Source organism: Dendrobates tinctorius, unplaced genomic scaffold, assembly GCF_039654945.1.
Source record: "Dendrobates tinctorius isolate UK_male_01 unplaced genomic scaffold, ASM3965494v1 ptg000126l, whole genome shotgun sequence".
NCBI lineage: Eukaryota > Metazoa > Chordata > Amphibia > Anura > Dendrobatidae > Dendrobates > Dendrobates tinctorius.
In genome coordinates, this window is record NW_027361794.1 from 21440280 (window position 1) to 22545000 (window position 1104721).

The window sequence follows — 1104721 nt, forward strand, 5'->3', positions numbered from 1 at the left end:
TCCTTTCAGGCCATTGGGGGTTAATGTCAGTTTTTCCCCTTGGTGGCCGCTGGTGTAATTACATTACTGCTGAGTTTGCTGATGCAGGTGGTGTCCACTCCCACCATCCTTTAAAAGGTCATCTTATGCATCAGCTGACAATTGGTGATACAGGTCCTTTTGGATACCAACCGTGCTGAAGACAGCAGGTTAGTGCAGTGGTGCTTCAGTTGAATGTTGTGATCTGGTGCCTTACTCTGCTGTGCGGTGCATTGAAGCAAAGAAAGCTAAGTTTTGTTTTTGTGTTTCCTATTCCCTGTGGTGTTTGTCTTACCTTACCTTGTGTTGTTTTAGTGGAGTGGTAGGACCAGTGTCTTCACGTGCCAATTCTCTAATTAGGAATAGGAGCAGGGCAAGTGAGGGTTTAGTTATCCTGCTCAGCGACGGGTTGAAAAGCCTGTATAGGGACGGTAGTAAGAGCACGACACATCCTCAGGTGAGTGCAGGAGGTGTCCATTTCGCCATTACCTATCGCAGGGTCCACCATTGTTAAAGTTTCTCTGGTGTTTTTTGTTTTGCCGCTTAGTGACCGACCAATTGGTGGGTCGTGTCACACTGGGCCAGTCACTCCGTGACACTATCACCAACCTTCCTGTTTTTGTTCTGGTGAGCCATGGCCCAAATGCTCACCAATGAGCTTAAGGTTCTGCGTGGTGAGGTGGTGTAGCAGCTGCAGCAGTTGACCAGGATCTGGGTCTCGACTCAGTTGCAGGCTCTACCAGAAACCAAGATATCTCTCCCTGACCGGTTCTCTGGAGGGAGAGATAAATTATTTTGTATTTCAGGAAACCTGCAAATTGTACTTCAGGCTCCGCCCTCGTTCTTCAGGGAGTGAGGAACAGCATGTGGGGATTATAGTCTCCCTTCTCAAGGGTGATCCCCAGTCCTGGGCGTTCTCCCTGCCGGCCGATTCACCATCTCTACGGTCAGTAGATGAGTTTTTCGCTGCTTTGGTGCTGGTGTATGGAGATCCTGATGGCGTCTCCCAGCGGAAACCTGACTCCGTAACATCAAGCAGGGGGGCCGGCTGGCAGAGGAGTACTGCTCAGAGTTGTGGAGGTGGGCCACTGACACGCAGTGGAACTATCCTGCACATAGGAGCCATTTTATGCAGGACCAGTCTCCAAGGTTGCAGGATACCCTGGTGCAATGCGCCGCCCCCAGGTCATTGGAGGCCGCCATGTCCCTTGCCATCCGGGTGGATAGACGCTTGAGGGAGAGACATACACCAAATGTGCCCCCTGTAGTCCTTGATAAGGAGGGGGACACACTGGTGCAGACAGATGCAGACAGATGAGCCCATGCAGGTGGGAGGAGTTGGTTCCCAAACGATATCACCTGCGGTTGTTTTGCCGTTTAGTGACTGACCAATTGCTGGGTCGAGTCACACTGGGCCAGTCAATGAATAAACCAATAAAATTTATGATGAATATGACAATAAAATGTTATAATAAATAATACAATTTTTTAAGTCACAGAGGTGGTCACAAAAATACATCTGTAATTTCGCTGAGTCCATTTGGAGTAAGGTTTATAAATTTGTTTAGTTTATAAATCCAAAAGTTTTCTTTCCGATTTAGTTGTTCAATGCAATTCTGAACCTGGCTGCAATATCATCACTCATATTTCCTGACCCCACTCCTCCTGTCTGTCATTACTGGTTTATTCTCCCCTGCATGTCTCTCACCATAATTCCTTGATGCTAATACACAGTTGGCTTTATCTGTCCATTTGGATCTGACTATTACCTTTTGCATTTTCCCGTTAGACTTCAAATTAATCCCCTCCTGTATCTGTGATCAGTCTCCTTGCTGCCCCTCCCTCCTCATCACACCTGGCTTATTTCATGTGCACTTAGCTTGTTATAAATTCAGAGTTGCAGGTCTGTCTGACCTTAGTCAGTCTCCATAAGGATGGCTCTATAAGGATACAGCAGAAATATGCCAGAAGTGAACAGAAGGTACGAGTAACCACTGTAATTAAATGTACTACATTTCTTTCTCCTTCCTCCACACTTACTTTCATCATGCGGACATATGCTATAACAGTTTTGGCTCCATTACTCCTCACTCTCCTTCGCTATCCGCAAACCCCAGCACCATCAAACCAAGTAATAATCTCTCCTTCCCTCTTGCCTCCCCACCTGACCTCCTCCGCTGACCTCCTCCTTATGATCACATCTCTTCTAAAACATAAAGCAAGCTGCCCACTCTCCTCCCACCTTCTCTCTCTCTGTTTCTCCTCACTGCTGGCGACATATCTCCCAATGCTGGACCCCCACAGCTCATATCTCCCTTTATTTCCCCCTCCCATCTCTCCCAACCCAATATAAACACTCAAAATCTCACCCACTTCAAATCCGTGCCCTTGACGTCCACCACACTGCTTCCTCTCTCTCTGGATCATTCTGGAATGCCCTCTCCATCTGCAATAAACCCCATATGATTCACGACTTTACCTCTCGTAAGTTTTCCTTTCTGGGCTTCACTGAAACATGGCTGACACCCTCCGACACGGCCTCCCCTGCTGCGCTATGTTACGGCGGCCTCCACTTCACCCACACTCCTTGCCCTGGCAACAGACATGGTGGAGGAGTGGGCCTTCTCCTTTCTTCCAACTGTACCTTTAACCCAATCCCACCTCTACCCTCCCTTATCGTTCCCTCCTTTAAAGTCCACTCTGTCCAGATCTACTCTCCCTCAACCTCCAAGTGGCCATTATATACCAACCTCTGGGCCCAACCACTGTCTGTATTGCCCAGTTCTCCACCTGGCTTCTTCACTTTCTCTTTGCTGACATTCCCACCATTATCATGGGTGACTTCAACATCCCCATTGATACCCCCCAGTCAGCAGCCTCAAAACCCCTGTTGCTCACTTCATCTTTTGGACTTACTCAGTGGTCCTCTTGAGCCACCCACACAGATGGACATACATTAGACATGGTCTTCACCCGTTTCTGTTCCCTATCTAACTTCACAACCTCCCCTCTCCCTCTATTGGATCACCATCTACTCATGTTGTCATCACTGTCCTCTCCCATCACCCATTTCCACCAACTTGAGCATCCCTGCAGAAACCTTGCACATCTAGACACTCGCACACTCTCTGACTCTATTCTACCGCTGTTCTCCATATGATCACTCCACGACACAGAAACTGCCACTAGATTTTACAATGCCACTCTTGCATCAGCCATCGACTCGGTTGCCACTGTAAAGCATAGCAGAGTGCGACGAATCAATAAACAACTCTGTGTAAGGACTGGGACTGCATATCTGTTTTGTCTGCTCTTGCCCTTACTTCTGATGGATTCTGCCCTTAACAAAAATGGAGTTGTTGGCTTCACGGAGGCCATCTTGTTTCCTGTCTGAGACTCCTTGTTTCCTGTTTGCTGTATACATAAGGGAACTCTGCACACTATGCATTGCTTGTGTACCTTGTTCTTTACTTGCTGCCAAGCTGGAAGGACTAGCAACCTGCTTGCCTCTTCTACTCTTCAGGATACCCCGCTTGTTTCCGGATCTACGCACCATGGAAGGACTCTGCTGCTATACCTGCCCTGCACCCACCTCTGCTACGGTCTGCCCTCCGTTAGGCCCGGGCTCTGGGTCCTGGATTCCGCATTGCTGGACTGGTATTCGCACCCTCTGTCTGTACTACTACTTGTGCATACTACTGAGACTGTCTTATTGCCTGCTTTGCATCTATAGGCTGAAGTGCATATTTCTTCAATAGATATATACATCTTGAACTGTGATATACCGTGTCTGTCTTAATTTCTGACCCACGTCATCGGGCTCCATAGAATTCTAGTATAAACTTATACTGTAACACCCTGGCACAATAGCATCACTACAAAGCTTCGGCAAGTATTCAGATTTGTAGAGCAGCACTGGAAGGAAACGCACTCACAAGAAGACTTCACCTCATTCAAACAAGCAACACTCGCATTCAAATCTGCTCTCACTTCTGATAAACAGGCCTACTTTACATCCCTCGTATCTTCCTTATCCCACAACCCCAAACAGTTGTTCAACACTTTTAACTCCCTCCTCCACCAACCACTGCCTCCTCTGACTTCCCTAATCTCTGCCGAGGACTTAGCCAAACACTTAAAAAATAAGATAGACCAAACAAGGCAAGTCTTTGTTGTCCAACCACCACAACCCCTTTGTATACCAGACCAATGCCCTAAAGCCAGGTTCATATGCGTTAATGCAGTCTGTTTAACGGATTGCGTTACACCACGGCATAACGAGGTGTAATGCAATCCGTTAATGCTGCCATTAACCCCCATTATCGGGCGCATCGCTAACGCATGATATAATCGGCATGCGCTAGTGATGTGCCGTCATTCTGTGGCGAACTCTCGGACGCGCTCTGCAGCGTTCGGGGTCCGTCACCCCGCATCTGCGTTAGCGGTATAGCATAACGCATATCGCGTTATGCTATAGAGTTAACGCAGTCCGTCAATGCTATGCATTGAACGGACTGCATTAACACAATGTGAACCTAGCCTAACCCCTTAACTTCCCTCTCCAAAATCACTGAAGGAGAGCTTGCTCATCTTCTCTCCAAATCACACCTCACCACTTGTGCACTTGACCCCATCCCCCACCTTTTCCCCAACCTCACCACCACACTTATCCCATCCCTAACCCATATCTTCAACCTATCACTAACTTCTGGTACCTTCCCCTCTGCTTTCAAACATGCCACAATCACACCTATCCTCAAAAAGCCATCCCTTGACCCGAACACTGTCCAGCTATCGCCCTATATCTTTGCTATAATGAAAGAAGAAGCGATCCAGCAGAGTGCTCTGGTGATTTATTGAATGCTGTTCAAACAACAGAACGTTGTTAATGCGTTTCTGGCTAGACGCCCTTAATCATAACATAACATGGTTGTTATGATTAAGGGCGTCTAACCAGAAACGCGTTAACAACGTTCTGTTGTTTGAACAGCATTCAATAAATCACCAGAGCACTCAGCTGGATCGCTTCTTCTTTCATTATTGCTGTGCAGCCAGGGCAGGGCCGGATCCGAGTCTGAGGTGCGGTGAGGTCAGACGTGGGTGAGCTGGACTTCTATACAAATTTCTATATCTTTGCTCCCATTTGCTTCCAAACTCCTTAAGCAGCATGTCCATGCTGAACTTTCCTCTCACTTTGCATCTAACTTACTCTTCGACATCCTACAATCTGGATTCCGTCCTCACCATTCTACTGTGACTGCCCTGACCAAACTTACTAACGAATTACTTACAGCCAAAGCTAACAGACAATTCTCTGTACTCCTCCTTCTAAAACTGTCCTCTGCCTTCAACATAATTGACCACTGCCTCCTACTACAGATAATTTCTTCCTTTGGTGTCAAATACCTTACCCTATCCTGGATCTCCTCATACCTTGCCAACAGCACATTTAACGTTTCCTACTCCCACACTACCTCCTCATCTTGTCTTCTCTCTGTTGGTGTCCCTCAAGGCTCTGTACTAGGACCCCTTCTCTTCTCAATCTATACCCTTGGCCTGGGAAAACTCATAAAGTCCTATGGCTTCCTGTACCATCTATATGCTGATGACACTCAGATCTACCTCTCTGGCTCAGATGTCATCTGTCTGCTCTCCAGAATCCCAGAGTCTATCAGCCATATCATCCTTCTTCTCCTCTCGCTTCCTCAAGTTCAATGTGGACAAATTTGAACTAATTATTTTTCCTCCATCTTGTATATCTTCCCTTCATGATCTATCTATCACAATATATGAAATCACACTTTTCCCTGTCCTGGAAATCCGCTGCCTTGGAGTAATCTTTGACTCTGCCCTGTTGTTCAAACCACACATCCAAGCTCTCGCCACCTCCTGTCGCCTCCAGCTCAAAAATATTTCCAGGATCCGTCCTTCCCTCAACTCTCACTCTACCAAAATGCTTGTGCATACCCTAATCATCTCCTGTCTCAACTACTGCAACATCCTCCTCTGTGGCCTACCTTCTAACACTCTTGCACCCCTCCAGTCCATCCTTAACTCAGCTGCCCAACTAATTAATCTCTCTCCTTGCTACACTCCTGCTTCCCCTCTTTGCAAATCCCTTCACTGCCTCCCAATTTCCAGGCTTATCGTTTAAACTACTAACAGTAACGTACAAAGCCATCCATAACCTTTCTCCTCCGTATATTTCCAAACTAATCTCTCAATATCTTCCCTCACGTAATCTCCGGTCCTCCCAAGACCTCCTTCTCACCTCCATGCTTATTCACTCCTCACCCAATTGCCTCCAAGATTTCTCCTGAATATCCCCCATCCTCTGGAATTCTGTGCCCCAAAACATCTGGTTATCCAGCACATTTGGATCCTTCAGACAGAACCTGAAAACACATCTCTTCAATAATGCTTATAACCTCTAATGACCACGCGGCCACCTCAACACCATCAGAGCTACTGTAACCCCTGACCTACTGTCTCCTTCCTCATAATCCTGTAGAATTTAAGCCCGCAAGGGCAGGGTCCTCTCCCTTCTGTACCAGTGTCACAATCCATTTTTGGATCTGTGGCAGCTTTGGCGTTTCATATTGAAACTTTTTTCCTTTCAGGCCATTGGGGGTTAATGTCAGTTTTTCCCCTTGGTGGCCGCTGGTGTAATTACATTACTGCTGAGTTTGCTGATGCAGGTGGTGTCCACTCCCACCATCCTTTATTATTATTATTATTATTATTTATTATTATAGCGCCATTTATTCCATGGCGCTTTACATGTGAGGAGGGGTATACATAAAAACAAGTACAATAATCTTAAACAATACAAGTCATAACTGGTACAGGAGGAGAGAGGACCCTGCCCGCGAGGGCTCACAATCTTCAAGGGATGGGTGATAATACAGTAGGCGAGGGTAGAGCTGGTCGTGCAGCGGTTTGGTCGATCGGTGGTTACTGCAGGTTATAGGCTTGTCGGAAGAGGTGGGTCTTCAGGCTCTTTTTGAAGGTTTCGATGGTAGGTGAGAGTCTGATATGTTGTGGTAGAGAGTTCCAGAGTAGGGGTGATGCGCGAGAGAAATCTTGTATGCGATTGTGGGAAGAGGAGATAAGAGGGGAGTAGAGAAGGAGATCTTGTGAGGATCGGAGGTTGCGTGCAGGAAAGTACCGGGAGACGAGGTCACAGATGTATGGAGGAGACAAGTTGTGGATGGCTTTGTATGTCATGGTTAGGGTTTTGTAATGGAGTCTCTGGGCAATTGGGAGCCAGTGAAGGGATTGACAGAGGGGAGAAGCTGGGGAATAGCGGGGGGACAGGTGGATTAGTCGGGCAGCAGAGTTTAGAATAGATTGGAGGGGTGCGAGAGTGTTTGAGGGGAGGCCACAGAGCATGAGGTTGCAGTAGTCAAGGCGAGAGATGATGAGGGCATGGACTAGGGTTTTTGCAGATTCTTGGGTGAGGAATGAACGGATGCGTGAAATATTTTTGAGTTGAAGTCGGCAGGAAGTGGAAAGGGTTTGGATATGTGGTTTGAAGGAGAGATCAGCGTCAAGGATTACTCCGAGGCAGCGAGCTTGTGGGACTGGGGAGAGTGGGCAGTCATTTACTGTAATTGATAGGTTCGTAGGGGGGGTCACGTGAGAAGGTCATCTTATGCATCAGCTGACAATTGGTGATACAGGTCCTTTTGGATACCAACCGTGCTGAAGACAGGAGGTTATTGCAGTGGTGCTTCAGTTGAATGCTGTGATCTGGTGCCTTACTCTGCTGTGCGGTGCATTGAAGCAAAGAAAGCTAAGTTTTGTTTTTGTGTTTCCTATTCCCTGTGGTGTTTGTCTTACCTTACCTTGTGTTGTTTTAGTGGAGTGGTAGGACCAGTGTCTTCACGTGCCAATTCTCTAATTAGGAATAGGAGCAGGGCAAGTGAGGGTTTAGATATCCTGTTCAGCGACGGGTTGAAAAGCCTGTATAGGGACGGTAGTAAGAGCACGACACATCCTCAGGTGAGTGCAGGAGGTGTCCATTTCGCCATTACCTATCGCAGGGTCCACCATTGTTAAAGTTTCTCTGGTGTGTTTTTTTGTTTTGCCGCTTAGTGACCGACCAATTGGTGGGTCGTGTCACACTGGGCCAGTCACTCCGTGACACTATCACCAACCTTCCTGTTTTTGTTCTGGTGAGCCATGGCCCAAATGCTCACCAATGAGCTTAAGGTTCTGCGTGGTGAGGTGGTGTAGCAGCTGCAGCAGTTGACCGGGATCTGGGTCTCAACTCAGTTGCAGGCTCTACCAGAAACCAAGATATCTCTCCCTGACTGGTTCTCTGGAGGGAGAGATAAATTATTTTGTATTTCAGGAAACCTGCAAATTGTACTTCAGGCTCCGCCCTCGTTCATCAGGGAGTGAGGAACAGCATGTGGGGATTATAGTCTCCCTTCTCAAGGGTGATCCCCAGTCATGGGCGTTCACCCTGCCGGTCAATTCACCATCTCTACGGTCAGTAGATGAGTTTTTCGCTGCTTTGGTGCTGGTGTATGGAGATCCTGATGGCGCCTCCCAGCGGAAACCTGACTCCGTAACATCAAGCAGGGGGGCCGGCTGGCCGAGGAGTACTGCTCAGAGTTGTGGAGGTGGGCCACTGACACGCAGTGGAACTATCCTGCACATAGGAGCCATTTTATGCAGGGCCAGTCTCCAAGGTTGCAGGATACCCTGGTGCAATGCGCCACCCCCAGGTCATTGGAGGCCGCCATGTCCCTTGCCATTCGGGTGGATAGACGCTTGAGGGAGAGACATACACCAAATGTGCCCCCTGTAGTCCTTGATAAGGAGGGGGACACACTGGTGCAGACAGATGCAGACAGATGAGCCCATGCAGGTGGGAGGAGTTGGTTCCCAAACGATATCACCTGCGGTTGTTTTGCCGTTTAGTGACTGACCAATTGCTGGGTCGAGTCACACTGGGCCAGTCACAGAGTGTGACACGACCCAGCAATTGGTCAGTCACTAAACGGCAAAACATCCGCAGGTGACACCGTTTGGGAACCAACTCCTCCCACCTGCATGGGCTCATAGATGTTTGTGACAAATACAATTAGTATATTATGTGTGCAGCTTACTGTAAATGTATTGAATTAATAAAACATTATTTTTTGGAAAAAATGGCGTGGGCTCCCACGCCATTTTCCAAACCAGACAGGGAAATGCTCATAGTTCATAGTTGAGATGCTCATAGTTCACGTGCAAGAGAGGCCAGAATTATGGGATCACCGGGGCACACATTATGCAGACAGGGCATGGAAGGAGGCAGCATGGAGGAGAATATGCATGCAGATGTTCCACGACTATGAGGACAGGCCTCGTGAGGCCCAGCAACAAGTTAGTAAGTACAATCCTTTAAAAACACTATTGTGAAAAATAATGTGTTACAAAAAGAACACAAAATCCTAATATGTAATGTTTTTGGAATAATATGTGGTGTATTTCAGACATTTAACTTGCAAAGTATCAGGCCACATTATACTGTAAACTACATTTTGCAATTTAAGCACATAGTTTGAATGTTCAAACTTTTTTTATGTTACATTGCAGTGAATGATGTGACGAGACGCTGGCGCAGCTGTAGGGACCAGTACCAGCGGGAACGACAGCAGCGGGCCAGGAGTGGGGATACAGTACCGACCAAAAGGAAGTACATCTACTTCGATCTGCTTAGTTTTATTGCTCCCGTTCTGGATCTGAGACCGTAAGTGCATGCATGACGCAACATTTTACACATGCTGTTAGGGTCAAATCTTAATTTATTATTTTTTTGTTAGCCAAAAACACCGAACTGAATCAAACCTAACAGAGAGGGAGACAGCATCTGACTCTGAGGCCCTTATAGATCCAGTTGTGGAAGGTGAAGAGGTGGCTGGCCCATCTACTGCACCTTCCAGCTGCACCCACCGCCACCATCGGTATCAGCACCACAGGAAGAACATCCAGTGGAGGACCAGGGAAACAGTAGCAGCCCTACCATGCCTCTGAATACCTCACCTCAGGCTGCCGCCATCTCACTCCATGGCCGACGCAGGAGAGAGATAACAACCACAGGCATCAGGAGGCATGTTGACAGTGGGGTGAGGGACTATTTGGCCAGGGCTGCCCACGATGATGGGGAGGAAGCATATGCCTGCATTCCAACCTGGTATTTGCCTTTTTGGAATGGTGGCAGTTGTTCATCAATAATCAGCTGCAAATGCCGGAACTACTGGAAGTTCAGGCTCAATCAGTTTCTGAGCAACCTCTTCCCTGGGTGCCTACCCCTGAGCCACAGCCCACCCCAACCCTACATCAGCCTACACAGGGCCAATTTTCTGGCCATAATGCACCTGCCAAATATGACCACTTGATGAGATCCACTGTTGGAGGCTGGTCCCAACATGGGTATGGTCAACATGGCCACTTGGGTACCATATTTCCCAGGACTACCCACTTCACTATCTCTCATCCCATAACTATCCTCCACCACAGGATCCTGCCCTGCTCCACCATCCTGGCTCAGCATATGTAAACCCACAGGGTAGAAGTAGTGCCACAAATGCAACAAACATCCCAAGCTGCCCTCCCGCCATCACCACCCCCAATCTATGAGAACTTGTAATGTTCATTGGAGATTTTTTTTTGTTATTGTTAATTTTGATATTTTGCAAATTTTTTAATTATTTGTCGGCCCAGTTGTATTGGGCAAAAAAACATTTGATACCAATATGGTGTCTTGTTTTAAATAACAACATGTTTTGATTAAAAACAGTTACAACTATATGACTGATGTTGATTATGACAATATTGTTCATCTTCTGATTTTCCCAGTTTAGACATTATTATGGCAACACAATACACACTTCAATCATAAACATGACTTTAATTTCACCCCATAAATCAAATTTACAACATAGAAACTGCATTGTCTTGCCATGGAATAGATCCCTCTGATGAGACAAAATAATTAGTTAACACATCCCGAACTTTCAGTCCAGAGAGCTGAAGATGTCATTGAATTACATGTGTAAGAGGTGGTCCAATATTGGCTACAGCTACTTCATCACCATCCCATGAGGAACAGTCATGTATTCTGGTAAAGTTGTGAAGGATTACATAGGCTTTAATAACCACATTCACATTAACTTCACTAAGTTGGATGGCTGACTGCAGGACACGCCATTTGGCACAAAGAATGACAAAGGCACACTCCACCAGTCGTCGTGTGAGGGATAGGTGTAAGTTAAATACTCTGCGCCAGTGGTCCATGGTTCTACGGGGATAGGGCCTCATGACGTGATAATTGAAAGGCCTCATCTGAAACCATCACATAAGGCACCACTTCCATAGTGGACCCCGATAGCTGGCGTGGGGGTGGTAGGTCCAACTCATTATTGCGCAGCTGCCGACCCATAATGGAAGAATTGAACACTCTGGAGTCTCCAGTTCTTCAATAGGTCCCAAATTGTACAATTATAAAACCTGTTGACACTGTTGACCAGGGCCAACAGCACATCAGAAAAATACTGTTTATAAAATGGAGGATGAATACATACCGTAATGTAAGTAGAAGACGCTCCTCTGCAGAATTACACTTGCGCATCCTGGTGTCCTTAAAGGTGATCCCAGGGCGCACAATCTCCATCAGCATGTCAAAGGTGGCAAGGCTCATCCGATAATATTGGAAGAACTTGTCAGGATGGCTACATAGAGATGCATACAGACGGTGGAAATGGCTTTTAGTCAGCCGTCGCCTCAAAAGCGGATGTACCCACATTCGCCTCCGTCTCCTCAGATCCACAATCTCTGGGTATGGCTCCCCAAAATGTTAGGACAAAACCCAGTTGTAAAGCACCCGCTCAGTAGTGTTGAAAGTAAGCCTGTCTGACATGTTTGACACAAAGCAGCAATACCACAACACAAGCACGGACTCTAATGCAAAGATTGGAGGGTGTCACCTGCTGTGGAGCCATTAACTAGGGTTGTTGATTATGATTTTAATTAATTTCAGGCCAAAGAACCATTATATGTCCATTTTGCAAGGGTGCGATAAAATCACGCCATATCGATGTCATACGGATTGCATACGGATGTCACATGGATACTTAGATACGAGGAAATTGCATCCTCGCATTGCAAACGGATTACATATGGATCACTGTTCAGGGTACATTTGTGGGATTCTTGGCCGTCATAATGGGACCGATATTTTTATATGTTTAGTGTGACTCCAGCCTAACTCAATATATCATCCTGGTAAACTACCGCAAATCTACCCACCAGTGAGGAAAAAATATAATTTATGTCGGAGCATTGCTTAATCTGAATGCCATCACCAAATTTTCGATATGACCCTCAGGTGTATTGAATGCGGTCTTCCATTCGTCATTCCATTTATCTCCAGATAATTGGTTAAACAGGTGAGGTATAAGGGGTAAAGGACAGGGATTGTGCACCCTGATTTTATTAACCTCTCTAAAATCCAAGCACAGACGCAGCCCTCCATCCTTTTAAAGGGAACCTGTCACCTCGTTTTTCTGCAATACTGCAATAAGATGCAACCACTGCCTTTTGGGGCTTATCTACAGTATTCTGTAATGCTGTAGCTAAGCCCCCGATCTAACCTGAAAGATAAGAAAAACAAGTTTTATTATACTCACCCGGGGGGCGGTCCGGTCCAATGAGTGTTGCAGGTCCGGCGCCTCCCATCTTCATGCGATGTCGTCATCCTCCTTCCTTCTTGACATGCCTCCTGCACAGGCGTACTGCTCTGGTGAGGGCAGAGTACTGCAGTGCGCAGGTGCTGGGCCTCTGTGACCTTTCCCGGCACCTCCACACTGCAGTACTTTGCTCTGCCCTCAACAGCAGGAGCGCGACACGAAGCGAGCAGGAGGAAGACATCGCAAGAAGATGGGAGGAGCCGGACCAGGGACACCAATCGGACTGGACCGCCCCCGGGCGAGTATAATAAAACTTGTTTTTCTTATCTTTCAGGTCAGATCGGGGGCTTATCTCCAGCATTACAGGATACTGCAGAGAAGCCCCGAAAGGCAGTGGCCGCATCTTATTGAGGAAAAACGAGGGGACAGGTTCCTTATATCAACAAAAAAAACTCCACGGTGACTGGAGAGGTGGACGCCGGATATGAGCCTCAGCCGGACTCTGGAAGGGGTTAAATAAATGAGATTTCATCATTTTGGCTCCTGGTAAGGAGTCGATAGCACAATCATATGCCGCCATATAGTAGCCGTCCGGTAACTGGTGATAATTCCATCATGTGTGGGGTCTATTTGTCTCCAGAGAAATCACACGTTACATTCCACACACAACACTGTGTAGAAAAGGCGGCGCGGGGTAATTGTGCCAGTAGTGAGGGGAAATAATGGCGGGAAGGTCACTGACTGAGGAGAAGTCTCCATGTCTGCACCCCGGAGATCATGTGACTCCTGACTCCTCCCCTCCTGTGACCTCATCACAGGTCCTGTGCGCACAGATCAGCCATATATGTGGAGTGCGGCTCTGCGGGTGGAGGTAAGTGCTGGAGGCTCCATTATTCTCTATGTGGAGTGCGGCTCTGCGGGTGGAGGTCAGTGCTGGAGGCTCCATTATTCTCTATGTGGAGTGCGGCTCTGCGGGTGGAGGTCGGTGCCGGAGGCCCCATTATTCTCTATGTGGAGTGTGGCTCTGTGGGTGGAGGTCGGTGCTGGAGGCTCCATTATTCTCTATGTGGAGTGTGGCTCTGCGGGTGGAGGTCGGTGCTGGAGGCTCCATTATTCTCTATGTGGAGTGCGGCTCTGCGGGTGGAGGTCGGTGCTGGAGGCTCCATTATTCTCTATGTGGAGTGCGGCTCTGCGGGTGGAGGTCGGTGCTGGAGGCTCCATTATTCTCTATTTGGAGTGTGGCTCTGCGGGTGGAGGTCGGTGCTGGAGGCTCCATTATTCTCTATGTGGAGTGTGGCTCTGCGGGTGGAGGTCGGTGCTGGAGGCTCCATTATTCTCTATTTGGAGTGTGGCTCTGCGGGTGGAGGTCGGTGCTGGAGGCTCCATTATTCTCTATGTGGAGTGCGGCTCTGCGGGTGGAGGTCGGTGCTGGAGGCTCTATTATCTATGTGGAGTGCGGCTCTGCGGGTGGAGGTCGGTGCTGGAGGCTCCATTCTCTATGTGGAGTGCGGCTCTGCGGGTGGAGGTTGGTGCTGGAGGCTCCATTCTCTATGTGGAGTGCGGCTCTGTGGGTGGAGGTCGGTGCTGGAGGCTCCATTATTCTCTATGTGGAGTGCGGCTCTGCGGGTGGAGGTCGGTGCCGGAGGCTCCATTATTCTCTATGTGGAGTGCGGCTCTGCGGGTGGAGGTCGGTGCTGGAGGCTCCATTATTCTCTATGTGGAGTGCGGCTCTGCGGGTGGAGGTCGGTGCTGGGGGCTCCATTATTCTCTGTGGAGTGCGGCTCTGCGGGTGGAGGTAGGTGCTGGAGGCTCCATTATTCTCTATGTGGAGTGTGGCTCTGCGGGTGGAGGTTGGTGCTGGAGGCTCCATTATTCTCTATGTGGAGTGCGGCTCTGCGGGTGGAGGTTGGTGCTGGAGGCTCCATTATTCTCTATGTGGAGTGCGGCTCTGCGGGTGGAGGTCGGTGCCTTGTGGCTCCATTATTCTCTATGTGGAGTGCCGCTCTGCGGGTGGAGGTCGGTGCTGGAGGCTCCAATATTCTCTATGTGGAGTGCGGCTCTGCGGGTGGAGGTCGGTGCTGGAGGCTCCATTATTCTCTATGTGGAGTGCGGCTCTACGGGTGGAGGTCGGTGCTGGAGGCTCCATTATTCTCTATGTGGAGTGTGGCTCTGCGGGTGGAGGTCGGTGCTGGAGGCTCCATTATTCTCTATGTGGAGTGCGGGTGGATGTCGGTGCTGGAGGTCGGTGCCGGAGGCCCCATTATTCTCTATGTGGAGTGCGGCTCTGCGGGTGGAGGTCAGTGCTGGAGGCTCCATTATTCTCTATGTGGAGTGCGGCTCTGCGGGTGGAGGTCGGTGCCGGAGGCCCCATTATTCTCTATGTGGAGTGAGGCTCTGCGGGTGGAGGTCGGTGCTGGAGGCTCCATTATTCTCTATGTGGAGTGTGGCTCTGCGGGTGGAGGTCGGTGCTGGAGGCTCCATTATTCTCTATGTGGAGTGCGGCTCTGCGGGTGGAGGTCGGTGCTGGAGGCTCCATTATTCTCTATGTGGAGTGCGGCTCTGCGGGTGGAGGTCGGTGCTGGAGGCTCCATTATTCTCTATTTGGAGTGTGGCTCTGCGGGTGGAGGTCGGTGCTGGAGGCTCCATTATTCTCTATGTGGAGTGTGGCTCTGCGGGTGGAGGTCGGTGCTGGAGGCTCCATTATTCTCTATTTGGAGTGTGGCTCTGCGGGTGGAGGTCGGTGCTGGAGGCTCCATTATTCTCTATGTGGAGTGCGGCTCTGCGGGTGGAGGTCGGTGCTGGAGGCTCTATTATCTATGTGGAGTGCGGCTCTGCGGGTGGAGGTCGGTGCTGGAGGCTCCATTCTCTATGTGGAGTGCGGCTCTGCGGGTGGAGGTTGGTGCTGGAGGCTCCATTCTCTATGTGGAGTGCGGCTCTGTGGGTGGAGGTCGGTGCTGGAGGCTCCATTATTCTCTATGTGGAGTGCGGCTCTGCGGGTGGAGGTCGGTGCCGGAGGCTCCATTATTCTCTATGTGGAGTGCGGCTCTGCGGGTGGAGGTCGGTGCTGGAGGCTCCATTATTCTCTATGTGGAGTGCGGCTCTGCGGGTGGAGGTCGGTGCTGGGGGCTCCATTATTCTCTGTGGAGTGCGGCTCTGCGGGTGGAGGTAGGTGCTGGAGGCTCCATTATTCTCTATGTGGAGTGTGGCTCTGCGGGTGGAGGTTGGTGCTGGAGGCTCCTTTATTCTCTATGTGGAGTGCGGCTCTGCGGGTGGAGGTTGGTGCTGGAGGCTCCATTATTCTCTATGTGGAGTGCGGCTCTGCGGGTGGAGGTCGGTGCCTTGTGGCTCCATTATTCTCTATGTGGAGTGCCGCTCTGCGGGTGGAGGTCGGTGCTGGAGGCTCCAATATTCTCTATGTGGAGTGTGGCTCTGCGGGTGGAGGTCGGTGCTGGAGGCTCCATTATTCTCTATGTGGAGTGCGGCTCTACGGGTGGAGGTCGGTGCTGGAGGCTCCATTATTCTCTATGTGGAGTGTGGCTCTGCGGGTGGAGGTCGGTGCTGGAGGCTCCATTATTCTCTATGTGGAGTGCGGCTCTGCGGGTGGAGGTCGGTGCCGGAGGCTCCATTATTCTCTATGTGGAGTGCAGCTCTGCGGGTGGAGGTCGGTGCCGGAGCAGGGCTGTGGAGTCGGTAAGCCAAACCTGCGACTCCGACTCCTCAATTTCCCTTACCCCGACCCTGACTCCATCTCCGACTCCCACACATATTGCTTATATTTAAGTGAAAAATTTATTGTAGTACAATGTGAACCTCAGACATTTAATCATTTTTATGATCCAATAATCAAGATATTTAGATAGAACAGAATATATATTGGTGTACTACCCGGTTTTCATTCTTTTTGGTACAGATACGATATGGATAGACAGATATGGATATATAGATAGAGCAGATTTCTAATCTGCTTTTGCTATTGAAAACATTATCTATGAGCTCAAAAACCTTTCAGGTGATGCGGTTTTTTAAAAAGATGATCAGCTTTTGCAGCTGAAAAACGTATCCTCAAAAAACACAGGAAAAACGCTGTGTGTGAATGTAGCCTTAGATCAGGAATAGAACAGCCATTTATAGGACATTTCATAACTTTCCCAAACTCCTATGAAAATATATTCAGCACATTCTGCATTGAATTACTGTACCCAATTTATTATATATTTTCGGAGTCGGTCCATTTTATACCGACTCCAACTCCGACTCCGACTCCACCAAAATGAGCACCGACTCCGACTCCACAGCCCTGTGCCGGAGGCTCCATTATTCTCTATGTGGAGTGAGGCTCTGCGGGTGGAGGTAGGTGCTGGAGATTCCCCATTACTGAGCACGGGGGACATTAACCCCTTCACCACTGAGACGCTTTTGAGGTCTTTGTTGCCACTTTATAAGAATCATTGCGTTTTTGTTCTGTTTCCTGTAATATATACATATGACCCAACTATGGAAGACAGGAAGTGAGGAAACGGATTGTACTGGGCCCCTTTCTTGGCCCCCACAGTTTTATGCCCAAATTATGCCCCTTATTCACTATATATGATGCCCCCACACAGTGTAATGCCCCCATTATGCCCCTTATGCAGTATATATGATGCCCCACACAGTGTAATGCCCCCATTATGCCCCTTATGCAGTATATATGATGCCCCCACAGAGTGTAATGCCTCCATTATGCCCCTTATGCAGTACAGTGGGGCAAAAAAGTATTTAGTCAGTCAGCAATAGTGCAAGTTCCACCACTTAAAAAGATGAGAGGCGTCTGTAATTTACATCATAGGTAGACCTCAACTATGGGAGACAAACTGAGAAAAAAAAATCCAGAAAATCACATTGTCTGTTTTTTTTTCATTTTATTTGCATATTATGGTGGAAAATAAGTATTTGGTCAGAAACAAGCAATCAAGATTTCTGGCTCTCACAGACCTGTAACTTCTTCTTTAAGAGTCTCCTCTTTCCTCCACTCATTACCTGTAGTAATGGCACCTGTTTAAACTTGTTATCAGTATAAAAAGACACCTGTGCACACCCTCAAACAGTCTGACTCCAAACTCCACTATGGTGAAGACCAAAGAGCTGTCAAAGGACACCAGAAACAAAATCGTAGCCCTGCACCAGGCTGGGAAGACTGAATCTGCAATAGCCAACCAGCTTGGAGTGAAGAAATCAACTGTGGGAGCAATAATTAGAAAATGGAAGACATACAAGATCACTGATAATCTCCCTCGATCTGGTGCTCCACGCAAAATCCCACCCCGTGGGGTCAGAATGATCACAAGAACGGTGAGCAAAAATCCCAGAACCACGCGGGGGGACCTAGTGAATGAACTGCAGAGAGCTGGGACCAATGTAACAAGGCACACCATGGACTCAGATCCTGCAGTGCCAGACGTGTCCCACTGCTTAAGCCTGTACATGTCCGGGCCCGTCTGAAGTTTGCTAGAGAGCATTTGGATGATCCAGAGGAGTTTTGGGAGAATGTCCTATGGTCTGATGAAACCAAACTGGAACTGTTTGGTAGAAACACAACTTGTCGTGTTTGGAGGAAAAAGAATACTGAGTTGCATCCATCAAACACCATACCTACTGTAAAGCATGGTGGTGGAAACATCATGCTTTGGGGCTGTTTCTCTGCAAAGGGGCCAGGACGACTGATCCGGGTACATGAAAGAATGAATGGGGCCATGTATCGTGAGATTTTGAGTGCAAACCTCCTTCCATCAGCAAGGGCATTGAAGATGAAACGTGGCTGGGTCTTTCAACATGACAATGATCCAAAGCACACCGCCAGGGCAACGAAGGAGTGGCTTCGTAAGAAGCATTTCAAGGTCCTGGAGTGGCCTAGCCAGTCTCCAGATCTCAACCCTATAGAAAACCTTTGGAGGGAGTTGAAAGTCCGTGTTGCCAAGCGAAAAGCCAAAAACATCACTGCTCTAGAGGAGATCTGCATGGAGGAATGGGCCAACATACCAACAACAGTGTGTGGCAACCTTGTGAAGACTTACAGAAAACGTCTGACCTCTGTCATTGCCAACAAAGGATATATCACAAAGTATTGAGATGAAATTTTGTGTCTGACCAAATACTTATTTTCCACCATAATATGCAAATAAAATGAAAAAAAAACAGACAATGTGATTTTCTGGATTTTTTTTTTTTCTCAGTTTGTCTCCAATAGTTGAGGTCTACCTATGATGTAAATTACAGATGCCTCTCATCTTTTTAAGTGGTGGAACTTGCACTATTGCTGACTGACTAAATACTTTTTTGCCCCACTGTATATATGATGCCCCCACAGTGTAATTCCCCCATTATGCCCCTTATGCAGTATATATGATGCCTCCCACACAGTATAATGCCCCCATTATGCCCCTTATGCAGTATATATGATGCCCCACACAGTGTAATGCCCCCATTATGCCCCTTATGCAGTATATATGTTGCCCCCACACAGTGTAATGCCTCCATTATGCCCCTTATGCAGTATATATGATGCCCCCACACAGTGTAATGCCCCCATTATGCACCTTATGCAGTATATATGATGTCCCCCACACAGTGTAATGCCCCCATTATGCACCTTATGCAGTATATATGATGTCCCCCACACAGTGTAATGCCCCCAATATGCAACTTACTCATTGTATATGATGCCTCCCACACAGTGTAATACCCCCATTACAGGTGGCCTGCCCTTCGCCACCACACATCGCTGCCGCTTGCCCCAGGCCAGGAGCTGTGGCCCTACCATCCAAGGACCCCGCCGGAACCTGTGGGGCTCCAGTGTCATCAGCGCATCGGAGTGCGCGAAGACTTCATCATCGTCTCAGCAACTGGGCCCAGCAACTACTACGCCGAAAGACCACCAACCTGAACGGCGAGGGACATCTGGACGGCTAAGTTGACTTTATAATTAAGGACCCCTAGTCGGCCATACCGCAGCCCTATAGTGACCGGCTGTTGCCGGAAGTAGTCGTGTTCTACCGTTTTGTGTGTGCCTGTATAGAGCCCCCTGCGAGGGCAACCCTTGTTACCCCTGTTTTTGGTGATCAGACCGGGACTGAGGAAAGTTCCCTCTGGCCCTATAAACGTTAATACAGAAAGCACCTACTTGTCTCGCGACTCGTCACTGCATCCTGCGCTCCTGCGAGTACCACGTTTGGCGTAGTCGGCAGGATGCAGTCTCTGAGCGCGGACAACGATGGCCCCCGACCCAGCATTTCTTTGGGGGCCATGCTAAGCAATCTACCCAGGTTCTCCGGCAGCAATACTATGCTGTGGAACTGGACGGAGTGAATGCGTGGGTTATTCAGGATGCATCCGCTTACACCTGACCTAGAGGCAGAAGTGGCCCTGATGGAGGTGGATGGGGAAGCCCAGGATACCATAATGTTGAGGCCCCGGGGCCAGCGAAACACCTTCGTCAGGGTGTTACAGATCTTAGAAGAGGCCTATGGGGACCCGACCGATGTGGGGTAACTGAGAACCCAGATGTTTAGACGCATGCAGAAAGAGGGGGAAACAGTGACCCAGTATATGAATGTTTTGTAGGAACTGTTTTTAGCCATTGAAAAGAAGGATGGAGTAGGCATGGAGACCGTGGAGGTAACATTACGTGACCTGTTAGTGACCGGGTTACGAGACACCCTGACAAGACAGGCTTTGCGAGAGCGGGTACGAGTGGATCCACATCTGACCTTTTCAGAGATAGGGAAGCAGGCACGGGTTCGGGAGCAGGAGCAAGAGCTGACGGTCCCCGTGGAGATGGTTCGGAGTATCGAAGCATCCGTAAGCGCCCTGAGCGAACCCCACAGGGTACAAGAGGTGAAGCGAGAGATACAGAGTATTAAAGGTGAAGTGGCCGAAGCCAAAAAAGCGGCCACAAGGAGTCGGCCAGGGCCGGGTAAAGGGGGCATGAACCATCGCGGCCCCCACCCAAGTCGGTACCCACGACCGTTCGCTGGTTACGTTTGTGGAGAATTGGGACACGCCGAATGAGAGTGCCCACGTTCCAGGGGAAACTCGCCCCGCTGGTCAAAAAGAGCAGAGGACCCTGAGCCGTGGAGATGCCGCCCAGAGCTGGAGCCCATCACACGGGGTGGAGGAAGTCACGAAGACCTGGTGCGGTGACCAGTGGTATAGGCAGAGATCGAAGGCCGTGCCGTGCGATGCCTAGTAGATACGGGATCGCAAGTTACGACCATGCCAGAGACTTATTTTCGGCAGCATTTTTCCGAAGCAGTGAAACCTCAGTGGGGGACAGTGATAAAGTTGGTAGCCGCCAACCAGCTATCAGTTCCTGTCGTCGGAGTAGCCTGGATGCAGATTTCAATAAGCGGCAAATCACTCGGCCGCCGGGGAGTGGTCCTGACCCAGGGAGACACAAATGGCAAACATCCGGTTATTCTGGGTATGAACATACTACGAGGGTTTGGCAACCTCCTCCTCAATGAACCTACACAAGAGACTCTGAGCCACTGGGGTTCTCACACGGCCCAGGGACAGGTCTTCCAGCGGTTGGTGCGGGAGGCGTGAGTGCTCCAGGAGTGTCAGGAGGCAGAGGCGCTGGGCAAGGTCGCTCATGCTTCCTCCGGGGCAGACGGTGATAGCTCTGCCGATCTGCGCTCCGATATCACTGGAGGGCGTGGAGGTGCAGGTGGAACCATGTTACGCAGAGCGCCTGCAACCTGGCATCCTGGTGGCCCACTCCCTGGCCACAGTGCGGGAGGGGACTCTCTTGGTACGTTGTGTCAACCTGGAAGATCAGGATATCGCCCTGAAGCCCCAGGCCGAAATGGCCAAACTAGTAAGACCATTGGAGGAGATGCTGCCGGACCCCGCGGTCCAGTTGAAGGTGCAGCCCGAAAATCCTTGGGCAGTAACGGTACGATCCCAACAAACTGCCGTATCCTCGACCCAGGAGAAAGGTTGAGCCATCCTAGAGAGAATGCGGGCCGAACTTTCCGGCCTAGCGCCAGCCCAGCTTCTCCACACTTCTCGGACAATTTTACAGTGTCTTCGCCAGCCACGAAGACGACTTCGGATGTACCACGGCCATCACGCATGGGATCCCCACGGCAGTAGCGGCCCCCATCCGGGAGCAATATCGGCAAATACCACTGCAGCTATACCAGGAAGTCAAGACTCTATTAGCCCAAATGCTCCGGAAGGGGGTCATACGATAAAGCCAGAGCCCTTGGGTGGCCCCTATTGTCCTGGTTCAGAAAAAAGATGGCACTCTGCGTTTTTGCGTGGACTATCGGAAGTTGAATGCCTGCACCATCAAGGATTCGTATCCATTGCCCCACCTAGAATCTCTGTCCGCCCTGGGGAATGCGGCATACTTCTCAACCCTGACCTGGCCAGCGGGTACAGGCAGGTGCCGATGTCGGAGGAAGACAGAGCCAAGACGGCATTTATCCTTTCCATGGGACTGTTCGAGTTCAATCGGATGCCGCTTGGGCTGGCCAATACCCCAGAAACTTTTCAGCGGTTGATGGAGCGGTGTCTAGGAGACCTCAATTTTGAAGCCACGTTGATATACCTGGACGACATTATCATCTATTCCGCCACGTTCGAGGACCACCTGAGGCGGTTGGGGCAGGTGCTCGGCCGGCTGCAGAAATACGGGTTAAAGGTAAAGCCCCAGAAATGCCACCTGTTCCGAACCCAGATCGAATACCTGGGGCACACCGTCTCGGCAGAGGGCGTCCTACCATCCCTGGAAAAGGTTGCTGCTGTCCAGGGGTGGCCTACCCCCAAAACGGTAAAGGACGTGCGGGCCTTCTTGGGGTTGCCTGGCTACTACCGTCAATTCGTGAAGAATTTTGCACGCCGAGCTCGAGCCCTGCAAGACCTGCTGAAGGGGGCTCCCGCCAGGGCGAATGGACGGAAGATCCAGTGGCAGCAACCGCAAGAATATGCGTTTCAAGATCTCAAAGCTGCTCTTTCGGATGCCCCGGTATTGGCGTATGCGGATTTCTCGCAACTGTTCAGCTGTGTTGTCACAGATGCAGGACGGCCGGGAGAAAGTGATCGCCTACGGTAACCGGTCGCTGCATGACTCAGAACGTAACCCGGACAATTACAGCTCCTTTAAGCTCGAGCTCCTCGCGGTAGTATGGGCAATGACGGAGCGATTCGCAGGGTACCTGGCGGGCTCCGAAGTAGTAGTGCTGACCGATAACAACCCGTTAGCCTATTTGGAGAATGCCAAACTGGGGGCCCTGGAGTAGCGGTGGGTGACTCGGATGGCCAAATTCAAGTATAAGATCATCTACAAACGGGGTGCTGAAAACGTGCACACCTACGCACTCTCCAGAATCTGACACACCACCCCACGAAGAAGTCAAGACGGCGAATTAGAAGCGTACGAGACACCGTTCGCCCTCTCCACCACCGCGCCTACAGTCAACATGCAGGAAGGGCCTCATCCAGGGCTTCTAGGAGGGATGCTGGAACAGCCCCGTGACAAATGGATTCAGCAGCAACAGGAAGATACAGAAGTTGGACTCCTGCGCCGATGGGTGGCCACCAGTAAATTGCCCACGGGCTCACAGAGACAGGCTTTAACTCAAGATATGTTGCTAATGTTGCGCCAGTGGGAAAGACTAATCATCAAAAAGGGATTTTTATATCAAAAAGCCATGTCACGAACCACGTCAGCTACAATATGGCAGGTGATCGTGCCGGGAGCCAATCTTAACCAACTAACCGGGGAAGCCCATGAGAAGGGGGCTCATTTTGGGGCTCAAAAGACTTTACAATGGTTGCAGCAGATAGCATACCACCCACGCTTGCACGCTGCTGTAGAAGAAATTTGTTGAACCTGCCGCCCGTGCGAGCTCGCTAAACCCCCTGCGCAACGAGCCCCGGTGCAAACTATCGTAACATCAGCCCCTCTGGAGCTTCTTACGGTGGACTATCTGACTATAGATCCTGCCTATCAGGGATATGAACATTGTTTCATTATGGTGGACCATTTCACCAAATTCGCCTTTGTCACCCCCACTCGAGACCAAACAGCGGAGTTGGCCGCCTATGCGATTTGTAAGAACTTTATTCAAGTGTACGGCTGTCCACAACGGATACATTCGGACCAAGGAGCATGCTTCCTAGGAAAAGTCATGGAAGAGCTACACCATCTTTACGGCATCGATAAGACGCGGACTACGCCGTACCACCCGCAGGGAAATGGGGCCTGCGAACAATTCAATCACACGCTAATCCAAATGCTGCGTAATCTAGAGAGCGACCGCAAGGCCCGCTGGCCTGAATATGTCCCTGAGCTGGTGTGGGTATACAACAATCGGGTGCATCGAGTGACTGGTTACACCCCCTACTCATTGTTGTTCGGACGGGAAGGCAAAGGAATTACGGAGATGGAGTTGAACCCGGAGGAGCCCCTACCCTGGACCGGGGTATCCTCGTGGGTCTGAAACCACCGGCACCAGCTGCAGACCCTTCACCGTATCATCCACACGAAACTTCAGGATCTAGAACACCAGGGGGGAGCACTGCCCCCACCCATTGACTTTCAGACTGGGGATCTGGTCCTCGTACTTAATCAACGTTCCCAAAACAAGTTAGAGCCACAGTGGGAGGTGAATCCGTACCGAGTGTTGCGCCGAATAAGCCCCGAAGGGCCTGTGCACGAAATACAATCAGAAGGAGACAACGCGCCTCTCACTCGAGTTGTGCACCGCAACATGTTACGACCTTGTACGTCTACCGATCCCCCGCAGCTCGAACCCCCGACCCACAGTCTGGGACCTGGATGACAAAGAGGACTCCCCTGTCACATCTGCGGGTCGCCACAGTAGTGGCACTCCAGTAGACCCGGACATCCCACCAGAACCCACTATGCGACCACCCTCAACCACCCCAGAAGACTCCATGATACCCGAGCTTCGACTTAAGTTGACTTTATAATTAAGGACCCGTAGTCGGCCATACCGCGGCCCTATAGTGACCGGCTATTGCCGGAAGTAGTTGTGTTCTATCGTTTTGTGTGTGCCTGTATAGAGTCCCTGCAAGGGCAACTCTTGTTACCCCTGTTTTTGGTGATCAGGCCAGAACTGAGGAAAGATCCCTCTGGCCCTATAAACATTAATACAGAAAGCACCTACTTGTCTCATGACTCGTCACTGCATCCTGCGCACCTGCGAGTACCACATTACTGCCCCCTACATACACCATATGGTAACATCTACCCCACCAACAACCTCACAGATAATTAACAAATACTCGGCCTCATTCTTGGTGCAGATTCTAATGAACCCAGGATCCATAAGATATTTACCATACAATAGTTGGATAGGCAAAGTGTATCATCCATAAAGGTAGCCCACTCGGTGTCACGCTGCTGCCTGTCACTGCGCCACCTGACGCACCGCCACCACCCGTACCCCGACATACTCACAGGTCCTCGTCGTCCCGGCGCACTCCCGTTCTTCCTCCGGCGCCAGCGTCTGTCTCTTGTCAGGTGCGCGCGCGCTCTAGGTTTTGCGGCATACACGCACACCGCTCCTTGTGAGGCCAGCCGCTCCTTCCGGCCTGCTCTGTGCCCAGGAGGACTTTGACCCAGAAGTCCTGCTGCGCACTCTGGTTTTCAGGCCGCCTCTTCCTCCTGGCGGCGCCTGATCGTCACTAGTGCTTCACTCGTGATTCTGGCCCCACGTCTTCCTGCACTCCCTGCCTGCTCCATTGCAAACCCCTTCTCCCGACTCTGCCATCTTGACTCATGTTCTCCTCCTTGTGTCTCTCCTAGCCTCCGCCTGCCCATGTCTCCAGTCCGAGCTCCCGTGTCTCTTCCGCGTCCTCCAGCCTGTGTTTCCACTCCATGTTCCTGTCCTGTCGCCTGTGTCAGCCCAGTCCGCTCTGTGTTCCTGGATTCCTGTCCTGTCAGTCCAGCTGCCGTGGTAATAATTCCCCCTTGGCCTGCCCCTAATGCTCCCTGTATAGGAGGTGGTCCACCTGGTCCGCTCGCCCAGGGGAGGTTCGTTGCTGCGGTCCAGTGGGTTCACCCTTGGGGATCCTTACAGAATGATCAGGCCATGGACCCCGCTGGTACCTCTGCTTCCGCCCAAAAGGAACTAGCGTACCTACATGAAAATCAGACCTGGATCGTGGCCTTTCTTAAGACCTTGGAGTCCCGGTTGTCAGCATTACAGGTGTCAGGAACCCCGCACTACACTTGCTCACTGAGCCAGTGCGTGTGTCCTGAGTACAAAAACAGTGCTCAAAGATACCTGTGGAGCAGGGCAGCAGCAGTGACGATGCATGCTTCAGTGTATCAGGACCTGAAGCACGTGACTGCTGGGGGCGTGGCCTAAGCTCCACAGAGCTAGGAGCTGCAGGGAAACTCCTAGAAAGGTAACTACAGGATAATGTTAGCAAGGGGCATAGACAGAGACAGAAACCAGATGAAGCCGGGGTCAAAGCACAAGATAGCAATACAGTACAAAAGGGTTAGACAGAATGGATAGTGAGGACGTAGCAATAGATCAGAAAACCAGAACGGGCAATAGACGGTACAAAAGGGACAAACTGTAACGGAGTAACGATAGCCAAGCCAGGAGGTTAGAACCAGAAAAGACAATAGTACCAAAACGAGAGACGGAGTAAAGAGTAAGGGAACAGACCGGATCATACACGGGAAGCAAACAAGCAATGCAGAATACACGCACACCAGGGGTCAGACACACCAGAATAACAGTATAGCTAACAGAGAACCCTGGTAAAGAGTGAGTATAAATACCCCTCCCAGATCCAGAAAGAGGCCACGAACACTTAACCCTGTGAGTGCAGGGCAAGAACCCTGTTCAAACCATGACAACAGGCCTCTGACCCTGGGAATGCGTCGCAGCTGGCCGGTCTCTAGAAGGAGCTCGCCCAGCAACGCGATCCCAGGCCCATATCCTAAATTATATGGCCTCAGTGGATAACCGACTTCTCTCCAGTCTGCCGCTTCTGCCTCCGTTCAGGCCTCGGTTCCACATCCGCCACCCCGTTTAGCTAAACCTCCACGGTATGGCGGAGATCCCAAATTGTGCCCAGGATTCCTAAACCAGTGCCTATTGCACTTTGAATTGTTGCTGCAACAGTACCCCACCGACCTACCAAAGGTGGCTTTTGTCATGTCCCACTTGGAGGGCGAAGCATTGGCCTGGGTGAACCCTCTCTGGGAGAGAGATAATCCTTTGGTCTCTCAGCTCTCCACCTTTCTGGAGACCTTTCGTAAGGTCTTCGACGAGCCCAGACGCCTGGCCTCTACCACCGAGTCCCTTTTTAGTCTCCACCAGGGCACTCTCTCTGTTGACCAGTACGCTCTTCAGTTCCACACCTTGTCCTCCGAGCTAGGATGGAACAAAGAGGCCTTGGTGGGAAAATTTTGGCGGGCTTTAACTGAGTGAATTAAGGACGAGCTGGCAGGCCGTGACGCACCAACGTCTTTGGAGGATCTCATTTCTCTGGCGACTCGCATTGACTTGTGCTTCCAGGAGCGCTCCCGCGAGGCCGCCAGGGAGAGAAGACTTCCCCGTTTATCTCCAGCGACACGCAGTCCTCCCCGCTCACGATTCGCCTCTACCTCCTTGGTATAAGAACCCATGCAGGTTGATCGTCTCAAACCGACAGAGCAGCGCCACCAAGAGAGACTCGCCCAGGGTCTCTGCCTATAATGTGGCAGCTCCTCCCATCTTCTGCGATCCTGTCCGGTGAGGCCGGAAAATGCCTCCGCCTAGGACAGGTAAGAGAGGCCTCCCTAGGTGTTAGTGATACCTCTCTACCCTTGACCCTCTCCGTTTTACTGAATCTAGGGTCCAGCCGCTTCTCTGAGGTGGCCTATAAGGATTCTGGAGCAGCGGGGAACTTCATCCAGCTTGAGGCGGTCAAAATGTTTCAAATTCCTGTCAGGTCCTTGGAGACTCCTCAGTGGCTAGCGTCGGTCGACGGCACTCCACTGCGGGAGACCGTTACCCTGGTCACCGAGGAGGTGGAGCTACAGATCGGAGCCCTGCATCGGGAGAAGATAGCATTCTTCGTATTGCCCTCGTTATCCCATACACTCCTCTTGGGTCTTCCTTGGTTAAGGCTTCACGAACCCATCCTCGATTGGCGATCTGGTGACCTCCTACGTTGTGGTCAAACCTGCCAGTCTAGGTTCCTGCTTCCTGTTCAGCCAGTCAGTTCTTCTCGGTCTTCTACGATGCCTGCAGACTTGCCCTCGACCTACTGGTTCTTTGCGGATGTGTTCAACAAGAAAGAGGCAGAGAGCCTGCCCCCCCGCATCGTCCCTATGACTGCCCAATCGATCTTGTTCCGGGCTCTACTCCACCCCGGGGCCGAATTTATCAGTTGAAACCTCTCGAGTCTCAAGCCATGAATGACTACGTCCAGGAAAATCTGGCCAGAGGCTTTATCCGGAAGTCCTCTTCACCCGCAGGAGCAGGTTTCTTCTTCATCAAGAAAAAGGACGAATACCTTCGTCCCTGCATCGACTACCGGGGTCTCAATGATATCACAATCAAGAACAAGTACCCGCTTCGCTCATTCCGGAGCTGTTTGATCGGCTGCGGGGAGCACGAATCTTCACCAAACTAGATCTCAGTGGGGCCTACAATCTCATCCGTATTCACCCCGGAGACGAGTGGAAGACTGCCTTTTACACCAGGGATGGTCATTATGAATATTAAATGAGGCTCCATGGACTTTATTTGCATATTCGTATTTCCCAGGGAGCATTGCACCTAGGATTTCACTGATTGAGTGCCTTTGCCGGCTGCCACAGTGTTTTCTTTGACTGGTCTCCCTGAGGTCAGTGATTGTTTCGTGATTATGAATATTTAGTCATGCCATTCGGCTTGTGCAATGCCCCCGCAGTATTCCAGGAATTTGTGAACGATATTTTCCGAGATCTCCTGTACTTTTGTGTGGTGGTGTACCTGGACGATATTCTCGTCTTTTCTCCAGATTTGTCTACCCATAGAAGGAACGTCCATCAGGTTTTGCTGCGCCTGAGGGAAAATCTCCTGTATGCTAAACTCGAGAATTGCGCCTTTGAACAGACATCTCTCCCGTTCCTGGGGTACATCATCTCTGACTCTGGCTTATGCATGGACCCGGAGAAGGTGTCTGCTGTGCTCAAATGGCTGCGTCCTCATGGAGTCAAGGCAATTCAGCGATTTCTTGGGCTCGCAAATTACTACCGGCAGTTCATCCCTCACTTTTCTTCATTGACTGGTCCCATCTCCTCTCTGATTCACAAGGGGGCCAACCCCCACGTTTGGTCTGCGGAGGCCGAAGACACCTTCCTTATCCTGAAACAAGCCTTAGCCTCGACCACCGTCCTCCATCGCCAACAAACCTTTTATTTTGGAGGTGGATGCCTCAGCCATTTGATCCGAAGCGCTACTTTCCCAGAGGTCTTCTTCTGGTCGGCTTGTCACTTGCGGTTTCTTCTCAAAGTCATTCTCCACCTCGGAACGGAACTATTCCATTGTCTCCACCTGCCCGTGTCTCCAGCCCGAGCTCCCGTGTCTCTTCCACGTCCTCCAGCCTGTGTTTCCACTCCGTGTTCCTGGGTTCCTGTCCTGCCAGTCCTGCCGCCTGTGTCAGCCCAGTCCGCTCCGTGTTCCTGGATTCCTGTCCTGCCAGTCCTGCCACCTGTGTTCCCAGTCACCTGTCGTGTCTCCTGTGTCCGCTCTGGGTACCAGCTGCCGCGGTAATAGTTCCCCCTGGGCCTGCCCCTAATGCTCCCTTATAGGGGTGGTCCACCTGGTCCGCTGGCCAAGAGAAGGTTCGTTACCGCGGTCCAGTGGGTTCACCCTTGGGGATCCTTACACTCGGTTGCTATGATGCCCATGAATTGAGAAGGCTCGTGGGGTTTGGTATTGGTCACCCTCTCCTTCCCATCATAACAATTTCAGATATGTCCAAACTCCCATGACTGTGAATAGAATAGTGAATCAGGGAGTCGAAAGCTCCTGATCCACCAGTGTAAGTCTGAGATTCCGTGCACTACTAGCATAATGATGTCACTACGTCACACCTGTAGTATGGAGCCTCAGTACTCATGTAATAACCTGCAGGAAACGCGGGATGCAGTGTCACGCAGGTGGAGGCAGAGCAATGGTTAAACAGGTTTATTTACAGGGGGATGTGCTCCACGCAGGGAGTGAGGGATTGTAGGGTGACGGCGAGGAATGGGTCAGAACTGGAAGGTTGGCAGGATAGGTGAGGGACGGACGAGAGTTCAGTAATAAAGAGGTTAAACTTATCGAACTGCAGTCTTCTGCTGTGAGGGAGTACAGGGTTCCAATGGTAGCACCGGCAACAGCGGCGTGGGTCGTCTCGACGCGGTCTCTGACAGGCAGGAATCAAATGGTGGCACCGACAACAGAGGGACATGCAGTGTCTCAAGTCTCTGTCTACGATGAAGAAATGGCCTCTGGGGAAAACAACAGGATGCTGGGCGGTGAGAGGGGGTTCTGCTCTCACCACTTTTTGTCACAAGTCCACACTCAGAACTTGTCACCACAGGGACAGTGCCACGCTCCTTGGTCAGTCCAGCTACTACTCTCTGAGGCTCAGATCTATCACTGCACACACCAAACCTGCATGCACTAACGACTGTCTCAGGCTTGACAAGGGAGTCTCCTCCGGTCACGGAGGCTGGCGGGTCCACATTTACACAGCAGACACTCACCGCGTACTGTCGGTCTGTCTCAGTCCTCAGCAGGAGGGATCTTTTGAGTATGAGGTCACTCTTGGGCAGAGCGGGTGTGGTACTCACTGTCTCCTAGTGTATGGCACCTGGCTTAGCTCCGCACACTCCGCTCTGCTGGCACGGCTAATTCCTCCAGCACCACAGCTCCTATTCCGGACAGCAGTAGCATGGCCTGTCACAGGGCCAGCACTCTGGAGGGGGAAGCAGAGAACTTACTTGGCGCCAACTCCTGCTGCAGTGTGCACTTTTCCTTATATCCCTTTGTCAGCGTGCTCTCCCCGCCCCCTCTTGTCAGCAGGAAACTCAGTCTCCCGTCTCCTTCCCTCCTGTAGCAGGGGAAGGTCTGCCTCCCTCAGGCTTCCCCCCCGGAAACATAGGATGCTGCCCTTTCAGTTCTGGACCAGGCATGCAGGTACCCACGGTCCGGTCCACCTCCTTACACTCTCCCTCTCTTAAAGCTCGCCATTCCACGGGCGAGGGTTCATCGTACTCCACGATGCTCACCTGAGGACCTACAGCTGCCCACAACTTTCACAACTCCTACTGTCTCGCTGGCTCCAATTTCTTCCAGTAAGGCTGGTCAAAGATACTCCAATCCTCATCTTCAACAGCTGCAGAAGAAAATACTTCGGACGAACTTGGCTTTGTCTTCTTTTTCTTCTTTTTAGCTTTGCCGCTAGCAGACGTTTGAGTAGACGGCTCGTCCTTTTCTTTGTCGTTATTGGAAACTTTAGGGACTCCTTGCTCGGGTTCCTCAGTCTGGGGGCTTAGTACAGGTAATTATTCTCCATAGCACCCCCCCTCTTTAACAGTAGCATTCTCGTCAAAACTAGAATCAGATGGATTAAGACCCCGCAGGCCGGACCCTTCGTCATTCACGCCGGGCTCTGTGGGCGTCACTTCCCATGGCTTCTCAGCCACACTCCCTGTCTCACACAGCTGCTTCATGTCTTCCATCTGGTCAGGGTCTTGTGAGCCAACGGCTGGCAAACTTTCTGCCTCAGGGGACGATACTAGCGGCTCTTCCTTCTCATTGATGAGGAGCGTGCGTTTCAGGAAGTCTTATCACCTCTTCTCCTTTGCCGGTAGCTTGTGGCGAGTCTGGTGTTGACTTACTTTGATGGATCACTGGCAGTCCTCCCTTCCTTGTCTTCAGGTCGAACCTCACTCTCGGGACCTCTATACCCAGGTTGGAGTTCTGCTAAACTCACCTCCACACTTTGGGACAGCGCAGACATTTGACCATGGACAGTCGACACCCTCTCTCTCTTCTCGGCGTCCGACGTTGTGACACTATCTTGCTCTGAGTAGGGCTCTCCTTCTCCCGCCGTACCATTCCCTCCAGGGATGATGTTACCTCCGATTAGCAGGACCTTCAGATCTTTGCCATCGCTTTTCTCGGGTAGAGCAATTTCTGGACAGGTGTCCCATTCTTCCACACGCCTAGCACTCACATCTGCGTCTGTCTGGTGGGAGCTTTGGTCTGGATCGTCGACCCCGGCGGGAAGCATCACTCCTATGTGGTTGCTCTTCACTCTAGGATACGTGGTTACACTCTGGAGCTGCCACTGAAGCCTTCTTCATGCTCCGCACCTCTTCTCTAACTCTCTCCGCCTGCTTCCATGCGTTACCTCAGGGTATGCCGCTGGTTCCCAAGACAGCAGTAAGGGCTTCCCCCAGACTCTCGACTTTTTCCCAAATTCTTCTCATTTCCAGCCGTAAATCACGGGTCCATGTCGGCTCTTCTTCATTCGGGCTGGGTACTCCGCAATGCTGGACCATCCCTGTCAAGGCTGCAATCCCCTGCTCCTGCTTGCCTATGCGCGCTTCTGCCCAAATCTCGGAGAAAGCCATACTTGGTTTTACTCTCAAGCGCTCCCACAGAGCCTGCTTCAGCCGCACGTCATGTATGCCTGTCACTAGCTGGTTTTGCAGCGCTACGTCAATGGAGCCTATTCTGTCTTTACGAGCAATGGCAGTATGGAGTTCCTGCAGCGCATTCATAAACTGGGTCACGGTCTCCCCCTCTCCTTGAATATGCCTGAATAGACGCATACATAATTCTCCTACGTGCGTAGGGTCCCCATACATCTCCTCAAGTATTAACAACACTTTCCCAGGATGTCTCTCTTCTGGGGGGAGGTCGCAACATGACAGAGTCCTTGGCCTCCCTGTTATGAGTTCATTTTCCCCTTCGCCATTGAGGTCTGATGAACTCCCTCTTCTGGTGAAGGAAGGTAGTGAGGCTGATTACCAAGCACCTGAGCTGGGAGAGGATGACTGGGCGACAGGGATCTCTGACTGGATATAAGGCAGCCGACACCCTTCTGCCTCGCTGGTGATTTCTCTGTGGAATTCTAGGAGACCAGTCTGATTCCTGCTCCTCAAAAGCTAAGTTTTCTGCTTTGCCTTTTTGCATTTGTGTTTTGGTTTTAGTTTGCCTTGCTTTTCTGGATTCTGCCATTCCCTGCTGGGGTGAGCTGAATTCCTTTTTGTCGGTTTGCTCTGTCTTCAGAAAATACCTGAGTACTGACATAGTCTTTTTGAAGCTTAGCGTCTTCAGGGCCTTTTTCCCTGTCAGTCTGTTGGCTCTTATTTTGATAGGGTTTTTCGTGGATTGCAGACAGCAGCCTTCCTATCCTGTCCTATCTAGTTAGCTTGGGCCCCATCATTTGCTCAGTCTATCTTTCTATCTGTGTTAGTGTTTTTTCTTCTTGCTTCACCGTCATTATACGTTGGGGGCTGCCTATTGCTTTGGGGTCTGCTCTGGGGCAGTTTAGATTTCACTTTGTCTTTAGGCTAGGCAGTTCTCTGGCTGTGATTGAGGGGTCTAGGGCATCGTAGGAACCCCCCATGGCTACTGCTAGTTGTTGATAGGTTCAGGGGTCTGCAATCCGATAGCTGCCAACTTCTCTGGTTTTCTGGACTTAGCTAGCATTTCTGTTTTTGCCTCCTACGGTGACTCATTCATAACAGAATCACTAGCCTTACGCAGATCCTAGGGTACTCAATAGCAGAAAAGAATTAAAAAAAAAAAAAAGTGTATATTTTTTCCTCTATATCTCTGAGGCCGTAGGGGGAATTTTTTTTTCTCTCAATGGAGATAAAGCAATTGTCTGATCGTGTGGAGCAGCTCGCTGTGGAAGTGCGGGGAATTTCCGCCTACCTTGCTCATTCACATGCTGCTGAACCAAAGATCCCTACTCCTGATGTGTTTTTTGGGGATCGGTCTAAATTTTTGAATTTCAAAAATAATTGTAAATTATTTTTTGCCTTGAAGCCTAACTCGTCAGGGAGCTCCGCGCAGCAGGTTAAAATTGTTATCTCTTTGCTGCGTGGTGATCCCCAGGATTGGGCGTTTTCTTTGAAACCTGATGATCCTAGTCTGACTATTGTGAATGCATTTTTTCAAGCCTTGGGGTTGTTGTATGACGAACCTAATGCTATTGATCAGGCTGAAAAGACCCTGTTGGCATTGAGCCAGGGTCGAGATTCTGCAGAATTGTACTGTCAAAAATTCCGAAAGTGGGCGGTCCGTACTGCCTGGAATGATAAGGCCTTGGCAGCTCTCTTTCGGAAGGGTTTGTCAGAAGCCGTAAAAGATACTATGGTGGGATTTCCTGTTCCCTCTGGTCTGGACGATTCTATGTCATTAGCCATTCAGGTTGATCGGCGTTTACGTGAACGCAGGACTGCACGAGAGGTGTGGCCACCTGTTGAACAAGTGTCTGAACCTATGCAATGTTCAGAGTTTTGTCCAGGGAGCAACGTCAGGAGTTCAGAAAGCGTAATAAGCTGTGTTTTTTTTGTGGAGCTGCCTCACATATTATTTCTGTCTGTCCTAAACGAGAGAAACGTTTTTCACACGTTTTCTGTGGGTGGTGTTCAACCTAAGTTTCTTCTGGCATTTGCTCTGATCTGCTCCCTGTCCACATTTTCCGCCAAGGCTTTTGTGGATTCGGGAGCAGCCCTGAACCTAATGGACTTGGATTTTGCTAAACGTTGTGGATTTCCTATGACACCTCTGCGGACGCCTATCCCTTTGAGGGGGATTGATGCTACTCCTTTGGCGAAAAATAAACCTCAGTTTTGGACACAGGTGGTAATGCGGGTCGCCCCAAACCATCAAGAAAATTGCAGATTTTTGGTGTTGCATAATTTGCATGATACCGTTGTTCTGGGGTTTCCCTGGTTGCAAACTCATAATCCAGTTTTGGACTGGAAATCTGTGTCTGTGGTGAGTTGGGGTTGTCAGTGTGCCCTTAGTGAGGCTCCGTTTTTTCCACCTCTCCTCAGTCGCATTATGTTCCTGACTATTTGGCGGATTTTTATGATGTATTTCGTGAGAATGAGTCTGTGTCTTTGCCTCCTCATAGGAGTTATGACTGTGCAATTGAACTGAGCCCGGGGTGTAAATTTCCCAAGGGTCGGCTCTTCAATTTATCTGTACCCGAGCATGAGGCTATGCGATCCTATATTAAGGAGGCAGTGGAGAAGGGTCATATTAGACCATCCTCTTCACCATTAGGTGCTGGGTTTTTTTTCATGGCCAAAAAGGATGTTTCATTAAGGCCTTGTATTGATTATCGTGCCCTCAACAAAATTACTATTAAATATCAGTATCCGTTACCCCTGATTTCGGATCTATTCTCCAGAGTTAAAGGTGCTTGCTGGTTTACCAAGCTTGACCTCAGGGGGGCGTATAATCTTATCCGCATTAAGCATGGGGATGAATGGAAGACGGCGTTTAATACTCCAGAGGGACATTTTGAGTACCTTTTGGGCTCACTAATGACCCTTCTGTCTTCCAGTGCTTCATGAACGACATTTTCCGAGACTTTGTGGATAAATTTTTGATTATCTATCTGGATGATATTTTGATCTTCTCCAAGGATTGGGATTCTCATGTGGAACATGTTCGGACGGTGTTCCGGATCTTGAGGGAGAATTCCCTGTATGTCAAAGGATCGAAATGCCTTTTTGGGGTACAGAGGATTTCATTTTTGGGATTTATTTTGTCTCCGTCAACTATTGAAATGGATCCGGCCAAGTTACAGGCCATTTATGATTGGGTTCAGCCCACTTCTTTGAAGGCCCTTCAGAAGTTTTTGGGTTTTGCTAATTTTTATCGGAAATTTATAGCAAAATTTTCTAGTATTGCCAAGCCATTGACTGATCTGACTAAGAAGGGTGCTGATGTGTTGAATTGGTCTCCGGAGGCTGTTTCTTCCTTTCAGGAGCTGAAGCGAAGATTCACTTCTGCCCCGGTTTTGCGACAACCTGATGTCTTACTCCCGTTCCAGGTAGAGGTGGACGCTTCTGCGATTGGTGCAGGAGCTGTTTTGTCCCAAAAGGATCCTGTAACATCTAAAATGAATCCCTGTGCCCATGTCTAGGGCATCGTAGGAACCCCCCACGGCTACTGCTAGTTGTTGTTGATAGGTTCAGGGGTCTGCAATCCGATAGCTGCCAACTTCTCTGGTTTTCTGGACTTAGCTAGCATTTCTGTTTTTGCCTCCTACGGTGACTCATTCATAACACCTAACCATCTAAAGCCATCATAGACACATCTGCTTCCAGGGCTGGCATCATGGGATACATCTTCATCACCCCCCCTTACACATTCAATCCAACACCACAGCTTAGTATCAATACCAGTGAACTTAGGGAGATTGTTCAATATGGACCCCAGTGGTACACTGGCCCTTAGAGCTCCTCCAACCGCTTGGTCTGCCACCCCTGCGTTTGGAGACTGCATCCTGCCGACTACGCCACTTGTAATAACCTGCAGGAAACGCGGGATGCAGTCATGTACGTAGAGGCAGAGCAAGGGTTAAACAGGTTTATTTACAGGGGGGGATGTGCTCCACTCAGGGAGTGAGGGATTGTAGGGTGATGGAGAGGAATGGGGCAGAACTGGAAGGTTGGCAGGGTAGGTGAGGGACGAACGAGAGTTCAGTAATAAAGAGGTTAAAGGGAATCTATCATCAACTTTTTTGCCTATGATCTGCAGCCACCGGCATCAGGGGCTTATCTACAGCATTTTTTTAATGCTGTAGACAAGCCCCCGATGTTACCTGAAAGAGAAGAAAAAGGAGTTAGATTATACTCACCCAGGGGCGTTCCGGGTCCGGTTCGGGTCCGGAGGGAGTCGCGGTCCGGCGCCTCCCATCTTGCAGCAAGGCCATCCTCTTCATTCCTGGCCATCGCAGCTCTGGCGCAGGCGCATTGCTCTGCCCTGTTGAGGGCAGAGCAGAGTCCTGCAGTGTGCAGGCGCCGGACCTCTTCTGGCACCTGCGCACTGCAGTAATCTGTGCCCTCAACAGGGCAGAGCAGTGCGCCTGCGCCGGAGCCACGATGGCCAGGAATGAAGAGGACGGCATCGCTGCAAGATAGGAGGCGCCGGACCGGACCGTGACTCCCTCCGGACCCGAACTGGACCCAGAACGCCCCTGGTTGAGTATACTCAATCTCCTTTTTCTTCTCTTTCAGGTAGCATCAGGGGCTGATCTACAGCATTACAGAATGCGGTAGATAAGCCCCTGATGCCGGTGGCCGCAGCTCATAGGCAAAAAAAATTGATGACAGATTCCCTTTAAACTTATCGGATTGTAGTCTTCTGTTGTGAGGGAGTACAGGGTTCCAACGGAGGCATCGGCAACAGTGGCGGGAGTCGTCTCGACGCAGTCTCTGACAGGCGGGAATCCAACGGTGGCACCGACAACAGCGGCACATGCAGTCTCTCAAGTCTGTCTACGATGAAGAAATGGCCTCTGGGGAAAACAACAGGATGCTGGGCGGTGAGAGAGGGTTCTGCTCTCACCACTCTTAGTCACAACCACTCTTAGTCACAAGTCCACACTCAGAACGTGTCACCCGCAGGGACAGTGCCGCGTTCCTCGTTGAGTCCAACTACTACTCTCAGGGCTCAGATATGTCACTGCGCATGCCAGGCCTGCACGCACTAACGACTGTCTCAGGCTTGACAAGGGAGTCTCCTCCGGTCACGGAGGCTGGCAGGTCCACGTTTACACATAGGGTGCTCACCACGTACTGTCGGTCTGTCTCAGTCCTCAGCAGGAGGACTCTTTTGAGTATGAGGTCACTCTTGGGCAGAGTGGGTGCGGTACTCACTGTCTCCTAGTGTATGGCACCTGGCTTAGCTCCGCACACTCCGCTCTGCTTGCACGGCTAATTCCCCCAGTACCACAGCACCTATTCCGGGCAGCAGCAGCACGGCCTGTCACAGGGTCAGCACTCTCTGGAGGGGGAAGCAAAGTGCGCTCTTCTCTGCTCTACACACTGCACTTACTTGGCACCAACTCCTGCAGCTTGGGAACAGGGTTGGGTGAGTAGTGTGTGTTTTTTTAAATATCAGGAATTGTGGGTGCTTAATATTAAGAGAAGAGTTGTTGGGACTCTCATACTGAATGTGTGGCTGGTAGGGGTCATTATACTCATAGCTCCCAACTGTCCCGGATTTGGCGGGACAGTCCAGTTTTTGCCACGCCCACCCGCTATCCAGCCCGGGACTCTATTATTCCCGCACTGCAGGGAGATAAGCCGCCATGCCCCCCCATGCACCCCATCCTCGCCCTCCCAAAGACCCACCGCAGCCCCTCACAGCCTGCAATGATGTCGCTAGGCTGTTCCTTTCTGTGTGCACAGGACCTGTGATGAGGTCATAGGAGGGGAGGAATCAGGAGTCACATGATCATCATGTGACTCCTGACTCCTCCTCTCCTGTGACCTCATCATAGGTCTTGTGCGCACAGAACAGAACACAGCCTAGCGATGTCATTGCATGCTGTGAGGGGCTGTGGTGATCAGGAGAGTATGCAAGACTCTCTCTGCTGTGCTGGTCGTCATGGTGCTGGATGAAGGAAGTTTATTTGTGGGGTCAGGAGGGGTTTACAGGGTGGATGTAGCGGAGCCGTGTGTGTATGGAGCAGGGCGTGTGTGTATGAGGTGTATAGAGCGGAGCTGCGTGTGTACGAGGTATATGGAGCGGAGCCACGTGTGTACGGTGTGTGCGGAGCAGCGTGTGTATGGGGTGTGCGGAGCGGAGCCGTATGTGTACGAGGTGTACGGAGCAGAGCCGCATGTGTACGGGTTGTGCGGAGCCGCGTGTGCGCGAGGCGTAGGGAGCGGAACAGTTTGTGCACGAGGCATACAAAGCAGAACCGTGAGTGTTTGAGGTGTGCAGAGCTATGCATGTACAAAGTGTATGGTGGGGAGCATTCATACCTCCCAACCGTCCCGGATCCAGCAGGACAGTCCCAATTTTGAGTCTGCCCCACTGCCCCGGCCAGGAGGTTACTTTTCCCGAGTACACGGCGGAGCCCCGAGGAGCACTTTAAAATTCGCACGTGACGTTCCACCAGAAGTGACTTGCTGGAAGCTGACCGGAAATGAGGAAATTTTGGGAGGAGATTGTGATGAAACCATGGAGGCACTTCAGGGTATGCTTCAGATCCATCACCATGTCCTCCGAGAAAGTGGATAGGGGGATCGCCTTGGGATATTGGCAATGTGAGTGGATCATGATATGTCCTGCATCAGGAGGCTCAGGTGGGCACTACAATGGGAGCCGGGCTAATATGTTATGTTTGTAGAATCTTTATTTCTTTCTCTCTCTGTTTCTTTCTCTCTTCTTTCTTTCTTTCCCCTCTTCCTTTCTCTCTCTGTTCTTTCTTTCGCTCTGCTCTTTCTCTCTCTAATCTTTCTCTCTCTCTCTGTTCTTTCTTTCTCTCTCTGTTCTTTCTTTCTCTCTCTGTTCTTTCTTTCTCTCTCTGTTCTTTCTTTCTCTCTCTGTTCTTTCTTTCTCTCTCTGTTCTCTTTCTACCCCCTCTTTCTTTCTTTCTTTCTCTCTCTGTTCTTTCTTTCTTTCTTTCTCTCTGCTCTTTCTCTGTTCTTTCTTTCTTTCTTTCTTTCTCTCTCTGGTCTTTCTTTCTTTCCCCTCTTTCTTTTCTCTTTCTTTCTCTCTCTTCTTTATTTCTTTCCTCTTTCTTTCTCTCTCTGTTCTTTCTTTCACCTCTTTCTTTCTCTCTCTCTGTTCTTTCTTCCCCTCTTTCTTGCTCTCTAATCTTAATTTCTCTTTTTTTCGTTCTGTTCTTTTTCTCTCTCTCTGTTCTTTTTTCTTTTTCTCTTTGTTCTTTCTTTCCCCTTTTTGTTTCTCTCTCCCTCTCTATCCTTTTTTTCCCTCTTTCTTTTTTTCTCTCTTTTTTTCAGTCCCCTCTTTCTTTCTCTGTTCTTTTTCTCTTTCTTTCTCTCTATCTAATCTTTCTTTCTATCTCTCTCTGGTCTTTCTCTGGTCTTTCTTTCTCTCTATGTTCTCTTTGTTTCCCCCCTTTATTTCTCTCTCTCTGTTCTTCTTTCCCATCTTTCTTTCTCTCTCTGGTCTTTCTTTCCCCTATTTCTTTCTCTAGCCCTCTGTTCTTTCTTTCTTTCCCCTAATTCTTTTTTTCTCTCTCTGTTTTTTTTTTTCTGTCCCCTCTTTCTTTCTCTCTGTTCTTTCATTCTTTCTCTGTTTCTTCCTTTCTTACTTTCGTTCTTTCTCTGTTCTCTCTGTTCTTTCTTTCTCTTTCTTTTTCTCTCTCTGTTCTTTTTTTCCCTCTTTCTTTCTTTCTCTCTCCCTCTCTGTTCTTTCTTTCTTCCCCTATTTCTTTTTCTCTCTCTGTTCTTTTTTTCTGTCCCCTCTTTCTTTCTCTCTGTTGTTTATCTCTGTTCTTTCTTTCCTCTCAATCATTCTCTCTTTGTTCTTCCTTTCTTTCTCTCTGTTCTTCCTTTCTTTCTCTCTGTTCTTCCTTTCTTTCTCTCTGTTTTTTCTCTCCCTGTTCTTTCTTTCACCTCTTTATTTCTCTCCCCCTGTGTTCTTTCTTTCTTTCCCCTCTTTATTTTTTTTCTCTCTCTCTCTGTTCTTTTTTCTGTCCTCTTTCTTTCCCTCTTGTTATGAGTCAGATAGGGATAAATAAGTGAGAAATACAGACCTTTGGTCTAGCTGGTTGCAGTCCTGAAATGATATGGTATTGTGTGAGTGTCACGTCGCAGCCAGACTCAGGGCCTGCTGTTCCGGCGTCGGCCACTAGGAGGCGCCGGACTGACACGTCACTGCCAGACTCAGGGCCTGCAGTTCCGGTCTCGGCCACTCGGAGGCGCCGGACCGTCACGTCGCCGTCGGACTCAGGGACGGCTGTTCCTGCCTCAGCCACTGGGAGGCGCCGTGGTTCGCTCCAGGGTGAGGGTGGTGGCAGAGAGGGGGCTCCTGCGCAGGCATCTGGTGGGCACAGGCTCCGCCCCTCTGTCATGTAGGGCTTACTGCATGTCCATCTGGCCTGGTCCGGGGGCGGTCCTGGTTACATCATCGGGCCGGGAACCTGTGAGGGAGGACCTGATCCCTCAAATACCTGGGGACTGGTCTTGCAAGCCGCCGGATATATTCTTGGTTCCCCTGCGTGTTACTGTGTGAATTGCTATAGTGTATACTCTGACCTCAGCCTGGATTCTTGACCATTCTATTGCCTGCCGTTTTTGTACCTCTGACTTTTTGATGCTGACCTTTGCTTGGATTCCTGACTCTCCTTCTGCCTGCTGATTCTGTACCTCGCTGCCCTCCTGGTTTTACTGACCCTGGCCTGGACTTTTGACTCCCCTTCTGTCTGCTGATTTCGTGCCTCTGCTGCGCCCTGGTCTCAGACTCCTGCATCCTGACCTTGATTACGAGTTTTAGTTTTGACCCCTTGGTGGCCGTCCTGCTCTGGTCCACTGCTAATCTAGACAGCTACCTCCTGGGCCTTGCTACAATTCCAGATCCCTGTATAGGGGTTAAGGGTCTCGGGGTTACTCGGGGTGCTGTCCCCACTGCAGCCCAGATTCGCAGATGGCCGTCACAGACAGGAGGAAGACATCAGATAGTACGTTCTGAAGGAAAGCAAAGATAAAATGGCAGGGAGAATAACGGATATAAGGAGCAGAGTGAGGTAATTAGCTCAGGTTTGCTGGACTATTTGGTTTATAACAAAAGTTACGTACCACCACATGTAACAGGAAAGTTCTTGACTCTGCATAATGCAGAAGAAGCATTCATAAAATGTAGTGCTTCCTATCTGATGTATATACTTCTCATCAAGTTCTTGTTAAGTAAAGGAAAGTTTATTTTTTAACTTTTGGTATCCCTCATTCATATCCATACCATCTGGTCCGGACCTGCTAAGTAAAACAGCAGCATGCGGTCTGCAGAGTTGAGAGATATGACTTCACCAAATATAACTAAATATATAATATTGCAGTGTGGCTAAGGGTCGCATAGTCAATGGGAGGAATGTGTTGCAGAGATGGCTTGTCTCTGTGATGTAGCCCGGAGTGTTTCTCTAGTTCATGAAAGCACTAAGAGGTTCATTTGTTGCACCTGGGTCTGGTCTGTGGGTAGCTGTGAGAGATGGGTGAGTCTGGCTACCTACATACCTTGCCTCTGGGTGTGGTTACAACCTATATAATGGAGGCTGCCAAACAATGGCATAAGGTCTGTGTGTTGAGAGGGAGAAGGCCTCCTGTGTGTACTTGGCTCCAGACTGAGCCTGAAGTACTGGGCATTATCCCATCCTATGTGCCCACAGGCTTAGCGGAGCAGAGCTCTGCTATGGACACTTATTCTTTGTTTTGCCTGATCTAAAGGCTGCTTATTTTATGAAGCAATAAACCCACATAAACGTTTAAAGGAACATGCCTCCTGTTGTCCTCCTGTTGCACCTGAGCCAGTACAACTCCTACAATATATATATATAATATATATACACTCACTGGCCACTTTATTAGGTACACCATGCTAGTAACGGGTTGGACCCCCTTTTGCCTTCAGAACTGCCTCAATTCTTCATGGCAGAGATTCAACAAGGTGCTGGAAGCATTCCTCAGAGATTTTGGACCATATTGACATGATGGCATCACACAGTTGGCGCAGATTTGTCGGCTGCACATCCCTGATGCGAATCTCCCGTTCCACCACATCCCAAAGATGCTCTATTGGATTGAGATCTGGTGACTGAGGAGGCCATTTGAGTACAGTGAACTCATTGTCATGTTCAAGAAACCAATCTGAGATGATTCGAGCTTTATGACATGGCGCATTATCCTGCTGAAAGTAGCCATCAGATGTTGGGTACATTGTGGTCATAAAGGGATGGACATGGTCAGCAACAATACTCAGGTAGGCTGTGGCGTTGCAACGATGCTCAATTGGTACCAAGGGGCCCAAAGAGTGCCAAGAAAAAATTCCCCACACCATGACACCACCAGCCTGAACCGTTGATACAAGGCAGGATGGATCCATGCTTTCATGTTGTTTACGCCAAATTCTGACCCTACCATCCGAATGTCGCAGCAGAAATCGAGACTCATCAGACCAGGCAACGTTTTTCCAATCTTCTACTGTCCAATTTCGATGAGCTTGTGCAAATTGTAGCCTCAGTTTCCTGTTCTTAGCTGAGAGGAGTGGTACCCAGTGTGGTCTTCTGCTGCTGTAGCCCATCTGCCTCAAAGTTCGACGCACTGTGCGTTCAGAGATGCTCTTCTGCCTACCTTGGTTGTAACGGGTGGCAATTTGAGTCACTGTTGCCTTTCTATCAGCTCGAACCAGTCTGCCCATTCTCCTCTGACCTCTGGCATCAACAAGGCATTTCCGGCCACAGAACTGCCGCTCACTGGATTTTTTTTCTTTTTCGGACCATTCTCTGTAAACCCTAGAGATGGTTGTGCGTGAAAATCCCAGTAGATCAGCAGTTTCTGAAATACTCAGACCAGCCCTTCTGGCACCAACAATCATGCCACGTTCAAAGGCACTCAAATCACCTTTCTTCCCCATACTGATGCTCGGTTTGAACTGCAGGAGATTGTCTTGACCATGTCTACATGCCTAAATGCACTGAGTTGCCGCCATGTGATTGGCTGATTAGAAATTAAGTCTTAACACACAGTTGGACAGGTGTACCTAATAAAGTGGCCAGTGAGTGTATATATATATATATTACAACCCCTGGCAAAAACTATGAAATCAACGGCCTTGGAGAATGTTCATTCAGTTGTTTAATTTTGTAGGAAAAAAGCAGATCACAGACATGGCACAAAACTAAAGTCAATTCAAATGGCAACTTTCTGGCTTTAAGAAACACTAAAAGAAATCCAGATCAAAAAATGTGGTAGTCAGTAATGGTTAGTTCTTTAGAACATGCAGAGGGAAAAAATTATGGAATCACTCAATTCTGTGGGAAAAAATTATGCAATCATGAAAAACAAACAAACAAAAAAACACTCCAACACATCACTAGTATTTTGTTGCATCACCTCTGGCTTTTATAACAGCTTGCAGTGTCTGAGGCATGGACTTAATGAGGGTCAAACAGCACTCTTCATCAATCTGGCTCCAACTTTCTCTGATTGCTGTTGCCAGATCAGCTTTGCATGTTGGAGCCTTGTCATGAACCATTTTCTTCAACTTCCACCAAAGATTTTCAATTGGATGGAGATCCAGACTATTTGCAGGCCGTGACATTGACCTTATGTGTCTTTTTTCAAGGAATGTTTGCACAGTTTTTGCTCTATGGCAGGATGCATTATCATCTTGAAAAATGATTTCATCATCCCCAAACATCCTTCAATTGATGGGATAAGAAAAGTATCCAAAATATAAACATGTGCATTTAATGAAGATGTAATGACAGCCATCTCCCCAGTGCCTTTACCTGACATGCAGCCCCATATCATCAATGACTGTGGAAATTTGCATGTTCTCTTCAGGCAGTCATCTTTATAAATCTCATTGGACCAGCACCAAACAAAAGTTCCAGCATCATCACCTTGCCCAATGCAGATTCGCAATTCATCACTGAATATGACTTTCATCCAGTCATCCACAGTCCACGATTGCTTTTCCTTAGCCCATTGTAACCTTGTTTTTTTCTGTTTAGGTGTTAATGATGGCTTTCGTTTAGCGTTTCTGTATGTAAATCCCATTTCCTTTAGGTGGTTTCTTAAAGTTCAGTCACAGACGTTGATTCCAGTTTCCTCCCATTCATTACTCATTTGTTTTGTTGTGCATTTTCTGTTTTGTAGACATATTGCTTTAAGTTTCCGGTCTTGATGCTTTGATGTCTTCCTTGGTCTACCAGTATGTTTGCCTTTAACAACCTTCCCATGGTGTTTGTATTTGGTCCAGATTTTAGATTCAGCTGACTGTGAACAACCAACATCTTTTGCAACATTGCATGATGATTTACCCTCTTTTAAGAGATTAATAATCCTCCCCTTTGTTTCAATTGACATCTCTCGTGTTGGAGCCATGATTCATGTCAGTCCACTTGGTGCAACAGCTCTCCAAGGTGTGATCACTCATTTTTAGATGCAGACTAATTTGATGCAGGTGTTAGTTTTGGGGAGGAAAATTTACAGGGTGATTCTATAATTTTTTTCCCACAGAATTGAGTGATTCCATAATTTTTCCCCTTTGCATGGTCTAAAAAACTAACCATTACTGACTACCACATTTTTTGTTCTTGATTTCTTTTAGTGTTTCCTAAAGCCAAAAAGTTGCCATTTGAAATTACTTTAATTTTGTAGAAAAAAAGCAGATCGCAGACAAGGCACAAAACTAAACAACTGAATGAACATTCTCCAAGGCTGGTGATTCCATTATTTTTGCCAGAGGTTGTATATATTTATTTTTAACTTTGGGGGTCCAATTCCAGCTATTGATGTGGGTCCTGTGATTTCTGTCTACACCGTGTACAGGATAATAGGGTATAATAAAATTGTTATGGACGTAACTTAACTAACATTGTGCAGTGACTCTGTTTTCCATATCGTGACAGATACCGTATTTTCCACTTTGTAAGACGCACTTTTTTCCCCCCATACTTGGGGGGAAAATGGGGGTGCGTCTTACAAAGAGGATATACATTACCGGGTGTAGGCTGCAGGGGTGTCCGTCTGTCCGTCGGCGCTGTGGATGTCTCCGGGTGCCCAGCCGTGTCTCCACGTGCCCAGCGGTGTCTCCGGTTCCAATCCCGGGGCTCTGGCGACATTTTGCGACTGGCCAGAGCCCCGGGGCTTCCTCTTGGTTCCCTCTGTTTTGGGCTCCGGCAATATGGCAGCCGCCGCCGGGGGCGGCGCATGCGCTGATGGTGATCTCGGGACAGATCTTGCTGAAATCTCATCTCTCAAGATCTCAGTCCCGAGATCACTATCAGCGCATGCGCCGCCCCCGGCGGCGGCCGCCATATTGCCGGAGCCCAAAACAGAGGGAACCAAGAGGAAGCCCCGGGGCTCTGTCCTGTCGCAAAATGTCGCCAGAGCCCCGGGATTGGAACCGGAGACACCGCTGGGCACGTGGAGACACGGCTGGGCACCCGGAGACACCCACAGCGCCGAAGGACACCCGGTAAATGTGGGCAGAGCCCCGGGCTGCTGCACAGACCCCCTGGCAGCAGTACAGCCCCCCTGGCAGCAGCGCAAGCCCCCCTGGTAGCAGCATGAGCCCCCCTGGCAGCAGTACAGCCCCCTGGCAGCAGCGCAAGCCCCCCTGGTAGCAGCATGAGCCTCCCCTGGTAGCAGCACAAGCCCACCTGGCAGCAGTACAGCCTCCCTGGCAGCAGCATGAGCCCCCCTTGTAGCAGCATGAGCCCCCCCTGGCAGCAGCACAGACCCCCCCTGGCAGCAGCACAGCCCCGCTGGCAGCAGCGCGAGCCCCCCTGGTAGCAGCACGAGCCCCCCTGGTAGCAGCATGAGCCCCCTGGCAGGAGCACAGACCCCCCTGGCATCAGTACAGCCCACCTGGCAGCAGCACGAGCCCCCCTGGTAGCAGCATGAGCCCCCCTGGCAGCAGCACAGACCCCCCCTGGCAGCAGTACAGCCCCCTTGGCAGCAGCGCGAGCCCCCCTGGTAGCAGCACGAGCCCCCCTGGTAGCAGCACGAGCCCCCCTGGCAGCGCGCTGCACATCGGAGCACCCTCTCATCCCTTCCTGTGGCCTGCAGTGTCACCCCACTCCTGCCTCCTCCAGCAGCGACCCTGGGACCTCACTTCACCGCAGCCACCACCCCCGGTAAGCAATAAGACACCTGGATTATAAGAGGCACCACCATTTTATTAAAAAAAAGTTTTTTCCTATTTTTCTCCTCAAAATTTGTGGTGCGTCTTATAATCCGGAGCGTCTTATAAAGCGAAAAATACGGTACTTCTTTTTACTAAAACTGTGATTTTTTTTTTTTTCACCTTTAACCCTTTTTTATACAACTCTGATCAGTGCGATCATACAACCTCTGATGGCTCCAGTGATGCACTGCACTACTGTAGTGCCGTGTATCATCACAGCCTGTCCTGTCAGTGTAATAATAACGGCCCCATACACATGAGATAAGTTTCGGCTGAACGGTCATTTGGCAGACGGCTATCTTTCCCGACTCCCCATACACACAAATATTCTAGCTTTACTGTGGTCTGTATGAAAGAGTCTGCTCCAGACTCCTATAGCAGAGGGATTATCTACAGGAAGAACAAACGGATTATCCTCTGAAATTCAGGATGCCAGATCCTTCTCTGCCCTGACATCATCTGTCGGAAGGCCCCAACTACATTATATATTCGCCCAAACCCCCCGAAATCAGTGATTTCATGCAGCTTTAGTCTTATGTGTATGGGAGTCTTAAAAGGTAACTTATTGGATGCTGCCTCTGGCTAAGCCTAATAGACCTTCATACATTGCAGGCCAAAATTCCAATGCTTTTGCATTTGGATTTCATGTATTTTTCTCTGTACCCAGACTCGATCATGTATTGTACAACTTCTTGTATATACCTTTTTTGTTATTTATTTCTACCTTTTTGATTTCTAGTACATTGATGAAGGTCATATAGACCGAAACGTCACTGTATGTACTGTACCTTATTAAAATCACTATCTGCATTTGGAATCCACGTGTGTGTGCCAAGTTTATATATAGAACTGTCACAGATTGGGGATCCTACCTGTGCACCACATTTTAGAGTTGTGCCATCGTCTATTCCAAACTCCAATATTAGGCACATAAGAATTGTTGTAACTAGGCCCCCTCATACTATCAAGCATGTAACAACCCTGCTGGCATCACTGCATGGCCTCCCATCCCCCGCACACCAACTTACTTTCTGCTTCAAGCCATGCTGTGAATTCAGTCTGTTGCCAGCTCTGTGCCTCTGCTCTCCTGTATGTTTCCTGACTGTGTGTATAGGGAGGCAGCGCCTTAACTCTCTGGTTCTTATGCAGTCAGGGTGCACCTGGCTAATGGGTCCATGACCAATCACCGTGAGCCCTGGACTATTTAACCCTGCCACAACCACTGGAACATTGCCAGAGCAATGTCTAATCTCAGTTAGTATCTTGCTGCTGAGGAAGCCAGGCCCTGTTCTGTGTATTTCCTCCTTCTCTGGAGGAATACTTCTTGTCTTGCCTTGTACCTTGTCTGCCTGCCAGGAGGCTGAATATCCTGACCCTTGAGTCTTGGTTCCAGTACCTTGTCTGTACTCTGTCCTACCTTAGTCTCCCTTTCTCCTTGTCCGTGGCTTCCTTCCTTGCTGTATCTTTCCTTGTGTCCTCCCTGTCTGTGAATCTGCACCCTTGCAGCTCCGTCTGTGAATCTGCACCCTTGCATCTCTGTCTGTGAATCTGCACCCTTGCAGCTCCGTCTGTGAATCTGCACCCTTGCAGCTCCGTCTGTGAATCTGCACCCTTGCAGCTCCGTCTGTGAATCTGCACCCTTGCAGCTCCGTCTGTGAATCTGCACCCTTGCAGCTCCGTCTGTGAATCTGCACCCTTGCAGCTCCGTCTGTGAATCTGCACCCTTGCAGCTCCGTCTGTGAATCTGCACCCTTGCAGCTCCGTCTGTGAATCTGCACCCTTGCAGCTCCGTCTGTGAATCTGCACCCTTGCAGCTCCGTCTGTGAATCTGCACCCTTGCAGCTCCGTCTGTGAATCTGCACCCTTGCAGCTCCGTCTGTGAATCTGCACCCTTGCAGCTCCGTCTGTGAATCTGCACCCTTGCAGCTCCGTCTGTGAATCTGCACCCTTGCAGCTCCGTCTGTGAATCTGCACCCTTGCAGCTCCGTCTGTGAATCTGCACCCTTGCAGCTCCGTCTGTGAATCTGCACCCTTGCAGCTCCGTCTGTGAATCTGCACCCTTGCAGCTCCGTCTGTGAATCTGCACCCTTGCAGCTCCGTCTGTGAATCTGCACCCTTGCAGCTCCGTCTGTGAATCTGCGCCCTTGCAGCTCCGTCTGTGAATCTGCACCCTTGCAGCTCCGTCTGTGAATCTGCACCCTTGCAGCTCCGTCTGTGAATCTGCACCCTTGCAGCTCCGTCTGTGAATCTGCACCCTTGCAGCTCCGTCTGTGAATCTGCACCCTTGCAGCTCCGTCTGTGAATCTGCACCCTTGCAGCTCCGTCTGTGAATCTGCACCCTTGCAGCTCCGTCTGTGAATCTGCACCCTTGCAGCTCCGTCTGTGAATCTGCACCCTTGCAGCTCCGTCTGTGAATCTGCACCCTTGCAGCTCCGTCTGTGAATCTGCACCCTTGCAGCTCCGTCTGTGAATCTGCACCCTTGCAGCTCCGTCTGTGAATCTGCACCCTTGCAGCTCCGTCTGTGAATCTGCACCCTTGCAGCTCCGTCTGTGAATCTGCACCCTTGCAGCTCCGTCTGTGAATCTGCACCCTTGCAGCTCCGTCTGTGAATCTGCACCCTTGCAGCTCCGTCTGTGAATCTGCACCCTTGCAGCTCCGTCTGTGAATCTGCACCCTTGCAGCTCCGTCTGTGAATCTGCACCCTTGCAGCTCCGTCTGTGAATCTGCACCCTTGCAGCTCCGTCTGTGAATCTGCACCCTTGCAGCTCCGTCTGTGAATCTGCACCCTTGCAGCTCCGTCTGTGAATCTGCACCCTTGCAGCTCCGTCTGTGAATCTGCACCCTTGCAGCTCCGTCTGTGAATCTGCACCCTTGCAGCTCCGTCTGTGAATCTGCACCCTTGCAGCTCCGTCTGTGAATCTGCACCCTTGCAGCTCCGTCTGTGAATCTGCACCCTTGCAGCTCCGTCTGTGAATCTGCACCCTTGCAGCTCCGTCTGTGAATCTGCACCCTTGCAGCTCCGTCTGTGAATCTGCACCCTTGCAGCTCCGTCTGTGAATCTGCACCCTTGCAGCTCCGTCTGTGCATCTGCACCCTTGCAGCTCTGCCTGCACGGCTCTCTAGCCGCTCTGCCTGCACGGCTCTCTAGCCGCTAAGCCTGCACGGCTCTCTAGCTGCCCTGCCTGCCCGGCTTCCTTGCCACCCAGCCTACTCTGCACTCCTGCGGCTCTGCCTACTCCACACTCCTGCCTATATCCATACCTGCACCACCTGTGTGAACAGGTCCAAATCCTGGTCCCGCATACACCACTCCCTCCTGCCTGCACCTGCTGTGTGAACAGGTCTCTACCTGCCCCTTCTCATACCACGCCCGCCTGTCCTGTGTCTCCAAGCCGTGCCTGCCTGTCCTTGTGTCTCCAAGCCGTGCCTGCCTGTCCTGTGTCTCCAAGCCGTGCCCGCCTGTCCTTGTGTCTCCAAGCTGTGCCTGCCTGTCCTGTGTCTCCAAGCCGTGCCTGCCTGTCCTGTGTCTCCAAGCCATGCCCGCCTGTCCTGTGTCTCCAAGCCGTGCCCGCCTTGCCCTGTGTCTCAGCCTGCTTGTCACTCGCACCTGTCCAGGTGTCCTGTTCCCGAGTGGGATCAGCAGCCACAGCCAGACACCACCCTGGAGTGGCACCCGGCAGCTACCTGCCGCACAAGCCTGACCTCACCATCAGAGGCTCCAGTGAAGACCGAGGTAGCTGCCGTAGTTGCGCCCCTTCCAGGGTAGTCTAGTTTGTGGCACAGTGGGGTTAGTGCCACTCAGCCAAGGCGCGAGCGTGACAAAGTACTTGGGGGAGGAGGGCATTCAGCCGAACTCTTGTCACACCTTCTTAGATGCCATGTTTGCTTTTGACAGCAGCAAGTGGTGAATCATAGAATCATAGAATGTTAGAGTTAGAAGGGACCTCCTGGGTCATCTGGTCCAACCCCCTGCTCAAAGCAAGATTCACTAAATCATCCCAGACAGATGTATGTCCAGCCTCTGTTTGAAGACTTCCATTGAAGGAGAACTCACCACTTCTCGTGGCAGCCTGTTCCACTCATTGATCACTCTAACTGTCAAAAGTTTTTTCTAATATCTAATCTGTCTCCTCCCATTCAGTTTCATCCCATTGCTTCTAGTCTTTCCTTGTGCAAATGAGAATAAAGATGATCCTTCTACAATGTGACAGCCCTTGAGATATTTGTAGACAGCTATTTAGTATCTTCTTATTCTTCTTTTTTGCAAGCTAAACATTCTCAAATCCTGTAACTGTTCCTCATTGGACATGGTTTGCAGACCGATCACCATTCTGATCGCTCTTGTCTAAACTTGATAAAGTTTGTGATGTCTTTTTTAAAATGTGGTGCCCAAAACTGGACACAGTATTCTAGATGAGGTCTGACCAAAGAGGAGTAGAGGGCAATAATACGGGCAGCACGGTGGCTCAGTGGTTAGCGCTGCAGCCTTGCAAGCGCTGGGGTCCTGGGTTGGAATCCCACCAAGGACAACATCTGCAAGGAGTTTGTATGTTCTTCCTGTGTTTGCGTGGGTTTCCTCCGGGTACTCCGGTTTCCTCCCACATTCCAAAGACATAATGATAGGGAATTTAGATTGTGAGCCCCATTGGGGACAGTGATGATAATGTGTGCAAACTGTAAAGAGCTGTGGAATATGTTAGCGCTATATAAAGATTATTATTATTAATAATGACTTCACATGATCTAGACTGTATTCTTCTGTTAATACATCACAGAATTGTATTTGGCTTTTTTGCTGATGTATCACACTGATGACTCATGTTCAGTATGTGATCTATTAGTATACCAAGTCTTTTTCACATGTGCTGTTGCTTAGCCCTATTCCTCCCATTCTGTATATTCTTTTTTCATTTTTATTGCCCAGATGTAGTACTTTGCATTTTCCCTATTAAAACCCATTCTATTAGTTGCTGCCCACTGCTCCAGTTTATTTATAACTTTTTCAATCCTTTCTATCTTCTCTAGTATTAGCTATCCCTCCTAGCTTTGTGTCATCAGCAAATTTAATCAGTTTTCCCTCAATTCCTTCATCTAAATCATTGATAAAGATGTTGAACAATACAGGGCCCAGGACAGAGCCCTGTGGTACCCCACTTGAGACATTCTTCCAACTGGATGTGCAGCCATTTACGACCACTCTTTGGGATCAATCAATAAGCCAGTTATGAATCCACCTAACAGTTGACTTGTCCATTCAATATTTAGTCATTGTTTCAATAAGGATTGTGTGAGATACTTTGTCAAATGCTTTGCTGAAGTCAAGATATACTATACAGCATTTCCCTGATCCACCCAGTCAGTGATTCTGTCATAGAACAAAATTAAGTTAGTCTGACATGACTTATTAGTTACAAACCCATGCTGACTCTGCTTAATCACTTCATTCTTATCCAGGTACTTGCATACATGCTGTTTAATAATTTGTTCAAAGATCTTTCCTGGTATAGAAGTCAGACTCACTAACTTAGTTTCGTGGGTCCACCTTCCCGTTTTTGAAGATAGGAACAACATTTGCTCTTCTCCAGTCTTCTGGGACTTATGTTCTCCAAGAATTTTCAATGATTTTGGAGAGTGGATCAAAAATTTATTCTGCTATCTCCTCTTGTACTCTGAGGTGTAATTCATTTGGACATGGAGACTTGAATTCTTTTATGTTAGCTAAGTGTTTCCTCACTATCTTTCTCTTTAGATATCCTGGATTCTTCTATTCTCTTAATAGGACAGTGAAGATCAGTTGATGTTACATTTCCTTTCTGAGAGAAAACAGATGCAAAATAGGAATTTAAAAATTCGGCCTTCTCAACATCCTTTCTTACCATTTCATCATTTTCATCCTGTAAAAATCCTATAGCATTTTTGACTTTTCATTTACTTTTCTTTTACTTGTGACATATCCCCCAAATCCTTTTTTATTGCTTTTGACATCTCTTGCAAGCCTTAATTCATTGTCAGCTTTAGTTAGTCTGATTCATGCCCCGCAGGTTCTGCAGACAGCATTATATTCTTCTTTAGATGTGCCTCCCTCTTTCCATTTGATAAACATTTCTTTCTTCCTTTTTAGCATGTGCTTAAGTTCTGTGTTCATCAATCCTTGTTTCCTTAAATGCTTCTTAATCTTCCCTCTTTTTGAAGTTGTTAACGATTGTGCTTTGAGAATCTCATTTTTCAAGATTTCCCATCCTTCCTGGACATTTTTTCCTTAAGGATATCCAACCATTGGATCCCTCCGATTCTCTTTCTGAGTCCCTTAAAATCTGTATTCTAAAATCTAACTTTGAAGTCTGAGTCTTCACAGGTCTTCCTCCTCTTGTTATCCAAAATTCTAAAATAGCATGGTCGCTACCTCCTAGGGTCCCAGCCACTTTTACCTCCTCAACCATTTTGTCACTGCTTATAAAGATTAGATCCAAAGTAGCAGATCCCTTTGTTTTCTCCCCTACCTTTTGGAAAATAAAGTTGTCAGCAAGAGAGGATAAGAATTTCCTTGACCTGTTAGTTTTGCCTGAGAGAGATTCCCAACAAATGTCTGGATAGTAGAAATCTCCAATGACAACTATGTCATATTTTTTGGAGAACTTGACCATTTGATGCATAAAGAGTTCATCCATATCTTCAGCTTGCACAGGCGGCCTGTAGTAAATGCCTACAATGGTGTCCTTTCCATTGTTCTGTCCTTGTATTCTTATCCAAACAGTTTCCACAGAACTCCCTGTCTCTGAAGCTTCAATCTCTGTGCAGATATATGCTTTTCTAACATACAATGCGACACCTCCTCCTTGTTTATCAAGTCTATTTCTTGCAAATAAGTTGTATCCTTCTAGTCTTGTATTCCAATCATGAAACTGCCAGGGTTTTTGTTGCAGCCGCACCTGTGCCGTCCCTGTGGTGTACATCTATGTTCTGGGGCCTAAAAGGGTTAATTTGTAGAAAAAAGTTTCACTTGTTAAAAAATAATAAAATGTGTCTTCTGTAGGGATGGGCGAATCTACTCGTTAGGACTCGTTACTCTGCGAGTAGTAGGGGACTCTCAGGAGTTGGTACTCTGTGAGTTTCCAAGCGATTACTCGCACAGTAACGAGTCCAATGCAAATCAATGGCAATCATAGTTTTTTCAGAGTTTAATACAAGCAATCCTAGTTTCTTAGCGATTTTGTGTCCCGCTGTCAGCAGCGAGTCTTAGCGAGTCTAGGACTCCTATATACTGTATTCGGGACTCGCAGAATACAGAATATGTTAATTTTCAGAGACAGCCTAGTTTGTTAGGTGAGAAAACTGTGAAGAGCACTACTATGATTGGCTGCTGTCCATCGTGATGCCTATGTCATGTATCACAGGCAAGGCTGTATATAAACCCTGCCCCCGCCATTTTGGGCACATTCCTGTGACGATCTGAGCAGGGCTGTGGAGTCGGAGTCGGTGCTCATTTTGGTGGAGTCGGAGTCGGAGTTGGTATAAAATGGACCGACTCCGACTCCTAAAATATATAATTGGGTACAGTAATTCAATGCAGGATGTGCTGAATATTCTTTCATAGGAGTTTGGGAAAGTTATGAAATGTCCTATAAATGGCTGTTCTATTCCTGATCTAAGGCTACATTCACACACAGCGTTTTTCCTGTGTTTTTTGAGGATACGTTTTTCAGCTGCAAAAGCTGATCATCTTTTTAAAAAACCGCATCACCTGAAAGGTTTTTGAGCTCATAGATAATGTTTTCAATAGCAAAAGCAGATTAGAAATCTGCTCTATCTATCCATTTATCCATATCTGTCTATCCATATCGTATCTGTACCAAAAAGAATGAAAACCGGGTAGTACACCAATATATATTCTGTTCTATCTAAATATCTTGATTATTGGATCATAAAAATGATTAAATGTCTGAGGTTCACATTGTACTACAATAAATTTTTCACTTAAATATAAGCAATATGAGTCGGAGTTGGAGTCGGAGTCGGTGTAAGGGAAATTGAGGAGTCGGAGTCGGAGTCGCAGGTTTGGCTTACCGACTCCACAGCCCTGGATCTGAGCTAGTGCAGGGCGAGTTGGAGACATAGAGCAGATCTAGGGACTGTTAGTCAGTGTAGGACCTCAAGATTCCTCACATATAACACAAAAGTTCTTTTCAGAACTACCAGGACGGAGGAGTACTGTAGAGGACTGTAGGCAGGGAGAAAGGCAGGAACAGCCTTACAGTGCATACAGCACCATCCTCAGAGCTTAGCTTACTCACTCAGCTTCCATCAGAGCTGAAATCAGAAGCATAGCTGAGCAAATTTTCTTTTTTTTTTTCCACCAGATATTATTGGGATCATATTTACCCCTGCAGCGTTATTGTTTCTGTGGCAGACCAGTGCGTTGCTGCTATCTATCCCACCAGCTAATAGCACGCACGCTGCCTGCTTGTGTGCACTAAACAATTTTTTTCAGGGAGAGTGCGTCGCTTCTCTGCTAAGTTACAGCACGCACTTCACCCCAGAGCGGTGACGCAGACAGCACCACAGTCTACATTGGTGACTGCCTTTGCACACTAAACAATTTTTTTCAGGGAGAGTGCGTTGCTTCTCTGCTAAGTTACAGCACGCAATTCACCCCAGAGCGGTGACGCAGACAGCACCACAGTCTACCTTGGTGACTGCCTTTGCGCACTAAACAATTTTTTCAGGGAGAGTGCGTTGCTTCTCTGCTAAGTTACAGCACGCACTTCACCCCAGAGCGGTGACGCAGACAGCACCACAGTCCACCTAGGTGACTGCCTTTGCGCACTAAACAATTTTTTCAGGGAGAGTGCAGGGCTTCTCTGCTACCAGCTAATAGCACGCACGTTACCTTCCTGCTGTGCCAATACGCATCACTAGCCTTGATTGTCCTCCTATTAGCAAGTATTAACTGCTAATTATTGTTCAGATTATTACAGCTAACATCTGTATTTCTCAACAATGTCCCATAAAAAACAAGTTCCCAAAAAAGAGGTTGCAAAGGGACGAGGTCGTGGACTTGGCAGTCATGCACAACAAGGCACTGGTACAGGTAGACAGAAGAAGATTGATAGATCGACCTTTCTTCTGTCTAAATTTCCCAGTACTGAACCAAAACGTCTCTTAAGGCCGGAAGAGCAAGACCAGATTACATCTTGGATGGCTGAGAAGACCTCAACCACTGGTTCTTGCAGCACACAATTGTCCTTGACAACTAGGTCTAGTGTCACTACAGACAACGCAGGGTCATCCAATCCTCAAACTCTTCCTAGTTCCTCAACCCATCGGCAGACAGAGGAATATTTTGACCGCGAATTTGGTCACTCTGATGATTTATTTGCTTCTTACCACCCCCTGATTGAATCTGGAGTTACTTTGTCACTGCCTGACAAGATACTTGAAGAAGACGTAAGGTCTATTCATGGACCAAGTTTGGAATCACCTCTTACTGTAGAAAGCCACTTTCACCAAAGGCATACAGCGTCTCAGGAGGTTGCCGACGACGATGATGATGATGAGACACTCATCTCATCTGGCCAGCCTGAACAGTCACGTTATCCTGAAGACTTTGAAGAGGAAGGGGTTGATGATGAGACCACAGATCCAACATGGACTGTTGGAATGCATAGCCAACAGAGCAGCCCGGAGGAGGAAAGTGGCTATGTACCACCGCCAAAAGCACCAAGGCTTACTACTCCTTTCTCCAGAAGGCAAACTGTGACAACAGTTGCCCAAATTGTGTCAACTGTTGCCCAAACTGGACCAACTGTTGCCCAAACTGGACCAACTGTTGCCCAAACTGTATCAACAGTTGGTGTTGGACAGAGGTATCCTCCTGTGCCTCCAATACAACATAAAGGACGAAAAGCCATTGTGTGGGAATTTTTTAAGGATAGCCCATCACTACCAAATGTAGTGATCTGTAACATCTGCTATGCAAGGCTAAGCAGAGGCCAGGGAAAAGGAAACTTGAGCACCAGCAGTATGCGTAAGCACATGTCTGTTAAGCACCCAACTCAGTGGTCGGCCCATCAGGTTTCAAAATCAGTGGCTTCTGATCCCAACACTTCCACTCCACCTCAGATCCTTCCTTCACCATCTAGTGTTCATGCAGCAGGTACTGCTCAGACGTACTCCTCCGAAGCTGCGTTACAAGACAGACATGACAGTAGTCAAGCCACTTGTCAGTCTGCACCAAACGTGCAGTTGTCTGTGCCACAGCTGTATGAGAGGCAGCGGAAGTTCCAATCGACGCACCCATTTTCTCAACAAATGACGGCTCAAATTGCTAAGTTGTTAGCTGTCGAAATGTTGCCGTTTAGGCTTGTGGGAACAGAGTCTTTTCGGGAGTTGTTGGCTGTGGCAGCACCACGATACTCTGTTCCCAGCCGGTACTTTTTCTCACGTTGTGCCGTCCCCGCGTTACACCAGCACGTGGTAAACAACTTAAAGCGTGCACTAACAAATGCTGTGACCGGCAAAGTCCATTTAACTACGGACACGTGGACAAGTACTTGTGGACAGGGCAGATACATATCACTAACGGCTCACTGGATCAACCTGGTGGAGAGTGTCCCAAATTCTAAAAGTGGACCATGTTAGATCCTACCAACTCCACGAATAGCGGGCACAACATCATTCCGGGTGTCCGCCTCATCATATACGTCCACTACCCAATTGGCTTCTTCAACTTCCTCTGCCACTGCTGACTTGCCCGCAATATCACATCCAAGTTGGGAGCTTTGCAGTAGCGCTTCAGCAAGGAGACAACAGGCTCTTCTGAAGTTCATCTGTCTAGGTCACACACCTCACACTGCAACAGAGCTGTGGAAAGGTCTTAAGCAACAGACTGATGAGTGGCTGGTCCCACTGCAACTCCAAACAGGTCTTGTTGTCAGCGATAACGGTCGAAACCTTGTGGCGGCACTGAAGCTTGGGAACATTGTACACGTACCTTGCATGGCTCACGTGCTGAACCTAGTAGTTCAGAAATTCCTTAAAACATACCCCGAGTTATCTGACCTACTAGAGAAGGTGAGGAGAATTTGCGCCCATTTCCGTCATTCCTCCACGGCGGTTGGAAGTCTTTCTGCCCTTCAAAACCAATTGAATTTGCCCAAACACCGGCTAATTTGCAACATGCCCACACGCTGGAACTCTACATTCCATATGATGGCAAGGTTGAATGAGCAGCAGAGGGCAATAGCGGAATATCAGCTGCAACATGCCCGTCACACCGGAAGTCAGACAAGACACCTTAGTGGTCTGGAGTGGGTCTGGATCGCTGACATTTGTGAGGTGCTGGAGAACTTTGATTACTGCACCAAACTTGTCAGCGGTGATCAGTCGATTATCAGTCTCACCATCCCCATGCTCTGTCTGCTCAAAGAATCCCTCATGAATCTGAAAACAGAAGCTTTAAGGGCCCAGCGGATGGCTATGGAGCCAGATTTGAATATCGCTGATCCTAGCCAGCCAAGCCAACATCAGCAGGCAACATTGGGTCCGGAAGAAGAATGCGATGAGGGTGATGAGGATGAAGATTTCTTGTTCCGTGGCACTGATGTGAACCCTGATGGTACTCCCAACCCCAGCTTTATGTCGGTACAGCATGGGTGGGCTGAAGAGGAGGAGGAGGAGGCGGAGACAGATTTAGAGGCCATGATGCATAGTGCCCATCATTCGGGTGAAACCGAAGAGATGAGTCTTTACAGCTTAGCACACATGGCTGACTTCATGTCTCAATGTCTGTCCCAAGATCCACGCGTCATTAACATCTATGACAGCAACCTCTACTGGTTGTCAACATTTCTGGACCCACGCTACAAAGATAAATTTCCATCGCTGCTGTTGCAGTCACCAAGGGGCTTAATTATGGATCATTTCAAGAGTCTTGTTGTACAGAATTTGATGACAATATCACCGTCTGACTCCGCTATACACCGAAGTAGCAGCAGTTTGCAACAGCAGCAATTGGTTGGGACACAAACGCCCACAATGTCAAGAAGAGGTGGGGGTAAGATGTCCACCAACTGGGCGATGTTCAACAGACCTTCCAATCAGCAACGCAGTGTGCCTGCGGTCACCTTGAGTAGGAGACAAACATTGTCAAACATGGTGAACGAGTATGTCAGTGACAGTACCAGCTTCCTAACCGACCCGTCTGTACCCTTTAATTACTGGGTTTCCAAGCTTCACACTTGGACAGAGCTGTCTTTGTATGCCTTGGAGGTGCTGGCCTGCCCAGCTGCTAGCGTGACATCAGAGCGTGTTTTCAGTGCTGCTGGGGTATAGTCACTGAGACAAGGTCACGCCTTACTACAGAAAATGCCGACAGGCTGACTCTCATTAAGTTCAACAAGGACTGGATATCATCACAGTTCCTAAGCCCTCCAGACGACAGTACCCAAACCTAGGGTAACATAATCATGATTATTAGGATTGTGAGATTGCGCTTTTAACATTATGCCCTTTTCTGACTGGAAATATCTCTATGTCCCTCATCTCAGTCGCTTTGATTAGTAATGTTCATGCAACATTTGCTGCATTATAACACAAATACACAATCAGTTTGATTCATTTTACTTTACAAGTGCATCAACTTGTGAGGATTTTTCAGAGTTGTGTATTTGCATTAAATTCCATACAGCCCCTTGGGCTAATTTTTCCAGGCACCAAGCCTATGCCTGCATAGTGGGCACTTCTCTTACTGCAAGCCAGTATTTAGTATGGGCCACGCGCCCTGCTTTATTTAAAAAATTTTCCTCAAGCCCCTTGAGCCAATTTTTGGAGGCACCAAGCCTATGCCTGCATAGTGGGTATTGCATGTACTATGCTCCCAGTACAAGCAAGTATATTGTATGAGCACTAGGGACTGCAGGTCCGTGAATGTTTTATACATTATTTCAATAGCCCAGAGGGGGCATTTCCCTGGGCGAACCCACCTAATGGAATGTTCATGGATAACCAGTGTTGCCATAAATACTATATCTGCTAACCTTAGCAAACATCACACAACATGGTCCTCCTGATCATCAATGGTTTTGGGGGGTAATACTCCATGTGGTAATGTAAACAATACACATCATCAAATTAGTTGCTCAACAGTTGCCAAACCACAACTAACTGTTTTGATTTTGGTTGGAAAAAAGGCACACATGTCCGCCCAAATTATGTCTTTCACCATGAACTCGCATGTGCATTTCGGCAGGGGTGCCAAACACTTTACTCTGACGTACAAAATTTGACAAACCATCTGCACATTGGGGAAGCACATATTCTGGGGAAATACATACATCAGTTTGGCTATGTGGACATGTTGTGGTGTTGGACTGGCAACATGTCACCAAATGCAGCTAGGCCCTCAGCATTCCTCTTACACTGTATCTCTAAGTCATTGGCCCGAATATGCACCCGTATGGCCTGGCCAGCCTTACACTTTACTTGTTGACTCATGCGTTGTGCCTCTGTCCAAGCGCTTCGTGTTGGGTCTCAAAAATGGCTAATGCTACGGTTACATTTGCGTTTACAATTGCAGATGCCGTTCATGTTTTTTTGAGAAAACACCGGTGTTGACCTATTGGAGAAAAAGTATAATTTGGAGAATCTACCCGGATCTGATTTTTGGAGTTCCTCGTGGTGTGGCCCCAAATAATAGATCATGATCGCCAATTCCAAATGCAAATGTAACCGCAGCCGAAATCACGCCTTCCGTGTATTACATAAACTGTCTTGCTTAAGTGCTCATGTGAAAAGTGTGTGATAGTTCAAAAAACATGTTTTGAGTGGTGTACTGAACACATGACACATACAACTGTTGTGTGGCTGGCAAAACACTTTTTTTATTTCTGTGGTTCACTTTCATGCCTGTTGGCTTTCTTTTACTTAAATTTTTTGTCTTGCTCTTTCCTTCTTTCCACATATGTATCACAATGCCACAAAAAGCCGCATTTCTTAACCGTAAAAAACAAAAAAAATTACAGAAAGGGGATAAGAAAAAAAAAAAATAAAACAAACCAAAAAATAAAGAATGTTACAGTATCTCAAACATAGACAATTAAACGTTTAATTAAAAAAACAAAAGTTTTGGACAGAAAATTCCATATGTCCATATGCAATTAGAGTACATGGTAACTTGGCCCACCACTCTGTTCCACATTGACATCCAGGTCACCCTCATCTACAGGAACATTGATCACGTTGAGCGCCTGGTGTATCTCCTCAGCCAAGGGCCTGTGATACTCTGGCAAACCTCCAACATTGGGCACATTAAGTAATGGCTGATATGGACGCCATATGTTATGTTCCATAGGGTGTCCATCCTGACTCTGGTAGCCCTGCACGGCTCTTGGTTGCCCTGGCTGCTGGCGGGTTGAAGTAGCCATGAGGTTGTGTGGTGAACGCTGCCAATCCTCAAGCATATTTAATACCCGTGTGGGGCTGTTGGGGGGCACATTTGCTTCAAGTAGTATTTGGAAGGCTGCCCGTGCATGCCGTCTCCGCTCACGTGGAATATGTGTGAGACTACCTATGAGACTGTGTGCAAAGGCAGCTGCCCACTGTACTGCGTTGGTCTCTGCATTGGATGGCCAGCCCCCCCTTCCCAGGGAGCAAAGAAATTCTCCTCAACCTCAGGGGCTACATATCTGGGGAAAGGTGCCAAGCTGGGGGTGAAGGAAACTGTGGGCAAGCTGGAGGAGGCCACAGAATCCAGACCAAATGACGAGGATGGAGCAGTGAGGCCAGAGGTGGACACAAGCGGCAAAGGAACATAGTGGCAGGGAGCCAGAGCAGGGACAGAGGAGCAAGTTAATGGAGCTGGGGTAGAGCTAACCAGAAAACTAGCTGGGGCAGTGCAGGAGGGAACTGGACCAGGACCACTGTTGGAGTTCTCAAGATCATGGCCAGAGCTAGAGGGGACCACAGCATCTTGAAAACCGGATGGCCCATGAACTGGTGGAGCTGCCAGAGCCATACCACTCACAGCATGTTCTTCTGCAGCCCGTGGTGGTGAAGGTGGTGAAGGTGGTGGAAGCTGATCAGCCACGGGTTGGTTGTCATCCGCCTGCATACCCTCCCGTGCTTCCTCCACAGGCTATTGCTGGGCTGGTCTGTCTCGTTGTTGCAAAGGTGCAACACCGGCCTCCTCATCTGCGCCTTGGCCTTGGGGAACCTCCACATCTTGGGGATTTTGCCGGCGAGGTCTATTTGTAAGCACAAAAAAAAGTCAGCCCACATTTGCTGGATTGAGATAGGAAAAACACAAGGTAAAAATTACCAACATTAATGCAAACCTACACTTACATTTACCCTTGTGTGTCCAACATAAACAAATATAATTTTGCCAGCCCTGAGTAAGGTAATGGGCCAAGTAACATTTTTAAATTAGGAACATCAGACATAGTGTCTAATCTTACAAATGTTAAAGTTATGGGCAAATAAAAATCTGACATATCCTACCTTCTAAGGCGCACAAATGGACGAAGGAATGCCAATCTGTGATAGTGGTCATAAACCCGCAACGGTGGTGCAGCTTGTGGGCCCCGGCATAACTGCCGCTCGTACTCCTTCTTATGCTGGTCATGGCAGCTCCTCCATCTCTTGATTATCATTTTAACTGCAAGCAGATAAATAAAATACAGACATCAGATTTGATCACACATTGTCAGGTATCAAACAATAGGCCCAAACATACAATAGACATGCACTTCTTGCCCTCTTTGTACCCATGGTTAAGTATACCGTACACGTACAGAGAAGGGAGAGAAGAAGGAGAAACATGGAAGGACCATTTAAAGAGAGGGGTCTGGCAAGAGAAGGAACCTGTCTGCAGTTTAGGAGAGTCCCTGAGGGAAAGGAGAGTGTCCCCGTTGAAGTGTAAAGAGGTGTAATTGAGAAGTGTAAAGAATTGAACCTCTGTAACAGGAAGGTGAAAAGAATTGTAACATCTGTGATTGTAAAAGACCCAGAAAGTCAGAGCTGAGTTACATCCGGTAAACACTGACCAGTGTGTGAGTCGCTTTTAATAAAGTAGCTGCAGCAGGATCCAGTGTGAAGACAAGTGTTGCAAGACCAATTAAGTGCAAGCATAGACCTGCATCAGCCTCCCCATCACCAACATCAAGATCCATCTACTACAACCTGCCTGGGGATCCCAGCCCTACCCAGAAAGGGCTTCTCCACCTCAGCTGCCCCTCACCATCATCCCCAGCCAGTCATAGGCAACGGTGGCAGTAAATAGCCACATTTATTCTGGGTGGCGTCCCAACAATAACTCCTAAAAACGTTTAATTAAAACATCCCCTGTAGTTATCCCCTTTGCACTGTGCATCCCCTGAGACTACAGCACGGGTCACATCACATCCCCCAGTGAAGCAGACCCCGGCCCGGTGCTGGGTACCACGGTTTCAGTGCGTCACAGACGCCAATGGTGACACAAGAAATCTCACTCTCTCCTAATCCAAAAAAGGGTACAGTAAAAGAAAATAGAAGAAATGACATCACATAACTCTTACCCATGTTTGCCTGCCCATCTTCTCCAGCGTGATCAAATAACGGGAACATACTTCTGGCGATGGACCTCCAAGCCATATTTCGCTGTCTTTCATCACCATAGCCAGGGTGGGTGGGCTGCCACAGCTGGGGCCACTCTTCAACCAGGCTGATCAGCCTCTCTGTATCACGTCTGCTACACATCTTTGGTGGGCCTGTGTGTGCAGATCTGATCGCCCTGTGTGTGCAGATCAGATCTGCCTGTGTGTGCAGAATATCAGATCTGCCTGTGTGTGCAGAATATCAGATCAGCCTGTGCAGTAAATCGGTTAGCACAGGTGACTTCCTGTTTAGCTTCTAGCCTGATGTAGAAGCGATTTTCTGTGCTTTAGGGATGAATTCTAAATCGCTAAGCTAGGGGCCACTTGCGAGAGTAAAGAGTAAAAAAAATGGGAGCACAGGAATCGCTGCAATACTCGCATCCCCATTCATTAACATTGGACTCGCTAGACTTGCAACGAATAGCGAGTTTCCGAGTCGGACTCGTTAGAGTCTAGCGATTCCGAGTATTTCAGGATTCGCCCATCCCTAGTCTTCTGCTGTTTTTTAATTTTTCCAAGAATTGTTGGAGCCAATTTTCATTTGAAACATTTTATCTGTTTTGTTCTGGCGTACTTCCTATAAAAGGAAAGCCTAAGGCCAGAAATAAATCCCATAAATCACTGTACATGGAGAGTTTGGGGTCAGATAATTTCTGTCCATGTTGTTTGTGCAAACAAAAAAAATCTTTTATAAAAGCCTCAAACTTCTGTATGTGAATCAGACATGAGATCTAACGTGACAGAAGATTCCAGTGCGGGGAAGACGGGAATATCTCCTGCAGTACTGCTAATGCCGATTCCAGTGTTGGTAAATGAGACGAGAATTAGCGTTATGGAATATGAGTCTATGAGGAACGTATTCAGCTGCCGACTCCGAGGAAGAAACTGCTTGTTGTCTGTGGCCTAAATATATAGGTTTTATTAGTAGATGTAAAGAAGAAAATTAGATACTGTAAAATAATAAATCATATGTTTCCCTTATCTCCAGTAATTGTATTATTACACAGGATTTTTAGATGTGACATTGGCTCATCTTCCCATTCAGTTCTCTACAATATCGGATCCTCTCAGTGAAGATCTTCCGTATAAGAGAATTTTCCTGATTTACCCATCAAGGATGAATATGGACAGAGACAAGATGGTGGAGAGGATATTACACCTCACCCTAGAGATCCTCTTCCGGCTTACTGGAGAGGTGAGAGATTCTGATGATGGTACATTACATCATTCTTATCTATGGGAATAACAGATGGACAGAACTGGAGAGGTGAGGACTCTGGAAATGTCTGTAGTGAGATTTAATAATGTGTCTCTCCATAACCAGGATTACACAGTAGTGAAGAAGACCTCTAGTGAGCGCTCTAAGGACCCGGAGTCTGAGAGATGGGGAAGACCCCTGAGCCCAATGATGGGGCCTCCACCTCACCCCCTGATACATGAGGACATCAATGACCAGAAGATCCTAGAACTCACCTACAAGATGATTGAGCTGCTGACTGGAGAGGTGACACTGCTGGGAATGCTGGGACATTATACAGTAATGCTATGAAGGGATCGGGGGATGACTGTATCTTTATACGTGTCAGGTTCCTATAAGGTGTCAGGATGTCGCTGTCTATTTCTCCATGGAGGAGTGGGAGTATTTAGAAGGACACAAAGATCTGTACAAGGATTTCATGATGGATGTTCCCCAGCCCCTCACATCACCAGGTAATAGACAGGACTAAATACACACTGCCTATAATTATCTGTATGTAAACAATGAATTCAGTCCCTGTATGTGTTTCTTCCAGTCCGTGATCCTGGTTGTTCAATGTAAATAAAAGATGGGGGTAATAGTTTATGGGGAAATATATTCGTGACACCACCCATGGTGTTCGGCAATGAAGGTGATAGCCGACGCTGCAAAAGAGACCGCTGGGGCTGTTGGTGAAACAGCAGAGTTGTTACAGCTCTCCACGGGCATAGCTAGGCCCCAGGGCAGTTATAGATGTTAGAGATGATGATGGTATTGTGGTGCAAGGCAGGTAACGCAGTAAATAAATCCGAGGACACAGCAGAGTGCAGTTTCCACACTTTTACTCACAGTTCTCCAGTTACATTCCCCAGCCGGGGTGCTGTGTCCTCCGGGTCGGTGGTCCAGCCAGCTCTCAAGTAACTTGTGGTGCACTGTGTCGGAACCCCCTTCAGATGTTCCTTCCCTGGCTGTCTCACTGCACTGGCTCCCTTCTCTCCTGCCCTGCGCCTTCACGCACAGTGTCCAGAGCCTTCAGCCCTGGATCCTGTCAGGCAATGAACTCTTGCTCCCCTTGATTCTATACTGCTGCCTATTCTGACTCATGGATATGTAGAACGTATGGTGCCTGGATAGACCTCTCTTTCTGGGCCCCTTCCGTATCGACCTGTACTCACGTTCATACCGATTAATCAGACAGCTTAACTCAGCCACGATCTCATGTAAGAAGACTCCAGGAAAAGAGGGATGCTTTAACTGAAATTCTTGTATTATGATGAAAGCAGCAGGTAAAAAGGAATATTCTTCAGAGGACATGTAACAGGATGCATACAGATGGAGGGACGATCACAAAATGGAGAATGAAGGAGGGAACAAACATACATCACAGGACTACAGGGAGAGAGTTGGAACAAAATACAGGGAAAGGCAAACTTCTGCCTAGCAACAGAGATGCCACACAAACAATGCAAATATTAAATGATTTCCCAAGTCGTGGGACATGACACTCCCCGTCTGAAATCCTTGGATTTCACGATGTCCATAATTCTTCGAAGTTGTTCGAACCTGAAAAACAAGAGAAAAGAGAAAAACATGTGTGCAATAATAAACATCAAACATTTTTAAAGTCCAACTCGTTGTTGTTGACCCGTAGATCACACCGGAAGATAAGTCCAAGACTATAAACCCATCTTCGGATTGGGGAAGCCAGAAACATGCCAACTCTTCCACCAACCCAGCAATCCAATGGAAAATGTCAATGTTCAATAAAAAACTGGGGAATGAGGAGGAATGCTCCCCGCCATGAGCAACGTCCAGGAGCAATGTTCAGTTCATGTGACGTCCTCTTTTGGCAGTAGCAGCACGAGATCGGTGACCGGACGGAGGAAGGTTCGGGTAGAGCCCCCTTTTGTCACCTTAACTTCTGTCTTACGAGTCTTTCCGTCCTCGCTGGGCATGACCTTGGTGATAAGACCCATTGGCCAGTCGTTACGATGAGCCTCTTTGTCTTTTAAGAGAACAAGGTCTCCTTCTTGGAGATTGGGACTGGGTGTCTGCCATTTGTGACGGTTTTGAAGCAGGTGCAAGTATTCGGTCTTCCAACGGTGCCAAAACACGTTGGCTATGTGTTGTACTTGCTTCCACTGACGTTTGTAAATGTCCTTGTTATCGAAATTCCCGGGAGGAACTGTAGCAGCTCCAATCTTCTGTGTAAGAAGTGTAGCTGGGGTAAGAATCATTGGAGAATAACAACGTGGGACTTGGAGTTGCTCTAAGAACTTCAAGGACTTCCTCCATGTCTCCCACCTTTGCTGTTTCTGAGTCGGAAGCGGGGTGTCCCAATCAGTGTTCTCGGCAGTGAGCTGTCTTAACAGTATCTTGCCTTGAATAGTGATGGATGCTACAAACCCAAGAGGATCGTAGATGCTGTTTATGACAGATAGGACTCCTCATTTGGTAAAGGGTTTGTCACAGGGCGACACTGGAAGGTGAAGGTGTCCTGTTTGATATCCCACAGTAGACCAAGGCTGCGCTGTGTGGGAGGAACATCAGAACCTAGGTTGAGGTCCTTTAGGTTCGTGGCATGGTCCTCAGATGGAAACGCGCTCATTACTTCTTGACTGTTAGAGATGATCTTGTGGAGTCTGAGGTTTGATGTGGATAGCATTTCCTGTGTCCTGGAGAGTAGGTCAATTGCCTCTTCACTTGTGGGCAAGGACTTGAGCCCGTCGTCTACGTAGAAGTTCTTCTCTACGAATTGATGAGCATCGGATCCGTACTCTCTCTCACCTTCCTGGGCTGTCCGTCTCAGTCCGTAGATCGCCACAGCAGGTGAAGGACTGTTGCCGAAGACATGGACCTTCATCCGGTAGTCTATGACTTGATTGTTGACATTGTTGTCTTTGTGCCATAGGAACCTAAGATAGTTTCTGCTGTCTTCCTTCATGATGAAGCGATGAAACATCTGCTGGATGTCGGCCATTATAGCAACAGGTTCTTGTCTGAAGCGGATCAATACTCCAAGGAGGCTGTTGTTCAGGTTGGGTCCAGTTAGTAGCAGGTTGTTGAGAGAGAGGCCTTCATACTGAGCACTGGAGTGAAACACCACTCTGATCTGGTTAGGCTTGCGAGGGTGATAGACGCCAAAGGATGGAAGGTACCAACATTCTTCTCCTTCCTTCAGTGGTGGCGCAGGTTCAGCATGATCTTTGTCAAAGATGTTCTGCATAAAGTCAATGAAATGCTTCTCCATCTCTGGTTTCCTCTTTAGGGTACGTTTTAAGGATGAGAACCTTGCAGTTGCTTGCTGCAGGTTGTTTGGCAACCTCGCTCTTGGGAAACAAAAGGGTAAAGGAGCTACCCAACTGTTGGAGTCATCTTGAACAAATTCTTTGTCCATAACCTTTATGAATTCTTTATCTTCCCTTGTGGGTGCTAACTTGTTGTCTTCACTTGTGGAATCGAACACTGTTGACCCGAGGTTTTCGTCCCAGGGCTGGAGCATGTTCATGTTGTTGAAGGATTCCTGTTGCCTCTTGGTGTTGCTCACTTTCTCTTTCACCCAGTAATGATGTGGGCATGGCTGAAAATGAGTGCTGCGACCATTTGGCAATATGTGTGTTTTGTAAGAGGAGATGTTATTAGGTCTCTTCATCTTGTGTATGCAAACATCGCCTATAATTACCCAGCCTAGATCAAAGCGTTGGGCAAATGGTGCGTCTTGTGGTCCGTTAATTTGCTGACGTACCTTGTGCAGCCGGAGAATGTCTCTGCCAAGCAGAATCAGGATATCTGCGCTGTTGTTGAGGGCTGGTATCTTGTTTGCTATCCCCTTGAGATGTGGGTGATGAAGAGCAGCCTCTGGCGTTGGGATCTCTTCTCGATTGGATGGAATCTGGTTGCACTCGACAAGTGTGGGTAAGGGTATCTCCACGGTGTTGTCGAGGGATGTCGCTATAAGACCACTGGCCCTTCTCCCAGAGACCTCTGTAACACCGCTGCAGGTACCTAAGGTGTAAGGGTAAGCATTTCCCTTTAAGTTAAACATATCAAAGAGTTCTGACCTTGCAAGTGATCGGTTGCTCTGATCATCCAAGAGGACGTACACCTTCGCGGCTTTCTCTGGGTAACCGTTGGGATATACAGTGGGGCAAAAAAGTATTTAGTCAGTCAGCAATAGTGCAAGTTCCACCACTTAAAAAGATGAGAGGCATCTGTAATTTACATCATAGGTAGACCTCAACTATGGGAGACAAACTGAGAAAAAAAAATCCAGAAAATCACATTGTCTGTTTTTTTTTTTTTCATTTTATTTGCATATTATGGTGGAAAATAAGTATTTGGTCAGAAACAAAATTTCATCTCAATACTTTGTGATATATCCTTTGTTGGCAATGACAGAGGTCAAACGTTTTCTGTAAGTCTTCACAAGGTTGCCACACACTGTTGGTATGTTGGCCCATTCCTCCATGCAGATCTCCTCTAGAGCAGTGATGTTTTTGGCTTTTCGCTTGGCAACACGGACTTTCAACTCCCTCCAAAGGTTTTCTATAGGATTGAGATCTGGAGACTGGCTAGGCCACTCCAGGACCTTGAAATGCTTCTTACGAAGCCACTCCTTCGTTGCCCTGGCGGTGTGCTTTGGATCATTGTCATGTTGAAAGACCCAGCCACGTTTCATCTTCAATGCCCTTGCTGATGGAAGGAGGTTTTCACTCAAAATCTCACGATACATGGCCCCATTCATTCTTTCATGTACCCGGATCAGTCGTCCTGGCCCCTTTGCAGAGAAACAGCCCCAAAGCATGATGTTTCCACCACCATGCTTTACAGTAGGTATGGTGTTTGATGGATGCAACTCAGTATTCTTTTTCCTCCCAACACGACAAGTTGTGTTTCTACCAAACAGTTCCAGTTTGGTTTCATCAGACCATAGGACATTCTCCCAAAACTCCTCTGGATCATCCAAATGCTCTCTAGCAAACTTCAGACGGGCCCGGACATGTACAGGCTTAAGCAGTGGGACACGTCTGGCACTGCAGGATCTGAGTCCATGGTGGCGTAGTGTGTTACTTATGGTAGGCCTTGTTACATTGGTCCCAGCTCTCTGCAGTTCATTCACTAGGTCCCCCCGCGTGGTTCTGGGATTTTTGCTCACCGTTCTTGTGATCATTCTGACCCCACGGGGTGGGATTTTGCGTGGAGCACCAGATCGAGGGAGATTATCAGTGGTCTTGTATGTCTTCCATTTTCTAATTATTGCTCCCACAGTTGATTTCTTCACTCCAAGCTGGTTGGCTATTGCAGATTCAGTCTTCCCAGCCTGGTGCAGGGCTACGATTTTGTTTCTGGTGTCCTTTGACAGCTCTTTGGTCTTCACCATAGTGGAGTTTGGAGTCAGACTGTTTGAGGGTGTGCACAGGTGTCTTTTTATACTGATAACAAGTTTAAACAGGTGCCATTACTACAGGTAATGAGTGGAGGAAAGAGGAGACTCTTAAAGAAGAAGTTACAGGTCTGTGAGAGCCAGAAATCTTGATTGCTTGTTTCTGACCAAATACTTATTTTCCACCATAATATGCAAATAAAATGAAAAAAAAACAGACAATGTGATTTTCTGGATTTTTTTTTCTCAGTTTGTCTCCCATAGTTGAGGTCTACCTATGATGTAAATTACAGACGCCTCTCATCTTTTTAAGTGGTGGAACTTGCACTATTGCTGACTGACTAAATACTTTTTTGCCCCACTGTACGTTCACCAGGCAAATCTTCACACAGGACTTGTCCCAGAGACCTTGTCCGCAGACTTCTGTGCATGAAGAAGATATTGTGGTATGACTTGCAGTTTGAGCTGCGTCCTCCCCGCCATGGCTCGTGGTGGGGAAGGAGTACGTGTAGAGTCAGGACGGTATGGGTGGAGTGCTTGTACGTGATCCTCACTGTCACACTCCATACACTTAATTGTAGTTTTGCAGTCTTTAGCAAGGTGTTCAGTAGAAGCACAACATCTGTAGCATACCCCGAACTTCTTTAGAAGTTCCTTGCGTTCTTGGAGCGGTTTCTTCCTGAAGCCGATGCACTTTTTTAAGGGATGTGGCTTCTTGTGGATGGGACACTCACGATTTGGGTTCTCTATCTTTTCACCCTTGTTGCTCTTGCCTGGGGCTGATGTTGGTAAGGGAAGAATATCCGTCTTCTTCACTGACACTGGACCCCTGCGGTTTCTGTCATTCGAGCGTGTGCTCACGTATTTAGAGGGAGGTGAAGCTGGGCCACTGGATTCTCCGTAGGAAAAGCTTGGGTCGTTCTTACGTTCTGCAATGTCTTTTATAAACTCACAGAAGTAGGAGAACGGAGGAAATGACACTTGATGGTCTTTCTTGTATTTTGACCCTATTGCATTCCACTTCTCTTGTACATTGTATGGTAGCTTGGAGATAATGGGGTTTACTCCCCGAGCAGTGTCCAGGTAGCTAAGGCCAGGTAGGTGGGTGTCTGCCTTGGCCAGCTGGAGCTCTAGCAGCAGGTCACTGAGCTCTAGGAACTTTGAACTGTCCTTGCTGGATATCTTTGGAAAACTCTGTAGTCGCTTGAACAGTGCATCCTCTATGGCTTCTGGACTGCCAAAGTTTCTCTCTAGTCTTTCCCATGCAGCCATGAGACCAGCCGTTGGATTACTGATATGTACAGACCTGAGTCTCTTGACACGCTCTGTGGATTGTGGTCCTAACCATCTGATCAGCAGGTCCAGCTCTTCCGCAGCAGTGATGCCGAGGTCACCAGTTACGGTTCTAAAGGCACTTTTCCAACCTCTGTAATTTTCAGGTTGGTCGTCGAACCTTGTGAGACCGGTTTTAGTAAGTTCACGGCGAATCATGTACCTTGCGAAGTCGGACATGTCTGTTCTTTCTGACTTAGGATGCACAATTGTAGGCTGAGCGGTGTTGTACATAGAGGTGGAGACGTCTTGGCCTTGAAACATGGGGAAGTATGGAGTGGCATATGCATTTAGTCCAGCAACTGGTTTGGTGGGTATAGTTTCTGCTACATGTGGAGGTGGCACTGTGTGGTTGTCGAGGGTATAATGACCTTGAATGGAATGCAGGATTCTGTAAGTGGATCGGCATCCTGGTGCTCTAGAGAAGCGTCAACACCATCAAGAGTGTTAGTGATGATCTGCGGTTCGCCATCTTGGCTTAGCACGTAGTCTCTTGTGCGTTCAGTAGGGTCTTCTGCCTCCATTTCACACAAACTGACGCTGTCTCTTTGACTCCCACTGACAGCCTACTCGAGTACCTTTAATTCTGCCATGGCTGTTGCATGCTCACATTCCTTCTCTAGAGCTTCCTTTTCCGCTTTCACGCGTGCCGCTTCTGCATCCATTTCTGCTCTATTTTGTGCAGCAGCTGCATCCATTTCTGCTCTTTTGTGCAACAGCTGCGTCCATTTCTGCTCTCTTTTGTGCAAAGGCAGCTTGTACCTTAGTAGTTTCAGCCTTAGCACGTGCTCTTATAAGCTGCTCAGTAAGAGTAGAATATTTTGATGAACTTGACCTAGATGAACGTTTTGAGTGCTTACACGATTTGGATGAGCGAGTTGATGCATCTGGTGTTCGTGCGATTCTAGCCTCTATCTTGGCTTTAATGTCACGTACAGTGCAGTGTCTTTCAGAATTAAGCTGCTGGAAACCTTGCAATTCATTTAAAGTCTCTGGGAGATTCAGTTTCTTCAGGAGAATAATGTATTGGTCACTCTTCTCCATATACATCTGGTATGCTGTGCATAATTGTTCTAGGACTCCCTCTGGTGGTAACTCATGAGAAGCAGGCCTTGATGCAGTGTCTATATGACTCAGCACTTTCTTCCATACTGAAGACACATCACTATATAATTCACATTTTGCAGTCTCTAAATTGTCCATGACTTTCCATGTGGGTTTGACTGTACGTTTTCCCCTTTCGCTAGATGGTGGATGGGGGTCTGGGTCTCTTTCCTGTGCTTGTAAGTCTGGTATGGACATTGTATTCCTTGCTTCAGACACGATTAGATTGCAGGCAGGAAGAGTTGATGATGGGGGTTATACTTCCCACTGTTCAGCAACAGGAAATACACAGAGACTCTGCACAGAGTTGATACTTTGTATCTAATGCTGGAGCAGCTGCAGGGTCCTGTGTAATGATGGGAGTTATATTCCTCTCTGTTCAGCTGCAGTGTGTAGCTTCTATGCACGCTGGGGTCTGGCTGGAACTGGGTTACAGTCTATCTGGGAAATGTCCTTTACACTGAGATTTAGCACAGACCTTGAGTTACTGCCTCTGAAGGCAGGTTATTCCTTTTTACTATTCTGACTCATGGATATGTAGAACGTATGGTGCCTGGATAGACCTCTCTTTCTGGGCCCCTTCCGTATCGACCTGTACTCACGTTCATACCGATTAATCAGACAGCTTAACTCAGCCACGATCTCATGTAAGAAGACTCCAGGAAAAGAGGGATGCTTTAACTGAAATTCTTGTATTATGATGAAAGCAGCAGGTAAAAAGGAATATTCTTCAGAGGACATGTAACAGGATGCATACAGATGGAGGGACGATCACAAAATGGAGAATGAAGGAGGGAACAAACATACATCACAGGACTACAGGGAGAGAGTTGGAACAAAATACAGGGAAAGGCAAACTTCTGCCTAGCAACAGAGATGCCACACAAACAATGCAAATATTAAATGATTTCCCAAGTCGTGGGACATGACACTGCCTTTTCAGCGATTGTGTGCGAATGTGGCTGCAGCACATGCAGATACCGCAGCCTCTAGTTAGCTAGCTGAGTCCTCAGTTTCTCCTCCAGTCTGGGGCTGGTCCCCTACTGTGACTTGGTCCCTCCACCTGACTTCTGTCGGTGAGGATTCGGACGCCATGGGTGGATTCCTCACTTCCCGTGCCCCTAGGACCTCTTCCTTCTCTCCTCTTTTCTCACACACTGCGCTAGTATAGGGATGTGCTCCTCTCTCCTTCAGTCCCCAGCACCAACTGTCCACTTTCATCCAGCTGACTCCTGTTTCCATGAGAACTCCCTCTAACTCCTCCCCTTCTACTTTCTCCACCCACACCCTCTACCTAGCTCCTCCCAGGCCCTGAGAGGTACAGTTTTGGATGTAAGTGTGTGAGTTCTGGATAGTGCCCCCTCCTTACATGAGAGAGGAGTATCACACCTCTGCTGAGGTGCAGTACGTCTGTGGCGACTGAACCTTCAGGGGCACCACAGATTCACTCCATGCCGTAAATTCCATTATGTTTTCGATCCTAAGGAATTTGGATTACTGCACAATATCTCCTGAAATGAGGGGTGCTAATACTTTCTCTACTCTTCTGGTTATGACTCATAGTAGCACCAATGGTCCACCATAAATGAGTGAAAGTCTGGTTTAGTGTTGGAGTTCTCCCCTCAAACATACGTTGTTGTTGGGGATGTAACATAGAATAAAAAATGTCTTTTTGTACATGTTCATTCTGTATGATGGTTTGATTGTGGTAGGATCTGTCTGCCTCACTTATGTGAGTCTGTAACTCCCTTATAGTCTTAAAAAAAGCTCTCCATTGCTTCTTCCAAATGCCTAAGATCTAAATTTAAAGTGAACCTGTCAGCAGCATTGTGCATCGTTATCTACAAACAGTATCAGGTCAGCGCCATTATACTGATTACATTGATACCTGGTGATGAAATCTGTCTTGTGCTTTTGTTTAATCTTTGTCATTTTCAGTTAAAGGGAATCTGTCACCCTTTTTTTGGACTATCAGCTGCCGGCATTGTCATCAGGGGCTTATCTACAGCATTCTGTAATGCTGTAGATAAGCCCCCGATGTACCCTGAAAGATAAGAAAAACAAGTTAGATTATACTCACCGGAGGGGGCGGTCCGGTCCGATGGGTGTCGCAGTCCGGTGCCTCCCATCTTCATACGATGCGGTCCCCTTCTTTCCTTCCAGTAGTGGCTCAGGCGCACTGCTCTGCCCTGTTGAGGGCAGAGCAGAATACTATACTGTGCAGGCGCCAGACCTCTCCCGACATCTGCGCACCGCAGGACTCTGCTCTGCCCTCAACAGGGCAGAGTAGTGCGCCTGCACCGGAGCCACTACTGGAAGGGATGAAGGGGACAGCATCATATGAAGATGGGAGGCGTCGGACCGGGCCGCGACACCCACCGGATCAAGATCGGACCGCCCCCCCTCCGGTGAGTATAATCTAACGTGCTTTTCTTATCTTTCAGGTTACATCGGGGCTTATCTACAGCATTACAGAATGCTGTAGATAAGCCCCTGATGTCAATGCTGGCAGCTCATAGGGAAAAAAAAGGGTGACAGATTCCCTTTAATGAGATTCTCGTACTGTGAGTGGGGCTGCTGGCGGGGCTTTATGTGGTGCTCTGCTTACATACTCATAACTTTTGGCTTATGACAGTTCATTAATCCTTCAGTGACCTGCCCCCATTTTTCCGTGATGCATATAATAGTATTGATATTATTGTTGATAATGCCTATAATATTGTGTCTATTCAAGCCAGCTGCTATGCTAACTTCACCAGGTTTCTGCAGTGGCTTCACATCAGCCAGCTGCTCCCTTCACCGTGGCTGGAATCCCAAAAAGACGCTATCACCAACACCTGCTCATAGACCATGTGACCCTATATAGGAAAAGGGAATGGTCAAATGATCAGGGGCTAAAGGCTGCTATAATCCCAGTGACCACCGGGGGCAAAAGGCAAAGCAAAGAAAACGTCAAGTGCAATGACCCTAACGGCCACCGGAGGCAAAACTAGAACTGAAACCACCACAGTGCAAGAAAAGAAAAAGGTTACCCTCCCCTTAATGAGGGGCCTCTGGACCCTCAAGACCGCTCCTCATCAGGGAACCACCTACAGCGGGGACGCCCAGGTCCAGAGTTCACCCCAGCAACTACCTGCACTTCAGGTTTATGACAAACGAGCACCTCTGGTAATGGCAATGTATGTTCCGGAGGCACCACCCATCTTTAAAGCGCCGATCCGGGGAGCGAGAGGTGTATGGGCAAGTATGTGGGTAACTCCAGCTGGTAAGTCTCCAGGCCCTGGATAGCTGACACCAGATACGGCCCGATCACCTGAGAATTCCAGACCCCCACAACACACTTCCACTGGATGTTTTTGGTGGCCACCCATACATGCTCGTTCACACACAGGTCCGGACCTCAACATTTATTGCCACACATTCGTTTGTCAAAATAGGGTGAACTCTTTCTGGCACTGAAAACAGAGGCATCCCCCGTGTCACCACACTTACACCCCCGCAATTCACCAAGGGAAACACCACCCTCCAACCCCTTCCACCACGAAGTCTGTGCCTCTCAGGGTTGGCTAATGGCGAGGGTTGAGCCTTGCCCCTACTCTCCTGCAGCATCTCAGCTGCTACTGGAGAGGAAGGGGACGTTTGTAGAGAGACAGCAGAGACAGTAACCCATAGGCAGCAGCCCTCACACGACTGCTCCCAGCTGACTACTTCCCTAGTCCGCCAATCTAAGACCGGGTTGTGTTTTTTAGACCAAGGGGGGCCCATAACGATAGGTGCTGGATTTCCCTCCAAGACGTAGTATGGCTGGGACACATCTTGATGTCCGCTATGCAGTTCAATGTCTTCTATGACTTAGTTTAACCCCCCCTGGCTCAGTGGGACAGAGTTAATGGCCTGGATGCTAATGGGTTTGTCCAGCGTCTTACACCTCAGACTATGAGCCTGGACAACCTGAGCATCCACCAGACTGACTTCTGCTCCACTGTTAACAAGCACCGGTATGCCCTCAGGTACCTCACCAACCATCATCTCTGCTGACATAGTACCTTCTGAGGGCGAGGAGGTAATATACACTCCCAGGTCGTCTTCCTCCACACGACCAGGGGAACACGGCTTCTCTGACAGTACAGAAGTTTCTGCGTCAGTGCCAAGGACTAAATCATTAGTCTGCTCACTACAGGGATGTACCCCTTCACCTTGGGGAACACCAGGCAGCACCATAGGGATACCGACTCCACCCACCTGCCTGGGTACGTCCACCTGTATAAGCAAGTCCTGCCACCCAGCAGGGACTCCACGGCACATCCTCGCCAAAGCCGTATGTGGCCCCTCTAGTTGAGGCAGAGGATAAGCCTCAGACCCATAATTCCGCTGCAGGTGCTGCTGAAACACATCATTCAGCTCCTCCCTAACCTCAGTGAGGGCCAGCAGCAACTGCTCACTGGTCTGAACTTGGCCCATGGGTCACCAGAGAAAAATGTTATGGTTGGTGATAATGTCATGTGGACCTGTCCTGTGTGATTCGACCCGTAGGCCGGTAACTCAGACAACAAGACACGGCACGTGTAACTGTCTTGTGTGACACGGCCTGCAGGCCGGTACTAAAACAAGACACGGGGAAAGGGCAACAGTTACAACGGTGGGCCCTGCAATAGGGAACGGGGTTTGTGGAGACCTCCTGCACTCCCCTGAGTCAGTGTCCCTCCACTTCTAATGATCCCTAGGCCGGTTCCGCACCGGGCGCCGATCAGGATACCTGTCACCATAGCACACCCTACACCTATCCCTTGCTAGGGAGCTGGGTGGTGCAGGCACTGGCCCCACCGCTGTACTAATACACACCAGGGAAAAATACAAACAGGGGAAACACAAAAAGACTTATCTTGCTCTGCTGCAGTACCAGGCAGCAGAGTGCATCACCGGATTAACTTTTCTCAGTGGCTCGACACCTCAGAGCCAGCTGCCACCTTCACCATCTCACTCTGCTGCGGACACCGGGCAGCCAGAGTTCAACACCAGTTTCAGCTGTGGCTCCAACCTTCAAGCCAGCTGCTAACTTCACCAGGTTTCTGCAGTGGCTTCACCTCAGCCAGCTGCTCCCTTCACCGTGGTTGGAATCCCAAAAAGATGCTATCACCAACACCTGCTCATAGACCATGTGAAACTATATAGGAAAAGGGAATGGTCAAATGATCAGGGGCTAAAGGCTGCTATAATCCCAGTGACCACCGGGGGCAAAAGGCAAAGCAAAGAAAACATCAAGTGCAATTACCCTTACGGCCACCGGGGGCAAAACTAGAACTGAAACCACCACAGTGCAAGAAATAAAAAAGGTTACTAGTGCATTTTATCTGTCATGATCCAGCATGGACCATGACAGTTACCAGTTACCAAAACCCAAGGTAATAGTTTGAGCCTCTATGTCTAATTATATGCAAAAGAATTAATACACATGTGGTGGCAGTCTGGTACATGTATTGTATAAGTATACTGCGGCTCTGGACTCAGTGCACCCAGCCTTCCTGACATTAACAGGATCAGTGCACCCAGCTTGTCTAGCAACCTATACCCAAAGTAGTAGTTGTAGCTTCTGTGTATAACTACACGCATAGGCATTAACATCTTTACATGTGTGGTGGTATTTTCAGAAGTACACTGCTGCTTTTGTGAAATTAAGGACACCCTCTCGCAGTGGGGTTTTTTAATTTGCCATTTTATTACCCAACACATAGTGCCCAGATTGTGCTCCAGGAGACACACACAATAAATTAAGTGGATTCTTCTCACTATAATATTGCTAAATACAGGGATCCTAAATGTTGTTTGAGCACACTGCAAGACTCAGAAGTGAGAGCGGATTTTGCTGGATTTGTTTATAGAAACTTTATTGCTTTTCAGCAGCCTTTGAGCCACTAATAGTGTGGGAACCTCTGATTTTCCACTGACACATGATGGACCTTAGTGGGGACATGTTTTTTTGTGAGATGAGAATTGGTATCATTTTCGCCTACATAACATTGATTGGTTTCTTTTAATTCAATATTTGGGAGGCAAAATGAACAAACAGTTGAACACCATGCACTACTGGTTCATCCTATAAGGTTTTTTATTAGATTGTGAACTATCATTGTCTTGGTAAATAATTAAAGTTTACATAGCTTGCTATTTTTATGGACAGTGTAAGTAGAAATGTTCAAAAATAAAAAACTCAAGGATATTTTATTAAAAAATTACAATTGTTTTTTATCTTAGCAGATGACTGTACCAGGAGATCAGAGGGACAGCTGACATCTTCAATTTTTAAATCTGATGATCTTGAGATCCTGCAAGATACAAATGAAGTGAATGCTATTACTCCAGATATATCATCATCCATTCACAGCAAAGATCTGTCATCTGATCCTATGAAACAGGTCCCATCTTCTAATTCATTACCGACTACTAAAGAAAATCAAAATCACAAAAGAGGCATTAAAAAGCAAACTGCTCCTAAAGCAAAGAAGTCATTTTCATGTTCAGAATGTGGGAAATATTTTACATGGAAAGCACATTTTGTTAAACACCAAAGAACTCACACAGGGGAGAAGCCTTTTTCCTGTTCAGAATGTGTGAAATGTTTTAACCGGAAAGAGCATCTTGTTAGTCATCAGAGAACTCACACAGGGGAGAAGCCTTTTTCCTGTTCAGAATGTGTGAAATGTTTTAAACGGAAATCAGATCTTGTTAGTCACCAGAAAACTCACACAGGGGAGACGCCTTTTTCTTGTTCAGAATGTGGGAAATATTTTACACAGAGCTCACACTTTGTTACACACAAGAGAATTCACACAGGGGAGAAGCCTTTTTCCTGTTCAGAATGTGGGAAATATTTTGCACAGAAATCACATTTTGTTACACACCAAATAACTCACACTGGGGAGAAGCCTTTTTATTGTTCAGAATGTGGTAAATGTTTCAACCAGAAAGCGCATCTTGTTAGACATCAGAGCAGTCACACAGGAGAGAAGACTTTTTCCTGTTCAGAATGTGGGAAATATTTTGCACAGAAATCAGATCTAGTTAGTCACCAGAGAACTCACACAGGTGAGAAGCCTTTTTCCTGTTCAGAATGTGGGAAATATTTTGCAAAGAAAACACATTTGGTTACTCACCAGAGAATTCACACAGGGGAGAAGCCTTTTTCATGTTCAGAATGTGGGAAATGTTTTAAACGGAAATCAGAACTTGTTAGTCACCAGAGAACTCACACTGGGGAGAACCCTTTTTCCTGTTCAGAATGTGGGAAATGTTTTAACCAGAAAGCACATCTTGATAGACATCAGACCAGTCACACTGGGGAGAAGCCTTTTTCCTGTTCAAAATGTGGGAAATGTTTTAACCGGAAAGAGCATCTTGTTAGTCACCAGAGAATTCACACAGAGGAAAAGCCTTTTTCATGTTCAGAATGTGGGAAATGTTTTAAACAGAAATCGGATTTGGTTAAGCACCAGAGAACCCACACAGGGGAGAAGCCTTTTTCCTGTTTAGAATGTGGGAAATGTTTTAACAATCAATCAAATTTTGTTAAGCACCAGAGAACTCACACAGGGCAGAAGCCTTTTTCCTGTTCAGAATGTGGGAAATGCTTTAACCGGAAATCGGCTCTTTTTATACATCAGAGTAGTCACACAGAGGAGAAGCCTTTTTCATTTTCTTAATGTGGGAAATATTTTACTTGGAAACTAACTGTTAATAAACATCAGAGATGTCACATAGAGAAGAAGCCTTTTTTATGTTCATAATATTGGAATAGTTTTAACCAAAATTGGATCTTCCTAAAAGGGTTGTCTCTTGTCATTCCTCACATTTGCTGACAAAAGGATAAAATTAAAACTAAAAAGTGGTCTCTTAATTTTTGCCAGAGCTATATATATAAAGTTGTCCCTCAATTAGAAGAATCACTGATGAGGATAAAACTAAACTTTATTAATTCCAAATGTAAAACTATACCCAAAATTCACTCCCTGAAGGTTAGTTAGAAGGTGAGTAATAGAAAAAACATATACCCCACATCTCAGTATATAGGGTGAGGTGACGTATACACACTCTCTCCAAACCTTTAATTTCTCCTGGTTTCGTCATCCTCACCAAAGGCGACTCATCAGGAGACTTAATTTAATATTGACTGTTATCCAAAACAGTCAAAAAAAATAGCCATATACAGGCAGATCCCAGACTTCAAACTATATACTTCGTAAGTTTATAAGTCACTCCAGTGTTAGGAATAGAAAGTATGTGAAAATACAGTATAATTATTGTGTTTTTCCTCCTATAGGGACTGCCCTTGTTTGGTATAATAACAGCTGTCAATTAGTAGTGCAGACAAATTGTCCTAGACTAAACTCAGTGTTCAGACGGCCCAATTTATACCACGCAGGGAAAACTTACCTGCTCCAAAGATCATTAGCAGCTTCTAATAGCCGTGCTGCGGTCTGTCAGGGAATGAGTGCAATATCGTTATAAAGACTAGGGATATGTGCAGCCATAATGTCTGGGAGATCTGTGCCATTATTTAGTATGAATAAACCAGGGGAAGAGTCTTGAGATCATTTGCATATTCCCAGTGTCTTCTGGGATAAGTGAAGAGTCTCCGCGAGCTCAACGATCACTGGGTTTTGGCTGTTGCAGCTGAAAAGAGGAAATCGGAAAACCGCGCGCCGATAGAATTTTGGCTCATCTTCCATCGTTTTTAAGAAATCTCAATATGGAAGAGACAAGGAGCCATTTGGTGAGCTGCATTTCTTGCTACATGTTCACAGACTTACCAGTGGAAAAGCCAAACTTCACATGCCACAAATGCAAGCTTGTGTCCCTGTTGGAGGAAAAGTTGCAAAATCTCGAAGAGAGGTTAGCTACGTTGAAGATCATTAAGGAAGGTGAAGAGTTCTTAGACAGAGCAGAATTATCTCTTCATGTTACAGAAAGAGAAGAAATTCGAAGTGCACCTGAAGAAACAGAGGAATGGAGACATGTGACCCAGAGAAGCAGGAGGATCAGGAGGCAGTCAGCACCCATACTTCTCAGAAACCAGTACCAGGCTCTCACGCAGCAAAACGATGAAGAAATACATCAGGATAAGACTTTGCCCACAAACAGCAACCTTGTATGCCCTCCGAGTCCTCCTGGATGGAGAAAGAAAAATGTTGTGAAGAAGAAACGGAGAGTGGTGGTCATGGGGGATTCCCTGTTGAGAGGAACAGAGGCCGCTATCTGCAGACCGGATATAACTTCAAGAGAAATGTGCTGTCTTCCAGGTGCAAAAATTAAAGATGTGTCTGACAGGATTTCAGGACTCTTCAGACCTACAGATGACTACCCTTTCCTGCTACTAAATGTGGGGACAAATGACACAGCAAGAAACGACCTGGAAACCATCTGCAGAGACTTTGAAGACTTAGGCAAGAAAGTGAAAGAACTGGGAGCGCAGGTGGTCTTCTCTTCCATCCTCCCAGTGAATGGCCATGGAACAAGGAGGTGGAATAAGATTCTGCAGGTGAACAACTGGCTACGTCGATGGTGCCGTCAGCAACGATTTGGATTTATGGATCATGGAGTGAATTACCTTTACGATGGACTACTTGCTAGAGATGGGGTGCACCTTACGAAGACTGGAAAACATGTATTTGGAAGTCGCCTTGCTACACTTGTAAGGAGAGCTTTAAACTAGAACAACATGGGAAGGGAAGCAAAAGACCAGAAAAAGCCATACACCTGACAAATGCTATTGAGAACTCTGCTATTAGAAGAGGAAAGGAAGAACAAAGACAAAAGAATCTAATTAATAAAAATATTGGAGAAAGAGAAACCAATCACAAAATAAAATGTTTCTATACTAATGCACAAAGCATGGGCAACAAACAAGGAGAATTGGAACTTCTAACACAGGAAAAGAAATATGATGTCATTGGAATCACGGAAACTTGGTGGGACAATACACATGATTGGAATACAAGACTAGAAGGATACAACTTATTTGCAAGAAACAGACTTGATAAACGAGGAGGAGGTGTCGCATTGTATGTTAGAAACGCGTATATCTGCACAGAGATTGAAGCTTCAGAGACTGGGAGTTCTGTGGAAACTGTTTGGGTAAGAATACAAGGACAGAACAATGGAAAGGACACCATTGTAGGCATTTACTGCAGGCCGCCTGTGCAAGCTGAAGATATGGATGAACTCTTTATGCATCAAATCTCCCATAGTTGTCATGGGAGATTTCAACTATCCAGACATTTGTTGGGATTCTCTCTCAGGCAAAACTAACAGGTCAAGGAAATTCTTATCTTCTCTTGCTGACAACTTTATCTTCCAAAAGGTAGGGGAGAAAACAAGGGGAACTGCTACCTTGGATCTAATCCTTATAAACAGGGAGGAAATGGTTGCGGAGGTAAAAGTGGCTGGGACCCTAGGAGGTAGCGACCATGCTATTTTAGAATTTTGGATAACTAGAGGAGGAAGACCTGTGAAGACTCAGGCGTCAAGGTTAGATTTCAGAAAGGCAGATTTTAAGGGATTCAGAAAGAGAATTGGAGGCATCCAATGGCTGGATATCCTTAAAGACAAAAATGTCCAGGAAGGATGGGAAATCTTGAAAAATGAAATTCTCAAAGCACAATTGTTAACAATTCCGAAAAGAGGGAAGAATAGAAAGCATTTAAGGAAGCCAGGATGGATGAACACAGAACTTAAGCACATGCTAAAAAGGAAGAAAAAAATGTTTATAAAATGGAAAGAGGGAGGCATATCTAAAGAAGAATATAATACTGTCTGCAGAACCTGCAGGGCACAAATCAGATTATCTAAAGCTGACAATGAATTGAGGCTTTCAAGAGGTGTCAAAAGTAATAATAAAGGATTTTGGGGATATGTCAAAAGTAAAAGAAAAGTCAAAGATGCTATAAGAATTTTACAGGATGAAAATGATGAAATGGTAAGACAGGATGTTGAGAAGGCCGAACTTTTAAATTCCTATTTTGCATCTGTTTTCTCTCAGAAAGGAAATGTAACATCAACTGTTCTTCACTGTCCTATTAAGGGAATAGAAGAATCCAGGATATCTATAAACAGAAAGATAGTGAGGAAACACTTAGCTAACCTAAATGAATTCAAGTCTCCAGGTCCAGATGAATTACACCCCAGAGTACTGAAGGAGATAGCAGAAGAAATTTGTGAACCCCTCTCCATAATCTTTGAAAATTCTTGGAGAACAGGAGAAGTGCCAGAAGACTGGAGAAGAGCAAATGTTGTTCCTATCTTCAAAAAGGGGAAGAAGGTGGACCCAGGCAACTATAGGCTGGTGAGTCGCGTTCTATACCAAGAAAGATCTTTGAACAAATTATTAAACAACATGTATGTCAGTACCTGTATAAGAATGAAGTGATTAAACAGAGTCAGCATGGGTTTGTAACTAATAAGTCATGTCAGACTAACTTAATTTCCTTCTATGACGGGATCACTGATTGGGTGGATCAAGGAAATGCTGTAGATATAGTATATCTTGACTTCAGCAAAGCATTTGACAAAGTATCTCATATAATCCTTATTGAAAAAATGACTAAGTATGGAATTGACAAGGCAACTGTTAGGTGGATTCATAACTGGCTTAGTGATCGGACCCAAAGAGTGGTCGTAAATGGCTGCACATCCAGTTGGAAGAATGTCTCAAGTGGGGTACCACAGGGCTCTGTCCTGGGCCCTGTATTGTTCAACATCTTTATCAACGATTTAGATGAAGGAATTGAGGGTAAACTGATTAAATTTGCTGATGACACAAAGCTAGGAGGGATAGCTAATACTAGAGAAGAGAGAGAGAGGATTCAAAAAGATATAAATAAACTGGAGAAGTGGGCAGCAACTAACAGAATGGTTTTTAACAGGGAAAAATGCAAAGTACTACATCTGGGCAATAAAAATGAAAAAAACATATACAGAATGGGAGGAATAGGCCTAAGCAACAGCACATGTGAAAAAGACTTGAGTATACTAATAGATCACAGACTGAATATGAGTCAACAGTGTGATGCAGCAGCAAAAAAGGCAAATGCATTTCTAGGATGTATTAACAGAAGCATACAGTCTAGATCACGTGAAGTCATTATTTCCCTCTACTCCTCTTTGGTCAGACCTCATCTGGAATATTGTGTCCTGTTTTGGGCACCACATTTTAAAAAAGACATCAACAAACTGGAGCAAGTTCAGAAAAGAGCAACCAGAATGGTGACCGGTCTGCAAACCCTGTCTTATGAGGAAAGGTTGCATAATCTGGGATTGTTTAGTTTGCAAAAGAGAAGACTGAGAGGAGACTTAATAGCTGTCTACAAATATCTAAAGGGCTGTCACTTTGTAGAAGGATCAACTTTATTCTCATTTGCACAAGGAAAGACTAGAAGCAATGGGATGAAACTGAATGGGAGGAGACACAGATTAGGTATTAGAAAAAACTTTTTGACAGAGTGATCAATGAGTGGACCAAGCTGCCACGAGAAGTGGTGAGTTCTCCTTCAATGGAAGTCTTCAAACAGAGGCTGGACAGACATCTGACTTGGATGATTTTGCGAATCCTGCTTTGAGCAGGGGGTTGGACCAGATGGCCCAGGAGGTCCCTTCCAACTCTACGATTCTATGATTCTATGAAATGATCCCTGGAAGTTAAGTGTTCCCTGACCGGTATATACTGTATTGTGACATTCTATCTATTCCTCACACTGAAGTTGCCTATAAACTTGCGAAGTATGTAGTTTGAAGTCTGGGATCTGCCAATATGTGGCTAGTTTTCTGACTGTTTCGGATAACACATTACATGATTTTAGGGTTTTCTTCCTCTAGTCTCGTTTGCAAGTGGGTCAATATTAAATAAAGTCTCCTGATGAGTCGCCTTTGGTGAGGACAACGAAACCCAAAGAAATGAGAGGCTTGGAGAGTGAGTGTGTATACATCACCGCACCCTATATACTGAGATGTGGGGTGTATGTTTTTTTCTATTAGTCACCTTCTGACTAACCTTCAGGGGTGAATTATGGGTAAGTTTTACATTTGGAATTAATAAAGTTTAGTTTTATCCTCTTGTCAGTGAATCTTCTAATTGAGGGATAATTTTTGCCAGAGCTGTATATATAAAATTAAGAGACCACTTTAAAATGTTCAGTTTGTCTGATTTTTCTCTATATAGGTATATTATTTGAGTAAAATGTAAATTGTTCTTTTATTCAACAAATTTTGTATTTTTTTTCTGAAAATGAGAAATGGTCAAAATTAGAAAAAAAAAACCAGTGCTTTCAGACCTCAAATAATGCAAAGAAAACAAGTTCATAATCATTTAGAAACAACAATACTAATGTTTTAACTCAGGAAGAGTTCAGAAATCAATATTTTGTGGAACAACCATGATTTTTAAAAACCGCTTTCATGCGTCTTGGCATGCTTTCCACCAGTCTTTCACACTGCCCCTGGTGCAAAAATTTAAGCAGTTCTTTGATGGCTTGTGACTATCCATCATCCTCTTGATTATATTCCAGAGGTTTCCAATGGGGTTCAGGTCTGGAGAATGGGCTGCCCAGGACAAGGATTTGATGTGGTCTCTTAATATTTGCCAGAGCTGTAATTATATTTTTACTTATTTTTTTTTAGCGAACGCATTCCTCATGTTTGGCCTTACTAAAATAAAAACACTCATACTCCGCTGGCGTGCCGGCTCCACTTCAGCGGTGTTGAGACTCACTGTCCTGGGGCTTATGTTAGTGTGTCACATCACACGAGCCCTGCGCCCAATCAGCGGCAGCTTCACTGTTCCTTCCTTCGGATGTATTAAACATGAACAGGAAGTCAGGGTCGCGGCTGCTCTCTGACTTCCTGATGATCGATTTGTCCAAAAGCTGGGACAGTCACACCAGCGCTGATTGAACAGGGCTCACATGAGGTAAAAGCCTCAAAAGAGACCCAAGTATCAACACTGCTGAAACGGTGCCGGCATGGGAGGTTTGTATAAGTGTTTTTATTTTAACAGGACCAAACATGAGGAATGAGAAGGGGTTGTTTAATCTTTTAAGAACCAAGCTCTTTTGTAGGTTAAGGACCAGGCCTTAATTTTGAAATTTTGAAATTCTGTCACTTTATGTGGTTATAACTCCTGAACGCTTCAACAGATCCTGCTGATTCTGACAATGTTTATTCGCGACATATTGTACTTCATGTTAGTGGTAAAATTTCTTCGATATGACTTGCATTTATTTATGAAAAAAACGGAAACATGGCAAAAAATTTTAACATTTTGCAATTTTCAAACTTTCAATTTTTATGCCCTTAAATCAGAGAGATATGTCACAAAAATAGTTAATAAATAACATTTCCCACATGTCTACTTTACATCAGCACAATTTTGGAACCCCAATTTTTTTTTTGTTAGGTAGTTATCAGGGTTAAAAATTGACCAGCGATTTCTCTTTTTTCCAACAAAATTTACAAAACCATTTTTTTAGGGACCACCTCACATTTGAAATCACTTTGAGGGAACTATATGACAGAAAATACCCAAAAGTGACACCATTCTAAAAACTGCACCCCTCAAGGTGCTCAAAACCACATTCAAGAAGTTTATTAACCCTTTAGGTACTTCACAAGAATTGAAGCAATGAGGAAGGAAAAAATGAACATTTAACTTTTTTTCCTAAAAATTTTCTTTGGACACAATTTTTTATATTTTGTCAAGGGTATCAGGAGAAAATAAACCACAATATTTGTTGTGCAATTTCTCCTGAGTACACTGATACCCCATGTGTGGAGGAAGACTAATCTTTAGGGGCACGGCAGTGCTCAGAAGGGAAGGAGCATCATCTGAGATTTTGAATGTCAAATTGACTGGAATCGATTGCGGACGCCATGTCGAGTTAGGAGAGCCCCTGATGCACCTAAACAGTGGAAACCCCCATAAGTGACCCCTTTTTGGAAACTAGACCCCCAAGGAACTTATCTAGATGTGTGGTGAGCACCTTGAACCCCCAAGGGCGTCACAGAAGGTTATAACGTAGACCCGTAAAATTAAAAAAATCATATTTTTCCACAAAAATGATCTTTTGACCCCCAATTTTTATTTTCCCAAGGGAAACAGCACCCCAAAAGTTATTGTGCAATTTGTCCTGAGTATGCTGATACCCCATTTGTGATATGTGGGGGTAAACCTCTATTTGGGCGCATGGCAGAGCTTGGAAGGGAACGATCGCCATTTTACTTTTTTGGCTGGAATTGAGATTGGATGCCATGTCGCTTTAGGAGAGCCCCGATGTGACAGTGGAAACCCCCCATAAGTGACACCATTTTGGAAACTAGACCCCCAAGAAACTTATCTTGATTTGTGATGAGCTCTTTGAACCCCTAAGTGCTTCATAGAAGTTTATAACGTAGAGCCGTGAAAATAAAAAAAAATTATATTTTTTTCCACAAAAATGATCTTTAATGAGCTATAATTTTTCCATATTTCCGCCAACAGAGTCATGTGTGTGCTTGATTTTTGTGGGACGTGCTAACGTTTTTATTGGTACCATTTTCAGGCACATAACATTTTTTGATCACTTTCTATTCCAATTTTTGTGGAGGCAGAATGAACAAGAACCAGCAATTCAGCAATTTTTTTTTCTCGATTCCGCGTGTGGTAAAATTAGTATGGCAGCTTTATTCTTCTGGTCACTACGATTACAGCGATACCTCATTTATATTTTTTTTATGTTTTAGCGTTATTTGCAGTACAAAAACTTATATAGAAAAAATTATTTTTGCATCGCTTTATTCTGCGAGCTATAACTTTTATTTTTCCGCATATTGAGTTGAATGTCGGCTTGTTTTTTGTGGGACAAGATGTTGTTTTCAGCTATACCAAGTTTATTTATATCCGTCTTTTTGATCGCGTGTTATTGCACTTTTTACAAGCGGTATGATGATACCGCTTGGAAAAAGTATAATTTGCTACGCTTTTGTGTTTTTTTTATGGCTTTCACTGAAGGGGTTAGGTAGGGTGATACTATTATAGATGGGATTTTTACGGACGCGGTAATACCAAACGTGTATTTTTTTGTTTTATTTTTGTTTACATAAAAATGTGTATTTTTTAGGGATTTTTTTTTACCTAGTCCCTTTATGGGACTTTCACTTTCATTTCAAGTATAATACATACTGTATTATACTCTATGGAGAAAGCTGCTGAGACCATGCTGTGAGCATGGTCTCAGCAGCTTTCTCTGGCTGAATGACCCAGAGATTGTCCCCCGGGTCATCATGGCACAGATCGGGCCACGCGATTACAACCTGAGGCAGAGGGAGCCCCCTACCCTCTGACTCCCCCCTGAATGCTGCGATCACACTGAGCAGAAATTTCAGCATCTCCTGCCTGATCGCTGCTGTGTTTGGTCAGTCAGATTGACTGACCAATCACAGCGCTTAGGGTGCAGGGACTGACTGCAAGGGTCCCTGCACCCCTTGCCGTACCTCTCAGTTGTCTATGACAGCTGTCCTCATTGAACTACCACTGCGTGTTTACATGCAGTGGTAGTTTAAAGGCATTATGGGGATAGCCGTCATGGTGCGGGAAGTTACATCCTGCCATGACAGGCTATCCCCGTCAATGGACGTTAAGGGGTTAAAGTAGTGGACATCTCTTTTAAACATCAAAAATTCCACACAGAGAAGTCATTATCAAACATAGAGGGTGAGAAATTAATTACAGTTAAATCATATTTTTTTTGACAGTCAAAACTAACTCAGATGGGGAGAAGCTACAACCCCTGGCAAAAATTCTGGAATCACCGGCCTTGGAGGATGTTCATTCAGTTGTTTAATTTTGTAGAAAAAAAGCAGATCACAGACATGGAACAAACTAAAGTAATTTCAAATGGCAACTTTCTGGCTTTAAGAAACACTAAAAGAAATCAAGATAAAAAATGTGGTAGTCAGTAATGGTTAGTTTTTTAGACCATGCAGAGGGGAAAAATTATGGAATCACTCAATTCTGTGGGAAAAAATTATGGAATCATGAAAAACAAACAAACAAAAAAACACTCCCAACACATCACTAGTATTTTGTTGCACCACCTCTGGCTTTTATAACAGTTTGCAGTCTCTGAGGCATGGACTTAATGAGTGTCAAACAGTACTCTGCATCAATCTGGCACCAACTTTCTCTGATTGCTGGCAGGATGCATTATCATCTTGAAAAATGATTTCATCATCCCCAAACATCCTTTCAATTGATGGGATAAGAAAAGTGTCCAAAATATCAACATAAACTTGTGCATTTATTGAAGATGTAATGACAGCGATCTCCCCAGTGCCTTTACCTGACATGCAGCCCCATATCATCAATACTGTGGAAATTTGCATGTTCTCTTCAGGCAGTCATCTTTATAAATCTCATTGAACGGCACCAAACAAAAGTTCCAGCATCATCACCTTGCCCAATGCAGATTTGCGATTCATCACTGAATATGACTTTCATCCAGTCATCCAAAGTCCACGATTGCTTTTCCTTAGCCCATTTTAACCTTGTTTTTTTTCTGTTTAGGTGTTAATGATGGCTTTCTTTTAGCTTTTCTGAATGTAAATCCCATTTCTTTAGGTGGTTTCTTAAAGTTCAGTCACAGACATTGACTCCAGTTTCCTCCCATTTGTTACTCATTTGTTTTGTTGTACATTTCCTGTTTTGTAGACATAGTGTTTTAAGTTTCCCGACTGATGTCTTCCTTGGTCTACCAGTATGTTTGCCTTTAACAACCTTCCCATGTTGTTTGTATTTGGTCCAGATTTTAGACACAGCTGACTGTGACCAACCAACATCTTTTGCAACATTGCGTGATGATTTACCTTCTTTCAAGAGTTTAATAATTATTTTTTAAAAAAATATTTTCACAATTTAAATTTGTTTTTTTACTTTTTGCTAACTTTTTTACTTTGTCCCACTATGGGACAATCATTTTTTGCAGGCTGATAGCTTCTATAGCATGCAGATGAAGCAGCATCTGCATGCCATAGAAGCTGTCAGCGCTGCACTGACACAGAGACTTGCCGATCATGCACTGCGCATGATCAGCAAGTTTCCTAGCTCTGGTGACCCAGATGTTGTCATGACGACATCGGGTCACCATGGCAGCGATCGGTAGCCCACGTTACGCCGCGGGGTCTCCGATCCAAAGGCAGAGGGGCTGTCAGCTGTCTGCCTGCTCCTGGATTGCTGTGATCTTGTTCGGAATTTCAGGGGTTAATGTGCCAGGAGTGGTCTGTGACCGCTCCTGGTGGATCACCCCCAGGGCAGGTGTGGGGACCACTCAGTACCAGGCCGGCGTCTTAAAGGGGAAGTGTCACGGTGGCGGTGACCTGGTCCGTGGCCCTGGGTGTCCATGTAAAATAGGTGGACTGAAGCTGAATAAAGTTTATATGTAGATAATTCATGATGCCACCTGTTGTACTCTGCAAGGAAGGTGTTAAGCAGATGCTGCGGTGCAGATCATCTGAGACAGCAGGTATAAGGCAGCAAAGATGGAATAGCTCTCCACAGGTAGAGCTGTATTCCCAGGGCAGTAGTAGCAGATGTTGAGGTAGATCGTATAGTGTTAGGCACAGAGATGTAGCAGTGCTGAGTAGGTTGGTGCAGGAAGAAGGCAATGACACAGCTGAGTGCAGTTCCAATGCTCTTACGTCTCTGGCACAGACAGATGCCCGCTTCAGTGCCGCGGTCTCCAGATCAGAGGCTCAGCCAACTCCCAGGCAGATGGAATTAACCCTTCCAACACTCCCTTTGGTGTGCCTGTTCTGAACGTTTTCTTTCTAGCGCTAATCTGAAGTACTTGTAGTTCTGAATTACACTCAAGTTCCTCCTTCTTGTTGTTACTTATAACTCCACTCGTATGACAGGCAGCTTTAGCCTGCTTCGGGGACTCCATGCAATCATGTCCCCGCTCACACATGGTGCTGCTGTGTCTTCGAGTCTTAGATGGGAATAAAGTGGTCACAACTTCTATTCCTCCGGTTTCTGATGTAGGATCTTTAGTATCACACACAGCCTCGGATACCGGCGCCCGGCCTTGGCGCATTAAACTTAGGAAAGGGGCTCTGCACTAGCCCTAATCCCCAGTCTCTCTCCTCCTCAAGTTCCGTTCATATCTATCTTCTGAACAACTGATCCTTCTTTCTTCCTCTTTCCTTGCCACGAGCTCCAGCTCACAGGGAACTGCTGCAAACACATCCTCTCTCCATCCCCCTCTGGGTATTGTCGCCGCAGAGAGGTCCTCTCTCCGCTTCCCCCTGCGGGGAACTTCTCACCTAACTTCCTGTCAGCTTTCCCCTCTAGTGTAATCTAAGCTCCACCCACCACCCAGCACCCTTCATGAACCAAAGCAGCTGCCATAAAGGGTGCTCTGCTGTTCTAAGGTGTATGTGCTGGATGTAAGTGCTGGAGTCTGGTCAGGTGTTACCATCTTACCTGGGGAGTGGGATACTGCACTTCAGGAGGAGGTGCAGTACTTCTGTGGCGACTGAACCTTCAGGGGCGCCACATAGGCATCTTGTACCGGGTGTTAGCTGTGAGAATCAGCTGACACCCGGCCGTGATCGGCTGCACACCCCCGTGTGCACAGCCGATCGCTCAGATGTAATATACCGTCCATGGTCAAACAGGCCCAGGTCACATGGACGGAATATTAACTCTGATGTCAGAAAGGCGTTAATATAATTTCCCATGTGTAGGACAGTTGTAGGCAAGTTATATAGCTTTGAATAATATGACTGGAAGACAGCTGCAATTTCAGGTGTGGTATGAACCAATTTATCTTGAGTATTCTTAATACAGGGAACATTTGTTTTGGTCTTTTTAGCATTAAGGGTTTTAGCTAACATTCTTCCAGGCTTGTTACCAAACTCGTACTCGTAGAACCTACTCTGACCTAACTGAAATAAATGTTTACATGAAGAATCGAGTAATTTTTTAGCTTCTAAACTTGCTTTGAGAAGATCTCTGAGGGTTCCAGTAGAGAGCACCTTTTTATGAATTAACTCCAGGTTAGTGACCCTTTGTAAGGCTAGTTTGATTGCCTGACCTCTGTCTTTTTTTAATCGGGACCCATGTTTGATAAATACCCCTCTAAGTACACACTGGAGGGCTTCCCATTTAATTGTGGGGGCTGTATCATAATTTCCGTGATCAACAAAAAAGTTAGATATGGAGGCTTGTGCATCCAAGGCACATAATGTTTCTACCATGTTCCAAATTATTATGCAAATTGGTTTTAAGTGTCATAGCATTTTTTTGTAAATGAAACCCATTGATGGTATTGTATCTCAGGGTTCTTTGGATCACTGAAATCAATCTCAGATACCTGTGATAATTAGTTTGCCATGTGAGCCCAATAAAAGGAAAACTGGATGTTCCACACTATTAAGCAGGAGAGTTTTCATGTTACATGGGAAAGAAAAAGGATCTCTCTGCTGCTGAAAAGCATCAAATAGTGAAATGCCTTGGTCAAGAGATGAAAACATTAGATATTTCCCGAAAACTTAAGCATGATCATCGTACTGTTAAGAAATTTGTGACTGATTCTGAGCACAGACATATTCGTGCTGATAAAGGCAGAATAAGGAAGGCTTCTGCCAGGCAAGTTCATCAGATTAAGAAAGCAGCTGCTAAAATGCCATTACAAACCAGCAAACAGATATTTGAAGATGCTGGTGCCTCTGGAGTCCCTCGAACCTCAAGATGTAGGATCCTTGAATGGCTTGCTGTGGTGCATAAACCTACTATTCGGCCACCCCTAAACAGTGCTCACAAGCAGAAACGGTTGCAGTGGACCCAGACATACATGAAGACTAATTTTCAAGCAGTCTTGTTTACTGAGGAGTGTCGAGGAACCCTGGATGGTCCAGATGGATGGAGTAGTGGATGGTTGGTGGATGGCCACCATGTCCCAACAAGGCTGCAACGTCAGCAAGGAGGTGGAGGAGTCTTGTTTTGAGCCGGAATCATGGGAAAACAACTGGTAGGGCCCTTTAAGGTTCCTGAAGGTGTGAAAATGACCTCTGAAAAGTATATGGTGTTTCTGACTGACAGCTTTCTTCCATGGTATAAAAAGCAGAAACGTGCCTTCAGGAGCAAATCATCTTCATGCATGACAATGCACCTTCTCATGCTTCAAAGAATACCTCTGCTCTGAGTCATTGGCTGCTATGGGCATAAAAGGAGATAAACTCATGGTGTGGTCACCATCTTCCCCGACCTCAACTCTATAGAGAACCTTTGGAGTATCGTCAAGCAAAAGATCTATGAGGGTGAGAGGCAGTTGACATCAAAACAGCAGCTCTGGGAGGCTAGTCTGACTTCACGTAAAGCAATACAAGCAGAAGCCCTCCAAAAACTCACAAGTTCAATGGATGCAAGAATTGTGAAGGTGATACCAAAGAAGGGTTCCTATGTTAACATCTAACTTGGCCTGCTAGGATGTTTTGGAGTTAAATAGCTTTTTTGTTCAGTGAATGTGACCTCTTAATGCTGCAAATTCCACAAATGAGCATTTTCAGTTCTTTAAAACATATCAAATGTTTAGAAATTCTACTGTGCCTAATGATTTGGAACAGTGCATTTTGAGTTTTTATTCATTTTGGAGATTATACTGTTATCATTGGGAGGTTTCTTCAATAAAATTTGATGTATACTCTATCGGGTGATGACTTTTATTAGACTGACTGTCATTTGCACCAACCACTTAGGAAAATCAGAGAAAAATATCATTTGCATAATAATTTGGAACAATAATAACGACTCATTGAGATGCCAAGACCCTTGGTAAGGGATGGTACTATTACTGGGTAATATACAGGAGCATGATCTGACCAAAGTATATTACCTAGAATCTGAAAGCCAAGGTAAGACATTTTGTTGGAGGAGGATATTGTCTAACCTACTATAAGAATCATGCGGATGGGAGTAAAAACTATAATCCCAAACTACTCTTGCTTGTTATCTACACTATTTTACTCCATATGTTGCATTTTCATGTTGTATTGCATTATGAATACCCCTTATTGTGTTGTTTATATATATATTGCATCATGCACTCTGCACTTTTATGATATCTTACGTATTATGCGACCCTTTGACATGTATTATGGGGAATTTATTGTGGATACTCTTGTTATGAAATCCTTGTACCTTCTCGTTGGTGATACAGCAGCGGTGTGTGCGCCTGGATCCCGGGGATGCGGGGGGCGTCTCTTATGTCCTCCGTGCGCTCATTGGGAATTCCCTTCCTCTGCGCGTGCGCTGTGGGACTTGACGTCTTCCTGGTATCTGCCGGGGCCTGCGATGCACAGTGCGCACGTGCCACCTCCAGCACCGCTATTGGCCCTAACAGTACCAGCTGACCATGTCACATGTGCTCTTAAGGTCCTCTCACACACTATGCAGATGCTCCCCTTGAGAAAGCGGTGCCTTGTGCACGCGAAATGTGTGTTGGGTGCGTTATACCCGGTCCGGGGTTTTCTTCGGTGTCATCTACATCTCCAGTGAGTTTTCTGGGTTCTGGTCCTCTATCCAACTTTGTATTGTCAGCCATACCTATGGGCTACTATTAATCTGGACCACTTCCTGGAGCTCTCCCTCATGCATATAACTTGCTACAAGCACATGCACTTTCTATTAACCTTATGTTTACATGTTATTTATGCATAAAAGGGCACCGTAATTCCCCTGTGACGCACCTGGATTATCTTGCTGCAGTCCTATGTTCACATCCATGTATTTGCTATTTTGTATTTTTTTTACTAACTGTTAAATAAAGCGCAATTAATATTTTTATATCTACCACCTAGTAGCTTTTTTCTCCTGATGTACATATAATCCCAATCTGATGGGTGCTGGAGCCTCCAGATGTCATAAAGCTTTATTCAGAAAACGGCTCTCCTGATACGCTTCATAACCGCATAAGAGAGATGCAATCTACCTTTAGAATTATCTAACACCGGGTCAAGAGTAACACTTAGATCCACACAAAATATTACGGCACCCTGTATTAAGGGAATGGCGTTGTCTACTGTCTTATCATAGGGGTATATACATTTATGATTGTAAATAACTGGCTACTGATAACTATCACTAAGATAATATACCTCGCTTCCTTATCCACTACACAATTGATGACCTGACGCATTAATGATTTGTGAATCGCTATAGCAACTCCTTTTAAGTGAGATTCAGAGCTATGAGCAAAATGCCAAAATGTGCAATATTTGTGCCTAATTGGAGGAGCTTGGTTTGTCTTAAAGGGAATCTGTCACCCCTTTTTAGTGATATCATGTAAAGATATCACCCAATTGTGTGTCCCATAAGGATTCTTTTAGGATTTTTTATTCCTCCCGACCCTGCACATTTGATGCAAAAATACCTTTGTTATGTTGGTGAAGAGGTATGCAAATTGCCGCGGTCCGGTCCGATGGGAGTGGCTTAGTTGGCTTCTTTCCCCCACTCCTCGGCTTGCTGAGCGTAATCTTCATCTGTGAATATCACAGATAACGTTGTTTGCCATGCTTGCGCATTCAAATAGGCCTCTGGTGCCAGTGCAGTATGCTTTGCCCAACTGTGGGCGAAGCATATAAGCGGTACTGCGCATGCGCCGGTATTTTCCAGCGTGGTCTATGCCCCGAAAGTCTTCACATGCAGGACACACTTCCGGGGCATAGACCGCGCTGGAAAATAATGACACATGCACACAATGTTCTCTGGAATCCCATGTAACCGAACCACCTGTTGTAAAAACAGGAGCACCAACTCAGCAGAAGATGGCAACTTTGGGAGTGGTACAAGATGGACCATCTTCGAAAATCTATCACAAATCACCCAGATAACAGTCATTCTCTGAGAGGCAGGAAGATCAGAAATAAAATCCATTGAGATATAGGTCCATAGCCTCTTGGGCACCGGTAGGGGCATCAGCAACCCACTAGAACGAGAACAGGGTTTAGACCGAGAACAAGTCCCACAGGACTGTTCAAAATTCCTGACATCACGAGATAAGGCAGGCCACCAAAAAGACCGACTCACCAAATCTCTGGTACCAAAAATACCTGGATGACCAGCCAATACGGAGCAATGAATTTCAGACATCACTCTCTTTCTCCACTGGTCAGGAACATACAATTTTCCCATAGGGCAAGGCTCAGGTTTAGCCTCCTGAAATTCCTCCAGGGTGTGTCTCAAATCGGGCGAAATGGCAGAGAGAACTACCCCCTCACCTAGGATGGTAGTAGGCTTGGTCACACTAAGAGACTCGGCAAAGAAACTCCTAGAAAGGGCGTCTGCCTCAACATTCTTAGTGCCTGGAAGAAAAGAGACCACAAAATTAAAACGCGTGAAAAACAAGACCCATCTAGCCTGTCTAGGATTCAAGTGTTTGGCCGACTTCAGATAAATCAAATTCTTGTGATCGGTGAGGACCACAACTTGATGTCTAGCTCCCTCCAACCAATGTCTCCACTCCTCAAATGCCCATTTCATGGCTAACAATTCCCGATTCCCCACGTCATAGTTGCGTTCAGATGGGAAGAACTTTTGAGAAAAGAAGGCACAGGGATTCATCTTAGAAGTCACAGGGTCTTTTTGGGACAAAACAGCTCCTGCACCAATCTCAGAAGCATCTACCTCCACATGAAATGGAAGTGAGACATCAGGTTGCCGTAAAACTGGAGCTGAAGTAAATCTCTGCTTAAGCTCCTGAAATGCTGAGACAGCCTCAGGAGACCAATTCAGCATATCAGCGCCCTTCTTGGTCAGATCAGTCAGTGGTTTGACAATACCAGAAAAATTACCTATAAATTTACGATAGAAATTAGCAAAACCCAAAAACTTCTGGAGGGCCTTCAAAGAAGTAGGCTGAACCCAATCATAAATGGCCTGTACCTTGGCCGGGTCCATTTCAATAGTCGATGGAGACAAGATAAATCCCAAAAAAGAAATCCTCTGTACACCAAAGAGGCATTTCGATCCCTTAACAAACAGGGAATTCTCCCTCAAATTCCGGAACACAGTCCGGACGTGTTCCACATGAGAATCCCAATCACTAGAAAAGATCAAAATATCATCCAGATAGATGATCAAAAACTTATCCACAAAGTCTCGGAAAATATCATTCATAAAGGACTGGAAGACATAAGGGGCATTAGTGAGCCCAAAAGGCATCACCAAGTACTCAAAATGTCCCTCCGGAGTATTAAACGCCGTCTTCCATTCATCCCCGTGCTTGATGTGAATAAGAGTATATGCCCCCCAGAGGTCAAGCTTAGTAAACCAGCAGGCACTCTTAACTCTTGGAGAATAAATCAGACATCAGAGGTAACGGGTACTGATATTTAACCGTCATCTTGTTAAGGGAACGATAATCAATACACGGTCTTAATGAACCATCTTTCTTGGCCACAAAAAAAAAAACTCAGCACCTAAAGGTGACGAGGATGGTTTAATATGACCCTTCTCCAACGACTCCATAATATAGGATCGCATAGCATCATGTTCGGGTACTGATAAGTTGAAAAGCCGACCCTTGGGAAATTTACACCCAGGCATCAACTCAATTGCACAGTCATAACTCCTATGAGGAGGCAAAGACGCAGACTTGCTCTCACTAAATACATCAGAAAAATCGGCTAGATAATCAGGAATATCATGAGACTGAGGAGAGGTGGAGAAAACAGGAGCGTCCCTAAGAACACACTGACAACCCTAACTCACCACAGACCCAGATTTCCAATCCAAAACTGGATTATGAGTTTGCAACCAAGGAAAATCCAGAACAATAGTATCATGCAAATTATGCAGCACCAAAAATTTACAATTTTCTTGGTGGTCTGGGGCAACTCGCATTGTCACCTGGGTCCAAAACTGAGGTTTATTCTCCGCCAAAGGAATAGCATCAATACCCCTCAAAGGAATAGGCGTCCGCAGAGGCGTCACGGAAAAACCACAACGTTTAGCAAAGTCAAAATCCATCAGATTCAACGCTGCTCCTGAATCCACAAAATCCTTCGTGGAAAACGTGGATAAGGAGCAGATTAGTCTAATTGCCAAAAGAAACTTAGGTTGTACACTGCCCACAGCAAATGTGTGTGCAAAACGCTTCTCTCATCTAGGGCAGACAGAAATAGAATGAGACGTCTGCACAGAAAAAGCACAGCTTATTACGCCTTCTAAACTCCTGAAGTTGCGCCCTAGACAAAATCCTATCACATTGCATAGATTCAGACGTTTGTTCAAAAGGTGGCAGCGCCTCCCGTGTAGTTTTATGTTCATGTAAACGCTGATCAACTTGAATGGCTAATGACATAGAATCATCCAGACCAGAGGGAACAGGAAATCCCACCATAACATCTTTTACGGTATGTGATAAACCCTTCCGAAAGAGAGCTGCCAAAGCACTATCATTCCATGTAGTAAGGACCGCCCACTTTCAGAATTTTTGACAGTATAACTCTGCAGAATCCTGACCCTGGTTTAATGCCAACAGGGTTCTCTCAGCTTGATCAACAGCATTAGGTTCATCATACAACAACCCCAAGGCTTGAAAAAAATGCATCCACATTAGTCAGAATAGGATTTTCAGGTGTCAGAGAAAAAGCCCAATCCTGGGGATCGCTGTGCAGCAAGGAGATGACAATTTTAACTTGCTGCACAAAGCTCCCCGATGAGTTAGGTTTCAAGGCAAGAAATAATTTACAATTATTCTTAAAATTCAGAAATTTAGACCGATCCCCAGAAAACACATGAGGAGTAGGGATCTTAGGTTCAGCAGCATGTAACTTAATGAGGTAGGTGGAAATTTCCTGCACTTCAGCAGCAAGTTGCTCCACACGATCAGACAATTGCTTAATCTCCATTAGGAAAAAAAATCCTCCTATGGCCCCAGAGAAAAAGAGGAAAAAATATAAAAAGAAAAAAAAAATTCTTACACTTTCTTTTTTTTAACAACTTTTTCCTGCTTTTGAGTACCCTAGAATCTGCAGTAGGGCTGGTGATTCTGTTATGAATGGGTCACCGAGGAGAAAAAAAACAAAACAAGCTAAGTCACAGAAAAACCAGAGAGGTTGGTAACTATGCAGATTGCAGATCTCTGATCCTAACCACACAACTAGCAGCAGCCGTGGAGCGTACCTACGATGATCATAGACGCTTCATCACAGCTGGAGAACTAAATAAGTCTGAAGCAAGAAAAGGGGAAAACTAACTGCCCCAGAGCAGACCCCAAAGGAAAGATAGCCCCCACACGTGTATTGACGGTGAAACAAGATGAAAGTACAAACACAGGCAGGAAAATAGGCTGAGCAAACGATGGGGCCCAAACTAACTAGAAAGGACAGGAAAGGAAAGACACTGTCTGCAATATGCAAAAACCCTACAAAAATAATGTCCAACACTTCTGATAGCAAAATTAACCCTGAAGTCACTAGACTTCTCCCACTATATCAGCACTCTGAAATATTCTGAGACAGAGCAAAAAGAGGCCAAACTAATAAGGGACAAAATAGGCAAATTGGCAAATACAGATAAATAAGAGTGGAAATTCAGCACAGCCCCAGCTGGGGCTGGCTGACCACACAAAAAACTGAATAGACCAACAAAATCAAGTGTGAACATTAGCAGAAAAACTTAGCTTTAGAAGACTGGAACAGAGCTGAAAACCAAGACCTGACAAGCAGAAGGAATCACCAGCACCAGAATAGGGCGTTGACTGTCTTAAATCCAGTCTGAGATTCCTGAGGTCCCATTATCATCCTCATTATCAGGTGGCAGATCTCCACTGATTAAATCAGCCTCACTACCTCCTGTTACCACCAGAGGGAGCCTTGCAGGAGAACTCACAACTGGTGGACCAGAAAATGAACACACAACACTAGTCCCACCCATCTCACCAGCCACCTGGAAGCTCTCCCTCTTATACTGCAGCAAATCCTCAGCAGTACCTCTGCTGATCAACACATGTTCCAGCTTCCATCACAAGGCACCCACACTTGTGATACATATCGGCCATTCACAACCCTGCCGTTCATCATTTCCCCATCACAATAAAGGAAACGCCTGCATGCATGTCCTGGGAAGGCCATACAGTGCCTCCTAGCTGTCACAGGGGTCACTGCATCACACAGCACATAAGGCACCATATCTATAAATCTATATTTATAAAATTGAATGTATATGTGTATCTGTGGCACCCCCAGGAGTATGGTTGCCACAGTGGCATTGCTTCCCTCCAGGGGGGAGTGATGTCATGCCTGGAAGCAGTGAAAGGGTCGATTTATCAGGTAGTTCCAGCACACAACACAGTTCCTACTCCAGGCCAGCAGAGGGAGCTCTGAACCCAGCTGCAGAGGAGCTGCTCTCTGTGGTCAGGAATAGGAAGTTAGAGTGTGGACAGGAAAGCGACAGGACGTGTGGAGAGGAGCTGGGGACTGGAGCTAGGGCAGAGCTCGTCCCCAAGCTGAAGCGCAGAGACCTATAGCCGGATTCCGAGGTTGTGTGTATACTAAAGGTCCCAGAGCAGAAACCGGAGGAGTAGAGGCTGTTAATGCTCTGCTCCCGGCTGAGACTCGACAGCAGCAGGTGTGAGCCAAAGAAGGCTATAGCTGCCTGTCTTGCGAGTGCATTTCTAAGTAACTGACAGAAAAAGGAACTTGAGTGGAGATCAGAACCTCAAGTACTTCAGAATAGCGCTAGAAAGGAGACCTCACAACCCATCTGTATAGAGAGATTCCCAAGCTGCTTCCAGGCTGACCAATTCATGTACCAACTGTAACTTGATCCCTGAACTGTACCTACAAAGCACCATAAAAGGTAAAGGAAACTTCACTCTATTGTGTCCTTTGAATCCTTCCTGCGTTTCCCTTCAGCACTGCTACATCTCTTTACCTGAACACTACACCATCTACCTTGAACATCTACTACAACTGCCCTGGGACTACAGCTCTGCCTGTGGAGAGCTATTACATCTCTGCTGCATCACCCCATCTGTCCCAGAGGATCTGTACTGCAGCGTTGGTCACCTCTGACCAGATACTTCAGGTGGCATCACAAACATCTTTACATAAACTTTATTCAGCATAAATCCTCTTATTCTGCATGGACACTCAGGGCCACGGACTGGGTCACTGCCACCGCAACACATCCTTTTAAGATACTGGCCCGGTACCGAGTAACCCACGGCCCACCCTAGGAGTGTTCCATATCACCAACCAATCATGAAGCATCTTTCATTTCACCAGAGCTGTTTATAAGAAGCTGGGCTGTGACTGATTGCTATGAGCAACAGTTTTCCTTGCAACCAATCACTAAGCATCTTTCATTTCACCAGAGCTGTTTAAAAGAAGCTGAGCTGTGATTGGTTGCTATGAGCAACAGTTTTCCAACTCCACAACAACTCAGCAGACCCTGACAGGGTGGGAGAAATCAAGCATCCCTGGGAACATAAGCTCCCACCCATTGTCTGCCCCACAGAAAGGAGCAGAGAGCACATGACAGAAATGAATCACCCCCTCCCGTGCCCATATCCCCATTACACATCCTCCATCCCATAGGCATATCTTCCCTCTTAATGGGGTCCCCGGTATGGAAGTTAGGGCAAATCCCTCAGTGCTCTGATTCTGACCCCAGACTTCTATTAAAGGGATCATTGGTATGGAAGTCAGGGCAAATCCATCCAGCGCTTTGGTTCTGACCCCAGGCCTCTCTTAAATGGATCCCCGGTATGGAAGTTAGGTCATTTGCACTCAGCGCTCTGGTTCTGACCCCAGGGCCTCTTTAAGGGATCATTGGTATGGAAGTTAGGGAAATTCCACTCAGTGCTCTGATTCTGACCCCAGGCCCCTCTTAATGGGATCCCCGGTATGGAAGTGAGGGCAAAACCACTCTGCCCTTTGGTACTGACTCCAGGCCTCTTAAAGTGATCTCCGGTATGGAAGTTAGGGTAAATCTCTCTGCACTATGATTCTAATCCCAGTCTTTTGTTAAAGGGATCATTGGTATGGAAGTCAGGGTAAATCCACTCAGCACTCTGGTTCTGACGCCAGGCCTCTCTTAAAGGGATCCCAGGCATGGAAGTTAGGACTGTTCCACTCAGCGCTCTGGTACTGACCCCAGGCTGATGGGATGTGGGATATTATGGGTAGTAGTCCGGTGGCTGTGGCTAGTGTTGAGCATTCCGATACCGCAAGTATCGGAATTCCGATACCGACTTCCGATATTTTTTCAATATCGGAAGTCGGCATCGGAATCGGAAGTTCAAAGTTGATTGACAGCCTGACGTCATCATGATGCGCGGTGTGTGCGCATCATGATGCGCCGTCATTTCGGGCCTTCCGGGGGTCTCTGCCGGCCTGCCGGGGGGCTGTGCCGGCCTGCCGGGGGGCTGTGTGGACTGCCCGGGGTCTGTACCGGCCTGCCGGGGGGCTGTGCCGGCCTGCTGGTGGTCTGTGCACCCTGTGGGGGTCTGTACCGGCCTGCCGGGGGGCTGTGCCGGCCTGCCGGTGGTCTGTGCACCCTGTGGGGGGCTGTGCCGGCCTGCCGGGGGGCTGTGCCGGCCTGCCGGGGGGCTGTGCTGATGTCCGGGGGTCTGTGCAAGCATCGTCCGATGGGACTACAAGTCCCATCTGGCGATGCCTGCTACCATGACAGTGATTGACACATTAGCCAATGATGGGACAGTAGTAGTCCCATCATCCGGCTAATGTGTTAAATGTTAAAAAAAAAAAAAAAAAAAATACTACATACATACTACATGCATGCTACATACATACTACATGCTACATACATACTACATACATACTACATACATACTACATACATAACACATATATACTACATACATACTACATACATACTACATATATACTACATGCATGCTACATACATACTACATGCTACATACATACTACATGCTACATACATACTACATGCTACATACATACTACATATATACTACATACATACTACATACATACTACATACATACTACATGCATGCTACATACATACTACATATATACTACATGCATGCTACATACATACTACATGCTACATACATACTACATATATGCTACATACATACTACATATATACTACATGCATGCTACATACATACTGCATGCTACATACATACTACATGCTACATACATACCACATATATACTACATACATACTACATGCATGCTACATGACAATGACCCCAAACACACCTCCAGGCTGTGTAAGGGCTATTTGACCAAGAAGGAGAGTGATGGGGTGCTACGCCAGATGACCTGGCCTCCACAGTCACCAGACCTGAACCCAATCGAGATGGTTTTGGGTGAGCTGGACCGCAGAGTGAAGGCAAAAGGGCCAACAAGTGCTAAGTATCTCTGGGAACTCCTTCAAGACTGTTGGAAGACCATTTCCGGTGACTACCTCTTGAAGCTCATCAAGAGAATGCCAAGAGTGTGCAAAGCAGTAATCAAAGCAAAAGGTGGCTACTTTGAAGAACCTAGAATATAAGACATATTTTCACTTGTTTCACACTTTTTTGTTAATTATATAATTCCACATGTGTTAATTCATAGTCTTGATGCCTTCAGAGTGAATCTACAATTTTCATAGTCATGAAAATAAAGAAAACTTTTTGAATGAGAAGGTGTGTCCAAACTTTTTGTCTGTTTTCTTTCCAGCGTTATTCACTTTTTTCATTTTGTTTTTTGCTCTTCTTAATCATGGATTCCATGTCGCCCCAGAGTGCATGCGCATGGTGTCTCACCTCCAGTCCTCGATGACGCTGACATGGGAGCACAGTGCGCATGCGCCGTCTCCATGACGGCACGGCATGCTTGCGCTCCACGCCCGCTGAAGAGAAGACACTTCCAGGGGAAGTGATTCACAGCGCATGCGCCACTAAGGGGAATTTACATGTTTGTCTCCATGACTACCCACATGCATTAATTATGTTTCAGCATGCCGATTGGTTAATGGCTCTTATAAATATCTAGCCTGTCCTTTCCCAACACAGGCCTCCTGATGAAGTGAGACATGAAAGGTGCATTGGGGCGACTGGATATCCACTGGCCATATGTGTCTTCTGCATTCTCTGCTTTATATCTATACTCCTGGTATATGAGGCTTTTTTTTAACTATTCATGACCACTTGGTGATACTTGTATATTAGGTCCACATGTAGCCTATTTAGTTTGCAGGAGATTCAGTACTGCTTTATTTATATTATATCCTGTTGCATGAGTGCCTTGATAAAATTTTCATTTTTGCACATGTAGGTTCCTCTTGCCTTTTTCATAGTTGTATACTAGATACATGTGGGTTTTTTGTATTTATTCATTACCACTTGCATACATTTCTATATTGAATCTACAAGCAGTTTATTTTATTGGCAGAGGAGATTTCATGTTATGAAAATTTTTGCACTAGTGCCTTTATGTAATTTGCACATTTGCACATATACAGCTTATACATGAGTCACATACCGGGGGTCGGCGGGGGGAGGAGGAGCGGGGGTTTCAGAGACCATACTCACCCCCTCCTGGCACGTCTCTGCAGCCCCTGCTTCTTCGTAGGTCATCTTCTTTCTGCGTTCAGTGGTCACGTGGTACTGCTCATTAAACTCATGAATATGCGCATATAACATGAGTTTACTGAGCAGTACCACGTGACCGCTGAACGCAGGAAGAAGATGACTGAGGGAGAAGCAGGGGCTGCAGAGAAGACCGTGCACCAGGAGGGGGTATGACAGGGGCAGAGCAATATTCACCTGTCCCTGTTACATCGCCATGCACAGCTGTGTCTCTGGGTCCTCTAGCTGTGATGTTCAGCAGAGGGCACGATGACGTAGTCAGTTCATGCCCTCTGCTGAACGTCATTGCAGTGACCCGTGACACAAAGCGATGGACGGCGATTAAACGGGGACCGGTAAATATCGCCAGTGCCGGGGGCACAGGACACCAGTACATAGCCCCCAGCGACGGAGAGGTGAGTATTTAATTTTTTTTTTAATTGCAGCGGCAGCAGCAAATAAGGGTTATTTATGGAGCATCTTATGGGGCAGCATTAACCCTTGTGCATTGAAACAACCATACCCTTAATGGATACCAGGAATGTACAAGATTTATATGAAAATGTAATTTATTAATCAACATTCAAAAATATATTGTAGGTGCTCATAGATCAACCAGAAACAGGTGGGAACAGGCACCAGCAAACAGGACACAAAAATTACATGTATGTATATAAAGCTAGGTGTAACATATAATCATAAATCAATAAGTAATCCTATTCTAGGTAATATTGCACCAATTGTAAACAGTAACTTCTGTAAAGCAGCTGTATCAGTATTATAACGACAAATTGCAATTGATAAAATACATCATGGCGTCTGTATGCTGCCTATGATAAAGTATCTATGTGCAAGAAAGGTGGACTCATACCACCATTAGTGTGGGATAAACAATGAAAGGTTTGACCCTATACAAACATGTACCACAGTTATGTGCAAGATATGTTCAGATACCTGCAATGCTGTGTCGGGACCCACCGCGTATCCCCGTGTGGTAGGTCCCGACACAGCATCATCGCATCAGAGCCACCGGACTACTACCCCTAATATCCCACATCATCCCGTCAGCAAGAGCCACCGGACTACCACAAATATCTCATATCCCGTCAGCCAGAGCCACCGGACTACTACCATTAATTTCCCACATCATCCCGTCAGAGCCACCGGACTACTACCCCTAATATCCCACATCATCCCGTCAGAGCCACTGGACTACTACCACTAATGTCCCACATCATCCAGTCAGCCAGAGCCACCAGACTACTACCACTAATATCCCACATCATCCCGTCAGAGCCACCGGACTACTACCCCTAATGTCCCACATCATCCAATCAGCCAGAGCCACCGGACTACTACCTCTAATATCCCACATCGTCCCGTCAGAGCCACTGGACTACTACCCCTAATGTCCCACATCATCCAGTCGGCCAGAGCCACCAGACTACTACCACTAATATCCCACATCATCCCGTCAGAGCCACCGGACTACTACCCCTAATGTCCCACATCATCCAATCAGCCAGAGCCACCGGACTACTACCTCTAATATCCCACATCGTCCCGTCTGAGCCACCGGACTACTACCCCTAATATCCCACATCATCCCATCAGAGCCACTGGACTACTACCCCTAATATCCCACATCATCCCATCAGAGCCACCGGACTACTACCTCTAATATCCCACATCATCCCATCAGAGCCACTGGACTACTACTCCTAATGTCCCACATCATCCAGTCAGAGCCACCGGACTACTACCACTAATATCCCACATCGTCCCGTCAGCCAGAGCCACCGGACTCCTAATGTGAGATACTAGTGGTTGTAGTCCAGTGGCTCTGGCTGACAGGATGATGTGGGATATTAGGGGGAGTAGTCCGGTGGCTCTGGCTGACAGAATGATGTGGGATATTAGGGGTAGTAGTCCAGTGGCTCTGGCTGACGGGATGATATAGGATATTAGGGGTAGTAGTCTGGTGGCTCTGACGGGATGATGTGGGATATTTGTGGTAGTAGTCTGGCGGCTGTGTCGGGATGATGTGGGATATTAGGGGTAGTAGTCCGGTGGCTCTGGCTGACGCGGTGATGTGGGATATTAGGGGTAGTAGTCCGGTGGCTCTGGCTGATGGGATGATGTGGGATATTAGGGGTAGTAGTCCGGTGGCTCTGGCTGACGGGGTGATGTGGGATATTAGGGGTAGTAGTCTGGTGGCTCTGGCTGACGGGGTGATGTGGGATATTAGGGGGAGTAGTCCGGTGGCTCTGGCTGACGGGGTGATGTAGGATATTAGGGGTAGTAGTCTGGTGGCACTGGCTGACGGGATGATGTGGGATATTAGGGGTAGTAGTCTGGCGGCTGTGTCGGGATGATGTGGGATATTAGGGGTAGTAGTCCGGTGGCTCTGGCTGACGGGGTGATGTGGGATATTAGGGGTAGTAGTCCGGTGGCTCTGGCTGATGGGATGATGTGGGATATTAGGGGTAGTAGTCCGGTGGCTCTGGCTGACGGGGTGATGTGGGATATTAGGGGTAGTAGTCTGGTGGCACTGGCTGACGGGGTGATGTGGGATATTAGGGGGAGTAGTCCGGTGGCTCTGGCTGACGGGATGATGTGGGATATTAGGGGTAGTAGTCTGTCGGCTGTGACGGGATGATGTGGGATATTAGGGGTAGTAGTCCGGTGGCTCTGGCTGATGGGATGATGTGGGATATTAGGGGTAGTAGTCCGGTGGCTCTGGCTGACGAGGTGATGTGGGATATTAGGGGTAGTAGTCTGGTGGCTCTGGCTGAAGGGATGAGGTGGGATTTTAGTGGTAGTTGTCCGGTAGCTCTGGATGACAGGATGATGTAGGATATTAAAGAAGCTTAAGTGATGCCATATAGACTCCATTTAAAATTTTGAAAATCCCGCTCAGAAATAAACATATCTATTGCCAAGCATTTTGAACAGTAACCTGCGGGGTTCAGGTTGATGACCTCTATCTGAAACAGATAATGCAGTATCAATACAATAAACTTTTCATATTGTCATACATGTCAGTTCTGCCTCCGACGCCTCTCTCCTGGAAATCCACTCCTCCGCTTCTGCCGGATTCTGAAAGAAAATTACCCTCTTGCCATCTGCTACCCTTAGCCTGGCTGGGTACGCCACTGAATATATCACATTGGAACACTTCAAATGTCTCTTGATCGATATAAATGAGTCTCTTCGTTTCTGCAAGTCAGATGAAAAATCAGGAAACATCATTACAGTTACATTTTCATGTTTAATCACTTGGGCCTTCCATTCCAGTTGCAGGATATAATCTCTCTTTCCAATTATGAAATCTGGCCAGTAGGGGTTTTGGAGGAGCTTCCGGAGGATTTGGCTTTCCAGGTACATGGAGTGCCCTCTCCACTGCATATATGAAGAAAAATATATCTCTTCCTTACTTACTTTCAAGTAAGTGCACGGTGAGGATAAAAAGTAAAAGCAATGTTGAATTGAGGATAAAATAAATCTTGTTTAATTGTTCATTCAAAAAGTGATTACAAAAATGAGAAAAAGTAAGTTCATGACATGCAATAATTATTTGAAGGGAAAAACAAGCATTCAATTGTTCTTACATATGGCCTTGAGCAGCTGTGGTCCGTGTGTTCGAGAGTCTCCAGTTATAGGAGATCTGACTGAACAAGAGTTAGGTCGGCTTATATGCTATTTTGACCTATAAACTACAACCACATATGGTGGCTTGCCTCTATGTTCATAACTTCTTCCATATTAAGTGAACCCTAGTTATTTTAACAATATGCATACAGTTATTTATGCATTACCTTAGTCTGAGAAACTTAAACCTAAAGCCTGTATTCTTTAGAACCATTCATTACCTCTAAATAGTCACATTTTGACAGTTCTGACAAGTGACCTATACGTTTGACAAGCGAGGTACAGATGTATGAACCAAGGAACCCAGAATAACTCAGTCACTCTCTAAACTAAGCAGAGCTTGTTAGCTGGACTAAACCATGTGTGAATTAATCTATATATTTTTTATTATAGAAATACTGATATTTTACAGTCCCCCCCGATTATGATTTGAGAAATATCATAATCCTAACTCATTCTCTCACCATTCGTATCACATTCATTCTTTATTCTGAAAACCTTGTATCAACATCTGCCCTGAATGTCATCTGAATTTTCAAACCTATTGTAAAAACAAAAATTAGATCAGAGAGTTATATTTTTTCGTTTTAACATCTCTCTTAAAATATCATCTTCCTTTTTCATTTCTATCTTTATATTCTTATAAATTCTCCTAATTTTACACATAATAACTATTTGATTTATTATACACAGCAAAACTATGATAAATAAAATAACAATCGGATTAGATAATACATTCCCTGCTGCCATTTTCGCTGAAGACTGTGACCAACTAGTTACAGATTTTCCTAAATTCTTCCACCAAGATGACCCTGACATACTCGTCCATTCATGTTCAATATCATTTAGATTACCTTGTTCATGTCTAAATACAATTTCAGCTTCTTTTAATTGTTTTGTCAACAGATTTAATAAACCCTTGTCTTTCTTTATCTCATTTGTCCACAAATCCCAAGGAAATTTATTGTGACAAATTGAACTGGATCGGAAGGATTTTCAGATGTCTTGAGCCTATTGACGTAATATTAATACTTCCTTCCTTCTTTGTGAGAGTTTTAACATTTCCCTCAATACAATATAAACCCATTGTCAGATTTTCGACATGTACACAAGATGAGAAGAATGCAGAAACTGCTTCTTTTCCTGACATGACTTGGAAACAAGTTTTGTTAGCGCTTACTGGTGTCACCAAGTCATGTATCGTGTGGACATTCTCAACTCTGGCATGACAAGAAGTATGATTATGGAAACATGAATGATAAATGACTTTATCCTGTCCAGGTAGATACATTACCTTGGAAACAAAATTTAAGCATGACGAAATGTCTAATTGTTCAGTATTTATACCATCAAATGCAAAATCTGTGTACTGTAATTGATACTATAGCAATTGTGTAGGACTGACAGAACACTTATAGGAACCAGGGTTTCTTCTCTTCCTGACACTGGAATCAGTGATGTTCCAACACAAATGTTCTGTTCACATCCTAACCACTTATTTACCCACAAATCTGTATGGTTTAACGCAAAGTTATATTCTATAGGCAAACTTCTCATTAGCCCTAAAGGGGTAATTCCACTTTGTAAGGCTTGTGCAATCATTTTCAGATTGGTGGAATATTCAATCTGAACTTCTAGACATGTTTTGGCCACTTGAGATTCCTGTTCACTTTCCATTAAAGCTAAAGTAGCATCCTGAAGATGTGATACAGAAGATCCCAATACAGCAGCAGTGTTCAAAACCATCTTTTCAAGGACTTGATTCAAGCTTTTCTGAATCTTTACCCCTTTTCCTCCAATATACCCAATATTTTCCAGATCTGATTTAAGTGTATGAATGTCCATAGTGTTAATTAAACTTCCCACTGTTCCTAATCCCCCTAAAATACCTTCAAACACTCCCCTCTTACTCCTAACCTGTGTTGAAGTTCTTTTCCCAAACCATTGTTCTATTCCCATCTCCATGTTAGTGAGATGTGGTTGACACTGGGGATATTTTGTAGAAATCTTCCAGTTGAACATATTAAAATTCCATATCATAGTCAGAAACACTCCATCTCGTAATAGAGGTTTAGTTTGGAACTGATTGATCTGAAAAGGAGTAGATGGTTGAAATCTTGTCTGTGTGCATACATTATCTACTGCTGACCATATATTTACCTTTACATCTCTACATTGTTTGTAGTTATATTTCGTTAAAATGCAACACTGGTAAAGTCCAGAATCCTTAGGAGATGGATTATCTACAGAAAAAATAAAATCCTTATTTAACCATCTCACGTTACCGGATTGACCTCTGTGTATAACATTTGTTGGACCATTTAAAAAACTTCCCAAAAATGATTTATCTTTGGTCCATGTTAACAGAGATTCTGAAGGTAGCTCTAACCTCGTGCTGCATTTTAGTAATAAAGGAGACATATTTTCTTGACTATATACTGCTTGTGGTGTAACCCTTACTTCTGGAGCTATAGTATTTGAAACTGTAAAAACTACAGATACCTGTACTTGTACTGGTTCTCTGGTTATCTGAAAATTCCATGTTTTTACCCAATCCTTGTCTCCTTCTGTAATAGAAAGAAATGAAGGATCCAAAACTTTCCCAAAAAGTTGTGTCTTTAACCAAGCATCTGTCTTGGATGTTTCAACTTTCCCTTTTGCGATCATATCATTTGTAATATCACCTGACCACACAGCTTTCTCTTCACCTCTTATCTCTATATTCCAGAATAACACATCTGTAGGACTACATTCCCATGTGCCTGTCTTATTATTGTGTATATAATCTCCTTGTAACTGTGTGAACTTAGTCTTAGGTCCTGTGGCTGCATGTAATATTATGTCAGTGTCATGTATAAAGTGTAGCTCAATACAGCATTTTGCACCAAAACCCATGCAAATGTTTCCAGTAATATCTACTGAATTGTCCAGTATGTCTTGATCTATTAAGTTTTGTAGATTCGTTCCTCTTGGTTTCCTTGGATGTAAAGTTCCTTTGAAAAGTTCCTTCACTTCACTAGTATTTGTTCCATGGTGTAAAATATCTTCAGCGTAGATCATAGTTGAAATAGTACAAAACAGCAGAAATGTGATTCCCATCAGATAGTAGCTTTTCCTGGGAAATTTCTTTTTCTCCTGAAGGATTGGTGTTGAATCCCTTCCATCAAGGACGTGGAGTTTCGTATTCCAGTTCTTATTGGAATCCATTTCTTCCTAAAAGAAATGCAGTATCATTATTTTGCAATATACAGTTTGCATTGATCAACATGTACCCACAATTTTTGTTGTCTGCAGGTATTTTTAACCACCTTAGATGCTCGTTGCACAAGAATCATCACTTGACCCATGGTTTCGATGATTTCAAAGGGACCTTCCCAATTACTTTCCCAAGGTCCATTCTTCCTGAAAGTTTTAATCATCACTAGAGCCCCTTTCTTGAATTTGGATACATATGGTGGCTCCATTCTCTCCATTCTTGATGCAGCATGTGGAAGAATCATTTTCAAATTTTCCTGCAACAATTGCAACCATTTGGACCTTGCAACAGCATCTTTTTGTGGTGTAGACAAAAATGGTTCATGAGGAAAAATCAATGGCATTTTTCTTCCTGTCATCAGTTCAAAAGGAGTAGACTGAGTTGTGGCAGAAGTTGTTCCTCTTACACTCAACAGTACAAAAGGTACTGCATCAACCCAAGTATTTCCTTTGTCCAATAACATCTTTGCAATTCTGGATTTTATTGTTCTATTCATCCTTTCCACAATACCAGCAGACTGTGGATGGTAGGGTACATGAAACTGCTGTCGTACCCCTAGAATAACACAAAGGGCTTGCATGATTTTTCCTGTAAAGTGACTTCCTCGATCAGAGGTGATCATTCTTGGGATCCCCCAAGTACAAAAGACATGATTAACTAATGCTCTAGCTGTAGACAAAGCATCATCTTTCCTGACAGGTAAAATTTCAACCCACTTAGAAAAAACATCTACTACAACCAATGCATACCTGAGACCATTTTTACCTGATGGTAATGGTCCAATGTAGTCGATTTGTAACGTAGACCATGGACCATCTGCAGGTGCGATTCGGCGTAATGGCGGTTTCTGTCCTTTTGGTCTTGGATTAATTTGGGCACAAATGAGACATGATTGAACAACACTTTGCACTGTCTCCTCCATCTTTTCCCAGTAAAATTTCTCTCTGAGAATGCCTAACAATTTTTGTTGGCCCAAATGACCCAAACTTTCATGATTGTATTTTGTGAACTCAATCTGTAGATGTCTTGGGACAACAGGACGCAACTCCCCGTTTAAGTCATGACACAAAACCCAGTTTTCACAAACAAAGGGAGGTTTTGGATCAACCCGGGAAGCAACAAGAGATGAGTCTTTTTCTTGTTCTTCCACAAATGAAGGGATATGCGTGTCTGTTCTTTGAACTGCTAAAACCTCGAGAGGTTCAAGTTCAAACACCTCTTCTCCTGTTAGGGCTGCCTCTTTGGCTAGCATATCTGCGGTTGCATTTCCAACAGATAATTCATCATCAGATTTTTTATGGGCCGGAACTTTGACAATGGCAAAGCCATTAGGGTTCTTTGATGCTATCCTGAAAATTGTCTTCAGTGTGTCACAGTGAACAAGAGTCTTATTAGATGAATCTACATAGCCTCTTTTTTCCCAAACTGACAAGTAATCTGTCAGTGATCTTACAACATAAGAGCTATCACTGTAGATTGTAATGGGACACTGATCATCTGCTTCATTCAGCTGTAGTACCATTTTTACTGCTTCTAGCTCTGCTCTTTGAGCTGAAAAATGACTCGGTAATTTGTGCTTCACAACCTGTCCTCTGTTGGGATAAAAAATGGCATATCCTGAATAATAGTGCCCATCTGAATAGAATCTGGAACCATCTACAAAAATTGGTTCTTCTGTTACCTCTGCCTTCTGTCTGAAAAGTGATGGACTTGGATCCTGAAAAGACTGTAAACAATCATGAGTTTGTCCTTCATATTGCATCAGCTGAGGAAGAACATATTTGGCCTTGTAATCTACCTCAATTTGTTTGGGAGACAATGACAATAACCAATGAGCAAATCTCTGATGTGACACACCTGGGATATTGTTCTCAAAGAGAAGTTTTAGTGTAGAATGAGGAGTTTGCAAAATGATTTTGTTAAACCCGACAATATGTTCGGTTGCTTTGACTGCAAAGTACACACCTACCAAGTGTCTTGCACAGGTCTCAAAACCTTTTTCAACAGGTGAGAGAAGCTTTGAAAAATAGCCCAAAATTCTCCACTCTTCTCCCTGTAACTGTAGCAACACAGCAAATACAGATGTCTCTGAAGTGTGCACTTGCAAAGCAAATGGAGCCGAAGGATCTACTGTGGACAAAGCAGGTGCATTTTGTAAATTCATATTCAATTGTTCAAATGAGGTTTGCTGTTCATCACCCCAAGGATCAAAGTAATCACTGTTTTCACCTTTCAAAGGATCATATAAAGGTCTGGCCTTGTCTGCAAAATTCTCAATGAAATCCCTTGAATAATTCATAAGACCTAAAAAATGTCTCAATGCCTTGTGTGATGTCGGAATTGGTAGGGAAGCAATTGCCTCAATTCTTTCCTGCAGTGGCTGCCTTTTTCCTGGACTCAACAGCACTCCTAAAAATCTGACCTCAGTCTGCATCAATTTGACCTTTTTGGTATTCAATTTCAGCCCTGCATCATGCAGCAACTCAAACAATTCTGTCAGAAGAGAAACATGTGTCTCTTTATCCTCAGTAGACAATAAAATATCATCCACATATTGCAAAATGCAATCAGGCCTCGAAAACCTGGATAATACCTTTGCCAATCCCTGATGAAAAACACTAGGTGACAAATGTGCTCCTTGAGGTAACCTGCAAAACAGATATTGCTCGTCCAAGAAAGTAAATGCAAACTTATACTGACAACTCTTTTCAAGAGGTATACTGAAAAAAACATTACTGATGTCCAGTACAGAGAAGTATTTGGCCTTTGCATTTAACCTTGCCATCATGTCATGAGTATCTGCCACAATTGGCGCGACATTGGGTGTATGCTTATTGAACATCCGTAAATCCAATATCATTCGATAAGAACCATCAGATTTCAAAACACACCACAAAGGATTGTTACTTACAGAATTAGCCTTTCGGATAACACCTTGATCTAACAATTCCTCTATGATCTTTGACATAGAATCAATTGATTCTGGAGGCAATTTATACTGACGCTGTGGCGGGGGATCTCATCCTTCCACATTTACCACCACATTTTTCATTGTTCCAACCTCATTCCTGAACTGAGCCCAAAGAGAAAGAAATTGCTGTACAATTTCTGTCAATACCTCGTCACCATTAGTGTCAGGCCACAAATGGTCAGATGACACCACATCATTCAAGCAAATACTTCCAACATGGCTATAATCATTAGGGTCAATGACTACAGGTTTACAACCATTGGAATCTTTCCAGATCACTTGATTTCCTAGATCAACTACCCATCCGAATTTCTGCATAAAATCTGTGCCAAGTATATTTTCAGAATCACGACAATACCAAATGTTAATTTCTGTTTTGAAAGAACTAGGTATTTCCAAAATCACATTGGGAACTAACGTTGCTTTAGTTCCACCTTTTCCACTGAAACCGACAATTGTACAAACTGGTGAATCTGGGTTTAGCTTCAAATCAAGGTTTGTAACACTTAACTGAGCTCCTGTGTCAATGAGAAATACAGCATTCTGGCCTGCCAAACTTCCTTTGATAAATGGACTTCCACAGTCATCCAATGTAACAAATTCCAATGGATGTGGTACAGGAATAGTCTGTGATTGTCAGAAAGATGAAGGAGATGGGAGAAGACCAGTGTCCCTCTTAAAAGACCTTGGAATTCTATCCCTTGACTCTGTTTCCTTCACTGTCATTTCTCTGATCTGTCTGATTAATGGTGCATATGGTGACTGTGTTTGTCTGTTGGCAGTATGAGTAGGTGCAGAAGATTGTAATGCAGGTGCGGAAGGTGTGGTGTATGATTTTGGCATGAGTCTGTTTTCCCTTCTAAGCTTACCTGTTACTTGTGTACCTATCTCTGATTCTGCTCTCAAAAATTTCCTGCACTGCCACTTCAAATGTCCAGGAATACCACAAAAATAACAATGGATATTGTTCCTTTATGTAGTATTTTTACCTCTATGCTCAATGTGATCCCTGTTCCTGGAGATTACTGTGGATCTAGGTTTCAGCTGACTGTCCTCTTTCTCATGAACTACCGCTATCTTAGCTTTGACCTGGTTTTGTTTCATGGATCTCCTTATTTTGTCAATAAAAACTGTTGCTTCTTGCAATGATGGCTGAGTGTTAGCCAATTGCACTGAGGCAGGATCTAAGTACTTGAACTTCTTTACAAAAAATTTGATCATGGATGCTGGCTCCTCGTGAGGCCCGAGATCTATTACCATTCTATAGGCCTGTTCAAATTTTACCAAAAAAGAGAATGGATCTTCAGAAATATTTGTTTGTAAACTCCCTAAAATATCAACTGTAGGCATGTCTTCTCCAGTTGTGAACAAGACTAATTGTCTAAGTCTGTCTTCTTTTGTACTATGTGTCATTTCATGCTCATCATTTAATCTGGGTGTGGTCTGTAATCTTTTTCCCATATGTGAAGGTAACCAAACTTTGAATATTTTATTCTTTTGCTCGTCATTCAGATTGTATTTGTCTGTGTTTGATTCAAAAGTGTCCGCATTATAAAAGGCATCCATCTTATCATTGTAATTTGGAATGTCTTTTACAATTTTCATTAACTGATCGTGTATTTTCAGATTAATGCGTGCTGCTCTGTCATGTAATTTTTTCCATTGTAATTCTACTGCCTCTAATTCCTCTACTGAAGCATCTGGATCCTGCATGTTTGGTACAAATGATGAGGCAGCAGCACTGTCCTCCTGTTTACCTGTTGATCTTGTGTTAGCAGAAACCCTTTTTATGTCTTGTCGTAATTTGGACAATAACTCTGTCCTGGTATCTATTTGATCCTCCAATTGTTCTATGTGTTCTGACAATATCAAACAATTTGGACAATCAAAATAATCCCCGTCAGACTCTTGTGTGTCATTGTGTGTGTCAGTGTGATCAGTTTCTTGTGTGACAATGCATGTTTTATAAGTGTTGGGTTCAGTTTTCTCAAAGACTAGGCTATTGTACACATGGACAAGCTGCATGACATTTTGTAGTTTTCTTTGTAACTTCCTTACTGAGAAAAATCTCTTATCAATTTTAACATTTTCTGCTTCACATTGATTATACAAACTAGACCATAATTGTACATCCGTATAAGTATGAACAAACTTGAAATCTATGTTACTTTTCATAGAATAATCATGTATAAAATCCATTTTTCTCACCTATGGAGTGTCTTTTCTGTCAATGGATGGTCCTCTGTGATCCTCAGATCTCCGTCTGGATGGGACGCATGCAGCTCTTTACGATTCTCACCCATCTACTTTTAGGTTCAGTCTGATCCTTGTGCCGTGAAATAGTGGAATTCCTGAGGAGGCTTGTACAATAGGTGTTTTTAGCAGAGTTCTAGTTCTCCCCCTTGTACAACCGATGATGGAATGCCAACCAAAGTTAGCACAAAAGGGCAGTCTGGCTAAGGCTCGCCAAAATGAAGAAAAATATATCTCTTCCTTACTTTCAAGTAAGTGCACGGTGAGGATAAAAAGTATGAGCAATGTTGAATTGAGGATAAAATAAATCTTGTTTAATTGTTCATTCAAAAAGTGATTACAAAAATGAGAAAAAGTAAGTTCATGACATGCAATAATTATTTGAAGGGAAAAACAAGCATTCAATTGTTCTTACATATGGCCTTGAGCAGCTTTGGTCCGTGTGTTCGAGAGTCTCCAGTTATAGGAGATCTGACTGAACAAGAGTTAGGTAGGCTTATATACTATTTTGACCTATAAACTACAACCACACATGGTGGCTTGCCTCTATGTTCATAACTTCTTCCATATTAAGTGAACCCTAGTTATTTTAACAATATGCATACAGTTATTTATGCATTACCTTAGTCGGAGAAACTTAAACCTAAAGCCTGTATTCTTTAGAACCTCTAAATAGTCACATATTGACAGTTCTGACAAGAGACCTATACGTTTGACAAGCGAGGTACAGATGTATGAACCAAGGAACCCAGAATAACTCAGTCACTCTCTAAACTAAGCAGAGCTTGTTAGCTGGACTAAACTCTGCATGTGTGAATTAATCTATATATTTTTTATTATAGAAATACTGATATTTTACAATATACAGCAGAAAAGGTGGCGTCCGGGAACAACTCACATATCCATTTCTCCACAAAGTCACTGGGGTTGTTCCCTTCTGCCCTTTCTGACAATCCAATGATACAGATATTATTTCGCCTCAGTCTATTCTCTAAATCATCGTTTTTTTGTAAGCACGGTTCCATTTGTTGTTTTATTACTCTGATACGTTCTGGCAAGGGCGCTGTTTGGTCCTCCAGACTCTAAATTCTATCCTCCGCTTGTCTGACTTTCTCTCCCAGATTTGACATGTCATTACGGAGTAGTCCTAAATCAGATTTAACCTCTTCAATCTTCCCAGTCAGAGAGGCAGTGCAGCTTTGGATGGCAGCCAGCAGCTGCGGACATACCTACTTCAGAGTGGGCTCTGAATCCACATCATCTGGTTCTTATGATATTGATGCCTCCTCTTGAGACAATTTATTTGAGGGTATCTGAGCTGTCGCTGACTCTTGTTCTTCCTTTCCTGGCGCGGTCCTCATGTGAGCCAGATTCTTAGAATATTCTATTCTTAGAACCTAGAATATAAGACATATTTTCAGTTGTTGTTGATTCTTAACCAAAAATTTACATTTGGTATCTTTATGTTTGATGCATGATATGTGGGAAAAGGTTGAAAAGTTCCAGGCATCGTGCTCCTGCGCAGGCGTACTGATCTGGTGAGGGCAGAGTACTGCAGTGTGGAGGTGCTGGGCCTCTGTGACCTTTCCCGGCACCTGCGCACTGCAGTACTCTGCTCTGCCCTCAACAGCAGGAGCGCAACACGAAGCGAGCAGGAGGACGACATCGCAAGAAGATGGGAGGCGCCGGACCAGGGACACCAATTGGACCGGACCGCCCCTGGGTGAGTATAATAAAACTTGTTTTTCTTAACTTTCAGGTCAGATCGGGGGCTTATCTACAGCATTACAGGATACTGCAGAGAAGCCCTGAAGGCAGTGGCCGCATCTTATTGAGGAAAAACGAGGGGACAGGTTCCTTTTAACAACAAAAAACCCCCCACAGTGACTGGAGAGGTGGACACCGAATATGAGCCTCAGCCGGACTCTGGAAGGGGTTAAATAAAGGAGATTTCTGCATTTTGGCTCCTGGTATGGAGTCGATAGCACAATCATATGCCGCCATATAGTAGCCGTCCGGTAACTGGTGATAATTCCCTCATGTGTGGGGTCTATTTGTCTCCAGAGAAATCACACGTTACATTCCACACATAACACTGTGTAGAAAAGGCGGCGCGGGGGAATTGTGCCAGTAGTGAGGGGGAATAATGGCGGGAAGGTCACTGACTGAGGAGAAGTCTCCATGTCTGCACTCCGGAGATCATGTGACCCCCTGACTCCTCCCCTCCTGTGACCTCATCACAGGTCCTGTGCACACAGAGCAGCCATATATGTGGAGTGCGGCTCTGCAGGTGGAGGTAAGTGCTGGAGATTCCCCAATACTGAGCGCGGGGGACATTAACCCCTTCTGCACTGAGACTTTTGGGGTCTTTGTTGCCACTTTATAAGAATCATTACATTTTTGTTCTGTTTTCTGCAATAGACACATACGACCCAACTATGGAAGACAGGAAGTGAGGAAACGGATTGTTCTCATAGTACAGGGCCCTTTTCTTGGCTGCACACAGTGTAATGCCCCCATTATGCCCCTTAATCACCATATATGATGCCCCCCACACAGTGTAATGCCCCCATTATGCCCCTTGTTCAGTATATATGATGCCCCCACACAGTGTAATGCCCCCATTATGCCCCTTATGCAGTATATATGATGCCCCCACACAGTGTAATGCCCCCATTATGCCCCTTATTCAGTATATATGATGCCCCCACATAGTGTAATGCCCCCATTATGCCCCATATGCAGTATATATGATGCCCTCCACACAGTGTAATGCCCCCATTATGCCCCTTATTCAGTATATATGATGCCCCCACACAGTGTAATGCCCCCATTATGCCCCTTATGCAGTATATATGATGCCCCCACACAGTGTAATGACCCCATTATGCCCCTTATGCAGTATATATGATGCCCCCACACAGTGTAATGCCCACATTATGCCCCTTATGCAGAATATATGATGACCCCACACAGTGTAATGCCCCTTATGCAGTATACATGTTGCCCCCCACACAGTGTAATGCCCCAATTATGCCCCTTATTCAGTATATATGATGCCCCCACACAGTGTAATGCCCCCATTATGCCCCTAATGCAGTATATATGATGCCCACACACAGTGTAATGACCCCATTATGCCCCTTATGCAGTATATATGATGCCCCCACACAGTGTAATGCCCCCAATATGCCCCTTGTGCAGTATATATGATGCCCCCCACACAGTGTAATGCCCCCATTATGCCCCGTATGCAGTATATATGATGCCCCCACACAGTGTAATGCCCCCATTATGCCCTTTATGCAGTATATATGATGACCCCACACAGTGCAATGCCCGTTATGCAGTATATATGACGCCCCCACACAGTGTAATGCCCCCATTATGCCCCTTATTCAGTATATATGATGCCCCCACACAGTGTAATGCCCCCATTATGCCCCTTATGCAGTATATATGATCACCCCACACAGTGTAATGCCCCTTATGCAGTATACATGATGCCCCCACACAGTGTAATGCCCAAATTATGCCCCTTATGCAGTATATATGATCACCCCACACAGTGTAATGCCCCTTATTCAGTATATATGATGCCCCCACACAGTGTAATGCCCCCATTATGCCCCTTATGCAGTATATATGATGCCCCCCACACAGTGTAATGCCCCAATTATGCCCCTTATTCAGTATATATGATGCCCCCACACAGTGTAATGCCCCCATTATGCCCCTTATGCAGTATATATGATGTCCCCACACAGTGTAATGACCCCATTATGCCCCTTTTGCAGTATGTATGATGCCCCCACACAGTGTAATGCCCCCATTATGCCCCTTATGCAGTATATATGATGACCCCACACAGTGCAATGCCCCTTATGCAGTATATATGATGCCCCCACACAGTGTAATGCCCCCATTATGCCCCTTATGCAGTATATATGATGACCCCACACAGTGCAATGCCCCTTATGCAGTATATATGATGCCCCCACACAGTATAATGCCCCCATTATGCCCCTTATGCAGTATATATGATGCTCCCCACACAGTGTAATGCCCCCATTATGCCCCTTATGCAGTGTATATGATGCCCCCCACACAGTGTAATGCCCTCATTATGCCCCTTGTGCAGTATATATGATGCCCACACACAGTGTAATGCCCCCATTATGTCCCTTATGCAGTATATATGATGCCCCCACACAGTGTAATGCCCCCATTATGCCCCTTGTGCAGTATATATGATGCCCCCACACAGTGTAATGCCCCCATTATGTCCCTTATGCAGTATATATGATGCCCCCCACACAGTGTAATGCCCCCATTATGCCCCTTATGCAGTATATATGAAGCCCCCCACACAGTGTAATGCCCCCATTATGCCCCTTATGCAGTATATATGATGCCCCCACACAGTATAAAGTTTCCACAGTACTGGCATGTCTCCCACAAAAGATATTTCCACAGTATCGCCATACCCCCACACACAGTATAATCTCACAGTACCGCCATCGCCCTACATAGTATAATGTTCCCACAATAGCAGCTTGCCATACACAGGATAATATTTGCACAGGACTGCCATCCCCCTTACATACACTATAATGTTCCCACAGTACTGTCTTCCCCCATTTTCTAATGTTCCCATAGTACTGCCCCCTACATGCACAATATGGTACCATCTACCCCACCAAAAACCTCACAGGTAATTAACAAATACTCACTTAGCCTCATTCTTGGTGCAGATACTGATGAACCCAGGATCCATGAGATATTTACCCTACGATAGCTGGATAGGTAGAGTGTATCATCCATAGCGGTAGCCCACTCGGTTGCTATGATGCCCATGAATTGAGAGGGCTCGTGGGGTTTGGTATTCGTCACCCTCTCCTTCCCATCATAAAAATTTCAGATATATCCACACTTCCATGACGGTGATACCATTGAATATTTTAGTGAATCAGGGAGTCAAAAACTCCTGATCCACCAGTGTGAGTCTGAGACTCTGTGCACTACAGACACAATGATGTCACTACATCACATTTGTAGAATGGAGCCTCAGTACTCACACTGCACAGACTGGGAGTATTGCACCTTGGGAACAGGGTTGGGTGAGTAGTGTCTGTTTTTTTTTTTTTTCAATGTCAGGAATTATGGGGGCTTAATATTAATAGAAGAGCTGTTGGGACTCTCATAGTGAATGTGTAGCTGGTAGGGTCCATTATGCTGAGTAAGGGGTTGTGGTGGACTGTAAATGCCTCTATACTGACTATGGGTCTTTATTTTCTGTGGAAGGTTGTGGTGGCCATAATACTGTGTGAGGTGCAGTAGGGGCCGTCATACTGTGTGGGGTCTGTGGGGGCATCATACTGTGTGGGAGCTTTCATTCATGGGCACACAGAAAAAATTCCTTGTGATGACTCAGATAGGGATAAATAAGTGAGAAATACAGACCTTTTGTCTAGCTGGTTGCAGTCCTGTGCAGGGCTGCCACTAGGAATTTCAGGTCCCCATACTGGCAAAATTTTCGGGGCCCCCTTGAGACTCTGCCCAGGCTCCACCCCAGCCCCGCCTCCACCCCTCAACCTGTCCACACTCCCACCGCTCTCTCTTGGAAAAACTCCACTTCTCACCTATCACAAATTAACATTTCCCATCACCAGATCACACATATAGCCTGCAGCTTTTGCTTTGGACAAAAGATTTTTTTAAGCCGCCACCATAACAGGGTAGACACTTTTGGCTGGGCTCTACTGTACTGTAACCTATTAAATATTTGTTAAAATATGCAATACACTTTAGGTATATTTTTATTTATTTTTCAATTTTTTAAATGACCAATAATATGACATACAAGGAACAAATACTGTCACACCATGACCAGACCACATGTTACTACCATAGTGACCGAATAATATCACATACTAGAAACAAATACCACCGCACCATGCCCAGACCACATATTACCACCACAAAGTGACCAAATAAAATCACATACAAGGAGCAAATACCACCGCACCATGACCAGACCACATATTACCACCACAAAGTGACCAAATAATAGCACATACAAGGGACAAATACCGCCACACCATGGCCAGACCACATATTACCACCACATGGTGACTGACTACTATAATACTGATCATTAATAAAAAAACATAATACTGTCACCATAAGTGGCATTATACACAGGAGCTCTGTAATGTCTGTGTACATTTAATATAGTGATCAATGACATTATACACAGGAGCTCTGTATACAATGTACAGGTAACACAGTGATCACTGGTGACATTATACACAGTACCTCTGTGTATAGTATACAATGTATAGTGTCAGTGTACAGGTAACACACTAACTCACCAGTGATATCTCTAGGTGAAGTCCTTCATCCTTGCTTTTCATTCATCTAGCACAGATCGCCATCACGTCTTCCAGCCAGGACTCGTCTCTGCAGGAAATAACAGTTATCTAGAGCTCCGCTTGCAGAACACATTACTTATTTTTTCCCAACTTCTACATTACACCACATGAAGAAAAAAAGGTGACATAGTGTCGCTCGGCACAGTAACAGGACCTCCCCCCATTTAAAACAGTATACTCAAAAAATCAAATACATCACTGCAGTAATAATATCCCTTAATTAGCCCCTATGGTAATAATATCCCCCATCCTGGCCCCCGTGTGTCTCATTCCTGGCTTTAGCCATATGTTCTCCCATCCCGCCCTCATGAGTACCCATTCTTCCCCATATGATCTCCATCGCATCCATCCTGCCCCATGATCCTGTGCAATCTGTCTCCAACCCTGCTCCATCTGTCTCCAATTATGCCCCGTATCTATTTTCTGCCCAGTGTCTCGCATTCTGCCCCCAGTCTCCAGCATTCTGCCCCCAGTCTCCAGCATTTTGCCCCCAATCTCCAGCATTCTGCCCCCGTCTCCAGCATTCTGCCCCCGGGCCCCCCGGATTGCTGCTGTCAAAAAAAGCAAATCAATTTCTCCTTACCTGGCCGCATTCCAGCTGCGGGCGATGCTCGCGCTCCCTCCATGCTGCAGCGCGCTCTAGCCGGTGACTGACACTGACGTCAGACGCCGGCGAGGTGCGCGCTGCGGTGACGTCGGCTGCCAGCCTCCGACTGGCTGGCGGCTGTTAACTATTGACGTGCGGGCCTCCGGGCCCACATGTCAATGGCGTTTAACTGCCGCAGCGCCGAGGGCCCGGTTTACCTGCCGGTAGGGGCCCGGTGAGCAGAGGAGACTGGGCCCGATGCGGACCCCCTCTGCCCACCGGGCCCCATACAACAGTCAGGGCAGTAATGACCTGATGGCGGCCCTGGTGTTGTGTGCCAGGAGGGAGACCTCAGATAGTATATTCTGAAGGAAAGCAAAGATAAAATGGCAGTGAGAATCTGGATTGCCAGCAGAGAGAATAGTGGAAGCAAAGAGCAGGGTGAGGTCCTTAGCTTAGGTTTGCTGGACTATTTGGCTTAAAACAAATGTTATGTACCGCCACATGTAATTTGAAAGTTCCTGAATCTGCATAATGCAGAAGAAGCATTCATAAACTGTAGTGCCTCCTATCTGATGTATGTACTTTATTTAGTTTATTTTAGAACTTTGGGTATCCCTCATTCATCTCTGTTGTGAGTTCATTCTCCCCTTCACCTTTGATGTCTGATAAACTCCCTCTGCTGGTGAAGAGAGGTAGTGAAATTGATTGGGATGGGAAGAACCTGTCATCTGAACAGGCGGAGTGTGATTGGACATCTGGAATTTCTGAGTGGATATAAGGCAGCCGACGCCCTGCAGGGCTGCTAGTGATCCTTTCTTGTGAGTTCATTTTCCCCTTCGTCACTGAGGTCTGGTGAACTCCCTATTCTGGTAAAGGAAGGTAATGAGCCTGATTATCAGGCACCTGAGTCTAATGAGGATGACTGGCTGAGTGGAGTCACTGACTGGATATAAGGCTGCCGACGCCCTTCTGCCCTGCAGGTGATTTCTCTGTGGACTTCTGGGACACCAGTCTGGTTCCTGCTTCCCTAAAGCTAAGTTTCTGCTTTGCCTGTTTGCATTTATTTTTTGTGTTTGTTTTCCTTGCTTTTCTGGATTCTGCCATTCCCTGCTGTGATGACCTGAATCTCCTTTTGCCGGTTGCTCTGTCTTCAGAATATTCCTGAGTACTGACATAGCTTTTTTTAAGCCTAGCGTCTTCAGGTCCTTTTTCACTGTCAGTCTGTTGGCTCTTATTTTCATAGGGTTTTTCACGGATTGCGGACAGCAGACTTCCTGTCCTTTCCTATCTAGGTAGTTTGGGCCCCGTCTTTGCTCGGTCTGTCTTTCTGTCTGTGTTGGTGTTTTCGTCTTGCTTCGCCGTCATTGTATGTTGGGGGCTGCCTATTGCTTTGGGGTCTGCTCTGGGGCAGTTTAGATTTCCCCTTTCTTTCTTTAGGCCTATTTAATTCTCCGGCTGTGATCGAGGGGTCTAGGGCATCATGGGAGCCCTCCACGGCTACTGTTAGTTGTTGTGATAGGATCAGGGGTCTGCGGTCCGGTGGCTGCCAACCTCTCTGGTTTTCTGGACTTAGCTAGCATTTTTGTTTTTTGCCTCCTACGGTGACTCAATCATAACAGAATCACCAGCAATACCGCAGATCCTAGGGTACTCAATAGCAGGAAAAAAAAAAAAGTGTGTGTATATTCTTTCCTCTATATCACTGAGGCCGTAGGGGGAATTTATTTTTCTCTCAATGGAGATAAAGCAATTGTCTGATCGTGTGGAGCAGCTCGCTGCGGAAGTGCTGGGAATTTCCGCCTACCTTGCTCGTTCGCATGCTGTTGAACCAAAGATCCCTACACCTGATGTATTTTTTGGGGATTGATCTAAATTTTTGAGTTTGAGTTTGAGTTAGCGACTTCAGGGCCTTTTTCCCTATCAGACGGTTGGGACATTTATGGTAGGGTTTTTTGCGGATTGCAGCCAGCATCTTTTCTGTCCTGTCCTATCTAGTTAGTTGGGCCCCATCATTTGCTCTGCCTGTCTTTCTGTCTGTGTTTGTGTTTTCATCTGTTTTTCACCGACAATACATGTTGGGGGCTGTCTATTGCTTTGGGGTCTGCTCTGGGGCAGTTTAGATTTCCCTTTCCTTCTTTAGGCTTATGTAGTTCTCCGGCTGTGACGAGGGGTCTAGGGCACCATAGGAACCCCCCACGGCTACTGTTAGTTGTGGTGTATAGGATCAGGGGTCTGCAATCCGATAGCTACCAACCTCTCCGGTTTTCTGGACTTAGCTTGTATTTTTGCTTTCTCCTCCTCCGGTGACTCATTCATAACAGAATCACCAGCCATACCGCAGATTCTAGGGTACTCAATAGCAGGAAAGAATTGTAGAAAAAAAAAAAAAAAGTGTCAGAATTTTTTTTTTTTGTGTGTATATTTTTTTCCTCTATTTCTCTGAGGCCGTAGGGGAATTTTTTCTCAATGTAGATTAAGCAATTGTCTGATCGTGTGGAGCAGCTTACTGCTGAAGTGCCGGGAATTTCTGCCTATCTTGCTCATTCACATGCTGCTGAACCAAAGATCCCTACTCCTGATATGTTTTTTGGGGATCGGTCTAAATTTCTGAATTTTAAGAATAATTGTAAATTATTTTTTGCCTTGAAGCCTAACTCATCGGGGAGCTCCGCGCAGCAGGTTAAAATTGTCATCTCTTTGCTGCTCGGCGATCCCCAGGATTGGGCGTTTTCTTTGAAACCTGATGATCCTATTCTGACTGATGTGAACGCATTTTTTCAGGCCTTGGGGTTGTTGTATGATGAACCTAATGCTATTGATCTGGCTGAAAAGGCCCTGTTGGCATTGAGCCAGGGTCAGGATTCTGCAGAGTTGTACTGTCAAAAATTCCGAAAGTGGGCGGTCCTTACTACCTGGAATGATGGTGCCTTGGCAGCTCTCTTTCGGAAGGGTTTGTCAGAAACCATAAAAGATACTATGGTGGGATTTCCTGTTCCCTCTGGTCTTGACGATTCTATGTCATTAGCCATTCAGGTTGATCGGCGTTTGCGTGAATGCAAAACTGCACAAGAGGTGTTGCCACCTGTTGAACAAATGTCTGAACCTATGCAATGTGATAGAGTTTCGTCTAGGGCTCAACGTCAGGAGTTCAGAAGTCGTAATAAGCTGTGTTTTTTCTGTGGAGATGCCTCTCATATTATTTCTGTCTGCCCTAAACGAGAGAAATGTTTTGCACACACATTTGCTGTGGGTGGTGTTCAACCTAAGTTTCTTCTGGCAATTACTCTGATCTGCTCCCTGTCCACATTTTCCGCTAAGGCTTTTGTGGATTCGGGAGCAGCTCTGAACCTGATGGACTTGGATTTTGCTAAACGTTGTGGGTTTCCTATGATACCTCTGCGGATGCCTATCCCTTTGAGGGGTATTGATGCTACTCCTTTGGCGAAGAATAAACCTCAGTTTTGGACCCAGGTGGTAATGCGGGTCGCCCCAGACCATCAAGAAAATTGCAGATTTTTGGTGTTGCATAATCTGCATGATACCATCGTTCTGGGGTTTCCCTGGTTGCAAATCCATAATCCAGTTTTGGATTGGAAATCTGTGTCTGTGGTGAGTTGGGGTTGTCGGTATGCCCTTAGTGACGCTCCTATTTTCTCCACCTCTCCCCAGTCGCATGATGTTCCTGACTATTTGGCTGATTTTTATGATGTATTTAGTGAGAATGAGTCTGCGTCTTTGCCTCCTCATAGGAGTTATGACTGTGCAATTGAGCTGAGCCCTGGGTGTAAATCTCCCAAGGGTCGACTTTTCAATTTATCTGTACCCGAGCACGAGGCTATGCGATCCTATATTAAGGAGTCATTGGAGAAGGGTCATATTAGACCATCCTCTTCACCCTTAGGTGCTGGGTTTTTTTTGTGGCCAAGAAAGATGGTTCATTAAGGCCTTGTATTGACTATTGTTCCCTCAACAAAATTACTGTTAAATATCAGTATCCGTTACCCCTGATTTCTGATCTTTTCTCCAGAGTTAAAGGTGCTTGCTGGTTTACCAAGCTTGACCTCAGGGGGACGTATAATCTTATTCGCATTAAGCAGGGGGATGAATGGAAGACGGTATTTAATACTCCGGAGGGACATTTTGAGTACCTGGTGATGCCTTCTGGGCTCACTAATGCGCCTTCTGTCTTCCAGTGCTTCATGAATGATATTTTCCGAGACTTTGTGGATAAATTTTTGATCATCTATCTGGATGATATTTTGATCTTTTCCAAGGATTGGGACTCTCATGTGGAACATGTTCGGACTGTGTTCCGGATTTTGAGGGAGAATTCCCTGTATGTCAAGGGATCGAAATGCCTTTTTGGTGTACAGAGGATTTCATTTTTGGGATTTATTTTGTCTCCGTCAACTATTGAAATGGACCCAGCCAAGGTACAGGCCATTTATGATTGGGTTCAGCCCACTTCTTTGAAGGCCCTCCAGAAGTTTTTGGGTTTTGCTAATTTTTATCGTAAATTTATAGCTAATTTTTCTGGTATTGCCAAACCATTGACTGATTTGACTAAGAAGGGGGCTGATGTGCTGAATTGGTCTCCGGAGGCTGTTTCTTCCTTTCAGGAGCTGAAGCGAAGGTTCACTTCTGCTCCGGTTTTGCGGCAACCTGATGTCTCACTCCCATTTCAGGTAGAGGTGGACGCTTCTGAGATTGGTGCAGGAGCTGTTTTGTCCCCAAAAGATCCTGTAACATCTAAAATGAATCCCTGTGCTTTCTTTTCCCGAAAGTTATCCCCATCCGAACGTAACTATGATGTGGGGAAACGGGAACTGTTAGCCATGAAATGGGCATTTGAGGAGTGGAGACATTGGTTGTTTTTCACTCGCTTTGATTTTGTGGTCTCTTTTCTTCCGGGCACTAAGAATGTCAAGGCAGACGCCCTCTCTAGGAGTTTCTTTGCTGATTCTCCTATTGTGACCAAGCCTGCTACCATCTTAGGTGAGGGGGTAGTTCTTTCTGCCATCTCGCTCGATTTGAGACGTGTTCTGGAAGAGTTTCAGGAGGACAAACCTGAGCGTTGTCCCATTGGAAAATTGTATGTTCCTGACCAGTGGAGGAAGAGAGTGATGTCTGAAGTTCATTGCTCTGCATTGGCTGGTCATCCAGGTATTTTTGGTACTAGAGATTTGGTGAGTCGGTCTTTTTAGTGGCCCGCCTTGTCTCGTGATGTCAGTAGTTTTGTGCAGTCCTGTGGGACTTGCTCCCGGTCTAAACCTTGTTCTCGCTCTAGTGGGTTGCTGATGCCTTTGCCGGTGCCCAGGAGGCCATGGACCCTTATTTCAATGGATTTTATCTCTGATATGCCTGTCTCTCAGAGAATGACTGTTATTTGGGTGATTTGTGATAGATTCTCTAAGATGGTCCATCTTGTACCACTCCCTAAGTTGCCATCTTCCTCAGAGTTGGTGCCCTTGTTTTTGCAACAGGTGGTTCGCTTGCACGGGATTCCTGAGAACATTGTATCTGACAGAGGAGTTCAGTTTATTTCTAGATTTTGGAGGACTTTCTGTTCCAAGCTGGGAATTCAGTTGTCCTTCTCCTCTGCATTTCACCCTCAGACCAATGGGCAGACGGAGAGAACAAACCAGACTTTGGAGTCGTATTTGAGATGTTTTATTTCAGGATGATTGGGTTTCATTTTTGTCCTTGGCCGAATTTGCTTTAAATAATAGAGCTAGTTCTGCCACTTTGATGTCACCTTTTTTTTGTAACTTTGGGTTTCATCCTCGATTCTCTTCAGGGCAGGTGGAGTCTTCTGCCTGCCCAGGTGTTGACACTGTGGTGGAGAGAATGCACCAGATCTGGGACCAAGTGGTGGATAGGTTGTCTCTCTCCCAGGAAAAGGCCCAGCAGTTTTCCAACCATCATAGGACCATTGGTCCCAAGTTTAAGGTGGGTGATATGGTTTGGTTGTCATCAAAGAATATCTCTATGAAGGTGGCTTCTCCAAAGTTTAAACCTAGATTTATTGGTCCTTACAAGATTTTGCAGATTCTTAATCCGGTCTCTTTTCGATTGGCTCTTCCTGTTACATTCAAGATCCATAACGTGTTTCATAAGTCTCTGTTAAAGAGGTTTGTTGAGCCACTAGTTCCTGTGGTGGCACCTCCTGACCCTGTATTGGTTGAAGGTAATGTGGAATATGAGGTTGAGAAGATACTGGATTCTCGCCTGCCTAGACAGAGACTCCAGTATTTGGTTAAATGGAAGGGTTATGGCCAGGAGGATAATTCTTGGGTCCCTGCATCTGATATTCATGCCGAAAGATTGGTTCGTGCTTTTCATCGGGCCCATCCTGATCGTCCGTTGGCGTGGATGAGGGTTCGGTGACCCCTCCTCAAGGGGGAGGTACTGTTGTGAGTTCATTTTCCCCTTCACCGTTGATGTCTGATGAACTCCCTCTGCTGGTGAAGAGAGGTAGTGAAATTGATTGGGTTGGGAAGATCCTGTCATCTGAACAGGTGGAGCCTGATTGGACACCCGGAATCACTGAGTGGATATAAGTCAGCCGACACCCTGCTGGGGTGCTGGTGATCCTTTCTGCTCTGATCTTTTGCAAACCAGTTCGGTTCCTGTCTTCTGAAAGCTAAGTTTTTGCTCTCTTATTTTTCCATGAGATATTGTCTGTTTACTTAGTGTTTGACCACTGCCTGCCCTTGTTGGGACAGGCTGAGCTCCATTTTTGTCTCTGGTCAAGTTGATGTTTTGCTCAGTCTTCAGAATATACCTGAGTGCTGATATAGTGATTTTGAAGTCTAGAGACTTTAGGGCCTTTTTCTATCAGTCGTGTTGGACAATATTTTTGGCAGAATTTTTGCGGATTGCAGCCAGCATCTTTTCTGTCCTTTCCTATTTAGTTAGTTGGGCCCCATCGTTTGCTCAACCTGTCTTTCTGTCTGTGTTTGTGCTTTCATCTGCTTTTCACCGACAATACATGTTGGGGGCTGTCTATTGCTTTGGGGTCTGCTCTGGGGCAGTTTAGATTTCCCCTTTCTTTCTTTAGGCTTATTTAGTTTTCTGGCTGTGAACGAGGGGTCTAGGGCACCGTAGGAACCCCCCACGGCTGCTGTTAGTTGTGGTGAATAGGATCTGGGGTCTGCAGTCAGATAGCTACCAACCTCTCCGGTTTTCTGGACTTGGCTTGTATTTTTGTTTTTTCCTCCTTCCGTGACTTATTCATAACACCGTGGACTCTTTCGCAGAAGCTTGTCCGAGCGTCTGCAGGATGCCTTGGCGTTACATCCCCCACCTAACTCTCTCGAGGACGCCATGACCCAGGCCGTCCGGATGGACCGCAGGCTGCGGGCCAGAGGGGTAATGCAGGTAGAGACTCCATTGTTCCCCAGTGGAAAAGAGACTGACCCTGAGCTTATGGATGTGGGCGCCCTCTCCCAGAAGGATACGGAGAGGAAACGCCGGAAGGACAAGCAGTTATGCTTTTACTGCGGTAAAATAGGACATTGGAAAAGGGAGTGTTCTGATTGCCCGTCTTCGACCCGGTCGGCGGGAAATGACTAGGTCTGGGTAGTCAGCGGGGAGACTACTCGGACCCTCAGGTACCCTTTTCCTTGTTTTCTAAAGTGTTACTTCATGTGGAACTGTTTGTGGACGGTTGTTCTTTTCCCTCTACAGCCCTTCGTGGACTCTGGATCATCGATTAATCTCATTGACTCCCAATTGGTCACACGCTGCAAGATAGGGACAGTTAGGCTCAAGGTTCCGATCAAGGTGGTGACCATTGACTCCTCTCCCCTCACTAAGGAGGGAATTCTCTTTATGTCTGACTTGTTTTCGCTCAGAGTGGGCGCTACTCATGTGGAAAAACTAAGTTGTTTGGTTCTGGACAAACTACCTGCAAGGTTGGTCTTGGGAGCGCCCTGGTTACAACGCCATAACCCAGTTATTAACTGGAAAACGGGGGAGATTGTGCAATGGGGGTTTAATGATTCGATGTTATGTGATAAATCCGCACTGGTGGTTGAACCTGTTAAATCTGTGTCTGTATCATCTGTCGAGCTGGAAGGTATTCCGGAATGCCTGAAGAACTTCGAAGATGTATTCTCTGAAAGCGAGGCCGAGACGTTACCGCCACATAGACCCTTTGACTGCGCTATCGAGCTGGTCCCGGGGGCTAAATTACCTAAAACCCATCTGTTTAATTTATCCGGCCCTGAGCGCTTGGCCATGAAGGAGTACATTGCTGAAAGTTTGTGCAAGGGACACATACGTCCTTCAGTCTTACCTGTGGCGGCAGGTTTCTTTTTTGTAAAGAAAAAAGATGGCGGGTTACGTCCCTGTCTCGATTTTCGGGAGCTTAATCAGATTACTGTACGGAATACGTACCCCCTTCTGTTGATTCCCGATTTGTGTAACCAACTATCAGGGGCAAAGTGGTTTTCTAAACTGGATCTTCAGGGGGCATATAATTTGATAAGGGTCCGAGAGGGGGATGAATGGAAAACTGCATTCCTCACGTCTGAGGGACTGTTTGAAAATTTAGTCATGCCATTTGGTCTTACCAATGCCCCCGCCATATTTCAAAATTTCATGAACGTAGTATTCTCGGATCTCATTGGTCGTTTTGTCATTAACTATCTACTTAGATGATGTTTTGATATACTCCTCCGACAGGCATTCTCATCTGGAACATGTACGAACTGTTCTCCAAAGACTGAGAGAAAATCATCTGTATGCCAAATTGGAGAAATGTGTATTCTGTGTTCAAGAATTATCTTTTTTGGGATTAATTGTATCCTGTGAGGGTTTTCGCATGGACCCCAAGAAGGTGCAGGCCATTGCGTATTGGGTGCAACCCCTAGATCTTAAGGGTCTTCAGCACTTCTTGGGGTTCACCAATTATTACCGCAAATTTATCCGGGGGTTTTCGCAGGTAGTCAAACCTTTCACGGATCTAACATGCAAAGGTGCGGATGTGAGAAACTGGTCCTCGCTCGCAAAACAGGCCTTTGCGACTCTGAAAAAATGTTTTATGTCTGCTCTTGTGTTGGTACAGCCAGATCCGTCTAAACCATTTGTGGTGGAGGTGGATGCCTCCGAGGTGGGGGTGGGGGCAGTGTTGTCCCAAGGGCCTGCCACTCTTACCAACCTCAGGCCATGTGCTTTCTTTTCCAGGAAGTTCTCTGCTGCTGAAAGAAATTATGATGTAGGCAATAGAGAGCTTCTTGCGGTCAATTTGGCGTTTGAGGAGTGGAGGCACTTTTTGGAGGGGGCCAGTCACCCGGTTACTGTGATCACTGATCACAAAAATTTGTCATATATTGAGTCTGCTAAAAGATTAACTCCCAGACAGGCCCGTTGGTCGCTTTTTTTTCTCGTTTCCAGTTTACTATTACATTCCGTCCAGGGTCAAAGAATGTCAAGGCTGACGCCTTATCTCGTAGTTTTCACCCTTTGTCGGCCCCTGAGCCACCGTCCTCCATTCTGCACCCTGGAGTGGTGTTAGCAGGGATCTCGTCTGAATTGGAACGGGAAATTGAAGGGGCCCAGTCGCTGGCTCCTGCGGCCAAGCCAGGGGGCAAGTTGTTTGTCCCAGAGCAACTTCGTCTTAAACTCTTGCAAGAGTTCCACGAATCCAAGTTGTGTGCTCACCCTGGTATATCAGCCACGCGACTGGCGGTGGCTAGGATCTTCTGGTGGCCTACCCTTGCTTCTGATATAAAGAAATTAATTTCTGTTTGTGGGGTCTGCGCTCGTTCTAAAAGCTCCCATAGCCGGCCGGCGGGGGAGCTGATGTCCTTGGAAGTTCCCGAAAAACCATGGACCCACCTGTCCATGGATTTTATTACCAATCTTCCCTCTTCCAGGGGTAATACTGTGGTATGGGTAGTGGTGGACAGATTTTCAAAGCATGCTCATTTTGTACCCCTGTCCGCATTACCTTCTGCTGAGACCTTATCCAGATTGTTTGTGCAGCATGTGGTGCGCTTGCATGGGGTACCCCTGAATGTGGTGTCTGATCGTGGTGTGCAGTTTGTGGCTAAGTTTTGGCATGCTTTCTGCAAAAAATTAGGGATATCTCTGTCCTTTTCGTCTGCATACCATCCTGAGAGTAATGGTCAGACGGAACGCACTAATCAGTCTCTGGAACAGATCCTCAGATGTCTGACTTCTGCTAGACAGAATGACTGGTGTGATATACTGCCGTTGGCTGAATTTGCCTTCAATAGTCGGGTGAGTCAATCCACTGGTATGTCCCCTTTCTTGATCAACTATGGGTTCAGTCCTCATTTTGGTGAGTTTTCTTGTCTGGATTCGGGGTGCCCCGGGGCTGAGGACTCTGTTCAGTGGTTAAAAGATACATGGGCAGGAGTCCAGCAGCATATATCTAGGTCTCAAGGCAGGTATAAGTTTTTCGCAGACAAGAAACGAACACCTGGTCCCATGTTTCAGGTTGGAGAGAAAGTTTGGCTCTCCACGCGAAACATTAAGTTAAAGATTCCGTCAGCCAAGTTGGGCCCCAAATTCATTGGCCTGTACAAGATTGTGGAAAAAATCAACCCAGTGGCGTACAGGCTGTGCCTTCCACCCTTTTTTAAGATCCCTAACGTCTTTCATAGATCTCTCCTGAAGCCTTTTGAAGCAGTCCGGGGAGAATCCGAGTCCGCTGCTCCTCCGGTTTCGGTTGAGGGACATGTGGAATATGAGATTGGTCACATCGTAGATTCCAGGTTGGTACGGCGGTCAGTACAGTACCTAGTGCATTGGAAGGGGTATGGGCCGGAGGACAGGTCCTGGGTGCCGGCCCAGTTGATGCATGCGGATCGCCTGGTTTGGGCTTTCCATGCTAGGTACCCGGGCAAGCCTGGGGTCCAGAGGCCCCCCGTTGAGAGGGGGGTACTGTCATGATACCAGTGCTGGTGGACCGGCACTTCTGGAGTTAATGTTTTGATCTCAGTGCAGACTATTACCTGCACACCTGGGACCTATTATGGTGGCCTCTCATTGATTCTGAGAAAGCTTATTATAGCCGCAGGAAGCTCCCTTTCCCCGTCAGTTATACTCTTGCCCTTGGCATAGTGTGGTGACCCCTGAATGTGTTTGTGCTGTGTTCTGGTTGCTTGATAATCTGTGTACGACTTGGTCTGTTCTCTGGATATTGCTTTGGATTCTGCTTGGTACCTTCTACGTCTGTTTGGTTTTGACTTCTGCTTGGCCCTGACTATCCAATCTGTCTCATCCCTGGTACATTACTGCTATCTCTGTGTATGACCTCCGTTTTGCCTGACTCTGAGTAATTCTGTATAGTGTCTTGCCATCTCACTAAGCAGGATGCTAAGCACCGCCCCCTTGCAGTCACATGACCGTAGGTCCTGTGTCTACTTACTAAACTTCAGCGTCCACAGGTCCTGTGTATTGGTACTTTCCGGCTGTACCTGACCCCGGTACCCCTATAGTGCAGATGAGTCCCTGCTCAGCAGAGGCCGCACGCCGGCACTGACAGGATCCTTGACAGTAGTGTTCTGGCTGCTGGTCTTTTTCCTCTGGTGCTGGGTTTGTCTTAGGTCAGGTGATTGTATCACCCTTTATTAACCTGCACCTGTCTCTCATTCTTTGCTGGACAACAGTGTTAATCCGCTTGAGTTCTGGCTTGGATCTTTGCTTTGCCTTCTATGTGTTTAATTAGTGCAGCGCTGGTACCTCCGGTTCTGCAAGTCTTAGTTTCTGTTTTCAGTTTGATTCTGCAGCCTTCTCTTTGTTTTCTATTAGGAGGTGACCCATTTTTGTACCCAGTCCTTAGATCTTTCAGGGACCCCCTTCCCCCTATCTATAGGTCTTCACTTGAGATTAACCTAGGATCGTCAGTGGGTCTATTCACAAGGAATGGGTCACCCACTCCATCGTAGGGTATCAGCCTAGTCTCAGTGCAGGGTCAGTTTTCCCCCTCCTACCCTAGTCCTGTGCTGCAGTACTATAACAGACTCTGCTTAATCACTTCTTTCTTATCCAGGTACTTGCATTCATGTTGTTTAATAATTTGTACAAAGATCTTTCCTGGTATAGAAGTCAGAATCACCGGCCTATAGTTCCCTGGGTCCACCTTCTTCCCCTTTTTGAAGATGGGAACAACATTTGCTCTTCTCCAGTCTTCTGGGAATTTTCAATGATTTTGGAGAGTGGTTTAAAAATTTCTTCTGCTATCTCCTTCAGTACTCTGGGGTGTAATTCATCTGGACCTGGAGATTTGAATTCTTTATGTTAGCTAAGTGTTTCCTGACTATCTTTCTGTTTATAGATATCCTGGATTCTTCTATTCCCTTAGTAGGACATCGATTTAATATGATTTTAAAAGTCCGGCCTTCTCAACATCCATTTCTTTCTCCCTTTTTAGCATGTGTTTAAGTTCTGTGTTCATCCATCCTGGTTTCCTTAAATGCTTCCTATTCTTCCCTCTTTTTGGAATTGCTAACGATTGTGCTTTGAGAATCTCATTTTTCAAGATTTCCCATCCTTCCTGGACATTTTTGTCCTTAAGGATATCCAGCTATTGGATCCCTCTGATTCTCTTTCTGAGTCCCTTAAGATCTAACATTGAAGTCTGAGTCTTCACAGGTCTTCCTCCTCTAGTTATCCAAAATTCATGGCCACAACCTCCTAGGGTCTCAGCGACTATTACCTCCTCAACCCTTTCCTCCCTGTTTATAAGGATTAGATCCAAGGTAGCAGATCCCCTTGTTTTCTCCCCTACCTTTTGGAAGATAAAGTTGTTAGCAAGAGAGGATAAGAATTTGCTTCACCTAGTTAGTTTTGCCTGAGAGATTCCAAAAAAATGTCTGCATAGTTGATTTCTCCAATGACCACTATGTCATATTTTTTGCAGAACTTGACCATTTGATGCATAAAGAGTTCATCCATTTCTTCAGCTTGCACAGGCGGCCTGTAGTAAATGCCTACAATGGTGTCCTTTCCATTGTTTTGTCTTTGTATTCTTACCCAAACAGTTTCCACAGTACTCCCAGTCTCTGAAGCTTCAATCTCTGTGCAAATATACGCGTTTCTAACATACAATGCGACACCTCCTCCTCGTTTATCAAGTCTGTTTCTTGCACATAAGTTGTATCCTTCTAGCCTTGTATTCCAATCATGAAACTGCCAGGGTTTTTGTTGCAGCCGCACCTGTGCCGTCCCTGCGGTGTACATCTATGTTCTGGGGCCCAAAAGGGTTAATTTGTTAAAAAAAAAATGTTTCACTTGTTAAAAAATAATTAAATGTGTCTTTTTTTTTTTTTTTTTTTTAATTTTTACAAGAATTGTTGGAGACAATTTTCATTTGAAACATTTTATCTGTTGTGTTCTGGTGTATTTCCTATAATATCGGAAAGCCTAATCCCATAAAACACTGTGCATGGAGACTTTGAGATCAAATCATTTCTGTCCATGTTGTTTGTGCAAACAAAAAAAAAGCTTTTATAAAAGCCTCAAACTTCTGTGTGTGAATCAGATATGAGATCTAACGTGATAGAAGATTACAGTGCGGGGAAGACGCGAAACCTTCATATAGACGGCCGGTGGGGATGGAGTCAGTGACGGACTCTGGCCAAATATGTTTCTAGAGCCGTAGTAGAAGATGAAGATGTCGTCCTCATCATGAAGTAGTTATTTCTCCTGTCACGTGTAATGAATATCTCCTGCAGTATTGCTAATGCCGATTCCAGTGTCGGTAATGAGACGAGAATTAGCGTTATGGAAGATGAGTCTATGAGGAACGTATTCAGCTGCCGACTCCGAGGAAGAAACTGCTTGTTGTCTGTGGCCTAAATATATAGGTTTTATTAGTAGATGTAAAGAAGGAATCTATATACTGTAAAATAATAAATCTCCTCATATGTTTCCCTTATTATCTCCAGTAATTGTATTATTACACAGGATTTTTATGATGTTACATCGGCTCATCTTCTCATTCAGGTCTCTACAATATCGGATCCTCTCAGTGAAGATCTTCTACATAAGAGAATTTTCCTGATTTACCCATCAAGGATGGATATGGACAGAGACAAGATGGCGGAGAGGATATTACACCTCACCCTAGAGATCCTCTTCCGGCTTACTGGAGAGGTGAGAGATTCTGATGACGTCACATTACATCATTCTTATCTATGGGAATAACAGATGGACAGAACTGGAGAGGTGAGGACTCTGGGAATGTCTGTAGTGAGATTTATTAATGTGTCTCTCCATAACCAGGATTACACAGTAGTGAAGAAGACCTCTAGTGAGCGCTGTCAGGACCCTGTGTCTGAGAGATGGGGAAGACCTCTGAACCCAATCAAAGGGCCTCCACCTCACCCCCTGATACATGAGGACATCAATGACCAGAAGATCCTAGAACTCACCTACAAGATGATTGAGCTGCTGACTGGAGAGGTGACACTGCTGGGAATGCTGGGACATTATACAGTAACGCTATGAAGGGATCGGGGGATGACGGTATCTTTATATGTGTCAGGTTCCTATAAGGTGTCAGGGTGTCGCTGTCTATTTCTCCATGGAGGAGTGGGAGTATTTAGAAGGACACAAAGATCTGTACAAGGACGTCATGATGGAGGTTCCCCAGCCCCTCACATCACCAGGTAATAGACAGGACTAAATACACACGGCCTATAATTATCTGTATGTAAAGAATGAATTCAGTCCCTGTATGTGTTTCCTCCAGTTCTATCCAGTAAGATGACAACACCAGAGAGATGTCCCCATCCTCTTCTACAGGACTATAAACAAGAAAATCCCCATGCTCCACAGGATCATCAGGTAGATGGAGAGAAGGTGTTATGAGATCTCTTTTATGATGTGTAGACGGCTGTGAAGGTCTTATGCTCAGTCTTGTTTTATCCACCAGTATTATATGTTTTATACTTGTGTAATGAGAACGATGGAGAAGGCAGGATTAGAGCTGATCATAGATGGGACTTCTCCATCTGTCTGTGACTTTTACAATATTTATTTCAGGGTGAAGATCTGACCCATATTAATACTACAGAGACCTATGTGAGGGGTGATGAGTGGTGTAAACAGGAGATTCCTATATATGACTACCCAGGTGAGTAGTAACCATTAAATACAGAGAAGTCACAGATTCTTCTCAGTCACCGGCTATGGCGGCTTTATCGGTTGTGTAGTCCAGTCATATCACAATTGTTTGATCACCATTTTCCCTCCTGACCACAACATTCTCCTCCACCTAAAACTGTTCAATTGACTTTGAGCATTGAAAGCTCTTTCCTATAGAACTTACGACCTGGAGGATCCACCTACCCCCTGGGAATAAAAGATGCTGACCCTCCCCTGCCCAAATATGTTAACTATAAAGCCGAATGAAATCGTATGTAGAATGTGCAGAAAAGTTAGAAAATCAAAAAAAGTATTATGATGGGCCTGTAAGAGAAAGTGGAGGGTAATGGTGCTGTTGGCTTCCTATAACCCTGAGATCTTATTGGATGAATCTCCCTTCTCTCCCTTCTGTGCTGCTGAATGTGCCCATATGGTCCCTACAAGACCAGGTCCAGTCTTTCTGGCCAAACTTTGCTTCTATGATCGACATTAAAAGTGCAGTGAGGCCAAAAGTGAATTTCTGGACAATAACAACAGAGTTTCCCTTTATCCTGACTATTCAGCTTGTATTAAAACTAACAAATTTCATGGAGGATTGTGATAAACTACATAAAAACCATTACACCTGTGCCATGATGTATCTCTAAGCTGTGCGTGGCTGATGGCTGTAATATACATTTATTCACGCCTGCAGGAGATGTGTTGGCATGGCTCGAGCCTTGGTTTCATAAGTTTGCAGCGCCCTTTATGGCCGGGGTTACTCGGTACCGGGCCGGTCAGTCTTTCGGGGCATATGTCACGGCAGTGGTGACCCTGTCCGTGACCCCGGGTGTGCATTGTAAATAAAAGATGAGCGTAATAAATTAATGGAGAAATATATTCGTGACGCCACCCGTAGTGTTTGGCAATGGAGGTGATAGCCGACACTTCCAAAGAGACCGTTGTTGATGCAGCAGAGTTGTAAGGCTATGTGCACACGCTGCGGTTTTTGCTGCAGTTTTGGCCCTGTGGAATTGCAGCAGTTCCGCAGACATGGTACAGTACCATGTAGCCCTATGGGTTTTAGAAACCGCTGTGCTCACGCTGCGTTTTTTTCTGCGCGGTTTTACTGCGGTTTATAAACCGCAGCATGTCAATTGTTTCTGCGGGTTCCGCTGCGGTTTCACACCTTTAACATAGTAGAGGTGTGAAACCGCAGGGCAAAACCGCAGGCCAAACAGCAGGAAAACCGCAGGTCACTTTACCTGCGGTTTTACCTGCGTTTCCGCATAGAAAAACCCGCAGGTGAATCCGCAGCGTGTGCACATAGCCTTACAGTCTCCACTGGCAGAGCTAGGCCCCAGGGCAGTTATAGATGTTAGAGATGATGGTGGTTGTGGTGAAAGGCAGGTGACGCATTAAATAAATCTGAGGACACAGCGGAGTGCAGTTTCCACACTATTACTCACAGTTCTCCAGTTACATTCCCCAGCCAGGGTGCTGTGTCCTCCGGGTCGGTGGTCCAGCTAGCTCTCAAATTATTTGGGGTACACAGTGTCAGAATCCCCTTCAGATGTTCTTTCCCTGGCCGTCTCACTGCTCTGGCTCCCTACTCTCCTGCCCTGCGCCTTCACACACACTGTCCCGAGCTAGCAGCCCCAGATCCTGTCAGGCGATGTACTCTTGGTCCCCTTGATCCTATACGGCTGCCTTTTCAGCGATTGTGTGTGGATGTGGCTGCAGCACATGCAGATACCGCAGCCTCCGATTAGCTAGCTGAGTCCTCAGTTTCTCCACTAGTCTGGGGCCGGTCCCCTACTACGACCTGGTCCCTCCACCCGACTGCTGTCAGCGTGGATTCAGGCGCGACGGGTGGATTCCTCACTTCCCATGCCCCTAGGACCCCTTTCTTCTCTTTATCTTTTCTCTCACGCTACGCTAGTGTTGGGACGTGCTCCTCTCTCCTTCAGTCCCCAGCACCAACTGTCTACTTCCCTCCAACTGACTCCTGTTTCCATGACCACTCCTTCTGACTTTTTCCCTTCTACTTTCTCCACCCACATCCTCTGCTTAGCTCCCCCGGGGGCCTGAGAAGTAAAGTGTTGGATTAGCTGTAGCTGAGGTGCAGTACCTCTGTGGCGACTGTACCCTCAGGGTCACAACATACCCTCTCCCCCATTAAACACAGCACGTCCTCGGGCTGGAACAGAGTAAAAAGATGTTTAGACATGCAAAATTTTTCTGTGATGCATCACAACAGGCAGGGCCACCATCAGGGCATTACTGCCCTGACTGGGGTATGGTGCCCGGTGGGCAGAGGGGGCCCGTATTGGGCCTGGTCTCCTCTGCTCACCGGGCCCTTACCGGCAGGTAAAGCGTGCCCTTAGCGCGGCGCTGCGGTAGCCAAACGCTATTGACATGCGGGCCCGCACGTCAATAGTTAACAGCCGCCAGCCAATCAGCACCTGGCAGCTGACGTCAGCCGCAGCGCACACATTGCCGGCATCTGACGTCACTGTCAGTCGCCGACGAGTGCGCGCTTCAGCCGCGTGGAGGGATGGAGCCTCGCCGCAGGAGCGCGACCAGGTAAGAAGAACTTGTTTTCTTTTTTGTGTTGTTTTTTTTTAAATTTTTTTATTTTTCAGAGCGGCGATCCGAGGGGTCCGGGGCAGACTGTGAGACGGGAGCAGAATGCTGGACGCTGGGGCAGAATGCTGGATACTGGGGCAGAATGCTGGACGCTGGGGCAGAATGCTGGACACTGGGGAAGAGTGCTGGACGCTGGGGCCGAATGTTGGACGCTGGGGCCGAATGCTGGACGCTGGGGCCGAATGCTGGACGCTGGGGCCGAATGCTGGACGCTGGGGCCGAATGCAGACATGGGGGCAGAATGCTGGATTCTGGGTAGAATGCTGGACAGTGGGACGGAATGCTGGACGCTGGGGCCGAATGCTGGATGCTGGGGCCGAATGCTGGACGCTGGGGCCGAATGCTGGACGCTGGGGCCGAATGCTGGACGCTGGGGCCGAATGCTGGACGCTGGGGCCGAATGCAGACATGGGGGTCGAATGCTGGACACTGGGTCCGAATGCAGACATGGGGGCAGAATGCTGGATGCTGGGGCAGAATGCTGGACGCTGGGGCAGAATGCAGACATGGGGGCCGAATGCTGGGCACTGGGGCCGAATGCAGACATGGGGGCAAAATGCTGGACAATGGGGCAGAATGCAGACACGGGGGTGAAATGCTGGACGCTGGGGCAGAATGCTGGACACTGGGGCAGAATGCTGGACGCTGGGGCAAAATGCAGACACGGGGCAGAATACAGACATGGGGCAGAATGCTGGATACTGGGGCAGAATGCAGACACGGGGGTAGAATGCTGGACACTGGAGGCAGAATGCTGGACACTGGGGACAGAATGCAGACATGGTGGCAGAATGCTGAACACTGGGGCAGAATGCTGGACAATGGGGGCAGAATGCAGACATGGGGGCAGAATGCTTGACACTGGGGTAGAATGCTGGACACTGGAGTAGAATGCTGGACACTGGGGACAGAATGCTGGACACTGGGGGCAGAATGCTGAACACTGGGGGCAGAATGCTGGACGCTGGGGCAGAATGCAGACTTGGGGCAGAATCTGACAGTGAGACACAGGAGGGGGCAGAATGTGAGACATGGGGCAGAATGCGAGACACGGGGCATGATTGGAGACACGGGGCAGAATGGAGAAACAGGGCATGATTGGAGACAGAATGCTGGACACTGGGGCAGAATGCAGACATGGGGCAGAATGCAGACACGGGGGTAGAATGCTGGACACTGGGGCAGAATGCTGGGCACTGGGACAGAATGCAGACACGGGGGTAGAATGCTGGACACTGGGGCAGAATGCTGGACACTGGGGCTGAATGCAGACATGGGGGTAGAATACTGGACACTGGGGCAGAATGCAGACATGGGGGTAGAATGCTGGACACTAGGGCCGAATGCAGACATGGGGGCGGAATTCTGGATGCTGGGGCAGAATGCTGGACACTGGGGCAGAATGCAGACATGGGGGTAGAATGCTGGACACTGGGGCAGAATGCAGACAACGGGTAGAATGCTGGACACTGGGGCAGAATGCAGACACGGGGGTAGTGTACTGGACACTGGGGCAGAATGCTGGACACTGGGGCTGAATGCAGACATGGGGGTAGTGTACTGGACACTGGGGCAGAATGCTGGACACTGGGGCTGAATGCAGACAAGGGGGCAGAATGCAGACGGTCGTAGAATGCTGGACACTGGGGCAGAATGCTGGACAATGGGGCAGAATGCAGACACGGGATAGAATGCTGGACATTGGGGGCAGAATGCTGGACACTGGGGGCAGAATGCTGGACACTGGGGGCAGAATGCAGACATAGGGGCAGAATGCTGGACACTGGGGTAGAATGATGGACGCTGGGGCAGAATGCAGGACTTGGGGCAGAATGTGACAGTGAGGCACAGGAGGGGGCAGAATGTGACCGTAAGACACAGGAGGGGGCAGAATGTGAGACATGGGGCAGAATGCGAGACACGGATGATTTGAGACAGAAGAGGCAAGGTTGGAGACAGATCGCACAGGATCACAGGATCATGGGGCAGGATGGAGACAGATGGGGCAGGATGGGGAGATCATATGGGGCAGAATGGATACTCATGAGGGTGGGATGGGGGAACATATGGCTGAAGCCAGGAATGAGACACATGGGGGATATTATTACCATAGGGGCTAATTAAGGGATATTATTACTGCAGTGATGTATTTCATTTTTTGAGTATACTGTTTTAAATGGGGGGAGGTCCTGTTACTGTGCAGAGCGACACTGTCGCCTTTCTTCATGTGATGTAATGTAGAAGTTGGGAAAAAATAAGTAATGTGTTCTGCAAGCGGAGCTCTAGATACTGTGTTATTTCCTGCAGAGACGAGCCATGGCCAGAAGATGTGATGGCGATCTATGCTGGATGATAGATGAAAAGCAAGGATGAAGGACTTTGCCTAGAGTCATTACTGGTCAGTTAGTGTGCTACCTATACACTGACACTATACACTGTATACAGAGGTCCTGTGTATAATGTCATCAGTGATCACTGTGTTACCTGTACATTATATACAGAGCTCCTGTGTATAATGTCACTTATGGTGACAGTATTATGTTTTATTATTAATGATGAGTATTGTAGTATTCAGTCACCATGTGGTGGTAATATGTGGGCATGTAATATGTCTGGGCATGGTGCCGTGGTATTTGTCCCTTGTATGTGCTATTATTTGGTCACTTTATGGTGATAATATGTGGTCTGGTCATGGTGCAGTGGTATTTGTTCCTTGTAGGTGATATTATTTGGTCACTATGGTAGTAATATGTGGTCTGGATATGGTGTGGCAGTATTTGTTCCTTGTATGTGGTATTATAGGTCACTATGTGGTGGTAATATGTGGTCTGGACATAGTGCGATGGTATTTGTCCCTTGTATGTGATATTATTGGTCATTTTTAAAATCGAAAAATAAATAAAAATATACCTAAATTGTAGTGCGTATTTTAATAAATATTTAATAGGTTACAGTAGAGTAAGGCCTGGCCAAAAGTGTCTACTCTGTTATGGTGGCGGCTTAAAAAAATCTTTTGGCCAAAGCAAAAGCTGCCGGCTATATGTGTGATCTGGTGATGGGAACTGTTAATGTGTGATAGGTGAGAAGTGGAGATTTTCCAAGAGAGAGTGGTGGAACTGTGGACAGTTCGAGGGGTGGAGGCAGGGCAGGGTGGAGCCTGGATGGAGTCTCAAGGGGGCCCCCGAAAATGTTGCCAGTATGGGGCCACGAAATTCCTAGTGGCAGCCCTGACAACAGGTATAACAGTCAGCAGGTAACTCTTCTTCCCTTTATGGGAGGTACTTCTACTTGAACTGTGGATGGCTCTTGAGAAGAAGGAAATCCAGCTCAGAAGGATAAAATTCAAAAAGTTTATTTAATTTCCATAAAACATGAAAAAAGGCTAATAATAAACCCGACCAGTGAGACCGGAGGGAATTATGCCACTAGGAGACTGGACGCGTTTCGAACAACAGAACACCTGTTGTAGCCTTTTTTCATGTTTTATGGAAATTAAATGAACTTTTTGAATTTTAGCCTTCTGAGTTGGATCTCCTTCTTCTCAAGAGCCATCTATAATGTCCATTTGTTGCGAGTCTGAGCTGCAAGTAAGACAGCACCCTGAGAAACCCCAAGACCCTTTACCCCCATACAGGGATCTGGAATTACAGCGCAGCCCAAGGTGTAGCTGCCAATGAGAGCAGCGGACCGGGTCAGCACGGTCGCCAGGAAGGGACTAATAAATGGGACCGGAAGCGTAGTCAGGAGTCAAAGTCAAAACTGGGCTAGCAGCAGAGGTACAAAATCGGCAGGCTGTAGAAGAGTCAAAAATCCAGGCTAAGGTCAGAGTCAAAATATTAATTAAACACTAGATCACTGGGGAAACCAAAACTATATCTGGCGGCCTGCAGGACCGGTTCCAAAGTATTTTGAAGGACACGGCTACCTCTCACAGGCTCACAGCCTGATGACCTAATCTGGACCGCCCCAGAACCAGGCCAGATGGCGATGCACGACTGGCACCACCCACTTCACCTCTGACAGAAGAGCGTAGCCTGCGCCCACCAGACGACTGCGCAGGGACCCCTTCTCTGTCACCAAGATCACCCACAGGAGAAACACAGCGATGCCCAATGACGGAGGCATGTGTCAAATGAGAGGGACCATATGAGGATATAGCCCTCCTATCACCGGCACCACCAGTCGAAGTAGTACGGCGCCTCCCAGCGGCCGAGGCAGGATCACCAGCCACCGAGTCCAACGGCAACGTGACACCATCTATTTCACCGTCCGACAGACGTGGTCTATGCTGGGAAGTTACTTTGGAATTCAAAGGGGGAGCTGAACTTTATTTTCTATTTTGTGCACTTCTACTTGAACGTTGCATAAAACTATTATATATATATATATATATAAACTTTAATACCATTATAAACTATCTGCAAATATGAAAAATAGCTTTACCATAAGTAGAAACTATTTGAGACATGAAATATAACCTTACTATCAATAAAACTTTTCCTATCAAGTGCAACAGAGTTCAGTGTAATCCCGAACTGGGGTATTCTTCCTTTTTTACTAAGTGCAATATGGGGGAACCTGTCTCAAACCCCCAATGTAGCCCAGGGCGTGGCCACTGGGCATAGCTGGTCAACTTGTTGGACCACTGTTCGGCCACGCCAGACGGTTTTTGTTTTGTGGTCTAGTGCCTTACACAGTTGAATATACAACAAGGGTTAATATAACCAACTTACTAAGAAAAAACTCTAGATTAAAATATAACTTTTACTAAGTGTGTAATAAAATTATAGCAATATGCAAATGGAAGTGAGCGGCCTCCCATCCTGGGCTGGGTTGCTGGTAAGCATGAAAATCATGCCCGCCCACTGTAATGACTCTAAAGCTAACAGAATATGTCAGTTGGCCAGGGGAATCCGCCTCCTGGTCTGGGATCGTGGGAAAGGAAAGAAAAAGAAGGAACACCCACGAAGGAGGGAGATGGAACAGCACGTGGGTGCAAGAAGGAACTACTCGGCAAGCAAGATGGCGAGTGGTGGTGACCCGGAGTGTGGGGTGGAAGCGGAGGACTCCCCCAGCCAACGGGATAAAAACCCTGCCCAGCTGCCTGCCATGGACCTGGAGTTCCTTGGAGCAGAGGAGGAGGAGCTGGGCCGCTGGCTCCTGAAGTTGCAGCTTTCTGCTTTGACAAGATGGAAGGAGGCCCCTGCTGGAAAAGAAGTTTGCGCGATGGGTGGCCTCGCGATCAGCATCCCTGACCCCTATATAAAGAATGCCTGACTATAGTGGGCTCCAGAAACCGGTGGGGAAGCACATTTTCTCAAAAAACCTCCAGTCAGTTTGGATTGCCAATATGCTAGATATCTGCCTTAAATCCACCTCTGCCTAAACAAACTATGTATTGCACAGTATCGCCCCCCCAAAAAAAAGAATAGAGCAAAATAGGAGAGAAGGGGCAGCTGTCGGACGAGCGGGGGCGCCATTCTCATATTTTCTTAGGGTACCAACCTCCGCACCTAGGTAGGGGTCCAGACAGTATAATATGTAGGAAATCAAATCAATGTAGTTAGTCGGCACCTCATAAAAAGCCATAGACAAAAAATGTGACATACGTCATATCCAGGGAGTCCATCCCGGAGAAAGATCAATATCCAGAAAATAAAGCAGACAGCGCCTCAATAGTTGGTGCAAAAAAAAAGGAAGTCACATTTATTCTGCCTCCTGTGGCGACGTTTCGATCCGAAGTTCTTTATCAAGCTTGACAAAGATCTTCAGATCAAAACGTCACCACAGAAGGTAGAATAAATGTGGCTTCCTTTTTTTCACCAACTATTGAGACTCTGGCTTCTTTATTTTCAGGAATATATGTAGGGTCAGTCCATTGTTTCCACACATCGGCTGAGTCAGACTGATGCTATTGCTATGCACAATCCATAACTTTTTTTTAGACATTGGTATTTTTTCTATTTTGAGGTTTTCTTTTTTTTTTTGGGCGATAGTCTGCAATATATAGTTTGTTTAGGCAGAGGTGGATTTAAACCAGATATCTAGCATATTGTCAATCAGAGCCGGACTGGCCATCTGGCAATTCTGGCAAATGCCAGAAGGGCCTGCCTGGTCATGGGCCACCTTGTCTGCTACGTTGTTGGCAGAATCTGTGTTCTCAAGACACTCATACTGTTAACAGTTGTGACAGATCACAAAGTCGCTGACTCAGTCACTTACCCCAGCAGGCCATGGATATCATTAGAAATATTGGTCTTGTGGTAAAACCTCCTTTCCTCCATCCAGGGAAATATTAGTAATATATGCCCATCTGGTGCTTGGAGATGGGGACATCATGGGCCTGCTTGATTGCAAATGCCAGGGCTGAATTTCAGCCCCAGTCCGTACCTGTTGGCAATCCAAACTGACTGGAGGTTTTATTTTTGAGAAAATGTGCTTTCCCCAGTGGTTTCTGGAGCCCCACTATAGTCAGGCATTCTTTATCTAGGGGATATCTGTATTATTGGTATGATTTTATTACACACTTAATAAAAGTTATATTTTAATCTAGGGTTTTTTCTTAGTAAGTTGGTTCTGTGGTCTACTGCAAAGATAGAATGGTTGCTGTAAAACCAATAAAGAGCACATTAAGTGCAAACTATTTACAATAAAAGTTCTGGCCATTCACTGTCCATGACCACAGTGTCTCTTTATTAACTTTAAACAAAACCTAACTATTTACAGTCATGCTCTATTACTTTCCTCTTACTACTTTTCCCAGGGCAATTCCTGGGACCCGCAATCTCCTGGTTGGGGTAGCCCTGGTTCTGGTGTCACTCTGAATAACACAAAGAGTTCATGACCTAGATGCACATTTTTGTTTTTTCTGGAACTGCAGGGACCGATGCAGCAACTGGTGTTGAGTCCTCTGATGTTTCTGGACTAGCATTCTCTGGCCTGGATGTCATGCGCCTCAATGAGCATTTCCGTACATTAAGGGTGTACCAACCTTTTTCACCCCAATGCCGGGTGTACGTCACTTGGTCTCCCGGGTAGAGATCACAATCTGGGTGTCCTTCCAGAAGGTGCGACTCCTTGTTACGCCGGGTGACAAATATCTCCACTAGCATTCCAGGCTCAATGAACCCCCAGCCTTTCTTCAGTCTGAAGGCAACCACTGTGCCCTGCCTCAGCAGACCCCGGTCTGCATGTCTGGCCTTATGGGTCTGAATTTTGGCCTGAATGTTCCTTTCTTCCATGGCCCTCCACTGAGCTGCGCACTCTTCCTCCTTCTCCCACTTGCGCGCCAGCTTCTGGCAATATTCCTCCTTGCTGATGGTCTCCACACAACCCCCTTCTGTTTGGGCCTCCCCAGGGAACCCCATTAAATCCGTTCCCGTGTGCTCCCAGTGGAACGCCACCCATTCCCCACACACCTCCTGGGGCGTACCGTCAGGTTGTAACACCTCCATTTAGTACTCGATGTTTGAGGTCTGGTCCCAGGCTAGATTTTTGCATGCCTGGCTGGGTTTGAGGGCTGATGGGGGCTGCAATGGGCCTAACAGGGTCTCCTCGGTCATCGGGACAGGGATGATCACAGTACCTGCGTAAGATGTTTCTCCAGTGCCGGACTCCTCTTCTTCCTCTGTTGGGGTCAGTGATGCTGATCGCGAGGCCGCCCACCGCGCAAACTTCTTTTCCAGCAGGGCCTCCTTCCAGCTTGTCAAAGTAGAAAGCTGCAACTTCAGGAGCCAGCGGCCCAGCTCCTCCTCTGCTCCAAGGAACTCCAGGTCCATGGCAGGCAGCTGGGCAGGGTTTTTATCCCGTTGGCTGGGGGAGTCCTTCGCTTCCATCCCACACTCCGGGTTACCACCACTCGCCATCTTGCTTGCCGGGTAGTTCCTTCTTGCACCCACGTGCTGTTCCATCTCCCTCCTTCGTGGGAGTTCCTTCTTTTTCTTTCCTTTCCCGCGATCCCAGACCAGGAGGCAGATTCCCCTGACCAACTGACATATTCTGTTAGCGTTAGAGTCATTACAGTGGGCGGGCATGATTTTCATGCTTACCAGCAACCCAGCCCAGGATGGGAGGCTGTACCACTTCCACTTGCATACGCATGGCTCTTGTTCTTTTTCGGTGGGTGCCATTACACAGTCCTTTGGCATGGTCTCTAGGCACGCTGGACACGATTTACCAGGTCGGTAGATCCTGTTCGTGATGCCAAGTTTACAGTGCCTCCTAGGGCCGGGGTTACTCGGTACCACGCTGGTCAGTCCTTTGGGGGATATGTCACAGCAGCCGTGACCCGGTACATGACCCTGGGCGTGCAATGTAAATAAAATATGGGGTAATAGTTTAGGGGGGAAATATATTTGTGATGCCACCCATGGTGTTCGGCAATGAAGGTGATAGCTGATGCTGCAGAAGAGACTGCTGGGGCTGTTGGTGATGCAGCAGAGTGGTTACAGCTCTCCACAGGCAGAGCTAGGCCCCAGGGCAGTTATAAATGTTAGAGATGATGATGGTGGTTGTAGCGCAAGGCAGGTGATGCAGTAAATACATCCAAGGACACAGCGGAGTGCAGTTTCCACACTTTTACTCACAGTTCTCCAATTACATTCCCCAGCCAGGGTGCTGTGTCCTCCGGGTCTGTGGTCCAGCCATCACTAAAGTAATTTGGGGTACACCGTGTCAGAACCCCCTTCAGATGTTCCTTCCCTGGCCATCTCACTGTGCTGGCTCCATCCTCTCCTGCTCTGCGCCTTCACACACAGTGTCCCGAGCCAGCAGCCCTGGATCCTGTCAGGCAACATACTCTTGGTTCCCTTGATCCTATACGGCTGCCTTTTCAGCGATTGTGTGGGGATGTGGCTGCAGCACATGCAGATACCGCAGCCTCTGGTTAACTAGCTGAGTCCTCAGTTTCTTCACTAGTCTGGGGCTGGTCCCCTACTGTGACCTGGTCCCTCCACCCGACTGCTGTCGTCGTGGATTTGGGCGTCACTGGTGGGTTCCTCACTTCGCGTGCCCCTAGGACCCCTTCCTTCTCTCATCTTTTCTCTCACGCTACGCTAGTGTAGGGACGAGCTCCTCTCTCATTCAGTCCCCAGCACCAACTGTCTACTTCCCTCCAACTGACTCCTGTTTCCATGACAACTCCCTCTGACTCCTCCCCTTCTACTTTCTCCACCCACACACTCTACCTAGCTCCTCCTGGGCCCTGAGAGGTACAGTGTTGGATGTAAGTGTGTGGGTTCTGGATAGTGCCACCTCCTTACCTGAGAGTGTAGTACCACACCTCTAGCTGAGGTGTAGTACCTCTGTGGCGACTGAACCCTCAGGGGCACCACAGATTCACTCCACATCATAAATTCCATTGTTTTCGATCCTAAGGAATTTGGATTACTGCACAATATCTCCTGAAATTAGGTGTGCTAATACTTTCTCTATTCTGGTTATGACTCATAGTAGCGCCAATGGTCCACCCTAAATGAGTGCAAGTCTGGTTTAGTGTTGGAGTTTTCCCCTCGTACATACGTTGTTGTTGGGGGATGTAACATAATTTTTATTCTATGTCTATTTGTACATGTTCATTCTGTATGATAGTTTGATTGTGGTGGGATTGGCCTGCCTCACTTATGTGATTCTGTAACTCCCCGATAGTCTTAAAAAAAAAAAGCTCTCCATTACCTCTTCCAAATGCCAAAGATCTAAACTTAAAGTGAACCTGTCAGCAGCATTGTGCATCGTTATTTGCAAACAGTATCAGGTCAGCGCCATTATACTGATTACATTGATACCTGGTGATGAAATCCGTCTTGTGGTTGTTGTTTAATCTTTATTTGTAGTTTTCAGTTAATGAGATTCTCGTGCTCTGGGGCGGGGCTGTGGGCATGGTTGTGAGTGGAGCTTTATGTGGTGCTATGATTACATATGGATCTATATTGGCTTATGACAGGTCTACAATCTTGGAATCAGTGAGTGGACCTGTATAGAGAGGTACAGATACTCACTGTGCTGTTTGGTGACATGGTGTGTATCACACTCAACATGGACATTAAGCGAAGGTAATAGTTTTCTTAGGAGATTAGAAAGAAAATTATAGACAAACATGTTAAAGATAAAAGTTATAAGAACATCGCCAAGCAGATGGTTGATGATCCTGCGACTACAGTTGCACATATTATTCAGAAATTTAAGCTTCACGGGACTGTAGCCAACCTCTCTGGACGTGGCTGCAGAAGGAAAATTGATGACAAATCAAAGAGACGGATAATATGAATGGTAAAAAAGGAGCCCAGAAAAACTTCTAAGGAGAATAAAGGTGAATTTCAAGCTCAAGTAACATCAGTGTAAGATTGCGCCATCCGTAGTTGTATGAGCCAAAGTGGACTTCATGGGAAACAAACAAGGAGGACACCATTGTTGAAAAAAAAATCATAAAAAAGCCAGACTGGAATTTGCCAAACTACATGTTGACAAGCCACAAAGCTTCTGGGAGAATATCCTATGGGCAGACGAGGCAAAAATGGAACTTTTTGGCAAGGCACCTCAGCTCTATGTTCACAGTCGGAAAAATGAAGCACATCAAGAAAAGAACACAGTCACTACTGTGAAACATGGAGGAGATTCTTATGTTCTGGGGCTGCTTTGTTGCATATCTGGCACAGGGTGCCTAGAATCTGTGCAGGGTACAATGAAATCTCAAGATTATCAAGGGATTCTAGGGGTAAATGTGCTACCCAGTGTCAGAAAGCTTGGTCACAGTCACAGGTCATGGGTCTTGCAACAGGATAATGACCCAAAACACACAGCTAAAAACACCCAAGAATGGCTAAGAGGAAAACAATGGACTATTCTGAAGTGGCCTTCTATGAGCCCTGACCTAAATCCTATTATATGCAGTTATACAGCTTGGGTCACTTGGCAATAATATTCCATAGACCTGCCACTGGCCGGGACAGCATCTGGTGTACACTATTATTGCACATACTGTACTTAGCCCCATGAAGCCTCCAGAATCCTAAGTTACGTGCTGATACAGAGGGACTTATGGAGGTCAATGCTAGGAGCTCACAGAACCTAGTTACTTTGTATCAGCTTCCTGATACGTTATAAACAAACTCAACCCACTCCCTTCAGGCCGGAAGATTTCTACAGCATTGCCGCGTGTCTCTGGTGGCGGTCTCCGCGCGACAAGACATCGGACTCCTCCCACCAGCGCCGCGTGTGTCTCAACGCTGACATGGACAGACACCTCCGTGCCCACTACAGACAAATAGCGCCACCCTTCCACGACACAGGCAGGACACAATGCAACCGGATCAGGGCACCCAGCTCTTCTAGCTACCAGCTACCAAAACCCAAGGTAATAGTTTGAGCCTCTATGTTTAATTATATGCAATAGCATTAATACACATGTGGTGGCAGTCTGGTACATGTATTGTATAAGTACACTGCGGCTCTGAACACAGTGCACCCAGCTTTCCTGACGTTAGCAGGATCAGTGCACCCAGCTTTTCTAGCAACCTATACCCAAAGTAGTAGTTGTAGCTTCTGTGTATAACTATACGCATTAACCTCTTTATACATGTGGTGGTATTTTGACATTTATTTTAGGAGTACACTGCTACTTTTGTGAAATTACGGACACCCTCTCGCAGTGGGGTTTTACTTCTAGCGTTAGTATTGTTGTATACTTACCGCTAAATCCTGCAGGAGGACACCTTTCCTCCTATTTCTGAGCGCTCTTTGGAATATACACTTGTCCTTTATTTATTATTACTTTTGTCAGATTCAAGTTATTTCTGTGACCATTGTGGGATTTTCTGTCATTAAATGAGAGGTACCAACAATTTTGATCACGTGTGTAGGAGGAGTGAATATTTTGACTCCACAGACACTTTCCGGAAGTTAGCACGTAGTGGATGTTGGAGAGTGAAAATTACACATTTGCCATTTTATTTCCCAACACATAGTGCCCAGATTGTGCTCCAGGAGACACACACCATAAATTAAGTGGATTCTTCTCACTATAATATTGCTAAATACAGGGATCCTAAATGATGACTGAGCACACTGCAAGGCTCAGAAGTGAGAGCGGATATTGCTGGATTGGTTTATAGAAACCTTGCTGCTTTTCAACAGCCTTTGAGCCACTAATAGTGTGGGAACCTCTGATTTTCCATTGACAGATGATGGACCTGAGTGGGGACTTGTTTTTTGTGAGATGAGAATTGGTATTATTTTCGCCTACATAACATTGATTGGTTTCTTTTTAAACTCTTTTTATTGAAAGATTCCACAAATTAATACAAGCATATGACATTACAGTATAGAATACAGATCAACATATCATTATCCTCCAAAGTAGATATAGAAGCTTACTTTCAACAACAGAGTAAACAAGCACAACAAATAAAGTATAACATTTCTACAAAGCATTGCACCATCAAACCAACAGGTTCTTTATCAGAGTTTGAGTCTGTATTTATTCAGATTGTAACAGATATTTATTCTTAAGATCACTCACAACACCACTTTAATACATTGAAGAAGGTATATTTCAGGGGTTATACCGCGAAATTGATGAGGTTATAACATCAGGGGCCAGATGTGTCAAGGGTGAGTCGCACCATCTTTCCCAAATCCTGTGAAATTTTTGGGGACACCCTCTATGCCTATATAATATATTTTCGTATGGAATCACATCATTCGTATGGAATCACATCATTCACTAACTTTTTCCACTGCCGAATTGAAGGTGATTTCCCCCCCATCCATCCCAATGCTATCGCCTTCCTGGCCATAAATAGAACTTCCCAGAGAAATATTCTAACATAATGAGTCCATCTTTCCTCATCCACATCACCCAGAATACAGAGCTCTGGGCGACATTCAATCAGTATTCCAATTATCCGTTCCAAAGTATCAGTTGTCCTTCTGCCAAAGCTATATAACCTACTTGGGGTTAAATAGGATTGATGAAGAATATACATACATAGTAACATAGTTATTAAGGTTGAAGGGAGACTTTAAGTCCATCTAGTTCAACCCATATCCTATCCTAACTTACCCTAACATGTTGATCCAGAGGAAGGCAAAAAAACCCATGTGGCAAACAGTAAGCTTCACATTGGGGAAAAACATTCCTTCCCGACTCCACATACGGCAATCAGACTAGCTCCCTGGATCAACACAATATTAAGGAAACTAGTGTATATAACCTGTAATATTACACTTTTCAAGAAAGGCATCCAGTCCCTTCTTAAATTTTAGTAGGGAATCACTCATTACAACATCATATGGCAGAGAGTTCCATAGTCTCACTGCTCTTACAGTAAAGAATCCGCGTCTGTGAGTATGCTTAAACCTTCTTTCCTCCAGACGTAGAGGATGCCCCCTTGTCCCCGTCACAGGTCTGTGAGTAAAAAGATCATTAGAAAGGTCTTGGTATTGTCCCCGCATATATTTATACATTGTAATAAGATCACCCCTAAGCCTTCGATTCTCCAAACTAAATAACCCCAAGTGTAATAACCTGTCTTGGTATTGCAGACCCCCTAGTTCCCTAATAACCGTGGTCGCTCTTCTCTGCACACGCTCCAGTTCAGCTATGTGTCATGATCCAGTGTTGGATCTGGCGGTATTAAATGCATTAAGTGAACTTTTTTTCCTTTGGTTTCAAAGTGTGTCGTGATTGCCCCCGGTGGCCATTAGAATCATCACGTGGTGTCGTTCATTCTAAGTTGCCCGGTGGTGGGGAATGGTATCGCACTTTAGGTTAATGTTCACTTAATTATGGATCAGGTGTGACACCCTATAAAGGTGTGCTCAGGGTGTTCACTCACGGCCTGTGATATTGTGAGTTTGTGTTCACTCTGTTTTTGGAGAGCCTGGAGGAAGGATGGAGCTGGTGAGGAGTCCTGCACAGCTTAGCCAGGGGGGACGTGTTGCAGCTATGGTGTCTGGACGAAGGGCTGGCATGGCGTGGTGGGGTCGCAGTGATGGAGTCAGCGGGAAGTGTCTGCATGGTCTGGTGGAGTGGCTACTATGGAGAGTGGCACTCACCATGTGGGACTTGGCCGCTGAGCTGGACTCAAGCATGCTTGACTTCGTGGCAGAAGCTGAACACTTCCTTGGGACTCTGGTACTAAGCAGCTGCAACTGGTGTTGGATTCTGCTCCGAGGCTGCACTAAGGTGAAGGATCCTGTTATGGTGATGGATCCAGGTGGAGGAGAAGATGCACGCAGGTGGTGGGCTCTGTTGCTAGGAGCATACGCAACAGAGCAAAGCTAAGTGGTGTCCCCCTGTATTGTCTCTTTCCCTCATGTGTGTTATTAGTGCAGTGGTGGGATTAGTCTCCGCACCAACCTATTCCCTAGTGAGGGTTTAGGGTCAGGGCGAGCTAGGGCTTTGAGGTACGCGTGCGGCGCCCGGTGCGAAACCGGCATAGGGAACGTTAGGAGTGCAGGGACACCTGCTCAGGGGAGCTTAGGAGGTCTCCACGTCCCCCATTCCCTATTGCAGGGCCCACCATTGTTGATGTTTCCCAGGTCCCCCTTATTATTTAAATTCGCCATACTGGAGGCGGGGTTTCCAGAATGTTTATTAACGTGTAATACCTAAATTCGCCAGGTGGAGGCGGTGTATCCATCTGCACGTATTATTATTTAACTTCGCCCCACTGGAGGCGCTGTATCCAGGGTCACGTGTGTTATGGGTTCGCCTTGCGGTAACACCTGCACCCAGACACACAGTGACCATGACATTATCACAGGCCATACAGTTTTTTTTTTCTGGTGAGCCTTGGCCATGTGGAGACCTGTTAGTAATTGCTGCCGGGCCTCACTGAGGTGAGTGGGGAGCGGCATGGTGTGTTAGAGCCGCTGCAGCAGCAGTTATCAGGGTCTGGGGCCTCTGCTCAGCTAACCAGAAAATAAAAAAAAAAAAAAAAAATGGCGGCTGCGGTCTGGCAAAAGCCCCTAGAGTCGCTGCTGGGGAGCGGGACTTGCTCTTGCACGGGGAGGTACCCAGGCAGGTGGGAGGAATGGTGCCCCACGGAGCTGCCTGGTATTCCCTGAGGTGAAGGGGTACATCCCTGTGGTGAGCAGACTAGGTGTGTAGTCGCTGCTGGGGAGCGGGACTTGCTCTTACAGGGGACGCACCCAGGCAGGTGGGAGTAATGGTGCCCCACGGAGCTGCCTGGTATTCCCCAAGGTGAAGGGGTACGTCCCTGTAGTGAGCAGATTGGTGAATAGTCCGCGGGGCTCATGCAAAATCTTCGATGCCGCCCCTCCTGGTCATGTGGAGGCGACCAGCGAGTATATATATATTTTCCTCCATATTCCTGCGGCTATGGTACTAATACCCCCTAGAGTCGCTGCTGGGGAGCAGGACTGGTTCATGCAGGCGGGCGCACCCAGGCAGGTGGGAGGAATGGTGCCCCACGGAGCTGCCTGGTATTCCCTGAGGTGAAGGGGTACGCCCCTGTGGTGAGCTGACTGGTGTGATAGTCCGCGGGGTTTTACGCCAAATCTTCATACCATCGAAGAAGCCGCCCTCCTGGTCGTGTGGAGGTGACCAGTGAGAGTATATTTCCTGCATTTCCTGGTCCCCTTCTCCTCCTGGTGTGTGCAGCAGGTGTGCTGCGGGGGAGTAGGGACAAATCTCTACCCTCGCCATTAACCAACACTAGGAGGCGCAGTCCTCATGGTGAAAGGGTTGGAGGGTGGTGTCCCTTGGTGAATAGCGGGGGTGTGAGTGTGGTGACACAGGGGGACGCCTCTGTTGTCAAGTCCAGAGTGAGTTCACCAAGTTATGACAAATGTATGTGTGCAATAAACGTTCAGGTCCGGACCTGTGTGTGAACGAGCGTGTATGGGTGGCCACCAAAAAACATCTTGGAAATGTGTTGTGGAGTCTGATCAGCTCTTAGCATACATACACATACATAATCTCGTTCCCCAGGTCGGCGCTGTGGAGATGAGTGGTGCCTCCAAAATGAACTTTATTGCCATTACCAGCGGTGCGTTTGTCATAAACCTGAAGTGTCAGGTAATGGTGGGGTGAACTCAGGGTCTGGGCGTCCCCGCTGTGGGTGTTTCCCTAATGAGGGGTGGTCTTGAGGGTCCAGAGGCCCCTCATTAAGGAGGGGGTACTGTCATGATCCAGTGTTGGATCTGGCGGTATTAAATGCATTAAGTGAAATTTTTTTCCTTTGGTTCCAAAGTGTGTCGTGATTGCCCCTGGTGGCCATTAGAATCATCACGTGGTGTCGTTCATTCTAAGTTGCCCGGTGGTGGGGAATGGTATCGCACTTTAGGTTAATGTTCACTTAATTATGGATCAGGTGTGACACCCTATAAAGGTGTGCTCAGGGTGTTCACTCACGGCCTGTGATATTGTGAGTTTGTGTTCACTCTGTTTTTGGAGAGCCTGGAGGAAGGATGGAGCTGGTGAGGAGTCCTGCGCAGCTTAGCCAGGGGGGACGTGTTGCAGCTATGGTGTCTGGACGAAGGGCTGGCATGGCGTGGTGGGGTCGCAGTGATGGAGTCAGCGGGAAGTGTCTGCATGGTCTGGTGGAGTGGCTACTATGGAGAGTGGCACTCACCATGTGGGACTTGGCCGCTGAGCTGGACTCAAGCATGCTTGACTTCGTGGCAGAAGCTGAACACTTCCTTGGGACTCTGGTACTAAGCAGCTGCAACTGGTGTTGGATTCTGCTCCGAGGCTGCACTAAGGTGAAGGATCCTGTTATGGTGATGGATCCAGGTGGAGAAGAAGATGCACGCAGGTGGTGGGCTCTGTTGCAAGGAGCATACGCAACAGAGCAAAGCTAAGTGGTGTCCCCCTGTATTGTCTCTTTCCCTCATGTGTGTTATTAGTGCAGTGGTGGGATTAGTCTCCGCACCAACCTATTCCCTAGTGAGGGTTTAGGGTCAGGGCGAGCTAGGGCTTTGAGGTACGCGTGCGGCGCCCGGTGCGAAACCGGCATAGGGAACGTTAGGAGTGCAGGGACACCTGCTCAGGGGAGCTTAGGAGGTCTCCACGTCCCCCATTCCCTATTGCAGGGCCCACCATTGTTGATGTTTCCCAGGTCCCCCTTATTATTTAAATTCGCCATACTGGAGGCGGGGTTTCCAGAATGTTTATTAACGTGTAATACCTAAATTCGCCAGGTGGAGGCGGTGTATCCATCTGCACGTATTATTATTTAACTTCGCCCCACTGGAGGCGCTGTATCCAGGGTCACGTGTGTTATGGGTTCGCCTTGCGGTAACACCTGCACCCAGACACACAGTGACCATGACACTATGTCTTTCTTATACACCGGAGACTAGAACTGTATGCAGTATTCTAAGTGTGGTCGCACTAGTGACTTATATAGAGGTAAAATTATGTTCTCCTCATGAGCATCTATGCCTCTTTTAATGCATCCCATTATTTTATTTGCCTTTGCAGCAGCTGCCTTACACTGGCCGCTAAATGTGAGTTTGTCATCCACCCATACACCCAGGTCTTTTTCAGTGACTGTTTTGCCCAGTGTTTTACAATTAAGCACATAATTATACATCTTGTTCGATCTACCCAAGTGCATGACCTTACATTTATCCCCATTAAAGCTCATTTGCCATTTATCAGCCCAAGCTTCTAGTTTACATAAATCCTCCTGTAATATAAAATTGTCCTCCTCTGTTTTGATTACCCTGCAGAGATTAGTGTCACCTGCAAATATTGAAATTCTACTCTCTATGCCCCCTACAAGGTCATTAATAAATATGTTAAAAAGAAGTGGGCCCAAAACTGACCCCTGTGGTACCCCACTGCTAACCGTGACCCAGTCCGAGTGTGCTCCATTAATAACCACCCTTTTGTTTCCTATCCCTGAGCCAGCTCTTAACCCACCTACACATATTTTCCCCTATCCCCATTGTTCTCATTTTATGTATCAACCTTTTGTGTGGCACCGTATCAAAAGCTTTTGAAAAGTCCATGTACACCACGTCCACTGCATTCCCTTGGTCCAGTCCGGAACTTACCTCTTCATAAAAGCTTATCAGACTAGTCTGACAGGAACAGTCCCTTGTAAACCCATGTTGATATTGGGTCATAAGGTTATTCTTCTCCAGATACTCCAGTATAGTATCTCTTAGAAAACCCTCAAGGATTTTACCCACAGTTGAGGTTAAACTTACTGGCCTATAATTTCCAAGTTCAGTTTTTGTCCCCTTTTTGAATATTGGCACCACATTTGCTATACGTCAGTCCTGTGGTACAGACCCTGTTATTATGGAATCTTTAAAGATTAAAAATAATGGTCTATGACTGTACATAATTCCTGCAGTACTCGGGGGTGTATCCCATCCGGGCCCGGGGATTTGTCAAATTTAGTGATATTTAGACGCCGCCGTACTTCCTGCTGGGTTAAGCAGGTGACATTTAATGGAGGATTTTTATCCCTGATCATGTTATCCGTCATGGGATTTTCTTGTGTAAATACTGTTGAAAAAAAGTCATTTAGCATATTGGCTTTTTCCTCATCCTCATCCACCATTTCACCCAGACTTTTTTTAAGGGGGCCAACACTATCATTTTTTAGTTTCTTACTATTTATGTAGTTAAAGACTATTTTGGGATTATTTTTACTTTCTCTGGCAATGAGTCTCTCTGTCTCAATCTTTGCTGTCTTGATTTGCTTTTTACAGAATTTATTTAATCTTCTGTATTTAGTTAATGCCTCATCACTACCTACTTGCTTTAATTCTCTAAATGCTTTATTTTTTTATCTCTTAATGCACCCCTTACAGCTCTATTTAGTCATAGTGGTTTCCTCCTATTTCTCGCATGTTTATTCCCATACGGTATATATTGTGCACAGGTCCTATTCAGGATGCTAATAAACATCTCCCATTTTCTTTGTGTATTTTTATGTCTCAGGATATCGTCCCAGTTAATTGCACCAAGATCATCTCTCATCCGTTGGAAATTTGCCTTCCTGAAGTTTAGTGTCCTTGTAACCCCTCTACTACACATCTTATTAAAGGATACATGAAAACTTATTAATTTGTGATCACTATTACCCAAGTGACCCCCAACCCTTACATTTGATATGCGGTCTGGCCTGTTGGTTAATATTAGGTCTAGCAGTGCCCCCCCTCTTGTTGGGTCCTGAACCAGTTGTGAAAGGTAATTGTCTCCCATAGTTGTCAGACACCTATTACCTTTGCTGGAACTGCAGGTTTCGGTTCCCCAGTGTATTTCAGGGTAGTTAAAGTCCCCCATAATAATGACTTCTCCTTGAGTCGCAGCTTCATCTATTTGCTTTATGAGGATATTCTCTGTTGCTTCCATTATTTTTGGAGACTTATAACAAACTCCTATCAGTAATTTATTATTTTTTCCCCCTCCCCTTATCTCCACCCACAGGGACTCTACATTTTCATTAGATTCATATATATTATCACGAAGGATGGGTTTTAAGGATGATTTTACATATAAACACACATCTCCCCCTCGCTTATTTGTTTGGTCATTTCTGAACAGACTATAGCCCTGTAAATTAACCGCCCAGTCATGGCTCTCGTCCAGCCATGTCTCAGATATCCCCACCATGTCATAATTATGCTCCAACAACATTAACTCCAATTCCTCCATTTTGTTGGCGAGACTTCTGGCATTAGTATACATGCACTTTATGTATCTCTCTGTACCTCTATTCTTTCTTAAATTATTAACTGTTCTAACCCCACCCCCCCATGCCACCCCCACCCCCAATGTCATTATTTGTGCCCAGGTCTCTATCTGCACTGTCTTCTCCTCCTATAAAAGGAATACCCTCCCCCCGTCCCTAGTTTAAACACTCCTCCAACCTTCTAGCCATTTTCTCCCCAAGCACAGCTGCACCCTCCCCACTGAGGTGCAGCCCGTCCCTAGCGCAGAACCTGTAGCCAACTGAGAAGTCGGCCCAGTTCTGCAGGAACCCATACCCCTCCTTCCTACACAAATTCCTGAGCCACTTATTAACCTCCCTAATCTCCCGTTGCCTCTCTGGCGTGGCACGTGGTACAGGAAGTATTTCCGAAAATACCACCTTGGAGGTCCTTGCTTTAAGCTTACAGCCTAATTCCCTGAAATCATCTTTAAGGACCTTCCACCTACCTCTAACTTTGTCATTTGTGCCAATGTGCACCATGACCGCTGGATCCTCACCAGCCCCTCCCAGTAATCTGTCAACCCGATCAGCGATGTGTCGGACTCGAGCGCCAGGTAGGCAGCACACCGTTCGCTGATCCCTGTCTTTGTGACAGATTGCCCTATCTGTTCCCCTAATAATTGAGTCTCCCACTACCAGAACCTGTCTGGCCTGCCCAGCTCTCCTATTTCCCCCCTTACTGAAGCAGACACTCCTCCGGCTTTCAGAGGACATGCCTTGCTGCAGCAGTGCTACTCCTGCACTAACACTCCCCTCATCTGCCAACTTAGAAAACTTATTGGGGTGTGCCAGATCAGGACTAGCCTCCCTGGTGCTCTTCCCTCTACCCCACCTTCTAACTGTCACCCAGCTAGCTGCTTCATTGTCCTGCAGCTCCAACCTAGCATCAATTGGATTAACTTATTGTTTGCAGCCGGAGACACCACCATATGTGCCTGCATTGCGTCATCCCACTGATCATCTGTAATAGAGGGGATTAAATGCTTCCATCTACCCTCCACAGCTAGCTGAGTGGATGCAATCCTGGAACTTAAAAGGAAAGTATATAGGGAGGTTATCACACCTGTGGGTCTCTGAGTTGATAGTACTCCTATCAACGGATACGTAGAAATTCGCCTTCTAGGAAACGGGAATTGATACTGTGTGGCGTGTCTCAGCTGCAGATATCTATAAAAATCCCTATGGGGAATCTCAAACTTCACATGAAATTGTTCAAATGATAATAAGGTTTGATTATCAAAAATCTGATTAAATGACAATACTCCATATTGCTTCCAGAAATTTGGATCTTGCAAATTCTAAAGTTGCAAAAATTCGTGATTGTCTCATATTCGAGTCTCCCCCACTTGATTAGTAAACTGTACAATATGCTTACTCTCTCGCCAGACCTGTATTGCTAAATTATGTGCAAATAGCAAGCCGGGATGGTCTGTATGAGCCTTCTAATATTGCCCATAGCGTATGTCCCTCCAAAAAATGTATAAGATGAGATTCTGCATTATTGAGTCTATCTTGAATTAGCCAACACTTTAGATAATGTAGTTGACCCACTAGATAATATAAAAAAGGTCAGGCACTGCGTATCCTCCCTGTTGTTTATGTCTCTGTAGGGAGCTAATGCTTAGTTTAGGTCTAGATGAGCCCCATATAAACGTTGCCCTCAGGCTATGCAGCCTCCCAAAGAAACCCTTAGGGATCCGAAGTGATGTATGTTCTAGCATATATAAACACTTTAGGAGAATTATCATTTTGATTAATCCAGTCCTACCCGCTACGGGTAGGGGAAGTCAGGACCATATCTCAAACTTCTTCCTCTTCATATCCTCCAGAGGGTAAATATTGTCTCTAAGGTCATCAATCGGGTTTTGATTGATTATGATGCCTAGGTATTTAAATTTGGAAACTACTTGTAGATCGGATAGCGTATCTACGGTTATACTATTAAGCAGCGACATAACTACAGATTTACTCCAATTAATTTTGAGGCCCGACAATTCTCCGAAACTATTAATCAGATCAATTGCTCTAGGAAAGGACCGATCAATTTTTCCCCGGAAGAGTACAAGATCATCAGCATACAGTCTGACCTTGTCTACCTTAGAATTAATGTTAATTCCGTCAACCAAAAGATCTTGTCTAATTCTAAGTGCAATTGGCTCAATCGCCAGAGTGAAGAGCATTGGAGATAGCGGGCATCTCTGTCTAGTTCCTCTGCCCAGATCAAAATACTCCGACAAAATGCCATTCACCAGAATATTAGCTCTCGGCATACGATAAAGTAATTCAATCCATCCACAAAACTTATCAGTGAAACCAAATCTTAGGGTACCGTTACACTTAGCGATGCGCCAGCGATCCCGACAACGATATGGATTGCTGGTGCATCGCTAAGTGGTCGCTAGTGAGCTGCCACACAGGCAGATCTCACCAGCGACTTAGCAGCGGTCGGGGGTCGCTACTTACCTGTCAGACGCGGCGATCCTGACGTCCTCCCACCCGCGTCCACGCGTCGCTTGTCGGCGTCACAGGAAGCGCCCGACGAGAAATGGTCCAGGACGTTGTCGCGCGACCAGCGATGAGCAGCGGGGAGCCGGTCGGAGGTAAGTATCACATGTAGCGATATCACTAGCAATATCGCTGCTATGTCACAAAATCGGTGATGCTACAGCGATATTGCTAGTGATATCGCAATGTGTAACGGGCCCTTTAGGAGTACCCATTACAAAAATCTCCATTCCAGTGAATCAAAGGCCTTTGCAGTGTCCAAAGAGGCTATCGCCCAGGGTTTTTTGTATTTATGGCCTATCTGTGTCAGAACCTGCACTCTAATATTAGAAGAGGTGGATCTTCCTGGCATAAAGCCAGATTGGTCCTCATGTATGATACTCAATATTACTGTTTTGAGTCTATTAGCTATTAGTTTTGTGAAAATTTTATAGTCAGAGTTAAGTAAGGATATAGGACGATAAGAACCACACTCCTCAGCAGGCTTATCAGGCTTTGGGATAACCACAATAGTGGCATCGTAAAAGGATTGAGGAAGGCTAGCTTCAGACTAGCGCATTTAACATGCAGCGCACGGTGCCGCTAAGCCCCGCCCCCTACCCGCCCCGTCCGGTCATTTCCTCCTACTATCGCACACGGCTGCATGCGATCTGCGCACCCTATCTTTAGCATAAGGTGCGCAGACCGTGCGCTAGTAGGATTTTTGCATGCGCTGCGCACTTTTGAAGGTGCGCCTGTGTGCGCTGAACGCACCATGTTGCATTTTGGTGCGCTCGGCGCACCTTCAAAAGTGCAGCGCACACAAAAATCTTACTAGCGCACGGCCAGCGCACGGTCTGCGCACCCTATGCTAAAGATAGGGTGCGCAGATCGCATGCAGCCGAGTGCAATAGTAGGATGAAATGATGGGGCGGGGCTTAGTGGCGCCGTGTGCTGCATGTAAAATGCGCTAGTCTGAAGCGAGCGTTTTTCAAGTGCCTCAGAAAGTTTTCATCAGAATTGGCCCAATCAACTATATAGTTCTTTAGAAAACAAAAAGCAAAAAACACAAATATCCTAAAATAAAAAAGTAAAAATTAAACTGCAAATAATGCATAAAGGTAATAATATTAATAAGGGTATTTAGTAAACATAATTTTGATCAAAATAATATACAAGCCATCCCGCCACGTCAAGGCAACCCCTATGGGACAGTCCTACTCTAGTATTTAAAACCTTTTCACTTGCCAAGTGACGCGAATGTGAACAAGGATCGAGGGACTGACCCACTAGTAAAAGCTTAGGCCAGGCCGGAAGGTTTTCCCAGCACAGAAAGAGGGCGGTCACACCCATATATGCACTGAATGCACAATGAAATGAATAAAAAACTGGAATCTGAACTGAAAAAGTAAGTTAATGTGTATGCACAATGTAAGTGCATATTAACAAATTCAATGAAAAGATCCAGCTCACCAGAAACAGCATCCTGACATCGGAGCACGAGACCGCTGTGTCAAAGCGCTTGATTTAAACCAATGAAGAAAGGAATGTCCAGCTCCACGATGTAGTGAATACATAAATCCTTTTATTCACTTAGTCACTTCAAAGGTGAGGTTAAAAGGCCAGCATAGAAAAACAAGGCTTGCCTTCTCAAGGCGTTTCTGGTGACTTCGCACTCTTAGTCTTGTTGAGCAGCTTTGTCACAAATAGTTCTTATATACTATGTCCGGTCGGCACACCGTTAAAATAATTAACACCCAAAAGTGAGAGACATATGAAACAGACAGAATTTAAATCCTTAACAAAATCCTAGGTTATGCATGACAAGATGTACAATTCTTTTTTTCAACAATATGCGACATTAATAGATTTATTAGAAATATCACTCTAAGGTTACATTTTGAAGAAGGTTCTGATAATTTTGTGAAAACTAGTAAAGTCTCTGAGAATGCATATAGCAAGTGTTCCTTCTTGGAACAAATGTCAATAATAAGTCTACAGGATTTACAAAATGAAAATATGCCAAATAATGATAACCTCATTTCCCCAATAAAAAATATGAACATCCCGAATCCAAAATATTATCCAGTTAAAGGTAGGAGGCCAGTAATGGATAGATTTCAGAGTGCTGTTGAAAATGATCTGAGAGATTTATCTGAAAAAACGCACAGTATAGATGCGGTCAACAACAATCTGAAACCATCCTTAAGAAAAGCATTGCGAGAACTAAGAGAAAATGACAACCTTGTAATTAGAAAAATATTCAGAATTGAGAGTCCTCAGTGGTTGATACCTTTTTAATGGCTAACTGAAAAGATGGTAACAAATTGCAAGCTTTCGAGACTACTCGCGTCTCTTCATCAGGCATAGACTAATACAAAATCTGAAGAGTCACATATTTATACACAATACAGCACAGAAAAAATGCAATAGATAAGACAAGTGACGTGAAGCAGAACTATCATTATGGGAGAGGGAGAAACATAAATATTGCTCCAGTTCATAGATTAGGAGTCCGGATGTTTTATTGTCCTCTGATTGGGGTCTGCTAATGTGTTGTGATGCCCCCACAAGGTCTTAGAAGCAAATTCCTTAATTGATGTAAAAAGACATAAATCCAACCTTGTAATTAAAAACTCAGATAAAGGTAGATTGATTGTGCTTATGAATAAAGGGGACTATATTAACTGGGTTGAGAAAATGTTAGATGATCCTATGATTTATAAACGGTTATCTGAAAATCCTTCCTTGAAAATCAAAGATCGAATTTTTCCGATTATAGATGAAGGATTTAGTATGGGTTTAGTATGTATTCACTACATCGTGGAGCTGGACATTCCTTTCTTCATTGTTTTAAATCAAGCGCTTTGACACAGCGGTCTCGTGCTCCGATGTCAGGATGCTGTTTCTGGTGAGCTGGATCTTTTCATTGAATTTGTTAGTATGCACTTACATTGTGCATACACATGAACTTACTTTCTCAGTTCAGATTCCATATTAACACATGACCATTAACCAGAGAAAACAAAAAGCAAAAAACAAATATCCTGAACTAAAAAGTAAAAAATAAACTGAAAATAATGCATAAAGGTAATAATAATAATAAGGGTATTTAGTAAACATAATTTTGATCAAAATAATGTACAAGCCATCCCGCCACGTTTTTGATTTTTGTTTTCTCTGGTTAAAGTTCATGTGTTAATATGCACTTACATTGTGCATACACATTAACTTAGGCCTGTTTCACACTTATGTTTTTTTCTGTCAGTTGCAATCTGTGAAAAAGGCGGAGAACAGATCCGTGGCCGTTGAGACACCAACGGGTGCCATTTTAAAGGAACCGCAGCCTGGGTGGGGGAGAGAGAGAAAATTTTTTGCCACTTCCGGAACGGCATTTCATGGTTAACCTCTTCACGACCGCCCACAGTAGATAAACGTTGGCGCTTGCTGGGCTTTGTGCAGCGCCGACGTTTATCTACTGTCGGCGGTTTTGTGCCCCCCGGGACCCCCACATACCTTCCAACGCGGGGATCCCGGTGCGCAATGCATGCTGGGACCCCCGACGTCATCGAGACCTGATTGGTTCAGGTCCCGATGACGTCAGCGTCACAGCAGCCAATGGGAGCGATCGCTGGGAAAGCTGCTTGTTTCCCGGCGATCTCCCTCATTGTAACGCGGCTTCTCCCTCTGATGTAACACTGACAGATGATCAGAGGTGAAGCAGCATTATTGTGTGACTAGATCGCTGCCTGGCACAGCTGATCGCTGCCTGGCACAGCTGTGCCAGGCAGCGATCTTGTCACACAGTAATGCTGCTTCACCTCTGATCATCTGTCATTGTGAGATCAGAGGAGAAGTCGCGTTATTATGTGCCAGGCAGTGATCTTGTCACATAGTAACGCTGCTTCTCCTCTGATCTCACACTGACAGATGATCAGAGGTGAAGTGGCGTTACTATGAGTCAGATCGCAGGGCAGCGATCTTGTGACAAAAAAAAAAAAAAAGTAAAAAAAAAAAATGCAGGGGCTAGGGTTAGGGTTAGGGCTAGGGCTAGGGTTAGGGCTAGGGCTGGGATTAAGGTTATGGGTGTGTTGGTGTTAGGTTTGTGGTTAGGGTTATGGTTAGGGCTGAGATTAGGGTTAGGGGTGTGTTGGGGTTAGGGTTGGAATTAAAATTGGGGGTTTCCATTGTTTAGGTACATCAGGGGCTCTGTAAATGCAATATGATGCCCGCAGACCATTCCATCAAAGTCTGCATTTCAGAACGTCACTACTTCCCTTCCGAGCCCCACCGTGTGCCCAAACAGTAGTTTTCTCCCACATATGGGGTACCAGCGTACTCAGGACTCAGGACAAATTGGACAACAACTCTTAGGGTCCAATTTCTCCCGTTACCCTTGTGAAAATAAAAATTGGGGGCTAAAAGATCATTTTTGTGGAAAAAAAATGATTTTTTTATTTTCACGCCTCTACATTATAAACTTTACTGAAACACTTGGGGGTTCAAAGTGCTCACCACACATCTATATAAGTTCCTTGGGGGGTCTAGTTTCCAAAATGGGGTCACTTGTGGGGGGTTTCCACTGTTTAGGTACATCAGGGGCTCTGCAAACGCGACATGACACCCAGAGACCATTCCATCAAAGTCTGCATTTCAGAACGTCACTACTTCCCTTCCGAGCCCCACCGTGTGCCCAAACAGTAGTTTTCTCCAACATATGGCATACCAGCGTACTCAGGACAAATTGGACAACAACTCTTAGGGTCCAGTTTCTCCTGTTACCCTTGTGAAAATAAAAATTGGGGGCTAAAAGATCATTTTTGTGGAAAAAAAAATTTTTTTTTTTATTTTCACGCCTCTACATTATAAACTTTACTGAAACACTTGGGGGTTCAAAGTGCTCACCACACATCTAGATAAGTTCCTTGGGGGGTCTAATTTCCAAAATGGGGTCACTTGTGGGGGGTTTCCACTGTTTAGGTACATCAGGGGCTCTCCAAATGCGACATGGCATCCGATCTCAATTCCAGCCAATTCTGCATTGAAAAAGTCAAACGGCACTCCTTCTGTTCTGAGCTCTGCCGTGTGCTCAAACAGTGGTTTAGCCCCACATATGGGGTATTGGCGTATTCGGGAGAAATTGCACAAAAAATTTAGTGGTTCATTTTCTCTTTTTACACTTGTGAAAATAAAAAAAAATGGTTTTGAAGTAAAATGTTTGTGAAAAAAAGTAAAATGTTTATTTTTTCCTTCCATATTCCATTCATTCATGTGAAGCACCTGAAGGGTTAATAAACTTCTTGAATGTGGTTTTGAGTACATTGAGAGGTGCAGTTTTTAGAATGGTGTCAATTTTGGGTATTTTCTGTCATATTGACCCCCCAAACTCACTTCAAATGTGAGGTGGTCCCTAAAAAAAATGGTGTTGCAAATTTTGTTGTAAAAATGAGAAATCGCTGGTCAACTTTTAACCCTTATAACTTCCTAAAAAAAAAAATTATGTTTCCAAAATTGTGCAGATGTAAAGTAGACATGTGGAAAATGTTATTTATTAACTATTTTGTGCGATATCACTCTCTGATTTAAGGGCATAAAAATTAAAAGTTTGAAAATTGCAAAATTTTCTAAATTTTTGCCAAATTTTGATTTTTTTAACAAATAAGTGCAGATCATATCTAAAATTTTTTACCACCATCATGAAGTACAATATGTCATGAGAAAACAATGTCAGAATCAGTAGGATCCGTTGAAGCGTTCTAGAGTTATGACCTCATAAAGTGACACTGGTCAGAATTGAAAAAATTGGCCCGGTCACGAAGGCAAAAACAGGCTCGGGTGCGAAGGGGTTAAAATGCCTCCCGGAGTAAAGCTTCCGGGCATGTGCACTTAAAAATAGCGGACCGTCAAGGCAAAAAAAGTTGCATTGTCCGTCTCATTCGCCCAGGAGCCGCTAAAATCTTGGCGGATCCGTCAAAAAACGGGTGGGATGGACGACCGTCAGTCAAGATCCGCCACTAAGTCTATGAGGGGAAAAAAGGATTCACCCCTTTTTTGGCAGATCCGTTTTTTTCTAAAATTGGCGGATTTTGACTGACTACAAAAAACGGAAGTGTGAAACAGGCCTTACTTTCTCAGTTCAGATTCCAGTTTTTTTATATAGTTCTATAGGCATACAATAAAGTCCTGGAGTTTTTCCTTTAGAAAGAGACATGACTGCTGTCATGGTCCAGTCCGGAGTTTATCTTCTGCTGTCTTCACTCCGGACTGGTCATGCGGGGATTAAGCTCCTCAGCCTCGTTCTGGAGCTAGCTGGGCTATTTCAGTCTCTCACAGCCAGCTGACCAGTGTTATTGATAGCTCAAGCTTCCAGTTTAGAGCCTCTGACCCTTGTACCTTGGTGATCATTCTGCCCTTGACTGATATTCACGAGTATGACCCGGACTGATCTCTGACCCCGTCTCTTGGTATTCGTTTCTGCTGTTACGTTCCCTCTCTGGCATCTGACACTCTGGCTTGTACCCCGACCACGTATTTCGTCTCACGTTTTGGACCCCATGCTCATGTTCTGGCTTTCTGACTCTCGGCTTGGTATTTTGACTACGTGTATTGCTGCTCCTTCTGGTACGTCTGCTCCTGCTAGTTTCTGACTCAGTTCATCTGACTATTCTCTCTCGTTACCTGTGGCACCTGTGCTGTTGCCCAGGGTTGCTCCTCTTAGTGTGTAACCTCTCTTCCCTCACAAGCTCCCCCTGGTGGAGGTTTCACTACAACTGCCTCCTGAATTTTCTCCAGAGTGATCTCTTTGTCCAGGAATGCCTGTTATTCATGAGAAAGTCTAGGGAACTCTATCTGGCCCAAATACTCTTCAATTTCTTCTGTAGTGCAGTATAGTTGGGAGGTGTACAGCTCTCTAAAATACTCTTCAAATCTGTTTGCAATATGGTCAGATCTGAGCAGAGGGGTCCCCTCCCTTGTATTAATGGATAATATAGATGGGAATATTTGATTTTGTTGGACTATGTATGCTAGGAATTTACTTGATTGGTTACCCAACTCAAAATAGGTTTGCTTAGTGAAAAAGAGTCTCCTCTGGGCTTTTTCCTGCAGATGTATCAAATACTCCCTCCCCTTCTCGAGCCATCTGTGTAAGGCACCATCGGATGGGCTATTAATATATTCAGTTTCCAGGGACTTACACTCATCAGCTAGTCTCTGTTCCCTAACATGGGATTCTCTTTTAATATACGAAATCGTAGACCTAAAAACACATCCCTTTAAATATGCCTTAAGTGTGTCCCACATCACCAGTCCATCCAGGAAATCAGCATGGTCTGCTATGAAGACATCCAGTTGGTCTATTACTCTATCTTGTTCCCCTATAAGGGATAACCAAAATGGGTGTATACGAAATCTCTAAAATCTATCAGAGCCACCTAGATGAAAGCACATCACCAATGGAGTGTGATCTGATATTGCCCTAGGAAGATATTCAATCACATGCAAGTCTGATAGTGCAGTATTATTCCCAAATGCGTGATCAATTTTGGACAAACAACGAATGTCCGGGGTATAACAGGAGAATTCTTTCTTATGAGGGTGCTGCTGTCTCCATAAATCAATCCAGCCCATCTCCTTTACAAAAGCATCCAATGTTGTGTTGTGGCCATCAGGTCCAGAGCTCACAGCTCTCATTCTATCTAAATAAGTATTAAGAACTATATTGAAATCACCCATGCATACCATTTTAGCATCAGGGTACTGTGACACAAAAATTGCAGCTTGTTGAAGTACATCCAATTTGGCCGGTGGGGGATTGTAGATATTAATTAACACACAAGGCACCATGTCTATCAATGCATATATAAAAATGAACCTACCCTCTGGGTCTTTGTTAATCTTTTGGACAGACCATCTCAAGGATCTATGTACCATAACAGTTACCCCCCTGGAATAGGACGTATGTGTGGCGTGTTTCTGCCATTGCATCCAGGGCTTGTTTGTTCTCGATATGGTATCTGGTGTCAAGCGGGTTTCCTGAAGACATATTATCTGCGCATGCGCTTTACGTATCTGTGAGAACACCATATTCCGCTTCCTAGCACTCCCGAGCCCTCTAATGTTCCATGAAAGGAGTTTAAGTGATGCCATATAGACCTCGTGGAAAATCTGTACACAGGGTAACATTCATTCCTGGAGTATTCAACTCCATCACATACAGACCATCCTCAGACAATGAAATATAGATGCAATGCAGGTTTTTAACTAGATTAACAATTAAACTAACAATTCTTGACCAATAGTGGTCATCAAAACGAAACAAGAGATGCCCATAAACTTCTCCGAACTGAAGCATAGGCATAAGAAAAGTCTTCATTTCCCCTTCCCCTCAATCCGAACCACCAATAATAAATGTACCGGATTCAATTCATATCATTAAGTCTGATTCCCCCAGCCCCCTTATCTCAAAAAAGAGTATCCCTGGATTTGGTCCGATCACCCAGTTTTTACTAGACCCAAAGGGTAGCTAGGTTTCCGGACCAGGGAGTATAGCACTGATGCCCCAGTATTGGATGCCCCTGCCACCCTCCCATTAAGCTTCATAGCATCCATTCCCCTCCTGGAAAAACAGGCATCTAGGTGCCTATATAAAATGGTCACATCAGGGTAAAGTATCCAGGTGGAGTGGGGGTGGAAAGGATATAACCGCATTAGCCAACCAATACGATAATATCTTATCTAAATTATACATGAAGCAATAGCATTTGAAATATAGCTATCAGCCATTTTGTAGTAACTCAGGGCATCTGTATAGATCACCACATTAACAAGTATTATCCTTACTACCTCTGGCAAAATCTTATAGTAGCAAATAGTATTAGAGATGTAATCCTTAGCCACTGTAGTAACTCAGTTAAGGCACCCACATAGGTCACCACATTAACATGTATTATTCTCACTACTACTGGCAGTCATATAGGAACAAATAATATTAGAAATGTAGTAATTAACCTTTGTAGAATTAGATATATAGTTATCAGCCATTATAGTAACTCAGTTAAGGCACCCATATAGGTCACCATATTAACATGTATTATCCTTACTATTTCTGGCAAAGTCATATAGGAACAAATAGTATTAGAAATGTAATCATTAACCATTGTAGTAGCTTAGTTCAGAAACACATGTAGGTCATTATATTGACATATTATCATTACTGCTTATGGAGTCTTTCTCACTTGGAGATCCACTCTTCCGCCTCCGCTGGGCTCTGAAAGAAAATTACTCTCTCACCATCCACGATCCTAAGCCTGGCAGGGTATGCCATTGAATACATTGCATTAGCACTTTTAAGATGTTTCTTGACCGATGTAAATGAGGCTCTTCGCTTCTGCAAATCTGCTGAGAAATCTGGGAACAACATCACAGTAGTGTTGTCATGTTTAATTATTTGAGCCTTTCGTACCAGTTGCAGGATATAGTCTCTGTCCCTCCAGTTAAGAAATTTGGCCAGCAGGGGTCTAGGGGGGGGCTCCAGGGGGATTCGGTTTCCCAGGTACCCGGTGCGCCCTCTCCACCACGTAAGCAGCAGAAAAGGTGGCGTCTGGAAACAGTACGGATCCATCTTTCCACAAAATCACTCGAGTTATTTCCTTCAGCCCTTTCCGGCAATCCAACAATGCGGATATTATTTTGCTTCAGTCTGTTCTCAAGGTCGTCATGCTTTTGTACGCACAACTCCATTTTTTTGTTCCAATACTCTAATACGCTCAGGCAAAGGTGCTGTTTGGTCCTCAAGACTCGAGATTCTATCCTCCGCCTGTCGGATTTTGTCCCCCAAATTTGACATATAATTATGGAGAAGTCCCAGATCTGTCTTAACCTCCTCAATTTTCCCTGTCAGGGAGGCTGTACTGCCCTAGATGGCACTCATCAGTTGTGCAGATACTTGTTTCAGGGTGGGTTCTGTATCCATACTCCATTTCTTGTGACACTGATACCTCACCCTGAGCTGATCCATTTGCAGATCTCTGCATGGTCGTTGAATTATTGCCCCTAGCATATGACTTAAGCTTATCAGCAGCTGATGCCGTCTCGAAGATGTGTATATATTATAAGGAGAAATCTCGTATATGGTCAGGAGATAATGGTGGTGGCTCGGACTTTAATAGAAGAGAAAACAAGAAGACCTACAAAGTCATTTCTCTATTGAATTCAATTATGAAAAATATGTGCAACAGGCATAGTTTCCAGAAGGGGCACTAAGTGGCAGGAGAACGCTGCATATAATTAAACAATGAATCCAATGGCCTTAGCCAGCATCAGGGTACATGTCCAAGCCAAAAGGGAAAGGAGAGGGGGAAAACAGTTGAATATACTTCAGCCTGCGGTGTTTCAGTGGCACAGTCTCAGATGAGATCCAATATGATTACCGTCGCTGAGCTCTTTTCCCGCCACCAGCGGTCCAGGTCTCCAGAGGGGCAGAGGGGGTCTGGATCCAGCTTCAGGCCACTATCGCCTTCCAGCCCTTCACCAGCTCCAGTTCCCCAGGCAGTGATCCCCACGCACCGCAGTATTCTCCTCTGCTTCCCTTCTTCTCCCTCTCCCCCTAGAAGCAGCGCTGCTCCCAAGACAGTCTCTCCCCCACCAATGGCACCTTTTCACCTTCCTGTTCTTTAGCTATGCCACGCTCCTGGTCTCCTTCTTCGTCCGGCCCGCAACTTTAGACCGTGGCTCCGCCGGAAGTGTAGGCCGCAGCACCGCGCTCTTCAGAAATCACCAGCCGCCTCAGATTCGATCATCACAGTACCTCGGGCAGGGACCGGGGATGGTAAGCGCCTGGTATTCCTGTCATGGAGTCACCGCAGGAGGCGGAGGACGAGCAGGGGCAGGCGTGACTGTAAGGGTAGTGCGGCTCCAGCAGGCCTCAGGCCCACGTGTAGGCCCCAGTCTCCATTCGCCTCCAAATATGCCCTGATGGGTCAGGGGAGCGCTGATACTCGGGAATATAGTCTCCAGGTGCACAACTGGGTCCGGATGTTATTTAGATGAGGCTCCAAAAGCCAGATAATGGCCAGATTATAAACAGGGTCCCAGGAGCTCCAAGAGTCTGGTTTCTTTTTATTTGATATTTTGGAGGCAGAATGAACAAACAGTTGAACACCATGCACTACTGGTTCATCCAACAAAGTTTTCAATTAGATTGTGAACTGTCATTGTCTTGGTAAATAATTAAAGTTTTATACATAGCTTGCTATTTTTATGGACAGCTTAAGTAGAAATGTTCAAAAATATAAAACTCAAGGATATTTTATTAAAAAATTACAATTGTTTTTTATCTTAGCAGATGACTGTACCAGGAGATCAGAGGGACAGCTGACATCTTCAGTTTTTAAACCTGATGATCTTGAGATCCTACAAGATACAAATGAAGTGAATGCTATTACTCCAGATATACCTTCATCCATTCACAGCGAAGATCTGTCATTTGATCCTATGAAACAGGTCCCATCTTCTGATTCAATACCGACTACTAAAGAAAATCCAAGTCACGAAAGAGGCATTAAAAAACAAACTGCTCCTAAAGCAAAGAAGTCATTTTCATGTTCAGAATGTGGGAAATATTTTACATGGAAATCAGATCTTGTTCGTCACCAGAGAACTCACACAGGGGAGAAGCCTTTTTCCTGTTCAGAATGTGGGAAATGTTTTAAATGGAAATCAGATCTTGTTAGTCACCAGAGAACTCACACAGGGGAGAAGCCTTTTTCCTGTTTAGAATGTGGGAAACATTTTGTACAGAAGTCACATTTTGTTACACACCAGAGAATTCACACAGGGGAGAAGCCTTTTTCATGTTCAGAATGTGGGAAATGTTTTAACCAGAAATGGAGTCTTCTTACACACCAAATAACTCACACTGGGGAGAAGCCTTTTTCCTGTTCAGAATGTGGGAAATGTTTTAACACAAAAGCGCATCTTGATAGACATCAGAGCAGTCACACGGGGGAGAAGCCTTTTTCCTGTTCAAAATGTGGGAAATGTTTTAACCGAAAAGAGCTTCTTGTTAGTCACCAGAGAACTCACAAAGATGAAAAGCCTTTTTCATGTTCAGAATGTGGGAAATGTTTTAAACAGAAATCAGATTTGGTTAAGCACCAGAGAATCCACACAGGGGAGAAGCCTTTTTCCTGTTTAGAATGTGGGAAATGTTTTAACAATCAATCAAATTTTGTTAAGCACCAGAGAACTCACACAGGGGAGAAGCCTTTTTCCTGTTCAGAATGTGGGAAATGTTTTAACCAGAAAACGGTTCTTTTTAGACATCAGAGCAGTCACACAGAGGAGAAGCCTTTTTCATTTTCTTAATGTGGGAATTATTTTACTTGGAATTCAACTGTAAATAAACATCAGAGGTGTCACAAAGGGGAGAAGCCTTTTTTTATGTTCATAATGTTGGAATCGTTTTAACCAAAATTGGATCTTCTTAAAAGGATTGTCTCTCGTCATTCACATTTGCTGACAAAAGGATAAAATTAAAACTAAAAAGTGGTCTCTTAATTTTTGCCAGCGCTATATATATAAAGTTATCCCTCAGTTAGAAGAATCACTGATTAGAGGACAACACTAAACTTTATTAATTCCAAATGTAAAACTATACCCATAATTCACCCTCTGAAGGTGACTAATAGAAAAAACATATGCCCCACATCTCAGTATATAGGGTGAGGTGACGTATACACACTCACTCTCCAAGCCTTTCATTTCTCCTGGTTTTGTCATCCTCACCAAAAGGTGACTCATCAGGAGACTTTATTTAATATTGACCTATATTCAAGTGAGACTAGAGGAAAAAACCCCTAAAATCATGTATCGTGTTATCCAAAACAGTCAAAAAACTAGCCACATATTGGCAGATCCCAGACTTCAAACTATATACTTCGTAAGTTTATAAGCCACTCCAGTGGCGGTCAGTCAGGAATAGAAAGTATGTGAAAACCCGTATAATTATTGTGTTTTTCCTCCTATAGGGACTGCCCTAGTTTGGTATAATAACAGCTGTCAATTAGTAGTGTCGAAAAATTGTCCTAGAGTAAACTCAGTTTTCAGACGGCCCAATATATACCACTCAGGGAAAACTTACCTGCTCCAAAGATCATTAGCAGCTTCTAACTAATGGCCATGCTGCGGTCTGTCAGGGAATGAGTGCAATATCGTTATAAAGACTAGGGATATGTGCAGCCATAATGTCTGGGAGATCTGTGCCATTATTTAGTATGATTATGGAAATGATCTCTGGAAGTTAAATGTTCCCTGAGCGGTATATACTGTATTTTCACATATTTTCTATTCCTGACACTGGAGTGGCTTATAATGAAAGTATGTAGTGTGAAGTCAGGGATCTGCCAATATGTGGCCAGTTTTCTGACTGTTTTTGGATAACACGATACATGATTTTAGGGGTTTTTTCCTCTAGTCTCACTTGAATGTAGGTCAATATTAAATAAAGTCTCCTGATGAGTCGCCTTTGGTGAGGACAACGAAACCCGTAGGAATGAGAGGCTTGGAGAGTGAGTGTGTATACATCACCTCACCCTATATACTGAGATGTGGGGTATATGTTTTTTCCTTTAGTCACCTTCTGACTAACCTTCAGGGGTGAATTATGGGCATAGTTTTACATTTGGAATTAATAAAGTTTAGTCTTATCCTCGTTTCAGTGAATCTTCTAATTGAGGGATAATTTTATACATACAGCTCTGGCAAAAATTAAGAGACCACTTTAAAATGTTCAATGTGTCTGATTTTTCTCTTTATAGGTAAATTTTTGAGTAAAATTTAAATTGTTTTTATTCTATAAACTTCTGACAACATGTCTCCGAATTTCCAATCAATAAATTTTGTATTTTTATTCTGAAAATGAGAAATGGTCAAAATTAGAAAAAAAATGCAGTGCTTGCAGACCTCAAATAATGCAAAGAAAACAAGTTCATAATCATTTAGAAACAACAATACTAATGTTTTAACTCAGGAAGAGTTCAGAAATCAATATTTTGTGGAATAGCCAGGATTGTTAATCACAGCATTCATGCGTCTTGGCATGCTTTCCACCAGTCTTTCACACTGCTCCTGGCGCAAAAATTTAAGCAGTTCTTTGATGGCTTGTGACTATCCATCATCCTCTTGCTTATATTCCAGAGGTTTCCAATGGGGTTCAGGTCTGGAGAATGGGCTGCACATGACAGGGATTTGATGTGGTGGTCTCTTCATTTTTGCCAGAGCTGTAATTATTTTTGTTAGTGAACTCATTCCTCATGTTTGGCCTTACTAAAATAAAAACACTCATACTCCGCTGGCGTGCCGGCTCCACTTCAGTGGTGTTGAGACTCACTGTCCTGGGGCTTATGTTAGTGTGTCACATCACACGAGCCCTGCGCCCAATCAGCAGCAGCTTCACTGTTCCTTCGGATGTATTAGGGTGTGTGCACACGCCGCGGATTCTGCTGCGGTTCCACAGCGGATTTGGCCGCTGTGGGTCCGCAGCAGTTTTTGCTGTGGTGTACAGTACCATTATTCCCTATGGGAATAAAAAAACGCAGTGCAGATGGTGCGGATTTTTCAGCGGTTTTGAAACCGCAGAAAGAATTGACATGTCCATTCTTTCTGCGGATTCCTATCTCCACCATTGTGAAGATGGTGAAACCGCAGGGCCAAACCGCAGGATAATCCGCAGGTCTTTTGACCTGCAGATTTACCTGCGGATTTTACAAAATCCGCGTGGCCAAATCCGCATCCCATTCCGCAGCGTGTGCACGTAGCCTTAAACATGATCAGGAAGTCAGGGCTGCGGCTGCTCTCTGACTTCCTGATGATTCTCGATTTCTCCGAAAATTGGGACAGTGACACCAGCGCTGATTGAACAGGGCTCACATGAGGTAAAAGCCTCAAAAGAGACCCAAGTGCCAACACTGCTGAAACGGTGCCGGCATGGGAGGTTTGTATAAGTGTTTTTATTTTAACAGGACCAAACTTGAGGAATGAGAAGGGGTTGTTTAACCTTTTAAGGACCAAGGCATTTTGTAGGTTAAGGACCATGCCTTAATTTTGAAATCGGACCACTGTCACTTTATGTGGTTATAATTCTGGAACGCTACAACGGATTCAGCTGATTCTGACACTGTTTTTTCATGACATATTGTACTTCATGGTAGTCGTAAAATTTCTTCAATATGACTTGCGTTTATTTATGAAAAAAAATGGAAATATGGCGAAAATGTTTAAAATTTAGCAATTTTCAAACTTTTAATTTTTATGCCCTTAAATCAGAGAGATATGTCACAAAAATAGTTAATAAATAACATTTCCCACATGTCTACTTTACATCAGCACAATTTTGGAAACAAAATTTTTTTTGTTAGGAATTTATAAGGTTTAAAAATGACCAGCGATTTCTGATTTCTCCAGCAAAATTTACAAAACTATTTTTTTTAGGGACCACCTCACATTTGAAGTCACTTTGAGGGGACTATATGACAGAAAATACCCAAAAGTGACACCATTCTAAAAACTGCACCCCTCAAGGTGTTCAAAACCACATTCAAGAAGTTTATAAACCCTTTAGATACTTCTCAAGAATCGAAGCCATGAGGAGTTAAAAAATGAACATTTAACTTTTTTTCCCCAAAATTTTTCTTCGGACACAATTTTTTTTATTTTGTCAAGGGTATCAGGAGAAAATGAACCACTATTTGTTGTGCAATTTCTCATGAGTACACTGATACCCCATTTGTGGAGGAAAACCAATCTTTAGGCGCACGGCAGTGCTCAGAAGGGAGGGAGCATCATCTGAGATTTTGAATGTCAAATTTGCTGGAATCGAGAGCGGACGCCTTGTCGCATTAGGAGAGCCCCTGATGTACCTAAACAGTGGAAACCCCCCATAAGTGACCCCTTTTTTGGAAACTAGACCCCCCAAGGAACTTGTGTAAATGTGTGATGAGCACTATGATCTTTTTCCCAAGAGTAACAGTACCCCAAAAGTTATTGTGCAATTTGTCCTGAGTATGCTGATACCCCATATGTGATATGTAGGGGTAAACCACTATTTGGGCGCATGGCAGAGCTCGGAAGGGAAGCAGCGCCATTTGACTTTTTTGGTTGGAATTGAGATCGGACGCCATGTCGCATTTGGAGAGCCCCTGATGTGCCAAAACAGTGGAAACCCCCCATAAGTGACCCCACTTTGGAAACTAGACTCCCCAAAGAACTTATCTAGATGTGTGGTGAGCACTTTGAACCCCCAAGTGCTTCATAGAAGTTTATAACGTAGAACCGTGAAAATAAAAAAAAATATTTTTTTCCCCACAAAAATGATCTTTAATGAGCTATAATTTTTCCATATTTCGTCCGACATGTGCAGGCTTGATTTTTGCGGGACGGGCTGATGTTTTTATTGGTACCATTTTCGGGCACATAACATTTCTTGATCGCTTTCTATTCCAATTTTTGTGAACACAGAATGAACAAAAACCAGCAATTCAGGAATTTTTTTTTCTCCATTCCACGTGTGGTAAAATTAGTTTGGCAGCTTTATTCTTTCGGTCACTACGATTACAGCGATACCTCATTTATATCTTTTTTTATGTTTTGGCGTTTTAAACGCAATAAAAACTAGAAAAATTATTTTTGCATCACGTTATTCTGAGAGCTATAACTTTTTTATTTTTCCGCTGATGGAGTTGGATGGCATCTTGTTTTTTGCGGGACAAGATGTCGTTTTCAGCGGTACCATATTTATTATATCCGTCTTTTTGATCGCGCGTTATTGCACTTTTTCCAAGCGGTATGATGATACCGCTTGGAAAAAGTATAATTTGCTACTTTTTTGTTTTTTTTTATGGCTTTCACTGAAGGGGTTAACTAGGGCGACACTGTTATAGATGGGATTTTTACGGACGCAGCGATACAAAACGTGTATTTTTTTAATTTTATGTTACATAAAAATGTGTATTTTTTAGGGAATCTTTTAAAATTATTTTTTATTTTATTTTTTTTTCATTTTTTAAAAAAATGGTTTTTTTTACCTACTCCCTTTGTGGGACTTTCACTTTCATTTCAGGTGTAATACATTGCAATGCTCCAGCATTGCAATGTATTATACTCTATGGAGAAAGCTGCTGAGACCATGCTGTCAGCATGGTCTCAGCAGCTTTCCGTGGCTGAATGAAACGGAGGTTGTCATGACAACCACTGGGTCATCATGGCACAGGTCGGGCCCCGTGATTACAACCTGAGGCAGAGGGAGCCCCCTACCCTCTGCCTCCCCCCTGAACGCTGTGATCATGCTCGATCGCAGCACTCGGGGGGGTTAACAGCCAGGGGCGGTGGGGGGTGCCACTCCTGGCTGTCAGTGCAGAAGCTCAACCACTGCAGTGCTGAGCTGCACTGATCGAGCAGGAGATGCTGAAATTTCAGCATCTCCTGCCTGATCGCTGCTGTGTTTGGTCAGTCAGACTGACTAGCCAATCACAGCGCTTGGGGTGCAGGGACTGACTGCAAGGGTCCCTGCACCCCTTGCTGTACCTCTCAGCTGTCTATGACAGCTGTTCGCATTGAACTACCACTGCGTGTTTACATGCAGTGGTAGTTTAAAGGCATTACGGGGATAATTTCATGGTGCGGGAAGTTACATCCTGCCATGATGGGCTATCCCCGTCAATGGACGTTAAGGTGTTAAGTAGTGGACCACTCTTTTAAACATCAAAAATTCCACACAGAAAGAAGTCATTATCATACCTTGAGTGTGAGAAATTAATTACAGGAAAATCATATTTTTTTGACAGTCAAAACTAACTCAGATGGGGATAAACTACAACCCCTGGCAAAAATTCTGGAATCACCGGCCTTGGAGAATGTTCATTCAGTTGTTTAATTTTGTAGAAAAAAAGCAGATCACAGACATGGCACAAAACTAAAGTCATTTCAAATGGCAACTTTCTGGCTTTAAGAAACACTAAAAGAAATCAAGATCAAAAAATGTGGTAGTCAGTAATGGTTAGTTCTTTAGAACATGCAGAGGGAAAAAATTATGGAATCACTCAATTCTGTGGGAAAAAATTATGCAATCATGAAAAACAAACAAACAAAAAAACACTCCAACACATCACTAGTATTTTGTTGCATCACCTCTGGCTTTTATAACAGCTTGCAGTCTCTGAGGCATGGACTTAATGAGGGTCAAACAGCACTCTTCATCAATCTGGCTCCAACTTTCTCTGATTGCTGTTGCCAGATCAGCTTTGCATGTTGGAGCCTTGTCATGGACCATTTTCTTCAACTTCCACCAAAGATTTTTAATTGGATTGAGATCCAGACTATTTGCAGGCCATGACAGTGACCTTATGTGTCTTTGTTCAAGGAATGTTTGCACAGTTTTTGCTCTATGGCAGGATGCATTATCATCTTGAAAAATGATTTCATCATCCCCAAACATCCTTTCAATTGATGGGATAAAAAAGTGTCCAAAATATCAACATAAACTTGTGCATTTATTGAAGATGCACAAGTGCCTTTACCTGATATGCAGCCCCATATCATCAATGACTGTGGAAATTTGCATGTTCTCTTGAGGCAGACATCTTTATAAATCTCATTGGAATGGCACCAAACAAAAGTTCCAGCATCATCCCCTTGCCCAATGCAGATTCGCAATTCATCACTGAATATGACTTTCATCCAGTCATCCAAAGTCCACGATTGCTTTTCCTTAGCCCATTTTAACCTTGTTTTTTTTTCTGTTTAGGTGTTAATGATGGCTGTCTTTTAGCTTTTCTGTATATAAATCCCATTTCCTTTAGGCGGTTTCGTACAGTTCAGTCACAGACGTTGACTCCAGTTTCTTCCCATTCGTTACTCATTTGTTTTGTTGTACATTTCCTGTTTTGTAGACATATTGTTTTAAGTTTCCGGACTGATGTCTTCCTTGGTCTACCAGTATGTTTGCCTTTGACAACCTTCCCATGTTGTTTGTATTTGGTCCAGATTTTACACACAGCTGACTGTGACCAACCAACATCTTTTGCAACATTGCGTGATGATTTATCTTCTTTTAAGAGTTTAATAATTATTTTTAAAAAAAATATTTTCACAATTTAAATTTTTTTTTACTTTTTGCTAACTTTTTTACTTTGTCCCACTATGGGACAATCATTTTTTGCAGGCTGATAGCTTCTATAGCATGCAGATGAAGCAGCATCTGCATGCCATAGAAGCTGTCAGCGCTGCACTGACACAGAGACTTGCCGATCATGCACTGCGCATGATCAGCATGATCAGCAAGTTTCCTAGCTTTGTTGACCCAGATATCATGATGACATTGGGTCACCATGGCAGCGATCAGGTCACCATTGCAAGGATCGGTACCCCACGTTATGCCATGGGGTCTCTGATCCAAAGGAAGAGGGGCAGAATTTCAGGAGTTAATGTGCCAGGAGTGGTCTGTGACCGCTCCTGGTGGATCACCCCCAGGGCAGGTGTTGGGCTCACTCGGTACTGGGCCAGCGTCTTAAAGGGGAAGTGTTGTGGTGGTGGTGACCCGGTCCGTGGCCCTGGTTGTCCATGTAAAATAGGTGGAATGAAGCTGAATAAAGTTTATATGTAGATAATTCGTGACGCCACCTGTGGTACTCGGCAAGGAAGGTGTTCAGCTGATGCTGCGGTGCAGATCCTCTGGGACAGGTGGTATAAGGCAGCAAAGATGGAATAGCTCTCCACAGGTAGAGCTGTATTCCCAGGGCAGTAGTAGCAGATGTTGAGGTAGATGGTGTAGTGTTAGGCACAGAGATGTGCTGAGTAGGTTGGTGCAGGAATAAGGCAATGACACAGCTGAGTGCAGTTCCAATGCTTTTACTCACGTTTCTAGCACAGACAGGTGCCCGCCTCAGTGCCGCGGTCTCCAGATCAGGGGTTCAGCCAACTCCCAGGCAGATGGAATTAACGCTTCCAGCACTCCCTTTTGTGTGCCTGTTCTCAACGTCTCCTTTCTAGCGCTAATCTGAAGTACTTGTTCTGAATTACACTCAAGTTCCTCCTTCTTGTTACTTATAACTCCACTCGCATGACAGGCAGCTTTAGCCTGCTTCGGGGACTCCATGCAATCATGTCCTGGCTTACACACGGTGCTGCTGTGTCTTCGAGTCTTAGGTGGGAATAAAGTGGTCACAACTTCTATTTGTCAGGAACACCGCACTGCACTTGTTCACTGAGCCAGTGTGCGTGTCCTGAGTACAAAGACTGTGCACAAAGATACCTGCGGAGCGGGGTCTCAGTGGTGACGATGCATGCTCCAAGCTAACAGGACCTGAAGCATGTGACTGCTAGGGGCGTGACCTCAGCTCCACAGAGCCAGGAGCTGCAGGGAAACTCCTAGAAAGGTAACTACAGGGCAATGTTACCAAGGGGTATAGACACAGTCATAAACCAGATCAAGCCGGGTCAAAGCACAAGATAGCAATACAGTGCCAAAGGGTTAGACAGAATGTATAGTCAGGAAGTAGCAATAGATCAGAAAACCAGAATGGGCAATAGACGGTACAATAGGGACAAACTGTAACGATAGCCAAGCCATGAGGTCAGAACCAGAAAAGACAATAGTACCAAGACAAGAGACGGAGTACAGAGTGAGGGAACAGACCGGACCATACATGGGAAGCAAACAAGCAACGTAGAATACACGCACACCAGGGGTCAGACACACCAGAACAACAGTATAGCTGACAGAGAACCCTGGTAAAGAGTGAGTATAAATACCCCTCCCAGATCCAGAAAGAGGCTACTAACACTTAACCCTGTGAGTGCAGGGCAAGAACCCTGTTCAAACCATGACAGTACCCCCCTCTTAACCGGGGGCCACTGGACCCCCAGGCTTGTCTGGGTACCTGGTGTGGAAAGCCCGCACCAGACGATCGGCATGCACCAAACTGGCCAGAACCCATGACCGATCCTCCAGAGAGTACCCCTCCCAATGTATCAGATACTGGAGTCTCCGGCGCACCCACCGGGAGTCGACAATGCGCCCTACTTCATACTCCAGCTGCCCCTCTACCAGCACTGGCAGAGCATTTGATGAGGGATCCTCTCTCACCGTCCCCACAGGTTTTAACAGGGACCTGTGGAAGACATCAGAAATTTTAAAGGAGGTGGGCAGCTGCAGTCGGTAGGCTACTGGGTTAACAACCTCCACAACTTATAGATGGTATCTTAAGCTTGATATTGCGGGTGGATAGCCACACCTCCCCTACTGCAAATGCTGGACCTGACCTGCTCCTGTCAGCAAACCGCTTATAGTTTTCCTGGGCCTTGGAAATATTCCTCTGAACCTCCCTACAAAGAATTCTAAGACGTTGTGTCGCACTCTCAGCTCCAGGACAACCTGAATCCATGCCGGAAAACTCTCCAAAATGTGGGTTAAACCCATAGTTGATCTGAAAGGGAGACTTCCCAGCAGATTGACTCACACAACCGTTGAATGCTAACTCTGCCATGGGCAATACCTCACACCAGTCCTCCTGCCTGGAAGAGGCCAAGCATCTCAGAATCTGCTCCAACGATTGGTTCGTGCGCTCAGTCTGTCCATTAGACTCTGGGTGGTAGGCAGAGGAGAAGGACAACGAAATCCCCAGCTTTTTGCAAAAAGCCCTCCAGAACCTGGCTACAAACTGTACCCCTCTGTCAGACACCACATTCATAGGCACTCCATGCAACCAAATTATATGCTGCATAAATAAGCGGGCCAGGGTTTCAACAGATGGTAACGCGGGGAGAGGTACAAAGTGGGCTTGTTTTGAAAACCTATCCACCACCACCCATATCACCGAGTTGCCCCTGGAAGGAGGAAGATTTGTGATAAAATCCAAGGACAAATGTGTCCATGGTCTATCCGGAATTGGCAAAGGCACCAACTCCCTGGCCGGCCAGCCGGACCTGAGAACTTTTAGAATGAGCGCACACCCCACATGCAGTCACAAACTTTTTAATATCTGTTACCATAGAGGACCACCAGAAACCCCTCACAATTGCCCCCTGGGTAGCTGCAATCCCAGGGTGAGCACTCAACATAGAATCGTGAAATTCCTGCATAAGTCCGAGACGGAAACGTTCCGGTACAAACAATTTACCCGGAGGTTTACCACCCGGAGCCCAAGCCTGGGCCTCCAAAATCTCTCACTGTAACTCAGATGAGATTTTGGCCACCACTACTCCTGGCTGAAGAATGGAGGGGGGGTTCTGGAGGGGACGCCGAATCAAAGCTTCGGGATAAGGCATCAGCCTTGATGTTTTTAGATCCCGGGCGGAATGTGATGGTAAACAAATCGAGAAAAAAAAGCACCCACCGAGCCTGTCTGGGGGTCAATCTCTTGGCGGACTCGATATAGGCCAAATTTTTGTGATCAGTGATGACTGTAATGGGATGAATAGCCCCCTCCAGGAAATGCCTCCATTCTTCAAAAGCCAACTTTACCACCAACAACTCTCTATTGCCGACATCGTAATTTCTCTCGGCGAGGAAAATTTTTTAGAGAAGGTGCAAGGCCTCAGATTAGTAAGGGTAGGAGGGCCCTGAGACAAAACTGCCCCCACCCCTACTTCCGAGGCATCAACCTCCACGATAAAAGGTCTTGACGGGTCGGGTTGTACCAATACAGGGGCTGAAGAAAAGCACTTTTTTAATTTCATGAAATAATTTTTTGCAGCTACAGACCAATTTTTTACATCAGCTCCCTTGAGAGTGAGGTCCGTTAGAGGCTTTACCACCTGTGAGAAGCCCTTAATAAATTTCTTATAAAAGTTAGCAAAGCCTAAAAATCGTTGCAACCCTTTCAAGTCATGAGGCTGGACCCAATCTGTAACAGCCTTGACCTTCTTAGGATCCATGTGGAACCCCTCCCCTGACACAATCAACCCCAGAAAGGATACTTCTTGCATGAAAAATGAGCATTTTTCCAACTTGGCATACAAATGATTCTCCCTCAGTCTCAGGAGAACCATCCGCAAATGGTGCAAGTGAGATTGACTGTCCACCAAGTACACCAGAATGTCATCCAAATAGATGACTACAAAACGACCAATTAAATCAGAGAAAATTACATTAATAAAATTCTGAAAAACAGCAGGAGTGTTGGTGAGACCAAAGGGCATAACCAAGTTTTCGAACAGCCCTTCAGTCGTCAGGAATGTTGTTTTCCATTTGTCCCCTTCCCGGATTCTTATAAGGTTGTATGCCCCACGTAAATCCAGTTTAGAGAACTACTTGGCCCCGGTGAGTTGGTTACATAGATCAGGAATTAAGGGGAGAGGGTATGTATTTTTCACAGTAATTTTGTTTAATTCCCGAAAGTCAAGGCATGGCCGCAAACCACCATCTTTTTTCTTAACAAAAAAGAAGCCCGCCGCCACAGGAGAAACAGAAGGCCTAATATGCCCTTTTCAGAGACTCTCGGTAATGTACTCCTTCATGGCTAGACATTCGGGCCCGGACAAATTGAACAGGCGAGCCTTGGGTAACTTGGCTCCAGGGACTAGATTAAAGGCATAATCAAGGGGTCTATGTGGTGGTAGCGCCTCAGCCTCACCTTCAGAAAATACGTCTTCAAAATCTTTCAGGTACTCCGGAATACCATCCAGATCGACAGACGACACTGACACAGATTTTACTGGGGTGGCAAGAGTTGTCAAGTTACAACATAGACCGTTAGCCATACAACCCCACTGAATGATCTCCCCCGTGACCCAGTCAATACTAGGATTGTGACATTGAAGCCAAGGCATACCCAGTACCAGTCTCACCGGCAGATTATTTAGAACAAAACACCTTAATTTTTCCACATGAGTGGAACCCACTTTCAGCGAAAAGTTATCAGTCATGAAACAATTTCCCTCCTGGGAGATAGGAGAAGAATCAATTGCCACAATTTTAACAGGATCTTTTAACCTGACTGTCCCTATCTTATGAAAAGTCACACCTTTGGCATCGATCAGATTAATAGAAGAACCACAGTCAACAAAGGCGGTAGTCACAACCGGACCGCCTGTAAGTTCTAGTTCCACCGGAAGCAGAATTTTAGTAAGTGAGGAAAAGGGTACCTGGGAGTCTGGGAAACCTCCTCGATTGTTACCCAGACTCAGTCGTTTTCCTGACGGCTTCACTGAAGAAGGGCAAGAAGGACAGTTCCTTCTCCAATGTCCAATGGATCCACAGTAAAAGCACAATTGGTTGTTTCTACAGCGTCTCCTCTCTTTTTCCTCCAATGACATGGCACCAACCTCCATGGGCTCAGGACTAGATGCAGAGTCTCTCAGATTGGAGAATAAAGGGGTCCCCTGCAGCATGACCCCTCTTGCCCGCAGCCTACGATCCATGCGGACAGCCTGGATCATAGCGTCCTCCAAAGAATCCGGTGGAGGATGAAGGTCTAGGGCATCTTTCAAACGTTCGGACAGGCCTCTACAGAGCAAACCCCGGAGGGCAGCATCATCCCAGGAGACCTCCGCTGCCCAGCGTCTGAACTCAGAGCAGAACCATTCATCAGAGTGCCTCCCCTGTGTCACACTCACCAACATATCCTCTGCTAGACGCACTCTATCAGGCTCATCATAAATGTGCCTCAGAGCCTCAAAGAACAAATTCACAGACATACGTTCAGGAGCAGAGGATGAGAGAGAGAAAGCCCACGCCTGTGGAGCCCCCCAAAGTAGGGAAATGATGACCCCCACCTTCTGGAACTCATCCCCGGAGGAGCGGGGCCTCAGAGAAAAAAAAGCTTGCATCCTTCTCTGAATGACCTGAACTCCCTTTTATCACCTGAGAAAGGGTCTGGCAATTTGACTGGAGATTCGGGGGATGCCAATGACACATCTCTATCCCCAGCACTAGGAGCCCCTGCAGCGACAGCCCCCTGCACAGTATCCACCAACTGTTGCTGGGTATGGGCCATCGTGCGTTGTTCCACATTAAGTTTGTGGAACATTTGGGTCAGGTGCTTGACCTGATCAGCCAAAGCTTGTATGGGATCCATGAGGATAACACACTTTTTTTTTTGTTTTTCTCTTCAGAGGAAAAAAAAAAAACTGAAATGGTCAGCTATAATGTCAGGAACACCGCACTACACTTGCTCGCTGAGCCAGTGCACGTGTCCTGAGTACAAAGACTGTGCACAAAGATACCTGCAGAGCGGGGCTTCAGTGGTGACGATGCATGCTCCAAGCTCACAGGACCTGAAGCATGTGACTGCTGGGGGCGTGGCCTCAGCTCCACAGAGCCAGGAGCTGCAGGGAAACTCCTAGAAAGGTAACTACAAGGCAATGGTTATCAAGGGGCATAAACAGAGACAGAAAACAGATCAAGCCGGGTCAAAGCACGAGATAGCAATACAGTACCAAAGGGTTAGACAGAATGGATAGTCAGGACGTAGCAATAGATCATAAAACCAGAACGGGCATTAGACGGTACAATAGGGGCAAATGGTAGCGGAGTAACGATAGCCAAGCCAGGAGGTCAGAACCAGAAAAGACAATAGTACCAAAACGAGAGACGGAGTACAGAGTGAGGGAACAGACCGGATCATACACGGGAAGCAAACAAGCAATGCAGAATACACGCACACCAGGGGTCAGACGCACCAGAACAACAGTATAGCTGACAGAGAACCCTGGTAAAGAGTAAGTATAAATACCCCTCCCAGATCCAGAAAGAGGCCACTAACACTTAACCATGTGAGTGCAGGGCAAGTACCCTGTTCAAACCATGACACTATTCCTGCAGTTTCTGCTGTAGGATCTTTAGTATCACACACAGCCTCAGATACCGGCACCCGGCCTTGGCGCATTAAACTTAGGAAAGGGGCTCTGCACTAGCCCTAATCCCCAGTCTCTCTCCTCGTGTTCCATTCTTATCTATCTTCTGAACAACTGATCCTTCTTTCTTCCTCTTTCCTTGCCAACAGCTCCAGCTCACAGGGAGCTGCTGCAAACACATCCTCTCTCCATCCCCCTCTGGGGATTCTCTCCGCAGAGAGGTCATCTCTCCGCTTCCCCCTGCAGGGACCTTCTCACCTAACTTCCTGTCAGCTTTCCCCTCTAGTGTATTCTAAGCTCCACCCACCACCCAGCACCCTTCATGAACCAAAGCAGCTGCCATAAAGGGTGCTCTGCTGTTCTAAGGTGTCTGTGCTGGATGTAAGTGCTGGAGTCTGGTCAGGTGTTACCATCTTACCTGGGGAGTGGGATAATACACTTCAGAAGGAGGTGCAGTATTTCTGTGGTGACTGAACCCTCAGGGGTGCCACATAGGCATCTTGTACCGGGTGTTAGCTGTGAGAATCAGCTGACACCTGGCTACGATCGGCTGCGCACCCCCGTGTGCACAGCCAATCGCTCAGACGTAATATTCCGTCCATGGTCAAACAGGCCAAGGTCACATGGACGGAATATTAACTCTGATGTCAGAAAGGAGTTAATATAATTTCCCATGTGTAGGACAGATGTAGGCAAGTTATATAGCTTTGAATAATATGAATGGAAGACAGCTGCAATTTCAGGTGTGGTATGAATCAATTTATCTTGAGTATTCTTAATACAGGGAACATTTGTTTGGGTCTTTTTAGCATTAAGGGTTTTAGCTAACATTCTTCCAGGCTTACTACAAACTCGTAGAACCTACTCTGCTAACTGAAAAAAAGTTTACATGAAGAACCAAGTAATTTTTTAGCTTCTAAACTTGCTTTGAGAAGATCTCTGAGTGTTCCAGTAGAGAGCGCCTTTTTAGGAATTAACTCCAGGTTAGTGACTCTTTGTAAGGCTAGTTTGATTGCCTGACCTCTGTCTTTTTTTAATCGGGACCCATGTTTGATAAATACCCCTCTAAGTACACACTGGAGGGCTTCCCATTTAATTGTGGGGGCTGTATCATCATTTCCGTGATCAACAAAAAAGTTAGGTATGGAGGCTCGTACATCCAAGGCACATAATGTATCTACCATGTTCCAAATTATTATGCAAATTGGTTTTAAGTGTCATAGCATTTTTTTGTAAATGAAACCCATTGATGGTATTGTGTCTCAGGGTTCTTTGGATCTCTGAAATCAATCTCAGATACCTGTGATAATTAGTTTGCCATGTGAGCCCAATAAAAGGAAAACTGGATGTTCCACACTTAAGCAGGCCAGAGTTTTCCAGTAACATGGGAAAGAAAAAGGATCTCTCTGCTGCTGAAAAGCATCAAATAGTGCAATGCCTTGGTCAAGAGATGAAAACATTGAACCCTGGAGGGTTCAACCATAACTCCCAAGCAGCATGCCCGCTGTCTTGGGGTCATATTCGTCACCGAACTTTCCTTTACTCCCTATATCCAATCACTCGCTCGCTCTTGTCACCTGCATCTTAAAAACATCTCCAGAATCCGACCTTCTCTCACCTTTGAAACTGCTAAGACTCTTACTGTTGCTCTTATTCATTCTCATCTGGACTACTGCAACTCTCTTCTGATCAGTCTCCCTCTTACCAAACTGTCTCCTCTCCAATCCATCTTGAACGCGGCAGCCAGGGTCATATTTCTGTCCAGCCGCTTCACCGATGCCTCCATCTTGTGCCACCTATTCGCTACAGGGTCCAGTATAAGCTCATCTCTCTCACCCACAAAGCTCTCCACAGTTCTGCACCACCTTATACTGTATCTCCTCTCTCATTTCTGTCTATCGCCCTACACATGCCCTCTGTTCTAAAACTGACCTAAGACTAACATCCCCCGTAATCCGAACCTCGCACCTCCGTCTCCAAGACTTCTCTCGTGCTGTGCCAGCTCTCTGGAATGCACTTCCCCAGACGATCAGATTGATACCTAGCCCCGACCTATTCAAGCGCGCTTTGAAAACCCATCTCTTCAAACAAGCCTACCACATCAACTACTCGGCAAACTAACTTTGCCCTGTTCCCTCCTCCCAAATATTATTTTGAATCTGCACACTACCATTCATCTGTCTCCACACCCTCCATGCACACGATAACTGCACTTGATACTTGACTATTGCACTTAAACACATGGGCTGATGACCGGATCATGCAGCTTTATATGAAAATCCCTATTTATTATAATTGCCAGACCTGAAATAACAAGCACTTTTCACCTACTGTGAGCCCCCCATTTCCTTGTAGATTGTAAGCTTGCGAGAAGGGACCTCACTCCTAATGTCACTGTTTAAATTGTCTTAACTTGTATTGAATTTATTGTCTGTACTTGTCCCCGCTTAATTGTAAAGTGCTGCGGAATATGTTGGCGCTATGTAAATAAAAATTATTATTATTATTAGATATTTCCTGAAAACTTAAGCATGATCATCGTACTGTTAAGAGATTTGTGACTGATTCTGAGCACAGACGTGTTCGTGCTGATAAAGGCAGAATAAGGAAGGTTTCTGCCAGGCAAGTTCATCGGATTAAGAAAGCAGCTGCTAAAATGCCATTACAAACCAGCAAACAGATATTTCAAGATGCTGGTGCCTCTGGAGTCCCTCAAACCTCAAGGTGTAGGATCCTTGAATGGCTTGCTGTGGTGCATAAATCTACTATTCGGCCACCCCTAAACAGTGCTCACAAGCAGAAACGGTTGCAGTGGACCCAGACATACATGAAGACTAATTTTCAAGCAGTCTTGTTTACTGAGGAGTGTCGAGCAACCCTGGATGGTCCAGATGGATGGAGTAGTGGATGGTTGGTGGATGGCCACCATGTCCCAACAAGGCTGCAGCGTCAGCAAGGAGGTGGAGGAGTCTTATTTTGAGCCAGAATCATGGGGAAACAACTGGTAGGGCCCTTTAAGGTTCCTGAAGGTGTGAAAATGACCTCTGCAAAGTATATAGAGTTTCTGACTGAAAACTTTCTTCTATGGTATAAAAAGCAGAAACGTGCCTTCAGGAGCAAAATCATCTTCATGCATGACAATGCACCATCTCATGCTGCAAAGAATACCTCTGAGTCATTTGGCTGCTATGGGCATAAAAGGAGATGAACTCATGGTGTAGCCACCATCTTCCCCTGACCTCAACCCTATAGAGAACCTTTGGAGTATCATCAAGCAAAAGATTTATAAGGGTGAGAGGCAGTTGAAATCAAAACAGCAGCTCTGGGAGGATATTCTGACTTCATGCAAAGAAATACAAGCAGAAACGCTCCAAAATCTCACAAGTTCAATGGATGCAAGAATTGTAAAGGTGATATCAAAGAAGGGTTCCTGTTAGTGTTGAGCATTCCGATACCGCAAGTATCGGGTATCGGCCGATACTTGCTGTATCGGAATTCCGATACCGACTTCCGATGTTTTTTCAATATCGGAAGTCGGCATCGGAATCGGAAGTTCAAAGTTGATTGACAGCCTGACGTCATCATGATGCGCGGTGTGTGCGCATCATGATGCGCCATCATTTCGGGCCTTCCGGGGGTCTCTGCCGGCCTGCCGGGGGGCTGTGCCGGCCTGCCGGGGGGCTGTGTGGACTGCCCGGGGTCTGTACCGGCCTGCCGGGGGGCTGTGCCGGCCTGCCGGTGGTCTGTGCACCCTGTGGGGGTCTGTGCCGGCCTGCCGGGGGGCTGTGCCGGCCTGCCGGGGGGCTGTGCCGGCCTGCCGGGGGGCTGTGCTGATGTCCGGGGGTCTGTGCAAGCATCGTCCGATGGGACTACAAGTCCCATCTGGCGATGCCTGCTACCATGACAGTGATTGACACATTAGCCAATGATAGAATCATAGAATCATAGAATCATAGAATCGTAGAGTTGGAAGGGACCTCCTGGGCCATCTGGTCCAACCCCCTGCTCAAAGCAGGATTCGCTAAATCATCCCAGTCAGATGTCTGTCCAGCCTCTGTTTGAAGACTTCCATTGAAGGAGAACTCACCACTTCTCGTGGCAGCCTGTTCCACTCATTGATCACTCTAACTGTCAAAAAGTTTTTTCTAATATCTAATCTGTGTCTCCTCCCATTCAGTTTCATCCCATTGCTTCTAGTCTTTCCTTGTGCAAATGAGAATAAAGTTGATCCTTCTACAATGTGACAGCCCTTTAGATATTTGTAGACAGCAATTAAGTCTCCTCTCAGTCTTCTCTTTTGCAAACTAAACATTCCCAAATCCTGCAACCTTTCCTCATAAGACAGGGTTTGCAGACCGGTCACCATTCTGGTCGCTCTTTTCTGAACTTGCTCCAGTTTGTTGATGTCTTTTTTAAAATGTGGTGCCCAAAACTGGACACAATATTCCAGATGAGGTCTGACCAAAGAGGAGTAGAGGGAAATAATGACTTCACGTGATCTAGACTGTATGCTTCTGTTAATACATCCTAGAACTGCATTTGCCTTTTTTGCTGCTGCATCACACTGTTGACTCATATTCAGTCTGTGATCTATTAGTATACCCAAGTCTTTTTCACATGTGCTGTCACTTAGCCCTATTCCTCCCATTCTATATATGCTTTTTTCATTTTTATTGCCCAGATGTAGTACTTTGCATTTCTCCCTGTTAAAAACCATTCTGTTAGTTACTGCCCACTTCTCCAGTTTATTTAAATCTTTTTGAATCCTCTCTCTCTCTTCTCTAGTATTAGCTATCCCTCCTAGCTTTGTGTCATCAGCAAATTTAATCAGTTTACCCTCAATTCCTTCATCTAAATCGTTGATAAAGATGTTGAACAATACAGGGCCCAGGACAGAGCCCTGTGGTACCCCACTTGAGACATTCTTCCAACTGGATGTGCAGCCATTTACGACCACTCTTTGGGTCCGATCACTAAGCCAGCTATGAATCCACCTAACAGTTGCCTTGTCCATTCCATACTTAGTCATTTTTTCAATAAGGATTGTATGAGAGACTTTGTCAAATGCTTTGCTGAAGTCAAGATATACTATATCTACAGCATTTCCTTGATCCACCCAATCAGTGATACCGTCATAGAAGGAAATTAAGTTAGTCTGACATGACTTATTAGTTACAAACCCATGCTGACTCTGTTTGATCACTTCATTCTTATCCAGGTATTGACTTACATGTTGTTTAATAATTTGTTCAAAGATCTTTCCTGGTATAGAAGTCAGACTCACCGGCCTATAGTTGCCTGGGTCCACCTTCTTCCCCTTTTTGAAGATAGGAACAACATTTGCTCTTCTCCAGTCTTCTGGCACTTCTCCTGTTCTCCAAGAATTTTCAAAGATTATGGAGAGTGGTTCAGAAATTTCTTCTGCTATCTCCTTCAGTACTCTGGGGTGTAATTCATCTGGACCTGGAGACTTGAATTCATTTAGGTTAGCTAAGTGTTTCCTCACTATCTTTCTGTTTATAGATATCCTGGATTCTTCTATTCCCTTAATAGGACAGTGAATAACAGTTGGTGTTACATTTCCTTTCTGAGAGAAAACAGATGCAAAATAGGAATTTAAAAGTTCAGCCTTCTCAACATCCTGTCTTACCATTTCATCATTTTCATCCTGTAAAAATCCTATAGCATCTTTGACTTTTCTTTTACTTTTGACATATCCCCAAAATCCTTTATTATTGCTTTTGACATCTCTTGCAAGCCTCAATTCATTTTCAGCTTTAGCTAATCTGATTTGTGCCCTGCAGATTCTGCAGACAGCATTATATTCTTCTTTAGATATGCCTCCCTCTTTCCATTTTATAAACATTTTTTTCTTCCTTTTTAGCATGTGCTTAAGTTCTGTGTTCACCCATCCTGGTTTCCTTAAATGCTTCCTATTCTTCCCTCTTTTCGGAATTGTTAACAACTGTGCTTTGAGAATTTCATTTTTCAAGATTTCCCATCCTTCCTGGACATTTTTGTCTTTAAGGATATCCAGCCATAGGATCCCTCCAATTATCTTTGGGACAGTAGTATGATGGGATGGGACAGTAGTAGTCCCATCATCCGGCTAATGTGTTAAATGTTAAAAAAAAAAAAAAAAATTCTACATACATACTACATGCATGCTACATACATACTACATGCTACATACATACTACATACATACCACATACATACCACATACATACCACATATATACCACATACATACTACATACATACTACATACATACTACATACATAACACATATATACTACATACATACTACATGCTACATACATACTACATACATACTACATGCTACATACATACTACATATATACTACATGCATGCTACATACATACTACATGCTACATACATACTACATATATACTACATACATACTACATACATACTACATGCATGCTACATACATACTACATGCTACATACATACTACATATATACTACATGCATGCTACATACATACTACATGCTACATACATACTACATATATACTACATACATACTACATACATGCTACATACATGCTACATACATACTGCATGCTACATACATACTACATACATTCTACATACATACTACATGCATGCTACATACATACCACATACATACTACATACATACTACATGCATGCTACATACATAACACATATATACTACATGCATGCTACATACATACTACATGCTACATACATACCACATACATACTACATACATACTACATACATACTACATGCATGCTACATACATACTACATATATACTACATGCATGCTACATACATACTACATACATACTACATACATACTACATACATACTACATGCTACATACATACTACATATATACTACATGCATGCTACATACATACTGCATGCTACATGCATGCTACATACATACTACATACATACTACATGCTACATACATACCACATATATACTACATACATACTACATATAATACATTCATACAATACATACATAGATATACAGTACATATAACATAGAGTAACATACTTACCAATACTTGTCACATTGTTCCCCGAAGCCATTGTCTTTTACGGAATAAATATTAACATAACAAACCACAAAAATACTCACCCACGATCCGAAGCAGTCCACGAGTGTGTCCCACGACGATCTTGGGTAGAGAACTGCAGCATCAGCTGTTGCTGCCGTTCTCTACGGGCTGCAGGAATCCAATGACGGAAGGTAGGTATCCTTCCGCACTGTATTCCTCCGCCACTTAAAAAAAAAAAAGTCCCTAGTCTCACTTTATGCCATTGCTGTGTGGGAAATTCCCACTCACTCCTTATAGTCAGAAAATACTGGCTAGCCTAGCGCATGGCCAAGCGGCCATGCAAACCTTTTATATCCGCGAGCGTCCGGGACCTTCCTGGCTTCTCGGATAGGCCAATCCGAACACGAGCAGGACCTGAGCACATGACCTTCGATCTCCAATGGGAGATCACACCACGGGCATGCTCAGTGGCCCGACATGAGGACTTAGTCCCTGGAGAATCTCGCTGCTGAGCAGCATGCATTGCCATAGCTGTGCCAGAGGTGGCAGCAGCAAGCAAACTCACGGAGCTGGTCTGGGCAGAGCGCCGGAACCGACAAGTTTGCTGAGCGAGCTCCTCTGCGGCTGGAGAGGAATGGGAGACCGCCGGAAGTAAGGCTCAGGATTCTCGTTGTGCAGTGACAGAAATTCGACGTCTAACGTTACCCCCCTCCTCCTCTCTGAGCCTCACTCTGCAATGAGAAGAGGAGTGTGGATGTTCTCCACTGGCTCCCAGGTCCGAGCCGCTGGACCATGACCCTTCCAATCCACCAAGTAAAACTTTTTGGCCCCGCATCACCTTGCATCCCACGATGGCATTGACCTCAAACTCATCAGACAACAGGTCTCATGTCCTGGCAGATGTCTCAGAAAACCGGGACATGTGAACCGACTTAAGGAGAGACACAAGAAACGTGTCCGAGATAGCCAAATGTGGTGGAAGGACCACACGGTTAACCTGCTCGAGGACCTTGAAAGGGCCAATATAGCACGGTGCGAACTTAGCGGATTCCACCCGCAGCCTGATGTTTCGAGCGGAGAGCCACACTAAGTCGCCAGGAGCGAAGGTCAGAGGAGGGCGCCGGCGAGAATCAGCGGAGGACCTCATTCTCTCCTTGGAGGCCCGGAGAGCATCCTGCATGTGATCCCAAATGTCACGTGCCTCCTCCGCCCAGTCTGCCACCCTAGAGTCGGTGGACGACAGGGGCATGGGCACGGGGACGCGCGGATGTTGACCGTAATTTAAGAGGAATGGGGTCTGAACCGGTGGAGTCGGCCACAGCGTTGTTTAAGGCGAACTCCGCCCATGGCAGCAAGGATGCCCAATCATCCTGCCTGGCCGAGACAAAATGTCGCAGATATGTCACCAGGGTCTGGTTGGCTCTCTCAACCAACCCATTCGTCTCGGGATGATAGGCTGAGGAGAGATTTAGCTCAATGCTGAGCAGAGAACAGAGCTCTCTCCAGAACCGAGACACAAACTGAGGACCCCGGTCGCTGACAATTTTATCCGGCATGCCGTGCAGGCGGAAAACATGTTTAATGAACAACGCTGCCAGACCCCGTGCCGATGGTAGCCGAGAAAGTGGTACCAGATGCACCATCTTGGAGAAATGATCGGTGACCACCCAAATGACAGTGCTGCCGCTGGACTTGGGCAAACCCACTACAAAGTCCATACCGACCATCTCCCAGGGCCTGTCCGCAACTGGCAGAGGATAGAGTAACCCAGCGGGCCGCTGCCGAGAGGACCAATTCTGGGCGCAAGAGACGCACGCCTGAATATAGTCCCTGACGTCATGGGTCATATGCGGCCACCAGTACGTCCTCGCCAGGAGTTCAGAGGTCCGTTTGATCCCAAAATGGCCACCCACCCTGGACGAATAGGCCCAAGTGAGGACATCCGGATGCAGATGGGCAGGAACTAAAGTCTTGCCCGGAGCTACAGACTCGAGAGCAACCGGAGCCACGGTCCTCAACCTCTCTGATGGAACTATCAACCGAGGCTCCTCCTCCGATGACACCACGGAGCAGGAAAGCGCATCGGCCCGAATGTTCTTCTCCCCGGAGAGAAAATGCAGCATGAAATGGAATCGGGAGAAGAACAAGGACCATCTTGCCTGGTGAGAATTCAGCCGCTGGGCTGTCTGTAAATAGACCAAATTTTTTTGGTCGGTGAACACCTGGAATGGGTGGCGAGCCCCCTCCAGGAGGTGTCTCCACTCTGAAAAGGCCAGCTTCATTGCTAGCAACTCCCTGTCCCCGATGGAATAATTCCTCTCTGCCGCTGTGAAGGTCTTAGAGAAGAAGCATGGGTGCTTCCAACCTTGCGAGTCCTTCTGACAAAGGACCGCTCCAGCACCAACGGAGGAGGCATCCACCTCCAGGATGAAGGGCTTATGTAGAATGGGCGCGCTAGCGAAGTGGGACTTAATGGAGGCGAAGGCCTTGGAGACAGTCTCCGACCACAGTTTGGGATTTGCACCCTTCTTGGTGAGGGCAACCAAGGGCGCGACCAAAGTTGAGAAATGGGGAATAAATTGGCGATAGTAATTTATGAACCCCATAAAGCGCTGCACCGCTTTGAGAGAATGGGGTTCCTGCCAATCCATCACTGCCCGTAGCTTGGCAGGATCCATGGCCAAACCCTGGGCTGAGATGATGTAGCCCAGGAAAGGCAAGGACTCCTGCTCAAACACACATTTCTCCAATTTGGCGTAAAGAGAGTTGGCCTGCAGGAGATCGAAAACTTTGCGAACATCTCTCCAGTGGGAGTCAATATCTGGAGAGTAAATGAGAATATCATCCACATAGACTACTACCGAGGTGGTAAGCATATCCCGGAAGATGTCATTCACAAAGTCTTGGAAGACGGCTGGTGCGTTACATAGCCCGAAGGGCATCACTAGGTATTCATAATGCCCGTCTCTGGTGTTAAAAGCCGTCTTCCATTCGTCCCCCTCACGGATGCGAAACAGGTTATAGGCTCTCCGCAGATTGAGCTTAGTAAACACTCTCGCTCCCCGTAGCCTATCAAACAGTTCCGATATCAGTGGCAAAGGATACTTGTTCTTAACGGTTATAACATTAAGACCCCTGTAATCGATGCATGGACGTAATTCTCCATTCTTCTTTTGGACGAAGAAGAATCCCACACCCGCCAGAGACACCGACTTCCTAATGAATCCTCTTGCCAGATTCTCCCTGATATACTGAGACATGGCCTCTGTCTCTGGGAGAGATAGTGGATATACTCGACCCCGGGGAAGCTCAGCACCGGGCAAGAGGTCAATAGGACAGTCGTATGGGCGGTGCGGTGGAAGGGTCTCTGCCGTCTTCTTGGAGAATACGTCTGCATACTGTCGATATGGCCTGGGAAGCGAGGAGAGATCTGCAGGAACCTCAGAAGTGGCGACCTGTACTCAGTCCCTCAGACACCTACCCTCGCAGGCCTTGCTCCAACTGAGAATTTTTCCCGAAGACCACTCTATATGGGGAGAGTGAGATCGCAACCAGGGAAACCCTAGGAGGACCTGGTCAATCCCTTCGGGCATAACAAGGAGAGACTGCATCTCCTGATGAGAAGGAGACAAAGAGAGTCTCAGTGGAGCCATCTGGTGGGTGATTTGGGCCGGGAGTATCGCCCCATTCACCACTCTGATGGTGACTGGTTGAGGTAGCAAGACCAGGGGGACTGCGTGTTGTTGAGCGAAGGCAGATGACATGAAATTGCCCTCCGCCACTGAGTCCACACAAACCTCCACCATCAGAGTGGAGGAATTAAATTCTAATGCCCCTTTAAACAGGAGCTTGGAGGAGAAAGTCACGGTGTCTAGTAGGCCCCCTCCGATAACCACTTGATGGGAGCGTTTCCCGAGAGCTGTGGGCACTGATTAGCAAGATGCCCAGTCTGCCGACAGTGGAAGCAGACTGGAGGTACCCGTGCAGACCGGGTCCTCGACCCCGTGTGGGACACACCCATGGTCTCTGGAGGCTCGGGAGGCTGACCGGAAGGTTCCAGAGGTCTCACGAAATTTGGAGCCAACTTATAACATTGGCGGGACCTGGAACGCTCCAGCCCTCGCTCCGTGAAGCGAATGTCTATTCGGGTAGCGACCGTAATGAGCTCCTCTAAAGTGGTAGGCACCTCCCTGGTGGCCAGGGCGTCTTTGACGTGATCAGCCAGGCCTCTCCAGAATATGGGTATGAGAACCTTATCTGGCCACTCCAACTCCAAGATCAGAGTTCTGAAGAGGATGGCATACTGGCTGACCAAAGACGCACCCTGGGTCAGAGCCAGCAACTGAAGTGCGGTGTCGTGCGTGACCCGAGGACCCAAGCACACCTGCTTCAGAGTGACCAGGAAATGGGTGGCACTCTGTATCAGGGGATCCCCGCGCTCCCACAGCGGGGTGGCCCACTCCAGTGCCCTGCCCAACAGGAGGGAGATGATAAACCCCACCTTGGCCCGCTCAGAGGGGAATCGCGTGGCCAGCAAATCCAGGTGAATGGAGCACTGACTCACGAAACCCCTGCATGAAGCACTATCGCCCGAGAACTTCTCAGACAGCGGGAGGCGGGACAAGGTCGGGGCAGGACTGGCCGTGGAGACACGGGTGACAGCCTCTGTAGCTGCTTGGACGGTGACCGAAGTAACATCCGCAGCTGAGGTGGAACGCTCTAGCGCTACCAACCTACACTCCAGCTGCTGGATGTACTGTATCTATGCAGTCGCTGTTTGTCCACCATTACTAGCCAGACCCAGGCGCTAGGATAATGATAGGGCTGGCGGAACACACCAGATTATAAAATAGTAGAGAGTGCGTTCGCAGCCTGGGGTCCACCGTGCAGAGGTGGTACACTGCTGCTAGGTAATGGCGGAAGGGAAGAGCGGCGTGAAAACAGTCACACGTGGGTTACGTCACCCAGTGTGAACAGGAGCGGATTCTGTTACTTCACAGAACAGCACAGCCGCTTGAAAGTGAATGCCGGAGCCTGTTTAGCTCACAGAGCCCGGCCACAGAGCGCACAGCAAATAGCCACAGAACTCCACCCCAAGGCATGGGGTTAGAGTCCTTCTAGGCCAATGAGCTTGCCGTGTCGCTGCCACGAACACCGCTATAGGCGCTGGCTAAGGAGTGCGGAGCACTTGCTCTGAGGCGTGCCGAGTCACTGATAGTGACTAATATCTGACTCAACTCTGTCCTACCCACGCCTAAGCCTGGGCTAGCAGGCTAGGCTGCACAACACATGCATACCAAGGGTAGGCATTTCATAATGAGTCAGTCACCAGAGACATTCATACGTGCATCCATCACTCACTCCTTATAGTCAGAAAATACTGGCTATCCTAGTGCATGGCCATGCGAACCTTTTATAGCCGCGAGTGTCCGGGACCTTCCTGGCTTCTCGGATGGGCCAATCCGAACACGAGCAGGACCTGAGCACGTGACCTTCGATCTCCAATGGGAGATCACACCACGGGCATGCTCAGTGGCCCGACATGAGGACTTAGTCCCTGGAGAATCTCGCTGCTGAGCAGCATGCATTGCCATAGCTGTGCCAGTGGTGGCAGCAGCAAGCAAACCCACGAAGCTGGTCTGGGCAGAGCGCTGGGACCGATGAGTTTGCTGAGCAAGCTCCTCTGCGTCTGGAGAGGAATGGGAGACCGCCGGAAGTAAGGCTCAGGATTCTCGCTGTGCAGCGACAGAAATCCGACGCCTAACAATTTGTAGGTGACTGGTCCCACCCATCGCACCAGCCACCTGGAAGCTCTCCCTATTACACTGCAGCAAACCCGCAGCAGTACCTCTGCTGATCAACACATGTTCCAGCTTCCATCACAAGGCACCCACCCTTGTGATACATATCAGCCAATCACAACCCTGCTGCTCATCATTTCCCCATCACAATAAAGGAAACAAATGCATGCATGTCCTGGGAAGGCCATACAGTGCTCCCTAGCTGTCACAGGAGGTCACTGCATCACATACCCCCCCTCTGTTCAAACTTGTGGGGTTGAACACTTGTCACAAACCGGGGGCCTCGAGACAGGGCAGCCATGTCACCTTGCCCTACCAGTCGAGAGGGCCCTCTTAGTCATCTTTGAGCGTCAGCTCCCGAGATGTAGTCTGTCACTGTAGCCCTCACTGTGACCAACAAATTTTCGGATTTTCTCCTTTCACGTTTCAGAGTCCGTCTGTTCGGCCTTCCCCCACCCCCAGCGGTCCTTATGTCGGCCTTGAGCTTTGGCCTTTAAGTCATAGTCCAACTGTGTCACCAGACCCTTTTTAGTCTCCACATTTCTGCCATATGCTCCGCCACCCAACCTTTCTCTCAATGGTCGGCTCTCCCGGTTTGTACGGTCAGAAGTCCCACATCCAGTCGAACTAACTGGCTCGTCTGAGTCTGACCCTTTGTCGCTATGTCCACTACCAGGTCTCCTTCCTATGCTACCAAGATTAGAATTGCCACTTGCGGATTCTCAATGTTCTTGTCTTCGACTACCTGCCATTTCATTGTTTGGAGGATCCCTTCGGGTCCTTACACCTTGGGTTGGAGGTGGATGCAACCTGACATTCCGCATCTGTTCATTCATCTGCATTGCATAAGTCTCTACAGGCTCAGGTGGTCGCCTCTAAGACAGATTCTGATGGTCGATATGTGTTTTTGAAGCTTAAAATTGCCCATGATCTGCTCACCATAGCTAACATTTATCTCCCCAATCAAGACCAGGTACGGACGTGCAGAAAGTACATATGGGACCTTTCGGCCTTTGCGGAGGGCTATGTGATTATGGGAGGGGACTTCAATATGGTGCTGGACCGCGCTTTGGATTCTTCTTCGGGCAGGTCAGCGGTGCCCCCTCACAGCTGGAGAGCCTACGTAGGGCCCTGACGGATTCAATGTTGGTAGATGTCTGGAGGTTACTACACCCCACTGCCCGGGATTATACCTACTTTTCTACAGTACATAATTCCTACAGTAGATTGGATTATTTTTTGATTAGCCATGGGCTCCTGTCTTTTAACCCAAAATCCGACATCGACACGATGTTGTGGTCGGATCATGCTCCGGTTTTGCTCTCCCTGCGGCTGCCGAGTCTCGCTCCAAGAGAATGGACCTGGTCTTTAAACCCTGGTCTCCTTGGAGATTTAACGTGTCGGGGGGCCGTGCGGACAGCAATCTCGGACTTTCTAGATTTTCACAAACACGACCCCACGGCTATTCCATATCAATGGGAAGTTTTGAAAGGAGTCATACGGGGAGTATTTATACAACAGGGGGCCCGACTGAAGAGAGAGATGGAGACTAATATAGTGGGTTTGCTGTCTCGTGTCCAGGCTCTGGAGTTAGATCATAAACGGACTAGAGATGCCGGGGTGCTGACTGATCTCATTCGGGCACGCTGTGAATTGAGTAACTTGTTTGACACAACATTATCACGACAGAGGGATCGCTTCTACAAATTTCTGTACAAGTATTCTGATAAACCTGGGAGAGCCCTGGCGAGGTTTTTACATCCCCGTGTCCCAACTACTTATATTCCTGCCATGAGGTCTGCTGCGGGTGAACTGGTCCATTTTCCTCGGGAGATTGTGGACTCATTCAGAGCATATTACGACTCTCTCTATAATTTAAGCAGCCCGTTGTCTGATATGTCTCCTCTCGAGTTTCAAGCATGGGTGGACGATTACATTCGAGATACTGAGCTCCCACCCATGTCGGCGGAGGAGTCTGAGGCCATGGAGAACCCTCTTTCGGAACAGGAGATTTTAGGCACAATAAAATCCTTAGTTAATGGTAAATGCCCTGGCCCGGACGGATTCTCTGCCGCCTTTTATAAGTTGTATGCGGATTCCCTGGTACCCTTTATGACCAAACTGTTTAATTCCATCTCAACCAGCTGTCCCTTTGCCCCCCAAACTCTGATGGCTACAATCACCGTGATTCCTAAACCAGGGAAAGACCCCCTATTATGTGCAAGCTATATATCCCTTATTAATGTGGATGTGAAGGTGTTCGCGAAAGTGTTAGCTGGTAGACTGAACCCTGTTCTCCCTGGGTCCATCCATAAAGATCAAGCGGGCTTTGTACCACACAGGGAGGCCAGGGATAACACGGTGAAGAGGTTGCTTCTGACTTCGTACATCCGCACGGGAAAGGTACCAGCATGCTTATTATCTATTGACGCTGAGAAGGCGTTCGATCGCCTAGGCTGGCCCTTCCTACGTGCGTCCCTGAAGCAACTGGGAGTGGGTCCTAACATGATGGAGAGGATTTTTGCTCTATACCATAAACCTATGGCCCGTCTCAGGGTGAATGGCACCCTCTCCTCACCCATTAACATAAGGAACGGGATCCGGCAGGGTTGCCCCCTCTCCCCCTTACTTTATATTCTTGCGATGGAGCATCTGGCAGTGGCACTGCGGAAGACACCTGATATCAAGGGTCTGCGGATTGTCCAACATGAGTTTAAGATATCCCTATATGCAGATGACTTACTGTTATACATTACCAACTCGACTGTGGCCTTTCCTGTACTCTTTCGAGAATTCCGTATGTTCGGGGAGGTCTCAAATTTTAAAGTCAACTACTCCAAGACGGAGGCCCTTAGTGTCTCTTTACCTGATGATCTGGTTTCCCAGCTTCAGGCGTCCTTTTCTTTTAAGTGGAAGACTGCCGCCTTGAAATATTTAGGAATCTTAATACCTGCTGACATTAACGCAACATATGCTCTGAACTATATCCCGCTCCTGCGGAGAACTGTCTCAGACCTTAAACGATATATCAGACCTCAACTGTCTTGGTTTGGACGAGTGGGAGTGATCAAGATGGAAATTTTACACCGATTTCTCTATCTTTTCCAGACTGCTCCAGTGCAGGTTCCGGATTGTTTTTTCAGGCGCCTGCAATCGGCTATCAATAGCTTTATCTGGGGAACTAGGAAACCGCGGACTCGGTTCTCGATACTAGTGAGACCCAAGACTAAAGGGGGGGTAGGCCTTCCTGATTTTAAACGTTACTATCAGGTGGTTCTGCTCTCTAGGATTGTCGACTGGAGGTTCGGGGATGCTCATAAACAGTGGGTGCTCTTGGAGAAACTTTTATCACCCTCTTCTCTGTACTGGCTGCCTTGGCAGGGGGGGATCGGGCGCCCACCTGTGTCGAGGTTTGCACTACTCACACAGATTGTTCTGAGGTTCTGGGACAGATCCTATGTGAAATTACGCCTGACCTCCCGATTGAGCAGATTGAGTCCCCTTTTTGACAATACGGCCTTTCCCCCAGCAATGAATAGATCTACGTATTTGTGCTGGTCACGACTTGACGGGGTCAGGTGAGTGATAAGCTTATGGGGCTCTCTGACGTGCGGGAGCTATGGGGCCCTGGTCATACGATGCCGCTGTCCTTGCTGGAGTTTCTGCAATTGCGGAGCTTCCTTCTCGGTGCACCATTGGGGGCACTGATGCCATTTGAGTCCATGATGCTCCCTACCGAGGGTCCCTCCCACGTGGTTTTGGTGCCCTATGACCTGGTCTTGAATTCACTTCCCTCTACTACACTTGGATTTATGGAGGCTTGGGAAAGGGACCTGGGGATCACCTTTTCTGAGGCGGATAGTTTAAAAATTTTCACTCTTACACATAAGATGACAATGTCCTGTCAGGCGCAGGAGAAGAATTATAAATACTGACACGCTGGTATAGGTGTCCTACACTTCTCCATAGGATTAACCCGGAGACCCCAGACGCTTGCTGGAGTTGTGGATCCGCCGCGGGCTCTATGCTTCATGTTTGGTGGTCCTGTGGTTCCCTGCAACCCTTCTGGAATTCAGTTTTTGATGCCTTTCATCTGATGACTGGGGTTCGCCATGAGCCCTCCCCCCAAATGGCCCTACTGTCCCTGATTCCCAGTTCGATAGCTTCCGTTAAAAAGGGGATCCTAAGATTTTGTCTAACGGCTGCCAGAGCGGTTATTCCTCGGCATTGGAGGTCCACTGAGGTCCCCTCCACGGAGGAATGGATTGCTGAAATGGAGAGACTACATCGTCTGGAGTCACTGGCTGCCGATGACGGTGATGCTACATATGAACAGGGACGCACCTGGTTCCTCTGGCAATCCTTTAAGGAGAGCACGGGGTTCCTGACTTGGCTACATACATATTCATAATCTTTAATACGTGGGTATTTACACTGCTGGGTCTCTTCAAACTCTTCCTCCCCTCTCCCTCCTTACTTCCCTTTTCCCTATTTCTCCCCTCTTTCCCTTCCTTTTTTCTTCTTTCCTTTTCTCTTCTCTTCCTCTCTCTTCTATTTCTATAATTGTTTTTCATATAGGTTATTTACTCTATAGATAAGGCTCTTGTCCGGAGGTGATCATCAAGGTAGCTAGCATGTATCCTTTATGTGCCAGAGACTTTGCTAGGCTATATGCGTGCTGCTTTTACACAGATGTAATGTATAGCTCTGGACACTGTAATGGTTCTTCCTACTGTTTCTTACTATTTGAAATTCAAATAAATATATTTACTGAAAAAAAAAATGATTGGTAATGCAGTACTTCTCCAGAAATGCAGGTGTAACAACCCAGTTGGTACAGCAAGATGTATGCAGCAAGGTATGCAGCAAGATGATTCAGCAAATTTAGCAAATTGTGTAAGTGTGTGGTCAAAAAACTGATGCCTTCCACAGCCTGGTAAGCGTGTCTCTCCCGGGTGAAAAAGAAACTAATAATGGCCACCGGCAGGAAGAGAAGGAGTCACTGACCTGGAAGTGGGAGGCATGTACTAGAATTAATTAGCTGCCGTCTGCTATACAGAAAAGGACAGCAGGTGGCAGCAGACCAAATGCAAAACTGAATACAAAGAAAGGTAACATAGCACAATTATATAAGCATACAATCATAACCTTAGATGGAACAGCACACTCCTCGTCTGAAATTCCGTAAGGGATTTCACTATATTAATGTTTTTTGTTTAAATAAAGTTCAATAACCTAGAAAGGAAACACAAATATGCATGCAATAATAACAACTTCAAAACGAGGTAGATGACAGTCAGTTCCTGAGACAATCCAATGGTACCCATCTTCGGATCGGAGAAGTCGCACTAGGCCAAACTGTCTCCGACCCAATGGTAATCCAATGGATGAAGTAGTAGGGCAGAGTTCTGTTTGTGGTTCATCCTACCGGAGCATTCCGGTGATTTATGGCAAACGTGCCAACCGTGACAGTCTTTGTCTCCACGTGAGCTGAGATAAGATCTCGCAATGTGGACTAACCTTGCTACAGTCTGGAGGTTGGTTTAGTGTTCGTCGCCAAGGCACTGACCTCGGAGCGGACTTCTGGATCGCCATCCGGATCCTGGATGCTGAAGACTTCCTGGACACGTTCACTTCCCTTATGTTCCAACAGAAACTTAGGACCTGAAAGCCAAGAAGAGTTAGCAAAGGACCTTATAGACATAGGTCTAGTGGCATGGTCAGCTGGATTAAGTTCAGATGAGATAAAGTGCCATTGTTCGGGCTTGGAAGACCTCCTTATTCTCGCGATGCGGTTACTGATGTACTCGTAGAAGCGCCTTGTTTGGTTGTAGATGTAACCTAAGACAACCTTACTGTCACTGTAGTATTGCATGTCATCTATGTTGGTGTCCACCTCGTGCTGTATAAAGTCTGCGAGTTCTACTGCAAGCACGGTTGCACAGAATTCAAGCCTGGGAATAGTGTGATCAGGCTTGGGAGCCAACTTGGCCTTGCAGAAGACGAATCCAACGTGATCTAGATTGTCGGGACCCGTCACCTTCAAGTAGGCGACAGCTGCAATGGCTTCTGTGGATGCGTCTGAGAACACATGGAGTTCCGTCCTAGTGCTGGCAACAAGTGAGGTTCTGGCGTAGCATCTTGGTATATGGATTTCATCCAAGGCACACAAAGACTACTTCCAAGTTTCCCATTTCGATTCCTTCTCAGGAGGGAGTGGGGCATCCCAGTCCTTGATGGTTTCGGAAAGCTGTCTCAGAAGGGATTTAGCTTGTATGGTAATTGATGCTACAAACCCCAGTGGGTCATATAAGCTATTCACCACTGACAGGACACCACGTTTAGTGAATGGTTTGTCTGCACAGTTGATTTGGAAACTGAAGGTATCGACTGACAGGTTCCACCTCAAGCCTAAGCTTCTCTGCACAGGCAGACAGTCTGGTTCCAGGTCTATGTCCTTGAATCCTGGTGCATGGTCAATTGAATCAAAGGCTCTCATGACAGCCAGGCTATTTGAAGCAATTTTGTGCAATCTAAGCTTAACTTGGTTCAGCATACTTTGGATCCTCTTGAGTAGATCGATAGCCGCTTCTTCTGTGGGCAGAGATTTTAGTCCATCATCTACATAGAAGTCTTTCTCTACAAAGTCTCTGGCATCTGTTCCATATTCGGCCTCTCCTTGTGCAGTTCTCCGCAGGCCATAGGTTGCCACTGCTGGGGAAGGGTTGTTCCCGAATATGTGCACCTTCACGCGATACGCCACCATCTCTTTGCTGGGGTCATTGTCCTTGTACCATAGGAACCTGAGAAAATTCCTGTGGTCCTCTCTGACTATGAAACAGTGAAGCATCTGTTCAATGTCAGCAGTGATGGCGATGGGCTCTTTCCAGAACCTCATTAACACTCCTACTGTTAGGCGTCGGATTTCTGTCGCTGCACAGTGAGAATCCCAAGACTTGCTTCCGGCGGTCTCCCATTTCTCTCCAGCCACAGAGGAGGTTGCCCAGCAAACTCATCGGTCCCGGCGCTCTGCCCAGACCAGCTCCATGGGTTTGCTTGCTGATGCCACCTCTGGCACAGCTATGGCAATGCATGCTGCTCAGCAGCGAGATTCTCCAGGGACTAAGTCCTCATGTCGGGCTACTGGGCATGCCCGTGGAGTGCTCTCTCACTGGAGATCGAGGGTCACATGCTCAGGTCCTGCTCGTGTTCAGATTGGCCCATCCGAGAAGCCAGGAAGGTCCCGGACGCTCGCGGCTATAAAAGTTTTGCATGGCCGCTCGGCCATGCGCTAGGTTAGGCTGGTTTCACATTCGCGCTTTTTAAGCGCACGCACGGCCGGGGGTAGCTCCGCCCCCGAGCCGGCTCTCTGCCCGGCGTGCCCGCCCCTTCCTTGTAGCGCCGCCTCCTAGCGCACAGCGGCGCCTGCGATCGGCGCACCCTATCTTTAGCATAGGGTGCGCAGATCGTGCGCAGGCCGTGCGCTAGTTGCGCTTTGACCTGTGCTGCGCACTTTTGACGGTGCGCCGTGCGCGCCAAAATCCGAAAAGTTTGATTTTGGCGCGCACGGCGCACCGTCAAAAGTGCGCAGCGCAGGTCAAAGCGCAACTAGCGCACGGCCTGCGCACGATCTGCGCACCCTATGCTAAAAATAGGGTGCGCCGATCGCAGGCGCCGCTGTGCGCTAGGAGGCGGCGCTACAAGGAAGGGGCGGGCACGCCGGGCAGAGAGCCGGCTCTGGGGCGGAGCTACCCCCGGCCGTGCGTGCGCTTAAAAAGCGCGAATGTGAAACCAGCCTTAGACTGTATTTTCAGGCTATGAGGAGTGAGTGATGTATGCACGTATGAATGTCTCTGGTGAATGACTCATTAAGAAACCCCTACCCTCGGTACGCATGTGTTGTGCAGCCTAGCCTGCTAGTGCCCAGGCTTAGGCATAGGTAGGTCAGAGGTTGAGTCAGGCATCAGTCCTCACCAGTGACTCGGCACCCCTCAGTGCACGTGCTCCACATTCCATAGCCAGCGTCTATAGCAGCGCTCACGGCAGCGATGCCGCGCGCTCAGTGGGCCTAGAGGGACTCTAACCCCGTGTCCTTGGGGTAGAGTTCTGTGGCCGTACACTGTGCGCTCTTTTGGCCGGGCTCTGTGAGCTAAACAGGCTCCAGCATCTACATTCAGCGGTTGTGCGGTTCTGTGAATTAACAGAGTTCGCTCCTGTTCACATTGGGTGACGTAACCCACGTGTGACTGTTTTCACGTGTGAACGCACCTACTACTATTTTATAATTTTGTGCGTTCCGCCAGCGCTAACATTATCCTAGTGCCAGGGTCTGGCTAGTAATGGCGGACGAACAATGACTGCATAGGTACATCCAGCAGCTGGAGGGTAGGTTGGCAGCGCTAGAGCGTTCCACCTCAGCTGCGGATGTTACCTCGGTCGCCGTTCAAGCAGCTACAGAGGCTGTTGCCCGTGTCTCCACGGCCAGTCCTGCCCCGACCTTGTCCCACCTCCCGCTGCCCGAGAAGGTCTCAGGTGATAGTGCTTCATGCAGGGGTTTCGTGAGTCAGTGCTCCATTCACCTGGAGTTGCTGGCTACACAATTTCCCTCTGAGCGGGCCAAGGTGGGATTTATCATCTCCCTCCTGTTGGGCAGGGCCTTGGAGTGGGCCACCCCGCTGTGGGAGCGCGGGAAACCCCTGGTACAGAGTGCCACCCATTTTCTGGTCACTCTGAAGCAGGTGTTCCTGGGACCTCGGGTCATGCACGATACCGCACTTCAGTTGCTGGCCCTAACCCAGGGTACGTCTCTGGTCAGCCAGTATGTCATCCTCTTCAGAACTCTGGCCTTAGAGCTGGAGTGGCCAGATAAGGTTCTCATACCTATATTCTGGAGAGGCCTGGCTGGTCATGTCAAAGACGCCCTGGCCTCCAGGGAGGTGCCCATCACTTTAGAGAAGCTCATTACGGTTTCCACCCGAATTGACATTCGCTTCACTGAGTGAGGGTTGGAGCGCTCAAGGTCCCGCCAACGATATAAGTTGACTCCAAATTTTGCTAAACCGCTGGAACCTCCCGGTCAGTCGCCCGAGCCTCCAGAGGCCATGGAGGTGTCCCGCACGGGGTCCAGGGTTCAGCCTGCGTGGGTACCTCCAGTCTGCTTCTGCTGTCAGCAGACTGGGCACCTTGCTAACCAGTGCCCACAGCGCTCGGGAAACGCTCCCGTCTAGTGGTTATCGGAGGGGGCCTACTAGACACCGCGACTTTCTCCTCCAAGCTCCTGTTTAAAGGAGCGTTAGTTTAATTCTTCCACTCTGATTGTGGAGGTTTGCGTTGACTCTGGGGCGGAGGGCAATTTCATGTCATCTGCCTTCGCCCAACAACATGCAATCCCCCTGGTCTTGCTACCTCATTCAGTCACCATCAGGGTGGTGAATGGGGTGACACTCCCGTCCCAAATCACCCACCAGATGGCTCCACTGAGACTCTCACTGTCTCCTTCTCATCAGGAGATGCTGCCTCTCCTTGTGATGCCTGAAGGTATCGACCAGGTCCTCCTAGGGGTTCCCTAGTTACGATCCCACTCTCCCCACATAGAGTGGTCTTCGGGAAAAATCCTTGGTTGGAGCAAATCAGGGAGAATCTGGCAAGAGGATTCATTAGGAAGTCGGTGTCCCCGGCGGGAGCGGGATTCTTCTTTGTCCAAAAGAAGAATGGAGAATTACATCCGTGCATCGATTACAGGGTCCTTAACGCCATTACCGTTAAGAACAAGTATCCTCTGCCCCTGATATCGGAACTGTTTGATAGGCTACGGGGAGCGAGAGTGTTTACTAAGCTTGATCTGCGGGGAGCCTATAACCTGATTCGCATCCGTGAGGGTGACGAATGGAAGACGGCTTTTAACACCAGAGACGGGCACTATGAATACCTGGTGATGCCCTTCGGGTTATGTAACGCTCCAGCTGTCTTCCAACACTTTGTGAACGATATCTTCCGGGATGTGCTTACCACCTCGGTAGTAGTCTATCTGGACGATATTCTCATTTACTCTCCAGACATTGACTCCCACTGGAGAGATGTTCACAAAGTTTTCGATCTCCTGCGGGCCAACTCTCTTTATGCCAAGTTGGAGAAATGTGTGTTTGAGCAGGAGTCCTTGCCTTTCCTGGGCTACATCATCTCAGCCCAGGGTTTGACCATGGATCCTGCCAAGCTACAGGCGGGGATGGATTGTCAGGAACCCCATTATCTCAAAGCGGTGCAGTGCTTTATGGGGTTCATAAATTACTATCGCCAATTCATTCCCCATTTCTCAACTTTGGTAGCACCCTTGGTAGTCCTCACCAAGAAGGGTGAAAATCCCAAACTGTGGTCAGAGACTGTCTCCAAGGCCTTCGCCTCCATTAAGTCCCATTTCGCTAGTGCTCCCATTCTACATCGCCCTGATGTAGATAAGCCCTTCATCCTGGAGGTGGATGCCTCCTCCGTTGGTGCTGGAGCGGTCCTTTTTCAGAAGGACTCGCAAGGTCGGAAGCACCATGCTTCTTCTTCTCTAAGACCTTCACACCAGCGGAGAGGAATTATTCCATCGGGGACAGGGAGTTGCTAGCAATGAAGCTGGCCTCAGAGTGGAGACACCACCTGGAGGGAGCTCGCCACCCATTCCAGGTGTTCACCGACCACAAAAATTTGGTCTATTTACAGACAGCCCAGCGGCTGAATTCTCGCCAGGCCAGTTGGTCCTTGTTCTTCTTCCGATTCCATTTCACACTGCATTTTCTCTCCGGAGAGAAGAACGTCCGGGCCGATGCTCTTTCTCGCTCCGTGGTGTCATCGGAGGAGGAGCCTCGACTGATAGTCCCATCGTAGAGCCTGAGGACCGTGGCTCCGGTTGCTCTCGAGTCTGTACCTCAGGGCAAGACTTTTGTCCCTGCCCATCTGTGACTGGGGGTCCTCTCTTGGGCTCATTCGTCCAGAGTGGGTGGCCATTTTGGGATCAAATGGACCTCTGAACTCCTGACGAGGACGTACTGGTGGCCGCATATGGCCTGTGACGTCAGGGACTATATTCAGGCATGCGTCTTTTGCGCCCAGAATCGGTCCTCTTGGCAGCGGCCCGCTGGGTTACTCTATCCTCTGACGATTGCGGACAGGCCCTGGGAGATGGTCAGTATGGACTTTGTGGTGGGTCTGCCCAAGTCCAGTTGCAGCACCGTCATTTGGGTGGTCACCGATCATTTCTCCAAGATGGTGTATCTGGTACCACTCTCTCGGCTAACTTCGGCACGGGGCCTGGCAGCGTTGTTTATTAAACATGTTTTCTGCCTGCACGGCATGCCGGATAAGATTGTCAGCGACCGGGGTCCTCAGTTTGTGTCTCGGTTCTGGAGAGAGCTCTGTTCTCTGCTCAGCATTGAGCTAAATCTCTCCTCGGCCTATCATCCCGAGACAAATGGGTTGGTTGAGAGAGCCAACCAGACCCTGGTGACATATCTGCAATATTTTGTCTCGGCCAGGCAGGATGATTGGGCATCCTTGCTGCTGTGGGCGGAGTTCGCCTTGAACAACACTGTGGCTGACTCCACCGGTCAGACCCCATTCCTCTTAAATTACTGTCAGCATCCGCGCATCCCCGTGTCGTCCACCGACTCTAGGGTGGCAGACTTGGCGGTGGAGGCTCGTGACATTTGGGATCGCACGCAGGATGCTATCCAGGCCTCCAAGGAAAGAATGAGGTCCTCCACTGATACTCGCCGGCGCCCTGCTCTGACCTTCGCCCCTGGCGACTTAGTGTGGCTCTCCGCTCGAAACATCAGGCTGTGGGTGGAATCCGCTAAGTTCGCACCACGTTATATTGGCCCTTTCAAGGTCCTCGAGAAGATTAACTCTGTGGTCTACCGTCTGGCCCTTCCACCACACTTGGCTATCTCGGACACGTTTCATGTGTCTCTCCTTAAGTCGGTTCACATGTCCCGGTTTTCTGAGCCATCTGCCGGGACATCAGACCTGTCGTCTGATGAGTTTGAGGTCAATGCCATTGTGGGATGCAAGGTGATGCGGGGCAAAAAGTTTTACTTGGTGGATTGGAAGGGTCACGGTCCAGAGGCTCGGATCTGGGAGCCAGTGGAGAACATCCATGCTCCTCTTCTCATTGCAGAATTTGAGCAGAGCGAGGCTCAGAGAGGAGGGGGGGTAATGTTAGGCGTCGGATTTCTGCTGCTGCACAGCGGGAATCCCATGCCTTGCTTCCGGCGGTCTCCCATTCCTCTCCAGCCGCAGAGGAGGTTGCTCAGCAAACTCGTCGGTCTCGGCGCTCTGCCCAGACCAGCTCCGTGGGTTTGCTTGCTGCTGCCACCACTGGCACAGCTATGGCAATGCATGCTGCTCAGCAGGGAGATTCTCCAGGTACTAAGTCCTCATGTCGGGCCACTGAGCATGCCCGTGGAGTGCTCTCTCATTGGAGATCGAAGGTCACATGCTCAGGTCCTGCTCGTGTTTTGATTGGCCCATCCGAGAAGCCAGGAAGGTCCCGGATGCTAGCAGCTATAAAAGGTTCGCATGGCCACTCGGCCATGCGCTAGGATAGACTGTATTTTCAGACTATGAGGAGAGAGTGATGTATGCACGTATGCATGTCTCTGGTGAATGACTCATTAAGAAACCCCTACCCTCGGTACGCATGTGTTGTGCAGCCTAGCCTGCTAGCGCCCAGGCTTAGGCGTAGGTAGGTCAGAGGTTGAGTCAGACATCAGTCCTCACCAGTGACTCGGCACACCTCAGTGCACGTGCTCCACACTCCATAACCAGCGTTTATAGCGGCGCTCGTGGCAGCGACGCCATGCGCTCATTGGGCCTAGAGGGGCTCTAACCCCATGTCCTTGGGGTAGAGTTCTGTGGCCGTACACTGTGCGCTCTTTTGGCCGGGTTCTGTGAGCTAAACAGGCTCCGGCACCTACCTTCAGCGGTTGTGCGGCTCTGTGAATTAACAGAGTTCGATCCTGTTCACATTGGGTGACGTAACCCACGTGTGACTGTTTTCACACAGCTTATTTCTTCCACCATTATCTAGCAGCAGTGTACCACCTCTGCACGGTGGACCCCGGGCTGCGAACGCACCTACTACTATTTTATAATTTGGTACTAGGTTGTTTGTAAGGTGAGGACCCATGAGGAGGACATCGTTGAGAGATACACCTTGATGTTTGGTGCTTGAATCAAAGACAACTCTAATTTGCTTAGGTTTCCGTGGGTGATATACTCCGAATGAGAGTATTTACCAGCACTCCTTGTTTTCCTTTAAGGGAGGCGCTGGCTCCGCATGGTTATTCCAGAATATTTTGCTCATGAAGGTGACAATGTGTTCTTTCATCTCCAGTTTGTTGCTAAGTGTGCTCTGGAGAGAGTTGAATCTGGACAAGGCTTGTTCACGATTGTTCGGGAGTCTTACCCAGGTAGCTCGGAAGGGTAGGGGAAAAACCCAGTGATTGGTCTCGTCCTTAAGGAACTCATTGTCCATTATCCTGACAAATTCCTTGTCTTCCATTGACGGGGCTACTTTGTTGTCATCCTTAGTTGAATGAAACACCGATCTTCCCAAGTCGTCTGCATAGGGAGAAGGAATGACATCAGGCAGCTGTACTGGATCTGGAGGCTTCTCTTTCACCTCATAGTGATGAGGGCATGGTTTGCAGAGAGTAGCTCGTCCATCTCTGCATACTTAAGTCTTAAAGGAATCGACTCTTGTTCGGTCCAAGCACATATTTCCTATGATTACCCACCCCAAGTCGAGTCTCTTTGCGTAGGGGGCATAGTCGGGACCATTACACTGTTGGCGGACCTTACAGTCATATGTAAAAGTTTGGGCACCCCTATTAATGTTAACCTTTTTTCTTTATAACAATTTTGGTTTTTGCAACAGCTATTTCAGTTTCATATATCTAATAACTGATGGACTCAGTTATATTTCTGAATTCAAATGAGGTTTATTGTACTAACAGAAAATGTGCAATCTGCATTTAAACAAAATTTGACTGGTGCAAAAGTATGGGCACCCTTATCATTTTCTTGATTTGAACACTCCTAACTACTTTTTACTGACTTCCTGAAGCAATAAATTGGTTTTGTAACCTCATTGAGCTTTGAACTTCATAGCCAGGTGTATCAAATCATGAGAAAAGGTATTTAAGGTGGCCACTTGCAAGTTGTTCTCCTATTTGATTCTCCTATGAAGAGTGGCATCATGGGCTCTTCAAAACAACTCTCAAATAATCTGAAAACAAAGATTATTCAACATAGCTTTTCAAGGGAAGGATAGAAAAAGTTGTCTCAGAGATTTAACCTGTCAGTTTCCACTGTGAGGACCATAGTAAGGAAATGGATGAACACATGTACAGTTCTTGTTAAGCCCAGAAGTGGCAGGCCAAGAAAAATATCAGAAAGGCAGAGAAGAAGAATGGTGAGAACAGTCAAGGACAATCCACAGACCACCTCCAAAGACCTGCAGCATCATCTTGCTGCAGATGGTGTCACTGTGCATCGGTCAACAATACAGCGCACTTTGCACAAGGAGAAGCTGTATGGGAGAGTGATGCGAAAGAAGCCGTTTCTGCAAGCACGCCACAAACAGGGTCGCCTGAGGTATGCAAAAGCACATTTGGACAAGCCCGTTACATTTTGGAAGAAGGTCCTGTGGACTGATGAAACAAAGATTGAGTTGTTTGGTCATACAAAAAGATGTTATGCATGGAGGCTAAAAAACACAGCATTCCAAGAAAAACACTTGCTGCCCACAGTAAAATTTGGTGGAGGTTCCATCATGCTTTGGGGCTGTGTGGCCAATGCTGGCACCGGGAATCTTGTTAAAGTTGAGGGTCGCATGGATTCAACTCAGTATCAGCAGATTCTTGACAATAATGTGCAAGAATCAGTGACAAAGTTGAAGTTACGCAGGGGATGGATATTTCAGCAAGACAATGATCCAAAACACCGCTCCAAATCTACTCAGGCATTCATGCAGAGGAACAATTACAATGTTCTGGAATGGCCATCCCAGTCCCCAGACCTGAATATCATTGAACATCTGTGGGATGATTTGAAGCGGGCTGTCCATGCTCGGCGACCATCAAACTTAACTGAACTGGAATTGTTTTGTAAACAGGAATGGTCACAAATACCTTCATCCAGGATCCAGGAACTCATTAATAGCTACAGGAAGCGACTAGAGGCTGTTATTTTTGCAAAAGGAGGATCTACGAAATATTAATGTCACTTTTATGTTGAGGTGCCCATACTTTTGCACCGGTCAAATTTTGTTAAAATGCAGATTGCACATTTTCTGTTAGCACAATAAACCTCATTTGAATCCAGAAATATAACTGAGTCCATCAGTTATTAGATATATGAAACTGAAATAGCTGTTGCAAAAACCAAAATTGTTATAAAGAAAAAAGGTTAACATTAATAGGGGTGCCCAAACTTTTACATATGACTGTATGTATCCTTAAATTGTCTCTGCCGAGCAGAAGTAGGATTTCAGCATCTGTGTCCATAGGTGGGATAACACTGACTAGGTGCCTTAGGTGTGGTTGGTGGAACGCAGCTTCTGGAGTAGGAATCTCATCCCTTTGGCTGGGTATTTGATCGCATTTGATTAACATAGGTAGGGATATTTCTACGTCTCCGTTGACAGGAGAAGCAATGAAACCTTGTGCCCTCCTGCCGCTAGTCTCTATGCGACCTGAGCAAGTATTCAGAGTATAGGGCATTGCTGGTCCCTTGATTCCAAAGGCTTCAAAGAACTTAGGTCCAGCTAAGGATTAATTGTTCTGATCATTTTTACTGCCTTCTCTGGTTGCCTTTCTGGATAAACTCTGATTAGGCATATCCTGGCACAGCATTTATCACTTTGGCTCTCCCCACATACCTCAGCATGAGCAGGAGACAGCCGTGGTAGAATTGGCGTTATTCTATGGCTCCCCGCCAAGGCTTGTAGCCGGACTAGAGGTAACTACGACTGCTGGATCGCTGGTGGCTGAGGTTGGATGCAAAGCTGATAGGTGTTTGCCACTATGACACTCTTCACACTTAATGGCAGATTTAGTCCTTGGCCATGTGTTCTAATGAGGCGCAGCACTTGAAACATACCCCGAGTTCGCTGAGGATTTTCTTGCGCTCCTGCATGGTTTTGGACCTGAAGCCTCTACATTTGCTCAATGAGTGTGTTTTTTTGTGAATTGGACACTCACGATTGAAAGACTTATCTCTCGATGGAATAGTGTACTGTTTATCAGCAGTTACTGCAGGTGGTGGCAGGTTAGTCTTTCTGACACTTATACTGCTCCTCAAGTCCTTGCGTCTATGTGAGACGCTTTCAAACTTTGATGATGGTGTTGCTGGAGCTGCAGTGTTAGACTCCAGGAAGTCTAGGCTAGGGTCATTCCTCATTTGGGCCTGTTCATCGACAAACTTGCAGAACTGATCGAACGGAGGAAAGGTGACATCATGTGACCTTTTGTACCTGGAAACGCATACTGCCCACTGCCCACACGATTGAGTCCACCCCATGGGCAGTGTCCAAGTAGCATAATCCAGACAGACGAGGGTCTCCTTTTGCGAGTTCCAGTTCCATAAGCAGATCGCTTAAGTCCAGAAGCTTGTGGGCTTCCTTAAGGTTGATCCTTGGAACTTTCTGCAGTCTCTTAAATAGGGACTTTTCTATGGCTTCAGCGCTGCCATAGGTTCTTCAGCTTGCCCCACATAGACGGTCCGAAGACTCTTGATACGGTTTGTGGAGTCAGGACCCAACCATTTTACCATGAGGTCGAGCTCCTGTTCTGCAGATAGGTTGAGGTCAGCAATGGTGGCCTTGAAGGTTGCTTTCCAGGCTCTGTAGTTCTCTGCACAGTCGTCAAACTTTGAGAGGCTGGTGCTGATTAGCTCTTTGCTCACCATAAACCTGGCTAACTCGGACATGTCCGATCCTTCACTCCTTGTTACCGTGTTAGCTTGTGTTGCCTCTCGGGTGTATAAGCTGTGTGGCATGGATGGGTGAATTGTTCCTAGGTAAAATGATGTTTCTGCAGGGTTGAGCTGCAGTTTAACCTCTGGAGATTTTGATGACTGCGGCTTGAACTGTGGAGATGGACTGGAATGCATCTTGTGATCGTCTTGTGATGATTGCTGCACCTGAGGGGACACATTATGGCGTTGGTCTTGAGTCTCTGCAGATGCTGTGGGTAACACTGGCACCGTAAGTTGGGCTGACTTGGACGTTTCCACATTGTTGGGTTGAACGTCGCTGGAGAAGTTGTGTGCTGCAGATATCTGTTTCTGCACGTAATCACTGATACGGATAGCTGGGTCCTCTTCTTCCAGTGGTGGTAGGCAAATCGGGTCAAGGTTTTGATTCAATGCTTGCTCAAGTATTTTTATTTCAGCTAATGCGATTTTTTTTCCTCCATTTCTGTTTGAAGAACCTTTGCCCGAGCCTCTGCTTCTGTTTGAAGGATCTTTTCTTGGGCCTCTGCATTTGCTTTCTTGGCTTCTGCCTCTGCTTTCTTGCTTTCTGCCTCTGCCTCTGCTTTCTTTTCTGTGTAGAAGCGTTTTAGTTTGGATCGCTCTGCGTTTAAACGGGCCTCTAGGATTCTGTCGCTGAGGGCTGAAGTTCTTGAGCAGGATGATTTGTATGACCGAGCAGAGCGTCTGGATGAGCCTGACCTGTGAGATCCAGCTTCTTGCAGATAAGTGATACGGAGCTCTGCTTTATCTTTGGCGTCTTGCACAGCGGTGTCCCTTTCTCTTTCTGTGGAATCCACTTTGCTTAATTCTGATGAGGCTTCATCAATATTAGAGTCTTTTAGGAAGGCAACGTACCTTGCGGATAGTCTCTTGTATCTTCCGTGGGCCGTGTCTAGCCATTTTATAGTGTCCTGTAGACTCGCTGCATCATTTTTGTGGCGTTGGATGCGTGACATGAGGGAGGTGACTCATTCCCATAGGTCGTCCAGGTTGTCATTGAACTCATCCTTTGTACTGTGATAGTTTTCGACGGCCTTTATGGTTGGTTTGACAGAACATCTTGGTCGTGAGTCTTGATCTGTTTCTGAAGCTGGCTCTGCTTCCCCCTCTTTGTTACAGACAGTGTCAGGTAGAATTTGCTCTGTTTCAGCAGTGGGAGACTGTGCAGGGACTTTTTTGGCCATTTCGATTTAAGGTGCACTGTCTCTTTAAGAAACTGAACTTTTGAATTCGGGGCTGGAAATCACAGTGCAGCTTAGTTAAGATGTCCTGACGAGATCCCCAATTTGTTTTTAGAGAATTGTGGGGTTTTGCAGTCTGACAATCTGCAGCAATGTTGTATAATATACAGTCTCTATGCACAATGCGGTCTGGGGTGACGCTGCAGAGTTTCTTAGCAGAGCAGGGCTGCAGTATGTGAGCGGACAGGCGGGTTAGGATCTAAGGGTGATTTTTTGCCTGGCTTCAAGGCAGTTTTTTGACTGTTCTGTCCCCACATGAGGCGAATGGAGGTGTAGTTGATTGGGGCTGGGAGAGATTCCTACCTTCCGTTTCCTCGATGCAGAGCAGACAGGACCATTGTTGCTGTTTTGCTGTTCATGCGTCCGGAGAGATGATGCACACCAGATATTGTGAAGTCCAGACTTGCTTATTGGAAATCTGGACATACAGCGTATGATTGGTAATGCAGTACTTCTCCAGACATGCAGGTGTAACAACCCAGGTGGTACAGCAATGTGTGTGCAGCAAGGTATGCAGCAAGATGATTCAGCAAATTTAGCAAATTGTGTGTGTGTGGTCAAAAAACTGATGCCTTCCACTGTCTGGTAAGCGTGTCTCTCCCGGGTGAAAAAGAAACTAATAATGGCCACCGGCAGGAAGAGAAGGAGGCCCCTTGACTTGGAAGTGGGAGGCATGTACTAGAATTAATTAGCTGCCGTCTGCTATACAGAAAAGGACATCAGGTGGCAGCAGACCAAATGCAAAACTGAACACAAAGAAAGGTAACATAACACAATTATATAAGCATACAATCATAACCTTAGATGGAACAGCACAGAGAGCACATCTTACAAACAGTGGATATCTGCTGGCAGATGGATTCTTGACACTCTTTCTAAAAGTGCAGAAGACTTTGAAGAACAAGTTTGTGACAGCTGATAGTCCTTAAAGGGTTAGTCAGAAACCCAAATGTAAATTTCAATTAATAAATCTTTAAAAACTAAGAACCTTTGTAATTCAAGTCATAGTAAAATTCCCCTCCTGTCACTCTGTACTGAACTTAGGGTTCTGCTTATATTACCCACTTCCTATGACGATTCATTTGAGAATCCTCAGTCTATGATGACGCTCAAGCAATTCATCATCTGCAGACTGAAACTGCTGTCTCTCCACTTTCTACCCTGAAACATCGCATCCTTGAAGGGGGAAGGGGCTGGGACATCCCGACACTCCCCTTATTTTGTTTACCGACCTGAAAGGAAGAGTCATCAGTGATGCTCATTACAGGGACTGGTCCCGGCAGTGTCTCCTTTGTGCAATGTCTCCACCAGCACCCTGTGTGATGAGAGCAGTGTCCGGTCTGTCGTCTGCTTACCTGAATAGTAAAAATATGGCTCTGCGTGCAGTCAGAAATAAAATACAACAGTGTACTTCTGATATTTGAGTGCTTACTTCATGAATCATAGCTGTTCATTTGTTCCCCCCAAAATCGATTTCATTGATAACAACTGACATCCTACCTAGTTTGAGCAAGGTCTACTACTTCTCAGATGACTCTTCTGCACTCCATAAAAGTAGGAAAAACTTTATAATACAGGACCATTCTTGAAGAAAACCTGTTGGAGTCTGCAAAAGACCTGAGACTGGGACGGAGATTTGTCTTCCAACAAGACAATAATCCCAAACATAAAGCTAAATCTACAATGAAATGGTTCACAAATAAACATATCCAGGTGTTAGAATGGCCAAGTCAAAGTCCAGACCTGAATCCAATGGAGAATCTGTGGAAAGAGCTGAAACTGCTGTTCACAAACGATCTCCATCCAACCTCACTGAGCTCGAGCTGTTTGTCAAGGAAGAATGGGCAAGAATTTCATTCTCTCGATGTACAAAACTGATAGAGACATACCCCAAGTGACTGCAGCTGTAATTGCAGCAAAAGGTGGCGCAACAAAGTATTAAGTTAATAATATTGCACGCCCCACTTTTCAGTTTTTGAATTTCAGCAAAAATTTAAAATAACCAATAAATTTCATTCAACTTCACAATTGTGTCCCACTTGTTGATTCTTCACCAAAAATTTACATTTGGTATCTTTATGTTTGAAGCATGATATGTGGGAAAAGGTTGAAAAGTTCCAGGCATCGTGCTCCTGCGCAGGCGTACTGATTTGGTGAGGGCAGAGTTCTGCAGTGTGGAGGTGCTGGGCCTCTCTGACCTTTCCCGGCACCTGCGCCCTGCAGTACTTTCCTCTGCCCTCAACAGCAGGAGCGCGACACGAAGCGAGCAGGAGGACGACATCGCAAGAAGATGGGAGGCGCCGGACCAGGGACACCAATCTGACCGGACCGCCCCCTGGCGAGTATAATAAAACTTGTTTTTCTTCTCTTTCAGGTCAGATCGGGGGCTTATCTACAGCATTACAGGATACTGCAGAGAAGCCCTGAAGGCAGTGGCCGCATCTTATTGAGGAAAAACGAGGGGACAGGTTCCTTATATCAACAAAAAAAACTCCACGGTGACTGGAGAGGTGGACACCGAATATGAGCCTCAGCCGGACTCTGGAAGGGGTTAAATGAAGGAGATTTCGGCATTTTGGCTCCTGGTATGGAGTCGATAGCACAATCATATGCCGCCATATAGTAGCCGTCCGGTAACTGGTGATAATTCCCTCATGTGTGGGGTCTATTTGTCTCCAGAGAAATCACACGTTACATTCCACACACAACACTGTGTAGAAAAGGCGGCGCGGGGTAATTGTGCCAGTAGTGAGGGGGAATAATGGCGGGAAGGTCACTGACTGAGGAGAAGTCTCCATGTCTGCACTCCGGAGATCATGTGACCCCTGACTCCTCCCCTCCTGTGACCTCATCACAGGTCCTGTGCGCACAGAGCAGCCGTATATGTGGAGTGCGGCTCTGCGGGTGGAGGTAAGTGCTGAAGGCTCCATTATTCTCTATGTGGAGTGCGGCTCTGCGGGTGGAGGTCAGTGCTGGAGGCTCCATTATTCTCTATGTGGAGTGCGGTTCTGCGGGTGGAGGTCGGTGCCGGAGGCTCCATTATTCTCTATGTGGAGTGCGGCTCTGCGGGTGGAGGTCGGTGCTGGAGGCTCCATTATTCTCTATGTGGAGTGCGGCTCTGCGGGTGGAGGTCGGTGCTGGAGGCTCCATTATTCTCTATGTGGAGTGCGGCTCTGCGGGTGGAGGTCAGTGCTGGAGGCTCCATTATTCTCTATGTGGAGTGCGGCTCTGCGGGTGAAGGTCGGTGCTGGAGGCTCCATTATTGTCTATGTGGAGTGCGGCTCTGCGGGTGGAGGTCGGTGCCGGAGGCTCCATTATTCTCTATGTGGAGTGCGGCTCTGCGGGTGGAGGTCAGTGCTGGAGGCTCCATTATTCTCTATGTGGAGTGCGGTTCTGCGGGTGGAGGTCGGTGCTGGAGATTCCCCATTACAGAGTGGGGCGGGGGGGGACATTAACCCCTTCAGCACCGAGACGCTTTTGGGGTTATTGTTGTTGCCACTTTATAAGAATCATTGCGTTTTTGTTCTGTTTCCTGTAATAGCTACATACGACCCAACTATGGAAGACAGGAAGTGAGGAAAAGGATTGTTCTCATAGTACAGGGCCCCTTTCTTGGCCGCACACAGTGTATTGTCCCCATTATGCCCCTTATACAATATGTATGATCCCCCACACACAGTATAATGTTCCCACAGTACCAGCATCCCCCATTATGTCCCTTATGCAGTATATATGATGCCCCACACAGTGTAATGCCCCCATTATGCCCCTTATGCAGTATATATGATGCCCCCCACACAGTGTAATTCCCCCATTATGCCCCTTATGCAGTATATATGATGCCCTCACACAGTGTAATGCCCCCATTATGCCCCTTATGCAGTATATATGATGCCCCACACAGTGTAATGCCTCCATTATGCTCCTTATGCTGTATATATGATGCCCCCACACAGTGTAATGCCCCCATTATGCCCCTTATGCAGTATATATGATGCCCCCACACAGTGTAATGCCCCCATTATGCCCCTTATGCAGTATATATGATGCCCCCCACACAGTGTAATGCCCCCATTATGCCCCTTATGCAGTATATATGATGCCCCCCACACAGTGTAATGCCCCCATTATGCCCCTTATGCAGTATATATGATGCCCCCACACAGTGTAATGCCCCCATTATGCCCCTTATGCAGTATATATGATGCCCCTCACACAGTATAAAGTTTCCACAGTACTGGAATGTCTCACACAAAAGATATTTCCACAGTATCGCCATACCCCCACACATAGTATAATCTTCTCACAGTACCACCATCCCCCCACACACAGTATAATGTTCCCACAGTACCAGCATCCCCCATTATGTCCCTTATGCAGTATATATGATGCCCCACACAATGTAATGCCCCCATTATGCCCCTTATGCAGTATATATGATGCCCCACACAGTGTAATGCCTCCATTATGCTCCTTATGCTGTATATATGATGCCCCCACACAGTGTAATGCCCCCATTATGCCCCTTATGCAGTATATATGATGCCCCCACACAGTGTAATGCCCCCATTATGCCCCTTATGCAGTATATATGATGCCCCCCACACAGTGTAATGCCCCCATTATGCCCCTTATGCAGTATATATGATGCCCCCCACACAGTGTAATGCCCCCATTATGCCCCTTATGCAGTATATATGATGCCCCCACACAGTGTAATGCCCCCATTATGCCCCTTATGCAGTATATATGATGCCCCTCACACAGTATAAAGTTTCCACAGTACTGGAATGTCTCACACAAAAGATATTTCCACAGTATCGCCATACCCCCACACATAGTATAATCTTCTCACAGTACCACCATCCCCCCACACACAGTATAATGTTCCCACAGTACCAGCATCCCCCATTATGTCCCTTATGCAGTATATATGATGCCCCACACAATGTAATGCCCCCATTATGCCCCTTATGCAGTATATATGATGCCCCCCACACAGTGTAATGCCCCCATTATGCCCCTTATGCAGTATATATGATGCCCCCCACACAGTGTAATGCCCCCATTATGCCCCTTATGCAGTATATATGATGCCCCCACACAGTGTAATGCCCCCATTATGCCCCTTATGCAGTATATATGATGCCCCTCACACAGTGTAATGCCCCCATTATGCCCCTTATGCAGTATATATGATGCCCCACACAGTGTAATGCCTCCATTATGCTCCTTATGCTGTATATATGATGCCCCCACACAGTGTAATGCCCCATTATGCCCCTTATGCAGTATATATGATGCCCCCCACACAGTGTAATGCCCCCATTATGCCCCTTATGCAGTATATATGATGCCCCACACACAGTGTAATGCCCCCATTATGCCCCTTATGCAGTATATATGATGCCCCCACACAGTGTAATGCCCCCATTATGCCCCTTATGCAGTATATATGATGCCCCTCACACAGTATAAAGTTTCCACAGTACTGGCATGTCTCACACAAAAGATATTTCCACAGTATTGCCATACCCCCACACATAGTATAATCTTCTCACAGTACCACCATCCCCCCCACACACAGTATAATGTTCCCACAGTACCGCCACCCCCTACATAGTATAATGTTCCCACAATAGCAGCTTGCCATACACACAGGATATTTGCGCAGGACTGCCATCCCCCTTACACACAGTACAATGTTCCCACAGCACTGCCTTCCACCCTCTTTCTAATGTTCCCATAGTACTGCCACCTACGTGCACAATATGGTACCATCCACCCCACCAAAAACCTCACAGGTAATTAACAAATACTCAGCCTCATTCTTGCTGCAGATACTAATCAACCCATGATCTATGAGATATTTACTCCTGATCCAACAGGGTAAAGCCCCCGTCACACACAGCATTCTCGCTAGCGAGATCGCTGCTGAGTCACAAGTTTTGTGACGCAGCAGCGATCTCACCAGTGAGATCGCTGTGTGTGACACTTACCAACAACCGGCCCCCCTGCCGGGTATCGCTGATCGTGCTGGAATGGACAGGACATTTTTTTGATCACTTGTCTCGCGCTGGCCAGCACGCATCGCTGCATGTGGCAGGCAGGAGACCAGTGATCAGCGATCTGGAGCTGGTAACCAAGGTACACAAGCCGGGCACCGCTTAGAAACCCGATGTGTACCTTGGTAACCAGCTCCCTGCAGCAGCACGCTGGTAACTAAGATACACTGCACATAACTAAGCAACGTGCGTCACTTGTTACCCGCGTGTCGCTGTCCTGATCGCTGGTGAAGCTGCCTGTTTGACAGCTCACCAGCGATCATGTAGCGACACACCAGCAATCCTGACAAGTTCATATTGTTGTCGGGATCGCTGATGAGTCGCTATGTGTGATGGGGCCCTATGTCTCAGACTCTGTGCACTGCAGACACAATGACGTCACTACATCACATCTGTAGTATGGATCCTCAGTACTCACTGCAAAGACTGGAGCATTGCACCTTGGGAACAGGGTTGGGTGAGTAGTGTGTGTGTTGTTTTTTTAAATGTCAGGAATTGTGGGGGCTTAATATTAAGAGAAGAGCTGCTGGGACTCTCATACTGAATGTGTGGCTGGTAGGGGTCACTATACTGAGTAAGGGGTTGTGGTGGACTGTAATTGCCTCCATACTGACATTGGGTCCTTATTTTGTGTAGCAGGTTGTGGTGGCCATAATACTGTGTGAGGTGCAGTAGGGGCCGTCACACTGTGTGCGGTCTGTGGTGGCCATCATACGGTGTGGGAGCTTTCATTCTGAGCTACGTGGGCACACAGAACAAATTCCTAGTGATGCGTCAGATGGGGATAAATAAGTGAGAAATACAGACCTTTGGTCTACCTGGTTGCAGTCCTGAAATGATATGGTGTTGTGTGCCAGGAGGGAGACATCAGATAGTACATTCTGAAGGAAAGCAAAGATAAAATGGCAGTGAGAATCTGGATTGTCAGCAGAGAGAATAGTGGAAGCAAAGAGTAGGACGAGGTCCTTAGCTCAGGTTTGCTAGACTATTTGGCTTATAACAAAAGTTATGTACCGCCACATGTAACCAGAATGTTCCTGACTGCATAATGCAGAAGAAGCATTCATAAAGTGTTGTGCCTCCTATCTGATGTATAAACTTCTCATCAATTTCTTGTTAAGTAAAGGAAAGTTTATTTTTGAACTTTTGGTGTCCCTCATTCATCTCCATACCATCTGGTCCAGGCCTGCTAAGTACAACTGCAGCATGTGGTCTGCAGAGTCCGGAGATATGACTTCACCAAATATAAATAAATATCTATAATATAACGGGCTAAGCGTCACTCTGTCTGAAGCCTCTATAGACTGCGCAAGCGCGACGTGCCTCCGCAGTCTGGACCCAGAGTGACGCATCCCCCACAGAGTGACGCAGACCCACAGGAGATCGCGGTGAGCACTGAACGCATACTGCGATCTCCGTAACACCTTACCGAACCCGGTGTTGCTGTTGCCGGCGGGGTCTTGCGTCTTCAGGTGTCTGGAGTGGGCATGTTGTAGCGCCGGAATCGGCGCCTGCGCAGTCCGCACTTACTGCCGCCATTTTGTTGAACACACACTGCAGTGTGTCTTCAAAAACATGGCGGAAAGCGAGGACTGCACAGGCGCCGAGTCCGGCACCACAACACGCCCACTCCAGACATGAATTGGCGCCTGCACAGTCCGTGCTTACCGCCGCCATGTTCTTGAAGATACACTGCAGTGTGTCTTCTAGAACATGGTGGCGAAAAGCGAGGACTGTGCAGGCGCCAAGTCCGGCACCACAAGGTGAGTATAAATGTTTTTTTTTTATGTGTGCAGTTTAATAGGGGTGAGGGGGACCATTCATATCAGGATTGGGGGGTGAGGGGAACATGTATACCACAAAAGGGGGGTGAGGGGACCATGCATACCAGGATAGGGGGTGAGAGGGCCATGCATACCATGATTGGGGCGTGAGAGGACCATGCATACCAGGATAGGGGGGTGAGAGGACCATGCATACCAGGATAGAGGGGTGAGGGCACCATGCATACCAGGATAGGGGGGTGAGGGTTCCATGCATACCAGGATAGGGGGGTGAGGGCCCAATGCATACCAGGATAGGGGGGTGAGGGCCCAATGCATACCAGGATAGGGGGGTGAGGGCCCAATGCATACCAGGATAGGGGGGTGAGGGCAAAATGCATACCAGGATAAGGGGGTGAGGGCACCATGTATACCAGGTTAGGGGGGTGAGGGGACCATGCATACTAGGATTGGGGGATGAGAGGAACATGCATACCAGAATTGGGGGGTGAGGGCACCATGCATACCATGATTGGGGCGTGAGAGGACCATGCATACCAGGATAGGGGGGTGAGAGGACCATGCATACCAGGATAGAGGGGTGAGGGCACCATGCATACCAGGATAGGGGGGTGAGGGCTCCATGCATACCAGGATAGGGGGGTGAGGGCCCAATGCATACCAGGATAGGGGGGTGAGGGCCCAATGCATACCAGGATAGGGGGGTGAGGGCCCAATGCATACCAGGATAGGGGGGTGAGGGCCCAATGCATACCAGGATAGGGGGGTGAGGGCACCATGCATACCAGGATAAGGGGGTGAGGGCACCATGTATACCAGGTTAGGGGGGTGAGGGGACCATGCATACTAGGATTGGGGGATGAGAGGAACATGCATACCAGAATTGGGGGGTGAGGGCACCATGCATATCATGATAGGGATGATGGGGTGCCATGCATACCACAATAGGGATAAGGGGGTGCCATGCATACCAGGATTGGGGGGTGAGGGAACCATGAATACCAGTATATGGATAAGGGGTACCATGCATACCAGGATTGGGGGGTAAGGGCACCATACATACCAGGATAGGGATGAGGGGTGCAGCAAATACCAGGTTGGAAGACCATATACCAATAAAAATGCCTGCCACCCGGGCAGAGAATGGGTTCATAGCTAGTTTATATATATTGTAGTGTGGCTAAGGGTCGAATAGTCAATTTAAGGTAGGTGTCGCAGAGATGGTTTGTCTCTGTGATGTAGCCCGGAGTGTTTCTGTAGTGCATAAAAGTACTAAGAGGTTCATTTGTTGCACCTGGGTCCGGGCTGTGGATAGCTATGAGAGATGGGTGGGTCTGCCTACCCACATATCTCACCTCTGAGTGTGGTTACAGCCTATATAATGGAGGCTGCTGTTTGGTACATGGTCTGTGTGTTGGGAGGGAGAAGGCCTCCTGTGTGTTTGGCTCCAGACCGAGCCTGAAGTACTGGACATTATCCCATCCTATGTGCCCACAGTCTTGGTGGAGCCGAGCCCTGCTATGGACAGGCAAAGCAAAGTATAAATGATCTAAAGGCTGTTTATTTTCTGTTTGTGTTTTTGGGGTTTATGAAGCAATAAACCTATATGAACTTTTAAAAGAACGTTTCTCCTGTTGTTCTCCCATCGCACCTGAGCGAGTACAACCCCTACAATATATATATACACACCACTCAAAAAATAAAGGGAACACTCAAACAGAATATAACGCCAAGTAAATCAAACTTCTGTGAAATCAAACTGTCCACTTAGGAAGCAACACTGATTGACAATCAATTTCACATGCTGTTGTGCAAATGGAATAGACAACAGATGGCAATTATCATGACACACTCAATAAAGGAGTGGTTCTGCAGGTGGGGACCACAGACCACATCTCAGTACCAATTCTTTCTGGCCGATGTTTTGGTCACTTTTGTTGGTTGTGCTTTCACACTCGTGATAGCCTGAGACGCATTGTACAACCCACACAAGTGGCTCAGGTAGTGCAGGATGGCACATCAATGCGAGCTGTGGCAAGAAGGTTTGCTGTGTCTGTCAGTGTAATGTCCAGAGGATGGAGGTGCTACCAGGAGACAGGCCAGTACACCAGGAGACATGGAGGGTGCCGTATGAAGGCAACAACCCAGCAGCAGGACCGCTACCTCAGCCTTTGTGCAAGGAGGAACAGAAGGAGCACTGCCAGAGCTCTGCAAAATGACCTCCAGCAGGCCACAAATGTGTGTGTGTTTGCACAAACGGTTAGAAACCGACTCCATGAGGATGGTCTTCTGAGTGCCCGACGTCCACAGATGGGGGTTGTGCTCACAGCCCAACACCGTGCAGGACGCATGGCATTTGCCACAGAACACCAGAATTGGCAAATTCGCCACTGGCGCCCTGTGCTCTTCACAGATGAAAGCAGGTTCACACTGAGCACATGTGACAGACGTGACAGTGTCTGGAGATGCCATGGAGAGCGATGTGCTGCCTGCAACATCCTTCAGCATGACCGGTTTGGCAGTGGGTCAGTAATGGTGTGGGGTGGCATTTCTTTGGAGGGCCGCACAGCCCTCCATGTGCTCGCCAGAGGCAGCCTGACTACCATTAGGTACCGAAATGAGATCCCCAAACCCCTTGTGAGACCGTATGCTGGTGCTGTTGGCCCTGGGTTCTTCCTAATGCAGGACAATACCAGACCTCATGTGGCTGGAGTGTGTCAGCAGTTCCTGCAAGATGAAGGCATTGAAGCTATGAACTGTCCCGCCCGTTCCCCACACCTGAATCCAATTGAGCACATCTGGGACATCATGTCTTGCACCACAGACTGTCCAGGAGTTGGCGGATGCTTTAATCCAAGTCTCGGAGGAGAATCCCTCAGGAGACAATCCGCCGCCTAATCAGAAGCATGCCCAGACTTTGTAGGGAGGTCATACAGGCATGTGAAGGCTGCACACACTACTGAGCATCTTTTTCTTGTCATGAGGCATTTCCACTGAAGTTGGATCAGCCTGTAATTTGATTTTCCACTTTGATTTTGAGTATCATTCCAAATCCAGACCTCCATGGGATATTCATTTTGATTTACATTGATAATAGTTATGTTTTATTGTTCTGAACACTTTCCATTATGCAATGAATAAAAATTTGCTACTGGAATATTTCATTCAGAGATATCTAGGAAGTGGTATTTTTGTGTTCCCTTTATTTATTTGAGCAGTGTATTTATTTTTTCTTTTGGGTGGTCCAATTCCAACTATTGCTGTGGGACCTGTGATTTCTATCTACATCGTGTATAGGATATTAGAGTATAATAAAATTGTTATGGACGTAACTTAACTAACATTGTGCAGTGACTCTGTTTTCCATATAGTGACAGATAATTCTAGTTACTAAAACTATGATATTTTTTTTCACGGTTAACCCTTTTTTTAAACCACTCTGATCAGTGCGATCATACAACATACAAGCCTCTGATGGGTCTGGTGATGCACTGTACTACTGTATAATTAAACATACTACACTGCTCAAAAAAATAAAGGAAACACTAAAATAGCACATCCTAGATATCACTGAATGAAATATTTAAGTTGAAAATCATTACTCATTACATAGTGGAATGCGTTGAGAACAATAAAACATAAAAATGATCACTGTACATCAAAATTAATATCTCATGGAGGGCTGGATTTAGAATGATATTCAAAATCAAAGTGGAAAATCAAATTACAGGCTGATCCAACTTCAGTGGAAATGCCCCAAGGCAAGGAAATGATGCTCAGTAGTGTGTGTAGCCTCCACGTGCCTGTATGACCTCCCTACAATGTCTGGGCATGCTCCTGAGCGGTGGATGGTCTCCTGAGGGATCTCCTCTGAGACCTGGACTAAAGCATCTGCCAACTCCTGGACAACGGGACTTTGGTGGATGGAGCAAGACATGATGTCCCAGATGTGCTCAATCGGATTCAGGTCTGGGGAATGGGCGGGCCAGTCCATAGCTTCAATGCCTTCATCTTGCAGGAATTGCTGACACACTCCAGCCACATGAGGTCTGGCATTGTCCTATATTAGGAGGAACCCAGGGCCAACCGCACCAGCATACTGTCACAATCCATTTATTGGATCTGTGTCAGATCTGGATTTCCTCACATTTAAACTTTTTTCCTTTCTGGCCATCATGGGTTAATGTCAGTTTTTACCCCGGTGGCCGCTGGTGTTACTGCATTGTAATTAATTATCTATGCAGGTGGGTGCCACTCCCACCTCCCTTTATAAGGCCACCTGGTGCTGCAGATCACTGTTAGTGATACACTTGCTCTTGGGAGACCAACCAAGCTGGAGTTCAGGAGCTGGCAAAGTTCTGTGGTGCTTCAGTTGTTTGCAGTTTTCAAGTGGATAACTCTGCTGTCCAGGAGCATTGCAGAAGAGCAAGCTAAGTGTTGTTTTGTTTTACCCTGTCTGTTGAATTTTTCCTTTGGGTTTTTGGTGCAGTACACTTTTTCCCTGTCTCACCTCCTGGGGAGAGGGTTGGGGGTTTAGCTCAGGGCTAAACAGGAGATAGGGACAGGTTGGGGACTTGGGCCTCACAACCATTAAGTGTACCCAGTGTACCCCCAAGTTAAGGAGAGTCAGGTCACCCCCTTAGCTTTAGGGGCAGTTCAGGGGCCCTTCTTCCACGTCACCTGTTTTCCCCTTACTGCCCCGTGACATTATCACCAACCCTCACATTTTTCCTGGTGAGCCATGGCTCAAATGCAGGTCTTCGCCCAACTGCTACATTCTCTCACCAATGAGCTTAAGGTGCTGCTGGGTGAGGTGGTGCAACAACTGCAGTAGTTGGTGGGGACCTGGGCCTCTGCTCAGGTGCAGGCTCAACCAGAACCTAAGATATCTCTCCCTGACAAGTTTTCTGGAGGGGGAGACAAATTTTTAGTGTTTCAGGAGGCCTGTAAATTATATTTCAGTCTCCGCCCCCGTTCTTCAGGGAGTGAAGAACAGCGCATGGGGATTATTGTCTCCCTACTCAGGGGTGATCCCCAGGCCTGGGCTTTTTCTCTGCTGACCGGTTCGCCATCCTTACGGTCGGTAGACGGGTTTCTTACGGCTCTGGTGTTGGTGTATGGCGATCTAGATGTCGTCTCTCTAGCGGAATCCCGACTCCGTAAAATCAAGCAGGGGTGCCTGCTGGCTGAGGAGTACTGCTCTGAGTTTAGGCGGTGGGCCACGGATACTCAGTGGAATGACCCTGCCCTTAGGAGTCATTTTGTACAGGGTCTGTCCCCAAGGTTGCAGGATACTCTATTGCAGTACGCCACCCCCAGGTCACTGGAGGCCGCCATATCCCTTGCCATCCGAGTGGATAGACACCTTAGGAAGAGACATACACCTTATGTGCCCTCTATAGTCCTTGCTAGGGAGAAGGACACACCTGAGCAGTCAGAGGAACCCATGCAGCTTGGAGTAGTTGTTTCCAAAAAGGGGTTGCCCGCAGTTCGCCGAGGTGTGGGGGCATGTTTTTACTGTGGGCAGACTGGCCATTTTATAGGAGTCTGCCCAGTGCATGCCAAATCTTCTGTACCACCGAAGAGGCCACCTCCCCCTGGTTGGGTGGACGGAGATGACCAAGGAGTGTATTATTTCTTCCACTCAGTGTACCTTATTGGCGGAAGTTACGGTGGGTGGCGAGACTGAGGGCCTTCTGGATCTTGTGGACAGTGGAGCTGGAGTCAACCTGGTGGATTCCCACTTTGTGCAGACCCATGGCCTCAGATGTAGGACGCTAGCCAAACCCTTAAGCGTCCAGGCCATTGACTCTGTCACACTAAGCCAGGGGAGCCTTACCCAAGTCGTGGACAATATACATCTACATATAGGGACTCATCATGAGGAGTTCTGTTATGCTACGTCTTGGGGCGGAATACCATCACCTATTGTTTTAGGCCTCCCTTGGTTAAAGAAACACAACCCGGTGATAGTTTGTCATGAGCGCTTCGGAGGTGACAGGCTATCATCCTGCGTCAGGCCTCAGAAGGTGTGAGTGCCTGTCCATACAGACTGCTTCCTGAACCATCTGCCTCTAGGACCCAACGTCGACCTCCTCCTGCCCTGAGAAGTTTGGACCTATTTAGTTAGTGGCTCAGCTGTGACCCAGTGCGGATAATAGCTTCATTTCCACTTCTGCTTGCTAGAGTGTTGGACCTTCTCAGTGTGCTCCAGTTTGGTGTCCGGAATCCCTCTTCTGGTATCCGTATCTGGCTATTCAGCTAAGTGTTCCCCTGTTTATCTCACCTTACCGTCTTTAGTTTAGCGGAGACTACCTAGCGTGCATCTCCCTCCCGTTCCCTATTCAGGACTAGGCCACAGGGAGATTCAGGGCCTCAGGTTCCGGCTCGGCGATTGGTGAGAAACCAATATAGGGACTCAATAGGAGTTCTAGGGAGAGATTAGATCTAGCCTAGGAGTCACCAAATCCCTTCCTTAGTGTCTGGGCCCCCTTCCCCATTTCCCTTTATGTTACACTTGGTTTTCTCTCACCGTGCGTGACATAGATTGGCGGTCTGGGGAAGTTGTCAGCTGGGGGCAGTCATGTGAGGGCTGCTGCCCGGGGGCTACTGTCTCCACCATCTTGCTACAACTGTTCCCTTCCCCAGTTGGGGCAGCAGAGATGCTGCGCGGGAGTAGGGACCAGTCTCAGCCCTCACGATTAGCTAACCCTGTTAGTCGGAGTCCTCTTAGTAGGAGGGGTCAGCGGAGGGTGGTGGTTTCCTCTGAAAATCGTGGGGGTGTGAGTGTGGTGACACAGGGGGATGCCTCTGTTGTCAGTCCTTCAAAGAGTTCACCATTTTGTGGCAAACGCATAAGTCTTAATAAACATTCAGGTCCGGACCTGTGTGTGAATGAGTTTTTATGGGTGTCCACCAATCACATCCGGTGGAAGTGTGCTGCTGGATTCTGGAATTATCGAGTTATCGGTCCTTATCGGGTGTCTGCCATTTTCGGCCCAGCGACCTACCAGCTGGGGTTACCCTCTGTTATGCCCATACACAATTGTTAAGGAGAGTCAGGTCACCCCCTTAGCCTTAGGGGAAGTTCAGAAGCCCTTCTTCCATGTCACCTGTTTTCCCCTTACTGCCCCGTGATACATATGGTCTCACAAGGGGTCTGAGGATCTCATCTTGGTACCTAATGGCAGTCAGGCTACCTCTGGCGAGCACATGGAGGGCTGTGTGACCCTCCAAAGAAATTCCACCCCACACCATTACCAACCCACTGCCAAACCGATCATGCTGAAGGATGTTGCAGGCAGCAGATCCCCCATCTGTGGACATCGGGCACTCAGACTATCTTCATGGAGTCGGTTTCTAACCATTTGTGCAGACATATGCACATTTGTGGCCTCATTTTGCAGGGCTCTGGCAGTGTTCCTCCTGTTCCTCCTTGCACAAAGGCTGAGGTAGCGGTCCTGCTGCTGGGTTGTTGACCTCCTATGGCCCCCTCCACCTCTCCTGGTGTACTGGTCTGTCTTCTGGTAGCGTCTCTAGCATCTGGACACTATGATGACAAACACAGCAAACCTTCTTACCACCGCTCACATTGATGTGCCATCCTGCATGAGCTGCACTTCTTGAGCCACTTGTGTGGGTTGTAGAGTCCGTCTCATGCTACCACGATTGTGAAAGCACAACCAACATTCAAAAGTGACCAAAACATCAGCCAGAAAGCATTGGTACTGAGATGTGGTCTGTGGTCCCCACCTGCAGAACCACTCCTTTATTGAGTGTGTCTTGATAATTGCCAATAATTTCCATCTGTTGTCTATTCCATTTGCACAACAGCATGTGAAATTGATTGTCATTCAGTGTTGCTTCCTAACTGGACAGTTTGATTTCACAGAAGTTTGATTTACTTAGCGTTATATTCTGTTTGAGTGTTCCCTTTATTTTTTGAGCAAAGTATATCTACAGCATTTCTCTGATCCACCCAGTCAGTGATTTTATCATAGAAGGAAATTAAGTTAGTTTGACATAACTTATTAGTTACAAACCTATGCTGACTCTGCTTTATCACTTTTTTCTTATCCAGGTACTTGCATATATGTTGTTTAATAATTTGTTCAAAGATCTTTCCTGGTATAGAAGTCAGACTCACCAGCCTATAGTTCCCTGGGTCCACCTTCTTCCCCTTTTTGAAGATAGGAACAACATTTGCTCTTCTCCAGTCTACTGGAGCTTCTGTTCTCCTAGAATTTTTATTGATTTTGGATTGTGGTTCAAAAATTTCTTCTGCTATCTCCTTCAGTACTATGGGGTGTAATTCATCTGGCACTGGAGATTTGAATTATTTTATGTTAGCTAAGTGTTTCCTCACTATCTTACTGTTTATAGATATCCTGGATTCTTCTATTCCCTTAATAGGACATCGAAGATCAGTTGGTTACATTTCCTTTCTGAGAGAAAACAGATGCAAAATAGGAATTTAAAAGTTTGGCCTTCTCAACATCCTTTCTCACCATTTCATCACTTTCTTTCTGTAAAAATCCTATAGCATATTTGACTTTTGTTTTACTTGTGACATATCCCCCAAATCCTTTTTTATTGCTTTTGACACCTTTTGCAAGCCTTAATTCATTGTCAGCTTTACTAGTCTGATTTGTGCCGTGCAGCTTCTGCATTATATTCTTCTGTAGATATGCCTCCCTCTTTCCATTTGATAACCATTTCTTTCTTCCTTTTTAGCATGTGTTTAAGTTCTGTGTTCATCCATCCTGGTTTCCTTAAATGCTTCCTATTCTTCCCTCTTTTTGGAATTGTTAACGATTGTGCTTTGAGAATCTAATTTTTCAAGATTTCCCATCCGTCCTGGACATTTTTGTCCTTAAGGATATCCAGCTATTGGATCCCTCCGATTCTCTTTCTGACTCCCTTAAAATCTGCCTTTCTGAAATCTAACCTTGACGCCTGAGTCTTCACAGGTCTTCCACCTCTAGTAATCCAAAATTCATGGCCGCAACCTGCTAGGGTCTCAGCCACTATTACCTCCTCAACCATTTCCTCCCTGTTTATAAGGATTAGCTCCAAGGTAGCAAATCCCCTTGTTTTCTCCCTTACCTTTTGGAAGATAAAGTTGTCAGCGAGAGAGGATAAGGATTTGCTTGACCTAGTTAGTTTTGCCTGAGAGAGATTCCCAACAAATGTCTGGATAGTAAAATCTCCAATGACCACTATGTCATATTTTTTGGAGAACTTGGCCATTTGATGCATAAAGAGTTCATCCATATCCTCAGCTTGCACAGGCGGCCTGTAGTAAATGCCTACAAAGGTGCCTGTTGAATTATTCTATGCTTGTTATCTTACCCAAACAGTTTCCACAGAACTCCCAGTCTCTGAAGCTTCAATCTCTGTGCAGATATAAGCATTTCTAACATAGAGTGCGACACCTCCTCCTCGTTTATCAAGTCTGTTTCTTGCAAATAAGTTGTATCCTTCTAGCCTTGTATTCCAATCATGAAACTGCCAGGGGTTTTTGCTGCAGCCGCACCTGTGCCATCCATGCGGTGTACATCTATGTTCTGGGGCCCAGAAGGATTAATTTGAAAAAAAAAAAAAAGTTTCACTTGTTAAATAATAATAAAATGTGTCTTCTGCTTTTTATTTTTTTTTTATTTTTACAAGAATTGTTAGAGCCAATTTTCATTTCAAACATTTTATATGTTTTGTTCTGGTGTATTTCCTATAATATAGGAAAGCCTAAGGCTGGTTTCACATTAGCTTTTTTTCACGCAGCACATCGTGCGCTATCGGTCACATGCGCCATATGCTCCTATGTTTAACATGGCGGGCGCATGGTCTAGCGCTTGCACGCGTTCGTCTGTTATCCTGCGCATGCGCTTTTACCAGGTGTGCGCCTAGATGCACCCGATGCAACCTGTTGTATTCTTGGGTCCGCCGAAAGGCGTCAAAAAACCGCATGTGCACGGAATGCAACAAAATAACGTATTACTGTCTATGGGAATGCAGGCGTGCACATGGACATGCGTTTTCGTGCGCCTGCGTTTTTGATGTAAAAATGTGTAGACACTGGTTTTAAACGCTAGAGAACAAATATGCATAAACGCAAACACCTGCAAAAACGCATGACGCGCTGCGCAAAAAAACGCCAATGTGAAATTAATCTAAGGTCAGAAATAAGTCCTATAAGGCACTGTACATGGAGACTTTGGGATCAGATCATTTCTGTCCATGTTGTTTGTGCAAACAAAAAAAAGATTTTATAAAAGCCTCAAACTTCTGTGTGTGACTCAGACCTGAGATCTAACGTGATAGATGATTACAGTGCGGGGAAGACGGGAAACCTTCATATAGACGGCCGGTGGTGATGGAGTCAGTGACGGACTCTGGCCAAATATGTTTCTAGAGCCGTAGTAGAAGATGAAGATGTCGTCCTCATCATGAAGTAGTTATTTCTCCTGTCCCGTGTAATGAATATCTCCTGCAGTATTGCTAATGCCGATTCCAGTGTCGGTAAATGAGACGAGAATTAGCGTTATGGAAGATGAGTCTATGAGAAACGTATTCAGCTGCCGACTCCGAGGAAGAAACTGCTTGTTGTCTGTGGCCTAAACATATAGGTTTTATTAGTAGATGTAAAGAAGAAAACGAGATACTGTAAAATAATAAATCTCCTCATATGTTTCCCTTATTATATCGAATAATTGTATTATTACACAGGATTTTTAGATGTGACATTGGCTCATCTTCTTCTCATTCAGGTCTCTACAATATCGGCTCCTCTCAGTGAAGATCTTCCATTTAATAAAATTTTCCTGATATACCCATCAAAGATGGATATGGACAGAGATAATATGGCGGAGAGGATATTACACCTCACCCTAGAGATCCTCTTCCGGCTTACTGGAGAGGTGAGAGATTCTGATGATGTCACATTACATCATTCTTATCTATGGGAATAACAGATGGACAGAACTGGAGAGGTGAGGGCTCTGGAAGTGTCTGTACTGAGATTTATTACTGTCTTTCCATAACCAGGATTACACAGTAGTGAAGAAGACCTCTAGTGAACCCTGTCAGAACCCTGTGTCTGACAAGTGGGGAAGACCCTTGAGCCCAATCAAATGGCCTCCACCTCACCCCCTGATACATGAGGACATCAATGATCAGAAGATCCTAGCACTCATCTACAAGATGATTGAGCTGCTGACTGGACAGGTGACACTGGTGGGAATGCTGGGACATTATAGAGTAACAACATGAAGAGATCGGGGGGTGACGATATCTTTGTATGTGTCAGGTTCCTATAAGGTGTCAGGATGTTGCTGTCTATTTCTCCATGGAGGAATGGGAGTATTTAGAAGAACACAAAGATCTGTATAAGGATTTCATGATGGATGTTCCCCAGCCCCTCACATCACCAGGTAATAGACAGGACTAAATACACACAGCCTATAATTATCTGTATGTTATGAATGAATTCAGTCCCTGTATGTGTTTCTTCCAGATCTATCCAGTAAGATGACAACACCAGAGAAATGTCCCCGTCCTCTTCTACAGGACTATAAACAAGAGGATCCCAATGTTCCTCAGAATCATCAGGTAGATGGAGAGAAGGTGTCATATGAGATCTCCCCTGTGATGTGTAGAGGGCTGTGAAGGTCTTGTGCTCAGTCTTGTTTAATCCACCAGTATTATATGTTTTATAGTTGTGTAATAAGAACAATGTAGAAGGCAGGATTAGAGCTGATTATAGATGTGACTTCTCCATCTGTCTGTGACTTTTACCTTATTTGTTTCAGGGTGAAGATGTAACCCATTGTAATGTACTGTAAAGATGTTTCTAGAAACTTCTAGAAGTCTCCCCTTTTCTTATCAGGATATTACAGCTTGCAATGTAGCTGCAAACCCCCTTCTCTTCCCCCCACACACACACACACCATTGTCTTCATGTGCACAGCTCTGTGAAACCTGAAACTGTCCATTTCCTGTGAGCTAGGAATGTTAATTAGCTAAGTGAAAAGATGATCCTTTGTTTAAAACCAAAGGCTGGTTACAGGTATAGGAAATATTAAAAGAAGCCTAGCTCGCACTCAGCTCATGACAGAGATATAATAGTCATATTTCCGTGATCTGAGTGGACCCGGCTTCGCTACGGTGCCTCTGGCGAAGTTCTCTGACTTCCAGAACCTGAGATATGTATTGCTCCCAAATGGAATGTCCTATCTAGTGCATTCTTGATGTCTTCTTGTTGGATTCGTTAAATCACAAACAATGATGCCCTATGTGTGGTGGTACGGGCTTTTCTCATTTAGGTATAGTTATTCTAAGTTTTGTAGCCAAATCATAACTTGGAGAGAGGGAGGTGGGACCTTCCCAGACCGCCCATTTTGTGAGGTCACAGACCCAAAAGGATAAGGGATTCCCTCCCCAAACTCAGTCAGTTCTGCCGAGGTCCTCATGCCAGAGAGACGTGCCGATGAGTGGGGACGTTTGGTTAAGTGCCCCTCCAACCACATGGGATGCCTAAAGAATTATAAGCAGCCATGAGTGTACTTTCTGTTTTCATCCATTTTTGCTTTATACTTGTATCTGTACATATGTAATGTCTCAACTTTATAGCAACGTTTATATTTGTAACCACTGCCCCGACTATTTTGGGGAATAAATGATAAAAGTATTTTGTCTGCCTTCATGCTCTAGGAAACGAATTATACGCCTTGCTTAAATAATCGCTACTAATTTGTGGGGTTTGCCACGGACCCTCTTAATTTAACTCTGTGAATTAAGAAAAGCGTGGATGGTGGCAGCGTGGTGTGTGCGATTGATTAGGCTAGTTGGCAGGACAGAAGGGTCTTATATATTGCTAAAGGGGGGCTGCGGCCACAGCATTGATAATTCCATTACTGCAGTAGCCTAATTGCCCGTGCACAACAAGCAGCCTGTCCGGCGACTAATTATCCTAGGTGCAGTTCCCTGACTGACCTGAGGGTAAGGGGGCGCCGGAGAGCTGCGAGTTCCAAAGTGGAACTGAGAAAGTGGGATATACATAAATCCCCGCAGTTCTTGGAAGGTTGTTAGCAGTGGTGGGGCAACCAAAATACCCTCTGCGATAAATTGTTAGAGCAAGGTTAGCTTGCTGTATTTTTGTCACATGGTGCCAGTGGTGGGATAACTAAGATAAGCCCCCACTGTGCCTGTGACAGCCGTGTGCCGGCAGTGCGTCGTGTCCCTCCGTCCGCTGATACACCCGTGTCAGTGGTGGGATTGTGACATATTGGTGACAAAGGGTCCTCTGTCCATCACGTTTTGGTGGCAGCGGGTCTCCCGTTCGTCACATATTGGTGGCAGCGGTGGGCTGTTCATCACACCCATATTAATCTGTTCCCACAGTACTGCCTTCCCCCATTTTCTAATGTTCCCATAGTATGGCTCCCTGGACAATATCCCATCCTATGTGCCCACAGGCTTGGCAGAGCCAGTGGCGAGTTTGTCAATGCTGGTGTTCTGTTGCAAATGCCAAGTGTCCTGCATGGTGTTGGGCTGTGAGCACAACCCCCATCTGTAAACATCGGGCACTCAGACCATCCTAATGGAGTCAGTTTCTAACCTTTTGTGCAGACACATGCACATTTGTGGCCTGCTAGAGGTCATTTAACAGGGCTCTGGCAGTGCTTCTCCTGTTCCTCCTTGCACAAAGGCTGAGGTAGCTGTCCTGCTGCTGGGTTGTTGCCTTCCTACAGCCCCCTCCACTTCTCCTGGTGTACTGGCCTGTCTCCTGGTAGTGCCTCCAGCCTCTGGACACTACACTGAGAGACACAGCAAACATTCTTGCCACAGCTCGCATTGATGTGCCATCCTGGATGAGCTGCACTACCTGTGCCACTTGTGTGGGTTGTAGAGTCCGTTTCATGCTACCACGATTTTGAAAGCGCAACCAACATTCAAAAGTGACCAAAACATCAGCCAGAAAGCCTTGGTACTGAGATGTGGTCTGTGGTCCCCACCTGCAGAACCACTCCTTTATTGAGTGTGTCTTGATAATTGCCAATAATTTCCATCTGTTGTCTATTCCATTTGCACAACAGCATGTGAAATTGATTGTCATTCAGTGTTGCTTCCTAACTAGACAGTTTGATTTCACAGAAGTTTGATTTACCTGGCATTATATTCTGTTTGAATGTTCCCTTTATATTTTGAGCATTGTATATCTACAGCATTTCTCTGAACCACCCAGCCAGTGATTCTGTCATAGAAGGAAATTAAGTTAGTCTGACATGACTTATTAGTTACAAACCTATGCTGACTCTGTTATGATCTGTTCAGTTTGTGACTATCCGTCATTTTCTTGTAGTGTTCTGGCTGCTGGTCTTTTTCCTCTGGTGCTGGGTTTGTCTTAGGTCAGGTGATTGTATCACCCTTTATTAACCTACACCTGTCTCCCATTCCTTGCTGGACTACAGTGTTAATCCGCTTGAGTTCTGGCTTGGAGCTTTGCTTTGCCTTCTGTGTGTTTAATTAGTGCAGCGCTGGTACCTCCGGTTCTGCAAGTCTTAGTTTCTGTTTTCAGTTTGTTTCTGCAGCCTTCTCTTTGTTTTCTAGGAGGTGACCCGTTTTTGTACCCAGTCCTTAGATCTTTCAGGCACCCCCTTCCCTCTATCTATAGGTCTTCACTTGAGATTAACTTAGGATCATCGGTGGGTCTATTCGCAAGGAATGGGTTGCCCACTCCATCGTAGGGTATCAGCCTAGTCTCAGTGCAGGGTCAGTTTTCCCCCTCCTACCCTAATCCTGTGCTGCAGTACCATAACAAACTCTCCTTAATCATTTCTTTATTATCCAGGTACTTGCATACATGTTGTTTAATAATTTGTTCAAAGATATTTCCTGGTATAGAAATCAGACTCACTGGCCTATAGTTCCCTGGGTCCACCTTCTTCCCCTTTTTGAAGATAGGAACAACATTTGCTCTTCTCAAGTCTACTGGGACTTCTGTTCTCCAAGAATTTTCAATGATTTTGGAGAGTGGTTCGAAAATTTATTCTGCTGTCTCCTTCAGTACTCTGGGGTGTAATTCATCTGGACCTGGAGATTTGAATTATTTTATGTTAGCTAAGTGTTTCCTCACTATCTTTCTGTTTATAGATATCCTGGATTCTTCTATTCCCTTAATTGGACATCGAAGATCAGTTGATGATACATTTCCTTTCTGCGAGAAAACAGATGTAAAATAGGATTTTAAAAGTTATGCCTTCTCAACATCCATTTCTTTCTCCCTTTTTAGCATGTGTTTAAGTTCTGTGTTCATCCATCCTGGTTTCCTTAAATTCTTCCAATTCTTCCCTCTTTTTGGAATTGCTAACAAATGTGCTTTGAGAATCTCATTTTTCAAGATTTCCCATCCTTCCTGGACATTTTTGTCCTTAAGGATATCCAGCTATTGGATCCCTCCGATTCTCTTTCTGAGTCCCTTAAGATCTGCCTTTCTAAAATCTAACATTGACGTCTGAGTCTTCACAGGTCTTCCTCCTCTAGCTATCCAAAATTCATGGCCGCAACCTGCTAGGGTCTCAGCCACTATTACCTCCTCAACCATTTCCTCCCTGTTTATAAGGATTAGATCCAAGGTAGCAGATCCCCTTATTTTCTCCCCTACCTTTTGGAAGATAAAGTTGTCAGCAGGAGAGGATAAGAATTTGCTTGACATAGTTAGTTTTCCCTGAGAGAGATTCCCAATAAATGTCTGGATAATTGAAATCTCCAATGACCACCATGTCATATTTTTTGGAGACCTTGGCCATTTGATGCATAAAGAGTTCATCCTTATCTTCAGTTTTCACAGGCAGCCTGTAGTAAATGCCTACAATGGTGTCCTTTGAATTATTCTGTCTTTGTATTCTTACCCAAACAGTTTCCACAGAACTCCCAGTCTCTGAAGCTTCAATCTCTGTGCAGATATACGCTTTTCTAACATACAATGCAACACCCACTCCTCGTTTATCAAGTCTGTTTCTTGCACATAAGTTGTATCCTTCTAGCCTTGTATTCCAATCACGAAACTGCCAGGGTTTTTGTTGCAGCCACACCTGTGCCGACCCTGCGGTGTACATCTATGTTCTGGGGCCAAAAAGGGTTAATTTGTAAAAAAAAAAAAAAAGGTTTTTACTTGTTAAAAAATAATAAAATCTGTCTTCTGCTTTTTTTTTTTTTTTTTTTTAATTTTACAAGAATTGTTGGAGCCAATTTTCATTTGAAACATTTTATATGTTTTGTTCTGGTGTATTTCCTATAAAAGGAAAGCCTAAGGCCAGAAATAAATCCCATAAGACACTGTACATGGAGACTTTGGGATCAGATAATTTCTGTACACAGTGTTTGTGGAAACAAAAACCTTTTCTAAAAGCCTCAAACTTCTGTGTGTGAATCAGACATGAGATCTAATGTGATAGAAGATTACAGTGCGGGGAAGACGGGAAACCTTCATATAGACGGCCGGTGGGGATGGAGTCAGTGACGGACTCTGGCCAAATATGTGTCTAGAGCCGTAGTAGAAGATGAAGATGTCGTCCTCATCATGAAGTAGTTATTTCTCCTGTCCCGTGTAATGAATATCTCCTGCAGTATTGCTAATGCCGATTCCAGTGTCGATTAAATGAGACGAGAATTAGCGTTATGGAAGATGAGTCTATGAGGAACGTATTCAGCTGCCGACTCTGAGGAGGAAACTGCTTGTTGTCTGTGGCCTAAATATATAGGTTTTATTAGTAGATGTAAAGAAGGAAACTAAATACTGTAAAATAATAAATCTCCTCATATGTTTCCCTTATTATCTCCAGTAATTGTATTATTACACAGGATTTTTATGATGTTACATTGGCTCATCTTCTTCCCATTCAGGTCTCTACAATTTCGGTTCCTTTCAGTGAAGATCTTCCGTTTAATAGAATTTTCCTGATTTACCCATCAAAGATGGATATGGACAGAGACAAGATGGCAGAGACAATATTACACCTCACCCTAGAGATCCTCTTCCAGCTTACTGGAGAGGTGAGAGATTCTGATGACGTCACATTACATCATTCTTATCTATGGGAATAACAGATGGACAGAACTGGAGAGGTGAGGACTCTGGAAATGTCTGTAGTGAGATTTATTAATGTGTCTCTCCATAACCAGGATTACACAGTAGTGAAGAAGACCTCTAGTGAGCGCTGTCAGGACCCTGTGTCTGACAAATGGGGAAGACCCTTGAGCCCAATCAAATGGCCTCCACCTCACCCCCTGATACATGAGGACATCAATGACCAGAAGATCCTAGCACTCATCTACAAGATGATTGAGCTGCTGACTGGACAGGTGACACTGGTGGGAATACTGGGACATTATACAGTAATGCTATGAAGGGATCGGGGAGGATGACGGTATCATTGTATGTGTCAGGTTCCTATAAGGTGTCAGGATGTTGCTGTCTATTTCTCCACGGAGGAGTGGGAGTATCTAGAAGGACTCAAAGATCTGTACAAGGACGTCATGATGGATGTTCCCCAGCTCCTCACATCACCAGGTAATAGACAGGACTAAATACACACGGCCTATAAGTATCTGTATGTTATGAATGAATTCAGTCCCTGTATGTGTTTCCTCCAGTTCTATCCAGTAAGATGACAACACCAGAGAGATGTCCCTATCCTCTTCTACAGGACTATAAACAAGATCTCAATGTTCCTCAGGATCATCAGGTAGATGGAGAGAAGGTGTCATGAGATCTCCCATTTGATGTGTAGATGTCTGTGAAGGTCTTGTGCTCAGTTTTGTTTTATTCACCAGTATTATATGTTTTATACTTGTGTAATGAGAACGGTGGAGATGGCAGGATTAGAGCTGATCATAGATATGACTTCTCCATCTGTCTGTGACTTTTACACTATTTGTTTCAGGGTGAAGATCTAACCCATAGTAATACTACAGAGACATATGTGAGACGTGATGAGCTGTGTAAAGAGGAGATTCCTACATATGACTACCCAGGTGAGCAGTAAGCAGTAAATGTAGAGAAGTCACAGATTCTTCTCAGTCACCACTGTGGCTGCTTTATCGGTTGTGTAGTCCAGTCATATCACAATTGTGTGATCATCATTTTCCCTCCTAACCACAACATTCTCCTCCACCTAAAACTGTTCAAATGACTTTGGGCATTGAAAGCCCTTTTCTATAGAACTTACGACCTGAAGGATCCACCTTCCCCCTAGGAATAAAAGATGCTGACCCTCCCCTGCCCAAATATGTAAACTATAAAGCTGAATGAAAGCGTATGTAGAATGTGCAGAAAAGTTAGAAAATCACGTGAATTTAAAGTATTATGATGTGTCTGTAAGAGAAAGTGGAGGGTAATGATGCTGTTGGCTTCCTAGATCCCTGATATCTTATTGGATGAATCTACCTTCTCCCCCTTCTGTGCTGCTGAATGTCTCATATGGTCCCTACAAGACCAGGTCCAGTCTTTCTGACCAAACTTCGCTTTTATGATGGACATCATTAAAAGTGCAGTGAGGCCAAGTGTGAATTTCTGGACAATAACAACAGAGTTTCCCTTTATCCTGACTATACAACTTGTATTAAAACTAACACTAAGAGAAGATATACAAGAGGTAAATGAAGAGGTGGAGTCTATGGGTGGAGATACAAGGAGAGAAAAGTAATAAAATCCTCATAGGGGTTTGTTATAAGCCACCAAATATAACAGAAACCACTGAAAATGTATTATTGAAACAAATAGACAAAGCAGCAAATCACAATGAGGTGATTATTATGGGGGACTTCAACTACCCCGACATAGACTGGGAAACTGAAACCTGCGTATCTCAGAAAGGAAACCAATTTCTGTCAGTGACCAAGGATAATTATCTGTCACAACTTGTGCAGGGCCCAACTAGAGGGACAGCCCTTCTGGGCTTAATATTAAGCAACAGGCCAGATAGAATAACAGACGTACGAGTCGATGAGCACCTAGGGAACAGTGACCACAATATAATACAATTCCACTTGTCCGTCAGTAAGGTGCCCTGGAAGGGGGTTAAGAAAACGCTGAATTTCAGGAAAGCAAAGTTTGATCAGCTTAGAGAGGACCTTCGCCGAATTGATTGGGACAATGTCCTCAAAAATAGGAGCACAGAAAATAAATGAGAAATATTTAAATCAGTTTTACACATCCACTGCGAGCTAGCAGAAATAAAAGGGCTAGGAACAGGAGAACACCAATGTGGCTAAATAAGGATGTAAAAAGGGCAATAAATAACAAGAACAAGGCATTTAGGAAGCTAAAACAAGAAGGCAATGAAGAAGCATTAAAAAGTTATAGAGAAAAAAATAAAATGTGTAAAAAACAAATACATTTAGCAAAAGTGGAAACTGAGAGACTCATTGCTAAGGAAAGTAAAGCAAACCACAAACTATTCTTTAATTATATAAACAGTAAAAAGATTAAAATTGATGGTGTCGGCCCTTTAAAGAACAATGAGGGTGAAATCATAGAGAGCGATGTGGGAAAAGCAAATGTTTTAAATACTTTTTTCTCAACAGTGTTCACACAGGAAAAGGATTTGCCAGGGGAAATGCAGAGTGATAATGTAAACTCCCCATTAAGTATTACCTGCCTAACCCAGGAAGAAGTGCAGAACCGCCTTAGTAAGATTAAAATTGACAAATCACCAGGCCCTGATGGCATTCACCCTCGGATATTAAGGGAGTTAAGTAATGTGATAGACAGGCCTCTATTCCTTATATTTAAAGACTCTATAGAAACAGGGTCTGTTCCTTTTGATTGGCGGCAAGCAAATGTGGTACCAATATTTAAAAAGGGGTGTAAAAGGGAACCTGGAAACTATAGGCCGGTAAGCTTAACATCTGTTGTGGGTAAAATTTTTGAAGGGTTTCTAAGGGATACCATTATGGAGTATCTCAATGTTAATAAATGTTTAACTCCATATCAACATGGATTTATGAAGGATCGCTCCTGTTAAACTAACCTGATCAGCTTCTATGAGGATGTAAGCTCTCAAATGGACCAAGGAGAATCATTGGATGTCATTTATCTCGACTTCTCTAAAGCATTTGACACTGTCCCACATAAAAGATTGGTAAGTAAGATGAGAAAGCTTGGGCTAGGGGAAAATGTGTGTAGATGGGTAGGTAGCTGGCTTAGTGATAGAAAACAAAGAGTGGTTATTACTGGGGCATACTCAGATTTGGCCAGGGTTACTAGTGGGGTACCACAGGGTTCTATATTGGGCCCCCTACTATTTAATATATTTATTAATGATCTAGTGGATGGCTTACACAGTAAAATATCAGTATTTGCAGATGATACAAAACTATGTAAGGTAGTTAACACAAAGGAGGACAGTTTGCAACTACAGACAGATTTGAGTAAATTGGAGAATTGGGCTGAAAAATGGCAAATGAGGTTTTACACAGATAAGTGTAAGGTTATGCACATGGGAAGGAGAAACAGATGCTACAATTACTTACTAAATGGGAAACTGCTGGGGAAATCAGACATGGAAAAAGACTTAGGCATCTTAGTCAATAAGAAGCTAAATTGGAGTGCCCAGTGTCAGGCAGCTGCCACCAAAGCAAATAGGGTCATGGGATGCATTAGAAGAGGTCTGGGGACACGAGATGAAAACATAATTCTCCCTCTGTACAAATCACTCGTCAGACCACACTTGGAGTATTGTGTGCAATTTTGGACGCCGGTGCTCAAGAAAGACTTTACTGAACTTGATAGGGTTCAAAGGCGGGCTACTAAAATGATAAATGGAGTTGGTTCACTACAATACCCAGAAAGGTTATCAAAATTAGGTCTATTTACTCTAGAAAAGAGAAGACTTAGGGGAGGCTTAATATATATGTACAAGTATATCAGAGGGCAATACAGAGATCTCTCCAATGAACTGTTTGTACCAAGGACTGTGACAAGAACAAGGGGGCATTCTCTTCGTTTGGAGGAAAGACAATTTCTGCACCAGCATAGAAGAGGGTTCTTCACGGTAAGAGCAGTGAGGCTCTGGAATTCTCTTCCTGAGGAAGTGGTGATGGCCAACTCACTGAATGAATTTAAGAAAGGAATGGATGCTTTTCTTGTGAGTAACAGTATAGAAGGTTACGAATAACAGAATATTATAGGTAGATGGTTGACCCAGCTTAGGGGAAGGAATTTTTTTCCCTATGGAGAAAATTGGCTTCTACTCTGTGGGTTTTTTGCCTTCCTCAGGATCAACAACAGCTGCACTAAAAATAAGCTGAACTAGATAGACATAAGGTCTTCCTTCAGCCTTCAAAACTATGTTACTATGTTACTATGTTAACAGATTTCAAGGAGCATTGTGATAAACTACAGGTAAAACATTACACCTGTGCCATGATATACCTCTAAGCTGTGTGTGGCTGCTGGCTGTAGAATATCTTCATTCACGCCTGCAGGACATGTGTTGGCATGGCTTGAGCCTTGGTTTTATAAGTTTGCAGCGTCCTTTATTGCCGGGGTTACTCGGTACGGAGCAGTCTGTCCTTCGAGGGATATGTCACGGCAGCGGTGACCCGGTCTGTGACCCTGGGGATGCAATGTAAATAAAATATGGGGTAATAGTTTATGGGGAAATATATTTGTGATGCAACCCATGGTGTTTGGCAATGAAGGTGATAGCTGACGCTGCAAAAGAGACCGCTGGGGCTGTTGGTGATGCAGCAGAGTTGTTACAGCTCTCCGCGGGCAAAGCTAGGCCCCAGAGCAGTTAGAGATGTTAGAGACGATGATGGTGGTTGTGGTGCAAGGCAGGTGATGCAGTAAATAAATCCGAGGACACAGTGGAGTGCATTTTCCACACTTTTACTCACAGTTCTCCAGTTACATTCCCCAGCTGAGGTGCTGTGCCCTCCGGGTCGGTGGTCCAGCCAGCTCTCAAATTATTTGGAGTACACCGTGTCAGAACCCCCTTCAGATGTTCCTTCCCTGGCTGTCTCACTGCGCTGGCTTCCTCCTCTCCTGCCCTGTTCCTTCACACACAAGTGTCCCGAGCCAGCAGCCCCGGATCTTGTCGGGCAACATACTCTTGGTCTCCTTGATCCTATACGGCTGCCTTTTCAGCGATTGTGTGAGGAAGTGGCTGCAGCACATGCAGATACCGCAGCCTCCGGTTAGCTAGCTGAGTCCTCAGTTTCTCCACTAGTCTGGGGCCGGTCCCCTACTGTGACCTGGTCCCTCCACCTGACTGCTGTCGTCGTGGATTTGGGCATCACGGGTGGGTTCCTCTCTTATCGTGCCCCTAGGACCCCTTCCTTCTCTCCTATTTTCTCTCACGCTACGCTAGTGTAGGGATGTGCTCTTCTCTCCTTCTGTCCCCGGCACCAACTGTCTACTTCCTTCCAACTGACTCCTGTTTCTATGACAACTCCCTGTGACTCTTCCCTTTCTACTTTCTCCACCCACACATGCTACCTAGCTCCTCCCGGGCCCTGAGAGGTACAGTGTTGGATGTAAGTGTGTGGGTTCTGGATAGTGCCCCCTCCTTACCTGAGAGTGGAGTATCACACCTCTAGCTGAGGTGCCGTACCTCTGTGGCGACTATACCCTCAGGGGCACCACAGATTCACTCCACATCATAAATTCCATTATGTTTTTGATCCTAAGGACTTTGGATTACTGCACAATATCTCCTGAAATTAGGGGTGCTAATACTTTCTCTACTCTTCTGGTCATGACTCATAGTAGCGCCAATGGTCCACCATAAATGAGTGCAAGTCTGCTTTAATGTTGGAGTTCTCCCCTCGCACATACATTGTTGTTGCAGATGTCACATAATTTTTATTCTATATCTTTTTGTACATGTTCATTCTGTATGATAGTTTGATTGTGGTGGGATCGGCCTCACTTATGTGAGTCTGTAACTCCCTGATAGTCTTAAAAAAAAGCTCTCCATCGCCTCTTCCAAATGCCTAAGATCTAAATTTAAAATGAACCTGCCAGCAGCATTGTGCATCGTTATCTGCAAACAGTATCAGGTCAGCACCATTATACTGATTACATTGATACCTGGTGATGAAATCTGTTTTGTGGTTGTTGTTTAATCTTTATTTGTAGCTTCCAGTTAATGAGATTCTCGTGCTCTGGGGCGGGGTTGTGGGTGGGGCTTTGTGATGCTCTTAGTACATATGGATCTATATTGGCTTATGACAGGTCTACAATCTTGGAATCAGTAAGTGGGCCTGTATATAGGGCTACTCACTGTGCTGTTTGGTGATATGGTGTGTATCACACTCAACATGGACAAGAGGAAGAGAAGGAAAGAGTTTTCTCAGGAGATTAGAAAGAAAATTATAGACAAACATGTTAAAGATAAAAGTTATAAGACCATCTCCAAGCAGCTTGATGTTCCTGTGACTACAGTTGCACATATTATTCCGAAATTTAAGCTTCACGGGACTGTAGCCAACCTCTCTGGACGTGGCCGCAGGAGGAAAATTGATGACAAATCTAAGAGGTGGATAATATGAATGGTAAATAAAGAGCCCAGAAAAACTTCTAAGGAGATTAAAGGTGAACTTCAAGCTCAATGAACATCAGTGTAAGATTGCGCCATTCGTAGTTATATGAGCCAAAGTGGACTTCATGGGAGACAACCAAGGAGGACACCATTGTTGAAAAAAAATCATAAAAAAGCCAGACTGGAATTTGCCAAACTACATGTTGACAAGCCATAAAGCTTCTGAGAGACTGTCCTTTGGACAGATGAGGCAAAAATGGAACTTTTTGGCAAGGCACCTCAGCTCTATGTTCACAGTCAGATTAATGAAGCATATCAAGAAAAGAACACTGTCCCTACTGTGAAACATGGAGGAGACTCTATTATGTTCTGGGGCTGCTTTGCTGCATATCTGGCACAGGGTGTCTAGAATCTGTGCAGGGTACAATGAAATCTCAAGATTATCAAGGGATTCTAGAGGTAAATGTGCCACTCAGTGTCAGAAAGCTTGGTCACAGTCACAGGTCATGGGTCTTGCAACAGGATAATGACCCAAAACACACAGCTAAAACCACCCAAGAATGGCTAAGAGGAAAACATTGGACTATTCTGAAGTGGCCTTCTATGAGCCCTGACCTAAATCCTATTATACGCGGTTATACAGCTTGGGTCACTTGGCAATAATATTCCATAGACCTGCCACCGGCCGGGGCAGCACCTGGTGTACACTATTATTGCACATACTTAGCCCCATGAAGCCTCTGAAATCCTTAGTTATGTGCTGATACATAGGGACTTATGGAGGTCAGTGCTAGGAGCTCACAGAATCTAGTTACTTTTTATCAGCCACCTGATATATTATAAACAAACTCAACCCACTCCCTTCAGGCCGGAAAGCTTCTACAGCATTGCCGCGTGTCTCTGGTGTCGGTCTCCACGCGATGAAACATCGGACTGCTCCCACTGGCGCTGCGTGTGTCTCAATTCTGACATTTATGGACACCTCCGTGCCCACTACAGACAAATAGCGCCACCCTTCCATGACACAGGCAGGACACAGTGCACCCAGCTTTCCTAACATAGCAAGATTAGTGTACCCAGCTCTTCTAGCTACCAGCTACCAAAACCCAAGGTAATAGTTTGAGCCTCTATGTTTAACCCTCCATCAGGCGCAATATAGATTCTCCTCAGTTCATGCGCAATGTGCCTGACAAGCACAGGTCAGAAAACCACCTATAGTAGCTACATATTTCAATTTCAGGACTATAGAAGTAGTCAGTGACCTTCATAGGAATGTATTAAAAGAGATTACACCAAATCAGATGCAAAAAAAAACATTTATTAACCATAAACTTATTAAAACTAAAAGTACCACTTTTCGGTAGTACCGCCAAATAGGCTCCAGTTATCTTTACTTAACTATTGCTTAAATATAAAATTATGGAAAAAAACTTACAGGATATTGCACTTAGATGTTACTTAATTATTTTCTACTCATCTTCAGTGGTTTCAATTGCAGCAGAAGCAGCACAGGTACACTTAGAAAAGCAAGGCTGGCAGACGAAAGTTGCATGGGAAAGGCAGATTGATTCTTTACATATTTTGCAGTCATATTTAGAAAGCCTTCTGAAACCAGATACAAATGAGCAGGTAGTACAACTGCGTCTTTTAGAAGGTGGTAGAGTCGGTGTTTGTTCTGGAACGTCCTTGGGACGTCCTTTGTATTTTTATCTTTGCCCAAATAATAAGCTAGATCTGTGTCTGTTTCCTCTGTATCAGTGTCATCACCATCCTGCTCTGTTCCAGAATCAGTGTTACATTCTGCTGCCTCATCTTCAGATGAAATGTCACTAGATTCCTCTAAATCCTCAGTTACTGCTGGTTCTTCCTCATCATCTTCTAACAAAAAAATCTTCATTTCTTCTAAATGAAGGGGTTTAGATGAATCATACTGTTTTCTGGCCATTGCAGCAGAAAATCTGAAGCAAGAGAGAAAGAGTATGTGTTAGGGCGCAATGTGCCTTAGAAGCCACCCTCCTTTTGTCTAAGAAAACAGTACTTATGTACACTAACTTAGCATTAATCCTTCATAAAACAAGCTAAATACACAATCGTGATGAATAAAAAAAGAAAATACTAACCTTTCAATTTGTGTTGAAATCAGGCGCAATGTGCCTGAGAAGCCAAAGTGTTGATATCTGCTCACTAGAAGGTCTGCTGAGTCACTGTGATATCAGGTTTCACAGAGCCTGTAGAGTCAGGAGATAACTAGGAGGGGTGGGGTTTTCTGATAAGTGGGCAAGGAGAGAGAAGTGAAACTAATTACTGTGTGCCTGTCAGATCTATTGCGCCTGAAGGAGGGTTAATTATATGCAATAGCATTAATACACATGTGGCGGCAGTCTGGTACATGTATTGTATAAGTACACTGCGGCTCTGGACACAGTGCACCCAGCTTTCCTGACGTTAGCAGGATCAGTGCACCCAGCTTTTCTAGCAACCTATACCCAAAGTAGTAGTTGTAGCTTCTGTGTATAACTACACGCATACGCATTAACATCTTTATTCATGTGGTGGTATTTTGACATTTATTTCAGGAGTACACTGCTACTTTTGTGAAATTACGGACACCTTCTCGCAGTGGAGTTTTACTTCTAGCGTTAGTATTGTTGTATACTTACCACAAAATCCTGCAGGAGGACACCTTTCCTCCTATTTCTGAGCACTGTTTGGAATATACACTTGTCCTTTATTTATTATTACTTTTGTCAGATTCAAGTTATTTCTGTGACCATTGAGGGATTTTCTGTCATTAAATGAGGGGTACCAACAATTTTGATCACGAGTGTAGGAAGAGTGAATATTTTGACTCCACAGCCACTTTCCGGAAGATAGCACGTAGTGGATGCTGGAGAGTGAAAATTACACATTTGCCATTTTATTACTTAACACATAGTGCCCGGATTGTGCTCCAGGAGACACACACCGTAAATTAAGTGGATTCTTCTTACTATAATATTGCTAAATACAGGGATCCTAAATGATGACTGAGCACACTGCAAGGCTCAGAAGTGAGAGCGGATATTGCTGGATTGCTTTACAGAAACCTTGTTGCTTTTCAACAGCCTTTGAGCCACTAATAGTGTGGGAACCTCTGATTTTCTATTGACAGGTGATGGACCTGAGTGGGGACTTGTTTTTTGTGAGATGAGAATTGGTATTATGTTCTCCTACATAACATTGTTCACTCTTGCCTCCCAAATATCGAATAAAAAGAAACCAAACAGTTGAACACCATGCACTACTGGTTCATCCTATAAGGTTTTCTATTAGACTGTGAACTGTCATTGTCTTGGTAAATAATGTTTTTTACATAGCTTGCTATTTTATGGACAGTTTATGTAGAAATTTTCAAAAATATAAAACGCAAGGATATTTTATTAAAAAATTATATTTTTTTTTATCTTAGCAGATGACTGTACCAGGAGATCAGAGGGACAGCTGACATCTTCAATTTTTAAATTGGATGATCTTGAGATCCTACAAGATATAAATGAAGTGAATGCTATTACTCCAGATATGCCATCATCCATTAACAGCAAAGATCTGTCATCTGATCCTATGAAACAGGTCCCATCTTCTGATTCATTACTGACTACTAAGGAAAATCAAAGTCACAAAAGAGGCATTAAAAAGCAAACTGCTCCTAAAGCAAATAAGTCATTTTCATGTTCAGAATGTGGGAAACGTTTTAAATATAAATCAAATCTTGCTAGACACCAGAGAGCTCACACAGGGGAGAAACCTTTTTCCTGTTCAGAATGCGGGAAATGTTTTAAGCAGAAATCAGAACTTGTTAGTCACCAGAGAACTCACACAGGGGACAAACCTTTTTCCTGTTCAGAATGTGGTAAATGTTTTAACCGGAAAGCGCATCTTGTTAGTCACCAGAGAACTCACACAGAGGAGAAGCCTTTTTCATGTTCAGAATGTGGGAAATATTTTGCACAGAAATCAAATTTTGTTGTTCACCAGAGAATTCACACAGGGGAGAAGCCTTTTTCATGTTCAGAATGTGGGAAATGTTTTAGTCAGAAACTGTCTCTTGTTACACACCAAATAACTCACACTGGGGAGAAGCTTTTTTCCTGTTCAGAATGTGGGAAATATTTTTCACAGAAATCACATTTTGTTACTCACCAGAGAATTCACACAGGGGAGAAGCCTTTTTCCTGTTCAGAATGTGGGAAATGTTTTAACCGGAAAGAGCATCTTGTTAATCACCAGAGAACGCACACAGAGGAGAAGCCTTTTTCATGTTCAGAATGTGGGAAATGTTTTACCCGGAACGAGCATCTTGTTAATCACCAGAGAACGCACACAGAGGAGAAGCCTTTTTTATGTTCAGAATGTGGGAAATGTTTTAAAAAGAAATCAGATCTTGTTAGTCACCAGAGAACTCACACAGGGGAGAAGCCTTTTTCCTGTTCAGAATGTGGGAAATGTTTTCACCGGAAACAGCATCTTGTTAGTCACCAGAGAACTCACACAGAGGAGAAGCCTTTTTCATGTTCAGAATGTGGGAAATGTTTTAAACAGAAATCAGATCTTGTTAGTCACCAGAGAACTCACACAGGGGAGAAGCCGTTTTCCTGTTCAGAATGTGGGAAATGTTTTAGTCACAGACTGACTCTTGTTACACACCAAATAACTCACACTGGGGAGAAGCCTTTTTCCTGTTCAGAATGTGGGAAATGTTTTAACCAGAAAGCACAAATTATTAGACATCAGAGCAGTCACACAGGGGAGAAGCCTTTCTCCTGTTCAGAATGTGGGAAATGTTTTAACCGGAAAGAACATCTTGTTAAACACCATAGAACTCACGCAGAGGAGAAGCCTTTTTCCTGTTCAGAATGTGGGAAATGTTTTAACCAGAAATCGATTCTTTTTAGACATCAGATTAGTCACACAGAAGTGAAGCCTTTTTCATTTTCTTAATGTGGGAAATATTTTACTTGGAAATCAGCTGTAAATAAACATCAGCGATGTCACATAGGGGAGAAGCCTTATTTATGTTCATAATGTTGGAATAGTTTTAAGCAAAATTGGATCTAAATAAAAGGGTTGTCTCTTGTCATTCCTCACATTTGCTGACAAAAGGATAAAATTAAAACTAAAGGACTTCCGGGAGGCGGAGCCAAGGAATGGCCGCTTTTAGCAGACCTCCCTGCTGGCCTACTCTTAACCGTTGCCATCTCTTCGTTTGTGAGTGGAGAAACGGCGTTAATCAGCGGGGGGAATACCTGAACTGGGGGCTCGTCTGTCGGGTCTGCCTCTCTCTAGTGTCACGATCCAGGACGGGGTTTCGCATTGGCCCGTCCTGGTCTGATTGGGGGTTAATTGTTCCGCCTCTCCCTGGCAGAGGGCGGCTATTTAATGCTCACTGGACCTAGGTCCAGTGTCAGTTATACTCCTGCCCTCGGCTGAGTTAGTTGACCTTGTGCGTACGTGTGCCTTGTGCCTGATATCTTTCTTGTTTGGTTGATCCGGTTCTGTCCCTGTTACGAGTTTTACCTGTCCCTCTTGTACTGCGCTACCTCTCGTGTATGACTCTCTGCTTGTGACCCGACTTCTCTCTGCTCGTCCCCATGGTACCGCGTCACCCTCTTGTGTATGACCTTTGGCTTTGTCTGACCTCCCGTCTGTTTACCCCTCCTGTACCTTGCTGTCCGTACTGTGAATGACCTCAGTTTTGCCCGACTCTGAGTTTTGTGTCTTCTCTGAAAGCAGGACGCTAAGCCCCGCCCCCTTGCAGTCACATGACTGTAGGTCCCGTGCCAGCTTGCTAAACTTCATCACTAAGGTCTTGTGCACCTATACTTTCTGGCTATCCTGGTCTCCAGGGGTTCCTACAGTGCGGATGAGTCCCTGCTCAGCGGAGGCTGTATGCCGGCGCTGTCAGGATCCTGATATCTAGGCTCCTCGGGCACAGGAGACGCCGTGCAGCCTGATACCTGCTGTGTGCGAGCGGTGGATATAGGGGGACACTCTAGCACTTGATCCTCTTGCTCCTAGATTAGAAGACAGGGAAGCGGTCCCGAGATAACAAGTGACCACCCGCCGAGGGAAAAAACAAACAGTGAGGCCCTGAAGATCTGGCCGTTATTGCATCTGGGACTGGAGTCGGTGAGTGCAGTGGCAATAGCGGAAGGGTTAACTACAACAAATGCCATCTCCCCGCCACTCACAGCACTCAGCAGCATCTCTGCACTACATGCTGGCTATGATCTGCATTGTTTTAAGTTGCTGACCATCCCTCAGAGGTGACAGAAGCAATAAAGCACTCAAGGTCTATCTGATAGGGGATTAACTCCTGAGGCCCCTCTACAGAGCTTAAATAAATCAGCCTAAGAAGTCACAAGGGGATTACCTCAGACCAGACATAATACAGGACCTAGAGGACAGTTGATATTAATTTTATTAACCCCTTGGCAGCGGTTTAACCAGGCGAAGTCCTCACTCAGTGACACATTAATTTGTTTACAACTTAGAGGTTTATATTAGTCCTCTCTGACTTTCAAAGTTATTTAACCTCTATAAATAAAGGTCAGCAGCAAGAGATTAATATTCTATAGGAGTTACATGCTACACAGCAGATTCTAATGTAACATTTCTTAACTGAGACTTCACCGCCTTCTATCTTTTCACCATTGCCACTGGGTATGGATAAATTTGTGGGCAAACAAACTAAAGGAGGTCGGGCCTCGTCTCAAAACCAACAAGACTCATCCTCGCCTAAGTCTGCCTCTGATACCAGTAGCAAGACTTCTCATTCAATAGTGGATGCCATCATGGAAGCCTTATGCCCGAAATAGATTCTAGATTTGCCACTCTTCAAACCTCAATAGACTCTATAAAGTTAATAGTCAGGGCACTTGCCTGGATGAGGCCAAACAACGTATCTTTGATTTGGAGGATGTTACCAGGGAAATAGCAGAACATCTAAAGGGAAAAGAAAAAATCATCACATAGCTTCAATCCAAAGTGGACGATTTAGAAAAATGATCTAGATGCAATAGCTTGAAACTGATAGGACTATCGGAGTCCATACATCTCTCTAAATTGCTAAAATTTACATCTGAGTGGCTGCTGGAAGCCTTGGACATTCACCTAACATCGGGTTCAATGGCGGTTGAGAGAGCACATAGAGTAGGCCCACAGAAGGGAAAAGCCAACGACACCCAGACCAGTGATATTCAAGATCCTTGACTTTCAAGACAAAATTTGTTTACTCACTGCTTACAGGAAGAAAGCGCACCTATCCTACAAAGGGCACAAAGTTCTGATGTTTCAGGACTATTCAGCCGTGGTGATGACCAGACGCAGGCCTTCAACCCGGTGTGTAAGTTGCTGGCTGACAAAAACATCAGGTTCAGCCTACAATATCCTATGATACTGCGCTTTAACCTACCTGGCAAAAGCTGGGCTATTGATGACCCGGTGATGGCTCTGGATGTTGTCCGGGAAACTTTCCAGCCACCGTGAGCAAGATCCAGAGTGGCTTACTCAGTGGCAACACCATGAATCACATAAAGTGAGGTCTACTGACATCTATTTGTTATGTTGTTGTTTTTTGATGTATTTTTACTTCTGCGTCTAACGTTAGGATGCGGTTTTAAGGGAATTGTTGAATATGGCACACAGTTACAAATTTTACAGGAGGGGGAGGTTTTTTCAGGAGAGGGTCTCTGCATTCGACTTCAGGTAATCAACAATCCAGGGATTCTAATGCCTACTCGCTGGGATGGGCAGGGATTCCATTATTATGTAACGGTTACATCTAATCATATTTCGCGCACTTGAGTGGGTTAATGGTAGATATCAATAGGCACAAAATGTCCACGGTGACATCTCTCCTTTGGTGTTCCTGGAATGTCAATGGCCTAAATTCCTGGTCAAAAGGAAAAAAAATTTAAATTGCATCGAGAAAATTTTCATATTGTACTTTTGCAGGAGACACACTGGGTGAAGGGCAACCATCCGATGTTTTCCAGCCAAAACTTTGTTATGTGCAGAAGCTTCTTTTACTAAAAAACAGAGGGGTGTCGCTATTATGATAAACAGGAATATTGCCACGAGATAGTGGCTGTGGTAGAAAATCCTTCAGGGAGGTTTGTCTGCGCTAAGCTGGTTATAGAGGGGACGACCTACAGTGTTATTTATATTTATGCGTAAAATTCGTTGGATCCGCTCTTACAGGCTAATGTGCTAAAACAGATCGGGGGTTGGGACACCTCCCATATGATTGTGGGTGGCGATTTTAATGAGGTGCATGACATCGAGATGGATAGATCTAATTCTCAATCTCCTCCTATACCTACGCAAGGGAGACTAATACAATCTTTTTTTGATCATCTGGGATTGTTGGATGTCTGGAGAGTGCAACACCCTGTTGAGAGATGACTCTCACTATTCACATGTTCACCACTCCCATGCTAGAATTGATTACTGGTTGTTGGTCCCCTCACTCATGCCAAGAATCACACATACCAAAATTCTGGATGTGCATATCTCAGATCATGCACCGATAACGTTCAGCCTAAAACTAACTAACTCAGTCTATTTTCATAGGAAATGGAAGTTTCCATCATACTTATATCACTCAGATTATTTTAAAAAAATTCATACAATTCTCATGGGATACGTACAAATCTGATAACCAAATACACTATGAAACACCAAATCTTTTCTAGGATACCTCTAAAGCAGTGTTGAGAGGGCAAATAATTGCGTATATACTTTATCATAAAAAAATAATTGCAGGAGCGGACTCTGGCAGTGCAGAGGGCTTTAACATAAAAATTTTAAACTTAATAATTCACCCTTCACGAAAAAACAATATATCGAGGCAAAGGAATTAGCCGATGCACTAGCTCATGAATGGGCAACTTATAGTATTGATCTCCAAAAGCAAACATTTTTTAAATGGGGCAATAAACCTGGCAAATTACTTGTCTCTTACTAGACCATACAGAAAGGCCACAAGGATTCACAAAATTCAGACCAAAGAGAGCAGAGTGTTGACAGAGAATGACGAGATTGTAGAGGAATTTTGATCATTTTTTGGCTCCCTGTACAAGCGGAGAAAAGAGTGGGGGATGATATTCTAAACTGTATGCAAATAGAAGTGGAACCTTTACTAACAGAGGAACATAGGGAAATCCTTAACGCTCCTATATTCCCTTCAGAAGTCATCCAAACTATCAGCTCCTTGAACCTCTCTAATCTCCTGGCCCTGATGGGTATAGCAATGAATTTTACAAAATATTGGGAAGTATAGGGACACATCTTTGTGAAGTCTTCAATCAGTTGGTTCAATCGGGGCAGCTCCTGGACCGTTTCAATGAAGCAAACATAACAGTGCTCCCCAAACCGGGCAAAGATCCTTTACTAGTGGAAGGATATAGACCAATCTTGCTTTTAAACTCCAACTTTAAAATTTCCACTAAAATACTAGCAAATAGAGTGCAAAAAATAATCCCCAACCTGATATTGGGGTCTAATCAAACTACAAGCCCCAAAGGAGGAAGGTGGCATCAATTTCCCAGACATTGGAAAGTACAATCTAGCAGCAAATCTCAGATACACCATTGATTGGTTAAGAGGTAAAGGCCCTTTTACATTTAGCGATGCACCAGCGATCCGACCAGCGATCCCACCCGGTCAGGATCGCTGGTGCATCGCTAAATGATCGCTAGTGAGCTTTCATACAGAAAGACCTCACAGCGATGCAGCAGCGACGCAGCGCACGATACTTACCATTCACACGCAGCGATCCTGGCGTCCTCCCGCCCGCGTCCAGCGTCGCTCGTCGTCACAGCAGGAAGTCTCAGCAGTAAGCGCCCGACGAGAAATGGAGCCGGACATTCTCGCGCGATCAGCGATGGACAGCGGGGGAGCCGGTCGCTGGTAAGTATCACACATAGCGATATCACTAGCAATATCGCTATAACGTCACAAAACCAGTGACGTTTTAGCGATATTGCTAGCGATATTGCTTAGTGTAAAACCCCCTTAACTCACATCTCGCAAATGTACTTTTAGACCAACAATTAAGCCATCATGTCTCCTTACCAGCATTACTACATATGGCCAACGATGACCTTATTGCAGACATAAGAAACCACCTCACCTTATGGCAAACTATACAGACATGGAAGAAAAGCAGGAGACTATGTCATTTGAGAAGTGATGTCTTTCCTTTTGTGCCCTTTCAGGGTAACCCGGGCTTTATGGGAGGTAAACCACCCTTATCTTCAATTGAGCTAGCTGGGCAGGGTTGCATCTTGGCAGCTGACCTATTAGTTGATAGATTCTCCACGCTTACATTTGACATAGCAGCACAACGTTTCCCAACATTTGTAAACAAGCCCTTCCTTTTTCTTCAAGCAAAGAGCTTAACTTCGAAAAGTATAGCAACTAGGGTTGGAGATAGAAGGGGATCGTTTTGGATGGCTTCCTTAAGACCGCCAGGTTGCAAATAGCCTCGACAAGCAGTATCTACACATTGTTGCGTAAGCAATGGTTATGGGAGGGCAAAAAGACAGGCCCAGCACAATGGGCTAATGATATACAGAACATCACAGTTGGTGATTCCCTCCAGTAGCTATGCAGACATGTCTTTATTACTCCACACATTAAGTCTAGGATGTATCCAGTGGGCACATTCATATTATCCAAATGCAAGACAGGAAACACAGACATATTTCCTCACATGTGGGGATGTCCCAAAGTACAAAAAATATGGCAGTCTATCCACACCGAACTGCAGGATCTTGGTGAGTTATTGTTTCCTTTGACGCCGCAATGGGCAATATTTAATAATTTAGACAGCTCTCAACACAAATTCCCAAAACATCTTTAGGCCATGTGTATAATATGGGCCTCAGCTACCAGGAAAAGTATTTTGCAGCACTGGCTAAATCCATTGCCACCACCCAAGTCTCTCATATACACCAAAATAATGTATATTTTTTGAATGGACTGGTTAAAAACCCTAATAAATAAAGAGAAATTGACTGGGAAGTGTTTAAGTACATGGTCATTGTTCATCCCATCACTGTCTCAAGACACCAGGGACAAACTAAGGACACATTTTGACAACGCCCAGTAGAATCTTCTTCAGAAAATTAGCGGCCATAATCCTATTTCTTGAGCTTGTTGATCGTTAATCAAATGCAGAGTCGTTTAAGGGGTTTATATGTTGGGGGGATGGGAGGGTTAAGGGAGGTGGGGGACATTTGAGTATTATGCCTGTCAAACAAGCATCAAATAAGCTTGATTCCTTCAAACCTGTATGACTTACTTTTTGGTAATGCTCTTTAAACCAATATTGTGAGTTTTACACCTGTCAAATAGCTTGTTACTTCAAGACTTGCATGATTATCGTTTATTGTAATGCTCTTTAAATCAATAAAACATGTTGGAAAAAAATATGAAAACTAAAAAGTGGTCTCTTAATTTTTGCCAGAGCTGTATATATAAAATTATCCCTCAATTAGAAGATTCACTGACAAGAGGATAAAACTAAACTTTATTATTCCAAATGTAAAACTATGCCCATAATTCACCCCTGAAGGTTAGTCAGAAGGTGACTAATAGAAAAAACATATACCCCACATCTCGGTATATAGGGTGCGGTGACTTATACACACTCACTCTCCAAGCCTCTTATTTCTACGGGTTTCATCGTCCTCACCAAAGGCGACTCGTCAGGAGACTTTATTTAATATTGACCTATATTCAAGGTAGACTAGACAAAAAAACCTAAAATCATGTTATCCAAAACAGTCAGAAAACTAGCCATATACAGGCAGATCCCAGACTTCAAACTATATAAAACCCCTGGCAAAAATTATGGAATCACCGGCCTTGGAGAATGTTCATTCTATTGTTTAATTTTGTAGAAAAAAAGCAGATCACAGACATGGCACAAACTAAAGTCATTTCAAATGGCAACTTTCTGGCTTTAAGAAACACTAAAAGAAATCAAGAACAAAAATTGTGGTAGTCAGTAATGGTTACCTTCTGACTAACCTTCAGGGTGAATTATGGGCATAGTTTTACATTTGGAATTAATAAAGTTTAGTTTTATCCTCTTGTCAGTGAATCTTCTAATTGAGGGATAATTTTATATATTCAGCGCTGGCAAAAATTAAGAGACCACTTTAAAATTTTCAGTTTGTCTGATTTTTCTCTTTATATTTTTGAGTAAAATGTAAATTGTTCTTTTATTCTATAAACTTCTGACAACATGTCTCCGAAATTCCAAGCAATACATTTTGTATTTATTTTCAGAAAATGATAAATGGTCAAAAGAACAAAAAATGCAGTGCTTTCAGACCTCAAATATTGCTAAGAAAACAAGTTCATAATCATTTAGAAACAACAATAATGTTTTAACTCAGGAAGAGTTCAGAAATCAATATTTTGTGGAATACCCAGGATTTTTAATCACAGCTTTCATGCGTCTTGGCATGCTTTCCACCAGTCTTTCACACTGCTCCTGGCGCAAAAATTTAAGCAGTTCTTCTTTGTTTGATGGCTTGTGACTATCCATCATCCTCTTGTTTACATTCCAGAGGTTTTCAATGGGGTTCAGGTCTGGAGATTGGGATGCCCGTGACAGGGTTTTGATGTGGTGGTCACTAAATTTTTGCCAGAGCTGTAATTATATTTTTACTTATTTTTTTTTCTTCCATGTGACACGGAGAAATCTGCTGTGATTCTGCACAAAATATCCACATCATTGGGATACGGATTTTGATGCAGAATGGCTGCTGATTTTTTCCCTGTGGAAAATCAGCAGCAAATCTAGTACATGGGAACGGGTGGTCTAGACTTACATCTTGTGTTGGAGGCAATTACATTGAACTGACAGTAGATGGTGCAGTTCCATCAGTGCATAGCTAATGTCATGTGTTGTAACCTGTTATGTATGTTTCTCCCTGCTCTCTATGATATGCACTTTAAGTTCTCCAGTGTGAGTTCCTATTCTATCCTGATAAGGTATATAAAGTGAACTTGGAACACCTCCAACCAAAAAAATAAGTTTTCCAATTTTGACAACAATGGAAGACCAACTGTATGATCAGCTTTTGAGATTCTACACTGCAACAGATCAAAAGTACCCCCAGTGGATCTACGATCTACCTGCAGAGAAACGTTTAAATGCCAAGTCCCAGTTTAGACAAACATCTAAGCCATATCGAGGAGAGAAAGGGAGTATTTAAAATGGAAAAAAGGAGGATCTCACTAAAAGCCGGCTACTAAATATCCTGAAGGCCTGTCACGACAACCCAACTTCTGGTGGCCATTTTGGCAGAGATAAAACTTTTGCCAAAATTTCTGACCGCTATTACTGGAAGGGAATGAAAAACAATGTTCTCTAACATGTCACAGCCTGTCAAAAATGTATTATCACAAGTCCCAAAATCAGCAAAGAAGCTCCACCACTGAACAGTATACCAGTGCCTGGAAAAGTATGGAGCTTAGTTGGGATTGATATGATCGGTCCTCTTCAGGAAACACCAAACGGCAACAAATATATATTTGCTGTCATTGATCATTTCTTGAAGTGGACTGAAGCAACAGCAGTTCCAGACAAGAGTGTCATATCAGTAGCAAAATTTTTGTACACCGTTACTTGCCGCTAAGGCTGTATGGACACTTTGATTAGCGACCAAGGAAGAGAGTTTGTGAACTCAATCATCGACAACCTGATGGATAATTTTCAGATCACCGCATTTCATCTGCCTACCACCCACAAACAAATGGCCAGCGGAAACGTGACAATCGAACTCTCAAAGAATTTCTTAGCAAGCTTGTCAATGACCAAGGAACCAACTGGGACCAGTTCATCTCTGGTGTTTTGTTTGCCTATCACACATCTGTGCATGCCTCAACCAAGTGCACTCCATTTGAGGTCATGTATAGACAAAAGGCTAAGCTTCCTATTGACCTCAATCCATCATCAAATGACACTGTGGATGTCATGTCTCTTTCGGATGATGACAACCCTGATGTGCTAAATACTCTTACAACCATTCAGAACAGGATCCACTCAACTGTAAGTACCAACATCCATTCAGCTCAGGAAAACCAAAAGTGTGCCTTTGATCACCGACACAACAGCAACAAAGAAATCACTGCTGGCACCATTGTTTATATCAAGAATCAACATCGTATTCATCGCATGGTTTCAAAGATGGAACCACGCTGGGTTGGACGCTACTTAGTTGTGGAATCCTTAACCAAGTGACAAGTAAAACGTAAGAACAATAAGACTGGCAAGATACTAAGCAACAACTACCATGCCAGTAACCTTAAGATTTACCAGGATAAAGAGACTTCTATACCACCCCAGTCCCCTGATGACTGTCCCAGTGAGTCTGCTACACAGAAACACAAGCAAGCCAAGACTTTCCACCCACTACCAAGTTCAGGAAGGAAGTATCTTACCACCACTGTTGACCTTACGTTTAGTAAGGTTGTGTACTTTGGATGCACAAGAGATCTTGGACAACCACGGCGCACATATAAAACCAAAGGTGATGGGAACTGCTACTTTCGGGCAATCAGCTACATCCTGACAGGAACAGAGGACAACCTACTCCCTTCTCAGAGCTAAAGTCATTCACCACATGAAAACTGACTTGTACAAAAAACTACAGGGCTACTCTCATCAAGATGCGAATGAATATGTGAACACCTCTGGCATCTCTCATGATGGAGTCTGGGCAACTGATGCAGAAATCATGGCCACAGCAAATCTGTTGAGTTGTGACATCGTCATCCACACAAAAGTCAGTGACACCATGGATTGGTTGACCTATCCCGCAAGCTTCAATCTTTAGTCAACAACAGAACATGCACTTTATCTTGAAAACAAGCATGATCATTTTAATGTTGTCCGTGTTTACTAATCATTTTAATGTTACCAGTGTTTACCTTTGAACATTTATATTGTATTGTCCCGTCACCATCTATGTGTACAATTATCGGCCGAAAGCCTCTCTGGAACCAATAATCTCCCCAAGTAAAGGTATCTTTATAAGTTGAAGTTTCAGAATGTTATGACTTTTATTATATCCTGAACAGTCATTATTTTATGAACTGTTAAGGTTTTCTGGTTGAAGTAAAAAAAGTCTGTGTGTTTAGAGTTTGAAACAATAAAATGTTGAAAAATTATGCAATTCTTGAGTACATCACTCAATGGTGCTCATAAACGTGTCAAATCTGATCTTTAATATACTATAATATATTGTACTTTAATCTTTAATATACTCAAGAACGGGGCCCCAGATATCATACAGGGGCCCCAGACATTGCACAGGGGGTCCCAGACAGTGCGCAGGGGGGCAGAAACAGCGCACAGGGGGCATAGACATTCTCTCCACCCCTTGCGCCTGGTCTCTGCCCCCCTGTGTGCTGTCTGGGGCCCTTTGCGCTGTCTCTGCCCCCTGTGTGCTGCCGGGAGCCCTGTACGCTGCCTGGGGCCCCGTGTGCTGCCTGCGGCCCTAGGCATTGCCTGGGGCCCCGTGCGTTGCCTGTGGCACCTGTGCATTGCCTTGGACCCTGCACACTGCCTGGGGCCCCCATACACTGCCAGGGGCCCCGTGCGCTGCCTGGGGCCCACATGTGTTGCCTGGGAACCCGATCGCAGTCTCTGTCCCTGTTTGCTGCCTGGGGCCCCGTTTTTGATGGTTCTCAAAAGCGTGAAAAATCTGATCTACAGCAGCTGGGGTATATTCTGACCGGAGGGGTATAATCTGGCCTAGGCCCCTTTAACCCCAGGTATATTCTGGGCGCGGGGGTTAATCTGGCCTGTTACACTGGGCCTATCTGATCTATATATCTTTTGTATAGTTCTATGGGCATGCCATCAGGCCCAGGAACCTTCCCATTAGAGACATAACTGCTTCCCAAATTTCTTCCAAGGTGATATCCCTATCCAGGAATGCCTGATCTCCACAAGAGAGCTTGGGAAATTCAATCTTGTTTAAATATTCATCAATTTCCTCCAAAGGGTGGTTTAACTGGGAGCCATACAGCTCTCTAAAGTATTCTTCAAATCTACCTGCAATCTGACCTGATTTAAGCAGCGGGCTGCCCTCCTTTGTATTAATGGCCAAAATTGATGGAAACATTTGATTTTGTTGGACTATGTATGCCAGAAATTTACTTGATTGGTTACCTAGCTCAAAATAAGTCTGCTTAGTAAAAAAAGTTTTCTCTGTGCCTTTTCCTGTAAGTGCGTCAGGTACTCCATCCCCTTCCCACGCCAATTATGTAAAGAATTATCAGAGGGATTGTTAACATACTCAGCCTCCAGCGACTTACATTCCTCAGCAAGCTTCTGTTCCGCAATAGAAGACTCCCTTTTAATATACGAAGTTGTGGACCTGACACACTTAAAGCATATCTGAGGGGATGTATCCCACACCACCAATCAGGGAAGTCACCAAGATCTGCTATAAAAACCTCCAATTGATCTGTTATTCTACCATGCTCCCCTATAAGGGATAGCCAAAACGGATGTATGCGGAACCTCTTGGGTCTGTTAGGGCCCCCTACATGAAGGCATACCACCAATGGAGCATGGTCTGATACAGCTCTAGGGAGATATTCAATTTTTCTCAAATCTGAAAGTACAGCATTATTCCCAAATACGTGATCTATTCTAGACAAACATCGAGCAGTTGGTGTATAACAAGAAAACTCTTTCTTGAGTAGATGTTGCTGCCTCCACAGATCAATCCAGCCCATCTCCGCTATAAAAGTATGTAAGGCAGTGTTGTTGTCATGTTCGCCATGTCTGTCATGTCCGCCATGTCTGTTTTGCCTCATGACCCCTGGAGCGGTGTGCACACGCATCTCATGTCTGCTATCCTGCATGTTCCCTAGAGCAGTGTGCACACTCACCTCATGACTGTTGGGCTGCAAGATGCCTGCGTTTCTGCTCTGCCTGCTGTGATCATCTCTGTGTTCCAAGAACCCCTGATCATGTGTCCTTCCTAGGTTCCAGCACTGTCTGGTTCTGTAATCATCTCTGCATGTCTGGAACCCCTGATCATGTGACCTTTCCTAGGTTCCAGCACTGTCTGGTTCTGCAATCATCTCTGCATGTCTGGAATCCCTGGTCATGTGACTGCTCTCTGTGCTCCTGGAGGACTGAACTGGAAGTTCTCCCCTGGTCCTGACCCGGAAGTGGAGGTGCTAATGCCCTATATCAGACCGCCCCTCCCTATGGTCAGGGCCTGATTACCGTGTTGCCTCCCTGCATGGCTGCTTGGTCTGCTCGGTCGCTCCCTGTATTCTGTGCCCCTGTACTCTGCCCTGTCGTGCGTCTCTGCACACGCTCTGTGCTTGTACTCTGCCTCTTGTCTCGTGCCATGTCTTGTGTCGACTCTTGTGCAATGTCTTGTGTTGTCTTTTGTGTCATGTTTGTCCTTGCTTTGCTTTGCCTTGTAGTACTTCCGCTGTTCTCTGCCTTAGCCTGTTTCGCCATGTCTGGTCTTTGCTATTCTGAGCCTTGTAGTACTTCTCCTGTTTCTTGTCTCTGCCTGGTTTTCCGCACTCAGCCCTTTGGTGCTCTCTTGCACATTTCTATGTCTTGTCCCAAGGCTCTCCCTTGGCCCGGCTCTGGGCTTCGGCCTACGCTATGCTGCTAGACTCTGTCCTAGAATGCTCTCTTGCACATTTCCACGCTAGTCCCATGGCTCTGCCTTGGCCCGGCTCTGGGCTTCGGCCTACGCTCCGCTGGTAGCTCTGTTCTCTCTCTGACCTGGCTCTGTGTTTCTGCCTACGTTCCGCTCCGTGTTCCGTGCCTAGCCTTGCCTTGTTTCTTGTCTTGCCTTGCTTTGTTGCTTCGTGTGCTCTTTGCATGCACCTGGCCTTCCTAGCCTCCTGATTGTGGCTCAGCCGTGCCCGCCCTAGCCATGCCCGCCTGCTTGTGCCTCAGCTGTGCTTGTCGGTCAGTGACAGCTGTGTCGCCTGCTATGCCTCAGCCTGGTTCGCTGGAGTCTTGCCCGTCTGTCAGTGCTGCAGCCCGTCCAGCTAGCCAGTGCCCCAGCCGTCCTCTACATGCTTCCTTGCACCTTACGCTGTTTCTGCACTGTGCTCTTTGTGCTCTCTAAAGCACGCGCAGGACCTCGCCTGCTCCTTGGCATACCTCCCCGTGCTTCTATAAAAGTACGCGCAGGTTTTGCCATGTAACCTGTCGTGCCTTCTTGCATGCACAGGCCCTATCCTTGTCCCTGGCATGGCCCCTACACGCGCAGGCCTCCGTCCTAGTACCTGTCCCTGGTGTGTCTCTCTACACGCACAGGCCTCTGTCCCTGTACCTGTCCCTGGCGTGTCCCCTACACGTGCAGGCCTCTGTACCTGTCCCTGGCGTGTCCCCTGCATGCGCAGGCCTCCGTCCTAGTACCTGTCCCTGGCGTGTCTCTCTACACACGCAGGCCTCAGTCCCTGTAACTGTCCCTGGCGTATCTCTCTACATGCGCAGGCCTCAGTCCCTGTCCCTGGCGTGTCTATCTATATGCGCAGGCCTCCATCCCTGTCCCTGGCGTGTCTCTCCACACGCGCAGGCTTCCGTCCCTGTACCTGTCCCTGGCGTGTCCACTGCATACGCAGGCCTCCGTCCCTGTACCGACCCTGGCATGCCTCTCTGTATGCGCAGGACGCTGCCTTGGACCTGACCCTGGCGTGTTCCTTAACACGCATCGTGTCTCTAACTTGTCTTGTCTCCTTGCATGGAACCCTGGTTTGCCTGCCGGATGCCCGGAACCTGCTGATCGCTGCCAGAGATCATAAGCCTGATGACTGCGGCCTGATGTCCGGAGTTGATGTCCGCAGCCTGATGCCCTGATCATGTCGATCGTTGCCAGATGTCCGGAGTCCGATGCCAGCGTGCCTTTGCCTACCATCTTGCATGTACCATGTCTTGGACCTTGACGTGCCCTGCACGCACCTTGCTATGTGTTCCCTGTGTGTTTACGTTTTGCACCTGTTGTTACCCTGAACTGTTCTGTAATTAAGTTATCTTGAACTTACATCTTGTCTCGTCTTGTCTTGCTTCCGTGAGCCGGTCGTCTGGTCCCAGCTGTCGTGGTGGCTCACCCCCTTGGTTTTGCCCCTGACACTCCCTGTATAGGGGGTGGCTTCTCACAAGGTCAGCTCGCCCTAGGTGGGTGCCATGGCCCAGAGGGTCCACTCTCTAAAGAAAAGCGACTCAGCGTAAGCTGACGCTCATCACAGTTGTCCAGATTACCAGACCTAGAATTTGCAGTACTCAGTCTATCTAAATGTACATTGAGACCCATATTAAAGTCCCATACATAACATTTCAGCATCAGGATACTGGGATACATCCACTTTGGCTGGTGGTGGGTTGTAAATATTAAGCAGCACATAAGGCACCATATCTATGAATCTAAATACGTGTTTACAGTGTATATAAAATTGAATGTATGTATTTATGTATCCCCAACCAATCACAAAGCATCTTTCATTTCACCAGAGCTGTTTAAAAGAAGCTGAGCTGTGATTGTTTGCTATGAGCAACAGTTTTCCCACTCAAGAAAACACCTCAGCAGACACTGACCGGGTGGGAGAAATCTAGCAACCCCGGGAACATAAGCTCCCAGCCATTGTCTGCCCCCAAGAAAGGAGCAGAGCACACATGACAGAAATGAATCCCCCCCTCCCTGCCCATATACCCATCACACATCCTCCATCCCATAGGCACATCTTCCCTCTTAAAGGGGTCTCCGATATGGAAGTTATGGCAAATCCCTCAGCGCTCTGATACTGACCCCAGGTCTCTCTTAAAGCGATCATTGGTATGGAAGTTAGGGCAAATCCATCCAGCACTTTGGTTTTGACCCCAGGCCTCTCTTAAAGGAATCCCCGGTATGGAATTAGTACCATTCCACTCAGCGCTGTGGTTCTGACTCCAGGGTCTCTTAAAGGGATCATTGGTATGGAAGTTAGGGCAAATCCATCCAGCACTTTGGTTTTGACCCAGGCCTCTCTTAAAGGGATTCCCAGAACAGAAGTGAGGGTAATTCCTTCAGCGCTCTGATTCTCACCCCAGGCTTCCATTAAGGGATCATTGGTATGGAAGTCAGGGCAATTCCATTCAGCACTCTGGTTCTGATGCTAGGCTGATGGGATGATGTGGGATATTAGGGGTAGTAGTCCGGTGGCTCTGGCTGATGGGACAATGTGGAATATTAGGGGTAGTAGACCGGCTGCTCTGACAGGATGATGTGAGATATTAAGGGTAGTAGTCCGATGGCTCTGATGGGATAATGTGGAATATTAGAGGTAGTAGTCCGGCGGCTGTGACGATATGATGTTGGATATTACATAGTAACATAGTTATTAAGGTTGAAGGAAGACTTTAAGTCCATCTAGTTCAACCCCTAACCTGTCTAACATGTTGATCCAGAGGAAGGCAAAAAAAACCCATGTGGCAATCAGTAAGCTTCACATTGGGGAAAAAAATTCTTTCCCGACTCCACATACGGCAATCAGACTAGCTCCCTGGATCAGCACAATATTAAGGAAACTAGTGTGTATACCCTGTAATATTATACTTTTCAAGAAAGGCATCCAGTCCCTTCTTAAATTTTATTAGGGAATCACTCATTACAACATCATATGGCAGAGAGTTCCATAGTCTTAACCTTCTTTCCTCCAGACGTAGAGGATGCCCCCTTGTCCCCGTCACAGGTCTAAGAGTAAAAAGATCATTAGAAAGGTCTTTGTACTGTCCCCGCATATATTTATACATTGTAATAAGATCACCCCTAAGCCTTCATTTTTCCAAACTAAATAACCCCAAGTGTAATAACCTGTCTTGGTATTGCATACCCCCCAGTTCCCTAATAACCTTGGTCGCTCTTCTCTGCACCCGCTCCAGTTCAGCTATGTCTTTCTTATACACCGGAGACCAGAACTGTACACAGTATTCTAAGTGTGGTCGCACTAGTGACTTATATAGAGGTAAAATTATGTTCTCCTCATGAGCATCTATGCCTCTTTTAATGCATCCTATTATTTTATTTGCCTTTGCTGCAGCTGCCTGACACTGGCCACTAAATGTGAATCATGCCAATAAGGACTACTAGAGAGTCATTCTGAGTCCTAGAGTAATTCATAATGCTCAATCATATGCCATAAAAGGCCAAAGTAAATAATGAAATAATTTTATTTCACAATACAAAAACACCAAAATTGGTTCACAAGTTATAAAATGTGAATAATACAAGAACAGGCGGGCAGCTTAATAACCATATATGCAATGGTACACAAATTAATTATGGATCAACGAATTGTCTATTCATGATATGCATATAATTATCACAATAAAAGTGCATAGTGCATCATACCCTGAATAAGCAAAAAATAGTGCAAAATGTATATCCATTAAGGTAAATATAAGGGGAATAGTGTGCAAAAGCTCAATGTAAACTATCAAAGCGGAGCGTTATGCAGCTTGTATCATCATTCACAAAGTGTGCCCATAAGGGAACCGCATAGCTCAAATGTAAATAGCCATATTCCACTGTGAGACCTCAATAATGCTTACCCATAATGTGTGTGCTACCAAAGCGCAAATGCCCCGATGCGCGTTTTGCTGTGGCTTCCTCGGGGGGCATTGCACATTGTGTTAAACACGCCATCCTTAAATCCCCCGTAACCAAAATGGACAACCAATGAATGAACAAACTGCAGCTCTAACACATATGTGCATCATATCTGGACCACCCACCACCGGACGTCACGTACCGCGCCACATAGCACATCATACCCTGCGCCATGGCACCATATAATATGTCATACCTGGCACCCATAAAGTGCAGTGCGCCGTGTCTCATGTAAAAGACGAATGCAAGGGGGTGGAGCTAACCTGACACGACGTCACATCCTGTGGTGAGGTCATACTGATTGATGGATCAGACCCTGCGTCTCAAGAGTGTGTGGAGGCGGGGCGTCCACAGCGGTTGTGCAAACAAGTAATAGGCTGAGGGTGCCAATACTTTTGTCTGGCCCATTTTTGGAGTTTTGTGTGAAATGATCAATGTTTTGCTTTTTGCTTCATTCTCTTTTGTGTTTTTTCATTTAAGACACATTAAATGAAGATAATAATTCCAAAGAATTTGTGATTGCAATCATTTTCAGGAAGAAACAGTATTATCTGTCAAAATTGCAGGGGTGTCAATACTTTTGGCCACAACTGTATTTAATGCCTCATCACGACCTACTTGCTTTAATTCTCTAAATGCTTTATTTTTATCTTATTGCACCCCTTACAGCTCTATTTAGCCATAGTGGTTTCCTCCTATTTCTAGCATGTTTATTCCCATACGGTATATATTGTGCACAGGTCCTATTCAGGATGCTAACGCCTCCCATTTTCTTTGTGTATTTTTATGTCTCAGGTTATCGTCCCAGTTAATTGCACCAAGATCATCTCTCATCTGTTGGAAATTTGCTTTCCTGAAGTTTAGTGTCCTTTTAACCCCTCTACTACACATCTTATTAAAGGATACATGAAAACTTATTAATTTGTGATCACTATTACCCAAGTGACCCTCAACCCTTACATTTGATATGTGGTCTGGCCTGTTGGTTAATATTAGGTCTAGCAGTGCCCCCCCTCTTGTTGGGTCCTGAACCAGTTGTGAAAGGTAATTGTCTCTCATAGTTGTCAAAAACCTATTACCTTTGCTGGAACTGCAGGTTTCGGTTCCCCAATGTATTTCAGGGTAGTTGAAGTCCCCCATAATAATGACTTCTCCTTGAGTCGTTGCTTCATCTATTTGCTTTATGAGGATATTCTCTGTTGCTTCCATTATTTTTGGAGACTTATAACAAACCCCTATCAGTAATTTATTATTTTTCCCCCTCCCCTTATCTCTACCCACAGGGACATTTTCATTAGACTCATATACAGTGGGGAAAAAAAGTATTTAGTCAGTCAGCAATAGTGCAAGTTCCACCACTTAAAAAGATGAGAGGCGTCTGTAATTTACATCATAGGTAGACCTCAACTATGGGAGACAAACTGAGAAAAAAAAATCCAGAAAATCACATTGTCTGTTTTTTTTTTCATTTTATTTGTATATTATGGTGGAAAATAAGTATTTGGTCAGAAACAAAATTTCATCTCAATACTTTGTGATATATCCTTTGTTGGCAATGACAGAGGTCAAACGTTTTCTGTAAGTCTTCACAAGGTTGCCACACACTGTTGTTGGTATGTTGGCCCATTCCTCCATGCAGATCTCCTCTAGAGCAGTGATGTTTTTGGCTTTTCGCTTGGCAACACGGACTTTCAACTCCCTCCAAAGGTTTTCTATAGGGTTGAGATCTGGAGACTGGCTAGGCCACTCCAGGACCTTGAAATGCTTCTTACGAAGCCACTCCTTCGTTGCCCTGGCGGTGTGCTTTGGATCATTGTCATGTTGAAAGACCCAGCCACGTTTCATCTTCAATGCCCTTGCTGATGGAAGGAGGTTTGCACTCAAAATCTCACGATACATGGCCCCATTCATTCTTTCATGTACCCGGATCAGTCGTCCTGGCCCCTTTGCAGAGAAACAGCCCCAAAGCATGATGTTTCCACCACCATGCTTTACAGTAGGTATGGTGTTTGATGGATGCAACTCAGTATTCTTTTTCCTCCAAACACGACAAGTTGTGTTTCTACCAAACAGTTCCAGTTTGGTTTCATCAGACCATAGGACATTCTCCCAAAACTCCTCTGGATCATCCAAATGCTCTCTAGCAAACTTCAGACGGGCCCGGACATGTACAGGCTTAAGCAGTGGGACACGTCTGGCACTGCAGGATCTGAGTCCATGGTGGCGTAGTGTGTTACTTATGGTAGGCCTTGTTACATTGGTCCCAGGTCTCTGCAGTTCATTCACTAGGTCCCCCCACGTAGTTCTGGGATTTTTGCTCACCGTTCTTGTGATCATTCTGACCCCACGGGGTGGGATTTTGCGTGGAGCACCAGATCGAGGGAGATTATCAGTGGTCTTGTATGTCTTCCATTTTCTAATTATTGCTCCCACAGTTGATTTCTTCACTCCAAGCTGGTTGGCTATTGCAGATTCAGTCTTCCCAGCCTGGTGCAGGGCTACAATTTTGTTTCTGGTGTCCTTTGACAGCTCTTTGGTCTTCACCATAGTGGAGTTTGGAGTCAGACTGTTTGAGGGTGTGCACAGGTGTCTTTTTATACTGATAACAAGTTTAAACAGGTGCCATTACTACAGGTAATGAGTGGAGGAAAGAGGAGACTCTTAAAGAAGAAGTTACAGGTCTGTGAGAGCCAGAAATCTTGATTGCTTGTTTCTGACCAAATACTTATTTTCCACCATAATATGCAAATAAAATGAAAAAAAACAGACAATGTGATTTTCTGGATTTTTTTTTCTCAGTTTGTCTCCCATAGTTGAGGTCTACCTATGATGTAAATTACAGACACCTCTCATCTTTTTAAGTGGTGGAACTTGCACTATTGCTGACTGACTAAATACTTTTTTTCCCCACTGTATATTATCACGAAGGATGGGTTTTAAGGATGATTTTACATATAAACACACGCCTCCCCCTCGCTTATTTGTTCGGTCATTTCTGAACAGACTACAGTATAGCCCTGTAAATTAACCGCCCAGTCGTGGCTCTCGTCCAGCCATGTCTCAGATATCCCCACCATGTCATAATTATGTTCCAAAAACATTAACTCCAATTCCTCCATCTTGTTGGCGAGGCTTCTGGCATTAGTATACATGCACTTTATGTATCTCTCTGTACCTCTATTCTTTCTTAAATTATTAACTGTTCTAACCACACCCCCCATGCCACCCACACCCCCAATTTCATTATTTGTTCTCAGGTCTCTATCTGCACTGTCTTCCCCTCCTATAAAAGGAATACCCTCCCCCAGTCCCTAGTTTAAACACTCCAACCTTCTAGCGATTTTCTCCCCCAGTACAGCTGCACCCTCCCCATTGAGGTGCAGCCCGTCCCTAGCGTAGAACCTGTAGCCAACTGAGAAGTCGGCCCAGTTCTACAGGATCCCAAACCCCTCCTTCCTACACCAATTCCTGAGCCACTTATTAACCTTCCTAATCTCCCGTTGCCTCTCTCGCGTGGCACATGGTACAGGAAGTATTTCCAAAAATACCACCTTGGAGGTCCTTGCTTTAAGCTTACAGCCTAATTCCGTGAAATCATCTTTAAGGACAATCCTCCGGCTTTCAGAGGACATGCCTTGCTGCAGCAGTGCTACTCCTGTACTGACACTCCCCTCATCTGCCAACTTAGCAAACTTATTGGGGTGTGCCAGATCAGGACTAGCCTCCCAGGTGCTCTTCCCTCTACCCCACCTTCTAACTGTCACCCAGCTAGCTGCTTCATTGTCCTGCAGCTCCAACCTAGCATCCCCCCCTCATCTATCCCATTGAGCGTCTGCTCAGTGAGCAGAAGACTCCTTTCCATATTGTCTATGGATCTCAGTGTTGCCAGTTGCACATTTAGATCCAGTATCTGGGCTTCCAAATGCACAACGTGCTCACATCTCGCACAGCAGTATGCACCTTCAACCGGCTGTTCAAGGATTTCATACTTGTGGCAAGACGTGCACTGGATGGATTGGCAATAGTAGAACACATCCTAATGGGGATTGCACCAGACAAAAAGATAAGCAAAAATAAATAAAATGTATTAATAAAACATAACAGCAATTCAGTAATACCTCCCTTGGAAACTCCCTGAATCCAAAGTCACTGAATTACAAGTCACACACTTACCACAGTTCGCACTTACACTCAGGTCACACTTGCTCAGGCAGAAGATTTAAAAGATTTTTTTTTCCCTTTTACCAGCACACAACCCTGCTGCTCAATGCACTTCCAAAAGGGTAGTTTTCCTGTGGCTCTGGCTGATGAAATTATGTGGGATATTAGGAGTAGTAGTCCGGTGGCTCTGGCTGATGGGATGATGTGGGATATTAGGGGTAGTAGTCCGGTGGCTCTGGCTGATGGGACAATGTGGGATATTCCTTTATTGGAAGCCTGGGGTGAGAATCAGAGCACTGAAGTATTTACCCTCACTTCTATACCGGGAATCCCTTGAAGAGAGCCTGGGGTCAGAACCAGAAAGCTGGGGGTAATTGCCCTAACTTCCATACCGGGGATGCCTTTAAGAGAGGGCTGGGGTCAGAACCAAAGTGCTGGATGGATTTGCCCTGACTTCCAAACCAATGATCCCTTTAATAGAAGCCTGGGGTCAGAATCAGAGCACTGAGGTATTTGCCCTATCTTCCATATCGGAGATCCCTTTAAGAGAGGCCTGGTGTCAGTACCAAAGCGCAGAGTGGATTTGCCCTCACTTCCATACTGGGGATCCCTTTAAGAGACCCTGGCATCAGAACCAGAGCGCTTAGAGGAATTGCCTTAACTTCCATACCAATGATCCCTTTAAGAGACCCTGGGGTCAGAACTACAGTGCTGAGTGGAATGGTGCTAATTCCATACCGGGGATCCCTTTAAGAGAGGCCTGGGGTCAAAACCAAAGCGCTGGATGGATTTGCCCTTACTTCCATACCAATGATCCCTTTAAGAGAGGCCTGGTGTTATGGACGGCGGAACACGCTAAAAAAAATATAAATAAAGCGTGTTCGCCGCCTGGGGTCCACCATGCAGCAGGTGTGGAAACAGCTGCTAGAGAGGCAGAACACTTAAACGGTAGTGTGCACAGGGTTCTGAATCACCCAAGTGCAACCAAGCAGTCTCTGTTTTAGGAACACAGAGCTGCACAGGAAAACAATAGAAAAGGTATGCTGAGCCTGTTAAGGGCACAGGATCACAGTGGCACACGTACGGTAGTCAGAGACCGGAGTAGTTTGGTAGCGTCACTACAACCGAACAGACTTACCGTAACTGGAGGTGTGTACGGCGTCGCAACTGCGAACGCCAAAACAGACTGCAAGCGCAATATAGCAGGCGCAAAGCAGGACGCTGGCTGCTGCAACAGATGGAGCTTGAGCGCGCTGGCGCTAGCGCTGCTACTGGCTGACCCAATCAGTCACACACTAGTAATAACCAATGAGGGGGATATTTAATGAGTCAGTCACCAGTCCAAGCATCCATCATCAAACGCACCTGAAGCAGGGAAAAAGGACTTAGCCTCTGGAGACAAATGTGAGAATCTGGGTCTCAGCATAGGCATAGAAGGACCCAGATTCCTAACACCTGGGGTCATTATCAGAGTGCTGAGGGATTTGCCCTAACTTCCATACCGGAGACCCCTTTAAGAGGGAAGATGTGCCTATGGAATGGAGGATGTGTGATGGGTATATGGACTGGGATGGGGGGATTCATTTTTGTCATGTGCGCTCTGCTCCTTTCTGGGGGGCAGACAATGGCTGGGAGCTTATGTTCCCGGGGTTGCTAGATTTCTCCCACCCGGTCAGTGTCTGCTGAGGCCGTCAGACGGACGGAGAGTGAAAATAAACTTGGACCTGTTGCACCCAGAAACTGCCTCATCTTGTCTCTGTTTCGTCTCTGCGCGGCAAGAAGTGGAACCACCCCCCCCCAGCCTGGCTCCACCAACCCTACACATTCATACCTAGTATTATGATATTTAATATGTTTGGATATGTTCATCTTTCCATGCTTTGGCAGGTACCTGCTCTGCAGTCCCTGTTTTAATTGTTTTCAATTTGCACTTCCTATTATATTGTGTGCCAATAAAAGCTGTGTTCATTCACTTACTATATCATGGTGTAGTGTGCATATTTTCGGTAGCGCTTTCTCTCTTTTTGTTTCTCATGTCACGGAGATACCACACTGTAAAATATGTGGCCTGTATATTTATTTTTTGACTGCAAAATACTTTTTAGAGCTAGGGTAGCACACAGCAAAAAAAGGTGAATAGAAGCCTCAAAAGCACGCTTTGTAGCCCACAGATAGATGAGGTGTGTCACAGAGATACCACACTGTTCAATATGTGGCCAAAATACTGTATAGACCTTGGGTAGCAGACAGCCAAAAAAGTCATCTAAATATTTTTGGGTCAGCAAAATGGTGTACAAAAATGTTGTAAGACACTCCAAAAAATACTACAGTACCACAAAAAAGGCCAGAATTTTCTGCGCACTCAGATGTGATGCCTGGGATGGACAACGCCGTTATAAAATTGCTGGATTTTGCTGTTGTATTAAAATGATCTGGCTGCAGTCTGCAGTGTGAACAAGCAAATAAATGTCAATAAAAGGGGGCTCTGGATTGCTTTGTAATAAAATTAGCAGGATTCAGGTGCAAAAAAAATTATTCCTAGCCACGGATACCTGCAGCTAGGTGTATATATATATAATAGGCAGCAGGAGACAGTAATGGACCCTTTTGATGTATGCAGTGAGATCTATATACTCACATACAGTTGTGGCCAAAAGTATTGACACTCCTGCAATTCTGTCAGATAATACTCAGTTTCTTCCTGAAAATGATTGCAAACACAAATTCTTTGGTATTATTATCTTCATTTAATTTGTCTTAAATGAAAAAACACAAAAGAGAGTGAAGCAAAAAGCAAAACATTGATCATTTCACACAAAACTCCAAAAATGGGCCAGACAAAAGTATTGGCACCCTCAGCCTAATACTTGGTTGCACAACCTTTAGCCAAAATAACTGCGACCAACCGCTTCCGGTAACCATCAATGAGTTTCTTACAATGCTCTGCTGGAATTTTAGACCATTCTTCTTTGGCAAACTGCTCCAGGTCCCTGATATTTGAAGGGTGCCTTCTCCAAACTGCCATTTTTAGATCTCTCCACAGGTGTTCTATGGGATTCAGGTCTGGACTCATTGCTGGCCACCTTAGAAGTCTCCAGTGCTTTCTCTCAAAGCATTTTCTAGTGCTTTTTGAAGTGTGCTTTGGGTCATTGTCCTGCTGGAAGACCCATGACCTCTGAGGGAGACCCAGCTTTCTCACACTGGGCCCTACATTATGCTGCAAAATTTGTTGTTAGTCTTCAGACTTCATAATGCCATGCACACGGTCAAGGAGTCCAGTGACAGAGGCAGCAAAGCAACCCCAAAACATCAGGGAACCTCCGCCATGTTTGACTGTAGGGACCGTGCTCTTTTCTTTGAATGCCTCTTTTTCTCCTGTAAACTCTATGTTGATGCCTTTGCCCAAAAAGCTCTACTTTTGTCTCATCTGACCCGAGAACATTCTTCCAAAACGTTTTAGGCTTTTTCAGGTAAGTTTTGGCAAACTCCAGCCTGGCTTTTTTATGTCTCGGGGTAAGAAGTGGGGTCTTCCTGGGTCTCCTACCTTACAGTCCCTTTTCATTCAGATGCCGACGGATAGTACGGGTTGACACTGTTGTACCCTCGGACTGCAGGGCAGCTTGAACTTGTTTGGATGTTAGTCGAGGTTCTTTATCCAACATCCGCACAATCTTGCGTTGAAATCTCTTGTCAATTTTTCTTTTCCGTCCACATCTAGGGGGGTTAGCCACAGTGCCATGGGCTTTAAACTTCTTGATGACACTGTGCACGGTAGACACAGGAACATTCAGATCTTTGGAGATGGACTTGTAGCCTTGAGATTGCTCATGCTTCCTCACAATTTGGTTTCTCAAGTCCTCAGACAGTTCTTTGGTCTTCTTTCTTTTCTCCATGCTCAATGTGGTACACACATGGACACAGGACAGAGGTTGAGTCAACTTCAATCCATGTCAACTGGCTGCAAGTGTGATATAGTTATTGCCAACACCTGTTAGGTGCCACAGGTAAGTTACAGGTGCTGTTAATTACACAAATTAGAGAAGCATCACATGATTTTTCGAACAGTGCCAATACTTTTGTCCACCCTCTTTTTCATGTTTGGTGTGGAATTATATCCAATTTGGCTTTAGGACAATTATTTTTGTGTTTTTTCATTTAAGACAAATGAAATGAAGATAATAATACCAAAGAATTTGTGTTTGCAATCATTTTCAGGAAGAAACTGAGTATTATCTGACAGAATTGCAGGAGTGTCAATACTTTTGGCCACAACTGTACAGTGCCTGCATGCCTTGCACTGATGTGGATATGCGCACATAGACTCTCCTGCCTTACTAGCACTTCAATCTATATACTCTGTAATTAGTCCTTAGAAGGACTGTTGGTTTAGCTGTATTTGTGGATTGAACAATGGTAGACCCGCATCAACTAATAAAAGCACAAATCTGACCCTATCTCAACTGCAGCTCTCCCTACACTATCTGAATCCGGAGCTGAATGCACCGAGCAGGGCAGCATTCGGTCTCTTATAGACCTGATGATGCTGTGCGGCTAGCCAATCACTGCAATACCACAACAAAGATGGCTGCGGCAATACAGTGCATGGCAGACAATCCCTGCATGTTGATTGGTGCTCCAAAGACCGCCAAAAATGCAGGGTGGAGACCCGAGCGCCAACTGAATAAACCCGGAAATGCTAGGTGCTCGCTAAGTACACCTAGTACAGTGATACTCGGGCGAGTAACGAGTAGGTGCGAGCACGTTTTCTCATCACTCGTACCGGATAACAGAACACAGCTTACTATTGAAGGAGGTAAACAGGAAGATACTCAGATTGGTGAGTCCAACCTTGGTGATTGCAAAGTATGTGTCTCAAAAAATGTGTCCAGAAAAGAGTTCAATCTGTTACCTAAAAATCTGAAAAAAATGTCCTCCAGTAATGGCTCTCCAAGAAAAAATACTAAATTATCTTGAAGATGCCATGATAGATAGCACAACTTACAAACAGTGGATATCTGCTGGCAGATGGATTCTTGACACTCTTTCTAAAAGTGCAGAAGACTTTGTAGAACAATTTTGTGACAGCTGATAGTCCTTAAAGGGTTAGTCAGAAACCCAAAAGTAAATTTCAATTAATAAATCTTTAAAAGCTAGGAACTTTTGTAATTCAAGTCATGGTAAAATTCCCCACCTGTCACTCTATACTGAACTTAGGTTTCTGCTTATATTACCCACTTCCTATGACGATTCATTTGAGAATCCTCAGTCTATGATGACGCTCAAGCAAGTCATCATCTGCAGACTGAAACTGCTGTCTCTCCACTTTCTACCCTGAAACATCGCATCCTTGAAGAGGGAAGGGGCTGGGACATCCCGACACTCCTCTTATTTTGTTTACCGACCTGAAAGGAAGAGTCATCAGTGATGCTCATTACAGGGGCAGGTCCCGGCAGTGTCTCCTTTGTGCAATGTCTCCACCAGCACCCTGTGTGATGAGAGCAGTGTCCGGTCTGTCGTCTGCTTACCTGAATAGTAAAAAGATGGCTCTGCGTGCAGTCAGAAATAAAATACAACAGTGTACTTCTGATATTTGAGTACTTACTTCATGAATCATAGCTGTTCATTATTTTCCCAAAAAACTGATTTCATTGATAACAAATGACATCCTACCTATTATGAGCAAGGTCTACTACTTCTCAGATGACTCTTCTGCACTCCATAAAAGTAGGAAAAACTTTATAATACAGGACCATTCTTGAAGAAAACCTGTTGGAGTCTGCAAAAGACCTGAGACTGGGACGGAGATTTGTCTTCCAACAAGACAATAATCCCAAACATAAAGCTAAATCTACAATGAAATGGTTCACAAATAAACGTATCCAGGTGTTAGAATGGCCAAGTCAAAGTCCAGACCTGAATCCAATGGAGAATCTGTGGAAAGAGCTGAAAACTGCTGTTCACAAATGATCTCCATCAAACCTCACTGAGCTCGAGCTGTTTGCCAAGGAAGAATGGGCAAGAATTTCAGTCTCTCAATGTACAAAACTGATAGAGGCATACCCCAAGCGACTGCAGCTGTAATCACAGCAAAAGGTGGCTCAACAAAGCATTAAGTTAAAGGGGCCGAATACTATTGCACGCCCCACTTTTAAGCTTTTGAATTTCAGCAAAAATTTAAAATAACCAATAAATTTCGTTCATCTTCACAATTGTGTCCCACTTGTTGATTCTTCACCAAAAATTTACATTTGGTATCTTTATGTTTGAAGCATGATATGTGGGAAAAGGTTGAAAAGTTCCAGGCATCGTGCTCCTGCGCAGGCGTACTGATCTGGTGAGGGCAGAGTACTGCAGTGCGCAGGTGCTGGGCCTCTCTGACCTTTCCCGGCACCTGCGCCCTGCAGTACTTTGCTCTGCCCTCAACAGCAGGAGCGCGACACGAAGCGAGCAGGAGGACGACATCGCAAGAAGATGGGAGGCGCCGGACCAGGGACACCAATCGGACCGGACCGCCCCCGGGCAAGTATAATAAACTTGTTTTTCTTAACTTTCAGGTCAGATCGGGGGCTTATCTCCAGCATTACAGAATACTGTAGATAAGCCCTGAAGGCAGTGGCCGCATCTTATTGTGAAAAAACGAGGGGACAGGTTCCTTTTAACAATGAAAAAAAACACCACGGTGACTGGAGAGGTGGACGCCGAATATGAGCCTCAGCCGGACTCTGAAGGGGTTAAATAATTGAGATTTTGTCATTTTGGCTCCTGGTATGGAGTCGATAGCACAATCATATGCCGCCATATAGTAGCCGTCCGGTAACTGGTGATAATTCCCTCGTGTGTGGGGTCTATTTGTCTCCAGAGAAATCACACGTTACATTCCACACATAACACTGTGTAGAAAAGGCGACGCGGGGTAATTGTGCCAGTAGTGAGGGGGAATAATGGCGGGAAGGTCACTGACTGAGGAGGAAAGATGTATATCTTTGTACCGTGTTAGCCAGTGGATAGAAAAATATTCAGGATTGAGAGTCCTCAGTAGTTGATACCTTTTAATGGCTAACTGAAAAGATGGTAATACATTGCAAGCTTTCGAGACTACTCAGGTCTCTTCATCAGGCTAGACTAATACAAAATCTGAAGTCACATATTTATGCACAATACAGCCTAGAAAAAATGCAATAGATAAGACAAGTGACGTGAAGCAGAACTATCAATATGGGAGAGGGAGAAACATAAATATAAACATTGGACCAGTTCATAGATAAGGAGTCTGGATGTTTTATGGTCCTCTGATTGGGGTCTAGTTCTGTGTTGCCCCGCAAGGTTTTAAAAGGAAATTCCTTAATTGATGTAAAAAGACATAAATCCATGCGACACATTCATTCCAGCACTGAGAGTGTCAAAGTTCGTCATAAATTTGTACTCCCAAACTCGTCTCTCTCTCTGAGATGTGAAGTTACCTTTCAATACCAGTAATTTCATATCCATGCTGCTGTGATCAGGGATACAGAAATGTTTGCCACAGGTAGATCCATTCTTTTTTCTCTTATTGTGTGACGATGAGCATTCATCCTTGTTCTAAGCTTTTGCCCTGTCTCCCCCACATACAGACCCCCAGTTGGACATTTAGTACAAATAATTAAGTACACCACATTAGATGTAATGCAGGTGAAAGTACCTGGGATCTTGTAGTCCTGATGTGAGTTGGGGATCTTTATCTTGTCCGTGGTCATTATAAATGGACAGGTTTTACATTTTTTCTGGTTGCACGGAAAGCAGAAAAAATGTAAAACCTGTCCATTTATAATGACCACGGACAAGATAAAGATCCCCAACTCACATCAGGACTACAAGATCCCAGGTACTTTCACCTGCATTACATCTAATGTGGTGTACTTAATTATTTGTACTAAATGTCCAACTGGGGGTCTGTATGTGGGGGAGACAGGGCAAAAGCTTAGAACAAGGATGAATGCTCATCGTCACACAATAAGAGAAAAAAGAATGGATCTACCTGTGGCAAAACATTTCTGTATCCCTGATCACAGCAGCGTGGATATGAAATTACTGGTATTGAAAGGTAACTTCAATTCTCAGAGAGAGACGAGTTTGGGAGTACAAATTTATGACGAACTTTGACACTCTCAGTGCTGGAATGAATGTGTCGCATGGATTTATGTCTTTTTACATCAATTAAGGAATTTCCTTTTAAAACCTTGCGGGGCAACACAGAACTAGACCCCAATCAGAGGACCATAAAACATCCAGACTCCTTATCTATGAACTGGTCCAATGTTTATATTTAGGTTTCTCCCTCTCCCATATTGATAGTTCTGCTTCACGTCACTTGTCTTATCTATTGCATTTTTTCTAGGCTGTATTGTGCATAAATATGTGACTTCAGATTTTGTATTAGTCTAGCCTGATGAAGAGACCTGAGTAGTCTCGAAAGCTTGCAATGTATTACCATCTTTTCAGTTAGCCATTAAAAGGTATCAACTACTGAGGACTCTCAATCCTGAATATTTGACTGAGGAGGAGAAGTCTCCATGTCTGCACTCCGGAGATCATGTGACCCCTGACTCCTCCCCTCCTGTGACCTCATCACAGGTCCTGTGCGCACTGAGCAGCCATATATGTGGAGTGCTTCTCTGCGGGTGGAGGTAGGTGCGGGAGATTCCCCATTACTGAGCTTGAGGGGACATTAACCCCTTCACCACTGAGATGCTTTTGGTGTTTTTGTTGCCACTTTATAAGAATCATTACGTTTTTGTTCTGTTTCCTGTAATAGATACATACGACCCAACTATGGAAGACAGGAAGGGAGGAAACGGATTGTTCTCATAGTACAGAGCCCCTTTCTTGGCCGCACACAGTGTATTGTCCCCATTATGCCCCTTATGCAGTATATATGATGCCCCCACACAGTGTAATGCCCCCATTATGCCCCTTATGCAGTATATATGATGCCCCCACACAGTGTAATGCCCCCATTATGCCCCTTATGCAGTATATATGATGCCCCCCACACAGTGTATTGTCCCCATTATGCCCCTTATGCAGTATATATGATGCCCCCACACAGTGTAATGCCCTCATTATGCCCCTTATGCAGTATATATGATGCCCCCAGACAGTGTAATGCCCCCATTATGCCCCTTATGCAGTATATATGATGCCCCCACACAGTGTAATGCCCCCATTATGCCCCTTATGCAGTATATATGATGCCCCCACACAGTGTAATGCCCCCATTATGCCCCTTATGCAGTATATATGATGCCCCCACAGTGTAATGCCCCCATTATGCCCCTTATTCAGTATATATGATGCCCCACACAGTGTAATGCCCCCATTATGCCCCTTATGCAGTATATATGATGCCCCCACAGTGTAATGCCCCCATTATACCCCTTATGCAGTATATATGATGCCCCCACAGTGTAATGCCCTCTTTATGCCCCTTATGCAGTATATATGATGCCCCCAGACAGTATAATTCCCCCATTATGCCCCTTATACAATACGTATGATCCCCCCCACACAGTATAATGTTCCCACAGTACCGACATCCCCTATTATGCAGTATATATGCCCCCACACAGTGTAATGCCCCCATTATGCCTGTTATGCAGTGTAAATGTTGCAAAAACACAGTATAAAGTTTCCACAGTACTGGCATGTCTCACACAAAAGATATTTCCACAGTATCGCCATACCCCCACACATACTATAATCTTTTCACTGTACCATCATCCCACCACACACAGTATAATGTTCCCACTGTACCGCTATCCCCCTACATAGTATAATGTTCCCACAATAGCAGCTTGCCATACACACAGGATAAAGTTTCCACAGGACTGCCAGCCCCCTCACAAACAGTACTGCCTTTCCCCATTTTCTAATGTTCCCATAGTACTGCCACCTACGTGCACAATATGGTAACATCCACCCCACCAAAAACCTCAAAGATAATTAACAAATACTCACTTAGCCTCATTCTTGGTGCAGATACTAATGAACCCAGGATCTATGAGATATATTCCATACAATAGTTGAATAGACAGAGTGTATCTTCCATAAAGGTAGCCCACTCGGTTGCTATGATGCCCATGAATTGAGAGGACTAGTGGGATTTGGCATTGGTCACCCTCTCCTTCCCATCATAAAAATTTCAGATATATCCACACTTCCATGATGGTGAATAGAATAGTGAATCGGGGAGTCGAAAACTCCTGATCCACCTGTGTAATTCTGAGACTCCGTGCACTACTAGCACAATGATGTCACTACATAACATCTGTAGTTTGGAGCCTCAGTACTCGCACTGCACAAACTGGAGTATTGCACCTTGGGAACAGGGTTGGGTGAGTAGTGTGTGTGGTTTTTTTTAAATACCAGGAATTGTGGGGGCTTAATATTAAGAGAGGAGTTGTTGGGACTCTCATACTGAATGTGTGGCTGGTAGGGGTCATTATGCTGAGTAAGGGGTTGTGGTGGACTGTAAATGCCTCCATACTGACTTTGGGTCCTTATTTTCTGTGGAAGGTTGTGGTGGCCATAATACTGTGTGAGGTGCAGTAGGGGCCGTCACACTGTGTGCTGTCTGTGGCGGCCATCATACTGTGTGGGAGCTTTCATTCTGAGCTACGTGGGCACACAGGAGAACAAATTCCTTGTGATGAGTCAGATGGGGATAAATAAGTGAGAAATACAGACCTTTGGTCTGCCTGGTTGCAGTCCTGAAATGATATGGTGTTGTGTGCCAGGAGGGAGACATCAGATAGTACATTCTGATGGAAAGCAAAGATAAAATGGCAGTGAGAATCTGGATTGCCAGCAGAGAGAATAGTGGAGACAAAGAGCAGGGCGAGGTCCTTAGCTTAGGTTTGCTGGACTATTTGGCTTAAAACAAAAGTTATGTACGATCACATGTATCTGATGTATATACTTCTCATCAAGTTCTTGTTAAGTAAAGAAAAGTTTATTTTTGAACTTTTGGTATCCCTCATTCATCTCCATACCATCTGGTCCAGGCCTGCCAAGTACAACTGCAGCATGCGGTCTGCAGAGTTGAGAGATATGACGTCACCAAATATAAATGAATATCTATAATATAATGGGCTAAGCGTCACTCTGTCTGAAGCCTCTATAGACTGTGCAAGTGCGACATGCCTGCGCAGTCTGGACCCAGAGTGACGCATCCCCCACAGAGTGACGCAGACCCACAGGAGATCGCGGTAAGCACTGAACGCATACCGGGATCTCCGTAACACCTTACCGAACCCGGTGCTGCTGTTGCCGGTGGAGTATTGCGTCTTCAGGTGTCTGGAGTGAGCATGTTGTAGCGGCGCCTGCACAGTCCACGCTTACCGCCGCCATTTTGTTGAACACACACTGCAGTGTAACTTCAAAAACATGGCGGCGGAAAGCGAGGACTGCACAGGAGCCGAGTCCGGCACCACAACCCGCCCACTCCAGACATGAATCGGCGCCTGCGCAGTCCGCACTTTCCGCCGCCATGTTCTTGAAGACACACTGCAGTGTGTCTTCAAGAACATGGCGGTGGAAAGCGAAGGCTGCACAGGTGCCGAGTTCGGCACCACAAGGTGAGTATAATTTTTTTTTTTTTTTTCAATGTGTGTAGTTTAATAGGAGTGAGGGGGACCATTCATATCAGGATTGGGGGGTGAGGGGAACATGTTTACCATGAAAGGGGGTAAGGGGGCCATGCATACCAGGATAGGTGGGTGAGAGGACCATGCATACCAGGATAGGTGGGTGAGGGGACCATGCATATCAGGATTGGGGGGTGAAAACACCATGCATACCAGGATAAGGGGGTGAGGGGACCATGCATACCAGGATTGGGGGGTGAGAGGAACATGTATACCAGGATTGGGGGGGTGGGGGCACCATGCATATCACGATAGGGATGAGGGGGTACCATGCATACCACGATGGGATGAGTTCTTTCTTATCCAGGTACATGCATACATGTTGTTTAATAATTTGTTCAAAGTTCTTTCCTGGTATAGAAGTCAGACTCACCGGTCTATAGTTCCCTGGGTCCACCTTCTTCCCCTTTTTGAAGATAGGAACAACATTTGCTCTTCTCCAGTCTTCTTGGACTTCTGTTCTCCAAGAATTTTCATTGATTTTGGAGAGTGGTTCAAAAATTTCTTCTGCTATCTCCTTCAGTACTCTGGGGTATAATTCATCTGGAACTGGAGATTTGAATTATTTTATGTTAGCTAAGTGTTTCCTCACTATCTTTCTGCTTATAGATATCCTGGATTCTTCTATTCCCTTATTATGACATCGAAGATCAGTTGGTTACATTTCCTTTCTGAGAGAAAACAGATGCAAAATAGGAATTTAAATGTTCGGCCTTCTCAACATCCTTTCTTACCATTTCATCATTTTCTTTCTGTATAAATCCTATAGCATTTTTGACTTTTGTTTTACTTGTGACATATCCCCCAAAATCCTTTTTTATTGCTTTTGACATCTTTTGCAAGCCTTAATTCATTGTCAGCTTTATTAGTCTGATTTGTGACCTGTAGCTTCTGCTGACAGCATTATATTCTTCCTTAGATATGCCTCCCTCTTTCCATTTGATAACCATATCTTTCTTCCTTTTTAGCATGTGTTTAAGTTCTGTGTTCATCTATCCTGGTTTCCTTAAATGCTTCCTATTCTTCCCTCTTTTTGGAATTGTGCTTTGAGAATCTCATTTTCCAAGATTTCCCATCCTTCCTGGACATTTTTGTCCTTAAGGATATCCAGCTATTGGATCCCTCCGATTCTCTTTCTGACTCCGTTAAAATCTGCCTTTCTAAAATCTAACATTGAAGTCTGAGTCTTCACAGGTCTTCCTCCTCTAGCTATCCAAAATTCATGGCCACAACCTCCTAGGGTCTCAACCACTATTACCTCCTCAACCATTTCCTCCCTTTTCATAAGGATTAGATCTAAGGTAGCAGTTCCCCTTGTTTTCTCCCTTACCTTTTGGAAGATAAAGTTGTCAGCAAGAGAGGATAAGAATTTCCTTGACCTGTTAGTTTTGCCTGAGAGAGATTCCCAATAAATGTCTGGATAGTAGAAATCTCCAATGACCACTATGTCATATTTTTTGGAGAACTTGACCATTTGATGCATAAAGAGTTCATCCATATCTTCAGCTTGCACAGGCGGCCTGTAGTAAATGCCTACAGTGGTGTCCGTTGAATTATTCTGTCTTTGTATTCTTACCCAAACAGTTTCCACAGAACTCTCAGTCTCTGAAGCTTCAATCTCTGTGCAGATATACGCGTTTCTAACATACAATGCGACACCTCCTCCTCGTTTATCAAGTCTGTTTCTTGCACATAAGTTGTATCCATCTAGCCTTGTATTCCAATCATGAAACTGCCAGGGGTTTTGCTGCAGCTGCACCTGTGCTGTCCCTGCGGTGTACATCTATGTTCTGGGGCCCAAAAGGGTTACTTTATAAAAAAAAAAAAAAAAAAGTTTCATTAGTTAAAAAATAATAAAATGTGTCTTCTTTTTTTTTTCATTTTTACAAGAATTGTTGGAGCCAATTTTCTTTTGAAACATTTTATCTTGTTTTGTTCTGGTGTATTTCGTATAATATAGGAAAGCCTAAGGCTGGTTTCACAGTAGCATTTTTTCGCGCAGCGCATCGTGCGCTATTGATCGCATGCGCCATGCGCCCCTATGTTTGACATGGCGGGCGCATGGTCTAGCGCTTGCACGCGTTCGTCTGCTTTATCGTGCTCATGCGCTTTTTCCAGGTGTGCATCTAGACATATTCGATGCAACCTGTTGTATTTTTGGGTCTGCCAAAAGCTTAAAAAAATCGTATGTGCACCCAACGCAACAAAATAATGCATTACAGTCTATGGGAATGCAGGCGTGCACATGGACATGCCTTCGTCTGCGTTTTCGTGCACATGCATTTTTGGCGTAAAAATGTGTAGACACAGGTTTTAAACCCTAGAGAATGAATGCACATAAAAAACGCAAACGCATGCAAAAACGCATGATGTGCTATGCAAAAAAACACTAATGTGAAATTAGCCTAAGCCCAGAAATAAATCCCATAAGACACTGTACATGGAGACTTTGGGATCAGATCATTTCTGTCCATGTTGTTTGTTCAAAGGAAAAAAAAAAGCTTTTCTAAAAGCCTCAAACTTCTGTGTGTGAATCAGACATGAGATGTAACGTGACAGAAGATTACAGTGCGGGGAAGACGGGAAACCTTCATATAGACGGCCGGTGGGGATGGAGTCAGTGACGGACTCTGGACAAATATGTTTCTGGAGCCGTAGTAGAAGATGAAGATGTCGTCCTCATCATGAAGTAGTTATTTCTCCTGTCACGTGTAATGAATATCTCCTGCAGTATTGCTAATGCCGATTCCAGTGTCGGTAAATGAGACGAGAATTAGCGTTATGGAAGATGAGTCTATGAGAAACGTATTCAGCTGCCGACTCCGAGGAAGAAACTGCTTGTTGTCTGTGGCCTAAATATATAGGTTTTATTAGTAAAAACAACAAGAAAACACAAAATGACAAATTCGCAAAAATACTCTGCAGTAAAAAGTATGGCAGTAATCAGCAAGTGCTGTATAACAAATACAGGGTATTTAGTTGATACGTTTTTTGCAAAAAATATATGCCCAACTGCTCCACCACGTCACGGTAACCCTTCACGGAGCAGTCCCTATCTAATGTATTTAAAACCTGAACATGTGAACAGTGTCTAAATGAGCAGGATGCAGACAGGCGCCTCCTAGTATATGGGCTTGTGGTTTATGGCTGCTCATTTATGTGCATGTCACACAAGAGAGGGGTGGGGTCTCCCAAACCATGCTGAGCAAGGAAAAAACGGATTAAAAATAAATAGGTTTTATTAGTAGATGTAAAGAAGAAAACTAAATACTGTAAAATAATTCAGCTCATCTTCTCATTCAGGTCTCTACAATATCGGTTCCTCTCAGTGAAGATCTTCCGTGTAATAGAATTTTCCTGATTTACCCATCAAAGATGGATATGGACAGAGACAAGATGGCGGAGAGGATATTACACCTCACCCTAGAGATCCTCTTCCGGCTTACTGGAGAGGTGAGAGATTCTGATGACATCACATTACATCATTCCTATCTATGGGAATAACAGATGGACAGAACTGGAGAGGTGAGGACTCTGGAAATGTCTGTAGTAAGATTTATTACTGTCTTTCCATAACCAGGATTACACAATAGTGAAGAAGACCTCTAGTGAACCCTATCAGAACCCTGTGTCTGACAAATGGGGAAGACCCTTGAGCCCAATCAAAGGGCCTCCACCTCACCCTCTGATACATGAGGACATCAATGACCAGAAGATCCTAGAACTCACCTACAAGATGATTGAGCTGCTGACTGGAGAGGTGACACTGGTGGGAATACTGGGACATTATACAGTAATGCTATCAAGGGATCGGGGGATGACGGTATCTTTGTATGTGTCAGGTTCCTATAAGGTGTCAGGATGTCGCTGTCTTTTTCTCCATGGAGGAGTGGGAGTATTTAGAAGGACACAAAAATCTGTACAAGGACGTCATGATGGATGTTCCCCAGCCTCTCACATCACCAGGTAATATACAGAACTATATACACACGGCCTATAATTATCAGTATGTTATGAATTAATTCAGTCCCTGTATGTGTATCCTCCAGTTCTATCCAGTAAGATGACAACACCAGAGAGATGTCCCTGTCCTCTTCTACAGGACTATAAACAAGAAGATCCCAATGTTCCTCAGGATCATCAGGTAGATGGAGAGAAGGTGTCATGAGATCTCCCCTGTGATGTGTAGACGGCTGTGAAGGTCTTGTGCTCAGTCTTGTTTCATCCACCAGTATTATATGTTTTATACTTGTGTAATGAGAACGATGGAGAAGGCAGGATTAGAGCTGATTATAGATGTGACTTCTCCATCTGTCTGTGACTTTTACATTATTTATTTTAGGGTGAAAATCTGACCCATATTAATACTACAGAGACATATGTGAGGGGTGATGAGCGGTGTAAACAGGAGATTCCTACATATGACTACCCAGGTGAGCAGCAACCATTAAATGCAGAGAAGTCACAGATTCTTCTCAGTCACCGCTGTGGTGGCTTTATTGGTCATATAGTACAGTCACATCACAATTGTGTCATCATCATTTTCCCTCCTGACCACAACATTCTCCTCCACCTAAAACTGTTCATTTGACTTTGGGCATTGAAAGTCCTTTTCTATAGAACTTACGACCTGGAGGATCCACCTACCCCCAGGGATTAAAAGATACTGACCCTCGCCTGCCCAGATCTGTAAACTATAAAGTCGAATGAAAGCGTATGTAGAATGTGCAGAAAAGATAGAAAATCACTTGAATTTAAAGTATTATGATGGGTTTGTAATAGAAAACGGAGGGTAATGATGCTGTTGGCTTCCTAGATGCCTGATATCTTATTGGATGACTCTATCTTCTCTCCTTTCTGTGCTGCTGAATGTGCTCATATGGTCCCTACAAGACCAGGTCCAATCTTTCTGGCCAAACTTTGCTTCTGTGATCGACATTAAAAGTGCAGTGAGGCCAAAAGTGAATTTCTGGACAATAGCAACAGAGTTTCCCTTTATCCTGACTATACAACTTGTATTAAAACTAACAAATTTCAAGGAGCATTATGATAAACTACAAGTAAAACATTACACCTGTGCCATGATGTATCTCTAAGCTGTGTGTGGCTGCTGACTGTAAAATACATTTATTCACGCCTGCAAGAGATGTGTTGGCATGGCTTGAGCCTTGGTTTCATAAGTTTGCAGTGCCCTTTATGGCTGGGGTTACTCGGTACCGGGCCAGTCAGTCCTTCCGGGCATATGTCACGGCAGCGGTGACCCGGTCCATGACCCTGGAGTGCAATGTAAATAAAAGATGGGGGTTATAGTTTATGGGGAAATATATTCGTGATGCCACCTGCTGTGTTTGGCAATGAAGGTGATAGCCGACGCTGCAAAAGAGATCGTTGGTGATGCAGCAGAGTTGTTACAGCTCTCCATTGGCAGAGCTAGGTCCCAGGGCAGTTATATATGTTAGAGATGATGATGGTGGTTGTTGTGGTGCAAGGCAGATGATGCAGTAAATAAATCCAAGGACACAGCGGACTGCAGTTTCCACACTTTTACTCACAGTTCTCCAGTTACATTCCCCAGCCGGGGTGCTGTGTCCTGCGGGTCTGTGGTCCAGCCAGCTCTCAATTAATTTGGGGTACACCATGTCAGAACCCCCTTCAGATGTTCCTTCCCTAGCCGTCTCACTGCACTGGCTCCCTCCTCTCCTGCCCTGCACCTTCACACAAAGTGTCCCAAGCCAGCAGCCCCGGATCCTCTCAGGCAACATGCTTTTGGTCCCCTTGATCCTATACGGCTGCCTTTTCAGTGATTGTGTGGGGATGTGGCTGCAGCACATGCAGATACCGCAGCCTCCGGTTAGCTAGCTGAGTCCTCAGTTTCTCCACTAGTCTGGGGCCGGTCCCCTATTGCGACCAGGTCCCTCCACCCGACTACTGTCGGCATGGATTTGGGTGGCACGGGTGGATTCCTCACTTCTCATGCCCCTAGGACCCCTTCCTTCTCTCCTCTTTTCTCTCATGCTATGCTAGTGTAGGGTCGTGCTCCTCTCTCCTTCAGTCCCCGACACCAACTGTCTACTTCCCTCCATCTGACTCCTGTTTCCATGACAACTCCCTCTGACTCCTCCCCTTTTTCTTTCTCCACCTACACACTCTACTTAGCTCCTCCCGGGCCCTGAGAGGAACAGTGTTGGATGTAAGTGTGTGGGTTCTGGATAGTGCCCCCTCCTTACCTGAGAGTGGAGTACCACACCTCTAGCTGAGGTGCAGTACCTCTGTGGCGACTGAACCCTCAAGGTCACCACATTCACTCCACATCATAAATTCTATTCTATTCTGTTTTTGATCCTAAGGAATTTGGATTACTGCACAATATATCCTGAAATTAGGGATGCTATTACTTTCTCTACTCTTCTGATCATAATAGCGCCAATGGTCCACCATAAATGAGTGTAAGTCTCGTTTAGTGTTGGAGTTCTCCCCTCGTACATACCTTATTGTTGGGGATGTAACATAATTTTTATTCTATGTCTTTTTATACATGTTCATTCTGTATGATAGTTTGATTATGGTGGGATTGGCCTGCCTCACTTATGTGAGTCTGTAACTTCCTGATAGTCTTAAAAAAAAAGCTCTCCATCGCCTCTTCCAACTGCCTAAGATCTAAATTTAAACTGAACCTGTCAGCAGCATTGTGCATCGTTATCTACAAACAGTATCAGGTCAGCGCCATTATACTGATTACATTGATACCTGGTGATGAAATCCATTTTGTGGTTGTTGTTTAATCTTTATTTGTAGTTTTCAATTAATGAGATTCCCGTGCTCTGAGGCGGGGCTGTGTGCATGGTTGTGGGTGGGGTTTTATGTGGTGCTCTGATTACATATGGGTCTATATTGGCTTATGACAGGTCTACAATCTTGGAATCAGTGAGAGGGCCTGTATATAGGGCTACTCACTGTGCTGTTTGGTGACATGGTGTGTATTACACTCGACATGTACAAGAGGAAGCGAAGGAAAGAGTTTTCTCAGGAGATTAGAAAGAAAATTATAGACAAACATGTTAAAGATAAAAGTTATAAGACCATCTCCAAGCAGCTTGATGTTCCTGTGCCTACAGTTGCACATATTATTCCAAAATTTAAGCTTCACAGGACTGTAGCCAACCTCTCTGGACGTGGTCTCAGGAGGGAAATTGATGACAAATCAAAGAGACAGATAATACCAATGGTTAAAAAAGAGCCCAGAAAAGGTTCTAAGGAGATTAAAGGTGAACTTCAAGCTCAGGGAACATCAGTGTAAGATTCCACCATCCGTAGTTGTATGAGCCAAAGTGTACTTCATGGGAGACAACCAAGGAGGACACCATTGTTGAAAAAAAAATCATAAAAAAGCCAGTCTGGAATTTGCCAAACTACATGTTGACAAGCCACAAAGCTACTGGGAGAATGTCCTATGGACAGACGAGACAAAAATGGAACTTTTTGGCAAGGCACCTCAGCTCTATGTTCACAGTTGGAAAATTGAAGCATATCATGAAGAGAACACTGTCCCTACTGTGAAACATGGAGGAGACTCTTATGTTCTGGGGCAACTTTGCAGCATATCTGGCACAGGGTGTCTAGAATTTGTGCAGGGTACAATGAAATCTCAAGATTATCAAGGGATTCTAGAGGTAAATGTGCTACCCAGTGTCAGAAAGCTTGGTCACAGTCGCAGGTAATGGGTCTTGCAACAGGATAATGACTCAAAACACACAGCTAAAAACACCCTAGAATGGCTAAGAAGAAAACATTGGACTATTCTGAAGTGGCCTTCTTTGAGCCCTGACCTAAATCCTACTATACACGGTTATACAGCTTTGGTCACTTGGTAATAATATTCCATAGACCTGCCACCAGCCGGGGCAGCATCTGGTGTACACTATTATTGCACATACTTAGCCCCATGAAGCCTCCGGAATCCTTAGTTACGTGCTGATACAGAGGGACTTATGGAGGTCAGTGCTAGGAGCTCAAAAACCTAGTTACTTTGTATCAGCTTCCTGATACATTATAAACAAACTCCACCCACTCCCTTCAGGCTGCAAGGCTTCAACAGCATTGCCACGTGTCTCTGGTGGCGGTCTCCGCGTGACGAGACATCGGACGCCTCCCACCGGCGCCGCGTATGTCTCAAAGCTGACATGAACGGACACCTCCGTGCCCACTACAGACAAATAGCGCCGCTCTTCCACGACACAGGCAGGACACAGTGCACCCAGCTTTCCTAACAACAGCAAGAATAGTGCACCCAGCTCTTCTAGCTACCTGTTACCAAAGAGAGAAAGTTCCTCCAATAAGGATAAAAATATATTTTATTAAGACATGTAATACAAGATAAAACAGAGATGGCAAATCATACTCAAAATGGAAAAGCAAAAAACACATCCACTGGGTGAAAAACAGTATTTCATATATAAGTATATAGCTGGTAACAATAGCTACATGTTTCATGTCAGAGAGCACATGAAGGCAATAATTTCATACAAAGAATATATAAAGTGCAAGTACAAAAGTAATTTTGTATATCAAGAAAGCTATTTATTCTAATTAATAACATTAATAAATTTCTGGTGCAGCAATAGTATAAAGGAGAAAATAATTTCACAATTCAAAATTTAAGGTATGGATCCACAAATGGAAAAAAACAGAAGATAACCCTCCAATAACAAGTGTCGACAACCAAAGAGCTTAGATGGACTCCATTCAATGATTACGTAGAAGGAACCGGACATCCACAAGTGGAAAACAAAATGGTGGTAAAAATGATTCTCCTATAGCAAGTATAGGCGAGGCGACCAAAGAATAACACTAAAAAATACAAAAACAATAATTACACACAAAAATTAGAATTAAAAACAAGTGAATCAATATATTTATTCACAAAAAGGGAGCATAGCTCAGAATTTCGTTTAAACCTTTGGGGCGTACTGTCTGCAATTTCCAAATCCATCTTGATTCCATCTGTGAGAGTACCTTCTTAATATCTCCTCCACATGTCACGCTTACCGTGACAGCAGTCAGGAGTGGCATGCCTGACAGGTGGCAGTGATCCCTGTTCAGATAGATAGTGCACTGGAGGCGCGGTAGTCATGGAAGCTGGGCAGGAGCACAGCGTCAGGTGAGAAATCCTGCTCCAGGACCTGTGGCAGGGGAGGAGCAGCAGAGAAGCGCTCAGTGCTCGCAGGACCTTCCTACCATGTGACCACACGTCAAGGGGGTGGGCGGAGCTCACCTCCGAGATGCAGAAGCGCTGGTCACAGGAATCAGCGCTATACAGAGATGAATCAAAAACCGTAATCAGACAAGCCAAGGGGTCATACACGGGTCAGGCAACGAAGTACAGGAGCGAGAATCAGAGAATAGTCAGGAGAAGCAGACGGTCAGAACACGAGATAGCAGCAGAGGTACCAGAGGAGCAAACGTAGAGAGGTCAAGACAAAGCCAGGGGGTCATACACGGGTCGAGCACACAGGTACAAAGTCAGAATCCAAGAGACGTAAACTGAGTCCAAAACAGGTCATACACCAGGCAAACGTACAGGAACAGGCGAGAGGCACAAACGGAGCAGGTCGGACACACTCACGCTAGGAGTATAACGACAGGGGAGGGAGCTCACCTGAAGCTATAAAAACCCTCCCCGGAACCAAAGAGAGGCTCTCTCCCTTAACTCCTAAACCACCTGCCCAGCATTCTGAATAAACCATGACAGTACCCCTCCTTCAACGGGGGGTCTCAGGACCCCCAGGTCTTTCCGGGTATCGAGCATGGTACGCTCTAACGAGGTGGTCCGCGCGCACCGACCTGGCCGGTACCCATGATCGATCCTCAGGACCATACCCTTTCCAATGGATGAAGTACTGCAATGAAACGTGAACCCACCGAAGTGCACAATGTTTTGTACCTCAAATTCCATATGGCCGTCCACCGAAACCGGAGGCGGTACAGGCGTGGGTTCCTCCACCACCGAGCCTACAGGTTTAAGTAAAGACCTTTGGAAGACGTTATGCAATTTTAATGACGACGGGAGGAGTAAGCGATAGGCCACCGGGTTAATTACTTCAGTAATCACATAGGGGCCAATGAATTTGGGACCCAACTTGGCGGAAGGCAGTTTTAAAGTTATGTTCCGTGTCGAGAGCCACACCTTATCCCCACAATGTAGTGTTTGACCCGGGTCCCTCTTATTATCAGCAAAGTGTTTGTATCTTTCTTGTGCCCTGCCAATGTTTGTCCGAACCTTTGACCAAAGATCACTAATCCTGCTGACCGACTCTTCAGCCCCCGGACAGTTTGAATCGAGACTTGAAAACTCACCAAAATGCGGGTTCAATCCGAGATTAATAAAAAAAGGTAACCTACCAGTGGTTTGGTTAATTCGGTTGTTGAAAGCAAACTCCGCCAACGGCAAAGCGTCACACCAGTCATCCTGCAACGTTGAAGTCAAACACCGGAGGATCTGTTCCAAAGACTGATTGGTGCGTTCCGTTTGTCCATTGCTCTTTGGGTGGTAAGCAGAAGAAAAACACAAAGATATCCCCAACTTTTTGCAAAAAGCTTGCCAAAATTTCACCACAAATTGTGTCCCCCAATCAGATACAATATTTATAGGTACACCATGGAGACGCACAATTTGGGAAAGAAATTGTCTGGAGAGAACCTCGGCTGACGGTAACTTGGCCATGGGTACGAAATATGCCATCTTAGAAAATCTATCTACAATCACCCAAACAACCGTGTTACCCCGCGACGGAGGGAGATTGGTGATGAAGTCCATGGACAAATGAGACCAAGGTCTTCTCGGAATAGGCAAAGGTACCAATTCCCCGGCCGGCCGGCAATGAGAGCTCTTAGAATGGGAGCAAACCCCACACGCAGTGACATGATCCTTAATTTTTGCAGACATAAAAGGCCACCAAAAGATTCTTTTCACTGCCTCACATGTGACTGCGATACCTGGGTGACCACCCAGCTTAGAGTCGTGAAATTCTCGTAGAAGATCAGAACGTAAATGTTGTGGTACAAACAGTGTATGAGCAGGTTTGGATCTTGGAGCCAAAGATTGAGCCCCCACAATCTCCCGCTCCAATTCCGACGATAGTTCAGCTATAACCACCTCAGGTTGAAGAATGGATGACGGTGGATTGGGGGCAGACAATGGTTCAAAGCTTCGTGATAAAGCATCAGCCTTCACTTTCTTAGATCCAGGAAAGTAATAGAAAATTGAAACCAAGAAAAAAAAAGTGACCACCGAGCCTGTCTGGGAGTCAATCTTTTTGCTGATTTAATATAATCCAGATTTTTGTGATCCATGATGACTGTAATCGGATGCTCTGCCCCCTCCAAAAAATGCCTCCATTCTTCAAACGCCAGCTTAATTGCCAGGAGCTCCCTATTCCCCACATCGTAATTTCTCTCAGCCGGAGAGAACTTTTTAGAGAAAAATGCACAAGGTCTAAGATTGGTCAGAGTAGCAGGCCCCTGAGACAAAACAGCTCCCACCCCCACCTCGGAAGTATCGACTTCCACAACAAACGGCAAGGATGGATCAGGTTGCACCAAAATTGAAGCAGACATAAAACAATTCTTCAAAACCATAAAGGATTGTTTAGCCGGGAGGGAACAATTTTTGATATCGGCCCCTTTACACGTGAGATCAGTGAGGGGCTTCACTATTTGTGAAAAGCCCTTGATAAACCTCCGATAATAATAACCGGCGGCACGGTGGCTCAGTGGTTAGCGCTGCAGCCTTGCAGCGCTGAGGTCCTGGGTTCGAATCCCACCAAGGACAACATCTGCAAGGAGTTTGTATGTTCTCCCCGTGTTTGCGTGGGTTTCCTCCGGGTACTCCGGTTTCCTCCCACATTCTAAAGACATACTGATAGGGAATTTAGATTGTGAGCCCCACAATTATTATTATTATTATTATTAATTAGCAAATCCCAAGAAGCGCTGAAGACCCTTTAGGTCCTGGGGTTGAAACCACTCTGCAATGGCTTGCACTTTCTTGGGATCCATTCGAAACCCCTGTGTAGAAATAATGAGCCCTAAAAAGGTCAGCTCTTGGACAAAAAATGTACCCTTTTCCAATTTGACAAACAATTGATTCTCCCTGAGTCTCTGAAGAACCGTTTTCACATGTGACAAATGAGAGTGCTCGTCAGTTGAGTAAATCAAAATATCGTCCGAGTAAATGACAACAAAGCGGCCAATTAGGTCCGCAAATACCACATTGATGAAGTTCTGAAAAACTGCTGGCGCATTAGCGAGGCCAAACGGCATCACTAGGTTTTCAAATAGCCCCTCCGTAGTGAGAAAAGCAGTTTTCCATTCATCCCCCTCTTTAATTATTATTAAATTATAAGCCCCCCCGAGGTCCAATTTGGAGAACCATTTTGCCCCTGAGAGTTGGTTGCATAAATCTGGGATCAGGGGTAAGGGATATGCAGTCTTGACGGTAATTTTGCTGAGCTCCCGAAAGTCAAGGCAGGAACGCAGGCCACCATCTTTCTTTTTGACAAAGAAGAATCCCGCTGCTATCGGGGAAACTGAAGGTCTGATATGTCCTTTACTGAGACTTTCCGCTATATAATCTTTCATTTCCAGACGCTCGGGTCCTGACAAATTAAATAGATGGGCTTTGGGTAATTTGGCCCCAGGGATTAGGTCAATGGTGCAGTCGTATGACCTGTGTGGGGGTAATGCCTCGGCCTCGCTTTCGGAGAACACGTCCTCAAAGTCCTTGAGGTATTCCGGAATACCCTCCAGACAAACAGAAGACTCAAAGACAGGTTTTGCAGGAGAAACACAGAATACAGGTTTATAGGAACAGTCAATACATTTTGGGCCCCATTTAACAATTACTCTTCTCTCCCAATCAATAACCGGGTTGTGCCGTTGAAGCCACGGCATGCCCAACACCAACCCTTCGGGCAGGTTGTACATTACAAAACATCTCATCTCCTCAACATGGGAGGACCCAACATGCAAAACAAAATTATTGGTAACATGACGGATCCCCAAACGGGTGAAAGGGGAGGAGTCAATAGCCACGATTTTCAGAGGGGTCTCCAACCTGACTGTCCCTATCTTGACCCTGGAGACGGTACCGGAACTGATCAAGTTAAGAGACGAACCGCAATCCACCAGGGCTGTAGAAATAAAATGATAATTGTCTACTACCAGTTTAACATTAAGCAAGAACTTAGGGCATGAGGAAAAAAGTGTACCTGAGGGTCTGGACAGCCTCCTCGATCACCACCCAGACCTAGTAGTTTCCCGACGGCTTGGAAGACGCAGGACAAGACGGGCAGTCTCTCCTCCAGTGTCCTGGTTCCCCGCAGTAGAAGCACAGTTGCTTTTCACGGCGGCGTCTCCTTTCTTTTTCTCGGATCGAGGTGTCGCCAATTTCCATAGGCGTAGGACTGGCCTCCACCTCTTTACTTCCAGAGAACAGAGACATTTCAGAGTGCATCACTCCTCTGGCTCTCAGCCTGCGATCCATTCGCACCGCTTGGGTCATAGCTTCTTCCAGAGTATCAGGAGGTGGGTGCAGGGCCAAAGCGTTCTGAAGGCGCTCCGACAGGCCCCTTCGGAATAGTCCCTGGAGAGCGGCATCATCCCAGGAGACTTCAGCTGACCACCGCCGAAAGTCCGAACAAAACCACTCCGCAGAGTGGTGACCCTGATGTGCACTCACCACCATGTCCTCCACCAGATGTACCCTGTCAGGTTCGTCATAAATGCGGCCCAGGGCCTCAAAGAATGCATTCACAGTCATACGTTCTGGAGCGGTAGGAGCTAAAGAAAAGGCCCAAGCTTGTGGGGCACCCCGCAGTAGGGAAATTCACCCCCAGAAGAACGGGCCTCAGGGAAAAGAATAATTTACACCCCTCCCGGAAGGCCTTGAACTCACTTTTGTCCCTGGAGAAGGAGTTGGGTAATTTCACTGGCGATTCAGGAGAAGTAAGGGACACGTCCCTGCCCTCGGGACCCATAGCCCCCTGTACAGTATTGACCAGCTGTTGCTGGGTTTGGGCCATAGAGCGTTGTTCCACATTTAGCTTTTGGAACATTTGAGAGAGCTGTTTAACCTGCTCTGATAAAGCCTGCATGGGGTCTATAACTCTAGCAGAAACTCCCACACTCACAACCTTTCGTTCAGAGAAAGTGGGGGAAGTAAGGGAAAAAAGAACGGTATGGTCGTTTATAATGGTAAAAAGAAAGGAAAAAATAATCCAGCTCACCGTACTGCCTTGCTGGTAGAATCCAAATTCTGCGCACGGATTTGACTAGGCAGTCAATCAATAGTGGAAAAAAGAAAAGAGAAATTCCAGCGCCAGAAATGGAAAATTAAAAATCCATTTTATTGTGCCAATGCATATTAAAATTCCAGCAGGTACAGCATATCAGTCGGATGACTACAGAACAACGCGTTTCGACACCTCAGGTCTTAATCATGATTAAGACCTGAGGAGTCGAAACGCGTTGTTCTGTAGTCATCCGACTGATATGCTGGTCGTTTATAATGTCACGCTTACCGTGACAGCAGTCAGGAGTGTCGTGCCTGTCAGGTGGCAGTGATCCCTGTTCAGATAGATAGTGCACTGGAGGCGCGGTAGTCACAGAAGCCGGGCAGGAGCACAGCGTCAGGTGAGAAATCCTGCTCCAGGACCTGCGGGAGGGGAGGAGCGGCAGAGAAGCACTCAGTGCCTGCAGGACCTTCCTACCATGTGACCACACGTCAAGTGGGTGGGCGGAGCTCACCTCCGAGATGCAGCAGCGCTGGTCAGAGGAATCAGTGCTATACAGAGATGAATCAATAACCGTAATCAGACAAGCCAAGGGGTCATACACGGGTCAGGCAACGAAGTACAGGTGCGAGAATCAGAGAATAGTCAGGAGAAGCAGAGGGTCAGAACACGAGATAGCAGCAGAGGTACCAGAGGAGCAAACGTAGAGAGGTCAAGACAAAGCCAGGGGGTCATACACGGGTTGAGCACACAGGTACAAAGTCAGAATCCAAGAGACATAAACCGAGTCCAAGACAGGTCATACACCAGGCAAACGTACAGGAACAGGCGAGAGGTACAAACGGAGCAGGGTCGGACACACTCACACTAGGAGAATAAATGACAGGGGAGGGAGCTCACCTGAAGCTATAAAAACCCTCCCCAGAACCAAAGAGAGAATCTCTCCCTTAACTCCTAAACCGCCTGCCCAGCATTCTGAATAAACGATGACAACGATGGTCCATTAGAACACAGTTAATGCCAGTGACTTTTAAAAGTTTTGAATCACAATTATGTGCAATTTTGAAATGTTTTGGGATTGGCTTCAATGATTTCCAATCTGTAATTTTGTCAGCATTGATAATATCCAGCACATGCTCACGGATTTTAACGCCTAATTTCCTTGATGTTAAACCCACATATATGAGGTTTATGGGGATTATTTTACATTTGGATATAAAAAGGTAGCCTTTTGAAATGCGAGGTTAAGCACCCCTTCTGAATAAGATATCCATCGAAACGCGCGTCAGGGGGACCCTGGGTGATTTTCTCTGGTAAATATAACTTATGAAAATGTATTTTCATTAGAGCTATGAGGTGTATTTCTCTATACCTGGCTCTCTTCCTATAAATTTACACCCCTTTTCATTTTATTTGGGCTTTGTTCCCTCATGGAGGAGACCAGATATGAGAAACCAGCAATGCCTGAGTTCAAATAAATATAAATATTTTTTGTGCATGATTTTGGTTTAGATATTGTGGATCCATACCTTAAATTTTGAATTGTGAGATTTTTTTCTCCTTTATACTATTGCAGCACCAAAAATTTATTAATGTTATTAATTAGTATAAATAGCTTTCTTGATATACAAAATTACTTTTGCACTTGCACTTTATATATTCTTGGTATGTAATTATTGCCTTCATGTGCTCTCTGACATGCTACATGTAACTATTTTTACCAGCTATATATTTATATATGAAATATTGTCTTTCACCCAGTGGATGTGTTTTTTGCTATTCCATTTTGAGTATTATTTGCCGTCTCTGTTTTATCTTGTATTACATGTCTTAATAAAATATATTTTTTATCCTTATTGGAGGAACTTTCTCTCTTTGGTGTTTGTATCTGGTTTCACGGTCCTCCGTGTTATAACCTTTACCTCTGAGTATTTGTCTATTTACCCGCTACCAAAACCCAAGGTAATAGTTTGAGCCTCTATGTCTAATTATATGCAATCGCATTAATACACATGTGGCGGCAGTCTGGTGCATGTATTGTATAAGTACACTGCGGCTCTGAACACAGTGCACCCAGCTTTCCTGACGTTAGCAGGATCAGTGCACCCAGCTTTTCTAGCAACCTATACCCAAAGTAGTAGTTGTAGCTTCTGTGAATAACTACACGCATACACATTAACATCTTTATACATGTGGTGGTATTTTGACATATTTATTTCAGGAGTACACTGCTACTTTTGTGAAATTAAGGACACCCTCTCGCAGTGGGGTTTTACTTCTAGCGATAGTATTGTTGTATACTTACTGCAAAATCCTGCAGGAGGACACCTTTCCTCCTATTTCTGAGCGCTGTTTGGAATATACACTTGTCGTTTATTTATTACTAGCTGAAGAGCCCGGCGTTGCCCGGGCATAGTAACTAACTGTGGCTAGTTATAACAAATTATAATGATTATTTTGCACATAAAAACATTTCACATTATATATTCAACACTACAGATTTGCAACACAGATTAACTAAACGATTACCTAAGTATTGATAGTATTTTATTTTCAACTCATTCAAGAGCCTTTTGATAAACATTTTTGGTTTTTCCTTTCGGTGTAAAGATGAACAGATTTTTGGCAGTTCCAATCCTTGAACAGGCCACGTAAAGGTGACCATGAGAAAAGCATGGAGATTGCAAATCGATCCCTACTACTTAAATTGATCCCTACTACTTTCAAGGACTGTCCCTGAGCATTGTTAATGGACATTGCAAATAGCAGTTGAACTGGAAACTGGAGGCGTTTAAAATCAAAAAACAAATCAGATGGAATGAGTGGAATTCTTGTAATGAAATGTCCTCTCCTTTGGCGCATCCTGTTTCTGAGCTGTGTATCTAATCCTATCCTGTGTGATAATGTCTGATGAGCTGTGTACCTAATCCTCTCCTGTGTGATACTTTCTGCTGAGCTGTGTATCTATTCCTATCGTGTGTTACTGACTGCTCAGCCGTGTATCTAATCCTATCCTGTGTGATACTGTCTGCTGAGCCATGTACCTAATCCTATCATGGGTGTTACTGACTGCTCAGCCGTGTATCTAATCCTATCCTGTGTGATACTGACTGCTGAGCCATGTACCTAATCCTATCCTGTGTGATACTGACTGCTGAGCCACGTATCTAATCCTATCCTGTGTGATACTGACTGCTGAGCTGTGTATCTAATCCTATCCTGTGTGATACTGTCTGCTGAGCCATGTATCTAATCCTCTCCTGTGTGTTACTGACTGCTGAGCTGTGTATCTAATCCTATTCTGTGTGATACTGACTGCTGAGCTGTGTATCTAATCCTATCCTGTGTGATACTGACTGCTGAGCCGTGTATCTAATCCTATCCTGTGTGATGCTGACTGCTGAGCCGTTTATCTATTCCTATTCTGTGATACTGTCTGCTGAGCTGTGTATCTAATCCTCTCCTGTGTGTTACTGACTGCTGAGCTGTGTATCTAATCCTATCCTGTGTGATACTGACTGCTGAGCCATGTATCTAATCCTATCCTGTGTGATACTGACTGCTGAGTAGTGTATCTAATCCTATCCTGTGTGATGCTGACTGCTGAGCTGTGTTTCTAATCCTATCCTGTGTGATACTGACTGCTGAGCCGTGTATCTATTCCTATTCTGTGATACTGTCTGCTGAACCGTGTATCTAATCCTCTCCTGTGTGTTACTGACTGCTGAGCTGTGTATCTAATCCTATTCTGTGTGATACTGACTGCTGAACTGTGTATCTAATCCTATCCTGTGTGATACTGACTGCTGAGCCGTGTATCTAATCCTATCCTGTGTGATACTGACTGCTGAGTAGTGTATCTAATCCTATCCTGTGTGAAGCTGACTGCTGAGCCGTGTATCTATTCCTATTCTGTGATACTGTCTGCTGAGCTGTGTATCTAATCCTCTCCTTGTGTTACTGACTGCTGAGCTGTGTATCTAATCCTATCCTGTGTGATACTGACTGCTGAGCTGTGTATCTAATCCTATCCTGTGTGATACTGACTGCTGAGCTGTATATCTAATCCTATCCTGTGTGATACTGACTGCTGAGTAGTGTATCTAATCCTATCCTGTGTGAAGCTGACTGCTGAGCCATGTATCTATTCCTATTCTGTGATACTGTCTGCTGAGCTGTGTATCTAATCCTCTCCTGTGTGTTACTGACTGCTGAGCTGTGTATCTAATCCTATCCTGTGTGATACTGACTGCTGAGCTGTGTATCTAATCCTATCCTGTGTGATACTGACTGCTGAGCCGTGTATCTAATCCTATCCTGTGTGATACTGACTGCTGAGTAGTGTATCTAATCCTATCCTGTGTGAAGCTGACTGCTGAGCCGTGTATTCCTATTCTGTGATACTGTCTGCTGAGCTGTGTATCTAATCCTCTCCTGTGTGTTACTGACTGCTGAGCTGTGTATCTAATCCTATCCTGTGTGATACTGACTGCTGAGCTGTGTATCTAATCCTATCCTGTGTGATACTGACTGCTGAGCTGTGTACCTAATCCTATCCTGTGCGATACTGACTGCTGAGCCATGTATCTAATACTATCCTGCATGATACTGGGCTCCCCCTGCAGTCTGTGTCAGAGGGTGGTCTGTGTTGGCACGGTAATAAATTGTGTTATTTCCAGCTTTACAGAAGGACGATAACACCATAGAAATGATAAGAATAATTGGCCTCAGTTACCACAACTGTCTACATAGAAAACTGTTGCTGATAGCAACCAATCACAGCTCATTTTTCATATTTTAAACAGCTCTGGGACAGCATGGCGAGTTTTGAGTGGCGACTTTTGTGTTTGGACTTTTATGTGGCGAGGTTGGTGTATGTGTGGTGAAATGTGTGCTGAGGGTGGTATATGTGTTGAAGCACGTGGTAGTGTGTGGCGCATTTTGTGTGTGTGTTCATATCCCCGTGTGGGGTGAGTATCCCATGTCAGGGCCCCACCTTAGCAACTGTATGGTATATACTCTTTGGCGCCATCGCTCTCATTCTTTAAGTCCCCCTTGCTCACATCTGGCAGCTGTCAATTTGCCTCCAGCACTTTTCCTTTCACCTTTTTCCCCAGTATGTAGATAGGGGCAAAATTGTTTGGTGAATTGGAACGCGCGGGGTTAAAATTTCACCTCACAACATAGCCTAGGACGCTCTCGCGGTCCAGATGTGTGACTGTGCCAAATTTTGTGGCTGTAGCTGCGACAGTGCAGATGCCAATCCCAGACATACACACATACATACATACATACATACACTTTTTCCCCATTAATGTACCTAGGGGCAAAATTGTTTGGTGAATTGGAAAGCGTGGGGTTAAAATTTCACCTCACAACATAGCCTATGATGCTCTCGGGGTCCAGATGTGTAACTATTATTATTATTATTATTATTATTTATTGTTCTAGCGCCATTTATTCCATGGCGCTTTACATGTGAGGAGCGGTATACATAAAAACAAGTACAATAATCTTAAACAATACAAGTCATAACTGGTACAGGAGGAGAGAGGACCCTGCCCGCGAGGGCTCACAATCTTCAAGGGATGGGTGATAATACAGTAGGCGAGGGTAGAGCTGGTCGTGCAGCGGTTTGGTCGATCGGTGGTTACTGCAGGTTATAGGCTTGTCGGAAGAGGTGGGTCTTCAGGCTCTTTTTGAAGGTTTCGATGGTAGGTGAGAGTCTGATATGTTGTGGTAGAGAGTTCCAGAGTAGGGGTGATGCGCGAGAGAAATCTTGTATGCGATTGTGGGAAGAGGAGATAAGAGGGGAGTAGAGAAGGAGATCTTGTGAGGATCGGAGGTTGCGTGCAGGAAAGTACCGGGAGACGAGGTCACAGATGTATGGAGGAGACAAGTTGTGGATGGCTTTGTATGTCATGGTTAGGGTTTTGTAATGGAGTCTCTGGGCAATTGGGAGCCAGTGAAGGGATTGACAGAGGGGAGAAGCTGGGGAATAGCGGGGGGACAGGTGGATTAGTCGGGCAGCAGAGTTTAGAATAGATTGGAGGGGTGCGAGAGTGTTTGAGGGGAGGCCACAGAGCATGAGGTTGCAGTAGTCAAGGCGAGAGATGATGAGGGCATGGACTAGGGTTTTTGCAGATTCTTGGGTGAGGAATGAACGGATGCGTGAAATATTTTTGAGTTGAAGTCGGCAGGAAGTGGAAAGGGTTTGGATATGTGGTTTGAAGGAGAGATCAGCGTCAAGGATTACTCCGAGGCAGCGAGCTTGTGGGACTGGGGAGAGTGGGCAGTCATTTACTGTAATTGATAGGTTCGTAGGGGGGGTCACGTGAGATGGGGAAAGATGATGAATTCTGTTTTGTCCATGTTGAGTTTCAGATATCTAGTGGAGAAGAAGGATGAAATAGTGGACAGACATTGAGGGATTCTGGTTAGTAGGGAGGTGATATCTGGTCCAGAGATGTAGATCTGTGTGTCATCAGCATAAAGATGATACTGAAAGCCATGAGATTCTATGAGCTGTCCTAGGCCAAAGGTGTAAATAGAGAACAGCAGGGGCCCAAGGACTGAACCTTGTGGGACTCCGACAGATAGGGGGCGAGGTGAGGAGGTGGTGTGTGAGTGGGAGACGCTGAATGTCCGGTCTGTTAGGTATGATGAGATCCAGGAGAGGGCCAAGTCTGTGATGCCGAGGGATGAGAGGGTCTGTAATAATAGGGAATGGTCCACTGTGTCAAAGGCAGCCGACAGGTCCAGGAGGAGGAGGACAGAGTAGTGTCGCTTGCTCTTGGCAGTTAAGAGGTCATTGGTGACCTTAGTAAGGGCAGTTTCAGTGGAGTGGTGTGACCGGAAGCCAGATTGTAAGCGGTCGAAGAGGGAACAAGAAGAGAGATGGGAGGACAGTTCAAGGTAGACGTGTTGTTCCAGTAGCTTGGAGGCGTATGGGAGAAGTGATATAGGGCGATAGCTAGATACAGAGGATGGGTCAAGAGGGCTTTTTGAGGATAGGTGTGATGGAGGCATGTTTAAAGCTTGAGGGGAAAACACCAGTTGTTAGTGATAGGTTGAAGAGATGGGTTAGGGTTGGGATGAAGACTGTGGTGAGGTTTGGTATGAAGTGGGATGGGATCGGGTCGAGTGCACAGGTGGTGAGATGTGATCTTGAGAGTAGAGTGGAGAGTCGATCTTCTGTAATGGTGGAGAAGTTGGTTTTGAAGGTGGAGGGCTGGGAAGTCGGGAGGAAGGGCTCTGGGGGTTGTTGACCAAAACTGTCCCTGATGTTATCAATTTTCTGCTTGAAAAATGAGGCAAAGTCTTCAGCTGAGATGAGTGGGGAGGGAGGAGGTGCTGGGGGGCGGAGGAGAGAATTGAAGGTGTTGAATAACTGTTTAGGGTTGTGAGACAGGGAGGATATGAGAGATGAGAAGTAGGTTTGTTTAGCTGTGGCGAGTGTGGTCTTGAAAGTAGTGAGGGACTGTTTGAATGCAGTGAAGTGCTCGTTGGAGTGGGATCTTTTCCATCTGCGCTCAGCAGCCCTGAAAGCTCGCCTCAGTTCTTTGGTCAGGCTGGTGTGCCAGGGCTGTCTGTTGATTTTGCGAGTTTTGGTATGTGTAAGTGGGGCAGCGGATTCCAAAGCTACAGCTATTGTGGTGTTATATAGAGCGGCAGCATCATCCGCATTGTGTAAGGAACTTATATCTGTAAGAGGGAGGAGGGATTCAGAGAATGAGTGTAGGTCAAGGTGTTTAAGATTCCTGCGAGGGTGTGAAAGTTTGTGGGATGGGGATTGTAGACATGGAGTGAAGAGGGAAGAGAATGTGAGCAGGTTGTGGTCAGAGAGAGGAAGAGGTGAGTTAGAGAGGTTAGATAGGGAGCAGAGGCGGGCGAAGATGAGGTCCAGTGTGTGGCCATCTTTGTGGGTGGCTGTAGAAGACCATTGAGTGAGGCCGAAGGAGGAAGTGAGAGATAGAAGTTTAGTGGCAGCTGAGAGGGAAGTGTCAATGGGGATGTTGAAGTCGCCCATGATGATAGTAGGGATGTCCGCGGAAAGGAAATGAAGTAACCAGGTGGTGAAGTGGTCAAAGAAGGTGGTGGCTGGCCCTGGGGGGCGGTAGATGACAGCCAGTTGGAGGTTGGAGGGGGAGTAGATGCGCACAGAGTGCACCTCAAAGGAAGGGAGGGTAACAGAGGGTGGCAGTGGGATTTGGGTGAAGGAGCAGGTATCTGACAGGAGAAAACCAACTCCTCCGCCATGTTTGCTGCTGGGGCGGGGGGTGTGAGAAAGGTGGAAGCCGCCATACGAAAGTGCAGCAGGAGAGGCTGTGTCAGAAGGGGTGAGCCAGGTTTCGGTGATGGCGAGGAAGGAAAGTTTGGTAGTAACAAAAAGATCATGGATGTAGGAAAGCTTGTTGCAGACAGAGCGAGCGTTCCACAGAGCTCCTGTTAGTGGGACTGGGGAAGCGGGGGCTGGGTGAATGGGTATAAGGTTGGAGAGGTTACGGAAGGTTGTGATAGAGCGTGGATGGGAGGTAGAAATGACTGTGGGAATGTGGTGAGGAGGACCAGGATTTGGAGAGATATCACCAGCAGTGAGAAGGAGCAGAGAAAGTGTTAGCAGGTGGGAGCAGGAGAGGGCATGAGGGGGCTGTCTGTGTTTGGAGACAGAGGATTGTATGTTAAGGAACAGTTTTGAGGTGGAGGTGAGGTGGATGGGGAGGATTGAAGAAGAGATGAACAGTTCCTTACTAGGAGTAGGGATTAGGGGAATTAGCAGAAAGTGAAGGATTATTGGGGTGAAAGTGAAAACAAACAGAAACATTGTTTACAGTGACTGTGTACAGTTACCTTCAGTTCCCTTCTGGTTCAATTCTGGTTTTAATTCTTAAATTAATCTTCACACTTCTAGAACACACTTATAGGAAATCACACTGCAGACTGAAGTCTTTATGCAGACTTGTGCTCTGCAATATATGTACAACTAAGTGCAGTCAGGTGTGAAGCAGAGAGGAGTGGTCTCTGCTCATCTTGGCCAGACAATTAAGAGTGGACCAGATGTATATGATCAAGCCAGAGTAAACAAGGTCATAAATAACACTGGGGTAAGCTGGGGTTAGCTGAAAGGCATACCATGTGAATGCTAAGTGCAGAGGCAAGTCTGTGTGCAAAGCTGGGTGATGTACTATGTGCACTTCATAGACAGACAGCAGGAGAGCAGGAGAGCTGGGTGGATGAACATACCATGTGAATGCTAGGTGCAGAGGCAAGTCTATGTGCAAAGCTGGGTGATGCACTGTGTGCCCTTCATAGACAGACACAGGAGAGCAGGAGAGCTGGGTGGATGGACATACCATGTGAATGCTAGGTGCAGAGGCAAGTCTATGTGCAAAGCTGGGTGATGCACTGTGTGTCCTTCATAGACAGACAGCAGGAGAGCAGGAGACTGCTCTGCAAAATTTTGTGGCTGTAGCTGCGACGGTGCAGATGCCAATCTCGGACATAGACACATACATACATACAAACATTGAGCTTTATATATTAGATTACTTTTGTCAGATTTAAGTTATTTCTGTGACCATTGTGAGATTTTCTGTAATTAAACAAGGGGTACCAACAATTTTGATCACGAGTGTAGGAGGCGTGAATATTTTAACTCCACAGCCACTTTCCAGCAGTTAGCACATAATGGACGTTGGAGAGTGAAAATTACACATTTGTCATTTTATTACCCAACACATAGTGCCCAGATTGTGCTCCAGGAGACACACACCATAAAGAAGCTGACCGCCCGTCCATCCGAATTTTTGTCTCCTGAGTTAATATTCATCCGGAGTTGTTAACTCTAATTTGAGTGGGTGTCATTATGTGTCCTCTTTGGGGTGGGCATGTTGCCTTTCTATATGTGATGCTTTATTACCAGCTCTGTCTCTGAAGTTGTGGTGATGTTATGGTAATTGGCCATATTTGCAGTTTGGTCGTGCGTTTTAATTATAATCGGCACCCACATATATACACATCTATATTCATTTTTTCTGGGTACAAATCTGGCTTAGTACATGTGATTATTGGATGCCCCTGAGGGATAGATGTATATCTACCATCCTTCCTATTAGTAGCTTTTACCTTACTGCACCGGATTGTCTATCAGGATGTTTATTTATTCTAAACCTTTATTAACTGGTTGCATCTCGGATCATTAATACTAATATACTGTAACATACTTTATGGCCGTGGCAAGGTTTACGCGTTCTCTAGCACTGCTGCACTTTTCTGCTTGTTTGTTGCACATGTTCCCTATTTCTCCCGTTTCTGTCAATATTCTCTAATAAAGGAGATATTTTGCCATTTTTGGATCTATTGGTCGTATATTTATGTGGTCTCCACACCCCCGCTTCATGTGCTGTAGCGACTGATCCATTAACTGTCCTGGATTAACAGCACTAGTTTTATCTACTGCCACTTACAGGATGCTGTTATACACCATTGCTTTTATGTTACACCATAAATTAAGTGGATTCTTCTCACTATAATATTGCTAAATACAGGGATCCTAAATGTTGTTTGCGCACACTGCAAGGCTCAGAAGTGAAAGCGGTTTTTGCTGGATTGCTTTATAGAAACCTTGTTGCTTTTCAACAGCCTTTGAGCCACTAATAGTGTGGGAGCCTCTGTTTTTCCATTGACAGATGATGGACCTCAGTGGGGACTTGTTTTTTTGTGAGATGAGAATTGGTATTATTTTCGCCTACATGTCATTGATTGTTCACTCTTGCCTCCCAAATATTAAATAAAAAGAAACCAAAACAGTTGAACACCACACACTACTGGTTCATCCTATAAGCTTTTCTATTAGACTGTGAACTGTCATTGTCTTGGTAAATAAAGTTTTTTTTACACAGCTTTTTTACATAGCTTGCTATTTTTATGGACAGTTTTTGTAGAAATGTTCAAAAATATAAATGGCAATATTTCATTAAAAAATTATAATTGCTTTTTATCTTAGCAGATGACTGTACCAGGAGATCAGAGGGACAGCTGACATCTTCAGTTTTTAAATCTGATGATCTTGAGATCATACAAAATACAAATAAAGTGAATGCTTTTACTCCAGATATACCATCATCCATTCTCAGCGAAGATCTGTCATCCGATCCTTTGAAAGAGGTCTCATCTTTGGATTCATTACCGACTGCTAAAGAAAATCAAAGTCTCAAACGAGGCATTAAAAAACAAACTGCTCCTAAAGCAAAGAAGTTATTTTCATGTTCACAATGTGGGAAATGTTTTAAATATAAATCAGATTTTGTTAGACACCAGAGAGCTCACACAGGGGAGAAACCTTTTTCATGTTCAGAATGTGGGAAATGTTTTAAGCAGAAATCAGAACTTGTTAGTCACCAGAGAACTCACACAGGGGACAAACCTTTTTCCTGTTCAGAATGTGGTAAATGTTTTAACCGGAAAGAGCATCTTGTTAGTCACCAGAGAACTCACACAGAGGAGAAGCCTTTTTCATGTTCAGAATGTGGGAAATATTTTGCACGGAAATCAAGTTTTGTTACTCACCAGAGAATTCACACAGGGGAGAAGCCTTTTTCATGTTCAGAATGTGGGAAATATTTTGCACACAAATCAAGTTTTATTACTCACCAGAGAATTCACACAGGGGAGAAGCTTTTTTCATGTTCAGAATGTGGGAAATATTTTGCACAGAAATCAAGTTTTGTTACTCACCAGAGAATTCACACAGGGGAGAAGCCTTTTTCATGTTCAGAATGTGGGAAATGTTTTAGTCAGAAACTGTCTCTTGTTAAACACCAAATAACTCACACTGGGGAGAAGCCTTTTTCCTGTTCAGAATGTGGGAAATATTTTTCACAGAAATCACATTTTGTGACTCACCAGAGAATTCACACAGGGGAGAAGCCTTTTTCCTGTTCAGAATGTGGGAAATGTTTTAACCGGAAAGAGCATCTTGTTAATCACCAGAGAACTCACACACAGGTGAAGCCTTTTTCATGTTCAGAATGTGGGAAATGTTTTAAACAGAAATCAGATCTTGTTAGTCACCAGAGAACTCACACAGGGGAGAAGCCTTTTTCCTGTTCAGAATGTGGTAAATGTTTTAACCGGAAAGCGCAGCTTGTTAGTCACCAGAGAACTCACACAGAGGAAAAGCCTTTTTCATGTTCAGAATGTGGGAAATATTTTAAACAGAAATCAGATCTTGTTAGTCATCAGAGAACTCACACAGGGGAGAAGCCGTTTTCCTGTTCAGAATGCGGGAAGTGTTTTAGTCACAGACTGTCTCTTGTTACGCACCAAATATCTCACACTGGGGAGAAGCCTTTTTCCTGTTCAGAATGTGGGAAACGTTTTAACCGGAAAGAGCATCTTGTTAGTCACCAGAGAACTCACACAGGGGAGAAGCCTTTTTCCTGTTCAGAATGTGGGAAATGTTTTAACCGGAAATCGGTTCTTTTTAGACATCAGAGTAGTCACACAGAGGAGAAGCCTTTTTCATTTTCTTAATGTGGGAAATATTTTACTTGGAAATCAGCTGTTAATAAACTTCAGCAATGTCACATAGGGGAGAAGCCTTTTTTATGTTCATAATGTTGGAATAGTTTTAAGCAAAATTGGATCTTCATAAAAAGGTTGTCTCTTGTCATTCCTCATATTTGCTGACAAAAGTATAAAATTTAAACTAAAGGACTTCCGGGAGGCGGAGCCAAGGAATGGCTGCTTTTAGCAGACCTCCCTGCTGGCTTACTCTCATCCATGGCCATCTCTTTGTGAGAGGAGAAACAGCATTAATCAGTGGGGGAATACCTGGACTGAGGGCTCATCTGTCAGGTCTGCCTCTCTAGGCTCCGGGCACAGGAGACGCCGTGCAGCCTGATACCTGCCACATGCGAGCGGTGAAGATAGAGGGACACTCTGGCACTTGATCCTCTTGCTCCTAGATTAGAAGACAGGGAAGCGGCCCCGAGATAACAAGCGACCACCTGCCGGGGGAAAAAACAAACAGTGAGGCCCTGAAGATCTGGCCGTTATCGCATCTGGGGCTGGAGACAGTGAGTGCAGTGGCAATAGGGGAAGGGATAACTACAACAGATGCCATCTCCCTGCCACTCACAGCCCTCAGCAGCATCTCTGCACTACACGCTGGCTGTGAGCTGCATTGTTTTAAGTTGCTGACCATCCCTCAGAGGTGACAGAAGCAATAAAGCACTCAAGGTCTATCTGATAGGGGATTAACCCTTGAGGCCCCTCTACAGAGCTTAAATAAATCAGCCAAAGAAGTCACAAGGGGATTACCTCAGAGACCAGACATAATACAGGACCAAGAGGACAGTTGATATTGATTTTATTAAGCCCTTGGCAGTGGTTTAACCAGGTGAAGTCATTACTCAGTGACACATTAATTTGTTTACAACTTAGAGGTTTATATTAGTCCTCTCTGACTTTCAAGGTTACTGAACCTCTATAAATAAAGGTCAACAGCAAGAGATTAATATTCTATACGCTCCATATAGGAGTTACATGCTACACAGCAGATTCTCATGTAACATTTCTTAACTGAGACTTCACCGCCTTCTATCTTATCACCATTGTCACTGGGTATGGATAAATTTGTGGGCAAACAAACTAAAGGAGGTCGGGCCTCTTCTCGAAACCAACAAGACTCATCCTCGCTTGAATCTGCCTCTGATGCCAGTAGCGAGACTTCTCATTCAATAGCAGATGCCATCATGGAAGCCTTATGCTCGAAATAGATTCTAAATTTGCCACTCTTCAAACCACAATAGACTCTATAATATCACAAGTTAATAGTCAGGGCACTTGCCTGGATGAGGCCGAACTATATATCTCTGATTTGGAGGATGTTACCAGGGAAATGGCAGAACGTCTAGAGAGAAAAGAGAAAGTCATCACAGAGCTTCAATCCAAAGTGGACGATTTGGAAAACCGATCTAGATGCAATAACTTGAAACTGATAGGACTACCAGAGTCCATACATCCCTCTAAATTGCTAAAATTAACATCTGAGTGGCTGCAGGAAGCCTTGGACATTCACCTAACATCGGGTTCAATGGCGGTTGAGAGAGCACATAGAGTAGGCCCGCACAAGGGAAAAGACGACGACAGACCCAGACCAGTGATATTCAAGATCCTTGACTTTCAAGACAAAATTCGTTTACTGCTTACAGGAAGAAAGAGCACCTATCCTACAAAGGGCACAAACTTCTGATGTTTCAGGATTATTCGGCCATGGTGATGACCAGACCCAGGGACTTCAAACCCGTGTGTAAGTTGCTGGCTGACAAAAATATCAGGTTCAGCCTACAATATCCTATGATACTGCGCTTTAACCTATCTGGGAAAAGCTGGGCTTTTGATGACCCGGTGATGGCTCTGGAGGTTGTCCGGGAAACTTTCCAGCCACCGTGAGCAAGATCCAGAGTGGCTTACTCAGTGGCAATACCATGAATCACATTAGGTGATGTCAACTGACATCTGTTTGTTATATTGTTTTTTGCTGTATTTTTATTTGTGCATCTAACTTTAGGATGCGGGTTTAAGGGAATTGTTGAATATGGCACACAGTTACAAATTTTGTGGGAGGGGGAGGTATTTTGGGGAGAAAGTTTCTGCATTCGACTTCAGGTAATCAACAATCCAGGGATTCTAATGCCTACTCGCTGGGATGGGCAGGGGTTCCATTATTATGTAACGATTACATGTAATCATATTTCCCGCACTTGAGTGTGTTAATGATAGCTATCAATAGGCAAAATATGTCCACGGTGACATCTCTCCTTTGGTGTTCCTGGAATGCCAATGGCTTAAATTCCCGGTCAAAAGGAAAAAAAAATTAAATTGCATCGAGAAAATTTTCATATTGTACTTTTGCAGGAGACACACTGGGTGAAGGGCAACCATCCTATGTTTTCCAGCCAAAAATTTATGTGCAGAAGCTTCTTTTACTAAAAAACAGAGAGGTGTCGCTATTATGATAAACAGGAGTATTGGCCACGAGATAGTGGATGTGTTAGAAGATCTTTCAGGGAGGTTTGTCTGCGTTAAGCTGGTTACAGAGGGGACAACCTACAGTGTAATTTATATTTATGCGTAAAATTCGTCGGATCCCCTTTTCAGGCTAATGTGCTAAAACAGATCGGGGGTTGGGACACCTCCCATATGATTGTGGTTGGCGATTTTAATGAGGTGCATGACATCGAGGTGGATAGATCTAATTCTCAATCTCCTCATATACCTACGCAAGGGAGACTAATACAATCTTTTTTAGCTCTTCTGTGATTGTTGGATGTTTGGAGAGTGCAACACCCTGTTGAGAGAGATTACTCTCACTATTTACATGTTCATAACTCCCATGCTAGAATTGATTACTGGTTGTTGGTCCCCTCACTCATGCCAAGAATCACACATACCAAAATTCTGGACGTGCATATCTCAGATCATGCACCGATAAACGTTCAGCCTAAAACTAAATAACCCAATCTATTTTCATAGGAAATGGAAGTTTCCATGATACTTATATCACTCAGATTATTTAAAAAAATTCATACAATTCTCATGGGATACGTACAAATCTGATAACCAAATACACTGTGAAATAATTAATAAAAATGAAATAATTGCGTATATACTGTATGTCATAAAAAAACAGTTGCAGGAGCGGACCCTGGCAGCGCAGAGGGCTTTAACTTTAGCATGTAAAAATTTTAAACTTAATAATTCACCCCTCACGAAAAAACAATATATCGAGGTAAAGGAATTAGCGGATGCACTAGCTCATGAATGGGCAACTTATAGTATTGATCTCCAAAAGCAAAATTTTTTTAAATGGGGCAATAAACCTGGCAAATTACTTGTGTCTCTTACTAGATCATACAGAAAGGCCACAAGGATTCACAAAATTCAGACCAAAGAGAGCAGAGTGTTGACAGAATGACGAGATTGTATAGGAATTTAGATACTTTTTTGTCTCCCTGTACAAAGCGGAGAAAAGAGACGGGGACGATATTCTAAACTTTATGCAAACAGAAGCTAACAGAGGAACATAGGGAAATCCTTAACGCTCCTATATCCCCTTCAGAAGTCATCCAAACTATCAGCTCCTTGAAGCTGTCTAATCTCCTGGCCCTGAGGGCTATAGCAATGAATTTTACAAAATATTGGGAGGAAGTATAGGGACACATCTTTGTGACGTCTTTAATCAGTTGGCTCTATTGGGGCAGCTCCTGGATCATTTCAATGAAGCAGACATAATAGTGCTCCCCAAACCGGGCAAAGATCCTTTACTAGTGGAAGGATATAGACCAATCTTGCTTTTAAACTCCAACTTTAAAATTTTCATTAAAATACTAGCAAATAGAGTGAAAAAAATAATCCCCAACCTGATATTGGGGTCTAATCAAACTACAAGCCCCAAAGGAGGAGGGTGTCATCAATTTACCAGGTATTGGAAAGTACAATCTAGCAGCAAATCTCAGATACACCACTGATTGGTTAAGAGGTAGCTCACATTTTACAAATGTACTTTTAGACCAACAATTAAGCCCTCATGTCTCCTTACCTGCATTACTACATATGGCCAATGATGACCTTATTGCAGACATAAGAAACCACCTCACCTTATGGCAAACTATACAGACATGGAAGAAATGCAGGAGACTATGTCATTTGAGAAGTGATGTCTCTCCTTTTGTGCCGTTTCTGGGTAACCCAGGCTTTATGGGAGGTAAACCACCCTTATCTTCCATTGAGCTGGCTGGGCAGGGTTGCATCTTGGCAGCTGACCTATTAGGTGATAGTTTCTCCATGCTTGCATTTGACATAGCAGCATGTTTCCCAATATTTGTAACAAGCCCTTCCTTTTACTTCAAGCAAAGAGCTTAACTTTGAAAAGTATAGCAACTAGGGGTGGAGATAGAAGGGGAACGTTTTGGATGGCCTCCTTAGGACCACCAGGTTGCAGATAGCCTCAACAAGCAGTATCTACACATTGTTGCTTAAGTAATGGTCATGGGAGGGCCAAAATACAGGCCCAGCACAATGGGTTAATGATATACAGAACATCACAGTTGGGGAAATCTTAGATGCCACATTGATGCAATGAAAGGTGATCCCCTCCAGCAGTTATGCAGACATGTGTTTATTACTCCTTCATAGAGCTTATATTACTCCACACATTAAGTCTAAGATGTCTCCAGTGGGCACATCCACATGCTCCAAATGCGGGACAGGAAACATAGACATATTTCATCACATGTGGGGATGTCCCAAAGTGCAAAAAATATGGCAGTCTATCCACACCGAACTGCAGGGTCTTGGTGTGTTATTGTCTCCTTTTGTTGCCGCAATGGGCAATATTTAATATTTTAGACAGCTCTCAACACAAATTCCCAAAACATCTTTAGGCCGTGTTGATAATATGGGCCTCAGCTACCAGGAAAAGTATTTTGCAGCACTGGCTAAATCCATTGCCACCACCCAAGTCTCTCATATACACCAAAATAATGTATATTTTTCGAATGGACTGGTTAGACACCCTGACAAATAAAGAGAAATTGACTGGGAAGTGTTTAAGTACATGGTCATTGTTCATCCCATCACTGTCTCAAGACTCCAGGGACAAACTAAGGACATATTTTGACAAAACCTAGTGGTATCTTCAGAAAATAAGTGGACATAATCCTATTCCTTGAGCTTGTTGATCGTTATTCAAATGCAGAGTTGTTTAAGGGGTTTATATGTTGGGGGGATGGGGGACATTTGAGTATTATGCATGTCAAACAAGCATCAAATAAACTTGATTCCTTCAAACCTGTACGACTTACTTTTTGGTAATGCTCTTCAAACCAATATTGTGAGTTTTAGGCTATGTGCACACGTAGCGTTTTAAAACGCTTACTAAAAACCGGACTCCTTCCCAGAAATCGCGCGTTTTTTTCCCGCGCGATTTCACCGCGATTATGATCGCGATTTTGCCGCGATTTTCGCGTGCGATATTCAAGCACTTTCCAAGCGATTTGAAGCATCGCTTGGAAAGTGATTGACAGGTTGGTCACACTCGTCAAACATAGTGTTTGACAAGTGTGACCAGGTTTTTACTATTGAGGCCGCCTATGCGGCATCAATAGTAAAAGATAGAATGTTAAAATGCTAAAAAAAATAAAAAAATCGGTGTATATTTACCTTCCGGCGTCCCGCGCTGCATTCCCGGGCCTCAGCGTTCCCAGTAATGCCTTGCGAGACCTGTGATGAGGTAGTCTCGCATTGCTATAGCGATCTCGCGAGACCGCTAGAGTCACACGAGACTACGTCATTACAGGACCTTGCCGCAAGGCATTACTGGGAACGCTTAGGCCGGGAATGCAGCGCGGGACGCCGGAAGGTAAATATACCCCGATTTTTTATTTTTTATTCTTTTTTTACAGGGGTATGGTACCCAGGGCCTGGAGGACAGTCTCCTCTCCTCCACACCGTGGGTACCAACCGCACATGAGACGCTTAACTTCCCGCATGGTGGGCATAGCCACATGCGGGAAGTAAGCGATTCTCATGCATTCCTATGGGTGCGGAATCGCGGCAATTCTTTGCGATTCCGCACAAAAAATGAGCATGCTGCGATTTTTTCCGCGATGCGATTCCGCCGCGGAAAAAAGCGCAGCATTAGCACAGCATGTGCGGAATGCCATAGGAATGCATGGGGTGCATTCTGTACACGATTTTTAAGCATTTTCGCGCCGAAAATCGCGGCAAAAACGCTTAAAAATCGCTACGTGTGCACACAGCCTTACACCTGTCAAATAGCTTGTTACTTCAAGACTTGTATGATTATCTTGTATTGTAATGCTCTTTACATTAATAAAACATGTTTGGAAAAAAATTAAAGCTAAAAAGAAAAGTGGTCTCTTAATTTTTGCCAGAGCTGTATATATAAAATTATCCCTCAATTAGAAGATTCACTGACAAGAGGATAAAACTAAACTTTATTCCAAATGTAAAACTATACCCATAATTCACCCCTGAAGGTTAGTCAGAAGGTGACTAATAGAAAAAACATATACCCCACATCTCAGTATATAGGGTGCGGTGACTTATACACACTCACTCTCCAAACCTCTCATTTCTACGGGTTTCATTGTCCTCACCAAAGGCGACTCATCAGGAGACTTTATTTAATATTGACCTATATTCAAGGTTGACTAGACAAAAAAAAACTAAAATCATTTATCATGTTATCCAAAAGTCAGAAAACTAGCCACATACAGGCAGATCCCAGACTTCAAACTATATAAAACCCCTGGCAAAAATTATGGAATCATCGGGCTTGGAGAATGTTCATTCAGTTGTTTAAGTTTGTGATCACAGACATGACACAAAACTAAAGTCATTTCAAATGGCAACTTTCTGGCTTTAAGAAACACTAAAAGAAATCAAGAACAAAAATTGTGGTAGTCAGTAATGGTTACCTTCTGACTAACCTTCAGGGTGAATTATGGGTATAGTTTTACATTTGGAATAAAGTTTAGTTTTATCCTCTTGTCAGTGAATCTTCTAATTGAGGGATAATTTTACACCTCCAACCAAAAAATACGTTTTCCAATTTTGACAACAATGGAAGACCAACTGTATGATCAGCTTTTGCGATTCTACACTGCAACAGAACAAAAGTACCCCCAGTGGATCTACGATCTACCTCCAGAGAAACGTTCAAATGCCAAGTCCCAGTTTAGACAAACATCTAAGCCATATCGAGGAGAGAAAGGGATTATTTAAAAAGGAAAAAAGGAGGTTCTCACTAAAAGCCGGCTACTAAATATCCTGAAGGCCTGTCACGACAACCCAACTTCTGGTGGTCATTTTGGCAGAGATAAAACATTTGCCAAAATTTCTGACCGCTATTACTGGAAGGGAATGAAAAACGATGTTCACCAACATGTCACAGCCTGTCAAAAATGTATTGTCACAAGTCCCAAAATCAGCAAAGAAGCTCCACCACTGAACAGTATACCAGTGCCTGGAAAAGTATGGAGCTTAGTTGGGATTGATATGATCGGTCCTCTTCAGGAAACATCAAATGGCAACAAATATATATTTGCTGTCATTGATCATTTCTTGAAGTGGACTGAAGCAACAGCAGTTCCTGACAAGAGTGTCATATCAGTAGCAAAATTTTTGTACACCGTTATTTGCCGCTAAGGCTGTATGGACACTTTGATTAGCGACCAGGGAAGAGAGTTTGTGAACTCAATCATCGACAACCTGATGGATCATTTTCAGATCACCGCATTTCATCTGCCTACCACCCACAAACAAATGTCCAGCGGGAACGTGACAATCGACCTCTCAAAGAATCTCTTAGCAAGCTTGTCAATGACCAAGGAACCAACTGGGACCAGTTCATCTCTGGTATTTTATTTGCCTATCACACATCTGTGCATGCCTCAATCAAGTGCACTCCATTTGAGGTCATGTATGGACGAAAGGCTAAGCTTCCTATTGACCTCAATCCATCATCAAATGACACTGAATGTCATGTCTCTTTCAGATGATGCCAACCCTGATGTGCTAAATACACTTACAACCTTTCAGAACAGGATCCTCTCAACTGTATGTACCAACATCCATTCAGATCAGGAAAACCAAAAGTGTGCCTTTGATCGCCGACACAACAGCAACGAAGAAATCACTGCTGGCACCATTGTTTATATCAAGAATCAACATCATATTTATCGCATGGGTTCAAAGACGGAACCACGCTGGGTTGGACCCTACTGGGTTGTGGAATCATTAACCAAGCGACAAGTAAAACTTAAGAACGATAAGACTGGCAAGATACTAAGCAACAACTACCATGCCAGTAACCTTAAGATTTACCAGGATAAAGAGACTTCTATACCACCCCAGTCCCCTGATGACTGTGTAGGGTCCTAGCAGGTTCTCAGGATGCAGTGACGAGACACGAGACAGGGTATGACTGGTATAATAAATTTTTATAAATTTAAGCCACTAGGGCTATGCTGAATGGGCAAACGGGGTAACAAAACAATCTGTCCTCGCAGGGACTCAAGAAAATAAACAGTACTTTTTTGTGTTACTGAGAGCAACCCGGCTAGTTCGGGTGTCAGAGGCCAAACTATGGCCAAACTATATCACTTATTTCTAAAGTCTACTCATCCTTCCATGCGTCGCTCGGGATTGCAGATGCGGCCGCTTAGGGGGTCGCTGATGTGGCTGCCCTGACGCCTCGATCTTCCTGGAAGGTTTAGGCTCGTCGGGCCCTGAAGAAACTGTACCGGTGGGGGCACAAGCAGCCCTGAAGAAACGGTGCTGATGGGGCGCAACAGGCCCTGAAGAAACAATGCCGGTGAGGGGCAACAGGCCCTGAAGAAACGATGCCGGTGGGGCACCACAGGCCCTGAAGAAACGATGCCGGTGGGGCGCAACAGGCCCTGAAGAAACGGTGCCGATGGGGCGCAACAGGCCCTGAAGAAATTATGCCGGTGGGGCGCAACAGGCCCTGATATCCCTGAGGAAGGTGCCAGGAAGGGCGCCGAAACGCGTAGGAGGAAATAAAGGTGTACACTGCTACAACATCTTGCATCCCAGGTGATTTGTGAATCTCGGCAGCGCGGACTGCAACACACCCTGCTTCCCACAACTTTCTGAAGGTCGTGGACTTGTCACAGCAGGACGGTAAACAGCGGGGGCAGCTGTATGCGACTGTATGAGGGGAGCGGCCGCCGGTGCAAAGCTCTCACGTGTCACTAGTCGGTAAGTTCGCAGCTTTCCTTTCACAGGGCCCTGTTGGTCTCTCCACAACATACCGTCCGCTCCCTCGGTCCTCTCTGTCTCACCCGACTTCTTGTCTGTTGTCCTGCTCTCTGTCAACTGTCACTTCAGCGTGCCCCCTGCTCCTTTTACCATTGCCCTGCCCCCTGTTTCCCTGACAACTTCAGTCAAGTCTCTCCCTTTACTGTTCTCCCAGTATCGTTCGGTCAGGAACCCTGATGGCGGTCCCCTGGGTACCTGCCCGGCCGCTGCATGGGAGTCCTCCTTCCCACACTCCCCCACCCTGTAAGCTCGCCAGTCCTCGGGCGAGGGCCTTAATCTATTGAGATCGGTCTGTAGGGGTTTCAATGTTTGTTGCCATATGAATTGATCTTGCTCATATCGTTCAGGGGGTTTGCCGGCTGTTGACCGCTCGGAGCATCTAATGTTGTGAGTTCATTTTCCCCTTCGTCACTGAGGTCTGGTGAACTCCCTATTCTGGTAAAGGAAGGTAATGAGCCTGATTATCAGGCACCTGAGCCTAATGAGGATGACTGGCGGGGTGGAGTCACGGACTGGATATAAGGCTGCCGACGCCCTTCTGCCCTGCGGGTGATTTCTCTGTGGACTTCTAGGACACCAGTCTGATTCCTGCTCCTCTAAAGCTAAGTTTTCTGCTTTGCCTGTTAGCATTTGTGTTTGTTTTTGTTTTCCTTGCTTTTCTGGATTCTGCCATTCCCTGCTGGGGTGAGCTGAATCTCCTTTTGCCGGTTGCTCTGTCTTCAGAATATTCCTGAGTACTGACATAGCTTTTTTGAAGCCTAGCGTCTTCAGGGCCTTTTTCACTGTCAGTCTGTTGGCTCTTATTTTCATAGGGTTTTTCACGGATTGCAGACAGCAGCCTTCCTGTCCTTTTCTATCTAGTTAGCTTGGGCCCCATCTTTGCTCAGTCTATCTTTCTGTCTGTGTTAGTGTTTTCATCTTGCTTCACCGTCATTATATGTTGGGGGCTGCCTATTGCTTTGGGGTCTGCTCTGGGGCAGTTTAGATTTCCCCTTTCTTTCTTTAGGCCTATTTAATTCTCCGGCTGTGATTGAGGGGTCTAGGGCATCGTAGGAACCCCCCACGGCTACTGTTAGTTGTTGTGGATAGGATCAGGGGTCTGCAATCCGATAGCTGCCAACCTCTCTGGTTTTCTGGACTTAGCTAGCATTTCTGTTTTTGCCTCCTACGGTGACTCAATCATAACAGTCTAAGTTCAACTGGGGTAGAGTCGTCTGGGGTGGTGGACATCGGTGGGCTGACTGGTGCGGGTGGGCTAATCGTGTCAGATGTTTCATTACTGAGTGGAGGGCCTCTGTGTCCTGGGAGGCAATCTTCGTCGTCGTCCGGGTCCCAACATACGGAACACGGCACGGATGTCGACGGGGTAGGCTCCGGTTGCTTCGGGTCGGAGGAAGTACATGGACGTAACATATTACGATGCACAATACGAGTGGGCAATGTTTCATCCTTCTCAGGTCGTATCTCGTACACCGGTCCGTCTGGATGGATACGGCGTAAGACCCGATAAGGAATTTCTTCCCAACGCGGCTCCAGTTTGTTCTGGGGGCGTTGATCTAGTACAAGCACCCGGTAACTGCTTTGGAGGTGAGGAGGTGGGGTTGCATTCTTCCCTGCGTGCTCCCAGTCTCGGAGCTTGGTGTGTACAATTCGGTGAAGAGTTTGCAGCCAGTGACGATGATTTCGGACCCAAGACGACACTCCTGTCCAGGGCTGAGGCTCTTCGGGGTCTAACTCCACTTCCGTGATCCCTTTACCTTCTCATCCGAACAACAGGGAATAGGGGGTATAGCCAGTCACTCGATGTAACCTATTGTTATAGACCCAAACTAATTTAGAAACATATTCTGGCCAACGGGCCTTCTTGTCATTCTCCAGAGTGCGCAACATCTGAATCAATGTCCGATTAAATCGTTCACAAGCCCCATTCCCTTGTGGGTGATACGGTGTGGTCCGGGATTTGTCAATTCCATAGAGGTGATGTAGTTCTTCCATAACTTTTCCCAAAAAACATGCTCCCTGGTCAGAATGTATTTGTTGAGGACAGCCGTATACTTGTATAAAGTTTCTACAAATTGCGGAGGCAGCTGACTCTGCGGTCTGATCCCGAGTGGGGGTGACCACAGCGAACTTGGTGAAATGATCCACCATGACGAGGCAGTGTTCGTATCCCTGGAAAGCGGGACCAATGGTCAGGTAATCCACCGTCAGGAGCGCAAGGGGTGCTGAAGTCACAATTGTCTGTGTTGCGGCTCGCTGAGCGGGCGGTTTGGCAAATTCACATAAGCGGAATGTCCGGCAAACTTCGTCCACAACAGCCGGCAAGCGTGGGTGATAAGTAGAGTTGAGCGATACCGTCCGATACTTCAAAATATCGGATCGGAATGGATCGGCCGATCTTTAAAAAAAGTATCGGTATCGCCGATGCCGATACCGGAAGTCCCATTCAAGTCTATGAGACTTCCGGTATCGGAATTGGAAAAACCCTTTCCTGCCCTTGAACAGCCTCTCGGGGGTCTGTATGGGCCTTCCGGGGGTCTCTGCCGGCCTGCCGGGGGTCTGTGCCGGCCTGCCGGTGGGCTGTGCGGACTGCCCAGGGTCTGTGCACCCTGTGGGGGTCTGTACCGGCCTGCCGGGGGGCTGTGCCGGCCTGCCGGGGGGCTGTGCTGATGTCCGGGGGTCTGTGCAGGCATCGTCCGATGGGACTACAAGTCCCATCGGGCTATGCCTGCTACCATGACAGTGATTGACACATTAGCCAATGATGGGACAGCAGTAGTCCCATCATCCGGCTAATGTGTTAAATGTAAAAAAAAAAATACTACATACATACATACTACATGCATGCTACATACATACTACATGCTACATACATAGTACATATATACTACATATATACTACATGCATGCTACATACATGCTACATACATACTACATACATACTACATGCTACATACATACTACATACATACTACATATATGCATCATACATACTACATGCTACATACTACATACTACATATATGCATCATACATACTACATGCTACATACATACTACATATATACTACATGCATGCTACATACATACTGCATGCATGCTACATACATACTACATGCATGCTACATACATACTACATGCTACATACATACTACATAGATACTACATGCATGCTACATACTACATGCTACATACATACCACATATATACTACATACATACTACATACATGCTACATACATACTACATGCATGCTACATACATACTACATGCTACATACATACCACATATATACTACATACATACTACATGCATGCTACATACATACTACATGCTACATACATACCACATATATACTACATACATACTACATGCATGCTACATACATACTACAAGCTACATACATACTACATACATACTACATGCATGCTACATACATGCTACATGCTACATACATACTACATACATACTACATGCATGCTACATACAATACATACATAGACATACAGTACATATAACATAGAGTAACATACTTACCAATACTTGTCACATTGTTCCCCGAAGCCATTGTCATCTACGGAATAAATATTAACATAACAAACCACAAAAATACTCACCCATGATCCGAAGCAGTCCACGAGTGTGTCCCACGACGATCTTGGGTAGAGAACTGCAGCATCAGCTGATGCTGCCGCTCTCTACGGGCTGCAGGAATCCAATGACGGGAGGTAGGTATCCTTCCGCACTGTATTCCTCCGCCACTTAAAAAAAAAAAGTCCCTAGTCTCACTTTATGGTAAAAGCTGTGTGGGAATTTCCCACACAGCTTTTACCATAAAGTGAGACTAGGGATTTTTTTTTTTTAAGTGGCGGAGGAATACAGTGCGGAAGGTTACCTACCTCCCGTCATTGGATTCCTGCAGCCCGTAGAGAGCGGCAGCATCAGCTGATGCTGCAGTTCTCTACCCAAGATCATCGTGGGACACACTCGTGGACTGCTTCGGATCATGGGTGAGTATTTTTGTGGTTTGTTATGTTAATATTTATTCCGTAGACGACAATGGCTTCGGGGAACAATGTGACAAGTATTGGTAAGTATGTTACTCTATGTTATATGTACTGTATGTCTATGTATGTATTGTATGTAGCATGCATGTAGTATGTATGTAGCATGTATGTAGTATGTATGTAGCATGTAGTATGTATGTAGTATGTATGTAGTATGTATGTAGCATGTATGTAGCATGCATGTAGTATATATGTGGTATGTATGTAGCATGTAGTATGTATGTAGCATGCATGTAGTATATATGTGGTATGTATGTAGCATGTAGTATGTATGTAGCATGCATGTAGTATGTATGTAGCATATATGTGGTATGTATGTAGCATGTAGTATGTATGTAGTATGTATGTAGCATGTATGTAGCATGCATGTAGCATGTAGTATGTATGTAGATGCATGTAGTATGTATGTAGTATGTATGTAGCATGTAGTATGTGTGTAGCATGCATGTAGTATATATGTAGTATGTATGTAGCATGTAGTATGTATGTAGCATGCATGTAGTATATATGTAGTATGTATGTAGCATGTAGTATGTATGTAGCATGCATGTAGTATATATGTGGTATGTATGTAGCATGTAGTATGTATGTAGCATGCATGTAGTATTTTTTTTTTTTTTTTTTTAAACATTTAACACATTAGCCGGATGATGGGACTACTACTGTCCCATCATTGGCTAATGTGTCAATCACTGTCATGGTAGCAGGCATCGCCCGATGGGACTTGTAGTCCCATCGGACGATGCCTGCACAGACCCCCGGACATCAGCACAGCCCCCCGGCAGGCCGGCACAGCCCCCCGGCAGGCCGGTACAGACCCTCACAGGGTGCACAGCCCCCCGGCAGGCCGGCACAGCCCCCCGGCAGGCCGGTACAGACCCCGGGCAGTCCACACAGCCCCCCGGCAGGCCGGCACAGCCCCTCGGCAGGCCGGTACAGACCCACACAGGGTGCACAGACCACCGGCAGGCCGGCACAGCCCCCCGGCAGGCCGGTACAGACTCCGGGCAGTCCACACAGCCCTCCGGCAGGCCGGCACAGCCCCCCGGCAGGCCGGCAGAGACCCCTGGAAGGCCCGAAATGACGGCGCATCATGATGCGCACACACCGCGCATCATGATGACGTCATTTCGGCTGTCAATCAACTTTGAACTTCCGATTCCGATGCCCATGCCTGATATTGAAAAAATATCGGATGTCGTTATCGGAATTCCGATACAGCAAGTATCGGCCGATACCCGATACTTGCGGTATCGGAATGCTCAACACTAGTGATAAGCTTTCTGTTGCAACCATTGCAAAGTCTTTTTAACTCCAAAGTGGGCCCCTTTTTCGTGAGCCACTCGAGCCAGTTCGTGTAGTTGAGCTCCGGGCGTAACCACCTGCCAAACCGACACTGAGGTTGTTTGCGATGTTACTTTAAGGTACAATAATCCCTTTCGGATAACCAACCTCTCCCATTGTCGCAGCATAAGCAACAGGTCTTGAGTCAAATTTTGCCATTGAGAGTCAGTGGGTAATTGCCCAGCGGCGACCCATGTCCTGAGAAGGCCAACCTCTTCGTCTTCTTGTTGCTGTTGTATCCACTTATCCCGGGATTGTTCCAATATGCCCCTTGGGGTCTCAGAGGAAGATATTTTTTTATTGTCAGTTGTAAGTACGGCAGCAGTGAGAGCGAACGGTATTTCCTCTCCTTCTAATTCTTCGTCTCGATTCTGTCCTGGAGTTGTATGTCGAATCCTGGAGAGGGCGTCTGCATGGACATTCTCGGCCCCTCTTTTGTAGATAATCTTATAATTGTACTTTGCCATCCGGGCCACCCATCGCTGTTCCAGAGCCCCCAATTTGGCGTTTTCCAAATGAGCCAGCGGGTTGTTGTCAGTTCGCACTACCTCCTCGGAGCCCGCTAGGTACTCTGCGAATCTCTCCGTCATAGCCCACACCACTGCGAGGAGTTCGAGCTTAAAGGAGCTATAATTGTCAGGGTTACGCTCGGAGTCATGGAGTGAGCGACTTCAATATGCGATCACCCTCTCCCAGCCATCCTGAACCTGTGACAACACAGCCCCCAGCCCGTGAAGACTCCCGTCAGTGTGCAAGATGAACGGTTGAGAGAAATCCGTGTAAGCCAACACTGGGGCATCCAAGAGCGCAGCCTTGAGGTCTCGGAAGGCCTCTTCCTGAGGGTGTTGCCACTGGATTTTTCGCCCATTGGCCCCAGCGGGAGCCCCCTTCAGCAGGTCGTGCAGGGCTCGAGCTTGACATGCAAAATTCTTTACGAAGCGACGGTAATATCCGGCTAACCCCAGAAAAGCCCGCACATCTTTCACCGTCTCGGGGGTAGGCCATTCCTGGATAGCAGCCACCTTCTCCCGGGATGGCCTCACACCCTCTGCCGAAACGACATGACCCAGATACTCAATCTGAGAGCGAAATAGGTGTCATTTCTGAGGCTTCACCTTCAACCGGTACTTCTGCAACCGGCTGAGTACCTGTCCCAACCGCTTCATGTGGTCCTCAAAGGTGGCGGCATAGACGATGATGTCGTCCAGATAGATCAACGTAGCCTCAAAATTGAGATCTCCCAGACACCACTCCATCAATCGCTGAAAGGTCTCGGGGGCGTTGGCCAGCCCGAACGGCATCCGATTAAACTTAAACAGTCCCATGGGCAATATGAACGCCATCTTGGCTCTATCTTCTTCTGACATGGGCACCTGCCAGTACCCACTGGCCAAGTCCAGGGTTGAAAAATATGTTGCTTTTCCCAAGGCTGACAGGGATTCTTCTATGCGGGGCAGTGGATGAGTTTTAATAGTGCAAGCATTCAGTTTACGATAATCCACACAGAATCGTAGTGTACCATCTTTCTTCCGGACCAACACGATTGGGGCTGCCCAGGGGCTTTGACTTTCCCGTTTCACCCCTTTTCGCAGCATTTGGGCCAGCAAAGTTTTCACCTCTTGATAGAGTTGTGGCGGAATCTGTCGATATCGTTCCCGGATAAGGGCCGCTCCTGCTGTGGGGATTTCATGAGTGATGGCGGTGGTACACCCAAAATCGTCCTCATGACTAGCAAATACTTCATGGTACTGTCCCAGCAATGTTTTTATCTGTGAGAGTTGGGCTGCAGTTAATCCAGAAAGCTCAGCCCGCATCTGCTCCAAAATATTTCGGCCCTTCTCTTGTGCCGAGACTTCGTGGGCCTGTAAAGTTCGTATTATTACTTCCCAAGGATCCTCGGGGTGTACTCGTAATTGAACCACAGGAGCTGGCAGCACTTCTTCTAAAGGCCTTACTAGTTTGGCCAGCACAGTCCGTGCTTTCAGAACGGTGTCTTGGTTTTCAAGGTTAACACAGCGCACCAGGACGGCTCCTTTTTGCACAGTAGCCAGGGAACGGGCCACCATTATGCCAGGAGGTAAGCGCTCCGAGTGACACGGCTCCACCTGCACCTCCACGCCCTCCAAGGGTATCGGGGCTCGAATGGGCAGGGCCACCACAGTCTGTCCAGGAGGTAACACAAGCAGGGGGGTCGCTGGCATGATGACCTTACCCAGAGCCTTGCCTTCCTGGCGGTCCTGATGTATCTGTGCTCCCCGCACCAGCTGATGGAATACCTGTCCCTGGGCTGTGCGAGAACCCCACTGCTTCAGAATCCTCTGTGTAGGGTCATTGAGCAGTAGGTTGCCGAACTCTCGTAGAACATTCATGCCTAGGGTGATAGGGTGTTGCTTATCAGCTTCTCCTTGAATCAGTACCACCCCTCTGCAACCAAGGGATTTACCGCACAGCGTCACTTGCACCCACACCACCCCAGCAACTGGGACCAGCAGCTACTAGTCTGATCACAGGCCCCCACTGAGGCCTTGCTGCTTCCGGGAAGTTCTGTTGAAAATACGTTGCGGGCATAGTGGTTACTTATGACCCCGTGTCCACCAGGCACCGGACGGCCCGGCCCTCCACTTCTGCCCAAACCACCGGGCATTTTGCCACTAAATCTTCGGGACTTCCACCACCCCTAGTTGTGGTTTTTGGCTCCGAGCGGCGTCCCCCCAGCTCGGAGCCCTTTAATGGCGGCCGGAGTGGGTATCTCCCGCGCCGCGGACTCTCTCGGGCAAAGTGGCCTGGTTCTCCACACTCAAAACACCGGGCCTGTGTAGGCTGACCATCCCGTGGGGAGCGTGATTCCCAGGAGCCGGGGTTAAAGCTAGGTCGTCCAGTCCCGGTTCTTCTCTTTACTTCGGCCAACTCGCCCTTAATACTTTGCAGCTCTTGCTTCATCTCTTCCACCCACTGAGGCTCCTCGACTACATTCGCCGAGGCCTCCACACCTCGGACTTTCCCCACGGGGACTGCCATCCTCTGCTCCTGCTCTCGAGCACGTGCCTGACTTCCCACCTCTGAAAAATCTATTTGGGGATTCATTCTGATCTGTTCCCGCAGTGGCTGTTTGACTAATGGATCTCGCAAACCAGTCACCAGTAGGTCACATAGGGTAATGTCAACAGGTCCTGCCCCTACCCCGTCCTTTCTTTCTATAGCTGTATGCAATTCCTGGAGGACATTCATATACTCTGTGATCGTCTCCCCCTCTACCTGCATCCGACTAAACAAACGGGTTCTTAACTCTCCCACATTAGTAGGGTCCCCATGGGTCTGTTCCACTATCTGTAACACTTTTTCAAAAGAGTATCAACATCACTGACCTCTGCGCCTCCCCGTCCAGTGCCATGAGTGCCACCTCAGCCTCCAGATCAGGGGTCATTGGGTGCATCCGGAAGAGCCCCCGCATCCGCTCTGTCCAGCTCCATAACATAGTATTGGAGCCGGAAAATCTAGGCAGGTTGTTCAGCATGGCCCCCTGTTGTGAGTTCATTTTCCCCTTCATTACTGAGGCCAGAGGAACTCCCTCTTCTGGTAAAGAAAGGTAGTGAGCCTCATTATCAAACACCTGAGGCTGATGATGATGACTGGCTGAGTGGAGTTGCTGACTGGATATAAGGCTGCCGACGCCCTTCTGCCCTGCGGGTGATTTCACTGTGGGATCCTTGGAGACCAGTCTGAATTCCTGCTCCTCTAAAGCTAAGTTTGCTGCTCGGCCTTTTGCATTGGTGCTTGACTTTGTTTTGCTTTGTTTTTCTGGATTTCTGCCATTCCCTGCTGGGGTGTGCTGAATTCCTTTAGCTCTGTCTTCTGAAAATACCTGAGTGCTGATTTAGTTTTTGAAGCCTAGCTGCTTCAGGGCCTTTTTCATATCAGCTTGTTGGCTTATGTCTTTGATAGGGTTTTGGCAGATTGCAGACAGCAGCCTTCCTGTCCTTTCCTATCTAGGTAGTTTTGGGCCCCGTCTTTGCTCAGTCTATCTTTCTGTCTGTGTTAGTGTTTTCATCTTGCTTCACCGTCATTATATGTTGGGGGCTGCCTATTGCTTTGGGGTCTGCTCTGGGGCAGTTTAGATTTCCCCTTTCTTTCTTTAGGCCTATTTAATTCTCCGGCCGTGATCGAGGGGTCTAGGGCATCGTAGGAACCCCCACGGCTACTGCTAGTTGTGTTGATAGGTTCAGGGGTCTGCAATCTGATAGTTGCCAACTTCTCTGGTTTTCTGGACTTAGCTTGTATTTCTGCTTTTGCCTCCTACGGTGACTCATTCATAACAGCCCCCCACGATATGCTGGTACGGGGACCTTCATTATTTGCAGAGTTTACAGCTCTACCCTGATCTGCGGCACCACTGTCTGTGCTCGGAGACTGCATCCTGCCGACTACGCCAAATGTAGGGTCCTAGCAGGTTCTCAGGATGCAGTGACGAGACACGAGACAGGGTATGACTGGTATAATAAACTTTTATAAATTTAAGCCACTAGGGCTATGCTGAACGGGCAAACGGGGTAACAAAACAATCTGTCCTCGCAGGGACTCAAGAAAATAAACAGTACTTTTTTGTGTTACTGAGAGTAACCCGGCTAGTCCGGGAGTCAGAGACCAAACTATGACCAAACTATATCACTTATTTCTAAAGTCTACTCATCCTTCCATGCGTCGCTCGGGATTGCAGATGCGGCCGCTTAGGCGTCGCTGATGCAGCTGCCCTGACGCCTCGATCTTCCTGGCAGGTTTGGGCTCGTCGGGCCCTGAAGAAACTGTACCGGTGGGGGCGCAAGAGGCCCTGAAGAAACAATGCCGGTGGGGCACAACCGGCCCTGAAGAAACGGTGCTGATGGGGCGCAACAGGCCCTGAAGTAACAATGCCGGTGGGGCGCAGCAGGCCCTGAAGAAACAATGCCGGTGGGGCGCAACAGGCCCTGAAGAAACAATGCCAGTGGGGCGCAACAGGCCCTGAAGAAACGATGCCGGTGGGGCGCAACAGGCCCTGAAGAAACGGTGCCGATGGGGTGCAGCAGGCCCTGAAGAAACGGTGCCGATGGGGTGCAACAGGCCCTGAAGAAATGATGCCGGTGGGGCGCAACAGGCCCTGAAGAAATGATGCCAGTGGGGCGCAACAGGCCCTGAAGAAATTATGCTGGTGGGGCGCGGTGATGACGCAGTGTCTAAATGTAACTGTTCACCAGTCTCTGCCCAGAGTCCTTAAGCAAACCGGATGGGGGCCTCTACTGCCGCCTGTAGCGAGGGGGCGCCCCCTGGGCCAGTGATGACAGGGCTGCAGCTGTGGGAGAAGGCAGAGGGGCAGTGTCCTGATCGCTGTAAAGGAATGGTCTCTAGTCGCAGCGGTCAGTGAAGGTCGTGGACTTGTCACAGCAGGATGGTAAACAGCGGGGGCAGCTGTATGCAACTGTATGAGGGGAGCGGCCGCCGGTGCAAAGCTCTCACGTGTCACCAGTCGATAAGTCAGCAGCTTTCCTTTCACAGGGCCCTGTCGGTCTCTCCACAACACACCGTCCGCTCCCTCTGTCCTCTCTGTCTCACCCGACTTCTTGTCTGTTGTCCTGCTCTCTGTCAACTGCCACTTCAGCGCGCCCCCTGCTCCTTTTACCCTTGCCCCGCCCCCTGTTTCCCTGACAACTTCAGTCAAGTCTCTCCCTTTACTGTTCTCCCAGTATCGTTCCCTCAGGAACCCTGATGGCGGTCCCCTGGGTACCTGCCCGGTCACTGCATGGGAGTCCTCCTCCCCACAACTGTCCTAGTGACTCTGCTACACAGAAACACAAGCAAGCCAAGACTTTCCACCCACTACCAAGTTCAGGAAGGAAGTATCTTACCACCACTGTTGACCTTACGTTTAGTAAGGTTGTGTACTTTGGATGCACAAGAGATCTAGGACAACCACGGCACACATATAAAACCAAAGGTGATGGGAACTGCTACTTTCGGGCCATCAGCTACAGTTAGGTCCATATATATTTGGACAGAGACATTTTTCTAATTTTGGTTCTAGACATAACCACAATGAATTTTAAACAAAACAATTCAGATGCAGTTGACGTTCAGACTTTCAGCTTTCATTTGAGGGTATCCACTTTAAAACTGGATGAAGGGTTTAGGAGCTTCAGCTCCTTAACATATGCCACCCTGCTTTTAAAGGGACCAAAAGTAATTGGACAATTGACTCCAAGGCTATTTCATGGACAGGTGTGGGCAATCCCTTCGTTATGTCATTCTCATGATAATCTTGCCTAGGCCCCTTTAACCCCAGGTATATTCTGGGCGGGGGGGTTAATCTGGCCTTTTCCACTGGGCCTATCTGATTTATATATCTTTTGTATAGTTCTATGGGCATGCCATCAGGCCCAGGAACCTTCCCATTAGAGACATAACTGCTTCCCGAATTTCTTCCAAGGTGATATCCCTATCCAGGAATGCCTGATCTTCACAAGAAAGCTTGGGAAATTCAATCTGGTTTAAATATTCATCAATTTCCTCCACAGTGTGGTTTAACTGGGAGCCATACAGCTCTCTAAAGTATTCTTCAAATCTACCTGCAATCTGATCTGATTTAAGCAGCGGGCTGCCCTCCTTTGTATTAATGGCCAAAATTGATGGAGACATTTGATTTTGTTAGACTATGTATGCTAGAAATTCACTCGATTGGTTACCTAGCTCAAAATAAGTCTGCTTAGTAAAAAGTTTTCTCTGTGTCTTTTCCCGTAAGGGCGTCAGGTGCTCCCTCCCCTTCCCACGCCAATTATGTAAAGAATTATCAGAGGGATTATTAACATACTCAGCCTCCAGCGACTTACATTCCTCAGCAAGCTTCTGTTCCCCAATAGAGGACTCCTATTTAATATATGAAGTTGTGGACCTGACACACTTAAAGCATATCTGAGGGGATGTATCCCACACCACCAATCAGGGAAGTCACCATGATCTGCTATAAAAACCTCCAATTGATCTGTTATTCTATCATGCTCCCCTATAAGGAATAGCCAAAACGGATGTATGCGGAACCTATTAGGTCTGTTAGGGCCCCCTACATGAAGGCATACCACCAATGGAGCATGGTCTGATACAGCTCTAGGGAGATATTCAATTTTACTCAAATCTGAAAATACAGCATTATTCCCAAATACATGATCTGTTCTAGACAAACATCGAGCAGCTGGTGTATAAGAGGAAAACTCTTTCTTGAGTAGATGTTCCTGCCTCCACAGATCAATCCAGCCCATCTCCGCTATAAAAGTATGTAAGGCAGTGTTGTCCTGATTACCAGACCTAGAATTGGCATCGCTCAGTCTAAATGTACATTGAGACCCATATTAAAGTCCCATACATAACATTTTAGCATCAGGATACTGGGATATATCCATTTTGGCTGGTGGTGGGTTGTAAATATTAAGCGGCACAAAAGGCACCATATCTATAAATTTATATATAAAATTGAATGTATGTATGTGTGTATCACCAACCAATCACAAAGCATCTTTCATTTCACCAGAGCTGTTTAAAAGAAGCTGAGCTGTGATTGGATCCTATGAGCAACAGTTTTCCCACTCAGCAACACCTCAGCAGACACTGACTGGGTGGGAGAAATCTAGCATCACCGGGAACATAAGCTCCCAGCCATTGTCTGCCCCCCAGAAAGGAGCAGAGAGCACATGACAGAAATGAATCCCCCCTCCCTGCCCATATACCCATCACACATCCTCCATCTCAAATGCACATCTTCCCTCTTAAAGAGATCTCCGGTATGTAAGTTAGTGCAAGTCCCTCAGCGCTCTGATACCAACCCCAGGCCTCTCTTTAAAGGGATCATTGGTATGGAAGTTAGGGCAAATCCACTAAGCACTCTGGTTCTGATGCCAGGGTCTCTTAAAGGGATCCCCAGTATGGAAGTGAGGGCAAATCCACTCTGCGCTTTGGTACTGACCCCAGGCCTCTCTTAAAGGGATCTCCAGCATGGAAGTTAGGGCAAATTCCTCAGTGCTCTGATTCTGACCCCAGGCTTCTATTAAAGGGATCATTGGTATGGAAGTCAGGGCAAATCCATCCAGCGCTTTGGTTCTGACCCCAGGTTCTCTTAAAGGGATCCCCGGTATGGAAGTTAGGACCGTTCCCCTCAGTGCTGTGGTTTTGACCCCAGGATTCTATTAAAGGGATCATTGGTATGCAAATCAGGGAAAATCCACTCAGCACTCTGGTTCTGACCCCAGTCTCTCTTAAAGGGATCCCCGGTATGGAAGTTAGGACCGTTCCACTCAGCGCTCTAGTTCTGACCCCAGGCTGATGGGATGATGTGGGATATTAGGGGTAGTAGTCCTGTGGCTCTGGCTGATGGAATGATGTGGGATATTAGGGGTGGTAGCCCGGTGGTGCTGGCTGATGGGATGATGTGGGATATTAGTGGTAGTAGTCTGGTGGCTCTGGCTGATGGGATGATGTGGAATATTAGGGGCAATATTCTGGTAGCTCTGGCTGACGGGATGATATGGGATATTAGGGGTAGTAGTCTGGTGGCTCTGACGGAATGATGTGGAATATTAGGGGTAGTAGTCTGTTGGCTGTGATGGGATGATGTGGGATATTAGGAGTAGTAGTCCGGTGGCTCTGAAGGAATGATGTGGGATATTAGGGGTAGTAGTCCAGTAGCTCTGGCTGATGGGATGATGTGGGATATTAGGGGTAGTAGTCTGTCGGCTGTGACGGGATGATGTGGGATATTAGTGGTAGTAGTCCGGTAGCTCTGGCTGACGGGATGATGTGGGATATTAGTGGTAGTAGTCCGGTAGCTCTGGCTGATGGGATGATGTGGGATATTATAGTGAATGTGGCTATGTGGAGTGGGCAGGGCTATACACTCAGCTTCATATATATATATATATATATATATATATATATATAATCATCATAATTTGTTATAACTAACCGTAGTTAGTTAGTATGCCCGGGCAACGCTGGGCTCTTCAGCTAGTGCATATATAAAAATGAATCTACCTTCCAGGTCTCTTATGACCGCTTGAACCGACCACCTCAGTGACTTACAGTGGGGAAAAAAAGTATTTAGTCAGTCAGCAATAGTGCAAGTTCCACCACTTAAAAAGATGAGAGGCGTCTGTAATTTACATCATAGGTAGACTGTCACGTCGCCGTCAGACTCGGGGCCCGCTGTTCCGCCCTCAGCCACTAGGAGGCGACGGACTGTCACGCCGCCCTCGGGCTCGGGGCCTGCTGTCCAGGCCTCGGCCACCAGGAGACGCCGGACTGACATGTTGTCGTCGATCTCGGGGCCTGCTGTTCCGCCCTCAACCACTAGGAGGCGCCGTGGCTCGCGCCCGAGTGAGGGCGGCAACAATGAAAGGGCTTCTGCGCAGGCGTCTACTGGAGGCAGACTCCGCTCCTCTGTCAGTCATGAAGGGGCTGGTGCATCATCATCAGGTCTGGTCCTGGGGGCGGTCCTGATGACATCACCAGCCCGGGAGCCTGTGAGGGACGACCTGATCCCTCAAATACCTTGGGACTGGGCTTGCAAGCCGCCGGATATATTCTTGGTTCCCCTACGTGTTACTTGTGATTGCCTATCGATAACTCCGACCTCAGCCTGAACTTCTGACTACTCTGTTGCCTGCCGTTTTTGTACCTTGCATTTCTCCTGATTACTGACGCTGACCTTGGCCTGGATTCCTGACCCCTCTACTACCTGACGATTTTGTACCTCCGCTACTCTCCCAGTTTTTGACCTCTGCCTGGACTCTCGACTCTGCCTCTGCCTGCCGTTTCTGTACCTCCGCTGCTCGCCTGGTTTCCGTCTCCATTTTTGGCTCCCTTCCTGCTGTTCTATTGCGACCGTTCTGCTCTGGCACTCTGCTCCTGTTCAGACAGCGCTTCCTGGGCTCTGCAGTAAATCCAGATCCCTGTATAGGGGTAAAGGGTGTCGGTGCTACTCGGGGCGCTGTCTGTCTGCAGCCCAGACCGCAGACGGACGCGACATTATATCCGGCCCAAATAAAACTGTCTCTTGTGTGTGTATATATATATCACACCTATATAAAGACAGTTTCTCTGAATTTTTTTTTCCTTTCCTCTCTTGCCTGAGCTGATTGTTGGCCTAAAACACCTGTTACTAAGCCTCAGTATACAGCCTGGAGGATCAGTCTCACCTTCCTGCTCGAGCATGCTGCAGTTAGGAGACTCCAGGGACAAAGCTGAACGTCAGAGATCCGTACCCCGGGAACATCAGTCTCTGAGCAGCTCTGGCTATGGTTGCGCAGAGGCTCAGGTATTGCCCACAGATGCGGCCAAAGTTTTACTACCTATTTCATTGTATGTTGGTCAGGATTCTCTGTGTTTAAAAGCCTATGTCGATAGCGGGTCTGAAGGGAATTTTATGGACTCTTTTGCTGCTAAAAAACTTGGTGTCCCACTACTGAAACTTAATATTCCAATTAAAACCACGGCTATTAATGGCACATCCATTATTCAGGAGGGGGTTAAATTTGTTACTGCTAAGATAACTATGTCAGTAGGAGCACTACATACTGAGCTTATTTCCTTTTTTGTGTTGGACAATCTATCTTCTGCAGTCATTTTGGGAATGCCGTGGCTACGTCAACATAACCCTGTCATTGACTGGCACCTGGGTGATGTGGTGCGCTGGAGTTCGCAATGCCAGGATAATTGCATGTCTGTAGCAGTAAATCAAACCAAGCTAAAAAAACACCCCTTCATACCGTTTGCTCTCAGGGATTATGGAGATGTCTTTTCCGTTATAGAGTCTGAGAAACTACCACCCCACAGAGAGTATGATTGTCCTATAAACCTAATTCCAGATGCCCGTCTTCCAAAAGGGAGAATATTTAATCTCTCTGGTCCAGAGCGTCAGGCCATGAATGAGTACATAGCGGATAGCTTAAGAAAGGGGTTCATTAGACCATCTATTTCACCAGTTGGAGCTGGGTTCTTCTTTGTAGAGAAGAAAGATGGTGGTCTCAGACCCTGCATTGACTACCGGGAATTAAACGCAATCACTATAAAGAACCAGTACCCGCTTCCACTCATCCCTGATCTTTTTAATCAGCTAATTGGAGCCCGTTGGTTTACTAAACTTGACCTCCGGGGGGCATACAATCTAATCCGCATAAGAGACGGCGATGAGTGGAAGACAGCGTTTAATACACCTCTTGGTCACTTTGAGTACCTAGTAATGCCTTTCGGACTCAGCAATGCTCCTGCAGTGTTTCAGCACTTTGTTAACGATATTTTCAGGGACATCTGTGGTGTGTATGTCGTTGTGTACTTGGATGATATTTTGATTTACTCCACTGACCCTGTGACACATGCTCAACACGTCCGTTCAGTACTGCAGAGACTACGGGAGAACTCCTTGTTTGCTAAGTTGGAGAAATGTGTCTTTTTCGCTGAGGAGGTACAATTTTTGGGGTACATGGTCTCAGGCAGGGAGTTCCGCATGGATCCTGCCAAGATCCAACCTATTAAGGCGTGGGTGCAACCCAAATCGCTGAAAGCATTGCAGCGATTTTTGGGATTTGCCAATTACTACCGTAAGTTTATCAGGAGTTTTTCTGAGATTGCCAAGCCACTCACGGATCTAACCCGAAAGGGGGCGGACGTGACCAACTGGAATCCCGAGGCCATTCAAGCATTTTCTACGTTAAAAGAATGCTTTGTGGCCAACCCGGTTTTAGTACAACCTGACTTAGACCGCCCATTTATTGTGGAGGTGGATGCCTCCGAAGTCGGAGTGGGAGCAGTGCTATCGCAAGGCACTGCAGCCCTCACTCAGCTGCGCCCATGTGCTTTTTTTTCCCGAAAGTTCTCTGCCACAGAGAAGAACTATGATATTGGGAATCGGGAATTAATAGCAATCAAATGGGCCTTCGAGGAATGGCGTCACTTTCTCGAAGGCGCCAAACACAAGGTCACCGTCATTACAGACCACAAAAACCTGACCTACCTGGAGTCAGCTAAAAGACTGAATTCCAGGCAGGCCAGGTGGGCCTTGTTCTTTTCAAGGTTCGATTTTTTAATCACCTTTCGCCCTGGCACGAAAAATGTGAGGGCCGATGCCCTCTCTCGCAGTTTTTGCCCCACACAAGCCGAAGACTGTGAACCCGTTCCGATATTAGCCAATGGGATCGTCGTGTCGGCAGTTTCCTTGGACCTTCTGGAGGAGATCCGTAGGTCTCCAGAACGAGCTCCTGACACTACACCCCCCCAAAAATTGTTTGTTCCGAATTCCTTTCGCCTTCAAGTTCTTAAAGAGTCACATGACTCTGTTCTGGCAGGTCATCCTGGGCTCAACAATACCACCAGGTTGGTAACTAGGAACTTTTGGTGGCAGACGGTGGTCAAGGACTGTAAGAACTATGTTTCAGCATGTGAAGTCTGTGCCCGCGCCAAATCCACCCATAATCGCCCTGCTGGCTGGCTTCAGTCCTTGCCCACCCCTGAGAGTCCATGGACCCACATCTCCATGGACTTCATCACAGACCTGCCGACCTCAGATGGGAAAACATGTATCTGGGTGGTGGTAGACAGGTTCAGCAAATAGTGCCATTTTATTCCCCTGTCTGGCTTACCTAACTCCGAAACCTTGAGCAAATTGTTCCTTGTGCACATTGTACGTCTTCATGGTGTTCCGTCAAATATTGTGTCCGACAGAGGTACCCAGTTCGTCTCAAAATTCTGGAGGGCGTTCTGTAAACGCATCGGTGTTGAGTTATCCTTCTCCTCGGCCTACCACCCCGAAACCAATGGGCAAACCGAACGTGCTAATCAAGCTCTGGAGCAATACCTCCGTTGTTACGTGTCAGGACACCAGTCCGACTGGGTAGAACATCTGCCATTGGCTGAGTTTGCCTTAAATAATCGCTACCAGGACTCCATTAAAACTACCCCTTTTTTTTGTAACCTTGGATTGCATCCGCGCTTTGGGTCGTTCTTGGCTAGGATGTCGGAGCTCCCTGGGGTAGAGAAAAACATACATCGCTTGAAAACAATATGGTCTGAAGTAAATACAAATTTGAAAGGGGCTCAAGTTAGACAGGCTTCAGCTGCAAACAAACGACGGTCCAAGGGGCCACACTTGGGGGTTGGGGACAAGGTTTGGCTTTCGACTAAAAACATCAAACTGAAAGTACCGTCTGCCAAACTGGGTCCCAGATTTATCGGCCCATATGAAATTATAGAAGTGGTTAACCCGGTAGCCTTCCGTTTGAAACTTCCGCAGTCATTTAAATTACCTAACGTGTTCCACAAGTCTCTCCTCAAACTGTATCGCTCCCCAATTCACCCTTTCCAGTCCCCTCCTCCTCCTGTTTCGGTCGGAGGGTCCTTGGAGTATGAAGTCCAGGGTATCCTTGACTCCCGCCTGGTGAGAGACTCCATACAGTATCTTATACACTGGAAGGGCTACGGCCCGGAGGAGAGGTCCTGGGTCCCCGCAAGGAACATCCATGCCAAGGCATTAATTAGGAGATTTCATCTCCTGCACCCTGACAAACCGGGTTTTCAGGGTCCGGAGGCCCCTCCTGGAGAGGGAGGTACTGTCACGTCGCCGTCAGACTCGGGGCCCGCTGTTCCGCCCTCAGCCACTAGGAGGCGACGGACTGTCACGCCGCCCTCGGGCTCGGGGCCTGCTGTCCACCCCTCGGCCACCAGGAGACGCCGGACTGACATGTCGTCGTCGATCTCGGGGCCTGCTGTTCCGCCCTCAACCACTAGGAGGCGCCGTGGCTCATGCCCGAGTGAGGGCGGCAACAATGAAAGGGCTTCTGTGCAGGCGTCTACTGGACGCAGACTCCGCTCCTCTGTCAGTCATGAAGGGGCTGGTGCATCATCATCAGGTCTGGTCCTGGGGGCGGTCCTGATGACATCACCAGCCCGGGAGCCTGTGAGGGACGACCTGATCCCTCAAATACCTTGGGACTGGGCTTGCAAGCCGCCGGATATATTCTTGGTTCCCCTACGTGTTACTTGTGATTGCCTATCGTTAACTCCGACCTCAGCCTGAACTTCTGACTACTCTGTTGCCTGCCGTTTTTGTACCTTGCATTTCTCCTGATTACTGACGCTGACCTTGGCCTGGATTCCTGACCCCTCTACTACCTGACGATTTTGTACCTCCGCTACTCTCCCGGTTTTTGACCTCTGCCTGGACTCTCGACTCTGCCTCTGCCTGCCGTTTCTGTACCTCCGCTGATCGCCTGGTTTCCGTCTCCATTTTTGGCTCCCTTCCTGCTGTTCTATTGCGACCGTTCTGCTCTGGCACTCTGCTCCTGTTCAGACAGCGCTTCCTGGGCTCTGCAGTAAATCCAGATCCCTGTATAGGGGTAAAGGGTGTCGGTGCTACTCGGGGCGCTGTCTGTCTGCAGCCCAGACCGCAGACGGACGCGACATAGACCTCAACTATGGGAGACAAACTGAGAAAAAAAAATCCAGAAAATCACATTGTCTGTTTTGTTTTCATTTTATTTGCATATTATGGTGGAAAATAAGTATTTGGTCAGAAACAAGCAATCAAGATTTCTGGCTCTCACAGACCTGTAACTTCTTCTTTAAGAGTCTCCTCTTTCCTCCACTCATTACCTGTAGTAATGGCACCTGTTTAAACTTGTTATCAGTATAAAAAGACACCTGTGCACACCCTCAAACAGTCTGACTCCAAACTCCACTATGGTGAAGACCAAAGAGCTGTCAAAGGACACCAGAAACAAAATTGTAGCCCTGCACCAGGCTGGGAAGACTGAATCTGCAATAGCCAACCAGCTTGGAGTGAAGAAATCAACTGTGGGAGCAATAATTAGAAAATGGAAGACATACAAGACCACTGATAATCTCCCTCGATCTGGTGCTCCACGCAAAATCCCACCCCGTGGGGTCAGAATGATCACAAGAACGGTGAGCAAAAATCCCAGAACCACGCGGGGGGGACCTAGTGAATGAACTGCAGAGAGCTGGGACCAATGTAACAAGGCCTACCATAAGTAACACACTACGCCACCATGGACTCAGATCCTGCAGTGCCAGACGTGTCCCACTGCTTAAGCCTGTACATGTCCGGGCCCGTCTGAAGTTTGCTAGAGAGCATTTGGATGATCCAGAGGAGTTTTGGGAGAATGTCCTATGGTCTGATGAAACCAAACTGGAACTGTTTGGTAGAAACACAACTTGTCGTGTTTGGAGGAAAAAGAATACTGAGTTGCATCCATCAAACACCATACCTACTGTAAAGCATGGTGGTGGAAACATCATGCTTTGGGGCTGTTTCTCTGCAAAGGGGCCAGGACGACTGATCCGGGTACATGAAAGAATGAATGGGGCCATGTATCGTGAGATTTTGAGTGCAAACCTCCTTCCATCAGCAAGGGCATTGAAGATGAAACGTGGCTGGGTCTTTCAACATGACAATGATCCAAAGCACACCGCCAGGGCAACAAAGGAGTGGCTTCGTAAGAAGCATTTCAAGGTCCTGGAGTGGCCTAGCCAGTCTCCAGATCTCAACCCTATAGAAAACCTTTGGAGGGAGTTGAAAGTCCGTGTTGCCAAGCGAAAAGCCAAAAACATCACTGCTCTAGAGGAGATCTGCATGGAGGAATGGGCCAACATACCAACAACAGTGTGTGGCAACCTTGTGAAGACTTACAGAAAACGTTTGACCTCTGTCATTGCCAACAAAGGATATATCACAAAGTATTGAGATGAAATTTTGTTTCTGACCAAATACTTATTTTCCACCATAATATGCAAATAAAATGAAAACAAAACAGACAATGTGATTTTCTGGATTTTTTTTTCTCAGTTTGTCTCCCATAGTTGAGGTCTACCTATGATGTAAATTACAGACGCCTCTCATCTTTTTAAGTGGTGGAACTAGCACTATTGCTGACTAAATACTTTTTTTCCCCACTGTATGTACAATGGTGACTACCCCTCTAGAATAGTAAGTATATGTGGCGTTCTTCTGCCATTGTATCCAAGGTTTATTTATTCTGGATATAGTGTCTGGCGTTAAATGGGTTTCCTGAAGGCATATTATCTGTGCCTGCGACTCACGTATCTGGGAAAATACCACATTCCTCTTCCTGGCATTTCCCAACCCCCTAATGATCCATGAAGGAAGCTTAAGAGACGCCATATAGACTCCATATAAAATTTTGATATAGGGTACCATTCCCCCCGAGAGAGTTTAAATTTATTGTTTGCAGACTGCCCTTGGATGATGCAGTATAAGTGCAATGCTCACATTCAGCTGAAAAAACAATTGGATCTAGAACCAAAGACCAATAATGGCCATAGAAATACAACTGGGAATGCCTAGAAACTTCACAAATATAGAGATTCTTATATTCTTGTCTTTCACTAATAGCAATTATAATAGATTGACATGCACAGTCAGATCTGCCTCTCTCTCCTGGAAATCCACTCCTCCGCTTCAGCCGTATTCTGAAAGAAAAGTACACTCTCGCCATCTACTACCCTTAGCCTGGCTGGGTACGCCACTGAATATATCACATTGGAACTCTTCAAACATCTCTTGATCGCTATAAATGAGGCTTTTCATTTCTGCAAGTCAAATGAGAAATCAGGAAACATCATTACAGTGACATTTTCATGTTTAATCACTTGGGCCTTCCGTTCCAGTTGCAGGATATGCTGTATTTTTCGTACCACAAGACGCACTTTTTTCCCCAAAAATTTTTGGGGAAAGTGGGAGTGCATCTTATGGTCACAATATACTCACTCCTGTGGCTGGTGCGGGTGCGATGGGGATCTGTGGTGTGGCGGCGGGCTGTGCTCCGATGCAGGGGCAGCGGCTCTCTGTGCTCTGTGGGGGCTCCGCCGGCATTTTCTCAAAGCCCAGAGGCCCCCGCACAACCGTTGCTGCCATGTTGTGGTGGCCTCCGGGAACATGGACGCCGGGAAGATGGCCGCTGGTTCGGGGACAATGCATGTTCAGGTTCAGATCTCGTCCAAAGATCGCGGGAGATGAGATTCAAATCTCGGCAACGAGATCTCGTCCCGAGATCTGAACCTGAACATGCACCGTCCCCGGACGGGCGGCCGTGTTCCTGGAGGCCACCGCAACAGGGCAGCAATGGATGTGTGGGGGACTCTGGGCTTTGAGGAAATGCCAATGGAGCCGCTGCTCCTGCACCGGGGCACAGTGTCCCAGAACAGCACACCTGCCCCAGCACAGTGCCCCAGCACAGCCCACCTGCCCCAGCACAGTGCCCCAGCACAGTCCACCAGCCCCAGAACAACCAACCTGCCCCTGCACTGACCCGCTGCCACGGCACCAGCCTGGACCACCGAACGACTCCTGTTACCACTCCTCCACCTGTGCCAGATCCCTTCCCTGGTAAGCTGAATTCAGACTGTAAGACCGACCCCCATTTGGCACACTATTGTTTTTTTCCCTATTTTCCTGAAAATTTGGGGTGAGTCTTATGGTCCGGTGCATCTTACTGTATAGTCCGAAAAATACGGTAATCTCTATCTTTCCAATTATGAAATCTGGCCAGTAGGGGTTTTGGAGGAGCTTCCGGAGGATTCCGCTTTCCAGGTACATGGAGTGCCCTCTCCACTGCATATGCAGTAGAAAAGGTGGCGTCCGGGAACAACTCGCATATCTATTTCTCCATAAAGTCACTGGGGTTCTTCCCTTCTGCCCTTTCTGACAATCCAATGATACGGATATTATTTCGCCTCAGTCTATTCTCTAAATCGTTTTTTTGTAAGCACAGTTCCATTTGTTGTTCTGTTACTCTGATACGTTCTGGCAAGGGCGCTGTTTGATCCTCCAGACTCAAAATTCTATCCTCCGCTTGTCTGACTTTCTCTCCCAGATTTGACATGTCATTGCGGAGTAGTCCTAAATCAGATTTAACCTCTTCAATCTTCCCAGTCAGAGAGGCAGTGCAGCTTTGGATGGCAGCCAGCAGCTGCGTACATACCTACTTCAGAGTGGGCTCTGAATCCACATCATCTGGTTCCTGTGATATTGATGCCTCACCTTGAGACAAATTATTTGAGGGTCTCTGAGCTGTCGCTGAGTTATTCCCTCCGGCATAGGACTTTAATTTCTCAGCTGCAGATTGTGACTTATTAGGGCTCATAGCGCTGTCTCCGAGAAATATATGCAATATAAAGGAAGAACTATTAGTTGGCTATGCAGTATGTAGTTCCAGAATAATGTCAGTGGCTCAGATAGTAAGATTTAGAAGGTCACAGAGTCATTTGCTTACACAGTTTGGCTGCATAATATATGCAACTGGTGCTGTTTTCAGAAAGAACAGTAGGTGGCCATAGCGTACTGCAGTATGGAGACTGTATAGAATACTACTGCACAGTCTGAGTTCTCTTATCAGCATCAGAAAGTGCTCTGAGCAGCACTGCAAATCCGCGTACCTCAGCAGCCACCAAGCAAGCCAGAAAGCCACACTTCAGGACTGAGCCTGCGTCCGCACCCCTGAACCTCTCCTCCGATCCAGAATCCTCCACCACACATCAGGGAGATCTCCAAAATGGCAGCCGTACTCCAGCTCCTCACTCACCACCAGCGACCACATAGCTCCATGGGCCCGCTCTTCAGCACTCAGTCTCATGAGCGCACTTCCCAGCCTCCTCTCTGTCCTCAACTTACCCGGCAAGCAATAGGTGGGTGGGATACCGGCTAGTCGGTTCAGATGTCCTGTCGGCCTGAAGAATGTCCAGCACATGTGAGCCGCACTCCCAAACTCTGAACACTGGGGGCAAATGAAGGCTCAAACTTGTTTGGCCAATACTGGGGTGTCTTAGGCTGGTTTCACACTAGCGTTCGATCGCGCAGCTCATCGTGCGCTATCGGGCGCATGCGCAATGTCCCCCTATCTTTAACATGGTGATCGCAGGGTCTTGCGAATCTACGCGCTCTTCAGCGTTTAGCGTGCGCTGCGCATATTACATGTGTGCGCCCAGACGCGCCGTACGCTACATGTTGCATTTTTTTTCCGGCGGCATCATTAAAAAATTTGCGCGCGCACATGTGCGCTCGTTGTGCGCCCAAAGATAGCATTACAGTCTATGTGGTCGCTGACGAGCGCTTTGCACCACGCATGTCAGCGCCTTGTGCGTGCACGCAATTTGAGTAAACAATGTCTAGACACTTGTCTAGAACTCCCCCTAAACAAGCAACATTGTTTGGGAGGACTGTACAAAGAAGGTGTCTTCAGGGTCAGACAATTACTCTACATACAGCCTTGCAGAGACCAGATAAGCACCTCCAAGAGCTTTCCTACTGTGGATTCTTTCTTCAGCAGCCAAAACGTGAGTATTCTTCTGTAGGGTCGGACAGGTTCGCAGGATGCAGTGACGAGACACTAGACGAATGGTGGTTTTCGAAATCACTTTTATATAACTCTAGCCAATGGGCTAGGCTGAACAAAACAAGAATAAAGTACAACAACAACAACAGTCCACACAGGGACTCAACGATCTTAACCAAATATAGTTTCACTTAGCCTTCCCGGGACTGCTGGATTCGGTAGCGTGGCCGCGTTGAGGTCGCTGAGGCGGCTGTCCTGAGGAAAGTGATGTCGGTGGGGGCAACAGGCCCTGAAGAAAATAATACCGTTGGGGCGCAACAAGCCCTGAAGAAAACGAGGACATTGGGGCGCAACAGGCCCTAAAGGAAACGGGGACGTTGGGGCGCAACAGGCCCTGAAGAGAACGCTGCCGCTGGGGCGCAACAGGCCCTGAAGAAAACACTGCCGCTGGGGCGCAACAGGCCCTGAAGAAAGCAATGCCGTTGGGGCGCAACAGGCCCTGAAGAAAATGCTGCCGCTGGGGCGCAACAGGCCCTGAAGAAAACTCTGCTGCTGGGGCGCAACAGGCCCTGAAGAAAGCAATGCCATTGGGGCTCAACAGGCCCTGAAGAAAGCAATGCCGTTGGGGTGCAACAGGCCCTGAAGAAAGTGATGGAGGTGGCGCGTGGTGATGACGCAGTTCCCCAGAAGGCCTGTAGCCGTCCTTTACCAAGGAGTCTCTTCCTAAGCCAGGGTAGCGAGCCTTTTATCCCGCCTGTGACAAGGTGGCGTATCTTGAGGCCAATGATGGCCGGGTCGGCGTGATGGGGGAAGGCTGGGGGGAAGGGCCCAGGTCTCTGTGGCCTGGTTACCGGTACTCACGGCCACAACCTGAGGTATAGTTCCTCTCTCTCCAAGGCGGGGGTTAGCGGGGATTATTCTCTCAGGACGGGAGCGGGGAGCAGTCTCTGGGCACAGTCTCTCACGTCTCTCTTGTCGGTAAATCGGCCGCTTTCTCCTCGCAGGCTCCTCTTGGTACCCCTGCAAGTCACCCTGCGTCCTGCCTTCACTCCCTCTCTTCCCCAACTGCCACTTCAGCGCGTCCCCTGCTCCTTTTACCCTAGCCCCTCCCCCTGTTGCCCTGACAACCTCAGTCGCATGTCTCCCTTCGTAATTCCTCTGTTGTGCTTCCTTCAATAACTCTGATGGCGGTCCCCTTGGTTCCGGCCCAAACACTATATGGGGGTCCTCCTCCCCACCTTCCCCTACCCTGTAAGCTCGCCAGTCCTCGGGCGAGGGTGTTAGTCTATTAAGATTGGCCTGTAAAGGTGTTAATATTCATTGCCATACGAACTGATCTTGTTCATACTGTTCGGGGGGGTTTGCCGGCTGTTGACCGCTCGGAGCGTCTAAGTTCGACTGGGGTGGAATCTTCTGGGGTGGTGGACGTCAGTGGGTTGCATGGTGCTGGTGGGTTAATTGGGTCAACTGGCTCATTATTGGGTGGAGGGCCCTTGGGAACTGGAGGGAAATCCTCGTCTTCCGAGTCCCAGCATATGGACTCCGGTTCGGATGTCTTCGGGACAAGTTCCAGCTGCTTCGGGTCGGTGGAAATACATGGGCGTAACATATTACGATGCAAAATGCAGGTGGGCAGTGTTTCATCTTGCTCGGGCCGTATTTCGTACACAGGTCCTTCTGGATGGATACGGCGTAGTACCCAATAAGGACTCTCTTCCCAACGTGACTCCAGTTTATTCTGGGGGCATTGATCTAGTACAAGCACACGGTCCCCGCTTTGGAGATGGGGAGGGGAGGTTGTATTCTTCCCTGGGTGTTCCCAGTCTTGAAGTTTAGTATGTACAATTCGGTGAAGAGTTTGCAGCCTGTGGCGATGATTTCGGACCCAAGACGACACTCCAGTCCAGGGCCGAGGCTCTTCGGGGTCCAACTCTACCTTCGTGATCCCTTTACCCTCTCGTCCGAACAGCAGGAAATAAGGAGTATAGCCCGTAACTCGATGTACCCGATTATTATAAACCCATACTAATTCAGAAACATATTCAGGCCAACGAGCTTTCCAGAGTGCGTAGCATTTGAATCAATGTCCGATTAAATCGCTCACAAGCCCCATTCCCTTGCGGGTGATATGGTGTGGTCCGGGATTTATCAATTCCATAAAGATGATGTAGTTCATCCATAACTTTCCCCAAAAAACATGCTCCCTGGTCGGAATGTATACGTTGAGGACAGCTGTACACTTGTATAAAGTTTCTGCAAATTGCGGAGGCGGCTGACTCCGCGGTCTGGTCTCGAGTAGGGGTGACCACAGCGAACTTGGTGAAATGATCCACCATGACGAGGCAGTGTTCGTATCCCTGGAATGCGGGACCAATGTGCAGATAATCCACCGTCAGGAGCTCAAAGGGTGCTGAAGTCACAATCGTCTGTGTTGCGGCCCTCTGAGCAGGCGGTTTGGCCAATTCACATAAGCGGCAGGTACGGCAAACTTCTTCCACAACAGCCGACAAGCGTGGGTGATAAACTTTCTGTTGTAACCATTGCAAAGTCTTTTTGACTCCAAAGTGGGCCTCTTTTTCGTGAGCCTCTTGAGCCAGCTCGTGTAGTTGAGCTCCGGGTGAACCACCTGCCAAACAGTCGTTGAGGTTGTTTGCGAAGTGATTTTACAGTACAGTAGTCCCTTTCGGATAATCAGTCTCTCCCATTGTCGCAGCATCAGCGACAGGTCTTGGGTCAAAGTTTGTCGTTGAGTATCAGTGGGTAATTGACCAGCGGCGACCCATGTCCGGAGAAGTCCAACTTTTTCATCTTTTTGTTGCTGTTGTATCCACTTATCCCGAGATTGTTCCAGGATGCCCCTGTGGGCCTCTGGGGAATATACTTTTGCATCAACATTGGTGAGCACGGCAGCGGTAAGAGCGAACGGTATTTCCTCTCCTTCTAATTCTTCATCTCGATTCTGTCCGGGAGTTGTATGTCGAATCCTGGAGAGAGCATCTGCATGAACATTCTCGGCCCCTCTTTTGTAAATAATCTTGTAATTGTACTTCGCCATTCGGGCCACCCATCGCTGCTCCAAAGCCCCCAACTTGGCGTTTTCCAAGTGAGCCAGTGGGTTGTTGTCAGTTCGCACTACCACCTCGGAGCCCGCTAGGTACTCTGCGAATCTCTCCGTCATAGCCCACACCACTGCGAGGAGCTCGAGCTTAAAAGAGCTGTAAATGTCAGGGTTATGCTTGGAGTCATGGAGTGAACGGCTTCCATAAGCGATCACCCTCTCCCGGCCATCCTGAACCTGTGACAACACAGCCCCTAGCCCGTGAAGACTCCCGTCAGTGTGCAGGATGAACGGCTGAGAGAAATCCGCATAAGCCAACACTGGGGCATCAGAGAGTGCAGCCTTGAGATCTCGGAAGGCCTCTTCCTGAGGGTGTTGCCACTGGATTTTTTGCCCATTGGCCCCAGCGGGAGCCCCCTTCAGCAGGTCATGCAGGGCCCGAGCTTGACATGCAAAATTCTTTACGAAACGACGGTAATATCCGGCTAACCCCAGAAAAGCCCGCACGTCTTTCACCGTCTCGGGGGTAGGCCATTCCTGGATAGCAGCAACCTTCTCCCGGGACGGCCTCACACCTTCTGCCGAAACGACATGACCCAGATACTCAATCTGAGAGCGAAATAGGTGGCCTTTCTGAGGCTTCACCTTCAACCCGTACTTTTGCAGCCGGCTGAGTACCTGTCCCAACCGCTTCAGGTGGTCCTCGAAGGAGGCGGCATAGACAATGATGTTGTCCAGGTAGATCAACATGGCCTCAAAATTGAGATCTCCTAAACATCGCTCCATCAATCGCTGAAAGGTCCCGGGGGCGTTGGCCAGCCCGAATGGCATACGATTAAACTTAAACAGTCCCATGGGCATTATGAACGCCGTCTTCGCTCTGTCCTCTTCTGACATGGGCACCTGCCAGTACCCACTGGCCAAGTTCAGGGTCGAAAAATATGTTGCTTTGCCCAATGCAGACAGAGATTCTTCTATGCGGGGCAATGGGTATGAGTCTTTAATAGTGCAAGCATTCAATTTATGATAATCCACACAGAATCGTAGTGTACCATCTTTCTTCCAGACCAACACGATGGGGGCCGCCCAAGGGCTTTGACTTTCCCGTATCACCCCTTTTTGCAGCATCTGAGCCAGCAAAGTTTTCACCTCTTGATAGAGTTGTGGCGGGATCTGTCAATATCGTTCTCGGATAGGGGCCGCTACTGCTGTGGGGATCTCATGAGTGATGGCGGTGGTACACCCAAAGTCGTCCTCATGGCTAGCAAATACTTCGTGGTACTGTCCCAGCAATGCTTTTACTTGTGGAAGTTGGGCCGCAGTTAGTCCAGAAAGCTTGGCCCGCATCTGCTCCAAAATATTTCGGCCCTTCTCTTGTGTCGAGACTTCGTGGGCCTGTAAGGCTCGTATTGTTACCTCCCAAGGATCCTCGGGGTGTACTCGTAATTGAACCGCAGGAGCGGGCAGCACTTCTTCTAAAGGCTTTACTAGTTTGGCCAGTACAGTCCGTGCTTTCAGAATGGTATCTCGGTCTTCAAGGTTAATGCAGCGGACCAGGACGGTTCCTTTTCGCACCGTAGCGAGGGAATGAGCCACCAGTATGCCAGGAGGTAAGTGCTCTGAGTGACACGGCTCCACTTGCACCTCTACGCCCTCCAGAGGTATCGGGGCCCGAATTCGCAGGGCCACCACTGCCTGTCCAGGAGGCAGCACAAGCAGGGGTGCCGCTGACGCGATGACCTTACCCAGAGCCTCACCCTCCTGGCAGTCCCGATGCACCCGTGCACCTCGCACCAGCTGCTGGAATACCTGTCCCTGAGCTGTGCGAGAACCCCACTGCTTCAGTGTCCTTTGTGTGGGATCATTAAGCAACAGGTTACCAAACTCTTTTAAAATATTCATGCCTAGGGTGACAGGGTGTCGTTGATCAGCTTCTCCTTGAGTCAGCACCACCCCTCTGCGGCCGAGGGGTTTACCGCACAACGTCATCTGCACCCACACTACCCCAGCAACCGGGACCGGCGGTTGGTTAGCGGCTACTAGTCTAATCATGGGCCCCCACTGAGGCCTTGCTGCCTCTGGAAAGTTTCGTTGAAAGTACGCTGCGGGCATAGTGGTTACTTGTGACCCCGTGTCCACCAGACACTGGACGGCCCAGCCCTCTACTTCTGCCCAAACTACCGGACACTTTGCTATCAAATCTTCGGGACTTCCACCACCCCTAGTTGTGGTTTTCGGCTCCGAGCGGCGTCCCCCCAGCCCGGAGCCCTTTAGTTTAATGGCCGCCGGGGTGGGTATCTCCCACGCCGCGGACACTCTCAGGCGAAGTGGCCTGGTTCTCCACACTCATAACACCGGGCCGGTATAGATTGACCACCCCGCAGAGAACGTGACCCCCAGGGACCGGGATTAACACTGGGCCGTCCAGTCTCTGGTTCGGTTCTTCTCTTTACTTCATCCAACTCGCTCTTAATATTTTTCAATTCTCGCTTCATCTCCTCTACACACTGGGGTTCCTCAACTGTGTTCGAGGAGGCCTCCACACCTCGGACCTTCCCCACAGGGACCGCCATCCCCTGCTCTTGCTCCCGAACCGTGCCTGACTTCCCACTTCTGAAAAGTCTATTTGGGGATTCATTCTGATCTGTTCCCGTAATGCCTGTTTTATCAGTGGATCTCGCAGTCCAGTCACCAGTAGGTCACGTAGGGTAATGTCAACAGGTCCTACCCCTACCCCGTCTTTTCTTTCAATAGCCGTATGCAATTCTTGGAGCACATTCATATACTGAGTAATCGTCTCCCCCTCTGCCTGCATCTGGCTAAACAGACGAGTCCTTAACTCTCCCACATCAGTGGGATCTCCGTGGGTCTGTTCCACTATCTGCAACACCTTTTCAAAAGTGTTGCGGTGCCCCGGAGGTTTCAACATCACTGACCTCCGCACCTCCCCGTCTAGGGCCATGAGTGCCACTTCAGCTTCCAGGTCAGGGGTCATTGGGTGCATCCGAAAGAGCCCCCGCATTCGCTCTGTCCAGCTCCATAGCATAGTATTGGAGCCGGAGAATCTAGGCAGGTTGTTCAGCATGGCCCCCAATGAAATGCTAGTATGGGGGCCCTCATTATTTACAGAGTCTACAGCTTCCCCCTGACCTGCGCCACCACCATCTATGCTCGGAGACTGCATCCTGCTGACTACGCCAAGTGTAGGGTTGGACAGGTTCGCAGGATGCAGTGACGAGACACTAGACGAATGGTGGTTTTCGAAATCACTTTTATATAACTCTAGCCGATGGGCTAGGCTGAACAAAAGAAGAATAAAGTATAACAACAACAACAGTCCACGCAGGGACTCAACAATCTTAACCAAATATAGTTTCACTTAGCCTTCCCGGGACTGCTGGGTTCGGTAGCGTGGCCGCATTGAGGTCGCTGAGGCGGCTGTCCTGAGGAAAGTGATGTCGGTGGGGGCAACAGGCCCTGAAGAAAATAATACCGCTGGGGCGAAACAAGCCCTGAAGAAAACAAGGACGTTGGGGCGCAACAGGCCCTAAAGGAAATGCTGCCGCTGGGGCGCAACAGGCCCTGAAGAGAACGCTGCCGCTGGGGCGCAACAGGCCCTGAAGAAAACACTGCCGCTGGGGCGCAACAGGCCCTGAAAAAAGCAATGCCGTTGGGGCGCAGCAGGCCCTGAAGAAAACGCTGCTGCTGGGGCGGAACAGGCCCTGAAGAAAACTCTGCCGCTGGGGCACAACAGGCCCTGAAGAAAGCAATGCCGTTGGGGCTCAACAGGCCCTGAAGAAAGCAATGCCGTTGGGGCGCAACAGGCCCTGAAGAAAGTGATGGAGGTGGCGCGCGGTGATGACGCAGTTCCCCAGAAGGCCTGTAGCCGTCCTTTACCAAGGAGTCTCTTCCTAAGCCAGGGTAGCGAGCCTTTTATCCCGCCTGTGACAAGGTGGCGTATCTTGAGGCCGATGATGGACGGGTCGGCGTGATGGGGGAAGGCTGGGGGGAAGGGCCCAGGTCTCTGTGGCCTGGTTACCGGTACTCACGGCCACAACCTGAGGTATAGTTCCTCTCTCTCCAAGGCGGGGGTTAGCGGGGATTATTCTCTCAGGACGGGAGCGGGGAGCAGTCTCTGGGCACAGTCTCTCACGTTTCTCTTGTCGGTAAATCGGCCGCTTTCTCCTCGCAGGCTCCTCTCGGTACCCCTGCAAGTCACCCTGCGTCCTGCCTTCACTCCCTCTCTTCCCCAAATGCCACTTCAGCGCGTCCCCTGCTCCTTTTACCCTAGCCCCTCCCCCTGTTGCCCTGACAACCTCAGTCGCATGTCTCCCTTCGTAATTCCTCTGTTGTGCTTCCTTCAATAACTCTGATGGCGGTCCCCTTGGTTCCGGCCCAAACACTATATGGGGGTCCTCCTCCCCACACTTCAACATAATGTCTGTGTGTCCTGTACAATTTTATAATGTACTAATGTATTTTTTCTTTTCTTTTCAGCATGTCTTCTTCCGGATCTGTCTATTCGCCATCTCGGCAAGAACTGGCCCAAGCTGATCGTGAGGTGAGGATCTTGCTGCCTTTGGGTAAGTATAGCTGCCTCTAGGAATGTCTATTAATTTGTTCTTTCTTTACAGACATCGGACACGGGCAGTGAAGATGAAGTGTGGGAGCGGTCTGAGCGGGAGCAGTCTGAGGATTCTGAGCGGGAGCAGCGTAGTCAAGTTGTGGCGAGGAGACGCAATGTGAGTATATATATATATTTTTTTTTTTCTGTCTTTATTTCTCTTGCTTCTTTTCTGTTTCTTTTTGTATCTTTTCCAAACTTCTAAACATTCTATATTTTTTTCTAGGTTCCACAGCGGGATGAAGAAGACGTGTACATCGACAACAAGCACCTCATCTGCCTTGTTGAGGAGTGTATCCCGTTGTGGGACAGCCGTTACCAGCAGTACAAAGACACAGTGGTGACCCGGCAGCTCTGGAATGAGGTGGCCGCAGCGCTGATGGATGGCTGGGACAGTGCCTCTGCAGCTTCAAAAAGGGCATTCAATAAGTATAAAGATGCTCTGTGATACTGCATTTATTTTTGGACCTGATGGTGCTGATGTGTTTTTTGCAAGATATATTCTTGCATTAAACACACCAATGCCTGGTGGAAAACTGTGATTTATGTGTGTATTGAACTGCTGCATTGTTTTTTGGAACTGACGGTGCTGGTGTTTCTTTGGCAAGATATATTCTTGCATGAAAAGCACCAACGCCTTGTTGAGAACTGTGCTTGATTTGTGTATTGAACTGCTGCATTGATTATTGGACCTGACGGTGTTGGTGCTATTTTGGCAAGATATATTCTTGCATGAAAAGCACCAACGCCTTGTTGAGAACTGTGCTTGATTTGTGTATTGAACTGCTGCATTGATTATTGGACCTGACGGTGTTGGTGCTTTTTTGGCAAGATATATTCTTGTATGAAAAGCACCAACACCTTGTTGAAAACTGATTGATTTTTCAACTGCTATCTTGATCCTGTTTTCACTCGTTTCTGATGATACTGTTGTTTTGGCTGATACATATGTTGTAGCAGGAAACATAACAGTGTCCTCCGTCTCAACAGTGACTGCATTGTGTCTATATTTTTAGTGTTGCTGCAGCATTGATTATTGTTTTTTTTTTTTCCTTTTTTTTAACCACAGTGAAAAAAATCCGCACACGTTGGCGCTCGATGAAGGACCGCTTCAATGCTGATGTTCGTGCTGAGGGACAGGTTCGGAGTGGATCTGCGGCAAGGCGCAGAAGAAAGTACCGCTACCATCGCGAGTTGGCTTTCCTGAGACCGGTCCTTGCCAGCAGAGCGTAAGTTTTTTTTTTTTTGGTTTGTTATTACTATGTGCTTTTCTATTCCACAGCTGATGCTTCTTGTAAATGCATGATAATAATGTTTTCCCTTTCTTTCCACAGCACTTGGAGCAGCACCCTGCAACCTGTCCCGGGAGCGGTTCTTCATCGATCGACCTCGGACCCGTCCTAGCCATCCGACAGCCAGGAAGCATCTTGCAGGTCAGCAACACAGACAGCTGGTGACCAGGAAGCTGGTCCATCAGGTGTTCCCCTGTCCCAGGTCTCTGTCACTGGTTATGCAGGCACTACCCGCCAGCGGCAGAGGGCCTTGGACAGGAATGTCCTGCCCGAGTTCATGCTCTTGAGCGAGGCCTTTAAGGCCAGCCTCAAGGCGCTGGCTGCCAGAACGGAAAGCGGTTTTGCACTGATGGAGCGTGGTTTTAACCACATGGAACGTGGTTTTATCCACATGGAACACTGCTTCCACTCTGTCGACCAGCGCCTTGACCGTCTGGAGGCTGACCTCAACAGACCAGCGCACCATTTTTTCAGTAAAATTGAACAGGGAGGGCATGGCGGAACACCTTAGTCCTGAGCAACAGCTGAGTGTGTTACAGGCCTGCAACACTGCTTACTTGCAGGCTATGCAGCAGAATCGGTATGTTCAGCAGTCAGTGGTGTCCTTTCCAACAGTTCCACCGCTGACTCGCTTAACCACACTACCGACTTCTGCTGCATACCACTGCACGGCCACCTGCATTCCCAGCGAAGCCGGTCATCACTACACCACCCCAAGTCTGAGTGCTGCTGGACACTCCTCCGCCACCACCACTATGGCAAGCGCTGCTCCTGTATGGAGCACCACCACTGCCACAGCACCACCAGCTTGGTGCCAAACCTCCACAGAACCTGCTTGGGCCACCGACACCAGCAGTCAACAACAATGGAGCACCACCAGCAATCCTCAGCAATGTACCACCGCCAGCACTCCTCAGCAACGTACCACCGCCAGCACTCCTCAGCAACGTACCACCACCAGCACTCCTCATCAAAGGAGCACCGCCAGCACTCCTCATCAAAGGAGCACCCCCAGCACTCCTCATCTTCAGAGCACCACCACTCCTCCTCGTAGTCCCACAAGAACTTTGGCAGAGATACCTGAAACGCAGACTCCTTCCCGTAGCACCGACTCTACATGCTCCCCTTCTAGGAGCACCGCCACTGCCACTTTGAGCAGCACTGCCACCGCCACCACAGAGCAGCAAAGGGGTGATCCGCATTCCCTATTTTACAGGGCAATGCCACAGTCCACCGTCACCAGGCATTCTACAAAAGGAAGGCGGTCACAGGCTGCAAGCAGGTCGGCCCGGATATGCCTGTGCCAAAAAAGAAAACAAAAACCTTGTTTGTCCATCCACCGTCTCCTCCTAATGTGTCTCAACCTGCCTCAATGTCTATTCCAGAGCTCCCTTCCCCGAGTACTTTTGTCACCCCTTCTCCTCGAACCCCTTCCTCTACCTCCAGTCGTTCCTCGTCTCTCCACACACCCAAAGTATCCCAATCTTCCCCCAAACGTCATTCCTAATAAAAAATTTTTTTTTTTTGGTTTCTAAATAAATGTGCACTTGTGCTTTCAAAAAATTGGTATTGGTTTACTGTGTCTATCGCCGACTACACACACTGCGCCATACACTCAGGGTGTTTTGAAAAACATACTGTTTCTTGTGTGAGACATGTTTCTTGTGTCAGTCTTGGAGATATGTGTTGTCAACAAACCAAATCTACATGACTTTTCTTTTCCAGAACAGTCTCTACATTCTAGGAATATTGCACAAAGTGGATCCAGCAGGGTTCCCCAACTCCACTCCTCAAGGTCCAACAAAAGATCATGTTGTATGGAATCCTCTGGGTGAAAAAGTTTTAGCAAATGAGCTATGGATTCCAGTACAACTTGATCTGTTGGTGGCCCTTGTGGAGTGGTGTTGGGGAACCCTGCTCGATCCACTCTGTGCAATATTACAAGAATGTAGAGACTGCTGTGGAAAAGAAAAGTCATATTTGTATAATCTATATGACTTTCCTTTTCCAGAACAGTCTCTACATTGTAGGAATATTGCACAGTCCTCAAGGTCCAACAAAACTCCAGTCCTCAAGGTCCAACAAAAGATCATGTTGTATGGGATCCTCTTTTTTGGTGCTCTTGTGAAACCGTTTTAGATACGGAGCTATGGATTTCATTACAACATGATCTGTTGTTGAACCAACCTTTGGTGAAAATTGGTGAACATGTAGATTGGTTTAATTTACAAAACATATCTCCAAGACTGACACAAGACACATCAGTAATCAAGATCTCTGGTGTATGGCAAACTGAATAGAGTCGGTTTCCCTAACTACAGTGTTCAAACCTAACCAACATAACATGTTTTTAGTAATTACATTTGAGTTTATAAAAAAATTTAAACATGATATGTTGGTTGACATTTAGGAGTAACATTTCACAACCATTGCTATAGAGGTTGGTGTTGAGTGCAAGGTATATCTATTGTTCGCATTTAAAATAATGCAAGGAACTATAGATATACCTTGTAAATAGCCACATAATCTATATAGTCATCAACTCAGGAGTATTAGTGAAATCATGATGCACAAAAGACAGCGTCACAAATTCACTGATACACCTGTCTACTTGGCTATGGTATTGGGAGTGTAAAAAAAAAAATGCACTCAGTTCAGGTATCAAAACTTATTTTTTTTTATTAATAGGAACAACATGCAAGAAAATTTATTTAAACCATTTGCTCTTGCCACTCCTCCCATCCTACATCTGAGTTGAAGTATGACGCAAATTGCTCCCTCATTTGCCCAACTTCAACAGATGACCTGAGAGGGTGCTGAGTAAATTCTGGCAATGGATTAGGATCCACATCATCAAGATCAAAGTTCGGGTGCTCTTGAGAAAGTACAAAGTTATGTAGAACAACACAGGCCTTGACCACCTCATCCACTGTTTCCAGTTTCAGATTAATAGCTGTGCCAAGAATGCCCCATCTAGATACAAAATACCGAAGGCACACTCTACTGTTCTCCTGGCCCTGGTCAGCCTGTAATTGAAAATTCTTTTTTGGAAGGTCCAAGTCCCGGCTGGAGTAGGGTTTGAGGAGGTGTTGGCACATCTGGAAAGCTTCATCACCAACCATTACAAATGGCTGTGGCAGATCTTCGGTGTTGGGAAGAGGCCGTGGCATGGGGAAATTGAAGTTGTTGCCATACAACCTCCTGCCCATGTCCGATGTCTTAAAAGCCTGGGAGTCATTACCACGGCCAAATGCCCCAATGTCCACTGCAATAAACGTACAGTCTACATCCGCAATGGCCATCAGTACAGTAGAAAAGTACTTTTTGTAGTTAAAGAACTCAGAGCCTGTTCTTTTGGGCTTGATAATCCTGATGTGTTTCCCATCCACCGCTCCCAAACAGTTAGGGAAATTGCAGACAGTCCAGAATCTTTCAGCGATTTCCAACCACTTTTCTGCGGTTGGCATGGGCATGAATTCGGGACAGAGAACGTTCCAGAGAGCCTGGCAGGTGTCCGCTACAATTCCAGACAACGTGGAGATTCCAATCCGGTACTTGAAGTGCAGTGACGACAGGGTCTCTCCAGTAGGCAGGAATCTGTGACAGAAAGAAAACAATAATTAATAATTTTTGTATACGTATTTTTTTTACACACGTTACATTAAAAAAAAAAAAAATTCTGCAGCCTTTTTTTCAATACATGCCATCCAACAATTACCGCAGCTTGTAGTTACCGACATGGCAGAACAGTAATTCTGCCAGATTTGGAAGAGTACATGTCACAAGCAAGAAAATTGAGCAGACATTGGTTTACCAAAACTACGTACCTTAATGTGACCAGGAGCCGTTCCTCAGGAGTAATCGCACGCCGGAGCTGCGTGTCCTGTCTCCGGATGACTTCTTTTACCCGACCAAGCAAATAGTGAAAGGTTTCTTGCGTCATCCGGGTATAATCTGTAAATTTCTCCGGGTTTGCCTGTAGCTCGCTGTAGAGGGTGTGGTACGCTCCACGGCTCTCCCTGAGTTCAATAATGGGATGTATCCACATACGCCGCTGCTGCCGTCTTCGCTGCCTCTCTCTCTCCCTCTGTTCATGGCAAGCAACGGCATAAGCCTGAGCCGTCCTCATGTCCAGATCCAAGTCAAAGTAAAAGCTCTTCCAGCGCAGATCCATGTTTCTCAAGTCAAATGCAAGCAAATGTGAAAAATTCAGCTGTAAACAGGGGCTATATAAAGAATTTCCATAGACACACCCACTGGTGTCCCATTGGTGGAGTGTGTTGCAAGAATTTTTCAAGGATTTTTTTCTCCAGTTTATTGCGCACAAAAAATGCAAACGCATGAAAAACGCTTACAAACGCATAAAAACACTGCAATTTTTTTCTTGTAATGCGCACAATAATGCTACAAAATAACGCAGTGTTAACCAGCGTTTACATGCACTTTTGACATGCGTTTCATGTGCGCTCCAAACGCAGCGCAAAAAAACGCTAGTGTGAAAGTAGCCTAAGCTGGCTACACTGAAGCGCAAAACTGCCTTATCTTAGGCAGAAGCCCGATATTTGTTAAATTGCCGGAGAGAGCTCAGCTCCTTGCGTCTGCTCCCTCCAGTGTCCTGGCCCCACCCTCCCTGCAAAATAGTGTTTTTAGATCTAGGGTAACACAGCAAGAAAAGGTGAATAGAAGCCTCAAAAGCACGCTTTGTAGCCCACACGTAGATGAGGCGTGTCACAGAGATACCACACTGTAAAATATGTGGCCTGTATATTTTTATTTTTTACCCCAAAATACTGTATAGACCTTGGGTAGCAGACAGCCAAAAAAAGTGGAATGTAGGCCTGAAAAGCAACTATTTGTAGAGCACAGATAGGCCAGGTGTCTGACGGAGATAACAGACTGTTCGATATGTGGCCTGGAGTTTTTTTTTATTTTTTTCCCCAAAAAATACTGTATAGACCTAGGGTAACAGACAGCAAAAACAGTAGAATATAGGCCGGAAATGCCACAATTTGTAGACCACAGATAGTTCTGGCATCTGACGGAGATAGAACACTAAAATATGTGGCCTGGATTTCTTTGGCCACGCCAAAATTGTGTCAATAAGTAGGCTATGACACTAAAAAAAACTGTTGGGAGTACTAAAATTGTAAAATATTTAGTGCAATGATATGTGATGCGTGTGGCGTACAAAACACAGTGATAAATATATGAACTGTAGCTAAATATTTTTTTGCCATCTAAATATTTTTGGGTCAGCAAAATGGTGTACAAAAATGTTGTAAGACACTCCAAAAAATACTACAGTACCACAAAAAAGGCCAGAAATTTCTGCACACTCAGATGTGATGCCTGGGATGGACAAAGCCATTTTAAATTGCTGGATTTTGCTGTTGTATTAAAATGATCTGGCTCCAGTCTGCAGTGTGACCAAGCAAATAAATTTAGATAAAAGGGGGCTCTGGATTGCTTTGTAATAAAATTAGCAGGATTCAGGTGCAAAAAAAATTATTCCTAGCCACGGATACCTGCAGGTAGGTATATATGTATATATATATATATATATATATATATATACACACAATAGGCAGCAGCAGACAGTAATGGACCCTTTTGATGTATGCAGTGAGATCTATATACTCACATACAGTGCCTGCAGGCCTTGCATTGATGTGGATATGCGCACATAGACTCCCCTGCCTTCCTAGCACTGCAATCTATATACTCTGTAATTAGTCCTTAGAAGCGTTGGCTTAGCTGGATTTGTGGATTGAACAATGGTAGACCCACACTAACTAATAAAAGCACAAATCTGACCCTATCCAGCTGCAGCTCTCCCTACACTGTCTGAATCCAGAGCTGAAAGTGCCAAACAGGGCGCCGTCAGGTCTCTAATAGACCTGATGACGCTGTGCGGCTAGTCAATCACTGTAATACCACAACAAAGATGACTGCTGCAATACAGTGCATGGCAGACAATCGCTGCATTGTGTGGGGTCAGGAGGGGTTTACAGTGTGGATGTAGCAGAGCTGTGTGTGTACAAGGTGTACGGAGCGGAGCCGAGTGTGTACGAGGTGTACTGAGCGGAGCCGTGTGAGTATTAGCGAGGTGTATGGAGTGGAACTGCATGTGTATGAGGTGTACGGAGCCGAGCCGCACGTGTACAAGGTGTACGTAGCGGAGCCGAGTGTGTGCGAGGTTTACGGAACGGAGCCGTGTGAGTATGAGTGAGGTGTACGGAGCGGAGCAGAGTGTGTGCGAGGTGTATGGAGCGGAGCCGCGTGTATACGAGGTGTACGGAGCGGATCCGCGTGTGCACGAGGTGTACGGAGCGAAGCCGCGGGTGTACGAAATGTACGGAGTGGAGCCACGGGTGAACGGAGTGGAGCCGCATGTGTACGGAGTGTACGGAGCGGAGCCGCGTGTGTACGGAGTGGAACTGCATGTGTATAGAGCGGAGTTGTATGTGTACGAGGTTTATGGAGCGGAACCGTGTATGTACGAGGTGTATGGAGCAAAGCCACATGTGTACAAGGTTCACGGAGTGGAGCCATGTGTGTACAAGGTGTACAGAGCGTGGCCACGTGTGTACAAGTTGTATGGAGCAGAGCAGCATGTGTACAAGGTTTACGGAGTGGAGCCATGTGTGTAAGGTGTACGGAGCGGAGCCGTGTTTTACGAGGCATACAAAGCTGAACCGTGTATGTATGAGGTGTGCGGAGCCATGCATGTACAGGGTGTATGGTGGGGAGCATTCATACCTCTCAACTGTCCTGAATTCAGCAGGACAGTCCCAATTTTGAGTCTGCCGCACTGCCCCGGCCGGGAGGTTACTTTTCCTGCGGACACAGGAGTACACGGCAGAGCCCCGAGGAGCACTTTAAAATTTGCATGTGACGTTGCACCGGAAGTGACGTGCTGGAAGCTGACCGGAAATGAGGTAATTTCAGGAGGAGATTGTGACAGAACCATGGAGGTACTTCACGGAATGCTTCAGATCCATCACAGTGTCCTCCTCTGACAGCGAGATTGCCTTGAAGTATGTCAGCCATGTGAGCGGATCATGATATGTCCTGCACCGGGAGGCTCAGGTGGGCACTATAATGGGAGCCAGGCTGCTATAGTATCTTTATAGAATCTTTCTTTCTCTCTCTGTTTCTTTTTCTCTCTCTTCCTTTCTCTTTCTCTGTTCTTTCTTTCTTTCCCTTCTTTTTCTCTCTCCAATCTTTCTTGTTCTCTCTATGTTCTTCCTTTCTCTCTCTCTGTTCTTTCTCTCTCTGTTCTCTTTCTTTCCCCTCTTTCTTTCTCTATATGTTCTTTCTCTCTCTGTTCTCTTTCTTTCTCTCTGTTCTTTCTTTCTCTGTTCTTCCTTTCTTTCTCTCTTTTTTCTCTTTTCTTTCTTTCTCTTTTCTTTCTTTCTCTTTTCTTTCTTTCTCTCCGTTCTCTTTCTTTCTCCTCTTTCTTTCTTTCTCACTCTGTTCTTTTATTATGCCCCTCTTTCTTTCTCTCTGTTCTTTCTTTCTCTCTTACTTCTTTCCCCTTTTTTCTCTTTCTGCTCTTTCTTTCCCCTCTTTCTTTCTCTCTGTTCTTTCTTTTCCTCAGTACCTAACAATGTGCCAACAGTACCAGCCACTGTGCCCATAATGCCAGCCACTGTGCCCTCAGTACCAGTCAGTGTGATCAGCAGTGCTAAATGGGTGTGATTGGGGCGTGGATATGGGTGTAACCAGTAGTGAAATGGGTGTGGTTGGTGGTGTGACCTAAAATTTGCCGCAGCCTTTGTCCCTCTTTCTCTTCTTCAAAAGTTGGGAGGTATGCTTTCGCAAGGCATTGTATGTCCATTTTGCAAGGGTGCGATAAAATCACGCCATACGGATGTCATACGGATACTTAGATGTGAGGAAATCGCATCCTCGCATTGCAAACGGATTACATATGGATCACTGTTCAGGGAACATTTGTGCAATTCTCGGCCGTCAAAATCGGACTGATTTTTTTTATACGTTTAGTGTGATTCCAGCCTAACTCAATATATCATCCAGATAAACTTCCGCAAATCTACCCACCAGTGAGGAAAAAAATATAATTCATGATATTTTCAAAGACTGCCGGAGCATTGGTTAATCTGAATACATCACCAAATTTTCAATATGACCCTCAGGTGTAGTGAATGCGTCTTCCAGTCATCACCATGGTGTATACATATAAGGTTATATGCCCCTCTCATGTTAAAGGGGTTGTCCGGGCTTTTCACACAATCTCAGTGCATATATGGGCTGCAGAATGATGACAATAAGTAATTTACCTTCTGTCACCAGTTTGCAGGGTTTGCTAGATATCATCTCTTGCTTCTAAGACAAACGTCCAGGGGGGTGTTCTGGAATTGAAATGAGAACTGGTTGTTTCCTCCTCACTGGTTTCACTTTCCATAGATCACTGTTCAGCGTGTGTCTGGGGGAGGAGCAGCTGGGTGGTCTGCTCTCTGCAGTGAGGCTGCTAGAGGGGGAGGATTTGTTACTGTGTGAGGAGGGATAGGCTTGTTCATGTGGTCGGGGAGGGCCTGTAGCTATGGAGGGTGGGGTTGTTGCTATAGATGGCAGGTTTTTAGTAGAGTAGGAGGAAGCAACCAGTTCTCATATCAATGCCAGAACACACCCCCCCTGGACGTTTTTCTTAGAAGCAAGACACTGATATTTTGGAAACTGTGCAGACTAGCCACAGAAGGTAAATTACTTATTGTCAGCATTCTGCAGCCCAGATATGCACTGAGATTATGTGAAAAGCCCGGACAACCCCTTTAAGTTTGTAAAATCAGTTAGCTCCAGATAATTGGTCAGACAGGTCAGGTATAAGGGGTAAAGGACAGGGATTGTGCACCGTGATTTTATTACTCTCTCTAAAATCCAAGCGCGGACGCAGCCCTCCATCCTTTTAAAGGGAACCTGTCCCCTTGTTTTTCTGCAATAAGATGCGGCCACCCGCCTTTCGGGGCTTATCTACCATATTCTATAATGCTGGAGATAAGCCCCCGATCTAACCTGAAAGATAAGAAAAACAAGTTTTATTATACTCACCCGGGGGCGGTCCGGTCCAATGAGTGTTGCAGGTCCGGCGCCTCCCATCTTCTTGGGAGGAAGTGGCCGCAGCTTACTGAGGAAAAACGAGGGGACAGGTTCCTTTTAACAACTAAAAAAAAACCCACGGTGACTGGAGAGGTGGACGCCGAATATGAGCCTCAGACGGACTCTGGAAGGGGTTAAATAAAGGAGATTTCTGCATTTTGGCTCCTGGTATGGAGTCAATAGCACAATCATATGCCGCCATATAGTAGCCGTCCGGTAACTGGTGATAATTCCCTCATGTGTGGGGTCTATTTGTCTCCAGAGAAATCACACGTTACATTCCACACATAACACTGTGTAGAAAAGGCGGCGCGGGGTAATTGTGCCAGTAGTGAGGGGGAATAATGGCGGGAAGGTCACTGACTGAGGAGGAGTCTCCATGTCTGCACCCCGGAGATCATGTGACCCCTGACTCCTCCCCTCCTGTGACCTCACCACAGGTCCTGTGCGCACAGAGCAGCCATATATGTGGAGTGCGGCTCTGCGGGTGGAGGTAGGTGCTGGAGGCTCCATTATTCTCTATGTGGAGTGCGGCTCTGCGGGTGGAGGTCGGTGCTGGAGGCTCCATTATTCTCTATGTGGAGTGCGGCTCTGCGGGTGGAGGTCAGTGCTGGAGGATCCATTATTCTCTATGTGGAGTGCGGCTCTGCGGGTGGAGGTCGATGCTGGAGGCTCCATTATTCTCTATGTGGAGTGCGGCTCTGCGGGTGGAGGTCGGTGCTGGAGGCTCCATTATTCTCTATGTGGAGTGCGGCTCTGCGGGTGGAGGTCAGTGCTGGAGGCTCCATTATTCTCTATGTGGAGTGTGGCTCTGCGGGTGGAGGTAGGTGCTGGAGGCTCCTTTATTCTCTATGTGGAGTGCGGCTCTGCGGGTGGAGGTCGGTGCTGGAGGCTCCATTATTCTCTATGTGGAGTGCGGCTCTGCGGGTGGAGGTCGGTGCTGGAGGCTCCATTATTCTCTATGTGGAGTGCGGCTCTGCGGGTGGAGGTAGGTGCTGGAGGCTCCATTATTCTCTATGTGGAGTGCGGCTCTGCGGGTGGAGGTAGGTGCTGGAGGCTCCATTATTCTCTATGTGGAGTGCGGCTCTGCGGGTGGAGGTCGGTGCTGGAGGCTCCATTATTCTCTATGTGGAGTGCGGCTCTGCGGGTGGAGGTCGGTGCTGGAGGCTCCATTATTCTCTATGTGGAGTGCGGCTCTGCGGGTGGAGGTAGGTGCTGGAGGCTCCATTATTCTCTATGTGGAGTACGGCTCTGCGCGTGGAGGTCTGTGCTGGAGGCTCCATTATTCTCTATGTGGAGTGCGGCTCTGCGGGTGGAGGTAGGTGCTGGAGGCTCCATTATTCTCTATGTGGAGTGCGGCTCTGCGGGTGGAGGTCGGTGCTGGAGGCTCCATTATTCTCTATGTGGAGTGCGGCTCTGCGGGTGGAGGTAGGTGCTGGAGGCTCCATTATTCTCTATGTGGAGTGCGGCTCTGCGGGTGGAGGTCGGTGCTGGAGGCTCCATTATTCTCTATGTGGAGTGCGGCTCTGCGGGTGGAGGTAGGTGCTGGAGGCTCCATTATTCTCTATGTGGAGTGCGGCTCTGCGGGTGGAGGTCGGTGCTGGAGGCTCCATTATTCTCTATGTGGAGTGCGGCTCTGCGGGTGGAGGTAGGTGCTGGAGGCTCCATTATTCTCTATGTGGAGTGCGGCTCTGCGGGTGGAGGTCTGTGCTGGAGGCTCCATTATTCTCTATGTGGAGTGCGGCTCTGCGGGTGGAGGTCGGTGCTGGAGGCTCCATTATTCTCTATGTGGAGTGCGGCTCTGCGGGTGGAGGTCGGTGCTGGAGGCTCCATTATTCTCTATGTGGAGTGCGGCTCTGCGGGTGGAGGTCAGTGCTGGAGGCTCCATTATTCTCTATGTGGAGTGCGGCTCTGCGGGTGGAGGTCGATGCTGGAGGCTCCATTATTCTCTATGTGGAGTGCAGCTCTGCGGGTGGAGGTCGGTGCTGGAGGCTCCATTATTCTCTTTGTGGAGTGCGGCTCTGCGGGTGGAGGTCAGTGCTGGAGGCTCCATTATTCTCTATGTGGAGTGCGGCTCTGCGGGTGGAGGTAGGTGCTGGAGGCTCCTTTATTCTCTATGTGGAGTGCGGCTCTGCGGGTGGAGGTCGGTGCTGGAGGCTCCATTATTCTCTATGTGGAGTGCGGCTCTGCGGGTGGAGGTCGGTGCTGGAGGCTCCATTATTCTCTATGTGGAGTGCGGCTCTGCGGGTGGAGGTAGGTGCTGGAGGCTCCATTATTCTCTATGTGGAGTGCGGCTCTGCGGGTGGAGGTAGGTGCTGGAGGCTCCATTATTCTCTATGTGGAGTGCGGCTCTGCGGGTGGAGGTCGGTGCTGGAGGCTCCATTATTCTCTATGTGGAGTGCGGCTCTGCGGGTGGAGGTAGGTGCTGGAGGCTCCATTATTCTCTATGTGGAGTACGGCTCTGCGCGTGGAGGTCTGTGCTGGAGGCTCCATTATTCTCTATGTGGAGTGCGGCTCTGCGGGTGGAGGTAGGTGCTGGAGGCTCCTTTATTCTCTATGTGGAGTGCGGCTCTGCGGGTGGAGGTCGGTGCTGGAGGCTCCATTATTCTCTATGTGGAGTGCGGCTCTGCGGGTGGAGGTAGGTGCTGGAGGCTCCATTATTCTCTATGTGGAGTGCGGCTCTGCGGGTGGAGGTCGGTGCTGGAGGCTCCATTATTCTCTATGTGGAGTGCGGCTCTGCGGGTGGAGGTAGGTGCTGGAGGCTCCATTATTCTCTATGTGGAGTGCGGCTCTGCGGGTGGAGGTCGGTGCTGGAGGCTCCATTATTCTCTATGTGGAGTGCGGCTCTGCGGGTGGAGGTAGGTGCTGGAGGCTCCATTATTCTCTATGTGGAGTGCGGCTCTGCGGGTGGAGGTCTGTGCTGGAGGCTCCATTATTCTCTATGTGGAGTGCGGCTCTGCGGGTGGAGGTCGGTGCTGGAGGCTCCATTATTCTCTATGTGGAGTGCGGCTCTGCGGGTGGAGGTCGGTGCTGGAGGATCCATTATTCTCTATGTGGAGTGCGGCTCTGCGGGTGGAGGTCGGTGCTGGAGGCTCCATTATTCTCTATGTTTAGTGCGGCTCTGCGGGTGGAGGTCGGTGCTGGAGGCTCCATTATTCTCTATGTGGAGTGCGGCTCTGCGGGTGGAGGTCGGTGCTAGAGAATAATGGAGCCTCCAGCACCTACCTCCACCCGCAGAGCCGCACTCCACATAGAGAATAATGGAGCCTCCATGTGGAGTGCGGCTCTGCGGGTGGAGGTAGGTGCTGGAGGCTCCATTATTCTCTATGTGGAGTGCGGCTCTGCGGGTGGAGGTAGGTGCTGGAGGCTCCATTATTCTCTATGTGGAGTGCGGCTCTGCGGGTGGAGGTAGGTGCTGGAGGCTCCATTATTCTCTATGTGGAGTGCAGCTCTGCGGGTGGAGGTCGGTGCCGGAGGCTCCATTATTCTCTATGTGGAGTGCGGCTCTGCAGGTGGAGGTCGGTGCTGGAGGCTCCATTATTCTCTATGTGGAGTGCGGCTCTGCGGGTGGAGGTCGATGCCGGAGGCTCCATTATTCTCTATGTGGAGTGCGGCTCTGCGGGTGGAGGTCGGTGCTGGAGGCTCCATTATTCTCTATGTGGAGTGCGGCTCTGCGGGTGGAGGTAGGTGCTGGAGGCTCCATTATTCTCTATGTGGAGTGCGGCTCTGCGGGTGGAGGTAGGTGCTGGAGGCTCCATTATTCTCTATGTGGAGTGCAGCTCTGCGGGTGGAGGTCGGTGCCAGAGGCTCCATTATTCTCTATGTGGAGTGCGGCTCTGCAGGTGGAGGTCGGTGCTGGAGGCTCCATTATTCTCTATGTGGAGTGCGGCTCTGCGGGGGGAGGTCGATGCCGGAGGCTCCATTATTCTCTATGTGGAGTGCGGCTCTGCGGGTGGAGGTCGGTGCTGGAGGCTCCATTATTCTCTATGTGGAGTGCGGCTCTGCGGGTGGAGGTAGGTGCTGGAGGCTCCATTATTCTCTATGTGGAGTGCGACTCTGCAGGTGGAGGTAGGTGCTGGAGGCTCCATTATTCTCTATGTGGAGTGCGGCTCTGCGGGTGGAGGTCGGTGCTGGAGGCTCCATTATTCTCTATGTGGAGTGCGGCTCTGCGGGTGGAGGTAGGTGCTGGAAGCTCCATTATTCTCTATGTGGAGTGCGGCTCTGCGGGTGGAGGTCTGTGCTGGAGGCTCCATTATTCTCTATGTGGAGTGCGGCTCTGCGGGTGGAGGTAGGTGCTGGAGGCTCCTTTATTCTCTATGTGGAGTGCGGCTCTGCGGGTGGAGGTCGGTGCTGGAGTCTCCATTATTCTCTATGTGGAGTGCGGCTCTGCGGGTGGAGGTAGGTGCTGGAGGCTCCATTATTCTCTATGTGGAGTGCGGCACTGCGGGTGGAGGTCGGTGCTGGAGGCTCCATTATTCTCTATGTGGAGTGCGGCTCTGCGGGTGGAGGTAGGTGCTGGAGGCTCCATTATTCTCTATGTGGAGTGCGGCTCTGCGGGTGGAGGTCGGTGCTGGAGGCTCCATTATTCTCTATGTGGAGTGCGGCTCTGCGGGTGGAGGTAGGTGCTGGAGGCTCCATTATTCTCTATGTGCAGTGCGGCTCTGCGGGTGGACGTCTGTGCTGGAGGCTCCATTATTCTCTATGTGGAGTGCGGCTCTGCGGGTGGAGGTCGGTGCTGGAGGCTCCATTATTCTCTATGTGGAGTGCGGCTCTGCGGGTGGAGGTCGGTGCTGGAGGATCCATTATTCTCTATGTGGAGTGCGGCTCTGCGGGTGGAGGTCGGTGCTGGAGGCTCCATTATTCTCTATGTGGAGTGCGGCTCTGCGGGTGGAGGTCGGTGCTGGAGGCTCCATTATTCTCTATGTGGAGTGCAGCTCTGCGGGTGGAGGTCGGTGCTGGAGGCTCCATTATTCTCTATGTGGAGTGCGGCTCTGCGGGTGGAGGTCGGTGCTGGAGGCTCCATTATTCTCTATGTGGAGTGCGGCTCTGCGGGTGGAGGTCGGTGCTAGAGAATAATGGAGCCTCCAGCACCTACCTCCACCCGCAGAGCCGCACTCCACATAGAGAATAATGGAGCCTCCATGTGGAGTTCGGCTCTGCGGGTGGAGGTAGGTGCTGGAGGCTCCATTATTCTCTATGTGGAGTGCGGCTCTGCGGGTGGAGGTAGGTGCTGGAGGCTCCATTATTCTCTATGTGGAGTGCGGCTCTGCGGGTGGAGGTAGGTGCTGGAGGCTCCATTATTCTCTATGTGGAGTGCAGCTCTGCGGGTGGAGGTCGGTGCCGGAGGCTCCATTATTCTCTATGTGGAGTGCGGCTCTGCAGGTGGAGGTCGGTGCTGGAGGCTCCATTATTCTCTATGTGGAGTGCGGCTCTGCGGGTGGAGGTCGATGCCGGAGGCTCCATTATTCTCTATGTGGAGTGCGGCTCTGCGGGTGGAGGTCGGTGCTGGAGGCTCCATTATTCTCTATGTGGAGTGCGGCTCTGCGGGTGGAGGTCAGTGCTGGAGGCTCCATTATTCTCTATGTGGAGTGCGGCTCTGCGGGTGGAGGTAGCTACTGGAGATTCCCATTACTGGGGGGGCATTAACCCCTTCAGCACGGAGACTTTTTCGGTGTTTTTGTTGCCACTTTATAAGAATCATTGCTTTTTTGTTCTGTTTCCTGTACTAGATACATACGACCCAACTATGGAAGACAGGAAGTGAGGAAACGGATTGTTCTCATAGTACTGGGCCCCTTTCTTGGCCTCACACAGTGTAATGCCCCCATTATGCCCCTTATGCAGTATATATGATGCCCCCACACAGTGTAATGCCCCATTATGTCCCTCATGCTGTATATATGATGCCCCACACAGTATAATGCCCCCATTATTCCCCTTATGCAGTATATTTGATGCCCCCCCCACAATGTAATGCCTCCATAATGCCCCTTATGCAGTATATATGATGCCCCCACACAGTGTAATGCCCCCATTATGCCCCTTATTCAGTATATATGATGCCCCCCACACAGTGTAATGCCCACATTATGCCCCTTATTCAGTATATATGATGCCCCCACACAGTCTAATGCCCCCATTATGCCCCTTATTCAGTATATATGATGCCCCCACACAGTGTAATGCCCCCATTATGCCCCTTATGCAGTATATATGATGCCCCCACACAGTGTAATGCCCCCATTATGCCCCTTATTCAGTATATATGATGCCCCCACACAGTCTAATGCCCCCATTATGCCCCTTATTCACTATAGATGATGCCCCCACACAGTGTAATCAGGGCTGTGGAGTCGGTAAGCCACAGTTGCGACTCCGACTCCTGGATTTTATCAGGATCCGACTCCGGCTCCGACTCCTTCATAAATGGCCAATTCATAACAACAAATTTACTGTTGTAAAATATTAAACATCGTGCTTATTCAGTTTCTCACCATCATATAAGTAATCAGACCACTTAGAGCAAAAACTACATTTATTAGAATACAATTAGAATATAGCAAATAACTTTTATAAACTTTTCTAAACTGTAAGTAAATATGCAATAAACACTTTTATGCAGTTAATAAGAATAAATCTATAAATTTGTCCTCAGAAAAAGTATTGCCTCTGTCAGATCCTCCTTCATGGATGCCCTCAAATCTGATCTAAGTATTTTGAGAGCAGAGAACAACCTCTCTACACTAACTTGTGTTGGTGGCAAAGCAGTAACCACTCGGGCAACATCTCTGACAATGTCAGGATACAGAGGAATCGCTTGTTGCACTGTTATTTTTGATGAACGGTCAAATTTCTCAATTTCTTTTTAGTGCACATGAAAAATTCTGCTGAAATGTACTGGCTGTGTTCCTTGATGGGGATGACTCTTCTATGCGGGAACGCTTTGCACGGTCCTTGTGATCCAAATATTTTTCGAAATTAAATCCTTCATCAGTTGATGATGAGGGTGAAGATGTGGCAGGACGACCAAATTCTTCTTGTTCCTCCTGACTGTTCTGCAACCCTTTCATCCTTACTGCTATTTCAAACAGAGCTTCTTTTCCTTTACTTAGCTGTTGATCATCTAGAAGAATCCGATGCATTGGGTCTACATAAACAGCTGCCAAAAGAATGTTATTTTGTAATAGTAGCTCCTCTCTCCGTTTCATTGATGTAACAATGCCACTTGCAATTAACCCTCCTCTTTGGGACAGGCGAAACATCAGGTTCTTCCACTCCTTTAAGAAAATACCTGGAGTTAAGTCCTCTGCTTGTAATTTTTTAGTCACTGTAAATGGGTGCTCTAGCAATTTTTCCAGCTCAGTCACCTGATTCCACTGACTTTCATTTAGCGTCAGTTGAGGGTTAGCCATGTCTACAAGAAAGGTTTTCAGTTCAACCAAGCGCTGAATCATTAAGTAAGTACTGCCCCATCGTGTGGCTTGATCAATAATTGCCCCTTTTCCAGCACGTCTCTTCAAAATTGAGTCAACTTTAGGGGTTCTGGCAACAGTAGCCAATTTTCTCACCTTGCCAATCAGTGCAGCAGCATGTCCTTCTTGCAGACTGTCTCTTATAGCCAGCTGTAGCGTATGCACAACACAGCGCATGTGATGAATGAAAGAACATATTGACACAGTTTCAACAAGATCATCTAAACTATCATGTTGCTGTTCATCTGAAGCAACTTCAGTTTGCTCCTCAGTTACAATACTGTGTTCCTATATTTCAAACATTTCTGTGTCTGTGGACCCAGAATGTTCTTCTAGCTGCTGGTCACCATCATTACTCTCATTCATTAGCTTAATAGTACTTATCATATTTGAAGCATTCTCAGTTACGACAGAAAGAACTTGCTCTTTTTTAAGTTCATAGTCTTGCAGAACCTTTTCCACCAAGATCTGGAGAAACTCACTGGTGTGATGAGCTTTGGTGTCTTTTACTGCCAATGTCTTGGTAACTATTTCATTTTTGTCACAAACAAATCGGACATTGATGGCAAAATAGTTCACTCTGTGACGTGTGCAGGCATCCATTTTAAGAAACAGAAAGCGTTCCTTGAGAGTTTTTTTAAGTTCTTCCTTTTGTTTAAAAGCTTCTTCGATTACTAATTTTCTAATACTCTCTCTCTCTCCAGAGAAACACCAAGCTTGCGGGCCATTTCCCCATTCAGACACATAAAAGCTGGTCGTGAAAATAATGAAATAGGCACACTATCCTTTACAACAAGCTCTATGATCTGTTTTTTAAATGTATCTACTGTCATTGTCACAGTAACTTTGTCACTGACAAAATATCTTGCAACTGATGGCTGCAGAGTTCTCTGCTCCTTTGTTTGGCTGGAAGAGCTGGGCACTGGTTCATTGGTTTGGATGCAGTCTTTCTCATCCACTGCTTTCACTACTTCTGGATGAAAGCGCTGTAAATGTCTCTTTAGATTAGAAGCTCTGGTAGGAGCATTTTTATCTTTGCCTGAATATGCACTCAACTTGGCTTCACAGCATTTGTTTTCGTCTGGATCATTTGTCATACACTGACAGACATAATGTTTTCTATCTTGAGTGATGGTGAAATGTTCAAATACAGCTGATTTAATGTGATGCTTCTTTGACATTCTCAGGTTTTTAATTCTGCATTCACAACCAAATGACAATTGTTTTTCCTAAAAACAATTGTACAAAATTATTGCCAGATCGTACAACTGATATAGTGGTCAGTAATACTGTTATTATTCCTCATGTACTCACAGTTAACTGATGCAAAGTTTGTTGAAAGGATAATACTACTTACAGTCTTCCTCTTCTGAGTAGCAGGCAGCTGTGAGATGCTTGGAAGACGCACACCTAGTATGATCTAGTCTAGAGGAGGAGCTTTAATACTAAGAATTTGCAACACATTTTCACTTTCAGTTTCATACATTGTAAGTAGGGGGGTTGTGGCAGCATGAGGTTAACCAAGTATAAGATTAGATAAGGGCAGTGGAGAACAGTGACACACAAGAAGTAAGAAATGTCTCTATCTCCAGCAGAACTGCTTATCACTGTTGTTCATAGTTTGATAGAACATATATATTTGAGTAACATTTATAAAATTCATATGAAAGTTCAATTATGAAATATTAATACATTTTTTTTTAAAGCTGGAGTCGGTACATTTCTACCGACTCCGACTCCAACCAAAACTAACTCCGACTCCACGACTCTGACTGCGACTCCACAGCCCTGAGTGTAATGCCCCCATTATGCCCCTTATGCAGTATATATGATGCCCCCACACAGTATAATGCCTCCATAATGCCCCTTATGCAGTATATATGATGCCCCCACACAGTATAATGCCCCTTATGCAGTATATATGATGCCCCCACACAGTGTAATGCCCCCATGATGCCCCTTATGCAGTATATATGATGCCCCCACACAGTATAATGCCTCCATAATGCCCCTTATGCAGTATATATGATGCACCCACACAGTGTAATGCGCCCATTATGCCCCTTTTTCAGTATATATGATGCCCCCCACACAGTATAATGCCCCTTCTGCAGTATATATGATGCCCCCACACAGTATAATGCCTCCATAATGCCCCTTATGCAGTATATATGATGCCCCCACACAGTGTAATGCCTCCATAATGCCCCTTATGCAGTATATATGATGCCCCCACACAGTATAATGCCCCCATTATGTCCCTTATGCAGTATATATGATGCCCCCCACACAGTATAATGCCTCCATAATGCCCCTTATGCAGTATATATGATGCCCCCACACAGTGTAATGCCCCCATTATGCCCCTTATTCAGTATATATGATGCCCTCACACAGTATAATGCCCCCATTATGCCCCTTATTTAGTATATATGATGCCCCCACACAGTATAATGCCCCCATTATGCCCCTTATTCAGTATAGATGATGTCCCCACACAGTGTAATGCCCCTTATGCAGTATATATGATGCCCCCACACAGTGTAATGCCCCCATTATGCCCCTTATTCAGTATAGATGATGCACCCACACAGTGTAATGCCTCCATAATGCCCCTTATGCAGTATATATGATGCCCCCACACAGTGTAATGCCCCCATTATGCCCCTTATGCAGTATATATGATGCCCCCCACACAGTGTAATGCCCCTTATGTAGTAGGTATAATGCCCCCATTATGCCCCTTATTCAGTATAGATGATGCCCCCACACAGTGTAATGCCTCCATAATGCCCCTTATGCAGTATATATGATGCCCCCACACAGTGTAATGCCCCCATTATGCCCCTTATTCAGTAAAGATGATGCCCCCACACAGTGTAATGCCTCCATAATGCCCCTTATGCAGTATATATGATGCCCCCACACAGTGTAATGCCTCCATAATGCCCCTTATGCAGTATATATGATGCCCCCACACAGTGTAATGCCCCCATTATGCCCCTTATGCAGTATATATGATGCCCCCACACAGTGTAATGCCCCCATTATTCCCCTTATGCAGTATATATGATGCCCCCCACACAGTGTAATGCCCCCATTATGCCCCTTATGCAGTATATATGATGCCCCCACACAGTATAATGCCCCCATTATGCCCCTTATTCAGTATAGATGATGCCCCCACACAGTGTAATGCCCCTTATGCAGTATATATGATGCCCCCACACAGTGTAATGCCCCCATTATGCCCCTTATGCAGTATATATGATGCCCCCACACAGTGTAATGCCTCATTAATGTCCCTTATGCAGTATATATGATGCCCTCACACCGTGTAATGCCCCCATTATGCCCCTTATGCAGTATATATGATGCCCCCACAGTGTAATGCCCCCATTATGCCCCTTATGCAGTATATATGATGCCCCCACACAGTGTAATGCCTCCTTAATGCCCCTTATGCAGTATATATGATGCCCTCACACAGTATAATGCCCCCATTATGCCCCTTATGCAGTATATATGATGCCCCCACACAGTGTAATGCCCCCATTATGCCCCTTATGCAGTATATATGATGCCCTCACACAGTATAATGCCCCCATTATGCCCCTTATGCAGTATATATGATGCCCCCACACCGTGTAATGCCCCCATTATGCCCCTTATGCAGTATATATGATGCCCTCACACAGTATAATGCCTCCTTAATGCCCCTTATGCAGTATATATGATGCCCTCACACAGTATAATGCCTCCTTAATGCCCCTTATGCAGTATATATGATGCCCTCACACAGTATAATGCCCCCATTATGCCCCTTATTCAGTATATATGATGCCCCCACACAGTGTAATGCCTCTATAATGCCCCTTATGCAGTATATATGATGCCCCCACACAGTGTAATGCCCCCATTATGCCCCTTATGCAGTATATATGATGCCCCCACACGGTGTAATGCCCCCATTATGGCCCTTATGCAGTATATATGATGCCCTCACACAGTATAATGCCCCCATTATGCCCCTTATGCAGTATATATGATGCCCCCACACGGTGTAATGTCCCCATTATGGCCCTTATGCAGTATATATGATGCCCTCACACAGTATAATGCCCCCATTATGCCCCTTATTCAGTATATATGATGCCCTCACACAGTATAATGCCCCCATTATGCCCCTTATGCAGTATATATGATGCCCCCACACCGTGTAATGCCCCCATTATGCCCCTTATGCAGTATATATGATGCCCTCACACAGTATAATGCCTCCTTAATGCCCCTTATGCAGTATATATGATGCCCTCACACAGTATAATGCCTCCTTAATGCCCCTTATGCAGTATATATGATGCCCTCACACAGTATAATGCCCCCATTATGCCCCTTATGCAGTATATATGATTCCCTCACACAGTGTAATGCCTCCTTAATGCCCCTTATGCAGTATATATGATGCCCTCACACAGTATAATGCCCCCATTATGCCCCTTATTCAGTATATATGATGCCCCCACACAGTGTAATGCCTCTATAATGCCCCTTATGCAGTATATATGATGCCCCCACACAGTGTAATGCCCCCATTATGCCCCTTATGCAGTATATATGATGCCCCCACACGGTGTAATGCCCCCATTATGGCCCTTATGCAGTATATATGATGCCCTCACACAGTATAATGCCCCCATTATGCCCCTTATTCAGTATATATGATGCCCCCACACAGTGTAATGCCCCCATTATGCCCCTTATTCAGTATATATGATGACCCCACACAGTGTAATGCCCCCATTATGCCCCTTATGCAGTATATATGATGCCCTCACACAGTATAATGCCTCCTTAATGCCCCTTATGCAGTATATATGATGCCCTCACACAGTATAATGCCCCCATTATGCCCCTTATTCAGTATATATGATGCCCCCACACAGTGTAATGCCCCCATTATGCCCCTTATTCAGTATATATGATGACCCCACACAGTGTAATGCCCCCATTATGCCCCTTATGCAGTATATATGATGACCCCACACAGTGTAATGCCCCCATTATGCCCCTTATGCAGTATATATGATGCCCTCACACAGTATAATGCCTCCTTAATGCCCCTTATGCAGTATATATGATGCCCTCACACAGTATAATGCCCCCATTATGCCCCTTATTCAGTATATATGATGCCCCCACACAGTGTAATGCCTCCATAATGCCCCTTATGCAGTATATATGATGCCCCCACACAGTGTAATGCCCCCATTATGCCCCTTATGCAGTATATATGATGCCCTCACACAGTATAATGCCTCCTTAATGCCCCTTATGCAGTATATATGATGCCCTCACACAGTATAATGCCTCCTTAATGCCCCTTATGCAGTATATATGATGCCCTCACACAGTATAATGCCCCCATTATGCCCCTTATGCAGTATATATGATTCCCTCACACAGTGTAATGCCTCCTTAATGCCCCTTATGCAGTATATATGATGCCCTCACACAGTATAATGCCCCCATTATGCCCCTTATTCAGTATATATGATGCCCCCACACAGTGTAATGCCTCTATAATGCCCCTTATGCAGTATATATGATGCCCCCACACAGTGTAATGCCCCCATTGTGCCCCTTATTCAGTATATATGATGACCCCACACAGTGTAATGCCCCCATTATGCCCCTTATGCAGTATATATGATGACCCCACACAGTGTAATGCCCCCATTATGCCCCTTATGCAGTATATATGATGCCCTCACACAGTATAATGCCTCCTTAATGCCCCTTATGCAGTATATATGATGCCCTCACACAGTATAATGCCCCCATTATGCCCCTTATTCAGTATATATGATGCCCCCACACAGTGTAATGCCTCCATAATGCCCCTTATGCAGTATATATGATGCCCCCACACCGTGTAATGCCCCCATTATGCCCCTTATGCAGTATATATGATGCCCTCACACAGTATAATGCCTCCTTAATGCCCCTTATGCAGTATATATGATGCCCTCACACAGTATAATGCCTCCTTAATGCCCCTTATGCAGTATATATGATGCCCTCACACAGTATAATGCCCCCATTATGCCCCTTATGCAGTATATATGATTCCTCACACAGTGTAATGCCTCCTTAATGCCCCTTATGCAGTATATATGATGCCCTCACACAGTATAATGCCCCCATTATGCCCCTTATTCAGTATATATGATGCCCCCACACAGTGTAATGCCTCTATAATGCCCCTTATGCAGTATATATGATGCCCCCACACAGTGTAATGCCCCCATTATGCCCCTTATGCAGTATATATGATGCCCCCACACGGTGTAATGCCCCCATTATGGCCCTTATGCAGTATATATGATGCCCTCACACAGTATAATGCCCCCATTATGCCCCTTATTCAGTATATATGATGACCCCACACAGTGTAATGCCCCCATTATGCCCCTTATGCAGTATATATGATGCCCTCACACAGTATAATGCCTCCTTAATGCCCCTTATGCAGTATATATGATGCCCTCACACAGTATAATGCCCCCATTATGCCCCTTATTCAGTATATATGATGCCCCCACACAGTGTAATGCCCCCATTATGCCCCTTATTCAGTATATATGATGACCCCACACAGTGTAATGCCCCCATTATGCCCCTTATGCAGTATATATGATGACCCCACACAGTGTAATGCCCCCATTATGCCCCTTATTCAGTATATATGATGCCCCCACACAGTGTAATGCCCCCATTATGCCCCTTATGCAGTATATATGATGACCCCACACAGTATAATGCCCCCATTATGCCCCTTATTCAGTATATATGATGCCCCCACACAGTGTAATGCCTCCATAATGCCCCTGTAAGTAGATGACAGAATACAACACACAGACAAACATGAAGTAACCAATATAATTATTTATTTCCCTGATAATGGTGGGAATTGTGATCGCTATGGCAACAGTGAATAATGAAAAACAGGGTGATTATGAGGTGAAATATACAATATCAGATATACAATGAATTCTCGGTGTAATAGCAGCCTCTAATCAAATGTTTGTTTAGCTACTGAAAAGGGTGATTTTTCTAACACATTTGGTCGACGATACCGTCTCTTCTGTGAACACAGGCCATAGCGGGGTCTCCACCTTTTCCCGTTAGGCCATACGTCCTCCTAACTTAGTCTATCAAGGCTCGCTGGGCTGCCTTCACTTTAACCAGCTTTCACCTTGTCTGTTGTACTACCCTGGACCAACACCTGTACTGACGTCAGTGCTGGAAGCAATGGCCCGGCTCACTCGCACCTCCTGATCTTCTCTGCAGGCGTATACTACTGAGCGGAATCTCCTCACAGATCTTTGGTGCTTCTGCAATGGCAGTTGTCTCTTGTACCAGAAGTAGTGAGAGCTGGGACTCTGCTCTTACCTGGTGTAGTTTGGACTCTGGGTCTTAACCAGTGCAGGTCTGGTACTCGGGCCTTGGCTGGCATAGTCTGGACTCTGGGACTCGTGTGGTGCTGCTTGGGTTCTGGCACCACAACCAGCTGCCTTGGGCACTTTACCATGGCCGGTACCTCAGATTCTTCCCTGGCACCTGTTTTTTTTTGCTTGGTGCCAAATCTGTTCTGGGTTTGTGGCTGTTGCTTTTATAATAACGGGAAACTGCATCATCAAGGTAACCTGATCTATCTAGACTCTTTCTTCCTGAAACTCCCTCTTCTTATTGATTCCGTAGGCTCCCATCTGGACGGCAAATGGCAGAGTTTTTATACAAATGCCGCACAGCCCTGAGGATTTGTTCTTCTTATGACACACCATTTTACACCCCTTATGTAGTGTATTTGATGCCCCTCACACAGTATTAAGCTTCCACAGTACTGGCGCATCTCACACAAAAGATATTTCCACAGTATCGCCATACCCCCATACGTAATATAATCTCACAGTACCGAAGTTCCCTCCACACACAGTATAATCTTCTCACAGTATCGCCATTCTCTCCACACAGTATAATTTTTCCATAGTACCACCATCCCACCACACACAGTATAATGTTCCCACAGTACCGCCATCCCCTACATAGTATAATGTTCCCACAATAGCAGCTTGCCATACTCACAGGATATTTCCACAGGACTGCCATCCCCCTTACACACAGTACAATGTTCCCACAGTGCTGCCTTCCACCCTCTTTCTAATGTTCCCATAGTACTGCCCCCTACGTGCACAATATGGTACCATCCACCCCACCAAAAACCTCACAGGTAATTAACAAATACTCAGCCTCATTCTTGGTGCAGATACTAATGAACCCAGGACCTATGAGGTATTTACCATACGATAGTTGGATAGGCAGAGTGTATCTAATATATATAAAGCTCAATGTGTGTATGTATGTATTTATGTCTGTATAACTGTCCGGGATTGGCATCTGCACCGTCGCAACTACAGCCACAAAACTTTGCAGTCACACGTCTGGACACTGTCATAGGCTATGTTGTGAGGCGAAGTTTTAACCCCGCGCATTCCAATTCACCAAACAATTTTGCCTATTATTCTTATCATTTCTATGATGTTGTCGTCCTTCTGTAAAGCTGGAAATAACACAATTTATTACCGTGCCAACTCAGACCACCCTCTGACACAGACTGCAAGGGGAGCCCAGTATCACACAGGATAGGGTTAGATACACGGCTCAGCAGTCAGTATCACACAGGATAGGATTAGATACACAGCTCAGCAGTCACTATCACACAGGAGAGGATTAGACACATGACTCAGCAGTCAGTATCACACAGGAGAGGATTAGATACACAGCTCAGCAGTCAGTATCACACAGGATATGATTAGATACACAGTAACACACAGAATAGTATTAGATACACGGTTCAGCAGTCAGTATCACACAGGATATGATTAGATACACAGTAACACACAGAATAGTATTAGATACATGATTCAGCAGTCAGTATCACACAGGATAAGATTAGATACACGGCTGAGCAGTCAGTAATACACATGATAGGATTAGGTACACGGCTCAGCAGTCAGTATCACACAGGATAGGGTTAGATACATGGCTCAGCAGACTGTATCACACAGGATAGGGTTAGATACACGGCTCAGCAGACGGTATCACACAGGATAGGGTTAGATACACGGGGTCAGCAGACGGTATCACACAGGATAAGATTAGATACACGGCTGAGCAGTCAGTAACACACATGATAGGATTAGGTACACGGCTCAGCAGTCAGTATCACACAGGATAGGGTTAGATACATGGCTCAGCAGACGTTATCACACAGGATAGGGTTAGATACACGGTCAGCAGATGGTATCACACAGAATAGGATTAGATACACTGCCCAGCTGTCAGTATCACACAGGATAGGGTTAGATACATGGCTCAGCAGACGTTATCACACAGGATAGGGTTAGATACACGGTCAGCAGATGGTATCACACAGGATAGGATTAGATACACGGCTGAGCGGTCAGTAACACATGATAGGATTAGATACACAGCTCAGAAAAAGCATATGCCAAAGGAGAGGACACTTTCATTCCAAGAATTCCACTCATTCCATCTGATTAGTAATGTTGTTTATCAAAAGGCTCTTGAATGAGTTGAAAATAAAATACTATCAATACTTGGGTAATCGTTTAGTTAATTTGTGTTGCAAATCTGTAGTGTTGAATATATTATGTGAATTGGAACGCGCGGGTTTAAAATTTTGCCTCACAACGTAGCCTATGACGCTCTGGGGGTCCAGACGTGTGACTCTGCAAAACTTTGTGGCTGTAGCTGCGACGCTGCAGAAGGCAAACCCCGACCAGCTTTACAGAAGGACGATAACACCTGTGAGGTGCCACGGGGAGAGGTACTAGAAAACAGGTATATTTCTCCCCGTTTCATTTCATATGTCTCCCTGTACTGATGATGAAGCCAGTTTATTTCACTGTAATCCAGTCCTGGTTTCCTTAGTGATCAGCATGGAAAGGACTGGTAGTTCCCCCTCCACTTATTCAATCCAGGTTTTGGTTGTCTATGGCCGGGGTCACACTGGCGAAGAATACGGCCGAGTGAGAGGCGCTAAAAGCACGCATTAGACACGGACCAATGATTCTCTATGGGGTCCCTCACACCAGCCGTATATTTCTCATCCGTATTCTAGGCTCCGTGCCAATCGCAGCATGCTGCGATTGTTAGCTTACTACGGCCGTAGTACGCCAATGCAAGTCTATGGGTGCGCAAAAAATATGGATTACACACGAACCACACATGTGACTTGCGAGAAATACGCACCAGGTGTCTTTTAGCAAAGCCGGCAATTCAGTGCGCTTTACGGTAAACTCACACTGACAGGTTTAATAAAGAAACGAAAGAATAGATATAGACACATAGAATACATATATATAAATATATATATATGTATTCTATGTGTCTATATCTATTATTTTGTTTCTGTTATAAACCCTGTCATAGGGCTCCATTATATCTCCATTTTGCAAGCCTGCGAGAAAATCTCGCCATACGGATGCTGACATGCGCAAAATACGCGACCACACCTTGATTACGGATGACATACGGAGCACTGTTTAGGGGCCATTCATCCGTATTACGCATGTAAAATACTGACCGTATTTTGCGTCGGTTAGTGTGACCCCCGGCCTATCTCGTCTGCTGAGCTGGGAGCTGACACAGTAAGATTACATGGACTTGTTTGCTGTTATATAGGTTTATTTTGTAGTTAGCCTGCTATTGTTAGTTAGTGGCCAGATGGCCTTAGATGTTTTATTTCATGTTTGGCATGTGTAACATTGAATAACAAGTGTGCATAATAAATATGCCGTGTCCATATTCATGTGGAACTTGCTAGTCTGCTGAAGTGACTTCATAGCCACAAGCTTGTGCAAAAGCAAACATCCCAGCTAAGCTATCTATTCCCACAAATGGTGTTTCGAATGCGGGCAACTGTGGCTGCTGGACTGTGACTGCAGAGAAAACGCTGTGTATGTCCTGGCTGAAAGCTTCTGTGCTTTTGAAGAGCCAAGAGTCCAGTAATATGGAGGAACTAGTGAAGCAGTTATTGCAAGCAAATGTGCAACAACAGCAGACTAATACTTGCTTCCAGAAGGCTCTGGAGCAGCAACACCAGATTCAGCAAGAGCAGTTGTAGGCAATAAAACAGGCCTTGGTTCGGCAACCCCGAGATGAGGGAGACCGTGCACAAAGCGCTGCTAGTGCGCAGAAAGCCGTACAGAAGACTTTGCTTAAAATGACCGCAGACGATGATGTGGAAGCATACCTCACCATGTTTGAACGTATTGCAGAACGTGAGCACTTACCACTGGACAGACGGGCTGAGGTAGTTGCTCCATTTCTGAGCGGAGATCCACAAAAGGCCTATTACGATCTGAGTGGAGCGGATGCTATGGACTATATCAAACTCAAAGGCGAAATCCTGGCAAGGTTGGGAGTAAACACGTATGTACACGCACAGAGGGTGCATTTATGGAATTTTGTGGAGCATCAGCCAGCCCGCTCGCAAATGCATGATCTCATCCATCTAGTAAAGAAATGGCTGCAACCAGAAGCTTTGACGTCCGCACAGATGGTGGAGCGTGTTGTTCTAGAAAAGTACCTGCGGTCCTTACCCGCTAAGATCCAGAGGTGGGTTGGACAGGGTGACTCAACTACCGCTGACCAGTTGGTGAATATGGTCGAACGCTACAATGCTTCTGAAAGCCTACTCCAAGGGACGTTAGCACCCCACTGGCTCCTACTTCATCTTCAAAAGAAGAGAACGTCACAATGAAGGGTAGCAGACCTACAAAGGACTATGGAGGTGGTACGGGCTCACATCAAGCCAGCAGACCTCGTCTGGGATCTCCATCGAGGAGACAAGGGCCTATACAATGTTGGCGATGTCGCGGGCTTGGCCCTGTAGCAGCTAACTGCCCAATGACTACAGAGCCAATGGACTGTAACGCTATGAGGCGTCTTTCGTTATATGTGCAGTCAGTCTGTGTGGTGGAGATCCCCACGGGAAATGAACAACACGTGTGCCACGTCGAGGTTGACGGTTATAGTGTGAATGCCGTCTTGGATTCCGGCAGTCAAGTAACTTTGATACATGCCAGTTTGGTGGACTCTAGCGCCCTAACGAACTTAACCGTAGGCATTAGTTGCATCCATGGGGATACTAAGAACTACCCCACTGCCTGGGTTACTCTTGCCATGCCAGTAGGGACCAAAAGACATCAGGCGGCAGTCATAAAGTCTATGGGACACAGTGTAATCCCCCAGAGAGAGTTTCCCTTATTTTGGGACTTGTGGAACTTCAAAAGTGGCATGAACCCTCTAGTTGAAGATGGTACTCCGGAGCTAGCCCCTGAACCATTGCAGCAAGACGATGGAGAACCCATCTCAGAGGAAGTACTAGAATCTGCAGACTCTCCTCTGGCTGTGTATGCAGGCGAGGCAGACCAGCTAGAGGATGTTTTAGAAATGCCTGATCTTGAGGTGGCCCGTGGTAAGTTCGGGACCGCTCAGCACTAGGATCCTACTCTAGCAAGGGCGTGGGAAAACATAAAGGTCTCCGAGGGAAGACCATTGTACCCAGGGGCTCAAAACGAGTTCCCACATGTGGCGGTGCCGCAGGATATGTTGTATCACATAGACAAGGTGCGAGGGGTGGTGGTAGAACAACTAGTGGTACCTAAGTCCTTTCGCCAGGTAGTTTTGGAGTTGGCACATAAACATCCCTTGGGAGGACACCTGGCGGTAGAAAAGACAAAACACCGTATTCTGCAACGTTTCTTTTGGCCGGGTCTAGTGGGAGACGTGACCCAGTACTGTCGGTCATGTCCTAGGTGTCAATTGACCGCACCTATGTCACATTTTATAAGCCCCTTAGTGCCCTTACCAATAATAGAGGTGCCCTTCGAGAGGATAGCAATGGATATAGTCGGTCCATTAGTTAAATCTGCCAGGGGTCATCAGTACATTTTGGTAGTATTGGATTACGCCACGCGTTATCCCGAAGCAGTGCCCTTGCGGAATGCCAATGCGAAACCAATTTCAAAATTTCAAAAGAGCTGGTTAATATGTTTTCCCGCACCGGCATTCCGAAAGAGATACTTACGGATCAAGGGACCCCCTTTATGTCTCGTATACTTAAGGATTTACAGTGGGGAAAAAAGTATTTAGTCAGTCAGCAATAGTGCAAGTTCCACCACTTAAAAAGATGAGAGGCGTCTGTAATTTACATCATAGGTAGACCTCAACTATGGGAGACAAACTGAGAAAAAAAAATCCAGAAAATCACATAGTCTGTTTTTTTTTTTCATTTTATTTGCATATTATGGTGGAAAATAAGTATTTGGTCAGAAACAAAATTTCATCTCAATACTTTGTGATATATCCTTTGTTGGCAATGACAGAGGTCAAACGTTTTCTGTAAGTCTTCACAAGGTTGCCACACACTGTTGTTGGTATGTTGGCCCATTCCTCCATGCAGATCTCCTCTAGAGCAGTGATGTTTTTGGCTTTTCGCTTGGCAACACGGACTTTCAACTCCCTCCAAAGGTTTTCTATAGGGTTGAGATCTGGAGACTGGCTAGGCCACTCCAGGACCTTGAAATGCTTCTTACGAAGCCACTCCTTCGTTGCCCTGGCTGTGTGCTTTGGATCATTGTCATGTTGAAAGACCCAGCCACGTTTCATCTTCAATGCCCTTGCTGATGGAAGGAGGTTTGCACTCAAAATCTCACGATACATGGCCCCATTCATTCTTTCATGTACCCGGATCAGTCGTCCTGGCCCCTTTGCAGAGAAACAGCCCCAAAGCATGATGTTTCCACCACCATGCTTTACAGTAGGTATGGTGTTTGATGGATGCAACTCAGTATTCTTTTTCCTCCAAACACGACAAGTTGTGTTTCTACCAAACAGTTCCAGTTTGGTTTCATCAGACCATAGGACATTCTCCCAAAACTCCTCTGGATCATCCAAATGCTCTCTAGCAAACTTCAGACGGGCCCGGACATGTACAGGCTTAAGCAGTGGGACACGTCTGGCACTGCAGGATCTGAGTCCATGGTGGCGTAGTGTGTTACTTATGGTAGGCCTTGTTACATTGGTCCCAGCTCTTTGCAGTTCATTCACTAGGTCCCCCCGCGTGGTTCTGGGATTTTTGCTCACCGTTCTTGTGATCATTCTGACCCCACGGGGTGGGATTTTGCGTGGAGCACCAGATCGAGGGAGATTATCAGTGGTCTTGTATGTCTTCCATTTTCTAATTATTGCTCCCACAGTTGATTTCTTCACTCCAAGCTGGTTGGCTATTGCAGACTCAGTCTTCCCAGCCTGGTGCAGGGCTACAATTTTGTTTCGGGTGTCCTTTGACAGCTCTTTGGTCTTCACCATAGTGGAGTTTGGAGTCAGACTGTTTGAGGGTGTGCACAGGTGTCTTTTTATACTGATAACAAGTTTAAACAGGTGCCATTACTACAGGTAATGAGTGGAGGAAAGAGGAGACTCTTAAAGAAGAAGTTGCAAGTCTGAGAGAGCCAGAAATCTTGATTGCTTGTTTCTGACCAAATACTTATTTTCCACCATAATATGCAAATAAAATGAAAAAAAAACAGACAATGTGATTTTCTGGATTTTTTTTTCTCAGTTTGTCTCCCATAGTTGAGGTCTACCTATGATGTAAATTACAGATGCCTCTCATCTTTTTAAGTGGTGGAACTTGCACTATTGCTGACTGACTAAATACTTTTTTTCCCCACTGTATGTAAACTACTAAAAATCTCCCATTTGCGTACCTCAGTATATCACCCTCAGACTGACGGTTTGGTGGAGCGCTTTAACAAACCTTAAAGGGAATGTTGAAAAGGGTGGTGGATAAGGACGGGAGAGATTGGGATGCCCTACTACCATACCTCCTGTTCGCTATACGGGAGGTACCCCAATCCTCCACAGGCTTTTCACCTTTTGAGTTGGTTTATGGGTGTCAAGGGAGTTTTAGTCTTCCAATTAGAAATCGTCCAGACCTGAATAAGTAAGATGCTTCTTTATTGGACATGCCGGCATGGAGAGAATGACAGCCACACCAGGCTGTCTAACTCAATACATATTCTTAATTGTTTAAATGGCAGAGCCGAAAGGGTGTAGAAACATATTGCGTTTGCAAAAAAGAGTACATGGAATATGCTAAGCTTGTTAGAAATCCTTATCTACAGTTACCAGAGAAGTCACGCAAGGCAAGGAAAGCCAGCTAACGTTCACAAAAAGTAAGGCCCAAAAGTAACACCCATGTCTGTACAATACAGTCAGCTGAAAAGAGTTTCAAAGTCTTAAGCAAAAATAAATGGCATATATGCATTCATGTACATAGATACATATATACATACACGCATGGGTATGTGTGTGTATGTATGTGTATATATATATATATATATATATATATATATATATACACCCATGCACACAAAAGAAAGGACTTTATTACAATTATTATAACATTCCCTCATCTTGTAATAAAATCATCTATCTGTACACATTGGGGACAGATTTATTTTTGTCAGATTTCACAGAAGATCTTCATATAATCTAGAGGGAGAGTAATATGTTCAGTATATTTATCATTAAGTCCAAAAATTTTCATTCTTTCATTGGATTCCAAGGTCTCCATTCCTTGATGCATAGGTTTTTGTTATGGCAGAGTCAATCAGTCTTTGAACAAGTCCTCTAATGCGTAGAATAGCACAGCATCACAAACGATCAGCACTCCGGCCACGATGGTAAGAGATGTCAACGCAGAAGTGAATAATCCGGACCGTTTCCCAATGTCATCATATCCAGAGTTCTCTGCTAATTAATTAGACAGGGTAGTCAGTCCATCAAGAGCTTTGGAGATACTCCCATCAGGATCTGAATTAGGGATAAAGGGTGCAACAAAAATCCTCCAAACACTTTATATACACCTCCCTTTTCTGCTAAGAGCTTGTCTAATGCCATCCTATTCTACCAAGCCATGAGAGGAGTTGGTCCTAATTACTCAGCTATCCATTTAACTGCATCTCGGGTATAATTAACAAATCTCTGCTGGTTATAGTATAAGTAGTTTATCCAATCTACATTCTTTTTTATAATCACCCACCAAATTATGGATTCCCACCAGGCTGCTACCTGGTTCCTAGCCTTGTACTCGTTGGTCACTCCCCTGGAAACTCCAATGTCATCTCTGTAGATACTAGAATGGAAGGATCCTTGCGGAGTTTCACACTTCTGTCTCTTCCACAACGTACCTTTGGCCATATCCCTGTTGACAACAGGTGGAACGGCATGATTAGCTGGATCACCGCACAATCCCCTCGGGAACCATGTGGTAGTCTCGCTCTTATGCTTTTATCACCGCATAACCACCATATATCCGCTCTCAGGGTAGTGTGGTCTGACCGTATGGTTGCGTACTTGGCCCTGTGGGAGACAATGATCCATTCTCTACAAGAGTCGCCTTGGAGCTCTCCGAAGTCGTGCCCATGCCCTGGAAGACTAAAACAAGTATAGTTACCAGGATTAGCAATCACCTGTGGTGGGATATCCGGTTTCTCAAGTGGAGGATATAAAAATTATAACATTTTACATTTTCCTTCCCTTTCTGAGGAGACATAAGTTTTACTATACACCTTAATTTTTGTAAACCTTTTTGCAATGTAGTTAAGCCATTCTAACCATTCATTCTCCTCACAGCCTCTCTCTAGAGCTAGTTTATCTTCATAAGTTAGGTTAGACAATCTAACTATGAACCCTATGGACTCTGTAATGGATTCTCTCTGGCATAGCTTCCTTGGGTCTATGTATGCTATTATTCTGAACTTCTACGTAGAAATATCATATTGGCTCTAATCCTGACATATCAGCTCCTATAAACTTTGATCCCTCATCTTAGGGTTTTTTAAAAGTTCTCAGTAGCTGATTACAATTATTCTTATTTGTGTAAGGGGATCTCATTTTTTCCTAATGGAGAATCAGGCTTTAAATCTGTGAAACCATAAGGCTTATACCTATAGTCTCGGGCTACAATTGTCCATGCTGCATTACGCCAGTCACACACATACATCCCCTCTGCTATTAGAGCTCATAACACAGACATACTTATCAGACTCTGCTAGTTTCACAGCTTGTTCCCTATCTCTGCATCATTTATACAACAGACAAAAATCCACTAACATGGCAGCCTCCTGCCCGATTTCAAAAGTAGGATTTAAAGTCCTAAATCTGAAACCATTCTACCACCCTGGACTATCCTCTTCTGCTGGGTCTATTACCCTCCAATCTCCCATCACTATAGTCACGAAGACTATACATGTGACTAACCCTGATGTACACATCCTAGATCTGACCGTCTTGTCCGGGTAGGGGGATGAATGGGAGACTTCACCAGATTGAGACAAGCTTTCCATTATGGAAAACCTCCCTTTGTAGCTGGACTTTGAAAAGCAAGTCAGATCCTACTCTGTCCCTACCTGTCTGACAAGTTTACAGCATGAGAGATGGACCCAGGAATCTGGACCACAGTAGGAGAAGTCTACAGGACTTGGTAAGGACCTACCCACTAAGGATGATGCTGGTGTCTCTTCTTTATGACCTTCACAAAATCACAAGGACCCAGTCTGCAGGTTTCACAATCTCAGGTTTTGTTAGTGGGTTTCCTGGAACAAAACTACGAGTAGAAACTTCTTTGTGAGTTAATATCTCAGCCATATATTCTGCTAATGTACAATCAACTTCCTCATCTATCCTTCTAAAGGATTTTAGCTGAGGTAACAGAAAAGATCTCCCGTATATGACTTCAAAGGCTGTCAGCACTACCGATGTCCATGTGACATACATATTTAGTACAACCAATAGGAGACAGTGCAACCAATCTTTCCTGTTTCCTGCATGGTCTTTGTCAACCTATTTTTCAAGCTCCCACTGTGTCTCCCAACCAGTCCGGCTGACTGAGGATGACAGGCACAGTGGTTTCCCAACTCAATTGACAATGTTTTAGGTAATAAAAACATTACTTAGTTTACTATATATTTTCTGGAACCCCAAATCTGGGTATGATTTCCTTTAGAAGGGCCTTCAGTACCATTAATGCATCAGGGTGGACAGCCTCAATCCACCTTCTGAAAGCATCCATAATAACAAGGCCGTACTTTTTCCCTCACACTTGTTCAATAAAATCCATTCAAATGTGTTGGAATAAGTATTCAGGGTGAGGACATTGTCCTATCTCTGGTCTCAGATTCCCTTAGGAATTATTTTTGCACAAGTAATGCAGATTAAGCAAAAATTTTTAATAGTTAGTATGCCATACATCATAAATACATAAGATATGACCTCTACCATCCCTCCAGTTGAGACATAGCTTATGCCATGGCTCAATACTGTGACATATCTTAGGAGGTCACTGGGCAGTTTATACATATAGGTCATCTTTAAAAATAACCCCTTTTGTTACCAATTTTTTTTTTTCTTTTTTTCTTTTAATTCCAATAGCATGCCATCCACATATAAGAGTATCTGGCTACCTTCTGGTGACTCACATTGAGCTAGGTTAGCCGATTTTACCTGGAAAACAATAGTAGGTGATTCACAGTACCCTTGTAGGATTCCGGTGAATGTATACCTGCTCCCCTTATATGTGAATACAAACCAAACCTGGCTATCTGGATGTACCAGGATGCTGAAGAAGACATTACTGACATCACTGTAAAGACCTTTATGTTCCGGCCTACAGCCATTCAGCAGAGTATGGGGGTCTGGCCCTGTGGGGGCTCTTGTTATCACAGCCTCATTTACAGATGGGGCACCCTCCCTACTGGAAACAAGGCCGCATTACAAGGTGAGCTGGACAGGTTATAATCACCCCTATTATCAATCCCACATCTGCATGTTATGATTGAGTCACCGTAGGAGGCAAAAATAGAAATGCTAGCTAAGTCCAGAAAACCAGAGAAGTTGGCAGCTATCGGATTGCAGACCCCTGAACCTATCAACACAACTAGCAGTAGCCGTGGGGGGCTCCTACCATGCTCTAGGCCCCTCGATCACAGCCGGAGGACTACATAGCCTAAAGACAGAAAGGGAAATCTAAACTGCCCCAGAGCAGACCCCAAAGCAAAAGGCAGCCTCCCACATATAATGACGGTGAAGCAAGAAGAAAGACTGAGCAAAGATGGGGCCCACGCTAGCTTTAGATAGGAAAGGACAGGAAGGCTGCTGTCTGCAATCTGTGAAAAACCCTATGAAAATAAGAGCCAACAAACTGACAGTAAAAAAGGCCCTGAAGACGCTAGGCTTCAAAAAAGCTATGTCAGTACTCAGGAATATTCTGAAGACAGAGCAACAGGCAAAAGGAGATTCAGCTCACCCCAGCAGGGAATGGCAGAATCCAGAAAAGCAAGGAAAAACAAAACACTAATGCAAAAAGGCAAAGCAGAAATCTTAGCTTTAGATGAGCAGGAATCAGACTGGTTTCCTAGAAGTCCACAGAGAAATCACCCGCAGGCCAGAAGGGCGTCGGCAGCCTTATATCCAGTCATTAACTCCACTCAGCCAGTCATCATCATCAGCCCCAGGTGTTTGACAATCAGGCTCACTACCTTTCTTCACCAGAAGAGGGAGTTCCTCGGGCCTCAGTAGTGAAGGGGAAAATGAACTCACAACATCTGCAGGTCATGAGGACCACAAAGATTCTGGGTATGTGGTCAATTCCTCCTCTAATTCTAGGAAAGGATCAGCATTCCTCACTCGTTCCCCCGCCTTGCTGCAGGTGGACACTGGGTTTAGAAATGGTGTTCCACTTTAGTACTTGTGAATATGCCTGCAGTCTGGCATTGTAAAATGAGCCATCACCCAAATCCTCCCATTGTTACTTTCCTTACACTCTTCAACAAAATCACCAAGGAATTTCCATGTTCTACCTTTACATCTGGAGAGGGAAACATGTGGCACGGTGCCTCTAAAAAGCAAAAACAACAATTTAATTTGTTCTGACAGTTTACACCTGACGGCACAGTTCCCTTTATAATTCCAGTATACGGTGCAAAGAACAATCTAGAGCATGAAAATTCTTATATTTTACATCAGGACCCCTAAATACCTATAGTACATGGAGCAGTGTAATTCTTCAGGTGTGTGAAAATCTACATTTGTATACCTTTATCTATTGCTTCCTCAATGAAGGACTCAGTAATAAAGGATGGTCCTGCAGTTATTAGATCTAGACTGTAATAATATCTAGATTCTCCATACCCCTGGAGCACCATTGTCTCAGCCATGGATTTCACCTATAGTCCTGCAGCAGTAAGAATTATTCCCGGGCTCAGGGCTGCATCATATCCCTCCCACACAGCTGATAATATAATTTGTGTAATTGCACTTTTACCTGTGCCGAGGGCCCGATATCTCCACAGGCGTAGACAATGGTTCTCTGTGTCTTACCACTTGCTCCTTTTACCACTATGCAGGCAGCAGACAGTCCAATAGTCGGTATCTCTGCTGGATGTACTAAGGTTCTAGTGGCTCCTGAATCAACAAGAAAAATGACCTCATGGCTTCCCACAAGGACGGTTACTTCTGGAAATAGTGTTTTATAAATGTATTTCTACTTTAGCCAAATTAAATGTTTCCTCTCATTACACATTTCTTGTACCAAATTTTCACATTTTATGAAACTAAGTTTATCATAAAATACAAACCAGCTGTCAAAAGACACATTCAGGGTCTCCTAGTGGCCCCTTATCTCAAAACCACAACCACATTGCACAACAATCCTCATGTTAACAGCTTATCTCCCCACCTCAGGACTGTTTGCTCTGGGTGGTGCCTACTGCTTGTTTGTCAAGACTAAAAAAAGACATTGACAGGGATATACAATGTTTACTCTCTATTTGTTATAATATGTAAGAGTTAGGCCTATAAGTTACCAAAAAGGACACATTGCACATTTGATCTGAAGACTGTTCTCTCTGGGTACCCGATGAAAAGACCATATCCAGTCTCATTCCAGGGATACCCTCTTGGTACAATCTTAATAACTTTCCAGCCATCAGATGAAATGGTCAATAGCAATTATGCCTTACAATGAGGACAAGATCTTAAAATATATTTATCTATGGGATAAAGTCCCATAATGATGTTACATAAAATTCTTAAACACAAGAAAAAGACAAACAACAAGATGAGGACTATACACAATATAAACCCTGGAGCACAATGGATTTTTACCCACTTTTAAGAAGTTTGACAAATATCAGTGAAATTCATATGTCAACAAGAAGATAAAAAACCAATAGCAACAATTCAATTACTGCTACTAATATCCAGGATCTAAATAATCCTCACTGATTACACTATGTCCTAGATATTTACCAGCTTGTATCTCTATAACCTGCCACCTCCGTCCAATGAAGGCCTGTAGGGGCCTAGTATGACAACACAGTGTGACAAACGTGAAAGGTCCCCAAGGAATGGGGTCACGATGATAAATGTGGTCACTGATATGAACGAGATAAATATACTCACATGGACTTCTAATTAATGTCACAGTGCAAACACACAACGTACAACAATCTTCACAGTTAGGGATTGGACAGACACACGTACACAGAGACATAAGACAAGAGATTAAAGTTCCCTCTACTCCTATTCCTGAAGTGCTGAGATAAAGTCCAATGACACCGCCTCTTTATATACAGAGACGTTCCTGTTCTTAATATCAGGTATTCCGAGCACCACAGGCGCAGACTCTCCTCAGTAAAACAAGGAGGGTTCAATCACTCTGTTATTAAAAGAAAAACATATAACAAAACAACATAGAATATTCTCTATGGGTATCAGGTGACATGTACCTAGGTGATTTATACCACTATAATAACCTATTATTTGTCTCCAGTCCACAGATGACTGTTGACCACGCCTACTGGACTCCCTAATAGCCAGGATTTTATATTGCAATCCTCAATCACTCAAGATAACATTCAAGGAGTCTCATGTGTAACTTAAAACATATATTTATGGCGTTTTAATTCTATGTAATATTAAAAGACAGACAAAACAGCACACTTAACAGAAAACAACATTCAACAAAGTACAGAAGACAAAACGGAATACCGGCAAAAATTCATCTTATACCGGATTCCTTAACCCCTTAGTAGCCCTTTTTAAAAACAGTACCCCCTGACATATTGAAAACTTCTGTCAGTTTATTAACCCTTCAGGTGATTTACAGGAATTAATGCAAAGTGGTATAGCAGGATACAGCAAGTTGTCAGCAATAGTAGACAGCCGACAGCTGCTGGATCGTCTCCTGTGTGGATATTCTCTTAAATCTCAGGTCAGTAAAAAGATATATTGGCTGTCATTAAGGGATTAATCTAATGAGAATCTCCCTCAATTCTCCCATCTAGATCAATTTAACGTGCACACGGAGTTTTTTATTCCACAGTAGCCTTCTCACACTGGCTTTGTACCCATTCAAAAAATAAAAAAAATAAAGATTACTATTATTCTTCAGAATATTTTACAAGAACAAACAAACCCCATACACTATGGAGCTTAGCAATTTACAGGAGTTCTTATAACTCCAATTGCATGAAAACTTCCAATTTACAGGAGCCTCTCACAAAACCCCAATTGGAAAAGTCTACAATCACAGTTCCCATTCAGTTCCAAGAATAACATTCATACTGGATTAACAAGGTTACCGAATATAATGAAAATTATTAAATGTTCTTACCTGTATTCAGATACAGACGATTCCCAGAGATTCTTAGACTATACGAAATCCGTCACTTTCCCTCAGACCGGGATAACTGATTAATGCCCCTGGTGATGCCTAATGTCAAGGCGGAGGACTTACTTAAGGAGTCCCAGACTCCCCCCCCCCCCCCGTGCACGGTTTACAGTAATCACCGGTGAGGGAAAGGTGTTGGATTCCTGGCCAATGCACCAAAATGTCAAGGGAGTTTTAGTCTTCCAATTAGAAATCATCCAGACCTGAATAAGTAAGATGCTTCTTTATTGGACATGCCGGCATGGAGAGAGAATGACAGCCACACCAGGTGTGGGCCGTCCTCTAACTCAATACATATTCTTAACAGTTAAAATAGCAGAGCCGAAAGGGTGTAGAAACGTATTGCGTTTGCAAAAAAGAGTACATGGAATATGCTTAGCTTGTTAGAAATCCTTATCTACGGTTACCAGAGAAGTCACTCAAGGCAAGGAAAGCCAGCTAACGTTCACAAAAAGTAACGCCCAAAAGTAACACCCATGTCTTTACAATACAGTCAGCTGAAAAGAGTTTCAAAGTCTTAAGCAAAAATAAATGGCATATATGCAGTCATGTGCATATATACATATATATACATACACGCATGGGTGTGTATGTGTATATATATATATATATATATATACACCCAGGCACACAAAAGAAAGGACTTTATTACAATTATTATAACATTGGGCGGTGTCCTAGAGGCCTGTTAGATATTGACAAGGAGACTTGGGAACAAGAGGTGACTCCTTATCGCAGTGTAATTGAATACATAAAACTTATGCAGGACCGAATTGTAGCAGTTATGCCAATAGTTAAAGAGTGTTTAGAGCGCACAACATGCCCAAAGCACGGTATACAACCGAGCGGCAAAAACACGAGTCTTTCAACCCGGAGACAGGGTGTTGGTATTGGTGCCTACCATAGAGAATAAATTTCTTGCGAAATGGCACTGACCATACGAAGTGCTGGAACGAATAGGTGAAGTAAATTATAAGATACATCAAGAGAAAGCCCTAACAAATATAACACATAAACTTGCTTAAGGCCTGGCGGGACAGGGAGAGTCTGGTGGCAGGAGCTGCCCTTGAGGATGGGCCTCGAGGGACACCACCTTCTAAGGTGAAGGACCCCCAGGTAGCTCCGCCAGAAGTGGGTATTGCAGACACGCTATCCGAAAGCCAAAAACGAGAGACCAGGGAGTTCATACAGAGGAACGCAGATATTTTCTTGGAACTTCCTGGCCAGACTCACCTAATTAAACATTGTTACTGATCCACAGGCGCGGGTACGGCTAAAACCATATTGAATTCCAGAGGCTCGGAGACAAGCCATTGCCCGGGAAGTGAAGAAGATGTTAGAGCTCGGGGTCATTGAGGAGTCCCGGAGTGATTGGGCTAGCCCTATCGTACTGGTGCCCAAACCCGATGGGACTATCCGATTTTGTAACGATTTTCGGAAAGTAAATGAAGTATCGAAATTCGATGCCTACCCGATGCCAAGAGTCGATGAACTGATAGAGAGACTGGGTTCGGCCAGGTACATATCCACTATTGACTTAACAAAAGGTTATTGGCAGATTCCCCTCACGGAATCAGCCAAAGAGAAGACTGCCTTTGTTACGCTCCAGGCATTATTCCAGTACCGAGATATGCCATTTGGGTTGCATGGTGCCGCAGCCACCTTCCAACGTCTAATGGATATTGTCCTAAAACCCCATGGCCAGTATGCATCCGCGTACTTGGACGACATCATTATCTTTAGCGATGACTGGGACACGCATTTGTCAAAAGTACAAGCCATCTTAGACTCCCTAAAAACAGCTGGGTTGACTGCCAATCCCAAGAAATGTACGTTGGGATTGGAAGAGGCTCACTATCTGGGATATAGCATAGGGAGAGGCGTCGTGAAGCCTCAAGCCAATAAAGTAGACGCTATTCAAAATTGGCCACGACCGGTAACCAAAAAACAGGTTGGAGCTTTTTTAGGGATCGTTGGTTATTATAGGCGGTTCATCAAACATTTTGCGACCATCGCAGCTCCTGTCACAGATCTTACTAAGGGGTCGAAATCTGTCACAATAAAGTGGAACGCAGAAGCAGAGGAGGCCTTTCAGCGATTGAAAACAGTCCTCTGTGACCAACCAGTGTTGGTTGCACCACACTTTAAATGGGAGTTTATTGTCCAAACGGACGCCTCTGGGGTGGGCCTTGGCGCGGTTTTGTCTCAAGAAGTAAATGGCGAGGAACACCCAGTGGCCTATCTAAGCAGAAAGCTTACGAGAGCGGAAAAGAACTACAGTGTAGTTGAGCGGGAAGCCCTGGCTGTGAAATGGGCCCTGTGCACCTTGCGCTATTATTTACTAGGTCGCCAGTTTAGACTAGTGACGGACCATTCACCTCTAACGTGGATGTCCCGGGCAAAAGAAGGCAATGCGCGGGTGACACGCTGGTTCTTAGCATTACAAGGGTTTAAATTTTCCGATGAGCATAGGGCGGGCACAGCGCACAGAAATGCAGATGCGTTGTCTAGAACGCACTGCTTGGTGACTCGTCGTGTCCGACCCCACGGGCTCGAACAGAGGAGGGGCGTGTGTGAGGTGCCAAGGGGAGAGGTACTAGAAAACAGGTATATTTCTCCCCGTTTCATTTCATATGTCTCCCTGTACTGATGATGAAGCCAGTTTATTTCACTGTAATCCAGTCCTGGTTTCCTTAGTGATCAGCATGGAAAGGACTGGTAGTTCCCCCTCCACTTATTCAATCCAGGTTTTGGTTTCCTGACTGGTCTAGCTGATATAATCAGGAGGAGCTGGGATCTGAGAGTCAATCTCGTCTGCTGAGCTGGGAGCTGACACAGTAAGATTACATGGACTTGTTTGCTGTTATATAGGTTTATTTTGTAGTTAGCCTGCTATTGTTAGTTAGTGGCCAGACGGCCTTAGATGTTTTATTTCATGTTTGGCATGTGTAACATTGAATAACAAGTGTGCACAATAAATATGCCGTGTCCATATTCATGTGGAACTTGCTAGTCTGCTGAAGTGACTTCATAGCCACACGCTTGTGCCAAAGCAAAGATCCCAGCTGAGCTATCTATTCCCCACACACCATAGCAATGATAAGAATAATAGGCAAAATTGTTGGTGAATTGGAACGCACAGGCTTAAAATTTCGCCTCACAACATAGCCTATGACGCTCTCGGTGTCCAGACGTGTGACTGCAAAATTTTGTGGCTGTAGCTGCGACGGTGCAGATGCCAATCCCGGACAGACATAGTCATATATGCACACACACACATTGAAATATATATATATATTATAATAATTTTTTTAATTTTTTTTTTTTTCTTTCTGCCCACAAAATATATTAATCTCCTTTTCTTTAGGAAACACAGTTCTTCTTTTTTGGAGAGAGAGAGAAAAAAACAAGTGTCCTCTCCTTTCTCTTCCTGTGAGGGGGCACTTCAAGTGTCCAAGTTTCAATTGAAAAAAAACAAACAAAAAACAGTAGTGTCCACTTTCTAATCTGACAACGCACGTGCCCATATATAAAACTTCTTACAAAAAGTTGCCTCCCCCCACCTACCTTTGAGGGGAGCTCTGCGTATGTCCACACTGTCAAGGACTCGAACAAGTAATTTTAGCAATTCTTAAAGGGGTACACCCCCTTATTGTACAGCACAGTCCGGTGCTACATGTGCGGGCTGCCTGGTAATAAAATGCAGTCTGTTGCTGCAGCCGCATTTGGTCCCAAAGTCCATAGACCTATGGCCCTGCGCAAGGGAAGTTCTACAATTCAGTAGAAGGGCCTTAACAACAACATATATACACAATAACGTTCTCTTATAGGCCGTACCGGCCGCATTGCTCCCAACCTTGACAGCGCATCAGGGTTCCTTGGAAAAACACAAGAAAAACATTTTCACAAAAAATGTCCCGTAGACCATCACAGGCTCTCCACATGAGCGTTGCAGGGTCCCCTTACCCTGAGGGGACACGGAACAGTCCCTGAAATGTGCAACTGGCTCTTGAAGGGTTAAGCACAGTAAGTTCAGCGGCACGCATTCTGTGTGTTTTTTCTACTTGTTGCCCGGCCCCTGGCGCAGGTTAAAAAGGACTGCAGCCGCAGAGTCTCCATGGTGAAAAAAATGATCCGGGGCAGAGGTGTCATCGGTTGCCTCTGCACGCGGTTCCACATCAGCTCTGGAGGATGCAGTGGTTTCAGGGTACACCTGGCTGAAGCGCTGCTGCTCAGGGGCTTTGGGGGACGCCTGGTGGGAATGCGGATGAATGGTGGCACAGACCTTGGGCTACGTGTCCCCACAGTGGATCAGCGTTGGGACACTGTGGTCCACCACCGGTTAAACCTGAGTAGCACTCATCTCCTTTATTTGTACGGCTCCGCTCCATCCGACTCTCAGCTCCTCCAGGGACTGTGGGAGGTCGGGGTTTCCACAGGCCCGGCTTCTTCCTCTTCACGGACGTCAGCAGCACTTCCACACATTGCAGCGGCGTCCTTCTCCGATCGGGTGAGCTCACGGTCACTGCCGGCACTTGTTTCCAGGATGCAATTATGTCCCATCTTCAGCGGTCTGACTGGAACAGATTCCGGGTACGTTGGTTCTGGCACAGTCTGTTCTTCCGGTCTCGGCTCCTCGGAGTTGACCACCACTTCTGGTCCCCGCTGCTGTGGAACTAGCTCAGGAGACAAAAGTTCCGCCTCCCACCGTAGGTCCCACATGGACTCCCGATGCCACTGGAACGATACTTTCTCTTGTGACTCCGGCACGGCACATCCTCCTGGCCGAGGCCCAGATCCCGGTGGTCTCCTAGGTTTCTTCGGGTGAGTAATGGGTGAATCGTCCTGCGGTGTCTCCAAAACGGCCTGTGCTGTGAACAGTTGCAACTTCAGACTGATGTCAGGCTCCAGCTGCGGATCTTCGCTACGGGTAAGCGCCTGGTGTTCTACTGATGCCAGACAGCTGCACTTAGCACATTCTGCAGGGCCACTCTCGTTCCATGGAGGAGCTCTCTCCGGTCTCTCCTCCCACTTCTCAGCATTCAGGGGGAAAGGTTGCTGCACATACCACTCCTTCCAAGGGCGGACCTGACAATGACAGCTCACATTTGGCACCATCCAGACGCTGTCACGCCCACGAAGTGCTCCTTGCTGACAAGAACAGTCCATTTTGGCGCCAGAATTCTCCATCTTGGTCGCCGCCATTTTAGGTTTCACAGTGTCACTTTGCAGATCTTCTTCTTTGGTCACAATCAGTCTCTTGGTCTCACTTTTCAGCACTTTTTCAGTCACAATCGGTATTTTAATCATCTTCACTTGCCCATTACTGCACGCTTAAATTTGCATTTTATAGGGTACTGCAGTCACTGTCAGCCTTTCTCCTTTCTTCACCTCCGCTGCAGTCTCATCGCCATTTTGGGCAGCGAGATCCTGCCGACTATGCCAAATGTAATACCACGGCCACCGTGGAGGTAGCTTCTGCGGTCGCTCCAGTACTCACTGTGCTGGAGGCTATTCCATCTCTGGTATGCTGTTCACTTTGAGGACTCAATTGACTGCAGGCAGAGGCTGGAAACAACTTTAACAACTCAGCTTTATTCTCTTCAGGGCACAGCATATCCACAATGGCTACAGGACTCTTTACTCGATAACAGCAATACATCTTCATCTACAGCAGTACATTACTCCTGCCTCCGCTACACATGTATGAACCACACAAGCAAGCGGCACGGAACACAGTGAACACTGAACTATGACCCTTCTTCCTGAGACCGACCTCAGCCCACGAAGGTACCTGCCTTATCCATTACAGCTCACCCCTTTACGGCACTGTTGCTCGTGTCCTAGATTTGCAGCTCACTAGACTCTTCACACAGCTCCCATACTCCAGCTGACACTTCTACAGGGGCTCACCCACTGACCTCCCTGGCTTGACAATTCCAGACACGGACTGGTTTCCATAGACTGGCTTGGTTGTCACTTCAGCTTTTCTTTGCTAGCTGACTTAACCACTGAGACTCCTCCATTAGTCTCCCTAGTCCTGCAGTTCCCAGTCTCTAACTGCAGGACCTCCAGCGACCTTCCTCGCTGGCTACTGCTGTAGGCATCCGCTGTACTCCACAGTCCAGTATGGCTACCCCCGGCTCAACTCACTCATGAGGGAAAATGTATCTTCCTTTTGTCTCTGGCTAGCCACTCCTCTAATTTAACCCTTCAAAAGGTTACCTCCAGTTATGCTCGGTACCCCCATCTAGTGTCCCTTATGTGATATTACAACTAACTAACTCTCAATCTAACTATTGTCATGTGGCTGCAAACACACACATGACATGTCAGGTATACAGATAATATATAATAACAAGAATATTTACATGGCTGTGCCCTGACTTGCTTACACATACACACAAATGTTCCAGCTTTCCTGTGGTCTGTATGAGAGAGTCGCCTCCAGACTCCTATAGCAGATGATTATTTACAGGAATGACTAACGGATTATCCTCTGAAACTCAGGATGCCAGATACTTCTCTATCCTGACATCATCTGTCGGGAGGTCCCCAAATACATATTATGGTCGCCCAAACCCCCCTAAAATCAGTGCTTTCATGTAACTTTTGCTTAATGTGTATGGGAGCGTTAAAAGGTAACTTATTGAATGCTGCCTCTGACCTGGCCTAATAGACCTTCGTACATTGCAGGCCCAGACACCAATATTAGGCACATAAGAATTGTAGTAACTAGGCCACCACGTACTATCAAGTACTTGGGGAGGAGGACATTCAGCCCAACTCTGTCACACGTTCTTAGATGCCATGTTTGCTTTTGACAGCAGCAAGTGTTGAATCATAGAATGTTAGAATTGAAAGGGACTTCCTGGGCCATCTGGTCCAACCCCCTGCTCAAAGCAAGATTCACTAAATCATCGCAGACAGATGTATGTCCAGCCTCTGTTTGAAGACTTCCACTAAAGGAGAACTCGCCACCTCTTGTGGCAGCCTGTTCCACTCATTGATCACCCTAACCGTCAAAAAGTTTTTTTCTAATATCTAATCTGTGTCTCCTCCCCTTCAGTTTCATCCCTTTGCTTCTAGTCTTTCCTTGTGCAAAAGAATAAAGATGATCTTTCTACAGTGTGACAGTCCTTGAGATATTTGTAGACCGCTATTAAGTATCCTCTCAGTCTTCTTTTTTGCAAGCTAAACATTCCCAAATCCTGTAACCATTCCTCATAGGACATGGTTTGCAGACCGGTCAACATTCTGATTGCTCTTTTCTGAACTTGCACTAGTTTGTTGAAGTCTTTTTTTAAAATGTGGTGCCCAAAACTGGACACAGTATTCCAGAAGAGATCTGACCAAAGAGGAGTAAAGGGCAGTAATGACTTCACGTGATCTAGACTGTATGCTTCTGCTAATACATCACAGAATTGTATTTGCCTTTTTTGCTGCTGCATCACACTGTTGACTCATGTTCAGTATGTGATCTTAGTATACCCAAGTATTTTTAACATGTGCTGTTGCTTAGCCCTATTCCTCCTATTCTGTATAGGCTCTTTTCATTTTTATTGCCTAGATGTAGTACTTTGCATTTTTCCCTGCTAAAAAAACATTCTGTTAGTTGCTGCCTAGTGCTCCAGTTTATTTATATCTTTTGAATCCTCTTTCTCGTCTCTAGTATTAGCTATCCCTCCTAGCTTTGTGTCATCAGCAAATTTAATCAGTTTTCCTTCATCTAAATCATTGATAAAAATATTGAACAATACAGGGCCCAGGACAGAGCCCTGTGGTACCCCACTTGAGACATTCTTCCAACTGGAAGTGCAGCCATTTACGACCACTCTTTGGGACCAATCACTAAGCCAGTAATGAATCCACCTAACAGTTGACTTGTCCATTCCATACTTAGTCATTTTTTTTCAATAAAGATTGTGTGAGACACTGTCAAATGCTTTGCTGAAGTCAAGATATACTACACTGCTCAAAAAAATAGAGGAAACACTAAAATACCGCATCCTAGATATCGCTGAATGAAATATTTAAGTTGCAAATCTTTATTCATTACATAGAGGAATGCGTTGAGAACAAAAAACATAAAAATGATCACTGTAAATCAAAATTAATATCTCATGGAGGGCTGGATTTAGAATGACATTCAAAATCAAAGTGGAAAATCAAATTACAGGCTTATCCAACTTCAGTGGAAATGCACCAAGGCAAGGAAATGATGCTCAGTAGTGTGTGTAGCCTCCACGTGCCTGTATAAACCTCCCTATAATGTCTGGGCATGCTCGTGATGAGGCGGTGGATGGTCTTCTGAGGGATCTCCCAGACCTGGACTAAAGCATCTGCCAACTCCTGGACAGTCTGTGGTGCAACGTGCCGTTGGTGGATGGAGCAAGACAAGATGCCCAAGATGTGCTCAATCCGATTCAGGTCAGGGGAATGGGTGGGTCAGTCCATAGCTTCAATGCCTTCATCTTGCAGGAACTGCTGGCACACTCCAGCCACATGAGATCTGGCATTGTCCTGCATTAGGAGGAATCCAGGGCCAACCGCACCAGCGTATGGTCTCACAAGGGGTCTGAGGATCTCATTTCGGGGCCTAATGGCAGTCAGGCTACCTCTGGTGAGCACAAGGAGGGCTGTGCGGCCCTCCAAAGAAATGCCACCACACACCATTCCCGACCCACTGTCAAACAGGTCATGCTGAAGGATGATGCAGGCATCAGATTGCTCTCCACGGCGTCTCCAGACTCTCGCATCTGTCACATGTGCTCAGTGTGAACCTGCTTTCATCTGTGAAGAGCACAGGGCGCCAGTGGCGAATTTGCCAATCCTGGTGTTCTGTGGTAAATGCCAAGTGTCCTGCACGCTGTTGGGCTGTGAGCACAGCTCCCATCTGTGGACATCAGGCATTCAGACCATCCTCATGGAGTTGGTTTCTAACTGTTTGTGCAGACATATGCACGTTTGTGTCCTGCTGTGGGTCATTTTGCAGGGCTCTGGCAGTGCTCCTCCTGTTCCTCCTTGCACAACGGCTGAGGTAGCGGTCATGCTGCTGGGTTGTTGCCCTCCAACGACCCCTCCACCTCTCCTGGTGTACTGGCCTGTCTCCTGGTAGAGTCTCCAGCATCTAGACACTAGGATGACAGACACAGCAAACCTTGCCACAGCTCGCATTGATGTACCATCCTTGATGAGCTGCACTACCTGAGCCACATGTGTGGGTTGTAGAGTCTATCTCATGCTACCGTGAGTGTGAAAGCACAGCCAACATTCATAAGTGACCAAAATATCAGCCAGAAAGTATTGGTACTGAGATGTGGTCTATGGTCTCCACCTGCAGAACCACTCCTTTATTGAGTGTGTCTTGATAATTGCCAATAATTTCCATCTGTTGTCTATTCCATTTGCACAACAGCATGTGAAATTGATTGTCATTCAGTGTTGCTTCCTAAGTGGACAGTTTGATTTCACAGAAGTTTGATTTACTTGGCGTTATATTCTGTTTGAGTGTTCCCTTTATTTTTTGAGCAGTATATATCTACAGCATTTCTCTGTTCCACCCAGTCAGTGATTTTATCATAGAAGGAAATTAAGTTAGTTTGACATGACTTATTAGTTACAAACCTATGCTTACTCTGCTTTATCACTTCTTTCTTATCCAGGTACTTGCATACATGTTTAATTTGTTCAAAGATCTTTTCTGGTATAGAAGTCAAACTCACCTGCCTATAGTTCCCTAGGTCCACCTTTTTCCCCTTTTTGAAGATAGGAACATTTGCTTTTCTCCAGTCTTCTCGGACTTCTGTTCTCCAAGAATTTTCAATGATTTTGGAGAGTATCAGGATCCTGTCAGTGCCGGCGGACTGCCGCGGCTGAGCAGGGTCACTCACCCAGACTACGGGAGAGCGCGGGGTCTGAAACTGCAGGGAAAGTTCCAAGAACAGGACCTGCGACACTAAAGGTAGTAAAGAGTACAAGGACCTACGATCATGTGACCACAGGGGGCGTGGCTTAGCGTCCTGCTGCAGTAGATGACTGTAGGATTCTATTACAGGAATCCTGGAGTAAAGATTAGGGGAACTCGGGTCAGACAAGTGGGGGGGGTCATACACAGAGGGCAGCGCGGTACCAGAGAGACAAGCAGAGAATAGTCAGAACGCAAGCAATGAGTCATACACAGAGATGGCAACGCAGTACAAAAGGAACAGGCAGAACTCGTAACAGGGACAGAACCGGGTCAAAACCAAACAAGCATAAAGTATCAGTCACAAAGCACACCAGGGTCGCAAACACTCGGCCAAGGATCTGAGTATAAGCGACAAAGAATGAGTCCACAATGAGGCTATGAAAAGCCTCCCAGAATCTTAGAGTGAGGCCGTCCAGATTAACCTCTGAACTACCTAATCCCATGAACTAAGCAGATCATGACAGAGTGGTTCAAAAGTTTCTTCTGCTATCTCCTTCAGTACGCTGGGGTGTAATTCATCTGGACCTGGAGATTTGAATTCTTTTAGGTTAGCTAAGTGTTTCCTCACTATCTTTCTGTTTATAGATATCCTGGATTCTTCTATTTCCTTAAAAGGACTTCGAAGATCATTTGATGTTACATTTCCTTTCTGAGAGAAAACAGATGCAAAATAGAAATTTAAAAGTTCGGCTTTCTCGACATCCTTTCTTACCATTTCATTTTCTTTCTGTTAAAATCCTTCAGCATTTTTGACTTTTGTTTTACTTGTGACATATCCCCAAAATCCTTTTTTATTGCTTTTGACATCTTTTGCAAGCCTTAATTCATTGTCAGCTTTACTAGTCTGATTCGTGCCCTGCAGCTTCTGCAGACCGCTTTATATTCTTCTTTAGATGTGCCTCCCTCTATCCGTTTGATAACCATTTCTTTCTTCCTTTTTAGCATGTGTTTAAGTTCTGTGTTCATCCATCCTGGTTTCCTTAAATGCTTCCTATTCTTCCCTCTTTTTGGAATTGTTAATGATTGTGCTTTGAGAATCTAAGTTTTTGAGATTTCCCATCCTTCCTCGACATTTTTGTCCTTAAGGATATTCAGCTACTGGATCCCTCCAATTCTCTTTCTGAGTCCCTTAAAATCTGCCTTTCTAAAATCTAACATTGAAGTCTGAGTCTTCACAGGTCTCCCTCTAGTTATCCGAAATTCATGGCCGCAACCTCCTAGGGTCTCAGCCACTATTACCTCCTCAACCATTTCCTCCCTGTTTTATAAGGATTAGATCCAAGGTAGCAGATCCCTTTGTTTTCTCCCCTACCTTTTGGAAGATAAAGTTGTCAGCAAGAGAGGATAAGAATTTCCTTGACCTGTTAGTTTTGCCTGAGAGAGATTCCCAACAAATGTCTGGATAGTAGAAATCTCCAATGACAACTATGTCATATTTTTGGGAGAACTTGACCATTTGATGCATAAAGAGTTCTTTCATATCTTCAGCTTGCACAGGCGGCCTGTAGTAAATGCATACAATGGTGTCCTTTCCATTGTTCTGTCCTTGTATTCTTACCCAGTTTCCACAGAACTCCCAGTCTCTGAAGCTTCAATCTCTGTGCAGATATACGCATTTCAAACATTCATTGCGACACCTCCTCCTCGTTTATCAAGTCTGTTTCTTGTAAATAAGTTCTATCCTTCTAGCCTTGTATTCCAATCATGAAACTGCCAGGGGTTTTGTTGCAGCTGCACCTGTGCCATCCCTGGCGTGTACATCTATGTTCTGGGGCGCAAACGCGTTAATTTTTAAAAAAAAAAAAAGTTTCACTTGTTAAATAATAAAAATGTGTCTTCTGCTTTTTTATTTTTGTTTTTTAATTTTTGCAAGAATTGTTGGCCAATTTTCATTTGAAACATTTTCTGTTTTGTTCTGGTGTATTTCCTATAATATAGGAAAGCCTAAGGCCAGAAATAAATCCCATAAGGCTGTGTACCCACGTTGCGTTATTTTTCAGCATTTTTGAAGCGTTTGTGCCGGATCGGACGCTTCACAAACGCTTAAATTAAGCATCCCATTCATTTTAATACATTTTGGTCTTTTTGTGCAAATTGATGCATTTTTTTCCACAAAGGAAACACTGAGCGGCTAAAAACGCATAAGTCCGCGTTTTTAGCTATTTTCTGTGAGTCCAGAAGACACGCGGAAAAAAACGCATCAAAAACGCGCGGGTTTTGCGCGTTTTCTGGGAAGAAGTCCGGTTTTGTGTCAGGTCTTAAACGCTAACGTGGGTACATAGCCTAAGACACTGTACATGGAGACTTTGGGATCAGATCATTTCTGTCCACGGTGTTTGTGCAAACAAAAATAGCTTTTATAAAAGCCTCAAAGTTCTGTATGTGAATCAGACCTGAGATCTAACGTGATAGAAGATTACAATGCGGGGAAGACGGGAAACCTTCATATAGACGGCCGGTGGGGATGGAGTTAGTGACGGACTCTGGCCAAATATGTTTCTAGAGCCGTAGTAGAAGATGAAGATGTCGTCCTCATCATGAAGTAGTTATTTCTCCTGTCCCGTGTAATGAATATCTCCTGCAGTATTGCTAATGCCAATTCCAGTGTCGGTAAATGAGACGAGAATTAGCGTTATGGAAGATGAGTCTATGAGAACCGTATTCAGCTGCCGACTCCGAGGGAGAAATTGCTTGTTGTCTGTGGCCTAAATATATAGGTTTTATTAGTAGATGTAAAGAAGGAAACTAAATCCTGTAAAATAATAAATCTCATGTTTCCCTTATTATCTCCAGTAATTGTATTATTACACAGGATTTTTAGATGTGACATCGGCTCATCTTCTTCCCATTCAGGTCTCTACAATATCAGTTCCTCTCAGTGAAGATCTTCACTGAGATAATAGAATTTTCCTGATTTACCCATCAAAGATGGATATGGACAGAGACAAGATGGCGGAGAGGATATTACACCTCACCCTAGAGATCCTCTTCCAGGTTAATGTAGAGGTGAGAGATTCTGATGATATCACATTACATCATTCTTCTCTATGGGAATAACAGATGAACAGAACTGGAGAGGTGAGGATTCTATAAATGTCTGTAGTAAGATTTATTACTGTCTCTCCATAACCAGGATTACACAGTAGTGAAGAAGACCTCTAGTGAACCCTGTCAGAACCCTGTGTCTGAGGGATGGGGAAGACCCTTGAGCCCAATCACGGGGCCTCCACCTCACCCTCTGATCCATGAGGACATCAATGACCAGAAAATCCTAGCACTCATCTACAAGATGATTGAGCTGCTGACTGGAGAGGTGACACTGCTGGGAATGCTGGGACATTATACAGTAACACTATGAAGGGATCGGGGGGATGACGGTATCATTGTATGTGTCAGGTTCCTATAAGGTGTCAGGATGTCGCCGTCTATTTCTCCATAGAGGAGTGGGAGTATTTAGAAGGACACAAAGATCTGTACAAGGGCATCATGATGGAGGTTCCACAGCCCCTCACATCACCAGGTAATAGACAGGACTAAATACACACGGCCTATAATTATCTATATGTTATGAATGAATTCAGTCCCTGTATGTATTTCCTCCAGTTCTATCCAGTAAGATCACAACACCAGAGAGATGTCCCCATCCTCTTCTACAGGACTATAAACAAGAAGATCCCAATGTTCCTCAGAATCATCAGGTAGATAGAGAGAAGGTGTCATGAGATTTTCCATTTGATGTGTAGACATCTGTGAAGGTCTTGTGCTCAGTCTTGGTTTTTTCACCAGTATTATGTTTTATACTTGTGTAATGAGAACGGTGGAGGTGGCAGGATTAGAGCTGATTATAGATGTGACTTCTCCTTCTGTCTGTGACTTTTACATTATTTGTTTCAGGGTGAATATTTGACCCATATTAATCTGTTCGCACAGTACTGCCTTCCCCCATTTTCTAATGTTCCCATAGTACTGCCCCCTGGACATTATCCCATCCTATGTGCCCACAGGCTTGGCGTAGCAGAGCCCTGCTATAGACATTTGTACTTTGCTTTGCCTAATCTAAAGGCTGTTTATTTTCTGTTTGTGTTTTTGGGGTTTATGAAGCAATAAACCTACATGAACGTTTAAAGGAACGTGCCTCCTGTTGTCCTCCCATCGCACCTGAGCGAGTACAACCCATACTAACTATATATATATATATATATATATATATATATATATACATACATACAGTTGTGGCCAAAAGTATTGACACCCCTGCAATTCTGTCAAATAATACTCAGTTTCTTCCTGAAAATGATTGCAAACACAAATTCTTTGGGATTATTTTCATTTAATTTGTCTTAAATGAAAAAAACACAAAAAGAATTGTCCTAAAGCCAAATTGGATGTAATTCCACACCAAACATAAAAAAGAGGGTGGCAAGTGTGATTTAGTTATTGCCAACACCTGTTAGGTGCCACAGGTAAGTTACAGGTGCTGGTAATTACACAAATTAGAGAAGCATCACATGATTTTTCGAACAGTGCCAATACTTTTGTCCACCCTCTTTTTTATGTTTGGTGTGGAATTATATCCAATTTGGCTTTAGGACAATTCTCTGTGTTTTTTCATTTAAGACAAATTAAATGAAGATAATACCAAAGAATTTGTATTTGCAATCATTTTCAGGAAGAAACTCAGTATTATCTGACAGAATTGCGGGGGGTGTCAATACTTTTGGCCACAACTGTGTGTGTGTGTATGTATGTGTGTGTATATATATATATTACACTGCTCAAAAAATAAAGGGAACACTCAAACAGAATATAACGCCAATTAAATCAAGCTTCTGTGAAATCAAACTGTCCACTGAGGAAGCAACACTGATTGACAATCAATTTCACATGCTGTTGTGCAAATGGAATAGACAGTAGATGGAAGTTATTGGCAATTATCAAGACACACCCAATAAAGGAGTGGTTCTGCAGGTGGGGACCACAGACCACATCTCAGTACCAATGCTTTCTGAATGATGTTTTGGTCACTTTTGAATGTTTGCTGTGCTTTCACGCTTGTGGTAGCATGAGACGGACTCTACAGCCCACACAAGTGTCTCAGGTAGGGCAGCTCATCCAGGATGGCACATCAATGCAAGCTGTGGTCTGTGGTCCCCAACTGCAGAACCACTCCTTTATTGAGTGTGTCTTGATAATTGCCAATTTCCATCTGTTGTCTATTCCATTTGCACAACAGCATGTGAAATTGATTGTCATTCAGTGTTGTGTTGTGTTTGGGTAGTGGCGCTGGTTGGGTTGACAGAAGTCAATCACCTGAAGAGGATGAGTGGAGGTCAGGTGTTGCAGACTGGGAAGATGTAAGTGAGCAAGCTTCCCTCAGTTGATCCTGGTGATTTGGTTTTCTTCCTGTGCATTTTGAAGTTTGCTTGTCCCCTGCTTGGTCCTGCATCGTTCAGATAAGTTATTTGTTTGCTGGAATCTTTTACATTTGATCCAGTTTTTGCCTTTCTTTGCTTTCTGCTTTGCTGTGTGGGTTCAGCATTGTTTCCTGCTGGGATCGGTGCTGGACCCTGCTCCATATGTCACAGCTTATGTCAGTCTGTTCAGTATTGCTAATCCCCTGTTATATCAGTATCTTTTGCTTTGCTTCCAGTTCACACCAGAATGCTAATCTAGTGGGGGAGAGGTTGTGTGGCCTCCAGTATTTTTGCATATCAGACGTGTTGGATTTTTTAGGGTTTTTGCGTGATTGCAGACAGTATCTTTCCTGTCCTGTTCTATCTAGACAGTTTGGGCCCCATCATTTGCTCACTCTATTTTCTGCCTGTGTTTGTGCTTCATCTTGTCTCACCGGCAATATGTTTGAGGGCTATCTATTCCTTTGGGGTTCTACTCCGGGGCAGTTTAGCTTTCCCCTTTCTTGCTTTAGGCTTAGTTAACTATTTTGGCTGTGCCGAGGCTTCTAGGACATCGTAGGCATGTCCCACGGCTACTTCGAGTTGTGTTGTTAGGTTTAGGGGTCTGCAATCTGCAAAGTTACCAACCTTTCTGGTTGCCTAGCTTATTCCCTGGCTATCCTCCTTGGTGACCCATTCATAACAGAATCACCGGCCTAAACTGTAGATTCTAGGGTACTCTAAAGAAGGGAAAAATTGTAAAAAAAAAAAAGTGTCAGAATTTTTAAAAAATACTTTTTCCTCTCTTTCTCTGGGGGCCGTAGGAGGATTTTTTCTTTAATGGAGACTAAGCAATTGTCCGATCGTGTTGAGCAGCTCGCTGCTGAAGTCTGGGGAATATCTGCCTATCTCGCTCAATCATCTGCTGTAGAACCAAAAATCCCTACTCCTGATGTATTTTCTGGGAATCGGTATAAGTTTTTGAACTTTAAGAATAATTGTAAACTGTTTTTTGCCTTGAAACTTAACTACTCGGGGAACTCGGTGCAGCAGGTTAAAATTGTCATCTCCCTGTTGCGTGGCGACCCCCTGGACTGGGCTTTTTCTCTGACACCTGGGGAGCCTAATCTGGCTAATGTGGATGCGTTTTTCAAGCTCTGGGGTTGTTGTATGATCAACCGAATGTTATTGATGAAGCTGAGAAAACTTTATTGGCATTGAACCAGGGTCAGGATGCGGCAGAGTTATATTGTCAAAAATTTTGAAAGTGGGCGGTCCTTACTAAATGGAGCGACGATGCCTTAGCACCTTTCTTTTCGGAAAGGTCTGGCAGAAACTGTAAAAGATATTATGGTGGGATTTCCTGTCCCCTCTGGTCTTAACGACTCTATATCATTAGCCATTCAAATTGATCGATGTTTATGTGAACGTAAAACTATGCGAGAGGCGGTGCTGCCTTTCTAACAAACTTCTGAGCCCATGCAATGTGATAGGGTTTTTTCTAGGGCGCAACGTCAAGAGTTTAGAAGGCGTAATAAGTTATGCTTCTTTTGTGGGGACGCCTCTCATGCTATTTCTCTCTGCCCTAAGCAGGAAAAACATTTTGCTCACTCATTTGCTGTAGGCAGTGTACAGCCTAAATTCCTTTTGGTGGTTTCCTTGATCTGCTCCTTATAAATAAATAATAATCTTTATTTTTATATAGCGCTAACATATTCCGCAGCGCTTTACAGTTTGCACACATTTTCATCACTGTCCCCGATGGGGCTCACAATCTAAATTCCCTATCAGTATGTCTTTGGAGTGTGGGAGGAAACCGGAGTGCCCGGAGGAAACCCACGCAAACACGGGGAGAACATACAAACTCCTTGCAGATGTTGTCCTTGGTGGGATTCGAACCCAGGACTCAGGCTAACCACTGAGCCACCGTGCTGCTCCTTGTCTTCATTTTCTGCTAAGGCTTTTGTTGATTCAGGAGCAGCCCTGAGCCTGATGAATTTTGACTTTGCCAAACGTTGTGGTTTTCCCATGGTATCCCTGCAGACTCCTATTCCTTTAAGGGGTATTGATGTTACCCCTTTGGCGGAGAATAAACCCCAGTTTTGGACCCAGGTGATAATGCGGGTAGCCCCGGACCACCAAGAGAATTGTAAATTTTTAGTGGTGCATAATTTACATGACATTATTGTATTGGGTTTTCCTTGATTGCAGACCCACAATCCTGTTTTGGATTGGAAATCTGTGTCTTTGGTTAGTTGGGATTGTCAATGTGTTCTTAGTGACACTCCTGTTTTCTCCACCTCTCCCCAGTTTCATGATGTTCCTGACTATTTCGCTGATTTTTCTGATGTATTTAGTGAGAGTAAGTCCACGTCTTTGCCTCCTCATAGGAGTTATGATTGCGCGATCGAGTTAGTACCCAGTTGTAAATTTCCCATGGGTCGGCTTTTCAACTTATCTGTACCTGAACATGATGCTATGCGATCTTATATTAAGGAGTTGTTGGAGAAGGGTCATATTAGACCATCCTCTTCACCTTTTAGGTGCTGGGGTTTTTTTGTGGCCAAGAAAGATGGCTCATTAAGGCCATGTATTGACTTTTACCCTTCGCCACGACAGCACCCACTGGAGGTAGCGGGGTCCGCCCCAAAGGAACAGGAAACCTACAGAGACATAAAAGGGGGTGGTCCGCCTCTCCTCCTCAGTTTTGGTTTCCTGTTCCCAGGGGAACCTCAGGAAGAATCCTTAAGAAGACATACCTGGGCCAATGCACGCCGCCTGTGCAGTATCTGTGAGAACGGCAGGGGCTGCGGTCCAGAAGCAGCATCGGGGGGAATTCCATTAGATGGCTCCCCCCTCGTCTGGTGGATGGTCTGGAGCGATGACCGGGTCCGGGAGGGGCCACCCGGTCTCGCTTAGGAGCACGTCGGGAGAGGCTGCATGGAGCGCCGATGCCCAGCGGCGGCTCTGGGACTTGGAGGAGCTGCCGTACTGGAAGGGGTAAGAGCGCCAGTGGCGCAAAAAAAAACCGGCCACTTTTCCAGGGCCAGGGGACGCGGCCCGGTGTATAGAGCGGGCCTGCGCATATGCCGCCTGACGTCGATGCTCCAGGCACCGGAAGTAATGGGTGAGCTTCCGGGGCATAATGGCTGAGGTGCAGGATAGCCACTAGCGCTGTGCGGGAGTGAAGCACGCGATTGGACCCAGAAGTGGCAGAACTTCGGGGTCGGGGAAAAAAAGGGAAAATACTTATATAAGTGTCTATTTTAACGAACGCCGCAGGGGAGACGGCGGTGAAAAATCATGTCATCCCCTGGAGATGGGGGATTCTGCAGGTGGCGGTGCCTCCCGAGACCGCTCTGGCAGAGGATCTACAGACACCACTCGCAGAAGTAACGCCAGGACTGCTCCTCAGCCATCTGATCCGGTACCGTAAGCTTCACTGGGTGAGTGCGCAAAACATATTCTGCCTATTAAGCTGACACCCCTCCTTTTCTCGCCATGTCTCCCAGGTTAAGGGAAGTGAAAGATCTAAGCAAAGAATGCGCTTTATGTGCTCAGCCTCTCCCTGACCCCTACCCAATAAAAAAAAAAAAAAATGGGTCTGCAAAGAGTACATTAGGGAGACCAAACAGGGGGCCGCAGTGTCATCTAAGGACATACGGGCCATCATTAGAGAGGAACTACAAGCATCGCCCATACTAGTACTCCCTCGGAGTCCAGGGGCAAAAAAAAAAGAGAAAAGAGTAACTCAGATTCAGAGGAGGTACAAGAGAGAGCCTCAGACTCCTCACTCACGTCATCATCGTCAGAAAATGAGAGACGATCATGTTTCCCCCTGGATAGTGTTGATAACCTGGTCAAATCCGTAAGAAACACTATGGGGTGTGAGGAGACAAAAAGCGTTCAAACCACGCAAGATATAACGTTTGCGGGTTTGGCAGAAAGTAGGAGAGCTTTTCCAGTAATACCGGCAATTAAGGCCTAAATATAAAGAGAATGGGAAAAGCAAGATCAGAGAAGTTTTCTCCCATCGGCCTCGGAAACGAAATATCCATTTAGTGATGAACTACTAAAATGGACAAAAAACTCCCAAGGTCAACGCTGTTGTAGCCTCCACCTCTAAACAGTCTACTATTCCGGTAGAGGATGTGACTTTATTGCCCGACCCATTAGACCATAAAGCAGAGGCATCATTAAAAAGGTCATGGGAATCATCGATGGGCAATTTTAAACCAGCAGTAGCCAGCGCATGCACCGCCAGATCAATGCTCGTTTGGTTAGACCACTTGAACCAACAGATCGAGCAGGAAGTGTCGAGGGAAAGGCTGCGTGCCGCTTTTCCGTTAATTAGAGGAGCAGCAGCCTTCATGGCCGATGCATCCGCTGACACCCTACATTTAGCAGCAAGGTCGGCGGTCTTGTTAATAGTGCCAGGCGGACACTATGGATGGAAAGCTGGAAGGGCGACGCGCAATCAAAATCTAAGATCTGCGCGATCCTGTGCAAGGGAGAACCTTTAAGGCTGTGTTCACACACAGCGTTTTTTTAGCGGTTTTTACTGCGGTTTTCACTATAAAACCACTAAAAATAAGCTTCCCAGTCATTTCTATGCATTTTGCACTTTTTGTGCACATTGATGCGCTTTTTACCGCGAAAAAAACGCATCGCGGTAAAAACCGCAGCATGCTAATTAATTTCGCGGATTTTTCTGCGTTTTTGGCTTCTTCCATGCGGTTTGAAACTGCTGCGGGAAAAAACGCATCAAAAATGCTCAAAAACTACCGCGGAAAAATAGGTGCGGTTTCTGGGAAGGGATTCAGGTTTTTGAGCAGAAATTTTCTGCAACGTGTGCACTTAGCCTTAAAGGCGGCCATTTGAAAGGGGAAGCAAATGGAAAGATCAATGAGATGCGCAGGATTCAGGAAAATAAATAAATACTGAACAGTCAGTTTCCTCAGTAGGGGGTAGACTGAAAACTCTTTGCTCCAAAGTGGGAAGCAATAATATCCCTTAATCTACCAATACAACAAGAAGCCCTCGAAATAGAAAGTTACTACCCGGGAGGGTCTTAGTAAAAGTCCCAGAGGGACAAGAGAGTAGAGGATTCTACTCTCCTTTATTTTTAGTTCCCAAACCTGATGATACGTTAGATCAATCATAAATCTGAAAAAAACTTAATGCGTTTATCAAAATTATAAGTTTAAGATGGAGTCGATCAGGCCCACCATTAGGCTTCTCTTTCCAAATTGTTTTATGGCAGGCATTGACCTAAAAGATGCTTACTATCATCTCCCTATCCATGACAGGTACCAAAGGTACCTGAGGGTCGCAATGACATTCGAAGGCGAGATTTGTCATTTTCAGTATACGGCCATGTCTTTCGGTCTCTCTAAAGCACCGAGAATCTTCACCAAAGTGATGCTGGAGGTGATGGTGTATCTTCGTCAAAAAGACGTACCCTGGGGACGTGGCCTAGCTCTTGCCATGTGAGGAGGCAGGAGTCTGGAGCTCCCACAAGATTTCCCTGAAAAGCAACTCAAAAGCGGACTTTGAGGTTCCAATTCACCATAGGATTCTTCCCTATCTCCCCTGGAACATTTTGAGACCTAACTCAGACCCCTGGACCATTTAATCCAAAGATATTCATCACAGAAGATAATAAGATCCCAATATGGCTGCCAGGCTGCTTTCACAGCTATAGACAAAAAGATCCCTCCTCCTTCCCTACTGTGGGTGAGTAACATCCCTGCTCCTATTACTGACCTGAGCTCTGCCTGCACGCAGCCTTTACAGAGGAGCAGAAACACAGAGGATTGACCAACATCCACTAGGTGGGTGAAGCAGAGGGGCGACAATCTGCCTGAGTTAAGTGGGAAGAAACAGGTGCCGCTGGGACCCACTAATAGACCCAGCATTAGGCCCTGATGCCAAATTGACTTGTATTTTCACGGCACTATATAAAGCCCACTCACCCCAGCAACAGTTGCTCTCCCCCTCCCCTGGAGGAAGATATATGCAGCAGCGATCATAGCTGGAAGTTCCAAATAAGAGCATTCATTTTCAACATTTATTAGAGGCAACGCTATGCACGACACCTATCTCTGCTTTGTTAAGCACTATTTCTCTGAATAACCGCTCAGTCTTTCCATTCCTGTCATGATTTAAAGAACTGACATTATGCCCACCGGGGAGGTACATATATGAAAGTTCCATGGAGATGGGGAGACCTGGGACTCCCACGAGACATAGGGAAGCTACTTTCTCTCTCATAAAATAATGCTCACTGTTGATTGAACCGCCAAGCTGCTGTTAGACAATTATTTTATTATTTTCTTTCTTATCTATGCTATAAAGTACACTAGTGGCTAGGCCACTGAAAAGCTTGTGAGGAAAAGGGGAGTGATGCCCATCTAGTGGTGCATTTGGAAAGTGTCAGCTGAGAAATCTCTCCGATCTCTCGTCCCACTTCTACCGAGAGATATTATATTTAACAGTCCGGATACCTGCCCACGGTTTTTAGTGGCGAAACTTACTACATCACCAGTCTTTTTTTCAGCAAAAACGGACCATGGTCAAGATTGGTAGATCAGCTGACACAAACGCTAATAGGGGGTCACAAACAACCAAAAAGATGGAAAAATTTATCACAAAACAAAGTGGACCTAAACAGGGGCCATCACAGTATAAGGACCCAGGTGATGACCCAGATTTGGAGGAATCGCAGGAGGATCCTTCTGACTTTGCGGACTCGGATAAACCTATTTCTAGAAGCTTCATTAAAAGTATTTTGTCCTCAGCCTTGGCCCCCCTTGCGAAAGATTTATCTACAATTAAAAAGGACATTCAGCAGATTGGCAGCAGAGTGGAGGAGCTGGAGGAGGCGCAGTCGAAGCTGTCCGCCTTCGCTGGGGTTCTAAAAACGACCCTTCAGCAACAGGAAGATCATATAAATTCCCTCTATACTGCAATGGAAGATATTGAAAATAGGAACAGAAGAAACAATCTCAGAGTCCGGGGAGTGCTGGAGGCGACCGACCTAGAGGATGTACCAGCCATTCTTTATGAACTCTTTCTGCCTATGCTGGACACAGAAGAAGTAAAGATATTAATTCTTGAGAGCACATAGGGCACTAAAACCCAAGCCCAAACAATCAGAATTCCCTAGAGATATAATTTGCACAATTCTGGACTTCCGCATGAAAGAGAAAATTCTGAAAAAGACAAGGACACTAAGCTCTCTGGAATATAAAGGCTCTACAATTCGTGTTTTCCAGGATCTGGCAACATCAACCTTGTCTAAGAGATTCTTATTGAAACCCTTTACGGACGCCCTCAAGCAGAGACAGTTCCCTTTCAGATGGCTTTTCCCATTCGGTCTATTCATCACAGCAGATGGCAAGAGATTTACAGTTAAGTCATCTTCCGACATTGCCAAAGTATGTGCAGAGCTGAGTATTCAACTCGACTCGCTGCCTGATCTTCGTCTCGCCCGCACTAATTTCAGTCTTCTGGATCTACCATTGCAAGAACCCTGGAGAAGAGCGAGCAACTCTAAAGAACAAAGAAGCAGAAAAAGACAAGCAGGGAAGCAGCATTCGTCCAGCGATTGAATTAGGGATCCTTGTCTCCTAAAGATCTCTGTATGGATCCTTTAAGCTGATCCACAGTGACTGCCTTGTTAACATATGGAACAAATTGAAAAATTGTCATGTTTTCTCCTTTACACTCCCTGATGGGTATTACAGTGGTATTTGTAATTTTGCTTATTACAAAGAAAGTTGTTAATTCAGGGCAACAAGCCCTTTTTGTTGAATGTATGCTAATGTTTTTGTCTTTTACCTTTCTTTCTTCCCCTCCCCAACCTTTTCCATGTCCATCGACGAATCACCTTTCATCTTGTCCTGAGCCCCGGCGCCCACTGACCCGACATGGCTGATCGTATGCAAGAAACGACAATAGCATCATGCAACGTAAGAGGTCTGAACGCGCCAATTAAAAGAGCTCAGGTATTGGCACATATTAAGAAATTGGGGACTGACATTGCACTCCTGCAGGAGACCCACTTTATACAGGAAAAAACCCCGAGTTTTGAGAAACACTACTATAATACATGGTTCCACTCGTTTTCTTCCAGGAAGGTGAGGGAAGTGGCCATCGCTCTAGCAAAAAATACACCATTTCATTATATCAACATGGTTCATGACAGAGATGGTAGATATATTTTCATAAAGGGGAAGTTGGCAAACAAATTGGTCACGATAGGGTGTGTATATGCCCCCAACACAAAACAAGACACCAGGTTTTAAAGAATTATGAGAGAGACAAGTCAATTTCTAGAGGGCACTTTGATCCTGGGAGGTGACCTGAATGTTCCTCTTGAACCACCAATAGACTCCTCTACTGGGAAATCTAGTGTTCCTAAGAATGCACTAACACGCATCCAAACAACCCTACATCTAAACCAACTGATTGATACTTGGAGATTTCTCCACCCCACTGTACGAGACTTTTCACATTTCTCACAAGCGCAATCGTCTTATAGTAGAATTGACTATCTTTTTATCCCATTCCAGATGTCCTTACTTTTGAAAGACTCACAAATAATTCTGAACGTTCTCTCCGACCACTCCATCTTAATAAACTTATGATAGGCCATAGACCAAATAATAATCCTTGGAGGTTAAACGAAACTTTAATTGCAGATGAACCCTCCAGAAATAAAATAAAGAAAATTCAAGAGTACTTTGAGATCAACTTGAGTGAAAATATTCAATTTTCTACTATCTGGGAGGCTCACAAGGCCGTAATAAGAGGTGAATTTATTTCTATGGCCTCGCACAAGAATAAAAGCAGAAAAGAAAAAACCGACACTCTTTATAAAGAGATCCAAACACTAGAACGAGATCATAGAATGACACTGGACCCTGATGCCTTAGCTCTCCTCTCACAGAAGAGACAATCTCTTAGAGACTTACTAAACAAAGACTCAATAAAAATTTATACTAGATGGAAACACAGGGTATTTGCTCATGGAGACAAAATGTCAAAATTTATGATAACCATGATTAAAAAGCTGGATATGGCTGGATATCCTTAAAGACAAAAATGTCCAGGAAGGATGGGAAATCTTGAAAAATGAAATTCTCAAAGCACAGTTGTTAACAATTCCGAAAAGAGGGAAGAATAGGAAGCATTTAAGGAAACCAGGATGGATGAACACAGAACTTAAGCACATGCTAAAAAGGAAGAAAAAAATGTTTATAAAATGGAAAGAGGGAGGCATATCTAAAGAAGAATATAATGCTGTCTGCAGAACCTGCAGGGCACAAATCAGATTATCTAAAGCTGAAAATGAATTGAGGCTTGCAAGAGATGTCAAAAGCAATATTAAAGGATTTTGGGGATATGTCAAAAGTAAAAGAAAAGTCAAAGATGCTATAGGATTTTTACAGGATGAAAATGATGAAATGGTAAGACAGGATGTTGAGAAGGCTGAACTTTTAAATTCCTATTTTGCCTCTGTTTTCTCTCAGAAAGGAAATGTAACATCAACTGTTATTCACTGTCCTATTAAGGGAATAGAAGAATCCAGGATATCTATAAACAGAAAGATAGTGAGGAAACACTTAGCTAACCTAAATGAATTCAAGTCTCCAGGTCCAGATGAATTACACCCCAGAGTACTGAAGGAGATGGCAGAAGAAATTTTTGAACCCCTCTCCATAATCTTTGAAAATTCTTGGAGAACAGGAGAAGTGCCAGAAGACTGGAGAAGAGCAAATGTTGTTCCTATCTTCAAAAAGGGGAAGAAGGTGGACCCAGGCAACTATAGGCCGGTGAGTCTGACTTCTATACCAGGAAAGATCTTTGAACAAATTATTAAACAACATGTATGTCAATACCTGGATAAGAAGGAAGTGATTAAACAGAGTCAGCATGGGTTTGTAACTAATAAGTCATGTCAGACTAACTTAATTTCCTTCTATGATGGTATCACTGATTGGGTGGATCAAGGAAATGCTGTAGATATAGTACATCTTGACTTCAGCAAAGCATTTGACAAAGTCTCTCATACAATTCTTATTGAAAAATGACTAAGTATGGAATGGACAAGGCAACTGTTAGGTGGATTCATAACTGGCTTAGTGATCGGACCCAAAGAGTGGTCATAAATGGCTGCACATCCAGTTGGAAGAATGTCTCAAGTGGGGTACCACAGGGCTCTGTCCTGGGCCCTGTATTGTTCAACATCTTTATCAATGATTTAGATGAAGGAATTGAGGGTAAACTGATTAAATTTGCTGATGACACAAAGCTAGGAGGGATAGCTAATACTAGAGAAGAGAGAGAGGATTCAAATAAACTGGAGAAGTGGGCAGCAACTAACACAATGGTTTTTAACAGGGAGAAATGCAAAGTACTACATCTGGGCAATAAAAATGAAAAAAGCAGATATAGAATGGGAGGAATAGGGCTAAGTGACAGCACATGTGAAAAAGACTTGGGTATACTAATAGATCACAGACTGAATATGAGTCAACAGTGTGATGCAGCAGCAAAAAAGGCAAATGCAATTCTAGGATGTATTAACAGAAGCATACAGTCTAGATCACGTGAAGTCATTATCTCCCTCTACTCCTCTTTGGTCAGACCTCATCTGGAATATTGTGTCCAGTTTTGGGCACCACATTTTAAAAAAGACATCAACAAACTGGAGCAAGTTCAGAAAAGAGCGACCAGAATGGTGACCGGTCTGCAAACCCTGTCTTATGAGGAAAGGTTGCAGGATTTGGGAATGTTTAGTTTGCAAAAGAGAAGACTGAGAGGAGACTTAATAGCTGTCTACAAATATCTAAAGGGCTGTCACATTGTAGAAGGATCAACTTTATTCTCATTTGCACAAGGAAAGACTAGGAGCAATGGGATGAAGCTGAATGGGAGGAGACACAGATTAGATATTAGAAAAAACTTTTTGACAGTTAGAGTGATCAATGAGTGGAACAGGCTGCCACGAGAAGTGGTGAGTTCTCCTTCAATGGAAGTCTTCAAACAGAGGCTGGACAGACATCTGACTGGGATGATTTAGTGAATCCTGCTTTGAGCAGGGGGTTGGACCAGATGGCCCAGGAGGTCCCTTCCAACTCTACGATTCTATGATTCTATGAAAGCGTAAGGCTAGGTCTCTTATATATACGGTAAAGGGGTCGGATGGAGCCAAAATTACAAACCCAGATGGGATAGCTTCAGCTTTCAGGGAGTACTATTCCACCTTGTATGATTTGCGACCGGGAGAGAATGTAGAACAGTTAGAAAAAAGGCGAATGAATATAAAGGTACTGTCACACTTAGCGATGTACCAGCGATCCCGACCAGCGATATGACGCGGTCAGGATCGCTGGTACATCGCTAAGTGGTCGCTAGTGAGCTGCCACACAGGCAGATCTCACCAGCGACATCGCTGGGGACGGGGATCGCTACTTACCTGTCACACTAGGCGATCCTGCGTCCTCCCGCCCGGCTCCACGCGTCGCTCGCCTTCACAGCAGGAAGCTGACGACGAGAAGCGGTCCTGGACGTTCTCGCGCGATCAGCGATAACCAGCGGGGGAGCCGGTCGGAGGTAAGTATCAGACACAGCGATATCGCTAGCAATATCGCTATAACGTCACTAGTTATAGCGATATTGCTAGCGATATCTCTTAGTGTGACATGCCCTTAAAGGAATTCCTACAATCTATAAACCTCCCTACCTTATCTAAAGCACAACAGGAACTGACATCCCCTTTCACGATAAGGGAACTCCAGTCTACCCTGTCGGACTGTCCTATGGGCAAGAGCCCTGGTCCAGATGGCCTCCTGGCATCCTATTATAAGACTTTTCAGGGCACGTTGAGTCTGTTTTTATTGAAGCTGTGCAATGGTGTACTGGGGGGGCGGCCTTTGCAGGACAGACACTGGAAGCACACATATCCTTAATACACAAAGAAGGTAGAGACCCTGAACTATGCAGTAATTACAGGCCGATCTCACTATTAAATAATGACCTAAAAATATTTGCAAAGATGTTAGCCACAAGGATAGGCCTGATCCTTGACACGCTCATCTCACCTGAGCAAGTAGGTTTTGTCAGGGGTAGGGAGGGAAGAGACAACTCCCTTAGAGTACTGTATCTGATGCAGCATGCGCTCAGCCACCACAAACCCCTAGTCTTAATGGGCACAGACGCAGAGAAAGCGTTTGACAGGGTAGACTGGACATTCATTTGTGAGACTCGCGAGGTTTGGTTTTCCTCCCACAGTTATAGATGCCATTTTTCAAATGTATAAGTCACCGTCTGCGAAAGTAAGGGTAAACGGGGATTTTTCTCCACCCTTTGAGATCAAAAATGGCACACATCAGGGCTGCCCCCTTTCACCAGTTTTATTTGTCCTAACCATTGAGACGTTAATTCAGAGTATTAGACAGCATCCAGCAATAGGGGGTATCGAGATCTCGGACTCCTCACATGTAGTAGCCGCGTTCGCAGACGACCTTCTCTTGCTCCTATCGGACCCTGAAAAAGAATTTACGGCGGTGTTGGAGAGGTTTGAGGCATTTGGAGAATTATCAAACTTTAAGATTAATCTAGAGAAGTCTGAGGCGATGGGGATTAATATTCAACATACAACAATCCAAAATTTGAAAGCTAAATTCCCAATAAAATGGAACTCTAAATATATTAAGTATTTAGGTATTAAACGGAGTCCTCACTGGAACTCCCTTTTCTCACTCCACTTTGTACCCCTTCTCGATGATACTCTTGAAGCCATTAAGTCGTGGAGAGCACCCTATATTTCCTGGATAGGAAGAAAAAATCTCATCAAAGGATTTATTTTACCCAAGTATAGTATTATATCCAGAGTGCTACCAATTACAGTCCCTGACACGTTTATTCAGAAGGTCCGATCTCTTTTTGGGAAGTATATATGGGGGGGGGGGCTTAAGACCTAGAATAAGCTATAATACTCTTTCCCTACCTAAACATAAAGGGGTATAGGATTACCGGACCCACAAAAATACCATGCAGCGGCAACTTTGTCGCTATTAATCGATTGGACGAGAGAGAGTAATCACAAACTTTGGACAGGGATTGCTAGAGAGTCACTGTCAGTACCAATCTCTACTATCCTTCACTCGCCAACGGGTTTTATAAAGAAGGTTCTCTCCCCAAATGCAATAAAAAATTTAATCAGGACCTGGGCCAGATTCTCATCCTCACTAATGCCACTTCCATCACCCCTGATAAAAGTAGGGGACCTACCTGGCCTCTATTTAGATTGCCCTTTTCTTAAGGACACAGACTCTCTACATAATATAAACGAAAGTCTAGATGCTTTCATGGAGGATGGTGTGATCCTCCCTTTGCAAGATTTACAAATGAGATTTCCACACTATCATATTAACTTCCTTCATTACAACAGGCTCAAAAACTCGATCAGATCGTATTTACAATCTGGACTTCCGCACAGAGAGTTGACCGCTTTTGAAAATTTGCTGACTCAGAGAAATAAACCAAGGGGCGTGTTGGGTAAGCTTTACGAGATGCTCCTGGCCCACTCAACCTCGGTTAAACGAGCATTTATAATGAAATGGGAAAGGGACTTTGAGGTTGTTTTGCAAGATTGGGAGGTTGAACTGATATATAAAAGAGAATTATTTTTTCCAGGACGTCCACCTGACAGCACCATGGAGGACGTCCTCCTCCTCCTTACAGGGACAGGAAAGCACACGAGAGGTTAAAAGGCCATGTCCCACCCCCTTTCCCTCAGTGTTTTTACTGTCCCTGCATGGAGGGACACGCGAGAGCTTACCGGAGGGGCCCAGGGGATCGTGCGGCCGGTCCAATCCTTCCCCTGTCAAGAGGTCCCGGGGCCGAAACTTCCCGGTGGGGAGTCCCTCGGCTCCAAAGGCCAGGAGCAGGACGTCGCTCCTGGAGGGAGCCGTTCCTCCCGGTGGGGGGGCTCTCGGCTCCAGGACGGGTCGGCTCCCCGCAGGCGGCTGGCCGTGCGGGCACCGACAGAAGTGGGCGCAATCGGCCGCGGCGGGCCGAGTACCCGCAGGACGACGCCGACGGCTGGGCATTGGAGGCCGGAGCGCCATAGCAGGCGGGGAGGCGGCTCCCTGCACGCGCCGAGCGCGGTCGCGCGCAGATGCCCGGCAGGAAGTGGGGGCGCGGCTTACCAGCGTCACATCCGGTGACGTCAGACGCCGGTTTCAAATCCAGGGCGCGCGCGCTCCTGGACCACAGCGTTCTCCAGAGTCGTCACAGGTCGTTCCAGGCTGTGTGACTGCATTGGACGCCAGGGGATGGAAGGCAACACTGCATCTGGTGGAGGCGTAAGTGCGCATAGCGCAGACCACCCTCCCCACCCGTCCCCACAGCCCAGATCTGATGAGGTGCCCCTTATGTTATCAGGAAAAGGGAACCCCGGCAGAGTCCCCCTCGGGGAAGGACCCGGCGAAAGCCACCTCCAAATCAGTCAGATGTCCGGTGTGCAGAGTAAAGCTGCCAGACACCTATAGCAAGACCCTATGCGGTCCCTGTACCTCCAGGGTCATAGGCGAGGAACAGCCATCTCTACTTTCCGAAATGAGGTCGCTGATAAGGGAAGAGATTCAGGCCTCTACAACCCGGCGTCGATCCCCCAGCCCTGGGCCAAGTCGCAAGCATCCGAGGTGGGAACCAGTCCCAGTATCAGAGGCGAGCCCTAGCGAGGAATCCGATTTCCGGGACTCAGATCAGGAGGAAGAAGGCGAGATCCTGGGGGATAGTCAGGAGCAGAACAGAAAGTACCTATTCAGACTGGAGGATACGGACGAGCTGGTACACACGGTCAGAAATACCATGCAGATGGAAGAAGTCCCTAAGCCACAGTCCAGACAGGACTTAATGTTTGGAGGACTGGTGTCCCGCAAACAGGTGGTGTTCCCTGTAAGCGAGCACATCAAAGCAATGATCCTGGAGGAGTGGAAAGAAGCAGAGCGTCGGTTGACACTCTCCCGAGACTTTAAAAATAGACTGCCCTTCGATCCCGAGGAAACTCGGGCGTGGGAAGATGTCCCTAAGATCGACGTCCCAGTCGCCAAGGTTACTAAGAAGTCGGCTATCCCAGCCGAGGACTCATCCGGTCTTCGAGACCCGATGGATAGAAAGGCGGACGTCTTGTTAAAAAGAGCATGGGAGACGTCGGCGGCCCTGATTAGAGCCAACATAGCAGCCACCTCGGTGGCTAGGTCTATGTTCCTGTGGTTGGGGCAGTTGGAGGAACACCTAACCAACAAGACCCTGAGGTCAGAGATACTAGCATCTCTTCCTCTCTTGAAATCAGCCACGGCGTTCCTGTCGGATACGTCGGCGGAATCAGTTAGGTTTGCGGCCAGAAACAGCTCCCTCTCTAATGCGGCCCGGAGAGCAGTCTGGCTTAGATCCTGGTCGGGGGATAACCCTTCTAAAGCAAAGTTATGTGCCATCCCTTTCTCGGGTTTGAGGGTGTTTGGTCCAGCCCTGGATAATATCCTTGAGCTGGTGTCCGATAAGAATAAGGGATTCCCGGAAGAAAAGCCCAGGCGGTCCCAGTCCTTTCGGAGAGGCTCCTTCTTCAGAGGACAGTCAGAGTTTAGGGGCCGGGCGAGGTCTAATAGAAGCTCCTACAAAGGCTCCTTCAGCCAAAGTGGGAGGAACAGAGGTCCCCCATTTGCATCGACATCTAGATCGAGGAGACAATGACGCCATAGGCATTGGGGGGAGACTTCGCCACTTTGCAGCAAACTGGTCACGAGTCACCAACAATCAGTGGGTCCTCAGAACCATCAGGGAAGGTTACAGGATAGAGCTCTATTCTCCTCCCCCCGACAGATATATTGCCCCACTGTCGTCCGGGAGGACTCCGCAATGTGGTCGGATCTTCAGGACATGTTAGACTCGGGGGTCATAATACCAGTTTCACCGTCAGAAAGAGGGAAAGGGCACTACTCTTCCCTGTTTGCAATCACAAAGAAATCCGGCGAGGCCCGCACCATCATAAACCTGAAGCCACTAAATGCTTGGGTCAGATACAGGAGGTTCCGGATGGAATCAATCCGATCCGCAATTCCTCTGATAGACAGGGACGCAGTTATGTGCACCCAAGACCTAAAAAAGGCATACTATCAGGTTCCTATTCATCCCTCATCCCAAGGCCTACTAAGGTTCGCGATCAGTTCACCAGCCTGGACCTGCCATTTCCAGTTCCAGGGTCTTCCATTCGGGCTGGCCTCAGCTCCCAGGATCTTTACAAAGCTGGTGGTAGAGGTGGTGGCCTACCTGAGAGATCAGGGTATTGTGATTGTGCCGTACCTGGACGACTTCTTACTGGTGGCAAGATCCAAAGAAGCGCTCATCCGAGACAGGATCCGAACAACTACTGTGATGGAGTTCCTGGGCTGGGTGATCAACTGGGAGAAGTCGGACCTCACACCAGACACCAGAAAGGTATTCCTGGGAGTCCTTCTAGACTCAGCCGACAGAATATCCTGGCTACCCGAGCAGAAGCAGAAGTCCATTCAGGCCAGAACCAGAGGCCTGTTGAAGAGTCAATGCTCCATAAGGGAAGCAATGGAGGTCCTGGGCCTCATGATGGCCTGCATCCAGTGCGTCCGTTGGGCCCAATTCCACTCGCGGTTGTTACAAAGAGAGATTCTCGCGAGGTGGGACAGGAGTCAGGCGTCACTAGACAAACCCCTAAGGCTCTCAGGACGAGTAAAGGAGTCCCTTCGCTGGTGGTTACAGGCCAGGAACCTTCAGGTGGGCGTGCATTGGACAACCTCTCCATACGTGGTAGTCACCACAGACGCAAGTGCGTGGGGATGGGGAGCCCACATAGAAGGGAAGATCTTCCAGGGGAAGTGGCCAGCAAGCATCAAGGCCAGATCCTCCAATTTCAAGGAACTCTTCGCGGTCTGGGAAGCGTTGCGGAGAAACCGGTCGGTACTAAAGAGTCGTCATGTTCGCACTTTATCCGACAATACAACGACAGTGGCATTCCTGAAACACCAAGGAGGAACCAGACATCAACCACTACAGGCACTGGCGGAAAAGATATTCACGTGGGCAGAACGGACAGTTCGATCCGTGACCGCGGTACATCTAGAGGGTTCCCAAAACGAAGTGGCAGACTACCTGAGCAGACAACAGATCCACCCGACAGAGTGGGAATTGAACGTAGAGATCTTCGACCAGCTTTGTCAGCGCTGGGGGACCCCCAGTATAGATCTCTTCGCAAGCCGGAAGAACTCGAAGGTTCCCAGGTTCTACTCCCTAAATCCGATGGACCATCCAGAAGGCGTAGACGCCCTGAGTCAGACTTGGGGAGAATCCCTCTCTTATGCGTTCCCACCACTGGCCCTCATACCGGCAGTGCTCAGAAAGATACGCGAGGACCACACAAGAGTGATATTGATAGTGCCATACTGGCCGAGGAGAAGCTGGTTTTCCCTTCTGGGAGCCATGGCAGTAGAAGGTCCAGTCGAGCTGCCCTTGTGGGAGAACATCATCCACCAGGGCCCGATCCACCACCCGGACCCAGCAAGACTCCATTTATCGGCTTGGATCCTGAGAGGGACATCCTGAAGGCAAAAGGATTGTCGGAGGAGGTCATATCCACCCTACAGGCCAGCAGGAAGCCGGTGACGTCGGCAATTTATCGGAAGATATGGAAAAGATTCTGTCTGGAGGGTGGCAGGTCCGAGCTCGTGGCAGGCACCCCTGATCTCCCTAACATACTAGGGTTCCTGCAGGCAGGTTTTAATAAAGGCCTCAAGCCCAGCACTCTAAAAGTCCAGGTTTCAGCTTTGAGTGCCTTCTTCGATTATCAGTTAGCTGCACATCCCTGGGTGATAAGGTTTATAAAAGCCACACAGCGCCTGCGCCCCATGATTAGGCAGCTCACCCCGCCATGGGACCTGGGCCTGGTACTTCGGTTCCTCTGCTCGGACACTTTCACCCTTAGTGAGAAGATAGCCATCTCTGCTCTCACTCGTAAAACGGCCTTTCTAGTAGCCATTACCACGGCCAAAAGAATAGGGGAGATCCAGGCCCTATCCACTAAGGATCCATACCTCCAGATAAGAGAGGATAGTATAATCCTAAGGTTAGACCCGGCATTTACCCCGAAGGTAGCCTCTACAAGAAATCTGAACCAGGAGGTAGTGTTACCCTCTTTCTGCGATAATCCCCGAAGTGAGAAGGAGCGGCGGCTCCACTCGCTAGACGTGAGGCGCGCAGTTATAGAATACCTAGAGGCCACCAATAGTTGGCGTGTTGACCCGAACCTGTTCGTTCTCTTTGGAGGTAGGAATAAAGGGAAGAAGGCCTCTAAGGCGTCCATCGCGCGTTGGATTACCTCAGTAATCTCGGATGCCTACCAGGCTGAAGGCGCCAGCCCGCCTGATTCCTTAAAAGCCCACTCTACGAGGGCGGTATCGGCCTCATGGGCTGAGCGGGCGGGGGTGTCAGTTGATCAAATTTGTCGAGCGGCAACCTGGGCTAGTCTTAATACATTCTGCAAACACTACAAACTAGATGTGTTAGCTGGCCAACAAACCGCATTTGGGAGAAAAGTTCTCCAGGCAGTAATCCCACCCTGAGGAGGTGCTTTGGTACTCTCCATGGTGCTGTCAGGTGGACGTCCTGGAAAATAGGTATTAGACCTACCGGTAATGATGTTTCCAGGAGTCCATCCTGACAGCACGGGTAGTTCCCTCCCTGTTATGTTATACTATGTTGTATTATGTTATGTCATATGCTGTAATATGATTGTTTCATTAAACCGTTACTAGCATCATCCACCTTGTGGTACTTGTCAAATCACTGAGGGAAAGGGGGTGGGACATGGCCTTTTAACCTCTTGTGTGCTTTCCTGTCCCTGTAAGGAGGAGGAGGACGTCCTCCATGGTGCTGTCAGGATGGACTCCTGGAAACATCATTACCGGTAGGTCTAATACCTATTTTTTTGTCCGGCAACCAGAAAGATTTTCGGGTTAAATGAGTGTCTGGAGGATCCGCCAGAGAAAAAAACGTTGCAAGCTCCGTTTTCAAATCTTTGAGGATGGTGACGGACAGCAACTTTTGGCGGATCCTCAAAAAAAACGGATGCAATGGACGGCAATCCGTCACAATCCGCCATTAATGGAAGTCAATGGGGAAAAAAACGGATCCTCAAAAGAAAATTGAGGATCCGTTTTTTTTCAAAACCTGGCGGATTGTGACTGATTGCAAAAAACTGAAGTGTGAAAGAGGCCTAAGATAGGTAAATTCAGATTGACCTGGGCGCCATGGACACTCTTTAGAGAAACAGATGAATACTTAAAACTACTAAACCCTTAGGAAAATTTATCAAATTTCCCTAAGACCAACTAAACTTGGAGCAACATTGGTTGACCATTCAGACAATAGGGCAAAACCCCCTGCCGAATGGACATCAGCCCCTAACTGGAATTCCTACTCCATCCCACCCTTAATTACTCCCCCTTCTATCCACTCTACTTCTCTACCTAACTTTTATTCTTTCTACTCAGTTAAAAGTTTTTATTTTGTTACGACTGATGTGTACATCTTTTCCAGGGATCTACGTCAAAGATCTTGTCTGTGACTCATGAGTTTAAGCAATAAAACTTAGACGGATACTACCTGGTTTACTGCATAGCAACAAGTATCAAGCAGTAATATATGAGATGTGAATATACGATTAGTAAGATCAAACTGGAAATGTAAGAAACTAATAATGCTTGATTATATCAGGCACATGTAATGTTATTTCTCTTTGTTAAACCAATAAAAAGATGTTTAAAACAAAAAGACGTACCCTACCTAGATGACCTTTTAGTAGCGGGAACTTGATCGCCCAGTGTACTAATCGGGTGTATGCGGTCTCATCTTTGCAGAATCTAGGCTGGATCACCAACTTCCAGAAGTCCAGACCTGTCCCACTATCCCTCCAGATTTTTTTAGGGTTCCAGTTGGACTCTACGACCCAGAGGTGTCTACTTCCTCAGAGAAAAAATATTCTCATCAAAGATAAAGTTAGAGCATCAATGAACAGACCACGCAGGTCCCTGAGAGAGGCAATGTCGTGGTTGGGTCACTCACCTTCCTGTACCTCGGCTGTTCAGTGGGTCCAATATCACATCCGCACACTGCAACATCACATCCTCCAGGAGGACAGACGGCTTGGCAGTCACCTCGAGAGCAGGATAATCCTATCACAGGAAGTCTTGACTTCTCTAGTATGGTGGCTAGATAGTGACCACTTGACCGTGGGAGTTCCATGGGTAATATCGCCGTCCCATACTATAACCACTGACGCTAGCCCCCATGGCTGGGGAGCCCATATGGGGAATAGCTGCTGTCAGGGAATATGGAATAAGGAGGAACTACAATACTCATCTAACTTAAAGGAGCTGGCGGCAGAAGCATGTCAGGATCCTATCGGACAACACCACCACAGTGACGTATCTAAACAGACAGGGAGGTACTCGATCAGAGACTCTGATGTCTTCTGCAACAAAAATCTTAAGATTAGTCGAAAATTGGTTGTCGTCCCTTTCTGCCCTTCACATCAAGGGAGAGAACAACCAAGAAGAGGACTTCTTGAGCCGATACACTTCAGCAAGGGGAATGGCGCCTCAATCACCATGTCTTCAGGGACATAATAGCTCTATGGGGGCAGCCTCAAGTAGACCTGTTTGCCACAAGAGAGAACAGACAAGTAAAAACATTCGCCTCCCTGTCCTTGGTGGATCATCCAGACATACTAGACGCCCTTCAGGTCCCATGGAAATTCGACTGAACCCACAATGCTGGAAGGGGCAGGACGCTGGGATTATGGAGTCTGCTGAGCAGAGTCCACTGCGGCTGGAGAGGAATGGGCTGACGATGGCAGGGTTCGGGATTCCTGCTGTGCAGCGCCGGAACCCGATGCCTAACAGTTTCAGTATGTTATAAATCTAGCATATGCCCTCCCTCCGATAATCCTACCACAGGTCATTCGGAAGATCAGACAAGACAGGTTGAGGATAATTTGATAGCACCGTTCTGGGCCAAGAAACCATGGTTCTGATGGCTATGAACCATGTCCGTATCAGATCCTTGGGTCCTGCCGTCGATCCCCAAACCTGCTCTCCCAAGGCACCCCCAAGTGGACAGCCTACACTTGTCGGTGTGGAATTTGAGAGGCAGCTACTAAAAACAAGAGTGTTTTCTGAGACACTAAATTACTACGCTCCTACAGAGTAGGAAACAGTCTACTACTCAGATTCGTACAAAAATATAGAGAAAAAAAATTTTTCTCTGCAGTTCCATACAGCCTCTCACTTCCGATAGTTCCTATCCTGGAATTTCTACAAAAGGTAAAGAACTGGGTCTAGCAGTAAATACACTAAAGGTTCAAGTGTCTGCATTAAGAGCACTCTACGGCCATAATATAGTCGGAATAGGTGGGTGTCCCGATTTTTATTACAGCTTGTGAACAAATGACCCCTGTTCACAAACCTTGAATCCCTTCTTGGGATTTACATTTGGGTTCTAGATGCCCTAACAGAAGGCCCTTTTAAACCAATAGACAATACTTCTCCTAAATACTTGTCACTCAACGGGGCCCTTAGTAGCACTAACATCCGCTAGGAGAGTTGGCAACATTCAAGTCTTATAGATACACCCTTCCTATAAAACATAGGATAGGTTGATCAAAAAACCAGATCCCTCATACCTTCCTAAGGTATCAGCAAAATTCCATAGATCACAAGATACTTCTCCCCACTTTCTTTAGGGATCACTCCACTCCTGAAGAACAGAATTTCTCACCCATGACAGCACCACGGAGAGAGGGGGTCTGCCCATCAAGGACATGAACCTACAGATAAAAAGGTGCCACCTCTCCTCCGCCCCCAGTTGGGTTCCTGTCCTTGACGGGTGACCCATGGATCCTGCAGCAGCGGCGGCAGCAGCTTGCCTGAGGAAAGGACCAGGGCCATCCCATTCGAGGTTCTGGCAGCAGGGAGGCCCCTGCAGCGGCGAGGTCGGTGCCTGAAGCCGCCACAGCTGTAGCCGAGGGGCTGTACAGGGTGAGCGGGCGGGGGAGGACCGAGCCGTCGCTCTGGAAAGGAGAATGGGGTTGGGGGACGCTGGCACACACAGAGGCAGCGCAGCGGTAGAGAGGTTTACCAAGGTGGCGCTGCCCCGGAAATGAAACAACGACTTCTGGGTCCCCTCGGTCGGCGCATGCGCAGTGCGCGCTCCCCGGGGCTCAGCGGTGCAGACTGGGAGAAGGAAGGTGACGTCATGGCGGGATATTTAAAACAAGAACGCAGGAGCTGCTCCTTGCTGGAAGCATCCTGTAAACATGGAGGACAACGACCAGTACAAGGAGCAGCATAAGCAGCAGCACCATCACCGGCAAAAAGAAAAGGACGGGAGTGAGGACTGGTCCAGTAGCCACTCCACGCAGCAGAGCAAGTCGACTGCGAGGAGCAAGTCACCTTCCGTGGATAAGCCCATGAGGGATCCGAATCCACCTCCCGAACCGGTACCTGCATCCGCACACAACTGGGTAAGTGATCTACGTGAATGTCCCCCATTATAATAGACTTATTTCCCTTAGGGAAAGAAGAAAGAAAAAACAAAGAACAGGGAATGCCCCACCTGTAGCAGACCGCTACCACCAGCTTGGGATAAAAAACTCTGCGATTCCTGCATACAGGAAGTTCTTTTGTGATGAAACCCCGGATTACGCCTCGGATCTAAGAGCAGTAATCCGTTCGGAGTTTCCAAGTGCCCTTTCATCCCTAAAACAAAAAGGAAGGGGAAGGAAAAGGGACAGAATAGTAGCCTCCCAGTCAGAGGCCTCGACGTCAGGGGAAGTTACATCACATACCTCAGGAACCGACGCGTCATCCTCAGATGAGGAAACAGAAGGGCATCATTGCTTTCCCCTGGACGAGATAGACATGCTAGTAAAGGCGGTAAGGTCTACCATGGGGGTAGCAGACCCTCGGCCAGATAGATCAGTCCAGGACATAATGTTCGGGGGACTAGGCCAAAAGAGACGGAGTGTTTCCACTGAACGAGAATGTACAGGGCCTGATAAAAAAAGAATGGGAGAGACCAGATAGGAAGAACTCCACGGTTTCCTCTCTTAAAAGAAAATACCCATTCGATAAGGAGGAGGCGTCCACGTCTTGGGACAAAGCCCCGAAGTTAGATGTGGCGGTCGCCAAAGCCTCCAAAAAATTTGCACTCCCCTTTGAGGATATGGGTACTTTAAAGGACCCATTAGACAAAAAAAGCTGATACTTTCCTCAAGGGCACTTGGGAATCAGCAGGAGGAAATCTTAGGCCAGCAAAGCCTCAACTTGTACCTCCAGAGCCCTCATGGTGTGGATGGACCGATTAGAGAAACAGCTAAGGGAAGGTACACCCAGGGAGAAGATCCTGGAATCCATTCCAGTGATAAGGGGAGCGGTGGCCTTCTTAGCCGACTCATCGGCTGATTCAGTAAGGCTGTCATCTAAAGCGGCAGCCCTGTCAAACGCAGCCCGAAGAACACTGTGGCTTAAATGTTGGCCTGGGGACCTACAAACTAAGATGAAACTATGTGCCATCCCTTGTGAAGGGAAATTCCTATTTGGAGAGACATTGGACGATATCCTCCAAAAGTCGGGGAATAAAAAGAAAGGATTCCCAAATTTAGGTCCTACAGGTTTTAAAAGGTCCTTTCGGAACAAAAAGTTTTTTCAAACGAGACCCCCGAGAAAACAGAAATGGGACGACAGAATGAGAGACAGGGGGTTCTTCTTTGGTAACTCGTCCCGGGACAAAAAGCCCTCCAAGTGACTGTTTGCCCAGGGTGGGAGGGAGGCTAAGCTTTTTTCTCCCAGCCTGGAGGAAAATATCGAACAACCCGTGGTTACTAAATCTGATAGGATCAGGGTTAAGAATAGACTTTCTCTCCCACCTCAAAAATATAGTGACCCCACTAAGATCATCAGCGTCGGAACAGGAAGCTCTCGAAAAAGAGGTCCTAAGCCTATTGAACAAAAGAGTCCTCCAGGAGGTTCCCCCACAAGAGAAAGGCATAGGGTTCTATTTGCCTCTCTTTCTAGTAACCAAACCGGACGGTACCTTCCGGACAATTATAAATCTAAAGAGGCTAAACGATTGTCAAAAACGAGAAATTCAAAATGGAGTCTCTCAAGTCGACCATCAAAATTCTCTTTCCACATTGCTTCATGGTAGTATTAGATCTCAGCGACGCGTACTATCACGTCCCCATCCACAAAGACTCCCGAGAATACCTCAGACTGGCGGTCTCCATAGGAGGCAAAGTAAGGGAGTTTCAGTACAGGGCCTTGCCATTTGGGATTTCGATAGCTCCGCGAATCTTCACGAAATTGGTGGCAGAGATGATGGCTCACCTAAGAGAACAAGATGTTCTAATAGTTCCATATCTGGACGACTTTTTAATAGCGAGCAACTCGGCGCAAACATGCAGGGAACAGAGGGACAGAGTGATGGCCACTCTTCAAAACCTCGGCTGGCTCCTGAACCTGAAAAAATCAAGGCTGGAGCCCAGAAAAGTCCAGGAGTTCCTAGGCCTGACTAAGGACTCAAACACCCAGGAGTGTTACCTACCAGACCACAAAAAAGAGGATCGCTCAGATGGTAGCCAGAGCGACACAGAACCCTTCCATGACGCTAAGAAAAGCAATGTCACTAGTAGGGTCCCTCTCCGCCTGCCTGCCAGTGGTCCAGTGGGCACAGCTACATACGAGAGATCTCCAGTGGGATGTTTTAGCCAACCAGTCGGTATTAGGAGGTCACTTGGAAGGTTACGTTACACTAGACTCCAAAACTATTCATTCCCTAGCTTGGTGGGGGAACAGAGACAACCTGTCCAAAGGGATTCCCTGGGTGATAAATATCACCACGGACGCCAGTCCCAAGGGATGGGGAGCACACATGAGCAACAGGGTGGCTCAGGGGGAATGGAGAGGTCAGGAACTAAAAGCCTCCTCGAACCAAAAGGGACTGTTAGCAGTAGCCTACTGCTAACACTTTCTACCAATATTAAGGGGCCATCATGTCCGCATATTTTCGGACAATCGAGTGACGGTGGCCTACATAAATCATCAGGGGGGAACCAGGTCCTGCACACTAATGAACACATCCTCCGAAATATTCACGCTAGCCGAGAAAAAACAACTATCCCTATCGGCACTACATATACGGGGAGCAGAGAACCAGACAGCAGACATTCTAAGTCGCACCCAGCTACATCAAGGGGAGTGGGTTCTAAAAGTCCATTTTTCGGAAGATCGTAAAAATGTAGCTGACCCCGGACATCGATTTGTTTGCCGACCACAAAAACAAAAAAGTGGAAGCATTTTGTTCCCTAGACCCCAGGGGGAATCCCCGGACCCTGGATGCGTTTATGCTTCCGTGGACACAGGACCTAATGTATGACTTGCCGCCGCCCATTCTTATCCTGACAGTAATAAGGAAAGTCAGAGAAAACGGCACGAATGATATTGATAGCCCCGTTTTGGCCAAAAAGAACTTGGTTTTCCTGGCTGAGAATAGTGTCAGTAACCAACCCCTGGGTTCTACCAGATCTCCCCGACCTTCTGTCCCAAGGTCCCGTGTTACACCCTCGGGCAGTGAACCTCCATTTAACAGCATGGAATTTGAAAGGACACTGCTGAGGGGGAAGGGGTTCTCAGAACCTGGTTTCCACGCTACAAAAGAGTAGGAAACCGATCACAACCAGGGCCTATGGTAGAACTTGGAGGAAATTTCTATCCAGCTCCGGGGTAAGGGTTCAGGATGGAGTACAAATTGACAAAATTCTCAAATTCTTGCAAAAGGGGTTAGAACAGGGGCTGGCGACTAATACGTTGAAGGTACAGGTAGTGGCTCTAGGCGCCCTTTATAACCAGGATGTGGTGGGCAACCCTTGGGTAGCACGGTTTATGAGGGCTGCAGCCAGATCTAGACCAATAACCACCCAGAAGATACCATCATGTGATCTAAACCTAGTGTTGTCTGCACTAACAGGGCCCCCATTCGAACCCACCCAGTCAGCACCCCTGAAAACCTTATCATTAAAGACTATACTCTTAGTGGCCCTAACATCCGCTCCCAGAGTGAGCGATATTCAAGCCTTGTCAGCGATACCCCCGTTCACTAAAATCCTGGACGATAGTCATATTAAAACCGGACCCAGCATACCTACCTAAGGTGTCAACACACTTCCATAGGTCACAAGAAGTAGTCCTTCTTTCCTTCTGCCCAAACCCTAGGAATAGGGGAGAGGAAAAATTTCACACCCTACATGGGAAGAGGTGCCTAGTTCAGTACTTAGAGGCCACCAAGGGATGTAGGAAGGAAGGGTCTCTTTGTGTGTTTCCAGGGACCTCGGAATGGGCTCGAGGCATCCAAGAGTACCTTAGCAAGGTGGATAAGGGATGCAATTGCCCTGGCGTACTCATCCAGTGGGAATACCATCCCGGTGGGTTTAAAAGCCCTCTCTACAAGAGCAATGGCGACATCATGGGCAGAAAGATCAGAGGTATCAATAGAGCAGATCAGTAAGGTGGCCACCTGGTCAACACCTACCTTTTTCAAGCACTATCGCCTAGATCTAGCCTCTACATCTGACCTGACCATCGGGAGAAGGGTCCTTCAGGCGGTGGTCCCTCCCTAAGCTACCAATCTCTGAAATTCTCTCTGTGGTGCTGTCATGGATGAGAGAGAATATCTTAATTACTCACCGATAACGGTGTTTCTCGGAACCCATGACAGCACCCGCTTATTTCCCCCCCCTTCACGTGTGCGGTGAGCACGAGTTAATATGTATAGAGTGGTTTGTTAGACACGGTGCTTCTCTAGAATATGCAATATTATAATGTTATGTATATACTTTTGTTGTTAACTAACCTGGAGACCCTCTGATGCTCTGTAACCAACTGGGGGCGGAGGAGAGGTGCCGCCTTTTTATCTGTAGGTTCCTGTCCTTGATGGGCGGACCCCCTCTCTCCATGGTGCTGTCATGGGTTCCGAGAAACACCGTTATCGGTGAGTAACTAAGCTATTTCACACCTTAAGACGTTAAGAGAATTGTCTTAAAATACCAAAAGGTCCAGGAGCTGGAGGCAGTGTAGGGCTCTGTTCATATCTTTTCAGGGCTGAAAAAAGGGAAAGGGGTCACGAAGAGCACGTTATCCCGATGGATCAGGGATGCTATCCGATTAGCTTACTCCGTGAGAAATGAAGATCTCCGGAGAACATCAGAGCTTATTCCACTAAAGCAATTACATCAATTTGGGCCGAGAGGGGAGTCGTTTTAATCGAAGCCATGTGTAAGTCGGCAATTTGGTGAACCCCTTCTACTTTCTATAATCACTATAGACGTGACCTCTCATCAGCTGTCCGACCTAAGCTTGGCAGGACTGTCCTTGGCATGGTGGTCCCACCCAGGTGATGGTCTCTGGAATCTCTCCAGTGGGTGCTGTCGTGGCGAAGGTTAAAAACCCGGATTACTTACCGGTAATGCTCTTTTAATGAGTCCACGACAGCACCCGCTCACTTCCCTCCCTATAAAGATAATAGCGATAGATACACCATGTATTAATAGGGTGTATTCCTTAAATATGGAGTAAATAGGCAAAGTTCATGCATTTTAAGTTTAACTTAACTATTGGCGGTCCTCCTGATACTCTGAAATACAACTGAGGAGGAGAGGCGGACCGCCCCCTTTTATGTCTCTGTAGGTTTCCTGTTCCTTTCGGGCGGATCACGCTACCTCCAATGGGTGCTGTCGTGGACTCCTTAAAAGAGCATTACCGGTAAGTAATCCGGCTTATCGTCTCCTTAATAAAATCACTATTAAATATCAGTATCCGTTACCCCTGATTTCTGATTTATTTTCCAGAGTTAAAGGTGCTAGTTGGTTTACCAAGCTTGACCTAAGGTGACATATAATCTTATTCGCATCAAGCACGGTGATGAATGGAAGACGGCGTTTAATACTCCTGAGGGACATTTTGAGTACCTAGTGATGCCTTTTGGGCTCACTAATGCCCCTTCCGTCTTCCAATCTTTTATGAACGATATTTTCTGGGACTTTGTGGATAAGTTTTTGATCATTTATTTGGACGATATTTTGATTTTTTTTCCAGTGATTGGGATTCTCATGTGGAACATGTTCGGACTGTGTTCCGGATTTTGAGAGAAAATGCTCTGTATGTTAAGGGATCGAAATGTCTCTTTGGCGTACAAAAGATTGCGTTTATGGATTCATTTTGTCCCCGTCTGCTATTGAAATGGACCTGGCCAAGCTCCAGGCCATTTATGATTGGGTTCGGCCCACTTCCTTGAAGGCTCTCCAGAAGTTTTTGAGTTTTGCTAATTTCTACTGTAAATTCATAAGTAATTTTTCTGGTATTGTTAAACCACTGACGGATTAGACCAAAAAGGGCGCTGATGTGGTGATTTGGTCTCCAGAGGCAGTCTTGGCATTTCGGGAGCTTAAGCGGAGATTCTCTAGTCACCTTCCACAACAGCCATATCAGAGGATGTCTCACCACCCTAATGGGGGACAGGAAATGCACAAGAGGTTAAATAACTCTCCCCTTCCTGCTACCTCCAGTGTTTTTCCTGTCACCTATGGGGCATGAAGAGGTCCGGATAGTACTGCTGTGGCCGGCGACCGGAGGCACTACGACGGTTACCTGAAGCCGGGCGGCCAATGGTCGGGGGCTCCGCTCTCCACCGCATAATGGCTGCTCCCGTCTCCGCTTCAGCTGGACTCGGGACCCCTGCCCGCCCCTCCTGTGCCCCTCTGCAGGATAAAGCGGGGCAGTGATGTGCGGCCGAGGTCCTCTGTGAGCTCCCTGGCATCCTCCTCTCCATGTGGCAGGCGCACGCGTGCAGTGGAAGTGAAGGGGGACCGGCGCTGAACTTCTGGTTTGCCTCCCACCTGCGTTCCTGGCTGGAACGCTCATGCGGCCAGTATTACAGGGCCGCCGACAGCGTCTCGGGCCCCCGTCAGCGCTGGAGCTCCACCGACCCCTAGCGTCCCACCGACACCGGCCGCTAAGCAATGGAGGCCGGACCGGGACCAAGTGGGCGGAGCCAGCAACCCCAAAGGGGGTGGGGAAACAGGACGGCCGCTGAACAGCTGATGAATCAGCTGCAAGGAGGGGGGATTGGCATGATCCCCACCTGTGGACTGGCGGAGGAGCACAGAACACGCTGGATGGACCTCGGCTATTTAAACCCTGGTCTGGGTGCATCCAGGTAAGGCCATTTTCTGTACAGACTGTGACAGACTGTCCATGGAAGATGATAAACCCTCACTATCTGCTTCAGCGGAGCCCAGCGTTCACCCTCCTTCTGTAAGTAGCGGGGTGGGTCCCCCCTTATTCTGTCCAGGTGGTCTCTGAGGTGACTTAGTATGCCTTCTCTCTCTGTTTTAGGGAGACAAGGCCTCTGACCCTAAAAAGAAACCAAGCCGCAAGTGTGTGTGTGGTACCAAACTTCCCTCGGCATATAGGAAGAAGCTATGTCAGCCCTGCACGGATGATATAATATGTGCAGAGCAGCCCTCCCTACTGGACAGTATAAAAACCCTCATCAAACAAGAAGTCCAAACTTCTATGATGACCATTGCCCAGACCACGACGCCACAGCCCCCTCCTACTAGGAAAAGGAAATCTGCTCCTGTGGAATCTGACTCTATCGAAATTGATACCTCTAACTCAGAGGATGCGTGAGAAATGAGAGTTCCACTTCTGCTCCCAAATCCGATAACAAAAAATACTACTTCTCATCTGAAGATATGGGTGATTTAGTTAATATGGTAAGAGGCACTATGGGATTGGAAGAGGTGGAAGTGGAATACTCTATACAGGATGAAATGTTTGGGGGACTGAAGCCCAAAGATCAAAAGGGGTTTCCCATTCACGAAAACATCTGAAATCTGGTTATGCAGGAATGCGCCCTCCCCGAGAAGGGACTTGGTGTCCCTTGGATGGAGATTGCTCCATATGGGAGGTACCTAAAGTAGACATGCAGGTGTCCAGGGTAACTAAGAGAACGGCTCTTCCATTTGAAGATTTATCTCAGCTCAAGGATTCCATGGATCGGAAAACTGAGAGCTTGCTCAGGAAATCCTGGGACGCCTTCACAACCCTGCTTAAGGCCAATAAAGCCTCTACATGTGTATCCAGGCCCCTATTCTGCTGGCTGCGTACACTGGAGGACCACCTCACTCAGAGAAGAAATCCTTGACTCTCTTCCCCTATGACAGAAAGCGACAGGGTTCCTAGCTGATGCTTCTGCTGAATCCATACGAGTAGCAGCAAAGTCTGCGGTTCTCTCCAACTCAGCCAGAAGAACGCTGTGGCTGAAATCTTGGGGAGGAGACTTTATGTCAAAAACAAAACTCTGTGTGATTCCCTTCCAGGGAAGTTATGTATTTGGCCCAGCTCTGGATGACATCCTGGAGAAAGCCACGGATAAGAAGTCGGTTCCAGAACAAAAGAAACCAAGGAAAAGATTTTTTTTTTTTTTTTTTGTCCCCCCCGGCCTGTGGGGTTATCCGAAAGGAGGTAAGGGCAGAAATATTTTGGGCCCCCCAACAACAAAATTCTACGGGCAAACAATGACAGTACTCCGGTCATGGGCCGACTCTTGAATTTCATAGATGAATGGCAATCCATAACCTCAAACCAATGGGTCCTGTGCACCATTCACGACGGACTGAGATTGGAATTTGAGAGTCCTCCCCCTAAATGCCTGAGAGTAACCTCCCTACAAGCGCACCTCCAAAAATCCTTGCTGTCAGACCTAAAAACACTTCTGCAAGCAAGAGCGATCTCCCCAGTTCCACAACAGGAGATAGGCAGAGGCCACTACTCTCGCCTCTTCATAATTGTAAAACCCTCAGGGAAGCACAGGGTTATAATACATTTAAAACCCTTGAACCAAGTGGTAAAGTACAGACGATTCAAGATGGAGTCGGTCAAGTCAGCAATCCCCCTCATAGGACAAAATTGGGTGATGGCCACAATAGACCTGAGGGACGCTTACTATCACGTCCCAATTCATCCAGATCACAGGAGATTCCTCAGGTTTGTGGTTTCCCAGGGTCCCCAGGTCAACCACTACCAGTTCAATATCCTGCCGTTTGGGGTGTCATCAGATAATGACAGAGGCAATGATCTTCATTCGCCAGCAGGGGATCTGCATTGTCCCATACCTAGATGACCTTCTAATAATGGCTCCATCCATATCTCGCCTGAACCAGGACGTAGAGAAATCCCTGGAGATTTCACAGTCATTGGGTTGGATCCCCAACCTGGAGAAATCAGGCCTTCCCTCTACAAGGAAGAAGTTCTTGGGGATACTCCTGGACTCAGAAAGGCGAACATCTTTTCTACCCAGGGAACGGAAACTCGACCTTGTTTAGAGGGTCTCCAAGTTCAGAGACCAGAGGGCACTAACCCTGAGAGACTCAATGTCCATCCTAGGTTCGCTTACAGCGTGCATCCAAGCTGTCTCCTGGGCTCAAGCCCATACTCTGATCCTTCAGTCCTATGTACTCCGATATTCGAAGAAATATCAGAATACACTGACCAAGAGAACCCCTTTTCCTGGTCATGTGATGGCGTCTCTCCTATGGTGGCTGGACTACCAGAACCTCCAGCGGGGGGTCAGCTGGGATCAGTTTCCCCTGAAAATCATCACCACAGGCGCCAGTCAGAGAGGCTGGGGTACTATAGTGGAGAATTCACACTTCCAGGGGATATGGCCCCCAAACGTAAGAGCCAGCTCCTCAAAAGTGAGAAAACTGAAAGCTGTAGAGGAAGCGTTGAAGGCAGCGTCAACCCTTGTCCAAAATCATCATGTATGTATCTGCTCAGACAATGTGACTACAGTGTCCTACATCCAGCACCAAGGAGGCACGAAATTCTTCAACCTAAAACTGGTGGCTGCAAGAATATTTTCTTGGGCAGAGAAACATCTGTTGTCCATATCAGCTGTACATCTAAGGGCATCGGACAATGCGTAGGTGGACTTCCTCAGCAGGAAGCATGTTCATCCCGGGGAATGGACCCTAGACCAAACAGTTTTTTTGACTCTGGTGTCAAGGTGGGGAAATCCCAATGTGGACCTTTTTGCCAGCGGTCAAAACGCGAAGGTGGAAACATTTTTTTTTTTTTTTTTTTTCCCTTAGTCCCACCAACGGAGCATGGGAAGTAGATGCCTTCTCCCATCCGTGGCAGTTCGATCTGGCTTACGCCTTCCCTCCGATTCCCATGATAGCAAAAACACTACAGAAGATACGGGCAGAGCAAGTCACCACAATCCTAGTAGCTCCCTTGTGGCCAGTGAGAAGCTGGTACAGAGCCCTATGGAACATGGCTCGGGAAGGCCCAATACTTTGGCCCTCTAGGGCAGATCTCCTTCACCAGGGTCCTCTACTGCACCCAGACCCGCACAAAATGAACCTTGCGGCCTGGCTACTGAAGCCGGAATTCTAAAGGCTAAAGTTCTGTCCGAAAAAGTGATCCAAACTCTACAGAAGAGTAGAAAACCCATTGACTAATGCCATTTACTGGAAGGTTTGGAAGAAGTTCTCATCTTGGTGTTCCCCAATTGCTCCAGACCCCTTCCAACCTAATATCGCACAGATCTTGGAGTTTCTTCAAAACGGCCTAGATCTAGGACTCACACTTAGTACATTAAAGGTTCAGGTGTCTGCCCTTTGTTCATTCTGCGATCAAGATCTGGCAAGCCATCGATGGATCAAGCGTTTCAAAACCTCAGCAACTAGAATCTGTCCCAGACTCCGTAACCAGGTTCCCCCCTGGGACTTGAACCTAGTTCTCAATGGCTTGACCAGGGAGCCATTTGAACCACCGTCTTCCACGACTCTGAAAAACTTAATGCTAAAAACAGTGTTCCTTGAAGCAATTACTACCGCAAGGCACATAGGAGAATTGCAGGCCCTTTCAATACAGGAGCCATACTTGACCATCATGGAGGATAGCATCATCCTGAGGTTAGACCCCCTACTTTATGCCTAAGGTAGTCTCGAACTTTCATAGGTTCCAGGACATTGTATTGCCTTCCTTCTGTCCAAACCCCACCAACTCGAAAAAAGAAGTCTTTCACACCCTCGATGTCCGTAGAGTAGTTCTCTTCTTCCTCCAGCAGATGGAGAGTTGTAGGATTGACCAGAATTTATTCATTCAAATGTCCGGTCGGAATAAAGGCAAAAAGGCAGCAAAGAATACAATCGCGAATTGGATCAAGCAAGCTATCAGCCTCACCTACTCATCACAGAAAGTTCCTCCTCCTACATCTCTAAAAGCCCACTGTACTTGTTCAGTATCAACATCGTGGGCAGAAAGAGGGAACGCATCTTCTGGGCAGATTTGCAGAGCCACCAACCTGGTCATCTGTCCATACATTCACCAGACATTATAGACTAAATTTCAACAGGGATTTAACGTTTGGCAGAAGTGTTCTGCAGGCTGTTGTCCCTCTCTAAGAAATTGATTGTTGGTATTCCTCCGATATGACCTAAATTGGTCTCAAAATTACATAGGGATAAGGATATTGTGCTACCCTCAATCTGCCCAAACCCTTTCAACCTTAAGGAAGACACCTTCCACACTCTCGACATTCGCAGAGTGGTCCTATTTTACATACAGCAGACTGAAGCCTGGCGGATTGACCAGAATCTATTCATCCAGTTCTCAGGACAAAATAAAGGCAAGAAGGCGGCAAAGAACACGATCACAAACTGGATCAGAGTCTATTTGCCTGGCCTACTCATCACAGAAACTGGATCCACCAGCTTCACTGAAGGCATATTGTACCCATGCGATAGAAACATCATGGGCAGAGAGGGGGAATGCTTCGTCAGATCAGATATGCAGAGCCGCCACCTGGTTGCCTATCCACACGTTCACCAGACATTACAGGCTGAATTTCAATAGGGATTTAACATTTGGCAGACGAGTTCTGCAGCCCGTGATCCCTCCCTATAGAAATTAGCTGTTGGTATTACTCCGCTGTGGCTGTCGTGGAAGGTGACTAGAGAAAATAGAATTAGTCTTACCGGTAATTCAGTTTCTAGGAACCTTCCACGACAGCACTAATTTCCCTCCGTATCTGATACTCTACTGGATGATTCCTGCACTTTGGTGGTAACTATACATGCTATTGTGTACAGAAAAAACAGTGAAGGTAACAGGAAAGAGAGGGTTATTTAACCTCTTGTGCACTTCCTGTCTCCCATTAGGGCGGGGAGACATCCTCCGATATAGCTGTCGTGGAAAGTTCCTAGAAACCAAATTACCAGTAAGACTAATTTTATTTTAACTGCTGCTCCGGTCTTATGGCAACCTGACGTTTCACTTCCATTTCAGGTGGAGATAGATGCTTCTGAGATTGGTGCAGGAGCCGTTTTGTCTCAGAGAGATCCAGTAACCTCTAAGATGAATCCCTGTGCCGCCTTTTTTCGAAAATTTTCCCCATCTGAATGTAACGATGATGTGGGGAATTGGGAATTGTTGGCCATGAAGTGGGCATTTGAAGAGTGGAGACATTGGTTGGAGGGAGCTATACATCAAGTTGTGGTCCTCACCGACCACAAGAATTTGACTTATCTTGAATCAGCCAAGCGCTTGAATTCTAGACAGGCTAGGTGGGCCTTGTTTTTTCACGCATTTTAATTTTGTGGGCTCCTTTCTTCCGGGCAGTAGGAATGTTAAGGCGGACGCCCTTTCTAGGAGTTTCTTTGCGTATTCTCTTGATGTGACCGAGCCTACTACCATTCTAAATGAGGGTGTAGTTCTTTTCACCATCTCTTCTGATTTGAGACGTGCCCTGGAAGAATTTCAGGAGGATAAACCTGAACGATGCCCTATGGGAAGATTGTATGTCCCTGACCAGTGGAGGAGAAGAATGTCTGTCTGAAATTCATTGCTCCGCCTTAGCTGGTCATCCTGGTATTTTTGGTACCAGAGATTTGGTGAATCGGTCTTTTAGTGGCCTGCCTTATCTCGTGATGACAGGAATTTTGTGCAGTCCTGTGGGACTTGTTCTCGGTCCAAACCCTGTTCTCATTCTAGTGGTTTATTAATGCCCCTGCCGGTTCCCAGGAGGCCATGGACCCATATCTCAATGGATTTTATTTCTGATCTCCCTGTCTCTCAGAGAATAACTGTTATCTGGGTGATCTATGATAGATTTTCTAAGATGGTCCATCTTGTACCACTCCCAAAGTTGCCATCTTCTTCTGAGTTGGTGCCCTTGTTTTTACAACAGGTGGTTCGTTTGCACGGTATTCCTGAGAACATTGTGTCGGACAGAGAAGTCCAGTTTGTTTCCAGATTTTGGAGAGCTTTTTGTTCAAAACTGGGAATTCATTTGTCTTTCTCCTCTGCATATCACCCTCAGACCTATGGGCAGACTGAGAGAACAAACCAGACTTTGGAAACCTATTTGAGATGTTTTGTGTCTGCTGATCAAGAGGACTGCATCTCATCATTGCCCTTGGCCAAATTTGCCCTAAATAATAGGGTTAGTTCTGACATTTTGATGTCTTCTTTTTTCTGGAACTTTGGGTTCAGCCTGCCCAAGTGTGGATTCTGTGGTAGAGAGAATGCAGCAGATTTTGGATCAAGTAGTGGATAAGTTGTCTCACGCTCAGGAGAAGGCCCAACGGTTTGCCAACCGGCATAGGACCATTGGTCCTCGGTTTAAAGTGGGTGACATGGTTAGGTTGTCCGAAAAAAATATTCCTATGAAAGTTGCATCTCCAAAATTCCAGCCAAGGTTCATTGGACCTTATAAGATTTTGGAAATCCTTAATCCCGTTTCTTTCCGTTTGACTCTTCCAGGAACGTTTAAGATTCACAACATTTTTCATAAATTTTTGTTGAAAAGGTTTGTGGAGCCAGTAGTTCCCATGACTGCGCCCCATGATCCTGTATTGGTTAAGGGTAATCTGGAGTATGAGGTGAAGATATTGGATTCTTGTCTGGCTAGACAGACTCCAGTACTTGGTCAAGTGGAAGGGTTATGGTCAGGAGGATAATTCTTGGGTGCCTGCTTCTGACATTCATGCTGAGAGATTGGTTCATGCCTTTCACCGGACCCTTCCTGATCGGCCTGGTGGCTTTGATGAGGGTTTGGTGACCCCTCAAGGGGGGGTACTGTTGTGAACACTCTTGACCTGAGTTTCGAGGTTGGGCTCCCTCTGGTGGTTGCTGCGGGTAGTGGAGCTGGTCGGGTTGACAGGAGTCAATCACCTGAAGAGGATGAGTGGAAGTCAGGTGTTAGACTGGGAAGATGTAAGTGAGCAAGCTTCCCTCAGTTGTTGCTGGTGATTTGGCTTTCTTCCTTTGCATTTTGAAGTCTGCTTGTCCCCTGCTTGGTCTTGCATCGTTCAGATAAGTTTATTTGTTTGCTGGAATCTTTTGCATTTGATCCAGTTTTTGCCTTTATCTGCTTTCTGCTTTGTTGTGTAGGTTCAGCATTGTTCCCTGCTGGGATCGGTGCTCGACCCCGCTCCATATGTCACAGCTTATGTCAGTCTGTACAATATTGCTAATCCCCTGTTATATCAGTATCTTTTGCTTTGCTTCCAGTTCACACCAGAATGCTGATCTAGTGCGGGAGTGGTCGTGTGGCCTCAGTATTTTTTCATATCTGATGTTAGATTTTTTTAGGGTTTTTGCGTGATTGCAGACAGTATCTTTCCTGTCCTGTTCTATCTAGACAGTTTGGGCCCCATTATTCTATTTTCTGCCTGTGTTTGTGCTTCATCTTCTCTCACTGTCAATATATGTTTGGGGGCTATCAAATTCCTTTGGGGTTCTACTCCGGGGCAGTTTAGCTTTCCCCTTTCTTGCTTTAGGCTTAGTTAACTCTTTGGCTGTGCAGAGGCATCTAGGGCATCGTAGGCACATCCCACAGCTTCTTCTAGTTGTGTTGTTAGGTTTAGGGGTCTGCAATCCGCTAAGTTACAAACCTTTCTGGTTTTCTGGTTGCCTAGCTTATTCCCCGGTTATCCTCCTCGGTGACCCATTCATAAGTATTGCTTCCTAACTGGTCAGGTGGATTTCACAGAGGTTTGATTTACTTGTCATTATATTCTGTTTGAGTGTTCCCTTTATTTTTTGAGCAGTGTATATCTACAGCATTTCTATGATCCACCCAGTCAGTGATTCAGTCATAGAAGGAAATTAAGTTAGTCTGACATGACTTGTTAGTTACAAACCTATGCTGACTGTTAGAATCTGTTCAGTTAATGACTATCCGCCTTTTTCTTGTAGTGTTCTGGCTGCTGGTCTTTTTCCTCTGGTGCTTGATTTGTCTTGGGTCAGGTGATTGTATCACCCTTTATTAACCTGCACCTGTCTCCCATTCCTTGCTGGACAACAGTGTTAGTCCGCTTGAGTTCTGGCTTGGAGCTTTGCTTTCTGTGTGTTTAATTAGTGCAGCGCTGGTACCTCCGGTTCTGCAAGTCTTAGTTTCTGTTTTCAGTTTGTTTCTGCAGCCTTCACTTTGTTTTCTATTAGGAGGTGACCTGTTTTTGTGCCCAGTCCTTAGATCTTTCAGGGACCCCCTTCCCCCTATCTATAGGTCTTCGCTTGAGATTAACCTAAGATCATCGGTGGGTCTATTCACAGGGAATGAGTCGCCTACTCCATCGTAGGGTATCAGCCTAGTCTCAGTGCAGGGTTAGTTTTCCCCCTCCTACCCTAGTCCTGTGCTGCAATACCGTAACAGTTTGTCCAGCCCGAGAAAGTATTAAAAGAAAAGAAAAAAAAAAAAAAGCCCACCCGGATTTCTGCAAAATGAACAGCGTTCAGGACCTCGCTCAACGCATGCAAAAGTTAACATTGGAAGTTGCCAGCTTACATCAGTACGTAACTGCCAGAGATGTCTGCCCTGAAGAGCCTAAGGTGGGTTTGCCTGAATGTTTTTCTGGTAAACGGCAGGAATTGTTTTCGTTTAAAAATGCATGTTTACTTTATTTTCGGCTTAGACTCAGGTCTTCAAGGGCTGAATTAAAGCGTGTGGGGATTGTTATGTCCTTATTGTGAGGGGAGCTGCAAGTTTGGGCGTTTTCATTGCGTCCAGATGACCCTTGTTTGGTGTCAGTAGAAGCATTTTTTTCTGCTATGGGGTTAATTTATGACGATCCGGATGGGGTCACAACAGCCGAAGCTAACCTCAGATGGCTGACACAGGGATCTGGTGACGCTGAGGGATATTGTACCCAGTTCAGACGATGTTCTGCAGAAGTCAGCTGGAATGATCCAGCACTCAAAAGTCAATTTTTAGCAGGTTGGAATGACAGGGTTAAAGATTTACTCATTGCATACCTGCACCTGCTACACTTGAGGCTGCCATGCAATTAGCTATCAGGGTGGATAGAAGATTGAGAGACAGACAGAATGAGGAGAAGGCTTCAATTTTGCTGGGCCCTGTCTCTCAAGAGACACCCGTGGACTATGGGGAACCGATGCAACTTGGGGCGATGTCCTCTCGTTCCCAGGAAAGGGAGAGAAGTTTTTCTCAGGGGCTATGTCTTTATTGAGGTAAGACTGGCCATTTTATTAAGCAATATGAAGGTCGCATAAATCAGGAAAAGAAAAAAAAAGGGTCAGAGTAAACCACCTGTTCGTATTGCATTTTTAAGGTCCGCAGGAGTTTCTTTACCTGGTAATTCTATCTGTCATGGTCATACTATGGATTTTCAATTGATGGTGGACTGTGGGTCTGCACTGAATTTGATCGATCAACAATTTCTAGACAAGTATAAGATGGCGTCTGTACCTTTTATCATCCCCTTTTCCTGTAGTGGCGATTGATAACACTCCTCTAGAGCATGGGTGCGTTTCTCGAAAGGTCACCGGGTTTCCACTCATTGTGAATATGGAGCACCAGGAATCTTTAGATTTATTTGTACTTGAAAAAATGGCCTTTTCCAGTCATCCTGGGGCTACCCTGTTTAAAAATGCGCAATCCTGTACTGGACTGGCCATCAAATACTATAAGATCCTGGGTTCAGGGGTGTTATGGGAAATGTTGTGATGTACACATTGCTGTTGTGAAAAAAGGAGCTACCTGAACCCATTCAGGAATTCTGGAAAGTATTTTCTGAATTTGAGTCATAAGCTCTACCACCGCATAGAGATCACGATTGCGCTATTGAGTTCGTCCCATGTGCTACTCTCCCTAAGAGTCATTTAATTAATCTGATGATTCCTGAGAGGGAGGCCTTAAAGGAATACCTGTGGAATAGTCTTGCTGCAGGTCATATAAGACCCTCCAAGTCCCCTGTGGCGGTGGGATTCTTTTTTGTAAAAAAAAAGATGGGAGTCTTAGGCCGTGTCTGGATTTCAGGGAGATTAATAAGATCACTGAGCAAAATCCTTACCCCTTGCCGCTAATTCCGGATTTGTTTAACCAATTAGTTGCCAAGTGGTTCGCTCAGATTGATCTCCGTGGGTCATATGATTTGCTGCGGATTAAAGAAGGCGATGAATGGAAGGCAGCCTTTAATACCCTAGAAGGTCATTTTGAGTATCTGGTAATGCCTTTCGGCCTTACAAATGCTCCGGCTTCTTTCAAAATTTCATTAACGACATTCTGAGGCTGTTGATTGGTAGGACTGTTATCGTTTATTTGGATGATATTTTGATCTACTCGCCAGATCTGGAGTCGCATTGGCAGAGAGTCCGCGAGGTTCTGCAGATTCTGAGAGAAAACACACTCTTTGCTAAACTGGAGAAATGCGAGTTTGTGGTACAGAAAATTAGCTTTTTGGGGTACATTTTTTCCAGTGATGGGTTTGAGATGGACCCAGTGACGGTTCAGGCAGTATTGGAGTGGCCTACACCTGAATGCTTGAAGTCAATTCAGAGAGTCATGTGATTTGCTAATTATTACAGAAAGTTCATAAAGAATTTTTTTGTTATCGCCAAACCCCTTAATGATCAGACTAAGAAGGGTTCCAATACTGTAAAATGGCCGCCTGAGGCTGTTAAGGCCTTTGAGCATCTCAAGGAGAAGTTTAGCTCTGCTCCTGTTTTGATCCAGACAGATGAGACTAAGCCCTTTCTGGTAGAGGTGAATGCCTCATCAGTAGAAGTGGGGGCTGTTCTGTCACAGGAGGGAGAAGATGGGGTACATGCCTGTGCGTTCTTTTCTAAGAAATTGTCAGAGGCGGAGCTCAAATACGATGTTGGGAACCGAGAATTGCTGGCTATTAAGCTTGTGTTTGAGCATTGGTGACATTTTTGGAGGGCGCTAGAAATCCAATACAAGTCTTTACTGATCATAAGAATCTGATCTATCTGGATATTGCTAAACGTTTGAATGCTTGTCAAGCTAGGTGGACATTGTTTTTTGCCTGGTTCCATTTCTCTGTGACCTATATCACTGTGACAAAGAATGTTAAAACTGATGCTTTGTCTCAAAGTTTCTCCCAAGTGGTTAATACTGAAAAGGAGGAATCTATTCTGCAGAAATGGGTGGTGGTGGCAGCATTAGGTTCTGAGTTGGAAAATAGCATTCTTAAAGCCCAGGATGCAGCACCAACTAACACTCTGTATGGGAAATTATTTGTGCCTAAAGCTCTGAGGAGAGCTTTGTTTACTGAATGTCATGAATCTCGTTTGGCGGGTCATCCAGGGATTGCCGAGACTACGAAGTCGATTGAACAGATGCAGCCAAGAGAACACAGATTATTCACTGGGATGCACGCTCCAAAAGTCCCGGGACCCAACAGGAACCATAACTCACAGAAAAAACGAAGGAGGAACAGCATCCAATCCGGGTGAAAAAATTCAGTTCCTTTATTCTGCCATCAGTAATGTTGGCAGAATAAAGGAATTTAATTTTTTCACCCAGATTGGATGTTGTTCCTCCTTTGTTTTTTTTTGTTTTTTGTTTTTTTTTATTGGAAGTCAATCGGTCGGAGTTTCTCGTGGCCGGGGTGGCTAAGAGAAATCGTCAAGTGGGTGCATCAGTGTACCGTGTGCGCTAGGTCTAAGGCTTCTCATTCTCCAGCGACAGGGTTGCTGTGCCCGTTAGAGGTTCCTAGTTCCCCATGGACGCATCTTGCAATGGATTTTATCACCGACCTGCTGATCTCTGAGGGTTTTTCTGTCAGCTGGGTTGTAGTGGATCGGTTCAGTAAGATGTATCCTCTGGTCCCGTTCAATAAATTACCCTGCGCTAAGACACTTGCCAGGGCATTTGTGAAAGAGATTGTCAGACTCCATGATGTTCCCATGGACATTGTCTCCGATAGGGGACCACAGTTTGTGGCTCGATTTTGGCATGCCTTTTGTGACAGTGTTCTCCTTTTTTTTCTTTTTTTTTTTGTTGTACTGGGAAGCATCCATCTTTTGGTCCTTTTTCTAATATTGTGTCGGCCGTGCCTGAGGAGAGGAGACTTTTTCTGGAAATTTGGAAAGGGTTTGGACCAGTGTTCACCATAATCTGAATCAGGCTAATAGGAGGTCTAAGAAATATTTTGACAAGAGAAGAAGGGAGGCGAGGTTTGTTGTTGGGGACATGGTTTGGTTGTCCTCTAGGAATCTGCATTTAAAGATCCCTGGGTCAAAGTTTGTAGGACCCTTCAAAGTGGTTCAGATTGTCAACTCTGCAGCGGTCAGATCAGACATTCCTTTTTCCTGGAAAATTAGTTGTTTTCCATGTATCTTTGCTGAAGAAAGTTGACATGCCAGACAAGGTGGCTATGCCTTCTCCTCCTCCAATTGATGAGGACTGTGAGTTTGAGATTTAACGCAATCTTGATTCCAAGTGGCACAGAGGAGGCTTACAGTATCTCGTGTCCTGGAAGGGTTTCAGTCCCGAGGACAATTCCTGGGTGAAAGCTGTGGATGTCACAGCCTCAAGATTAATTAAGGCTTTTCACAGGAGATTTCCGAATAAGGCCCAACTTAGAGGATCCGGGGGATCCTCGTTAAAGGGGAGGTACTGTTAGAATCTGTTCAGTTTGTGATTATCCGCCATTTACTTGTAGTGTTCTGGCTGCTGGTCTTTTCCCACTGGTGCTGGGTTTGTCGTGGGTCAGGTGATTGTATCACCCTTTATTAACCTGCACCTGTCTCCAATTCCTTGCTGGACAACAGTGTTAATCCGCTTGATTTCTGGCTTGGAGCTTTGCTTTGCCTTCTGTGTGTTTAATTAGTGCAGCACTGGTACCTCCGGTTCTGCAAGTCTTAGTTTCTGTTTTCAGTTTGTTTCTGCAGCCTTCTCTTTGTTTTCTATTAGGAGGTGACTCGTTTTTGTACCCAGTCCTTAGATCTTTCAGGGATCTCCTTCCCCCTATAGGTTTTCGCTTGAGATTAACCTAGGATCGTCGGTGGGTCTATTCGCAAGGAATGAGTCCGCCCACTCCATTGTAAGGTATCAGCCTAGTCTCAGTGCAGGGTTAGTTTTCCCCCCTCCTACCATAGTCCTGTGCTGCAGTACCATAACACTCTGCCTAATCCCTTCTTTCTTATCCAGGGACTTGCATACATGTTTAATAATTTTTTTAAAGATCTTTCCTGGTATAGAAGTCACTCACCCTCCTATAGTTCCCTGTGTCCACCTTCTTCCCCTTTTTTGAAGATAGGAACAACATTTGCTCTTCTCCAATCTTCTGGGTCTTCTCTTCTCCAAGAATTTTCAATGATTTTGGAGAGTGGTTCAAAAATGTCTTTTGCCATCTCCTTCAGTACCCTGGGGTGTAATTCATCTGGACCTAGAGATTTGAATTATTTTATGTTAGCTAAGTGTTTACTCACTATCTTTCTGTTTATAGATATCCTGGATTCCTCTATTTCCTTAATAGGACATCGAAGATCAGTTGATGTTACCTTTCTGAGAGAAAACAGATGCAAAATAGAAATTTAAAAGTTTGGCCTTCTCAACATCCTTTCTTACCATTTCATCATTTTCTTTCTGTAAAAATTCTATAGCATTTTTGACTTTTGTTTTACTTGTGACATATCCCCAAAATCCTTTTTATTGCTTTTGACATCTTTTGCAAGCCTTAACCCCTTTCCTACAATGGACGTACTATTCCGTCCATGTGACCTGGGACCTAAGTCCCAAGGACGGAATAGTACGTCTAATGCGATCAGCGGCGCTCACAGCTGACACCCGGCACAATGTGTCAGGGGCGGTCACGGACCGCCCCCGACACGTTAACCCCTTGCACACAGCGATCAAACACTATCGCGGTGTACCAGGGGTTAAGGGGAAGCATCGGCAGGGAGGGGGCTCCCTCCGTGCTTCCCTGAGCCCCCCACAGCAGCGCAATGTGCAGCGCTGCTGTGGGGGACTCTTTCCCTGCAGGTCCCCAGATCCAAGATGGCGACGGGGACCTTTTGGGGGCCTGCAGGGAGCTGGCTTCCTCAGTGCCTGCAAAGCGCAGGCATGTTGAAGTCTGCGTCTATGCCTGTGACGGATCGCTGATCTGTCACAGTGATCTGTGATGTGACAGATCAGCAATCTGTCACAGGACAGTGATGTCCCCCCTGGGACAACCTAATAAAGTTAAAAAAAAGTAAAAATTTAAAAAAAAATCGCTAAATTAAAAAAAAAAAATCCCTAATTCATTTTTTGGAAATAAAAAAAACAATAAAAGCACACATATTTGGTATCGCCGCGTCCGTAACGACCCGCCCTATAAAACTGTCCCATTAGTTAACCCCTTTAGCAAACCCCTTAAAAAATAAAAAAAGCAAAAAATGATTTATCATACTGCCGAACAAAAAGTGCAACAACGCGCGATCAAAAAGACGGATATAAATAACCATGGTACCGCTGAAAACATCATCTTGTCCAGCAAAAAACAAGCCGTCAGACAGCGTCATCAGCAAAAAAATTAAAAAGTTATAGCTCGCAGAATAAAGCGATGCAAAAATAATTATTTTTTTATATAAAATGGTTTTCATTGCATAAAACCACTAAAACATAAAGACCTAAATGAGGTATCGCTGTAACCGTACTGACCCAAAGAATAAAACCACTTTATCAATTTTACCGCACACAGAATGATGTAAACGCACCCCCCAAAAGAAATTCATGAAACGCTGGTTTTTGTTCATTCTGCGTCCCAAAAATCGGAATAAAAAGTGATCAAAAGATGTCACGTGCCCGAAAATTATACCAATAAAAACGTCAACTCGTCCAGCGAAAAATAAGACCTCACATGAGTCGGTGGGTCAAAATATGGAAAAATTATAGCTCAATATGTGGTGATGCAAAAACTATTTGTCACGGTCATGTGTGTCTGGACGCAGCGAATACCGCAAGGCGAACCCTTGACACGCGTGACCCTGGATACACCGCCTCCAGTAGGGCAAATTTAAATAATAAAACGTGCAGCTGGATACACCGCCTCCAACTGCGAATTTAGGTAATACACGTTATATGTACAGTAGTCTGGAAACCCCGCCTCCAGTAAGACTATTATAAATAATAAAGGGGAAACCTGGGTAACATTAACAATGGTGGGCCCTGCGATAGGGAATAGGGACGTGGAGACATCCTGTACTCCCCTGAGCCAGTGTCACTGCACTTCTAACATTCCCTCTGCCGGTTCCGCACCGGGCGATGCACAAGAACCTAAAAACCCTAGCTCGCCCTGCACCTAAACCCTCCCTAGGGAATTGGTCGGTGCGGAAACTAATCCCACCACTGCATTAAAACACACATGAGGAAAGATGGCAAAACGGGAAACACCACTTAGCTTTGCTCTGTTGCGTATGCTCCTAGCAACAGAGCCCACCACCTGCGTGCATCTTCTCCTCAACCCGTATCCATCACCATAATCGGATCCATCACCATAGTGCCGCCTTGGAGCAGAGTCCACCACCAGTTGTAGCTGCCCAGTAAACAGAGTCCCAAAGATGAGTCCAGCTTCTGCTAAAAAGTCAAGCATGCTTGAGTCCAACTTATCTGCCAACAAGTCCAGCATGCTTGAGTCCAGTCTTCAGCATCCAAGTCCAGCATGCTGAGTGCAACTCTCACCATAGTCGCCACTCCACCAAGCCATGCAAGCACTTCCTGCCAACACCATAAACTGCGACTCCACCACGCTATGCCAGCCCTTCTTCCAGACACCATTGTTGAACTCCACCAATCCATGCCAGCACTCCCTGCAGACTCCATAGCTGACTCAACCCCTCTGGCTGGGCTGCCCAGGACTCTAGTTCAGCTCCTACATCACCCAGGCTTGCTTCCCAAATGACAAACTATCAATATCACCAACGATCATCAAACACACCTGAAACTCTTTTATAGAGCCTCACACCTGATTTGTAATACATGCACATTAACTAAAGTGTAATACCACTCACCACCACCGGGGCAACTTAGAACAAATGACACCATGTGTAATAATTCTAATGGCCACTGGGGGGCAATCACACCACTTTGGCACCAAGCCAAAGGAAAAAAGTTCTTTGTCCATTTACTTGTCAGATCCACCTTGGATCATGACACTATTTTTACAATAAAAAGCGTCTTTTAGGGTGACAGCTGCCAAATATAAAAACCGTCATAAATTTGTATATCAACCCCCCCCTGTTATCACCCCTTTAGTTAGGGAAAAATAATAAAATTAAAAGAAAATATTTATTTCCATTTTCCCATTAGGGCTAGGGCTGAGATTAGGGTTAGTGGTGTGTTGGGGTTAGGGTTGGAGTTAGAATTGGGGGTTTTCCACTGTTTGGGCACATCAGGTGCTCTCCAAGTGCAACATGGCATCTAATCTCAATTCCTCAATTCCAGCCAATTCTGCATTGAAAAAGTCAAATGGTGCTCCTTCCCCTCCAAGCTCTGACATGCGCCCAAACAGTGTTTTACCCACACATATGGGTTATCTGCCTACTCAGGACAAATTGCAAAACACCTTTTGGGGTCCTATTTCTCCTGTTGCCCTTAGGAAAATAAAAAATTGGGGGCAAAAATATCATTTTTGTGGAAAAAAATGATTTTTTTATTTTCACGCCCGGGCGTTACAAACTTCTGTAAAGCACTTGGGGGTTCAAAGTGCTCACCACACATCTAGATAAGTTCCGTGGGGGGTCTAGTTTCCAAAATGGGGTCACTTGTGGGGAGTTTGAATAGTTTAGGCACATCAGGGGCTCTCCAAAGGCAACATGACACCCGCAGACCATTCCATCAAAGTCTGCATTCCAAAACGTCACTACTTCCCTTCTGAGCCCTGACGTGTGCCCATACAGTAGTTTTCTCCCACATATGAGGTATCAGCGTACTCAGGACAAATTGGACAACAACTTTTGGGGTCCAATTTCTCCTGGTACCATTGGGAAAATAAAAATTGGGGACTAAATGTTCATGTTTGTGGAAAAAATACGATTTTTTTTATTTTCACGCCCGGGCATTATAAACTTCTGTGAAGCACTGGGGGTTCAAAGTGCTCACGACACATCTAGATAAGTTCCTTGGGGGTCTAGTTTCCAAAATGATGTCATTTGTGGGGGGTTTCCACTGTTTTGGTACATCAGGGGCTTTCCAAACGCGACATGGTGTCCCATCTCAATTCCAGCCAAAAACGTCTATTGGCGCTGCTTCCCTTCCGAGCTCTGCCACGCGCCCAAATAGTCGTTTACACCTACATATGGGGTATCAGCATACTCAGGACAAATTGCACAATAACCTTTTAGGGTCCTGTTACCCTTGGGGAAAAATAAGAATTGAGGGTGAAAAGATCATTTTTGTGGAAAAAATATGATTTTTTTAATTGTACGGCTGTACGTTATAAACTCCTGTGAAGCCCTTGGGTGTTCAAAGTTCTCACCACACATCTAGATAAGTTCCTTGGAGGGTCTAGTATCCAAAATGGGGTCACTTGTGGGGGTTTCCACTGTTTAGGCACATCAGGGGTTTTCCAATCGCGACATGGCGTCCGATCTGAATTCCAGCCAATTTTGCATTGAAAAAGTCAAACGGCGCTCCTTCCCTTCTGAGCTCTGCCATGCACCGAAACAGTGGTTCCCCCCCACATATCAGGTATCAGCATACTCAGTACAAATTGCACAATAACACTTGCAGTCAAATTTCTCCTGTTACCCTTGGTAAAATAAAAAAAAATGAACCTGAAGTATTTTTTTGTGAAAAAAAAGTTAAATGTTCATTTTTTTTGTTTTTAAATATTCAAAAAATTCCTGTGAAGCACCTGAATGGTTAATAAACTTCTTGAATGTGGTTTTGAGCACCTTAAGGGGTGAAGTTTTTAGAATGGTGTCACATTTGGGTATTTTCTATCCTATAGACTCCTCAAAGTGGCTTCAAATGTGATGTGGTCCGTAAAAGTAAAATGGTGTTGCAAAAATGAGAAATCAAATATTAACCCTTATAACTTCCTAACAAAAAAAAATTTTGGTTCCAAAATGGTGCTGATGTAAAGTAAATATGTGGGAAATGCTACTTATTAAGTTTTTTGTTTGCCGTATCTCTGTGATTTAAGAGCATAAAAATTCAAAGTTGGAAAATTGCGAAAATTTTCAAAATTTTCGCCAAATTTCTGTTTTTTCACAAATAAACACAAGTTATTTGAAAGAAATTTTACCACTAACATGAAGTACAATATGTCACGAGAAAACAATGTCAGAATCACCGAGATCCATGGAAACGCTTCAGAGTTATTACCTCATAAAGGGACAGTCGTCAGAATTGTAAATATTGGCCCTGGAGTTAACGTGCAAACCACCCTTGGTAATGAAGGGGTTAATTCATTGTCCTCTTTAGCTAGTGTGCAGTTTCTGCAGACAGCATTATATTCTTCTTTAGATATGCCTTCCTCTTTCCATTTGATAACCATTTCTTTCTTCCTTTTTAGCATGTTTTAGTTTTGTGTTCATCCATCCTGGTTTCCTTAAATACTTCCTATTCTTCCCTCTTTTTGGAATTGTTAACGATTGTGCTTTGAGAATCTCAATTTTCAAGATTTCCCATTCTTCCTGGACATTTTTGTCCTTAAGGATATCCAGCTATTGGATCCCTCCGATTCTATTTCTGAGTCCCTTAAAATCTGCCTTTCTAAAATCTAACATTGAAGTCTGAGTCTTCACAGGTCTTCCTCCTCTAGTTATCCAAAATTCATGACCGCAACCTCCTAGGGTCCCAGCCACTTTTACCTCCTCAACCATTTCCTCCCTGTTTATAAGGATTAGATCCAAGGTAGCAGATTCCCTTGTTTTCTCTCCTACTTTTTCGAAGATAAAGTTGTCAGCAAGATAGGATAAGAATTTGCTTGACCTAGTTAGTTTTGCCTGAGAGAGATTCCCAACAAATGTCTGGATAGTTGAATTGTCTGATGACCACTATGTCATATTTTTTTGGAGAACTTGGCTATTTGATTTCTAGAATTCGACCTTTTCTTACTGTTGACTCCGCAGAAACTCTTACTGTTTCTCTTATTCATTCTCGTCTCGACTATTGTAACTCTCTTCTAATCGGTCTCCCTCGTACCAAACTCTCCCCTCTCCAATCTGTCTTGAATGCTGCAGCCAGGATCATATTCCCCGCCAATCGTTACACCGATGCCTCTACCTTGTGCCTGTCCATCCTCTCCAGAATCCAGTACAAACTTATTACCCTCTCCCACAAAGCTCTCCATGGCTCAGCACCACCCTACATCTCCCTTGTTTCAGTGTGCCACCTTACCCACGCCCTCCGTTCTGCTGATAACCTGAGGTTAGCATCCTCAACAATCAGTACTTCCCACTCCCGTCTCCAAGACTTTACACGTGCTGTGCCAATTCTTTGGAATGCACTTCCCAGGTCAATACGATTAGTCCCCATTCCCCACAAGTTTAAGTGTGCCCTGAAAACGCATTTATTCAGACTGGCCTACCGCCTCAACACATTAACCTAATCTATCCCTTGGTGGCACAGTCAAAAGTTTTACCATAACCAGGTTCCCCGCATCATGTTCCCACATGCTTTATGCATCCATTAGCCCTGTGTGTCTGTACTGTTACACACTTAACATTATGGCTGGTCCAAACAATCAGGGCAATTGTTACCACCCACCTTTCGTGTCTCCCCTTTTTCCTCATAGATTGTAAGCTTGCAAGCAGGGCCCTCATTCCTCTTGGTATTTGTTATAATCTATGTGATTATTGTTATGCTGTAATGTCTGTTGTCTGTACAAATCCCCTCTGAAATGTAAAGTGCTGCGGAATATGTTGGTGCTATAGAAATAAAATGTATTATTATTATTATTATTTGATGCATAAAGAGTTCATCCTTATCTTCAGTTTGCACAGGTGGCCTGTAGTAAATGCCTACAATGGTTTCCTTTGAATTATTCTGTCCTTGTAGTCTTACCAAAACAGTTTCCACAGAGAGCTTCAATCTCTGTGCAGATAGAAAAGCGGATAACATACCGTGCGACACCTCCTCCTCTTTGTTTATCAAGTCTGTTTCTTGCAAATAAGTTGTATCCTCCTTCTAGCCTTGTATTCCAATCATGAAACTGCCAGGGTTTTTGTTGCAGCTGCACCTGTGCTGTCCCTGCAGTGTACATCTATGTTCTGGGGCCCAAAAGGGTTAATTTGTAAAAAAAAAAAAAAAGTTTCACTTGTTAAAAAATAATAAAATGTGTCTTCGCTTTTTTTTTCTTTTTTAATTTTTACAAGAACTGTTGGAGCCAATTTTCATTTGAAACCTTTTATCTGTTTTGTTCTGGTGTATTTCCTATAAAAGGAAAGCCTAAGGCAAGAAATAAATCCCATAAGACACTGTACATGGAAACTTTGGGATCAGATCATTTCTGTCCACGTTGTTTGTGCCAACAAAAAAAAGCTTTTATAAAAGCCTCAAACTTCTGTTTGTGAATCACATGAGATTTAAGGTGATAGAAGATTACAGTGCGGGGAAGGCGGGAAACATTCATATAGACGGCTGGTGGGGATGGAATCAGTGATGGACTCCAGCCAAATATGTTTCTAGAGCTGTATAAGATGTCGTCCTCATCATGAAGTGCCGTATATGCTTGTGTATAAGCCGACCCCCTAATTTTGCCACAAAAAACTGGGGAACACTTATTGACTCACATATAAGCCTAGTGTTAATGCTGCCCTTTAAGATGCTCCATAAATATCCCCATATGCTGCTGTACAAGGGTTAATGCTACCCCGTAAGATGCTCCATAAGTACCCCAATATGCTGCTGCACAAGGGTTAATGCTGGCCCAAGAAGATGCTCCATAAATACCCACCATAATATGCTACTGCACAAGGGTTAATGATGCTCCATAAGATGATTCATAAATACCCCCAATATGCTGCTGCACAAAGGATAATGCTGCCCCATAAGATGCTCCATAAATATGCTCCATAAATACCCCCATATGCTGCTGCACAAGGGTTAATGCTGCCACATAAGATTCTCCATAAATACCCCTTATTTGCTGCTGCTGCAATTAAAAAAAATGACATTCACCTCTCTGTCACTGGGGGCAAGGTGCTGGTGTCCTGAGCGCCCTGCACCTGCAATATTTACTGGTCCCTGTTCCATTGCCGTCCACCGCTGTGTCTCCCGGGTCTCTGCAGTGACGTTCAGCAGATGGCGCACACTGACTATGTCATCGCTCCCTCTGCCATCACAGCAGGAGGACCTGGAGACACAGCGGTGCACGGCGATGGAACTGGGACAGGTGAATATTACTCTGTCCCCCTCCTGGCGCACGGTCTTCTGTGCAGTGGCAGCCCCTGCTTCTCCCTCTGTCATCTGCTTCCTGCATTCAGCTGGTCATGTGGTACCGCTCATTAAACTCATAAATATGCATATATTCATGAGTTTAATGAGCGGTACCACGTGACCACTAAACGCAGGAAGCAGACGACAGAGGGAGAAGCAGGGACTGCAGAGACGTGCCAGGAGGGGGTGAGTATGGTCCCTGACACCGCTCCCCCTCCACTGCCCACCCCCAGTATATGACTCGCGTATAAGCCGAGAGGGGGACTTTATGCCCAAAAAATGGGCTGAAAATCTCGGCTTATACATGAGTATATACGGTAGTTATTTCTCATGTCACATGTAATGAATAGCTCCTGCAGTATTACTAATGCTAAATATTAAATAATTGCTAAATATGTTTCTAGAGCCATAGAAGATGTCGTCCTCATCATGAAGTAGTTATTTCTCATGTCACGTGTAATTAATATCTCCTGCAGTATTGCTAATGCCGGTTCCAGTGTTTTTAAATGAGATGAGAATTAGCGTTATGGAAGATGAGTCTTAGGCCTCTTTCACACTTCAGTTTTTTTGCATCAGTTCAAATCCGTCAAAAAGTCAGACAAGCGGATCCGTTCTCAACTGATGTGAACGGATGGCACAGGATCCGTTTTCAGACGGATGCTGAAAATGAGGAAATTTAAAGGAACCGCTGGCAGAGAGAGAGAGAGAGAGAGATTTTTTTGGCCGGCACCCAGAAAGAATTTCGGGTTAAATGAGTGTCTGGAGGATCCGCCAGAGAAAAAAACGTTGCAAGCTCCGCTTTTAAATCTTTGAGGATGGTGACGGACAGCAACTTTTGGCGGATCCTCAAAAAAAACGGATGCAACGGACAGCAATCCGCCATTAATGGAAGTCAATGGGGGAAAAAAACGGATCCTCAAAAGAAAATTGAGGATCCGTTTTTTTCAAAACCTGGCGGATTGTGACTGATTGTAAAAGACTGAAGTGTGAAAGAGGCCTTAGAGAAACGTATTCAGCTTCCGACTCTGAGGAAGAAACTGCTTGTTGTCTGTGGCCTAAATATATAGGTTTTATTAGTAGATGTAAAGAAGGAAACTAAATACTGTAAAATAATAAATCTCATATGTTTCCCTTATTATCTCCAGTAATTGTATTATTACACAGGATTTTTATGATGCTACATCAGCTCATCTTCTCATTCAGGTCTCTACAATATCGGATCCTCTCAGTGGAGATCTTCTACATAAGAGAATTTTCCTGAATTACCCATCAAAGATGGATATGGACAGAGACAAGATGGCGGAGAGGATATTACACCTCTCCCTAGAGATCCTCTTCCGGCTTACTGGAGAGGTGAGAGATTCTGATGACATCACATTACATCATCCTTATCTATGGGAATAACAGATGGACAGAACTGGAGAGGTGAGGACTCTGGAAATGTCTGTAGTGAGATTTATTAATGTGTGTCTCCATAACCAGGATTACACAGTAGTGAAGAAGACCTCTAGTGAGCGCTGTCAGAACCCTGTGTCTGAGGGATGGGGAAGACCCCTGAGTCCAATGATGGGGCCTCCACCTCACCCCCTGATACATGAGGACATCAATGACCAGAAGATCCTAGCACTTATCTACAAGATGATTGAGCTGATGACAGGAGAGGTGACACTGGTGGGAATATTGGGACATTATACAGTAATGCTATGAAGGGATCGGGAGGATGACGGTATCTTTGTATGTGTCAGGTTCCTATAAGGTGTCAAGATGTCGCCGTCTATTTCCCCATGGAGGAGTGGGAGTATTTAGAAGGACACAAAGATCTGTACAAGGACATCATGATGGAGGTTCCCCAGCCCCTCACATCACCAGGTAATAGACAGGACTAAATGCACACGGCCTATAATTATCTTTGTTATCAATGAATTCAGTCCCTGTATGTGTTTCCTCCAGTTCTATCCAGTAAGATGACAACACCAGAGAGATGTCCCCGTCCTCTTCTACAGGACTATAAACAAGAAGATCCCAATGTTCCTCAGGATCATCAGGTAGATGGAGAGAAGGTGTCAGGAGATCTCCCCTATGATGTGTAGATGGCTGTGAAGGTCTTGTGCTCAGTCTTGTTTTATTCACCAGTATTATATGTTTTATACTTGTGTAATGAGAACGGTGGAGATGGCAGGATTAGAGCTGATCATAGATGTGACTTCTCCATCTGTGACTTTTACATTATTTGTTTCAGGGTAAAGATCTGACCCATATTAATACTACAGAGACATATGTGAGGGGTGATGAGCGGTGTGAACAGGAGATTCCTATGTATGACTACCCAGGTGAGCAGTAACCATTAAATTCAGAGAAGTCACAGATTCTTTTCAGTCATCGCTGTGGCTGCTTTATTAGTCGTGTAGTACAGTCATATCACAAATGTGTGATCACCATTTTCCCTCCTGACCACAACATTCTCCTCCACCTAAAACTGTTCAAATGACTTTGGGTATTGAAAGCCCTTTTTGGAAGAACTTAGGACCTGGAGGATCCACTTACCCCCTGGAAATAAAAATGCTGACCCTCACCTGCCCAAATCTTAAAACTCTAAAGCCGAACGAAAGCGTATGTACAATGTGCAGAAAAGTTAGAAAATCACTTGAATTTAAAGTATTATGATGGGTCTGTAAGAGAGAGTGGAGGATAACGATGCTGTTGGCTTCCTAGATCCCTGATATCTTGTTGGATGAATCTACCTTCTCTCCCTTCTGTGCTGCTGAATGTGCTCATATGGTCCCTATAAGACCAGGTCCAGTCTTTCTGGCCAAACTTTGCCTTTATGATCGACATCATTAAAAGTGCAGTGAGGGCCAAGCGTGAATTTCTGGACAATAACAGAGTTTCCCTTTATCCTGACTTTTCAACTTGTATTAAAACTAACAAATTTCAGGGAGCATTGTGATAAACTACAAGTAAACGTTACACCTGTGCCATGATATATCTCTAAGCTGTGTGTGGCTGATGGCTGTAAAATACATTTATTCACGCCTGCAGGAGAAGTGTTTGCATGGCTTGAGCCTTGGTTTCATAAGTTTGCAAGCCCCTTTTTGGCCGGGGTTACTCGGTACCGGGCCGCTCAGTCCTTCGGGGCATATAACACGGCAGCGGTGACCTGGTCCGTGACCCTGGGCGTGCAATGTAAATAATAGATGGAGGCAATAGTTTATGGGAAAATATATTCGTGATGCCACTCGTGTTCGGCAATGAAGGTGATAGCCGACACTGCAAAAGAGAATATTGGTGATGCAGCAGAGTTGTTACAGCTCTCCACTAGCAGAGCTAGGTCCCAGGGCAGTTATAGAAGTTAGAGATGATGATGGTGGTTGTGGTGCAAAGCAGGTGATGCAGTAAATAAATCTGAGGACACAACGGTTTGCAGTTTCCACACTATTACAGTTCTCCAGTTACATTCCCCAGTCGGGGTGCTGTGTCCTCCGGGTCTGTGGTCCAGCCTGCTCTCAAATTATTTGGGGTACACCATGTCAGAACCCCCTTCAGATGTTCCTTCCCTGGCCGTCTCACTGCACTGGCTCCCTCCTCTCCTGCCCTGCACCTTCAAACACAGTGTCCCTAACCAGCAGCCCCGGATCCTGTCAGGCGATGTACTCTTGGTCCCCTTGATCCTATAGTGCTGACTTTTCAGTGATTGTGTGGGGATGTGGCTGCAGCACATGCAGATACCGCAGCCTCCGGTTAGCTAGCTGAGTACTCAATTTCTCCACTAGTCTGGGGCTGGTCCCCTACTGCGACCTGGTCCCTCCATCCAACTGCTGTCGGCGTGGATTTGAGTGCCATGGGTGGATTCCTCACTTCTCGTGCCCCTAGGACCACTTCCTTCTCTACTCTTTTCTCTCACACTACGCTAGTGTAGGGACATGCTCCTCTCTCCTTCAGTCCCCGGCACCAACTGTCTACTTCCCTCCAACTGACTCCTGTTTCCATGACAACTCCCTCTGACTCCTCCCCTTCTACTTTCTCCACCCACACACTCTACCTAGCTACTACCGGGCCCTGCGAGGTACAGTGTTGGATGTAAGTGTGTGGGTTCTGGATAGTGCCCCCTCCTTACCTGAGAGTGCAGTACCACACCTCTAGCTAAGGTGCAGTACCTCGGTGGCGACTAAACCCTCAGGGGCACCACAGATTCACTCCACGTCATAAATTCCATTATGTTTTCCATCCTAAGGAATTTGGATCACAGCACAATATCTCTTGAAATGAGGGGTGCTAATACGTTCTCTACTCTTCTGGTCATGACTCATAGTGGCGCCAATGGTCCACTATAAATGAGTGCAAGTCTGGTTTAGTGTTGGAGTTCTCCCCTCATACATATGTTGTTTTTGGGGATGTAACATAATTTTTATTCTATGTCTTTTTGTACATGTTCATTCTGTATGATAGTTTGATTATGGTGGGATTGGCCTGCCTCACTTATGTGAGTCTGTAACTCCCTGATAGTCTTAATAAAAAAAAAAGCTCTCCATTGCCTCTTCCAACTGCCTAAGATCTAAATTTAAACTGAACCTGTCAGCAGCATTGTGCACCGCTATCTACAAACTGTATCAGGTCAGCACCATTATACTGATTACATTGATATCTGGTGATGAAATCCGTCTTTTGGTTGTTGTTTAATCTTTATTTGTAGTTTTCAGTTAATGAGTCTCGTGCTCTGGGGCGGGGCTGTGGGTGTGGCTGTGGGTGGGGCTTTATGTGGTGCTCTGATTACATAAGGATCTATATTAGCTTATGACAGGTCTACAATCTTGGAATCAGTGAGTGGGCCTATATATAGAGCTACTCACTGTTCTGTTTGGTGACATGGTGTGTATCACACTCAACATGGACAAGAGGAAGCGAAGGAAAGCATTTTCCCAGGAGATAAGAAAGAAAATTATAGACAAACATGTTAAAGATAAGTTATAAGACCATCTCCAAGCAGCTTGATGATCTTGTGACTACAGTTGAACATATTATTCAGAAATTTAAGCTTCACGGGACTGTAGCCAATCTCTCTGGACGTGACCGCAGGAGGAGAATTGATGACAAATCAAAGAGATGGATAATACGAATGTTAAAAAAAAGAGCCCAGAAAAACTAAGGAGATTAAAGGTGAACTTCATGCTCAAGGAACATCAGTGTAAGATTACACCATCCGTAGTTGTATGAGCCAAAGTAGACTTCATGGGAGACAACCAAGGAGGACACCATTGTTGAAAAAAAATCATAAAAAAGCCAGACTGGAATTTGCCAAACTACATGTTGACAAGCCACAAAGCTTTAGGGAGAATGTGTTATGGACAGACGAGGCAAAAAATGGAACTTTTTGGCAAGGCACCTCAGCTCTATGTTCACAGTCGGAAAAATGAAGCATATCAAGAAAAGAACACTGTCCCTACTGTGAAACATGGAGGAGACTCATGTTCTGGGGCTGCTTTGCTGCATATCTGGCACAGGGTGTCTAGAATCTGTTCAGGGTACAATGAAATCTCAAGATTATTAAATGATTCTAGAGGTAAATGTGCCACTCAGTGTAAGGAAGCATGGTCACAGTCACAGGTCATGGGCCTTGCAACAGGATAATGACCCAAAACACACAGCTAAAAACACCCAAGAATGGCTAAGAGGAATACTTTGACTATTCTGAAGTGGCCTTCTATGAGCCCTGACCTAAATCCTATTAGACGTGGTTATACAGCTTGGGTCACTGGGCAATAATATTCCATAGATCTGCCACCAGCCGGGGCAGCATCTGGTGTACAAAATTATTGCACATACTTGGCCCCATGAAGCCTCTGGAATCCTTAGTTATGTGCTGCTACAGAGGGACTTATGGAGGTCAGTGCTAGGAGCTCACAGAGCATAGTTACTTTGTATCAGTTTCCTGATACATTATAAACAAACTCCACCGACTCCCTTCAGGCTGCAAGGCTTCTACAGCATTGCCGCGTGTCTCTGGTGGCGGTCTCCGCGCAACGAGACATCGGACTCCTCCCACCGGCGCCGCATGTGTCTCAATGCTGACATGGATGGACACCTCCGTGCCCACTACACACAAATAGAGACGCCTTTCCATGACACCGGCATGACACAGTGCACCCAGCTTTCCTAACCACAGCAAGATTAGCGCACCCAGCTCTTGTATTGTATGTCAATACCTGGATAAGAATGAAGTGATTAAACAGAGTCAGCATGGGTTTGTAACTGATAAGTCATGTCAGACTAACTTAATTTCCTTCTATGACGGTATCACTGATTGGGTGGATCAAGGAAATGCTGTAGATATAGTATATCTTGACTTCAACAAAGCATTTGACAAAGTCTCTCATACAATCCTTATTGAAAAAATGACTAAGTATGGAATGGACAAGGCAACTGTTAGGTGGATTCATAACTGGCTTAGTGATCGGACCCAAAGAGTGGTCGTAAATGGCTGCACATCCAGTTGGAAGAATGTCTCAAGTGGGGTACCACAGGGCTCTGTCCTGGGCCCTGTATTGTTCAACATCTTTATCAACGATTTAGATGAAGGAATTGAGGGTAAACTGATTAAATTTGCTGATGACACAAAGCTAGGAGGGATAGCTAATACTAGAGAGGAGAGAGAGGATTCAAAAAGATTTAAATAAACTGGAGAAGTGGGCAGCAACTAACAGAATGGTTTTTAACAGGGAGAAATGCAAAGTACTACATCTGGGCAATAAAAATGAAAAAAGCATATATAGAATGGGAGGAATAGGGCTAAGTGACAGCACATGTGAAAAAGACTTGGGTATACTAATAGATCACAGACTGAATATGAGTCAACAGTGTGATGCAGCAGCAAAAAAGGCAAATGCAATTCTAGGATGTATTAACAGAAGCATACAGTCTAGATCACGTGAAGTCATTATTTCCCTCTACTCCTCTTTGGTCAGACCTCATCTGGAATATTGTGTCCAGTTTTGGGCACCACATTTTAAAAAAGACATCAACAAACTGGAGCAAGTTCAGAAAAGAGCGACCAGAATGGTGACCGGTCTGCAAACCCTGTCTTATGAGGAAAGGTTGCAGGATTTGGGAATGTTTAGTTTGCAAAAGAGAAGACTGAGAGGAGACTTAATAGCTGTCTACAAATATCTAATGGGCTGTCACATTGTAGAAGGATCAACTTTATTCTCATTTGCACAAGGAAAGACTAGAAGCAATGGGATGAAACTGAATGGGAAGAGACACAGATTAGATATTAGAAAAAACTTTTTGACAGTTAGAGTGATCAATGAGTGGAACAGGCTGCCACGAGAAGTGGTGAGTTCTCCTTCAATGGAAGTCTTCAAACAGAGGCTGGACAGACATCTGACTGGGATGATTTAGCGAATCCTGCTTTGAGCAGGGGGTTGGACCAGATGGCCCAGGAGGTCCCTTCCAACTCTATGATTCTATGATTCTATGATTCTTCTAGCTACCAGCTACCAAAACCCAAGGTAATAGTTTGAGCTTCTATGTTTAATTATATGCACTAGCATTAATACACATGTGGTGGCAGTCTGGTACATGTACTGTATAAGCATACCGCGGCTCTGAACACAGTGCACCCAGCTTTCCTGACGTTAGCAGGATCAGTGCACCCAGCTTTTCTAGCAACCTATACCCAAAGTAGTAGTTGTAGCTTCTGTGTATAACTACACGCATACACATTATCATCTTTATACATGTGGTGGTATTTTGACATATTTATTTCATGAGTAGACTGCTACTTTTGTGAAATTAAGGACACCCTCTCACAGTAGGGTTTTACTTCTAGCGTTAGTATTGTTGTATACTTACCACAAAATCCTGCAGGAGGACACCTTTCCTCCTATTTCTGAGCGCTGTTTGGAATATACACTTGTCCTTTATTTATTATTACTTTTGTCAGATTCAAGTTATTTCTGTGACCATTGTGGGATTTTCTGTAATTAAATGAGGGGTACCAACAATTTTGATCACGTGTGTAGGAGGAGTGAATATTTTGACTCCTCAGCCACTTTCTGGAAGTTAGCACGCAGTGGATGTTGGAGAGTGAAAATTACACATTTGCCATTTTATTACCCAACACATAGTGCCCAGATTGTGCTGCAGGAGACACACACCATAAACTAAGTGGATTCTTCTTACTATAATATTGCTAAATACAGGGATCCTAAATGTTGCTTTGAGCACACCGCAAGGCTCAGAAGTGAGAGCGGATATTGCTGGATTGCTTTATAGAAACCTTGTTGCTTTTCAACAGCCTTTGAGCCACTAACAGTGTGGGAACCTCTGATTTTCCATTGACACATGATGGACCTGAGTGGGGACGTTTTTTGTGAGATGAAAATTGGTATTATGTTTGACTACATAATATTGAATGTTCACTTTTGCCTCCCAAATATCGAATAAAAAGAAACCAAACCGTTGAATACCACACACTACTGGTTCATCTTATAAGGTTTTCTATTAGACTGTGAACTGTCATTGTCTTGGTAAATAAAGATTTTTACATGGCTTGCTATTTTTATGGACCGTTTATGTAGAAATGTTCAAAAATATAAAATGCAAGGATATTTTATTAAAAAATTATAATTGTTTTTTTTATCTTAGCAGATGACTGTACCAGGAGATCGGAGGGACAGCTGACATCTTCAATTTTTAAATCTGATGATCTTGAGATCCTACAAGATACAACTGAAATGAATGCTGTTACTCCAGATATACCATCATCTATTCACAGCAAAGATCTGTCATCTGATCCTTTGAAAGAGGTCCCATCTTCAGATTCATTACCGACTACTAAGAAAAATCAAAGTCACCAAAGAGGCATTAAAAAACAAACTGATCCTAAAGCAAAGAAGTCATTTTCCTGTTCAGAATGTGGAAAATGTTTTAACTGGAAAGATAGTCTTGTTACACACCAGATAATTCACACAGGGGAGAAGCCTTTTTCATGTTCAGAATGTGGGAAATGTTTTAATCAGAAATCAGTTCTTGATAGACACCAGAGAACCCACACAGGGGAGAAGCCATTTTCCTGTTCAGAATGCAGGAAATGTTTTAGTCACAGACTGACTCTTGTTACACACCAAATAACTCACACTGGGGAGAAGCCTTTTTCCTGTTCAGAATGTGGGAAATGTTTTAACCGGAAACCGCATCTTGTTAGACATCAGAGCAGTCACACAGGGGAGAAGCCTTTTTCCTGTTCAGAATGTGGGAAATGTTTTAACCGGAAAGAGCATCTTGTTAGTCATCAGAGAACTCACACAGAGGAGAAGCCTTTTTCCTGTTCAGAATGTGGGAAATGTTTTAACTGGAAATCAAATTTTGCTAGTCACCAGAGAATGCACACAGGGGAGAAGCCTTTTTCATTTTCTTAATGTGGGAAATATTTTACTTGGAAAGCAACTGTTAATAAACATCAGTGATGTCACATAGAGGAGAAGCCTTTTTTTATGTTCATAATGTTGGAATAGTTTTAAGCAAAATTGGATCTTCATAAAAAGGGTTTTCTCTTGTCATTCCTCGCATTTGCTGACAAAAGGATAAAAATTAAAACTAAAGGATTTCTGGGAGGCAGAGCCAAAGAATGGCCGCTTTTTAGCAGAGCTCTCCGCTGGCCTACTCTCATCCGTGGCCATGTCTTCATTGTGAGCGGAGAAACAGCGTTAATCAGCGGGGGGAATACCTGGACTGGGGGCTCATCTGTCGGGTCTGCCTCTCCAGGCTTCTCGGGAGGCTCCGGGCACAGGAGATGCCTGGTCAACATAGTACCTGCCGCGTGTGAGCGGTGAAAATAGAGGGACACTCTGGCACTTGATCCCCTTGCTCCTAGATTAGAAGACAGGGAAGCGGTCCCAAGATAACAAGCGACCACCCGCTGGGGGAAAAAACAAACAGTGAGGCCCTGAAGATCTGTCTATTATCGCATCTAGGGCCGGAGGCGGTGAGTGCAGTGGCAATGGTGGACGGTTAACTACAACAGATGCCAACTCCCTGCCACTCACAGCCCTCAGCAGCATCTCTGCACTACAAGCTGGCTGTGAGCTGCATTGTTTTAAGTTGCTGACCATCCCTCAGAGGTGACAGAAGCAATAAAGCATTCAAGATCTATATGATAGGGGATTATCATATCATACCTGAGACCCCTCTACAGAGTTCCAATAAATCATCCTAAGAATTCACAAGGGGATTACCTCAGAGACCAGACATAATACAGGAACTAGAGGACAGTTGATATTGATTTTATTAACCCCTTGACAGCGGTTTAACCAGGTGAAGTCCTCACTCAGTGACACATTAATTTGTTTACAACTTAGAGGTTTATATTAGTCCTCTCAGACTTTCAAGGTTACTTAACTTCTATAAATAAAGGTCAGCAGCAAGAGATTAATATTCTATACGCTCCATATAGGAGTTATATGCTACACAGCAGTTTCTAATGTAACATTTTTTAACTGAGACATCACCGCCTTCTATCTTATCACCATTGTCGCTGGATATGGATAATTTTATAGGCAAACAAACTAAAGGAGGCCGGACCTCTTGTCGAAACCAACAAGGCTCATCTTTGCCTAAATCTGCCTCTGATAACAGTAGCGAGACTTCTCATTCAATAGCGGATGCCATCATGGAATCCTTATGCCCGAAATAGATTCTATATTTGCCACTCTTCAAACCTCAATCGACTCTATAATATCACAAGTTAATAGGGCACTCGCCTGGATGAGGCCGAACAACGTATCTTTGATTTGGAGGTTGTTACCAGGGAAATGGCAAAACGTCTAGAGGCAAAAGAGATAGTCGACACAGAGCTTCAGTCCATCGTGGACGATTTAGAAAACTGACCTAGACACAATAACTTGAAATTGATAGGACTTCTTGTTAGGCGTCGGATTTCTGCCTTTTCTCTGCAGGGTTCCAGACCCTCACATTCTGCTGCTGTTTACCCACTGCAGAGGAGATTGCCTTGCAGCAAATCTCTCCTGAGGCTAAGTTCTTCTGTCCTTCTGTGCATGCTCACGGGACGATCTCCCATTAGAGATCGGGAGTCATGTGATCAGGTCCTGCTCCAAATCTCATTCGTCCATCTCAGAGATCTGGAGGCGTGCGGAAGGTCCCGGCTGCTATAAAAGGCGCTCATGGCTGTTCCGCCATGTGCTAGTATAAACTATACTTGCTATGTGTGAATGGTGATGGATGAATGATTGTGATGACTGACTTATTATGAAACCCCTTCCCTCTGATATTACGCATGGTGATAGGGAATTAGTTTAGAAGTCAGTGGCAAGTCTTAAGCCACTGTGCACACTGCACTGCTACGCTAGCATCCGACATCGCGCTTGCTATCTGGCTTTGTCGTCGAGCGGCAGTTGCAGCCCTTCTTGGCGTTGGCAGCGGCAACGCCGCACACACGGTAGGTCTAGAGGGACGCAGCTCTTCTGTCTTGGGACCTGCTCCTGTGACCAGATACCGTGTGTGCATTTACCTGAAGCCTATGTCACTAACAGGTTCAGTGTTTGTATGCTACCTGAAGCCTGTGTCACTAACAGGTTCAGTGTTTTGTATGTTTTTGTTGCGGCACCTCTGTGTGTGAACAGAGCCCGCTCTGCGCACTCCGGGTGAACTTGAACCCGTGTGTATCATACCGCCATATTGCTCCTTTGTCATCACTCAGCAGCGGTTGTTACACCTACTGCACCACCCCGAGCAGCGAACGCACTTTATTATTTATTTTTATTTAGTGCGTTCCGCCGTTCCTAACACTACTGGAGTCCATACATCCCTCTAAATTGCTAAAATTAACATCTGAGTGGCTGCCGGAAGCCTTGGACATTCACCTAACATCAGGTTCAATGGCAGTTGAGAGAGCACATAGAGTACGCCCGCAGAGGTAAAGACAATGCCAGACCCAGACCGGTGATATTCAAGGTCCTTGACTTTCAAGACAAAATTTGTCTACTCACTGCTTACAGGAAGAAAGCGCACCTATCCTACGAAGGGCACAAAGTTCTGATGCTTCAGGACCATTCGGCCATGGTGATGACCAGACGCAGGGCCTTCAACCCGGTGTGTAAGTTGCTGGCTACAAAAACATCTGGTTCGGCCTACAGTATCCTGCGATACTGCGCTTTAACCTATCTGGGAAAATCTGGGCTTTTGATGACCCAGTGAAGGCTCTGGAGGTTGTCCTTGAAACTTCCCTGGTCAAAAGGAAAACAAATTTTTAATTATCTGCATCGAGAAAATTTTCATATTGTACTTTTGCAGGAGACTCAGTGGGTGAAGGGCAACCATCCGGTGTTTTCCAGCCAAAAATTTTATGGTATCTGCAGAAGCTTCTTTTACTAAAAAACAGAGGGGTGTCGCTATTATGATCAACAGGAATATTGGCCATGAGATGGTGGATGTGTAGAAGATCCTTCATGGAGGTTTGTCTGCGTTAAGCTGGTTATAGAGGGGACAACCTACAGTGTAATTAATATTTATGCGTGAAATTCGTCGGATCCGCTCTTTCAGGCTAATGTGCTAAAACAGATTGCAGGTTGGGACACCTCCCATATGATTGTGGGTGGCGATTTTAATGAGGTGCATGACATCGAGATGGATAGATCTAATTCTCAATCTCATATACCTACGCAAGGGAGACTAATACAATCTTTTTTTGATCATCTGGGATTGTTGGATGTCTGGAGAGTGCAACACCCTGTTGAGAGATTACTCTCACTATTCACGTGTTCACAACTCCCATGCTAGAATTGATTACTGGTTGTTCACCTCACTCATGCCAAGAATCACACATACCAAATTTCTGAATGTGCACATCTCAGATCATGCACCAATAACGTTCAGCCTAAAACTAACCCAATCTATTTTCATAGGAAATGGAAGTTTCCATCATACTTATATCACTCAGATTATTTCAAAAAATTCATACAATTCTCATGGGATACGTACAAATCTGATAACCAAATACACTGTGAAACACCAATTCTTTTCTGGGATACCTCTAAAGCAGTGTTGAAAGGGCAAATAATTGCGTATATATGTCATAAATAAAACAGTTGCAGGAGCGGACTCTGGCAGCGCAGAGGGCTTTAACTTTAGCATATAAAAATCTTAAACTTAATAATTCACCCCTCACGAAAAAACAATATATCGAGGTAAAGGAATTAGCGGATGCACTAGCTCATGAATGGACAACTTATAGTATTGATCTCCAAAAGCAAAAATGTTTTAAATGGGGCAATAAACCTGGCAAATTACTTGTGTCTCTTACTAGACCATACAGAAAGGCCACAAGGATTCACAAAATTTGGACCAAAGAGGGCAGAGTGTTGACAGAGAATGAGGAGATTGTAGAGGAATTTAGATCATTTTTTGGCTCCCTGTACAAAGCGGAGAAAAGAGAGGCGAACGATATTCTAAACTTTATACAAACAGAAGTGGCACCTTTACTAACAGAGGAACATAGGGAAATCCTTAACGCTCCTATATCCCCTTCAGAAGTCATCCAAACTATTAGCTCCTTGAAGCTCTCCAATCTCCTGGCTCTGATGGGTATAGCAGTGACTTTTACAAAATATTGGAAGTATAGGGACACATCTTTGTGAAGTCTTTAATCAGTTTGTTCGATCGGGAACCCCCCCCCCAGAACGTTTCAATGAAGCAGATATAATGGTGCTCCCCAAACCGGGCAAAGATCCTTTACCAATGAAAGGATATAGACCAATCTCACTTTTAAACTCCAACTTTAAAATTTTCACTAAAATACTAGCAAATAGAGTCCAAAAAATAATCCCCAACCTGATAATGCCTCAACAAATTGGGTTTGTCAATGTAAATCCATAACATGCAACATATGGAAAGCTTTGGGAGCTAACTCTTAAGGAAATTCTCATGGCTGTTTGGAGTCTATTGTGGTCAGCCTGGATGCTGAAAACAGAGGCGTATCTAGGCTTCCTGGCACCCGGGGCAAGAATTTGGTTTGGCGCCCCCCCCCCCCCAGGTACATATGCGACTCGCACACTTAGCCATGTATCCACGAGCTGCTCTCCCTAATGCTCTCAATGTTCAGTAAAAAACTGTAAGCAGGAAGAGAAGCTCGTTGTCAAGTATGAAAATCGCATATGAGTGAAGTGTCTATGTGATCACTACTGGAACCTGCAGAGCTGAATCCTGACATTGCAGGCTTCTGAATTCTCACAACGAATGCACTGCACACTTTTAGGATTCTCCCTTGCCGATGTACAGTCATGTCAGCACAAGTATGTGATTTATATACTTCTGGCCACATTCCGACTAGACGTGCCCGGCCTCGCTCTGTTCATTTTCATTGAGTGAGGCCACACATGTCTAGTCAGTATGTGACCGCATGTATGTAAATTACCAGCATGAGAGAATCCTAACAGCGTACAGTGAGCACTGTGAGAATTCAGGAGTCTGCAGTCACATAGAATGACTGCAGACTCCGTACAAACCTGGAGAACCCCTTTAATGTTCCTAACAAATAAAAACATGAGAATAAGTCAGTAGCACAAATAACATTTACATCCAAGTACCTTATAGATGACGTCATCTCTGCAGTCGGTCTCCTTTTCTTCTTGTCCAGACCCCATGATGAGTTTTCTCATCCACAGCGGTCTCTGCAGACTTCCATCTTCTCTGGTCTTCGCCAGCAAATCTCCACACGATGCCCTTAAAGATAGAAGTGTCATTATAATGCTCCTGAATAAAAATGTCTGCAATATACTGTCGCCTCACACTATTCCCCTCCCTCCTCTATCATCCCTCTGTTCACCATACTGTCTCATCATATATTTACCCCCTCACTATACTGTCTGCTCACACATACCCCTGACTCCTTATACTGTGTCCACATACATTAACCCGTTCGCTCCCCATACTGCCTGCACCCAACCCCCATACTGTTTCCTCATACATACTCTGTGTCCTCAAATCTCCCCACACATATTAAATCCCCCATCCCCACTCAAATCCCTCACACACATTAAATAACCCCCCATCCACACTCCAAATCCCTCACACACATTATGTACCCCCCACTCCAAATCCCCCACACATTAAATAACCCCCATCCTCACTCCCAAATCTCCCCCACACATTATGTACCCCCACTCCAAATCCCCCACATATTAACCCCATCCCTACTCATTAACCCCCAAACAATAACCCCCATCCCCACTCATTAACCCCCCCATCCATGCTCCCAAATCCCCCAACACATTATGTACCCCCCACACATTAACCCCCATCCCTACTCATTAACCCCCCAGACATTAATTCCATCCCCACTCAATCCTTCACAAATTAATTCCATCCCCACTCATTAACCCCCCACTCAATAACCCCCATCCCCACTCATTAACCCCCCACGCATTAACCCCATCCCCACTGATTAACCCCACTACACATTAACCCCATCGCCACACATTAACACCCCCCATCTTCGGTGGTTTCTTCAGCTCCACATTGGAGCACACTTACCACCAGCGCTGAGCGTTCACTGAGCACTCTGGGTGCCGGGGAGTGACGTCAGCAGCATGACAAGTCACGCTGCTGACGTCGCTCCGGCCCGGCGGTCAGAGCTGCAATTGTACTGGTGTCTATACAGACGCCAGTACAATTGCTCCCTGGGAGCCGGCACGCGAACCTTCTCTGTGCCATCTGTCAGCTTGACAGCTGACACACAGAGCCGCCGACTCTCAGGCCGTGGGGGCGGCAGAACGCAGCCGCCAGGGAGGACACTGTGGACCGCTGCATTGCAGCCCGGACTGCGCCCCCTGCCGGCTGCGCCCGGGGCAACTGCCCTGGCTGCCCCCCCCTATATACGCCCCTGGCTGAAAAAACTGTTTGACATGGTTGCATGGGATTATCTCCTCAATATCCTGGAGTTTAGAAACTTTGATTCATGGTTCTGTGAGGCAATACAGTTGTTATATAAAAGCCCGGTGTCCAGGCTGGCCATAAATGGTATACTCTTTTCCACATTTGAAATCCAGAGAGGAATGCGACAGGGCTGCCTCTTATCACCCTTACTTTTTAATCTCGCTTTAGATCCTTTACTTAGAACTCTCCAAAATTCTTCAATATACAGGGGTATAGAGGTAGGTTCCACCTCACTCAAAACTGCGGCATTTGCCGACGATATATACCTATTCATCTCCAATCCCAATGCGGCAATACCAGTTATCATGGAGGCCCTAAATCATTTTGGTAAATGCTCATGCTTTAAAATAAATTATAATACATCAGATGCCCTGGCTCTGTTTGAGCAAGGGAAATTAAATAACTCGAAACTTCCTTTCCAATGGAGCACATCATCTATCAAATATTTGGGTGTCCATCTCCCGGCAGATTTGGCGTCCTTATACCATATTAATATTCGACCGCTAACTACGTCCACATTTAATCTAAACTCCTGGAAACACTACTTTGTCTTTTTCCAGATGATGTCATTTAAGATGATAGTATTTCCAAAACTACTGTATAGTTTCCAAACTACCTATTTTGTTGTTACGAGCGGATGTTAAAGCTCTTAATACTGCTTTTAGGAGTTTTATTTGGGGAGAAAAAAAGCGTACACGTATAAGTATAGGTCTAATCAAACTACAAGCCCCAAAGGAGGAGGGTGGCATGAATTTCCCAGACATTGGAAAGTACAATCTAGCAGCAAATCTCAGATACACCATTGATTGGTTAAGAGGTAACTCACATTTCTGAATGTACTTTTAGACCAACAATTAAGGCCTCATGTATCCTTACCAGTATTACTACATATGGCCAACAATGACCTTATTGCAGACATACAATAAGAAACCACCCCGCCTTATGGCAAACTATACAGACGTGGAGGAAATGCAGGAGACTATGTCATTTGAGAAGTGATGTCTCTCCCTTTGTGCCCTTACTGCGCACAAAGGGAGGTAAACCACCCTTATCTTACATTGAGCTGGCTGGGCAGGGTTGCATCTTGGCAGCTGACCTACTGTATTAGATGATAGATTCTCCACGCTTGTATTTGACATAGCAGCACAACGTTTCCCAACATTTATAAACAAGCCCTTCCTTTCAGGGCTGTGGAGTCGGAGCTCATTTTGGTGGAGTCGGAGTTGGAGTCGGTATAAAATGGACCGACTCCGACTCCTAAAATATATAATAAATTGGGTACAGTAGTTCATTGCAGAATATGCTGAATATTTTTTCATAGGAATATGGGAAAGTTATGAAATGTCCTATAAATGACTATTCTATTCCTGATCTAAGGCTACATTCACACACAGCGTTTTTCCTGCGTTTTTTGAGGATACGTTTTTCAGTTGCAAAAGCAGATCAGCTTTTTAAAAAACCGCATCACCTGAAAGGTATTTGAGCTCATATCTATTGTTTTCAATAGCAAAAGCAGATTAGAAATCTGCTCTATCTATCCATTTATCCATATCTGTCTATCCATATCTTATCTGTACCAAAAAGAATGAAAGCCGGGTAGCACACAGACTAACACATGAGGTTCTGCAGCAGCTGAGGTGTGCAGTATGAAATTCTGCTGAACTGTATGAGGTTCTGCCCCCCCCAGGTTTGATCCTGGCTACGCCCATAGTGTGAATGCAGCCTGAGGATCTAGGCTTTATTTTAGCCGAGACAAGTCAGTGTGTGTGTGTGTGTGTGTATATATATATATATATATATATATATATGTGTGTGTGTGTGTGTATATATATATATATATATATATATATTATGTATAGTACAGACCAAAAGTTTGGACACATCTCAATCAAAGCGTTTTCTTTATTTTCATGACTATGAAAATTGTAGATTCACTCTGAAGGCATCAAAACTATGAATTAACACATGTGGAATTATATAATTAACAAAAAAGTGTGAAACAACTGAAAATATTGTGTCTTATATTCTAGGTTCTTCAAAGTAGCCACCTTTTGCTTTGATTTCTGCTTTGCACACTCTTGGCATTCTCTTGATGAGCTTCAAGAGGTAGTCACCAGAAATGGTTTTCACTTCACAGGTGTGCCCGGTCAGGTTTAATAAGTGGGATTTCTTGCCTTATAAATGGGGTTGGGACCATCAGTTGTGTTGTGCAGAAGTCTCGTGGATGCACAGCTGATAGTCCTACTGAATAGACTGTTAGAATTTGTATTATGGCAAGAAAAAAGCAGCTGAGTAAAGAAAAATGAGTGGCCATCATTACTTTAAGAAATGAAGGTCAGTCAGTCCGAAAAATTGGGAAAACTTTGAAAGTGTCCCCAAGTGCAGTGGCAAAAAACATCAAAGTGCAAAAAATGTCAGTCTATCCACACCGAACTGCAGAATCTAAGAGGGATACTGCTTTTTTTGACACCACAATGGGCAATATTTTAGACAGCTCTCAACACAAAATCCCAAAACATCTTTAGGCCATGTTGATAATATGTGCCTCAGCTACCAGAGAGAGTATTTTGCAGCACTGGCTAAATCCATTGCCACCACCCAAATCTCTCATATACTCCAAAATAATGTATATTTTTTGAATGGACTGGTTAGGCTGGTTTCACATTAACATTTTTGCACGCAGCGCATCGAGCGCTATCGGGCGCATGCACCATGTGCCCCCATGTTTAACATGGCAGGAGCATGGTCTAGCGCTTGTACGCATTCAGCAGCATTTTCATGTGCATGCGCTTTTTCCAGGTGTGTGCCTAGATGCCCTAGACCCTACATGTTGCATTTTTTGTTCCGCCCAACCGCATTAAAAAAACACATACGGTCAAGTGCGCACGGAATGCTCTAAAATAACACATTACAGTCTATGGGGTTGCAGGCGTGCGCTTGGTCATGCGCACTCCAGCGCTTTTAAGCGCATGCGATTTTTGAGTAAACAATGTCTAGACACTGGTTTAAACTGCCTCATACACAAAGCAACATTGTTTGGGGGGGTAGTGTAGATAAAAGGTGTTTGCACTGGCAGACCACTATCTACAGACAGCCTGGAAAACAGAACAGCAGCCATAATTTCTGAGAAGCAACAACTTCAAGAATGTGAGTATTCTGAACTTAATGTCTGCCTGTCCTTTTTATAAAATTTTTTATGTACAAATGTTTTTGTTGTTGTATTGCAGCATGTCTTCTTCAGAGGAGTACACACCGTCCCGGGATGAGCTGGCCCAAGCGGAGCGTGAAGTGAGTACCTCCCTGCCCTAGTTTTTTGGGTAAGTATTCGCAGCTACATGTACACGTGTGGCAAATTAATTTTTCTTCTTTTTCAGACCTCATCGGCCACGCCAAGTGAGTACGAACAGTAGGAGCAGCCAGTCCAAGTGTGGGCGGTGACACGGCCTGTAAGTATCGAATGATTGTGAAAGTCCCTTTTTTATTTATTTATTTTTTTTTTTTTTTAACCCTGACTTTTTTTTGTCCTGTTTTTATCTTCAATCTTGCTTCTTTTCTGTATCTTTTTCATTTTAAAATCTTTACAAGATTCTAATGTTTTTCTTTTTTCTCTAGGATCCCCAATGGGACCAAGAAATCGCCCCGGAACAACGAAGCCCTCATCAACTTGGTCCAGGAGCGAGTCCCGTTGTGGGACAGCCATGATCCGCCGCACGCGAACATGTTGGTGACCAGGCAGCTCTGGAATGAGGTGGCCGCAGCGCTGATGGATGGCTGGGACAAGGCCTGTCAAAGGATCTGCAAGAATTTTCGTAAGTATTTCAATGCTCTGTGATGCGGCAGTGACTCTTGTCCATGATCACACAGGTGTGTGTCCTGCTAGATATATTCAAGCATGGTACACAATTGTTCTATCATGGTCAACAATGAGTGCATTGTATATTGTATTTTGTGATGCCGCAGTCACCTTGGCCATGATGACACAGGTGTGTGTCATGCTAGATATATTCTAGCATGGTACACAATTGTGTTATCTTGGCCAACAGTGCATTGTCTATTAAAAACACATGTGACATGCACACATATGAACAAGTCGGTAGGACACTGTTCACACCACCCACTGAGTCAAACACAGAGAGCACAGAATGACAATTGTGCAGAAATATCCTGCAGTAAAACATAACAGTAGTCAGCAAGTGCTGATAAAAAGATAACAAATACAGGGTAATTAGTTGATACTTACACCACGTGCCCATACTAGGAAGCGCCTGTCTTCATCCTGTTCATTTAGACACTGTTCACATGTTCAGGTTTTAAATACATTAGATAGGGACTGCATCAATAGGGGTTACCTTGACAAGGTGGAGCAGCTTGGTATACATTTTTTTGCAAAAAAAGTATCGACTAAATACCCTGTATTTGATATCATCTTTTTATCAGCACTTGCTGACTACTGTTATATGTTTTACTGCAGGATATTTCTGCACAATTGTCATTCTGTGCTCTCAGTGCATTGTCTATTGTAACATAGTAACATAGTAATACAATTTTGAAGGCTGAAGGAAGACCTTATGTCCATCTAGTTGAGCCTATTTTTAGTGCAGCTGTTCTGCATTGTTGATCCTGGGGAGGGCAAAAAACCCACAGAGTAGAAGACAATTTTCTCCATAGGTAAAAAAATTCCTTCTCCCTAAGCTGGGTCAACCATCTACCTATAATATTATGTTATTCGTAACCTTCTATACTGTTACTCACAAGAAAAGCATCCATTCCTTTCTTAAATTCATTCAGTGAGTTGGCCATCACCACTTCCTCAGGAAGAGAATTCCAGAGCCTCACTGCTCTTACCGTGAAGAACCCTCTTCTATGCTGGTGCAGAAATTGACTTTCCTCCAAATGAAGAGACTGCCCCCTTGTTCTTGTCACAGTCCTTGGTACAAACAGTTCATTGGAGAGATCTCTGTATTGCCCTCTGATATACTTGTACATATATATTAAGTCTCCCCTAAGTCTTCTCTTTTCTAGAGTAAATAGACCTAATTTTGATAACCTTTCTGGGTATTGTAGTGAACCAACTCCATTTATCATTTTAGTAGCCCACTTTTGAACCCTTTCAAGTTCAGTAATGTCTTTCTTGAGCACCGGCGTCCAAAATTGCACACACTGCTCCAAGTGTGGTCTGACAAGTTATTTGTACAGAGGGAGAATTATGTTTTCATCTCGTGTCCCCAGACCTCTTCTAATGCATCCCATGACCCTATTTGCTTTGGTGGCAGCTGCCTGACACTGGGCACCCCAATTTAGCTTCTTATTGACTAAGATGCCTAAGTCTTTATCCATGTCTGATTTCCCCAGCAGTTTCCTGTTTAGTAAGTAATTGTAGCATCTGTTTCTCCTTCCCATGTGCATAACCTTACACTTATCTGTGTTAAACCTCATTTGCCATTTTTCAGCCCAATTCTCCAATTTACTCAAATCTGTCTGTAGTTGCAAACTGTCCTCCTTTGTGTTAACTACCTTACATAGTTTTGTATCATCTGCAAATACTGATATTTTACTGTGTAAGCCATCCACTAGATCATTAATAAATATATTAAATAGTAGGGGGCCCACTACAGAACCCTGTGGTCCCCCACTAGTAACCCTGGCCCAATCTGAGTATGCCCCATTAATAACCACTCTGTTTTCTATCACGAAGCCAGCTACCTACCCATCTACACACATTTTCCCCTAGCCCAAGCATTCTCATCTTACTTACCAATCTTTTATGTGGGACAGTGTCAAATGCTTTAGAGAAGTCGAGATAAATGACATCCAATGATTCTCCTTGGTCCATTTGAGAGCTTACATCCTCATAGAAGCTGATCAGGTTAGTTTGACAGGAGCGATCCTTCATAAATCCATGTTGATATGGAGTTAAACATTTATTAACATTGAGATATTCCATAATGGTATCCCTTAGAAACCCTTCAAAAATTTTACCCACAACAGATGTTAAGCTTACCGGCCTATAGTTTCCAGGTTCCCTTTTACACCCCTTTTTGAATATTGGTACCACATTTGCTTGCCGCCATTCAAAAGGAACAGACCCTGTTTCTATAGAGTCTTTAAATATAAGGAATAGAGGCCTGTCTATCACATTACTTAACTCCCTTAAGGCTACGTGCACACGCTGCGGAATGGGGTGCGGATTTGGCCGCGCGGATTTTATAAAATCCGCAGGTAAATCTGCAGGTCAAAAGACCTGCAGTTTTACCTGCGGATTGCTCTGCAGTTTTGCCCTGCGGTTTTTCATCTCCACAATGGAGGAGATGGCAAACCGCTGCGGATCCCGCAGAAAGAATTGACATGTCAATTCTTTCTGCGGTTTCAAAACCGCAGAAAAACCGCGCAGAAAAATCCGCACCGTCTGCACTGCGATTTTTTTTATTCCCATAGGGAATAATGGTACTGTACACCGCAGCAAAAACTGCTGCGGACCCGCAGCGGCCAAATCTGCTGTGGAACCGCAGCAGTATCCGCAGCGTGTGCACACACCCTAATGCCCGAGGGTGAATGCCATCAGGGCCTGGTGATTTGTCAATTTTAATCTTCCTAAGGCGGTTCTGCACTTCTTCCTGGGTTAGGCAGGTAATACTTAATGGGGAGTTTACATTATCACTCTGCATTCCCCCTGGCAAATCCTTTTCCTGTGTGAACACAGTTGAGAAAAAAGTATTTAAAACATTTGCTTTTCCCACATCGCTCTCTATGATTTCACCCTCATTGTTCTTTAAAGGGCCGACACCATCAATTTTAATCATTTTACTGTTTATATAATTAAAGAATAGTTTGGGGTTTGTTTTACTTTCCTTAGCAATGAGTCTCTCAGTTTCCACTTTTGCTAAATGTATTTGTTTTTTTACACATTTTATTTTTTTCTCTATAACTTTTTAATGCTTCTTCATTGCCTTCTTGTTTTAGCTTCTTAAATGCCTTGTTCTTGTTATTTATTGCCCTTTTTACATCCTTATTTAGCCACATTGGTGTTCTCCTGTTCCTAGCCCTTTTATTTCTGCTAGCTCGCAGTGGGTGCGTAAAACTGATTTAAATATTTCCCATTTATTTTCTGTGCTCCTATTTTTGAGGACATTGTCCCAATCAATTCGGCGAAGGTCCTCTCTAAGCTGAACAAACTTTGCTTTCCTGAAATTCAGCGTTTTCTTAACCCCCTTCCAGGGCACCTTACTGAAGGACAAGTGGAATTGTATTATATTGTGGTCACTGTTCCCTAGGTGCCCATCGACTCATACTTCTGTTATTCTATCTGGCCTGTTGCTTAAAATTAAGCCCAGAAGGGCTGTCCCTCTAGTTGGGCCCTGCACAAGTTGTGACAGATAATTATCCTTGGTTACTGACAGAAATTGGTTTCCTTTCTGAGATACGCAGATTTCAGTTTCCCAGTCTATGTCGGGGTAGTTGAAGTCCCCCATAATAATCACCTCATTGTGATTTGCTGCTTTGTCTATTTGTTTCAATAATACATTTTCAGTGGTTTCTCTTATATTTGGTGGCTTATAACAAACCCCTATGAGGATTTTATTACTTTTCCCTCCTTGTATCTCCACCCATAGAGACTCCACCTCTTCGTTTCCCTCTTGTATATCTTCTCTTAGTGTGGGCTTTAAGGTGGACTTTATATATAGACAGACTCCACCCCCTTTCCTTTTTTACGATCCCTCCTAAACAAATCATATCCTTGCAAGTTAGCCGCCCAGTCATAGCTGTCCTCTAACCATGTCTCAGTTATTCCTACTATGTTGTATTTTTCCTCATACATTACCAACTCCAGATCTATAATTGTATTGTGGTGTGATGCCGCAGTCACCTTGACTATGATGACACAGGTGTGTGTCATGCTAGATATATTCTAGCATGGTACACAATTGTGTTATCATGGTCAACAATGAGTGCATTGTATATTGTATTGTTTTGTGATGCTGCAGTCACCTTGGCCGTGATGACACAGGTGTGTGTCATGCTAGATATATTCTAGCATCATACACATTTGTGTTATCATGGCCAACAGTGCATTGTCTATTGCATTGTTGTGTGATGCCGCAGTGACTCTTGGCTGTGCTCACACAGGTGTGTGTGATTATAGAGACTTGGCCATCAGTGCATTGTATAATTCTTTTCTTTCTTTTTCCCCACAGTGAACAAAGTCAGAACTCGTTGGCACTCGATGAAGAACCGCTTCACAACAGGGATGTTCGTGATGAGGGCCAGGTTTGCAGTAGTTCAGCGGCAAGGACCAGAACAAAATATCAATATCATCGGGAGTTGGCGTTCCTAAGACCGGTCCTTGCCACCAGAGCGTAAGTATTTTGGTGTATTGTATTGTTTTTTTAATCAGTGCTTTTGTATTCCAAAGCAGTTGGCACTTATGAATGCATCATAATAATGTTTTTCTTTGCTTTTCACAGCACCTGGAGCTGCACCCTGCAACCTGTCCCTGGTGCGGTCCTTCATCAAGCTGCCTCGTACCCGTCCCAGCCATCCGACAGCCAGAAAGCATCTTGCAGGTCAGCAACACAGACAACTGGAGACCAGGAAGCTGGTCTTTCAGGTCTTCCCCTGTCCCAGGTCTCTGGTTTTGCGGGCACTTCCCGCCAGCGGCAGAGGGCCTCGGACAGGAATGTCATGCCAGAGTTCCTTCACTTGAGCTTGGCCTTTCAGAATGGACTCAAGGCGCTGGCAGACAGAGTGGAAAGCTGTTTTGCCCTCATGGAACGCGGTTTTAACTACATGGACCACCGCTTCCGCTCTGTCGACAGTCGCCTTGACCGTCTAGAAGCCGACCTCAACAGACCAGCGCACCATTTTTTCAGCAAAATTGAACGGGCCATGGCAGAACACCTTAGTCCAGATCTCCAGCTGACTGTGATGCAGGCCTGCAAGAATGCTTTCTTGCAGGCTATGCAGCAGAGTCAGTATGGGCAGCAGTCGGTGGTGGCATTTCCACCTGTGCCACCACTGACTCGCTTCACATCACTACCGACTTCTGCTGCATACCACTGCACGGCCACCTGCATTCCATGACTCTTACCCTCCCTCCACCATCATCTCCCACTGTGTCTCAACCTGCTTCCAGTTCCATCCCTGAGCTCCCTTCCCCACTACTTTTGTTGCCCCTTCCCCTAGAAACCCTTCCCCCTTTTAAGCCATTCCTTAGCTCTCCACATCCCAAAATTGCCTCCATCTTCCCCAAAACATCAGTCCAAATAAATTATTTTTTTTAAATAAATGTGAATTTATGGCTTACCATAATAATGTTTGATTAATGTGTCTTTCGCCGGCTACACACACTGCGCCGTACACATACTGCGCCATACACTTTGTGTTTTTGTCACCACATAGCTCCATTACCTGATACATGTTTCTTGTGTCATTCATGGAGATATGTGTAGTCAAAAACACCACTATATGACTTGTATTTTCACCACCACTCTCTTTAGTCTGCTAATATTGCACAGACTGAATAGAGGATGGTGTTGAGTGCAAGGCACATCTATTGTTACCTTGCCATGTATCATAAAGAGTGAATTAATGATTGTGTGTTTTGACCATTATCATTTCACTCTTTGTGACACAAGGCCAGGGGATTCTAGCTATACCTTGTAATGAACCACATCATCTGTTCAGTCTGTGGCGAATAGACTGAAGAGATGATGGAGAAAATACATGTCATATGTACAATACCCTGGCCTCATATCATAACTATTTATCACACCTGGGCAGGTGAATACACGTGAGTTAGCCTGCAGCGTCGCATCAGTCTGCATTACCTATTGCACGCAGACTGTAGCAATGCTGTAGTTTAACTCATATGTGTATTCACCTGCCCAGGTGTGATAACGCCACCATGACACCCGGCCTGTGGATTGTAGAGATTGTATAAACTTTATCATCTCTCCAGTCTGCGTTTATACTGTATTCACAGTGGAGATCCTACAACTAATATTTATAAAGTAAAGGATAAAATTGCATCACAAAAGCAATATTTGTAACATCAGGCCATGTGATACAAATTTTAGTTGTATTATCTCCACCGTCGCTGCACATTGAACACAAAATATAGAGATGATAAAGGTCATACAACTTGTGTGTATGTAGTCACATGGCCATGAGTACTAGTACATTCATGATGAACAAAATACAGCATCATGAATTCACTGGTACACCTGGGCAGGTGATTATTGTATTGGAGTGTATAAAAACAGAGTGCACTCGGTACAGGTATCAAAATAGGTTTTTTACTAACATACACACAAGAAATCTATTTCACACCATTTGATCTTGCCATTCAACACGTCCTACTTCTGAGATAAAGTAGGCCGCAAATTGATCCCTCATTTGGCCAACTTCAAAGGATGACCGGAGATGTGTATGACCTGTATACACCAAACACTACACTCTATACACCGCACACGATGTGTATGACCTGTATACACCAAACACTACACTCTATACACCGCACACGATGTGTATGACCTGTATACACCATACACTACACTGTATATACTGCACATGATGTGTATGACCTGTATACACCAAACGCTACTCTATATACTGCACATGATGTGTATGACCTGTACGTATACACCAAACACTACACTCTATATACTGCACACGATGTGCAGTTGTTAGGAACATCTGAGAGGAGGAACTCCAGAGTACCACGATACTGGAGCTCTTCACACTACAAGGCGCAATAGAGGAGTCGTTCAGGAGAGGTACATGTTGGCGGGGTGTTGGAGAGAATCCTGACTTGCCCGGGAGGTTGATTGAGTCTCTGCCCCAGAGGACACAGCACGGAGGCAGGCACCAGTGTCTACCACGAACTGTGAGTAAAGCTTTGGAACTACAGGCCCTGGTGTCTTCATTCACTTGTGCGCCAATGCCGTCAGCACTGCTACATCTGGGTACCAGCATTCCTCACACCGCCTGTGCCTATACACTGCCCTGGGGTTACAGCTTCACCTGTGGGGAGCTACACCATCTATGCTGCAACACACCATCAGCCCCAGAGGATCTGCACGCAGCGTTGGCTTAACATCTTGCTTGCCAAACACCACAGGTGGCATCACGAACTATTCCATTTCATTAGCTACAAACCACCATTGATTTGGGCGCCCAGAGCCACGGACCGGGTCACTGCTGCTGTGACACATCCCACTGACACCGGCCCGGTACCGAGTACCCCACAGCCCTGGGACGGGGGCGACCCAATTTTGGCGTCACGAACAGGATGACGAGACCCGATGCCATCGAGTTCTGTGCGCCTGAAATTTGTGAGACTTTGAACTTTTGGAAATGTGCAGAAGACCTGATTTGATAAACTCTAGAATGGACATTAGAAATGACCGCTGGCGCAGAGAAGAAGGGCATGAAGAGATGGGAGGTCCTAGGAAAAGACCGTGAAGAGTATTGGGCCTTCCCTGCCTGAATTACTATGTGACAGCTACATGGCCCACCCCCCCGAGGGGTTCATATACTAGCTTGGTATGGAGGCGCTGGAAGAAGACGCCGCCCCTGGAAGGAGGGGCAGAAGAAGCCAGTGGCGGGAAAGGGGCGAGGCAGGAAGAAGAACGCCATTTTGGAGAGTGAGGGAAGGAGGCCTGTGGAGCACGGGGAAACGGATCTCCCTGGTGCCATGGCTGAAGGGTCCGACCTGATTTCAGGGATGAATCACCAACAGCTGGAGGACGAGATTATTCAGCTGGCGGGCCGCCTGTGACTGAGGCGAGACGCGTTATGGACATTAAACCTGCAGCGTGCCCGGGAGGGGCCTACACCTGCGGTACCCGCGACACCGGTACCCGCCGCTGTTGCACCGGATCTTTTCCTGACAGACCTTGCGGAGCTTGGAGCCGCTGCCATGCCACTAGCAGCGTACTCTGTCCCCTCTTTGCCGATAATACCGGAGGAGTTGTACACAGCCCAGGGAGCTGAAGCGGAGGAAGAGAAGCTCCTGCCCGGACCTGGCGCGGCTGTGCAGGTCCCGCCAGCGACCCCCCGTGGAACCGGAGCTACCATGGGCTCCACCGCCGTCCCCGGTGTCACACCGGGCAGCGCCCGCTACCACCGATGCTGGGGTGTCTCACCCGGCTACACTGAGGCTCAAAATTGTCTTTTCCCAGGCAGAAGCCTGATATTTGATAAATTGCAGGAGAGAGCTCAGCTCCATGCATCTGCTTGTGTCCTGGCCCCACCCTCCCTGCAAAATAGCGTTTAGAGCTAGGGTAACACACAGCAAAAAAGGTGAATGAAAGCCTCAAAAGCACGCTTTGTAGCCCACACGGTACATGAGACATATCACGGAGATACCACACTATAAAATATGTGGCCTGTATATTAATTTTTGACTGCAAAATAGTGTTTAGATCTAGGGTAACACACAGCAAGAAAAGGTGAATAGAAGCCTCAAAAGCATGCTTTGTAGCCCAAAGGTAGATGAGGCATGTCACAGAGATACCACACTGTTCAATATGTAGTCTGTATTTTATTATTTTTTACCCCAAAATACTTTATAGACCTTGGGTAGCAGACAGCCAAACAAAGTGGAATGTAGGCCTGAAAAGCAACTATTTGTAGAGCACAGATAGGCCAGGTGTCTGACAGAGATAACAGACTGCTCAATATTGTCATGATCCAGTGTTGGATCTGGCGGTATTAAATTGACAAAGTGAACTTTTTTTACTTTGTCAGGTTCAGGGTGTCTTGACTGTCCCCGGTGGTGGTGAGTGGTATCGCACCTTAGCTGTAGTTTTAGGTTAATGTGCATGACAGGTGTTAGGCTCTATAAAGGACAGCCAGGGGTTTTCAATCACTGTTGGTGTTAGTTGTTCAATTGCAACCAACCTTGGTGGTGGAAGTAGCTGAAGAGAGTGCTCAGCTCAATCTGAGTCCTGGTGTGGAAGGAGTCACAGAAGGGAGTTCTTGGCAGCTATTCAGGAGGAAGGCTGCAGTCGGTCGCTGGACTCTGTGCTGGAGCTTTAGCACAGAGAGAGCTAAGTTTTCTTTTTCCCCTGTTTGTGACTTTCCTTATGTGTGTTCTAGTGCAGTGGTGGGATTAGTCTCCGCACCGACCTATTCCCTAGTTAGGGTTTAGGTTTAGGGCTTGCTAGGGTATTAAGGCACGCGTGCGGCGACAGGCGAGGAGCCTGTATAGGGAATGTGAGGAGTGCAGGGACACTGGCTCAGGGGAGCTTAGGAGGTCTCCACGTCCCCCATTCCCTATCGCAGGGCCCACCACTGTAATTGTTCCCTGTGTTTACCCTTATTATTTAAATTCGCCAGCTGGAGGCGGGGTATCCAGTTTTACGTGTATTTCTTAAATTCGCCAGCTGGAGGCGGTATATCCGGCTGCACGTCCCATTATTGTTTAAATTCGCCCTGCTGGAGGCGCTGTATCCAGGATCATGTGTGTCATAAATTCGCCCTGCTGGAGGCGCTGTATCCAGTCACACGTGATCATTACAAATATGAGGACTGGAGGTTTTTTTTTTTTTACCCCAAAATGCTGTATAGACCTAGGGTAACAGACAGCAAAAACACTGGAATATAGGCCAGAAATGCCACAATTTGTAGACCACAGATAGTTCTGGCGTTTGACGGAGATAGAACACTGTTAAATATGTGGCCTGGATTATTTTTGGCCACACCAAAATTGTGTCAACAAGTAGGCTATGACACTAAAAAAAACTGTTGGGAGTACTAAAATTGTAAAATATTTAGCGCAATGATAGCTGTAGTTGTGGCTTGAACAATGGTAGACCCACATTAACTAATAAAAGCACAAATCTGACCCTATCTCAGCTGCAGCTCTCCCTACACTATCTGAATCCTGAGCTGAATGCGCCGAGCAGGGCAGCATCCGGTCTCTTATAGACCTGATAATGCTGTACGGCTAGTCAATCACTGCAATACCACAACAAAGATGGCTACGGCAATACAGTGTATGGCAGACAATCCCTGCATGTTGATTGGTGCTTCAAAGACCACCAAAAATGCAAGGTGGAGATCCGAGCTCCCGCCGAATAATCCTGGAAATGCTAGGTGCTCGCTGAGTACACCTAGTACAGTGATACTCGGGCGAGTAACGAGTAGGTGCGAGCACATTTGCTCATCACTAGTACCGGATAACAGAACACAGCTTACTATTGAAGGACGTAAACTGGAAGATACTCAGATTGGTGAGTCCAACCTTGGTGATTGCAAAGTATGTGTCTCAAATAATGTGTCCAGAAAAGAGTTCAGTCTGTTACCTAAATATCTGAAAAAAATGTCCTCCAGTAATGGCTCTCCAAGAAAAAAATACTAAATTATCTTGAAGATGCCATGATAGATAGCACAACTTACAAACAGTGGATATCTGCTGACAGATGGATTCTTGACACTCTTTCTAAAAGTGCAGAAGACTTTGTAGAACAATTTTGTGACAACTGATAGTCCTTAAAGGGTTAGTCAGAAACCCAAAAGTAAATTTTAATTAATAAATCTTTAAAAACTATGAACTTTTGTAATTCAAGTCATGGTAAAATTCACCACCTGTCACTGTGCTCTCTGTGCTGTCCCATCTAAGATTATGATTGTATGCTTATATAGTTGTCATGTTACCTTTCTTTGTGTTCAGTTTTGCATTTGGTCTGCTGCCACCTGCTGTCCTTTTTCTGTATATCAGACTGCAGCTTATTAATTCTTTTACATGCCTTCAACTTCCTGGTCAGTGACTCCTTCTCTTCCTGCCGGTGGCCATTACTGGATTCATCTTCACCCGGGAGAGACACGCTTGCCAGGCTGTGGAAGGCATCAGTTTTTTTACCACACACACTTCGTTGCTCACACAACTTGCTGAATCATCTTGCTGCATACCTTGCTGCACACACATTGTTTTACCACCTGGGTTGTTACATCTACATTTCTGGAGAAGCTGTCCGTACCAGTGATTACGTGCAGAAATAGATATCTGTAGTACACACCTTCTCCAGCGACGTTCAACCCAACAATGTGGAAACGTCCAAGTCAGCCCAACTTACGGTGCCAGTGTTACCCACAGCATCTACAGAGACCCAAGACCAATGCCATAATGTGTCCCCTCAGGCGCAGCAATCATCACAAGACGACCACAAGATGCACTCCAGTCCATCTCCACAGTTCAAGCCGCAGTCATCCAAATCTCAAGAGGTTAAACCACAGCTCAACCCTGCAGCAACATCATTCTACCCGGGAACAATTCACTCTTCCACGCCACACAGCTTATACGCCCGAGAGGCAACACAAGCTAACATGGTAACAAGGAGTGAAGGATCGGATATGCCCGAGTTAGCCAGGTTTGTGGTGAGCAAAGATCTAATCAGCACCAGCCTCTCAAAGTTTGACGACTGTGCAGAGAATTACAGAGCCTGGAAAGCAACCTTCAAGGCCACCAATGCTGACCTCAATCTATCTGCAGAATGGGAGCTCGACCTCATGGTAAAATGGTTGGGTCCTGACTCCACAAACCGTATCAAGAGTCTTCGGGCCGTCTATGTGGGGCAAGCTGAAGCCAGTCTCGCTGCTGCCTGGCTGAGGCTCGAAAGAACCTAAGGCAGCGCTGAAGCCATAGAAAAATCCCAATTCAAGAGACTGCAGAACGTTCCAAGGATCAACCTTAAGGAAGCCCACAAGCTTCTGGACTTAAGCGATCTGCTTATGGAACTGGAACTCACAAAAGGAGACCCTCATCTGTCTGGATTATGCTACCTGGACACTGCCCATGGGGTTGTTAGGAGTCTGATTTCTCCCTTCTCTATGGTGAAATCTAGACCCTTACATGCTGCAGTCTCCTGCGGTTCATCTGCAGTAAAGGAGATTGCAGAGGAGAGTGCTTTGCGGCAACTCTCTCCAGAGGCTAAGTCCTCTGTTCCCTGCACTGAGCATGCTCATGGGACGAGCTCCCATTGGAGTTCGGGAGTCACATGTTCAGGTCCTGTGTCTAATTCTATTGGCTCCTCCTGGAGTTTGGGAGATTCCGGAAGGTCCCGTTTGGTATAAAAAGCGCGCATGACTGTTCTGCCATGCGCTAGTATTTCATACTGCTGCTGTATGTATGGTGACGGATGCTTGGACTGGTGACTGACATATTATGAAACCTCTTTCCTCGGATAATACGAATGTGTGAGTGATTGGGCAGCCGCCAGTAGCAGCGCTTGCGCCAGCGTGCTCCAGCTATATCTGTCTCAGCAGCTAGCGTCCTGCATCGCGCCAGCGATATTGCGGAGTCTCTTCTTTGGCTTCGTTCACACAGCGCTGCGATTGCAGTTCTCCGAGCGTTCGCAGTTGTGACGCCACACACCTCTTTTTCACGGTAGGTCCTTTTGGGAGTAGTCCTGATGTTTAAGGCTACTCCTGTGACTTTTTAATACCATGTTTATATCGCTGTTGTTCTGTGAGTTAAACAGACACAGCGTTTTTGTGTGCTTTAAGTTTGCAGCTCTGTGTCCTCAACTGAGCTTGCTTTGGTGCACTCTGGGTGCAGTTAACCCCGTGCACATTAATGCCACAGTGCTCTGCCTCTCTAGCAGCGGTCATATCACCTGCCGCACGGTGGACCCCGAGTGGCGAAGGCACTTTAATTATTTATTTTTTTTTAGTGCATTCCACCACTCCTAACATAATACTAGCGCCAGGGTCTGGCTAGAGATGGCAGATCAGCAGCAGCTGTTACAGCTTGTGCGTCAGCTCGAGGCTCTTCTTGCCACCCTCGAGAGGTCTCTCGCAGCTGCGCAGGCCACAGATGCTCCTGTTCAGGCACTCACATATGCCATAGGGCGTATGTCCGTGTCCTCCCTTGTGCCGACAGTTACCCGCCTCCCGTTGCCCGAAAAATTTTCTGGGGATGGCGCCTCCTGCAGGGGTTTCATCAGCCAGTGCTCAATACACCTGGAACTGCTGGCTGCACAGTTTCCTACAGAGCGGGCTAAGGTGGCCTTCATTATCTCCCTACTGTCGGGCAAGGCTCTGAAATGGGCTACGCCTCTATGGGAACGTGGTTACCTCGAGATTCGGACTGTGGCCAACTTGCTAACAGCTATCAAGCAAGTATGTCTTGGTCCTCAGGTCACACACGATACGTCTCTGCAGCTGCTCACCCTTACTCAGGGGTTGCTCTCGGTTAGCCAGTATGCCGTCCGTTTTCGGACACTGGCATCCGAGTTGGAATGGTCCGACAGAGCGCTTATCCCCGTTTTTTTGGCGAGGTTTAGCAGATCACGTGAAGGATGCTCTCTCCACTAGAGAGATCCCCACCAGCTTGGAGGAGCTAATCTCCGTCTCCTCACGTATCGACCTCCGTTTTTCAGAGCGCGGTATGGAGCGGGCTCTCTCCAAGCGAATGGCTGTCTCAGCTCCTAAATTTCTTGTACCTCCTGAGCTGTACGAGCCAGAGGTTACACCCCCTGAGCCTATGAGGGGTGTCTCGTACCGATGTCACTACAGACTGATCAGGAATCTATTTGCGGTTGTCACCATGTATGTGCGGTTTCTCCGGAGACCAGCTCCCCACAATGGTCAGAGTCTGAATTGGTCACTGAGACTTTTGTCCCTCCTCATCTTAGGGCTCAAGTTCTCACATGGGCGCATGCCTCCCATGCGCCTCAACATCGAGGTTACATGCAAATCTCGAAGCTCTTGGCTGGAGTGTATTGGTGGCCTCATAGAGCTCGGGATATTAAAAAAGTTATCCAGGCTTGCACTTTGTGCCCATTGTAGCTCTTCTAAGCGGAGAGTGGTGATGGCCGCTGATTCACGGTGGCGTTCAGTTGCTTTGCCAGCTCCTGCCATCTCCCAGGTGTCTCTGTTGAAACCTGGTGACCTTGCTCCCACTGATGCCTTCCAGGTGTCCCGGTTTACTGTAACACCTACCAGGACATCAAGCTCGCCTTCGGGTGAGTTTGAGTCCAGGTTGATGGTTCGGAAGGCTCAGGGAGGAGGGGGCCCTAGGAGGGGGGGGTAATGTTAGGAGTCTGATTTCTCCCTTCTCTATGGTGAAATCTAGACCCTTACAGGCTGCAGTCTCCTGCGGTTCATCTGCAGTAAAGGAGATTGCAGAGGAGAGTGCTTTGCGGCAACTCTCTCCAGCGGCTAAGTCCTCTGTTCCCTCCACTGAGCATGCTCATGGGACGAGCTCCCGTTGGAGTTCGGGAGTCACATGCTCAGGTCCTGTGTCTAATCCTATTGGCTCCTCCTGGAGTTTGAGAGATCTCCTGGAGTTTTGGTATAAAAAGCGCGCATGACTGTTCTGCCATGCTCTAGTATTTCATACTGCTGCTGTATGTATGGTGACGGATGCTTGGACTGGTGGCTGACTTATTATGAAACCCCTTTCCTCGGATAATATGAATGTGTGAGTGATTGGGCAGCCGCCAGTAGCAGCGCTTGCGCCAGCGTTCTCCAGCTATATCTGTCTCAGCGGCTACCGTCCTGCATCGCGCCAGCGATATTGCGGAGTCTCTTCTTTGGCTTCGATCACACAGCGCTGCGATTGCAGTTCTCCGAGCATTCGCAGTTGCGATGCCACGCACCTCTTTTTCACAGTAGGTCCTTTTGGGAGTAGTCCTGACGTTTAAGGCTACTCTTGTGACTTTTTAATACCGTGTTTATATCGCTGTTGTTCTGTGAGTTAAACAGACACAGCGTTTTTGTGTGCTTTGAGTTTGCAGCTCTGTGTCCTCAACAGAGCTTGCTTTGGTGCACTCTGGGTGCAGTTAACCCCGTGCACATTAACGCCACAGTGCTCTGCCTCTCTAGCAGCGGTCATATCACCTGCCGCACGGTGGACCCCGAGTGGCGAAGGCACTTTAGTTTTTTGTTTTTTTTTAGTGCCTTCCGCCACTCCTAACAGGGGTGAACCGAATCATCTCAAAGCTGCCGCATAGTATGCAAGAGAAGTGGGCAGTATGCGTTTCCAGGTACAAAAGATCACATGATGCCACCATTCCTCCATTCGATCAGTTCTGCAAGTTTGTCGACGAACAGGCCCAAATGAGGAACGACCCTAGCCTAGACTTCCTGGAGTCTAACACTACAGCTCCAGCAACACCGTCATCAAGGTATGAAAGCATCTCACATAGATGCAAGGAATTGAGGAGCAGTATAAGTGTCAGAAAGACTAACCTGTCACCACCTGCAGTAACTGCCGATAAACAGTACACTATTCCATCGAGAGATAAGTCTTTCAATCGTGAGTGTCCAATTCACAAAAAACCACACTCATTGAACAAATGTAGAGGCTTCAGGTCCAAAACCATGCAGGAGCGCAAGAAAATCCTCAGCGAACTCGGGTATGTTTCAAGTGCTGCGCCTCATTAGAACACATGGCCAAGGACTAAATCTGCCATTAAGTGTGAAGAGTGTCATAGTGACAAACACCCATCAGCTTTGCATCCAACCTCAGCCACCTACCAGTCGCAGTTACCTCTAGTCCGGCTACAAGCCATGGCGGGGAGCCACAGAATAACGCCAATTCTGCCACGGCTGTCTCCTGCTCATGCTCAGAGGTATGTGGGGAGAGCCAAAGTGATAAATGCTGTGCCAGGATATGTCTAATCAGAGTTTATCCAGAAGGGCAACCAGAGAAGGCAGTAAAAATGTATGCCATCATTGACGATCAGAGCAATCGATCCCTAGCTGGACCTAAGTTCTTTGGAATCAAGGGACCAGCAACACCCTATACCCTGCATACTTGCTCAGGCTGCATAGAGACTAGCAGCAGGAGGGCACAAGGTTTCATTGCTTCTGTCAACGGAGGCGTCGAAATACCCTTACCTACGCTAATCGAATGCAATCAAATACCCGACCAAAGGGATGAGATCCCTACCCCAGAAGCTGCATTCCACCAACCACACCTTAGGCACCTAGTCAGTGTTATCCCAGCTATGGACTCAGATGCTGATATCCTACTTCTGCTCGGCAGAGACAATTTAAGGATACATAAGGTCCGTCAACAGTGCAATGGTCCTGACTATGCCCCCTAAGCACAGAGACTCGATTTGGGGTGGGTAATCATAGGAAACGTGTGCTTGGACCGAACAAGAGTCGATTCCTTTAAGACTTATGTACGCAGAGATGGACAAGCTACTTTCTGCAAACCATGCCCTCATCACTATGAGGTGAAAGAGAAGCCTCCAGATCCCGTACAGCTGCCTGATGTCATTCCTTCTCCCTATGTAGATGACTTGGGAAGATCGGTGTTTCATACAACTAAGGATGACAACAATGTAGCCCCGTCAATGGAAGACAAGGAATTTGTCAGGATAATGGACGATGACTTCCTTAAGGACGAGACCAATCACTGGGTTTTTCCCCTAGCCTTCCGAGCTATCAGGGTAAGACTCCTGAACAATCGTGAACAAGCCTTGTCTAGATTCAACTCTCTCCAGCGCACACTAAGCAACAAACCGGAGATGAAAGAACACATTGTCACCTTTATGAGCAAGATATTCCGGAATAACCATGCGGAGCCAGCGCCTCCTTTAAAGGAAAACAAGGAGTGCTGGTACCTACCCTCATTCAGAGTATATCACCCACGGAAACCTAAGGAAATTAGAGTTGTCTTTGATTCAAGCGCCAAACATCAAGGTGTATCTCTCAATGATGTCCTCCTCACGGGTCCTAATCTTACAAACAACCTAGTAGGAGTGTTGATGAGGTTCCGGAAAGAGCCCATTGCCATCACCGCCGACATTGAACAGATGTTCCACTGTTTCATAGTCAGAGAGGACCATAGGAATTTCCTCATGTTCCTGTGGTACAAGGACAATGACCCCAGCAAAGAGATGGTGGAGTATTGCATGAGGGTGCACGTATTCGGTAACAGCCCTTCCCCAGCAGTGGCAACCTATGGCCGGCGGAGAACCGCTCAAGGAGAGTCCGAATATGGAACAGATGCCAGAGACTTTGCAGAGAAAGACTTCTATGTAGATGATGGACTAAAATCTCTACCCACAGAAGAAGCGGCTATCGATCTGCTCAAGAGGACCCAAGGTATGCTATAGCAAGCTAAGCTTAGATTGCACAAAATTGCTTCAAACAGCCAGTCTGTCATGAGAGCCTTTGATTCAAGTGACCACACACCAGGATTCAAGGACATAGACCTGGGACCAGACTGTCCGCCTGTGCAGAGAAGCTTAGGCATGAGGTGGAACCTGTCAGTTGACACCTTCAGTTTCCAAATCAACTGTGCAGACAAACCATTCACTAAACGTGGTGTCCTGTCAGTGGTGAATAGCTTATATGACCCACTGGGGTTCGTAGCACCAATTACCATACAAGGTAAATCCCTTCTCAGACAGCTTTCCGAAACCATCAAGGACTGGGATGCCTCATTCCCTCCTGAGAAGGAATCAAAATGGGAAACCTGGAAACAGTCTTTGTGTGCCTTGGATGAGATCCACATACCGAGATGCTACTCCAGAACCTCACTTGCTGCTAGCACTAGGAAGGAACTCCATGTGTTCTCGGATGCATCCATGGAGGCCATTGCAGCAGTTGCCTATCTGAAGGTGACGGGACCCGACAATCAAGATCATGTTGGATTCGTCTTTGGCAAGGCTAAGTTGGCTCCCAAGCCTGATCATACTATTCCCAGGCTTGAACTCTGTGCAACCGTGCTTGCAGTAGAACTCGCAGACTTTATACAGCACGAGCTGGACACCAACATAGATGATGTGCAATACTACAGTGACAGGTTGTCTTAGGTTACATCTACAATCAAACAAGGCGCTTCTACGTGTACGTCAGTAAACGCATCGAGAGAATAAGGAGGTCTTCCAAGCCTGAACAATGGCACTATATCCCATCTGAACTTAATCCAGCTGACCATGCCACTAGATCTATGTCTATAAGGTCCTTTGCTAACTCTTCTTGGCTTTCAGGTCCTAAGTTTCTGTTGGAACAGAAGGGAAGTGAATGTGTCCAGGAAGTCTTCAGCATCCAGGATCCGGATTACGATCCGGAAGTCCGCTCCGAGGTCAATGCATTGGCAACGAACACTAAACCAACCTCCAGCCTCGGTTGCCAGTGCTTCGAATGCTTCTCCAATTGGATGAGACTCGTCAAGACTATCGCAAGGTTAGTCCACTGTTATGAATGAGTCACCGTAGGAGGCAAAAACAGAAATACTAGCTAAGTCCAGAAAACCAGAGAAGTTGGCAGCTATCGGATTGCAGACCCCTGAACCTATCAACAACAACTAGCAGTAGCCGTGGGGGGTTCCTACGGTGCCCTAGACCCCTCGATCACAGCCAGAGAACTAAATAGCCTAAAGACAGAAAGGGAAATCTAAACTGCCCCAGAGCAGACCCCAAAGCAATAGGCAGCCCCCAACATATAATGACGGTGAAGCAAGATGAAAAAACACTCACACAGATAGAAAGATAGGCTGAGCAATTGATGGGGCCCAAGCTAACTAAATAGGACAGGATAGAAAAGCTGCTGTCTGCAATCCGCCAAAACCCTATCGAAACAAGAGCCAACAGACTGATAGGGGAAAAAAGCCCTGAAGACGCTAGGCTTCAAAAAGACTATATCAGTACCCAGGTATTTTCTGAAGACAGAGCAAAAAGGAATTCAGCTCACCCCAGCAGGGAATGGCAGAAATCCAGCAAAACAAGGCAAAACAAAACCAAAACAAAAATGCAAAAAGCAGAGCAGAAAACAGCTTTTGAGGAGCAGGAATCAGACTGGTCTCCAAGAATCCCTCAGAGAAATCACCCGCAAGGCAGAAGGGCGTCGGCTGCCTTATATCCAGTCAGCAATTCCAGTCACCCAGTCATCATCATTCTGCTCAGCTGTTTGGTAATCAGCCTCACTACCTTCCTTCACCAGAAGAGGGAGTTCATCAGACCTCAATGGTGAAGGGGAAAATGAACTCACAACAGTCCACATTGTGAGATCGTATCACAATTCAGTTGGAGACAAAGACTGTAACGGCTGGCACATCTGCCATAAACCACTCTCTGCCGAGGACATTTCTCTCTGTGAGTCCCTTATAATACGTTATGTCCAGCAGAGCGTATTCAGTACTGAGTGGGAATGCCTTCACCACAAACAGCAGATCCCTCTGAAAAGCCCAATTGCCCATTTAAATCCAGTAATGGACAACTTTGGTTTGCTGAGAGTCGGTGGTCGTTTAAATCAAGCCAAGATTGCGGCTTCAGAGCAACATCCTTGCATCATTCCCAGTAAACATCATATCTCTGATCTACTGATCCGGCATTTTCATGAAAAAAATGAGCACCAAGGCAGGCAGATCACAGAAGGCAAGTTACGATCTGCAGGGCTTTGGATTATAGGTATGAAAAGACGTGTAGCAGGATCACTACATCGCTGTGTGCAATGTCGGAAAACCAGAGGAAAACAGGTACATCAACAAATGGCCGACCTGCCCTCTGACAAACTGAGTGCCGAACCGCCTTTCACCTACGTTGGCCTAGATGTCTTTGGGCCATGGATAGTATCTGCACTTGAGGTATACCACGCCAACAGCAAACGTTGGGCTGTACTATTCACTTGCATGAGTGTCCATGCCATCCACATAGAGGTAATAGAGTCTATGGACACATCCAGCCTGATCAACGCTCTCTGGCGGTTTCTAGCGATCAGAGGACCAGTGAAACAGTTGAGGTCTGACCGCGGAAGCAACTTAATCAGTGCATGTCGAGAGCTGGAAATTGACATCAAGCCAATTCAGGATCAGCTGGCAGAAAGAGGTTGCACCTGGATCTTCAATCCTCCACATAGTTCTCACATGGGAGGTTCCTGGGAAAGGATGATCGGGATCTCACGCAACATCCTGAATTCTATGTTTATGGACGTAAACTATTCAAGGCTTACGCATGAGACCTTGGTTACTCTTCTAGCTGAAGTTTCTGCCATAATCAACTCAAGACCACTTGTCCCAGTGTCAATGGATCCCGAACTGCTGACCATTCTTACGCCAGCTACTCTTCTCACCCAAAAGACCGGGAACCCGCTAACAGTTAGTGGAGAGTTTACTCACGCAAACACCTACCAGAAACAGTGGAAACGTGTGCAGTACCTTGCTGATTATTTCTGGAACCGGTGGAGAAAGGAATATCTTGTGACTCTCCAAGGAAGAAAATGGCGACAGAATAAACCGACCTTGAAAGAAGGAGACGTGGTACTAATGAAGGAACAACAAGCCCGAAGGTTCTACTGGCCTATAGGAATCGTTACAAAGAATTTTCCTAGTTAAGACAGTAAGGTCCGGAAGGTGGAGCTGAAGGTCCTTAGTATAGTTGAGCGAAACAGGTCGAAAAATTTCAAAAGTCGCCGACTTTTGGCCAAGTCGGGTTTCATGAAACGAAACCCGACCCTAGGATGAGGTCGGCCACGAGGTCGGCGACTTAAGCGCCAAAGTCGAGTTTCAAAAGTTTGTTTTGCGCTCTTTTTCAGCCAATCAGGATCCACGGACACTGTGGGCAACGTGATGACATAGGCAGGGGTCACCACCATCTTTCAGAAGGGCATGCAAGTGATTGGCTTGCTTTGGTGGGCGTCACAGGGGGTATAAAAGGGCATGCACGCTGACCTCCATGTTACTCATGCTGATCTTAGAATAGGGAGAGCTGTTGCTGCTGATGATTTTGTAGGGAGAGCGTTAGGCAGGGAAGAAGACACCAAAAAATGCTTCAGCTGCTAGCGATTTTGCCTGTACAACACACCAGTCACTGTGTGTGCAGTGCAAGTGGAGGCTATATTTTGCTGGATCAGTGGTGTTGGTTGTTAGGCTGCCTTCTAAGGCTTCCTGACGGCTGCATTGCTGTTTACCCACTGCTCTGCAAACTGCTTTTTTAAAAGCAATCCCAATTTTTTTTTTGTCCTGGTGAGGTACTGAGCGTGCATTTTTTCACACCATACAGCGGTGCACACTCCTCACACAGTACCGTGTAACGGCTGTTATCACAGCCACAGTGAAGCTATCTGTGTGTCACTCTGTAAGAATAAGTCGAGGACATGTTCCGTTCTTACAGACCTGCACCTTCTAGTTTTGTCTAGCTATCAAACAGTTAAATATATTTGCTGTTTGATCACATTCAAAACTATAGAGAGACAGCGTGTGTCAGTCCATATACTTAAAAAACACAGAACTTGACAATTTTACGTACACCGGACAGCCATGTACGTGCACGCTCCTCTCTCAGTACCGTGTAAGGGCTGTTATCACGGCCACAGTGAAGCTATCTGTGTGTCGCTCTGTAAGGATAAGTCGAGGACTTGTTCCGTTCTTACAAACCTACACTCTAGGGAGATTCCTATTCTGCCCAATTCTATATACACCTTGTAGTTTGTCATACACTAGCCAATTTCTGCCTGTGACATAGCGCTGTGATATTCAGTGGGCCTCACACAATCCAAAAGTGTCCAGTGTCCACAAATGTGTGCAGAATTTTAAAATCTCTGTTATCCTCTAGTGACATTTTTCACACCTGCGACATCGAGTCTGACATTGCGCTGTGATATTCAGTGGGCCTCACACAATCCAAAAGTGTCCAGTGTCCACAAGTGTGTGCAGAAATTCAAAATCTCCGTTATCCTCTAGTGACATTTTTCACACCTGCGACATCGAGCCTGTGACATAGCGCTGTGATATTCAGTGGGCCTCACACAATCCAAAAGTGTCCACAAGTGTGTGCAGAAATTCAAAATCTCCCCTGTCCTATAGACACCTTGTACCTTGTTTTACATTACTATATAGTTTGTTGGATTTTGTCTACATTTCTACCAAAAATGAGGAAGGCTGGAGGAAGAGGCTGTGGAATTGGGCGGGGGTTGGCAGCTGGTAATGATGGTGTTGGTGGTGGATCTGATGGTAGTGGCAAAAGCAAAATAGGACCGAATGCAGGAGGTGTTGAGCCTGCGTCATCGTCTGGCTCCACAAGGCCTCGAAGGCTTAGCTTTCTAGGAGCTGGCAAACCGCTTTTAAAGCCAGAGCTTCAGGAAAAAGTTTTGGCTTACATTGCTGACTCCAGCTCTATCGCCTCCTCTTCTGAAGTTGTAAAAAATAAAAGCACTGAGTCGTCATTGGAGGCTCATGTTCATGAACCACACCTTTCCTTGTGTCCTTCACCCCAACCAAGATTGAAGGATGACGCAGGCCATACTACTGATTACTCCATGGAGCTGTTTTCACATACCATGCCTGGATTATCAAGTGAAATGGTGAATTACCCAGGCTAAGATGAATCTGACATGGAGTGCACTGATGCACAGCCACTGATAGATGATTCTGCTGGTACATTCACTCAGAGCACTACATTGTCCTCGCAGTGTACAGAGCCAGATTCTGACCCTGATGAGACTCAGGTGCCCCTTCCCGCACACTATACCACCATACACGGTGACACAGAGGAAGGTGCACATGACAATGAAGAGGAGGTGATGGATGACCCAGTTGTTGACCCAGTTTGGCATCCATTGGGGGAAGAGGGTGCTGCTTCCAAAAGCTCAGATGAGGAGGAGGAGCATCCACAGCAGACATCAACATCGCAACAGCTGTTATCTGGCAGGCCCGGAGCACTCCAAAGACAGGTTCCAAAAATCAAAAGAGTTGCTGGACAGCTTGTCCAGAAGGTCAAAATATCACAGCGTGCTAGGCCGCAAAATGTCTGCCAAAGTAGGAAGAGTGCAGTGTGGCACTTTTTTGAACAAAATCCTCATGATCAGGCCAAGGTTATCTGTAAGAAGTGCACAAAGACCTTTAGCCGAGGGAAAAATCTGAAAAATTTGAATACCAGTTGCATGCTTAGACATTTAACCAGCATGCACTTGCAAGCGTGGACACAACACCAAACCTCAAGTACCACATGTGCAACTGATCACAAAGAAGGTAGTCAGCAACGCTACATTGTTTCCCCCACTGTAAGACCACCGGTTAGCACAGCAGCAAATGTTGAGGTGTCGTTGCAAGGCCACAGCAGTCAGGGAATCCCACTGTTATATCAACGAAAGACTGAAACTAGGCCATCAGAAAGAACACCAACTCCATCACCATCATCAACCCTCTCTCAGTCCGCCCTGTCCAACGTTACTTCCACCATATGCAGCTCTCAAGTCCAGCTCACACTCCCAGACACTGAGTAGGTCAAGAAAGTACTCAGTCTCTCATCCGCGTACACTGGGTTTGAACGCCCACATTGCCAAACTAATCTCGTTTGAGATGATGCCCTATCGGTTGGTGGAAAGCGCAGCTTTCCGCGAACTCATGGCATATGCAGTACCACGCTATGTCCTACCCAGTCGCCACTTCTTCTCTCACAAAGCCATCCCAGCCCTCCACCATCATGTGAAAGACCGCATTGTCCATGCACTCAAGCAGTCAGTGAGTGGAAAGGTGCACCTCACAACTGATGCATGGTCCAGTCGGCATGGCCAGGGCCATTACATGTCCATCACTGCGCACTGGGTTAATGTGTTGGATGCAGGGTCCACAGGGGACAGCGGTGGTGGGACAGTGCTGCCTAGCCCATGGTATAGGAAACAGTTGGCTGTAGGCGTTCGACCCTCCTCCTCCTCCAGAAGCGAAAGCTCGTCCACAGATCGCAGTCGTTCGAGCACTCCATCTGCAGCTGCCACTGTTGCACACGAGGTGTCCCCCTATCGAGCAGCTAGTGGAAAGCGTCAGCAGGCTGTGTTGCAGATGATGTGTTTGGGCGACAGACACACCACGGAGGTGCTGGCCGAGTACTTTCAGCGACAAACTGAGTCATGGCTGGGCAGTGTACATCTTGAGGCAGGCAAGGTAGTTAGTGATAACGGCCGTAATTTTGTGGCAGTCATAGCCCTTTCAAAACTCAGCCACATACCTTGCTTGGCTCACACCTTGAACCTGGTGGTGCAGTGCTTCCTCAATAATTATCCGGAGTTAACAGCCCTGCTCCAGAAGGTGCGAAGACTGTGCGCGCACATCCGCCAGTCGCCTGTACACTCCATTCGTATGCAGAAGCTGCAGCGATTGCTCCACCTTCCCGACCACCGCCTCATTATCGACATTGCAACAAGGTGGAACTCCACCCTGCACATGGTTGAGCGGCTGTGAGAGCAGAGGCAGGCCATAATGCATTTGTGGGAGGATACACGGCCAGGCACTTTGAGAGCAGACATGGAGTTGACAGGTGTGCAGTAGTCGAAGCTGAAAGACCTCTGTAAAGTCCTTCAGTGTTTTGAAGAATGCACATGGCTGGTAAGCGCAGACGACGCCATCCTAAGCATGAGCATCCCACTTATGCATCTGCTCATGCAAACTTTGATGCACCTTAAGGAGCAGGCGTCTGCAGCCAATGTTGACGAGGAGGAAGAGGTGGAGGGAATCCTTGATGACATTCAGCCATTGTCTGCTCAGGGACCTCTCCTGGACGAGGTGGAGGAAGAAGAGGAGGAGGTGGATGATGATGGGGATGATTACTTAGGGGAGGAGGATGCATCTCGTGGGGCAAGTGAAAATGTTGGTGTGGCAAGGTCTGGTACAGGGTTTGTGCGTGACTGGAGGGATGTGGATTTGCCAGAAAGTGCTCCTCCACCCAGCACTCGCAGTGCATCATTGACACGGGAACATTGGCCCACATGTCAGATTATGCCTTGCAGATCCTAAAAAGGGACCCACGCATTGCCAAAATGATGAACGATGACGACTACTGGTTGGCCAGCATCCTGGATCCACGCTATAAAGGCAAATTACAAAACATCATGCCACAGGAGAACCTTGACCTAATATTGGCTACTAAACAAGCAACTCTGGTTAACCGGTTGGTTGAGGCATTCCCAGCACACAGCAGCGGTGATGGTTCTCACACGAGCCGTACGGGCCGGGGGCAGCTTGGCAGAGGTGTTCGTCGTGCACACAGCAGAAGTGGCGTTGGAGACAGGGGTTTCATGACAATGTTGTGGACTGATTTTTCACGGACCGCTCACACAACTGTTAATACAGCATCGATGGAAAGTGACAGGAGACAGCAGTTTGTCAACTATGGTTAACAACTACTTTTCCTCCCATATCGATGTTCTCCCGCACAGGTCATTCCCCTTTGACTATTGGACCGCTAAACTGGACACCTGGCCTGAATTGGCACAATATGCCTTACAGGAACTCGCTTGCCCAGCTGCAAGTGTGCTATCGGAAAGAGTCTTCAGTGCAGCTGGATCAATCCTGACAGAAAAAAGGACCGTCTGTCAACCCAAAATGTGGATGATATAACCTTCATTAAAATGAACCATGCATGGGTTTCCAAGGATTTTGTCCCACCTTCCCTTGATGACACATAGGTTGCCAGTAAAATGGCTTGCTTTGGTCCTCCTCCTATTCCGCGAACTTGACCTATTTCGCCTTTTGCAGCAGCTGAATGACCCACATCTACATATGCCACTTTGTAAACCTCCCTAAGTGGGCGCCCCCCCCATGGCCGGGGTCACCACCTAGCGCACAAAACCGTGTGAGTGCCGTTGCCCTGGACAGGTGGGTAGGCCGACTCTTGGGCGTGGGCACTGGCATAGGGTCTCTCATAGTGCAATCAAGTGTCTCTGACAGTGGTGGTGCACACCCGCCTTCAGACACACCGTCGTAGTATGAGGGGCCCAGTGCCAGTACCGACGCCCACAAGTGTGCCCCCTTGCTTGGGCAGGGCCCCAGCATTTGCAATGTTTACCTCTCCCTGCTCCTCCGCTGTGTAGTCTGTGCTGTCAAATCCTTCACTGGGACTGCCACTACAAATTGATTGAACTGAAAGATGATGGTTAAGATGTAGCTATGCCCTGTCCTGCTGGCCGGGCTCTAGCTCCAGATGATCAGTGGCTTCCATTTCTTATGGACGTCGACTCACAATTACATGCAGTGGTGGTTTATCATCAGTTTTCACAGTTTTCCTACTCACAAACGTGTGACATTCTGGCACACATTTCAAAATGTGCCCTCTCATGCCAATCAAATAGAATTGCCTATGGCCTGTGGCTTCTGTCTTTTGCACTCCAAAGTTACGTGACAGATCATGATAGCCAGTGAGCACCATGTTTACATCGCTCCCTGTGATAAAAATTGGATTGAGATGAGTAACAGTGATGGAATCAACGGAAGTGCGATACAGCAAGACTATTCACAAAAAAATGTTTTCACTGTCTCAACACACAAATTAATTGAGGGTCAGCATCGCCTATGAGAATTGTGACTGAAGTTTTTCCCGTGAATAATAATTCCTAGATTTCTGCAATCAATAGCCTTTGTCACTAATTGTATGCATCTCATTTCCTATTGCGGAGAGGCTGGACTGTATTACTGAGACAGAAATATATATGAAGATTTAAAAATAACACCAAAAGTATATAGTTGTGTACGCCTCAAATGCATTTCCTTTTTTCCACTTTTTAGATTGCTGTGTAATCCATACTGAGAACACGGAGATTTTACATGTTTAAATTATGCTATATATATACCTGCTATCCAGTGATAAAGTACCCTTTCTCAACTTTGTACAATCTGGTCAAATCCATACTGGGCCTGAGAACATCTGAGTCTGCCTCCTGATCTATAGACATATATTTTTAATGTGTAAACTAGGCTACATATATACGTGTTATCCGGTGAAACTGTACCCTTTATCAACTTTCTACAATGTTGTTAAACCCACACTGGGCCTGAGAACGGCTGCCGAGCTGTTAAGCAAGCTACAGCACCTGTGGTTTGGACACGTAATATTTTCAGGAATGACGGTTAGGCCTAACTCCGGAATTGCGGTTGACCTGAACTTACTGGGAAATCATCGTTCGCGGGGAATAATGTGAATCCCAGATCCCCATCACTAACGGAGTTCAGCAGGTTATCTGCACCTGTAAGCGACAAAAGCTGGTCCTTTCAGTGTAGCATGCATGCAGCCCCGTACATGTACTGGAATGCTAGACCTGTTATTGCTCGATCTCACGTGCCACAGCCTCGCGTATCCCTCTAGTAAGCTTGACGCATACCGCGGGGCTATGCCGGAGTCTCGGTCATTAACGGAATAAAGCTGAGAAATCGCTAGCACAACTACAAACGGACATACCACACCACACACAGAATCGACAAAGCTTGCAATCTGTTCATCTTTTCTGTAGCTTGTATGGTAGTGGTTTCCCGGGTGCAGTCCAATTAAGCCACAGGCTCCACTCCTGGTGGTGCCCTTTTGGACATTCCTTTAAGGTTCAGCTTTGCAATCATACTGCCCCCGGAAACCAAAAACTTTGCCTTCAGGGACGCTGTTTGGAGGTTCGTGTAATAACTCCACCCGATCAGCAGTCGGCATATGGGTCGCCCTCCCAGGGCTGTGGGGTACTCGGTACCGGGCCAGTGTCAGTGGGATGTGTCACAGCAGCGGTGACCCGGACGGTGGCCCTGGGCACCCATGTAAATGGCGTGGTATAATGGTAAAGAGTTTATATAGATAGTTTGACGCCACCTGTGGCGTTTGGCAACATGGATGTTAGGCCGACGCTGCATGCAGATCCTCTGGGACTGATGGTGTTGTGCAGCAAAGAGGGTGAAGCTCCCCACAGGTGGAGCTGGAGTCCCAGGGAAGTGTAGATGTAGTGATGGGGGAAAGGCAAAGGCGGTGTAGGTGCTGGTACCCAGATGTAGCGGTGCTGGAATAACTGTAGGACACCAGAGCGTGCAGTTCCAAAGCTTTACTCACAGTCTGCAGGTTACACAGATGCCTGCCTCCGTGCTGTGTCCTCCGGGTCAGGACCTCTGCCAACCTCCGGGACCAGAATGGAAAGCTCCCTTCCAACACTCCACCAACATGTACCTTCCTGAACGTCTCCTTTCTAGCGCTTGTGGGGGAAGCACTCACAGGACCGTGGTTCACTGAAACGCCTCCTGTCTAACAGATGTTCCTCAGACTTTACTTGTATGGCAGACAGCTGTAGCCTTTTCCTTCTGCCTCGCACACGTCGATGCTGGGGCCTCCGAGCCTTAGTTGGGTACAGAGCATTTATAGCTGCTACTTCCCCCAGTTTCTGCTGCAGGAACGTCAGTGTCCCTACAAACTCAGAGACCGGAATCCGGACCATGCGCTCCAGCTAGGAGTGAGCCTTAACTCTGCTCATCCTCCAGCTCCCCTTCTCACGTCCACACACTTCCCCTTCCCTGCACAGAGTGCCCTAACTTACCTCCTCCCGACCACAGAGAGCAGCTCCTCAGCAGTCAGGTTCAGAGGTCTCCCTGCTGGCCTGGAGTGGGAAATGTGTTGTGTGTTGGTTTCACTGCTAGAGAGATCCTTCGTTGCTCCCAAGCTTGACAACCCACTCCCTAGGAGGAAGGCAATGCCACAGTGGCGACCGTACTCTTGGGGACGCCACAAGTACACTGAGGCCCAGCCACTGCTGGATGATGCTGCTGGTACATTGACCCAGACCACTACATTCCCCTCGCACTCTACACAGCCAGAATCTGACCAAGAGGAAACTCCGGTTCCCCTTCCCGCATACTATACCACCTTACACGGTGACAAAGAGGAAGGTGCAGATGAAAGTGCAGGTTCCTTGAGCAGGTGAGGGGGCATACTCATGGGCGATGGCACTGGCACAGGGCACCGCATAGTACGCAAAAGTGTGTCTGCCGGTGGGAGGGCCTAAACAGCCAAGTGCAGTGAGATGGAAGATGGGGACGACAAGGAGTTCAGAGTAGTGCAAGGATTCCCTAGCAAGGAGACTTAAGTAATTGTTTTCAATGTTGGGACAGCAATTTTTGGGGAGCACTATACTCTGGTGAATGATATATGGGGCCCACCATACACTGGAGCATTCCAAAGGTGGACATCAGACACTGGAGCAGCATTTACAGGGCCCATTATACACTAGAGCAGTAGAAATGGGGCCCATTATATATGGAGCATTATTTGGGCCCATAAGACAGTGGAGCTTCATCCATTGGAACCAACATATACTGTAGCATTATGTGGAGCTCATCATATACGGTTTGAAACATTATATGGGAATAATGATTCCGTATGGAGAAATATATGGGCCTCATTACTCTGTGTAGCGCACTAAGCGCTGGCCATAATACTGTATGGAGTTATATATTGTCCGTTTTTGGAGGTATTGGAGAATTTAAAATGGATATCAGTCATGAGATGTAAGAAGTGAAGTATTTTTCATTGTACTATACTGCTATTTCTCTGCCGTATCGGAGCATCATGAGTTGTGGTATGTGTTAAAGGGGCGCTCTTTGGCCCTGGGCCCACAAAAAACTGGAGCCAGCCCTCCCCCCCCACAACTGTAGCCAAATAACCCCCATTTTTCAGTGCGTAACTAGTGTTATGAAGTTAATTAAGGTTGACAAGCTTCAGTAACAAGAATTTATGCTTTTGGCATTCAAATGGGCACTGTTGGTGTGTTTCCTGTCCTCCTCTCACTGCCGACTTTAATTCTCCATTGACTTACATTGGGTTTCGTGTTTCGGGACGACCCCGACTTTTCCCTATAGTTGGCCGATTTTGCTCAACCCGACTTTTGGAAAAGTCGGGTTTCATGAAACGAATCTCGACCCTAAAAAAACAAAAGTCGCTCAACACTAGTCCTTAGGAAAGGCGAGCCTAAAGCATTTCAGAGGCCAATCCACAAGCTCGTATTGATACTGCCAATTGAGGACATTCCAGTATGATGAATCACGAACAGAACACTGCCCTACTATTTTGTCCATTGGATTACAGTTGGGTCGGAGACAGTTTGGCCTAGTGCGGCTTCTCCAATCCGAAGATGGGTACCATTGGATTGTCTCAGGAACTGAGTGTCATCTTCTTTGTTTTTGAAGTTGTTATTATTGCATGCATATTCATGTTTCTTTTCTAGGTTATTGAACTTTAAAGAAAAAAAAACTATATAGTGAAATCCCTTACGGAATTTCAGACGGGGAGTGTGCTGTCCCATCTAAGATTATGATTGTATGCTTATATAGTTGTCATGTTACCTTTCTTTATGTTCAATTTTGCATTTGGTCTGCTGCCACCTGCTGTCCTTTTTCTGTATATCAGACTGCAGCTTATTAATTCTTTTACATGCCTTCAACTTCCTGGTCAGATGACTCCTTCTCTTCCTGCCGGTGGCCATTACTAGATTCATCTTCACCCGGGAGAGACACGCTTGCAGTCAGAAATAAAATACAACAGTGTACTTCTGATATTTGAGTGCTTACTTCATGAATCATAGCTGTTCATTAGTTCCCCCAAAAATTGATTTCATTGATAACAACTGACATCCTACCTAGTTTGAGAAAGGTCTACTACTTCTCGGATGACTCTTCTGCACTGCATAAAAATAGGAAAAACTTTATAATACAGGACCATTCTTGAAGAAAACCTGTTGGAGTCTGCAAAAGACCAGAGACTGGGACGGAGATTTGTCTTCCAACAAGACAATGATCCCAAACATAAAGCAAAATCTACTAATGGAATGGTTCACAAATAAACGTTTCCAGGTGTTAGAATGGCCAAGTCAAAGTCCAGACCTGAATCCTGTGGAAAGAGCTGAAAACTGCTGTTCACAAACGATCTCCATCAAACCTCACTGAGCTCGAGCTGTTTGCCAAGGAAGAATGGGCAAGAATTTCAGTCTCTCGATGTACAAAACTGATAGAGACATACCCCAAGTAACTTGCAGCTGTAATCGCAGCAAAAGGTGGCGCAACAAAGTATTAAGTTAAAGGAGCCAAATAATATTGCACGCCCCACTTTTCAGCTTTTGAATTTCCACAAAAATTTTAAATAACCAATAAATTTCGTCCAACTTCACAATTGTGTCCCACTTGTTGATTCTTCACCAAAAATTTACATTTGGTATCTTTATGTTTAAAGCATGACATGTGGGAAAAGGCTGAAAAGTTCCGGGCATCGTGCTCCTGCGCAGGCATACTGATCTGGTGAGGGCAGAGTACTGCAGTGTGGAGGTGCTGGGCCTCTCTGACCTTTCCCGCTGCCTGCACACTGCAGTACTCTGCTCTGCCCTCAACAGCAGGAGCGCGACACAAAGCGAGCAGGAGGACGACATCGCAAGAAGATGGGAGGCGCCGGACCTGCGACACCAATCGGACCGGACCGCCCCTGGGCGAGTATAATAAAACTTGTTTTTCTCAACCTTCAGGTCAGATCGGGGGCTTATCTACAGCATTACAGGATACTGCAGAGAAGCCCCGAAAGGCAGTGGCCGCATCTTATTGAGAAAAAACGAGGGGACAGGTTCCTTTTAACAGAAAAACCCCACGGTGACTGGAGAGGTGGACGCCGAATATGAGGCTCAGCCGGACTCTGGAAGGGGTTAAATGAAGATTTCATCATTTTAGCTCCTGGTATGGAGTCGATAGCACAATCATATGCCGCCATATAGTAGCCGTCCGGTAACTGGTGATAATTCCCTCATGTGTGGGGTCTATTTGTCTCCAGAGAAATCACACGTTACATTCCACACACAACACTGTGTAGAAAAGGCGGCGCGGGGGAATTGTGCCAGTAGTGAGGGGGAATAATGGCGGGAAGGTCACTGACTGAGGAGACGTCTCCATGTCTGCACTCCGGAGATCATGTGACCCCTGACTCCTCCCCTCCTGTGACCTCATCACAGGTCCTGTGCGCACAGAGCATCCATATATGTGGAGTGCGGCTCGGCGGGTGGAGGTAGGTGCTGGAGGCTCCATTATTCTCTATGTGGAGTGCGGCTCTGCGGGTGGAGGTAAGTGCTGGAGATTCCCCATTACTGAGCGCGGGGGGGGACATTAACCCCTTCAGTAATGAGACGCTTTTGGGGTCTTTGTTGCCACTTTATAAGAATCATTGCATTTTTGTTCTGTTTCCTGTAATAGATACATACATGGAAGACAGGAAGTGAGGAAACGGATTGTTCTCATAGTACAGGGCCCCTTTCTTGGCCTCACACAGTGTAATGCCCCCATTATGCCCCTTATGCAGTATACATGATGCCCCCCACACAGTGTAATGTCCCCATTATGTCCCTTATGCAGTATATATGATGCCCCCACACAGTGTAATGCCCCCATTATGCCCCTTATGCAGTATATATGATGCCCCCACACAGTGTAATGCCCCCATTATGCCCCTTATGCAGTATATATGATGCCCCCACACAGTGTAATGCCCCCATTATGCCCCTTATGCAGTATATATGATGCCCCCCACACAGTGTAATGCCCCCATTATGTCCCTTATGCAGTATATATGATGCCCCCACACAGTGTAATGCCCCCATTATGCCCCTTATACAGTATATATGATCCCCCCACAGTGTAATGCCCCCATTATGCCCCTTATGCAGTATATATGATGCCCCCACACAGTGTAATGCCCCCACACAGTGTAATGCCTCCATTATGCCCCTTATGCAGTATATATGATCCCCCCACAGTGTAATGCCCCCATTATGCCCCTTATGCAGTATATATGATGCCCCCCTCACAGTGTAATGCCCCCATTATGCCCCTTATACAGTATATACGATCCCCCCACAGTGTAATGCCCCCATTATGCCCCTTATGCAGTATATATGATGCCCCCACACAGTGTAATGCCCCCACACAGTGTAATGCCTCCATTATGCCCCTTATGCAGTATATATGATCCCCCCACAGTGTAATGCCCCCATTATGCCCATTATGCAGTATATATGATACTCCCTACACAGTGTAATGCCCCCATTATGCCCCTTATGCAGTATATATGATGTCCCCACACAGTGTAATGCCCCCATTATGCCCCTTATGCAGTATATATGATGCCCCCACACAGTGTAATGCCTCCATTATGCCCCTTATGCAGTATATATGATGCCCCCCACACAGTGTAATGCCCCCATTATGCCCCTTGTGCAGTATATATGATGCCCCCACACAGTGTAATGCCTCCATTATGCCCCTTACATAGTATATATGATCTCCCCACAGTGTAATGCCCCCATTATGCCCCTTATGCAGTATATATGATGCCCCCACACAGTGTAATGCTCCCATTATGTCCCTTATGCAGTATATATGATGCCCCCACACAGTGTAATGCCCCCACACAGTGTAATGCCTCCATTATGCCCCTTATATAGTATATATGATCCCCCCACAGTGTAATGCCCCCATTATGCCCCTTATGCAGTATATATGATGCCCCCACACAGTGTAATGCTCCCATTATGTCCCTTATGCAGTATATATGATGCCCCCACACAGTGTAATGCCCCCACACAGTGTAATGCCTCCATTATGCCCCTTATGCAGTATATATGATCCCCCCACAGTGTAATGCCCCATTATGCCCCTTATGCAGTATATATGATGTCCCCACACAGTGTAATGCCCCATTATGCCCCTTATGCAGTATATATGATGTCCCCACACAGTGTAATGCCCCCATTATGCCCCTTATGCAGTATATATGATGCCCCCACACAGTGTAATGCCTCCATTATGCCCCTTATGCAGTATATATGATGCCCCCCACACAGTGTAATGCCCCCATTATGCCCCTTATGCAGTATATATGATGCCCCCACACAGTGTAATGCCTCCATTATGCCCCTTATGCAGTATATATGATGCCCCCACACAGTGTAATGCCCCCATTATGCCCCTTATGCAGTAAATATGATGCCCCCCACACAGTGTAATGCCCCTTATGCAGTATATATGATGTCCCCACACAGTGTAATGCCCCCATTATGCCCCTTATGCAGTATATATGATGCCCCCACACAGTGTAATGCCCCCATTATTCCCTTTATGCAGTATATATGATCCCCCCACAGTGTAATGCCCCCACTATGCCCCTTATGCAGTATATATGATGCCCCCACACAGTGTAATGCCCCCATTATGCCCCTTATGCAGTATATATGATGTCCCCACACAGTGTAATGCCCCCATTATGCCCCTTATGCAGTATATATGATACTCCCCACACAGTGTAATGCCCCCATTATGCCCCTTATGCAGTATATATGATGCCCCCCACACAGTGTAATGCCCCCATTATGCCCCTTATGCAGTATATATGATGCCCCCACACAGTGTAATGCCCCCATTATGCCCCTTATGCAGTATATATGATGTCCCCACACAGTGTAATGCCCCCATTATGCCCCTTATGCAGTATATATGATGCCCCCACACAGTGTAATGCCTCCGTTATGCCCCTTATGCAGTATATATGATGCCCCCACACAGTGTAATGCCCCTATTATGCCCCTTATGCAGTATATATGATGCCCCCACACAGTGTAATGCCCCCATTATGCCCCTTATGCAGTATATATGATGCCCCCACACAGTGTAATGCCTCCATTATGCCCCTTATGCAGTATATATGATGCCCCCACACAGTGTAATGCCCCTATTATGCCCCTTATGCAGTATATATGATGCCTCCACACAGTATAATGCTCCCATTATGCCCCTTATGCAGTATATATGATACTCCCCACACAGTGTAATGCCCCCATTATTCCCTTTATGCAGTATATATGATGCCCCCACACAGTATAATGCCCCCACACAGTGTAATGCCTCCATTATGCCCCTTATGCAGTATATATGATCCCCCCACAGTGTAATGCCCCCATTATGCCCCTTATGCAGTATATATGATGTCCCCACACAGTGTAATTCCCCCATTATGCCCCTTATGCAGTATATACGATACTCCCCACACAGTGTAATGCCACCATTATGCCCCTTATTCAGTATATATGATGCCCCCACACAGTGTAATGCCTCCATTATGCCCCTTATGCAGTATATATGATGCCCCCCACACAGTGTAATGCCCCCATTATGCCCCTTATGCAGTATATATGATGTCCCCACACAGTGTAATGCCCCCATTATGCCCTTTATGCAGTATATATGATGCCCCCACACAGTGTAATGCCTCCATTATGCCCCTTATGCAGTATATATGATGCCCCCCACACAGTGTAATGCCCCCATTATGCCCCTTATGCAGTATATATGATGCCCCCCACACAGTGTAATGCCCCTTATGCAGTATATATGATGTCCCCACACAGTGTAATGCCCCCATTATGCCCCTTATGCAGTATATATGATGCCCCCACGCAGTGTAATGCCCCCATTATGCCCCTTATGCAGTATATATGATGTCCCCACACAGTGTAATGCCCCCATTATGCCCCTTATGCAGTATATATGATACTCCCCACACAGTGTAATGCCCCCATTATGCCCCTTATGCAGTATACATGATGCCCCCCACAGTGTAATGCCCCCATTATGCCCCTTATGCAGTATATATGATGTCCCCACACAGTGTAATGCCCCCATTATGCCCGTTATGCAGTATATATGATACTCCCCACACAGTGTAATGCCCCCATTATGCCCCTTATGCAGTATATATGATCCCCCCACACAGTGTAATGCCCCCATTATGCCCCTTATGCAGTATATATGATGTCCCCACACAATGTAATGCCCCTTATGCAGTATATATGATACTCCCCACACAGTGTAATGCCCCCATTATGCCCCTTATGCAGTATATATGATGCCCCCCACACAGTGTAATGCCTCCATTATGCCCCTTATGCAGTATATATGATGCCCCCACACAGTGTAATGCCCCCATTATGCCCCTTATGCAGTATATATGATGCCCCCACACAGTGTAATGCCTCCATTATGCCCCTTATGCAGTATATATGATGCCCCCCACACAGTGTAATGCCCCCATTATGCCCCTTATGCAGTATATATGATGCCCCCCACACAGTGTAATGCCCCCATTATGCCCCTTATGCAGTATATATGATGCCCCCCACACAGTGTAATGCCCCTTATGCAGTATATATGATGTCCCCACACAGTGTAATGCCCCCATTATGCCCCTTATGCAGTATATATGATGCCCCCACACAGTGTAATGCCCCCATTATGCCCCTTATGCAGTATATATGATCCCCCAACAGTGTAATGCCCCCATTATGCCCCTTATGCAGTATATATGATGCCCCCACACAGTGTAATGCCCCCATTATGCCCCTTATGCAGTATATATGATGTCCCCACACAGTGTAAAGCCTCCATTATGCCCCTTATGCAGTATATATGATACTCCCCACACAGTGTAATGCTCCCATTATGCCCCTTATGCAGTATATATGATGCCCCCCACACAGTGTAATGCCCCCATTATGCCCCTTATGCAGTATATATGATGTCCCCACACAGTGTAATGCCCCCATTATGCCCTTTATGCAGTATATATGATGCCCCCACACAGTGTAATGCCTCCATTATGCCCCTTATGCAGTATATATGATGCCCCCCACACAGTGTAATGCCCCCATTATGCCCCTTATGCAGTATATATGATGCCCCCCACACAGTGTAATGCCCCTTATGCAGTATATATGATGTCCCCACACAGTGTAATGCCCCCATTATGCCCCTTATGCAGTATATATGATGCCCCCACGCAGTGTAATGCCCCCATTATGCCCCTTATGCAGTATATATGATGTCCCCACACAGTGTAATGCCCCCATTATGCCCCTTATGCAGTATATATGATACTCCCCACACAGTGTAATGCCCCCATTATGCCCCTTATGCAGTATACATGATGCCCCCCACAGTGTAATGCCCCCATTATGCCCCTTATGCAGTATATATGATGTCCCCACACAGTGTAATGCCCCCATTATGCCCGTTATGCAGTATATATGATACTCCCCACACAGTGTAATGCCCCCATTATGCCCCTTATGCAGTATATATGATCCCCCCACACAGTGTAATGCCCCCATTATGCCCCTTATGCAGTATATATGATGTCCCCACACAATGTAATGCCCCTTATGCAGTATATATGATACTCCCCACACAGTGTAATGCCCCCATTATGCCCCTTATGCAGTATATATGATGCCCCCCACACAGTGTAATGCCTCCATTATGCCCCTTATGCAGTATATATGATGCCCCCACACAGTGTAATGCCCCCATTATGCCCCTTATGCAGTATATATGATGCCCCCACACAGTGTAATGCCTCCATTATGCCCCTTATGCAGTATATATGATGCCCCCCACACAGTGTAATGCCCCCATTATGCCCCTTATGCAGTATATATGATGCCCCCCACACAGTGTAATGCCCCCATTATGCCCCTTATGCAGTATATATGATGCCCCCCACACAGTGTAATGCCCCTTATGCAGTATATATGATGTCCCCACACAGTGTAATGCCCCCATTATGCCCCTTATGCAGTATATATGATGCCCCCACACAGTGTAATGCCCCCATTATGCCCCTTATGCAGTATATATGATCCCCCAACAGTGTAATGCCCCCATTATGCCCCTTATGCAGTATATATGATGCCCCCACACAGTGTAATGCCCCCCATTATGCCCCTTATGCAGTATATATGATGTCCCCACACAGTGTAAAGCCTCCATTATGCCCCTTATGCAGTATATATGATACTCCCCACACAGTGTAATGCCCCCATTATGCCCCTTATGCAGTATATATGATGCCCCCCACACAGTGTAATGCCCCCATTATGCCCCTTATGCAGTATATATGATGCCCCCACACAGTGTAATGCCCCCATTATGCCCCTTATGCAGTATATATGATGTCCCCACACAGTGTAATGCCCCCATTATGCCCCTTATGCAGTATATATGATGCCCTCACACAGTGTAATGCCCCCATTGTGCCCCTTATGCAGTATATATGATGCCCCCACACAGTGTAATGCCTCCATTATGCCCCTTATGCAGTATATATGATGCCCCCACACAGTGTAATGCCCCCATTATGCCCCTTATGCAGTATATATGATGCCCCCCACACAGTGTAATGCCCCTTATGCAGTATATATGATGTCCCCACACAGTGTAATGCCCCCATTATGCCCCTTATTCAGTATATATGATGCCCCCCACACAGTGTAATGCCCCCATTATGCCCCTTATGCAGTATATATGATACTCCCCACACAGTGTAATGCCCCCATTATGCCCCTTATGCAGTATATATGATGCCCCCACACAGTGTAATGCCCCCATTATGTCCCTTATGCAGTATATATCATACTCCCCACACAGTGTAATGCCCCCATTATGCCCCTTATGTAGTATATATGATGCCCCCACACAGTGTAATGCCCCCATTATGCCCCTTATGCAGTATAAATGATGCCCCCCACACAGTATAATGCCCCCATTATACCCCTTATGCAGTATATATAATGCCCCCATTATGCCCCTTATGCAGTATATATGATACTCCCCACACAGTGTAATGCCCCCATTATGCCCCTTATGCAGTATATATGATCCCCCCACACAGTATAATGCCCCCATTATGCCCCTTATGCAGTATATATGATCCCCCCACAGTGTAATGCCCCCATTGTGCCCCTTATGCAGTATATATGATCCCCCCACACAGTATAATGCCCCCATTATGCCCCTTATGCAGTATATATGATCCCCCCATAGTGTAATGCCCCCATTATGCCCCTTATGCAGTTTATATGATGCCCCCACACAGTGTAATGCCCCCATTATGCCCCTTATGCAGTATATATGATGCCCCTACAGTGTAATGTCCCTATTATGCCCCTTATGCAGTATATATGATGCCCCCCACATAGTATAATGCCCCCATTATGCCCCTTATGCAGTATACATGATGCCCCCACACAGTGTAATGCCCCCATTATGTTCCTTATGCAGTATATAGGATTCCCCCCACACAGTGTAATGCCCCCATTATGCCCCATATGCAGTATATATGATGCCCCCACACAGTATAATGCCCCCATTATGCCCCTTATGCAGTATATATGATGCCCCCATTATGTCCCTTATGCAGTATATATGATGCCCCCACACAGTATAATGCCCCCATAAAAGAAAAAGATATTTCCAGAGTATCGCCATACCACCACACAGTATAATCTCACAGTACCACCATCCCACCACACACAGTATAATCTTTTCACAATACCTCCATTCTCTCCACACAGTATGTCTCCATAGTACCATCATCCCACCACACACAGTATAATGTTCTCACAGTTCCGCCATCCCCCTACATAGTATAATGTTCCCACAATAGCAGCTTGCCATACACACAGTATAATATTCCCACAGTACAGCCACCTACGTGCACAATATGGTACCCAACTACCCCACCAAAAACCTCACAGGTAATTAATAACAAATACTCAGTCTCATTCTTTGTGCAGATACTAATGAACCCAGGATCTATGAGATATTTACCATACAATAGTTGAATAGACAGAGTGTATCATCCATAAAGATAGCACACTGAGTTGCTATGATGCCCATGAATTGAGAGGACTAGTGGGGCTTGGTATTGGTCACCCTCTCCTTTCCATCATAAAAATTTCAGCTATACCCACACTTCCATGACTATGAATAGAATAGTGAATCAGGGTGTCGAAAACTCCTGATCCACCAGTGTAAGGCTAGTTTCACACTAGCGTATCTTCCATGCAGCGCTCGGCGCCGCTAAGCCCCGCCCCCATCCGGTCATCTCCTCCTACATTCGCACACGGCTGCATGAGATCTGCACACCCTATCTTTAGCATAGGATGCACAGACCGTGCACTGGCCATGCGCTAGTAGGATTTTTGCGTGGGCTGCGCACTTTTGAAGGTGCGCCGAGCACACCAAAATGCAACATGGTGCATTCGGCGCACACCGGCGCACCTTCAAAAGTGCGCAGCGCACGCAAAAATCCTACTAGCGCACGGTCTGCGCACCCTATGCTAAAGGCCCCGTCACACTAAGCGATCTCGGTAGCATGATCGCTGCTGAGTCACAACTTTTGTGACGTAATAGCGATCTCACCAGCGAGATCGCTGTGTGTGACAGCGATCAGCGAGCGGCCCCCCTGCCGGTATCGCTGATCGCTGGAAGAAACCTCTGGACATTTCTTTGATCTCTGGTCTCCTGCTGGCCAGCACGCATCACTGTGTGTGACAGGCGGGAGACCAGCGATCAGGTGTAAAAAATAATTTAAAAAAATAAAAAATATAGTTATTCTCACCTTCCGACGTCCCGCGCAGCCATCCTGCCTCTCTCCACGCTCCGGTCCCAGTGATCCTTTGCACGAATGACCGCGAGACTTTGTTATCCCTTGAGACCGTGACATCTTGCGGTCATTCTCGCAAAGGATTACTGGGACCGGAGCGTGGAGAGAGGCAGGATGGCTGAACGGGACGTCGGAAGGTGAGAATAACTATATTTTTTATTTTGATTCTATTTTTTACAGGGATGGCCAGCGATGTCGGGCGCTCGGCATCGCTGTGCTGATCGCTGTGAAGCTGTCTGTGTGACAGCTCACCAGCGATCACATAGCGACTTACTAGCGATCCTGACACCTTGATATCGGTGTCGGGATCGCTGGTAAGTCGCTTAGTGTGACGGGGCCTTAAAGATAGAGTGCGCAGATCGCATGCAGCCGTGTGCGATAGTAGGAGGAGATGACCGGATGGGGCGAGCAGGGGGTGGGGCTTAGTGGCACCGAGCGCTGCGTGGAAGATACTTTAGTGTGCAACCAGCCTTAGTCTCAGACTCTGTGCACTACTAGCACAATGATGTCACTACATCACATCTGTAGTATGGAGCCTCAGTACTCACACTGCACAGACTGGAGCATTGCACCTTGGGAACAGGGTTGGGTGAGAAGTGTGTGTGTTTTTTTTTTTTAAATGTCAGGAATTGTGGGGGCTTAATATTAAGAGAAGAGTTGTTGGGACTCTCATAGTGAATGTGTGGCTGGTAGGGTCATTATACTGAGTAAGGGGTTGTGGTGGACTGTGAATGCCTCCATAATGACTTTGGATCCTTATTTTCTGTGGAAAGTTGTGGTGGCCATAATACTGTGTGAGGTGCAGTAGGGGCTGTCATACTGTGTGTGGTCTGTGGGGGCCATCATACTGTGTGCGATCTGTGGCGGCAATCACACTGCAGTGTGTCTTCATGGCAGCGGAAAGCAAGGACTGCGCAGGCACCGAGTCCGGCACCTCAAGGTGAGTATAAATGTTTTTTTTTTTGTTTTTTTTTTATGTGTGCATTTTAATAGGGGTGAGGGGGACCATTCATATCAGGATTGGGGGTGAGGGGACCATGCATACCAGGATAGGGGAGTGAGAGTGCAATGCATACCAGGATAGGGGGGTGAGAGGACCATGCATGCCAGGATAGGGGGGTGAGGGGACCATGCATGCCAGGATAGGGGGGTGAGGGGACCATGCATACCAGGATTGGGGGGTGAGGGCACCATGCATACCAGGATTGGGGGGGTGAGAGGACCATGCATACCAGGATAGGGGGGTGAGGGGACCATGCATACCAGGATTGTGGGGTGAGGGCACCATGCATACCAGGATAGGGGGTGAGGGTGTGGTAGGGGCCGGGCTTGGGGGGTGGTCCACTGCTCACCCTGTCCGTATGACACAGACACCAGGTGATGCAAGAACGAGGCGGAGACAGATTTCAATAGTAACAGTTCCGGATTTATTCGTCGTCCTCCTGACGACCACAACCACGCACCGCAGCCTCTTTACAGTTCTCTGTCTCCAGGCCTGGGTACCTGCACCTTTGCTCCAGTCAAAGTAACGTCCCTCGCGGATCTTGCACTGGGGCTGTCCTAGACCAATCTACCGCCAGCTCTACACCTGCGCGAGGTCGTCGTAAAATCTGTACCCCCGGGGTCTTGTCTGTCCTGCGGTCCGTCGGCTCAGGGCCAACCCCCTGACTGTCTCTTTGCTGTCCGTCTCCTGGTCAAGCTCTTCTCTCTTCACCATCTTCTACCGATCTTCTCCTGGGACTAGCCTGCCTGGAACCCTATCCTGTTCTATTTATCCCCTCTCTCACCGGGAATTCCCCTCCTGGATTCCTATCTCCCTGCCCCCCCATGACTAAGCATTTCTCAAGCCATTAGCTGATGTTGAGTCCTAAGCTACTCCCCCTGCCATCTTGTGGTCATTTCTAGGTACTGCACTCTCCTATCCACCTTTCCCAGCTGTCACCCTTCTATCCTGTCAATCTCCGTCTCTAGTGCACAAACCGTCCCCTCCTGCTACCAGTCACGTCTGTCCGTCAAGTCACCTTCCCCACAAGGGGACCATGCATACCAGGATTGGGGGTGAGAGGAACATGCATACCAGGATTGGGGGGTGAGGGTACCATGCATATCATGATAGGGATGAGGGGGTACCATGCATACCATGACAGGGATGAGGGGGTGCCATGCATACCAGGATTGGGGGGTGAGGGAACTTTGAATACCAGTATATGGATAAGGGGGTACCATGCATACCAGGATTGGGGGGTGAGGGTACCATACATACCAGGATAGGGATGAGGGGTGCAGCACATACCAGGATGGGAGACCATATACCAATAAAAATGCCTGCCACCCGGGCGGAGAATGGGCTCATAACTAGTGTGTGTATATGTGTATATATATATATGTGTGTGTGTGGCGCCCCTGAGGCTTCAGTCGCCACAGGGGTACTGCACCTTCTCCTAAGGTGTAGTGCCCCACCATCCAGGTAAGGTGGGAACTCCTGACCACACTCCACACCTGCATTCTACACACAGGATAGTTCAGTGGGGCCACCTAACAGCTTCAGGCTGGAGGTTAGCAGAGCACCCCTCGTGGAACCCTGCTTCGTAACACGAGATGTGCTGGGAGGCGGGTGGAGTGGGAAGAGTGAAAGTTAGTGGGCAGTTGGTTAGAGGAGAGAGAAGAGAGAAGATGGGTGTCTGAGGGACCTGCTGCAGCAGGTCCCAGTGATCTGGGATGCTGGCACGAGAAAGACCAGAGAAAGAGATTGATAAAATTGATAACCTAACCTTCCATAAGAGAGAGAGAACAGATCGGAATGAATGAGAATAGAAGGACAGTGGGAAGCTGGTTGAAGAAAGATAGAGAACCCTTCCAGTCCAGAGAGCGCAAAGGTCGGGGCCCAGTCCCTGAGGTTGATTGGAACTTTATGTCCGGCAACTGACACTGGAGGAGTACTGAGCCGCTAACGCCTTGCTCCCATCATAGACTTGGGACACAACAGCAACTGAATAGAGAGCCGGGACGCAGAGTGGAGTCCCCGAAGCAGGCTACAGCTGTCTGTCATACAAGTAAAGACTAGGAACACCTAGAGAGAGGCATTCCAGGGTAACTAAGTACTGGAGTGCTTCGCACCTAAAGGCGCATTGGAGGAGTCGTTCAGTGAAGGTACATCTTGGCGGAGTGTGGAAGGGAGAATCCTATCCTGCCTGGAGGTTGGCTGGAGCCCTGACCTGGAGAACACAGTATGGAGGCAGGCAGTTGTGTGAACTGCAAACAGTGAGTAAAGCTTTGGAACCGCATACTCTGGTGTCCTCCAGTTATTCCAGCACCGCTACACCTGAGTAACAACATCTATACCATTCTGCGCCTCTCCTCATCCATTGCACCTACACTGCCCTGGGACTACAGCTCCACCTGTGGGGAGCTCTACCATCTCTGCTGCACCACACTATCAGTCCCAGCGGATCTGCATGCAGCGTTGGCTCAACACCTTACTTGCCAAACACCACGGGTGGAGTCACGAACTATTCTACCATTAACTACATCACCGCCATTGATATTGGGCGCCCAGGGCCACGGACCGGGTCACCGCTGCTGTGACACATTCCCGCCTGACACCAGCCCGGTACCGAGTACCCCGCTGCCCTGGGTGTGCGAGGGTGACCCAATTTTGGCGTCACGAACAGGATGACGAGACCCGATGCCATCGGGTTCTGTGTGCCTTGGATTTACAACTTTTGAAAATGTGCAGAAGACCAAATTTAATAGACTGTAAAATGGACATTAGAAATGGTCACTGGCGCGGAGAAGAAGGGCGTGAAGAGATGGGAGGTCCTAGAAAAGACCACGAAGAGTCTTGGGCCTTCCCTGCCTGAATTACTATGTGACAGATGCATGGCCCACCCCCCGAGGAGTTCGTATACTGGTTTGGTATGGAGGCGCTGGAAGAAGACGCCACCCCCGGAAGGAGGGGCAGAGGAAGCCAGTGGCGAGCAGAAGGGCGGAGCAAGAAGAAGAACGCCAGGACACCATTTTGGAGAGTGAAGGAAGGAGGCCTGCGGAGTGCAGGGAAGTGCAAACCCCCGGCGCCATGGCTGACTGCTCCAACCCGAACTCCGGAATGAACCGCTAGCAATTAGAAGATGAAATCGCTGAACTGACTATCCGTCTGCAGCTACGAAGAGAAGCGCTGGAGAAGCTGAGAGGGCAGCACGCCCCGGCGGGGCCTACACCAGCGGTACCACCCTCTCCATCGGTACCCGCTGCTACCGCACTGGACTGTCCCCGGGTGGCGCTGACCTACACATTTACTTTGACCGAGCGGTTGAGCACCACCGGCCCAGAGAAGTTACCGGAGGACCCGGGAGTGGAAGCAGAGCTCCCGCCTGGACCAGGCGCGGCTGTGCCGGTCCCCATAGAGACCACTGTGGATCCAGAACCCGCAACTGCTCCATCATCTGCATCGAGGTCGCACCGCCGGGAGACCTCAGGTATGTCCAGTGCCCCTTCACCTGAGCAGACCTGGGGTTGCACCACCATTGCAGCGGCTGGCCAGGTCGTCCTAGATCTGGTCTGGGACCGGGATACCAGCCCCAAGAGGGGCTGGGTCCTGGCTGAGGATAGCTATGAGAGATGGGTGGGTCTGCCTAACCACATACCTCACATCTGGGTGTGGTTACAGCCTATATAATGGAGGCTGTTGTTTGGCACATGGTCTGTGTGTTGGGAGGGTGAAGGCCTCCTGTGTTTTTGGCTCCAGACCGAGCCTGAAGTACTGGACATTATCCCATCCTTTGTGCCCACAGGCTTGGCGGAGCAGAGCCCTGCTATGGACAGGCAAAGCAAAGTATAAATGATCAAAAGGCTGTTTATTTTCTGTTTGTGTTTTGGGGTTTATGAACAAGTACAATTGCTGGTGACATACAGCAGAAAATGCAGCTTTTCTATACAACACTGCAGTCGTACCTAATATACAACAAGAAAAAGAAACTCCACAGACTTCGACTGAAAACAGGATTACATTTCAGCACCAGTCAAGACCCTCCTAAACACTACAGCATGGGGCAAAACCACCAGAAGGACACAGGTACAGTCAGCTGTGTTATTAATCTGTCATCTTGCAAACCCACTAATCTAGAACTCAATGTACTTTCCAGAGGTCTCACATTCTGTCCTACAAAACCTCTAGACAAAGCAGAACTTTGTAGTGACATGGAACAATACTTTAGGAGACTTAGACTGAAGGAGTTCTTCTCTGTCAAAGAGGACTTGCGGCTTCAGGGCAGCCAAACTCAAGTCAGACTAGAGAATAAGAAAAACTCTGACTGGACACCTCCCTCTGGCCGCAACACCATTTTGGACCAATATATTGACTCATTTAGACATTCAATGCAGTCCACGATATTGGATAAAAAAGCAAAGGAAACATCTAATATAAGTTTGCAGGAGAAAAAGGCGATTCACGGCCTTAAGAACAACAGGGAGATCACTATTAAGCCTGCGGATAAAGGTGGTGCCATAGTTCTCCTTAATACAACCGACTACATCAAAGAGGCACACAGACAACTGATGGATATACAGTACTACACCAAACTGGATGATGACCCAACTCCAAAATAACTGAGGGAGTTGAAAAGAGTCATCAAAGGTCTATGTACAGACCCCATAAACCTTCTGGACTTAATACTCGAGAATCCATGGATGGGAACTTTTTATGTTTCCCAAGATTCATAAGCCAGGCAACCAAGGGAGGCCAATAATTTCAGGGGTGGGAACACTCGCTGAAAAATTCTCAGGGTGGATTGAAAACATCCTCAAGCCGCTGGTAAAGAAGACAGCCAGCTATATACAGGACACTACAGACCTGCTTAATAAGCTATCCACGATAGGTCCCCTCCCCGACAGCACCATCTTAGCCACCATGGACGTCGAATCCTTATATTCCAACATCCCACACGAAGATGGACTAGCCACCTGCCGAATGTTTCTTGAGGCCAATGGGATCCCCTCCAAGTCTGTAATAGCACTTACCAGCACTTACTGAGCCTGAACAAGAACTTCTAAATTTCCATGACAAATTCAACAAATTTCATCCAACCATAAACTTGACATTAGACCATTCAAAAACAAAAATCAACTTCCTAGACATCACCACAAAAAAACAAAATGGTTCATTCCAAACATCTGTATATCGGAAACCAATTGACCGTCCCACATACCTCAAATGGGACAGCTTCCATCCTAAACACATTAAGAAATCCATTGTCTACAGCCAGGCCCTCAGATATAACCGTATCTGTTCCAGTCCCAAGGACAGGGATGAACACCTAACCCAGCTTAAAATGTCATTTTTAAATCAAGGTTACCATCCCACCTCCATTGATGATCAGATCGTTAGGGCCACAAGGATCCCTAGAAGTCAAGTACAATACAGAAAAAAAGAGGAAAATCATCGTGTACCTCTGGTAGTGACCTACAACCCACAGCTTGAAATACTCAGAAAAATGGCTAAGAAACTTCACCATATCCTACACAAGGATGACCGGTTAAAAACACTATTCAAAGACCCCCCTTGCTATGTTACAGGCAACCTCCCAATCTAAGAAACATCATTATCCAAAGTTCAATGCCCTCAGATTCACCAAGAGGAACATATTCTTGCAATGGAAGAAGATGCAAAACCTGTATTCATATAGAGACCAAAGACAAAATCCAAATTCCCAACACACAGCAGGACTATAAGATCCCAGGGACATTCACATGTTCCTCTTCCAATGTGGTGTATTTAAATCTATGCAATATATGTCTTGTTGGTGGCCCAGTGGCGTAGCGTGGGGGGGCGGTCCGCCCCAGGCGGCACGTGTGTGGGGGCGGCGTGGCAGCAGCAGCAAGTCCTCTCCTCTGTGGCCTGTGGGAGAACAGCGCGGACTCCGTGGAGGCGCACAGTGCAGGCGCTTTCAAATTCTTCTACTACCTGGCTTGCTGGACTGGAGCCTCGGCTGCTGTCCACTCCTGAGCCGTTGCTGGGCGGCGGGCGCACTCAGAGACCCGTCCGCTCCTGGAGGAGGTGTTCGCGCTGAGCCGGTGACGCAGCAGGACTCAGAGCGGATCCCGGGACACAGGAGCCGGTGAGTGAGGGGGACGGCGGGAAGCGCTGCCGGGTTGCCCTTGATATCTGTGAGGGGAGGACGAGGGAAGACACGTGATCTGCCTGTCTGCCTGCGGTCTGCCACACACACCGCCCGGTCAACCCTGACAGCCTCAGGCCTTGAGTCCTGGAGTCTGACAATGCTGAAGTTGGTTTCTTATTCGGCAGTTTCTTATTCGGCTATTTTTTATTTTTTTCAGGTTTTTCAATAAAGACAAAAGTATATAATAAATATGCAATCATGTGTCCTTTTGTGAATACACTTAAAAACAGATAAAAAAAAAAATTAGAAGACTGGCACAAAAATGGGCATCAAAGTGGGCACTGAGGTATGGTATTGAAGGGGTTAAATGGCTTTGTGCCATTTATCTGACACCTGATTTACATACCTACTGATGCCCCACATCACGTTCATGTTAATCCAGCCTGGCACAAATGGGTTATGGGCATCAGACCTGGCATCAAAGTGGGCAATTTGCCCATTTTCACAGATTTGAATAAGTAACAGCTATTTTGAAGGGGTTAAATGGCTTTGGGCCACTGATCTAACACCTGAACTGGCATCAAAGTTCTGATGCCCAGAACCCATTTGTGCCAGGCTGGAGTGACATGAACTTCATGTGGGGCATCACTAGGTATGTATATCAGGTTACGATCAGTGGCCCAAAGCCATTTAACCCCTTAAATTTAGCTGTTACTTATTCACATGTGTGAAAATTGGTTCTCTGCCCACTTTGATGGCAGTTTTGATGCCCATAACCCATTTGTGCCAGGCTGGATTAACATGAACGTGATGTGTGGCATCACAAGGTATGTAAATCAGGTGTCAGATCAGTGGCACAAAGCCATTTAACCCCTTCAATACCATACCTCAGTGCCCACTTTGATGCCCATTTTTGTGCCAGCCTTCTAATTTTTTTTATCTGTTTTTAAGTGTATTCGCAAAAGGACACATGATTGCATATTATTATATACTTAGAATGTTTTATTTTTATTGAAAAACCTGAAAAAAAACAGAAAATAAAAAATAGCCGAATAAGAAACTGAACGAATAAGAAATCAACTTCAGCATCGTTGGAGATTGGCATCTTCTACTACTCCAGCTGTAATGTAGACTGTAGTCAGTGCTGGATCATAGAATCATAGAATCGTAGAGTTGGAAGGGACCTCCTGGGCCATCTGGTCCAACCCCCTGCTCAAAGCAGGATTCGCTAAATCATCCCAGTCAGATGTCTGTCCAGCCTCTGTTTGAAGACTTCCATTGAAGGAGAACTCACCACTTCTCGTGGCAGCCTGTTCCACTCATTGATCACTCTAACTGTCAAAAAGTTTTTTCTAATATCTAATCTGTGTCTCTTCCCATTCAGTTTCATCCCATTGCTTCTAGTCTTTCCTTGTGCAAATGAGAATAAAGTTGATCCTTCTACAATGTGACAGCCCTTTAGATATTTGTAGACAGCTATTAAGTCTCCTCTCAGTCTTCTCTTTTGCAAACTAAACATTCCCAAATCCTGCAACCTTTCCTCATAAGACAGGGTTTGCAGACCGGTCACCATTCTGGTCGCTCTTTTCTGAACTTGCTCCAGTTTGTTGATGTCTTTTTTAAAATGTGGTGCCCAAAACTGGACACAATATTCCAGATGAGGTCTGACCAAAGAGGAGTAGAGGGAAATAATGACTTCACGTGATCTAGACTGTATGCTTCTGTTAATACATCCTAGAATTGCATTTGCCTTTTTTGCTGCTGCATCACACTGTTGACTCATATTCAGTCTGTGATCTATTAGTATACCCAAGTCTTTTTCACATGTGCTGTCACATACAAACGCCTCCATCAAGAGCAGATATTAGCGTCCTAAAAAAATGCCACAACTTTTCAACTGCTCTGGCCTCAACCAGTCACGTACGTGGCGGCGGCACGCCTGTCATATTCGCCAGTCATGTAAGCCATCATATATGCCAGTCAAGTCATGTAAGCCAGTCATGTAAGCCAGTCATGTCATGTCATGTAAGCCAGTCATGTCATGTCATGTCATGTAAGCCAGTCATATACGCCAGTCATGTCATGTCATGTACGCCAGTCATGTCATGTACGCCAGTCATGTCATATACGCCAGTCATGTCATGTCATGTAAGCCAGTCATGTACGCCAGTCATGTCATATACGCCAGTCATGTCATGTCATGTAAGCCAGTCATGTACGCCAGTCATGTCATGTACGCCAGTCATATACGCCAGTCATGTCATGTCATGTAAGCCAGTCATGTACGCCAGTCATGTCATGTAAGCCAGTCATGTACGCCAGTCATGTCATGTACGCCAGTCATGTCATGTACGCCAGTCATGTCATGTACGCCAGTCATGTACGACAATCATGTATGCCAGAAGTACGCCAGTCATGTGGGCCCATCATGAAAGACAGTCATGAAAGACAGACATGTATGCCAGTCATTTATGCCAGTCATGTATACGAATCATTTATGTCAGTCTTGTAAGCCAGTCATGTACACAAGTCATGGAGGGCACCAGTGAGCCTTATATAGAAGCTATATACACGTGTATACACCTGGAAGCCACCTATCGAAACTATATACAAGCATACACCCCTGGGAACACCTATATATGCTATATACCCCTATATACTCACCTGGGAGCCACCTATAGAAGCTATATACACACCTGGCAGTAGTCTACAAAAGCTATATACCCGTATACACACTTGGGATTCAGCTATAGCAACGACCAAAGGGGCGGCAAATTTTTCGACCGCCCCGGGCGCCACAAACAGTTGCTACGCCACTGGGGTGGCCTCTCTATGTTGGAGAAACAGGACAGAGACTGAGAGCAAGGATGAGGTCTCATCGTCATACAATTACAGACAAAAAAACCCATTTACCTGTGGCTAACATTTCTGTCATCCAGGACACAACATAGGCAATATGAAAGTTGTCATTTTAAAAGCAATTTTAAATCACAGACACATCGGAGAGTGTGGGAGCACAAATTCATTACAATCTTTGGTTCTATTCACACAGGACTCAATTTGTCAGAAGGTTTTATGATCCATTACCATATCTGAGCTATCTCCTCCAAGTAGCCCTTTGATCTCACAGAACTTTTCACACTACCTATCTAATCTTACCTAATTAAGGATTCTCTCTCCAAGCTCATTGTTTGTTTATTGAAATGTTGTTCTTTAGGCTGAGTGCACACATACTTTTCTGCCCTGCAGATTTTTCCGCGCAGAATTGAAGAAATCTGCGGATTTCTTCCTTTTTTCTTGTGGTTTTCCCCTGCGGATTTCCCCCTGTGGATTTGGAGAACAGAGCAGATGGAAAACCGCACAAAAGAAGTGACATGCTGCTTATTTTGAACCACAAGAAAACCGCAGCGTCTGCACAGCGTTTCTGCGCGGTAAAATCCACTGTGGATCCTTAAGGATATCCAGCTATTGGATCCCTCTGATTCTCTTTCTGAGTCCCTTAAAATCTGCCTTTCTAAAACCTAACATTGAAGTCTGAGTCTTCACAGATCTTCCTCCTCTAGCTATCCAAAATTCATGGCGCAACCTCCTAGGGTCTCAACCACTATTACCTCCTCAACCATTTCCTCCCTGTTTATAAGGATTAGATCCAAGGTAGTAGATCCCCTTGTTTTCTCCCCTACCTGTAGGAAGATAAAGTTGTCGGCAAGAGAGGATAAGAACTTGCTTGACCTGTTAGTTTTGCCGAGAGAGATTCCCAACAAATGTCTGGATAGTTGAAATCTCCGATGACCACTATGTCATATTTTTTGGAGAACTTGACCATGTGATGCATAAAGAGTTCATCCATATCTTCAGCTTGCACAGGCGGCCTGTAGTAAATGCCTACAGTGGTGTCCGTTGAATTATTCTGTCTTTGTATTCTTACCCAAACAGTTTCCACACAACTCCCAGTCTCTGAAGCTTCAATCTCTGTGCAGATATACGCTTTTCTAACATACAGTGCGACACCTCCTCCTCGTTTATCAAGTCTGTTTCTAGCAAATAAGTTGTATCCTTCTAGCCTTGTATTGCAATCATGAAACTGCCAGGGGTTTTTGTAGCATCCGCACCTGTGCCGTCCCTGCAGTGTACAGCTATGTTCTGGAGCCCAAAAGGGGTTAATTTGGAAAAAAAAAAAAAGTTTCACTTGTTAAAAAATAATAAAATGTGTCTTCTGTGTTTTTTTTTTTTTATTTTTATTAATTTTTACAAGAATTGTTGGAGCCAATTTTCATTTGAAACATTTTATCTGTTTTGTTCTGGTGTATTTCGAATAATATAGGAAAGCCTAAGGCTGGTTTCACATTAGCGTTTTTTCACGCAGCGCATCGTGCGCTATCGGTCGCATGCGCCATGCACCTCTATGTTTAACATGGCGGGCGCGTGGTCTAGCGCTTGCACGCATTTGTCTGCATTATCGTGCGCATGCGCTTTTTCCAGGTGTGCGCCTAGACGCACTCGATGCAACCTGTTGTATTTTTGGGTCCGCCGAAAGGCGTAAAAAAAACACATGTGCACGGAATGCAACAAAATAACGCATTACTGTCTATGGGAATGCAGGCGTGCACATGGATATGCGTTCGTCTGCGTTTTCGTGTGCATGCGTTTTTGGCTTACAAATGTGTAGACACTGTTTTAAACCTTAGAGAATGAATGCGCATAAAAAAAGTAAACGCATGCAAAAACGCACGATGCGCTGCGCAAAAAAACACTAATGTGAAATTAACCTAAGGCCAGAAATAAATCCCATAAAACACTGTACATGGAGACTTTGGGATCAGATCATTTCTGTCCTTTGTGCTTGTGGAAACAAAAAAAAGCTTTTATAAAAGCCTCAATCTTCTGTGTGTGAATCAGAGCTGAGATCTAACGTGATAGAAGATTACAGTGCGGGGAAGACGGGAAACCTTCATATAGACGGCCGGTGGGGATGGAGGCAGTGACCGACTCTGGCCAAATATGTTTCTAGAGCCGTAGTAGGAGATGAAGATGTCGTCCTCATCATGAAGTAGTTATTTCTCCTGTCGCGTGTAATGAATATCTCCTGCAGTATTGCTAATGCCGATTCCAGTGTCGGTAAATGAGACGAGAATTAGCGTTATGGAAGGTGAGTCTATGAGGAACGTATTCAGCTGCCGACTCCGAGGGAGAAACTGCTTGTTGTCTGTGGCCTAAATATATAGGTTTTATTAGTAGATGTAAAGAAGAGAACTAAATACTGTAAAATAATAAATCTCCTCATATGTTTCCCTTATTATCTCTAGTAATTTTATTATTACACAGGATTCTTATGCTGTTACATCAGCTCATCTTCTCATTCAGATCTCTACAATATCGGATCCTCTCAGTGAAAATCTTCTACATAAGAAAATTTTTATGATTTATCCATCAAAGATGGATATGGACAGAGACAAGATGGCGGAGAGGATATTGCACCTCACCCTAGAGATCCTCTTCCAGCTTACTGGAGAGGTGAGAGATTCTGATGACATCACATTACATCATTCTTATCTATGGGAATAGCAGATGGACAGAACTGGAGAGGTGAGAACTCTGGAAATGTCTGTAGTGAGATTTATTAATGTGTCTCTCCATAACCAGGATTACACAGTAGTGAAGAAGACCTCTAGTGAGCGTTGTCAGGACCCTGTGTCTGAGGGATGGGGAAGACCCCTGAGCCCAATGATGGGGCCTCCACCTCACCCCCAGATGCATGAGGACATCAATGATCAGAAGATCCTAGAACTCACCTACAAGATGATTGAGCTGCTGACTGGAGAGGTGACACTGGTGGGAATGCTGGGACATTATACAGTAACACTGTGAAGGGATCAGGGGGATGACGGTATCTTTGTATGTGTCAGGTTCCTATAAGGTGTCAGGATGTTGCTGTCTATTTCTCCATGGAGGAGTGGGAGTATTTAGAAGGTCACAGAGATCTGTACAAGAACGTCATGATGGAGGTTCCCCAGCCCCTCACATCACCAGGTAATAGACAGGACTAAATACACACGGCCTATAATTATCTGAATGTAAAGAATGAATTCAGTTTCTGTATGTGTTTTCTACAGATCTATCCAGTAAGATGAAAACACCAGAGAGATGTCCCCATCCTCTTCTTCCACAGGACTGTAAACAAGAAGATCTCCATGATCCTCAGGATCATCAGGTAAATGGAGAGAAGGTGTCATGAGATCTCCCCTATGATGTGTAGACATCTGTGAAGATCTTGTGCTCAGTCTTGTTTTATCCACAAGTATTATATGTTTTATACTTGTGTAATGAGAATGTGAGAATGGTGGAGATGGCAGGATAAGAGCCGATTATAGATGTGACTTCTCCATCTGTCTGTGACTTTCACATTAGTTGTTTCAGGGTGAAGATCTACCCCATATTAATCTGTTCGCACAGTACTGCCTTCCCCCATTTTCTAATGTTCCCATAGTACTGCCCCCTGGACATTATCCCATCCTATGTTCCCACAGGCTTGGCGGAGCACAGCCCTGCTATGAACATTTATACTTTGCTTTGCATAATCTAAAGGCTGTTTATTTTCTGTTTGTGTTTTTGGGGTTTATGATGCAATAAACCTACATGAACGTTTAATGGAACGTGCCTCCTGTTGTCCTCCCAACACACCTGAGCGAGTACAACCCCTACTATATATATATATATATATATATATATATATATTCAAACAATGTAAAAAACATATAGCCAGCTCACCATAAAGGAGTTCCTCTTAATACAATAGTTGGTGTTCACCTTGTATTCTGCACGGATCCAGGCAGGGAGTATGCCCCAACAAATAGGAATAAGAGAGAATTGGGATCCAGCAAAAAGATGAAAGTTCACCAGAATTATAAAATCTTCTTCTTTATTTATCCATTAAATCATATAAAAAAACGTATGAGGAACTCCAAACAATTGGTAACATTCCAGCAAGGGACTACATGTTTCAGCACTATGTGCCTTCCTCACGGTCCTATTTGAACTGAGCTCCAACACTAGCAATATATCCTCCTTTGTGGAACATATTCAAATGACCCTTAATTAAAAGCAGTGAAACAAACCAGTTAAAAACACCTGAGTAAATGGTTGAAACTCAGTTCAAAAATATTGCTAGAAAAATACATGTATTGAACATGTTTTATACATAGACCAATGATATAAACATTAAGTAATAAATCAACAGTGATATGGAATAACTGCCGCAAAAATGAAAAAAAAAATTTTTTTTATATAAACATATATGAAAAAACACATCATGAAATAGGCGCGATCTAAGTTTCAGAGACAATCACAAATATGACTCTCAAAGGAATAATATATTGGAGTAGGTTTAAGATAGAGATATAATCTTTAGAAACTAATGTAAGCACTGTATAAAAAAAAAAAAATATATATATATATATTTTTTAATGTTTGCTTACTTAATATTGTGTAATAAGATCCATTCTACTGTTCAATCCGTCAGGAACTCTAGTCTCTAATAAAAAGATCCACCTACTTTCTCTAGAGAGGATTTTACTTTTATAATCACCACCCCTATGTGGTTTTGTAACCACCTCTATTCCCCTAAAGGAGAAGCTTTTTAGATCTCCTTTATGCACATTAGCAAAGTGTTTAGAAACCGCAGAGGCTCCTGCAATAGGCATATTAACCGAATCCGACAAATGTTTTCGCATACGCTGTTTCAATGAATTAGTGGTGCAACCCGCATATTGAAGTCCACAAATATTGCAATCAATAAGATATATTACATTTTCTGTATTACAATTAATAAAAGAAAAAAACTCAAAGTTTTTTCCATTTTTTATAGAAGAAAATGTTTTCGTTTTAACAATATATTTGCAACACTTACAAATTTTTGCACCACAACCATAACAGCCTACAATTTTCATCCAATTTTGTTTCAATTTTTTGTCTGGATCAGTAAATAAACTTGCCGTCAACATAGAACCTATAGTAGGAGCTCTCCTCGCAACAAATTTAATTGAATATTTTTTTAATATTTCTTTCAATTCACCACTTTGTTCTAAAATGGGTAAATGTTTTTTAATAATGGAAACTATTTCTTGATACTGTGGACTAAATTTAGTGCTGAAAACTATACCCAAGTCATTGTTATATTCTTTAATATTTTTATATTCCAACAAATCCTGTCTATTTAAATTGTCTACTATGCCTCTCGCTCTTTTTAGAGACCAATTTGGGTAACCCCTGGATTTTAATCTTTTTGCCAAAAATTCAGATTCTTTCATATAGGTATCTTTTTCTGTACTGTTTCTTTTTGTTCGAATCAGTTCACCTGTGGGTATATTCCGAATTACATGGTTGGCATGACATGAATTTGCCATCAATATACTATTCACAGCTGTAGATTTGCGATAAGGTTCCACCAACACTTTTTTCCGATTTGAATCTATTTTCAAGGTCAAATCAAGAAAATTAATTGACAGCTCATTCATGTGACATGTAAATTTGAGATTGAAACTATTGTTATTTAAATATGAAAAAAAGGAAGATGCTAAATCCTTGTTCCCCTCCACACAAAAAACAAATCATCAATGAAGCGTCCCAACCAAAAAATGTCATGTCTGAATGGATTGTTAAAATGAAAAATATACCTCTCCTCCCATACTGACATAGTTAAATTTGCTAAAGACGGTGACAATTTGGCCCCCATGCTCACTCCCTGTATCTGCAAATAATATTTCTCATCAAAAACAAAATAATTATGAGTGAGCAAAAAATTAGTTGCAAGCAATAAAAAATGTTGAATTTCAAATGTATACTCACTGTATTTAGATAGGTAATATCTGAGGCTCTCCAATGCAACAGAATGTGGAATTGATGGATATAATCCAATAACATCACATGAAAGCCACAGAAAATCATTCCCCCATTCTATTTTTTCTACCATGTTAATAGCTGCTTTGCTATCTCTCAAGTGACTAGGAGTTAAAGCCACCAGGGGTTGTAGATAATGATCCACCCACTCTCCAAGGCGTTCACTAAAAGACCCTATCCCTGAAACGATAGGTCTTAGTGGGGGAGGAAAAATTTCTTTGTGCACCTTGGGGAGTGAGTGGTAAATGGGTATAATGGGATGGTCACAATACAAAGCTTCACTCAATTTCTCTGAAATAGCTCCTGTAAATACACCTTCCTGCAAAATTTTTTTCATTTCCTTATTAAAAGGGAGAGTGGGATTTTCATTTAATTCCCTGTACACACTGGAGTTTCCCAATGCGGTTAAATTAAGTTTCTTATATAAACCCACATCCAGAATGGTAATTGATCCACCCTTATCCGACTGGACAATTTTTAGATCTTTATTCTTACTCAATTCCTGAAGAGCTTTATGCTCATGAAATGTCAGATTATGATGGGTCAGTTCCACTCTGTTATTTAATTCCACCAAATCCCTTTCCACCGCTTCTTGAAAAACATCCAGCATCGGAGGTCTAGATTTAAGTGGGTAAAATTTTGTATTTTTTACATGAAAAGAATCATTTAAATTAATCTGGTATTCTTTGGAGCTTTCAGATTCTAGTTGTCTCAAATTGTACAAACCCACCTGTTCCTCAAATGTAAGTAACCTTTCAACATCCCTATTTTCTACAGAACAAAAATTGTCAGTACCAATATTATCCCCAAAATGACATTTTAAGGTTAAACTACGTGCTAGACGATTAACATACATCACTGTGTCATATACATTGAATTTACATGCCGGGGAAAAACCAAGTCCTTTTGACAAAAGTGAAAGTTGCGGTGCTGAAAGTATATAACTGGAAAGGTTGTAGACTGGTACAGTTACTTCTTCCGTTTCCAGAGTTTGTCCTGATAAGCCTGTTCTCTTATGGCATCTTCCTCCTCTCCTTCTAATCCGTTTTTTGGTTTAGCTCCCTCTTTGTTGTAATTTCTTTGGTAAGATTTTTTTCTTCTTTCCATACCTTTATTAGATGCACAAGCCACTGATGAATCTGAATAATCATCTGAAGTATCTCCAAAAGTAGTGTCCATATTTTCTTGAGTTTTTTGAAAAGTCACTTTATGTTTGCTGAACCAAGGTTTCCGTTTTTTTAATATTGATGACGGATTCTTACTCCAATTATATACACATTTATTGTTGTAATCCTCCAAATCTCGTGTGTATTTTCTTTTTTTAGTCTCAATGATGGTATCCTCTAGTTTATTTAATTTTTGTTGCATTTTTTCATATAATAATTTGTAAGAATCATTGCCTTGATAAATTTCCAGAGAATCTTTCACAATCTTAATTTCATCACTGAGTTTTTTAAGTTCAGTCTCTTCTTCTTCAATGATTAATTTTATAAGACTGAGAGAGCATTCACTAAGGACATTTTCCCACCTGGTCTGGAACTCATCATTATAAGCTGTTGTGGCCACTTTTTTTAATCTCAGACCATGTGGGATCATCTTCCTCTCCCAGTAACAGCTGAGAGAATTATGGTCCCACCATAATTTCTGTTCCTTGATCATAATACGTTCCAAATTATACATGATGGAATTTAATCCCCCAGGTGCTATATCCACTCCATTGACATTATCATTGAATATCAAGGCAAGTTTATTGCGTCTTGTGTTGCAGTAATCCACTTCCATAGCAAAAAAGGATTTTTTACTAATGGGATCAGTCATATGTAATGAAATTTCAAGTTCAATACTTTGATTATGGGTGCTCGGCTAATACTCCCAGAGGCAATATTCAAACAATGTAAAAAACATATAGCCAGCTCACCATAAAGGAGTTCCTCTTAATACAATAGTCGGTGTTCACCTTGTATTCTGCACGGATCCAGGCAGGGAGTATGCCCCAACAAATAGGAATAAGAGAGAATTGGGATCCAGCAAAAAGATGAAAGTTCACCAGAATTATAAAATCTTCTTCTTTATTTATCCATTATGTCATATAAAAAATATATGAGGAACTCCAAACAATTGGTAACATTCCAGCAAGGGACTACATGTTTCAGCACTATGTGCCTTCTTCACGGTCCTATTTGATCTGAGCTCCAACACTGGCAATATATCCTCCTTTGTGAAACATATTCAAATGACCCTTAATTAAAAGCAGTGAAACAAACCAGTTAAAAACACCTGAGTAAATGGTTGAAACTCAGTTCAAAAATGTTGCTGGAAAAATACATATATTGAACATGTTTTATACATAGACCAATGATATAAACATTAAGTAATAAATCAACAGTGATATGGAATAACTGCCGCAAAAATGAAAAAAAAATTTTTTAGATAACCATATATGAAAAAACACATCATGAAATAGGCGCGATCTAAGTTTCAGAGACAATCACAAATATGACTCTCAAAGGAATAATATATTGGAGTAGGTTTAAGATAGAGATATAATCTTTAGAAACTAATGTAAGCACTGTATAAAAAAAAAAATATATATATATATTTTTTAATGTTTGTTTACTTAATATTGTGTAATAAGATCCATTCTACTGTTCAATCCGTCAGGAACTCTAGTCTCTAATAAAAAGATCCACCTACTTTCTCTAGAGAGGATTTTACTTTTATAATCACCACCCCTACGTGGTTTTGTAACCACCTCTATTCCCCTAAAGGAGAAGCTTTTTAGATCTCCTTTATGCACATTAGCAAAGTGTTTGGAAACCGCAGAATGTTACCAATTGTTTGGAGTTCCTCATACGTTTTTTTATATGATTTAATGGATAAATAAAGAAGAAGATTTTATAATTCTGGTGAACTTTCATCTTTTTGCTGGATCCCAATTCTCTCTTATTCATATATATATATATATATGTATATATATATGTATACACTGCTCAAAAAAATAAAGGGAACACTCAAACAGAATATAATGCCAAGTAAGTCAAACTTCTGTGAAATCAAACTGTCCACTTAGGAAGCAACATTGATTGATGATCAATTTCACATGCTGTTGTGCAAATGGAAAAGACAACAAATTGAAATTATTGGCAATTATCAAGACACATTCAATAAAGGAGTGGTTCATGTGAGCCAGTTTCTTTGTAGCGCTTGATGGTTTTTGCCACTGCACTTGGGGACACTTTAAAAGTTTTCCCAATTTTTCAGACTGGCTGACCTTCATTTCTTAAAGTAATGATGACCACTCGTTTTTCTTTACTTAGCTGCTTTTTTCTTGCCATAATACAAATTCTAACAGTCTAGTCAGTAGGACTATCAGCTGTGTATTCACCAGACTTCTGCACAACACAACTGATGGTCCCAAACCCATTTCTAAGGCAAGAAATCCCATTTATTAAACCTGACAGGGCACACCTGTGAAGTGAAAACCATATCCGGTGACTACCTCTTGAAGCTCATCAAGAGAATGCCAAGAGTGTGCAAAGCAGAAATCAAAGCAAAAGGTGGCTACTTTGAAGAACCTAGAAAATAAGACGTGTTTTCAGTTGTTTCACACTTTTTTGTTAACTATATAATTCCACATGTGTTAATTCACAGTTTTGATGCCTTCAGAGTGAATGTACAATTTTCATAGTCATGAAAATAAAGAAAACTCTTTGAATGAGATGGTGTGTCCAAACTTTTGGTCTGTACTGTATGTTTCGGCTGAACGGTCATTTGTCAGACGGCTATCTCTCCCGACTCCCCATAAACACAAATATTCCAGCTTTCCAGTGGTTTGTATGAGAGCGTCGCCTCCAGACTCCTATAGCAGAGGATTATCTACAGGAAGAACAAGTGGATTATCCTCTGAAATTCAGGATGCCAGATCCTTCTCTATCCTGACATCATCTGTCGGGAGGCCCCCAAATACATTATATAGTCACCCAAACCCCCTGAAATCCGTGCTTTCATGTAACTTTTGTCTAATGTGTATGGGAGCGTTAAAAAGTAACTTATTGGACGCTGCCTTTGGCCTAACCTAATAGACCTTTGTACATTGCGGGCCCAGATACCAATATTAGGCATGTAAGAATCGTAGTAATTAGGCCGCCTCATACTATCAAGTTCTTGAGGGAGGAGGGCATTCAGCCCAACTCTGTTACACCTTCTAAGATGCCATGTTTGCTTTTGACAGCAGCAAGTGGTGAATCATAGAATGTTAGAGTTGAAAGGGACCTCCTGGGTCATCTGGTCCAACCCCCTGCTCAAAGCAATATTCAGTAAATCATCCCAGACAGATGTATGTCCAGCCTCTGTTAGAAGAATTCCATTGAAGGAGAACTCAACACCTCTCGTGGCAGCCTGTTCCACTCATTGATCACCCTAATCGTCAAAAAGTTTTTTCTAATATCTAATCTGTGTCTCCTCCCATTCAGTTTCATCCCATTGCTTCTAGTCTTTCCTTGTGCAAAAGAATAAAGATGATCCTTCTACAATGTGACAGCCCTTGAGATATTTGTAGACAGCTATTAAGTATCCTATCAGTCTTCTTTTTTGCAAGCTAAACATTCCCAAATCCTGTAACCATTCCTCATAGGACATGGTTTGCAGACCGGTCAACATTTTGATCGCTCTTTTCTGAACTTGCTCCAGTTTGTTGATGTCTTTTTTAAATTGTGGTGCCCAAAACTGGACACAGTATTGCAGATGAGATCTGACCAAAGAGGAGTAAAGGGTAATAATGACTTCACGTGATCTAGACCAGGGTTCCCCAACTCCAGTCCTCAAGGCCCACCAACAGATCATGCTTTCAGGATTTCCTTTGTATTGCACAGGTGAAGCAATTATCACCTGAGCAATACTAAGAGAATCCTGAAAACATGATCTGTTGGTGGGCCTTGAGGACAGGAGTTGGGTAACCCTGATCTAGACTGTATGCTTCTGTTAATACATCACAGAATTGTATTTGCCTTTTTTGCTGCTGCATTACACTGTAGACTCATGTTCAGTATATGATCTATTAGTATACCCAAGTTTCTTTCACACGTGCTCTTGCTTGGCCCTATTCCTCCCATTCTGTATATGCTTTTTTCATTTTTATTGCCTACTCCAGTTTATTTATATCTTTTTGAATCCTCTCTCTCTCTCTTCTCTAGAATTAGCTATTCCTCCTAGCTTTGTGTCATCAGCAAATTTAATCAGATTTCCCTCAATTCCTTCATCTAAATCATTGATAAAAATATTGAACAATACAGGGCCTAGGACAGAGCCCTATGGTACCCCACTTGAGACATTATTCCAATTGGATGTGCAGCCATTTACGACCACTCTTTGGGACCGATCACTAAGCCAGTAATGAATCCACCTAACAGTTGACTTGTCCATTCCATACTTAGTCATTTTGTCAATAAGGATTGTGTGAGACACTTTGTCAAATGCTTTGCTGAAGTCAAGATATACTACACTGCTCAAAAAAATAAAGGAAACTCTAAAATACCACATCCTAGATATCACTGAATGAAATATTTAAGTTGCAAATCTTTATTCATTACATAGTGGAATGAGTTGAGAACAATAAAACATAAAAATGATCACTGTAAATCAAAATTAATAACTCATGGAGGGCTGGATTTAGAATGATATCCAAAATCAAAGTGGAAAATCAAATTACAGGCTGATCCAACTTCAGTGGAATTGCCCCAGGGCAAGGAAATGATGTTCAGTAGTGTGTGTAGCCTCCACATGCCTGTATGACCTCCCTACAATGCCTGGGCGTGCTCCTGATGAGGCGGCGGATGGTCTCCTGAGGGATCTCCTCCCAGACCTGGACTAAAGCATCTGCCAACTCCTGGACAGTCTGTGGTGCAACGTGTTAGGCGTCGGATTCCTGCAGCTACACAACAGGAATCCAGAGCCTCACATGCTGCTCTGCAGCAAGCCATTCCTGAGGCTAAGTTCCTCTGCCGCTCCACTGAGCATGCTCACGAGACGATCTACCATTGGAGGTCGGGAGTCACATGCTCAGGTCCTTCTCCGGATCTGATTGGTCCATCTCAGAAATCTGAAAGGTCCCGGCAGCACACAGCTATAAAAGTCCCGCATGGCCGTTCGGCCATGCGCTAGTATAGACTTTACTTGCTAGATGTGTGAATGGTGACGGATGTATGATTCTGGTGACTGACTCATTAAAATTCCCCTCCTTCTGATATTACGCATGTGGATAGGGAATTAGAGTAGCAGTCAGCGCCAGTCAGTGGCAAGCCTTAGGCCACTGTGCACACCGCACCTCTACACTAGCGTCCGATTGTGCTACACCTCACGGCACTATTGTCTAGCGGCAGTGTCCTACGCCACTAGGCAGTTGCAGCTCTCTTTGGCGTCCGCAGTGGCGATGCCACACGCACGGTAGGTCTAGACGGACACAGTTCCTCTGCCTTGGGTCCTGCACCCGTGACCGGATACCGTGTGTGCATTTACCTGAGACCTAAATATATAAAGTGCTCTCAGTGAGAGAAACAAAATAGGAATCTTGTGGGTATGATACCTTTTAATGGCTAACAAATAATAGTGAATGTTGTTACAAAGCAAGCTTTCGGGACTGCTTACGTCCCTTCATCAGGCTGATATGAGACCTGTGACGCTAACAGGCTCAGCCTTTTGTGTTTACCTCTGCTGACATCTCTGTGAGTAAACAGTGATTACTTTGCGCACCTGGGTGACGTTTAACCCGCGTGCGCATTTCCGCCATATTGCTCATCTGTCACTACTTAGCAGCCGTGTTCACACCTACTACACGGTGGACCCTGAGCGGCGAATGTAATTAATTATTTAATTTATTTAGTGCATTCCGCCGTTCCTAACACAACGTGACATTGGCGGATGGAGCAAGACATGATGTCCCAGATGTGCTCAATCGGATTCAGGTCTGGGGAACCGGCCGGCCAGTCCATAGCTTCAATGCCTTCATCTTGCAGAAACTGCTGACACACCAGCCACATGAGGTCTGGCATTGTACTGCATGAGGAGGAACCCAGGGCCAACCGCACCAGCATATGGTCTCACAAGGGGTCTGAGGATCTCATCTCGGTACCTAATGGCAGTCTGCCTCTGGCGAGCACATGGACGGCTGTGTGACCCTCCAAAGATATGCCACCTCACACCATTTTTGACCCACTGCTAAACCGGTCATGCTGAAGGATGTTGCAGGCAGCAGATTGCTCTCCACGGTGTCTCCAGACTCTCACGTCTGTTACATGTGCTCAGTGTGAGCCTGCTTACATCTGTAAAGAGCACAGGGTACCAGTGGCGAATTTGCCAATCCTGGTGTTCTGTGGCAAATGCCAAGTGTCCTGCACAGTGTTGGGCTGTGAGCACAACCCTCATCTGTGGACATCGGGCACTCAGACCATCTCATGGAGTCGGTTTCAAACCGTTTGTGCAGACACATGCACATTTGTGGCCTGTTGGAGGTCATTTTGCAGGGCTCTGGCAGTGCTCCTCATGTCCCTCCTTGCACAAAGGCTAAGGTACCGGTCCTGCTGCTGGGTTGTTGCCCTCCTACGGCCCCCTCCACCTCTCCTGGTGTACTGGCCTGTCTTCTGGTAGCATATCCAGCATCTGGACACTGCGATGACAAACACAGCAAACCTTATTGCCACAGCTCACATTGATGTGCCATCCTGGATGAGCTGCACTACTTGAGCCACTTGTGTGGGTTGTAGAGTCCATCTCTTGCTACCACGATTGTGAAAGCACAACCAACATTCAAAAGTGACCAAAACATCAGCCAGAAAGCATTGGTATTGAAATGTGGTCTGTGGTCCCCACCTGCAGAACCACTCCTTTATTGAGTGTGTCTTGATAATTGCCAATAATTTCCATCTGTTGTCTATTCCATTTGCACAGCAGCATGTGAAATTGATTGTCTTTCAGTGTTGCTTCCTAACTGGACAGTTTGATTTCACATAAGTTTGATTTACTTGGCATTATATTCTGTTTGTGTTCCCTTTATTTTTTTGAGCAATGTATATCTACAGCATTTCTCTGATCCACCCAGTCAGTGATTCTGTCATAGAAGGAAATTAAGTTACTCTGACATGACTCATTAATTACAAACCTATGCTGACTGTGTTAGAATCTGTTCAGTTTGTGACTATCCGCCATTTTCTTGTAGTGTTCTGGCTGCTGGTCTTTTTCCTCTGGTGCTGGGTTTGTCTTAGTTCAGGTGATTGTATCACCCTTTATTAACCTGCACCTGTCTCCCGTTCCTTGCTGGACAACAGTGTTAATCCGCTTGAGTTCTGGCTTGGAGCTTTGTTTTGCCTTCTGTGTGTTTAATTAGTGCAGCGCTGGTACCTCCGGTTCTGCAAGTCTTAGTTTCTGTTTTCAGTTTGTTTCTGCAGCTTTCTCTTTGTTTTCTATTAGGATGTGACCCTGTTTTGTACCCAGTCCTTAGATCTTTCAGGGACCCCCTTCCCTCTCTATAGGTCTTCACTTGAGATTAACCTAGGATCGTCGATGGGTCTATTCACAAGGAATGGGTCGCCCACTCCATCGTAAAGTATCAGCCTAGTCTCAGTGCAGGGTTAGTTTTCCCCCTCCTACCCTAGTCCTATGCTGCAGTACCATAACAGACTCTGCTTAATCACTTCTTTCTTATCCAGGTACTTGCATACATGTTGTTTAATTATTTGTTCAAAGATCTTTCCTGGTATAGAAGTCAGACTCACCAGCCTATAGTTCCCTGGGTCCACCTTCTTCCCCTTTTTGAAGATAGGAACAACATTTGCTCTTCTCCAGTCTTCTGGGACTTCTGTTCTCCAAGAATTTTCAATGATTTTGGAGAGTGGTTCAAAAATGTCTTCTGCTATCTCCTTCAGTACTCGGGGGTGTAATTCATCTGGACCTGGAAATTTGAATTCTTTTATGTTAGCTAAGTGTTTCCTCGCTATCTTTCTGTTTATAGATATCCTGGATTCTTATTTTCCCTTAATAGGACAGTGAAGAACAGTTGATCTTACATTTCCTTTCTGCAAGAAAATAGATGCAAAATAGGATTTTAAAAGTTTGGCCTTCTCAACATCCATTTCTTTCTCCCTTTTAGCATGTGTTTAAGTTCTGTGTTCATCCATCCTGGTTTCCTTAAATGCTTCCTATTATTCCCTCTTGTTGGAATTGTTAACAATTGTGCTTTGAGAATCTCATTTTTCAAGATTTCCCATCCTTACCGGACATTTTTGTCCATAAGGATATCCAGCCATTGGATCCTCCAATTCTCTTTCTGAGTCCCTTAAGATCTGCCTTTCTAAAATCTAACATTGAAGTCTGAGTCTTCACAGATCTTCCTCCTCTAGTTATCCAAAATTCATGGCCGCAACCTCCTAGGGTCTCAGCCACTATTACCTCCTCAACCATTTCCTCCCTGTTTATAAGGATTAGATCCAAGGTAGCAGATCCCCTTGTTTTCTCCCCTACATTTTGGAAGATAAAGTTGTCAGCAAGAGAGGATAAGAATTTGCTGGACCTGTTAGTTTTGCCTGAGAGAGATTCCCGATAAATGTCTGGATAGTTGAAATTTCCATTGACCACTATGTCATATTTTTTGGAGAACTTGACCATTTGATGCATTAAGAGTTCATCCCTATCTTCAGTTTGCACAGGCAGCCTGTAGTAAATGCCTACAATGGTGTCCTTTGAATTAGTCTGTCCTTGTATTCTTACCCAAACAGTTTCCACAGAACTCCCAGTCTCTGAAGCTTCAATCTCTATGCAGATATATGCTTTTATAACATACAATTCGACACCTCCTCCTCCTCATTTATCAAGTCTGTTTCTTGCAAATAAGTTGTATCCTCCTTCTAGCCTTGTATTCCAATCATGAAGCTGCCAGGGGTTTTGTTGCAGCCGAACCTGTGCCGTCCCTGCGGTGTACATCTATGTTCTGGGGCCCAAAAGGGTTACATTCTGTAAAAAAAAAAAAAAAAAATATTTCACTTGTTAAAAAATGTCTTCTGCTTTTTTTTTTTTTTTTTTTTTTTTTTTTTTTTACATTTTGCACGAATTGTTGGAGCCAATTTTCATTTGAAACATTTTATCCGTTTTGTTCTGGTGTATTTCCTATAATATAGGAAAGCCTAAGGCCAGAAAGAAATCCCATAAATCACTGTACATGGAGACTTTGGGATCAGATCATTTCTGTCCACGTTGTTTGTGCAAACAAAAAAAAACTTTTATAAAAGCCTCAAACTTCTGTGTGTGAATCCGAGCTGAGATCTAACGTGATAGAAGATTACAGTGCGGGGAAGACGGGAAACCTTCATATAGACGGCCGGTGGGGATGGAGTCAGTGACCGACTCTGGACAAATATGTTTCTAGAGCCGTAGTAGAAGATGAAGATGTCGTCCTCATCATGAAGTAGTTATTTCTCCTGTCACGTGTAATGAATATCTCCTGCAGTATTGCTAATGCCGATTCCAGTGTCGGTAAATGAGACGAGAATTAGCGTTATGGAAGATGAGTCTATGAGGAACGTATTCAGCTGCCGACTCCGAGGAAGAAACTGCTTGTTGTCTGTGGCCTAAATATATAGGTTGTATTAGTAGATGTAAAGAAGAAAACTAAATACTGTAAAATAATAAATCTCCTCATATGTTTCCCTTATTATCTCCAGTAATTGTATTATTACACAGGATTTTTAGATGTGACATCGGCTCATCTTCTCATTCAGGTCTCTACAATATCGGTTCCTCTCAGTGAAGATCTTCTGTTTAATAGAATTTTCCTGATTTGCCCATCAAAAATGGATATGCACAGAGACAAGATGGCAGAGACAATATTACACCTCACCCTAGAGATCCTCTTCCAGCTTACTGGAGAGGTGAGAGATCCTGATGACGTCACATTACATCATTCTTATCTATGGGAATAACAGATGGACAGAACTGGAGAGGTGAGGACTCTCGAAATGTCTGTAGTGAGATTTATTAATGTGTCTCTCCATAACCAGGATTACACAGTAGTGAAGAAGACCTCTACTGAACGCTGTCAGAACCCTGTGTCTGACAAATGGGGAAGACCCTTGAGACCAATCAAAGGGCCTCCACCTCACCCCCTGATACATGCGGACATCAATGACCAGAAGATCCTAGCACTCATCTACAAGATGATTGAGCTGCTGACTGGAGAGGTGACACTGCTGGGAATGCTGGGACATTATACAGTAACGCTATGAAGGGATCAGGGGCAATGACGGTATCATTGTATGTGTCAGGTTCCTATAAGGTGTCAGGAAGTCGCTGTCTATTTCTCCATGGATGAGTGGGAGTATTTAGAAGGACATAAAGATCTGTACAAGGACTTCATGATGGATGTTCCCCAGCTCCTCACATCACCAGGTAATAGACAGGACTAAATACACATGGCCTATAAGTATCTGTATGTAAAGAATGAATTCAGTCCCTGTATGTGTTTCCTCCAGTTCTATCCAGTATGAGGACAACACCAGAGAGATGTCCCCATCCCCTTCTACATGACTATAAACAAGAAGATCTCAGTGTTCCTCAGGATCATCAGGTAGATGGAGAGAAGGTGTCATTAGAACTCCCATTTGATGTGTAGACGTCTGTGAAGGTCTTGTGCTCAGTCTTGTTTTATTCACCAGTTTTATATGTTTTATACTTGTGTAATGAGAACGATGGAGAAGGCAGGATTAGAGCTGATCATAGGCATGACTTCTCCATCTGTCTGTGACTTTTACAATATTTGTTTCAGGGTGAAGATCTGACCCATATTAATACTACAGAGACATATGTGAGGGGTGATGAGTGGTGTAAAGAGGAGATTCCTACATATGACTACCCAGGTGAGCAGTAACCATTAAATGTAGAGAAGTCACAGATTCTTCTCAGTCACCACTGTGGCTGCTTTATCGGTTGTGTAGTCCAGTCATATCACAATTGTGTGATCACCATTTTCCCTCCTGACCACAACATTCTCCTCCAGCTAAAACTGTTCAATTGACTTAGAGCATTGAAAGCTCTTTTCTATAGAACTTACGACCTGGAGGATCCACTTACCCCCTAGGAATAAAAGATGCTGACCCTCGCCTGCCAAAATATGTAAACTATAAAGCCGAATGAAAGTGTATGTAGAATGTGCGGAAAAGTTAGAAAATCACTTGAATTTAAAGTATTATTATGTGTCTGTAAGAGAAAGTGGAGGATAATGATGCTGTTGGCTTCCTAGATCCTTGATATCTTATTGGATGAATCTACCTTCTCTCCCTTCTGTGCTGCTGAATGTCTCATATGGTCCTTACAAGACCAGGTCCAGTCTTTCTGGGCAAACTTTGCTTTTATGATCGACAACAATAAATGTGCAGTAAGGCCAAGCGTGAATTTCTGGACAATAGCAACAGAGTTTCCCTTTATCCTGCCTTTTCAACTTGTATTAAGACTCACAAATATCAAGGAGCATTGTGATAAACAGGTAAAACATTACACCTGTGTCATGATATATCTCTAAGCTGTGCGTGGCTGCTGGCTGAAAAATACATTTATTCACGCCTGCAGGAGATGTGTTGGCATGGCTTGAGCCTTGGTTTCATAAGTTTGCAGCGCCCTTTATGGCCGGGGTTACTCAGTACGGGTCTGTCAGTCCTTCGGGGGATGTGACCCGGTCTGTGACCCTGGGCGTGCAATGTAAATAAAATATGGGTGTAATAGTTTATGGGGACATATATATGTGATGCCACCCGTGGTGTTCAGCAATGAAGGGGATAGCCGACGCTGCTTAAGAGACCGCTGGGGCTGTTGGTGATGCAGCAGAGTTGTTACAGCTCTCCACTGGCAGAGCTAGGCCCCAGGGCAGTTATAGATGTTAGAGATGATGATGGTGGTTGTTGTGGTGCAAGGCAGGTGACGCAGTAAATTAATCCGAGGACACAGTGGAGTGCAGTTTCCACACTTTTATTCACAGTTCTCCAGTTACATTCCCTAGCCGGGGTGCTGTGTCCTCCGGGTAGGTGGTCCAGCCAGCTCTCAAATTATTTGGGGTACACAGTGTCAGAACCCCCTTCACATGTTCCTTCCCTGGCCATCTCACTGCGCTGGCTCCCTTCTCTCCTGCCCTGCGCCTTCACCCACAGTGTCCAGAGCCTTCAGCCCTGGATCCTGTCAGGCAATGTACTCTTGCTCCCCTTGATTCTATACTGCTGCCTTTTCAGTGATTGTGTGAGGATGTGGCTGCATCACATGCAGATACTGCAGCCTATGGTTAGCTAGCTGAGTCCTCAGTTTCTCCACTAATCTGGGGCCGGTCCCCTACTATGACCTGGTTCTTCACCCGACTAATGTCGGCTTGGATTCGGGTGCCATGGGTGGATTCCTCTCTTATCGTGCCCCTAGGACCCCTTCCTTCTCTCCTCTTTTCTCTCACGCTATGCTAGTGTAGCGACGTGCTCTTCTCTCCTTCAGTCCCCGGCACCAACTGTCTACTTCCTTCCAACTGACTCCTGTTTCCATGACAACTCCCTCTGACTCCTCCCCTTCTACTTTCTCTACACGCACACTCTACCTAGCTCCTCCCGGGCCCTGAGAGGTACAGTGTTGGATGTAAATGTGTGGGTTCTGCATAGTGCCCCCTCCTTCCCTGAGAGTGGAGTACCACACCTCTAGCTGAGGTGACATACCTCTGTGGCGACTGAACCCTCAGGGGCGCCACAGATTCACTCCACATCATAAATTCCATTATGTTTTTGATCCTAAGGAATTTGGATTACTGCACAATATCTCCTGAAATTAGGGGTGCTAATACTTTCTCTACTCTTCTGGTAGTAGCTCCAATGGTCCACCATAAATGAGTGCAACTCCGGTTTACTGTTGGAGTTCTCCCCTCATACTCAACGTAAAGAAAACCAGGGAGCTGGTGTTGAGTTATGGAAGGTGCATGAAGGATTGCTTACCTATCACTATTGATGGTCAGGATGTGGAGATGGTGGAGAATTTCAAATATTTGGGGGTTCACCTGGACAGCAAGCTTGATTGGAGGTGCCATATGGAGAAGGTTTGCAAGAAAGGGATGAGTAGACTTTACTTCCTAAGGAAGTTAAGGTCGTTTAATGTGTGTAGCAAAATGCTTGAAATGTTCTACCAATCCATTGTGGCGAGTGCAATCTTTGATGCAATTATATGCTGGGGTAGTAGTGTGCGCACAGCTGACGCGAATAAGCTGAATAAACTTATCAAGAAGGCTAGTGCGGCGGTGGGTCTACAACTCAGGACTTTCGAGGAGGTATTAGAGGATAGAATTACTAAGAAATGCAAGGCTATAATGAGCAACAATACACACCCGCTCTATGAACTGTTTGCGAAACAAAAGAGCACATTCAGCAAGCGTCTACTCCAACTAATGTGTAAAAAGGAAAGATATAGAAAATCGTTTGTTCCGACAGCTGTGGGGATGTTTAACAAATGTATAAGTGTAAAGCATCCCAAGACTAAATGAAGTTCAAAGTGTATGGGGGGGAATTGGTGAGTTACAAGTACCAGTCTATCCGCATCTGCTGTCCATATAGACTTATTTTGTAAAGTGTGTATTGTTCTTGTAATGTTCTTGATCTTTGTTCTGCTGCTGTAATACTGTAATTTCCTCCGGGATCAATAAAGTTTATCTAATCTAATCTAATCTAATCTAATCTAATACATACGTTGTTGTTGGGGATGTAACATAGAAAAAGACTTTTTTTTATTCTACCTGTTCATTCTGTATGATAATTTGATTGTGGTGGGATTGGCCTGCCTCACTTATGTGAGTCTGTAACTCCCGGTCTTTAAAAAAAGCTTTCCACTGCCTCTTCCAAATGCCTAAGATCTAAATTTAAAATGAACCTGCCAGCAGCATTGTGCATCGTTATCTACAAACAATGTCAGGTCAGTGCCATTATACTGATTACATTGATACCTGCTGATGAAATCCGTCTTTTGGTTGTTGTTTAATCTTTATTTGTAGTTTTCAGTTAATGAGATTCTCGTGGTCTGGGGCGGGGCTGTGGTTGTGGGTGGGGCTTTGTTGTACTCTGAGTACATATGGAACTATATTGGCTTATGACAGGTCTACAATCTTGGAATCAGTGAGTGGGCCTGTATATAGGGCTACGCACTGTGCTGTTTGGTGACATGGTGTTTATCACACTCAACATGGACAAGAGGAAGCGAAGGAAAGAGTTTTCTCAGGAGATTAGAAAAAAAATTATAGACAAACATGTTAAAGATAAGTTATAAGACCATCTCCAAGCAGCTTGATGATCCTGTGACTACAGTTGCACATATTATTCAGAAATGTAAGCTTCATGGGACTGTAGCCAACCTCTCTGGACATGGCCGCAGGAGGAAAATTGATGACAAATCAAAGAGATGGATAATGCGAATGGTAAATAAAGAGCCCAGAAAAACTTCTAAGGAGACTGAAGGTGAACTTCAAGCTCAAGGAACATCAGTGTAAGATTGCGCCATCCGTTGCATGAGCCAAAGTGGACTTCATGGGAAACAAACAAGGACGACTCCATTGTTGAAAAAAAATCATAAAAAAATCCAGATTGGAATTTGCCAAACTACATGTTGACAAGCCATAAAGCTTCTGGGAGAATGTCCTATGGACAGACGAGGCAAAAATGGAACTTTTTGGCAAGGCATCTCATCTCTATGTTCACAGTCAGATTAATGAAGCATATCAAGAAAAGAACACTGTCCCAACTGTGAAACATGGAGGAGACTCTATTAGGTTCTGGGGCTGCTTTGCTGCATATCTGGCACAGGGTGTCTAGAATCTTTGCAGGGTACAATGAAATCTCAAGATTATCAAGGGATTCTAGAGGTAAATGTGCTACCCAGTGTCAGAAAGCTTGGTCACAGTCACAGGTCATGGGTCTTGCAACAGGATAATGACCCAAAACACACAGCAAAAAACACCCAAGAATGGCTAAGAGGAAAACATTGGACTATTCTGAAGTGGCCTTCTATGAGCCCTGACCTCAATCCTATTAGACGCGGTTATACAGCTTGGGTCATTTGGTAATAATATTCCATAGACCTGCCACCGGCCAGGGCAATAATATTCCATAGACCTGCCACCGGCCGGGGCGATAATATTCCATAAACCTGCCACCGGCCGGGGCAGCACCTGGTGTACACTATTATTATACATACTTAGGCCCATGAAGCCTCCGGAATCCTTAGTTACATGCTGCTACAGAGGGACTTATGGAGGTCAGTAGTGTTGAGCATTCCGATACCGCAAGTATCGGGTATCGGCCGATATTCGCTGTATTGGAATTCCGATACTTAGTTCCGATACTTTTTTCATATCGAATACCGGAATCGGAAGTTCCCATAATGCTAGGAGCCCGCTCGATTTGATTCAGCCAATGGGGATCCTCAGAAGTGTGGGCACATCCTGTTAGGCATGTAGGTATGTTAACTACTGGCATAGCTGTGATTGGCTGCTGAAATGATGTCATGATGCACTATAAAAACCGCAGCAGCCGCCATTTCGGGTTCACTCTGCTGTGAATTCAGATAGGGACAGGCTGCTGTTGAAGACTGTGAGGGACAGTTAGAAATAGCGATCGTCAAACATATCTATTGCTCTACCCAGGCTACATAATCCACCACTGTAGCATTTTTGTAGCCCAGCAGCGCTGTTTTAATAGCTGTCTGCAAGGGCTGTGTGAGTGCAGACCCACGCTGTGTAGTGTGTCCTGCAGGCACGTCTGCTTGTAGGCCGCCCAGCGTGTGTCTCTGCCTCATACACATTTTTCTTTTATTGCTGCTTTTTTTTCTCCTGTATAGTGTGCTTCCATACGTATCCATATACGTTGGTTGCAAACACTAAAGGAGTGGACAGCGGAGCCTTTCAGCAGCCTTTCAGCCATTTCTCTGCACTGTTTTTGGCTGTCTGATAGGTCTCTCTGTGTGTGAGTGCAGCTCACGTTGCAGTGTGTTCTACAGCCACCGCTGGTTGTTGTACATAGTCCTTTTTTTGCAGCTAATTTGTCCAGATTTTTGCTCCTATATTAGTGTGCTTCCATCCGCATCCATTGTCATTGGTTGGTTGCAAACACTATATAGGATTAGATAGAGGAGCCTTTTTGCTGGCTTGTGCCCTTCAGGGCCAGCCAGACTAGTATCACCCTATTTTTTGGAGCCTCATCAATTGCATTGTAGGTTAGCTTCCTGCATTGTAATCGCTCCAAAAAGTTTGTGATACTATAGCTTTCAAACTTTGGTCACATCCTTTTCTTTTTCCCCCCAAAAAAAAAAGGAAATAAAGTTCACCAAACACTCCACTTTAGAGTTGTGTAGGCCACATTAGATCATATTAAAGTGTAGTTCACACACTCTTAGCCAAATTAGTGTTTCTTATACTGGTTAGCAGGTGTTCAGGAATAAGAACACTAAGCCACCCCTTTTTTACTTTTCTGCCTATCTTTATCAGTCTACCAAGATGAAGAAGGCAGGGAGTAAGGCACGTGGTCGTGGCCGTGGAGTTTCAGCAGGGAGAGGACGGGGGGATTCAGCAGGGAGAGGACGTGGGGATTCGGTGTCTGCTGCGGCCACCAGTGACCCGGCATCCCCCACTTTTACCAGGCAACAGTCCTTCATGCGCAGCTTTGTAGGACCTCGCCGTACCCCACTGCTGCGTGACGAACAAATTAAAGCCGTTGTCGGATGGATGGCAGCTAACGCATCCACTTCAATGACTTCCGCATCCTGCCAGGGCCAGAGCACTGAAGAGCAACCATCTGTCTCTTCACCACCTGCCAAATTGCCCAGGCAGTCTGAGAGCCCTGGACAGGAGCCATCTCAATCTTTACTTCTGTTCTCAGAATCTGTTGGCTTGGAAAGAGGTGGCCAGCCAAGCAGCATTCTAGAGCGTGAAGAAGAGGGAGTATGCAGTGATGCGCAACTGCTTTGTCCCTCTGAATCTGAAGAGGCAGGTGGCCCAGTGCCTATTGTCAGCACACCTCAGTGCTCATCTGATGATGATGTGACTCAGTTGCCAATTTCTGGTGCGTACGGTGCTGGCGAGACAACCCAGGACCAGCCGGTGCTTGAAGAGGGGAGTGGAGATGATGAGGTCCTTGACCCATCATGGCGTCAGCCACAGGAAGGTGGTAGGAGCAGCTCTGAGGAAAAGATTCCCCGAACAGCCAAAAGAGGAGGGAGAGGGCGGAGGCAGACTTGGTTGCCTGTAGCCTCCACTTTGGCACCCGTGAGGAGCAATCCTCTTCCAAAACACAAAACGGGCACTCCCAGGACTTGCAGTGCATGGTCTTTTTTTGACACAGTTGCAGATGACATTTGCTTTGTCAAATGCAAGCTGTGTCATCAGAAAGTTAAACGAGGGAAAAATGTGAGCAACCTCAATACCACAAATATGTGGAAACATGTGCGTACCAAGCACGAGGTGGAGTTACACAGACACACTGAAGATGTAGGCCAACCTTCAGCAGCACCTACCACCTCTTCAGCTCGTGTTGGGGCATCTTCCTCCAGCTCACACACAGCTGGTTCGGCTTCCTCACTGGAACGCCATGGAAGAACCACTGCCACTGTTGTCCAGAGACCCAGTGAAATTGCACCCACTGAACCACGTTCTCAGTCATCAGCACACTCCCAGGCCACTCACCAGCAATTGGTAGCACAGGCATGGGAGAAAAAGCGGCCAGGAATGCAGTCTGTACATATTGAGTCCTCCTCCTACTCTAGTTCCTCCGAATCAGCACTGCATGAGCCTGTTAGGCCAGATATGAGCACAGGTGTGGGCAAACGTCAACAGGCCATCCTTAAATTAATTTCTTTGGGGAATCGGAGCCATACAGCACAGGAGCTCTGGAATGCCATCAAGCAGGAGAGCGATGTGTGGTTTGTGCCAGGGAATCTCCAGCCAGGTTTGGTAGTGAGTGACAATGGCCGAAATCTAGTGGCAGCTCTGGGCCTAGGCAACCTCACTCACATACCATGTCTCGCACACGTGCTCAATTTGGTCGTGCAGAGCTTTCTGAGGGACTATCTGGATCTTGATGCACTGCTGCACAAGGTTCGCCTAGAGTGTGCTCACTTGCGGCGTTCCAGCATGGCAAGATCGCGCATTGCATCTCTGCAACGCCGATTCCGCCTGCCAGAACATCGCATCATATGTGACCTCCCCACCAGGTGGAATTCAACGTTACATATGTTGGAGCGGTTATGTGAGCAGCAGGCAACAGTAATGGAGTACCAGCTGCATCAGGCGCAAACAAGTCGCAGTGTGCGCCGGACACACTTCACCACCACTGAGTGGGCCACTATGAGGGACATCTGCCAAGTTTTGCGTGCCTTTGATGACCACGCGGATGGCCAGTGCAGATGATGCACTAGTCAGCATGACTGTCCCCCTTATCTGTCTGCTTCAAAAAACCTTACAAGCACTAAGTGAGGAGGTTTTTGAAGAGGTCGAGGATGAGGAGTCAGAAATGCCATCTGCTTCTGGCAAGTCTGCGCAACGTGCTTCCACACAAAGGCCCAGGCAGGGGACACTTAGTGAAGAGGATGACGAGGAGTCAATGGAGGAGGAGGAACACATCACTCCAGAGGAGGGAGGTACACAAGGCTCTAGTAGTCAGTGTGTACAGCGAGGGTGGGATGATGCTGAGCAGGCTGAGATGCTGCCTCAAGTTGGGGACAGCGTTTCCGGTCCAGTTGGCAGTCTGCAGCACATGGTTGATTTCATGCTGCAGTGCTTGTTAAATGACCGCCGCATCGCCAACATTCTCCACACGGCTGATTATTGGGGGTACACCCTCCTAGATCCTCGCTACCGGGACAACTTACAAAGCCTCATACCACATATGAACCGGGAGCGTAAAATGCGGGAGTACCAAGAAACACTTGTGCAGGTCATCATGTTCTCCATTCCCCCCGCAAGTGTTGCTGGTAGTGCTTTTCAAAGCAGCCATGTGGGTAGAGGCAGTGGAGGAAGCTCTGCACAAAGAGGTAGCAGAGGCAGTGCCGCAGGACAAGGCAAGGCCAGTATGGCCCAAATGTGGAAAAGTTTTGTGGGACTGCCACAAATGGCTACACCATCACAGACGGCTCCAGTCAGCAGGAGGCAACGTTTCCGTCAGATGGTGACAGACTACTTGTCTTGCCCTGTTGGTGTACTCCCAGACGGCTCTTCCCCGTTCAAGTATTGGGTCTCTAAGCTGGATACATGGCCAGAGCTTAGCCAGTATGCATTGGAGGTGCTGGCTTGCCCTGCTGCCAGTGTATTATCGGAACGTGTCTTTAGTGCTGCAGGTGGTGTGGTAACAGACCGTCGCACGCGACTGTCCGCCGATAATGTTGACCGGCTTACTTTTCTGAAAATGAACAAGGCCTGGATCTCACCTGAATTTGCCAGTCCTCTTCCAGAATAAATAATTGGCTGGCAACAGGATCCAGGTCTCCTGTTGTGTTCATTTTTCTATGACCTGAACGTTATTTCCTGGGCTACAACAACGCCCGTTGTTGCTCAGAAATGCTGTCCACACAGAAAAAAACACTCGTTCATGTGAAAGTGGAGGTCCGGTGACATCCGCTGATCCCCCTGCTGTGTGGAGGGCAAAGTGTCCTGCTCCCTCCAAAGTCAAAATACCTCCGATTTACACCTGGCTCCTAGTAGGCCTCGGCCTGCACCATGATTGTCCCTGGGCTCCAACAACGCCAGTTGGTGCTCGGAAGTGCTGTCCACACAGAAAAAAACACTTGTTCATGTGAAAGTGGGGTTCGGTAACAACAGCTGATCCCCTGCTGTGTGTTCGGCAATCTCTCCTGCTGCCTCCAAATTCTAACAACGTCTTATCTTAAACTGCCTCCAAGTAGGCCTCAGCCTACAAAATAACTATCCCTGGGCTCCAACATCGTCAGTTGTTGCTCGGAAGTGCTGTCCACACAGAAAAAAACACTCGTTCATGTGAAAGTGGGGTTCGGTAACATCAGCTGATCCCCTGCTGTGTGGAGGGCAAACTGCTGTTGCCTCCAAATTGTAACTACTTCAGATTTAAACATTCTCTGATTTGGCCTCTGTCTCCACTCTGTCTCTAGTATTTCCCCTGACCTCCAACACCGCCACTTCCTGCTCACAGTTGCCGTCCACGCATTCCACACTTGTTCCTGGTGTTCTGTTACGTGAGCAGATCCCCCAATGTGTGTCCGGCACTGTCTCCTGTGCTGTCCCAGCCTGTTTTCAGCACGCCTGCTGTTTCCGGGTAGTGTCAAGGTCACTATGCCACCAATCCGTTGTCCTGTCGTCTTGCGGCCGGGTTAACCGACTCTACGGTGCCTGCAGTTTAGGTAACTCCTATGTGGGCTGCGGGAACTGGCACTGAAGGCTGGATCCGTAGTGCCAATGGGACATGGACCCCCCTGTAGGACTGTGGGTTTCGGTAACTGCGGCCTGGCTACTTTGCTTTGGATGGGTACCTTCTGCTACCCACCCGGGTTCCAGCACTGTCAGCTGGTTCTCGCCAGAGCCTTTGGCCTAGGTGCCTCCATCTCGGTATCCGAAGGTCCAGCACCGTCAGCTGGTCCTTGGTAGTGCTTTCTAGCACAGGTACCTCCTGCCTAGTAACCGGGGTCCAGCACCGTCAGCTGTTCCTCGGTAATGCCATTGGCTCTTGTAGCTTTTGCTACCCATCTGGGTTCCAGCACCGTCAGCTGGTTCTCGGCAGTGTCTTTGGCACGGGTACTCCCTGTTGCCCAGCCTGGTTCCAGCACGCCAGCTGTTTCCGGGTAGTGTCAAGGTCACTATGCCAACAATCCGTTGTCCTGTCGTCTTGCGGCCGGGTTAGCTGACTCTACGGTGCCTGCAGTTTAGGTGACTCCTATGTGGGCTGCGGGAACTGGCACTGAAGGCTGGATCCGTAGTGCCAATGGGACATGGACCCCCTGTAGGACTGTGGGTTTCGGTAACTGCGGCCGGCTTGCGGCCTGGCTACTTTGCTTTGGATGGGTACCGTCTGCTACCCACCCGGGTTCCAGCACTGTCAGCTGGTTCTCGCCAGAGCCTTTGGCCTTGGTGCCTCCATCTCGGTATCCGAAGGTCCAGCACCGTCAGCTGGTCATTGGTAGTGCCTTTTAGCACAGGTACCTTCTGCTTAGTAACCGTGGTCCAGCACCGTCAGTTGGTCCTCGGTAGTGCCATTGGCTCTTTTTCCTTCTGCTACCCATCCGGGTTCCAGCAATGTCAGCTGGTTCTCGCCAGAGCCTTTTGCCTAGGTGCCTCCATCTCGGTATCCGAGGTCCAGCAACGTCAGCTGGTCCTTGGTAGTGCTTTTTAGCACAGGTACCTTCTGCTTAGTAACCGTGGTCCAGCACCGTCAGTTGGTCCTCGGTAGTGCCATTGGCTCTTGTAGCTTTTGCTACCCATCTGGGTTCCAGCACCGTCAGCTGTTCCTCAGTAGTGCCATTGGCTCTTGTTCCTTCTGCTGCCACTACGGGTTCCAGTACTGTCAGCTGGTTCTCGCCAGTTTCTCAGCCTTCTTGTACCTTCTGCTACATTTCCAAGATCAAGCTTTTTGAAATTGTCTTTGGTAATCCGTATTGATCTCCATGACGACGACCCTGATGACGACGACCCGGAAGACCACACCAAAGAAGACCAGAAATATGACCCTAAATAATATGTCCAAGATGACAAAGAACATGAAGACAACCACCAAGATACAGAACAAAAGACAGAAGAACAAGAAGCAGAAGAACAGAAAGCAGAAGAACATTAAGCATAAGATTAAAAATCATCATAGAAGAAATCAAAATTATAAGCAGAAGAAGACTAAGCAGTAAATGGGGGTGAGTCCGTTCCTCCTCGTGGCGCCCCTGGAAAATGCCTGCTGCTGCAGGCCAAACTGAACGCGGACAAATCCTGTTGTAAATCTTTTGTGACAGGCAGAACGTAAGGTGTAATCTTATAACTTTTATAGATAAGTACTACAGGAATGCCTGTCACCATAAGAAAATGAAGAAAAAGAAGAATAGGAAGAAGATGAAGAAATAGCATATGAAAATTAATAATAGCTGAATAAGAAGAATATGAAGAATGGAAAAAAAAATTAATGGGAAGAAGATGAAGAAGAAGAAGAAGATGAATAAGGTGAATAAAAAGTTGATGAAAAAAATGCTACTGCTGCGGATCATGAAGGAGAAAGTGTGGGAGAAGTACAAAAGAAGGTGAAGAGCATGGAAGTTGTGAAACATACATATCTGACAAAATATAAAAAAGGTTAACATAGTCAATATCTTTTTAACTCCGAACGTCTTGAAAAAAAAAATTTAAATTAATGCTATGCCATGTGATTTGAATAAACCACTATGCCTTTAATGTCTCCTCCACCTCCCACAATACATAATAATCTTTATTTTTTATATAGCACTAACATATTCCGCAGCGCTTTACAGCGCTTACAATACATTCTACATGATTCTTATTTGTTTTCAATTATGTAGAATTAGCCAACAAGGAAATAAAGGGCTTTTTTAAATTCCGATACCGGAAGTCCCATTGACTTGAATGGGACTTCCGGTATCGGAATCGGCGATACCCGATATTTTTTTCGTATTGGGTGATACCATCCGATACGATATTTTGGGGTATCGAACGGTATCGCTCAACACTAGAGGTCAGTGCTAGGAGCTCACAGAATCTAGTTACTTTGTATCAGCCACCTGATACATTATAAACAAACTCCACCCACTCCCTTCATGCCGGAAGGTTTCTACAGCATCGCCACATGTCTCTGGTGGCGCTCTCCGCGTGATGAGACATCGGACTCCTCCCTCCGCCGCCGTGTGTGTCTCAACGCTGACATGGACGGACACCTCCATGCCCACTACAGACAAATAGCGCCACCCTTCCATGACACAGGCAGGACACAGTGCACCCAGCTCTTCTAGCTACCCGCTACCAAAACCCAAAGTAATAGTTTGAGCCTCTATGTTTAACCCCTTAATGACAGCCAATACATCTTTTTACTGACCTGAGATAAGAGAATATCATCCCCATACAGGTGACAATCCAACAGCTGTCATCTGTACACTATAGTTGACAACTTGCTGTATCAAAAACGTTCAGTGCTGGCACCGTCCATATCTGTTTAACCCCTTAGTTGCTGCTGTCAAAAGTGACTATATCAAATAAATGATTAATAGATTGTTGGGGCTTCCGCTTTAATCTAATTGACACACCGAGATCATGATTGTGTGGTCCTGACATTTGCCATAGCAGTTCATGGCCAAATAGCGGCCTTAGAGTCTCTCGGCTATAGCGGTCAGTTTAGGAGTTAGTGACATTTAGGTGGTAAACAAACACTTTTTCATTCTAGCTATACCACTTTGCATTAATTCCTGAAAATCACCTGAAGGGTTTGAACACTACCTGACAGAAGTTTTCAATATGTCAGGGGGTGCAGTTTTCAAAATGGTATCACGTTTGGGGTTTTCCAATATATAGCACCCCCAAAGTCACTTCAAACCTGGATAGGTCCCTCAAAATAAATTTTGTAAATTTCCTTGAAAAAATAAAAAATTACTGCTACATTTTTAAACCTCCTAAAAGGCTAACAAAATCAATTTGCGTTTTAAAAATGGTGCTGATCTTAAGCAGACATGTGGGAAAAGTTATTTATTAATGTTTTTGTGTGACATGACTATTTGGATTAAAGGGATAATCATTAAAAGTTTGAAAATTGCATTTTTTTTTACATTTTTGTCAAGTTTCTGATATATTTTATAAATAAACACTAAACATATCACCCTAAATTCACCATTATCATAAATTATTATGTACCACGAAAAAACAGTCTCAAAATCACTGGGATATGTTGAAGCGTTCCAGAGTTATCACTACATAAAGTTACATTGGTCAGTATTGTATTGTATAAGTACACTGCGGCTATGGACACAGTGCACCCAGCTTTCCTGACGTTAGCAGGATCAGTGCACCCAGCTTTTCTAGCAACCTATACCCAAAGTAGTAGTTGTAGCTTCTGTGTATAACTACACGCGTACGTATTAACATCTTTATACATATGGTGGTATTTTGACATTTATTTTAGGAGTACACTGCTACTTTTGTGAAATTACAGACACCCTCTTGCAGTGGGGTTTTACTTAGAGCGTTAGTATTGTTGTATACTTACCACAAAATCCTGCAGGAGGATACCTTTCCTGCTATTTCTGAGCACTGTTTGGAATATACACTTGTCCTTTATTTATTATTACTTTTGTCAGATTCAAGTTATTTCTGTGACCATTGTGGGATTTTCTGTCATTAAATGAGGGGTACCAACAATTTTGATCATGAGTGTAGGAGGAGTGAATATTTTGACTCCACAGCCATTTTCCGGAAGTTAGCACGCAGTGGATGTTGGAGAGTGAAAATTACACATTTGCCATTTTATTACCTAATACATAGTGCCCAGATTGTGCTCCAGGAGACACACACCACAAATTAAGTGGGTTCTTCTTACTATAATATTGCTAAATACAGGGATCCTAAAAGACAAGGGTCGGAGCGAGCCGCACAACCCCCCCAACAGTGGCTAAGTGGAGGCCCTTCATGATGGTGGGTTGGAGGGAAGGGGTTAATGATCCCAGGGAGTGGAGGAGGTGGATAGAGGGGATATATTAGGAGGCTCTAGGGGCGGTTACCTTTAGTTCCCGCTCTGGAGCCACGAGGGATTGTCCCATTCCCCGAACATGGAGTCCATAACTGTGGTCCTGGTGAGGCTGTGGGCGGCAGCAGAGGCGCAGCATGATGGATGGTTGGAGCAGCAGGTGGCCAGGATCATCGGGGGAGGTAGCGGTTCGTCCGCCGGTACTTCTCCCCGTGCAAGGAGGCGGGTCAGGCCTCCGGAGCGCCTGTCCCCGGATGCTGCGCCTATCACCCAGCGCCGGCGTCGGAGCCCCTCCCGGGACCCTCCGGCGCGGGTGCCTGCCAGTAAGCGCGCTGGCAGTCCCTGGGCCGGGAGGAATCCAAGGGCCGGCCTGGGTGCAGCGGGGGTCGCTAGGCCTTCTCCCAGGCCTCATTGGGAGGCGGGGCCTGCGCGCACCTTGCCGGCGCGGACGGATGACGTCACGGCAAGCCACAATGGAGGTGGGCGGCCTGCCTCATCGGAGCATGGCGGCTTCATGAGGGCCAGCGCGGGGGGGAATATCGGGCGGCAGCCCCCAGCGGTCGGGGCGGGCTAGTGCATCCTGTGATGTGGGCCCCTTGACTGGACCAGCAGCGGGAGAAGACCGTGGACGGAGCAGCAGACAGTCGTTGAGGGGTGCGGGCAGTGGGTGGCCACAGGCGGCAGCCTCCGTGCCTGTGCAGCCCGCTGGCCTCAGCGGGGGTCAGAGCTTGGAAGATTCCAGAAGAGAGTGGCCCGGGAGTGCAGCGGTGTCAAGGGAGCCTGTTTCAGCGAATATCGGACCTCTGGAGACAGAGGGTCTTGCACGAAGCTCCGGTTTTGATGATCAGCGGGATTCGGGAATGGCGGCTGGAGGAGACACAGTGTTGTCGCAGCCCCGTGAGTATGGCTCCTTGTCTTGTCTGTCATCATCCCTAGTGAGGTCCCCTGCGGTCGGGAGCAGACTAGGGGGCCGGCCCGGGGCGGTAGGACAAATAGTGGGAGAACGGGGCCCGTCACCAAGCGGGGGGGCTTGGGGAGATGTTAGCGACCATGCAGGATTTGTTGGCATGGATGGAGGGAGTTAGAGTGCCATCGGCGCATTTAGCTGCCTGGGTGGGGTCGTAAGAGCGAGGGGCTGGCCTGTCGAAGGCGGCTATCGGGGTCTCGGGGGGCCAAGCGGACCCTGTGTCTGTTTCAGTTCAGACGGAGAAAGAGAAGGAATGTCGGATCCATTTGGACGATAGAGCCCACGGGGAAGTGTATGTATGCTTTGAGGGCCCACTGGGAGCTCATCTAAAAAAGGAGGTGCGGGAGAAGATCTGGAAGGATGAATATGTCAAGATATTTTCCCTGTTACTGCTAGAAAAGTTCAATTTGGATAAGGGAAAGAAGGATGATAGCAAAAAAGAGGAGGAAGAAAAACGGAGATGGCGTTTGATTCTACAAACGTTTGCAAATTGGCTCCAGGCGTTTGCAATTCTGGCTAGCGTGATTGGTGAAAAGGCACCTGAGAATTGTTCTCTTTTTTGTTATTTAGATTCAATAGGGGAGGCGTATAGGGTATACGGGGGTCAGGCCTGGCTCCGTTATGACAAGCAGTTTAGGCAGAGGAAGGCGATTCGTCCGGCGATTCGGTGGGATCAGAAGGACATAAGTCTGTGGTTAAAGGTTATGACGCAGTCTAAGTTTGGCCATTCCTTTCCTGGGGGGGGCCGGCTCTTCATATGTGCAAAGCGGTGGTCAAGGGGCAGGCGGTCAGTCGGGTACCCAGAAGCAGGGTCTCTGCTGGCAATTTAACGATGGGCAGTGTAAATTCGGATCAAACTGGAAATTCAAGCATCTTTGCTCCCATTGCAGTGGAACCTCGCATGAAGCTTCCAGATGCTTTAAGAAGCAGAAAGGAAAAGCAGAGAGTGGTAATTCCAAAGGGGGAGACGCCAGTGAAACTAGCCGCGATGGCCCCTTATCTAAATAGGTTTCCGGATGGTGAAAAGGCGGATCTGTTGTCCGGTTTCAGGGATGGTTTTAGAATTCCTGACCCTTTTGAGATACCATGGGGGCAGAAGAATCTTAGGTCAGCTGATTTGTATGGTGCGGTGGTGTCAGAAAAGTTGACAAAAGAAGTTCAGTTGGGAAGGATGTCGGGGCCGTTTAAGGATCCTCCGTTCGAGGATTTGGTCGTTTCGCCCCTGGGGGTGGTGCCGAAGAAGGAGCCAGATAAGTTTAGGCTTATTCATCACCTGTCTTTCCCTGGTGGTAGGTCGGTGAATGATGGAAATCGATCCGGAACTGTGCTCGGTGGTGTATATGTCTTTTGATGAGGCGGCAAAGTTGGTCTGGAGGTGTAGAAAGGGGGCACTTTTGGCGAAAACAGATATCGAGTCGGCATTTTCGGTTGCTACCGGTTCATCCAGAGAGTGTTAGGTTGTTGGGCTGTTACTGGGGGGGGGGGATTTTTTGTTGATAGGTGTTTGCCAATGGGTTGCTCTGTTTCTTGCGCGTTTTTTGAGGCGTTCAGTTCTTTTCTCGAATAGGTTGTCCGGGACATGTCGGGTTTTGATTCCGTGATTCATTACCTAGATGATTTCTTGTGTATTGGTCCGGGTGATTCAGGCTGTTGTGAGAGGCTGCTTAGGGCCGTGGAGTGGGTTGCTGACCGTTTTGGCGTACCGCTCGCTCCATGAAAAACGGAGGGGCCTTGTACGTGCCTGTCCTTTTTGGGAATCGTGATTGATTCGGTGGCCTGGGAGTTCCGTTTACCGGATGTCAAGGTGGAGGCGTTGCGGGTTGAGGTGTCTCGTGCTAGACGGGTGAAGAAATTGTCATTGAGAGAGGTTCAGTCACTACTTGGTAAATTAAATTTTGCTTGTTGCGTTATTCCAATTGGTAAGGTTTTCTCTCGGCGTTTGGCGAGCGCTACGGAGGGAGTGCGGGCCCCACATTTTGTTCGACTTAACAGTGAGCATAAGGCGGATTTGGAGGTGTGGGACAAGTTTGTGGAGCAATATAACGGACGATCATTGCTCATGGAGGATGCAGTTTTAAACGAGGAGATGGACCTGTTTACGGATGCGTCGGGTGGTGTGGGTTTTGGGGCGTATTTTAAGGGCAAATGGTGCGCGGCTGCGTGGCCTGCAGAGTGGTTTCAGCTAGGCCTCGGTAAGAATATTGCTTTACTGCAGATTTTTCCCATACTGGTGGCGGTGAACCTGTGGAAGGAGGAGTTTCGGAATAGAAAAGTCTGTTTCAATTGTGACAACATGGGAGTGGTGTGCTCCATTAACAGCTTGACTGCGTCCTCTCCTCCGGTGACTCGAGTTCTGCGGCAGCTAGTTTTAACTTGTTTATCGCTCAATGCTCATGTGACGGCTTCTTATGTGCCGACTGTTAGGAATTCCATCGCTGATTCTTTGTCTCGTTTGCAGTGGGAGCGTTTTCAGACCTTGGCCCCAGATGCGGAGGAAGCGGGTCTGGAGTGTCCAGCCGGGCTTTGGAAGGTGGTCTCAGGGCTGCAGAACCCTTGATATGGGCATCTCTGTCTGCCGGTACTTGGTCGATCTACGAGTCAGTTTGGAGTTGTTGGGGACACGTTCGTATGGCAACTCTGGGGAGGATCATTTGGGCGCGTTGCTGGCATGGTTGGGTTTTGGGGCGGAAGAAGGTTGGTCGGTGTCTAAGGTGGGGCAGGTTAGGGCAGGTTTAGCTTTTGGATTTAAATTGAGGGTCAAGTTGATTTGACCAAGTGTTTTTTGGTCAGCCAGGCCATCAAGGGTTTCAGACGTCGGGGCAATAGGGTAGATTGTCGGCGTCCAGTGTCATTTGGTATCCTTAAACAGTTGGGGGCGGTGTTGGTCGATGTTTGTGTGTTCGCTTTTTTGGGCGGCCTTTTCCCTTGCCTTTTTTGGGGCATTGAGGGTGAGGGAGTTGGTATCTCCAGGACGGTATTCCGGTGGGGGTTTGTTAGATAGGGACGTGTTGGTGGGTGCCAGTGGTTTGGAGTTTTGCATAAGGAGGTCAAAAACGGACCAGGAGGGTAGGGGAAAGAGGTTGGTTTTGGGCGCAGTGCCAGGATCTCTGATGTGCCCGGTGCGCTGCTTGCAGGATTATAAGTCATGGCAACGGTGTGGAGAGGGGCCATTGCTGCATCATGCTGACGGTTCTTTTTTGTCAAGTTTTCAGTTTGTGGCGGTTTTGCGTAAAGGCCTGGACAGGTTGGGTATTGATGGGTCTAGGTTCACTTCTCAAACTTTCATGATTGGGGCAGCTACGGAAGCGGCAGTTGGGGGTTTGGGTTCTAAGGTAATACAGCGGATTGGAAGGTTGGCATCGGGACGTTACAGGTCGTACGTTCGCACTGGGGCTTTGGGAGCAGAGCTACGTTAAATGAAGAACGTTTGGTTATTCTGCTGCGCGGTGGTTAATGTGGTTTTTTGTCATTACAGGTTGCACTCAGTTGCTGGTGTGGATCCTGAGCCATTCCTTTGTGTATTGGGGAGCTCAGCGTGCGGATGTTCGGCGAGAAGGGCGGCAGCTGGGTTTTTCGTGAAGTGTGGCGGTAATCAGATGGTTGGGTTTTAGGGGTATGGGTTGGAACAGGGTTTTGCAGGAGGTACATAATAGCACTAGGCTTGACAAGGACCCAGATATTTTAGTTCTTCACGCAGGGGGAAATGATTTGGGGGTCTGTCCTTTTCGTGAATTAGTCAAGGATATTAAGCACGATCTTCTGCGGTTGTGGTTGTCATTTAGAGGGTTAACTGTGGTATGGTCGGAGATTGTCCCGAGAAAGACTCGGCGACATGGGAGATCGGTTGTCAAGTTAAATAGGGCATAAAGGTTAATAGGGCGGTGTCTAATTTCGTGGTTAGGAATGGGGGGGGGTTTGGCACTTTGACCTGGAGAGTGGGAGTGGGGTGTTTTGGCTGGCTGATGGTGTTCATCTGAATGATGTGGGCATGGATTTGTGGGCATTGGGTCTGCAGGACGGTATTGAGAGGGCCATAACTTTTCGGTGTGGGGGTCTCAGGCAATCAAGGTTTTCAATTGCCTTCGTTGTGGCGTTTGGGGGGAGGGGGTCCTTGAAGTTGGTGCTAAATTGGTTTTGGGGGATCTGTGGTAATATGGATTCCTCAATGTTATTATCCGTGGTTTGGGTCTGGTGATTTGGGGGGACTTCCGGCAGTGGTTGGTCGGATACCCAGGGATTAAGTGGACAGTGCAACCCCGATGGTGTTTTGGTGCTCCCGAGCCAGAGGGGTAAAGGCTGGGAGTAATTTATGGTATGTGTTTGTCCACAAAAAGTATTCTTTACGTTTTGGTCATCAGATTTGGAGCTTCAAGGACCCTCCCCAAGGTTGCGTTATATATGTACAAATGTTGTATGTTACTTAAATAAAAGGCTGCTGTGGCCATTATATTCCATTCTGGTGTCCTGGTGTTATTTGGGGTTCAGGTGGGTGGGGAGTTTACTTGGGGTTAGGGGTTGGAAGAGGCAACTAAGCCGCACATTGCCAACTCCAATGTCATGTTGTTTGAGCACACTGCAAGGGTCAGAAGTGAGAGTTGTTTTTGCTGGATTGCTTTATAGAAACCTTGTTGCTTTTCAACAGCCTTTGAGCCAATAATAGTGCGGGAACCTCTGATTTTCCATTGACACATGATGGACCTGAGTGGGGACTTGTTTTTTGTGAGATGAGAATTGGTATTATGTTCGCCTACCTAACATTGATTGTTCACTCTTGCATCCCAAATATCCAATAAAAAGAAACCAAACAGTTGAACACCATGCATTACTGGTTCATCCTATAAGGTTTATTAGACTGCAAACTGTCATTGTCTTGGTAAATAATGTTTTTTACATAGCTTGCTATTTTATGGACCGTTTATGTAGAAATGTTCAAAAATATAAAACGCAAGGATATTTTATTAAAAAATTATAATTTTTTTTATCTTAGCAGATGACTGTACCAGGAGATCAGAAGGACAGCTGACATCTTCAATTTTTAAATATGATGATCTTGAGATCCTTCAAGATACAAATGAAGTGAATGCTATTACTCCAGATATACCACCATCCATTCACAGCAAAGACCTGTCATCTGATCTTATGAAACAGGTCCCATCTTCATTACTGACTACTAAGGAAAATCAAAGTGACAAAAGAGGCATTAAAAAACAAACTGCTCCTAAATCAAAGAAGCCATTTTCATGTTCAGAATGCGGGAAATGTTTTAAATATAAATCAGATCTTGTTAGACACCAGAGAGCTCACACTGGAGAGAAACCTTTTTCATGTTCAGAATGCGGGAAATGTTTTAAGCAGAAATCAGAACTTGTTATTCACCAGAGAACTCACACAGGTGAGAAACCTTTTTCCTGTTCAGAATGTGGTAAATGTTTTAACCGGAAAGAGAATCTTGTTAGTCACCAGAGAACTCACACAGAGGAGAAGCCTTTTTCATGTTCAGAATGTGGGAAATGTTTTAACCGTAAATCAAATCTTATCACACATCAGAGAACTCATACAGGGGAGAAACCTTTTTCATGTTCAGAATGTGGGAAATGTTTTAACCATAAATCAAGTCTTATCACACATCAGAGAACTCACACAGGGAAGAAGCCTTTTTCATGTTCAGAATGTGGGAAATGTTTTAAACAGAAATCAGATCTTGTTAGTCACCAGAGAACTCACACAGGGGAGAAGCCGCTTTCCTGTTCAGAATGCGGGAAATGTTTTAGTCACAGACAGACTCTTGTTACACACCAAATAACTCACACTGGGGTGAAGCCTTTTTCCTGTTCAGAATGTGGGAAATGTTTTAACCGGAAAGAGCATCTTTTTAGACATCAGAGCAGTCACACAGGGGAGAAGCCTTTTTCCTGTTCGGAATGTGGGAAATGTTTTAACCGGAAAGAGCATCTTGTTAAACACCATAGAACTCACACAGAGGAGAAGCCTTTTTCCTGTTCAGAATGTGGGAAATGTTTTAACCGGAAATTGATTCTTTTTAAACATCAGATTAGTCACACAGAAGAGAAGCCTTTTTCATTTTCTTAATGTGGGAAATATTTTACTTGGAAATCAGCTGTTAATAAACATCAGCGATGTCACATAGGGGAGAAGCCTTATTTATGTTCATAATGTTGGAATAGCTTTAAGCAAAATTGGATCTTCATAAAAGGGTTGTCTCTTGTCATTCCTCACATTTGCTGACAAAAGGATAAAATTAAAACTAAAGGACTTCCGGGAGGCGGAGCCAAGGAATGGCCACTTTTAGCAGACCTCCCTGCTGGCCTACTCTCATCCGTGGCTATCTATTCATTTGGGAGTGGAGAAAGTGTTAATCAGCGGGGGGAATACCTGGACTGGGGACTCGTCTGTCGGGTCTGCCTCTCTAGGCTCCTCGGGCACAGGAGATGCCATGCAGCCTGATACCTGCCGCGTGTGAGCGTTGAAGATAGAGGGACACTCTGGCGCTTGATCCTCTTGCTCCTAGATTAGAAGACAGGGAAGCGGTCCCGAGATAACTAGCAAACACCCGCTGGGGGAAAAAATGAACAAGGCCCTGAATATCTGGCCGTTATCGTATCTGGGGCTGGAGGAGGTGAGTGCAGTGGCAATAGCGGAAGGGTTAACTACAACAGATGCCATCTCCCTGCCACTCACAGCATCTCTGCACTACATGCTGGCTATGAGCTGCATTGTTTTTAGTTGCTTACCATCCCTCAGGTGACAGAAGCATATTGTGTCCAGTTTTGGGCACCACATTTTAAAAAAGACATCAACAAACTGAAGCAAGTTCAGAAAAGAGCGACCAGAATGGTGACCGGTCTGCAAACCCTGTCTTATGAGGAAAGGTTGCAGGAATTGGGAATGTTTAGTTTGCAAAAGAGAAGACTGAGAGGAGACTTAATAGCTGTCTACAAATATCTAAAGGGCTGTCACATTGCAGATGGATCAACTTTATTCTCATTTGCACAAGGAAAGACTAGAAGCAATGGGATGAAACTGAATGGGAGGAGACACAGATTAGATATTAGAAAAAACTTTTGGACAGAGTGATCAATGAGTGGAACAAGCTGCCACGAGAAGTGGTGAGTTCTCCTTCAATGGATGTCTTCAAACAGTGGCTGGACAGACATCTGACTAGGAGGATTTAGCGAATCCTGCTTTGAGCAGGGGGTTGGACCAGGAGGTCCCTTCCAACTCTGCGATTCTATGATTCTAAGCAATAAAGCACACAAGGTCGATCTGATAGGGGATTAACCCCTGAGGCCCCTCTACAGAGTTTAAATAAATCAGCCTAAGAAGTCACAAAGGGATTACCTCCGAGACCAGACAAAATACAGGACCAAGAGGACAGTTGATATTAATTTTATTAACCACTTGGCAGAGGTTTAACCAGGTGAAGTCCTCACTCAGTGGCACATTAATTTGCTTACAACTTAGAGGTTTATATTAGTTCTCTCTGACTTTCTATTAATAAAGGTCAACAGCAAGAGATTAATATTCTTTATGCTCCATATAGGAGTCACATGCTACACAGCAGATTCTAATGTAACATTTCTTAACTGAGACTTCACTGCCTTCTATCTTTTCACCATTGCCACTGGGTATGGATAAATTTGTGGGCAAACAAACTAAAGGAGGTCGGGCCTCGTCTCAAAACCAACAAGACTCAACCTCGCCTAAGTCTGCCTCTGATACCAGTAGCGAGACTTCTCATTCAATAGTGGATGCCATCATGGAAGCCTTATGCCCGAAATAGATTCTAGATTTGCCACTCTTCAAACCTCAATATACTCTATAATATCACAAGTTAATAGTCAGGGCACTCGCCTGGATGAGGCCAAACAACGTATCTCTGATTTGGAGGATGTTACCAGGGAAATGGCAGGACGTCTAAAGGGAAAAGAAAAAAATGTCACAGAGCTTCAATCCAAAGTGGACGATTTAGAAAACCGATCTAGATGCAATAATTTTAAACTGATAGGACTACCGGCGTCCATACATCCCTCTAAATTGCTAAAATTAACATCTGAGTGGCTGCTAGAAGCCTTGGACATTCACCTAACATTGGGTTCAATGGCGGTTGAGAGAGCACATAGAGTAGGCCCGCGGAAGGGATAAGACAATGACAGACCCAGACCAGTGATATTCAGGATCCTTGACTTTCAAGACAAAAATCATTTACTCACTGCTTACAGGAAGAAACCGCACCTATCCTACAAAGGGCACAAAGTTCTGATGTTTCAGGACTATTCGGCCATGGTGATGACCAGATGCAGTATCGTCAACCCGGTGTGTAAGTTGCTGGCTGACATCAGGTTCAGCCTACAATATCCTATGATACTGCACTTTAACCTACCTGGGAAAAGCTGGGCTTTTGATGACCCGGTGAAGGCTCTGAAGGTTGTCTGGGAAACTTTCCAGCCACCGTGAGCAAGATCCAGAGTGGCTTACTCAGTGGCAATACCATGAATCACATAAGGTGATGTCAACTGACATCTATTTGTTATGTTGTTGTTTTTTGCTGTATTTTTAATTCTGCATCTAACGTTAGGATGCGGTTTTAAGGGAATTGTTGAATATGGCACACAGTTACAAATTTTGTGGGAGAGGGAGGTTTTTCGGGAGAGGGTCTCTGCATTCGACTTCAGGTAATCAACAATCCAGGGATTCTAATGCCTACTCGCTGGGATGGGCAGGGATTCCATTATTATGTAACGGTTACATCTAATCATATTTCTCGCACTTGAGTGGGTTAATGGTAGATATCAATACGCAAAAAATATCCACGGTGACATCTCTCCTTTGGTGTTCCTGGAATATCAAGGGCCTAAATTCCCGGTCAAAAGGAAAAAAAATTTAAATTGCATCGAGAAAATGTTCATATTGTACTTTTGCAGGAGACATACTGGGTGAAGGGCAACCATCCGATGTTTTCCAGCCAAAAATTTGTTATGTGCAGAAGCTTCTTTTACTAAGAAACAGAGGGGTGTTGCTATTATGATAAACAGGAATATTGGCCATGAGATGGTGGATGTGTTAGACGATCCTTCAGGGAGGTTTGTCTGCGTTAAGCTGGTTATAGAGGTGACGACCTACAGTGTAATTTATATTTATGCGTAAAATTCATTGAATCCGCTCTTTCAGGCTAATATGCTAAAACAGATCGGGGGTTGGGACACCTCCCATATGATTGTGGGTGGCAATTTTAATGAGGTGCATGACATCGAGATGGATAGCTCTAATTCTCAATCTCCTCATATACCTACGCAAGGGAGACTAATACAATATTTTTTTAGATCATCTGGGATTGTTGGATGTTTGGAGAGTGCAACACCCTGTTGAGAGAGATTATTCTCACTATTCACATGTTCACCACTCCCATGCTGGAATTGATTACTGGTTGTTGGTCCCCTCACTCATGCCAAGAATCACACATACCAAAATTCTGGATGTGCATATCTCAGAACATGCACCGATAACGTTCAGCCTAAAACTAACTAACCCAATCTATTTTCTTAGGAAATGGAAGTTTCCATCATAGCTATATCACTCAGATTATTTTAAAAAATTCATACAATTCTCATGGGATACATACAAATCTGATAACCAAATACACTATGAAACACCAATTCTTTTCCAGGATACCTCTAAAGCAGTGTTGAGAGGGCAAATAATTGCATATATATGTCATAAAAGAACAGTTGCAAGAGCGGACCCTGGCAGCGCAGAGGGCTTTAACTTAAGCATATAAAAATTTTAAACTTAATAATTCACCCCTCACGAAAAAACAATGTATCGAGGCAAAGGAATTAGCCGATGCACTAGCTCATGAATGGGCAACTTATAGTATTGATCTCCAAAAGCAAACATTTTTTAAATGGGGCAATAAACCTGGCAAATTACTTGTCTCTTACTAGACCATACAGAAAGGCCACAAGGATTCACAAAATTCAGACCAAAGAGAGCAGAGTGTTGACAGAGAATGATGAGATTGTAGAGGAATTTAGATAATTTTTTGGCTCCCTGTACAAAGCGGAGAAAAGAGAGGGGGACGATATTCTAAACTTTATGCAAACAGAAGTGGAACCTTTACTAACAGAGGAACATAGGGAAATCCTTAACGCTCCTATATCCCCTTCAGAAGTCATCCAAACTATCAGCTCCTTGAACCTCTCTAATCTCCTGGCCCTGATGGGTATAGCAATGAATTTTACAAAATATTGGGAAGTATAGGGACACATCTTTGTGAAGTCTTCAATCAGTTGGTTCGATCTGGGCAGCTCCCTGACCGTTTCAATGGAGCAAACATAATAGTGCTCCCCAAACCGGGCAAAGATCCTTTACTAGTGGAAGGATATAGACCAATCTTGCTTTTAAACTCTAACTTTAAAATTTTCACTAAAATACTAGCAAATAGAGTGCAAAAAATAATCCCCAACCTGATATTGGGGTCTAATCAAACTACAAGCCCCAAAGGAGGAAGGTGGCATCAAGTTCCCAGACATTGGAAAGTACAATCTAGCAGCAAATCTCAGATTGGATAAGAGTTAACTCACATTTCGCAAATGTAGTTTTAGACCAACAATTAAGCCCTCATGTCTCCTTGCCAGCATTACTACATATGGTCAACGATGACCTTATTGCAGACATAAGAAACCACCTCACCTTATGGCAAACTATACAGACATGGAAGAAATGCAGGAGACTGTTGTGAGTTCATTTTCTGGTCCACCAGTTGTGAGTTCTCCTGCCAGGCTCCCTCTGGTGGTAACAGGAGGTAGTGAGGCTGATTTAATCAGTAGAGATCTGCCACCTGATAATGAGGATGACGATTGGACCTCAGGAATCTCAGACTGGATTTAAGACAGCCGACGCCCTATTCTGGTGCTGGTGATTCCTTCTGGCTTGTCAGGTCTTGGTTTTCAGCTCTGTTCCAGTCATCTAAAGCTAAGTTTTTCTGCTAATGTTCACAATTGATTTTGTTGGTCTATTCAGTTTTTGTGTGGTCAGCCAGCCCCGGCTCGGGCTGTGCTGAATTTCCACTCTTATTTACCTGTATTTGCCAATTTGCTTTTTGTCCCTTATTAGATTGGCCTCTTTTTGCTCTGTCTCAGAATATTTCAGAGTGCTGATATAGTGGGAGAAGTCTAGTGACTTCAGGGTTAATTTTGCTATCAAAAGTGTTGGACATTATTTTTGTAGGGTTTTTTGCAGATTGCAGACAGTGTCTTTCCTTTCCTACCCTTTCTAGCTAGTTTTGGCCCCATCATTTGCTCAGCCTATTTTCCTGCCTGTGTTGGTGCTTTCATCTTGTTTCAACGTCAATACATGTGTGGGGGCTGTCTTTCCTTTGGGGTCTGCTCTGGGGCAGTTAGTTTTCCCCTTTTCTTGCTTCAGGCTTATGTAGTTCTCCGGCTGTGACGAAGCGTCTAGGATCATCGTAGGTACGCTTCACGGCTGCTGCTAGTTGTGTGGTTAGGATCAGGGATCTGCAGTCTGCATAGTTACCAACCTCTCTGATTTTCTGTGGGGGACATTAAGGGAGGTGGGGGACATTTATGAGTATTATGCCTGTCGAACAAGCATCAAATAAACTTGATTCCTTCAAACCTGTATGACTTACTTTTTGGCAATGCTCTTTAAACCAATATTGTGAGTTTTACACCTGTCAAATAGCTTGTTACTTCAAGACTTGCATGATTATCGTTTATTGTAATGCTCTTTAAATCAATAAAACATGTTGGAAAAAAAAATGAAAACTAAAAAGTGGTCTCTTAATTTTTGCCAGAGCTGTATATATAAAATTATCCCTCAATTAGAAGATTCACTGACAAGAGGATAAAACTAAACTTTATTATTCCAAATGTAAAACTATGCCCATAATTCACCCCTGAAGGTTAGTCAGAAGGTGACTAATAGAAAAAACATATACCCCACATCTCAGTATACAGGGTGAGGTGACGTATACACACTCACTCTCCAAGCCTCTTATTTCTACGGGTTTCATCATCCTCACCAAAGGCGACTCGTCAGGAGACTTTATTTAATATTGACCTATATTCAAGGTAGACTTGACAAAAAAACCTAAAATCATGTTATCCAAAACAGTCAGAAAACTAGCCATATACAGGCAGATCTCAGACGTCAAACTATATAAAACCCCTGGCAAAAATTATGGAATCACCGGCCTTGGAGAATGTTCATTCTATTGTTTAATTTTGTAGAAAAAAAGCAGATCACAGACATGGCACAAAACTAAAGTCATTTCAAATGGCAACTTTCTGGCTTTAAGAAACACTAAAAGAAATCAAGAACAAAAATTGTGGTAGTCAGTAATGGTTACCTTCTGACTAACCTTCAGGGTGAATTATGGGCATAGTTTTACATTTGGAATTAATAAAGTTTAGTTTTATCCTCTTGTCAGTGAATCTTCTAATTGAGGGATAATTTTATATATTCAGCGCTGGCAAAAATTAAGAGACCACTTTAAAATTTTCAGTTTGTCTGATTTTTCTCTTTATATTTTTGAGTAAAATGTAAATTGTTCTTTTATTCTATAAACTTCTGACAACATGTCTACGAAATTCCAAGCAATACATTTTGTATTTATTTTCAGAAAATGATAAATGGTCAAAAGAACAAAAAATGCAGTGCTTTCAGACCTCAAATATTGCTAAGAAAACAAGTTCATAATCATTTAGAAACAACAATAATGTTTTAACTCAGGAAGAGTTCAGAAATCAATATTTTGTGGAATACCCAGGATTTTTAATCACAGCTTTCATGGGTCTTGGCATGCTTTCCACCAGTCTTTCACACTGCTCCTGGCGCAAAAATTTAAGCAGTTCTTCTTTGTTTGATGGCTTGTGACTATCCATCATCCTCTTGTTTACATTCCAGAGGTTTTCAATGGGGTTCAGGTCTGGAGATTGGGATGCCCGTGACAGGGTTTTGATGTGGTGGTCACTAAATTTTTGCCAGAGCTGTAATTATATTTTTACTTATTTTTTTTTCTTCCATGTGACACGGAGAAATCTGCTGTGATTCTGCACAAAATATCCACATCATTGGGATGCGGATTTTGATGCAGATTGGCTGCTGATTTTTTCCCTGTGGAAAATCAGCAGCAAATCTAGTACATGGGAACGGGTGGTCTAGACTTACATCTTGTGTTGGAGGCAATTACATTGAACTGACAGTAGATGGTGCAGTTCCATCAGTGCATAGCTAATGTCATGTGTTGTAACCTGTTATGTATGTTTCTCCCTGCTCTCTATGATATGCACTTTAAGTTCTCCAGTGTGAGTTCCTATTCTATCCTGATAAGGTATATAAAGTGAACTTGGAACACCTCCAACCAAAAAAATAAGTTTTCCAATTTTGACAACAATGGAAGACCAACTGTATGATCAGCTTTTGAGATTCTACACTGCAACAGATCAAAAGTACCCCCAGTGGATCTACGATCTACCTGCAGAGAAACGTTTAAATGCCAAGTCCCAGTTTAGACAAACATCTAAGCCATATCGAGGAGAGAAAGGGAGTATTTAAAATGGAAAAAAGGAGGATCTCACTAAAAGCCGGCTACTAAATATCCTGAAGGCCTGTCACGACAACCCAACTTCTGGTGGCCATTTTGGCAGAGATAAAACTTTTGCCAAAATTTCTGACCGCTATTACTGGAAGGGAATGAAAAACAATGTTCTCTAACATGTCACAGCCTGTCAAAAATGTATTATCACAAGTCCCAAAATCAGCAAAGAAGCTCCACCACTGAACAGTATACCAGTGCCTGGAAAAGTATGGAGCTTAGTTGGGATTGATATGATCGGTCCTCTTCAGGAAACACCAAACGGCAACAAATATATATTTGCTGTCATTGATCATTTCTTGAAGTGGACTGAAGCAACAGCAGTTCCAGACAAGAGTGTCATATCAGTACCAAAATTTTTGTACACCGTTACTTGCCGCTAAGGCTGTATGGACACTTTGATTAGCGACCAAGGAAGAGAGTTTGTGAACTCAATCATCGACAACCTGATGGATAATTTTCAGATCACCGCATTTCATCTGCCTACCACCCACAAACAAATGGCCAGCGGAAACGTGACAATCGAACTCTCAAAGAATTTCTTAGCAAGCTTGTCAATGACCAAGGAACCAACTGGGACCAGTTCATCTCTGGTGTTTTGTTTGCCTATCACACATCTGTGCATGCCTCAACCAAGTGCACTCCATTTGAGGTCATGTATAGACAAAAGGCTAAGCTTCCTATTGACCTCAATCCATCATCAAATGACACTGTGGATGTCATGTCTCTTTCAGATGATGACAACCCTGATGTGCTAAATACCCTTACAACCATTCAGAACAGGATCCACTCAACTGTAAGTACCAACATCCATTCAGCTCAGGAAAACCAAAAGTGTGCCTTTGATCACCGACACAACAGCAACAAAGAAATCACTGCTGGCACCATTGTTTATATCAAGAATCAACATCGTATTCATCGCATGGTTTCAAAGATGGAACCACGCTGGGTTGGACGCTACTTAGTTGTGGAATCCTTAACCAAGTGACAAGTAAAACGTAAGAACAATAAGACTGGCAAGATACTAAGCAACAACTACCATGCCAGTAACCTTAAGATTTACCAGGATAAAGAGACTTCTATACCACCCCAGTCCCCTGATGACTGTCCCAGTGAGTCTGCTACACAGAAACACAAGCAAGCCAAGACTTTCCACCCACTACCAAGTTCAGGAAGGAAGTATCTTACCACCACTCTTGACCTTACGTTTAGTAAGGTTGTGTACTTTGGATGCACAAGAGATCTTGGACAACCACGGCGCACATATAAAACCAAAGGTGATGGGAACTGCTACTTTCGGGCAATCAGCTACATCCTGACAGGAACAGAGGACAACCTACTCCCTTCTCAGAGCTAAAGTCATTCACCACATGAAAACTGACTTGTACAAAAAACTACAGGGCTACTCTCATCAAGATGCGAATGAATATGTGAACACCTCTGGCATCTCTCATGATGGAGTCTGGGCAACTGATGCAGAAATCATGGCCACAGCAAATCTGTTGAGTTGTGACATCGTCATCCACACAAAAGTCAGTGACACCATGGATTGGTTGACCTATCCCGCAAGCTTCAATCTTTAGTCAACAACAGAACATGCACTTTATCTTGAAAACAAGCATGATCATTTTAATGTTGTCCGTGTTTACTAATCATTTTAATGTTACCAGTGTTTACCTTTGAACATTTATATTGTATTGTCCCGTCACCATCTATGTGTACGATTATCGGCCGAAAGCCTCTCTGGAACCAATAATCTCCCCAAGTAAAGGTATCTTTATAAGTTGAAGTTTCAGAATGTTATGACTTTTATTATATCCTGAACAGTCATTATTTTATGAACTGTTAAGGTTTTCTGGTTGAAGTAAAAAAAGTCTGTGTGTTTAGAGTTTGAAACAATAAAATGTTGAAAAATTATGCAATTCTTGAGTACATCACTCAATGGTGCTCATAAACGTGTCAAATCTGATCTTTAATATACTATAATATATTGTACTTTAATCTTTAATATACTCAAGAACGGGGCCCCAGATATCATACAGGGGCCCCAGACATTGCACAGGGGGTCCCAGACAGTGCGCAGGGGGGCAGAAACAGCGCACAGGGGGCATAGACATTCTCTCCACCCCTTGCGCCTGGTCTCTGCCCCCCTGTGTGCTGTCTGGGGCCTTTGCGCTGTCTCTGCCCCCTGTGTGCTGCCGGGAGCCCTGTACGCTGCCTGGGGCCCCGTGTGCTGCCTGCGGCCCTAGGCATTGCCTGGTGCCCCGTGCGTTGCCTGTGGCACCTGTGCATTGCCTTGGACCCTGCACACTGCCTGGGGCCCCCATACACTGCCAGGGGCCCCGTGCGCTGCCTGGGGCCCACATGTGTTGCCTGGGAACCCGATCGCAGTCTCTGTCCCTGTTTGCTGCCTGGGGCCCCATTTTTGATGGTTCTCAAAAGCGTGAAAAATCTGATCTACAGCAGCTGGGGTATATTCTGACCGGAGGGGTATAATCTGGCCTAGGCCCCTTTAACCCCAGGTATATTCTGGGCGCGGGGGTTAATCTGGCCTGTTACACTGGGCCTATCTGATCTATATATCTTTTGTATAGTTCTATGGGCATGCCATCAGGCCCAGGAACCTTCCCATTAGAGACATAACTGCTTCCCAAATTTCTTCCAAGGTGATATCCCTATCCAGGAATGCCTGATCTCCACAAGAGAGCTTGGGAAATTCAATCTTGTTTAAATATTCATCAATTTCCTCCAAAGGGTGGTTTAACTGGGAGCCATACAGCTCTCTAAAGTATTCTTCAAATCTACCTGCAATCTGACCTGATTTAAGCAGCGGGCTGCCCTCCTTTGTATTAATGGCCAAAATTGATGGAGACATTTGATTTTGTTGGACTATGTATGCCAGAAATTTACTTGATTGGTTACCTAGCTCAAAATAAGTCTGCTTAGTAAAAAAAGTTTTCTCTGTGGATTTTCCTGTAAGTGCGTCAGGTACTCCATCCCCTTCCCACGCCAATTATGTAAAGAATTATCAGAGGGATTGTTAACATACTCAGCCTCCAGCGACTTACATTCCTCAGCAAGCTTCTGTTCCGCAATAGAAGACTCCCTTTTAATATACGAAGTTGTGGACCTGACACACTTAAAGCATATCTGAGGGGATGTATCCCACACCACCAATCAGGGAAGTCACCAAGATCTGCTATAAAAACCTCCAATTGATCTGTTATTCTACCATGCTCCCCTATAAGGGATAGCCAAAACGGATGTATGCGGAACCTCTTGGGTCTGTTAGGGCCCCCTACATGAAGGCATACCACCAATGGAGCATGGTCTGATACAGCTCTAGGGAGATATTCAATTTTTCTCAAATCTGAAAGTACAGCATTATTCCCAAATGCGTGATCTATTCTAGACAAACATCGAGCAGTTGGTGTATAACAAGAAAACTCTTTCTTGAGTAGATGTTGCTGCCTCCACAGATCAATCCAGCCCATCTCCGCTATAAAAGTATGTAAGGCAGTGTTGTTGTCATGTTCGCCATGTCTGTCATGTCCGCCATGTCTGTTTTGCCTCATGACCCCTGGAGCGGTGTGCACACGCATCTCATGTCTGCTATCCTGCATGTTCCCTAGAGCAGTGTGCACACTCACCTCATGACTGTTGGGCTGCAAGATGCCTGCGTTTCTGCTCTGCCTGCTGTGATCATCTCTGTGTTCCAAGAACCCCTGATCATGTGTCCTTCCTAGGTTCCAGCACTGTCTGGTTCTGCAATCATCTCTGCATGTCTGGAACCCCTGATCATGTGACCTTTCCTAGGTTCCAGCACTGTCTGGTTCTGCAATCATCTCTGCATGTCTGGAATCCCTGGTCATGTGACTGCTCTCTGTGCTCCTGGAGGACTGAACTGGAAGTTCTCCCCTGGTCCTGAACCGGAAGTGGAGGTGCTAATGCCCTATATCAGACCGCCCCTCCCTATGGTCAGGGCCTGATTACCGTGTTGCCTCCCTGCATGGCTGCTTGGTCTGCTCGGTCGCTCCCTGTATTCTGTGCCCCTGTACTCTGCCCTGTCGTGCGTCTCTGCACACGCTCTGTGCTTGTACTCTGCCTCTTGTCTCGTGCCATGTCTTGTGTCGACTCTTGTGCAATGTCTTGTGTTGTCTTTTGTGTCATGTTTGTCCTTGCTTTGCTTTGCCTTGTAGTACTTCCGCTGTTCTCTGCCTTAGCCTGTTTCGCCATGTCTGGTCTTTGCTATTCTGAGCCTTGTAGTACTTCTCCTGTTTCTTGTCTCTGCCTGGTTTTCCGCACTCAGCCCTTTGGTGCTCTCTTGCACATTTCTATGTCTTGTCCCAAGGCTCTCCCTTGGCCCGGCTCTGGGCTTCGGCCTAAGCTCTGCTGCTAGACTCTGTCCTAGCATGCTCTCTTGCACATTTCCACGCTAGTCCCATGGCTCTGCCTTGGCCCGGCTCTGGGCTTCGGCCTACGCTCCGCTGGTAGCTCTGTTCTCTCTCTGACCTGGCTCTGTGTTTCTGCCTACGTTCCGCTCCGTGTTCCGTGCCTAGCCTTGCCTTGTTTCTTGTCTTGCCTTGCTTTGTTGCTTCGTGTGCTCTTTGCATGCACCTGGCCTTCCTAGTCTCCTGATTGTGGCTCAGCCGTGCCCGCCCTAGCCATGTCCGCCTGCTTGTGCCTCAGCTGTGCTTGTCGGTCAGTGACAGCTGTGTCGCCTGCTATGCCTCAGCCTGGTTCGCTGGAGTCTTGCCCGTCTGTCAGTGCTGCAGCCCGTCCAGCTAGCCAGTGCCCCAGCCATGCTCTACATGCTTCCTTGCACCTTACGCTGTTTCTGCACTGTGCTCTTTGTGCTCTCTAAAGCACGCGCAGGACCTCGCCTGCTCCTTGGCATACCTCCCCGTGCTTCTATAAAAGTACGCGCAGGTTTTGCCATGTAACCTGTCGTGCCTTCTTGCATGCACAGGCCCTATCCTTGTCCCTGGCATGTCCCCTACATGCGCAGGCCTCCGTCTTAGTACCTGTTCCTGGTGTGTCTCTCTACACGCACAGGCCTCTGTCCCTGTACCTGTCCCTGGCGTGTCCCCTACACGTGCAGGCCTCTGTCCCTGTACCTGTCCCTGGCGTGTCCCCTACACGCGCAGGCCTCCGTCCTAGTACCTGTCCCTGGCGTGTCTCTCTACACACGCAGGCCTCAGTCCCTGTAACTGTCCCTGGCGTATCTCTCTACATGCGCAGGCCTCAGTCCCTGTCCCTGGCGTGTCTATCTATATGCGCAGGCCTCCATCCCTGTCCCTGGCGTGTCTCTCCACACGCGCAGGCTTCCGTCCCTGTACCTGTCCCTGGCGTGTCCACTGCATACGCAGGCCTCCGTCCCTGTACCGACCCTGGCATGCCTCTCTGTATGCGCAGGACGCTGCCTTGGACCTGACCTTGGCGTGTTCCTTAACACGCATCGTGTCTCTAACTTGTCTTGTCTCCTTGCATGGAACCCTGGTTTGCCTGCCGGATGCCCGGAACCTGCCGATCGCTGCCAGAGATCGTAAGCCTGATGACTGCGGCCTGATGTCCGGAGTTGATGTCCGCAGCCTGATGCCCTGATCATGTCGATCGTTGCCAGATGTCCGGAGTCCGATGCCAGCGTGCCTTTGCCTACCATCTTGCATGTACCATGTCTTGGACCTTGGCGTGCCCTGCACGCACCTTGCTATGTGTTCCCTGTGTGTTTACGTTTTGCACCTGTTGTTACCCTGAACTGTTCTGTAATTAAGTTATCTTGAACTTACATCTTGTCTCGTCTTGTCTTGCTTCCGTGAGCCGGTCGTCTGGTCCCAGCTGTCGTGGTGGCTCACCCCCTTGGTTTTGCCCCTGACACTCCCTGTATAGGGGGTGGCTTCTCACAAGGTCAGCTCGCCCTAGGTGGGTGCCATGGCCCAGAGGGTCCACTCTCTAAAGAAAAGCGACTCAGCGTAAGCTGACGCTCATCACAGTTGTCCAGATTACCAGACCTAGAATTTGCAGCACTCAGTCTATCTAAATGTACATTGAGACCCATATTAAAGTCCCATACATAACATTTTAGCATCAGGATACTGGGATACATCCACTTTGGCTGGCGGTGGGTTGTAAATATTAAGCAGCACATAAGGCACCATATCTATGAATCTAAATACGTGTATACAGTGTATATAAAATTGAATGTATGTATTTATGTATCCCCAACCAATCACAAAGCATCTTTCATTTCACCAGAGCTGTTTAAAAGAAGCTGAGCTGTGATTGTTTGCTATGAGCAACAGTTTTCCCACTCAAGAAAACACCTCAGCAGACACTGACCGGGTGGGAGAAATCTAGCAACCCCGGGAACATAAGCTCCCAGCCATTGTCTGCCCCCCAGAAAGGAGCAGAGCGCACATGACAGAAATGAATCCCCCCCTCCCTGCCCATATACCCATCACACATCCTCCATCCCATAGGCACATCTTCCCTCTTAAAGGGGTCTCCGATATGGAAGTTATGGCAAATCCCTCAGCGCTCTGATACTGACCCCAGGTCTCTCTTAAAGCGATCATTGGTATGGAAGTTAGGGCAAATCCATCCAGCACTTTGGTTTTGACCCCAGGCCTCTCTTAAAGGAATCCCCGGTATGGAATTAGTACCATTCCACTCAGCGCTGTGGTTCTGACTCCAGGGTCTCTTAAAGGGATCATTGGTATGGAAGTTAGGGCAAATCCATCCAGCACTTTGGTTTTGACCCAGGCCTCTCTTAAAGGGATTCCCAGAACAGAAGGGAGGGTAAATCCTTCAGTGCTCTGATTCTCACCCCAGGCTTCCATTAAGGGATCATTGGTATGGAAGTCAGGGCAATTCCATTCAGCACTCTGGTTCTGACGCTAGGCTGATGGGATGATGTGGGATATTAGGGGTAGTAGTCCGGTGGCTCTGGCTGATGGGACAATGTGGAATATTAGGGGTAGTAGACCGGCTGCTCTGACAGGATGATGTGAGATATTAAGGGTAGTAGTCCGATGGCTCTGATGGGATAATGTGGAATATTAGAGGTAGTAGTCCGGCGGCTGTGACGATATGATGTTGGATATTACATAGTAACATAGTTATTAAGGTTGAAGGAAGACTTTAAGTCCATCTAGTTCAACCCCTAACCTGCCTAACATGTTGATCCAGAGGAAGGCAAAAAAAACCCATGTGGCAATCAGTAAGCTTCACATTGGGGAAAAAAATTATTTCCCGACTCCACATACGGCTATCAGACTAGCTCCCTGGATCAGCACAATATTAAGGAAACTAGTGTGTATACCCTGTAATATTATACTTTTCAAGAAAGGCATCCAGTCCCTTCTTAAATTTTATTAGGGAATCACTCATTACAACATCATATGGCAGAGAGTTCCATAGTCTTAACCTTCTTTCCTCCAGACGTAGAGGATGCCCCCTTGTCCCCGTCACAGGTCTAAGAGTAAAAAGATCATTAGAAAGGTCTTTGTACTGTCCCCGCATATATTTATACATTGTAATAAGATCACCCCTAAGCCTTCATTTTTCCAAACTAAATAACCCCAAGTGTAATAACCTGTCTTGGTATTGCATACCCCCCAGTTCCCTAATAACCTTGGTCGCTCTTCTCTGCACCCGCTCCAGTTCAGCTATGTCTTTCTTATACACCGGAGACCAGAACTGTACACAGTATTCTAAGTGTGGTCGCACTAGTGACTTATATAGAGGTAAAATTATGTTATCCTCATGAGCATCTATGCCTCTTTTAATGCATCCCATTATTTTATTTGCCTTTGCTGCAGCTGCCTGACACTGGCCACTAAATGTGAATCATGCCAATAAGGACTACTAGAGAGTCATTCTGAGTCCTAGAGTAATTCATAATGCTCAATCATATGCCATAAAAGGCCAAAGTAAATAATCAAATAATTTTATTTCACAATACAAAAATACCAAAATTGGTTCACAAGTTATAAAATGTGAATAATACAAGAACAGGCGGGCAGCTTAATAACCATATATGCAATGGTACACAAATTAATTATGGATCAACGAATTGTCTATTCATGATATGCATATAATTATCACAATAAAAGTGCATAGTGCATCATACCCTGAATAAGCAAAAAATAGTGCAAAATGTATATCCATTAAGGTAAAAATAAGGGGAATAGTGTGCAAAAGCTCAATGTAAACTATCAAAGCGGAGCGTTATGCAGCTTGTATCATCATTCACAAAGTGTGCCCATAAGGGAACCGCATAGCTCAAATGTAAATAGCCATATTCCACTGTGAGACCTCAATAATGCTTACCCATAATGTGTGTGCTACCAAAGCGCAAATGCCCCGATGCGCGTTTTGCTGTGGCTTCCTCGGGGGGCATTGCACATTGTGTTAAACACGCCATCCTTAAATCCCCCGGAACCAAAATGGACAACCAATGAATGAACAAACTGCAGCTCTAACACATATGTGCATCATATCTGGACCACCCACCACCGGACGTCACGTACCGCGCCACATAGCACATCATACCCTGCGCCATGGCGCCATATAATATGTCATACCTGGCACCCATAAAGTGCAGTGCACCGTGTCTCATGTAAAAGACGAATGCAAGGGGGTGGAGCTAACCTGACACGACGTCACATCCTGTGGTGAGGTCATACTGATTGATGGATCAGACCCTGCGTCTCAAGAGTGTGTGGAGGCGGGGCGTCCACAGCGGTTGTGCAACCAAGTAATAGGCTGAGGGTGCCAATACTTTTGTCTGGCCCATTTTTGGAGTTTTGTGTGAAATGATCAATGTTTTGCTTTTTGCTTCGTTCTCTTTTGTGTTTTTTCATTTAAGACACATTAAATGAAGATAATAATTCCAAAGAATTTGTGATTGCAATCATTTTCAGGAAGAAACAGTATTATCTGTCAAAATTGCAGGGGTGTCAATACTTTTGGCCACAACTGTATTTAATGCCTCATCACGACCTACTTGCTTTAATTCTCTAAATGCTTTATTTTTATCTTATTGCACCCCTTACAGCTCTATTTAGCCATAGTGGTTTCCTCCTATTTCTAGCATGTTTATTCCCATACGGTATATATTGTGCACAGGTCCTATTCAGGATGCTAACGCCTCCCATTTTCTTTGTGTATTTTTATGTCTCAGGATATCGTCCCAGTTAATTGCACCAAGATCATCTCTCATCCGTTGGAAATTTGCTTTCCTGAAGTTTAGTGTCCTTTTAACCCCTCTACTACACATCTTATTAAAGGATAGGTGAAAACTTATTAATTTGTGATCACTATTACCCAAGTGACCCTCAACCCTTACATTTGATATGTGGTCTGGGCTGTTGGTTAATATTAGGTCTAGCAGTGCCCCCACTCTTGTTGGGTCATGAACCAGTTGTGAAAGGTAATTGTCTCTCATAGTTGTCAAAAACCTATTACCTTTGCTGGAACTGCAGGTTTCGGTTCCCCAATGTATTTCAGGGTAGTTGAAGTCCCCCATAATAATGACTTCTCCTTGAGTCGTTGCTTCATCTATTTGCTTTATGAGGATATTCTCTGTTGCTTCCATTATTTTTGGAGACTTATAACAAACCCCTATCAGTAATTTATTATTTTTCCCCCTCCCCTTATCTCTACCCACAGGGACATTTTCATTAGATTCATATATATTATCACGAAGGATGGGTTTTAAGGATGATTTTACATATAAACACACACCTCCCCCTCGCTTATTTGTTCGGTCATTTCTGAACAGACTACAGTATAGCCCTGTAAATTAACCGCCCAGTCGTGGCTCTCGTCCAGCCATGTCTCAGATATCCCCACCATGTCATAATTATGTTCCAACAACATTAACTCCAATTCCTCCATCTTGTTGGCGAGGCTTCTGGCATTAGTATACATGCACTTTATGTATCTCTCTGTACCTCTATTCTTTCTTAAATTATTAACTGTTCTAACCACACCCCCCATGCCACCCCCACCCCCAATTTCATTATTTGTGCTCAGGTCTCTATCTGCACTGTCTTCCCCTCCTATAAAAGGAATACCCTCCCCCAGTCCCTAGTTTAAACACTCCAACCTTCTAGCGATTTTCTCCCCCAGTACAGCTGCACCCTCCCCATTGAGGTGCAGCCCGTCCCTAGCGTAGAACCTGTAGCCAACTGAGAAGTCGGCCCAGTTCTACAGGATCCCAAACCCCTCTGATAGGAACTGAAGGAGTTAAATTGAGTTCTGTCTATGTTGCATTCTCTTGTTTAAAACCTTATCTGTTCTTCGAGGAGATGTCTCAGACATCTCCCTTGTGAACCAAGGTCAAATACCTCTGCTTTTTCGCCTAAATGACTTTCTTTGTCTAAAACAAGTTGTAAAATCATTTGTACTGCGCATGTCTGTAAAATGTTTAAATTCTTTACTATAAAAGACGGAAGCCTAACTGATAAGCCAGAGGCGTCTTGGAGGCATCCTGAGTTGTACCATACAGCTGGTGTCTGTGTAGTTCTTCGCCACGGAGCTGATTTAATTAGAGACATATGATGCTTCACACCCAAGAACATCGGTCCTTCAGATGAAAGAGTAATCTGAGGGATCCCGACAGTTTCCTGGCGCCCGAAACAGGGACCTGATATAGGCACCTCTCCAAGACTACCCGATCTACAGACCACACCAGTTACTGATGAAATTGTGAACAGCAGACCTAAACACCTGGCCAGGTAAGAGATCAATTTTTCTCTTCTCTGCTCTTCATAATCTATCATTATAACTAAGGTCCGTATAAAGGGGAATCTAGTAGAGGAGGGGGCCGTAAAATCAGGTCCATATAAGAACTCTGAGGAAATCGGGTGTGACACGCATATGTAATTTCTGCTCGAATGAGAGGTTACTGTAGGTTCTGTGTGTGCACAGCTATTTTTAGAAAAAGAGCTGATGCAAATCAAAATGGGAGAGGTCTGACATTATGGAATATAAGGCTGGGTGAACAGTTCATACTGCGCAGCCCGGACGGACAAGTTTTTCACAATAGACGGTTCCGCACTAGGAATAGAGGAGGTTGTTGAATGGCTACTTTGATTTGAAAGGTTGTGGAAAGTAGACAAATAAGCTGCACAGTAGGTATTCGTTCAAAGAGTGGTGATATTGCCTAACTGGGCCATGTGACAGCGTCCTTTCGGGGAGGTCACCGCCTAAGCTTAAATCAACACCCTTTACGAATAAACCTTGTGACAGATAAGAGTGTGACCGAATGAGCACAGGACCGTGAAATGAGCCTGTGACAGGATATGACTGAAGAACCCCAGTAGATGGACACTTTATTTACAATCCTGTGTGTTGTGGGAGTATTTCTGTTCGGATGCTACATAGCATATAAGTACATGAAACACGTAGTACACCGAGGAACAGACACTCCATTTAGCCTGTTAGCACCTTAGGAAGAAGGTAACGAGGTATAGTAGAGCCTAGTCTTGAGCTTACCCAATACACCACCTAAGGCAGGGGACTAACAGGAAGACAACAAGAGAGACAGGATAAGAATAAAAGATAAGATGGGGAACAGTCAGGGAAAGATACCTGAAGAAGGAAATCGGTTATGTGATATAATTGAGGATAGATATGGAAGTAGTGCAGCAAAGAACCTGGAAAAAGTATTAATCAAATCCAAAGTGCAAGATAGGCAGGCTGTGTGAATCCTTGTATATATGTCTATGAGAACCTCTGAATAAGATGAAAGATGAGTAATTGAGTAAAAAAAAATCAGTGAATGAGCACGTATGAATGAATCATCACACATCATTTTTGTGTCAAGAGATTTGTGACCTTTCTAGTTGTGGTGGAATCCCGGACAGATGCGTTATAGATATTTCAAATCTACATCTGAGACTGAATGAATTGAGTAATGATATAGTTCGTGTTATATGTGGCATTACATTGTAAAGTTTCCTGAATGCATTTGGCCAGAAAAAGGGCAAGGCATGGTTAATCTCATTATACAGTTATCTGCCCTTACAGTGAAATCCCGTGATTTTGAGTTTCTTTGTAGAAATTGATTTTGATAAGTCTAAAGAACTACAGAATTCTGTGAAGGACGACGCTGCATTCTGATGGGAGGGGGGAATGATACCGCTGCGTAGTTTTTCTTCTCCCTTCGCTCTTATCTCTGCTGAGTGTGAGCTGTGCTCAAAATTCTCTGTAATTCTATCCGTAAGGTACACGCTGAAAGATTTGTGCATTTTAAAGCAACAGTACTTAATTGAAGATTGGAAGTTAAAAGTAAGATTTGGTGCCTAATTTAGAAGGGAATTGTAAGTGATTGCTTGGTCATTAATGTGTTTGAACCTGCTTCTAGTTGTGTGATTGATTTGTATAGCAAATTGTGTCAAATTACAAGAGACAGAGAAGGAAGGAAGCAGTAAAACAAGTGGGACAAACATTGAAAAAGGCAAAAATACCAGAGTGTGAATGTTTGGATGTACAAAAAGGCACAGACAAGGGAAGAAAATAGCAAGTGAATAAATGATGCTTGAGAATGTGCAGCAGTATGGAAGGTGTATTATGAATGTTTGATTGACAAAGTGTAACCAGAGACCCAGACAAAACAGATGGACTTGTAAACACTGTGGTCAGACTCAGACAAATCCAGACTGAATAGCTACTTGTGTGACCTGTGCTACTGACCTAAGAGAATTGCACTAAATCCTATCCAGACAAGATCATAAGAAGCTGACATAATAGTGTGGATAGTGGGTAGTAGGGACATTGGCCCTTGAGGAGTAAGCTGACAGTAGACATCAGACGGCCAACCCCATCAGGACCTAGAAGTGTGACTAGAATAAGAAAGATACAGGTGTATTATCCCTGGAGCCCCTCTGACCAGCTAGCTTTGCTGAAGCAGCTGCCTGCCCCTGAAGACCAACCATTCCCGTTTTACAGACACATAAAGGAAGTACAGCAGACATATAAGTGTACCTGGGCAGACCTAGAGAGGTTGATGAGTTTAAAGGCAGGTGACGCACTAGATCATATAATTAAGACACATACAGATGTGACAAAGAATCAGGCTTGGGGCATGGATGATAAATCTGCACAATCTGGGGAGACGTACTGTGAGTCACTAAGACAATGGGCTGCAGTGGAACAATCAGAGCAGTCTGTACTCCTGACTAATGTGACACAGCAAAGAGGAGAGAGTGTAGAGATGTACTTTGGACGGTTACAGCTGAAATGGGCAGACATGGGGTACATTTGCATAAACCCACTTGATGTTAGAATACTGGTGAATGCATTCATTGATGGTATGAACAAAGACTTACGAGACGCAGTACAGACAGCCAGACCTGAATGGAGACATGTAGATCCGAAAGACCTCCTTAAGGTAGCTAAAGAAATTGAGCAAACAAGGATAATAAAACGACCTGTCATGTATGCTGGAGCACAAGGAAAAAAGTGGAGACGTAATAGGGAAGGCATGTGAGATGACACTGACGTTTCTTTTGACAATCTATTCCCCACATGACATCCATGCCATACTCCTACAAGTTCAACCAAAACATCTGTCTAGGGCCAGACAGCTCCGACTTGAGTGTGCTCTACTAATTCCTGAGTATGTCACTCCTCAAAAGATGTAACGTTCTGAATCCAGCCACCCTCCTGCCTATGGATTCAGAAAAGGGGGAATTGGTGACCGTATTGGCAAGTGAGGAAGGATACTTTGACATGACGCATGAACATGTCTGCATAGAACTGATGAGTCAGGAGACAGTTGGGTTTGCACACATTCATGAAAAACCTGTTCCTAATGCAGACTTTGAGTTTCTTTTTTGTAGATGGCCCCAGATACCACCAGGATGGACGATTCTACACTGGATATGCAGTAGTATCCTCACATGAGGTAATCCGAGCGAAACCACTCTCTCCTCACATGTCGGCGCAGGAGGCAGAGTTGAAGGCACTCACTGAGGCGTGTAGAGCCGCTGCAGGTAAAGTCGCTAATATTTTCACAGATTCGAAGCCCATTAAAAATGCAGAGCTGGTGAAACAATTGATGGAGGCATTGATGTTACCAGTCCAGGTTGGCATTGTCAAGGTAAAAGCACACACAAAGGTGACTCCGTGGAGGTAGAGGGCAATAGAAGGGCGAACGAGGCTGCTAAAATAGCACAAGGCGGCCTAGAGAGAGCAGTGGACGGTGGCGGGGAGTCAGCGTATTCCAGCCACATTGGGTCTAGATGTCCTGAAATCCCTCCAGCAAAAGGCTGCCCAAACAGAGAAGGTACACCGGGGGAGACTGGGAGCTGAGCTGAACTCAAATGGAGTATGGGAGAATAAGGATAAAATGTGCCCACCAAAGTCCCTGTTCCCAATCATGGCGCAAGCAGCACATGGCCCCAATCACACCTCAAAAAGTCACATGTGTGCCATGGTAGATGCCTTCTGGATCGCTCCTGGCTTCAGTTGCGCAGCCGCGAAACTTGTACAATCATGCCTCATCTGTGCACAGCACAACCCATGTAAAACAGTAAAAGTCCCTAAGAAAGCGACACCTAGGCCTCTCTACCCGTTTCAGAGACGGCAGATTGACGACATACAGCTACCAAGGTAGGAGTGTATGCAAATATCCTAGTATGTGTAGATCTCTTCTCTGGATGGCCAGAGGCCTACCCGGTGAAAACGGCTACAGCTCGAGCCACTGCAAAGAAACTGGTGATGGAACTAATACCACGATTCGGTGTCCCTGAAACAATTGAATCAGACAGAGGTACACACTTTACTGCTGAGGTAATGCAAAATGTCATGCAAATGATAGGTGTAGAACAGGCATTTCATACACCCTACCACCCACAGAGTTCAGGGAAGGTAGAAAGAATGAAAGGGACACTGAAATTGAAAATACAGAAAACCATGGAGCAGACCCATAGACCATGGCCAGAGTGTCTCCCATTAGCATTATTCTCAGTAAGGTACACACCCACGGGGAAAACTAAACTGTCACCCTTCGAGATACTGTTTGGAAGACCACCAAACACAGGGTTGTACTACCCACAGGTCTTAACACTCAATGTGGATAATTTGACAAGTTATGTAATCCAGTTGCAAAAGCATTTAACTCAAATGCATTCTCTAGTTTTCTCTTCCACTCCAGATCCAGATAGTGTGGAAGGAATCACTGTCTACAACCTGGTGATTACGTATATGTCAAGAAACACTCCAGAAAGACCCTTGAACCCCGATATCAAGGACCTTACCAAGTACTCCTAATAACGCCTACTTCTGTTAAGTTGGAAGGACGACCAACCTGGATCCACGCATCGCATTGCAAACTAGCCACAGGAGTTAACAAAGCATAAGAGTGCATAATGTTTTGGTTTGGTTTTGTTGCATTATCTGTAATAATGGTAGCTGCGTGGGACAATCTAAATTCTCCAATGTCCTTGAATAATAAGTTTATACAACATCATGAAAAATTACTGAATGATTGGTCAAATCATTTGCTGGATCTGCACACATTCACCAGTATCAGCCACTAGTATTCCGTTCCTTGTTATTCCTATGCCACCCGAGGAATTATTTGCCTGGACCAGTTGTTCTGATACACTTGCTAATAATGCCACAAATAATGTGAAGTTATGGAACACAACTGTTGGTATACCTATTGTGGGATGGGTAGGATACCCTTGGTGGCAGGGTAATCTTTCAGGAAGTAATACATACCTTCAATATCTGGCATATAAAGGGGGGGCTTGGGTACCCAGGAATAGAACTCGATTAACCTACCTGGGGCAAATTCCAATGTATGGCCTACAAGTTAGTTTTAATGTAACTTCCCACTCTACTGATGCCTTCAAACCAATACTGCTAGAAAGAAGGTTGCATAACACGTCCTGGGAGTATTCCAATTTATTTCCCCAGGGCAATAATGAAACTTGTTTTAATATTTCAGGTAATATACCTTGCAACGAGTCATCTGGATATGAGAAAGGAACTCCCACCTGTGGAAATCCCGATGTAGGGTAGTGTAGCCCTTTAGGACAACTTCCAAATTGGTGTATGGTTCAGAATGTATCTGTGTTCATAGATTTAGTTCATAGACTGGTATTACAACATTCAGCCCTATGGGACCTACCTAGTGACATGTTCTGGGTATGTGGAGACAATGCATATAAATGGTTGCCAGTAGGGGTAAAAGGTGCTTGTACTCTGGGTCGTTTGACTCCAGCTACCTTTGTTATTCCGAATGACCAGTTGAATACTCAGAGCATACCTAAACACACGTTGTACAAAAGAGCTGCTGACAATACACCTCGCCTCTCTGGGAGACCACATATAGTGCAGATGAGTGTGGCTAATAAAATTGTCAGCTCTATTTTTATTTATCCTATGATTACTCAAATGTGGGATAAATTAGTCAGGGCTACAGATTACTTAGATGACCAAATATGGGATATATTGGATATATTGAACACCACCGTTGCTGTCCAAAATCATTGTTGTTTGTATCTTTGTAATATATGTGCTATTGAAACTTGTTTTTTGGTGTATCTCTGTATGCAAGAAAAGATGTAGAAATAGATAAGGAAGTTTGACTGTAAACAACAAGAATTTAACTATTATTCCTTTGAGTCCTAGATTGACATCTCATTTCTGGCATGAAGGAGCGTACTCTTGCAATGATGGACGTGGCTTCAGTATCTGGGGGATGGAGAAGGTAGAAGACCTGTCTCCCTCAGGCAACCCGTCGGCCTGGGATAGTACCTGGTGAACGAGCCACTATCCGCTGTTGTTGCAGGATCCAGTGTTCCAGATTGTGGAAAATGAAGATGTCAAAGGGGGGAATGATAGGAACTGAAGGAGTTAAATTGAGTTCTGTCTATGTTGCATTCTCTTGTTTAAAACCTTATCTGTTCTTCGAGGAGATGTCTCAGACATCTCCCTTGTGAACCAAGGTCAAATACCTCTGCTTTTTCGCCTAAATGACTTTCTTTGTCTAAAACAAGTTGTAAAATCATTTGTACTGCGCATGTCTGTAAAATGTTTAAATTCTTTACTATAAAAGACGGAAGCCTAACTGATAAGCCAGAGGCGTCTTGGAGGCATCCTGAGTTGTACCATACAGCTGGTGTCTGTGTAGTTCTTCTCCACGGAGCTGATTTAATTAGAGACATATGATGCTTCACACCCAAGAACATCGGTCCTTCAGATGAAAGAGTAATCTGAGGGATCCCGACACCTCCTTCCTACACCAATTCCTGAGCCACTTATTAACCTCCCTAGTCTCCCGTTGCCTCTCTCGCGTGGCACATGGTACAGGAAGTATTTCCAAAAATACCACCTTGGAGGTCCTTGCTTTAAGCTTACAGCCTAATTCCGTGAAATCATCTTTAAGGACCTTCCACCTACCTCTAACTTTGTTATTTGTGCCAATGTGCACCATGACCGCTGGATCCTCACCAGCCCCTCCCAGTAATCTGTCAACCTGATCAGCGATGTGTCGGACTCGAGCGCCAGGTAGGCAGCACACAGTTCGACGATCCCTGTCTTTGTGACAGATTGCCCTATCTGTTCCCCTAATAATTGAGTCTCCCACTACCAGAACCTGTCTGGCCTGCCCTGCTCTCCTATTTCCCCCCTTACAGGAGCAGACAATCCTCCGGCTTTCAGAGGACATGCCTTGCTGCAGCAGTGCTACTCCTGTACTGACACTCCCCTCATCTGCCAACTTAGCAAACTTATTGGGGTGTGCCAGATCAGGACTAGCCTCCCAGGTGCTCTTCCCTCTACCCCGCCTTCTAACTGTCACCCAGCTAGCTGCTTCATTGTCCTGCAGCTCCAACCTAGCATCCCCCCCCTCATCTCTCCCATTGAGCGTCTGCTCAGTGAGCAGAAGACTCCTTTCCATATTGTCTATGGATCTCAGTGTTGCCAGTTGCACATTTAGATCCAGTATCTGGGCTTCCAAATGCACAACGTGCTCACATCTCGCACAGCAGTATGCACCTTCAACCGGCTGTTCAAGGATTTCATACTTGTGGCAAGACGTGCACTGGATGGCATTGGCAATAGTAGAACACATCCTAATGGGGATTGCACCAGACAAAAAGATAAGCAAAAATAAATAAAATGTATTAATAAAACATAACAGCAATTCAGTAATACCTCCCTTGGAAACTCCCTGAATCCAAAGTCACTGAATTACAAGTCACACACTTACCACAGTTCGCACTTACACTCAGGTCACACTTGCTCAGGCAGAAGATTTAAAAGATTTTTTTTTCCCTTTTACCAGCACACAACCCTGCTGCTCAATGCACTTCCAAAAGGGTAGTTTTCCTGTGGCTCTGGCTGATGAAATTATGTGGGATATTAGGAGTAGTAGTCTGGTGGCTCTGGCTGATGGGATGATGTGGGATATTAGGGGTAGTAGTCCAGTGGCTCTGGCTGATGGGACAATGTGGGATATTCCTTTATTGGAAGCCTGGGGTGAGAATCAGAGCACTGAAGTATTTACCCTCAGTTCTATACCGGGAATCCCTTTAAGAGAGCCTGGGGTCAGAACCAGAAAGCTGGGGGGTAATTGCCCTAACTTCCATACCGGGGATGCCTTTAAGAGAGGGCTGGGGTCAGAACCAAAGTGCTGGATGGATTTGCCCTGACTTCCAAACCAATGATCCCTTTAATAGAAGCCTGGGGTCAGAATCAGAGCACTGAGGTATTTGCCCTATCTTCCATACCGGAGATCCCTTTAAGAGAGGCCTGGTGTCAGTACCAAAGCGCAGAGTGGATTTGCCCTCACTTCCATACTGGGGATCCCTTTAAGAGACCCTGGCATCAGAACCAGAGCGCTTAGAGGAATTGCCTTAACTTCCATACCAATGATCCCTTTAAGAGACCCTGGGGTCAGAACTACAGTGCTGAGTGGAATGGTGCTAATTCCATACCGGGGATCCCTTTAAGAGAGGCCTGGGGTCAAAACCAAAGCGCTGGATGGATTTGCCCTTACTTCCATACCAATGATCCCTTTAAGAGAGGCCTGGTGTTATGGACGGCGGAACACGCTAAAAAAAATATAAATAAAGCGTGTTCGCCGCCTGGGGTCCACCGTGCAGCAGGTGTGGAAACAGCTGCTAGAGAGGCAGAACACTTAAACGGTAGTGTGCACAGGGTTCTGAATCACCCAAGTGCAACCAAGCAGTCTCTGTTTTAGGAACACAGAGCTGCACAGGAAAACAATAGAAAAGGTATGCTGAGCCTGTTAAGGGCACAGGATCACAGTGGCACACGTACGGTAGTCAGAGACCGGAGTAGTTTGGTAGCGTCACTACAACCGAACAGACTTACCGTAACTGGAGGTGTGTACGGCGTCGCAACTGCGAACGCCAAAACGGACTGCAAGCGCAATATAGCAGGCGCAAAGCAGGACGCTGGCTGCTGCAACAGATGGAGCTTGAGCGCGCTGGCGCTAGCGCTGCTACTGGCTGATCCAATCAGTCACACACTAGTAATAACCAATGAGGGGGATATTTAATGAGTCAGTCACCAGTCCAAGCATCCATCATCAAACGCACCTGAAGCAGGGAAAAAGGACTTAGCCTCTGGAGACAAATGTGAGAATCTGGGTCTCCGCATAGGCATAGAAGGACTCAGATTCCTAACACCTGGGGTCATTATCAGAGCGCTGAGGGATTTGCCCTAACTTCCATACCGGAGACCCCTTTAAGAGGGAAGATGTGCCTATGGAATGGAGGATGTGTGATGGGTATATGGACTGGGATGGGGGGATTCATTTTTGTCATGTGCGCTCTGCTCCTTTCTGGGGGGCAGACAATGGCTGGGAGCTTATGTTCCCGGGGTTGCTAGATTTCTCCCACCCGGTCAGTGTCTGCTGAGGCCGTCAGACGGACGGAGAGTGAAAATAAACTTGGACCTGTTGCACCCAGAAACTGCCTCATCTTGTCTCTGTTTCGTCTCTGCGCGGCAAGAAGTGGAACCACCCCCCCCCAGCCTGGCTCCACCAACCCTACACATTCATACCTAGTATTATGATATTTAATATGTTTGGATATGTTCATCTTTCCATGCTTTGGCAGGTACCTGCTCTGCAGTCCCTGTTTTAATTGTTTTCAATTTGCACTTCCTATTATATTGTGTGCCAATAAAAGCTGTGTTCATTCACTTACTATATCATGGTGTAGTGTGCATATTTTCGGTAGCGCTTTCTCTCTTTTTGTTTCTCATGTCACGGAGATACCACACTGTAAAATATGTGGCCTGTATATTTATTTTTTGACTGCAAAATACTTTTTAGAGCTAGGGTAGCACACAGCAAAAAAAGGTGAATAGAAGCCTCAAAAGCACGCTTTGTAGCCCACAGATAGATGAGGCTTGTCACAGAGATACCACACTGTTCAATATGTGGCCAAAATACTGTATAGACCTTGGGTAGCAGACAGCCAAAAAAGTCATCTAAATATTTTTGGGTCAGCAAAATGGTGTACAAAAATGTTGTAAGACACTCCAAAAAATACTACAGTACCACAAAAAAGGCCAGAATTTTCTGCGCACTCAGATGTGATGCCTGGGATGGACAACGCCGTTATAAAATTGCTGGATTTTGCTGTTGTATTAAAATGATCTGGCTGCAGTCTGCAGTGTGAACAAGCAAATAAATGTCAATAAAAGGGGGCTCTGGATTGCTTTGTAATAAAATTAGCAGGATTCAGGTGCAAAAAAAATTATTCCTAGCCACGGATACCTGCAGCTAGGTGTATATATATATAATAGGCAGCAGCAGACAGTAATGGACCCTTTTGATGTATGCAGTGAGATCTATATACTCACATACAGTTGTGGCCAAAAGTATTGACACCCCTGCAATTCTGTCAGATAATACTCAGTTTCTTCCTGAAAATGATTGCAAACACAAATTCTTTGGTATTATTATCTTCATTTAATTTGTCTTAAATGAAAAAACACAAAAGAGAATGAAGCAAAAAGCAAAACATTGATCATTTCACACAAAACTCCAAAAATGGGCCAGACAAAAGTATTGGCACCCTCAGCCTAATACTTGGTTGCACAACCTTTAGCCAAAATAACTGCGACCAACCGCTTCCGGTAACCATCAATGAGTTTCTTACAATGCTCTGCTGGAATTTTAGACCATTCTTCTTTGGCAAACTGCTCCAGGTCCCTGATATTTGAAGGGTGCCTTCTCCAAACTGCCATTTTTAGATCTCTCCACAGGTGTTCTATGGGATTCAGGTCTGGACTCATTGCTGGCCACCTTAGAAGTCTCCAGTGCTTTCTCTCAAAGCATTTTCTAGTGCTTTTTGAAGTGTGCTTTGGGTCATTGTCCTGCTGGAAGACCCATGACCTCTGAGGGAGACCCAGCTTTCTCACACTGGGCCCTACATTATGCTGCAAAATTTGTTGTTAGTCTTCAGACTTCATAATGCCATGCACACGGTCAAGGAGTCCAGTGACAGAGGCAGCAAAGCAACCCCAAAACATCAGGGAACCTCCGCCATGTTTGACTGTAGGGACCGTGCTCTTTTCTTTGAATGCCTCTTTTTCTCCTGTAAACTCTATGTTGATGCCTTTGCCCAAAAAGCTCTACTTTTGTCTCATCTGACCCGAGAACATTCTTCCAAAACGTTTTAGGCTTTTTCAGGTAAGTTTTGGCAAACTCCAGCCTGGCTTTTTTATGTCTCGGGGTAAGAAGTGGGGTCTTCCTGGGTCTCCTACCTTACAGTCCCTTTTCATTCAGATGCCGACGGATAGTACGGGTTGACACTGTTGTACCCTCGGACTGCAGGGCAGCTTGAACTTGTTTGGATGTTAGTCGAGGTTCTTTATCCAACATCCGCACAATCTTGCGTTGAAATCTCTTGTCAATTTTTCTTTTCCGTCCACATCTAGGGGGGTTAGCCACAGTGCCATGGGCTTTAAACTTCTTGATGACACTGTGCACGGTAGACACAGGAACATTCAGATCTTTGGAGATGGACTTGTAGCCTTGAGATTGCTCATGCTTCCTCACAATTTGGTTTCTCAAGTCCTCAGACAGTTCTTTGGTCTTCTTTCTTTTCTCCATGCTCAATGTGGTACACACAAGGACACAGGACAGAGGTTGAGTCAACTTCAATCCATGTCAACTGGCTGCAAGTGTGATTTAGTTATTGCCAACACCTGTTAGGTGCCACAGGTAAGTTACAGGTGCTGTTAATTACACAAATTAGAGAAGCATCACATGATTTTTCGAACAGTGCCAATACTTTTGTCCACCCTCTTTTTCATGTTTGGTGTGGAATTATATCCAATTTGGCTTTAGGACAATTATTTTTGTGTTTTTTCATTTAAGACAAATGAAATGAAGATAATAATACCAAAGAATTTGTGTTTGCAATCATTTTCAGGAAGAAACTGAGTATTATCTGACAGAATTGCAGGAGTGTCAATACTTTTGGCCACAACTGTACAGTGCCTGCATGCCTTGCACTGATGTGGATATGCGCACATAGACTCTCCTGCCTTCCTAGCACTTCAATCTATATACTCTGTAATTAGTCCTTAGAAGGACTGTTGGTTTAGCTGTATTTGTGGATTGAACAATGGTAGACCCGCATCAACTAATAAAAGCACAAATCTGACCCTATCTCAACTGCAGCTCTCCCTACACTATCTGAATCCGGAGCTGAATGCACCGAGCAGGGCAGCATTCGGTCTCTTATAGACCTGATGATGCTGTGCGGCTAGCCAATCACTGCAATACCACAACAAAGATGGCTGCGGCAATACAGTGCATGGCAGACAATCCCTGCATGTTGATTGGTGCTCCAAAGACCGCCAAAAATGCAGGGTGGAGACCCGAGCGCCAACTGAATAAACCCGGAAATGCTAGGTGCTCGCTAAGTACACCTAGTACAGTGATACTCGGGCGAGTAACGAGTAGGTGCGAGCACGTTTTCTCATCACTCGTACCGGATAACAGAACACAGCTTACTATTGAAGGAGGTAAACAGGAAGATACTCAGATTGGTGAGTCCAACCTTGGTGATTGCAAAGTATGTGTCTCAAATAATGTGTCCAGAAAAGAGTTCAATCTGTTACCTAAAAATCTGAAAAAAATGTCCTCCAGTAATGGCTCTCCAAGAAAAAATACTAAATTATCTTGAAGATGCCATGATAGATAGCACAACTTACAAACAGTGGATATCTGCTGGCAGATGGATTCTTGACACTCTTTCTAAAAGTGCAGAAGACTTTGTAGAACAATTTTGTGACAGCTGATAGTCCTTAAAGGGTTAGTCAGAAACCCAAAAGTAAATTTCAATTAATAAATCTTTAAAAGCTAGGAACTTTTGTAATTCAAGTCATGGTAAAATTCCCCACCTGTCACTCTATACTGAACTTAGGGTTCTGCTTATATTACCCACTTCCTATGACGATTCATTTGAGAATCCTCAGTCTATGATGACGCTCAAGCAAGTCATCATCTGCAGACTGAAACTGCTGTCTCTCCACTTTCTACCCTGAAACATCGCATCCTTGAAGGGGGAAGGGGCTGGGACATCCCGACACTCCTCTTATTTTGTTTACCGACCTGAAAGGAAGAGTCATCAGTGATGCTCATTACAGGGGCAGGTCCCGGCAGTGTCTCCTTTGTGCAATATCTCCACCAGCACCCTGTGTGATGAGAGCAGTGTCCGGTCTGTCGTCTGCTTACCTGAATAGTAAAAAGATGGCTCTGCGTGCAGTCAGAAATAAAATACAACAGTGTACTTCTGATATTTGAGTGCTTACTTCATGAATCATAGCTGTTCATTATTTTCCCAAAAAACTGATTTCATTGATAACAAATGACATCCTACCTATTATGAGCAAGGTCTACTACTTCTCAGATGACTCTTCTGCACTCCATAAAAGTAGGAAAAACTTTATAATACAGGACCATTCTTGAAGAAAACCTGTTGGAATCTGCAAAAGACCTGAGACTGGGACGGAGATTTGTCTTCCAACAAGACAATAATCCCAAACATAAAGCTAAATCTACAATGAAATGGTTCACAAATAAACGTATCCAGGTGTTAGAATGGCCAAGTCAAAGTCCAGACCTGAATCCAATGGAGAATCTGTGGAAAGAGCTGAAAACTGCTGTTCACAAATGATCTCCATCAAACCTCACTGAGCTCGAGCTGTTTGCCAAGGAAGAATGGGCAAGAATTTCAGTCTCTCAATGTACAAAACTGATAGAGGCATACCCCAAGTGACTGCAGCTGTAATCACAGCAAAAGGTGGCTCAACAAAGCATTAAGTTAAAGGGGCCGAATACTATTGCACGCCCCACTTTTAAGCTTTTGAATTTCAGCAAAAATTTAAAATAACCAATAAATTTCGTTCATCTTCACAATTGTGTCCCACTTGTTGATTCTTCACCAAAAATTTACATTTGGTATCTTTATGTTTGAAGCATGATATGTGGGAAAAGGTTGAAAAGTTCCAGGCATCGTGCTCCTGCGCAGGCGTACTGATCTGGTGAGGGCAGAGTACTGCAGTGCGCAGGTGCTGGGCCTCTCTGACCTTTCCCGGCACCTGCGCCCTGCAGTACTTTGCTCTGCCCTCAACAGCAGGAGCGCGACACGAAGCGAGCAGGAGGACGACATCGCAAGAAGATGGGAGGCGCCGGACCAGGGACACCAATCGGACCGGACCGCCCCCGGGCAAGTATAATAAACTTGTTTTTCTTAACTTTCAGGTCAGATCGGGGGCTTATCTCCAGCATTACAGAATACTGTAGATAAGCCCTGAAGGCAGTGGCCGCATCTTATTGTGAAAAAACGAGGGGACAGGTTCCTTTTAACAATGAAAAAAAACACCACGGTGACTGGAGAGGTGGACGCCGAATATGAGCCTCAGCCGGACTCTGAAGGGGTTAAATAATTGAGATTTTGTCATTTTGGCTCCTGGTATGGAGTCGATAGCACAATCATATGCCGCCATATAGTAGCCGTCCGGTAACTGGTGATAATTCCCTCGTGTGGGGTCTATTTGTCTCCAGAGAAATCACACGTTACATTCCACACATAACACTGTGTAGAAAAGGCGGCGCGGGGTAATTGTGCCAGTAGTGAGGGGGAATAATGGCGGGAAGGTCACTGACTGAGGAGGAAAGATGTATATCTTTGTACCGTGTTAGCCAGTGGATAGAAAAATATTCAGGATTGAGAGTCCTCAGTAGTTGATACCTTTTAATGGCTAACTGAAAAGATGGTAATACATTGCAAGCTTTCGAGACTACTCAGGTCTCTTCATCAGGCTAGACTAATACAAAATCTGAAGTCACATATTTATGCACAATACAGCCTAGAAAAAATGCAATAGATAAGACAAGTGACGTGAAGCAGAACTATTAATATGGGAGAGGGAGAAACCTAAATATAAACATTGGACCAGTTCATAGATAAGGAGTCTGGATGTTTTATGGTCCTCTGATTGGGGTCTAGTTCTGTGTTGCCCCGCAAGGTTTTAAAAGGAAATTCCTTAATTGATGTAAAAAGACATAAATCCATGCGACACATTCATTCCAGCACTGAGAGTGTCAAAGTTCGTCATAAATTTGTACTCTCAAACTCGTCTCTCTCTCTGAGATGTGAAGTTACCTTTCAATACCAGTAATTTCATATCCATGCTGCTGTGATCAGGGATACAGAAATGTTTTGCCACAGGTAGATCCATTCTTTTTTCTCTTATAGTGTGACGATGAGCATTCATCCTTGTTCTAAGCTTTTGCCCAGTCTCCCCCACATACAGACCCCCAGTTGGACATTTAGTACAAATAATTAAGTACACCACATTAGATGTAATGCAGGTGAAAGTACCTGGGATCTTGTAGTCCTGATGTGAGTTGGGGATCTTTATCTTGTCCGTGGTCATTATAAATGGACAGGTTTTACATTTTTTCTGCTTTCCGTGCAACCAGAAAAAATGTAAAACCTGTCCATTTATAATGACCACGGACAAGATAAAGATCCCCAACTCACATCAGGACTACAAGATCCCAGGTACTTTCACCTGCATTACATCTAATGTGGTGTACTTAATTATTTGTACTAAATGTCCAACTGGGGGTCTGTATGTGGGGGAGACAGGGCAAAAGCTTAGAACAAGGATGAATGCTCATCGTCACACAATAAGAGAAAAAAGAATGGATCTACCTGTGGCAAACATTTCTGTATCCCTGATCACAGCAGCGTGGATATGAAATTACTGGTATTGAAAGGTAACTTCAATTCTCAGAGAGAGAGACGAGTTTGGGAGTACAAATTTATGACGAACTTTGACACTCTCAGTGCTGGAATGAATGTGTCGCATGGATTTATGTCTTTTTACATCAATTAAGGAATTTCCTTTTAAAACCTTGCGGGGCAACACAGAACTAGACCCCAATCAGAGGACCATAAAACATCCAGACTCCTTATCTATGAACTGGTCCAATGTTTATATTTAGGTTTCTCCCTCTCCCATATTGATAGTTCTGCTTCACGTCACTTGTCTTATCTATTGCATTTTTTCTAGGCTGTATTGTGCATAAATATGTGACTTCAGATTTTGTATTAGTCTAGCCTGATGAAGAGACCTGAGTAGTCTCAAAAGCTTGCAATGTGTTACCATCTTTTCAGTTAGCCATTAAAAGGTATCAACTACTGAGGACTCTCAATCCTGAATATTTGACTGAGGAGGAGAAGTCTCCATGTCTGCACTCCGGAGATCATGTGACCCCTGACTCCTCCCCTCCTGTGACCTCATCACAGGTCCTGTGCGCACTGAGCAGCCATATATGTGGAGTGCTTCTCTGCGGGTGGAGGTAGGTGCGGGAGATTCCCCATTACTGAGCGTGAGGGGACATTAACCCCTTCACCACTGAGATGCTTTTGGTGTTTTTGTTGCCACTTTATAAGAATCATTACGTTTTTGTTCTGTTTCCTGTAATAGATACATACGACCCAACTATGGAAGACAGGAAGGGAGGAAACGGATTGTTCTCATAGTACAGAGCCCCTTTCTTGGCCGCACACAGTGTATTGTCCCCATTATGCCCCTTATGCAGTATATATGATGCCCCCAGACAGTGTAATGCCCCCATTATGCCCCTTATTCAGTATATATGATGCCCCCACACAGTGTAATGCCTCCATTATGCCCCTTATGCAGTATATATGATGCCCCCACACAGTGTAATGCCCCCATTATGCCCCTTATGCAGTATATATGATGCCCCCACACAGTGTAATGCCCCCATTATGCCCCTTATGCAGTATATATGATGCCCCCACACAGTGTAATGCCCCCATTATGCCCCTTATGCAGTATATATGATGCCCCACACAGTGTAATGCCTCCATTATGCTCCTTATGCTGTATATATGATGCCCCCACACAGTGTAATGCCCCCATTATGCCCCTTATGCAGTATATATGATGCCCCCAGACAGTATAATTCCCCCATTATGCCCCTTATACAATACGTATGATCCCCCCCACACAGTATAATGTTCCCACAGTACCGACATCCCCTATTATGCAGTATATATGCCCCCACACAGTGTAATGCCCCCATTATGCCTGTTATGCAGTGTAAATGTTGCAAAAACACAGTATAAAGTTTCCACAGTACTGGCATGTCTCACACAAAAGATATTTCCACAGTATCGCCATACCCCCACACATACTATAATCTTTTCACTGTACCATCATCCCACCACACACAGTATAATGTTCCCACTGTACCGCTATCCCCCTACATAGTATAATGTTCCCACAATAACAGCTTGCCATACACACAGGATAAAGTTTCCACAGGACTGCCATCCCCCTCACAAACAGTACTGCCTTTCCCCATTTTCTAATGTTCCCATAGTACTGCCACCTACGTGCACAATATGGTAACATCCACCCCACCAAAAACCTCAAAGATAATTAACAAATACTCACTTAGCCTCATTCTTGGTGCAGATACTAATGAACCCAGGATCTATGAGATATATTCCATACAATAGTTGAATAGACAGAGTGTATCTTCCATAAAGGTAGCCCACTCGGTTGCTATGATGCCCATGAATTGAGAGGACTAGTGGGATTTGGCATTGGTCACCCTCTCCTTCCCATCATAAAAATTTCAGATATATCCACACTTCCATGATGGTGAATAGAATAGTGAATCGGGGAGTCGAAAACTCCTGATCCACCTGTGTAATTCTGAGACTCCGTGCACTACTAGCACAATGATGTCACTACATAACATCTGTAGTTTGGAGCCTCAGTACTCGCACTGCACAAACTGGAGTATTGCACCTTGGGAACAGGGTTGGGTGAGTAGTGTGTGTGGTTTTTTTTAAATACCAGGAATTGTGGGGGCTTAATATTAAGAGAGGAGTTGTTGGGACTCTCATACTGAATGTGTGGCTGGTAGGGGTCATTATGCTGAGTAAGGGGTTGTGGTGGACTGTAAATGCCTCCATACTGACTTTGGGTCCTTATTTTCTGTGGAAGGTTGTGGTGGCCATAATACTGTGTGAGGTGCAGTAGGGGCCGTCACACTGTGTGCTGTCTGTGGCGGCCATCATACTGTGTGGGAGCTTTCATTCTGAGCTACGTGGGCACACAGGAGAACAAATTCCTTGTGATGAGTCAGATGGGGATAAATAAGTGAGAAATACAGACCTTTGGTCTGCCTGGTTGCAGTCCTGAAATGATATGGTGTTGTGTGCCAGGAGGGAGACATCAGATAGTACATTCTGATGGAAAGCAAAGATAAAATGGCAGTGAGAATCTGGATTGCCAGCAGAGAGAATAGTGGAGACAAAGAGCAGGGCGAGGTCCTTAGCTTAGGTTTGCTGGACTATTTGGCTTAAAACAAAAGTTATGTACGATCACATGTATCTGATGTATATACTTCTCATCAAGTTCTTGTTAAGTAAAGAAAAGTTTATTTTTGAACTTTTGGTATCCCTCATTCATCTCCATACCATCTGGTCCAGGCCTGCCAAGTACAACTGCAGCATGCGGTCTGCAGAGTTGAGAGATATGACGTCACCAAATATAAATGAATATCTATAATATAACGGGCTAAGCGTCACTCTGTCTGAAGCCTCTATAGACTGTGCAAGTGCGACATGCCTGCGCAGTCTGGACCCAGAGTGACGCATCCCCCACAGAGTGACGCAGACCCACAGGAGATCGCGGTAAGCACTGAACGCATACCGGGATCTCCGTAACACCTTACCGAACCCGGTGCTGCTGTTGCCGGTGGAGTATTGCGTCTTCAGGTGTCTGGAGTGAGCATGTTGTAGCGGCGCCTGCACAGTCCACGCTTACCGCCGCCATTTTGTTGAACACACACTGCAGTGTAACTTCAAAAACATGGCGGCGGAAAGCGAGGACTGCACAGGAGCCGAGTCCGGCACCACAACCCGCCCACTCCAGACATGAATCGGCGCCTGCGCAGTCCGCACTTTCCGCCGCCATGTTCTTGAAGACACACTGCAGTGTGTCTTCAAGAACATGGCGGTGGAAAGCGAAGGCTGCACAGGTGCCGAGTTCGGCACCACAAGGTGAGTATAATTTTTTTTTTTTTTTTCAATGTGTGCAGTTTAATAGGAGTGAGGGGGACCATTCATATCAGGATTGGGGGGTGAGGGGAACATGTTTACCATGAAAGGGGGTAAGGGGGCCATGCATACCAGGATAGGTGGGTGAGAGGACCATGCATACCAGGATAGGTGGGTGAGGGGACCATGCATATCAGGATTGGGGGGTGAAAACACCATGCATACCAGGATAAGGGGGTGAGGGGACCATGCATACCAGGATTGGGGGGTGAGAGGAACATGTATACCAGGATTGGGGGGGTGGGGGCACCATGCATATCACGATAGGGATGAGGGGGTACCATGCATACCACGATGGGATGAGTTCTTTCTTATCCAGGTACATGCATACATGTTGTTTAATAATTTGTTCAAAGTTCTTTCCTGGTATAGAAGTCAGACTCACCGGTCTATAGTTCCCTGGGTCCACCTTCTTCCCCTTTTTGAAGATAGGAACAACATTTGCTCTTCTCCAGTCTTCTTGGACTTCTGTTCTCCAAGAATTTTCATTGATTTTGGAGAGTGGTTCAAAAATTTCTTCTGCTATCTCCTTCAGTACTCTGGGGTATAATTCATCTGGAACTGGAGATTTGAATTATTTTATGTTAGCTAAGTGTTTCCTCACTATCTTTCTGCTTATAGATATCCTGGATTCTTCTATTCCCTTATTATGACATCGAAGATCAGTTGGTTACATTTCCTTTCTGAGAGAAAACAGATGCAAAATAGGAATTTAAATGTTCGGCCTTCTCAACATCCTTTCTTACCATTTCATCATTTTCTTTCTGTATAAATCCTATAGCATTTTTGACTTTTGTTTTACTTGTGACATATCCCCCAAAATCCTTTTTTATTGCTTTTGACATCTTTTGCAAGCCTTAATTCATTGTCAGCTTTATTAGTCTGATTTGTGACCTGTAGCTTCTGCTGACAGCATTATATTCTTCCTTAGATATGCCTCCCTCTTTCCATTTGATAACCATATCTTTCTTCCTTTTTAGCATGTGTTTAAGTTCTGTGTTCATCTATCCTGGTTTCCTTAAATGCTTCCTATTCTTCCCTCTTTTTGGAATTGTGCTTTGAGAATCTCATTTTCCAAGATTTCCCATCCTTCCTGGACATTTTTGTCCTTAAGGATATCCAGCTATTGGATCCCTCCGATTCTCTTTCTGACTCCGTTAAAATCTGCCTTTCTAAAATCTAACATTGAAGTCTGAGTCTTCACAGGTCTTCCTCCTCTAGCTATCCAAAATTCATGGCCACAACCTCCTAGGGTCTCAACCACTATTACCTCCTCAACCATTTCCTCCCTTTTCATAAGGATTAGATCTAAGGTAGCAGTTCCCCTTGTTTTCTCCCTTACCTTTTGGAAGATAAAGTTGTCAGCAAGAGAGGATAAGAATTTCCTTGACCTGTTAGTTTTGCCTGAGAGAGATTCCCAATAAATGTCTGGATAGTAGAAATCTCCAATGACCACTATGTCATATTTTTTGGAGAACTTGACCATTTGATGCATAAAGAGTTCATCCATATCTTCAGCTTGCACAGGCAGCCTGTAGTAAATGCCTACAGTGGTGTCCGTTGAATTATTCTGTCTTTGTATTCTTACCCAAACAGTTTCCACAGAACTCTCAGTCTCTGAAGCTTCAATCTCTGTGCAGATATACGCGTTTCTAACATACAATGCGACACCTCCTCCTCGTTTATCAAGTCTGTTTCTTGCACATAAGTTGTATCCATCTAGCCTTGTATTCCAATCATGAAACTGCCAGGGGTTTTGCTGCAGCTGCACCTGTGCTGTCCCTGCGGTGTACATCTATGTTCTGGGGCCCAAAAGGGTTAATTTATAAAAAAAAAAAAAAAAAAGTTTCACTAGTTAAAAAATAATAAAATGTGTCTTCTTTTTTTTTTCATTTTTACAAGAATTGTTGGAGCCAATTTTCTTTTGAAACATTTTATCTTGTTTTGTTCTGGTGTATTTCGTATAATATAGGAAAGCCTAAGGCTGGTTTCACAGTAGCATTTTTTCGCGCAGCGCATCGTGCGCTATTGATCGCATGCGCCATGCGCCCCTATGTTTGACATGGCGGGCGCATGGTCTAGCGCTTGCACGCGTTCGTCTGCTTTATCGTGCTCATGCGCTTTTTCCAGGTGTGCATCTAGACGTATTCGATGCAACCTGTTGTATTTTTGGGTCTGCCAAAAGCTTAAAAAAATCGTATGTGCACCCAACGCAACAAAATAATGCATTACAGTCTATGGGAATGCAGGCGTGCACATGGACATGCCTTCGTCTGCGTTTTCGTGCACATGCGTTTTTGGCGTAAAAATGTGTAGACACAGGTTTTAAACCCTAGAGAATGAATGCACATAAAAAACGCAAACGCATGCAAAAACGCATGATGTGCTATGCAAAAAAACACTAATGTGAAATTAGCCTAAGCCCAGAAATAAATCCCATAAGACACTGTACATGGAGACTTTGGGATCAGATCATTTCTGTCCATGTTGTTTGTTCAAAGTAAAAAAAAAAGCTTTTCTAAAAGCCTCAAACTTCTGTGTGTGAATCAGACATGAGATGTAACGTGATAGAAGATTACAGTGCGGGGAAGACGGGAAACCTTCATATAGACGGCCGGTGGGGATGGAGTCAGTGACGGACTCTGGACAAATATGTTTCTGGAGCCGTAGTAGAAGATGAAGATGTCGTCCTCATCATGAAGTAGTTATTTCTCCTGTCACGTGTAATGAATATCTCCTGCAGTATTGCTAATGCCGATTCCAGTGTCGGTAAATGAGACGAGAATTAGCGTTATGGAAGATGAGTCTATGAGAAACGTATTCAGCTGCCGACTCCGAGGAAGAAACTGCTTGTTGTCTGTGGCCTAAATATATAGGTTTTATTAGTAAAAACAACAAGAAAATACAAAATGACAAATTTGCAAAAATACTCTGCAGTAAAAAGTATGGCAGTAATCAGCAAGTGCTGTATAACAAATACAGGGTATTTAGTTGATACGTTTTTTGCAAAAAATATATGCCCAACTGCTCCACCACGTCACGGTAACCCTTCACGGAGCAGTCCCTATCTAATGTATTTAAAACCTGAACATGTGAACAGTGTCTAAATGAGCAGGATGCAGACAGGCGCCTCCTAGTATATGGGCTTGTGGTTTATGGCAGCTCATTTATGTGCATGTCACACAAGAGAGGGGTGGGGTCTCCCAAACCATGCTGAGCAAGGAAAAAACGGATTAAAAATAAATAGGTTTTATTAGTAGATGTAAAGAAGAAAACTAAATACTGTAAAATAATTCAGCTCATCTTCTCATTCAGGTCTCTACAATATCGGTTCCTCTCAGTGAAGATCTTCCGTGTAATAGAATTTTCCTGATTTACCCATCAAAGATGGATATGGACAGAGACAAGATGGCGGAGAGGATATTACACCTCACCCTAGAGATCCTCTTCCGGCTTACTGGAGAGGTGAGAGATTCTGATGACATCACATTACATCATTCCTATCTATGGGAATAACAGATGGACAGAACTGGAGAGGTGAGGACTCTGGAAATGTCTGTAGTAAGATTTATTACTGTCTTTCCATAACCAGGATTACACAATAGTGAAGAAGACCTCTAGTGAACCCTATCAGAACCCTGTGTCTGACAAATGGGGAAGACCCTTGAGCCCAATCAAAGGGCCTCCACCTCACCCTCTGATACATGAGGACATCAATGACCAGAAGATCCTAGAACTCACCTACAAGATGATTGAGCTGCTGACTGGAGAGGTGACACTGGTGGGAATACTGGGACATTATACAGTAATGCTATCAAGGGATCGGGGGATGACGGTATCTTTGTATGTGTCAGGTTCCTATAAGGTGTCAGGATGTCGCTGTCTTTTTCTCCATGGAGGAGTGGGAGTATTTAGAAGGACACAAAAATCTGTACAAGGACGTCATGATGGATGTTCCCCAGCCTCTCACATCACCAGGTAATATACAGAACTATATACACACGGCCTATAATTATCTGTATGTTATGAATTAATTCAGTCCCTGTATGTGTATCCTCCAGTTCTATCCAGTAAGATGACAACACCAGAGAGATGTCCCTGTCCTCTTCTACAGGACTATAAACAAGAAGATCCCAATGTTCCTCAGGATCATCAGGTAGATGGAGAGAAGGTGTCATGAGATCTCCCCTGTGATGTGTAGACGGCTGTGAAGGTCTTGTGCTCAGTCTTGTTTCATCCACCAGTATTATATGTTTTATACTTGTGTAATGAGAACGGTGGAGATGGCAGGATTAGAGCTGATTATAGATGTGACTTCTCCATCTGTCTGTGACTTTTACATTATTTATTTTAGGGTGAAAATCTGACCCATATTAATACTACAGAGACATATGTGAGGGGTGATGAGCGGTGTAAACAGGAGATTCCTACATATGACTACCCAGGTGAGCAGCAACCATTAAATGCAGAGAAGTCACAGATTCTTCTCAGTCACCGCTGTGGTGGCTTTATTGGTCATATAGTACAGTCATATCACAATTGTGTCATCATCATTTTCCCTCCTGACCACAACATTCTCCTCCACCTAAAACTGTTCATTTGACTTTGGGCATTGAAAGTCCTTTTCTATAGAACTTACGACCTGGAGGATCCACCTACCCCCAGGGATTAAAAGATACTGACCCTCGCCTGCCCAGATCTGTAAACTATAAAGTCGAATGAAAGCGTATGTAGAATGTGCAGAAAAGATAGAAAATCACTTGAATTTAAAGTATTATGATGGGTTTGTAATAGAAAACGGAGGGTAATGGTGCTGTTGGCTTCCTAGATGCCTGCTATCTTATTGGATGACTCTATCTTCTCTCCTTTCTGTGCTGCTGAATGTGCTCATATGGTCCCTACAAGACCAGGTCCAATCTTTCTGGCCAAACTTTGCTTCTGTGATCGACATTAAAAGTGCAGTGAGGCCAAAAGTGAATTTCTGGACAATAGCAACAGAGTTTCCCTTTATCCTGACTATACAACTTGTATTAAAACTAACAAATTTCAAGGAGCATTATGATAAACTACAAGTAAAACATTACACCTGTGCCATGATGTATCTCTAAGCTGTGTGTGGCTGCTGACTGTAAAATACATTTATTCACGCCTGCAAGAGATGTGTTGGCATGGCTTGAGCCTTGGTTTCATAAGTTTGCAGTGCCCTTTATGGCTGGGGTTACTCGGTACCGGGCCAGTCAGTCCTTCCGGGCATATGTCACGGCAGCGGTGACCCGGTCCATGACCCTGGAGTGCAATGTAAATAAAAGATGGGGGTTATAGTTTATGGGGAAATATATTCGTGATGCCACCTGTTGTGTTTGGCAATGAAGGTGATAGCCGACGCTGCAAAAGAGATCGTTGGTGATGCAGCAGAGTTGTTACAGCTCTCCATTGGCAGAGCTAGGTCCCAGGGCAGTTATATATGTTAGAGATGATGATGGTGGTTGTTGTGGTGCAAGGCAGATGATGCAGTAAATAAATCCAAGGACACAGCGGACTGCAGTTTCCACACTTTTACTCACAGTTCTCCAGTTACATTCCCCAGCCGGGGTGCTGTGTCCTGCGGGTCTGTGGTCCAGCCAGCTCTCAATTAATTTGGGGTACACCATGTCAGAACCCCCTTCAGATGTTCCTTCCCTAGCCGTCTCACTGCACTGGCTCCCTCCTCTCCTGCCCTGCACCTTCACACAAAGTGTCCCAAGCCAGCAGCCCCGGATCCTCTCAGGCAACATGCTTTTGGTCCCCTTGATCCTATACGGCTGCCTTTTCAGTGATTGTGTGGGGATGTGGCTGCAGCACATGCAGATACCGCAGCCTCCGGTTAGCTAGCTGAGTCCTCAGTTTCTCCACTAGTCTGGGGCCGGTCCCCTATTGCGACCAGGTCCCTCCACCCGACTACTGTCGGCATGGATTTGGGTGGCACGGGTGGATTCCTCACTTCTCATGCCCCTAGGACCCCTTCCTTCTCTCCTCTTTTCTCTCATGCTATGCTAGTGTAGGGTCGTGCTCCTCTCTCCTTCAGTCCCCGACACCAACTGTCTACTTCCCTCCATCTGACTCCTGTTTCCATGACAACTCCCTCTGACTCCTCCCCTTTTTCTTTCTCCACCTACACACTCTACTTAGCTCCTCCCGGGCCCTGAGAGGAACAGTGTTGGATGTAAGTGTGTGGGTTCTGGATAGTGCCCCCTCCTTACCTGAGAGTGGAGTACCACACCTCTAGCTGAGGTGCAGTACCTCTGTGGCGACTGAACCCTCAAGGTCACCACAGATTCACTCCACATCATAAATTCTATTCTATTCTGTTTTTGATCCTAAGGAATTTGGATTACTGCACAATATATCCTGAAATTAGGGATGCTATTACTTTCTCTACTCTTCTGATCATAATAGCGCCAATGGTCCACCATAAATGAGTGTAAGTCTCGTTTAGTGTTGGAGTTCTCCCCTCATACATACCTTATTGTTGGGGATGTAACATAATTTTTATTCTATGTCTTTTTATACATGTTCATTCTGTATGATAGTTTGATTATGGTGGGATTGGCCTGCCTCACTTATGTGAGTCTGTAACTTCCTGATAGTCTTAAAAAAAAAGCTCTCCATCGCCTCTTCCAACTGCCTAAGATCTAAATTTAAACTGAACCTGTCAGCAGCATTGTGCATCGTTATCTACAAACAGTATCAGGTCAGCGCCATTATACTGATTACATTGATACCTGGTGATGAAATCCATTTTGTGGTTGTTGTTTAATCTTTATTTGTAGTTTTCAATTAATGAGATTCCCGTGCTCTGAGGCGGGGCTGTGTGCATGGTTGTGGGTGGGGTTTTATGTGGTGCTCTGATTACATATGGGTCTATATTGGCTTATGACAGGTCTACAATCTTGGAATCAGTGAGAGGGCCTGTATATAGGGCTACTCACTGTGCTGTTTGGTGACATGGTGTGTATTACACTCGACATGTACAAGAGGAAGCGAAGGAAAGAGTTTTCTCAGGAGATTAGAAAGAAAATTATAGACAAACATGTTAAAGATAAAAGTTATAAGACCATCTCCAAGCAGCTTGATGTTCCTGTGCCTACAGTTGCACATATTATTCCAAAATTTAAGCTTCACAGGACTGTAGCCAACCTCTCTGGACGTGGTCTCAGGAGGGAAATTGATGACAAATCAAAGAGACAGATAATACCAATGGTTAAAAAAGAGCCCAGAAAAGGTTCTAAGGAGATTAAAGGTGAACTTCAAGCTCAAGGAACATCAGTGTAAGATTCCACCATCCGTAGTTGTATGAGCCAAAGTGTACTTCATGGGAGACAACCAAGGAGGACACCATTGTTGAAAAAAAAATCATAAAAAAGCCAGTCTGGAATTTGCCAAACTACATGTTGACAAGCCACAAAGCTACTGGGAGAATGTCCTATGGACAGACGAGACAAAAATGGAACTTTTTGGCAAGGCACCTCAGCTCTATGTTCACAGTTGGAAAATTGAAGCATATCATGAAGAGAACACTGTCCCTACTGTGAAACATGGAGGAGACTCTTATGTTCTGGGGCAACTTTGCAGCATATCTGGCACAGGGTGTCTAGAATTTGTGCAGGGTACAATGAAATCTCAAGATTATCAAGGGATTCTAGAGGTAAATGTGCTACCCAGTGTCAGAAAGCTTGGTCACAGTCGCAGGTAATGGGTCTTGCAACAGGATAATGACTCAAAACACACAGCTAAAAACACCCTAGAATGGCTAAGAAGAAAACATTGGACTATTCTGAAGTGGCCTTCTTTGAGCCCTGACCTAAATCCTACTATACACGGTTATACAGCTTTGGTCACTTGGTAATAATATTCCATAGACCTGCCACCAGCCGGGGCAGCATCTGGTGTACACTATTATTGCACATACTTAGCCCCATGAAGCCTCCGGAATCCTTAGTTACGTGCTGATACAGAGGGACTTATGGAGGTCAGTGCTAGGAGCTCAAAAACCTAGTTACTTTGTATCAGCTTCCTGATACATTATAAACAAACTCCACCCACTCCCTTCAGGCTGCAAGGCTTCAACAGCATTGCCACGTGTCTCTGGTGGCGGTCTCCGCGTGACGAGACATCGGACGCCTCCCACCGGCGCCGCGTATGTCTCAAAGCTGACATGAACGGACACCTCCGTGCCCACTACAGACAAATAGCGCCGCTCTTCCACGACACAGGCAGGACACAGTGCACCCAGCTTTCCTAACAACAGCAAGAATAGTGCACCCAGCTCTTCTAGCTACCTGTTACCAAAGAGAGAAAGTTCCTCCAATAAGGATAAAAATATATTTTATTAAGACATGTAATACAAGATAAAACAGAGATGGCAAATCATACTCAAAATGGAAAAGCAAAAAACACATCCACTGGGTGAAAAACAGTATTTCATATATAAGTATATAGCTGGTAACAATAGCTACATGTTTCATGTCAGAGAGCACATGAAGGCAATAATTTCATACAAAGAATATATAAAGTGCAAGTACAAAAGTAATTTTGTATATCAAGAAAGCTATTTATTCTAATTAATAACATTAATAAATTTCTGGTGCAGCAATAGTATAAAGGAGAAAATAATTTCACAATTCAAAATTTAAGGTATGGATCCACAAATGGAAAAAAACAGAAGATAACCCTCCAATAACAAGTGTCGACAACCAAAGAGCTTAGATGGACTCCATTCAATGATTACGTAGAAGGAACCGGACATCCACAAGTGGAAAACAAAATGGTGGTAAAAATGATTCTCCTATAGCAAGTATAGGCGAGGCGACCAAAGAATAACACTAAAAAATACAAAAACAATAATTACACACAAAAATTAGAATTAAAAACAAGTGAATCAATATATTTATTCACAAAAAGGGAGCATAGCTCAGAATTTCGTTTAAACCTTTGGGGCGTACTGTCTGCAATTTCCAAATCCATCTTGATTCCATCTGTGAGAGTACCTTCTTAATATCTCCTCCACATGTCACGCTTACCGTGACAGCAGTCAGGAGTGGCATGCCTGACAGGTGGCAGTGATCCCTGTTCAGATAGATAGTGCACTGGAGGCGCGGTAGTCATGGAAGCTGGGCAGGAGCACAGCGTCAGGTGAGAAATCCTGCTCCAGGACCTGTGGCAGGGGAGGAGCAGCAGAGAAGCGCTCAGTGCTCGCAGGACCTTCCTACCATGTGACCACACGTCAAGGGGGTGGGCGGAGCTCACCTCCGAGATGCAGAAGCGCTGGTCACAGGAATCAGCGCTATACAGAGATGAATCAAAAGCCGTAATCAGACAAGCCAAGGGGTCATACACGGGTCAGGCAACGAAGTACAGGAGCGAGAATCAGAGAATAGTCAGGAGAAGCAGACGGTCAGAACACGAGATAGCAGCAGAGGTACCAGAGGAGCAAACGTAGAGAGGTCAAGACAAAGCCAGGGGTCATACACGGATCGGGCAGACGGGTACAAAGTCAGAATCCAAGAGACGTAAACTGAGTCCAAAACAGGTCATACACCAGGCAAACGTACAGGAACAGGCGAGAGGCACAAACGGAGCAGGTCGGACACACTCACGCTAGGAGTATAACGACAGGGGAGGGAGCTCACCTGAAGCTATAAAAACCCTCCCCGGAACCAAAGAGAGGCTCTCTCCCTTAACTCCTAAACCACCTGCCCAGCATTCTGAATAAACCATGACAGTACCCCTCCTTCAACGGGGGGTCTCAGGACCCCCAGGTCTTTCCGGGTATCGAGCATGGTACGCTCTAACGAGGTGGTCCGCGCGCACCGACCTGGCCGGTACCCATGATCGATCCTCAGGACCATACCCTTTCCAATGGATGAAGTACTGCAATGAAACGTGAACCCACCGAAGTGCACAATGTTTTGTACCTCAAATTCCATATGGCCGTCCACCGAAACCGGAGGCGGTACAGGCGTGGGTTCCTCCACCACCGAGCCTACAGGTTTAAGTAAAGACCTTTGGAAGACGTTATGCAATTTTAATGACGACGGGAGGAGTAAGCGATAGGCCACCGGGTTAATTACTTCAGTAATCACATAGGGGCCAATGAATTTGGGACCCAACTTGGCGGAAGGCAGTTTTAAAGTTATGTTCCGTGTCGAGAGCCACACCTTATCCCCACAATGTAGTGTTTGACCCGGGTCCCTCTTATTATCAGCAAAGTGTTTGTATCTTTCTTGTGCCCTGCCAATGTTTGTCCGAACCTTTGACCAAAGATCACTAATCCTGCTGACCGACTCTTCAGCCCCCGGACAGTTTGAATCGAGACTTGAAAACTCACCAAAATGCGGGTTCAATCCGAGATTAATAAAAAAAGGTAACCTACCAGTGGTTTGGTTAATTCGGTTGTTGAAAGCAAACTCCGCCAACGGCAAAGTGTCACACCAGTCATCCTGCAACGTTGAAGTCAAACACCGGAGGATCTGTTCCAAAGACTGATTGGTGCGTTCCGTTTGTCCATTGCTCTTTGGGTGGTAAGCAGAAGAAAAACACAAAGATATCCCCAACTTTTTGCAAAAAGCTTGCCAAAATTTCACCACAAATTGTGTCCCCCAATCAGATACAATATTTATAGGTACACCATGGAGACGCACAATTTGGGAAAGAAATTGTCTGGAGAGAACCTCGGCTGACGGTAACTTGGCCATGGGTACGAAATATGCCATCTTAGAAAATCTATCTACAATCACCCAAACAACCGTGTTACCCCGCGACGGAGGGAGATTGGTGATGAAGTCCATGGACAAATGAGACCAAGGTCTTCTCGGAATAGGCAAAGGTACCAATTCCCCGGCCGGCCGGCAATGAGAGCTCTTAGAATGGGAGCAAACCCCACACGCAGTGACATGATCCTTAATTTTTGCAGACATAAAAGGCCACCAAAAGATTCTTTTCACTGCCTCACATGTGACTGCGATACCTGGGTGACCACCCAGCTTAGAGTCGTGAAATTCTCGTAGAAGATCAGAACGTAAATGTTGTGGTACAAACAGTGTATGAGCAGGTTTGGATCTTGGAGCCAAAGATTGAGCCCCCACAATCTCCCGCTCCAATTCCGACGATAGTTCAGCTATAACCACCTCAGGTTGAAGAATGGATGACGGTGGATTGGGGGCAGACAATGGTTCAAAGCTTCGTGATAAAGCATCAGCCTTCACTTTCTTAGATCCAGGAAAGTAATAGAAAATTGAAACCAAGAAAAAAAAAGTGACCACCGAGCCTGTCTGGGAGTCAATCTTTTTGCTGATTTAATATAATCCAGATTTTTGTGATCCATGATGACTGTAATCGGATGCTCTGCCCCCTCCAAAAAATGCCTCCATTCTTCAAACGCCAGCTTAATTGCCAGGAGCTCCCTATTCCCCACATCGTAATTTCTCTCAGCCGGAGAGAACTTTTTAGAGAAAAATGCACAAGGTCTAAGATTGGTCAGAGTAGCAGGCCCCTGAGACAAAACAGCTCCCACCCCCACCTCGGAAGTATCGACTTCCACAACAAACGGCAAGGATGGATCAGGTTGCACCAAAATTGAAGCAGACATAAGACAATTCTTCAAAACCATAAAGGATTGTTTAGCCGGGAGGGAACAATTTTTGATATCGGCCCCTTTACACGTGAGATCAGTGAGGGGCTTCACTATTTGTGAAAAGCCCTTGATAAACCTCCGATAATAATAACCGGCGGCACGGTGGCTCAGTGGTTAGCGCTGCAGCCTTGCAGCGCTGAGGTCCTGGGTTCGAATCCCACCAAGGACAACATCTGCAAGGAGTTTGTATGTTCTCCCCGTGTTTGCGTGGGTTTCCTCCGGGTACTCCGGTTTCCTCCCACATTCTAAAGACATACTGATAGGGAATTTAGATTGTGAGCCCCACAATTATTATTATTATTATTATTATTATTAATTAGCAAATCCCAAGAAGCGCTGAAGACCCTTTAGGTCCTGGGGTTGAAACCACTCTGCAATGGCTTGCACTTTCTTGGGATCCATTCGAAACCCCTGTGTAGAAATAATGAGCCCTAAAAAGGTCAGCTCTTGGACAAAAAATGTACCCTTTTCCAATTTGACAAACAATTGATTCTCCCTGAGTCTCTGAAGAACCGTTTTCACATGTGACAAATGAGAGTGCTCGTCAGTTGAGTAAATCAAAATATCGTCCGAGTAAATGACAACAAAGCGGCCAATTAGGTCCGCAAATACCAAATTGATGAAGTTCTGAAAAACTGCTGGCGCATTAGCGAGGCCAAACGGCATCACTAGGTTTTCAAATAGCCCCTCCGTAGTGAGAAAAGCAGTTTTCCATTCATCCCCCTCTTTAATTATTATTAAATTATAAGCCCCCCCGAGGTCCAATTTGGAGAACCATTTTGCCCCTGAGAGTTGGTTGCATAAATCTGGGATCAGGGGTAAGGGATATGCAGTCTTGACGGTAATTTTGCTGAGCTCCCGAAAGTCAAGGCAGGAACGCAGGCCACCATCTTTCTTTTTGACAAAGAAGAATCCCGCTGCTATCGGGGAAACTGAAGGTCTGATATGTCCTTTACTGAGACTTTCCGCTATATAATCTTTCATTTCCAGACGCTCGGGTCCTGACAAATTAAATAGATGGGCTTTGGGTAATTTGGCCCCAGGGATTAGGTCAATGGTGCAGTCGTATGACCTGTGTGGGGGTAATGCCTCGGCCTCGCTTTCGGAGAACACGTCCTCAAAGTCCTTGAGGTATTCCGGAATACCCTCCAGACAAACAGAAGACTCAAAGACAGGTTTTGCAGGAGAAACACAGAATACAGGTTTATAGGAACAGATCTTGTGAGGATCGGAGGTTGCGTGCAGGAAAGTACCGGGAGACGAGGTCACAGATGTATGGAGGAGACAAGTTGTGGATGGCTTTGTATGTCATGGTTAGGGTTTTGTAATGGAGTCTCTGGGCAATTGGGAGCCAGTGAAGGGATTGACAGAGGGGAGAAGCTGGGGAATAGCGGGGGGACAGGTGGATTAGTCGGGCAGCAGAGTTTAGAATAGATTGGAGGGGTGCGAGAGTGTTTGAGGGGAGGCCACAGAGCATGAGGTTGCAGTAGTCAAGGCGAGAGATGATGAGGGCATGGACTAGGGTTTTTGCAGATTCTTGGGTGAGGAATGAACGGATGCGTGAAATATTTTTGAGTTGAAGTCGGCAGGAAGTGGAAAGGGTTTGGATATGTGGTTTGAAGGAGAGATCAGCGTCAAGGATTACTCCGAGGCAGCGAGCTTGTGGGACTGGGGAGAGTGGGCAGTCATTTACTGTAATTGATAGGTTCGTAGGGGGGGTCACGTGAGATGGGGAAAGATGATGAATTCTGTTTTGTCCATGTTGAGTTTCAGATATCTAGTGGAGAAGAAGGATGAAATAGTGGACAGACATTGAGGGATTCTGGTTAGTAGGGAGGTGATATCTGGTCCAGAGATGTAGATCTGTGTGTCATCAGCATAAAGATGATACTGAAAGCCATGAGATTCTATGAGCTGTCCTAGGCCAAAGGTGTAAATAGAGAACAGCAGGGGCCCAAGGACTGAACCTTGTGGGACTCCGACAGATAGGTGGCGAGGTGAGGAGGTGGTGTGTGAGTGGGAGACGCTGAATGTCCGGTCTGTTAGGTATGATGAGATCCAGGAGAGGGCCAAGTCTGTGATGCCGAGGGATGAGAGGGTCTGTAATAATAGGGAATGGTCCACTGTGTCAAAGGCAGCCGACAGGTCCAGGAGGAGGAGGACAGAGTAGTGTCGCTTGCTCTTGGCAGTTAAGAGGTCATTGGTGACCTTAGTAAGGGCAGTTTCAGTGGAGTGGTGTGACCGGAAGCCAGATTGTAAGCGGTCGAAGAGGGAACAAGAAGAGAGATGGGAGGACAGTTCAAGGTAGACGTGTTGTTCCAGTAGCTTGGAGGCGTATGGGAGAAGTGATATAGGGCGATAGCTAGATACAGAGGATGGGTCAAGAGAGGGCTTTTTGAGGATAGGTGTGATGGAGGCATGTTTAAAGCTTGAGGGGAAAACACCAGTTGTTAGTGATAGGTTGAAGAGATGGGTTAGGGTTGGGATGAAGACTGTGGTGAGGTTTGGTATGAAGTGGGATGGGATCGGGTCGAGTGCACAGGTGGTGAGATGTGATCTTGAGAGTAGAGTGGAGAGTCGATCTTCTGTAATGGTGGAGAAGTTGGTTTTGAAGGTGGAGGGCTGGGAAGTCGGGAGGAAGGGCTCTGGGGGTTGTTGACCAAAACTGTCCCTGATGTTATCAATTTTCTGCTTGAAAAATGAGGCAAAGTCTTCAGCTGAGATGAGTGGGGAGGGAGGAGGTGCTGGGGGGCGGAGGAGAGAATTGAAGGTGTTGAATAACTGTTTAGGGTTGTGAGACAGGGAGGATATGAGAGATGAGAAGTAGGTTTGTTTAGCTGTGGCGAGTGTGGTCTTGAAAGTAGTGAGGGACTGTTTGAATGCAGTGAAGTGCTCGTTGGAGTGGGATCTTTTCCATCTGCGCTCAGCAGCCCTGAAAGCTCGCCTCAGTTCTTTGGTCAGGCTGGTGTGCCAGGGCTGTCTGTTGATTTTGCGAGTTTTGGTATGTGTAAGTGGGGCAGCGGATTCCAAAGCTACAGCTATTGTGGTGTTATATAGAGCGGCAGCATCATCCGCATTGTGTAAGGAACTTATATCTGTAAGAGGGAGGAGGGATTCAGAGAATGAGTGTAGGTCAAGGTGTTTAAGATTCCTGCGAGGGTGTGAAAGTTTGTGGGGTGGGGATTGTAGACATGGAGTGAAGAGGGAAGAGAATGTGAGCAGGTTGTGGTCAGAGAGAGGAAGAGGTGAGTTAGAGAGGTTAGATAGGGAGCAGAGGCGGGCGAAGATGAGGTCCAGTGTGTGGCCATCTTTGTGGGTGGCTGTAGAAGACCATTGAGTGAGGCCGAAGGAGGAAGTGAGAGATAGAAGTTTAGTGGCAGCTGAGAGGGAAGTGTCAATGGGGATGTTGAAGTCGCCCATGATGATAGTAGGGATGTCCGCGGAAAGGAAATGAAGTAACCAGGTGGTGAAGTGGTCAAAGAAGGTGGTGGCTGGCCCTGGGGGGCGGTAGATGACAGCCAGTTGGAGGTTGGAGGGGGAGTAGATGCGCACAGAGTGCACCTCAAAGGAAGGGAGGGTAACAGAGGGTGGCAGTGGGATTTGGGTGAAGGAGCAGGTATCTGACAGGAGAAAACCAACTCCTCCGCCATGTTTGCTGCTGGGGCGGGGGGTGTGAGAAAGGTGGAAGCCGCCATACGAAAGTGCAGCAGGAGAGGCTGTGTCAGAAGGGGTGAGCCAGGTTTCGGTGATGGCGAGGAAGGAAAGTTTGGTAGTAACAAAAAGATCATGGATGTAGGAAAGCTTGTTGCAGACAGAGCGAGCGTTCCACAGAGCTCCTGTTAGTGGGACTGGGGAAGCGGGGGCTGGGTGAATGGGTATAAGGTTGGAGAGGTTACGGAAGGTTGTGATAGAGCGTGGATGGGAGGTAGAAATGACTGTGGGAATGTGGTGAGGAGGACCAGGATTTGGAGAGATATCACCAGCAGTGAGAAGGAGCAGAGAAAGTGTTAGCAGGTGGGAGCAGGAGAGGGCATGAGGGGGCTGTCTGTGTTTGGAGACAGAGGATTGTATGTTAAGGAACAGTTTTGAGGCGGAGGTGAGGTGGATGGGGAGGATTGAAGAAGAGATGAACAGTTCCTTACTAGGAGTAGGGATTAGGGGAATTAGCAGAAAGTGAAGGATTATTGGGGTGAAAGTGAAAACAAACAGAAACATTGTTTACAGTGACTGTGTACAGTTACCTTCAGTTCCCTTCTGGTTCAATTCTGGTTTTAATTCTTAAATTAATCTTCACACTTCTAGAACACACTAATAGGAAATCACACTGCAGACTGAAGTCTTTATGCAGACTTGTGCTCTGCAATATATGTACAACTAAGTGCAGTCAGGTGTGAAGCAGAGAGGAGTGGTCTCTGCTCATCTTGGCCAGACAATTAAGAGTGGACCAGATGTATATGATCAAGCCAGAGTAAACAAGGTCATAAATAACACTGGGGTAAGCTGGGGTTAGCTGAAAGGCATACCATGTGAATGCTAAGTGCAGAGGCAAGTCTGTGTGCAAAGCTGGGTGATGTACTATGTGCACTTCATAGACAGACAGCAGGAGAGCAGGAGAGCTGGGTGGATGAACATACCATGTGAATGCTAGGTGCAGAGGCAAGTCTATGTGCAAAGCTGGGTGATGCACTGTGTGCCCTTCATAGACAGACACAGGAGAGCAGGAGAGCTGGGTGGATGGACATACCATGTGAATGCTAGGTGCAGAGGCAAGTCTATGTGCAAAGCTGGGTGATGCACTGTGTGTCCTTCATAGACAGACAGCAGGAGAGCAGGAGACTGCTCTGCAAAATTTTGTGGCTGTAGCTGCGACGGTGCAGATGCCAATCTCGGACATAGACACATACATACATACAAACATTGAGCTTTATATATTAGATTACTTTTGTCAGATTTAAGTTATTTCTGTGACCATTGTGAGATTTTCTGTAATTAAACAAGGGGTACCAACAATTTTGATCACGAGTGTAGGAGGCGTGAATATTTTAACTCCACAGCCACTTTCCAGCAGTTAGCACGTAATGGACGTTGGAGAGTGAAAATTACACATTTGTCATTTTATTACCCAACACATAGTGCCCAGATTGTGCTCCAGGAGACACACACCATAAAGAAGCTGACCGCCCGTCCATCCGAATTTTTGTCTCCTGAGTTAATATTCATCCGGAGTTGTTAACTCTAATTTGAGTGGGTGTCATTATGTGTCCTCTTTGGGGTGGGCATGTTGCCTTTCTATATGTGATGCTTTATTACCAGCTCTGTCTCTGAAGTTGTGGTGATGTTATGGTAATTGGCCATATTTGCAGTTTGGTCGTGCGTTTTAATTATAATCGGCACCCACATATATACACATCTATATTCATTTTTTCTGGGTACAAATCTGGCTTAGTACATGTGATTATTGGATGCCCCTGAGGGATAGATGTATATCTACCATCCTTCCTATTAGTAGCTTTTACCTTACTGCACCGGATTGTCTATCAGGATGTTTACTTATTCTAAACCTTTATTAACTGGTTGCATCTCGGATCATTAATACTAATATACTGTAACATACTTTATGGCCGTGGCAAGGTTTACGCGTTCTCTAGCACTGCTGCACTTTTCTGCTTGTTTGTTGCACATGTTCCCTATTTCTCCCGTTTCTGTCAATATTCTCTAATAAAGGAGATATTTTGCCATTTTTGGATCTATTGGTCGTATATTTATGTGGTCTCCACACCCCCGCTTCATGTGCTGTAGCGACTGATCCATTAACTGTCCTGGATTAACAGCACTAGTTTTATCTACTGCCACTTACAGGATGCTGTTATACACCATTGCTTTTATGTTACACCATAAATTAAGTGGATTCTTCTCACTATAATATTGCTAAATACAGGGATCCTAAATGTTGTTTGCGCACACTGCAAGGCTCAGAAGTGAAAGCGGTTTTTGCTGGATTGCTTTATAGAAACCTTGTTGCTTTTCAACAGCCTTTGAGCCACTAATAGTGTGGGAGCCTCTGTTTTTCCATTGACAGATGATGGACCTCAGTGGGGACTTGTTTTTTTGTGAGATGAGAATTGGTATTATTTTCGCCTACATGTCATTGATTGTTCACTCTTGCCTCCCAAATATTAAATAAAAAGAAACCAAAACAGTTGAACACCACACACTACTGGTTCATCCTATAAGCTTTTCTATTAGACTGTGAACTGTCATTGTCTTGGTAAATAAAGTTTTTTTTACACAGCTTTTTTACATAGCTTGCTATTTTTATGGACAGTTTTTGTAGAAATGTTCAAAAATATAAATGGCAATATTTCATTAAAAAATTATAATTGCTTTTTATCTTAGCAGATGACTGTACCAGGAGATCAGAGGGACAGCTGACATCTTCAGTTTTTAAATCTGATGATCTTGAGATCATACAAAATACAAATAAAGTGAATGCTTTTACTCCAGATATACCATCATCCATTCTCAGCGAAGATCTGTCATCCGATCCTTTGAAAGAGGTCTCATCTTTGGATTCATTACCGACTGCTAAAGAAAATCAAAGTCTCAAACGAGGCATTAAAAAACAAACTGCTCCTAAAGCAAAGAAGTTATTTTCATGTTCACAATGTGGGAAATGTTTTAAATATAAATCAGATTTTGTTAGACACCAGAGAGCTCACACAGGGGAGAAACCTTTTTCATGTTCAGAATGTGGGAAATGTTTTAAGCAGAAATCAGAACTTGTTAGTCACCAGAGAACTCACACAGGGGACAAACCTTTTTCCTGTTCAGAATGTGGTAAATGTTTTAACCGGAAAGAGCATCTTGTTAGTCACCAGAGAACTCACACAGAGGAGAAGCCTTTTTCATGTTCAGAATGTGGGAAATATTTTGCACGGAAATCAAGTTTTGTTACTCACCAGAGAATTCACACAGGGGAGAAGCCTTTTTCATGTTCAGAATGTGGGAAATATTTTGCACACAAATCAAGTTTTATTACTCACCAGAGAATTCACACAGGGGAGAAGCTTTTTTCATGTTCAGAATGTGGGAAATATTTTGCACAGAAATCAAGTTTTGTTACTCACCAGAGAATTCACACAGGGGAGAAGCCTTTTTCATGTTCAGAATGTGGGAAATGTTTTAGTCAGAAACTGTCTCTTGTTAAACACCAAATAACTCACACTGGGGAGAAGCCTTTTTCCTGTTCAGAATGTGGGAAATATTTTTCACAGAAATCACATTTTGTGACTCACCAGAGAATTCACACAGGGGAGAAGCCTTTTTCCTGTTCAGAATGTGGGAAATGTTTTAACCGGAAAGAGCATCTTGTTAATCACCAGAGAACTCACACACAGGTGAAGCCTTTTTCATGTTCAGAATGTGGGAAATGTTTTAAACAGAAATCAGATCTTGTTAGTCACCAGAGAACTCACACAGGGGAGAAGCCTTTTTCCTGTTCAGAATGTGGTAAATGTTTTAACCGGAAAGCGCAGCTTGTTAGTCACCAGAGAACTCACACAGAGGAAAAGCCTTTTTCATGTTCAGAATGTGGGAAATATTTTAAACAGAAATCAGATCTTGTTAGTCATCAGAGAACTCACACAGGGGAGAAGCCGTTTTCCTGTTCAGAATGCGGGAAACGTTTTAGTCACAGACTGTCTCTTGTTACGCACCAAATATCTCACACTGGGGAGAAGCCTTTTTCCTGTTCAGAATGTGGGAAACGTTTTAACCGGAAAGAGCATCTTGTTAGTCACCAGAGAACTCACACAGGGGAGAAGCCTTTTTCCTGTTCAGAATGTGGGAAATGTTTTAACCGGAAATCGGTTCTTTTTAGACATCAGAGTAGTCACACAGAGGAGAAGCCTTTTTCATTTTCTTAATGTGGGAAATATTTTACTTGGAAATCAGCTGTTAATAAACTTCAGCAATGTCACATAGGGGAGAAGCCTTTTTTATGTTCATAATGTTGGAATAGTTTTAAGCAAAATTGGATCTTCATAAAAAGGTTGTCTCTTGTCATTCCTCATATTTGCTTACAAAAGTATAAAATTTAAACTAAAGGACTTCCGGGAGGCGGAGCCAAGGAATGGCTGCTTTTAGCAGACCTCCCTGCTGGCTTACTCTCATCCATGGCCATCTCTTTGTGAGAGGAGAAACAGCATTAATCAGTGGGGGAATACCTGGACTGAGGGCTCATCTGTCAGGTCTGCCTCTCTAGGCTCCGGGCACAGGAGACGCCGTGCAGCCTGATACCTGCCACATGCGAGCGGTGAAGATAGAGGGACACTCTGGCACTTGATCCTCTTGCTCCTAGATTAGAAGACAGGGAAGCGGCCCCGAGATAACAAGCGACCACCTGCCGGGGGAAAAAACAAACAGTGAGGCCCTGAAGATCTGGCCGTTATCGCATCTGGGGCTGGAGACAGTGAGTGCAGTGGCAATAGGGGAAGGGATAACTACAACAGATGCCATCTCCCTGCCACTCACAGCCCTCAGCAGCATCTCTGCACTACACGCTGGCTGTGAGCTGCATTGTTTTAAGTTGCTGACCATCCCTCAGAGGTGACAGAAGCAATAAAGCACTCAAGGTCTATCTGATAGGGGATTAACCCTTGAGGCCCCTCTACAGAGCTTAAATAAATCAGCCAAAGAAGTCACAAGGGGATTACCTCAGAGACCAGACATAATACAGGACCAAGAGGACAGTTGATATTGATTTTATTAAGCCCTTGGCAGTGGTTTAACCAGGTGAAGTCATTACTCAGTGACACATTAATTTGTTTACAACTTAGAGGTTTATATTAGTCCTCTCTGACTTTCAAGGTTACTGAACCTCTATAAATAAAGGTCAACAGCAAGAGATTAATATTCTATACGCTCCATATAGGAGTTACATGCTACACAGCAGATTCTCATGTAACATTTCTTAACTGAGACTTCACCGCCTTCTATCTTATCACCATTGTCACTGGGTATGGATAAATTTGTGGGCAAACAAACTAAAGGAGGTCGGGCCTCTTCTCGAAACCAACAAGACTCATCCTCGCTTGAATCTGCCTCTGATGCCAGTAGCGAGACTTCTCATTCAATAGCAGATGCCATCATGGAAGCCTTATGCTCGAAATAGATTCTAAATTTGCCACTCTTCAAACCACAATAGACTCTATAATATCACAAGTTAATAGTCAGGGCACTTGCCTGGATGAGGCCGAACTATATATCTCTGATTTGGAGGATGTTACCAGGGAAATGGCAGAACGTCTAGAGAGAAAAGAGAAAGTCATCACAGAGCTTCAATCCAAAGTGGACGATTTGGAAAACCGATCTAGATGCAATAACTTGAAACTGATAGGACTACCAGAGTCCATACATCCCTCTAAATTGCTAAAATTAACATCTGAGTGGCTGCAGGAAGCCTTGGACATTCACCTAACATCGGGTTCAATGGCGGTTGAGAGAGCACATAGAGTAGGCCCGCACAAGGGAAAAGACAACGACAGACCCAGACCAGTGATATTCAAGATCCTTGATTTTCAAGACAAAATTCGTTTACTGCTTACAGGAAGAAAGAGCACCTATCCTACAAAGGGCACAAACTTCTGATGTTTCAGGATTATTCGGCCATGGTGATGACCAGACCCAGGGACTTCAAACCCGTGTGTAAGTTGCTGGCTGACAAAAATATCAGGTTCAGCCTACAATATCCTATGATACTGCGCTTTAACCTATCTGGGAAAAGCTGGGCTTTTGATGACCCGGTGATGGCTCTGGAGGTTGTCCGGGAAACTTTCCAGCCACCGTGAGCAAGATCCAGAGTGGCTTACTCAGTGGCAATACCATGAATCACATTAGGTGATGTCAACTGACATCTGTTTGTTATATTGTTTTTTGCTGTATTTTTATTTGTGCATCTAACTTTAGGATGCGGGTTTAAGGGAATTGTTGAATATGGCACACAGTTACAAATTTTGTGGGAGGGGGAGGTATTTTGGGGAGAAAGTTTCTGCATTCGACTTCAGGTAATCAACAATCCAGGGATTCTAATGCCTACTCGCTGGGATGGGCAGGGGTTCCATTATTATGTAACGATTACATGTAATCATATTTCCCGCACTTGAGTGTGTTAATGATAGCTATCAATAGGCAAAATATGTCCACGGTGACATCTCTCCTTTGGTGTTCCTGGAATGCCAATGGCTTAAATTCCCGGTCAAAAGGAAAAAAAAATTAAATTGCATCGAGAAAATTTTCATATTGTACTTTTGCAGGAGACACACTGGGTGAAGGGCAACCATCCTATGTTTTCCAGCCAAAAATTTATGTGCAGAAGCTTCTTTTACTAAAAAACAGAGAGGTGTCGCTATTATGATAAACAGGAGTATTGGCCACGAGATAGTGGATGTGTTAGAAGATCTTTCAGGGAGGTTTGTCTGCGTTAAGCTGGTTATAGAGGTGACGACCTACAGTGTAATTTATATTTATGCGTAAAATTCGTCGGATCCCCTTTTCAGGCTAATGTGCTAAAACAGATCGGGGGTTGGGACACCTCCCATATGATTGTGGTTGGCGATTTTAATGAGGTGCATGACATCGAGGTGGATAGATCTAATTCTCAATCTCCTCATATACCTATGCAAGGGAGACTAATACAATCTTTTTTAGCTCTTCTGTGATTGTTGGATGTTTGGAGAGTGCAACACCCTGTTGAGAGAGATTACTCTCACTATTTACGTGTTCATAACTCCCATGCTAGAATTGATTACTGGTTGTTGGTCCCCTCACTCATGCCAAGAATCACACATACCAAAATTCTGGACGTGCATATCTCAGATCATGCACCGATAACATTCAGCCTAAAACTAAATAACCCAATCTATTTTCATAGGAAATGGAAGTTTCCATGATACTTATATCACTCAGATTATTTTAAAAAATTCATACAATTCTCATGGGATACGTACAAATCTGATAACCAAATACACTGTGAAATAATTAATAAAAATGAAATAATTGCGTATATACTGTATGTCATAAAAAAACAGTTGCAGGAGCGGACTCTGGCAGCGCAGAGGGCTTTAACTTTAGCATGTAAAAATTTTAAACTTAATAATTCACCCCTCACGAAAAAACAATATATCGAGGCAAAGGAATTAGCGGATGCACTAGCTCATGAATGGGCAACTTATAGTATTGATCTCCAAAAGCAAAATTTTTTTAAATGGGGCAATAAACCTGGCAAATTACTTGTGTCTCTTACAAGATCATACAGAAAGGCCACAAGGATTCACAAAATTCAGACCAAAGAGAGCAGAGTGTTGACAGAATGACGAGATTGTATAGGAATTTAGATACTTTTTTGTCTCCCTGTACAAAGCGGAGAAAAGAGAGGGGGACGATATTCTAAACTTTATGCAAACAGAAGCTAACAGAGGAACATAGGGAAATCCTTAACGCTCCTATATCCCCTTCAGAAGTCATCCAAACTATCAGCTCCTTGAAGCTGTCTAATCTCCTGGCCCTGAGGGCTATAGCAATGAATTTTACAAAATATTGGGAGGAAGTATAGGGACTAGAGTTGAGCGATACCGTCCGATACTTCAAAGTATCGTATCGGATGGTATCGGCCGATCTTTAAAAAAAGTATCGGTATCGCCGATTCCGATACCGGAAGTCCCATTCAAGTCTATGGGACTTCCGGTGTCGGAATAAGAAAAACCCTTTCCTGCCCTTGTACAGCCTCTCTGGGGTCTGTACGGGCCTTTCGGGGGGCTGTGCCGGCCTGCCAGGGGGTCTGTGCAGGCTCCGGTGGTCTGTGCCGGCCTGCCGGTGGTCTGTGCAGGCTCCGGGGGGCTGTGCCGGCCTGCAGGGGGGCTGTGCCGGCCTGCCGGGGGGCTGTGCCGGCCTGCCGGGGGGCTGTGCAGGCTCCGGGGGGCTGTGCCGGCCTGCCGGGGGGCTGTGCCGGCCTGCCGGTGGTCTGTGCAGGCTCCGGGGGTCTGTGCAGGCATCGTCCGATGGGACTACAAGTCCCATCGGGCGATGCCTGCTACCATGACAGTGATTGACACATTAGCCAATGATGGGACAGTAGTAGTCCCATCATCCGGCTAATGTGTTAAATGTAAAAAAAAAAAAAAAAAAAATTACATGCTACATACATACAACATGCATACTACATACATGCTACATTCATACTACATACATGCTACATTCATACTACATAAATACTACATGCAACATACATACTACATATATACTACATGCATGCTACATACATACTGCATGCTACATACATACCACATATATACTACATACATACTACATGCATGCTACATGCTACATACATAACACATATATACTACATGCATGCTACATACATACTACATGCTACATACTACATATATACTACATGCATGCTACATACTACATGCTACATACATACTACATATATACTACATGCATGCTACATACATACTGCATGCTACATGCATGCTACATACATACTACATACATACTACATGCTACATACATACTACATATATACTACATACATACTACATACATACTACATGCATGCTACATGCATGCTACATACATACCACATACATAACACATATATACTACATGCATGCTACATACATACTACATGCTACATACATACCATATACATACTACATGCATGCTACATACATACTACATGCATGCTACATACATACTACATGCTACATACATACTACATATATACTACATGCATGCTACATACATACTACATGCTACATACATACTACATACATACTACATGCTACATACATGCCACATATATACTACATACATACAATACATTCATACAATACATACATAGACATACAGTACATATAACATAGAGTAACATACTTACCAATACTTGTCACATTGTTCCCCGAAGCCATTGTCTTTTCCGGAATAAATATTAACATAACAAACCACAAAAATACTCACCCACGATCCGAAGCAGTCCACGAGTGTGTCCCACGACAATCTTGGGTAGAGAACTGCAGCATCAGCTGTTGCTGCCGTTCTCTACGGGCTGCAGGAATCCAATGACGGAAGGTAGGTATCCTTCCGCACTGTATTCCTCCGCCACTTAAAAAAAAAAAAAGTCCCTAGTCTCACTTTATGCCATTGCTGTGTGGGAAATTCCCACGCAGCAATGGCATAAAGTGAGACTAGGGACTTTTTTTTTTTTTTAAGTGGCGGAGGAATACAGTGCGGAAGGATACCTACCTTCCGTCATTGGATTCCTGCAGCCCGTAGAGAACGGCAGCATCATCTGATGCTGCAGTTCTCTACCCAAGATCGTCGTGGGACACACTCGTGGACTGCTTCGGATCGTGGGTGAGTATTTTTGTGGTTTGTTATGTTAATATTTATTCCGGAAAAGACAATGGCTTCGGGGAACAATGTGACAAGTATTGGTAAGTATGTTACTCTATGTTATATGTACTGTATGTCTATGTATGTATTGTATGGATGTATTGTATGTATGTAGTATATATGTGGTATGTATGTAGCATGTAGTATGTATGTAGTATGTATGTAGCATGCATGTAGCATGCAGTATGTATGTAGCATGCATGTAGTATATATGTAGTATGTATGTAGCATGCATGTAGTATATATGTAGTATGTATGTAGCATGCATGTAGTATATATGTAGTATGTATGTAGCATGCATGTAGTATATATGTAGTATGTATGTAGCATGCATGTAGTATATATGTAGCATGTATGTAGTATGTATGTGGTATGTATGTAGCATGTAGTATGTAGCATGCATGTAGTATATATGTAGTATGTATGTAGCATGTAGTATGTATGTAGTATGTATGTAGTATGTATGTGGTATGTATGTAGCATGTAGTATGTATGTAGCATGCATGTAGTATATATGTAGTATGTAGTATGTATGTAGCATGCATGTGGTATGTATGTAGCATGCATGTAGTATGTATGTAGCATGCATGTAGTATGTATGTAGCATGCATGTAGTATGTATGTAGCATGCATGTAGTATGTATGTAGCATGCATGTAGTATGTATGTAGCATGTATGTAGCATGCATGTAGTATGTATGTAGCATGCATGTAGTATGTATGTAGCATGCATGTAGTATGTATGTAGCATGCATGTAGCATGCATGTAGTATGTATGTAGCATGCATGTAGTATGTATGTAGCATGCATGTAGTATGTATGTAGCATGCATGTAGTATGTATGTAGTATGTATGTAGCATGCATGTAGTATGTATGTAGCATGTATGTAGTATGTATGTAGTATATATGTAGTATGTATGTAGCATGTAGTATGTATGTAGCATGCATGTAGTATGTATGTAGTATTTTTTTTTTTTTTTTTTTTTTTTTTTTTTTAACATTTAACACATTAGCCGGATGATGGGACTACTACTGTCCCATCATTGGCTAATGTGTCAATCACTGTCATGGTAGCAGGCATCGCCCGATGGGACTTGTAGTCCCATCGGACGATGCTTGCACAGACCCCCGGACATCAGCACAGCCCCCCGGCAGGCCGGCACAGCCCCCCGGCAAGCCGGTACAGACCCCCACAGGGTGCACAGACCACCGGCAGGCCGGTACAGACCCCCACAGGGTACACAGACCACCGGCAGGCCGGCACAGCCCCCCGGCAGGCCGGTACAGACCCCGGGCAGTCCACACAGCCCCCCGGCAGGCCGGCAGAGACCCCCGGAAGGCCCGAAATGACGGCGCATCATGATGCGCACACACCGCGCATCATGATGAAGTCAGTCTGTCAATCAACTTTGAACTTCCGATTCCGATGCCGAATTCCGATATTGAAAAAATATCGGAAGTCGGTATCGGAATTCCGATACAGCAAGTATCGGCCGATACCCGATACTTGCGGTATCGGAATGCTCAACACTAATAGGGACACATCTTTGTGACGTCTTTAATCAGTTGGCTCTATTGGGGCAGCTCCTGGATCGTTTCAATGAAGCAGACATAATAGTGCTCCCCAAACCGGGCAAAGATCCTTTACTAGTGGAAGGATATAGACCAATCTTGCTTTTAAACTCCAACTTTAAAATTTTCATTAAAATACTAGCAAATAGAGTGAAAAAAATAATCCCCAACCTGATATTGGGGTCTAATCAAACTACAAGCCCCAAAGGAGGAGGGTGTCATCAATTTACCAGGTATTGGAAAGTACAATCTAGCAGCAAATCTCAGATACACCACTGATTGGTTAAGAGGTAGCTCACATTTTACAAATGTACTTTTAGACCAACAATTAAGCCCTCATGTCTCCTTACCAGCATTACTACATATGGCCAATGATGACCTTATTGCAGACATAAGAAACCACCTCACCTTATGGCAAACTATACAGACATGGAAGAAATGCAGGAGACTATGTCATTTGAGAAGTGATGTCTCTCCTTTTGTGCCCTTTCTGGGTAACCCAGGCTTTATGGGAGGTAAACCACCCTTATCTTCCATTGAGCTGGCTGGGCAGGGTTGCATCTTGGCAGCTGACCTATTAGGTGATAGTTTCTCCATGCTTGCATTTGACATAGCAGCATGTTTCCCAATATTTGTAACAAGCCCTTCCTTTTACTTCAAGCAAAGAGCTTAACTTTGAAAAGTATAGCAACTAGGGGTGGAGATAGAAGGGGAACGTTTTGGATGGCCTCCTTAGGACCACCAGGTTGCAGATAGCCTCAACAAGCAGTATCTACACATTGTTGCTTAAGTAATGGTCATGGGAGGGCCAAAATACAGGCCCAGCACAATGGGTTAATGATATACAGAACATCACAGTCGGGGAAATCTTAGATGCCACATTGATGCAATGAAAGGTGATCCCCTCCAGCAGTTATGCAGACATGTGTTTATTACTCCTTCATAGAGCTTATATTACTCCACACATTAAGTCTAAGATGTCTCCAGTGGGCACATCCACATGCTCCAAATGCGGGACAGGAAACATAGACATATTTCATCACATGTGGGGATGTCCCAAAGTGCAAAAAATATGGCAGTCTATCCACACCGAACTGCAGGGTCTTGGTGTGTTATTGTCTCCTTTTGTTGCCGCAATGGGCAATATTTAATATTTTAGACAGCTCTCAACACAAATTCCCAAAACATCTTTAGGCCGTGTTGATAATATGGGCCTCAGCTACCAGGAAAAGTATTTTGCAGCACTGGCTAAATCCATTGCCACCACCCAAGTCTCTCATATACACCAAAATAATGTATATTTTTCGAATGGACTGGTTAGACACCCTGACAAATAAAGAGAAATTGACTGGGAAGTGTTTAAGTACATGGTCATTGTTCATCCCATCACTGTCTCAAGACTCCAGGGACAAACTAAGGACATATTTTGACAAAACCTAGTGGTATCTTCAGAAAATAAGTGGACATAATCCTATTCCTTGAGCTTGTTGATCGTTAATCAAATGCAGAGTTGTTTAAGGGGTTTATATGTTGGGGGGATGGGGGACATTTGAGTATTATGCCTGTCAAACAAGCATCAAATAAACTTGATTCCTTCAAACCTGTACGACTTACTTTTTGGTAATGCTCTTCAAACCAATATTGTGAGTTTTAGGCTATGTGCACACGTAGCGTTTTAAACCGCTTACTAAAAACCAGACTCCTTCCCAGAAATCGCGCGTTTTTTTCCACGCGATTTCACCGCGATTTTACCGCGATTATGATCGCGATTTTGCCGCGATTTTCGCGTGCGATATTCAAGCACTTTCCAAGCGATTTGAAGCATCGCTTGGAAAGTGATTGACAGGTTGGTCACACTCGTCAAACATAGTGTTTGACAAGTGTGACCAGGTTTTTACTATTGAGGCCGCCTATGCGGCATCAATAGTAAAAGATAGAATGTTAAAATGCTAAAAAAAATAAAAAAATCGGTGTATATTTACCTTCCGGCGTCCCGCGCTGCATTCCCGGGCCTCAGCGTTCCCAGTAATGCCTTGCGAGACCTGTGATGAGGTAGTCTCGCATTGCTATAGCTATCTCGCGAGACCGCTAGAGTCACGCGAGACTACGTCATTACAGGACCTTGCCGCAAGGCATTACTGGGAACGCTTAGGCCGGGAATGCATCGCGGGACGCCGGAAGGTAAATATACACCGATTTTTTATTTTTTATTCTTTTTTTACAGGGGTATGGTACCCAGGGCCTGGAGGACAGTCTCCTCTCCTCCACACCGTGGGTACCAACCGCACATGAGACGCTTAACTTCCCGCATGGTGGGCATAGCCACATGCGGGAAGTAAGCGATTCTCATGCATTCCTATGGGTGCGGAATCGCGGCAATTCTTTGCGATTCCGCACAAAGAATGAGCATGCTGCAATTTTTTCCGCGATGCGATTCCGCCGCGGAAAAAAGCGCAGCATTAGCACAGCATGTGCGGAATGCCATAGGAATGCATGGGGGCGTTCTGTACACGATTTTTAAGCGTTTTCGCGCCAAAAATCGCGGCAAAAACACTTAAAAATCGCTACGTGTGCACACAGCCTTACACCTGTCAAATAGCTTGTTACTTCAAGACTTGTATGATTATCTTGTATTGTAATGCTCTTTACATTAATAAAACATGTTGGAAAAAAAATTAAAGCTAAAAAGAAAAGTGGTCTCTTAATTTTTGCCAGAGCTGTATATATAAAATTATCCCTCAATTAGAAGATTCACTGACAAGAGGATAAAACTAAACTTTATTCCAAATGTAAAACTATACCCATAATTCACCCCTGAAGGTTAGTCAGAAGGTGACTAATAGAAAAAACATATACCCCACATCTCAGTATATAGGGTGCGGTGACGTATACACACTCACTCTCCAAACCTCTCATTTCTACGGGTTTCATTGTCCTCACCAAAGGCGACTCATCAGGAGACTTTATTTAATATTGACCTATATTCAAGGTTGACTAGACAAAAAAAAACTAAAATCATTTATCATGTTATCCAAAAGTCAGAAAACTAGCCACATACAGGCAGATCCCAGACTTCAAACTATATAAAACCCCTGGCAAAAATTATGGAATCATCGGGCTTGGAGAATGTTCATTCTATTGTTTAAGTTTGTGATCACAGACATGACACAAAACTAAAGTCATTTCAAATGGCAACTTTCTGGCTTTAAGAAACACTAAAAGAAATCAAGAACAAAAATTGTGGTAGTCAGTAATGGTTACCTTCTGACTAACCTTCAGGGTGAATTATGGGCATAGTTTTACATTTTGAATTTATAAAATTTAGTTTTATCCTCTTGTCAGTGAATCTTCTAATTGAGGGATAATTTTATATATTCAGCGCTGGCAAAAATTAAGAGACCACTTTAAAATTTTCAGTTTGTCTGATTTTTCTCTTTATATTTTTGAGTAAAACGTAAATTGTTCTTTTATTCTATAAACTTCTGACATGTCTCTGAATTTCCAAGCAATACATTTTGTAATTATTTTCAGAAAATGATAAATGGTCAAAAGAACAAAAAATGCAGTGCTTTCAGACCTCAAATATTGCTAATAGAGCAAGTTCATAATCATTTAGAAACAACAATAATGTTTTAACTCGGGAAGAGTTTAGAAATTAATATTTTGTGGAATACCCAGGATTTTTAATCACAGCTTTCATGCGTCTTGGCATGCTTTCCACCAGTCTTTCACACTGCTCCTGGCGCAAAAATTTAAGCAGTTCTTTGTTTGATGGCTTGTGACTATCCATCATCCTCTTGATTACATTCCAGAGGTTTTCAATGGGGTTCAGGTCGGGAGATTGGGCTGCCCATGACAGGGTTTTGATGAGGTGGTCTCTAAATTTTTGCCAGAGCTGTAATTATATTTTTACTTATTTTTTCTTCTTCCACATGACACGGAGAAATCTGCTGTGATTCTGCACAAAAAATCCACATCATTGGGATACGGATTTTGATGCAGATTGGCTGCTGATTTTTTCCCTGTGGAAAATCGGCAGCAAATCTAGTGCATGGGAACGGGTGGTCTAGACTTACATCATGTATTGGAGGACATTACATTGAACTGACAGTAGATGGTGCAGTTCCATCAGTGCATAGTTAATGTTATGTGTTGTAACCTGTTATGTATGTTTCTCCCTGCTCTCTATGATATGCACTTTAAGTTCTCCAGTGTGAGTTCCTATTCTATCCTGATAAGGTATATAAAGTGAACTTGGAACACCTCCAACCAAAAAATACGTTTTCCAATTTTGACAACAATGGAAGACCAACTGTATGATCAGCTTTTGCGATTCTACACTGCAACAGAACAAAAGTACCCCCAGTGGATCTACGATCTACCTCCAGTGAAACGTTCAAATTTCTGACCGCTATTACTGGAAGGGAATGAAAAACGATGTTCACCAACATGTCACAGCCTGTCAAAAATGTATTATCACAAGTCCCAAAATCAGCAAAGAAGCTCCACCACTGAACAGTATACCAGTGCCTGGAAAAGTATGGAGCTTAGTTGGGATTGATATGATCGGTCCTCTTCAGGAAACATCAAATGGCAACAAATATATATTTGCTGTCATTGATCATTTCTTGAAGTGGACTGAAGCAACAGCAGTTCCTGACAAGAGTGTCATATCAGTAGCAAAATTTTTGTACACCATTATTTGCCGCTAAGGCTGTATGGACACTTTGATTAGCGACCAGGGAAGAGAGTTTGTGAACTCAATCATCGACAACCTGATGGATCATTTTCAGATCACCGCATTTCATCTGCCTACCACCCACAAACAAATGTCCAGCGGGAACGTGACAATCGACCTCTCAAAGAATCTCTTAGCAAGCTTGTCAATGACCAAGGAACCAACTGGGACCAGTTCATCTCTGGTATTTTATTTGCCTATCACACATCTGTGCATGCCTCAATCAAAGAAAACAAAAAGCAAAAAACACAAATATCCTGAACTAAAAGTAAAAAATATACTGCAAATAATGCATAAAGGTAATAATAATAATGAGGGTATTTAGTAAACATAATTTTGATCAAAATAATGTACAAGCCATCCCGCCACGTCACGGCAACCCTTGTGGGACAGTCCCTACTCTAGTATTTAAAACCTTTTCACTTGCCAAGTGGCGTGAATGTGAATAAGGGTCGAGCGGCTGAACCACTTGTAACAGCTTAGGCCAGACTGGATGGCTTTCCCAGCTCAGAAAGAGGGCGGTCACACCCATATATGCACTGAATGCACAATGAAATGAATAAAAAACAAATCTGAACTGAGAAAAGTAAGTTAATGTGTATGCACAATGTAAGTGCATATTTACACATGACCATTAACCAGAGAAAACAAAAAGCAAAAAACACAAATATCCTGAACTAAAAGTAAAAAATATACTGCAAATAATGCATAAAGGTAATAATAATAATGAGGGTATTTAGTAAACATAATTTTGATCAAAATAATGTACAAGCCATCCCGCCACGTCACGGCAACCCTTGTGGGACAGTCCCTACTCTAGTATTTAAAACCTTTTCACTTGCCAAGTGGCGTGAATGTGAATAAGGGTCGAGCGGCTGAACCACTTGTAACAGCTTAGGCCAGACTGGATGGCTTTCCCAGCTCAGAAAGAGGGCGGTCACACCCATATATGCACTGAATGCACAATGAAATGAATAAAAAACAAATCTGAACTGAGAAAAGTAAGTTAATGTGTATGCACAATGTAAGTGCATATTTACACATGACCATTAACCAGAGAAAACAAAAAGCAAAAAACACAAATATCCTGAACTAAAAGTAAAAAATATACTGCAAATAATGCATATCCCTGAGGAAGGTGCCAGGAAGGGCGCCGAAACGCGTAGGAGGAAATAAAGGAGTACACTGCTACAACATCTTGCATCCCAGGTGATTTGTGAATCTCGGCAGCGCGGACTGCAACACACCCTGCTTCCCACAACTTTCTGAAGGTCGTGGACTTGTCACAGCAGGACGGTAAACAGCGGGGGCAGCTGTATGCGACTGTATGAGGGGAGCGGCCGCCGGTGCAAAGCTCTCACGTGTCACTAGTCGGTAAGTTCGCAGCTTTCCTTTCACAGGGCCCTGTTGGTCTCTCCACAACACACCGTCCGCTCCCTCGGTCCTCTCTGTTTCACCCGACTTCTTGTCTGTTGTCCTGCTCTCTGTCAACTGTCACTTCAGCGCGCCCCCTGCTCCTTTTACCATTGCCCTGCCCCCTGTTTCCCTGACAACTTCAGTCAAGTCTCTCCCTTTACTGTTCTCCCAGTATCGTTCGGTCAGGAACCCTGATGGCGGTCCCCTGGGTACCTGCCCGGCCACTGCATGGGAGTCCTCCTTCCCACACTCCCCCACCCTGTAAGCTCGCCAGTCCTCGGGCGAGGGCCTTAATCTATTGAGATCGGTCTGTAGGGGTTTCAATGTTTGTTGCCATATGAATTGATCTTGCTCATATCGTTTAGGGGGTTTGCCGGCTGTTGACCGCTCGGAGCATCTAATGTTGTGAGTTCATTTTCCCCTTCGTCACTGAGGTCTGGTGAACTCCCTATTCTGGTAAAGGAAGGTAATGAGCCTGATTATCAGGCACCTGAGCCTAATGAGGATGACTGGCGGGGTGGAGTCACGGACTGGATATAAGGCTGCCGACGCCCTTCTGCCCTGCGGGTGATTTCTCTGTGGACTTCTAGGACACCAGTCTGATTCCTGCTCCTCTAAAGCTAAGTTTTCTGCTTTGCCTGTTAGCATTTGTGTTTGTTTTTGTTTTCCTTGCTTTTCTGGATTCTGCCATTCCCTGCTGGGGTGAGCTGAATCTCCTTTTGCCGGTTGCTCTGTCTTCAGAATATTCCTGAGTACTGACATAGCTTTTTTGAAGCCTAGCATCTTCAGGGCCTTTTTCACTGTCAGTCTGTTGGCTCTTATTTTCATAGGGTTTTTCACGGATTGCAGACAGCAGCCTTCCTGTCCTTTTCTATCTAGTTAGCTTGGGCCCCGTCTTTGCTCAGTCTATCTTTCTGTCTGTGTTAGTGTTTTCATCTTGCTTCACCGTCATTATATGTTGGGGGCTGCCTATTGCTTTGGGGTCTGCTCTGGGGCAGTTTAGATTTCCCCTTTCTTTCTTTAGGCCTATTTAATTCTCCGGCTGTGATCGAGGGGTCTAGGGCATCGTAGGAACCCCCCACGGCTACTGTTAGTTGTTGTGGATAGGATCAGGGGTCTGCAATCCGATAGCTGCCAACCTCTCTGGTTTTCTGGACTTAGCTAGCATTTCTGTTTTTGCCTCCTACGGTGACTCAATCATAACAGTCTAAGTTCAACTGGGGTAGAGTCGTCTGGGGTGGTGGACATCGGTGGGCTGACTGGTGCGGGTGGGCTATTCGTGTCAGATGTTTCATTACTGAGTGGAGGGCCTCTGTGTCCTGGGAGGCAATCTTCGTCGTCGTCCGGGTCCCAACATACGGAACACGGCACGGATGTCGACGGGGTAGGCTCCGGTTGCTTCGGGTCGGAGGAAGTACATGGACGTAACATATTACGATGCACAATACGAGTGGGCAATGTTTCATCCTTCTCAGGTCGTATCTCGTACACCGGTCCGTCTGGATGGATACGGCGTAAGACCCGATAAGGAATTTCTTCCCAACGCGGCTCCAGTTTGTTCTGGGGGCGTTGATCTAGTACAAGCACCCGGTAACTGCTTTGGAGGTGAGGAGGTGGGGTTGCATTCTTCCCTGCGTGCTCCCAGTCTCGGAGCTTGGTGTGTACAATTCGGTGAAGAGTTTGCAGCCAGTGACGATGATTTCAGACCCAAGACGACACTCCTGTCCAGGGCTGAGGCTCTTCGGGGTCTAACTCCACTTCCGTGATCCCTTTACCTTCTCATCCGAACAACAGGGAATAGGGGGTATAGCCAGTCACTCGATGTACCCTATTGTTATAGACCCAAACTAATTTAGAAACATATTCGGGCCAACGGGCCTTCTTGTCATTCTCCAGAGTGCGCAACATCTGAATCAATGTCCGATTAAATCGTTCACAAGCCCCATTCCCTTGCGGGTGATACGGTGTGGTCCGGGATTCCATAGAGGTGATGTAGTTCTTCCATAACTTTTCCCAAAAAACATGCTCCCTGGTCAGAATGTATTTGTTGAGGACAGCCGTATACTTGTATAAAGTTTCTACAAATTGCGGAGGCAGCTGACTCTGCGGTCTGATCCCGAGTGGGGGTGACCACAGCGAACTTGGTGAAATGATCCACCATGACGAGGCAGTGTTCGTATCCCTGGAAAGCGGGACCAATGGTCAGGTAATCCACCGTCAGGAGCTCAAGGGGTGCTGAAGTCACAATTGTCTGTGTTGCGGCTCGCTGAGCGGGCGGTTTGGCCAATTCACATAAGCGGAATGTCCGGCAAACTTCGTCCACAACAGCCGGCAAGCGTGGGTGATAAGTAGAGTTGAGCGATACCGTCCGATACTTCAAAATATCGGATCGGAATGGATCGGCCGATCTTTAAAAAAAATATCGGTATCGCCGATGCCGATACCGGAAGTCCCATTCAAGTCTATGAGACTTCCGGTATCGGAATTGGAAAAACCCTTTCCTGCCCTTGTACAGCCTCTCGGGGGTCTGTACGGGCCTTCCGAGGGTCTCTGCCGGCCTGCCGGGGGTCTGTGCCGGCCTGCCGGTGGGCTGTGCGGACTGCCCGGGGTCTGTGCACCCTGTGGGGGTCTGTACCGGCCTGCCGGGGGGCTGTGCCGGCCTGCCGGGGGGCTGTGCTGATGTCCGGGGGTCTGTGCAGGCATCGTCCGATGGGACTACAAGTCCCATCGGGCTATGCCTGCTACCATGACAGTGATTGACACATTAGCCAATGATGGGACAGTATTAGTCCCATCATCCGGCTAATGTGTTAAATGTAAAAAAAAAAAAAAAAAAAACTACATACATACATACTACATGCATGCTACATACATACTACATGCTACATACATAGTACATATATACTACATATATACTACATGCATGCTACATACATGCTACATACATACTACATACATACTACATGCTACATACATACTACATACATACTACATATATGCATCATACATACTACATGCTACATACTACATACTACATATATGCATCATACATACTACATACATACTACATATATACTACATGCATGCTACATACATACTGCATGCATGCTACATACATACTACATGCATGCTACATACATACTACATGCTACATACATACTACATACATACTACATGCATGCTACATACTACATGCTACATACATACCACATATATACTACATACATACTACATACATGCTATATACATACTACATGCATGCTACATACATACTACATGCTACATACATACCACATATATACTACATACATACTACATGCATGCTACATACATACTACATGCTACATACATACCACATACACTCACTGGCCACTTTATTAGGTACACCTGTCCAACTGTGTGTTAAGACTTAATTTCTAATCAGCCAATCACATGGCGGCAACTCAGTGCATTTAGGCATGTAGACATGGTCAAGACAATCTCCTGCAGTTCAAACCGAGCATCAGTATGGGGAAGAAAGGTGATTTGAGTGCCTTTGAACGTGGCATGATTGTTGGTGCCAGAAGGGCTGGTCTGAGAATTTCAGAAACTGCTGATCTACTGGGATTTTCACGCACAACCATCTCTAGGGTTTACAGAGAATGGTCCGAAAAAGAAAAAAAATCCAGTGAGCGGCAGTTCTGTGGCCGGAAATGCCATGTTGATGCCAGAGGTCAGAGGAGAATGGGCAGACTGGTTCGAGCTGATAGAAAGGCAACAGTGACTCAAATTGCCACCCGTTACAACCAAGGTAGGCAGAAGAGCATCTCTGAACGCACAGTGCGTCGAACTTTGAGGCAGATGGGCTACAGCAGCAGAAGACCACACTGGGTACCACTCCTCTCAGCTAAGAACAGGAAACTGAGGCTAAAATTTGCACAAGCTCATCGAAATTGGACAGTAGAAGATTGGAAAAACGTTGCCTGGTCTGATGAGTCTCGATTTCTGCTGCGACATTCGGATGGTAGGGTCAGAATTTGGCGTAAACAACATGAAAGCATGGATCCATCCTGCCTTGTATCAACGGTTCAGGCTGGTGGTGGTGGTGTCATGGTGTGGGGAATTTTTTCTGGGCACTCTTTGGGCCCCTTGGTACCAATTGAGCATCGTTGCAACGCCACAGCCTACCTGAGTATTGTTGCTGACCATGTCCATCCCTTTATGACCACAATGTACCCAACATCTGATGGCTACTTTCAGCAGGATAATGCGCCATGTCATAAAGCTCGAATCATCTCAGATTGGTTTCTTGAACATGACAATAAGTTTACTGTACTTAAATGGCCTCCTCAGTCACCAGATCTCAATCCAATAGAGCATCTTTGGGATGTGGTGGAACGGGAGATTCGCATCAGGGATGTGCAGCCGACAAATCTGCGCCAACTGTGTGATGCCATCATGTCAATATGGTCCAAAATCTCTGAGGAATGCTTCCAGCACCTTGTTGAATCTCTGCCACGAAGAATTGAGGCAGTTCTGAAGGCAAAAGGGGGTCCAACCCCTTACTAGCATGGTGTACCTAATAAAGTGGCCAGTGAGTGTATATACTACATACATACTACATGCATGCTACATACATATTACATGCTACATACATACTACATACATACTACATGCATGCTACATACATGCTACATGCTACATACATACTACATACATACTACATGCATGCTACATACAATACATACATAGACATACAGTACATATAACATAGAGTAACATACTTACCAATACTTGTCACATTGTTCCCCGAAGCCATTGTCGTCTACAGAATAAATATTAACATAACAAACCACAAAAATACTCACCCATGATCCGAAGCAGTCCACGAGTGTGTCCCACAACGATCTTGGGTAGAGAACTGCAGCATCAGCTGATGCTGCCGCTCTCTACGGGCTGCAGGAATCCAATGACGGAAGGTAGGTATCCTTCCGCACTGTATTCCTCCGCCACTTAAAAAAAAAAAGTCCCTAGTCTCACTTTATGGTAAAAGCTGTGTGGGAATTTCCCACACAGCTTTTACCATAAAGTGAGACTAGGGATTTTTTTTTTTTTAAGTGGCGGAGGAATACAGTGCGGAAGGATACCTACCTTCCGTCATTGGATTCCTGCAGCCCGTAGAGCGCAGCCCCCCGGCAGGCCGGCACAGCCCCCCGGCAGGCCGGTACAGACCCCGGGCAGTCCACACAGCCCCCCGGCAGGCCGGCACAGCCCCCCGGCAGGCCGGTACAGACCCCCACAGGGTGCACAGACCACCGGCAGGCCGGCACAGCCCCCCGGCAGGCCGGTACAGACTCCGGGCAGTCCACACAGCCCCCCGGCAGGCCGGCACAGCCCCCCGGCAGGCCGGCAGAGACCCCCAGGAAGGCCCGAAATGACCTGAGAAGGATGAAACATTGCCCACTCGTATTGTGCATCGTAATATGTTACGTCCATGTACTTCCTCCGACCCGAAGCAACCGGAGCCTACCCCGTCGACATCCGTGCCGTGTTCCGTATGTTGGGACCCGGACGACGACGAAGATTGCCTCCCAGGACACAGAGGCCCTCCACTCAGTAATGAAACATCTGACACGATTAGCCCACCCGCACCAGTCAGCCCAGCGATGTCCACCACCCCAGACGACTCTACCCCAGTTGAACTTAGACTGTTATGATTGAGTCACCGTAGGAGGCAAAAACAGAAATGCTAGCTAAGTCCAGAAAACCAGAGAGGTTGGCAGCTATCGGATTGCAGACCCCTGATCCTATCCACAACAACTAACAGTAGCCGTGGGGGGTTCCTACGATGCCCTAGACCCCTCGATCACAGCCGGAGAATTAAATAGGCCTAAAGAAAGAAAGGGGAAATCTAAACTGCCCCAGAGCAGACCCCAAAGCAATAGGCAGCCCCCAACATATAATGACGGTGAAGCAAGATGAAAACACTAACACAGACAGAAAGATAGACTGAGCAAAGACGGGGCCCAAGCTAACTAGATAGAAAAGGACAGGAAGGCTGCTGTCTGCAATCTGTGAAAAACCCTATGAAAATAAGAGCCAACAGACTGACAGTGAAAAAGGCCCTGAAGACGCTAGGCTTCAAAAAAGCTATGTCAGTACTCAGGAATATTCTGAAGACAGAGCAACCGGCAAAAGGAGATTCAGCTCACCCCAGCAGGGAATGGCAGAATCCAGAAAAGCAAGGAAAACAAAAACAAACACAAATGCTAACAGGCAAAGCAGAAAACTTAGCTTTAGAGGAGCAGGAATCAGACTGGTGTCCTAGAAGTCCACAGAGAAATCACCCGCAGGGCAGAAGGGCGTCGGCAGCCTTATATCCAGTCCGTGACTCCACCCCGCCAGTCATCCTCATTAGGCTCAGGTGCCTGATAATCAGGCTCATTACCTTCCTTTACCAGAATAGGGAGTTCACCAGACTTGTAGTCCCATCGGACGATGCCTGCACAGATCCCCGGACATCAGCACAGCCCCCCGGCAGGCCGGCACAGCCCCCCGGCAGGCCGGTACATACCCTCACAGGGTGCACAGCCCCCCGGCAGGCCGGCACAGCCCCCCGGCAGGCCGGTACAGACCCCGGGCAGTCCACACAGCCCCCCGGCAGGCCGGCACAGCCCCCCGGCAGGCCGGTACAGACCCCCACAGGGTGCACAGACCACCGGCAGGCCGGCACAGCCCCCCGGCAGGCCGGTACAGACTCCGGGCAGTCCACACAGCCCCCCGGCAGGCCGGCACAGCCCCCCGGCAGGCCGGCAGAGACCCCCGGAAGGCCCGAAATGACGGCGCATCATGATGCGCACACACCGCGCATCATGATGACGTCATTTCTGCTGTCAATCAACTTTGAACTTCCGATTCCGATGCCCATGCCCGATATTGAAAAAATATCAGATGTCGGTATCGGAATTCCGATACAGCAAGTATCGGCCGATCCCCGATACTTGCGGTATCGGAATGCTCAACACTAGTGATAAGCTTTCTGTTGCAACCATTGCAAAGTCTTTTTAACTCCAAAGTGGGCCCCTTTTTCGTGAGCCTCTCGAGCCAGTTCGTGTAGTTGAGCTCCGGGCGTAACCACCTGCCAAACCGTCACTGAGGTTGTTTGCGATGTTACTTTAAGGTACAATAATCCCTTTCGGATAACCAACCTCTCCCATTGTCGCAGCATAAGCAACAGGTCTTGAGTCAAATTTTGCCATTGAGAGTCAGTGGGTAATTGCCCAGCGGCGACCCATGTCCTGAGAAGGCCAACCTCTTCGTCTTCTTGTTGCTGTTGTATCCACTTATCCCGGGATTGTTCCAATATGCCCCTTGGGGTCTCAGAGGAAGATATTTTTTTATTGTCAGTTGTAAGTACGGCAGCAGTGAGAGCGAACGGTATTTCCTCTCCTTCTAATTCTTCGTCTCGATTCTGTCCTGGAGTTGTATGTCGAATCCTGGAGAGGGCGTCTGCATGGACATTCTCGGCCCCTCTTTTGTAGATAATCTTATAATTGTACTTTGCCATCCGGGCCACCCATCGCTGTTCCAGAGCCCCCAATTTGGCGTTTTCCAAATGAGCCAGCGGGTTGTTGTCAGTTCGCACTACCTCCTCGGAGCCCGCTAGGTACTCTGCGAATCTCTCCGTCATAGCCCACACCACTGTGAGGAGTTCGAGCTTAAAGGAGCTATAATTGTCAGGGTTACGCTCGGAGTCATGGAGTGAGCGACTTCCATATGCGATCACCCTCTCCCGGCCATCCTGAACCTGTGACAACACAGCCCCCAGCCCGTGAAGACTCCCGTCAGTGTGCAAGATGAATGGTTGAGAGAAATCCGTGTAAGCCAACACTGGGGCATCCAAGAGCGCAGCCTTGAGGTCTCGGAAGGCCTCTTCCTGAGGGTGTTGCCACTGGATTTTTCGCCCATTGGCCCGAGCGGGAGCCCCCTTCAGCAGGTCGTGCAGGGCTAGAGCTTGACATGCAAAATTCTTTACGAAGCGACGGTAATATCCGGCTAACCCCAGAAAAGCCCGCACATCTTTCACCGTCTCGGGGGTAGGCCATTCCTGGATAGCAGCCACCTTCTCCCGGGATGGCCTCACACCCTCTGCCGAAACGACATGACCCAGATACTCAATCTGAGAGCGAAATAGGTGTCATTTCTGAGGCTTCACCTTCAACCCGTACTTTTGCAACCGGCTGAGTACCTGTCCCAACCGCTTCATGTGGTCCTCAAAGGTGGCGGCATAGACGATGATGTCGTCCAGATAGATCAACGTAGCCTCAAAATTGAGATCTCCCAGACACCGCTCCATCAATCGCTGAAAGGTCTCGGGGGCATTGGCAAGCCCGAACGGCATCCGATTAAACTTAAACAGTCCCATGGGCAATATGAACGCCATCTTGGCTCTATCTTCTTCTGACATGGGCACCTGCCAGTACCCACTGGCCAAGTCCAGGGTTGAAAAATATGTTGCTTTTCCCAAGGCTGACAGGGATTCTTCTATGCGGGGCAGTGGATATGAGTTTTAATAGTGCAAGCATTCAGTTTACGATAATCCACACAGAATCGTAGTGTACCATCTTTCTTCTGGACCAACACGATTGGGGCTGCCCAGGGGCTTTGACTTTCCCATTTCACCCCTTTTCGCAGCATTTGGGCCAGCAAAGTTTTCACCTCTTGATAGAGTTGTGGCGGAATCTGTCGATATCGTTCCCTGATAAGGGCCGCTCCTGCTGTGGGGATTTCATGAGTGATGGCGGTGGTACACCCAAAATCATCCTCATGACTAGCAAATACTTCATGGTACTGTCCCAGCAATGTTTTTATCTGTGAGAGTTGGGCTGCAGTTAATCCAGAAAGCTCAGCCCGCATCTGCTCCAAAATATTTCGGCCCTTCTCTTGTGCCGAGACTTCGTGGGCCTGTAAAGTTCGTATTGTTACTTCCCAAGGATCCTCGGGGTGTACTCGTAATTGAACCGCAGGAGCTGGCAGCACTTCTTCTAAAGGCCTTACTAGTTTGGCCAGCACAGTCCGTGCTTTCAGAACGGTGTCTTGGTTTTCAAGGTTAACACAGCGCACCAGGACGGCTCCTTTTTGCACAGTAGCCAGGGAACGGGCCACCATTATGCCAGGAGGTAAGCGCTCTGAGTGACACGGCTCCACCTGCACCTCCACGCCCTCCAAGGGTATCGGGGCTCGAATGGGCAGGGCCACCACAGTCTGTCCAGGAGGTAACACAAGCAGGGGGGTCGCTGGCATGATGACCTTACCCAGAGCCTTGCCTTCCTGGCGGTCCTGATGTATCCGTGCTCCCCGCACCAGCTGCTGGAATACCTGTCCCTGGGCTGTGCGAGAACCCCACTGCTTCAGAATCCTCTGTGTAGGGTCATTGAGCAGTAGGTTGCCGAACTCTCGTAGAACATTCATGCCTAGGGTGATAGGGTGTTGCTTATCAGCTTCTCCTTGAGTCAGTACCACCCCTCTGCAACCAAGGGATTTACCGCACAGCGTCACTTGCACCCACACCACCCCGGCAACTGGGACCAGCAGCTACTAGTCTGATCACGGGCCCCCACTGAGGCCTTGCTGCTTCCGGGAAGTTCTGTTGAAAATACGTTGCGGGCATAGTGGTTACTTGTGACCCCGTGTCCACCAGGCACCGGACGGCCCGGCCCTCCACTTCTGCCCAAACCACCGGGCATTTTGCCACTAAATCTTCGGGACTTCCACCACCCCTAGTTGTGGTTTTTGGCTCCGAGCGGCGTCCCCCCAGCTCGGAGCCCTTTAATCGCGGCCGGGGTGGGTATCTCCCGCACCGCGGACTCTCTCGGGCAAAGTGGCCTGGTTCTCCACACTCAAAACACTGGGCCTGTGTAGGCTGACCATCCCGTGGGGAGCGTGATTCCCAGGAGCCGGGGTTAAAGCTAGGTCGTCCAGTCCCGGTTCTTCTCTTTACTTCGGCCAACTCGCCCTTAATACTTTGCAGCTCTTGCTTCATCTCTTCCACCCACTGAGGCTCCTCGACTACATTCGCCGAGGCCTCCACACCTCGGACTTTCCCCACGGGGACTGCCATCCTCTGCTCCTGCTCTCGAGCACGTGCCTGACTTCCCACCTCTGAAAAATCTATTTGGGGATTCATTCTGATCTGTTCCAGCAGTGGCTGTTTGACTAATGGATCTCGCAAACCAGTCACCAGTAGGTCACATAGGGTAATGTCAACAGGTCCTGCCCCTACCCCGTCCTTTCTTTCTATAGCCGTATGCAATTCCTGGAGGACATTCATATACTCTGTGATCGTCTCCCCCTCTACCTGCATCCGACTAAACAAACGGGTTCTTAACTCTCCCACATTAGTAGGGTCCCCATGGGTCTGTTCCACTATCTGTAACACTTTTTCAAAAGAGTATCAACATCACTGACCTCTGCGCCTCCCCGTCCAGTGCCATGAGTGCCACCTCAGCCTCCAGATCAGGGGTCATTGGGTGCATCCGGAAGAGCCCCCGCATCCGCTCTGTCCAGCTCCATAACATAGTATTGGAGCCGGAAAATCTAGGCAGGTTGTTCAGCATGGCCCCCTGTTGTGAGTTCATTTTCCCCTTCATTACTGAGGCCCGAGGAACTCCCTCTTCTGGTAAAGAAAGGTAGTGAGCCTCATTATCAAACACCTGAGGCTGATGATGATGACTGGCTGAGTGGAGTTGCTGACTGGATATAAGGCTGCCGACGCCCTTCTGCCCTGCGGGTGATTTCACTGTGGGATCCTTGGAGACCAGTCTGAATTCCTGCTCCTCTAAAGCTAAGTTTGCTGCTCGGCCTTTTGCATTGGTGCTTGACTTTGTTTTGCTTTGTTTTTCTGGATTTCTGCCATTCCCTGCTGGGGTGTGCTGAATTCCTTTAGCTCTGTCTTCTGAAAATACCTGAGTGCTGATTTAGTTTTTGAAGCCTAGCTGCTTCAGGGCCTTTTTCATATCAGCTTGTTGGCTTATGTCTTTGATAGGGTTTTGGCAGATTGCAGACAGCAGCCTTCCTGTCCTTTCCTATCTAGGTAGTTTTGGGCCCCGTCTTTGCTCAGTCTATCTTTCTGTCTGTGTTAGTGTTTTCATCTTGCTTCACCGTCATTATATGTTGGGGGCTGCCTATTGCTTTGGGGTCTGCTCTGGGGCAGTTTAGATTTCCTCTTTCTTTCTTTAGGCCTATTTAATTCTCCGGCCGTGATCGAGGGGTCTAGGGCATCGTAGGAACCCCCCACGGCTACTGCTAGTTGTGTTGATAGGTTCAGGGGTCTGCAATCTGATAGTTGCCAACTTCTCTGGTTTTCTGGACTTAGCTTGTATTTCTGCTTTTGCCTCCTACGGTGACTCATTCATAACAGCCCCCCACGATATGCTGGTACGGGGACCTTCATTATTTGCAGAGTTTACAGCTCTACCCTGATCTGCGGCACCACTGTCTGTGCTCGGAGACTGCATCCTGCCGACTACGCCAAATGTAGGGTCCTAGCAGGTTCTCAGGATGCAGTGACGAGACACGAGACAGGGTATGACTGGTATAATAAACTTTTATAAATTTAAGCCACTAGGGCTATGCTGAACGGGCAAACGGGGTAACAAAACAATCTGTCCTCGCAGGGACTCAAGAAAATAAACAGTACTTTTTTGTGTTACTGAGAGTAACCCGGCTAGTCCGGGAGTCAGAGACCATACTATGACCAAACTATATCACTTATTTCTAAAGTCTACTCATCCTTCCATGCGTCGCTCGGGATTGCAGATGCGGCCGCTTAGGCGTCGCTGATGCAGCTGCCCCGACGCCTCGATCTTCCTGGAAGGTTTGGGCTCGTCGGGCCCTGAAGAAACTGTACCGGTGGGGGCGCAACAGGCCCTGAAGAAACAATGCCGGTGGGGCACAACCGGCCCTGAAGAAACGGTGCTGATGGGGCGCAACAGGCCCTGAAGTAACAATGCCGGTGGGGCGCGGTGATGACGCAGTGTCTAAATGTAACCGTTCACCAGTCTCTGCCCAGAGTCCTTAAGCAAACCGGACGGGGGCCTCTACTGCCACCTGTAGCGAGGGGGCGCCCCCTGGGCCAGTGATGACAGGGCCGCAGCTGTGGGAGAAGGCAGGGGGGCAGTGTCCTGATCGCTGTAAAGGAATGGTCTCTAGTCGCAGCGGTCAGTGAAGGTCGTGGACTTGTCACAGCAGGACGGTAAACAGCGGGGGCAGCTGTATGTGACTGTATGAGGGGAGCGGCCACCGGTGCAAAGCTCTCACGTGTCACTAGTCGGTAAGTCAGCAGCTTTCCTTTCACAGGGCCCTGTCGGTCTCTCCACAACACACCGTCCGCTCCCTCTGTCCTCTCTGTCTCACCCGACTTCTTGTCTGTTGTCCTGCTCTCTGTCAACTGCCACTTCAGCGCGCCCCCTGCTCCTTTTACCCTTGCCCCGCCCCCTGTTTCCCTGACAACTTCAGTCAAGTCTCTCCCTTTACTGTTCTCCCAGTATCGTTCCCTCAGGAACCCTGATGGCGGTCCCCTGGGTACCTGCCCGGTCACTGCATGGGAGTCCTCCTCCCCACAACTGTCCTAGTGACTCTGCTACACAGAAACACAAGCAAGCCAAGACTTTCCACCCACTACCAAGTTCAGGAAGGAAGTATCTTACCACCACTGTTGACCTTACTGTGACGTCTGCCTGCGGTCTGGACTGCAGCCAGACAGCACCCCGAGAAACACTGAGACCCTTTACCCCTATACAGGGATCTGGATTTATAGCAGAGCCCAGGAGGCGCTGTCTGAATAGGAGCAATGACCAGAGCAGGACGGTCGCCAGAAAGGTGTTCCAATACAGGACACAGAGGCAATGATATCTGAGACTAAACCAGTCAGGCAGAAATGGTATAAAAACAGTAGACAGTAGCAGAGTCAGATTCCAGGTCGAAGCCAGAGTCATAAACCGGGAGGGCAGCAGAGGTACAGAATCGTTAGGCAAAAGCAGAGTCAGAATCCAGGCCAAAGTAAGAGTCATAAACCAGGAGGGCAGCAGAGGTACAAAGTCGTTAGGCAGAAGCAGAGTCAGAATCCAGGCCGAAGTCAGTGTCATAAACCAGGAGAGTCGCAGAGGTACAGAATCGTTAGGCAGAAGCAAAGTCAGAAGTCCAGGCAAAAGTCAGAGTCAGTAAAACAGCAATTCACACAGTAACACGCAGGGGAACCAAGAATATATCCGGCGGCCTGCAAGAGCAGTCCCAAGGTATTTGAGGGATCAGGTCATCCCTTACAGGCCCGTGGCCTGATGATGTCATCCGGACCGCCCCCAGGACCAGGCTGGATGGTAATGCACCAGCCCCTTCATGACTGACCGAGGAGCGAAGCCTGCGTCCAGCGGACGCCTGCGCAGGAGCCTCATGACTATCGCCGCCACCACTCGGGTTGAAGCACAACGCCTCCCAGAGACCAAGGCCGAGACTGCAGGCCACGGGTCAGACGGTGATAGGACAGTCCGGCGCCTCCTAGTGGTCGAGGCCGGAACAGCAGGCCCTGAGTCTGACGGTGATGTGATAATCCGGCGCCTCCTACTGGCCGAGGCCGGGACAGCAGGCCCTGAGTCTGGCGGTGATGTGATAGTCCGGCGCCTCCTACTGGCCGAGTCCGGGACAGCAGGCCCTGAGTCTGGCGGTGCCGTGACACTTACGTTTAGTAAGGTTGTGTACTTTGGATGCACAAGAGATCTAGGACAACCACGGCACACATATAGAACCAAAGGTGATGGGAACTGCTACTTTCGGGCCATCAGCTACAGTTAGGTCCATATATATTTGGACAGAGACATTTTTCTAATTTTGGTTCTAGACATAACCACAATGAATTTTAAACAAAACAATTCAGATGCAGTTGACGTTCAGACTTTCAGCTTTCATTTGAGGGTATCCACTTTAAAACTGGATGAAGGGTTTAGGAGCTTCAGCTCCTTAACATATGCCACCCTGCTTTTAAAGGGACCAAAAGTAATTGGACAATTGACTCCAAGGCTATTTCATGGACATGTGTGGGCAATCCCTTCGTTATGTCATTCTCATGATAATCTTGCCTAGGCCCCTTTAACCCCAGGTATATTCTGGGCGGGGGGGTTAATCTGGCCTTTTACACTGGGCCTATCTGATTTATATATCTTTTGTATAGTTCTATGGGCATGCCATCAGGCCCAGGAACCTTCCCATTAGAGACATAACTGCTTCCCGAATTTCTTCCAAGGTGATATCCCTATCCAGGAATGCCTGATCTTCACAAAAGAGCTTGGGAAATTCAATCTGGTTTAAATATTCATCAATTTCCTCCACAGTGTGGTTTAACTGGGAGCCATACAGCTCTCTAAAGTATTCTTCAAATCTACCTGCAATCTGATCTGATTTAAGCAGCGGGCTGCCCTCCTTTGTATTAATGGCCAAAATTGATGGAGACATTTGATTTTGTTAGACTATGTATGTCAGAAATTCACTCGATTGGTTACCTAGCTCAAAATAAGTCTGCTTAGTAAAAAGTTTTCTCTGTGGCTTTTCCCGTAAGTGCGTCAGGTACTCCATCCCCTTCCCACGCCAATTATGTAAAGAATTATCAGAGGGATTATTAACATACTCAGCCTCCAGCGACTTACATTCCTCAGCAAGCTTCTGTTCCCCAATAGAGGACTCCTATTTAATATATGAAGTTGTGGACCTGACACACTTAAAGCATATCTGAGGGGATGTATCCCACACCACCAATCAGGGAAGTCACCATGATCTGCTATAAAAACCTCCAATTGATCTGTTATTCTATCATGCTCCCCTATAAGGAATAGCCAAAACGGATGTATGCGGAACCTATTAGGTCTGTTAGGGCCCCCTACATGAAGGCATACCACCAATGGAGCACGGTCTGATACAGCTCTAGAGAGATATTCAATTTTACTCAAATCTGAAAATACAGCATTATTCCCAAATACATGATCTGTTCTAGACAAACATCGAGCAGCTGGTGTATAAGAGGAAAACTCTTTCTTGAGTAGATGTTCCTGCCTCCACAGATCAATCCAGCCCATCTCCGCTATAAAAGTATGTAAGGCAGTGTTGTCCTGATTACCAGACCTAGAATTTGCAGCGCTCAGTCTAAATGTACATTGAGACCCATATTAAAGTCCCATACATAACATTTTAGCATCAAGATACTGGGATATATCCATTTTGGCTGGTGGTGGGTTGTAAATATTAAGCAGCACAAAAGGCACCATATCTATAAATTTATATATAAAATTGAATGTATGTATGTGTGTATCACCAACCAATCACAAAGCATCTTTCATTTCACCAGAGCTGTTTAAAAGAAGCTGAGCTGTGATTGGATCCTATGAGCAACAGTTTTCCCACTCAGCAACACCTCAGCAGACACTGACATGGTGGGAGAAATCTAGCATCACCGGGAACATAAGCTCCCAGCCATTGTCTGCCCCCCAGAAAGGAGCAGAGAGCACATGACAGAAATGAATCCCCCCTCCCTGCCCATATTCCCATCACACATCCTCCATCTCAAATGCACATCTTCCCTCTTAAAGGGATCTCCGGTGTGTAAGTTAGTGCAAGTCCCTCAGCGCTCTGATACCAACCCCAGGCCTCTCTTTAAAGGGATCATTGGTATGGAAGTTAGGGCAAATCCACTAAGCACTCTGGTTCTGATGCCAGGGTCTCTTAAAGGGATCCCCAGTATGGAAGTGAGGGCAAATCAACTCTGCGCTTTGGTACTGACCCCAGGCCTCTCTTAAAGGGATCTCCAGCATGGAAGTTAGGGCAAATTCCTCAGTGCTCTGATTCTGACCCCAGGCTTCTATTAAAGGGATCATTGGTATGGAAGTCAGGGCAAATCCATCCAGCGCTTTGGTTCTGACCCCAGGTTCTCTTAAAGGGATCCCCGGTATGGAAGTTAGGACCGTTCCCCTCAGTGCTGTGGTTTTGACCCCAGGATTCTATTAAAGGGATCATTGGTATGCAAATCAGGGAAAATCCACTCAGCGCTCTGGTTCTGACCCCAGTCTCTCTTAAAGGGATCCCCGGTATGGAAGTTAGGACCGTTCCACTCAGCGCTCTAGTTCTGACCCCAGGCTGATGGGATGATGTGGGATATTAGGGGTAGTAGTCCGGTGGCTCTGGCTGATGGAATGATGTGGGATATTAGGGGTGGTAGCCCGGTGGCTCTGACTGATGGGATGATGTGGGATATTAGTGGTAGTAGTCTGGTGGCTCTGGCTGATGGGATGATGTGGAATATTAGGGGCAATATTCTGGTAGCTCTGGCTGACGGGATGATATGGGATATTAGGGGTAGTAGTCTGGTGGCTCTGACGGAATGATGTGGAATATTAGGGGTAGTAGTCTGTCGGCTGTGATGGGATGATGTGGGATATTAGGAGTAGTAGTCCGGTGGCTCTGAAGGAATGATGTGGGATATTAGGGGTAGTAGTCCAGTAGCTCTGGCTGATGGGATGATGTGGGATATTAGGGGTAGTAGTCTGTCGGCTGTGACGGGATGATGTGGGATATTAGTGGTAGTAGTCCGGTAGCTCTGGCTGACGGGATGATGTGGGATATTAGTGGTAGTAGTCCGGTAGCTCTGGCTGATGGGATGATGTGGGATATTATAGTGAATGTGGCTATGTGGAGTGGGCAGGGCTATACAGTACACTCAGCTTTATATATATATATATATATATATACTGTATATATATATATATAATCATCATAATTTGTTATAACTAACCGTAATTAGTTAGTATGCCCGGGCAACGCTGGGCTCTTCAGCTAGTGCATATATAAAAATGAATCTACCTTCCAGGTCTCTTATGACCACTTGAACCGACCACCTCAGTGACTTACAGTGGGGAAAAAAAGTATTTAGTCAGTCAGCAATAGTGCAAGTTCCACCACTTAAAAAGATGAGAGGCGTCTGTAATTTACATCATAGGTAGACTGTCACGTCGCCATCAGACTCGGGGCCCGCTGTTCCGCCCTCAGCCACTAGGAGGCGACGGACTGTCATGCCGCCCTCGGGCTCGGGGCCTGCTGTCCAGGCCTTGGCCACCAGGAGACGCCGGACTGACATGTCGTCGTCGATCTCGGGGCCTGCTGTTCCGCCCTCAACCACTAGGAGGTGCCATGGCTCGCGCCCGAGTGAGGGCGGCAACAATGAAAGGGCTTCTGTGCAGGCATCTACTGGACGCAGACTCCGCTCCTCTGTCAGTCATGAAGGGGCTGGTGCATCATCATCAGGTCTGGTCCTGGGGGCGGTCCTGATGACATCACCAGCCCGGGAGCCTGTGAGGGACGACCTGATCCCTCAAATACCTTGGGACTGGGCTTGCAAGCCGCCGGATATATTCTTGGTTCCCCTACGTGTTACTTGTGATTGCCTATCGTTAACTCCGACCTCAGCCTGAACTTCTGACTACTCTGTTGCCTGCCGTTTTTGTACCTTGCATTTCTCCTGATTACTGACGCTGACCTTGGCCTGGATTCCTGACCCCTCTACTACCTGACGATTTTGTGCCTCCGCTACTCTCCCGGTTTTTGACCTCTGCCTGGACTCTCGACTCTGCCTCTGCCTGCCGTTTCTGTACCTCCGCTGCTCGCCTGGTTTCCGTCTCCATTTTTGGCTCCCTTCCTGCTGTGCTATTGCGACCGTTCTGCTCTGGCACTCTGCTCCTGTTCAGACAGCGCTTCCTGGGCTCTGCAGTAAATCCAGATCCCTGTATAGGGGTAAAGGGTGTCGGTGCTACTCGGGGCGCTGTCTGTCTGCAGCCCAGACCGCAGACGGACGCGACATTATATCCGGCCCAAATAAAACTGTCTCTTGTGTGTGTATATATATATCACACCTATATAAAGACAGTTTCTCTGAATTTTTTTTTCCTTTCCTCTCTTGCCTGAGCTGATTGTTGGCCTAAAACACCTGTTACTAAGCCTCAGTATACAGCCTGGAGGATCAGTCTCACCCTCCTGCTCGAGCATGCTGCAGTTAGGAGACTCCAGGGACAAAGCTGAACGTCAGAGATCCGTACCCCGGGAACATCAGTCTCTGAGCAGCTCTGGCTATGGTTGCGCAGAGGCTCAGGTATTGCCCACAGATGCGGCCAAAGTTTTACTACCTATTTCATTGTATGTTGGTCAGGATTCTCTGTGTTTAAAAGCCTATGTCGATAGCGGGTCTGAAGGGAATTTTATGGACTCTTTTGCTGCTAAAAAACTTGGTGTCCCACTACTGAAACTTAATATTCCAATTAAAACCACGGCTATTAATGGCACATCCATTATTCAGGAGGGGGTTAAATTTGTTACTGCTAAGATAACTATGTCAGTAGGAGCACTACATACTGAGCTTATTTCCTTTTTTGTGTTGGACAATCTATCTTCTGCAGTCATTTTGGGAATGCCGTGGCTACGTCAACATAACCCTGTCATTGACTGGCACCTGGGTGATGTGGTGCGCTGGAGTTCGCAATGCCAGGATAATTGCATGTCTGTAGCAGTAAATCAAACCAAGCTAAAAAAACACCCCTTCATACCGTTTGCTCTCAGGGATTATGGAGATGTCTTTTCCGTTATAGAGTCTGAGAAACTACCGCCCCACAGAGAGTATGATTGTCCTATAAACCTAATTCCAGATGCCCGTCTTCCAAAAGGGAGAATATTTAATCTCTCTGGTCCAGAGCGTCAGGCCATGAATGAGTACATAGCGGATAGCTTAAGAAAGGGGTTCATTAGACCATCTATTTCACCAGTTGGAGCTGGGTTCTTTGTAGAGAAGAAAGATGGTGGTCTCAGACCCTGCATTGACTACCGGGAATTAAACACAATCACTATAAAGAACCAGTACCCGCTTCCACTCATCCCTGATCTTTTTAATCAGCTAATTGGAGCCCGTTGGTTTACTAAACTTGACCTCCGGGGGGCATACAATCTAATCCGCATAAGAGACGGCGATGAGTGGAAGACAGCGTTTAATACACCTCTTGGTCACTTTGAGTACCTAGTAATGCCTTTCGGACTCAGCAATGCTCCTGCAGTGTTTCAGCACTTTGTTAACGATATTTTCAGGGACATCTGTGGTGTGTATGTCGTTGTGTACTTGGATGATATTTTGATTTACTCCACTGACCCTGTGACACATGCTCAACACGTCCGTTCAGTACTGCAGAGACTACGGGAGAACTCCTTGTTTGCTAAGTTGGAGAAATGTGTCTTTTTCGCTGAGGAGGTACAATTTTTGGGGTACATGGTCTCAGGCAGGGGGTTCCGCATGGATCCTGCCAAGATCCAACCTATTAAGGCGTGGGTGCAACCCAAATCGCTGAAAGCATTGCAGCGATTTTTGGGATTTGCCAATTACTACCATAAGTTTATCAGGAGTTTTTCTGAGATTGCCAAGCCACTCACGGATCTAACCCGAAAGGGGGCGGACGTGACCAACTGGAATCCCGAGGCCATTCAAGCATTTTCTACGTTAAAAGAATGCTTTGTGGCCAACCCGGTTTTAGTACAACCTGACTTAGACCGCCCATTTATTGTGGAGGTGGATGCCTCCGAAGTCGGAGTGGGAGCAGTGCTATCGCAAGGCACTACAGCCCTCACTCAGCTGCGCCCATGTGCTTTTTTTTTCCCGAAAGTTCTCTGCCACAGAGAAGAACTATGATATTGAGAATCGGGAATTACTAGCAATCAAATGGGCCTTCGAGGAATGGCGTCACTTTCTCGAAGGCGCCAAACACAAGGTCACCGTCATTACAGACCACAAAAACCTGACCTACCTGGAGTCAGCTAAAAGACTGAATTCCAGGCAGGCCAGGTGGGCCTTGTTCTTTTCAAGGTTCGATTTTTTAATCACCTTTCGCCCTGGCACGAAAAATGTGAGGGCCGATGCCCTCTCTCGCAGTTTTTGCCCCACACAAGCCGAAGACTGTGAACCCGTTCCGATATTAGCCAATGGGATTGTCGTGTCGGCAGTTTCCTTGGACCTTCTGGAGGAGATCCGTAGGTCTCCAGAACGAGCTCCTGACACTACACCCCCCCAAAAATTGTTTGTTCCGAATTCCTTTCGCCTTCAAGTTCTTAAAGAGTCACATGACTCTGTTCTGGCAGGTCATCCTGGGCTCAACAATACCACCAGGTTGGTAACTAGGAACTTTTGGTGGCCGACGGTGGTCAAGGACTGTAAGAACTATGTTTCAGCATGTGAAGTCTGTGCCCGCGCCAAATCCACCCATAATCGCCCTGCTGGCTGGCTTCAGTCCTTGCCCACCCCTGAGAGTCCATGGACCCACATCTCCATGGACTTCATCACAGACCTGCCAACCTCAGATGGGAAAACATGTATCTGGGTGGTGGTAGACAGGTTCAGCAAACAGTGCCATTTTATTCCCCTGTCTGGCTTACCTAACTCCAAAACCTTGAGCAAATTGTTCCTTGTGCACATTGTACGTCTTCATGGTGTTCCGTCAAATATTGTGTCCGACAGAGGTACCCAGTTCGTCTCAAAATTCTGGAGGGCGTTCTGTAAACGCATCAGTGTTGAGTTATCCTTCTCCTCGGCCTACCACCCCGAAACCAATGGGCAAACCGAACGTGCTAATCAAGCTCTGGAGCAATACCTCCGTTGTTACGTGTCAGGACACCAGTCCGACTGGGTAGAACATCTGCCATTGGCTGAGTTTGCCTTAAATAATCACTACCAGGACTCCATTAAAACTACCCCTTTTTTTTGTAACCTTGGATTGCATCCGCGCTTTGGGTCGTTCTCGGCTAGGATGTCGGAGCTCCCTGGGGTAGAGAAAAACATACATCGCTTGAAAACAATATGGTCTGAAGTAAATACAAATTTGAAAGGGGCTCAAGTTAGACAGGCTTCAGCTGCAAACAAACGACGGTCCAAGGGGCCACACTTGGGGGTTGGGGACAAGGTTTGGCTTTCGACTAAAAACATCAAACTGAAAGTACCGTCTGCCAAACTGGGTCCCAGATTTATCGGCCCATATGAAATTATAGAAGTGGTTAACCCGGTAGCCTTCCGTTTGAAACTTCCGCAGTCATTTAAATTACCTAACGTGTTCCACAAGTCTCTCCTCAAACTGTATCGCTCCCCAATTCACCCTGTCCAGTCCCCTCCTCCTCCTGTTTCGGTCGGAGGGTCCTTGGAGTATGAAGTCCAGGGTATCCTTGACTCCCGCCTTGTGAGAGACTCCATACAGTATCTTATACACTGGAAGGGCTACGGCCCGGAGGAGAGGTCCTGGGTCCCCGCAAGGAACATCCATGCCAAGGCATTAATTAGGAGATTTCATCTCCTGCACACTGACAAACCGGGTTTTGAGGGTCCGGAGGCCCCTCCTGGAGAGGGGGGTACTGTCACGTCGCCCTCAGCCACTAGGAGGAGACGGACTGTCACGCCGCCCTCGGGCTCGGGGCCTGCTGTCCAGGCCTCGGCCACCAGGAGACGCCGGACTGACATGTCGTCGTCGATCTCGGGGCCTGCTGTTCCGCCCTCAACCACTAGGAGGCGCTGTGGCTCGCGCCCGAGTGAGGGCGGCAACAATGAAAGGGCTTCTGCGCAGGCGTCTACTGGACGCAGACTCCGCTCCTCTGTCAGTCATGAAGGGGCTGGTGCATCTTCATCAGGTCTGGTCCTGGGGGCGGTCCTGATGACATCACCAGCCCGGGAGCCTGTGAGGGACGACCTGATCCCTCAAATACCTTGGGACTGGGCTTGCAAGCCGCCGGATATATTCTTGGTTCCCCTACGTGTTACTTGTGATTGCCTATCGTTAACTCCGACCTCAGCCTGAACTTCTGACTACTCTGTTGCCTGCCGTTTTTGTACCTTGCATTTCTCCTGATTACTGACGCTGACCTTGGCCTGGATTCCTGACCCCTCTACTACCTGACGATTTTGTACCTCCGCTACTCTCCCGGTTTTTGACCTCTGCCTGGACTCTCGACTCTGCCTCTGCCTGCCGTTTCTGTACCTCCGCTGCTCGCCTGGTTTCCGTCTCCATTTTTGGCTCCCTTCCTGCTGTTCTATTGCGACCGTTCTGCTCTGGCACTCTGCTCCTGTTCAGACAGCGCTTCCTGGGCTCTGCAGTAAATCCAGATCCCTGTATAGGGGTAAAGGGTGTTGGTGCTACTCGGGGCGCTGTCTGTCTGCAGCCCAGACCGCAGACGGACGCGACATAGACCTCAACTATGGGAGACAAACTGAGAAAAAAAAATCCAGAAAATCACATTGTCTGTTTTGTTTTCATTTTATTTGCATATTATGGTGGAAAATAAGTATTTGGTCAGAAACAAGCAATCAAGATTTCTGGCTCTCACAGACCTGTAACTTCTTCTTTAAGAGTCTCCTCTTTCCTCCACTCATTACCTGTAGTAATGGCACCTGTTTAAACTTGTTATCAGTATAAAAAGACACCTGTGCACACCCTCAAACAGTCTGACTCCAAACTCCACTATGGTGAAGACCAAAGAGCTGTCAAAGGACACCAGAAACAAAATTGTAGCCCTGCACCAGGCTGGGAAGACTGAATCTGCAATAGCCAACCAGCTTGGAGTGAAGAAATCAACTGTGGGAGCAATAATTAGAAAATGGAAGACATACAAGACCACTGATGATCTCCCTCGATCTGGTGCTCCACGCAAAATCCCACCCCGTGGGGTCAGAATGATCACAAGAACGGTGAGCAAAAATTCCAGAACCACGCGGGGGGACCTAGTGAATGAACTGCAGAGAGCTGGGACCAATGTAACAAGGCCTACCATAAGTAACACACTACGCCACCATGGACTCAGATTCTGCAGTGCCAGACGTGTCCCACTGCTTAAGCCTGTACATGTCCGGGCCCGTCTGAAGTTTGCTAGAGAGCATTTGGATGATCCAGAGGAGTTTTGGGAGAATGTCCTATGGTCTGATGAAACCAAACTGGAACTGTTTGGTAGAAACACAACTTGTCGTGTTTGGAGGAAAAAGAATACTGAGTTGCATCCATCAAACACCATACCTACTGTAAAGCATGGTGGTGGAAACATCATGCTTTGGGGCTGTTTCTCTGCAAAGGGGCCAGGACGACTGATCCGGGTACATGAAAGAATGAATGGGGCCATGTATCGTGAGATTTTGAGTGCAAACCTCCTTCCATCAGCAAGGGCATTGAAGATGAAACGTGGCTGGGTCTTTCAACATGACAATGATCCAAAGCACACCACCAGGGCAACAAAGGAGTGGCTTCGTAAGAAGCATTTCAAGGTCCTGGAGTGGCCTAGCCAGTCTCCAGATCTCAACCCTATAGAAAACCTTTGGAGGGAGTTGAAAGTCCGTGTTGCCAAGCGAAAAGCCAAAAACATCACTGCTCTAGAGGAGATCTGCATGGAGGAATGGGCCAACATACCAACAACAGTGTGTGGCAACCTTGTGAAGACTTACAGAAAACGTTTGACCTCTGTCATTGCCAACAAAGGATATATCACAAAGTATTGAGATGAAATTTTGTTTCTGACCAAATACTTATTTTCCACCATAATATGCAAATAAAATGAAAAAAAAAACAGACAATGTGATTTTCTGGATTTTTTTTTCTCAGTTTGTCTCCCATAGTTGAGGTCTACCTATGATGTAAATTACAGACGCCTCTCATCTTTTTAAGTGGTGGAACTTGCACTATTGCTGACTGACTAAATACTTTTTTTCCCCACTGTATGTACAATGGTGACTACCCCTCTAGAATAGTAAGTATATGTGGCGTTCTTCTGCCATTGTATCCAAGGTTTATTTATTCTGGATATAGTGTCTGGCGTTAAATGGGTTTCCTGAAGGCATATTATCTGTGCCTGCGACTCACGTATCTGGGAAAATACCACATTCCGCTTCCTGGCATTTCCCAACCCCCTAATGATCCATGAAGGAAGCTTAAGAGACGCCATATAGACTCCATATAAAATTTTGATATAGGGTACCATTCCCCCCGAGAGAGTTTAAATTTATTGTTTGCAGACTGCCCTTGGATGATGCAGTATAAGTGCAATGCTCACATTCAGCTGAAAAAACAATTGGATCTAGAACCAAAGACCAATAATGGCCATAGAAATACAACTGGGAATGCCTAGAAACTTCACAAATATAGAGATTCTTATATTCTTGTCTATCACTAATAGCAATTATAATAGATTGACATGCACCGTCAGATCTGCCTCTCTCTCCTGGAAATCCACTCCTCCGCTTCAGCCGTATTCCGAAAGAAAAGTACACTCTCGCCATCTACTACCCTTAGCCTGGCTGGGTACGCCACTGAATATATCACATTGGAACTCTTCAAACATCTCTTGATCGCTATAAATGAGGCTTTTCATTTCTGCAAGTCAAATGAGAAATCAGGAAACATCAGGAAACATCATTACAGTGACATTTTCATGTTTAATCACTTGGGCCTTCCGTTCCAGTTGCAGGATATGCTGTATTTTTCGTACCACAAGACGCACTTTTTTCCCCAAAAATTTTTGGGGAAAGTGGGGGTGCATCTTATGGTCACAATATACTCACTCCTGTGGCTGGTGCGGGTGCGATGGGGATCTGTGGTGTGGCGGCGGGCTGTGCTCCGATGCAGGGGCAGCGGCTCTCTGTGCTCTGTGGGGGCTCCGCCGGCATTTTCTCAAAGCCCAGAGGCCCCCGCACAACCGTTGCTGCCATGTTGTGGTGGCCTCCGGGAACATGGACGCCGGGAAGATGGCCGCTGGTCCGGGGACAATGCATGTTCAGGTTCAGATCTCGTCCAAAGATCGCGGGAGATGAGATTCAAATCTCGGCAACGAGATCTCGTCCCGAGATCTGAACCTGAACATGCGCCGTCCCCGGACGGGCGGCCGTGTTCCCGGAGGCCACCGCAACAGGGCAGCAATGGATGTGTGGGGGACTCTGGGCTTTGAGGAAATGCCAATGGAGCCGCTGCTCCTGCACCGGGGCACAGTGTCCCAGAACAGCACACCTGCCCCAGCACAGTGCCCCAGCACAGTCCACCAGCCCCAGAACAACCAACCTGCCCCTGCACTGACCCGCTGCCACGGCACCAGCCTGGACCACCGAACGACTCCTGTGACCACTCCTCCACCTGTGCCAGATCCCTTCCCTGGTAAGCTGAATTCAGACTGTAAGACCGACCCCCATTTGGCACACTATTGTTTTTTTCCCTATTTTCCTGAAAATTTGGGGTGAGTCTTATGGTCCGGTGCATCTTACTGTATAGTCCGAAAAATACGGTAATCTCTATCTTTCCAATTATGAAATCTGGCCAGTAGGGGTTTTGGAGGAGCTTCCGGAGGATTCCGCTTTCCAGGTACATGGAGTGCCCTCTCCACTGCATATGCAGTAGAAAAGGTGGCGTCCGGGAACAACTCGCATATCTATTTCTCCATAAAGTCACTGGGGTTGTTCCCTTCTGCCCTTTCTGACAATCCAATGATACGGATATTATTTCGCCTCAGTCTATTCTCTAAATCGTTTTTTTGTAAGCACAGTTCCATTTGTTGTTCTGTTACTCTGATACGTTCTGGCAAGGGCGCTGTTTGATCCTCCAGACTCAAAATTCTATCCTCCGCTTGTCTGACTTTCTCTCCCAGATTTGACATGTCATTGCGGAGTAGTCCTAAATCAGATTTAACCTCTTCAATCTTCCCAGTCAGAGAGGCAGTGCAGCTTTGGATGGCAGCCAGCAGCTGCGTACATACCTACTTCAGAGTGGGCTCTGAATCCACATCATCTGGTTCCTGTGATATTGATGCCTCACCTTGAGACAAATTATTTGAGGGTCTCTGAGCTGTCGCTGAGTTATTCCCTCCGGCATAGGACTTTAATTTCTCAGCTGCAGATTGTGACTTATTAGGGCTCATAGCGCTGTCTCCGAGAAATATATGCAATATAAAGGAAGAACTATTAGTTGGCTATGCAGTATGTAGTTCCAGAATAATGTCAGTGGCTCAGATAGTAAGATTTAGAAGGTCACAGAGTCATTTGCTTACACAGTTTGGCTGCATAATATATGCAACTGGTGCTGTTTTCAGAAAGAACAGTAGGTGGCCATAGCGTACTGCAGTATGGAGACTGTATAGAATACTACTGCACAGTCTGAGTTCTCTTATCAGCATCAGAAAGTGCTCTGAGCAGCACTGCAAATCCGCGTACCTCAGCAGCCACCAAGCGAGCCAGAAAGCCACACTTCAGGACTGAGCCTGCGTCCGCACCCCTGAACCTCTCCTCCGATCCAGAATCCTCCACCACACGTCAGGGAGATCTCCAAAATGGCAGCCGTACTCCAGCTCCTCACTCACCACCAGCGACCACATAGCTCCATGGGCCCGCTCTTCAGCACTCAGTCTCATGAGCGCACTTCCCAGACTCCTCTCTGTCCTCAACTTACCCGGCAAGCAATAGGTGGGTGGGATACCGGCTAGTCGGTTCAGATGTCCTGTCGGCCTGAAGAATATCCAGCACATGTGAGCCGCACTCCCAAACTCTGAACACTGGGGGCAAATGAAGGCTCAAACTTGTTTGGCCAATACTGGGGTGTCTTAGGCTGGTTTCACACTAGCGTTCGATCGCGCAGCGCATCGTGCGCTATCGGGCGCATGCGCAATGTCCCCCTATCTTTAACATGGTGATCGCAGGGTCTTGCGAATCTACGCGCTCTTCAGCATTTAGCGTGCGCTGCGCATATTACATGTGTGCGCCCAGACGCGCCGTACGCTACATGTTGCATTTTTTTTCCGGCGGCATCATTAAAAAATTTGCGCGCGCTCGTTGTGCACTCGGTGTGCGCCCAAAAATAGCATTACAGTCTATGTGGTCGCTGACGAGCGCTTTGCACCACGCACGTCAGCGCCTTGTGCGTGCACGCAATTTGAGTAAACAATGTCTAGACACTTGTCTAGAACTCCCCCTAAACAAGCAACATTGTTTGGGAGGACTGTACATAAAAGAAGGTATCTTCAGGGTCAGACAATTACTCTACATACAGCCTTGCAGAGACCAGATAAGCACCTCCAAGAGCTTTCCTACTGTGGATTCTTTCTTCAGCAGCCAAAACGTGAGTATTCTTCTGTAGGGTCGGACAGGTTCGCAGGATGCAGTGACGAGACACTAGACGAATGGTGGTTTTCGAAATCACTTTTATATAACTCTAGCCAATGGGCTAGGCTGAACAAAACAAGAATAAAGTACAACAACAACAACAGTCCACACAGGGACTCAACAATCTTAACCAAATATAGTTTCACTTAGCCTTCCCGGGACTGCTGGATTCGGTAGCGTGGCCGCGTTTAGGTCGCTGAGGCGGCTGTCCTGAGGAAAGTGATGTCGGTGGGGGCAACAGGCCCTGAAGAAAATAATACCGTTGGGGCACAACAAGCCCTGAAGAAAACGAGGACATTGGGGCACAACAGGCCCTAAAGGAAACGGGGACGTTGGGGCGCAACAGGCCCTGAAGAGAACGCTGCCGCTGGGGCGCAACAGGCCCTGAAGAAAACACTGCCGCTGGGGCGCAACAGGCCCTGAAGAAAGCAATGCCGTTGGGGCGCAACAGGCCCTGAAGAAAATGCTGCTGCTGGGGCGCAACAGGCCCTGAAGAAAACTCTGCTGCTGGGGCGCAACAGGCCCTGAAGAAAGCAATGCCGTTGGGGCGCAACAGGCCCTAAAGAAAGTGATGGAGGTGGCGCGCGGTGATGACGCAGTTCCCCAGAAGGCCTGTAGCCGTCCTTTACCAAGGAGTCTCTTCCTAAGCCAGGGTAGCGAGCCTTTTATCCCGCCTGTGACAAGGTGGCGTATCTTGAGGCCAATGATGGCCGGGTCGGCGTGATGGGGGAAGGCTGGGGGGAAGGGCCCAGGTCTCTGTGGCCTGGTTACCGGTACTCACGGCCACAACCTGAGGTATAGTTCCTCTCTCTCCAAGGCGGGGGTTAGCGGGGATTATTCTCTCAGGACGGGAGCAGGGAGCAGTCTCTGGGCACAGTCTCTCACGTCTCTCTTGTCGGTAAATCGGCCGCTTTCTCCTCGCAGGCTCCTCTTGGTACCCCTGCAAGTCACCCTGCGTCCTGCCTTCACTCCCTCTCTTCCCCAACTGCCACTTCAGCGCGTCCCCTGCTCCTTTTACCCTAGCCCCTCCCCCTGTTGCCCTGACAACCTCAGTCGCATGTCTCCCTTCGTAATTCCTCTGTTGTGCTTCCTTCAATAACTCTGATGGCGGTCCCCTTGGTTCCGGCCCAAACACTATATGGGGGTCCTCCTCCCCACATTCCCCCACCCTGTAAGCTCGCCAGTCCTCGGGCGAGGGAGTTAGTCTATTAAGATTGGCCTGTAAAGGTGTTAATATTCATTGCCATACGAACTGATCTTGTTCATACTGTTCGGGGGGTTTGCCGGCTGTTGACCGCTCGGAGCGTCTAAGTTCGACTGGGGTGGAATCTTCTGGGGTGGTGGACATCGGTGGGCTGCATGGTGCTGGTGGGTTAATTGGGTCAACTGGCTCATTATTGGGTGGAGGGCCCTTGGGAACTGGAGGGAAATCCTCGTCTTCCGAGTCCCAGCATATGGACTCCGGTTCGGATGTCTTCGGGACAAGTTCCAGCTGCTTCGGGTCGGTGGAAATACATGGGCGTAACATATTACGATGCAAAATGCGGGTGGGCAGTGTTTCATACACAGGTCCTTCTGGATGGATACGGCGTAGTACCCAATAAGGACTCTCTTCCCAACGTGACTCCAGTTTATTCTGGGGGCGTTGATCTAGTACAAGCACACGGTCCCCGCTTTGGAGATGGGGAGGGGAGGTTGTATTCTTCCCTGGGTGTTCCCAGTCTTGAAGTTTAGTATGTACAATTCGGTGAAGAGTTTGCAGCCTGTGGCGATGATTTCGGACCCAAGATGACACTCCGGTCCAGGGCCGAGGCTCTTCGGGGTCCAACTCTACCTCCGTGATCCCTTTACCCTCTCGTCCGAACAGCAGGAAATAAGGAGTATAGCCCGTAACTCGATGTACCCGATTATTATAAACCCATACTAATTCAGAAACATATTCAGGCCAACGAGCTTTCCAGAGTGCGTAGCATTTGAATCAATGTCCGATTAAATCGCTCACAAGCCCCATTCCCTTGCGGGTGATATGGTGTGGTCCGGGATTTATCAATTCCATAAAGATGATGTAGTTCCTCCATAACTTTCCCCAAAAAACATGCTCCCTGGTCGGAATGTATACGTTGAGGACAGCTGTACACTTGTATAAAGTTTCTGCAAATTGCGGAGGCGGCTGACACCGCGGTCTGGTCTCGAGTAGGGGTGACCACAGCGAACTTGGTGAAATGATCCACCATGACGAGGCAGTGTTCGTATCCCTGGAATGCGGGACCAATGTGCAGATAATCCACCGTCAGGAGCTCAAAGGGTGCTGAAGTCACAATCGTCTGTGTTGCGGCCCTCTGAGCAGGCGGTTTGGCCAATTCACATAAGCGGCAGGTACGGCAAACTTCTTCCACAACAGCCGACAAGCGTGGGTGATAAACTTTCTGTTGTAACCATTGCAAAGTCTTTTTGACTCCAAAGTGGGCCCCTTTTTCGTGAGCCTCTTGAGCCAGCTCGTGTAGTTGAGCTCCGGGTGTAACCACCTGCCAAACAGTCGTTGAGGTTGTTTGCGAAGTGATTTTACGGTACAGTAGTCCCTTTCGGATAATCAGTCTCTCCCATTGTCGCAGCATCAGCGACAGGTCTTGGGTCAAAGTTTGTCGTTGAGTATCAGTGGGTAATTGACCAGCGGCGACCCATGTCCGGAGAAGTCCAACTTTTTCATCTTCTTGTTGCTGTTGTATCCACTTATCCCGAGATTGTTCCAGGATGCCCCTGTGGGCCTCTGGGGAATATACTTTTGCATCAACATTGGTGAGCACGGCAGCGGTAAGAGCGAACGGTATTTCCTCTCCTTCTAATTCTTCATCTCGATTCTGTCCGGGAGTTGTATGTCGAATCCTGGAGAGAGCATCTGCATGAACATTCTCGGCCCCTCTTTTGTAAATAATCTTGTAATTGTACTTCGCCATTCGGGCCACCCATCGCTGCTCCAAAGCCCCCAACTTGGCGTTTTCCAAGTGAGCCAGTGGGTTGTTGTCAGTTCGCACTACCACCTCGGAGCCCGCTAGGTACTCTGCGAATCTCTCCGTCATAGCCCACACCACTGCGAGGAGCTCGAGCTTAAAAGAGCTGTAAATGTCAGGGTTATGCTCGGAGTCATGGAGTGAACGGCTTCCATAAGCGATCACCCTCTCCCGGCCATCCTGAACCTGTGACAACACAGCCCCTAGCCCGTGAAGACTCCCGTCAGTGTGCATGATGAACGGCTGAGGGAAATCCGCATAAGCCAACACTGGGGCATCCGAGAGTGCAGCCTTGAGATCTCGGAAGGCCTCTTCCTGAGGGTGTTGCCACTGGATTTTTCGCCCATTGGCCCCAGCGGGAGCCCCCTTCAGCAGGTCATGCAGGGCCCGAGCTCGACATGCAAAATTCTTTACGAAACGACGGTAATATCCGGCTAACCCCAGAAAAGCCCGCACGTCTTTCACCGTCTCGGGGGTAGGCCATTCCTGGATAGCAGCAACCTTCTCCCGGGACGGCCTCACACCTTCTGCCGAAACGACATGACCCAGATACTCAATCTGAGAGCGAAATAGGTGGTATTTCTGAGGCTTCACCTTCAACCCGTACTTTTGCAGCCGGCTGAGTACCTGTCCCAACCGCTTCAGGTGGTCCTCGAAGGAGGCGGCATAGACAATGATGTTGTCCAGGTAGATCAACGTGGCCTCAAAATTGAGATCTCCTAAACATCGCTCCATAAATCGCTGAAAGGTCCCGGGGGCGTTGGCCATTCCGAATGGCATACGATTAAATTCAAACAGTCCCATGGGCATTATGAACGCCGTCTTCGCTCTGTCCTCTTCTGACATGGGCACCTGCCAGTACCCACTGGCCAAGTTCAGGGTCGAAAAATATGTTGCTTTGCCCAATGCAGACAGAGATTCTTCTATGCGGGGCAATGGGTATGAGTCTTTAATAGTGCAAGCATTCAATTTACAATAATCCACACAGAATCGTAGTGTACCATCTTTCTTCCAGACGAACACGATGGGGGCCACCCAAGGGCTTTGACTTTCCCGTATCACCCCTTTTTGCAGCATCTGAGCCAGCAAAGTTTTCACCTCTTGATAGAGTTGTGGCGGGATCTGTCAATATCGTTCTCGGATAGGGGCCGCTACTGCTGTGGGGATCTCATGAGTGATGGCGGTGGTACACCCAAAGTCGTCCTCATGGCTAGCAAATACTTCGTGGTACTGTCCCAGCAATGCTTTTACTTGTGGAAGTTGGGCCGCAGTTAGTCCAGAAAGCTTGGCCCGCATCTGCTCCAAAATATTTTGGCCCTTCTCTTGTGTCGAGACTTCGTGGGCCTGTAAGGCTCGTATTGTTACCTCCCAAGGATCCTCGGGGTGTACTCGTAATTGAACCGCAGGAGCGGGCAGCACTTCTTCTAAAGGCTTTACTAGTTTGGCCAGTACAGTCCGTGCTTTCAGAATGGTATCTCGGTCTTCAAGGTTAATGCAGCGGACCAGGACGGTTCCTTTTCGCACCGTAGCGAGGGAATGAGCCACCAGTATGCCAGGAGGTAAGTGCTCTGAGTGACACGGCTCCACCTGCACCTCTACGCCCTCCAAAGGTATCGGGGCCCGAATTCGCAGGGCCACCACTGCCTGTCCAGGAGGCAGCACAAGCAGGGGTGCCGCTGACGCGATGACCTTACCCAGAGCCTCACCCTCCTGGCAGTCCCGATGCACCCGTGCACCTCACACCAGCTGCTGGAATACCTGTCCCTGAGCTGTGCGAGAACCCCACTGCTTCAGTGTCCTTTGTGTGGGATCATTAAGCAACAGGTTACCAAACTCTTTTAAAATATTCATGCCTAGGGTGACGGGGTGTCGTTGATCAGCTTCTCCTTGAGTCAGCACCACCCCTCTGCGGCCGAGGGGTTTACCGCACAACGTCATCTGCACCCACACTACCCCGGCAACCGGGACCGGCGGTTGGTTAGCGGCTACTAGTCTAATCATGGGCCCCCACTGAGGCCTTGCTGCCTCTGGAAAGTTTCGTTGAAAGTACGCTGCGGGCATAGTGGTTACTTGTGACCCCGTGTCCACCAGACACTGGACGGCCCAGCCCTCTACTTCTGCCCAAACTACCGGACACTTTGCTATCAAATCTTCGGGACTTCCACCACCCCTAGTTGTGGTTTTCGGCTCCGAGCGGCGTCCCCCCAGCCCGGAGCCCTTTAGTTTAATGGCCGCCGGGGTGAGTATCTCCCACGCCGCGGACACTCTCAGGCGAAGTGGCCTGGTTCTCCACACTCATAACACCGGGCCGGTATAGATTGACCACCCCGCAGAGAACATGACCCCCAGGGACCGGGATTAACACTGGGTCGTCCAGTCTCTGGTTCGGTTCTTCTCTTTACTTCATCCAACTCGCTCTTAATATTTTTCAATTCTCGCTTCATCTCCTCTACCCACTGGGGTTCCTCAACTGTGTTCGAGGAGGCCTCCACACCTCGGACCTTCCCCACAGGGACCGCCATCCCCTGCTCTTGCTCCCGAACCCGTGCCTGACTTCCCACTTCTGAAAAGTCTATTTGGGGATTCATTCTGATCTGTTCCCGTAATGCCTGTTTTATCAGTGGATCTCGCAGTCCAGTCACCAGTAGGTCACGTAGGGTAATGTCAACAGGTCCTACCCCTACCCCGTCTTTTCTTTCAATAGCCGTATGCAATTCTTGGAGCACATTCATATACTGAGTAATCGTCTCCCCCTCTGCCTGCATCCGGCTAAACAGACGAGTCCTTAACTCTCCCACATCAGTGGGATCTCCGTGGGTCTGTTCCACTATCTGCAACACCTTTTCAAAAGTGTTGCGGTGCCCCGGAGGTTTCAACATCACTGACCTCCGCACCTCCCCGTCTAGGGCCATGAGTGCCACTTCAGCTTCCAGGTCAGGGGTCATTGGGTGCATCCGAAAGAGCCCCCGCATTCGCTCTGTCCAGCTCCATAGCATAGTATTGGAGCCGGAGAATCTAGGCAGGTTGTTCAGCATGGCCCCCAATGAAATGCTAGTATGGGGGCCCTCATTATTTACAGAGTCTACAGCTTCCCCCTGACCTGCGCCACCACCATCTATGCTCGGAGACTGCATCCTGCCGACTACGCCAAGTGTAGGGTCGGACAGGTTCGCAGGATGCAGTGACGAGACACTAGACGAATGGTGGTTTTCGAAATCACTTTTATATAACTCTAGCCGATGGGCTAGGCTGAACAAAAGAAGAATAAAGTACAACAACAGTCCACGCAGGGACTCAACAATCTTAACCAAATATAGTTTCACTTAGCCTTCCCGGGACTGCTGGGTTCGGTAGTGTGGCCGCGTTGAGGTCGCTGAGGCGGCTGTCCTGAGGAAAGTGATGTCGGTGGGGGCAACAGGCCCTGAAGAAAATAATACCGTTGGGGCGCAACAAGACCTGAAGAAAACAAGGACGTTGTGGCACAACAGGCCCTAAAGGAAACGGGGACGTTGGGGCGCAACAGGCCCTGAAGAGAACGCTGCCGCTGGGGCGCAACAGGCCCTGAAGAAAACACTGCCGTTGGGGCGCAACAGGCCCTGAAGAAAGCAATGCCGTTGGGGAGCAGCAGGCCCTGAAGAAAACGCTGCCGCTGGGGCGGAACAGGCCCTGAAGAAAACTCTGCCGCTGGGGCTCAACAGGCCCTGAAGAAAGCAATGCCGTTGGGGCTCAACAGGCCCTGAAGAAAGCAATGCCGTTGGGGCGCAACAGGCCCTGAAGAAAGTGATGGAGGTGGCGCGCGGTGATGACGCAGTTCCCCAGAAGGCCTGTAGCCGTCCTTTACCAAGGAGTCTCTTCCTAAGCCAGGGTAGCGAGCCTTTTATCCCTCCTGTGACAAGGTGGCGTATCTTGAGGCCGATGATGGCCGGGTCGGCGTGATGGGGGAAGGCTGGGGGGAAGGGCCCAGGTCTCTGTGGCCTGGTTACCGGTACTCACGGCCACAACCTGAGGTATAGTTCCTCTCTCTCCAAGGCGGGGGTTAGCGGGGATTATTCTCTCAGGACGGGAGCAGGGAGCAGTCTCTGGGCACAGTCTCTCACGTTTCTCTTATCGGTAAATCGGCCGCTTTCTCCTCGCAGGCTCCTCTCGGTACCCCTGCAAGTCACCCTGCGTCCTGCCTTCACTCCCTCTCTTCCCCAACTGCCACTTCAGCGCGTCCCCTGCTCCTTTTACCCTAGCCCCTCCCCCTGTTGCCCTGACAACCTCAGTCGCATGTCTCCCTTCGTAATTCCTCTGTTGTGCTTCCTTCAATAACTCTGATGGCGGTCCCCTTGGTTCCGGCCCAAACACTATATGGGGGTCCTCCTCCCCACACTTCAACATAATGTCTGTGTGTCCTGTACAATTTTATAATGTACTAATGTATTTTTTCTTTTCTTTTCAGCATGTCTTCTTCCGGATCCGTCTATTCGCCATCTCGGCAAGAACTGGCCCAAGCTGATCGTGAGGTGAGGATCTTGCTGCCTTTGGGTAAGTATAGCTGCCTCTAGGAATGTCTTTTAATTTGTTCTTTCTTTACAGACATCGGACACGGGCAGTGAAGATGAAGTGTGGGAGCGGTCTGAGCGGGAGCAGTCTGAGGATTCTGAGCGGGAGCAGCGTAGTCAAGTTGTGGCGAGGAGACGCAATGTGAGTATATATATATATATATATATATATATATATATATATATATATATATTTTTTTTTTTTTTTTTTTCTGTCTTTATTTCTCTTGCTGCTTTTCTGTTTCTTTTTGTATCTTTTCCAAACTTCTAAACATTCTATATTTTTTTCTAGGTTCCACAGCGGGATGACGAAGACGTGTACATCGACAACAAGCACCTCATCTGCCTTGTTGAGGAGTGTATCCCGTTGTGGGACAGCCGTTACCAGCAGTACAAAGACACAGTGGTGACCCGGCAGCTCTGGAATGAGGTGGCCGCAGCGCTGATGGATGGCTGGGACAGCGCCTCTGCAGCTTCAAAAAGGGCATTCAATAAGTATAAAGATGCTCTGTGATACTGCATTTATTTTTGGACCTGATGGTGCTGATGTGTTTTTTGCAAGATATATTCTAGCATTAAACACACCAATGCCTGGTGGAAAACTGTGATTTATGTGTGTATTGAACTGCTGCATTGTTTTTTGGAACTGACGGTGCTGGTGTTTCTTTGGCAAGATATATTCTTGCATGAAAAGCACCAACGCCTTGTTGAGAACTGTGCTTGATTTGTGTATTGAACTGCTGCATTGATTATTGGACCTGACGGTGGTGGTGCTTTTTTTGCAAGATATATTCTTGCATGAAAAGCACCAATGCCTTGTTGAGAACTGTGCTTGATTTGTGTATTGAACTGCTGCATTGATTATTGGACCTGACGGTGTTGGTGCCATTTTGGCAAGATATATTCTTGCATGAAAAGCACCAGCGCCTTGTTGAGAACTGTGCTTGATTTGTGTATTGAACTGCTGCATTGATTATTGGACCTGACGGTGTTGGTGCTTTTTTGGCAAGATATATTCTTGCATGAAAAGCACCAACACCTTGTTGAAAACTGATTGATTTTTCAACTGCTATCTTGATCCTGTTTTCACTCGTTTCTGATGATACTGTTGTTTTGGCTGATACATATGTTGTAGCAGGAAACATAACAGTGTCCTCCGTCTCAACAGTGACTGCATTGTGTCTATATTTTTAGTGTTGCTGCAGCATTGATTATTGTTTTTTTTTTTCCCTTTTTTTTAACCACAGTGAAAAAAATCCGCACACGTTGGCGCTCGATGAAGGACCGCTTCAATGCTGATGTTCGTGCTGAGGGACAGGTTCGGAGTGGATCTGCGGCAAGGCGCAGAAGAAAGTACCGCTACCATCGCGAGTTGGCTTTCCTGAGACCGGTCCTTGCCAGCAGAGCGTAAGTTTTTTTTTTTTTTTTTTTGGTTTGTTATTACTATGTGCTTTTCTATTCCACAGCTGATGCTTCTTGTAAATGCATGATAATAATGTTTTCCCTTTCTTTCCACAGCACTTGGAGCAGCACCCTGCAACCTGTCCCGGGAGCGGTTCTTCATCGATCGACCTCGGACCCGTCCCAGCCATCCGACAGCCAGGAAGCATCTTGCAGGTCAGCAACACAGACAGCTGGTAACCAGGAAGCTGGTCCATCAGGTGTTCCCCTGTCCCAGGTCTCTGTCACTGGTTATGCAGGCACTACCCGCCAGCGGCAGAGGGCCTTGGACAGGAATGTCCTGCCCGAGTTCATGCTCTTGAGCGAGGCCTTTAAGGCCAGCCTCAAGGCGCTGGCTGCCAGAACGGAAAGCGGTTTTGCACTGATGGAGCGTGGTTTTAACCACATGGAACGTGGTTTTATCCACATGGAACACCGCTTCCACTCTGTCGACCAGCGCCTTGACCGTCTGGAGGCTGACCTCAACAGACCAGCGCACCATTTTTTCAGTAAAATTGAACAGGGAGGGCATGGCGGAACACCTTAGTCCTGAGCAACAGCTGAGTGTGTTACAGGCCTGCAACACTGCTTACTTGCAGGCTATGCAGCAGAATCGGTATGTTCAGCAGTCAGTGGTGTCCTTTCCAACAGTTCCACCGCTGACTCGCTTAACCACACTACCGACTTCTGCTGCATACCACTGCACGGCCACCTGCATTCCCAGCGAAGCCGGTCATCACTACACCACCCCAAGTCTGAGTGCTGCTGGACACTCCTCCGCCACCACCACTATGGCAAGCGCTGCTCCTGTATGGAGCACCACCACTGCCACAGCACCACCAGCTTGGTGCCAAACCTCCACAGAACCTGCTTGGGCCACCGACACCAGCAGTCAACAACAATGGAGCACCACCAGCAATCCTCAGCAACAGAGCACCGCCAGCACTCCTCAGCAATGTACCACCGCCAGCACTCCTCAGCAACGTACCACCGCCAGCACTCCTCAGCAACGTACCACCGCCAGCACTCCTCATCAAAGGAGCACCGCCAGCACTCCTCATCAAAAGAGCACCCCCAGCACTCCTTATCTTCAGAGCACCACCACTCCTCCTCGTAGACCCACAAGAACTTTGGCAGAGATACCTGTGATGCAGACTCATTCCCGTAGCACCGACTCTACATGCTCCCCTTCTAGGAGCACCGCCACTGCCACTTTGAGCAGCACCGCCACCGCCACCACAGAGCAGCAAAGGGGTGATCCGCATTCCCTATTTTACAGGGCAATGCCACAGTCCACCGTCACCAGGCGTTCTACAAAAGGAAGGCGGTCACAGGCTGCAAGTAGGTCGGCCCGGATATGCCTGTGCCAAAAAAGAAAACAAAAACCTTGTTTGTCCATCCACCGTCTCCTCCTAATGTGTCTCAACCTGCCTCAATGTCTATTCCAGAGCTCCCTTCCCCGAGTACTTTTGTCACCCCTTCTCCTCGAACCCCTTCCTCTACCTCCAGTCGTTCCTCGTCTCTCCACACACCCAAAGTATCCCAATCTTCCCCCAAACGTCATTCCTAATAAAAAAATTTTTTTTTTTGGTTTCTAAATAAATGTGCACTTGTGCTTTCAAAAAATTGGTATTGGTTTACTGTGTCTATCGCCGACTACACACACTGCGCCATACACTCAGGGTGTTTTGAAAAACATATATCTCCATTACTGTTTCTTGTGTGAGACATGTTTCTTGTGTCAGTCTTGGAGATATGTGTTGTCAACAAACCAAATCTACATGACTTTTCTTTTCCAGAACAGTCTCTACATTCTAGGAATATTGCACAGAGTGGATCCAGCAGGGTTCCCCAACTCCACTCCTCAAGGTCCAACAAAAGATCATGTTGTATGGAATCCTCTGGGTGAAAAAGTTTTAGCAAATGAGCTATGGATTCCAGTACAACTTGATCTGTTGGTGGTCCTTGTGGAGTGGTGTTGGGGAACCCTGCTCGATCCACTCTGTGCAATATTACAAGAATGTAGAGACTGCTGTGGAAAAGAAAAGTCATATTGGTATAATCTACATGACTTTCCTTTTCCAGAACAGTCTCTACATTGTAGGAATATTGCACAGTCCTCAAGGTCCAACAAAACTCCAGTCCTCAAGGTCCAACAAAAGATCATGTTGTATGGGATCCTCTTTTTTGGTGCTCTTGTGAAACCGTTTTAGATACGGAGCTATGGATTTCATTACAACATGATCTGTTGTTGAACCAACCTTTGGTGAACATGTAGATTGGTTTCATTTACAAAACATATCTCCAAGACTGACACAAGACACATCAGTAATCAAGATCTCTGGTGTATGGCAAACTGAATAGAGTCGGTTTCCCTAACTACAGTGTTCAAACCTAACCAACATAACATGTTTTTAGTAATTACATTTGAGTTTATAAAAAAATTTAAACATGATATGTTGGTTGACATTTAGGCGTAACATTTCACAACCATTGCTATAGAGGTTGGTGTTGAGTGCAAGGTATATCTATTGTTCGCATTTAAAATAATGCAAGGAACTATAGATATACCTTGTAAATAGCCACATAATCTATATAGTCATCAACTCAGGAGTATTAGTGAAATCATGATGCACAAAAGACAGCGTCACAAATTCACTGATACACCTGTCTACTTGGCTATGGTATTGGGAGTGTAAAAAAAAAAAAAAATGCACTCAGTTCAGGTATCAAAACTTATTTTTTTTTATTAATAGGAACAACATGCAAGAAAATTTATTTAAACCATTTGCTCTTGCCACTCCTCCCGTCCTACATCTGAGTTGAAGTATGCCGCACATTGCTCCCTCATTTGCCCAACTTCAACAGATGACCTGAGAGGGTGCTGAGTAAATTCTGGCAATGGATTAGGATCCACATCATCAAGATCAAAGTTCGGGTGCTCTCGAGAAAGTACAAAGTTATGTAGAACAACACAGCCCTTGACCACCTCATCCACTGTTTCCAGTTTCAGATTAATAGCTGTGCCAAGAATGCGCCATCTACATACAAAATACCGAAGGCACACTCTACTGTTCTCCTGGCCCTGGTCAGCCTGTAATTGAAAATTCTTTTTTGGAGGTCTAAGTCCCGGCTGGAGTAGGGTTTGAGGAGGTGTTGGCACATCTGGAACGCTTCATCACCAACCATTACAAATGGCTGTGGCAGATCTTCGGTGTTGGGAAGAGGCCGTGGCATGGGGAAATTGAAGTTGTTGCCATACAACCTCCTGCCCATGTCCGATGTCTTAAAAGCCTGGGAGTCATTACCACGGCCAAATGCCCCAATGTCCACTGCAATAAACGTACAGTCTACATCCGCAATGGCCATCAGTACAGTAGAAAAGTACTTTTTGTAGTTAAAGAACTCAGAGCCTGTTCTTTTGGGCTTGATAATCCTGATGTGTTTCCCATCCACCGCTCCCAAACAGTTAGGGAAATTGCAGACAGTCCAGAATCTTTCAGCGATTTCCAACCACTTTTCTGCGGTTGGCATGGGCATGAATTCGGGACAGAGAACGTTCCAGAGAGCCCGGCAGGTGTCCGCTACAATTCCAGACAACGTGGAGATTCCAATCCGGTACTGGAAGTGCAGTGACGACAGGGTCTCTCCAGTAGGCAGGAATCTGTGACAGAAAGAAAACAATAATTAATAATTTTTGTATACGTATTTTTTTTACACACGTTACATTAAAAAAAAAAAAAATTCTGCAGCCTTTTTTTCAATACATGCCATCCAACAATTACCGCAGCTTGTAGTTACCGACATGGCAGAACAGTAATTCTGCCAGATTTGGAAGAGTACATGTCACAAGCAAGAAAATTGAGCAGACATTGGTTTACCAAAACTACGTACCTTAATGTGACCAGGAGCCGTTCCTCAGGAGTAATCGCACGCCGGAGCTGCGTGTCCTGTCTCCGGATTACTTCTTTTACCCGAACAAGCAAATAGTGAAAGGTTTCTTGCGTCATCCGGGTATAATCTGTAAATTTCTCCGGGTTTGCCTGTAGCTCGCTGTAGAGGGTGTGGTACGCTCCACGGCTCTCCCTGAGTTCAATAATGGGATGTATCCACATACGCCGCTGCTGCCGTCTTCGCTGCCTCTCTCTCTCCCTCTGTTCATGGCAAGCAACGGCATAAGCCTGAGCCATCCTCATGTCCAGATCCAAGTCAAAGTAAAAGCTCTTCCAGCGCAGATCCATGTTTCTCAAGTCAAATGCAAGCAAATGTGAAGAATTCAGCTGTAAACAGGGGCTATATAAAGAATTTCCATAGACACACCCACTGGTGTCCCATTGGTGGAGTGTGTTGCAAGAATTTTTCAAGGATTTTTTTCTCCAGTTTATTGCGCACAAAAAATGCAAACGCATGAAAAACGCTTACAAACGCATAAAAACGCTGCGATTTTTTTCTTGTAATGCGCACAATAATGCTACAAAATAACGCAGTGTTAACCAGCGTTTACATGCACTTTTGACATGCGTTTCATGTGCGCTCCAAACGCAGCGCAAAAAACCGCTAGTGTGAAAGTAGCCTAAGCTGGCTACACTGAAGCGCAAAACTGCCTTATCTTAGGCAGAAGCCCGATATTTGTTAAATTGCCGGAGAGAGCTCAGCTCCATGCGTCTGCTCCCTCCAGTGTCCTGGCCCCACCCTCCCTGCAAAATAGTGTTTTTAGATCTAGGGTAACACACAGCAAGAAAAGGTGAATAGAAGCCTCAAAAGCACGCTTTGTAGCCCACACGTAGATGAGGCGTGTCACAGAGATACCACACTGTAAAATATGTGGCCTGTATATTTTTATTTTTTACCCCAAAATACTGTATAGACCTTGGGTAGCAGACAGCCAAAAAAAGTGGAATGTAGGCCTGAAAAGCAACTATTTGTAGAGCACAGATAGGCCAGGTGTCTGACGGAGATAACAGACTGTTCGATATGTGGCCTGGAGTTTTTTTTTATTTTTTTCCCCAAAAAATACTGTATAGACCTAGGGTAACAGACAGCAAAAACAGTAGAATATAGGCCGGAAATGCCACAATTTGTAGACCACAGATAGTTCTGGCATCTGACGGAGATAGAACACTGTTAAATATGTGGCCTGGATTTCTTTGGCCACGCCAAAATTGTGTCAATAAGTAGGCTATGACACTAAAAAAAACTGTTGGGAGTACTAAAATTGTAAAATATTTAATGCAATGATATGTGATGCGTGTGGCGTACAAAACACAGTGATAAATATATGAACTGTAGCTAAATATTTTTTTGCCATCTAAATATTTCAGCAAAATGGTGTACAAAAATGTTGTAAGACACTCCAAAAAATACTACAGTACCACAAAAAAGGCCAGAAATTTCTGCACACTCAGATGTGATGCCTGGGATGGACAAAGCCATTTTAAATTGCTGGATTTTGCTGTTGTATTAAAATGATCTGGCTCCAGTCTGCAGTGTGACCAAGCAAATAAATTTAGATAAAAGGGGGCTCTGGATTGCTTTGTAATAAAATTAGCGGGATTCAGGTGCAAAAAAAATTATTCCTAGCCACAGATACCTGCAGCTAGGTATATATGTATGTGTATATATATATATATATATATATATATATATATATACACACACACAATAGGCAGCAGCAGACAGTAATGGACCCTTTTGATGTATGCAGTGAGATCTATATACTCACATACAGTGCCTGCAGGCCTTGCACTGATGTGGATATGCGCACATAGACTCCCCTGCCTTCCTAGCACTGCAATCTATATACTCTGTAATTAGTCCTTAGAAGGACTGTTGGCTTAGCTGGATTTGTGGATTGAACAATGGTAGACCCACACTAACTAATAAAAGCACAAATCTGACCCTATCTCAGCTGCAGCTCTCCCTACACTGTCTGAATCCAGAGCTGAAAGTGCCAAACAGGGCGGCGTCAGGTCTCTAATAGACCTGATGACGCTGTGCGGCTAGTCAATCACTGTAATACCACAACAAAGATGACTGCTGCAATACAGTGCATGGCAGACAATCGCTGCATTGTGTGGGGTCAGGAGGGGTTTACAGTGTGGATGTAGCAGAGCTGTGTGTGTACAAGGTGCACGGAGCGGAGCCGAGTGTGTACGAGGTGTACTGAGCGGAGCCGTGTGAGTATTAGCGAGGTGTATGGAGCGGAACTGCATGTGTATGAGGTGTACGGAGCCGAGCCGCACGTGTACGAGGTGTACGTAGCGGAGCCGAGTGTGTGCGAGGTTTACAGAACGGAGCCGTGTGAGTATGAGCGAGGTGTATGGAGCGGAGCAGAGTGTGTGCGAGGTGTATGGAGCGGAGCCGCGTGTATACGAGGTGTACGGAGCGGATCCGCGTGTGCACGAGGTGTACGGAGCGGAGCCGCGGGTGTACGAAATGTACGGAGTGGAGCCACGGGTGAACGGAGTGGAGCCGCATGTGTACGGAGTGTACGGAGCGGAGCCGCGTGTGTACGGAGTGGAACTGCATGTGTATAGAGCGGAGTTGTATATGTACGAGGTTTATGGAGCGGAACCGTGTATGTACGAGGTGTATGGAGCAAAGCCACATGTGTACAAGGTTTACGGAGTGGAGCCATGTGTGTACAAGGTGTACAGAGCGTGGCCACGTGTGTACAAGTTGTACGGAGCAGAGCAGCATGTGTACGAGGTTTACGGAGTGGAGCCATGTGTGTAAGGTGTACGGAGCGGAGCCGTGTTTTACGAGGCATACAAAGCTGAACCGTGTATGTATGAGGTGTGCGGAGCCATGCATGTACAGGGTGTATGGTGGGGAGCATTCATACCTCTCAACTGTCCTGAATCCAGCAGGACAGTCCCGATTTTGAGTCTGCCCCACTGCCCCGGCCGGGAGGTTACTTTTCCTGCGGACACAGGAGTACACGGCAGAGCCCCGAGGAGCACTTTAAAATTTGCATGTGACGTTGCACCGGAAGTGACGTGCTGGAAGCTGACCGGAAATGAGGTAATTTCAGGAGGAGATTGTGACAGAACCATGGAGGTACTTCACGGAATGCTTCAGATCCATCACAGTGTCCTCCTCTGACAGCGAGATTGCCTTGAAGTATGTCAGCCATGTGAGCGGATCATGATATGTCCTGCACCGGGAGGCTCAGGTGGGCACTATAATGGGAGCCAGGCTGCTATAGTATCTTTATAGAATCTTTCTTTCTCTCTCTGTTTCTTTTTCTTTCTCTTCTTTCATTCTTTCCCCTCTTCCTTTCTCTCTCTCTGTTCTTTCTTTCTTTCCCTTCTTTTTCTCTCTCCAATCTTTCTTGTTCTCTCTATGTTCTTCCTTTCTCTCTCTCTGTTCTTTCTCTCTCTGTTCTCTTTCTTTCCCCTCTTTCTTTCTCTATATGTTCTTTCTCTCTCTGTTCTCTTTCTTTCTCTCTGTTCTTTCTTTCTCTGTTCTTCCTTTCTTTCTCTCTTTTCTTTCTTTTTTCTCTTTTGTTTCTTTCTCTTTTCTTTCTTTCTCTTTTCTTTCTTTCTCTCCGTTCTCTTTCTTTCTCCTCTTTCTTTCTCACTCTGTTCTTTTATTATGCCCCTCTTTCTTTCTCTCTGTTCTTTCTTTCTCTCTTACTTCTTTCCCCTTTTTTCTCTTTCTGCTCTTTCTTTCCCCTCTTTCTTTCTCTCTGTTCTTTCTTTTCCTCAGTACCTAACAATGTGCCAACAGTACCAGCCACTGTGCCCATAATGCCAGCCACTGTGCCCTCAGTACCAGTCAGTGTGATCAGCAGTGCTAAATGGGTGTGATTGGGGCGTGGATATGGGTGTAACCAGTAGTGAAATGGGTGTGGTTGGTGGTGTGACCTAAAATTTGCCGCAGCCTTTGTCCCTCTTTCTCTTCTTCAAAAGTTGGGAGGTATGCTTTCGCAAGGCATTGTATGTCCATTTTGCAAGGGTGCGATAAAATCACGCCATACGGATGTCATACGGATTGCATATGGATGTCACACGGATACTTAGATGTGAGGAAATCGCATCCTCGCATTGCAAACGGATTACATATGGATCACTGTTCAGGGAACATTTGTGCAATTCTCGGCCGTCAAAATCGGACTGATTTTTTTTATACGTTTAGTGTGATTCCAGCCTAACTCAATATATCATCCAGATAAACTTCCGCAAATCTACCCACCAGTGAGGAAAAAAATATAATTCATGATATTTTCAAAGACTGCCGGAGCATTGGTTAATCTGAATACATCACCAAATTTTCAATATGACCCTCAGGTGTAGTGAATGCGTCTTCCAGTCATCACCATGGTGTATACATATAAGGTTATATGCCCCTCTCATGTTAAAGGGGTTGTCCGGGCTTTTCACACAATCTCAGTGCATATATGGGCTGCAGAATGATGACAATAAGTAATTTACCTTCTGTCACCAGTTTGCAGGGTTTGCTAGATATCATCTCTTGCTTCTAAGATAAACGTCCAGGGGGGTGTTCTGGAATTGAAATGAGAACTGGTTGTTTCCTCCTCACTGGTTTCACTTTCCATAGATCACTGTTCAGCGTGTGTCTGGGGGAGGAGCAGCTGGGTGGTCTGCTCTCTGCAGTGAGGCTGCTAGAGGGGGAGGATTTGTTACTGTGTGAGGAGGGATAGGCTTGTTCATGTGGTCGGGGAGGGCCTGTAGCTATGGAGGGTGGGATTGTTGCTATAGACGGCAGGTTTTTAGTAGAGTAGGAGGAAGCAACCAGTTCTCATATCAATGCCAGAACACACCCCCCCTGGACGTTTTTCTTAGAAGCAAGACACTGATATTTTGGAAACCGTGCAGACTAGCCACAGAAGGTAAATTACTTATTGTCAGCATTCTGCAGCCCAGATATGCACTGAGATTATGTGAAAAGCCCGGACAACCCCTTTAAGTTTGTAAAATCAGTTAGCTCCAGATAATTGGTCAGACAGGTCAGGTATAAGGGGTAAAGGACAGGGATTGTGCACCGTGATTTTATTACTCTCTCTAAAATCCAAGCGCGGACGCAGCCCTCCATCCTTTTAAAGGGAACCTGTCCCCTTGTTTTTCTGCAATAAGATGCGGCCACCGCCTTTCGGGGCTTATCTACCGTATTCTATAATGCTGGAGATAAGCCCCCGATCTAACCTGAAAGATAAGAAAAACAAGTTTTATTATACTCACCCGGGGGCGGTCCGGTCCAATGAGTGTTGCAGGTCCGGCGCCTCCCATCTTCTTGGGAGGAAGTGGCCGCAGCTTACTGAGGAAAAACGAGGGGACAGGTTCCTTTTAACAACTAAAAAAAACCCCACGGTGACTGGAGAGGTGGACGCCGAATATGAGCCTCAGACGGACTCTGGAAGGGGTTAAATAAAGGAGATTTCTGCATTTTGGCTCCTGGTATGGAGTCGATAGCACAATCATATGCCGCCATATAGTAGCCGTCCGGTAACTGGTGATAATTCCCTCATGTGTGGGGTCTATTTGTCTCCAGAGAAATCACACGTTACATTCCACACACAACACTGTGTAGAAAAGGCGGCGCGGGGTAATTGTGCCAGTAGTGAGGGGGAATAATGGCGGGAAGGTCACTGACTGAGGAGAAGTCTCCATGTCTGCACTCCGGAGATCATGTGACCCCTGACTCCTCCCCTCCTGTGACCTCATCACAGGTCCTGTGCGCACAGAGCAGCCATATATGTGGAGTGCGGCTCTGCGGGTGGAGGTAGGTGCTGGAGGCTCCATTATTCTCTATGTGGAGTGTGGCTCTGCGGGTGGAGGTCGGTGCTGGAGGCTCCATTATTCTCTATGTGGTGTGCGGCTCTGCGGGTGGAGGATGGTGCTGGAGGCTCCATTATTCTCTATGTGGAGTGCGGCTCTGCGGGTGGAGGTAGGTGCTGGAGGCTCCATTATTCTCTATGTGGAGTGTGGCTCTGCGGGTGGAGGTCGGTGCTGGAGGCTCCATTATTCTCTATGTGGAGTGCGGCTCTGCGGGTGGAGGTCGGTGCTGGAGGCTCCCTTATTCTCCATGTGGAGTGCGGCTCTGCGGGTGGAGGTCGGTGCTGGAGGCTCCATTATTCTCTATGTGGAGTGCGGCTCTGCGGGTGGAGGTCGGTGCTGGAGGCTCCATTATTCTCTATGTGGAGTGCGGCTCTGCGGGTGGAGGTCAGTGCTGAAGGCTCCATTATTCTCTATGTGGAGTGCGGCTCTGCGGGTGGAGGTCGGTGCTGGAGGCTCCATTATTCTCTATGTGGAGTGCGGCTCTGCGGGTGGAGGTCGGTGCTGGAGGCTCCATTATTCTCTATGTGGAGTGCGGCTCTGCGGGTGGAGGTCGGTGCTGGAGGCCCCATTATTCTCTATGTGGAGTGCGGCTCTGCGGGTGGAGGTCGGTGCTGGAGGCTCCATTATTCTCTATGTGGAGTGCGGCTCTGCGGGTGGAGGTCGGTGCTGGAGGCTCCCTTATTCTCTATGTGGAGTGCGGCTCTGCGGGTGGAGGTCGGTGCTGGAGGCTCCATTATTCTCTATGTGGAGTGCGGCTCTGCGGGTGGAGGTCGGTGCTGGAGGCTCCATTATTCTCTATGTGGAGTGCGGCTCTGCGGGTGGAGGTCGGTGCTGGAGGCTCCATTATTCTCTATGTGGAGTGCGGCTCTGCGGGTGGAGGTCGGTGCTGGAGGCTCCATTATTCTCTATGTGGAGTGCGGCTCTGCGGGTGGAGGTCGGTGCTGGAGGCTCCATTATTCTCTATGTGGAGTGCGGCTCTGCGGGTGGAGGTCGGTGCTGGAGGCTCCATTATTCTCTATGTGGAGTGCGGCTCTGCGGGTGGAGGTCGGTGCTGGAGGCTCCATTATTCTCTATGTGGAGTGCGGCTCTGCGGGTGGAGGTAGGTGCTGGAGGCTCCATTATTCTCTATGTGGAGTGCGGCTCTGCGGGTGGAGGTCGGTGCTGGAGGCTCCATTATTCTCTATGTGGAGTGCGGCTCTGCGGGTGGAGGTCGGTGCTGGAGGATCCATTATTCTCTATGTGGAGTGCGGCTCTGCGGGTGGAGGTCGGTGCTGGAGGCTCCATTATTCTCTATGTGGAGTGCGGCTCTGCGGGTGGAGGTCGGTGCTGGAGGCTCCATTATTCTCTATGTGGAGTGCGGCTCTGCGGGTGGAGGTCAGTGCTGGAGGCTCCATTATTCTCTATGTGGAGTGCGGGTGGAGGTCGGTGCTGGAGGCTCCATTATTCTCTATGTGGAGTGCGGCTCTGCGGGTGGAGGTAACTGCTGGAGGCTCCATTATTCTCTATGTGGAGTGCGGCTCTGCGGGTGGAGGTCGGTGCTGGAGGCTCCATTATTCTCTATGTGGAGTGCGGCTCTGCGGGTGGAGGTAGGTGCTGGAGGCTCCATTATTCTCTATGTGGAGTGCGGCTCTGCGGGTGGAGGTAGGTGCTGGAGGCTCCATTATTCTCTATGTGGAGTGCGGCTCTGCGGGTGGAGGTAGGTGCTGGAGGCTCCATTATTCTCTATGTGGAGTGCAGCTCTGCGGGTGGAGGTCGGTGCCGGAGGCTCCATTATTCTCTATGTGGAGTGCGGCTCTGCAGGTGGAGGTCGGTGCTGGAGGCTCCATTATTCTCTATGTGGAGTGCGGCTCTGCGGGTGGAGGTAGCTACTGGAGATTCCCATTACTGGGGGGGCATTAACCCCTTCAGCACGGAGACTTTTTTGGTGTTTTTGTTGCCACTTTATAAGAATCTTTGCTTTTTTGTTCTGTTTCCTGTACTAGATACATACGACCCAACTATGGAAGACAGGAAGTGAGGAAACGGATTGTTCTCATAGTACTGGGCCCCTTTCTTGGCCTCACACAATGTAATGCCCCCATTATGCCCCTTATGCAGTATATATGATGCCCCCACACAGTGTAATGCCCCCATTATGTCCCTCATGCTGTATATCTGATGCCCCACACAGTATAATGCCCCCATTATTCCCCTTATGCAGTATATTTGATGCCCCCCACACAGTGTAATGCCTCCATAATGCCCCTTATGCAGTATATATGATGCCCCCACAAGGTGTAATGCCCCCATTATGCCCCTTATTCAGTATATATGATGCCCCCCACACAGTATAATGCCTCCATAATGTCCCTTATGCAGTATATATGATGCCTCCACACAGTATAATGCCTCCATAATGCCCCTTATGCAGTATATATGATGCCCCCGCACAGAGTAATGCCCCCATTATGTCCCTTATGCAGTATAGATGATGCCCCCACACAGTGTAATGCCTCCATTATGCCCCTTATGCAGTATATATGATGCCCCCACACAGTGTAATGCCCCCATTATGCCCCTTATTCAGTATATATGATGCCCCCACACAGTCTAATTCCCCCATTATGCCCCTTATTCAGTATATATGATGCCCCCACACAGTGTAATGCCCCCATTATGCCCCTTATGCAGTATATATGATGCCCCCCACACAGTGTAATGCCCCCATTATGCCCCTTATTCAGTATATATGATGCCCCCACACAGTCTAATGCCCCCATTATGCCCCTTATTCAGTATAGATGATGCCCCCACACAGTGTAATCAGGGCTGTGGAGTCGGTAAGCCACAGTTGCGACTCCGACTCCTGGATTTTATCAGGCTCTGACTCCGGCTCCGACTCCTTCATAAATGGCCACTTCATAACAACAAATTTACTGTTGTAAAATATTAAACATCGTGCTTATTCAGTTTCTCACCATCATATAAGTAATCAGACCACTTAGAGCAAAAACTACATTTATTAGAATACAATTAGAATATAGCAAATAACTTTTATAAACTGTAAGTAAATATGCAATAAACACTTTTATGCAGTTAATAAGAAGAAATCTATAAATTTGTCCTCAGAAAAAGTATTGCCTCTGTCAGATCCTCCTTCATGGATGCCCTCAAATCTGATCTAAGTATTTTGAGAGCAGAGAACAACCTCTCTACACTAAATTGTGTTGGTGGCAAAGCAGTAACCACTCGGGCAACATCTCTGACAATGTCAGGATACAGAGGAATCGCTTGTTGCACTGTTATTTTTGATGAACGGTCAAATTTCTCAATTTCTTTTAGTGCTCATGAAAAATTCTGCTGAAATGTACTGGCTGTGTTCCTTGATGGGGATGACTCTTCTTCTATGCGTGAACGCTTTGCACAGTCCTTGTGATCCAAATATTTTTCGAAATTAAATCCTTCATCAGTTGATGATGAGGGTGAAGATGTGGCAGGACGACCAAATTCTTCTTGTTCCTCCTGACTGTTCTGCAACCCTTTCATCCTTACTGCTATTTCAAACAGAGCTTCTTTTCCTTTACTTAGCTGTTGATCATCTAGAAGAATCCGATGCATTGGGTCTACATAAACAGCTGCCAAAAGAATGTTATTTTGTAATAGTAGCTCCTCTCTCTGTTTCATTGATGTAGCAATGCCACTTGCAATTAACCCTCCTCTTTGGGACAGGCGAAACATCAGGTTCTTCCACTCCTTTAAGAAAATACCTGGAGTTAAGTCCTCTGCTTGTAATTTTTTAGTCACTGTAAATGGGTGCTCTAGCAATTTTTCCAGCTCAGTCACCTGATTACACTGACTTTCATTTAGCGTCAGTTGAGGGTTAGCCATGTCTACAAGAAAGGTTTTCAGTTCAACCAAGCGCTGAATCATTAAGTAAGTACTGCCCCATCGTGTGGCTTGATCAATAATTGCCCCTTTTCCAGCACGTCTCTTCAAAATTGAGTCAACTTTAGGGGTTCTGGCAACAGTAGCCAATTTTCTCACCTTGCCAATCAGTGCAGCAGCATGTCCTTCTTGCAGACTGTCTCTTATAGCCAGCTGTAGCGTATGCACAACACAGCGCATGTGATGAATGAAAGAACATATTGACACAGTTTCAACAAGATCATCTAAACTATCATGTTGCTGTTCATCTGAAGCAACTTCAGTTTGCTCCTCAGTTACAATACTGTGTTCCTCTATTTCAAACATTTCTGTGTCTGTGGACCCAGAATGTTCTTCTAGCTGCTGGTCACCATCATTACTCTCATTCATTAGCTTAATAGTACTTATCATATTTGAAGCATTCTCAGTTACGACAGAAAGAACTTGCTCTTTTTTAAGTTCATAGTCTTGCAGAACCTTTTCCACCAAGATCTGGAGAAACTCACTGGTGTGATGAGCTTTGGTGTCTTTTACTGCCAATGTCTTGGTAACTATTTCATTTTTGTCACAAACAAATCGGACATTGATGGCAAAATAGTTCACTCTGTGACGTGTGCAGGCATCCATTTTAAGAAACAGAAAGCGTCCCTTGAGAGTTTTTTTAAGTTCTTCCTTTTGTTTAAAAGCTTCTTCGATTACCAATTTTCTAATACTCTCTCTCTCTCTCCAGAGAAACACCAAGCTTGCGGGCCATTTCCCCATTCAGACACATAAAAGCTGGTCGTGAAAATAATGAAATAGGCACACTATCCTTTACAACAAGCTCTATGATCTGTTTTTTAAATGTATCTACTGTCATTGTCACAGTAACTTTGTCACTGACAAAATATCTTGCAACTGATGGCTGCAGAGTTCTCTGCTCCTTTGTTTGGCTGGAAGAGCTGGGCACTAGTTCATTGGTTTGGATGCAGTCTTTCTCATCCACTGCTTTCAGTACTTCTGGATGAATGCGCTGTAAATGTCTCTTTAGATTAGAAGCTCTGGTAGGAGCATTTTTATCTTTGCCTGAATATGCACTCATCTTGGCTTCACAGCATTTGTTTTCGTCTGGATCATTTGTCATACACTGACAGACATAATGTTTTCTATCTTGAGTGATGGTGAAATGTTCAAATACAGCTGATTTAATGTGATGCTTCTTTGACATTCTCAGGTTTTTAATTCTGCATTCACAACCAAATGACAATTGTTTTTCCTAAAAACAATTGTACAAAATTATTGCCAGATCGTACAACTGATATAGTGGTCAGTAATACTGTTATTATTCCTCATGTACTCACAGTTAACTGATGCAAAGTTTGTTGAAAGGATAATACTACTTACAGTCTTCCTCTTCTGAGTAGCAGGCAGCTGTGAGATGCTTGGAAGACGCACACCTAGTATGATCTAGTCTAGAGGAGGAGCTTTAATACTAAGAATTTGCAACACATTTTCACTTTCAGTTTCATACATTGTAAGTAGGGGGGTTGTGGCAGCATGAGGTTAACCAAGTATAAGATTAGATAAGGGCAGTGGAGAACAGTGACACACAAGAAGTAAGAAATGTCTCTATCTCCAGCAGAACTGCTTATCACTGTTGTTCATAGTTTGATAGAACATATATATTTGAGTAACATTTATAAAATTCATATGAAAGTTCAATTATGAAATATTAATACATTTTTTTTAAAGCTGGAGTCGGTACATTTCTACCGACTCCGACTCCAACCAAAACTAACTCCGACTCCGACTACGACTCCACAGCCCTGAGTGTAATGCCCCCATTATGCCCCTTATGCAGTATATATGATGCCCCCACACAGTATAATGCCTCCATAATGCCCCTTATGCAGTATATATGATGCCCCCACACAGTATAATGCCCCTTATGCAGTATATATGATGCCCCCACACAGTGTAATGCCCCCATGATGCCCCTTATGCAGTATATATGATGCCCCCACACAGTATAATGCCTCCATAATGCCCCTTATGCAGTATATATGATGCCCCCACACAGTGTAATGCCCCCATTATGCCCCTTATTCAGTATATATGATGCCCCCACACAGTATAATGCCCCTTCTGCAGTATATATGATGCCCCCACACAGTATAATGCCTCCATAATGCCCCTTCTGCAGTATATATGATGCCCCCACACAGTGTAATGCCTCCATAATGCCCCTTATGCAGTATATATGATGCCCCCACACTGTATAATGCCCCCATTATGTCCCTTATGCAGTATATATGATGCCCCCCACACAGTATAATGCCTCCATAATGCCCCTTATGCAGTATATATGATGCCCCCACACAGTGTAATGCCCCAATTATGCCCCTTATTCAGTATATATAATGCCCCCATTATGCCCCTTATTCAGTATAGATGATGTCCCCACACAGTGTAATGCCCCTTATGCAGTTATGCAGTATATATGATGCCCCCACACAGTGTAATGCCCCCATTATGCCCCTTATTCAGTATAGATGATGCACCCACACAGTGTAATGCCTCCATAATGCCCCTTATGCAGTATATATGATGCCCCCACACAGTGTAATGCCCCCATTATGCCCCTTATGCAGTATATATGATGCCCCCCACACAGTGTAATGCCCCTTATGTAGTATGTATAATGCCCCCATTATGCCCCTTATTCAGTATAGATGATGCCCCCACACAGTGTAATGCCTCCATAACGCCCCTTATGCAGTATATATGATGCCCCCACAGTGTAATGCCCCCATTATGCCCCTTATTCAGTAAAGATGATGCCCCCACACAGTGTAATGCCCCCATTATTCCCCTTATGCAGTATATATGATGCCCCCACACAGTGTAATGCCCCCATTATGACCCTTATTCAGTAAAGATGATGCCCCCACACAGTGTAATGCCTCCATAATGCCCCTTATGCAGTATATATGATGCCCCCACACAGTGTAATGCCCCCATTATTCCCCTTATGCAGTATATATGATGCCCTCACACAGTATAATGCCCCCATTATAATAATAATAATAATCTTTATTTATATAGCGCCAACATATTCCGCAGCGCTTTACAGTTTAACAGTTTCAAAACACAAGTCATAAGTAACAACGCTAACAATACAATAATTAAAGCAAAATAAGACGACCCTGCTCGTGAGAGCTTACAATCTACAATGAGGTGAGGGAGATACAGAGTACAGGTGTGTATTTACAATGGTGTATTTACAATGAAGGTCCAGCCATCTTGCGGGAGTGAAGGATGGATGGAGATAGTGAATGGGCTCCACACGCACACTTACACAGAGAATGACTTTGATTAGTGAATGTGATAGGCCGCTCTGAACAGGTGTGTTTTGAGGGAGCACCTAAAACTATGCAAATTGTGGATAGTCCTGATTTCTTGGGGTAGAGCATTCCAGAGGATAGGAGCAGCACGGGAGAAGTCTTGGAGTCGGGAGTGGGAGGTACGGATTAGTGCAGAGGTTAGTCGAAAGTCGTTTGCAGAGTGCAGCGATCGGCTAGGCCGATAGACAGAAATGAGAGAAGAGATGTAAGGGGGTGCCGCACTGTGGAGAGCTTTGTGGGTGAGAACAAGTACTTTGAATTGGATCCTATAATGAATGGGCAGCCAATGTAAGGACTGGCGAAGAGCAGACGCGTCCGAGTACCGATTACCCAGATGGACGATCCTGGCCGCTGCATTAAGTATGGACTGGAGAGGGGATAGTCGAGTGACGGGGAGGCCAATTAATAGAGCGTTGCAGTAATCCAGGCGAGAGTGGATCAATGCAACAGTGAGGGTTTTTGTTGTTTCCATAGTGAGAAAAGGGTGGATTCTAGAGATGTTCTTTAGGTGTAAGCGGCAAGAGCGGGCAAGGGATTGTATATGGGATGTGAAGGAGAGATTGGTGTCAAATATAACACCCAGACAGCGCACCTGCTGCCGGGGTGTTATTGTGGTACCACCCACGGAGAAGGAAATGTCAGATTTAGGGAGGTTAGTAGACGGCGGGAGCAGAAGAAGTTCACTTTTGGAGAGGTTGAGTTTCAGATAGAGAGTGGACATGATATTGGAGACTGCGGACAGACAGTCAGTGGCGTTCTGTAGTACAGCGGGGGTAAGGTCAGGGGACGATGTATATAGTTGTGTGTCATCAGCATAAAGATGGTACTGAAAGCCAAATCTGCTGATGGTCTGTCCAATTGGGGCCGTGTAGAGAGAGAAAAGAAGGGGGCCAAGGACTGAGCCCTGAGGTACCCCGACAGCAAGAAGAAGAGGAGATGACGTGGAGCCAGAGAACAAAACACTGAAGGAGCGGTCAGAGAGATAGGAAGAGAATCAGGAGAGAGCAGTGTCCTTAATGCCTAGTGACTGGAGCCTAGAGAGTAGGAGATGGTGGTCAACAGTATCGAAAGCTGCAGATAGGTCAAGAAGAATGAGCAGAGAGTGGTCACCGTTAAGTTTTGCTGTCAGAAGGTCATTGGTCACTTTGATGAGTGCAGTTTCAGTCGAATGTAGGGGGCGGAAGCCGGACTGTGAAGGGTCTAGAAGGGAGTGAATGGAGAGGTAACGGGTAAGGCGGGAGTAAACTAGGCGTTCCAAAAGTTTAGAGATGAAGGGGAGATTGGAGACTGGTCTGTAGTTGTTTGTGCAGGATGGGTTGAGAGCAGGTTTCTTTAGTAATGGAGTAACAATGGCGTGTTTGAAGGAGGATGGGAAAATGCCCGAGGAGAGGGAGAGATTAAAGATTGTAGTTAGGTGGGTTGTGACGACTGGAGAGAGAGACTGGAGGAGATGTGAGGGAATGGGGTCGGTAGTGCATGTAGTCGGACGAGAAGAAGAGAGGAGTCAGGAGACTTCTTCTTCTGTGATGGGATCAAATGTGGAGAGTGAGCCAGGGGAGATGTAGGAAGGGATGGGAGTCACAGCACTTGGTGGTTGGGAGCAGATTTCTGGACGGATATTATCTATTTTTTCTGTAAAGTGGGAGGCCAGGTCATCAGCACAAATGTCTGTGATAGGGGCTTGTGCTTTTGGCCTGAGGAGGGAGTGAAAAGTGTCAAAAAGTTTCTTGGGGTTGTTGGCTAGTGAGGAGATCAGGGTGGTGAAGTAGGTCTGTTTGGTGAGGTGAAGGGCAGCGTTATAGGTTCTTAACATAAATTTGAAGTGGATGAAGTCTTCTGGTGTGCGGGTTTTTCTCCATAGGCGTTCAGCACTCCTTGAGCATCGCTGGAGAAGTTGAGTTTGCGATGTGAGCCAGGGCTGTTTTACTCTGTGTTTGGAGGTTCTGAGGGTGAGGGGAGCTACTTGGTCAAGGGTGCTTCTAAGAGTGTCATTGTAGTGATGAACAGCCAGATTAGGACAGGAAAGAGAGGAGATTGGGGACAGAGATGAGTGTAGGGAATCTGAAAGTGTCTGAGGGTTAATAGCTTGTAGATTTCTGACTGTGTGGTAGGTAGGAATGAGCTGGGGTGGGCGAGGATTTGTGAGCGTGAAGGAGAGAATGTTGTGGTCAGAGAGTGGAAGCGGTGAGTTGTTTAGGTGGGAGATTGAACAGAGCCGGCAGAAGACCAGATCAAGGGTGTTACCGTCCTTATGTGTCTCAGAGGTTGAAAGCTGTGAGAGGCCTAGAGAGGTGGTTAGTGATAGAAGCTGGGATGCAGATGTGGAATTAGGGCTGTTAATGGGGATGTTGAAGTCTCCCAGGATGAGGGTTGGTAGTTCTGAGGACATGAAGTGTGGCAGCCAGGCTGAAAAGTGGTCAAGGAAGTGGGTGGGTGAGCCTGGGGGCCGGTATATGACCGCTACCCTGAGGGAGAGGGGACGGAAGAGCCTGATGGTGTGGACCTCAAAAGAAGGGAATAAGAGTGATGGGACTGGGGGGATGACCTGGAAAGTGCATTGTGGGGACAGGAGTATGCCAACTCCAATTATGCCCCTTATTCAGTATAGATGATGCCCCCACACAGTGTAATGCCTCCATAATGCCCCTTATGCAGTATATATGATGCCCCCACACAGTGTAATGCCCCCATTATGCCCCTTATTCAGTATATATGATGCCCCCACACAGTGTAATGCCTCCATAATGCCCCTTATGCAGTATATATGATTCCCCCCACACAGTGTAATGCCCCCATTATGCCCCTTATGCAGTATATATGATGCCCTCGCACAGTATAATGCCTCCTTAATGCCCCTTATGCAGTATATATGATGCCCTCACACAGTATAATGCCCCCATTATGCCCCTTATTCAGTATATATGATGCCCCCACACAGTGTAATGCCTCCATAATGCCCCTTATGCAGTATATATGATGCCCCCACACAGTGTAATGCCCCCATTATGCCCCTTATTCAGTAAAGATGATGCCCCCACACAGTGTAATGCCTCCATAATGCCCCTTATGCAGTATATATGATGCCCCCACACAGTGTAATGCCCCCATTATTCCCCTTATGCAGTATATATGATGCCCCCCACACAGTGTAATGCCCCCATTATGCCCCTTATGCTATATATATGATGCCCTCACACAGTATAATGCCCCCATTATGCCCCTTATCCAGTATATATGATGCCCCCACACAGTATAATGCCCCCATTATGCCCCTTATTCAGTATAGATGATGCCCCCACACAGTGTAATGCCTCCATAATGCCCCTTATGCAGTATATATGATGCCCCCACACAGTGTAATGCCCCCATTATGCCCCTTATTCAGTATAGATGATGCCCCCACACAGTGTAATGCCTCCATAATGCCCCTTATGCAGTATATATGATGCCCCCACACAGTGTAATGCCCCCATTATGCCCCTTATGCAGTATATATGATGCCCCCCACACAGTGTAATGCCCCCATTATGCCCCTTATGCAGTATATATGATGCCCTCACACAGTATAATGCCTCCTTAATGCCCCTTATGCAGTATATATGATGCCCTCACACAGTATAATGCCCCCATTATGCCCCTTATGCAGTATATATGATGCCCCCACACCGTGTAATGCCCCCATTATGCCCCTTATGCAGTATATATGATGCCCTCACACAGTATAATGCCTCCTTAATGCCCCTTATGCAGTATATATGATGCCCTCACACAGTATAATGCCCCCATTATGCCCCTTATTCAGTATATATGATGCCCCCCACACAGTGTAATGCCTCCTTAATGCCCCTTATGCAGTATATATGATGCCCTCACACAGTATAATGCCTCCTTAATGCCCCTTATGCAGTATATATGATGCCCTCACACAGTATAATGCCCCCATTATGCCCCTTATTCAGTATATATGATGCCCCCACACAGTGTAATGCCTCCATAATGCCCCTTATGCAGTATATATGATGCCCCCATTATGCCCCTTATGCAGTATATATGATGCCCCCCACACAGTGTAATGCCCCCATTATGCCCCTTATGCAGTATATATGATGCCCCCACACCGTGTAATGCCCCCATTATGCCCCTTATGTAGTATATATGATGCCCCCACACAGTATAATGCCTCCTTAATGCCCCTTATGCAGTATATATGATGCCCTCACACAGTGTAATGCCCCCATTATGTCCCTTATGCAGTATATATGATGCCCCCACACAGTATAATGCCTCCTTAATGCCCCTTATGCAGTATATATGATGCCCTCACAGTGTAATGCCCCCATTATGTCCCTTATGCAGTATATATGATGCCCCCCACACAGTGTAATGCCCCCATTATGCCCCTTATGCAGTATATATGATGCCCCCACACAGTGTAATGGCCCCATTATGCCCCTTATGCAGTATATATGATGCCCCCACACAGTATAATGCCTCCTTAATGCCCCTTATGCAGTATATATGATGCCCTCACACAGTGTAATGCCCCCATTATGTCCCTTATGCAGTATATATGATGCCCTCCACACAGTGTAATGCCCCCATTATGCCCCTTATGCAGTATATATGATGCCCCCACACAGTGTAATGCCTCCATTATGCCCCTTATGCAGTATATATGATGCCCCCACACAGTGTAATGGCCCCATTATGCCCCTTATGCAGTATATATGATGCCCCCACACAGTGTAATGCCCCCATTATGCCCCTTATGCAGTATATATGATGCCCCCCACACAGTGTAATGCCCCCATTATGCCCCTTATGCAGTATATATGATGCCCCCCACACAGTATAATGCCCCATTATGCCCCTTATTCAGTATATATGATGCCCCCACACAGTGTAATGCCTCCATAATGCCCCTGTAAGTAGATGACAGAATACAACACACAGACAAACATGAAGTAACCAATATAATTATTTATTTCCCTGATAATGGTGGGAATTGTGATCGCTATGGCAACAGTGAATAATGAAAAACAGGGTGATTATGAGGTGAAATATACAATATCAGATATACAATGAATTCTCCGGCTCCCTCTCGGTGTAATAGCAGCATCTAATCAAATGTTTGTTTAGCTACTGAAAAGGGTGATTTTTCTAACACATTTGGTCGACGATACCGTCTCTTCTGTGAACACAGGCCATAGCGGGGTCTCCACCTCTTCCTGTTAGGCCATAAGTCCTTTTAACAAAGTCTATCAAGGCTCGCTGGGCCGCCTTCACTTTAACCAGCTTTCACCTTGTCTGTTGTACTACCCTGGACCAACACCTGTACTGACGTCAGTGCTGGAAGCAATGGCCCGGCTCACTCACACCTCCTGATCTTCACTGCAGGCGTATACTACTGAGCAGAATCTCCTCACAGATCTTTGGTGCTTCTGCAATGGCAGTTGTCTCTTGTACGAGAAGTAGTGAGAGCTGGGACTCTGCTCTTGCCTGGTGTAGTTTGGACTCTGGGTCTTAACCAGTGCAGGTCTGGTACTCGGGCCTTGGCTGGCATAGTCTGGACTCTGGGACTCATGTGGTGCTGCTTGGGTTCTGGCACCACAACCAGCTGCCTCGGGCACTTTACCATGGCCGGTACCTCAGATTCTTCCCTGGCACCTGTTTTTTTTTGCTTGGTGCCAAATCTGTTCTGGGTTTGTGGCTGTTGCTTTTATAATAACGGGAAACTGCATCATCAAGGTAACCTGATCTATCTAGACTCTTTCTTCCTGAAACTCCCTCTTCTTATTGATTCCGTAGGCTCCCATCTGGACGGCTAATGGCAGAGTTTTTATACAAATGCCGCACAGCCCTGAGGATTTGTTCTTCTTATGACACACCATTTTACACCCCTTATGTAGTGTATTTGATGCCCCTCACACAGTATTAAGCTTCCACAGTACTGGCGCATCTCACACAAAAGATATTTTCACAGTATCGCCATACCTCCATACGTAATATAATCTCACAGTACCGAAGTTCCCTCCACACACAGTATAATCTTCTCACAGTATCGCCATTCTCTCCACACAGTATAATTTTTCCATAGTACCATCATCCCACCACACACAGTATAATGTTCCCACAGTACCGCCATCCCCTACATACTATAATGTTCCCACAATAGCAGCTTGCCATACTCACAGGATATTTCCACAGGACTGCCATCCCCCTTACACACAGTACAATGTTCCCACAGTGCTGCCTTCCACCCTCTTTCTAATGTTCCCATAGTACTGCCCCCTGCATGCACAATATGGTACCATCCACCCCACCAAAAACCTCACAGGTAATTAACAAATACTCAGCCTCATTCTTGGTGCAGATACTAATGAACCCAGGACCTATGAGTTATTTACCATACGATAGTTGGATAGGCAGAGTGTATCTAATATATAAAGCTCAATGTGTGTATGTATGTATTTATGTCTGTATAACTGTCCGGGATTGGCATCTGCACCGTCGCAACTACAGCCACAAAACTTTGCAGTCACACGTCTGGACACTGTCATAGGCTATGTTGTGAGGCGAAGTTTTAACCCCGCGCATTCCAATTCACCAAACAATTTTGCCTATTATTCTTATCATTTCTATGATGTTGTCGTCCTTCTGTAAAGCTGGAAATAACACAATTTATTACCGTGCCAACTCAGACCACCCTCTGACACAGACTGCAAGGGGAGCCCAGTATCACACAGGATAGGGTTAGATACACGGCTCAGCAGTCACTATCACAGAGGAGAGGATTAGACACATGACTCAGCAGTCAGTATCACACAGGAGAGGATTAGATACACAGCTCAGCAGTCAGTATCACACAGGATATGATTAGATACACAGTAACACAGAATAGTATTAGATACACGGTTCAGCAGTCAGTATCACACAGGATAAGATTAGATACACGGCTGAGCAGTCAGTAATACACATGATAGGATTAGGTACACGGCTCAGCAGTCAGTATCACACAGGATAGGGTTAGATACATGGCTCAGCAGACTGTATCACACAGGATAGGGTTAGATACACGGCTCAGCAGACGGTATCACACAGGATAGGGTTAGATACACGGGGTCAGCAGACGGTATCACACAGGATAAGATTAGATACACGGCTGAGCAGTCAGTAACACACATGATAGGATTAGGTACACGGCTCAGCAGTCAGTATCACACAGGATAGGGTTAGATACATGGCTCAGCAGATGGTATCACACAGGATAGGGTAAGGTTGGGAGTAAACACGTATGTACACGCACAGAGGGTGCAGTTATGGAATTTTGTGGAGCATCAGCCAGCCCGCTCACAAATGCATGATCTCATCCATCTAGTAAAGAAATGGCTGCAACCAGAGGCTTTGACGTCCGCACAGATGGTGGAGCGTGTTGTTCTAGAAAAGTACCTGCGGTCCTTACCCGCTAAGATCCAGAGGTGGGTTGGACAGGGTGACTCAACTACCGCTGACCAGTTGGTGAATATGGTCGAACACTACAATGCTTCTGAAAGCCTACTCCAAGGGACGTTAGCACCCCACTGGCTCCTACTTCATCTTCAAAAGAAGAGAACGTCACAATGAAGGGTAGCAGACCTACAAAGGACTATGGAGGTGGTACGGGCTCACATCAAGCCAGCAGACCTCGTCTGGGATCTCCATCGAGGAGACAAGGGCCTATACAATGTTGGCGATGTCGCGGGCTTGGCCATGTAGCAGCTAACTGCCCAATGACTACAGAGCCAATGGACTGTAACGCTATGAGGCATCTTTCGTTATATGTGCAGTCAGTCTGTGTGGTGGAGATCCTCATGGGAAATGAACAACACGTGTGCCACGTCGAGGTTGACGGTTATAGTGTGAATGCCGTCTTGGATTCCGGCAGTCAAGTAACTTTGATACATGCCAGTTTGGTGGACTCTAGCGCCCTAACGAACTTAACCGTAGGCATTAGTTGCATCCATGGGGATACTAAGAACTACCCCACTGCCTGGGTTACTCTTGCCACGCCAGTAGGGACCAAAAGACATCAGGCGGCAGTCATAAAGTCTATGGGACACAGTGTAATCCCCCGGAGAGAGTTTCCCTTATTTTGGGACTTGTGGAACTTCAAAAGTGGCATGAACCCTCTAGTTGAAGATGGTACTCCGGAGCTAGCCCCTGAACCATTGCAGCAAGACGATGGAGAACCCATCTCAGAGGAAGTACTAGAATCTGCGGACTCTCCTCTGGCTGTGTATGCAGGCAAGGCAGACCAGCTAGAGGATGTTTTAGAAATGCCTGATCTTGAGGTGGCCCGTGGTAAGTTCGGGACCGCTCAGCACCAGGATCCTACTCTAGCAAGGGCGTGGGAAAACATAAAGGTCTCCGAGGGAAGACCATTGTACCCAGGGGCTCAAAACGAGTTCCCACACGTGGCGGTGCCGCAGGATATGTTGTATCACATAGACAAGGTGCGAGGGGTGGTGGTAGAACAACTAGTGGTACCTAAGTCCTTTCGCCAGGTAGATTTGGAGTTGGCACATAAACATCCCTTGGGAGGACACCTGGCGGTAGAAAAGTCAAAACACCGTATTCTGCAACGTTTCTTTTGGCCGGGTCTCGTGGGAGACGTGACCCAGTACTGTCGGTCATGTCCTACGTGTCAATTGACCGCACCTATGTCACATTTTATAAGCCCCTTAGTGCCCTTACCAATAATAGAGGTGCCCTTCGAGAGGATAGCAATGGATATAGTCGGTCCATTAGTTAAATCTGCCAGGGGTCATCAGTACATTTTGGTAGTATTGGATTACGCCACGCGTTATCCCGAAGCAGTGCCCTTGCGGAATGCCAATGCGAAACCAATTTCAAAATTTCAAAAGAGCTGGTTAATATGTTTTCCCGCACCGGCATTCCGAAAGAGATACTTACGGATCAAGGGACCCCCTTTATGTCTCGTATACTTAAGGATTTATGTAAACTACTAAAAATCTCCCATTTGCGTACCTCAGTATATCACCCTCAGACTGACGGTTTGGTGGAGCGCTTTAACAAACCTTAAAGGGAATGTTGAAAAGGGTGGTGGATAAGGACGGGAGAGATTGGGATGCCCTACTACCATACCTCCTGTTCGCTATACATGAGGTACCCCAATCCTCCACAGGCTTTTCACCTTTTGAGTTGGTTTATGGGTGTCAAGGGAGTTTTAGTCTTCCAATTAGAAATCGTCCAGACCTGAATAAGTAAGATGCTTCTTTATTGGACATGCCGGCATGGAGAGAATGACAGCCACACCAGGCTGTCTAACTCAATACATATTCTTAATTGTTTAAATGGCAGAGCCGAAAGGGTGTAGAAACATATTGCGTTTGCAAAAAAGAGTACATGGAATATGCTAAGCTTGTTAGAAATCCTTATCTACAGTTACCAGAGAAGTCACGCAAGGCAAGGAAAGCCAGCTAACGTTCACAAAAAGTAACGCCCAAAAGTAACACCCATGTCTGTACAATACAGTCAGCTGAAAAGAGTTTCAAAGTCTTAAGCAAAAATAAATGGCATATATGCATTCATGTGCATAGATACATATATACATATATACATACACGCATGGGTATGTGTGTGTATGTGTATATATTTATATATATATATATACACCCATGCACACAAAAGAAAGGACTTTATTACAATTATTATAACATTCCCTCATCTTGTAATAAAATCATCTATCTGTACACATTGGGGACAGATTTATTTTTGTCAGATTTCACAGAAGATCTTCATATAATCTAGAGGGAGAGTAATATGTTCAGTATATTTATCATTAAGTCCAAAAATTTTCATTCTTTCGTTGGATTCCAAGGTCTCCATTCCTTGATGCATAGGTTTTTGTTATGGCAGAGTCAATCAGTCTTTGAACAAGTCCTCTAATACATGGAATAGCACAGCATCCACAAACAATCAGCACTCCGGCCACGATGGTAAGAGATGTCAACGCAGAAGTGAATAATCCGGACCGTTTCCCAAACCATCCTTCAGTCCATGAATATGTCGTCATATCCAGAGTTCTCTGCTAATTCATTAGACAGGGCAGTCAGTCCATCAAGAGCTTTGGAGATACTCCCATCAGGATCTGAATTAGGGATAAAGGGTGCAACAAAAATCCTCCAAACACTTTATATACACCTCCCTTTTCTGCTAAGAGCTTGTCTAATGCCATCCTATTCTACCAAGCCATGAGAGGAGTTGGTCCTAATTACTCAGCTATCCATTTAACTGCATCTCGGGTATAATTAACAAATCTCTGCTGGTTATAGTATAAGTAGTTTATCCAATCTACATTCTTTTTTATAATCACCCACCAAATTATGGATTCCCACCAGGCTGCTACCTGGTTCCTAGCCTTGTACTCATTGGTCACTCCCCTGGAAACTCCAATGTCATCTCTGTAGATACTAGAATGGAAGGATCCTTGCGGAGTTTCACACTTCTGTCTCTTCCACTACGTACCTTTGGCCATATCCCTGTTGACAACAGGTGGAACGGCATGATTAGCTGGATCACCGCACAATCCCCTCGGGAACCATGTGGTAGTCTCGCTCTTATGCTTTTATCACTGCATAACCAACATATATCCGCTCTCAGGGTAGTGTGGTCTGACCGTATGGTTGCGTACTTGGCCCTGTGGGAGACAATGATCCATTCTCTACAAGAGTCGCCTTGGAGCTCTCCAAAGTCGTGCCCATGCCCTGGAAGACTAAAACAAGTATAGTTACCAGGATTAGCAATCACCTGTGGTGGGATATCCGGTTTCTCAAGTGGAGGATATAAAAATTATAACATTTTACATTTTCCTTCCCTTTCTGAGGAGACATAAGTTTTACTATACACCTTAATTTTTGTAAACCTTTTTGCAATGTAGTTAAGCCATTCTAACCATTCATTCTCCTCACAGCCTCTCTCTAGAGCTAGTTTATCTTCATAAGTTAGGTTAGACAATCTAACTATGAACCCTATGGACTCTGTTATGGATTCTCTCTGGCATAGCTTCCTTGGGTCTATGTATGCTATTATTCTGAACTTCTACGTAGAAATATCATATTGGCTCTAATCCTGACATATCAGCTCCTATAAACTTTGATCCCTCATCTTAGGGTTTTTTAAAAGTTCTCAGTAGCTGATTACAATTATTCTTATTTGTGTAAGGGGATCTCCTTTTTTCCTAATGGAGAATCAGGCTTTAAATCTGTGAAACCATAAGGCTTATACCTATAGTCTCGGGCTACAATTGTCCATGCTGCATTACGCCAGTCACACACATACATCCCCTCTGCTATTAGAGCTCATAACACAGACATACTTATCAGACTCTGCTAGTTTCACAGCTTGTTCGCTATCTCTGCATCATTTATACAACAGACAAAAATCCACTAACATGGCAGCCTCCTGCCCGATTTCAAAAGTAGGATTTAAAGTCCTAAATCTGAAACCATTCTACCACCCTGGACTATCCTCTCCTGCTGGGTCTATTACCCTCCAATCTCCCATCACTATAGTCACGAAGACTATACATGTGACTAACCCTGATGTACACATCCTAGATCTGACCGTCTTGTCCGGGTAGGGGGATGAATGGGAGACTTCACCAGATTGAGACAAGCTTTCCATTATGGAAAACCTCCCTTTGTAGCTGGACTTTGACAAGCAAGTCAGATCCTACTCTGTCCCTACCTGTCTGACAAGTTTACAGCATGAGAGATGGACCCAGGAATCTTGACCGCAGTAGAAGTCCACAGGACTTGGTAAGGACCTACCCACTTAGGATGATGCTGGTGTCTCTTCTTTATGACCTTCACAAAATCACAAGGACCCAGTCTGCAGGTTTCACAATCTCAGGTTTTGTTAGTGGGTTTCCTGGAACAAAACTACGAGTAGAAACTTCTTTGTGAGTTAATATCTTAGCCATATATTCTGCTAATGTACAATCAACTTCCTCATCTATCCTTCTAAAGGATTTTAGCTGAGGTAACAGAAAAGATCTCCTGTATATGACTTCAAAGCCTGTCAGCACTACCGATGTCCGTGTGACATACATATTTAGTACAACCAATAGGAGACAGTGCAACCAATCTTTCCTGTTTCCTGCATGGTCTTTGTCAACCTATTTTTCAAGCTCCCACTGTGTCTCCCAACCAGTCCGGCTGACTGAGGATGACAGGCACAGTGGTTTCCCAACTCAATTGACAATGTTTTAGGTAATAATAACATTACTTAGTTTACTATATATTTTCTGGAACCCCAAATCTGGGTATGATTTCCTTTAGAAGGGCCTTCAGTACCATTAATGCATCAGGGTGGACAGCTTCAATCCACCTTCTGAAAGCATCCATAATAACAAGGCCGTACTTTTTCCCTCACACTTGTTCAATAAAATCCATTCAAATGTGTTGGAATAAGTATTCAGGGTGAGGACATTGTCCTCTCTCTGGTCTCAGATTCCCTTAGGAATTATTTTTGCACAAGTAATGCAGATTAAGCAAAAATTTTTAATAGTTAGTATGCCATACATCATAAATACATAAGATATGACCTCTACCATCCCTCCAGTTTAGACATAGCTTATGCCATGGCTCAATACTGTGACATATCTTAGGAGGTCACTGGGCAGTTTATACATATAGGTCATCTTTAAAAATAACCCCTTTTGTTACCAATTTTTTTTTTTCTTTTTTTTCTTTTAATGGCAATAGCATGCCATCCACATATAAGAGTATCTGGCTACCTTCTGGTGACTCACATTGAGCTAGGTTAGCCGATTTTACCTGGAAAACAATAGTAGGTGATTCACAGTACCCTTGTAGGATTCCGGTGAATGTATACCTGCTCCCCTTATATGTGAATACAAACCAAACCTGGCTATCTGGATGTACCAGGATGCTGAAGAAGACATTACTGACATCACTGTAAAGACCTTTATGTTCCGGCCTACAGCCATTCAGCAGAGTATGGGGGTCTGGCCCTGTGGGGGCTCTTGTTATCACAGCCTCGTTTACAGATGGGGCGCCCTCCCTACTGGAAACAAGGCCGCATTACAAGGTGAGCTGGACAGGTTATAATCACCCCTATTATCAATCCCACATCTGCATGTTATGATTGAGTCACCGTAGGAGGCAAAAATAGAAATGCTAGCTAAGTCCAGAAAACCAGAGAAGTTGGCAGCTATCGGATTGCAGACCCCTGAACCTATCAACACAACTAGCAGTAGCCGTGGGGGGCTCCTACGATGCTCTAGGCCCCTCGATCACAGCCGGAGGACTACATAGCCTAAAGACAGAAAGGGAAATCTAAACTGCCCCAGAGCAGACCCCAAAGCAAAAGGCAGCCTCCCACATATAATGACGGTGAAGCAAGAAGAAAGACTGAGCAAAGATGGGGCCCACGCTAGCTTTAGATAGGAAAGGACAGGAAGGCTGCTGTCTGCAATCTGTGAAAAACCCTATGAAAATAAGAGCCAACAAACTGACAGTAAAAAAGGCCCTGAAGACGCTAGGCTTCAAAAAAGCTATGTCAGTACTCAGGAATATTCTGAAGACAGAGCAACAGGCAAAAGGAGATTCAGCTCACCCCAGCAGGGAATGGCAGAATCCAGAAAAGCAAGGAAAAACAAAACACTAATGCAAAAAGGCAAAGCAGAAATCTTAGCTTTAGATGAGCAGGAATCAGACTGGTTTCCTAGAAGTCCACAGAGAAATCACCCGCAGGCCAGAAGGGCGTCGGCAGCCTTATATCCAGTCATTAACTCCACTCAGCCAGTCATCATCATCAGCCCCAGGTGTTTGACAATCAGGCTCACTACCTTTCTTCACCAGAAGAGGGAGTTCCTCGGGCCTCAGTACTGAAGGGGAAAATGAACTCACAACATCTGCAGGTCATGAGGACCACAAAGATTCTGGGTATGTGGTCAATTCCTCCTCTAATTCTAGGAAAGGATCAGCATTTCTCACTCGTTCCCCCGCCTTGCTGCAGGTGGACACTGGGTTTAGAAATGGTGTTCCACTTTAGTACTTGTGAATATGCCTGCAGTCTGGCATTGTAAAATGAGCCATCACCCAAATCCTCCCATTGTTACTTTCCTTACACTCTTCAACAAAATCACCAAGGAATTTCCATGTTCTACCTTTACATCTGGAGAGGGAAACATGTGGCACAGTGCCTCTAAAAAGCAAAAACAACAATTTAATTTGTTCTGACAGTTTACACCTGACGGCACAGTTCCCTTTATAATTCCAGTATACGGTGCAAAGAACAATCTAGAGCATGAAAATTCTCATATTTTACATCAGGACCCCTAAATACCTATAGTACATGGAGCAGTGTAGTTCTTCAGGTGTGTGAAAATCTACATTTGTATACCTTTATCTATTGCTTCCTCGATGAAGGACTCAGTAATAAAGGATGGTCCTGCAGTTATTAGATCTAGACTGTAATAATATCTAGATTCTCCATACCCCTGGAGCACCATTGTCTCAGCCATGGATTTCACCTATAGTCCTGCAGCAGTAAGAATTATTCCCAGGCTCAGGGCTGCATCATATCCCACACAGCTGATAATATAATTTGTGTAATTGCACTTTTACCTGTGCCAGGGCCCGATATCTCCACAGGCGTAGACAATGGTTCTCTGTGTCTTACCACTTGCTCCTTTTACCACTATGCAGGCAGCAGACAGTCCAATAGTCGGTATCTCTTCTGGATGTACTAAGGTTCTAGTGGCTCCTGAATCAACAAGAAAAATGACCTCATGGCTTCCCACAAGGACGGTTACTTCTGGAAATAGTGTTTTATAAATGTATTTCTACTTTAGCCAAATTAAATGTTTCCTCTCATTACACATTTCTTGTACCAAATTTTCACATTTTATGAAACTAAGTTTATCATAAAATACAAACCAGCTGTCAAAAGACACATTCAGGGTCTCCTAGTGGCCCCTTATCTCAAAACCACAACCACATTCCACAACAATCCTCATGTTAACAGCTTATCTCCCCACCTCAGGACTGTTTGCTCTGGGTGGTGCCTACTGCTTGTTTTTCAAGACTAAAAAAAGACATTGACAGGGATATACAATGTTTACTCTCTATTTGTTATAATATGTAAGAGTTAGGCCTATAAGTTACCAAAAAGGACACATTGCACATTTGATCTGAAGACTGTTCTCTCTGGGTACCCGATGAAAAGACCATATCCAGTCTCATTCCAGGGATACCCTCTTGGTACAATCTTAATAACTTTCCAGCCATCAGATGAAATGGTCAATAGCAATTATGCCTTACAATGAGGACAAGATCTTAAAATATATTTATCTATGGGATAAAGTCCCATAATGATGTTACATAAAATTCTTAAACACAAGAAAAAGACAAACAACAAGATGAGGACTATACACAATATAAACCCTGGAGCACAATGGATTTTTACCCACTTTTAAGAAGTTTGACAAATAGTGAAATTCATATGTCAACAAGAAGATAAAAAACCAATAGCAACAATTCAATTACTGCTACTAATATCCAGGATCTAAATAATCCTCACTGATTACACTATGTCCTAGATATTTACCAGCTTGTATCTCTATAACCTGCCACCTCCGTCCAATGAAGGCCTGTAGGGGCCTAGTATGACAACACAGTGTGACAAACGTGAAAGGTCCCCAAGGAATGGGGTCACGATGATAAATGTGGTCACTGATATGAACGAGATAAATATACTCACATGGACTTCTAATTAATGTCACAGTGCAAACACACAACGTACAACAATCTTCACAGTTAGGGATTGGACAGACACACGTACACAGAGACATAAGACAAGAGATTAAAGTTCCCTCGTACTCCTATTCCTGAAGTGCTGAGATAAAGTCCAATGACACCGCCTCTTTATATACAGAGACGTTCCTGTTCTTAATATCAGGTATTCCGAGCACCACAGGCGCAGACTCTCCTCAGTAAAACAAGGAGGGTTCAATCACTCTGTTATTAAAAGAAAAACATATAACAAAACAACATAGAATATTCTCTATGGGTATCAGGTGACGTGTACCTAGGTGATTTATACCACTATAATAACCTATGATTTGTCTCCAGTCCACAGATGACTGTTGACCACGCCTACTGGACTCCCTAATAGTCAGGATTTTATATTGCAATCCTCAATCACTCAAGATAACATTCAAGGAGTCTCATGTGTAACATAAAACATATATTTATGGCGTTTTAATTCTATGTAATATTAAAAGACAGACAAAACAGCACACTTAACAGAAAACAACATTCAACAAAGTACAGAAGACAAAACGGAATACCGGCAAAAATTCATCTTATACCGGATTCCTTAACCCCTTAGTAGCCCTTTTTAAAAACAGTACCCCCTGACATATTGAAAACTTCTGTCAGTTTATTAACCCTTCAGGTGATTTACAGGAATTAATGCAAAGTGGTATAGCAGGATACAGCAAGTTGTCAGCTATAGTAGACAGCCGACAGCTGCTGGATCGTCTCCTGTGTGGATATTCTCTTAAATCTCAGGTCAGTAAAAAGATATATTGGCTGTCATTAAGGGGTTAATCTAATGAGAATCTCCCTCAATTCTCCCATCTAGATCAATTTAACGTGCACACGGAGTTTTTTATTCCACAGTAGCCTTCTCACACTGGCTTTGTACCCATTCAAAAAATAAAAAAAATAAAGATTACTATTATTCTTCAGAATATTTTACAAGAACAAACAAACCCCATACACTATGGAGCTTAGCAATTTACAGGAGTTCTTATAACTCCAATTGCATGAAAACTTCCAATTTACAGGAGCCTCTCACAAACCCCAATTGGAAAAAGTCTACAATCACAGTTCCCATTCAATTCCAAGAATAACATTCATACTGGATTAACAAGGTTACCGAATATAATGAAAATTATTAAATGTTCTTACCTATATTCAGATACAGACGATTCCCAGAGATCCTTAGACTATACAAAATCCATCACTTTCCCTCAGACCGGGATAACTGATTAATGCCCCTGGTGACGCCTAATGTCAAGGCGGAGGACTTACTTAAGGAGTCCCAGACTCCCCCCGTGCACGGTTTACAGTAATCACCGGTGAGGGAAAGGTGTTGGATTCCCGGCCAATGCACCAAAATGTCAAGGGAGTTTTAGTCTTCCAATTAGAAATCGTCCAGACCTGAATAAGTAAGATGCTTCTTTATTGGACATGCCGGCATGGAGAGAGAATGACAGCCACACCAGGTGTGGGCCGTCCTCTAACTCAATGCATATTCTTAAGAGTTAAAATAGCAGAGCCGAAAGGGTGTAGAAACGTATTGCGTTTGCAAAAAAGAGTACATGGAATATGCTTAGCTTGTTAGAAATCCTTATCTACGGTTACCAGAGAAGTCACTCAAGGCAAGGAAACCTGCTAACGTTCACAAAAAGTAACGCCCAAAAGTAACACCCATGTCTTTACAATACAGTCAGCTGAAAAGAGTTTCAAAGTCTTAAGCAAAAATAAATGGCATATATGCAGTCATGTGCATATATACATATATATACATACACGCATGGGTGTGTATATATATATATATATATATATATATATATATATATATATACACACACATACACCCATGCACACAAAAGAAAGGACTTTATTACAATTATTATAACATTGGGCAGTGTCCTAGAGGCCTGTTAGATATTGCCTAGGAGACTTGGGAACAAGAGGTGACTCCTTATCGCAGTGTAATTGAACACATAAAACTTATGCAGGACCGAATTGTAGCAGTTATGCCAATAGTTAAAGAGTGTTTAGAGCGCACAACATGCCCAAAGCACGGTATACAACCGAGCGGCAAAAACACGAGTCTTTCAACCCGGAGACAGGGTGTTGGTATTGGTGCCTACCGTAGAGAATAAATTTCTTGCGAAATGGCACTGACCATACGAAGTGCTGGAACGAATAGGTGAAGTAAATTATAAGATACATCAAGAGAAAGCCCTAACAAATATAACACATAAACTTGCTTAAGGCCTGGCGGGACAGGGAGAGTCTGGTGGCAGGAGCTGCCCTTGAGGATGGGCCTCGAGGGGCACCACCTTCTAAGGTGAAGGACCCCCAGGTAGCTCCGCCAGAAGTGGGTATTGCAGACACGCTACGCTATCCGAAAGCCAAAAACGAGAGACCAGGGAGTTCATACAGAGGAACGCAGATATTTTCTTGGAACTTCCTGGCCGGACTCACCTAATTAAACATTGTTACTGATCCACAGGCGCGGGTACGGCTAAAACCATATTGAATTCCAGAGGCTCGGAGACAAGCCATTGCCCGGGAAGTGAAGAAGATGTTAGAGCTCGGGGTCATTGAGGAGTCCCGGAGTGATTGGGCTAGCCCTATCGTACTGGTGCCCAAACCCGATGGGACTATCCGATTTTGTAACGATTTTCGGAAAGTAAATGAAGTATCGAAATTCGATGCCTACCCGATGCCAAGAGTCGATGAACTGATAGAGAGACTGGGTTCGGCCAGGTACATATCCACTATTGACTTAACAAAAGGTTATTGGCAGATTCCCCTCACGGAATGAGCCAAAGAGAAAACTGCCTTTGTTACGCCCCAGGGATTATTCCAGTACCGAGATATGCCATTTGGGTTGCATGGTGCCGCAGCCACCTTCCAACGTCTAATGGATATTGTCCTAAAACCCCATGGCCAGTATGCATCCGCGTACTTGGACGACATCATTATCTTTAGCGATGACTGGGACACGCATTTGTCAAAAGTACAAGCCGTCTTAGACTCCCTAAAAACAGCTGGGTTGACTGCCAATCCCAAGAAATGTACGTTGGGATTGGAAGAGGCTCACTATCTGGGATATAGCATAGGGAGAGGCGTCGTGAAGCCTCAAGCCAATAAAGTGGACGCTATTCAAAATTGGCCACGACCGGTAACCAAAAAACAGGTTGGAGCTTTTTTAGGGATCGTTGGTTATTATAGGCGGTTCATCAAACATTTTGCGACCATCGCAGCTCCTCTCACAGATCTTACTAAGGGGTCGAAATCTGTCACAATAAAGTGGAACGCAGAAGCAGAGGAGGCCTTTCAGCGATTGAAAACAGTCCTCTGTGACCAACCAGTGTTGGTTGCACCAGACTTTAAATGGGAGTTTATTGTCCAAACGGACGCCTCTGGGGTGGGCCTCGGCGCGGTTTTGTCTCAAGAAGTAAATGGCGAGGAACACCCAGTGGCCTATCTAAGCAGAAAGCTTACGAGAGCGGAAAAGAACTACAGTGTAGTTGAGCGGGAAGCCCTGGCTGTGAAATGGGCCCTGTGCACCTTGCGCTATTATTTACTAGGTCGCCAGTTTAGACTAGTGACGGACCATTCACCTCTAACGTGGATGTCCCAGGCAAAAGAAGGCAATGCGCGGGTGACACGCTGGTTCTTAGCATTACAAGGGTTTAAATTTTCCGTTGAGCATAGGGCGGGCACAGCGCACAGAAATGCAGACGCGTTGTCTAGAACGCACTGCTTGGTGACTCGTCGTGTCCGACCCCATGGGCTCGAACAGAGGAGGGGCGTGTGTGAGGTGCCAAGGGGAGAGGTACTAGAAAACAGGTATATTTCTCCCCGTTTCATTTCATATGTCTCCCTGTACTGATGATGAAGCCAGTTTATTTTACCGTAATCCAGTCCTGGTTTCCTTAGTGATCAGCATGGAAAGGACTGGTAGTTCCCCCTCCACTTATTCATTCCAGGTTTTGGTTTCCTGACTGGTCCAGCTGATATAATCAGGAGGAGCTGGGATCTGAGAGTCAATCTCGTCTGCTGAAATGGGAGCTGACACAGTAAGATTACATGGACTTGTTTGCTGTTATATAGGTTTATTTTGTAGTTAGCCTGCTATTGTTAGTTAGTGGCCAGACGGCCTTAGATGTTTTATTTCATGTTTGGCATGTGTAACATTGAATAACAAGTGTGCACAATAAATATGCCGTGTCCATATTCATGTGGAACTTGCTAGTCTGCTGAAGTGACTTCATAGCCACACGCTTGTGCCAAAGCAAAGATCCCAGCTGAGCTATCTATTCCCCACACACCATAGCAATGATAAGAATAATAGGCAAAATTGTTTGGTGAATTGGAACGCACAGGCTTAAAATTTCGCCTCACAACATAGCCTATGACGCTCTCGGTGTCCAGATGTGTGACTGCAAAATTTTGTGGCTGTAGCTGCGACGGTGCAGATGCCAATCCCGGACAGACATAGTCATATATGCACACACACACATTGAGATATATATATATATATATATATATATATATATATATATATTATAATAATTTTTTTTTTTTTTTTTTTTTTCTTTCTGCCCACAAAATATATTAATCTCCTTTTCTTTAGGAAACACAGTTCTTCTTTTTTGGAGAGAGAGAGAAAAAAACAAGTGTCCTCTCCTTTCTCTTCCTGTGAGGGGGGCACTTCAAGTGTCCAAGTTTCAATTGAAAAAAAACAAACAAAAAACAGTAGTGTCCACTTTCTAATCTGACAACGCACGTGCCCATATATAAAACTTCTTACAAAAAGTTGCCTCCCCCCACCTTCCTTTGAGGGGAGCTCTGCGTATGTCCACACTGTCAAGGACTCGAACAAGTAATTTTAGCAATTCTTAAAGGGGTACACCCCCTTATTGTACAGCACAGTCCGGTGCTACATGTGCGGGCTGCCTGGTAATAAAATGCAGTCTGTTGCTGCAGCCGCATTTGGTCCCAAAGTCCATAGACCTATGGCCCTGCGCAAGGGAAGTTCTACAATTCAGTAGAAGGGCCATAACAACAACATATATACACAATAACGTTCTCTTATAGGCCGTACCGGCCGCATTGCTCCCAACCTTGACAGCGCATCAGGGTTCCTTGGAAAAACACAAGAAAAACATTTTCACAAAAAATGTCCCGTAGACCATCACAGGCTCTCCACATGAGCGTTGCAGGGTCCCCTTACCCTGAGGGGACGCGGAACAGTCCCTGAAATGTGCAACTGGCTCTTGAAGGGTTAAGCACAGTAAGTTCAGCGGCACGCATTCTGTGTGTTTTTTCTACTTGTTGCCCGGCCCCTGGCGCAGGTTAAAAAGGACTGCCGCCGCAGAGTCTCCATGGTGAAAAGCATGATCCGGGGCAGAGGTGTCATCGGTTGCATCTGCAGGATGCAGTGGTTTCAGGGTACACCTGGCTGAAGCGCTGCTGCTCAGGGGCTTTGGGGGACGCCTGGTGGGAATGCGGATGAATGGTGGCACAGACCTTGGGCTACGTGTCCCCACAGTGGATCAGCATTGGGACACTGTGGTCCATCACCGGTTAAACCTGAGTAGCACTCATCTCCTTTATTTGTACAGCTCCGCTCCATCCGACTCTCAGCTCCTCCAGGGACTGTGGGAGGTCGGGGTTTCCACAGGCCCGGCTTCTTCCTCTTCACGGACGTCAGCAGCACTTCCACACATTGCAGCGGCGTCCTTCTCCGATCGGGTGAGCTCACGGTCACTGCCGGCACTTGTTTCCAGGATGCAATTATGTCCCATCTTCAGTGGTCTGACGGGAACAGATTCCGGGTACGTTGGTTCTGGCACAGTCTGTTCTTCCGGTCTCGGCTCCTCGGAGTTGACCACCACTTCTGGTCCCCGCTGCTGTGGAACTAGCTCAGGAGACAAAAGTTCCGCCTCCCACCGTAGGTCCCACATGGACTCCCGATGCCACTGGAACGATACTTTCTCTTGTGACTCCGGCACGGCACATCCTCCTGGCCGAGGCCCAGATCCCGGTGGTCTCCTAGGTTTCTTCGGGTGAGTAATGGGTGAATCGTCCTGCGGTGTCTCCAAAACGGCCTGTGCTGTGAACAGATGCAACTTCGGACTGATGTCAGGCTCCTGCTGCGGATCTTCGCTACGGGTAAGCGCCTGGTGTTCTACTGATGCCAGACAGCTGCACTTAGCACATTCTGCAGGGCCACTCTCGTTCCATGGAGGAGCTCTCTCCGGTCTCTCCTCCCACTTCTCAGCATTCAGGGGGAAAGGTTGCTGCACATACCACTCCTTCCAAGGGCGGACCTGACAATGACAGCTCACATTTGGCACCATCCAGACGCTGTCACGCCCACGAAGTGCTCCTTGCTGACAAGAACAGTCCATTTTGGCGCCAGAATTCTCCATCTTGGTCGCCGCCATTTTAGGTTTCACAGTGTCACTTTGCAGATCTTCTTCTTTGGTCACAATCAGTCTCTTGGTCTCACTTTTCAGCACTTTTTCAGTCACAATCGGTATTTTAATCATCTTCACTTGCCCATTACTGCACGCTTAAATTTGCATTTTATAGGGTACTGCAGTCACTGTCAGCCTTTCTCCTTTCTTCACCTCCGCTGCAGTCTCATCGCCATTTTGGGCAGCGAGATCCTGCCGACTATGCCAAATGTAATACCACGGCCACCGTGGAGGTAGCTTCTGCGGTCGCTCCAGTACTCACTGTGCTGGAGGCTATTCCATCTCTGGTATGCTGTTCACTTTGAGGACTCAATTGACTGCAGGCAGAGGCTGGAAACAACTTTAACAACTCAGCTTTATTCTCTTCAGGGCACAGCATATCCACAATGGCTACAGGACTCTTTACTCGGTAACAGCAATACGTCTTCATCTACAGCAGTATGTTACTCCTGCCTCCGCTACACATGTATGAACCACACAAGCAAGCGGCACGGAACACAGTGAACACTGAACTATGACCCTTCTTCCTGAGACCGACCTCAGCCCACGAAGGTACCTGCCTTATCCATTACAGCTCACCCCTTTACGGCACTGTTGCTCGTGTCCTAGATTTGCAGCTCACTAGACTTCACACAGCTCCCATACTCCAGCTGACACTTCTACAGGGGCTCACCCACTGACCTCCCTGGCTTGACAATTCCAGACACGGACTGGTTTCCATAGACTGGCTTGGTTGTCACTTCAGCTTTTCTTTGCTAGCTGACTTAACCACTGAGACTCCTCCATTAGTCTCCCTAGTCCTGCAGTTCCCAGTCTCTAACTGCAGGACCTCCAGCGACCTTCCTCGCTGGCTACTGCTGTAGGCATCCGCTGTACTCCACAGTCCAGTATGGCTACCCCAGGCTCAACTCACTCATGAGGGAAAATGTATCTTCCTTTTGTCTCTGGCTAGCCACTCCTCTAATTTAACCCTTCAAAAGGTTACCTCCAGTTATGCTCGGTACCCCCATCTAGTGTCCCTTATGTGATATTACAACTAACTAACTCTCAATCTAACTATTGTCATGTGGCTGCAAACACACACATGACATTTCAGGTATACAGATAATATATAATAACGAGAATATTTACATGGCTGTGCTCTGACTTGCTTACACATACACACAAATGTTCCAGCTTTCCTGTGGTCTGTATGAGAGAGTCGCCTCCAGACTCCTATAGCAGATGATTATTTACAGGAATGACTAACGGATTATCCTCTGAAATTCAGGATGCCAGATACTTCTCTATCCTGACATCATCTGTCGGGAGGTCCCCAAATACATATTATGGTCGCCCAAACCCCCCTAAAATCAGTGCTTTCATGTAACTTTTGCTTAATGTGTATGGGAGCGTTAAAAGGTAACTTATTGAATGCTGCCTCTGACCTGGCCTAATAGACCTTCGTACATTGCAGGCCCAGACACCAATATTAGGCACATAAGAATTGTAGTAACTAGGCCACCACGTACTATCAAGTACTTGGGGGAGGAGGACATTCAGCCCAACTCTGTCACACGTTCTTAGATGCCATGTTTGCTTTTGACAGCAGCAAGTGTTGAATCATAGAATGTTAGAATTGAAATGGACTTCCTGGGCCATCTGGTCCAACCCCCTGCTCAAAGCAAGATTCACTAAATCATCGCAGACAGATGTATGTCCAGCCTCTGTTTGAAGACTTCCACTAAAGGAGAACTCGCCACCTCTTGTGGCAGCCTGTTCCACTCATTGATCACCCTAACCGTCAAAAAGTTTTTTTCTAATATCTAATCTGTGTCTCCTCCCCTTCAGTTTCATCCCATTGCTTCTAGTCTTTCCTTGTGCAAAAGAATAAAGATGATCTTTCTACAGTGTGACAGTCCTTGAGATATTTGTAGACCGCTATTAAGTCTCCTCTCAGTCTTCTTTTTTGCAAGCTAAACATTCCCAAATCCTGTAACCATTCCTCATAGGACATGGTTTGCAGACCGGTCAACATTCTGATTGCTCTTTTCTGAACTTGCACTAGTTTGTTGAAGTCTTTTTTTAAAATGTGGTGCCCAAAACTGGACACAGTATTCCAGATGAGATCTGACCAAAGAGGAGTTAAGGGCAGTAATGACTTCACGTGATCTAGACTGTATGCTTCTGCTAATACATCACAGAATTGTATTTGCCTTTTTTGCTGCTGCATCACACTGTTGACTCATGTTCAGTATGTGATCTTAGTATACCCAAGTATTTTTAACATGTGCTGTTGCTTAGCCCTATTCCTCCTATTCTGTATAGGCTCTTTTCATTTTTATTGCCTAGATGTAGTACTTTGCATTTTTCCCTGCTAAAAAAACATTCTGTTAGTTGCTGCCTAGTGCTCCAGTTTATTTATATCTTTTGAATCCTCTTTCTCGTCTCTAGTATTAGCTATCCCTCCTAGCTTTGTGTCATCAGCAAATGTAATCAGTTTTCCTTCAATTCCTTCATCTAAATCATTGATAAAAATATTGAACAATACAGGGCCCAGGACAGAGCCCTGTGGTACCCCACTTGAGACATTCTTCCAACTGGAAGTGCAGCCATTTACGACCACTCTTTGGGACCGATCACTAAGCCAGTAATGAATCCACCTAACAGTTGACTTGTCCATTCCATACTTAGTCATTTTTTTTCAATAAAGATTGTGTGAGACACTGTCAAATGCTTTGCTGAAGTCAAGATATACTACACTGCTCAAAAAAATAGAGGAAACACTAAAATACCGCATCCTAGATATCGCTGAATGAAATATTTAAGTTGCAAATCTTTATTCATTACATAGAGGAATGCGTTGAGAACAAAAAACATAAAAATGATCACTGTATATCAAAATTAATATCTCATGGAGGGCTGGATTTAGAATGACATTCAAAATCAAAGTGGAAAATCAAATTACAGGCTGATCCAACTTCAGTGGAAATGCACCAAGGCAAGGAAATGATGCTCAGTAGTGTGTGTAGCCTCCACGTGCCTGTATGACCTCCCTATAATGTCTGGGCATGCTCCTGATGAGGCGGTGGATGGTCTTCTGAGGGATCTCCCAGACCTGGACTAAAGCATCTGCCAACTCCTGGACAGTCTGTGGTGCAACGTGCCGTTGGTGGATGGAGCAAGACAAGATGCCCAAGATGTGCTCAATCCAATTCAGGTCAGGGGAATGGGCGGGTCAGTCCATAGCTTCAATGCCTTCATCTTGCAGGAACTGCTGGCACACTCCAGCCACATGAGATCTGGCATTGTCCTGCATTAGGAGGAATCCAGGGCCAACCGCACCAGCGTATGGTCTCACAAGGGGTCTGAGGATCTCATTTCGGGACCTAATGGCAGTCAGGCTACCTCTGGTGAGCACAAGGAGGGCTGTGCGGCCCTCCAAAGAAATGCCACCACACACCATTCCCGACCCACTGTCAAACAGGTCATGCTGAAGGATGATGCAGGCATCAGATTGCTCTCCACGGCGTCTCCAGACTCTCGCATCTGTCACATGTGCTCAGTGTGAACCTGCTTTCATCTGTGAAGAGCACAGGGTGCCAGTGGCGAATTTGCCAATCCTGGTGTTCTGTGGTAAATGCCAAGTGTCCTGCACGCTGTTGGGCTGTGAGCACAGCTCCCATCTGTGGACATCAGGCATTCAGACCATCCTCATGGAGTTGGTTTCTAACTGTTTGTGCAGACATATGCACGTTTGTGTCCTGCTGTGGGTCATTTTGCAGGGTTCTGGCAGTGCTCCTCCTGTTCCTCCTTGCACAACGGCTGAGGTAGCGGTCATGCTGCTGGGTTGTTGCCCTCCTACGACCCCTCCACCTCTCCTGGTGTACTGGCCTGTCTCCTGGTAGAGTCTCCAGCATCTAGACACTAGGATGACAGACACAGCAAACCTTGCCACAGCTCGCATTGATGTACCATCCTTGATGAGCTGCACTACCTGAGCCACATGTGTGGGTTGTAGAGTCTATCTCATGCTACCGTGAGTGTGAAAGCACAGCCAACATTCATAAGTGACCAAAATATCAGCCAGAAAGTATTGGTACTGAGATGTGGTCTATGGTCTCCACCTGCAGAGCCACTCCTTTATTGAGTGTGTCTTGATAATTGCCAATAATTTCCATCTGTTGTCTATTCCATTTGCACAACAGCATGTGAAATTGATTGTCATTCAGTGTTGCTTCCTAAGTGGACAGTTTGATTTCACAGAAGTTTGATTTACTTGGCGTTATATTCTGTTTGAGTGTTCCCTTTATTTTTTGAGCAGTGTATATCTACAGCATTTCTCTGTTCCACCCAGTCAGTGATTTTATCATAGAAGGAAATTAAGTTAGTTTGACATGACTTATTAGTTACAAACCTATGCTTACTCTGCTTTATCACTTCTTTCTTATCCAGGTACTTGCATACATGTTTAATTTGTTCAAAGATCTTTTCTGGTATAGAAGTCAAACTCACCTGCCTATAGTTCCCTAGGTCCACCTTTTTCCCCTTTTTGAAGATAGGAACATTTGCTTTTCTCCAGTCTTCTGGGACTTCTGTTCTCCAAGAATTTTCAATGATTTTGGAGAGTATCAGGATCCTGTCAGTGCCGGCGGACTGCCGCGGCTGAGCAGGGTCACTCACCCAGACTACGGGAGAGCCCGGGGTCCGAAACTGCAGGGAAAGTTCCAAGAACAGGACCTGCGACACTAAAGGTAGTAAAGAGTACAAGGACCTACGATCATGTGACCACAGGGGGCGTGGCTTAGCATCCTGCTGCAGTAGATGACTGTAGGATTCTATTACAGGAATCCTGGAGTAAAGATTAGGGGAACTCAGGTCAGACAAGTGGGGGGGGTCATACACAGAGGGCAGCGCGGTACCAGAGAGACAAGCAGAGAATAGTCAGAACGCAAGCAATGAGTCATACACAGAGATGGCAACGCAGTACAAAAGGAACAGGCAGAACTCGTAACAGGGACAGAACCGGGTCAAAACCAAACAAGCATAAAGTATCAGTCACAAAGCACACCAGGGTCTCAAACACTCGGCCAAGGATCTGAGTATAAGCGACAAGGAATGAGTCCACAATGAGGCTATGAAAAGCCTCCCAGAATCTTAGAGTGAGGCCATCCAGATTAACCTCTGAACTACCTAATCCCATGAACTAAGCAGATCATGACAGAGTGGTTCAAAAGTTTCTTCTGCTATCTCCTTCAGTACGCTGGGGTGTAATTCATCTGGACCTGGAGATTTGAATTCTTTTAGGTTAGCTAAGTGTTTCCTCACTATCTTTCTGTTTATAGATATCCTGGATTCTTCTATTTCCTTAAAAGGACATCGAAGATCATTTGATGTTACATTTCCTTTCTGAGAGAAAACAGATGCAAAATAGGAATTTAAAAGTTCGGCTTTCTCGACATCCTTTCTTACCATTTCATTTTCTTTCTGTTAAAATCCTTCAGCATTTTTGACTTTTGTTTTACTTGTGACATATCCCCAAAATCCTTTTTTATTGCTTTTGACATCTTTTGCAAGCCTTAATTCATTGTCAGCTTTACTAGTCTGATTCGTGCCCTGCAGCTTCTGCAGACCGCTTTATATTCTTCTTTAGATGTGCCTCCCTCTATCCGTTTGATAACCATTTCTTTCTTCCTTTTTAGCATGTGTTTAAGTTCTGTGTTCATCCATCCTGGTTTCCTTAAATGCTTCCTATTCTTCCCTCTTTTTGGAATTGTTAATGATTGTGCTTTGAGAATCTAAGTTTTTGAGATTTCCCATCCTTCCTGGACATTTTTGTCCTTAAGGATATTCAGCTACTGGATCCCTCCAATTCTCTTTCTGAGTCCCTTAAGATCTGCCTTTCTAAAATCTAACATTGAAGTCTGAGTCTTCACAGATCTTCCTCCTCTAGTTATCCAAAATTCATGGCGCAACCTCCTAGGGTCTCAGCCACTATTACCTCCTCAACCATTTCCTCCCTGTTTTATAAGGATTAGATCCAAGGTAGCAGATCCCCTTGTTTTCTCCCCTACCTTTTGGAAGATAAAGTTGTCAGCAAGAGAGGATAAGAACTTGCTTGACCTGTTAGTTTTGCCTGAGAGAGATTCCCAACAAATGTCTGGATAGTAGAAATCTCCAATGACCACTATGTCATATTTTTGGGAGAACTTGACCATTTGATGCATAAAGAGTTCATTCATATCTTCAGCTTGCACAGGCGGCCTGTAGTAAATGCCTACAATGGTGTCCTTTCCATTGTTCTGTCCTTGTATTCTTACCCAGTTTCCACAGAACTCCCAGTCTCTGAAGCTTCAATCTCTGTGCAGATATACGCATTTCAAACATTCATTGCGACACCTCCTCCTCGTTTATCAAGTCTGTTTCTTGTAAATAAGTTCTATCCTTCTAGCCTTGTATTCCAATCATGAAACTGCCAGGGGTTTTGTTGCAGCTGCACCTGTGCCATCCCTGGCGTGTACATCTATGTTCTGGGGCGCAAACGCGTTAATTTTTTTAAAAAAAAAAGTTTCAATTGTTAAATAATAAAAATGTGTCTTCTGCTTTTTTATTTTTGTTTTTTAATTTTTGCAAGAAATGTTGGCCAATTTTCATTTGAAACATTTTCTGTTTTGTTCTGGTGTATTTCCTATAATATAGGAAAGCCTAAGGCCAGAAATAAATCCCATAAGGCTGTGTACCCACGTTGCGTTATTTTTCAGCATTTTTGAAGCGTTTGTGCCGGATCGGACACTTCACAAACGCTTAAATTAAGCATCCCATTCATTTTAATACATTTTGGTGTTTTTGTGCAAATTGATGCATTTTTTTCCACAAAGGAAACACTGAGCGGCTAAAAACGCATAAGTCCGCGTTTTTAGCTATTTTCTGTGAGTCCAGAAGACACGCGGAAAAAAACGCATCAAAAACGCGCGGGTTTTGCGCGTTTTCTGGGAAGGAGTCCGGTTTTGTGTCAGGTCTTAAACGCTAACGTGGGTACATAGCCTAAGACACTGTACATGGAGACTTTGGGATCAGGTCATTTCTGTCCACGGTGTTTGTGCAAACAAAAATAGCTTTTATAAAAGCCTCAAAGTTCTGTATGTGAATCAGACCTGAGATCTAACGTGATAGAAGATTACAGTGCGGGGAAGACGGGAAACCTTCATATAGACGGTCGGTGGGGATGGAGTCAGTGACGGACTCTGGCCAAATATGTTTCTAGAGCCGTAGTAGAAGATGAAGATGTCGTCCTCATCATGAAGTAGTTATTTCTCCTGTCCCGTGTAATGAATATCTCCTGCAGTATTGCTAATGCCGATTCCAGTGTCGGTAAATGAGACGAGAATTAGCGTTATGGAAGATGAGTCTATGAGAACCGTATTCAGCTGCCGACTCCGAGGGAGAAATTGCTTGTTGTCTGTGGCCTAAATATATAGGTTTTATTAGTAGATGTAAAGAAGGAAACTAAATCCTGTAAAATAATAAATCTCATGTTTCCCTTATTATCTCCAGTAATTGTATTATTACACAGGATTTTTAGATGTGACATCAGCTCATCTTCTTCCCATTCAGGTCTCTACAATATCGGTTCCTCTCAGTGAAGATCTTCACTGAGATAATAGAATTTTCCTGATTTACCCATCAAAGATGGATATGGACAGAGACAAGATTGCGGAGAGGATATTACACCTCACCCTAGAGATCCTCTTCCAGGTTACTGTAGAGGTGAGAGATTCTGATGACATCACATTACATCATTCTTCTCTATGGGAATAACAGATGAACAGAACTGGAGAGGTGAGGATTCTATAAATGTCTGTAGTAAGATTTATTACTGTCTCTCCATAACCAGGATTACACAGTAGTGAAGAAGACCTCTAGTGAACCCTGTCAGAACCCTGTGTCTGAGGGATGGGGAAGACCCTTGAGCCCAATCACGGGGCCTCCACCTCACCCTCTGATCCATGAGGACATCAGTGACCAGAAAATCCTAGCACTCATCTACAAGATGATTGAGCTGCTGACTGGAGAGGTGACACTGCTGGGAATGCTGGGACATTATACAGTAACACTATGAAGGGATCGGGGGGATGACGGTATCATTGTATGTGTCAGGTTCCTATAAGGTGTCAGGATGTCGCCGTCTATTTCTCCATAGAGGAGTGGGAGTATTTAGAAGGACACAAAGATCTGTACAAGGATGTCATGATGGAGGTTCCCCAGCCCCTCACATCACCAGGTAATAGACAGGAATAAATACACATGGCCTATAATTATCTATATGTTATGAATGAATTCAGTCCCTGTATGTATTTCCTCCAGTTCTATCCAGTAAGATCACAACACCAGAGAGATGTCCCCATCCTCTTCTACAGGACTATAAACAAGAAGATCCCAATGTTCCTCAGAATCATCAGGTAGATAGAGAGAAGGTGTCATGAGATTTTCCATTTGATGTGTAGACATCTGTGAAGGTCTTGTGCTCAGTCTTGGTTTTTTCACCAGTATTATGTTTTATACTTGTGTAATGAGAACGGTGGAGGTGGCAGGATTAGAGCTGATTATAGATGTGACTTCTCCTTCTGTCTGTGACTTTTACATTATTTGTTTCAGGGTGAATATTTGACCCATATTAATCTGTTCGCACAGTACTGCCTTCCCCCATTTTCTAATGTTCCCATAGTACTGCCCCCTGGACATTATCCCATCCTATGTGCCCACAGGCTTGGCGTAGCAGAGCCCTGCTATAGACATTTGTACTTTGCTTTGCCTAATCTAAAGGCTGTTTATTTTCTGTTTGTGTTTTTGGGGTTTATGAAGCAATAAACCTACATGAACGTTTAAAGGAACGTGCCTCCTGTTGTCCTCCCATCGCACCTGAGCGAGTACAACCCATACTAACTATATATATATATATATATATATATATATATATATATACATACAGTTGTGGCCAAAAGTATTGACACCCCTGCAATTCTGTCAGATAATACTCAGTTTCTTCCTGAAAATGATTGCAAACACAAATTCTTTGGTATTATCTTCATTTAATTTGTCTTAAATGAAAAAACACAAAAAGAATTGTCCTAAAGCCAAATTGGATGTAATTCCACACCAAACATAAAAAAGAGGGTGGCAAGTGTGATTTAGTTATGGCCAACACCTGTTAGGTGCCACAGGTAAGTTACAGGTGCTGGTAATTACACAAATTAGAGAAGCATCACATGATTTTTCGAACAATGCCAATACTTTTGTCCACCCTCTTTTTTATGTTTGGTGTGGAATTATATCCAATTTGGCTTTAGGACAATTCTCTGTGTTTTTTCATTTAAGACAAATTAAATGAAGATAATACCAAAGAATTTGTATTTGCAATCATTTTCAGGAAGAAACTCAGTATTATCTGACAGAATTGCGGGGGGTGTCAATACTTTTGGCCACAACTGTGTGTGTGTGTATGTATGTGTGTGTATATATATATATTACACTGCTCAAAAAAATAAAGGGAACACTCAAACAGAATATAACGCCAATTAAATCAAGCTTCTGTGAAATCAAACTGTCCACTGAGGAAGCAACACTGATTGACAATCAATTTCACATGCTGTTGTGCAAATGGAATAGACAGTAGATGGAAGTTATTGGCAATTATCAAGACACACCCAATAAAGGAGTGGTTCTGCAGGTGGGGACCACAGACCACATCTCAGTACCAATGCTTTCTGACTGATGTTTTGGTCACTTTTGAATGTTTGCTGTGCTTTCACGCTTGTGGTAGCATGAGACGGACTCTACAGCCCACACAAGTGTCTCAGGTAGTGCAGCTCATCCAGGATGGCACATCAATGCAAGCTGTGGTCTGTGGTCCCCAACTGCAGAACCACTCCTTTATTGAGTGTGTCTTGATAATTGCCAATTTCCATCTGTTGTCTATTCCATTTGCACAACAGCATGTGAAATTGATTGTCATTCAGTGTTGTGTTGTGTTCGGGTAGTGGCGCTGGTTGGGTTGACAGAAGTCAATCACCTGAAGAGGATGAGTGAAGGTCAGGTGTTGCAGACTGGGAAGATGTAAGTGAGCAAGCTTCCCTCAGTTGATCCTGGTGATTTGGTTTTCTTCCTGTGCATTTTGAAGTTTGCTTGTCCCCTGCTTGGTCCTGCATCGTTCAGATAAGTTATTTGTTTGCTGGAATCTTTTACATTTGATCCAGTTTTTGCCTTTCTCTGCTTTCTGCTTTGCTATGTGGGTTCAGCATTGTTTCCTGCTGGGATCGGTGCTGGACCCTGCTCCATATGTCACAGCTTATGTCAGTCTGTTCAGTATTGCTAATCCCCTGTTATATCAGTATCTTTTGCTTTGCTTCCAGTTCACACCAGAATGCTAATCTAGTGGGGGAGAGGTTGTGTGGCCTCCAGTATTTTTGCATATCAGACGTGTTGGATTTTTTAGGGTTTTTGCGTGATTGCAGACAGTATCTTTCCTGTCCTGTTCTATCTAGACAGTTTGGGCCCCATCATTTGCTCACTCTATTTTCTGCCTGTGTTTGTGCTTCATCTTGTCTCACCGGCAATATGTTTGAGGGCTATCTATTCCTTTGGGGTTCTACTCCGGGGCAGTTTAGCTTTCCCCTTTCTTGCTTTAGGCTTAGTTAACTATTTTGGCTGTGCCGAGGCGTCTAGGACATCGTAGGCATGTCCCACGGCTACTTCGAGTTGTGTTGTTAGGTTTAGGGGTCTGCAATCTGCAAAGTTACCAACCTTTCTGGTTGCCTAGCTTATTCCCTGGCTATCCTCCTTGGTGACCCATTCATAACAGAATCACCGGCCTAAACTGTAGATTCTAGGGTACTCTAAAGAAGGGAAAAATTGTAAAAAAAAAAAGTGTCAGAATTTTTTAAAAATATTTTTTCTTCTCTTTCTCTGGGGGCCGTAGGAGGATTTTTTCTTTAATGGAGACTAAGCAATTGTCCGATCGTGTTGAGCAGCTCGCTGCTGAAGTCTGGGGAATATCTGCCTATCTCGCTCAATCATCTGCTGTAGAACCAAAAATCCCTACTCCTGATGTATTTTCTGGGAATCGGTATAAGTTTTTGAACTTTAAGAATAATTGTAAACTGTTTTTTGCCTTGAAACTTAACTACTCGGGGAACTCGGTGCAGCAGGTTAAAATTGTCATCTCCCTGTTGCGTGGCGACCCCCTGGACTGGGCTTTTTCTCTGACACCTGGGGAGCCTAATCTGGCTAATGTGGATGCGTTTTTCAAGCTCTGGGGTTGTTGTATGATCAACCGAATGTTATTGATGAAGCTGAGAAAACTTTATTGGCATTGAACCAGGGTCAGGATGCGGCAGAGTTATATTGTCAAAAATTTTGAAAGTGGGCGGTCCTTACTAAATGGAGCGACGATGCCTTAGCACCTTTCTTTTCGGAAAGGTCTGGCAGAAACCGTAAAAGATATTATGGTGGGATTTCCTGTCCCCTTTGGTCTTAACGACTCTATATCATTAGCCATTCAAATTGATCGATGTTTATGTGAACGTAAAACTATGCGAGAGGCAGTGCTGCCTTTCTAACAAACTTCTGAGCCCATGCAATGTGATAGGGTATTTTCTAGGGCGCAACGTCAAGAGTTTAGAAGGCGTAATAAGTTATGCTTCTTTTGTGGGGACGCCTCTCATGCTATTTCTCTCTGCCCTAAGCAGGAAAAACGTTTTGCTCACTCATTTACTGTAGGCAGTGTACAGCCTAAATTCCTTTTGGTGGTTTCCTTGATCTGCTCCTTGTCTTCATTTTCTGCTAAGGCTTTTGTTGATTCAGGAGCAGCCCTGAGCCTGATGAATTTTGACTTTGCCAAACGTTGTGGTTTTCCCATGGTATCCCTGCAGACTCCTATTCCTTTAAGGGGTATTGATGTTACCCCTTTGGCGGAGAATAAACCCCAGTTTTGGACCCAGGTGATAATGCGGGTAGCCCCGGACCACCAAGAGAATTGTAAATTTTTTTAGTGGTGCATAATTTACATGACATTATTGTATTGGGTTTTCCTTGATTGCAGACCCACAATCCTGTTTTGGATTGGAAATCTGTGTCTTAGTTAGTTGGGATTGTCAATGTGTTCTTAGTGACACTCCTGTTTTCTCCACCTCTCCCCAGTTTCATGATGTTACTGACTATTTCGCTGATTTTTCTGATGTATTTAGTGAGAGTAAGTCCACGTCTTTGCCTCCTCATAGGAGTTATAATTGCGCGATCGAGTTAGTACCCAGTTGTAAATTTCCCATGGGTCGGCTTTTCAACTTATCTGTACCTGAACATGATGCTATGCGATCTTATATTAAGGAGTTGTTGGAGAAGGGTCATATTAGACCATCCTCTTCACCTTTTAGGTGCTGGGGTTTTTTTGTGGCCAAGAAAGATGGCTCATTAAGGCCATGTATTGACTTTTACCCTTCGCCACGACAGCACCCACTGGAGGTAGCGGGGTCCTCCCCAAAGGAACAGGAAACCTACAGAGACATAAAAGGGGGTGGTCCGCCTCTCCTCCTCAGTTTTGGTTTCCTGTTCCCAGGGGAACCTCAGGAAGAATCCTTAAGAAGACATACCTGGGCCAATGCACGCCGCCTGTGCAGTATCTGTGAGAACGGCAGGGGCTGCGGTCCAGAAGCAGCATCGGGGGGAATTCCATTAGATGGCTCCCCCCTCGTCTGGTGGATGGTCTGGAGCGATGACCGGGTCCGGGAGGGGCCACCCGGTCTCGCTTAGGAGCACGTCGAGAGAGGCTGCATGGAGCGCCGATGCCCAGCGGCGGCTCTGGGACTTGGAGGAGCTGCCGTACTGGAAGGGGTAAGAGCGCCAGTGGCACAAAAAAAAACCGGCCGCTTTCCAGGGCCAGGGGACGCGGCCCGGTGTATAGAGCGGGCCTGCGCATATGCCACCTGACGTCGATGCTCCAGGCACCGGAAGTAATGGGTGAGCTTCCGGGGCATAATGGCTGAGGTGCAGGATAGCCACTAGCGCTGTGCGGGAGCGAAGCACGCGATTGGACCCAGAAGTGGCAGAACTTCGGGGTCGGGGAAAAAAAGGGAAAATACTTATATAAGTGTCTATTTTAACGAACGCCGCAGGGGAGACGGCGGTGAAAAATCATGTCATCCCCTGGAGATGGGGGATTCTGCAGGTGGCGGTGCCTCCCGAGACCGCTCTGGCAGAGGATCTACAGACACCACTCGCAGAAGTAACGCCAGGACTGCTCCTCAGCCATCTGATCCGGTACCGTAAGCTTCACTGGGTGAGTGCGCAAAACATACTCTGCCTATTGGGCAATTTTAAACCAGCAGTAGCCAGCGCATGCACCGCCAGATCAATGCTCGTTTGGTTAGACCACTTGAACCAACAGATCGAGCAGGAAGTGTCGAGGGAAAGGCTGCGTGCCGCTTTTCCGTTAATTAGAGGAGCAGCAGCCTTCATGGCCGATGCATCCACAGACACCCTACATTTAGCAGCAAGGTCGGCGGTCTTGTTAATAGTGCCAGGCGGACACTATGGATGGAAAGCTGGAAGGGCGACGCGCAATCAAAATCTAAGATCTGCGCGATCCTGTGCAAGGGAGAACCTTTAAGGCTGTGTTCACACACAGCGTTTTTTTAGCGGTTTTTACTGCGGTTTTCACTATAAAACCACTAAAAATAAGCTTCCCAGTCATTTCTATGCATTTTGCACTTTTTGTGCACATTGATGCGCTTTTTACCGCGAAAAAAACGCATCGCGGTAAAAACCGCAGCATGCTAATTAATTTTGCGGATTTTTCTGCGTTTTTGGCTTCTTCCATGCGGTTTGAAACCGCTGCGGGAAAAAACGCATCAAAAATGCTCAAAAACCACCGCGGAAAAATAGGTGCGGTTTCTGGGAAGGGATTCAGGTTTTTGAGCAGAAATTTTCTGCAACGTGTGCACTTAGCCTTAAAGGCGGCCATTTGAAAGGGGAAGCAAATGGAAAGATCAATGAGATGCGCAGGATTCAGGAAAATAAATAAATACTGAACAGTCAGTTTCCTCAGTAGGGGGTAGACTGAAAACTCTTTGCTCCAAAGTGGGAAGCAATAATATCCCTTAATCTACCAATACAACAAGAAGCCCTCGAAATAGAAAGTTACTACCCGGGAGGGTCTTAGTAAAAGTCCCAGAGGGACAAGAGAGTAGAGGATTCTACTCTCCTTTATTTTTAGTTCCCAAACCTGATGATACGTTAGATCAATCATAAATCTGAAAAAAACTTAATGCGTTTATCAAAATTATAAGTTTAAGATGGAGTCGATCAGGCCCACCATTAGGCTTCTCTTTCCAAATTGTTTTATGGCAGGCATTGACCTAAAAGATGCTTACTATCATCTCCCTATCCATGACAGGTACCAAAGGTACCTGAGGGTCGCAATGACATTCGAAGGCGAGATTTGTCATTTTCAGTATACGGCCATGTCTTTCGGTCTCTCTAAAGCACCGAGAATCTTCACCAAAGTGATGCTGGAGGTGATGGCGTATCTTCGTCAAAAAGACGTACCCTGGGGGCGTGGCCTAGCTCTTGCCATGTGAGGAGGCAGGAGTCTGGAGCTCCCACAAGATTTCCCTGAAAAGCAACTCAAAAGCGGACTTTGAGGTTCCAATTCACCATAGGATTCTTCCCTATCTCCCCTGGAACATTTTGAGACCTAACTCAGACCCCTGGACCATTTAATCCAAAGATATTCATCACAGAAGATAATAAGATCCCAATATGGCTGCCAGGCTGCTTTCACAGCTATAGACAAGAAGATCCCTCGTCCTTCCCTACTGTGGGTGAGTAACATCCCTGCTCCTATTACTGACCTGAGCTCTGCCTGCACGCAGCCTTTACAGAGGAGCAGAAACAGAGGATTGACCAACATCCACTAGGTGGGTGAAGCAGAGGGGCGACAATCTGCCTGAGTTAAGTGGGAAGAAACAGGTGCCGCTGGGACCCACTAATAGACCCAGCATTAGGCCCTGATGCCAAATTGACTTGTATTTTCACGGCACTATATAAAGCCCACTCACCCCAGCAACAGTTGCTCTCCCCCTCCCCTGGAGGAAGATATATGCAGCAGCGATCATAGCTGGAAGTTCCAAATAAGAGCATTCATTTTCAACATTTATTAGAGGCAACGCTATGCACGACACCTATCTCTGCTTTGTTAAGCACTATTTCTCTGAATAACCGCTCAGTCTTTCCATTCCTGTCATGATTTAAAGAACTGACATTATGCCCACCGGGGAGGTACATATATGAAAGTTCCATGTAGATGGGGAGACCTGCGACTCCCACGAGACATAGGGAAGCTACTTTCTCTCTCATAAAATAATGCTCACTGTTGAATGAACCGCCAAGCTGCTGTTAGACAATTATTTTATTATTTTCTTTCTTATCTATGCTATAAAGTACACTAGTGGCTAGGCCACTGAAAAGCTTGTGAGGAAAAGGGGAGTGATGCCCATCTAGTGGTGCATTTGGAAAGTGTCAGCTGAGAAATCTCTCCGATCTCTCGTCCCACTTCTACCGAGAGATATTATATTTAACAGTCCGGATACCTGCCCACGGTTTTTAGTGGCGAAACTTACTACATCACCAGTCTTTTTTTCAGCAAAAACGGACCATGGTCAAGATTGGTAGATCAGCTGACACAAACGCTAATAGGGGGTCACAAACAACCAAAAAGATGGAAAAATTTATCACAAAACAAAGTGGACCTAAACAGGGGCCATCACAGTATAAGGACCCAGGTGATGACCCAGATTTGGAGGAATCGCAGGAGGATCCTTCTGACTTTGCGGACTCGGATAAACCTATTTCTAGAAGCTTCATTAAAAGTATTTTGTCCTCAGCCTTGGCCCCCCTTGCGAAAGATTTATCTACAATTAAAAAGGACATTCAGCAGATTGGCAGCAGAGTGGAGGAGCTGGAGGAGGCGCAGTCGAAGCTGTCCGCCTTCGCTGGGGATCTAAAAACGGCCCTTCAGCAACAGGAAGATCATATCAATTCCCTCTATACTGCAATGGAAGATATTGAAAATAGGAACAGAAGAAACAATCTCAGAGTCCGGGGAGTGCTGGAGGCGACCGACCTAGAGGATGTACCAGCCATTCTTTATGAACTCTTTCTGCCTATGCTGGACACAGAAGAAGTAAAGATATTAATTCTTGAGAGCACATAGGGCACTAAAACCCAAGCCCAAACAATCAGAATTCCCTAGAGATATAATTTGCACAATTCTGGACTTCCGCATGAAAGAGAAAATTCTGAAAAAGACAAGGACACTAAGCTCTCTGGAATATAAAGGCTCTACAATTCGTGTTTTCCAGGATCTGGCAACATCAACCTTGTCTAAGAGATTCTTATTGAAACCCTTTACGGACGCCCTCAAGCAGAGACAGTTCCCTTTCAGATGGCTTTTCCCGTTCGGTCTATTCATCACAGCAGATGGCAAGAGATTTACAGTTAAGTCATCTTCCGACATTGCCAAAGTATGTGCAGAGCTGAGTATTCAACTCGACTCGCTGCCTGATCTTCGTCTCGCCCGCACTAATTTCAGTCTTCTGGATCTACCATTGCAAGAACCCTGGAGAAGAGCGAGCAACTCTAAAGAACAAAGAAGCAGAAAAAGACAAGCAGGGAAGCAGCATTCGTCCAGCGATTGAATTAGGGATCCTTGTCTCCTAAAGATCTCTGTATGGATCCTTTAAGCTGATCCACAGTGACTGCCTAGTTAACATATGGAACAAATTGAAAAATTGTCATGTTTTCTCCTTTACACTCCCTGATGGGTATTACAGTGGTATTTGTAATTTTGCTTATTACAAAGAAAGTTGTTAATTCAGGGCAACAAGCCCTTTTTGTTGAATGTATGCTAATGTTTTTGTCTTTTACCTTTCTCTCTTCCCCTCCCCAACCTTTTCCATGTCCATCGACGAATCACCTTTCATCTTGTCCTGAGCCCCGGCGCCCACTGACCCGACATGGCTGATCGTATGCAAGAAACGACAATAGCATCATGCAACGTAAGAGGTCTGAACGCGCCAATTAAAAGAGCTCAGGTATTGGCACATATTAAGAAATTGGGGACTGACATTGCACTCCTGCAGGAGACCCACTTTATACAGGAAAAAACCCCGAGTTTTGAGAAACACTACTATAATACATGGTTCCACTCGTTTTCTTCCAGGAAGGTGAGGGAAGTGGCCATCGCTCTAGCAAAAAATACACCATTTCATTATATCAACATGGTTCATGACAGAGATGGTAGATATATTTTCATAAAGGGGAAGTTGGCACACAAACTGGTCACGATAGGATGTGTATATGCCCCCAACACAAAACAAGACACCAGGTTTTAAAGAATTATGAGAGAGACAAGTCAATTTCTAGAGGGCACTTTGATCCTGGGAGGTGACCTGAATGTTCCTCTTGAACCACCAATAGACTCCTCTACTGGGAAATCTAGTGTTCCTAAGAATGCACTAACACGCATCCAAACAACCCTACATCTAAACCAACTGATTGATACTTGGAGATTTCTCCACCCCACTGTACGAGACTTTTCACATTTCTCACAAGCGCAATCGTCTTATAGTAGAATTGACTATCTTTTTATCCCATTCCAGATGTCCTTACTTTTGAAAGACTCACAAAAAATTCTGAACGTTCTCTCCGACCACTCCATCTTAATAAACTTATGATAGGCCATAGACCAAATAATAATTCTTTGGTGGTTAAACGAAACTTTAATTGCAGATGAACCCTCCAGAAATAAAATAAAGAAAATTCAAGAGTACTTTGAGATCAACTTGAGTGAAAATATTCAATTTTCTACTATCTGGGAGGCTCACAAGGCCGTAATAAGAGGTGAATTTATTTCTATGGCCTCGCACAAGAATAAAAGCAGAAAAGAAAAAACCGACACTCTTTATAAAGAGATCCAAACACTAGAACGAGATCATAGAATGACACTGGACCCTGATGCCTTAGCTCTCCTCTCACAGAAGAGACAATCTCTTAGAGACTTACTAAACAAAGACTCAATAAAAATTTATACTAGATGGAAACACAGGGTATTTGCTCATGGAGACAAAATGTCAAAATTTATGATAACCATGATTAAAAAGCTGGATATGGCTGGATATCCTTAAAGACAAAAATGTCCAGGAAGGATGGGAAATCTTGAAAAATGAAATTCTCAAAGCACAGTTGTTAACAATTCCGAAAAGAGGGAAGAATAGGAAGCATTTAAGGAAACCAGGATGGATGAACACAGAACTTAAGCACATGCTAAAAAGGAAGAAAAAAATGTTTATAAAATGGAAAGAGGGAGGCATATCTAAAGAAGAATATAATGCTGTCTGCAGAACCTGCAGGGCACAAATCAGATTAGCTAAAGCTGAAAATGAATTGAGGCTTGCAAGAGATGTCAAAAGCAATATTAAAGGATTTTGGGGATATGTCAAAAGTAAAAGAAAAGTCAAAGATGCTATAGGATTTTTACAGGATGAAAATGATGAAATGGTAAGACAGGATGTTGAGAAGACTGAACTTTTAAATTCCTATTTTGCCTCTGTTTTCTCTCAGAAAGGAAATGTAACATCAACTGTTATTCACTGTCCTATTAAGGGAATAGAAGAATCCAGGATATCTATAAACAGAAAGATAGTGAGGAAACACTTAGCTAACCTAAATGAATTCAAGTCTCCAGGTCCAGATGAATTACACCCCAGAGTACTGAAGGAGATGGCAGAAGAAATTTTTGAACCCCTCTCCATAATCTTTGAAAATTCTTGGAGAACAGGAGAAGTGCCAGAAGACTGGAGAAGAGCAAATGTTGTTCCTATCTTCAAAAAGGGGAAGAAGGTGGACCCAGGCAACTATAGGCCGGTGAGTCTGACTTCTATACCAGGAAAGATCTTTGAACAAATTATTAAACAACATGTATGTCAATACCTGGATAAGAAGGAAGTGATTAAACAGAGTCAGCATGGGTTTGTAACTAATAAGTCATGTCAGACTAACTTAATTTCCTTCTATGATGGTATCACTGATTGGGTGGATCAAGGAAATGCTGTAGATATAGTATATCTTGACTTCAGCAAAGCATTTGACAAAGTCTCTCATACAATTCTTATTGAAAAAATGACTAAGTATGGAATGGACAAGGCAACTGTTAGGTGGATTCATAACTGGCTTAGTGATCGGACCCAAAGAGTGGTCATAAATGGCTGCACATCCAGTTGGAAGAATGTCTCAAGTGGGGTACCACAGGGCTCTGTCCTGGGCCCTGTATTGTTCAACATCTTTATCAATGATTTAGATGAAGGAATTGAGGGTAAACTGATTAAATTTGCTGATGACACAAAGCTAGGAGGGATAGCTAATACTAGAGAAGAGAGAGAGGATTCAAATAAACTGGAGAAGTGGGCAGCAACTAACACAATGGTTTTTAACAGGGAGAAATGCAAAGTACTACATCTGGGCAATAAAAATGAAAAAAGCAGATATAGAATGGGAGGAATAGGGCTAAGTGACAGCACATGTGAAAAAGACTTGGGTATACTAATAGATCACAGACTGAATATGAGTCAACAGTGTGATGCAGCAGCAAAAAAGGCAAATGCAATTCTAGGATGTATTAACAGAAGCATACAGTCTAGATCACGTGAAGTCATTATCTCCCTCTACTCCTCTTTGGTCAGACCTCATCTGGAATATTGTGTCCAGTTTTGGGCACCACATTTTAAAAAAGACATCAACAAACTGGAGCAAGTTCAGAAAAGAGCGACCAGAATGGTGACCGGTCTGCAAACCCTGTCTTATGAGGAAAGGTTGCAGGATTTGGGAATGTTTAGTTTGCAAAAGAGAAGACTGAGAGGAGACTTAATAGCTGTCTACAAATATCTAAAGGGCTGTCACATTGCAGAAGGATCAACTTTATTCTCATTTGCACAAGGAAAGACTAGGGGCAATGGGATGAAGCTGAATGGGAGGAGACACAGATTAGATATTAGAAAAAACTTTTTGACAGTTAGAGTGATCAATGAGTGGAACAGGCTGCCACGAGAAGTGGTGAGTTCTCCTTCAATGGAAGTCTTCAAACAGAGGCTGGACAGACATCTGACTGGGATGATTTAGTGAATCCTGCTTTGAGCAGGGGGTTGGACCAGATGGCCCAGGAGGTCCCTTCCAACTCTACGATTCTATGATTCTATGATTCTATGAAAGCGTAAGGCTAGGTCTCTTATATATACGGTAAAGGGGTCGGATGGAGCCAAAATTACAAACCCAGATGGGATAGCTTCAGCTTTCAGGGAGTACTATTCCACCTTGTATGATTTGCGACCGGGAGAGAATGTAGAACAGTTAGAAAAAAGGCGAATGAATATAAAGGTACTGTCACACTTAGCGATGTACCAGCGATCCCGACCAGCGATATGACGTGGTCAGGATCGCTGGTACATCGCTAAGTGGTCGCTAGTGAGCTGCCACACAGGCAGATCTCACCAGCGACATCGCTGGGGACGGGGATCGCTACTTACCTGTCACACTAGGCGATCCTGCGTCCTCCCGCCCGGCTCCACGCGTCGCTCGCCTTCACAGCAGGAAGCTGACGACGAGAAGCGGTCCTGGACGTTCTCGCGCGATCAGCGATAACCAGCGGGGGAGCCGGTCGGAGGTAAGTATCAGACACAGCGATATCGCTAGCAATATCGCTATAACGTCACTAGTTATAGCGATATTGCTAGCGATATCTCTTAGTGTGACATGCCCTTAAAGGAATTCCTACAATCTATAAACCTCCCTACCTTATCTAAAGCACAACAGGAACTGACAGCCCCTTTCACGATAAGGGAACTCCAGTCTACCCTGTCGGACTGTCCTATGGGCAAGAGCCCTGGTCCAGATGGCCTCCTGGCATCCTATTATAAGACTTTTCAGGGCACGTTGAGTCTGTTTTTATTGAAGCTGTGCAATGGTGTACTGGGGGGGGCGGCCTTTGCAGGACAGACAATGGAAGCACACATATCCTTAATACACAAAGAAGGTAGAGACCCTGAACTATGCAGTGATTACAGGCCGATCTCACTATTAAATAATGACCTAAAAATATTTGCAAAGATGTTAGCCACAAGGATAGGCCTGATCCTTGACACGCTCATCTCACCTGAGCAAGTAGGTTTTGTCAGGGGTAGGGAGGGAAGAGACAACTCCCTTAGAGTACTGTATCTGTTGCAGCATGCGCTCAGCCACCACAAACCCCTAGTCTTAATGGGCACCGACGCAGAGAAAGCGTTTGACAGGGTAGACTGGACATTCATTTGTGAGACTCGTGAGGTTTGGTTTTCCTCCCACAGTTATAGATGCCATTTTTCAAATGTATAAGTCACCGTCTGCGAAAGTAAGGGTAAACGGGGATTTTTCTCCACCCTTTGAGATCAAAAATGGCACACATCAGGGCTGCCCCCTTTCACCAGTTTTATTTGTCCTAACCATTGAGACGTTAATTCAGAGTATTAGACAGCATCCAGCAATAGGGGGTATCGAGATCTCGGACTCCTCACATAATAATAATAATAATAATAATTTTTATTTATATAGCGCCAACATATTCCGCAGCACTTTACAATTAAGCGGGGACATGTACAGACAATAAATTCAATACAAGTTAAGACAATTCAAACAGTGACATTAGGAGTGAGGTCCCTGCTCGCAAGCTTACAATCTACAAGGAAATGGGGGGACACAGTAGGTGAAAAATGCTTGTTAATTCAGGTCTGGCAATTATAATAGGGATTTTCATATAAAGCTGCATGATCCAGTCATCAGCCCGTGTGTTTAAGTGCAATAGACAAGTATCAAGTGCAGTTATCATGTGCATGAAGGGTGTGGAGACAGATGAATAGTAGGGTGCAGATTCAGAATAATATTTGGAAGGAGGGAACAGGGCAAAGTTAGCTTGCTGGGTAGTTGATGTGGTAGGCTTGTTTGAAGAGATGGGTTTTCAAAGCGCGCTTGAATAGGTCAGGGCTAGGTATAAGTCTGATCGCCTGGGGAAGTGCATTCCAGAGAGCTGGAGCAGCACGAGAGAAGTCTTGGAGGCGGAGGTGCGAGGTTCGGATTACGGGGGATGTTAGTCTTAGGTCATTTGTAGAACGGAAGGCACGTGTAGGGCGATAGACAGAGATGAGAGAGGAGATATAAGGCGGTGCAGAACAGTGGAGAGCTTTGTGGGTGAGAGAGATGAGTTTATACTGGACCCTGTAGCGAATAGGTAGCCAGTGTAATGACTGGCACAAGATGGAGGCATCGGTGAAGCGGCTGGACAGAAATATGACCCTGGCTGCCGCATTCAAGATGGATTGGAGAGGAGAAAGTTTGGTAAGAGGGAGACCGATCAGAAGAGAGTTGCAGTAGTCCAGGCGAGAATGAATAAGAGCGACAGTAAGAGTCTTAGCAGTTTCAAAGGTGAGAAAAGGTCGGATTCTGGAGATGTTTTTAAGATGCAGGTGACAAGAGCGACTGAGTGATCGGATGTACGGAGTAAAGGAAAGTTCAGTGTCGAATATGACCCCAAGACAGCGGGCATGCTGCTTGGGAGTTATGGTTGAACCCTCCAGGGTTATTTCGATGTTAGGTAGAGTGAGGTTAGTAGAGGGGAGAAACACAAGAAGTTCAGTTTTAGAGAGATTTAGTTTCAGATAGAGGGAGGACATGATGCTAGAGACAGCAGACAGACAATCCTTGGTATTTTGAATTAGGGTAGGGGTGATGTCAGGGGAAGAAGTGTATAATTGGGTGTCATCAGCATAGAGATGATACTGGAACCCAAATCTGCTGATTGTTTGTCCAATAGGGGCAGTGTATAAAGAGAAGAGGAGGGGGCCTAGGACTGAGCCCTGCGGGACCCCGATAGTAAGGGGACGAGAAGAGGAAGAGGAGCCGGAAAAAGATACAGTGAAGGAGCGGTCAGAGAGGTAGGAGGAGAACCAGGAGAGGGCCGTGTCCTTGAGGCCTATAGAGCGGAGCATAGTGAGGAGGAGCTGGTGATCCACAGTGTCAAATGCGGCAGAGAGATCCAGGAGAATCAGCAGGGAGCAATGACCTTTCGATTTAGCTGTTATTAAATCATTAGAGACTTTAGTGAGGGCAGTTTCAGTAGAGTGTAAAGAGCGGAAACCAGATTGTAAGGGGTCGAGAAGAGAGTTATCCGAGAGATAGCGGATTAGACGGGAGTGGACCAGGCGTTCCAGGAGTTTAGAGATGAAGGGAAGGTTAGAGACAGGTCTGTAGTTAGCAGTGCAGTTCTGGTCCAGGGATGGCTTTTTAAGTAAAGGGGTTATGATGGCATGTTTAAATGAGGAGGGAAATATACCTGAAGAAAGAGAGAGGTTAAATATTTTAGTCAGGTGAGTGGTGACCACTGGTGAGAGAGACTGCAGGAGCTGTGAAGGAATAGGGTCACTGTTGCAGGTTGTAGGCCGAGCAGAAGCGAGGAGCTTGGAAACTTCTTCTTCTGAAACAGGCTCAAAGATGTCTAGTGAGCTTGAGGTGCGGCAGGGAAGGGGATCCAGGCACTGAGGAGATAGGGCTGAGATATCCTGATGGATGTGGTTGATTTTTTTCTAGGAAATAAGTGGCCAGATCCTCACCGCTGAGGTTGGTGATGGGGGCCTGTACTTTAGGTTTCAGGAGGGAGTTTAAGGTTTCAAAAAGTCGTCTTGGGTTGTTGGATAGTGAGGTGATGAGGGTGGTGAAGTAGGATTGTTTGGCCAGATGAAGGGCAGAGTTATAGGTTTTGAGCATGAACTTATAGTGGATGAAGTCTTCTGCTAAGAGAGATTTTCTCCACTGCCGCTCTGCACACCTCGAGCAGCGCTGAAGAAAGCGTGTTTGCGTTGTGTGCCAGGGCTGCCGTTGTCTGTGTCGGGTCTTTCTGCGTATAGAAGGTGCTGCTTCATCTAGGGCATTCTTCAGTGTATTATTGAAGTGTGACAATGCTATGTCTGGACAGGAGAGGGTGGAGATGGGGGCTAAAGATGTGTGGAGATTGTCCCTAAGCTGTTGGGTATTAATGGTACGTGTATTCCGATAAGTGTGGTAAGTGGGGGTGTTCCGGGTGAGGAGACAATTCTTGACAGAGAAGGAAAGAAGGTTGTGGTCCGAGAGCGGGAGGGGTGATTTAGTAAAGTCGTGCAGCGAGCCGGGACGGGAGAAAACCAGGTCCAGAGTATTCCCGTCCTCATGTGTAGGAGAATTAGTAAACTGTGAGAGGCCGAATGAAGAAGTTAGAGAAAGAAGATGAGAGGCAGAACTCTACTACTCACATGTAGTAGCAGCGTTCGCAGACGACCTTCTCTTGCTCCTATCGGACCCTGAAAAAGAATTTACGGCGGTGTTGGAGAGGTTTGAGGCATTTGGAGAATTATCAAACTTTAAGATTAATCTAGAGAAGTCTGAGGCGATGGGGATTAATATTCAACATACAACAATCCAAAATTTGAAAGCTAAATTCCCAATAAAATGGAACTCTAAATATATTAAGTATTTAGGTATTAAACGGAGTCCTCACTGGAACTCCCTTTTCTCACTCCACTTTGTACCCCTTCTCGATGATACTCTTGAAGCCATTAAGTCGTGGAGAGCACCCTATATTTCCTGGATAGGAAGAAAAAATCTCATCAAAGGATTTATTTTACCCAAGTATAGTATTATATCCAGAGTGCTACCAATTACAGTCCCTGACACGTTTATTCAGAAGGTCCGATCTCTTTTTGGGAAGTATATATGGGGGGGGGGGGGGCTTAAGACCTAGAATAAGCTATAATACTCTTTCCCTAACTAAACATAAAGGGGTATAGGATTACCGGACCCACAAAAATACCATGCAGCGGCAACTTTGTCGCTATTAATCGATTGGACGAGAGAGAGTAATCACAAACTTTGGACAGGGATTGCTAGAGAGTCACTGTCAGTACCAATCTCTACTATCCTTCACTCGCCAACGGGTTTTATAAAGAAGGTTCTCTCCCCAAATGCAATAAAAAATTTAATCAGGACCTGGGCCAGATTCTCATCCTCACTAATGCCACTTCCATCACCCCTGATAAAAGTAGGGGACCTACCTGGCCTCTATTTAGATCGCCCTTTTCTTAAGGACACAGACTCTCTACATAATATAAACGAAAGTCTAGATGCTTTCATGGAGGATGGTGTGATCCTCCCTTTGCAAGATTTACAAATGAGATTTCCACACTATCATATTAACTTCCTTCATTACAACAGGCTCAAAAACTCGATCAGATCGTATTTACAATCTGGACTTCCGCACAGAGAGTTGACCGCTTTTGAAAATTTGCTGACTCAGAGAAATAAACCAAGGGGCGTGTTGGGTAAGCTTTACCAGATGCTCCTGGCCCACTCAACCTCGGTTAAACGAGCATTTATAATGAAATGGGAAAGGGACTTTGAGGTTGTTTTGCAAGATTGGGAGGTTGAACTGATATATAAAAGAGAATTATTTTTTCCAGGACGTCCACCTGACAGCACCATGGAGGACGTCCTCCTCCTCCTTACAGGGACAGGAAAGCACACGAGAGGTTAAAAGGCCATGTCCCACCCCCTTTCCCTCAGTGTTTTTACTGTCCCTGCATGGAGGGACACGCGAGAGCTTACCGGAGGGGCCCAGGGGATCGTGCGGCCGGTCCAATCCTTCCCCTGTCAAGAGGTCCCGGGGCCGAAACTTCCCGGTGGGGAGTCCCTCGGCTCCAAAGGCCAGGAGCAGGACGTCGCTCCTGGAGGGAGCCGTTCCTCCCGGTGGGGGGGCTCTCGGCTCCAGGACGGGTCGGCTCCCCGCAGGCGGCTGGCCGTGCGGGCACCGACAGAAGTGGGCGCAATCGGCCGCGGCGGGCCGAGTACCCGCAGGACGACGCCGACGGCTGGGCATTGGAGGCCGGAGCGCCATAGCAGGCGGGGAGGCGGCTCCCTGCACGCGCCGAGCGCGGTCGCGCGCAGATGCCCGGCAGGAAGTGGGGGCGCGGCTTACCAGCGTCACATCCGGTGACGTCAGACGCCGGTTTCAAATCCAGGGCGCGCGCGCTCCTGGACCACAGCGTTCTCCAGAGTCGTCACAGGTCGTTCCAGGCTGTGTGACTGCATCGGACGCCAGGGGATGGAAGGCAACACTGCATCTGGTGGAGGGGTAAGTGCGCATAGCGCAGACCACCCTCCCCACCCGTCCCCACAGCCCAGATCTGATGAGGTGCCCCTTATGTTATCAGGAAAAGGGAACCCCGGCAGAGTCCCCCTCGGGGAAGGACCCGGCGAAAGCCACCTCCAAATCAGTCAGATGTCCGGTGTGCAGAGTAAAGCTGCCAGACACCTATAGCAAGACCCTATGCGGTCCCTGTACCTCCAGGGTCATAGGCGAGGAACAGCCATCTCTACTTTCCGAAATGAGGTCGCTGATAAGGGAAGAGATTCAGGCCTCTACAACCCGGCGTCGATCCCCCAGCCCTGGGCCAAGTCGCAAGCGTCCGAGGTGGGAACCAGTCCCAGTATCAGAGGCGAGCCCTAGCGAGGAATCCGATTTCCGGGACTCAGATCAGGAGGAAGAAGGCGAGATCCTGGGGGATAGTCAGGAGCAGAACAGAAAGTACCTATTCAGACTGGAGGATACGGACGAGCTGGTACACACGGTCAGAAATACCATGCAGATGGAAGAAGTCCCTAAGCCACAGTCCAGACAGGACTTAATGTTTGGAGGACTGGTGTCCCGCAAACAGGTGGTGTTCCCTGTAAGCGAGCACATCAAAGCAATGATCCTGGAGGAGTGGAAAGAAGCAGAGCGTCGGTTGACACTCTCCCGAGACTTTAAAAATAGACTGCCCTTCGATCCCGAGGAAACTCGGGCGTGGGAAGATGTCCCTAAGATCGACGTCCCAGTCGCCAAGGTTACTAAGAAGTCGGCTATCCCAGCCGAGGACTCATCCGGTCTTCGAGACCCGATGGATAGAAAGGCGGACGTCTTGTTAAAAAGAGCATGGGAGACGGCGGCGGCCCTGATTAGAGCCAACATAGCAGCCACCTCGGTGGCTAGGTCTATGTTCCTGTGGTTGGGGCAGTTGGAGGAACACCTAACCAACAAGACCCTGAGGTCAGAGATACTAGCATCTCTTCCTCTCTTGAAATCAGCCACGGCGTTCCTGTCGGATACGTCGGCGGAATCAGTTAGGTTTGCGGCCAGAAACAGCTCCCTCTCTAATGCGGCCCGGAGAGCAGTCTGGCTTAGATCCTGGTCGGGGGATAACCCTTCTAAAGCAAAGTTATGTGCCATCCCTTTCTCGGGTTTGAGGGTGTTTGGTCCAGCCCTGGATAATATCCTTGAGCTGGTGTCCGATAAGAATAAGGGATTCCCGGAAGAAAAGCCCAGGCGGTCCCAGTCCTTTCGGAGAGGCTCCTTCTTCAGAGGACAGTCAGAGTTTAGGGGCCAGGCGAGGTCTAATAGAAGCTCCTACAAAGGCTCCTTCAGCCAAAGTGGGAGGAACAGAGGTCCCCCATTTGCATCGACATCTAGATCGAGGAGACAATGACGCCATAGGCATTGGGGGGAGACTTCGCCACTTTGCAGCAAACTGGTCACGAGTCACCAACAATCAGTGGGTCCTCAGAACCATCAGGGAAGGTTACAGGATAGAGCTCTATTCTCCTCCCCCCGACAGATATATTGCCCCCACTGTCGTCCGGGAGGACTCCGCAATGTGGTCGGATCTTCAGGACATGTTAGACTCGGGGGTCATAATACCAGTTTCACCGTCAGAAAGAGGGAAAGGGCACTACTCTTCCCTGTTTGCAATCACAAAGAAATCCGGCGAGGCCCGCACCATCATAAACCTGAAGCCACTAAATGCTTGGGTCAGATACAGGAGGTTCCGGATGGAATCAATCCGATCCGCAATTCCTCTGATAGACAGGGACGCAGTTATGTGCACCCTAGACCTAAAAAAGGCATACTATCAGGTTCCTATTCATCCCTCATCCCAAGGCCTACTAAGGTTCGCGATCAGTTCACCAGCCTGGACCTGCCATTTCCAGTTCCAGGGTCTTCCATTCGGGCTGGCCTCAGCTCCCAGGATCTTTACAAAGCTGGTGGTAGAGGTGGTGGCCTACCTGAGAGATCAGGGTATTGTGATTGTGCCGTACCTGGACGACTTCTTACTGGTGGCAAGATCCAAAGAAGCGCTCATCCGAGACAGGATCCGAACAACTACTGTGATGGAGTTCCTGGGCTGGGTGATCAACTGGGAGAAGTCGGACCTCACACCAGACACCAGAAAGGTATTCCTGGGAGTCCTTCTAGACTCAGCCCACAGAATATCCTGGCTACCCGAGCAGAAGCAGAAGTCCATTCAGGCCAGAACCAGAGGCCTGTTGAAGAGTCAATGCTCCATAAGGGAAGCAATGGAGGTCCTGGGCCTCATGACGGCCTGCATCCAGTGCGTCCGTTGGGCCCAATTCCACTCGCGGTTGTTACAAAGAGAGATTCTCGCGAGGTGGGACAGGAGTCAGGCGTCGCTAGACAAACCCCTAAGGCTCTCAGGACGAGTAAAGGAGTCCCTTCGCTGGTGGTTACAGGCCAGGAACCTTCAGGTGGGCGTGCATTGGACAACCTCTCCATACGTGGTAGTCACCACAGACGCAAGTGCGTGGGGATGGGGAGCCCACATAGAAGGGAAGATCTTCCAGGGGAAGTGGCCAGCAAGCATCAAGGCCAGATCCTCCAATTTCAAGGAACTCTTCGCGGTCTGGGAAGCGTTGCGGAGAAACCGGTCGGTACTAAAGAGTCGTCATGTTCGCATTTTATCCGACAATACAACGACAGTGGCATTCCTGAAACACCAAGGAGGAACCAGACATCAACCACTACAGGCACTGGCGGAAAAGATATTCACGTGGGCAGAACGGACAGTTCGATCCGTGACCGCGGTACATCTAGAGGGTTCCCAAAACGAAGTGGCAGACTACCTGAGCAGACAACAGATCCACCCGACAGAGTGGGAATTGAACGTAGAGATCTTCGACCAGCTTTGTCAGCGCTGGGGGACCCCCAGTATAGATCTCTTCGCAAGCCGGAAGAACTCGAAGGTTCCCAGGTTCTACTCCCTAAATCCGATGGACCATCCAGAAGGCGTAGACGCCCTGAGTCAGACTTGGGGAGAATCCCTCTCTTATGCGTTCCCACCACTGGCCCTCATACCGGCAGTGCTCAGAAAGATACGCGAGGACCACACAAGAGTGATATTGATAGTGCCATACTGGCCGAGGAGAAGCTGGTTTTCCCTTCTGGGAGCCATGGCAGTAGAAGGTCCAGTCGAGCTGCCCTTGTGGGAGAACATCATCCACCAGGGCCCGATCCACCACCCGGACCCAGCAAGACTCCATTTATCGGCTTGGATCCTGAGAGGGACATCCTGAAGGCAAAAGGATTGTCGGAGCAGGTCATATCCACCCTACAGGCCAGCAGGAAGCCGGTGACGTCGGCAATTTATCGGAAGATATGGAAAAGATTCTGTCTGGAGGGTGGCAGGTCCGAGCTCGTGGCAGGCACCCCTGATCTCCCTAACATACTAGGGTTCCTGCAGGCAGGTTTTAATAAAGGCCTCAAGCCCAGCACTCTAAAAGTCCAGGTTTCAGCTTTGAGTGCCTTCTTCGATTATCAGTTAGCTGCACATCCCTGGGTGATAAGGTTTATAAAAGCCACACAGCGCCTGCGCCCCATGATTAGGCAGCTCACCCCGCCATGGGACCTGGGCCTGGTACTTCGGTTCCTCTGCTCGGACACTTTCACCCTTAGTGAGAAGATAGCCATCTCTGCTCTCACTCGTAAAACGGCCTTTCTAGTAGCCATTACCACGGCCAAAAGAATAGGGGAGATCCAGGCCCTATCCACTAAGGATCCATACCTCCAGATAAGAGAGGATAGTATAATCCTAAGGTTAGACCCGGCATTTACCCCGAAGGTAGCCTCTACAAGAAATCTGAACCAGGAGGTAGTGTTACCCTCTTTCTGCGATAATCCCCGAAATGAGAAGGAGCGGCGGCTCCACTCGCTAGACGTGAGGCGCGCAGTTATAGAATACCTAGAGGCCACCAATAGTTGGCGTGTTGACCCGAACCTGTTCGTTCTCTTTGGAGGTAGGAATAAAGGGAAGAAGGCCTCTAAGGCGTCCATCGCGCGTTGGATTACCTCAGTAATCTCGGATGCCTACCAGGCTGAAGGCGCCAGCCCGCCTGATTCCTTAAAAGCCCACTCTACGAGGGCGGTATCGGCCTCATGGGCCGAGCGGGCGGGGGCGTCAGTTGATCAAATTTGTCGAGCGGCAACCTGGGCTAGTCTTAATACATTCTGCAAACACTACAAACTAGATGTGTTAGCTGGCCAACAAACCGCATTTGGGAGAAAAGTTCTCCAGGCAGTAATCCCACCCTGAGGAGGTGCTTTGGTACTCTCCATGGTGCTGTCAGGTGGACGTCCTGGAAAATAGGTATTAGACCTACCGGTAATGATGTTTCCAGGAGTCCATCCTGACAGCACGGGTAGTTCCCTCCCTGTTATGTTATACTATGTTGTATTATGTTATGTCATATGCTGTAATATGATTGTTTCATTAAACCGTTACTAGCATCATCCACCTTGTGGTACTTGTCAAATCACTGAGGGAAAGGGGGTGGGACATGGCCTTTTAACCTCTCGTGTGCTTTCCTGTCCCTGTAAGGAGGAGGAGGACGTCCTCCATGGTGCTGTCAGGATGGACTCCTGGAAACATCATTACCGGTAGGTCTAATACCTATTTTTTTGTCCGGCAACCAGAAAGATTTTCGGGTTAAATGAGTGTCTGGAGGATCCGCCAGAGAAAAAAACGTTGCAAGCTCCGTTTTCAAATCTTTGAGGATGGTGACGGACAGCAACTTTTGGCGGATCCTCAAAAAAAACGGATGCAATGGACGGCAATCCGTCACAATCCGCCATTAATGGAAGTCAATGGGGAAAAAAACGGATCCTCAAAAGAAAATTGAGGATCCGTTTTTTTTCAAAACCTGGCGGATTGTGACTGATTGCAAAAAACTGAAGTGTGAAAGAGGCCTAAGATAGGTAAATTCAGATTGACCTGGGCGCCATGGACACTCTTTAGAGAAACAGATGAATACTTAAAACTACTAAACCCTTAGGAAAATTTATCAAATTGCCCTAAGACCAACTAAACTTGGAGCAACATTGGTTGACCATTCAGACAATAGGGCAAAACCCCCTGCCGAATGGACATCAGCCCCTAACTGGAATTCCTACTCCATCCCACCCTTAATTACTCCCCCTTCTATCCACTCTACTTCTCTACCTAACTTTTATTCTTTCTACTCGGTTAAAAGTTTTTATTTTGTTACGACTGATGTGTACATCTTTTCCAGGGATCTACGTCAAAGATCTTGTCTGTGACTCATGAGTTTAAGCAATAAAACTTAGACGGATACTACCTGGTTTACTGCATAGCAACAAGTATCAAGCAGTAATATATGAGATGTGAATATACGATTAGTAAGATCAAACTGGAAATGTAAGAAACTAATAATGCTTGATTATATCAGGCACATGTAATGTTATTTCTCTTTGTTAAACCAATAAAAAGATGTTTAAAACAAAAAGACGTACCCTACCTAGATGACCTTTTAGTAGCGGGAACTCGATCGCCCAGTGTACTAATCGGGTGTATGCGGTCTCATCTTTGCAGAATCTAGGCTGGATCACCAACTTCCAGAAGTCCAGACCTGTCCCACTATCCCTCCAGATTTTTTTAGGGTTCCAGTTGGACTCTACGACCCAGAGGTGTCTACTTCCTCAGAGAAAAAATATTCTCATCAAAGATAAAGTTAGAGCATCAATGAACAGACCACGCAGGTCCCTGAGAGAGGCAATGTCGTGGTTGGGTCACTCACCTTCCTGTACCTCGGCTGTTCAGTGGGTCCAATATCACATCCGCACACTGCAACATCACATCCTCCAGGAGGACAGACGGCTTGGCAGTCACCTCGAGAGCAGGATAATCCTATCACAGGAAGTCTTGACTTCTCTAGTATGGTGGCTAGATAGTGACCACTTGACCGTGGGAGTTCCATGGGTAATATCGCCGTCCCATACTATAACCACTGACGCTAGCCCCCATGGCTGGGGAGCCCATATGGGGAATAGCTGCTGTCAGGGAATATGGAATAAGGAGGAACTACAATACTCATCTAACTTAAAGGAGCTGGCGGCAGAAGCATGTCAGGATCCTATCGGACAACACCACCACAGTGACGTATCTAAACAGACAGGGAGGTACTCGATCAGAGACTCTGATGTCTTCCGCAACAAAAATCTTAAGATTAGTCGAAAATTGGTTGTCGTCCCTTTCTGCCCTTCACATCAAGGGAGAGAACAACCAAGAAGAGGACTTCTTGAGCCGATACACTTCAGCAAGGGGAATGGCGCCTCAATCACCATATCTTCAGGGACATAATAGCTCTATGGGGGCAGCCTCAAGTAGACCTGTTTGCCACAAGAGAGAACAGACAAGTAAAAACATTCGCCTCCCTGTCCTTGGTGGATCATCCAGACATACTAGACGCCCTTCAGGTCCCATGGAAATTCGACTGAACCCACAATGCTGGAAGGGGCAGGACGCCGGGATTATGGAGTCTGCTGAGCAGAGTCCACTGCGGCTGGAGAGGAATGGGCTGACGATGGCAGGGTTCGGGATTCCTGCTGTGCAGCGCCGGAACCCGATGCCTAACAGTTTCAGTATGTTATAAACCTAGCATATGCCCTCCCTCCGATAATCCTACCACAGGTCATTCGGAAGATCAGACAAGACAGGTTGAGGATAATTTGATAGCACCGTTCTGGGCCAAGAAACCATGGTTCTGATGGCTATGAACCATGTCCGTATCAGATCCTTGGGTCCTGCCGTCGATCCCCAAACCTGCTCTCCCAAGGCACCCCCAAGTGGACAGCCTACACTTGTCGGTGTGGAATTTGAGAGGCAGCTACTAAAAACAAGAGTGTTTTCTGAGACACTAAATTACTACGCTCCTACAGAGTAGGAAACAGTCTACTACTCAGATTCGTACAAAAATATAGAGAAAAAAAAATTTTCTCTGCAGTTCCATACAGCCTCTCACTTCCGATAGTTCCTATCCTGGAATTTCTACAAAAGGTAAAGAACTGGGTCTAGCAGTAAATACACTAAAGGTTCAAGTGTCTGCATTAAGAGCACTCTACGGCCATAATATAGTCGGAATAGGTGGGTGTCCCGATTTTTATTACAGCTTGTGAACAAATGACCCCTGTTCACAAACCTTGAATCCCTTCTTGGGATTTACATTTGGGTTCTAGATGCCCTAACAGAAGGCCCTTTTAAACCAATAGACAATACTTCTCCTAAATACTTGTCACTCAACGGGGTCTTAGTAGCACTAACATCCGCTAGGAGAGTTGGCAACATTCAAGTCTTATAGATACACCCTTCCTATAAAACATAGGATAGGTTGATCAAAAAACCAGATCCCTCATACCTTCCTAAGGTATCAGCAAAATTCCATAGATCACAAGATACTTCTCCCCACTTTCTTTAGGGATCACTCCACTCCTGAAGAACAGAATTTCTCACCCATGACAGCACCACGGAGAGAGGGGGTCTGCCCATCAAGGACATGAACCTACAGATAAAAAGGTGCCACCTCTCCTCCGCCCCCAGTTGGGTTCCTGTCCTTGACGGGTGACCCATGGATCCTGCAGCAGCGGCGGCAGCAGCTTGCCTGAGGAAAGGACCAGGGCCATCCCATTCGCGGTTCTGGCAGCGGGGAGGCCCCTGCAGCGGCGAGGTCGGTGCCTGAAGCCGCCACAGCTGTAGCCGAGGGGCTGTACAGGGTGAGCGGGCGGGGGAGGACCGAGCCGCCGCTCTGGAAAGGAGAATGGGGCTGGGGGACGCTGGCACACACAGAGGCAGCGCAGCGGTAGAGAGGTTTACCAAGGTGGCGCTGCCCCGGAAATGAAACAACGACTTCTGGGTCCCCTCGGTCGGCGCATGCGCAGTGCGCGCTCCCCGGGGCTCAGCGGTGCAGACTGGGAGAAGGAAGGTGACGTCATGGCGGGATATTTAAAACAAGAACGCAGGAGCTGCTCCTTGCTGGAAGCATCCTGTAAACATGGAGGACAACGACCAGCACAAGGAGCAGCATAAGCAGCAGCACCATCACCGGCAAAAAGAAAAGGACGGGAGTGAGGACTGGTCCAGTAGCCACTCCACGCAGCAGAGCAAGTCGACTGCGAGGAGCAAGTCACCTTCCGTGGATAAGCCCATGAGGGATCCGAATCCACCTCCCGAACCGGTACCTGCATCCGCACACAACTGGGTAAGTGATCTACGTGAATGTCCCCCATTATAATAGACTTCTTTCCCTTAGGGAAAGAAGAAAGAAAAAACAAAGAACAGGGAATGCCCCACCTGTAGCAGACCGCTACCACCAGCTTGGGATAAAAAACTCTGCGATTCCTGCATACAGGAAGTTCTTTTGTGATGAAACCCCGGATTACGCCTCGGATCTAAGAGCAGTAATCCGTTCGGAGTTTCCAAGTGCCCTTTCATCCCTAAAACAAAAAGGAAGGGGAAGGAAAAGGGACAGAATAGTAGCCTCCCAGTCAGAGGCCTCGACGTCAGGGGAAGTTACATCACATACCTCAGGAACCGACGCGTCATCCTCAGATGAGGAAACAGAAGGGCATCATTGCTTTCCCCTGGACGAGATAGACATGCTAGTAAAGGCGGTAAGGTCTACCATGGGGGTAGCAGACCCTCGGCCAGATAGATCAGTCCAGGACATAATGTTCAGGGGACTAGGCCAAAAGAGACGGAGTGTTTCCGCTGAACGAGAATGTACAGGGCCTGATAAAAAAAGAATGGGAGAGACCAGATAGGAAGAACTCCACGGTTTCCTCTCTTAAAAGAAAATACCCATTCGATAAGGAGGAGGCGTCCACGTCTTGGGACAAAGCCCCGAAGTTAGATGTGGCGGTCGCCAAAGCCTCCAAAAAATTTGCACTCCCCTTTGAGGATATGGGTACTTTAAAGGACCCATTAGACCAAAAAAAGCTGATACTTTCCTCAAGGGCACTTGGGAATCAGCAGGAGGAAATCTTAGGCCAGCAAAGCGGCAACTTGTACCTCCAGAGCCCTCATGGTGTGGATGGACCGATTAGAGAAACAGCTAAGGGAAGGTACACCCAGGGAGAAGATCCTGGAATCCATTCCAGTGATAAGGGGAGCGGTGGCCTTCTTAGCCGACTCATCGGCTGATTCAGTAAGGCTGTCATCTAAAGCGGCAGCCCTGTCAAACGCAGCCCGAAGAACACTGTGGCTTAAATGTTGGCCTGGGGACCTACAAACTAAGATGAAACTATGTGCCATCCCTTGTGAAGGGAAATTCCTATTCGGAGAGACATTGGACGATATCCTCCAAAAGTCGGGGAATAAAAAGAAAGGATTCCCAAATTTAGGTCCTACAGGTTTTAAAAGGTCCTTTCGGAACAAAAAGTTTTTTCAAACGAGACCCCCGAGAGAACAGAAATGGGACGACAGAATGAGAGACAGGGGGTTCTTCTTTGGTAACTCGTCCCGGGACAAAAAGCCCTCCAAGTGACTGTTTGCCCAGGGTGGGAGGGAGGCTAAGCTTTTTTCTCCCAGCCTGGAGGAAAATATCGAACAACCCGTGGTTACTAAATCTGATAGGATCAGGGTTAAGAATAGACTTTCTCTCCCACCTCAAAAATATAGTGACCCCACTAAGATCATCAGCGTCGGAACAGGAAGCTCTCGAAAAAGAGGTCCTAAGCCTATTGAACAAAAGAGTCCTCCAGGAGGTTCCCCCACAAGAGAAAGGCATAGGGTTCTATTTGCCTCTCTTTCTAGTAACCAAACCGGACGGTACCTTCCGGACAATTATAAATCTAAAGAGGCTAAACGATTGTCAAAAACGAGAAATTCAAAATGGAGTCTCTCAAGTCGACCATCAAAATTCTCTTTCCACATTGCTTCATGGTAGTATTAGATCTCAGCGACGCGTACTATCACGTCCCCATCCACAAAGACTCCCGAGAATACCTCAGACTGGCGGTCTCCATAGGAGGCAAAGTAAGGGAGTTTCAGTACAGGGCCTTGCCATTTGGGATTTCGATAGCTCCGCGAATCTTCACGAAATTGGTGGCAGAGATGATGGCTCACCTAAGAGAACAAGATGTTCTAATAGTTCCATATCTGGACGACTTTTTAATAGCGAGCAACTCGGCGCAAACATGCAGGGAACAGAGGGACAGAGTGATGGCCACTCTACAAAACCTCGGCTGGCTCCTGAACCTGAAAAAATCAAGGCTGGAGCCCAGAAAAGTCCAGGAGTTCCTAGGCCTGACTAATACAAAAATGGTGGGGGGAACAAGAGGCGCAATAGTGCCCTATCACTAGTGACACTAGAAGTATGAGCGGTATAATACAGTTCCACTCACCTATTCCAGTTGTGTAACCCACAACTGGCTTGAGAGCATATCACAGAATCAGCTGCTGCAGGACCTCCACCAACCACTCGCACGTGGAAAAACCTTCAGAAAGTTGTGGGAAGCAGGGTGTGTTGCAGTCCGCGCTGCCGAGATTCACAAATCACCTGGGATGCAAGATGTTGTAGCAGTGTATTCCTTTATTTCCTCCTACGCGTTTCGGCGCCCTTCCTGGCACCTTCCTCAGGGATATCCCTGAGGAAGGTGCCAGGAAGGGCGCCGAAACGCGCAGGAGGAAATAAAGGAATACACTGCTACAACATCTTGCATCCCAGGTGATTTGTGAATCTCGGCAGCGCGGACTGCAACACACCCTGCTTCCCACAACTTTCTGTAGGCCTGACTAAGGACTCAAACACCCAGGAGTGTTACCTACCAGACCACAAAAAAGAGGATCGCTCAGATGGTAGCAAGAGCGACACAGAACCCTTCCATGACGCTAAGAAAAGCAATGTCACTAGTAGGGTCCCTCTCCGCCTGCCTGCCAGTGGTCCAGTGGGCACAGCTACATACGAGAGATCTCCAGTGGGATGTTTTAGCCAACCAGTCGGTATTAGGAGGTCACTTGGAAGGTTACGTTACACTAGGCTCCAAAACTATTCATTCCCTAGCTTGGTGGGGGAACAGAGACAACCTGTCCAAAGGGATTCCCTGGGTGATAAATATCACCACGGACGCCAGTCCCAAGGGATGGGGAGCACACATGAGCAACAGGGTGGCTCAGGGGGAATGGAGAGGTCAGGAACTAAAAGCCTCCTCGAACCAAAAGGGACTGTTAGCAGTAGCCTACTGCTAACACTTTCTACCAATATTAAGGGGCCATCATGTCCGCATATTTTCGGACAATCGAGTAACGGTGGCCTACATAAATCATCAGGGGGGAACCAGGTCCTGCACACTAATGAACACATCCTCCGAAATATTCACGCTAGCCGAGAAAAAACAACTATCCCTATCGGCACTACATATACGGGGAGCAGAGAACCAGACAGCAGACATTCTAAGTCGCACCCAGCTACATCAAGGGGAGTGGGTTCTAAAAGTCCATTTTTCGGAAGATCGTAAAAATGTAGCTGACCCCGGACATCGATTTGTTTGCCGACCACAAAAACAAAAAAGTGGAAGCATTTTGTTCCCTAGACCCCAGGGGGAATCCCCGGACCCTGGATGCGTTTATGCTTCCGTGGACACAGGACCTAATGTATGACTTGCCGCCGCCCATTCTTGTCCTGACAGTAATAAGGAAAGTCAGAGAAAACGGCACGAATGATATTGATAGCCCCGTTTTGGCCAAAAAGAACTTGGTTTTCCTGGCTGAGAATAGTGTCAGTAACCAACCCCTGGGTTCTACCAGATCTCCCCGACCTTCTGTCCCAAGGTCCCGTGTTACACCCTCGGGCAGTGAACCTCCATTTAACAGCATGGAATTTGAAAGGACACTGCTGAGGGGGAAGGGGTTCTCAGAACCTGGTTTCCACGCTACAAAAGAGTAGGAAACCGATCACAACCAGGGCCTATGGTAGAACTTGGAGGAAATTTCTATCCAGCTCCGGGGTAAGGGTTCAGGATGGAGTACAAATTGACAAAATTCTCAAATTCTTGCAAAAGGGGTTAGAACAGGGGCTGGCGACTAATACGTTGAAGGTACAGGTAGTGGCTCTAGGCGCCCTTTATAACCAGGATGTGGTGGGCAACCCTTGGGTAGCACGGTTTATGAGGGCTGCAGCCAGATCTAGACCAATAACCACCCAGAAGATACCATCATGTGATCTAAACCTAGTGTTGTCTGCACTAACAGGGCCCCCATTCGAACCCACCCAGTCAGCACCCCTGAAAACCTTATCATTAAAGACTATACTCTTAGTGGCCCTAACATCCGCTCCCAGAGTGAGCGATATTCAAGCCTTGTCAGCGATACCCCCGTTCACTAAAATCCTGGACGATAGTCATATTAAAACCGGACCCAGCATACCTACCTAAGGTGTCAACACACTTCCATAGGTCACAAGAAGTAGTCCTTCTTTCCTTCTGCCCAAACCCTAGGAATAGGGGAGAGGAAAAATTTCACACCCTACATGTGAAGAGGTGCCTAGTTCAGTACTTAGAGGCCACCAAGGGATGTAGGAAGGAAGGGTCTCTTTGTGTGTTTCCAGGGACCTCGGAATGGGCTCGAGGCATCCAAGAGTACCTTAGCAAGGTGGATAAGGGATGCAATTGCCCTGGCGTACTCATCCAGTGGGAATACCATCCCGGTGGGTTTAAAAGCCCTCTCTACAAGAGCAATGGCGACATCATGGGCAGAAAGATCAGAGGTATCAATAGAGCAGATCAGTAAGGTGGCCACCTGATCAACACCTACCTTTTTCAAGCACTATCGCCTAGATCTAGCCTCTACATCTGACCTGACCATCGGGAGAAGGGTCCTTCAGGCGGTGGTCCCTCCCTAAGCTACCAATCTCTGAAATTCTCTCCGTGGTGCTGTCATGGATGAGAGAGAATATCTTAGTTACTCACCGATAACGGTGTTTCTCGGAACCCATGACAGCACCCGCTTATTTCCCCCCCCCTTCATGTGTGCGGTGAGCACGAGTTAATATGTATAGAGTGGTTTGTTAGACACGGTGCTTCTCTAGAATATGCAATATTATAATGTTATGTATATACTTTTGTTGTTAACTAACCTGGAGACCCTCTGATGCTCTGTAACCAACTGGGGGCGGAGGAGAGGTGCCGCCTTTTTATCTGTAGGTTCCTGTCCTTGATGGGCGGACCCCCTCTCTCCATGGTGCTGTCATGGGTTCCGAGAAACACCGTTATCGGTGAGTAACTAAGCTATTTCACACCTTAAGACGTTAAGAGAATTGTCTTTAAAATACCAAAAGGTCCAGGAGCTGGAGGCAGTGTAGGGCTCTGTTCATATCTTTTCAGGGCTGAAAAAAGGGAAAGGGGTCACGAAGAGCACGTTATCCCGATGGATCAGGGATGCTATCCGATTAGCTTACTCCGTGAGAAATGAAGATCTCCGGAGAACATCAGAGCTTATTCCACTAAAGCAATTACATCAATTTGGGCCGAGAGGGGAGACGTTCCAATCGAAGCCATGTGTAAGTCGGCAATTTGGTGAACCCCTTCTACTTTCTATAATCACTATAGACGTGACCTCTCATCAGCTGTCCGACCTAAGCTTGGCAGGACTGTCCTTGGCATGGTGGTCCCACCCAGGTGATGGTCTCTGGAATCTCTCCAGTGGGTGCTGTCGTGGCGAAGGTTAAAAACCCGGATTACTTACCGGTAATGCTCTTTTAATGAGTCCACGACAGCACCCGCTCACTTCCCTCCCTATAAAGATAATAGCGATAGATACACCATGTATTAATAGGGTGTATTCCTTAAATATGGAGTAAATAGGCAAAGTTCATGCATTTTAAGTTTAACTTAACTATTGGCGGTCCTCCTGATACTCTGAAATACAACTGAGGAGGAGAGGCGGACCGCCCCCTTTTATGTCTCTGTAGGTTTCCTGTTCCTTTCGGGCGGATCACGCTACCTCCAATGGGTGCTGTCGTGGACTCCTTAAAAGAGCATTACCGGTAAGTAATCCGGCTTATCGTCTCCTTAATAAAATCACTATTAAATATCAGTATCCGTTACCCCTGATTTCTGATTTATTTTCCAGAGTTAAAGGTGCTAGTTGGTTTACCAAGCTTGACCTAAGGTGACATATAATCTTATTCGCATCAAGCACGGTGATGAATGGAAGACGGCGTTTAATACTCCTGAGGGACATTTTGAGTACCTAGTGATGCCTTTTGGGCTCACTAATGCCCCTTCCGTCTTCCAATCTTTCATGAACGATATTTTCTGGGACTTTGTGGATAAGTTTTTGATCATTTATTTGGACGATATTTTGATTTTTTTCCAGTGATTGGGATTCTCATGTGGAACATGTTCGGACTGTGTTCCGGATTTTGAGAGAAAATGCTCTGTATGTTAAGGGATCGAAATGTCTCTTTGGCGTACAAAAGATTGCGTTTATGGATTCATTTTGTCCCCGTCTGCTATTGAAATGGACCTGGCCAAGCTCCAGGCCATTTATGATTGGGTTCGGCCCACTTCCTTGAAGGCTCTCCAGAAGTTTTTGAGTTTTGCTAATTTCTACTGTAAATTCATAAGTAATTTTTCTGGTATTGTTAAACCACTGACGGATTAGACCAAAAAGGGCGCTGATGTGGTGATTTGGTCTCCAGAGGCAGTCTTGGCATTTCGGGAGCTTAAGCGGAGATTCTCTAGTCACCTTCCACAACAGCCATATCAGAGGATGTCTCCCCACCCTAATGGGGGACAGGAAATGCACAAGAGGTTAAATAACTCTCCCCTTCCTGCTACCTCCAGTGTTTTTCCTGTCACCTATGGGGCATGAAGAGGTCCGGATAGTACTGCTGTGGCCGGCGACCGGAGGCACTACGGCGGTTACCTGAAGCCGGGCGGCCAACGGTCGGGGGCTCCGCTCTCCACCGCATAATGGCTGCTCCCGTCTCCGCTTCAGCTGGACTCGGGACCCCTGCCCGCCCCTCCTGTGCCCGTCTGCAGGATAAAGCGGGGCAGTGATGTGCGGCCGAGGTCCTCTGTGAGCTCCCTGGCATCCTCCTCTCCATGTGGCAGGCGCACGCGTGCAGTGGAAGTGAAGGGGGACCGGCGCTGAACTTCTGGTTTGCCTCCCACCTGCGTTCCTGGCTGAAATGCTCATGCGGCCAGTATTACAGGGCCGCCGACAGCGTCTCGGGCCCCCGTCAGCGCTGGAGCTCCACCGACCCCTAGCGTCCCACCGACACCGGCCGCTAAGCAATGGAGGCCGGACCGGGACCAAGTGGGCGGAGCCAGCAACCCCAAAGGGGGTGGGGAAACAGGACGGCCGCTGAACAGCTGATGAATCAGCTGCAAGGAGGGGGGATTGGCATGATCCCCACCTGTGGACTGGCGGAGGAGCACAGAACACGCTGGATGGACCTCGGCTATTTAAACCCTGGTCTGGGTGCATCCAGGTAAGGCCATTTTCTGTACAGACTGTGACAGACTGTCCATGGAAGATGATAAACCCTCACTATCTGCTTCAGCGGAGCCCAGCGTTCACCCTCCTTCTGTAAGTAGTGGGGTGGGTCCCCCCTTATTCTGTCCAGGTGGTCTCTGAGGTGACTTAGTATGCCTTCTCTCTCTGTTTTAGGGAGACAAGGCCTCTGACCCTAAAAAGAAACCAAGCCGCAAGTGTGTGTGTGGTACCAAACTTCCCTCGGCATATACTAAGAAGCTATGTCAGCCCTGCACGGATGATATAATATGTGCAGAGCAGCCCTCCCTACTGGACAGTATAAAAACCCTCATCAAACAAGAAGTCCAAACTTCTATGATGACCATTGCCCAGACCACGACGCCACAGCCCCCTCCTACTAGGAAAAGGAAATCTGCTCCTGTGGAATCTGACTCTATCGAAATTGATACCTCTAACTCAGAGGATGCGTGAGAAATGAGAGTTCCACTTCTGCTCCCAAATCCGATAACAAAAAATACTACTTCTCATCTGAAGATATGGGTGATTTAGTTAATATGGTAAGAGGCACTATGGGATTGGAAGAGGTGGAAGTGGAATACTCTATACAGGATGAAATGTTTGGGGGACTGAAGCCCAAAGATCAAAAGGGGTTTCCCATTCACGAAAACATCTGAAATCTGGTTATGCAGGAATGCGCCCTCCCCGAGAAGGGACTTGGTGTCCCTTGGATGGAGATTGCTCCATATGGGAGGTCCCTAAAGTAGACATGCAGGTGTCCAGGGTAACTAAGAGAACGGCTCTTCCATTTGAAGATTTATCTCAGCTCAAGGATTCCATGGATCGGAAAACTGAGAGCTTGCTCAGGAAATCCTGGGACGCCTTCACAACCCTGCTTAAGGCCAATAAAGCCTCTACATGTGTAGCCAGGTCCCTATTCTGCTGGCTGCGTACACTGGAGGACCACCTCACTCAGAGAAGAAATCCTTGACTCTCTTCCCCTATGACAGAAAGCGACAGGGTTCCTAGCTGATGCTTCTGCTGAATCCATACGAGTAGCAGCAAAGTCTGCGGTTCTCTCCAACTCAGCCAGAAGAACGCTGTGGCTGAAATCTTGGGGAGGAGACTTTATGTCAAAAACAAAACTCTGTGTGATTCCCTTCCAGGGAAGTTATGTATTTGGCCCAGCTCTGGATGACATCCTGGAGAAAGCCACGGATAAGAAGTCGGTTCCAGAACAAAAGAAACCTAGGAAAAGATTTTTTTTTTTTTTTTTGTCCCCCCCGGCCTGTGGGGTTATCCGAAAGGAGGTAAGGGCAGAAATATTTTGGGCCCCCCAACAACAAAATTCTACGGGCAAACAATGACAGTACTCCGGTCATGGGCCGACTCTTGAATTTCATAGATGAATGGCAATCCATAACCTCAAACCAATGGGTCCTGTGCACCATTCACGACGGACTGAGATTGGAATTTGAGAGTCCTCCCCCTAAATGCCTGAGAGTAACCTCCCTACAAGCGCACCTCCAAAAATCCTTGCTGTCAGACCTAAAAACACTTCTGCAAGCAAGAGCGATCTCCCCAGTTCCACAACAGGAGATAGGCAGAGGCCACTACTCTCGCCTCTTCATAATTGTAAAACCCTCAGGGAAGCACAGGGTTATAATACATTTAAAACCCTTGAACCAAGTGGTAAAGTACAGACGATTCAAGATGGAGTCGGTCAAGTCAGCAATCCCCCTCATAGGACAAAATTGGGTGATGGCCACAATAGACCTGAGGGACGCTTACTATCACGTCCCAATTCATCCAGATCACAGGAGCTTCCTCAGGTTTGTGGTTTCCCAGGGTCCCCAGGTCAACCACTACCAGTTCAATATCCTGCCGTTTGGGGTGTCATCAGATAATGACAGAGGCAATGATCTTCATTCGCCAGCAGGGGATCTGCATTGTCCCATACCTAGATGACCTTCTAATAATGGCTCCATCCATATCTCGCCTGAACCAGGACGTAGAGAAATCCCTGGAGATTTCACAGTCATTGGGTTGGATCCCCAACCTGGAGAAATCAGGCCTTCCCTCTACAAGGAAGAAGTTCTTGGGGATACTCCTGGACTCAGAAAGGCGAACATCTTTTCTACCCAGGGAACGGAAACTCGACCTTGTTTAGAGGGTCTCCAAGTTCAGAGACCAGAGGGCACTAACCCTGAGAGACTCAATGTCCATCCTAGGTTCGCTTACAGCGTGCATCCAAGCTGTCTCCTGGGCTCAAGCCCATACTCTGATCCTTCAGTCCTATGTACTCCGATATTCGAAGAAATATCAGAATACACTGACCAAGAGAACCCCTCTTCCTGGTCATGTGATGGCGTCTCTCCTATGGTGGCTGGACTACCAGAACCTCCAGCGGGGGGTCAGCTGGGATCAGTTTCCCCTGAAAATCATCACCACAGGCGCCAGTCAGAGAGGCTGGGGTACTATAGTGGAGAATTCACACTTCCAGGGGATATGGCCCCCAAACGTAAGAGCCAGCTCCTCAAAAGTGAGAAAACTGAAAGCTGTAGAGGAAGCGTTGAAGGCAGCGTCAACCCTTGTCCAAAATCATCATGTATGTATCTGCTCAGACAATGTGACTACAGTGTCCTACATCCAGCACCAAGGAGGCACGAAATTCTTCAACCTAAAACTGGTGGCTGCAAGAATTTTTTCTTGGGCAGAGAAGCATCTGTTGTCCATATCAGCTGTACATCTAAGGGCATCGGACAATGCGTAGGTGGACTTCCTCAGCAGGAAGCATGTTCATCCCGGGGAATGGACCCTAGACCAAACAGTTTTTTTGACTCTGGTGTCAAGGTGGGGAAATCCCAATGTGGACCTTTTTGCCAGCGGTCAAAACGCGAAGGTGGAAACATTTTTTTTTTTTTTTTTTTTTCCCTTAGTCCCACCAACGGAGCATGGGAAGTAGATGCCTTCTCCCATCCGTGGCAGTTCGATCTGGCTTACGCCTTCCCTCCGATTCCCATGATAGCAAAAACACTACAGAAGATACGGGCAGAGCAAGTCACCACAATCCTAGTAGCTCCCTTGTGGCCAGTGAGAAGCTGGTACGGAGCCCTATGGAACATGGCTCGGGAAGGCCCAATACTTTGGCCCTCTAGGGCAGATCTCCTTCACCAGGGTCCTCTACTGCACCCAGACCCGCACAAAATGAACCTTGCGGCCTGGCTACTGAAGCCGGAATTCTAAAGGCTAAAGTTCTGTCCGAAAAAGTGATCCAAACTCTACAGAAGAGTAGAAAACCAGTGACTAATGCCATTTACTGGAAGGTTTGGAAGAAGTTCTCATCTTGGTGTTCCCCAATTGCTCCAGACCCCTTCCAACCTAATATCGCACAGATCTTGGAGTTTCTTCAAAACGGCCTAGATCTAGGACTCACACTTAGTACATTAAAGGTTCAGGTGTCTGCCCTTTGTTCATTCTGCGATCAAGATCTGGCAAGCCATCGATGGATCAAGCGTTTCAAAACCTCAGCAACTAGAATCTGTCCCAGACTCCGTAACCAGGTTCCCCCCTGGGACTTGAACCTAGTTCTCAATGGCTTGACCAGGGAGCCATTTGAACCACCGTCTTCCACGACTCTGAAAAACTTAATGCTAAAAACAGTGTTCCTTGAAGCAATTACTACCGCAAGGCACATAGGAGAATTGCAGGCCCTTTCAATACAGGAGCCATACTTGACCATCATGGAGGATAGCATCATCCTGAGGTTAGACCCCCTACTTTATGCCTAAGGTAGTCTCGAACTTTCATAGGTTCCAGGACATTGTATTGCCTTCCTTCTGTCCAAACCCCACCAACTCGAAAAAAGAAGTCTTTCACACCCTCGATGTCCGTAGAGTAGTTCTCTTCTTCCTCCAGCAGATGGAGAGTTGTAGGATTGACCAGAATTTATTCATTCAAATGTCCGGTCGGAATAAAGGCAAAAAGGCAGCAAAGAATACAATCGCGAATTGGATCAAGCAAGCTATCAGCCTCACCTACTCATCACAGAAAGTTCCTCCTCCTACATCTCTAAAAGCCCACTGTACTTGTTCAGTATCAACATCGTGGGCAGAAAGAGGGAACGCATCTTCTGGGCAGATTTGCAGAGCCACCAACCTGGTCATCTGTCCATACATTCACCAGACATTATAGACTAAATTTCAACAGGGATTTAACGTTTGGCAGAAGTGTTCTGCAGGCTGTTGTCCCTCTCTAAGAAATTGATTGTTGGTATTCCTCCGATATGACCTAAATTGGTCTCAAAATTACATAGGGATAAGGATATTGTGCTACCCTCAATCTGCCCAAACCCTTTCAACCTTAAGGAAGACACCTTCCACACTCTCGACATTCGCAGAGTGGTCCTATTTTACATACAGCAGACTGAAGCCTGGCGGATTGACCAGAATCTATTCATCCAGTTCTCAGGACAAAATAAAGGCAAGAAGGCGGCAAAGAACACGATCACAAACTGGATCAGAGTCTATTTGCCTGGCCTACTCATCACAGAAACTGGATCCACCAGCTTCACTGAAGGCATATTGTACCCGTGCGATAGAAACATCATGGGCAGAGAGGGGGAATGCTTCGTCAGATCAGATATGCAGAGCCGCCACCTGGTTGCCTATCCACACGTTCACCAGACATTACAGGCTGAATTTCAATAGGGATTTAACATTTGGCAGACGAGTTCTGCAGCCTGTGATCCCTCCCTATAGAAATTAGCTGTTGGTATTACTCCGCTGTGGCTGTCGTGGAAGGTGACTAGAGAAAATAGAATTAGTCTTACCGGTAATTCAGTTTCTAGGAACCTTCCACGACAGCACTAATTTCCCTCCGTATCTGATACTCTACTGGATGATTCCTGCACTTTGGTGGTAACTATACATGCTATTGTGTACAGAAAAAACAGTGAAGGTAACAGGAAAGAGAGGGTTATTTAACCTCTTGTGCACTTCCTGTCTCCCTTTAGGGCGGGGAGACATCCTCCGATATAGCTGTCGTGGAAAGTTCCTAGAAACCGAATTACCAGTAAGACTAATTTTATTTTAACTGCTGCTCCGGTCTTATGGCAACCTGACGTTTCACTTCCATTTCAGGTGGAGATAGATGCTTCTGAGATTGGTGCAGGAGCCGTTTTGTCTCAGAGAGATCCAGTAACCTCTAAGATGAATCCCTGTGCCGCCTTTTTTCGAAAATTTTCCCCATCTGAATGTAACGATGATGTGGGGAATTGGGAATTGTTGGCCATGAAGTGGGCATTTGAAGAGTGGAGACATTGGTTGGAGGGAGCTATACATCAAGTTGTGGTCCTCACCGACCACAAGAATTTGACTTATCTTGAATCAGCCAAGCGCTTGAATTCTAGACAGGCTAGGTGGGCCTTGTTTTTTCACGCATTTTAATTTTGTGGGCTCCTTTCTTCCGGGCAGTAGGAATGTTAAGGCGGACGCCCTTTCTAGGAGTTTCTTTGCGTATTCTCTTGATGTGACCGAGCCTACTACCATTCTAAATGAGGGTGTAGTTCTTTTCACCATCTCTTCTGATTTGAGACGTGCCCTGGAAGAATTTCAGGAGGATAAACCTGAACGATGCCCTATGGGAAGATTGTATGTCCCTGACCAGTGGAGGAGAAGAATGTCTGTCTGAAATTCATTGCTCCGCCTTAGCTGGTCATCCTGGTATTTTTGGTACCAGAGATTTGGTGAATCGGTCTTTTAGTGGCCTGCCTTATCTCGTGATGACAGGAATTTTGTGCAGTCCTGTGGGACTTGTTCTCGGTCCAAACCCTGTTCTCATTCTAGTGGTTTATTAATGCCCCTGCCGGTTCCCAGGAGGCCATGGACCCATATCTCAATGGATTTTATTTCTGATCTCCCTGTCTCTCAGAGAATAACTGTTATCTGGGTGATCTATGATAGATTTTCTAAGATGGTCCATCTTGTACCACTCCCAAAGTTGCCATCTTCTTCTGAGTTGGTGCCCTTGTTTTTACAACAGGTGGTTCGTTTGCACGGTATTCCTGAGAACATTGTGTCGGACAGAGAAGTCCAGTTTGTTTCCAGATTTTGGAGAGCTTTTTGTTCAAAACTGGGAATTCATTTGTCTTTCTCCTCTGCATATCACCCTCAGACCTATGGGCAGACTGAGAGAACAAACCAGACTTTGGAAACCTATTTGAGATGTTTTGTGTCTGCTGATCAAGAGGACTGCATCTCATCATTGCCCTTGGCCAAATTTGCCCTAAATAATAGGGTTAGTTCTGACATTTTGATGTCTTCTTTTTTCTGGAACTTTGGGTTCAGCCTGCCCAAGTGTGGATTCTGTGGTAGAGAGAATGCAGCAGATTTTGGATCAAGTAGTGGATAAGTTGTCTCACGCTCAGGAGAAGGCCCAACGGTTTGCCAACCGGCATAGGACCATTGGTCCTCGGTTTAAAGTGGGTGACATGGTTAGGTTGTCCAAAAAAAATATTCCTATGAAAGTTGCATCTCCAAAATTCCAGCCAAGGTTCATTGGACCTTATAAGATTTTGGAAATCCTTAATCCCGTTTCTTTCCGTTTGACTCTTCCAGGAACGTTTAAGATTCACAACATTTTTCATAAATTTTTGTTGAAAAGGTTTGTGGAGCCAGTAGTTCCCATGACTGCGCCCCATGATCCTGTATTGGTTAAGGGTAATCTGGAGTATGAGGTGAAGATATTGGATTCTTGTCTGGCTAGACAGACTCCAGTACTTGGTCAAGTGGAAGGGTTATGGTCAGGAGGATAATTCTTGGGTGCCTGCTTCTGACATTCATGCTGAGAGATTGGTTCATGCCTTTCACCGGACCCTTCCTGATCGGCCTGGTGGCTTTGATGAGGGTTTGGTGACCCCTCAAGGGGGGGTACTGTTGTGAACACTCTTGACCTGAGTTTCGAGGTTGGGCTCCCTCTGGTGGTTGCTGCGGGTAGTGGAGCTGGTCGGGTTGACAGGAGTCAATCACCTGAAGAGGATGAGTGGAAGTCAGATGTAAGTGAGCAAGCTTCCCTCAGTTGTTGCTGGTGATTTGGCTTTCTTCCTTTGCATTTTGAAGTCTGCTTGTCCCCTGCTTGGTCCTGCATCGTTCAGATAAGTTTATTTGTTTGCTGGAATCTTTTGCATTTGATCCAGTTTTTGCCTTTATCTGCTTTCTGCTTTGTTGTGTAGGTTCAGCATTGTTCCCTGCTGGGATCGGTGCTCGACCCCGCTCCATATGTCACAGCTTATGTCAGTCTGTACAATATTGCTAATCCCCTGTTATATCAGTATCTTTTGCTTTGCTTCCAGTTCACACCAGAATGCTGATCTAGTGCGGGAGTGGTCGTGTGGCCTCAGTATTTTTTCATATCTGATGTTAGATTTTTTTAGGGTTTTTGCGTGATTGCAGACAGTATCTTTCCTGTCCTGTTCTATCTAGACAGTTTGGGCCCCATCATTCTATTTTCTGCCTGTGTTTGTGCTTCATCTTCTCTCACTGTCAATATATGTTTGGGGGCTATCAAATTCCTTTGGGGTTCTACTCCGGGGCAGTTTAGCTTTCCCCTTTCTTGCTTTAGGCTTAGTTGACTCTTTGGCTGTGCAGAGGCATCTAGGGCATCGTAGGCACATCCCACAGCTTCTTCTAGTTGTGTTGTTAGGTTTAGGCGTCTGCAATCCGCTAAGTTACAAACCTTTCTGGTTTTCTGGTTGCCTAGCTTATTCCCCCGGTTATCCTCCTCGGTGACCCATTCATAAGTATTGCTTCCTAACTGGTCAGGTGGATTTCACAGAGGTTTGATTTACTTGGCATTATATTCTGTTTGAGTGTTCCCTTTATTTTTTGAGCAGTGTATATCTACAGCATTTCTATGATCCACCCAGTCAGTGATTCAGTCATAGAAGGAAATTAAGTTAGTCTGACATGACTTGTTAGTTACAAACCTATGCTGACTGTTAGAATCTGTTCAGTTAATGACTATCCGCCTTTTTCTTGTAGTGTTCTGGCTGCTGGTCTTTTTCCTCTGGTGCTTGATTTGTCTTGGGTCAGGTGATTGTATCACCCTTTATTAACCTGCACCTGTCTCCCATTCCTTGCTGGACAACAGTGTTAGTCCGCTTGAGTTCTGGCTTGGAGCTTTGCTTTCTGTGTGTTTAATTAGAGCAGCGCTGGTAACTCCGGTTCTGCAAGTCTTAGTTTCTGTTTTCAGTTTGTTTCTGCAGCCTTCACTTTGTTTTCTATTAGGAGGTGACCTGTTTTTGTGCCCAGTCCTTAGACCTTTCAGGGACCCCCTTCCCCCTATCTATAGGTCTTCGCTTGAGATTAACCTAAGATCATCGGTGGGTCTATTCACAGGGAATGAGTCGCCTACTCCATCGTAGGGTATCAGCCTAGTCTCAGTGCAGGATTAGTTTTCCCCCTCCTACCCTAGTCCTGTGCTGCAATACCGTAACAGTTTGTCCAGCCCGAGAAAGTATTAAAAGAAAAGAAAAAAAAAAAAAGCCCACCCGGATTTCTGCAAAATGAACAGCGTTCAGGACCTCGCTCAACGCATGCAAAAGTTAACATTGGAAGTTGCCAGCTTACATCAGTACGTAACTGCCCAGAAGTCTGCCCTGAAGAGCCTAAGGTGGGTTTGCCTGAATGTTTTTCTGGTAAACGGCAGGAATTGTTTTCGTTTAAAAATGCATGTTTACTTTATTTTCGGCTTAGACTCAGGTCTTCAAGGGCTGAATTAAAGCGTGTGGGGATTGTTATGTCCTTATTGTGAGGGGAGCTGCAAGTTTGGGCGTTTTCATTGCGTCCAGATGACCCTTGTTTGGTGTCAGTAGAAGCATTTTTTTCTGCTATGGGGTTAATTTATGATGATCCGGATGGGGTCACAACAGCCGAAGCTAACCTCAGATGGCTGACACAGGGATCTGGTGACGCTGAGGAATATTGTACCCAGTTCAGACGATGTTCTGCAGAAGTCAGCTGGAATGATCCAGCACTCAAAAGTCAATTTTTAGCAGGTTGGAATGACAGGGTTAAAGATTTACTCATTGCATACCTGCACCTGCTACACTTGAGGCTGCCATGCAATTAGCTATCAGGGTGGATAGAAGATTGAGAGACAGACAGAATGAGGAGAAGGCTTCAATTTTGCTGGGCCCTGTCTCTCAAGAGACACCCGTGGACTATGGGGAACCGATGCAACTTGGGGCGATGTCCTCTCGTTCCCAGGAAAGGGAGAGAAGTTTTTCTCAGGGGCTATGTCTTTATTGAGGTAAGACTGGCCATTTTATTAAGCAATGTGAAGGTCGCATAAATCAGGAAAAGAAAAAAAAAGGGTCAGAGTAAACCACCTGTTCGTATTGCATTTTTAAGGTCCGCAGGAGTTTCTTTACCTGGTAATTCTATCTGTCATGGTCATACTATGGATTTTCAATTGATGGTGGACTGTGGGTCTGCACTGAATTTGATCGATCAACAATTTCTAGACAAGTATAAGATGCCGTCTGTACCTTTTATTATCCCCTTTTCCTGTAGTGGCGATTGATAACACTCCTCTAGAGCATGGGTGCGTTTCTCGAAAGGTCACCGGGTTTCCACTCATTGTGAATATGGAGCACCAGGAATCTTTAGATTTATTTGTACTTGAAAAAATGGCCTTTTCCAGTCATCCTGGGGCTACCCTGTTTAAAAATGCGCAATCCTGTACTGGACTGGCCATCAAATACTATAAGATCCTGGGTTCAGGGGTGTTATGGGAAATGTTGTGATGTACACATTGCTGTTGTGAAAAAAGGAGCTACCTGAACCCATTCAGGAATTCTGGAAAGTATTTTCTGAATTTGAGTCACAAGCTCTACCACCGCATAGAGATCACGATTGCGCTATTGAGTTCGTCCCATGTGCTACTCTCCCTAAGAGTCATTTAATTAATCTGATGATTCCTGAGAGGGAGGCCTTAAAGGAATACCTGTGGAATAGTCTTGCTGCAGGTCATATAAGACCCTCCAAGTCCCCTGTGGCGGTGGGATTCTTTTTTGTAAAAAAAAAGATGGGAGTCTTAGGCCGTGTCTGGATTTCAGGGAGATTAATAAGATCACTGAGCAAAATCCTTACCCCTTGCCGCTAATTCCGGATTTGTTTAACCAATTAGTTGCCAAGTGGTTCGCTCAGATTGATCTCCGTGGGTCATATGATTTGCTGCGGATTAAAGAAGGCGATGAATGGAAGGCAGCCTTTAATACCCTAGAAGGTCATTTTGAGTATCTGGTAATGCCTTTCGGCCTTACAAATGCTCCGGCTTCTTTCAAAATTTCATTAACGACATTCTGAGGCTGTTGATTGGTAGGACTGTTATCGTTTATTTGGATGATATTTTGATCTACTCGCCAGATCTGGAGTCGCATTGGCAGAGAGTCTGCGAGGTTCTGCAGATTCTGAGAGAAAACACACTCTTTGCTAAACTGGAGAAATGCGAGTTTGTGGTACAGAAAATTAGCTTTTTGGGGTACATTTTTTCCAGTGATGGGTTTGAGATGGACCCAGTGACGGTTCAGGCAGTATTGGAGTGGCCTACACCTGAATGCTTGAAGTCAATTCAGAGAGTCATGTGATTTGCTAATTATTACAGAAAGTTCATAAAGAATTTTTTTGTTATCGCCAAACCCCTTAATGATCAGACTAAGAAGGGTTCCAATACTGTAAAATGGCCGCCTGAGGCTGTTAAGGCCTTTGAGCATCTCAAGGAGAAGTTTAGCTCTGCTCCTGTTTTGATCCAGACAGATGAGACTAAGCCCTTTCTGGTAGAGGTGAATGCCTCATCAGTAGAAGTGGGGGCTGTTCTGTCACAGGAGGGAGAAGATGGGGTACATGCCTGTGCGTTCTTTTCTAAGAAATTGTCAGAGGCGGAGCTCAAATACGATGTTGGGAACCGAGAATTGCTGGCTATTAAGCTTGTGTTTGAGCATTGGTGACATTTTTGGAGGGCGCTAGAAATCCAATACAAGTCTTTACTGATCATAAGAATCTGATCTATCTGGATATTGCTAAACGTTTGAATGCTTGTCAAGCTAGGTGGACATTGTTTTTTGCCTGGTTCCATTTCTCTGTGACCTATATCACTGTGACAAAGAATGTTAAAACTGATGCTTTGTCTCAAAGTTTCTCCCCAGTGGTTAATACTGAAAAGGAGGAATCTATTCTGCAGAAAGGGGTGGTGGTGGCAGCATTAGGTTCTGAGTTGGAAAATAGCATTCTTAAAGCCCAGGATGCAGCACCAACTAACACTCTGTATGGGAAATTATTTGTGCCTAAAGCTCTGAGGAGAGCTTTGTTTACTGAATGTCATGAATCTCGTTTGGCGGGTCATCCAGGGATTGCCGAGACTACGAAGTCGATTGAACAGATGCAGCCAAGAGAACACAGATTATTCACTGGGATGCACGCTCCAAAAGTCCCGGGACCCAACAGGAACCATAACTCACAGAAAAAACGAAGGAGGAACAGCATCCAATCCGGGTGAAAAAATTCAGTTCCTTTATTCTGCCATCAGTACTGTTGGCAGAATAAAGGAATTTAATTTTTTCACCCAGATTGGATGTTGTTCCTCCTTCGTTTTTTTTGGTTTTTTGTTTTTTTTTATTGGAAGTCAATCGGTCGGAGTTTCTGGTGGCCGGGGTGGCTAAGAGAAATCGTCAAGTGGGTGCATCAGTGTACCGTGTGCGCTAGGTCTAAGGCTTCTCATTCTCCAGCGACAGGGTTGCTGTGCCCGTTAGAGGTTCCTAGTTCCCCATGGACGCATCTTGCAATGGATTTGATCACCGACCTGCTGATCTCTGAGGGTTTTTCTGTCAGCTGGGTTGTAGTGGATCGGTTCAGTAAGATGTATCCTCTGGTCCCGTTCAATAAATTACCCTGCGCTAAGACACTTGCCAGGGCATTTGTGAAAGAGATTGTCAGACTCCATGATGTTCCCATGGACATTGTCTCCGATAGGGGACCACAGTTTGTGGCTCGATTTTGGCATGCCTTTTGTGACAGTGTTCTCCTTTTTTTTTTTTTTGTTGTACTGGGAAGCATCCATCTTTTGGTCCTTTTTCTAATATTGGGTCGGCCGTGTCTGAGGAGAGGAGACTTTTTCTGGAAATTTGGAAAGGGTTTGGACCAGTGTTCACCATAATCTGAATCAGGCTAATAGGAGGTCTAAGAAATATTTTGACAAGAGAAGAAGGGAGGCGAGGTTTGTTGTTGGGGACATGGTTTGGTTGTCCTCTAGGAATCTGCATTTAAAGATCCCTGGGTCAAAGTTTGTAGGACCCTTCAAAGTGGTTCAGATTGTCAACTCTGCAGCGGTCAGATCAGACATTCCTTTTTCCTGGAAAATTAGTTGTTTTCCATGTATCTTTGCTGAAGAAAGTTGACATGCCAGACAAGGTGGCTATGCCTTCTCCTCCTCCAATTGATGAGGACTGTGAGTTTGAGATTTAACGCAATCTTGATTCCAAGTGGCACAGAGGAGGCTTACAGTATCTCGTGTCCTGGAAGGGTTTCAGTCCCGAGGACAATTCCTGGGTGAAAGCTGTGGATGTCACAGCCTCAAGATTAATTAAGGCTTTTCACAGGAGATTTCCGAATAAGGCCCAGCTTAGAGGATCCGGGGGATCCTCGTTAAAGGGGAGGTACTGTTAGAATCTGTTCAGTTTGTGATTATCCGCCATTTACTTGTAGTGTTCTGGCTGCTGGTCTTTTCCCACTGGTGCTGGGTTTGTCGTGGGTCAGGTGATTGTATCACCCTTTATTAACCTGCACCTGTCTCCAATTCCTTGCTGGACAACAGTGTTAATCCGCTTGATTTCTGGCTTGGAGCTTTGCTTTGCCTTCTGTGTGTTTAATTAGTGCAGCACTGGTACCTCCGGTTCTGCAAGTCTTAGTTTCTGTTTTCAGTTTGTTTCTGCAGCCTTCTCTTTGTTTTCTATTAGGAGGTGACTCGTTTTTGTACCCAGTCCTTAGATCTTTCAGGGATCTCCTTCCCCCTATAGGTTTTCGCTTGAGATTAACCTAGGATCGTCGGTGGGTCTATTCGCAAGGAATGAGTCCTCCCACTCCATCGTAAGGTATCAGCCTAGTCTCAGTGCAGGGTTAGTTTTCCCCCCTCCTACCATAGTCCTGTGCTGCAGTACCATAACACTCTGCCTAATCCCTTCTTTCTTATCCAGGGACTTGCATACATGTTTAATAATTTTTTTAAAGATCTTTCCTGGTATAGAAGTCACTCACCCTCCTATAGTTCCCTGTGTCCACCTTCTTCCCCTTTTTTGAAGATAGGAACAACATTTGCTCTTCTCCAATCTTCTGGGTCTTCTCTTCTCCAAGAATTTTCAATGATTTTGGAGAGTGGTTCAAAAATGTCCTTTGCCATCTCCTTCAGTACCCTGGGGTGTAATTCATCTGGACCTAGAGATTTGAATTATTTTATGTTAGCTAAGTGTTTACTCACTATCTTTCTGTTTATAGATATCCTGGATTCCTCTATTTCCTTAATAGGACATCGAAGATCAGTTGATGTTACCTTTCTGAGAGAAAACAGATGCAAAATAGAAATTTAAAAGTTTGGCCTTCTCAACATCCTTTCTTACCATTTCATCATTTTCTTTCTGTAAAAATTCTATAGCATTTTTGACTTTTGTTTTACTTGTGACATATCCCCAAAATCCTTTTTATTGCTTTTGACATCTTTTGCAAGCCTTAACCCCTTTCCTACAATGGACATACTATTCCGTCCATGTGACCTGGGACCTAAGTCCCAAGGACGGAATAGTACGTCTAATGCGATCAGCGGCGCTCACAGCTGACACCCGGCACAATGTGTCAGGGGCGGTCACGGACCGCCCCCGACACGTTAACCCCTTGCACACAGCGATCAAACACTATCGCGGTGTACCAGGGGTTAAGGGGAAGCATCGGCAGGGAGGGGGCTCCCTCCGTGCTTCCCTGAGCCCCCCACAGCAGCGCAATGTGCAGCGCTGCTGTGGGGGACTCTTTCCCTGCAGGTCCCCAGATCCAAGATGGCGACGGGGACCTTTTGGGGGCCTGCAGGGAGCTGGCTTCCTCAGTGCCTGCAAAGCGCAGGCATGTTGAAGTCTGCGTCTATGCCTGTGATGGATCGCTGATCTGTCACAGTGATCTGTGATGTGACAGATCAGCAATCTGTCACAGGACAGTGATGTCCCCCCTGGGACAACCTAATAAAGTTAAAAAAAAAGTAAAAATTTAAAAAAAAATCGCTAAATTAAAAAAAAAAAATCCCTAATTCATTTTTTGGAAATAAAACAATAAAAGCACACATATTTGGTATCGCCGCGTCCGTAACGACCCGCCCTATAAAACTGTCCCATTAGTTAACCCCTTTAGCAAACCCCTTAAAAAATAAAAAAAGCAAAAAATGATTTATCATACTGCCGAACAAAAAGTGCAACAACGCGCGATCAAAAAGACGGATATAAATAACCATGGTACCGCTGAAAACATCATCTTGTCCCGCAAAAAACAAGCCATCATACAGCGTCATCAGCAAAAAAATTAAAAAGTTATAGCTCGCAGAATAAAGCGATGCAAAAATAATTATTTTTTTATATAAAATGGTTTTCATTGCATAAAACCACTAAAACATAAAGACCTAAATGAGGTATCGCTGTAACCGTACTGACCCAAAGAATAAAACCACTTTATCAATTTTACCGCACACAGAATGATGTAAACGCACCCCCCAAAAGAAATTCATGAAACGCTGGTTTTTGTTCATTCTGCGTCCCAAAAATCGGAATAAAAAGTGATCAAAAGATGTCACGTGCCCGAAAATTATACCAATAAAAACGTCAACTCGTCCAGCGAAAAATAAGACCTCACATGAGTCGGTGGGTCAAAATATGGAAAAATTATAGCTCAATATGTGGTGATGCAAAAACTATTTGTCACGGTCATGTGTGTCTGGACGCAGCGAATACCGCAAGGCGAACCCTTGACACGCGTGACCCTGGATACACCGCCTCCAGTAGGGCAAATTTAAATAATAAAACGTGCAGCTGGATACACCGCCTCCAACTGCGAATTTAGGTAATACACGTTATATGTACAGTAGTCTGGAAACCCCGCCTCCAGTAAGACTATTATAAATAATAAAGGGGAAACCTGGGTAACATTAACAATGGTGGGCCCTGCGATAGGGAATAGGGACGTGGAGACATCCTGTACTCCCCTGAGCCAGTGTCACTGCACTTCTAACGTTCCCTCTGCCGGTTCCGCACCGGGCGATGCACAAGAACCTAAAAACCCTAGCTCGCCCTGCACCTAAACCCTCCCTAGGGAATTGGTCGGTGCGGAAACTAATCCCACCACTGCATTAAAACACACATGAGGAAAGATGGCAAAACAGGGGAAACACCACTTAGCTTTGCTCTGTTGCGTATGCTCCTAGCAACAGAGCCCACCACCTGCGTGCATCTTCTCCTCAACCCGGATCCATCACCATAGTGCCGCCTTGGAGCAGAGTCCACCACCAGTTGTAGCTGCCCAGTAAACAGAGTCCCAAAGATGAGTCCAGCTTCTGCTAAAAAGTCAAGCATGCTTGAGTCCAACTTATCTGCCAACAAGTCCAGCATGCTTGAGTCCAGTCTTCAGCAACCAAGTCCAGCATGCTGAGTGCAACTCTCACCATAGTCGCCACTCCACCAAGTCATGCAAGCACTTCCTGCCAACACCATAAACTGCGACTCCACCACGCTATGCCAGCCCTTCTTCCAGACACCATTGTTGAACTCCACCAATCCATGCCAGCACTCCCTGCAGACTCCATAGCTGACTCAACCCCTCTGGCTGGGCTGCCCAGGACTCTAGTTCAGCTCCTACATCACCCAGGCTTGCTTCCCAAATGACGAACTATCAATATCACCAACGATCATCAAACACACCTGAAACTCTTTTATAGAGCCTCACACCTGATTTGTAATACATGCACATTAACTAAAGTGTAATACCACTCACCACCACCGGGGCAACTTAGAACAAATGACACCATGTGTAATAATTCTAATGGCCACTGGGGGGCAATCACACCACTTTGGCACCAAGCCAAAGGAAAAAAGTTCTTTGTCCATTTACTTGTCAGATCCACCTTGGATCATGACACTATTTTTACAATAAAAAGCGTCTTTTAGGGTGTGACAGCTGCCAAATATAAAAACCGTCATAAATTTGTATATCAACCCCCCCTGTTATCACCCCTTTAGTTAGGGAAAAATAATAAAATTAAAAGAAAATATTTATTTCCATTTTCCCATTAGGGCTAGGGCTGAGATTAGGGTTAGTGGTGTGTTGGGGTTAGGGTTGGAGTTAGAATTGGGGGTTTTCCACTGTTTGGGCACATCAGGTGCTCTCCAAGTGCAACATGGCATCTAATCTCAATTCCAGCCAATTCTGCATTGAAAAAGTCAAATGGTGCTCCTTCCCCTCCAAGCTCTGACATGCGCCCAAACAGTGTTTTACCCACACATATGGGGTATCTGCCTACTCAGGACAAATTGCAAAACAACTTTTGGGGTCCTATTTCTCCGTTGCCCTTAGGAAAATAAAAAATTGGGGGCAAAAATATCATTTTTGTGGAAAAAAATGATTTTTTTATTTTCACGCCCGGGCGTTACAAACTTCTGTAAAGCACTTGGGGGTTCAAAGTGCTCACCACACATCTAGATAAGTTCCGTGGGGGGTCTAGTTTCCAAAATGGGGTCACTTGTGGGGAGTTTGAATAGTTTAGGCACATCAGGGGCTCTCCAAAGGCAACATGACACCCGCAGACCATTCCATCAAAGTCTGCATTCCAAAACGTCACTACTTCCCTTCTGAGCCCTGACGTGTGCCCATACAGTAGTTTTCTCCCACATATGAGGTATCAGCGTACTCAGGACAAATTGGACAACAACTTTTGGGGTCCAATTTCTCCTGGTACCATTGGGAAAATAAAAATTGGGGACTAAATGTTCATGTTTGTGGAAAAAATACGATTTTTTTTATTTTCACGCCCGGGCATTATAAACTTCTGTGACGCACTGGGGGTTCAAAGTGCTCACGACACATCTAGATAAGTTCCTTGGGGGTCTAGTTTCCAAAATGATGTCATTTGTGGGGGGTTTCCACTGTTTTGGTACATCAGGGGCTTTCCAAACGCGACATGGTGTCCCATCTCAATTCCAGCCAAAAACGTCTATTGGCGCTGCTTCCCTTCCGAGCTCTGCCACGCGCCCAAATAGTCGTTTACACCTACATATGGGGTATCAGCATACTCAGGACAAATTGCACAATAACCTTTTAGGGTCCTGTTACCCTTGGGGAAAAATAAGAATTGAGGGTGAAAAGATCATTTTTGTGGAAAAAATATGATTTTTTTAATTGTACGGCTGTACGTTATAAACTCCTGTGAAGCCCTTGGGTGTTCAAAGTTCTCACCACACATCTAGATAAGTTCCTTGGAGGGTCTAGTATCCAAAATGGGGTCACTTGTGGGGGTTTCCACTGTTTAGGCACATCAGGGGTTTTCCAATCGCGACATGGCATCCGATCTGAATTCCAGCCAATTTTGCATTGAAAAAGTCAAACGGCGCTCCTTCCCTTCTGAGCTCTGCCATGCACCGAAACAGTGGTTCCTCCCCACATATCAGGTATCAGCATACTCAGGACAAATTGCACAATAACACTTGCAGTCCAATTTCTCCTGTTACCCTTGGTAAAATAAAAAAAAATGAACCTGAAGTATTTTTTTGTGAAAAAAAAGTTAAATGTTCATTTTTTTTGTTTTTAAATATTCAAAAAATTCCTGTGAAGCACCTGAATGGTTAATAAACTTCTTGAATGTGGTTTTGAGCACCTTAAGGGGTGAAGTTTTTAGAATGGTGTCACATTTGGGTATTTTCTATCCTATAGACTCCTCAAAGTGGCTTCAAATGTGATGTGGTCCGTAAAAGTAAAATGGTGTTGCAAAAATGAGAAATCAAATATTAACCCTTATAACTTCCTAACAAAAAAAAATTTTGGTTCCAAAATGGTGCTGATGTAAAGTAAATATGTGGGAAATGCTACTTATTAAGTTTTTTGTTTGCCGTATCTCTGTGATTTAAGAGCATAAAAATTCAAAGTTGGAAAATTGCGAAAATTTTCAAAATTTTCGCCAAATTTCTGTTTTTTCACAAATAAACACAAGTTATTTGAAAGAAATTTTACCACTAACATGAAGTACAATATGTCACGAGAAAACAATGTCAGAATCACCGAGATCCATGGAAACGCTTCAGAGTTATTACCTCATAAAGGGACAGTCGTCAGAATTGTAAATATTGGCCCTGGAGTTAACGTGCAAACCACCCTTGGTAATGAAGGGGTTAATTCATTGTCCTCTTTAGCTAGTGTGCAGTTTCTGCAGACAGCATTATATTCTTCTTTAGATATGCCTTCCTCTTTCCATTTGATAACCATTTCTTTCTTCCTTTTTAGCATGTTTTAGTTTTGTGTTCATCCATCCTGGTTTCCTTAAATACTTCCTATTCTTCCCTCTTTTTGGAATTGTTAACGATTGTGCTTTGAGAATCTCAATTTTCAAGATTTCCCATTCTTCCTGGACATTTTTGTCCTTAAGGATATCCAGCTATTGGATCCCTCCGATTCTATTTCTGAGTCCCTTAAAATCTGCCTTTCTAAAATCTAACATTGAAGTCTGAGTCTTCACAGGTCTTCCTCCTCTAGTTATCCAAAATTCATGACCGCAACCTCCTAGGGTCCCAGCCACTTTTACCTCCTCAACCATTTCCTCCCTGTTTATAAGGATTAGATCCAAGGTAGCAGATTCCCTTGTTTTCTCTCCTACTTTTTCGAAGATAAAGTTGTCAGCAAGATAGGATAAGAATTTGCTTGACCTAGTTAGTTTTGCCTGAGAGAGATTCCCAACAAATGTCTGGATAGTTGAATTGTCTGATGACCACTATGTCATATTTTTTTGGAGAACTTGGCTATTTGATTTCTAGAATTCGACCTTTTCTTACTGTTGACTCCGCAGAACCTCTTACTGTTTCTCTTATTCATTCTCGTCTCGACTATTGTAACTCTCTTCTAATCGGTCTCCCTCGTACCAAACTCTCCCCTCTCCAATCTGTCTTGAATGCTGCAGCCAGGATCATATTCCCCGCCAATCGTTACACCGATGCCTCTACCTTGTGCCTGTCCATCCTCTCCAGAATCCAGTACAAACTTATTACCCTCTCCCACAAAGCTCTCCATGGCTCAGCACCACCCTACATCTCCCTTGTTTCAGTGTGCCACCTTACCCACGCCCTCCGTTCTGCTGATAACCTGAGGTTAGCATCCTCAACAATCAGTACTTCCCACTCCCGTCTCCAAGACTTTACACGTGCTGTGCCAATTCTTTGGAATGCACTTCCCAGGTCAATACGATTAGTCCCCATTCCCCACAAGTTTAAGTGTGCCCTGAAAACGCATTTATTCAGACTGGCCTACCGCCTCAACACATTAACCTAATCTATCCCTTGGTGGCACAGTCAAAAGTTTTACCATAACCAGGTTCCCCGCATCATGTTCCCACATGCTTTATGCATCCATTAGCCCTGTGTGTCTGTACTGTTACACACTTAACATTATGGCTGGTCCAAACAATCAGGGCAATTGTTACCACCCACCTTTCGTGTCTCCCCTTTTTCCTCATAGATTGTAAGCTTGCAAGCAGGGCCCTCATTCCTCTTGGTATTTGTTATAATCTATGTGATTATTGTTATGCTGTAATGTCTGTTGTCTGTACAAATCCCCTCTGAAATGTAAAGTGCTGCGGAATATGTTGGTGCTATAGAAATAAAATGTATTATTATTATTATTATTTGATGCATAAAGAGTTCATCCTTATCTTCAGTTTGCACAGGTGGCCTGTAGTAAATGCCTACAATGGTTTCCTTTGAATTATTCTGTCCTTGTATTCTTACCAAAACAGTTTCCACAGAGAGCTTCAATCTCTGTGCAGATAGAAAAGCGGATAACATACCGTGCGACACCTCCTCCTCTTTGTTTATCAAGTCTGTTTCTTGCAAATAAGTTGTATCCTCCTTCTAGCCTTGTATTCCAATCATGAAACTGCCAGGGTTTTTGTTGCAGCTGCACCTGTGCTGTCCCTGCAGTGTACATCTATGTTCTGGGGCCCAAAAGGGTTAATTTGTAAAAAAAAAAAAAAAGTTTCACTTGTTAAAAAATAATAAAATGTGTCTTCGCTTTTTTTTTCTTTTTTAATTTTTACAAGAACTGTTGGAGCCAATTTTCATTTGAAACCTTTTATCTGTTTTGTTCTGGTGTATTTCCTATAAAAGGAAAGCCTAAGGCAAGAAATAAATCCCATAAGACACTGTACATGGAAACTTTGGGATCAGATCATTTCTGTCCACGTTGTTTGTGCCAACAAAAAAAAGCTTTTATAAAAGCCTCAAACTTCTGTTTGTGAATCACATGAGATTTAAGGTGATAGAAGATTACAGTGCGGGGAAGGCGGGAAACATTCATATAGACGGCTGGTGGGGATGGAATCAGTGATGGACTCCAGCCAAATATGTTTCTAGAGCTGTATAAGATGTCGTCCTCATCATGAAGTGCCGTATATGCTTGTGTATAAGCCGACCCCCTAATTTTGCCACAAAAAACTGGGGAACACTTATTGACTCACATATAAGCCTAGTGTTAATGCTGCCCTTTAAGATGCTCCATAAATATCCCCATATGCTGCTGTACAAGGGTTAATGCTACCCCGTAAGATGCTCCATAAGTACCCCAATATGCTGCTGCACAAGGGTTAATGCTGGCCCAAGAAGATGCTCCATAAATACCCACCATAATATGCTACTGCACAAGGGTTAATGATGCTCCATAAGATGATTCATAAATACCCCCAATATGCTGCTGCACAAAGGATAATGCTGCCCCATAAGATGCTCCATAAATATGCTCCATAAATACCCCCATATGCTGCTGCACAAGGGTTAATGCTGCCACATAAGATTCTCCATAAATACCCCTTATTTGCTGCTGCTGCAATTAAAAAAAATGACATTCACCTCTCTGTCACTGGGGGCAAGGTGCTGGTGTCCTGAGCGCCCTGCACCTGCAATATTTACTGGTCCCTGTTCCATTGCCGTCCACCGCTGTGTCTCCCGGGTCTCTGCAGTGACGTTCAGCAGATGGCGCACACTGACTATGTCATCGCTCCCTCTGCCATCACAGCAGGAGGACCTGGAGACACAGCGGTGCACGGCGATGGAACTGGGACAGGTGAATATTACTCTGTCCCCCTCCTGGCGCACGGTCTTCTGTGCAGTGGCAGCCCCTGCTTCTCCCTCTGTCATCTGCTTCCTGCATTCAGCTGGTCATGTGGTACCGCTCATTAAACTCATAAATATGCATATATTCATGAGTTTAATGAGCGGTACCACGTGACCACTAAACGCAGGAAGCAGACGACAGAGGGAGAAGCAGGGACTGCAGAGACGTGCCAGGAGGGGGTGAGTATGGTCCCTGACACCGCTCCCCCTCCACTGCCCACCCCCAGTATATGACTCGCGTATAAGCCGAGAGGGGGACTTTATGCCCAAAAAATGGGCTGAAAATCTCGGCTTATACATGAGTATATACGGTAGTTATTTCTCATGTCACATGTAATGAATAGCTCCTGCAGTATTACTAATGCTAAATATTAAATAATTGCTAAATATGTTTCTAGAGCCATAGAAGATGTCGTCCTCATCATGAAGTAGTTATTTCTCATGTCACGTGTAATTAATATCTCCTGCAGTATTGCTAATGCCGGTTCCAGTGTTTTTAAATGAGATGAGAATTAGCGTTATGGAAGATGAGTCTTAGGCCTCTTTCACACTTCAGTTTTTTTGCATCAGTTCAAATCCGTCAAAAAGTCAGACAAGCGGATCCGTTCTCAACTGATGTGAACGGATGGCACAGGATCCGTTTTCAGACGGATGCTGAAAATGAGGAAATTTAAAGGAACCGCTGGCAGAGAGAGAGAGAGAGAGAGATTTTTTTGGCCGGCACCCAGAAAGAATTTCGGGTTAAATGAGTGTCTGGAGGATCCGCCAGAGAAAAAAACGTTGCAAGCTCCGCTTTTAAATCTTTGAGGATGGTGACGGACAGCAACTTTTGGCGGATCCTCAAAAAAAACGGATGCAACGGACAGCAATCCGCCATTAATGGAAGTCAATGGGGGAAAAAAACGGATCCTCAAAAGAAAATTGAGGATCCGTTTTTTTCAAAACCTGGCGGATTGTGACTGATTGTAAAAAACTGAAGTGTGAAAGAGGCCTTAGAGAAACGTATTCAGCTGCCGACTCTGAGGAAGAAACTGCTTGTTGTCTGTGGCCTAAATATATAGGTTTTATTAGTAGATGTAAAGAAGGAAACTAAATACTGTAAAATAATAAATCTCATATGTTTCCCTTATTATCTCCAGTAATTGTATTATTACACAGGATTTTTATGATGCTACATCAGCTCATCTTCTCATTCAGGTCTCTACAATATCGGATCCTCTCAGTGGAGATCTTCTACATAAGAGAATTTTCCTGAATTACCCATCAAAGATGGATATGGACAGAGACAAGATGGCGGAGAGGATATTACACCTCTCCCTAGAGATCCTCTTCCGGCTTACTGGAGAGGTGAGAGATTCTGATGACATCACATTACATCATCCTTATCTATGGGAATAACAGATTCAACAGAACTGGAGAGGTGAGGACTCTGGAAATGTCTGTAGTGAGATTTATTAATGTGTCTCTCCATAACCAGGATTACACAGTAGTGAAGAAGACCTCTAGTGAGCGCTGTCAGAACCCTGTGTCTGAGGGATGGGGAAGACCCCTGAGCCCAATGATGGGGCCTCCACCTCACCCCCTGATACATGAAGACATCAATGACCAGAAGATCCTAGCACTCATCTACAAGATGATTGAGCTGATGACAGGAGAGGTGACACTGGTGGGAATATTGGGACATTATACAGTAATGCTATGAAGGGATCGGGAGGATGACGGTATCTTTGTATGTGTCAGGTTCCTATAAGGTGTCAAAATGTCGCCGTCTATTTCCCCATGGAGGAGTGGGAGTATTTAGAAGGACACAAAGATCTGTACAAGGACGTCATGATGGAGGTTCCCCAGCCCCTCACATCACCAGGTAATAGACAGGACTAAATGCACACAGCCTATAATTATCTTTGTTATCAATGAATTCAGTCCCTGTATGTGTTTCCTCCAGTTCTATCCAGTAAGATGACAACACCAGAGAGATGTCCCCGTCCTCTTCTACAGGACTATAAACAAGAAGATCCCAATGTTCCTCAGAATCATCAGGTAGATGGAGAGAAGGTGTCATGAGATCTCCCCTATGATGTGTAGACGGCTGTGAAGGTCTTGTGCTCAGTCTTGTTTTATTCACCAGTATTATATGTTTTATACTTGTGTAATGAGAACGGTGGAGATGGCAGGATTAGAGCTGATCATAGATGTGACTTCTCCATCTGTGACTTTTACATTATTTGTTTCAGGGTAAAGATCTGACCCATATTAATACTACAGAGACATATGTGAGGGGTGATGAGCGGTGTGAACAGGAGATTCCTATGTATGACTACCCAGGTGAGCAGTAACCATTAAATTCAGAGAAGTCACAGATTCTTTTCAGTCATCGCTGTGGCTGCTTTATTAGTCGTGTAGTACAGTCATATCACAAATGTGTGATCACCATTTTCCCTCCTGACAACAACATTCTCCTCCACCTAAAACTGTTCAAATGACTTTGGGTATTGAAAGCCCTTTTTGGAAGAACTTAGGACCTGGAGGATCCACTTACCCCCTGGAAATAAAAATGCTGACCCTCACCTGCCCAAATCTTAAAACTCTAAAGCCGAACGAAAGCGTATGTACAATGTGCAGAAAAGTTAGAAAATCACTTGAATTTAAAGTATTATGATGGGTCTGTAAGAGAGAGTGGAGGATAACGATGCTGTTGGCTTCCTAGATCCCTGATATCTTGTTGGATGAATCTACCTTCTCTCCCTTCTGTGCTGCTGAATGTGCTCATATGGTCCCTATAAGACCAGGTCCAGTCTTTCTGGCCAAACTTTGCCTTTATGATCGACATCATTAAAAGTGCAGTGAGGGCCAAGCGTGAATTTCTGGACAATAACAGAGTTTCCCTTTATCCTGACTTTTCAACTTGTATTAAAACTAACAAATTTCAGGGAGCATTGTGATAAACTACAAGTAAACGTTACACCTGTGCCATGATAGATCTCTAAGCTGTGCGTGGCTGATGGCTGTAAAATACATTTATTCACGCCTGCAGGAGAAGTGTTTGCATGGCTTGAGCCTTGGTTTCATAAGTTTGCAATCCCCTTTTTGGCCGGGGTTACTCGGTACCGGGCCGCTCAGTCCTTCGGGGCATATAACACGGCAGCGGTGACCTGGTCCGTGACCCTGGGCGTGCAATGTAAATAATAGATGGAGGCAATAGTTTATGGGAAAATATATTCGTGATGCCACTCGTGTTCGGCAATGAAGGTGATAGCCGACACTGCAAAAGAGAATATTGGTGATGCAGCAGAGTTGTTACAGCTCTCCACTAGCAGAGCTAGGTCCCAGGGCAGTTATAGAAGTTAGAGATGATGATGGTGGTTGTGGTGCAAAGCAGGTGATGCAGTAAATAAATCTGAGGACACAACGGTTTGCAGTTTCCACACTATTACAGTTCTCCAGTTACATTCCCCAGTCGGGGTGCTGTGTCCTCCGGGTCTGTGGTCCAGCCTGCTCTCAAATTATTTGGGGTACACCATGTCAGAACCCCCTTCAGATGTTCCTTCCCTGGCTGTCTCACTGCACTGGCTCCCTCCTCTCCTGCCCTGCACCTTCAAACACAGTGTCCCTAACCAGCAGCCCCGGATCCTGTCAGGCGATGTACTCTTGGTCCCCTTGATCCTATAGTGCTGACTTTTCAGTGATTGTGTGGGGATGTGGCTGCAGCACATGCAGATACCGCAGCCTCCGGTTAGCTAGCTGAGTACTCAATTTCTCCACTAGTCTGGGGCTGGTCACCTACTGCGACCTGGTCCCTCCATCCAACTGCTGTCGGCGTGGATTTGAGTGCCATGGGTGGATTCCTCACTTCTCGTGCCCCTAGGACCACTTCCTTCTCTACTCTTTTCTCTCACACTACGCTAGTGTAGGGACGTGCTCCTCTCTCCTTCAGTCCCCGGCACCAACTGTCTACTTCCCTCCAACTGACTCCTGTTTCCATGACAACTCCCTCTGACTCCTCCCCTTCTACTTTCTCCACCCACACACTCTACCTAGCTACTACCGGGCCCTGCGAGGTACAGTGTTGGATGTAAGTGTGTGGGTTCTGGATAGTGCCCCCTCCTTACCTGAGAGTGCAGTACCACACCTCTAGCTAAGGTGCAGTACCTCGGTGGCGACTAAACCCTCAGGGGCACCACAGATTCACTCCACGTCATAAATTCCATTATGTTTTCCATCCTAAGGAATTTGGATCACAGCACAATATCTCTTGAAATGAGGGGTGCTAATACGTTCTCTACTCTTCTGGTCATGACTCATAGTAGCGCCAATGGTCCACTATAAATGAGTGCAAGTCTGGTTTAGTGTTGGAGTTCTCCCCTCATACATATGTTGTTTTTGGGGATGTAACATAATTTTTATTCTATGTCTTTTTGTACATGTTCATTCTGTATGATAGTTTGATTATGGTGGGATTGGCCTGCCTCACTTATGTGAGTCTGTAACTCCCTGATAGTCTTAATAAAAAAAAAAGCTCTCCATTGCCTCTTCCAACTGCCTAAGATCTAAATTTAAACTGAACCTGTCAGCAGCATTGTGCACCGCTATCTACAAACTGTATCAGGTCAGCACCATTATACTGATTACATTGATATCTGGTGATGAAATCCGTCTTTTGGTTGTTGTTTAATCTTTATTTGTAGTTTTCAGTTAATGAGTCTCGTGCTCTGGGGCGGGGCTGTGGGTGTGGCTGTGGGTGGGGCTTTATGTGGTGCTCTGATTACATAAGGATCTATATTAGCTTATGACAGGTCTACAATCTTGGAATCAGTGAGTGGGCCTATATATAGAGCTACTCACTGTTCTGTTTGGTGACATGGTGTGTATCACACTCAACATGGACAAGAGGAAGCGAAGGAAAGCATTTTCCCAGGAGATAAGAAAGAAAATTATAGACAAACATGTTAAAGATAAGTTATAAGACCATCTCCAAGCAGCTTGATGATCTTGTGACTACAGTTGAACATATTATTCAGAAATTTAAGCTTCACGGGACTGTAGCCAATCTCTCTGGACGTGACCGCAGGAGGAGAATTGATGACAAATCAAAGAGATGGATAATACGAATGTTAAAAAAAAGAGCCCAGAAAAACTAAGGAGATTAAAGGTGAACTTCATGCTCAAGGAACATCAGTGTAAGATTACACCATCCGTAGTTGTATGAGCCAAAGTAGACTTCATGGGAGACAACCAAGGAGGACACCATTGTTGAAAAAAAATCATAAAAAAGCCAGACTGGAATTTGCCAAACTACATGTTGACAAGCCACAAAGCTTTAGGGAGAATGTGTTATGGACAGACGAGGCAAAAAATGGAACTTTTTGGCAAGGCACCTCAGCTCTATGTTCACAGTCGGAAAAATGAAGCATATCAAGAAAAGAACACTGTCCCTACTGTGAAACATGGAGGAGACTCATGTTCTGGGGCTGCTTTGCTGCATATCTGGCACAGGGTGTCTAGAATCTGTTCAGGGTACAATGAAATCTCAAGATTATTAAATGATTCTAGAGGTAAATGTGCCACTCAGTGTAAGGAAGCATGGTCACAGTCACAGGTCATGGGCCTTGCAACAGGATAATGACCCAAAACACACAGCTAAAAACACCCAAGAATGGCTAAGAGGAATACTTTGACTATTCTGAAGTGGCCTTCTATGAGCCCTGACCTAAATCCTATTAGACGTGGTTATACAGCTTGGGTCACTGGGCAATAATATTCCATAGATCTGCCACCAGCCGGGGCAGCATCTGGTGTACAAAATTATTGCACATACTTGGCCCCATGAAGCCTCTGGAATCCTTAGTTATGTGCTGCTACAGAGGGACTTATGGAGGTCAGTGCTAGGAGCTCACAGAGCATAGTTACTTTGTATCAGTTTCCTGATACATTATAAACAAACTCCACCGACTCCCTTCAGGCTGCAAGGCTTCTACAGCATTGCCGCGTGTCTCTGGTGGCGGTCTCCGCGCAACGAGACATCGGACTCCTCCCACCGGCGCCGCATGTGTCTCAATGCTGACATGGATGGACACCTCCGTGCCCACTACACACAAATAGAGACGCCTTTCCATGACACCGGCATGACACAGTGCACCCAGCTTTCCTAACCACAGCAAGATTAGCGCACCCAGCTCTTCTAGCTACCAGCTACCAAAACCCAAGGTAATAGTTTGAGCTTCTATGTTTAATTATATGCACTAGCATTAATACACATGTGGTGGCAGTCTGGTACATGTACTGTATAAGCATACCGCGGCTCTGAACACAGTGCACCCAGCTTTCCTGACGTTAGCAGGATCAGTGCACCCAGCTTTTCTAGCAACCTATACCCAAAGTAGTAGTTGTAGCTTCTGTGTATAACTACACGCATACACATTATCATCTTTATACATGTGGTGGTATTTTGACATATTTATTTCATGAGTAGACTGCTACTTTTGTGAAATTAAGGACACCCTCTCACAGTAGGGTTTTACTTCTAGCGTTAGTATTGTTGTATACTTACCACAAAATCCTGCAGGAGGACACCTTTCCTCCTATTTCTGAGCGCTGTTTGGAATATACACTTGTCCTTTATTTATTATTACTTTTGTCAGATTCAAGTTATTTCTGTGACCATTGTGGGATTTTCTGTAATTAAATGAGGGGTACCAACAATTTTGATCACGTGTGTAGGAGGAGTGAATATTTTGACTCCTCAGCCACTTTCTGGAAGTTAGCACGTAGTGGATGTTGGAGAGTGAAAATTACACATTTGCCATTTTATTACCCAACACATAGTGCCCAGATTGTGCTGCAGGAGACACACACCATAAACTAAGTGGATTCTTCTTACTATAATATTGCTAAATACAGGGATCCTAAATGTTGCTTTGAGCACACTGCAAGGGTCAGAAGTGAGAGCGGATATTGCTGGATTGGTTTATAGAAACCTTGTTGCTTTTCAACAGCCTTTGAGCCACTAATAGTGTGGGAACCTCTGATTTTCCATTGACACATGATGGACCTGAGTGGGGACGTTTTTTGTGAGATGAAAATTGGTATTATGTTTGACTACATAATATTGAATGTTCACTTTTGCCTCCCAAATATCGAATAAAAAGAAACCAAACCGTTGAATACCACACACTACTGGTTCATCTTATAAGGTTTTCTATTAGACTGTGAACTGTCATTGTCTTGGTAAATAAAGATTTTTACATGGCCTGCTATTTTTATGGACCGTTTATGTAGAAATGTTCAAAAATATAAAATGCAAGGATATTTTATTAAAAAATTATAATTTTTTTTTTATCTTAGCAGATGACTGTACCAGGAGATCGGAGGGACAGCTGACATCTTCAATTTTTAAATCTGATGATCTTGAGATCCTACAAGATACAACTGAAATGAATGCTGTTACTCCAGATATACCATCATCTATTCACAGCAAAGATCTGTCATCTGATCCTTTGAAAGAGGTCCCATCTTCAGATTCATTACCGACTACTAAGAAAAATCAAAGTCACCAAAGAGGCATTAAAAAACAAACTGATCCTAAAGCAAAGAAGTCATTTTCCTGTTCAGAATGTGGAAAATGTTTTAACCGGAAAGATAGTCTTGTTACACACCAGAGAATTCACACAGGGGAGAAGCCTTTTTCCTGTTCAGAATGTGGGAAATGTTTTAACCGGAAAGATCATCTTGTTAATCACCAGAGAACGCACACAGAGGAGAAGCCTTTTTCATGTTCAGTATGTGGGAAATGTTTTAATCAGAAATCAGTTCTTGATAGACACCAGAGAACCCACACAGGGGAGAAGCCATTTTCCTGTTCAGAATGTGGGAAATGTTTTAGTCACAGACTGACTCTTGTTACACACCAAATAACTCACACTGGGGAGAAGCCTTTTTCCTGTTCAGAATGTGGGAAATGTTTTAACCGGAAACCGCATCTTGTTAGACATCAGAGCAGTCACACAGGGGAGAAGCCTTTTTCCTGTTCAGAATGTGGGAAATGTTTTAACCGGAAAGAGCATCTTGTTAGTCATCAGAGAACTCACACAGAGGAGAAGCCTTTTTCCTGTTCAGAATGTGGGAAATGTTTTAACTGGAAATCAAATTTTGCTAGTCACCAGAGAATGCACACAGGGGAGAAGCCTTTTTCATTTTCTTAATGTGGGAAATATTTTACTTGGAAAGCAACTGTTAATAAACATCAGTGATGTCACATAGAGGAGAAGCCTTTTTTTATGTTCATAATGTTGGAATAGTTTTAAGCAAAATTGGATCTTCATAAAAAGGGTTTTCTCTTGTCATTCCTCGCATTTGCTGACAAAAGGATAAAAATTAAAACTAAAGGATTTCTGGGAGGCAGAGCCAAAGAATGGCCGCTTTTTAGCAGAGCTCTCCGCTGGCCTACTCTCATCCGTGGCCATGTCTTCGTTTGTGAGCGGAGAAACAGCGTTAATCAGCGGGGGGAATACCTGGACTGGGGGCTCATCTGTCGGGTCTGCCTCTCCAGGCTTCTCGGGAGGCTCCGGGCACAGGAGATGCCTGGTCAACATAGTACCTGCCGCGTGTGAGCGGTGAAAATAGAGGGACACTCTGGCACTTGATCCCCTTGCTCCTAGATTAGAAGACAGGGAAGCGGTCCCAAGATAACAAGCGACCACCCGCTGGGGGAAAAAACAAACAGTGAGGCCCTGAAGATCTGTCCATTATCGCATCTAGGGCCGGAGGCGGTGAGTGCAGTGGCAATGGTGGACGGTTAACTACAACAGATGCCAACTCCCTGCCACTCACAGCCCTCAGCAGCATCTCTGCACTACAAGCTGGCTGTGAGCTGCATTGTTTTAAGTTGCTGACCATCCCTCAGAGGTGACAGAAGCAATAAAGCATTCAAGATCTATATGATAGGGGATTATCATATCATACCTGAGACCCCTCTACAGAGTTCCAATAAATCATCCTAAGAATTCACAAGGGGATTACCTCAGAGACCAGACATAATACAGGAACTAGAGGACAGTTGATATTGATTTTATTAACCCCTTGACAGCGGTTTCATAGAATCGTAGAGTTGGAAGGGACCTCCTGGGCCATCTGGTCCAACCCCCTGCTCAAAGCAGGATTCGCTAAATCATCCCAGTTAGATGTCTGTCCAGCCTCTGTTTGAAGACTTCCATTGAAGGAGAACTCACCACTTCTCGTGGCAGCCTGTTCCACTCATTGATCACTCTAACTGTCAAAAAGTTTTTTCTAATATCTAATCTGTGTCTCCTCCCATTCAGCTTCATCCCATTGCTTCTAGTCTTTCCTTGTGCAAATGAGAATAAAGTTGATCCTTCTACAATGTGACAGCCCTTTAGATATTTGTAGACAGCTATTAAGTCTCCTCTCAGTCTTCTCTTTTGCAAACTACACATTCCCAAATCCTGCAACCTTTCCTCATAAGACAGGGTTTGCAGACCGGTCACCATTCTGGTCGCTCTTTTCTGAACTTGCTCCAGTTTGTTGATGTCTTTTTTAAAATGTGGTGCCCAAAATTGGACACAATATTCCAGATGAGGTCTGACCAAAGAGGAGTAGAGGGAAATAATGACTTCACGTGATCTAGACTGTATGCTTCTGTTAATACATCCTAGAATTGCATTTGCCTTTTTTGCTGCTGCATCACACTGTTGACTCATATTCAGTCTGTGATCTATTAGTATACCCAAGTCTTTTTCACCTGTGCTGTCAATTAGCCCTATTCCTCCCATTCTATATATGCTTTTTTCATTTTTATTGCCCAGATGTAGTACTTTGCATTTCTCCCTGTTAAAAACCATTCTGTTAGTTGCTGCCCACTTCTCCAGTTTATTTAAATCTTTTTGAATCCTCTCTCTCTCTTCTCTAGTATTAGCTATCCCTCCTAGCTTTGTGTCATCAGCAAATTTAATCAGTTTACCCTCAATTCCTTCATCTAAATCGTTGATAAAGATGTTGAACAATACAGGGCCCAGGACAGAGCCCTGTGGTACCCCACTTGAGACATTGTTCCAACTGGATGTGCAGCCATTTACGACCACTCTTTGGGTCCGATCACTAAGCCAGTTATGAATCCACCTAACAGTTGCCTTGTCCATTCCATACTTAGTCATTTTTTCAATAAGGATTGTATGAGAGACTTTGTCAAATGCTTTGCTGAAGGCAAGATATACTATATCTACAGCATTTCCTTGATCCACCCAATCAGTAATACCATCATAGAAGGGAATTAAATTAGTCTGACATGACTTATTAGTTACAAACCCATGCTGACTCTGTTTAATCACTTCATTCTTATCCAGGTATTGACATACATGTTGTTTAATAATTTGTTCAAAGATCTTTCCTGGTATAGAAGTCAGACTCACCAGCCTATAGTTGCCTGGGTCCACCTTCTTCCCCTTTTTGAAGATAGGAACAACATTTGCTCTTCTCCAGTCTTCTGGCACTTCTCCTGTTCTCCAAGAATTTTCAAAGATTATGGAGAGGGGTTCAAAAATTTCTTCTGCTATCTCCTTCAGTACTCTGGGGTGTAATTCATCTGGACCTGGAGACTTGAATACATTTAGGTTAGCTAAGTGTTTCCTCACTATCTTTCTGTTTATAGATATCCTGGATTCTTCTATTCCCTTAATAGGACAGTGAATAACAGTTGATGTTACATTTCCTTTCTGAGAGAAAACAGATGCAAAATAGGAATTTAAAAGTTCAGCCTTCTCAACATCCTGTCTTACCATTTCATCATTTTCATCCTGTAAAAATCCTATAGCATCTTTGACTTTTCTTTTACTTTTGACATATCCCCAAAATCCTTTATTATTGCTTTTGACATCTCTTGCAAGCCTCAATTCATTTTCAGCTTTAGATAATCTGATTTGTGCCTTGCAGGTTCTGCAGACAGCATTATATTCTTCTTTAGATATGCCTCCTTCTTTCCATTTTATAAACATTTTTTGCTTCCTTTTTAGCATGTGCTTAAGTTCTGTGTTCATCCATCCTGGTTTCCTTAAATGCTTCCTATTCTTCCCTCTTTTCGGAATTGTTAACAACTGTGCTTTGAGAATTTCATTTTTCAAGATTTCCCATCCTTCCTGGACATTTTTGTCTTTAAGGATATCCAGCCATTGGATCCCTCCAATTCTCTTTCTGAATCCCTTAAAATCTGCCTTTCTGAAATCTAACCTTGACGTCTGAGTCTTCACAGGTCTTCCGCCTCTAGTTATCCAAAATTCTAAAATAGCATGGTCGCTACCTCCTAGGGTCCCAGTCACTTTTACCTCCTCAACCATTTCCTCCCTGTTTATAAGGATTAGATCCAAGGTAGCAGTTCCCCTTGTTTTTTCCTTTACCTTTTGGAAGATAAAGTTGTCAGCAAGAGAGGATAAGAATTTCCTTGACCTGTTAGTTTTGCCTGAGAGAGATTCCCAACAAATGTCTGGATAGTTGAAATCTCCCATGACAACTATGTCATATTTTTTGGAGAACTTGGCCATTTGATGCATAAAGAGTTCATCCATATCTTCAGCTTGCACAGGCGGCCTGTAGTAAATGCCTACAATGGTGTCCTTTCCATTGTTCTGTCCTTGTATTCTTACCCAAACAGTTTCCACAGAACTCCCAGTCTCTGAAGCTTCAATCTCTGTGCAGATATACGCATTTCTAACATACAATGCAACACCCCCTCCTCGTTTATCAAGTCTGTTTCTTGCAAATAAGTTGTATCCTTCTAGTCTTGTATTCCAATCATGTGTATTGTCCCACCAAGTTTCAGTGATTCCAATGACATCATATTTCTTTTCCTGTGTTAGTAGTTCCAATTCTCCTTGTTTGTTGCCCATGCTTTGTGCATTAGTATAGAAACATTTTAGTTTGTGATTGGTTTCTCTTTCTCCAATATTTTTTTTAATTAGATTCTTTTGTCTTTGTTCTTCCTTTCCACTTCTAATAGCAGAGTTCTCAGTAGCATTTGTCAGGTGTATGGCTTTTTCTGGTCTTTTGCTTCCCTTCCCATGTTGTTCTAGTTTAAAGCTCTCCTTACAAGTGTAGCAAGGCGACTTCCAAATACCTGCTTTCCAGTCTTCGTAAGGTGCACCCCATCTCTAGCAAGTAGTCCATCGTATAAGTAGTTCACTCCGTGATCCAGAAATCCAAATCGTTGCTGACGGCACCATCGACGTAGCCAGTTGTTCACCTGCAGAATCTTATTCCACCTCCTTGTTCCATGGCCATCCACTGGGAGGATGGAAGAGAAGACCACCTGCGCTCCCAGTTCTTTCACTTTCTTGCCTAAGTCTTCAAAGTCTCTGCAGATGGTTTCCAGGTCGTTTCTTGCGGTGTCATTTGTCCCCACATGTAGTAGCAGGAATGGGTAGTCATCTGTAGGTCTGAAGAGTCCTGATATCCTGTCAGACACATCTTTAATTTTTGCACCTGGAAGACAGCACATTTCTCTTGAAGTTATATCCGGTCTGCAGATAGCGGCCTCTGTTCCTCTCAACAGGGAATCCCCCATGACCACCACTCTCCGTTTCTTCTTCACAACATTTTTCTTTCTCCATCCAGGAGGACTCTGAAGGCGTACAAGGTTGCTGTTTGTTGGCAAAGTCTTATCCTGATGTATTTCTTCATTGTTTTCCTGCGTGAGAGCCTGGTACTGGTTCCTGAGCAGTATGGGTGCTGACTGCCTCCTGATCCTCCTGCTTCTCTGGGTCACATGTCTCCATTCCTCTGTTTCTTCAGGTGCACTTCGAATTTCTTCTCTTTCTGTAACATGAAGAGATAATTCTGCTCTGTCCAAGAACTCTTCACCTTCCTTAATGATCTTCAACGTAGCCAGCCTCTCTTCGAGATTTTGCAACTTTTCCTCCAACAGGGTCACAAGCTTGCATTTGTGGCATGTGAAGTTTGGCTTTTCCACTGGTAAATCTGTGAACATGTAGCAAGAAATGCAGCTCACCAAATGGCTCCTGGCCTCTTCCATCTTGAGATTTCTTAAAAAGATGAAAGATGAGCCAAAATTCGCGCGTTTCTCCGATTTCCTCTTTTCAGCTGCAACGGCCAAAACCCAGTGATCGTTGAGCTCGCGGAGACTCTTCACTTATCCCAGAAGGCACTGGGAATATGCAAATGATCTCCTCAAGACTCTTCCCCTGGTTTCTCCGATTTCCTCTTTTCAGCTGCAACGGCCAAAACCCAGTGATCGTTGAGCTCGTGGAGACTCTTCACTTATCCCAGAAGGCACTGGGAATATGCAAATGATCTCCTCAAGACTCTTCCCCTGGTTTCTCCGATTTCCTCTTTTCAGCTGCAACGGCCAAAACCCAGTGATCGTTGAGCTCGCGGAGACTCTTCACTTATCCCAGAAGGCACTGGGAATATGCAAATGATCTCCTCAAGACTCTTCCCCTGGTTTCTCCGATTTCCTCTTTTCAGCTGCAACGGCCAAAACCCAGTGATCGTTGAGCTCGCGGAGACTCTTCACTTATCCCAGAAGGCACTGGGAATATGCAAATGATCTCCTCAAGACTCTTCCCCTGGTTTCTCCGATTTCCTCTTTTCAGCTGCAACGGCCAAAACCCAGTGATCGTTGAGCTCGCGGAGACTCTTCACTTATCCCAGAAGGCACTGGGAATATGCAAATGATCTCCTCAAGACTCTTCCCCTGGTTTCTCCGATTTCCTCTTTTCAGCTGCAACGGCCAAAACCCAGTGATCGTTGAGCTCGCGGAGACTCTTCACTTATCCCAGAAGGCACTGGGAATATGCAAATGATCTCCTCAAGACTCTTCCCCTGGTTTCTCCGATTTCCTCTTTTCAGCTGCAACGGCCAAAACCCAGTGATCGTTGAGCTCGCGGAGACTCTTCACTTATCCCAGAAGGCACTGGGAATATGCAAATGATCTCCTCAAGACTCTTCCCCTGGTTTCTCCGATTTCCTCTTTTCAGCTGCAACGGCCAAAACCCAGTGATCGTTGAGCTCGCGGAGACTCTTCACTTATCCCAGAAGGCACTGGGAATATGCAAATGATCTCCTCAAGACTCTTCCCCTGGTTTCTCCGATTTCCTCTTTTCAGCTGCAACGGCCAAAACCCAGTGATCGTTGAGCTCGCGGAGACTCTTCACTTATCCCAGAAGGCACTGGGAATATGCAAATGATCTCCTCAAGACTGTTCCCCTGGTTTCTCCGATTTCCTCTTTTCAGCTGCAACGGCCAAAACCCAGTGATCGTTGAGCTCGCGGAGACTCTTCACTTATCCCAGAAGGCACTGGGAATATGCAAATGATCTCCTCAAGACTCTTCCCCTGGTTTCTCCGATTTCCTCTTTTCAGCTGCAACGGCCAAAACCCAGTGATCGTTGAGCTCGCGGAGACTCTTCACTTATCCCAGAAGGCACTGGGAATATGCAAATGATCTCCTCAAGACTCTTCCCCTGGTTTCTCCGATTTCCTCTTTTCAGCTGCAACGGCCAAAACCCAGTGATCGTTGAGCTCGCGGAGACTCTTCACTTATCCCAGAAGGCACTGGGAATATGCAAATGATCTCCTCAAGACTCTTCCCCTGGTTTCTCCGATTTCCTCTTTTCAGCTGCAACGGCCAAAACCCAGTGATCGTTGAGCTCGCGGAGACTCTTCACTTATCCCAGAAGGCACTGGGAATATGCAAATGATCTCCTCAAGACTCTTCCCCTGGTTTCTCCGATTTCCTCTTTTCAGCTGCAACGGCCAAAACCCAGTGATCGTTGAGCTCGCGGAGACTCTTCACTTATCCCAGAAGGCACTGGGAATATGCAAATGATCTCCTCAAGACTCTTCCCCTGGTTTCTCCGATTTCCTCTTTTCAGCTGCAACGGCCAAAACCCAGTGATCGTTGAGCTCGCGGAGACTCTTCACTTATCCCAGAAGGCACTGGGAATATGCAAATGATCTCCTCAAGACTCTTCCCCTGGTTTCTCCGATTTCCTCTTTTCAGCTGCAACGGCCAAAACCCAGTGATCGTTGAGCTCGCGGAGACTCTTCACTTATCCCAGAAGGCACTGGGAATATGCAAATGATCTCCTCAAGACTGTTCCCCTGGTTTCTCCGATTTCCTCTTTTCAGCTGCAACGGCCAAAACCCAGTGATCGTTGAGCTCGCGGAGACTCTTCACTTATCCCAGAAGGCACTGGGAATATGCAAATGATCTCCTCAAGACTCTTCCCCTGGTTTCTCCGATTTCCTCTTTTCAGCTGCAACGGCCAAAACCCAGTGATCGTTGAGCTCGCGGAGACTCTTCACTTATCCCAGAAGGCACTGGGAATATGCAAATGATCTCCTCAAGACTCTTCCCCTGGTTTCTCCGATTTCCTCTTTTCAGCTGCAACGGCCAAAACCCAGTGATCGTTGAGCTCGCGGAGACTCTTCACTTATGCCAGAAGGCACTGGGAATATGCAAATGATCTCCTCAAGACTGTTCCCCTGGTTTCTCCGATTTCCTCTTTTCAGCTGCAACGGCCAAAACCCAGTGATCGTTGAGCTCGCGGAGACTCTTCACTTATCCCAGAAGGCACTGGGAATATGCAAATGATCTCCTCAAGACTGTTCCCCTGGTTTCTCCGATTTCCTCTTTTCAGCTGCAACGGCCAAAACCCAGTGATCGTTGAGCTCGCGGAGACTCTTCACTTATCCCAGAAGGCACTGGGAATATGCAAATGATCTCCTCAAGACTCTTCCCCTGGTTTCTCCGATTTCCTCTTTTCAGCTGCAACGGCCAAAACCCAGTGATCGTTGAGCTCGCGGAGACTCTTCACTTATCCCAGAAGGCACTGGGAATATGCAAATGATCTCCTCAAGACTCTTCCCCTGGTTTCTCCGATTTCCTCTTTTCAGCTGCAACGGCCAAAACCCAGTGATCGTTGAGCTCGCGGAGACTCTTCACTTATCCCAGAAGGCACTGGGAATATGCAAATGATCTCCTCAAGACTCTTCCCCTGGTTTAACCAGGTGAAGTCCTCACTCAGTGACACATTAATTTGTTTACAACTTAGAGGTTTATATTAGTCCTCTCAGACTTTCAAGGTTACTTAACTTCTATAAATAAAGGTCAGCAGCAAGAGATTAATATTCTATACGCTCCATATAGGAGTTATATGCTACACAGCAGTTTCTAATGTAACATTTTTTAACTGAGACATCACCGCCTTCTATCTTATCACCATTGTCGCTGGATATGGATAATTTTATAGGCAAACAAACTAAAGGAGGCCGGACCTTTTGTCGAAACCAACAAGGCTCATCTTTGCCTAAATCTGCCTCTGATAACAGTAGCGAGACTTCTCATTCAATAGCGGATGCCATCATGGAATCCTTATGCCCGAAATAGATTCTATATTTGCCACTCTTCAAACCTCAATTGACTCAATAATATCACAAGTTAATAGGGCACTCGCCTGGATGAGGCCGAACAACGTATCTTTGATTTGGAGGTTGTTACCAGGGAAATGGCAAAACGTCTAGAGGCAAAAGAGATAGTCGACACAGAGCTTCAGTCCATCGTGGACGATTTAGAAAACTGACCTAGACACAATAACTTGAAACTGATAGGACTTCTTGTTAGGCGTCGGATTTCTGCCTTTTCTCTGCAGGGTTCCAGACCCTCACATTCTGCTGCTGTTTACCCACTGCAGAGGAGATTGCCTTGCAGCAAATCTCTCCTGAGGCTAAGTTCTTCTGTCCTTCTGTGCATGCTCACGGGACGATCTCCCATTAGAGATCGGGAGTCATGTGATCAGGTCCTGCTCCAAATCTCATTCGTCCATCTCAGAGATCTGGAGGCGTGCGGAAGGTCCCGGCTGCTATAAAAGGCGCTCATGGCTGTTCCGCCATGTGCTAGTATAAACTATACTTGCTATGTGTGAATGGTGATGGATGAATGATTGTGATGACTGACTTATTATGAAACCCCTTCCCTCTGATATTACGCATGGTGATAGGGAATTAGTTTAGAAGTCAGTGGCAAGTCTTAAGCCACTGTGCACACTGCACTGCTACGCTAGCATCCGACATCGCGCTTGCTATCTGGCTTTGTCGTCGAGCGGCAGTTGCAGCCCTTCTTGGCGTTGGCAGCGGCAACGCCGCACACACGGTAGGTCTAGAGGGACGCAGCTCTTCTGTCTTGGGACCTGCTCCTGTGACCAGATACCGTGTGTGCATTTACCTGAAGCCTATGTCACTAACAGGTTCAGTGTTTGTATGCTACCTGAAGCCTGTGTCACTAACAGGTTCAGTGTTTTGTATGTTTTTGTTGCGGCACCTCTGTGTGTGAACAGAGCCCGCTCTGCGCACTCCGGGTGAACTTGAACCCGTGTGTATCATACCGCCATATTGCTCCTTTGTCATCACTCAGCAGCGGTTGTTACACCTACTGCACCACCCCGAGCAGCGAACGCACTTTATTATTTATTTTTATTTAGTGCGTTCCGCCGTTCCTAACACTACTGGAGTCCATACATCCCTCTAAATTGCTAAAATTAACATCTGAGTGGCTGCCGGAAGCCTTGGACATTCACCTAACATCAGGTTCAATGGCAGTTGAGAGAGCACATAGAGTACGCCCGCAGAGGTAAAGACAATGCCAGACCCAGACCGGTGATATTCAAGGTCCTTGACTTTCAAGACAAAATTTGTCTACTCACTGCTTACAGGAAGAAAGCGCACCTATCCTACGAAGGGCACAAAGTTCTGATGCTTCAGGACCATTCGGCCATGGTGATGACCAGACGCAGGGCCTTCAACCCGGTGTGTAAGTTGCTGGCTACAAAAACATCTGGTTCGGCCTACAGTATCCTGCGATACTGCGCTTTAACCTATCTGGGAAAATCTGGGCTTTTGATGACCCAGTGAAGGCTCTGGAGGTTGTCCTTGAAACTTCCCTGGTCAAAAGGAAAACAAATTTTTAATTATCTGCATCGAGAAAATTTTCATATTGTACTTTTGCAGGAGACTCAGTGGGTGAAGGGCAACCATCCGGTGTTTTCCAGCCAAAAATTTTATGGTATCTGCAGAAGCTTCTTTTACTAAAAAACAGAGGGGTGTCGCTATTATGATCAACAGGAATATTGGCCATGAGATGGTGGATGTGTAGAAGATCCTTCATGGAGGTTTGTCTGCGTTAAGCTGGTTATAGAGGGGACAACCTACAGTGTAATTAATATTTATGCGTGAAATTCGTCGGATCCGCTCTTTTAGGCTAATGTGCTATAACAGATTGCAGGTTGGGACACCTCCCATATGATTGTGGGTGGCGATTTTAATGAGGTGCATGACATCGAGATGGATAGATCTAATTCTCAATCTCATATACCTACGCAAGGGAGACTAATACAATCTTTTTTTGATCATCTGGGATTGTTGGATGTCTGGAGAGTGCAACACCCTGTTGAGAGATTACTCTCACTATTCACGTGTTCACAACTCCCATGCTAGAATTGATTACTGGTTGTTCACCTCACTCATGCCAAGAATCACACATACCAAATTTCTGGATGTGCACATCTCAGATCATGCACCAATAACGTTCAGCCTAAAACTAACCCAATCTATTTTCATAGGAAATGGAAGTTTCCATCATACTTATATCACTCAGATTATTTCAAAAAATTCATACAATTCTCATGGGATACGTACAAATCTGATAACCAAATACACTGTGAAACACCAATTCTTTTCTGGGATACCTCTAAAGCAGTGTTGAAAGGGCAAATAATTGCGTATATATGTCATAAATAAAACAGTTGCAGGAGCGGACTCTGGCAGCGCAGAGGGCTTTAACTTTAGCATATAAAAATCTTAAACTTAATAATTCACCCCTCACGAAAAAACAATATATCGAGGTAAAGGAATTAGCGGATGCACTAGCTCATGAATGGACAACTTATAGTATTGATCTCCAAAAGCAAAAATGTTTTAAATGGGGCAATAAACCTGGCAAATTACTTGTGTCTCTTACTAGACCATACAGAAAGGCCACAAGGATTCACAAAATTTGGACCAAAGGGGGCAGAGTGTTGACAGAGAATGAGGAGATTGTAGAGGAATTTAGATCATTTTTTGGCTCCCTGTACAAAGCAGAGAAAAGAGAGGCGAACGATATTCTAAACTTTATACAAACAGAAGTGGCACCTTTACTAACAGAGGAACATAGGGAAATCCTTAACGCTCCTATATCCCCTTCAGAAGTCATCCAAACTATTAGCTCCTTGAAGCTCTCCAATCTCCTGGCTCTGATGGGTATAGCAGTGACTTTTACAAAATATTGGAAGTATAGGGACACATCTTTGTGAAGTCTTTAATCAGTTTGTTCGATCGGGAACCCCCCCCCCAGAACGTTTCAATGAAGCAGATATAATGGTGCTCCCCAAACCGGGCAAAGATCCTTTACCAATGAAAGGATATAGACCAATCTCACTTTTAAACTCCAACTTTAAAATTTTCACTAAAATACTAGCAAATAGAGTCCAAAAAATAATCCCCAACCTGATATTGCCTCAACAAATTGGGTTTGTCCATGTAAATCCATAACATGCAACATATGGAAAGCTTTGGGAGCTAACTCTTAAGGAAATTCTCATGGCTGTTTGGAGTCTATTGTGGTCAGCCTGGATGCTGAAAACAGAGGCGTATCTAGGCTTCCTGGCACCCGGGGCAAGAATTTGGTTCGGCGCCCCCCCCCCCCCAAGTACATATGCGACTCGCACACTTAGCCATGTATCCAGGAGCTGCTCTCCCTAATGCTCTCAATGTTCAGTAAAAAACTGTAAGCAGGAAGAGAAGCTCGTTGTCAAGTATGAAAATCGCATATGAGTGAAGTGTCTATGTGATCACTACTGGAACCTGCAGAGCTGAATCCTGACATTGCAGGCTTCTGAATTCTCACAACGAATGCACTGCACACTTTTAGGATTCTCCCTTGCCGATGTACAGTCATGTCAGCACAAGTATGTGATTTATATACTTCTGGCCACATTCCGACTAGACGTGCCCGGCCTCGCTCTGTTCATTTTCATTGAGTGAGGCCACACATGTCTAGTCAGTATGTGACCGCATGTATGTAAATTACCAGCATGAGAGAATCCTAACAGCATACAGTGAGCACTGTGAGAATTCAGGAGTCTGCAGTCACATAGAATGACTGCAGACTCCGTACAAACCTGGAGAACCCCTTTAATGTTCCTAACAAATAAAAACATGAGAATAAGTCAGTAGCACAAATAACATTTACATCCAAGTACCTTATAGATGACGTCATCTCTGCAGTCGGTCTCCTTTTCTTCTTGTCCAGACCCCATGATGAGTTTTCTCATCCACAGCGGTCTCTGCAGACTTCCATCTTCTCTGGTCTTCTGCAGCAAATCTCCACACGATGCCCTTAAAGATAGAAGTGTCATTATAATGCTCCTGAATAAAAATGTCTGCAATATACTGTCGCCTCACACTATTCCCCTCCCTCCTCTATCATCCCTCTGTTCACCATACTGTCTCATCATATATTTACCCCCTCACTATACTGTCTGCTCACACATACCCCTGACTCCTTATACTGTGTCCACATACATTAACCCGTTCGCTCCCCATACTGCCTGCACCCAACCCCCATACTGTTTCCTCATACATACTCTGTGTCCTCAAATCTCCCCACACATATTAAATCCCCCATCCCCACTCCAAATCCCTCACACACATTAAATAACCCCCCATCCACACTCCAAATCCCTCACACACATTATGTACCCCCCACTCCAAATCCCCCACACATTAAATAACCCCCATCCTCACTCCCAAATCTCCCCCACACATTATGTACCCCCACTCCAAATCCCCCACATATTAACCCCATCCCTACTCATTAACCCCCAAACAATAACCCCCATCCCCACTCATTAACCCCCCCATCCATGCTCCCAAATCCCCCAACACATTATGTACCCCCCACACATTAACCCCCATCCCTACTCATTAACCCCCCAGACATTAATTCCATCCCCACTCAATCCTCCACAAATTAATTCCATCCCCACTCATTAACCCCCCACTCAATAACCCCCATCCCCACTCATTAACCCCCCACGCATTAACCCCATCCCCACTGATTAACCCCACTACACATTAACCCCATCGCCACACATTAACACCCCCCATCTTCGGTGGTTTCTTCAGCTCCACATTGGAGCACACTTACCACCAGCGCTGAGAGTTCACTGAGCACTCTGGGTGCCGGGGAGTGACGTCAGCAGCATGACAAGTCACGCTGCTGACGTCGCTCTGGCCCGGCGGTCAGAGCTGCAATTGTACTGGCGTCTATACAGACGCCAGTACAATTGTTCCCTGGGAGCCGGCACGCGAACCTTCTCTGTGCCATCTGTCAGCTTGACAGCTGACACACAGAGCCGCCGACTCTCAGGCCGTGGGGGCGGCAGAACGCAGCCGCCAGGGAGGACACTGTGGACCGCTGCATTGCAGCCCGGACTGCGCCCCCTGCCGGCTGCGCCCGGGGCAACTGCCCCGGCTGCCCCCCCTATATACGCCCCTGGCTGAAAAAACTGTTTGACATGGTTGCATGGGATTATCTCCTCAATATCCTGGAGTTTAGAAACTTTGATTCATGGTTCTGTGAGGCAATACAGTTGTTATATAAAAGCCCGGTGTCCAGGCTGGCCATAAATGGTATACTCTTTTCCACATTTGAAATCCAGAGAGGAATGCGACAGGGCTGCCTCTTATCACCCTTACTTTTTAATCTCGCTTTAGATCCTTTACTTAGAACTCTCCAAAATTCTTCAATATACAGGGGTATAGAGGTAGGTTCCACCTCACTCAAAACTGCGGCATTTGCCGACGATATATACCTATTCATCTCCAATCCCAATGCGGCAATACCAGTTATCATGGAGGCCCTAAATCATTTTGGTAAATGCTCATGCTTTAAAATAAATTATAATACATCAGATGCCCTGGCTCTGTTTGAGCAAGGGAAATTAAATAACTCGAAACTTCCTTTCCAATGGAGCACATCATCTATCAAATATTTGGGTGTCCATCTCCCGGCAGATTTGGCGTCCTTATACCATATTAATATTCGACCCCTAACTACGTCCACATTTAATCTAAACTCCTGGAAACACTACTTTGTCTTTTTCCAGATGATGTCATTTAAGATGATAGTATTTCCAAAACTACTGTATAGTTTCCAAACTACCTATTTTGTTGTTACGAGCGGATGTTAAAGCTCTTAATACTGCTTTTAGGAGTTTTATTTGGGGAGAAAAAAAGCGTACACGTATAAGTATAGGTCTAATCAAACTACAAGCCCCAAAGGAGGAGGGTGGCATCAATTTCCCAGACATTGGAAAGTACAATCTAGCAGCAAATCTCAGATACACCATTGATTGGTTAAGAGGTAACTCACATTTCTGAATGTACTTTTAGACCAACAATTAAGGCCTCATGTATCCTTACCAGTATTACTACATATGGCCAACAATGACCTTATTGCAGACATACAATAAGAAACCACCCCGCCTTATGGCAAACTATACAGACGTGGAGGAAATGCAGGAGACTATGTCATTTGAGAAGTGATGTCTCTCCCTTTGTGCCCTTACTGCGCACAAAGGGAGGTAAACCACCCTTATCTTACATTGAGCTGGCTGGGCAGGGTTGCATCTTGGCAGCTGACCTACTGTATTAGATGATAGATTCTCCACGCTTGTATTTGACATAGCAGCACAACGTTTCCCAACATTTATAAACAAGCCCTTCCTTTCAGGGCTGTGGAGTCGGAGCTCATTTTGGTGGAGTCGGAGTTGGAGTCGGTATAAAATGGACCGACTCCGACTCCTAAAATATATAATAAATTGGGTACAGTAGTTCAATGCAGAATATGCTGAATATTTTTTCATAGGAATTTGGGAAAGTTATGAAATGTTCTATAAATTACTGTTCTATTCCTGATCTAAGGCTACATTCACACACAGCGTTTTTCCTGCGTTTTTTGAGGATACGTTTTTCAGTTGCAAAAGCAGATCAGCTTTTTAAAAAACCGCATCACCTGAAAGGTATTTGAGCTCATATCTAATGTTTTCAATAGCAAAAGCAGATTAGAAATCTGCTCTATCTATCCATTTATCCATATCTGTCTATCCATATCTTATCTGTACCAAAAAGAATGAAAGCCGGGTAGCACACAGACTAACACATGAGGTTCTGCAGCAGCTGAGGTGTGCAGTATGAAATTCTGCTGAACTGTATGAGGTTCTGCCCCCCCTGGTTTGATCCTGGCTATGCCCATAGTGTGAATGTAGCCTGAGGATCTAGGCTTTATTTTAGCCGAGATAAGTCAGTGTGTGTGTGTGTGTGTGTGTGTGTGTGTGTGTGTGTATATATATATATATATATATATATATATATATATATATATATTATGTATAGTACAGACCAAAAGTTTGGACACATCTCAATCAAAGCGTTTTCTTTATTTTCATGACTATGAAAATTGTAGATTCACTCTGAAGGCATCAAAACTATGAATTAACACATGTGGAATTATATAATTAACAAAAAAGTGTGAAACAACTGAAAATATTGTGTCTTATATTCTAGGTTCTTCAAAGTAGCCACCTTTTGCTTTGATTTCTGCTTTGCACACTCTTGGCATTCTCTTGATGAGCTTCAAGAGGTAGTCACCAGAAATGGTTTTCACTTCACAGGTGTGCCCGGTCAGGTTTAATAAGTGGGATTTCTTGCCTTATAAATGGGGTTGGGACCATCAGTTGTGTTGTGCAGAAGTCTCGTGGATACACAGCTGATAGTCCTACTGAATAGACTGTTAGAATTTGTATTATGGCAAGAAAAAAGCAGCTGAGTAAAGAAAAATGAGTGGCCACCATTACTTTAAGAAATGAAGGTCAGTCAGTCCGAAAAATTGGGAAAACTTTGAAAGTGTCCCCAAGTGCAGTGGCAAAAAACATCAAAGTGCAAAAAATGTCAGTCTATCCACACCGAACTGCAGAATCTAAGAGGGATACTGCTTTTTTTGACACCACAATGGGCAATATTTTAGACAGCTCTCAACACAAAATCCCAAAACATCTTTAGGCCATGTTGATAATATGTGCCTCAGCTACCAGAGAGAGTATTTTGCAGCACTGGCTAAATCCATTGCCACCACCCAAATCTCTCATATACTCCAAAATAATGTATATTTTTTGAATGGACTGGTTAGGCTGGTTTCACATTAACATTTTTGCACGCAGCGCATCGAGCGCTATCGGTCGCATGCACCATGTGCCCCCATGTTTAACATGGCAGGAGCATGGTCTAGCGCTTGTACGCATTCAGCAGCATTTTCATGTGCATGCGCTTTTTCCAGGTGTGTGCCTAGATGCCCTAGACCCTACATGTTGCATTTTTTGTTCCGCCCAACCGCATTAAAAAAACACATACGGTCAAGTGCGCACGGAATGCTCTAAAATAACACATTACAGTCTATGGGGTTGTAGGCATGCGCTTGGTCATGCGCACTCCAGCGCTTTTGAGCGCATGCGATTTTTGAGTAAACAATGTCTAGACACTGGTTTAAACTGCCTCCTACACAAAGCAACATTGTTTGGGGGGGTAGTGTAGATAAAAGGTGTTTGCACTGGCAGACCACTATCTACAGACAGCCTGGAAAACAGAACAGCAGCCATAATTTCTGAGAAGCAACAACTTCAAGAATGTGAGTATTCTGAACTTAATGTCTGCCTGTCCTTTTTATAAAATTTTTTATGTACAAATGTTTTTGTTGTTGTATTGCAGCATGTCTTCTTCAGAGGAGTACACACCGTCCCGGGATGAGCTGGCCCAAGCAGAGCGTGAAGTGAGTACCTCCCTGCCCTACAGTTTTTTGGGTAAGTATTCGCAGCTACATGTACACGTGTGGCAAATTAATTTTTCTTCTTTTTCAGACCTCATCGGCCACGCCAAGTGAGTACGAACAGTAGGAGCAGCCAGTCCAAGTGTGGGCGGTGACACGGCCTGTAAGTATCGAATGATTGTGAAAGTCCCTTTTTTATTTATTTATTTATTTTTTTTAACCCTGACTTTTTTTGTCCTGTTTTTATCTTCAATCTTGCTTCTTTTCTGTATCTTTTTCATTTTAAAATCTTTACAAGATTCTAATGTTTTTCTTTTTTCTCTAGGATCCCCAATGGGACCAAGAAATCGCCCCGGAACAACGAAGCCCTCATCAACTTGGTCCAGGAGCGAGTCCCGTTGTGGGACAGCCATGATCCGCCGCACGCGAACACGTTGGTGACCAGGCAGCTCTGGAATGAGGTGGCCGCAGCGCTGATGGATGGCTGGGACAAGGCCTGTCAAAGGGTCTGCAAGGATTTTCGTAAGTATTTCAATGCTCTGTGATGCGGCAGTGACTCTTGTCCATGATCACACAGGTGTGTGTCCTGCTAGATATATTCAAGCATGGTACACAATTGTTCTATCATGGTCAACAATGAGTGCATTGTATATTGTATTTTGTGATGCCGCAGTCACCTTGGCCATGATGACACAGGTGTGTGTCATGCTAGATATATTCTAGCATGGTACACAATTGTGTTATCTTGGCCAACAGTGCATTGTCTATTAAAAACACATGTGACATGCACACATATGAACAAGTCGGTAGGACACTGTTCACACCACCCACTGAGTCAAACACAGAGAGCACAGAATGACAATTATGCAGAAATATCCTGCAGTAAAACATAACAATAGTCAGCAAGTGCTGATAAAAAGATAACAAATACAGGGTAATTAGTTGATACTTACACCACGTGCCCATACTAGGAAGCGCCTGTCTTCATCCTGTTCATTTAGACACTGTTCACATGTTCAGGTTTTAAATACATTAGATAGGGACTGCATCAATAGGGGTTACCTTGATGCGGTGGAGCAGCTTGGTATACATTTTTTTGCAAAAAAAGTATCGACTAAATACCCTGTATTTGATATAATCTTTTTATCAGCACTTGCTGACTACTGTTATATGTTTTACTGCAGGATATTTCTGCACAATTGTCATTCTGTGCTCTCAGCGCATTGTCTATTGTAACATAGTAACATAGTAATACAGTTTTGAAGGCTGAAGGAAGACCTTATGTCCATCTAGTTGAGCCTATTTTTAGTGCAGCTGTTCTGCATTGTTGATCCTGGGGAGGGCAAAAAACCCACAGAGTAGAAGACAATTTTCTCCATAGGTAAAAAAATTCCTTCTCCCTAAGCTGGGTCAACCATCTACCTATAATATTATGTTATTCGTAACCTTCTATACTGTTACTCACAAGAAAAGCATCCATTCCTTTCTTAAATTCATTCAGTGAGTTGGCCATCACCACTTCCTCAGGAAGAGAATTCCAGAGCCTCACTGCTCTTACCGTGAAGAACCCTCTTCTATGCTGGTGCAGAAATTGACTTTCCTCCAAACAAAGAGACTGCCCCCTTGTTCTTGTCACAGTCCTTGGTACAAACAGTTCATTGGAGAGATCTCTGTATTGCCCTCTGATATACTTGTACATATATATTAAGTCTCCCCTAAGTCTTCTCTTTTCTAGAGTAAATAGACCTAATTTTGATAACCTTTCTGGGTATTGTAGTGAACCAACTCCATTTATCATTTTAGTAGCCCACTTTTGAACCCTTTCAAGTTCAGTAATGTCTTTCTTGAGCACCGGCGTCCAAAATTGCACACACTGCTCCAAGTGTGGTCTGACAAGTGATTTGTACAGAGGGAGAATTATGTTTTCATCTCGTGTCCCCAGACCTCTTCTAATGCATCCCATGACCCTATTTGCTTTGGTGGCAGCTGCCTGACACTGGGCACCCCAATTTAGCTTCTTATTGACTAAGATGCCTAAGTCTTTATCCATGTCTGATTTCCCCAGCAGTTTCCCGTTTAGTAAGTAATTGTAGCATCTGTTTCTCCTTCCCATGTGCATAACCTTACACTTATCTGTGTTAAACCTCATTTGCCATTTTTCAGCCCAATTCTCCAATTTACTCAAATCTGTCTGTAGTTGCAAACTGTCCTCCTTTGTGTTAACTACCTTACATAGTTTTGTATCATCTGCAAATACTGATATTTTACTGTGTAAGCCATCCACTAGATCATTAATAAATATATTAAATAGTAGGGGGCCCACTACAGAACCCTGTGGTCCCCCACTAGTAACCCTGGCCCAATCTGAGTATGTACCATTAATAACCACTCTGTTTTCTATCACTAAGCCAGCTACCTTCCCATCTACACACATTTTCCCCTAGCCCAAGCTTTCTCATCTTACTTACCAATCTTTTATGTGGGACAGTGTCAAATGCTTTAGAGAAGTCGAGATAAATGACATCCAATGATTCTCCTTGGTCCATTTGAGAGCTTACACCCTCATAGAAGCTGATCAGGTTAGTTTGACAGGAGCGATCCTTCATAAATCCATGTTGATATGGAGTTAAACATTTATTAACATTGAGATATTCCATAATGGTATCCCTTAGAAACCCTTCAAAAATTTTACCCACAACAGATGTTAAGCTTACCGGCCTATAGTTTCCAGGTTCCCTTTTACACCCCTTTTTGAATATTGGTACCACATTTGCTTGCTGCCAATCAAAAGGAACAGACCCTGTTTCTATAGAGTCTTTAAATATAAGGAATAGAGGCCTGTCTATCACATTACTTAACTCCCTTAAGGCTACGTGCACACGCTGCGGAATGGGGTGCGGATTTGGCCGCGCGGATTTTATAAAATCCGCAGGTAAATCTGCAGGTCAAAAGACCTGCAGTTTTACCTGCGGATTGCTCTGCAGTTTTGCCCTGCGGTTTTTCATCTCCACAATGGAGGAGATGGCAAACCGCTGCGGATCCCGCAGAAAGAATTGACATGTCAATTCTTTCTGCGGTTTCAAAACCGCAGAAAAACCGCGCAGAAAAATCCGCACCGTCTGCACTGCGATTTTTTTTTTAGTCCCATAGGGAATAATGGTACTGTACACCGCAGCAAAAACTGCTGCGGACCCGCAGCGGCCAAATCTGCTGTGGAACCGCAGCAGTATCCGCAGCGTGTGCACACACCCTAATGCCCGAGGGTGAATGCCATCAGGGCCTGGTGATTTGTCAATTTTAATCTTACTAAGGCGGTTCTGCACTTCTTCCTGGGTTAGGCAGGTAATACTTAATGGGGAGTTTACATTATCACTCTGCATTTCCCCTGGCAAATCCTTTTCCTGTGTGAACACAGTTGAGAAAAAAGTATTTAAAACATTTGCTTTTCCCTCATCGCTCTCTATGATTTCACCCTCATTGTTCTTTAAAGGGCCGACACCATCAATTTTAATCATTTTACTGTTTATATAATTAAAGAATAGTTTGGGGTTTGTTTTACTTTCCTTAGCAATGAGTCTCTCAGTTTCCACTTTTGCTAAATGTATTTGTTTTTTTACACATTTTATTTTTTTCTCTATAACTTTTTAATGCTTCTTCATTGCCTTCTTGTTTTAGCTTCTTAAATGCCTTGTTCTTGTTATTTATTGCCCTTTTTACATCCTTACTTAGCCACATTGGTGTTCTTCTGTTCCTAGCCCTTTTATTTCTGCTAGCTCGCAGTGGGTGTGTAAAACTGATTTAAATATTTCTCATTTATTTTCTGTGCTCCTATTTTTGAGGACATTGTCCCAATCAATTCTGCGAAGGTCCTCTCCAAGCTGATCAAACTTTGCTTTCCTGAAATTCAGCGTTTTTGTAACCCCCTTCCAGGGCACCTTACTGACGGACAAGTGGAATTGTATTATATTGTGGTCACTGTTCCCTAGGTGCCCATCGACTCGTACTTCTGTTTTCCTATCTGGCCTGTTGCTTAAAATTAAGCCCAGAAGGGCTGTCCCTCTAGTTGGGCCCTGCACAAGTTGTGACAGATAATTATCCTTGGTCACTGACAGAAATTGGTTTCCTTTCTGAGATACGCAGATTTCAGTTTCCCAGTCTATGTCGGGGTAGTTGAAGTCCCCCATAATAATCACCTCATTGGGATTTGCTGCTTTGTCTATTTGTTTCAATAATACATTTTCAGTGGTTTCTGTTATATTTGGTGGCTTATAACAAACCCCTATGAGGATTTTATTACTTTTCCCTCCTTGTATCTCCACCCATAGACTCCACCTCTTCATTTCCCTCTTGTATATCTTCTCTTATTGTGGGCTTTAAGGTGAACTTTATATATAGACAGACTCCACCCCCTTTCCTTTTTTACGATCCCTCCTAAACAAATCATATCCTTGCAAGTTAGCCGCCCAGTCATAGCTGTCCTCTAACCATGTCTCAGTTATTCCTACTATGTTGTATTTTTCCTCATACATTACCAACTCCAGATCTATAATTGTATTGTGGTGTGATGCCGCAGTCACCTTGACTATGATGACACAGGTGTGTGTCATGCTAGATATATTCTAGCATGGTACACAATTGTGTTATCATGGTCAACAATGAGTGCATTGTATATTGTATTGTTTTGTGATGCTGCAGTCACCTTGGCCGTGATGACACAGGTGTGTGTCATGCTAGATATATTCTAGCATCATACACATTTGTGTTATCATGGCCAACAGTGCATTGTCTATTGCATTGTTGTGTGATGCCGCAGTGACTCTTGGCTGTGCTCACACAGGTGTGTGTGATTATAGAGACTTGGCCATCAGTGCATTGTATAATTCTTTTCTTTCTTTTTCCCCACAGTGAACAAAGTCAGAACTCGTTGGCACTCGATGAAGAACCGCTTCACAACAGGGATGTTCGTGATGAGGGCCAGGTTTGCAGTAGTTCAGCGGCAAGGACCAGAACAAAATATCAATATCATCGGGAGTTGGCGTTCCTAAGACCGGTCCTTGCCACCAGAGCGTAAGTATTTTGGTGTATTGTATTGTTTTTTTAATCAGTGCTTTTGTATTCCAAAGCAGTTGGCACTTATAAATGCATCATAATAATGTTTTTCTTTGCTTTTCACAGCACCTGGAGCTGCACCCTGCAACCTGTCCCTGGTGCGGTCCTTCATCAAGCTGCCTCGTACCCGTCCCAGCCATCCGACAGCCAGAAAGCATCTTGCAGGTCAGCAACACAGACAACTGGAGACCAGGAAGCTGGTCTTTCAGGTCTTCCCCGTCCCAGGTCTCTGGTTTTGCGGGCACTTCCCGCCAGCGGCAGAGGGCCTCGGACAGGAATGTCATGCCAGAGTTCCTTCACTTGAGCTTGGCCTTTCAGAATGGACTCAAGGCGCTGGCAGACAGAGTAGAAAGCTGTTTTGCCCTCATGGAACGCGGTTTTAACTACATGGACCACCGCTTCCGCTCTGTCGACAGTCGCCTTGACCGTCTAGAAGCCGACCTCAACAGACCAGCGCACCATTTTTTCAGCAAAATTGAACGGGCCATGGCAGAACACCTTAGTCCAGATCTCCAGCTGAATGTGATGCAGGCCTGCAAGAATGCTTTCTTGCAGGCTATGCAGCAGAGTCAGTATGGGCAGCAGTCAGTGGTGGCATTTCCACCTGTGCCACCACTGACTCGCTTCACGTCACTACCGACTTCTGCTGCATACCACTGCACGGCCACCTGCATTCCATGACTCTTACCCTCCCTCCACCATCATCTCCCACTGTGTCTCAACCTGCTTCCAGTTCCATCCCTGAGCTCCCTTCCCCACTACTTTTGTCGCCCCTTCCCCTAGAACCCCTTCCCCCTTTTAAGCCATTCCTTAGCTCTCCACATCCCAAAATTGCCTCCATCTTCCCCAAAACATCAGTCCAAATAAATTATTTTTTTTAAATAAATGTGAATTTATGGTTTACCATAATAATATTTGATTAATGTGTCTTTCGCCAGCTACACACACTGCGCCGTACACATACTGCGCCATACACTTTGTGTTTTTGTCACCACATAGCTCCATTACCTGATACATGTTTCTTGTGTCATTCATGGAGATATGTGTAGTCAAAAACACCACTATATGACTTGTATTTTCACCACCACTCTCTTCAGTCTGCTAATATTGCACAGACTGAATAGAGGATGGTGTTGAGTGCAAGGCACATCTATTGTTACCTTGCCATGTATCATAAAGAGTGAATTAATGATGGTGTGTTTTGACCATTATCATTTCACTCTTTGTGACACAAGGCCAGGGGATTCTAGCTATACCTTGTAATTAACCACATCATCTGTTCAGTCTCTGGCGAATAGACTGAAGAGATGATGGAGAAAATACATGTCATATGTACAATACCCTGGCCTCATATCATAACTATTTATCACACCTGGGCAGGTGAATACACGTGAGTTAGCCTGCAGCGTCGCATCAGTCTGCATTACCTATTGCACGCAGACTGTAGCAATGCTGTAGTTTAACTCATATGTGTATTCACCTGCCCAGGTGTGATAACGCCACCATGACACCCGGCCTGTGGATTGTAGAGATTGTATAAACTTTATCATCTCTCCAGTCTGCGTTTATACTGTATTCACAGTGGAGATCCTACAACTAATATTTATAAAGTAAAGGATAAAATTGCATCACAAAAGCAATATTTGTAACATCAGGCCATGTGATACAAATTTTAGTTGTATTATCTCCACCGTCGCTGCACATTGAACACAAAATATAGAGATGATAAAGGTCATACAACTTGTGTGTATGTAGTCACATGGCCATGAGTACTAGTACATTCATGATGAACAAAATACAGCATCATGAATTCACTGGTACACCTGGGCAGGTGATTATTGTATTGGAGTGTATAAAAACAGAGTGCACTCGGTACAGGTATCAAAATAGGTTTTTTACTAACATACACACAAGAAATCTATTTCACACCATTTGATCTTGCCATTCAACACGTCCTACTTCTGAGATAAAGTAGGCCGCAAATTGGTCCCTCATTTGGCCAACTTCAAAGGATGACCGGAGATGTGTATGACCTGTATACACCAAACACTACACTCTATACACCGCACACGATGTGTATGACCTGTATACACCAAACACTACACTCTATACACCGCACACGATGTGTATGACCTGTATACACCATACACTACACTGTATATACTGCACATGATGTGTATGACCTGTATACACCAAACGCTACTCTATATACTGCACATGATGTGTATGACCTGTACGTATACACCAAACACTACACTCTATATACTGCACACGATGTGCAGTTGTTAGGAACATCTGAGAGGAGGAACTCCAGAGTACCACGATACTGGAGCTCTTCACACTACAAGGCGCAATAGAGGAGTCGTTCAGGAGAGGTACATGTTGGCGGGGTGTTGGAGAGGAGAATCCTGACTTGCCCGGGAGGTTGATTGAGTCTCTGCCCCAGAGGACACAGCACGGAGGCAGGCACCAGTGTCTACCACGAACTGTGAGTAAAGCTTTGGAACTACAGGCCCTGGTGTCTTCATTCACTTGTGCGCCAATGCCGTCAGCACTGCTACATCTGGGTACCAACATTCCTCACACCGCCTGTGCCTATACACTGCCCTGGGGTTACAGCTTCACCTGTGGGGAGCTACACCATCTATGCTGCAACACACCATCAGCCCCAGAGGATCTGCACGCAGCGTTGGCTTAACATCTTGCTTGCCAAACACCACAGGTGGCATCACGAACTATTCCATTTCATTAGCTACAAACCACCATTGATTTGGGCGCCCAGAGCCACGGACCGGGTCACTGCTGCTGTGACACATCCCACTGACACCGGCCCGGTACCGAGTACCCCACAGCCCTGGGACGGGGGCGACCCAATTTTGGCGTCACGAACAGGATGACGAGACCCGATGCCATCGAGTTCTGTGCGCCTGAAATTTGTGAGACTTTGAACTTTTGGAAATGTGCAGAAGACCTGATTTGATAAACTCTAGAATGGACATTAGAAATGACCGCTGGCGCAGAGAAGAAGGGCATGAAGAGATGGGAGGTCCTAGGAAAAGACCGTGAAGAGTATTGGGCCTTCCCTGCCTGAATTACTATGTGACAGCTACATGGCCCACCCCCCCCCGAGGGGTTCATATACTAGCTTGGTATGGAGGCGCTGGAAGAAGACGCCGCCCCCGGAAGGAGGGGCAGAAGAAGCCAGTGGCGGGAAAGGGGCCGAGGCAGGAAGAAGAAAGCCATTTTGGAGAGTGAGGGAAGGAGGCCTGTGGAGCACGGGGAAACGGATCTCCCTGGCGCCATGGCTGAAGGGTCCGACCTGATTTCAGGGATGAATCACCAACAGCTGGAGGACGAGATTATTCAGCTGGCGGGCCGCCTGTGACTGAGGCGAGACGCGCTATGGACATTAAACCTGCAGCGTGCCCGGGAGGGGCCTACACCTGCGGTACCCGCGACACCGGTACCTGCCGCTGTTGCACCGGATCTTTTCCTGACAGACCTTGCGGAGCTTGGAGCCGCTGCCATGCCACCAGCAGCGTACTCTGTCCCCTCTTTGCCGATAATACCGGAGGAGTTGTACACAGCCCAGGGAGCTGAAGCGGAGGAAGAGAAGCTCCTGCCCGGACCTGGCGCGGCTGTGCAGGTCCCGCCAGCGACCCCCCGTGGAACCGGAGCTACCATGGGCTCCACCGCCGTCCCCGGTGTCACACCGGGCAGCGCCCGCTACCACCACGCCTGCACCGGAGCAGAGGCCGCACCGCCGGGAAGTCCCAGGTATATACCCCGGCCTTCCTAATGGATTGATGGGGAGGAGGAGGACCCTGCTGCTAGGGGTACGGTTGGAGCCGGCATGCCCGATCCGACATCTACAGGCCAGAGGGGGGTCTGGGTCGTTTTGGGATGGTGATCTCGGGATTCCTTCACTGCCAAGTCCCCAAGCAGTGGCTTGTCAGAGCCGACAAGCTGCGGAGGCCCTAGGAGCTAGACCTCGTACCAGAGCAACAGAGTCACCTATTGTGGAAGAGCAGCTGATGGGCATTGAGATACATCATGGATTCCATTTGCCACAGCTTCAAGGCCCTTTAGTGAGAAATCAGGATGAGGACAGTTCCAGAACCCCAGGAGGGGACCAGCACTAAGAAAGCTTTCCAATCTCGTTACCCAGGAGGGTTTGTATCAGCCCCAGAGGATCTGCACGCAGCGTTGGCTTAACATCTTGCTTGCCAAACACCACAGGTGGCGTCACGAACTATTCCATTTCATTAACTACAAACCACCATTGATTTGGGCGCCCAGGGCCACGGACCGTGTCACTGCTGCTGTGACACATCCCACTGACACCGGCCTGGTACAGAGTACCCCACAGCCCTGGGACGGGGCAACCCACATACACTACACTCTATATACCACACACAATGTGTATGACCTGTATACAGCATACACTACAGTCTATATACCACACACGATGTGTCTGACCTGTATACACCATATGCTACACTCTATATACCGCACATGGTGTATGACCTGTATACACCATACACTACACTGTTATGAATGGGTCACCGAAGAGGAAAAAACCTAAACATGCTAAGCCCAGAAAAACCAGACAGGTTGGTAACTATGCAAATTGCAGATCCCTGATCCTAACCACACAACTAGCAGCAGCCGTGGAGCGTACCTACAATGAACCTAGACGCCTCGTCACGGCCGGAGGACTAAATAAGCCTAAAGCAAGAAAAGGGGAAAACTAACTGCCCCAGAGCAGACCCCAAAGGAATAGACAGCCCCCACACAAGTATTGACGGTGAAACAAGATGAAAACACAAACACAGGCAGGAAAATAGGCTGAGCAAACGATGGGGCCCAAACTAACTAGAACGGAGAGGAAAGGAAAGACACTGTTTGCAATCTGCCAAAAACCCTACAAAATAATGTCCAACACTTCTGATAACAAAATTAACCCTGAAGTCACGAAACTTCTCCCACTATGTCAGCACTCTGAAATATTCTGAGACAGAGCAAAAAGAGGCCAATCTAATAAAGGACAAAGAGCAATTTGGCAAATACAGATAAATAAGAGTGGAAATTCAGCACAGGACCAGCCGGGGCTGGCTGACCACACAAAAAACTGAATAGAACAACAAAATCAAGTGTGAACATTAGCAGAGAAACTTTGCTTGAGCTGACTGGAACAGAGCTGAGAACCAAGACCTGACAAGCAGAAGGCATCACCAGCACCAGAGTAGGGCGTCGGCTGTCTTAAATCCAATCTGAGATTCCTGAGGTCCAATCGTCATCCTCATTATCAGGTGGCAGATCTCTACTGATTAAATCAGCCTCACTACCTCCTATTACCACCAGAGGGAGCCTGGAAGGAGTACTCAATGAACTCACAACACTACACTCTATATACCACACACGCTGGGTATGACTTGTATACAGCATACACTACACTATATATACCGCACATGATGTGTATGACCTGTATACATCATACACTACAGTCTATATACCGCACACGATGTGTATGACCTGTATACACCATACACTACACTCTATATACCGCACATGATGTGTATGACCTGTATACACCATACACTACTCTATACACCGCACACAATGTGTATGACCTGTATACACCATACACTCCACTCTATATACCGCACACGATATGTATGACCTGTATACACCATACACTACACTCTATATACCACACACGCTGGGTATGACTTGTATACACCATACACTACACTCTATATTCCGCACATGATGTGTATGACCTGTATACATCATACACTACACTCTATATACCGCACATGATGTGTATGACCTGTATACACCATACACTCCACTCTATATACCGCACACGATGTGTATGACCTGTATACACCATACACTACACTCTATATACCACACACGATGGGTATGACCTGCATAGACCACACACTCCACTCTATATACCGCACACGATGGGTATGACCTGTATACACCATACACTACACTCTATATACCGCACACGCTGGTATGACTTGTATACACCATACACTACAGTATATATACCGCACACGATGTGTATGACCCTGTATACACCATACACTACACTCTATAAACCGCACACGATGTGTATGACCTGTATACACCATACACTACACTCTATATACTGCACATGATGTGTATGACCTGTATACACCATACACTACACTCTATATACCGCACACGATGTGTATGACCTGTATACACCATACACTACACTCTATATACCACACACCATGTGTATGACCTGTATACACCATACACTACACTCTATATACCACACACGCTGGGTATGACTTGTATACACCATACACTACACTCTATATACCGCACATGATGTGTATGACCTGTATACATCATACACTACAGTCTATATACCGCACACGATGTGTATGACCTGTATACACCATACACTACAGTCTATATACCGCACACGATGTGTATGACCTGTATACACCATACACTACACTCTATATACCACACATGATGTGTATGACCTGTATACACCATACACTACAGTATATATACCGCACACGATGTGTATGACCTGTATACACCATACACTCCACTCTATATACCGCACACTATGTGTATGACCTGTATACATCATACGCTACACTCTATATACCACACACGATGTGTATGACCTGTATACACCATACACTACACTCTATATACCGCACACGATGTGTATGACCTGTATACACCATACACTCCACTCTATATACCGCACACGATGTGTATGACCTGTATACACCATACACTCCACTCTATATACCGCACACTATGTGTATGACCTGTATACATCATACGCTACACTCTATATACCACACACGATGTGTATGACCTGTATACACCATACACTACACTCTATATACCACACACGATGTGTATGACCTGTATACACCATACACTACACTCTATATACCGCACACGATGTGTATGACCTGTATACACCATACACTACACTCTATATACCGCACACGATGTGTATGACCTGTATACACCATACACTACACTCTATATACCGCACACGATGTGTATGACCTGTATACACCATACACTACACTCTATATACCACACACGATGTGTATGACCTGTATACACCATACACTACACTCTATATACCGCACATGATGTGTATGACCTGTATACACCATACACTACACTCTATATACCGCACACGATGTGTATGACCTGTATACACCATACACTACAATCTATATACTGCACACGATGTGTATGACCTGTATACACCATACACTACACTCTATATACTGCACACGATGTGTATGACCTGTATACACCATACACTACACTCTATATACCGCACACGATGTGTATGACCTGTATACACCATACACTACACTCTTTATACTGCACACGATGTGTATGACCTGTATACACCATACACTACACTCTATATACCACACACGCTGGGTATGACTTGTATACACCATACACTACACTCTATATTCCGCACATGATGTGTATGACCTGTATACATCATACACTACACTCTATATACCGCACATGATGTGTATGACCTGTATACACCATACACTCCACTCTATATACCGCACACGATGTGTATGACCTGTATACACCATACACTACACTCTATATACCACACACGATGGGTATGACCTGCATAGACCACACACTCCACTCTATATACCGCACACGATGGGTATGACCTGTATACACCATACACTACACTCTATATACCGCACACGCTGGTATGACTTGTATACACCATACACTACAGTATATATACCGCACACGATGTGTATGACCTGTATACACCATACACTACACTCTATATACCACACACCATGTGTATGACCTGTATACACCATACACTACACTCTATATACCACACACGCTGGGTATGACTTGTATACACCATACACTACACTCTATATTCCGCACATGATGTGTATGACCTGTATACATCATACACTACACTCTATATACCGCACATGATGTGTATGACCTGTATACACCATACACTCCACTCTATATACCGCACACGATGTGTATGACCTGTATACACCATACACTACACTCTATATACCGCACACGATGTGTATGACCTGTATACACCATACACTACACTCTATATACCACACACCATGTGTATGACCTGTATACACCATACACTACACTCTATATACCACACACGCTGGGTATGACTTGTATACACCATACACTACACTCTATATTCCGCACATGATGTGTATGACCTGTATACATCATACACTACACTCTATATACCGCACATGATGTGTATGACCTGTATACACCATACACTCCACTCTATATACCGCACACGATGTGTATGACCTGTATACACCATACACTACACTCTATATACCGCACACGATGTGTATGACCTGTATACACCATACACTACACTCTATATACCACACACCATGTGTATGACCTGTATACACCATACACTACACTCTATATACCACACACGCTGGGTATGACTTGTATACACCATACACTACACTCTATATACCGCACATGATGTGTATGACCTGTATACATCATACACTACAGTCTATATACCGCACACGATGTGTATGACCTGTATACACCATACACTACACTCTATATACCGCACATGATGTGTATGACCTGTATACACCATACACTACACTCTATATACTGCACACGATGTGTATGACCTGTATACACCATACACTACACTCTATATACCGCACATGATGTGTATGACCTGTATACACCATACACTACACTCTATATACCGCACACGATGTGTATGACCTGTATACACCATACACTACACTCTATATACCGCACATGTGTATGACCTGTATACATCATACACTACACTCTATATACCGCACATGATGTGTATGACCTGTATACACCATACACTACACTCTATATACCGCACACGATGTGTATGACCTGTATACACCATACACTACACTCTATATACCACACACGATGTGTATGACCTGTATACACCATACACTACACTCTATATACCGCACATGATGTGTATGACCTGTATACACCATACACTACACTCTATATACCGCACACGATGTGTATGACCTGTATACACCATACACTACAATCTATATACTGCACACGATGTGTATGACCTGTATACACCATACACTACACTCTATATACTGCACACGATGTGTATGACCTGTATACACCATACACTACACTCTATATACCGCACACGATGTGTATGACCTGTATACACCATACACTACAGTCTATATACCGCACACGATGTGTATGACCTGTATACACCATACACTACACTCTATATACCGCACACGATGTGTATGACCTGTATACACCATACACTACACTCTATATACCGCACACGATGTGTATGACCTGTATACACCATACACTACAGTCTATATACCGCACACGATGTGTATGACCTGTATACACCATACACTACACTCTATATACCACACATGATGTGTATGACCTGTATACATCATACACTACACTCTATATACCACACACGATGTGTATGACCTGTATACACCATACACTACACTCTATATACCGCACACGATGTGTATGACCTGTATACACCATACACTACACTCTATATACCGCACACGATGTGTATGACCTGTATACACCATACACTACACTCTATATACCGCACACGATGTGTATGACCTGTATACACCATACACTACACTCTATATACCACACACGATGTGTATGACCTGTATACACCATACACTACACTCTTTATACTGCACACGATGTGTATGACCTGTATACACCATACACTACACTCTATATACCGCACACGATGTGTATGACCTGTATACACCATACACTACACTCTATATACCACACACGATGTGTATGACCTGTATACACCATAAACTACACTCTATATACCGCACACGATGTGTATGACCTGTATACACCATACACTACACTCTATATACCGCACACGATGTGTATGACCTGTATACACCATACACTACACTCTATATACCGCACACGATGTGTATGACCTGTATACACCATACACTACAGTCTATATACCGCACACGATGTGTATGACCTGTATACACCATACACTACACTCTATATACCACACATGATGTGTATGACCTGTATACACCATACACTACAGTATATATACCGCACACGATGTGTATGACCTGTATACACCATACACTCCACTCTATATACCGCACACTATGTGTATGACCTGTATACATCATACGCTACACTCTATATACCACACACGATGTGTATGACCTGTATACACCATACACTACACTCTATATACCGCACACGATGTGTATGACCTGTATACACCATACACTCCACTCTATATACCGCACACGATGTGTATGACCTGTATACACCATACACTCCACTCTATATACCGCACACTATGTGTATGACCTGTATACATCATACGCTACACTCTATACACCACACACGATGTGTATGACCTGTATACACCATACACTACACTCTATATACCGCACACGATGTGTATGACCTGTATACACCATACACTACACTCTATATACCGCACACGATGTGTATGACCTGTATACACCATACACTACACTCTATATACCGCACACGATGTGTATGACCTGTATACACCATACACTACACTCTATATACCACACACGATGTGTATGACCTGTATACACCATACACTACACTCTATATACCGCAGACGATGTGTAGGACCTGTATACACCATACACTACACTCTATATACCGCACATGATGTGTATGACCTGTATACATCATACACTACACTCTATATACCACACACGATGTGTATGACCTGTATACACCATACACTACACTCTATATACCGCACACGATGTGTATGACCTGTATACACCATACACTACACTCTATATACCGCACACGATGTGTATGACCTGTATACACCATACACTACACTCTATATACCGCACACGATGTGTATGACCTGTATACACCATACGCTACACTCTATATACCACACACGATGTGTATGACCTGTATACACCATACACTACACTCTATATACCGCAGACGATGTGTAGGACCTGTATACACCATACACTACACTCTATATACCGCACACGATGTGTATGACCTGTATACACCATACACTACACTCTATATACCACACACGATGTGTATGACCTGTATACACCATACACTACACTCTATATACCGCACACGATGTGTATGACCTGTATACATCATACACTACACTCTATATACCGCACACGATGTGTATGACCTGTATACACCATACACTACACTCTATATACCGCACACGATGTGTATGACCTGTATACATCATACACTACACTCTATATATCGCACATGATGTGAAAATAGTCATTTTTCAGTAAGCTGGGGCTATATGTTGACTTTGGCCATGAAATAGCGGCTTCTATAATGCAGGTGAATGGGGTCGCATTGTGACCCGCTAGGTACCGCCACAAAGAATCAGAACCAGTTGTATTTTTTTTAAACTTGATTGTCACAGTTGCAATACCTTGTGGGTCATAATGCGACCCCGTCAATGGAGCAGCAGCCTAGAGCAATTTTTGGCCGTTTGTGTCACAGTCAATGTCACCTTCTTTGATGTAATGGACGTGAAAGGTATATAAATGCTATTCAAAACAATGTACATATTTTATATGACAGTTTCTTAGTAAATATTAATATAAAACTGATTAGCTGTGGTGCGGGGGGAACCAACTTTAGGACCCCTTAAATCCCCAAATAGTCACTCTACATTATGGCTATGTGCCCAGGTAGCGTTTCCGCAAAATTAATGAACATGCTGCGTTTTTTTCCGCTTAGCGTTTCCGCAGCGGAAAACCGCACCATTAGCACAACATGTGCGGATCCCATTATGTTACATTGGATGCCTTTCTTAAGCGTTTCCACAGCAGAAACGCTTGTCTAAAAGCACTGCAGAAATGCTTAAAAAACGCAACGTGGGCACACAGCCTAAAAGAGAGATATATGACTGAACTGCAATACCAGACACAGCCCATAGACAAGAGGGCGCTAACAAAGCAGAACTTTTCACAATCCCATTAATGTGGTGACCTCATATGTGCAGCCACTGGGAATGGAGAACCTGGTACCCCATGGATGATGGGGTCCTTAAGCCTCCTGCATGACCTAATATTAGCTCAATTATTGATCAAATCTAGCATCACAGATTAGGATTTAGTTCAGAAATAGCCACAAGATGTTCTGCAGCAGCTTGCACCTGCAAACCAAACCATATCACTAAGCAGAGGACATGGAGCATAGTCCTAATAGTCCAAAACTTTACCTACAACCTCTTCAACTTTTATGGGAATATTTGCTGAATATGTCAATATTGGCCAAGATGTTCTGCAGCAGCTTCCACCTTTACAAAACACACACTGCGTCATCAGGTTGAGTTGAGGCCAGGCCTTATAGTCCTACTTGGTAAATTACTGCATCATTTCTATCTACAAACTGTAATTGTTCAACTTCTATGGGACTACAAGTCCCAATACATCAAACACTAAATGTGGCCAAGATGTTCTGCAGCAGCTTCCACCTTTACAAAACACACACTGCATCATCAGGTTGAGTTGAGGCCAGGCCTAAGGGTATGTGCACACATAGTGAAATCTGCTGCGTTTCCGCAGCGGTTTTGGCTCTGCGGAAGTGCAGCAGATTCTGCTGCGTTGTACAGTACCTTTATTTTCAATAGAAAAAAAAAACGCTGTGCACATGCTGTGGATTTTTCCACGCGGTTTTGCTGCGGTTTACAATCCACAGCATGTCAATTGTTTTGTGCAGAAACGCTGCGGTTTTACACCTCATCCATTATGAGGTGTAAAACTGCAGATAAACCGGCTGCGGATTTACCTGCGGTTTTCTCTCCAAAATCCGCACACCCAAAAAACTACGTGTGTACATACCCTTATTTATAGTCCTATTTGGTAAATTATTGCATCATTTCTATCTACAAATTGTAATTGTTCAACATCTATGGGACTAAAAGTCCCAGTACATCAAACACTACATGTGGCCAAGATGTTCTGCAGCAGCCACTCATCTACATTTACCAGCATGTCATAAAAAACTTCTCAACTAGACACAGGTTGCAAACCTCATAAAGTGCAACCTTGCCAAGATGTTCTGCAGCAGCAACGCAAGGTAACAATTTGTAGCAGTCCACAAGTTACTGTTGTGGGACTATAATCCCCAGCAGGTTTTAGGTAAAGAGTAATAAGCTGTAGTTGCTGGAGAACTAGAAGTCCCAGCATATAAAGCTGGATTGATAGGGAAGAGTAGAAGTGCCTGTGGACTACAAATCCCAGGATAACATAGATTCACTAAATGCATAGTTTGGAGCTAACCATAGTGACCCTTGGAAGATGTTCTGCAGCAGCAAGGTAGTAGTACTCACACAGCTCTGCCAGAATGTCTCCTCCAGGAGCTCCTGCTGGAACATGGTCCTAAGGGAAGGTGTGGGGATCTCTCGGTGCCCGGAGGTCCCCTGTCCTGCTCTCACCTCTCGCTTCACACAGTCACCTGGAGGTTTCAGACAGCGTTCAGAGGCGTGTTTACATAGCACGCGCTGTACATGACAGCCTCTGAACCCTGTCTGAACTCTAGCGCTCTGCTGGGTGCCATAGCAACACCAGGGGTCTCAGCCTGCTCTGCAGTGTCCCGCCCGCCCCCTGTCAGCTGTGTGGCCGCCTGGCCGGCCGGCCACTCTCAAAGTCATACTTCTTTCACTGTGCACCCCTGCTTCTAGGGGGGGCAGCTGCCCACGATGAGTAGTACGCCCATGGCTGGGACTGGGAGTTCTAATTCTCACTGTGCCTCTGTTGCATAGCACTTATCTGACTGCAGGGGCCGGCGCCGCGCTGCCGCCCACTCCTGAGTGCCGCCTGAGCTCACTTCTCAACTTGGTTCATGGATGATGCGGCCCTGACCGCCAGTGACCACATAGCTCCATGGGCCCGGTCTTCAGCACTCAGTCTCGTGAGCACTCTAGCCAGCCTCCTCTCCGTCCTCAACTCACCCGGTAAGCAATAGTTGGGTGGGATACCGGCTAGTCAGTTCAGATGTCCTGTCGGCCTGAAGAATATCCAACACACTGCTGTTTCAGGCTCAAATGTGAGCCACACTCCCAAACTCTGAACACTGGGGGCAAATGAAGGCTCAAACTTGTATGGCCGATGCTGGGGTGTCTCACCCGGCTACACTGAGGCTCAAAATTGTCTTTTCCCAGGCAGAAGCCTGATATTTGATAAATTGCAGGAGAGAGCTCAGCTCCATGCGTCTGCTTGTGTCCTGGCCCCACCCTCCCTGCAAAATAGCGTTTAGAGCTAGGGTAACACACAGCAAAAAAGGTGAATGAAAGCCTCAAAAGCACGCTTTGTAGCCCACACGGTACATGAGACATATCACGGAGATACCACACTATAAAATATGTGGCCTGTATATTAATTTTTGACTGCAAAATAGTGTTTAGATCTAGGGTAACACACAGCAAGAAAAGGTGAATAGAAGCCTCAAAAGCACGCTTTGTAGCCCAAAGATAGATGAGGCATGTCACAGAGATACCACACTGTTCAATATGTAGTCTGTATTTTATTATTTTTTACCCCAAAATACTTTATAGACCTTGGGTAGCAGACAGCCAAAAAAAGTGGAATGTAGGCCTGAAAAGCAACTATTTGTAGACACAGATAGGCCAGGTGTCTGACAGAGATAACAGACTGCTCAATATTGTCATGATCCAGTGTTGGATCTGGCGGTATTAAATTGACAAAGTGAACTTTTTTTACTTTGTCAGGTTCAGGGTGTCTTGACTGTCCCCGGTGGTGGTGAGTGGTATCGCACCTTAGCTGTAGTTTTAGGTTAATGTGCATGACAGGTGTTAGGCTCTATAAAGGACAGCCAGGGGTTTTCAATCACTGTTGGTGTTAGTTGTTCATTTGCAACCAACCTTGGTGGTGGAAGTAGCTGAAGAGAGTGCTCAGCTCAATCTGAGTCCTGGTGTGGAAGGAGTCACAGAAGGGAGTTCTTGGCAGCTATTCAGGAGGAAGGCTGCAGTCGGTCGCTGGACTCTGTGCTGGAGCTTTAGCACAGAGAGAGCTAAGTTTTCTTTTTCCCCTGTTTGTGACTTTCCTTATGTGTGTTCTAGTGCAGTGGTGGGATTAGTCTCCGCACCGACCTATTCCCTAGTTAGGGTTTAGGTTTAGGGCTTGCTAGGGTATTAAGGCATGCGTGCGGCGACAGGCGAGGAGCCTGTATAGGGAATGTGAGGAGTGCAGGGACACTGGCTCAGGGGAGCTTAGGAGGTCTCCACGTCCCCCATTCCCTATCGCAGGGCCCACCACTGTAATTGTTCCCTGTGTTTACCCTTATTATTTAAATTCGCCAGCTGGAGGCGGGGTATCCAGTTTTACGTGTATTTCTTAAATTCGCCAGCTGCAGGTGGTATATCCGGCTGCACGTCCCATTATTGTTTAAATTCGCCCTGCTGGAGGCGCTGTATCCGGGATCACGTGTGTCATAAATTCGCCCTGCTGGAGGCGCTGTGTCCAGTCACAAGTGATCATTACAAATATGAGGCCTGGAGGTTTTTTTTTTTTACCCCAAAATGCTGTATAGACCTAGGGTAACAGACAGCAAAAACAGTGGAATATAGGCCGGAAATGCCACAATTTGTAGACCACAGATAGTTCTGGCGTTTGACGGAGATAGAACACTGTTAAATATGTGGCCTGGATTATTTTTGGCCACACCAAAATTGTGTCAACAAGTAGGCTATGACACTAAAAAAAACTGTTGGGAGTACTAAAATTGTAAAATATTTAGCGCAATGATAGCTGGAGTTGTTGCTTGAACAATGGTAGACCCACATTAACTAATAAAAGCACAAATCTGACCCTATCTCAGCTGCAGCTCTCCCTACACTATCTGAATCCTGAGCTGAATGCGCCGAGCAGGGCAGCATCCGGTCTCTTAGGCTACTTTCACACATCAGGTTTTCGGCGTCAGGCGCGATCCGGCGTCGTGCCGGAATGCCGGATCCGGCAAATGTTTTGTAAAACCTGAAGTGCCGGATCCGGTTTTCTGCCGGATCCGTCTTGTTCTTGACAGACAAAACCGGATCCGTCTCATCCGGTTCATCCGTTTTTCTATCCGTTTTTCGACGGATTACGCCGGATCCGGTTTTTAAAATTGACCCTTGTGGCCTTCCGAACGGGATTGGCTACTGGAAAACTAGATATAGCATGTTCCTACAGCCCTTCTTTGACCGGTTGTAGAGAAGAAAGTGCAGGTTGGAGAGAAGAGCAAGTTACTGGCGAAGATGGATGTTGTCATTGGAAATATTACCACTAGAAGTTCTGTGACGGTTTCAGGGACAATTTTCCACTATACTTTATGTCACCTCAAGGCAGAGTACACTGGGATGACAGAGTGTGAAAGATTTGTGCCCTAAACTTGTGTACCTTCTGGACCAACAGTATATACCTTTGCCAACCAAAGTTGGCTATCTTGTCATGGTCTTACTATTTTTAGCTTTAGGCCACAGGTGTGTACCTGGTTGTGTTTTATGCAAAGTATTTCACCTTTTAACAAAAGTTGTGTACATTGGTAGGAAATCACCAACAATATACACAACTTTTTAGGTGAAATACTTTGCTTCAAACATAACCAGGAACACAACTGTGGCAAAAAGCTAAAATTTACCCACAGTTATATACCTGGTTTTGAATACCTTTTTACCTTTGAAATACCCTGTATTTAACCTTTTTTTAAAACATAGTTCGCCGCAGAAAGAAATGACAGACAACCATTGTGAAACGATAATTTAACTTTTATTTAAATTTTTTTTTTTTTTTTATGTTTTTAAAGTGCAAAAAACTTTTTTAATAAAGGTTTTAAACCCAATGGGCATTTTTATTACAACAAAAAAACATTACAAATCTGTGTACTGTGGAGTGGAAATACTGCTGGAGGGGCTGCGGGACACTTCGACACTGGGTATGTGGAGAGAGGACTGGGATCGTGGTGGGGAAGGAACAGTTAGAGGTGAAGGTGTGGAAAAAGCTACAGAATGGGGGGACATGTGGGAGGCAGAAGAGGTGGTGGGCGGTGGAGTGGAGGGTTGGGCAGGGACTGTAGGAGCAGATGATGTTGATGGCAAGTTGTATGGGGAAGGAGTTTGGTACGGGGAAGGAGTTTGGGACGGGGAAGGAGTTTGGGACGGGGCAGGTTGCTGGAAGTGGGGAGATGTCTGGTACTGGTGAGGTTGCTGGTATGTAATAGGAGGGGGAGGATGGAAAGTGGCTGGAGGGGGTGCAGATGTAATAGGAGGGGGAGGATGGAAAGTGGCTGGAGGGGGTGCAGGTGGAGGAACTACAGTGGTGGGAGGTGGAGGTTGGGAGGTAACCTGCTGTAGAGCACCGTGGCACGAATGCATTACATGCATCTGCTGGGTAGGAGATAGTGTTGCCATGCGCTCCACAACAGACCTGAAAAAGGTGTGGTTTGGCGAAGATCTTGCTTCTGAATGCATGGTTTGCAGAAGTGTCTTCACCTCCAGAATGCTGGAGTTGATCTGCTGAAAGCCTGCGGAGATTTGCTCTGAGAAGACTTTGAGACAGTTCTGGAAAGATGCATTCAGATGCAATAACTCTTGCGCATAACTCTTTTCCTGACCCCTCTGCCGCTGCCGCCCAGTACCCGCAGGTGTACTAGAGGCGGCAGGGGCAGAAGGGTGGGGTAAAGGGAAAGCGATCTCCTCACCAGCAGCTTCATGTAATATAGGCGGCCACGATGCTCCTGTGCTGGTGGATGGGACAGATGGGTCGAATGTGTGGGAAGGCTGGGAAGGTGCAGATGTACCGGGGCGGTCGAAGTGTCCCTCGGTGCCGGTCTCCTCAGGGATCGCCTCAGAAGGGTCCAATCGTGCAGGCTCCCGAGTGCTGCTCACCGTGCTGTGTAATAAAGAGAAAAAAAAACAATTAAAATACTGACATGGTATGGCCCTGGCTGAAAAAAAAAGTTACATCTAACATTTTTTTCACATGTGGTGTGTAATATTTACCTTCTGGTGAGCATTGTTTCCCGGAGGAATGACAGGGCTTGTGCGTACTTGTACTTGCTCCTGCGTCCTCCAGATCCACTCGGGGCCCGCATCTCTTTATTGAACTCCTTCTTGAAACGATCCCTCACAGACCGCCACCGATTCACAATTCTGTTCCCTGAAACGAGAAAGGAGTGGTTAGTATACAACATCAGTGTTTCACAAACTCCAGTCCTCATGGTCCCCAGGGGTCATGTTTTCAGGATTTCCATAGTAAATAGAAATCCTGAACACATGATCCGTGGGGACCACGAGGACTGGAGTTCGGGAAACACTGGTTTACATCAAGCAACTGTTACTGTATATACTTACGCTCTTTAATCTGGGCCCGAGCTTCGAGGTCCTCCCAGCGGCCCACAAGGAGAGAACAGATTTCCTCCCAGAGTAGTTGGGTAATGATCAGGTCAGCGTGGCGGCGGTCAGCCATATTCCAGAGCGGCTCCCTTTCTCTGACGAGATCGATGAGGCGGTCCACATCAATCCCTCCATCCTCACCGTCAGAGTCGGGAGCACGCTGTGAAGGCTGTTAAAGAAAAAGACAAAAATAACATAATTAGCCTCCACAAAAGAAATGAAATAAAAAGTGCAAAAAAACAAAGCAAAAATATTTATACTTACACGCTGGTGACCGCCGCGTTGCTGTCGCCGACGACCCTGGGAGGCACTGCGAGGACCTCTTGGCCGAGCACCAGATTGGGAAGACTAGAGAAGAAAACAAAAAATGTTATGTCTTTGGATGTAGGCATTTGTTTGCTGTGTGTGGTCTGCAGAACATTGTTTTCTATGTGTTGTGTGTAGTGTGATGTTGTGTTTCTGCGTTTGATGCAAAAAACTTACCAATTGTGAGCCCACTCCAGGTGTCTGTCCACCCCTTCCTTCTTCTTCTGGGAGCTCCTCTTCATCTTGTGATTCCTGTTTTGAAATAAAAGGCAATGAATAGACATATATTACAGAGATAATGGATTTTGGAAATAAAAACTTACCGTCAAACGCTGACGATGCGAGGGAGGGCTCCCAGAAGATGTGCTGTCCTGTTGATGGCCAGACTCCATGGCTGTGGGTATTGCTGCTGCCAGTGATGCCATTTCTGCTGCTGCTGCTGAATCTCTTTGGCGGCTGTTGAATAAAGAGAAACAAAGGGCCAATTAATATCTTGATATTCCATGGCCCTAGTTTGGAGGAATGGGGGATTTGATAATTACCGTCTCTCATCTGCTTCTGGACTCCCCTCCCGTTCAGCATGCTGCTCCATTTGGGGTGGTGCTGATGGTGCTGCTTCTGCAGATGTCTGCTGCCTTCTCCTGCTCCTGGTTCTTGGCTTGGGTGGCATGTTGGGTGTGGCTGAGGGTCCCATTGTCTTGCTTTTATATATCTCCTGTGGGCAGAGCTACTGAGCATGCTCAGACCAAAAAAACCGGATCCGGCCACCGGATTCGGCTTTCGCCGGATCCGGCGCATTGCGGCGCTCATAGGCTTTCATTGTGTGAAAAAGCCGGATCCGGCGTGTCCGCTTTTTCGCCGGAGACAAAAAACGTTACAGTAGACGTTTTTTCCAGACGCCGGATCGCGACACATTGCGACACATTGCCGGATCCGGCGAAAACCGGATGAAACGCATGGCCATCCGGCGCGATCCGGCGCAAATGCAAGTCAATGGGGGGGAAACCGGATCCGGCATTGCATTTCGCCGGATCCGGTTTCTGTCAAAAGCGCCGGATCGCGCCTGACGGCGAAAACCTGATGTGTGAAAGAGGCCTTGTAGACCTGATAATGCTGTACGGCTAGTCAATCACTGTAATACCACAACAAAGATGGCTACGGCAATACAGTGCATGGCAGACAATCCCTGCATGTTGATTGGTGCTTCAAAGACCACCAAAAATGCAAGGTGGAGATCCGAGCTCCCGCCGAATAATCCTGGAAATGCTAGGTGCTCGCTGAGTACACCTAGTACAGTGCTACTCGGGCGAGTAACGAGTAGGTGCGAGCACGTTTGCTCATCACTAGTACCGGATAACAGAACACAGCTTATTATAATTGAAGGACGTAAACTGGAAGATACTCAGATTGGTGAGTCCAACCTTGGTGATTGCAAAGTATGTGTCTCAAATAATGTGTCCAGAAAAGAGTTCAGTCTGTTACCTAAATATCTGAAAAAAATGTCCTCCAGTAATGTCTCTCCAAGAAAAAAATACTAAATTATCTTGAAGATGCCATGATAGATAGCACAACTTACAAACAGTGGATATCTGCTGACAGATGGATTCTTGACACTCTTTCTAAAAGTGCAGAAGACTTTGTAGAACAATTTTGTGACAACTGATAGTCCTTAAAGGGTTAGTCAGAAACCCAAAAGTAAATTTTAATTAATAAATCTTTAAAAACTAAGAACTTTTGTAATTCAAGTCATGGTAAAATTCACCACCTGTCACTGTGCTCTCTGTGCTGTCCCATCTAAGATTATGATTGTATGCTTATATAGTTGTCATGTTACCTTTCTTTGTGTTCAGTTTTGCCTTTGGTCTGCTGCCACCTGCTGTCCTTTTTCTGTATATCAGACTGCAGCTTATTAATTCTTTTACATGCCTTCAACTTCCTGGTCAGTGACTCCTTCTCTTCCTGCCGGTGGCCATTACTGGATTCATCTTCACCCGGGAGAGACACGCTTGCCGGTCTGTGGAAGGCATCAGTTTTTTGACCACACACACTTCGTTGCTCACACAACTTGCTGAATCATCTTGCTGCATACCTTGCTGCACACACATTGTTTTACCACCTGGGTTGTTACATCTGCATTTCTGGAGAAGCTGTCCGTACCAGTGATTACGTGCAGAAATAGATATCTGTAGTACACACCTTCTCCAGCGACGTTCAACCCAACAATGTGGAAACGTCCAAGTCAGCCCAACTTACGGTGCCAGTGTTACCCACAGCATCTACAGAGACCCAAGACCAATGCCATAATGTGTCCCCTCAGGAGCAGCAATCATCACAAGACGACCACAAGATGCACTCCAGTCCATCTCCACAGTTCAAGCCGCAGTCATCGAAACCTCCAGAGGTTAAACCACAGCTCAACCCTGCAGCAACATCATTCTACCCGGGAACAATTCACTCTTCCATGCCACACAGCTTATACGCCCGAGAGGCAACACAAGCTAACATGGTAACAAGGAGTGAAGGATCGGACATGTCCGAGTTAGCCAGGTTTGTGGTGAGCAAAGATCTAATCAGCACCAGCCTCTCAAAGTTTGACGACTGTGCAGAGAATTACAGAGCCTGGGAAGCAACCTTCAAGGCTACCAATGCTGACCTCAATCTATCTGCAGAATGGGAGCTCGACCTCATGGTAAAATGGTTGGGTCCTGACTCCACAAACCATATCAAGAGTCTTCGGGCCGTCTATGTGGGGCAAGCTGAAGCCGGTCTCGCTGCTGCCTGGCTGAGACTCGAAAGAACCTAAGGCAGCGCTGAAGCCATAGAAAAATCCCTATTCAAGAGACTGCAGAACGTTCCAAGGATCAACCTTAAGGAAGCCCACAAGCTTCTGGACTTAAGCGATCTGCTTATGGAACTGGAACTCACAAAAGGAGACCCTCATCTGTCTGGATTATGCTACCTGGACACTGCCCATGGGGTTGTTAGGAGTCTGATTTCTCCCTTCTCTATGGTGAAATCTAGACCCTTACATGCTGCAGTCTCCTGCGGTTCATCTGCAGTAAAGGAGATTGCAGAGGAGAGTGCTTTGCGGCAACTCTCTCCAGAGGCTAAGTCCTCTGTTCCCTGCACTGAGCATGCTCATGGGACGAGCTCCAATTGGAGTTCGGGAGTCACATGTTCAGGTCCTGTGTCTAATTCTATTGGCTCCTCCTGGAGTTTGGGAGATTCCGGAAGGTCCCGTTTGGTATAAAAAGCGCGCATGACTGTTCTGCCATGCGCTAGTATTTCATACTGCTGCTGTATGTATGGTGACGGATGCTTGGACTGGTGACTGACATATTATGAAACCTCTTTCCTCGGATAATACGAATGTGTGAGTGATTGGGCAGCCGCCAGTAGCAGCCCTTGCGCCAGCGTGCTCCAGCTATATCTGTCTCAGCAGCTAGCGTCCTGCATCGCGCCAGCGATATTGCGGAGTCTCTTCTTTGGCTTCGTTCACACAGCGCTGCGATTGCAGTTCTCCGAGCGTTCGCAGTTGTGACGCCACACACCTCTTTTTCACGGTAGGTCCTTTTGGGAGTAGTCCTGATGTTTAAGGCTACTCCTGTGACTTTTTAATACCATGTTTATATCGCTGTTGTTCTGTGAGTTAAACAGACACAGCGTTTTTGTGTGCTTTAAGTTTGCAGCTCTGTGTCCTCAACTGAGCTTGCTTTGGTGCACTCTGGGTGCAGTTAACCCCGTGCACATTAATGCCACAGTGCTCTGCCTCTCTAGCAGCGGTCATATCACCTGCCACACGGTGGACCCCGAGTGGCGAAGGCACTTTAATTATTTTTTTTTTTTTTAGTGCATTCCGCCACTCCTAACATAATACTAGCGCCAGGGTCTGGCTAGAGATGGCAGATCAGCAGCAGCTGTTACAGCTTGTGCGTCAGCTCGAGGCTCTTCTTGCCACCCTCGAGAGGTCTCTCGCAGCTGCGCAGGCCACAGATGCTCCTGTTCAGGCACTCACATATGCCATAGGGCGTATGTCCGTGTCCTCCCTTGTGCCGACAGTTACCCGCCTCCCGTTGCCCGAAAAATTTTCTGGGGATGGCGCCTCCTGCAGGGGTTTCATCAGCCAGTGCTCAATACACCTGGAACTGCTGGCTGCACAGTTTCCTACAGAGCGGGCTAAGGTGGCCTTCATTATCTCCCTACTGTCGGGCAAGGCTCTGAAATGGGCTACGCCTCTATGGGAACGTGGTTACCTCGAGATTCGGACTGTGGCCAACTTGCTAACAGCTATCAAGCAAGTATGTCTTGGTCCTCAGGTCACACACGATACGTCTCTGCAGCTGCTCACCCTTACTCAGGGGTCACTCTCGGTTAGCCAGTATGCCGTCCGTTTTCGGACACTGGCATCCGAGTTGGAATGGTCCGACAGAGCGCTTATCCCCGTTTTTTTGGCGAGGTTTAGCAGATCACGTGAAGGATGCTCTCTCCACTAGAGAGATCCCCACCAGCTTGGAGGAGCTAATCTCCGTCTCCTCACGTATCGACCTCCGTTTTTCAGAGCGCGGTATGGAGCGGGCTCTCTCCAAGCGAAGAGCTGTCTCAGCTCCTAAATTTCTTGTACCTCCTGAGCTGTACGAGCCAGAGGTTACACCCCCTGAGACTATGAGGGGTGTCTCGTACCGATGTCACTACAGACTGATCAGGAATCTATTTGCGGTTGTCACCATGTATGTGCGGTTTCTCCGGAGACCAGCTCCCCACAATGGTCAGAGTCTGAATTGGTCACTGAGACTTTTGTCCCTCCTCATCTTAGGGCTCAAGTTCTCGCATGGGCGCATGCCTCCCATGCGCCTCAACATCGAGGTTACATGCAAATCTCGAAGCTCTTGGCTGGAGTGTATTGGTGGCCTCATAGAGCTCGGGATATTAAAAAATTTATCCAGGCTTGCACTTTGTGCCCATTGTAGCTCTCCTAGGCGGAGAGTGGTGACGGCCGCTGATTCACGGTGGCGTTCAGTTGCTTCGCCAGCTCCTGCCATCTCCCAGGTGTCTCTGTTGAAACCTGGTGACCTTGCTCCCACTGATGCCTTCCAGGTGTCCCGGTTTACTGTAACACCTACCAGGACATCAAGCTCGCCTTCGGGTGAGTTTGAGTCCAGGTTGATGGTTCGGAAGGCTCAGGGAGGAGGGGGCCCTAGGAGGGGAGGTAATGTTAGGAGTCTGATTTCTCCCTTCTCTATGGTGAAATCTAGACCCTTACAGACTGCAGTCTCCTGCGGTTCATCTGCAGTAAAGGAGATTGCAGAGGAGAGTGCTTTGCGGCAACTCTCTCCAGAAGCTAAGTCCTCTGTTCCCTCCACTGAGCATGCTCATGGGACGAGCTCCCATTGGAGTTCGGGAGTCACATGCTCAGGTCCTGTGTCTAATCCTATTGGCTCCTCCTGGAGTTTGAGAGATCTCCTGGAGTTTTGGTATAAAAAGCGCGCATGACTGTTCTGCCATCCGCTAGTATTTCATACTGCTGCTGTATGTATGGTGACGGATGCTTGGACTGGTGGCTGACTTATTATGAAACCCCTTTCCTCGGATAATATGAATGTGTGAGTGATTGGGCAGCCGCCAGTAGCAGCGCTTGCGCCAGCGTGCTCCAGCTATATCTGTCTCAGCGGCTAGCATCCTGCATCGCGCCAGCGATATTGCGGAGTCTCTTCTTTGGCTTCGATCACACAGTGCTGCGATTGCAGTTCTCCGAGCGTTCGCAGTTGCGATGCCACGCACCTCTTTTTCACAGTAGGTCCTTTTGGGAGTAGTCCTGATGTTTAAGGCTACTCTTGTGACTTTTTAATACCGTGTTTATATCGCTGTTGTTCTGTGAGTTAAACAGACACAGCGTTTTTGTGTGCTTTGAGTTTGCAGCTCTGTGTCCTCAACAGAGCTTGCTTTGGTGCACTCTGGGTGCAGTTAACCCCGTGCACATTAACGCCACAGTGCTCTGCCTCTCTAGCAGCGGTCATATCACCTGCCGCACAGTGGACCCCGAGTGGCGAAGGCACTTTAGTTATTTTTTTTTTTTTAGTGCCTTCCGCCACTCCTAACAGGGGTGAACCGAATCGTCTCAAAGCTGCCGCATAGTATGCAAGAGAAGTGGGCAGTATGCGTTTCCAGGTACAAAAGATCACATGATGCCACCATTCCTCCGTTCGATCAGTTCTGCAAGTTTGTCGACGAACAGGCCCAAATGAGGAACGACCCTAGCCTAGACTTCCTGGAGTCTAACACTACAGCTCCAGCAACACCGTCATCAAGGTATGAAAGCGTCTCACATAGATGCAAGGACTTGAGGAGCAGTATAAGTGTCAGAAAGACTAACCTGTCACCACCTGCAGTAACTGCCGATAAACAGTACACTATTCCATCGAGAGATAAGTCTTTCAATCGTGAGTGTCCAATTCACAAAAAACCACACTCATTGAACAAATGTAGAGGCTTCAGGTCCAAAACCATGCAGGAGCGCAAGAAAATCCTCAGCGAACTCGGGGTATGTTTCAAGTGCTGCGCCTCATTAGAACACATGGCCAAGGACTAAATCTGCCATTAAGTGTGAAGAGTGTCATAGTGACAAACACCCATCAGCTTTGCATCCAACCTCAGCCACCTAGCAGTCGCAGTTACCTCTAGTCCGGCTACAAGCCATGGCGGGGAGCCACAGAATAACGCCAATTCTGCCACGGCTGTCTCCTGCTCATGCTCAGAGGTATGTGGGGAGAGCCAAAGTGATAAATGCTGTGCCAGGATATGTCTAATCAGAGTTTATCCAGAAGGGCAACCAGAGAAGGCAGTAAAAATGTATGCCATCATGGACGATCAGAGCAATCGATCCCTAGCTGGACCTAAGTTCTTTGGAATCAAGGGACCAGCAACACCCTATACCCTGAATACTTGCTCAGGCTGCATAGAGACTAGCGGCAGGAGGGCACAAGGTTTCATTGCTTCTGTCAACGGAGGCGTCGAAATACCCTTACCTACGCTAATCGAATGCAATCAAATACCCGACCAAAGGGATGAGATCCCTACCCCAGAAGCTGCATTCCACCAACCACACCTTAGGCACCTAGTCAGTGTTATCCCAGCTATGGACTCAGATGCTGATATCCTACTTCTGCTCGGCAGAAACAATTTAAGGATACATAAGGTCCGTCAACAGTGCAATGGTCCTGACTATGCCCCCTAAGCACAGAGACTCGATTTGGGGTGGGTAATCATAGGAAACGTGTGCTTGGACCGAACAAGAGTCGATTCCTTTAAGACTTATGTACGCAGAGATGGACAAGCTACTTTCTGCAAACCATGCCCTCATCACTACGAGGTGAAAGAGAAGCCTCCAGATCCCGTACAGCTGCCTGATGTCATTCCTTCTCCCTATGTAGATGACTTGGGAAGATCGGTGTTTCATACAACTAAGGATGACAACAATGTAGCCCCGTCAATGGAAGACAAGGAATTTGTCAGGATAATGGACGATGACTTCCTTAAGGACGAGACCAATCACTGGGTTTTTCCCCTACCCTTCCGAGCTATCAGGGTAAGACTCCTGAACAATCGTGAACAACCCTTGTCTAGATTCAACTCTCTCCAGCGCACACTAAGCAACAAACCGGAGATGAAAGAACACATTGTCACCTTTATGAGCAAGATATTCTGGAATAACCATGCGGAGCCAGCGCCTCCTTTAAAGGAAAACAAGGAGTGCTGGTACCTACCCTCATTCAGAGTATATCACCCACGGAAACCTAAGGAAATTAGAGTTGTCTTTGATTCAAGCGCCAAACATCAAGGTGTATCTCTCAATGATGTCCTTCTCACGGGTCCTAATCTTACAAACAACCTAGTAGGAGTGTTGATGAGGTTCCGGAAAGAGCCCATTGCCATCACCGCCGACATTGAACAGATGTTCCACTGTTTCATAGTCAGAGAGGACCATAGGAATTTCCTCATGTTCCTGTGGTACAAGGACAATGACCCCAGCAAAGAGATGGTGGAGTATTGCATGAGGGTGCACGTATTCGGTAACAGCCCTTCCCCAGCAGTGGCAACCTATGGCCGGCGGAGAACCGCTCAAGGAGAGTCCGAATATGGAACAGATGCCAGAGACTTTGTAGAGAAAGACTTCTATGTAGATGATGGACTAAAATCTCTACCCACAGAAGAAGCGGCTATCGATCTGCTCAAGAGGACCCAAGGTATGCTATACCAAGCTAAGCTTAGATTGCACAAAATTGCTTCAAACAGCCAGTCTGTCATGAGAGCCTTTGATTCAAGTGACCACGCACCAGGATTCAAGGACATAGACCTGGGACCAGACTGTCCGCCTGTGCAGAGAAGCTTAGGCTTGAGGTGGAACCTGTCAGTTGACACCTTCAGTTTCCAAATCAACTGTGCAGACAAACCATTCACTAAACGTGGTGTCCTGTCAGTGGTGAATAGCTTATATGACCCACTGGGGTTCGTAGCACCAATTACCATACAAGGTAAATCCCTTCTCAGACAGCTTTCCGAAACCATCAAGGACTGGGATGCCTCATTCCCTCCTGAGAAGGAATCAAAATGGGAAACCTGGAAACAGTCTTTGTGTGCCTTGGATGAGATCCACATACCGAGATGCTACTCCAGAACCTCACTTGCTGCTAGCACTAGGAAGGAACTCCATGTGTTCTCGGATGCATCCATGGAGGCCATTGCAGCAGTTGCCTATCTGAAGGTGACCGGACCCGACAATCAACATCATGTTGGATTCGTCTTTGGCAAGGCTAAGTTGGCTCCCAAGCCTGATCATACTATTCCCAGGCTTGAACTCTGTGCAACCGTGCTTGCAGTAGAACTCGCAGACTTTATACAGCACGAGCTGGACACCAACATAGATTATGTGCAATACTACAGTGACAGGTTGTCTTAGGTTACATCTACAATCAAACAAGGCGCTTCTACGTGTACGTCAGTAAACGCATCGAGAGAATAAGGAGGTCTTCCAAGCCTGAACAATGGCACTATATCCCATCTGAACTTAATCCAGCTGACCATGCCACTAGATCTATGTCTATAAGGTCCTTTGCTAACTCTTCTTGGCTTTCAGGTCCTAAGTTTCTGTTGGAACAGAAGGGAAGTGAATGTGTCCAGGAAGTCTTCAGCATCCAGGATCCGGATGACGATCCGGAAGTCCGCTCCGAGGTCAATGCATTGGCAACGAACACTAAACCAACCTCCAGCCTCGGTTGCCAGTGCTTCGAATGCTTCTCCAATTGGATGAGACTCGTCAAGACTATCGCAAGGTTAGTCCACTGTTATGAATGAGTCACCGTAGGAGGCAAAAACAGAAATACTAGCTAAGTCCAGAAAACCAGAGAAGTTGGCAGCTATTGGATTGCAGACCCCTGAACCTATCAACAACAACTAGCAGTAGCCGTGGGGGGTTCCTACGGTGCCCTAGACCCCTCGATCACAGCCAGAGAACTAAATAGCCTAAAGACAGAAAGGGAAATCTAAACTGCCCCAGAGCAGACCCCAAAGCAATAGGCAGCCCCCAACATATAATGACGGTGAAGCAAGATGAAAAAACACTCACACAGATAGAAAGATAGGCTGAGCAATTGATGGGGCCCAAGCTAACTAAATAGGACAGGATAGAAAAGCTGCTGTCTGCAATCCGCCAAAACCCTATCGAAACAAGAGCCAACAGACTGATAGGGGAAAAAAGCCCTGAAGACGCTAGGCTTCAAAAAGACTATATCAGTACCCAGGTATTTTCTGAAGACAGAGCAAAAAGGAATTCAGCTCACCCCAGCAGGGAATGGCAGAAATCCAGCAAAACAAGGCAAAACAAAACCAAAACAAAAATGCAAAAAGCAGAGCAGAAAACTTAGCTTTTGAGGAGCAGGAATCAGACTGGTCTCCAAGAATCCCTCAGAGAAATCACCCGCAAGGCAGAAGGGCGTCGGCTGCCTTATATCCAGTCAGCAATTCCAGTCACCCAGTCATCATCATTCTGCTCAGCTGTTTGGTAATCAGCCTCACTACCTTCCTTCACCAGAAGAGGGAGTTCATCAGACCTCAATGGTGAAGGGGAAAATGAACTCACAACAGTCCACATTGTGAGATCGTATCACAATTCAGTTGGAGACAAAGACTGTCACGGCTGGCACATCTGCCATAAACCACTCTCTGCCGAGGACATTTCTCACTGTGAGTCCCTTATAATACGTTATGTCCAGCAGAGCGTGTTCAGTACTGAGTGGGAATGCCTTCACCACAAACAGCAGATCCCTCTGAAAAGCCCAATTGCCCATTTAAATCCAGTAATGGACAACTTTGGTTTGCTGAGAGTCGGTGGTCGTTTAAATCAAGCCAAGATTGCGGCTTCAGAGCAACATCCTTGCATCATTCCCAGTAAACATCATATCTCTGATCTACTGATCCGGCATTTTCATGAAAAAAATGAGCACCAAGGCAGGCAGATCACAGAAGGCAAGTTACGATCTGCAGGGCTTTGGATTATAGGTATGAAAAGACGTGTAGCAGGATCACTACATCGCTGTGTGCAATGTCGGAAAACCAGAGGAAAACAGGTACATCAACAAATGGCCGACCTGCCCTCTGACAAACTGAGTGCCGAACCGCCTTTCACCTACGTTGGCCTAGATGTCTTTGGGCCATGGATAGTATCTGCACTTGAGGTATACCACGCCAACAGCAAACGTTGGGCTGTACTATTCACTTGCATGAGTGTCCATGCCGTCCACATAGAGGTAATAGAGTCTATGGACACATCCAGCCTGATCAACGCTCTCTGGCGGTTTCTAGCGATCAGAGGACCAGTGAAACAGTTGAGGTCTGACCGCGGAAGCAACTTAATCAGTGCATGTCGAGAGCTGGAAATTGACATCAAGCCAATTCAGGATCAGCTGGCAGAAAGAGGTTGCACCTGGATCTTCAATCCTCCACATAGTTCTCACATGGGAGGTTCCTGGGAAAGGATGATCGGGATCTCACGCAACATCCTGAATTCTATGTTTATGGACGTAAACTATTCAAGGCTTACGCATGAGACCTTGGTTACTCTTCTAGCCGAAGTTTCTGCCATAATCAACTCAAGACCACTTGTCCCAGTGTCAATGGATCCCGAACTGCTGACCATTCTTACGCCGCTAATCTTCTCACCCAAAAGACCGGGAACCCGCTAACAGTTAGTGGAGAGTTTACTCACGCAAACACCTACCAGAAACAGTGGAAACGTGTGCAGTACCTTGCTGATTATTTCTGGAACCGGTGGAGAAAGGAATATCTTGTGACTCTCCAAGGAAGAAAATGGCGACAGAATAAACCGACCTTGAAAGAAGGAGACGTGGTACTAATGAAGGAACAACAAGCCCGAAGGATCTACTGGCCTATAGGAATCGTTACAAAGAATTTTCCTAGTCAAGACAGTAAGGTCCGGAAGGTGGAGCTGAAGGTCCTTAGTAGAGTTGAGCGAAACAGGTCGAAAAATTTCAAAAGTCACCGACTTTTGGCAAAGTCGGGTTTCATGAAACGAAACCCGACCCTAGGATGAGGTCGGCCACGAGGTTGGCGACTTAAGCCCCAAAGTCGAGTTTCAAAAGTTTGTTTTGCGCTCTTTTTCAGCCAATCAGGATCCACGGACACTGTGGGCAACATGATGACATAGGCAGGGGTCACCACCATCTTTCAGAAGGGCATGCAAGTCATTGGCTTGCTTTGGTGGGCGTCACAGGGGGTATAAAAGGGCATGCACGCCGACCTCCATGTTACTCATGCTGATCTTAGAATAGGGAGAGCTGCTGCTGCTGATGATTTTGTAGGGAGAGCGTTAGGCAGGGAAGAAGACACCAAAAAATGCTTCAGCTGCTAGCGATTTTGCCTGTACAACACACCAGTCACTGTGTGTGCAGTGCAAGTGGAGGCTATATTTTGCTGGATCAGCGGTGTTGGTTGTTAGGCTGCCTTCTAAGGCTTCCTGACGGCTGCATTGCTGTTTACCCACTGCTCTGCAAACTGCTTTTTTAAAAGCAATCCCAATTTTTTTTTTGTCCTGGTGAGGTACTGAGCGTGCATTTTTTCACACCATACAGCGGTGCACACTCCTCACACAGTACCGTGTAACGGCTGTTATCACAGCCACAGTGAAGCTATCTGTGTGTCACTCTGTAAGAATAAGTCGAGGACATGTTCCGTTCTTACAGACCTGCACCTTCTAGTTTTGTCTAGCTATCAAACAGTTAAATATATTTGCTGTTTGATCACATTCAAAACTATAGAGAGACAGCGTGTGTCAGTCCGTATACTTAAAAAACACAGAGCTTGACAATTTTACGTACACCGGACAGCCGTGTACGTGCACGCTCCTCTCTCAGTACCGTGTAAGGGCTGTTATCACGGCCACAGTGAAGCTATCTGTGTGTCGCTCTGTAAGGATAAGTCGAGGACTTGTTCCGTTCTTACAAACCTACACTCTAGGGAGATTGCTATTCTGCCCAATTCTATATACACCTTGTAGTTTGTCATACACTAGCCAATTTCTGCCTGTGACATAGCGCTGTGATATTCAGTGGGCCTCACACAATCCAAAAGTGTCCAGTGTCCACAAATGTGTGCAGAATTTTAAAATCTCCGTTATCCTCTAGTGACATTTTTCACACCTGCGATATCGAGTCTGACATTGCGCTGTGATATTCAGTGGGCCTCACACAATCCAAAAGTGTCCAGTGTCCACAAGTGTGTGCAGAAATTCAAAATCTCCGTTATCCTCCAGTGACATTTTTCACACCTGCGACATCGAGCCTGTGACATAGCGCTGTGATATTCAGTGGGCCTCACACAATCCAAAAGTGTCCACAAGTGTGTGCAGAAATTCAAAATCTCCCCTGTCCTATAGACACCTTGTACCTTGTTTTACATTACTATATAGTTTGTTGGATTTTGTCTACATTTCTACCAAAAATGAGGAAGGCTGGAGGAAGAGGCTGTGGAATTGGGCGGGGGTTGGCAGCTGGTAATGATGGTGTTGGTGGTGGATCTGATGGTAGTGGCAAAAGCAAAATAGGACCGAATGCAGGAGGTGTTGAGCCTGCGTCATCGTCTGGCTCCACAAGGCCTCGAAGGCTTAGCTTTCTAGGAGTTGGCAAACCGCTTTTAAAGCCAGAGCTTCAGGAAAAAGTTTTGGCTTACATTGCTGACTCCACCTCTATCGCCTCCTCTTCTGAAGTTGTAAAAAATAAAAGCACTGAGTCGTCATTGGAGGCTCATGTTCATGAACCACACCTTTCCTTGTGTCCTTCACCCCAACCAAGATTGAAGGATGACGCAGGCCATACTACTGATTACTCCATGGAGCTGTTTTCACATACCATGCCTGGATTATCAAGTGAAATGGTGAATTACCCAGGCTAAGATGAATCTGACATGGAGTGCACTGATGCACAGCCACTGATAGATGATTCTGCTGGTACATTCACTCAGAGCACTACATTGTCCTCGCAGTGTACAGAGCCAGATTCTGACCCTGATGAGACTCAGGTGCCCCTTCCCGCACACTATACCACCATACACGGTGACACAGAGGAAGGTGCACATGACAATGAAGAGGAGGTGATGGATGACCCAGTTGTTGACCCAGATTGGCATCCATTGGGGGAAGAGGGTGCTGCTTCCAATAGCTCAGATGAGGAGGAGGAGCATCCACAGCAGACATCAACATCGCAACAGCTGTTATCTGGCAGGCCCGGAGCACTCCAAAGACAGGTTCCAAAAATCAAAAGAGTTGCTGGACAGCTTGTCCAGAAGGTCAAAATATCACAGCGTGCTAGGCCGCAAAATGTCTGCCAAAGTAGGAAGAGTGCAGTGTGGCACTTTTTTGAACAAAATCCTCATGATCAGGCCAAGGTTATCTGTAAGAAGTGCACAAAGACCTTTAGCCGAGGGAAAAATCTGAAAAATTTGAATACCAGTTGCATGCTTAGACATTTAACCAGCATGCACTTGCAAGCGTGGACACAACACCAAACCTCAAGTACCACATGTGCAACTGCTCACAAAGAAGGTAGTCAGCAACGCTACATTGTTTCCCCCACTGTAAGACCACCGGTTAGCACAGCAGCAAATGTTGAGGTGTCGTTGCAAGGCCACAGCAGTCAGGGAATCCCACTGTTATATCAACGAAAGACTGAAACTAGGCCATCAGAAAGAACACCAACTCCATCACCATCATCAACCCTCTCTCAGTCCGCCCTGTCCAATGCTACTTCCACCATATGCAGCTCTCAAGTCCAGCTCACACTCCCAGACACTGAGTAGGTCAAGAAAGTACTCAGTCTCTCATCCGCGTACACTGGGTTTGAACGCCCACATTGCCAAACTAATCTCGTTTGAGATGATGCCCTATCGGTTGGTGGAAAGCGCAGCTTTCCGCGAACTCATGGCCTATGCAGTACCACGCTATGTCCTACCCAGTCGCCACTTCTTCTCTCACAAAGCCATCCCAGCCCTCCACCATCATGTGAAAGACCACATTGTCCATGCACTCAAGCAGTCAGTGAGTGGAAAGGTGCACCTCACAACTGATGCATGGTCCAGTCGGCATGGCCAGGGCCATTACATGTCCATCACTGCGCACTGGGTTAATGTGGTGGATGCAGGGTCCACAGGGGACAGCGGTGGTGGGACAGTGCTGCCTAGCCCATGGTATAGGAAACAGTTGGCTGTAGGCGTTCGACCCTCCTCCTCCTCCAGAAGCGAAAGCTCGTCCACAGAGCGCAGTCGTACGAGCACTCCATCTGCAGCTGCCACTGTTGCACACGAGGTGTCCCCCTATCGAGCAGCTAGTGGAAAGCGTCAGCAGGCTGTGTTGCAGATGATGTGTTTGGGCGACAGACACACCACGGAGGTGCTGGCCGAGTACTTTCAGCGACAAACTGAGTCATGGCTGGGCAGTGTACATCTTGAGGCAGGCAAGGTAGTTAGTGATAACGGCCATAATTTTGTGGCAGTCATAGCCCTTTCAAAACTCAGCCACATACCTTGCTTGGCTCACACCTTGAACCTGGTGGTGCAGTGCTTCCTCAATAATTATCCGTAGTTAACAGCCCTGCTCCAGAAGGTGCGAAGACTGTGCGCGCACATCCGCCGGTCGCCTGTACACTCCATTCGTATGCAGAAGCTGCAGCGATTGCTCCACCTTCCCGACCACCGCCTCATTATCGACATTGCAACAAGGTGGAACTCCACCCTGCACATGGTTGAGCGGCTGTGAGAGCAGAGGCAGGCCATAATGCATTTGTGGGAGGATACACGGCCAGGCACTTTGAGAGCAGACATGGAGTTGACAGGTGTGCAGTAGTCGAAGCTGAAAGACCTCTGTAAAGTCCTTCAGTGTTTTGAGGAATGCACATGGCTGGTAAGCGCAGACGACGCCATCCTAAGCATGAGCATCCCACTTATGCATCTGCTCATGCAAACTTTGATGCACCTTAAGGAGCAGGCGTCTGCAGCCAATGTTGACGAGGAGGAAGAGGTGGAGGGAATCCTTGATGACATTCAGCCATTGTCTGCTCAGGGACCTCTCCTGGACCAGGTGGAGGAAGAAGAGGAGGAGGTGGATGATGATGGGGTTGATTACTTAGGGGAGGAGGATGCATCTCGTGGGGCAAGTGAAAATGTTGGTGTGGCAAGGTCTGGTACAGGGTTTGTGCGTGACTGGAGGGATGTGGATTTGCCAGAAAGTGCTCCTCCACCCAGCACTCGCAGTGCATCATTGACACCGGGAACATTGGCCCACATGTCAGATTATGCCTTGCAGATCCTAAAAAGGGACCCACGCATTGCCAAAATGATGAACGATGACGACTACTGGTTGGCCAGCATCCTGGATCCACGCTATAAAGGCAAATTACAAAACATCATGCCACAGGAGAACCTTGACCTAATATTGGCTACTAAACAAGCAACTCTGGTTAACCGGTTGGTTGAGGCATTCCCAGCACACAGCAGCGGTGATGGTTCTCACACGAGCCGTACGGGCCGGGGGCAGCTTGGCAGAGGTGTTCGTCGTGCACACAGCAGAAGTGGCGTTGGAGACAGGGGTTTCATGACAATGTTGTGGACTGATTTTTCACGGACCGCTCACACAACTGTTAATACAGCATCGATGGAAAGTGACAGGAGACAGCAGTTTGTCAACTATGGTTAACAACTACTTTTCCTCCCATATCGATGTTCTCCCGCACAGGTCATTCCCCTTTGACTATTGGGCCGCTAAACTGGACACCTGGCCTGAATTGGCACAATATGCCTTACAGGAGCTCGCTTGCCCAGCTGCAAGTGTGCTATCGGAAAGAGTCTTCAGTGCAGCTGGATCAATCCTGACAGAAAAAAGGACCCGTCTGTCAACCCAAAATGTGGATGATCTAACCTTCATTAAAATGAACCATGCATGGGTTTCCAAGGATTTTGTCCCACCTTCCCTTGATGACACATAGGTTGCCAGTAAAATGGCTTGCTTTGGTCCTCCTCCTATTCCGCGAACTTGACCTATTTCGCCTTTTGCAGCAGCTGAATGACCCACATCTACATATGCCACTTTGTAAACCTCCCTAAGTGGGCGGCCCCCCCCATGGCCGGGGTCACCACCTAGCGCACAAAACCGTGTGAGTGCCGTTGCCCTGGACAGGTGGGTAGGCCGACTCTTGGGCGCGGGCACTGGCATAGGGTCTCTCATAGTGCAATCAAGTGTCTCTGACAGTGGTGGTGCACACCCGCCGTCAGACACACCGTCGTACTATGAGGGGCCCAGTGCCAGTACCGACGCCCACGAGTGTGCCCCCTTGCTTGGGCAGGGCCCCAGCATTTGCAATGTTTACCTCTCCCTGCTCCTCCGCTGTGTAGTCTGTGCTGTCAAATCCTTCACTGGGACTGCCACTACAAATTGATTGAACTGAAAGATGATGGTTAAGATGTAGCTATGCCCTGTCCTGCTGGCCGGGCTCTAGCTCCAGATGATCAGTGGCTTCCATTTCTTATGGACGTCGACTCACAATTACATGCAGTGGTGGTTTATCATCAGTTTTCACAGTTTTCCTACTCACAAACGTGTGACATTCTGGCGCACATTTCAAAATGTGCCCTCTCATGCCAATCAAATAGAATTGCCTACGGCCTGTGGCTTCTGTCTTTTGCACTCCAAAGTTACGTGACAGATCATGATAGCCAGTGAGCACCATGTTTACATCGCTCCCTGTGATAAAAATTGGATTGAGATGAGTAACAGTGATGGAATCAACGGAAGTGCGATACAGCAAGACTATTCACAAAAAAATGTTTTCACTGTCTCAACACACAAATTAATTGAGGGTCAGCATCGCCTATGAGAATTGTGACTGAAGTTTTTCCCGTGAATAATAATTCCTAGATTTCTGCAATCAATAGCCTTTGTCACTAATTGTATGCATCTCATTTCCTATTGCGGAGAGGCTGGACTGTATTACTGAGACAGAAATATATATGAAGATTTAAAAATAACACCAAAAGTATATAGTTGTGTACGCCTCAAATGCATTTCCTTTTTTCCACTTTTTAGATTGCTGTGTAATCCATACTGAGAACACGGAGATTTTACATGTTTAAATTATGCTATATATATACCTGCTATCCAGTGATAAAGTACCCTTTCTCAACTTTGTACAATCTGGTCAAATCCATACTGGGCCTGAGAACATCTGAGTCTGCCTCCTGATCTATAGACATATATTTTTAATGTGTAAACTAGGCTACATATATACGTGTTATCCGGTGAAACTGTACCCTTTATCAACTTTCTACAATGTTGTTAAACCCACACTGGGCCTGAGAACGGCTGCCGAGCTGTTAAGCAAGCTACAGCACCTGTGGTTTGGACACGTAATATTTTCAGGAACGACGGTTAGGCCTAACTCCGGAATTGCGGTTGACCTGAACTTACTGGGAAATCATCGTTCGCGGGGAATAATCTGAATCCCAGATCCCCATCACTAACGGAGTTCAGCAGGTTATCTGCACCTGTAAGCGACAAAAGCTGGTCCTTTCAGTGTAGCGTGCATGCAGCCCCGTACATGTACTGGAATGCTAGACCTGTTATTGCTCGATCTCACGTGCCACAGCCTCGCGTATCCCTCTAGTAAGCTTGACGCGTACCGCGGGGCCATGCCGGAGTCTCGGTCATTAACGGAATAAAGCTGAGAAATCGCTAGCACAACTACAAACGGACATACCACACCACACACAGAATCGACAAAGCTTGCAATCTGTTCATCTTTTCTGTAGCTTGTATGGTAGTGGTTTCCCGGGTGCAGTCCAATTAAGCCACAGGCTCCACTCCTGGTGGTGCCCTTTTGGACATTCCTTTAAGGTTCAGCTTTGCAATCATACTGCCCCCGGAAACCAAAAACTTTGCCTTCAGGGACGCTGTTTGGAGGTTCGTGGGAATAACTCCACCCGATCAGCAGTCGGCATATGGGTCGCCCTCCCAGGGCTGTGGGGTACTCGGTACCGGGCCGGTGTCAGTGGGATGTGTCACAGCAGCGGTGACCCGGACGGTGGCCCTGGGCACCCATGTAAATGGCGTGGTATAATGGTAAAGAGTTTATATAGATAGTTTGACGCCACCTGTGGCGTTCGGCAACATAGATGTTAGGCCGACGCTGCATGCAGATCCTCTGGGACTGATGGTGTTGTGCAGCAAAGAGGGTGAAGCTCCCCACAGGTGGAGCTGGAGTCCCAGGGAAGTGTAGATGTAGTGATGGGGGAAAGGCAAAGGCGGTGTAGGTGCTGGTACCCAGATGTAGCGGTGCTGGAATAACTGTAGGACACCAGAGCGTGCAGTTCCAAAGCTTTACTCACAGTCTGCAGGTTACACAGATGCCTGCCTCCGTGCTGTGTCCTCCGGGTCAGGACCTCTGCCAACCTCCGGGACCAGAATGGAAAGCTCCCTTCCAACACTCCACCAACATGTACCTTCCTGAACGTCTCCTTTCTAGCGCTTGTGGGGGAAGCACTCACAGGACCGTGGTTCACTGAAACGCCTCCTGTCTAACAGATGTTCCTCAGACTTTACTTGTATGGCAGACAGCTGTAGCCTTTTCCTTCTGCCTCGCACACGTCGATGCTGGGGCCTCCGAGCCTTAGTTGGGTACAGAGCATTTATAGCTGCTACTTCCCCCGCTTTCTGCTGCAGGAACGTCAGTGTCCCTACAAACTCAGAGACCGGAATCCGGACCATGCGCTCCAGCTAGGAGTGAGCCTTAACTCTGCTCATCCTCCAGCTCCCCTTCTCACGTCCACACACTTCCCCTTCCCTGCACAGAGTGCCCTAACTTACCTCCTCCCGACCACAGAGAGCAGCTCCTCAGCAGTCAGGTTCAGAGGTCTCCCTGCTGGCCTGGAGTGGGAAATGTGTTGTGTGTTGGTTTCACTGCTAGAGAGATCCTTCGTTGCTCCAAGCTTGACAACACACTCCCTAGGAGGAAGGCAATGCCACAGTGGCGACCGTACTCTTGGGGACGCCACAAGTGCACTGAGGCCCAGCCACTGCTGGATGATGCTGCTGGTACATTGACCCAGACCACTACATTCCCCTCGCACTCTACACAGCCAGAATCTGACCAAGAGGAAACTCCGGTTCCCCTTCCCGCATACTATACCACCTTACACGGTGACAAAGAGGAAGGTGCAGATGAAAGTGCAGGTTCCTTGAGCAGGTGAGGGGGCATACTTATGGGCAATGGCACTGGCACAGGGCACCGCATAGTACGCAAAAGTGTGTCTGCCGGTGGGAGGGCCTAAACAGCCAAGTGCAGTGAGATGGAAGATGGGGACGACAAGGAGTTCAGAGTAGTGCAAGGATTCCCTAGCAAGGAGACTTAAGTAATTGTTTTCAATGTTGGGACAGCAATTTTTGGGGAGCACTATACTCTGGTGAATGATATATGGGGCCCACCATACACTGGAGCATTCCAAAGGTGGACATCAGACACTGGAGCAGCATTTACAGGGCCCATTATACACTAGAGCAGTAGAAATGGGGCCCATTATATATGGAGCATTAATTGGGCCCATAAGACAGTGGAGCTTCATCCATTGGAACCAACATATACTGTAGCATTATGTGGAGCTCATCATATACGGTTTGAAACATTATATGGGAATAATGATTCCGTATGGAGAAATATATGGGCCTCATTACTCTGTGTAGCGCACTAAGCGCTGGCCATAATACTGTATGGAGTTATATATTGTCCGTTTTTGGAGGTATTGGAGAATTTAAAATGGATATCAGTCATGAGATGTAAGAAGTGAAGTATTTTTCATTGTACTATACCGCTATTTCTCTGCCGTATCGGAGCATCATGAGTTGTGGTATGTGTTAAAGGGGCGCTCTTTGGCCCTGGGCCCACAAAAAACTGGAGCCAGCCCTCCCCCCCACAACTGTAGCCAAATAACCCCCATTTTTCAGTGCGTAACTAGTGTTATGAAGTTAATTAAGGTTGACAAGCTTCAGTAACAAGAATTTATGCTTTTGGCATTCAAATGGGCACTATTGGTGTGTTTCCTGTCCTCCTCTCACTGCCGACTTTAATTCTCCATTGACTTACATTGGGTTTCGTGTTTCGGGACGACCCCGACTTTTCCCTATAGTCGGCCGATTTTGCTCGACCCGACTTTTGGAAAAGTCGGGTTTCATGAAACGAATCTCGACCCTAAAAAACCAAAAGTCGCTCAACACTAGTCCTTAGGAAAGGCGAGCCTAAGGCATTTCAGAGGCCAATCCACAAGCTCGTATTGATACTGCCAATTGAGGACATTCCAGTATGATGAATCACGAACAGAACACTGCCCTACTATTTTGTCCATTGGATTACAGTTGGGTCGGAGACAGTTTGGCCTAGTGCGGCTTCTCCGATCCGAAGATGGGTACCATTGGATTGTCTCAGGAACTGAGTGTCATCTTCTTTGTTTTTGAAGTTGTTATTATTGCATGCATATTCATGTTTCTTTTCTAGGTTATTGAACTTTAAAGAAAAAAAAACTATATAGTGAAATCCCTTATGGAATTTCAGACGGGGAGTGTGCTGTCCCATCTAAGATTATGATTGTATGCTTATATAGTTGTCATGTTACCTTTCTTTATGTTCAATTTTGCATTTGGTCTGCTGCCACCTGCTGTCCTTTTTCTGTATATCAGACTGCAGCTTATTAATTCTTTTACATGCCTTCAACTTCCTGGTCAGGTGACTCCTTCTCTTCCTGCCGGTGGCCATTACTAGATTCATCTTCACCCGGGAGAGACACGCTTACCAGGCTGTGGAAGGCATCAGTTTTTTTACCACACTCACTTTGTTGCTCACACAACTTGCTGAATCATCTTGCTGTACCACCTGGATTGTTACATCTGCATTTCTGGAGAAGTACTGTATTACCAATCATACGCTGTATGTCCAGATTTCCAATAAACAAGTTTGGACTTCACAATATCTGGTGTGTATCATCTCTCTGGACGCAAAACAGCAACAATGGTCCTGTCTGCTCTGCATTGTGGAAACGGAAGGTAGGAATCTTTCCCAGCCCCAATCAACTACACCTCCATTCGCCTCATGTGGGGACAGAACATACTGAACTTAGGGTTCTGCTTATATTACCCACTTCCTATGATGATTCATTTGAGAATCCTCAGTCTATGATGACACTCAAGCAATTCATCAATAGCAGACTGAAACTGCTGTCTCTCCACTTTCTACCCTGAAACATCGCATCCTTGAAGGGGGAAGGGGCTGGGACATCCTGACACTCCTCTTATTTTGTTTACTGACCTGAAAGGAAGAGTCATCAGTGATGCTCATTACAGGGGCTGGTCCCTGCAGTGTCTCCCTTGTGCAATGTCTCCACCAGCACCCTGTGCGATGAGAGCAGTGTCCGGTCTGTTGTCTGCTTACCTGAATAGTAAAAAGATGGCGCTGCTTGCAGTCAGAAATAAAATACAACAGTGTACTTCTGATATTTGAGTGCTTACTTCATGAATCATAGCTGTTCATTAGTTCCCCCAAAAATTGATTTCATTGATAACAACTGACATCCTACCTAGTTTGAGCAAGGTCTACTACTTCTCGGATGACTCTTCTGCACTGCATAAAAATAGGAAAAACTTTATAATACAGGACCATTCTTGAAGAAAACCTGTTGGAGTCTGCAAAAGACCAGAGACTGGGACGGAGATTTGTCTTCCAACAAGACAATGATCCCAAACATAAAGCAAAATCTACTAATGGAATGGTTCACAAATAAACGTTTCCAGGTGTTAGAATGGCCAAGTCAAAGTCCAGACCTGAATCCTGTGGAAAGAGCTGAAAACTGCTGTTCACAAACGATCTCCATCAAACCTCACTGAGCTCGAGCTGTTTGCCAAGGAAGAATGGGCAAGAATTTCAGTCTCTCGATGTACAAAACTGATAGAGACATACCCCAAGTGACTTGCAGCTGTAATCGCAGCAAAAGGTGGCGCAACAAAGTATTAAGTTAAAGGAGCCAAATAATATTGCACGCCCCACTTTTCAGTTTTTGAATTTCCACAAAAATTTTAAATAACCAATAAATTTCGTCCAACTTCACAATTGTGTCCCACTTGTTGATTCTTCACCAAAAATTTACATTTGGTATCTTTATGTTTAAAGCATGATATGTGGGAAAAGGCTGAAAAGTTCCAGGCATCGTGCTCCTGCGCAGGCGTACTGATCTGGTGAGGGCAGAGTACTGCAGTGTGGAGGTGCTGGGCCTCTCTGACCTTTCCCGCTGCCTGCGCACTGCAGTACTCTGCTCTGCCCTCAACAGCAGGAGCGCGACACGAAGCGAGCAGGAGGACGACATCGCAAGAAGATGGGAGGCGCCGGACCTGCGACACCAATCGGACCGGACCGCCCCCGGGCGAGTATAATAAAACTTGTTTTTCTCAACCTTCAGGTCAGATCGGGGGCTTATCTACAGCATTACAGGATACTGCAGAGAAGCCCCGAAAGGCAGTGGCCGCATCTTATTGAGAAAAAACGAGGGGACAGGTTCCTTTTAACAGAAAAAACCCACGGTGACTGGAGAGGTGGACGCCGAATATGAGGCTCAGCCGGACTCTGGAAGGGGTTAAATGAAGGAGATTTCGGCACTTTAGCTCCTGGTATGGAGTCGATAGCACAATCATATGCCGCCATATAGTAGCCGTCCGGTAACTGGTGATAATTCCCTCATGTGTGGGGTCTATTTGTCTCCAGAGAAATCACACGTTACATTCCACACACAACACTGTGTAGAAAAGGCGGCGCGGGGTAATTGTGCCAGTAGTGAGGGGGAATAATGGCGGGAAGGTCACTGACTGAGGAGAAGTCTCCATGTCTGCACTCCGGAGATCATGTGACCACTGACTCCTCCCCTCCTGTGACCTCATCACAGGTCCTGTGCGCACAAAGCAGCCATATATGTGGAGTGCGGGTGGAGGTAAGTGCTGGAGATTCCCCATTACTGAGCGCGGGGGACATTAACGCCTTCAGTAATGAGACGCTTTTGGGGTCTTTGTTGCCACTTTATAAGAATCATTGCATTTTTGTTCTGTTTCCTGTAATAGATACATACATGGAAGACAGGAAGTGAGGAAACGGATTGTTCTCATAGTACAGGGCCCCTTTCTTGGCCTCACACAGTGTAATGCCCCCATTATGTCCCTTATGCAGTATATATGATGCCCCCACACAGTGTAATGCCCCCATTATGCCCCTTATACAGTATATATGATCCCCCCACAGTGTAATGCCCCCATTATGCCCCTTATGCAGTATATATGATGCCCCCACACAGTGTAATGCCCCCACACAGTGTAATGCCTCCATTATGCCCCTTATGCAGTATATATGATCCCCCCACAGTGTAATGCCCCCATTATGCCCCTTATGCAGTATATATGATGCCCCCCTCACAGTGTAATGACCCCATTATGCCCCTTATACAGTATATACGATCCCCCCACAGTGTAATGCCCCCATTATGCCCCTTATGCAGTATATATGATGCCCCCACACAGTGTAATGCCTCCATTATGCCCCTTATGCAGTATATATGATGCCCACCACACAGTGTAATGCCCCCATTATGCCCCTTATGCAGTATATATGATGCCCCCACACAGTGTAATGCCTCCATTATGCCCCTTATGCAGTATATATGATGCCCCCCACACAGTGTAATGCCCCCATTATGCCCCTTATGCAGTATGTATGATGTCCCCACACAGTGTAATGCCCCCATTATGCCCCTTATGCAGTATATATGATGCCCCCACACAGTGTAATGCCCCCATTATGCCCCTTATGCAGTATATATGATCCCCCACAGTGTAATGCCCCCATTATGCCCCTTATGCAGTATATATGATGTCCCCACACAGTGTAATGCCCCCATTATGCCCCTTATGCAGTATATATGATACTCCCCACACAGTGTAATGCCCCCATTATGCCCCTTATGCAGTATATATGATGACCCCCACACAGTGTAATGCCCCCATTATGCCCCTTATGCAGTATATATGATGTCCCCACACAGTGTAATGCCCCCATTATGCCCCTTATGCAGTATATATGATGCCCCCACACAGTGTTAAGCCTCCATTATGCCCCTTATGCAGTATATATGATGCCCCCCACACAGTGTAATGCCCCCATTATGCCCCTTATGCAGTATATATGATGCCCCCACACAGTGTAATGCCTCCATTATGCCCCTTATGCAGTATATATGATGCCCCCACACAGTGTAATGCCCCTATTATGCCCCTTATGCAGTATATATGATGCCTCCACACAGTATAATGCTCCCATTATGCCCCTTATGCAGTATATATGATACTCCCCACACAGTGTAATGCCCCCATTATTCCCCTTATGCAGTATATATGATGCCCCCACACAGTATAATGCCCCCACACAGTGTAATGCCTCCATTATGCCCCTTATGCAGTATATATGATCCCCCCACAGTGTAATGCCCCCATTATGCCCCTTATGCAGTATATATGATACTCCCCACACAGTGTAATGCCCCCATTATGCCCCTTATGCAGTATATATGATGTCCCCACACAGTGTAATGCCCCCATTATGCCCCTTATACAGTATATATGATGTCCCCACACAGTGTAATGCCCCCATTATGCCCCTTATGCAGTATATATGATACTCCCCACACAGTGTAATGCCCCCATTATGCCCCTTATGCAGTATATATGATGCCCCCACACAGTGTAATGCCCCCATTATGCCCCTTATGCAGTATATATGATGCCCCCACACAGTGTAATGCCCCCATTATGCCCCTTATGCAGTATATATGATGTCCCCACACAGTTTAATGCCCCCATTATGCCCCTTATGCAGTATATATGATGTCCCCACACAGTGTAATGCCCACATTATGTCCCTTATGCAGTATATATGATGCCCCCACACAGTGTAATGCCCCCATTATGCCCCTTATACAGTATATATGATCCCCCCACAGTGTAATGCCCCCATTATGCCCCTTATGCAGTATATATGATGCCCCCACACAGTGTAATGCCCCCACACAGTGTAATGCCTCCATTATGCCCCTTATACCGTATATATGATCCCCCCACAGTGTAATGCCTCCATTATGCCCCTTATGCAGTATATATGATCCCCCCACAGTGTAATGCCCCCATTATGCCCCTTATGCAGTATATATGATGCCCCCCTCACAGTGTAATGACCCCATTATGCCCCTTATACAGTATATACGATCCCCCCACAGTGTAATGCCCCCATTATGCCCCTTATGCAGTATATATGATGCCCCCACACAGTGTAATGCCTCCATTATGCCCCTTATGCAGTATATATGATGCCCACCACACAGTGTAATGCCCCCATTATGCCCCTTATGCAGTATATATGATGCCCCCACACAGTGTAATGCCTCCATTATGCCCCTTATGCAGTATATATGATGCCCCCCACACAGTGTAATGCCCCCATTATGCCCCTTATGCAGTATGTATGATGTCCCCACACAGTGTAATGCCCCCATTATGCCCCTTATGCAGTATATATGATGCCCCCACACAGTGTAATGCCCCCATTATGCCCCTTATGCAGTATATATGATCCCCCACAGTGTAATGCCCCCATTATGCCCCTTATGCAGTATATATGATGCCCCCACACAGTGTAATGCCCCCATTATGCCCCTTATGCAGTATATACAGTGGGGCAAAAAAGTATTTAGTCAGTCAGCAATAGTGCAAGTTCCACCACTTAAAAAGATGAGAGGCGTCTGTAATTTACATCATAGGTAGACCTCAACTATGGGAGACAAACTGAGAAAAAAAAATCCAGAAAATCACATTGTCTGTTTTTTTTCATTTTATTTGCATATTATGGTGGAAAATAAGTATTTGGTCAGAAACAAAATTTCATCTCAATACTTTGTGATATATCCTTTGTTGGCAATGACAGAGGTCAAACGTTTTCTGTAAGTCTTCACAAGGTTGCCACACACTGTTGTTGGTATGTTGGCCCATTCCTCCATGCAGATCTCCTCTAGAGCAGTGATGTTTTTGGCTTTTCGCTTGGCAACACGGACTTTCAACTCCCTCCAAAGGTTTTCTATAGGGTTGAAATCTGGAGACTGGCTAGGCCACTCCAGGACCTTGAAATGCTTCTTACGAAGCCACTCCTTCGTTTCCCTGGCGGTGTGCTTTGGATCATTGTCATGTTGAAAGACCCAGCCACGTTTCATCTTCAATGCCCTTGCTGATGGAAGGAGGTTTGCACTCAAAATCTCACGATACAGGGCCCCATTCATTCTTTCATGTACCCGGATCAGTCGTCCTGGCCCCTTTGCAGAGAAACAGCCCCAAAGCATGATGTTTCCACCACCATGCTTTACAGTAGGTATGGTGTTTGATGGATGCAACTCAGTATTCTTTTTCCTCCAAACACGACAAGTTGTGTTTCTACCAAACAGTTCCAGTTTGGTTTCATCAGACCATAGGACATTCTCCCAAAACTCCTCTGGATCATCCAAATGCTCTCTAGCAAACTTCAGACGGGCCCGGACATGTACAGGCTTAAGCAGTGATACACGTCTGGCACTGCAGGATCTGAGTCCATGGTGGCGTAGTGTGTTACTTATGGTAGGCCTTGTTACATTGGTCCCAGCTCTCTGCAGTTCATTCACTAGGTCCCCCCGCGTGGTTCTGGGATTTTTGCTCACCGTTCTTGTGATCATTCTGACCCCACGGGGTGGGATTTTGCGTGGAGCACCAGATCAAGGGAGATTATCAGTGGTCTTGTATGTCTTCCATTTTCTAATTATTGCTCCCACAGTTGATTTCTTCACTCCAAGCTGGTTGGCTATTGCAGATTCAGTCTTCCCAGCCTGGTGCAGGGCTACAGTTTTGTTTCTGGTGTCCTTTGACAGCTCTTTGGTCTTCACCATAGTGGAGTTTGGAGTCAGACTGTTTGAGGGTGTGCACAGGTGTCTTTTTATACTGATAACAAGTTTAAACAGGTGCCATTACTACAGGTAATGAGTGGAGGAAAGAGGAGACTCTTAAAGAAGAAGTTACAGGTCTGTGAGAGCCAGAAATCTTGATTGCTTGTTTCTGACCAAATACTTATTTTCCACCATAATATGCAAATAAAATGAAAAAAAAACAGACAATGTGATTTTCTGGATTTTTTTTTCTCAGTTTGTCTCCCATAGTTGAGGTCTACCTATGATGTAAATTACAGACGCCTCTCATCTTTTTAAGTGGTGGAACTTGCACTATTGCTGACTGACTAAATACTTTTTTGCCCCACTGTATGATGTCCCCACACAGTGTAATGCCCCCATTATGCCCCTTATGCAGTATATATGATACTCCCCACACAGTGTAATGCCCCCATTATGCCCCTTATGCAGTATATATGATGACCCCCACACAGTGTAATGCCCCCATTATGCCCCTTATGCAGTATATATGATGCCCCCACACAGTGTAATGCCCCCATTATGCCCCTTATGCAGTATATATGATGTCCCCACACAGTGTAATGCCCCCATTATGCCCCTTATGCAGTATATATGATGCCCCCACACAGTGTTAAGCCTCCATTATGCCCCTTATGCAGTATATATGATGCCCCCCACACAGTGTAATGCCCCCATTATGCCCCTTATGCAGTATATATGATACTCCCCACACAGTGTAATGCCCCCATTATGCCCCTTATGCAGTATATATGATGTCCCCACACAGTGTAATGCCCCCATTATGCCCCTTATACAGTATATATGATGTCCCCACACAGTGTAATGCCCCCATTATGCCCCTTATGCAGTATATATGATACTCCCCACACAGTGTAATGCCCCCATTATGCCCCTTATGCAGTATATATGATGCCCCCACACAGTGTAATGCCCCCATTATGCCCCTTATGCAGTATATATGATGCCCCCACACAGTGTAATGCCCCCATTATGCCCCTTATGCAGTATATATGATGTCCCCACACAGTTTAATGCCCCCATTATGCCCCTTATGCAGTATATATGATGTCCCCACACAGTGTAATGCCCACATTATGCCCCTTATGCAGTATATATGATACTCCCCACACAGTGTAATGCCCCCATTATGCCCCTTATGCAATATATATGATGCCCCCCACACAGTGTAATGCCCCCATTATGCCCCTTATGCAGTATATATGATGCCCCCACACAGTGTAATGCCCCCATTATGCCCCTTATGCAGTATATATGATGTCCCCACACAGTGTAATGCCCCCATTATGCCCCTTATGCAGTATATATGATGCCCCCCACACAGTGTAATGCCCCCATTATGCCCCTTATGCAGTATATACGATGCCCCCGCACAGTGTAATGCCTCCATTATGCCCCTTATGCAGTATATATGATGCCCCCACACAGTGTAATGCCCCCATTATGCCCCTTATGCAGTATATATGATGCCCCCCACACAGTGTAATGCCCCTTATGCAGTATATATGATGTCCCCACACAGTGTAATGCCCCCATTATGCCCCTTATTCAGTATATATGATGCCCCCCACACAGTGTAATGCCCCCATTATGCCCCTTATGCAGTATATATGATACTCCCCACACAGTGTAATGCCCCCATTATGCCCCTTATGCAGTATATATGATGCCCCCACACAGTGTAATGCCCCCATTATGTCCCTTATGCAGTATATATGATACTCCCCACACAGTGTAATGCCCCCATTATGCCCCTTATGTAGTATATATGATGCCCCCACACAGTGTAATGCCCCCATTATGCCCCTTTTGCAGTATAAATGATGCCCCCCACACAGTGTAATGCCCCCATTATGCCCCTTATGCAGTATATATGATACTCCCCACACAGTGTAATGCCCCCATCATGCCCCTTATGCAGTATATATGATGCCCCCACACATTGTAATGCCCCCATTATGTCCCTTATGCAGTATATATGATACTCCCCACACAGTGTAATGCCCCCATTATGCCCCTTATGTAGTATATATGATGCCCCCACACAGTGTAATGCCCCCATTATGCCCCTTATGCAGTATATATGATCCCCCCCACAGTGTAATGCCCCCATTATGCCCCTTATGCAGTATATATGATCCCCCCCACACAGTATAATGCCCCCATTATGCCCCTTATGCAGTATATAAGATCCCCCCACAGTGTAATGCACCCATTATGCCCCTTATGCAGTTTATATGATGCCCCCACACAGTGTAATGCCCCCATTATGCCCCTTATGCAGTATATATGATGCCCCTACACAGTGTAATGCCCCCATTATGCCCCTTATGCAGTATATATGATCCCCCCACAGTGTAATGCCCCCATTATGCCCCTTATGCAGTTTTTATGATGCCCCCACACAGTGTAATGCCCCCATTATGCCCCTTATGCAGTATATATGATGCCCCCACACAGTATAATGCCCCCATTATGCCCCTTATGCAGTATATATGATGCCCCCATTATGTCCCTTATGCAGTATATATGATGCCCCCACACAGTGTAATGCCCCCATTATGTCCCTTATGCAGTATATATGATGCCCCCACACAGTGTAATGCCCCTTATGTAGTATATATGATGCCCCCCACACAGTGTAATGCCCCCATTATGTCCATTATTCATTATATATGATGCCCCCACACAGTGTAATGCCCCCATTATTCCCCTTATGCAGTATATATGATGCCCCTACACAGTGTAATGCCCCCATTATGCCCCTTATGCAGTATATATGATGCCCCCCACATAGTAAAATGCCCCCATTATGCCCCTTATGCAGTATACATGATGCCCCCACACAGTGTAATGCCCCCATTATGTTCCTTATGCAGTATATAGGATTCCCCCCACACAGTGTAAAGCCCCCATTATGCCCCTTATGCAGTATATATGATGCCCCCACACAGTATAATGCCCCCATTATGCCCCTTATGCAGTATATATGATGCCCCCATTATGTCCCTTATGCAGTATATATGATGCCCCCACACAGTGTAATGCCCCCATTATGTCCCTTATGCAGTATATATGATGCCCCCACACAGTGTAATGCCCCTTATGCAGTATATATGATGCTCCCCACACAGTGTAATGCCCCCATTATGTCCATTATTCATTATATATGATGCCCCCACACAGTATAATGCCCCCATAAAAGAAAAAAGATATTTCCAGAGTATCGCCATACCACCACACAGTATAATCTCACAGTACCACCATCCCACCACACACAGTATAATCTTTTCACAATACCTCCATTCTCTCCACACAGTATGTCTCCATAGTACCACCATCCCACCACACACAGTATAATGTTCTCACAGTACCGCCATCCCCCTACATAGTATAATGTTCCCACAATAGCAGCTTGCCATACACACAGTATAATGTTCCCACAGTACAGCCACCTACGTGCACAATATGGTACCCAACTACCCCACCAAAAACCTCACAGGTGATTAATAACAAATACTCAGTCTCATTCTTTGTGCAGATACTAATGAACCCAGGATCTATGAGATATTTACCATACAATAGTTGAATAGACAGAGTGTATCATCCATAAAGATAGCACACTGAGTTGCTATGATGCCCATGAATTGAGAGGACTAGTGGGGCTTGGTATTGGTCACCCTCTCCTTTCCATCATAAAAATTTCAGCTATACCCACACTTCCATGACTATGAATAGAATAGTGAATCAGGGAGTCGAAAACTCCTGATCCACCAGTGTAAGGCTAGTTTCACACTAGCGTATCTTCCATGCAGCGCTCGGCGCCGCTAAGCCCCGCCCCCATCCGGTCATCTCCTCCTACATTCGCACACGGCTGCATGAGATCTGCGCACCCTATCTTTAGCATAGGGTGCACAGACCGTGCACTGGCCATGCGCTAGTAGGATTTTTGGTGGGCTGCGCACTTTTGAAGGTGCGCCGAGCACACCAAAATGCAACATGGTGCGTTCGGCGCACACCGGCGCACCTTCAAAAGTGCGCAGCGCACGCAAAAATCCTGCTAGCGTACGGTCTGCGCACCCTATGCTAAAGGCCCCGTCACACTAAGCGATCTCGGTAGCATGATCGCTGCTGAGTCACAACTTTTGTGACGTAATAGCGATCTCACCAGCGAGATCGCTGTGTGTGACAGCGATCAGCGAGCGGCCCCCCTGCCGGTATCGCTGATCGCTGGAAGAAACCTCTGGACATTTCTTTGGTCTCCTGCTGGCCAGCACGCATCGCTGCGTGTGACAGGCGGGAGACCAGCGATCAGGTGTAAAAAATAATTAAAAAAAATAAAAAATATAGTTATTCTCACCTTCCGACGTCCCGCGCAGCCATCCTGCCTCTCTCCACGCTCCGGTCCCAGTGATCCTTTGCACGAATGACCGCGAGACTTTGTTATCCCTTGAGACTGTGACATCTTGCGGTCATTCTCGCAAAGGATTACTGGGACCGGAGCGTGGAGAGAGGCAGGATGGCTGAACGGGACGTCGGAAGGTGAGAATAACTATATTTTTTATTTTGATTCTATTTTTTACAGGGATGGCCAGCGATGCCGGGCGCTCGGCATCGCTGTGCTGATCGCTGTGAAGCTGTCTGTGTGACAGCTCACCAGCGATCACATAGCGACTTACTAGCGATCCTGACACCTTGATATCGGTGTCGGGATCGCTGGTAAGTCGCTTAGTGTGACGGGGCCTTAAAGATAGAGTGTGCAGATCGCATGCAGTCGTGTGCGATAGTAGGAGGAGATGACCGGATGGGGCGAGCAGGGGGTGGGGCTTAGTGGCTCCGAGCGCTGCGTGGAAGATACTTTAGTGTGCAACTAGCCTTAGTCTCAGACTCTGTGCACTACTAGCACAATGACGTCACTACATCACATCTGTAGTATGGAGCCTCAGTACTCACACTGCACAGACTGGAGCATTGCACCTTGGGAACAGGGTTGGGTGAGAAGTGTGTGTGTTTTTTTTTTTTTTAAATGTCAGGAATTGTGGGGGCTTAATATTAAGAGAAGAGTTGTTGGGACTCTCATAGTGAATGTGTGGCTGGTAGGGTCATTATACTGAGTAAGGGGTTGTGGTGGACTGTGAATGCCTCCATAATGACTTTGGATCCTTATTTTCTGTGGAAAGTTGTGGTGGCCATAATACTGTGTGAGGTGCAGTAGGGGCTGTCATACTGTGTGTGGTCTGTGGGGGCCGTCATACTGTGTGCGATCTGTGGCGGCAATCACACTGCAGTGTGTCTTCATGGCAGCGGAAAGCAAGGACTGCGCAGGCACCGAGTCCGGCACCTCAAGGTGAGTATAAATGTTTGTTTTTTTTGGTTTTTTTTATGTGTGCAGTTTAATAGGGGTGAGGGGGACCATTCATATCAGGATTGGGGGTGAGGGGACCATGCATACCAGGATAGGGGAGTGAGAGTGCAATGCATACCAGGATAGGGGGGTGAGAGGACCATGCATGCCAGGATAGGGGGGTGAGGGGACCATGCATGCCAGGATAGGGGGGTGAGGGGACCATGCATACCAGGATTGGGGGGTGAGGGCACCATGCATACCAGGATTGGGGGGGTGAGAGGACCATGCATACCAGGATAGGGGGGTGAGGGGACCATGCATACCAGGATTGTGGGGTGAGGGAACCATGCATACCAGGATAGGGGGTGAGGGTGTGGTAGGGGCCGGGCTTGGGGGGTGGTCCACTGCTCACCCTGTCCGTATGACACAGACACCAGGCGATGCAAGGACGAGGCGGAGACAGATTTCAATAGTAACAGTTCCGGATTTATTCGTCGTCCTCCTGACGAGCACAACCACGCACCGCAGCCTCTTTACAGTTCTCTGTCTCCAGGCCTGGGTACCTGCACCTTTGCTCCAGTCGAAGTAACGTCCCTCGCGGATCTTGCACTGGGGCTGTCCTAGACCAATCTACCGCCAGCTCTTCACCTGCGCGAGGTCGTCGTAAAATCTGTTCCCCCGGGGTCTCGTCTGTCCTGCGGTCCATCGGCTCAGGGCCAACCCCCTGACTGTCTCTTTGCTGTCCGTCCCCTGGTCGAGCTCTTCTCTCTTCACCATCTTCTACCGATCTTCTCCTGGGACTAGCCTGCCTGGAACCCTATCCTGTTCTATTTATCCCCTCTCTCACCGGGAATTCCCCTCCTGGATTCCTATCTCCCTGCCCCCCCATGACTAAGCATTTCCCAAGCCATAACCTGATGTTGAGTCCTAAGCTACTCCCCCTGCCATCTTGTGGTCATTTCTAGGTACTGCACTCTCCTATCCACCTTTCCCAGCTGTCACCCTTCTATCCTGTCAATCTCCGTCTCTAGTGCACAAACCGTCCCCTCCTGCTACCAGTCACGTCTGTCCGTCAAGTCACCTTCCCCACAAGGGGACCATGCATACCAGGATTGGGGGTGAGAGGAACATGCATACCAGGATTGGGGGGTGAGGGTACCATGCATATCATGATAGGGATGAGGGGGTACCATGCATACCATGATAGGGATGAGGGGGTGCCATGCATACCAGGATTGGGGGGTGAGGGAACTTTGAATACCAGCATATGGATAAGGGGGTACCATGCATACCAGGATTGGGGGGTGAGGGTACCATACATACCAGGATAGGGATGAGGGGTGCAGCACATACCAGGATGGGAGACCATATACCAATAAAAATGCCTGCCACCCGGGCAGAGAATGGGCTCATAACTAGTGTGTGTGTATGTATGTATATATATATATATATATATGTGTGGCACCCCTGAGGCTTCAGTCGCCACAGGGGTACTGCACCTTCTCCTAAGGTGTAGTGCCCCACCATCCAGGTAAGGTGGGAACTCCTGACCACACTCCACACCTGCATTCCACACACAGGATAGTTCAGTGGGGCCACCTAACAGCTTCAGGCTGGAGGTTAACAGAGCACCCCTCGTGGAACCCTGCTTCGTAACACGAGATGTGCTGGGAGGCGGGTGGAGTGAGATGATACAAAAGAGTGGGAAGAGTGAAAGTTAGTGGGCAGTTGGTTAGAGGAGAGAGAAGAGAGAAGATGGGTGTCTGAGGGACATGCTGCAGCAGGTCCCAGTGATCTGGGATGCTGGCACGAGAAAGACCAGAGAAAGAGATTGATAAGATTGATAACCTAACCTTCCATAAGAGAGAGAGAACAGATCGGAATGAATGAAAATAGAAGGACAGTGGGAAGCTGGTTGAAGAAAGATAGAGAACCCTTCCAGTCCAGAGAGCGCAAAGGCCGGGGCCCAGTCCCTGAGGTTGATTGGATCTTTATGTCCGGCAACAGACACTGGAGGAGTACTGAGCCGCTAACGCCTTGCTCCCATCATAGACTTGGGACACAACAGCAACTGAATAGAGAGCCGGGACGCAGAGTGGAGTCCCCGAAGCAGGCTACAGCTGTCTGTCATACATGTAAAGACTAGGAACACCTAGAGAGAGGCATTCCAGGGTAACTAAGTACTGGAGTGCTTCGCACCTAAAGGCGCATTGGAGGAGTCGTTCAGTGAAGGTACATATTGGCGGAGTGTGGAAGGGAGAATCCTATCCTGCCTGGAGGTTGGCTGGAGCCCTGACCTGGAGAACACAGTATGGAGGCAGACAGTTGTGTGAACTGCAAACAGTGAGTAAAGCTTTGGAACCGCATACTCTGGTGTCCTCCAGTTATTCCAGCACCGCTACACCTGAGTAACAACATCTATACCATTCTGCGCCTCTCCTCATCCATTGCACCTACACTGCCCTGGGACTACAGCTCCACCTGTGGGGAGCTCTACCATCTCTGCTGCACCACACCATCAGTCCCAGCGGATCTGCATGCAGCGTTGGCTCAACACCTTACTTGCCAAACACCACGGGTGGCGTCACGAACTATTCTACCATTAACTACATCACCACCATTGATATTGGGCGCCCAGGGCCACGGACCGGGTCACCGCTGCTGTGACACATTCCCGCCTGACACCAGCCCGGTACCGAGTACCCCGCTGCCCTGGGTGTGCGAGGGTGACCCAATTTTGGCGTCACGAACAGGATGACGAGACCCGATGCCATCGGGTTCTGTGTGCCTTGGATTTACAACTTTTGAAAATGTGCAGAAGACCAAATTTAATAGACTGTAAAATGGACATTAGAAATGGTCACTGGCGCGGAGAAGAAGGGCGTGAAGAGATGGGAGGTCCTAGAAAAGACCACAAAGAGTCTTGGGCCTTCCCTGCCTGAATTACTATGTGACAGATGCATGGCCCACCCCCCGAGGAGTTCGTATACTGGTTTGGTATGGAGGCGCTGGAAGAAGACGCCACCCCCGGAAGGAGGGGCAGAGGAAGCCAGTGGCGAGCAGAAGGGCGGAGCAAGAAGAAGAACGCCAGAACACCATTTTGGAGAGTGAGGGAAGGAGGCCTGCGGAGTGCGGGGAAGTGCAAACCCCCGGCGCCATGGCTGACTGCTCCAACCCGAACTCCAGAATGAACCGCTAGCAATTAGAAGATGAAATCGCTGAACTGACTATCCGTCTGCAGCTACGAAGAGAAGCGCTGGAGAAGCTGAGAGGGCAGCACGCCCCGGCGGGGCCTACACCAGCGGTACCACCCTCTCCATCGGTACCCGCTGCTACCGCACTGGACTGTCCCCGGGTGGCGCTGACCTACACATCTACTTTGACCGAGCGGTTGAGCACCACCGGCCCAGAGAAGTTACCGGAGGACCCGGGAGTGGAAGCAGAGCTCCCGCCTGGACCAGGCGCGGCTGTGCCGGTCCCCATAGAGACCAGAACCCGCAACTGCTCCATCATCTGCATCGAGGTCGCACCGCCAGGAGACCTCAGGTATGTCCGGTGCCCCTTCACCTGAGCAGACCTGGGGTTGCACCACCATTGCAGCGGCTGGCCAGGTCGTCCTAGATCTGGTCTGGGACCGGGATACCAGCCCCAAGAGGGGCTGGGTCCCGGCTGAGGATAGCTATGAGAGATGGGTGGGTCTGCCTACCCACATACCTCACATCTGGGTGTGGTTACAGCCTATATAATGGAGGCTGTTGTTTGGCACATGGTCAGTGTGTTGGGAGGGTGAAGGCCTCCTGTGTTTTTGGCTCCAGACCGAGCCTGAAGTACTGGACATTATCCCATCCTTTGTGCCCACAGGCTTGGCGGAGCAGAGCCCTGCTATGGACAGGCAAAGCAAAGTATAAATGATCAAAAGGCTGTTTATTTTCTGTTTGTGTTTTGGGGTTTATGAAGCAAGTACAATTGCTGGTGACATACAGCAGAAAATGCAGCTTTTCTATACAACACTGCAGTCGTACCTAATATACAACAAGAAAAAGAAACTCCACACGTTCATGTTAATCCAGCCTGGCACAAATGGGTTATGGGCATCAGACCTGGCATCAAAGTGGGCAATTTGCCCATTTTCACAGATTTGAATAAGTAACAGCTATTTTGAAGGGGTTAAATGGCTTTGGGCCACTGATCTAACACCTGAACTGGCATCAAAGTTCTGATGCCCAGAACCCATTTGTGCCAGGCTGGAGTGACATGAATTTCATGTGGGGCATCACTAGGTATGTATATCAGGTTACGATCAGTGGCCCAAAGCCGTTTAACCCCTTAAATTTAGCTGTTACTTATTCACATGTGTGAAAATTGGTTCTCTGCCCACTTTGATGGCAGTTTTGATGCCCATAACCCATTTGTGCCAGGCTGGATTAACATGAACGTGATGTGTGGCATCACAAGGTATGTAAATCAGGTGTCAGATCAGTGGCACAGAGCCATTTAACCCCTTCAATACCATACCTCAGTGCCCACTTTGATGCCCATTTTTGTGCCAGCCTTCTAATTTTTTTTATCTGTTTTTAAGTGTATTCACAAAAGGACACATGATTGCATATTATTATATACTTAGAATGTTTTATTTTTATTGAAAAACCTGAAAAAAAACAGAAAATAAAAAATAGCCGAATAAGAAACTGAACGAATAAGAAACCAACTTCAGCATCGTTGGAGATTGGCATCTTCTACTACTCCAGCTGTAATGTAGACTGTAGTCAGTGCTGGATACAAACGCCTCCATCAAGAGCAGATATTAGCGTCCTAAAAAAATGCCACAACTTTTCAACTGCTCTGGCCTCAACCAGTCACGTACGTGGCGGCGGCACGCCTGTCATATTCGCCAGTCATGTAAGCCATCATATATGCCAGTCATGTCATGTAAGCCAGTCATGTAAGCCAGTCATGTCATGTCATGTAAGCCAGTCATATACGCCAGTCATGTCATGTCATGTAAGCCAGTCATGTAAGCCAGTCATGTCATGTCATGTAAGCCAGTCATATACGCCAGTCATGTCATGTCATGTAAGCCAGTCATATACGCCAGTCATGTCATGTCATGTAAGCCAGTCATGTACGCCAGTCATGTCATGTACGCCAGTCATGTCATGTACGCCAGTCATGTACGACAATCATGTATGCCAGAAGTACGCCAGTCATGTGGGCCCATCATGAAAGACAGTCATGAAAGACAGACATGTATGCCAGTCATTTACGCCAGTCATGTATACGAATCATTTATGTCAGTCTTGTAAGCCAGTCATGTACACAAGTCATGGAGGGCACCAGTGAGCCTTATATAGAAGCTATATACACGTGTATACACCTGGAAGCCACCTATTGAAACTATATACAAGTATACACCCCTGGGAACACCTATATATGCTATATACCCCTATATACTCACCTGGGAGCCACCTATAGAAGCTATATACACACCTGGCAGTAGTCTACAAAAGCTATATACCCGTATACACACTTGGGAGTCAGCTATAGCAACGACCAAAGGGGCGGCAAATTTTTCGACCGCCCCGGGCGCCACAAACAGTTGCTACGCCACTGGGGTGGCCTCTCTATGTTGGAGAAACAGGACAGAGACTGAGAGCAAGGATGAGGTCTCATCGTCATACAATTACAGACAAAAAAACCCATTTACTTGTCGCTAACATTTCTGTCATCCAGGACACAACATAGGCAATATGAAAGTTGTCATTTTAAAAGGCAATTTTAAATCACAGACACATCGGAGAGTGTGGGAGCACAAATTCATTACAATCTTTGGTTCTATTCACACAGGACTCAATTTGTCAGAAGGTTTTATGATCCATTACCATATCTGAGCTATCTCCTCCAAGTAGCCCTTTGATCTCACAGAACTTTTCACACTACCTATCTAATCTTACCTAATTAAGGATTCTCTCTCCAAGCTCATTGTTTGTTTATTGAAATGTTGTTCTTTAGGCTGAGTGCACACATACTTTTCTGCCCTGCAGATTTTTCCACGCAGAATTGAAGAAATCCGCGGATTTCTTCCTTTTTTCTTGCGGTTTTCCCCTGCGGATTTCCCCCTGTGGATTTGGAGAATAGAGCAGATGGAAAACCGCACAAAAGAAGTGACATGCTGCTTATTTTGAACCACAAGAAAACTGCGCAGAAAAATCCGCAGCGTCTGCACAGCGTTTCTGCGCGGTAAAATCCACTGTGGATCCGCTGGATATCTGCATCGTGTGCACATGGCCTTAAACTGTATATAAATAAGGTTTCTTCAAATATTTTGTCATATCAGCCTGATGAAGGGACATAAGCAGTCCCAAAAGCTTGCTTTGTAACAACATTCACTATTATTTGTTAGCCATTAAAAGGTATCATACCCACAAGATTCCTATTTTGTTTCTCTCACTGAGAGCAATTTATATTTTTTTTTTTGGCTGATGTTTTGGTCACTTTTGACTGTTGGTTGTGCTTTCACACTCGTGGTAGCATGAGACGGTGAGACGGACTCTACAACCCACACAAGTGGCTCAGGTAGTGTAGGATGGCACATCAATGTGATCTGTGGCAAGATGGTTTGCTGTGTCGGTCATTGTAGTGTCCAGAGGCTGGAGGAGCTACCAGGAGACAGGCCAGTACTCCAGGAGACATGGAGGGTGCCGTAGGAAGGCAACAACCCAGCAGCAGGACTGCTACCTCAGCCTTTGTGCAAGGAGGAACAGGAGGAGCACTGCCAGAGCCCTGCAAAATGACCTCCAGTTCGGACTTCTCAACATCCTTTCTTACCATTTCATCATTTTCTTTCTGTAAAAATCCTATAGCATGTTTGACTTTTGTTTTACTTGTGACATATCCCCAAAATCCTTTTTTATTGCTGTTGACATCTTTTGCAAGCCTTAATTCATTGTCAGCTTTACTTGTCTGATTTGTGACCTGCAGCTTCTGCTGACATCATTATATTCTTCTTTAGATATGCCTCCCTCTTTCCATTTGATAACCATTTCTTTCTTCTTTTTTAGCATGTGTTTAAGTTCTGTGTTCATCCATCCTGGTTTCCTTAAATGCTTCCTATTCTTCTCTCTTTTTGGAATTGTTAACGATTGTGCTTTGAGAATCTAATTTTTCAAGATTTCCTATCCTTCCTGGACATTTTTGTCCTTAAGGATATCCAGCTATTGGATCCCTCTGATTCTCTTTCTGAGTCCCTTAAAATCTGCCTTTCTAAAACCTAACATTGAAGTCTGAGTCTTCACAGATCTTCCTCCTCTAGCTATCCAAAATTCATGGCTCAACCTCCTAGGGTCTCAACCACTATTACCTCCTCAACCATTTCCTCCCTGTTTATAAGGATTAGATCCAAGGTAGTAGATCCTCTTGTTTTCTCCCCTACCTGTAGGAAGATAAAGTTGTCGGCAAGAGAGGATAAGAACTTGCTTGACCTGTTAGTTTTGCCCGAGAGAGATTCCCAACAAATGTCTGGATAGTAGAAATCTCCGATGACCACTATGTCATATTTTTTGGAGAACTTGACCATGTGATGCATAAAGAGTTCATCCATATCTTCAGCTTGCACAGGCGGCCTGTAGTAAATGCCTACAGTGGTGTCCGTTGAATTATTCTGTCTTTGTATTCTTACCCAAACAGTTTCCACAGAACTCCCAGTCTCTGAAGCTTCAATCTCTGTGCAGATATACGCTTTTCTAACATACAATGCGACACCTCCTCCTCGTTTATCAAGTCTGTTTCTAGCAAATAAGTTGTATCCTTCTAGCCTTGTATTGCAATCATGAAACTGCCAGGGGTTTTTGTAGCATCCGCACCTGTGCCGTCCCTGCGGTGTACATCTATGTTCTGGAGCCCAAAAGGGGTTAATTTGTAAAAAAAAAAAAAAGTTTCACTTGTTAAAAAATAATAAAATGTGTCTTCTGTGTTTTTTTTTTTTTTTTTTATTAATTTTTACAAGAATTGTTGGAGCCAATTTTCATTTGAAACATTTTATCTGTTTTGTTCTGGTGTATTTCGTATAATATAGGAAAGCCTAAGGCTGGTTTCACATTAGCGTTTTTTCACGCAGCGCATCGTGCGCTATCGGTCGCATGCGCCATGCACCTCTATGTTTAACATGGCGGGCGCGTGGTCTAGCGCTTGCACGCGTTTGTCTGCATTATCGTGCGCATGCGCTTTTTCCAGGTGTGCGCCTAGACGCACTCGATGCACCCTATTGTATTTTTGGGTCCGCCGAAAGGCGTAAAAAAAACACATGTGCACGGAATGCAAAAAAATAACGCATTACTGTCTATGGGAATGCAGGCGTGCACATGGATATGCGTTCGTCTGCGTTTTCGTGTGCATGCGTTTTTGGCTTACAAATGTGTAGACACTGTTTTAAACCCTAGAGAATGAATGCGCATAAAAAAGTAAACGCATGCAAAAACGCATGATGTGCTATGCAAAAAAACACTAATGTGAAATTAACCTAAGGCCAGAAATAAATCCCATAAAACACTGTACATGGAGACTTTGGGATCAGATCATTTCTGTCCTTTGTGCTTGTGGAAACAAAAAAAAGCTTTTATAAAAGCCTCAATCTTCTGTGTGTGAATCAGAGCTGAGATCTAACATGATAGAAGATTACAGTGCGGGGAAGACGGGAAACCTTCATATAGACGGCCGGTGGGGATGGAGTCAGTGACCGACTCTGGCCAAATATGTTTCTAGAGCCGTAGTAGGAGATGAAGATGTCGTCCTCATCATGAAGTAGTTATTTCTCCTGTCCCGTGTAATGAATATCTCCTGCAGTATTGCTAATGCCGATTCCAGTGTCGGGAAATGAGACGAGAATTAGCGTTATGGAAGATGAGTCTATGAGAAACGTATTCAGCTGCCGACTCCGAGGGAGAAACTGCTTGTTGTCTGTGGCCTAAATATATAGGTTTTATTAGTAGATGTAAAGAAGAGAACTAAATACTGTAAAATAATAACTCTCCTCATATGTTCCCCTTATTATCTCCAGTAATTGTATTATTACACAGGATTTTTATGATGTTACATCGGCTCATCTTCTCATTCAGATCTCTACAATATCGGATCCTCTCAGTGAAAATCTTCTACATAAGAAAATTTTTATGATTTATCCATCAAAGATGGATATGGACAGAGACAAGATGGCGGAGAGGATATTGCACCTCACCCTAGAGATCCTCTTCCAGCTTACTGGAGAGGTGAGAGATTCTGATGACGTCACATTACATCATTCTTATCTATGGGAATAACAGATGGACAGAACTGGAGAGGTGAGGACTCTGGAGATGTCTGTAGTGAGATTTATTAATGTGTCTCTCCATAACCAGGATTACACAGTAGTGAAGAAGACCTCTAGTGAGCGTTGTCAGGACCCTGTGTCTGAGGGATGGGGAAGACCCCTGAGCCCAATGATGGGGCCTCCACCTCACCCTCTGATCCATGAGGACATCAGTGACCAGAAAATCCTAGCACTCATCTACAAGATGATTGAGCTGCTGACTGGAGAGGTGACACTGCTGGGAATGCTGGGACATTATACAGTAACACTGTGAAGGGATCGGGGGGATGACGGTATCTTTGTATGTGTCAGGTTCCTATAAGGTGTCAGGATGTCACTGTCTATTTCTCCATGGAGGAGTGGGAGTATTTAGAAGGTCACAGAGATCTGTACAAGAACGTCATGATGGAGGTTCCCCAGCCCCTCACATCACCAGGTAATAGACAGGACTAAATACACACGGCCTATAATTATCTGTATGTAAAGAATGAATTCAGTCCCTGTATGTGTTTTCTACAGATCTATCCAGTAAGATGACAACACCAGAGAGATGTCCCCATCCTCTTCTTCCACAGGACTGTAAACAAGAAGATCTCCATGTTCCTCAGGATCATCAGGTAGATGGAGAGAAGGTGTCAGGAGATCTCCCCTATGATGTGTAGACATCTGTGAAGATCTTGTGCTCAGTCTTGTTTTATCCACAAGTATTATATGTTTTATACTTGTGTAATGAGAACGGTGGAGATGGCAGGATAAGAGCCGATTATAGATGTGACTTCTCCATCTGTCTGTGACTTTCACATTAGTTGTTTCAGGGTGAAGATCTAACCCATATTAATCTGCTCCCACAGTACTGCCTTCCCCCATTTTCTAATGTTCCCATAGTACTGCCCCCTGGACATTATCCCATCCTATGTGCCCACAGGCTTGGCGGAGCACAGCCCTGCTATGAACATTTATACTTTGCTTTGCATAATCTAAAGGCTGTTTATTTTCTGTTTGTGTTTTTGGGGTTTATGATGCAATAAACCTACATGAACGTTTAACCCCTTCACCCCCAAGGGTGGTTTGCACGTTCATGACCGGGCCAATTTTTACAATTCTGACCACTGTCCCTTTATGAGGTTATAACTCTGGAACGCTTCAACGGATCTAGGCAATTCTGAAATTGTTTTCTCGTGACATATTGTGCTTCACTTTAGTGGTAAAAAATTTTCGCTATAACTTGCGTTTATTTATGAAAAAAACAGAAATATGGCAAAAATTTTGAAAATTTTGCAATTTTCAAACTTTGAATTTGTATGCCCTTAAAACAGAGAAATATGTGACACAAAATAGTTACTAAATAACATTTCCCACATGTCTACTTTACACCAGCACAATTTGGGAAACAACATTTTTTTTTGTTAGGAAGTTATAAGGGTTAAAATTTGACAAGCGATTTCTAATTTTTACAACAAAACTTACAAAACCATTTTTTTTAGGGACCACCTCACATTTGAAGTCACTTTGAGGGGTCTATATGGCAGAAAATACCCAAAATTGACACCATTCTAAAAACTGCACCCCTGAAGCTACTCAAAACTACATTCAAGAAGATTATTAACCCTTCAGGTGCTTCACAGGAGCAGAAGCAACGTGGAAGGAAAAAATGAACATTTAACTTTTTAGTCACAAAAATAATATTTTAGCAACAATTTTTTTATTTTCCCAAGGGTAACAGGAGAAATTGGACCCCAAAAGTTGTTGTCAAATTTGTCCTGCGTACGCTGATACCCAATATGTGGGGGGGAACCACTGTTTAGGCACATGGCAGGGCTCAGAAGGGAAGGAGCCCCGTTTGACTTTTTCAACCTAAAATTGGCTGGAATTGAGATCGGACGCCATGTCACGTTTGACGAGCGTCTGATGTGCCTAAACAGTGGAAACCCCCCACAAGTGACCCCATTTTGGAAACTAGACCCCCTAAGGAACTTATCTAGATGTGTGGTGACCACTTTGAACCCCCAAGGGCTTCACAGAAGTTTATAACACCCGGGAGTGAAAATAAAAAATCATATTTTTTCCACAAACATGATCATTTAGTCCCCAATATTTTGTTTTCCCAAGGGTAACAGGAGAAATTGGACCCCAAAGGTTCTTGTCAAATTTGTCCTGAGTACGCTGATACCCAATATGTGGGGAGGAACCACTGTTTGGGCACATGGCAGGGCTCAGAAGGGAAGGAGCCCCGTTTGACTTTTTCAACCTAAAATTGGCTGGAATTGAGATCGGACGCCATGTCGCGTTTGACGAGTGTCTGATGTGCCTAAACAGTGGAAACCCCCCACAAGTGACCCCATTTTGGAAACTAGACCCCCTAAGGAACTTATCTAGATGTGTGGTGACCACTTTGAACCCCCAAGGGCTTCACAGAAGTTTATAACACCCAGGCGTGAAAATAAAAAATCATATTTTTTCCACAAACATGATCATTTAGTCCCCAATATTTTGTTTTCCCAAGGGTAACAGGAGAAATTGGACCCCAAAGGTTGTTGTCAAATTTGTCCTAAGTACGCTGATACCCAATATGTGGGGGGGAACCACTGTTTAGGCACATGGCAGGGCTCAGAAGGGAAGGAGCCCCGTTTGACTTTTTCAACCTAAAATTGGCTGGAATTGAGATCGGACGCCATGTCACGTTTGACGAGCGTCTGATGTGCCTAAACAGTGGAAACCCCCCACAAGTGACACCATTTTGGAAACTAGACCCCCTAAGGAACTTATCTAGATGTGTGGTGAGCACTTTGAACCCCCAAGGGCTTCACAGAAGTTTATAACACCCGGGCGTGAAAATATAAAATCCTGTTTTGTTCCCACATAAATGATCATTTAGTCCCCAATTTTTAATTTTCCCAAGAGTAACAGGAGAAATTGGACCCCAAAAGTTGTTGTTCAATTTGTCCTGAGTACCCTGATACCCCACATGTGGGAGAAAACTACTGTTTGGGCACACGTCAGGGCTCGAAAGGGAAGTAATGACGTTTTGGAAAGCAGACTTTGATGGAATGGTCTGCGGGCGTCATGTTCCATTTGCAGAGCCCTTGATGTTCCTAAACAGTAGAAACCCCCAATAAGTGACCCCATTTTGGAAACTAGACCCCCTAAGGAACTTATCTAGATGTGTGGTGAGCACTTTGAACCCCCAAGTGTTTCACTAAAGATTATAATGCCCAGGCGTGAAAATATAAAATCCTGTTTTGTTCCCACATAAATGATCATTTAGTCCCCAATTTTTAAATTTTCCCAAGAGTAACAGGAGAAATTGGACCCCAAAAGTTGTTGTCCAATTTGTCCTGAGTACCCTGATACCCCACATGTGGGAGAAAACTACTGTTTGGGCACACGTCAGGGCTCGAAAGGGAAGTAATGACGTTTTGGAAAGCAGACTTTGATGGAATGGTCTGCGGGCGTCATGTTCCATTTGCAGAGCCCTTGATGTTCCTAAACAGTAGAAACCCCCAATAAGTGACCCCATTTTGGAAATTAGACCCCCTAAGGAACTTATCTAGATGTGTGGTGAGCACTTTGAACCCCCAAGTGTTTCACTAAAGATTATAATGCCCAGGCGTGAAAATATAAAATCCTGTTTTGTTCCCACATAAATGATCATTTAGTCCCCAATTTTTAATTTTCCCAAGAGTAACAGGAGAAATTGGACCCCAAAAGTTGTTGTCCAATTTGTCCTGAGTACCCTGATACCCCACATGTGGGAGAAAACTACTGTTTGGGCACACGTCAGGGCTCGAAAGGGAAGTAATGACGTTTTGGAAAGCAGACTTTGATGGAATGGTCTGCGGGCGTCATGTTCCATTTGCAGAGCCCTTGATGTTCCTAAACAGTAGAAACCCCCAATAAGTGACCCCATTTTGGAAACTAGACCCCCTAAGGAACTTATCTAGATGTGTGGTGAGCACTTTGAACCCCCAAGTGTTTCACTAAAGATTATAATGCCCAGGCGTGAAAATATAAAATCCTGTTTTGTTCCCACATAAATGATCATTTAGTCCCCAATTTTTAATTTTCCCAAGAGTAACAGGAGAAATTGGACCCCAAAAGTTGTTGTCCAATTTGTCCTGAGTACCCTGATACCCCACATGTGGGAGAAAACTACTGTTTGGGCACACGTCAGGGCTCGAAAGGGAAGTAATGACGTTTTGGAAAGCAGACTTTGATGGAATGGTCTGCGGGCGTCATGTTCCATTTGCAGAGCCCTTGATGTTCCTAAACAGTAGAAACCCCCCATAAGTGACCCCATTTTGGAAACTAGACCCCCTAAGGAACTTATCTAGATGTGTGGTGAGCACTTTGAACCCCCAAGTGTTTCACTAAAGATTATAATTCCCAGGCGTGAAAATATAAAATCCTGTTTTGTTCCCACATAAATGATCATTTAGTCCCCAATTTTTAATTTTCCCAAGAGTAACAGGAGAAATTGGACCCCAAAAGTCGTTGTCCAATTTGTCCTGGGTACTCTGGTACCCCACATGTGGGAAAAAACTGTTTAGGCACACGTTGGGGCTCGAAAGGGAAGTAGTGTTGTTTTGGAATGCAGACTTTGATGGTCTGCTGGCGTCATGTTCCATTTGCAGAGTCCCTGATGTGCCTAAACAGGAAAAAAACCCACATATGACATCATTTTGGATACTAGACCCCCAATGAACAAATCTAGATGTGCCCCCAACTAATCTAATGTAAATTAGTAGTGCATGGAGGTGTGGTACAATTTGAAGCAATCCTTCATGCACAGGCCAGGTTTTTCGGGGCAGGTGTCGCACTGGTAAGTGGTGTCCCTGCGTATTCCTTTTTTGTAACACACTCGACACCTTTTTTGCGGCTTACCTTTTCTTGGGGTTGGCGGGACCACCCCCGGAAAATGCTGACCTGGGACAATACGAGCACCTTCAGTTCCTGAAGTACTGGGGCCCGCTCCTTCCTGAGCGCCAAACATCATGGCCTTAACCACTACCTCCTGGAAATGAAGGTACGCCGTATCGCTGGGGCATGCACATTGTGACAGCAGGAATGCGTTGAGCATTGCCATTTGGACGATGTGCACGGCCAGCTTTTTGTACCACACCTTGGCCTTCCTCAATGCATTGTACGGTTGGAGGAGTTGATCGGAGAGATCAACTCCCCCCATTTTTTTGTTGTACCCCACTACACATGTCGGTTTGAGGACCTGTGTAGAGGTACCCCGTACAGTGCAGAGGGTACTGCCATCACCGTGTATGGTGGTCAAGAGATGGACATCTCTCTTGTCCTTGTACTTGACCACCAGCAGGTGGTCGCTACATTGGACTCTGCTCTCACCTTTTCGGAGCATCTGCCCAAGTAGCGTCTTCGGGAGGCCTCTCTGATTTTTGCGGACAGTACCGCAGGCTGCGGTACGTCGCTCAGAGAGGGATTTGTAGAGTGGGATGCTGGTATAAAAGTTATCAGTGTAGAGGTGATAACCTTTATCCAGCAGTGGGTGCACCAAATCCCACACAATTTTCCCACTCACTCCCAGGAAAGGAGGACACTCAGGGGGTTCAATCCGGGTGTCCTTCCCTTCGTAAACTCTAAACTTGTGGGTGTACCCTGAGGTACTCTCACACAACTTATAGAGTTTGATTCTGTACCTGGCCCTCTTACTGGGCAGGTATTGACGGAATCGCAGCCTTCCCTTGAAGTGAACTAAGGACTCATCCACGCAGATGTCCCTTTGGGGCACGTACACTTCAGCAAACTTTTTGTTGAAGTGTTCGATGACCGGCCGAACTTTGAACAGACGGTCAAAGTTGGGGTCATCTTGTGCGGGACACGCTGCATTATCAGTATAATGCAGAAACTTGTGGATGGCCTCAAAACGCGTCCGGGCCATGACCATTCGGAACACTGGAGTGTTGTATAAAATATCAACACTCCAATATTGCCGAATTTCCGGCTTCTTCAGTATCCCCATATGGAGGACCAGGCCCCAAAACTGCGTCATTTCAACTGCGTCTACAGGAGACCAGTTTAAAAATGTTGAACGCGGGTTTTGCTCCAAAAATTGACGAGAGTACAAATTAGTTTGCTCCACCATGAGGTTAACAAAATCCTCAGAGAAAAAGACTTTGAAAAAGTCAATTTCTGTGAGGCCGGTGGTGTCAAACTTGATTCCTGATTCTGCCACAAAATCAGGAATCAGTGGCTCGTAATTTTCGGGGGGCGAGGTCCATACGGGGAGCACTGGGTCAGCTGCGGGCATGGTGGGCGCTGCCTCATCTTCTGTCCTGGAGCGTCTGCGTGGCGGTTCCGCAGGACCCGAGGAGGAAGATGAGGAGGGAGAAGAGGAAGAAGAAGAGGATGAAGAATCCGAAAAATAAAGAAAAGTCGGATCGTCATCCAAATCGCTATCAGTTTCGGAGGCAAGTAAAGCATATGCCTCCTCCACTGAATAGCGCTGTTGGGATGAATTTGATGACATTTTTGTGTAAATATGGTGCTTGGGTGTACACTTTATTGAAAACTGTATGTGTACGTGAGGGGGGGGGAGTGATTGGTGTAAACTTTCTGTAAAGAAAAAGCTGTGGAAAAAAGTATAAAACAGCAGGCCCTAGCTGATAAGTGTCACTTATCAAAATTAGGCTGCTGGATGTGCGCACGGGGTGGCGCAAGGGGGGGTGGAAAAAAAAAAAAAAAGGAAAACGGCAAACTCTGATAAGTGAACTGTGTCACTTATCCAAGTTTCGCAGCTGCGGGATGTGTGTACGGAGGGGCTAAGGAAAAAAAAAGCGAGCTCAAGTGTTGATCGGTGAACTGCGTCACCAATCAACGCTCGGCGGCTGCGCACGGAGGTGGCGCAAAAGTGGGGTGGAGGGTAAAAATAGGGGGGAAGGGGGATGGGGGGATTGGGGTGGATGAAGAGAGATTGGGCAGGGATCAACAGTTAGGGTTGTAGTTAGGTGGCACAAAGGGGGGTGAAAAAAATGAAAAGCGGCAGGCACAAGCTTGGATAAGTGACGTGTGTCACTTATCCAACTTTTGCGGCTGCGGGATGTGTGTACGGAAGTGGCGCAAAGGGGGCTAAGGAAAAAAAAACGAGCTCAAGTGTTGATCGGTGAACCTCGTCACCAATCAACGCTCGGCAGCTGCGCACGGAGGTGGCGCAAAAGTGGGGTGGAGGGGGGTAAAAATAGGGGGATGGGGGATTGGGGTGGATGAAGATAGATTGGGTGTCACTTATCCAACTTTTGCGGCTGCGGAATGTGTGAACGGAAAGGGGGCTAAGGAAAAAAAAGCGAGCGCGAGTGTTGATCGGTGAACTGCGTCACCGATCAACGCTCGCCGGCTGCGCACGGAGGTGACGCAAAAGTGGGGTGGAGGGGGGTAAGAGGGGGGGTAAAAGGGGGGTAAGAGGGGGGGTGGAGGGGGGATGGGGGGATGAAGATAGATTGGGGGGGTGAAGATAGATTGGGCAGGGGATCAGGGATCAATTAACACTTACAATTGTAGTTTTCTTTCTTCTTCTTCTTCTTCTTTCTTCTGCAGGGATTGTGATGCTACAAGCTGTGGCACCACAATACCCAGCACAGGAGCTCTTGCTGCGTCCGACCTCTCTGCAGGAATCCTCAGCTAGAGTGAGGACCCCTGCAGACAGGTCAGACAGGTCAGAGGCAGGTCAGGGGGCAGGTCACAGAGCGGTCACATCGCTGCTGTGACCTGTCATTGGTGGGATCGAATGATTACATCGATCCCACCAATCCCTGATCTGCCTGGTGACCATGGCAACTGCCTAGAATCGGAGCTCACAGCTCCGATTACTAGGCAGGTCATGCCCAGGTCACCAGCAGGGCACAGAGCGGTCACATGGTGACCGCAGCTGTGCCCTGTGGTTGGCGCGATCGCCGATCTAATCGATCGCGCCAGCCAACTCCTGCAGGCCCTACTGGGCCTGCATCAGGCTCCAGCACGATCGGTGCTAATATAGCACCGATCCTGGCCGGTACTGGCAGGGCACAGCGGCGATATAGCGCCGCTGTGCACTGCGATTGGCGCGATCGATCAGATCGGCGATCGCGCCAATCCGAGTGCTTTTTGCTGGTGCCTGGCGTTGCCAGGCACCGGCTCTAGGATCGAGTACATCGGTACTCGATCCCCGCCTAGGACATCATTGTTTCAGCCAAGCTGATTGGCTGAAACAATGAGAAACGCTGCGATTGGCTGTTCAGAATTGAACAGCCAATCACAGCGCTCTGGATGCCGGGGGGGCAGGATCGCAGCCCGGGATGCCGACGCCATCTTTTCTAAGGTGAGATGGCGTCGGAATTTTAATGCGATCACCGCGACTTTAGTCGCGGTATCGCATTAAAGGGCCCGATGTACTATCCCGTCCCCGGTCATACGGGCCCGGGTACCGTGGACGGGATAGTACGTCGGATGGCAGGAAGGGGTTAATGGAACGTGCCTCCTGTTGTCCTCCCAACACACCTGAGCGAGTACAACCCCTACTATATATATATTTATATATATATATATATACACTCACTGGCCACTTTATTAGGTACACCATGCTAGTAACGGGTTGGACCCCCTTTTGCCTTCAGAACTGCCTCAATTCTTCGTGGCAGAGATTCAACAAGGTGCTGGAAGCATTCCTCAGAGATTTTGGACCATATTGACATGATGGCATCACACAGTTGGCGCAGATTTGTCGGCTGCACATCCCTGATGCGAATCTCCCATTCCACCACATCCCAAAGATGCTCTATTGGATTGAGATCTGGTGACTGAGGAGGCCATTTGAGTACAGTGAACTCATTGTCATGTTCAAGAAACCAATCTGAGATGATTCGAGCTTTATGACATGGCGCATTATCCTGCTGAAAGTAGCCATCAGATGTTGGGTACATTGTGGTCATAAAGGGATGGACATGGTCAGCAACAATACTCAGGTAGGCTGTGGCGTTGCAACGATGCTCAATTGGTACCAAGGGGCCCAAAGAGTGCCAAGAAAAAATTCCCCACACCATGACACCACCACCACCAGCCTGAACCGTTGATACAAGGCAGGATGGATCCATGCTTTCATGTTGTTTACGCCAAATTCTGACCCTACCATCCGAATGTCGCAGCAGAAATCGAGACTCATCAGACGAGGCAAAGTTTTTCCAATCTTCTACTGTCCAATTTCGATGAGCTTGTGCAAATTGTAGCCTCAGTTTCCTGTTCTTAGCTGAGAGGAGTGGTACCCAGTGTGGTCTTCTGCTGCTGTAGCCCATCTGCCTCAAAGTTCGACGCACTGTGCGTTCAGAGATGCTCTTCTGCCTACCTTGGTTGTAACGGGTGGCAATTTGAGTCACTGTTGCCTTTCTATCAGCTCGAACCAGTCTGCCCATTCTCCTCTGACCTCTGGCATCAACAAGGCATTTCCGGCCACAGAACTGCCGCTCACTGGATTTTTTTTCTTTTTCGGACCATTCTCTGTAAACCCTAGAGATGGTTGTGCGTGAAAATCCCAGTAGATCAGCAGTTTCTGAAATACTCAGACCAGCCCTTCTGGCACCAACAATCATGCCACGTTCAAAGGCACTCAAATCACCTTTCTTCCCCATACTGATGCTCGGTTTGAACTGCAGGAGATTGTCTTGACCATGTCTACATGCCTAAATGCACTGAGTTGCCGCCATGTGATTGGCTGATTAGAAATTAAGTCTTAACACACAGTTGGACAGGTGTACCTAATAAAGTGGCCAGTGAGTGTGTATATATATATATATATATATATATATATATAGTAGGGGTTGTACTCGCTCAGGTGTGTTGGGAGGACAACAGGAGGCACGTTCCATTAAACGTATATATATTCATATATATTCATATATATATTCATATTCATATATATATATTCAAACAATGTAAAAAACATATAGCCAGTTCCTCTTAATACAATAGTTGGTGTTCACCTTGTATTCTGCACGGATCCAGGCAGGGAGTATGCCCCAACAAATAGGAATAAGAGAGAATTGGGATCCAGCAAAAAGATGAAAGTTCACCAGAATTATAAAATCTTCTTCTTTATTTATCCATTAAATCATATAAAAAAACGTATGAGGAACTCCAAGCAATTGGTAACATTCCAGCAAGGGACTACATGTTTCAGCACTATGTGCCTTCTTCACGGTCCTATTTGAACTGAGCTCCAACACTGGCAATATATCCTCCTTTGTGGAACATATTCAAATGACCCTTAATTAAAAGCAGTGAAACAAACCAGTTAAAAACACCTGAGTAAATGGTTGAAACTCAGTTCAAAAATATTGCTAGAAAAATACATATATTGAACATGTTTTATACATAGACCAATGATATAAACATTAAGTAATAAATCAACAGTGATATGGAATAACTGCCGCAAAAATGAAAAAAAAATTTTTTTTATATAAACATATATGAAAAAACACATCATGAAATAGGCGCGATCTAAGTTTCAGAGACAATCACAAATATGACTCTCAAAGGAATAATATATTGGAGTAGGTTTAAGATAGAGATATAATCTTTAGAAACTAATGTAAGCACTGTATAAAAAAAAAAAAATATATATATTTTTTAATGTTTGCTTACTTAATATTGTGTAATAAGATCCATTCTACTGTTCAATCCGTCAGGAACTCTAGTCTCTAATAAAAAGATCCACCTACTTTCTCTAGAGAGGATTTTACTTTTATAATCACCACCCCTATGTGGTTTTGTAACCACCTCTATTCCCCTAAAGGAGAAGCTTTTTAGATCTCCTTTATGCACATTAGCAAAGTGTTTGGAAACCGCAGAGGCTCCTGTAATAGGCAAATTAACCGAATCCGACAAATGTTTTCGCATACGCTGTTTCAATGAATTAGTGGTGCAACCCACATATTGAAGTCCGCAAATATTGCAATCAATAAGATATATTACATTTTCTGTATTACAATTAATAAAAGAAAAAAACTCAAAGTTTTTTCCATTTTTTATAGAAGAAAATGTTTTCGTTTTAACAATATATTTGCAACACTTACAAATTTTTGCACCACAACCATAACAGCCTACAATTTTCATCCAATTTTGTTTCAATTTTTTGTCTGGATGAGTAAATAAACTTGCCGTCAACATGGATCCTATAGTAGGAGCTCTCCTCGCAACAAATTTAATTGAGTGTTTTTTTTTAATATTTCTTTCAATTCACCACTTTGTTCTAAAATGGGCAAATGTTTTTTAATAATGGAAACTATTTCTTGATACTGTGGACTAAATTTAGTGCTGAAAACTATACCCAAATCATTGTTATATTCTTTAATATTTTTATATTCCAACAAATCCTGTCTATTTAAATTGTCTACTATGCCTCTCGCTCTTTTTAGAGACCAATTTGGGTAACCCCTGGATTTTAATCTTTTTGCCAAAAATTCAGATTCTTTCATATAGGTATCTTTTTCTGTACTATTTCTTTTTGTTCGAATCAGTTCACCTGTGGGTATATTCCTAATTACATGGTTGGCATGACATGAATTTGCCATCAATATACTATTCACAGCTGTAGATTTGCGATAAGATTCCACCAACACTTTTTTCCGATTTGAATCTATTTTCAAGGTCAAATCAAGAAAATTAATTGACTCATTCATGTGACATGTAAATTTGAGATTGAAACTATTGTTATTTAAATATGAAAAAAAGGAAGATGCTAAATCCTTGTTCCCCCTCCACACAAAAACCAAATGATCAATGAAGCGTCCCAACCAAAAAATGTTATGTCTGAATGGATTGTTAAAATGAAAAATATACCTCTCCTCCCATACTGACATAGTTAAATTTGCTAAAGACGGTGAGAATTTGGCCCCCATGCTCACTCCCTGTATCTGCAAATAATATTTCTCATCAAAAACAAAATAATTATGAGTGAGCAAAAAATTAGTTGCAAGCAATAAAAAATGTTGAATTTCAAATGTATACTCACTGTATTTAGATAGGTAATATCTGAGGCTCTCCAATGCAACAGAATGTGGAATTGATGGATATAATCCAATAACATCACATGAAAGCCACAGAAAATCATTCCCCCATTCTATTTTTTCTACCATGTTAATAGCTGCTTTGCTATCTCTCAAGTGACTAGGAGTTAAAGCCACCAGGGGTTGTAGATAATGATCCACCCACTCTCCAAGGCGTTCACTAAAAGACCCTATCCCTGAAACGATAGGTCTTAGTGGGGGAGGAAAAATTTCTTTGTGCACCTTGGGGAGTGAGTGGTAAATGGGTATAATGGGATGGTCACAATACAAAGCTTCACTCAATTCCTCTGAAATAGCTCCTGTAAATACACCTTCCTGCAAAATTTTTTTCATTTCCTTATTAAAAGGGAGAGTGGGATTTTCATTTAATTCCCTATACACACTGGAGTTTCCCAATGCGGTTAAATTAAGTTTCTTATATAAACCCACATCCAGAATGGTAATTGATCCACCCTTATCCGACTGGACAATTTTTAGATCTTTATTCTTACTCAATTCCTGAAGAGCTTTATGCTCATGAAATGTCAGATTATGATGGGTCAGTTCCACTCTGTTATTTAATTCCACCAAATCCCTTTCCACCGCTTCTTGAAAAACATCCAGCATCGGAGGTCTAGATTTAAGTGGGTAAAATTTTGTATTTTTTACATGAAAAGAATCATTTAAATTAATCTGGTATCCTTTGGAGCTTTCAGATTCTAGTTGTCTCAAATTGTACAAACCCACCTGTTCCTCAAACGTAAGTAACCTTTCAACATCCCTAATTTTCTACAGAACAAAAATTGTCAGTACCAATATTATCCCCAAAATGACATTTTAAGGTTAAACTACGTGCTAGACGATTAACATCCATCACTGTGTCATATACATTGAATTTACATGCCGGGGAAAAACCAAGTCCTTTTGACAAAAGTGAAAGTTGCGGTGCTGAAAGTATATAACTGGAAAGGTTGTAGACTGGTACAGTTACTTCTTCCGTTTCCGGAGTTTGTCCTGATAAGCCTGTTCTCTTATGGCGTCTTCCTCCTCTCCTTCTAATCCGTTTTTTGGTTTAGCTCCCTCTTTGTTGTAATTTCTTTGGTAAGATTTTTTTCTTTTTTCCATACCTTTATTAGATGCACAAGCCACTGATGAATCTGAATAATCATCTGAAGTATCTCCAAAAGTAGTGTCCATATTTTCTTGAGTTTTTTGAAAAGTCACTTTATGTTTGCTGAACCAAGGTTTCCGTTTTTTTAATATTGATGACGGATTCTTACTCCAATTATATGCACATTTACTGTTGTAATCCTCCAAATCTCGTGTGTATTTTCTTTTTTTAGTCTCAATGATGGTATCCTCTAGTTTATTTAATTTTTGTTGCATTTTTTCATATAATAATTTGTAAGAATCATTGCCTTGATAAATTTCCAGAGAATCTTTCACAATCTTAATTTCATCACTGAGTTTTTTAAGTTCAGTCTCTTCTTCTTCAATGATTAATTTTATAAGACTGAGAGAGCATTCACTAAGGACATTTTCCCACCTGGTCTGGAACTCATCATTATAAGCTGTTGTGGCCACTTTTTTTAATCTCAGACCACGTGGGATCATCTTCCTCTCCCAGTAACAGCTGAGAGAATTATGGTCCCACCATAATTTCTGTTCCTTGATCATAATACGTTCCAAATTATACATGATGGAATTTAATCCCCCAGGTGCTATATCCACTCCATTGACATTATCATTGAATATCAAGGCAAGTTTATTGCGTCTTGTGTTGCAGTAATCCACTTCCATAGCAAAAAAGGATTTTTTGCTAATGGGATCAGTCATATGTAATGAAATTTCAAGTTCAATACTTTGATTATGGGTGCTCGGCTAATACTCCCAGAGGCAATATTCAAACAATGTAAAAAACATATAGCCAGCTCACCATAAAGGAGTTCCTCTTAATACAATAGTCGGTGTTCACCTTGTATTCTGCACGGATCCAGGCAGGGAGTATGCCCCAACAAATAGGAATAAGAGAGAATTGGGATCCAGCAAAAAGATGAAAGTTCACCAGAATTATAAAATCTTCTTCTTTATTTATCCATTATGTCATATAAAAAATATATGAGGAACTCCAAACAATTGGTAACATTCCAGCAAGGGACTACATGTTTCAGCACTATGTGCCTTCTTCACGGTCCTATTTGATCTGAGCTCCAACACTGGCAATATATCCTCCTTTGTGAAACATATTCAAATGACCCTTAATTAAAAGCAGTGAAACAAACCAGTTAAAAACACCTGAGTAAATGGTTGAAACTCAGTTCAAAAATGTTGCTGGAAAAATACATACACTCACTGGCCACTTTATTAGGTACACCTGTCCAACTGTGTGTTAAGACTTAATTTCTAATCAGCCAATCACATGGCGGCAACTCAGTGCATTTAGGCATGTAGACATGGTCAAGACAATCTCCTGCAGTTCAAACCGAGCATCAGTATGGGGAAGAAAGGTGATTTGAGTGCCTTTGAACGTGGCATGATTGTTGGTGCCAGAAGGGCTGGTCTGAGTATTTCAGAAACTGCTGATCTACTGGGATTTTCACGCACAACCATCTCTAGGGTTTACAGAGAATGGTCCGAAAAAGAAAAAAAATCCAGTGAGCGGCAGTTCTGTGGCCGGAAATGCCTTGTTGATGCCAGAGGTCAGAGGAGAATGGGCAGACTGGTTCGAGCTGATAGAAAGGCAACAGTGACTCAAATTGCCACCCGTTACAACCAAGGTAGGCAGAAGAGCATCTCTGAACGCACAGTGCGTCGAACTTTGAGGCAGATGGGCTACAGCAGCAGAAGACCACACTGGGTACCACTCCTCTCAGCTAAGAACAGGAAACTGAGGCTACAATTTGCACAAGCTCATCGAAATTGGCCAGTAGAAGATTGGAAAAACGTTGCCTGGTCTGATGAGTCTCGATTTCTGCTGCGACATTGGGATGGTAGGGTCAGAATTTGGCGTAAACAACATGAAAGCATGGATCCATCCTGCCTTGTATCAACGGTTCAGGCTGGTGGTGGTGGTGTCATGGTGTGGGGAATTTTTTCTTGGCACTCTTTGGGCCCCTTGGTACCAATTGAGCATCGTTGCAACGCCACAGCCTACCTGAGTATTGTTGCTGACCATGTCCATCCCTTTATGACCACAATGTACCCAACATCTGATGGCTACTTTCAGCAGGATAATGCGCCATGTCATAAAGCTCGAATCATCTCAGATTGGTTTCTTGAACATGACAATGAGTTTACTGTACTCAAATGGCCTCCTCAGTCACCAGATCTCAATCCAATAGAGCATCTTTGGGATGTGGTGGAACGGGAGATTCGCATCAGGGATGTGCAGCCGACAAATCTGCGCCAACTGTGTGATGCCATCATGTCAATATGGTCCAAAATCTCTGAGGAATGCTTCCAGCACCTTGTTGAATCTCTGCCACGAAGAATTGAGGCAGTTCTGAAGGCAAAAGGTGGTCCAACCCGTTACTAGCATGGTGCACCTAATAAAGTGGCCAGTGAGTGTATATTGAACATGTTTTATACATAGACCAATGATATAAACACTAAGTAATAAATCAACAGTGATATGGAATAACTGCCGCAAAAATGAAAAAAAAAAATTTTTTATATAACCATATATGAAAAAACACATCATGAAATAGGCACGATCTAAGTTTCAGAGACAATCACAAATATGACTCTCAAAGGAATAATATATTGGAGTAGGTTTAAGATAGAGATATAATCTTTAGAAACTAATGTAAGCACTGTATAAAAAAAAAAAATATATATATATATTTTTTAATGTTTGCTTACTTAATATTGTGTAATAAGATCCATTCTACTGTTCAATCCGTCAGGAACTCTAGTCTCTAATAAAAAGATCCACCTACTTTCTCTAGAGAGGATTTTACTTTTATAATCACCACCCCTATGTGGTTTTGTAACCACCTCTATTCCCCTAAAGGAGAAGCTTTTTAGATCTCCTTTATGCACATTAGCAAAGTGTTTGGAAACCGCAGAATGTTACCAATTGTTTGGAGTTCCTCATACGTTTTTTTTTATGATTTAATGGATAAATAAAGAAGAAGATTTTATAATTCTGGTGAACTTTCATCTTTTTGCTGGATCCCAATTCTCTCTTATATATATATATGTATACACTGCTCAAAAAAATAAAGGGAACACTCAAACAGAATATAATGCCAAGTAAGTCAAACTTCTGTGAAATCAAACTGTCCACTTAGGAAGCAACATTGATTGATGATCAATTTCACATGCTGTTGTGCAAATGGAAAAGACAACAAATTGAAATTATTGGCAATTATCAAGACACATTCAATAAAGGAGTGGTTCATGTGAGCCAGTTTCTTTGTAGCGCTTGATGGTTTTTGCCACTGCACTTGGGGACACTTTAAAAGTTTTCCCAATTTTTCAGACTGGCTGACCTTCATTTCTTAAAGTAATAATGACCACTCGTTTTTCTTTACTCAGCTGCTTTTTTCTTGCCATAATACAAATTCTAACAGTCTAGTCAGTAGGACTATCAGCTGTGTATTCACCATACTTCTGCACAACACAACTGATGGTCCCAAACCCATTTCTAAGGCAAGAAATCCCATTTATTAAACCTGACAGGGCACACCTGTGAAGTGAAAACCATATCCGGTGACTACCTCTTGAAGCTCATCAAGAGAATGCCAAGAGTGTGCAAAGCAGAAATCAAAGCAAAAGGTGGCTACTTTGAAGAACCTAGAAAATAAGACGTGTTTTCAGTTGTTTCACACTTTTTTGTTAACTATATAATTCCACATGTGTTAATTCACAGTTTTGATGCCTTCAGAGTGAATCTACAATTTTCATAGTCATGAAAATAAAGAAAACTCTTTGAATGAGATGGTGTGTCCAAACTTTTGGTCTGTACTGTATGTTTCGGCTGAACGGTCATTTGTCAGACAGCAATCTCTCCCGACTCCCCATAAACACAAATATTCCAGCTTTCCTGTGGTTTGTATGAGAGCGTCGCCTCCAGACTCCTATAGCAAAGGATTATCTACAGGAAGAACAAGTGGATTATCCTCTGAAATTCAGGATGCCAGATCCTTCTCTATCCTGACATCATCTGTCGGGAGGCCCCCAAATACATTATATAGTCACCCAAACCCCCCGAAATCCGTGCTTTCATGTAACTTTTGTCTAATGTGTATGGGAGCGTTAAAAAGTAACTTATTGGACGCTGCCTTTGGCCTAACCTAATAGACCTTTGTACATTGCGGGCCCAGATACCAATATTAGGCATGTAAGAATCGTAGTAATTAGGCCGCCTCATACTATCAAGTTCTTGAGGGAGGAGGGCATTCAGCCCAACTCTGTTACACCTTCTAAGATGCCATGTTTGCTTTTGACAGCAGCAAGTGGTGAATCATAGAATGTTAGAGTTGAAAGGGACCTCCTGGGTCATCTGGTCCAACCCCCTGCTCAAAGCAATATTCAGTAAATCATCCCAGACAGATGTATGTCCAGCCTCTGTTAGAAGAATTCCATTGAAGGAGAACTCAACACCTCTCGTGGCAGCCTGTTCCACTCATTGATCACCCTAATCGTCAAAAAGTTTTTTCTAATATCTAATCTGTGTCTCCTCCCATTCAGTTTCATCCCATTGCTTCTAGTCTTTCCTTGTGCAAAAGAATAAAGATGATCCTTCTACAATGTGACAGCCCTTGAGATATTTGTAGACAGCTATTAAGTATCCTATCAGTCTTCTTTTTTGCAAGCTAAACATTCCCAAATCCTGTAACCATTCCTCATAGGACATGGTTTGCAGACCGGTCAACATTTTGATCGCTCTTCTCTGAACTTGCTCCAGTTTGTTGATGTCTTTTTTAAATTGTGGTGCCCAAAACTGGACACAGTATTGCAGATGAGATCTGACCAAAGAGGAGTAAAGGGTAATAATGACTTCACGTGATCTAGACCAGGGTTCCCCAACTCCAGTCCTCAAGGCCCACCAACAGATCATGCTTTCAGGATTTCCTTTGTATTGCACAGGTGAAGCAATTATCACCTGAGCAATACTAAGAGAATCCTGAAAACATGATCTGTTGGTGGGCCTTGAGGACAGGAGTTGGGTAACCCTGATCTAGACTGTATGCTTCTGTTAATACATCACAGAATTGTATTTGCCTTTTTTGCTGCTGCATCACACTGTAGACTCATGTTCAGTATATGATCTATTAGTATACCCAAGTCTCTTTCACACGTGCTCTTGCTTGGCCCTATTCCTCCCATTCTGTATATGCTTTTTTCATTTTTATTGCCTACTCCAGTTTATTTATATCTTTTTGAATCCTCTCTCTCTCTCTCTCTTCTCTAGAATTAGCTATTCCTCCTAGCTTTGTGTCATCAGCAAATTTAATCAGATTTCCCTCAATTCCTTCATCTAAATCATTGATAAAAATATTGAACAATACAGGGCCTAGGACAGAGCCCTATGGTACCCCACTTGAGACATTATTCCAAATGGATGTGCAGCCATTTACGACCACTCTTTGGGACCGATCACTAAGCCAGTAATGAATCCACCTAACAGTTGACTTGTCCATTCCATACTTAGTCATTTTGTCAATAAGGATTGTGTGAGACACTTTGTCAAATGCTTTGCTGAAGTCAAGATATACTACACTGCTCAAAAAAATAAAGGAAACTCTAAAATAGATATCACTGAATGAAATATTTAAGTTGCAAATCTTTATTCATTACATAGTGGAATGAGTTGAGAACAATAAAACATAAAAATGATCACTGTAAATCAAAATTAATAACTCATGGAGGGCTGGATTTAGAATGATATCCAAAATCAAAGTGGAAAATCAAATTACAGGCTGATCCAACTTCAGTGGAAATGCCCCAGGGCAAGGAAATGATGTTCAGTAGTGTGTGTAGCCTCCACGTGCCTGTATGACCTCCCTACAATGCCTGGGCGTGCTCCTGATGAGGCGGCGGATGGTCTCCTGGGGGATCTCCTCCCAGACCTGGACTAAAGCATCTGCCAACTCCTGGACAGTCTGTGGTGCAACGTGTTAGGCGTCGGATTCCTGCAGCTACACAACAGGAATCCAGAGCCTCACATGCTGCTCTGCAGCAAGCCATTCCTGAGGCTAAGTTCCTCTGCCGCTCCACTGAGCATGCTCACGAGACGATCTACCATTGGAGGTCGGGAGTCACATGCTCAGGTCCTTCTCCGGATCTGATTGGTCCTTCTCAGAGATCTGAAAGGTCCCGGCAGCACACAGCTATAAAAGTCCCGCATGGCCGTTCGGCCATGCGCTAGTATAGACTTTACTTGCTAGATGTGTGAATGGTGACGGATGTATGATTCTGGTGACTGACTCATTAAAATTCCCCTCCTTCTGATATTACGCATGTGGATAGGGAATTAGAGTAGCAGTCAGCGCCAGTCAGTGGCAAGCCTTAGGCCACTGTGCACACCGCACCTCTACACTAGCGTCCGATTGTGCTACACCTCACGGCACTATTGTCTAGCGGCAGTGTCCTACGCCACTAGGCAGTTGCAGCTCTCTTTGGCGTCCGCAGTGGCGATGCCACACGCACGGTAGGTCTAGACGGACACAGTTCCTCTGCCTTGGGTCCTGCACCCGTGACCGGATACCGTGTGTGCATTTACCTGAGACCTAAATATATAAAGTGCTCTCAGTGAGAGAAACAAAATAGGAATCTTGTGGGTATGATACCTTTTAATGGCTAACAAATAATAGTGAATGTTGTTACAAAGCAAGCTTTCGGGACTGCTTACGTCCCTTCATCAGGCTGATATGAGACCTGTGACGCTAACAGGCTCAGCCTTTTGTGTTTACCTCTGCTGACATCTCTGTGAGTAAACAGTGATTACTTTGCGCACCTGGGTGACGTTTAACCCGCGTGCGCATTTCCGCCATATTGCTCATCTGTCACTACTTAGCAGCAGTGTTCACACCTACTACACGGTGGACCCTGAGCGGCGAACGCAATTAATTATTTAATTTATTTAGTGCGTTCCGCCGTTCCTAACACAACGTGACATTGGTGGATGGAGGAAGACATGATGTCCCAGATGTGCTCAATCGGATTCAGGTCTGGGGAACCGGCCGGCCAGTCCATAGCTTCAATGCCTTCATCTTGCAGAAACTGCTGACACACCAGCCACATGAGGTCTGGCATTGTCCTGCATGAGGAGGAACCCAGGGCCAACCGCACCAGCATATGGTCTCACAAGGGGTCTGAGGATCTCATCTCGGTACCTAATGGCAGTCTGCCTCTGGCGAGCACATGGACGGCTGTGTGACCCTCCAAAGATATGCCACCTCACACCATTTTTGACCCACTGCCAAACCGGTCATGCTGAAGGATGTTGCAGGCAGCAGATTGCTCTCCACGGTGTCTCCAGACTCTCACGTCTGTTACATGTGCTCAGTGTGAGCCTGCTTACATCTGTAAAGAGCACAGGGTACCAGTGGCGAATTTGCCAATCCTGGTGTTCTGTGGCAAATGCCAAGTGTCCTGCACAGTGTTGGGCTGTGAGCACAACCCTCATCTGTGGACATCGGGCACTCAGACCATCTCATGGAGTCGGTTTCAAACCGTTTGTGCAGACACATGCACATTTGTGGCCTGTTGGAGGTCATTTTGCAGGGCTCTGGCAGTGCTCCTCCTGTCCCTCCTTGCACAAAGGCTAAGGTACCGGTCCTGCTGCTGGGTTGTTGCCCTCCTACGGCCCCCTCCACCTCTCCTGGTGTACTGGCCTGTCTTCTGGTAGCATATCCAGCATCTGGACACTGCGATGACAAACACAGCAAACCTTATTGCCACAGCTCACATTGATGTGCCATCCTGGATGAGCTGCACTACTTGAGCCACTTGTGTGGGTTGTAGAGTCCATCTCTTGCTACCACGATTGTGAAAGCACAACCAACATTCAAAAGTGACCAAAACATCAGCCAGAAAGCATTGGTATTGAAATGTGGTCTGTGGTCCCCACCTGCAGAACCACTCCTTTATTGAGTGTGTCTTGATAATTGCCAATAATTTCCATCTGTTGTCTATTCCATTTGCACAACAGCATGTGAAATTGATTGTCTTTCAGTGTTGCTTCCTAACTGGACAGTTTGATTTCACATAAGTTTGATTTACTTGGCATTATATTCTGTTTGTGTTCCCTTTATTTTTTTGAGCAATGTATATCTACAGCATTTCTCTGATCCACCCAGTCAGTGATTCTGTCATAGAAGGAAATTAAGTTACTCTGACATGACTCATTAATTACAAACCTATGCTGACTGTGTTAGAATCTGTTCAGTTTGTGACTATCCGCCATTTTCTTGTAGTGTTCTGGCTGCTGGTCTTTTTCCTCTGGTGCTGGGTTTGTCTTAGTTCAGGTGATTGTATCACCCTTTATTAACCTGCACCTGTCTCCCATTCCTTGCTGGACAACAGTGTTAATCCGCTTGAGTTCTGGCTTGGAGCTTTGTTTTGCCTTCTGTGTGTTTAATTAGTGCAGCGCTGGTACCTCCGGTTCTGCAAGTCTTAGTTTCTGTTTTCAGTTTGTTTCTGCAGCTTTCTCTTTGTTTTCTATTAGGATGTGACCCTGTTTTGTACCCAGTCCTTAGATCTTTCAGGGACCCCCTTCCCTCTCTATAGGTCTTCACTTGAGATTAACCTAGGATCGTCGATGGGTCTATTCACAAGGAATGGGTCGCCCACTCCATCGTAAAGTATCAGCCTAGTCTCAGTGCAGGGTTAGTTTTCCCCCTCCTACCCTAGTCCTATGCTGCAGTACCATAACAGACTCTGCTTAATCACTTCTTTCTTATCCAGGTACTTGCATACATGTTGTTTAATTATTTGTTCAAAGATCTTTCCTGGTATAGAAGTCAGACTCACCAGCCTATAGTTCCCTGGGTCCACCTTCTTCCCCTTTTTGAAGATAGGAACAACATTTGCTCTTCTCCAGTCTTCTGGGACTTCTGTTCTCCAAGAATTTTCAATGATTTTGGAGAGTGGTTCAAAAATGTCTTCTGCTATCTCCTTCAGTACTCGGGGGTGTAATTCATCTGGACCTGGAAATTTGAATTCTTTTATGTTAGCTAAGTGTTTCCTCGCTATCTTTCTGTTTATAGATATCCTGGATTCTTATTTTCCCTTAATAGGACAGTGAAGAACAGTTGATCTTACATTTCCTTTCTGCAAGAAAATAGATGCAAAATAGGATTTTAAAAGTTCGGCCTTCTCAACATCCATTTCTTTCTCCCTTTTAGCATGTGTTTAAGTTCTGTGTTCATCCATCCTGGTTTCCTTAAATGCTTCCTATTATTCCCTCTCGTTGGAATTGGTAACAATTGTGCTTTGAGAATCTCATTTTTCAAGATTTCCCATCCTTCCTGGACATTTTTGTCCATAAGGATATCCAGCCATTGGATCCTCCAATTCTCTTTCTGAGTCCCTTAAGATCTGCCTTTCTAAAATCTAACATTGAAGTCTGAGTCTTCACAGATCTTCCTCCTCTAGTTATCCAAAATTCATGGCCGCAACCTCCTAGGGTCTCAGCCACTATTACCTCCTCAACCATTTCCTCCCTGTTTATAAGGATTAGATCCAAGGTAGCAGATCCCCTTGTTTTCTCCCCTACATTTTGGAAGATAAAGTTGTCAGCAAGAGAGGATAAGAATTTGCTGGACCTGTTAGTTTTGCCTGAGAGAGATTCCCGATAAATGTCTGGATAGTTGAAATTTCCATTGACCACTATGTCATATTTTTTGGAGAACTTGACCATTTGATGCATTAAGAGTTCATCCCTATCTTCAGTTTGCACAGGCGGCCTGTAGTAAATGCCTACAATGGTGTCCTTTGAATTAGTCTGTCCTTGTATTCTTACCCAAACAGTTTCCACAGAACTCCCAGTCTCTGAAGCTTCAATCTCTATGCAGATATATGCTTTTATAACATACAATTCGACACCTCCTCCTCATTTATCAAGTCTGTTTCTTGCAAATAAGTTGTATCCTCCTTCTAGCCTTGTATTCCAATCATGAAGCTGCCAGGGGTTTTGTTGCAGCCGAACCTGTGCCGTCCCTGCGGTGTACATCTATGTTCTGGGGCCCAAAAGGGTTACATTCTGTAAAAAAAAAAAAAAATATTTCACTTGTTAAAAAATGTCTTCTGCTTTTTTTTTTTTTTTTTTACATTTTGCACGAATTGTTGGAGCCAATTTTCATTTGAAACATTTTATCCGTTTTGTTCTGGTGTATTTCCTATAATATAGGAAAGCCTAAGGCCAAAAAGAAATCCCATAAATCACTGTACATGGAGACTTTGGGATCAGATCATTTCTGTCCACGTTGTTTGTGCAAACAAAAAAAAACTTTTATAAAAGCCTCAAACTTCTGTGTGTGAATCAGAGCTGAGATCTAACGTGATAGAAGATTACAGTGCGGGGAAGACGGGAAACCTTCATATAGACGGCCGGTGGGGATGGAGTCAGTGACGGACTCCGGCCAAATATGTTCCTAGAGCCGTAGTAGAAGATGAAGATGTCGTCCTCATCATGAAGTAGTTATTTTTCCTGTCACGTGTAATGAATATCTCCTGCAGTATTGCTAATGCCGATTCCAGTTTCGGTAAATGAGACGAGAATTAGCGTTATGGAAGATGAGTCTATGAGAAACGTATTCAGCTGCCGACTCCGAGGAAGAAACTGCTTGTTGTCTGTGGCCTAAATATATAGGTTTTATTAGTAGATGTAAAGAAGAAAACTAAATACTGTAAAATAATAAATCTCCTCATATGTTTCCCTTATTATCTCCAGTAATTGTATTATTACACAGGATTTTTAGATGTGACATCGGCTCATCTTCTCATTCAGGTCTCTACAATATCGGTTCCTCTCAGTGAAGATCTTCTGTTTAATAGAATTTTCCTGATTTGCCCATCAAAAATGGATATGGGCAGAGACAAGATGGCAGAGACAATATTACACCTCACCCTAGAGATCCTCTTCCGGCTTACTGGAGAGGTGAGAGATTCTGATGACGTCACATTACATCATTCTTATCTATGGGAATAACAGATGGACAGAACTGGAGAGGTGAGGACTCTGGAAATGTCTGTAGTGAGATTTATTAATGTGTCTCTCCATAACCAGGATTACACAGTAGTGAAGAAGACCTCTACTGAACGCTGTCAGAACCCTGTGTCTGACAAATGGGGAAGACCCTTGAGACCAATCAAAGGGCCTCCACCTCACCCCCTGATACATGAGGACATCAATGACCAGAAGATCCTAGCACTCATCTACAAGTAGATTGAGCTGCTGACTGGAGAGGTGACACTGCTGGGAATGCTGGGACATTATACAGTAACGCTATGAAGGGATCAGGGGCAATGACGGTATCATTGTATGTGTCAGGTTCCTATAAGGTGTCAGGAAGTCGCTGTCTATTTCTCCATGGATGAGTGGGAGTATTTAGAAGGACATAAAGATCTGTACAAGGACTTCATGATGGATGTTCCCCAGCTCCTCACATCACCAGGTAATAGACAGGACTAAATACACATGGCCTATAAGTATCTGTATGTAAAGAATGAATTCAGTCCCTGTATGTGTTTCCTCCAGTTCTATCCAGTATGAGGACAACACCAGAGAGATGTCCCCATCCCCTTCTACATGACTATAAACAAGAAGATCTCAGTGTTCCTCAGGATCATCAGGTAGATGGAGAGAAGGTGTCATTAGAACTCCCATTTGATGTGTAGACGTCTGTGAAGGTCTTGTGCTCAGTCTTGTTTTATTCACCAGTTTTATATGTTTTATACTTGTGTAATGAGAACGGTGGAGATGGCAGGATTAGAGCTGATCATAGGCATGACTTCTCCATCTGTCTGTGACTTTTACAATATTTGTTTCAGGGTGAAGATCTGACCCATATTAATACTACAGAGACATATGTGAGGGGTGATGAGTGGTGTAAAGAGGAGATTCCTACATATGACTACCCAGGTGAGCAGTAACCATTAAATGTAGAGAAGTCACAGATTCTTCTCAGTCACCACTGTGGCTGCTTTATCGGTTGTGTAGTCCAGTCATATCACAATTGTGTGATCACCATTTTCCCTCCTGACCACAACATTCTCCTCCAGCTAAAACTGTTCAATTGACTTAGAGCATTGAAAGCTCTTTTCTATAGAACTTACGACCTGGAGGATCCACTTACCCCCTAGGAATAAAAGATGCTGACCCTCGCCTGCCAAAATATGTAAACTATAAAGCCGAATGAAAGTGTCTGTAGAATGTGCGGAAAAGTTAGAAAATCACTTGAATTTAAAGTATTATTATGTGTCTGTAAGAGAAAGTGGAGGATAATGATGCTGTTGGCTTCCTAGATCCCTGATATCTTATTGGATGAATCTCCCTTCTCTCCCTTCTGTGCTGCTGAATGTCTCATATGGTCCTTACAAGACCAGGTCCAGTCTTTCTGGGCAAACTTTGCTTTTATGATCGACAACATTAAATGTGCAGTAAGGCCAAGCGTGAATTTCTGGACAATAGCAACAGAGTTTCCCTTTATCCTGCCTTTTCAACTTGTATTAAGACTCACAAATATCAAGGAGCATTGTGATAAACAGGTAAAACATTACACCTGTGTCATGATATATCTCTAAGCTGTGCGTGGCTGCTGGCTGAAAAATACATTTATTCACGCCTGCAGGAGATGTGTTGGCATGGCTTGAGCCTTGGTTTCATAAGTTTGCAGCGCCCTTTATGGCCGGGGTTACTCAGTACGGGTCGGTCAGTCCTTCGGGGGATGTGACCCGGTCTGTGACCCTGGGCGTGCAATGTAAATAAAATATGGGGGTAATAGTTTATGGGGACATATATATGTGATGCCACCCGTGGTGTTCAGCAATGAAGGGGATAGCCGACGCTGCTTAAGAGACCGCTGGGGCTGTTGGTGATGCAGCAGAGTTGTTACAGCTCTCCACTGGCAGAGCTAGGCCCCAGGGCAGTTATAGATGTTAGAGATGATGATGGTGGTTGTTGTGGTGCAAGGCAGGTGACGCAGTAAATTAATCCGAGGACAGAGTGGAGTGCAGTTTCCACACTTTTACTCACAGTTCTCCAGTTACATTCCCTAGCCGGTGTGCTGTGTCCTCCGGGTAGGTGGTCCAGCCAGCTCTCAAATTATTTGGGGTACACAGTGTCAGAACCCCCTTCACATGTTCCTTCCCTGGCCATCTCACTGCGCTGGCTCCCTTCTCTCCTGCCCTGCGCCTTCACGCACAGTGTCCAGAGCCTTCAGCCCTGGATCCTGTCAGGCAATGTACTCTTGCTCCCCTTGATTCTATACTGCTGCCTTTTCAGTGATTGTGTGAGGATGTGGCTGCATCACATGCAGATACTGCAGCCTATGGTTAGCTAGCTGAGTCCTCAGTTTCTCCACTAATCTGGGGCCGGTCCCCTACTACGACCTGGTTCTTCACCCGACTAATGTCGGCTTGGATTCGGGTGCCATGGGTGGATTCCTCTCTTATCGTGCCCCTAGGACCCCTTCCTTCTCTCCTCTTTTCTCTCACGCTATGCTAGTGTAGCGACGTGCTCTTCTCTCCTTCAGTCCCCGGCACCAACTGTCTACTTCCTTCCAACTGACTCCTGTTTCCATGACAACTCCCTCTGACTCCTCCCCTTCTACTTTCTCCACACACACACTCTACCTAGCTCCTCCCGGGCCCTGAGAGGTACAGTGTTGGATGTAAATGTGTGGGTTCTGCATAGTGCCCCCTCCTTACCTGAGAGTGGAGTACCACACCTCTAGCTGAGGTGACATACCTCTGTGGCGACTGAACCCTCAGGGGCGCCACAGATTCACTCCACATCATAAATTCCATTATGTTTTTGATCCTAAGGAATTTGGATTACTGCACAATATCTCCTGAAATTAGGGGTGCTAATACTTTCTCTACTCTTCTGGTAGTAGCTCCAATGGTCCACCATAAATGAGTGCAACTCCGGTTTACTGTTAGAGTTCTCCCCTCATACATACGTTGTTGTTGGGGATGTAACATAGAAAAAGACTTTTTTTTATTCTACCTGTTCATTCTGTATGATAATTTGATTGTGGTGGGATTGGCCTGCCTCACTTATGTGAGTCTGTAACTCCCTGTCTTTAAAAAAAGCTCTCCACTGCCTCTTCCAAATGCCTAAGATCTAAATTTAAAATGAACCTGCCAGCAGCATTGTGCATCGTTATCTACAAACAGTGTCAGGTCAGTGCCATTATACTGATTACATTGATACCTGCTGATGAAATCCGTCTTTTGGTTGTTGTTTAATCTTTATTTGTAGTTTTCAGTTAATGAGATTCTCGTGGTCTGGGGCGGGGCTGTTGTTGTGGGTGGGGCTTTGTTGTGCTCTGAGTACATATGGAACTATATTGGCTTATGACAGGTCTACAATCTTGGAATCAGTGAGTGGGCCTGTATATAGGGCTACGCACTGTGCTGTTTGGTGACATGGTGTGTATCACACTCAGCATGGACAAGAGGAAGCGAAGGAAAGAGTTTTCTCAGGAGATTAGAAAAAAAATTATAGACAAACATGTTAAAGATAAGTTATAAGACCATCTCCAAGCAGCTTGATGATCCTGTGACTACAGTTGCACATATTATTCAGAAATGTAAGCTTCATGGGACTGTAGCCAACCTCTCTGGACATGGCCGCAGGAGGAAAATTGATGACAAATCAAAGAGATGGATAATGCGAATGGTAAATAAAGAGCCCAGAAAAACTTCTAAGGAGACTGAAGGTGAACTTCAAGCTCAAGGAACATCAGTGTAAGATTGCGCCATCCGTTGCATGAGCCAAAGTGGACTTCATGGGAAACAAACAAGGACGACTCCATTGTTGAAAAAAAATCATAAAAAAATCCAGATTGGAATTTGCCAAACTACATGTTGACAAGCCATAAAGCTTCTGGGAGAATGTCCTATGGACAGACGAGGCAAAAATGGAACTTTTTGGCAAGGCATCTCATCTCTATGTTCACAGTCAGATTAATGAAGCATATCAAGAAAAGAACACTGTCCCAACTGTGAAACATGGAGGAGACTCTATTAGGTTCTGGGGCTGCTTTGCTGCATATCTGGCACAGGGTGTCTAGAATCTTTGCAGGGTACAATGAAATCTCAAGATTATCAAGGGATTCTAGAGGTAAATGTGCTACCCAGTGTCAGAAAGCTTGGTCACAGTCACAGGTCATGGGTCTTGCAACAGGATAATGACCCAAAACACACAGCAAAAAACACCCAAGAATGGCTAAGAGGAAAACATTGGACTATTCTGAAGTGGCCTTCTATGAGCCCTGACCTCAATCCTATTAGACGCGGTTATACAGCTTGGGTCATTTGGTAATAATATTCCATAGACCTGCCACCGGCCAGGGCAATAATATTCCATAGACCTGCCACCGGCCGGGGCAATAATATTCCATAAACCTGTCACCGGCCGGGGCAGCACCTGGTGTACACTATTATTATACATACTTAGGCCCATGAAGCCTCCGGAATCCTTAGTTACATGCTGCTACAGAGGGACTTATGGAGGTCAGTAGTGTTGAGCATTCCGATACCGCAAGTATCTGGTATCGGCCGATATTCGCTGTATTGGAATTCCGATACTTAGTTCCGATACTTTTTTCATATCGAATACCGGAATCGGAAGTTCCCATAATGCTAGGAGCCCGCTCGATTTGATTCAGCCAATGGGGATCCTCAGAAGTGTGGGCACATCCTGTTAGGCATGTAGGTATGTTAACTACTGGCATAGCTGTGATTGGCTGCTGAAATGATGTCATGATGCACTATAAAAACCGCAGCAGCCGCCATTTCGGGTTCACTCTGCTGTGAATTCAGATAGGGACAGGCTGCTGTTGAAGACTGTGAGGGACAGTTAGAAATAGCGATCATCAAACATATCTATTGCTCTTCCCAGGCTACATAATCCACCACTGTAGCATTTTTGTAGCCCAGCAGCGCTGTTTTAATAGCTGTCTGCAAGGGCTGTGTGAGTGCAGACCCACGCTGTGTAGTGTGTCCTGCAGGCACGTCTGCTTGTAGGCCGCCCAGCGTGTGTCTCTGCCTCATACACATTTTTCTTTTATTGCTGCTTTTTTTTCTCCTGTATAGTGTGCTTCCATACGTATCCATATACGTTGGTTGCAAACACTAAAGGAGTGGACAGCGGAGCCTTTCAGCAGCCTTTCAGCCATTTCTCTGCACTGTTTTTGGCTGTCTGATAGGTCTCTCTGTGTGTGAGTGCAGCTCACGTTGCAGTGTGTTCTACAGCCACCGCTGGTTGTAGTACATAGTCCTTTTTTTGCAGCTAATTTGTCCAGATTTTTGCTCCTATATTAGTGTGCTTCCATCCGCATCCATTGTCATTGGTTGGTTGCAAACACTATATAGGATTAGATAGAGGAGCCTTTTTGCTGGCTTGTGCCCTTCAGGGCCAGCCAGACTAGTATCACCCTATTTTTTGGAGCCTCATCAATTGCATTGTAGGTTAGCTTCCTGCATTGTAATCGCTCCAAAAAGTTTGTGATACTATAGCTTTCAAACTTTGGTCACATCCTTTTCTTTTTCCCCCAAAAAAAAAAAGGAAATAAAGTTCACCAAACACTCCACTTTAGAGTTGTGTAGGCCACATTAGATCATATTAAAGTGTAGTACACACACTCTTAGCCAAATTAGTGTTTCTTATACTGGTTAGCAGGTGTTCAGGAATAAGAACACTAAGCCACCCCTTTTTTACTTTTCTGCCTATCTTTATCAGTCTACCAAGATGAAGAAGGCAGGGAATAAGGCACGTGGTCGTGGCCGTGGAGTTTCAGCAGGGAGCGGACGGGGGGATTCAGCAGGGAGAGGACGTGGGGATTCGGTGTCTGCTGCGGCCACCAGTGACCCGGCATCCCCCACTTTTACCAGGCAACAGTCCTTCATGCGCAGCTTTGTAAGACCTCGCTGTACCCCACTGCTGCGTGACAAACAAATTGAAGCCATTGTCGGATGGATGGCAGCTAACGCATCCACTTCAATGACTTCCGCATCCTGCCAGGGCCAGAGCACTGAAGAGCAACCATCTGTCTCTTCACCACCTGCCAAATTGCCCAGGCAGTCTGAGAGCCCTGGACAGGAGCCATCTCAATCTTTACTTCTGTTCTCAGAATCTGTTGGCTTGGAAAGAGGTGGCCAGCCAAGCAGCATTCTAGAGCGTGAAGAAGAGGGAGTATGCAGTGATGCGCAACTGCTTTGTCCCTCTGAATCTGAAGAGGCAGGTGGCCCAGTGCCTATTGTCAGCACACCTCAGTGCTCATCTGATGATGATGTGACTCAGTTGCCATTTTCTGGTGCGTACGGTGCTGGCGAGACAACCCAGGACCAGCCGGTGCTTGAAGAGGGGAGTGGAGATGATGAGGTCCTTGACCCATCATGGCGTCAGCCACAGGAAGGTGGTGGGAGCAGCTCTGAGGAAAAGATTCCCCGAACAGCCAAAAGAGGAGGGAGAGGGCGGAGGCAGACTTGGTTGCCTGTAGCCTCCACTTTGGCACCCGTGAGGAGCAATCCTCTTCCAAAACACAAAACGGGCGCTCCCAGGACTTGCAGTGCATGGTCTTTTTTTGACACAGTTGCAGATGACATTTGCTTTGCCAAATGCAAGCTGTGTCATCAGAAAGTTAAACGAGGGAAAAATGTGAGCAACCTCAATACCACAAATATGTGGAAACATGTGCGTACCAAGCACGAGGTGGAGTTACACAGACACACTGAAGATGTAGGCCAACCTTCAGCAGCACCTACCACCTCTTCAGCTCGTGTTGGGGCATCTTCCTCCAGCTCACACACAGCTGGTTCGGCTTCCTCACTGGAACGCCATGGAAGAACCACTGCCACTGTTGTCCAGAGACCCAGTGAAATTGCACCCACTGAACCACATTCTCAGTCATCAGCACACTCCCAGGCCACTCACCAGCAATCGGTAGCACAGGCATGGGAGAAAAAGCGGCCAGGAATGCAGTCTGTACATATTGAGTCCTCCTCCTACTCTAGTTCCTCGGAATCAGCACTGCATGAGCCTGTTAGGCCAGATATGAGCACAGGTGTGGCCAAACGTCAACAGGCCATCCTTAAATTAATTTCTTTGGGGAATCGGAGCCACACAGCACAGGAGCTCTGGAATGCCATCAAGCAGGAGAGCGATGTGTGGTTTGTGCCAGGGAATCTCCAGCCAGGTTTGGTAGTGAGTGACAATGGCCGAAATCTAGTGGCAGCTCTGGGCCTAGGCAACCTCGCTCACATACCATGTCTCGCACACGTGCTCAATTTGGTCATGCAGAGCTTTCTGAGGGACTATCCGGATCTTGATGCACTGCTGCACAAGGTTCGCCTAGAGTGTGCTCACTTGCGGCATTCCAGCATGGCAAGATCGCGCATTGCATCTCTGCAACGCCGATTCCGCCTGCCAGAACATCGCATCATATGTGACCTCCCCACCAGGTGGAATTCAACGTTACATATGTTGGAGCGGTTGTGTGAGCAGCAGGCAACAGTAATGGAGTACCAGCTGCATCAGGCGCAAACAAGTCGCAGTGTGCGCCGGACACACTTCACCACCACTGAGTGGGCCACTATGAGGGACATCTGCCAAGTTTTGCGTGCCTTTGATGACCACGCGGATGGCCAGTGCAGATGATGCACTAGTCAGCATGACTGTCCCCCTTATCTGTCTGCTTCAAAAAACCTTACAAGCACTAAGTGAGGAGGTTTTTGAAGAGGTCGAGGATGAGGAGTCAGAAATGCCATCTGCTTCTGGCAAGTCTGCGCAACGTGCTTCCACACAAAGGCCCAGGCAGGGGACACTTAGTGAAGAAGATGACGAGGAGTCAATGGAGGAGGAGGAACACATCACTCCTGAGGAGGGAGGTACACAAGGCTCTAGTAGTCAGTGTGTACAGCGAGGGTGGGGTGATGCTGAGCAGGCTGAGATGCTGCCTCAAGCTGGGGACAGTGTTTCCGGTCCAGTTGGCAGTCTGCAGCACATGGTTGATTTCATACTGCAGTGCTTGTTAAATGACCGCCGCATCGCCAACATTCTCCACACGGCTGATTATTGGGGGTACACCCTCCTAGATCCTCGCTACCGGGACAACTTACAAAGCCTCATACCACATTTGAACCGGGAGCGTAAAATGCGGGAGTACCAAGAAACACTTGTGCAGGTCATCATGTTCTCCATTCCCCCCGCAAGTGTTGCTGGTAGTGCTTTTCAAAGCAGCCATGTGGGTAGAGGCAGTGGAGGAAGCTCTGCACAAAGAGGTAGCAGAGGCAGTGCCGCAGGACAAGGCAAGGCCAGTATGGCCCAAATGTGGAAAAGTTTTGTGGGACCGCCACAAACGGCTACACCATCACAGACGGCTCCAGTCAGCAGGAGGCAACGTTTCCGTCAGATGGTGACAGACTACTTGTCTTGCCCTGTTGGTGTACTCCCAGACGGCTCTTCCCCGTTCAAGTATTGGGTCTCTAAGCTGGATACATGGCCAGAGCTTAGCCAGTATGCATTGGAGGTGCTGGCTTGCCCTGCTGCCAGTGTATTATCGGAACGTGTCTTTAGTGCTGCAGGTGGTGTGGTAACAGACCGTCGCACGCGACTGTCCGCCGATAATGTTGACCAGCTTACTTTTCTGAAAATGAACAAGGCCTGGATCTCACCTGAATTTGCCAGTCCTCTTCCAGAATAAATAATTGGCTGGCAACAGGATCCAGGTCTCCTGTTGTGTTCATGTTTCTATGACCTGAACTTTATTTCCTGGGCTACAACAACGCCCGTTGTTGCTCAGAAATGCTGTCCACACAGAAAAAAACACTCGTTCATGTGAAAGTGGAGGTCCGGTGACATCCGCTGATCCCCCTGCTGTGTGGAGGGCAAAGTGTCCTGCTCCCTCCAAAGTCAAAATACCTCCGATTTACACCTGGCTCCTAGTAGGCCTCGGCCTGCACCATGATTGTCCCTGGGCTCCAACAACGCCAGTTGGTGCTCAGAAGTGCTGTCTACACAGAAAAAAACACTTGTTCATGTGAAAGTGGGGTTCGGTAACAACAGCTGATCCCCTGCTGTGTGTTCGGCAATCTCTCCTGCTGCCTCCAAATTCTAACAATGTCTTATCTTAAACTTCCTCCAAGTAGGCCTCAGCCTACAAAATAACTATCCCTGGGCTCCAACATCGTCAGTTGTTGCTCGGAAGTGCTGTCCACACAGAAAAAAACACTCGTTCATGTGAAAGTGGGGTTCGGTAACATCAGCTGATCCCCTGCTGTGTGGAGGGCAAACTGCTGTTGCCTCCAAATTGTAACTACTTCAGATTTAAACATTCTCTGATTTGGCCTCTGTCTCCACTCTGTCTCTAGTATTTCCCCTGACCTCCAACACCGCCAGTTCCTGCTCACAGTTGCCGTCCACGCATTCCACACTTGTTCCTGGTGTTCTGTTACGTGAGCAGATCCCCCAATGTGTGTCCGGCACTGTCTCCTGCGCTGTCCCAGCCTGTTTTCAGCACGCCTGCTGTTTCCGGGTAGTGTCAAGGTCACTATGCCACCAATCCGTTGTCCTGTCATCTTGCGGCCGGGTTAACCGACTCTACGGTGCCTGCAGTTTAGGTAACTCCTATGTGGGCTGCGGGAACTGGCACTGAAGGCTGGATCCGTAGTGCCAATGGGACATGGACCCCCCTGTAGGACTGTGGGTTTCGGTAACTGCGGCCTGGCTACTTTGCTTTGGATGGGTACCTTCTGCTACCCACCCGGGTTCCAGCACTGTCAGCTGGTTCTCGCCAGAGCCTTTGGCCTAGGTGCCTCCATCTCGGTATCCGAAGGTCCAGCACCGTCAGCTGGTCCTTGGTAGTGCTTTCTAGCACAGGTACCTCCTGCCTAGTAACCGGGGTCCAGCACCGTCAGCTGTTCCTCGGTAGTGCCATTGGCTCTTGTAGCTTTTGCTACCCATCTGGGTTCCAGCACCGTCAGCTGGTTCTCGGCAGTGTCTTTGGCACGGGTACTCCCTGTTGCCCAGCCTGGTTCCAGCACGCCAGCTGTTTCCGGGTAGTGTCAAGGTCACTATGCCAACAATCCGTTGTCCTGTCGTCTTGCGGCCGGGTTAGCCGACTCTACGGTGCCTGCAGTTTAGGTGACTCCTATGTGGGCTGCGGGAACTGGCACTGAAGGCTGGATCCGTAGTGCCAATGGGACATGGACCCCCTGTAGGACTGTGGGTTTCGGTAACTGCGGCCGGCTTGCGGCCTGGCTACTTTGCTTTGGATGGGTACCTTCTGCTACCCACCCGGGTTCCAGCACTGTCAGCTGGTTCTCGCCAGAGCCTTTGGCCTTGGTGCCTCCATCTCGGTATCCGAAGGTCCAGCACCGTCAGCTGGTCATTGTTAGTGCCTTTTAGCACAGGTACCTTCTGCTTAGTAACCGTGGTCCAGCACCGTCAGTTGGTCCTCGGTAGTGCCATTGGCTCTTTTTCCTTCTGCTACCCATCCGGGTTCCAGCACTGTCAGCTGGTTCTCGCCAGAGCCTTTTGCCTAGGTGCCTCCATCTCGGTATCCGAGGTCCAGCAACGTCAGCTGGTCCTTGGTAGTGCTTTTTAGCACAGGTACCTTCTGCTTAGTAACCGTGGTCCAGCACCGTCAGTTGGTCCTCGGTAGTGCCATTGGCTCTTGTAGCTTTTGCTACCCATCTGGGTTCCAGCACCGTCAGCTGTTCCTCAGTAGTGCCATTGGCTCTTGTTCCTTCTGCTGCCACTACGGGTTCCAGTACTGTCAGCTGGTTCTCGCCAGTTTCTCAGCCTTCTTGTACCTTCTGCTACATTTCCAAGATCAAGCTTTTTGAAATTGTCTTTGGTGATCCGTATTGATCTCCATGACGACGACCCTGATGACGACGACCCGGAAGACCACACCAAAGAAGACCAGAAATATGACCCTAAATAATATGTCCAAGATGACAAAGAACATGAAGACAACCACCAAGATACAGAACAAAAGACAGAAGAACAAGAAGCAGAAGAACAGAAAGCAGAAGAACATTAAGCATAAGATTAAAAATCATCATAGAAGAAATCAAAATTATAAGCAGAAGAAGACTAAGCAGTAAATGGGGGTGAGTCCGTTCCTCCTCGTGGTGCCCCTGGAAAATGCCTGCTGCTGCAGGCCAAACTGAACGCGGACAAATCCTGTTGTAAATCTTTTGTGACAGGCAGAACGTAAGGTGTAATCTTATAACTTTTATAGATAAGTACTACAGGAATGCCTGTCACCATAAGAAAATGAAGAAAAAGAAGAATAGGAAGAAGATGAAGAAATAGCATATGAAAATTAATAATAGCTGAATAAGAAGAATATGAAGAATGGAAAAAAAAATTAATGGGAAGAAGATGAAGAAGAAGAAGAAGAAGATGAATAAGGTGAAGAAAAAGTTGATGAAAAAAATGCTACTGCTGCGGATCATGAAGGAGAAAGTGTGGGAGAAGTACAAAAGAAGGTGAAGAGCATGGAAGTTGTGAAACATACATATCTGACAAAATATAAAAAAGGTTAACATAGTCAATATCTTTTTAACTCCGAACGTCTTGAAAAAAAAAATTGGAATTAATGCTATGCCATGTGATTTGAATAAACCACTATGCCTTTAATGTCTCCTCCACCTCCCACAATACATAATAATCTTTATTTTTTATATAGCGCTAACACATTCCGCAGCGCTTTACAGCGCTTACAATACATTCTACATGATTCTTATTTGTTTTCAATTATGTAGAATTAGCCAACAAGGAAATAAAGGCCTTTTTTTAATTCCGATACCGGAGGTCCCATTGACTTGAATGGGACTTCCGGTATCGGAATCGGCGATACCCGATATTTTTTTCGTATCGGGTGATACCATCCGATACGATATTTTGGGGTATCGAACGGTATCGCTCAACACTAGAGGTCAGTGCTAGGAGCTCACAGAATCTAGTTACTTTGTATCAGCCACCTGATACATTATAAACAAACTCCACCCACTCCCTTCATGCCGGAAGGTTTCTACAGCATCGCCACGTGTCTCTGGTGGCGGTCTCCGCGTGATGAGACATCGGACTCCTCCCACCGCCGCCGCGTGTGTCTCAACGCTGACATGGACGGACACCTCCATGCCCACTACAGACAAATAGCGCCACCCTTCCATGACACAGGCAGGACACAGTGCACCCAGCTTTTCTAGCTACCCGCTACCAAAACCCAAAGTAATAGTTTGAGCCTCTATGTTTAATCCCTTAATGACAGCCAATACATCTTTTTACTGACCTGAGATAAGAGAATATCATCCCCATACAGGTGACAATCCAACAGCTGTCATCTGTACACTATAGTTGACAACTTGCTGTATCAAAAACGTTCAGTGCTGGCACCGTCCATATCTGTTTAACCCCTTAGTTGCTGCTGTCAAAAGTGACTATATCAAATAAATGATTAATAGATTGTTGGGGCTTCCGCTTTAATCTAATTGACACACCGAGATCATGATTGTGTGGTCCTGATGTTTGCCATAGCAGTTCATGGCCAAATAGCGGCCTTAGAGTCTCTCGGCTATAGCGGTCAGTTTAGGAGTTAGTGACATTTAGGTGGTAGACAAACACTTTTTCATTCTAGCTATACCACTTTGCATTAATTCCTGAAAATCACCTGAAGGGTTTGAACACTACCTGACAGAAGTTTTCAATATGTCAGGGGGTGCAGTTTTCAAAATGGTATCACGTTTGGGGTTTTCCAATATATAGCACCCCCAAAGTCACTTCAAACCTGGATAGGTCCCTCAAAATAAATTTTGTAAATTTCCTTGAAAAAATAAAAAATTACTGCTACATTTTTAAACCTCCTAAAAGGCTAACAAAATCAATTTGCGTTTTAAAAATGGTGCTGATCTAAAGCAGACATGTGGGAAAAGTTATTTATTAATGTTTTTGTGTGACATGACTATTTGGATTAAAGGGATAATCATTAAAAGTTTGAAAATTGCATTTTTTTTTACATTTTTGTCAAGTTTCTGATATATTTTATAAATAAACACTAAACATATCACCCTAAATTCACCATTATCATAAATTATTATGTACCACGAAAAAACAGTCTCAAAATCACTGGGATATGTTGAAGCGTTCCAGAGTTATCACTACATAAAGTTACATTGGTCAGTATTGTATTGTATAAGTACACTGCGGCTATGGACACAGTGCACCCAGCTTTCCTGACGTTAGCAGGATCAGTGCACCCAGCTTTTCTAGCAACCTATACCCAAAGTAGTAGTTGTAGCTTCTGTGTATAACTACACGCGTACATATTAACATCTTTATACATATGGTGGTATTTTGACATTTATTTCAGGAGTACACTGCTACTTTTGTGAAATTACGGACACCCTCTTGCAGTGGGGTTTTACTTCTAGCGTTAGTATTGTTGTATACTTACCACAAAATCCTGCAGGAGGACACCTTTCCTGCTATTTCTGAGCACTGTTTGGAATATACACTTGTCCTTTATTTATTATTACTTTTGTCAGATTCAAGTTATTTCTGTGACCATTGTGGGATTTTCTGTCATTAAATGAGGGGTACCAACAATTTTGATCATGAGTGTAGGAGGAGTGAATATTTTGACTCCACAGCCATTTTCCGGAAGTTAGCACGCAGTGGATGTTGGAGAGTGAAAATTACACATTTGCCATTTTATTACCTAATACATAGTGCCCAGATTGTGCTCCAGGAGACACACACCACAAATTAAGTGGGTTCTTCTTACTATAATATTGCTAAATACAGGGATCCTAAAAGACAAGGGTCGGAGCGAGCCGCACAACCCCCCCAACAGTGGCTAAGTGGAGGCCCTTCATGACGGTGGGTTGGAGGGAAGGGGTTAATGATCCCAGGGAGTGGAGGAGGTGGATAGAGGGGATATATTAGGAGGCTCTAGGGGCGGTTACCTTTAGTTCCCGCTCTGGAGCCACGAGGGATTGTCCCATTCCCCGAACATGGAGTCCATAACTGTGGTCCTGGTGAGGCTGTGGGCGGCAGCAGAGGCGCAGCATGATGGATGGTTGGAGCAGCAGGTGGCCGGGATCATCGGGGGAGGTAGCGGTTCGTCCGCCGGTACTTCTCCCCGTGCAAGGAGGCGGGTCAGGCCTCCGGAGCGCCTGTCCCCGGATGCTGCGCCTATCACCCAGCGCCGGCGTCGGAGCCCCTCCCGGGACCCTCCGGCGCGGGTGCCTGCCAGTAAGCGCGCTGGCAGTCCCTGGGCCAGGAGGAATCCAAGGGCCGGCCTGGGTGCAGCGGGGGTCGCTAGGCCTTCTCCCAGGCCTCATTGGGAGGCGGGGCCTGCGCGCACCTTGCCGGCGCGGACGGATGACGTCATGGCAAGCCGCAATGGAGGTGGGCGGCCTGCCTCATCGGAGCATGGCGGCTTCATGAGGGCCAGCGCGGGGGGGGAATATCGGGCGGCAGCCCCCAGCGGTCGGGGCGGGCTAGTGCATCCTGTGATGTGGGCCCCTTGACTGGACCAGCAGCGGGAGTAGACCGTGGACGGAGCAGTAGACAGTCGTTGAGGGGTGCGGGCAGTGGGTGGCCACAGGCGGCAGCCTCCGTGCCTGTGCAGCCCGCTGGCCTCAGCGGGGGTCAGAGCTTGGAAGATTCCAGAAGAGAGTGGCCCGGGAGTGCAGCGGTGTCAAGGGAGCCTGTTTCAGCGAGTATCGGACCTCTGGAGACAGAGGGTCTTGCACGAAGCTCCGGTTTTGATGATCAGCGGGATTCGGGAATGGCGGCTGGAGGAGACACAGCGTCGTCGCAGCCCCGTGAGTATGGCTCCTTGTCTTGTCTGTCATCATCCCTAGTGAGGTCCCCTGCAGTCGGGAGCAGACTAGGGGGCCGGCCCGGGGCGGTAGGACAAATAGTGGGAGAACGGGGCCCGTCACCAAGCGGGGGGCTTGGGGAGATGTTAGCGACCATGCAGGATTTGTTGGCGTGGATGGAGGGAGTTAGAGTGCCATCGGCGCATTTAGCTGCCTGGGTGGGGTCGTAAGAGCGAGTGGCTGGCCTGTCGAAGGCGGCTATCGGGGTCTCGGGGGGCCAAGCGGACCCTGTGTCTGTTTCAGTTCAGACGGAGAAAGAGAAGGAATGTCGGATCCATTTGGACGATAGAGCCCACGGGGAAGTGTATGTATGCTTTGAGGGCCCACTGGGAGCTCATCTAAAAAAGGAGGTGCGGGAGAAGATCTGGAAGGATGAATATGTCGAGATATTTTCCCTGTTACTGCTAGAAAAGTTCAATTTGGATAAGGGAAAGAAGGATGATAGCAAAAAAGAGGAGGAAGAAAAACGGAGATGGCGTTTGATTCTACAAACGTTTGCAAATTGGCTCCAGGCGTTTGCAATTCTGGCTAGCGTGATTGGTGAAAAGGCACCTGAGAATTGTTCTCTTTTTTGTTATTTAGATTCAATAGGGGAGGCGTATAGGGTATAAGGGGGTCAGGCCTGGCTCCGTTATGACAAGCAGTTTAGGCAGAGGAAGGCGATTCGTCCGGCGATTCGGTGGGATCAGAAGGACATAAGTCTGTGGTTAAAGGTTATGACGCAGTCTAAGTTTGGCCATTCCTTTCCTGGGGGGGGCCGGCTCTTCATATGTGCAAAGCGGTGGTCAAGGGGCAGGCGGTCAGTCGGGTACCCAGAAGCAGGGTCTCTGCTGGCAATTTAACGATGGGCAGTGTAAATTCGGATCAAACTGCAAATTCAAGCATCTTTGCTCCCATTGCAGTGGAACCTCGCATGAAGCTTCCAGATGCTTTAAGAAGCAGAAAGGAAAAGCAGAGAGTGGTAATTCCAAAGGGGGAGACGCCAGTGAAACTAGCCTCGATGGCCCCTTATCTAAATAGGTTTCCGGATGGTGAAAAGGCGGATCTGTTGTCCGGTTTCAGGGATGGTTTTAGAATTCCTGACCCTTTTGAGATACCATGGGGGCAGAAGAATCTTAGGTCAGCTGATTTGTATGGTGCGGTGGTGTCAGAAAAGTTGGCAAAAGAAGTTCAGTTGGGAAGGATGTCGGGGCCGTTTAAGGATCCTCCGTTCGAGGATTTGGTCGTTTCGCCCCTGGGGGTGGTGCCGAAGAAGGAGCCAGATAAGTTTAGGCTTATTCATCACCTGTCTTTCCCTGGTGGTAGGTCGGTGAATGATGGAAATCGATCCGGAACTGTGCTCGGTGGTGTATATGTCTTTTGATGAGGCGGCAAAGTTGGTCTGGAGGTGTAGAAGGGGGGCACTTTTGGCGAAAACAGATATCGAGTCGGCATTTTCGGTTGCTACCGGTTCATCCAGAGAGTGTTAGGTTGTTGGGCTGTTACTGGGGGGGGGGATTTTTTGTTGATAGGTGTTTGCCAATGGGTTGCTCAGTTTCTTGCGCGTTTTTTGAGGCGTTCAGTTCTTTTCTCGAATAGGTTGTCCGGGACATGTCGGGTTTTGATTCCGTGATTCATTACCTAGATGATTTCTTGTGTATTGGTCCGGGTGATTCAGGCTGTTGTGAGAGGCTGCTTAGGGCCGTGGAGTGGGTTGCTGACCGTTTTGGCGTACCGCTCGCTCCATGAAAAACGGAGGGGCCTTGTACGTGCCTGTCCTTTTTGGGAATCGTGATTGATTCGGTGGCCTGGGAGTTCCGTTTACCGGATGTCAAGGTAGAGGCGTTGCGGGTTGAGGTGTCTCGTGCTAGACGGGTGAAGAAATTGTCATTGAGAGAGGTTCAGTCACTACTTGGTAAATTAAATTTTGCTTGTTGCGTTATTCCAATTGGTAAGGTTTTCTCTCGGCGTTTGGCGAGCGCTACGGAGGGAGTGCGGGCCCCACATTTTGTTCAACTTAACAGTGAGCATAAGGCGGATTTGGAGGTGTGGGACAAGTTTGTGGAGCAATATAACGGACGATCATTGCTCATGGATGATGCAGTTTTAAACGAGGAGATGGACCTGTTTACGGATGCGTCGGGTGGTGTGGGTTTTGGGGCGTATTTTAAGGGCAAATGGTGCGCGGCTGCGTGGCCTGCAGAGTGGTTTCAGCTAGGCCTCGGTAAGAATATTGCTTTATTGCAGATTTTTCCCATATTGGTGGCGGTGAACCTGTGGAAGGAGGAGTTTCGGAATAGAAAAGTCTGTTTCAATTGTGACAAAATGGGAGTGGTGTGCTCCATTAACAGCTTGACTGCGTCCTCTCCTCCGGTGACTCGAGTTCTGTGGCAGCTAGTTTTAACTTGTTTATCGCTCAATGCTCATGTGACGGCTTCTTATGTGCCGACTGTTAGGAATTCCATCTCTGATTCTTTGTCTCGTTTGCAGTGGGAGCGTTTTCAGACCTTGGCCCCAGATGCGGAGGAAGCGGGTCTGGAGTGTCCAGCCGGGCTTTGGAAGGTGGTCTCAGGGCTGCAGAACCCCTGATATGGGCATCTCTGTCTGCCGGTACTTGGTCGATCTACGAGTCAGTTTGGAGTTGTTGGGGACACGTTCGTATGGCAACTCTGGGGAGGATTATTTGGGCGCGTTGCTGGCATGGTTGGGTTTTGGGGCGGAAGAAGGTTGGTCGGTGTCTAAGGTGGGGCAGGTTAGGGCAGGTTTAGCTTTTGGATTTAAATTGAGGGTCAAGTTGATTTGACCAAGTGTTTTTTGGTCAGCCAGGCCATCAAGGGTTTCAGACGTCGGGGCAATAGGGTAGATTGTCGGCGTCCAGTGTCATTTGGTATCCTTAAACAGTTGGGGGCGGTGTTGGTCGATGTTTGTGTGTCACAGTTTGAGTGTTCGCTTTTTTGGGCGGCCTTTTCCCTTGCCTTTTTTGGGGCATTGAGGGTGAGGGAGTTGGTATCTCCAGGACGGTATTCCGGTGGGGGTTTGTTAGATAGGGACGTGTTGGTGGGTGCCAGTGGTTTGGAGTTTTGCATAAGGAGGTCAAAAACGGACCAGGAGGGTAGGGGAAAGAGGTTGGTTTTGGGCGCAGTGCCAGGATCTCTGATGTGCCCGGTGCGCTGCTTGCAGGATTACAAGTCATGGCAACGGTGTGGAGAGGGGCCATTGCTGCATCATGCTGACGGTTCTTTTTTGTCAAGTTTTCAGTTTGTGGCGGTTTTGCGTAAAGGCCTGGACAGGTTGGGTATTGATGGGTCTAGGTTCACTTCTCAAACTTTCATGATTGGGGCAGCTACGGAAGCGGCAGTTGGGGGTTTGGGTTCTAAGGTAATACAGCGGATTGGAAGGTTGGCATCGGGACGTTACAGGTCGTACGTTCGCACTGGGGCTTTGGGAGCGGAGCTACGTTAAATGAAGGACGTTTGGTTATTCTGCTGCGCGGTGGTTAATGTGGTTTTTTGTCATTACAGGTTGCACTCCGTTGCTGGTGTGGATCCTGAGCCATTCCTTTGTGTATTGGGGAGCTCAGCGTGCGGATGTTCGGCGAGAAGGGCGGCAGCTGGGTTTTTCGTGAAGTGTGGCGGTAATCAGATGGTTGGGTTTTAGGGGTATGGGTTGGAACAGGGTTTTGCAGGAGGTACATAATAGCACTAGGCTTGACAAGGACCCAGATATTTTAGTTCTTCACGCAGGGGGAAATAATTTGAGGGTCTGTCCTTTTCGTGAATTAGTCAAGGATATTAAGCACGATCTTCTGCGGTTGTGGTTGTCATTTAGAGGGTTAACTGTGGTATGGTCGGAGATTGTCCCGAGAAAGACTCGGCGACATGGGAGATCGGTTGTCAAGTTAAATAGGGCATAAAGGTTAATAGGGCGGTGTCTAATTTCGTGGTTAGGAATGGGGGGGGGGTTCGGCACTTTGACCTGGAGAGTGGGAGTGGGGTGTTTTGGCTGGCTGATGGTGTTCATCTGAATGATGTGGGCATGGATTTGTGGGCATTGGGTCTGCAGGACGGTATTGAGAGGGCCATAACTTTTCGGTGTGGGGGTCTCAGGCAATCAAGGTTTTCAATTGCCTTCGTTGTGGCGTTTGGGGGGAGGGGGTCCTTGAAGTTGGTGCTAAATTGGTTTTGGGGGATCTGTGGTAATATGGATTCCTCAATGTTATTATCCGTGGTTTGGGTCTGGTGATTTGGGGGGGACTTCCGGCAGTAGTTGGTCGGATACCCAAGAATTAAGTGGACAGTGCAACCCCGATGGTGTTTTGGTGCTCCCGAGCCAGAGGGGTAAAGGCTGGGAGTAATTTATGGTATGTGTTTGTCCACAAAAAGTATTCTTTACGTTTTGGTCACCAGATTTGGAGCTTCAAGGACCCTCCCCAAGGTTGCGTTATATATTTACTAGAGTTGAGCGAAACGGGTCGAAAAAATTCAAAAGTCGCCGACTTTTGGCAAAGTCGGGTTTCATGAAACGAAACCCGACCCTAGGATGAGGTCGGCCACGAGGTCGGCGACTTACGCGCCAAAGTCGCGTTTCAAAAGTTTGTTTTGCGCTCTTTTTCAGCCAATCAGGATCCACGGACACTGTGGGCAACGTGATGACATAGGCACGGGTCACCACCATCTTTCAGAAGGGCATGCAAGTGATTGGCTTGCTTTGGTGGGCGTCACAGGGGGTATAAAAGGGCGTGCACGCCGACCGCCATCTTACTTCTGCCGATCTTAGTATAGGGAGAGGTTGCTGCTGATTCTGTAGGGAGAGCGTTAGGCAGGAAAGAAGACAAAAAACTGCTTCTGCTGCTAGCGATTTGGCCTGCACAACACACAAGTCACTGTGTGTGCAGTTCAAGGGGAGGCTATATTGTGGTGTATCAGTGGTGTTGGTTGTTGGGCTGCCTTTTAAGGCTTCCTGACACGCTGGCATTGCTGTTTACCCACTGCTCCGCAAACTGCTTTTTTAAAAGCAATCCAATCTCCCTTATCCTCTCATCACTTTGGTCACAGGCAGCTGTGCCATCGAGCGTGTCACATAGCGCTCAGATATCAGTGGGCCGCACACAATCCACAAGTGTCCAGTGTCCAAAAGTGTACGCAGAGATTCAAAATCTCCATTATCCTCTCGTCACTTTGGTCACAGGCAGCTGTGCCATCGAGCGTGTCACATAGCGCTCAGATATCAGTGGGCCGCACACAATCCACAAGTTTCCAGTGTCCAAAAGTGTACGCAGAGATTCAAAATCTCCATTATCCTCTCGTCACTTTGGTCACAGGCAGCTGTGCCATCGAGCGTGTCACATAGCGCTCAGATATCAGTGGGCCGCACACAATCCACAAGTGTCCACTGTCCACAAGTGTACGCAGAGATTCAAAATCTCCATTATCCTCTCGTCACTTTGGTCACAGGCAGCTGTGCCATCGAGCGTGTCACATAGCGCTCAGATATCAGTGGGCCGCACACAATCCACAAGTGTCCACTGTCCACAAGTGTACGCAGAGATTCAAAATCTCCATTATCCTCTTGTCACTTTGGTCACAGGCAGCTGTGCCATCGAGCGTGTCACATAGCGCTCAGATATCAGTGGGCCGCACACAATCCACAAGTGTCCAGTGTCCAAAAGTGTACGCAGAGATTCAAAATCTCCATTATCCTCTCGTCACTTTGGTCACAGGCAGCTGTGCCATCGAGCGTGTCACATAGCGCTCAGATATCAGTGGGCCGCACACAATCCACAAGTGTCCAGTGTCCAAAAGTGTACGCAGAGATTCAAAATCTCCATTATCCTCTCGTCACTTTGGTCACAGGCAGCTGTGCCATCGAGCGTGTCACATAGCGCTCAGATATCAGTGGGCCGCACACAATCCACAAGTGTCCACTGTCCACAAGTGTACGCAGAGATTCAAAATCTCCATTATCCTCTCGTCACTTTGGTCACAGGCAGCTGTGCCATCGAGCGTGTCACATAGCGCTCAGATATCAGTGGGCCGCACACAATCCACAAGTGTCCAGTGTCAAAAAGTGTACGCAGAGATTCAAAATCTCCATTATCCTCTCGTCACTTTGGTCACAGGCAGCTGTGCCATCGAGCGTGTCACATAGCGCTCAGATATCAGTGGGCCGCACACAATCCACAAGTGTCCACTGTCCACAAGTGTACGCAGAGATTCAAAATCTCCATTATCCTCTCGTCACTTTGGTCACAGGCAGCTGTGCCATCGAGCGTGTCACATAGCGCTCAGATATCAGTGGGCCGCACACAATCCACAAGTGTCCAGTGTCCAAAAGTGTACGCAGAGATTCAAAATCTCCATTATCCTCTCGTCACTTTGGTCACAGGCAGCTGTGCCATCGAGCGTGTCACATAGCGCTCAGATATCAGTGGGCCGCACACAATCCACAAGTGTCCACTGTCCACAAGTGTACGCAGAGATTCAAAATCTCCATTATCCTCTCGTCACTTTGGTCACAGGCAGCTGTGCCATCGAGCGTGTCACATAGCGCTCAGATATCAGTGGGCCGCACACAATCCACAAGTGTCCAGTGTCCAAAAGTGTACGCAGAGATTCAAAATCTCCATTATCCTCTCGTCACTTTGGTCACAGGCAGCTGTGCCATCGAGCGTGTCACATAGCGCTCAGATATCAGTGGGCCGCACACAATCCACAAGTGTCCACTGTCCACAAGTGTACGCAGAGATTCAAAATCTCCATTATCCTCTCGTCACTTTGGTCACAGGCAGCTGTGCCATCGAGCGTGTCACATAGCGCTCAGATATCAGTGGGCCGCACACAATCCACAAGTGTCCAGTGTCCAAAAGAGTACGCAGAGATTCAAAATCTCCATTATCCTCTCGTCACTTTGGTCACAGGCAGCTGTGCCATCGAGCGTGTCACATAGCGCTCAGATATCAGTGGGCCGCACACAATCCACAAGTGTCCACTGTCCACAAGTGTACGCAGAGATTCAAAATCTCCATTATCCTCTCGTCACTTTGGTCACAGGCAGCTGTGCCATCGAGCGTGTCACATAGCGCTCAGATATCAGTGGGCCGCACACAATCCACAAGTGTCCACTGTCCACAAGTGTGTGCAGAAATTCTAAAACTCCCCTGTCCTATAGACACCTTGTATCTTGTTTTACATTACTATATAGTTTGTTGGATTTTGTCTACATTTCTACCAAAAATGAGGAAGGCTGGTGGAAGAGGCCGTGGAATTGGGCGGGGGTTGGCAGCTGGTAATGATGGTGTTGGTGGTGGATCTGATGGTAGTGGCAAGAGCAAAATAGGACCGAATGCAGGAGGTGCTGACCCTGCGTCATCGTCTGGCTACATAAGGACTCGAACGCTTAGTTTTCTAGGAGTTGGCAAACCGCTTTTAAAGGCAGAGCATCAGGAAAAAGTTTTGTCTTACATTGCTGACTCAGCCTCCAGCTCTATCGCCTCCTCTTCTTCAGTTGTAAAAAGTAAAAGCACTGAGTCGTCATTGGAGGCTCATGTTCATGAACCACACCTTTCCTTGTGTCCTTCACCCCAACCAAGATTGAAGGATGACGCAGGCCATACTACTGATTACTCCATGGAGCTGTTTTCACATACCATGCCTGGATTATCAAGTCAAATGGTGAATTACCCAGGCCAAGATGAATCTGACATGGAGTGCACTGATGCACAGCCGCTGATGGATGATTCTGCTGGTACATTCACTCAGAGCACTACATTGTCCTCGCAGTGTACAGAGCCAGATTTTGACCCTGATGAGACTCAGGTGCCCCTTCCCGCACACTATACCACCATACACGGTGACACAGAGAAAGGTGCACATGACATAGAAGAGGAGGTGATGGATGACCCAGTTGTTGACCCAGATTTTCATCCATTGGGGGAAGAGGGTGCTGCTTCCAATAGCTCAGATGAGGAGCATCCACAGCAGACATCGACATCACAACAGCTGTTATCTGGCAGGCCAGGAGCACTCCAAAGACAGGTTCCAAACATCAAAAGAGTTGCTGGACAGCTTGTCCAGAGGGTCAAAAGATCACAGCGTGCTAGGCCGCAAAATGTCTGCCAAAGTAGGAAGAGTGCAGTGTGGCAGTTTTTTGAACAAAATCCTCATGATCAGGCCAAGGTTATCTGTAAGAAGTGCGCAAAGACCTTTAGCCGAGGGAAAAATCTGAAAAATTTGAATACCAGTTGCATGCTTAGACATTTAACCAGCATGCACTTGCAAGCGTGGACACAACACCAAACCTCAAGTGCCACATGTGCAACTGATCACAACGAAGGTAGTCAGCAACGCTACATTGTTTCCCCCACTGTAAGCCCACCGGTTAGCACAGCAGCAAATGTTGAGGTGTCGTTGCAAGGCCACAGCAGTCAGGGAATCCCACTGTTATATCAACGAAAGACTGATTCTAGGCCATCAGAAAGAACAACTCCATCACCATCATCAACCCTCTCTCAGTCCGCCCTGTCCACCGCTACTTCCACCATATGCAGCTCTCAAGTCCAGCTCACCCTCCCAGACACTATGAGTAGGTCAAGAAAGTACTCAGTCTCTCATCCGCGTACACTGGGTTTGAACACCCACATTGCCAAACTAATCTCGTTTGAGATGATGCCCTTTCGGTTGGTGGAAAGCACAGCTTTCCGCGAACTCATGGCCTATGCAGTACCACGCTATGACCTACCCAGTCGCCACTTCTTCTCTCGCAAAGCCATCCCAGCCCTCCACCATCATGTGAAAGACCGCATTGTCCATGCACTCAAGCAGTCAGTGAGCGGAAAGGTGCACCTCACAACTGATGCATGGTCCAGTCGGCATGACCAGGGCCGTTACGTGTCCATCACTGCGCACTGGGTTAATGTGGTGGATGCAGGGTCCACAGGGGACAGCGGTGGTGGGACAGTGCTGCCTAGCCCACGGTATAGGAAACAGTTGGCTGTAGGCGTTCGACCCTCCTCCTCCTCCTCCTCCTCCAGAAGCGACAGCTCGTCCACAGAGCGCAGTCGTACGAGCACTCCATCTGCAGCTGCCACTGTTGCACACGATGTGTCCCCCTATCGAGCAGCTAGTGGAAAGCGTCAGCAGGCTGTGTTGCAGATGATGTGTTTGGGCGACAGACACACCGCCGAGGTGCTGGCCGAGTACTTGAAGCGACAAACTGAGTCATGGCTGGGCAGTGTACATCTTGAGGCAGGCAAGGTAGTTAGTGATAACGGCCGTAATTTTGTGGCAGCCATAGCCCTTTCAAAACTCAGCCACATACCTTGCTTGGCTCACACCTTGAACCTGGTGGTGCAGTGCTTCCTCAATAATTATCCGGAGTTAACAGCCCTGCTCCAGAAGGTGCGAAGACTGTGCGCGCACATCCGCCGGTCGCCTGTACACTCCGTTCGTATGCAGAAGCTGCAGCAATTGCTCCACCTTCCCAACCACCGCCTCATTATCGACATTGCAACAAGGTGGAACTCCACCCTGCACATGGTGGAGCGGCTGTGCGAGCAGAGGCAGGCCATAATGCATTTGTGGGAGGATACACGGCCAGGCACTTTGAGAGCAGACATGGAGTTGACAGGCGTGCAGTGGTCGAAGCTGAAAGACCTTTGTAAAGTCCTTCAGTGTTTTGAGGAATGCACACGGCTGGTAAGCGCAGACGACGCCATCCTAAGCATGAGCATCCCACTTATGCGTCTGCTCATGCAAACTTTGACGCACCTTAAGGAGCAGGCGTCTGCAGCCAATGTTGATGAGGAGGAAGAGGAGGAGGGAATCCTTGATGACATTCAGCCATTGTCTGCTCAGGGACCTCTCCTGGACGAGGTGGAGGAAGAAGAGGAGGAGGAGGATGATGGGGATGATTACTTAGGGGAGGAGGATGCATCTCGTGGGGCAAGTGAAAATGTTGGCGTGGCAAGGTCTGGTACAGGGTTTGTGCGTGGCTGGAGGGATGTGGATTTGCCAGAAAGTGCTCCTCCACCCAGCACTCGCAGTGCATCATTGACACCGGGAACATTGGCCCACATGTCAGATTATGCCTTGCGGATCCTAAAAAGGGATCCCCGCATTGCCAAAATGATGAACGATGACGACTACTGGTTGGCCAGCATCCTGGATCCACGCTATAAAGGCAAATTACAAAACCTCATGCCACAGGAGAACCTTGACCTAATATTGGCTAATAAACAAGCAACTCTGGTAAATCGGTTGTTTGAGGCATTCCCAGCACACAGCAGCGGTGATGGTTCTCACACGAGCCGTACGGGCCGGGGGCAGCTTGGCAGAGGTGTTCGTGGTGCACACAGCAGAAGTGGCGTTGGAGACAGGGGTTTCATGACAATGTTGTGGACTGATTTTTCAAATACCGCTCACACAACTGGTAATACTGCATCGATGGAAAGTGACAGGAGACAGCAGTTGTCAACTATGGTTACAAACTACTTTTCCTCCCATATCGATGTTCTCCCACACAGGTCATTCCCCTTTGACTATTGGGCCGCTAAACTGGACACCTGGCCTGAATTGGCACAATATGCCTTACAGGAGCTCGCTTGCCCAGCTGCAAGTGTGCTATCGGAAAGAGTCTTCAGTGCAGCTGGATCAATCCTGACAGAAAAAAGGACCCGTCTGTCAACCCAAAATGTGGATGATCTAACCTTCATTAAAATGAACCACGCATGGGTTTCCAAGGATTTTGTCCCACCTTCCCCTGATGACACATAGGGTGACAAAAAAATGGCTTGCTTTGGTCCACCTCTTCCTGGTACTTCACCTATTTCGCCTTTTGCATCAGTTGAATGTCCAACATCAACATATGCCACTTTCTAAAACTCCCTAACTGTGCTGCCTCCCCCCCCATGGCCGGGGTCACCACCTAGCGCACGACACCGTGCGAGTGCCGTTGCCCTGGACAGGTGGGTAGGCCGACTCTTGGGCGCGGGCACTGGCACAGGGTCCCTCATAGTGCAATCAAGTGTCTCTGACGGTGGTGGTGCACACCCGCCGTCAGACACACCGCTGTACTATGAGGGGCCCAGTGCCAGTACCGACGCCCACGAGTGGGCCCCCCTTGCTTGGCCAGGGCCCCAGCATTTGCAATCTTTACCTCTCCCTGCTCCTCCGCTGTGTAATCTGGGCCGTCAAATCCATACTGTGCCTGACACCGTCTGAGCCTGCCTCCTGAGACACATATTTTGAATGTGTACGCTATTCATACATGTTATCCAGGGATACGGTACCCTTTCTAACCTTTGTGCAATGACGTGCAATCCATACTGGGCCTAACACCGTCTGAGCCTGCCTCATGCTGTATAGACATATATTTTGAATGTGTACGCTATCCATACATGTTATCCGGGGATACGGTACCCTTTCTAACCTTTGTGCAATGACGTGCAATCCATACTGGGCCTAACACCGTCTGAGCCTGCCTCATGCTGTATAGACATATATTTTGAATGTGTACGCTATCCATACATGTTATCCGGGGATACGGTACCCCTTCTAACCTTTGTGCAATGACGTGCAATCCATACTGGGCCTAACACCGTCTGAGCCTGCCTCATGCTGTATAGACATATATTTTGAATGTGTACGCTATCCATACATGTTATCCGGGGATACGGTACCCCTTCTAACCTTTGTGCAATGACGTGCAATCCATACTGGGCCTAACACCATCTGAGCCTGCCTCATGCTGTATAGACATATATTTTGAATGTGTACGCTATCCATACATGTTATCCAGGGATACGGTACCCTTTCTAACCTTTGTGCAATGACGTGCAATCCATACTGGGCCTAACACCGTCTGAGCCTGCCTCATGCTGTATAGACATATATTTTGAATGTGTACGCTATCCATACATGTTATCCGGGGATACGGTACCCCTTCTAACCTTTGTGCAATGACGTGCAATCCATACTGGGCCTAACACCGTCTGAGCCTGCCTCATGCTGTATAGACATATATTTTGAATGTGTACGCTATCCATACATGTTATCCGTGGATATGGTACCCTTTCTAACCTTTGTGCAATGACGTGCAATCCATACTGGGCCTAACACCGTCTGAGCCTGCCTCATGCTGTATAGACATATATTTTGAGTGTGTACGCTATCCATACATGTTATCCGGGGATACGGTACCCCTTCTAACCTTTGTGCAATGACGTGCAATCCATACTGGGCCTAACACCGTCTGAGCCTGCCTCATGCTGTATAGACATATATTTTGAATGTGTACGCTATCCATACATGTTATCCGGGGATACGGTACCCCTTCTAACCTTTGTGCAATGACGTGCAATCCATACTGGGCCTAACACCGTCTGAGCCTGCCTCATGCTGTATAGACATATATTTTGAATGTGTACGCTATCCATACATGTTATCCGGGGATACGGTACCCTTTCTAACCTTTGTGCAATGACGTGCAATCCATACTGGGCCTAACACCGTCTGAGCCTGCCTCATGCTGTATAGACATATATTTTGAATGTGTACGCTATCCATACATGTTATCCGGGGATACGGTACCCCTTCTAACCTTTGTGCAATGACGTGCAATCCATACTGGGCCTAACACCGTCTGAGCCTGCCTCATGCTGTATAGACATATATTTTGAATGTGTACGCTATCCATACATGTTATCCGGGGATACGGTACCCCTTCTAACCTTTGTGCAATGACGTGCAATCCATACTGGGCCTAACACCGTCTGAGCCTGCCTCATGCTGTATAGACATATATTTTGAATGTGTACGCTATCCATACATGTTATCCGGGGATACGGTACCCTTTCTAACCTTTGTGCAATGACGTGCAATCCATACTGGGCCTAACACCTTCTGAGCCTGCCTCATGCTGTATAGACATATATTTTGAATGTGTACGCTATCCATACATGTTATCCGGGGATACGGTACCCCTTCTAACCTTTGTGCAATGACGTGCAATCCATACTGGGCCTAACACCGTCTGAGCCTGCCTCATGCTGTATAGACATATATTTTGAATGTGTACGCTATCCATACATGTTATCCAGGGATACGGTACCCTTTCTAACCTTTGTGCAATGACGTGCAATCCATACTGGGCCTAACACCGTCTGAGCCTGCCTCATGCTGTATAGACATATATTTTGAATGTGTACGCTATCCATACATGTTATCCAGGGATACGGTACCCTTTCTAACCTTTGTGCAATCACGTGCAATCCATACTGTGCGTGAGAACGGCTGGCGAGCTGTTAAGCAAGCTACAGCACCTGTCCAGACAAGTACAGGGATTCCCTAGCGAGGAGACTTATTTGATTGTTTTCTATGTTGGGACAGCAATTTTTGGGGAGCACTATACTCTGGAGAATGATGGATGGGGCCCACCATACACTGGAACATTCCAAAGGTGGACATCAGACACTGGAGCAGCATTTACAGGGCCCATTATACACTAGAGCATTAGAAATGGGGCCCATTATGTTTGGAGCATTATTTGGGCCCATAAGACAGTGGAGCTTCATCCATGGGGACCAACATATACTGTAGCATTATGTGGAGCTCATCATATACTGTTTCAAACATTATATGGGACCAATGATTTTATATGGAGAAATAGATGGGCCTCGTCATGAGATGTAAAAAGTGAGGTATTTTTCATTGTACTATACCGCTATTTCTCTGCCGTATCGGAGCATGATGAGTTGTGGTATGTGTTAAAGGGGCGCTCTTTCGCCCAGGGCACATGAAAACCTGCAGCCAGCCCTCCCCCCCACAAATTTAGCCAAATAACCCCCATTTTTCAGTGCGTAACTTGTATTATGAAGTTAATTAAGGTTGACAAGCTTAAGTAAGAAGAATTGATGCTTTTGGCATTCAAATGGGCACTGTAGGTGTGTTTCCTGTCCTCCTCTCACTGCCGACTTTTATTCCCCATTGACTTACATTGGGTTTCGTGTTTCGGGACGACCCCGACTTTTCCCTATAATCGGACGATCTTGCTCGACCCGACTTTTGGAAAAGTCGGGTTTCACGAAACGAAACGCGACCCTAAAAAACCAAAAGTCGCTCAACTCTAATATTTACAAATGTTGTATGTTACTTAAATAAAAGGCTGCTGTGGCCATTATATTCCATTCTGGTGTCCTGGTGTTATTTGGGGTTCAGGTGGGTGGGGAGTTTACTTGGGGTTAGGGGTTGGAAGAGGCAACTAAGCCGCACATTGCCAACTCCAATGTCATGTTGTTTGAGCACACTGCAAGGGTCAGAAGTGAGAGTGGTTTTTGCTGGATTGCTTTATAGAAACCTTGTTGCTTTTCAACAGCCTTTGAGCCACTAATAGTGCGGGAACCTCTGATTTTCCATTGACACATGATGGACCTGAGTGGGGACTTGTTTTTTGTGAGATGAGAATTGGTATTATGTTCGCCTACCTAACATTGATTGTTCACTCTTGCATCCCAAATATCGAATAAAAAGAAACCAAACAGTTGAACACCATGCACTACTGGTTCATCCTATAAGGTTTATTAGACTGCAAACTGTCATTGTCTTGGTAAATAATGTTTTTTACATAGCTTGCTATTTTATGGACCGTTTATGTAGAAATGTTCAAAAATATAAAACGCAAGGATATTTTATTAAAAAATTATAATTTTTTTTATCTTAGCAGATGACTGTACCAGGAGATCAGAAGGACAGCTGACATCTTCAATTTTTAAATATGATGATCTTGAGATCCTTCAAGATACAAATGAAGTGAATGCTATTACTCCAGATATACCACCATCCATTCACAGCAAAGATCTGTCATCTGATCTTATGAAACAGGTCCCATCTTCTGATTCATTACTGACTACTAAGGAAAATCAAAGTGACAAAAGAGGCATTAAAAAACAAACTGCTCCTAAATCAAAGAAGCCATTTTCATGTTCAGAATGCGGGAAATGTTTTAAATATAAATCAGATCTTGTTAGACACCAGAGAGCTCACACTGGAGAGAAACCTTTTTCATGTTCAGAATGCGGGAAATGTTTTAAGCAGAAATCAGAACTTGTTATTCACCAGAGAACTCACACAGGTGAGAAACCTTTTTCCTGTTCAGAATGTGGTAAATGTTTTAACCGGAAAGAGAATCTTGTTAGTCACCAGAGAACTCACACAGAGGAGAAGCCTTTTTCATGTTCAGAATGTGGGAAATGTTTTAAACAGAAATCAGATCTTGTTAGTCACCAGAGAACTCACACAGGGGAGAAGCCGTTTTCCTGTTCAGAATGCGGGAAATGTTTTAGTCACAGACTGACTCTTGTTACACACCAAATAACTCACACTGGGGTGAAGCCTTTTTCCTGTTCAGAATGTGGGAAATGTTATAACCAGAAAGCGCATCTTTTTAGACATCAGAGCAGTCACACAGGGGAGAAGCCTTTTTCCTGTTCGGAATGTGGGAAATGTTTTAACCGGAAAGAGCATCTTGTTAAACACCATAGAACTCACACAGAGGAGAAGCCTTTTTCCTGTTCAGAATGTGGGAAATGTTTTAACCGGAAATCGATTCTTTTTAAACATCAGATTGGTCACACAGAAGAGAAGCCTTTTTCATTTTCTTAATGTGGGAAATATTTTACTTGGAAATCAGCTGTTAATAAACATCAGCGATGTCACATAGGGGAGAAGCCTTATTTATGTTCATAATGTTGGAATAGCTTTAAGCAAAATTGGATCTTCGTAAAAGGGTTGTCTCTTGTCATTCCTCACATTTGCTGACAAAAGGATAAAATTAAAACTAAAGGACTTCCGGGAGGCGGAGCCAAGGAATGGCCACTTTTAGCAGACCTCCCTGCTGGCCTACTCTCATCCGTGGCTATCTATTCATTTGTGAGTGGAGAAAGTGTTAATCAGCGGGGGGAATACCTGGACTGGGGACTCGTCTGTCCGGTCTGCCTCTCTAGGCTCCTCGGGCACAGGAGATGCCATGCAGCCTGATACCTGCCGCGTGTGAGCGTTGAAGATAGAGGGACACTCTGGCGCTTGATCCTCTTGCTCCTAGATTAGAAGACAGGGAAGCGGTCCCGAGATAACTAGCAAACACCCGCTGGGGGAAAAAACGAACAAGGCCCTGAATATCTGGCCGTTATCGTATCTGGGGCTGGAGGAGGTGAGTGCAGTGGCAATAGCGGAAGGGTTAACTACAACAGATGCCATCTCCCTGCCACTCACAGCATCTCTGCACTACATGCTGGCTATGAGCTGCATTGTTTTTAGTTGCTTACCATCCCTCAGGTGACAGAAGCATATTGTGTCCAGTTTTGGGCACCACATTTTAAAAAAAGACATCAACAAACTGGAGCAAGTTCAGAAAAGAGCGACCAGAATGGTGACCGGTCTGCAAACCCTGTCTTATGAGGAAAGGTTGCAGGATTTGGGAATGTTTAGTTTGCAAAAGAGAAGACTGAGAGGAGACTTAATAGCTGTCTACAAATATCTAAAGGGCTGTCACATTGCAGATGGATCAACTTTATTCTCATTTGCACAAGGAAAGACTAGAAGCAATGGGATGAAACTGAATGGGAGGAGACACAGATTAGATATTAGAAAAAACTTTTTGACAGAGTGATCAATGAGTGGAACAAGCTGCCACGAGAAGTGGTGAGTTCTCCTTCAATGGATGTCTTCAAACAGTGGCTGGACAGACATCCGACTAGGAGGATTTAGCGAATCCTGCTTTGAGCAGGGGGTTGGACCAGGAGGTCCCTTCCAACTCTGCGATTCTATGATTCTAAGCAATAAAGCACACAAGGTCGATCTGATAGGGGATTAACCCCTGAGGCCCCTCTACAGAGTTTAAATAAATCAGCCTAAGAAGTCACAAAGGGATTACCTCCGAGACCAGACAAAATACAGGACCAAGAGGACAGCTGATATTAATTTTATTAACCACTTGGCAGAGGTTTAACCAGGTGAAGTCCTCACTCAGTGGCACATTAATTTGTTTACAACTTAGAGGTTTATATTAGTTCTCTCTGACTTTCTATTAATAAAGGTCAACAGCAAGAGATTAATATTCTTTATGCTCCATATAGGAGTCACATGCTACACAGCAGATTCTAATGTAACATTTCTTAACTGAGACTTCACCGCCTTCTATCTTTTCACCATTGCCACTGGGTATGGATAAATTTGTGGGCAAACAAACTAAAGGAGGTCGGGCCTCGTCTCAAAACCAACAAGACTCAACCTCGCCTAAGTCTGCCTCTGATACCAGTAGCGAGACTTCTCATTCAATAGTGGATGCCATCATGGAAGCCTTATGCCCGAAATAGATTCTAGATTTGCCACTCTTCAAACCTCAATATACTCTATAATATCACAAGTTAATAGTCAGGGCACTCGCCTGGATGAGGCCAAACAACGTATCTCTGATTTGGAGGATGTTACCAGGGAAATGGCAGAACGTCTAAAGGGAAAAGAAAAAAATCGTCACAGAGCTTCAATCCAAAGTGGACGATTTAGAAAACCGATCTAGATGCAATAATTTTAAACTGATAGGACTACCGGCGTCCATACATCCCTCTAAATTGCTAAAATTAACATCTGAGTGGCTGCTAGAAGCCTTGGACATTCACCTAACATTGGGTTCAATGGCGGTTGAGAGAGCACATAGAGTAGGCCCGCGGAAGGGATAAGACAATGACAGACCCAGACCAGTGATATTCAGGATCCTTGACTTTCAAGACAAAAATCATTTACTCACTGCTTACAGGAAGAAACCGCACCTATCCTACAAAGGGCACAAAGTTCTGATGTTTCAGGACTATTCGGCCATGGTGATGACCAGATGCAGTACCGTCAACCCGGTGTGTAAGTTGCTGGCTGACATCAGGTTCAGCCTACAATATCCTATGATACTGCACTTTAACCTACCTGGGAAAAGCTGGGCTTTTGATGACCCGGTGAAGGCTCTGAAGGTTGTCTGGGAAACTTTCCAGCCACTGTGAGCAAGATCCAGAGTGGCTTACTCAGTGGCAATACCATGAATCACATAAGGTGATGTCAACTGACATCTATTTGTTATGTTGTTGTTTTTTGCTGTATTTTTAATTCTGCATCTAACGTTAGGATGCGGTTTTAAGGGAATTGTTGAATATGGCACACAGTTACAAATTTTGTGGGAGAGGGAGGTTTTTCGGGAGAGGGTCTCTGCATTCGACTTCAGGTAATCAACAATCCAGGGATTCTAATGCCTACTCGCTGGGATGGGCAGGGATTCCATTATTATGTAACGGTTACATCTAATCATATTTCTCGCACTTGAGTGGGTTAATGGTAGATATCAATACGCAAAAAATATCCACGGTGACATCTCTCCTTTGGTGTTCCTGGAATGTCAATGGCCTAAAATCCCGGTCAAAAGGAAAAAAAATTTAAATTGCATCGAGAAAATGTTCATATTGTACTTTTGCAGGAGACATACTGGGTGAAGGGCAACCATCCGATGTTTTCCAGCCAAAAATTTGTTATGTGCAGAAGCTTCTTTTACTAAGAAACAGAGGGTGTTGCTATTATGATAAACAGGAATATTGGCCATGAGATGGTGGATGTGTTAGACGATCCTTCAGGGAGGTTTGTCTGCGTTAAGCTGGTTATAGAGGTGACGACCTACAGTGTAATTTATATTTATGCGTAAAATTCATTGAATCCGCTCTTTCAGGCTAATGTGCTAAAACAGATCGGGGGTTGGGACACCTCCCATATGATTGTGGGTGGCAATTTTAATGAGGTGCATGACATCGAGATGGATAGCTCTAATTCTCAATCTCCTCATATACCTACGCAAGGGAGACTAATACAATATTTTTTTAGATCATCTGGGATTGTTGGATGTTTGGAGAGTGCAACACCCTGTTGAGAGAGATTATTCTCACTATTCACATGTTCACCACTCCCATGCTGGAATTGATTACTGGTTGTTGGTCCCCTCACTCATGCCAAGAATCACACATACCAAAATTCTGGATGTGCATATCTCAGAACATGCACCGATAACGTTCAGCCTAAAACTAACTAACCCAATCTATTTTCTTAGGAAATGGAAGTTTCCATCATAGCTATATCACTCAGATTATTTTAAAAAATTCATACAATTCTCATGGGATACGTACAAATCTGATAACCAAATACACTATGAAACACCAATTCTTTTCTAGGATACCTCTAAAGCAGTGTTGAGAGGGCAAATAATTGCATATATATGTCATAAAAAAACAGTTGCAGGAGCGGACCCTGGCAGCGCAGAGGGCTTTAACTTAAGCATATAAAAATTTTAAACTTAATAATTCACCCCTCACGAAAAAACAATGTATCGAGGCAAAGGAATTAGCCGATGCACTAGCTCATGAATGGGAAACTTATAGTATTGATCTCCAAAAGCAAACATTTTTTAAATGGGGCAATAAACCTGGCAAATTACTTGTCTCTTACTAGACCATACAGAAAGGCCACAAGGATTCACAAAATTCAGACCAAAGAGAGTAGAGTGTTGACAGAGAATGATGAGATTGTAGAGGAATTTAGATAATTTTTTGGCTCCCTGTACAAAGCGGAGAAAAGAGAGGGGGACGATATTCTAAACTTTATGCAAACAGAAGTGGAACCTTTACTAACAGAGGAACATAGGGAAATCCTTAACGCTCCTATATCCCCTTCAGAAGTCATCCAAACTATCAGCTCCTTGAACCTCTCTAATCTCCTGGCCCTGATGGGTATAGCAATGAATTTTACAAAATATTGGGAAGTATAGGGACACATCTTTGTGAAGTCTTCAATCAGTTGGTTCGATCTGGGCAGCTCCCTGACCGTTTCAATGGAGCAAACATAATAGTGCTCCCCAAACCGGGCAAAGATCCTTTACTAGTGGAAGGATATAGACCAATCTTGCTTTTAAACTCTAACTTTAAAATTTTCACTAAAATACTAGCAAATAGAGTGCAAAAAATAATCCCCAACCTGATATTGGGGTCTAATCAAACTACAAGCCCCAAAGGAGGAAGGTGGCATCAAGTTCCCAGACATTGGAAAGTACAATCTAGCAGCAAATCTCAGATACACCATTGATTGGATAAGAGTTAACTCACATTTCGCAAATGTAGTTTTAGACCAACAATTAAGCCCTCATGTCTCCTTGCCAGCATTACTACATATGGTCAACGATGACCTTATTGCAGACATAAGAAACCACCTCACCTTATGGCAAACTATACAGACATGGAAGAAATGCAGGAGACTGTTGTGAGTTCATTTTCTGGTCCACCAGTTGTGAGTTCTCCTGCCAGGCTCCCTCTGGTGGTAACAGGAGGTAGTGAGGCTGATTTAATCAGTAGAGATCTGCCACCTGATAATGAGGATGACGATTGGACCTCAGGAATCTCAGACTGGATTTAAGACAGCCGACGCCCTATTCTGGTGCTGGTGATTCCTTCTGGCTTGTCAGGTCTTGGTTTTCAGCTCTGTTCCAGTCATCTAAAGCTAAGTTTTTCTGCTAATGTTCACAATTGATTTTGTTGGTCTATTCAGTTTTTGTGTGGTCAGCCAGCCCCGGCTGGGGCTGTGCTGAATTTCCACTCTTATTTACCTGTATTTGCCAATTTGCTTTTTGTCCCTTATTAGATTGGCCTCTTTTTGCTCTGTCTCAGAATATTTCAGAGTGCTGATATAGTGGGAGAAATCTAGTGACTTCAAGGTTAATTTTGCTATCAAAAGTGTTGGACATTATTTTTGTAGGGTTTTTTGCAGATTGCAGACAGTGTCTTTCCTTTCCTATCCTTTCTAGCTAGTTTTGGCCCCATCATTTGCTCAGCCTATTTTCCTGCCTGTGTTGGTGCTTTCATCTTGTTTCAACGTCAATACATGTGTGGGGGCTGTCTTTCCTTTGGGGTCTGCTCTGGGGCAGTTAGTTTTCCCCTTTTCTTGCTTCAGGCTTATGTAGTTCTCCGGCTGTGACGAAGCGTCTAGGATCATCGTAGGTACGCTCCACGGCTGCTGCTAGTTGTGTGGTTAGGATCAGGGATCTGCAGTCTGCATAGTTACCAACCTCTCTGGTTTTCTGTGGGGGACATTAAGGGAGGTGGGGGACATTTATGAGTATTATGCCTGTCGAACAAGCATCAAATAAACTTGATTCCTTCAAACCTGTATGACTTACTTTTTGGCAATGCTCTTTAAACCAATATTGTGAGTTTTACACCTGTCAAATAGCTTGTTACTTCAAGACTTGCATGATTATCGTTTATTGTAATGCTCTTTAAATCAATAAAACATGTTGGAAAAAAAAATGAAAACTAAAAAGTGGTCACTTAATTTTTGCCAGAGCTGTATATATAAAATTATCCCTCAATTAGAAGATTCACTGACAAGAGGATAAAACTAAACTTTATTATTCCAAATGTAAAACTATACCCATAATTCACCCCCTGAAGGTTAGTCAGAAGGTGACTAATAGAAAAAACATATACCCCACATCTCAGTATATAGGGTGAGGTGACGTATACACACTCACTCTCCAAGCCTCTTATTTCTATGGGTTTCATCGTCCTCACCAAAGGCGACTCTTCAGGAGACTTTATTTAATATTGACCTATATTCAAGGTAGACTAGACAAAAAAACCTAAAATCATGTTATCCAAAACAGTCAGAAAACTAGCCATATACAGGCAGATCCCAGACTTCAAACTATATAAAACCCCTGGCAAAAATTATGGAATCACCGGCCTTGGAGAATGTTCATTCTATTGTTTAATTTTGTAGAAAAAAAGCAGATCACAGACATGGCACAAAACTAAAGTCATTTCAAATGGCAACTTTCTGGCTTTAAGAAACACTGAAAGAAATCAAGAACAAAAAATGTGGTAGTCAGTAATGGTTACCTTCTTACTAACCTTCAGGGGTGAATTATGGGCATAGTTTTACATTTGGAATTAATAGTTTAGTTTTATCCTCTTGTCAGTGAATCTTCTAATTGAGGGATAATTTTATATATTCAGCGCTGGCAAAAATTAAGAGACCACTTTAAAATTTTCAGTTTGTCTGATTTTTCTCTTTATATTTTTGAGTAAAATGTAAATTGTTCTTTTATTCTATAAACTTCTGACAACATGTCTCCTAATTTCCAAGCAATACATTTTGTATTTATTTTCAGAAAATGATAAATGGTTAAAAGAACAAAAAACGCAGTGCTTTCAGACCTCAAATATTGCTAAGAAAGCAAGTTCATAATCATTTAGAAAACAATAATGTTTTAACTCGGGAAGAGTTCAGAAATTAAAATTTTGTGGAATACCCAGGATTTTTAATCACAGCTTTCATGTGTCTTGGCATGCTTTCCACCAGTCTTTCACACTGCTCCTGGTGCAAAAATTTAAGCAGTTCTTTGTTTGATGGCTTGTGACTATCCATCATCTTGATTACATTCCAGAGGTTTTCAATGGGGTTCAGGTCGCGAGGTTGGGATGCCCATGACAGGGTTTTGATGTGGTGGTCTCTAAATTTTTGCCAGAGCTGTAATTATATTTTTTCTTTTTTTTTTTTTTCTTCCACGTGACACGGAGAAATCTGCTGTGATTCTGCACAAAAAATCCACTTCATTGGGATGCGGATTTTGATGCAGATTGGATGCTTACTTTTTCCCTGTGGAAAATCAGCAGCAAATCTAGTGCATGGGAACGGGTGGTCTAGACTTACATCTTGTGTTGGAGGACATTACATTGAACTGACAGTAGATGGTGCAGTTCCATCAGTGCATAGTTAATGTTATGTGTTGTAACCTGTTATGTATGTTTCTCCCTGCTCTCTATGATATGCACTTTAAGTTCTCCAGTGTGAGTTCCTATTCTATCCTGAAAAGGTATATAAAGTGAACTTGGAACACCTCCAACCAAAAAATAAGTTTTCCAATTTTGACAACAATGGAAGACCAATTGTATGATCAGCTTTTGACAAACATCTAAGCCATATCGAGAAGAGAAAGGGATTATTTACTATGGAAAAAAGGAGGTTCTCACTAAAAGCCGGCTACTAAATATCCTGAAGGCCTTTCACGACAACCCAACTTCTGGTGGTCATTTTGGCAGAGATAAAACATTTGCCAAAATTTCTGACCGCTATTCCTGGAAGGGAATGAAAAACGATGTTCTCCAACATGTCAAAGCCTGTCAAAAATGTATTGTCACAAGTCCCAAAATCAGCAAAGAAGCTCCACCACTGAACAGTATACCAGTGCCTGGAAAAGTATGGAGCTTAGTTAGGATTGATATGATCGGTCCTCTTCAGGAGACATCAAACGGCAACAAATATATATTTGCTGTCATTGATCATTTCTTGAAGTGGACTGAAGCAACAGCAGTTCCAGACAAGAGTGTCATATCAGTAGCAAAATTTTTGTACACCGTTATTTGCCACTAAGGCTGTATGGACACTTTGATTAGCGACCAGGGAAGAGAGTTTGTGAACTCAATCATCGACAACCCGATGGATCATTTTCAGATCACCGCATTTCATCTGCCTACCACCCACAAATGGCCAGCGGGAACGTGACAATCGAACTCTCAAAGAATCTCTTAGCAAGCTTGTCAATGGCCAAGGAACCAACTGGGACCACTTAATCTCTGGTGTTTTGTTTGCCTATCACACATCTGTGCATGCCTCAACCAAGTGCGCTCCATTTGAGGTCATGTATGGACAAAAGGCTAAGCTTCCTATTGACCTCAATCCATCATCAAATGACACTGTGGATGTCATATCTCTTTCAGATGATGCCAACCCTGATGTGCTAAATACCCTTACAACCATTCAGAACAGGATCCACTCAACTGTAAGTACCAACATCCATTCAGCTCAGGAAATCCAAAAGTGTGCCTTTGATCGCCGACACAACAGCAACAAAGAAATCACTACTGGCACCATTGTTTATATCAAGAATCAATGTCGTGTTCATCGCATGGGTACAAAGTTGGAACCACACTGGGTTAGACCCTACTTCGTTGTGGAATCCTTAACCAAGCGACAAGTAAAACTTAAGAAAAATAAGACTGGCAAGATACTAAGCAACAACTACCATGCCAGTAACCTTAAGATTTACCAGGATAAAGAGACTTCTGTACCACCCCAGTCCCCTGATGACTGTCCCAGTGACTCTGCTACACAGAAACACAAGCAAGCCAAGACTTTCCACCCACTACCAAGTTCAGGAAGGAAGTATCTTACCACCACTCTTGACCTTATGTTTAGTAAGGTTGTGTACTTTGGATGCACAAGAGATCTTGGACAACCACGGCGCACATATAAAACCAAAGGTGATGGAAACTGCTACTTTCGAGCCATCAGCTATATCCTGACAGGAACAGAGGACAACTTACTCCCTTCTCAGAGCTAAAGTCATTCACCACATGAACACTGACTTGTACAAAAAACTACATGGCTACTTTAATCAAGATGTGAAAGAATATGTGAACACCTCTGCCATCTCTCATGATGGAGTCTGGGCAACTGATGCAGAAGTCATGGCCACAGCAAATCTGTTGAGTTGTGACATCATCATCCACACAAAAGTCAGTGACACCATGGATTGGTTGACCTATCCCGCAAGCTTCAATCTTTAGTCAACAACAGAACATGCACTTTATCTTGAAAACAAGCATAATCATTTTAATGTTGTCCGTGTTTACCTTTGAACGTTTATATTGTATTATCCCATCACCATCCATGTGTACGATTATCGTCCGAGAGCCTCTCTGGAACCAATAATCGCCCCAAGTAAAGGTATCTTTATAAGTTGAAGTTTCAGAATGTTATGACTTTTATTATATCCTGAACAGTCAAGTATTTTATGAACTGTTAAGGTTTTCTGGTTGAAGTAAAAAAAAGTCTGTGTGTTTAGAGTTTGAAACAATAAAATGTTGAAAAATTATGTAATTCTTGAGTATATCACTCACTGGTGCTCATAAACATGTCAAATCTGATCTTTAATATACTTTAATATATGGTACTTTAATCTTTAATATACTCAAGAACGGGGCCCCAGATATCACACAGGGGCCCCGTACATTGCACAGGGGGTCCCAGACAGCGCACAGGGGGGCATAGACAGTCTCTCCACCCCTTGCGCCTGGTCTCTGCCCCCTGTGCGCTGTCTGGGGCGCTTTGCGCTGTCTCTGCCCCCTGTGTGCTGCCGGGAGCCCTGTGCGCTGCTTGGGGCCCCGTGTGCTGCCTATGGCCCCTGTGCTCTGCCTGGGGCCCCGTGTGCTGCCTGGGGAACCTGTGCGTTGCCTGGGGCCCTGCACACTGCCTGGGGCCCTGTGCACTGCCTGGTGCCCCCATACACTGCCAGGAGCCCCTTGCGCTGCCTGGGGCCCATATGTGCTGTCTGTGAACCCGTTTGCAGTCTCTGTCCCTGTTTACTGCCAGGGGCCTGTGCACTGCCTGGGGCCCCGTTTTTGATGGTTCTCAAAAGCGTAAAAAATCTGATCTACAGCACCTGGGGTATATTCTGACCGGAGGGGTATAACCTGGCCTATGCCCCTTTAACCCCAGGTATATTCTGGGCGGGGGGGTTAATCTGGCCTGTTACACTGGGCCTATCTATATATCTTTTGTATAGTTCTATGGGCATGCCATCAGGCCCAGGAACCTTCCCATTAGAGACATAACTGCTTCCCGAATTTCTTCCAAGGTGATATCCCTATCCAGGAATGCCTGATCTTCAAAAGAGAGCTTGGGAAATTCAATCTGGTTTAAATATTCATCAATTTCCTCCAAAGTGTGGTTTAACTGGGAGCCATACAGCTCTCTAAAGTATTCTTCAAATCTACCTGCAATCTGATCTGATTTAAGCAGCGGGCTGCCCTCCTTTGTATTAATGGCCAAAATTGATGTGAACATTTGATTTTGTTGGACTATGTATGCCAGAAATTTACTTAATTGGTTACGTAGCTCAAAATAAGTCTGCTTAGTAAAAAAAAAAAGTTTTCTCTGTGGCTTTTCCCGTAAGTGCGTCAGGTACTCCATCCCCTTCCCAAGCCAATTATGTAAAGAATTATCAGAGGGATTATTAACATACTCAGCCTCCAGCGACTTACATTCCTCAGCAAGCTTCTGTTCCCCAATAGAGGACTCCCCTTTAATATATGAAGTTGTGGACCTGACACACTTAAAGCATATCTGAGGGGATGTATCCCACACCACCAATCAGGGAAGTCACCATGATCTGCTATAAAAACCTCCAATTGATCTGTTATTCTACCATGCTCCCCTATAAGGAATAGCCAAAACGGATGTATGCGGAACCTCTTGGGTCTGTTAGGGCCCCCTACATGAAGGCATACCACCAATGGAGCATGGTCTGATACAGCTCTAGGGAGATATTCAATTTTACTCAAATCTGAAAATACAGCATTATTCCCAAATACATGATCTATTCTAGACAAACATCGAGCAGCTGGTGTATAAGAGGAAAACTCTTCCTTGAGTAGATGTTCCTGCCTCCACAGATCAATCCAGCCCATCTCCGCTATAAAAGTATGTAAGGCAGTGTTGTCCTGATTACCAGACCTAGAATTTGCAGCGCTCAGTCTATCAAAATGTACATTGAGACCCATATTAAAGTCCCATACATAACATTTTAGCATCAGGATACTGGGATATATCCATTTTGGCTGGTGGTGGGTTGTAAATATTAAGCAGCACATAAGGCATCACATCTATAAATCTATATACGTGTATATAAAATTGAATGTATGTATGTGTGTATCCCCAACCAATCACAAAGCATCTTTCTTTTCACCAGAGCTGTTTAAAAGAAGCTGAGCTGTGATTGTTTGCTATGAGCAACAGTTTTCCCACTCAAGAAAACACCTCAGCAGACATTGACCGGGTGGGAGAAATCTAGCAACCCCGGGAACATAAACTCCCAGCCATTGTCTGCCCCCCAGAAAGGAGCAGATCACACATGACAGAGATGAATCCCCCCCCCTGCCCATATACTCATCACACATCCTCCAACCCATAGGCAGATCTTCCCTCTTAAAGGGGTCTCCGGTATGGAAGTTAGGGCAAATCCCTCAGCGCTCTGATACTGACCCCAGGCCTCTCTTAAAGAAATCCCCGGTATGGAATTACAACCATTCCACTCAGCACTGTAGTTCTGACCCTAGGGTCTCTTAAAGGGATCATTGGTATGGAAGTTAGGGCAATTTCACTAAGCGCTCTGGTTCTCACGCCAGTGTCTCTTAAAGGGACTCCCAGAACAGAAGTGAGGGCAAATCCACTCTGAGCTTTGGTACTGACCCCAGGCCTCTCTTAAAGGGATCTCCGGTATGGAAGATAGGGCAAATGCCTCAATGCTCTGATTCTGACCCCAGGCTTCTATTAAAGGGATCATTTGTATGGAAGTCAGGGCAAGTCCATCCAGTGCTTTGGTTCTGACCCCAGGCCTCTCTTAAAGGGATCCTCGGTATGGAAGTGAGGGTAAATCCTTCAGTGCTCTGATTCTCACCCCAGGCTTCCATTAAAGGGATCAATGGTATGGCAGTCAGGGCAATTCCACTCAGCGCTCTGGTTCTGATGCCAGGCTGATGGAATGATCTGTGATATTAGGGGTAGTAGTGCGATGGCTCTGGCTGATGGGACAATGTGGAATATTAGGGGTAGTAGGCCGGCTGCTCTGACGGGATGATGTGGGATATTAGGGGTAGTAGTCCAGTGGCTCTGACGGAATGATGTGAGATATTAGGGGTAGTAGTCCGGTGGCTCTGATGGGATGATGTGGAATATTAGAGGTAGTAGTCTGGCGGCTGCGAAGGTATGATGTTGAATATTGGTAGTTTTCCTGTGGCTCTGGCTGATGAAATGATGTGGGATATTAGGGGTAGTAGTCCAGTGGCTCTGGCTGATGGGATATTAGGGGTAGTAGTCCGGTGGCTCTGGCTGATGGGACAATGTGGGATATTCCTTTAATGGAAGCCTGGGGTCAGAACCAGAACGCTGAGTGGAATTGCCCTAACTTCCATACCGGGGATCCCTTTAAGAGAGGCCTAGGGTCTGAACCAAAGCGCTGGATGGATTTGCCCTGACTTCCATACCAATGATCCCTTTAATAGAAGCCTGGGGTCAGAATCAGAGCACTGAGGGATTTGCCCTATCTTCCATACCGGAGATTCCTTTAAGAGAGGCCTGGGGTTAGTACCAAAGTGCAGAGTGGATTTGCCCTCACTTCCATACCGGGGATCCCTTTAAGAGACCCTGGCGTCAGAACCAGAGCGTTTAGTGGAATTGCCCTAACTTCCATACGAATGATCCCTTTAAGAGACCCTGGGGTCAGAACCACAGCACGGAGTGGAATGGTGCTAATTCCATACCGGGGATTCCTTTAAGAGAGGCCTGGGGTCAAAACCAAAGCGCTGGATGGATTTGCCCTAACTTCCATACCAATGATCCTTTTAAGAGAGGCCTGGGTCAGTGTCAGAGTGCTGAGGGATTTCCCCTAACTTCCATACCGGAGACCCCTTTAAGAGGGAAGATCTGCCTATGGAATGGAGGATGTGTAATGGGTATATGGACTGGGAGGGGGGGATTCATTTCTGCCATATGCACTCTGCTCCTTTTGGGGGGCAGACAATGGCTGGGAGCTTATGTTCCCGGGGATGCTAGATTTCTCCCACCCGGTCAGTGTCTGCTGAGGTGTTTTCTTGAGTGGGAAAGCTGTTGCACATAGCAACCAATCACAGCTCAGCTTCTTTTAAACAGCTCTGGTGAAATGAAAGCTGCTTTGTGATTGGTTGGTGATACACACATACATTCAATTTTATATATATAGATTGACATGCACTGTCAGTTCTGCCTCCAACACCTCTCTCCTGCATATCCACTCCTCCGCTTCTGCCATATTCTGAAAGAAAATTACCCTCCCGCCATCTGCTACCCTTTGCCTGGCTGGGTATGCCACTGAATATATCCAAAGGAACTCTTCAAACATCTCTTGATCGATATAAATGAGGCTTTTCATTTCTGCAAGTCAATCGAGAAATCAGGAAACAACATTACAGTGACATTTTCATGTTTAATCACTTGGGCCTTCCATGCCAGTTTTAGGATATAATCTCTCTTTCCAATTAAGAAATCTGGCCAGTAGGGGTCTTGGAGGAGCTTCTGGAGGATTTGGCTTTCCAGGTACACAAAGTGCCCTCTCCACTGCATATACAGCAGAAAAGGTGGTGTCCAGGAACAACTCACATATCCATTTCTCCACATAGTCACTGGAGTTGTTCCCTTCTGCCCTTTCCGACAATCAAATGATACGGATATTATTCCGCCTCAGTCTATTCTCTAAAGCATTCACTCCAGCTCCTCACTCACCACCAGCGACCACATAGCTCCATGGGCCCGCTCTTCAGCACTCAGTCTCATGAGCGCACTACCCAGCCTCCTCTCTGTCCTCAACTCACCCGGTAAGCAATAGTTGGGTGGGATACCGGCTAGTCAGTTCAGATGTCCTGTCGGCCTGAAGAATATCCAGCACACTGTTGTTTCAGGCTCACATGTGAGCCACACTCCCAAACTCTGAACACTGGGGGCAAATGAAGGCTCAAACTTGTTTGGCCAATACCGGGGTGTCTCTCCCGGCTACACTGAGGCTCAAAACTGCCTTATCCTAGGCAGAAGCCTGATATTTGTTAAATTGCCGGAGAGAGCTCCGCTCCGTGCGTCTTCTCCCTTCAGTGTCCTGGCCCCACCCTCCCTGCAAAATATTGTTTAGAGCTAGGGTAACACACAGCAAGAAAAGGTGAATAGAAGCCTCAAAAGCACGCTTTGTAGCCCACACGTAGATGAGGCGTGTCACAGAGATGCCACACTGTAAAATATGTGGCCTGTATATTTATTTTTGACTGCAAAATAGTTTTTAGAGCTAGGGTAGCACACAGCAAAAAAAGTTGAATAGAAGCCTCAAAAGCACACTTTGTAGCCCACAGATAGATGAGGCTTGTCACAGAGGTACCAGACTGTTCAATATGTGGTCTGGAGGTTTTTTTTATTTTTTTACCCTAAAATACTGTGTAGATCTAGGGTAACAGACAGCAAAAACAGTAGAATATAGGCCGGAAATGCCACAATTTGTAGACCACAGATAGTTCTGGCGTCTGACGGAGATAGAACACTGTTAAATATGTGGCCTGGATTTTTTTGGCCACACCAAAATTGTGTCAATAAGTAGGCTATGACACTTAAAAAAAACTTGGGAGTACTAAAATTGTAAAATATTTAGGCAATGATATGCGATGCGTGTGGCGTGCAAAACACAGTGATAAATATATGAACTGTAGCTAAATATTTTTTGGCCATCTAAATATTTTTGGGTCAGCAAAATGGTGTAAAAAAAAAATGTTGTAAGACACTCCAAAACAGTACCACAAAAAAGGCCAGAATTTTCTGCACACTCAGATGTGATGCCTGGGATGGACAAAGCCGTTATAAAATTGCTGGATTTTGCTGTTGTAATAAAATGATCTGGCTGTAGTGTGCAGTGTGAACAAGCAAATAAATGTAGATAAAAGGGGGCTCTGGATTGCTTTGTAATAAAATTAGCAGGACTCAGGTGCAAAAAAAAATTATTCCTAGTCACGGATACCTGCAGCTAAGTATATATATATATAATAGGCAGCAGCAGACCGTAATGGACCCTTTTGATGTATGCAGTGAGATCTATATACTCTGTAACGTTCCCCCATGTGAGTGGACGGGGGTTACTCACTTTGCAGGTCTTGGAGGTAAACACTGGCACACGCAGGGTTAAAACGAGTCCATTCGGTTTATTTTCTCCATAAACCATTGAAGCATGAACAAAAGGCAAACGGTCTTACAGCAACACAAAAACAGTCCTTAGCTGGGCTTGGTTCCCTCAGGTCCTGTGCACAAACAGGCCAGGGCAATGTCCAGAGCAGAGCTATATCTGCAGACACAGGAAGGCTTCTCCTTCCTTAGAACACAGACCACTTCTGTAGTGTCCCACCTGGACACATGGAAGTCTGTCCACACTCTGACAGACTCCCTCACACTCAGACACATGTGCTAAACACCTCAGTTACGTAGCCCTGTAACCACACCCATAGGTGAGGTATGGATCACATGAGCTGGTCACATGGTCAGGACCTCACCACAGGTCCTGAACATACACATATCTTCAGGCAAAATGGGGTACAGTCCGCACCCCCACCCAAAGGTGAGGCAATATGGGTAGCCAGACCCTCCCATCTCTCATAGCTACCCGCAACCCACACACCGCACTAAATGACACCTTTAGTGTTCATGTACACTATAGACAAAATACTCCGGGTTGCATCGCAGGGAGCATCCATTCATGTGACATATACCTCCCATTAACCACGCGACCACCCGTCACACCACATGTTCCCCCCTCTGCCTAAAGCCGTGGGGCTTGGCACTTTCTATTACTCGACCAAAGATCCTTATCGGTCGTCTCTGCCAGTCAAATCGTCTATCAAAGTCAGGCCCTGCTAGTGAACCCTTCAGTAGGCGTTCATTATCCAACTCTGTCTCGTTCTTTGATAAAGATGGGCCCATGTCAGACCACAGCATCTCCGGCGGTCAGTATGGTGTTGCGACTCCCTTGCCCCCATACCTCTTGTCTGGACTGACTCTTTGTCACCACGTCTTCTACAGGGTCTCCCGCCTAGGTCACTCAGCTCTGAGCTAACTGAGGCATCACTACTTCCTCTTCCATCAGGCCACCTACTGTCATCTCTCTGCTGGCCATTTCTCCTAAGGTCTATATGATCCTGAGAGCAGCCCTTCCATTTATCGCTACAGTTGTGGCCAAAAGTATTGACGCCCCTGCAATTCTGTCAGATAATACTTTCTTCCTGAAAATGATTGCAAACACAAATTCTTCGGTTTTATTATCTTCATTTAATTTGTCTTAAATGAAAAAATACAAAAAGAATTGTCCTAAAGCCAAATTGGATATAATTCCACACCAAACATAAAAAAGAGGGTGGACAAAAGTATTGGCACTGTTCAAAAAGTCATGTGATGCTTCTCTAATTTGTGTAATTAACAGCACCTGTAACTTACCTGTGGCACCTAACAGGTGTTGGCAATAACTAAATCACACTTGCAGCCAGTTGACATGGATTAAAGTTGACTCAACCTCTGTCCTGTGTCCTTGTGTGTACCACATTGAGCATGGCGAAAAGAAAGACCAAAGAACTGTCTGAGGACTTGAGAAACCAAATTGTGAGGAAGCATGAGCAATATCAAGGCTACAAGTCCATCTCCAAAGACCTGAATGTTCCTGTGTCTACCGTGCGCAATGTCATCAAGAAGTTTAAAGCCCATGGCACTGTGGCTAACCTCCCTAGATGTGGACGGAAAAGAAAAATTTACAAGAGATTTCAACGCAAGATTGTGCAGATGTTGGATAAAGAACCTCGACTAACATCCAAACAAGTTCAAGCTGCCCTGCAGTCCAAGGGTACAACAGTGTCAACCCGTACTATCTGTCGGCATCTGAATGAAAAGGTACTGAATGGTAGGAGACCCAGGAAGACCCCACTTCTTACCCCGAGACATAAAAAAGCCAAGCTGGAGTTTGCCAAAACTTACCTGAAAAAGCCTAAAACGTTTTGGAAGAATGTTCTCTGGTCAGATGAGACAAAAGTAGAGCTTTTTGGGCAAAGGCATCAACATAGAGTTTACAGGAGAAAAAAAGAGGCATTCAAAGAAAAGAAAACGGTCCCTACAGTCAAACATGGTGGAGGTTCCCTGATGTTTTGGGGTTGCTTTGCTGCCTCTGGCACTGGACTGCTTGACCATGTGCATGGTATTATGAAGTCAGAAGACTACCAACAAATTTTGCAGCATAATGTAGGGCCCAGTGTGAGAAAACTGGGTCTCCCTCAGAGGTCATGGGTCTTCCAGCAGGACAATGACCCAAAACACACTTCAAAAAGCACTAGAAAATGGTTTGAGAGAAAGCACTGGAGACTTCTAAGGTGGCCAGCAATGAGTCCAGACCTGAATCCCATAGAACACCTGTGGAGAGATCTAAAAATGGCAGTTTGGAGAAGGCACCCTTCAAATATCAGGGACCTGGAGCAGTTTGCCAAAGAAGAATGGTCTAAAATTCCAGCAGAGCATTGTAAGAAACTCATTAATGGTTACCGGAAGCGGTTGGTCGCAGTTATTTTGGCTAAAGGCTGTGCAACCAAGTATTAGGCTGAGGGTGCCAATACCTTTGCCTGGCCCATTTTAGGAGTTTTGTGTGAAATGATCAATGTTTTGCTTCATTCTCTTTTGTGTTTTTTCATTTAAGATAAATTAAATGAAGATAATAATACCAAAGAATTTGTGTTTGCAATCATTTTCAGGAAGAAACTGAGTATTATCTGACAGAATTGCAGGGGTGTCAATGCTTTTGGCCACAACTGTATGTACTCTCTTATCTCCAGCTTGAGGACTTCCAGTCTTTAGCGAACCTCTTTGCCTTTCTATACCACAAGTTGAAGGTGGTGGCCATCTTTCCATTTCCTGCAGCTCTCTGTTGATCTGCTCCCTCTCAAGTCTTAGCTGCTCTACTACTTTCAGGTATGAGACGCGATACTCCAGGAGCATCCGGATATTCCCAAGGCTCTCCATGGACTCGACAACGAGGAATGGAACCATCCCATCTTCACTCATGTCCTGGGCTTCATCATCAGCCGGAATCCTCACTCTCATCACGCCAGACCTGTTCACCATCTCCTGCATCACTTTCCCAAACCTTCCAATGACTTTCCTCACCAGACCTCCGGGCACTTGAATGATGTCTTCTGCAATGCCCTGTTGACTTTGAACTTTCCTCGCACACTCTAGACATCGAGCGGCTTCTTTTTTCTTCAACAGGATCATCTGCTTTGCACGGAGGCATTGTAGATGCATATCCCTCAGGATAGCAACCCGCTTCCTTGTGACTTCCTTAGTTGACAGTATGACCAACTGCTTCGTTTCTGGTGCCCAGATCACACTACATGCTTCTATAGCCTTCCTAAAGGCCTCATACCCATCCTCAATGGCACACGCTTCTCGCATGTCTTCGGGTACCTCTATTATACACTTGAAAAGCGAAGTCTCCCCTTCTTGGACATACTGTTGGACCTCCTCATCCTGAGTGTCAGCGCAGTTTTCCAAGACATCGGCATCCCTTGTATGGCCACCTGCGTGACACTTCCCCAGCTGGATTTCTTCCTCCGTGGAGGCCCCTTCTTTGGTCAGCCTCTCCAGCTCACTCTCCTTCATTGTGATCAGCTCGGGAGAGCGCAACAGTTTGATTTCCCGGTCATCCGTGGATTTCTGGAGTGGGGCCTTAGTCTCCTTTATCTTGAGCTCTTGAAGAACTCCATCTCCCTCCTCTCTCCGGAGAATCTCCTGTTGATGCTTCTCTTGGGTCTGAATCCGGAGCTGAATGCGCCGAGCAGGGCAGCATCCGGTCTCTTATAGACCTGATGGCACTGTGCGGCTAGCCAATCACTGCAATACCAAAACAAGGGCAGCACGGTGGTTCAGTGGTTAGCACTGCAGCCTTGCAGCGCTGGAGTTCTGGGTTCGAATCCCTTTAAGGACAACATCTGCAAGGAGTTTGTATGTTCTCCCCGTGTTTGCGTGGGTTTCCTCCGGGTACTCCGGTTTCCTCACACATTCCAAAGACATACTTATAGGGAATTTACATTGTGAGCCCCATCGGGGACAGTGATGATAATGTGTGCAAACTGTAAAGCACTGCGGAATATGTTAGCGCTATATAAAAAAAAGAATAAAAAGAAAGAAAGAAACAAAGATGGCTGCAGCAATACAGTGCATGGCAGATAATCCCTGCATGTTGCAGGGTAATTTCCGAATAATCCCGGAAATGCTAGGTGCTCGCTGAGCACACCAAGTACAGTGATACTCGGGCGAGTAACGAGTAGGTGCGAGCACGTTTGCTCATCACTAGTATGTACCAGATAACAGAACACAGCTTATTATTGAAGGAGGTAAACTGGAAGATACTTGGTGAGTCCAACCTTGGTGATTGCAAAGTATGTGTCTCAAATTATGTGTCCAGAAAAGAGTTCAATCTGTTACCTAAATATCTGAAAAAAATGTCCTCCAGTAATGGCTCTCCAAGAAAAAATACTAAATTGAAGATGCCATGATAGATAGCACAACTTACAAACAGTGGATATCTGCTGACAGATGGATTCTTGACACTCTTTCTAAAAGTGCAGAAGACTTTGTAGAACAATTTTGTGACAGCTGATAGTCCTTAAAGGGTTAGTCAGAAACACAAAAGTAAATTTCAATTAATAAATCTTTAAAAGCTAAGAACTTTTGTAATTCAAGTCATGGTAAAATTCCCCTCCTGTCACTCTATACTGAACTTAGGGTTCTGCTTATATTACCCACTTCCTATGACGATTCATTTGAGAATCCTCAGTCTATGATGACGCTCAAGCGATTCATTATCTGCAGACTGAAACTGCTGTGTCTCCACTTTCTACCCTGAAACATCGCATCCTTGAAGGGGGAAGCGGCTGGGACATCCCGACACTCCCCTTATTTTGTTTACCAACCTGAAAGGAAGAGTCATCAGTAGAGTTGAGCGAAACGGGTTGGTCAAATTCATAAGTCGCCGACTTTCACTAAAGTCGGGTTTCATGAAACAAAACCCGACCATAGCGTGAGGTCAGCCATGAGGTCGGCGACCAGAGCGCCAAAGTCGCGTTTCAAATGATGCTTCCAGTGCCCTTTTTCAGCCAATGATGGAGGACGCACACTGTGGGCAACGCAATTACATGGGCATCGGTCACCACCATCTTTGAGAAGGGCATGCAAGTGATTGGCTCGCTTTGTGTGGCGTCACAAGGGCTATAAAAGGGCGTGCATGCCGACCTCCATCTTCTGCCGATCTTAGCGTAGGGAGAGGTTGCTGCTGCTGATTCTGAATGAGGGAGAGCGTTAGGCAGGGAAGAAAAAAAAAAACTGCTTCTGCTGGTAGCGATTTTCACTGTACAACACAACAGTTTGTGTGCAGTGCATGGGGAGGATATATTTTTGTGCATCAGCTCTGTTGGTTATTAGGCTGCTTTATAAGGCTCCCTGATAGCTGCATTGCTGTTTGCACACTGCTGTGCAAACTGCTTTTTTAAAAGCAAAAATACTTTTCTTCCTCTTTTCTGCACAGTTACCAAGCGTTCATTTTTCCACACTTTTGTGTGCAGCAGTCCTGCTTATTAGGCTGCCTGCATCCATACTTGGACTGAGAGCATCATTGTCAGCCTCCTAAAATCTCTAGGGAGATTCAAATTCTCTCCAATACTTTATACACCTTGTACCTTGTCATACACCAGCCAATTTCAGCCTGTTAAATTGAGGTGTAATCTATAGTGGGCCTGAGATAATAGTTCAGCCTCCTAAAATCTCTAGGAGATTCAAATTCTCCCCAATACTATATACACCTTGTCCCTTGTCATACACCAACCAATTTCAGCCTGTTAAATTGAGGTGTAATCTGTATTGGGCCTGAGATAATAGTACAGCCTCCTAAAATCTCTAGGGAGATTCAAATTCACCCCAATACTATATACACCTTGTACCTTGTCATACACCAGCCAATTTCAGCCTGTTAAATTGAGGTGTAATCTATAGTGGGCCTGAGATAATAGTTCAGCCTCCTAAAATCTCTAGGGAGATGCAAATTCTCCCCAATACTATATACACCTTGTACCTTGTTTTACAGTACCATATAGCTGGTGGTATTTTGGGTACATTTTCCCAAAAATTAGGAAGTATGGTGGAAGAGGTCGTGGAAGTGGGCGGGGGTTGCCAGCTGGTACTGATGGTGGTGGTGGTGCATCTGCTGGTAGTGGCTAAAGCACAATAGCACCTAAGGCAGGAGGTGTTGAGCCTGCATCATGGTCTGGCTCTGGAAGGCCTGGAAGGCTACCTTTTCTGGGAGTAGGTTAACCGCTTTTAAGGCCAGAGCATCAGGAACTGGTTTTGGCTTACATTTCCGAAACAGACTCCAGCTAATATGCCCTCCTCTTCTGAAGTTTCAAAAAATGCAAGCACTGAGTCGTCAAGTGGTGGCTCCTGGTCAGGAAGAACCCCTTTCCTTGTGTCCTTCACCCCCACCAAAAGTGAATGATGCAGCAGGCATCACTTCACATTAGTCCATGTAGCTCTTTCTCAAATACCATGCCTTGGTTATCAAGTCAAATCATGAATTCCCCAGTCCAAGATGAATCTGACATGGAGTGTGGGTCGCCAGCCAGGGCAGTGGGGTTAATCGGTACTGGGCCGGTGTCTCAGAGGGATGTGTCACGGTGGTGGTGACCCGGTCCGTGGCCCTGGGCGTCCATGCAAAGGGGTGAATAACGTTTATAGGTGAATGATACGTGACACCACCTGTGGTTTCTGATCAGATTGACCAGCGCTGCAGTGTCGCTTTTCTGGGACAGATGTTGTGGTGCAGCTAAGATGTAGAAGCCCTGCACAGGTAGGGCCTTAGTTGCAGGGCAGATGAAAGAGTTGGTAGATGGTGTGCAGTGCAGGATGTAGCAGAGCCGTGCACCAGGCGCAGGAGAAAGATGACAGACACAGTCGTGCAGTTCCTTTACCTGTACTTGTTAAGTGCCGTCCAGGACTCAGAGTATAGATGGAGAAGGAGTTGGTCAGCCTGAAAGCAAATTAGGAATTCTCTCTCTGCAGATATGTAGTGTGTCCTCTGTTCTAGCGCTTATCTGAGGTACTCGCAGTACTGAGTTCACTAAAGTTCCCCCTGTTGGAACTTTCTCGTATGGCAGGCAGCCGTAGCCTTTTCCTTCTGGCTCATACACATCGCTGCTGGGGCCTCTGAGCCTTAGTTGGGAACAGAGCATTTACAGCTGCTACTTCCTCTGGTTTCTGCTGCAGGACCATCATTGTCCCTGCAAACTCGGAGACCGGAATCCGGACCATGCGCTCCAGCTAGGAGTGAGCCTTAACTCTGCTCATCTTCCAGCTCCCCTTCTCACGTCCACACACTTCCCCTTCACAGACTGCCCTAACTTCCCTCCTCCGGACCACAGAGAGCAGCTCCTCAGCAATCAGGTTCAGAGCTCTCCCTGCTGGCCTGGAGTGGGAACTGTGTTGTGTGTTGGTTTAACTGCTAGAGAGATCCTTCGTTGCTCCCAAGCATGACATCACACTCCCTAGGAGGAAGTTAATGCCACTGTGGTGACCGTACTCCTGGGGGCGCCACAAGTGCACTGATGCTCAGCCACTGCTAGATGATTCTGCTGGTACACTGACCAAGACCACTACATTCCCCTCGCACTCTACACAGCCAGAATCTGACCCTGATGAAACTCAGGTTCCCCTTCCCGCATACTATACCACCTTACACGGTGGCAAAGAGGAAAGTGCAGGTTCCTTGAGCAGGTGGGGGGGCATACTCATGGGTGACGGCACTGGCACAGGGCCCCTCATAGTACGCAAAGTGTCTCTGCCGGTGGGAGGGCGAGGGCCCACCCTCTGTCAGACACACAGCCGTACTATGAGGGGCCCTGTGCCAGTGCCATCGCCAATGAGAGGGCCCCCCTGCACCACCGCCGTGACGTCTTCCGCGTTTCCTGACAGTGAAATTCTGGTCAGAGAGCGCTATGACATCACATCTGTATGCCCTCTGCCTAAACAGTCCAAGTACAGACAGATGGAAGATGGGGATGATGAGGAGTCCAGAGTACAGGGATTCCCTAACGAGGAGACTTATTTAATTGTTTTAAAGGTTGGGAGCAATTTTTGGGGAGCACTATACTCTGGAGAATTATATATGGGGCCCACCATACACTAGAGCATTCCAAAGGTGGACATCAAACACTGGAGCAGCATTTACAGGGCCCATTATACACTGGAGCATTAGAAATGGGGCCCATTATATATGGAGCATTATTTGGGCCCATAAGACACTGGAGCATCATCCATGGGGCCCATCATATACTGGAGCATTGTAAATGGGGCAGATTATATATGGAGCCTTATTTGGACCAATCGTACACTAGAGCATCATCCGTGAGGCCCATCATATGCTGGAGCTTTCCAAATGGGGGACATCAGACACTGGAGCAGCATTTACAGGGCCCATTATACACTGGAGCATTAGAAATGGGGCCCATTATATATGGAGCATTATTTGGGCCCATAAGACAGTGGAGCTTCATCCATGGGGACCAACATATACTGTAGCGTTATGTGGAGCTCATCATATACTGTATCGAACATTATATGAGACCAATGATTCTGTATGGAGAAATATATGGGCATCATTACTCTGTATGGTGCACTATGCGGTGGCCATAAAACTGTATGGAGTAATATACTGTCCATTTTTTTGGAGCTATTGGAGAATTTAAAATGGATATCAGCCATGTGATGTAAGAAGTGAAGTATTTTTCATTGTACTATACCGCAATTTCTCTGGCATATCAGAGGATCATGAATTGTGGCATGTGTTAAAGGAGCCCAGTGACACTCTTTGGCACTGGGCCCACAAAAATCTGGAGCCAGCCCTACCCCCCCACAACTTTAGACAAATAACCTCCAGTTTTCAATGCCTAACTATTATTATAAAGTACCATCCAAAAAAGAAAGAAGCAATGCCTAAAATTACAAACTTTATTTAAGACATAATAAATCCATAGATAAGAATAGACATAATAATGCGGGGAACATAACACACAAAGAACCTCACGTAGGGTAAATAGCAATGCTGCATGTATTATGGTCTTATAATTCCCTGGCAAACAGTAAAGCCACAGGAATGCACAGATTTGATTTAATAATAAGAACACAGTGGTGTATAAAAGCGCCAAATGAAATGAGGCACATGAAAATGCAAAAGACAAGCCAGATTGAGGATACTGGGTAATGTAACATACATGAGCACTAGTGGCAATAAGAGTATAAACCCAGCATATACCCAGGCATTGATGTAAAGTTGCTGCTAAAGCATATTTACCTTAAAGTGCGGGCAGGAAACCCCTGGCGCGCGTTTCGCGTTAGCTTTCTCAAAGGGGAACATAATTGGGCTGCCTCTGCACCCTTTTATATGACAGTAAAGTGAACTGGGAGGCGGCGTTGATGTTGGCTTCCTGTGCGCAGCCCGGGCAAGCATCGTCATTGAGCGGCGCCGTGTGAAGCCGCGCCTCCTCCAAACTCGACGCGTCAGAGCAGGAGAGGGGAGGCGGCAACACATGGACGCATTGTCATGATGACGCCAGAGACCCGGACAAGCGTCGTCACAGATCGGCGCCGTGTGAAGCCGCGCCCCTTCCACGCTCGATGCATCAGAGCAGGAGGGAGGAAGCGGCAACACAGGGACGCGTCGTCATGATGACGCCAGAAACCGGATCACGCACAGGAGACACCACATCAAACAGAATACCTGCGCTAAATAGAGGTAAAAATTCCCTATGTTTCCAAGCAAAAATATGTCCTTTATGAGGGGAAGGAAGGACTAAAATGTGAACGATAAATCCAGTTATTAATTAGAATATATAATATCAATATCAATAGCACGATAAACTAGATTATTTAGGTGAATATGCATTAAGTAAACAAGAGAAGTGCTAAGCTAGTGAAAAAATATAGTACCATTGGGAGAATATCATGTTAATGAAACAATCACAATAACTATATTTATATTTAAAAGGGAGTCTCCCAAAAGAGGAAGAAGAGAAAAAGGACATCCTAGTCCATATGCGATAAACGTCCACATAATATATAAAAGGTGCGAGACATATAATATATAATATAAAAATAATAACGATAATAAGTTCCTTCAAATGCAACAACTGGAAAAAGGGCAAGCGTGGAGCCGTGAAAAATCCTTCAGGGAGCGCAGAGAAGGGAGCAAACTTGGAACGCCACATCCACACCCAGCCAGGAGCAAAGGCAGCCGTTTTTCAAAACATCTAAAAAACAATCATAAAATTAAAATCCAAATAAAACAAAGACAAAAAGAGGATAAAGGGGGAGTGAAAAAACAGAGCTTATAATAGAAAATTTTTTACAAAAACAGTGCAAAGCTAATGACCTCATTAAGACCGTCAGGTTGCACAGAATGGATCCTGGATATCAATCGTGCTTCCAATTGTGCAAGCATCTTTCTCCAGTCACCACCCCTAACATCAACATGTACCTTATCTATTCCGAAAGCCTTCAAAAGATTGGCATTACAATCGTGCATTAATTTAAAGTGCCGTGGTATCGGTTTTAAAGAGGAGATGTCTTGTATATCTGCGGCATTCACGATGTCGCGGTAGTGCTCCCTAATCCTAGTCTTTAAAGGCCTTGAAGTTAACCCGACATAGATTTTGGGACAAGGGCAATGGGCATAATATACCACTCCAAAAGAATCACAGGTGATATGCTGCGTAATCGAGAAAGTCTCACCATTACTGGATTCAAATGTAGTGGCTCGTACCATATTGGGGCATGCAATACAACTACCGCATGGGAAGAAGCCCCAAAGAGGACCCCTGGATCCAAAAGCCCTCCCCGGTTGAGGACCGGGATAATAACTTCGGACGATATGATTTTTCAAATTAGGTGATTTCTTGCAAGTAATGGATGGATAATCCAAAAGACATTTAGCCAAACATCTATCCTCTTTTAATATGGGCCAGAATTTCCTTAGAGATTCCTGCATGCCCCGCCAGTTGGTATTATAAGTCGTAAGGAACCTTACCTTTGAATCTTGAACAGGTTTCGAATGTGATTTCAAAAGCTCATTACGGTAAGATTTTTTTGCTGCTTGTAAACCTTTTTTAATGCATCTTCGCGAGTAACCCCTTTCCTGAAACCTATGAGACAAATCATCCGCTTGCTCAATGAAGTTGTTCTCGTTAGAGCAAATTTTCCTGGCCCTAAGGAATTGACCCTTAGGTATACTCTTAATCAGGGAGCAGGGATGAGAGGAAGAGGCATGAAGGAGCGAGCTAACAGAGGTTTCTTTGCGATAAATATTGGTTTCCAAGAAACCACTCGAGGGATTAGTAATCAAAATATCAAGAAAATCAATAGAGGACTGACTATATTTACATGTTAACTTGATGTTCAGCTTATTGCCATTTAAAGTCCCGACAAAGTCAAGGAGGTCTCGCTCTGAGCCCTGCCACATCATGAGAATATCATCGATATAGCGGACCCAGAGCAAGACCCCCTCGATATGCGCAATGGGTTTGGTGAGAAAAATTTCTCGTTCCCACATGCCCATGAAAAGATTTGCATAGGCAGATGCAAAAGCAGCACCCATTGCAGTCCCAATTATGTTCCCCTTTGAGAAAGCTAACGCGAAACGCGCGTCAGGGGTCTCCTGCCCGCACTTTAAGGTAAATATGCTTTAGCAGCAACTTTACATCAATGCCTGGGTATATGCTGGGTTTATACTCTTATTGCCACTAGTGCTCATGTATGTTACATTACCCAGTATCCTCAATCTGGCTTGTCTTTTGCATTTTCATGTGCCTCATTTCATTTGGCGCTTTTATACACCACTGTGTTCTTATTATTAAATCAAATCTGTGCATTCCTGTGGCTTTACTGTTTGCCAGGGAATTATAAGACCATAATACATGCAGCATTGCTATTTACCCTACGTGCGGTTCTTTGTGTGTTATGTTCCCCGCATTATTATGTCTATTCTTATTTATGGATTTATTATGTCTTAAATAAAGTTTGTAATTTTAGGCATTGCTTCTTTCTTTTTTGGATGGTCTTTTCATGAAGCATTCTGTCTATTAGGCTTCTGTTGTTTTGGATAATTATTATAATTCTGTATCTTTTAGAGTTTTTCTCTGCCAGTATGGACTATAAAGCAAGAGACAAAAATTGGCTCTCTTGCGTGGACACTGTATTTTGTGGGGACGCCACGCAATCAGGTATTGGTGAAGGTGGTCAGAAAACGGAGCTTAAAAATTCTTTGAAATTTTTTCTTAAAAAAAGAACTAAAACATGGTGGAATAAGGCCTCGTTAGAGTCCTATTTGGCAAAAAATCTGATACCTAGGGGCTTGCGGATTCGAATTATGCCTTCTTTTAACACTGATGACCCCCTATTTAGAACTAGATGGGAGGATGCTTGTACTTCGTGTTCCAAATCCTTCATAGAACTCCTCATTGGGAATGATAGAAAAACTCTTGAAAAATTGGATACTGACATAGACTGTACCCATCAGAAACTATTGGAATGTTTATCCACCTCCGAGATTGAGACCCTCAACAAGGATTTGGATATCCAGTTTTTAACGTTGGAGAAGGAGGTTAAGGAGGTGAAAACTAGGAAATTTCAAAGAGACCTAAAGGATTTTAATGATGGTGCTGTTTATAAATGGTCTTCCTTTGATGCGCGGGGGCGGTCCACATCCTGTTCCTCCTCCATCTCGTCAGCATCCTCTAGGGAGAGTAATAAAGCGCAACAACAAACCTATAACCTGAGGAAAAACAATAACACTGGAAAAGGTCATACCCCCCAAAAAACACATGGGCGGACTATGCATAGTTCTGCCAGGATGCAGGTAATCAATCTGTCTTCCATAGAATTAACTCCCTCACAATTGGAGGTTTTAAGTTTGGGTCTGTCGTTTTCACCAGCCTCTCCCTTTGACTCATTCGTAGCCACCAAAGATCTCCACCTCTTTGCCCGCAAACTAGTTTTGAAAAAGCTGCATGATAAGCCAAGGATGGGGGAGGTTTGGACTGAAGATGAGCTGCGTGCTATTTCTATCCTTGAAGAATTGGGGGATGATCAACAAATTGCGGCCCCTCCAGGTAAGGATACTTTCCATCCCCCTGTCTCCAACAAATTTCCCCCTCTCAATCTTTATCCCCATATTGAACTTTTTGTCAAACTTGTGACAAAAGAATTTGAGAAGTTAAAGCCCTCAGGTTCTGGGGACAATTTGACCTTTTCACAGAGGGCAGCTCTTAATGAGCTTAAAAATCTTAAAGGAGTTGTCATTAAGCAGGCTGATAAAGGGGGTAACGTGGTGGTGTGGCCGATTCCTATGTATGAAAGGGAAGCCTTTCGACAACTTAGGAATGACGCATGCTATAAAAAATTAACATTCAACCCCACCCTTAAATTTAAAAGGGAGTTACAGAATATTCTTGATCAAGCCTTTGATACAGGCACCATCACTAAGGATCTCAGGGACCATCTGGTACCTCTTTATCCCAAAATGGCATGCATACATTTTATACCGAAGGTTCACAAAAATGCCTCCTCTCCTCCTGGGCGTCCCATTGTCTCGGGCAATGGGAACCTATGTGAGACTGTTTCCAAATTTTTGGATTTTTATTTGAAGCCTCTGGTAGCCAACTTTCCCTCCTATGTAAAGGATTCTGGGGACGTTTTGAAGAAAATTGATGGTATCCCGCTTGAGAAAGATATGTGGTTGGTCACCATGGATGTGGAGGCGCTATACACATCAATACAGCACCAGGATGGGATCATGGCCACTAAAACTTTTCTGTATATGTCCGAGCACAATCTGGATTTTATTGAATTTTTACTTTTGCTGTTGAAATTCACCCTGGAGCATAATTTTTTCATTTTTAAACAGAGTATTTATTTACAACAGCAGGGGACTGCAATGGGTGCTGCTTTTGCATCTGCCTATGCAAATCTTTTCATGGGCATGTGGGAATGAGAAATTTTTCTCACCAAACCCATTGCGCATATCGAGGGGGTCTTGCTCTGGGTCCGCTATATCGATGATATTCTCATGATGTGGCAGGGCTCAGAGCGAGACCTCCTTGACTTTGTCGGGACTTTAAATGGCAATAAGCTGAACATCAAGTTAACATGTAAATATAGTCAGTCCTCTATTGATTTTCTTGATATTTTGATTACTAATCCCTCGAGTGGTTTCTTGGAAACCAATATTTATCGCAAAGAAACCTCTGTTAACTCGCTCCTTCATGCCTCTTCCTCTCATCCATGCTCCCTGATTAAGAGTATACCTAAGGGTCAATTCCTTAGGGCCAGGAAAATTTGCTCTAACGAGAACAACTTCATTGAGCAAGCGGATGATTTGTCTCATAGGTTTCAGGAAAGGGGTTACTCGCGAAGATGCATTAAAAAAGGTTTACAAGCAGCAAAATAATCTGACCGTAATGAGCTTTTGAAATCACATTCGAAACCTGTTCAAGATTCAAAGGTAAGGTTCATTACGACTTATAATACCAACTGGCGGGGCATGCAGGAATCTCTAAGGAAATTCTGGCCCATATTAAAAGAGGATAGATGTTTGGCTAAATGTCTTTTGGATTATCCATCCATTACTTGCAAGAAATCACCTAATTTGAAAAATCATATCGTCCGAAGTTATTATCCCGGTCCTCAACCGGGGAGGGCTTTTGGATCCAGGGTTCCTCTTTGGGGCTTCTTCCCATGCGGTAGTTGTATTTCATGCCCCAATATGGTACGAGCCACTACATTTGAATCCAGTAATGGTGAGACTTTCTCGATTACGCAGCATATCACCTGTGATTCTTTTGGAGTGGTATATTATGCCCATTGCCCTTGTCCCAAAATCTACGTCGGGTTAACTTCAAGGCCTTTAAAGACTAGGATTAGGGAGCACTACCGCGACATCGTGAATGCCGCAGATATACAAGACATCTCCTCTTTAAAACCGATACCACGGCACTTTAAATTAATGCACGATTGTAATGCCAATCTTTTGAAGGCTTTCGGAATAGATAAGGTACATGTTGATGTTAGGGGTGGTGACTGGAGAAAGATGCTTGCACAATTGGAAGCACGATGGATATCCAGGATCCATTCTGTGCAACCTGACGGTCTTAATGAGGTCATTAGCTTTGCACCGTTTTTGTAAAAAATTTTCTATTATAAGCTCTGTTTTTTCTCTCCCCCTTTATCCTCTTTTTATTCTTTGTTTTATTTGGATTTTAATTTTATGATTGTTTTTTAGATGTTTTGAAAAACGGCTGCCTTTGCTCCTGGCTGGGTGTGGATGTGGCGTTCCAAGTTTGCTCCCTTCTCTGCGCTCCCTGAAGGATTTTTCACGGCTCCACGCTTGCCCTTTTTCCAGTTGATGCATTTGAAGGAACTTATTATCGTTATTATTTTTATATTATATATTATATGTCTCACACCTTTTATATATTACGTGGTCGTTTATCGCATATGGACTAGGATGTCCTTTTTCTCTTCCTCCTCTTTTGGGGGACTCCCTTTTAAATATAAATATAGTTATTGTGATTGTTTCATTAACATGATATTCTCCCAATGGTACTATATTTTTTCACTAACTTAGCACTTCTCTTGTTTACTTAATGCATATTCACCTAAATAATCTAGTTTATCGTGCTATTGATATTGATATTATATATTCTAATTAGTAACTGGATTTATCGTTCACATTTTAGTCCTTCCTTCCCCTCATAAAGGACATATTTTTGCTTGGAAACATAGGGAATTTTTACCTCTATTTAGCGCAGGTATTCTGTTTGATGTGGTGTCTCCTGTGCGTGATCCGGTTTCTGGCGTCGTCATGACGACGCGTCCCTGTGTTGCCGCTTCCTCCCTCCTGCTCTGATGCATCGAGCGTGGAAGGGGCGCGGCTTCACACGGCGCCGATCTGTGACGACGCTTGTCCGGGTCTCTGGCGTCGTCATGACAACGCGTCCATGTGTTGCCGCCTCCCCTCTCCTGCTCTGACGCGTCGAGTTTGGAGGAGGCGCGGCTTCACACGGCGCCGCTCAATGACTATGCTTGCCCGGGCCGCGCACAGGAAGCCAACATCAACGCCGCCTTCCAGTTCACTTTACTGTCATATAAAAGGGTGCAGAGGCAGCCCAATTATGTTCCCCTTTGAGAAAGCTAACGCGAAATGCGCGTCAGGGGTCTCCTGCCCGCACTTTAAGGTAAATATGCTTTAGCAGCAACTTTACATCAATGCCTGGGTATATGCTGGGGTTATACTCTTATTGCCACTAGTGCTCATGTATGTTACATTACCCAGTATCCTCAATCTGGCTTGTCTTTTGCATTTTCATGTGCCTCATTTCATTTGGCGCTTTTATACACCACTGTGTTCTTATTATTAAATCAAATCTGTGCATTCCTGTGGCTTTACTGTTTGCCAGGGAATTATAAGACCATAATACATGCAGCATTGCTATTTACCCTACGTGCGGTTCTTTGTGTGTTATGTTCCCCGCATTATTATGTCTATTCTTATCTATGGATTTATTATGTCTTAAATAAAGTTTGTAATTTTAGGCATTGCTTCTTTCTTTTTTGGATGGTCTTTTCATGAAGCATTCTGTCTATTAGGCTTCTGTTGTTTTGGATAATTATTATTATAAAGTAAATTAAGGTTGCCAAGCTTAAGTAATAAGAATTGATGTTTTTGGCATTAAAATGGGCACTGTAGGTTGTAGGTGTGTTTCCTGTCCTCCACTCACTGCCAACTTTTCTTCCCCATTGACTTGCATTGGGTTTCATGTTTCAGTCGGCCTTCGACTTTTCACGATAATCGGCCGATTGCATTTGACCCGACTATTGCGAAAGTCGGATTTGATGAAACCCGACTCGACCCGAAAAAAGGCAGTCGCTCATCTCTAGTCATCAGTGATGCTCATTATAAGGACTGGTCCCTGCAGTGTCTCCTTTGTGCAATGTCTCCACCAGCACCCTGTGTGATGAGAGCAGTGTCCGGTCTGTTGTCTGCTTACCTGAATAGTAATAAGATGGCTCTGCTTGCAGTCAGAAATAAAATACAACAGTGTACTTATGATATTTGAGTGCTTACTTCATGAATCAAAGCTGTTCATTTGTTCCCCAAAAAATTGATTTCATTGATAACAAATGACATCCTACCTAGTTTGAGCAAGGTCTACTACTTCTCGGATGACTCTTCTGTACTGCATAAAAATAGGAAAAACTTTATAATACAGGACCATACTTGAAGAAAACCTGTTGGAGTCTGCAAAAGACCTGAGACTGGGATGGAGATTTGTCTTCCAGCAAGACAATGATCCCAAACATAAAGCAAAATCTACAATGGAATGGTTCACAAATAAATGTATCCAGGTGTTAGAATGTCCAGACCTGAATCCAATCAAGAATCTGTGGAAAGAGCTGAAAACTGCTGTTCACAAACGATCTCCATCCAACCTCACTGAGCTCGAGCTGTTTGCCAAGGAAGAATGGGCAAGAATTTCAGTCTGTCAATGTACAAAACTGATAGAGACATAGCCCAAGCGACTTGCAGCTGTAATGGCAGCAAAAGGTGGCGCAACAAAGTATTAAGTTAATAATATTGCACGCCCCACTTTTCAGTTTTTGAATTTCTACAAAAATTTAAAATAACCAGTACATTTCGTTCAACTTCACAATTGTGTTCCACTTGTTTTTGATTCTTCACCAAAAATTTACATTTGGTATCTTTATGTTTGAAGCATGATATGTGGGAAAAGGTTGAAAAGTTCCAGGAATCGTGCTCCTGCGCAGGCGTACTGAGCAGAGTACTGCAGTGCGCAGGTGCTGGGCCTCTCTGACCTTTCCCGCTGCCTGCGCACTGCAGTACTCTGCTCTGCCCTCAACAGCAGGAGCGCGACACGAAGCGAGCAGGACGACGACATTGCAAGAAAATGGGAGGCGCCGGACCTGCGGCACCAATCGGACCGGACAGCTCCCGGGTGAGTATAATAAAACTTGTTTTAATTAACTTTCAGGTCAGATCAGGGGCTTATCTGCAGCATTACAGAATACTGTAGATAAGCCCCGAAAGGCAGTGGCCACATCTTATTGTGAAAAAATGAGGTGACAGGTTCCTTTTAACAACAAAAAAAACCCCACGGTGACTGGAGAGGTGGATGGACATATATGAGCCTCAGCTGGACTCTGGAAGGGGTTAAAAAAATGAGATTTTGGCATTTTCACTCCTGGTATGGAGGCGATAGCACAATCATATGCCACCATATAGTAGACGTTCGGTAACTGGTGATAATTCCATCATGTGTGGGGTCTATTTGTCTCCAAGCAAAGAAATCACACGTTACATTCCACACATAACACTGTGTAGAAAAGGCGGCGCGGGGTAATTGTGCCAGTAGTGAGGGGAAATAATGGCGGGAATTAGAGTTGAGCAAAACAGGCCAGTCAGATTCAAAAATCGCCGACTTTCGCCAAAGTTGGGTTTCGCCGATCGAAACCCGACCCTACCGTGAGGTCAGCCATGAGGTCGCCGATCAGCGCGCCAAAGTTGCGTTTCAAATGATGCTTTCAGCGCCTTTTCTCACACTATGATGGAGGACGCACACTGTGGGCAACGCGATGACATGCTCAGCGGCCACCACCATCTTAGAGAAGGGCATTGAAGTGATTGGCTGGCTTTGTGTGGCGTCACAGTGGGTATAAAAGGCTGTGAACGCCAACCGCCATCTTACTTCTGCCGATCTTACAATAGGGAGAGGTGCTGCTGATTCTGAACAGGGAGAGCATTAGGCAGGGAAGAGGAAAAAAAACTGCTTCTGCTGATAGCGCTTTTCACTGTACAGTTAGTGTGCAGTGAAAGGGGAGGATTTTAGTTGTGTGCAGCAGCGCTGGTGGTGATTAGGCTGCCTTTTAAGGCTACCTGATAGTTGCATTGCTGTGTGCACACTGCTGTTCAAACTGCTTTTTTCAAAGCACTCCAAATTTTATTATCTTGTCCTGGTGAGTTACTGAGCGTTCATTTTTTCACACACCGTGTAGCGGTGTACGCTCCTCACACACTACCGCGTACCGCCTTCTAGCACGGACAAATAGAAGCTACCTGTGTGTGACTCTGGAAAAAAAAACGAGGAGTTCTTCCGTTTTTCCAGACCTACACCTTAGAGACATGTCCGTTTTTCAAACAGTTTCGTATATCTGATGTTTGATTACGGTGTAAACTAGACAGAGACAGCGTGTGTCAGTCCGTATACACATACACGGAGCTTGACAATTTTCCTTACACACATCGTATTGAGCTGTCCGATTCTCCAACAGTATTGTATATCTGCCGTTCGCTTTACAGTCACATCTATACAGAGTCAGTGTGTGTGTGTGACACTCCATAAATACATATACGGAGATTGTTAGTTGCACAAAAATCATATACAGCTGTACACTTGTGATACAGTTCCGTATATCTGCTTGTTGGATTACGGTCCAATACCTACTGTGAGAGCGTCTGTGACTAACATAATATGTACGTTGATTTAATTTGTTCAATACACCTTACACAGCTGGACGCTCCTCATACAGTACCATCTCTCTGCTGGTATTTTTGGTACATTTTCCCAAACTTGAGGAAGTATGGTGGAAGAGGCTGCGGATGTGGGCAGGGGGGCGCAGCTGGTACTGATGGTGGTGGTGCATCTGCTGGTTCTGGCAAAAGCACAATAGCAGCTAAGGCAGGAGGTGTTCATCCTCTGGCCCAAGAAGGCCTGTAAGGTTGCCTTTTCTTGTAGTAGGAAAACTGCTTTTAAAGCCGGAGCATCAGGAACAGGTTTTGGCATATATTGCCGAAACAGCCACCAGCTCTATTGCCGCCTCTTCTGAACGGTCGAAACCTGCAAGCACAGAGTCGTCAGTGCAGAGTTCGGGTCAAATAAACCCCTTTCCTTGTGTCCTTCACCCCCACCAAAAGTTAAGAACGCGGCAGCCCACACTCCAGATAACTCTATGGAGCTCTTTTCACATACCATGCCTGGGTTATCCAGTCAAATCCTGAATTCCCCAGTCCAAGATGAATCTTACATGGAGTGCACTGATGCACGGCACTGCTAGATGATTCTGCTGGTACATTGACCCACAGCACTACATTCCCCTCGCAGTCTATTGAGCCAGAATCTGACCCTGATGAAACCCAGGTGCCCCTTCCCGCATGCTATACCACCTTACACGGTGATACAGGGGAAGGTAAAGTGGAAGGTGCAGATGACTTTGAAGAGGAGGTGATGGATGACCCAGTTCTGGACCCGAATTGGCATCCATTGGGGGAGGAGGGTGGCGCTGGCAATAGCTCAGATAAGGAGAAGGATCCGCAGCAGGCATTGACATCGCAGCAGCGGTTATCTAGCAGGCCCGTAGCTGTCCTAAAACGTGGAACAAAAACTAAAAGAGTTGCAGGACAGCTTGACCAGACTGTCAACTTAGCACAGCGTGCAAGGCCAGAAAATGTTTACCATAGTAGGAGGAGAGCAGTGTAGCACTTCTTTGTCCAAAATCCTACTGATGAGGCAAAGGTTACCTGTAAGAAGTGCGGAAGGACCTTTAGCCGAGGTAAACAACTCAGAAATTAGAATACCAGTTCCATGCTTAGACATTTAATCAACATGCACTTGCAAGCGTGGACGGACTACAAAACCTCAGGTAGCACATGTGCACCTGCTCCGACTGAAGGTAGCCAATAACGCTCCATCACTACCCCCACTGTAAGACCACCACAACCATTAAGCACACCACCAGCACTAAATGCGGAGGTGTTGTTGCAAGGCCAAAACACTCAGGGAATCACAATGGTTTTGCAACACAACACTGAATCTAGGCCATCACCACCAATACCATCACCAAGCCCCTCTCACTCCATCCGGTCCACCGCTACTTCCCCTCATATGCAGCTCTCCAGTCCAGCTCACCCTACCAGACACTGAGTAGGACAAGAAAGTACTCATCCTCTCATTCGCGTAAACTGTGTTTTAATGCCTACATTGCCAAACTAATCTAATTAGAAATGATGCCCTACCGTTTGGTTGAAAGCGAAGCTTTCCGCGACCTCATGGCCTACGCTGTCCCACGCTATGACCTACCCAGTCGGCACTTCTTTTCTCGAAAAGCCATCCCTGCCCTCCACCGGTATGTGAAAGACCGCATTGTCCTTGCACTGAAACAGTCAGTGAGTGGAAAGGTGCACCTCAAAACAGATGCATGGACCAGTAGGCATGCCCAGGGCCGTTACGTGTCCATCACTGTGCACTGGGTTAATGTGGTGGATGCAGGCTCCACTGGGGACAGCAGTGGTGGAACAGTGCTGCCTAGCCCACGGTATAGGAAACAGTTGGCTGTAGGCTTTCGCTCCTCCTCCTCCTCGTCTATCAGCGAAAGCTCGTCCACAGAGCGCAGTTGCACGAGCACTACATCCGCAGCTGGCAGTGTTGCACTCGAGGTGTCCCACTATCGAACAGCTAGTAGTAAGCGTCAGCAGGCTGTGTTAAAGATGATGTCTTTGGGCGACTACAGACACACCACGGAGGTACTGGCTGACTACTTGCAGCGACAAACAGAGTCATGGCTGGGCAGTCTACATCTTGAGGCAGGCAAGGTAGCCAGTGATAATGGCCCTAATTTTGTGGCAGCCATAGCCCATGCAAAACTCACACACATACCTTGCCTTGCTCACACTTTGAACCTGGTGGTGCAGTGCTTACTTTATAATTATCCGGTGTTAATACGCCTGCTCCATAATGTGCGAAGACTGTGCTCGCACATCTGTCGCTCGGCCGTACACTCCAGTCGTATGCAGAAGCTGCAGCGATTGCTCCACCTCCCCAAGCACCGCCTAATCATAGACGTTGCAACAAGGTGGAACACCACCCTGCACACGGATACACGGGCAGGCAGTTTGAGGGAAGACATGGAATTGTCGGGTGTGCAGTGGTCAAAGCTGAAAGACCTCTGTAAAGTCCTTCAGTGTTTTGAGGAATGCACATGGCTGGTAAGCGCAGATGACGCCATCATAAGCATGAGCATCCCACTTAAGCGTCAGCTCATGCAAAGTTTGACACACATTAAGGATCAGACGTCTGCAGTGGAGGAGGAAGAGGAGGAGGGAAGCATTGATGACAGTCAGCCATTGTCTGGTCGGTCAGGGAACTGTCCTGGACGAGGTGGAGGAAGAGGAGGAGGATGAGGGGGATGATTATTTTGGGCAGGAGGATGTTTCTCAGGGGGCAAGAGAAAATGTTGGCATTCCAAGGTCATGGACAGTGTTTGTGCATGACTGTAGGGATGTGGATTTGCCAGAAACTGCTCCTCTACCCACCACGGGCAGTGCATCATTGACACCTGGAACATTGGCCCACATGTGTGATTATGCCTTGCGGATCCTAAAAAGGGACCCCCGCATTGCCAAAATGATGAGGGATGACGACTACTGGCTAGCCAGCATCCTCAATCCACGTTACAAAGGCGAATTACACAACATCATGCCACAGGAGAACCTAGAGATAATATTGGCAAACAAACAAGCAACGCTGGTAAACCGTTTGAGGCTTTCCCAGCACACAGCACTGGTGCTGGTTCTCCCACGAGCCGTAGTGGGCACAATGGAAGAGGTGTTCGTGGTGCACACAGCAGAAGTGGCGTTGAAGACAAGCGTTTAATGACCATGTTGTGGAATGATTTCTCAAGTACTGCTCACACGACTGCTAATACTGCATCGATTAAAAGTGACAGGAGGCAGCAGTTGTCAACTATGGTTACAAACTACTTTTCCTCCCATATCGATGTTATCCCTCACAGGTCATTCCCCTTTGACTATTGGGCCTCTAAACTGGACGCCTGGCCTGAATTGGCACAATATGCCTTACAGGAGCTCGCTTGCCCTGCTGCTAGTGTGTTATCTGAAAGAGTCTTCAGTGCTTCTGGATCAATCCTGACAGAAAAAAGGACCCGTCTGTCGACCCAATATGTTGATGATCTAACCTTCATTAAAATGAACCATGCATGGGTTTCAAAGGATTTTGTCCCACCTTCTCCTGATGACACATAGGTTACCAGAAAAGTGCCTCTGTTTTTTCCTCCTCTTCCTCGGACTTGCCCAATTACACCCTTTACAGCAGCTGAATGTCCAGCCAACACATCTACATATGCCAATTTTTAAACCTCCCTAACTGGGCTGCCCACCCCTCCCCCAACGGCTGGGGTCAAGACCTGGCGCACCCGGGCAAGTGCCGTTGCTCTGAACAGGTGGATGGGCCCACTGATGGCCGACGGCAATAGCACAGGGCCCCTCATAGTACAATACAGTGTCTCAGACAGTGGGAGTGCCCACTCGCCGTCAGACACACCAGCGTACTATGAGGGGCCCTGTGCCAGTACCGTCGACCACGATTGTGCCCCCCTGCTTGGTCAGGGCCACAGCACTTGCAAGTTGCAATACTTACCTCTCCCTGCTCCACCGCTGTGTAGTCTGTGCAGTTAAATCCTTCACAGGGACGGCCACTTGAAATTTGGTGTATTGATCAATGATGGTTAAGATGTAGCTATGGCCTGTCCTGCTGGCCTCTACCTTCAGATGATCAATGGCTACCATTTGAAATGGACGTCAACTTACAAGCGGATGCAGTGGTGGTTTATGATCACCTTTCACAGTTGTGATAGCCACAGACGTGTGACATTCCTGCCACCATTTTTCAATGTCTCCTCTCATGCCAATCCAATAGAATCGCCTATGGCCTGTGGCTTCTGACTTTTGCACTCCAAAATGATCAGACACATCATGATAGGCAGTAAGGACCATGGGAACATCTCTCCCTGTGATCACAATTTGATGGAGACGAGTAACGGTGATCCACGCCACTGCGATAAAGCAATCCTTTCTTCACATAGAACCTTTTTTGCTTTCTCCACAGACACAGTAATTGAGGGTCTGCATCGCCTCTGCAACATCTACCGGGAGGTTTTCCCTTGATGATTAATTCCAAAATTTCTGCTAACACTCGACTTTGCGTCTATACTTGTATCCATGTAGTTTCCAGTAGCGGATATTCTTGACTGGCTTACTGAGACTGAAATATATACGAAGATTTAAAAGTACCACAACACTGTATACTGGTGTACGCTATGAATACCTTTCCCTTTTTCTACTTTTGTAATTCTGGTGTAATACATAGTGAGCCCGTGAGTGTCTGTGTCTGACTCCAGAAGCATAGATGGAAATTTAACCCTAGACTGGACACACCTGGTATGTGCTGATACAGTACCTTGTTTCAAAAATTTGTATTAAGGTCTCATCTGTAGGATAACCAACTGTGGGGGGGGGCCCTCTTCTTGCCGCAGACAAACACGAGACTGAGACAGTTTGTATTGAACAGGTCCGTTTTTAGTGCCCATCCTTCTGTCGACAACAGCAATTCAACACAGCCGTTTCACATTTCTCTGTACACAGGCCCCGATACCTACACTTCCATTGTAACTATAATCGTGGCGCCCTCTGTGGCTCTTCCACTGTGACTGGCCTAGGCCCAACCACCACAGTGATGCACCAGTCTGAGCACACGTCCGTATAATAGCCCCAGGCTGTCTTCTTCTGCGGCTACCTTCCTCTGGGCCACCCCCCCGTGGCCGCCGCAACTGTCAGTCCTCTCTGGAGCCTTTCCACTGTCTCTATTTCCTCAGCAGAACTTCCTCTTTACTGTGCTCCCTTCGCTGACTGACTCTTCCAGAACCTTCCCTCAGCCTTTTATACTTCCAGTTCTGGTAACTCCGCCCACCATCACAACAGTTTCTCTGACCAATGGCAGTTATTCAGTGTCACTCCTACACTCTCCACTGGCCTCCAATGGGCAAGCTAAAACACTGCACCTTTTCTCTTTATCTTAGCGGTTTCACACCTACACTGCGCTACACCTCTGCTTCTCACTACAGGCTAGTTTGTCTGTCAGTCCACCTTCCCTACATCATCCATAGTGAGTGAGTGTGTGTGGGTTACGCCTTCTATATATACGGTGAATCGGAGAAACAAATTTTTACACTATACTCGATACAGCTTGTATCTTGTCATACAATACCTTTGTTCGACATTTAGCATTACGGTCAAATCCATACTGTGTAAGCATCTGAGAGTGACTACGGGACTATTTATACGGAGATTTCAATTGTACCCTAAAAATATATACTTACTATCTTGTTATCCAGGACATTTTATCAACATTTTTTATTATGGTTGTTACGTGCTACAGAACCACTCAGCACCCAGAATATGTTGTGCAGTTATATGTATGTATAATAGGTTCTATGTGAGATGCATGTCCCTAATGCATCAGCCCACAGGCTGCGCCCCTGGGCAGAGGGGACACGATATTCTCCTTTTGTCCGCCCTCCCCCCACCTTTGTAATTCCCACAGTAAACATCGTCAGGCTCCGGCCACCTGCGGCTTTTGTAATGCATGTCTGGCCTGCCGCTTTTCTATTGGCCTGCCCTCTGTATCTGTGTGATATATTCTGTGTCCTGTGAGTAAAGTGTTGTCAGACTGGAAATACGTGGAGAAGCAGTGATCTTTTATATGCGCCCATGTAACCAAGGAATTCCAGCCAGCGTCATTCATTCAGACTCCAGCCAATGCAGAGCGGACCTCCAAAAACATGGGGTGGTACTGAAAGTGGTACTCCAGCTTAGTAGACCCCGTTACTTTGGTGGCAGCGGTGGGATATGATACCCCTTCTACAGGAGGAAAGGAATGAATGGAAAATAACTACGAGAAGTTAAAGAGGACTACATTAAAAGATCTGGTGGAAGCCCGAGGGTTGATCGCCAGCAACAAAACAAAAGCGGATTTGATAGCAGCCATCATGGAACACGACAGTGCAGCGCCCCCCAATGTGAATGTGGAGGAGACCGAATTCCAGAGGGAGGTAAAGAACAGACTGGCGTTCTATGGCCCAAACCCTGCAGTAGAGATCATATGAGAGGTGATGGCTGATGTGCGTACTGATCTGAAGGAAAAGATGGCCGAGCGGACCAGGATAGAGCTAGACAAGATGGAGATGGCAGAGCGGACCAAAGTGGAGCTGGCCAAGATGGAGATGGCAGAGCGGAGAGAGGAGAGTCAGCGAGCAGGGGGAGCTCTGGCCTTCGACCAGGTACCTTCAACAGTAAGCCACAAAAAGATCCAGTATAATGCCTTCCGACAGTTGGGGGAGGCAGAGGAAGACATTGATGGCTTTCTGCAGGACTTTGAGTGGCAGTGTGCCCTTCATCAAGTGAAGCCGGAGGAACGGGTTCAGATTCTGGCCAGCAAGCTGACAGGCCGGGCAGCGGACGCCTATCGCACGGTACCTGATGAGGACTGTATGGACTATGAGTAGATCAAAGAAGTGATCTTGGCCCGGTATGCGCTGACACCAGAGGCATACCGCCAAAAGTTCCGCGGACTTATAAAACGCGTAATCGATACCCATGCTGAATGGGCCTGTAAATTACGGTGGTCACTGCTACAGTGGGTACAAGGGAGCCAAGCAACCACTAAGGAGGATGTCCTCCAGCTCTTCCTGTTAGAACGATTCTTTAATGGACTAAACCCCGAGACACAGGAATGGCTTCGGGACAGGCGGCCAACGACTCTTGAGGAAGCCGCTCGTCTGGCCGATGAACATCATGATGCCAGGAGGCCGCAGTTGTCTGGATCAAAGGTGGTCACTAGGGGCCCGCCCATGGACCTGGAGGGCCCCAAACCACTGAAGATTGTAGGGGGACCAGCTAGAAACCCGGCCTACCACAGTCCCCCTGGGGCGCGATGCCACACCTGTCGTCAGCTGGGCCACCTGCAAAGACAATGTCCCAACCGGACTCAGCATACCCAGTGGCCAAAGGCGGGAACAGCTACCTTCAGCCGGGCTGCTGTACACTGCTACCAAGGCGAAGCTGACCCGGCATTGGGGGCTACAACTAACCAAGGGGTGGAAGAGATGGAGGAAGAGCTGCATGAAGTAGACTCCGTGCAGGCAGCCCGGGCAGATAATCGACAACAGCATCGACAGGTTGTGTGGGTTAATGGGAAACATATGCAGGGACTAAGAGATTCTGGGGCAACTTTGACCCTTGTGAAGCCTCATCTCATCTGGGACCAAGAGAAGACGGACCGGACAGTGGCAGTCCGTGTAGCAGGGGGAGCTATACATCGACTGCCCACTGCCAGGATTCACCTGAACTGGGGAGTCGGGGATAGCCTTGTTGAGGTCGGCTTGATGGAGGATTTGACTGCAGACATCTTGCTGGGAAATGACTTGGGGCCCATGTTGTCTGCATTCTCGGTGGCCCCTCTGGCTGAGACCTATCCTGTGACCACCCGGAGACAAGCTCGAGCTGCGGAGGCGGAATCACACTCAGAGGAGGCTCAGGTAAGACATCCCAGCCGTACACATATTCCCATAGCCAGACATATTTCTTGGGCCACCCCAGATGAATTTAAGAGGGAATTACAAAGGTGGGGGGAGGGCGGACAAAAGGAGAATATCGTGTCCCCTCTGCCCAGGGGCGCAGCCTGTGGGCTGATGCATTAGGGACATGCATCTCACATAGAACCTATTATACATACATATAACTGCACAACATACAGAGCAGCACCACACAGGGACGAGCCCCACTATAAAACAACAGCTGGTAGTTCCCAAGAAGTATAGGCAGGAGTTACTGCGAATCTCTCATGATATACCCTTGGCCAGGCACTTCGGCGTCAGTCTCACCAGGCATCGTCTGACACAAAACTTCTTTTGGCCGGGGGTAACCTATGATGTTCGTCAGTACTGCCAGACCTGTGACAGCTGTCAGCGCATTGGCAAGAGGGGGGATCGATGCAAGGCCAAATTACGCCCCCTCCCCATTGTGGAGAAACCATTTAGCCGAGTAGCGGTCGATCTGATAGGGCCGTTAGCCAAACCCAGTCCGTCCGGGAAAAGGTATATATTGACAGTGGTAGATTATGCCACACAGTATCCAGAGGCGGTTGCGTTACCTAACATACTGGCAGAGACGGTGGCGGCTGCCCTGCTCCAGGTTTTCTCACGGGTTGGATTTCCCCGGGAGATTATCTCGGACCAGGGTACCCAGTTTACAGCAGAGGTGACCAACCTACTGTTTAAGCTGTGCGGCGTAAAGTCCATTAGAAGCGCCCCGTACCACCCGCAAACCAATGGGTTGTGTGAATGCTTTAACAGGACATTAAAACAGCTCATTGGGACTTTTACCAGGACCTACAGGGACTGGGAGAAATTCTTGCCACACCTCCTGTTTGTCTATCGGGAGGTGCCCCAAGAATCCACGGGGTTCTCCACGTTCGAGCTGGTATACGGGAGACGGGTAAGGGGAACCCTAGACTTAGTACTGGAACACTGGGAGGGGGAGGGCCTCATAGAAGGGGTACCTATTGTACCCTATGTGCTGGAATTCTGGGACTGCCTACAGGAGCTGACCCAGGTTGTACGTGAGAACCTGCAGGCGACGCAGCGGCGCCAGCGCATATGGTACGATCGGAGGGCCAGAGAGCGCACTTTGGAAATAGGACAGAAGGTCCTGGTGTTAGAGCCCACTAAGCAGAATAAGTTTCAAGCTGCATGGCAGGGGCCCTACCAGTTAGTGGGGAAAATAGCCGACACAACCTATAATGTCGCCGATTGTGACGACCCCAGGGTTATCTGCATGTTCCATGTGAATATGCTGAAGCCCTACCGGGAGCGCCCTGAAGAGGTAGTGGCCATCTGTGCACCTGAAGCAGAGGATTTAGCCAGACTTCCCTTGCCGGATGTCTTAGGGGAAAGGACTCAGTTTAAAACAAGGGACCGGGTACACTTGGGTGAAGATCTAGGCCCCCGGGAGAGACAGCAGGCGGAGGCGTTGTTGAGGCTGCGACAGAGGATGTTTTCAGAGAGACCGGGGTACACTCGCCTGGCACAACACAAGGTTGAGACCCAGGATCAGACCTCCCTACGACAAAACCCCTTCTGCATCCCTGAGTCTGTACGAGAAGGGATGCGACAAGAGATACAAGAGATGCTGCGTTTAGGGGTCATTGAAGAGTCAGATAGTCCCTGGGCATCCCCCGTAGTGTTAGTGCCCAAGAAGGATGGGACTACACAGTTTTGTGTAGACTATCGTAAGCTCAATGAGAAAACAGTGACGGATGCATACCCCATGCCGCGTGTGGATGAGTTGTTAGACCGGCTGGTGGGGGCAAAGTATTTGACCACCATCGATCTATGCAAAGGCTACTGGCAGATTCCCCTTAGTCCTGATGCTATTCCCAAGTCGGCATTTGTCACCCCATTCAGCTTATTCCAGTTTCGAGTTATGCCATTCGGGATGAAGAATGCCCCGGCGACCTTCCAAAGGCTGGCTGACCGGCTTCTGGATGGTCTCCAGGACTATGCTTGTGCCTACCTGGACGACATCGCCATCTACAGTGCGACATGGGAAGAGCATCTAAATCACCCTAGAGACAGTATTGGACAGGATCCACCAGACCGGAATCACCCTGAACCCAAACAAGTGTCACGTGGGCAAAGCAGAGGTTCAGTATTTAGGGCATTGGGTGGGAAGTGGGAAACAGCGACCAGAACCAGCCAAGATTAAGGCCATAGCCAAATGGCCCATCCCACGCACTAAAAACCAGGTCATGGCATTTCTAGGGACAGCGGGGTATTACAGGAAATTCGTTCCCAATTACAGCAGCATAGCCAAGCCCCTCACTGATCTGACCCGTAAGAACCAACCCCGCCAGGTAACCTGGACCTCAGAGTGTGAGGAAGCCTTCCGCCAACTATAGGACGCCCTCACCAATACCCCTGTATTGGCCACACCCGATCCAACTAAACGTTTCCTGGTTCACACAGACGCTTCTATGTTTGGATTGGGGGCAGTACCGAGCCAAGTCGGGCCGGACGGCCAAGAACACCCGGTAGCTTACCTGAGTCGGAAACTACTGCCCCGTGAAGTAAGCTATGCGGCCATCGAGAAGGAGTGCCTGGCGGTAGTATGGGCACTCAAGAAGTTGCAACCATATTTGTATGGACGACAGTTTTCCCTCCTATCGGACCATAATCCCCTAGTCTGGCTTAATCGGGTCTCCGGAGACTACACCAGATTGCTGCGGTGGAGTTTAGCCCTACAACCTCTGGACTTCACCATCCACCACAGACCCGGCAAACAAAACGGTAACGCCGATGAACTAAGTCGACAAACGGAACTTGTACCAACCCAATAAACTTCGGTCATCCCCAAACTGATCCGTTGAGGATCAGACTGTGTATGCCGATCGCGTTGCTGAAAAGGGGGAGCCGTGTTACGTGCTACAGAACCACTCAGCACCCAGAATATGTTGTGCAGTTATATGTATGTATAATAGGTTCTATGTGAGATGCATGTCCCTAATGCATCAGCCCACAGGCTGCACCCCTGGGCAGAGGGGACACGATATTCTCCTTTTGTCCGCCCTCCCCCACCTTTGCAATTCCCACAGTAAACATCGGCAGGCTCCAGCCACTTGCGGCTTTTGTAATGCATGTCTGGCCTGCCACTTTTCTGTTGGCCTGCCCTCTGTATCTGTGTGATATATTCTGTATCCTGTGAGTAAAGTGTTGTCAGACTGGAAATACGTGGAGAAGCAGTGATCTTTTATATGCGCCCATGTAACCAAGGAATTCCAGCCAGCGTCATTCATTCAGACTCCAGCCAACGCAGAGCGGACCTCCGAAAACACAGATTGGTACTGAAAGTGGTACTCCAGCTTGGTAGACCCCGTTACAATGGTCAAAACCAAACTGAGTGAGTGTCTGAGGGTGACTACGGAAATATATACCGATAATTTCAATTTGGCCAACACTGTATACATCAGAACGCTTCTGATACAGTAACCTTTTAGGCTATTTAGATTCTGGTGTAATCCATATTGAGCCTGTAAACGTCTGTCTTTACTCCGGCAATATATTTGTAACTTTAAGATTACCCCAACACTGTATACAGCTGTATGCTTGTGTTACATAACCCATTTACAGCTTTTCATATTCTTGTGTAATCCATACTGGGCCTGAGAGCGTTTGTGTCTGCCTCCTGAAATGTTTACAGAGAATCAGAATGTTTACACTATATACCTTGTATCTGGTGATACTGTACCCTTTTTCAGCTTGTTATTTTATTGGATAATCCATACTGAGCCTGTGAGCGTCTGTGTATGCCTCATGAAATATATACGGAGATTTAGTGTTATCCATAGACTGTATAGAGCTGTACGCTTCTGATACAGTACCATATATCTGCTGGTATTTTGGCTCCATATTCAAAAACATGAGAAGTATGGTAGAAGAGGATGTGGATGTGGGCGTGGAGGGCCACCTGGTACTGATGGTGGTGATGGTGGTGGTGCATCTGCTGGTAGTGCTAAAAACACAATAGCAGCTAAGGCAGGAGGTGTTGAGCCAGCGTCATGGTGAAGCTCTGGAAGGCCTGCAAGGCTCCCTTTTCTGGGAGTAGGTAGACTGCTTTTAAAGCCGGAGTATCAGGAACTGCTTGTGGCTTATATTGCTGAAACAGCCTCCAGCTCTCTCGCCTCCTCTTCTGAAGTTGTAAAAAATGCAAGCACTGAGTCGTAACTGCAGGCTTCTGGTCAGGATCAACCCCTTTCCTTGTGTCCTTCACCCACACCAAAAGTGAAGGATGTGGAAGCACACACCTCAGATTACTCCGTGGAGCTCGTTTCACATACCATGCCTGGGTTAATTAAAAATAGGGCCCATTATGTACTGGAGCATTGTAAATGGGGCAGATCAGACACTGGAGCAGCATCTAAGGGGCCCATTATACACTGGAGCATTACAAATGGGGCCCATTATATATGGAGCATTATTGGAGCCCATCATACACTGGAGCATCATCCATGAATCCATGAGGCCCATCATGTACTGGAGCAGTGTAAATGGGGCCCATTATATATGGAGCATTATGTGGAGCTCATCATATGCTGTATGGAACATTATATGTGACTAATTATTTGGTATGGAGAAATATATGGGGCTCATTATTCTGTATGGCGCACAATGTGGTGGCCATTACACTGTATGGAGTAATATACTGTCCTGTTTTTGAGCTATTGTACAATTTAAATTAGATCAGTCATGTCATGTAAGCAGTGAAGTATTTGTCATTGTACTATACCTATATTTCTGTGCCGTATCGGAGCATCATGAGTTGTGGGATGTGTTAAAGGGGGGCACTGACACTCTTTGGCCCAGGGCACACGAAAACCTGGAGCCATCCCTACCCCCTCACAACTTTAGCCAAATAACCCCCAGTTTTCACTGCGTAACTATTATTATGAAGTAAATTAAGGTTGACGAGCTTCAGTAATAAGAATTGATGTTGTTAGCATTGAAATGGGCACTGTAGGTGTGTTTACTGTCCTCCACTCCCTGCCGACTATGCTTCCCCATTGACTTGCATTGGGATTCGTGTTTCAGTCGGACCCCGACTTTTCCCTATAGTCGGCCGATTTCGTTCGACCCAACTTTTGCGAAAGTCGGATTTCATGAAACCCGAAAAAAGGCAAAGTCACTCATCTCTAGCGGGAATGTCACTGACTGAGAAGTCTCCATGTAGCATCTGCACTCTGGATATCATGTGACCCCTGACTCCTCCCCTCCTGTGACCTCATCACAGGTCCTGTGCGCACAGAGCAGCCATATATGTGGAGTGCGGCTCTGCGGGTGGAGGTAAGTGTTGGAGATTCCCCATTACTGAGCACGGGGGACATTAACCCCTTCAGCACCGACACGCTTTTGGGGTTGTTGTTGCCACTTTATAAGAATCATTACGTTTCTGTTCTGTTTCCTGTAATATATACATACGACCCAACTATGGAAGACAGGAAGGGAGGAAACGGATTGTTCTCATAGTACTGGGCCCCTTTCTTGGCTGCACACAGTGTATTGTCCCCATTATGCCCCTTATGCAGTAAATATGATGCCCCCCACACAGTGTAATGTCCCCATTATATCCATTATGCAGTATATATGATGCCCCCACACAGTGTAATGCCCCCATTATGCCCCTTATGCAGTATATATGATGCCCCCCACACAGTGTAATGCCCCCATTATGCCCCTTATTCAGTATATATGATGCCCCCACACACAGTGTAATGCCCCCATTATGCCCCTTATGCAGTATATATGATGCCCCTCACACAGTGTAATGCCCCCATTATGCCCCTTATGCAGTATATATGATGCCCCCACAAAGTGTAATGCCCCCATTATGTCCCTTATGCAGTATATATGATGCCCCCACACAGTGTAATGCCCCCATTATGCCCCTTATGCAGTATATATGATGCCCCCACACAGTGTAATGCCCCCATTATGCCCCTTATGCAGTATATATGATGCCCCCACACAGTGTAATGCCCCCATTATGCCCCTTATGCAGTATATATGATGCCCCCACACAGTGTAATGTCCCCATTATGCCCCTTATGCAGTAAATATGATGCCCCCCACACAGTGTAATGCCCCCATTATGCCCCTTATGCAGTAAATATGATGCCCCCCACACAGTGTAATGTCCCCATTATATCCATTATGCAGTATATATGATGCCCCCACACAGTGTAATGCCCCCATTATGCCCCTTATGCAGTATATATGATGCCCCCACACAGTGTAATGCCCCCATTATGCCCCTTATGCAGTATATATGATGCCCCCACACAGTGTAATGCCCCCATTATGCCCCTTATGCAGTATATATGATGCCCCCACACAGTGTAATGCCCCCATTATGCCCCTTATGCAGTATATATGATGCCCCCACACACAGTGTAATGCCCCCATTATGCCCCTTATGCAGTATATATGATGCCCCTCACACAGTGTAATGCCCCCATTATGCCCCTTATGCAGTATATATGATGCCCCCACAAAGTGTAATGCCCCCATTATGTCCCTTATGCAGTATATATGATGCCCCCACACAGTGTAATGCCCCCATTATGCCCCTTATGCAGTATATATGATGCCCCCACACAGTGTAATGCCCCCATTATGCCCCTTATGCAGTATATATGATGCCCCCACACAGTGTAATGCCCCCATTATGCCCCTTATGCAGTATATATGATGCCCCCACACAGTGTAATGCCCCCATAATGCCCCTTATGCAGTATATATGATGTCCCCCACACAGTGTAATGCCCCCATTATGCCCTTTATGCAGTATATATGATGCCCCACGCACAGTGTAATGCCCCCATTATGCCCCTTATGCAGTATATATGATGCCCCACACACAGTGTAATGCCCCCATTATGCCCCTTATTCAGAATATATGATGCCCCCACACAGTGTAATGCCCCCATTATGCCCCTTATGCAGTATATATGATGCCCCCACACAGTGTAATGCCCCCATTATGTCCCTTATGCAGTATATATGATTCCCCCCACACAGTGTAATGCCTCCATTATGCCCCTTATGCAGTATATATGATGCCCCCCACACAGTGTAATGTCCCCATTATATCCATTATGCAGTATATATGATGCCCCCACACAGTGTAATGCCCCCATGATGCCCCTTATGCAGTATATATGATGCCCCCACACAGTGTAATGCCCCCATTATGCCCCTTATGCAGTATATATGATGCCCCACACACAGTGTAATGCCCCCATTATGCCCCTTATGCAGTATATATGATGCCCCTCACACAGTGTAATGCCCCCATTATCCCCCTTATGCAGTATATATGAAGCCCCCACACAGTGTAATGCCCCCATTATGTCCCTTATGCAGTATATATGATGCCCCCCACACAGTGTAATGCCCCCATTATGCCCTTTATGCAGTATATATGATGCCCCACGCACAGTGTAATGCCCCCATTATGCCCCTTATGCAGTATATATGATGCCCCACACACAGTGTAATGCCCCCATTATGCCCCTTATTCAGTATATATGATGCCCCCACACAGTGTAATGCCCCCATTATGCCCCTTATGCAGTATATATGATGCCCCCACACAGTGTAATGCCCCCATTATGTCCCTTATGCAGTATATATGATGCCCCCCACACAGTGTAATGCCTCCATTATGCCCCTTATGCAGTATATATGATGCCCCCCACACAGTGTAATGTCCCCATTATATCCATTATGCAGTATATATGATGCCCCCACACAGTGTAATGCCCCCATTATGCCCCTTATGCAGTATATATGATGCCCCCACACAGTGTAATGCCCCCATTATGCCCCTTATGCAGTAAATATGATGCCCCCCACACAGTGTAATGTCCCCATTATATCCATTATGCAGTATATATGATGCCCCCACACAGTGTAATGCCCCCATTATGCCCCTTATGCAGTATATATGATGCCCCCACACAGTGTAATGCCCCCATTATGCCCCTTATGCAGTATATATGATGCCCCACACACAGTGTAATGCCCCATTATGCCCCTTATGCAGTATATATGATGCCCCTCACACAGTGTAATGCCCCCATTATGCCCCTTATGCAGTATATATGATGCCCCCACACAGTGTAATGCCCCCATTATGTCCCTTATGCAGTATATATGATGCCCCCACACAGTGTAATGCCCCCATTATGCCCCTTATGCAGTATATATGATGCCCCCACACAGTGTAATGCCCCCATTATGCCCCTTATGCAGTATATATGATGCCCCACACACAGTGTAATGCCCCCATTATGCCCCTTATGCAGTATATATGATGCCCCTCACACAGTGTAATGCCCCCATTATGCCCCTTATGCAGTATATATGATGCCCCCACACAGTGTAATGCCCCCATTATGCCCCTTATGCAGTATATATCATGCCCCCACACAGTGTAATGCCCCCATAATGCCCCTTATGCAGTATATATGATGTCCCCCACACAGTGTAATGCCCCCATTATGCCCTTTATGCAGTATATATGATGCCCACGCACAGTGTAATGCCCCCATTATGCCCCTTATGCAGTATATATGATGCCCCACACACAGTGTAATGCCCCCATTATGCCCCTTATTCAGTATATATGATGCCCCCACACAGTGTAATGCCCCCATTATGCCCCTTATGCAGTATATATGATGCCCCCACACAGTGTAATGCCCCCATTATGTCCCTTATGCAGTATATATGATGCCCCCCACACAGTGTAATGCCTCCATTATGCCCCTTATGCAGTATATATGATGCCCCCCACACAGTGTAATGTCCCCATTATATCCATTATGCAGTATATATGATGCCCCCACACAGTGTAATGCCCCCATTATGCCCCTTATGCAGTATATATGATGCCCCCACACAGTGTAATGCCCCCATTATGCCCCTTATGCAGTATATATGATGCCCCACACACAGTGTAATGCCCCCATTATGCCCCTTATGCAGTATATATGATGCCCCTCACACAGTGTAATGCCCCTTATGCAGTATATATGATGCCCCCACACAGTGTAATGCCCCCATTATGTCCCTTATGCAGTATATATGATGCCCCCCACACAGTGTAATGCCCCCATTATGCCCTTTATGCAGTATATATGATGCCCCACGCACAGTGTAATGCCCCCATTATGCCCCTTATGCAGTATATATGATGCCCCACACACAGTGTAATGCCCCCATTATGCCCCTTATTCAGTATATATGATGCCCCCACACAGTGTAATGCCCCCATTATGTCCCTTATGCAGTATATATGATGCCCCCCACACAGTGTAATGCCTCCATTATGCCCCTTATGCAGTATATATGATGCCCCCCACACAGTGTAATGTCCCCATTATATCCATTATGCAGTATATATGATGCCCCCACACAGTGTAATGCCCCCATTATGCCCCTTATGCAGTATATATGATGCCCCCACACAGTGTAATGCCCTCATTATGCCCCTTATGCAGTATATATGATGCCCCACACACAGTGTAATGCCCCTATTATGCCCCTTATGCAGTATATATGATGCCCCTCACACAGTGTAATGCCCCCATTATGCCCCTTATGCAGTATATATGATGCCCCCACACAGTGTAATGCCCCCATTATGTCCCTTATGCAGTATATATGATGCCCCCCACACAGTGTAATGCCCCCATTATGTCCCTTATGCAGTATATATGATGCCCCCACACAGTGTAATGAACCAATTATGCCCTTTATGCAGTATATATGATGCCCCACGCACAGTGTAATGCCCCCATTATGCCCTTTATGCAGTATATATGATGCCCCACACACAGTGTAATGCCCCCATTATGCCCCTTATGCAGTATATATAATGCCCCCACACAGTGTAATGCCCCCATTATGTCCCTTATGCCGTATATATGATGCCCCCCACACAGTGTAATGCCTCCATTATGTCCCTTATGCAGTATATATGATGCCCCCCACACAGTGTAATGCCCCCATTATGCCCCTTATGCAGTATATATGATGCCCCCCACACAGTGTAATGCCCCCATTATGCCCCTTATGCAGTATATATGATGCCCCACACACAGTGTAATGCCCCCATTATGCCCCTTATGGAGTATATATGATGCCCCTCACACAGTGTAATGCCCCCATTATGCCCCTTATGCAGTATATATGATGCCCCCACACAGTGTAATGCCCCCATTATGTCCCTTATGCAGTATATATGATGCCCCCCACACAGTGTAATGCCTCCATTATGTCTCTTATGCAGTATATATGATGCCCCACACACAGTGTAATGCCCCCATTATGCCCCTTATGCAGTATATATGATGCCCCTCACACAGTGTAATGCCCCCATTATGCCCCTTATGCAGTATATATGATGCCCCCACACAGTGTAATGCCCCCATTATGTCCCTTATGCAGTATATATGATGCCCCCCACACAGTGTAATGCCCCCATTATGTCCCTTATGCAGTATATATGATGCCCCCACACAGTGTAATGAACCAATTATGCCCTTTATGCAGTATATATGATGCCCCACGCACAGTGTAATGCCCCCATTATGCCCCTTATGCAGTATATATGATGCCCCACACACAGTGTAATGCCCCCATTATGCCCCTTATGCAGTATATATAATGCCCCCACACAGTGTAATGCCCCCATTATGTCCCTTATGCCGTATATATGATGCACCCCACACAGTGTAATGCCTCCATTATGTCCCTTATGCAGTATATATGATGCCCCCCACACAGTGTAATGCCCCCATTATGCCCCTTATGCAGTATATATGATGCCCCCCACAGTGTAATGCCCCCATTATGCCCCTTATGCAGTATATATGATGCCCCACACACAGTGTAATGCCCCCATTATGCCCCTTATGGAGTATATATGATGCCCCTCACACAGTGTAATGCCCCCATTATGCCCCTTATGCAGTATATATGATGCCCCCACACAGTGTAATGCCCCCATTATGTCCCTTATGCAGTATATATGATGCCCCCCACACAGTGTAATGCCTCCATTATGTCTCTTATGCAGTATATATGATGCCCCACACACAGTGTAATGCCCCCATTATGCCCCTTATGCAGTATATATGATGCCCCCACACAGTGTAACGCCCCCATTATGTCCCTTATGCAGTATATATGATGCCCCCCACACAGTGTAATGCCTCCATTATGCCCCTTATGCAGTATATATGATGCCCCCACACAGTGTAATGCCCCCATTATGCCCCTTATGCAGTATATATGATGCCCCCCACACAGTGTAATGCCCCCATTATGCCCCTTATGCAGTATATATGATGCCCCACACACAGTGTAATGCCCCTATTATGCCCCTTATGCAGTATATATGATGCCCCCACACAGTGTAATGCCTCCATTATGCCCCTTATACAGTATATATGATGCCCCCACACAGTGTAATGCGCCCATTATGCCCCTTATTCAGTATATATGATGCCCCCACACAGTGTAATGCGCCCATTATGCCCCTTATTCAGTATATATGATGCCCCCACACAGTGTAATGCCCCCATTATGCCCCTTATTCAGTATATATGATGCCCCCACACAGTGTAATGCCCCCATTATGCCCCTTATGCAGTATATATGATGCCCCCACACAGTATAATGCCCCATTATGCCCCTTATGCAGTATATATGATGCCCCTCACACAGTGTAATGCCCCCATTATGCCCCTTATGCAGTATATATGATGCCCCCACACAGTGTAATGCCTCCATTATGTCCCTTATGCAGTATATATGATGACCCCCACACAGTGTAGTGCCCCCATTATGCCCCTTATGCAGTATATATGATGCCCCACACACAGTGTAATGCCCCCATTATGCCCCTCACACAGTGTAATGCCCCCATTATGCCCCTTATGCAGTATATATGATGCCGCCACACAGTGTAATGCCTCCATTATGCCCCTTATACAGTATATATGATGCCCCCACACAGTGTAATGCCCCCATTATGCCCCTTATTCAGTATATATGATGCCCCCACACAGTGTAATGCCCCCATTATGCCCCTTATGCAGTATATATGATGCCCCCACACAGTGTAATGCCCCCATTATGCCCCTTATGCAGTATATATGATGCCCCCACACAGTGTAATGCCCCCATTATGCCCCTTATGCAGTATATATGATGCCCAACACAGTATAATGCCCCCATTATGTCCCTTATGCAGTATATATGATGCCCCCACACAGTGTAATGCCCCCATTATGCCCCTTATGCAGTATATATGATGCCCCCACACAGTGTAATGCCCCCATTATGTCCCTTATGCAGTATATATGATGCCCCCACACAGTGTAATGCCCCAATTATGCCCCTTATGCAGTATATATGATGCCCCCACACAGTGTAATGCCCCCATTATGTCCCTTATGCAGTATATATGATGTCCCCACGCAGTGTAATGCCCCCATTATGCCCCTTATGCAGTATATATGATGCCCCCACACAGTATAATGCCTCCATTATGTCCCTTATGCAGTATATATGATGCCCCCACACAGTGTAATGCCCCCATTATGCCCCTTATGCAGTATATATGATGCCCAACACAGTATAATGCCCCCATTATGCCCCTTATGCAGTATATATGATTCCCCCACACAGTGTAATGCCCCCATTATGTCCCTTATGCAGTATATATGATGCCCCACACAGTATAATGCCCCCATTATGTCCCTTATGCAGTATATATGATGCCCCCACACAGTGTAATGCCCCCATTATGCCCCTTATGCAGTATACAGTGGGGAAAAAAAGTATTTAGTCAGTCAGCAATAGTGCAAGTTCCACCACTTAAAAAGATGAGAGGCGTCTGTAATTTACATCATAGGTAGACCTCAACTATGGGAGACAAACTGAGAAAAAAAAATCCAGAAAATCACATTGTCTGTTTTTTTTTTCATTTTATTTGCATATTATGGTGGAAAATAAGTATTTGGTCAGAAACAAAATTTCATCTCAATACTTTGTGATATATCCTTTGTTGGCAATGACAGAGGTCAAACGTTTTCTGTAAGTCTTCACAAGGTTGCCACACACTGTTGTTGGTATGTTGGCCCATTCCTCCATGCAGATCTCCTCTAGAGCAGTGATGTTTTTGGCTTTTCGCTTGGCAACATGGACTTTCAACTCCCTCCAAAGGTTTTCTATAGGGTTGAGATCTGGAGACTGGCTAGGCCACTCCAGGACCTTGAAATGCTCCTTACGAAGCCACTCCTTCGTTGCCCTGGCGGTGTGCTTTGGATCATTGTCATGTTGAAAGACCCAGCCACGTTTCATCTTCAATGCCCTTGCTGATGGAAGGAGGTTTGCACTCAAAATCTCACGATACATGGCCCCATTCATTCTTTCATGTACCCGGATCAGTCGTCCTGGCCCCTTTGCAGAGAAACAGCCCCAAAGCATGATGTTTCCACCACCATGCTTTACAGTAGGTATGGTGTTTGATGGATGCAACTCGGTATTCTTTTTCCTCCAAACACGACAAGTTGTGTTTCTACCAAATAGTTCCAGTTTGGTTTCATCAGACCATAGGACATTCTCCCAAAACTCCTCTGGATCATCCAAATGCTCTCTAGCAAACTTCAGACGGGCCCGGACATGTACAGGCTTAAGCAGTGGGACACGTCTGGCACTGCAGGATCTGAGTCCATGGTGGCGTAGTGTGTTACTTATGGTAGGCCTTGTTACATTGGTCCCAGCTCTCTGCAGTTCATTCACTAGGTCCCCCCGCGTGGTTCTGGGATTTTTGCTCACCGTTCTTGTGATCATTCTGACCCCACGGGGTGGGATTTTGCGTGGAGCACCAGATCGAGGGAGATTATCAGTGGTCTTGTATGTCTTCCATTTTCTAATTATTGCTCCCACAGTTGATTTCTTCACTCCAAGCTGGTTGGCTATTGCAGATTCAGTCTTCCCAGCCTGGTGCAGGGCTACAATTTTGTTTCTGGTGTCCTTTGACAGCTCTTTGGTCTTCACCATAGTGGAGTTTGGAGTCAGACTGTTTGAGGGTGTGCACAGGTGTCTTTTTATACTGATAACAAGTTTAAACAGGTGCCATTACTACAGGTAATGAGTGGAGGAAAGAGGAGACTCTTAAGGCTGGAGTCACACTAACCTGCGTAAAATACGGTCAGTATTTTACATGCGTAATACGGATGACAGACCCCTAAACAGTGCTCCGTATGTCATCCGTAATCAACGTGTGGTCGCGTATTTTGCGCATGTCAGCATCCGTATGTAATCCGTATGGCATCCGTATGGTGAGATTTTCTCGCAGGCTTGCAAAATGGACATATAATGGAGCCCTATGACAGTTTTAATAAAGAAATGAAAGAATAGATATAGACACATAGAATACATATATATATATATATATATATATATATATATATATATATATATATATGTATTCTATGTGTCTATATCTATTCTTTCATTTCTTTATTAAAACAGTCAGTGTGAGTTTACTGTATCGTGCACTGAATTGCCGGCTTTGCTAAAATACACCTGGTGCGTATTTCTCGCAGGTCACATGTGTGCTCCGTGTGTAATCCGTATTTTTTGCGCACCCATAGACTTGCATTGGCGTATTACGGGTGTAGTACGCTGACAATCGCAGCATGCTGCGAGTGGCACGGAGCGTAGGATACTGAGGAGAAATATACGGCTGGTGCGAGTGACCCCATAGAGAATCATTGGTCCGTGTCTAATGCGTGCTTTTTGCGCCTCTCACGCACCCGTATTCCTCGCCAGTGTGACCCCAGCCTAAAGAAGAAGTTACAGGTCTGTGAGAGCCAGAAATCTTGATTGCTTGTTTCTGACCAAATACTTATTTTCCACCATAATATGCAAATAAAATGAAAAAAAAACAGACAATGTGATTTTCTGGATTTTTTTTTCTCAGTTTGTCTCCCATAGTTGAGGTCTACCTATGATGTAAATTACAGACGCCTCTCATCTTTTTAAGTGGTGGAACTTGCACTATTGCTGACTGACTAAATACTTTTTTCCCCACTGTATATGATGCCCCCACACAGTGTAATGCCCCCATTATGCCCCTTATGCAGTATATATGATGCCACCACACAGTGTAATGCCCCCATTATGCCCCTTATGCAGTATATATGATGCCCCCACACAGTATAATGCCCCCATTATGTCCCTTATGCAGTATATATGATGCCCCCACACAGTGTAATGCCCCCATTATGTCCCTTATGCAGTATATATGATGCCCCCACACAGTGTAATGCCCCCATTATGCCCCTTATGCAGTATATATGATGCCCCCCACACAGTGTAATGCCCCCATTATGCCCCTTATGCAGTATATATGATTCCCCCACACAGTATAATGCCCCCATTATGCCCCTTATGCAGTATATATGATGCCCCCACACAGTGTAATGCCCCCATTATGTCCCTTATGCAGTATATATGATGCCCCCCACACAGTGTAATGCCCCCATTATGCCCCTTATGCAGTATATATGATGCCCCCACACAGTGTAATGCCCCCATTATGTCCCTTATGCAGTATATATGATGCCCCCACACAGTGTAATGCCCCCATTATGCCCCTTATGCAGTATATATGATGCCCCCCACACAGTGTAATGCCCCCATTATGCCCCTTATGCAGTATATATGATTCCCCCACACAGTATAATGCCCCCATTATGCCCCTTATGCAGTATATATGATGCCCCCACACAGTATAATGCCCCCATTATGTCCCTTATGCAGTATATATGATGCCCCCACACAGTGTAATGCCCCCATTATGCCCCTTATACAGTATATATGATGCCCCCATTATGCCCCTTATACAGTATGTATGAAGTCCCCACACAGTGTAATACCCCCATTATGTCCCTTATGCAGTGTATATGATGCCCCACACACAGTGTAATTTCTCCATTATGCCCCTTATGCAGTATATGTGATGCCCCCACACAATGTAATGCCCCCATTATGCCCCCTATACAGTATATATGATGCCCTCCACACAGTGTAATGCCCCCATTATGCCCCTTATGCAGTATATATGTCGCCCCACGCAGTGTAATGCCCCCATTATGCCCCTTATGCAGTATATATGATGCCCCCACACAGTATAATGCCTCCATTATGTCCCTTATACAGTATATATGATGTCCCCACGCAGTGTAATGCCCCCATTATGCCCCTTATGCAGAATATATGATGCCCCCACACAGTATAATGCCTCCATTATGTCCCTTATGCTTTATATATGATGCCCCCACACAGTGTAATGCCCCCATTATGCCCCTTATGCAGTATATATGATGCCCCCACACAGTGTAATGCCCCCATTATGTCCCTTATGCAGTATATATCATGCCCCCACACAGTGTAATGCCCCCATTATGCCCATTATGCAGTATATATGATGCCACCACACAGTGTAATGCCCCCATTATGCCCCTTATGCAGTATATATGATTCCCCCACACAGTATAATGCCCCCATTATGCCCCTTATGCAGTATATATGATGCCCCACACAGTATAATGCCCCCATTATGTCCCTTATGCAGTATATATGATGCCCCCACACAGTGTAATGCCTCCATTATGCCCCTTATGCAGTATATATGATGCCCCCCCACAGTGTAATGCCCCCATTATGCCCCTTATGCAGTTTATATGATGCCTCACACAGTATAATGCCCCCATTATGTCCCTTATGCAGTATATATGATGCCCCCCACACAGTGTAATGCCCCTATTATGCCCCTTATGCAGTATATATAATGCCCCCCACACAGTATAATGCCCCCATTATGCCCCTTATGCAGTATATATGATGCCCCCACACTGTGTAATGCCCCCATTATGCCCCTTATGCAGTATATATGATGCCCCCACACTGTGTAATGCCCCCATTATGCCCCTTATGCAGTATATATGATGCCCCCCACACAGTGAAATGCCCCCATTATGCCCCTTATGCAGTATATATGATTCCCCCACACAGTATAATGCCCCCATTATGCCCCTTATGCAGTATATATGATGCCCCACACAGTATAATGCCCCCATTATGTCCCTTATGCAGTATATATGATGCCCCCCACACAGTGTAATTCCCCCATTATGCCCCTTATGCAGTATATATGATGCCCCCACACAGTGTAATGCCCCCATTATGTACCTTATGCAGTATATATGATGCCCCCACACAGTGTAATGCCCCCATTATGCAGTATATATGATGCCCCCATTATGCCCCTTATGCAGTATATATGATGCCCCCCACACAGTGTAATGCCCCCATTATACCCCTTATGCAGTATATATGATGCCCCCACACAGTGTAATGCCCCCATTATGCCCCTTATACAGTATATATGATGCCCCCATTATGCCCCTTATGCAGTATGTATGATGTCCCCACACAGTCTAATGCCCCCATTATGCCCCTTATGCAGTATATATGATGCCCCCACACAGTATAATGCCTCCATTATGCCCCTTATGCAGTATATATGATGCCCCCAAACAGTGTAATGCCCCCCATTATGCCCCTTATACAGTATGTATGAAGTCCCCACACAGTGTAATGCCCCCATTATGCCCCTTATGCAGTATATATGATGCCCCCCACACAGTATACATGATGTCCCCACACAGTGTAATGCCCCCATTATGCCCCTTATGCAGTATATATGATGCCCCCACACAGTATAATGCCTCCATTATTCCCCTTATGCAGTATATATGATGCCCCCCACACAGTGTAATACCCCCATTATGCCCCTTATACAGTATATATGATGTCCCCACACAGTGTAATGCCCCCATTATGCCCCTTATGCAGTATATATGATTCCCCCACACAGTGTAATGCCCCCATTATGCCCCTTATGCAGTATATATGATGCCCCCACACAGTGTAATGGCACCATTATGCCCCTTATGCAGTATATTATTCCCCCACACAGTGTAATGCCCCCATTATGCCCCTTATGCAGTATATATGATGCCCCCACACAGTATAATGCCCCCATTATGCCCCTTATGCAGTATATATGATGCCCCACACAGTATAATGCCCCCATTATGCCCCTTATGCAGTATATATGATGCCCACACACAGTATAATGCCCCCATTATGCCCCTTATGCAGTATATATGATGCCCCACACAGTATAATGCCCCCATTATGCACCTTATGCAGTATATATGATGCCCCCACACAGTGTAATGCCCCCATTATGCCCCTTATGCAGTATATATGATGTCCCCACACAGTATAATGCCTCCATTATGCCCCTTATGCAGTATATATGATGCCCCCCACACAGTGTAATGCCCCTATTATGCTCCTTATACAGTATGTATGAAGTTGCCACACAGTGTAATGCCCCCATTATGCCCCTTATTCACTATATATGATCCCCCCCCACACAGTATAATGTTCCCACAGTACCAACATCCCCCATTATGCCCCTTATGCAGTATATATGATGCCCCCACACAGTTTAATGCCCCTATTATGCCCCTTATGCAGTATATATGATGCCACACACAGTATAATGCCCCCATTATGCCCCTTATGCAGTATATATGATGCCCCCACACAGTATAATGCCCCCATTATGCCCCTTATGCAGTATATATGATGCCCCACACAGTATAATGCCCCCATTATGCCCCTTATGCAGTATATATGATGCCCCCACACAGTGTAATGCCCCCATTATGCCCCTTATGCAGTATATATGATGCCCCCACACAGTATAATGCCCCCATTATGCCCCTTATGCAGTATATATGATGCCCCACACAGTGTAATGTCCCCATTATGCCCCTTATGCAGTATATATGATGCCCCCACACAGTATAATTTCCTTCCATTATGCCCCTTACACAGTATATATAATGTCCCCACACAGTGTAATGCCCCCATTATGCCCCTTATGCAGTATATATGATGTCCCCACACAGTATAATGCCCCCATCATGCCCCTTTTGCAGTATATACGATGCCCCTACACAGTATAATGCCTCCATTATGCCCCTTATGCAGTATATATGATGCCCCCCACACAGTGTAATTCCCCCATTATGCCCCTTATACAGTATGTATGATGCCCCCACACAGTGTAATGCCCCCATTATGTCCCTTATGCAGTATATATGATGCCCCACACACAGTGTAATGCCTCCATTATGCCCCTTATGCAGTATTTATGATGCCCCCCCACACAGTGTAATGCCCCCATTATGCCCCTTATACAGTATATATGATGTCCCCACGCAGTGTAATGCCCCCATTATGCCCCTTATTCACTATATATGATCCCCCCCGCACACAGTATCATGTTCCCACAGTACCATCATCCCCCATTATGCCCCTTATGCAGTATATATGATTCCCCCACACAGTTTAATGCCCCCCATTATGCTCCTTATTCACTATATATGATGCCCCCACACAGTGGAATTCCCCCATTATGCCCCTTGTACAATATGTATGATCCCCCCCACACACAGTATAATGTTCCCACACTACCAATATCCCCCATTATGCCCCTTATGCAGTATATATGATGCCCCCACACAGTATAATGCCCCCATTATGCCCCTTATGCAGTATATATGATGCCCCCACACAGTATAATGCCTCCATTATGCCCCTTATGCAGTATATATGATGTCCCCACACAGTATAATGCCCCCATTATGCCCCTTTTGCAGTATATACGATGCCCCTACACAGTATAATGCCTCCATTATGCCCCTTATGCAGTATATATGATGCCCCCCACACAGTGTAATTCCCCCATTATGCCCCTTATACAGTATGTATGATGCCCCCACACAGTGTAATGCCCCCATTATGTCCCTTATGCAGTATTTATGATGTCCCCACACAGTGTAATGCCCCCATTATGCCCCTTATGCAGTATATATGATGCCCCACACACAGTGTAATGCCTCCATTATGCCCCTTATGCAGTATTTATGATGCCCCCCCACACAGTGTAATGCCCCCATTATGCCCCTTATACAGTATATATGATGTCCCCACGCAGTGTAATGCCCCCATTATGCCCCTTATGCAGTATATATGATGTCCCCACACAGTGTAATGCCCCCATTATGCCCCTTATGCAGTATATATGATGTCCCCACACAGTGTAATGCCCCCATTATGCCCCTTATGCAGTATATATGACGCCCCCACACAGTATAATGCCTCCATTATGCAGTATATATGATGCCCCCACACAGTGTAATGCCCCCATTATGCCCCTTATGCAGTATATATGATGCCCCCACACAGTATAAAGTTTCCACAGTACTGGCATCTCTCACACAAAAGATATTTCCACAGTATCGCCATACCCACACACACAGTATAATCTTCTCACAATACCTCCATTCTCTCCATACAGTATAATGTTCCCACAGTATTCTTTTCCCCCATTTCCTAATGTTCCCATAGTACTGCCCCCTACATGCACAATATAGTACCATCCACCCCACCAAAAACCTCACAGGTAATTAACAAATACTCAGCCTCATTCTTGGTGCAGATACTAATGAACCCAGGACCTATGATATATTTTTTCCATACGATACTTGGATAGGCAGAGTGTATCTTTCATAAAGGTAGCCCACTCGGTTGCTATGATGCCCATGAATTAAAAGGGCTAGTTGGGTTTGGTATTGGTCACCCTCTCCTTCCCATCATAAAAATTTCAGATATATCCAGACTCCCATTACGGTGAAAAGAATAGTGAATCAGGGAGTCGAAATCTCCTGATCCACCAGTGTAAGTCTGCACTACTAGCACAATGATGTCACTACATCACATCTGTAGTATGGAGCCTCAGTACTCACTGCACAGACTGGAGTATTGCACCATGGGAACAGGGTTGGTTGAGTAGTGTGTTTTTTTTTTTTTTTTTTTTTTTTTTTTAAATGCCAGGAATTGTGGGGGCTTAATATTAAGAGAAGAGCTGCTGGGACTCTCATAGTGAATGTGTGGCTGGTAGGGGTCATTATACTGAGTAAGGGGTTGTGGTGGGCTGTAATTGCCTCCATACTGACATTGGGTCCTTATTTTGTGTAGCAGGTTGTGGTGGCCATAATACTCTGTGAGGTGCAGTAGGGGCCGTCACACTGTGTGCGGTCTGTGGTGGCCATCATACCGTGTGGGAGCTTTCATTCTGAGCTACGTGGGCACACAGAACAAATTCCTTGTGATGAGTCAGATGGGGATAAATAAGTGAGAAATACAGACCTTTGGTCTACCTGGTTGCAGTCCTGAAATGATATGGTGTTGTGTGCCAGGAAGGAGACATCAGATAGTACATTCTGATGGAAAGCAAAGATAAAATGGCAGTGAGAATTTGGATTGCCAGCAGAGAGAATAGTGGAAGCAAAGAGTAGGACGAGGTCATTAGCTCTGGTTTGCTGGACTATTTGGCTTAAAACAAAAGTTATGTACCGCCACATGTAATCGGAAGGTACCTGACTCTGCATAATGCAGAAGAAGCATTCATAAATTGTAGTGCCTCCTATCTGATGTATATACTTCTCATCAAGTTCTTGTTAAGTAAAGGAAAGTTTATTTTTGAACTTTTGGTGTCCCTCATTCTTCTCCATACCATCTGGTCCTGGCCTGCTAAGTACAACAGCAGCATGCACTCTGCAGAGTCGGGAGATATGACTTCACCAAATATAAATAAATATCTATAATATAACGGGCTAAGCGTCACTCTGTCTGAAGCCTCTATAGACTGCGCAAGCACGACGTGCCTGCACAGTCTGGACCCAGAGTGACGCATCCCCCACAGAGTGACGCAGACCCACAGGAGATCGCGGTAAGCACTGAACGCATACCGCGATCTCCGTAACACCTTACCGAACCAGGTGTTGCTGTTGCCGCTGGGGTCTTGCGTCTTCAGGTGTCTGGAGTGGGCATGTTGTAGCGCCGGAATCGGCGCCTGCGCAGTCCGCGCTTACCGCCAACATTTTGTTGAACACACACTGCAGTGTTTCTTCAAAAACATGGCGGCGGAAAGCGAGGACTGCACAGGCGTAGAGTCCGGCACCACAACACGCCCACTGCAGACATAAATCGGCACCTGCGCAGTCCGCGCTTACCGCCACCATGTTCTTGAAGACACACTGCAGTGTGTCTTCAAGAACATGGCGGCGGTAAGCGTAGACTGCGCAGGTGCCGAGTCTTGCACCACAAGGTGAGTATAAATGTTTTTTTTTGTTTTTTTTTTTAATGTGTGCAGTTTAATAGGGGTGAGGGGGACCAATCATATCAGGATTGGGGGTGAGGGGAACATGTATACCACAAAAGGGGGTGAGGGGACCATGCATACACGAAAGGAGGGTGAGGGGACTATGCATACCAGGATTGGGGGGTGAGGGGACCATGCATACCAGGATAGGGGGGTGAGAGGACCATGTATACCAGGATAGGGGGTGAGGGGACCCTGCAAACCAGGATTGGGGGGGTGAGAGGACCATGCATACCAGGATAGGTGGGTGAGGGCAACATGCATATCACGATAGGGATGAGGGGGTACCATGCATACCAGGATTGGGGGGTGATGGAACCATGAATACCAGTATATGGATAAGGAGGTACCATGCATACCAGGATTGGGGGGTGAGGGTACCATACATACCAGGATGGGAGACCATATACCAATAAGAATGCCCACCACCCGGGCGTAGAATGGGTACATAGCTAGTATATATATATTGTAGTGTGGCTAAGGGTCGAATAGTCAATTTGAGGTAGGTGTCGCAGAGATGGCTTGTCTCTGTGATGTGGCCCGGAGTGTTTCTCTAGTGCATGAAAGCACTAAGAGGTTCGTTTGTTGCACCTGGGTCTGGGCTGTGGATAGCTATGAGAGATGGGTGGGTCTGCCTACCCACATACCTCACTTCTAGGTGTTGCTACAGCCTATATAATGAATGCTGTTGTTTGGCACATGGTCTGTGTGTTGGGAGGGAGAAGGCCTCCTGTGTGTTTGGCTCCAGACCGAGCCTGAAGTACTGTACATTATCCCATCCTACGTGCCCACAGGCTTGACGGAGCAGAGCCCTGCTATGGACAGGCAAAGCAAAGTATAAATGATCTAAAGACTGTTTATTTTCTGTTTTTGGGGTTTATGAAGCAATAAACCTACATGAACTTTTAAAGTAATGTGCCTCCTGTTGTCCTCCCATCGCACCTGAGCGAGTACAACCCCTACTATATATATATATATATATATTTATATATGTAAATCAAACTTCTGTGAAATCAAACTGTCCTCTTAGGAAGCAACACTGATTGACAATCAATTTCACATGCTGTTGTGCAAATGGAATAGACAACAGATGGTATCATGACACACTCAATAAAGGAGTGGTTCTGCAGGTGGGGACCACAGACCAGATCTCAGTACCAATACTTTCTGGCTGATGTTTTGGTCACTTTTGACTGTTGGTTGTGCTTTCACACTCGTGGTAGCATGAGACGGACTCACACAAGTGGCTCTGGTAGTGCAGGATGGCACATCAATGCGAGCTGTGGCAAGAAGATTTGCTGTGTCTGTCAGTGTAGTGTCCAGAGGCTGGAGGCGCTACCAGGACACAGGCCAGTACACCAGGACACATGGAGGGTGCCGTAGGAAAGCAACAACCCAGCAGCAGGACCGCTACCTCAGCTTTTGTGAATGGAGGAACAGGAGGAGCACTGCCAAAGCCCTGCAAAATGACCTCCAGCAGGCCAAAAATGTGCATGTGTTTGCACAAACGGTTAGAAACCGACTCCATGAGGATGGTCTTCTGAGTGCCCGACGTCCACAGATGGGGATTGTGCTCACAGCCCAACACCATTCAGGATGCTTGGCATTTGCCACAGAACACCAGCATTGACAAATTCGCCACTGGCGCCCTGTGCTCTCTACAGATGAAAGCAGGTTCACACTGAGCACATGCGACAGACGTGACAATGTCTGGAGACGCCATGGAGAGTGATCTGCTGCCTGAAACATCCTTCAGCATGACCGGTTTGACAGTGGGTCACTAATGGTGTGGGGTGGCATTTCTTTGGAGGGCCGCACAGCCCTCCATGTGCTCGCAAGAGGTAGCCTGACTGCCATTAGGTACCGAGATGAGATCCTCAGACCCCTTGTGAGACCATATGTATCACGTGGCAGTAAGGGGAAAACAGGTGACGTGGAAGAAGGGCCTCTGATCTTCCCCTAAGGCTAAGGGGGTGACCTGACTCTCCTTAACAATTGTGTATGGGCATAACTGACGGTAACTCCAGCTGGTAGGTTGCTGGGCCGAGAATGGCAGACACCCGATAAGGACCGATAACTCAAGAATTCCAGAATCCAGCAGCACACTTCCACCGGATGTGATTGGTGGACACCCATATAAACTCGTTCACACACAGATCTGGACCTGAACGTTTATTACCACTTATGCGTTTGCCACAAAATGGTGAACTCTTCGAAGGACTGACAACAGAGGCGTCCCCCTGAGTCACCACACTCCCACCCCCAAGATTTTCAGAGGAAACCATCACCCTCCACTGACCCCTCCTACTAAGAGGACTCCGACTAACAGGGTTAGCTTATGGTGAGGGTTGAAACTGGTCCCTACTCCCGGGCAGCACCTCTGCTGCCCCAAATGGGGAAGGGAACAGTTGTAGCAAGACGGTGGAGACAGTAGCCCCTGGGCAGCAGCCCTCACACGACTGCCCCAGCTGACAATTTCCCCAGACCGCCAATCTATGTCACACACAGGGAAAACCAAGTGTAACATAAAGGGAAATGGGGAAGGGGGCCCAGACACTAAGGAAGGGATTTGGAGACTCCTAGGCTAGATCTATTCTCTCGCTAGAACTCCTTCCGAGTCCCTATATTGGTTCCTCACCAATCGCTGAGCTGGAACCTGAGGCCCTGAATTTCCCTGGGGTCTAGTCCTGAATAGGTAATGGGAGGGAGATGCGTGCTAGGCAGTCTCCGCTAAACTAAAGACGCTAAGGTGAGACAAACAGGCGAACACTTAGCTGAATAGCCAGATATGGATACCGGAAGAGTGATTCCAGACACCAAACTGGAGCACTCTGAGAAGGTTCAACACTCTAGCAAGCAGAAGTGGAAATGAAGCTATTACCCGCACTGGGTCACAGCTGAGCCCCTAACTAAATAGGTCCAAACTCCTCAGGGCAGGAGGAGGTCGACGCTGGGTCCTAGAGGCAGATGGTTCAGGGAGCAGTCTGTATAGACAAGCTCTCAGACCTTCTGATGCTGGATTTTAGCCTACCACCTCCAAAGCGCTCCTGACAATCTATCACCGGGTTGTGTTTCTTCAACCAAGGGAGGCCTAAAATGATAGGTGATGTTATTCCTCCAAAGAAATGCCACCCCACACCATTACTGACCCACTGCCAAACCGGTCATGCTGAAGGATATTGCAGGCAGCAAACTGCTCTCCACGGTGTCTCCAGACTCTCACATGTGCTCAGTGTGAACCAGCTTTCATCTGTGAAGAGCACAGGGCGCCAGTGGCGAATTTGCCACAGCTCACATTGATGTGCCATCCTGGATGAGCTGCACTACTTGAGCCACTTGTGCGTGGGTCGCCCTCCCAGGGCTGTGGGGTACTCGGTACCGGGCCGGTGTCAGTGGGATGTGTCACGGCAGCTGTGACCCAGTCCGTGGCCCTGGGCATCCAATGTCAATGGTCGTGTGTGGTTAATGGAATTGAATAGTTCGTGACGCCACCTGTGGTGTTCGGCAAGGGAGATGTTAAGCCGACGCTGCAGACAGATCCTCTGGGACAGATGGTGGGATGCAGAAATGGTGGTATAGCCCTCCACAGGCAGGGCTGTTGTCCCAGGGCAGTGTAGATGTGGGGACACCTTGATGGTGTAGTGTCCGGCACAGGGAATGTAGCAGTGCTGGCTGACGCAAGAAGGAACGGAGGACACCAGGGCTTGCAGTTCTACGTCCTTCTCCTTCTGTTCCTTCCCCGTGCCAGCTGGCTCAGGTCACTGAGGCAGCTGCAGCACTCCTTCTCTTCCTCTCCTAGGGAGCTCGTTCCACTAAGACCAGTCCTCAGCCTCGCCTGACTGACTGCCTTCTTCCGCCTTGAGCACCCCTCAGGCTGACCTCTTGTCAGCCTGCTCTCCTCCAGTCTCTCCTCCAGACTGACTCAACTGAACTCAACTGAACTCAACTGAACTAAATTCTAAACCTTCCTACTCTTTTATATCTAACTCCACCCACTTCCCAGCACATCTCGTGTTACGAAGCAAGGACCCACGAAAGTTGCTCTGCTATCCTCTAAGCATGGAGCTGCAATCTGGTCTATTGCTGAACTATCCTGTATGTGGGTGCAGGTGTTGGAGCGTGGAAAGGAGTTCCCAACTTACCTAGTTGGTGGGGCACTACACCTTAGGAGAAAGTGCAGTACCTCTGTTGCAACTGAGCCTCAGGGGCGCCACATGAGGGTTGTAGAGTCCGTCTCATGCTACCACGATTGTGAAAGCACAACCACCATTCAAAAGGGACCGAAACATCAGCCAGAAAGCATTGGTACTGAGATGTGGTCTGTGGTCCCCACCTGCAGAACCACTCCTTTATTGAGTGTGTCTTGATAATTGCCAATAATTTCCATCTGTTGTCTATTCCATTTGCACAACAGCATGTGAAATTGTTTGTCATTCAGTGTTGCTTCCTAACTGGACAGTTTGATTTCACAGAAGTTTGATTTACTTGGCATTATATTCTGTTTGAATGTTCCCTTTTATTTTTTTGAGCAATGTATATCTACAGCATTTCTCTGATCCACCCAGTCAGTGATTCTGTCATAGAAGGAAATTAAGTTAGTTTGACATGACTTATTAGTTACAAACCTATGCTGACTCTGCTTTATCACTTTTTTCTTATCCAGGTACTTGCATACATGTTGTTTAATAATTTGTTCAAAGATCTTTCCTGGTATAGAAGTCAAACTCACCGGCCTATAGTTCCCTGGGTCCACCTTCTTCCCCTTTTTGAAGATAGGACAACATTTGCTCTTCTCCAGTCTTCTGGGACTTCTGTTCTCCAAGAATTTTCATTGATTTTGGAGTGTGGTTCAAAAATTTCTTCTATCTCCTTCTGTACTATGGGGTATAATTCATCTGGAACTGGAGATTTGAATTATTTTATGTTAGCTAAGTGTTTCCTCACTATCTTTCTGTTTATAGATATTCTGGATTCTTCTATTCCCTTAATAGGACATCGAAGATCAGTTGGTTACATTTCCTTTCTGAGAGAAAACAGATGCAAAATAGGAATTTAAAAGTTCGGCCTTCTCAACATCCTTTCTTACCATTTCATCATTTTCTTTCTGTAAAAATCCTATAGCATTTTTGACTTTTGTTTTACATGTGACATATCCCCCAAATCCTTTTTTATTGCTTTTGACATCTTTTACAAGCCTTAATTCATTGTCAGCTTTACTTGTCTGATTTGTGCCCTGCAGCTTCTGCAGACAGCATTATATTATTCTTTAGTTATGCCTCCCTCTTTCCATTTGTTAACCATTTCTTTCTTCCTTTTTAGCATGTGTTTAAGTTCTGTGTTCATCCATTCTGGTTTCCATAAATGCTTGCTATTCTTCCCTCTTTTTGGAATTGTTAACGATTGTGCTTTGAGAATCTAATTTTTCAAGATTTCCCATCCTTCCTGGACATTTTTGTCCTTAAGGATATCCAACCATTGGATCCCTCCAATTCTCTTTCTGAGTCCCTTAAAATCTGCCTTTCTAAAATCTAACATTGACGTCTGAGTCTTCACAGGTCTTCCTCCTCTAGTTATCCAAAATTCATGGCCGCAACCTCCTAGGGTCTCAGCCACTATTACCTCCTCAACCATTTCCTCCCTGTTTATAAGGATTAGATCCAAGGTAGCAGATCCCCTTGTTTTCTCCCCTACCTTTTAGAAGATAAAGTTGTCAGCAAGAGAGGATAAGGATTTGCTTGACCTAGTTAGTTTTGCCTGAGAGAGATTCCCAACAAATGTCTGGATAGTAGAAATCTCCAATGACCACTATGTTATATTTTTTGGAGAACTTGGCCATTTGATGCATAAAGAGTTCATCCATATCTTCAGCTTGCACAGGCGGCCTGTAGTAAATGCCTACAGTGGTGTCCGTTGAATTATTCTGTCCTTGTTATCTTACCCAAACAGTTTCCACAGAACTCCCAGTCTCTGAAGCTTCAGTCTCTGTTCAGATGTACACTTTTCTATCTTACAGTACAACACCTCCTCCTCGATTATCAAGTCTGTTTCTTGCAAATAAGTTTTATCCTTCTAGCCTTTGTGAGGTAGCGCTGTCATTCAGGGTTGGGGGACACTCGCATGGCAGCAAATAATCACGTCCAGCACAGGTTTCCATAAAGCAATATCACAGTCCATGAGGTTTATTCATTATCATAAACCAATCACGATATGCAACAGTCTTATAGCAGACAGCAGGGTATCTTCACACTGGAGCTCTGCTCCCCTTTAGCCCTCCTAGTCACACAGGCTGTGCTTCATCTAGCCAACTGGCTATACAGTCTCTCAGTAGCAGTCCCGTCTCCGGGTTACCTTGCATGCCGCTTTACACTGCTAATGTTCATTCCCTCTCCCCAGGGAATTGTCAGGCACACATCGCCATTAGTCACAGCGTCCAGACGTGCTGTTAAGCAGGAAGCCACACGAGACCTTCCAAACAGACCAATCAGGTCTCTGCATTCCCCACGTGACCAGACCTCAGGTACCTTATATGGTCTATAACCACACCCACAGGTGATCATATGGCTATGACCTCACCCAAGGTCCAATTGCACACAACCACACACAGGCTTCCCTGACACCTTGTAACAGAACGTACTAGTCAGCAGTACCTCTGCTGATCATTATGATCTTTCAGTATCCTACACCTATCAGGGCAATGGAAATGCTTATACGGCTGTCCTGGGAAACCCACACAGCGCCCCCTAGCGGACACAGCGGTCACTGCACCACATACCTCCCCCCTATGTTCAAACCTGTGGGGTTGAACACACAGCATAACCCCCGGCTCTCGAGACTGGGCACTCACTACACCTTGCCAACCAGGTCGAGAGAACCGTCTCCATTTGTCATACGGCCTCATCTCTACGTTAGGCCTCCCCCGCTCCCAGCGGTCATAATACCGGTCACCGGTCATTGTCTTTGACCCCCCAGTCACGGTTTGTCTGCGTCATCAGACACTCTCTAGTCTCCACCTGTCTGCAGTACGCTTCGTCACCTGATCTTTCTCTCACTGACCGTCTCTCTCGGTTGGTGCGGTCATAAGTCTTAGTAGAGCCTGCTGTCTGGTCTGAGTCTGACTCAGTCAGCGTCTCACAGGAACTATGGTCTTTCAACGTCATCCTGCCAGTCGAACTACCCCTTGCTGACACTCTTCTGCCATCTGTCCGGTCACTTCTTGGAGGAACCGTTCGGGTCCTTACATCTTGGGTTGGAGGCGGCCGCCACCTGGTATTCTGTATTTCTTTATTAATTCGCCGACGGTCCAGCCTCAACTGCTCAATTTCTTGCAGGTACTCCACGAGCATCCGAAAGTCTCTCAGGCTTTCCACGGAGCCAACCACCATGATGGAAATCCTATCCACTTCCCTGGATACCTGGTCATCATCAGGAGGGATCCTCGCCCTCACCATACCGGAGATATTCACAAGGTCTTGCATTACCTTCCCGGACCTTCCAATGATTCTCCCAATCAGAGCTTTGGGTACCGGAACCACATCTTTCCTCAAACCCAACCGATCCATAGCCTCTCTTGCTATCTCTAGGCGTCGAGCAGCCTTCATATTACTCTGCCTAACCAATTGTTTGACACGTAGACACTGCAAATGCATCTCTTTCAGGACAGCTACTCAGTTTGATGTATCTTCCCTGGCTGATACTATCACCAACTGCCGAGTCTCAGGTGCCCAGTGCACCTCACACGCTTTGACCGCCTCTTTGAAAGCCTCATGTACCCCTTCCTCCGCACAGGCTTCTTGCATGTCTTCGGGTACCTCGATCACAGATTTGAAGGTCGTGGTCTTGCTCTCTTCCTGGACAGAAGACTCTGGCTTTACCACAGACACTTCCCTCACTACAGTTGACCCGACCGGGTGACTGTCTTCTTCGGCTCTTTGCTCACCAACTTCAGGAGATTTTATCTCTTCGCGAGCCTTTGCCAAGATAGGTACCGGCAGTTCCGTCTTGTTATCACTCGGACCCAGCTGCTGCACATCTCCGTCCAAGCTCTTCTCCCGCAGAAGACCTTCTACTACTCCTCTGAGTTCCTCCATCTCTTCCTTAAGGCTCTTGTTCACACTTTGCCAGGTGGACAGGTGACCTCTGAGCTCCAAAACTTCTTTCTCGAGCCCCTCCGCCTTGTGCTCGGCCAATTGTCTCAAGATTCTCTCTTGTTTGACGTGTTCTTCCACTGTCTCTTTTATTAGCTGTATCTTCTGATCTTGTTCTCTTTTGGCCAGCACATGTTGCACCACTAATTCTTTAACTATATCGTCAAAGGGTACCACTGAGTCAGTCCTATCAGTCGAGTGAACCCCCCGGTTACCCTCTGACTGTGTTTCTATTCCCGTTATCCTCTCGATCAGGTTACCACCAGTCCTGTCACGAGTTTCAGTCAGCACAGCATTAGATTCTGTCCTAGTGGTGGCTACTGTCAATAACACGTCACAGTAACACCACACTGTACGGTGAACCCCCAAGACACTCTCTATCCGTGTGTCAGCTCCGCTCTTTTTGTTTACCACACCATTCTCATTCCCACTGTGGTACGCTTCAGGTGACGTCAGGTCAGTAAATTCGTCTGACGCAATTCTTTCTCCGGTCGCCCTTACGTCTGGCCTGTCCACGTTAGGAGGCGTCAGCGTCTCAGTGTCTGCTAGCCCTACAGTAGAAACGTCTCCATCCTCCTGCCCCACATCTTTAAACATGACAAAGTCCCGGCGCCTCTCAAAGGTATGCACTAAGTTTGGTGGCATACTACCACCTTGGCACTCCCCCTTTGTCATCTCAATTAGGACTCTGTCCACCTTATAATTCACGATGACCCCATGGAGGCAGCGAACTCTGACGTTTTTCTCGGTCAGTGCTAAAATGAGTGGAGTTCCTGTCAGAGTCACCTGACTCCTTGAGTCCAACCTACCAGGGACTCCTTCCCGATGCAGCATCACGGTACACACCTGCGGCCCATCGTCACTATCCGGAAAGGATATCCCACATTCTGACCAAGTCATACACACACTGCGGTACTCCAGACATACCCACTGAGTCATCTAGTGGTGACATTTCTTTAAACTTGGCCCCTTTCTGGACCACCACCCCACTTTGGGTTGCCGCCCCCTCCCGGGACTCCACCCCTTTTTGGGTTACTGTGCCAATTTGGGACTCCACCCCTTTTTGGGTTACCACCCCGATTTGGGTTACCGCCCCCTTTTGGGTTACCACACCAATTTGGGTCACCGCCCCCTTGCGGGATTTCCCCATGTCCGTTCTGCAGAACTTCTTATGCCACAGTTCACACAGTACAGTTTGTCTTTTTTTTACGATACCACACAAGTCTGTTGGCACCACCACAACTCCTGCTGTCACCGATCACCGACACCACCAGCTGCTGTTCACACACCCAGCGGCTGGTGTCACTGCAGCTCCTGCTGCGCCATCTTCGTGGACCCGCCGATCCACCGGAAGCCGCTTGTCCCCTTCATAACCCCGCCGGGTTACCGAAAGCCGCTTGTCACCCTCGAAGATAAAAGAAACCACAAAAGCGCGCCCATAGGGCCTTACCAGTGCAGGTATAATGGGTATAAAGAAATAATACAGGGTACTCACCATTTATAGTTGTGTAAAGCCACAACTACTGTATCCGCTTAGTCACATGTAATAAAGCTGCAGCAGGATGGTGTAGACAGACAGCATCTGCTACCAATGCTAAAAGGGGAGATCCCAAAAAAGGAAAAACACCAGGTCCCTGTGCTGCGAGACCTTTGTGACCCCACTGAGCCACAGCAAGCACCTTCAGGTTTTGCAGAGGAAAAAGGAAAAACACATGCATGAAAAACTCCAAAAACTCACGTATCTTGTCTGTGCGCTATTCAGGATGTACCGTCTCCACATGAGACCATCCAACCCACAGGGCACACCGGGTGCTATTCAGGGAGCCGACCCTCCTCCCAGGGTCTCCCAACACACCGGCCTCACCAGGTCCAAGGTCATATCACGTGTTCCAGGAATCCGATTCCTCTCCCAGAACCTCCCAACACTGACCCTCCAGGACCTTGCTCACTGATCGAGGTCAGTACAACAACGAACACCTGTCGTTACCTGTGTCGGCCACACAGGTCCTTGGGTACCTCTTATCTGCAGAGGCACCCTAGCAATCACCAGTCTCTTTCACTGAGCTGCTGCCAGTATACGGCTTTCACCACAGTCAGCCCTCCTGGCTCAGCGTTGCCAGCACTGCAACATGTGCTGTTGGAACCGCAGCCCTTAGCAACAAATTTTTTTTTTTGTTTTTTTTTGGGCAGTCCTTTTCCGTTGCCCCCAGCAACAAGGCTACTATATTGCCCTTAGCAATTCTCCACCATTTGTGAGGTAGCGCTGTCATTCAGGGTTGGGGGACCCTCGCATGGCAGCGAATAATCACGTCCAGCACAGGTTTCCATAAAGCAATATCACAGTCCATGAGGTTTATTCATTATCATAAACCAATCACGATATGCAACAGTCTTATAGCAGACAGCAGGGTATCTTCACACTGGAGCTCTGCTCCCCTTTAGCCTTCCTAGTCACACAGGCTGTGTTTCATCTAGCCAGCAGGCTATACAGTCTCTCAGTTGTAGTCCCATCTCCAGGTTACCTTGCATGCCGCTTTACACTGCAAACGTTCCTTCCCTCTCCCTGGGAACGGTCAGGCACACATCGCCATTAGTCACAGCGTCCACACGTGCTGTTAGTGAGGAGTTCCTTCTCCACACGGGACCTTCCAAACTGGACCAATCAGGTCCCAGCACTCAACCCCTTGTGACCAGACCTCAGGTACCTTATATGGTCCATAACCACACCCACAGGTGATCACATGGCTATGACCTCACCCAAGGTCCTATTGCATACAACCACACACAGGCTTCCCTGACACATTGTAACAGAACGTACTACTCAGCAGTACCTCTGCTGATCATTATGATCTTTCAGTATCCTACACCTATCAGGGCAATGGAAATGCTTATACGGCTGTCCTGGGACACCCACACAGCGCCCCCTAGCGGACACAGCGGTCACTGCACCACACTTTGTATTCCAATCATGAAACTGCCAGGGGTTTTTGTTGCAGCCGCACCTGTGCCGTCCTTGCGGTGTACATCTATGTTCTGGAGCCCAAAAAGGTTAATTTGTAAAAAAAAAAACAAAAAAAAAATGTTTCACGTGTTAAAAAAATAATAAAATGTGTCTTCTGCTTTTTTTTTTTTAAATTTTTACAAGAATTGTTGGAGCCAATTTTCATTTGAAACATTTTATCTATTTTGTTCTAGTGTATTTCCTATAATATAGGAAAGCCTAAGGCTGGTTTCACATTAGCGTTTTTTCGCGCCATGCGCCCCTATGTTTGACATGGTGGGCGCGTGGTCTAGCGCTTGCACGTGTTCGTCTGCGCTATCGTGCGCATGCGCTTTTTCCAGGTGTGCGCCCAGATGCACTTGATGCAACCTGTTGTATTTTTGGGTCTGTCGAAATGCGTTTGTCTGCGTTTTCGTGTGCATGCGTTTTTGGCGTACAAATGTGTAGACACAGGTTTTAAACCCTGAAGAATGAATGCACATAAAAAACGTAAACGCATGCAAAAACGCATGATGCGTTTTTTGCATGCGTTTCTATTGCGCACGATGCACTGTGCAAAAAAATGCTAATGTGAAATTAGCCTAAGGCCAGAAATAAATCCCATAAAACACTGTTCATGGAGACTTTGGGATCAGATCATTTCTGTCCACGTTGTTTGTGCAAACAAAAAAAAAGGTTTTTATAAAAGCCTCAAACTTCTGTGTGTGACTCAGACCTGAGATCTAACGTGATAGAAGATTACAGTGCGGGGAAGACGGGAAACCTTCATATAGACGGCCGGTGGGGATGGAGTCAGTGACGGACTTTGGCCAAATATGTTTCTAGAGCCGTAGTAGGAGATGAAGATGTCGTCCTCATCATGAAGTAGTTATTTCTCCTGTCACGTGTAATGAATATCTCCTGCAGTATTGCTAATGCCGATTCCAGTGTCGGTAATGAGACGAGAATTAGCTTTATGGAAGATGAGTCTATGAGGAACGTATTCAGCTGCCGACTCCGAGGAAGAAACTGCTTGTTGTCTGTGGCCTAAATATATAGGTTTTATTAGTAGATGTAAAGAAGGAAACTAAATACTGTAAAATAATAAATCTCCTCATATGTTTCCCTTATTATCTCCAGTAATTGTATTATTACGCAGGATTTTTATGATGTTACATCGGCTCATCTTCTCATTCAGGTCTCTACAATATCGGATCCTCTCAGTGAAGATCTTCTACATAAGAAAAATTTTATGATTTATCCATCAAAGATGGATATGGACAGAGACAAGATGGCGGAGAGGATATTACACCTCACCCTAGAGATCCTCTTCCGGCTTACTGGAGAGGTGAGAGATTCTGATGATGTCACATTACATCATTCTTATCTATGGGAATAACAGATGGACAGAACTGGAGAGGTGAGGACTATGGAAATGTCTGTAGTGAGATTTATTTATGTGTTTCTCCATTACCAGGATTACACAGTAGTGAAGAAGACCTCTAGTGAGCGCTGTCAGGACTCTGTGTCTGAGGGATGGGGAAGACCCCTGAGCCCAATCATGGGACCTCCACCTCACCCCCTGATACATGAGGACATCAATGATCAGAAGATCCTAGAACTCGCCTACAAGATGATTGAGCTGCTGACTGGAGAGGTGACACTGCTGGGAATGCTGGGACATTATACAGTAACGCTATGAAGGGATCGGGGGGATGACGGTATCATTGTATGTGTCAGGTTCCTATAAGGTGTCAGGATGTTGCTGTCTATTTCTCCATGGAGGAGTGGGAGTATTTAGAAGGACACAGAGATCTGTACAAGGACTTCATGATGGAGGTTCCCCAGCCCCTCACATCACCAGGTAATAGACAGGACTAAATACACACGACCTATAATTTTCTGTATGTAAAGAATGAATTCAGTCCCTGTATGTGTTTCCTCCAGATCTATCCAGTATGAGGACAATACCAGAGAGATGTCCCCGTCCTCTTCTTCCACAGGACTGTAAACATGAAGATCCCAATGTTCCTCAGGATCATCAGGTAGATGGAGAGAAGGTGTCATGAGATCTCCCTTGTGATGTATAGACATCTGTGAAAGTCTTGTGCTCAGTCTTGTTTTATCCACCAGTATTATATATTTTATACTTGAGTAATGAGAATGGTGGAGGTGGCAGGATTAGAGCTGATTATAGATGTGACTTCTCTATCTGTCTGTGCTTTTACATCAATTGTTTAAGGGTGAAGATCTACCCCATATTAATCTGTTCCCACAGTACTGCCTTCCCCCATTTTCTAATGTTCCCATAGTACTGCCCCCTGGACATTATCCCATCCCATGTCCCCAGAGGCTTGGCGTAGCAGAGCCCTGCTATGGACATTTATACTTTGCTTTGCATAATCTAAAGGCTGTTTATTTTCGGTTTGTGTTTTTGGGGTTTACGATGCCATAAACCTACATAAACGTTTAATGGAACGTGCCTCCTGTTGTCCTCCCATCTCACCTGAGTGAGTACAACCCCTACAATATATATTTACACTGCTCAAAAAAATAAAGGGAACACTCAAACAGACTATAACGCCAAGTAACTCAAACTTCTGTGAAATCAAACTGTCCACTTAGGAAGCAACACTGATTGACAATCAATTTCACATGCTGTTGTGCAAATGGAATAGACAACAAATGGAAATTATTGGCAATTATCAAGACACATTCAATAAAGGAGTGGTTCTGCTGGTGGGGACCACAGACCACATCTCAGTACCAATACTTTCTGGCTGATGTTTTGGTCACTTTTTACTGTTGGTTGTGCTTTCACACTCGAGGCAGCATGAGACAGACTCTACAACCCACACAAGTGGCTCAGGTAGTGCAGCTCATCCAGGATGGCACATCAATGCGAGCTGTGGGAAGATGGCTTGCTGTGTCTCTCAGGGTAGTGTCCAGAGGCTAGATGCACATGATACAGGCCAGTACACCAGGAGAGGTTGAGGGGGCCGTAGGAGGGCATCAGCCTAGCAGCAGGACCGCTACCTCAGCCTTTGAGCAAGGAGGAATAGGAGGAGCACTGGCAGAGCCCTGCAAAATGACCTCCAGCAGGCCACAAATGTGCATGTGTCTGCACAAACGGTTAGAAACCGACTCCATGAGGATGGTCTTCTGAGTGCCCTGACGTCCACAGATGGGGGTTGTGCTCACAGCCCAACACCGTGCAGGACGCTTGGCATTTGCCACAGAACACCAGCATTGGCAAATTCACCACTGACGCCCTGTGCTCTTACAGATGTAAGCAGGTTCACACTGAGCACATGTGACAGACGTGGCAGTCTGGAGATGCCGTGGAGAGCAATCTGCTGCCTGCAACATCATTCAGCATGACCGTTTTGGCAGTGGTCAGTAATGGTGTGGGGTGACATTTCTTTGGAGGACCTCACAGCCCTCCATGTGCTCGCCAGAGTTTGCCATTAGGTACCGAGATGAGATCCTTAGGCCACTTGTGAGACCATATGCTGGTGTGGTTGGCCCTGGATTCCTCCTAATGCAGGGCAATGCCAGACCTCATGTGGCTGGAGTGTATCAGCAGTTCCTGCAAGATGAAGGTGTGGTAGGGGGCAAGGCTAGGGGGGTGGACCACTGTTTACCAGATGAGGAAAAGTCGAGATGGAGACAGCTTCCATTTGTAACAGTTCCGGATTTTTTTGTCGTCCTCCTGACGACCACCAAACACGCACCGCAGCTTCTTTACACCACTGTATCGCCAGGCCCGGGTACCTATTCTTCAGCTCCAGTCGCAGTAACGCACCTCGCGGATCTTTCACGGGGGGCTGTCCTAGACCAATCTACCCCCAGCGCTTCACCTGCCCGAGGTCGTCTTCCATTCGGTACCCCCGGGGCCTCGTCTGTTCTATGGTACGTCGAGTCAGGGTTTCCCCCCTGGCTGCCTCTTCTCCTTGCTTGTCCTGCAGTCCATCAGGTCAGGGCCACCCCCCTGACTGTCTCTCCTTTGTCCGTCCCCCTGGCCGAGCTCTTCTCACTTTCTCCGTCTTCTTCTGAGCTCCTCCCGGGACTAAACTCTCCTGGAGCCCTGCCTTCTTCTATTTATCCCCTCTCTCACAGGGGAATTTCCCACCCGGGCTCCTATCTCCTCACCCCCCATGACTAAGCGGATTCCTAAGCCCTAAGCTGATGTTAAGTCCTGTACTACTCTCCCCTGCCATCTTGTGGTCATTTCACGGTACTGCACTCCCTTTTCTGTCTTTCCCTGCTGTTACCTTTCTAACCTGTCAATCTCTGTCACTAGTGCACAAACCATCCCCTCCTTCTACCAGTCACGTCTGTCCGTCAAGTCACCTTCCCCACACTCCCCCACCCTTTGTCGATTGTCGTCCCGACAATCGTACGTCCTACCTATGTCGTTCTGAATCTTATCCACAGTCTGTTGTCGGTCCGGTCGTTGGGCCACACCCGCCACGGGGACCGAACTAAACCGGGAGCACTATGCTCCGAGCAGCCTACTGCTACCCGCCAGTGCGCACGCCATGTGACAACTTCTTTCGGGTTGGCGAGGTCCAGCCGGACTACTCTACGGCGTGTACCTCCCACTGCTCTCCCCTTCCACTACCTTCAACCATTTCTTCCTTTTTGGGGTGTCTGTGATGTCGGGGATCTGAATTGGGACCACTGTCTGGTTCGATATCTCTCATCTCCTCGTCCTTCATTAAGAGTCATGGTCGGCGTTTTTGTCACAACTACCTCGTACCCGGAACCTGTTACATACAGTCATGGCCAAAAGTTTTGAGAATGACACAAATATTATATTTTCACATGATCTGCTGGCCTCTGGTTTTTATGTGTGTTTGTCAGATGTTTTTATCACATACAGAAATATAATTGCAATCATATTATGAGTAGCAAAAGGTTATATTGACAGTTAGAATGAGTTAATGCAGCGAGTCAATATTTGCAGTGTTGACCCTTCTTCTTCAGGACCTCAGCAATTCTCCCTGGCATGCTCTCAATCAACTTCTGGATCAAATCCTGACTGACAGCAGTCCATTCTTGCAAAATCAATGCTTTTATTTTGTCTGAATTTGAAGGTTTTTGTTTGTCCACCCGTCTCTTAATGATTGACCACAAGTTCTCAATGGGATTAAGATCTGGGGAGTTTCCTGGCCATGGTCCCAAAATCTCTATGTTTTGTTCCCTGAGCCATTTAGTTATCACCTTTGCTTTATGGCAAGGTGCTCCATCGTGTTGAAAAAGGCATTGTTGATCGCCAAACTGCTCTTGGACGGTTGGGAGAAGTTGCTCTTGGAGGACATTCTGGTACCATTCTTTATTCATGGCTGTGTTTTTAGGCAAGACTGAGAGAGAACCCATTCCCTTGGCTGAGAAGCAACCCCACACATGAATGGTTTCAGGATGCTTGACAGTTGGCATGAGACAAGACTGGTGGTAGCGCTCACCTGGTCTTCTCCGAATAAGCCGTTTTCCAGATGTCCCAAACAATCGAAAAGGGGATTCATCAGATAAAATGACTTTACCCCAGTCCTCAGCAGTCCACTCCCTGTACCTCTTGCAGAATATCAGTCTGTCCATGATGTTTTTCCTGGAGAGAAGTGGCTTCTTTGCTGCCCTCCTTGAGACCAGGCCTTGCACCAAGAGTCTCTGCCTCACAGTGCGTGCAAACGCACTCACACCTGCCTGCTGCCATTACTGAGCAGGCTCTGCATTGCTGGTAGCCCGATCCCGCAGCTGAAACACTTTTAAGAGACGGTCCTGGCGCTTGCTGGTCTTTCTTGGGCGCCCTGGAGCCTTTTTGGCAACAAGGGAACCTCTCTCCTTGAAGTTCTTGATGATGCGATAGATTGTTGACTGAGGTGCAATCTTTCTAGCTGCGATACTCTTCCCTGTTAGGCCATTTTTGTGCAGTGTAATGATGACTGCACGTGTTTCTTTAGAGATAACCATGGTTAACAGAAGAGAAACAATGATGCCAAGCACCAGCCTCCTTTTAAAGTGTCCAGTGGTGTCATTCTTACTTAATCATGACAGATTGATCTCCAGCCCTGTCCTCATCAACACCCACAACTGTGTTAATGGAGCAATCACTGAAACGATGTTAGCTGGTCCTTTTAAGGCAGGGCTGCAATGATGTTGAAATGTGTTTTGGGGGATAAAGTTCATTTTCTAGGCAAATATTGACTTTGCAAGTAATTGCTGTTAAGCTGATCACTCTTTATAACATTCTGGAGTATATGCAAATTGCCATTAGAAAAAATGAAGCAGTAGACTTTGTAAAAATTAATATTTGTGTCATTCTCAAAACTTTTGGCCATGACTGTACATTTTTTTGTTAAACGCACTACTTATTAAATCAACTTTAACATACATGATTACCACTATTCTAATAACAATAGGAGTTACTCAACCGGAGTACCCCTCTCTCTTTTTTTTTTTTTTTGTCTTTCTCTTTTTTCCCAAAACACGTTAACATATTTTTCCACAGCATTTCCCGCCCAGCATTCTTAAAAGAAAGACTCCCCCTCCCTTTAACATTAGCACTTTTTCCTACATCCCCGCTGTATCAGGAGAAAACAATAAACCTTTTCCTCAACTTTGGATGCATAACTGTCCTCTTTAGGCCTGCACAACGGTGCAACGAAATCCCAACAGTCCGGGCCATCTCCTGACAGCGGATGTTGCGCCATTCCAGCAGGGGAACCCCACAGCCGTGAGGTTCCCGGGATGTCTCGACTGTTCCCGAGCCCTGAGTGTTCTTTTTGCCCAGGGCTCAGGGGCCATCTCCATCCTGAGAGATGAGTCAAAAGGGGTAGAAGGGGCCGAAAGTGGTTCCACGGCGCTCGTTCCGTGCCAGTTCTCTGCTTGGGAACCAGCAGTCCACCACCGGTGGTGGTGTGGACGCTCTCATTTCTGTCGACGTGGTGGCTTCGCTCCATCCGGCCCCCAGCTCCTGCAGCTCCAACCGCAGGTGAGGGAACGGGGTCGTGGACCGATGAGAAGCGGAGCGGTGAAGCTGGGGCCTGCTAGCGTGGTTAGCAGATGGCTCCGCAGAGGCGGCAGAGCCCGATGACCCGGCCGAAGCCGCAATCTGGAACAGGGCCGGAGCAGCCACGGACCTTGATAAGCAGGCCACAGCCACGGTAAGGCGTGCAGCAGAGGCGGCCGCGGACATCGGTGAGCAGGCCGCAGCTGGAACCATGGGCGAGGCAGAGGCGGCCGTGGGTGCCGCCGGGTAGGCCGCGGCTGGTGCCGCAATCGAACCAGGGGCGGACGCGGAGCAGGCTGCAACCGGAGTTGCAGACGGGGCCGGAGTAGCGGCCGGCTTCATGGACGGGGCCGCTGCTGAAAGGGGGAATGCAGCAGCGTCGGCTGTGGGCTGGCTCCGCACCGGCACCGTCGGGCGGGGTGGTTTGGGGACGTGGCAGTTCCGCACCGGCGACACTGGACATGGCGCCGCCGGGCAGGGTGGTTCGGGGACGGGAGCAGGGGCATCGATCAGTCCGGCGGAGGCCGCCGAGTCCTCCGCGGCCGAGCCTCCAGGAGCACAGGAGGCGGCGCGGCGCGGTCGGGTGGTGGGGGCCGCATGCGAAGCCGCTGGCAGAGCCGGGGGAACTCTCACCTTCCCCAGCGCTGCGGCCTCTGACACGTCATCCCTCGGCTCCTCCCGCAGCCTCCGTTCTTCACCCCCCCGGCTGCCTCTTCTCCTTGCCTGTCCTGCAGTCCGTCGGGTCAGGGCCACCCCCCTGACTGTCTCTCCTTTGTCCGTCCCCCTGGCCGAGCTCTTCTCACTTTCTCCGTCTTCTTCTGAGCTCCTCCCGGGACTAAACTCTCCTGGAGCCTCGCCTTCTTCTATTTATCCCCACTCTCACAGGGGAATTTCCCACCCGGGCTCCTATCTCCCCGCCCCCCATGACTAAGCAGATTCCTAAGCCCTAAGCTGATGTTAAGTCCTGTACTACTCTCCCCTGCCATCTTGTGGTCATTTCACGGTGCTGCACTCCCTTTTCTGTCTTTCCCTGCTGTTACCTTTCTAACCTGTCAATCTCTGTCAATAGTGCATAAACCGTCCCCTCCTTCTACCAGTCACGTCTGTCCGTCAAGTCACCTTCCCCACAAAGGCATTGAAGCTATGGACTGGCCTGCCCATTCCCCAGACCTGAATCCAATTGAGCACATATAGGACATCATGTCTTGCACCACAGACTGTCCAGGAGTTGGCGAATGCTTTAGTCCAGGTCTGGGAGAAGATCCCTGAGGAGACAATCCACCGCCGGATCAGGAGCATTCCCAGGCATTGTAGGGAGGTCATACTGGCATGTGAAGGCCACACACAAATGAGCATCTTTTCCTTATCATGAGGCATTTCTACTGAAGTTGGATCAGCCTGTAATTTGATTTTTCACTTTGATTTTGAGTATCATTCCAAATCCAGACCTCCATGGGATTCGTTTTGATTTACATTGATAATTCTTATGTTTTATTGTTCTGAACACATTCCACTATGCAGTGAATAAAAATTTGCAACTGGAATATTTCATTCAGAGATATCTAGGATGTGGTATTTTGGTGTTCCCTTTGTTTATTTGAGCAGTGTATTTATTTTTTCCTTTGGGTGGTCCAATTCCAGCTATTGCTGTGGGACCTGTGATTTCTATCTACACCGTATATAGAATATTAGGGTAGAATAAAATTGTTATGGACGTAACTTAACTAACATTGTGCAGTGACTCTGTTTTCCAGATAGTGACAGATACTTCTTGTTACTAAAACTGTGATTTTTTTTTTTTCACGTTTAACCCCTTTTTTTAAACCACTCTGATCAGTGCGATCATACAACATACAAGCCTCTGATGGCTCTGGTGATGCACTCTACTACTGTAGTGCGGTGTATCATCACAGCCTGTCAGTGTAATAATAATGGCCTCATACACATGAGATACGTTTCAGCTGAACGGTCATTTGTCAGACAGCAATCTCTCCCGACTCCCCATACACACAAATATTCCAGCTTTCCTGTGGTCTGTATGAGAGAGTCGCCTCCAGACTCCTATAGCAGAGGATATCTACAGGAAGAACAAGTGGTTATCCTCTGAAATTCAGGATGCCAGATCCTTCTCTACCCTGACATCATCTGTCGGGAGGCCCCCAAATACATTATATAGTCACCCAAACCCCCCGAAATCCGTGCTTTTATGTAACTTTTGTCTAATGTGTATGGGAGTGTTAAAAGGTAACTTATTGGACGCTGCCTCTTGCCTGGCCTAATAGACCTTCGTACATTACAGGCCCAGACACCAATATTAGGCATGTAAGTATCGTAGTAATTAGGCCGCCCCATACTATCGAGTTCTTGAGGGAGGAGGGCATTCAGCCCAACTCTGTTACACCTTCTTAGATGCCATGTTTGCTTTTGACAGCAGCAAGTGGTGAATCATAGAATGTTAGAATTGAAAGGGACCTCCTGGGTCATCTGGTCCAACCCCCTGCTCAAAGCAATATTCACTAAAGCATCCCAGACAGATGTATGTCCAGCCTCTGTTTGAAGACTTCCATTGAAGGAGAACTCACCACCTCTCGTGGCAGCCAGTATTCCAGATTAGATCTGACCAAAGAGGAGTAAAGGGTAATAATGACTTCACGTGATCTAGACCAGGGATCCCCAACTCCAGTCCTCAAGGCCCACCAACAGATCATGTTTCAGGATTTCCTTTGTATTGCACAGGTGAAGCAATTATCACCTGAGCAATACTAAGGGAATCCTGAAAACATGATCTGTTGGTGGGCCTTGAGGACAGGAGTTGGGTAACCCTGATCTAGACTGTATGCTTCTGTTAATACATCACAGAATTGTATTTGCCTTTTTGCTGCTGCATCACACTGTTGACTCATGTTCAGTATGTGATCTATTAGTATACCCAAGTCTCTTTCACACCTGCTCTTGCTTGGCCCTATTCCTCCCATTCTGTATATGCGTTTTTCATTTTTATTGCCCAGATGTAGTACTTTGCATTTTTCCCTGTTAAAAAGCATTCTATTAGTTTCTGCCTACTCCAGTTTATTTATATCTTTTTGAATCCTCTCTCTCTCTTCTCTAGTATTAGCTATGCCTCCTAGCTTTGTGTCATCAGCAAATTTAATCAGATTTCCCTCAATTCCTTCATCTAAATCATTGATAAAAATATTGAACAATACAGGGCCTAGGACAGAGCCCTGTGGTACCCCACTTGAGACATTATTCCAATTGGATGTGCAGCCATTTATGACCACTCTTTGGGACCAATCACTAAGCCAGTTGTGAATCCACCTAACAGTTGACTTGTCCATTCCATACTTAGTCATTTTGTCAATAAGGATTGTGTGAGATACTTTGTCAAATGCTTTGCTGAAGTCAAGATATACTACACTGCTCAAAAAAATAAAGGAAACTCTAAAATAGATATCACTGAATGAAATATTTAAGTTGCAAATCTTTATTCATTACATAGTGGAATGAGTTGAGAACAATAAAACATAAAAATGATCACTGTAAATCAAAATTAAGATCTCATGGAGGGCTGGATTTAGAATGATATCCAAAATCAAAGTGGAAAATCAAATTACAGGCTGATCCAACTTCAGAGGAAATGCCCCAAGGCAAGGAAATGATGCTCAGTAGTGTGTGTAGCCTCCACGTGCCTGTATGACCTCCCTACAATGCCTGGGCATGCTCCTGATGAGGCGGCGGATCGTCTCCTGAGGGATCTCCTCCCAGACCTGGACTAAAGCATCTGCCAACTCCTGGACAGTCTGAGGTGCAACGCGTTAGGCGTCGGATTCCTGGATCTACACAACAGGAATCCAGAGCCTCACCTGCTGCTCTGCTGCAAGCCATTCCTGAGGCTAAGTTCCTCTGACGCTCCACTGAGCATGCTCACGAGATGATCTCCCATTGGAGGTCGGGAGTCACGTGCTCAGGTCCTTCTCCTGATCTGATTGGTCCATCTCAGAGATCTGGAAGGTCCCGGCAGCGCACAGCTATTAGCGTTAACTCAGTGATCACTCTCGGTCAGTCAGTATGCCGTACATTTTCGGACACTGGCTTCCGAGCTGGAGTGGTCTAATAGAGCTCTCATCCCTGTATTTTGGAGAGGTTTAGCGGAGCTTGTTAAGGATGCTCTATCCACCAGAGAGGTTCCTGCAAGTCTGGAGGCGCTGATTGCTATTTCCACCCGCATTGATCTCCGCTTTTCGGAGTGCGGGCTGGAGCATGCTCAATCCAGACGGAAGGTTACTCCGGCTCCCAACCTCTTTGAACCTCTGGAGTCACCCGAGCCAGAGTGTTCACTTCCAGAGCCCATGGAGGTGTCTCGCACCAGTCTCGAGGCGCGTCCGGCACTAAGCGCCACTTGCGGTTACCACTGTCAACACTCTGTTCCCCAAGATAACAGGGCCCCGCAGTGGCAAACCTCTGTGCCGCCGGGCAAGACCTTTGTCCCTCCTTGCCTTTGGCCGAAGGTTCTCGCGTGGGCACACGCGTCCAGGGTGGGTGGTCACTGTGGCTACATGCAGACCACAAAACTCCTGGCAAGGTCTTATTGGTGGCCGCACAGGGCTCGGGACACTAAAAAATATATTCGGTCATGCGCCTCTTGTGCTCAGAATACCTCCCCTAAACAGGGAGTGAAGATACTTGCCGAAACTCTGCGGCGTTCCACTTCAACTTCGGTTTCTGGCGATTTTGCCGCTCCCATTGTCTCTCATGTGTCCCTTCTCAAACCTGGAGATTTTGCCACCTTTGATGTCTTCCACATGTCCCGGTTTTCTGTGTCACCTGTCGGGACATCAGACTTGCCTTCGGACGAGTCTGAGGCCTATGCCTCTGATGGGCACAAGGTGGTGGATTGGAAGGCTCAAGGGGGAGGGGGCCATAAGAGGGGGGGTAATGTTAGGCATCAGATTCCTGCAGCTACACAACAGGAATCCAGAGCCTCACCTGCTGCTCTGCAGCAAGCCATTCCTGAGGCTAAGTTCCTCTGATGCTCCAATGAGCATGCTCACGAGACGATCTCCCATTGGAGGTCGGGAGTCACGTGCTCAGGTCCTTCTCCAGATCTGATTGGTCCATCTCAGAGATCTGGAAGGTCCCGGCAGCGCACAGCTATAAAAGGCCCGTATGGCCATTCGGCCATGCGCTAGTATACACTTTACTTGCTAGATGTGTGAATGGTGACGGATGTATGATTCTGGTGACTGACTCATTAAGATTCCCCTCCCTCTGATATTACGCATGTGGATAGGGAATTAGAGTAGCAGTCAGCGCCAGTCAGTGGCAAGCCTTAGGCCACTGTGCACACCGCACCTCTACACTAGTGCCGTGAGGTGCAGCAGAATCGGACGCTATCGTCTAGCGGCAGTGTCCTATGCCGCTAAGCAGTTGCAGCTCTCTTTGGCATCTGCAGTGGCGACGCCGCACGCACGGTAGGTCTAGATGGATGCAGTTCCTCTGCCTTGGGTCCTGCACCTGTGACCGGATACCGTGTGTGCATTTACCTGAGACCTGTGACGCTAACAGGCTCAGCCTTTTGTGTTTACCTCTTCTGGCATCTCTGTGAGTAAACATTGATTGCTTTGCACACTTGAGTGACATTTAACCCATGTGCGCATTTCTGCCATATTGCTCGTCTGTCACTAATTAGCAGCAGTGTTCACACCTACTGCACGGTGGACCCCGAGCGGCGAACGCACTTTATTATTTATTTTATTTAGTGTGTTCCGCCGTTCCTAACATAACGTGACGTTGGTGGATGGAGGAAGACATGATGTCCCAGATGTGCTCAATCGGATTCAGGTCTGGGGGACGGGCAGGCCAGTCCATAGCTTCAATGCCTTCATCTTGCAGAAACTGCTGACACACTCCAGCCACATGAGGCATTGTCCTGTATTAGGAGGAACCCAGGGCCAACCGCACCAGCATATGGTCTCACAAGGGGTCTGAGGATCTCATCTCGGTACCTAATGGCAGTCTACCTCTGGTGAGCACATGGAAAGCTGTGTGACCCTCCAAAGAAATGCCACCCCACACCATTACAGACCCACTGCCATACCGGTCATGCTGAAGGATGTTGCAGGCAGCAGATCGCTCTCCATGGTGTCTACAGACTCTCACGTCTGTCACATGTGCTCAGTGTGAACCTGCTTTCATATGTGAAGAGCACAGGGCGCCAGTGGCGAATTTGCCAATGCTGGTGTTCTGTGGCAAATGCCAAGTGTTATGAATGAGTCACCGGAGGAGGAGAAAACAAAAATACATGCTAAGTCCAGAAAACCGGAGAGGTTGGTAGCTATCGGATTGCAGACCCCTGATTCTATACACCACAACTAACAGTAGCCGTGGGGGGGGTTCCTACGGTGCCCTAGACCCCTCGTCACAGCCGGAGAACTACATAAGCCTAAAGAAGGAAAGGGGAAATCTAAACTGCCCCAGAGCAGACCCCAAAGCAATAGACAGCCCCCAACATGTATTGTCGGTGAAAAACAGATGAAAACACAGACAGAAAGACAGGTTGAGCAAACGATGGGGCCCAACTAACTAGATAGGACAGGACAGAAAAGATGCTGGCTGCAATCCGCAAAAAACCCTACCAAAAATGTCCCAACCGTCTGATAGGGAAAAAGGCCCTGAAGTCGCTAGACTTCAAAATCACTATATCAGCACTCAGGTATATTCTGAAAACAGAGCAAAGAGATCAACTGATCAAAGACAAAAATGGAATTCAGCCAGTCCAAACCAGGACTGGCTGAATACAAACACTAAGGAAACCAGACAAAATCTCATGGAATAATAGCAGGGCAAAAACTTAGCTTTTAGTAGACAGGAACTAAACTGGATGCAAGAGCTCAGAGCAGAAATGATCACCAGCAGCACTGCAGGGCGTCGGCTGCCTTATATCCACTCAGAAATTCCAGATGTCCAATCACACTCCGCCTGTTCAGATGACAGGTTCTTCCCATCCCAATCAATTTCACCACCTCTCTTCACCAGCAGAGGGAGTTCATCAGACATCAAAGGTGAAGGGGAGAATGAACTCACAACAGCCAAGTGTCCTGCACAGTGTTGGGCTGTGAGCACAACCCTCATCTGTGGACATCGGGCACACAGAACATCCTCATGGAGTCGGTTTCTAACCGCTTGTGCAGACACATGCACATTTGTGGCCTGCTGTGGGTCATTTTGCAGGGCTCTGGCAGTGCTCCTCCTGTTCCTCCTTGCACAAAGACTGAGGTAGCGGTCCTGCTGCTGGCTTGTTGCCCTCCTACGGCCCCCTCCACCTCTCCTGGTGTACTGGCCTGTCCTCTGGTAGCGTAGCCAGCATCTGGACACTACGATGACAAACACAGCAAACCTTCTTGCCACAGCTCACATTGATGTGCCATCCTGGATGAGCTGCACTACTTGAGCCACTTGTGTGGGTTGTAGAGTCCATCTCATGCCACCACGATTGTGAAAGCACAACCAACATTCAAAAGTGACCAAAACATCAGCCAGAAAGCATTGGTACTGAGATGTGGTCTGTGGTCCCCACCTGCAGAACCACTCCTTTATTGAGTGTGTCTTGATAATTGCCAATAATTTCCATCTGTTGTCTATTCCATTTGCACAACAGCATGTGAAATTGATTGTCATTCAGTGTTGCTTCCTAACCGGCAGTTTGATTTCACAGAAGTTTGATTTACTTGGCATTGTATTCTGTTTGAGTGTTTCCTTTATTTTTTTGAGCAATGTATATCTACAGCATTTCTCTGATCCACCCAGTCAGTGATTCTGTCATAGAAGGAAATTAAGTTAGTCTGACATGACTTATTAGTTACAAACCTATGCTGACTGTGTTAGAATCTGTTCAGTTTGTGACTATCCGCCATTTTCTTGTAGTGTTCTGGCTGCTGGTCTTTTTCCTCTGGTGTTGGGTTTGGGTTTGTCTTAGTTCAGGTGATTGTATCACCCTTTATTAACCTGCACCTCTCTCCCATTCTTTGCTGGACAACAGTGTTAATCTGCTTGAGTTCTGGCTTGGAGCTTTGCTTTGCCTTCTGTGTGTTTAATTAGTGCAGAGCTGGTACCTCCGGTTCTGCAAGTCTTAGTTTCTGTTTTCAGCTTGTTTCTGCAGCCTTCTCTTTGTTTTCTATTAGGATGTGACCCTTTTTTGTACCCAGTCCTTAGATCTTTCAGGGACCCCCTTCCCTCTATCTATAGGTCTTCACTTGAGATTAACCTAGGATCGTTGGTGGGTCTATTCGCAAGGAATGAGTCCGCCCACTCCATCGTAAGGTATCAGCCTAGTCTCAGTGCAGGGTTAGTTTTCCCCCCTCCTACCATAGTCCTGTGCTGCAGTACCATTACAGACTCTGCTTAATCATTTCTTTCTTATCCAGGTACTTGCATACATGTTGTTTTATAATTTGTTCAAAGATCTTTCCTGATATAGAAGTCAGACTCACCAGCCTATAGTTCCCTGGGTCCATCTTCATCCCCTTTTTGAAGATAGGAACAACATTTGCTCTTCTTCAGTCTTCTGGGACTTCTGTTCTCCAAGAATTTTCAATGATTTTGGAGAGTGGCTCAAAAATTTCTTCTGCTATCTCCTTCAGTACTCTGCGGTGTAATTCATCTGCACCTGGAGATTTGAATTCTTTTATGTTAGCTAAGTGTTTCCTCACTATCTTTCTGTTTATAGATATCCTGGATTCTTCTATTCCCTTAATAGGACAGTGAAGAACAGTTGATGTTACATTTCCTTTCTGCGAGAAAACAGATGCAAAATAGGATTTTAATAGTTCGGCCTTCTCATCATCCATTTCTTTCTCCCTTTTTAGCATGTGATTAAGTTCTGTATTCATCCATCCTGGTTTCCTTAAATGCCTCCTTTTCTTCCCTCTTTTTGGAATTGTTAACAATTGTGCTTTGAGAATCTCATTTTTCAAGATTTCCCATCCTTCCTGGACATTTTTGTCCTTAAGGATATCCAGCTATTGGATCCTCCGATTCTCTTTCTGAGTCCCTTAAGATCTGCCTTTCTAAAATCTAACTTTGCAGTCTGAGTCTTCACAGGTCTTCCTCCTCTAGTTATCCAAAATTCATGGCCGCAACCTCTTAGGGTCTCAGCCACTATTACCTCTAGGGTCTCAGCCACTATTACCTCCTCAACCATTTCCTCCCTGTTTATAATGATTAGATCCAAGGTAGCAGATCCCCTTGTTTTCTCCCCTACCTTTTGGAAGATAAAGTTGTCGGCAAGAGAGGATAATAATTTGCTTGACCTAGTCAGTTTTGCCTGAGAGAGATTCCCAATAAATGTCTGCATAGTTGAAATCTCCAATGACCACTTTGTCATATTTTTGGGAGAACTTGACTATTTGATGCATAAAGAGTTCATCCCTATCTTCAGTTTGCACAGGCGGCCTGTAGTAAGTGCCTACAATGATGTCCTTTGAATTATTCTGACCTTGTATTCTTACCCAAACAGTTTCAACAGAACTCCCAGTCTCTGAAGCTTCAATCTCTGTGCAGATATACGCGTTTCTAACATACAATGCGACACCTCCTCCTCATTTATCAAGTCTGTTTCTTGCAAATAAGTTGTATCCTTCTAGCCTTGTATTCCAATCACGAAACTGCCAGGGTTTTTGTTGCAGCCGCACCTGTGCCGTCCCTGCAGTGTACATCTATGTTCTGGGGCTCAAACGGGTTAATTTCTAAAAGAAAAAAAAATATTTCACTTGTGTCTTCTGCTTTTTTTTTTTGATGTTTTACAAGAATTGTTGGATCCAATTTTCATTTGAAACATTTTATCTGTTTTGTTCTGGTGTATTTCCTATAATATAGGAAAGCCTAAGGCCATAAAGAAATCCCATAAGACACTGTACATGGAGACTTTGGGATCAGATCATTTCTGTCCACGTTGTTTGTGCAAACAAAAAAAAACTTTTATAAAAGCCTCAAACTTCTGTGTGTGAATCAGACCTGAGATCTAATGTGATAGAAGATTACAGTGCGGGGAAGACGGGAAACCTTCATATAGACGGCCGGTGGGGATGGAGTCAGTGACGGACTCCGGCCAAATATGTTTCTAGAGCCGTAGTAGAAGATGAAGATGTCGTCCTCATCATGAAGTAGTTATTTCTCCTGTCACGTGTAATGAATATCTCCTGCAGTATTGCTAATGCCGATTCCAGTGTCGGTAATGAGACGAGAATTAGCGTTATGGAAGATGAGTCTATGAGAAACGTATTCAGCTGCCGACTCCGAGGAAGAAACTGCTTGTTGTCTGTGGCCTAAATATATAGGTTTTATTAGTAGATGTAAAGAAGAAAACTAAATACTGTAAAATAATAAATCTCCTCATATGTTTCCCTTATTATCTCCAGTAATTGTATTATTACACAGGATTTTTATGATGTTACATCGGCTCATCTTCTCATTCAGGTCGCTACAATATCGGATCCTCTCAGTGAAGATCTTCCATTTAATAGAATTTTCCTGATTTACCCATCAAAGATGGATATGGGCAGAGACAAGATGGCGGAGAGGATATTACACCTCACCCTAGAGATCCTCTTCCGGCTTACTGGAGAGGTGAGAGATTCTGATGACCTCACATTACATCATTCTTATCTATGGGAATAACAGATGGACAGAACTGGAGAGGTGAGGACTCTGGAAATGTCTGTAGTGAGATTTATTGATGTGTCTTTCCATTACCAGGATTACACAGTAGTGAAGAAGACCTCTAGTGAGCGCTGTCAGGACTCTGCGTCTGAGGGATGGGGAAGACTCCTGAGTCCAATCACGGGGCCTCCACCTCACCCCCTGATACATGAGGACATCAATGACCAGAAGATCCTAGAACTCATGTACAAGATGATTGAGCTGCTGACTGGAGAGGTGACACTGCTGGGAATGCTGGGACACTACACAGTAATGCTATGAAGGGATCGGGGGATGACGGTATCATTGTATGTGTCAGGTTCCTATAAGGTGTCAGGATGTCGCTGTCTATTTCTCCATGGAGGAGTGGGAGTATTTAGAAGGACACAGAGATCTGTACAAGGACGTCATGATGGAGGTTCCCCAGCCCCTCACATCACCAGGTAATAGACAGGACTAAATACACATGGCCTATAATTATCTGTATGTAAAGAATGAATTCAGTCCCTGTGTGTGTTTCCTCCAGATCTATCCAGTAAGAGGACAACACCAGAGAGATGTCCCCGTCCTCTTCTACAGCACTATAAACAAGAAGATCCCAGTGTTCCTCTGGATCATCAGGTAGTTGGAGAGAAGGTGTCATGAGATCTCCCCTATGATGTGTAGACGTCTGTGAAGGTCTTGTGCTCAGTCTTGTTTTATCCACCAGTATTATATGTTTTATACTTGTGTAATGAGAACGGTGGAGATGGCAGGATTAGAGCTGATCATAGATATGACTTCTCCATCTGTCTGTGACATTTACATTATTTGTTTCAGGGTGAAGATCTTACCCATATTAATACTACAGAGACATATGTGAGGGGTGATGAGAGGTGTAAAGAGGAGATTCTGACATATGACTACCCAGGTGAGTAGTAACCACTAAATATAGAGAAGTCACAGATTCTTCTCAGTCACCACTGTGGCTGCTTTATCGGTTGTGTAGTCCAGTCATATCACAATTGTGTGATCACCATTTTCCCTCCTGACCACAACATTCTCCGCCACCTAAAACTGTTCAATTGACTTTGAGCATTGAAAGCTCTTTCCTATAGAACTTACGACCTGGAGGATCCACCTACCCCCTAGGAATAAAAGATGCTGACCCTCGACTGCCCAAATCTGTAAACTATAAAGCTGAATGAAAGCGTATGTAGAATGTGCAGAAAAGTTAGAAAATCACGTGAATTTAAAGTATTATGATGGGTCTGTAAAAGAAAGTGGAGGGTAATGATGCTGTTGGCTTCCTAGATCCTTGATATCTTATTGGATGAATCTCCCTTCTCTCCCTTCTGTGCTGCTGAATGTCTCATATGGTCCCTACAAGACCAGGTCCAATCTTTCTGGCCAAACTTTGCTTCTATGATCGACATTAACAGTGCAGTGAGGCCAAAAGTGAATTTCTGGACAAAAACAACAGAGTTTCCCTTTATCCTGACTATTCAGCTTGTATTAAAACTAACAAATTTCAAGGAGGATTGTGATAAACTACAAGTAAACGTTACACCTGTGCCATGATATACCTCTAAGCTGTGTGTGGCTGATGGCTGTAAAATACATTTATTCACGCCTGCAGGAGAAGTGTTGGCATGGCTTGAGCCTTGGTTTCATAAGTTTGCAGCGCCCTTTATGGCCGGGGTTACTCGGTACGGGTTGGTCAGTCCTTCGGGGGATATGTCACGGCAGCGGTGACCCGGTCCGTGACCCTGGGCGTGCAATGTAAATAAAATATGGGGGTAATAGTTTATGGGGACATATATTTGTGATGCCACCCGTGGTGTTCAGCAATGAAGGGTATAGCCGACGCTGCTTAAGAGACCGCTGGGGCTGTTGGTGATGCAGCAGAGTTGTTACAGCTCTCTGTGGGCAGAGCTAGGACCCAGGGCAGTTATAGATCTTAGAGATGATTATGGTGGTTGTGGTGCAAGGCAGGTGATGCAGTGAATAAATCCGAGGACTCAGTGGAGTGCATTTTCCACACTTTTACTCACAGTTCTCCAGTTACATTCCCTAGCCAGGGTGCTGTGTCCTCCAGGTCGGTGGTCCAGCCAGCTCTCAAATTATTTGGGGTACACCGTGTCAGAACCCCCTTCAGATGTTCCTTCCCTGGCCGTCTCACTGCGCTGGCTCCCTCCTCTCCTGCCCTGCGCCTTCACACACAGTGTCCCGAGCCAGCAGCCCTGGATCCTGTCGGGCAACATACTCTTAGAATCATAGAGTTTGAAGGGACCTCCTGGGCCATCTAGTCCAACCCCCTGCTCAAAGCAGGATTCGCTAAATCATCCCATACAGATGTCTATCCAGCCTCTGTTTGAAGGCTTCTATTGAAGGAGAACTCACCACCTCTCGTGGCAGCCTGTTCCAATCATTGATCACTCTGTCAAAAAGTTTTTTCTAATATCTAATCTGTCTCTCCTCCCATTCAGTTTCATCCCATTGCTTCTAGTCTTTTCTTGTGCAAATGAGAATAAAGATGATCCTTCTACAATGTGACAGCCCTTGAGATATTTGTAGACAGCTATTAAGTCTCCTCTCAGGCTTCTCTTTTGCAAACTAAACATTCCCAAATCCTGCAACCTTTCCTCATAAGACAGGGTTTGCAGACCGGTCACCATTCTGGTCGCTCTTTTCTGAACTTGCTCCAGTTTGTTGATGTCTTTTTTAAAATGTGGTGCCTAAAACTGGACACAGTATTCCATATGGGGTCTGACCAAAGAGGAGTAGAGGGAAATAATGACTTCACGTGATCTAGACTGTATGCTTCTGTTAATACATCCTAGAATTGCATTTCCCTTTTTTGCTGCTGCATCACACTGTTGACTCATATTCAGTCTGTGATCTATTAGTATACCCAAGTCTTTTTCACATGTGCTGTTGCTTAGCCCTATTCCTCCCATTCTGTATATGCTTTTTTCATTTTTATTGCCCAGATGTAGTACTTTGCATTTTTCCCTGTTAAAAACCATTCTGTTAGTTGCTGCCCACTGCTCCAATTTATTTATATCTTTTTGAATCCTCTCTCTCTTCTCTAGTATTAGCTATCCCTCCTAGCTTTGTGTCATCAGCAAATTTAATCAGTTTACCCTCAGTTCCTTCATCTAAATTGTTGATAAAGATGTTGAACAATACAGGACCCAGGACAGAGACCTGTGATACCCCACTGGAGAAATTCTTCCAACTGGATGTGCAGCCATTTACGACCACTCTTTGGGTCCGATTAGTAAGCCAGTTATGACTCCACCTAACAGTTGCCTTGTCCATTCCATACTTAGTCATTTTTTCAATAAGGATTGTGTGAGATACTTTGTCAAATGCTTTGCTGAAGTCAAGATATACTATATCTACAGTATTTCCCTGATCCACCCAATCAGTGATTCTGTCATAGAAGGAAATTAAGTTAGTCTGACATGACTTATTAGTTACAAACCCATGCTGACTCTGTTTAATCACTTCATTCTTATCCAGGTACTTACATACATGTTGTTTAATAATTTGTTCAAAGATCTTTCCTGATATAGAAGTCAGACTCACCGGCCTATAGTTGCCTGGGTCCACCTTCTTCCCCTTTTTGAAGATAGGAACAACATTTGCTCTTCTCCAGTCTTCTGGGACTTCTACTGTTCTCCCAGAATTTTCAAAGATTATGGAGAGGGGTTCATAAATTTCTTCTGCTGTTTCCTTCAGTACTCTGGGGTGTAATTCATCTGAAGTTGGAGACTTGAATTCATTTAGTTTAGCTAAGTGTTTCCTCACTATTTTTCTGTCTATAGATATCCTGGATTCTTCTATTCCCTTAATAGGACAGTGAAGAACAGTTGGTGTTACATTTCCTTTCTGAGAGAAAACTGATGCAAAATAGGAATTTATAAGTTCGGCCTTCTCAACATCCTTTCTTACCATTTCATCATTTTCATCCTGTAAAAATCCTATAGCATCTTTGACTTTTCTTTTACTTTTGACATATCCCCAAAATCCTTTATTATTGATTTTGACGTCTCTTGCAAGCCTCAATTCATTGTCAGCTTTAGATAATCTGATTTGTGCCCTGCAGGTTCTGCAGACAGCATTATATTCTTCTTTAGATATGCCTCCCTCTTTCCATTTTAAAAACACTTATTTCTTCCTTTTTAGCATGTGCTTAAGTTCTGTGTTCATCCATCCTGGTTTCCTTAAATGCTTCCTATTCTTCCCTCTTTTCGGAATTGTTAACAACTGTGCTTTGAGAATTTCATTTTTCAAGATTTCCCATCCTTCCTGGACATTTTTGTCCTTAAGGATATCCAGTCATTGGATCCCTCCAATTCTCTTTCTGAGTCCCTTAAAATCTGCCTTTCTGAAATCTATATCTTTATTGAAGCAAAAAGTTGTGTGTCAGCATGTGCTGTTCATTATTAGGCGCACTTGTGAGTCATCTGGCCCTGCATTGCTATTGAACACACTCATATATAAATAGTGGCTACATCAGCATTATAGACACTCCCCTGGAAGAAGGCTATACATGCCGAAAAGTACGTAGGGACTGGGACCTCTGGCGCTGCTGCACATTGCACTTTGTAGGTATAGATTTAACTATTTGCGTGTTTGCACATTTTTCATGTGAATTGCACTTTTTTTTTTTACTTGCACTGAGCACTTTTTTTGTACTTCCAATCAAGTTTAGTGTCATGGCTTTTGAATTAGTTTCACTTTCACATGTTATTTACTAGTCTTATTTACTTGTGCTTGATATCTATTTGCAGCGCCACTTTGTGGCTAACTTTTGTATTTATTGTATTAATTTTTATATATATGAAAGAAACTTTTTGCTTCAATAAAGATATATATTTTTAACAAGTATTTTGGTTTTTATTAAATCGTATCTTTTATATGCTTATGTTCATTGTGGTGTAAAACCATATTTTGTCCATCATTATTCATTTTATTTATTTTATTTCACAGTTATATATATTCTTTTATTTATCATCATTAGTTTATATATTGTTTTTAGAAACTTGTTTTTGCTTTATCTTTTGGATTTACTTTCTGAAATCTTACCTTGACGTCTGAGTCTTCACAGGTCTTCCTCTAGTTATCCAAAATTCTAAATTAGCATGGTCGCTACCTCCTAGGGTCCCAGCCACTATTACCTCCTCAACCATTTCCTCCCTGTTTATAAGGATTAGATCCTAGGTAGCAGTTCCCCTTGTTTTCACCCCTACCTTTTGGAAGATAAAGTTGTCTGCAAGAGAGGATAAGAATTTCCTTGACCTGTTAGCTTTGCCTGAGAGAGATTCCCAACAAATGTCTGGATAGTAGAGTTGAGCGAAACGGGTCGAAAAAATTCAAAAGTCGCCGACTTTCGCCAAAGTCGGGTTTCATGAAACGAAACCCGACCTTAGCGTGAGGTCGGCCACGAGGTCGGCGACTTTAGCGCCAAAGTCGTGTTTCAAAAGATGCTTTAGCGCCCTTTTTCAGCCAATCAGGAAGAACGGACACTGTGGGCAACGTGATAGCATAGGCAGCGGTCACCACCATCTTGGAGAAGGGCATGCAAGTGATTGGCTTGCTTTGTGTAGTGTCACAGGGGGTATAAAAGGGCGGGGACGCCGACCGCTATGTTACTCATGCTGATCTCAGAATAGGGAGAGCTGCTGATTCTGTAGGGAGAGCGTTAGGAAGGCAAAAAGAAAAAAAAAACTGCTTATGCTGCTAGCGCTTTTCACTGTAGTTACTGTGCAGTGAAAGGTGAAGATTTTTGCTTTTGTGCAGCAGCACTGGTGGTGATTAGCCTGCCTTTTAAGGCTAGCTGCATTGCTGTGTGCACACTAGTGTTCAAACGGCTTTTTTAAAAGCAATCCAAATTGTATTGTTTTGTCCTGGTGAGGTAGTGAGCGTTCATTTTTTCACACACCGTACAGCAGTGTACGTTCCTCACACAGTACCGTGTAACGGCTGTTATCACGGCCAAATTGAAGCTATCTACGTGTGTGACTCTGTAAGGAAAAGTCGAGGAGTTTGTCCGTTCCTACAGACCTGCACCTTATAGTTTTGTCCGTTTTTCAAACAGTTTAGTATATTTGCTGTTTGATTACATTCAAAACTAGAGAGGGACAGCGTGTGTCAGTCCGTATACAAAAACACTGAGCTTGACAATTTTACATACACTGTACAGTGGTGTACGTGCACGCTCCTCTCTCAGTACCATGTAACGGCTGTTATCACGGCCAGATTGAAGCTATCTAAGTGTGTGACTCTGTAAGGAAAAGCCGAGGAGTTTGTCCGTTCTTACAGACCAACACTCTAGGGAGATTCCAATTCTGCCCAATTCTATATACACCTTGTAGTTTGTCATACACTATGCAATTTTTGCTGGTCACATTGCGGTGTTATAGACACAGGGCCTGACAGAATCCAACTGTGTCCTGAAGTGTAGAGAGATTCCAATTCTCCACAGTCCTCTGTCCACCTTTCTTACAACATCCAGAATCTGCTTGTCACATTGCGGTGTAAAATAAACAGGGCCTGACAGAATCCAACTGTGTCCTGAAGTCTACAGAGATTCCAATTCTCCCCACTACTATATACACCTTGTACCTTGTTTTACAGTACCATATAGTTGGTGGTTTTTTGGGTACATTTTCCCCAAAAATGAGGAAGTGTGGTGGAAGAGTCCGTGGAAGTGGGCGGGGGTTGGCAGCTGGTAATGATGGTGTTGCTGTTGGTGGTGGATCTGCTGGTAGTGGCAAAAGCAAAATAGCACCTAATGCAGGAGGTGTTGAGCCTGCATCATCGTCTGGCTCCACAAGGCCTCGAAGGCTCCCTTTTCTGGGAGTAGGTAAAACGCTTTTAAAGCCGGAGCTTCAAGAACAAGTTTTGGCTTACATTGCTGACTCAGCCTCCAGCTCTATCGCCTCCTCTTCTGAAGTTTAAAAAAATAAAAGCACTGAGTCATTGGAGGCTCATGTTCATGAACCACACCTTTCCTTGTGTCCTTCACCCCAACCAAAATTGAAGGATGTGGCAGGCCACACTACAGATTACTCCATGGAGCTGTTTTCACATACCATGCCTGGGTTATCAAGTCAAATCGTGAATTACCCAGGCAAAGATGAATCTGACATGGAGTGTACTGATGCACAGCCACAGATAGATGATTCTGCTGGTACATTCACTCAGAACACTACATTGTCCTCGCAGTGTACTGAGCCAGAATCTGACCCAGATGAAACTCAGGTGCCCCTTCCCGCATACTATACCACCATACACGGTGACACAGAGGAAGGTGCACATGACATCGAAGAGGAGGTGATGAATGACCCAGTTGTTGACCCAGATTGGCATCCATTGGGGGTAGAGGGTGCCGCTGCCAATAGCTCAGAAGAGGAGGAGCATCTGCAGCGGGCATCAACATCGCAACAGCTGTTATCTGGCAGGCCCGGAGCAGTCCAAAAACGGGTTACAAAAACCAAAAGAGTTGCAGGACAGCTTGGCCAGACGGTCAAAATAGCGCAGCGTGCAAGGCCTCAAAATGTCTTCCATAGTAGGAAGAGTGCAGTGTGGCACTTTTTTGAACAAAATCCTAATGATCAGGCAAAGGTTATCTGTAAGAAGTGTGCAAAGACCTTTAGCCAAGGGAAAAATCTGAGAAATTTGAATACCAGTTGCATGCTAAGACATTTAACCACCATGCCCTTGCAAGCATGGACGGACTACCAAAACTCATGTACCACATGTGCTACTGCTCCCAAAGAAGGTAGTCAGCAACGCTACATTGTTTCCCCCACTGTAAGTCCACCGGTTAGCACACCACCAGCAGCAAATGTTGAGTTGTCGTCGCAAGGGCAAATCAGTCAGGGAATCACACTGTTATTGCAATGAAAGACTGAATCTAGGCCATCAGAAAGAACACCAACTCCATCACCATCATCAACCCTCTCTCAGTCCGCCATGTCCACCGCTAGTTCCACCATATGCAGCTCTCAAGTCCAGCTCACCCTACCAGAGACTGAGTAGGACAAGAAAGTACTCATCTTCTCATCCGCGTACACTGGGTTTGAACGCCCACATTGCCAAACTATTCTCGTTAGAGATGATGCCCTATTGGTTGGTTGAAAGCGCAGCTTTCCGCGAACTCATGACCTACGCAGTACCACGCTATCTTCTTTTCTCGCAAAGCCATGCCAGCCCTCCACCTTCATGTGAAAGACCGCATTGTCCATGCACTCAAGCAGTCAGTGAGTGGAAAGGTGCACCTCACAACTGATGCATTGTCCAGTAGGCATGGCCAGGGCCGTTACGTGTCCATCACTGCGCACTGGGTTAATGTGGTGGATGCAGGGTCCACAGGGGACAGCTGTGATGGCTCAGTGCTGCCTAGCCCACGGTATAGGAAACAGTTGGCTGTAGGCGTTCGACCCTCCTCCTCCTCCTCCTCCAGAAGCGAAAGCTAATCCACAGAGCGCAGTCGCACGAGCACTGCATCTGCAGCTGACAGTGGTGCACACGATGTGTCCCACTATTGATCAGCTAGTGGAAAGCTTCAGCAGGCTGTGTTGCAGATGATGTGTTTGGGCGACAGACACACGGCGGAAGTACTGGCCGACTACTTTCAGCGACAAACTGAGTCATGGCTGGGCAGTCTACATCTTGAGGCAGGCAAGGTAGTTAGTGATAACGGCCGGAATTTTGTGGCAGCCATAGCCCTTTCAAAACTCAGACACATACCTTGCTTGGCTCACACCTTGTACCTGGTGGTGCAGTGCTTCCTCCCTAATTATCCGGAGTTAACAGGCCTGCTCCATAAGGTTCGAAGACTGTGCTTGCACATTCGCCGGTACACTCCAGTCGTATGCAGAAGCTGCAGCGATTGCTCCACCTTCCCAAGTACCGCCTAATTATCGACGTTGCAACAAGGTGGAACTCCACCCTGCACATGGTTGAGCGGCTGTGCGAACAGAGGCAGGCCGTAATGCATTTGTGGGAGGATACATGGGCAGGCACTTTGAGGGCAGAAATGGAGTTGGCAAGTGTGCAGTGGTCGAAGCTGAAAGAGCTCTGTAAAGTCCTTCAATGTTTTGAGGAATGCACATGGCTGGTAAGCGCAGACGACTCCATAAGCATGAGCATCCCATTTATGCGTCTGCTCATGCAAACTTTGACGCACATCAAGGAGCAGGCGTCTGCAGCCGAGGATGATGAGGAAGAGGAGGAGGGAAGCCTTGATGACAGTCAGCCATTGTCTGTTCAGGGAACTGTCGTGGACGAGGTGGAGGAAGAAGAGGAGGAGGAGGAGGATGATGATGGGGATGATTATTTAGTGGAGGAGGATGCTTCTCGTGGGCAAGAGAAAATGTTGGCGTGGCAAGGTCTGGTACTGGGTTTGTGCGTGACTGGAGAGATGTGGATTTGCCTGAAAGTGCTCCTCCACCCAGCACTCGCAGTGCATCATTGACACCGGGAACATTGGCCCACATGTCAGATTATGCCTTGCAGATTCTAAAAAGGGACCCCCGCATTGCCAAAATGATGAACGATGATGACTACTGGACTACTGGTTGGCCAGCATCCTGGATTCACGCTATAAAGGCATATTCCAAAACATCATGCCACAGGAGAACCTTGACCTAATATTGGCTAACAAACAAGCAACTCTGGTAAACCGGTTGGTTGAGGCATTCCCAGCACACAGCAGCGGTGATGGTTGTCACACAAGCCATAGGGGCTGGGGGCAACTTGGAAGAGGTGTTGGTGGTGCACACATCAGAAGTGGCGTTGGAGACAGGGGTTTCATGACAATGTTGTGGACTGATTTTTCAAGTCCCGCTCACACGACTGGTAATACTGCATCAATTGAAAGTGACAGGAGACAGCACTTGTCAACTATGGTTACAAACTACTTTTCCTCCCATATCGATGTTCTCCCTCACAGGTCATTCCCATTTGACTATTGGGCAGCTAAACTGGACACCTGGCCTGAATTGGCACAATATGCCTTACAGGAGCTCGCTTGCCCAGCTGCAAGTGTGCTATCGGAAAGAGTCTTCAGTGCTGCTGGATCAATCTTGACAGAAAAAAGGACCCATCTGTCGACCCAAAATGTGGATGATCTGACCTTCATTAAAATGAACCATGCATGGGTTTCCAAGGATTTTGTCACACCTTACCCTGATGACACATAGGTTGACAGAAAAATGGCTTTCTTTGGTCCGCCTCTTCCTGGGACTTGACCAATTTCACCTTTAGCAGCAGGTGAATGTCCCACATCAACATATGCCATTTTGTAAACCTCCCTAACTGGGCTGCCTCCTCCCCCCATGGCCGGGGTCACCACCTAGCTCACGCAACCGTGCAAATGCCGTTGTCCTGGACAGGTGGGTGGGCCGACTCTTGGGCACGCGGGCACTGGCACAGGGTCCCTCATAGTGCAATCAAGTGTCTCTGACGGTGGGGGTGCACACCCGCCGTCAGACACACCGCCATACTATGAGGGGCCCAGTGCCAGTACCGACTCCCATGAATGGGCCCCCCTTGCTTGGACAGGGCCCCAGCTTTTGCAATGTTTACCTCTCCCTGCTCCTCCGCTGTGTAGTCTGTGCTGTCAAATCCTTCACTGGGACTGCTACTACAAATTTGGTGAACTGATAGAAGGTGATGGTTAAGACGTAGCTATGCCCTGTCCCGCTGGCCGGGATCTAGCTTCAGATGATCAATGGCTTCCATTTCTTATGGACGTCGACTCACAATGAGATTCAGTGGTGGTTTCTCATCAGCTTTCACAGTTTTACTACCCACAGACGTGTGACATTCCAGCGCACATTTTTAAATGTGCCCTCTCATGCCAATCCAAATGAATCGCCTACGGCCTGTGGCTTCTGTCTTTTGCACTCCAAAGTTACGTGACAGCGCATGATAGGCAGTGAGCACCATGTTTACATCTCTCCCTGTGATCAAAATTATATGGATATGAGTAATGGCGATGGGATCAACGGTACTGCGATACAGCAACACTTTCTTCACAAAGAAAGGTTTTCGCTGTCTCCATACACTAATTAATTGAGGGTCTGCATCGCCTCTGAGAATTGTGATGGAAGCTTATCCCGTGAATAGGAATTCCTAGATTTCTGCAATCACTAGAATTTATGTCAGCAATTGTATGCATCTCATTTCCTATTGCGGAGAGTCTGGACTGTCTTACTGAGATAGAAATATATATGAAGATTTAAAAATACCACCAAAAGTGTATACTGGTGTACGCTTCAAATACATTTCCTTTTTTCCACTTTTTAGATTGTTGTCTAATCCATACAGAGAACATGGAGATTTTAAATATTTAAACTATGCTATATATACCTGCTATCCAGTGATAATGTACCCTTTCTCAACTTTGTACAAGCTGGTCAAATCCATACTGGGCCTGAGACCTTCTGAGCCTGCCGCCTGATCTATAGACATAGGTTTTGTTGAAGTTGTCCCACTAGGTGAGACCCTACTTAATTGTCTGCTTTCGAATTGCAATGTGTTCCAGCCGGGAAATCAGACACAAATGCAAGCAATTGTATCAAAATGATTTCTGGTTTATCAGCTGGAAAATGCAGAGTATTTATGCAGAAAACAAAGTACACCATATCTAGCTAATAGGTTTGATTTGGCCAACACTGTTTGATTTCTGTGAGAAGCGACAGCTGTGGAGCTTGATACTCGCTGGTACATTGCAGTTTCCATTCATTAATCACGTCATCCTTGCTGATGGTCAGCTTATTGACAAGAATTAAATTAAAGAACAAGTAGGCACTTAATACAAGTTCAGTAAAAGCAATCATATACATTTCATTTTGATATATATTCATATGCCATATATTCTCCCCTTAACAGTCCCCCCTTGAAGATATGCAATAATCAAAAACCCTGATCTCGTTGAGCCTGTCGATCTGTCCTCCCGGCCTACCTATCTCAAAATGCTGGTCCTTAACTAACTAATCTTCACCGTATAAACGAGACAGCCCATCTCTAGTAGATGGACCCCCTCCTAAGGGACTTTGCACAGGAGGAAGTCATATCCTGGTCTCTCCCTTGCTTGCCTCAGGCAGACAATTCCGGGGGCTGTGGACAAGGCATTTCTCGCATGATTTCACATAGGGAATCTTCGAGGCAGCATTTCTCGAATAGGGGATCTTCGAAGTCTGCATGCATAGTCATCACTGTGGTTTCCATTGTTTTCATCATCATCTCAAGGCATGGAGCTGAGCAGCATAGAATTAAGAAAAATATGATCAAAACACATAAAAATAGCTATTGCGAACTTAACGGGTCAATAATCGCCTTTATGACATCCCCATTGTATTTTATAAACCGTTGTTGCTTATGGTATAGGTGGTTTATTCACTTTGCTTTCTTAGTTACGGGGATGGTGGGGTTAAAGCCAACTGCTGTCTTGGTCCTGACTTTGAATTTGTCAGGTACCCCCTGTGTGCCCACACTGGTATCTATGCTTCTTAGCCAAAATTTACCTTTTCTGTCACCATCCTCCCTCCCAAGATTAGTACTTGTGCCCAGTACATATAACCCTTGGTCACCTTCTGAGGGGTTCTCGATGGTGAGGTACAGAACTATGCAACCCTCCTTGGGGCAATGAGTAGCAGTGATGGGGAGTATGGAATCTGGAAGTCCCCTCTGGCCCTTAAAGGGGGCTTTGGACAGGGTCATGTGGCTTAGTAGGCTTATTCCCCATTTGTCTCTGCGTTGTAGGGCCTGGACTGGTTGTTGTCTCCAGTCCCTTTCACCAGTGTGCCACCCAACAAGTGTCCAATCCTCAGTTTGAACCTTCCCCTGTTTCAGCAGTAGTGACACAGATGAATTGTGTACTTAACCAGATGTGCTATGGGGCCTGGACATTCTACTCTTAGACAGTAGTTAAATTGATATGTTACTCTTGGGGTGGAGACATTATACCAGAATGTCACTATACCCTGCTCATGAGTGACTACCCCTTGGTGACTGACTACCCCTTGGGCTAGGAAAAGGATAAGTGCCAGACGGATGACGAGTGGCCGCCGCCACTGGACTCTGGATCTGGCATCTCCTTGCAGTGGGAAGCGTGGACCCATGGACTGCTGTGATAGTTGACAGGACTCTGAATGGGCTGTCATCTCTAGGTTCAAGGGTACGTCTGTTGAACCTCTTGGTGATGAAGACTCAGTCATCGGGCAGGATCCGGTGGGCTCCTAGGTCTTCAGGATCTGGGATGGAGAGAACTTGAGTACAAATTTTAGTCACATGTTTTATTTAGCTTAACAATAAACTTAGTCTGCATATAGACAACTATAGTGAGCAAAGTATAATCCTAAACTGTGAATATTTACAAGTAGGATCTTATAGGGCTGAGTTTTGTTGGACCTGCTAGTCTGTGTGTGCATGTGTGTGGGTCACGTATGTGTGCTTGCGTGTGTGTGTGTGACCCAAGGGAAAGACTAAAACTCTTATGCTATGACTCCCCTGTTTCCTGTCCAGCAGCAAGTATGTAGGGTTTTTTGTTCGAGGCCTTAAATTTTCCTTGTTCATCCTTAGGTGTATTTCATCCTGTGTAGCTTCATCTTGGGTCCATTTCTTCTTTTCTTCTTTGAATGCTTGCTTCTCCATAGTCATCCATGTAGTATAATAGATTTCCTTATAGATTGTAAGCTTGCAAGCAGGGCTTTCACTTCTTCTCTAACTGTTGAAATATGTTTCATTATATTTTTCCCCCAGGGTTATCCCTTTCCCTCTGTTTCTGGATCCATATTAGAGTATAGATGAGATGTTTCTATGTCAAGTGGTGTCACTGCTGGTTCTTTTGCTGTTACTTCAGCTAGTCTGCTGCCCACTGCTTCCCTTGAGGTGTCTCCAGTGTGTGTCTTTACCTTTTTCCACCGCAACTCTTCCTGGCATCAACAAGGACTCCATTAGTCCTTCTATGGCTTTGTGGTGTTTGACTGGCATTCCGTTAGCCGTGATGACGTCTCTTTCCCTCTAGATTGGTCATAGCTTCATGTTGAGTGGACCTCTTGTATGCTTCTGTCAAGGCCTGCAGTCCTGCCTTTGCGTGGAGGCAGTGTGGTCTGCATACCTTGGTCTATCCTCAAGGAGCATCAGATCAGGATCTTCCAGATGTTTTCTTGCCTCATGACAGCGAGACAATCGTGTTGAGCCATTTTAGAGTCGACTACCTCTTCCACTGGTGTGTCAGAGATGTGGTGTTCACCCTCTCCCCCTTTGGCAAGAGGTAGGAGAGTAGATGGGTTATGGACAGCACATCTGGAGATGGTGACGTTGTCCGGAAGCAGAGTAGGGCATTGCAGATGTAGGTGGCAAACAGGTGCTTTGGGCCAGGACCTTCAACTGTGACGCATAATAATGTCAGAAGCCTTGTCCAGCACAGGTGGGTTGCAAACTCGGCTCTCATGCAGGCTGAGACTCCATGAGCCACTGGGTCAAGTCTGGGAGAGTAGTAGCCAGGAGGGTTTTGTCTTCCTCTGTGAAGCTGTGTCAGGAATCCAGTTGCTTGGTCAGGCTTCAATATGACAAACAGACAGAACAGTTCGTTATAGCCTGGCAGTTCTACAGCTGGAGAGATGTGATTGCAGATTATCATATAAAACCAATCAATGGCCTCCTTGGTTAGCCTTTAGGTAGGTATAAAAGGGATTACATGGTTAGAGAGGCATTATTGTAGGAGGACGACAGTAGGACAGTCATCTTCCAGGGTTCCAGGACTGTCATCATGGCTTGGGAAAACATAGAGGGGCTATTTTGTGCCCTGTGAGGCATCATAGTCCAAGTATATTGCCGACTCTCATGTGTGAACACAAACAGGTACTGGCTTGCAGCATGTAGGGGGTAAACTGAAGAAGGCATCGGGCCAGGTCAATCACTGTAAACCATAGTGGGGTCCAGTACTGTGTCTTCATTGACAGCACACAAGTCATGTATCATGGAGAACTTAATGGGAATAATTGCAGATTGTGAAATGGACGATGGGTATTACAGTTTCCTTGATAGCAGTGCTCCTGGCTTCAGTTCCACAGTCTGGACTTTGAGCCTGCCGATCTCTTCCGGGCCTCGTGCCCGTAGTGAGTCTGGGATCAGGGCCATCAGTTCAACGTGTACATGATGTACAGGTATGTCCTGTAAAGCGAAGAGACCATATACTTCTGCAGCGGGTAAGTCAATGTCCCTGATTACGTTTCTGGCTGCATAGAGACCCACCAGGAATTTGAGAGGAGAATCCCCAACCTCTATCTGGGCGAGAGGTGTTGTTTCTTTCTTGTATTTTTGTGGGCTGTAAGAGTATATGTACTTTCATGGGTAAGTACATTCTACATGGAGGTTGTCGGGCTCAAGAGCTAGTCGCATCCTTGGCAAAAGGGAATATCCTGCTGTAATTTGAGCGAGCCTTTCTAAAACTGTCCATGAGGCAGAGTGTGTCTTCTGTATTTGACTCATATGCCATTTTGACTCATCCTTTTGTAAAATGGCATGGGATCTTGCACTGGGTCTGGCAAGCTGCTCACTAGGGTATCTATCACCTGATATCTCGAGGAGTTCTTGTGTGGGTAGATTGTGCACGAGAGTCTAAGCTTTGATGCTTAAAAGATGATGATGATGTCCCCTCACCATATAGCGATGGATGCTGTAGACTATCAGTCTGAGCTTATTGATTCACGTCTTCCCTGATGTGCTTGGTCATGTATCTCCATGTCATGTTCATCTTTCTCTTCATTATTCTTTTCATAGGCTGAATTAATTAATGGAGCTATAGTGGATGCTGGACAGGATGTAGCATAAGGTGTGCCATCTATATAGATAGTTGGAAAGAAGGTAGGGCTATTTGGGTTGGTCATCTAACAGTTAGAACAAGTCTCACGATATTCTGCATTTGACATCTGGCACATGTCCAGCTATCGGGAATGTATATAGGAGGTATTAATGACTGCAATGCAGATGTTGCAACTGACACTTTTCCCGTAGACGCCTGCTTGGCATAAAATCCAGGAACCTTGTCATACTCCTTTCCCCATCTCTTTCTTCTAACTTTCCTTACCATCTTATAAAATGCTTCAGGGTCCTGTAAGACCTCAAAGTACCTGAGGCTGGGACTCTGCTCTCTACTCATTAACACATTCTTCCGTTCCTTCTTATCTAATCCTCTTCCCTTCGAGATCGGAGGTTTCTTAACATACATTTTCTTTCTTCGCTCCGCTATGATTCGTTTTTGTCTTATAGGTGTTGACTGACTACTCCCACCCATTCTATCATCTGTATTCTGAGTGTGTCTGAGGGACATGTGTGTCTTATCTCTTGAGACAAGTTCAGTTAGATATGTGAACAGTTGGATATGTGACTGTGAAAGCTGTATGTACTCCTTATGTCCGAGTAAAGGGGTCTTCAGTGATATTGTGATGTCCCGCTGAGGACTCTCAATTCTGAATATTTTGTGATGTCTTGCTATCTTGAACACAGTGATATAGGGAGTACCACCAGGGTATTTCACAATTCTTGTGTATCCAGAAACTGCGCAGTCTAACAATACCAGATAAATTACTAGAATATCTGTTTCCGTAACACCTTTGCTTTAAAAAACATTTCAATCCTGTCTCACAGAAAAATGCAGTGACGTTAGTAAAACATTAACTAAAAAGTAACAATGGACTTTGATCTCACACTACCAGAGATATCTGTACAAATTAAAGCAATTACCATTCAAGGAATTCTCTCTCCATGAATAAGTTAAGAATAATAAGAATAAGAATAAAGTTGATCCTTCTACAATGTGACAGCCCTTTAGATATTTGTAGACAGCTATTAAGTCTCCTCTCAGTCTTCTCTTTTGCAAACTAAACATTCCCAAATCCTGCAACCTTTCCTCATAAGACAGGGTTTGCAGACCGGTCACCATTCTGGTCGCTCTTTTCTGAACTTGCTCCAGTTTGTTGATGTATTTTTTAAAATGTGGTGCGGCACCATCGACGTAGCCAGTTGTTCACCTGCAGAATCTTATTCCACCTCCTTGTTCCATGGCCATCCACTGGGAGGATGGAAGAGAAGACCACCTGCGCTCCCAGTTCTTTCACTTTCTTGCCTAAGTCTTCAAAGTCTCTGCAGATGGTTTCCAGGTCGTTTCTTGCAGTGTCATTTGTCCCCACATGTAGTAGCAGGAATGGGTAGTCATCTGTAGGTCTGAAGAGTCCTGATATCCTGTCAGACACATCTTTAATTTTTGCACCTGGAAGACAGCACATTTCTCTTGAAGTTATATCCAGTCTGCAGATAGCGGCCTCTGTTCCTCTCAACAGGGAATCCCCCATGACCACCACTCTCCGTTTCTTCTTCACAACATTTTTCTTTCTCCATCCAGGAGGACTCTGAAGGCGTACAAGGTTGCTGTTTGTTGGCAAAGTCTTATCCTGATGTATTTCTTCATCATTTTCCTGCGTGAGAGCCTGGCACTGGTTTCTGAGCAGTATGGGTGCTGACTGCCTCCTGATCCTCCTGCTTCTCTGGGTCACATGTCTCCATTCCTCTGTTTCTTCAGGTGCACTTCGAATTTCTTCTCTTTCTGTAACATGAAGAGATAATTCTGCTCTGTCCAAGAACTCTTCACTTTCCTTAATGATCTTCAACGTAGCTAACCTCTCTTCGAGATTTTGCAACTTTTCCTCCAACAGGGACACAAGCTTGCATTTGTGGCATGTGAAGTTTGGCTTTTCCACTGGTAAATCTGTGAACATGTAGCAAGAAATGCAGCTCACCAAATGGCTCCTGGCCTCTTCCATCTTGAGACTTCTTAAAAACGATGAAAGATGAGCCAAAATTCGATAGGCGCGCGGTTTTTCCGATTTCCTCTTTTCAGCTGCAACGGCCAAACCCCAGTGATCGTTGAGCTCGCGGAGACTCTTCACTTATCCCAGAAGGCACTGGGAATATGCAAATGATCTCCTCAAGACTCTTCCCCTAAAGTCTGTGCACAGCAAGGGCAGGACATGAGACTATTTTGAGTAGTCCCGTAATCGTTAACGTATCCCTTCACTGTTCTTGTTACCAAGGCAACTAGAGCTGACCTTTGTCACTGTAGAAAGCGGCAGTACTGTTAATGATCAACTTTGCTTCTGTACTTAATATCACAGTGAGGGGGGTTTAGCAATCGCCTCTTTCCTTTTGTAAAATATATATATATATATATATATATATATATATATATATATATATATAATACAGTATATATATCTGCCGTGTCAGTCACGTCACCAACCCCAATTTGTACTAAGGGGCGTATGGCCGGACGTGAGCACCTGTGTATGTGTAAATAGTTTCTTCGACCGTCTAAGGTCGGAACCAGGGCGATTGCCCCATAAAACACCCCCCTCCGTACTCCGTACTGTATTATTCTAGTAGCCCTAGTGCAGTATGGGATGGCTTTTCCAACAGATACTAGACACACCTTCTCGATTGGCTAGGTTAGTCAATGTGCACAAATACAGACAATTAAAGAATTATACATATCTGACCGGGTTCGTAGGCTCAGGACTTTCAGATGTGGTCAGTTGAATGTTCAGAGAAGACAGACGACTATCTCATCCCAGCCCGGACGTGAATACAGAAGGGTAGGTGAGATTATATATTTTCTCACCTGGTTTTTGGGCTGCAGTCCCATCCCTCTGAAGACATCCGTCCTGGGAGGAGATGTTTTTGCGGCTGTGATCGTCTGGGTGATCGTCGAGCCCCACGTTGGGCGCCACTGTTGAAGTTGTCCCACTAGGGTGAGACCCTTCCTAATTGTCTGCTTTCAAATTGCAATGTGTTCCAGCCGGGAAATCAGACACAAATGCAAGCAATTGTATCAAAATGATTTCTGGTTTATTAGCTGGAAAATGCAGAGTATTTATGCAGAAAACAAAGTACACCATATCTAGCTAATAGGTTTGATTTGGCCAACACTGTTTGATTTCTGTGAGAAGCGACAGCTGTGGAGCTTGATACTCGCTGGTACATTGCAGTTTCCATTCATTAATCACATCATCCTTGCTGATGGTCAGCTTATTGACAAGAATTAAATTAAAGAACAAGTAGGCACTTAATACAAGTTCAGTAAAAGCAATCATTATACATTTCATTTTGATATATATTCATATGCCATATATTCTCCCCTTAACAGTTTTTAATGTGTAAACTATGCTATACATACCTGTAATCCGGTGATACGTTACCCTTTATCACCTTTGTCCAATCACGTCTAATCCATACTGGGCCTGAGACCGTCTGAGCCTGCCTCCTGATATATAGACCTACGTTTTTAATGTGTAAACTATGCTATACATACCTGTTATCCTGTGATACGGTACCCTTTCTCACCTTTGTCCAATCATGTCTAATCCATACTGGGCCTGAGACCGTCTGAGCCTGCCTCCTGATCTATAGACATAAGTTTTTAATGCGTAAACTATGCTACATATATATGTGTTACCCGGTGAAACTGTACCCTTTATCAACTTTCTAGAATCTTGTCAAATCCATACTGGGCCTGAGAACGGCTGCCGAGCTGTTAAGCAAGCTACAGCAACTGTGGTTTGGACACGTAATTTTTTGCATTTTTTCAGGAATTCCGGTTAGGCCTAATTCAGGAATTGCGGTTGACCTGCACTTACTGGGAAATCATCATTCGCGGGGAATAATTGGAATCACAGATCCCCATCACTAACGGTCTTCTGCTGGTTATCTGCACCTGTAAGCGACAAAAGCTGGTCCTTTCAGTGTAGCGCGCATGCAGTCCCGTACATGTAACGCCATGATAGACCATGATAGTGCCAGAGCCTCGCGTATCCCTCTAGTAAGCTTGAAGCGTACCGCGGGGGCATGCCGGAGTCTCGTTCGTTAACGGAATAAAGCTGACAACTTGCTAGCACAACTACAAATGGACATACCACACCACACACACAATCGACAATGCTTTCAATATGTGCATCTTTTCTTGAGGTGGCATGGTTGTGGTTTCCCGGGTGGATTCCAATTAAGCCGCAGGCTCCACTCCTTGTGGTGCCCTTTTGGACATTCCTTTAAGGTTCAGCTTTGCAATCATACTGCCCCCGGAAAGCAAACACTTTGCCTTCATGGACACTGTTTGGAGGTTCGTGGGAATAACGCCGCCCGATCGCCAGTTGGCATAATTTATTGGTGGGAAGTCCGACGGTATATGATTGTGTTCGATTTCAGAATTTTTTTTTTTTTTTTGGTTGGTATTTTACATTTTTATTCCAGCCTTTCTTGACTTCATAAGGGAATGACAAGCCTATATCTGTAAATATATGCAAAACACAAGCCGCAGAGACACCACCACATGTTTCTCAACGCAAGCAATGACTAGGCAGACCTTTCCCCGGGAGGGTACAACCACGGGAAGGGCACGGGAAAGACCTGGCTAGTCATTGCTTGCGTTGAGAAACATGTGGTGATGTCTCCGCGGCTTGTGTTTTGCATGTATTTACATATTTCCCATAAGGGAGGGGGCATTGCCCTAGATTCACTGCGTTGAGAAACATGTGATGGTGTCTTCGCAGTGTTGGATGTTGATCTCCATGAGTTCATTCATCCTCATTTTTCACAGTCTTCTACTAGGCATTGCTCCTACTGGCCAGTTTCCTACTCCACACTGATGAGGGGCAATACCCCGAAACAGCTGTCTGTGGATGGATACCATGTTTTGGCATAGGTGGTTTCCTTCATTGGAGACTGCCCTTCCCGTGGTTGTTCCCTCCTGGGGAAAGACCTGGCTAGTCATTGCTTGCGTTGAGAAACATGTGGTGGTGTCTCCACGGCTTGTGTTTTGCATATATTTACATATTTCCCATAAGGGTGGGGGCATTGCCCTAGAATCACTGCGTTGAGAAAAATGTGATGGTGTCTCCACAGTGTTGGATGTTGATCTCCATGAATTCATTCATCCTCATTTTTCAAAGCCTATATCTGTGTCTCCTCCACCTCCTCCTTTTACTCCTCCACCTCTTTTCTAAATGTAGTTGCCCTTTTCCATATGTAATTTTTGTCTTCTGAGCATTTTCTCTGCTTTGGGACACCTTTTAAGAAGTTTTGTAATTGTTTTCTATGTGTTTGTATGTGTTTGTGTTTGCCTGCCATTGTTTTCAATGGGGTTCGACGAACATTCGACAAACTTGCCTCCTGTGTGATGAACCAAAACACTAGCGTGGTGGCTCAACACTACTCCTGATATATAGACATACATTGTTAATGTTTAAACTATGCTATATATACCTGCTATCTGATGATACTGTACACTTTGTCTACTTTTTATATTCTTGTCTAATCCATACTGAGCCTGTGAGCGTCTCTGTGTGACTGATGGAATATATATGGAGATTGACAATTATCCTTTGACTGAATAGAGCTGTACATTTCTGATGCAGTGCCATATATCTGATGCTATTTTGTGACTATTTTGTGCAAAATTTTGAAGTTTGATGGAAGAGGCCGCGGACGTGGGCGCGGGGGGCCAGCTGGTGATGATGGTGGTGGTACATCTGCTGGTAGTGGCAAAAGCACAATAGCAGCTAAGGCAGGAGGTGTTGAGCCTGCGTCATGGTCTGGCTCCGGAACGCCTGGAATGATACCTTTTCTGGGAGTAGGTTAACCACTTTTAAAGGTGGATCATGAGGAACTGGTTTTGGCTTACATTGCCGAAACAGACTCCATCAAATATGCCCGCCTCTTCTGGAGTTTCAAAAAATGCAAGCACGGAGTGGTCAAGTACTGGCTCCTGGTCAGGAAGAACCCCTTTACTTGTGTCCTGCACCCCCACCCAAACTAAATGAGGCAGCAGGCCACACTTCACATTAGTCCATGTAGCTCTTTCTATCATACCATGCCTGGGTTATCAAGTCAAATCGTGAATTCCCCAGTCCAAGATGAATCTGACATGGAGTGTGGGTGGCCAGCCAGGGCAGTGGGGTTAATTGGTACTGGGTCAGTGTCTCACAGGGACGTGTCATGGTGGTGGTGACCCGTTCCGTGGCCCTGGGTGTCCATGCAAAGGGGTGAATTACGTTTATAGGTGAATGATACGTGACGCCACCTCTGGTTTCTGTTTAGATTGACCAGCGCTGCAGTGTCGCTTCTGTGGGACAGATGTTGTGGTGCAGCTAAGATGTAGAAGACCTGCACAGGTAGGGCAATAGTCGCAGGGCAGATGAAGGAGTTGGGAGATGGTGTGCAGTGCAGGATGTAGCTGAGCCGTGCGCCAGGCGCAGGAGAAAGATGACAGACACAGTCGTGCAGTTCCTTACCTGTACTTGGTAGGTGCTGTCCAGGACCCAGAGTACAGATGGAGAAGGAGTTGGTCAGCCTGGAAGCCAATTTGGATTTCTCTCTCTGCAGATAGGTAGTGTGGCCTCCGTTCTAGCGCTTATCTGAGGTACTCGCAGTGCTGAGTTCAATGAAGTTCCCCCTGTTAACTCTCTTTTGGAACTTTCTCGTATGGCTGGCAGCCGTAGCCTTTTCCTTCTGGCTCACACACGTCGATGCTGGGGCCTCCGAGCCTCAGTTGGGTACAGAGCATTTACAGCTGCTACTTCCTCCGGATTCTGCTGCAGGAACGTCAGTGTCCCTACAAACTCAGAGACCGGAATCCGGACTATGCGCTCCAGCTACGAGTGAGCCTTAACTCTGCTCATCCTCCAGCATCCCTTCTTACGTCCACACACTTTCCCTTCCCTGCACAGAATGGCCTAACTTACCTTCTCCCGACCACAGAGAGCAGCTCCTCAGCAGTCATGTTCAGAGGTCTCCCTGCTGGCGTGGAGTGGGAAATGTGTTGTGTGTTGGTTTAACTGCTAGAGAGATCCTTCGTTGCTCCCAAGCATGACATCACACTCCCTAGGAGGAAGGTAATGCCACTGTGGCGACCGTACTCCTGGGGACACCACAAGTGCACTGATGCCCAGCCACTGCTAGATGATTCTTCTGGTACATTGACCCAGACCACTACATTCCCCTCACACTCTACACAGCCAGAATCTGACCCAGAGGAAACTCAGGTTCCCCTTCCCGCAAACTATACCACCTTACACGGTGACAAAGAGGAAGGTGCAGATGAAAGTGCAGGTTCCTTGAGCTGGTGGGGGGCATACTCATGGGCGACGCCACTGGCACAGGGCCCCTCATAGTACGCAAAAGTGTCTCTGCCGGTGGGACCCCCACCCGCCGTCAGACACACCGCCACACACCGCCGTACTGTTAGAGGGGCCCTGTGCCACTGCCATCGCCAACAAGTGGGCCCCCCTGCTTGCTCAGGATCACAGCACTTGCAAAGTTGAAATACTTACCTCTCCTTCGCCCATAAAACAGTGGAGCTTCATCCATGGGGACCAACATATACTGTAGCATTATGTGGAGCTCATCATATACTGTTTCAAACATTATATGGGACCAATGATTCTGTATGGAGAAATATATGGGCCTCATTACTCTGTATAGCGCACTATGCGGTGGCCATAATACTGTATGGAGTAATATACTGTCCATTTTTGGAGCTATTAAAAATGGATATCAGTCATGAGATGTAAAAAGTGAAGTATTTTTCATTCTACTATGCCGCTATTTCTCTGCGGTATTGGAGCATCATGAGTTGTGCTATGTGTTAAAGGAGCGCTCTTTGGCCCAGGGCACATGAAAACCTGGAGCCAGCCCTACCCCCCCCCCACAGATTTAGACAAATAACCCCCATTTTTCAATGCGTAACTAGTATTATGAAGTAAATTAAGGTCGAAAAGCTTCAGTAATCAGAATTGATGTTTTTGGCATTCAAAAGGTCACTGTAGGTGTGTTTCCTGTCCTCCACTCCCTGCCGACTTTGCTTCCCCATTGACTTGCATTGGGTTTCATGTTTCAGTCGGCCTTCAACTTTTCACGATAATCGGCCGATTTCGTTCGACCCGACTTTTGCGAAAGTCAGGTTTCACGAAACCCGACTTGACCCGAAAAAAGGCAAAGTCGCTCATCTCTACTGGATAGCTGAAATCTCCCATGACAACTATGTCATAGTTTTTGGAGAACTTGGCCATTTGATGCATAAAGAGCTCATCCATATCTTCAGCTTGCACAGGCGGCCTGTAGTAAATGCCTAAAATGGTGCCCTTTCCATTGTTCTGTCCTTGTATTCTTACACAAACAGTTTCCACAGAACTCCCTGTCTCTGAAGCTTCAATCTCTGTGCAGACATACGGTTTCTAACATACAATGCGACACCTCCTCCTCGTTTATCAAGTCTGTTTTTTGCAAATAAGTTGTATCCTTCTAGTCTTGTATTCCAATCATGTGTATTGTCCCACCAAGTCTCAGTGATTCCAATGACATCATATTTCTTTTCCTGTGTTAGTAGTTCCAATTCTCCTTGTTTGTTGCCCATGCTTTGTGCATTAGTATAGAAACATTTTAGTTTGTGATTGGTTTCTCTTTCTCCAATATTTGTATTATTTAGATTCTTTTGTCTTTGTTCTTCCTTTCCACTTCTAATAGCAGAGTTCTCAATAGCATTTGTCAGGTGTATGGCTTTTTCTGGCCTTTTGCTTCCCTTCCTATGTTGTTCTAGTAGCTCGAACAATGTGGGAAGGGAAGCAAAAGGCCAGAAAAAGCCTTTATCCTATACGGCTGCCTTTTCAGCGATTGTGTGAGGATGTGGCTGCAGCACATGCAGATACCGCAGCCTCCGGTTAGCTATCTGAGTCCTCAGTTTCTCCTCTAGTGTGGGGCCAGTCCCCTACTACGACCTGGTCCCTCCACCCGACTGCTGTCGGCATGGATTCGGGTGCCATGGATGGACTCCTCTCTTATCGTGCCCCTAGGACTCCTTCCTTCTCTCCTATATTCTCTCACGCTATGCTAGTGTAGGGACGTGCTCCTCTCTCCTTCAGTCCCTGGCACCAACTGTCTACTTCCTTCCAACTGACTCCTGTTTCTATGACAACTCCCTCTGACTCTTCCCCTTCTACTTTCCCCACCCACACACTCTACCTAGCTCCTCCCGGGCCCTGAGAGGTACAGTGTTGGATGTAAATGTGTGGGTTCTGCATAGTGCCCCCTCCTTACCTGAGAGTGGAGTACCACCTCTAGCTGAGGTGCAGTACCTCAGTGGCGACTGAACCCTCAGGGGCGCCACAGATTCACTCCACATCATAAATTCCATTATGTTTTTGATCCTAAGGAATTTGGATTACTGCACAATATCTCCTGAAATTAGGGGTGCTAATACTTTCTCTACTCTTCTGGTCATGACTCATAGTAGCGCCAATGGTCCACCATAAATGAGTGCAAGTCTGGTTTAGTGTTGGAGTTCTCCCCTCGCACATGCATTGTTGTTGCGGATGTAGCATAATTTTTATACTGTCTTTTTTTACCTGTTCATTCTGTATGATAGTTTGATTGTGGTGGGATTGGCCTGCCTCACTTATGTGAGTCTGCAACTCCCTGATAGTCTTAAAAAAAGCTCTCCATGGCCTTTTCCAAATGCCTAAGGCTGGTTTCACACTTGCATTTTTTTGCACTGTATTTTAGCGCTAAAAAATGCATGCGCTTTTTTCCCTATATTTTGCATGAGATGCGCTTATGTGCGCATACACATGCGTTTGTATGCATTTTTACGCACATGCGTTTTTTTGTGGTGTGCGCTCGGGCGCACAAAATGCATCCTGTTGCATTTTTGGGGCGTCCGACTTGCCTAAAAAAACGCATGCGCGCGGATTGCGTTTTTTACAGCAAGACACCCATTGTAAGTCTATGGGTGCGCATACATGCGCATTGGCATGCTCATGTATGCGGTTTTTTGCGCATGCGTTTTTTTGTTGACCATTGGTTAGACAATGGAAATTAGGGGTTTGGGTTAGAGTTAGGGTTAGTTAAGGGGGGTTAGGGTTAGGGTTTGGGTTAGGGTTAGCATGGCTTGGTTAAGGGTTAGGGTTTAGGGTTAGTTAGGGGTTAGGGTTTGGGTTAGGGTTAAGTAGGGTTTGGTTAAGGGTTAGGGTTAGTATGGTTTGGTTAGGGGTTAGGGTTAGTATGATTTGGTTAAGGGTTAGGATTAGGGTTAGTAAAGTCATGGTTTGTGTAATCCTAACCCTATCTTGATTTTTTTGGTGAGGCCAACTAATGTTGGAAAAAACCGCAAACGCGGTAAAAACGCATACAAACGCATAAAAACGCTGCGTTTTTTTTCATGCATGCGCATAAAAATGCTTGAAAAAAACGCAGCATTTGTATATGTTTGTATGCGTTTTTTCCATGCGTTTTTTTGCGGGAAAAACGCGCTGCAAAAAAAAAGCAAGTGTGAAAGTATCCTAAGATCTAAATTTAAAATGAACCTGCCAGCAGCATTGTGCATCGTTATCTGCAAACAGTATCAGGTCAGCGACATTATACTGATTGCATTGATACCTGGTGAAGAAATTCGTTTTGTGGTTGTTGTTTAATCTTTATTTGTAGTTTTCAGTTAATGAGATTCTCGTGCTCTGGGGTGGGGCTGTGGGCGTGGTTGTGGGTGGGGCTTTGTGGGGCTCTGAGTACATATGGATCTATATTGGCTTATGACAGGTCTACAATCTTGGAATCAGTGAGTGGGCCTGTATATAGGGCTACTCACTGTGCTGTTTGGTGACATGGTGTGTATCACACTCAACATGTACAAGAGGAAGCGAAGGAAAGAGTTTTCTCAGGAGATTAGAAAGAAAATTATAGACAAACATGTTAAAGATAAAAGTTATAAGACCATCTTCAAGCAGCTTGATGATCCTGTGACTACAGTTGCACATATTATTCAGAAATGTAAGCTTCACGGGACTGTAGCCAACCTCTCTGGACATGGACGTAGGAGGAGAATTGATGACAAATTAAAGAGACGGATAATACGAATGGTAAATAAAGAGCCCAGAAAAACTTAGGAGATTAAAGGCGAACTTCAAGCTCAAGGAACATCAGTGTAAGGGTACCGTTACACTTAGCGATGCACCAGCGATCCCGACAACAATACGGATCGCTGGTGCATCGCTAAGTGGTCGCTAGTGAGCTGCCACACAGGAAGATCTCACCAGTTACATAGCAGGGGTCGTCACAAAATCGGTGACGTTACAGCGATATTACTAGCGATATCACTATGTGTAATGGGCCCCTAAGATTGCACCATCTGTAGTTGTATGAGCCAAAGTGGACTTCATTGGAGTCAACCAAGGAGGACACCATTGTTGAAAAAAAATCATAAAAAAGCCAGACTGGAATTTGCCAAACTACATGTTGACAAGCCATAAAACTTCTGGGAGAATTTCCTATGGACAGACGAGGCAAAAATGGAACTTTTTGGCAAGGCTCCTCATCTCTATGTTCACAGTCAGATTAATGAAGAATATCAAGAAAAGAACACTGTCCCTACTGTGAAACATGGAGGAGACTATATTATGTTCTGGGGCTGCTTTGCTGCATATCTGGCACAGGGTGTCTAGAATCTTTGCAGGGTACAATGAAATCTCATGATTATTAAGGGATTCTAGAGGTAAATGTGCTACCCAGTGTCAGAAAGCTTGGTCACAGTCACAGGTCATTGGTCCTGCAACAGAATAATGACCCAAAACACACCGCAAAAAACACCCAAGAATGGCTAAGAGGAAAACATTGGACTATTCTGAAGTGGCCTTCTATGAGTCCTGACCTAAATCCAATTATACGCGGTTATACAGCTTGGGTCACTTGACAATAATATTCCATAGACCTGCCACCGGCCGGGGCAGCATCTGGTGTACACTATTGTTAAACATACTTAGCCCCATGAAGCCTCCGGAATCCTTAGTTACATGCTGATACATAGGGACTTATGGAGGTCAGTGCCAGGAGCTCACAGAACCTAGTTACTTTGTATCAGCCACCTGATACATTATAAACAAACTCCACCCACTCCCTTCAGGCCGGAAGGCTTCTACAGCATTGCCGTGTGTCTCTGGTGGCGGTCTCAGCGTGATGAGACATCGGACTCCACCCACCGGCGCCGCGTGTGTCTCAACGCTGACATGGATGGACACCTCCGTGCCCACTACAGACAAATAGCGCCACCCTTCCTTGACACAGGCAGGACACAGTGCACCCAGCTTTCCTAACGACAGCAAGATTAGTGCACCCAGCTCTTCTAGCTACCAGCTACCAAAACCCTGGTAATAGTTTGAGCCTCTATGTCTAATTATATGCAATAACATTAATACACATGTGGTGGCAGTCTGGTACATGTATTGTATAAGTACACTGCGGCTCTGGACACAGTGCACCCAGCTTTCCTGACGTTAGCAGGATCAGTGCACCCAGCTTTTCTAGCAACCTATACCCAAAGTAGTAGTTGTAGCTTCTGTGAATAACTACACGCATACGCATTAACATCTTTATACATGTGGTGGTATTTTGACATTTATTTCAGGAGTACACTGCTACTTTTGTGAAATTACGGACACCCTCTCGCAGTGGGATTTTACTTCTAGCGTTAGTATTGTTGTATACTTACCGCAAAATCCTGCAGGAGGACACCTTTCCTCCTATTTCTGAGCGCTGTTTGGAATATACACTTGTCCTTTATTTATTACTTATTTACTTGTCACAGAGACCAAATTCCTTGGTGTTATCATCTCTCATGATCTTAAATGGGGGAAAAACGTGGATGCTGTTATAAGAAAAGCACAACAGAGGATGTTCTTCCTGCGTCAGCTGAAAAGATATGGTTTGTCTAAGAATCTGCTGATCTTATTCTTTAATGCTGTCATCAGATCTGTGATTTGTTCCTCTCTGATAGTCTGGTATGGGGGAGCCACTGCGCATGACAAACTCCGCTTACAAAGGACTTTCAGAACAGCAGAGAGAATTATAGGTTCCCCCCTGCCTAAAATCCAGGATCTTTATGATAAGAGTATTCGATCCCACGCATTGAAAATTTCATCCGATCCCTCTCACCCGGGACACTCCTCATTCCAACTACTCCCTTCAGGACGTCGCTTCAGAGTCCCCAAATGCAGCACCAACCGCCATATGAACAGCTTCTATCCACTCTCTGTTCAACAATTAAATCGTCATGTGTAGACTATATACTGTATCTGTCTTGTTAGATGTTACTTGTTGTATCTGTTGTTATATATTATGTTGCCTCTTTGCCACAAAGAATTCCTTGTATATATGTAATATGTACTTGGCGATAATAAATTTGATTTGATTGATTGATTTGATTTATTATCACTTTTGTCAGATTCAAGTTATTTCTGTGACCATTGTGGGATTTTCTGTCATTAAATGAGGGGTACCAACAATTTTGACCACGTGTGTAGGAGGAGTGAATATTTTGACTCCACAGACACTTTCCGGAAGTTAGCACGTAGTGGATGCTGGAGAGTGAAAATTACACATTTGCCATTTTATTACCCCACACATAGTGCCCAGATTGTGCTCCAGGAGACACACACCATAAATTAGGTGGATTCTTCTCACTATAATATTGCTAAATACAGGGATCCTAAATGTTATTTGCGCACACTGCAAGGCTCAGAAGTGAGAGCGGATATTGCTGGATTGGTTTATAGAAACCTTGTTGCTTTTCAACAGCCTTTGAGCCACTAATAGTGTGGGAACCTCTGATTTTCAATTGACAGATGATGGGCCTGAGTGGGGACTTGTTTTTTGTGAGATGAGAATTGGTATTATGTTCGCCTACATAGCATTGATTGTTCACTCTTGCCTCCCAAATATCGAATAAAAAGAAACTAAACAGTTGAACACCATGCACTACTGCTTCATCCTATAAGGTTTTCTATTAGACTGTGAACTGTCATTGTCTTGGTAAATAATGTTTTTTACATAGCTTGCTATTTTTATGGACAGTTTATGTAGAAATGTTAAAAAATATAAAACGCAAGGATATTTTATTAAAAATTTATAATTTTTTTTATCTTAGCAGATGACTGTACCAGGAGATCACAAGGACAGCTGACATCCTCAATTTTTAAATCTGATGATCTTGAGATCCTACAAGATACAAGTGAAGTGAGTGCTATTACTCCAGATATACCACCATCCATTCACAGCAAAGATCTGTCATCTGATCCTTTGAAAGACGTCCCATCTTCTGATTCATTACTGACTACTAAGGAAAATCAAAGTCACAAAAGAGGCATTAAAAAGCAAACTGCTCCTAAAGCAAATAAGTCATTTTCATGTTCAGAATGTGGGAAACGTTTTAAATATAAATCTGATCTTGTTAGACACCAGAGAGCTCACACTGGAGAGAAACCTTTTTCATGTTCAGAATGCGGGAAATGTTTTAAGCAGAAATCAGATCTTGTTAGTCACCAGAGAACTCACACAGGGGAGAAACCTTTTTCCTGTTCAGAATGTGGTAAATGTTTTAACCGGAAAGAGCATCTTGTTACTCACCAGAGAACGCACACAGAGGAGAAGCCTTTTTCATGTTCAGAATGTGGGAAAAATTTTGCACAGAAATCAAATTTTGTTATTCACCAGAGAATTCACACAGGGGAGAAGCCTTTTTCATGTTCAGAATGTGGGAAATGTTTTAGTCAGAAACTGTCTCTTGTTACACACCAAATAACTCACACTGGGGAGAAGCCTTTTTGCTGTTCAGTATGTGGGAAATATTTTTCACAGAAATCACATTTTGTTACTCACCAGAGAATTCACACAGGGGAGAAGCCTTTTTCCTGTTCAGAATGTGGGAAATGTTTTAACCGGAAAGAACATCTTGTTAATCACCAGAGAACTCACACAGAGGAGAAGCCTTTTTCATGTTCAGAATGTGGGAAATGTTTTAAAAAGAAATCCGATCTTGTTAGTCACCAGAGAACTCACACAGGGGAGAAGCCTTTTTCCTGTTCAGAATGTGGGAAATGTTTTAACCGAAAAGAGCATCTTGTTAGTCACCAGAGAACTCACACAGAAGAGAAGCCTTTTTCATGTTCAGAATGTGGGAAATGTTTTAAACAGAAATCAGATCTTGTTAGTCACCAGAGAATTCACACAGGGGAGAAGCCGTTTTCCTGTTCAGAATGCGGGAAATGTTTTAGTCACAGACTGACTCTTGTTACACACCAAATAACTCACACTGGGGAGAAGCCTTTTTCCTGTTCAGAATGTGGGAAATGTTTTAACCAGAAAGCACATCTTATTAGACATCAGAGCAGTCACACAGGGGAGAAGCCTTTTTCCTGTTCAGAATGTGGGAAATGTTTTAACCGGAAAGAGCATCTTGTTAAACACCATAGAACTCACACAGAGGAGAAGCCTTTTACCTGTTCAGAATGTGGGAAATGTTTTAACCGGAAATCGATTCTTTTTAGACATCAGATTAGTCACACAGAAGAGAAGCCTTTTTCATTTTCTTAATGTGGGAAATTTTTTACTTGGAAATCAGCTGTTAATAAACATCAGCGATGTTACATAGGGGAGAAGCCTTATTTATGTTCATAATGTTGGAATAGTTTTAAGCAAAATTGGATCTTCGTAAAAGGGTTGTCTCTAGTCATTCCTCACATTTGCTGACAAAAGGATAAAGTTAAAACAAAAGGACTTCCGGGAGGTGGAGCCAAGGAATGGCCACTTTTAGAAGACCTCCCTGCTGGCCTTCTCTCATCCGTGGCCATCTCTTCGTTTGTGAGCGGAGAAAGAGCGTTAATCAACGGGGGGGAATACCTGGACTGGGGGCTCGTCTGTCGGGTCTGCCTCTCTAGGCTCCGGGCACAGGAGACGCTGTGCAGCCTGATACCTGCCGTGTGCGAACGATGAAGATAGAGGGACACTCTGGCACTTGATCCTCTTGCTCCTAGATTAGAAGACAGGGAAGCAGTCCCGAGATAACTAGCAAACACCCCCTGGGGGAAAAAAACAAACATTGAAGCCCTGAATATCTGGCCGTTATCGCATCTGGGCCTGAAGGAGGTGAGTGCAGTGGCAATAGCAGAAGGGTTAACTACAACAGATGCCATCTCCCTGCCACTCACAGCCCTCAGCAGCATCTCTGCTCTACATGCTGGCTATGAGCTGCATTGTTTTTAGTTACTGATCATCCCTCAGAGGTGACAGAAGCAATAAAGCACTCAAGGTCTATCTGATAGGGGATTAACCCCTGAGGCCCCTCTACAGAGCTTAATTAAATCCGCCTAAGAAGTCACATTACCTCCGGGGATTACCTCCGAGACCAGACATAATACAGGACCTAGAGGACAGTTGATATTAATTTTATTAACCCCTTAGCAGCGGTTTAACCAGGTGAAGTCCTCACTCAGTGGCACATTAATTTGTTTACAACTTAGAGGTTTATATTAGTCCTCTCTGACTTTCAGTGTTATTTAACCTCTATAAATAAAGGACAACAGCAAGAGATTAATAGTCTGTATGCTCCATATAGGAGTTACATGCTGCACAGCAGATTCTAATGTAACATTTCTTAACTGAGACTTCACAGCCTTCTATCTTTTCACCATTGCCACTGGGTATGGATAAATTTGTGGGCAAACTAACTAAAGGAGGTCAGGCCTGGTCTCAAAACCAACAAGACTCATCCTCGCCTAAGTCTGCATCTGATACCAGTAGCGAGACTTCTCATTCAATAGTGGATGCCATCATGGAAGCCTTATGCCCGAAATAGATTCTAGATTTGCCACTCTTCAAACCTCAATATATGCTATAATATCACAAGTTAATAGGGCACTAGCCTGGATGAGGTCGAACAATGTATCTCTGATTTGGAGGATGTTACCAGGGAAATGGCAGAACGTCTAAAGGGAAAAGCATAAAATCGTCACAGAGCTTCAATCCAAAGTGGACGATTTAGAAAACCAATCTAGATGCAATAACCTGAAACTGATAGGACTACCGGAGTCCATACATCCCTCTAAATTACTAAAATTAACATCTGAGTAGCTGCTGGAAGCCTTGGACATTCACCTAACATCGGGTTCAATGGCGGTTGAGAGAATAGGCCTGCGGAAGGGAAAAGACAACGACAGACCCAGACCGGTGATATTCAAGATCCTTGACTTTCAAGAGAAAATTCATTTACTCACTGCTTACAGGAAGAAAGCGCACCTATCCTACAAAGGGCACAAAGTTCTGATGTTTCAGGACTATTCGGCCATGGTGATGACCAGACGCAGGGCCTTCAACCCGGTGTGTAAGTTGCTGGCTGACAAAAACATCAGGTTCGGCCTACAATATCCTACGATTCTGCACTTTAACCTACCTGGGAAACGCTGGGCTTTTGATGACCCGGTGATGGCTCTGGAGGTTGTCCGGGAAACTTTCAAACCACCGTGAGCAAGATCCAGAGTGGCTTACTCAGTGACAATACCATGAATCACATAAGGTGATGTCAACTGACATCTATTTGTTATGTTGTTGTTTTTTGCTGTATTTTTACTTCTGCGTCTAACGTTAGGATGCGAGTTTAAGGGAATTGTTGAATATGGCACACAGTTACAAATTTTGTGGGAGGGGGAGGTTTTTTCGGGAGAGGGTCCCTGCATTCGACTTCAGGTAATCAACAATCCAAGGATTCTAATGCCTACTCGCTGGTATGGGCAGGGATTCCATTATTATGTAACGGTTACATCTAATCATATTTCTCGCACTTGAGTGGGTTAATGGTAGATATCAATATGTAAAAAAATGGCCATGGTGACATCTCTCCTTTGGTGTTCCTGGAATGTCAATAGCCTAAATTCCCGGTCAAAACGAAAAAAAAATTAAATTGCATCGAGATAATTTTTATATTGTACTTTTGCAGGAGACACACTGGGTGAAGGGCAACCATCCGGTGTTTTCCAGCCAAAAATTTGTTATGTGAAGAAGCTTCTTTTACTAAAAAACAGAGGGGTGTCGCTATTATGATAAACAGGAATATTGGCCATGAGATAGTGGATGTGTTAGAAGATCCTTCAGGGAGGTTTGTCTGCGTTAAGACAGTTATAGAGGGGACGACCTACAGTGTAATTAATATTTATGCGTAAAATTCGTCGGATCCGCACTTTCAGGCTAATGTGCTAAAACAGATCAGGGGTTGGGACACCTCCCATATGATTGTGGGTGGCAATTTTAATGAGGTGCATGACATCGAGATGGATAGATCTAGTTCTCAATCTCCTCATATGCCTACTCAAGGGAGACTAATACAATCTATTTTAGATCATCCTGGGTTGTTGGATGTTTGGAGAGTGCAACACCCTGTTGAGAGAGATTACTCACACTATTCACATGTTCACAACTCCCATGCTAGAATTGATTACTGGTTGTTGGTCCCCTCACTCATGCCAAGAGTCACACATACCAAAATTCTGGATGTGCATATCTCAGATCATGCACCGATAACGTTCAGCCTAAAACTAACTAAAGGCCCTTTTACATTTAGCGATGCACCAGCGATCCAACCAGCGATCCGACCCGGTCAGGATCGCTGGTGCATCGCTAAATGATCGCTAGTGAGCTTTCATACAGAAAGATCTCACAGCGATGCAGCAGCGACGCAGCGCACGATACTTACCATTCACACACAGCGATCCTGCGTCCTCCCGCCCGCCTCCACGCGTCGCTCGTCGTCACAGCAGGAAGTCTCAGCAGGAAGCAGACGACGAGAAATGGAGCCGGACATTCTCGCGCGATCAGCGATGGACAGCGGGGGGAGCCGGTCGCTGGTAAGTATCACACATAGCGATATTGCTAGTGATATCGCTATAACGTCACAAAACCAGTGACGTTTTAGCGATATTGCTAGCGATATTGCTTAGTGTAAAACCCCCTTTACCCAATCTATTTTCATAGGAAATGGATGTTTCCATCATAGTTATATCACTCAGATTATTTTAAAAAATTCATACAATTCTCATGGGATATGTACAAATCTGATAACCAAATACACTGTGAAACACCAATTCTTTTCTAGGATACCTCTAAAGCAGTGTTGAGAGGGCAAATAATTGCGTATATATGTCATAAAAAAAACAGCTACAGGAGCGGACTCTGGCAGCGCAGAGGGCTTTATCTTTAGCATATAAAAATTTTAAACTTAATAATTCACCTCTCATGAAAAAACAATATATCGAGGCAAAGGAATTAGCCGATGCACTAGCTCATGAATGGGCAACTTATAGTATTGATCTCCAAAAGCAAAAAAAATTTTAAATGGAGCAATAAACCTGGCAAATTACTTGCATTTCTTACTAGATCATACAGAAAGGTCACAAAGATTCACAAAATTCAGACCAAAGAGGGCAGAGTGTTGACAGAGAATGAGGAGATTGTAGAGGAATTTAGATCATTTTTTGTCTCCCTGTACAAAGCGGAGAAAAGAGAGAGGGATGATATTCTAAACTTTATACAAACAGAAGTGGCACCTTTGCTAACAAAGGAACATAGTCAAATCCTTAACGCTCCTATAGCACCTTCAGAAGTCATCCAAACTATCAGCTCCTTGAAGCTCTCTAAATATTCTGGCCATGATGGGTATAGCAATGAATTTTACAAAATATTGGGAGGAAGTATAAATACACATCTTTGTGAAGTCTTTAATCAGTTGGTTCGATCGGGGCAGCTCCCGGACCGTTTCCATGAAGCAGACATAATAGTGCTCAACAAACCGGGCAAAGATCCTTTACTAGTGGAAGGATATAGACCAATCTTGCTTCTAAACTCCAACTTTAAAATTTTCACTGAAATACTACTAAATAGAGTGCAAAAAATAATCCCCAACCTGATGTTGCCTCAACAAATTGGGTTTGTCCATGGTAAATTCATAACATGCAACATACAGACGGCTTTGGGAGCTATCTCTTACGGAAAATCTCATGGCTGTTTTGAGTCTATTGTGGTCAGCCTGGATGCTGAGAAAGTGTTCAACAGGGTTGCATGGGATTATCTCCTCTATATCCTGGAGTTTAGAAACTTTGGTTCATGGTTCTGTGAGGCAATAAAGTTGTTATATAAAAGCCCGGTGTCCAGGCTGTCCATAAGTAGTATACTCTCTTCCACATTTGGAATCCAGAGAGGAACATGTCAGGGCTGCCCCTTATCGCCCTTACTTTTTAACCTCGCTTTAGATCCTTTACTTAGAACTCTCTAAAATTCTTCAGTATACAGGGGTATAGAGGTAGGTTCCACCTCACTTAAAATTGTGGCATTTGCCGATGATATACTCCTATTCATCTCCAATCCCAATGCGGCAATACCAGTTATCATGGAGGCCCTAAATTATTTTGGCAAATGCTCAGGCTTTAAAATAAATTATAATAAATCAGGGGCCCTGGCTCTGTTTGAGCAATGGAAATTAAATAACTTGACACATCCTTTATACCTCATTAATATTAGACCCCTAATTACGTCCACATTTAATCTTCTAAACTCCTGGAAACACTTTACTTTGTCTTTTTCCAGATGATGTAATTTAATTAAGATGATAATATTTCCAAAACTATTGTATATTTTCCAAACACTACCTATTTTGTTCTCACGAGCGGATGTTAAAACTAAACACTGCTTTTAGGAATTTTATTTGGGGAGAAAAAAAGCGTACACGTATAGGTCTAATCAAAGTACAAGCCCCAAAGGAGGAGGGTGGCATCAATTTCCCAGACATTGGAAAGTACAATCTAGCAGCAAATCTCAGATACACCATTGATTGGTTAAGAGGTAGCTCACATTTTGCAAATGTACTTTTAGACCAACAATTAAGCCCTCATGTCTCCTTATCAGCATTACTACATATGGCCAACAATGACCTTTTTGCAGACATAAGAAACCACCCCACCTTATGGCAAACTATACAGATGTGGAGGAAATGCAGGATACTATGTCATTTGAGAATTGATGTCTCTCCTTTTGTGCCCTTTCTGGGTAACCCAGGCTTTATCGGAGGTAAACCACCCTTATCTTACATTGAGCTGGCTGGGCAGGGTTTCATCTTGGCAGCTGACCTATTAGATGATATATTCTCCACTCTTGCATTTGACATAGCAGCACAACGTTTCCCAATATTTGCAAACAAGCCCTTCCTTTTTCTTCAAGTAAGGAGCTTAACTTTGAAAAGTATAGCAACTAGGGGTGGAGATAGAGGGGGAACGTTTTGGATGACTTCCTTAGGACCGTCAGGTTGCAAATAGCCTCGACAAGCAGTATCTACACATTGTTGCGTAAGCAATGGTCATGGGAGGGCAAAAACACAGGCCCAGCACGATGGGTTAATGATATACAGAACATCACAGTTGGGGAAATCTTAGATGTCACTTTGATTCAACGGAAGGTGATCCCCTCCAGAAGTTATGCAGACATGTCTTTATTACTCCACACATTAAGTCTAGGATGTCTCCAGTGGGCACATTCACATGCTCCAAATTCGGGACAGGAAACATAGACATATTTCATCACATGTGGGGATGTCCCAAAGTGCGAAAACTATGGCAGTCTATCCACACCGAACTGCAGGATCTTGGTGGGATATTGTTTAATTTAACGCCGCAATGGGCAATATTTAATATTTTAGACAGCTCTCAACACAAATTCCCAAAACATCTTTAGGCCATGTTGATAATATAGTAACATAGTTAGTAAGGCTGAAAAAAGACATTAGTCCATCCAGTTCAGCCTATAAAATTCTGTCATAATAAATCCCCAGATCTACGTCCTTCTAAAGAACCTAACAATAACTGTAAGATACAATATTGTTACGCTCCAGGAAGACATCCAGGCCTCTCTTGAACCCTTCGACTGAGTTTGCCATCACCAGCTCCTCAGGCAGGGAATTCCAGATTCTCACTGCCCTAACAGTAAAGAATCCTCTTCTATGTTGGTGGAAAAACCTTTTCTCCTCCAGATGCAGAGAATGCCCCCTTGTGACCGTCACCTTCCTTGGTATAAACAGATCCTCGAAGAGATATTTGTATTGACCCCTTATATACTTATACATGGTTATTAGATCGCCCCTCAGTTGTCTTTTTTCTTGACTAAATAATCCTAATTTTGCTAATCTCTCTGGGTATTGTAGTTCCCCCATCCCCTTAATTAATTTTGTTGCCCTCCTTTGTACCCGCTCTAGTTCCATTATATCCTTCTTGAGCACCGGTGACCAAAACTGTACACATTACTCCATGTGCGGTCTAACCAGAGATTTCTACAGAGGCAGTATAATGCTCTCATCATGTGTATCCAGACCTCTTTTAATGCACCCCAGGATCCTGTTTGCCTTGGCAGCCGCTGCCTGGCACTGGATGCTCCATTATAATATGGGCCTCAGCTACCAGGAAAAGTTTTTTGCAGCACTGGCTAAATCCATTGCCACCACTCAACTCTCTCATATACTCCAAAATAATGTATATTTTTCGAATGGACTGGTTAGACACCCTGACAAATAAAGAGAAATTGACTGGGAAGTGTTTAAGTACATGGTCATTGTTCATCCCATCATCGTCTCAAGACACCAGGGACAAACTGAGGGCACATTTTGACAAAGCCCAGTTGTATCTTCAGAAAATTAGTGGCCATAATCCTATTCCTTGAGCTTGTTGATCGTTAATAAAATGCAGAGTTGTTTAAGGGGTTTATATGTTGGGGGGATGGGAGGGTTAAGGGAGGTGGGGGACATTTATGAGTATTATGCCTGTCAAACAAGCATCAAATAAGCTTGATTCCTTCAAACCTGTATGACTTACTTTTTGGTAATGCTCTTCAAACCAATATTGTGAGTTTTACACCTGTCAAATAGCTTGTTACTTCAAGACTTGTATGATTATCTTTTATTGTAATGCTCTTTAAATCAATAAAACATGTTGGAAAAAAAAATTAAAGCTAAAAAGTGGTCTCTTAATTTTTGCCAGAGCTGTATATATAAAATTATCCCTCAATTAGAAGATTCACTGACAAGAGGATAAGACTAAAGACTTTATTCATTCCAAATGTTAAACTTACCCATAATTCACCCCTGAAGGTTAGTCAGAAGGTGACTAATAGAAAACACATCTCAGAAAATAGGGTGAGGTGACGTATACACACTCACTCTCCAAGCCTCTCATTTCTACGGGTTTCGTTGTCCTCACCAAAGGCGACTCATCAGGAGACTATTTAATATTGACCCATATTCAAGCGAGACTAGAAGAAGAAAACCCTAAAATCATGTATCATGATATCCGAAACAGTCAGAAAACTAGCGACATATTGGCAGATCCCTGACTTCAAACTATATACTTTCATTATAAGCCACTCCAGTGTCAGGAATAGAAAGTATGTGAAGGCACAGTATAATTATTGTGTTTTTCCTCGTATAGAGACTGCCCTAGTTTGGTATAATAACAGCTGTCAATTAGTAGTGCAGACAAATGGTCCCAGGCTAAGCTCAGTGTTCAGATGGCCCAATATATACCACTCAGGGAAAACTTTCCTGCTCCAAAGATCATTAGCAGCTTATGACTAATGGCCATGCTGCGGTCTGTCAGGGAATGAGTGCAATATCATTATAAAGACTAGGGATATGTGCAGCCATAATGTCTGGGAGATCTGTGCCATTATTTACTATGAATATGGAAATGATCTCTGGAAGTTGTGTTCCCTGAGCGGTATATACTGTATTTTCACATATTTTCTATTCCTGACACTGGAGTGGCTTATAATGAAAGTATGTAGTGTGAAGTCTGGGATCTGCCAATATGTGGTTAGTTTTCTGACTGTTTCGGATATCATGATACATGATTTTAGGGTTTTCTTCCTCTAGTCTCGCTTGAATATAGGTCAATATTAAATAGTCTCCTGATGAGTCGCCTTTGGTGAGGACGATGAAACCCGTAGAAATGAGAAGGTTGGAGAGTGAGTGTGTATACGTCACCGCACCCTATATACTGAGATGTGGGGTTTATGTTTTTTCTATTAGTCAGCTTCTGACTAACCTTCAGGGGTGAATTATGGGTAAGTTTAACATTTGGAATGAATAAAGTTTTTAGTGTTATCCTCTTTCAGTGAATCTTCTAATTGAGGGATAATTTTATACATAAAGCTCTGGCAAAAATTAAGAGACCACTTTAAAATGTTCAGTTTGTCTGATTTTTCTCTTTATATTTTCTCTTTATATTTTTGAGTAAAATGTAAATTGCTCTTTTATTCTATAAACTTCTGACAACATGTCTCCAAATTTCCAAGCAATACATTTTGTATTTATTTTCAGAAAATGATAAATGGTCAAAAGAGCAAAAAAATGCAGTGCTTTCAGACCTCAAATAATGCTAAGAAAACAAGTTCATAATCATTTAGAAACAACAATACTAATGTTTTAACTCAGGAAGAGTTCAGAAATCAATATTTTGTGGAATAACCATGATTTTTAATCACAGCTTTCATGCGTCTTGGCATGCTTTCCACTAGTCTTTCATTCTGCTTCTGGTGGAAAAATGTAAGCAGTTCTTCTTTGTTTGATGGCTTGTGACTTATCCATCATCCTCTTGATTACATTCCAGTAATGGGGTTCAGGTCTGGAGATTGGGCTGCCCATGGCAGTGTTTTGATGTGGTGGTTAGGGATGAGCGAGTATACTCATTAGGATTCGGTACTCGGCAAGTAATGCGGTACTTGAATCCTCGCGAATATTTCACTACTCGCCTCGCAATATTTGGCACAGCCCAGCACAGTCCCCGCACAGCCCAGCACAGTCCGGCACAGTACCTGCAAAGCCCAGCACAGTACCTGCAAAGCACAGCCCAGCATAGTCCCACAAAACCCAGCATAGTCCCCGCACAGTACCTGCAAAGTCCAGCACAGTCCCGCACAGCACGGCACAGTTTTCACACAGGCCAACACAGTCCCGAACAGCTTGGCACAGTCTTCGCACAGGCCAGCACAGTCCTGCACAGCCTGGCAAAGTCTCCGCATAGGCCAGCACAGTCCCGCACAGCCTGGCACAGTCTTCGCGCAGTCCCAGCCCAGCATAGTCCCTGCCCATTAATCACCTTTTCCATAGACTTACATTGGACTCGCTACTCGTTACGAGTACGCGAGTATTAGGAGGTAATCGTAACGATTACATCGTGTCTGAATACTACACTACTCGCTCATCCCTAGTGGTGGTCTCTTAATTTTTGCCAGAGCTGTAATTATATTTTTTTTTTTTTTTTTTAGTGAACTCACTCCTCATGTTTGGCCTTACTAAAATAAAAACATTCATACTCTGCTGGTGTGGCGGCTCCACTTCAGTGATGTTGAGACTCACTGTCCCGGTGTAGCAGGCCAGATTAACCCCCCCCACCCAGAATATATCTGGGGTTAAAGTGGCCTAGGCCAGTTTATACCCCTCTGGGCCAGAATATACCCCGGGTGTAGTCTGGCCTAGGTCAAACTATACCTCGGGGTATAAATTGGCCCAGGCCAGATTATATCCCTCTGGGTCAGAATACACCCCAGCTGCTGTAGATCAGATTTTTCACGCTTTTTAGAACCATCAAAAATGTAGCCCCAGGCAGTACATGGAGCCCCAGGCACCACACAGGGCCTCATGCAGAGCACAGGAGCCACAGGCAGCACACGTGACCCCAGGCAGAGCACAGGGGCCACAGGCAGCACACAGTGCCCCCGGAAGCACACAGGGCCCCAGGCAGAGCACACGGGGCCCAAGGCAGCACATGGGGGCACCAGGCAGAGCACAGGGCCTCAGGCAGAGAACACAGGGGCCCCAGGCAGCACACAGGGGCAGAGACAGCGAATGGGTTCCCAGGCTGCACACAGGGCCACAGGCAGCATATGGGGGCCCCAAGCAGCACACGGGGGCCCTAGGCAGTGCACAGGGCCTGTTGCAGCACACTGGGCCCCCGGCAAAGCACAGGGGCCCCAGGCAGAGCACAGGGGCCCCAGGCAGAGCACAGGGGCCGCAGGCAGCACACGGGACCCCAGGCAGCACATGGGCCCACCACAGGCAGCACACGGGGGCCCCAGGCAGCACACAGGGCACCAGGCAGCACACAGGGGCCCCTGGCAGTGCACAGGGAGAAGAAAGCAAATGGGTTCCCAGGCAGCACACGGGGCCTCAGGCAGCACACGTGGGCCCCAGTTAGTGCACGGGGCCCCAGGCAGCGTACAGGGGCCCCTGGCAGTGCACAGAGCACCAGGAAACACATAGAAGCCCCAGACAGCACAAAGTGGGGCAGAGACAGCAGGCAAGGTGGAGAAGAGACAGCGCACGAGGGGGGAAGAGACAGCCTGCAGGGCTCTGTGTACTGTCTCTGCCCCCTGTGTGTTGTCTGGGACCCCTGTGCGATGTCTGGGGCCTCGTTCTTGAGTATATCACTCAATCAGTGCAGGGGTAGCACTGTGCAGCAAGGCATGTCCTCTGAAATCCGGACGAGTGTCTGCTCCAGTAAAGGGGGAATGGGAGAGCAGGGCAGGCCAGACAGGTGCTGGTAGTGGGGGACTCAATTATTAGGTGAACAGATTGTGACAGATTGCCCTAAGACAGGGATCATCGAACGGTGTGCTGCCTACCTGGCGCTCGAGTCTGACACATCGCTGATCGGGTTGACAGATTACTGGGAGGGGCTGGTGAGGATCCAGCAGTCATGGTGCACATTGGCACAAATGACAAAGTTAGAGGTAGGTGGAAGGTCCTTAAAGATGATTTCAGGGTATTAGGCTGCATGCTTAAAGCAAGGACCTCCAAGGTGGTATTTTCAGAAACACTTCCTGTACCATGTGCCACGCCAGAGAGGCAGCAAGAGATTAGGGAGGTTAATAAGTGGCTCAGGAATTGGTGTAGGAAGGAGGGGTATAGGATCCTGGAGAACTGGGCCGTCTTCTCAGTTGGCTACAGGTTCTACGCTAGGGACAGGCTGCATCTCAATGGGGAGGGTGCAGCTGTGCTGGAGGAGATAATGGCTAGAAGGTTGGAGGAGTGTTTAAACTAGGGACGGGGGGAGGGTATTCCTTTTATAGGAGGGGAAGACAGTGCAGATAGAGACCTAGACAAAAATAATGAAATCGGGGGTGGCATGGGGGGTGGGGTTAGAACAGTTAATAATTTAAGAAAAAATAGAGGTACAGAGAGATACATAAAGTGCATGTATACTAATGCCAGAAGCCTCGCCAACAAAATGAAGGTATTAGAGTTAATTTTATTGGAACATAATTATGACATGGTGGGGATATCTGAGACATGGCTGGACGAGAGCCATGACTGGGCGGTTAATTTACAGGGCTATAGTCTGTTCAGAAATGACCGAACAAATAAGCGAGGGGGAGGTGTGTGTTTATATGTAAAATCGTCCTTAAAACCCATCCTTCATGATAATATATATGAATCTAATGAAAATGTCCCTGTGGGTAGAGATAAGGGGAGGGGGAAAAATAATAAATTACTGATAGGGGTTTGTTATAAGTCTCCAAAAATAATGGAAGCAACAGAGAATATCCTCATAAAGCAAATAGATGAAGCAGCGACTCAAGGAGAAGTCATTATTATGGGGGACTTCAACTACCCTGAAATACATTGGGGAACCGAAACCTGCAGTTCCAGCAAAGGTAATAGGTTTTTGACAACTCTGAGAGACAATTACCTTTCACAACTGGTTCAGGACCCAACAAGAGGGGGGGCACTGCTAGACCTAATATTAACCAACAGGCCAGACCGCATATCAAATGTAAGGGTTGGGGGTCACTTGGGTAATAGTGATCACAAATTAATAAGTTTTCATGTATCCTTTAATAAGATGTGTAGTAGAGGGGTTACAAGGACACTAAACTTCAGGAAAGCAAATTTCCAATGGATGAGAGATGATCTTGGTGCAATTAACTGGGACGATATCCTGAGACATAAAAATACACAAAGAAAATGGGAGATGTTTATTGGCATCCTGAATAGGACCTGTGCACAATATATACCGTATGGGAATAAACATGTGAGAAATAGGAGGAAACCACTATGGCTAAATAGAGCTGTAAGGGGTGCAATAAGAGATAAAAATAAAGCATTTAGAGAATTAAAGCAAGTAGGTAGTGATGAGGCATTAACTAAATACAGAAGATTAAATAAATTCTGTAAAAAGCAAATCAAGACAGCAAAGACTGAGACAGAGAGACTCATTGCCAGAGAAAGTAAAAATAATCCCAAAATATTCTTTAACTACATAAATAGTAAGAAACTAAAAAATGATAGTGTTGGCCCCCTTAAAAATAGTCTGGGTGAAATGGTGGATGAGGATGAGGAAAAAGCCAATATGCTAAATGACTTTTTTTTCAACAGTATTTACACAAGAAAATCCCATGACGGATAACATGATCATTGATAAAAATTCTCCATTAAATGTCACCTGCTTAACCCAGCAGGAAGTACGGCGGCGTCTAAAAAAAACTAAAATTGACAAATCCCCGGGCCCGGATGGGATACACCCCCGAGTACTGCAGGAATTATGTACAGTCATAGACCATTATTTTTCATCTTTAAAGATTCCATAATAACATGGCCTGTACCACAGGACTGGCGTATAGCAAATGTGGTGCGAATATTCAAAAAGGGGACAAAAACTGAACTTGGAAATTATAGGCCAGTAAGTTTAACCTCAACTGTGGGTAAAATCCTGGAGGGTTTTCTAAGAGATACTATACTGGAGTATCTGAAGAAGAATAACCTCGTGACCCAATATCAACATGGGTTTACGAGGGACCATTCTTATCAGACTAATCAGATAAGCTTTTATGAAGAGGTAACTTCCAGACTGGACCAAGGGAACGCAGTGGACATGGTGTACATGGAATTTTAAAAAGCTTTTGATATGGTGCCACACAAAAGGTTGATACATAAAATGAGAACAACGGGGATAGGGAAAATATGTGTAAGTGGGTTAAGAGCTGGCTCAGGGATCGGAAACAAAGGATGGTTATTAAGGGAGCACACTCGGACTGGGTCACGGTTAACAGTGGGGTACCACAGGGGTCAGTATTGGGCCCGCTTCTTTTTAACATATTTATTAATGACCTTGTAGGGGACATAGAGAGTAGAATTTCAATATTGGCGGATGACACTAAACTCTGCAGGGTAATCAATACAGAGGAGGACAATTTTATATTACAGGAGGATTTATGTAAACTAGAAGCTTGGACTGATAAATGGCAAATGAGCTTTAATGGGGATAAATGTAAGGTCATGCACTTGGGTAGAACAAACAAGATGTATAATCATGTGCTTAATTGTAAAACACTGGGCAAAACTGTCACTGAAAAATACGTGGGTGTATGGGTGGACGACAAACTCACATTTAGTGGCCAGTGTCAGGCAGCTGCTGCAAAGGCAAATAAAATAATGGGATGCATTAAAAGAGGCATAGATGCTCATGAGGAGAACATAATTTTACCTCTATATAAGTCACTAGTGCGACCACACTTAGAATACTGCGTACAGTTCTAGTCTCCGGTGTATAAGAAAGACATAGCTGAACTGGAGCGGGTGCAGAGAACAGCGACCAAGGTTAATATTGAACTGGGGAGTCTGCAATACCAAGACAGGTTATTACACTTGGGGTTTTTTAGCTTGGAAAATCTATGGCTTAGGCCTCTTTCACACTTCAGTTTTTTGCATCAGTTATAATCCGCCAAAAAGGCGGACAAGCGGATCCGTTCTCAACTGATGTGAACGGATGGCACAGGATCCGTTTTGAGACGGATCCTGAAAATGAAGAAATTTAAAGGAATCGCTGGCTGGGAAGAGGAGAGAGAGAGAGAGAGAGAGAGAGAGAGAGAGAGAGAGAGAGAGAGAGAGAGAGAGAGAGAGAGAGAGAGAGAATTTTTTTTTTTTGTTTCCTCCGGCACCCAGAAAGAAATTCGGGTTAAATCAGTGTTTGCAGGATCCGCCAGAGAAAAAAACGTTACAAGCTCCGTTTTAAAATTTTTGAGGATGGTGACGGACAGCAACTTTTGGCGGATCCTCACAAAAAACGGATGCAACGGACAGCAATCCGTCACAATCCGCCATTAATGCAAGTCAATGGGAAAAAAACGGATCCTCAAAAAAATTTTGAGGATCCGTTTTTTTTCAAAACCTGGCGGATTGTGACTGATTGTAAAAAACGGAAGTGTGAAAGAGGCCTTAGGGGTGATCTTATTACAATGTATAAATATATGTGGGGACAGTACAAAGACCTTTGTAATGATCTTTTTACTCTTAGACCTGTGACGGGGACAAGGGGGCATCCTCTACATTTGGAGGAAAGAAGGTTTAAGCATAATTACAGATGCGGATTCTTTACTGTAAGAGCCGTGAGATATGGAACTCTGCCATATGATGTTGTAATAAGTTATTCCCTACAAAAATTTAAGAAGAGACTGGATGCCTTTCTTGAAAAGTATAATATTACAGGGTATATACACTAATTTCCTTAATATTGCATTGATCCAGGGAGCTAGTCTGATTGCCGTATGTGGAGTTGGGAAGGAATTTTTTTCCCCAATGTGGAGCTTACTGTTTGCCACATTGGTTTTTTTTTGCCTTCCTCTGGACCAACATATTAGGGCAAGTTAGGATAGGATATGGGTTGAACTAGATGCACTTAAAGTCTTCCTTCAACCTTAATAACTATGTTAGGTCGGCAATCCCGCTTATCAGACAGAATTAGGTAATGGCAACAGCTGATCTGAGGGATGCATACTACCATGTGCCAATCCAGCCAGAGCAGTGGAAATTCCTCAGATTCGCAGTCTCACAGGGTCAGCAAGTCAGCCATTTCCAATTCAACATCCTACCCTTCGGCATCTCATCGGCCCTGTGGGTCTTTTCCAAAATCATGGCGGAATCAGTCATTTTCATCCGGCGCCAGGAGATATGCATTATCCCATATCTGGACAATTTCCTTATCACTACACCATCTATCCCACATCTGAAGATAGACGTGGTGAAGGCCCTGGAGATATTAAGATCCCTGGGTTGGAATCCGAACCTAGAGAAATCAGAGATCCATCCCTCCACAAGGAGAAAGTTTCTGGGGGTTCTTTTGGACTCAAAGAAAATGACATCCTTTCTACCCAGGGATCGTCAAGTCGACCTTGCCCGCAGATGCAGGGACCAGAGGGCAACGACTCTCAGAGAATCGATGTCTGTTCTAGGATCTCTGACCGCATGTATCCAGGTGGTTTCCTCGGTTCAGGCCCATACACATATCCTACAAACCCACGTGCTTCTACATTCCAGAAGATGACAGATTCCATTGACCCAAAGAATTTCCCTCCCTGGTCATGTAAGATCGGCCCTGAGGTGCTGGTTGAACTACTGAAACCTTCAGAAGGGGGTCAACTGGGATCAGCTTCCCCTGAAAATACTCCACTCAGATGCCAACCAACGATGTTGAGGTGCACTAGTAGAGGGATCCTATTTTCAGGGACGATGGCCAGCAAGCATCACCACCAGTTCCTCAAACTTGAGAGAACTGAAGGCTGTAGAAGAGGCTCTAAAAGCGTCATTATCGCTAATCCGAAATCAACATGTCCGCGTCTGCTCGGACAACATGACCACAGTGGCCTATCTCCGGTACCAGGTAGGCACGAAGTACACCTGTCTGAAGGTAATAGCAGCCAGGATTTTTCCTAGGCAGTGGAAAACCTACTATCGGTCACAGCAGTACATCTGAAGGGGTCAGACAATACCCAGGCAGACTTCCTCAGCCAGAAAGACATCCATCCAGGGGAGTGCTGCCTGGACCAAGCAGTCTTCTCGTCCCTAACCTCAAGATGGGGTACTCCGGAGGTGGATCTATTTGCCAACAGATAAAATGCGAAAGCAGAGAGGCATTCTTCTCCCTCTACCACACGGATGGGGCACAGGGAATAGATGCCTTCGCATAACTGTGGAATTTCAACCTTGCATATGCCTTTCCACCCATACCCATGCTGGCAAAGACATTACAGAAATTGCAGACAGACTGAGTCCCCACAATCCTAATCTCCCTTCTGTGGCCCTGAAGGAGCTGGTACAGTGCCCTACTGGACATGGCTCAGGAAGGCCCCTGACTTCTACCTCAAAAAGTCGACCTCCTTCACCAAGGTCCTCTACTACACCCGGACCTACAAAAACTGGACCCGGCAGCATGGTTACTGAGGCCAAAATCCTGAGAGCCAAAGGACTTTCGGATAAAGTGATCCAAACCCTCCATAAAGGCAGACAGCCAATAACCAATCCCATCTATGCCAAGGTCTGGAAAAGATTTAAGTCCTGGTGCTCCCCAAACACCCCTGATTCCTTCCATCCCAATATAGCACAGATCTTAGACTTTGTACAAAAGGTCTAGAAATGGGCCTTAGTCCTAGCACACTGAAAGAACTTGACCCTTAAAACCATCTTCTTGGTTACAATCACTACGGCTAGACGTATAGGAGAATTGCAGGCCCTGTCAATACCAGAACCTTACCTGACAATCACTGAGGATAGTATTATCTTGAGATTAGATCACTCTTTTCTACCTAAATTGGTCTCAAAATTACATAGGGATAAGGATATTGTGCTACCCTCAATCTGCCCAAACCCTTTCAACCTTAAGGAAGACACCTTCCACACTCTCGACATTCGCAGAGTGGTCCTATTTTACATACAGCAGACTGAAGCCTAGCGGATTGACCAGAATCTATTCATCCAGTTCTCAGGACAAAATAAAGGCAAGAAGGCGGCAAAGAACACGATCACAAACTGGATCAGAGTCTATTTGCCTGGCCTACTCATCACAGAAACTGGATCCACCAGCTTCACTGAAGGCATATTGTACCCGTGCGATAGAAACATCATGGGCAGAGAGGGGGAATGCTTCGTCAGATCAGATATGCAGAGCCGCCACCTGGTTGCCTATCCACACGTTCACCAGACATTACAGGCTGAATTTCAATAGGGATTTAACATTTGGCAGACGAGTTCTGCAGCCCGTGATCCCTCCCTATAGAAATTAGCTGTTGGTATTACTCCGCTGTGGCTGTCGTTGAAGGTGACTAGAGAAAATAGAATTAGTCTTACCGGTAATTCGGTTTCTTGGAACCTTCCATGACAGCACTAATTTCCCTCTCTATCTGATGTTCTTATTGGATGATTCCTGCACTTTGCTGGTAGCTATTCATACTAGTGTGTCCAGGAAAACACTGGTGGTTGCAGGAAGTGGAGGGGTATTTAACTTCTTCGTGTTCCTGTCCCCTGTTAGGGCGGGGAAGACAACCTCCTGTGTGGCTGTCGTGGAAGGTTCCTAGAAACCGAATTATCGGTAAGACTAATTCTATTTTCTGACGTTTTGGCTTTTTCTATCGCTATGCTGTTTAGCAATCAGGTTAATTTTTTTTTATATTGATAGATCGGGTGATTCTGAATGCAGTGATACCAAACATGTGTATGCTTGATTTTTTTTTTTTGTAATTTTAATGGGGCGAAAGTGGATGATTCGAACTTTAACATTTTTTATATTTTTTTATATTTTAAAAAACATTTTTTTTTTTTTACTTTTGGCATGCTCGAAACTGCCATAACTTGATCTGGCTGACAAGTGCCAGAAAAGATGTTGGCTCACCGCCGGAGCCCACATCAAAGGGAGGGTGTCCGACATCGGCATACTATTACGCCCGTTGTTGGAAAGGGGTTAAAATATAAAAATACCAAACACCTTATAGGAAAGGGGAGGAACTGAGAACTTCATTTAGACCATTTGGACTTAAATTATTTATTTGCCAGATCTATTTAGTTTCTAATTGTGCCAAGATCTTTTTCCAGTCGCTCCCCCTATTGGTAACCAGGACCCTATCGGTGCCAGAGACACGGAGTAAGCTGGAATCTCAGTTATGTTTAGTCTTGAAATGTCTCGGCAGGGGTTTTAACCCCTTTCTGCAATTAGACGTACTATTCCGTCCATGTGACCTGGCACAATTTAACCATGGACAGAATAGTATGTCATCGCGATCCGCTGCGCTCACGGAGGGACCGCGGCAGGGTGTCAGCTGATTCTCACAGCTGACACATGGCTCTAGGTGCCAGGAGGGGTCACGGACCGCTGCTGGCACTTTAAACCCTGAAATACTGTGATCTAACAAGATCAGTGTGAAAATGGATGCAGCTCACACACCATGGTGTTGATAAAAATCTTATTCTTTTGACTTTATTTAGAAGAATTCTTTTTAAAATGATGATACATCAATTAGGACGTATCAGATAACATTGCAAATATGAAATAGGGGGCGATGAATGAAAAGAACCATACGCGTTTCAAACAAAAAAGTTCTTGAACACTGGTCACAAGGCAGGATTCCCCTGCATGGGATCCATTTTCACACTGAACAAGTTGTCAAAGGCTGTGCAGCAGCAGGACTCCTGTGCTCCTATCCTGGATTGGAACTACGCCTCAGGGGTGAGCTGATTGTTTCATTTATCTACATTCGTTCTATAAATCCGAAGATAAAGCAAAAACACTTTTCTAAGAATAATATATAAAATAATGATGATAAATAAAAGAATATATATATTACTGTGAAATAAAATAAATAAAATAAATAATGATGGACAAAATATGGTTTTACACCACAATGAACATGAGCATATAAAGATACGATGTAATTAAAAACCAGCTTTCATTCTAACAAGATCGCAGCATTTGGGAACCGGCACAAGGGCTGACGACCCCTCTGCCTTTGGATCGGAGACCCCGCAAAGTGGAGTGGGGTCCCGATTATTGCCATGATGAGGCGGATATCATTATAACGACATCCGGGACATCAGAGCTAAGTAAACTTGCTGATCATGCATACTGCATAATCAGCAAGTCTCTCCCTGTCAGTGCAGCAGTGTCAGTTTCTATAGCATGCAGATGCTGCTTCATCTGCATGCTATAGAAGTGATCAGCCTGCAAAAAATGATTGTCCCCTAGTGGGACTAAGTAAAAAAGTTAGGAAAAAGTAAAAAAAAAAAAACTTTTAAAATAATTGTAAAAATATTTTTTTAAAAAAATCAAAAATAATGATAAAAGAATCAATACATATTCTATCTCTAAATAAATATTTGAATGAAAAAACAATGAAACTACATATACTTGGTATCTCTACATCTGCAACAACCCAACCTTTAAAACTGTCCCACTAGTTAACCCCTTTAGTGTACACCATAAAAAAGAAATGCAAAAAACAATGCTTTACCATCACACCTCCGAACAAAATGTGGAATAAAATGCGATCAAAAAGGCGGATATAATAAATATAGTACAATAAATATGGTTGAAAACGTCATCTTGTCCTGCAAAAAACAATTTTCTATAAAATAGTTTTTATTGTATAAAAGCGCAAAAACATAAAAAAATATAAATGAGGTATCGCTCTCATCATACTGACCCGAAGAATAAAACTGCCTTATCAATTTTACCACACGTGGAGCAGTATTAAACCCCCCAAAAAGAAATTCATGAATTGCAGGCTTTTGGTCATTCTGCCTCCCAAAAATCGGAATACAATGCAATCAAAAATGATATTTGCCAGAAAATGATACCAATAAAAAAAAAACGTCAGCTCGTCCCGCAAAAAAACAAGACCTCACATGGCTCTGTGGGCCAAAATATGGAAAAATTATAGCATCTTTTAGTGTGTGGCAACTGCCAAACATGAACATTAGTTTTCAACCTGGACGGTGCCAAGATGCAACCATCCACGCTGAGAACCACTGGTGATTGAGCTGCTGGAAACGCAGCATCAGTAACCAGGGGTCACTGGACTACATTTCTAGCTGGGATGAGCTGCAGTGAGATCCCTGCTAGCACCATGAGCGCTCACAGCTCATGGTTCTAGCGGGGATCTCACTGAAATCACCACAGTTACATCTGATCACTGGACTCTGCTCCCAGCCGGGCTGAGCTGCGGTGAGATCTGGGGTCACTTATAAAATTCCCATACCAGGAAATAGATTAGTTCCAAAAAAGGGGCACTTGTTGGGCATTGCCACTGTTAAGGCACATCTAGATAAGTTCCTTGGGAGGTCTAGTTTCCAAAATTGGGTCACTTGTGGGGCATTTCTACTGTTTAGGCATATCAGGGGCTCTCCAAACGAGACATGATGGGGTATCATTGTACTCAGTACAAAATGGAAAACAACTTTTGGGGTCCAAATTCTCCTGTTACCCTTGGGAAAATAAAAAATTGGGGGCTAAAAATTCATTTTTGTGGAAAAAGTTTTTTTTTTCATGGCCGGACATTATAAACTTTAGTGAAACACTTGGGGGTTGAAAGTTCTCACCACACATCTAGTTATGTTCCTTAGGGGGTCTAGTTTCCAAAATGGGGTCACTTGTGGAGGGTTTCCACTGTTTAGGCACATCAGGGGCTCTCCAAATGCGATGTGCCATCTGATCTCAATTCCAGCCAATTTTGCATTGAAAAGTCAAACGGCGCTCCTTCCCTTCTGAGCTCTACCATGCACTCAAACAGTGGAACCCCCCACACATATGGGATATCGGTGTACTCAGGACAAATTGTACTAATAACCTTGGGAAAATAACAAAATTTGGATCTGAAGTAAATTTTTTGTTAAAAAAAGTTAAATGTTCATTTTTTTTAAACATTCCAAAAATTCCTGTGCAGCACCAGAATCTACTATATAATCATCTAATTCTGTCTGTCTGTCTGTAACGGAAATCCCGCATTGCTGATTGGTCGCGCACGGCCGGCCGCGACCAATCAGCCACAGGCGAAGTCAGACGCGAATTGGCGCGGCATTCGAACGACGCAAGCCACTGCTACCGTCGGGAGATCTGTGGCGTAGGTCATTGCCTGCTGCACAGAGGTTGGCATTCGAACGACGCAAGCCACCGCTACCGTCGGGAGATCTGCGGCGCGGGTCATTTCCTGCTGCACAGAGGTCAGCGGCGACGCAGCCGGGAGATGACCGGCGCAGCGCTAAATGTGCTGATGGTACCCAGGGTCCAGAGGAGAGGAGACTGGGTACCATAAACCTGTAAAAAATAGAATTAAAATAAAAAATAGTGATATACTCACCGACTGCCCTCGGACTCTTTCCCTCGTCTCATCATGTGCCCGGCATCTTCCAGTCCCAGTAATGCTTTGCGCGAAAGACCGCTGATGACATCGCGCTATCGCAAGAGTGATGTCATCTCCGGTCCTTCACGCTAAGCATTACTGGGACTGGAAGATGCCGGGAGCGTGGAGAGGAGATCGGGGGCCGTCGGAAGGTGAGTATATCTCTCTGTTTGTAATGGAAATCCTGCGTGCAGAGCACTGTTGTGAATTCGCTTTCTGGACTACCTCTGGTTACTACTGGAGGTAGTGGAGCTGTTCAAATTGACAGAAGGGTTGCGAGTTCTCTTTCTGGACTCCCTCTGGTGCTTACTGGAGGTAGTGGAGCTGATCTGATTGACAGAGGCTTGCCACCTGATAATGATGAGGACGATTGGAGATGTGGGGTTTCAGACTGGATTTAAGACAGCCGACTCCCTCTATCCCTGCTGGTGATTTTTTCCTGCCTCCTGAGGTCTTAGTTTCCAGCTCAGTCCCTGTATGCTCAGCTAAGTGTTCTTTTGCTATTCTGTTCACATTTGATCTGGTTTTTTCTATTTCAGTTTTGTGTGGGTCAGCCAGCTCCGGCTGGGGCTGTGCTGAATCGCCATCCATATGTTACTGCTTGTGCCAGTTTGTTTTTGTCCCTATTGGATTGGCCTCTTTTTGCTCTGCTTTCAGAATATACCAGAGTGCTCATATAGTGGGCGAAGTCGTGCAACTTCAGTATTTTTTGCATCAGACGTGTTGGCCTTTTTTGCAGGGTTTTTTGCGTGATTGCAGACAGTGTCTTTCCTTTCCTGTCCTGTCTAGTCAGTGCGGGCCCCATCATTTTCTCAGTCTATTTTCTTACCTGCGCTTGTGTTTTCATCTTGCCTCACCGACAATATACAGTTAGGTCCATATATATTTGGACAGATACAACATTTTTCTAATTTTGGTTCTAGACATTACCACAATGAATTTTAAACCAAATAATTCAGATGCAGATGAAGTTCAGACTTTCAGCTTTCATTTGAGGGTATCCACTTTAAAATTGGATGAAGGGTTTAGGAGTTTCAGCTCCTTAACATGTGCCACCCTGTTTTTAAAGGGACCAAAAGTAATTGGACAGATTAAATAATTGTAAATAAAATGTTCATTTCTAGTACTGGGTTGAAAACCCTTTGTTGGTAATTACTGTCTGAAGTCTTGAACTCATGGACATCACCAGACGCTGTGTTTCCTCCTTTTTGATGCCAGGCCTTCACTGCAGTGGTTTTCAGTTGCTGTTTGTTTGTGGGCCTTTCTGTCTGAAGTTTAGTCTTTAACAAGTGAAATGCATGCTCAATTGGGTTGAGATCAGGTGACTGACTTTGCCATTCAAGAATATTCCACTTCTTTGCTTTAATAAACTCCTGGGTTGCTTTTGTTTTATGTTTTGAGTCATTGTCCATCTGTAGTATGAAACGACGACCAATCAGTTTGACTGCATTTGGCTGGATCTGAGCACACAGTATGGCTCTGAATACCTCATTATTCATTCGGCTGCTTCTGTCCTGTGTCACATCATCAATAAACACTAGTGACCCAGTGCCACTGGCAGCCATGCAAGCCCAAGCCATCACACTGCCTCCACCATGTTTTACAGATGATGTGGTATGCTTTGGATCATGAGCTGTACCACGCCTTCGCCATACTTTTCTCTTTCCATCATTCTGGTAGATGTTGATCTTGGTTTCATCTGTCCAAAGAATGTTCTTCCAGAACTGTGCTGGCTTTTTTAGATGTTGTTTAGCAAAGTCCAGTCTAGCCTTTTTATTGTTGATGCTTATGAGTGGCTTGCACCATGCAGTGAACCCTCTGTATTTACTTTCATGCAGTCTTCTCTTTATGGTAGATTTGGATATTGATACGCCTAACTCCTGGAGAGTGTTGTTCACTTGGTTGGCTGTTGTGAAGGGGTTTCTCTTCACCATGGAGACTATTCTGCGATCATCCACCACTGTTGTCTTCTGTGGGCGCCCAGGTCTTTTTGCATTGATGAGTTCACCAGTGCTTTCTTTCTTTCTCAGGATGTACCAAACTGTAGATTTTGCCACTCCTAATGTTGTAGCAATTTCTCGAATGGGTTTTTTCTGTTTTTGCATCTTAAGGATGGCTTGTTTCACCTGCATGGAGAGCTCATGTTTCCTTCACAGCAAAACCTTCCAAATGCAAGCACCACACCACAAATCAACTCCAGGCCTTTTATCTGCTTAACTGATAATGACATAACGAAGGGATTGCCCACACCTGTCCATGAAATAGCCTTGGAGTCAATTGTCCAATTACTTTTGGTCCCTTTAGAAACAGGGTGGCACATGTCATGGAGCTGAAACTCCTAAACCCTTCATCCAATTTTAATGTGGATACCCTCAAATGAAAGCTGAAAGTCTGAACTTCAACTGCATCTGAATTATTTTGTTTAAAATTCAGTGTGGTAATGTCAAGAACCAAAATTAGAAAAATGTTGTCTCTGTCCAAATATATATGGACCTAACTGCATTTTTGGGGGCTGTCTTTCCTTTGGGGTCTGCTCTGGGGCAGTTTAGATTTCCACTTTCTTGCTTTAGGCTTAGTTAGCTCTCCGGCAGTGCCGAGGCGTCTTGGATCATCGTAGGCACGCTCCACGGCTACTGCTAGTTGTGTGGATAGGATCAGGGGTCTGCAATCCGCTTAGTTACCAACCTCTCTGGTTTTCTGTGGCTTAGCTTGGGCTTGCTCTTCTCCTCGGTGACCCAATCATAACAGAGCACTGTGCCCTCCCGACGCGATAGCATCGCGCCTCCATCTAGTGGTTAATAAACTTCTTCAGTTTGGTTTTGAGCACCTTCTGGGGTGCAGTTTTTAGAATGCTGTCACTTTTGGGTATTTTCTACTTTATAGACTCCTCAAAGTGACTTCAAATGTGATGTGGTCCCTAAAAAAAAATGGTATTGTTAAAATGAGAAATCGCTGTTTAACTTTTAACCCTTATAGCTTCCTAACAAAAAAAATTTTGGTTCCAAAATTGTACTGATTTGGGAAATGTTACTTATTAATAGGGATGAGCGAGTATACGCCTTGGGATTCGGTACTCGGCGAATAATGCGCTACTCGTGGCACTCGAATCCTGGCGAGTAAATTTCACTACTCACCTTACAATATTCGGCACAGCCCGGCACAGTCCCCGCACAGCCTAGCCAGTCCCCGTACAGCCCAGCACTGCCCGGCCAGTCCCTGCACAGCCCAGCACAGCTCAGCACAGCCCGGCACAGTACCTGCACAGTCACGCACAGCCCAGCACAGTCCCCGCATAGCCCGGCCAGTCCCCACAGAGCCCAGCACAGTCCAGCACAGCCCAGCACACACACAGCCCATTATTCGCATTTCCCATAGACTTACATTGGACTTGCTACTCGTTACGAGTACAGCAAGTCCGAGTATTTCACTACTTGCTCATCATTACTTATTAAGTATTTTGTGTCACATATCTCTGTGATTTAAGGACATGAAAATTCAAAATTATAAAATTGCGAAATTTTCTAAATTTCCATTTCTTTCACAAATAAAAGCAAGTCATATCAAAGAAATTTTACCACTATCATGAAGTACAATATGTCAGGAGAAAACAAAGTCAGAATCACCGGGATCCATGGAAGCGTTCCAGAGTTATTACCTCATAAAGAGACAGTGGTCAGAATTGTAAAAATTGGCCCGGTAATTAACATGTAAACCACCCTCGGGGTTAATTGAGTCGGTCTTCAATCTTTTTAGAATTGTAGATGTCCAAGACACGTTCTCTTACTCTGACTCTAAGGCCTCTTTCACACTTCAGTTTTTTTGATGCCAGTCACAATCCGTCGGCTCGACAGATCCGTCGCAGATTGTGAAAAACTGATGCGACGTATCAGTTTTTTTGCGGATCCGACTGGCCTACCTGGTAATAATAATCGGAGCATGCTCAGTTTACAAAAACGGAATCCGTCGCTGGATTCGGTCATTTGATGGACAGCGACAGATTCGGCGCCCATAGGCTTCCATTCTAGCAAACGACGGACGGCGCCGGATCCATCGCTGTCCGACTTTTCGACGGAGACAAAAAACATTACTTTGTCCATCGTCTCCGGCTGCCGGACACAAAATTTCCAACGGATACGGTGAACGATGGATGAAACGTGAGGCCATCTGTCACAATCCGTCGCTAATACAAGTCTATGAGAAACAAATGGATGCGGCGGCATCATTTTCCGACCCCGTTTTTTTTCTAAAACTGCCGGGTTTCGACTGACGCCAAAAAACTGATGTGTGAAAGAGGCCTAAGTTTCCTTGATGTGATTCCTATATATATTAGCTTGCAAGGACAAGTGGCAAAGTGTAATGAATGGAAGCGGAGGCAGAGATGGTGACGTTCACATCCGTTTTTATTTTTTAAGTGGAACCTTGGGACCACGGTCCGGGGGCTCCGAAGGGGGCGTGACTAGTGAGCCCCGGGTACCCGTAGTAAAGCCCCTCAGGCAGGGACAGAATGGAATACCCAGAGGACACAGGTGCTACCTCCAGTTAGACCCCGAACACGTGGCAGCTGTCCCAGCGGGAGCAAAAGGGATAACAAAGGTTACAGCAGAGTCCGTAATGAGCTGGGTCCTGGATCCGGGTAGTTGGTAAGGAGTCGGTTCCAGTGACCTTAACACAGTCCTTGGACTCGGTTGGCTGTAGGCAGAATGGGATGGCTTAGGCCCAGATGGTTGCAGATATAACCAGTAACACAGGATACTGATATGCTGTGGAGACAGAGAGCATTAGACAATGCACAGAGACTGCATATGCAGCGCAGACAGGACAGCATGAGAATCGGATGTAGCAATGATAGATACTCATTGCTCTGGCGCTCTCCCTATGGAGGAGAGGCCAGAAATAGCAGCCAGTGCGCTGCCATTGGTTAATTGCATTTTTTGAATAATGCACGCTGCCCCTTTAAGAAGGCAAGAGAGCGGGCGGGCGGGCCCTAATAGGCTTAGCTACAGATCTCCTCACAGAACGCCAGGAGGAGGAGGCAGGAGGGAGGACAGAACGCTGAGCAGCAGCATGAGAGGCTAGAGGTGAGTGCCCAGAAAGGAGAGCAGCGGCAGGCCTGGACGCAGCGCTAGGTGTAACAGCGGCAGACCTGGGCGCAGCGCTAGGATGGGGACTGGGTGTAACATTATCCCCCTCTTTACACCCCCTCTTCTTCAAGCCTGCATAGAACCGTTTAAGGAGAAGAGGTGCCTGGATGTTCTCCCTAGGCTCCCAAAATCTCTCCTCAGGACCAGAACCCTTCCAGTCCACCAGGTATCCGGCCAGGATATGTTTTACCTCAAAAACATTGTCCTCTGAGACAGGGTCAGGAGTGGTACCCGGATCCTTAAAGAAGGGACTCAAAACAACTGGTTTGAGGAGAGAAACATGAAAGGAGTTAGGCACACGTAGGGAAGTGGGCAACTTCAGCTTGTACGAGACTGGATTGATCTGTCTCAAGATCTCAAATGGTCCGATGAACCGGGGACCCAATTTGTAGGATGGCATCTTTAAACGGATGAACTTAGAAGAGAGCCATACCTTGTGTCCGAGGCGAAAGATAGGTGCATCCAAACGTCTCTTGTCCGCATGCCTTTTCATAGGCTGGGAGGCTTTCTCCAGAGCAGTTTTGGTATCCTTTCAGACCTTAGAAAAATCTTCGGAGAAGGTATCGGCAGCTGGGACGCCAGATGATCCGGAGATGGGAAGAGGTATTCCAGGTTGCAATCCGAAGACAATCTGAAAGGGAGACATTCCAGAAGATTCACTTACTTGATTGTTGTAAGAAAATTTGGCCCAGGAGAGTAAGTCTACCCAGTCGTCATGATGGGCGTTGACAAAGTGACGCAGGAATCCAGCCAGGATTTGATTTGTCCTCTCCACTTGTCCATTGGACTGGGGATGGTATGCTGAGGAAAAATCCAGTTCAATTCTTACCAGTTTACAAACTGCTCTCCAGAATCTTGAGGTGAACTGGACTCCTCTGTCAGACAAGATGTGGAGAGGGAAACCATGGAGACGGAAGATGTGACGGATGAACAGGTCCGCCAACTCAGGAACAGTTGGAAGACCGGGTAGTGGAACGAAGTGAGCCATTTTAGAGAAGCGATCCACCACTACCCACACCACAGAACAGCCAGATGAGATCGGGAGATCTGTGATGAAGTCGATCGCGATATGTTGCCAGGGAGCAGATGGAATTGGAAGAGGCTGAAGCCAACCAGCGGGTAGATGCTTGACCGTCTTGTTACGAGCACAGGAAGGACAGGCTGTGACGTACTCCAGAATGTCCTTAGCCATGGCAGGCCACCAGTAGTACCGGGAGATGAGTTGCAGAGTCTGTTGTGAGCTCATTTTCTCGTTCACCTTTGATGTCCGTTGAACTCCCTCTGCTGGTGAAAGGAGGTGGTGAAACTGATTTGGATGGGAGAAACCTGTCACCTGAACAGGTGGATTGCGATTGGACATCCGGAATCTCTGAGTGGATATAAGGCAGCCGACGCCCTGTAGGGTTGCTGGTGATTTCTCTGCTCTGAGCTCTGGCCTCCAGTTCAGTTCCTGTCTTCTAAAGCTAAGTTTTGCTCTGTTATTGTTCCATGAGATTTTGTCTGATTTGCTTAGTTTTGTGTTCAGCCAGCCCCGGCTGGGGCTCTGCTGAATTTTCATTTTGTCCCTGATCTGTTAAATCTCTTTTGCTCTGTCTTCAAAATATATTGGAGTACTGATATAGGGATTTTGAAGTCTTGTGACTTCAGGGCCGTTTTTCCTATCAGACTTGTTGGGACATTTTTGGTAGGGTTTTTGCGGATTGCAGCCAGCATCTTTTCTGTCCTTTCCTATCTAGTTAGTTGGGCCCCATCGTTTGCTCTGCCTGTCTTTCTGTCTGTGTTTGTGTTTTCATCTGTTTTCACCGACAATACATGTTGGGGGCTGTCTATTGCTTTGGGATCTGCTCTGGGGCAGTTTAGATTTCCCCTTTCGTTCTTTAGGCTTATTTAGTTCTCCGGCTGTGAAGAAGCGTCTAGGACCATCGTAGGAACGCTCCACGGCTACTGTTAGTTGTTGTGAATAGGATCAGGGGTCTGCAATCCGCTAGCTACCAACCTCTCCGGTTTTCTAGACTTAGCTTTCATTTTTGTTTTTTCCTCCTTCGGTGACTCATTCATAACAGAATCACCAGCCATACCGCAGATTCTAGGGTACTCAATAGCAGGAAAGAATTGTAAAAAAAAAAAAAAAAAAAAGAGTTTGTCAGAATTTTTTTTTTGTGTGTGTGTATTTTTTCCTCTATGTCTCTGAGGCCGTAGGCGGAATTTTTTTTTTCTCTTTCTCAATGGAGATGAAGCAATTGTCTGATCGTGTGGAGCAGCTCACTGCTGAAGTGCGGGGAATTTCCGCCTATCTTGCTCATTCACATGCTGCTGAACCAAAGATTCCTACTCCTGATATGTTTTTTGGGCATCGGTCTAAATTCTTGAATTTCAAGAATAATTGTAAATTATTTTTTGCCTTGAAGCCTAACTCATCGGGGAACTCCGCGCAGCAGGTTAAAATTGTCTTCTCTTTGCTGCGCGGCGATCCCCAGGATTGGGCGTTTTCTTTGAAACCTGATGATCCTATTCTGAATAATGTGAACGCATTTTTTCAAGCCTTTGGGTTGTTGTATGATGAACCTAATGCTATCGATCAGGCTGAAAAGACCCTGTTGGCATTAAGCCAGGGTCGGGATTCGGCAGAGTTGTACTGTCAAAAATTCCGAAAGTGGGCGGTCCTTACTTCCTGGAATGATGGTGCCTTGGCAGCCCTCTTTCGGAAGGGTTTGTCAGAAACTGTAAAGGATACTATGGTGGGATTTCCTGTTCCCTCTGGTCTTGACGATTCTATGTCATTAGCCATTCAGGTGGATCGGCGTTTATGTGAACGCAAAACTACACGAGAGATGTTGCCACCTATTGAACAAATGTCTGAACTTATGCAATATGATAGTTTTATCTAGGGCGCAACATCAGGAGTTCAGAAGGCATAATAAGCTGTTTTTTTTTGTGGAGATGCCTCGCATATTATTTCTGTCTGCCCTAAACGAGAGAAACATTGTGCACACACGTTTTCTGTGAGTGGTGTTCAACCTAAGTTTCTTCTGGCAATTACTCTGATCTGCTCCCTGTCCACATTTTCCGCCAAGGCTTTTGTGGATTCAGGAGCAGCTCTGAACCTGATGGACTTGGATTTTGCTAAACGTTGTGGATTTCCTATGGCACCTCTGCGGACGCCTATCCCTTTGAGGGGTATTGATGCTACTCCTTTGGCGAAGAATAAACCTCAGTTTTGGACCCAGGTGGTAATGCGGGTCGCCCCAGACCATCAAGAAAATTGCAGATTTTTGGTGTTGCATAATTTGCATGATACCATTGTTCTGGGGTTTCCCTGGTTGCAAATCCATAATCCAGTTCTGGATTGGAAATCTTTGTCTGTGGTGAGTTGGGGTTGTCGGTGTGCCCTTAGGCTGGTTTCACATTAGCGTTGAAACAACGCTGCGCACTGCGTCGGTAAGCCTCGCCCCGATCCGGCTCCCTCCCCGCCCCATCCGGGATCACTGCCTACTATTGCATTTGCAGGCATGCGATCGGCGCACCCTATCTTTAGCATAGGGTGCGCAGATCATGCGCTGCCAGTGTGAAAGTAGCGTGCTGCGCACTTTTGACGGTGCGCCGTGCGCGCACATGTTGCATTTCGGCACGCACAGCGCACCGTCAAAAGTGCGCAGCACACTACTTTCACACTGGCAGCGCATGATCTGCGCACCCTATGCTAAAGATAGGGTGCGCCGATCGCATGCGTGCAAATGCGATAGTAGGCGGTGATCCCGGATGGGGCGGGCAGGGAGCCGGATTGGGGCGGGGCTTACCAACGCAGTGCGCAGCGTTGTTTCAGCGCTAATGTGAAACCAGCCTTAGTGATGCTCCTGTTTTCTCCACCTCTCCCTAGTCGCATGATGTTCCTGACTATTTGCCTGACTTTTATGATGTATTTAGTGAGAATGAGTCTGCGTCTTTGCCTCCTCATAGGAGTTATGACTGTGCAATTGAGCTGAACCCGGGGTGTAAATTCCCCAAGGGTCAGCTTTTCAATTTATCTGTACCCGAGCACGAGGCTATGCGATCCTATATTAAGGAGTCGTTGGAGAAGGGTCATATTAGACCATCCTCTTCACCCTTAGGTGCTGGTTTTTTTTTCGTAGCTAAAAAGGATGGTTTATTAAGGCCTTGTATTGACTATCGTGCCCTCAACAAAATTACTGTTAAATATCAGTATCCGTTACCCCTGATTTCTGATCTATTCTCCAGAGTTAAAGGGGCTTGCTGGTTTACCAAGCTTGACCTCAGGGGGGCGTATAATCTTATTCGTATTAAGCATGGGGATGAATGGAAGACGGCGTTTAATACTCCGGAGGGACATTTTGAGTACCTGGTGATGCCTTTTGGGCTCACTAATGCCCCTTCTGTCTTCCAGTGCTTCATGAACGATATATTCCGAGACTTTGTGGATAAATTTTTGATTATCTATCTGGATGATATTTTGATCTTCTCCAAGAATTGGGACTCTCATGTGGAACATGTTCGGACTGTGTTCCGGATTTTGAGGGAGAATTCCCTGTATGTCAAGGGATCGAAATGCCTTTATGGGGTATAGAGGATTTCATTTTTGGGATTTATTTTGTCTCCGTCAACTATTGAAATGGACCCGGCAAAGGTACAGGCCATTTATGATTGGGTTCAGCCCACTTCTTTGAAGGCCCTCCAGAAGTTTTTGGGTTTTGCTAATTTTTATCGGAAATTTATAGCTAATTTTTCTGGTATTGCCAAGCCATTGACTGATTTGACTAGGAAGGGTGCTGATGTGCTGAATTGGTCTCCGGAGGCTGTTTCTTCCTTTCAGGAGCTGAAGCGAAGATTCACTTCTGCTCCGGTTTTGCGGCAACCTGATGTCTCACTCCCGTTTCAGGTGGAGGTGGACGCTTCTGAGATTGGTGCAGGAGCCGTGTTGTCCCAAAAAGATCCTGTGACATCTAAAATGAATCCTTGTGCTTTCTTTTCCCGAAAGTTCTCCCCATCCGAACGTAACTATGATGTGGGGAATCGGGAACTGTTGGCCATGAAATGGGCATTTGAGGAGTGGAGACATTGGTTGGAGGGAGCCAAACACCAAGTCGTGGACCTTACTGACCACAAGAATTTGATTTACCTGGAGTCGGCCATGCGCTTGATTCCTAGACAGGCTAGGTGGGCCTTGTTTTTCACACGTTTTGATTTTGTGGTCTCTTTTCTTCAGGGCACTAAGAATGTCAAGGCAGACGCCCTCTCTAGGAGTTTCCTTGCTGATTCTCCTGTTGTGACTAAGCCTGCTACCATCTTAGGCGAGGGGGTAGTTCTTTCTGCCATCTCGCCCGATTTGAGACGTGCTCTGGAAGAGTTTCAGGAGGACAAACCTGAGCGTTGTCCCAGTGGAAAGTTGTATGTTCCAGACCAGTGGAGGAAGAGAGTGATGTCTGAAGTTCATTGCTCTGCATTGGCTGGTCATCCAGGTATTTTTGGTACTAGAGATCTGGTGAGTCGATCTTTTTGGTGGCCCGCCTTGTCTCGTGATGTCAGGAATTTTGTGCAGTCCTGGGGGACTTGCTCCTGGTCTAAACCTTGTTCTCGCTCTAGTGGCTTGTTGATGCCTTTGCCGGTGCCCAGGAGGCCATGGACCCATATTTCAATGGATTTTATCTCTGATATGCCTGTCTCTCAGAGAATGACTGTTATTTGGGTGATTTGTGATAGATTCTTTAAGATGGTCCATCTTGTACCACTCCCTAAGTTGCCATCTTCCTCTGAGTTGGTGCCATTGTTATTGCAACAGGTGGTTCCAACCGACGTAGGACCGTTGGTCCCCAGTTTAAGGTGGGTGATATGGTTTGGTTGTCATCAAAACTTTCGGGAAAAGAAAGCACAAGGATTCATTTTAGATGTCATAGGATCTTTTTGGGACAACACCGCTCCTGCACCAATCTCAGAAGCGTCCACCTCCACCTGAAACGGGAGTGAGACATCAGGTTGCCGCAAAACCGGAGCAGAAGTGAATCTTCGCTTCAGCTCCTGAAAGGAAGAAACAGCCTCCGGAGACCAATTCAGCACATCAGCACCCTTCCTAGTCAAATCCGTCAATGGCTTGGCAATACCAGAAAAATTAGCTATAAATTTCCGATAAAAATTAGCAAAACCCAAAAACTTCTGGAGGGCCTTCAAAGATGTGGGCTGAACCCAAACATAAATGGCCTGTACCTTGGCCGGGTCCATTTCAATAGTTGACGGAGACAAAATAAATCCCAAAAATGAAATCCTCTGTACCCCAAAAAGGCATTTCGATCCCTTGACATACAGGGAATTCTCCCTCAAAATCCGGAACACAGTCCGAACATGTTCCACATGAGAGTCCCAATTCTTGGAGAAGATCAAAATATCATCCAGATAGATAATCAAAAATTTATCCACAAAGTCTCGGAATATATCGTTCATGAAGCACTGGAAGACAGAAGGGGCATTAGTGAGCCCAAAAGGCATCACCAGGTACTCAAAATGTCCCTCCGGAGCATTAAACGCCGTCTTCCATTCATCCCCATGCTTAATGCGAATAAGATTATACGCCCCCCTGAGGTCAAGCTTGGTAAACCAGCAAGCACCTTTAACTCTGGAGAATAGATCAGAAATCAGGGGTAACGGATACTGATATTTAACAGTAATTTTGTTGAGGGCACGATAGTCAATACAAGGCCTTAATGAACCATCCTTTTTAGCCACGAAAAAAAACCCAGCACCAAAGGGTGAAGAGGATGGTCTAATATGACCCTTCTCCAATGCCTCCTTAATATAGGATCGCATAGCCTCGTGCTCGGGTACAGATAAATTGAAAAGCCGACCCTTTGGGAATTTACACCCCGGGTTCAGTTCAATAGCACAGTCATAACTCCTATGAGGAGGCAAAGGCGCAGAGTCATTCTCACTAAATACATCATAAAAGTCAGCCAAATAGTCAGGAACATCATGTGACTGGGGAGAGGTGGAGAAAACAGGAGCATCACTAAAGGCACACCGACAATCCCCAACTCACCACAGACAAAGATTTCCAATCCAGAACTGGATTATGGATTTGCAACCAGGGAAACCCCAGCACAATGGTATCATGCAAATTATGCAACACCAAAAATCTGCAATTTTCTTGATGGTCTGGGGCGACCCGCATTACCACATGGGTCCAAAACTGAGGTTTATTCTTCGCCAAAGGAGTAGCATCAATACCCCTCAAAGGGATAGGCATCCGCAGAGGTGTCATAGGAAATCCACAACGTTTAGCAAAATCCAAGTCCATCAGGTTCAGAGCTGCTCCTGAATCCACAAAAGCCTTGGCGGAAAATGTGGACAGGGAGCAGATCAAAGTAATTGCCAGAAGAAACTTAGGTTGAACACCACCCACAGAAAACATGTGTGCACAACGTTTCTCTCGTTCAGGGCAGACAGAAATAATGTGCGAGGCATCTCCACAAAAAAACACAGCTTATTACGCCTTCTGAACTCCTGACGTTGCGCCCTAGACAAAACTCTATCACATTGCATAGGTTCAGACATTTGTTCAACAGGTGGTAACCTCTCTCGTGTAGTTTTGCGTTCACGTAAACGCCGATCAACCTGAATGGCTAATGACATAGCATCGTCAAGACCAGAGGGAACAGGAAATCCCACCATAGTATCTTTTACAGTTTCTGACAAACCCTTCCGAAAGAGGGCTGCCAAGGCACCATCATTCCAGGTAGTAAGGACCGCCCACTTTCGGAATTTTTGACAGTACAACTCTGCCGAATCCCGACCCTGGCTTAATGCCAACGGGGTCTTTTCAGCCTGATCAATATCATTAGGTTCATCATACAACAACCCCAAGGCTTGAAAAAATGCGTTCACATTATTCAGAATAGGATCATCAGGTTTCAAAGAAAACGCCCAATCCTGGGGATCGCCGCGCAGCAAAGAGATGACAATTTTAACCTGCTGCGCGGAGTTCCCCGAAGAGTTAGGCTTCAAGGCAAAAAATAATTTACAATTATTCTTGAAATTCAAGAATTTAGACCGATCCCCAAAAAACACATCAGGGGTAGGAATCTTTGGTTCAGCAGCATGTGAATGAGCAAGATAGGTGGAAATTCCCCGCACTTCAGCAGCGAGCTGCTCCACACGATCAGACAATTGCTTCATCTCCATTGAGAGAAAAATTCCCCCTATGGCCTCAGAGATATAAAGGAAAAAATATGCACACAAAAAAAAATAAAAATTCTGACACTTTTTTTTTTTTTTTTTTTTTACAATTCTCTCCTGCTATTGAGTACCCTAGGATCTGCGGTATGGCTGGTGATTCTGTTATGATGAGTCACCGAAGGAGGAAAAAACAAAATACCAGCTAAGTCCAGAAAAACCAGAGAGGTTGGCAGCTATCGGATTGCAGACCCCTGAACCTATCCACAACAACTAGAAGTAGCCGTGGGGGGTTCCTACGGTGCCCTAGACCCCTCGATCACAGCTGGAGAACTATATAGCCTAAAGACAGAAAGGGGAAAAACTAAACTGCCTCAGAGCAGACCCCAAAGCAAAAGGCAGCCCCCAACATATAATGACGGTGAAGCAAGATGAAAACACTAACACAGATAGAAAGATAGGTTGAGCAAATGATGGGGCCCAAGCTAACTACATAGGACAGGATAGGAAAGCTGCTGTCTGCCATCCGCAAAAACCCTATCAAAATGAGCCAACCGACTGATAGGAAAAACAGGCCCTGAAGTCGCTAGGCTTCAAAAGACTATATCAGCACTCAGGTATATTCTGAAGACAGAGCAAAATGTCAACAGATCAGAGACAAAAGAGGAATTCAGCTCACCCCCGGCCGGGGATGGCAGAACTCCCAAAAAACAAGGCAAAACAAAAACAAAACTGAAGACTACAAAGCAGAGCAGAAAAACAGCTTTGAGATGCAGGAATCAGACTGGTCTCCAAGAATCCAGTAGGAAAATCACCAGCCAGGAAGAAGGGCATCGGCAGCCTTATATCCAGTCCTCAATTCCAGCCACCCAGTCATCATCTAGCTGCCCAGGTGTTTGGTAATCAGTCTCACTACCTTCCTTCACTAGAGGAGGGAGTTCATCAGACCTCAATGGTGAAGGGAAAAATGAACTCACAACAAGATGCCCTCTCTAGGAGTTTCCTTGCTGATTCTCCTGTTGTGACTAAGCCTGCTACCATCTTAGGCGAGGGGGTAGTTCTTTCTGCCATCTCGCCCGATTTGAGACATGCTCTGGAAGAGTTTCAGGAGGACAAACCTGAGCATTGTCCCAGTGGAAAGTTGTATGTTCCTGACCAGTGGAGGAAGAGAGTGATGTCTGAAGTTCATTGCTCTGCATTGGCTGGTCATCCAGGTATTTTTGGTACTAGAGATCTGGTGAGTCGATCTTTTTGGTGGCCCGCCTTGTCTCGTGATGTCAGGAATTTTGTGCAGTCCTGTGGGACATGCTCCCGGTTTAAACCTTGTTCTCGCTCTAGTGGCTTGTTGATGCCTTTGCCGGTGCCCAGGAGGCCATGGACCCATATTTCAATGGATTTTATCTCTGATATGCCTGTCTCTCAGAGAATGACTGTTATTTGGGTGATTTGTGATAGATTCTCTAAGATGGTCCATCTTGTACCACTCCCTAAGTTGCCATCTTCCTCTGAGTTGGTGCCCTTGTTTTTGCAACAGGTGGTTCCAACCGGCGTAGGACCGTTGGTCCCCAGTTTAAGGTGGGTGATATGGTTTGGTTGTAATCAAAACTTTTGGGAAAAGAAAGAACAAGGATTCATTTTAGATGTCACAGGATCTTTTTGGGACAACACCGCTCCTGCACCAATCTCAGAAGCGTCCACCTCCACCTGAAACGGGAGTGAGACATCAGGTTGCCGCAAAACCGGAGCAGAAGTGAATCTTCGCTTCAGCTCCTGAAAGGAAGAAACAGCCTCCGGAGACCAATTCAGCACATCAGCACCCTTCCTAGTCAAATCCGTCAATGGCTTGGCAATACCAGAAAAATTAGCTATAAATTTCCGATAAAAATTAGCAAAACCCAAAAACTTCTGGAGGGCCTTCAAAGAAGTGGGCTGAACCCAATCATAAATGGCCTGTACCTTGGCCGGGTCCATTTCAATAGTTGACGGAGACAAAATAAATTCCAAAAATGAAATCCTCTGTACCCCAAAAAGGCATTTCGATCCCTTGACATACAGGGAATTCTCCCTCAAAATCTGGAACACAGTCCGAACATGTTCCACATGAGAGTCCCAATTCTTGGAGAAGATCAAAATATCATCCAGATAGATAATCAAAAATTTATCCACAAAGTCTCGGAATATATCGTTCATGAATCACTGGAAGACAGAAGGGGCATTAGTGAGCCCAAAAGGCATCACCAGGTACTCAAAATGTCCCTCCGGAGTATTAAACGCCGACTTCCATTCATCCCCCATGTTTAATGCGAATAAGATTATACGCCCCCTGAGGTCAAGCTTGGTAAACCAGCACGCACCTTTAACTCTGGAGAATAGATCAGAAATCAGGGGTAACTGTTATGATTGAGTCACCGTAGGAGGCAAAAACAGAAATGCTAGCTAAGTCCAGAAAACCAGAGAAGTTGGCAGCTATCGGATTGCAGACCCCTGAACCTATCAACACAACTAGCTGTAGCCGTGGGGGGTTCCTACGATGCCCTAGACCCCTCGATCACAGCCGGAGAAATAGCTAGGCCTAAAGAAAGAAAGAGGAAAACTAAACTGCCCCAGAGCAGACCCCAAAGCAATAGGCAGCCCCCAACATATAATGACGGTGAAGCAAGATGAAAACACTAACACAGGCAGAAAGATAGACTGAGCAAAGACAGGGCCCAATCTAGCTATATAGAAAAGGACAGGAAGGCTGCTGTCTGCAATCCGTGAAAAACCCTATGAAAATAAGAGCCAACAGACTGATAGTGAGAAAGGCCCTGAAGACGCTAGGCTTCAAAAAAGCTATGTCAGTACTCAGGAATATTCTGAAGACAGAGCTACAGGCAAAAGGAGATTCAGCTCACCCCAGCAGGGAATGGCAGAATCCAGGAAAGCAAGGAAAACAAAAACAAAACACTAATGCAAACAGGCAAAGCAGAAAAACTTAGCTTAGAGGAGCAGGAATCAGACTGGAGTCCTAGAAGTCCACAGAGAAATCACCCGCAGGGCAGAAGGGCGTCGGCAGCCTTATATCCAGTCCGTGACTCCACTCAGCCAGTCATCCTCATCAGGTTCAGGTGCCTGATAATCAGGCTCATTACCTTCCTTCACCAGAATAGGGAGTTCACCAGACCTCAGTGACGAAGGGGAAAATGAACTCACAACAGGTAACGGATACTGATATTTAACAGTAATTTTGTTGAGGGCACGATAGTCAATACAAGGCCTTAATGAACCATCCTTTTTAGCCACGAAAAAAAACCAGCACCTAAGGGTGAAGAGGATGGTCTAATATGACCCTTCTCCAATGCCTCCTTAATATAGGATCGCACAGCCTCGTGCTCGGGTACAGATAAATTGAAAAGCCGACCCTTGGGGAATTTACACCCCGGGTTCAGTTCAATAGCACAGTCATAACTCCGATGAGGAGGCAAAGGCGCAGACTCATTCTCACTAAATACATCATAAAAGTCAGCCAAATAGTCAGGAACATCATGTGACTGGGGAGAGGTGGAGAAAGCAGGAGCATCACTAAGGGCACACCGACAATCCCCAACTCACCACAGACAAAGATTTCCAATCCAGAACTGGATTATGGATTTGCAACCAGGGAAACCCCAGAACAATGGTATCATGCAAATTATGCAACACCAAAAATCTGCAATTTTCTTGATGGTCTGGGGCGACCCGCATTACCACCTGGGTCCAAAACTGAGGTTTATTTTTCGCCAAAGGAGTAGCATCAATACCCCTCAAAGGGATAGGCGTCCGCAGAGGTGTCATAGGAAATCCACAACGTTTAGCAAAATCCAAGTCCATCAGGTTCAGAGCTGCTCCTGAATCCACAAAAGCCTTGGCGGAAAATATGGACAGGGAGCAGATCAGAGTAATTGCCAGAAGAAACTTAGGTTGAACACCACCCACAGAAAACGTGTGTGCACAACGTTTCTCTCGTTCAGGGCAGACAGAAATAATGTGCGAGGCATCTCCACAAAAAACACAGCTTATTACGCCTTCTGAACTCCTGACGTTGCGCCCTAGACAAAACTCTATCACATTGCATAGGTTCAGACATTTGTTCAACAGGTGGTAACATCTCTCGTGTAGTTTTGCGTTCACGTAAACGCCGATCAACCTGAATGGCTAATGACATAGAATCGTCAAGACCAGAGGGAACAGGAAATCCCACCATAGTATCTTTTACAGTTTCTGACAAACCCTTCCGAAAGAGGGCTGCCAAGGCACCATCATTCCAGGTAGTAAGGACCGCCCACTTTCGGAATTTTTGACAGTACAACTCTGCCAAATCCCGACCCTGGCTTAATGCCAACGGGGTCTTTTCAGCCTGATCAATAGCATTAGGTTCATCATAAGAGTTGAGCGATACCGTCCGATACTTCAAAGTATCGGATCGTAATGGATCGGCCGATCTTAAAAAAAAGTATCGGTATCGCCGATTCCGATACCGGAAGTCCCATTCAAGTCTATGGGACTTCCGGTATCGGAATAAGAAAAATCCTGTTTTTCCCTTGTACAGCCTCTCTGGGGTCTGTACGGGCCTTTCGGGGGGCTGTGCCGGCCTGCCAGGGGGTCTGTGCAGGCTCTGGTGGTCTGTGCCGGCCTGCCGGGGGGCTGTGCCGGCCTGCCAGGGGGGCTGTGCAGGCTCCGGTGGGCTGTGCCGGCCTGCCGGGGGGCTGTGCCGGCCTGCCGGGGGGCTGTGCAGGCTCCGGGGGGCTGTGCCTGCCTGCCGGGGGGCTGTGCAGGCTTCGGGGGTCTGTGCAGGCATCGTCCGATGGGACTACAAGTCCCATCGGGCGATGCCTGCTACCATGACAGTGATTGACACATTAGCCAATGATGGGACAGTAGTAGTCCCATCATCCGGCTAATGTGTTGAATGTAAAAAAAAAAAAAAAAATTACATGCTACATACATACAACATGCATACTACATACATGCTACATTCATACTACATACTACATACATGCTACATTCATACTACATATATACTACATGCAACATACATACTACATATATACTACATGCAACATACATACTACATATATACTACATGCATGCAACATGCATACTACATATATACTACATGCTACATACATACTACATATATGCTACATACATACTACATATATACTACATGCATGCTACATACATACTACATACATACTACATATATGCTACATATATACTACATGCATGCTACATACATACTGCATGCTACATACATACTACATGCTACATACATACTACATATATGCTACATACATACTACATATATACTACATGCATGCTACATACATACTGCATGCTACATACATACTACATGCTACATACATACCACATATATACTACATACATACTACATGCATGCTACATGCTACATACATACCACATACATACCACATACATACTACATACATACTACATACATACTACATGCTACATACATACTACATATATACTACATGCATACTACATACATACTACATGCTACATACATACTACATATATACTACATGCATGCTACATACATACTGCATGCTACATGCATGCTACATACATACTACATACATACATGCTACATACATACCACATATATACTACATACATACTACATACAATACATTCATACAATACATACATAGACATACAGTACATATAACATAGAGTAACATACTTACCAATACTTGTCACATTGTTCCCCGAAGCCATTGTCTTTTACGGAATAAATATTAACATAACAAACCACAAAAATACTCACCCACGATCCGAAGCAGTCCACGAGTGTGTCCCACGACGATCTTGGGTAGAGAACTGCAGCATCAGCTGTTGCTGCCGTTCTCTACGGGCTGCAGGAATCCAATGACGGAAGGTAGGTATCCTTCCGCACTGTATTCCTCCGCCACTTAAAAAAAAAAGTCCCTAGTCTCACTTTATGCCATTGCTGTGTGGGAATTTCCCACGCAGCAATGGCATAAAGTGAGACTAGGGACTTTTTTTTTTTTTAAGTGGCGGAGGAATACAGTGCGGAAGGATACCTACCTTCCATCATTGGATTCCTGCAGCCCGTAGAGAACGGCAGCAACAGCTGATGCTGCAGTTCTCTACCCAAGATCGTCGTGGGACACACTCGTGGACTGCTTCGGATCGTGGGTGAGTATTTTTGTGGTTTGTTATGTTAATATTTATTCCGTAAAAGACAATGGCTTCGGGGAACAATGTGACAAGTATTGGTAAGTATGTTACTCTATGTTATACAGTCATATGTAAAAGTTTGGGCACCCCTATTAATGTTAACCTTTTTTCTTTATAACAATTTTGGTTTTTGCAACAGGTATTTCAGTTTCATATATCTAATAACTGATGGACTCAGTTATATTTCTGGATTCAAATGAGGTTTATTGTACTAACAGAAAATGTGCAATCTGCATTTAAAAAAAATTTGACCGGTGCAAAAGTATGGGCACCCTTATCGTTTTCTTGATTTGAACACTCCTAACTACTTTTTACTGACTTCCTGAAGCACTAAATTGGTTTTGTAACCTCATTGAGCTTTGAACTTCATAGCCAGGTGTATCAAATCATGAGAAAAGTTATTTAAAGTGGCCACTTGCAAGTAGTTCTCCTATTTGATTCTCCTATGAAGAGTGGCATCATGGGCTCCTCAAAACAACTCTCAAATGATCCGAAAACCAAGATTATTCAACATAGCTTTTCAGGGGAAGGATACAAAAAGTTGTCTCAGAGATTTAACCTGTCAGTTTCCACTGTGAGGAACATAGTAAGGAAATGGAAGAACACAGGTACAGTTCTTGTTAAGCCCAGAAGTGGCAGGCCAAGAAAAATATCAGAAAGGCAGAGAAGAAGAATGGTGAGAACAGTCAAGGACAATCCACAGACCACCTCCAAAGACCTGCAGCATCATCTTGCTGCAGATGGTGTCACTGTGCATCGGTCAACAATACAGCGCACTTTGCACAAGGAGAAGCTGTATGGGAGAGTGATGCGAAAGAAGCCGTTTCTGCAAGCACGCCACAAACAGAGTCGCCTGAGGTATGCAAAAGCACATTTGGACAAGCCAGTTACATTTTGGAAGAAGGTCCTGTGGACTGATGCAACAAAGATTGAGTTGTTTGGTCATACAAAAAGGCATTATGCATGCGCTGTATTGTTGACCGATGCACAGTGACACCATCTGCAGCAAGATGATGCTGCAGGTCTTTGGAGGTGGTCTGTGGATTGTCCTTGACTGTTCTCACCATTCTTCTTCTCTGCCTTTCTGATATTTTTCTTGGCCTGCCACTTCTGGGCTTAACAAGAACTGTACCTGTGTTCTTCCATTTCCTTACTATGTTCCTCACAGTGGAAACTGACAGGTTAAATCTCTGAGACAACTTTTTGTATCCTTCCCCTGAAAAGCTATGTTGAATAATCTTTGTTTTCAGATCATTTGAGAGTTGTTTTGAGGAGCCCATGATGCCACTCTTCATAGGAGAATCAAATAGGTGAACTACTTGCAAGTGGCCACTTTAAATACCTTTTCTCATGATTTGATACACCTGGCTATGAAGTTCAAAACTCAATGAGGTTACAAAACCAATTTAGTGCTTCAGGAAGTCAGTAAAAAGTAGTTAGGAGTGTTCAAATCAAGAAAACGATAAGGGTGCCCATACTTTTGCACCGGTCAAATTTTGTTTAAATGCAGATTGCACATTTTCTGTTAGTACAATAAACCTCATTTGAATCCAGAAATATAACTGAGTCCATCAGTTATTAGATATATGAAACTGAAATAGCTGTTGCAAAAACCAAAATTGTTATAAAGAAAAAAGGTTAACATTAATAGGGGTGCCCAAACTTTTACATATGACTGTATGTACTGTATGTCTATGTATGTATTGTATGAATGTATTGTATGTAGTAAGTATGTAGTATATATGTGGTATGTATGTAGCATGTAGTATGTATGTAGTATGCATGTAGTATATATGTAGTATGTATGTAGCATATATGTAGTATGTAGCATATATGTAGTATGTATGTAGCATATATGTAGTATGTATGTAGCATGTAGTATGTATGTAGCATGTAGTATGTATGTAGCATGCAGTATGTATGTAGCATGCATGTAGTATATATGTAGTATGTATGTAGCATGTAGTATGTATGTAGCATGCAGTATGTATGTAACATGCATGTAGTATATATGTAGTATGTATGTAGCATATATGTAGTATGAATGTAGTATATATGTAGTATGTATGTAGCATGCATGTAGTATGTATGTAGTATGTATGTAGTATATATGTAGCATGCATGTAGTATATATGTTGTATGTAGTATGTATGTAGTATGTATGTAGTATATATGTGTTATGTATGTAGTATGTATGTAGTATATATGTGGTATGTATGTAGTATGTATGTAGTATGTATGTAGCATGCATGTAGTATGTATGTAGCATGCATGTAGTATGTATGTAGTATGTATGTAGTATATATGTAGTATGTATGTAGCATGTAGTATGTATGTAGCATGTAGTATGTATGTAGCATGCATGTAGTATGTATGTAGTATGTATGTAGTATGTATGTAGTATGTATGTGTTATGTAGTATGTATGTGTTATGTAGTATGTATGTAGTATGTATGTAGTATGTATGTAGTATATATGTGGTATGTATGTAGTATATATGTGGTATGTATGTAGTATGTATGTAGTATGTATGTAGTATGTATGTAGCATGCATGTAGTATGTATGTAGTATTTTTTTTTTTTTTTTTTAACATTTAACACATTAGCCGGATGATGGGACTACTACTGTCCCATCATTGGCTAATGTGTCAATCACTGTCATGGTAGCAGGCATCGCCAGATGGGACTTGTAGTCCCATCGGACGATGCTTGCACAGACCCCCGGACATCAGCACAGCCCCCCGGCAGGCCGGCACAGCCCCCCGGCAGGCCGGCACAGACCCCCACAGGGTGCACAGACCACCGGCAGGCCGGCACAGCCCCCTGGCAGGCCGGTACAGACCCCCACAGGGTGCACAGACCACCGGCAGGCCGGCACAGCCCCCCGGCAGGCCGGTACAGACCCCGGGCAGTCCACACAGCCCCCCGGCAGGCCGGCACAGCCCCCCGGCAGGCCGGCAGAGACCCCCGGAAGGCCCGAAATGACGGCGCATCATGATGCGCGCACACACCGCGCATCATGATGACGTCAGGCTGTCAATCAACTTTGAACTTCCGATTCCGATGCCGACTTCCGATATTGAAAAAATATCGGAAGTCGGTATCGGAATTCCGATACAGCAAGTATTGGCCGATACCCGATACTTGCGGTATCGGAATGCTCAACACTATTCATCATACAACAACCCCAAGGCTTGAAAAAATGCATTCACATTATTCAGAATAGGATCATCAGGTTTCAAAGAAAACGCCCAATCCTGGGGATCGCCGCGCAGCAAAGAGATGACAATTTTAACCTGCTGCGCGGAGTTCCCCGAAGAGTTAGGCTTCAAGGCAAAAAATAATTTACAATTATTCTTGAAATTCAAGAATTTAGACCGATCCCCAAAAAACACATCAGGGGTAGGAATCTTTGGTTCAGCAGCATGTGAATGAGCAAGATAGGCGGAAATTCCCCGCACTTCAGCAGCGAGCTGCTCCACACGATCAGACAATTGCTTCATCTCCATTGAGAGAAAAATTCCCCCTACGGCCTCAGAGATATAGAGGAAAAAATATGCACACAAAAAAAAATAAAAATTCTGACACTTTTTTTTTTTACAATTCTCTCCTGCTATTGAGTACCCTTTTATCTGCGGTATGGCTGGTGATTCTGTTATGATGAGTCACCGAAGGAGGAAAAAACAAAATACCAGCTAAGTCCAGAAAAACCAGAGAAGTTGGCAGCTATCGGATTGCAGACCCCTGAACCTATCAACACAACTAGCAGTAGCCGTGGGGGTTCCTACGATGCCCTAGACCCCTCGATCACAGCCGGAGAAATAGCTAGGCCTAAAGAAAGAAAGGGGAAAACTAAACTGCCCCAGAGCAGACCCCAAAGCAATAGGCAGCCCCCAACATATAATGACGGTGAAGCAAGATGAAAACACTAGCACAGGCAGAAAGATAGACTGAGCAAAGACGGGGCCCAATCTAGCTATATAGAAAAGGACAGGAAGGCTGCTGTCTGCAATCCGTGAAAAACCCTATGAAAATAAGAGCCAACAGACTGACAGTGAAAAAGGCCGTGAAGATGCTAGGCTTCAAAAAAGCTATGTCAGTACTCAGGAATATTCTGAAGACAGAGCTACAGGCAAATGGAGATTCAGCTCACCCCAGCAGGGAATGGCAGAATCCAGGAAAGCAAGGAAAACAAAAACAAAACACTAATGCAAACAGGCAAAGCAGAAAAACTTAGCTTAGAGGAGCAGGAATCAGACTGGAGTCCTAGAAGTCCACAGAGAAATCACCCGCAGGGCAGAAGGGCGTCGGCAGCCTTATATCCAGTCCGTGACTCCACTCAGCCAGTCATCCTCATCAGGTTCAGGTGCCTGATAATCAGGGTCATTACCTTCCTTCACCAGAATAGGGAGTTCACCAGACCTCAGTGACGAAGGGGAAAATGAACTCACAACAGGTAACGGATACTGATATTTAACAGTAATTTTGTTGAGGGCACGATAGTCAATACAAGGCCTTAATGAACCATCCTTTTTAGCCACGAAAAAAACCCCAGCACCTAAGGGTGAAGAGGATGGTCTAATATGACCCTTCTCCAATGCCTCCTTAATATAGGATCGCATAGCCTCATGCTCGGGTACAGATAAATTGAAAAGCCGACCCTTGGGGAATTTACACCCCGGGTTCAGTTCAATAGCACAGTCATAACTCCTATGAGGAGGCAAAGGCGCAGACTCATTCTCACTAAATACATCATAAAAGTCAGCCAAATAGTCAGGAACATCATGTGACTGGGGAGAGGTGGAGAAAACAGGAGCATCACTAAGGGCACACCGACAATCCCCAACTCACCACAGACAAAGATTTCCAATCCAGAACTGGATTATGGATTTGCAAGCAGGGAAACCCCAGAACAATGGTATCATGCAAATTATGCAACACCAAAAATCTGCAATTTTCTTGATGGTCTGGGGCGACCCGCATTATCACCTGGGTCCAAAACTGAGGTTTATTCTTTGCCAAATGAGTAGCATCAATACCCCTCAAAGGGATAGGCGTCCGCAGAGGTGTCATAGGAAATCCACAACGTTTAGCAAAATCCAAGTCCATCAGGTTCAGAGCTGCTCCTGAATCCACAAAAGCCTTGGCGGAAAATGTGGACAGGGAGCAGATCAGAGTAATTGCCAGAAGAAACTTAGGTTGAACACCACCCACAGAAAACGTGTGTGCACAACGTTTCTCTCGTTCAGGGCAGACAGAAATAATGTGCGAGGCATCTCCACAAAAAAACACAGCTTATTACGCCTTCTGAACTCCTGACGTTGCGCCCTAGACAAAACTCTATCACATTGCATAGGTTCAGACATTTGTTCAACAGGTGGTAACATCTCTCGTGTAGTTTTGCGTTCACGTAAACGCCGATCAACCTGAATGGCTAATGACATAGAATCGTCAAGACCAGAGGGAACAGGAAATCCCACCATAGTATCTTTTACAGTTTCTGACAAACCCTTCCGAAAGAGGGCTGCCAAGGCACCATCATTCCAGGTAGTAAGGACCGCCCACTTTCGGAATTTTTGACAGTACAACTCTGCCGAATCCCGACCCTGGCTTAATGCCAACGGGGTCTTTTCAGCCTGATCAATAGCATTAGGTTCATCATACAACAACCCCAAGGCTTGAAAAAATGCGTTCACATTATTCAGAATAGGATCATCAGGTTTCAAAGAAAACGCCCAATCCTGGGGATCGCCGCGCAGCAAAGAGATGACAATTTTAACCTGCTGCACGGAGTTCCCCGAAGAGTTAGGCTTCAAGGCAAAAAATAATTTACAATTATTCTTGAAATTCAAGAATTTAGACCGATCCCCAAAAAACACATCAGGGGTAGGAATCTTTGGTTCAGCAGCATGTGAATGAGCAAGATAGGCGGAAATTCCCCGCACTTCAGCAGCGAGCTGCTCCACACGATCAGACAATTGCTTCATCTCCATTGAGAGAAAAATTCCCCCTACGGCCTCAGAGATATAGAGGAAAAAATATGCACACAAAAAAAATAAAAATTCTGACACTTTTTTTTTTTTTTTTTACAATTCTCTCCTGCTATTGAGTACCCTAGGATCTGCGGTATGGCTGGTGATTCTGTTATGATGAGTCACCGAAGGAGGAAAAAACAAAATACCAGCTAAGTCCAGAAAAACCAGAGAGGTTGGCAGCTATCGGATTGCAGACCCCTGAACCTATCCACAACAACTAGAAGTAGCCGTGGGGGGTTCCTACGGTGCCCTAGACCCCTCGATCACAGCCGGAGAACTATATAGCCTAAAGAAAGAAAGGGGAAAAACTAAACTGCCCCAGAGCAGACCCCAAAGCAAAAGTCAGCCCCCAACATATAATGACGGTGAAGCAAGATGAAAACACTAACACAGATAGAAAGATAGGTTGAGCAAATGATGGGGCCCAAGCTAACTACATAGGACAGGATAGGAAAGCTGCTGTCTGCCATCCGCAAAAACCCTATCAAAATGAGCCAACCGACTGATAGGAAAAACAGGCCCTGAAGTCGCTAGGCTTCAAAAGACTATATCAGCACTCAGGTATATTCTGAAGACAGAGCAAAATGTCAACAGATCAGAGACAAAAGAGGAATTCAGCTCACCCCCGGCCGGGGATGGCAGAACTCCCAAAAAACAAGGCAAAACAAAAACAAAACTGAAGAGTACAAAGCAGAGCAGAAAAACTTAGCTTTGAGATGCAGGAATCAGACTGGTCTCCAAGAATCCAGTAGGAAAATCACCAGCCAGGAAGAAGGGCATCGGCAGCCTTATACCCAGTCCTCAATTCCAGCCACCCAGTCATCATCTAGCTGCCCAGGTGTTTGGTAGTCAGTCTCACTACCTTCCTTCACTAGAGGAGGGAGTTCATCAGACCTCAATGGTGAAGGGAAAAATGAACTCACAACAAGACGCCCTCTCTAGGAGTTTCCTTGCTGATTCTCCTGTTGTGACTAAGCCTGCTACCATCTTAGGCGAGGGGGTAGTTCTTTCTGCCATCTCGCCCGATTTGAGACGTGCTCTGGAAGAGTTTCAGGAGGACAAACTTGAGCGTTGTCCCAGTGGAAAGTTGTATGTTCCTGACCAGTGGAGGAAGAGAGTGATGTCTGAAGTTCATTGCTCTGCATTGGCTGGTCATCCAGGTATTTTTGGTACTAGAGATCTGGTGAGTCGATCTTTTTGGTGGCCTGCCTTGTCTCGTGATGTCAGGAATTTTGTGCAGTCCTGTGGGACTTGCTCCCGGTCTAAACCTTGTTCTCGCTCTAGTGGCTTGTTGATGCCTTTGCCGGTGCCCAGGAGGCCATGGACCCATATTTCAATGGATTTTATCTCTGATATGCCTGTCTCTCAGAGAATGACTGTTATTTGGGTGATTTGTGATAGATTCTCTAAGATGGTCCATCTTGTACCACTCCCTAAGTTACCATCTTCCTCTGAGTTGATGCCCTTGTTTTTGCAACAGGTGGTTCGCTTGCACGGGATTCCTGAGAATATTGTATCTGACAGAGGAGTTTGTGTCTAGATTTTGGAGGACTTTCTGTTCCAAACTGGGAATTCAGTTGTCCTTCTCCTCTGCGTTTCACCCTCAGACCAATGGGCAGACGGAGAGAACAAACCAGACTTTGGATTCGTATGTGAGATGTTTTATTTCTGCCGATCAGGATGATTGGGTTTCATTTTTGCCCTTGGCCGAATTTGCTTTAAATAATAGAGCTAGTTCTGCCACTTTGATGTCACCTTTTTTTTGTAACTTTGGGTTTCACCCTCGATTTTCTTTAGGGCAGGTGGAGCCTTCTGCCTGCCCAGTTGTTGACACTGTGGTGGAGAGAATGCACCAGATCTGGGACCAAGTGGTGGATAAGTTGTCTCTCTCCTAGGAAAAGGCCCAGCGGTTTTCCAATCGGCGTAGGACCGTTGGTCCCAAGTTTAAGGTGGGTGATATGGTTTGGTTGTCATCCAAAAAATATCGCTATGAAGGTGGCTTCTCCTAAGTTTAAGCCTAGATTTATTGGACCTTACAAGATTTTGGAGATTATTAATCCGGTCTTTTTCGGTTGGCTCTTCCTGTCACATTTAAAATTCATAATGTGTTTCATAAGTCCTTGTTGAAGAGGTTTTTTGAACCAGTAGTTCCTGTGGTGGCACCTCCTGACCCTGTATTGGTTAAAGGTAACATGGAATATGAGGTAGAGAGGATACTGGATTCCCGTCTGGCTAGACAGAGACTCCAGTATTTGGTTAAGTGGAAGGGTTATGGTCAGGAGGATAATTCCTGGGTCTCTGCCTCTGATATTCATGCCGAAAGATTGGTGCGTGCCTTTCATCGGGCTCACCCGGATCGCCCTGGTGGCATGGATGAGGGTTCTGTGACCCCTTCCTCAAGGGGGAGGTACTGTTGTGAGTTCATTTTTCCCTTCACCGTTGAGGTCTGATGAACTCCCTCCTCTGGTGAAGGAAGGTAGTGAGGCTGATTACCAAACACCTGGGCAGCTAGATAATGACTGGGTGGCTGGAATTGAGGACTGGATATAAGGCAGCCGACGCCCTTCTGCCTTGCTGGTGATCCTGCTGGATTCTTGGAGACCAGTCTGATTCCTGCATCTCAAAGCTAAGTTTTTCTCCGCTGCTTTGTACACTTCAGTTTTGTTTTTGTTTTGCCTTGTTTTTTGGGAGTTCTGCCATCCCCGGCCGGGGGTGAGCTGTATTCCATTT

At 45.9% G+C, this 1104721-nt stretch overlaps 6 protein-coding genes and 3 long non-coding RNA genes across 27 annotated transcripts in view; all 9 read left to right on the top strand.

Moving 5' to 3' along the window:
* Positions 1-3442: 3442 nt before the first annotated feature.
* On the top strand, positions 3443-10636 carry LOC141047358 (uncharacterized). Its single transcript, XR_012219782.1, has 3 exons — positions 3443-3675; positions 9610-9763; positions 9837-10636. It is a non-coding gene; the product is annotated as an uncharacterized lncRNA (long non-coding RNA).
* Positions 10637-15278: 4642 nt separating this feature from the next.
* LOC141047089 (uncharacterized) lies at positions 15279-574551 on the top strand. 5 transcript variants are annotated; one of them, XM_073542047.1, is made up of 15 exons: positions 15279-15382; positions 412141-412293; positions 412421-412600; positions 412684-412807; positions 412891-412985; positions 466746-466895; positions 467025-467204; positions 467288-467411; positions 467493-467587; positions 552477-552626; positions 552756-552935; positions 553020-553143; positions 553227-553321; positions 553520-553610; positions 573392-574551. In XM_073542047.1, exons 2-15 carry the CDS (start codon positions 412216-412218, stop codon positions 574492-574494), a joined length of 2769 nt encoding a protein of 922 aa, XP_073398148.1. In that variant the 5' UTR covers positions 15279-15382; positions 412141-412215; the 3' UTR covers positions 574495-574551. The 5 variants fall into 5 exon arrangements, with proteins under 5 accessions (XP_073398148.1, XP_073398149.1, XP_073398150.1 ...); XM_073542048.1 differs by lacking the exon at positions 15279-15382 and adding an exon at positions 16181-16252; XM_073542049.1 differs by lacking the exons at positions 15279-15382; positions 412421-412600; positions 412684-412807; positions 412891-412985 and having other exon boundaries at positions 412270-412365.
* Positions 16229-316864, top strand: LOC141047093 (uncharacterized). Its single transcript, XM_073542057.1, has 12 exons — positions 16229-16307; positions 239602-239751; positions 239879-240058; positions 240141-240264; positions 240348-240442; positions 245738-245887; positions 246017-246196; positions 246281-246404; positions 246488-246579; positions 246778-246868; positions 255830-257323; positions 315530-316864. The coding sequence occupies exons 1-12, from the start codon at positions 16281-16283 to the stop codon at positions 316738-316740; spliced, it is 3918 nt and encodes a 1305-aa protein (XP_073398158.1). The 5' UTR covers positions 16229-16280; the 3' UTR covers positions 316741-316864.
* Positions 17010-80053, top strand: LOC141047085 (uncharacterized). 3 transcript variants are annotated; one of them, XM_073542033.1, is made up of 5 exons: positions 17010-17051; positions 64293-64442; positions 64572-64751; positions 64834-64957; positions 78556-80053. In XM_073542033.1, the coding sequence occupies exons 1-5, from the start codon at positions 17025-17027 to the stop codon at positions 79998-80000; spliced, it is 1926 nt and encodes a 641-aa protein (XP_073398134.1). In that variant the 5' UTR covers positions 17010-17024; the 3' UTR covers positions 80001-80053. The 3 variants fall into 3 exon arrangements, with proteins under 3 accessions (XP_073398134.1, XP_073398135.1, XP_073398136.1); XM_073542034.1 differs by having other exon boundaries at positions 78559-80053; XM_073542035.1 differs by lacking the exon at positions 17010-17051 and adding an exon at positions 25517-25669.
* On the top strand, positions 138020-176441 carry LOC141047092 (uncharacterized). Its single transcript, XM_073542056.1, has 6 exons — positions 138020-138216; positions 138346-138525; positions 138608-138731; positions 138815-138909; positions 139108-139198; positions 175363-176441. Exons 1-6 carry the CDS (start codon positions 138139-138141, stop codon positions 176382-176384), a joined length of 1590 nt encoding a protein of 529 aa, XP_073398157.1. The 5' UTR covers positions 138020-138138; the 3' UTR covers positions 176385-176441.
* A 34279-nt stretch (positions 574552-608830) lies between the features above and the next one.
* Positions 608831-631411, top strand: LOC141047090 (uncharacterized). 4 transcript variants are annotated; one of them, XM_073542054.1, is made up of 7 exons: positions 608831-608924; positions 615043-615192; positions 615320-615499; positions 615582-615705; positions 615789-615883; positions 616082-616172; positions 629795-631411. In XM_073542054.1, exons 1-7 carry the CDS (start codon positions 608898-608900, stop codon positions 631321-631323), a joined length of 2196 nt encoding a protein of 731 aa, XP_073398155.1. In that variant the 5' UTR covers positions 608831-608897; the 3' UTR covers positions 631324-631411. The 4 variants fall into 4 exon arrangements, with proteins under 4 accessions (XP_073398155.1, XP_073398156.1, XP_073398153.1 ...); XM_073542055.1 differs by having other exon boundaries at positions 629798-631411; XM_073542052.1 differs by lacking the exon at positions 608831-608924 and adding an exon at positions 609511-610428.
* A 58997-nt stretch (positions 631412-690408) lies between these two features.
* The window catches only part of LOC141047087 (uncharacterized), a 503667-nt gene continuing 89354 nt past the window's right edge, over positions 690409-1104721 (top strand). For 2 of the 10 annotated variants that reach the window (XM_073542036.1, XM_073542038.1), the window contains exons 1-15: positions 690659-690798; positions 727780-727932; positions 728060-728239; positions 728323-728446; positions 728530-728624; positions 784579-784728; positions 784859-785038; positions 785122-785245; positions 875143-875240; positions 898618-898767; positions 1023343-1023522; positions 1023605-1023728; positions 1023812-1023906; positions 1024105-1024195; positions 1053305-1053393. In XM_073542036.1, the coding sequence (XP_073398137.1) occupies positions 727855-727932; positions 728060-728239; positions 728323-728446; positions 728530-728624; positions 784579-784728; positions 784859-785038; positions 785122-785245; positions 875143-875240; positions 898618-898767; positions 1023343-1023522; positions 1023605-1023728; positions 1023812-1023906; positions 1024105-1024195; positions 1053305-1053393 (1758 nt within the window). In that variant the 5' untranslated portion in view covers positions 690659-690798; positions 727780-727854. Of the gene's footprint in view, positions 690524-690657; positions 690799-727779; positions 728005-728059; positions 728240-728322; positions 728447-728529; positions 728625-784578; positions 784729-784858; positions 785039-785121; positions 785246-862639; positions 863439-864723; positions 865284-874393; positions 874544-874672; positions 874853-874935; positions 875060-875142; positions 875241-898617; positions 898768-899660; positions 899752-1023342; positions 1023523-1023604; positions 1023729-1023811; positions 1023907-1024104; positions 1024196-1053304; positions 1053394-1104721 lie in introns of those variants that run through there. The other 8 variants (XM_073542037.1, XM_073542039.1, XM_073542043.1 and 5 more) reach the window with 8 other exon arrangements.
* LOC141047086 (uncharacterized) lies at positions 801767-814374 on the top strand. The gene is made up of 5 exons (XR_012219749.1): positions 801767-808323; positions 808412-808483; positions 808646-808842; positions 813226-813387; positions 813496-814374. It is a non-coding gene; the product is annotated as an uncharacterized lncRNA (long non-coding RNA).
* On the top strand, positions 957251-961126 carry LOC141047094 (uncharacterized). Its single transcript, XR_012219750.1, has 3 exons — positions 957251-957639; positions 958916-959030; positions 959808-961126. It is a non-coding gene; the product is annotated as an uncharacterized lncRNA (long non-coding RNA).

What these genes read in the sequence shown, in the direction of transcription:
- LOC141047093 (XM_073542057.1), top strand. Translation starts at nt 16,281, where the DNA reads ATGTGGAGTGCGGCTCTGCGGGTGGAG. An exon ending in ATGTTCCTCAGGATCATCAG is followed by an intron (nt 246,580 to 246,777) that starts GTAGATGGAGAG and finishes TATTTGTTTCAG; the next exon opens with GGTGAAGATCTAACCCATAG. An exon ending in TCTTTTTAGACATCAGATTA is followed by an intron (nt 257,324 to 315,529) that starts GTCACACAGAAG and finishes GACACCAGAGAG; the next exon opens with CTCACACAGGGGAGAAACCT.
- LOC141047085 (XM_073542035.1), top strand. Translation starts at nt 25,532, where the DNA reads ATGTCTCCAGTCCGAGCTCCCGTGTCTCTTCCGCGTCCTCCAGCCTGT. An exon ending in CTGTCAGTCCAGCTGCCGTG is followed by an intron (nt 25,670 to 64,292) that starts GTAATAATTCCC and finishes CTTCCCATTCAG; the next exon opens with TTCTCTACAATATCGGATCC. An exon ending in TCTTCCGGCTTACTGGAGAG is followed by an intron (nt 64,443 to 64,571) that starts GTGAGAGATTCT and finishes CTCCATAACCAG; the next exon opens with GATTACACAGTAGTGAAGAA.
- LOC141047092 (XM_073542056.1), top strand. Translation starts at nt 138,139, where the DNA reads ATGGATATGGACAGAGACAAGATGGCGGAGAGGATATTACACCTCACC. An exon ending in TCTTCCGGCTTACTGGAGAG is followed by an intron (nt 138,217 to 138,345) that starts GTGAGAGATTCT and finishes CTCCATAACCAG; the next exon opens with GATTACACAGTAGTGAAGAA. An exon ending in ATGCTCCACAGGATCATCAG is followed by an intron (nt 138,910 to 139,107) that starts GTAGATGGAGAG and finishes TATTTATTTCAG; the next exon opens with GGTGAAGATCTGACCCATAT.
- LOC141047089 (XM_073542047.1), top strand. Translation starts at nt 412,216, where the DNA reads ATGGATATGGACAGAGACAAGATGGCGGAGAGGATATTACACCTCACC. An exon ending in TCTTCCAGGTTAATGTAGAG is followed by an intron (nt 412,294 to 412,420) that starts GTGAGAGATTCT and finishes CTCCATAACCAG; the next exon opens with GATTACACAGTAGTGAAGAA. An exon ending in CCAGCTCCTCACATCACCAG is followed by an intron (nt 553,144 to 553,226) that starts GTAATAGACAGG and finishes TGTTTCCTCCAG; the next exon opens with TTCTATCCAGTATGAGGACA.
- LOC141047090 (XM_073542052.1), top strand. Translation starts at nt 610,342, where the DNA reads ATGATGTCACTACATAACATCTGTAGTTTGGAGCCTCAGTACTCGCAC. An exon ending in CACCTTGGGAACAGGGTTGG is followed by an intron (nt 610,429 to 615,042) that starts GTGAGTAGTGTG and finishes CTTCTCATTCAG; the next exon opens with GTCTCTACAATATCGGTTCC. An exon ending in TCCTACATATGACTACCCAG is followed by an intron (nt 616,173 to 629,794) that starts GTGAGCAGCAAC and finishes TTTTTATCTTAG; the next exon opens with CAGATGACTGTACCAGGAGA.